This window comes from Anomaloglossus baeobatrachus, chromosome 6 (assembly GCF_048569485.1).
Source record: "Anomaloglossus baeobatrachus isolate aAnoBae1 chromosome 6, aAnoBae1.hap1, whole genome shotgun sequence".
Taxonomy (NCBI): Eukaryota; Metazoa; Chordata; class Amphibia; order Anura; family Aromobatidae; genus Anomaloglossus; species Anomaloglossus baeobatrachus.
The window spans coordinates 233,528,120-234,681,552 of NC_134358.1; the positions used below are offsets into that span (position 1 = coordinate 233,528,120).

Sequence of the window (1,153,433 nt, forward strand, 5' to 3'; positions counted from 1 at the left end):
CGAAAAAAACGGATTCGTTGCTTAAGTTTTTCCATGCGGCCTGTCCGTTTTTTGACGGATGCGGCTTGATAATGAGCATGCGCAGTTCAAAAAAACGCATGCGGTGGCCGGATGCAGTTTTTGCCGCAGGACGCCTCATCCGGCATCCATAGGCTTGCATTGTAAATCGCGCCGCATCGCGTTTTTTTTGCCGCACAAAAAAACGTGCCAGGCAACGTTCCATCCGGCCGCCGCATGTGCTAAATATGCCGCATCTGGCAAAAAACGGACGCAACGCAGGGCATGCGGCACAATACGGCGCTAATGCAAGTCTATGCTGAAAAAACGCAACCGGCGGCTAAAAAAAACCTGTTGCGTTTTTTCTGCAAAGCGCCGTATTGTGACGAACAGGAAAAACCGGATGTGTGAAAGCAGCCTAACCCCCCTGGTAATCCATCCATGCTGGTCATCGCTGACTGTAGGAGCAGCCATGTAACCCCCCTGGTAGCCCATCCATGCCGGTCATCACTGAATGTATGGAGCTCACAGCCACTGAGCGATGTCGCCCAGGAGGGGGCGTTGCAGGAAAGCCCAGACAGTAGGTGACAGCCGCTGCCTCCACCCACTCCATGTAGCCCGGCAATGAAGAGGAGAAGCCTGCGATCATGGCAGGAGGCAGCCCAGGATGGTGCGTGTCACTGGCACTGCCCGCAGGCTGCTCTCTGCCCGCTCCGCTGTCCCTGGGTGAGAAGAGGCGAGGGCGGCAGGCTGTCTTCTGGATCCTGGCAGGAGCAGGACATGGAGGGGAGAGCTTGGCCCCTGCAGCCTGAGAGGTGAGGAGGGCACTCCGCAGCATCACTGCTCCTCCAGCATCCTGTGCCCCTCACCACTGGGATCAGCCATGCTGCCCGGGGTCGGGGTGTTTGGCACCAGCCTGACATCCAGGGTGATCATCCCTTTGCTGAAAGACGAGGGTTTCTCCGTGAAGGCTTTATGGGGCAGGACTCAGGAGGAGGCCGAGGAGCTCGCCAAGGAGATGAGTGTGCCCTTCTATACCCACCGCATCGACGACGTCTTACTGCACCAGGATGTGGACCTGGTGTGCATCAAGCTGCCCCCTCCCCTCACCAAGCAGATCGCAGTCAAGACCTTAGGTGAGTGCCAAGATGCCCCCAGTTGGGCACCCCTCTGCAGCCATGCGTGTGGCCAGCCATGTCCTAGCATTGTATCAGGCCCTAGTATGGGCATCACTGGTGCCAGTCTGCAGAGATCGTGCTGCAGTCACTTCTATCTCATCTAGACTGGCATCATTATTGGGGTACTGACCGTCACAGTGTCAGACCTCTGGGGGGTTTCTTTTAGGAAATGTAGGTTTACGTTCCAGTGTAATTTATGGTCACTGGCACATGTGGTGATGGCACCTGTCACATGGTGGGAATATGTGCCAGCGACCACCATGGAAGGAGCCTGTGTCCTCCGCTCGTTTTTGGATGGATGTTTGTATGGCAGTTGTGTTCTGTGGTTGTGGTGACCGGTCCATGTCCGCATCTCTCGTCACTTCATCTCCTAGAGCTCACGCCTTTACTTAGTAAGATATCTGCATGGTAGCTGGTCACACATGGATGGCCTCCATTATGCAGATAAAGGTTGTCAATTCGGACCTCATGAGCCTATATGTAAGAGCAGTGTGAGAAAAAAATGGCACCAATGTTATTCAATGAGGCAGAGCAGAGCTGCCATTGTTTCTTCACCTGTAATTGGGATGAGAAAAAACTCGCCACATGCCACATATGGTCGCGGAAATCAGACGAGACTCGCCAATGCACATCTATGGGTACGAGACGAAAAATGGACGTCACATGGACCATCCTAGTGACATCTGAATTTTACAGACACATTACCATTCTGTAGCCGAGAGCACTATGGTCCTGAAGATGACTGTACAATAATAGAAGAAAACACATCTGTGCATTTATCACCATACAGTGGAAATCAGTCCGGGGATCATTAATGAGGAGCAGAGTAATGTCCAGCACCTTCAGCTTCAGAAGACAAAGGAATATACACTGAGTGGTACAAGTATAATGGTTCCACGTGTATGAGGTAAATTTGCTGTCACCCAAGTCTGTGCTGTGTCTTACACGTCATTTAGGCTAGTTTCACACTTGCGTTCAGCGCTTTCCGTCACTATGGAGAATAGCGCAGTCCGTTAACGCACTGCGCTGTTCTCCATAGACTTGTATGGACGACGCACTGTAACGCAAGTGTCTGCGTTGCATCCGCTGGACGACGCAGCGTCGTTATTTTGACGCTGCGTCGGGGGGATGGAACGCAGCATGTAACGTTTTTCTGCGCTTGACGGAGTGTCAAAAAAACGCAACCTGCAGGAATCCGTTAGGCGTCCGTTGTTTTTATAATGGACGCCTATGGTGGCGGATTCCGTTAGAATGCGTCATTTGACGGATTCCGTTTACGCAGCTGTCTTTACACAACTGCACATGCTCAGATGTGTAAAGACAAGGAAAAAAAACTACAACGGATTGCGTTATTTTGTACGATCTGTAGCATGCGTTGTGCCACTACATGCAACGCATCCGTTACATCCGTCACACAACGCAATGCTACGGATCCCGTCCAACGCAAGTGTGAAACTAGCCTAAATAATGTCCTCCTCTGGAGTATTGGACTTGGTTACCTTCTTCAGTATGTAAATCAGAGCCATAGGATGGATCATAAGCGTGGATTTCCAGAATAAAGATGGTGACTAAGGCCACGTGCACACATTGAGTATTTGGTGAGGTTTTTTTACCTCAGTATTTGTAGCCAAAACCAGGAGTGTCACAATCAGAGGAAAAGTAGAATAGAAACACGTCACCACTTCTATATTGGTTACTCATTCTTGGTTTTGTCTTACAAATCCTGAGGCAAAAAACTCAAGAAATATTCAATGTGTGGACGTGACCTTGGAAAACAGAGCATGACGTCATCTGATTATTAGCTTTCCTCAGCATAAACTTCTGCCGGTTCGTGGTTGAAAAGTTTTCCAAGAATTTATGTCCTAGCTTTAGGGTAGGTCCTCATTATCAGATTGGTGGAGGTTCCTCACCTGCCACCGCCACCGGTCAGCTGATAGACCTTCCCTCAGTGGCAGGGTGTCTATGGATTTTGATCAGCACAGCTCTGTGCACTTTCTAGCAGTTAGTCTTGGATACTGTCCTTAGCTCCCATTCACATCAATAGGATCTGAGTTGCAGCATCTGAGTATGGAGTTGATCAGTGGTGGTGGGTGTTGGACTCTGATTCTCGACGAAGATGACACCACTGTCTGCAGAATTCTTGAATGCAATAGTTACACGATTATGATGTAAAGTCCTGCTCTATAGTCGTTTTGCTTGTGAAATTAGAAGTATACATCATTGTGGCGATATACCTTCAGTAGTTAGCGGTTGAATGCTTGCTTGGCCAACAGCTTTTCTTTCCAGCTCCTCCATGCTCATGTATGTATGTATGTGTGATCCCAATGGTGGAGAACATGCTGCTCCCAGACTCTTTCAATCCTTTTTTCCACCATCATTCACCCAAGAAGTGTTGGTCAGCATGTGTATGGCTATCATTTATGCTAGAGACTTGTCTGGCTAATTTAGTAGTTTGACCAAATATGTCAGCTTCTGCCCGGTCTGAGCCAACATGTAAGGCGGGTAAGTAGGGCATAAATGATCACACCCAGTGGCGTAACTAGAGTTTGATGGGCCCGGGTGCAAAGATCGGACCTGCCCCCCCCTCCCCCTCCACCGACACTCTGGGTACGGGATAATGACGCCAGCACTCAGGGTACGAGATAATGACGCTGACACTTGGCTCTTTCTCTCAGTACCCAGGTTTCCCATGATCTGAAATCCCTCTTTCCCTCAGCATTCAGCTTTCCTATGTTCTAATATCCATCTTGTCCTCAGCACCCAGTGTCCCCATGCTCTGCTATACATCTTTCCCTCGGCACCCAGCTTTCCCATATCAGAGCAAGGGAAGGCTGCATGTTGAGAGAAGAAGTATAGCAGAGCACAGGAAAGCTGGGTGCTGAGGAGAAGATGTATAGCAGAGCACAGGAAAGCTGGGTGCTGAGGAGAAGATGTATAGCAGAGCACAGGAAAGCTGGGTACTGAGGAGAAGATGTATAGCAGAGCACAGGAAAGCTGGGTGCTGAGGAGAAGATGTATAGCAGAGCACAGGAAAGCTGGGTACTGAGGAGAAGATGTATAGCAGAGCACAGGAAAGCTGGGTGGTGAAGAGAAGATGTATAGCAGAGCACAGGAAAGCTGGGTGCTGAGGAGAAGATGTATAGCAGAGCACAGGAAAGCTGGGTGCTGAGGAGAAGATGTATAGCAGAGCACAGGAAAGCTGGGTACTGAGGAGAAGATGTATAGCAGAGCACAGGAAAGCTGGGTGCTGAGGAGAAGATGTATAGCAGAGCACAGGAAAGCTGGGTGCTGAGGAGAAGATGTATAGCAGAGCACAGGAAAGCTGGGTACTGAGGAGAAGATGTATAGCAGAGCACAGGAAAGCTGGGTACTGAGGAGAAGATGTATAGCAGAGCATAGAAAAGATGGGTGCTGAGGGAAAGAGACTTTTTTCCTCAGCAGAAAACTTTCCACCTCCCATGCTTGTGTCTTTGACCCCCCTTCTTATACATTTCTCCAATACAATAATGGCCCTCACATAGTCTTCGATATAATATAAAGGGTCCAACATAACCCTTCATATATTCATATGATCTTTATAATTGGACATTGTATAGGAAATCTTAATGCTAGTGTGGAAGCCTCATGGCAGTTTTATTTATGTTCTAATAATCCTTTATTATGACATGCTGCTAAGGAAAAAAAGCTACCACTACAAGCAGGAATGAGTTTATTCCTTCTGATTCCTATACTATATAGACGGTAGGTGGCCCTACACCTGCATGTGGCTCTCTGCTGATGGATCAGTTAATGGTACTTGAATTTACTAAATCTTTATAAGTTAAAATGGGAAATGACCTGTATGTATAATATATAACCGTATTGCAGTTTATATTATATGCTGATAAGTTAGTGAGTCCATAGTGTACACTATCCGCAATATCCTCCTAGTGATACATGTTACTTGTGTGTACTACATTGTGACATCCATACTTGTGCCTCTCCCTTTAATGACCCTGTGTATAGATCATAGTCATAGTGGAGAATACCGGCTCAGCCTTGGTTTGTGGCCGTCTACCTGGCGGGTTTATGTGAGATCTAGTCTTCAGTCACCAGAAATTCCAGCTTTTCCACATTGCTTCCAGGTGATGGTGACGTGTGACCTGGCTCAGACTGTAGGTGAAAGAACCGTTTACTTTTGCGATATCTTTTTGGGGTTAATTGTCTTTAGTCAATATAACAATATTAAGTATTTGCAGGTTTTTAAGAAAAAAATAATTTGCTTTCCAAGAACTGTTTAAAAGGCCAAACTCAAAATGCTGGGATCTTTTGAACCTCTGGTAGGGAGGAACTTAGTAGTCCATCATCATCATCATCATCATCATCTGGTGCCTACAGTTGTCAAAGCAGAATGGTTCCTACATGGTATTCTTATATCATTAATACTCTGACCAATGACGATGGGATTTGTAAACTTTGGATCTGTCTGTAGGTTAGTGGATCATTTAAAGTGGGAATCTATCACTAGGTTTGGTGCCTCATCTGAGAACAGCATCATGTGAGGGCAGAGAGCCCGATTTCAGGGACGTATCACTTATTGGGTTGATTATAAAGTTCTCTCAGTGCTGAGCTCTGTATAACCCTGCTCACACCACTGATTGGCAGCTTTCTGTCTACACTCTGCATAGGCAGGAAGCTGCCTGTCTTGATGGGGACAGGGTTACACAGAGCTCATGAATATTCTTGACTGCCAGGCAGCAGGTTTATGAGTCCTCTAGGGATAATCTCCTGCTGATAAAACAGTGATTTTATCAACACTAAAGTAAGCAGCCCAGTAAATGACACATCTCTGGAATCATGGTCTCTGTCATTACATTATACAGGATATAGCTGACTGGTATATTTTAACATAAATAACTATGATATAATGTCATTAGGGTTAAACTGGTCATATTCATTCATTAGAAGATCTGTAGGGGCATTTACAGCTATCAAAACTGTGTACCTACCGTGTTTCTCTGAAATTAAGGCACTGTCTTATATTATTTTTTTCCCTGAAAAATGCACTAGGGCTTATTTTCAGGGTAGGGCTTATTTCCATGGGATGGGGGTGAGTTTTCCCCTCAAAAAAGAAAAGCCTCCCCGTCCAGGAGAATCATACTTACCAGACCCTGTCTGAATCGCTCCCATGTCCTCTTGCGATCCTTGGCAGGCGCTCCCAGCAGGTATTCTCCACGGTGGTCTTCCTCTGCTTTTGGCTGGCACTCACGCACACATCAGATCACAAGCGCACACACACATATCACATCACACGCACACACAACATCCTGTAATACTGTATTGCTTCCGGCAAGCAGGGGGACCTGGGATGCAGTGCATTGAAGCACGAGGACCTGCGGTGGAACACACTGATGCGTTCCACCGCAGGTCCTCCATGCATTCCACCGCAGGTCCTCCATGCATTCCACCGCAGGTCCTCCATGCATTCCACCGCAGGTCCTCCATGCATTCCACCGCAGGTCCTCCATGCATTCCACCGCAGGTCCTCCATGCATTCCACCGCAGGTCCTTCATGCATTCCACCGCAGGTCCTCGTGTTCCACTGCGTCCCAGGAGCAGTATGGTATCACTTTATGTGTGTTGGTGTGCATTCCACCACAGGTCCCCCCCGTTCAGGGTCTGGTGAGTATGATTGCTGGGTCTTCTGTCTTTCGTCTCTCTTTTGGGGGTGCCTGTTTCTATAATGAAGTGTCCAGCAGTATTGTTTAATTTTCTTTAGCTGCATAGACACTTCATTATTGAACCGCAACTAGGGTTTATTTTCGTGGGATGTCTTATATTTAAGTCTTAGGGGTACTTTGCACGATGCGACATCGCAAGCCGATGCTGAGATGTCGCACGCGATAGTCCCCGCCCTCGTCGCAGCTGCGATATCCTTGGCAGCTTCACATGGACTCGCCTGTCATGAGACGTCGCTCTGGCCGGCGACCCGCCTCCTTATTAAGGGGGCGGGTCGTGCGGCGTCACAGCGACGTCACACGGCAGGTGGCCAATAGGAGTGGAGGGGCGGAGATGAGCGGGATGTAAACATCCCGCCCACCTCCTTCCTTCCGCATATCCTACGGAAGCCGCGGTGACGCTGGTAGGAGATGTTCCTCGCTCCTGCGACTTCACACACAGTGATGTGTGCTGCCGCAGTAGCGAGGAACAACATCGGACCGTCGCGTCAGCGTAATTATGGATTATGCCGACGCTGCACCGATGATACGATTACGACGCTTTTGCGCTCGTTAATCGTATCATCTAGGCTTTACACACTACGATGTCGCATGCGATGCCGGAAGTTCGTCATTTTCAATTTGACCCCTCCGACATCGCACCTGCGATGTCGTAGTGTGCAAAGCTGCCCTTACTCTGAAAACGCTGAATATTCCTGCTAGGGTTTATTTTCAGGGTAGGGCTTATTTTCGGGGAAACACTGTATCTCTTGGGTTGGTACCTCTTTTCTGTGACTGGGCTGAGGATTTGTCAGTTTACATTTCCGACTATCACAATGACTGGTGATGTGACTCAATTTTGGCATAGACATAAGATCATTGATCCTGACATTTTTAAAGAATCTGGTGTCTCTAGGCTAATGCGGGCGTCACACGGTACGATCTATCGTGCGATCGCACAAGCGATTGTCCCCTCCCCCGTCGTTTGTGTGTCACGGGCAAATCGCTGCCCGTGTCGCACAAAGTCGTTAAACCGCCATCACACGTACTTACCTGCTGAGTGACCTCGCTGAGGGCGGTGAACATCCTCTTCCTGAAGGGGGTGGGACGTTCGGCGTCACACAGCCGCTGGCCAATAGAAGCGGAGTGGCGGAGATGAGCGAGACATAAACATCCCGCCCACCTTCTTCCTTCCGCATAGCCGGCGGGTGCCGCGGGACGCAGGTAAGCTGTGTTCATCGTTCCCGGGGTGTCACACGGAGCGATGTGTGCTGCCCCAGGTACAATGAACAACCGGTGCCATGAAAAATAAACAATTTTTTAAAAATAAGCGACGTGTACACGACTCACGATTTGTGACCGATTCTGCGTCGTTCGGAGGCGTCACACGAGATGACGTCGTGAACGATGCCGGATGTGCGTCACGAAAACCGTGACCCCGACGATGCATCGCACGATAGATTGTCTCATGTGACGCCCGCATTATTGTAAAAGTTTATGTCTCATCCTTTTTACGGATAAATTCCAATCGGCCGTATCCGCTGGCTGCTTCTCCTGCCGGCATCATCCATTTGTATTTTTCTGCCACATACAATAACCTCTTTTCCTTATTCTTCCACTAATAGGAATATTTCCACAACTCTTCTATTAGAGCCTTTCTGGACCAGTCAATGGCAATTTTGCCCCATCTCCTAATGCTGCGTAATTAGTTGAAGAACTTATAAAAGGTGGATGATGGCGGCCATATACATTGTTTGCCCCAAGGATTTGTATTCACTTGTGATTATTTTTCATCCTGAGACCTAAGACGCAGGGCGTTTGATACACAAAGGAAATTCTTTCTTTTTGGAGGTAGATCTTCCTATAATTAGTTTTGAACGTTTCCTGTAGAATTGACCTGATGGGGATGTTACTTGTGTTTTATAAAACACATTTAGGTTTTAGAAAAGGGAATGAAACTTTTACGTTCCGATGATCCTTAATGTAGCGCACTGCGGTGATGTATGATGTCTATTTATCAGGACCCATCTGGCTCTATATCACGTACACATTGTAAAAGGGGAAGCAGAATAGTAAAGACGTGCTGTACCCAGCGATGAAGATTTCTTGTAGACATCGCGGTTGTAAAATACTTTCACATGGAAATGACTCATAGCAATAAAGCCTTAAAAGGGAGCGTTGTGTATGGAGTGTACAGGGCCCGCCAGACTCGGGCATATCTGGGACTATTCTGCTATAATGACCCCATAAACATCATAGGGGGGTGGTTCCTAGATGCATTTTTTTCTATTTTTATGGAATATCTTTTGAAAGCCTTCAAAATATTTAGTCTGCAGAAAAACAACTAATGACTTCAGATGGGACCAGAATGATCCAACCTTAGGCTGCTTTCACACTACGTTTTTTTAACATGCGTCATGAACGTTTTTTTGCTGCAAAAGCAGATCCTGTTTTTGCAAAGAAAAACGCATGTGTTATTTTGCAGGATCCTGTCACTTTAAGTTTATGGGTGGGCATTGGACTCATGTGATCGGGAGTGAGGGGAACTGAACGTGAAAGACTGGGAGCCGACATCTGACAGCTGCGGAGGCTCGTAATCAAGGTAAACATCGGGTAACTTGCTTGGATACCTGATATTTACATTGGTTACAAGCGTCTGCAGCTGCTAGGAACAGGGGTGCCTGCTCCCTGCACACGTAACCAAGATAAACATCGGGTAACTAAGCCCGCGGTTACCCGATATTTACCTTGGTTACGAGTGTCCTCCGCTCTCAGGCGGGGAGAGAGGAGAGAGAGGGAGGGGGAGAGAGAGTGGGAGAGAGGGAGGGGGAGAGAGAGACTGATCATGCCAGGCTGGTTTCAGGGCATGCTCAGTAGAGCAAGCAGGATCCTGTCTATCAGCATGCCAGCGTTCACATGCGTTTGTGTGCAGTATAGTCAGGATCCAGCAATTTGCAGTATTTGGACGCAGCTCAAAAACGCTACAAGTAGCGTTTTTGAAAAAGTTAAAAAACTGCAAGTTGCTGGATCCTCACTATAACGCACGCAAACGCAGGTGAACGCATGTTGACGCGAGTCCATTGCAAATGCATTGAAATGAAAACGCATTTGCACTGGATCCGTTTTTGCGTTAAAAAACGTTCATGACGCATGTTAAAAAAACGTAGTGTGAAAGCAGCCTTACATAGACGTCAATTGTCCGTAATGTGTATTTCTAGTAAGGGGCATTCCTCCGTCTGCCTATTTCATGCCCTGGGGCCACCTTGTAGTGATTAGATTTCATTGATGAGGAGCTTGTACTTATGTCCTGTGATTGTGACCGTCACCAAATGACAAGATTTATTAGCTCTGCTTCCAACAATGGATGTTATCGATATGAGTAAAGAAGCCATCACATGGCGTATTGAGCGTCTACAGTGTGATCTGATAACGTCTGGGAGAAAAGTTTAGAAGTATTGTTATCAGTGTCATTTGACCATGTTGATTAAGCCGAGACACGAGGATTGTGACTTTCTGGTCCTCAGTGGTATAATGCAGGGACACGTGATGTACCATCCCATAGCATGTGAAATTACATGAAATCCAGACGTTTCTCCAGGTACATACAACTTGCACACAATCACTTTATTCTAGGGTTATTCTGATTTCGGGAAGACATGCTTCTTAATATGGGAATTCTTTTCTGATGCCAAGACCTCAGCTTGTTGGCACTGAATTGAGAGCCCTGTCTGTTTACTGCGCGTCTAGATAAGATTTCCGTTCTGGCCATGTGGGTATCTTGTGACCCGTCTGCATCTGTTGGCGACACATCACCAGGACGAGTTCTCATCCATGACCATCCTTATTTTTATACTTGCATGCAGGGATGTAGAAAACTGTAATGGACAAAATATTAAAGCGTTGCAATGCTTTTCAGAATATGCTTGATATGTTACTTTATTCTTTGATTTTGGCCACGTTCTCATAATTAAAGTGAACCTGTCAGGTCCAATATGCACCAAGAACCACAAGCAGTTCTGGGTGTATATTGCTAATCCCTGCCTAACCGTCCCTGTATACACTAGCATAGATAAAGGGATCTTTAGAAAAAGTATTTCTAAAGATCTTTATGATATGCTAATGAGCGCAGGGACTAGTCATAGGGGTTAGTTCCTGCTCTCATTCCACGCTCTTAGCATATTAGCACTCCCACAGGGACATGTTAACATGCTATTCAATGCCCACTGCCAGCGTCATCACCAGCAGTGATGTGCGTACCTGTCTGTTGCTACAGCTTCAGACGCCGGGCACTGCGCATGATCCAAAGTCCCCAGTACTTCTGGTCATGCACACTAGACCTCTCTGAAGCAGGGACGCGTACACCCGACTTCGCAGTGACCATGACCAGATGTGTGGTGACCTTGTCATGCACAGTGCCCGGCATCTGAGGCTGTAGCAACGGACACAGGTACGCACGTCACTGCTGGTGTTGACGCTTGCAGTGGGCATTAAATACCAACTAGTCTCCTGTGCAGCTCTGCCCACGGTGGCTTTTAAACTGTTTTTCTCTGAAATGCCACAGGACTATTTTATTGTTTTCCTATGGGCCCAAGAGCTCATGGGCAGGTAGTTTCTAACTCTCTGCCTAGCGCCTGCGATATGTCTGCCGGCTCAGAGCAGACATTGACAGAGCAGCTGTTTCTCTTCTGCTCTCCTCAGTTGACGGGATGTCTCTGCCGATGTCATGCTGATTGACAGCCGGCTCCCTGCTGTTTATCTGCTCGGAGTGAGAGGTCAATCAGCATGGCATCGGCAGTTACACCCAACAACAGAGCAGCCCGGAAGAGGAAGAGCTGCTCTGTTGACCTGAGGTCAAGTGATAATTATTAATAATAAAAATAATAATAATAATAATTTTATTCATTTATATAGCGCTATTAATTCCACAGCGCTTTACATACATTGGCAACACTGTCCCCATTGGGGCTCACAATCTAGGTTCCCTATCAGTATGTTTTTTGGAGTGTGGGAGGAAACCGGAGTACCCGGAGGAAACCCACGCAAACACGGGGAGAGCATACAAACTCCTTGCAGATGGTGTCCTTAGTGGGACTAGAACCCAGGACCCCAACGCTGCAAGACTGCAGTGCTAACCACTGAGCCACCACAAGGCTGCAGTGCTAACCACTGAGCCACCGTGCCACCCGTGATGAATCAGAACCACCAGCAGGAGCGGTCCATGACTGGTTTGAGCTGTTAACAGGCATAAAAGGCAGGTAGTTAACAACTTCCTGACTGTCAGTTCTTAGCCCTATGAGGAAATAATAAAGTAGTCCCAGATAATCCCTTTAAGTCTTCTAAGTCTAGAGTGAACCTAAACTAAGCCAAGTGGACTGAAATGTATTGGGCTGCATGTGACGGGGTGTATTTGATTTCTTTGTCAGGCTCCATGTAATGTTTTAGTTTCAAGACATTCCTTTTAGCCAATAGTTTCTTTTGTGCCCTCCTTTATTTGATCTTGTAAATGTCACTGAGGGAGGGATGGGTCATCAGCTACGTCTGAATCAAATAGGTATAAGGTATTTACTCTGGAACTTTCAATCATGTTTTCGTTACATATACCTGTTCATGGGATATGGTATACCCCAAGACTGTCTCTTCTACATAGCCACGTAAGGTAAGATGTAATGCTCATGGGTGTGAGCGGGAGTGGATCCACCGGGCCACAGTATCGGTTCATCTGAAGGGTGTGACTTAGGCACACACTGGGTTTTCACCAGAGCCTCTGGTGAAACTGATATGAAGACAGGGTGCGGTTTCTAGACCCCATTAGCAGGTTTCTTGAGGGAAGCAAGAGGAATCTAAATTTCTTAACTGCATGGTATCAGAGAACAATGATGTGGCATTCAAAATGGGCACAAGTCCAAATAAATATGTGCCAGACTGTACTGATTGCTGCGTGCTTGCCCTACTTCTGCAGATGCATGGCAGGCTTGTAATTGTTTTTTGGTAGAGCCTCATTTTTCAAGAACATCCCTCTTATTGTCCTATACTGTATTTAGCCCCAGCACAATCTTTGGTAGAAAGAAAGTTGGTTATTGGCATAACTTGATGCTTTACTGTTGAAACCCACTTGGATGTTGAGTGATTACATGAGCAGCTTCATTCTATACTGCACACATATAAGGATAAAATACTTTCTGCCAAGTGTTTCATATGCGATTTAACCAGAAGGATAATATTATGTCACATGGAGTTTTGCACAAACTTTGCCAACTGTCACGGCGACATTGGGCACTGTTCAGATTGCAGAATCTGACACTCTGCCCGATGGTTTCCCTGGTGTCTGGGATCTACACAGGCAGACTCAGGTTCCCACATGTTGTGTGCTGATGCATAGGCAGGCTAGCAAGAGTTGATCTCTGCTGGTCTGTTTGCTCCTTTGATCACTTGTTGTGGGGACATCTATCACATCTGCTCCCCTCCTATTTATACTGGTTGAACCTTCCACCCATGCCAGCTATAGTTTATTCTATGTCGGTCTGTGAGGTGTGCTATCCCAGACTTAATAGTGTAAGTTGTGCTCTTTGCTTGGAGTGGTTGTGGAATTTACCCCTGTTGTTTTGTAGCTTTTTTCCTTTTCTTGTTTTTCCTCCTGAACCTCTTATTGTCTTTTACTTTTGTGTGTGTGTGTTTGTGTTTGTGTTTGTGTGTGTGTGTTTGTGTGTGTGTGTGTATGTGTTAGTATGTGTATGTGTGTGTATGTGTGTGTGTGTGTATGTGTTAGTATGTGTATGTGTGTGTATGTGTGTGTATGTGTTAGTATGTGTATGTGTGTGTGTGTATGTGTGTGTGTGTGTGTGTGCGTGCTGTATGAGACCCGCAACACACATCCGGTTTTTTTTTGTACGTGTGCGGTACGTATTTGCACGTACCGGAGACACGTACATACGGAGACCCATGTTATTCAATGGTAGATGGCACACGCACGTAAAATCACACGGAACGTGTGTCCGTGTCGTAAGTACGTGTGTGCGCTTTTCTACACGGATGACATGTCCGTTTTTTGCTGGCAACACGCAGGCACAGTCCCGCTTTAGTCTATGGGTCCGTGCCTGCACGGACCGCACACGGAGTATGCCCGTGTTCAGCACGTATCGTCCGTGTCTGTTTTTAATCACGAAATCTGAAACACTTGTTACCAATCTATCAGGTCAATAGAAAGCAAACAACACCAGGATCTCATGATGAATGATTAACAACGTTAATTGGGTAAGAATGCGGGCCTTTATAAACGAACAGCACACGGACAGCACACGTGCGTATTTTATGTCAATACGGACATTCCACACGCACATACGGCTCGCATACGCCATCACACAGATGCCATATGTACTGGAGAAACGCCCCAAAAAAACGGAACACAGACCCGAAAAACGGACCGTGTTACACGGACATTATTTTTGCGGAAGTGTGTTTTAGGCCTGACAGAGTTTTGGTTTTCCCTTGTCCGTCTTTATCTTTGAGTTTAATCGCACTCCTATCCCGTCCCTTCCCGGGGTAAAGGGAATCAGATCAGGACTGGTCAAGGGCAGTGCCATGAAGGAGACTCAGGCCTCTCTACCATCAGGAGTATCCCTGAGATTAGGGATAGCATAGGACTTCCCTTAGCTTTAGAGACAGCTTAGGAGCTTTGGTTCCCTGATATCCCATGGTCATTATGACATATTGGTTGCCAAAAAGTTCTTTTTGAGATATACAGCGTTCTAAAACATCCCAATAAAGCAAGAAGCATTATGACTGAATGTTATACAAATTAATATAATAAATGGCTTATGACTATCACCTTTATATTTGTAAGATAGTTTAGTATAATAAGAAAAAGAGAGCTGATTTGCATACTTTTCTGCCATGGAGCTTTGCCAGTTTGCTGATTTCTTTATGGAAAACCATTACTTCCCTTTTTCATCATATTAAAGGCATATGTTGACATAAATGTAAAGTCCATTGCAAAAATAAGGTTGCAAAAGATATGTCATAATAAAAAAAATAAAGTAAATCTTATGACTCTGGTCTGCAGGATCATCACTCACAGATTATTGTAATTTCTACCATTTTAGCATTGCACAGTGGGTCGTCTCGCACAAGGCACACACAAGTGTGACCCCGGCCTTATTTGATGTCTATTTAGGTTTTCTCCAAACTTCATGTCATGTCAAGAGATGACAGCATTCTTGATATGTTTTTTACAGTCCTGTTTTAATTGGTGTCCATTCCATTGGCAGGAAGATGACGGAGTACAGAGTCCACCCCCGTCTCACCTCATTAGCATTTAACCTCAATAGGCACGGTAATTATTGAGAAAACAGGCTTCTTGAGAAAAGGTATCAATTTAAAGTGCATTAAAGCTCCATTATATGCTTATCTACTGTGCTGACAGGTCCTTTTAGCCATACAAATTACATACATTATTAAGTAGATCTCTAAAGGCCGCTCTATACGCTGCAATATCGTTACCGATATCGCTAGCGTGCGTACCCGCCCCCATCGTTTGTGTGTCATGGGCAAATCGCTGCCCATGGCGCACAAAATCACACGGACCCGTCACACTACTTACCTGCCTAGCGACGTCGCTGTGACCGGCAAATCGCCTCCTTTCTAAGGGGGCGTTTCGTTCGGCGTCATAGCGAGGTCACTAAGCGGCCGCCCAATAGAAGCGGAGGGGCGGAGATGAGCGGGACGTAACATCCCGCCCACCTCCTTCCTTCCTTATTGCCGGCGGCTGCAGGTAAGGTGAGGTTCCTCGTTCCTGCGGTGTCACACATAGCGATTTGTGCTGCTGCAGGAACGACGAACAACATCGTACCTGCAGCAGCAACGATAATCGAGATTAGGAGGGCATGTCACCGATTAGCGATTTTGAACGTTTTGCGACGATTCAGAATCGCTCATCGGTGTTATACGCAATGACATTGCTAACGCGGCCGGATGTGCGTCACAAATTCCGTGACCCCAACGAGATCGCTTTAGTGATGTCGTAGCGTGTAAAGCGGCCTGAGGCTGGTGTAATTAGTTTGAAAATCCACTTCAGAATGGCTTGATAATTTTATATATTCACTTCCTGCATGGAAAAAAAAAAAATCACAAAAAATGCAAGCAACCTAATTTATATAAGGCCACGTGCACACATTGAGCATTTGAGGAGTTTTTTCTTCAGTGTTTATAGCCAAAACCAGGTGTGGGGAAGAAATTTAGAAGTGGTGCCGTGTTTCTATTATATGTTTCCTCTGATTGTTTCACTCCTGGTTGTGGGTTACAAATATTGAGGTAAAAATGTACCCAATACTCAATGTGTGCACGAGGCCTAAAGTTGCAGTAACTTACATTCACAAATCCTCTCACAATTTAATATCTATAGACCATAGAATTTGTAAAACAACTAGGTCAAGATGACTTTGGGATAGCGAGTAACTGGGGTTCCTAAGCTGTCCCTGAAGCTAAGAGGCCCTACGCTATCCCTAATCTCAGGGATATTCCTGATGGTGGAGATGCCTGAGTCTCCTTCCTGGTCCTGTTCCTGACCAGTCCTAATCTGATTCTACCTCCTCCTCCCCCTATAGATGGACAGGAGTGTGTAGAAACCCACAAAAAAAGACAAATATGGGAAAACAAAACTCTGTCACACAGCACGCATACATAACGGATAACGGATAAGACAATAAGAGGTTCAGGAGGAAAAACAAGAGTAGGAAGAAAGTATAAAACAACCGGGGTAAACTCCACTACTGCCCCATGCAATAAACACAACTTAACCCCTTAGTGACGGAGCTAATTTTCACCTTAATGACCAGACCAAATTTTGCAATTCTGACCAGTGTCACTTCATGAGGTTATAACTCTGGAACGCTTCAACGGATCCCGGTGATTCTGAGATTGTTTTTTCGTCACATATTGGACTTCATGTTAGTACCAAATTTAGGACAATATTTTTTGCGTTTATTTATTAAAAAAATTGAATATTGGCAAAAATTTTGAAAATTTAGCAATTTTCAACTTTTGAATTTTATACCGTTAAACCAGAGATTTCTGTGACACAAAATAGTTAATAAATAACATTTCCCACTTGTCTACTTTACATCAGCACAATTTTGGAAACAAATTTTTTTTTTGTTAGGAAGTTAGAGGGGTTCAAAGTTTATCAGCGATTTCTCATTTTTAGATCAAAATTTACAAAACCATTTTTTTAGGGACCACATCACATTTGAAGTGACTTCATTAGGCCTAGATGACAGAAAATACCCAAAAGTGACACCATTCTAAAAACTGCACCCCCCAAAGTACTCAAAACCACATTCAAGAAGTTTATTAACCCTTCAGGTGCTTCACATGAACAAAAGCAATGTGGAATGAAAAAAAGCAAAAATTAAATTTTACCTAAAAATGTTGCTCTAACCCAAATTTATTCACTTTTAGAAGAAATAACACAACAAAATGGACCCCAAAACTTGTTCCCCACTTTCTTATGAGCGCGCCGATACCCCACATGTGGTCAGAAACCTCTGTTTGGACAAATGGGAGGGCTCGGAACAGAAGGAGCAATATTTGAATTTTGGAAAGCAAATTTGGCTGAAATAGATTGCGGGCACCATGTTGCATTTACAGGTCCGCTAAGGTACCTAAACAGAAGAAACCCCTCACAAGTGACGCCATTTTGGAAACTAGACCCCTCAAGGCTTCTATCTAGGGGTATAGTGAGCATTTTAGATCCACAGGTACTTCACAGATTTTGTTAACGTTACGTTGTCATATTGAACATTTTAATAATTTTCTCAAAAATGTTGCTTTAGTATCAATTTTCTCACTTTTTCAAGAGGCAATTCCAAAAATTTGACCTCAAGGTTTGTTAACCACTTTTTTATGAGCGCGGTGATACCTCACATGTGGTCTGAAACCTTTGTTTGGACAAATGGGAGGGCTTGGAACGAAAGGAGCAATATTTGAATTTTGGAAAGGAAATTTGGCTGAAAAAGATTGCGGGTACCATGTCACATTTGGAGGACCCCTAAGGTACCTAAACAGCAGAAACCCCGCACAAGTGACCCCATTTTGGAAACTAGGCCCCTCAAGGAATTTATCTAGATGTTTGGTGAGTACCCTGAACCCCCAGGTGCTTCACAGAATTTTATAACGTTGAGCCATGAAAAAAAAAAAAAATTTTACCACAAAATTGTTATTTCAAACAGGTAGCTTTTTTTTTTTTTACAAGAGTAAAAGGAAAAAATTCAGCATAACATTTATTGTGCAATTTCTCCTGAGTTTGGCGATACCTTATATGTGGTGGAAATCAACTGTTTGGGCGCATGGCAGGGCTCGGAAGGGAAGGAGTGCCATTTGACTGCAAAATTGGCTGGAATCAATAGCGGACGCCAGGTTGCATTTGGAGAGCCCCTGAGGTGCCTAAACAGTGGCGGTCCCCCACAAGTGACTCCATTCTGGAAACAAGACACCTCAAGGCTTTTATCTAGGTGTATAGTGAGCAGTTTGAATCCACGAGTATTTCACAGAATTTGATAAGCTTAGGTTGCCATATTGAAAATTTTCATTTTTTTCACAAAAATGTTGCTTCAGCATAAAATTTCTTACTTTTTCAAGAGACAACAACAAACCGTGGACCCAACAGGTTGTTATCCAATGTCTTATGAGCACAGGGATACCCCACATGTGGCCAAAAACCTCTGTTTGGATAAATGGGAGGGCTTGGAATGGAAGGAGCACCATTTGAATTCTGGAAAAGTTGAAATAAATTGCGGGCACCATGTCACATTTGCAGGGCGCCTTGGGTACCTATACAGCAGAAACCCCCCACAAGTGACCCCATTTTGGAAACTGGATTTTATTCAGGAGTATAGTAAGCATTTTGAATCCACAGGTACTTCACAAAAATGTTGCTGTAGCAACAAATATCTCACTTTTAGGCTATGTGGCCATGATCCAGCGACACGGCGTCTAGTACACAGTGTCAGCCTTCCTGCAGAGATGTGAGTGTTGTCCACGGGAGAACGCAGCTGCCCATGCCCACGATTTGGGTTCAGGCCGCTGTGGAGCTCTATGCTACCTGCAGAGAACACTCTTGTCTCCGCAGCATAAATTGACATGCTGAGGCTCGGGAAGCTGCGCCACAGGTCGGTTTATGCTGCGGAGAAAAGAAGCACATTGGGCAAGCACATTGGGCATGGGATTTCTAAAAAATCCTTCCACTGTGCTTCTACTGCACAACGCAGCGCTATGGACGCAGGGAAAACACTCTGAGCCCAAAACGCTGCAAATCCCGATTGTGGGCGCACAGCCTAAAATGCTACAATGGATGAATGGATAGATGTCAAACATATATAACGTCCCACCCCCTGCATATTCTAAGCTGGCGCCCTTTAGTGCCTTTCATGTGGCACTAAAGGGTGCCTAGCCTTGTATTTAGCCCCCCAAAAAATTAATAATTAAAATAAACGACGTGGGGTCCCCCCTATTTTTGATAGCCAGCTAGGGTAAAGCAGACAGCTGTAGCCTGCAAACCACAGCTGACAGCTTCACCTTGGCTGGCGATCAATTTGGAGGGCTCCCCAGGCGTTTTTTTTTTTAAAAAAAACGTGGGGTCCCCCCCAAATTAGATCACCAGCCAAGGTGAAGCGGACAGCTGGGGTCTGGTATTCTCAGGGTGGGAAGAGCCATGGTTATTGGACTCTTCCCAGCCTAAAAATAGCAGGCCGCAGCCGCCCCAGAAGTGGCGCATCCATTAGATGCGCCAATCCTGGCGCTTCGCCCCAGCTCATCCCGCGCCCTGGTGCGGTGGCAGACGGGGTAATATATGGGGTTGATACCAGCTGTAATCTCACCTGGCATCAAGCTCTGGGGTTAGTGATGTCACGGCATCTGAACAGATACCCGACATTACTAACCCAGTCAAGTAATAGAAAAAAATAAAGACAAAAAAAAAATTTATTTGAAAAAACACTCCCCGAAACATTCCTCTTTCACCAATTTATTGAAAATAAAGAAATTCCGGTCGCTGTAATCCATTTTGGAGGTCCCACGCCGACTCTGGACCTTCTAGAATATGGGGGGCACGTTCAGGGAACGTATCCCCCATTTTCTGGAAGAGCAAGCTCTCCATGAGCAGTGTGGGTGCAGTAATCTGAGAATACTGCACTCACACTGCCCCGGTCCAACTTGGGGCAGAGTGACCTGCAGTAACCTCATTCCAGAATATGAGGGGCACGCTCACAGAACGTACCCCCCATTTTCTGGAACAGCAGTCTCTCCATGTGAGGAGTGTGGCTGCAGATGACTGCACTCACTCTCCCCCGGTCCACAGTGGAGCAGCCTGTGCAGCAGCGACGTCAGCGTCCCTGCTTGCAGGGATCCAGCTGACAGCCGCTGTCTGCGCATGCGCCGCCAGCATTCAAGAAGGAGGCGGCGTGATCGCGGGACGGAGCAGAAGCCAGGTAATGTAAGACCGGGGGCGGACGCGGGGGGACGGCGGGAGACCTAGCGGGACCTGGGGACAACTTTCTGTCGCATGTGACGTGTCACATGCGGCAGAAAGAGCAGGATGAATGCGGCCGCGCGCTACTGTGCGCTGCACGCCGCCATCTTCCACGCTCCGGAGGGGGGAAGGGGGGCGGCTCTGGAGAACCGGAGGGGGCTGCGGTGACCAGAGAGCTCCGGTGTACCGGAGGAGAGGTCAGGGGGAGGACATTTCCCTCCGATCTGAAATGTTTGATCATTTCAGATCGGAGGGAAATGAATGCAGAGCCGCCGGCGGCGGCAGTTTTCTGTGTGCTTCGTCGCCATTTTGACTGCTCCGGAGTGGGGGTGGGGGGGACTCTCCGGTACCGGGGGCTTTGGGGGCACTAGGGGTTTAGATTTCTTTCTCATCTGACATGTTTGATCATGTCAGATGAAAAAGAAATCAGTTTTACCGGCCATTTCTTTTTTTTTTTATGTGACCATCGGTATACGGTGTATACCGCCGATCACATGATCGGGGTCCAAAAAAAACACCCCGATTCATAATCTGGGGGGTCTCAGCTACCCCCGGTAGCTGAAACCCCCGAGATTTTCGGTCGCTGGAGGGGGCTACAGGGTTTTTTCGGGCCGCCGCTTTAAAGCGGCGGAACAGAATAAGTACCCTGTTTTGCCGCCGCTTTAAGTCGTACGGCCGTCGTTATGAGGTTAAGCATAACTTTCACCAGAAAGTCTGGGACACCACACCTCACAGACCAAAATAGAATAAACTATAGCTGGCATGGGTAAAAGGATTTCACCAGATGTGATAGGTCTCCCCACAACATGTGATCAAAGGAGCTAGCAGAAACTAACTCTTGCTAGCCTGCCTATGAATCAGCACACAGCAACTCAACACCCAAGTCTGCCTGTGTAGATCCCAGACACTGGGATCAATCAATGCAATCTGACCAGAGCCAAATGCTGCAATGATAGTCGGCGAAGTTTGTGCAAAACACCGTTTGACAAACTATTCATGCTGCAGATATATTAGTGGTTCTTGAAATTTTGGCTTGGTTAAAATAAAAAAACACTTCCGTCTTAAACCCCATTTGGAGATACTTTATATATCCTCAGTGATAGCTTTACCTGGGTTATTCAGATGCAATATCATTGCTGCATTATGTATTTCACAGAAGAACCAAACCATCTATAAACTCCAAAATTACGGTAATCTTTTTTTGTATGGCAGCTGGTGATGCTTATAAGTAGGATGTACAGTGTCTTATCTTTTTATGATTTCCAACCAGAAGTAGACAAAATATAGCTTTCTGAGAAGTCTTGGAGCCGTTCTTGACCTCGGTAGCATAGCAATCAGCAGCAAACAACCTGAGACGTTAGGTGCACTTGTACCGGATAGGTAGGATTTCCTCAGCCCTAATGTAAGATGTTGGATATATCGGCATGTAAGGCATAGATTTTATAGATTTTATGCACTAAAGAAGCTGCTCTATTCACCTGTTAGTAGCAATGTTAGGCTATGTGCCCACGCTGCGGATTTACCGCGGATTTTGCCGCGGATTTACCGCGGATTTCCCGAAAATCTGCAGCAGCGGCACTTCCAAGCCATTTCAATGGCATTTTGGAAATGCTGTGTCCATGCTGCGGATTTTTCCGCTGCGGATTTGCCGCGGATTTTGATGCGGAAAAATCTGCAGCATGTCAATTATTTGTTGCATATTTTGGTGCGGATTTGGGTATAGAATGGGGAAAAAAAAAAAAAATCCGCATCAAAATCCGCGGCAAATCCGTATGTATAATAGAGCTATCATACAGCTACATATAAAGAGCTGCAGTCAGTATCAGTCCTAACAAATCAGTTATCCAATACCTTGACCTACATACAGCCAACGTCTTGAAAGGAAGGCAATTGTCTTATTGATTGGAATGATTTATTGTAAGTTGGATTTTCATGAATTATTACTTCAAATTCTATTTTCCTAATGTCGATAACCTCAAGGACATGGAAAGAGCTGAACTTCAGAGTAGGTAATCGAGAAAAATAAAGCTGCTCTGCCATTAAAACCGTCAACAAGCAAAGCCCAAAGGATTTCCAGCTTTCTATATGTTTACTGTAACGTCTCCTGAGGTGAAGTCTTTAGTGCAAATGAGGCAAGCAGCAGCCAACGCAACGAGGTCACCAGAACTATTCCTCTAAACTGACCTTAATTAGGAAAGTATTTCTCAAATACTCTTTAATATACCTTTGTAAGGCTCACCTCACATCAGCGGTATATTGGCGCAAAACCAGATGCGTTACCAATGCATTTCAATTCATTTCCAATAGAATCGCGGCAAGATGCAGTCACATGCGGTTGTGTTTGACCCACGCAACCGCATGTGACCGCATCTTGCCGCGATTCCATTGGAAATGAATTGAAATGAACTGCATTTGTAAAGGATCCGGTTTTGCGGCAAAATACCACTGATGTGAGCGCGGCCTAACATTTATATTATAGTAAAAGTAGATAGAATTATCCAAGCATGTGTGGTGCATATATCACACAACATATCATATAACACAACATAGCAATACAAACTATGAGATAGGACACATTTACCTGTAGTAACCTGTTAATACGGTAATCCATATTTTTTCATTACACCCACAAACTTAGATGCATTTTATAGGGATTTTATGTGATATACCAATACAAAGTAGTAAGTATTTGTGAAGTGTCAAGAAAATGATACATGATCTTCTAAATGTTCTAAAAATATAAATTTGAAAAGTGTGATGTTCCTTTGCATTTAGCCCCCCTGAGTTAATACTTTGTAGCGCCACCTTTTGCTGCAATTACTGCTACAAGTCTTTTGGGGTATATCTCTAACAGCTTTGCACATCTATAGGTTGAAATTTTTGCCTATTTTCCTTTGCACATAGCTGTAGCTCAGTGAGATAGCATGGAGAGTGTCTGTGAACAGCAATTTTTAACTCTTGCCAGAGATTCTTTATGGGATTTAGGTCTGGAGTTTGACTGGGCCATTCCCCCAAATGAATATGCTTTCAGATTCTAAACCATCCATTGTACCTCTGGCAGTATGTTCGGGGTAAGTGTCATACTGGAAAGTGAACCTACGGCCCATTCTCAAGTCGTTTAACGCCTCTAACAGGTTATCTTCCAGGATTGCCCTCTATTTAGCCCCATCCATCTTCCCATCAACTCTGACCAGCTTCCCTGTTTTTGCTCAAGAAAAGCATCCCCACAGCATGATGCTGCCACCACCATGTCTGATGGAGGCAATGGGGTTGTCAGTGACTTTCTTCTTACCACCTTCCATAACGGACATACTTGTGGAGTATATGACTAATAGTTATCCTGTGGACAGATTCTGCCACCTGAGCTGTCGTTTTCTGCTCTTCCAGTTCGACCATAGGCCTCTTGGCTGCTTCTCTAATTAGTGCTCGCGTTGTTTGGGGCGTCCATTTAGGTGAACAGCCATGTCTTGGTAGGTTTACACTTGTGCCATGCTTCTTTCATTCTTGGATGATGTATTAAAGAGTACTCTGTGAGATGTTCAGAGCTTGGGCTATTTTTTCTAACCTAATCCTGCTTTATTCTTCTCTACAACTTTATCCCTGACCTGTCTGGTGTGTTACTTGTTTTTTCTGGTGCTGTTTGATCCTTGATGTTCTCAAACAAACCTCTGAGACCTTCACATAACAGCTGTAGGTATACTGAGAATAAATTACACATAGGTGAACTCAATTTACTAATTATGTAATGTCTAGAGGCAATTGGTCACTCAAGATTTTATTTTGGAGTATCAGACTACAAAGGACTGAATACAAATGCAAGTCACAATTTTCAATTTTAAACTATTTAGAAAACTATGTATAATTTCCTTTACACTCCACAAATGATGGCTACTTTTTGTTTTTCTAAGACATAACATCCCAATATAACACATTTAATTTTTTGGGGTGTAATGTGGAAAAGAGACTTTATAATATGTACATGACAAATTGTTATAGGTCCACGTTGTGAGCTAGATTCTCTTAAGCGGGCTTTACATGCTACGAGATCGCTACAGCGATCTCGTTGGGCTCACAGATTTTGTGGCGCACATCCGGCCGCTGTAGTGATCTCGTTGTGTGTGACTCCTAGGAGCGATTCTGGATCGTTGCAAAAACGTCCAAAATCGCTCCTCGTTGACATGGGGGTCCATTCTCAAATATCGCTGCTGTCGCGTGGGCGAAGTTGATCCTCATCCCTGTGGCAGCACACATCGCTACATGTGACGCCGCAGGAACGAGGAACCTTTCCTTACCTGCCACACGCCAGCAATGAGGAAGGAAGAGGTGGGCGGGATGTTCGTCCCGCTCATCTCCGCCCCTCCGCTTTGATTGGCGGGCCGCTTAGTGACGTCGCGGTGATGTCGCTGTGATGCCGAACGTCCCTCCCCCTTGAGGGAGGGATTGTTCGGCAGTCACAGCCACGACGACGACCAGGTAAGTGCGTGTGACGCTGCCGTAGCGATAATGTTCGCTGCGGCAGCGATCACCAAATATCGGCATAACGATAGGGGCGGGTGCTATCATGCTCGCCATCGCTAGCATCAGCTAGCGATGTCGCAGCATGTAAAGCCCGCTTTAGCCACACGTCAGTATGGGCAGCGCAGACAGAAGGCTGCATGTGGACAAGGGAGGACCAGGATAGCATAGCAAAATATGCAGGAGGGGATACAGACAAGCAAATTAGGAAACACTAGATGAAAAAGAGCCACCGTGTGCAGATACAAATAGAAACTATAAATATATAGACAATCCAGGACTTGCAGCTACAATTGGTTAAAGTACTCATATACGACTTGCAGCAGACATAGGGTTAATGACAGAAACAATGTCAGAGTCCTATACTTGCAGTTGACAGATGGTTAATAGCAGAGTAATATGCTTGCAGCTGACAGATGGCTAACTGCAGGACCGCAATGAATAAGTAAACTTGGTTAGGCCGGGGCCAGACGGGGCACTAGTGCGATCCTCGCATGACACTCGGCTCTCACTGGCAGCACAGCAGAGCCGTGTCATGCGAGTGTCCCTGCGACTGAGGTCTGACCGTGCGATCGGACCTCAGCTGCGGGGGGCAGGCCGGCACTGAGGAGTGGAGGGAGGGATTTATCTCCTTTTCTCCTCCGTAGCCGGCTATTGCCATTCTCGCCCTGCACTCGCGGTACACCGGTGTACCGCGAGTGCAGTGCGATTTTTCTCTCGCCCCATAGACTTGAATGGGTGTGAGAGAAAGAGTCTCGCATTACAATCGCAGCTAACTTTGATTGTTTTCTTGGTCTGAATAGGGCTGAGAAAATAATCGCTCATGTGCGCTGACACACAGGCTAATATTGGTCCGAGTGGAATGCGATGTTTTATCTCACTCCACTCGCACCGTTTTTCTCGCCGTGTGTCTTAGGCCTTACTTGCATTCGGTGATGAGTGATTGCAAAGATTGAGGTGTGAACAGTATTGTGGATTACACCTAAATAGGCTGAATTTTGAAATAAATGCTGGTGGTTAAATTCACCTCAGGGATAGCCATTGATAATTAGCATCTTGACTTGAGCTTTAGCCAAGTGAAAGGTGAAGCAATTCCTAACCAGCACATAGTTGCTGAGAGCAATAATATCTGCACTTGGCTAACTAGGCCTGCTTTAAAAGGCCTTGGGTGATGATGTCAGAAATGTTTTTAGGTTAAAGGGAACCTGTCACCAGTTTTTCAGCCTATAAGCTGCGGCCACCACCAGTGAGCTCTTATATACAGCATTCTAACATGGCCCAGGTTGCTGTGTAGAATGTAAAAAAACACTTTATAATAATCACCTAACGGTCACACTGCGGTGGATTCTAGTCAGATGGGTGTCTCCGTTCTCCAGTTTCGACACCTCCTCTTTCGGTCATCTTCGTCCTCCTTCTGAAGCCTGTGTGCATGACGCGTCGTACGTCATACACACTCGCTGGTCCCGCGCAGGCGCACTATAATGCTTTGATCTGCCCTGCTCAGGGCAGATCAAAGTGTGCCTACGCAGGACCTCAATGCCGACAAGTGTGGATGACGTAGGACGTATCAGGCACCCTGGCTTCAGAAGAAAGGAGGACAAAGATGGCCGAAAGAGCAGGCACCAGACAACGGAGACACCCATCTGACCCATCTGCACCATACCAACCATTTAGGTGAGTATTATAAAGTGATTTTGATGTTCTACACAGGTTCCTAGGCTCTTATATACAGTACAGCATTTTATAATGCTGTATCTAAGAGCCCAGTGGTGGTGACCACAGCTTATAGGCTGAAAAACTGGTGACAGGTTTCCTTTAACTCAGTAAGGACTAGTTTATGGGTATGGAGTATGAAATCAGAAAGTTAGTTGACTGGCATCTGTAACAGAAGGTAACAATTGAGTATGATATCTTTTCCTAAACAACAATAGAACTTGTAATTCCGGGTTTCCCCTGAATGTGGCACAAGCCATTTCAAGCGGATTTGATAAAAGATATCAAAACACAAAGTGCTTTCAGTAATCTCTTAAGGGACATTTAAATAACAAGACTTTCATGAACGAGCTTTCCTTGGAACGTTCTGTTCACAATGATCTTGCCATGTACACAGGATGCCGATTGACCAACAAACAAGAAAAACACTCGTTCATCTGGCGAAATGATGTTTTGTGCTGCACAATAGATTTATGTTCTTAGCAGACATTCTGTGCTCACCTGAAGAGCGTTCTGAGTGCTCACCTGAAGAGCGTTCTGAGTGCTCACCTGAAGAGCATTCTGAGTGCTCACCTGAAGAGCATTCTGAGTGCTCACCTGAAGAGCGTTCTGAGTGCTCACCTGAAGAGCGTTCTGAGTGCTCACCTGAAGAGCGTTCTGAGTGCTCACCTGAAGAGCGTTCTGAGTGCTCACCTGAAGAGCGTTCTGAGTGAGAACCTGAAGAGCATTCTGAATGCTTACCTGAAGAGCGTTCTGAGTGCTCACCTGAAGAGCGTTCTGAGTGCTCACCTGAAGAGCGTTCTGAGTGCTCACCTGAAGAGCGTTCTGAGTGCTCACCTGAAGAGCGTTCTGAGTGAGAACCTGAAGAGCATTCTGAATGCTTACCTGAAGAGCGTTCTGAGTGCTAACCCGAAGAGCATTCTGAGTGCTAACCCGAAGAGCGTTCTGAGTGCTAACACGAAGAGCGTTCTCAATGCTCACCTGAAGAGCATTCTGAGTGCTAACCCGAAGAGCGTTTTGAGTGAGAACCTGAAGAGCATTCTGAATGCTTACCTGAAGAGCGTTCTGAGTGAGAACCTGAAGAGCATTCTGAATGCTTACCTGAAGAGCGTTCTGAGTGCTAACCCGAAGAGCTTTCTGACTGCTAACCCGAAGAGCGTTCTGACTGCTAACACGAAGAGCATTCTGAATGCTCACCTGAAGAGCATTCTGAGTGCTAACCCGAAGAGCATTCTGAGTGCTAACCCGAAGAGCGTTCTTAGTGCGAACCCGAAGAGCGTTCTGAGTGCCAACCCGAAGAGCGTACTGAGTGCTAACCCGAAGAGCATGCTGAGTGCTAACCTGAAGAGCATTCTGAGTGCTAACCTAAAGAGCATTCTGAGTGCTAACTTGAAGAGCATTCTGAGTGCTAACCCGAAGAGCGTTCTGAGTGCTAAACTGAAGAGCGTTCCGAGTGCTAACCCGAAGAGCGTTCTGACTGCTAACACGAAGAGCATTCTGAATGCTCACCTGAAGAGCATTCTGAGTGCTCACCCGAAGAGCATTCTGAGTGCTCACCCGAAGAGCATTCTGAGTGCTAACCCGAAGAGTGTTCTGAGTGCCAACCCGAAGAGCGTACTGAGTGCTAACCCGAAGAGCATGCTGAGTGCTAACCTGAAGAGCATTCTGAGTGCTAACCTGAAGAGCATTCTGAGTGCTAACCTGAAGAGCGTTCTGAGTGCTAACCCGAAGAGCGTTCTGAGTGCTAACCCGAAGAGCATGCTGAGTGCTAACCTGAAGAGCATTCTGAGTGCTAACCTGAAGAGCATTCTGAGTGCTAACCCGAAGAGCATTCTGAGTGCTAACCCGAAGAGCGTTCTGAGTGCTAACCCGAAGAGCGTTCTGAGTGCTAACCCGAAGAGTATTCTGACTGCTAACACGAAGAGCGTTCTGAGTGCTCACCTGAAGAGCGTTCTGTACGTTGTTCATTTTCCCACTATATCTCAGCTGATGATTCTGCTGAAAGATGAAATCTGCAACAAATATACTACCATTTTCTGGTCACAACTCAATCAAGTTTGGCCATGTTATACCCCAACAATGGGACGTTGGTCCCAGACTGCATGCTTTTTTGAAGCTGTGGAACAAAAGTGACTTTGCGTGAGCAGTAAAGGACACATTAGGGAATTCTTTCACTGTATGCCCGGACTAGTAACACCCATTGATAGGAAGGTCACAGATTTCAAAAGAGTGATGTAAATGTTTTAGTAGTCTGTATATGTAGCGATTACCAGGACACAGCTCAGGTCTCCAGGATTAGATTACATTAAACATGTCTCATGAGATGGGAGAGGAGGGTGGAGATGACTTGTTACACAGTGATAAGTGTCCGGGGGGAGCAGTAAGGAATGATCCTGATCTCAGGCCTGACATCAGGTTTTTTATGGTAAAATGTATTGTTTGAATATGTATTGACAATGTTTATTTATTATATTACGATCTATATAAAAAAACAAAACAAAAAAAACCCGTTATAAATCTTGCAGTTTTCACAGACATCTGGAGTTACTACTTTCTGTTCTTTTCGGAAATCTACATGGATATTAGCAGCAACTGATTGACTCAGGCCCTATTTAGCTGTATCGAAGCATCTATTGAGTGCAGGCAAATGCCATTGTGAAAGGAGGGGGATTGGTGGCATCACCTATTATGAAGGGTGGATCTTCTGTTAACTACTGTATATAGCGTTGGTAACTTCTTTTGTAATCATGTCTGTGATGATAATGAGACTGCTGATAAATCTTCTGCAAAGAAAAGGAAGTTTCAGTTTAAAATTAGCCTTAGTGGTTAGTGTGAAAGTTGCAAGATTTAACCTTTTTTTAATACAAATAATAATATATATAAAAAACAATTATTAAAACTGTATTAAAAAAAATATATTTATTATAAAAACTGATTTAAATAGAAGGTAATTTTCTGATGAGACAGTCAGCCAAGCTAGAGCTCACAAATTAGTATCATACTTTAGTCCCGACACTAGTTTACTGTAGATTTTTTAACAATATAAAAAAATTGACAAAAGATTTCAAAAAAATAAAAATAGATTAAACCCAAAATTCTGATGTAAACGCTAGGTAATTTCCTGATGATCGCTTCCATTTAATGTAATGATCGGCTGAGTGTTGTGTAATGTGTCCGTGCAGCGCTGAGGTCCTGACCAAGGATAACATACATGGAGTTTGTATATTCTCTTACATGGGACTATGTTGGGCTGGCGCTATGTAAATAATATAGAAAGTAAGTAAATCGTGCAAGAAAGTTAAAATTGGGAACAATCCTGGATGGGGCTGGATGTTTTCCTGATAGATATTAATAGCAAGGATACATAGCTGCAGTAATGTTCCTCTCTGATGGCTATAATAAGGATCCATCTTACAATGGATCTCGGCCCCCGGTAGATCTTGTTGTTGCGTCTGTCCATTATAATGCTGTTCCGTTTCTTTTCTTTTTTTTCTATATAATCTGAATTTCTGGCTTGAGCTAGTTCACACATCCATGTTTTGTAGCCTGATAATAGAGAGCAATGTATGGACCCAAAATCGGCTTCCTCATAGGCATATGATAGATGTTTTCTTGTCATTATGTTATTCCATATCTACATGTTACAAGATAAGTGTAAGGGTGGCGCCCCTGCGGCTTCAGGCGCCACAGGATACTGCACTTCACCCGAAGTGCAGTATTCATCTCGGATACGGAGGAGGTCGGCACCGGATTACCACCAACAACACACCAACACATAACATGGGAGCTCCTCCACTGGGACTGGGCTAGGGTAGGTGCTGAGGTGGCCATCACAAGGCATGGGACTTCTTGCCCACTAGTTCAGGAAGCCGGGAGGCGAGGCACCAACAGGGGTAGTTAGGAGCCATCTCAGCATTCAGGGAGTTAGCTCCAGGAGCAGGAAGCGCCAGGTCAGACTCAGGGAGAGACGTCGGAAGACTCAGCACAGAACGGGGCCCGTGGTCAGGACCTGGAGTCTCGACCCGAGTTCTTAGGAAAGAAGGGGGATCCAAGGGATCGCGGGGAGTGCAGAAGGCACCCATGACCCATTCCATGGCCCAGGGTCTGGGGTGGAGGGAAACTGTCGAAAGGAGACGAACATAAGGAAATGCCGACCTCCGAAGTATCCGGGATCAGTTGAAGTCCATCACAGCGCAGCCTGGTACTCCTACGGTGGTGTGCCACCAGTGAGTAAAGAACTTTGAACTGCACCCTCTGTGTCGTCTCATCCCTGCCGGCTCTCTCAACATCGTGCCCCTGCGCCATAGGCGACTGCTACTCCCAACATCCTCCATGGAGCCTGAGCTCTGCCTGTGGAGAGCTGTACCATCCGAGCTGCGTCACCATCTGCCCCAGGAGAGAGAGACTTCCTGCAGTGGCGGCTAATAACTGGCCGCACACCACAGGTGGCACTACAAACAACTACTCCCATTATCCCCATCTTTATTGACACCGCCGGGGTCATGGACCAGTGCAAGGCCACCGCGGTGACCCAGGAGAAGGACCGCGGCCCGGTGACGGGTAACCTCCGACCCCGTGGGCACGTCATAAGCCTGCATATCTTTTGTGTTCTAAAACGAAGGAAAGATGCTCCACTTTTCAGGCTATCTTCACATTTGTGTCGGAGCCTCCATTGCTAGTTCTGTTATTTCCACCAGAAGAAATGCTGTGCTATTTCTTTCTGTTAAAATGTCATGCACCTTAATGGAAACCAATCTGGCTCCATTGCTGACCATGGTCTGTTTCCTGCTAGAGCTACAAATTAAAGTATGACTGTAGCATAACCCGTGTCGTAGGGTGGGCATTTTGTGGTATTCGTGCTATGAGCCCTCAGATGTCAACTGATTCTTTCCTCATTTCTATAATAGCGTCATAACCACAGAAACTCAGAAGGATGTGTTATCTATGGCAAGAGTTGTGGTAGGCATTTATATGTTGAAACTGATATTGCCAATACTTCTTTAAATCTTATGAGCTTCCTTCCTACTACATATCTCTTACAGCCAGTTCAGTCAATACATATACCGTATTTTTCGGAATAAAAGATGCACTTTTGCTCCTCAAAATTTGGGAGTAAAATGAGGTCTTATAATCCAAATGTAGCTTACCGGGGGTGGTGGGGAGGGGTCACAGGAGCCAGGGGAGATGCTGTGGGCAGTGCGCTGTGCTGTGGGCAGTGCCCTGTGCTGTGGGCGGTGCACTGTGCTCACTGCAGGGGGTGAGGCAGGGGCTGCCATTTTCAAAATATCAGCTGTGTGGTCTTCAAATAATGGCGCCCAGAGACGGTGCATGCGTAGATCAAGCTCTCTGCTTAAGATCTCATCCGTGCACACGCATTGATCTCCTAGCAGCAGACTTAATTAAAATTGCGACCGGATGCGGTGCATGCGCAGATGAGATCTCAGCTTGTCATTGAGCTGATAGCTCAATCTGCGCATGCGCCAACTCTGGGCGCCATTTCTTTAGTCCCGCACCGCCGACAGTTTCTGGATGTTCCTCCTACCGCACAGTGAGGATCTGGGACACTCGCCGCAACGTCCGAAGCATCGCCCTTCTCCACCACCGCCCCTGCCTCCTGTGGCCCCATGCCACCACCACTGTGCCCCCCCCTCCGGTAAGACACAACCGGATAATAAGACGGACCCCATATTTTTTTTCTCCTCTAAATGTGTCTTATAATCCAGTGCATCTTATAAAACAAAAAATACGATAGCTTACAATTTGGAAGCATTAGTTATAACAGACTCTGATGGAGTCTTATGCCTGCTTTACACGCTTCAATAAATCATTCAATCCGTCGTCGGGGTCAAGTTGTAAGTGACGCACATCCTGCATCGTTCGTGACGTATTTGCGTGTGACACCTACGTGCAATCAAGATTGAACGAAAATACGGTGATCGCATACACGTCGTTTATTCCTCATACATTGGACGTTTTGTTGTATGAACCTAGTCAAGTGAAATGTGTGACATCCCTCATACGATTGTGATGTCTGAGGCTATGTGCGCAGGTGTGCGCTCTGCACCGCAGCTTAAAAAAGGTCCGCTTCAGAGCGCAGCTGAAAAGCTGCGTTCTTTAGCGCCTCACAATGTCTGTCATTCACTAATCTCTGTCAGTCGGTCACTATCTCTGTCCCTCTCTCTCTGTCCATGTCAGTCTATCCCTCTTACCCCCTCTCTCATATACTCACCGATCCCCGATCTCCGGCGCGGCGCTGCACGGCATTCACACTGCTCCGGCGGCTTTTACTATTTTGAAAAAGCCTGCCGTTCATTAAACAATCTCGTATTCCCTGCTTTCCCTGCCCACCGGCGCCTATGATTGGTTGCAGTGAGACACGCCCCACGCTGAGTGACAGGTGTCTCACTGCACCCAATCACAGCAGCCAGTGGGCGTGTCTATACTGTGCAGTGAAATAAATAATTAAATAATTAAAAAAAACGGTGTGCGGTTCCCCCCCAATTTTAAAACCAGCCAGATAAAGCCATACGGCTGAAGGCTGGTATTCTCAGGATGAGGAGCTCCACGTTATGGGGAGCCCCCCAGCCTAACAATATCAGTCAGCAGCCGCCCAGAATTGCCGCATACATTAGATGCGACAGTTCTGGGACTGTACCCGGCTCTTCCTGATTTGCCCTGGTGCGTTAGCAAATCGGGGTAATAAGGAGTTATTGGCAGCCCATAGCTGCCAATAAGTCCTAGATTAATCATGTCAGGCGTCTCCCCGAGGTGCCTTCCATGATTAATCTGTAAGTGACAGTAAATAAACACACACACGCGAAAAAATCCTTTATTAGAAATAAATGAGCTGTCACTGAGGTTACCCGCGGCCATCACTGGATCCAGTGACAGCGGGTAACCTCAGTGACAGCTCAGCTGATCGCGCGGCTGTCTTCATTTGCTGCGTGGAGGTGACAGGAGCGGCGGTGTCTGCTGCAGCTCCGATCACCTCCATGCAGCAGAGCTGGAAGCGACGCTGAAGCATCCTGGATTACGCCGGACATGGAGGGCTTTTTCGGGCTTACTAAAGTGGTGAACCAGGGTATATGTTTGTGTTTTTATTTCTAATAAAGGATTTTTTCGTGTGTGTGTGTTTATTTACTGTCACTTACAGATTAATCATGGAAGGCACCTCGGGGAGACGCCTGACATGATTAATCTAGGACTTATTGGCAGCTATGGGCTGCCAATAACTCCTTATTACCCCGATTTGCCAACGCACCAGGGCAAATCGGGAAGAGCCGGGTACAGACCCAGAACTGTTGCATCTAATGTATGCGGCAATTCTGGGCGGCTGCTGACTGATATTGTTAGGCTGGGGGGCCCCCCATATCGTGGAACTCCCTATCCTGAGAATACCAGCCTTCGGCCGTATGGCTTTATCTGGCTGGTTTTAAAATTGGGGGGGGACCGCACGCCGGTTTTTTAAATTATTTAATTATTTATTTCACTGCACAGTATAGACACGCCCACCGGCTGATGTGATTGGGTGCAGTGAGACAGCTGTCACTCAGCGTGGGGGTGTGTCTCACTGCAACCAATCATAGGCGCCGGTGGGCGGGGAAAGCAGGGAATACGAGATTGTTTAATGAGCAGCCGGCTTTTTCAAAATAGTAAAAGCCGCTGGAGCAGTGAGAAAGCCGTGCAGCGCCGCGCCGGAGATCGGGGATCGGTGAGTATGAGAGAGGGCTGCTCAATTCAGTTACTCAGGAGTTTAGCGGTCACCGGTGAGTCCTTCACGGGTGACCGCTAATCAGGACGCGACACAGACAGAGCCACAGCATGACAATGAAGTCGGGTGAAGTTAACCTGAGTTCATTCTGATCGTGCGGCTCTGTCTGTGTCTGCTGTCATCTGCCATTCAGCTCTGCTACATGGCTGTCTGTGTCTGCTGTTAGCAGCCATGTAGCAGAGCTGAATGGCAGTGACATAGTAAAAACGCATCCCTACACATTACACACGCTTGGCAAGTCAATAAATAAAAAAATAAAAAGGGTGCCCAATGCATACGTCACAGAACACATGATCTAAAGGATCGCACACAAAATTGATCAATTTAACATAGACTACTAACGCACGTGTGACAGCAAATGAACGACCTACGTGCGATCTATTAAGATCCCGTATGCAACCTGGGCGTGTCACATCGCATACGAGATCGCACACCTAATTGTAAGGGTATGTGCGCACGTTGCTTTTTACCTGCTTTTTACCTGCTTTTTTGCTGCTTTTTCTTCTGCGCTGTTTAATGCCAAAATGGATGTGTTCTTCTATTCAAGCAAAGTCTATGGGAATTTGGGTTTCTTGTTCACACTATGTTGTTCAAAATGCTGCCTTTTTGTGGCAGAACTTTGGTCAAAAACTCAGCTTTGCAGTGCAAAACCCAAATGGCAAAAACAATTGACATGTTGCTTCTTTGAAAAGCTGAGTTTTTGACCAAAGTTCTGCCACAAAAAGGCAGCATTTTGAACAACATAGTGTGAACAAGAAACCCAAATTCCCATAGACTTTGCTTGAATAGAAGAACACATCCATTTTGGCATTAAACAGCGCAGAAGAAAAAGCAGCAAAAAAGCAGGTAAAAAGCAGGTAAAAAGCAACGTGCGCACATACCCTAAGGTGTAAAGCTGGCTTTAGGGACATCAATTCATCATAATTGTGGATCAGTTTTCACCAAAAACTCCTGAAGTACATGCCTGACACCACACTGTGAACCATAATACCTCCATAAATTAAGGCAACCGATATGTGGATTAAAGGTAATAGTAACTAATGTATCCAGCAAGATTCACCAAAATTATCATAAAATGTTGTCAAGGAAGCAAACTGCCGTACGACACGTTACTAAACGGCCCATGTGTGGACTCTGGCATCACAGAGAACTCCCAGCAGACAGCTACCTCTCCCAACTCCACCATACACAAGACCTAACTCGGGGAGAAAAAGTGTAGTTTATCAAAGAAAGAGCAGATACATGTTGCTAACAATATAAACCCTTGAAGGGTATGTGCATGTGTTGAGTATTCGGATGCAGAAATTGTGCACCATTTCTGCATCTCTTGGCAGGAAAGTAAAACTCACGTTTTGCCACAACACTGTCCCTCGTTCACCAGTTTATTCGAAAATTCCTTGTAGTTCAGCAGTTCCCAAGACATTCGTCCATTACCTGGATTAAAGACTATGGAGTCTCAGAACGAGGCTCAGAACGAGGCTTTGAGCTGCAGCCAGTCCCAGCGCACACTGCTGTCCGCGGGACCCGGGACACTGATGAGCGGTGACATCAGGAACATCATTGAGTATCATTCTACTCTGCTCCGATTCTCTCACATGCCAGAATCAGATCTCAGGTGCGGAGAAGAGTCATAGAGTAACCTCTCCATCTTCCCCATTGCTTGTGTGTGACTACTGTGTCCATATTTGCACTTTTTTTCTGAAATATAGTAAAATAGTCCAAATTCTACGCACAGATAGGAGTCATTAGACCAGAGCTTTGCCTGCTATCAGCTCCACTTTCCTTCTCAGTATTGATCCTTTCATTTTTACAATTACATTGCTGTCATCCTGACATGAAAAGCCTCCAGATCAGACATCGGTACTTGCGTCATTGGTGCTCACACTCTCACGGAGCAAAGGCAATGGCTTACATTAATATTCACTGAAAGCTATGTGGCTTTGCAGCACAGGCCGACAGATTAAACTCTTTAATTAAATGTAGTGACTGAATATATAAATGAAGGCATTTTTTTGTCTGGCTTTATGATACACGCAGATGATAAAAACAGACACACCGAACAAAAAGATATTTTTTGATGACAAGAAACAAAAATTGAAATGTAAACTCAGCCTCACTATTACATTATGCCGTCATCTAAGGAATGCATTGGCACCTTCAAGACATAAATCCCATTTTGTAGCATGCTGAGTTTTCCGCAGATTAGATGTGGATTTGCCAGTAAATCACTGTAGAATTCTGCTACGTCTAAAGTCTATTTCAAAGCAACTTTAAGACCACGTTCCCATGATGAGTATTTGGTGAGTTTTTGATGTTGCAGATTTTCTACAGCATTTCTGCATCTATTATGTAAATTAGGTTGCTTGCATTTTTTTATTGTTTTTTTGGTGTATTTCTTTAAATGCATTTATATTGAGGCTTTTTTTGTCTCTTCTTGGTGTGTCATGTTTTCAGTAAAGCGGGTTTGGTTTTGATACTCCCTGGTAGCTTCAAGTGCATATTGCGAGTGGTTTTGGTGAACAGTGAAATGCATGTGCATCTTTCACCTGCGTTATTTCAGCATCCAATGAAAGTCGATGAGAAAAAATCTGCACATAAAACTCCGTGTATTCACCAGAGAAATTGACATGTGGTGGGATTGAAACACATACCGCCAGTCAGCTCCCGCTGAGTAAGAAAAAGTTGAGTTCTATAAATCCCATCGACTTTGCTGGCACTGTAAGACGCTGCATTCTTGACACAATGAAAATACATTTATAGAACACGTATGCAAAAAACATATGTCTGAATGAGGCCTTAGGCTGCTTTCACACATCCGGTTTGAGCAGTGCGGCTCAATCCGGCTGTGAAACTTATGCAACGGATGCGGATCCTTTGCATACGTTTTTTACATGCGGCCTGTCCGTTTTTTGCCGCTTGCGGCAGGCTACTGAGCGTGCGCAGTGGCAAAAACCGCATGCGGCGGCCGGATGCGGTTTTTACCGCATCGCGCCGCATCCGGCGTCCATAGGCATGGATAGGAAAATGCGCCGCATCAGCTAGATGCGGCGCGATGCGGGGTTTTTTGCCGCACAAAAAAACGTGCCAGGCAACGTTCCATCCGGCCGCCGCATCGGCTAAATCTGACGCATGCGGCAAACAACGGACGGAACGCAAGCCCATGCGGCGCAATGCGGCACTAATTAAACTCTATGCAGGAAAAACGCAACCGGCAGCAAAAAAAAAACGGTTGCGTTTTTCCTGCAAAATGCCGGATTGTGCCGCACAGGAAAAAACGGAGGTGTGAAAGCAGCCTTAGTGGAGTTGTACAAAATTAGAAAAACTTGTCTGGTTTCTTCCAGAAACTGCGCCCTATCTGTTTACAGGTTGCATGTGGTACTCTACCTCAGCTCCATTCAATTGAGGAGACCTTTGATACCAGGTCAAGTCATAGACCGGTGTGGCACTGTCTCTGGAATATAGTTGCCATGTGTTCCTGGTCCTCTACTATTCTTTTAGGCCTGCAGCACACATCCGTGCCTCCGGTACGTGTTTGGTACGTTTTTGCACGTACCGGAGACACGGAGACACGTTGACCAATGTTACCCTATGGTAGATGGAACACACACGTAAAATCACACGGAACGTGTGTCCGTGTGGTTAGTACGTGTGTGCGTTTTTCCACACGGTCGACATGTCCGTTTTTGGCCGTCAACACGCACACACGGACCCGCTAAAGTGAATGGGTCCGTGCCTGCAAGGACGGCACACGTAGCATGTCCGTGTTGAGCACGTACCGTCCGTGTGCATTTTTAAACGAACGATGTCGGGGTTTTTTTTTTTATGTTAAATGTCAGTCTACTTAATTTTTTTTCTGCTGTTCTCAGTCATCATCCCTTTGGCGCTCGGTCTGTATCTTCCCCTGTCGCATACTTACCGATCCCCGATCATCAGCGCGGCGAAGAACAGCTGTTCCAAAGATACGCGGCTTCAATTAATTTGAAAATGCCAGCCGCTCATTATTCAATCTCGTATTCCCTGCTTCCCCCGCCCACAGGCGCCTATGATTGGTTGCAGTTAGACATGCCCACACGCTGAGTGACAGCTGTCTCACTGCAACCAATCACAGCCGCCGGTGGGCAGGTATATACTGTGCAGTAAAATAAATAATTAATTAAAAAAAACGACGTGCGGTCCCCCCCAATATTGATACCAGCCAGGGTAAAGCCATACGGCTGAAGGCTGGTATTCTCAGGATGGGGAGCTCCACGTTATGGGGAGCCCTGCAGCCTAAAAATGTCAGCCAGCAGCCGCCCAGAATTGCCGCATCCATTAGATGCGATAGTTCTGGAACTCTACCTGGCTCTTCCCGATTTGCCCTGGTGCGTTGGCAATCGGGGTAATAAGGAGTTAATGGCAGCAACCCATAGCTGCCACTAAGTCCTAGATTAATCATTGCAGGCGTCTGAGACACCCCCAATGATTAACCTGTAATTTAAAGTTAATAAACACACACAACGAAAAATCCTTTAGTTGCAATAAAAAACAGTAACAAATACCCTCATTCACCACTTTATTAAGCCCCAAAAACCCATCCATGTCCGCCGTAATCCACGGAGGTCCCGCGTCGCTTCCAGCTCTGCTACATGAAGGTGACAGGAGCTGCAGAAGAACACCGCCGCTCCTGACAGCTCAAAACAAGAAAGCCTGCGGAGACACATGTTTCTCAACGCTGGCAGGAAACTAGCCAGGTCTTTCACCGGGAAGGAACAACCATGGGAAGGGCAGTCTCCAGTCAAGGAGACCACCAATGACAAATGTGTCCATCCACGGCTGTTTCGGGGTATTTGCCCCTCATCAGTGTGGAGTAGGAAACTGGGTAGTGGGAGCAATGCCTAGTAGAATCACTCTAGAGTTGCTCTAGAATCACTGCGTTGAGAAACACGTGATGGTGTCTCCGCGGTGTTGGATGTTGATCTCCCTAAGGTCAACCATCCTTGCTTATGTAGGCTCCTGACAGCTCCACACAGCAACTGTGTTGAGTAGCGTGATCAGCAATGATGTCACTCAGGTAACTCGCGGCCACCGCTGGATCCTCCAACTGTGAAAGCAAGTCGCCCAAGTGACAGGGATGAAGTCACAGGTGAGTTGCGGTCTCGGGGGGAGGACTCCAGCTAGCCGCGGGTAGCCTGAGTGACGGCAGCGCAAATAGCACTTCTCACTTCAGTCACTCAGGGGATTAGCGGTCACCGGTGAGTCCTTCACGGGTGACCGCTAATCAGTAAGCGACACCCAGACAGAGCTGCGGTATGACAATGAAGTCGGCTGAAGTTCACCCGAGTTCATTCTCATCACGCAACTCTGTCTGCTGTCAGCCGACATGTATCAACGACATTGAGCATCACACACGGATCATTTCACACGGACATTACACGTACGCATACACAGCCATTCCACACGTACACACGGCAAGCATACGCCATCACACGGATGTCATACGTACTGGAGAAACGCCCATAAAAAAACGGAACATGGACCCGAAAAACGGAACGTGAGACACGTACGTTTTTTTATGCGGAAGTGTGTTTTAGGCCTTAATGTGGTTTTACAGGTCTTGTTTAGTTGACCTCAGCATCACCACCGAGACCAGTGATAGGCTTCCGCTGTCGCATGTCTTGGGAAGCACTGTTATGTCTGTTCTGAAGTGACATTAGCTAAGTAATGGATATTTTGTTATTTGATGCCATTTAGTTCCTTTAGGCAAGTTTTTGTTGATGCCAAAAAGCTCCTTTAAGAGACCACTCGGGAGTGGGTCAGAGGCAGAGACCGGCTCATCGTAGCATTGTTGGCTGCCTACTTGTTTGGCCGGGGTCCAGTGTCACATTCAGTTGCTACTGCATGACATCCCTCCGGCTTCCTGAGGTTTAGCTATAACAGCATGTCATGTTTTTGCAGTAAACTGTATGGTCTCTGCTGATTTACAACAAAAAACTAACAAAAGTGTCCACGTTTTTCAGCTGGAAAAAAGCAGTAATGTGATGGAGAAAGAAAAACAACAGCAAAAAAACCCAAACCATTTAATCCCACCTGTTCTCAAATGAGCACCTTTAGCATTGAGATAAAACTTGGACAGCTATGCCCTAAAGCACAACCTGCAGGTGACCTGTAACTAGAGTTGAGCGCGGTTCGTGGTTCGTGGTTCTCCAGTTCTAGGCTCGAGTGATTTTGGGGCATGTTCTAGATCGAACTAGAACTCGAGCTTTTTGCAAAAGCTCGATAGTTCTAGAAACGTTCGAGAACGGTTCTAGCAGCCAAAAAACAGCTAAATCTTAGCTTGGTTTCTGCTGTAATAGTGTAAGTCACTCTGTGAATCAAACTATTATCACATTTCAGTGTATAGTGTGCGTGAACAGCGCCTTCAGATCACTGCTGTTTCTATAATGGCGATCGCCATTTTTTTTTTTTTTTTTCTTGTCTTCCTTCCCTAAGCGCGCGCGTCTTGTGGGGCGGGCCAGCATGTCAGCCAATCACAGACACACACACACCTAAGTGGACTTTGAGCCAGAGAAGCAACGGCATGTGTGATAGGATCTGCATGTCACATGTCCCTGCATTATAAAACCGGACATTTTCTTCACGATCGCCATTATCTGCCTTCTGCGTCTTTGGTGTCAGACATCAGTGTCGCAGTTCCGTCCTTTGTCCTATCGCCGATACAGCTGTATGCGCTGCATACACAGCGTTAGACAGCTTAGGGAGAGCACTTTATAGCAGTCCTTTTAAGGGCTCGTACCGGCAGGGTCAGAGAGCCATAGGTGACAGGTCCTGCAAACAGCAACAGCGTCTGTGTAGCCCAGGTCAGGGATTTCCTCCCTGCATTTCACCATTAGGAGGGAATAGAAAGGCAGGCTTCCATTCCTCTACCCAGAGCACCACAATCCTGCCACTGTACCCTCTTGTCCTCTGCACACTCCAACTCATTCTAAGTAAGCCATTATACTAGCAAACACTCAGTGTACCTAGTGGCATCCTATCTGTGGCTATTGGACTTTGCTATAGTCCCACTAGTGCAAAGACATTTGCAGAGCACATCTGCCTGCATTGCACACTCCAAGTTTTTTAAACTAAGCAATTTTACTAGCAAACACTCAGTGTACCTAGTGGCATCCTATACGTGGCTATTGGACTTTGCTATAGTCCCACTAGTGCAAAGACATTAGCAGAGCACATCTGCCTGCATTGCACACTCCAAGTTTTTTAAACTCAGCCATTATACTAGCAAACACTCAGTGTACCTAGTGGCATCCTATACGTGGCTATTGGACTTTGCTATAGTCCCACTAGTGCCAAGACATTTGCAGCACGTCTGCCTGCGTTGCACACTCCAACGAATTATAACTAAGCCATTATACTAGCACACACTCAGTGTACCTAGTGGCATCCTATACGTGGCTATTGGACTTTGCTATAGTCCCACTAGTGCAAAGACATTAGCAGAGCACATCTGCCTGCATTGCACACTCCAAGTTTTTTAAACTCAGCCATTATACTAGCAAACACTCAGTGTACCTAGTGGCATCCTATACGTGGCTATTGGACTTTGCTATAGTCCCACTAGTGCCAAGACATTTGCAGAGCGCATCTGCCTGCGTTGCACACTCCAACTCATTATAACTAAGCCATTATACTAGCAAACACTCAGTGTACCTAGTGGCATCCTATACGTGGCTATTGGACTTTGCTATAGTCCCACTAGGGCCAAGACATTTGCAGAGCGCATCTGCCTGCGTTGCACACTCCAACTAATTATAACGAAGCCATTATACTAGCAAACACTCAGTGTACCTAGTGGCATCCTATACGTGGCTATTGGACTTTGCTATAGTCCCACTAGTGCCAAGACATTTGCAGAGCGCATCTGCCTGCGTTGCACACTCCAACTAATTATAACGAAGCCATTATACTAGCAAACACTCAGTGTACCTAGTGGCATCCTATACGTGGCTATTGGACTTTGCTATAGTCCCACTAGTGCCAAGACATTTGCAGAGCGCATCTGCCTGCGTTGCACACTCCAACAAATTATAACGAAGCCATTATACTAGCAAACACTCAGTGTACCTAGTGGCATCCTATACGTGGCTATTGGACTTTGCTATAGTCCCACTAGTGCCAAGACATTTGCAGAGCGCATCTGCCTGCGTTGCACACTCCAACTCATTATAACTAAGCCATTATACTAGCAAACACTCAATGTACCTAGTGGCATCCTATACGTGGCTATTGGACTTTGCTATAGTCCCACTAGTGCCAAGACATTTGCAGAGCGCATCTGCCTGCGTTGCACACTCCAACTCATTATAACTAAGCCATTATACTAGCAAACACTCACTGTACCTAGTTGTATCCTAAACGTGGCTATTGTACTTTTGTCAATTCACAGTATTGGAACGTTATTTGCAGCACGTCTGCCTGCATTGCACACTCTAACTTTTTTAAACTCAGCCATTATACTAGCAAACACTCACTGTACCTAGTTGTATCCTAAACGTGGCTATTGTACTTTTGTCAATTCACAGTATTGGAACGTTATTTGCAGCACGTCTGCCTGCATTGCACACTCTAACTTTTTTAAACTCAGCCATTATACTACCAAACAGTCAGTGTACCTAGTGGCATCCTAAACGTGGCTATTGTACTTTTGTCAATTCACAGTATTGGAACGTTATTTGCAGCACGTCTGCCTGCATTGCACACTCTAACTTTTTTAAACTCAGCCATTATACTACCAAACAGTCAGTGTACCTAGTGGCATCCTAAACGTGGCTATTGTACTTTTGTCAATTCACAGTATTGGAACGTTATTTGCAGCACGTCTGCCTGCATTGCACACTCTAACTTTTTTAAACTCAGCCATTATACTACCAAACAGTCAGTGTACCTAGTGGCATCCTAAACGTGGCTATTGTACTTTTGTCAATTCACAGTATTGGAACGTTATTTGCAGCACGTCTGCCTGCATTGCACACTCTAACTTTTTTAAACTCAGCCATTATACTAGCAAACAGTCAGTGTACCTAGTGGCATCCTAAACGTGGCTATTGTACTTTTGTCAATTCACAGTATTGGAACGTTATTTGCAGCACGTCTGCCTGCATTGCACACTCTAACTTTTTTAAACTCAGCCATTATACTAGCAAACACTCACTGTACCTAGTTGTATCCTAAACGTGGCTATTGTACTTTTGTCAATTCACAGTATTGGAACGTTATTTGCAGCACGTCTGCCTGCATTGCACACTCTAACTTTTTTAAACTCAGCCATTATACTACCAAACAGTCAGTGTACCTAGTGGCATCCTAAACGTGGCTATTGTACTTTTGTCAATTCACAGTATTGGAACGTTATTTGCAGCACGTCTGCCTGCATTGCACACTCTAACTTTTTTAAACTCAGCCATTATACTACCAAACAGTCAGTGTACCTAGTGGCATCCTAAACGTGGCTATTGTACTTTTGTCAATTCACAGTATTGGAACGTTATTTGCAGCACGTCTGCCTGCATTGCACACTCTAACTTTTTTAAACTCAGCCATTATACTAGCAAACAGTCAGTGTACCTAGTGGCATCCTAAACGTGGCTATTGTACTTTTGTCAATTCACAGTATTGGAACGTTATTTGCAGCACGTCTGCCTGCATTGCACACTCTAACTTTTTTAAACTCAGCCATTATACTAGCAAACACTCAGTGTACCTAGTTGTATCCTAAACGTGGCTATTGTACTTTTGTCAATTCACAGTATTGGAACGTTATTTGCAGCACGTCTGCCTGCATTGCACACTCTAACTTTTTTAAACTCAGCCATTATACTAGCAAACACTCACTGTACCTAGTTGTATCCTAAACGTGGCTATTGTACTTTTGTCAATTCACAGTATTGGAACGTTATTTGCAGCACGTCTGCCTGCATTGCACACTCTAACTTTTTTAAACTCAGCCATTATACTACCAAACAGTCAGTGTACCTAGTGGCATCCTAAACGTGGCTATTGTACTTTTGTCAATTCACAGAATTGGAACGTTATTTGCAGCACGTCTGCCTGCATTGCACACTCTAACTTTTTTAAACTCAGCCATTATACTAGCAAACACTCACTGTACCTAGTTGTATCCTAAACGTGGCTATTGTACTTTTGTCAATTCACAGTATTGGAACGTTATTTGCAGCACGTCTGCCTGCATTGCACACTCTAACTTTTTTAAACTCAGCCATTATACTAGCAAACACTCACTGTACCTAGTTGTATCCTAAACGTGGCTATTGTACTTTTGTCAATTCACAGTATTGGAACGTTATTTGCAGCACGTCTGCCTGCATTGCACACTCTAACTTTTTTAAACTCAGCCATTATACTACCAAACAGTCAGTGTACCTAGTGGCATCCTAAACGTGGCTATTGTACTTTTGTCAATTCACAGTATTGGAACGTTATTTGCAGCACGTCTGCCTGCATTGCACACTCTAACTTTTTTAAACTCAGCCATTATACTAGCAAACAGTCAGTGTACCTAGTGGCATCCTAAACGTGGCTATTGTACTTTTGTCAATTCACAGTATTGGAACGTTATTTGCAGCACGTCTGCCTGCATTGCACACTCTAACTTTTTTAAACTCAGCCATTATACTAGCAAACACTCACTGTACCTAGTTGTATCCTAAACGTGGCTATTGTACTTTTGTCAATTCACAGTATTGGAACGTTATTTGCAGCACGTCTGCCTGCATTGCACACTCTAACTTTTTTAAACTCAGCCATTATACTACCAAACAGTCAGTGTACCTAGTGGCATCCTAAACGTGGCTATTGTACTTTTGTCAATTCACAGTATTGGAACGTTATTTGCAGCACGTCTGCCTGCATTGCACACTCTAACTTTTTTAAACTCAGCCATTATACTACCAAACAGTCAGTGTACCTAGTGGCATCCTAAACGTGGCTATTGTACTTTTGTCAATTCACAGTATTGGAACGTTATTTGCAGCACGTCTGCCTGCATTGCACACTCTAACTTTTTTAAACTCAGCCATTATACTACCAAACAGTCAGTGTACCTAGTGGCATCCTAAACGTGGCTATTGTACTTTTGTCAATTCACAGAATTGGAACGTTATTTGCAGCACGTCTGCCTGCATTGCACACTCTAACTTTTTTAAACTCAGCCATTATACTAGCAAACACTCACTGTACCTAGTTGTATCCTAAACGTGGCTATTGTACTTTTGTCAATTCACAGTATTGGAACGTTATTTGCAGCACGTCTGCCTGCATTGCACACTCTAACTTTTTTAAACTCAGCCATTATACTAGCAAACACTCACTGTACCTAGTTGTATCCTAAACGTGGCTATTGTACTTTTGTCAATTCACAGTATTGGAACGTTATTTGCAGCACGTCTGCCTGCATTGCACACTCTAACTTTTTTAAACTCAGCCATTATACTACCAAACAGTCAGTGTACCTAGTGGCATCCTAAACGTGGCTATTGTACTTTTGTCAATTCACAGTATTGGAACGTTATTTGCAGCACGTCTGCCTGCATTGCACACTCTAACTTTTTTAAACTCAGCCATTATACTAGCAAACAGTCAGTGTACCTAGTGGCATCCTAAACGTGGCTATTGTACTTTTGTCAATTCACAGTATTGGAACGTTATTTGCAGCACGTCTGCCTGCATTGCACACTCTAACTTTTTTAAACTCAGCCATTATACTAGCAAACACTCACTGTACCTAGTTGTATCCTAAACGTGGCTATTGTACTTTTGTCAATTCACAGTATTGGAACGTTATTTGCAGCACGTCTGCCTGCATTGCACACTCTAACTTTTTTAAACTCAGCCATTATACTACCAAACAGTCAGTGTACCTAGTGGCATCCTAAACGTGGCTATTGTACTTTTGTCAATTCACAGTATTGGAACGTTATTTGCAGCACGTCTGCCTGCATTGCACACTCTAACTTTTTTAAACTCAGCCATTATACTACCAAACAGTCAGTGTACCTAGTGGCATCCTAAACGTGGCTATTGTACTTTTGTCAATTCACAGTATTGGAACGTTATTTGCAGCACGTCTGCCTGCATTGCACACTCTAACTTTTTTAAACTCAGCCATTATACTAGCAAACAGTCAGTGTACCTAGTGGCATCCTAAACGTGGCTATTGTACTTTTGTCAATTCACAGTATTGGAACGTTATTTGCAGCACGTCTGCCTGCATTGCACACTCTAACTTTTTTAAACTCAGCCATTATACTAGCAAACACTCAGTGTACCTAGTTGTATCCTAAACGTGGCTATTGTACTTTTGTCAATTCACAGTATTGGAACGTTATTTGCAGCACGTCTGCCTGCATTGCACACTCTAACTTTTTTAAACTCAGCCATTATACTAGCAAACACTCACTGTACCTAGTTGTATCCTAAACGTGGCTATTGTACTTTTGTCAATTCACAGTATTGGAACGTTATTTGCAGCACGTCTGCCTGCATTGCACACTCTAACTTTTTTAAACTCAGCCATTATACTACCAAACAGTCAGTGTACCTAGTGGCATCCTAAACGTGGCTATTGTACTTTTGTCAATTCACAGAATTGGAACGTTATTTGCAGCACGTCTGCCTGCATTGCACACTCTAACTTTTTTAAACTCAGCCATTATACTAGCAAACACTCACTGTACCTAGTTGTATCCTAAACGTGGCTATTGTACTTTTGTCAATTCACAGTATTGGAACGTTATTTGCAGCACGTCTGCCTGCATTGCACACTCTAACTTTTTTAAACTCAGCCATTATACTAGCAAACACTCACTGTACCTAGTTGTATCCTAAACGTGGCTATTGTACTTTTGTCAATTCACAGTATTGGAACGTTATTTGCAGCACGTCTGCCTGCATTGCACACTCTAACTTTTTTAAACTCAGCCATTATACTACCAAACAGTCAGTGTACCTAGTGGCATCCTAAACGTGGCTATTGTACTTTTGTCAATTCACAGTATTGGAACGTTATTTGCAGCACGTCTGCCTGCATTGCACACTCTAACTTTTTTAAACTCAGCCATTATACTAGCAAACAGTCAGTGTACCTAGTGGCATCCTATACGTGGCTATTGGACTTTGCTATAGTCCCACTAGTGCCAAGACATTTGCAGAGCGCATCTGCCTGCGTTGCACACTCCAACAAATTATAACGAAGCCATTATACTAGCACACACTCAGTGTACCTAGTGGCATCCTATACGTGGCTATTGGACTTTGCTATAGTCCCACTAGTGCAAAGACATTTGCATAGCACGTCTGCCTGCATTGCACACTACAACTTTTTTAAACTAAGCAATTTTACTAGCAAACACTCACTGTACCTAGTTGTATCCTAAACGTGGCTATTGTACTTTTGTCAATTCACACTACTGCAAATCTATGTGCAGCACCTCTGCATGACAACCTCGTGCTCTGTTTTTAATAAGCTATAATGATAGCACAAAATACTGCCATTTTGTGGCATCATAGAACTGGCTGTTGTATTCCATTAGTGCCCCACTGGTGACAAGCTATTTCTAGCACCTCTACATCACACCCTCATGCACATTTTGCTACGCTAATGTTATAGCAAACTCATGGAATTCATTGCTGCATTTCATAATTCGGAGGGATAGAAAGTGAGGCTTCCTTTAGCTTTTCCTTCTGTTCATAGACAGCATCTCCAAGACAAATTTCCCCTCCACGTCTAAGTGTGGAGAGGCAGCTAGTGCGCATGCGTGTGCCGATTTACCCCAGCTGCAGCATAATTACAGTGTTTCGCCTAGTGAGTATGCTCAGCCTGACTGTGCCATTCCTGACGCTAAGTTTTCATTTCGGCATACAGCGCATGCTCCCACACTAAGTGTGAAAAGCCTCTTTGCACAGGTGCTTGCATTCCGTGCCGGGTCTAAGTCCTGTTTTGGGCATAGACACCATGCTAAAGCTGATAGTCTTTTTTCAGAGACTGTATTTCATGCTACTGAGCATGCTCAGGCACTTCCTGCATCAGAGACTAGGTCCGGTAATGAACTCTTTGTCCCTGGCCCTGATGTGGGGGTCCCATATAGACCACAGGGCATCAGGTGTCCTCCCAAATGGCTTGCAGAGGCCCACACCTATGACTTGTCACCGCATTATTGATGCTCAGACGATGACTGGTGAGGTGTTTGGGTCATGGCAGCCATGAGGTCATCATTGAAGTTGCGTTTCCAAATAGGACGCTAGTTATGCCACTCATGACGTGTCACTCTACTTTTGTCTCCAGGAGGTGCATTGTGGTTCACCCTGGTTTGGGGCGGACCCAGGTTATAAAAGGGGCTGGAGCCAACAAGGAGGTGCGCAGTCTTCTATTATGCTCCGAAAGAGCACACCTCCATGTGTTGAACCCATTGCGGCTTTAGGCCAGAGGTAGGCAGGGATCGGGTGGTGGATGCAGGCCACCACCACAGTTGGTAACGCAGAACGGTTAAGACCAGCTCCTGTCCTAACAGTCCTGCTTGTGCAGCCCAGTGGCATTAACAGGCCTGCTGTTGCTGATGCGCCTGCTGTCCACAGGTGTGGCCCCTACGCACACGGTCAGCGTACTCAATGGCCCCTGTGTTGTTAACAGGGAGTTCCTGGGCTGGGTGGGCATGTGGACCCTGTGACGCTAACAGGGCTCACAGTCTCCAGATCCGAATGGCGTCTAACTCGGTTCAGGCTACTATTAGTTTCATAGCCACACAGCTCTGTATCCTCCACCAAACCTTCAAGTTGCCAACCTCTCCTTTTCCAACTGGGAGCACGGTGGACACTGACTGCTGATGGGGATATATACCTTTCTCTTTCTTTTCTTATTAATTTTCGTTATATAGCGGTCACAGATTATATACCACTTTATCCAAATCTGCCAGTCCCACTGTAACAGATGTTGTTTCTTCAGCAAATGTTACAGTTGCTTAACCACCAAATCCACGGACCAAAACTTTTTTCCCCTTTCCAACACACCTGTTCCCCTTTCCAACAGCATCTGTCCTTTTTCAACTCATTTTGGGATATGACCAAAAGTGCAACTGTGCAGGGACACCGTACTCAACGCCATCTCAGCACAGCAGCCATCCCTCGGTCCCTCCGATGTGGACAAGTAAAAGACCATTTCCTCCTATCCATGACAAAGCGTTGAGATTCACTCTGTGCAGCACTGGTGTTTAGTGGACAAGTAGATCTAAGATTGCGTACCACATTCTGCAGATACTCCTGTATACGTGCGTCTATTTCTATGGCAGGAATTAGTTCGCCAAATTTTGTCTTGTACCGGGGATCTAACAGTGTGGCAACCCAGTATTCAGGATTAGTTCAAATTCATACAATCCGAGGGTCATGTAGGTAGTGCAGCAAGAAGGCGCTCATGTGTCTTGTGCATCCAGGAGGACCAAGTCCTTGGTGTGTTGGTGGCAGAGAGGTGAGAATCGTGCATCCTTCCTCTGCCCTCTACCCACAACCTCGCACAACCGAAATGTGAGCAAGCTCTCACTCATCTGCTGAGTCTTCCATGCCCATCGCCAGTTCGTCCTCCATTTCTTCATGGGCTCCTGCACTTTCATCAACACTTTTTGCTGATACTATGCGCCCTTGTTAATCCCTCTCCCTCACCATGAATGCCGCATAGGTGCCGCTGACCATCTGGACCTCGTAGATCTTGTTATCCCTTCCGCATATGACTCCTCCTGTACTTCCTCCCCTTCCTCTTGTCCCAACACCTGACTCAGAATAATAATTACAGTGTGCTCCATCATGTAGATGACCAGAATTGTCACGCTGAGAATGACATTGCCAGTGCTAAACATCTTCGTCGACATTTCAAAACTGTGTAGCAGGGTGCATAGGTCCTTGATCTGACACCACTCCAGCAGCGTGATCTGCACCACCTCTGGATCAAGTTATCCCAGGCTATATGTCTTACCGTATTTCAGCAGGGCTCTGCGGTGCTGCCACACACGCTGCAACATGTGCAGATTCCAATTCCTGCGTGTCGAAACATCGCATTTACGGCGTTTAACTGCCAGACCCTAAGACTTCCGGAGTGATGAAAGTTGTTGAGCTGCTGTGTGCGCACGATGGAAGTGAGCACATAGCGAGCGTGCCCACTGCACAAGGCCATGTAGGCCGTGATGGTGTTTTAAAAATTGCTGGCGAATTCGGTTCAACACGTGAGCCCTAAAAGGCACGTGTGTCACATTGCCCTGAGGATGGCCCGCAGCCAGGTTTGCATCATTGCCGCACACGGCTGTTAAGTCACCAACGTAGTCCGCTCCGTCAATTTGTACTCCGGTTGCCAGGTGACAACGTGTTCCTTTCATGAATAGTGCTGATGATGTGAGAGTAGTCGATGCCAGCGGCGCAGGTGGACGCAGGTTATGCTCACCCACTGGGCTGCATTACCTTGACAGATGCAGAATCTCTGGCTGAATGTAGCTGGTGGGTATCTCACAGATGAAATACCATCATTCAGCTACAACCAATGGGAAGACACCACACCCTTTTTTATGCCCATCCTGTCTGCAGACCACTGCCAGACATAGCTATGAACCTCTGGTTAATTTTACCCCCAGTTCAGTTTTATGATTTTGTGTGCTTGTTACCTGACTACTTTTCCTGCTTGCTGTTTATGTACCTTGTTGGCCGATACGCATTTCACCTCTGCTTGTTTTCTGATTCTTTCCTGGCCGTCCCATTCTGTTCCTGTTCCTCAATTAATGTTTTGACCCTGCCTGACTACTATTCTCTGTAATAGCGGTGTGACTCACATTTCCCATACATTTCAAAGTAAAGCTTTGACCGCCTGATGGCATTGAGCTCTGCTGCCAGCATAGTAAGGAGGTGTGTGGTAGTCCTTGTGCGCAGTTGCAAGGAAGGGTGGCCTGACCACACAGGGTTTGCGCCAAGGTAGAGGACCCACACGAGGTTGAAGAGGCAGAAGCAGTGTATTAACTTCTACATACAGAACAAGGATTGAAACAACTCGTGGGGACGGCAAGACTTGTACAGCAGACCCTTCTCCATCTCTCACCATAGTTTGCCAGTGCCCAGTCAGTGACATGTAATGACCCTGTCTATGCTTACTGGTCCAAGTATCTGTGTTGAAATGCACCCTGTCGCACACAGATTTTCTCAAGGAAGTGGTGATGTTGTGTGCGACATGCTGGTGTAGCGCGGGCATGCTTTTCTTGGAGAAGCAGTGGTGATTGGGCATGTGGTACTGGGGCACAGCGACAGACATAAGGTCTGTAAAATCCTGTGTGTCCACTACGCGTAAAGGCAGCATTTCGGTAGCCAACAGCTTACAGAGGGATAGAGTCAACCACTTAGCTTTGTCATGGGTCGCAGTAAGTGGCCTTTTATTTGACCACATCTGAGGGAAAGAGATCTGGCTGCTGTCTGTAGACGGTGTTGAGTAGGGTGTCCCTGGAAAAATGCAGGTTTGTGAGAAAAGTGCAGGCGGAGACATGATGTTGCCTTCATCTTGCCTTCAGATCTGTTCATCTTGTATCATTTTTAAAAAACACATCAAGCAAGGGTTACTCCAAGCGGAGTCTACCTTTTTTCCCAACATTGGGCACACAGACACCCCATCAGTGGCAGCACTTGTGCCCTAGTTGCAAACAGGATGTTTTGATTTGCATCAAGCACATTCCAAATCCACAAGCATTTACTCTCCCCAGGCTGACACAGGGGTAGTAAATTCCTTCTGGATCCATGACTTGTTCATTTTGATGAACGTCAGTGTGTCCACATTGTCACTGGACAGACGCGTGCGCTTATCTGTCAGCACACACCCAGCAGCACTGAAGAAGACACGTTCAGAGACAACGCTGGCAGCTGCACACGACAAAATCTCCAAGGCGTAACTGGAGAGCTCTGTCAATTTTTCTAGATTTGAAGCCCAAAAGGAGCAAGGCTCCATTTGCAAAGTCATTGCATCGATGTTCATTTGGAGATACTCCTGTATCATCCTCTCCATCCGTTGACTATGTGTCAGACTTGTTGTCTCTGGTGGCCTTGCAAAGGAGGGTCTAAAAAAATTATGAAAATATTCCATAAAATTGCTGTTACCAGCACCAGATACGGTCCTACTGGTACGGGTAGACTGTTGAAGATGACGATGCCGTCCCATGTTTGTCAAGTTACAACTGGGAGAATCACTCCCTTCACCTGCACGGTTGTTTGGTGTAAAAGCCGAGCTAAGATCGAGTAACAGCTTATGCTGATACTCCAGCATACGTGCGTCCCTTTCTATGGGTGGAATTATGTCACAAAATTTGGACTTGTCCCGGGGATCTAATAGTGTGGCAAGCCAGTAGTCATCATCACTTCTAATTTTGACAATCCGAGGGTCATGTTGGAGGTAGTGCAACAAGAAGGCACTCATGTGTCTTGCGCAGCCATGCGGACCAAGTCCACGCTGTGTTTGTGGCATAGAGGTGCTAACCGTTCTTTCTTCCTCTGACATCTCCCCCCAACCTCTTTCAACTGAATTTTGACCAAGGTCTCCCTCATCCGCTGAGTCTTCCATGTCCATGGACAGTTCGTCCTCCATATCTTCATGTCCTCCTGCACCTTCCTCAACATCTCGCCTGCTACCATGCGCCCTTGTTGATCCCTGTCCCCCATGGTCCCATGCCTGCCGCGTTGGTGATGATGAACGTCTGGACATTGGTGATGTTGTTGTGTCTTGCGCATATGAATCCTCCTGTAGTTCCTCCCCTTCCTGTTGTCCCACCCCCTGACTCCGAATAGTGTTTAGCGTGTGCTCCAGCATGTAAATGACTGTAATCGTCATGCTGATAATGGCATTGTCAGCGCTAAACATATTCGTCGCCATGTCGAAACTGTGCAGAACGGTGCATAGGTCCTTGATCTGAGATCACTCCATCAGGGTGATCTGCCCCACTTCTGCATCTCGTTGGCCCAGGCTATACATCATGACGTATTGCACCAGGGCTCGCCGGTGCTGCCACAGTCGCTGTAACATGTGGAGAGTTGAATTCCAGCGTGTCGCCACATCGCATTTCAGGCGATGAACCGGCAGGCCGAAAGACTTCTGGAGCGATGCAAGTCGCTCAGCTGCGGCGGTTGAACGGCGGAAGTGAGCACTGCAGACAGTTTACGTGCCCTGGTCAGAAGGCCATCTAGGCCGGGATAGTGTGTTAAAAATTGCTGGACAACAAGGTTCAACACGTGAGCCATACAAGGCACGTGTGTCACCTTGCCCAGGCGAAGGGCCGCACCCAGGTTTGCAGCATTGTCGCACACGGCCTTACCAGGCTGCAGGTTGAGTGGAGACAACCATTTATTAAACTCGGACCGCAGAGCTGACCACAACTCCTCAGCTGTGTGACTCTTATTCCCAAGACATGTCAAGCTAAAGACCGCCTGATGCCGTTGCGCTCTGCTGCCAGCATAGTAATGAGGGGTGCGTGATTCCTTCTGCGCAGTGAGAACGCTGGTGGCCTGACCAGGCAGGCTTGGGGCGGAGGTGGAGGACCCAGATGAGGTGGAGGATGCAGAAGCAGTGGCGGAACTTGGACAGACAGAGGATTGACACACAAGTCGTGGGGACGGCAAGACTTGTGCAGCAGACCCTTCACCATCTATCAACATAGTTACCCAGTGCCCAGTCAGCGACATGTAACGTCCCTGTCCATGCTTACTGGTCCAAGTATCGGTGGTGAAATGCACCCGTTCACACACAGAGTTTCTCAAGGAAGCGGTGATGTTGTGTGCGACATGCTGGTGTAGCGCGGGCACACCTTTCTTAGAGAAGTAGTGGCGATTAGGCATCTGGTACTGGGGCACAGCGACAGACATAAGGTCTCTAAAATCCTGTGTGTCCACTAGGCGGAAAGGCAGCATTTCGGTAGCCAACAGCTTACAGAGGGATAGAGTCAACCTCTTAGCTTTGTCATGGGTCGGAGGAAGTGGCCTTTTATTTGACCACATCTGAGGGACAGAGATCTGGCTGCTGTGTGTAGACGGTGTTGAGTAGGGTGTCCCTGGAAAAATGCAGGTTTGTGAGGAAAGTGCAGGCGGAGACATGATGTTACCTTCATCCAACGTAGGTGCTATCGATGTCTGAGAGAGCTGTACACACTCAATTGTTTCCCCTTCCAAACCAACTGACGACCTACCAAGCAAACTGCCTGTTGCGGTTACAGTGGTGGAAGTTTTGCGTGGAAAAACAGGTGTGACAGCTGTCCCCACAGTCCTAGAAGATGAAGAGCGCGCGGATGCACTGGAAGGGGCGGGCGGTGGATGGTTCGCTCCGCTAGGCCGCATTGCAGCACAGTGAGCTTCCCACCGGGACCTATGATATTTATTCATGTGACGATTCATGGAAGAAGTTGTCAAACTGCTGAGGTTTTGACCTCTACTAAGAGAATCATGACAAATTTTACATATCACATGATTTGGGCGATCTTTTTCTATGTCAAAAAAGGAACAGGCTAGGCAAGGCTTAGAGGCCATGCGACCTGTTGATGCACCCCGAATAATGCTCATAGGCAGAGTGGTGGCTGAGGATGCAGTTGTAGACGTGCTACCAGTGCTCCGACTCTGTCCAGGAAGGCGCAAGGTAATTTCGTCGTCGGTTGCATCCTCCTCCACCGCCTCTGTTGACCTCCTCGAGTGCCTGACTGGGGGTTGACAGTAGGTGGGATCTAGAACTTCATCATCAATTGTTGTGTTTGCACTCCCCTCCCCCTCAGACCGAGCCTCTTCTTGCCCTGACCGAATATTTAAGTTGTCATCCCAATCGGGTATCTGCGTCTCATCTTCATCAGTATGTTCCTCATTGCCTATAACCACAGTTGTTGGAAAGGCAGCATTTTGGTAGCCAACAGTTTGCATTTTATGAAAGTCAACCTCCAAGCCATGTCATGCCCTTCTAAAAGCATGTATAACACAGCGAGGGGACTCCAACCACAGTCTCCCTCGTTTCCACTCACTGGGCCACACACACCCCACTTGACTGGCATCGGTTGAGCTCCCTTTTGAAAAAGAAAAAGATGCTTTGCATGAAGCACTCTCAAAAATACGCGTGCCTTTCCCGTCCCCTGGCTGACCCAGGGGAAGAAAAGTCCTCTGAGAGCCATGACTTGTTCATCTTGGTTCTTTTAGAGACACAGCGAGGGGACTCCAACCACAGTCTCCCTCGTTTCCACTCACTGGGCCACACACACCCCACTTGACTGGCATCGGTTGAGCTCCCTTTTGAAAAAGAAAAAGATGCTTTGCATGAAGCACTCTCAAAAATACGCGTGCCTTTCCCGTCCCCTGGCTGACCCAGGGGAAGAAAAGTCCTCTGAGAGCCATGATTTGTTCATTTTGGGTCTTTTAGAAACACAGCGAGGGGACTCCAACCACAGTCTCCTTCGTTGCCACTCACTGGGCCACACACACCCCACTTGACTGGCATCGGTTGAGCTCCCTTTTGAAAAAGAAAAAGATGCTTTGCATGAAGCACTCTCAAAAATACGCGTGCCTTTCCCGTCCCCTGGCTGACCCAGGGGAAGAAAAGTCCTCTGAGAGCCATGACTTGTTCATCTTGGTTCTTTTAGAGACACAGCGAGGGGACTCCAACAACAGTCTCTCTGGTTGCCACTCACTGGGCCACACACACCCCACTTGACTGGCATCGGTTGAGCTCCCTTTTGAAAAAGAAAAAGATGCTTTGCATGAAGCACTCTCAAAAATACGCGTGCCTTTCCCGTCCCCTGGCTGACCCAGGGGAAGAAAAGTCCTCTGAGAGCCATGACTTGTTCATCTTGGTTCTTTTAGAGACACAGCGAGGGGACTCCAACCACAGTCTCCCTCGTTGCCACTCACTGGGCCACACACACCCCACTTGACTGGCATCGGTTGAGCTCCCTTTTGAAAAAGAAAAAGATGCTTTGCATGAAGCACTCTCAAAAATACGCGTGCCTTTCCCGTCCCCTGGCTGACCCAGGGGAAGAAAAGTCCTCTGAGAGCCATGACTTGTTCATCTTGGTTCTTTTAGAGACACAGCGAGGGGACTCCAACCACAGTCTCCCTCGTTTCCACTCACTGGGCCACACACACCCCACTTGACTGGCATCGGTTGAGCTCCCTTTTGAAAAAGAAAAAGATGCTTTGCATGAAGCACTCTCAAAAATACGCGTGCCTTTCCCGTCCCCTGTCTGACCCAGGGGAAGAAAAGTCCTCTGAGAGCCATGACTTGTTCATCTTGGTTCTTTTAGAGACACAGCGAGGGGACTCCAACCACAGTCTCCCTCGTTTCCACTCACTGGGCCACACACACCCCACTTGACTGGCATCGGTTGAGCTCCCTTTTGAAAAAGAAAAAGATGCTTTGCATGAAGCACTCTCAAAAATACGCGTGCCTTTCCCGTCCCCTGGCTGACCCAGGGGAAGAAAAGTCCTCTGAGAGCCATGATTTGTTCATTTTGGGTCTTTTAGAAACACAGCGAGGGGACTCCAACCACAGTCTCCTTCGTTGCCACTCACTGGGCCACACACACCCCACTTGACTGGCATCGGTTGAGCTCCCTTTTGAAAAAGAAAAAGATGCTTTGCATGAAGCACTCTCAAAAATACGCGTGCCTTTCCCGTCCCCTGGCTGACCCAGGGGAAGAAAAGTCCTCTGAGAGCCATGACTTGTTCATCTTGGTTCTTTTAGAGACACAGCGAGGGGACTCCAACCACAGTCTCCCTGGTTGCCACTCACTGGGCCACACACACCCCACTTGACTGGCATCGGTTGAGCTCCCTTTTGAAAAAGAAAAAGATGCTTTGCATGAAGCACTCTCAAAAATACGCGTGCCTTTCCCGTCCCCTGGCTGACCCAGGGGAAGAAAAGTCCTCTGAGAGCCATGACTTGTTCATCTTGGTTCTTTTAGAGACACAGCGAGGGGACTCCAACCACAGTCTCCCTCGTTGCCACTCACTGGGCCACACACACCCCACTTGACTGGCATCGGTTGAGCTCCCTTTTGAAAAAGAAAAAGATGCTTTGCATGAAGCACTCTCAAAAATACGCGTGCCTTTCCCGTCCCCTGGCTGACCCAGGGGAAGAAAAGTCCTCTGAGAGCCATGACTTGTTCATCTTGGTTCTTTTAGAGACACAGCGAGGGGACTCCAACCACAGTCTCCCTCGTTTCCACTCACTGGGCCACACACACCCCACTTGACTGGCATCGGTTGAGCTCCCTTTTGAAAAAGAAAAAGATGCTTTGCATGAAGCACTCTCAAAAATACGCGTGCCTTTCCCGTCCCCTGGCTGACCCAGGGGAAGAAAAGTCCTCTGAGAGCCATGACTTGTTCATCTTGGTTCTTTTAGAGACACAGCGAGGGGACTCCAACCACAGTCTCCCTCGTTTCCACTCACTGGGCCACACACACCCCACTTGATTGGCATCGGTTGAGCTCCCTTTTGAAAAAGAAAAAGATGCTTTGCATGAAGCACTCTCAAAAATACGCGTGCCTTTCCCGTCCCCTGGCTGACCCAGGGGAAGAAAAGTCCTCTGAGAGCCATGACTTGTTCATCTTGGTTCTTTTAGAGACACAGCGAGGGGACTCCAACCACAGTCTCCCTCGTTTCCACTAACTGGGCCACACACACCCCACTTGACTGGCATCGGTTGAGCCCCCTTTTGAAAAAGAAAAAGATGCTTTGCATGAAGCACTCTCAAAAATACGCGTGCCTTTCCCGTCCCCTGGCTGACCCAGGGGAAGAAAAGTCCTCTGAGAGCCATGACTTGTTCATCTTGGTTCTTTTAGAGACACAGCGAGGGGACTCCAACCACAGTCTCCCTGGTTGCCACTCACTGGGCCACACACACCCCACTTGACTGGCATCGGTTGAGCTCCCTTTTGAAAAAGAAAAAGATGCTTTGCATGAAGCACTCTCAAAAATACGCGTGCCTTTCCCGTCCCCTGGCTGACCCAGGGGAAGAAAAGTCCTCTGAGAGCCATGACTTGTTCATCTTGGTTCTTTTAGAGACACAGCGAGGGGACTCCAACCACAGTCTCCCTGGTTGCCACTCACTGGGCCACACACACCCCACTTGACTGGCATCGGTTGAGCTCCCTTTTGAAAAAGAAAAAGATGCTTTGCATGAAGCACTCTCAAAAATACGCGTGCCTTTCCCGTCCCCTGGCTGACCCAGGGGAAGAAAAGTCCTCTGAGAGCCATGACTTGTTCATCTTGGTTCTTTTAGAGACACAGCGAGGGGACTCCAACCACAGTCTCCCTCGTTTCCACTCACTGGGCCACACACACCCCACTTGACTGGCATCGGTTGAGCTCCCTTTTGAAAAAGAAAAAGATGCTTTGCATGAAGCACTCTCAAAAATACGCGTGCCTTTCCCGTCCCCTGGCTGACCCAGGGGAAGAAAAGTCCTCTGAGAGCCATGACTTGTTCATCTTGGTTCTTTTAGAGACACAGCGAGGGGACTCCAACCACAGTCTCCCTCGTTTCCACTCACTGGGCCACACACACCCCACTTGACTGGCATCGGTTGAGCTCCCTTTTGAAAAAGAAAAAGATGCTTTGCATGAAGCACTCTCAAAAATACGCGTGCCTTTCCCGTCCCCTGTCTGACCCAGGGGAAGAAAAGTCCTCTGAGAGCCATGACTTGTTCATCTTGGTTCTTTTAGAGTCACAGCGAGGGGACTCCAACCACAGTCTCCCTCGTTTCCACTCACTGGGCCACACACACCCCACTTGACTGGCATCGGTTGAGCTCCCTTTTGAAAAAGAAAAAGATGCTTTGCATGAAGCACTCTCAAAAATACGCGTGCCTTTCCCGTCCCCTGGCTGACCCAGGGGAAGAAAAGTCCTCTGAGAGCCATGACTTGTTCATCTTGGTTCTTTTAGAGACACAGCGAGGGGACTCCAACCACAGTCTCCCTCGTTTCCACTCACTGGGCCACACACACCCCACTTGACTGGCATCGGTTGAGCTCCCTTTTGAAAAAGAAAAAGATGCTTTGCATGAAGCACTCTCAAAAATACGCGTGCCTTTCCCGTCCCCTGGCTGACCCAGGGGAAGAAAAGTCCTCTGAGAGCCATGACTTGTTCATCTTGGTTCTTTTAGAGACACAGCGAGGGGACTCCAACCACAGTCTCCCTCGTTTCCACTAACTGGGCCACACACACCCCACTTGACTGGCATCGGTTGAGCCCCCTTTTGAAAAAGAAAAAGATGCTTTGCATGAAGCACTCTCAAAAATACGCGTGCCTTTCCCGTCCCCTGGCTGACCCAGGGGAAGAAAAGTCCTCTGAGAGCCATGACTTGTTCATCTTGGTTCTTTTAGAGACACAGCGAGGGGACTCCAACCACAGTCTCCCTGGTTGCCACTCACTGGGCCACACACACCCCACTTGACTGGCATCGGTTGAGCTCCCTTTTGAAAAAGAAAAAGATGCTTTGCATGAAGCACTCTCAAAAATACGCGTGCCTTTCCCGTCCCCTGGCTGACCCAGGGGAAGAAAAGTCCTCTGAGAGCCATGACTTGTTCATCTTGGTTCTTTTAGAGACACAGCGAGGGGACTCCAACCACAGTCTCCCTGGTTGCCACTCACTGGGCCACACACACCCCACTTGACTGGCATCGGTTGAGCTCCCTTTTGAAAAAGAAAAAGATGCTTTGCATGAAGCACTCTCAAAAATACGCGTGCCTTTCCCGTCCCCTGGCTGACCCAGGGGAAGAAAAGTCCTCTGAGAGCCATGACTTGTTCATCTTGGTTCTTTTAGAGACACAGCGAGGGGACTCCAACCACAGTCTCCCTCGTTTCCACTCACTGGCCACACACACCCCACTTGACTGGCATCGGTTGAGCTCCCTTTTGAAAAAGAAAAAGATGCTTTGCATGAAGCACTCTCAAAAATACGCGTGCCTTTCCCGTCCCCTGGCTGACCCAGGGGAAGAAAAGTCCTCTGAGAGCCATGACTTGTTCATCTTGGTTCTTTTAGAGACACAGCGAGGGGACTCCAACCACAGTCTCCCTCGTTTCCACTAACTGGGCCACACACACCCCACTTGACTGGCATCGGTTGAGCCCCCTTTTGAAAAAGAAAAAGATGCTTTGCATGAAGCACTCTCAAAAATACGCGTGCCTTTCCCGTCCCCTGGCTGACCCAGGGGAAGAAAAGTCCTCTGAGAGCCATGACTTGTTCATCTTGGTTCTTTTAGAGACACAGCGAGGGGACTCCAACCACAGTCTCCCTGGTTGCCACTCACTGGGCCACACACACCCCACTTGACTGGCATCGGTTGAGCTCCCTTTTGAAAAAGAAAAAGATGCTTTGCATGAAGCACTCTCAAAAATACGCGTGCCTTTCCCGTCCCCTGGCTGACCCAGGGGAAGAAAAGTCCTCTGAGAGCCATGTCCACATTGTCAGTGGACAGACACGTGTGCTTATCTGCCAGCAGACCCACAGCAGCACTGAAGACAGGTTCCGAGAGAACGCTGGCTGCAGGACACGACAAGATCCCCAAGACGTACGTGGCGAGCTCAGGCAATTTATCAAGATTGGAAGCCAAGAATGAGCAGGGCTCAAGTTGCACATTAATGGAATCGATGTTTCCTTGCATATACTCATATATCTGTGTGTCCTCCTCTTTTTCCTTGTCCAGCTCTTTTGTTTTCGCATGAGTATATGTCCTTGTCACTTTCCCATGTGTTGTGAGTTGTTTGTGACCTTTTGGACACCTTTGAGGGTGTTTTCTAGGTGTTTTTCTGTGTTTGTGATTGCCTGCCATTGTTTCCTATGCAGTTCGAGTTCGGTTCGTCGAACGTTCGACGAACCGAACTCGAACGGGAGGTCCGTTCGGCGAACCAACCTCGAGCCGAACCGCGACCGGTTCGCTCATCTCTACCTGTAACCCATGCTACCATTTTGTGCACTCTTGTGGTATCAAATATACCGTACTTGTCATTGGATGCTCACAGGTTTTTCCATGTTAGAGAGGAGTGATCCATAGTGGGGAAGCCAGGACGGATAAATACTAATGGTACCTTGTGTGGCCATCTCTAATACTGGCAAAATGGGTTCTCCATCAACAGATAGAAGTACATGAGGTAGCCATACACGAGTGTGGCTATCTTCATTAAAGTTTAATATATAAATAAACTTGAAGACAAAAGAAGCGTAAACAGGGCCTTATCCGAGGGGTGTTATGGAAGAACAACACTGAAAGTGCTCACCTTGAGGGGTTGTGAGAGTCACAACCATGAGACACGCATGTCAAATCAGCTGCTGCAGCCCCACATGGAGCCTAAATCGCTTAAAGGGAACCTGTCAGGTCCAATATGCACCCAGAACCACAGCAGTTCTGGGTACATACTGCTAATCCCTGCCTAACCGCCCCTGTATACACTAGTATAGATAAAAAAAGATCTTTAGAAAAAGTATTTCTAAAGATCTTTTCCCGTATGCTAGTCCCATGGGCGTTAGTTCCCCTTGTTAGTTGACTCCATTAGCATGTTAGTACACCCCTATGGGCGTGCTAACATGCTAATGAATGTGCAGTGTCAGAGGATGATCTCACTCACCTCCTGCCGCCATCGCATCCGACACTGGATTTCGGCTCAGTGCGCTTGACCCCGGAGTTTGGGTCGTGGGCACTACTTCAATTTGAAGCCAGGATGTGTACACCCGGCTTCATAGTGCGCATGACCGGAACTCCTGGGTCATGCACGCTGAGCCGAAATCCAGCGTCGGATGCGATGGCGGCGGAGAGATGAGTGAGATCATCCTCTGATGCTGCACATTCATTAGCATGTTAGCACGCCCACAGGGGAGTACTATCATGCTAATGGGGCCGACTAGCCAGGGGAACTAACGCCCAGGGGACTTGTCCCCTCGCTCATTAGCATACGATAAAAGATCTTTTGAAATACTTTTTCGAAAGATCTCTATCTATGCTAGTGTATACAGGGACTGTTATTAGGCAAGGATTTAGCAACATGCACCCAGAACTGCTTGTGGGTCTGGGTGTATATTGGACCTGACAGGTTCCCTTTAAGAAGGGGTCAAATGCCGCGCTGCCGAAGTAAGGAACAATTGAGAGGGCTCTTTTCAGTGACTTTATTTCTATGCATATCAGAGAAAACTCTCTCCTTCAGGAAAAAAAATCACATCACGCATTTCGGAGAAATCATTCTCCTTCTTCAGGAAAAAAAGAATCACAAATGATGTGATTTTTTCCTGAAGGAAAGAGATTTCTCTGAAATGCGCATAACTAAAGTCACTGAAAAGAGTCCTCTGGATTGTTCCTTACTTCGGCAGAGCGGCATTTGACCCCTTCTTATGTGATTTAACTCATTAAAGTTTAACGGGAGTAATGAAACGCATACAAGGTCTCTTCTTTTTTGGAGTGCGAAAGGGGGAAAAGCTCACCTCCATTCTTTAGATAAATTGGAGTCCTAAAATTGAACGTATCAAACATTTTTTACTTATACTCAATATATCATAAATGTCTCAGATGGTAATACGTCTTCAAAGTTTATTGCAGCCCTAGGGATTACCTGAATCTGAAAATGTGACCCTTGGATCAGAAAAGCTACGGTATCTCTGCTCTAAATGAAAATGCCATGACCTTGGCCTTTGTTCAACCTTAGAAGCTATGCAGCAGAGGAGCGGTGACTATGGTACCAGGTACCAAGGATCTATTTAAAGCGCATGTAAAATTGATTAGCAGAACGTTGGGAGCACAAAGGAATAGTGTGCTGAGCCATCTACACACACGTAATGCCGCTGCACAGAGCATTTACTCTTTAGCCCATCGTTTGCACAAAGGAAATAATTGGAATTACTCGTGTGCTTGCCAGGACAGACATAGGCGTTCTCCAAATAGTTTAATCAGTGTAATGTGTCCTTAACTCACAACCAAGGTCACAAACAAGTCTTTACTGTACCGAGAGTGCAATTCACCAGGTATAGCAGTCAGCGGGAAACATCCCAGCGGGACCGCAGCCCTTACAAAACCCCAAAGGCATCATTAAAAATTCTTGGTTTTGCTGACGCTCATATCTACAGCCTTTTCGAAAGTTTTATTTCTGCCTGTTATTGAAGAAAAGAAAAGCTGCAGCGATGACCAAAAATCCAATATAAAGCATATCAGTGACGGGCAGACATATTGGTTCCTGGGATGGATCTCTGCTGCCCTCACTTATCTACCTCTATTTATATCCAGGAGATTAGGGCCAAACAAATTAAAAGGATCGTATGTCAAAGAAGTAAAAATAGGTGGTGGATTACATACACATAGACCTGCAATGAGCATATGGCTGAAGAGACAGCAGTTGGCGCTTCTTCTGGTAAACTTCATACACCTACAGGACCCGGCAGCTTTCATATCTTCTGGATTTTAGTAATTCTCTACAATCATTTCCTATTAGGCTGCTTTCACACTACGTTTTTTTAACATGCGTCATGAACGTTTTTTTAACGCAAAAACGGATCCAGTGCAAATGCGTTTTCATTTCAATGCATTTGCAATGGACTCGCGTCAACATGCGTTCACCTGCATTTGCGTGCATTATAGTGAGGATCTAGAGACGTGCAGTTTTTTAACTTTTTTCAAAAACGCTACTTGTAACGTTTTTGAGCTGCGTCCAAATACTGCAAATTGCTGGATCCTGACTAAACAGCACACAAGCGCATGTGAACGCTGGTATGCTGATAGACAGGATCCTGCTTGCTCTAGTGAGCATGCCCAGAAACCAGCCTGGCGTGATCAGTCCCTCTCTCCCCCTCCCTCTCTCTCTCCTCTCTCCCCCGCCTGAGAGCGGAGGACGCTCGTAACAAAGGTAAATATAGGGTAACCACGGGCTTAGTTACCCGATGTTTATCTTGGTTATGTGTGCAGGGAGCAGGCAGCCCTGCTCCTAGCAGCTGCAGACGCTTGTAACCAATGTAAATATCGGGTATCCAAGCAAGTTACCCGATGTTTACCTTGGTTACGTGTGCAGGGAGCCGACTCCTAGCAGCTGCAGACGCTCGTAACCAATGTAAATATCGGGTATCCAAACAAGTTGCCCGATGTTTACCTTGGTTACGAGCCTCCGCAGCTGTCAGATGTCGGCTCCCAGTCTTTCACGTTCAGTTCCCCTCATTCCCGATCACATGACTCCAATGCCCGCCCATAAACTTCAAGTGACAGGATCCTGCAAAATAACACATGCGTTTGCATGCGTTTTTCTTTGCAAAAACATGATCCGCTTTTGCAGCAAAAAAACGTTCATGACGCATGTTAAAAAAACGTAGTGTGAAAGCAGCCTATCTTTTCCTAAAAATGTAATTGACAATTGGGTCCCACCATACCATCTGTTAAGAGCATGGATCATTATATATTGACTCTGTCAGCCATGTTCTTACTTTAAAATGAAGTCATTCCCCTACAAATCTTATGTTCACAAGTTGCTGTTTAAATTGTATCTTGATCTTTATAGACTTTTTTTCTAAAAATATATTGGAGCAACATTTTGCTAATTTGCATGTCACAACCTGGAGCAGCTGCATGGATTAGTGTAGAAATAAATAGAAGAGGCAAGATTGTATGTCCAAGTGATGTAATGCTTATTATCACTGATGTGGCAAGAATATCCCTTCTTCTCTTTTTAATAGCCAAATTCTGCTTTTACTGGACAGATATACTGCATATATATGTTGTAAGATGGCAGCCGGACACATCATGGATGGGAGATATGTATCACAGAGATGGTTATCCTCTGTGATGTAAGCCTGAAAGCTGGCTCCAGTACATATAGTACTGAGAGAATTAATATGGCTGATAATGGCCAGGTTTACGAGCAGTCAGAGAGATGGGTGGGACTGAGTTCTCACATATCCCTACCCTAGGGTGTGGTACTGGAGGTAAAATGGAGACCAATTCTCTCATTCAGGGTCTGTGTGTGGAGGTGTGCAGATCTCCAGTGTGTTTTTCCTTACTACGGAATGAGAGCTGGACATTAACCTCAGCAGGCGAACCTACACTGTTGTATGGACTATTTGCTTTGATATTTTGACTTTGTGCGAGAAAAAGGCTGCTTTTGGTTTGGTTATCCTGAATGATTTATGAAGTTTAAATAACCAAGCCCGGACGTTTTACTGAAACCGCCCCCTGTGCCTGCCTAAAAAGGCAATTGAGTGAGCCATCTCTCTACAATATACATAGATAATAATAATATTTATTCACTTACATAGCGCTATTAATTCCATAGTGCTTTACATACATTGGCAATACTGTCCCTTGGGGCTCACAATCTACACCCCCTATCAATTTGTCTTTGGAGTGTGGGAGGAAACCGGAGTATCCCCACACAAACACTGGGAGAATATACAAACTTCCTGCAGATGTCATTGGTGTACATACAGTACAGACCAAAAGTTTGGACACACCTTCTTATCTCTAGCACAACTGTTAAGAGGAGACTTTGTGCAGCAGGCCTTCATGGTAAAATAGCTGCTAGGAAACCACTGCTAAGGACAGGCAACAAGCAGAAGAGACTTGTTTGGGCTAAAGAACACAAGGAATGGACATTAGACCAGTGGAGATCTGTGCTTTGGTCTGATGAGTCCAAATTTTAGATCTTTGGATCCAACCACCGTGTCTTTGTAGAAAAGGTGAATGGACTCTACATGGCTGGTTCCCACCGTGAAGCATGAAGGAGGAGGTGTGATGGTGTGGGGGTGCTTTGCTGGTGACACTGTTGGGGATTTATTCAAAATTGAAGGCATACAGAACCAGCATGCCTACCACAGCATCTTGCAGCGGCATGCTATTCCATCCGCTTTGCGTTTAGTTGGACCATCATTTATTTTTCAACAGGACAATGACCCCAAACACACTTCCAGGCTATGTAAGGGCTATTTGACTAAAGAGAGTGATGGGGTGCTATGCCAGATGACCTGGTCTCCACAGTCACCAGACCTGAACCCAATCGAGATGGTTTGGGGTGAGCTGGACCGCAGAGTGAAGGCAAAAGGGCCAACAAGTGCTAAGCATCTCTGGGAACTCCTTCAAGACTGTTGGAAAACCATTTCTGGTGACTACCTCTTGAAGCTCATGAAGAGAATGCCAAGAGTGTGCAAAGTAGTAATGAAAGCAAAAGGTGGCTACTTTGAAGAGCCTAGAATATAAGACATATTTTCAGTTGTTTCACACTTATTTAAGTATTTCATTCCACATGTTTTAATTCATAGTTTTGATGCCTTCAATGTGAATCTACAATTTTCAGCGTCCTGAAAATAAAGAAAACTCTTTGAATGAGAAGGTGTGTCCAAACTTTTGGTTTACACTGTATATATATATTTTTACACACACAGTAAGTGAAATACGTGTTGAACACGTCACAATTTTCTACGTAAATATAATATAATATTCTAAGTAAATATATTTCTAAAGCCAGCTTTACACACTGCAATGTATCTTACAATGTGTCGGCGGGGTCACGTCGTAAGTGACGCACATTCGGCATTGTAAGGTACATTGCAGTGTGTAATAGCTAAGTGCGATTGCAATTGAACGGTAAAGCGTTCATCGCACGCACGTCGTTCATTCCTCATGAATTGAACGTCAGATTGTTCATCGTACCCGGTGTAGCACACATTGCAGTGTGTGACACCCCGGGAACGATGAATAGATCTTACCTGCGTCCTGCATTTCCCGCCCGGTAATGCGGAAGGAAGGAGGTGGGCGGGATGTTTACGTCCCGCTCAGCTCCACCCCTCCGCTTCTAATGGCCGGCTGCCACGTGACGTCGCTGTGACGCCGAACGTCCCTCCCACTCCGGGAAGTGGACGTTCGCCACCCACATCGAGGTCGTATGGACGGGTAAGTACGTGTGACGGGGGTTACTCGTATGTGCGGCACATTCAACAAATTGAACGTGCTGCACATACGATGGGGGCGGTTACGATCGCATACGATATCGTATGCTGGATCGTAAGGTGTAAAGCAGGCTTAAAGCTACTGTTGACATGAAATTCTGACCGGATGTTGGTAACAACCTATCCAATCCACACTGGCAAATAAATCAAACTATAGATGTCCATAAATTTAGTGATGAGTAATAATAAGAAATTATACATTGAAAAAGTATTGAACACATGGAGAAAGAAAGGTGAAAAAAGTAATTAGAATATTGTTCAAGAGCCAAGGACCACCTGTGGAGAGCTACAGAAAGACCTAGAATCAGCAGGTATGGTTTGTTTCAAAGAAAACAAGTAAAGCACTCAACCTCCATGACCTGTATGCACACTCACTACACAAGACTCCACTGTTGAACAAAAAGCATGTTTAAGTGTGTTTAAAGTTAGGCTGCTTTTACACTTGTGTTGTTTTGCATCAGTTGCAATCCGTCGCCTTGAGGAATTACAGTAACCGTTGCAGGAATCTGATTATTCCTCATAGACTTCTATTAAGGGTGGATTGCAACTGATGGTCTTGCGGTGCATCCGCCCCGTGGCGTATCAGTCGTTTAGTGACTAACAGTTGGGCGGGAGGAACACGCAATGTAACGTTTTTTGTTGCTGTGAAAAACGCGTCCGTCAGGATTCCGTCGTAATCCATCAAGAGGCATAATGAATGTCTATGGTGCTGGATTCCATTGTCATGCGTCACGCGACGGATTCCAGTGCAGAATTCCGTTAATGTTCTACTGTGCATGCCCAGCATGTCCAGCCTCTCTCGCTCTCTCCCTCTCTTTCTCTTCTCTCTCTCTCCCCCTCTCTCTCCCCTCTCTCTTTCTTCTCTCTCTCCCCTCTCTCTCTCTTTCTCTGTCTCCCCTTACTCTCCCCTCTCCGCAAATATCCTTTCCCGGCTAAAGAAAACATAAAAAAATCACAAACGGAAAATTCTCACACTATTTACAACGCATCAGTCACATCCGTCACACAACGCATTGTGACTGATGCCAAACAACGCAAGTGTGAAAGCAGCCTTAGGGGCACTTTGCACACTGCGACATCGCAGGCCAATGCTGCGATGCCGAGTGCGATAGTCCCCGCCCCCGTCGCAGCAGCGATATGTGGTGATAGCTGGCGTAGCGAAAATTATCGCTACGCCAGCTTCACACACACACTCACCTGCCGTGCGACGTCCCTGTGGCCGGCGACCCGCCTCCTTGTTAAGGGGGCGGGTCGTGCGGCGTCACTGCGACGTCACACGGCAGGCGGCCAATCGGAGCGGAGGGGCGGAGATGAGCAGGATGTAAACATCTTGCCCACCTCCTTCCTTCCGCATAACCTACGGAAGCCGCGGTGACGCCGGTAGGAGATGTTCCTCGCTCCTGCGGCTTCACACACAGCGATGTGTGCTGCTGCTGGAGCGAGGAACAACATCGGACCGTCGCGTCAGCGTAATTATGAATTACGCCGACGCTGCACCGATGATATGATTACGACGCTTTTGCGCTCGTTAATCGTATCATCTAGGCTTTACACACTGCGATTTCGCATGTGATGCCGGAAGTGCGTCACTTTCAATTTGACCCCACCGACATCGCACCTGCGATGTCGCAGTGTGCAAAGTGCCCCTTAGTGTGTGAAATACAGTGAGAATATAGATGGTCAGATGATACCAAAATTTTACTCTTTGGATGCCATAATGCACACCATGTTTAGAGGACTTTAATACCATCCCAACCCTGAAGTTTGGAGGTAGGAACATAATTCTGTTTATCAGCATACGGCACTGGCAAATTTTATATAATTAAAGGAAGGATCAAAGGAAAAATGTACTGAGACATTCTTGATAAAAATCTGCTGCCATCAACCAGGATGATGAAGATGTATTCAGGGTGGATGTTTCAGCTATTATGTACGTACAGCAACTCATAAAGGGGTAAAAGTAACACAATAAAACTGCAAATAACCCTGTTGGTTCTGGCATAGACTAAGAAATCCCAGCCCTGTAGCCCTTCTGGTTCCTGCTGAAGTTGGAATTGCATTCATCACAGACTAATGATAGTAACTCGGGCCTATTCTGCCTGATCGTACATCGAGCACTTCACGTTTCTCCTAAGGAAACGGAGGGCAGAGCAGAGTGCAAACTACCTACAGAAGGTTAGATGTGCTGAGGTAGAAAGTGATCCCAGAGTGACTCAGAAAAACAACAAATACTAGAGAAGATGAATATTGCTAAATAATATGCTGCCTACTTACTGTGACAACAAACATAAGATAGGTGCAGAGTGGAGAATATGAACAGCAGAGAGAGGTATCCTAACTGGTGTTCCACTAACTGGCAGAAGCTAACAGCAATATGGCTGGACAAAATCAGAATATCACCAGCAGGAAATACGAGCAGGAGAAACGTATTTGAAGCCTCACGTGAAAGCTGATTGGGCACGCAAATGAGTAAATGGATACACTTGTTACCCTAATAGAACTAGGGATAACTGAAACTAAACATCCGAAGAAAGAGTGAATCTACTGTGGTCCAACGGAGAGAGAAGCCGACCACAGCAAGGTAGTGATCCTAAACACACAGTCAAGGGAACTCTCAATTGGAGAAAGGAAATAAAGCTTCTAGAATGGCTGAACCAATCACCTGACCTGAAATCCAACAGAACATTTATGAAAGTGTAAGGGGGTTCAGGGCTCAGCTCACCCCAGAGCTGCAAACCGGCAATATACTGTATGTTGTTCTGGTATAGTATGTATTATTGGTAAACGGCCACTAGGTGGCCACAGGGTGTAAGCTGCTTCCCTGGTTCTCCCGGGCAGGAGGGAGTTAGTGAAGGGTAGGGGCTTAGTTTGAAAAATAACGGTTAAAAAGTCAGTTAGTGTGAGGAGAGTCCCTGAGGGAGAGAAGCAGACTGCGTCTGTGAGAGGCGTTTTGAAGGAAAATCCCAATAACTTTAATTTGGCATGGCCTTCTGGACCAAATCCAGGTGTCGGACACGTAGTGAGGCCCGGGTGGTGGCCATTCCCTGGCGGAGACCTAACGAACCCCCCCCCAGTCAGCGGAAGGTCAGTGAGCCATTAAGACAAAAGTAGGGCCTGAGTGACTGAAAGACGGTTGATCCTGCCGTGGATAGTGAAGCTGAAGGGGAAGATGAGAAGTTTAGGCACCACAATGGGGGCCCGAGTACCAGGGAAGCGGCCAGCCGGCAAAATGTACATGTTAAGAGTGGTTCCAGTCGCTAATGGCAACGACCGAGGAGGAAAGCCGGAGCGTATGTCCGAAGGACAGTATTTTTTAAGGATGATATCCCCTGTAACTAAAAAGCAATGTGCCCGCCACTGGCAAGATGTTGACAGTAGAAATCATTCGTTCGTTTCAAAGAAGACCTGTGTCTGTGTGTGGTGTTTGGGGACACTGGGGCCTGCTGCAGGCGGCAGCTGCGAAGTGGCCTAAAAGAAACAAGAAATAGTCCTGGCCTCCGGCCGTAAATGGAGTGCCCCGCACCACAAGTCCCAGCAACCCTTCTCCCTTATTAGACAGGCGGCTGCAGTGCAAAGCAGTGACCTAGGGCTGTGCTGCAGGCTGAAGGCAGTAACTGCCATGACTGCAGGAGCACCCCGCCGCCCATCTAACAAAAGGAACTAAAGCTCCGAGTTCATAGAAGGAGCTCACGGAACCTTTAAGATTTGAAGAGTGTTTGTATGGAAGAGTGGGCCATATTCACATGTGAGCAATGCATGCAACTAGTTTCACCATACAGGAGACGTCTTAACGTTTTCATCACCAGCAAAGGCTTTTGTACGAAGTATAATGTAAATTTCAGTAAGCTTGCTCAATACTTTTTCCCTGTGTCATTTCTAATTATTACACATAACTTAATTTATGGACAATCTATTGTTTGATTTTTTTTTTTCTATGTGGATTGCTTGTGTTGATACCGACATCTAGTGAGAATTTCATGTCAATAGCGCTCTTAGAAATACATTTAGTTAGAAAATTGGTGACTTGTTCAATACTTAGTTCACCCACTGTACATATGTAAAGTGCTCTGCATTACTGAGTACACTCCCTTTGATAGGTAAGATTTTAATCAATATCCCACAGAACACAATAATTTCCAATATTTTTGACAAGACTAATGTGGGCGTCACACGAGACAATCTATCGTGCGATCGCACAAGCGATCGCACCTGCCCCCGTCGTTTGTGCGTCACGGGCAATTAGTTGCCCATGGCGCACAAAGTCGTTTACCCCCGTCGCATGCACTTACCTGCTGAGCGACGTCTCTGTGGGCGGCAAACATCCACTTCCCGAAGGGGGAGAGATGTTTGGTGTCACAGCGACGTCACACAGCGGCCGGCCAATAGAAGTGGAGGGGCGGAGATGAGCGGGTTGTAAACATCCCGATCACCTCCTTCCTTCTGCATAGCCGGCGGCCGCAGGTAAGCTGTGTTCATCGTTCCCGGGGTGTCACACGGAGCAATGTGTGCAACCCGGGGTACGATGAACAACCGGCGCAGAGAAGAAGAAACGACTTTTTGAAAATGAGCGACGTGTCAACTAGCAACGATAAGGTGAGTATTTTTGCTCGTTCACCGTCGCTCGTAGCTGCCACACGCTACGATATGTCAAACGATGCCGGATGTGCGTCACTTACGACGTGACCCCGTGGACATATCGTACGATATATCGTACCGTGTGACGCCCGCATTAGTTTCATCAAACATTTCTTTAACAGATAACATGTAACCAACATCAAAAACTACTATATCTTGTACTTTGTATGACCTCCATGATTTGTACGGACAACACCAAGTTTTCTAGGCATGGAATAAACAAGTTGGCAGCATTGCACATCTATATTTTTCAAGCATGACTTTTATGAGAGTCTGGATGCTGGATGGAGAGTGATGCTCAACTTGTCTCTTCATAATTTCCCATAGATATTAAGTTCAGATCAGGAAACCTACTTGGCCACTGATTCACTTTCACCCTGTTCTTCAGAAATGCAACAGTGGCCTTAGATGTGTGTTTTGGACAATTGTCATGATATAAAAGTGCACGTCTACCAAGGACACAGAGTGGTTACAGAATCTGTTTCAATACAGAACAGTGCATTTGTGAATTCAAGATGCCATCAATGAAATGTAACTCCTTGACAACATCACTTATGGTGCCTCACATATGGTCACTGCCACCACAATGTTTCACTGTAGTCTCCATTTTCCTTTGTACTCCTCATCTTTGTGATGCCATACAATTTTGGAGTCATCAGTTCCAAAAGTATTTATCTTGGTATCATCACTCCAGTGTACAGAGTCCCAGTAGTCTTCATATTTGTCATCATTGGCCATGGAAAATTGTAGGTGGTCTTTTTTGTGCATGGGCTCTAGGAGAGACTTCCTTCAAGGACAACACCCATGCATGCCACTCCTAATTAGTGTATGTTGGAATCTGTTACAGGAAACACCCCGGTTTGACTTTCTAAGGCTAGGTTCACCCTTCCGTTGTTTTGCTTCAGTCACAATCCGTCGCCTTGAGGAATTACGGTATCCTGCAAAATATTTTGCAGGAATCCAGTTTTTCCCCATAGACTTCTATTAGCGACGGATTGGGACTGATGATGCTGCGTTGCATCCGCTGCGCCGCGGTCAGTCGTTTTTTGACTGACCGCCGGGCGGGAGCAACGCAGCATGTAACGTTTTTTTGAGCAGCGCGATCCGTAGGATTTCGCTGCGCATGCGCTCTCTGGCTCCCTGCACCCGTAACCAGGATACACATCGGGTTACTAAGCAATGCACTTTGGTTAGTTACCCGATATTTACACTGGTTACGTGTGCAGGGAGCCAGCGCTGAGCGGTTGTTAGGGCCAGGTGGACGGGCAGACCCAGGAGGTGGATCCACTGGGCTGAACACCTCACCGAGGGCAAGGTGCCCGGTAGCCGGAGCACTACAGGTAGCAGGACAGTCCGTTCAGAGGAGTGGAGTGAAGAAGTCCCTGGGACCACGGAGTCTCTGAAGGTAGTCCGGGTGACGGAGCTCAGTTTCGGAGGCCGAGATGACGTCAGGCAGAATCCGGAACCAACGGAGCGAGGAGGTGGGTCACCACACGGATGCAGGGATCGGAGATGGTAGGGACTGACGGGATGGCAGGCAGTCACCGTTCGGGATTCGGGAGTCGTCAGGACCGGTTGGCGAGACGGAGGCGACTCTACAAGACAGATAGGTAAGTATGGCACAAACACAAGGAGACCTGACTCCTAGCTTAGCAAACACGAAGAACAGGCCCCGCCCACTTGAAAAGGAACCCCCTATATACCCTGTACCTGCATCTTCAATATCATGTTGGAGGACGCTGGCCCTTTAAGAAAAGGTCAATGACCACGCGCGCGCCCTAATGCGCATGCGCGAGGCCCGGGTGCCAGAAGCCAGGGCAGGATGCGGTGTACAGGAGGCAGGAGTGCCGGGCCGGCTCAGAACAGCAGACGGGCGCCGGGACCGGGGACCAGGTTGCCTGGAAGAGCCAGGTGAGGGAGCATGGAGGCTGAGGAGCGGGGGACCGGGGAGCAGAGCCCGGGAGCGGGGAAGCGAGGTCCGGGAGCCGGGGAGCGTGGCAGAGGAGCCGGAAAGCGTGGCAGGGGAGCCAAGGAGCGTGGCAGGGGAGCCGGGAAGCGTGGCACGGGCACCGGGGAGCGTGACAGCGGTGTATGCTGGTAACCAAGATAAATATCGGGTAACCAAGCAAAAAGTGCTTTGCTTTTACCCGATATTTACCCTGGCTGTGAACGGCCGCTCGGCTCCGCCCCCTCCCGCACTCAGCATGTATACACACACACACTCACTCACTCACTCACACACACACACTAACCTGTCCTGCAGTCCCCGCGGCACTGACGTCCTCAGTGCCACGGCCTCGCTCGGCTCCACCCATCCCGATCTCCACGCCCTCGCGCTCTGCCCCCCGCACACAACGGAGTCTGACAAAGAATTCTGTTCTTTGTCATCCATTGTACAGCGCATCAGTCACATGCGACGCATGTGACTGATACAAAACAACGGAAATGTGAACCTAGCCTAATTCTTTAGCTATGATGGCAGGGGAGAGAAGGATCCTGCAAGATAAGTTTCAACACTAAATCCTTTTGTTCTTCCTCGAGATAGTCTGCCCCCTAATGTGTCTGTCAATGTATTTTTCCCCTTGCCCTACTAAAAACGTATGCATGCTCATCGCGCATGCATACATATGGGAAAAAGTAGGATTTTTGTGTACTCACCGTAAAATCTCTTTCTCTGAGTCTTCATTGGGGGACACAGGACCATGGGTTATGCTGCTGTCACTAGGAGGCTGACACTAAGTAAGCATAAAAAAGTTAGCTCCTCCCTAGCAGTATACACCCCGAGCCGGAGGCGGGCTCAGATCAGTTGGTGCACAAGCAGTAGGAGGAGTACCAGAATCACCATACATAAAAACAAGTTGTAACTAAAACAATGCAGCCGTGCAAACAAGAGGTCTATGAACATAAGACCACTGAAAAATAGCAGGCAAATGCAATTGAACAACCAAAAAACCAAGCAGGGTGGGTGCTGTGTCCCCCAATGAAGACTCAGAGAAAGAGATTTTACGGTGAGTACACAAAAATCCTACTTTCTCTATCGTTTCATTGGGGGACACAGGACCATGGGACGTCCAAAAGCAGTCCCTGGGTGGGAATACCGAAAAACGCGCAGATAGGAAGAAAAACAACAACCTCCCTCGGCGGGCTTGCACTATAATTGAATGCTGCCACCCTATTACAGGTGTGCAACTGCTGCCTGCAAGACCTTTCTCCCAAAAATAGCATCTGCCGATGCTTGGGTGTGAACCTGGTAGAACCTAGTAAAGGTGTGCAGGCTAGACCAGGTGGCGGCCTTGCAGACCTGGTCGGCCGACGCCTGATGCCTAATCGCCCAAGAGGCTCCCACTGCACGGGTAGAGTGCGCCCTTACCCCTCGCGGCGGAGACTTGTCCCGAATCCGATAGGCCTCTGATATGGCGGAACGGATCCATCTGGCAATTGTGGCCTTGGATGCCGATTCACCCCTCTTGGGACCAGAAGGGAGAACAAACAGACCATCTGACTTACGGAATGGCGCGGTTCTGGAGACATAAATTCTAAGTGCACGCACTAGGTCCAGGGTGTGCAAGGACCTCTCCAAGCTGTGAGAGGGGCCAGGACAGAAGGACGGAAGAACGATTTCTTCGTTAAGATGGAACGGGGAGACCACCTTTGGGAGAAAAGCGGGATCTGGCCGGAGAACCGCTTTGTCCTGGTGAAAAATCAAAAAGGGGGAACGACAAGAGAGAGCTGCCAGCTCTGACGTCCTGCGAATAGAAGTGATGGCAACAAGAAACACCACCTTCCAAGACAGGTGAGAAAGGGAAGATTCTCGCAAGGGCTCGAATGGGGGGCCCTGAAGTGACCCTAGGACTAGATTAAGGTCCCACGGTTCTAGAGGCCGACGGTACGGCGGTGCCAGGTGGGCCACTCCCTGGATGAAGGTCTTAACCTGTGAACGAGCGGCCAGTGGCTTCTGAAACAGGATTGATAACGCCGATATCTGGCCTTTTAGTGTTGCGAGCGAGAGACCCGCATCTAGGCCTGACTGCAAGAATGCCAATAGGGAAGGAAGGGAGAAGGCGAGAGGAGAAGAAATATTATGCTCTTCACACCACCTGAAGAAAACCTTCCACGTGCGGTGGTAAATCTTTGATGAAGATGGCTTCCTGGCCCTAATCATTGTCTGAATCACTCTTGAGGAAAAACCAGCCTTAGCTAGAACCCAGGATTCAATGGCCAGGCCGTCAAATTTAGGACCTGTGAGTTCTGATGGAAGAGAGGTCCCTGCTGCAGGAGATCTGGACGTTCTGGAAGGCGCCACGGAGCGTCTGCGAGGAGCTGAGTTAGTTCCGCGAACCATGCTCGCCTGGGCCAGTCCGGAGCCACTAGGATGACCGGTATCCCTTCCGCCTTGATCTTCTTGAGGACCCTCGGAATTAGAAGGAGCGGAGGGAAGATGTACGGGAGACTGAACTGGCTCCATGACAGGGTGAGGGCGTCGACTCCTAAAGCCAAGCGGTCGCGGCACCGCGTTACAAAGTGCGGAACCTGACGGTTGAGCCGGGAGGCCATTAGGTCCACGTCCGGAACTCCCCATCTGTCGCAGATCTGGTTGAAGACTTCCCGGTTGAGGGACCATTCTCCAGAGGCGAGGCCTTCCCTGCTGAGGAAGGCCGCCGCCCAATTGTCCACGCCTGGGATGTGTACCGCTGAGATCAGGGAGTGATGACACTCGGCCCAGTGCAAAATCTTCTTGACTTCTCGCATCGCCCCGACACTTCTTGTGCCGCCTTGGTGGTTGATGTACGCCACCGCCGTCGCATTGTCCGACTGGATCCTGACCGGGCAACCCTGTACTAGGTGCCGAAACTGCTGCAAGGCTAGCCAGATGGCTCTTATCTCCAAAATGTTGATCTGGAGGCAACTCTCCCTCGGTGACCATCGGCCCTGCGCTGTGTGATGTCGAAACACTGCTCCCCAGCCCTGGAGACTGGCGTCGGTGGTCACTATCTTCCAGTGGAGCGGGAGGAAAGACCTTCCTGATGCGAGGTTGCGTTGATTGAGCCACCAACGGAGGGAGTGGCGGGTCTCCGGCGAAAGATGAAACCTGCGGTCCAGAGAAAAGGGAGATCTGTCCCACTTCTTCAGCAAGGCCAGCTGGAGGGGCCGGAGATGGAACTGTGCAAAGGGTACCGCTTCCATCGCCGCCACCATACGACCGAGGACTCGCATGCCGAACCTGATGGAAACTTGGCGCTGACGCCGGAGAGCGCGGAGGCCTCGTTGTAGGGAGGACATCTTCTCCTGTGTGAGGAAAACTCGCCCTTGGATGGTATCGAATACCATGCCTAAAAAGGTGATCCGACGGGCCGGGGTCAGAGAGGACTTCTTCCGATTTATCAGCCACCCTAACCGTGAAAGGGTGTCGATCGTGACCTGAACCCCAAGACGACAGTCCTCGAAGGAAGAGCCCTTTATCAACATATCGTCCAAGTACGGGATGACCATGACACCCCTGGCATGCAGGACGGACATGGCAGCAGCCATGATCTTCGTAAAGACCCTGGGTGCGGATGCGAGGCCGAAGGGAAGAGCCGTGAACTGGAAGTGATCTTCCGCTATCGCAAAACGGAGGAACTGTTGGTGAGAGGTGGCTATCGGGACGTGAAGATAGGCGTCTTGAATATCCAGCGATGCCAGGAATTCGCCTACCTCCATGGACGCGATGACGGACCGGAGTGACTCCATTCGAAACGGCCGAGGCCTCACCGACCTGTTCAGAAGCTTTAGGTCGAGGACGGGACGGACAGAGCCGTCCTTTTTGGGGACGACGAAAAGGTTGGAATAGAACCCCTTGAAACGCTCTGCGGGAGGGACTGGTACCACGACTCCGGCTCGGAGGAGGGAGTCTATGGAGTGAAAGAACGTGCGAGCCCGCGCGGTAGACTCGGGAGGGCGAGATAGGAAAAAACGTCTCGGTGGCTTTGCTTCGAATTCTATTTTGTAGTCTGATGTGATGATCTCTCTGACCCAGGCATCGGCGGTCAGGGGGATCCACACATGCTGAAAACGAGACAGACGCCCTCCCACAAGTCTGGCGCTGTTGCGCGCCGACCACGAGTCACTTGGAGGAACGTCGGCGGTAACCAGAAGAGGATCTCGTGGATTGGCGGGGGCGTGAACGCCAGGCGGGATTGGTCTTGAATGACGGAGTCTTCCTGTCTCTCGGAGGAGAGCGGCTTTTCCGCAGCTGGGGATTGGAGCTGAAGCTGCGAAAGGGCCGGAAACGAGCGGTGGGGCGCCGATTCTGGAAGCGCTTGGGGCGGAATTGGGGGAGAGATTTACTCTTTCCTCCCGTTGCATCGGAGATCAGCTGGTCCAGCCTATCTCCGAAGAGACGCTCCCCTAGGAAGGGCAGGGAAGTTAGTGACTTCTTAGATGCCGCATCCGCGTTCCAGGACCGGAGCCAAAGGGCTCGACGGATGGCCACATTGTTGCTGGCGGCCTGGGTCGCGCAACTTGCAGACGCCAGGGCTGCATTGAGCAAGTACTCACCCGCGAGGGAAATCTGCGAGGCGATGGGAACCAGGTCCGGATTGGCAGGAATGGCGCGGAGACCGCAGCGTAGCATTTCCGCCCAGGACATCAGGGCCTTCGCAACCCAAACCGAGGCAAAGGCCGGAGAGAGGGATGTGCCCGCTGCCTCGAAGGCGGAACGGGCCAACCTGTCAATAGTACGGTCCGTAGGGTCCTTGAGAGACGTACCGTTAGTGAGTGGAAGGACTGTGTGAGAAGACAGGCGGGAGATTGGGGGGTCGACCACAGGGGATCCTGCCCAATCCTTTCGAAGACCCTCAGGAAAGGGATAATGCAAATCGATGGACTTACCGCTGGTAAATACCCTGTCCGGCTGTTGCCTGTGGCTGCGCAGTAACTCAGCGAATTCTGGATGTCCGCTGAATGTGTTCTGGGCCCGCTTCACCCGCTTAAAGGAGACCTGGGTGCTCTGGGAGGAGACTGGGTCCACCTGTACCTTCAAGGTCTGGTTTACTGCTTCTATCAGGCTATTCACCATGCGCCGAATATCAGCCGCCTGCTCTGAGTCCTGCAGGGGTGCCGCATCGGAATCATCATCTGAGCAGTCAGAAGCCTCCCTGGAGGACTGACGGTCTGGACCTGGGGATGAAGGTGAAACCTGGGAAGAGTCTGAGGACGAGACCTGGCGGGTCCGTTTCTGAGCAGCAGAGGAGGACCCTGCAACGGGGCTCACCTGCTCCGGAGGCAATTGCGCCGGGTCTGCGGGAATCTGGGCGAGCGACGGCAGCAGGCGCAGAGCTTGCGCGATGGTCCGAGAAGCCTCAGAGAGGGAATCTACGGACTGGGACAGGGACGCTAGCCAGTCGGGGGGGGCGGGACGCAGGGCCCTGCAGCATATGGCGCTGTGGCGTCTGCGGTATCAGAAGCGTCGGCCGCGGAGGCTGCGCGTCTGTAGAACAGACGGAGCATAGTGGGGCGTCCTGACCCTGGGAAAATTTGGAGCTGCAGGAGGAGCATGCAAAAAATAGTGCAAAGGGGGCCTGCTTGGATTGGGTGGGCTTAGCCTTAGGCATGGTGCAAACAGGTACTCTCCCTGGTGGCTGCTAGGAAGGAGACAGGAGAGGGTTAACTCGTCCCTAAACTCAGAGAATGCTACCTAGTGAGGGCTACTCCTTAGGAGCAGAGCTTACCCAGGTCCTGCGTGCTGCCCACCAGTCCAGAAGTGGAGTCCAGGAGTGAGCTGGCCAGAAGAGTCAGAACGCCGGCGCGCTGCAGCCTCAGGGGACCAGAGGCAGGCTAAAATGGCGAGGGGACGCTGGAGGAGGCTGGGGGAGGAGCAGGATTCCGGCGCGAAAAAAACGGAGGATTCACAGCCCCCACCATCAGCCAGGAGGCAGAGCAGTGGGAGGTACAGAGGGAGACGACCGGCGGCCAATAGCACTGCAGCGGGGGCGTGGCTAGGACGCAGGAGCGACTAGGCCGAGACCGGGGACTAAATTTATGGAGAGGGCCGGGGGAAAGAGCAGGGAAGGTCGGTCCTACCTGCAATCGGCGGCGCCGGCCCAGCGATGGATGCGGTGCAGGCAGGGCTCCCTGGCCCTGCCTGTGTACAGCGCTGCTCGTCCAGGAAAGCTCCGGGGGAGAGCGTGCTGAGGCAGGGTAGTGGACATCATGATGGGGGTAGCAGCCCCCTTCCAGGAGAAGGCAGCGTGACAGGGCCCCATCTATCACACACGCTGCGGAGGTTCCATCCCTGCTGTACTCCCCTGTACGCCCTTTGGGGTGATACCGCAGGGCGAATCAGGGGTGCCCACAAAACAACCTGCCCACACGCGCACCCCCGGGAGTGGTACCACGGGGACGGGCGGGGGAGAGGGCCCGAAGTCTCAAGCCCCTGCGACCCTGGGGAGTGGTACCCACGGGGCTGCGGAGGATGAGTGAAGCGAATACCTGCAGAGAAAAAGACGACAGGTATGAGAGTGATGAGCGGCGCCGAAATAAAAGAAAAAAGCGCAAAAACCTCCTACGACACTAAGCTAAAACTGATCTGAGCCCGCCTCCGGCTCGGGGTGTATACTGCTAGGGAGGAGCTAACTTTTTTATGTTTACTTAGTGTCAGCCTCCTAGTGACAGCAGCATAACCCATGGTCCTGTGTCCCCCAATGAAACGATAGAGAAAAGGGGTTGGCACATATAGCTGGTCGCCAAATAAGCTTACGCGGTCTCTACTACAGACAAACAAGTATCGGAAATTTTTGCTGCAGCAAGAAGACAGCCTAAACTTCTTGTTTTCCCACATATGGACGGTCAGGCTGCCACAATAACTAGGTATTTAAGGTTTTAGTTGTTGTCGTCTTCTAATAACATGTTAGGTCAAGGATTTCTGCACTTGTCGCATGCTTGGAGTGGAAGGACCTTGTTCTTGTGTTGTAATTAAGGCTTGCTTCTTGTTAACTAATTGTTTCATAGAGTGCATTCATCTATATGTCTTTTTAATGAGCTAATGCCGTTTTACTGTTTCATTTATGCTGCCTCTTCCTGCCATGGGAATTTATAGCACTCTCCTCTGACTTTGGCCTATGACCTACATAACAAGCCTAGTAATAGTAGTTCTTGAGGATCATATAAATTGATGGAGCCGTGGACAGATTTGTTCTGTTTTTCCTGCCAAGAATTTGCAGCTTTCTATAATCTAGACAACAGTATGTGCTTTTCAACAACGCACATGAGAGAAAATGTCTTTTCCTTACTAATAAGGACAAATTGTTGTAAAGTAGCCCGCAGAAAAAGTGGAAATGGTTCGTTAGGTCCTGAACAAAAGAACATCCTGAGAATAATCAAGGCCGGTAGAATGTGGAGTTCTCCTTACTGCTAAAAACAATCCACATGACTGCTTATAATTGAAATAAATCCTATCAGAAGGCTGTGAAGTATCATTCTAGAAAATTAGCTTGTTCTGCATGGGAATAATCGAAATACTTTAAAGACCTGTCACCAGGTCAAAAATGGCCAGTTTTTGCATTTATTTTCTTCGTGTTGCTCCCTTGAGTATTCCATTTTTTTATATATATGATTTTATATAGTCCTTTTTATTTAGCCCTATCTTTTATGGCTTTTACTAAGGGGGCTCAAAGGGCAATAACGCAGAGCAGCCTAAAGACCCCCCCTCCCAAAGAATTCTGTAAGCCAGGTCCTCTTGTATAGAACATTAAAATGAGCACTATCTGAAACAGTCTATATAGCTATATATCTGGAACCGTATGGCAAATTAAAAATAAAATTTGGAATTCTTGGGGGAGCAGCGGGAATATCTTAAAAACAAAAACTGTACACTTTTTAATGTGCGAGACACATATTGGAGGTGAATTGCTGGACTGATCTGTACAATCATTGCATCTTCTCTTATGCTCTAGAAAATGTAGAAACACTTTGTACTGATTTGACAAGGCAGTTGATTATAATAAATCTACTATATTTCGGCTCTGGGACCAAAAACTATATAAAGAATGGGCAGGTAAGACAAAGAAACAAGGTAGCGTTGGCCACACACACATATAGGTATTTTAGCACACTTCTAAGAAAGTTAAAGAAATAGTTTAGCATCTCTCCGTCTGGTTACAGCTGCCATTTGCTGCCTGACCAGACAGATTAGAGGACCCCCATAAGAGGTATGAGTCCCAAAGACTAAACCTATAGCTATAAAAAATTATGGTAGATTCTGTGGATAAGCCATAAATGTCCACGTTGGGAATACCCCCTTTAAAGGGGTTCTCCAGGAATAGAAAAAAAATAGATGAATACATTATGAATTTATTTAAATTAACAGCATAGGTGCATATGTGCAAGTGCAATAGGATACTCCACTGCTGAGACCTGTCAAGTTGTCTCCAAGTTACACCAGTCACTAAGCATTCAGAAAGACAGGGTAGAAAGCAGTGTGAACAGTCTCCTCTTACCAGTCTCCTCTTAACAGTCTACCTTAGCACCCCTGGAATCTCCAGTATTAGATCAGATAGACAGGGTCGACAACAGTGTGAGCAGCCTCATCTTACCTCAGCACCCCTGATATATCCAGTGTTATATCAGAAAAACAGGGAGGACATCAGTATGAGCAGCCTCTTATTACCGCAGCACCTTTGGTATCACCAGTATTAGGTAAGATACACAGTAAGGACAGCAGTGTAAGTAACCTCTTCTTACCTCAGCACCCTTGATATCTCCAGTATTAGGTCAGGGCAGCCTCTTCTTACCTTAGAAACCTTTATACTGCCAATATTAGATCAGATGGACAGGATGGGCATCAATATGAGGGGCCTCTTCTTACCTCAGCACCCATAGTACCTCCAGTATTACATCAGATAGTGAGGGTAGACAGCAGTGTGAGAAGCATCTTTTTACCCTAGAAATCCTAGTATCTCACTTTTAGATCACATACACATGGTGGACATTGGTGTGAGCAGCCTCTTACCTCAGTACTGCTGGTATTTGCAGTATTAGATCAGATAGACATAGTTTACAGCAGTATGAGAAGCCTCTTCTAACCTCAGCACCCCTGGTAGATCCAGTATTAGATGAGAAATACAGGGTGGACACAGTGTGAGCAGCCTTTTACCTCAGGACCCCTGATATCTCCAGCATTTGCTTAGATACACAGGGTGGACAGCAGTGTGAGCAGGATCATTTTACCTCAGCACCCCTGGTTTCTCCAGTATTGGATCAGATAGACATGGTGGTCACTAGTGTGAGCAGCCTCTTTTTTCCTCAGCACTCTGTGTAGTTCTAGTATTAGATCAGAAAGACCGTGGGCAGCAGGATGAGCAGCCTCTTCTTACCTCAGCACCCCTGGTATCTACAGTATTAAATGAGAATATCCACTAGGAGGGGACAGGGCTTCTACTGCAATCTCTAGGACACAGAATAACAGATTACTAAATCAAATTGATTTTAGTCGAAGTAATTGCCCAGTATTCTCAAACTAATGACCTACAGGCTGATTCATTGAGGTGTGGAGTAATGATTCCTGTAATGTGGGTAATGGCGATTTATGTACACGTCTATTACGTGCAGCAGTCACCTTGTATTGATTTAGCATATTTATATTAATATGTAAGGAAAATGCATTCAGTAAAAATATAACTGAGTCCTCGTCTCTGTAAGTGGACTGATGAATTGGTAGAAAAATTATGGAAATTTTAGGTATCGTATTAAAATGGTTTTGTGCACTAATTTGATATTGATTTCCTCATTGGCGGACACAGACCGAGAAGGGCTCCTGTGCAAGAACAACCCTTTGCAGTCCAGTAACTCATCATAATGCACGATTCCATTGGCTTGGGGAATAGAAATTTGCCCCATACCTCCTGCGCCCCTGTTCGGCTGTACAGGTTGCACCAATGGTATGTCCACCCATGGATGACCTATCTATGGAATAAGTCATCAACATCAAATCAAAGGTGGTCCAACACCAAGCACTCTCCAAGACCAGCTGTTACCAACTCCACCGGAGGATAGGTGTAAACAGCTGATTGATGATGGTGCCTTGTGTCAGACAATATTATAGTATTGGCAAACCCCTTTAAATATGTAGTGAATATCCGTAGACAGTATGGACAGGTAATGGTTCTAAATTTCTCTAAAAACACAAACATACATTCATCTCATTCATTAACTTTGCAAAACAATCATAGTAACGTCTGGTCTGTCTGCACGGGAGGCCAAGTAAGCTTGTTTGGAAGTCCCTAAGTAGCAGATTCTTTATTAGGTAACCATTTATAATGCTTGTATAACAGATTTGGGTCCTGATTTAAAGGGGTTGTCCAGTCAAAATTCACAAGTCCGACTAGATGGGCTCGTCTTCACTCAATACACTTGCAGTGAGCGTGGCCCATCTAGTTGTATTGTGGCTGTGAATATGCATATCACAAAATCGTGGCCACGTGCTCGCCGTTCCCAGCTCTGACACTGGTGAATCCTCACAGTGCACATACTGTAACTGCAGACTTGTGGATTTAGCCCAGACAATCCCTTTAAAATTAAATACACAGCAGATTTTACAATACAAATTGCATACATTATTAAATTGATCACATAAGCCTGACCATGTTAGTACGGTATACCCACATTGAAACTCAGAATGTCTATATAGCCCCCTGATATTAACAAGAGCAGAGTCCAGCTAATGAGTCAAAGAGATCATGAGTCCAAGTGTTCTCAATATTGGCTGAAAGGTGCAGCTTGTACTGAGCAGCAGGGAGGAGGAACACTGAGTATTTGTCAATCAGGCTAGTTGGGTGAAGATTCTGCAGGAGCAGGAACACAGCAGACAGACTAAAGGGGGCTTTACACGCTACGATATCGTTAATGTTTTATCGTCGGGGTCATATCGTTAGTGACGCACATCCGGGGTCATTTACAGTATCGCAGCGTGTGACACTTACCAGTGACCTTAAACGTCCTCCAAAATGGTGAAAATCGTTCACCATGGAGAGGTCGTCCTAAAACCAAAAATTGTTAATGGTTGTTTATAGATGTTGTTCCTCGTTCCTGCGCCAGCACACATCGCTGTGTGTGACACCGCAGGAGCGAGGAATCTCACCTTACCTGCGTCCCACCCGCAATGAGGAAGGAAGGAGGTGGGCGGGATGTTCGTCCCGCTCATCTCCACCCCTCCGCTTTGATTGGCTGGCCGCTTGGTGACGTCGCCGTGACGCTGAACGCACCTCCCCCTTGAGGGAGGGATTGTTCGGCAGTCACATTGATGCCGCCGACCAGGTAAGTGTGTGTGACGCTGCCGTAGCGATAATGTTCACTGCGGCAGCGATCACACGATATCGCATGCACGACGGGGGCGGGTGCTTTTGTGTACGATATCGCTAGCAATTGCTAGAAATATCGTAGCTTGTAAAGCCCACTTAAATCTTCTGAGAAGCAATCCTATATAACCAGTGATGATAGCAAGACCGACGTCTGCTCTGCAGCTCTGTTTGGATAACACTTTAGCTTTATTACATTATTTGGTTGTCAGAGACATGCTAAAGGAATGTATACAAGGAGCAGATCCTGGACAATAGCAATGTCGCTATGTGAATGTTTAGATGGGACTGTTCTGGTGGACATTTTTCTCTAGATTCATATCTTCATTCCGTGTAGACAGTTTGAATGTGTATACATGTGTAAGATGACTATGTCCTGTGGTAAGGAGGATCCATCACTGGGACAGACCATGCTACATTAAGGCAACTGCACATTATATCATGAAAAAATGAGTCACTGGGTGGGTAATCAAACAGCACATATCTTTCATGGCTTAGATTAGGTTTTTAAGTTCTTATTGTATTTTTTTTACATTTTCTTTTTAATTTTTCCATATAAATTTATATATTAAAATAAAACAGAAATCATGCAATTTACTCTAAAGCCTGCTTTACACGGGACGACCGATCATGCGATTTCACGATCGATCATACCCGCCCCCGTCGTTTGTGCGTCACGGGCAAATCGCTGCTCGTGTCGCACAAAGTCATGAAACCCCCGTCACACATACTTACCTGCTGAGCAACGTCGCTGTGGGCGGCGAACGTCCACTTCCTGAATGGGGAGGGACGTTCGGCGTCACAGCGACGTCACACAGCCGCCGGCCAATAGAAGCGGAGGGGCGGAGATGAGCGGGATGTAAACATCCCGCCCACCTCCTTCCTTCTGCATAGCCGGCGGGAGCCGTGGGACACAGGTAAGTAGAGTTCATCGCTCCCGTGGTGTCACACGGACCAACGTGTGCTGCCACGGGACCGATGAACAACCAGCACAAGTAAAAATAAACGATATGAAACTGAGCGACGAGTACACGACTCACGATTTGTGAGTGATACTGCGTCGCTCAGAGGTTTCACACGAGACGACGTCGTGTACAATGCCAGATGTGCGTCACAAAAACCGTGACCCCGACGATGCATCGCACGATCCGTCGTCTCGTGTAAAGCACCATTAAGCCTTATACTAGACTTACAGAAGACAGCGCATTATGGACTGCAGATCTGCTTTTGCCCCATTTACCCTGAGTTAGAGCATAATTAATTCCAATCAGCACTAAAGGTGTTATGGTTCATTTCTATCCTGCAGTGATCTAACAGGTAATTGTAACCTCAGCAGCTCCCTTCTGCTTTATTTTTTTTTCTTTTATATAGCGCTAACATATTTTGCAGCACTTTACATACATCAGGAACACTGTCCCCATTAGGGCTCACAATCTAAAGTCCCTATCTGTATGTCTTTGGAGTGTGGGAGGAAACCGGAGTACCCGGAGGAAACCCACTCAAACACGGGGAGAACATGCAAATTCCTTGCAGATGGTGTCCTTGGTGGGATTTGAACCCAGGACCCCAGCGCTGCAAGACTGCAGTGCTAACCACTGAGCCACCATGCTTTCTGCTATAAATATCCACTCACTCCACTCCAAGTCGGCTATATATCATTCCTTTTGCTGTCCACTTGGAAGGAACCAGTCTTTAGAGAAAACTGAGGTGTCCCTTGCAGCTGAGAAGTTCCTGCCGGAGTTTTAGTTGTGTCTTTCTTCCATCTTTGTCTTTCATCATGCTGTCTTATTGTAGTTGCGGGACTAGTGTCTTGCTGGTCCTCACTAGCCAGGATGAGTTTAGGGTCAGCAAGGGCCTAGAAACGTGATCAGCGTCAGAGGGAAGGACCCATATAGGGACATTAGGGAGTGCAGGGATCATCCTCAGGTTAGTGTTAAGAGGTGACGCTGTTCCCCCTCCCAAACGCAAGACCACTCCGTCATATTGCTACTCTAGTGTTCCCACCGTTGTTTTGTGTACACCATGCGTTGCGGTGCTCACTGGGAGTTAATTTATACCTGGCTGAACCCCGGGAGTCACTGCATGACATTTATGTTTTTTTTTGAGCAAGTGACAGATCCTCTATAATCTTACAGGTAAAACAGTTGTTTCCCTGCAAAATTAAATGATTGTGCAGGGAAACAGTAAAAAGACCGTAGCGGCACAGGTTAGCTGCAGTTAATGCCATTACTCCAGTGTGTGTACGCAGCCTCAGGCTAAAATGCTGTTAGCTGTGAGTCTATAAGGCTGCTTTCACACTACGTTTTTTTAACAGGCGTCCTGAACGTTTTTTTGCTGCAAAAGCGGATCCAGTACACATGTGTTTTCATTTCAATGCATTTGCAGCGGACTTGCGTCAACAAGCGTTCACATGCGTTTGCGTGCAGTTTTGTCAGAATCCAGCGACTTGCAGTTTTTTAACATTGTTTAAAAACGCTACATGTAGCGTTTCTGAGCTGCGTCCAAATACTGCAAATTGCTGGATTCTGACAAAACTGCACGCAAACGCATGTGAACGGTGGTATACTGATAGACAGGATCCTGTTTGGTGTACTGAGCATGCCCAGAAACCACAGAGAGTGAGTTTGTTTCTTTCTTTATTTCTCTCTCTCTCTTTCTCTCTCTCTCTTTCTCTTTTCTCTCTCTCTCTTTCTCTCTCTCTCTTTCTCTTTTCTCTCTTTCTCTCTCTCTTTCTCTCTCTCTCTTCCTCTCTCTCTTTCTCTCTCTTTCTCTCTCTCTTTCTTTCTCTCTCTCTCTTCCTCTCTCTTTCTCTCTCTTTTTCTCTCTCTCTCTCTCATTATGTCTCTTTCTCTCTCTTCCTCTTTCTTTCTCTCTCTCTTTCTCTCTTTCTTCCTCTCTCTCTTCCTCTCTTTCTCTTTCTTTCTCTCTTTCTTTCTCTCTCTCTTTCTCTCTCTTTCTTTCTCTATCTCTTCCTCTCTCTTTCTCTCTCTCTCTTCCTCTCTCTTTCTCTCTCTCTCTCTTTATGTCTTTCTTTCTCTCTCTTCCTCTCTCTTTCTTTCTCTCTCTCTCTCTTTCTCTCTCTCCTCCTCTCTCTATCTCTTTCTTTCTCTCTCTTTCGTTCTCTCTCTTCCTCTTTCTTTCTCTCTTTCTCGCGCTCTCTTTTTCTCTCTTACTCTCTCTTTCCTTCTCTCTCTGTTTCTCTCTCTCTTTCTCTCTCTCTCTTCCTCTCTTTCTCTCTATCTCTTTCTTTCTCTCTCTTTTTCTCTCTCTCTCTCTCTCTCTTTCTCTCTCTCTTCCTCTCTCTATCTCTTTCTTTCTCTCTCTTTCGTTCTCTCTCTTCCTCTTTCTTTCTCTCTTTCTTTCTCTCTCTCTTCCTCTCTATCTCTTTCTTTCTCTCTCTTTCTCGCGCTCTCTTTTTCTCTCTTACTCTCTCTTTCCTTCTCTCTCTTTCTCTCTCTCTTCCTCTCTCTCTTTCCTCTCTCTTTTTTTCCCCAGTGGCATCTGAATTTCCAGTCTGTCACGTTCAGTTCCACTGACTCCCGATCACATGACTCCAATGCCCACCCATAAACTTCAAGTCAAGTGGCAGGATCCTGTAAAATAACACTTGCGTTTACATGCGTTTTTCTTTAGAAAAATAGGATCCGCTTTTGCAGCAAAAAAATGTTCATAACGCATGTTAAAAACGTAGTGTGAAAGCAGCCTAAGAACCTAAAGGTCTACTAAAGTAGATTTAGTTTCTTGTGATTACCTTTGTGTGGTCATTGGTGTTTTTGAAAATATAGAATGCTGATACTATTTTTTTTCTAATGTTTTCTAAGATTTCTGCAGGTTTGTCAGAATTTTTTCTCATATGGATGAGATAATTTATTATAAGGACATTGTTGAAAAATGTTGCTAAAAATACCATGATAAAAAATGTTAAAAATATTCGTAAAGTTAAATTTAAAAATAATGTAAACGCAAGAAAATATTTTTCCTGTTGCTATTAATTTTAATAAACTACACCGTTCCCACGGTTATAAAACCATTTCAAAGTAGTCATTTCTGAAGCTGTATCAAACTCCCAGGATAGAAGTAAGCATCAAGTAAACAATTTGGTATCTTTCAAAGGCCTATACATGAGATTCCAGCTCAAGCCATTAATAGGGAAGCACTTTGAATCCTTTCTGAGACAAATTAGACGATGTCCCATGATCTGATTTCTTCCAGCAGCTTCTTAGTCTGTTTCTATTAATAGTAGTTTATATGACCTTTTATTGAATCTCACATGTAAGGGCGGCGTCACACGCCACGATATATCGGGTAATATGTCATCGGGGTCACAGATTCCGTGACGCACATCTGGCATCATTAGAGATATCGTAGCATGTGACCGCTACGAACGACTGTGAACGAGCAAAAATACTCACCTTATCATTGCTCATTGACACGTCGTTCATTTTCATAAACTCGTTCCTCCTTCTGCGCGCCGGTTGTTCGTCGTTCCTGAGGCAGCACACATCTCTCCGTGTGACACCCCGGGAACGACGAACACAGCTTACCTGCGTCCCGCCGGCAATGTGGAAGGAAGGAGGTGGGCAGGAAGTTAAGTCCCACTCATCTCCGCCCCTCCGCTTCTATTGGGCGGCCGCTGTGTGACGTCGCTGTGACGCCAAACGTCCCTCTCCCTTCAGGAAGAGGATGTTCGCCGCCCACAGCGAGGTCGTCCAGGAGGCAAGTACGTGTGACAGGGTAAACGACTTTGTGCGCCACGGGCAACAAATTGCTCGTGACGCACAAACAACGGGGGTGGGTGCGATCGCTCATGCGATCGCCCGATAAATCGTCCCATGTAACGCCGCCCTTAAGGCTACTTTACACACTGCGATATCGGTCCCGATATCGCTAGTGTGCGTACCCGCCCCCATCTGTTGCGCGACACGGGCATATCGCTGCCCGTGCCGCACAACATCGCCCACAGCCGTCACACATACTTACCTGTCCGGCGACGTCGCTGTGACCGGCGAACCGCCTCCTTTCTAAGGGGGCGGTCCGTGCGGCGTCACAGCGACGTCACTGAAACGTCACTGAACCGCCGCCCAATCGCAGCGGAGGGGCGTAGATGAGCGGGACGTAACATCCCGCCCACCTCCTTCCTTCCGCATAGCGGCCGGGAGGCAGGTAGGGAGAGCTTCCTCGCTCCTGCGGCGTCACACGCAGCGATGTGTGATGCTGCAGGAACGACGAACAACCTCGTTACTGCTGAAGTAACGATAATTGGGAATGGACCCCCGTGTCGCCGATTAGCGATTTTGCACTGTTTTGCAACGATGCAAAATCGCTAATCGATGTCACACGCAACGGCATCTCTAATGCGGCCGGATGTGCGTCACGAATTCCGTGACCCCAACGACTCCGCATTAGCGATGTCGTAGCGTGTAAAGCCCGCTTTAGGCTAAGTGCACAGCAATATGTTAACAATCTGTTTTCCATAGACTTCAATGTTAAAAAACGGATCCATCAAAAATCAGTGATTTAAAAATGGACAAAAAAGTCGAGTCAGCAGAACTTTTTTGCCAACAGATCTCTGCAGGATCCGTTCTAACGTATGATTACTATATGTGTGAACTCGGTCTAAAGCGGGCTTTACACGCTACGACATCGCTAATGCGAAGTCGTTGGGGTCACGGAATTTGTGACGCACATCCGGCTGCATTAGCGATGCCGTTGCGTGTGACACCTATGAGCGATTTTGCATCGTCGCAAAAACGTGCAAAATCGCTCAGCGGTGACATGGGGGTCCATTCTCAAATATCGTTACTGCAGCAGTAACGAAGTTGTTCCTCGTTCCTGCAGCAGCGCACATCGCTCCGTGTGACATCGCAGGAACGAGGAAGCTCTCCTTACCTGCCTCCCGGCCACAATGCGGAAGGAAGGAAGTGGGTGGAATGTTACGTCCCGCCCATATCCGCCCCTCTGCTTCTATTGGGCGGCGGTTCAGTGACGCTGCTGTGATGTCGCTGTGACGCTGAACGAACCGCCCCCTTAGAAAGGAGGCGGTTCGCCATTCACAGCGACGTCGCTAGGCAGGTAAGTATGTGTGACAGGTCTGGGCGATGTTGTGCGGCACAGGCAGCGATTTGCCTGTGTCGCACAACCGATGGGGGCGGGAACGCACACTAGCGATATCGGTACCGATATCGCAGCGTCTAAAGCGGCCTTTACGCAGGATTCCCAGGCTGATGTGTGTGTGTGTGCGATCTGATGTGTGTGGGTGTGCACGATCTGATGGGTGTGATGTAAAGTGTGTGGGTGTGCCATCTGATGTGTGTGCGATCTGATGTGTGTGTGATCTGATGTGTGTGGGTGTACGATCTGATGTGTGTGTGATCTGATGTGTGTGGGTGTGCGATATGATGTGTGTTGGTGTGTGATCTGATGTGTGCGCGATCTGATGTGTGTGTGATCTGATGTATGTGGGTGTGCGATCTGATGTGTGTAGGTGTGTGATCTGATGTGTGTGTGATCTGATGTATGTGGGTGTGCGATCTGATGTGTGTGGGTGTGTGATCTGATGTGTGTGTGATCTGATGTGTGTGTGATCTGATGTGTGTGTGATCTGATGTGTGTGTGCACGACCTGATGTGTGTTGGTGTGCAACCTGATCTGTGTTGGTGTGCAACCTGATGTGTGTTGGTGTGCAACCTGATGTGTGTGGGTATGCATTCTACCCCTGGGCCTTGATGCATTCCCCTGAACATTCCTGCTAGGGCTTATTTTCGGTATAGGTCTTATTTTTGGGGAAACACGAACAGTGGGGAGCAGCGCAAAATGGCTTGCTGGGGTAAAATAATTTCTCCAGGTCAATATTGCTGCTGATGTCAGACATTAAGTGTTTGTGAATGGGAATTTATTAGTTAACAGTAGAGATTAGCAAATCCATTCACAGGATAGGATCCTTGTCAGTATTCTTTGGCCATTGGACAGAAGTCCTGCGAAACTACGTTCTATATATGCAGGGATCCTTGGCGTCTCTCCTGATTAGTAGACCCAGCGTGAAGGCATATGTCATGGCACAACAATGACATGAAGGAGGTCATACAAAACAGAAGGATTCGAGCAGGTAGGAGGCAGTTCAGAGCACATCTTTCCAGCAGAATTGTAATATTGACATGGCCACTCGGCCAGGGAGCTGCTAATTTATTTGCTAATTTCTAGTTAACAGTAATAGCATCGTCCTTCAGCCGATGTGAATCTACATCCCCCATCATGCACTGAGCTTCCTGATCTGGAGTGCCGCTGGTTGCTGACCCATGCGATTGGTAGTCATTAAAGTGGCTTATCTGTGTCTTGGCATAAACATATGAGACAGTATACTCATAAGCCGTTATGGATTTTTATTACACATCATTGATCTTTATGACAGATTGTGTATACACAGCTAGAATAATTACTACGTGCCTACACATCATGGAGACACACCTCTGTGTGTACAGGACTACCACCTCTGGATGCAATCTCCACCTGTCAGGTTGTTTAGCAGATTTATTTTCTTTTTTTAAATATTCTCAGAAATGAGTGACAAGCAATTGCTGCTGCCTCCGAGATTGCCCTACACATATGAAGTGATGAGCCAGGGGAGCCTCCGGCCTTGTAGTCGTGGCAGTAGTTCTCAGGCTGGTCCCTGGCTTCACCATTTCTTCAATGTCGGGGACTGACTTGGTGGGGCAGAGTGTGATAGTGCATTCGCCGGCCGTCGTACAAACGATCTTCAGACAAAGGGTGCTGGTAACAAACGACATCCTTTATTTGCACAATATTATCCGGCGGTAAAATCAGGCACTTTTGATGGAGCTGGGGGCAGCCTGCCCTAACGCACCCTCTGGTGGGGATATGCCCGGGGTACTCCACTTCGCCGGGCTCCCACACTTCGGTTCCTCACACACCGGACCCACACCAGTGGCTTCACACGCTGAGGTTACATTCTCCTCCTTGTTCTCCGGCGCCCCCTGGTGGTCCCGCTCACACACTCTGCCCCTCGATGTTCACACTCTGCTGTCCCGGATCCGACTCCCCCTCACACACACACACACTCCCCTCTGATTCAGCCGACTCCTCCTCCCCGGTGGCGACAGTCGTCCCACCCGGCCACTAGGGGTGCCCTAACACAACATATAATAATAAACATCAACATTTTTATTAGTTACAATTCCGGGTTAACTCTGCTGGTACTGGTAGGGGGTAGGCCCACCACCTACATGCCTCCCCTCTTAAAATCCGAGCCTCCCGGCAAGGCTCTAACTATAAAACATATAACTAAAAACAAAGAACATGGCATAAAAATATCCTTCAGCCCAGTCCACAGTCGGCGACTCAACAGCGCTCCCGGTCCTTTGGGGCGCCCGGAGGCTCAACAGCGCTCCCGGTCTTTCGATGGCGCCCGGAGGCTCAACAGCGCTCCCGGTCTTTCGATGGCGCCCGGAGGCTCAACAGCGCTCCCGGTCTTGTGATGGCGAGCAACAGGCATATCAACTGTAAACTCTTCATAAAACTTTAAACTTTTGCCGGTCGAACAACATTACCGGTCTTTTTAACAAGCCAGCTCGAGCGGCCTACTCCGGAGGCCAGGACCGCTTCCATTCGGCAGCTTGGGCCTGGATGTAGGCGCCCAGGGACTGCCCAGGTTGGCGGGGGACTCTCCGGAATGAGACAGGAGCGAACGGCGGCTCCGCTGGCGTGGCCTCTTCAGTTTCCGGTGGCGGCGATGGAGTCGCCACTCGGGGCGGTTGAGGTACAGGTTGCGGCACGTCCAGAACGATTACCGGTCTGTTGGTGACGCTTTGGTTAACCGCCACGACCGGGGTACCCTTTTCCGGGTCAGACTGCACCTCCGGTGGGACCGCCAGAGTACGCCGGGAATGGGAGGCATCCAGCGGCGTCGGTTTCTGCTGGCTCCGGCGTCGTTCCTGGTGCTCCTCCCACTCCAGCTCCTGTTGCCACTGAGCCGCTTCACGGGCGGTTGGCGTCCGGGTCACGCCAACGGCGAACAGGCTGCGACTGCCCGCCTCCGGTAAGAATTGTACCTTCTCGCCCCGGTAGAGAGTGTGGAGCCTCTTGGGTAAGCCCTCCACGTCCAGGTGGACCCGGTTGTAGAAGTAATCGTCCCCGGTGCTTGCTTCGCGGATAAATCCGTAGCCCTCCTGCTGGTTGAACTTCACCACTATACCAGTGGTGAATTGCAGGGCCAGCTCCTCACCGCCGGGACCGGACATCATTTCCCGGACGATGGTCTCTGCAAGCAACCGCTCCTGGACGGGATCTGGCACCGGAGACAGAGCCCTTGGATAGGGGGTAGAAGACGGGACTACAGGGTCCCAAAAGAAGCCCCGGTGGTCTTGCTCCAACCGCTCGGCATACACTTCGGCCGGTTCCCGCTCGGGGACAGATGGTACTGCGGCTGCGGATGTAGCTGTGGCTGTGGCTACGGCCTGAGGTGTCTACACAGGGGAATAGGTAATCCCCAGAGGGCGGTTCCCCACCGGTAGCTGGGCGGCATATGTTGCCCGGACCTCAGTGGTCGTGCCCCCGGATGCCGCGTACCAGGTGGTCAGCCACGTCACCTTCTCCGGGCGTGCTGGGTCTCCTGACCCGGTCGGGATCTCCGGCAAGAACACTCCTGCTACGGCAGCTTGTTTAGGGCGCTCCCGGCTTAGACTGGTCAGGGCCATGGCGGTGGCGAGATCCTGCTGTCGGCCGGAAGTTTCCATCTTTTTCTCCTGCTGGGTAAAATGCAATGGCGGCGAGGTCAATGCTGAGACTGGAAGAAGAAGAGGCGGGCCTATGTTTCCCGCTCTTAAACAGGCTCCACCCCCAGCCTCACACATCATCTTGACTCCTCCGCGGCGGTTCTTCTTTTTCTTTACAATACCGCCCACTGCATATTTCTTTCTTCGTGTCCGGGGACTGGCGCCTCCCCTCTTTAGGCGGAGTACTCTGTACCTCTTTCTCGGCACCGGCCAGCCCCAGGGTCTTCTTTTGGCGCCAACTTTTCGCGCCTTTCCTTCCTCAGCTTCACAGACGGCGGCCATCTTGCCGCCATCTTGTGCCCGATCCAACGCCTTGGGCACTTCTTCCTCCCACCATGGGACTGGAAATCTTCTCTCATAGCCCGGATACGGTGCACTCGGCACCACTTGGTCTCCGGCTTCTTGGGTCCCTGGCAGGGAATTCGCATCCTGCCGACTACGCCACATGAAGTGATGAGCCAGGGGAGCCTCCGGCCTTGTAGTCGTGGCAGTAGTTCTCAGGCTGGTCCCTGGCTTCACCACTTCTTCAATGTCGGGGACTGACTTGGTGGGGCAGAGTGTGATAGTGCATTCGCCGGCCGTCGTACAAACGATCTTCAGACAAAGGGTGCTGGTAACAAACGACATCCTTTATTTGCACAATATTATCCGGCGGTAAAATCAGGCACTTTTGATGGAGCTGGGGGCAGCCTGCCCTAACGCACCCTCTGGTGGGGATATGCCCGGGGTACTCCACTTCGCCGGGCTCCCACACTTCGGTTCCTCACACACCGGACCCACACCAGTGGCTTCACACGCTGAGGTTACGTTCTCCTCCTTGTTCTCCGGCGCCCCCTGGTGGTCCCGCTCACACACTCTGCCCCTCGATGTTCACACTCTGCTGTCCCGGATCCGACTCCCCCTCACACACACACACACTCCCCTCTGATTCAGCCGGCTCCTCCTCCCCGGTGGCGACAGCCGTCCCACCCGGCCACTAGGGGTGCCCTAACACAACATATAATAATAAACTTCAACATTTTTATTAGTTACAATTCCGGGTTAACTCTGCTGGTACTGGTAGGGGGTAGGCCCACCCACTACACATAGACATTTGTCTTTGTACAGTGCGTCATTCATACAGCGTCTTATATTACATGGGACAATTCTTAAGGCCCCGTTACATGCAACGACATCGCTAATGAGATGTCGTTGGGGTCACTGAATTCGTGACGCACATCTGGCCTGTTGTTGCGTGTGACACGTACGAGCGACCGCTAACAATGCAAAATACCAAATCGTTGATTGTTGACACATTGTCCATTTCCCAAATGTCGTTGCTGGTGCTGGACTCAGGTTGTTCGTCGTTCCTGAGGCAGCACACATCGCTACGTGTGACACCCCAGGAACGAGGATCACCACCGTACCTGCGTCCTCCGGCAACGAGGTGGGTGTGTCTTTCATGTGGCTGCTCTCCACCCTTCCGCTTCTATTGGACGCCTGCCGTGTGAAGTCGCTGTGACGCCGCACGAACCGCCCCCTTAGGAAAGAGGCTGTTTGCCGGCCACAGCGACGTCGCTAGGAAGGTATGTGCGTGTGACAGGTATTAGCGATATTGTGCGCCACTGGCAGCGATTTGCCCGTGACGCACAAACGACGGGGGCGGGTGCTTTCACGAGCGACATCGCTAGCGATGTTGCTGCATGTAAAGCCCCCTTAATTCTGACAGATTGGTGCCAAATTGCACATTGAAAGTTTCCATATAAAATGTAGGCAGTAGCTGCTTGGCAAATTTTAGCCTATGGGGCATGCACAGTACTGGGCCATCATTAGTGGTCCATCTTTAACCTATGAACTTTCGCCTACCAAGAGGGGTTTAAATTTGTCCGCCGGAAAAAGATATGGCTGATGTTTTTATTTCAGGATAATAACATAATAATAATATTTATTCATTTATATAGCGCTGTTAATTCCACAGTGCTTTACATACAATGGCAGGATAATATAAGTATATGTGATCCCAGATACATAACATTGTTAGTAACAGCTCAATCATTTCATGGAACCAGGAATTCTTATTACATTTTCATTTGTTTTGCATTAGCTGTAGGTGCAGCAGCGTAGTTCAGTGCCATCAATAATTTTGTTATAACTACCAGTAGTTGTCTGTTTCATGTAACATCAGCAATCAAATTCTATTACTAGTATATTGTATAGATTGTACTGTACATAATGCATATACAATGTCGACTATAACAAATTCACCATGGAGGGTGTTCAAAAAGTCAAATATACTCTCTATAGAAACTTTGATGCTGCAACAGACCCAATCTTACTATAAAGATATGGTAACAGAACCGAGCCTGCTACATAGATATTGTAACTGAACACCACTCTAAAGGCCGCTTTACACACTGCGATATCGGTCCCGATATCACTAGCGTGGGTACCCGCCCCCATCTGTTGTGCGACACGGGCAAATCGCTGCCCGTGCCGCACAACATCGCCCAGACCCGTCACACTACTTACCTGCCCGGCGACGTCGCTGTGACCTGCAAACCGTCTCCTTTCTAAGGGGGCGGTTCGTTCAGCGTCACAGCGACGTCACAGCTGCGTCACTGAACCGCCGCCCAATAGAAGCGGAGGGGCGAAGATGAGCAGGACATAACATCCCGCCCACCTTCTTCCTTCCGCATAGCGGCCGAGAGCTTCCTCGTTCCTGCGGTGTCACACGGAGCGATGTGTGCTGCCGCAGGAACGAGGAACAACCTCGTTACTGCTGCAGTAACGATTTTGGAGAATGGACCCCCATGTCACCGATGATCGATTTTTCACGTTTTTGCAACGATGCATAATCGCTCATAGGTGTCACACGCAACGGCATCTCTAATGCGGCCGGATGTGCGTCACCAATTCCGTGACCCCAACGAGTTCGTATTAGCGATGTCGTAGCGTGTAAAGCCCCCTTTACTATATAGATGTACATGAACAGCACAAAGCTTATTACAGAGATACTGAAAAGCCCGCTTTACACACTACAATATATCTTATGATGTGTCGGCGGGGTCACATCATAAGTGACGCACATCCGGCATCGTAAGGTACATTGTAGTGTGTAACAGCTACGTGTGATTGCGAATGAACGGAAAAACGTTCATCGCACGCACGTCGTTCATTCCTCATAAATTGAACGTCAGGTTGTTCATCGTACCCGGGGTAGCACACATCGCAGTGTGTGACACCCCGGGAACGATGAATAGATCTTACCTGCGTCCTGCGGCTCCCGGCCATCAATCCGGAATGAAGGAGGTGGACTGGATGTTTACGTCCCGCTCATCTCCACCCCTCTGCTTCTATTGGCCGTCTGCCGCGTGACGTCGATGTGACGCCGAACGTCCCTCCCACTCCAGGAAGTGGTCGTTCGCCGCCCACATCGAGGTCGTATGGACGGGTAAGTACGTGTGACGGGGGTTAATCGTTTGTGCGGCACATTCAACAAAATTGAACGTGCCGCACATACGATGGGGGCAGTTACGATCGCATACGATATCGTATGCGAAATCGTAACTTGTAAAGCAGGCTTAAGAAAGCTTACTGCATAGATATGGTATTAGAACAAAGCTTACTGCATATACTGTATATGGTATCAGAACCAGATGTACTACATAAATGACAGAACCAGGCTTACTACATAGAGAACAGAAAAAAGCTTATTACATAGATAACAGAATCAAGCTTACTTACGTAGATAAAAGAAACAAGCTTGCTGAAAGAGATACTGTATTAAAGAGATAGGGTACCTTCACACTTAGCGATGCAGCAGCGATCCGACCAGCGATCTGACCTGGTCAGGATCGCTGCTGCATCGCTACATGGTCGCTGGTGAGCTGTCAAACAGGCAGATCTCACCAGCGACCAGTGAACAGCCCCCAGCCAGCAGCGACGTGCAAGCGACGCTGCGCTTGCACGGAGCCGCCGTCTGGAAGCTGCGGAGACTGGTAACTAAGGTAAACATCGGGTATGGTTACCCGATGTTTACATTAGTTACCAGTGTGAGCAGGGAGCAGGGAGCCGCGCACACTGAGCGCTGGCTCCTTGCTCTCCTAGCTACAGTACACATCGGGTTAATTAACCCGATGTGTAATGCAGCTACATGTGCAGAGAGCAGGGAGCCGCGCACACTGCTTAGCGCTGGCTCCTTGCTCTCCTAGCTGCTGTACACATCGGGTTAATTAACCCGATGTGTACAGCAGCTACATGTGCAGAGAGCCGGAGCCGGCAGCACAGGCAGCGTGAGAGCTGCAGAGGCTGGTAACTAAGGTAAATATCGGGTAACCACCTTGGTTACCCGATGTTTATCTTGGATACAGCTTACCTCAGCTGTCAGACGCCGGCTCCTGCTCCCTGCTCGCTTCATTTGTCGCTCTCTTGCGGCTTTGAAGAAAACGAACCAGGGCTGTGTGTAACGAGCAGCGATCTCGCAGCAGGGGCCAGATCGCTGCTCAGTGTCACACACAGCGAGATCGCTAATGAGGTCACTGCTGCGTCACAAAAAGCGTGACTCAGCAGCGATCTCGGCAGCGAGCTCGCTGTGTGTGAAGCACCCCATACTGTAACCAAACTTACTACATAGATACAGTAATAGAACACAAACATACTACATAGAAACATTAACAAGCTTACTACATAGATATGGTACCGCACCCAAGCTTACTACATAGATACTGTAACAGAACCAAACATTCTGCATAGATTTGTAACCATAACCAAGCTTTCTATGTAGACGTGAGAACAGAACTTAGCCTGCTACATAGATATTATAACTAAACTACTCTTATTACTTAGATGCGTGAATAGCACCAAACCTACTACAGAGATACTGTTATCGAACCAAGCTCATTGCATAGATTTTGTAACAGAAGAAAGCTTACTGCATTGATATGGTATTAAAACCAAGGTTATTAAATAGATATGGTATTAGAAACAAGCTTATTACATAAAGAATAAAACTAAGCTTACTACATAGAAAACAAAACCAAGCTTATTACATGGATGACAGAATCAAGCTTACTACATACATATGGTAAAAGAACCAAGCTTGCTAAAAAGTGTAACCAAACCAAGCTTGTTATATTGATACCATAACAGAACACAAACCCACTGCATTGATACAGTAGCAGGATCAAGCTTAATGCATAGATATGGTACCAGAGCCAAGCTTACTACAAGGATAAGGTATGAGACTCAAGCTTACTACATAGATATGGTACCAGACTACAGATTACTACAGATATGGTAAAAAAAAACAACAAGCTTTGTGCATAGACATAATAACAGAACTAAACTTATAGGAAGAAACTATGTAGATCAGATAACAGGGCCATGCTTACTACATAAATAACGGAAAAAGAATCAAGCTTTCTACATTGCAAACTATACACATAGACATGGTAACAGAACCAAAGTTACTGTATACTACAGGAACAGAGCCAAGCTTACTATGTAAAGAAAATAACAGAACCAAACTTACTGGATATACTGTATGTGGTAACAGAATCGAGCTTACTACATAGATACAGTAACAGAACCAAATTTAATGTATAGATACTGTAACGGAACTAAGTTTAGTACAAACATACGAGAACAATACCAAACTTATTACATAAGTATGGTAGCAGATCCAAATTTGCTACCCAAATACCATAACACAATAACATTTAGTACATAGATATGGGGACAGAACCAAAGTCAGTGCAAAAACAATATATAATTACAGGGGTTGTCCCTTATTCTTTGAAAAGATGATCATTATCAAATCATTGTGGGTCCGACACAGCACCCAAAGACGTTGCTAATTGTCGGTCCCCCACAATCTGATTTTGATTACCTATCCACCTATCCTAAGGATATGTATAAGGGCGGCGTTACGCATCGTTAGAGATGTTGTACCGTGTGACACCTTCGAAGGACTGTTAACGAACAAAAATACTCACCTCATCATTGCTCGTTGACACATCGTTCATTTCCATAATGTCGTTCCTCCTTCTGTGCGCCGGTTGTTCGTCATTCCCGAGGCAGCACACATCGCTACGTGTGACACCCCAGGAATGACGAACAACAACATACCTGCATCCCACCGGCAATGAGGAAGGAAGGAGGTGGGTGGAATGTTATGTTTCGCTCATCTCCGCCCCTCCGCTTCTATTGGGCGGCCGCTGTGTTATGTCGCTGTGACGCCGAACATCCCTCTCCCTTCAGGAAGAGGATGTTCGCCGCCCACAGCGACGTCGTTAGGGAGGTAAGTACGTGTGACGGGGGTTTAACGACTTTGTGCGACACGATCAATGAATTGCCCGTGACGCACAAACGACGGGGGTGGGTGCGATCGCAGATAAATCGTTGCGTGTAACGCCGCCCTAAGAGAGGTGGCTTTGAGTGTGTAAAAAGTGATTTTTCTTGGACCGCTCGATTGGCTCTGATTACAAAGCTGACCCATGCACAATAGACCTATATTATAATAACGTTAATACTATATGTTCACAATCAGAAAGAATGATATAAAATAGTAAAAGTATTTAATTGCCACAGATATAACAATTATGATGTACTTTTTCTGTAAGACACAATGTACTAATTTATACATCTAATGAATCCTTATTGTCCTGCAGGTATCGGTAAAAATGTGATCTGCGACAGAACAGCAACACCTCTTGATGCATTTCGAATGATGTCGGCTGCTCACTATTACCCCAAGCTTATGAGCATCATGGGAAATGTCTTACGATTTCTGCCTGCTTTTGGGAAGATGAAGCAGCTGATTCAAGAAGGATATGTGGGAGAACTTCAAGTGTGTGAGGTCCAGGTCCACAGTGGAAGCCTACTGGGAAAGAAATACAACTGGAGCTGTGATGATCTCATGGGTGGTGGTGGGCTGCATTCAGTCGGTAGCTACATAATCGACCTCTTAACTTTCCTAACCAACCAGAAAGCAGTGAAGGTCCATGGACTTCTGAAAACTTTTGTAAAGCAGACAGATCACATAAAAGGAATCCGACAGATAACCAGCGATGACTTCTGCACATTTCAGATGGTTCTTGAAGGTGAAGTGTGCTGTACGGTTACCCTCAACTTCAACGTCCCTGGGGAGTTTAAACAAGATGTAATAGTGGTTGGATCATTCGGAAGACTAATTGTAAAGGGGACAGATCTCTTTGGACAGCAAAACAACTGCGACGAGAGAGAATTGCTTTTAAAAGACTCCACTCCTGTCAGCAATTCCCTCTTACCGGAAAAGGCTTTTAGCGACATTCCCTCCCCATACTTGATAGGGACTATTAAAATGATACAGGCAGTGCGGCAGGCATTTCACGACCAGGATGACAGGAGGACGTGGGATGGCAGGCCGCTGACAATGGCTGCTACCTTTGATGATTGTCTTTATGCTCTTTGTGTAGTGGACACAATAAAAAAATCTAACCAGACTGGTGAATGGCAGAATATAGTAATTATGACAGAGGAGCCTGAATTAAGCCCTGCTTATTTAATAAGTGAAGCTATGCGCAGGAGCCGGATGTCTTTGTACTGCTAACAAATGTGACCAGATGGGGAAATTCTAGCATTTCTGTATATAATTATATGCTGCTTTTAGAGGCATTCATGTACCGGGCAGATGGTACAGGTCCATGGTGTAACGTCTGCATCTTTCTATTACTGCTGCACTTTGAAAGGAACAGAATCTTTTAATTCCATGGCGGACAAGCTGTGAACATTTATCAGAATGTATTTTAGGGTGATTACATAACAGGATTTGACTTTGAGCTACAGAAATTGCTCATCGTTGCACATTTTCATGGAAGTTGTTGAACATGTAGAAAATGTGAATGTCGGTGCTATATGAAACGCTCAATGTGGTCATTTATGGCCAGTATACAGAGCGAGTGGCTACTGTTTATTTTTTTTTACTCCCTTAATTAACACATGGTCAGCCATGGCTTAGTTTCCCAGCACATTGCACGAGAAATCTCACTTGAATTGCTGTTCCATGTAAGTAGTATACTGTATAGCATGGGATGTAGAGGATGGGCACAGCCATCTGAAATGTAGTGTATAATAGTATGCATTACTGATGTTCTCCATCATGAACTGGCTTCTATTAACTATCCAGTAAGGTCATCCCAGGATACTTGTGACCCTCATCCATGACAAATTCCTTTAACTACTGTAATGTAGCTAAACTGTGTAATATCCTTTTTATGTAAACCAGATTTGTGCTGTCTTAGAATACATCTATTCTTGCTGGCCTACCTTACTAATAATATTGCCAAATAGTCTGTTCTTCATAAATACCATAACAAAGTACCATTCTAAAGCCTGCTTTACACGAGACGATAGATTGTGCGATAGCACAATCGATTGTACCCGCCCCCGTCGTTTTTGCGTCACGGGCAATTAGTTGCCCATGGCACACAAACTCGTTTAACCCCCGTCACACGTACTTACCTTCCGGACGACCTCGCTGTGGGCGACGAACATCCACTTCCTGGAGTGGGCGGGACGTTCGGCGTCACAGTGACGTCACACGGCAGGCGGCCAGTAGAAGAGGAGGGGCGGAGATGAGCGGGATGTAAACATCCCGCCCACCTCCTTCCTTCCATTAAGCCGTCGGGTGCTGCGGGAGGCAGGTAAAGCTGCTGTTCATCGTTCCCGTGGTGTCACACGGAGCAACGTGTGCTGCCACGGAAACGATGAACTACCGCCGCCATTTTAATTAAACAATTTTATGAAACCTAGCGACGAGTACACGACTCACGATTTGTGAGCGATACTGCGTCGCTAGGAGGTGTCACACGAAACCGCGTCGTGCGGTATGCCGGATGTGCGTCACGAAAACCGTGACCCCAGCAACATATCGCACAATCTATCGTCTCGTGTAAAGCCCGCTTAAGACTTCCAAAAAGACCCTGTCTAACAATCCTGTCAGTTGGGTTAAATGCTCTAAACAACACCACTGCAGGCTTTAGCCTTATGCTTTTATATTAACTCTTTACATCTTGTAAAAAAAATAAGTTAGAATTATCTTGAACATGCGCAGTGAAGTAGTGTGCTTTCCCTTCTTTATCTGCACATGCACCAGGTGCTGCAGCCCTATTCACTGTACATACCTAGGAGACATGGCTTTAGCCTTGACTGTATGACTTTTTATTACTTATTCATTTGCATAATGCAATATCATCTAGTTTTTGTAAAAGCATAATGCTAATGTACAGTATCATTGTGGTGGGGAATTAGAGGAGCAAACCAACTGATAGATTCCTCAAGGCATATCCGACCATAAGTTGGATGCTTTCATTCCCACTATAAAAGAGAATCTGTCATCAGGTTTTTGTTATCTCATCTGAGAGCAGCATGATGTAGGTAAAGAGATCCTGAATTCAAGGATGTATCACTTAGATTACTGCCTGCAGCCGTTCTGACACAATCTGATTATTTAGATTTAGTCATGTAGCAGAGTCCAGAGGGCTATCCCTGCCCACACAAGGCTCTCAATAGAGATTGTACATTGACAGGTCTTGATCACAGCAGGGGCATGTCGGACTGCTGTGAACTTGAGTTTCTAGTCCTGTAATGATAAGGGTCCTGGTGCTTAAACAAACTTAGCAAATAAACAAAAGATCAGACTGTGACAAGACAGGCATGCCTGAACTTTCTGTGATAACCCTTGCAGCATGCTAGCTTCAACTTCCATAGCAAAACCCTGCTGACAGATTCCCTTTAATACTGAAGCTACCTTATAGCAGTAAGATATTGAAATTTACCCTTTTTGCACTGCCAGGAGAATTACATCACTGGGCGCCATATACCATTAAATATGACACCATGCTCTTTGGGACTATAACATAGCTGCCTTTCCATAGAAAATAGTATATTGCACTTTGTAATCTATTACTAGTACATGTGGATGATCCTTAGGCGTAGGCATGCGAGTTGTGCTCAGCTTTATTCAGTGGGGCACTCATGTAGCGATAATGTGGTATAAGCATTTAGAATAGCTTGCTAATACTTACAACAGAGTTTTTCACCTAAAAATAGAAAATAGGATATTTATTTGCTATGTAATAAAAAATCTTTTTCTGTAGAAAGTAAAGTTTGGATGATTCTTGTAATGGTTCTTGGTCCCATGTGTACTGCTAAACTGTAAACCAGCATGTAAAAAAGGCAGTTGAACATTTAACCCTTCAGAATTTTCTATAAGTCCTAAATTTACAAAGACAAGCAACAGGGTAACAATGTTTTGAACTTTTGACTTTCAGGCTCCATATTTCACCATCCACTACAGCTTTGAGCATGAAACTACCTTCATTTTATAGACAATCATCTTGGGTATCTCATATATGCTGTATGTATCACTTGCCACTATTTAGCATATGATTAGTTATGGAGATTCTTGCCATGTCACTGCATTGTTACTGTTTTTGCTCCTAAAAATCAAAATTTTTATTTTTATTATTTTGTAAATCCACCTATGGCTTTCAATGCTGCATGAATCCTTCTCGGTATGTTCTCGATCAGATTCAACCATATCTCGACCAATATCTGATCCCAGGTCTCTTCTACACGTTCCCAATATTGGTTCATACTGGTTGACTCACTTGGGTACAAATACAGCTTTTTCTTCAACTCTACCCACAAGTGTTCGATTGGGTTGGGGTCTGGGAACTCTATTTCATTGTCATAGAACTATTTCTTCGCCAATCTCGACTTATGCTTTGTGTCATTGTCCTGCTGGAACACTATGTTGCCCTTTTCATACCCATAGTACTCGAGTGTACAAAGTAACTCTTCTTGTAGGACACTCATATATAGCTCAGCAGTGAGACCACCATCAATCCTGGTCAAATACCCAATGTCTTTGGCTGTGATACAGCCTAATATCATCAGGCTTCCACCATCGAATTTGACGGTTCCTTCAATTTCTCGATCCGTTAGCCCCTTTTTCTTTTGTTTCTTCCAGACCTATTTGCACCCATCTATTGACTTTCACCTCATCAATCCAAGTCACCCATTTCTAATCTTCTACTGTCCATTTTTCATACTTTTTTACAAACTTAAGCTGATGCTTCTTAGGACAATATTTAAGTCAAGGCTTCTTCACTCTTTTTTAGAGCGCCATTCCAAACTTGTGTAATATGCATTGCACAGTGCTTGCATGAACATCTGTGATCTCACTATTGCGAAGCATATGAGCCCCTCCACTGACATGTTTGTCGCTCCTGAACTGATAAACCTTGTGATCAGCCTACTTATTGTCTCCATTATTTTGTCTGGACATCCCCCTTTTGGCTTTTGAATGGCTGGACAGACATCATTTAGTATTCTTCAACAGTCATGGCACTCACATGATGCAGTTTGGCAATTTACGTAACCGAGAGACCATTATCAATGAGCTGGATGATGTTCTCTCTCTTTTCTTGGGAAATCTACTTCATGGCTGCTCCTCGATTAAGCTCTGTGACCTTTTGGTGGCGAACCAACCTAATAACTCACTGAGCTATTGAGGAATGTGAGAACAGGTTGTAATTTGTAGTATATGAGGAGCAAAACAGTAGCAATGTAGAGAAATGACTAGAATCTGCATAACTAATCATATGCTAAATAGTTGCAAGTCAAATTTATGTATGAGATAGCCAAGATGATTGTCTATAAAATGATGGTAGTCTCACATTTGAAGCTGCAGTGGATGGTGAGACATGGAGCTTGAAAGTCAAAAGTTCAAAACATTGTTACACTTTTGCTCGTCAGTGCAAATGAAAAGAACAAAATCAAACAAATGAGTTATAAATATAAGACTTTGTGTTTGTTTTTTTTTTTTAAATAAAGACAATGATCCAATATCACATCTGTGAATGGCTAGTATGTAAAACTTTAGGATTAGTAAATAATTTGAAAGTGATGGTGTTTCCAATCAATGGAATAACAGGTGTGGTGTGAGTGGGATACTTTTTTTATTCTATGAAGAGGAATCTGTCAAAGTCTGATTTTCACAACTCAAGCTTATGGAACTGTATCTTGGCACAAACAAAGGAGACTGCTAAAGTCCTAACAAAAATAGTTGTTGATGCTCGTCAGGCTGGATAAAGGATTCAAACCTAACTCTAAAGAGTGTGGACTACACCATCAAGTCAGACAGATTGTGTACAAATGGAGTCAATTGAAGACGATTATTACCCTGCCTAGCAGTGAGTTGATTAACAAAGATTACTCGAATAAGGTCTAAATCAGTCCATGATATCATAAAGAAACTCAAGGTAACTTCTAATGAATTAAAGGCCTCTTTCATATGATGAGTTCACCATCAGGAGGACTCTGAGGACCATGAGGACTCAGGAGGACCATGGTGTGCATGGCACAGAGAAAGCTACCGCTCTCCAAAAAGAAAATTGCTGACCGTCTGCAGTTTGCTAAAGTTCACCTGGAGAAGCCACAAGACTATTGAAACAATATGTTGTGGAGGGATGAGATTAAAATAGAGCTCTTAGTTTCAATGAGTAGCTTACATATAAACATTTATCAACATTAAACCTCATCTGCAATGTGTTAGTCCATGCAGACATCTTTTCCAGATCATTCTGTAATAGTGTACTGTCAAGCTCAGTTTTTATTATACTAGATATTTTTGTGTCATCGGCAAAGATTGACACTGTACTCTTAAGGGTGCTTTACACGCTGCGACATCGCTAGGGATTGCTAGCGATGTTGAGCGCGATAGCTCCCGCCCCCGTCGTTCATGCTATATGTGGTGATCGCTACAGCAGCGTCACACGCACATACTGTCAGTGACTTCGCTGTAACCGCCGAACAATCCCTCCTTCAAGAGGGAGGTGCGTTCGACGTCATAGCGACGTCACTGCGGCGTCACTAAGCAGCTGACCAATAGAAGCGGAGGGGCGGAGATGAGCGGGACATAACATCCCGCCCACCTCCTTCCTTCCGCATAATGATGTGTGATACCGCAGGAACGACGAACAACATCACTATGTACGAGAGAACGATTTTTTGTTTTTGGACGACCTTTTCAAAACCAGCGATTTTTGTCTCTTTTGCGATCGTTTAAGGTCGCTTGTACGTGTTACACGCTACGATGTCGCTAACGGCGCCGGATGTGCGTCACAAACACCGTGACCCCGACGATAAATTGTTAGCAATATCGCAGCGTGTAAAGCCCCCTTTAATCCCTACCACAAGATCATTAATAAATATATTAAAAAGAATTCCTATTACCATCTGCAATATATTTTTCAAAGTCACCTCTTATAATGTCCTCAAAAATTTTGCATGTCAGTCTTCCCAGGCCATGGTTGCTTGAATCCATCTTCTTGCCTTTCTTAAATATCGGTGAGAAATTGTCAAGTTTGCTATATTTTTGTAGTTTATACAGTTTGGAGCTCACGTTTCTGAAAGTGGACAACCACTGAATCCAATAGAAATGATGTGATAGGACCTAAAGCAAGCAATTCTTGGAAGTATACCCATCAACATAACAGAGCTGAAGGTCTTTTGTACGAAGAAAGGGGCTACAATTTTTCTAAGCTGCTGTGCAAGACTAATCTACAATTACAAGAAACCTTTAGATGCAGTTAACCTTTGTGCGGCTGAATAGGTACAATTGTAACTATTCCGTTTTAAAATTGCAATACATTTTTTTTTCCAAAAGCCGTAGAGGGCTGAAATTTCGTGACATCTCTGCAGTTTTGGTCCAGAATATATTGGTCAAATTTCAATAAAATATCTCCACCCCCTTCCGAGATAAGGGGTCGCTGTTAACGTTGTAAAATTATGCAGCCTGACGAAGGTTAAGGGGTCACAACTACTGGAACCATTATTCTAATAAAAAAGACAGCCTAATATGTTGACTTATTTTTTATTTTATTTGGTTCTCTTTGCTTTTAGGACTGATGTAGTTTTAGAGGTTATTTTTACTCCAGACCGTAAAATGCATTTCTGATCCATTCAGATTGTTTCTTGCTCTGTACAGCTGTTAATAAAGAAATTGCATGACTGTTGAAGAATGCATTATAAATTGTAGACCATGTAGAATTCTTTATAGATGAACTCATATGACACAAGGGAATTACATGTTCTCAAAGAATATCCCAGCAATTGTGTGTAATTGGCAGGTAACTAGTCGTAACAGAATACCAATGATTGGCATTAGATTTGTAGAAAATAAATAAATGGATATTTACATCTTTGGAAAATATTGCCATGAAATGTCACGCTAGGAATGGAGAATTACCAAGCAAGCGGCGAAAGGGAAGGGGACCCCTACATCTAGAGTAGGGGGAAATAGTGACCCCTGACCAAACCTACCGCTGGTCCCTGGGGTCTCTCACCACCCTAGATTCCTCACCTATGTGCTGAACCAGATACCTGACCCAAGGTATCCCTAGTGCTGGGCCCTGAATAAGGAATGGGTGGGTGAGTGCTTCATCAACCCCACTAAACGCTAAAGGAAGATACAAAGAGGAAATGCATAGGGGAAAAAACATTAACTACTTATCCACAGATGACTCAGGCTGAAGTTCAGCAAAGCTTCAGCAACAATACTACAGATGAGAGCAAGTACCTGCTTGAAACCAGAGCTAGAATAAACTGAATAATATCACCAATCCAGGGAAGAAATGGAGTATTTAAGCACCAAGAGAATAATAATAATCAGCAACTGGGTGGAAGGCGAGCTCCTGCTGGGTCCTAAAGTGGGAGAGATGAAAATCTAGGAGGAAAGCTACCTATTACAATGAATACCAACAGCAGGAACAATAGAAAGTCAGGAAGTATTTTACACAGCCAAACACTGTGACCTTCTATTGCCAGAAACCACATGACCGCCCTTCACCCGTGTCACACCCATGACATTAAAATTGTTAAAATTATACAGCTGTTATAAGAGACCTATGTGTCTCCAAGGTAACAGACTACAAGCCAGTGTAGTCTGTTCCTGCAGTAATGCTCCCATCTGACCCTTAATTCTACTTATCCTGCCAAAATGTATCTTAAGAAAAAATAGTCTATCGATAGAAATAGGTGTGACTGCAGGATCTGACTACACACAGTTTGTTATATTTGACAGTTTCTATGGTGATTCTGCATATGGATAAGAAACAGTACATTTTTAATGAAGAGTATGTGCCCACGGCGTCATGTAGACCCTGGCGCAGCCAAACAAGGTTTCTCAGGCCAATCCATTTCAGGTGAACACTTTTGGTAATTTTCCTGGTACGGCTTTGTCATTCTTTCTGTGGCTCCATTGCGAGCGTCTTTCTCTCTCTGCTGTGAGGGGCCAGCAGCGGAGGGGCCATGGCAGAGCCGAAGTGCCTAACCACAGTCCCACCCTAATGTGCGAAGGGCTCAGGAAGGCGAAACTTCTAATGTTGATTTAACAAAAACCAGGCTGCAGATTTCTACTCTGAAGGTATCTAGTAGATCAGTATGACAGTGGCATTATGGTCATATCTTTAGTTGAATAGGGATAATCCTGATGACAAGTTCTCTTTAACCCCTTCACTCCTCAGCCTGTTTTCACCTTCCTCATCATGCCTACTTTTACAATTCTGTATGTGGTAATACCTCTGGAATGCTTCAACAGATCCCATTGATTCGGAGATTGTTTTTTCGTGACATATTGTACTTCATGTTGGTGGTAAATTTTGGTCAGTATGATTTGCATTTATTTATGGAAATATCCAAAAATTTGACCGCAATTTTATGAAGTAACTTGTAGAAGGGGCCATCGGGATCGGAAAGCTTGCTAATATAATTTTTCTGGTTAGCCAATAAAGATATCACTCCTAAAATACTTTTGTCGTTCTTGGGGCATAAGTATTTGAGTTGATTATTCTCTCTAACATGGTACCACAATATTACCTTGGATTGTACACAGCAATTTAAAAAAAAATTAAATTTTTATGCCCTTAAATCAGATAGTTATACCTCACAAAATAGTTAATAAATAACATTTCCCACAAGGATACATTACATGAGCACCATTTATGAAACATTTTTTTTTTTTGTTAGGAAGTTAGAAGGGCTAAAAGTTTACCGGCAATTTCTAATTTTTCCAACAAAATTTACGGAAACAATTTTTTTAGAGACCACATCACATTTGAAGTGACATTAACTGCACCCATCAAAGTGCTCAAAACCAGATTCAAGAAGTTTATTAATTCTTTAGGTGCTTCACAGGAATTAAAACAATGTGGAAGGAAAAAATGAAAATGTTAATTTTTACCCACAGAATTATTGCTTTAGCCCCAAATTTAGCATTTTCACAAGAGTAACAGGAGAAAATGGAGCCATCTATTTGTTATGCAATTTCTGATTAGTATGCCGATAACCCATATTTAGTGGAAAACTACTGCCTGTGCGCACGGCAGGGCTCAGAAGGGAAGGAACATAATTGGACTTTTGAAGTACAAAATCAACTAGAATAGATAGCGGATTCCAAGTCATGTTTGCAAAGTTCCTGATTTGTCTAAACAATGGAAACCCCCACGGGTGAACCCATATTGGAACTACACCCCTCAAATAATTTATTTAGAGGTGTTTGCCCACAGGTGCTTCTGTTTACAGAAGTTTATAACTTTGAGTCATGAAAATGAAGAAGAAGAAAATAAAATTCCAACAAAAATGTTTCTTTAGCCCTAAATCATCATACACTGTGTTGAGCAATTTCTCCTGAGTACACCAATACCCCATATGTGATGGAAAAACTATTGTTTGGGCACACAGCTGGGAAAGGAAGGAGCACCTTTTTACTTTTGGAACGCAAGATTGAACTGGTATAGATAGAGGATGGCATGTCGTGTTTGCAGAGTCACTGATGTGCCTAAACAGTGGAAACCCCCACAAGTGTGACCCAGTGGTGGAAACTACACCCCTCAAGGAATCTATTTAGAGATGGGGTCAGCACCTTCAACTCACAGATGATTCACAGAATTTATAGTGTTGAGCTGTGAAGAAAAAAAACAAACAATTTTTCCACAAAAATGTTGCTTTTGCGCCAAATTTTTCATTTCCGCAAGGGTAACAGGAGAAAATGGACCCTATAATTTGTTGCTCAATTTCTCTGAACATGCAAATACCCCATATCTGGTACTACTTTTGATGCATAATGCAAAGCTCAGAAGGGAAGGAGAACAATATTGAAGTGCAGAATGGTTTGAGGGTGTCATGTCACATTGGCAGAGGCCCTGATATGCCAGAAATGGAGACGACCCCATAAGTGACCACACTTTACAAACCATACCCCTCAATGAATTCATCTAGGGGTACAGTGGGCATGTTCACACCACATGTAAATCACAAAATTTTATACCACTGGGTAATGAGGAAAGAATAATTAAATGTGTACCACTAATATGTTGTTTTAGCCCCAAGTTCTTATTTTTTATAAGGGCTAATTAGAAAAAAATATGTACACAGTTTGTTATGCAATTTCTCTTGAGTGTACCAATATACTATATGTAATTGGAAGCTTCTTTTTAGGCATACAGGAAAGCTCAGAGAAGGAGCACCATATTATAGTACAGATTTTGCTTTTACGGTTTGCAGGTGCCAAGTCATATTAACAGAGCCCTTTAGGTTCCACAACAGCAGAATACCCCAAAAGTGACTACATTTTACAAACGACATCTCTTAATGAATTCATCTAGGGGTGCAGTGATCATATTAAAAGATAAGGTGTCGTGTTTTTTTAATTTTTGTATTAATAATACTGATTATGGAATCAAATATTTTTAATACAAAATTAAATTCACTGTTTGTTTAGTTTTTATTTAATTCTAGTTTTACTGGGGGCTGCCATCTTGGATTTGCTGTGTGTAACGACAGTTACTCACCTCAAATATGTCAGTCCCTGTGCATAAGAGACAGTTGTCGGGCGCCGACCCTATACTTAACACAGAGACCGCTTCTGCTGTGAGCTGGACACACCACTGGGCTGTTCAAATCACAGCAGAGTGAGGAGATTGCCATCTTTGTGGAGCTCACAGCATATGCTGTGTTCTGCGCTTTCCCCGTCACCCGCTCGGGATGTCTGAGTACCGGCCCCTCCTCCTACCACTCTCCCCACTGATGCCACTCCCCCCCACGCCTCCGCGCTCCCCGCCGCCACTCCCCTGCCGCCGCCACTCCCCCCTTCCCCCGCTCTCGTGTGCTCACCTCGGGCCTCCACTCCTAGCAGCTCAGTGGAGCACAGTATACTGAGAAGTGCAGTATACCGTGGGGTGCAGTATACAGTGGAGAGCGGAATACTGAGAAGCACAGTATACAACAGAGTGCGGAATACAGTGGAGCAAAGTATACTGAGGAGCACGGTATACAGCAGAGCGCGGAATACAGCGAGGCGCAGAATACAGCAGGGCGCAGAATACAGCGAGGTGCGCATTACAGCGGAGCGCGGTATACAGCTGGGCATGGAATACAGCAGAGCGCAGAATACAGTGGGGCACGGTATACAGCGAGGTGCGGATTACTGCGGAGCGCGGAATACAGAGGGGTGCGGTATAGCACAGTATACTGAGGAGTGTGGTATACTGAGGAGCGCGGTATACAGCAGAGCACGGTATACAGCAAAGCACGGTATACAGTGGAGCGCAAAATACAGCAGAGTGCAGAATACAGCGGAGCACAGTATATTGAGGAGCGCGGTATACAGCGGAGCACGGTATACTGAGGAGCGTGGTATACAGTGGGGCACGGTATACAGAAGAGCACAGTATACAGCAGAAACATAGAACAAAAGGAGACAGGGCAGCACTCACCGATATTCTGGGACTATTTAATTTTCAATGCTGACAGGTGAAACAGACATGAGGGAATGCAGGGAGGGGAGCACGAGGACGACGGTACCGTTTCGCACCTCTAGAGGTGCTTTCACGGGTCCATACTATTATCGCTACTGCAGCTTCACATGCACTCACCTGCCCTGCGACGTCGCTCTGGCCGGCGAATCGCCTCCTTACTAAGGGGGCGGGTAGTGCGGCGTCACAGGTACGTAACACGGCAGGCGGCCAATAGAAGCGGAGGGGCGGAGATGAGCAGGAAGGTAAACATCCTGCCCACCTCCGTCCTTCCGCATAGCCGGCGTGAGCCGCGGTGACGCAGGTAGGAGATGTTCCTCGCTCCTGTGGCTTCTCACACAGCGATGTGTGCTGCCGCAGGGGAACGAGGAACAACATCGTACCGTCGCTGCAGCTACATTATAGAAATGTCGGACACTACACCGATGATACGATTACGACACTTTTGCGCTCGTTAATTGTATCATAAAGGATTTACACACTACGATATCGACAGCGACGCCGGATGTGCGTCACTTTCGATTTCACCCCACCGACATCGCACCTACGATATCGTAGTGTGCAAAGTACCCCTAAGAGTTCCGCCAGGGTGTGTTTCACAGCAAAAACAGGAACAAATTTACCTCATTTTATTCATTGACTGGTCCACTACCACAGCAACTAAGGAGGGGTGTAAAACACATGAGTGTATTTCAGTGGGGATCTCTTAAGTCGCAAACCAATTTACAACTTAACAGTACTATCGGTACCACAACAATTAAACCTGACGAAGGTATATGTATATATACATATATCAATTTGGATACCCAGGTATCTAATCTAAAGGTACAGTTAACCTTTGAGAGAATCCCTCACAGTCCTGTGAAGAGTCCCTGCTCCTACCACTTCCGGAATCTTCAGCGCCAAAAAAGAGAAAAACTAACGTGCACCAAAAGAGTCCATAATACTTTATACTGCAAGTCTCCAATAGCTCTCTGCAACAGTCACTCACAGCTCTGTGGTGCACAGGGATGTGTGTCCTAAGTCCGATGTCTTCTACTCAGGGGGTCTGTAGAAAGTCCCTTTCCCAGCCTAAGGGTTCACCCGCTTTCTCCTTACTGAATAACTGTAACGCTCGCGGCCAGTTTAACGGCAGTGAGCGGAATTAGTGGACAAACTGGACCACAGGGGGGAGCTGCTCTCCTCCTTAAAGGGAGTGGTTTAACTAAGTGCTCACTCTGAAGTGGAAGCCAGGTACCACTCCCAGGGAAGTGACCGGGACTTTGGCAGCTGACCCCCGGGACAGGTGCCGGACTCAGGAATAGACGGGTACAGGTGGGGTCACTGAGGCAGGCTGGACAGGCAGTTACGGACAGGAATAGTGGGCACGGAAGGGGTGCATAGGTATGGGAAGACAGGTACTGGAGGCTGACATAGGGTAAACAGGACAGGAGCTCAGGACCTGACAACTAGCTAGGTAGCAGACAGGAGACTGATTGACTAACTAGAGGCATTGTACAGGCACCTCCCCTAACAGGAGGCTGCCTTAAATACACAGTGCCTCTCAGCTAAATTTAAAACCCAACGTCGCTGATGGTACCTCAAGTTTAACATTTTTAGATGACAAGCAAACCTTATCACCTGCTTTAAAGATAGGACTTATTGAATGTTTTCTATTGGCCTTCTGTTTCTGGCAAATCTGAGCTGCCCGAATGTTCTTTTGAACCTCCCTCCAGACATCGATCTCCACCCCAGGACACTCAGAACATATACAAGAGAATTCCCCCAAATACGGATAAAAAACAAAATTACAAAAAAAAGGTGAAGTTCCAGTGGACTGATTGATCCGACTGTTAAAGTTGAACTCAGCCAGAGGTAGGAATGAGGACCAGTCCTCCTGCTGAGTTGCACCAAAATATCTTAAAATTTGTTCCAGGTTGACTTCCGTTTACGGTTCTGAGGATGTAGGATGCGTGGTGAGGAGCTCCCGCACTCAAGAGACCATACTCACCAGATAGCCAGGTCTGCGCTCATCTACCGAGCTGCATGCAACATACAGAAGGGGGATCATCTGCTCCTGTTCCCAGACCCCGCAGTGAATACCTAACCTGATCCAGGCTCTGTCTCAGCTTAGCGTCCACCTAGAAGCTGGGTCCTCGAGTGCTGCAGGACTCGGACGAGGCACCACACGGCTCTAACGGTACGCACATGAGAGAAGAGGTGGGACCCGCACTGTGAGTACACACAGCCCGGACCCTTGCTGACCCCCCCCCCCCCTTCCCATTCATTCATAGCAGAGTGGAGTGTTAGAAGAGGTGAAACAAAGCAAAAGAATGCTGTGGTCCAGAGGCGAGGACATACCCAAACATATCAACAGAGCCCGGGGCCACTTGGAGTCTTCCCCCACTGTGCAATGTGGTGACCTGACGAGACCCTTGAGGACCCGAACTGCAGACAGCATCCTTCTACAGTTCCTCTGTTGGGACTACTGTCAGTTTTACCTGAGCGAAGGACGGAGCCTGTTGCCTGTTGTGGAGATGGATGCCTGGTGATGGACGGGGAGACTGTGGGGATTTTTAGACAATTGTCTTGATGAGAGGATCGCCTGGCCTAGGCTGAGCCACCCCAGCTGCCAACAGAGACACGACGGGATAGGTCCTTCCAGGTGAAACTATTGGTGTTGGTTTGGGCAGGAATAAAAATTCATAGTCGGCCATTACTCCTGCGATCTGTACTTGAGAGGGAAGGAGAGAGCCACCTAGTGGCTGAAGTGGTGTATAACACCAAAACCAATAATCTTTGAACTGCATATAAAGGTTGATCATTGATTCCTGGCTATCCCTGTCATAGGCCATTGTAACAATTCAAAAGAGCACCCTCACTTTATGACCTGCTGTTCCCTCTTGGTGGAATGTAAGTATACCTTATAGCTTGTACTTCTGTGACCTATGGATCGGTACCTCCTGCGCAGTGTGCAAAAATATGATGACTACCCATAAGTAAGAGGCGACAATTGCAGTAAGGAGGAAGATAACATGTCACCGAGCCCTTTGGGAGACCTAGATATTCCTGCTCAATCTCAGCCATTCCAAACTGCCTTGAACAGTGAATGCACTGAGAATGCTAATGACTTAACCAGAGTAGACACCAAGAAGTCACTGACAATAGCCTACAAAAAGATGGTGGCAGAGGTAACGAATACTATCATACCAGAGATCCAGAAAACTCTGGAACAGGCGGTCCAGAATGCTCTCCACAACTTACAGGGAGAATTTGGGTAAGGGTAAGTTCACACAGTGCATTTTTTGCGGCGTTTTTGCACGTTTTTCGGGTGCGTTTTTGCTCAGAAAACTGCATGACTTTACTTCCCCAGCAAAGTCTATGAGTTTTCATTTTTGCTGTCTGCACACAGCGGTATTTTTTAGCTGCATTTTTGTGGTGCCCACAAAAACGTAGCATGTCAATTATTTTTGCGTTTTCCACCCATTGAGTTCAATGAGCTGTTCAAAAACGCAATGAAAAACGCAAATTGCAAATATAGCTGCGTTTTAGTGCGTTTCTAAGACTAAAAACGCAGCTATAAACGCAAGGGGTGGGTAGTAAAGTAACATGTACAGGAAGAGGATTCCTAATGTCAGTAAACACAGAAGCGTGAATCCTTTCCGGTACCGCCACCGCTGCTTCAATCTCCCATCCTGTGCCATGTCCGCTCCCGTGCGGCGCCATGTCTGGACTGGTGGTGGAAGCAGCTGCAAAATCAAATCAAAAGTGAACAGTAGAAAAAAAAGTTATACTCACCTGTCTGCAGACTCCCGGTGCCATGTCCGCTCCCAGCTCCTCTCCCAGTACCACCACACCCGCTCCGGCTGTGTGTCGGCGCACAGGCACGTCCGATAGCTGCAGGACCTGGTGGTGATCACCTGATGCGGTCACCTGATGCGGCACCTGACGCATCAGCTGATCGTAAGTCTCGCGCTGACGCCGGCTTTTTACCACCCGGCCGGCTTAAACTATCAGCTGATGCCGTCAGGTGACCGCATCATTGATTACCGGCAGCTCCGACAGCGATCGGGCGGGAGTCAGCACTGAGCTGTGTAATTTTTTTTTTTTTGGCACCGATGCATCAGCTGATTGTATAAACGGCTTTTATACAATCAGCTGATGTGTGATGTGATTCACATTCTAGAACCTGACACATCATCTGATCGCTTTGCCTTCCAGCAAACCGATCAGATGATATTGGATCCAGATTGGACGGCGTGGGACCCTTGACCCAGGATTACTGCAGAGGGGGTTCTTTATTTCAATAAAGATGGAGTCACTAATTGTGTTGTGTTTTATTTCTAATAAAAATATTTTACTGTGTGTTGTGCTTTTTTTTATCTTTACTAGAAATTCATGGAGGCCATGTCTAATATTGGCGTGACACCATGAATTTCGGGCTTAGGGCCAGCTGATAATATACAGCTAGCTCTAACCCCATTATTACCCAGCGAGCCAAACGGCATCAGGGCAGCTGGAAGAGTTGGATACAGCGCCAGAAGATGGCGCTTCTATGAAAGCGCCATTTTCTGGGGTGGCTGCGGACTGCAATTCGCAGCGGGGTGCCCAGAAAGCATGGGGACCCTGCACTGCGGATTCCAATCCCCAGCTGCCTGCTGTACCTGGCTAGCATACAAAAATATGGCGAAGCCCACGTCATTTGTTTGGGGGGCAAAAAACCCCTGCATACAGTCCTAGATGGAGTATGCTGAGCCTTGAAGTTCTGTAGCTGCTGTCTGCTCTCCTGCATACACTAGTGGATGGAGTATGCTAAGCCTTGTAGGTCTGCTCCCCCTGCCTCTCCCTCCAGCATACAGTCCTGGATGGAGCATGCTGAGCCTTGTAGTTCTGTAGCTGCTGTCTGCTCTCCTGCATACACTAGTGGATGGAGTATGCTGAGCTTTGTAGTTCTGCTCCGCCTGCCTCTCCCTCCAGCATACAGTCCTGGATGGAGCATGCTGAGCCTTGTAGTTCTGCAGCTGTCTGCTCTCCTGCATACACTAGTGGAGAATGAAGAACATATTGAAGAAGGAAATGACATCAGACCTTTTTTTTTTTCAACAATCTTTAATGGCATTGTTCACTGATAAAAAAACATATAAATGCAGTGAGCAAAAACGCAGCAAAACGCAGCAAAAAACGCACCAATACACATACACATACCAGACACTGGAGATCAAACTTAGAAAACAACACACAATTTCCTAAATGTTAAGGTCATTGTGTAGTCCTATGTGATTAAACTTCCAGTATCTTAAGCTTATTTCATAAACTGAATGTATTCTAACCTGCAAGTTATTAGTGTTAATCTGGCACCTGGTGCTAATTTCCTTAGTTATCTGACAAACCCTATTTAACTGGCAGCCTAACTTTCCAGTTTGCGCTGAATTTGCAAAAATGGTGTGCCGTTCCAAAGTGACTGAAACCCTCCAGCAGCAGATTGTCTAGATCAGGGGTGGGGAACCTTTTTTCTGTCGGGGGCCATTTGGAAATTTCTACCAACCTTCGGGGGCCGCACAAAATTATCAATGTTTAAATGACCCTGCTATATTGGGTGAAGCAATTAATTAACTGGGGGCATGGGGCTGGGGGCACAGACACCACACGCGGGGCTGGGGGCACAGACACCACACGCGGGGCTGGGGGCACAGACACCACTGGAGGGGCTGGAGGCACAGACACCACTGGAGGGGCTGGAGGCACAGACACCACTGGAGGGGCTGGGGGCACAGACACCACTGGAGGGGCTGGGGGCACAGACATCACTGTGGGGAGGCACAGACACCACTGGAGGGGCTGGGGGCACAGACATCACTGTGGGGGAGGCACAGACATCACTGTGGGGGAGGCACAGACATCACTGGGGGGGAGGCACACACATCACTGGGGGGGAGGCACACACATCACTGGGGGGGAGGCACACACATCACTGGGGGGGAGGCACACACATCACTGGGGGGGAGGCACACACATCACTGGGGGGGAGGCACACACATCACTGGGGGGAGGCACACACATCACTGGGGGGGAGGCACACACATCACTGGGGGGGAGGCACACACATCACTGGGGGGGAGGCACACACATCACTGGGGGGGAGGCACACACAGGACTGGGGGGGAGGCACACACAGGACTGGGGGGGTGCACACAGGACTGGGGGGGTGCACACAGGACTGGGGGGGTGCACACAGGACTGGGGGGGTGCACACAGGACTGGAGGGTGCACACAGGACTGGGGGGTGCACACAGGACTGGGGGGTGCACACAGGACTGGGTGATGGGCTGCACATAGGATTGTGTGGGGGTGCACACAGGACATTGGGGAGCTGCACACAGGACTGGGGGAGGGGTGCACACAGGATTGGGGGGGTGCAAACAGGACTACTGGGTGATGGGCTGCACACAGGACTGGGGGGGTGCACACAGGACTGGGGGGGTGCACACAGGACTGGGGGGGTGCACACAGGACTGGGGGGTGCACACAGGACTGGGGGGTGCACACAGGACTGGGGGGTGCACACAGGACTGGGGGGTGCACACAGGACTGGGTGATAGGCTGCACATAGGATTGTGTGGGGGTGCACACAGGACTGGGGGAGGGGTGCACACAGGATTGGGGGGGTGCAAACAGGACTACTGGGTGATGGGCTGCACACAGGACATTGGGGGGCTGCACACAGGACTGGGGGAGGGGTGCACACAGGACTGGGGGAGGGGTGCACACAGGACTGGGGGGGTGCACACAGGACTGGGGGGGTGCACACAGGACTGGGGGGGTGCACACAGGACGGGGGGGGTGCACACAGGACTGGGGGGTGCACACAGGACTGGGGGGGTGCACACAGGACTGGGGGGGTGCACACAGGACTGGGGGGGTGCACACAGGACTGGGGGGGGCACACAGGACTGGGGGGGGCACACAGGACTGGGTGATGGGCTGCACATAGGATTGTGTGGGGGTGCACACAGGACATTGGGGGGCTGCACACAGGACATTGGGGGGCTGCACACAGGACATTGGGGGGCTGCACACAGGACTGGGGGGGTGCACACAGGACTGGGGGGGGTGCACACAGGACTGGGGGGGGTGCACACAGGACTGGGGGGGGGGGTGCACACAGGACTGGGGGGGTGCACACAGGACTGGGGGGGGTGCACACAGGACTGGGGGGGTGCACACAGGACTGGCGGGGGTGCACACAGGACTGGGGGGGGTGCACACAGGACTGGGGGGGGTGCATACAGGACTGGGGGAGGGGTGCACACAGGACTGGGGGAGGGGTGCACACAGGACTGGGGGAGGGGTGCACACAGGACTGGGGGGGTGCACACAGGACTGGGGGGGGTGCACACAGGACTGGGGGGGGTGCACACAGGACTGGGGGGGGGGGGTACACAGGACTGGGGGGGTGCACACAGGACTGGGGGGGTGCACACAGGACTGGGGGGGTGCACACAGGACTGGGGGGGTGCACACAGGACTGGGGGGGTGCACACAGGACTGGGGGGGGTGCACACAGGACTGGGGGGGGTGCACACAGGACTGGGGGGGGTGCACACAGGACTGGGGGGGTGCACACAGGACTGGGGGGGTGCACACAGGACTGGGTGATGGGCTGCACATAGGATTGTGTGGGGGTGCACACAGGACATTGGGGGGGCTGCACACAGGACTGGAGGAGGGGTGCACACAGGATTGGGGGGGTGCAAACAGGACTACTGGGTGATGGGCTGCACACAGGACATTGGGGGGCTGCACACAGGACTGGGGGAGGGGTGCACACAGGACATTGGGGGGCCACACTGCGCTGAGAGTTTCATGCAACTCTGGGGGAGAAGGTTTACAGAACTGGTGTGGGGAGGCACAAAGCATTGGGCAGGGCACATAGCAGCAGAGGGTCGGCGCTGGACTCACAGCAGCATTGCACTCACATCACCGGAGTGCAGGAGCCGGACACACTGCATCAGAAGGAGAAGGCAGGCACTGATCTCCGGAGGGCAGGGGGCGGACACACAAGGCTAGAGGCTGCTGTGGACCCGCCCACAATTGGCACTGGCCGACGGGAGAACACATTGCAGCACAAACAGCAATGTGTGGATTTAAAGGGCCGGCGGCAGCAAGACCGAGGTGACAGCACCAGCACTGCCTCCCCCGGGAATCTGCCCGGGGGCCACATAAAAGGTCATGGCGGGCCGCATGCGGCCCGCGGGCCGGAGGTTCCCCACCCCTGGTCTAGATGAAGGCCAAAGGGGTGACCCTATCAGTCATAGCAAGTGAAGTTGGTCGTTCTAAGTCTGTGATTTGGAAAATATTGCATCTTTTCAACATCACAAATTCTTTCAAGTCCCCCAAGAAGGCTGGTCACCCTCGAAAGACAAATGCAAGAGGGGACAGACAGGATAATGCAGAAAATTTCCAAGGTTAAATGTTTCAACACTGCAGCTGGAATTGCTCAGCAGTTCAGTAGTGAACAGGGTAAGGATCTGTCTCGTTATACAGTGTCACAATGTTTAAGAGCATTTGGACTGAAAACCCACTGTGCAGTGACCAATCCTCTCATAAGCAGAAAGAATCAAAAGGCTAGACTCACCTTTGGTGATGAGCATGTTATGTGGACAGAGGAGAAGTGGTCCACAGTTCATTTTAGTGATGAAAGCAAATTTAATTTATTTGGGTCTGATGGGAAACATTATGTTTGTCAACAAACTAGGGAAAGACTGAACCCAAAATGTTTTAAGAAGTGAAAGGTGGTGGAGGAAGTGTCATGGTTTGGGGAATATTTTCTGCAACAGCAGTTGGACCTCTCATACAGCTACATGGCTGCCAGTGTGTATCAGAACCTTCTTCAACAACACGTGGTTCCCCACTTGCGTTCATCACTCAATCATCCAGCAACTTTCATGCAGGACAATGCCCTCTTGTCACACAGCAAAATGGGTAAAGCAGTTCTTTGGAACAGAAAATTTTAAAACAATAAAATGGCCAGGCCAGAGTCCTGATCTAAACCCAATAGGAAACCTCTGGAAAATCCTTGCTGACAAAGTTATGGTCAAGAAACCCACAATAATAAAAGACCTGTGGAAGAGACTGGAAGAAGAGTGGACCAAAATCTCACCAGAGCAGTGTGAGAGACTAGTGATGTCCTGTGGCTGCAGATGTGCTGAAGTCATTCAAAGTAAAAGCCTGTACACGTCATACTGATTGGTGACTGCTGTTACCTTCAGAAAATGTACTTATAATCTTTCTCTCCTTGCTGTTCTCTAATTATGATCATACCATTTTGGGCAAAATAAAGGTTTCATGTTGATGAACTTTGGATCTTTTGTAAAACACTGTTCTAGTCGCATGGTGTACCCCTTACAAAAACCTTCAAATGTTGATCAGTGTAGATTACGTTATTTTGGAAGAAAGCAAGTGATCATACATTGCTGTAAAAAAAATTGTTTAAAAGAACAGAGAGTCCTCAGTGGTTGATACCTTTTAATGGCTAACTGAAAAGATGGTAATAATTGCAAGCTTTCGAGACTACTCAGGTCTCTTCATCAGGCATGGTATAACACAAAATCTGAAGAGTCACATATTTATACACAACAGGACTTAGAATAGTGCAGTAAAAAAAAAAAAAAAAAAAAAAAAGGAACAAGTTATATGAAACAGAACTATCTCTATGGCAGGGGGCAAACTGTTGTGGGGCCATAAATACTGCTGCAGTTCAGTGTGAAAGTTTTATTGTCCTTTGATAAGGGTCTGGTCCAGGCTGGCACCACAATATGCAAATCTTTTCATGGCCAAGCTTGAGAGTGACTTTTTATCCTCTTGTCCTATCAGGCCTCTGGCCTACTACCGTTACATTGATGATATTTTAATAATAAATGGCACCACAATATGCAAATCTTTTCATGGCCAAGCTTGAGAGTGACTTTTTATCCTCTTGTCCTATCAGGCCTCTGGCCTACTACCGTTACATTGATGATATTTTAATAATAAATGGCACCACAATATGCAAATCTTTTCATGGCCAAGCTTGAGAGTGACTTTTTATCCTCTTGTCCTATCAGGCCTCTGGCCTACTACCGTTACATTGATGATATTTTAATAACGTGTCCCAGCCTGGACCAGACCCTTATCAAAGGACAATAAAACTTTCACACTGAACTGCAGCAGTATTTATGGCCCCACAACAGTTTGCCCCCTGCCATAGAGATAGTTCTGTTTCATATAACTTGTTCCCCTTTTTTTTTTTTTTTTTTTTTTTTTTTTACTGCACTATTCTAAGTCCTGTTGTGTATAAATATGTGACTCTTCAGATTTTGTGTTATACCATGCCTGATGAAGAGACCTGAGTAGTCTCGAAAGCTTGCAATTATTACCATCTTTTCAGTTAGCCATTAAAAGGTATCAACCACTGAGGACTCTCTGTTCTTTTAAACAATTTTTTTTATCTCTACTGGCTAACACGGTACAAAGATATATTTTACTCATACATTGCTGTCTAATTTAGATCTCCAGTGTATATCTTCACTGCACCAGAGCCATCTAGTGGTCACAGTAAACCATTGCTGCATAGCACAGTGTCACCAGGTTTTTGCTACCCCATCTGAGAGCAGCGTAATGTAGAGGCAGAGACCCTGATTCCAGCAATCACTTACTGAGCTGTTTGCTGTCATTTTGATAAAATCAGTGTTATCTTTGCTGCAGATCTAGCAGTTATACAGAGTGCATGAATATGCTGGACTACCTGCATGCCAAGTAGTCCTCTAATGATAATTCCACTGATGTTTAAACAGTGATTTTATCAATACTACAATAAGCAGCTCAGTAAGTGACACATTGCTGGAATCTGGATCTCTGCTGCTACGTTATGCTGCTCTCAGAATAGGTGGCAAGAAACTAGTAAGAGATTCCCTTTAAAGGGAACCAATCCACTCCAGACAAAGTAGCTAAAATATTCCCAAGCCAAAAACCAACATGCTGGAGAGGTTGCGATACAAAAGGTGACATTGTTCATATTTTTTAGAGCTGTCCTAGAATCAGAAGCTTATGGCAGAAAGTGTCTAAAATAATAAATCTGATAATACACTCAAAAATAAGTCTAACCCCACAATTAGACCACCATAGAATAGCAAAAAATGTTTTTCAGCTCACCTGCAACCCGGACTGCTGTTCCTTGCGGGTGCCTGGAATCCACCGATAGGTCCAACCGGTAAAGACAGTGCCATAGGCACTAACCCCACAATTAGCCCTCTTATCGATAGATTCAGATCAGTGGCGTAGCTACTGCTTTTGCCGCCCGGGGCGGTCGTCAAATTTGCCGCCCCCCTCCGTTGGCCGTTGATAATCCAGAAATTTTCAAAAATTTGGAAAACCATCAAAATATTTATTTTTCATGGAACTACAATCAAAGATCTAATTGTAGACTGCTGCTATTAGTCCTAAACTTTCACCTTTTTACACACATGTAGGCCTATTATACACACACACACAGCTCTGCTGCATACATACAGACACACAAAACTCTGCTGCATACATACAGACACACACAGCTCTGCTGCATACAGACAGACACACAACTCTGCAGCATACATACAGACAGACACACACAACTCTGCTGCATACAGACACACACAACTGCATACATACAGACAGACACACAACTCTGCAGCATACATACAGACACACACAACTCTATAGCTGCTGCATACATGAATACATACAGACACACACAACTCTGCTGCATACATACAGACACACAGCTCTGCTGCATACATACAGACACACAGCTCTACTGCATTTATACAGACACACACAGCTCTACTGCATACATACAGACAACTCTGCAGCATACATACAGACACACAACTCTGCTGCATAGAGACACACAACTGCATACAGACACACAACTCTGCAGCATACATACAGACACACACAGCTCTATTGCATTTATACAGACACACAGCTCTACTGCATACAGACAGACACAGAACTCTGCAGCATACATACAGACACACACAACTCTGCAGCTGCTGCATACATATATATACATACATAGAGGCACACACAACTCTGCAGCTGCTGCATACATGCATACATACACACAACTCTAGCTGCTGCATACATGCATACATACAGACACACAACTCTGTAGCTGCTGCATACATGCATACAGACACAACTCTGCTACATACAGACAGACACACACAGCTCTACTGCATACATACATACACACACAACTCTGCTGCACATATAGACACACACGTGGCTTTTGGGGGCCCGCACACGTGGCTGCTGCAGAGCTGAGGCTGCACCAAGCACAGGGCAGATGTAGCAGAGCTGAGGCTGCACCAAGCACAGGACAGATGTAGAGAAGCTGAGCCTGCACCAAGCACAGGGCAGATGTAGCAGAGCTGAGCCTACACCAAGCACAGGGGAAGATGTAGCAGAGCTGAGCCTGCACCAAGTACAGGGCAGATGTAGCGGAACTGAGCCTGCACCAAGCACAGGGCAGATGTAGCGGAGCTGAGCATGCACCAAGCACAGGGCAGATGTAGCGGAGCTGAGCCTGCACCAAGCACAGGGCAGATGTAGCGGAGCTGAGCCTGCACCAAGCACAGGGCAGATGTAGCGGAGCTGAGCCTGCACCAGACACAGGGCATATGTAGCAGAGCTGAGCCTGCACCGAGCACAGGGCAGATGTAGCAGAGCTGAGCCTGCACCAGACACAGGGCAGATGTAGCAGAGCTGAGCCTGCACCAGACACAGGGCAGATGTAGCAGAGCTGAGCCTGCACCAGACACAGGGCAGATGTAGCAGAGCTGAGCCTGCACCAGACATAGGGCAGGTGTAGCAGAGCTGAGCCTGCACCAGACACAGGGCAGATGTAGCAGAGCTGAGCCTGCACCGAGCACAGGGCAGATGTAGCAGAGCTGAGCCTGCACCAGACACAGGGCAGATGTAGCAGAGCTGAGCCTGCACCAGACACAGGGCAGATGTAGCAGAGCTGAGGCTGCACCAAGCACAGGGCAGATGTAGCAGAGCTGAGCCTGCACCAAGCACAGGGCAGATGTAGCAGAGCTGAGCCTGTACCAAGCACAGGGCAGATGTAGCAGAGCTGAGCCTACACCAAGCACAGGGCAGATGTAGCAGAGCTGAGCCTACACCAAGCACAGGGCAGATGTAGCAGAGCTGAGCCTACCCCAAGCACAGGGCAGATGTAGCAGAGCTGAGCCTACACCAAGCACAGGGCAGATGTAGCAGGGCTGTGCCTGCACCAAGTACAGGGCAGATGTCACAGAGCTGTGCCTGCACCAAGCACAGGGCAGATGTAGCAGAGCTGAGCCTGCACCAAGCACAGGGCAGATGTAGCAGAGCTGAGCCTGTACCAAGCACAGGGCAGATGTAGCAGAGCTGAGCCTACACCAAGCACAGGGCAGATGTAGCAGAGCTGAGCCTACACCAAGCACAGGGCAGATGTAGCAGAGCTGAGCCTACCCCAAGCACAGGGCAGATGTAGCAGAGCTGAGCCTACACCAAGCACAGGGCAGATGTAGCAGAGCTGTGCCTGCACCAAGTACAGGGCAGATGTCACAGAGCTGTGCCTGCACCAAGCACAGGGCAGATGTAGCAGAGCTGAGCCTGCACCGACACATGCGGCTCCTGGGGGCTCGCACACGCAGCTCCTGAGGTGGGGAAAGCCCATGCAGCTCACTGGGGCCCATAAACCGGGTGGCTGGGAGGGAGTATACAGGTTGAGGAGGGGAGGGGGGTAGCACTTACCGCTTGGACATGAATGAGAGGGGGCCTAAACAGCGCCGGAGGCCAGCGCTATGCTGGGGGTTGCTGGCTGGCACTCTTTCATCTGTGGGACAGAGCAGGATGCCGGGCGGTAGCTCCGCCCACAGATGAAGCTCAATCCAGCAGGACACTGTGGTCTGCATGCCTTAAAGAGACAGCAGCCACAGTTTCCTGCTGAGGACTCCGGTCCCCGGAACTCGGCCCGGGGGCAGCAGAACTGAAGGCGAGTGGCCAAAATGCCACCCCCCTGACACGTGCCGCCCGGGGCGGACCACCCCCTCCGCCCCCCTTTGCTACGCCACTGATTCGGATACAATAAACATAAAATACAGGTCCATCGTAATTCATATCATTCTAGTTACCAAAGTCGAATTGGCAGCACGTTGGAAATCCAATAAAATTCCAAATATTTATGATCTAATAGAAAAAATATCCCTTCATAAGTTCTATGAAGAGAAGCATGCTATGATTAATAACTCCTGGAAAAGATTTCATAAAAATTGGGACCCATGGACTGACTTTATTAACAACTATACATAAAATTTTAAACCTTATCTAGTTCTAATTCTGGTATAAATGTAATACATGATACTTATTCAATTAGTTTAATAAGAAAATTATTTGTCTACATCCATCTCCTGACATATTATTTGAAAATCTTACTTTGTAAATTCTTAATCCGACTGTATGTCATAGTTTTTACCAATGTTATTTGTTTTTCCTTTTGTATATGTCTATATTATTTGTTTATGTGAGCAAGGATGGTTGACCTTAGGGAGATCAACATCCACCACTGCGGAGACACCATCACGTGTTTCTCAATGCAGTGATTCTAGAGCAATGCCCCCTGGGAAATATTCAAAGCAAGAAGGCCTGCGGAGACACCATCACATGTTTCTCAACGCTGGCAGGAAACTAGCCAGGTCTTTCACCGGGAAGGAACAACCACGGGAAGGGCAGTCTCCAGTCAAGGAGACCACCTATGCCAAACATGGTATCCATCCACAGACAGCCGTTTCGGGGTCTTTGCCCCTCATCAGTGTGGAGTAGGAATCTGGCTAGTGGGAGCATTGCCTAGTAAAGTTTACTAGGCAATGCTCCCTCTAGCCAGATTCCTACTCCACACTGATGAGGGGCAAATACCCCGAAACAGCTGTCTGTGGATGGATACCATGTTTGGCATAGGTGGTCTCCTTGACTGGAGACTGCCCTTCCCGTGGTTGTTCCTTCCCGGTGAAAGACCTGGCTAGTTTCCTGCCAGCGTTGAGAAACATGTGATGGTGTCTCCGCAGGCCTTCTTGCTTTGTATATTATTTGTTTGATATAGCATGAAGTAATGCTATACAGCACATTCTGTTTTATTGTTTTTGTTAGAACTGTTATGTATAAACTTTGAAAACCTAATAAAAATGATTGAATCATAAAGGGAACCAACCACCATGATTTTGCTATATAAAGTAAAGGCAGTGTCATACTGGTACTAGGATGTTGAATCCAAGCAAGCCTTTTGTTGATAGATCTGTAAACAGCAGCAATGGCAGCGTGACAAGATATTTAAATACAGAAAAGGGGGCATACAATACAAGATGCAGGAGGAGGAATATACACTGAGGACTCGACCCACAAAGGCCCGCCCACAAGGCACATGTCAATCAATAGTGCAATGACTTTCTGCAACCAACTTTGATTAAAGATATTTCAGCAACCAAGCATCCGATCTTTCAACAAAACGTATGCCTGGATTCAGCATCTTAGTGCTAGTATGGCATTGCCTTTACTTCATATAGCAAAATCCTACTGGTTGGTTCACGTTAAAAGAATGAAAAATAAAATATTCATTAATTGAAATGATAGTAATGAGATGTATTGTAACAATATACCATCATCTGTGTGGAAAAAAAGAGAATTTAGTAAAATAACCTGTTCAGGAGGGGGTAATTGAAAATAATTGATTCCTTCATGACAGATTCATAATCTAATAATATGTAGAATATAATGTTCTGATATGACATCAATAATGATATTTTAATTGCTGTGTATGAAAAAGGAAAGCTGCTCCCCCAGATTGTCTCCACAGCTTCATATATTAAGCAGAGTTATAGCATGCATATATGAAATGCACTACAGAGAAATAAGAGTGTCCTGTCCTTTTAAATTCAGTGCATTACTTGACACTGGTCAGCAGCCAATAAGATTGCTGGATTTGAATTTGAAAAAAAACAAACAAACCACAGACGGTCACTGCTCCTCAGTCTGTTACAGGATAGTGACCAGTGGAGATGGATGTCGGTGAGTAGCCGCCATCACATCACCGGATGGACCTGACACTGATTTATTTCATCTCCTCGATGCTTCATTCCTGTTATCTGGAATCCGCTGCTGATCATTTCACCTAAACTCAAACTAGTCGAGAACATCGGGCAGAACAGACAATTATGCCACAACAGCTGCTGTCAGCAGCCACTAGGGGGCGCTATCAGTGTAATCTACATTTATTGCTGCACTGTGCTCCCCCTAGTGGCTGCAGGGCTGCAGGAAAGCAGAATTGTATTAGGTTACACAGGACACTGCTGCCGGTATTATTTTTTGGGGCATTATTTACGACTAATGTCAATGGGATTACTGTCCTGGCACTGTTATTGGGGGTCAGGCAGTATGTGTTGTAATGATGTCACTTTCACTGTCATTTTTGTGGGATTAAGGAGGCATTATTCCTGACACCATCAATGAGATAGGACCCAGATCTGTGTGGTCCTGAGTGACGCCACCAGTCACAATAATAACCGGATCTCCATTGTGCTATCGGTTCTATGGACTTAAAGATTTGAACATCTCCTGATGAACCCCCAGATATTCTGAGGGAGAAACGCGTTGAGATGATAAGTACTATAACCTTATATAGATGTGCAGGCATTAAGGCATTTTCTGACTGAGTATGTATATGCATTAACATGTTTCTTGGGATATAAGAGTATTTTGTCTATCCCTAAGGGTGCTACTATATTTGATATTTATTGACCATAGAGAGTAGTTACTCTGACAATTATTATTTTTGACCTGCACTTTTCACGTACACAATTTATGGTGATGGTGGTAGTGTATTGTGGATTGGAGGGTCAGTAAGGGACAGCCGCCGAGGAGCGGGGGCACCGAGTGTTAGGGTGTTTACACTCCGCTGGTAGGTAGGGGGAATTCATAGGGCCAGGATTAGCCTACCCCCTCCGATACCCAATTAACATCTCTAACATCGATATTTGGCGCACTTGTCCCCCTCACCTATCCAACCACCTTTTAGTGGCTATTTTATAGGACTGCACTGACAGTTTTTTTTTTGTGAATTGACTAATAAAATTTGGTATTTTAAAATAGGCTTTTTTTATGGTTTTTTGATCGTTGGAGTCCTTCCCTATATTTGTATCTGTGGTTTAAGTTTCATTTTTGTGGGATTACCTGTATTCATTTGCATTAATAACATAGAAATCCACGTATGCCATATATCTCTTCAGAAACCCGTACAATCCAATGTACAATATGTTTTGCATGTGGTATTACCTATACTGGAGACTACAAACACCCAGTAAAGACTTTGCTCCATTTGATCATGTTGCCTCCATGTATGTATGGGTGTAATGGGGTCCGAAACCTGGGGGAGGGGGGACTTTCACTATGAATATGTGTGGGATGCTGCGGTGTTTGTGTCTTTATCAGATGGGTGACTAAAACTTTTTTTGACTCACAGATTTTCCTATAGATTTTACATTTGAGGAGATATACAGGATGGCAGCTCCCCGCAGCACTGCAGCTTTATTATACATGGACCCCTTGTCCTATTGTCCATCCCTGATGAGTGATAAGTGGACACTCAGCGGATTCTCTTTTCTTTAGGGCGTCTACCGCCGCCAGGAATCCATCTTCAGATCTGGGCTCTTCTCATGTTATATTATTTTTTAGATAATAAGAATTTGCAATTAATCTGAAAATAAAGGGTTATTCCTATAATCCAGCATTTAATAATCCAGACCATGTATAAGTCCAGTGAAACGCCTGCGCCGGGGCTTGCAGAGCTCGCACGGTCACCGGGCCGGTGGTATTCGGGGTCAAGCCGTGAGTGGCCCGACCCGGCTTCCATGACCCCCGGTGGGTTTCAATAAAAGGAAAGTCCGACCGTCAGTCCGGTGTTACAAAAGGGATGGAAGGAGGGTACGGGGTTCTTGGGGAGCTTGCCATCACTCTCCCCCAGGAAACGGTACGGGACGGGGGATGCTTGCAATGCCACCCGTGGTTTGCGGCCAGGTGTTCAGCCGCCGCTGCGCAGTCTCTCTCCGGGGCAGGTGTTACGGGCATCCAGATGGAATCGCTCCCCACGGGTGGAGCGGGGTGGCCCCGGGAGGTTTATGAGACCCAGGGCAACAGTCCTCAGGGACACCTGGGGCACAGGGCGGCGGCATTACTCACAGCAGTCACGGAGTGCGGTTCCAGTTGTTCTTTATTTAAAGTCCGTTCCACATCGCACCCGGGTGCTGGTCCTCGCCGCCTGTAGCCTTTGGTCGGTCCCGGGCAGGTAGGAGGAAGGGGCCGGTGGAGTGATCTGGGGGTCCCTCTCTCTTTCGGTGCGATAATGCTATCCCCGGGGTATGGATCATCTTGGGGACCTTCCGCCATTCTGTCTGTCTCTCTTCCAGTAGTGGACACACACCAACCGCCACCGGGTACAACTTTCTCCAGGGATCCCAAGTCCTCAGCTTCATTCCCTTCCTCAGATGTTATCAGCCCTGGTCTCGTGGCATCTCCTCAGCAGGGAGCTGTCCTGTGTAAGTCTGCACTCTGCTGCCGCCTCTGACGTTCTGCCAAACTTTCTGTGTGTTCTGCACTAAACTCACTCCTTCAGGCCCCCCTCCCCTTGGTTGTCATGGGGACCTGCCTGTGTTCAGCCACCTGCTCATTAAGGGTACTTTCACACCTCCGGTTTTTCTTCTGCGGCACAATCCGGCACTTTGCAGGAAAATCGCAACCGTTTTTTTTTGCTGCCGGTTGCGATTTTCCTGCATAGACTTTAATTAGTGCCGCATTGTGCCGCATGGCCTTGCGTTCCATCCGGTTTTTGCCGCATGCGGCAGATTTAGCCGATGCGGCGGCCGGATGGAACGTTGCCTGGCACGTTTTTTCGTGCGGCAAAAAAAAACGCATCGCGCCGCATTCGGCCGATGCGGCGCATCTCTCAATGCATGCCTATGGCGGCCGGATGCGGCGCGATGCGGCAAATACCGCATTCGGCCGCCGCATGCGGTTTTTGCCACTGCGCATGCTCAGTAGCATGCCGCAAGCGGCAAAAACCGGGCGGGCCGCAAAGGAAAAACTTATGCAAAGGATGCGGTGTTTTCACCGCATCCGTTGCATAGCTTGCACAGCCGGATTGAGCCGCAGGGCTCAAGCCGGATGTGTGAAAGTAGCCTAATGAGACAGGATGAGTCATGGACTCAAAACTTCATGCTGCAAAAGCTATTAACGCCTTCCTACCAGTGTGATGTGAGTGTGTGTTGTGGGGACTCTTCTTCCTCCTGCCCGGGAAAAATGGGGTAACATTTAATACCCTGTAACGACCCGTTTACAGGGGCGTTACACCAGCACAGAATTGCAAAACATTGTAGACTGAACAGAAAGTCAGTTAGAAATTAACCATCTATCCATCTATCGATCCAATATCTATCCATTATCTATCTATCCATTATCTATCTATCCATCCATCCATCCATCCATCCATCTATCTATCCCTCTAGCCAATTATCTATCTAACCATTATCTATCTATCTATCTATCCACTTATCTATCCCTCTATCTATCTACCTATCTATCTACCTATCCCTCTATCTATCCATCTATCCATCCCTCTATCTATCCCTCTATCTATCTGTCTATCTATCTATTTATCCATTATCCAGCTATCTATCCCTCTATCTATCCATCTATCTATCGCTCTATCCTTCGCTCTATCCTTCCCTCTATCCTTCCCTCTATCCTTCCCTCTATCCTTCCCTCTATCCTTCCCTCTATCCTTCCCTCTATCCTTCCCTCTATCCTTCCCTCTATCGATCCCTCTATCGATCCCTCTATCGATCCCTCTATCTAATCCTCTATCTAATCCTCTATCCAGGGCCGTATTTACCATTAGGCACCCGTGGTCCGGTGCCTGGGGCGCCGCGTTGGGGGGGGGGGGCGGCACCTTCTGGCTGCAAAAAAAAATTTTTTTTTACATCCTCCTCCCCCTCCGTTACACAGTCTATTAAATCCGCTGTGTTTTCGGAGGGGGGGGGGCAGAGGGGTGAGAGGCGCACCTCCATCTATCTGTATCTGCATCCTTAAGACGCGCATACAGATAGACTGCGGGCGCCGGGCACAGGGAGCTGATTGACCTCGGAAGTGCCGCCCCCTGCACTTCCGGGGTCAGAGGCGCGCCAATCAGCTCCGTACTGTGGTGGCCAAAACTGTAGATGCCGCGGAGGACAGCACACTCACCGGAACCAGCTGCAGGAGGATGACGGACACCGGAGGAGGAGCTGCAGCTCCGGCAAGAGGAGGAGGAAGAGGGCGGCAGCAGCAGCACAGGAGCAGGTGATTAATCACTCGCAGAGTTCCTAATGCTGTGAAGTGAAGGGAGGAGAAGGGGAGAGGGGAGGCAGGGGCTATAAAGTTAGGATTGCGTGGGAGGGGCAGAAGAGGCTATAGTCTGGGGATTGCGGGGGAGGGGCCGGCAGAGGCTATAGACTGGGGATTAGGAGGCCTATTATTGTAGTCTGGAGGTTAGGGGGCCTATGACTCGACAGTGTTTAGGGGGGGCTGGGGCTATTAGTATAGTCTTAGAGTTAGGGGGCCTATTAAAGAAGATGGTGGTCAAGGGGGCCTATTGCTGTAAAGGGGGAGGTTTAGGCAGCCTGTTGCTGTAGAAGGGGGAGTTAATGGAGCCTGTTGCTGAAGAGGAGGGTTAATGGAGCCTGATGCGGTAAGAGGAGGGTTAATGGACCCTGTTGCGGAAGGAGGAGGGTTAATGGAGCCTGTTGCGGTAGGAGGAGGGTTAATGGAGCCTGTTGCGGTAGGAGGAGGGTTAATGGAGCCTGTTGCGGTAGGAGGAGGGTTAATGGAGCCTGTTGCGGTAGGAGGAGGGTTAATGGAGCCTGTTGCGGTAGGAGGAGGGTTAATAGAGCCTGTTGCGGTAGGAGGAGGGTTAATGGAGCCTGTTGCTGTAGGAGGGAGTTTAAGGGGGCCCTTTGCTGTAGGAGGGGGGTTTAGGGGACCTCTTGCTGTAGGAGGGGGGTTTAGGGGACCTTTTGCTGTAGGAGGGGGGGTTTAGGGGACCTTTTGCTGTAGGAGGGGGTTTAGGGGGCCATTTGCTGTAGGAGGGGGGGTTTAGGGGGCCTTTTGCTGTAGGAGGGGGGGTTTAGGGGGTTTAGGGGGGCTTACAGAGGGAGGGATAGTGCAAGGGACAATATCGATGGGGAAAAGTATAAGGACTCGGTATGTTGGGGGTCTCAGTATGGAGAGGGGTAGATGTAGAAACTTGGCACCCAAGATCAATGTGAACCGTTGTTTTTATTGTGAAGAACTTGTAGGACCAGCACAAGCACAGATGTTTCGGTCAAAAGACCTTCATCAGTGTGCGTGCAGAGGGTCCTCAGAAAGTATAGTAGCTTGGTGAGCGGCATGGCTGGGTATGACGTGGTGTCCACCACTGTCTATGTGGTCCTACAAGTTCTTCACAATAAAAACCACTATTCACATTGATCGAGCGCCAAGTTTCTACATCTACTTGAGGCGGTTTTGGACCCTCCTTGTGCCCCCCCAGAAGTGCCGTGTATCAACTCACTAAGGCTACTTTCACACATCCGGTTTGAGCAGTGCGGCTCAATCCGGCTGTGAAACCTATGCAACGGATGCGGCGAAAATACCGCATCCTTTGCATAAGTTTTTACATGCGGCCCGTCCGTTTTTTTCCGGTTGTGGCATGCTACTGAGCATGTGCAGTGGAAGAAACCGCATGCGGCGGCCGGATGCACTTTTTTCCGCATCGCGCCGCATCCGGCGTCCATAGGTATGCATTGAAAAATGCGCCGCGGCGCGATGCGGTTTTTTTTGCCGGAGCAAAAAACATTGCAGGCAACGTTCCATCCGGCCGCGGCATCGGCTAAATCTGCCGCATGCGGCAAAAAACGGACCGAACGCAAGCCCATGTGGCACAATACGGCACTAATGTAAGTCTATGCAAAAAAAACGCAACCGGCGGCAAAAAAAACGGTTGCGGTTTTTCTGCAGAGCGCCGTATTGTGCCGCAGAGCAAAAACCGGATGTGTGAAAGTAGCCTTAGTATGGAGAGGGGGAAGCATTGGGAGCTCATTATGGAAAAGGGGTAGCATGGGGGTTCAGTATGGGCGGGTCATTATGGGGGGTTCAATATGGAGTGGATCAATGTAGGGGACTCAGTATGAAATGTGAGGTAACACGGGGGTCTCTGTGTGCTGAGTGGGGCAGCATGGTGGTGTCTGTGTGCTGAGTGGCGCAGCATGGTGGTGTCTGTGTGCTGAGTGGGGCAGCATGGTGGTGTCTGTGTGCTGAGTGGGGCAGCATGGTGGTGTCTGTGTGCTGAGTGGGGCAGCATGGTGGTGTCTGTGTGCTGAGTGGGGCAGCATGGTGGTGTCTGTGTGCTGAGTGGGGCAGCATGGTGGTGTCTGTGTGCTGAGTGGGGCAGCATGGTGGTGTCTGTGTGCTGAGTGGGGCAGCATGGTGGTCTCATTATGGAAAAGGGGCAGGCAGCATTTGGAGTACATTAAGATGGGGCAGCATGGGAGGCTCAGCATGCATGGGACACTGTGAGGAGGGTCAGCATGATGTGAGGATAATGTGCAGATCATATTTTATAACTGAGGAAGGTGTGGTAAGTATAGTTTATAGGGGAGGGCAGTGTGGTGTTTTAGTTTATCAGGGGCAGTGTGGCGGTCAAAGTATGTAAGTGGGGACATTGTGGCGGTCATAGTATGTAAGTGGGGACGGTGTGGCGGTCATAGCATGTAAGTGGGGACAGTGTGGCGGTCATAGCATGTAAGTGGGGACAGTGTGGCTGTCATAGCATGTAAGTGGGGACGGTGTGGCGGTCATAGCATGTAAGTGGGGACGGTGTGGCGGTCATAGCATGTAAGTGGGGACGGTGTGGCGGTCATAGTATGTAAGTGGGGACGGTGTGGCGGTCATAGTATTTAAGTGTGGACGGTGTGGCGGTGGGGACGGTGTGGCGGTCATAGTATGTAAGTGGGGACGGTGTGGCGGTCATAGTATTTAAGTGTGGACGGTGTGGTGGGAATAGTATATAAGTGGGGACGGTGTGGTGGTCATAGTATATAAGTGGGGACGGTGTGGTGGGAATAGTATATGAGTGGGGACGGTGTGGCGGTCATAGTATATAAGCGGGGACGGTGTGGTGGTCATAGTATATAAGTGGGGACGGTGTGGTGGGAATAGTAGTGTGGACGGTGTGGTGGGAATAGTATATAAGTGGGGACGGTGTGGCGGTCATAGTATATAACTGGGGACAGTGTGGTGGGAATATTTTATAGGAGAAGATAGGGTGGAGGCCATGTACATTAAGAGGGATTTTGTGTAGTAATATTCTTTTGTGGGGAGCGCAGTGAGGAGCAGTTATTTTTTTCACAGCATAGGGTTATTTATGGCACAGCATTTGTGGTTATTGTTATTCAGGAACATTATAATGACATTATTATTTTACAGGGCACCATGGTGAGATGTGCTGCAGAAGACCGGAGAAGAGGGAAGTCTGCAGAGACGAGCTGTGGATGTGAAGTCATCATGGAGTCGGGGACATGAGAAAACAGCGATCGGTGAGTGAATTATCACAGACCGTAAACTACACTAACATTTACTCAGGTTTAGAGGAAAAAATGGCCGGAGTGCTTCTTTAGCCCCTTCACGACCATGGACGGATATACCAGTCATGGAGCGTGTCCCGTTAAGCCCCGCCCCCTGCCGCGGGCAGGCGGCGTTGATCGGAACACATAGCTGTTTTCAACAGCTGACATGAGTGACTACATGTTACGAGTGGAATCGCTTCCACCCGTAACATTAACTCCTTACATCTCGCTGTCAAAGTTTGGCAGCGAGATCTATATGCGCGCGGCCATGATTTTTACTTACCGCCGCCCCCACCGGAAGTCACGTGAGTGATCACGTGACTTTCGGCGGTTGCCATCGTAGCACAGGGTCATGTGATGACGCCTGCAGCTATAAAGTTTCACTTTCGTTTTCCCTTGGCCAGGAGCAGAGAGAAACAGGAAGTGACTGAATCTGCTGTTTACAGCTGTATAGCTGTGATCAGCAGATAGATACAGTAAGAGCGATCGGATTGCTGATTGCTATAGCCCCCTAGGGGGACTAGTAAAATAAAAAATTTTTTTTAAAAAAAATAAAACAAAAAACCTAAAAGTTCAAATCAGCCCCCTTTCCCCCCATTGAAAATTAAAGGGTTAAAAAATAAATAAATATACACATATTTGGTATCGCCGCGTTCAGAAATGCCCGATCTATCAAAATATAAAATCAATTAATCTGATTGGTAAACGGCGTAGTGGCAAAAAAAATTCCAAACGCCAAAATTACGTTTTTTGGTCGCCGCAAGTTTTACGCAAAATGCAATAACAGGCGATGAAAACGTAGCATCTGTGCAAAAATGGTACCATTAGAAACGTCAGCTTGAGACGCAAAAAATAAGCCGTCACTGAGCCATAGATCCCAAAAAATGAGAATGCTACGGGTTTCGGAAAATGGCGCAAAACGTGCGCCACTTTTATTGGACAAGCTTATGAATTTTTTAACCCCTTAGATACAAGTAAACCTATACATGTTTGGTGTCTACAAACTCGCACCGACCTCAGGCATCATACCCACACATCAGTTTTACCATATAGTGAACACCGTGAATAAAACATCCCAAAAACTATTGTGCCATCACACTTTTTTTGCAGTTTTCCACACTTGGATTTTTTGTTTGCTGTTTTCCAGTACACTATATGGTAAAACTTATGGTTTCATTTAAAAGTACAACTTGTCCCGCAAAAAACAAGCCCTCATATGGCAAGATTGACAGAAAAATAAAAAAGTTACGGCTCTCGGAAGAAGGGGAGCAAAAAACAAAAACGGAAAGTGCCCCGGGGCTGAAGGGGTTAAAGTGAACCTGTCACCAGATTTGGTGCCTATAAGCTGTGGCCACCACCAGTGGGCTCTTATATACAGCATTCTAACATACTGTATATAAGAGCCCAGGCCGCTGTGTAGAACATAAAAAAATCACTTTATACTCACCTAAAGGGCAGTGCGGTGCAGACTAGTCGAATGGGTGTCTCCGTTCTCTGGTACCGGCGCCTCCTCTTTCGGCCATGTTTGTCTTTCCTCTTCTGAAGCGTGGGTGCATGACGTGTTCCACGTCATCCACACTAGCAGACATTGAGGTCCTGCACAGGGTCACTACAATGCACTCAGGGCAGATCAAATTGCGACTGCGCAGGACCACAATGCCGGCGAGTGTGGATGACGTAGGATGCGTCATGCACCCAGGCTTCAGAAGAAGGAGGACAAAGATGGCCGAAGGAGGGGGCGCCGGTACCGGAGAACGGAGACACCCATTCGACCAGTCTGCACCGCACCGCCCCCCTAGGTGAGTATTATAAAGGGATTTTTATGTTCTACACAGCGGCCTGGGCTCTTATATACAACATGTTAGAATGCCATATATAAGAGCTCACTGGTGGTGGCCGCAGCTTATAGACTTAAAAACTGGTGACAGGTTCCCTTTAATATTTGCAGAAAAATCTACTTTTATTTAATATGCAAATGAGGGCGTTTTGGTGCACCAATAGGGTGGTTTTTGCTTTGGTGCACCATTGGTGTGGTCTTTGCTTTGGTGCACCGTTGGTGTGGTCTTTGCTTTGGTGCACCGTTGGTGTGGTCTTTGCTTTGGTGCACCGTTGGTGTGGTCTTTGTGTCGGTGCACGATTGGTGTGGTCTTTGTGTCGGTGCACCATTGGTGTGGTCTTTGTGTCGGTGCACCATTGGTGTGGTCTTTGCTTTGGTGCACCGTTAGGGTGGTGTTTGCTTTGGTGCACCGTTGGGGTGGTGGTTGCTTTGGTGCACCGTTGGGGTGGTGTTTGCTTTGGTGCACCGTTGGGGTGGTCTTTGCTTTGGTGCACCGTTGGGGTGGTCTTTGCTTTGGTGCACCGTTGGGGTGGTGTTTGCTTTGGTGCACCGTTGGGGTGGGCTTTGTCACGGTGCACCGTTGGGGTGGGCTTTGTCACGGTGCACCGTTATGCTCTTATATTTGTATTTTAAAATCTTTTGTTTTTGACAGCGCTCCATTAGTAAAAGTGAGTGCTGTCTAATATTAGCTTGTATGTCTGATTTTACCTATCTTACTAAGTGAGCGCTGTCAATCAGCACAAGGGACTGGCTTTCATATGCAAACATAAGAGTGCACCAAGGCATAGGCCATGCCAAGGGTGCACCAAAGCCCCTAGTTTCTACTTTAAAAAATAGATTTTGAAGCAAATATTAAAGGGGTTGTCCAGTCTAGAATGACAAGTCTACAGTCCCTCTGTTTGTCACTCTGTGACTGCAGATTTGTGATTCCTCCAAGTGCACTCACTGTGTGCTACGAGGATTCTCTGGTGTCTGTGTCGGGAATGGCGGTCAATTATGCGATATGCAGAGTCCCAGCTAGAACCCGTCTAGGGGACGCCACCTCACTCAATACAAGTGCATTAAGTGAGGCCGGACTCACTAGACGAGTTCTCACTAGGAAAACAAGGAATCTGCGGAGACACCATCACATGTTTCTCAACGCTGGCAGGAAACTAGCCAGGTCTTCCACCGGGAAGGAACAACCACGGGAAGGGCAGTCTCCAGTCAAGGAAACCGCCTATACCAAAACATGGTATCCATCCACTGACAGCTGTTTTGGGGTATTTGCCCCTCAGTGTGGAGTAGGAAACTGGCTAGTGGGAGCAATGCCTAGTAGAAGACTACATAGGTAAGGATGGTTGACCTTAGGGAGATCAACATCCAGCACCGCGGAGCACCATCACGTGTTTCTCAAAGCAGTGACACTAGTACAAGGCCCCTGATCTCCCTAAGGTCAACCATCCTTACCTATGGAGTTCTCACTAGGAGTCTGTATATCGCATACTTGACCACCATGAGTGCGCTGGAGGATTCATAGGTCTGCAGTCATATAGGGACACATAGTCGAACTACAGACTTGTCATTCTAGACCGGACAACCCATTTTAAGCTAAACTGTGTGTGATTTTTGTAGTGGAATCGTCCCTTTATATAAATGTTTATTTATGTAAATGGAAAAATCACTTCACCCGACAAACAAACCTTTTGCTTGTGTGCTGGGTGATGTGACAGCCGGTTTAGATAGATCATTCGTTTCTGATTATTAGCAGCGTTTTAAATGCACCTCAAAGAGTAAGTGAACTTTTTGTTTTTTTATATTTTATGCCCAATAATTCTGAGAAGATTGGTGAGAAATCTGGTCCAGAGACCCCCAACCACAGCTGAAAAGCTCTTTTAGAAGAGCGCGCAGAGCGGATGCTGTAGAAAGTCATAGTCCTGTGTCCTGAGCTGTGCACTTCTAAGGGGTCTTTTGAACAATTTTTAAATGTTTAATATCCGCAGGTACAAAGTCCCGTGGACACATAGCCTAAAGGGGGCTTTACACACAACGACATCGCTAAAGAGATGTCGTTGGGATCACGGAATTCGTGACGCACATCTGGCCTCGTTAGCAACGTTGTTGCGTGTGACACGTACGGGCGACCACTAACGATCAAAATTACACACCTTATCGTTGATCGTTGACACGCTGTCCATTTCCCAAATATCGTTGCTGTTGCAGGACGCAGGTTGTTCGTTGTTCCTGCGGCAGCACACATTGCTGCGTTTGACACCCCGGGAACGAGGAACTTCACCTTACCTGCGGCCGCCCGCAATAAGAAAGGAAGGAGGTGGGCGGGATGTTCATCTCCGCCCCTCCGCTTCTATTGGGCGGCCACTTAGCGATGCCGCTGTGACGTCGATCGAACCACCCCCTTAGAAAGGAGGCGGTTCGCCGGGAACAGCGACGTCGCTAGGCAGGTAAGTAGTGTGATGGGTCCGAGTGATGTTGTGCGCCACGGGCAGCGATTTGCCCGTGACGCACAACCGACGGGGGCGGGTACGCTCGCTAGCGAGATCGCAGCGTGTAAAGCGGCCTTTAGTGTCTTTGAAAATCTGAAGCTGTTAACAATAAGCTAAATAAAACTGAACGTGTGCACAGCAAGTGCAGATCTTCATTCTTATAGCGTTTAGCACTTTTCGAGTGTGTTACAGAGTAGATCCACCTTAAATAGATGTCTTGTGCCCAAAATCATAGTTTTACGTTGTCAGTAAGGGGCGCGACCACTTAAAGTGCCTAGGGCAGCACGAAGGCCAAATACAGCCCTGCCTCTATCTGTCCCTCTATCTGTATATATATATCTATCCCTCTATCCATCTATCTATCTATCTATCTATCCATCTATCTGATAGATAGATAGATAGATAGATAGATAGATAGATAGAGGGATAGATAGATAGATAGATAGAGGGATAGAGGGATGCATAGATAGATGGATAGAGGGATGCATAGATAGATGGATAGAGGGATGCATAGATAGATGGATAGATAGAAGGATAGATAGATGGAGGGATAGATGGATAGACAGACAAACAGACAGATAGATAGAGGGATAGATAGATAGATGGATAGATAGAAGGATAGATGGATAGATAGATGGATAGATAGATGATATTACAGCTTTTATTTGTGATGTATGTTTTTCCCCCCCAACAGTATGTGTGATGGAGAAGTGACCCTGCGGGAGCTTGGATCTGAGTTCTCACGGGGTCACTGCTGGTCAGTGACGTCACTCTGAGTTGTGCTATACAGCATTACTGAAGTTCTTGCGAGCGGTAATGTGTTGACATCATCGACCATGAGAAATGACCTGAAGTTACCCCTGCAGCATTGTTCACAGAATGAGGCTGCATTGAGCACTCGCTCACAGACGTCACTGAATCAGTGTGGATTACGCCAGACCTGGATATTTGGGGGGTTAATAAAGTGGTGACACAGGGGCTTTTTGGTGTTTTATTTGAAATAAAGGATTTTTCAGTGTTGTGTTTATTTACTTTACTTACAGATTAGTGATGGCATGTCATAGACGCTGCTATTACTAATCTTGGACTTAGTGGAAGCTATAAGCTGCTATTAACTCCTTATTACCCCGATTGCCACCACATCATGGCAATCGTGAAGAGCCGGTAACACCGAGGCAGCAGCGGGCTGATATTCTCGGCTGCGAAAGGGGGGGGCCATAACCATGGCCCTCACCCTCCCCAGCCTGAGAATACTGGCCCGCTGCTGTGTGCTTACCTCGGTTAGGTATCATTTGGGGGGGACCGCACGTCGTTGTTTTAAATTATTTATTTATTTTACTACACGATATAGACCCGCCCACCGGTGGCTGTGATTGGTTGCAGTGAGATAGCTGTCACTCAGCGTGGGGGCATGTCTGACTGCAACCAATCATAGGCGCCGATGGGCGTGGGAAGCAGGGAATACGAGATGGAATAATGTGCGGCCGGCATTTTCAAAAGCTGGAGAACCCGCCACAGTGTGACAGCCGTACAGCGCTGCGCCCGTGACCGGTGAGGAAGACAGAGAGAGGGAGAGACCGAGTGACCAAAATGACCGCTGGTTTCATATATTCCCTATGACGCTGTGCGGCCAAGCCAATTACAGTAACACCACAACAAAGATGGCTGCGGTGTTACTGTGAGGGCAAGCAACATCAGAAGTGTTCATTGGCTGGAAAAAGGCGCCAAGAAGTCCAGAACTGAAAATGAAAGTATCGGAGCGAATACCATACTAGCCGTCGGATAGCGAATACCTTGAATACCCCATCATCCATTGGATACTGAATAGTGGTGAATACATTCGCTCATCCCTATTTATTACCTTTCTACCATGGACACCCAGATATTATCTTAAAATATCCAGATAAATAGTGTAATTTAATTAGTGCTAGGATAAAGGACACTTTATAGCTAGTATATAACCAGCATATACAGTCATGGCCAAAAGTTTTGAGAATGACACCAAAATTAAATTTTCACATGATCTGTTGCCCTCTGGTTTTTATTTGTGTTTGTCTGATGTTTACATCACATACAGAAATATAATTGCAATCATATTATGAGTACCAAAAGGTTATATTAACAGTTAGAATGAGTTAATGCAGCAAGTCAATATTTGCAGTGTTGACCCTTCTTCTTCAGGACCTCTGCAATTCTCCCTGGAATGCTCTCAATCAACTTCTGGATCAAATCCTGACTGATAGCTGTCCATTCTTGCATAAGCAATGCTTGCATTTTGCCAGAATTTGTTGGTTTTTGTTTGTCCACCCGTCTCTTGATGATTGCCCACAAGTTCTCAATGGGATTAAGATCTGGGGAGTTTCCAGGCCATGGACCCAAAATCTCAATGTTTTGTTCCATGAGCCATTTAGTGATCACCTTTGCTTTATGGCAAGGTGCTCCATCATGCTGGAAAAGGCATTGTTGGGCGCCAAACTGCTCTTGGACGGTTGGGAGAAGTTGCTCTTGGAGGACATTCAGGTACCATTCTTTATTCATGGCTGTGTTTTTAGGCAAGACTGTGAGTGAGCCGATTCCCTTGGCTGAGAAGCAACCCCACACATGAATCGTTTCAGGATGCTTAACAGTTGGCATGAGACAAGACTGGTGGTAGCGCTCACCTCTTCTCGTAATAAGCTGTTTTCCAGATGTCCCAAACAATCGAAAAGGGGATTCATCTGAGAAATGACTTTACCCCAGTCCTCAGCAGTCTACTCCCTGTACCTTTTGCAGAATATCAGTCGGTCCCTGATGTTTTTTCTGGAGAGAAGTGGCTTCTTTGCTGCCCTCCTTGAAAACAGGCCTTGCTCAAAGAGTCTCCGCCTCACAGTGCGTTCAGAAGCACTCACACCAGCCTGCTGCCATTGCTGAGCTAGCTCGGCACTGCTGGTAGTCCAATCCCGCAGCTGAAACAGTTTTAAGATATGGTCCTGGCGTTTGCTGGTCCTTCTTGGGCGCCCAGGAGCCTTTTTGGCAATAATAGAAGCTCTCTCTTTGAAGTTCTTGATGATGCGATAGATTGTTGACTGAGGTGCAATCTTTGTAGCTGCGATACTCTTCCCTGTTAGGCCATTTTTGTGCAGAGCAATGATGGCTGCACGTGTTTCTTTAGAGATAACCATGGTTAACTGAAGAGATACCAAGCACCAGCCTCCTTTTAAAGTGTCCAGTGGTGTCATTCTTACTTAATCATGACTGATTGATCGCCAGACCTGTCCTCATCAACACCCACACCCGTGGTAAGGGAACAATCACTAAAACAATGTTAGCTGCTCCTTTTAAGGCTGGAATGCAATGATATTGAGATGTGTTTTGGGGGTTAAAGATCATTTTCTTAGCCAATATTGACTTTCAAAGTAATTGCTGTTAAGCTGATCACTCTTTATGACATTCTGGAGTATATGCAAATTGCCATTAGAAAAACTGAAGCAGTAGACTTTGTAAAAATTAATATTTGTAGCATTCTCAAAACTTTTGGCCATGACTGTATACAGATGTGGTCTAGAGAAATTACATGTGGTTGGGGTACATTTGCAATATCTTCCCAAGTGCAATATTATCAACATGCATGCAATTAAACAGCAGGTCAACAGGGCAGAAAAGAGGTAAGGTAAGCTGTGCAAAATATACTATACAAACAAACATACAAGTGCATATCAATAAATTAGAATATCAAAAAAAAGTTAATTTATTTCAGTAATTCAATACAAAAAGGAAATGCATATATTATATAGAGTCATTACACACAGAGTTATCTAGTTCAAGTGTTTATTTTTGGTAATGTTGATGATTATGGCTTACAACCAATGAAAACCCAAAAGTCTGTATCTCAGAAAATTAGAGTAATTAACACAAAACACCTGCAAAGACTTCCTAAGCATTTAAAATGGTCCCTTAGTCTGGGTCAGTAGGCTACACAAACATGGGTAAGACTGCTGACTTGACAGGTGTCCAGAAGGCAGTCATTGACAAACTCCACAGGGACGGTAGGCCACAAAAGGTCATTGTTAAAGAAGCTGGATGTTCACAGAGTGCTGTATACAAGCATATTAATAGAAAGTTGAGTGGAAGGAAAAAGTGTGGTAGAAATAGATGCACAAGCAAATGGGATAACCACAACTTTGAAAGGATTGTTAAGAAAAGGCCATTCAAAAATTTGGGGGAGATTCTCAAAGAGTATACTGTTGCTGGAGTCAGTGCCAGGACATGAGCTACAAGTGTTGGGTTCCTTGTGTCAAGCCTCTCATGACCAATAGACAATGCCAGAAGTGTCTTACCTGGGCCAAAGAGAAAAAGAACTGGACTGTTGCTCAGTGCTCCAAGGTGTTGTTTTCAGATGAAAGTAAATTTTGCATTTCATTTAGAAATCAAGGTCCTAGAGTCTAGAGGAAGAGTGGAGAGGTCACAATCCAAGCTGCTTGAGGTCTAATGTGATTTCCACAATCAGTGATGGCTTGGGGAGCCATGTCATCTGCTGGTGCAGGTCCACTGTGTTTCATCAAAACCAAAGTCAGCGCAACCATTTACCATGAAATTTTAGAGCACTTCATACTTCCCTGTGCCGACAAGCTTTTTGGAGATGGAAATTTCACCTCATAACATAACACCTCAGCAGTGCCACAGGGTGATCGCCTCCATGCCACGCCGCATTGATGAAGTAATTCATGCAAAAGGAGCCCCGACCAAGTAATGAGTGCATTTACTATACAGACTTTTCAGTAAGGCAATATTTCTAAGTTTAAAATCATTTTTTCAGTAGGTCTTATATAATATTCTAATTTTTTGAGATAATGACTTTTGGGTTTTCATTGGCTGTAAGCTATAATCATCAACATTAACAGAAATAAACACTTGAACTAGATCAATCTGTTTGTAATGACTCTATATAATATATGCATTTCCTTTTTGTATTGAATTACTGAAATAAATTAACTTTTTTTGATATTCTAATTTATTGAGATGCACTTGTGGTTCTTTGTATGATTTTTTTTGTTTGACACAGGATAAGCAACATTTCTATACACTGTTTTATTGTTCAATGTTAATGCCACTGTTTTTGTCTTTTGGTATGTTTAAAAATTTGAATAAAAATTATATTTTAAAAAAATAATAATTTGCTCCAAGCATTGATTTGAAAAATTGGACTTCCCTATTCTACACAATGTTAAGAGAAGTTCCATGCAATCTCAAAACCTTACAAATGAACAATTTGGAGAATGTTTCTGCATTAGGTAACCCAGACAAAGGACTAGAATGAGCATGTTCACTGAATTGGTCAACCACCACCCAAATAACCATTTTGTCACCAGGCAGAGGCAAATCCATGATGAATCCATGGACAGATGAGTCCACAGTCTTTCTGGAATTGGCAATAGAGCCAGTCCTCGGCCAGACTTTATAGAATGTGCAATCTTCACAAGCGAATACAAAATATTTAATATCAGAATTCATACACAGCCACGAAAAGAGCATAGCAATAACTTTCTGCATAGCTGTGGCCACTGGATAACCACTCAGGACAGAATAATGAAACCTGTCTAAGGCCTCTGCCACACTCACATGAAAATCACGCACGTGCCGCAAGACACGTATTTTCCCTGCGTGTTGCGTGTAGGTAAAAGTGTCTACGGTACGTGCGGGCCACGTGTGTTCTCCGTGTGCTATCCACAATAACACACGGAGATCCGGTAATTTTCATACTCACATGGTCCTTCCTGCAGTCCAGGGTACTGATCTTCGGTCTCCAGCCCCGCCCACTCCCCGCTGATGCTGCTGCCGGCCACAGTGAAGTGAATATTAAATGAGCATAATGAGCGGCGGTCGGCAGCAAGTGACAGCAGCGACAGAGACAGGAGGGCTGGACAAGGTGAGTAAAGATTTGTTATTTTTTTCTCTGACACGTGAGTTTTCTCCGGCGCGTGTCACACGGGACCGCATTCACACTACACCCGTGTGGTACGGGTGCGGGCCGTGTGACACCCGTGCCGCCGGAGAAAAACGGACATGTCAGCGTGTTGGAAAACGCACACGTACAAACGGACACGGACACACGTTCCGTGTGGTTTTACGTGTGTGTGCCTGCTACCATAGGATAGCATTGGTGTACGTGTCTCCGTGCTGCCAGTACGTGCAAAAACGTACCAAACACATACCGGCGGCACGGATGTGTGTCGGAGGCCTAACAGACACAAACTAAGGTACACAGGTAAAAATCATGTGGACCCTGGAGCAGTAGAAGGGGCCAACGACTGGACCTTAAGGATCTACACTTCCAATTCTGAGGATATCACCGAAACCACAATGCCCTGAGGCATGCTTTTATTTAGTTACAGCAGTGTATATGTTCATAATTTTTCCCTTTATTTTCCTTTGTCTTATGGTCAGTGTGAATATGAGCTTACAAGCTCCATGTATACCATCTCACACTCCAGCTCACTTTTTTTGTTTGTTTTTAATGGTCAGATAGACCCTACCATAGGCAGGGTCTAACAGGGCACATGTTCTGCAGTAAATGAGTATTGCAGTGTATTAGTCCAATAATCAACATGTAACATTCAAGTCTTGTAGTAGTAGGACTAAGAATAAATGGGAAACAAATTACTAAAATTTGTAAAAATGTAAAAAATATAGGAAAGCACAAAAGAAAATTATGACACTAATGGTACAAGGGGGACCCGGGGAAGCGTGCCAAGATGGGAAATGGACAGCTTCCGCCGGTCAAGGTCCACTGTGCGGTGTAAGGGACCGCTGCTATGGTCAGGAAAGAGTGAGCGGGTTGCTGCTAGTGATCGTCTGGAACGTCACAGACGATCTATGTACACCAGTCCGCCCTAACCCGTGAGGGTTGTATGGCTCGGGGCTTCTCGTACGGTGTACCTGTTGCACGGGGACGCACAGAGGTGCCTACACACGTGTGCCAGCGGGAGCCACAGGAATATGGCACGGGGGTAGCACAGAGGTGCCCACGCACTTGTGCTTCAGAAACCAAGTGAGTCCGACAGACTCGAGGAGCTCACCTGGGACAGGAACACAGCCTGCTAAACGGGATACTGCCAGAGCAGCAAGGCAGGGGCAAAACCTGCAAACTAGGTGCTGCCTGAGCAGCAAGGGCAAAGCCCATAAAAGACAATAGTGCCTGAGCAGTGGCATGGCAGCACACTGCCAGACATCCAAAAATAGAAGGACGGTCGCGCACCGCCATGATGGCAGGGGGAGCTTTTAAAGAGGTGTAGCTCCACCCAAGGGCGGGCGCGAGACGGGCGTGACCCAATCAGGGTTCGTGACGTCCTGGCCCAGCCAGTCAGGATTCAGTACATCACCAGCCTCGTCATGGGGCCGTGTGATATCAGTGAGCGAATCAGAAGACGTCACGTGGAGCACATGCTCATCTTCCTGCTTCTGGGTCATAAAGGCGGGATCCTCGGTTTCACAATGTGCAGAGACATGGGAAGTCTTGCTGCTTCCCTGAGCATCTATTCTTTGCACACTGCGCAACCTCCTAGAGCATCTGTGATGCTGAGCAGGAGAGCTTGTGGCAGGCAAGGGATGGGAGACCGCTCCATTCCTTGCAAGGGGAGAACCACTAGGTGTCACCCTTCTGCTATGTCTCTGAGGAGGCAACTCCTGCAGACTGCGCAGTCTCCTAGACCTTTGGCGCTGCTGAGCAGGAGGGCTCGTGGCAGACAAGGAATGGGGGACCACCTCATTCCTTGCAACAGGAGAGCCACGACGTGTAACATTACCCCCCCGTCTAGGGCCCCCCTCCCGCCTGCGCTTGAAGGCTGCCACCAAACCCGGGGCATGGACATTACCCTCCAATTCCCAGGACCTATGCTTCGGTCCACGACCGACCCACTCCATGAGGAAGTACCTCTTGCCCTGTACAACTTTAGTTTTTACCAGCCTTGCTACTTCAGGGTCGTCGGACGAGGAGTCAGCCACCAATCATGCCTGGCCTCTAGGACTCTGGTCCTTTTGGCCCAGAAGGAGCCCCCGACCTAGGAGGTATGGTCCCAGGACAGCATATCGTTCCGTAGCCCAGGGGGAACGAGGGTCTGGCCAGGTGGCACCTGGTCTAGGGTAGTGGGTTGCCTGGTGGTCCCGAGGTGCTCCCTACATGACCCTGCCCAGGACGAGATCTCCCCTGTTGCCCAATTGAGTATCGGAGCATGCCGTTTCAACCAGGGGAGTCCCAGTAGGATCTCATCCGTCCCTTCTGGAAGCACCAGAAAGGACACCTGCTCATGGTGGCCTGGTTGTACATCCATCCTGAGAGGGACGGTGATCTGGGTAATGGGATTGACAAGGAGGGACCCGTTGACTACCCGGATACTGATTGGTTTAGGCAACAGGACCAGGGGGACAGAGTACCTAGTTGCCAGGGATGCCGAAATGAAATTGCCGTCAGCGCCGGAGTCCAAGCAAGCCTGGGCAGAGAAGACAGTGGTGCCGAACTGCAACTGGGCGCTGATGGTTAACCTAGAAGGAGAGGCAGCGTCTAGGATCCCCCCTTTGATGGAAACTAGACGCTGTCTTTTTTCCGATGGTTTCGAACATCGGGTAGCTATATGTCCCCTCTGCCCACAGGCAAAGCAAACGACCGAAGGCTGAGAACCTGTGGTAGAGGAGACCACTTTGGACACTTCCATTGACTCCACGGAGTCGTCAACAGGACAGGCTGGGAGACCTGTCTGGTGGGGAAGAGGAGTCAGAGGCTCTGTAGGCCAGGTAGACGTGGGTGCCGAAGAGACCTCGAGCCCCCGCTCCGCGAGGCGGATGTCTATGCGAGAGGCAAGCTGAATCAAGGACTCTAAGGTGGTCGGCACGTCACGCGTGGCCAGCGCGTCTTTCACGAACCCTGCCAGCCCCTCCCAGAACAGTGACCAGGACTTTATCTGGCCAGTCCAGCTCTGCGGCGAGTGTCCTGAATTGCACCGCAAAGTCCGCGACTGAAGTAGACCTCTGCCGAAGGCGTAGGAGCCGCAGCGCAGAGTCGTGGGTGACTTGAGGCCCGAGGAACACCTTTCTCATGGCCTCAAGATAAACTGGAAGGTGATTCACCACCCGATCTCCACGCTCCCACAACAGCGTGGACCATTTTAGCGCTTTCCCTGTGAGCAGGGACTGGACGAAGGCTACCTTCGCCTTCTCAGTAGCGTAATCAGTCGCGGACAACTCCAAGTAGGTGGTAACCTGGTTTATGAAACCACGGCACTCGGAGCCCTCTCCGCTGAAGCGCTCTGGGAGCGCAAGGCGAGGCGTCCTTCCGCACAATTTCACAGCCTGAGTAGCCGCCTGGGTGGCGACTGTCGCTAGAGCAGCCTTATCGGGGGAAGACCGCTCCACTGCTGCCAATCGTGACTCCAACTGCTGCACATAACGCAGCAACTGCTGCTGCTCTTCCGCCGTAGCCAGACCTTTGGCGCGACCGTAATGTTACGAGGGGGACCCGGGGAAGCGTGCCAAGATGGGAAATGGACAGCTTCCGCCGGTCAAGGTCCACTGTGCGGTGTAAGGGACCGCTGCTATGGTCAGGAAAGAGTGAGCGGGTTGCTGCTAGTGATCGTCTGGAACGTCACAGTCGATCTATGTACACCGGTCCGCCCTAACCTGTGAGGGTTGTATGGCTCGGGGCTTCTCGTACGGTGTACCTGTTGCACGGGGACGCACAGAGGTGCCTACACACGTGTGCCAGCGGGAGTCACAGGAATATGGCACTGGGGTAGCACAGAGGTGCCCACGCACGTGTGCTTCAGAAACCAAGTGAGTCCGACAGAGACTCGAGGAGCTCACCTGGGACAGGAACACAGCCTGCTAAACGGGATACTGCCGGAGCAGCAAGGCAGGGGCAAGACCTGCAAACTAGGTGCTGCCTGAGCAGCAAGGGCAAAGCCCACAAAAGACAATAGTGCCTGAGCAGTGGCGTGGCAGCACGCTGCCAGACATCCAAAAATAGAAGGACAGCCACGCACCGCCATGATGGCAGGGGGAGCTTTTAAGGAGGTGTAGCTCCACCCAAGGGTGGGCGCGAGACGGGCGTGACCCAATCAGGGTTCGTGACGTCCTGGCCCAGCCAGTCAGGATTCAGTACATCACCAGCCTCATCATGGGGCCGTGTGATATCAGTGAGCGAATCAGAAGACGTCACGTGGAGCACATGCTCATCTTCCTGCTTCTGGGTCATAAAGGCGGGATCCTCGGTTTCACAATGTGCAGAGACATGGGAAGTCTTGCTGCTTCCCTGACCATCTATTCTTTGCACACTGCGCAACCTCCCAGAGCATCTGTGATGCTGAGCAGGAGAGCTTGTGGCAGCCAAGGGATGGGAGACCGCTCCATTCCTTGCAAGGGGAGAACCACTAGGTGTCACCCTTCTGCTATGTCTCTGGGGAGGCAACTCCTGCAGACTGCGCAGTCTCCTAGACCTTTGGCGCTGCTGAGCAGGAGGGCTCGTGGCAGACAAGGAATGGGGGACCACCTCATTCCTTGCAACAGGAGAGCCACGACGTGTAACAACTACAATGCAAGTTTTGTGTAAAAACTAAGAAAAACAAAAAAATGTACAGATAATTGATATTGCGTGACCCGAACTATAAAACGGTTACGGTATGTCTATGGCAAACACCATAAAATAAATAAATACAAAGGTCAAAAATATAGCTTTTTCATCATAGTCACATGCAAAAAATGAAATGACAAGTGATAAAAAGTATGTAAAAAAAATAGTATCACTGAAAAGCCTAAAAAAAAGCAAACAATAAGCCCACTATTTGATTATGTTGGAGGAAAAATAAAAAGTTATGGTGAAAAACCTGTTTTTGTGTGTAAAAGTATCAAATCAATAAAAAAAAACTATGGTATCACTGTAATTGTGCTCACAAAAAAGAATAAAGTTGTGATATCACTTAGGGTAAGTTCACACAGTGCGTTTTTCACGGTGTTTTTGCGCAGTTTTCGGGTGTGTTTTTGCTCAGAAAACTGCATGACTTTGCTTCCCCAGCAAAGTCTAGGAGTTTTCATTTTTGCTGTCTGCACACAGCGTTTTTTTTCAGCTGCGTTTTTGTGGTGCCACAAAAACGCAGCATGTCAATTATTCCCGCGTTTTTCACTGCGCTTTTCATCCATTGAGTGCAATGGGATGTTGAAAGACGCAATGAGAAACGCAAATAGCTGCGTTTTGGTGCGTTTTGGTGCGTTTCTAAGACCAAAAACGCAGCTATAAATGCAGGAGGTGGGTAGTAAAGTGACGTGTACAGGAAGAGGATTCCTTCTGTCAGTAAACACAGAAGCGTGAATCCTCCCGGTACCGTCACCGCTGCTTCCACTTCCCGTCCTGGGCATGTATGCTGCCGTGCGGCACCATGTCTGGGCGGGAGGTGGAAGCGGCTGCGAAAACAAAAGTGAACAGTAGAAAAAAAAAAAGTTATACTCACCTGTCTGCAGACTCCCGATGCCATGCTCGCTCCCAGATCCTCCTACCGGTACCGCCGCTCCGGGTGTGTGCAGTCTCCCCGGGTACGTATGCCTGCAGGATGCAGGACCTGGCGATGGATCACCTGATGCAGTCACCTGACGCATCAGCTGATCGTAAGTATCGCGGTGACGCGGGCGCCCGGCCGGTTTAAGCTATCAGCGGATGCGTCAGGAGACTTCATCCCTGATTACCGGCAGCTGCTGCAGCGATGGGACAGGATCAGACTCCCGCCCCATCGCTCCAGGAGCTGCCGGTAATCAGCACATAAGTGAGTATTTTTTTTTTTTTTTTGCACCGATGCATCAGCTGATTGTATAATCGGCTTTTATACAATCAGCTGATGTGTGATTTGATTCAGCCCCTAGAACCTGACACATCATCTGATCGCTTTGCCTTCCAGCAAACCGATCAGATGATATTGGATCCGGATTGGACGGCGCGGGACCCTTGACCTAGGATTACTGCGGAGGGGGGGTTCTTTATTTCAATAAAGATGGAGTCACTAATTGTGTTGTGTTTTATTTCTAATAAAAATATTTTTCTGTGTGTTGTGTTTTTTTTTTATCTTTACTAGAAATTCATGGTGGCCATGTCTAATATTGGCGTGACACCATGAATTTCGGGCTTAGGGCCAGCTATGCAGCTATCCCTAACCCCATTATTACCCAGCGAGCCACCCGGCATCAGGGCAGCTGGAAGAGTTGGATACAGCGCCAGAAGATGGCGCTTCTATGAAAGCGCCATTTTCTGGGGTGGCTGCGGGACTGCAATTCACAGCGGGGGTGCCCAGAAAGCATGGGCACCCTGCACTGTGGATTCCAATCCCCAACTGCCTAGTTGTACCCGGCTGGACTCAAAAATTGGGCGAAGCTCACGTCATTTTTTTTTAAAAATTATTTCATGAAATTCATGAAATAATTAAAAAAAAACGGGCTTCCCTATATTTTTGGTTCCCAGCCGGGTACAAATAGGCAGCTGGGGGTTGGGGGCAGCCCGTACCTGCCTGCTGTACCCGGCTAGCATACAAAAATATGGCGAAGCCCACGTAATTTTTTTTTGTTTGGGGGGGGCAAAGAAATCCTGCATACAGTCCTGGAAGGAGGATGCTGAGCCTTGTAGTTCGACAGCTGCTGTCTGCTCTCCTGCATACACTATTGGATGGAGGATGCTGAGCCTTGTAGTTCGACAGCTGCTGTCTGCTCTCCTGCATACACTATTGGATGGAGGATGCTGAGCCTTGTAGGTCTGCTCCCCCTGACTTTCCCTCAAGCATACAGTCCTGGATGGAGCATGCTGAGCCTTGTAGTTCTGCAGCTGCTGTCTGCTCTCCTGCATACACTATTGAATGGAGTATGCTGAGCCTTGTAGTTCTGCAGCTGTCTGCTCTTCTGCATACACTAGTGGAGAATGAAGAACACATTGAAGAAGGAAATGACATCAGACCTTTTTTTTTGTTCACTGATAAAAAACGCATAAAGATGCAGTGAGCAGAAACGCAGCAAAACGCAGCAAAAAAACGCACCAACGTTTTTTGACGCGGGTGCGTTTTTGTGCGGTTTTTGCCGCAAAAAACGCACAAAAACGCAGCGTCAAAAAAACGCAGTGTGTGAACCTAGCCTTATACCGCACAGTGAATGGTTTAAAAAAAAAACAAAAAACGAACACTAATTTTTGAACTTGTGTTTATTTGTTCATTCTGCCTCTGTAAAATGAGTATGAGGCTTGAGAATACAACTGGAACAGAGGCCAAAGTGGCTCCATCTGCCCCATTAGAGTGAATAGTTTCGACAGTGGTTTTGTCTAAATCTTTTATTTTGGGGATTTAGTCAGAAACCTTGAATTAAGTGCTCAGTATAGAGCACAAGATAAATGTGATCCTAAACATAAAAGGATTGACTCACTAACAAAGTACATTTTAATTAATAGATGTTGAAATAATAAGTTACAGAATTGGATGTGTTAAAAAAAAATGTTCCTATTCTGAGATAATTTTAAAAATGTTTACCATATTATTTGCTTTGTCCGACCATGCAGTGTTGGTCCAGTTCATGGATGGCACATACCTCCTGGCTTTGATGGAGAAAAAAGCATATGTCATAATACAGATAAAACAGCAGCGGCTCGCAGCTACTGCTTTCTGAGGTGACACATTTCTCTCTTTGTTTTTACACAGGAGCGATAGCTTCTACTGCATCACAAACCCTCTAAACTCATCATAAATGAAGTCAGTGACGAAGGACTTCCAGTGGCCTAAGAGCTTATATGTCACTAACTTGATTTATGATAACCTGATTTATGATGAAGTCTGAAACAAGGCAGAAATACTCGCTCCTGTGATAAAACAGGAAGATGCAGGGAAATGTGTTAAGAAAGTAGCACCTTCGAGCCCAAGTTTCATCTGCATACTGACTTATTGTAAGTGAAATATGCTTTCCCATGTACTTTATTTCATGGGAAAACCCCTTTAACTGTAAATTAAATTATGTACCCCAAAATGCTAGCAATATAACTTCAAATTAACCCACAAAAAATATTTCCCCACTGAGGTCCATCATCTGTCACCAATAAATAGGACATTTCTACATTACTTGTAGTATAAAGGCTCCGGAAGATCAACATGTCACCCAAAATCCAGTTGAGGAGAATTTGCGCTCCCTAATCCAAATGTTCTCCTACCCTCCCTGCTGAACTTTACAGTGTGCCTAAACTACAGTAAGCTTCCATATGCATGGCATTACTGTAGTGAGAGGAACTGTCACGGGTGTGTCATGGGTGACAGACAATCCTGTGGAGTCCGGCTATAATAGGTCACAGCGTTTGGTTGCGCAAACTGCTCCCTGACCTTCTATTATTCCTGCTTGGTGTATGTGGTATAGTGCAAACCAATGTGGTAAGTTGTTTGTTATTTTCTCTTGCTTGGTGTTATCCCTGTGTGTCCTTTAGGTCTTAGTGAGGCTGACAAAGGGCTCATTCTATCGGTTCCCTACCTAGGGCCCAAATCATAGTCAGCATAGGGTCAGGTATCCCATCTAGGGCGGTGAGGGAAGCCAGGGCCCAGTGGTAGGCTTGGTCAGGTGTCACAATCTCCCCCTTCGCTAGACACAAAGACTCCCTTCCCTTTTGCCGTTTGCTGGGTACTTCCCTATACCTAGCATGACAGGAAACCACCTAACAATTTACAGGGAATTATCGCACAAGTGGAGGACTCACACAACCACACAAAACAGCAACTTGTAAATCACCATATAACAGGACGAGAACCAAGGAGGAAATCTATATACAGCACTCAGCCCCAATATCCAGAGCCTTATAAAGGGTGAAGGCAGCTGGTGATCAGCAGCCTGAGATATCAGCAGATGATCAAAAGCCAGCAGAAATTAACTCCTGCTGAACTGGAGAGCAGTGAAGCTAGAACCAGCTGACACCCATGACAGGCTGTGCAACTAAGTGATCCCAGGCTATTTGTCAGAGTCAGCAGTGTGAATGGAGTCCGACGCCGCCATGACAGCCAACGAGTGAAATGCTGAAAACCGCGTGACAGCACCTCTCCTTCTACGAGGGGCTTCTGGACTCTCAGAGTCCGTTGACTCCAGCTTCTCAGGATGGAGGCAATGAAAGGCCCTAACCAAGCGTTCTGCTTGCATATCTGATACTGGTACCCAAGTCCTCTCATCCGGGCCATAACCCCGCCATTGCACCAGATATTGCAGACTGGAAATCAATGATCCTAGATACTTCAAACTCCAAAGAACCATTAATCAAAACCGGAGGTGGAGGGGTGAAAGCAGAGGTCACTGAACCCACAACTCTCTTTAAAAGCGATTTATGGAAAACACTATCGATCTTGTAGACAGCCAGTAACACCAACTGGAAAGCAAGCAAATTGATCATGGCAGAAATCTGAAATGGACAGATTAAATGTGGTCTCGACTTCAGCGATGGTAACTTAAGCTTGATGTTTCTAGTGGAAAACCACACCCAATCACCAACACACATGTCTGGATCTGGCACACGTCCACAGTCAGCCACACGCTTATATTTAGTTGCCATGCTAAGCAAATGTCACTGAACATTTCTCCAAGTGGATGCCAATACAGACCCTACCTGGTCCTCCCCCAGTATCCCAGAAGAGTGATCGTTACGTAATGTACAAAATTGAGGATGTAGACCAGAGGTCTCAAACACATGGCCCATGAGCTGCATCTGTCGCGGGCGGGGAGGACGCCGCTGCGCTCGCTAACACTCGGGTCCGGCGCTGCTGCGATGGCTGCTCGGTGGCTCGAGCGGTGGGCCGGATCCGGGGACTCGAGCAGCGCTCCTCGCCCATAAGTGAAACGGGGTAGTTTGGTTTGGGGATTTGGTCCGTGACGCCACCCACAGGTTGTGGTGAGGTTGAGCACCACCGCTGCTGGTGACGGGGATCCCGGGAGCGATGACAGGGAGCAGCTGGGATGTTGTTCTCCCCCTCCGTGGGTAGGGGTTGGTGGTCCCGGGGCACGGTGAGGTGAAGGGAAGGCAGGGTTGGCAAGGTACAGCGTCGCCTGGACTGCGCAGCGCGGTGCCGGATGGCACGGTTGTACTCACTCAGCCACAAATGTACGCAAAGTCTCTGGTAAACCAAACGGCTGGATGGACGGGTCCTGCAGCCGGCTGCTGTGGCTTCTCCCGGGCGGTTGGTGGTGGCTGCCTTTCCCTGCACCTTTGTGTATGTTCGGTCCCGATGGATTCCCACTGGTAACCCGCTCTCCAGCGTATATATGTGCCGGAGGAGCCCTTTTGCCCGCAGGCTCTGGCCCTTGGAACTCTAGCTGTGGCGGTAGCTGTATTTCCTTCTACTGGTTGGACGGTTGCCTTCAATCGGGCCTTGGCTGTTAGGAAACCCCTGGGGTTCCGGTCACTGACGGATTTGACCTCTAATGGCGACTCCAAGCCTGGTCGGGGTCCGCAGGCCCTGCCTGTGAGTGCTGACTTCACTTTGCTCCCCGGTTCGGTACCGGCGGGCCACCGCCCGTCCCCAGTCCTACGGTTCCGCGTTGATTCGCCTCTCCTGCAGACGGCCACCACCGTCTGCCAACCTTGCTCTTAGTGCCCGGGCCACACACCCGGACACAGTCAGTTTGCTCCTCCACTACTACTCCACTCCTCACTCCATTACTTTCCTAACTCAACTCTAACTTCTCACTGACTCCTTTCCCGCCTCCAGGACTGTGAACTCCTCAGTGGGTGGGGCCAACTGCCTGGCTCCACCCCACCTGGTGTGAACATCAGCCCCTTGAGGGAGGCTACAAGGATTTTGTGTCTGGCTGATGAGCCACTCTCGGGGTGGGGGTCGTGTGTTGTAGTACCTGTGACGACCTGGCTAGTCCAGGGCGCCACACATCCAACCCATGAGATTGCTTGTTGTGGCCCCCAGACACCGTAATGATCACGGCCCTATGCCGGGGTCTGTGTCAGCAGGACTTTACTACAGTTTAATCATTTGTGGTGCCGCGAAGAGGAGCTGTCTGTACTATACCAATGGCTGCCATCTGCCAATCAGATGCAAGGAGGTGACGTCACTGTATGATGTCACCTCCTTGCATCTGATTAGCCGGCATCAACCATTGGTATAGTGCAGAAAGCTCCTCTGTACCTCATCGCAAATGATTCAACTGTAGTAAAGTCCTGCCAGTGCCGACCCAGGCATAGGGCCGCAACAGGCAGGTACGTGCCCATGATAAGGACCCGCTGCGTCCTGGATGTGGTGGGTCCTGACCTGCGGGGCCGCTAGCCTCCTCCGCAGGAGACCGCAGCTGACAGTGCCCGCGATCAGGGTTCAGAGCTCTGCGTTCTCCTCGCTGTGTTTTCCCTAGCGAGGGCGCATGTGACTCCGCAGCAAACAATTGACATGCTGCAGCCTCTGAAAGCTGCACTGCAGGTCAGTTTTCGCTGTGGGCTGCACACGCACAGTGGGTATGAGATTTCTAGAAATCCCATTCACTTTGCTTGTACTGTACATCACAGTGTTTTGGACGCAGCTGAAGCATGCTGCCTCCAAAACTCTGCAAACACTAATCGTGGGTATGCAACCTAATAAGAGGGAACGGAGGAAAGGTGGGGAGATTTTTTTTTTCGTATTACTAAAGGATAGGCACAATACTACAGGGGACAAAGATGAGCCCAATACTACAGGGCACAAGGATGAGTGTAATGCTACAGGATAGGCACAATGCTACAGGATGGGCACAATGATACACAGCACAAGGATGGGCCCAATACTACAGGGCACAAGGATGGGCACAATGCTACAGGATGGGCACAATGCTACAGGATGGGCACAATGTTACATAGCACAAGGATGGGCCCAATACTACAGGGCACAAAGATGGGCACAATTCTACAGTATGGGCTGTAATTCTACAGGGCACAAGGATGAACCTAATGCTACAGGGCACAAGGATGGGCACAATACTAAAGGCCACAAGGATGGGCACAATACTACAGGACACAAGCATGGTCACAATGCTACAAGGATGAGCACAATACTACTGGGCACAATACTACAGGGCAAAAGGATGAGCCCAATATTACAGGACACAATGATGGGCACAATACTACAGGCCACAAGGAAGGGAACAATGCTACATGGCACAAGGATGGACACAATGCTACAGGATAGGCACAATACTACATGCCACAAGGATGGGCATAATACTACAAGGATGAGAACAATACTACTGGGCACAATACTACAGGGCACAAGGATGGGCACAATGCTACAAGATGGGCACAATGCTACAGGATGGGCACAATGTTACACGGCACAAGGATGGGCCCAATACTACAGGGCACAATGCTACAGGATGCGCATAATACTACAGGGCACAAGAATGAGCTTAATGCTACAGGGCACAAGGATGGGCACACTGCTACAGGATGGGCACAATACTACAAGGCACAAGGATGAGCCCAATACTACAGGGCACAAGGATGGGCACAATACTAAAGGCCACAAGGATGGGCACAATACTACAGGACACAAGGATGGTCACAATGATACAAGGATGAGCACAATACTACAGGGCACAAGGATGAGCCCAATATTACAGGACACAAGGATGGGCACAATACTACAGGCCACAAGGAAGGGCACAATGCTACATGGCACAAGGATGGACACAATGCTACAGGATGGGCACAATACTACATGCCACAAGGATGGACATAATACTACAAGGATGAGAACAATACTACTGGACACAATACTACAGGGCACAAGGATGGGCACAATGCTACAGGATGGGCACAATGTTACACGGCACAAGGATGGGCCCAATACTACATGGCACAAGGATGGACACAATGCTACAGGATGGGCACAATACTACATGCCACAAGGATGGGCATAATACTACAAGGATGAGAACAATACTACTGGGCACAAGGATGGGCACAATACCACAAGGATGGGCACAATACCACAAGGATGAGAACAATACTACAGGCACAAAGATGAGCACAATTCTACAGGGCACAAGGATGGGCACAATACTACAGGATGGGCACAATACTACAGAACATAAGGATGGGCACAAGACCACAAGGATGAGCACAATACTACAGGGCACAAGGATGGGCACAATACCACAAGGATGAGAACAATACTACAGGCACAAGGATAAGCACAATACTACAGGGCACAAGGATGAGCACAATACTACAGGGCACAAAGATGGGAACAATACTACAGGGTACAAGGATGGGCACAATACTACAGGGCACAAGGATGGGCCCAATACCACAAGGATGAACACAATACTGCAAGGATGAGCACCTTACTACAGGGCACACGGATGGGGGACATTACTGCAAGATATTGGCTAAGATTACTATATGATGCTGCTAATTTTAAAACAATATTACAAGAAGGTGACAAAATGTAAAAAAAAAATCAAAATAAAGCATGATTTTTTTGCCATTAAAAATGCTTTTTATATATACATATATATATATATATATGTATATATATATATATATATATAATCTTAACTAAACAAATAACTGCAGGTTTGTTATAATAGACAAGCAAAAAATGTTCAAAAAAGTGATCCAAAGGTGTATAGAAAAAAAACATGGAATCACTAAAAATGCCACTTTGTTCTGCAAAGAGTGTGGCCCCTCTTAATTTTTTTTTCTATGTGCAGCCCATACACCCAGCTGAGTTTGAGACCCCTGATGTAGACCATAGACACAGAAAAATGGAGATACACCGGAGGACTCATGATGGTGATTGTTGATGGCAAATTCAGCCAGAGGAAGGAACGCCGACCACTCCTGTTGATTGTCCGACACAAAGGAACCTAAATAATATTATTGCATCAGTGGCATCTCTGGATATGCCAATACTACTTGTTAAGGCCCTGTCACACACAGAGATAAATCTGCGGCAGATCTGTGGTTGCAGTGAAATTGTGGACAACCAGTGCCAGGTTTGTGGCTGTGTACAAATGGAACAATATGTCCATGATTTCACTGCAACCACAGATCTGCCAAAGATATATCTCTGTGTGTGACGGGGCCTTAAGTGTATGGCCAGTTTTGGATCAATTGACTATTTGGTGATCTAACCAGAGGGGCTTATGGTTAAACACCTATTTTTATAAGATTTTAATAACTGTAAATAAAGGTTGTATTTTAGCCTTGTATTTTTGCTTTTTTCATAACTAATTCATAAGTGGCTTTTTCCAATATTCCCCCTGCTGCTATATATTATTGAAAAACAAGGACCACCGAGCTTGTCTCGAAGAAAAATGCTTAGATGACTCAAGATTAGAGATGAGCGAGCTTGATCAATAAAGGTTCGCAAACCCTGAGTTTATTCATTTGGGCTCGGCAAACCCGAGCCCCATCCCCAAAAGTTGGTAATATTTGTTTTTGTTTGTTTTTTTGCCCCCGAACGCTGGCCGCGTTTCCAAAAATGCTTTTTTAATAGCATTTTCTGCTTTTTGTTACAATTGCGTTGCTGTTTGATGTGGCGATGTGTAAATCAGTGGAGGAGGGGGGGAATCTGGAACAGGAGAAGCCAGACGCGAGCGGTGCCATGTTTATTTTTTTCCCTAGCTCTACTTATTGGTGGATGTTACTGCAGCCAATCATGGCACAGCAAATATTCACAAGGTTCAGACCGAAGTGCTTCTGTGACTGGCTGCCTAAGTCACATGTCCGTGTGTATATAAATCACGGACATGTTGCCTTGGCGCCATTTTGTGAATGTAAAATGATATGGGAAGCTGATGCCGCTGGGGTGACTAGACAGTCAGCTTAGGTAGGGGAAATATTCTAGCTAGTTCAGATAGATAGGACAGCGATAGTGTTAATTAGTGATTTGCATTGTAGATGAGCTTAGCTATGGGTTTAATGCTGAGTAGTTCAAGTAGATAGGACAGTGATAGTTTCCAATAGTGACGTGCACTGTACGGAAAGGTGTGTGCCACATATTAGCACATTTCATGATTGAAATAGGGATTGGGACTTGTAGTGCCTGGTAAAGAGTTCCCAGTAAAGCATGTAAATAAGTATTGCTACATATTACTGGCTGCTGAACAGTATGCAAACACAGTCATAGGTCTTGTTACTTGATAGTGCGTAGCCTAAAACAAATTGTGGGGAATTATCTAAAAAGTGGTTCTGGCCAATTTTAATTTCCTGCTAAAAACTATGCAAACATTTTCATAGGTATTGGTAGATAGTCGTGCGTGGTGGAGAAAATTGCTAGGGAAGTATCCAAAAAGTGTTTCTTTGCAACGTAAATTGCCAGCTGTAAATTACGCAGTGAAATACATGTACAGGTAATGATAGTGATGCCTGCTGAAAATTTGCTATTGAACAAGCTAAAAAGGTCTTCTTGGGACTTAACCGTGTCTGCTCTAAATGATACAGTGAACTGCCTTTGTAGGTAGTGGTACTTTTTACTGCCTTCACAATATTACCAACTCAGGCAGTAACTAAATATTATATCTTTTGTGTCAAATTTGTGGGCATAGGGTTGCGAAACATCTGTTCAAAGGGTAAGAACGAGGTTATGGTGCAAGAGTGAATAGATGCGGTGTTGGAGGTGTATGTGTGGGAAGTTCTGTTAGTCAAAGGTCTAGTGAGCAAATGCCAGCACATCCTATTCCAACAGAAATGAGAACAACTTCTGTTAGTGAACAGCCTACTCCACGTTATTTCTTTGGCAGCCGCACATCGCTTCAAATTCAAAATGAGGCTGATAAACAGCAGGTGCTAGAGTGGGTGGCAAGCACTGCATCAAGTGGCCTCTCCTCCTTTTCCTCCACCTCAACATCACACACACTTCATTCCTCAGAGGTGCAACACCAATTACACTTGTTTTCACCCGCATAACAAATGTCCAACCGCCAAACTGACTGTGGGGAACCACACATGGGCCACAAAGATATTCTATCCCATGGGCATCACAGGTCTGCGCCAAAGATTCCTGCACTCTTGAGGAGGAAAGCATCTGCACCGATGCCAAAAATCTTTGTCAGTTGCATTCTGGCTTGGACGAAGTAGGGTCCCATCAGGATCCCCACTCTCGTCAACTGACGTTAAGCCCTCAGAGTGGAGGTGATGATGATGAGACTCAGATACCTGAGGTGCACATGTACCTTTGATGTCAGGCCAGGAACATAAGGAGAGGGACAACATAGAGCATGACGACAAAGTTGTAGATCCCACTTGGTGTGAACCCAGAGGCTCACAGCTGAGTAGCTCAGCAGATGAGGAGGATGAAGAAGCCAAGGATGTTATGGAGGCGATTCTGGCACAAACACGCAGTGATGCAATCATGAGAAGCACTGCATCCTCAGCCACAACTCTGGTTGTCGGCTTCTCTCTCTGTCCTTTTCTGTCTTGTCTCTGTCCCCTCTACCCCACTCCACTCTGCAGCGCTCTGACCCTAGAGGTACTTTCTTGCTTGTCCTTCTCTCAAATTCTTTCCCTATCTGACACATCTGAAACAGGAAGCTGCCTTTTCCTATATATCTTTCTGTGCTGGTGAGCCACCCTTTTACTTAACCCCTGCTGCGCTGTCACTCTCTATGTCACTCCTGAGCACAGTTGCCTAAGGTAAGCTGAAGCCTGCTTACTTTATATCTCATTGTTCAGGCTGTCAGTCCCTATCCATCCGGTCTATCTAAGGGACCCGGGACCCATGACACCTGGTGGCAGCCGGCCAAATTACACAGGACAGCTATCCGAACAATAAAATCACAATACAGGTCACACATACAAGTACTACACTTCCCTACAATTCCCTATTACAGGTCATCAGGCAGCTCTTGCTCTAAATTTTTAGAGAGTCAACATTCGGCCCTGCCTCCAAATCTTAAGATGGTAAACAGGCAGCCATTGGTTAAAATCTTTAGAGGGTCATCAGGCATTACTTGATCCAAATTTTTAATAGGATATCAGATGTCCCTCGTTTTAAATTTTAACAGGTTAAACAAACGGTTCTCCATCAAAATCTTTAGATTGTCATCAGGTGGCCCTGGCTCAAAATATTTAGCAGGTCATCAAGTAGCCTTTGCTCCAACTTTTTAAAGGGTCTTCAAGTGTCCCTTGCTCAGAATATTTTGAGGGTCATCATGCGGCCCTTGTTTAAAATATTTTGAGATTCATCAGGCGGGCCCTCACTCAAAATGTTTCACTTTTAATTGTTCCAGGGTCTGTATGATGTCTTCCTTTATAATTTTTTCAGGATGTGTATAAGGCCTACCTCTACAATTCTCTTACGTACATACTGTACAGTAGATGTATACATTGCCAGGGGTAAATGTTTTTCAGCCCTTGCAATAAGTGCATAGGCTTTACCATTCTAGGAGTCCCACTCTTTACACACAGGGAAAAATGTACTTTAAGGCTCTGTTCATGTCTTCCAGGTGTATTGCAGTCTCTCTTTCTAATATTTGGCAGCCCTTGCACTTAGTGCATAGGCTTATGAGTCTAGGAGTCCCACTACCTAAAAATGTTAACATAATGTATATGAGGCCCTCCTTTATGTCTAATACAGGGTGTATCGGGGTCCCTCTTCCTTCTTATTTTTGGAAGTTGTATTGTCCGCACAAGCTTTGTGAGTTTGAGTTCCTCCTTCATAAATACAATGTCACAGATGCCACATACCCAGATAAGTTAGTAAAATGTTAAAATTACAATTACTATCTGAGAGAAGCATGATGAGGATAGGCAACGGGGAAATACGGTGATAGATGGCTTTGCTATTAATGGGTGGAGGAGGCCTTTTTTTGTTCTCTTTATAATTTGCCTTATATAAAATTAATTCTACAGGAAAGAATGTTTCCTAGCATTCCTGGTCCAAGTAAAACAAAAAATGAAGAAACAGACCATGCAATATGTACATACTTCCCAACCGTCCCGGATTCAGTGGGACGGTCCCGATTTGAGGGCTCTCCCTGCAGTCCCGCTGTCACAGGGTTTCACCCCCTCAGTGCAGTGAATAAATTAACTCTAGAAGAGCAGTGTATAAATTCAATTCTCACTGCTCTCACAGAACAGGGATAGAGTTCCTGAGGTTTTTGTACATAGGCAGCACCTCTACCATTGAGCCACTGTCTGCATTGAGAGACATAGGAGGATTTGGTAATCTTGACATCTGTATTGCAGGCATAGAAGCCAGAAGCAAAATATTCAGCTACAGAGATATATAGATAGATAGATAGATACTGCATCTATGTATAGATGAAGGAAAAAGTCAGATTCTTTTGTTCCCAGAAAACTACTATAAAGGAATGAAACAAAATGACAAAAATATTATTTTATTTTTCCCCACTCCCTTGGAATCAAACCAGTAACTTTTAAACACATAACATTAGCCCTAGCTGTTGAACCACCAACTTTGATCATGTAACAGGAAGGATTTTACATGGATAAACCTGCAATGCAGCCTTTGATTACACTGGACACAGAGATCCATTGTACAGAGCAGCATCTCTGTGTCCTGTGTGCTAAAGGGAGAGGAAAAGATTGTTTCTTCTAATAACATTACTAAAAATAATTAAAAAATAGAATATTGTAATTATTATTGTACTTTTTTAAAAAATAGTAAACATCACAAATCAGCAAATAACAAATAACATTCTCTATTAAATCCCATAATAAAAATGTATCGCTGGGGCCGTGCTCACACGTAGCGTAAATGCTGCGTTTTTTTCTGCAGGTGTCCACACCACGCAATAACAATCTATTCTGATTATTGCGTGTTTGCTGTGCTTTTTATGTGTTTTTCCCGACATTTGATACGTGTGGTATAGTTCTGAATCCGGGATCTTAACAAACGCATGGAAAAAAAATGCAGTTATTTAACTACAGAATCAAAGCTTTTCTGTAGTATAAAAAACACTTAAAAATGCAAGAAATAATGGGAAAAAGACATAAAAAATGCAGCAAAGATGCAATAATCAGAGAAGATTGTTATTGTATAATTTGGTTTGAGTAACGCCAGAAAACAAAAAACACCGGATTTATGTAATGTGTGAAGACGGCCTCATAGGCACAAATAAGCAACATCTCATATGATGACGCTTTTATAAATATGAGAAAGTTCTGGTTGCTAATATGCATGAATGAACAGTCCGGGGCGTCTGCTGAACATCCCTCACTGCCAAATGGGTGTGGTTGGGTTGTGACCAGGGACATGGCCAAAACTTGCCACTGCGCCTACCGCATCCTTTGTCCCTCTTTCTCTTTTTCAGAAGTTGGGAGATATGTATATACCATAACTGTATAAAAAGACAGACATAGACCGCACTTCCAAAAATCACAAGTTGATGTAATGCCGCCAGGCAAAAAATATACAACTGAACATGAGGTTCTGGTGCATAAATTTTTGCCTAGCTGTACTAGAACAACTTATGATTTTTGGATGTGTGATCCATATCTTTTTCTACAGCTATTGCATGGTCAATCCCCCCATCTGGACAAGCACTCCTCCCATTTGGCACAGCCGTTTTTAATTTGCAGGAGACTGCAAAAGGGGTTCTGCCTTTTTTTTTTTTCTTTCTTGCCCTTAGTTCATAGTCTGGAAGCTTGTAGAAGGTGAGTTGTCAAGCTTTTTTTTTTTTTTTTAAAACAGAGTGTTGGTTCTGTGTGGTGGCCTTTGTTGCTGTGGTTGTGGGGTGGGGTGGGGTGGGGTGGGGTGGGGTAGCGTTGCCTGGAGTCATGGGTGCTCACCCTTGTAGCATGGGTGTTGTGGGGCACCAGGTCACCTTCCTTGCTGGTGCATTGTCGCTGCGGCGGTGGTTGGCTCACAGTGCCACACACTTAAAGGGAACCTGTCAGGTAATTTATGTGTTCTAACCTAGTTTGAGTGTGGCCTAGTAACCCATTCCTGTGTTTTGTAACCGTGTGAAATATGCATGTATAAAAATGTTTTATTACTTACGTGTTTCCTATGTAAATGAGCAGGAGCTCTAACCCCATGGGCGTCGCATCGCCCTGTGGGCATTTGCATGTTTTCCGTGGTATCACGCCCCTGTGGGCGTGATACCATGGATTTACATGAGCGACGTTTCCATCAGATCCTGGAATCGTGCGCACTTATCATTCCCGCAGCCTTGTTTGTCAGACGGTTCTTGCTTCTCATCTTCAGACGCGCATGACCAGAAACGCAGGAGTCTTCTGAGCATGTGCATGACGAGACGCAAGCACCCGGATGACAAGGCTGCGGGAACGGTAAGTGCGCACGCACGGCATTTCAAGGAGCGATGGGACGTTGCTCATGTAAATTCATGGTATCACGACCACAGGGGCGTGATACCACGGAAAACATGCAAACGCCCACAGGGCGACGCAACGCCCATAGGGCTAGAGGCCCTGCTCATTTACATAGGGTACACATAAGTAATAAAACATTTTTATACATGTAATAGTGTGAAATATGCAACACAGAGATGGGTAGGAAGGGGTTACTAGGCCATACACCACACTCCAACTAGATTAGAACACATAAATTACCTGACAGATTCCCTTTAAAGCTTAAATTATTTCTGGACCCACTCGGAGGTTCGCCGTGACATGGCACTGGGCTTCATACAGTCTGATCAGAATGTTAAACCAAGAACCTCAGGTTCATAAATTTTGCCTGGTGGCATTAGATCAACTTAAGATTTTTGAATGTGTGTGGTCTGTTTATATTAGAAATTTTTTTTTTTTTTTTTTTTTTTTTTATATAATATATACAGAAACGCCTTTCCAATGGGGAATCCTCTGGGCAGTGCGAGTTTGTAGCTACAAAAGATGTATAGGGCTTTTGTGTTTTGTTTTTTTTTTTTATTTAATTTGTGAAAAAAAATTCAAAAATTATCTGAAGTCTGTAAACTTCTTATTTTTCAATTTCTGAGGCTGTGTGATGTCATTTATTTATTTATTTTTTTTTTTGTTTAATCCATGAACTGACTTTTTTTTTTACAAATGCCATTTTTGGGTAGATGTAATGTTTTGATCTCCTCTTATTGCATTTTATTGTAATGTTGTAGCGGTTAAAAAAAAATATAAAACCCTGAAATTTTGGGGTTTTTTAATTTATTTATATATTTTTTTTTTTTTGTTACGCTGTTTATCAAACAAACTTATTTATGTTTTCATTGGACCTTTCTGAATGCAGCCATACCAAATGTGTTGTTGTTTGTATTGTACACAGCCGTGTATCACCACTGCTCTGTATAATTGAAATACTCTGGTTTCCTATGAATTCCGGCACGCAGCTTGCTGGCTTTGTTATAAAAGTGACAGGGGTCAACACTAGTGATGAGCGAGTACTAAAAAGCTCGGGTGCTTGAAGCTCGGGCCGAGCCTCCCAAGATACTCGTGTACTCGGCCCGAGCAACGAGCCCAATGTTATCCTATGGGAGACCCGAGTATTTTTGTGAAATGACCCCCCGGCAGCATGTAGAAACCCTAAAAATGTCACAAAAGTCTCAGAAGAGTGCTCAAATGACATGGCAACAGCATGGGGAAGACCCCTTGAAGCATTTATCACTCAAAAGTCACAGCTCTGAACAATTTTGTCCGAGTTTTATGCCATTTTTACGGACTCACCAGAAAACCTTCCAAAATGACACCAAAATGAATTTTCATGCCGGAAATGTTAAGGGCACATACCCAATAGTGAGATAGAGCTGGTGTATGTTACTTTTTGAGATTAATACATGAAAGATTTTACGTAAAACATTGTGTGGCACTCCGATGTCCAAAACGCACGTTTTGTGCTTTTTACTAACGATGTCGGTCATTTTTTTTTTTTCATTCTATCTCCCGTCGGTCGGTCTCGCTCTGTCTTGTCTGTCCCCCTCTCACAGTCTGTCGGTCAGTTCCCCCCCCCCCTCTCTCTTACTTACCGTTCCCCGATCACCGGCGCGGCGCTGCACGGCTGTTCACTAAACTCCGGTGGCTTTTCCTCTTTTGAAAAAGCCGGCCGCTCATTAATCAATCTCCTATTCCCTGCTTTCCTGCTTTTCGGCGCCTATGATTGGTTGCAGTGAGACACGCCCCCACACTGAGTGACAGCTGTCTCACTGCACCCAATCACAGCAGCCGGTGTGTGTGTGTGTATACTGTGCAGTGAAATAAATAATTAAATAATTAAAAAAAATGGCGTGCGGTCCCCCCAATTTTAATACCAGCCAGATAAAGCCATACGGCTGAAGGCTGGTATTCTCAGGATGGGGAGCTCCACGTTATGGGGAGCCCCCCACCCTAACAATATCAGTCAGCAGCCGCCCAGAATTGCCGCATACATTATATGCGACAGTTCTGGGGCTGTACCCGGCTCTTCCCGATTTACCCTAGTGCGTTGGCAAATCGGGGTAATAAGGAGTTAATGGCAGCCCATAGCTGCCACTAAATCCTAGATTAATCATGTCAGGCGTCTCCCCGAGATTCCTTCCATGATTAATCTGTAAATTACAGTTAAAAAACACACACACCCGAAAAATCCTTTATTAGAAATAAAAAACACTAACAAAGTCCCTCATTACCAATTTATTAACCCCGACAAACCCTCCATGTCCGGCGTACTCCACAGTCCTCCAGCGTCGCGTCCAGCTCTGCTGCATGGAAGTGACAGGAGCTGCAGAATACACCGCCGCTCCGGTCACCTCCACGCAGCTAATGAGATGAGTATAGCGATCAGCTGAGCTGTCACTGAGGTTACCTGGATCCAACGGTGGATGCAGCGGTGGCCGCGGGTAACCTCAGTGACAGCTCAGCTGATCGCGCTACTCACAGCCGCTCCGGTCAGCTCCATGCACCAACTGAGGTGAGTATAGCGATCAGCTGCTGTCACTGAGGTTAATCGCGGCCACCGCTGGATCCAGCGGTGGCCGGGAGTTACCTGACTGACAGCAGCTGATCGCGCTATTCCCTTCATTAGCTGCGTGGAGGTGACCGGAGCGGCGGTGTCTTCTGCAGCTCCTGTCACTTCCATGCAGCAGAGCTGGACGCGACGCCGGAGTCCGTGGAGTACGCCGGACATGGAGGGTTTGTCGGGGTTAATAAATTGGTAATGAGGGACTTTGTTAGTGTTTTTTATTTCTAATAAAGGATTTTTCGGGTGTGTGTGTTTTTTAACTGTAATTTACAGATTAATCATGGAAGGAATCTCGGGGAGACTCCTGACATGATTAATCTAGGCTTTAGTGGCAGCTATGGGCTGCCATTAACTCCTTATTACCCTGATTTGCCAACGCACTAGGGTAAATCGGGAAGAGCCGGGTACAGCCCCAGAACTGTCGCATATAATGTATGCGGCAATTCTGGGCAGCTGCTGACTGATATTGTTAGGGTGGGGGGCTCCCCATAACGTGGGGCTCCCCATCCTGAGAATACCAGCCTTCAGCTGTATGGCTTTATCTGGCTGGTATTAAAATTGGGGGGGACCGCACGCCGTTTTTTTTAATTATTTATTTATTTATTTTACTGCACAGTATAGACCCGCCCACCGGCTGCTGTGATTGGGTGCAGTGAGACACCTGTCACTCAGCGTGGGGGTGTGTCTCACTGCAACCAATCATAGGCACCTGTGGGCGTGGAAAGCAGGGAATATGAGATGGCTGTGTACAGAGCACAGCGCGCCCGCCGGTATAAAGGCTCGGTCACGCTGTGCGGGCCGGCCAATCACTGCAATTCCACAACTAACAGGGCTGTGGCATTGCAGTGGTCTGCCAGCCAATCCCTGCATGAGGGCTGGCTCTCAAAAGAGCGCCAACATGCAGGGATGAAGACCACAAGTAAATCACGAGTATTGCAAAATTACTCGGTACCCGCCGAGTAGCCAGAGTACAGTGATACTCGTGCGAGTACCGAGTAGTAACAAGCATACTCGCTCATCACTAGTCAACACCAGATCCCTGGTTATCATGACAGCTCATCGGCGCCCCACGATCACGTCATGGGGCCGCTGATGGAAGCGGAGAATGATGCCATCCCTGCAGGTGTGCGTTAAAGAGATTGACAGTGGATTTAACTAGTTCACACCGGTAGGTGAATCTTTGATCTACCCGCTGCTGTTAAGGCCCCTTTACACACTGAGACTTTCTAGCGATCCCAACCTGGCCGGGATAGCTACAAAGTCTCTTTTGAGTCGCTGGGGAGCTGTCAAACCGGCAGACCTGGCCAATGACGCAGCAGCGATGCGGACCTGCAGAACGACCTAGTTGGTCATTGGGGACGTGTATAAAGCAGCTATTTGAAAGGGAAGTCGCTAACGACGTTGTTGTAACTGTGTCAAACACACCGATGCATGCTGCTCAGTGGGAAACAAAGGACCAAAAAATGGTCCTGAAAGATTTGTAGCGATCAGCAACCTCACAGCAGGGGCCAGGTCGCTGATTCGTTTCACGCACTGCAATGTCGCTGGGGAGGTCGCTATTGCGTCACAAAACTGGTGACGTTGCAGCGATATCGTTAGCGATGTTGCAGTGTGTAAAGGGGCCTTTAGAGGCACATGTCGGCTGATCAGATAAGCTGAGATGTGCAGGGAAAGATGTAGGCTAGACATGCGAGCCTTCATCAAAGGAAATTATACAACCTTGGGGTTAAGTCACTGCTACATATCTCCAATGGGTGACCTCAGATGAGGGCTAGTCAATGGGATGACTCTCAGGTTGCAAAAATTATGGGATCCTTGATCCTCAGGATATTTGCTCTCCGTGAAGATTCCAGGTAGTAGGAATTAATGCCTTATATCCTATCGTGATTTTAGCCTTCCATAGATAGGAAATAATATGCACCCATAGATATAATATACAGATATCTACTCAATTATTATTCACAATCCAACTAGTATATGCAGCATATCCCACCCGTGTGTGCACAGAGGATGTATCAAAGAACACACAATTCAGAAGATAAAAGTTCTCTTAGGCTGGACTCACACGAACGTATTAAAAAACTGTCCCATTCTCGTTTGCGAGAGTCGGACATATTTTTCTCACTTGTCATCAGTGTGCTCTCAGTATGCTGTCCGTGTGCAATCCGTTTTTTCTCAGCAGCTATTAGTCATTTAGTCAATTAAAAACGGATGTCACTAGGATGGTCCGTGTGACGTCCATTTTTTTTTTTCTCGCAACCATAGACTTCTATTGGCGAGTCAGAGACTTTTTACGTGTGAATACGCAGCATGCTGCCGCTTTTCTCGCATCCAGAATCTGGATGCGAGAAAAGCTGACCAACAACTCGCACTCATAGAATAACATTGGTCCGAGTGTAATGCGAGAATTTCTCGCATTGCTCTCGTCCGATTTTCACGCTCGTGTGAGCGTACCCTTATATAAAGGGTTCAGGATTTTGCACTTTTATGTGTATTGATATGTATATGTATTGATACAAATATTGTGCACACACGAGTTATCCATGGGTGCATACACATATTGGAACGATTGTGCACAGATATGCTTTGATTAATATAATACGGCATTGAACATACGGGTTACCATAGGTGCATGCATATATTGGAACTACTGTGTGTAGATATACTGTGCTTGTTATAATAGTGCATAATCCTGAACCCTTTATGTAAGAGAACTTTTATCTTCTGAATTGTGTGTTCTTTGATACATCCTCTGTGCACACACGGGTGGGATATGCTGCATATACTGGTTGGATTGTGAATAATTATTGAGTAGATATCTGTATATTATATCTATGGGTGCATACACATATTGAAACTATTGTGTATAGATGTGCCATGACAGATATTAATTTGCATATTTTCGGGAACAATTTCTTAATCCACTGACTAGTTGTATGTCTGGTTGATCTTGATACTTTTTGTGGTGTACACATCTGTGCCACATAAATATATACAGGTAAAAAAAAGGGAATTTAACAAGCTCCCCCTTGCATTGAGCTTGTTCCAGGCCTGATGCGTTTCTATAACTATCGGGTGGCTTGAACACTCCCGGTTTTAATAGGTGAAGGATCACTTTGTCTATTTTAGACTATTTACATTAAAGGTTATGTTTTAATATCTTTATGGAAGGCAATAACAAAACTCAATGTTCTTGGCTTTGGCAATCACACAGCAAGTTCTAGCGACTTGTGGAACTTGTAGATCCAAAATAATTATCTGGTTGCACACTTGTAATGGGGTGGTGTGGGGGGGTGAGATAAATCCAACCCACCATTAAACTCCAGCTGCCATTTCCCATTCCATTTGTAAGTCACTGTCATGGCCAGCCCAATCTCCAGACCTGAACCCCATTGAAAACCTCTGGAATGTAATCAAGAGGAAGATGGATAGTCCCAAGCCATCAAACAAAGAGGAACTCCTTACATTTTTGCTCCAGGAGTGGCATAAGGTCACCCAAAAGCAGTGTGAAAGACTGGTGGAAAACATGCCAAGACGCATGAAAGCTGTGATTAGAAATCATGGTTATTCCACAAAATAATGATTTCTGAACTCTTCTGAGTTTAAACATTATTAGTATTGTTGTTTCTAAATTATTATAAACTTTTCTTTGCATTATTTGACGTCTGAAAGCAATGCATTGTTATTTCTCATTTTCATAAAATAAATACAAAATTTATTACTTGGAAATTTGGAGACATGTCAGTAGTTTATAGAATGACAAAATGTACATTTTACTCAAATATACCTATAAAGAGAAAAATCAGAAAAACTGAAAATTTTGCACTGGGCTCTTAATTTTCGTTAGAGATAGATATACATAATTATATTTGATCATGCGCGCAAGTATTAGGATGTGTTTTATACATTACACCTACAAGAGCTTGTAGGATGTACCATTCTACAATGTTAATCTATAATCATTGCTTTGATCCATAGGTTGCAACCACAACAGCTTCCACTCTTCTGAGAAGGCTTTCTACAACATTTTGGAGGGTGTCTTTGGGAATTCTTGTCCCCTTATACAGCAGAGACTTTGTCAGGTGAGACAATTATGTTAATTTGAGCCTGATTCATATTCATTCAAGCCTTTATGGCACTTGCTATGTGCACTACGGCACCGTCATGCAGGACCAGAAAAGTCCTTCCCTAAACTATTGCCACAGAGATGAAAGCTACAATTGGCCAAAATATCTTGGTATGCTGAAGCATTGACTTCCCTTCACTGGGACTAAGGCGGGCTTTGCACGTTGCGACATCGCAGGTGTGATGTCGGTGGGGTCAAATCGAAAGTGACGCACCTCCGGTGTCTCTGTCGACATCGTAGTATGTGAATCCTTTTACATACGATTAAGGAGCACAAAAGCGTCGTTATCATATGATCGGTGTAGGGTCCGACATTTCTTTAATTTTGCAGCAGCGACAGGTACGATGTTGTTCCTCCTTCCTGCGGCAGCACACATTGCTGTGTGTGAAGTCGCAGGAGCGAAGAATATCTCCTACCTGCGTCCCGACTGCAATGAGGAATGAAGGAGGTGGGCGGGATATTTACGACCCGCTCATCTCTGCCCCTCCGCTTCTATTGGCCGCCTGCCGTGTGACGTCGCTGTGACGCCGCACGACCCTCCCCCTTAGGAAGGAGGCGGTTCGCCGGCCAGAGCGACGTCGCAGGGCAGGTAAGGGCATGTGAAGCTGCCGTAGCGATAATGATCACTACGGCAGCAATCACAAGATATCGCTGCTGCGACGGGGGCGGGGACTATCGCGTTCAACATCGCAGCATCGGCTTGCGAAGTCGCAACGTGCAAAGCCCGCCTGAGGGTTCTAGGCCAACCCCTGAGAAACAATCCGATAGCATTATTGCTATTCCACTAAACTTTACATTTGGGACCATGCAGTTAGGCATGTAACGTTATCCTGGCATTCACCAAACCTAGACTGCAAGATAGCGTAGTGTGTTTTGTGACTCCACAAAACACATTACCACTAGTGATGAGTGAGCGTGCTCACCACTGCTCGTTACTCAATCGAGCATTGCGGTGTTTGAGTGTGACTCGATAATAATTGAAGTCGGTGGGAAACTCAAGCATTTTTAAATTCTGATGCTTGATCAAGTAACCAGTAATGGCTAGAACGATTGCCCATGGAAATTCAAGCAATAAAGCTCTTGTGTAAATGTTTTGTGCTGATGTTAATGCCAGAGGAGGATTGACTTTGCCGTTACTCAGTCAGCAGGGGGTATTATACAATATGCTCCTCGGTGTTCAGCAACCCTACTTTGTAATGTTACATAATGTTATATTGTTTGTCACTTTGTTACTGTGTTCCTGAGGTTCTTACACAGTTGCAGTACCAGGCTGCGACTCGGTGAGCTCTTTAAAATAAGCCATTTTTCACAAATGTTTATAGAGATGGATTTTATCCACATACGTTAATGGGACAACATGAAAAAACCTGAACAAAGGGAAAAAAAGAAATATCAGTTTATTTCCCCGCCAAACTATTTGTATGTGCAAAGACAATGCCATCCTTCCTTTTAGTCACAGTCCGTTCCTCCATTATTAATAAATTGCCATTTGAATCAATTTGTAAATGAGGCTTAAGTGCTTTCAGTGTGAAAAAGCACTTCCCAATTCCCTGTTTCCCCAGTTCCATTTCCCGCCCATTACCACCTACTTCTACATGACTGACAGCAACTTTGCTTGAAATCACAGAGCAAAGGAGCTGTCAGTCATGCGGGAGGTAGCGGCAATTATGAAAGTAAATTGTTTCTCTAGATTGCAGGCATTTAGAAATTCTGGTCTATGCTGACTGCATAAAATATGTAGGTGTCTAATGAAGTGGGCTTTCAGTGAGACATTAGACAGTGCAATGTAGATAAAGACCTGCGGTTGATACCTGGAAGTCAGGCTGGTTGACCCCTTTTGAGGATATAGAGGCCTAAATGCTCCATGTGACTGTAAGGGTGGTGCACTAGGTGATGCCACATTTCTGCCTCTTAAGACCCCAATTGCATCATTTTATTGTCGTATAATGTGAATTGTGTCCTGCGTCTTTGTAAATATTGTGCTATGTGAACTGTGATGTATTGTAATCTATGTGCATTAGGAAAAGGTGACCTGTATAAATAATGATGTATAATGTTTAGTGGCGCGCCCACGGGGTCTTGGGTTATCCTTCACCGGGCCGTGGTTCCTCTCCTGGGTCGCCGCGGTGGCCTTGCCCAGTTTTGTGGCCCCAGCGGTGTCAATAAATCTGGGGATGATGTGAGTAGTTGTTTGCGATGCCACCTGTGATGTGCAGTCAATTATTAGCCGGCGCTGCGGGAAGTATCTCTTCTGGGGTGGATGGTAACGCGGCTCGGGTGTCACAGCTCTCCACAGGCAGAGCATGGCCCCAGGGAGGATGATAGGGGTGGTAGTAGTCGTCTATGGTGATGGGGCGTGATGTTGGAAGCGCCGGCAGTAACTGGACGACAGAGAGGCTACAGTTCAAGGTCTTCACTCACTTGAAGCACATCGCCATTGGAGCACTGAGCTACGCTGTGATGGGCTTCAGCTGATCCCAGATACTTCGGAGGTCGAGGTCAGTGTTTCCTTCTGTGCGTCTCCTTTTGTTGGTATCCCTCCACCCCCAGCTCCGGGGCCGTGGAACGGGTCACGGGTGCCTTCTGCACTTCCTGCGAACCCTGGGATCCCCCTTCCTTCCTAAGAACCTGGGTTGAGCCTCCAGCTCCAGACCATGGGTCCCGAACTGTCGGTGTCTCTGCTTATCTCCTCCTGAGTGCGACCTGGCGCTTGCTGTGCATGGAACAGACGGACTATTGTGTGTGATGGCTCCTAACTCCCCTGTTGGTGGCTCGCCTCCAGAGTTCCTGAACTAGTGGGCAAGAGGTCCCATACCTCATGATTGCCACCTCAGCACCTACCCTAGCCCAGTCCCAGTGCAAGAGGTCCTGTGTTGTGTGTTGGTTGACTGTGTTGTTGGTTATTTACCGGTGACTACCTCCTCTGCATCCGAGATGAATACTGCACCTCTAGTGAGGTGCAGGACCCTGTGTCGCCTGAAGCCGCAGGGGCGCCACATTTGTGTATAAGAGGTTACCAGACTATAAGGTAAGTAAAAGTTTAGAGTTGGGACTAGCCCACAATGGGAGGAGTTAGTTAATGGGAGAGTGACGGTTTCCTGCTAGAACTTTAGTGAAGATCTAGTGAGCGGTAGATATGAACAAATAGTCTGTAGATTGTGAAGGTCATATACAGTGGGTGACTTGTGCAGAGAACAGAAGGAAGTAGACTGTAGTTGAGATAACGTGATCCTTGAGTGCTGACTGATACACCAAACATTCAAGAAAGCGAAGACTAGAGCCCGGCCTCAGTAAGGAGTGGCGCCAAATAGAAGGGCCTGGGGGATGGGACTTTAGTGGCCAGGCCCCTAATCGTCAAGGCAATGGGTTAATACTAACTCGTGTGTGTGTGTGTGTGTGTGTGTGTGTGTGTGTGTGTGTGTGTGTGTGTGTGTGTGTGAATGTGAATGAAGTCTGCTTTCCTGGGCAAAATCTCCCTGAACGTCCAAGAGCGTATGGCACTACTTGGTAGCTATGGGCAGGGACTCTCCATATAAGATCAGAAGCTACCCAGTGGGAACTGAGGCTGTCTGGATATGCTTCAGACAAATGGAATGACCTTGAAATTACATGTCCGCCATCTTGTGTGCAAAGTTGTTGCTGAAGATGAACTGTAGAGTAAAACAATTCTTTAAATGAACTCGTGGTCTCCTTCTGAGTATGAGTCGCCATTCAGTCCTGGCCAGCCGACGTCGGCAACAACATGCGAGCTACATGAGTTCACAGCCCACAAGATCCAAGTCACAGCAAGACCAGGCAATTCATCTAGCATGTCAATCCCTCGCCCACTACTACTGCCCCACGACACTCTAGTGATTAATTGGCTTAGTAAGTACATGGACTGTCCATGTTTTCAACAATAGTAAATTAAGGTATGAAATTTACAGAGAATTTAACAAAAAATCTTTGAAGAGTTAGATTATGGTATGTGCCCAACAGTGTCCACTATATGGTCCCACAGTGCACAAAGTTTCTTTGCAGTAGCCCTTTGTATAGAAGAGAGCAATCTGCTGTGCTTTCCTATACGCGCAAACAAATGGTATTCAGGTGAATACTGGCCAGCCAGAGATGGAAATGTGGTGCCCCTGCGGCTTCAGGCGCCACAGGGTACTGCACCCCCATTAGGGTGTAATACTTTTCCCAGGTTTAGGGAAGGTCGGTATCTATTTCCACCAACATCCACACACCGTAACAGTGGGTTGCCCTCCCCAATGGGGACCGGGCCAGGGTCGGGTCACAGTAGGGGTCCACTGCAGCGTTTGGGTTTACAGGACACCATCGCACCAGGGGCTCCCCGATCCACTGGAAGCGGGGACTCCGGGTCTGGGAGAGGCAACCACCAGGGGAAGTCAGGAGCACACAGTGGGAAGAGCAGGTTGACCTAGTGAGAGTAGTGAACCAGCCGGTGGCAGCGGCTGGGGGGCGACAGCTCGGAACACACTACAAGGGGAGAACAGCTACAGACAGAGCAGAGTGGACGTGCCGTGATCACCTCTGTGGGCCAAGGAGTTCAACACGGTCGCTGGGGAGAAGCAGGCGGCTGTTTCCACAGAACCGGCGCTGTCTGGGTACAGAATCCTAGGGCAGGCATACTTCAAGTTGTCTACCAACTCTGCAAGGGTTGCGGGGAACGGCTAGAAAAGTCACCTGACCTGTCCCAGCGAGTGTGCAGCCAAATAGCATATAGGATCTGGGGCTGAGGTCCTTGACTGGCCCCACATCGGAACCACGCTATCTGCATACAGAACGGGACGCTTTACTGACATCGGGATGCCCAAGTGCTTCACGCTACGGGGGTCCGATACTTAGCGCATCAAAGGAGGAAGGGCCCTTCGGGTGACACACACACACCGGACTTGACCTTTCACGGATCTGGGATCGGCTGGAACCCCTGTGTCTGCCTCTCCTTTACCGGCGCCATCGCCCAGCGCTGCGGCGCCATCGGGGACTACCACCACCCCCGTCCGTCCTTCATCATCCTCCCCGGGGTAATCCCGCTTCGCCTGTGGGGAGCGACACCATCCCGGCTGCGACCTTCACCATCAGCCCCGGAGAGCAGCACCCGCAGTGGCGGCCCATATCCCTGGCCGCATATCACAGGTGGCATCACGATCATAAAAAGACTTTCCTAAACTGTCACTACCACCCCCATCCTCCATCCTGTCCACTGCCTTCCCTCCCTTCTGTATGCCTCGGGGTCATGAAACCGGGCCAGGCCAGCCCGTGACGACACAGAGGATCTGCACGCCCGGCGACTTGTCGGGTGAACCCCCCCCTCGACCCTGAGGTGTTACAGAAAGATCACACTAGGCCTCCATCTGGTGAATGGCAGTCTATGGTAAGGCTACAGTAGACATTGGGAAAAGCTACTGTATCTAATTGGACAGGTGCAGTGTATACTGAGGAAATGCTTGTTATATACTGCTAGGTCTAGAACTATAATGGATGAATAGCGGCCAACCCCTTTAACCATATACTGTAGATCTGGATGTTATAAATGTATTTGTACCACTGAGTGCAGTAAACCCTCAAATAAATGGTGCAATTAAGTTTTTCAATGTACTTGGAATTTCTTTCCCATTTTCTCAGTTCATTACAGCGTTAAATGAATGGTCTAACTTTATAATAAAAACTCCAACTGATCCGGAAACTAACGCTAAAATAAGGTTATGGCTCTTGGAATAGGAGAAATGGCAAAAGCATAAAAATGAGGCCCAAGTGCTGAAGGGGTTAAGCTGGCAATGAGGAGTTTTCAGATCTGAGGACTCCTTATGTCGTCTTCAGCCAGTACTGCAGCTGGCAGTGCCATGCTGCTTGTTCAGCCTCAGCCTCGCTGGCAGTGCCATGCTGCTTGTTCAGCCTCAGCCTCGCTGGCAGTGCCATGCTGCTTGTTCAGCCTCAGTCTCGCTGGCAGTGCCATGCTGCTTGTTCAGCCTCAGTCTCGCGGCAGTGCCATGCTGCTTGTTCAGCCTCAGTCTCGCGGCAGTGCCATGCTGCTTGTTCAGCCTCAGTCTCGCGGCAGTGCCATGCTGCTTGTTCAGCCTCAGCCTCGCGGCAGTGAGCGCCCTCTAGTGGTGGCAGGCAGAACTGTCAGAAAATGCCGTTAGAAATGAGCTCAGTAGTGACCACTTGTCAGTCTTGTTCTCACTCCAACCTATAAGCAAGAGGATTAAGCCTAATGGCTTATGCTAAATGGCTAAACTCCAGCAGGGTAGACCTGGAGGTGTATGGCAGGTACACAGCAGTGGGCGCCAACTCCGGGTGGTCTCACTATTTCTGCTCCGCCTCTGTTGGATAAATCGCCGGTAACCATCAGCCATTCATTCTCCTAATCTCTGCGTCCCCTTCGCAGTGGCTCAGACTCTTTTTCTCTCTCCGCCCCTTCTCCGAACGCGCTTTTCAGAGAGGAAGTTTGTCCCTCATCAGCTGCCGTGTGTCCTCCCGGAAGTAAACATCAGCGTGAAGCGCAGGAGGCGGTGGGCATCCTGGGGGGCTGAGGAGCCTTGTGCCTGGCTGCCATCTGCGGGCACACTGATAGTGAGTGACCCATGTCTGCTCCTCGTGTTTATTATTGCACACGCTCCCCCATTGTAATGTATCAGCCATAGTCAGGCTTCTCCATAATAGTGTGCCAGACTGCCAGTCCAGGCATGACAGCTGTGTATATGTGTGTATATGTGTGTGTATATAATATAAAATATATATATATATATATATATATATATATATATATATATATATATATATATATATATATATATATATGTGTATAATGTATGTGTATGTGTATATATATATATATATATATATATATATATATATATATATATATCTATATATATCTATATCTATATCTATCCCCATCCCCGTGGACAGGCAATAAGCGGGCAGCCATAGAAAGGCTAATTTATAAGTGTCAGCTGTAGACTTCCTATAGGAGCGGCGTGCCTGCCATATTTCACATAACATTTTTTTCTATATTAATTTTAGTACAATGTCTAATATATGATCAGATATCTGTAAGCGGCATATATAAAATCTCCATAATAGACGGGTAGCACGGTGTGAGGGCAGTTCTTCAGCAGTCTGTCCCAATCCATTTTTAGTTACAGGTCTTCAGGCTGCTGCAAGTAGTAACAGTGAAGCGTTGTAGTGTCCGCTTCACCTCTCCGCTGCTTCTTGCTCGGAGACATTCCTGGTAATCCTATTTATTTCCTGTCCTAGCATGAACAAGATGGCAGAAGATAGTCAGAGAAACTTCCGCTCTGTGTACTATGAAAAAGTTGGATTTCGTGGTGTCGAGGAGAAGAAATCCTTGGAGATCTTGCTGAAGGATGACCGCTGGGGTAAGGAGCTGGCATTACAGAATAAGGACAGGTTCAAATCTTTAAGATTCTGGCAGAGACCAAAATGATATCAGATACTACTAAACTTGAAGTGCAAGTAGCCAAAAGGCTTCCATCACTGCTGATATGCGTAGTTTAATAACTACCCAAAAATGTAAGATACAGCATGGTATAAATTGTGCTTTTACAAGATGTGACGAGCAGGGTGGTGACACTTGTGTTGTGTGTGGGTTTTTTTTTTTTTTATTTTTTTAAACTTCTTCCTCTCTCCACAGATATTGAGAAACTTTGCACCTTCTGTCAGAGGTTCCCTCTCCCATCCATGTACCGAATACTTGTATGGAAAGTGCTCCTTGGTAACCAGCCTTCAAATTTATAAGAAAATTGTTAAGCAAAATGATGGTGCCATCTGTAAGATACTAAGAAGTGGTTCTGGGCTTCAAGGATAAGGATTATTCCCCTTTCAGCCTAAGATGGGATCTTGAGATCGGAATATTGCCGTCCACTGGAGGTGAAACTAGAAATTGTCTGAGAACCACTGAGTTGTGCTGGTTCCTTGGCTCCCATAGAAATGAATGGGAGATGGCTCCGAAATCTTCACGGTTTCCATGACTTCCATTTGTTTACATTGGAGCTACTACACAACCAGCATGGCTCAGCGGTTCTCAGTAGATGCCATAGTTTCACATTCAGTGATTGGAGTTACCTCCATTTAAGCCATAAAAGGATGAAAAAAGGAATAACCTCTAAATGATAACCTCTACCGTGTTTCCTGAAAATAAGACTTGTTCATTTTTCAGAAAAAAAAAAAAAAATAGTGCTTATTTTCAGGAAATGTATTTTTTTTTTTTTTCCATGAAAAACAATCCACATTGATTCTTAAAAAAAAACCCCAACATTTATTCAAATAGTCATATCGCATTCTGGAACATTAAAATAACTCTCCAAACTGTAAATAACTCCTTATCTGTCTTTTATCCATCCAACCACACCCATACCAGTCTCATCTTCAGCTTTAGATTCCTGCAATGACCTTTGGTCACATGATGTGGTTTGAGAAAGGTCCTGAAACAATGTTACCATTATATAAACCCTGAGGCCCCTAAGAGAATGGGAGACCAGTGACTGTTCCCAATTTTCTCTCCCATCCCCCCCAATGCCAGTCCTGCATACCAGACTGTCTCCTGTCCAGTTATTTTAGACTCCTGCAATTAGGAGACAATTGGTCACATGACTGTAAATTCATGAAAGGTCCTTAAAGAATCTGAACCTCGGAATACAACTGCTGGGGTCCCTTAGAGTGGGGCCTTGATTATAACTAGGGCTTATTTTTGGAGTAGGGTTATATTTTAAGCATACCTCAAAAATCTAGTAAAAACATGCTAGGGATTATTTTTGAGGAAAAGCATTATGAATTTCTGGAACGTGCTTTTTTTTTTTTTTTTTTTTCTTTTCTTTAAATAGAGCATTATTAATAGGTTTTGTGGGTAGGCAGTAACATTAGCTCTCCTCTGTTAACCCTGTACACTACTGTCCTCTATTGTCATGTTACTTATCTTGCCTAAAGCATTTACCGTATATGCCGGCGTATAAGACGACTGGGCGTATAAGACGACCCCCAACTTCTGCCCTAAAAATATAGAATTTGGGATATACTCACTGTATAAGACTACCCCCGTTCAGTATGCTTCAGTATGCTAAGAGCAGGGGGCCGCACTGTGTGAGGAGGTGTTTTTTTTACTGTCCAGTATAACCAATAGGATTAGTGCAGGGGCCAGCATGTAAGCTCTTCATTAATGTCCCTGCATGGATGCGAGGGGAATCTGGCGTTACTGCACTAATCCTATTGGTTATACTGGACAGTGAAAAAAAAAACACCTCCTCACACAGTGCGGCCCCCTGCTATATATACGCTATATATCCGCTGTATATATACCAGTATATATGCTGTATGATATACCAGTACGGGGCCGGGCTGTGTATCGCGTTTCCATAACGACGAGGCAGGAACTTCCCTGCTAGAGCGCTGACGTCAAGGCAGAGCTGCTTGCCTCTGATTGGCCAGCGCTCTGCCATTCAGCAGCGGTGACAGGAAGTTCCTCCCTCGTCGCTATGGAGGCAGAATCCAAGCGTGGAACGGAGTGGAGCGGCGCACTACAGCACCCAGGTATATATCCGGCGTATAAGACGACCCCCCACTGTAGCCATTATTTTAAGGGGGTAAAAAGTCGTCTTATACGCCAGTATATACGGTAAGTCCTGCCATTAAACCTACTTGTGGTACTCGCTGTTGAAACTGGCACTCATTAATCACCTCAGATGGACATTTTCTGACCATGACAGTTTTTGTTTTAGACTGGTGCCTGACCCCTACTGATACCATGTTCTGATATAGAGTTTTATGAGCTAACACACAAGGCATTAATTATACCATAAATTTTATTGCAACTTCAAACAGTTCAACGTTTCGGTCGCTGCTTGGACCTTCTTCAAGAACCTGTTTTAAAAGAATTGTTTTGAATAGAAATTCACCTATAGTGAACCGTGTATGAATCATTAACCAGTAATGATGAGGATTGCTCCTCTTGTGGAAAAGGCTTGTTTGAGAGTTCACATGAAGTGACTACCATGTAGATTGGTCAGAGATGGTGTAGGTTGTTCAATACTTGTAACACAATTTGTGCGGAGTCCACCGCTATTGAATATAAAAAGAAATGTAGGTAGTTGGGTGTCTACACCAGAAAGGGCAGAAAAGAAGTATGCGGTATCCACCGCTTGTAATGAAGGTAAGGTAATCTGGCTGACGTCACCGAAGGGGCAAGAGGAAAACGTGTGGTATCCACCGCTTGTTGAGAGTATGGTGACCGCTTGTTGAGAGTATGGTGACTAAGGTTGCCGTTACCAGAGAGAAAAAGAATCACATGGTATACACTGCTAGTGGAGAGAGCCACTAGGCCATTCTGTTTTCACATCAATTGGAGTGCCTGGTGCTAATTTTTCTATATATATGGACTTGGACCCTACCTGAGCACCCACACCCTCACAGAAGTGCCATGATAATTTTTCATTAATTATACCATGTCACAGAAAAATATCAGATTACCAGAACTTGAACCTTAAAGCGGTTGGCAAAAAAAACTTTCCCCAGGGGACCGGGTATATCAAGATTACAAACACTGGCATAGTCTCCTAACGGCACCTGGATCCAGCACTAGCTGCTCTTCAGCTATGTTGTCGCTCTTCCTCCAGCCATCTGGGGCCTTTGAACATTGTATCATCATAAAATGTCTACTGATGTGCTGCTAAAGTCTGCCAATCACAGGCCCCAGCACTCCTGCTTTTGGTGGAACAGTGACTTCTCCTATTCCTGTGTAATCCTAGCCCACAGCGTGGCCTGCGCTGGTTCCAAGGGGGGGGTGTTGATCGGTGAGTGTCACTTAGTTTAATGTCTTACTGCTCCATAGCACCTGGGAACTTTTCATATAAAGAACTCCTATAATACAACATAAGCCATCAATGCCTAGTTAGATGTTGGGTTTGAAAATGCTACATCTTTAGCATCTCTCATTCCTGGTATCCACCGTACATGTTCTGCAGACATCATGTGAGTTTGCTCAGGAGATGAGGTTGCTCCATAGAAGGTTGTTATACTCCCGAAAGCTGCCACTAGCAGCAGTAATCAGAGCCAGTTTGTTTCTGCTGTTTAGGTGGTGGCGCTGTCAATTACTAACAGCATTATTAAAGTGGTTAGATTCAGATTGGGTCGGTTTCCTCGCCCATCACCTCCACACTCAGGATGTTGCTGGTGATCTACTGAAGACTCCCATTGCTGTCCTGTTTGTACTTTGATGCCTGTAGGAGATTATTAAATTGCCCATACAGTCTCCTGCCACTAACTTTGGCTATAAAATGAAAAACCTAGCTAAAATAAGAGTTCAGATCACCCCCCTAAAATTAGAAAATATGCTGTTTGCTCGTAAAAATCCCATCTTTTAAAGTATATTTACCATTGTTTAACCCATAGGGTAAATGTAAGAAAAACAAAACAAAAACCTTTTCAGCTACCTCATTTACATTTTACAATCTGTTTTAAATTCAGTCGTGTGTCTGTTTTTAAATATATATAATATATATTTTTATAATTTTTTTTTTCTTTTCTTCTATAGGAATCCTTCCTCCCCACCAAGAGACTCAGCCAGTGGTGATGGTGTACAGGAAGGAACAGTTTGATGATGTTCACCATGCTCTGGAGGTTATACGCTTCATCGATGAATCCACCCCCAAGTCTGAAGTGTTCCTCTACATGTACCAACTGGAGAGTGGGAGACTGTCTAGAAGTCAGAAGTACACTATGGTGCGTCCTACGTTTTAAAGCTTTCCTGAAAGAGGAATATCTGTTTTTGCTCTTAAATGACCACAGTTGGGGCTTTAGTCCTAAATACTCAGCTTTTTGTTCTCCAGATAGGAATAGTTGTAGAAGCCCTATTGGCCTTCATGCTCATGGAGTTGTTTTTTTTTTTTTTTTTTCTGTTATTGGGTCATTATTCCAAAAAAAAAATAACATTTTATACTTAGGTTTGTACTATTAGGAAGGTCCCTTAAGTCCCAAAAATGGAGATGCTGTGTAAAATGTAAAGAAAAGAAGAAAGCCATGATTTGGAAATGGTCCCATGTTATTCTAGAAGAACATAGAACAGAGAGAGATCAGAAGATGAAAATTGTAACTTTTATATTTCATTTGAAAAAATTAACTCCTTTTAGAAATTGATGGCAGCCAGCAATATATATCTTTAACACTAGAAGTCCCAGAAAGTTCTATATAATAGAACTAACTAGAAACTAAATGGCTAAACTCAATGGAAACCAACAACCTCCTGTGGTGCGACAGTAATGGCCTTAATGACAGAACAAAAGACGGTGATTATAGGATGTTGGCTAAAATCCTTCAGGCCATTCGACCAGTCTCTGGGTTCCAAAGGTAGAAATGGTTAAATGACCCTTCTCTGGGACTTCTAGTGTTAAGAAGAGGAATGTTATCCCATTAGGCTATGCGCGCATGTTAACTATTTGGAGAAATGTCTGCATCTCTTTCAGGGGAAAAAAAACATTTATGCGATTTTTTTTTTTATTTTTTTTTATTTTTTTTTTTTTGTATATGTTTTCATTGCTTTCAACAGTGAAAAATGCAAGCAAACTATCGAAGTGCTGCAGATTATTTTCTTCACCAAATCTGCAAGGAAAAAACTCAGTGTGCACTATACTTCATGTTTGTCTTTGATTTTGCTGGCATAAGTATTTTCTTTCAATGTATAATTAACAAAAATTACATTTTATGGGGGGTTTCTGTTCTTGAACCCTACAGGTTCTGCAGATATGAGAATTTATACAAATGGAGCCAAATTTGCTTTACAAAATTCAAATATTGTTCCTTCCGTTCCGAGTGCTCCCATTTGTTCAAACACCCTACTTGTAGTCAAAAAGATCAATCACTCTGCTCGTAAGTGGGTAACAAACTATAGGGTCCACCTTTTTTGGTGTTACCTCTTGCAAAAGTGAGATATTTGGGGCTAAAACAACATTTTTGTGAAAATAATGAATTTTCACTATGACGGCCTGTAGGTTCAAAAAGCTCACTGTACCCCTGAATAAAATCCTTAAAGGGTCAAGTTTCCAAAATGGGGGTCATTTGGAGTTTGGAAGGGGGGGGTGTTTGTGGTTTAGGTACCTTCGGGCCCTGGCAAATGCAACATTGTGCCCACAGTCTATTTTAGCCAAATTTGTGTTCCAAAATTCAGATATTGCTCCTTTTTGATCTGAGCCCGGCCGTTTGTCCAAGGTTTCTGATCACATGTGGGGTCTCGCCACACTCAGAAGAAACTGAGTAACAAATTTTGAGGTCCCTTTTGTCATGCTGTCACATGTAGAAGTGAATGAATTGGGGCTAAAGCAACATTTTTAGGTAAAATGTTAATTTATTATTAATAATTTTCCACTTTCACTTAATTGCAGTGAAGCACCTGAAAGATTAATACGCTTGTTGGATGTGCTTTTTAAGCATGGTGAGAGGTGAAGTTTTTAGAATGGTGTCACTTTTGCTTATTTCCGGTCATATAGGCATCTCAGTCACTTAAGAGGTGATCCCTAAAGACAAAAAAAATTTTTTTTTGTGTATATACAATGTGTGCAGAATTATTAGGCAAGCTGTATTTGAGTGTGGTGTGTTTTTTTTTTTTTTTTGTTTTTTTTTTTTTATTATTGATCACCAACTATATTCTCAATCAACACAAAAGACTCATAAATATCAAAGCTTAATATTTTTGAAAGTTGGAGTGTTTTGTTTTTTTTGTTTTTTTAGATTTGGCTATATTAGGAGGATATCTGTTTGTGCAGGTAACTATTACTGTGCAGAATTATTAAGCAACTTAATAAAAACCAAATATATTCCCATCTCACTTGTTTTTATTTTCACCAGGTAAACCAATATAACTGCACAAAATGTAGAAATAAACATATTTCTGACATGCAAAAACAAAACCCCAAAAAAATTAGTGACCAATATAGCCACCTTACTTTATGATGATACTCAACAGCCTACCATCCATAGATTCTGTCAGTTGCTTGATCTATTTACAATCAACATTGCGTGCAGCAGCCACCACAGCCTCCCAGACACTGTTCCAAGAGGTGTACTGGTTTCCCTCCCTGTAGATCTCACATTCTGAGGGATCACAGGTTCTCTATGGGGTTCAGATCAGGTGAACAGTGTCATTATTTTTTTTCATCTTTTAGACCTTTACTGGCCAGCCACGCTGTGGAGTAGGTGGATGCATGTGATGGAGCACTGTCCTGCATGAAAATCATGTTTTTCTTGAACGATACCGACTTCTTCCTCTACCACTGCTTGAAGACGTTGTCTTCCAGAAACTGGCAGTAGGTCTGGGAGTTGAGCTTCACTCCGTCCTCAACCCGAAAAGGTCCCACAAGTTCATCTTTGATACCAGCCCATACTAGTACCCCACCTCCACCTTGCTGGCTTCTGAGTCGGAGTGGAGCTCTCTGACCTTTACTGGTACAGCCTCTGGCCCATCAAGAGTCACTCTCCTTTCATCAGTCCATAAAATCTTTGAAAAATCAGTCTTAAGATATTTCTTGGCCCAGTCTTGTCGTTTTATCTTATGTTTTCTTGTTCAAAGCTGGTCGTTTTTCAGCCTTTCTAACCTTGGCCATGTCCCTGAGTATGGCACACCTTGTGCTTATTGATACTCCAGTAATGTTGCAGCTCTGAAATATGGCCAAACTGGTGGTAAATGGCATCTTGGCAGCTTCACGCTTGATTTTCCTCATTTCATGGGCAGTTATTTTGCGCCTTTTTTGCCCAACACACTTCTTGCGACCCTGTTGGCTATTTGCCATAAAACTCTTGATTGTTCGGTGATCACGCTTTAAAAGTTTTGCAATTTCAAGACTGCTGCATCCCTCTGCAAGAAATCTCACAATTTTGGACTTTTCAGAGCCCATCAAATCTCTCTTCTGACCCATTTTGCCAAAGGAAAGGAAGTTGCCTAATAATTAAGCACACTGTAAATAGGGTGTTGATGTCATTACACCGCACCCCTCCTCATTACAGAGATGCACATCACCTGATTTACTTAATTGGTAGTTGGCTCTCATGGCTATACAGCTTGGAGTAGGACAACATGTATAAAAAGTATCATGTGATCAAAATACTCATTTGCCTAATAATTCTGCACAAAGTGTAGATAATCTCTCTCAAATTGCGCTGATGTAAAGTAGTCATGTGGGAAATGTTAACTATTTTGTGACCTATAACTCTCTGGTTTAAGGACATAATTCAGAGTTAGAAAATGAAGAAATTTTTAAACATTTTCTCAATTTCAATTTTTTGTTTTTCACAAATTAACACAGAATATCCTAAGTTTACCACTTATATGAAGTACAGTATGTCACAAAGCCTCTGAATCACTGGTATCTGTTTCACCCGTTTCAGAGATTACCTCATAAAGGGACACGGGTCAGATTTCTAAAATTTGGCCTGGTCAATAAGGTCATATTTGGCTCCTTCGCTAAGGGGTTAAAAGAGTTGACCCATTCTCTTTTTAAAGCAGGGATTTCATGGCTTAATATTACTACCTGACTGTGTGTTATATAAAATACTTGTCTATGATATTGTGTGAGTAGGTAATGAGGTATAGGTTATTTAATCTAACCTTTTATTCACAGGAGCCGCAGGATGAGTTGTTCTTGGCCATAGTCGGCACAATGGAGGAGATGGTCGATGATGATGTGGATTGTTATTGGCTGATCAAGAACTTTGTGCATCATTTAGACTCAAAGTTCAGGGATTCCCAGCAGCTGCTGGTAAGAGCTAGTGTGTACCTAATAGTGGGAAATTACATCTGTATATATATAATATATATTGCTAATGTTTCTAATACAAAATTACTTCTATAACGAAGCTGTGCAACAGTATAGAGGAGAAAGCCTATTAGAAAACCCTGAACCCTGCAATCTGTAGTGAGCAGGGCAAAGGCGGACATGAGAGTAAAAAAATAAAAATATATACTGTATTTTTCGGATTATAAGACGCACTTTTCCTCCCAAAAAATTGGGAGGAAAATGAGGGGTGCGTCTTAAAATCCAAATAAAGCTTTACCTGGGGGCCCGTCTGTGTGGCGATCTGGGGCGGCCGGGTGCCTGTGCCTGTGTGCGGGCGGCGGCCGGGTACCTGTTGGTACCGGCGGCTGCCTCTCTATGCGTCAGGTTTTCAGTGTGTCCACGGTTCGTTTCAAATCATGGCACCGGGAGTGGGTGCGTGTGCAGATGGAGCTCTTAGATGAGTGCACTATCTGCGCACGCGTTACCCCTGGAGTCAGCGCGTGCGCAGATGGAGCCCATGGATGAGAGCTCCATCTGCGCATGTTCAGCTCCAGGCGCCATCATTTGAACCAGGACCGCGGACACTGGGACACTCACCCGCTGCTGCTGCCACTACTGACCCGCCGCGTCTGCTGCCACTGAGCCGCTGCGCCTGCCAGCACAACCTCTGCCTCCTGTGACCCCCCCCCCGCTTCACCACCACCACCGCTGTCCCCCTCCGGTAAGAATACACTGGAGTATAAGACGGAACCCCCCCCCCCCCCCTTTATTTATTTTTTTTTAAATCCCTCAATTTGGGGTGCGTCTTATAATCCGGCGTGTCTTATAAAGCGAAAAATACGGTGCATGTTGTATGTAGTTTGGCATCTGTGTAGAGTTAACGTCATGCCAGGGCGGCTAATCAAAAGAAGAGTTAGGGAAGCCGACAAGTAAGGAGTGCTCACAATGGACTGTGATGTGTGAATCAATTTGCACCAACTCTACTGATCTTTATACGTTTAGATGGCTCCAGCCATTGAATAGAAATGGATCTCAGATTAGAGGGATTGTCCATCATTGACATGCCTCTTTCGTTACAGTGCCTCCGACTGCTGTTAGCACCAGGTCATGTAGTGCATTTTACAGCCATCCTATAATGGGCCCGAATGAAGTCACCTATCGAGCATAATTGAGTCTGCCGACAGATCTCATATGCCAGGCCATCTATTATGTAATAGATACCAAAGGAGATCAAAAAAACAAACAACCATGCAAAACACCCTGAAAAATAAAAAGCATATAGAGCAAATGCATATAACAATGGTGTGTGGGTTGTAAGGATGTAGATGGACCTACGGACAATATAATGGAGACACAGAGAAATAGAACAAAAAAGTTGTGGGAGAACCGATAAGGTCGACAACTATATTTTTATTGATTTTTAAAAAATTAATAAATGACCTCCACAACCGGCTCTGACAACACAAAAAGGGGCATCACATGCAATATAAATAGCAATATGGCATTATACAGGGGCTAAATAATGTATAGACAAATGGATCTAGGTATAAAATGGTGGACATGAAAAATAAGGTAAAATCATTATACCCGGTTTCCCCGAAAATAAGAAAATATATATATTATATTATATTATATATATATATATATATATATATATATATATATATATATATATATATATATATATATATATATATATATATATATATATATATAATTTTTTTTGCCCTGAAAACAGCACTAGGTCTTATTTTCAGGGGGTGTCTTATTCTCGAGGAGACCTGGTTGGGGGTAAGTTCACCTCCCCACAAAAAGCAGACCCCCTCCCCTTCCCAGGATCGTCATACTTACCAGCCTCTGGCATCTGTATGGCTCCCAGATGCTCCTGTGATCTCCCAGCAGGTATGCTGCACGCTCCCCCTGTGTCTGTCCGACATCAGGACACACGCACGCGCGCATCCATCACTTCCACATAATTTCTCCCTGTGCTTTCCGGTGGGTGCTCCCAGCAGCTGTTCTGCACGCCGTCCTCCTCTGCCTCCTGCCGACACTCACAGATCCTATTGCATACATTCACACACTCACGATATCGCCCATACGCGCGCACACGATCACAACATCCGGAGATACCACATTCTTCCGGCCATGTGATCCTCTGGCAGGTCCTGGAAGATCACTGTACAGTATCGCCGCCGAGAAGCCAGCAATATCACTGGATGTGGTGAGTGTATGGATGCGATCTGTAGTGTGTGTGTGTGTGTGTGTGTGTGTGTGTGTGTGTGTGTGTGTGTGTCCACACACACCACAGGACCTTGACACCTCCACAGGACCTTGATGTGCTCACCTGCTCCCGGCCGGCGTCTGGTAAGTATGATCGGGGGTCTTCTCTCTTCTTTCTTTAGGGGGTGCCCGCTGTCTATAATGAAGTGTTCTGTAGTGTCTAACTTTTTCACCGCTGCATGGACATTTCATTATTGACCACGGCTAGGTCTTATTTTCAGGGGATGTCTTATATTTGAGCCTCCATGAAAATTCCTGCTAGGTCTTATTTTTGGGGAGGTCTTATTTTCGGGGATACACGGTAGTATGAAAAGGTAATTACAGGCCAAAAGGCCTTATAGCCCAATATGTAACATGTAAAAAAAGATGTGTCACGTAAGGATGGTATACAATTAGATTAATGCAATTAAATGCAGAGACTTATTGCGTAAGGATGGTATGCAATAAGATTAATGCAAATGCAGCTGTATAAAATATACTAGCAGATGATGTGCAGTGAACCAGGGAGAAAAGTGTGATACCAAACGGAAAAAAAACTTATGGGCAATACATAATGAGATGGAATTGCCTAGATGAAGAGGACCTGTAGTCACATGTGACGCCAAACACCCGACGTGCACGTTTCGGCACCTGACTGGGTTTGGCTCCCTGGTTCATCGCACATCAGGGTATACTGTGGCCACAGGTATTTTACTTTCCTTCAGCATCCCACTGCTCTGTGTATGTTCCTAGTTGCCTCTCTGCAGGAGCCCTGACAACACTTTTCCTATACCCTGATTTTCAGCAGGCCAGTAGCATTTCATCGTTCTGTCTCATTCCAATACTTTTTTTCTTTACCCCTTTCGGTGCATTTCATCTTCTAGTATATTTTATACAGCTACATTTGCATTCATACCATCCTTACGTGATACATTGCTGCATTTAATTGCATTAATTGCATGAATCTAATTGTATACCATCCTTACATGATGCAGTTTTTTTTTTTTTGTTTTTTTTTTACATATTGGGCTATGAGGCCTTTTGGCCTGTAATTACTATTTTATACTATAATTTTGCCTGATTTTTCATGGGTTTACCATTTTATACCTAGATGCATTTGTCTATACATTGTTGAGCATCTGTATAATGCCATATTGCTATTTATATTGTATGAGATGTCCCTTTTTGTGTTTTCTAACTGCCGTTTGTGGCGGTCATTTATTTATTTTTTTAATCAAAAATATAGTTGTTGATCATCGGTTCTCCCAGACCTTTTTTGTTCCAATATGTAGTAGATCTTTTTTTTTTAATTATAAGGAAAGGAGGTGTCTTTGTTCAAAACAGTCTGTATGTCCAGATCACAAACGACAGCTCAAACTTTTGCAGCATCCAGATGGTGCTTTTACCGTTGTGGTTACTGGATAATAGATATACACTACACACGTTTTTATAGGGGTTCAGATGGCCTACACATTTCAATGCACTGTCTTCATTTCTCTATTGCAGCAGAAGGGATTTGAGCATTACCTGAACTTAGAGGATAGTAGACTTGTGGCACACCTCAAGGCATGCAGTGCTCTGGAGAAACTACCGTATAACTTGTGGTTCAGGAAATGCTTTGCAGGGTGCTTACCGCCGTCCAGCTTACAAAGGTACGATTTGATTATATTGTTACAATTGCATATAAATTGTTTCCTTAGCACCGGCCGATGCATTGTCCACAAAGATCAACAATGTTGCTCATTGCTTGTTTACATCCGCTTACATGGAACTATGGGACAGACTCACTCATCACATCAGCGTTAAAGAATGCTTCTGGCTGCAGGGAATGATGGGAGGAAGTCACGTGTCCGTAGGTCCTGTAAGCTAGCATTGCGGCACGTCCTTGCGCTCCACCGCCTCTCAGGATTCTGCTGGCGAGGTGTGTGTGTGTGTGTGTTCGGATGTATATGGGGTGCGATCACTGTAGGTCCTCTGCTCAGCGTCGGGTGAGTGTGATTGCGGGATGCCGTTGTCTATAATGAAGTGTTCGTGCAGCTAAAGACGTTAGATACTGCAGAACAATTCCTTATTGAACCGTGACTAGGACTTAACTTCGGGGTAGGGCTTATATTTAAGCCTTGCTCCGAAAATGCTAAAAATCCCTGCTAGGGCTTATTTTTGGAAAAACACAGTAGGTTATGTGGCTCACTAGAACCTCATGCAGACTACAATCTTTATTTTTTTTTTTGTCCCCCTCCCCATGTAGGTCTGCGACTCATCAGCCAGAGACTCAAAAAAAAAAAAAATAAATAAATTACGTACACACCCAGCTCTGGCAAAAATTAAGAGACCACTGCAAAATTGTTAGGTTTTTCTGATGTTTCTTTTATAGGTATATTTTTGAGTAAAATGTAAATTGTTCTTTTATTCTATAAACTACTGACATGTCTCCGAATTTTCAGGCTATAAATTTTGTATTTTCTGAAAATGAGAAAATGACAAAACAATGCATTGCTTTCAGACCTCAAATAATGCAAAGAAAACAAGTTCATAATCATTTAGAAGCAACAATACTATCTATATTTTGTGGAATAACCATGATTTTTTCATCACAGCTTTCATGAGTGTTGGCATGCTTTACACCAGTCTTTCACACTGCTTTTGGGTGACCATATGCCACTCCTGGTGCAAAAATGCAAGCAGTTCTTCTTTGTTTGATGGCTTGTGACTATCATGTCTTCCTTTTGATTACATTCCAGAGGTTTTCAATAGGGTTCAGGTCTGGAGATTGGGCTGCCCATGACAGGGTTTTGATGTGGTGGTCCTTCAGCCACACATTGATTTACCTAGCTGTGTGGCATGGCGCATTGAGGACTGTTTTTTCCAGCAGGACAGAGTTGGGGAACATTGCCTGAGCAGAAGGAAGAAACTGTTTTTTTCCAGGATAACCTTGTATGCGGTTTGAGTCATACTTCCTTGTTCTTTTATTCTATAAACTACTGACATGTCTCCGAATTTTCAGGCTATAAATTTTGTATTTTCTGAAAATGAGAAAATGACAAAACAATGCATTGCTTTCAGACCTCAAATAATGCAAAGAAAACAAGTTCATAATCATTTAGAAACAACAATACTATCTATATTTTGTGGAATAACCATGATTTTTTCATCACAGCTTTCATGAGTGTTGGCATGCTTTACACCAGTCTTTCACACTGCTTTTGGGTGACCATATGCCACTCCTGGTGCAAAAATGCAAGCAGTTCTTCTTTGTTTGATGGCTTGTGACTATCATGTCTTCCTTTTGATTACATTCCAGAGGTTTTCAATAGGGTTCAGGTCTGGAGATTGGGCTGCCCATGACAGGGTTTTGATGTGGTGGTCCTTCAGCCACACATTGATTTACCTAGCTGTGTGGCATGGCGCATTGAGGACTGTTTTTTCCAGCAGGACAGAGTTGGGGAACATTGCCTGAGCAGAAGGAAGAAACTGTTTTTTTCCAGGATAACCTTGTATGCGGTTTGAGTCATACTTCCTTCGCAAAGTTTAATCTGCCCAATTCCAGCCTTGCTGAAGCATCCCCAGATCATCACTGATCTTCCACCAAATTCCACAGTGGGTGCAAGACGACACACTGGATTGTATGCCTCTCCAGGTCTTTGTCTAACCATTAGACGACCAGGTGTTGGGCAGACTCATCAGAGAAGATTACCTTATTCTAGAAATTGGGCAGATTAAATTTTGCGAAGGACTTACTAATCAAGCTGCATACAAAGTTATCCTGGAAAAACAGCTGCTTATATGTTTGTTATATATTTAATTTTTACAATTGTTTTTGATTTAAACATCTTCTCAATTTCCTTTTTTGTATTGAAAATTATTGTAATTCACAATTTGCTTTTTTTTTTCTTTTTTTGTGACACACACGTTTCCTCTTTACTGCATTAACCCCTTCACGACCGGCCGATTTTTCGCTTTCCGTTTTTTTTTGTTTGTTTTTTTTTTTGCCATTCTTTTTCTGAGAGACATAACTTTTTTTTAATTTTTCAGTCAATATGGTCATGTGAGGGCTCATTTTTTGCGGAACGAGCTGTACTTTTAAATGAAACCATCAGTTTTACCATATAGTGTACTGGAAAATGGTAAAAAAATTCCAAATGCAAAAAAATTGCAAAAAAAGTGCGATAGCACTATGGTTTTTGAGATTTTATTCATTGTGTTCACTATATGGTAAAACTGATGTGTGGGCGTGATGCCTCAGGTCAGTGCGAGTTCGTAGACACCAAACATGTATAGGTTTACTTTTATATAAGGGGTTAAAAAAATCGGATGTTTGTCCGAAAAAAGTGGCGCACGTTTTACGCCATATTCCGTGACCCGTAGCGTTCTCATTTTTCGTGATCTATGGCTCAGTGACGGCTTATTTTTTGCGTCTCGAGCTGACGTTTTTAACTGTACCATTTTTGGTACAGATGCTACGTTTTGATCGCCTCTTATTTTGCGCAAAAGTTGTGGCGCCAAAAAAAACGTTTTGGCGTTTAGAATTTTTTTGCCGCTACGCCGTATACTGACCAGATTAATTGATTTTATATTTTGATTGGGCGTTTCTGAATGCGGCGATACCAAAAGTGTGTATTTTTTTTTATTTTTTTTAACCTTTTAATTTTCAATGGGGCGAATGGGGGGTGATTTGAACTTTTAGGTTTTTTTGTTTAATTTTTTAAAACTTTTTTTATTTTATTTTTTTTTTATTTTACTAGTCCCCCTAGGGGGTTATTGCGATCAGCAATCCGATCGCTCTCCACTATCTGCTGATCACAGCTGTAAACAGCAGATACGCTCTTTCTCTTTCGCTGTGCCGCTGGCACAGCGAAAGTGAAAGAAAGTCATGTGTAGTACAGGAGTCATCACATGACCCTGTGCTACCATGACAACTATCGGAAGTCACGTGATCGCGTCACGTGACTTCCGGTATCGGGCGGTAAGTAAAAACTTTACCGCGATCGCGCTTATAATGGCGCTGTCACGTATTGACTGCGCCATTTAAGGGTTTAATCGGCACGAGCAGGTAACGATTCTGCTCGTGCCTAGCAGGCACACATCTCAGCTGTGAAAATCCGCTGAGATGTGTGCCGATCGCGGCATGCTGCCGCCGGAGGACCGCGGGCAGTAACATTATGACATTTAGGACGTAATTTTACTGCCCGCGGTCGTTAAGGGGTTAATATATATGAATGTTTGGTATTTAAACATGAACATATTGTAAGTTTTTATTGTGGCTTGATCCTGAGGATAGTCGGATGATTTTGTAACGCGTAGATCAATATAACAATAGTTCTATCTTCATCCTGTATTTATTGTGGAGCAATATCACCAGTGCAGTAGTAGCAGCGCAGGAAATCCACCTTCATTTCCTTCACCTTGCTAGCAGGGCCGTGGAGTCAGTAAGCAAACCTCCGACTCCTCAATTTCCCTTGCACCAACTCCAACTCCCACGACTCCATTGTAATAAAAATATATATATATATATATATATATATATATATATATATATATATATATATATATATATATATATATATATATGTATATGTGTGTATATATATATATATATATATATATAATATATATATATATATATATATATATATATATATATATATATATATATATATATATATATATATATATATATATATATATATATATATATATATATATATATAATTTAAAATTACAGTTTTTTTTTTGTGTTCTAAAGTTGTATTCCAATGAATATATTTTATGTTCTAAATATCTTGATTATTGTATCATAAATGATTAACCCATTGACGACCCTTGATGTACTGGGTACGTCATGGTGACATGGTGCTAAACGACCCATGACGTACCCAGTACGTCATGGCGTAATCGCGGCCCCGGTGAGTGCAATCTGTTCACACAAACCTTAGATTCGGGAGGAGGGGACTTCTGCCTGACCTCAGGAGGGGTGGTGCCTCCTCCCCAGACCTACGGAGGCTTTGATTGGCTGACGAACACCGCTCAGCCAATCACAGCCACTGTAATGTTTCAGCCATTGAAAATGGCTAAAACATTGAAATCCAGCCATATCAGTGCAGCTGTAGCACTGATTATTGGCTGGAGCTGGGTGATTGGTGCTTCACCCGCCCCCAGCTGTGATTGGAGAGATCGGCCTTTTGACCGATCTCTCCAATCACCGTGGATCTGGGGCCGGTAACCACTCCCCTCCGCTTTACTCCATCCGTGGAAGCCGAGGGGAGCGATCCCTGCAAGTACCCTGGTAAGCCCCTGCCCCCGATCCGCTGCCGCCGATCTCCTCGATCTGCTGCAGCCGCCTCAATCTGCCACCGCTCTCTCCCATCAGCTGCTGCTACCCACTCTCTCTCTCGTCCTCATCTGCTGCCCCCTCCACCATCTCCCACCCTGTGCGATCTGCTGCCCGCCTCCGCCATCTCACCTTCCCGATCTGCTGCCCGCTCTCCCTAATCAGCTGCTGCCCCCCTCCCTGATCTGCTTCCCCCTCGCTCACCCTCCCTGATCTGCTGCATGCTCTCTCCCATCCTCTTCATCTGAAGCCACCTCTCACCCTCTCCCATCCTCCGCCGCGCCCTCTCCCATCCTCCATCTCCTCCATCTCCTCCATCTCCTCCATCTCCTCCATCTCCTCCATCTCCTCCATCTCCTCCATCTCCTCCTCCTCCTCCTCCTCCATCTCCTCCTCCTCCATCTCCTCCTCCTCCATCTCCTCCTCCTCCTCCTCCTCCTCCATCTCCTCCTCCATCTCCTCCTCCTCCATCTCCTCCTCCTCCTCCTCCATCTCCTCCTCCTCCTCCATCTCCTCCTCCTCCTCCATCTCCTCCTCCTCCTCCATCTCCTCCATCTCCTCCTCCTCCTCCATCTCCTCCTCCTCCTCCTCCTCCTCCATCTCCTCCTCCTCCTCCATCTCCTCCTCCTCCTCCTCCTCCTCCATCTCCTCCTCCTCCATCTCCTCCTCCTCCATCTCCTCCTCCTCCATCTCCTCCTCCTCCATCTCCTCCTCCTCCATCTCCTCCTCTCTCCATCTCCTCCTCCTCCATCTCCTCCTCCTCCATCTCCTCCTCCTCCATCTCCTCCTCCTCCATCTCCTCCTCCTCCATCTCCTCCTCCTCCATCTCCTCCTCCTCCATCTCCTCCTCCTCCATCTCCTCCTCCTCCATCTCCTCCATCTCCTCCATCTCCTCCATCTCCTCCATCTCCTCCATCTCCTCCATCTCCTCCTCCTCCTCCTCCATCTCCTCCTCCTCCTCCTCCTCCATCTCCTCCATCTCCTCCATCTCCTCCTCCTCCTCCATCTCCTCCTCCTCCTCCATCTCCTCCTCCTCCTCCTCCTCCATCTCCTCCATCTCCTCCATCTCCTCCTCCTCCATCTCCTCCTCCTCCATCTCCTCCTCCTCCATCTCCTCCTCCTCCTCCTCCATCTCCTCCTCCTCCATCTCCTCCTCCTCCATCTCCTCCTCCTCCTCCTCCTCCATCTCCTCCATCTCCTCCATCTCCTCCTCCTCCTCCATCTCCTCCTCCTCCTCCATCTCCTCCTCCTCCTCCTCCTCCATCTCCTCCATCTCCTCCATCTCCTCCTCCTCCATCTCCTCCTCCTCCATCTCCTCCTCCTCCATCTCCTCCTCCTCCTCCTCCATCTCCTCCTCCTCCATCTCCTCCTCCTCCATCTCCTCCTCCTCCATCTCCTCCTCCTCCATCTCCTCCTCCTCCATCTCCTCCTCCTCCATCTCCTCCTCCTCCATCTCCTCCTCCTCCATCTCCTCCTCCTCCATCTCCTCCTCCTCCATCTCCTCCTCCTCCATCTCCTCCATCATCATCATTCATCATCATCATTCATCATCATCATTCATCATCGTTTTTTTTTTTCTTCTGTAAACTAAGAAATACAAATAAACTTAGTATAGGGCCAGTAAAATTATACTGTAGTAATCGGCAACTACAGTATTTTCTTTTTTTTACTGAATATTGTAAGGGTCAGTCCAGTGCCACACGTGAGAGCGATGCACGAGTCTCACATCGCATCATCCGGCACGGTCGCTCTCTTCCAGACAGGAGTGTGCGGATTTGCCGGTTGATGCGATGCGAGATTCGTGCATCACTCGTGGCACTTGCCATATAGTGTCAGTTGCAGGCGCTCTTTTTTTTTTTTTTTTTTTTTTTTATTCTGACATCCGTATTTTTTAATTCGCAGAACTAATTTTTTTTTTGTATGGGGGGGTGGGGGTCTAGTTTCCAAAATGGGGTCTCATGTGGGGGAGCTCCATTGTTTAGGCACCTCAGGGGGTCTCCAAATGCAACATTGCGTCTGCTAATAATTCCAACCAATTTTGCTGTGAAATGGCGCTCCTTCTCTTCTGAGCCCTGTCGTACACCCAAACAATTGATTTCCACCACATATGAGGTATCTGTGTACTCAGGAGAAATTGCATAATACGTTTTATGGTGCATTTTTTTCCTGATACCCTTGTGAAAAAAAAAGCTACCTCTTTGAAAAAACAATTTTGTGGTTAAAAAAAAATATATATTTTCTCGGCTGAACATTACAAACATTTGTCAAGTCTCCAGGGGTTCAAAGTGCTCAGTAAACAACTGGATAAATTCCATGAGGGTTCTAGTTTTCAAAATGGGGTCACTTGTGGGGGAGCTCAATTGTTTAGACACCTCAAGGGGTCTTAAAACCCGACATGGCGTCTGCTAATGAGTGCAGCTAATTTTGCACTCAAAAATTCAAATGGCGCACCTTGCCTTCCGAGCCCTGCCATGTGCACAAACATTTGATTTCCACCACATATGAGGTATCTGCGTACTCAAGAGAAAATGGACAATATATTTTATGGTGCATTTTTCTTGATACCCTTGTGAAAATGTTAAAATTTATGACTAAAGTAACATTCTTGTTTTAAAAAAAAAACTGAAATTTTCATTTTTCCCTTCTCCATTGCTTTGAAGCTCCTAAAGGGTTAATAAAATTCTTGGATGTGGTTTTGAGCAGAGTGAGGGGTGCAGATTTTAGAATGGGGTCACTTTTGGGTATTTTCTGTCGCCTAGGTTTCTCAAATCACTGCAAATGTGATGTGGTACCTAAATTATTATTTTTTTTTTTTTTGGAAATTTTGTTGGTTTAAAGCAGACATGTGGGAAATGTTATTTATTAACTATTTTGTGTGACATCTCTCAGATTTATGGGCATCAAATTTTGAAATTTTCAAAATTTTCGCCAAATTTCCGAAATTTTCACAAACGCAAAACATATTGGCCTAAATTTACCACTGACATGAAGTACCATATGACGCAAAAAACAATGTCAGAATCGCCAGGATCCGTTGAAGCGTTCCAGAGTCAAAGTGACACTGGTAAAAATTGCAAAAAATGGCCAGGTCTTTAAGGTGAAAACAGGCTGGGGGCTGAAGGGGTTAAATGTCTGATGTTCACATTGTACTACAATAAATTTTTCACTTAAAATATAAGCAATAGACTAAATGTTATTTAGTCATTTTTTTTGTTGAAAACTGTTTTTGCCACTTACATAGTGTATTACATAGTGTTATATATGTGGCAAAAAACAGTTTTCAACAAAAACATACTAACATTTGTGCAGTCTATGAATTTGTTCTAAGAAATAGAATTGTATCCATCAGATCCTCCTTCATAGATAACCTCAAATCTGACCTAATCATTTTAAGGCTAGAGAACAACCTCTACACTAACTTGGGTTTGAGGCAAAGCCGTAACCACGTGGGCAATATCTCTAACGATTTCCGGGTATAAAGGAATTGCCTCATGCACAGTCAGTTTTGATGAACGGTTGAATTTTTCTACTTCTTTGAGAGCAAGTGAAAAATTTTACTGAAATCTGGTCAATTTTTTTTCCTTGCGGGCAACGCTTTGCCTGCTCCATGTCTTCCAAATACTTGTCAAAGTTAAACTCCTCATCTGATGAGGATGAAGATATGGCAGCAGTAGCACTGTCAGGCCCCAAGTCCTCTTGCGCCTGGCAGTCCTGTAGCTGCTCATCCTAACTGCTACCTCACTCAAAGCTTCTTTTCCTTTAGTAAGCTGTTGATCATCAAGCAGTATATGATGACTTGGGTCCACATAAACAGCTGCCAGAAGAATTTTATTTTCCAATAGCTATGTCTCTCTCCGTTTCATTGAAGCAGACAGGCCATCTGCGATTAAACCTCCTCTTTGGGACAGTCAAAATAGCAAGTTCTTTCACTCCCTTATGAAAATGCCAGGAGTTAAATCCTCAGCTTGTAATTTTTTTTAGTCACGGTAAATGGGTGATGAAGGAATTGCTTAAATTCAGCCACCTGTGTCCATTGACCTTTTATTTAAGGTTACTTGAGGGTTCACCATATCTATAAGAAACTATTTTAGTTCAAGCAATCGCGCAGTCATTAAATAAGTGCTGCCTCACCGAGTGGCTTGATCAACAATTGCCCCTTTCCCAGCACATCTCTTCAAGATGGAATCAATTTTAGGGGTTCTGGCAGCAATAACCAACTTCCTCAATTTTCCAATCAGATTTTCAGCATGTCCGCCCAGTTTCACACATCCGGCTTTTCGCCGGTTTGGCGGATGTGGTGCACGCCAGTACAGTACGATACAGTACAGTGGCAGCGCCACAACTTCCGGGTCACATGCTCCGGTCAGATGAAAGCATGTGACCGTCGTTTTTCGTGCTGCCACTGTACTGGAGTGCGCCGCATGCGCCAAACCGGCGAAAAGCCGGATGTGTGAAACCGGGGTCCCTCTTGCAGACTCTTATTGCCAGCTGCAGCGTGTGCACAACACAGCGCATGTGATGAATATGAAAGTGTTTTGAAGTAGCTTCAACAAGATCATCTATTCCTAAAGTATCATTTTGCTGTTCTTCTGTTGTAATATCTGTTTGTGCCTCAGTTACATGAACCGCACTGTGGCTCCATCTCACACATACTGAATCCTAAATGTTCTTCTAGATGTTGTTCATTACTCTCATTCATCAGTTTAATTGTACTTATGTTTGAAGCATTGTCCTTTACAGTGGCAAGAACCTGTTTTTTTTTGAGTTCGTAATCTTGCAGAACTTTCCACCAAGGCCTGGAGAAACTGGCCGGTGTGATGAGCTTTACTATCTTTTACTGCCAGTCTTGCTAACAATTTCTTTCTTGTCACAAACATATCGAACATTGATGGCAAAATAATTCATTGAAATGCAGTGACTCTGGCATCCCAGCAAAGGCAATGGGTTTCCAGATAGGACATTCAGACACAGCGTTTTGTGAGGATCCTCACAAAGAATGAGCAGTCAGTTTGTGTGTTGTTTTTCTAATCTGCTTTTGCTATTGAAAGCATTATTTATGAGCTCAAAAACCTTTCAGGTGATGCGGTTTTTTAAAAAGCTGATCTGCTTTTGCAGCTGACAAACGTATCCTCAAACGCAGCAAAAACGCAATGTGTGAATGTAGCCTTAGATCAGGAATAGAACAGCCATTTATAGGACATTTCATAAGTTTCCCAAATTCCTATGAAAAAATATTCAGCACATTCTGCATTGCACTACTGTCCCCAATTTGTTATATATTTTAGGAGTCTGAGTCGGTGCATTTTATATTGACTCCGACTCCACCAAAATGAGCTCAGACTCCACAACTCCGACTCCACAGCCCTGCTTGCTAGTAGGGTTTGTAGGATCGTTCATGCGCTATACGTTCTGATCTGCACATCCTCTGTTTACATGATGTCATATAATATATTGATCAGCTGGCAAGCTGTGGAAGGCAGATTTACAACGGGCAATGATCAAAAAGATAAATTGTGGCCATTTTGACATTGCTGTAATTTTTTTTGCAGATGAAGGGAATGGCAGCAGTATACGCTATTATTCTGGGGAGTGTGGGGGGAGGTTTTGCTATCTACCAACTTATAGACTTATCTACAGTTCTTCACATATATCTGACCAGTCCTTCATACATGTTGTGTTTTACATGCAGGGTATGGGATAAACTGGTGAGCGGATCCTGCAAGATTCTTCTATTTGTTGCTATAGAGATCCTGCTGACCTTCAAGATGAAAGTGATGGCTCTTAATAATTCCGACAGTATTAATGAGTTTCTGGAAAAGGTGACAGTTTTATTTCATTGCATATTAACTTAGATGTAAAATTGGGATCTTTTTTGTCTTATTGCCCTCTATGGAAAGATCTAACGCCATGTTATTCTTGTAGTCTACTCCATTTTTAATACCACTCCTAGAAGGGTTATGTGTATATGGGGTGATGTGATGAAGAGGAGCACGCTATATTTCCTCCCTTTTGTTGCTGCTGTTATGCTACGTGCTTCACAACAGGGATAAAGTTCTACTAAAACATAGGTGTCTTAGTGGTGGTGTTTCCTCTTACCGGTAGTGTAGCCCTTTTAGTATCCTTTTACGTCCTCATTTTATTTCGTCGTGTGAATGAAATGGATCAAAATTCATCTGTATACTGCATCAGCATACAAAATATCCCACTCTCAAAAATTAAATTTGCAAAGCTTTTCTTAAACACACAATGTTAAAACTGAATGCAGATGGCATTTGTGTGTTGTCTGTGATTTTCTTGTACTTGGTCTTGCCTGGGTGACTTTGAACTGCCACTAGGATCAAAAACTGACATGACTCCTTGTTTGTTTTTTGTTTTTTTTCTTTCTTTCTTTTACACACTGTACTTAAAATAACATGGGTATATAAACAGAACAATAGACTGTGTACCTGTTCTAGCCATGAAAAACAGAACACTTAACTGAAAAATGGACTCGTTTGGACACACCTTCTCATCTCTAGAACAACTGTTAGGAGATTTTGTGCAGCAGGCCTTCATGGTAAAATAGCTGCTAGGAAACCACTGCTAAGGACAGGCAACAAGCAGAAGAGACTTGTTTGGGCTAAAGAACACAAGGAATGGACATTAGACCAGTGGAAATCTGTGCTTTGGTCTGATGAGTTCAAATTTGAGATCTTTGGATCCAACTACCGTGTCTTTGTAGAAAAGGTGAACGGATGGACTCTACATGGCTGGTTCCCACCGTGAAGCATGGAGGAGGAGGTGTGATGGTGTGGGGGTGCTTTGCTGATGACACTGTTTGGGATTTATTCAAAATTGAAGGCATACAGAACTAGCATGGCTACCACAGCATCTTGCAGCGGCGTGCTATTCCATCCGGTTTGCGTTTTAGTTGGACCATCATTTATTTTTCAACAGGACAATGACCCCAAACACCCCTCCAGGCTGTGTAAGGGCTATTTGACTAAAGGGTACTTTACACGCTGCGACATCGCTAGCGATCTCGTTAGCGATGTGAAATTCTAGATTGCAAGTGCGATCTTTGGAGGTCGCACATAGGTCATTTTACGCATGTGCGATCTCAAAAGATCGCACTTGCGATCTAGAATTTCCCATCGCTAATGGGATTGCTAGCGATGTCGCAGTGTGTAAAGTACCCTTTAGAAGGAGAGTGATGGGGTGCTATGCCAGATGACCTGGCCTCCCACAGTCACCCGACCTGAACCTAATCAAGATGGTTTGAGGTGAGCAGGACCGCAGAGAGAAGGCAAAAGGGCCAACAACTGCTAAGCATCTCTGGGAACTCCTTCAAGACTGTTGGAAAACCATTTCCGGTGACTACCTCTTGAAGCTCATCAAGAAAATGCCAAGAGTGTGCAAAGCAGTAATCAAAGCAAAAGGTGGCTACTTTGAAGAACCTAGAATATGAGACATATTTTCAGTTGTTTCACCCTTTTTTAAGTATTTCATTCCACATGTGTTAATTCATAGTTTTGATGCCTTCAATGTGAATCTACAATTTTCAGAGTCCTGAAAATAAAGAAAACTCTTTGAATGAGATGTGTCCAAACTTTTGGTCTGTACTGTATATTATATTTTTACAGCAGAGAAAACATGATGAAAGATTGCAACACAGGATACTCCTGATGATCGAATCTATTTGTATATCCTCTGAAGGGGCTGAAGGGTTAAGAAACTTGCTAAGTGTGGGTTTTAATACCCTGAAGGGTGCAGTTTTTAAAATGAGGTCACTTTTGGGCATTTTTTTTTTTTTTTTTTTTTTTTTTTTTACATTTAGACCCTCAAATGTCCCTTCAAATGTGAAGTTGTCTCTAATAAAATAGATTTTGTAAATTGTGTTGGAAATATGAAAAATTGTTGCTAAACTAACCCTTTTACATTTCTAACAAAAAAAAAACATGTAAAAAAATTATACTTATGAAAATTAGACGTGTAAGTATTTTCAACTTTCTGTTGTAAGGGCATTAAAATTCAAAGTTTGAAAACTGCTAAATTTTCATAATGCCTGTTTTTTTCACAAATGGAAATCATATCGACCTAAATGAAGTACAATGTGTCACAAAAAAAAACAATCTCTGGGTCACTGAGATCTGTTGAAGCCTTCCAGTTACTGCCTCATAAAGTGACACTGGTCAAAATTGAAATATTAGGTCTGGTTAGGAAGGTGAAAAGTGGCTTTGGCGAGAAGGAGCTAATCCATATAGTAAATGTTGTAAAGCGAGATTTTTTTTTTTTTTATTATTTTTGCTGCTCCTCCCACAAAAAAGTCAATAAAAATGTATCAAAACACTACTGTGTTTACCCGAAAATAAGAGTGGCCTATATTACTTTTGACTCCAAAAGATGCATTAGATGGTCATCGCAGGATCACAGTGCAATGCTCTCACTGGTGTGTTTTTCTACGCAGTGGTCACACTCCGGTCAGAAAAGCCGCCGGCCAGTGTGAGTATTGTGGTACGATGAGTCTGAGTGAATAACTGGCACAAAGGTGTTGGTAGGGAAGGGGGTGCATATTTTATTATTTCATTAAAGCCCCCTTCACACGTCAGTGATTCTGGTACGGATCTGACAGTTTTTACATGTACCAGAAACACAGACATATGCAGACCCATTAAAATCAATGCATCTGCACACATTAGTGTTTTTTTCACTAACCGTGTCTCTGTGCGGCGTACATGGGTGTCCGTGTTTCCACACGGAGACATCCGTTTTTTTTTGTTTGTATTCTGGCATCACTGATGTCCCATGGACCACACTATAGTGTGATCTGTGAAACAGGTACCTGAAAAACACACACATTTGAAAATAAAAGGCATTTTAAACTCTGTCTCCAGTAAAGCTGTCTCCTGCTGCTGCTACCTGTTGCTTCCAGCCCGGCTAATTATTCTCATGAATATGCAGTTATGCACTGCACAGCCAACCCGGAAGTAGCTGCAGAGGGGAGACACAGCGGCCGGACACAGCATCCGGGCACATTCAGCACCACGGACAGCAGCAGCGGGCACAGGTGAGATTATCTCCATGTGCACATGGAGAACACAACGTGTGATGGGAATCGTGGCACACGGAGGATCATATGCATTTTAACACGCCAGTGAGAAACGTCTGTGTTTTTCACTGATGTGTGAAACAGGCCTTAGGCCCTGTTCACACACTGCGTTTTTATCCGCCTTTTTTTTTTTTTTTTTTGCGTTTTTGCTGCAGAAATTTCTCGAGAAAATGGTTGTAACCATTCTTCAGACATTCCCCAGCATAACCTATGAAAAAAAAATTAGCTGTGCGCACTTTTTTTTTTTTTTTCTTTTTCTCTTCTCAAGAATATTGTTTCTGCAGAATTTCTTGAGAAAAAGAATGTGCATGTCACTACTTTTCTGCCGGTACCTGCGTTTTTTTTTTGCCATAGAAAATGGTAAAAAAAAAAAATCGCAGGGACCAACCTGCGGAAAAACGCATCAAAAACACTATAAAAACGCATGCGTTTTTCGGTGCGTGTTTTTGAACGCAAGTGCGCTAATCTTTCAGACTCAAGAAATTTCTTGAGAAAAATCCTTTTTCTAGTGCACATAGGGCCTTACGCAAATTCCAATCACTGATACTGGCAGAGGGGTGAGTATTCATTCCATTAACTAGCCGGCATGTGACTATAAGCGTGCAGGGCTTACAGCAACGTACGCCAATAAAAGCTGCGTATCCTGAAAGCGCTGCCTAAGCCTTATTTCGGGATACTGATGACCAGCAACTAGGGGTTATTTTTCGAGTAGGGCATATATTTTTATCAAACTCCAAAAAGGATGAAAAATCCTGCTAGGGCTTATTTTCTGGGTAGGTCTTAATTTCGGGGAAACACCGGATGTAGCCTAATATGGCATCAATTAAACACCAGCTCACCTCCCAAAAACGAGTCCTCAAACGGCTCCATTAATGGAAATAATTGTGGATTTTGGAAAATTGCAGCACAAAACAAATTATTTTACAGTTTATTTTATTTCCCCCCCCCTAAAATGGTAAAAAGCGATTACTAGGTTGGTATTACTGTAATTGTACTGACCTGGAGAATCATATTGTCAAATAATTTTTACTAAAAAATTAATGGACTTAAAAAAATAAAACCCAAAAAACTATACTGGAATTGCATATTTTTTCAGCACAATTAAACTACAACTCGTCCCACAAAAAACAAGCCCTCCCTCATATATGTCTGTCTTTGGAAAAATAAGTTAAGGCTGTTTAAAAAAATAACAGGAAACCTTTAAATTGTCACCATCCTCAAGGGCTTAATCTGGCTCCTTTTGCGTTTTGTTTCAGATTCCTGAGGATAACACAGACCCAATAATCAACAAAGCAATCGATTTATGGCATAAACACTGTGGAATACCGGCTCATTCTGTGTGACTCTGCCCTGCTGTGAATGGAGCTGATCTCTTCTGTCTGTATCTAGAAATGTATGTTTTGTGGATAGTTTTGGTACTTCGACTCCTGACTTCATCTGAGGTTTCATTGCCTTTTTATTTTTATGTAGTGTCAGCCCATAATCAGATGCCGTGGAACTTCAACAGATTGGCGCTTCAGAGAACCACAAGTGCACAGCACTTGTCATCGCTATACAAAAGCCATTCACATAGAAAGGAAAGAAGTGGGAAAAAAAAACTTGGAGAAAAGAGCATGTTGCAGATTCTGAAATCCGAGGCAAACTTATTGTGTTGTAAAATTGTAAAAAAAAACAAAACCTGCAGATTTTCAGTGTTGATTTCACATTAGGATTTTGTAATAAATTTGCATAAAAATGACCTGTTACTTCAGGACTTGTGCTCTGTTCATATTTCTGTTCATATCTCTGTTCATATCTGAAGTCTCCATGTGCTGGATCTGTCGTATGGTGGATCCTAGAATTGCTCCAAGGAACTGCCGATTTTATAACGGAATCCATCAGTGTTGTGCTTCTAAAACAAAGAATGGTGGTGTATGCGCTGTTATCCATGCAGTCCAATCTGATGGTACTGTGATACTCCTGACATGTATTAGAGCAGGGGTGGGGAACCTTTTTTACTGCCGGGGGCCATTTGGAATTTTCTACCAACCTTTGGGGGCCGCACAAAACGATCAACTTTAAAAATTACCCTGCTATACTTTGTCAAACAATTAACTCACCGTCACAGCTGGAGCTTCGTGTTTGGTGCGGCTATGATATTAGGCAATATTGATCTTGTTGCTTCTCAACTGCTTTTCCAAGTTTTTGTCAGCTGGGACTGCTGTATATACAGTACATCACAGGAGATGCTGAGGGCATATACATCACAGGAGATGCGGAGGACATATAAATCATAGGAGACATTGGGGGCATACACATCATTGGGGAGGGCTAGGAGGAAGATGCATTGCTGGGAGGACTAGCCATCACTGGGGAGGGCTGGGAGGACTTGCCATCACTGGGAGGATTATATATCACTTGGGAGGGCTGGGAGAAATGTAAGGACGTCGCTGGGAGTACAGACATATCAGGGGGGCACAGGCAGCCCTGGGGGGGGGCACTGGGGCACAGGCAGCAGTGTGGAGGCCGCAGGGGCACAGGTTGCAGTGGGGAGGCCCGAGTAGCACAGGCTACAGTGGGGATGCACGAGGAGCACAGGACGCTGCAGGAGCACACACAGGCCTTTGGACGCTGGAGGGGCACACAGGAATGGGAGGACAAACAAACCTGTCGGATGCTGAGGGAGTAGCTCCTGTGGAACGAAAGCAAATTGAGCGTTTACTCCACCCACAAAGTATGTCCTCACACTAGCTTTGACTAGCGTGAGGATCTAAGCCTCACAGGGTTTAAAGGGCCAGCAGCAAGTAAGACGCGGCTGCCGCCCAAGCACTACGGACGGGCTCTGGAATGTGCCCGGGGGCCGCAGAAAAGGTCATGGCAGGCCGCATGCAGCCAGCGGGCCGGAGGTTCCTCACCCCTGTATTGGAGCCTTAACTGTGTATAAGATAAACCAGAGATGTTCGTTTTTCTAACTGAGTGTCCAAACAAATTTTTTTTTGCCTACAATCACCGTCTTTATACTGTGCGGCGGTTGTTTTCCATCTAAAATATTGGAGACGGTAGTTACAATATCTACAGAAAGAAGTGACAAAGTGCAGGTTCTGTTATGTGAAACTCTGCATATACAATAGAGGCCATGTTAATTTGAAATGCAAGCCTTAGGAGTCATGTACATGTAACGCCCCTGGACTATCAGGTCGTCACAGGGTACTGCACAAGCTGCCCTTCCGTGCAGTATTCCGCCTCCCTCTTGGTTCTGGGTCCCTAACCAAATGGTGGTGTCTCCAACAGCAAATCAAATCCTAGATACACCCTGCACCACACCCACCAGGCAGTGGACGGCTTGAGTGGAATAGTCGCCCACCTGGGGGGATCGGGAGGGGGGGGGAGGAGTGTAGTGAGTTGAGAGTTGGAGTTGGGAAGTAGCCCCCGAGCTGTAAGGAGCTCAGAGGAAGTCGGGAGTGGTGACTCCTGAAGGAACAGTCTACGTTGCAGACGGTGGTCTGGGCCTAGTGGAGTCGGACCCCCGGTCGCATGGGATTGTGGCAAGGGGCATGGAACTGTCGAGGAGGACAGCCGCCAGCCTAGGACTATCACCGGTCTGGGTCCGAATGCACGACGGGGTACACGGACCCTAAGTTGGGAAATAGCTTCAGGCAACCCGACAATTCACCTGAGGAGAGCGGAGCCTTTATGATCTGTTCCCAACCGCTCCAGAATCGGGGCATTAGCGCAACGAGGGGGATAGAACTTTTGAAATCCAAAACGGTCCAGAAAATCCCAAGCGTGAGCCCTGAGAGCAAGCTCCCATACTTAGCCATAGTAGGGAGCGGGGCCCGGCTACTTCCATGCTACCGGACCAACAAGTTAAAGTCAAATTAAGTGCCAGGAGGCAGGTCACTGATTGCCAGGAGGCAGGTCACGGATCACCAGGCAGCACCATTGGGGACGGGACCCGGACGAGCTCCCCTCAGCAGCAGCGGTACCCAGAGACTTGGTTTACCCGGTTGTCAGTGTCTGCTTATGAACGGAGTGAGTACGAGAGCGACCCTGCACTCCACGGCATCCCTCACAGAGTCCCGGGGCACCCACCTACCTGTGGAGGGCCTTAACAGCTTGCTGCCCCACTTCATCACCCCGGGTACTCCCAATGGCAGTGGCGGTACTCCCCAAATTTACCGTACACCACAGGTGGCATCACGAACTACATACCAATTCCCCTGTAAATATCCCCCCAGAGTCTGGAGACCCTTGAGCCACGGCGAACCCAGATCCAAGCAGCTCGGCTGCTTCCACGGAGGTGGCACACAGACGTTTGTGGATCTTGGTCCGATCACGGACCTAAACGAATGGTCTTGCCCGCGGGTCTCCTGACCCAAGTGTGACCGTGTCAGAAATATATGAAGATGTCATGTTTCAGTCGGGAGACCCGCGGCCAGTGTGTGCATTGTGGTCAGACAGAGATCCACGAATGTCTGCATGAGCCCTTATGGTCCATTTACAAATGCTGATAACGGCCAGGCCCTGTAATGTGAGGGAAAGGTGGGATTAGGGGGGAAAATATGGGGTGTTTTCTTTTGGCTACACAGTATCTGTGTGACTGGCTCCTTAAACAAATCGTAACTGTTTGCAGTGATGATAGGTGTGGGAATAGTTGTTCACCAGACTTTACCTTTTATTGCCTCCACCCTATAGCACTCAGTCTTGTCTGTATTCTGCACAATATTGGTATGATATTGTTCCCAGATATTGGTAAATATGTCCATTTTTTTTCTGTGATGGTTAATTCTAACCCTTTTATACAGTACGTTATCAGCAGCACATGCCATTTACGGTCTTGTGCTGCCGATAACTAATTTTCTTTTTGCATGCATATAATCGTCACCTGATGACTACACATTTTTGTTTGTTCATCAACTTGTTTATAGCACTTGATATTGGGGAATTTGAACTTCTACAACGCTGTTTCTGGACTTATGTAAAAGGGCCATAACAAAAGCATATGTATAACAGGTTCCCATTCTAAAGCATATATACCACAGTTTGTTCTTTTTCACTCTGCTTTTAGTTTCTAAATAACTCACAGCCATTGATGTCCAAACCGCTGACAAGTAAGTACACCCCTAAGTGACAGTGGCAAAATTGTGCCCAAAGCATCAATATTTTCAGTGGCCACCATTATTTTTTTTATTTTTTTTAAGCACTACCTTAACACTCTTGAGCATGGAGTTTACTAGAACTTAACAGCTTGCCGTTGGATTCCTCTTCCATCCACCATGACAATATCACGGAGCTGGTGGATGTTAGAGACCTTGTTCTCCTCCACATTCTATTTGAGGATGCCCCACAGATGCTGAATAAGGTTTAGATCCAACACCTTTACACTCAATGATCGTCATATGTGGTGAGGGGGTATCTTAGGCCACTATATTGGAATATTGCCCTATGTCCCAGTTTCCGAAGGGAGGCGATCATGCTCTGCTTCAGTATGTCACAGTACATGTTGACATTCATAGTTCCCTCAATGAACTGTAGCTTCCCGCAGCTAGCAACAGTCATGCAGCCCCAAACCATGACAATCCCACCACCATGTTTGATTGTAGGCAAGATACATTATCTTTGTACTTGTTTATGCCACACACATTTGACACCTTCTGAACCAAATAAGTTTACTGTATCTTCGCCTCATCGGACCGCAGGACATGGTTCTAGTTCCAGTAATGCATGTCCTTAGTCTGCTTGTCTTCAGCAAAGTGCGAGGTTTCTTGTACAGCATCTTTTGAAAAGGCTTCCTTCTGGGACAAGAGCCATGCAGACCAATTTGATGCAGTGTACGATGTATGGTCTGAGCACAGACAGGCTGACCCCCTCCCCCACACAGCTTTAACCTCTGCAGCAATACTGGCAGCACTCGTACGTCTTTTTTGAAAAGTCAACCTCTGGATATGTCGCGGAGAACATGCACTCAACTTCTTTGGTCGACTATGTTGAGGGCTGTTTTTGAGTGGAAACTGTCTTGTTAAATCACTGTATGGTCTTGGCCACCTTGCTGCGGCTCAGTTTCAGGGAGTTGGCAATCTTCTTATAGCCTAGGCCATCTTTAGGTAGACCAACAATTTTTTTTTTTTCAGATCCTCAGAGAATTCTTTGCCATGAGGCACCATGTTGAACTTCCAGTTACCAGTATGCGAGAGTGTGTGAGTGATGAACACCAGATTTATCATACCGGTTCTCTATTCACACTTGACACCTTGTAAGGTTATGTTCACACACTGCGTTTTTGCTTCTTTTTTGGCAGCAAAACCTAAACTCTTGTCCGTATAAAAGCTGTGTTTTTAGCTGCGTTTTTAGTGTCATTTGGCTACAGTAGATGTTTAACTAGTTAGTTTCATTCACTAGTAAAGCAGCAAAAAACACGGCCAAAAAACGCAGCTGCAGTTTTTTTTACTCATTGCTTTCAATGGTTAAAAAAAAAAAAGCAACAAACATGCTGAAAGAGTTGATATGCTGTTTCTTTACAAACAAAATAAAAAATATGCAGCAGTTTGCGCTTTCAACCACCCCTCCCCCCCCAAAAAAAAAAATGAGCCGGAGTGTGAGTTGTTACTCCTGTGGTGCTCTCTCTGGTCCCCCCGGTTCGGTGGGTTTATTAGCGTGGGACACGTGGTTGGTCTTCTCTGCTGGCTGTCCTCCCACTCCTCCCAGTGCCGTTGCCTGCGCTCCGCACCCCTGAGTACTCCTGCATGTTAAGCGCATGTACACATTGGCCATGAGACAAAGAAAATCCATGATGGTAATATGGACATATACCCTGCAGTAACTAAATAAAATCATAGTGCATATATATAAACATAGGGTACTTAGTCCATCCCACCGCGACAAGTTGTACCCAAATTGGGACGGTACCTAACACACTCTAGTATTAAAACCTTACCCAGAGAGTGTTGGGTACCGTCCCAATTTGGGTACACATTGTATTGTATTTAAATAGCCTCCCTTTCCTCCCAAACTCACACCTCCTGAGGAAGAAAGGATGAAACGCATGTTTGGGCTGCAAGGAGATCACAGCACACTGGGCATAGGTAAGTTGTTATGAATACCTTGTCTCTTACAATTTATGTATAGGGACTTCCCTAGGGGACCATTATAGGATTTTGCTTTGGTATTACTAATTCTGTATGCCTTGTTTGAACACCTGTGATTATACTGTCATAGCCTGACCTATATCAATGCATTAATTGCCCTGTGCATTTAGTGTTATCCCCTGCATAGACCTGCAGCGCTTGTTCTGATTATGTAAATAATTTTAATACATTAATACATTTTATGAGCTTAATGTGTGGACTGTTCTCGTTATACTAATGCTATATATCAGTTTACGACGCTTTTCCTACTCTATAACATGGCTCCTGCAGATTGGACTGCATTTTAATGGTGACAAGTAATGGGCGGACCCGGACTGTAAAAGTCCGGATCCGCACGGTTTCAAAGGTACCCAGGTGCAGACCAGGGCCCGGGATTCCAGGTGTTGATCTGGCACTGGGGAAATTCCCCCCCCAAAAAAAAGAAAATAAGAAAGAAGTAAGCGCTTCATACTTACCGAGGCTCCAGCCCGGCTGTACGCTGCTCCCACGGCCGCTCATTCACTGCCTGGGCCAGTAATTATTGCTCATGCATATGCACTGCTTTCCCCGCCCGGCATCTTTGGTTGCAGTCAGACATTGTCACACATGCTGGGAGCACATCTGACTGCAACCAATCACAGGTGCTGTCTGTGGGTCAGTATCGTGGTATAAAAATATTTGGTGTTGGGTCCAACCGTATTATGATACTCAGCACAGATAAAGCTACAGGCTGCAGCCCCCAATATCAAAATATAAGGAGCTGCTTGCAGGTTTGTTTTTTTTAAAAATTTAAATAAACAATTTAAAAAAATCGGCGTGCGGTCCCCCTAATTTTGATATCCAGCCATGATAAAGCCCGACAGCTGGGAGCTGGTAGTCCCAGGCTGCAGAGGCCCATGCTTATTGGGCCATCCACAGCCTAAAAATAGCAGCCTTGCAGCCATCCAGGATTGTCACATCCATTAAACATAAACACCGAAAAAGAAGGGAATTTTGTTACTTACCGTAAATTCCTTTTCTTCTAGCTCTTATTGGGAGACCCAGACGATTGGGTGTATAGCACTGCCTCCGGAGGCCACACAAAGCAATTACACTAAAAAGTGTAAGGCCCCTCCCCTTCTGGCTATACACCCCCAGTGGGATCACTGGCTCACCAGTTTTAGTGCAAAAGCAAGAAGGAGGAAAGCCAATAACTGGTTTAAACAAATTCTCTCCGAGTAACATCGGAGAACTGAAAACCGTTCAACATGAACAACATGTGTACCCGCAAACAAACCAACAATCCCGAAGGACAACAGGGCGGGTGCTGGGTCTCCCAATAAGAGCTAGAAGAAAAGGAATTTACGGTAAGTAACAAAATTCCCTTCTTCTTCAGCGCTCTATTGGGAGACCCAGACGATTGGGACGTCCAAAAGCTGTCCCTGGGTGGGTAAAGAAATACCTCATGTTAGAGCTGCAAGACAGCCCTCCCCTACGGGGAGGCAACTGCCGCCTGCAGGACTCTTCTACCTAGGCTGGCGTCCGCCGAAGCATAGGTATGCACCTGATAATGTTTGGTGAAAGTGTGCAGACTCGACCAGGTAGCTGCCTGGCACACCTGTTGAGCCGTAGCCTGGTGTCGTAATGCCCAGGATGCACCCACGGCTCTGGTAGAATGGGCCTTCAGCCCTGATGGAACCGGAAGCCCAGCAGAACGGTAGGCTTCAAGAATTGGTTCTTTGATCCATCGAGCCAGGGTGGCTTTAGAAGCCTGCGACCCTTTGCGCTTACCAGCGACAAGGACAAAGAGTGCATCCGAACGGCGCAAGGGCGCCGTGCGGGAAATGTAGATTCTGAGTGCTCTCACCAGATCTAACAAATGTAAATCCTTCTCATACCGATGAACTGCATGAGGACAAAACGAAGGCAAAGAGATATCCTGATTAAGATGAAAAGAGGATACCACCTTCGGGAGAAACTCCTGAATAGGACGCAGCACAACCTTGTCCTGGTGGAAGACCAGGAAGGGAGCCTTGGATGATAGTGCTGCCAGCTCAGACACTCTCCGAAGAGATGTGATCGCTACCAGAAAAGCCACTTTCTGTGATAGTCTAGAAAGTGAAACCTCCTTCAGAGGCTCGAAGGGCGGCTTCTGGAGGGCAACTAGTACCCTGTTCAGATCCCATGGATCTAACGGCCGCTTGTACGGGGGTACGATATGGCAAACCCCCTGTAGGAACGTGCGCACCTTAGGAAGGCGTGCCAAACGCCTCTGAAAAAAGACGGATAGCGCCGAGACCTGACCTTTAAGGGAGCCGAGCGACAAACCTTTTTCTAACCCAGATTGCAGGAAAGAAAGAAAGGTAGGCAATGCAAATGGCCAGGGAGACACTCCCTGAGCAGAGCACCAGGATAAAAATATCCTCCACGTTCTGTGGTAGATCTTAGCGGACGTGGGCTTCCTAGCCTGTCTCATGGTGGCAACGACACCTTGGGACAATCCTGAAGACGTTAGGATCCAGGACTCAATGGCCACACAGTCAGGTTCAGGGCCGCAGAATTCCGATGGAAAAACGGCCCTTGGGACAGTAAGTCTGGTCGGTGTGGGAGTGCCCACGGTTGGCCGACCGTGAGCTGCCACAGATCCGGATACCACGCCCTCCTCGGCCAGTCTGGGGCGACAAGTATGACGCGGCTGCAATCGGATCTGATCTTGCGTAGCACTCTGGGCAAGAGTGCCAGAGGTGGAAACACATAAGGGAGCCGGAACTGCGACCAATCTTGCACTAGGGCGTCTGCCGCCAGCGCTCTTTGATCGCGAGACCGTGCCATGAAGGTTGGGACCTTGTTGTTGTGCCGTGACGCCATTAGGTCGACGTCCGGCACCCCCCAGCGGCGACAGATTTCCTGAAACACGTCTGGGTGAAGGGACCATTCCCCTGCGTCCATGCCCTGGCGACTGAGGAAGTCTGCTTCCCAGTTTTCTACGCCGGGGATGTGAACCGCGGATATGGTGGAGACTGTGGCTTCCACCCACATCAGAATCCGCCGGACTTCCTGGAAGGCTTGCCGACTGCGTGTCCCCCCTTGGTGGTTGATGTATGCCACCGCTGTGGAGTTGTCCGACTGAATTCGGATCTGCCTTCCTTCCAGCCACTGCTGGAAGGCTAGTAGGGCAAGATACACTGCTCTGATTTCCAGAACATTGATCTGAAGGGTGGACTCCTGCTGAGACCACGTACCCTGAGCCCTGTGGTGGAGAAAGACTGCTCCCCACCCTGACAGACTCGCATCTGTCGTGACCACCGCCCAAGACGGTGGTAGGAAGGATCTTCCCTGTGATAATGAGGTGGGAAGAAGCCACCACTGCAGAGAGTCCTTGGCCGTCTGGGAAAGGGAGACTTTCCTGTCCAGGGATGTTGACTTCCCGTCCCATTGGCGGAGAATGTCCCATTGAAGTGGACGCAGATGAAACTGCGCAAACGGAACCGCCTCTATTGCCGCCACCATCTTCCCGAGGAAGTGCATGAGGCGTCTTAAGGAGTGCGGCTGACTTTGAAGGAGAGCCTGCACCCCAGTCTGTAGAGACCGCTGCTTGTCCAGCGGAAGCTTCACTATCGCTGATAGAGTATGAAACTCCATGCCAAGATACGTTAGTGATTGGGTCGGTGACAGATTTGACTTTGGGAAGTTGATGATCCACCCGAACGCCTGGAGAGTCTCCAGTGCAACATTCAGGCTGAGTTGGCATGCCTCTTGAGAGGGTGCCTTGACCAGTAGATCGTCCAAGTAAGGGATCACAGAGTGTCCGTGAGAGTGCAAGACTGCTACCACTGCCGCCATGATCTTGGTGAACACCCGAGGGGCTGTCGCCAGACCAAATGGCAGAGCTACGAACTGAAGATGGTCGTCTCCTATCACGAAGCGTAGAAAGCATTGGTGCTCTGTAGCAATCGGCACGTGGAGATAAGCATCTTTGATGTCTATTGATGCTAGGAAATCTCCTTGAGACATTGAGGCAATGACTGAGCGGAGGGATTCCATCCGGAACCGCCTGGCGTTCACATGCTTGTTGAGCAGTTTTAGGTCCAGAACAGGACGGAAGGAGCCGTCCTTTTTTGGAACCACGAAGAGATTGGAGTAAAATCCTCGCCCCCGTTCGTGAGGGGGGACAGGGATCACGACTCCTTCTGCTCTTAGAGAGTCCACCGCCTGCAGCAGGGCATCTGCTCGGTTGGGGTGTGGGGAGGTTCTGAAGAACCGAAGTGGAGGCCGAGAACTGAACTCGATTCTGTACCCGCGAGACAGAATGTCTGTTACCCACCGGTCTTTGACCTGTGACAGCCAAATGTCGCAAAAGCGGGAGAGCCTGCCACCGACCGAGGATGCGGAGGGAGGAGGCCGAAAGTCATGAGGTAGCCGCTTTGGAAGCGGTTCCTCCATTTGTTTTCCTGGGGCGTGAGTGAGCCCGCCAGGAATCTGAGCTCCCTTGTTCTTTCTGAGTCCTTTTGGACGAGGAGAATTGGGCCTTGCCCGAGCCTCGAAAGGACCGAAACCTCGACTGCCACTTTTTCTGTTGAGGTTTACTTGCTCTGGGCTGTGGTAAGGAAGAGTCCTTACCCTTGGACTGTTTTATGATTTCAGCCAATGGCTCACCAAACAGTCTGTCTCTAGATAATGGCAAGCTGGTTAAGCATTTTTTGGAACCAGCATCTGCTTTCCAGTCCTTTAACCACAAGGCTCTGCGCAAAACCACAGAATTGGCGGACGCCATAGCGGTACGGCTCGTAGATTCTAGGACAGCATTGATAGCATAGGTCGCAAACGCAGACATTTGCGAAGTTAGGGACGCCACTTGCGGCACTGCTGGATGCATGAAAGCATCCACCTGTGCTAAACCAGCTGAAATAGCTTGGAGTGCCCACACGGCCGCGAATGCTGGAGCAAACGACGCGCCGATAGATTCATAGACAGATTTCAACCAAAGGTCCATCTGTCTGTCGTTGGCATCTTTAAGTGAAGCGCCATCCTCTACTGCGACTATGGATCTAGCCGCAAGCTTGGAAATTGGGGGATCCACCTTTGGACACTGGGTCCAGCGTTTGGCCACCTCAGAGGGAAAAGGATAACGGGTATCCTTAGAACGTTTAGAGAAACGCTTGTCTGGATGAGCGTCGTGTTTCTGGATCGATTCTCTGAAGTCAGAGTGGTCCAAGAAAGCACTTAATTTACGCTTGGGATATAGGAAATGGAACTTCTCCTGCTGTGCAGCTGCCTCCTCTGCAGAAGGGGCTGGGGGAGAAATATCCAACAGCCTATTAATTGCCGATATAAGGTCATTAACCATGGCATCACCATCAGGGGCATCCAGATTGAGAGGGGCCTCAGGATTAGAATCCTGGTCACCGTCCTCAGTCTCATCACAGAGAGACTCTTGTCGCTGAGACCCTGAACAGTGTGAAGACGTGGAGGGTCTTTCCCAGCGAGCTCGCTTAGGCTGCCTGGGACTGTCATCTGAGTCAGAGACTTCAGCCTGTGATGCTTGAGACCCCCCTGAAGTACGGATTAGTTCCAACTGAGGGGGACCGGAGAGCATAGACACAGCAGTGTCCATGGTCTGAGCAACTGGCCTGGACTGCAAGGTCTCCAGGATTTTTGCCATAGTCACAGACATTTTATCAGCAAAAACTGCAAAGTCTGTCCCCGTCACCGGGGCAGGGTTCACAGGCGCCTCTGCCTGGGCTACACCACAATAGGCTCTGGCTGACGAAGTGCCACTGGGACTGAACATTGCACACAATGAGAGTCGTTGGAGCCTGCTGGTAGATTAGCCCCACATGCAGTACAAACAGTGTACACAGCCTGTGCCTTGGCACCCTTGCGTTTTGCGGATGACATGTTGCTGCCTCCTCAGAGCAGTACAGGGTGTCCAGCCAAGAAGCGACCTTACAGTGCACTATATAAATATATATATATATATATGGTACCAAGAAAAAAGTACACTAATATAACACTGAGGCACTAGAGGGGCCAGCACTACTGTGCTGCTTACCGCCCGCTTAGGAGCGGTGTGTGGACGCCAGAAATCCCTCTAGTCTGGGTCTCCCAGAGCCTGCTGCCTTTCCCCAGCCAGACCGCATGTGTAATGGCTGCCGGCGTCCTTGTGGAGAGGGGGGGCGGGCCCTGGGCGTACACCGACGAAGAGCGGGAAGTCTGCTTCCCCCTGTGCCTAGTGAGAGGGCTGGAGCATGTAAATAAAGCTCCAGCCCTCGGCGCTGTTAATTGAGCAGCGTCTCTCCCCTACCCTGATTGACAGGGTGGGGGCGGGAACGAAGCGGCACTAGGCCGCAGAAGCCGGGGGCTAAAGTTAGAAGCGCCGCCGCCGTAAAAGCGCGGTCGGCGCAAAGTCCCCGGCGCACTACAAGTCGCAGCTGCGCCGCCGCTCCAGGAGCGGTCGGCGCAGTAGTTCCCAACATGAAACGTCACTCAGCAAAGCTGCAGTGACCTAACCCCGGCGCACAGCGCTACTGTCCCCGGCGCACTATAACGCTCAGCAAGCCTGAGAGTGTCCGTGCCTGCCGGGGACACAGAGTACCTGAAAGTTGCAGGGCCTTGTCCCTGAACGGCACTCCCGCTCCAAATCCAGCAGGTTCTATGGGTCTGTGGATGGAGCCCGGCCCCAGGGCTTGGGGGCCGGCAAGATCCCACTTCCACAGAGCCCTCCAGGGGATGTGGAAGGAAAACAGCATGTGGGCTCCAGCCTCTGTACCAGCAATAGGTACCTCAACCTTACAAGCACCACCGCGGGTGAGAAGGGAGCATGCTGGGGGCCCCATATGGGCCCTCTTTTCTTCCATCCGATATAGCCAGCAGCTACTGCTGACTACAAACAGTGGAGCTATGCGTGGATGTCTGACCTCCTTCGCACAAAGCAGAAAACTGGTGAGCCAGTGATCCCACTGGGGGTGTATAGCCAGAAGGGGAGGGGCCTTACACTTTTTAGTGTAATTGCTTTGTGTGGCCTCCGGAGGCAGTGCTATACACCCAATCGTCTGGGTCTCCCAATAGAGCGACGAAGAAATACTTTTTTTTTATATAAAATACAAAGAAAGCAGCCTTTTTCACCAATTTATTAACCCCCAAAACACCCCTGCAGATTCAACGTAATCCACACGAAATCCCATGATGATTTTAGCTCTGCTACATATCTGAAGTCACAGCGTGCGATCATGTTACATGACCGAACGCTGAGAGGTTCAGGCAGAGAATGAAATGAGCCGCAGCGATCACCAGTGATGTCACTCAGTTTATATGTTGGCAATCACAGTGGGAGGTTCCCACGGTCCTCCACCTGTCGCCGCAGGGAGCCTGAACTCAGGGGAAATCAAGTGACCTCAGTAAACTCTGGTTCACAGACCTGCATCTTCTGGCAGAAAACAGCGTTTTTTTGCCAAGAGATGCAAATTTGGTGATGAAATTTTTACACCATATTTCTGCACCCATTCTTCACCACCTGGCAAAAAACTGCATCAAAACCGCATGAGGTTTGATGCGGTTGTGATGCAATTTTTTTTAGCCAGGTGGTGAAGAATGGGTGAAGGAATATGGTGAAAAATTTTAAGCACCAAATCTGCATCTCTTGGCAAAAAAAAACTCCACAATTTTCTGCTAGGAGATGCAGGTGAGCTCACTGAGTTTAATGAGGTCATCTGAGGTTAGGTTACCTGTGGTCATAATTGGAGGAGTCCAGCTGCGATGGCAACTAACCTGAGTGACGGACTGGAGGCCCACAGCGGGTGGTCATGTTCCATGGTTGTGTGCTGTCAGTTCAGATCTAGCAGAGCTGAATCATCGTGGGACCTCGTGGATTGGACTTGCAGAGGTGTTTGGGGGTTAATACAGTGGTGAAAGAGGGTGGATTTTTTTGTATTTTATTCCAAATAAAGGATTTTTTCAGTGTTTATTTACTTACCAATTAGTAATGGGGGTCACATAGACACCTGCCACTATTAATCTAGGGCTTAGTGGCAGCTGTGGGCTGCCATTTAGCTCTGGGAGCTGCAGCTTTCTCTGCACTGGGTATCGTAATGAGGAGATCCTACGCCAATTTTTTTATTTATTTTTATACCACGATAGAAGCGCGTAGCACCTGTGATTGGAAGAGTCAGTCACGCTGTCACTCAGGGTGCGGGTGCGTCTTACTGCAACTAATCACAGGTGCCAGTGGGTAGGGAGAGCAGAGCATATCCAATGAACGTAATGAAAGTAATGTGCGGCCTAGGAAGTGAATGCATTGCCTGGAGGCAGTGTACAGCTGCGACAGTGCCTCGGTAAGTACAGTGCGCCTGTGCCTATCCCTTCTACCACCATTTTTAATCGCTGGATTCTAGTCCTATAGACCTATAAGGGGATTGGAATCCAGCCCGGAATCCAATTGTAAAAATCGGATTACTGGGACTTAATGGTGACTGATTCTCTTTAAAGTTCTTACGCCCCCTCTGACCAAGACTGTTTCCCCAGATCTGCAGGGTTGTACTTCATCAACGTGAATGAAATGGGATGTATGACAATAGTTTCTGCACACTTTTAATGTTTTCCAAACAGAGTAATGTGAACAAAAAGTAGATTTTGAAAAATATTCTTGTTTATTTCTTCATTTCATTTACAAGAAAACTCCATGTTAATATGGACAGGCTCAATTAATGGAGGCTGCTCACCTGGCATAATGGCCGAGTCTGTCTTGACCAACCGTTCCTACTCTATACAGAACAGGCACAATATAATGACAACACGTTCCCAAAGACAAACACAATCAATATCTGCCTTCAGGAAATAAGTTCTGGGATGGAATATGACAGTAGGACTGGTCACATCTGCACCTGATGGTACAGGACTGTAGAAAAAAAGGAAATGAAATGAGCGGCCCCTTCAACTGAAGAGCTGGACGGATAATGAAACCCATGATGCGACTTCCACATGAGCATGGATGCAGAAAGGGCCACAAAGGATCAAAACAAATGAAGCATGACTTTCTTGAAATGGGTTGACATTTCTGTATGCTTTTATTTACTGACCCTGATTACTCTCTTAATGCGGTAATATAATGATTCGAATTCGCTCTCTCGCATAATGAAAAAAATCATGGTTTTGGTGCAAAAGCTACATGATGCTGGTCATTCCAACCCTGTTGTGTCTATAGTTAGATATTTCTGAACGAGCACTCACATCCAGTCACAACAGGCTAAGAAATCAACAACCAGTCTCCAGTATGGAAGATGCGACAGTTCATAAAGGAAAGTAGTGCAAGTCTCTCTTTGTTGCTTATAAAGCCCACATCGATTTGGCTGAAATGCGTGAAGCTGGACTGGCATATGTTTGACAGGTCTTCTTAATCCACTCATGCCCCAGATCTTCCATATGAGCCACCGCTAACACTGACGCAAGATGCTGACACCCGAAGACTTGAGGAAGAACGACTTCTGCTCGGTATGTACATACAGGACAGATCCAGACATTGCCGACATATTGCATTGCACAACGCTTCACATTTTTAAGGTTTAGTGAAGATGGAAATCATCTATGAAGATTATGCAAATTCAATTTTCTTCTTTTGGAAAAACAAGGCAGTTCCAAAGATTTACATTTAAGTATAAGACAAAATAAAGTATCCCAGCACTTGTGGTTCCCTTTTTGAAAACAGTGAAGTATTCAAGTAGAACTTTAATGCTAGGGTCTGTGAAACCTGCAAGAGAGACAGAGGAGAAATGAAGGTCTAGACTCACTACTTATGGCCATCACACGTCAACAGAAAATTTCCATTTATGTGTCTGTAAATAATAGTATAAACATCACAATCTGATGTCCGCACCCGACAATTCTATCGAGAGGAGTGGCGCTACATACATTAGACACTGCTTATCTCATCTCATAGGATCAACACTAGGTTTAGCATAAACTGAATCTTGGGAAAGCTCATGAATAGAAATGAGTGAACCCGCAGATGGTCGAGTCTGGCGAACATGGTCGCGCACTTTAAGCCAGGGTGCATAACTCAGGTCACCAGAGGTCATACCGTTCGAACCCGGGTATGACCTCCGGTGAACTGAGTGACGTCACTGCTGCCAGCCGGGTCCCCTTTGTCAGTGTTTCCCAGAGCCTGGAGAGATCGGACATGTTTTCGGTCTCTCCAGGCTCAGATGTAGCAGAACCAGGACTGTAAAGAGACATTGTGTGGATTACGGCAGAACTTCAAGGGTCTTTTGGGGTTAATAAAGAGGGGAAAGAGGGTGCTGTATTTTATTTCAAATAAAGGATTTTTCTCGGTGTTTGTATTTATTTCTTTTGACTGATAGGATTAGTGATGGGGGGTCTCATAGACCTCTACCTATCACTAATTCTGAGCTTAGTGACAGCTGTGCACTGTCATTAACCCCGATTACCCTGATTGCCACCGCAGAGTAAAACAAAAATTCCGGGGCGGCTGCAGGCTGCTATTCTTAGCCTGAGCGGGTCCCAATAAACATGGGCCTCTCCAGGGTGAGAATACCAGCCCCCAGCTGTCGGCTTTATCTTGGCTGGGTATCAAAATGAGGGGGACCGCACGTCGTTTTTTTTTAAATTATTTGTTTAAATAATACATTTTTTTTTAAAAAAAGCCACGAGGTTTCTCTTATTTTCATACACAGCCAAGATAAGCACATGGCTGGGGGTAGCAGCCTATAGCTGTGGCTTTGTGCTGATATCGGTATACAGGGGGGACCCTACGCTATTTTTTTATTTCTTTATTTTACACTGCATTATAAAGAAGTGCCTGTGATTCCAACTAATCACGTGCTGTTACAGAGGCTGGGGGCGTGGTCTAGCGGCCGCCAATCAGAGCCGCAGGTAGTCGGGGAAAGCAGTGAATATGTATGAGCACTGATGAGCAGACCCGTAAGTAGCGTTACCACTGCAAGGAGGCTCAGTAAGTATATTGGTCCTGCTTTGACCCTTTTTTTTTTTTTTTTATTAAGCGGATGGCTGAACTTGAACTGTAACACAGACTTCCCAGAGAAGTCCGGGTCCAGGACCTGAACACCTACTGTTCAGTACGGATGCCTAACTTTACAGTTCTGGTTCGCTCATCACTGCTCATGAATGGCACAAAAAATATATTCTTTATAGTACGCTTTATTTTATTTGCAGGGCCCTTGTATTGAAGGTCACCAATGCCTATGCATTTCAATACAGCAAACAAAAAGGTATATTACCAGCTAAGGATATGTTTGTCCTGTGGGCTGGGAGCCTTCTTAGTGGCTATGGTGAATCTACACATTGTATAAGCATAGTCTTAAGCGGGCTTTACACGCTGCGACATCGCTAGCATTTGCTGGCGATGTCGAGCGCGATAGCACCCGCCCCGTCGTACTGCAGATATGTGGTGATCGCTGCGGTAGCGAACATTATCGCTACGGCAGCGTCACACGCACATACCTGCTCTGCGACGTCGCTCTGGCCGGTGAACCGCCTCCTTTCTAAGGGGGCAGTTTGTTCGGCGTCAAAGCGACGTCCCACGGCAGGAGTCCAATAGAAGCGGAGGGGTGGAGATGAACAGGACGTAACATCCCGCCCACCTCCTTCCTTCCTCACTGCTGGTGGAGGCAGGTAAGGAGATGTTCGTCGCTCCTGCGGTGTCACACAGAGCGATGTGTGGTGCCGCAGGAACGAGGAACAACATCGCTAATAAGCAGAAAACGATTTTTTGTTTCAGGACGACCTCTCCGCAGCAAACGAATTTGACCGCTTTTGCAATCGTTTAAGGTCGCTCATAAGTGTCACACACTGCGATCTCGTTAATGAAGCCGCATGTGCGTCACAAACACTGTGACCCTGACAATAATTCACTAACGATATCGCAGCGTGTAAAGCCCGCTTTACTCTTAGGCCAGAGTTACACTTGCGAATGCCTTGCGTGTAACTCGCGTGAGTCTCTCATTGCATCACCCGTCATGGCCGCTCACTCTCCGGACAGGAGCATCTCAGTTGCATGGAGATACATGCAGCCGACCTGCTCCTGTCAGGAGAGTATGCAGAGGGCGCAGTCAGACGGCCAGATAACACAGACGACGATCACATCACAATGCATGGCCTGGCCGGTGGCTCTGCTGACCCAAGCATGACAGCTAGTATATTCACACTCCCGTCCGGAGAACTGCCAGCCAGTCCATGCATTGCGATGCGATCTTCATCCGTGGTATAGTGCCATGTGATTGTGTCCTTACACGGACCCTATCCACACAGAATGGCTATTAAAACCTAGTACAATGGATCAATGTATCATGCCATGGCCAAATATTTAAGTACTCCTTCTCAACTGCTTGTTTTTCCCCTCAATCTCCCCCCCCCCGCTTCCTTCACAGACAGCTTTGACTTTATAGAGCAAGAGAAGGGTAGAAATAGAGGGAAAACAAGCATGTGGGAGGCTGCACTTAAATGGTTGGCCCCGCCATGATGCACCTGTACTTGGTTTTATCAGTCATTCTGTGCTGACAGAGCCCCTCCAGCAGCTGATGTGTGTACAGTACAGCATACTCTACTATGCCCTGATATATATTATAAATATAAGTCACCAAAGACTTCTCCAACCTGTATAAATGCTAAAGTGATTCATTTCTCATTTGTATAACAAAGCTAAAAATGAAAAGAAACAATATTTTCTCTCACCTTGTTAAATGCCTACTTAATTCATGAACCTCCATTTCTGTACTTTTAAATTCATTTAGCTCTTTTCGTATGGCTGCCTGGAATGACAAGATAAGTGATACAACATTAATCACACCTTACAGGTGACCATACACGTCAGATACAGTAGTGCTCAAAATAATAGCAGTCCAATATGACTAACCAGATTATTCACTGTTTTTGGTATTATATTACCACATGTCAATTTACCAGTTTGTGGAGTAGATTCTTAGGAACCCCCAGACTCCGCATTCATCATCTCAAGGGTTTTGAGTCTGTGTCTTTGAATAACTATTTGAAAAGAGTGTGTTCAAAATAATAGCAGTGTGGAGTTAAATTAGTGAGATCAATCATTCTGTGAAGAAACCGGTGTGAATCAGGTGGCCCTTATTTAAGGGTGAAGTCATCACATATTGTATATGCATTTCTCCTTGAAAACCTGAGAAATATGGGTCGTTTGAGACATTGTTCAGAAGAACAGCGTACTTTGATTAAAGAGTTGATTAGAAAGGGTGAAACTTAGAAAGAAGTGCAGAGAATGATCGGCTGTTCAGTTAAAATGATCTCCAATGCTTTAAAATGGAAAGCAAAAACAGAGAGACGTGGAAGAAAACGGAAGACAACCATTCAATTGGATGGAAGAATAGCCAGAATGGCAAAGGCTCAGCCAAAGATCAGCTCCAGGATGATCAAAGACAGTCTCAAGTTACCATTAATTACTGTGATAGTTAGGCCAGAGTCACACTTGCGAGTGCCTCGCGTGTAACTCGCGCGAGTCTCTCATTGAATCACCCGGCATGGACTCACACTCTCCGGACAGGAGCGTCTTAGCTTCATAGACATACATGCAACCGACCCGCTCCTGTCAGGAGAGTGCGAGTCCGTGCTGGATGATTCAATGAGAGACTCGCGCGAGTTACACGCGAGGCACTCGCAAGTGTGACTCTGGCCTTAGAAGACACCTGTGTGAAGCTAATCTATTAGCAAGAAGTCCCTGCAAAGTTCAACTGTTAAAAAGAAGACATGTATGGGAATTTGTCAAAGAACACATCAACAGGCCTAAACAGCAATGGAGAATTATTTTGTGGACCAATTAAAGCAAAATTGTTCTTTTTGGGTCCAAGGTCCGCAGACAGTTCAGACAACCGCCAAACCGCAAATTCAAGCCACAGGACACTCTGAAGAGAGTGAAGCATGGTGGTGCAAGCATCGTGATAAGGTGTTGGGCCTATTTACCGCATACCAGGGATCATGGACCCGTTTGCATATATCAACATACTTCAAGAAGTCATGTTGCCTTACGCTGAAGAGGAAATGCCCTTGCAATTGGTGTCTCAACATGACAATGACCCTAAACACCAGGGCTGTGGAGTCGGAGTCGTGGAGTCGGAGTCGGAGCTCATTTTGGTGGAGTCTGAGTCGGAGTCGGTATAAAATGCACCGACTCCGACTCCTAAAATATATAATAAATTGGGGACAGGAGTGCAATGCAGAATGTGCTGAATATTTTACTAAATAATAACATTTAGTATAATGCTTATATTTAAGTGAAAAATTTATTGTAGTACAATGTGAACATCAGACATTTAATTGTTTTTATGATACAATAATCAAGATATTTGGATAGAACATAAAATATTTATTGGAATACAACTTTAGAACACAAAAAACTAATAAATTGTAAATATGTAATATATATATATATATATATATATATATATATATATATATATATACACACAGTGTATATACACACACAAGATATATATGTAATCTACTGTATATTACATAGTGTATTACATATTTACAATTTATTACAGTTTTTTGTGTTCTAAAGTTGTATTCCAATAAATATATTTTATGTTCTATCCAAATATCTTGATTATCGTATCATAAAAATTATTAAATGTCTGATGTTCACATACACATATTCATGTACTACAATAAATTTTTCACCTAACTAAGCAATATATGTAGGAGTCGGAGTCGGAGTCGGAGCCGGAGTCGGAGTCGGTGCAAGAGAATTGTCGGAGTCGGAGTCGGAGTCGAAGGTTTGGCTTACCGACTCCACAGCCCTGCTAAACACACCAGTAACGAGCAAAATCTTAGTTCCAGACCAACAGAATTTAGGTTATGGAGTGGCCAGCCCAATCCCCGAACTTTAATCCGATAGAAAACTTGTGGGGTGACATCAAAAATGCTGTTTCTGATGTAAAGCCAACAAATGCAAATAAATTGTGGGATGTAGCATCATGTGCTGGAATAACAGGAGACAGGTGCCAGACGTTGGATGACTCAGTGCTACATAGATGTGAAGCAGCTCTAAAAAACTGTGATTATACATCTAAATATTAGGTATGTAAAGACAAATGCAAACACTGCTAATTTGTGGAACAGCCCAATGTTCATTTCTTGATATTTTCTGTAAAATAGTTAAAAATTATATACATTTCTCCACATGTTTTGATTTAGATAACAGTGTGCGATGTTCCCAATACATGGAAATAAAAACTATTAGGCTGGACTCAGACGAGCGTATGGCATCCGATGCAATAGCATCGGATGCGATATGCTAATGACTCCCGGCTCAGGCTCTGCTGCGAGCGTGAGCCAAGTGTCATGCGACTGTGACCCAATCCTGCAATCAGGTCACAGCTGTGAAGGTGAGGGCGGGCGCTGCGGAGGAGGGGGAGGGGTTAATCCCCCCATCTCCTCCATTGTCAGCCTGTCCGTATATCGCACTGCACTGGGATAACATCCGAGTGCAGTTCGATGTATCTCTCGCACCTATTCACTTGAATGGGTGGGAGTGATACGGCTCAGGCATGCTGCCGCTTTTCTCGAATCCAGATTTCTGTATGCAAGAAAAGCTGACTAACTGCTCTTCCTCATTGACTAACATAGGTCCGAGTGCAATGCGAGATTTTCTCACATTGCACTCGTCAGATTTTCACGCTCGTGTGAGCGTACCCTTAGAAAGATTTTGGGCTTTATTATTTTGAACACAACCGTACAAATTGGGTGATGCTGGATCTCAACTCAAAAAAGCAAAAAAACTTTCATTTTAGGTTATGTTCCCACTACGAGTTTTTGGCACTGTTTATTTTACCGGTGAGCAAAAAAAAAAAAAGCATTTCAACCCCTTCACTGCCAGGTGTTTGTTTTTTTTCCCCTTCCCTAATGATTTGCGGGTGATTTGAACTTTTGTGGGGGTTTTATTTTTATTTTTTTTACTTTTTACTAAAATTAATAATCCTCTTAGGTGACTTGAAGAAACAATCGTCTGATTGCCTGTTCTATACAGAGCAGTGCATTAGTACTGCTGTCTGTAAATCAGAAATCACAATCTACTGTGAACGTCTACCAGAAGATCTGATGGGCATGATCAGTGTGACATGTTTCCTGTCAGCCGTGAGAGATTGAAAGTGACATTTAACTGGTTAACAGCAGTGGGTGGATCTCCAATCCACCTGCAGCTGTTAAGAGACATATGAGGGCTGATTAGATCAGCCGCCAAGTGCAGGGAAAGTTTCAGGCTTAGTGTGTGAGCCCGAATCAAAGGTAACGACACGGCTGATGACATAAATATTCTTCTTAGGAAACGCGGTATTAATGCATGTATAAAACACTACTGCAGTAATAAAGTGTTGTCAAATTGAAATACCAGGAAGTATCAAAAACAACGCAGCTTTATGTTAAAGGGGTTGGCCACTACTTGGACAACCTCTTCTCATTCCCCAGGGTTGGCTCCATTAAAATATAAAGCTTATACTCCTCTCCTGTGCTGGCACCGTTGCAGCAGTGTGGGGCTCGTACACCGAGGGCTAATGTGAGGATGCAACATCACGCGAGCCCCATGCCCAATCACCACCGCTTCCTCTCCCCACCTTCAGATATTAATCAACAGGAAGTGAGAGCTGTTGCTGTCCTCTCACTTCCTGTTGATGAATTATTTATTCAAAGGTTGGGAGAGAGAAACCGGTGGTGATTGGGCATGGGGCTTGCGTACGTGATGTCGCGTGATGTTGCAACGAATGGTGCAGGCAAAGGAGGTGATTATAAGTTTTTTTTATTTTAACGGCCAAATATGGAGAATGAGAAGGGGTTGTCCAAGTAGTGATCAACTACTTTAAATATGAGATAGCAACAAAAGACAATGTGCTGTGTCAAAAAACACATGTAAAAAAATGAGTAACCTAATTCATCTAATAGAAATGCTTTAAAAAAACCTACATGAAAAACTCCCCAAATATTCATTGTGGGAACATAGCCTTAGGGCAGAAAACGGCAAAGCAAACACAAAGCCCTTTGTGACTCGATGGGTGTCTACATGAACCTGTAGGGCCTCTGTACATTGTACAATATTTCCTGGGTAGGTTATATAAGAAAGGTACAAACTTTATCAGCGGCTGTTAATCGAGTCCACGGTTTGTCTGCCCTCCTGTCATAGTCCTGTGCGTCCGCCACCTCCACATAATCGCTGAAACGAATTAAGATTTTCTTTTCTCGCAGCTCTTCTACAGTAGGTCTCTGGCTGAGCTGTAGACAAGAAATATGGTGAAAGATTGCTACATTACTCAAGTATTACTATGCTGAGCACATGGAGCTGCACATGGAACCAATCACATCCGCAAGTAGACTGCTGACCATGAAAAGAGCGATCAGTGTGTATTGGGCTGGTAATAGTACCACATACAAATGACCGCATAGACAGTAGTACCAAGAGGCCAACACACAGACTGGATAATACCCCAGCAAAGCAACGTGTGGGAGTTATTGCAAGAACTATTAATTGTGTGATGAGCATTCATTGCATCATGAGCATAGATATTACTTTCCAGGCACAACTTTTTCTTCATGTAAAAAAATACAATTGACATATTTTGGAAAAAAAGTTTTTACGGCACATTCACACATCATGTTCCAATGTTTCACCCACAAAATAATGGATCATTTTTCTCCAATTTGGCATCCATTTTGCTTGCATTTTTCTCATTCATTTGGAAAGGATTGCCATAGACTTAAATGGCCATTCAGATCCATTAAAAAACGCCATGAAAATGCTGAAAAATGGGCAAGAGAGAAGGTTTTGACTGCATTAAAAAAATGCTATGTGTGAACATAGCCTTAAAGAGGTTTTATTGTTTTGCAAATCTGTAGTTTTTTTTTTTTTAAAAAAAAAAAAGAAGAAATTCCCATCAAAATAAAAACAAAACAAAAAAAATACAGCCTTAGGGCTCATGCGCCCGAACTGATGAATATTCTGCAGCAATTTGACAGCACATGTGCGCTTCAAATCGCTGCAGAAACACTGTGTAATGGATGCACTTTTTTTGTAGAAAAAAGCCGATTTCATGCGCTCTGGCTGCTGCCCCCACCATAGACAGAGCGGGAGCTGCATCCAAAGCGCACGGAATAATTGACATGCTCATTTTATGCACTGACGCGGCTGTAACAAGCCACGTATGCGCAAGTTTGTCCCGGCTTCAGAGGGTGCACTGCACATAATCTCGCGGATACACGGCTCGTTACGGCTGTGTCAGTGCGCCTCAGAAGGTGGGTGTACTTGTCCCAGCATCAGAGGACGCACTGCACATAATCTGAAGTCTTCTGCACGTCTAACCATGTGCAGTGACCCCTCTGAAGCCGGGAAGCGTACACTCAGCTACAGAGGAACACTGCACATTACCGGAAGTCCAGAAAACTTTGGATTATGCATAGTACGTCCTCTGAAGCCCGGGACAAGTACACCCACCTTCTGAGGCGCACTGACGTAACACGCCGTGCATGCGCAAATTTTCCAGGAGCTAGTGGTGACGCCCACAGGTTAGGAAGGCAATTTGGACATGACAATGTAAATGCTGCTTGCTTGGAGGGTATAAGGGACCCGACAGGTCCCCTCTAAGTTTTTTAAGGTATCTTCCTTGCGTCTTTTTAGATTTCCATTGTATAGTATGGAGCATCTTCATAGCGGAATACCCTTACAGAATAGACATGGTAGTTCTTAACGCTTGGCGGTTTTGAAGGCATGGAGCATTTAAAAGATGTCCAAAAGCCTGACCATATTAACAGCAAGTCTTTTATTTATATAGAAATCAGTAGGCATTTACTGATTTACTAATATGTGGCCAATTTTACATTTTAGATGGAAATGCTCTCTAAATTGCAATGGAATCATCTGATATGATGATCATTACAGCAGCCTCTAGACATCCAGCCTCTATATAAGAACTATCCACAATCTCACCTTGCGTGTAAGTCTTCTTTTGATCTCTCGCTTTTCCTCCTGTTCTTCTTGTTCATTACGAGCTGTAAATTGGAAGAAGCGTTAAACTCAACAATTCTGTCATTTCATAAAGATCTGCAAACAATTTATCTTCCTGGCAAATAATTTAGTTCATTGGCCTAAATGCATATAATTTGCATCTAAGTAAAACTACCTTAAATCTCCCTGCAGGGGGTTTACAGAGACCCCCCCAACTGTAAGGGGTCGTGCGCACGTTGCGTAATAGCATGCATTTACTCTGCGTATTGCACTGCAGCGTAAATGCATGCGTCCTGCGTCCCCAGCACAATCTATGTAGATTGTGCATAATCCGTGCGCACGTTACTTTTATTAACATAGCGATTTGGGTGCTAAAATTTTGACCCAAATCCGTGCGTTCATAAAAGCAGCATGTTAATTATTCCATACGCTTTGGATGCAGCTCCCACTCTGTCTATGGTGGGGGCAGTAGCCATAACGCATGAAATCGGCATGTAATCTGCTGAAACACTGCCTCCATTACGCAGTGTTTCTGCGGCGATTTGAAACGCACATGTGCTGTCACATCGCTGCAGAAATTTCAGCATTTACATGCGAACATAGCCTTATGATGTCACATAATTAAGCTCCAAACGTGTCAATTACACTTAAAGTGAACCTTTCAGGTGCACTATGCACCCACAACTCCAAGCAGTTCTGGGTGCATATTGCACCTGACAGTATTTCAAAGATCTTTTATCATATGCGAATGAGTCCAGCAACTAGTCACAAGGATGTTACTTCACCTGGCTATTCGGCCCCTTAGCATGTTAGTATGCCCTTGTGGGTGTGCGAACATGCTAATGAATGCACAGTGTCAGAGGATAGTCGCACTCACCTCTCTGCTGCCATCGCATCTGACAGTGGACTTCAGCTAAGTACGCATGATCCTAGACGTTCGGTCATGCGCACTACATAGGTTTGAAGCCAGGACTCATACACCTGGCTTTATAGTGCGCATGACTGAAAGTCCTGGGATCATGTGCACTGAGCCGAAATATAGGACTCGAAGACGATGGCAGCAGATAGGCGAGTGCGACTATCCTGTCAAGCTGTGCAGGGGAAGTAACACCCTCATGACTAGTCACTGACCTCATTAGCATATCACATGGGATCTTTAGAAATACTTTTCTAGAGATCTCTTTATCTATGCTAGTGTATACAGGGACGGTTAGGCAGAGATTAGCAATATGCACCCAGAAGTGCTCGTGGATCTGGGTGCATATTGCACTGGACTGGTTTCTTTAAAGAAGTTTTTTGCTTTTAGAAAACTATTGTCGTTAGACAGTGTTCTGTGTAAAACAATAAAATGCGCTTTACTCACCCTTCTCAGGTCCAGCAAGAGACTCTGCCACTGCCCCAGTTTCTGTTTGTCTACAAAACTAACATTATCTCCACAGTCAATGTAGATGGAAAAAGCTGCTGAGCTCAGTGATTGTACTTTTCACCCTCTTAGTCAATCACTAGTCTCAGTGGCTTGCACAGAGTTGCTGAGCACTTTGGCTGCAACGCTGGTGATATGGCATCAGTGATGCAGACAATCAACAATAATAATAATAATAATTTTATTCATTTATATAGCGCTATTAATTCCACAGCGCTTTACATACAATGGCAACCCTGTCCCCATTGGGGCTCACAATCTAGAGTCCCTATCTGTATGTCTTTGGAGTGTGGGAGGAAACCGGTGTACCCGGAGGAAACCCACGCAAACACGGGGAGAACATACAAACTCCTTGCAGAATAAATTTCGTTCAACTTCACAATTGTGTCCCACTTGTTGTTGATTCTCCACCATAACATTAAATTATTTATCTTTATATTTGAAGCCTGAAATGTGGGAAAAGGTTGAAAAATTCAAAGGGGGTGAATACTTTCGCAAGGCACTGTATGCAGGGACAGTTGGAAGCTTACATACAGGTGGATGGACTGCAGTAATAGAGCATTTTATGGTGGTAGCTTTGGTTTAAATTGGGAAACCCTGATGACAGTTTCCCTTTAAAGAAAACCTGTCAGGTCCCATATGCATTCTGACCTACAAGCAGGGTGTGGCCTAGAAACCCCTTCCTACCCATCCTTGTGTTGTAATATTGTGTAATATGAATGTATAAAAATAGTTTTATTACTTACATGTTCCCTATATGAATGAGCAGGGGCTCTAGCCCCATGGGTGTCACATCGCCCCGTGGGCGTTTGCATGCTTTTCAAGGTATCACTCCCCTGTGGATGTAGTACCATGGATTTACCCGTCGCTCCTTGACATCCCGTGCGTGCGCGCTTGCCATTCCTGCAGCCTTGTTATCTGTGTACTTGCTTGTTGGCTTCAGACGTAATTTGCGCATGACTGGACCCGAAGGAGTCTTCTGAGCATGCGCAGTGCACGTCTGAAGCCGACAAGCAAGTACCCAGATAACAAGGCTGGGGGAATGGTAAGTGCGCACGCATGGGATCACAAGGAGCTGACCGTGACGTCGTTCATGTAAATCTATGGTATCATGCCCACAGGGGCGTGATACCACAGTAAGCATGCAAACGCCCACGGGGCGATGCGACACCCTGGGGACTAGACCCTCAGCTTATTTATATAAGGAACATGTAAGTTATAAAACTTTTTTTACACATTCATATTACACACTATTACAACACAGGGATGGGTAGGAAGGGGTTACTAGGCCACACATCACCCTGCATGTAGGTCAGAACGCATATGGGACCTGACAGGTTGCCTTTAACTCATCCACATGCGGTGTTTTTTTTTCTGTGCAGCACCCATGCATGCAGAAATTGGCTTTTCTTGCGTTTTCTTTAACTTCCCAGTTGCAGAAATACACTTTTTTGGTGCAGAATTTCCACATTCTTTTCAATAGGGACCATTAAATCCGCAGGTTAAACAGATGGATTGGCATTGCTGCATTTCTGCATCAAAAATGCATGAATAAGTGCCAAAAATATGTAAGGATTTCTCATGCAGACACACTGTGGACTTCAATTTACAAATCCACAAGGAAAATCTGCAATGAGTGAACTTAGCCTAAAACAGCTTTTCTAGCTCCCAGACATGTCTTTTCCCATAATTCTACACTGTCTCACTCCTCTGTTAATCTTCCTAAAAATGTGTGAATTAACTGACAACTGGGTGTTATTCTTTCCCTAGTCAAAAGGGTGTGTCCCTATACAATCTGATACTGACAGCATTGATTGAACAATGTCAGGCTCAGTAGGACACACCCATGAGTGGTAACGCCCAGATGTCAATTTATTCATCATTTCTAACAGTACAAATCAGTTTGATAATAAGTATTATATCATGACATATACAATTATTACTAAGACATACATGTAGGGAGAGCTGACGGGTCCCCTTTAAGACATGTCCGCTGTTTTTACACATCAACTTTGTCAGGATAGAAAGGCATTATTACTCACGTTTCAGAATATTTCTTTGTTCCAACTCTTCCGCTGTTGGCCTTTGGCTCAGTCGCCTGCGAAAAAAGGTTGAGATCTTCTTAACCATATTTGCCTGTTTACGTCTGCTGTTTTATAGCTACTAGACTTGCACTACAATGGGTGTGACTATAAAGCCCATGATATAGACAGTCACTCGGATTCTGAAAGGCCCTGCTGGTAAGTCATTGCTATTTGCAGTTGATAGATATTAGTGTCTTAACACGACATTACAACATTTCCTTCACTTGCCACAGAACTTCCTGAGTTTCATAATGTTGTGACTGGTGTGTTTTCTGTTCAAATAGATGGCTATAAAAGCATAACAATAAGGCACAGGTTCAACAATACAGCATTGTGCGGATCATGGCTTTATCACCTAGTGTTATACAGTACACTATGTCATTTTTGCTCTTACAGCGCCTATACACAGATAGCTGTCGGTCAAATGCTACACTGACCAGCAAAAGGGTAAGGCCTAATGCGTATGCTGCGTTATTTGCCACATTTTTAGGGTGCAGTTTGGGTCACCAAACTTCATGCATTTCCTTCCTCAGCAAAGTTTATGAGATTTAATTTTTGCTGTGCACATGTTGCCACTTTTTTCAGCTGCATCTTTGCGGTGACCACCAGCCTGCAGCCGCCCAGGATTGTCACATCAATTAGCTGTGGCAATCTCAGCACTTTACTCGGCTCTTCCAGATTGCCCTGATGCGTTGGCAATCAGGGTAATAAGGGGTTAATGGAAGTTCACAGCTGCCACTAAGCCCTAGATTAACAATGGGAGGAGTCTATGAGACCCCCAATCACTAATCTGTAAGTGAAAAGAAATAAACACAAACGCCCCAAAAATCCTTTATTTGCAATAAGATACAAAAAACAACCTTTCACCTATTTATTAACCCCCAAAACACACAGGTCCGACCTAATCCACACAAGGTCCCACGACGATTCCCGCTCTGCTACATCTGAATTTACACCAAGCAGCCATAGAAAATGACCGACTGCTGTGAGGTTCAGGCAGAGACTAAGTGAGCCGCACGATCAGTGGTGACGTGACTCAGGTTAGCCGTGGCCACAGTTGGAGGTTCCCACGGCCCTCCACCTGTGACAGCAGGTAACCTGACCTCAGTGGACCACAATGAACTTAGGTGACCTGAGGTCGTTACCTGCGGTCACAGGTGGAGGACCAGGGAACCTCCAGCTGTGGCCTCAGCTAACCTGAGTGACGTTACCGTTGATCACTGCTAAGTCTCTGCCTGAAGTTCACAGCAGGTGGGTCATGTGCCATGATCGTGCACTGTGACTTTAGATGTAGCAGAGCTGGAATCATCGTTGGACCTCATGAGGATTACGTTGGACCTGCAGGGGTGTTTGGGGGGTTAATAAAGTGGTGAAAGAGGGTGGTTTTTGTACTTTATTTCAATTAAATGATTTCTTGGGTGTTTGTGTTTATTTCTGTTCCCTTACAGATTAGTAATGGGGGGATCTCAAAGATGCCTTCCATTACTAATCTAAGGCTTAGTGGCAGCAGTGAGCTGATATTAACCTCTTATTACCCCGAATGCCACCACACCAGGGCAATCGGGAAGAGCTGGGTAAAGTGCCGGGACTGTCGCATCTAATGAATGTGGCAATCCTGGGTGGCTACTATTTTTAGGTAAGTATAGCGTGCTTGCTTCATTATTTTTCTCTTTAGTTTTACATTATATCTTTTTTTAATTCCCTAGTGGAGTGCCGGATCCGGATCAATACCTGGAATTCCCTGAAAATTCTGGCCTGTGCCCAACACTCGGGTGCCTTTGAATATGCGGGGGTCAGACTTTTCAGTCCGCCCATCACTATTTCTCAACCACTGAATAGAAAATCGCATTGTCAAAAAGCATCCAAAAACACATAAAAAAACATGCTTTCTTGGATGCATTTTTGAGCCCCAGGCTGCGTTTCTATGACCACAGGATAACATTCTGTGGTCACGACAAAAATGCAGAGTGCGGACACAACCTAACAATGTTTTGAGCTTCTGACTTTCAGATTCCATATCTCACCATACAGGTTTCAGCATGAGCCTACCATCATTTTATAGACAACCATCTTGGCTATCTCATGCATAAATTTGACTTGCAATTATTTAGCATATGACTAGTTATGCAGAAAAGATAAACAGCATCATCCAGGTCATCGATAACGGTCTCTCGGCCAAAAAAATTGCCAAACTGCCTCATGTGAGTGCCATGACAGCTGGAAGAACTCGAAATTAAGTCAATTGATAGACTCAAAACCGAAGAGGTGGATGTCCAGGAAAAATATCAGAGTCAACAAGTCGGCTCATCACAAGGTTCATCAGTTCTGGCGCTATAAACATTTCAGTGGAGGTTTCTCATATGCTTCGTAATAGTGAGATCACAGACGTCCATGCAAACACCGTGTGATGCATTTGAAACTAAAGGTACCGTCAGACTAAGCGACGCTCCAGCGATCCCACCAGCAACCTGACCTGGCAGGGATCGCTGGAGCGTCGCTACACGGGTTGCTGGTGAGCTGTCAAACAGGCAGATCTCACCAGCAACCAGTGACCAGCCCCCAGCCAGCAGCGACGCGTGGAAGCGATGCTGCGCTTGGTAACTAAGGTAAATATCGGTTAACCAACCCGATATTTACCTTGGTTACCAGCGCACACCGCTTAGCGCTGGCTCCCTGCACTCCTAGCCAGAGTACACATCGGGTTAATTACCCGATGTGTACTCCGGCTACGTGTGCAGAGAGCAGGGATCCGGCACTGACAGCTGAGAGCGGCGGACGCTGGTAACGAAGGTAAATATCGATTAACCAAGGAAAGGGCTTCTTGGTTACCCGATATTTACCTTGGTTACCAGCGCACACCGCTTAGCGCTGGCTCCCTGCACTCCTAGCCAGAGTACACATCGGGTTAATTACCCGATGTGTAGTCTGGCTATGTGTGCAGGGAGCAGGGAGCCGGCATTGACAGCGTGAGAGCGGCGGACGCTGTTAACGAAGGTAAATATCGATTAACCAAGGAAAGGGCTTCTTGGTTACCCGATATTTACCTTGGTTACCAGCGCACACCGCTTAGCGCTGGCTCCCTGCACTCCTAGCCAGAGTACACATCGGGTTAATTACCCGATGTGTAGTCTGGCTATGTGTGCAGGGAGCAGGGAGCCGGCATTGACAGCGTGAGAGCGGCGGACGCTGGTAACGAAGGTAAATATCGATTAACCAAGGAAAGGGCTTCTTGGTTACCCGATATTTACCTTTGTTACTAGCGTCCGCAGAAGCCGGCTCCTGCTGCCTGCACATTCAGTTGTTGCTCTCTCGCTGTCACACACAGCGATGTGTGCTTCACAGCGGGAGAGCAACAACTAAAAAATGGTCCAGGACATTCAGCAACAACCAGCGACCTCACAGCAGGGGCCAGGTTGTTGCTGGATGTCACACACAGCAACATCGCTAGCAACATCGCTGCTACGTAACAAAAGTCGTGCCTCAGCAGCGATGTTGCTAGCGATGTTGCTTAGTGAGACGTGGCCTTAACAGATTGAGAAGCTAAAGGAACTGTCAAGTTCAGTGGAGGAAGCCTACTGATGAGACAGCCTATTGATATGGGTTTGTTTCACTGCCAAAAGCGTTGGATACTTGACCAGGGTCAATGGTGATTCCAGTGCTGAGCTATGTGTGAGTGTCCTACAAGATGAGTTACTTTGTACACCTGAGTACTATGGGTATGATAAAGACGACATAGAGCGTGTTCCCGCAGGACAATAACCAGAAGCATACATCAAGATTGGCGAAGAAATGGGTCAATGACATTGAAGTAGATTTGCTGGTTTGGCCCCTCAGTTCCAAGAACTCAACCCAATCGTACATTTGTGGGTAAAGTTGATGAAATAGCTGGATACAGCATTTCACAAAAGTGAGTACACCCCTCACATTTTTGCAAATATTTTATTTTATATTTTAATGGGATAACAGTGCAGGCATAACACTTTGATACAATATAATGTAATAAGTGTACAGCTTGTATAACTGTAAATTTGGAGTTCTCTCTAAATAACTCAACACACGGCCATTAATATCTAAACTGCTGGCAACAAAAGTGAGTACACACCTAAGTGAAAATGGCCAAATTGTGCCCAAAGAGTCAATATTTTGTGTGGCCACCATTATTTTCAAAAACTGCTGTAACTCTCTTGGGCTCGGAGTTCAGTACAGTTTCACAGAAGCCATCCTCCATGATGTGTTAGCAGTGCCCTCTGAAGGGCGTTTCACTAAATGCGTCTTTAGAAGAGGCCTTCTGAAAAAGCATTTAGCGAAACGCGTTTCAAGGGGCACTGCTAACACGTGGCCTGGTAATTGCATCTTCTGATTGATGTTCAGTTGATGTTCATTTGTTTGTGTTTTGAGATACCAAGTAATTATTCCTACTGTGATCATGCAACTTTGCCACTGCTATGTATGATGAATGCACTTTTTTACATACTGCAGTATCATTTATTTACTAAACCACCTCTTTGCACTTACTTTTTTACTTTGTTTAAATGAGTCCTCGTACAGGATCTTCTAGAATAAAAACTATATTGTTGACTGACTGCCATCTAGTGATTTATCTTGGTTTTGCCTTAAACTGAATTCCATTTAAACGCCTGTAGATAATCTGACTGTGAACGACTCCTCAAATAACATACACATTTGTACCAGTCACGTGTTAACTGTTTTTTCTTGTTTCACATCCCCATTATTTTATTAAACTTTGTTTCATTCTTTCTGTCTTATAAATATTGAAATACTAAAATTAACATTTTTTTTTTAAATATATTTGTCGGCTCATTTATAGGAAGCACGTATGAATTGATCAGATTATGTACAGTTTTGGCCTTTTTGGTGTCACATGCTAAATAATTGCAAGTCACATTTATGTATGAGATAACCAAGAAAATAGTCTCTAAAATGATGGGAGTCTCATGCTCAAAGCTGTAGTGGATGGTGAGCTATGGAGCCTGAAAGTCAAACGTTCAACACATTGTTACCCTTTTGCTCATCAATGTATTTTAGACAATAGCCACCACTCTCAACCCATCCCTTTATAAGTGTATGCTCAGTGCTGCCAAGTTCTAAATTCTAAATAGAGAAAGTCAAAATTCCAACAGTGAAGGAAAAGAGAGATGGTACATCAGGCATCTTGCCAGCTCCATAATGCTGGAGGAAAAGAGGCTTCAGAACAGGAATAATATTTTCTAGTTCAAAAGTACTGTTCTCCATCAATAATGTAGCACAAAGCAGATATTAAGTGAAGGCGACAACGGCGTCAGCATCTCACAACACTACCATTATGGACAAGCGCTGAAAAGGTGGGCAGCTACTAAATCCTCGACTTCCTGTCAAAGAACATATATTTATTATACAGGGGGGAGCTCAATGTATAGAGATTTCTACATCATCCTGCTTTGTGATGAAAAAGTGCTTTTTGTGCCATTCATCAAAGGGGTTAACATATACGGCATACATGTGGAATGTGCACTTTGATTTACCTACAATATCCAAAGAATACTGCCAAGTCAGTATGACGTAATGCCGGGTATGACTCCATCATAGGACCGACCTTCCAAGCATTTCACTTTACAATACAAGGAACCCACCTAGTGAGCTTAGTCCCGATCTGCTGCCTCAGTTCCAGCCTCTCTTCATCCGTCTGCATGGGCAGGATGTTCTTCTCCTCTAACTCTCTCTTGGACGGTCTGTTGCTTAACTTGATTGCCAAAGAATCCTTCCTGAGAACCTTTAATGCCAGCGAACCTTGGGAAATAAGAGAATAAACAATCTGCTAATTGGCTTTAGGAAACTAAGGATCTGGATAGATTATCCCGGTGCTTGGTTTCCGAGTCCCCATATATCATGGTAGAACAAATGGTGCATAAATTACATATTCCTTGGATTTATCAAGTGACTCACTAGAACAATACGGTGAGAAAAATGAGCCTCAGGTATGTTCTCCTGACATAGGGCACACAATGAATGTCATCAATGGAAGAAGTCATTTTCTAGGCTAAATCAGTCAGACACCATAAAATCTACCGCTGAGAGTGGAAAATCTTATGGATGACGAAGGACAACCATCCCGAAACAACGTGTCTGCAAATTGAGCTTCTGATCTGGCATAAATCCTAGGTCATAGGAAAAGGCTTGTTAAAGGGCCACTTTTGACTTTTAGGGTCGCTACCTCCAATAGGTGACATTAGAGTTCGTCTCCTTCCTCCCTTAAGAGACAATGTGAATATTACCCAGAGGAGCATTGCAGCTATAAGACTCCTCACCACTGACAGCCAGATTGGTTAGTCAGTCTCTGCAATGAGAAAAGTTTTCCCCTTAGGATGCAGAGGTATCAGCCATACTCGGACCCTAGTAATTACCAGGGTTTCTTCTCTGGACTATAACTTTTCTGTCCTACAACCTGTGTAATTTTTTTTACTATTTTATTACTGAATATCATTTTTTAGCAATTATTGGCTATTTTTACAGTCTTTATTTTTAAGAATATAAGAAACAAAAACATTGACCAGATCAGTAATAACAATCAAACAAACATCAAGTGGTGGCAGGAGAGGGAATATATATGAACAGTAAAGGTATGAGCCAGGAGGAAAGGGGGAGTCTTACTAACAGTTATGTTTTATAATAAACTTTTATATGTGAATATAATAGAATAATTGGTTTCAGACTCTATAGGCATAAACCTATCTTTTGTCAATTTTTGCCATCTTTATCATTGTCATTATTACCCCTCTGCTGTGATATCATATGGACATCATAAGCATGTCAGAGGTCGTCAGTTGAAAAATAGAATCTCGGACAGACTTGGAGCTAGCCACTACATATTGTAGGTCCCAGAAGAACCCTGGCCTTCATCCACTAAGAGGGGATCTGGACTTACAACAGGGCCCCTTGGGTTGTATGTTCGGAGGAGTGAGCATGAGGCAAGAGTGGTGAAACAGACAGGTTAGTAACCGGAAGAACAGAATCGGGGACAGAATCAGGAGACAAAACTGTAATCAGGAAAATAACCAAGTGAGATACGATAAGATCAGTTGAGAGCAAAGTCAGACAAGCCAGAGTCAAAGTCAGGAGGGATTGTGGAGAATATTATGTGAGCAAAAAAACCCTAATCAAAATCAGGGTATCAGCAGATACAGCACCCGACATGTGTGAGGCAACCAAACACAAGGTATGGCAACCCCCCACAGAGACTGCTGGAAGTTTAAGTAGAGTGTGGTGCCCCATTGACCATAGTAGGGAGCTTATTACAACTGTTGAGCTGTTGCACAGCACATTCACCCACTCTGTATACAGGTCACAGCAATATCCGTATTCTTGGGTGGACAGCGCTTGCACCATCTAGTGCCATTGACATCTCCTCCATCATGATCACCGCAGCGCAGAGTGAATATGATGGTGCCTTGTGGAAGAAAAAAAGTCCAAGAAGGAATATAAAAGGTGCTTCACCCACATGTAAAGGCAGCCTTATCTTTGTATTCTGGAGCAGACATATCACTGCATTTATCATCTCAGTATTGTGACTTTAGTTTGTTTATTTGGTTGACCTTTTAAAAACAATCATCACTCCCAGCCACAGTTTCTTATAACGTAACAATCCTCTTTATACTCACCATCCCCATGTCCAGCTCTGAGTTTCTGCTGCTGCTGCTCATGGTGACTAGAAGTGGCTGCAGCGCACTCTTCAAGTCGACAGGACAGTGTGGCAGCCAATCAGTGAGCTCAGCAGCTCTGAGAGTGGGAGGGGTGTTCTATGTACATGGGGCCAAGCCGCTGAGCTCACTGGTTGGACGGTGCCTGATCTGTGCAAGATGTTTTTCTGAAAAGGGACAATCCCTTTAAAGATATCTTGTATCTTAGACCTCCTTAACCTAGCACCTGTTTTAGTAATAGGTAGCATATTTATTACTGTAGTTATTTTTTTAGAATCTTTTCTATTGTGTATGTTACGTCCATAAGCATAATATGCCTTTACTTACTTCAATATCAAAAAGCTTGAGCACTTACTTGTGTATAGCGAGCTGTCATCATCATCGTCATCATCATCGTCATCATCGGTATCGTCTTCATCATCTCTTGAGTACAGACATGAGGAGTCATCATAGTTTGATTCATGAGGCACATTTTCTTTATCATCTTCACATTCAATAACAACAGTTGGCACTTGTCTCATGTCAGCATATCCGCCAAGTCCTGACTTTGACATTCCGTCCCCTCCATGTAACCCCGAGCTACAATAAAAAAAGAATGAATGCAGAATAAATTGTAATCAAATACTGTTGGAATCCATTACAACTATATAATCATATGGTAATACTGCTAAATATAAATAATACCGTATATATGTTGTATTTATATAAACCACATCAGAAGTAGATCCAGCAATGACATCAGAACTTCAGGGTGCTGATTCAAAATTCTTCATCCTTATTAATGAATTCGTAAAATACGGCGATCCAATCGACTCAGGTACAGAAAATAAAGCAGGAACATAACGCAGACAGGAGTACGCATTTCGGCGGTGTTTTCCGCCTTCCTCACGGTCCAAAACCAGTTGTATTTATATCCTGTAAAGTAGGGGTGGGGAACCTCCAGGCTCCAGGGACCACAGTGCTCGAACAGCAGCTGCGGTCTTGCCAGCTAGCAGCCCTTTAAATCCCAATGCATGATGCAAGGATGCGCACGAAGCTTTCACTACTGAATATTGCATGCGCATACCATAAGATCTTCACACTGACCTGTGCCAGCATGTTCAGGGCTTTCCCTGTGGGCGGGGTAAGAACGAGATGCGCTCCAGCCCCACAGAAGAAGAGGAGCAGCAGCTTTACCGACCTCCCTGCCATACATGCCTCTCGGATCGGTGCTGTGTGACTCCTCACCTCCAGTGCCACAAGCCTCAGCTTACAACCCAGTGTGAAGACATGGACTCTCATGGGTTAAAGTTTCTTAACATTCAGCCAGACGTATTGTTCTTTTGTGTATTACCTCATGTTTGCTTAGCTATTGTTTCTCCAGACCCTTCCACTAATCATTGTAATGTAGTTGTATATTGCTAATGTAATTACCTTAGTAGCCATTGTCTAGTTTGTGATTTGCAAACTTCATGTAGATATCTTCAGTCTTTCTATCCACATCATTTGAATGAGCATTGTCCATGTAGCTTGAAATTCGTCCAATAGGAGAAGCAACCTTGTACAACCAATCCGCTGAGGGCACAGTATATCCTAAGGGAAGGTTATGGCTATAAAAGGGATTTTTTTTAGTCACCAGTTGTTGTTGATGGATGTGCATGATCCAGTCTAAGCTCTTAGGAGCTGGCTAGAGGATCAGGATACCTTGTGGCTTCAATCTAGGGACTTCGGTTCCGATTGGAGACCATATCCACAGTCTAGGGATTTCGATTCCAGCTGCCAGGATTATATCATCATACCAGGACTACTTAAGGAGGAAACCCAGGTTGGGACAATTCGGTCACCTGGCTACAGACTTTGCAGACCTCAGCCAGCTTCCTAAATCTGGCGTTATTCCAGTCTCGGTGGGTGCCCGCCAAAAGCGGGGTGCTACTGGATTGGAGTAAGTAGCCCTGGAAGCTCTGAAGCACGGACATTCTAAATCCCTGGTGAGCCAGCGGAAGGGTGAGACTCTGTTGCCTGTTACATTTCTGTGTTTTGCTGGTTATGTGTTATGTGCCGTTAATATTTTGGGGATCCAATAAAGTCTAATTATTGTGGCTCCCTCACCCTGTGTTGTCTGAGTAGTGTTCCGCCCACGGTTAAGGAGGTCGTGCGTTCAGTTGGGATTAGCCTTGAGCCACGCTGTCTTTCTAAAGGCGGCTGGTTCAGTGGACGAGAGCACCCACTGAGCCCCGTGTCTCGACACCCAGTGCTATTCCTCCCCACGAAATGCTGTGTGCACTTTAGTACTGTGTGTGGCCCCCCAGTGCTGTGTGCCACCCCCCAGTGCTGTGTACCCCCTCAGTGCTGTGTAACACTTACTGTTGTCTGTGCCCCCTTAGTGTTGTCTGTGGCTGTCCCAATGCTGTCCATATCACCCCTAGTGCTGTTCGCCCCACCTAGTGCTGTCCATGCTGCCGCCAGTGCTGTCCGTGTCCCTCAGACCTGTCCGTACCCCCTAGTGCTATCCGTGTCCCTCCAGTGCTGCAGTGCTGTGTGCCGCCCACTGTGCTATGTAACCCCCACTGTTGTCCGAGCCCCCCCAGTGCTGTCCAAACTTCCCCAGTGCTGTCCGTGCCTCCTATTCTCAATGGCAGGTTGTAGGTGGTTTGGTGGCATAAATCATCATGAGTTTCCCTTTAACTTAGGTAATGACATCACCTACAAACAGCAAATACCACAAAGTCTTCACTTTTATATAATAACAATAATAATAATAACAACAAAAAATGACACCATTATGCAAGTCAAACTAATAGCTTAACATGCTATCCCAACTATGGGCAGCAAATTATAGCTATAAATTCATGAGGATGGAGTTTTATCTGGTTTCCCCCTCATCCCTCAGGGCATTCACTGCAGGTTTATGTGTATGCAAAATATATGCAAGGATACACGGTAGCATGTGAGTCCTTCAATAGTTCTAGTACCCAAATTACATTTTTAGTTTTAAAGGAGTCGTCCGACATAAACTCAAACATTTTTTAGGCTAATCTATGCTGTATTGTCATCTTAAACATCCCTAAATCCCACACAGGGCTTTGCAACCCCCCACACGGTGCTCCCCACACCTCCCTCCCGTGCTCTCTCTTGCCCCACGTACTCTCTCTCTCTCTCTCTCTCCCCTCCTGTGCTCTCTCCCCCAGTGATCTATTTTCTCTCCCTGCGATATGTACCAGAGATGCAGGAGTTCAGTGCTGCTGATGTGAGGTGTCAGGAGAGGTCACTGGTCTTTGCTCCCGGCTTATTAATATTTAGAAGCCAAGGAACTAAGACCGCTGCACTCATCACATACTGAGGAGAGACAACGCATGGGAGGAGAGCGCACGGGGGAGGGGGGAGACAGTTACCCGGACGGCGGGCTGCATACATCATAAAGAGCTGGGGATACCGTCGAGCAAACAGCACTGTTAGTGTCCCTGATAGTGAGTTGTCCACCCCTGTTCATTGCCTCTTATTGAACGGCAGGCGTCTAGCACTACAATGGTCAGTGTGATTAGGCTGGCATATTACGTAGCTGCGCACGGGGGGCGGGGGAGGAAGACTACAGAATGTGTGGGAGGGGGCGGGGCTCAACGCACTATGCCTGCCTACTAACTAAGTAGCAGGGTGGCAACATGCTATTGGCTGTGATGCCCGTCAACAAGCTCCTGCCCCTGTCGATGTGACATTATAGAAAGCAGCAAAATCGCGGCAGGAGCGGTCACATGACCACTTTGACCTGATGGAGAGGGGCTGACAGCAGGGTAGGTAGGTAGTCGCTATCTACTTACCTGCCCCATGTAGCCAAATACTGAAATAATAATAATAATAATAATAATAAAAAAAAAAGCAAAATAAGCCAGATAACCCCTATAATAATGTGATATTGTGAGGAAAGAGTTAACCTTTTTCACTGACTTAGAAAATAATAGAAATTCATTCTCCCTGGCAAGACCGAACCAGACTTATTTGCGTAATAAACTGTGAGACCAACCTCAAGGACGCAGAATGTTTTGACTTAGAGACGACTGAAAAACATCTTGTTATTGGAGTATAAGTCATTATATTAATTTCTCTTGCTGGGAATATGTAATTCACGCCTTTAATGAATATGTATGTTGCATAGTTACACCCTAATCAACTTTGTATAACTTTGTAATGTAAACAAAATAATACAGTTTTCTTTTTGGGAGCCGCACGTCTCCTAGCCTTTACGTGTATAACGGTGTCTGCCGGTTTTCATTGAAGGCTAAAGGGAGGGCAGAGGGGGGTCACCGGTACCCTCTCTGCATTCGGACATCGCTGGCAATAGCTGTGACCGTTAGGTCAACCTAACATTATCTGGCGCCCGAACAGGGACCCGTGTTTGTAATCCCAGGACGCAGTGGATTGTCTTGCCAAGCCGAGGAGGAGGTGACCAGACGTGGAGACCAGAAACACCTGGCCAGGTAAGAGTTGAACCTTATTCTTCTCTTTATGCTCCCCACATCTGATCTCCCCTCTCCTCAACGCGCAAAATGGTACACTGTGAGTAGATACTGGGTTATTGGCGGGTTTCTACTGAACTCTGAGAGAGCCTTGCCAGCTGATGTTTTCTGTGCTTTGTTTGGTTGTTTGTTTGTTTGTTTCTCTGTGTTTCTCTGCCTCTCCGTGTGTCGCGTGTCTGCTCTCCTGCGCTTTACTTCTGTGCTGTTGTCCTTGTTGGTTGTCATAGATCCCATACATCAGTGAGTGTTGAAAGGGAATAGTGTACCTGCTCTGTCCAATGGATGTGATATTCACTGCCCTAGTGTTAGTGGGAATAGCCCTGTTTGCCATTGCCATCGGATATAGAGTGTATCTCTGTTACAAGAAGGGCAACCCAGCGCCATTCAACATTCTCAGCCCCCTCTGAAGTTAGGACACCACCTTTCAATAGGAATACAAATAAGGAGTTAGTCTCTAGGTATCTCCAGGAAAGGTGGTTCTAGACCTCACCTTAGGTAGGAATACAAAAGGAGTTAGTCTCTGAGTATCTCCAGGAAAGGTGGTTCCAGACCTTACCTTAGGTAGGAATACAAAAGGAGTTAGTCTCTGAGTATCTCCAGGATAGGTAGGTTTAGTCCAAAGGACGTTCAAGGGTCTAAAAGCTGAAGAAGATAGAAGACGAAGAATGGGGCAAGGAATATCAAAAGACAGAAGAGCTGGATGCACCCTGCAACATCTCATTATGTGTTATCATGGCAAAAGAACAGCCAGTCAGTCCAAGGAAGTTTTTAAGACATTTGGATTGAAGGGGAAGGATCAATTGGACCCCAACAAATGGGACACAATAACAGCTACTAGAGCAGGAGTAATAGCAGATAAATCATGGACTGAACTAGTCAGAACTCTTTCTGACATGGCAAAAACAGCCCACGATCAAGGTTGGATATACCATGAAGAATCAGACACATGGGAAGAAACTGGGAAGAAGGCTAATAAGGATCAACAGGAGCCTCCTGTCAGCTACTCCTGGAACAACTCCAAAAATAGCAGGATCCCCGGAATGGACCTGCACAAACTGTGGCCAACAAAATCCGGACTGGAGTGAAACATGCCTAGCCTGTGGAGCCCCACAGCACAAGCTACAAGCCACAGCACCAGTGCCTCTTTATCCCGTAGTGGAAAGAAGAACCCTGATAAGACCACCTGTTAATCCACAAAACCCAGATGCTCCCAGAGATGCAGTTCCTCGTACATATGATGACTACGTATCCTGGACTCCAGCCCAGCAGATGGCTTTCCTGCAAAATGCTCCAGACCCGACTAGAAACCCAGTCAGTTTTTCACGTTACCTGAACCAAATACAGGTCTCCTACAGAGGCACTTGATTGGACATGAAAGGTTTGTGTAGAGTTAAAATGTCTCCCGAACTGTATGCCAAACTCACTGCCCACCTGACAGGACATGTTCCGGACGATACCCGTAATGTGGAATCGGGCCAAGATTTCATGATAAGACTCAATCTCTTCTGTGCTTAGGAGCAAAGAACTAAGGGCACAATGGGACCAGTGCATCAAGGTCCTGTGGAGAATGTCAGCTCATTTTACTACAGATTGATGCAGTCATTCGCAGATGAAGGGCTGGACATACAAGCGGGTGCAATACGAGATCCTTCATGGATGGAATACATGCACCTCTGGCAGAAAAATTGAAAGCGTGCTGCCCAGAATGGAGGAACATGGAAGATATAGATCTTCTAGTCAACAAAGCAAGTGGCTTAGAAACCGACGCAAAGGATAAAAGGAGCAACAAGAAAGTTGTCATAGCAGCAGTGGACGGTCAGCCAGAAGGTACAAGAAGGAAGGCACCGACCTGCTACTATTGTGGAGTCAGAGGACATGTGATCAGAGACTGTAGAAAGAAGAAGAGGGACACTCAAAACCAACCCGAGAGTCAGGAGGAGAAGACTGCCTGACTTGCGGCAGCACGGGATAGGGATGCCAGAGGTCCATTTATACACGTCCCCCTTCACATTGGCAACAAGGAAATAAGAGCTTTGGTGGACTCAGAAGCCTCACGCTCCTGAACCCCAGGAACCTAGTGCCTGAAGGATCCATCTCATCTGAAGCTACTATAGTATCTGGATTTGATGGACAAGCCCAGATAATCCCAATAACACGGATCCAATACTTCTACAAGTTCCTGCAAAACTCTGGTCCACATCAAAAACTGACCTCGGCACACTACCCGTGCCCACAGTAAAAGTTTCAGTCAAGCCTGGAATTACGCCACCGCAGCTGAGACAATCCCCCCTCCCGCTACCTCTCGCAGTACATCTACCAGTACGTGGATGATTTACTACTGTGCTGCCCTAGTGAAGAGGAATGCTTACCTTTCTGGCAGAAGTAGGATGCAAAGCAAGCAGAGATAAATGCAGACGGTGGATTCCCAATGCGTCACTACTCATGCAACCGCTGTATGATTGCACAAAGAATGTTCCTTTCTTCCTTACAGAAGAAGCTCGACAAAACTTTCAAAAGCTCAAGGAACTAGTGATTGATGCACCTGCTCTGGCACTACCAAACTATGATCTCACCTTTAATCTGTTTGTAGCAGAGCTTCAAGGATTTGCCGTAGGAGTACTCACCCAGAAGACGGACAAACATCACATAATCGGGTACTACTCCTCTCAACTTGACAACGTCACAAAAGCAGAACCAACCTGTGTCCGTGCTGTTACAGCAGTTTCAAACATACTGAAGAAAGCATCTGAAATCTCACTCGATTTCCCGACTACCATCCTTACCAGCCATGACATTTATGCTGTTCTCAATCAAATGAAGCTGAAACACCTCTCCATGGCAAGACAGGTCAGACTCCAGTGAACGCTGTTGCTACCCCCAAACATCTCATTTGCTCGAGTTACAAGTCTAAACCTTGCTGATCTGCTGATCTTTACAAGTTTAGAAGGGGGGACAGAAGAGAGGACAGAAGAGAGTGACAAACGTACCAGCGCACCATTTGATCATGATTGTCAGGAACTCATTGAACATGAGGCAAATCCCCTGCACAATATACAGGCAACACTGCTTACAAATCCAGACTTTGAACTTTTTGTGGATGGTAGCAGATACGCTGATGAAGCAGGCAAGTTCCACACTGGATTTGCAGTAGTGACTCTATATGCAGTCTTAGCCAAGCAACCACTACCTCCACGCATATCTGCTCAAGAAGCAGAACTTCTTGCCCTCATCTGGGCAATTGAGTTTCTGGAAGAACGAACAGCGAACATCTACACGGACTCAGCCTATGCACACGGCATTGTGCACGATATTGGCACTATCTGGCAGACAAGAGGATTCCTCACAGCAACAGGAAATCCCATCAGGCATGGAGCCTCAGTGAAGAAACTAATGGAAGTAGCCTTGATACCAAAACAGCTAGCAATCATAAAGGTTGCTGCCCACACCAAGGCTCAAACACCCGAGGCAAGGGGAAATCGCTTGGCCGATCAAACAGCAAAACAAGCAGCCTTACTCCCTTTGAAGGAGACGGAAACAGTGTCAACAACGGAGGAAGAAATGCAGAACCTCTTTGAGACACAAGAAAACGCCTCTGAGGAAGAAAAGGCCGGATGGCGGGCCAAGGGGGCAGAAAAGGTGGAGGGGATTTGGCGCCTAAATGGACTTCCCGTCCTGCCACGCAGTTGGTTCCCTGCCATTTTCCAAGTACTCCACTATCCCACACACGGTAGCACAAACTCAATCATGAACCAGATGCAACCTTATTGGGTAGCCCCCGGCTTCAGACAATACGCCTCCCAGAGAATAAAAGCTTGTCCCATCTGTCAACAACACAATCCAGGCCAGCTAAAAAACCCCGCAAAGACACATGCCAAAGACGTTTGCCCCATTTCAAAGAGTACAAATAGACTATATACAGTTGCCAAAACATGGCGTCTACGAGTTTGTACTTGTCTGTGTAGACCTCTTCTCAGGATGGCCAGAGGCCTACCCTGTCAGCTCAGCCACGGCCAGAATCACAGCAAAGAAATTGGCCTGTGAGCTGGTACCCCGGTTTGGACTCCCTGAAGTCATAGAGTCAGACCGAGGTACTTATTTCACTGGACAAGTTTTCCAGAACACCTGTGCCCTGTTAGGCATTCAGTCAGCCTTACACACGCCTTACCACCCACAGTCATCAGGGAAAGTGGAAAGGTTAAATGGAACGCTAAAGCTCAAACTAGCCAAGGCAGTGGAGGAGACTGGTAGACCATGGACAGAATGTCTCCCCATAGCTCTTTACTCTATAAGGACTACCCCGCAGGGAAAGCACAGGCTCTCACCCTTTGAAATACTCTTTGGTAGTGCACCCAGATTAGGATGCTACTTCCCGCAGGACATACACCTGCAATGTGATAGCCTAACGTCTCATGTTGTTTCCCTGCAGAAGAGACTAACTGAAACCCACCAAAGGGTCTACTCTTCTCTACCTGATCCTGATGCCGTTCCAGGAACCCACTCTCTAAAGCCTGGTGACCGGGTCTACCTAAAGAAGCACGTGAGAAAGACCCTTGAGCCACGATTCGAAGGGCCTTTGACTGTCCAGCTGACCACTCCAACCTCCGTCAAACTTGAGGGGAGATCGACATGGGTCCATGCCAGCCACTGCAAGAAGGCCTAATACCGCTGATAAGTATTTCTATGTGTACTCCCTTTTTGGGGCCTTCTACACCACGGCAGAATTCATTTGAGACCCATCATGAAGTGTTAGCTGAAAAACTTGAGATCACAGACTGCTGGATATGTACACACGCACCTGTGACAGCCTCTTCCATGCCATACTTAGCCATACTAGTCCCAATAAACAAAGTGTTTCAATGGGGAGGCTGTTACAACAGATTATCAGTGTTCCAAGTGTTACTCTGTTTACTAGTTGCTTATGTAGTGTTCAAGTTGCTAATGGCTTTGTTTTCCCGCTGCTTGAAGCAATGTAGATACAATGATTATTCAGCACCCGTATGAAATCACTAATATGCCTTTTTTCTCTTCTCTACTCTTTCCTCTAGAAATCACCTTGGCGTATCATGATGAGACTCCTATCGAGAGGCATGCAGGCAGTCCTGGGTGACGGATGTGAGACGACACTCCCTGAGCAAACCCGCGGCTCAGAAAGTATCTGGAGGCTAGCCTGCTTTCTCCATAGTCCACAGCTTCTCGATGGCCCCCTGTCCATCAATCACGCCAATAGGGGGGATTGTGAGGAAAGAGTTAACCTTTTTCACTGACTTAGAAAATAATAGAAATTCATTCTCCCTGGCAAGACCGAACCAGACTTATTTGCGTAATAAACTGTGAGACCAACCTCAAGGACGCAGAATGTTTTGACTTAGAGACGACTGAAAAACATCTTGTTATTGGAGTATAAGTCATTATATTAATTTCTCTTGCTGGGAATATGTAATTCACGCCTTTAATGAATATGTATGTTGCATAGTTACGCCCTAATCAACTTTGTATAACTTTGTAATGTAAACAAAATAATACAGTTTTCTTTTTGGGAGCCGCACGTCTCCTAGCCTTTACGTGTATAACGGTGTCTGCCTGTTTTCATTGAAGGCTAAAGGGAGGGCAGAGGGGGGTCACCGGTACCCTCTCTGCATTCGGACATCGCTGGCAATAGCTGTGACCGTTAGGTCAACCTAACAATATCTTACATAGGGCAGCATAGCTGACAGATCCATTTTCAGATAGGCCATGGATCTCATTTAACTTGTTGCAAACTGAATGTTAGGGGTTACATAATATGCACATATGTACGATATGTATGTGTGTGTGAGGGGGGAATCACATGATTAACACCATGTTTAGACCTATTCAGTTAGCTTATGGATGCATTATATGGAACTGAACTATGGGCTGTACCTTTCTATTGCAGCAAAGAAAGCAGCTACTAAATCAAGGAAATGTCATGAAGAAAAGTGATCCACAAAAATATGTAAATAGAAACCCTAAAAAAAATTCTTTAACATTTGATAAAACATATGGCACTGGAAGAAAGGACAACTGTAGTCAGGTAGGTTTAATCAGTCTCTCCATGGTCTCGCTATTTGACAACTTAGTGAGACTTCCTGCTCCTGAATTGGAAGATATCACTGTGTGTGGAGTAGGGGATAGGGGAAGCAGCAACAGAAGTTGCTATGGGCTTGTGTGCATGTAGTGAGAGGCTCAGTTTTACCCTTTGCAAGCAGCTTTATGCTTATCTAACAGATTAATCCTTTAACAGCAGCTGTATTCTCATCCTTTACCTGGTCTTCATATTACATGGTTGTTGAATAATAACAATCAGTATGTAGAAATGTTTGAGATGCATTTGTGAATTTATTTGCCTTACTGAATTTTGCTATTAAAAAAATAATGAGGAAAAATAGGTAAAACTATTCTGTGTAGCGCACTGTCAAAAAGAGGTAACAAGATAATGGGTCTGATCACCCTACCCACGCTATGTGATTTGCTATTTGTGAAAAGTCTTAATGCGGGCTTTACACGAGACGACTGATCGTGCGATGCATCGTTGTGGTCACGGTTTTCATGACGCACATCCGGCATCGTACACGATGTCGTCTCGTGTGACACCTCCTAGTGATGCAGTATCTCTCACAAATCGTGAGTCGCGTACTCGTCGCTAGGTTTCATAAAATTGTTTAATTAAAATGGCGGCGGTTGTTCATCGTTTCCGTGGCATCACACGTTGCTCCGTGTGACACCCCGGGAATGATGAACAGCAGCTTACCTGCCTCCCGCGGCTCCCGCCGGCAATGTGAAAGGAAGGAGGTGGGCGGGATGTTTACATCCCGCTCATCTCCGCCCCTCCGCTTCTATTGGCCGGCTGCCGTGTGACGTCGCTGTGACGCAGAACGTCCCTACCACTCCAGGAAGTGGATGTTCGTTGCCCACAGCGAGGTCGTCCGGAAGGTAAGTACGTGTGACGGGGGTTAAACGAGTTTGTGCGCCACGGGCAGCGATTTGCCCGTGACGCAAAAAACGACGGGGGCGGGTACGATCGATCGTGCTATCGCACAATCGGTCGTCTCGTGTAAAGCAGGCTATAGGCTACGTTCCCATGATCAGCATTTGTTGAGTTTTTGATGCTGCAGAATTCCTGTACCTTATTTTACTTGTTTTTTTTTTTCATTGCATTTTTGTATGTTTTTATCGTGCTTTTTGTCTGTTTGGTGCGTCATGCTTTAAATAAAGCTGCTTTGTTTTGAAACTTCATGAACAACAGAGCATCCTAGACTTGTAGCGGCTATAATAATGCATGGCCACAGTTCTGCCGCCATATACGCTTCCTGGACAAAACAAGTTGAATGCCGGATAGGGCCAAAAGAGACACATGTCTCCTATAAGTGTACACATCTCTGCGCTAATCCACAGCCGGTTATTGCTGGAAATTGCATGCCTTCTTGGTCTGACTCCACTGGCATTAGCAAAGCCAGACACATCCCCGACTGTAGGGTTGTGCCATCTGGTGTATACATGATAGTGAGCAGTGTATAATTACAAGACGGCAAACAAGATAACATACCCGTAATCCAATAATCATCATTACCGACAGGTTACAGCCAAGACTAGGATCACGCTGTCCTTTATACAGAATTATATACACACCATTATATAAAATGGGAAATCAGTGTCCTCTACAACTGTGCTCTGTATCCACACAAATAACCTTCACATTCTGTGTGCGGAGACTGCCCCGAATCTCAGATAGGGCTATTTGGATTTAACCTTTATTTCATTTTCATTCACATGATCTTTGCGGCATAAAGCTTCACACAAGAACCACGCAAGATCTTATTAAAGGGAATCTGTCATCAGGTTTTTGCTCCCCCATCTGAGAGCAGCATATTGTAGAGACAGAGACCCTGATTCCAGCAATGTGTCACTTACTGGGCTACTTGCTGTAGTTTTGATAAATTCAGTTTTATCTACCAGTTCTCTGAATGCTGAGCTCTGTATAATCCTGCCACACCGCTGATTGACAGTACTCCGTTTACACTTTGCATAAGCAGAAAGCTGAAAATCATTAATTTGTGTGTGGGCTCATGAATATGGAGAACAACTAGGCTGCCAGTTACTAGTCCTCCCTGATAAAAAAAAGTCTTAAAATTACATCAAGCAGCCCAGCAAGTGAAACACAGCTGGAATCAGGGTCTTTGTTTCTATATTATGCTGCTCTCAGATTAGGCAACAAAAACCTGGTGACAGATTCCCTTTAAGTGCTAGATATTCTCATTTTTATGAATCTGCATTAAAAGAAACTCCCTAAGATTTCTTATCACTTCTTGTACACTGTAGAAGCCTGGGAATTGTAGCACAAAGGGAATTTGTCAGCAGATTTTTGCTACCTCATCTAAGAGCAGCATGATGTAGGCAAAGAGATCCTGAATCCAACAATTTTTCACTTAAGATTACTGGATGCAGCTGTTCTGACCCAATCAGAATTTTTAGCTTTAGTCACTATTCTGGTTCAAACACAGACTGTAGCATGCTGTGATTTTTTTTTCTATAAGGACTCTCTTTCTCTTTACAATTTTTGAACAGGCATTCCTGATTCATCAGCATTCTGCTAGCACTATAGGTACTGGAACTTCATTTCCATTTCTTCCTTGCATTTATAGCTGGGTCCAATATCTTGACTGCCCTAAACCTCTCTGTTATGCCTGTAAGGCGGGCTTTGCACACTACGACATCGCAGGCCGATGCTGCGATGCTGAGTGCGATAGTGCCCGCCCCCGTCGCAGCAGCGATATGTGGTGATAGCTGGTGTAGCGAAAGTTATCGCTACGCCAGCTTCACAAACACACTCACCTGCCGTGCGACGTCCCTGTGGCCGGCGACCCGCCTCCTTGTTAAGGGGGCGGGTCGTGCGGCGTCACTGCGACGTCACACGGCAGGCGGCCAATCAGAGCGGAGGGGCGGAGATGAGCAGGATGTAAACATCCTGCCGACCTCCTTCCTTCCGCATATCCTACGGAAGCCGCAGTGAGGCCGGTAGGAGACGTTCCTCGCTCCTGCGACTTCACACACAGCGATGTGTGCTGCCGCAGGAGCGAGGAACAACATCGGACCATTGCGTCAGCGTAATTATGGATTACGCCGACGCTGTAACGATGATACGATTACGACGCTTTTGCGCTCGTTAATCGTATCATCCAGCCTTTACACACTGCGATGTCGCATGCGATGCCGGAAGTGCGTCATTTTCAATTTGACCCCACCGACATCGCACCTGCGATGTCGCAGTGTGCAAAGTGCCCCTAAGGGTACTTTCACACTTGCGTTCAGCGCAGTCCGTCACTATGGAGAATAGCGCAGTCCATTAACGCACTGCGCTATTCTCCATAGACTTGTATGGACGACGCACTGTAACGCAAGTGTCAGCGTTGCATCTGCTGGACGACGCAGTGTCGTTATTTTGACGCTGCGCCGGGAGGGAGGAATGCAGCATGTAACGTTTTTTTGAGCAGCGCAATCCGTAGGATTTCACTGCGCATGCTCTCTCTGGCTCCCTGCACCAGTAACCAAGGTAAATATCAGGTAACTAAGCAAAGTGCTTTGCCGATATTTACCCTCGCTACGTGTGCAGGGAGCCCGACACTTCCCCGCTTGGTTCCGCCCCTCCCGCACTCCACTCCGCATGTATGTACACACACACACACACACACACACATACATATACATACACACACACACTCACCTGTCCTCAGCGCCATGGCCCGCTCGGCTCCACCCACTCCGCCCCCCGCACACATTCTTGGCGGCCGAACGATCAGCTGATCGACCGGCCGCCGGCATGTGAGAGCGCTCAGCTGAGCGCCTGGCCGCCGGCATGTGAGAGCGCTCAGCTGAGCGCCCGGCCGCCGGCATGTGAGAGCGCTCAGCTGAGCGCCCGGCCGCCGGCATGTGAGAGCACTCAGCTGATCGACCAGCCGCCAGCATGTGAGAGCGCTCAGCTGAGCGCCCGGCCGCCGGCATGTGAGAGCACTCAGCTGATCGACCAGCCGCCGGCATGTGAGAGCGCTCAGCTGAGCGCCCGGCAGCCGGCTATTGAGGGCGATCAGCTGATCATTCACAATAGTCTGCTGCCGGTAAAACTGTAAAGAAGAAAAAAAAAAATAAAAAAAAAAGCTTTCCGTTGTTTTGTACGATCTGTTGCATCCGTTGTGCCACTATATGCAACACATCCGTTGCATCCGTCACACAACGCAATGCAACGGATGCCGTTCAACGCAAGTGTGAAACTAGGCTAAGAAATATGACATACAGAAGTGCAAGAGAAGAGGGGCAAAGATCTGTCCCCACTCCTTGTAACCCATCTGTCCACATGGGACAAGAGTTCCATAAAAAAAAATTGGAATTTACAGCATAAAAATAAAGCAAATGTTTTCAACTCAGTGGACCACTGACAGTTGTGTTTGAATAGAGGTGTACATGCAAAATATGTAACAGGACCCCCCTACCTCGTGATGTGTTACATAATGGTATGGCAGAGTTTGGGCCCCCAGGGGATGACTGTTACCACTGCACCATCCCCACCTTTATATAATACTTCTCCATTCAGCTGCACAGCTCCATACGTGTTAGATCTAATTCAGAATCCATCTGTTTGATCTTCCCATCTGAATATTACAGCTGAATGAAAATAGTGGATTCAGCTACATTTCCACTGCTCCAAATAGGTCAAGAAGACACACGGAGGCAGGGAGAATGGTAATTGGTCAGCAGCATTTGCTGGAGGTTTATAGAATAGAAATGCTGACACAGTCCAATCACGTCTGAATCACCAACAAATGGATAGAAGGCACGCTGATTGCTTAGTAATTCACATTTCCATCACCCCCCAAACCTCTATAGAAAATGGAGCGGAGCACTGATGACTAGAAGCCATTACACAAAATGCCTTGTTGAATAAATCTGCTGGTGACCTTTCCACGGAGAAAAGGGGTCTGCGGGACACTGTCAATGGAAACGCGCTACTGAAAGACCAAACAATCTGAAATACAGATATATACTAAGGAGTAACATGCAGTAGGTACATTTGGATCCCTATTTAATAACATGTTCACTTAGTTCTTATAAAACATAAATGAATGAGGGTAATAGACCAGTTCTCATCATACTTCTACATGACCCAGCAGTGCAGACTAAGGCAGTACGTACCTTTCCAACCTTTGCATGGTCATAGCAAGTGTCTTGTTGAGCTCCTCAATGACCCTGCATCCTGGAGGTATTGATGGATGGATGGGCACTGAACTGGATCCAGTTGAGAGATGCTGGCTTCCATACTGGAGCTGGTGCTGATGGACGGCTAGTTGGGATGGGAGGATGGTGTGATGGTGCTGAGAGCTCTTCTGATTGGAATAGGAGTGGGGATAGTCTGATCCTCCTAGTGGCATGCATATCATGACTTTCTTTGGAGGTAGTGGAGGAGACATCTTCCCTGGCATACAAGGCAGTTTTATAGGTGCTCCGGAGTCTAGAGAAAGACAATAAACTTCAACATTTATACCGTGAATGGAAAACCACATATACTTACATGGATGAAAAAGAGAAACTAGCAATACTAATCATTCTTGGCATAGATTCTATCTCATTGAAAGATGAAAACGCATGATGATAATGAAGGTCTTTGAAATGTAAATCCATCTCCACCTTTGTGTCTTCTATATGTTGCTGCATTCCTGAAAAATTAGCATTTCAATTAAGTGCTCTAAGGCTCACAAAGCAGTTAAAGAGAACCTGTCAGCAGATTTGGGGCCTATAAGCTGCGGCCACCACCAGTGGGCTCTTATATACAGCATTCTAACATGCTATATATATAAGAGCCCAGGCCGCTGTGTAGAACGTAAAAATCACTTTATAATACGGTACTTACCTAAACAGTTGCTGAGGTGGCGTTGGGTCATATGGGCGTCTCCGTTCTCCGGTATCGGCGCCTCCTCTTTCAGCCATCTTTGTCCTGCTTCTGAAGCCTGTGTGCATGACGCGTCCTAGGTCATACACACTTGCCGCTATTGAGGTCCTATGCAGGCGCACTTTTATCTGTCCTGAGCAGTATTTTAGTGCACCTGCACGGTACCGGCGAGTGTGTATGACGTAGGACGCATCATGCACACAGGCTTCAGAAGGAGGACGAAGATGGCCGAAAGAGGAGGCACCAGCACCAGAGAACGGAGACAGCCATATGACCCAACTCCACCGCAGCGACCGTTTAGGTAAGTATTAAAAAGTGATTTTTATGTTCTCACAGCGGCCTGGGCTCTTATATACAGCATGTTAGAATGCTGTATATAAGAGCCCACTGGTGGTGGCTGCAGCTTATAGGCCCCAAATCTGCTGACAGGTTCCCTTTAAGCAGCCACTGCCTCTCCAGGTTGTTTCCCCAACCAGCACCAGCCTGTTTAGTACAAATGAAATTTAAAAAGGCCGGTGGTAGGTTGGAAAACAATCTTATGAGGCACAGTGGTTTCTTAAATGCTTTGGAACACCCAGAGCACTTAACATTAAAATCAGATATGAATTAACACTTAGGTTCTCAGGAATGGAGCAACAGATAGAAGATGTGTCGATGGATTTAGATTTCAAAGACCTGTCTGCCCATACAGTGGATATGTCTACACACCCATATAAAAATACCAGGTTTTTGTCATATAAAAAAACACACCAAGAAGAACTTATTACACCTTTAATTTCAGCTATAATCTATACAATTCATTTTAAAAATGAACTAAAATGTATTTGGGTGCAAAAATGAATAATAAAGAGCTAAAATAATGTAGTTGTGTAAATATGCACAACCTTAAATGAATACTTTGTTGAACTACCCTTTGAATTTATGACAGCAATCAATCTTTTTGGGTAAAGGCCGCTTTACACGCAGCGACATTGCTAACGAGATGTCGTTGGGGTCACGGAATTCGTGACGCACATCCGGCCTCGTTAGCGACGTCATTGCGTGTGAAACGCAGGAACGACCGTTAACGATCAAAATTACTCACCTTATCGTTGATCGTTGACACGTCGTTCCTTTCCCGAATATCGTTGCTGTTACAGGACGCAGGTTGTTCGACGTTCCTGCGGCAGCACACATCGCTAAGTGTGACACTGCAGAAACGAGGAACTACATCGTACCTGCGGCCGGCGGCAATGGGGAAGGAAGTAGGTGGTGGGATATTCCGCCCGCTCATCTCCGCCCCTCCGCTTCTATTGGACGGCTACCGTGTGACGTCGCATGAACCGCCCCCTTATAAAGGAGGCGGTTCACCGGCCACAGCGACGTCGCAGGGAAGGTAAGTTCGTGTGATAGGTAATGATGTTGTGCACCACGGGCAGCAATTTGCCCGTGACGCACAACCAACGGGGGCGGGTACGCTCGCTAGCGATATCAATACCGATATCGTTGCGTGTAAAGCAGCCTTAAGAGTCTATCAGCATGGTACATCTAGAATTGGCATGGCATAGCACATACAAAATCTTTGCCCACTCTTCCTTACAGTAGAACTCCAAATCTTTCAAATTGTGAGGGCACTGCCTGTGTACAGCCCTTTTCAGGTCAACCCTTCAGATTTTTAATTGATTTAATGTCTTTGCTCTAGCTGGGCCATTCCAAAACTTTGATCTTCTTCTAATGACGCCATTCTATTGTTGATTTGGATGTATGCTTAGGGCCAATCTGCTAAAATGGGAAATTCATCTTCAGCTTTTTACCACAGGCCTAAATATTTTGTTGAGAAATTGACAGATATTTGGAATTATTCACAGTTCCCTCCACCTTGACTAAAGTCCCAGTTTCAGTGGCTATAATAACAACCCCAAGGAATAATGCCGCCTCCACCATGCTTAATTGTAAGTATGGTGTTTTTTTGGTGATGCACAGTGTTGGTTTGGTCTTATCAAAGCACAACACACTTTTCTACATGCTTATGGCAGACTTAATACAGATTTTGGCAAAACATAGATGAGCGTGGATGTTTTTCTTTGTAAGAAACGGCCTCCATCTTGCTACTCTAACCCACAGACCAGACAAATGAAGAATAAGGGAGATTTTTGTCACATGCAGGACACGGCCAGTGATTTCCAGAAATTCCTGCAGTTCTTTTAATGTTGCTGTAAACTTCTTGGTTGCCTCCTGGATCAATTTTCTTCTTTTCCTTTGATCAATTTTTGAGGGACTTCCAGCTGTAGGTAATGTCACTGTTGTGCCAAATTTAAGCCACTTCTTGCTTGAAGACCATCTGCACAGTTCTATGGTATATCTAAAGCCTTTTTCTACTCTTGTAAAGATTTTTGTACTCTTCTCCTGACTGATAACTTAAAACAATAAGATTGCTTTGCTGTGTTGTAAGCTGTTTACAGACCATGGCTTTTGCAGTAAAATGAAACTAAGAAAATGTTATGCTAAAATTTGTATGGGGTTGATTAGAATCACTTTAAACGATGGCCGCTATGTACTGACTACTATTTAATATGAAATAAATGTGACTGGCTAATTATGATCACAACTTTCTCCATAATTATAAAAGGATGCTCCTACACTATTTTAGTTTTGTTATTTTTATTTCCCCCCATAAATGATTTCAGTTTTTTTCTCAATGAATTTGTACAGATTATGAGATTTATTTAGGCTATGTGCGCACTAGGCCTTTTTTCGCGACTTTTGTGCGCGTTTTTCAGGTGCATTTTTGCTCGTTTTTGGGCTGAAAACTGCATGAACTTGCTTCCCTAGCAAAGTCTGTGACTTTTCATTTATGCTCTCTGCACACGTTTTTTTTAGCTGCCTTTTTTTAGCTAAAAAAAAAAAAATGCACATGTCAATTCTTTCCTGCGTTTTACTGCGTTTCTCACCCATGCAATGCATTGGAAAAATGCAACAAAATGCAGTGATCAAAAACGCAGCCAAAAACGCACCGAAATGCGATAAAAATGCATGCGTTTTTTCCGGTGCGTTTTTGCCGCGGTGCGTTTTTTGCGGCCAAAAACGCAGCATCAAAAAAACTGCTGTGTGCGCACATAGCCTATAGGTTTAAAAAGTTCTGAAATTATAGTGCTTGGTATATGTTTTTCCATATCACAAATCTGATATGATAGACTTTTATATCCACTGTATTTGCAGTTTGGGGAGGGGGTGATTGTACTGACAGATTCGTTTTAATAATAGGCACAGGATTTGAATGTCCAGGATTGGAGTTATCTCTGACCCTGCTGTTGCCACAGTACAGTAGCTGCCATTCTCTCATAGCTGAAGTCGCAGAAACAGATCCCTTTGTTCAAGACTCAATCAAACATGTAAGAATATTGCTTCTATGTACATAAAAATAGCTGGCACCAGAAAAGAGATATAAAGCTGGGTACCAGTGACTACTATTGCCATCATTTTTTCAGCCTCAAAGAAGAGAAACATTTATCAAGTCAGTAAGAGTCACAAACTAAAGTTTTGATCAGTTTGGCCAAAAACTACAAAAGAAAAAATTGGCACATAAAAGCAGAATACTGACAAAACTTCAACTCATAATTTCCAACAATCCCTATAGGGCATGACTTTGGTATACCAGTGAGTACACAATTCTGCGCCCTTTAATGGGTTCCATGTAGCTACTTAGTTCTCGACGGTCATACATTAACCTTCCATATTTTACTTAGTAAGTAAAAAAAAAGAATAGTCAATGAGAATAATGCGGGCGTCACACGGTACGATATATCGGGCGATATGTCGGCGGGGTCACATCGTAAGTGACGCACATCCGGTATCGTTTGATATATCGTAGCGTGTGACAGCTACGAGCGACGGTGAATGAGCAAAAATACTCACCTTATCGTTGCTCGTTGACACGTCGCTCATTTTCAAAAAGTCGTTTCTTCTTCTGTGCTCCGGTTGTTCATCGTTCCTGAGCACACATCGCTCCATGTGACACCCCGGGAACGATGAACACAGCTTACCTGCGTCCCGCTGGCAATCCGGAAGGAAGGAGGTGGGCGGGATGTTTACGTCCCGCTCATTTCCGCCCCTCCGCTTCTATTGCCTGGCGGCTGTGTGACGTCGCTGTGACGCCGAACGTCCCTCCCCCTTCAGGAAGAGGATGTTCGCCACCCACAGCGAGGTTGTCCGGGAGGTAAGGAGGTAAGTGCGTGTGACAGGGGGTTAATGACTTTGTGCGCCACGGGCAACTAATTGACCGTGACGCACAAACGACGGGGGCGGGTACGATCGCTTGTGCGATTGCACGATAGATCGTCCAGTGTGACGCCCACATAAGAATAGTCAATCTCAGAGTCTGCTTTTGTTTACCTGCAATGTTAGTTTAAGCCTCCTATCTTTATCATTAGTGGAGTTCAGCAGCATATGAGTTGTAGCCCGACTTCGCCCCCTTCTTTGATTAGCAGCTTTTGTCTATGGAAATGTACACTGAAAGCCTGGTGTGTGCGGGGACAGCTCTCAGAGCTCTGCTACATGCAGAATGTAAAATCTTTCAGTGTGTGAGAACGGCTGCATACAATAATCTAAGTTATACATTGTTGAACTCAGGGCCTCTTTGCCTACATCATGCTGCTCTCAGATGTGATAGCAAAAACCTGGTGATGCATTCCTTGTAAGCTTGTATGTAATAATGGCTTAGAGAATAGGTATTGATAATGAGGAAAAAAGCTGTGAGAAATCTGCAGGATGCTGCCATATCCAGTGCCTATGAATAACAGGCATGCCCTCTTTAATTTGCAAAATACTTACTAAAATAGGCATGGCACTTCCACACTAAATAGTCCTTTGCCAAACTTTCCAATGGCACAATGTGTTTTGGCAGAGAATGTCATCCTGGCAAATTTTGATTTCTTCAGGATCCGTCGTTTTTTAGATGTCAATTGACGCAACTGATGTGTTATTTCACAGGATTCCGTTCACAGGAATCCCGTGACAAAACGGATCCACTGCGTCCGTTACATCCCCTGTGCATGTGTTTTTTGACGGATCCGTTGTGATCCGTTTATGTTTGGAACAGCCCAATGAGTGTGCCAAACATGCTGGGCATGCTCAGTAGAGCATAACAGAATCCCGAACTGGATTCTGTCGTGTGATGGATTATGGTGGAATCCAGCACCATAGACATCCATTACAGCTCTTGACGGATTGCGACAGACACCTGCGGAGTGCGTTTTTTGCTGCTCCAAAAAATGTTACAGTCAGCGTTGCTACCACCTGACGGTCAGTCAGTAAACGACTGATCCGTCACGTGGCGGATGCAACGGAGGGCCATCAGTCACAATCCGTTGCTAATAGAACCCTATGGGGAAAGAACGGATTCCTGCAAAATATTTTGGAGGATACCGTAATTCCTCAAGGCGACGGATTGTGACTGATGCAAAACAACGGAAGTGTGAACTTAGCCTCACGTGATCCACACGTGTGAGAACATTTTCACAAAGTTGCAATGGGAAAGTGCTTGACAGCCAGCACTGGCTGTTACCGTATGAATTGTGCACTCCTGTGTTTTAGCCATTGAAGCTCCAATTTATTGAAGTGTACCTCCTTCTATGGGGCATTCAGTTTCAAATGTCAGATTTTTTGTTGCAGTTCTCTCCATTTTTCTAAATCACTAATAGGAACTCATTATAGTCTGTAACAGATTATATTCATCTGCAACCTGGTTATCTATCACTTTCTCTACAAGCTCACATTTTACAATACCAAACCTGGAACAGGCTGCCACGAGAGGTTGTGAGTTCTCCTTGAATGGAAGTCTTTAAAAAAGGTTGGACAGACATCTGTCTGTGATGATTTAGTGAATCCTGCTTTGAGCAGGGGGTTGGACTAGATGACCCAGGAGGTCCATTCCAACTCTAATATTCTATGATTCTATGACCTTCCTGTACCCTTCCTTACACTTTCATTCAAGCCTTGAATTAGTGCCAATGCTGCTGTAATCACAGAACTTTTAGCTACACTGATGAGATGAAGGGTAACAATGTTTTGAACTTTTGACTCTAAGGCTCCATAATTCACCATCCAGTTCAGCTTTGAGTGGGAGACTACATTCACTCTATAGACATTCATCTTGGCTATCTCATACATGAATTTGACTTGGAACTATTTAGTGTATGATTAGTTATGCAGATTCTTGTCATGTCACTGCATTGTTACTGTTTTGCTCCTGAAAATCTAAATTTCAACTTTCATTATTATGTTAGTATTTTGTAAGTCTAACTTTGGCTTTCAACAGTGCCTGAATCCTTCTGGGCATGCTCTCTATCAGATACAAGCATGTCTTGACCGAAATCTGATTCCACGTCTCTTTTACATGTTCCCAATGTTGGTGTATACTGTTCAACCCACTTGGGTATGTATACAGCTTTTTCTTCAACTCTACTCACAAGTGTTCGATTGGGTCAAGGTTTGGTGACCTCAACCCAATCCAGCACCTCTATTTCAGTGTCATTGAACCATTTCTTCATCAATCTCAACGTATGCTTTGGGTCGTTGTCCTGATGGAAACCTATGTCATCCTTTTCATACTCATGGTGCTCGAGTGAATGGAGTAACTCATCTTGTAGGATACTCACATTAGGTTAGCTTTGAGACCACAGTCGATCCTGATCAAGTATCTAAAGTCTTTTTCTGTAAACCCCCCCCATATCAGGCTTCCTCCACTGAAGTTGACAGTTCCTTCAATTTCTGTATCCTTAGCCCCTTTTTGCTTTGTTTCTTCCAGACCCATTTGCACTCATCAGAGCCTAGTCTATTGACTTTTCTCTTATCACTCCAAATTACCGTACCCATTTCCAGTCTTCTACTGTCAACTTTAAATTTTTGCTTATTTCAGCTGAGCAGACTCAAGCTGACACTTCTTATGATGCTATTAAAGTCGAGGCTTCTTCATCCTTTTTCTGGCCACCATTCCAGACTTGTGAAATGTGCGTTGCACGGTGCCTGCTTGTGTAGACGTCTGTAATCACACTATTGCGAACCATATGAGCCACCTCTGCTGCCGTCTTTGTTGCACTAGAATTGATAAACCTGGTGATGAGCTGACTTGTTGACTTTTGAATGGATGGACTAACTTCATTTTGCATTGTTCCAACTGTTATGGCACTTCTTGGGAGATCTTCCTCATGGCTGCTCTTTGATTCAAACCAGTGACCTTTTGCTTGGGAATCAATCTGATAACACACTGAGCTATTAGGGAATATGAGAATAGGTTGTAATTTGTAGTATACAGGAAAAAAAAAAAATGTCCACCACCAGAAGCAAAACAATAACAATGCAACAACATGATAAGAATCTGAATAATAATAATATCATAAGCTAAATAGTTGCAAGTCAAATTTATGTATGAGATAGTCAAAATGATTGTCTATCAAATGAAGGTAGTCTCATGTCCGAAGCTGTAGTGGATGGTGAGATCTGGAGCCTGACAGTCAAAAATTCAAAACATTGTTACCCTTTTATTTTTCAGTATATTTCTTGCTTCAAACACACAAATAGCTTTTAATTGTAGCAAAATATTTAGTTAAAAAAGGGTTGTCCATATCTGGAAAGTACTAAATAGGCCCGCAACGGTCAAGTGACAAAATGCCTAGACACAGCACCAATGTTGCAGGAATGGTGCCAGTCCATTATTACGTTTTTTTACTTTTTTCTGTGATACGGACCAGCTATGAAAGGGTTGTCCATTAGAGGACAACTGGTTGAACTATTTGCTTTTGTAGCTTACATCAGCAGGGAGGAAGTGTATTTCTGCAGTTCTCAAGTCTACACACAAGGGTTCATATGCAAAGAGGTGTTTATTCAGGTCAGTGGTGCGTTTTAAGCCATGTATCTATATCATGTTGCTTTCTGTGATAACATAGTATCTAGTGCTGCATTTACAAGCTCTGATTGTAAATGCTTCAGTATTCGGCATTTCTGTTCCGTGAGTTTGTGTGGTTTACTGCTTACCATGATTCGTACTTCTACAAGTTTTTACTATGCAAGCTGAACAGAGATCTGACAAATGACTTATTGGAAAGGGGTTCTCCATGGATAATGTGTACTAGTATGTACAGTTGAAACCAGACGATTACATCCACTATCTAAAAAGACATACTGTATATGCATGTTTTTCTCACTATCTGATATGAAATCAGAATACACTTTTTAGGTCAATTAGGAACCAAAATTATTTATATTTGCCAAATGCCAGAATAATGAGAGATAATGTTTTTTTTTATTACTTTCTGCAAAGTCAAAAGTTTACATACATTTCATCAGTATTTGGTACCATTGCCCTTAAACTGTATGACTTGCGTCAAACGTTTTGGATCTCCTTCCCAAGGTTCTCACAATAGTTTGGTAGGAATTTGGGCCCATTCCTCCTGACAGAACTGGTGTAACTGAGCCATGTTTGTAGGTCGCCTTGCTTGCACCGGCCTTTTCAGCTTTGCCCATAAATTTTCAATAGCATTGCGATCACGGCTTTCTTATGGCCACTGCAAAACATTGACTTTGTTATCCTTAAGCCTCTTTGTAACCAGGTTGGCAGTATGCTTTGGGTCATTATCCATTTGGAAGATCCATTTCCACAAAAGCTTTAAGTACCTGGCTGATGTCTTGAGATGTTGCTTCACTATTACCACATTATCGTCTTTCCTCATGATGCCATCTATTTTGTGCACCAGTCCCTCTTGCAGCAAAACAACCCCACAACATGATGCTGCCACCCCCATGTTTCACAGTTGGCATGATGTTGTTAGGCTTCAAAGCTTCTCTCGTTTTATTCCAAAACGTAAAGATGGTCACTATGGCCAAACAGTTCAATTTTAGTCTCATCAGACTACAGGACATGACTCCAAAAATGAAGGTCATTGTTCCCGTGTGCATTTGCAAACATTAATTTGGCTTTTTCTGTTTCTTCTGGAGCAATGGCTTCTTCCTTGTCTTTCAGCCCATGTTAATACAGTACTCATTTCACTGTGGATAATGACACAATCTTACCAGCTTCCGCCATCATCTTCACAAGGTCTTTTGCTTTTGTTCTTGGGTTGATATGCACATGTCTGACCAAAGCACGTTCATCTCTGCTACACAGAACCTGTTTCTTTCCTGCGCGGTATGATGGCTGGACATTTCCACTTGTTTGTACTTGTGTATAATTGTTTGTACAGATGAACGAGGCACCTTCAGGTATCTGGAAAGTGCACAAAAGGATGAAACAGATTTGTGCAAGTCCACAATTCTCTTCCTGAGATTGTGGCTGATTTTTTTTTACTTTTCCATGATGCCACACAAAGAAGCAGTGTGTTTCAGATGTGCATGAAAATACATCCACAGGTGTGTTTCTAATTAACTCAGATGTTGCCAATAAACCTATCAGAAGCTTCCAAAGAGATGACATCATCATATGGGCTGCCCCATGTTGTTTGAAGGCATAGTACTCTTAGTGTATGTAAACTTTTGACTTTGCAGATAGTAATAAAAATGTTTTAAAACATTTGCTCTCTCATTATTCTGGCATTTGACAAATATAACTAATTTTGGATCCTAATTGACCTAAAATGGGAAAGGTTTATTGTGATTTCATGTCAGATAGTGAGAAAAACATGCAGATGTGTCTTTGTAGATAGTGTATGTAAACGTCTGGTTTCAACTGCATGGGTTGGAATTGCAAAACCCAAACATTAGGAGGGAATGGATGTTCACATACTTTAGTTCATGTAGTGTAATTTAGATAAAACACATTTATACGGTATCTCATAAACAAGAACATGAAAGCTGACAGACATTCTCGTAACAAGTGACTATATAATGCCATCTGTGCCTAGGGAAGATTCACAAGAGTCAAGAAGACTAAAGTAGTTTATGTGGTGTGTCACTGTCATACAAAATGTGGTACAAATGCTACTATTTAGCAATTCCAAAAGTACAATTCAGACCTGGAATATACAGATGGATGAGAGTAAAATGATCAGATAATATATTCACTCTATATGCAGCTACAAAGATCTCTAGGATGCCCTAAGGGGTCAGCTAATAGATTATCCAGATAGGAAGAATACTTACATTGGGGGCGACTCATATAATGGGAAACTATTAACTGGGAGTTATGGGTCATACACCCACAGATGTCAAGAATGAAAATGTGTACAAGGTGTAGTAGCTTTTTCTTACCTGTAATGTGATTGGCAATTCTGGAAAGAGGTTTAGGAGGCAGGGCAGGGGGCTGCTTGAGGAGAGTTAGTGGTTTCACAGGGGTGTCCTCATGGTCTACAGGGTAAGATGATTTTTTGGGGGGCAGTAGCAGGGTTGGCTTGTATGTTGGATCCTGGGATAGGGATCCTGGCTCAGACGGGAGATCTTCAGACACTAAGGAACACAAACCACATCACAGACAAGACACGGTTACATATGAGGTAGCAACAGACGTGTGACGACAGCATGGACCGTCATGGGTTAGTTCACAAACATGCTACGTATATGGTATGAGTAGATCACAATAGCATAACTTTGACTTTAGGGATGTGTGTGGATTGTGGTCACTTACAATGAACAGGACAGAAATAACATTGCTGAGTAGATAATTGAGGAGATAATTTGCTAAGATTAAAAAAAGGAAATAAATGGTACATCTTCGATATTACAGAATGCCATAATACAGAATGTACAAGCTTCACTGCAGAAACATTTTTTCATACTGAAAGCCGCATGCAATTTATACTAGAGCTGTCCACCAGATGTCGCCACCGATACACCCAAAAATAGGATAACGATCGCAGCAGTAGATCAGGTTGCCGAGACTGAAACATAAAGCCAACCTCTTCTAACAAAAGGAAAATCAGATGCTGAAAATCAGGATCAACGGTTACGTGCAAATATTAATATAGGAAAGGCATACATAATATTCCCAAGGTCATTACATAATATAACATACTAAGCACCAAGTAGTCTTCAAGGTCAGTATGTATATGGACGGATTAGAATGTATATGAACGGATTAGAATCGTACGCGCTCTAGAATATCTGTTCTGGTCGATCTCCTTGACCTAAATGCACCCACTTCCACCCGTAGGTGATAACAATTATCTGGGGTCCATGTCTTCCAGGACAGACAGGCCGCTCCTATCAAGCAGATAGCACGCAGCAGCTCAGAGGATGACTGGACTGGGTTTTTCTCCTGCATCTATCATTCTTATCAGAGATTGACACCGTAGCCAGAAATAACCTGTTCACATGCAATTCTTCTGACTTCAAGAGGCATATCATGGAAACAAATATATAGACATTAGTTGTCACTAATAGAGTAAAAAAATGGCAGGCACTTGTGTAAAAAGCAAGAGGTGCTGGACTGCTTAAAGATCAGTCATGTTAAATTGATTTTATATATATATATATATATATATATATATATATACAGTCATATGAAAAAGTTTGGGCACCCCTATTAATGTTAGCCTTTTTTCTTTATAACAATTTGGGTTTTTGCAACAGCTATTTCAGTTTCATATATCTAATAACTGATGGACTCAGTAATATTTCTGGATTGAAATGAGGTTTATTGTACTAACAGAAAATGTGCGAATCCGCATTTAAACAAAATTTGACCCGTGCAAAAGTATGGGCACCTCAACATAAAAGTGACATTAATAATTGTAGATCCTCCTTTTGCAAAAATAACAGCCTCTAGTCACTTCCTGTAGCTTTTAATGAGTTCCTGGATGAAGGTATATTTGACCATTCCTGTTTACAAAACAATTCCAGTTCAGTTAAGTTTGATGGTCGCCGAGCATGGACAGCACGCTTCAAATCATCCCACAGATGTTCAATGATATTCAGGTCTGGGGACTGGGATGGCCATTCCAGAACACTGTAATTGTTCCTCTGCATGAATGCCTGAGTAGATTTGGTGTGGTGTTTTGGATCATTGTCTTGCTGAAATATCCATCCCCTGCATAATTTCAACTTCGTCACTGATTCTTGCACATTATTGTCAAGAATCTGCTGATACTGAGTTGAATCCATGCGACCCTCAACTTTAGCAAGATTCCCGGTGCCGGCATTGGCCACACAGCCACAAAGCATGATGGAACTTCCACCAAATTATACTGTGGGTAGCAAGTGCTTTTCTTGGAATGCCGTGTGTTTTTGCCTCCATGCATAACGCCATTTTGTATGACCAAACAACTCAATCTTTGTTTCATCAGTCCACAGGACCTTCTTCCAAAATGTAACTGGCTTGTCCAAATCTGCTTTTGCATACCTCAGGCGACTCTGTTTGTGGCGTGCTTGCAGAAACGGCTTCTTTCGCATCACTCTCCCATACAGCTTCTCCTTGTGCAACATGGGCTGTATTGTTTACCGATGCACATTGACACCATCTGCAGCAAGATGATGCTGCAGGTCTTTGGAGGTGGTCTGTGGATTGTCCTCGACTGTTCTCACCATACTTCTTCTCTGCCTTTCTGATATTTTTCTTGGCCTGCCACTTCTGGGCTTAACAAGAACTGTACCTGTGTTCTTCCATTCCTTACTATGTGTCACGCTCCCCGGGTCCTCGGCTCCCCTTCCCGGGTCCCCTGCCCCGCTCCCCGGCTCACCTGCCACGCTCCCCGCGTCCCAGTCCCTTGTGCCCGTCCTTCCTGGGCTTCCTGGCCGCCGATCCCGGCGCCCGACGGCCTCCCAGGCCCTGCTCGGCTCCCCTGCGTCCTCCCCTCAGCCTCCTTCCCTGGCTTCTGGCACCCGGGCCGCGCGCACGCGCATTAGGGCGCGCGCGCGGTCACTGACCCTTTCTTAAAGGGCCAGCGCCCATTAACAGGAAATGAGGTTAGACAGGTACGGGGTAAAAAGGGGGTTCTTGTCCAAGGGGGCGGGGCCTGATCTTCGTGTTTTCTGAGCTAGGAGTCAGGTCTCCTTGTGTTTTCCTGCCATACTCACGTATCTCTCTTCTAGAGCTGATCCCGCCTCGCCATCCAGTCCTGCTGAATCCCGAGCCCCGCACGCTGTCCGTCTGCCATCTGACAGTCCGTACCATCTCGGATCCCTGCGGTGACCTGTCATCTCGCTCCCAAGGTTCCGGACCCCGCCTGACATCATCTTGGCCTCCGAACCTGAGCTACGTCACCCGGACTACCATCTGTGACTCCGTGGTCCCAGGGACTCCTTCGCTACCTTCACTTGCACGGACTGTTCTGCTGCCCATCAGTGCTTCAGCTACCGGACTCCCTACCACCATCTTAGAGTTCGGTCCAGTGGATCCACCTCCTGGGTCTGCCCGACCGCCCGGCCCTGACAGTAAGATCAGGCCATGGATCCCGCTGCAGCACTATTGGCCCTGCAAGAGGAACTCCAACGCCAGCGTGAAGTCCAGACCCGCATGCTGCAATTTATGACCTCCGTGGACACTCGCCTGTACACATTACAAGCATCAATGACGCCTGCAGCACCCAGGTCTCCCACTAGGCAATCCACGGCTCCCGCACCAGTGGCAGCCGCGTCGGATGCTTCCCGACTCCGTTTGGCGTCACCTCCTCGTTATGCTGGAGATCCCAAGACCTGCAGGGGCTTCATAAACCAATGCTCCCTTCACTTCACGCAGCTGCCCCATCTGTTCGCCTCCGACCAAGCCAAGGTCGCCTTTATAATGTCTCACCTGGAGGGCGAGGCACTGGCGTGGATGAACCCCTTGTGGGAGAAGGAGGACCCCATGACCAAGGATCTTCAAGAGTTCCTGCAGGCCTTTCGCAGTACCTTTGACGAGCCGGGACGCGCCTCTGCGTCTGCTTCATCACTTCTCCGCCTACGTCAAGGAACACTGACGGTGGGCCAATACGCCATCCGTTTCCGCACTTTGGCTTCTGAACTCGGGTGGAATAATGAGGCCCTGACAGCCGCCTTCTGGGAAGGACTGTCAAGTCGCATCAAAGATGAGTTGGCGGGTCGTGACATGCCCTCCACCCTAGATGCCCTGATTGCCCTAGCCACGCGAGTGGACATTCGTTTTCAGGAGCGCTCCAAAGAGCTGGTTCGTGAGCGACGTGCGGTACGGCACTCCTCTCCGCCACAGAAGTCCTCTGTGCCACAGTCATCTACAGCTGGGATTCCTGTCCACGAACCCATGCAGGTTGATCGAGTACGACAGTCTGACCAACGTCGAGCAGAGCGGCTCGCCAAGGGCCTCTGCTTTTACTGCGGAGGGGACACACATCTCCTACGCTCCTGTCCGGAAAGGCCGGGAAACTCCAAAGCCTAGGGTTGGTAGGAGAGGCCACCCTAGGTGCTGGGACTCTCTCCGACCCAGTTATGTGGACGGTACAAGTATCAACAGGAGAGACGCGCTTCACGGCTGAGGCATACCTCGACTCCGGAGCAGCAGGCAATTTTATCCAGCAGGCCACGGTGGACAAATACCAGCTGCCTGTTACTCTACTCGAGAAGCCCCTACTGATTGCCTCGGTGGATGGGAGACCCCTCTCTGATACCATCTCCTGGATCACGAAGCCGGTGGAACTGCGTATCGGTGCTCTGCACACCGAGAACATCGCTCTCTACGTCCTTCCACACATGTCCCACCAAGTCCTGCTGGGACTTCCTTGGTTGCGAACACACGAACCCTCAGTCAACTGGGGTACTGGCGAAATCACCCGTTGGGGTTCTGCCTGTCATGAGAGATGTCTAAAGGCTATACAACCAGTCCGACGACCTCCGGTTCCTGAGAACCTACCGGGTCTGCCCTCGGCCTATTGGTCCTTCACGGACGTTTTTGACAAGAAGGAGTCTGAGGTACTTCCGCCACACCGTCCCTACGATTGCGCCATCGACCTGCTCCCAGGAACAACACCACCTCGAGGACGGATATATCCGTTGTCTCCAGCCGAAACCAGGGCCATGTCCACCTACATCATGGAAAGCCTGGCAAAGGGATTCATCCGGAGATCCTCCTCTCCTGCGGGAGCAGGCTTCTTCTTCGTTAAGAAGAAAGAGGGTGACCTTCGCCCATGCATTGACTACCGGGGCTTGAATCAGATTACTATAAAAAACAAGTACCCCCTACCGCTCATCCCCGAACTGTTCGATCGGCTCAGAGGAGCCCGTGTGTTCACCAAACTGGATCTTCGGGGTGCCTACAACCTAGTTCGTATCCGCTCTGGGGACGAATGGAAGACCGCGTTTAATACTCGCGATGGGCACTATGAATACTGTGTGATGCCCTTCGGTCTGTGTAACGCTCCTGCCGTATTCCAAGAACTGGTGAACGACATTTTTCGGGACCTCCTCTACGTATGTGTAGTAGTTTATCTGGATGACATTCTTGTTTTCTCTCCGGACCTCCAGACCCACAGAGAGAACGTAAAGCTGGTTCTACAAAGACTGAGAGAGAATCGTCTCTACGCCAAATATGAGAAGTGCGTCTTTGAGCAGTCTTCTCTTCCTTTCCTGGGATACATCATCTCGGGGACTGGGCTGCAGATGGATCCCAAGAAGGTCTCCGCCATTCTCAACTGGCCTCCCCCTTCTGGGCTGAAGGCAATCCAACGGTTCCTGGGATTTGCCAACTACTACCGCCAGTTTATTCCTCACTTCTCCGCCCTGACTGCTCCTCTCTCCGCTCTGACCAAAAAGGAGGCTAATCCAAAGGACTGGTCACCTGCGGCCGACGCCGCATTTTGCTCCCTGAAGCGAGCATTCGCCTCCTCTCCTGTACTCCACCGACCAGAGTTAAACCGCCAGTTCACCTTAGAGGTGGATGCTTCCTCCTCAGGAGCCGGAGCAGTGCTCATGCAAAAATCCTCCTCCGGGAAGATGGTGACTTGCGGTTTCTTCTCTAAAAGCTTCTCAGCACCTGAACGTAATTACACCATCGGTGACCGAGAGCTATTAGCGGTCAAACTGGCTCTGGAGGAGTGGCGCTACCTCCTGGAAGGAGCAGTGTACCCCGTGATTATCTACACGGACCACAAGAACCTGGAATACCTGCGGTCCGCTCAGCGACTGAACCCACGGCAAGCCAGGTGGTCCTTATTCTTTGCCAGGTTTGACTTCCAGCTTCATTTCCGACCCGCGGACAAGAATATACGCGCTGATGCCTTGTCTAGGTCTCTCATGCCCCTGGAGCAGGAGGAAGAGACTATCCAACCCATCATCTCTCCTAACAAGATTGTTCCGGTGGCTCCTGTCACTCTGGCCCAGATACCACCCGGGAAGACCTATGTCTCTGAGACCGACAGGAAAAAAGTGTTACACTGGGGTCATGCCTCGAAAACAGCCGGCCATGCAGGCCAGAAGAGAACATGGGGTGCGATTGTACGCCATTACTGGTGGCCATCCCTTCGCACGGACGTTGCCGCCTTTGTCTCTGCCTGCCCCTCTTGTGCCAGGAACAAGACGCCCAAACACCTGCCCTATGGCCGTCTTCTGCCTCTGCCGATACCCTCAGTTCCATGGCAACACATAGCGATGGACTTTATTACGGACTTGCCAGTATCCTCCGGACACACAGTCATATGGGTCGTGGTGGATCGGTTCTCCAAAATGGCTCACTTCGTCCCTATGCCCGGACTGCCCTCTGCTCAGGAACTCGCGGAAGCCTATATACAACACATCTTTCGCTTACATGGCTTTCCTTCCCACATCGTGTCCGACAGAGGAACTCAGTTCACCTCCCGCTTCTGGAGGGCTCTCTGCAAACATCTGGGAGTGACTCTGGACTTTTCTTCCGCTTACCATCCTCAGTCTAATGGCCAAGTGGAGAGGGTCAATCAAATCTTGACATCCTTCTTACGTCACTATGTCAACGTCCATCACGACGACTGGTCCACGCTTCTGCCTTGGGCTGAGTTCTCCCATAACCACCACGTCAGTGAGTCGTCCTCCAAATCTCCCTTCCATGTCGTTTACGGACTACAGCCTTCCGTCCCGTTGCCTATATCCCCTTCTTCGGATGTCCCTGCTGCTGATACTGTAGCCCGTGACTTCGCTACCATTTGGGACTCTGTCAAGGCGTCCCTTGGGCGCGCTTCCCAGCGGATGAAGAAACACGCTGACAAAAGGCGTCTAGACCCTCCGTGTTTCTCTCCTGGTGACCTGGTCTGGCTTGCTTCCCAGTACATCCGACTGAAGATTCCTTCCTACAAGCTGGGTCCTCGCTACATCGGGCCGTTTAAGGTCCTCAGCAAGATCAATGAGGTCTCCTACAAACTGAAGCTTCCGGCCACGATGAGAATACCCAACTCCTTCCACGTCTCTCTCCTCAAGCCGGTGTTCCTTGGTCCCTTCTCCGCTGCTGCCAGCCCGGCCCCTCCTCCTATTGCTGAGGACGACATCTACGCGGTAAGAGATATCGTGGCCATGAAGACTGTTCGTGGCCGGCAGTTCTTCCTGGTGGACTGGGAGGGGTATGGTCCTGAGGATAGATCCTGGGAACCCAGGGAGAATGTGGGCACTCCTCTGATCCGTGCCTTCATGTCTCGGTTGCGGGGAGGGGGGCGTGGGGGGGGGGGTACTGTCACGCTCCCCGGGTCCTCGGCTCCCCTTCCCGGGTCCCCTGCCCCGCTCCCCGGCTCACCTGCCACGCTCCCCGCGTCCCAGTCCCTTGTGCCCGTCCTTCCTGGGCTTCCTGGCCGCCGATCCCGGCGCCCGACGGCCTCCCAGGCCCTGCTCGGCTCCCCTGCGTCCTCCCCTCAGCCTCCTTCCCTGGCTTCTGGCACCCGGGCCGCGCGCACGCGCATTAGGGCGCGCGCGCGGTCACTGACCCTTTCTTAAAGGGCCAGCGCCCATTAACAGGAAATGAGGTTAGACAGGTACGGGGTATAAAGGGGGTTCTTGTCCAAGGGGGCGGGGCCTGATCTTCGTGTTTTCTGAGCTAGGAGTCAGGTCTCCTTGTGTTTTCCTGCCATACTCACGTATCTCTCTTCTAGAGCTGATCCCGCCTCGCCATCCAGTCCTGCTGAATCCCGAGCCCCGCACGCTGTCCGTCTGCCATCTGACAGTCCGTACCATCTCGGATCCCTGCGGTGACCTGTCATCTCGCTCCCAAGGTTCCGGACCCCGCCTGACATCATCTTGGCCTCCGAACCTGAGCTACGTCACCCGGACTACCATCTGTGACTCCGTGGTCCCAGGGACTCCTTCGCTACCTTCACTTGCACGGACTGTTCTGCTGCCCATCAGTGCTTCAGCTACCGGACTCCCTACCACCATCTTAGAGTTCGGTCCAGTGGATCCACCTCCTGGGTCTGCCCGACCGCCCGGCCCTGACACTATGTTCCTCACAGTGGAAACTGATAGTTTAAATCTCTGAGACAACTTTTTGTATCCTTCCCCTGAACAACTATGTTGAATAATCTTTGTTTTCAGATCATTTGAGAGTTGTTTTGAGGAGCCCATGATGCCACTCTTCATAGGAGATTCAAATAGGAGAACAACTTGTAAGTGGCCACCTTAAATACCTTTTCTCATGATTGGATACACCTGCCTATGAAGTTCAAAGCTCAATGAGGTTACAAAACTAATTTAGTGCTTTAGTAAGTCAGTAAAAAGTAGTTAGGAGTGTTTAAATCAAGAAATTGATAAGGGTGCCCATACTTTCGCACCGGTCAAATTTTGTTTAAATGCGGATTGCACATTTTCTGTTATTACAATAAACCTCATTTCAATCCAGAAATATTAATGAGTCCATCAGTTATTAGATATATAGCTGAAATAGCTGTTGCAAAAACCCAAATTGTTATAAAGAAAAAAGGTTAACATTAATAGGGGTGCCCAAACTTTTTCATATGACTGTATATATATACAGTGCCTACAAGTAGTATTCAACCCCCTACAGATTTAGCAGGTTTGATAAGATGCAAATAAGTTAGAGCCTGCAAACTTCAAACAAGAGCAGGATTTATTAACAGATGCATAAATCTTACAAACCAACAAGTTATGTTGCTCAATTGAATTTTAATAATTTTTCAACATAAAAGTGTGGGTCAATTATTATTCAACCCCTAGGTTTAATATTTTGTGGAATAACCCTTGTTTACAGCTAATAATCGTCTTTTATAAGACCTGATCAGGCCGCCACAGGTCTCTGGAGTTATCTTGGCCCACTCCTCCATGCAGATCTTCTCCAAGTTATCTAGGTTCTTTGGGTGTCTCATGTGGACTTTAATCTTGAGCTCCTTCCACAAGTTTTCAATTGGGTTAAGGTCAGGAGACTGACTAGGCCACTGCAACACCTTGATTTTTTCCCTCTTGAACCAGGCCTTGGTTTTCTTGGCTGTGTGTTTTGGGTCGTTGTCTTGTTGGAAGATGAAATGACGACCCATCTTAAGATCCTTGATGGAGGAGCGGAGGTTCTTGGCCAAAATCTCCAGGTAGGCCGTGCTATCCATCTTCCCATGGATGCGGACCAGATGGCCAGGCCCCTTAGCTGAGAAACAGCCCCACAGCATGATGCTGCCACCACCATGCTTGACTGTAGGGATGGTATTCCTGGGGTCGTATGCAGTGCCATCCAGTCTCCAAACGTCACGTGTGTGGTTGGCACCAAAGATCTCGATCTTGGTCTCATCAGACCAGAGAACCTTGAACCAGTGTGTCTCAGAGTCCTCCAAGTGATCATGAGCAAACTGTAGACGAGCCTTGACATGACGCTTTGAAAGTAAAGGTACCTTACGGGCTCGTCTGGAACGGAGACCATTGCGGTGGAGTACGTTACTTATGGTATTGACTGAAACCAATGTCCCCACTGCCATGAGATCTTCCCGGAGCTCCTTCCTTGTTGTCCTTGGGTTAGCCTTGACTCTTCGGACAAGCCTGGCCTCGGCACGGGTGGAAACTTTCAAAGGCTGTCCAGGCCGTGGAAGGATAACAGTAGTTCCATAAGCCTTCCACTTCCGGATGATGCTCCCAACAGTGGAGACAGGTAGGCCCAACTCCTTGGAAAGGGTTTTGTACCCCTTGCCAGCCTTGTGACCCTCCACGATCTTGTCTCTGATGGCCTTGGAATGCTCCTTTGTCTTTCCCATGTTGACCAAGTGTGAGTGCTGTTCACAAGTTTGGGGAGGGTCTTAATTAGTCAGAAAAGGCTGGAAAAAGATAATTAATCCAAACATGTGAAGCTCATTGTTCTTTGTGCCTGAAATACTTCTTAATACTTTAGGGGAACCAAACAGAATTCTGGTGGTTTGAGGGGTTGAATAATAAATGACCCTCTGAATAAACTTTTCACAATTTAAAAAAAAAGAAAAAAAAAGAAATAACATTCTTTTTTGCTGCAGTGCATTTCACACTTCCAGGCTGATCTACAGTCCAAATGTCACAATGCCAAGTTAATTCCGAATGTGTAAGCCTGCTAAATCTGCAGGGGGTTGAATACTACTTGTAGGCACTGTATATATATATATATATATATATATACTAAATGGTGGCCCGATTCTAACTCATTCTAGAATTTATTGTGTAGTTAATATATGATTTTTGACTAATAATGGAAGGAAGACAGTATATTTTTGGTCAAAGATATATTTTATTGTTTACAAATTGTGAATGTTTAACATGAAGATGTAACTGTATGTAACTAAATATTGTTTGGAACTAACTGCATTAACAGTATACTGTATGATTTAGCAATATCATTAAAAAATATTCTTGCACAGGAGACATTGCGTTTGATATGAGCGGGGTTGTGAGTGTGTGTATGCGCGGCGGTGTGTGTATGCGCGGCGGTGTGTGTGCGTGGTGGTTTGTGTGTGCCGGTGTGTGTGTGTTTGTGTTGGGCAGCTACTGCTTATGCTGTCCAGGGCGGTCGTCTAATTTGCCGCCCATACGTTGGCTGTTGATAATCCAGAAACCTTCAAAAATCCGGAAAGCCATCAAAATATTTATTTTTCATGGAACTACAATCAAAGATCTAATTGTAGACTGCTGCTATTAGTCTTAGACTTTCGCCTTTTTACACACATTTGTAGGCCTAGTATACACACACACAGCTCTGCTGCATACATAGACAGACACACACACAGCTCTGCTGCATACATACACACGCACACACAGCTGCTACATACATAAAGACACGCACAAAACTCTGCTGCATACATACAGACAGACACACACACAATTCTGCTAAATACATACAGACACACAGCTCTGCTACATACATACAGACATGTACACAGCTTTGCTGCATACAGACACACACAACTCTGACGCATACATACAGACAGACACACACAATTCTGCTGCATACATACAGACACAACTCTGCTGCATACATAGACACACACAACTCTGCTGCATACATACAGACACACACAACTTTGCTGCGTACATACAGACAGACACACACAACTCTGCTGCATACATAGACAGACACATACAACTCTGCTGCATACATACAGACACACACAACTCTGCTGCATACATACAGACACACACAACTCTGATGCATACATACAGACACACACAACTTTGCTGCATACATACATACAGACACACACAACTCTGCTACATACATACAGACAGACACACACAACTCTGCTGCATACAGACAGACACACACAGCTTTACTGCATACATATAGACACACACACGGCTTTTGGGGGCCCACACACGCGGCTCCGGGGGAGCCAGCACATACGGCTCCGGGGGCCAGCACATACGGCTCTGGGGGGGGGCAGGGCATACACCGGGTGGGGGGGAAGCCCACACAGCTCACTGGGGCCCATAAACTGGGTGGACTGGGTGGTTGGGAGGGAACATACAGGTCGAGTGGGGGGAGGGGTGTAGCACATACCGCTCGGTCACGGAGGAGAGGGGGCCCACACAGCGCCGGAGGGAAGCGCTGTGCTGGGGGTCGCTGGCTGGCACTGCACCTCCTTCATCTGTGGGACAGAGCAGGAGGCCGTGTGGTAGCTCTGCCCACAGATGAAGCTCAAACCAGAAGGACGCTGCGAACGCTGTGGTCTGCGCGCCTTAAAGGGACGGTAGCCACAGTTTCCTGCCGAGGACTGCGGTCCCCGGAACTCGGTTAGGGGGCACCAGAACGGAAGGCGAGTGGCCAAAATGCCGCCCCCCTGACACGTGCTGCCCGAGGCGGACCGCCCCTTCCGCCCCCCCTTTGCTACGCCACTGGTGTTGGGCTGTGTGGGAGTCATGGTGTGTGTGGCTTCATTTCCCGCTGGCCATGAATAGTAATAATTGGCTCATGAGTACTCCGGGATGCAGCTCTCCCACTAACCACCGATGAATGCAGGGGAAGCACATGGCTACTTAAATATTAACACTGCAGTGAATATTAGGTAGCCGCTCATGAATAGTAATGAGCGGCTCGTTAACATTCACAGCAGTGTTAATATTTAAGTAGCCATATGCTTCCCCTGCATTTATCATTGGTTAGTGGGAGAGCTGCGTCCCGGAGTGCTGGGTTCCTAGTGTGCCACAGCTCTATGTGTCTCTGTGGCGTGGGGAAGTCCTGCGATGCCGCAGCTGCGTCCCCTATGGTCCTTGTCACTCTGTGTGTCTCTGTGGCATAGGGAAGACCTGCGATGCCGCAGCTGCGTCTCCTCCAGTCCCCGTCCCTCTGTGGCGTTGTTGGGTCACTGACCTCCTGCTTTGACTGCCCATGACCTCCTGTGGGTCGGGGCTTACTGTGCTCCGTCGCGTCAGGTGTAGGGAGCTTCCATGGCGGTGTCCCTTGTACCTGCCCGCCGGCGGCGTCATGACGTTGTCAGGGTTTCGGCGTGTGGGTGTGTCCTAATTGAGCGGTCGTCGCTGCTGACTGGGTGTGGGTAGAGTAAGGTGTGGGTGTGTGGGGGATGTGATGCAGGGCCGTTGCTGAGTGGGTGAGGTGGAGTGAGGGGTGGGTGTGTGGGGGGGGGGTGTTCAGAATGTTGGAGCTGCGTGGGCGTGGTTTAGGCGGTTTCAGCGTATGACGTAATTTCTTGGACAGAGAGAGACAGAATAGGGCAATTATATATATATATATATATATATATATACTAGATGTTGGCCCGATTCTAACGCATCGGGTATTCTAGAATTTATTGTGTGGTTAATGTATGATATTTGTTATATAAATAGATGTTGTTGTGTGTAGTTTCCAAGTATTTGTGTAGGGCACTGTAAATGTTCTGGGTGTTGTCTGGGTGTGGGGGTGTGTGAGAGCGGTGTTGTTTGTGTGTTGCGTTGTGTGTGTTGCGTTGTTTGTGGAGCGCTATGTGTCTGCAGCATTGTGTGTGTGTGATGTGTGTTGAGCGGTTTGTGTGGGTGTGTGTGGTGTGTGGTGGTGTGTGTGTTTTGGGGGGAGGTATGTTTTGTGCAGTGTGTGTGTTACGTGGTGTGTGCGTATATTTGTGTGTGCCGCGGTGTATGTGTGTTGGGTGTTGGTGTGTGTGTGGGTGGCTGTGTAGGGCAGTGTTTGTGGTTCTCAGTGTGTGTGTGGTGTGTTGTGCAGTGCGTGTGTGGCGGTGTATGTGTGTATTTTGGGGGGAGGTGTGCACCCCCCATCGTGCTCCATCCCCCATGCTGTGTATCCCCCATCGTGCTCCTTCCCCCATGCTGCGCAGCCCCCCATCATGCTCCATCCTCCATGCTGCGCACCCCCATCATGCTCCATCTCCCATGCTGCACACCCCTATCGTGCTTCATACCCTATGCTGCGCACCCCCCATCGTGCTTCATCCCCCCATGCTGCGCACCCCCCATTGTGCTTCATCCCCCCATGCTGCGCACCCCTATCGTGCTCCATCCCCCATGCTGCGCACCCCTCAGAGAGGAGTATAATAGGAGGACTATAATAGGAGGACTATAATAGGAGGAGTAGACCTGGGGAGAGAGGAGTATAATAAGAGGAGTAGTCCTGGGGGGGAGAGGAGTATAATAGGAGGAGTAGTCCTCGGGAGAGAGGAGTATAATAGGAGGCGGAGTCCTTGAGGTGAGGAGGATAATAAGAGGAGTAGTCCTGGGGGGAGAGGAGTATAATAGGAGGAGTAGTCCTGGGGAGAGAGGAGTATAATAGGAGTAGTCCTGGGGGAGAGGAGTATAATAGGATGAGTAGTCCTGGGGAGAGAGGAGTATAATAGGAGGAGTAGTCCTGGGGGGAGAGGAGTATAATAGGAGGCGTAGTCCTGGGGGGAGAGGAGTATAATAGGAGGAGTAGTCCTGGAGGTGAGGAGTATAATAGGATGAGTAGTCCTGGGGAGAGAGGAGTATAATAGGAGGAGTAGTCCTGGGGGGAGAGGAGTATAATAGGAGGCGTAGTCCTGGGGGGAGAGGAGTATAATAGGAGGAGTAGTCCTGGAGGTGAGGAGTATAATAGGAGCAGTAGTCCTGGAGGTGAGGAGTACAATAGGAGTAGTAGTCCTGGGGAGAGAGGAGTATAATAGGAGGAGTAGTCCTGGGGGTAGAGGAGTATAATAGGAGGAGGAGTCCTGGGGAGAGAGGAGTATAATAGGAAGAGTAGTCCTGGGGGGAGAGCAGTATAATAGGAGTAGTCATGGAGGGAGAGGAGGATAATAGGGGGAGTAGTCCTGGGGGGAAAGGAGGATAATAGCAGGAGTAGTCCTGGGGGGAGAGGAGTATAAAAGGAGGAGTAGTCCTGGGGGGAGAGTAGTATAATAGGAGGAGTAGTCCTGGGGAGAGAGGAGTATAATAGGAGGGGTAGTCCTGGGGGAGAGGAGTATAATAGGGGGAGTAGTCCTGGGGGAGAGGAGGATAATAGGGGGAGTAGTCCTGGGGGGAGAGGAGGATAATAGGAGGAGTAGTCCTGGGGGAGAGAAGTATAATAGGAGGAGTAGTCCTATGGAGAGAGGAGTATAATAACAGGCGTAGTCCTGGGGAGAGAGGAGTATAATAGGAGTAGTAGTCCTAGGGGGGAGAGGATTATAAAAGGAGTAGTCCTGGGGGGAGGTGTCTAATAGGTGTAGTCCTGAGGGGAGGTGTCTAATAGGGGGAGTAGTCCTGGGGGAGGTGTCTAATAGATGGAGTAGTCCTGGGGGGGAGGTGTCTAATAGGTGGAGTAGTGCTGGGGGGAGGTGTATAGGTGCCAAATGGGCCGAGCGGGCAATGTGTGCGGGGGGCGGGGCTAAGCGGCTAATGTGTGCGGGGGCGGGGCCGAGCAGCTAATGTGTGCGGGGGCGGGGCCGAGCGGAGCGGCCAATGCGTGGGGGGGCGGGGCCAGGCCGAGCCGAGCGGCCAATGCTACGGTTCTCACTGTAATGACGTCATTTTGAAGCAAGACAGACGGACAGCATAAGGCAATTATATATATATAGATATATATACAGTATATATATATATATATATCTCAACAATACACATGAAAATAAGAAACTTTGTAATATACCTTAATAAAGAAATACGCTTTTTTTTTCTCCTGCTGGACTCATCGTTCATTCTTAAAAGTCTCAACTCATGAGTAAAATCTGCCTTCAGTGACCACAGAGATTAGAGATAATTGTTGGTCAGGGCCAGCATCAGCACCCTGTCCCCTGACTGCAGTACTGTATACCCCCAGAACTGTCTGCCCCACATCATAATGCTGTTTACCTCTAGAACTGTCTCCCCTCCACCAGCGCTGTACAAGCCCCAGAACTGTCTGTCCCCTGACCCCAGTACTGTATACCCCACCAGAACTGTCTGTCCCCTGACCCCAGTACTGTATACCCCACCAGAACTGTCTGTCCCCTGAACCCAGTACTGTATACCCCACCAGAACTGTCTGTCCACTGACCTTAATGATGTATACCCCCAGAACTGTCTGCCCACCCCAGTGAATTATACCCCGCAGAGCTGTGTCCCCTCATCCCAGTGCTGTATACCCCCCAGAGCTGTATGTCCCCCCACCCCAGTGCTCTATACCCCCCTCTAGAGCTATATGTCCCCCCACCTCAGTGCTATATACCAGCCAGAGCTGTGTCTCCCACTACCCCAGTATGGTATACCCCTCAGAGCTGTATGTCTCCCCACTACAGTGCGGTATACCCCCCCAGAGCAGTATGTCCCCTCCACCCCAGTGCTGTATACCCCTCAGAGCTGAATGTACCCCTCTAGAGCTTTATGTCCCCCTATTGCTGTATACCCCAGCGTGTCCTGTAATGTATATACAGCAGTGTCAGTGTGCACTGAGCGTGGCCATGTCTGTTAGTCATAGCCACCAATAAGCACAGCCATATGCTTGGGAGGAGCTGGATGGGCGACAAGCGGGGGAGGTGAGTGAGGCTGCTGCTGGCTTCCCCATATTAATAATACCTCTAATGTGTCTGTGTGTGCATGTATGATGTGTATCTTTGTATGTCAGTATATATGACTGTGTATAGATTTATGTCTATTTAGATCTATTTTTGTGAATTTCTCTTTAAATATGTATATGTACATATGCCTGTATGTGTATGTATCTGTGTATGTGTGTGTAGATGGGGCCCACTGATACTCTTTTGGCCTGGTCTGTGATGGTGGAATATTGTGGATTTTGTACCATTTTGTGTGGGTCAATGTTTGGGCATGGTTCACTGTCAATTCTGTGTCCTTGTGTGTACATTGTCCCATTTGCAGGTTTAATTCCTCCCTGCCAGGCTTTTGTCCCTAAATCGGGGGAGGGGGCGTGAGATCCACCTAAACTCTCTGCTTACCTGAAGAATTGGGCAGTCTGTTTGAGAACTTCAGGAGAGAAGTATTGATCCTCTGGGAGAAGCTGAGACTTTTCAGAGAGACCAGGACATTTATGCCACTACTGCACAATTTTACCCTGTGTTTTGTGGATTATGTTATGGACTGTTTTGATTTGCTTGGAATAAATGCTCTTTGGATTGTACAGCCATCTCTCGCTCTGTTGATTGTGTGATATGGGAGACGGACCCTGTCACAACTGGTGGCAGCAGTGGGATCAACAGAGAGCAGCCTAATGGAGATCCACCAACAGAGTGAGTACAGAAACTGGACTGCTTCCAGTCTAAGGGCTGCTTCTCACTTGCGAGTTTCTCGCAGTAGAGCAATGCGAGAAAATCTCGCATTGGAATCGGACACATGTTAGTGAATGATTCGGCTCTCATCTGCGATTTTTTTCTCAGTCCAAATCGGACTGAGAAAAAAATCGCAGCATGCTGCTTTTTTGCGAGTTTCTACTGCGAGTTTCTCCAATGCAAGTCTATGGGAGCGTGTAAAAAATCGGATGTCACGGGACGGCACTCACACCATCCTAGTGACATCCGATTTTCTAAATACATTTCTCGCATGTTTCCTAAAACACTGGAAACCAGCGATGTCTCCCAATGTCTGTCAATCACTATTCTCTGTCAGTCGGTCTCTCCCTCTCGGTCTCTGTTCTCTCTCTGTCGGTCCGTCACTATCTCTGTCCCTCTCCCACAGTCTGTCAGTCATTTTCCCCTCCTCTCTCATACTCACCGATCCCCGATCTCCAGCGCGGCGCTGCACGGCTTTCTCACTGCTGCGGCGGCTTTTACTATTTTGAAAAAGCCGGCCGCCCATTAAACAATCTCGTATTCCCTGCTTTACCCGCCCACAGGCGCCTATGATTGGTTGCAGTGAGACACGCCCCCACGGTGAGTGACAGGTGTCACACTGCACCCAATCACAGCAGCCGGTGGGCGGGTCTATACTGTGCAGTGAAATAAATAAATAAATAATTTTAAAAAATGGCGTGCGGTCCCCCCCAATTTTAATACCAGCCAGATAAAGCCATACGACTGAAGGCTGGTATTCTCAGGATGGGGAGCTCCACGTTATGGGGAGCCCCCCAGCCTAACAATATCAGTCAGCAGCCGCCCAGAATTGCCGCATACATTATATGCGACAGTTCTGGGGCTGTACCCGGCTCTTCCCGATTTACCCTGGTGCTTTGGCAAATCGGGGTAATAAGGAGTTATTGGAAGCCCATAGCTGCCAATAAGTCCTAGATTAATCATGTCAGGCGTCTATGAGACACCTTCCATGATTAATCTGTAAGTGACAGTAAATAAACACACACACACCTGAAAAAATCCTTTATTAGAAATAAAAACCACAAACACATTCCCTCATTACCAATTTAATAATCCCCAAAAGCCCTCCATGTCCGGCGTACTCCACGGACCTCCAGCGTCGCGTCCAGCATGAAGGTGACAGGAGCTGCAGAAGACACCGCCGCTCCGGTCACCTCCAAGCAGCAACTGAGGTGAGTAGCGCGATCTGCTGAGGTGTCACTGAGGTTAATCGCGGCCACTGCTGGATCCTCCAACAGTGACAGCGATTAACCTCAGTGACAGCTCAGCTGATCGCGATACTCACCTCAGTTGCTGCTTGGAGGTGACCGGAGCGGCGGTGTCTTCTGCAGCTCCTGTCACCTTCATGCTGGACGCGACGCTGGAGGTCCGTGGAGTACGCCGGACATGGAGGGCTTTTGGGGATTATTAAATTGGTAATGAGGGAATGTGTTTGTGGTTTTTATTTCTAATAAAGGATTTTTTCAGGTGTGTGTGTGTTTATTTACTGTCACTTACAGATTAATCATGGAAGGTGTCTCATAGACGCCTGACATGATTAATCTAGGACTTATTGGCAGCTATGGGCTGCCAATAACTCCTTATTACCCCGATTTGCCAAAGCACCAGGGTAAATCGGGAAGAGCCGGGTAGAGCCCCAGAACTGTTGCATATAATGTATGCGGCAATTCTGGGCGGCTGCTGACTGATATTGTTAGGCTGGGGGGCTCCCCATAACGTGGAGCTTCCCATCCTGAGAATACCAGCCTTCAGCCGTATGGCTTTATCTGGCTGGTATTAAAATTGGGGGGGGACCGCACGCCATTTTTTTAAATTATTTATTTATTTATTTCACTGCACAGTATAGACCTGCCCACCGGCTGCTGTGATTGGGTGCAGTGTGACACCTGTCACTCACCGTGGGGGCGTGTCTCACTGCAACCAATCATAGGCGCCTGTGGGCGGGTAAAGCAGGGAATACGAGATTGTTTAATGGGCGGCCGGCTTTTTCAAAATAGTAAAAGCCGCCGCAGCAGTGAGAAAGCCGTGCAGCGCCGCGCTGGAGATCGGGGATCGGTGAGTATGAGAGAGGGGGGGAAACTTCAGTCACTCGGGGGATTAGTGGTCACCGGTGAACCCTTCACTGGTGACCGCTAATCAGGACGCGGCACAGACAGAGCCGCAGCATGACAATGAAGTCGGGTGAAGTTCACCCGAGTTCATTCTGATTGTGCGGCTCTGTCTGTGTCTGCTGTCATCTGCCATTCAGCTCTGCTACATGGCTGTCTGTGTCTGCTGTCAGCGGCCATGTAGCAGCGCTGAATGGCAGATGACATAGTAAAAAATACGCATTACACACGCATTACACACGCATTACACACGCTAGTAAAATCTCAGAAATAGCATCGCACTTGCGTTGCACTCGCACCTAACGTGAACTAAAATCAGCCGAGTTTTTTCCAGCCCAGTCGGACCGATTTTACTCGCATAGATGTGTTTCCACCCTTAAGGAGAGAGCCAGAGATCTGGGCCTGAGCTACCAGGGACTGAGTAAAGAAGCCTTAATTGATCTACTTGTGGGTGAAAGCCAGTTCACCTCCTCCCAGATGTCTGACGGACAAACACTGGGGACGGGAATCCCTGCCCGAACAAGCCAGTGGGTGGTGTGGTTCGAAGAAGAGATGGCAGCTCTTGGCCCCGGTGTATCTCAGGAATATAAGGAGCAGGCTGCTCGCCGAGCACAGAGGAGACAAGAAGCAATGGAGTCCGACAGAGAGAATAATGTGAGTTGGAGCATAAACCCAGCGATCCGGGAGCCTGTACGGATCACCCGGGCAGACTTCAAGCCATTTTATGAGGCTTCCGGAGATGTGGAAGGGTTCTTCAAGGACTTTGAGCAGTAGTGTGTCATGATGGAGGTTCCCCACTCTGGCTAGGGGCATTTGTTAGTGGGACTCCTGAATAGAATCCTGGCAGAGGCTTATCGCACCATTGACTCACAGCAGAACCGGGATTACAACATTGTAAAGTAGACTATCCTGGATTACCATGCCATCACCCCAGACTCACATAGGGCACAGTTCCGAGACCTCCCATGCACCACGGTGGGAATGTCTAGGATGTATGCCCATAACATGTCCAGGCTTGTCGGAGATGGCTGGAAGCGGAAGACGCCTTCACTGTGGAAGACATTATACAGGTATTTCTTATAGAACAATTTCTTTACAAGTGTCCTTCAGAAATACGGGAATGGGTCAGAGAATGCACGCCGTGCACCTTGGATGGAGCTACAGCACTGGGGGATGAGGCCCTTACTATCCGACCGCAATGGCGGTCGCTTCTGGACATTAAACCACAGCCTGCTCCTGCACCCCTGCCCTCTGGTTATCTCTGCCCCTTCACCCAGCAGCAGGCCGATGACAACCACGGCTCTCAATCCTTGGCTCCAACAGTTCCGACCACGCCCTGGGAGAAGCCAACACCAGAATACGTGGAAGCCAACACCAGTCTGAAGTCTGTGTAGACCTCATGGCATACTCACTTATGCAGAAGGAGGGAGAGGTTGTGATGGTTGAATATTGTGGATTGTGTACCATTTTGTGTTGTTTAATGTTTAGGCGTGGTTCACTGTTCATTCTGTGTCCCTTGTGTGTACATTGTCCCATTTGCAGGTTTAATTCCTCCCCTGCCAGCCTTTTGTTCCTAAGTCGGGGGAGGGGGCGTGAGATCCACCTAAACTCTCTGCTTACCTGAAGAATTGGGCAGTCTGTTTGAGAACTTCAGGAGAGAAGGATTGATCCTCTGGGAGAAGCTGGGACTTCTCAGAGAGACCGGGACATTAATGCCACTACTGGACAATTTTACTCTGTGTTTTGTGGATTATGTTATGGACCGTTTTGATTTGCTTGGAATAAATGCTCTTTGGATTGTACAGCCATCTCTCGCTCTGTTGATTGTGTGGTATGGGAGACGGACCCGTCACAGGGGCCCACAAAAACCTGAAGCCGGCCCTGCTGTTGGTGCTCTTAATATTCTATGGAGAACTGTAACTTGCAGCAGACTGTTTGATTTGCCCCTTCAATGACCACAGAGATTAGAGATAACTGTTGGTGCTCATAAAGTTCTATGGAGAGCTGTAACTTGCAGCAGATTATCTGTGTCTGCCTCTTTAGAGACCACAGAGATTAGAGCTAACGGTTGGTGCTCGTAAGATTCTATGCAGAACTGTAACTTGCAGTGGATTGTCTGTGTCTTCCTTTAGGTCCTCCCCCTTCATAGAATTTTGAAAGCACCATCTACCGTCTCCTACATCCCTAACTGGAAAATCTGTCTTAAATGAATACAGAGTATACAGATTTGAGCCATGAACTGACAGCAGAAGATGAATCCAGGAGGCGACTGTTAGGCGGGCTTTGCACACTACGACATCGCAGGTGCGATGTCGGTGGGGTCAAATTGAAAGTGACGCACATCCAGCATCGCATGCGACATCGTACTGTGTAAAGCCTAGATGATACGATTAACGAGCGCAAAATCGTCGTAATCGTATCATCGGTGCAGCGTCGGCGTAATCCATAATTACGCTGATGCGACGGTCTGATGTTGTTCCTCGTTCCTGCGGCAGCACACATCGCTGTGTGTGAAGACGCAGGAGCGAGGAACATCTCCTACCGGCGTCACTGCGGCTTCCGTAGGATATGCGGAAGGAAGGAGGTGGGCGGGATGTTTACATCCTGCTCATCTCCGCCCCTCCGCCGCTATTGGCCGCCTGCCGTGTGACGTCGCTATGACGCCGCACGATCCGCCCCCTTAGGAAGGAGGCGGGTCGCCGGCCAGAGCGACGGTCGCAGGGCGGGTGAGTGCATGTGAAGATGGCGTAGCGATAATTTTCGCTACGCCAACTATCACACGATATCGCACCTGCGACGGGGGCGGGGACTATCGCGTGCGACATCGCAGCATCGGCTGGCGATGTCGCAACGTGCAAAGCCGCCCTTACTCTGTAAGTAATTGAGGGAATGGGGTGCTATAACAATGTCACACCCATGCCTTAAATGCTTGTGTATAGTAATAAATGATACAATTTATCGACACTGGCCATAAGAGTAGATGAGTATTACCTGTACCATCCATGAGTTCAGAGGTTGGAAGTACTTCATATGCACATGTGTCCCCGGACACCCCTGAACTTGAGTCTAGTTCTGTTATAACTGGAAGTGAGGATGAAGGAGTACCAATGGGCTGACCATTTTCCATCATTCCATCTTCATCCTGTAAATCACCATCTGAAAGAAAATTAGGTACAGATTAGCTATCTATGGTCGTGTATTCTCCAGGTAGCAGCGGTAGACCGGAGAATATGGGCCTAAAATTAGCTTCTTATCAGTTAGTTATGACTGATCCTCCCCGAAATAGAGCACCATGTCTGAACTGAATATGGTATCCTGTCTATAAGCAGAATAGACTCATCCGAGCAGCAGCAACATCTCAGCCGTGTGTATTAGGACGTTCAGTTTGGTTATCATTTATGTACACAACTAACATTGGAAAGAGACGCCACTGCTGTATTGATGGACGCCTCATACAGGTCAGATCGGGCTAACCGCACATCACCACTAAATGACTCCTCACATCACACTGTCTGACCTCTCCTAGATGGGTAATCATTATGCCTCTTATTAATTCCACCAGAATATGAGAGCACAAACTATGAAGCCCATTACGGCTGGTAATGTGATCAATGTCATGTATTATTGTGAGAGAAATGCCTGGAGAGATGCTTAATGGATACAAATGTATGCAGAGGCCTCATGACAGCAGTGTCCTCGCCAGCACAGAGCGCTGTCCCTCTCATACAGATGGCTCTGAATTCCAAACATTATTCCCATACCTCTACATAACATTACTACACACAACAAAACATCACTACACATAGCATAAAATCACTACACACAACAAAACATCACTACACACAAAACATAATTACACACAACGTAACATCACTACACACAACATAACATCACTACACACAACATAACATCACTACACACAACATAACATCACTACACACAACATAACATCACTACACACAACATAACATCACTACAAACAACATAACATCACTACACAAAACATAACATCACTACAGACAACATAACATCACTACAGACAACATAACATCACTACACACAACATAACATAACTACACACAACAAAACATCACTACAGACAACATAATATCACTACACAGAACATAACATCACTACACACAACATAACATCACTACAGACAACATAATATCACTACACAGAACATAACATCACTACACACAACATAACATCACTACAGACAACATAACATAACTACACACAACATAACATCACTACAGACAAGATAACATCACTACAGACAACATAACATCACTACAGACAACATAACATCACTACACACAACATAACATCACTACACACAACATAACATCACTACACACAACATAACATAACTACACACAACATAACATCACTACAGACAACATAACATCACTACACACAACATAACATTACACACAACAAAACATCACTACACACAACATAACATCACTACAGACAACATAATATCACTACACAGAACATAACATCACTACACACAACATAACATCACTACAGACAACATAACATAACTACACACAACATAACATCACTACAGACAAGATAACATCACTACAGACAACATAACATCACTACACACCAAATAACATCACTACAGACAACATAACATCACTACACACAACATAACATCACTACAGACAACATAACATCACTACACACAACATAACATCACTATACACAACATAACATCACTACACACAACATAACATCACTACACACAACATAACATCACTACACACAACATAACATCACTACAGACAACATAACATCACTACACACAACATAACATCACTACAGACAACATAACATCACTACACACAATATAACATCACTACACACAACATAACATAACTACACACAACATAACATCACTACAGACAACATAACATCACTACAGACAACATAACATCACTACACACCACATAACATCACTACAGACAACATAACATCACTACACACAACATAACATCACTACAGACAACATAACATCACTACACACAACATAACATCACTACACACAACATAACATCACTACACACAACATAACATCACTACACACAACATAACATCACTACACACAACATAACATCACTACAGACAACATAACATCACTACACACAACATAACATCACTACAGACAACATAACATCACTACAGACAACATAACATCACTACAGACAACATAACATCACTACAGACAACATAACATCACTACAGACAACATAACATCACTACACACAACATAACATCACTACAGACAACATAACATAACTACACACAACAAAACATCACTACACACAACATAACATCACTACACACAACATAACATCACTACACACAACATAACATCACTACAGAGAACATAACATCACTACAGACAACATAACATCACTACAGACAACATAACATCACTACACACAACATAACATAACTACACACAACATAACATCACTACAGACAACATAACATCACTACAGACAACATAACATCACTGCAGACAACATAACATCACTACACACAACATAACATCACTACAGACAACATAACATCACTACACACAACATAACATCACTACACACAACATAACATCACTACAGAGAGCATAACATCACTACAGACAACATAACATCACTACACACAACATAACATCACTACACACAACATAACATAACTACACACAACATAACATCACTACAGACAACATAACATCACTACAGACAACATAACATCACTACAGACAACATAACATCACTACAGACAACATAACATCACTACACACAACATAACATCACTACACACAACATAACATCACTACAGACAACATAACATCACTACACACAACATAACATCACTACACACAACATAACATCACTACACACAACATAACATCACTACAGACAACATAACATCACTACACACAACATAACATCACTACACACAACATAACATCACTACAGACAACATAACATCACTACAGACAACATAACATCACTACACACAACATAACATCACTACACACAACATAAAATAACTACACACAACAAAACAGCACTACACCCAACAATTACCCACCTCATGTCCCTAAGAAAATGAGTATTTTCAGGTGTAAGTAGATTTTCATGCTAGAGATTAACACATGTATTTTTCTTCAGTTACTACCTTCCAACTGCTAAGTTGTTAGACACCACTATAGACATGTCTACCATTTGTAGATGTGCCCTCTATTTCTAACCAAGATCCCGTTTCTATTTTGTAATTTAGAGTATGAGTTAAACTGAATCTTTCTGCAGGTTTTTTCTAAGGAATCCGAGAGCAGCATAATGTGGAGGCTGAGGCCCTGATTCCAGCGATGTGTCACTTACTGGACTGCTTGGTGAAGTTTTGATAAAATCCCTTTTTTTCTGCAGTAGATGTAGTAGTGGTAAGAATGCTGAGCTGTGTATAACACCGCCCACAACACTGATTGGCAGCTTCATGAGTACACTGTGCATTGCGAGCTGCCAATCAGTGGTGGAGGTGGGGTTATACAAATTAGCCTGACTGTCTTGCAGGCAACATCATCTAGTGATATAGTGATAATCTCCTGCCGATAAAACACTAATTATACTGAAACAACAGCAAGTCACTAATCTAGTGACACATCGCTGGAATCAGGCTTTCTGCCTCTACATCAAGCTGGTTAAATAGCAACACCTGCTGACAGAGAGAGTCTTTGGTTCTGAGTTGATTAGAATACACTCCACAACTAGCAATTGCTGTGCAGTAAACCTCTGCAGCTAATGGATGTAGTATAAAAAAAACTTACCAACTGACATATGCTGGGCAGGAAAACTTTACAACTAGCAAATGCTGTGCAGGGAAATGACACAGCTAATAGTTACTGTGCAGCTAAAGTCAACCTGAAATTCTTCAAAAATCTCCATTTGGGAAAGAAGACGTTTTTTTGGTGTCGCTGGCCAAGCGGGATGTTAATCTTTTCTTGAGAGCAGCTATGGCGATATCTTTGGCTCCACACACCTTTGCTAATTGCTATGCACAACAGTGCAGAAAAGAAGCAAGAGCAAGAGTCAAGTACCTGCAATTCCCAAGTCTTCTCTCCAGAACTTGCGCTCTCCCTCTGAACCTCTGGGAGAGGTCTGATCAAAGGTATCTAGCATCCTCAGTCTTGTGCCAAAACACAGATCTTATCATTATTGTAAAAGAAGCAGTGAAACGGTCCACTAAGGCCTCTTTCACACATCAGTTTTTGCCATTAGGCGCATCCCGGCGAATTGGGAAGAAAACGGATCCGGCGCCTGATCTGTTTTTTTCTCATAGACTTGTATTAGCGACGGATTGCACGCATGGCCTCACGTTTCATCTGTCGTAAGACGGATCCGGCAAAAATTGTCTGTGCGGCCGCCGGAAGCAAAATCCAAAGGAACGTTTTTTTGGGAGCGGCGAAAAAATGGACTGACGACGGATCTGGCGCCGTCCGTCTTGTTTTACAATGGAAGCCTATGGGCGTCTGGATCTGTCGACATTAATCACATGATGGATCCATTATTTTGTTTTTGGGCATGATGCCTAGACATTGTGTAAATTCACTTCTGGTCACAAAATAGTGTTTTCTCTCTCTCTTTCTCTATAGAAAATAACCTTTGACCTGAAGGGAAAAAATGAGAGGGATCAGCTTTTTTACCGGATCCGTCACATCAGTTTTGCCACAATCTGCGACGGATCCGTCGCATCAGACACACACCGGATTGTGCCTGATGGAAAAAAACTGATGTGTGAAAGAGGCCTAAAAAGAGCACTACCATCCTCTAACTTGGTGAATTGGGACTAAGGGGCACTTTGCACACTACGACATCGCATGCCGATGCTTGCGATGCCGAGCACGATAGTCCCCGCCCCTGTCGCAGCAGCGATATCTTGTGATAGCAGCCGTAGCGAACATTATCGCTACGGCAGCTTCACATGGACTCACCTGCCCTGCGACGTCGATCTGGCCGGCAACCCGCCTCCTTATTAAGGGGGCGGGTCGTGCGGCGTCATAGCGACGTCACATGGCAGGCGGCCAATAGAAGCGGAGGGGCGGAAATGAGCGGGACGTAAACATCCCGCCCACCTCTGTCCTTCCGCATAGCTGGCGTGAGCTGCAGGACGCAGGTAGGAGATGTTCCTTGCTCCTGAGGCTTGACACACAGCGATGTGTGCTGCCGCAGGAACGAGGAACAACATCGTACCTGTCACAGTCGCATAATTATGGAATTCCCAGACACTACACCGATGATACGATTACGACGATTTTGCGCTCGTTAATCTTATCATCTAAGATTTACACACTACGATGTCGAGTGCGATGCCGGAAGTGCGTCACTTTCGACATGACCCCTCCGACATCGCACCTGCGATATCGTAGTGTGCAAAGTGCCCCTTAGTCGTAAGAGATTTATGCTTTTCCTCTGAAATTAGAGAAGAGATCCTGCATAAACTGTAAAGGTTACTTCCTTTATAGCCATAAGAGTCTATAGAGGAACTCCTTTGCTTGATCCATTCTGGAGCTTCCTACAAGGTCCTACTAGGTTTACGGCTAAATTTTGAGAACGATTGTTGGCACCTTTCCAAAACTGTGGGTAAACAACTTTGTTTCCAGCATGTGATGCTCGTTCAAACTCACCTGTGGCAAGTAACAGGTGTGCCACACCGAGGATGGAGAACAGAAAGAAGAGAAGAGAACTGTCTGAGACTTGAGAACCAAAATTGTTAATAAATAACAACAATCTCAAGGTTACAAGTCCATGTCCAGAGATCTTCATGTTCTTTGTCCACTGTGAGCAACAAAATCATGAAGTTTACAATCCATGACACTGTAGCTAATTTTCCTGGATGTGGACGGCAGAGAAAAATTGATGAAAGGTTACAACACAGGATAGTCTGAATGGTAGATAATAAACAAACAATAAAAAATAACGGCCAAATTTGTTCAATCTCCAAATCAGATAGATATCCAAACAAAAAACAGAGATCTTATAAAATACTAATGTTTTATTTACCAAAATAATTAAAACATACAAAAAGATATAGGGCAAATCAGGATAAATACAATACATACAGCAGGGCATAGAAATTTCATATCAATTTATAAAAGAGCACACAAAAGATCGTTCAGCAAAGAGGAAATAAATCCCCAAAAATAAAAAATTTGATATAGGCTTAATATACGGTAATAGTCCAGTGACCATATAAAGCTTTAAAAGCAATAAAGTGTCAAGTGCACATAATTTAATCAAACCAATATGCATAAAAATTATTGCATTCATATAAACATGAGAATACCTGAAACATGAGAATACCTTCATGAGGGGCATGAAGAAGCCGTAGCGAAACGTACGTCAGGGGACTTCAGTGTACGCAGTGGCTATATCTTTCCTGGTAATTCTGTTTCTATTCATATGTTTATGAACTTTTCATGCGATCTTTGCACACATTGCCCCCTTGAGAGAAAATCCTGTGTTTATATGATTGCATACTGGTCTGATCTATTCATGTGCACTTGACACTTTAGTACTTTTATGTTTCAGATGCATTATTAGGATGGTCACTGGACCTTTATATTAAGGGGACTTTTTCATGCGTTTTTTTGCACACATTTCTCCCGAGAGGAAATCCTTGTTTACATGAATGCATTTACATTCTATGCATATTGATCTGATTTATTTATGTGCACTTGACACTTCATTACTCCTATGATTCAGATATTCTCATGTTTATATGAATTCAATAATTTGTATGCATATTGGTTTGATTAAAATGATGGGCACTTGACACTTTACTGCTGTTTAAGCTTTAGATGGTCACTGGACTTTTATATTAAGTCTATATCAATTTTTTTTTATTTTTGGGTGAAATTTTGCTGAACGATCTTTTGTGTGCTCTTTTATCAATTGATATGAAATTTCTATGCCCTACTGTATGTATTGTATTTATCCTGATTTGCCCTATACCTTTTTGTATGTATTAATAATTGTTAAATAAAACATTAAGATTCTATAAGATCTCTGTTTTTTGTTCAGATGGTGGATGAGCAGCCCCAATCAAATTCCAAAGAAATCTCGACACATGCTTCGGGCCATTGTCCTGCTGGAACACTATGTCGTCCTTTTCATACCCATAGTACCCGAGTGTACGAAGTAACTTGTCTTGTAAGATACTCACATATAGGTCAGTATTGAGACCATTATCAATCCTGGTCACTTATCCAATGCCTTTGGCTGTAAAACAACCCCATATTATCAGGCTTCCTCCACCGAACTTGACAGTTCCTTTAATTTCTCAATCCAATAGCCCCCTTTTACGTGGTTTGTTCTAGCCCCATTTTCACCCATCAGACCCTAGTCCAGTCATGGCGAACCTTTTACAGGCCGAGTGCCCAAACTGTAGCCCTAAACCCATTTTTTTTTCCGAAGTGCCAACCAATCCTATTATGTAAATAATTGATTGTAACCTTACCTTTGCCATCTTCTCTTCAGCAGGGGGCATCACGCTCGTGCATGCTTACCACACATTGAAGCTGAGCCCCTGCCCTTTCCAGACACAGCAGTTGGATTATTCCTTCTGGAATAAAAATTGCAGCATATTAGAGATTTTAGCATAGAATGCAATCAGATGTCACCCTGTAATCCACATCTACATTTCAAAGTCTGAACATCTTGAAATCCCATAAAGATGTACGAGTTGCTCCCCCCCTTCATTGTGTAGTTCTGTCCCCCTTCCTGGCCACTTTCTGGTAAACATGTCCCCCATCCTGATATATATTTCCTACATTCTGGTATATTTGTCCACATCATGGCCCCATCCTGGTAAATGTACCCCATTCCTGGTAAATGTACCCCATCCTGGTAAATGTACCCCATCCTGGTAAATGTACCCCACCATTGTAAATGTATCCCATCCTGGAATGTTCCCCCATGCTGTTAAATGACCCCATCCTGGTATATGTACCTCATCCAGGCATGTTCCCTTATCCTGGTAAATGTCCCCTTTCCTGGTAAATGTACCCCATCCTGGTAAATGTCACCCTTCCTGCTAAATGTTCCCCATCCTGGCATGTTCATGTACCCCCATCCTGGCATGTTTCCCCCCCATCCTTTCATGTTTCCCCCCATTCTGGTAAATGTATCCCCCCATCCTGGTAAATGTATCCCCCATACTGGTAAATGTACCCCTTCCTGGCATGTTTCCCTTCCTGCTAAATGTACCCCATCCTGGCTTGTTTCCCCCCATCCTTGCAGTCATGTTTACCCCCCATCCTTGCAGTCATGTTTCCCCCTTCCTTGCAGCCATGTTTCCCCCATCCTTGCAGCCATGTTTCCCCCATCTTTGCAGCCGTTTCTCTCCCTCTTTGCAAATTTCTCTCCCTCTTTGCACGTTTCCCCCATCTTTGCAGCCATGTTTGCCCCGTGCTCCCATGTTTGCCCCATACTCTGTATGCCCCATGCTCTGTATGCCCCGTGCTCTGTTTGCCCCGTGCTCTGTTTGCCCCGTGCTCTGTTTGTATATGCCCCGTGCTCCCATGTTTGCCCCGTGCTCTGTTTGTATATGCCCCGTGCTCTGCCCCGTGCTCCCATGTTTGCCCCGTGCTGGCTCTGTCCCCCGTGCTCCCCATGTTTCCCCCGTGCTCCCCATGTTTCCCCCGTGCGCTCCATGTTCCCCATGCTCCCCACGTTTCCCCCGTGCGCTTCATGTTCCCCTCCCGTGCTGGCTCTGTCCCCCATGCTCCCCATGTTTCCCCTGTGCGCTCCATGTTCCCCCCCGTGCTGGCTCTGTCCCCCGTGCTCCCCATGTTTCCCCTGTGCGCTCCATGTTCCCCTCCCGTGCTGGCTCTGTCCCCCATGCTCCCCATGTTTCCCCCGTGCGCTCCATGTTCCCCTCCCATGTTGGCTCTGTCCCCCATGCTCCCCACGTTTCCCCCGTGCGCTCCATGTTCCCCTCCCGTGCTGGCTCTGTCCCCCATGCTCCCCATGTTTCCCCTGTGCACTCCATGTTCCCCTCCCGTGCTGGCTCTGTCCCCCATGCTCCCCATGTTTCCCCTGTGCGCTCCATGTTCCCCTCCCGTGCTGGCTCTGTCCCCCATGCTCCCCACGTTTCCTCTGTGCGCTCCATGTTCCCCTCCCGTGCTGGCTCTGTCCCCCGTGCTCCCCATGTTTCCCCCGTGCGCTCCATGTTCCCCTCCCGTGCTGGCTCTGTCCTCCGTGCTCCCCATGTTTCCCCCGTGCTCGGTATACCCCGTGCTGGCTCTGTCCCCCGTGCGCTCCATGTTCCCCCCATGCTGGCTCTGTCCCCCGTGCTCCCCATGTTTCCCCCGTGCTGGCTCTGTCCCCCCACACTTTGGCACAGCCGCGCACACAGCTTAAAAAAAAACAAAAAACTCACCTTCTAGCCCCCACTCCTCCACTGCTGCGTCCTCAGTCACTTCAGTTCCCGCGCGGCCAGTCCACAAGACCCCGGCGCCGCCTACTGACGCTCCTCCGTCTCCTAGGCAACAGGTCTGCAGCCCAGGAGAGGAGGCGTGTCAGAGCGAGGAGAAATGTCTCCTCTGCTAAACACCACCTTGATCTGCTGGCGCGATCACACCAGCATATCAAAGTGGCTCAGTGTGGCGACAGCGCGCGTGCCAACACAAAGGGCTCTGCGTGCCCTGTCTGGCACGCGTGCCATAGGTTCGCCATCACTGCCCTAGTCTATTGACTTTAGTCTCTTCACTCCAAATTACCTGTTTCGAATCTTCTACTATTCACGTTTCGTACATGTTTGCAAACACTTCTTTTGATATTGAAGTTGAGGCTTCTTCATTTTTTTTCAGGCTACAATTCCAGACTGGTGTAACGTGCATCACATAGTGCTTGCATGGATGTCTGTGATCTCACTATTAGGAAGCATATGATGCACCTCCACTGCTGTGTTTGTCGTGCCAGAACTGATAGATTATGTGATGAGCCAACTTGTTGTCACTGACATTTTGTCTTCAACATGCACCTCATGGTTTTTGAATGGATGGACAGACTTCATTTCATATGCTTCAACTGTCATGGCACTCACATGATGCAGTTTGACAATTTTCTTGGCTGAGAGACCGCTATCGATGAGCTGGATGATACCGTTTCTTTTTTATTGGTAAATCTTCATAGCTGCTCCTTGATTCAATCTAGTTTTGCTTGGGAATCAATCTAATGACACACTGAGCTATTAGGGAATGTGAGGACAGGTTGTAATTTGTAGTATAAAGGAAGAAATTTATTTTTCTTCTACTAAGAGCAAAACAGTAACAATGCAGTGACATGACAAGAATCAGCATAACTAATCATATGCTAAATAGTTGCAAATAAATATTTATCAAGGTATAAGTGTCGTGCTCCCAGCGATCATCCAGGAATCCATATGAGGTTAGATCATTTTTAAAAAGTATTTTATTGTAAACTATAAACACGTTTCAGCCCTTAAAGAGCCTACATCAGGTAAAATTATAAAACATATTTTTTAGCAAGATACATCAGTCCACTACTAACTTCACTGTTATATAGATTGAAGAGTCGTCATAGGGGTGGACATAATTGAGACTCACACACCCTGCTGAGAGGAGTCATTCAGAAAGGAAGAAAAGTTTTTTCCTCCTTTCTTTCAAAACCTTTTCTTTACCCCTGAGAGCATAACAATAAATATATTTTCTATCTCTTAAATTTATATCAGTATAATGTTCAGCAATGCTTTACATCAATACCTCCTGTGCAAACCATATTATTACAACAATTAAAATATGAATATTTGTTATGGTTTGTTTTTTTATATATATATATATATATATATATATATATATATACTAGCTGTAGCACCCGGGGTAGTAACTGTCTCTCTGTCTCTCTCCTAGTCTCTGTCTGTCTGTCTCTGTCTGTGTGTCTGTATCAGTCTCTCTGTCTGTCTCTGTATCAGTCTCTCTGTGTCTGTCTCTCTCTATCTCTGTGTCTGTCTCTCTTTATCTGTCTGTCTGTCTGGTTCTCCGTCTGTCTCGTTCCTTGTCTGTCTCGTTCTCCGTCTGTTTTGTTCCTCGTCTGTCTTTTTCCCCGTCTGTCTCTTTCCCCATCTGTTTCGTTCCCTGTCCGTCTCGTTCCACGTCTGCCTCGTTCCACGTCTGTCTCTTTACTCGTCTCTGTCTTTTTCCCTGTCTGCCGCTGTCTCTTTCCCTGTTTGTCTGCTTTTTTTCTCCTGTCTGCCTTTGTCTGTCTCTTTTTTCACTGTCTATCTGTCTCTTTCCCTGTCTGCCTCTGTCTCATTCCCTGTCTGCCTCTGTCTGTCTTTCTGTCTCTTTCCACGTCTGTCTCTTTCCCCATCTGTCTTTGTCTGTCTCTCTGTCTCTTTCCCCGTTTGTCTCTATAAAGGTCTGTCTCTTTCCCCATCTATCTTTATCTGTCTCCTCTTTTCCCGTCTGCCTGTCTCTGTCCCTGTCTTCCTGTCTGATTCCAGGTCTGTCTCTTTCCAGGTCTGTCTCTTTCCCCATCTGTCTCTTTCCTCGTCTGTCTCTGTCTCTTTCACCGTCTGTCTGTCTCTATCTCTCTGTCTCTTTCCCCGTCTGTCTCCCCGTGTCTTTTCCTGTCTCTTTCCCTGTCTGTCTTTGTCCATCTTTGTCTGTGTCTTTTCCTGTCTGTCTCTTTCCCTGTCTGCCTGTCTCTTTCCTTGTCTGTCTCTATTTCTCTGTCTCTTTCAAGGTCTGTCTTTTTCCTCATCTATCTTTGTCTGTCTCCTCTTTCCCCGTCTGCCTGTCTCTGTCTCTGTCTTCCTGTCTGTGTGTCTCATTCCAGGTCTGTCTCTTTCCAGGTCTGTCTCTTTCCCCATCTGTCTCTTTCCCCGTCTGTCTTTTTCCCCGTCTGTCTCTTTCCCCATCTGTCTCTGTCTATCTCTTTCATCGTCTGTCTGTCTCTAGCTCTGTTTCTTTCCCGGTCTGTCTCTGTCTGTCTCTCTCTTTCTGTCTCTCTCTGTCTCCACACCGACGACATATTACCACACACATAAGCTTCTTATACTAACAATGTCTTTTGTTCCTATAGCAACCAACCACAGCTGCTATTAAAACCAGTTGTTCCAGGCTCCATTTACTTTCATGGAGGCATGTTTTTCGGAGAGTAATTGTAAAGCGTGGGGTTAAATTTTCCTGTCAAAACATAGTCTACGACGTTCCCTGGGTAAAATGAAGTGTCTGTGCAAAATTTTGTGATTGTAAATGCGGATTCCTTTAGCGGACATACATACATACACACACACATACAAACACACACACACACACACAACTCTGGCAACAATTAAGAGACCACTGCAAAATTTTCAGTTTAGTTGTAAATTGTTCTTCTATTTTATTAACTACTGGCAACATGTCTCCGAATTTCCAAGTAATAAATTTGGTATTTATTTTCTGAAAATCAGAAATGGTCAAAATAACACTAAAATGCATTTCTTAAAGACCTCAAATAATGCAAAGAAAGGGTTCGTAATTAGGGATGATCGAATACCTCAAATATTTGGATTCGCGAATATTTGCCGAATAACTTGCCGCTATGCGAATATTCGATGCGTAATGTAAGTCTATGGGAAGCCCGAATAGTTGTTATTCGGGTTTCCCATAGACTTACATTGCGCATCGGATATTCGCGAATAGTCGAATAGCGGCGACCTATTTGAAAAATATTTGCAAAGCCGAATATTTGAGGTGTTCGATCATCCCTATTCATAATCATCTAGAAACAATAATACTAATGTTTTAACTCAGGTAGAGTTCAGTAATCAATATTTTGTGGAATAACCATGATTTTTAAATCACAGCTTTCATGCGTCTTGGCATGCTTTCCACCAGTCTTTCACATTGCTTTGGGGTGACCTTATGCTATTCCTGGCGCAAAAATTTAAGCAATTCTTTGTTTGATGGCTTGTGACTTTCCATCTTCCTCTTGATTACATTCCAGAAGTTTTCAATGGGGTTCAGGTCTGGAGATTGGGCTGGCCATGACAGAGTTTTTATGTAGTGGTCCTTCATCGACACATTGATTGACCTAGCTGTGTGGCATGGCGCATTGTCCTGCTGGAAAAACTAGTCCTCTGAGTTGGGGAACGTTTCCTGAGCTGAAGGAAGCAACTGTTTTTCCAGGATAACCTTGTATGCGGCTTGATTCATACGTTCTTCGCAAAGTTTAATCTGCCCAATTCCAGCCTTGCTGAAGCATCCCCAGATCATCACCGATCCTCCACCAAATTTTACAGTGGGTGCAAGACACTGTAGCTTGTACATCTCTCCAGGTCTCCGTCTAACCATTAGACGACCAGGTGTTGGGCAAAGCTGAAAATTAGACTCATCGGAGAAAATTACCTTACTCCAGTCCTCTATGGTCTAATCCTTATAGTCTTTGGCAAACTTCAGCCTGGTTTTCCTTTGCTTCTCACTGATGAAAGGCTTTTTTTGTCTAGCTTTACATGACTGCCCTGCCTCTAGGAGCCTGTTACGAACTGTTCTTGCTGTACACTTCACCCAAGCTGCCATTTTGCCATTCCTTTTGTAGGTCACTTACTGTCATCCTGCGGTTGCTGAGTGAAATTTTAATAAGATGACGGTCATCCCGGTCAGTGGATAGTCACTTTCACCCTCTGCCAATCTGTAGCTTTGCTGTCCCCAATGTCTGTTGCTTGACCTTGTTGTAATGGACTGCCGTCTTAGACATTTTAAGGATGGAGGCAACATGACGCTCACTGTATCCCTCTGCTAGTAAAGCCAGAGTTGAGCCCTTCTATTCATCAATCAAGACTTTTCTTTTCAATTCCTTTGACATGGTTACGTTATTTTTTCATTCCTATTACTTTTGGAATATTACTAACACTTGTTTTAATATCCACCTTGTCCTATTGCAGGAGGATTGTGAAGACCACAGCAGTGTTTTTTATACTCTCCGTCATTAAATAAGATTTGGTTCAGGTGATCACCTAATCAGAAGCACAGTAAGTATGAGGTGTACTCTGGTCGGAATTCAACTGACATTGGAATGGAATGGCTGTCAGACATGTAGAGAAGCTGATTTTTATAAAACTGTGCATTGATCTCTTAAATTTTGCAAGAGCTGTATATATATATATATATATATATATATATATATATGTATATATATATACAAATATAAAAACATTTATAAATGTCTCCTATAGAGATCAATGTTTATTAGATGATTTAGTAAAATCTCAAACCTGTTCATTCATCTGGGTATAGGCATTGCGTTAAAATAATCTCAGGTCGTACGGATTCTCGGGTGATCCCTGGGAGAGCGACACTTCTTATACATTGCTCAATTTCTAGTGGAAGCTTCTTGTGGAGAATTTTATCCACAGTCTCCTGTGTCAGCATCACTCCCGGCCGGGATCTTACTACTGCAATTGACAGTGATCCTATGTGTTAATTTGCACTAACAGACTGGTGAGTACAATCATTCACTATTTCTTTGTCTATTTCTTAACAATCTGAGCATTGATTAGCGCCGCGTTATCTCCTGTTCCCATTTCTCCATTTGTTCAGGGAGAAAATTACCATTTAAATAAATATTTATGTATAAGATAGCCAAAATGATTGTCTATAAAATGGAGGCACCAAGAGGATGAGCTAGGGAATAAAAAAAAACAGCTCGTTGGGGCTTATCCGGTGATGTGGAGGATAGGAGAAATATTAGGTATGCTCACCTGGTTGGAATAGTAATGCACATATAATGTAGGGCCGCTGCAGATCCAAAGGCGAGAAGGATGAGAGTGATGAATATTATCTGGACCTTTTTTGTGCTACCCTTCTCGTATGAGGAAGATGAAGATGAGTCCACGATCACGAGAGTTATTCAACTGTAGTTTATTTCTATGCGTTTCAAAGCCTATACTGGCTTCTTCATCAGGAAAAGGCCACAATCAAAGACTTTCATCCGAGCAGTATACATTTGTTTACTGGGTGCCTCAGTATAGAATAGTGTAGTACAGCACACTTATCCTCAATGCAAAACCAAAATAAAAAATATCTACTATGTACTTGGCTTCTGTTGGGTGAATCTAAACCTATGGGTAAGTACAGCATATGCTGTAATATGAAAACAGCCTAAGAAAAAACTCAACTGACAGATCAGAATGCTTAGCTGCGATCTTGCCTAGCTACACTGAGCCTATACTAAACATAGAAAAAAAACAGAAAATCCCTATAAGTCAGAATTTAAGACTTTTTCTTGTAATGATCTGTATGACTAAGATACGGGAGGTGTCACATTGACTCTTGGATAAAGGGAGCCGGGGCTCCTAAGCTGTCCCTCTAGCTACGGGGCCCTATTCTATCCCTATTCTCAGGGATACCCCTAATGGTGGGGATGCCTGAGTCTCCTTCCTGGCCCTGCTCCTGACTAGTCCTGATTTGATTCCCCCACCCTCCAGGGAGGGACAGGACAGGAGTATAATGGAAAGCACAGATATAGACAGACAAGGCAAAACCAAAACTCTGTCACACAGCACATACACATAGGTAAAGACAATACGAGATTCAAGAGGAAACACAAGCGTTGGAAAGAAGAAACAAAACAACAAGGGTAAACTTCCACAACTGCAACAAGCAATCAGCACAATTTTCACGAGAGAATCTGGGACACCACACCTCACAGACCAACAAAGAAACTATAGCTAGTATGTGTAGAAGATTTCATCCAACTTAAATAGGAGAGAAGATGTGATTGGCTTCTCCACCACATGTGATCAAAAGGTACCTAACAACTAGACTAGCAGATATTAACTCCTGCTAGCCTGCCTATGAATCAGCACACAGCAGGTCGACAGCCAAATCTGCCCATGTTGATCTCAGATACCAGAGAAACCATTGGGCGGAGTGTCAGAATCTGCAATGTGAACAGAGCCCGACGACGCCATGCCAGTTGGTGAAGTTTGTACAAAATTTCGTGTGACAGGAGGTTTCTGATGCAGCAAGCTCCCCAACATCTAAAGCTAAAATGAGGTATAGCCCTACTTTTTTTTCAAATTGTTTCACACTAGAACTACTGGAAAAGGTAGAGATTACTTGGATGCTTTCTGAAATATATGCATGAACTTATGGACTTGTTTTTTCTATCTTCTTTCTTTGTACTCTTTGGAGTGCAAGATGGAAACATTGAAAAAAATAAAAATGTAGATACCATAGTAAATGTTCTATTATTATTATATTTCTTTTTTACTTTAGTGTTCCTTTAACACCAATAAATGTAAAAGTAGTGTTTTGACAGACTGCACGGAGAAAATAGCTGCCATTCCTTATAATGTCCAAGTCATTTCCACGTTCCCCGGGGAGCAGTTTTCTTTATGAGAAGTGTCTTCAGCTGAGTATCTGAATTTGGATTCATGCGAGTGATATGAATTATTGCCAATTTCCCTTTGCTCAACTGATGACAAAATTATTCAATTCAAGAAGAAACAATGTAAGACGGAGCTAATAAAACACTAGAAGCACTGAATTACCAAGTACAAGTGGTAGGCTGTAAATCATCTGTACGCGTCCACATGCGATTATGTGGATATGAATACAGAGTTCAGACTGATTAATATTTACTGATGCTCAGGGCTACATGCTTTAATAGACATCAGTCTAAGGTTTATTAGGTCCTATAATGTGTTCGTTATCCAGGGTAGGATTACAATTTACATAGATGATATGGTGGAAAAAATGAAATGTTCATGTGATTCCACTGAAGAAGGTAAGATTAAACGTAGTTAAAGGGGTTGCCAATGTGAAAAACCTTTGTCCAGGTTAGCACAGTAACATGGTGTGGAGTAGCACTGAAGAAGTCAGCTGTAGGAGAAGGAACAAGGCCCGATGCCGGAACAGGTAACAGTCTCCCAAGGGTTCTTGATTAAACTGTGGTCTGTAACTTTGCTAATAAGGTTAGAAACCAGGATCCACATTTGGCTGAATTTAGAACTGATCCACTAGTCAACTGTAATTCATTCTTGTAAGATGCCCCTGTCGCACCCAGGGATATGGGGTACTCGGTTCCAGGCCGAACAGGGGATTTGTGAATAAGTAATTCGTGACGCTACTTGTGGCGTTGCGGCTAAGTATAGAGAGCCGCCGCTGCAGTGTCTCTATGGGGCTAATGGTATGGCAGCTAGTGTGGTAGTCCCTCCGCAAGTAGGGTATTGCCCCAGCTGGTGTATGGTGCGGTGGACGTCAAAAGAAGGAGTCCAGACAGGTATTCAGTGCAATTGGTTTACTCACTGTTCTTAAGGTGTTAGCTGGTTGCTTGAGGTCAGCTGGTTTCGCCTCCAGGTCCCCTTCGTCCCAGTGCCAGTCTGTTTCTCTGGTACCTTCTTCCCCTGCACCTGTCTCTGGTAAATGGGTCGCCATGGAATAGAACACTGGGGGTCCCCGGTTTGTGGTTTGTCCATCTTTGTCCGCCTGACAGTAGCGTGAACCCTGTGGGGTTGGAGTCTCTGGTCCTGTCCTCGGCTCTCTCATTGCTACTGAGTCTTCAGATTCTTTAGGGTTTGCAAGGTCCTTGATGGCCCCCTTTGCTGTGCAGGTGTTAAGAGGTCGGCTTGAAGCTCTTTCCTGTCCTAGGGTCCTGTACCCCGTCGGTGCGTAGTTCCGGGAGTACTGCACCATACTCCACCGGCAACTACCTCTCCTGGGTACCAGGTCACCCTCAACCCAAGTCAGGACGTTGCTCAATCACACATTCACACTCCTGCTGTCGACTCTGTTCTTAGTTAGACTGACTACTGACTTCCTGTGTTCCCGACTACTCTCCACAGTCTGCCCCACCCACCATGGGGGATTGTTGAGGAAAACTGGGATTACCTGGGGTTTTGGTGGTACCGGCACTGGGGTTCTGGGTACCTAAGGGGGTAGGCCCTGCATCCTGGTGGGGATGCGGAAACTTGTAGCACCCTGATGATCTCAGGGGCGCTACACCCCTTCTTCTTTGTCACATGCGATGAGCTTCTGCCCACCCACAGAAAGTGAAGAGACCAAAACTGCAGAGAAGTGAGTGAAGAGGCTAATGATTATTGTTAGTGATGGGCCAATAGTAACTATTTGTGTTTGGATAATGCTTACCGAATACCGAGTGCTATTCCAGTATTCATCACAGCAAGAAAAATGCTGTATTTCCCCAATACGTTTGTTATTCATGATGAATACTAGAATAGTACTTTGGGATTCGTTACGAATAATCCAAACATAGAGAGTTACTATTCGCCCATCACTTATAATTATACTGTAGTTGTTAAAATAATGCTGTTACTTCAGAGATTTTCTTTTCAATTATTGTGATGACTCCTTTAAATAGTTTATGCTTCATAGAAAAATGTATTCACATACTTAAAGTATACATGATAGTTTGTATTCTTTTTTTAGCACAATTGGGAAACATTACGACCAACCGGCATCTCTGTGATAAATAACTCTGCCTTTTGGCACTTTTATTATTACATTGTCCCCCAAGTGAAGCCTCTAAATCAAATGATTATGTTAACCTATTAAAGGCAGCCTTTCACGTGATTAATGCTGCCCAAACCGTGGCCAGAATAAATCGGAGACCAGCTTTCTTATTAAAAACATCTATTTTGGCGTTTCAGGGAAAAACATAGCACTGGGGAACAAATGAAAAAAATGTTTTAGGGCCTCAGGTATTAGGCATGATTTTAGGTATATTCAGTCCTCTAAATCAGAATGTCATTCATTTTTTAGTAGCACCTCTACTTTTTGAGATAATGTACAATTGCCCACATACAAATTTGGGATTTTTTCCTCAATGGCGGTATTAATGGTCTGTAAGGTATGTGACAAATACTTGAAAACGTATTAAATGAAATATACATTTATATAAGATATAAGGCTTGCTGATGAAAATGGGCATATTACAATATTGACCAAGCAAATGGCCGCTGTTCATGACAGTTGTAAGCAAAGCCTAAAATGTGTGCTTTTACTCAATGGAAACAAATATAGGTCAACCCCAATAGGTCACTGATAATAAATAACTGAAGAGGAACACACAATTACTCTGGGCCTACAGAAAGTATCATGGGGCCAATCTATGTGGATCTAAAGATGGTGAATATTGTCCCCGGACAGCAGATACACCATGTATGTCTTTTTTTCCTGTTTCTGGGATCAAATATGAGCACTGGATGAGAAAACGGTGGCCTTTGAGAGAAAACAGGGTAGTAGGAGAAAATAATGTAATTCCAGAACCATTAGTTGACAGGAATAAGATCATTTTGCCACCACGGTAATTTTAATAAAGCAGATTGTAAAGGCTCTAAACAAAGAAGGAGGATGCTTTAACCATATCTGCAGAAAATTGCAAGCGGTCCCCATGGAGAAGCTAAAGGCGGGTATTTTTGACAGTCCTCAAATCAGAGGATTCATAAAAGATCTACACTTTAAAGATTAAGTGAACAATGCTGAGGCAGATGCATGGTATCCTTTCACTATGGTTGTACAGTATTTTCGTGGGAAATCTAAAGCAGATAGTTACACTGAACTACTGTAGTTAACAGAATGCTATCTTTTTTCCATCACCTTGGCTGTACAATGAGTATCAAGGTGCAATGTCTCCATAGCCACTTGGATCCTTTCCCAGGAAACCTTGGTAAAGTGAAGAGCAAGATGAACGGTTCCACCAAGCTTTAAGACCTGTAGAAGAAAGATACCGACAACACTGGGATACCTTGATCACATGGTCGCTGTCACAACTAGTCCTGGTATAAGGATTTCTAGTGTGATGTGTGAGGAATGCTGATGTTCCTATGCTTGGAATTCTGTCAGAAAAGTAGGCATATGAAGGGGTAAAACCTGTATGGTGCTGATAAAAGGCACTTCCTGGCACCTATCAGCACCATACAGATTTTACCTCTTCATATGTCTACTTCTCTGACAGAATTCCTAGCATAGGAACATCAGCATTCCTCACACTACACACTAGAAATCCTTATACCAGAACTACTTGAGACAGCGACCCTGTGATCAAGGCCCCTTGGGCTGAAACGTCCGAGACAGTCGTTTTTGTTCACAATTTTTTCTGAAAAAAAAATCACAAATAAATATTGCATTCAATTTGAGTGTGCATTCTCTGTGACTTGGGCCTGGTCTGGCTGACCCATTCACTGGCACCTCATCTCTCTCACTTGTGTGCACGCCATTTACAGACTGTAAACACTGGGATACCCACATGATGTCAGATTACTGCTAGATTTTTTAAAGTGATTGCCCTGGCGCAACTGACTGCAAGAAATCTTTAAAGGGCCATTTTTGCTAATTATCTTAGTAATGAACAATGTCTCAATGACAACTTTTTATGCATGTTTGTTTAATTCTTATATTTTTATGTAAACTCTTCATAAATAAAATAAATCTACATGTATGAATTTGTTTTAATAACCAAGAAGGCAAAAATAATAATGTTTAGTAGACAGCAGTCCTAGTTTTTCAATTGGTCGTATGCAGATACATAGGGTATATCACATCTCATTAACTAGAACTGATGGAAGAAAAATAAGGGCAGATATAAAATCAGTGACAAGAACGGACCTAAAAACAGGTTACATTTCTCATGCACCAATTTTTTCGTTCCCCAGTGTAGTAGAAAGTGGGGACAAGGAGACTAGTCACAGAGGTATGCTCCACCTCACTTCTCTCCACCCCACTTAGCTAAAGTGATTGGCCACTCTTTATACATAGGGAGAGACCTATCAATCTAGCTAAGAAGGCGGGGAGAGCGTATGTGACTAGTCACCTCGGCCCTAGCACTGTTTACAGCTATGGTTTTCCAGAGTAAAGATTAGATATTTATAATATGGGAGTCAGTCTCTGATTCCTGCTGATTGGACTGTAGCACTCTATATCACACACCTACTAGGACCCAGAAGACTACTCTAATCCAGATATTTAATAGATTACAACTTGGAAGATTAACTGGCATACATTAGGTTCAATAAATAATAAGAAACATCTTGCATTTTAGAGAATATCACACTTGAATGAGCTGGGAGAGGCAAACTTAAGAAAATCTGAGAGGTTATGAATAACAATGTGCATTTTTGATTTATCATTAGAGAAAACTTGTTTGCTGCCTCTCGGAAAGCCTAAGCAAAGAAAATCAATCCATCATATGGGCCCGTTATTTATAATTCCAGAATATATAGTACTCAGAAGAAAGTTTATTCGGAAACTATGCTTCAATGAATACTGTAGCTTCCTTTTCTGTGCATATACCAAGAGGTCGCGAGCGTTGAGCTGTACATAACAAGCACAGGACTTGCGAGTGCCATCTGACAGATTATTGAGTGCATTCTCTTCTACATTGGTAAAGTATACATTTTTTTAGATTAAAGTGATAGACCACTTTTTTCTGTAATAATAGGATGTAAATGAATGAAATTATCAACAAGGACAAGAAGAACTGTAATAACACTTAGCAACAAACCTTCTAAAAATCAACGACTAGATTTAGAGGGGTCTTATGAGATTTTTTTTTAATAGTATTTATAAGTGGAGATGGGCAAACCTGCAAGATGTTCAGCTTTGGCGGATCCAGACAGATTTTTTTTTAAAAAACATCCGATTCAGGACTAGACTTGAACCCGTACATCTGCTCGAATGCGGAACCCCATATAAGTCTATGGGGACCCAAACATTGTTCTGTAAACTGGTGGTAGAAAGGGCTAAGTTGAATAGTGCTGCAGCGTTATACTTAATACTACTAATACTACTTCCGGGTCCGTTCATTAACCCTCATTCAAATTCACTACTTTCTCTGCCCACCGTCAGTCCTGGCATGTAATTGGTTGCAGTCAGACCGTGACCCCACCCTGTGTCATAGTGTCTGTGATTGCTTGGAATCACTGACGCTGTCTGCATGCCTATGGTATAAAAATAAATTAATAAATAAACTTGGCTTGGTGAAACCCAGCGCAGACATATCATATGGCTATAGGCTGAAGCCCCTAGCCATGTGCTTATCTTGACAGTATATCAAACTAAGATGGACCCCATGCGGCTTTTTTTTTTTTTTATAAATTATTAAACTAAATTATTTTAAAAACCGACATGCAGTCCCCCCAATTTTGATATCCAGCCATGATAAAACAGACAGCTGGGGTCTGGTATTCTCAGGTTGGGGAGGCCGATGTTATTGACCCACTCAGCCTAAAAATAGCAGCCTGCAGCTGCCCAGAATTGTCACATCCATTTAATGTGACAATTCCAGCACTTTACCTGGCTCATCTTGATTGCCCTGGTGCGGTGGCAATTGTGGTAATATAAGAGGTTAATGACATCTCACAGCTGCCACTAAGCCCTAGATTAGTAATGGAAGGATGAGACCTCCTCCTTACTAATACTGTAAGTGAAAAGAAATAAACACAAACACTTAAAAAATCCTTTCTTTGAAATAAAACCCGCACCCTCTTTCTCTTTTCTCCAAATTATTAACCCCAAACACCCAGTTCCAATGTAATCCACACAAGGTCCCATGATGATCCCAACTCTGCTAAATATTGAAGTCACAGCGCATGGGTGTGACGACATGGACTCTCATGGGTTAAAGTTTCTTAACATTCAGCCAGACAGGATGATAGATTGTTTATAGACGGGAAATAAGTCCCTCATTGTTTTTACAAGACTCTTTTGGACTCATGTAATTGTGTTGGCCACTGAAAGCCAGACGTATTGTTTCTCCAGAATTTTCCAGTAACCATTGTATTGTAGTTGTGTATTGCTAATGTGATTACCTTAGTAGCCATTGTCTAGTCGATGACTCCCAGACTACATGTATACCCTCAGTCTTTCTGTAGACATCATTTGGATGAACATTGTCCATGCAGCTTGAGATTCATCCAATGTGAGAGGCGCTCTTGTCCAACCAATCGATGAGGACGCAGTGTATCTAAGTGGAAGGCTGTGGCTATAAAAGGGACTTCTTTAAGCCACCAGGTTGTAATGGATGCTGATGGATCCAGTCTAAGCTCTCAGCAGCTGACTAGAGGATCAGGATATTTAATGGCTTCAATCTATGGACTCCGGTTCCGGTTGGAGACCATATCCACAGCCTAGGGATTTCGACTCCGGCTGCCAGGATTGTAACATCATACCAGGACTACCTAAGGAGGACACTCAGGTTGGGACAGTTCAGTCACCTGGTACAGACTTTGCAAACCTCACACAGCTTCCTAAATCTGGCGCTATTCCTTTCTAGGTGGGTGCCCGCCAAAAGCGGGGTGCTGCTGGATTGGAGTAAGTGGCCCTGGAAGCTCTGAGGCATGGACATTCTAAATCCCTGGTGAGCCAGCGGAAGGGTGAGACTCTGTTGCCTGTTACATTTGTGTTTTGCTGGTTATGTGTTATGTGTGTTAATTGTTTGGGGATCCAATAAAGTCTAATTATTGTGATTCCCTCACCCTGTGTTGTCTGAGTAGTGTTACGCCCACGGTTAAGGAGGCCGGCGTTCAGTTGGGATGAGCCCTGAGCCACGCTGTCTTTCTAAAGGCGGCGGGTTTCAGTGGACGAGAGCACCCACTGAGCCCCGTGTCTCCACAATGGGCACATTAGAAAACGTGACCAACCACTGTGGCTTCAGGCAGAGACTCACTGAGCCGCAGCTGTGAGCCGTGACGTCATTCAATTTATCTGTGGTCACAGCTGGAGGTTCCCACAGTACCCCACCAGTGACTGCAGTTAAACTGACCTCATTGAACTCAGTCACTTCACCTCAGGTGAACTCATTCAGTTCAATCAGACCTGCATTTCCTGGCTGAAAACTGTGTTTTTTTGCCAAGAGATGCAGATATGGTGCTGACATTTATACACTAAATTCCTGCACCAAATCTGCATCTTCTGGCATAAAAACGCACCTGAAGATGCAAATTTGGTGTAGGAATTTGGTGTATAAATTTCAGCATCAAATCTCAATCTTCTGGCAAAACAAATTGCATCAAAACTGCATCACGTTTTGATGCGTTTTATTTTTGCCATGAAATGCAGATTTGGTGCAGGAATTTGGTGTATAAATTTCAGCACCAAATCTGCATCTCCTGGCAAAAAACACACAAAAACGGTTTTGATGTTATTTATTTGCAGTTTTTTGCCATGAGATGCAAATTTGGTGCAGAAATTTATACACCAACTTCCTGCACTAAATCTGCATCTTCTTGCAAAAAAACCACATCAATATTGCATCAAAACCACATTGCGTTAAGATGCGTTTTTTTGTCAAGAGATGCAGTATTGGTGCAGGAATTTGGTGTATAAATTTCAGCACCATATCTGTATCTCTTGGCAAAAAAACCATGGTTTTCTGCCAGGAGATGCAGGTCTCATTACACTGAATTTGTTCGCCAGGGGTGAGGTCACTGAGTTCAATGAGGTCACCTGAGGTCAGTTTACCTGCAGTCACAGGTGGGGTACCGTGGGAACCTTCAGCTGTGACTGCAGATAAACTGAGTGACGTCACCGCTGTATATAGAATGCTGCATATCATGACTTCCTGCTGGTGGCCGCAGCATATAGTGGACAAATTTGGTGACAGCTTCCCTTTAATGAATTGACTTCTTTATCTGTACATGCAAGGACATAACATCAGAGGTTGCAATAGTCTGCATGGTCCCATGTAACAGAGTGTGAGCAAAGACTTTGTTCAATTCTTTCACCACTAGATATTATCTAATCGAAGTGGCATGGAAAGGCTGCAGGGCAAAAAGACGAGTGAATTACTTGAGCAAGAGTTATTGTGTCTAATATCCGCATTGGGGAACTGAGCTGAAGATGCCAAATCCCTCAGCTCCCTGACCTACTTCATCAATTATAACATTGGAAAGGCGAAAGCCATGCATTAGAATTGTGTTGTAGGTATGAGAAGTAGTCTGCTTGTACATAAGATGACATATCCTATTTAGTATTGTAAAACTTGACAAATACCAAGTGATCAGATGCTTATATTCCTTTACCATTTCCTGTTCCTTATTTCAGGACACCGTTTATAATAAATCTGCTTCTTTCATGACAATAGCCAAACTTTTTTTTTAAGTTTTTAACATTCATGGCTGACGTGAAAAGCCTTACCTTCAGGAACACAGGTTAAGGCCCCCATGCACATTAGACTGATGATAGCCGAATTCACCGATATTGTCGGGTTCGACCAACAGTCTAATGCACAACCTTTTTGGTCTGAGTGCCAAATTTTGTGATTGCGCAACTCCAAAAGGCTACATAAAATGTGAAGAGGTATTCTAATCCGAACTATACATTGACAGTTATCCATTATCTATTTAAGTGTGGGATAAGGGGGTTAATTTCTGGAACTTCCACCATTGTAGACAAAAAGGGTCTTTTGCTCCCCAATTAGCATTTCAGAAAAAGATGACTATACAATGAGTATACCTATCCCCATACAGTGGGATATAAACGTTTGGGCACTCGTGGTCAAAATTACTGTTATTGTGTACAGTTAAGCAAGTTGAAGATGAAATAATCTCTAACAGGTATAAAGTTAAAGATAACACATTTACTTTGTATTTTAGGCCAAACAAAAATATATTTTCATCTTTTACATTTTAAAAATTACAAAAAGGAAAATGGGCCGATGCAAAAGTTTGGGCACCCTTAGAGATTTGTGTGCTTAGATATCTTTGACCAAGGTTTCATACCTTAATTAGCCTGTTATGGTTATAACTTGTTCACTATCATCATTAGGAAAGGCCAGGTGATGCAAATTTCACAGCTTTATTAAAATCCAGCCTCCTCTAACCTTGTGCCAAAAAACAGCAGTCATGGGTTCTTCTGAGCAGCTGCCTAGCACTCTGAAAATGGTGGAGGCCCACAAAGTAGGTGAAGGCTATAAAAAGACAGCAAAGCGTTTTCCTCATTTTGAGATGTAATTAAGAAATACCACTTAACAGGAACAGTGGAGGTCAAGATAACATCTGGATGAGAAAGGAAAATTTCTGTCAGAGCTGCTCATAGGATTGTTAGATAGGCAAATCAGAACCCCCGCTTGACTAGAAAAGACCACCAGGAATCAGAAGTATGCAAAATAACATCTAAACATGCCTGATGCATTTTGGAAAAAAATTCTGTAGACCAATGAAGTTAAAAAATAACTCTTTGGCCACAATGATCAAAGGTATGTGTGGAGAAAAAAGGGCACAGAATTTCAGGAAAAGAACATCTCGCCAACCATTAAAGTGAACCTGTCACCACTTTTTTGGCCTATAAGCTGCGGCCACCACCACAAGGCTCTTATATACAGCATTCTAACATGCTGTATATAAAAGCCCAGGCCGCTGTGACAACATAAAAACACTTTATAATACTTACCTAACGGTCGCACTGCGGTGGATGAGGGCCTAATGGGCGTTACCGTTGTCTGGTGCCGGACCCGCCTCTTTCGGCCATCTTTGTTCTTTTTCTTCTCTAGCCGCGGTGCATGACGGATCCGACGTCATCCACATTCTGGTCCTGAGCAGGCGCACTTTGATCTGCCCTGAGCAGGGCAGATCAAAGTATTGTAATGTGCCTGCGCAGGACCAGCGAGTGTGTATGACGTAGCCGCGTCATGCACACAGGCTTCAGAAAGAAGCCGAAGATGGCCGAAAGGGGAGGAGCCCGCACTGGAGAACGGAGACGCCCATTAGGCCCTCATCCATCGCAGAACGACTGTTAGGTAAGTATTATAAAGTGATTTTTATGTTCTACACAGTGGCCTGGGCTATTATATACAGCATGTTAGAATGCTGTATATAAGAGCCCACTGGTGGTGGCCGCAGCTTATAGTCCAAAAACGTGGTGACAGGTTCCCTTTAAGCATGGGGCTGGATCTATCATGCTTGTGTTGCAGGGAATGGCACAGGGATCATTTCATGGGTAAACAAAAGAATGGATTCAATTAAATTTCAACAAATTGTTGATGCAAACATAAGACCTTTAAGATTAAAATATAATATTGTTTATACCTAAAATACAAAGGAAATATGTCATCTTTAACTTTATGTCTTTTACTGATCACGTCATCTTCAACTTAATTAACTGTTCACAATAAGGGTGCCCAAACCTTTACACCACACTGTAGTCTATGAGGGTTGCTGAACATAGAGGAGTCAGAGATGGCTGGGGCTGCATAGAGAAACATTGTGGGTTGCAAGTGGCCTTTGGGCTGCAGGTTTTGCACCCCTGGTTTAATATGTATGGGAGCCCCCAACTATTCCATGGATGATGGGGAAATAATTGTCAGGCATGTTCTCTAGGAGATAAACCACTGCCAGAGGAGTCTCAAATCAACTTTCTCATAGAGAATACAGGATCGCTGTGTATGGTAGAATCGGAGGGGATAGCTGCTGGCTAGCTGAATTATTAGACAGCTGCCTAAAGTGTATGGGGGGCTTTAATGGCCGATCAGTGAATGATTTCTTCCTTAATTTCTAGACTTTATTCTTCCGTTGTGCATATATGTATTGTCATTGACTGCACAGGGAAAACATTGAAAAAGGCTCTTGTAGACACAGTAACAGATACTAGTCCATATTGGTTCTTTTGGCCGTTTTAAGATCTAAAAGATTTCCATAAACTTCATCAATAGCATATTCTCACTTGTAAATAAAACATTTGGAAATGGATAATAGATTATCCTGACAATGATGACCTTTCCGAAAATGTGGGAATCCTGCGACTGATACCTGTGTGCCTTACCTTGAGCCATACTTCTAGTTGTGAAATTTGCATGGCTCTAGATGAACTATCATGACCTGTCACCTCCTTGTCCCTTTTCTCGCTCCGCTTTTGCGTTTTTCTCGGCATGCACACTTTGATGTGACTTTAGCATGCCTCAGCTGGAAACCTTTGGACACTATTCTTGCTACAATCCATGAATCACTGATCAGTGATATACAATGATGCTCGTCCTCACATATACTGTAACATTTTTAAAGCGTAGAAATACAGTTTACCAAAATCACTAACTCGTCTCTTCTAAAACTTCTAACATGCCCAGATGAATACTGATAAATGCTAAATATTGAAGGATTACTTTCCAGTTAGGCAGTTCTCTTACGGAGGTAGCAGAGTGCTGCAGGATAAAAAGAGATGAACTAAGAGAGAAGAAACCTGAAGCAAGAGTAGCTTCTATCTGTAGCATTAAAAATCCCTGAGACTAAGATGTCACACTGACTCCTAAACTCAGATGAAAGAAATCCCAGTGCATTACTGAAATTTAGAATAGTCCATATCCTACCGACATTATACACATCACAGGTTGTTTCAAGGTTCAAAAGCACACCAAAACATAGATAACATAAGTGGCAAAATAAATACACCTGGAGAAAACCTGACGTCCTAGTAACAATGCTCTATACTATTCACGGTAGCATAGGATGAATATGCGGAAAGGCAGGTATTGAGCCCCCTAACACAGTAATAATGTCCTCTACGTGCCCCCTTAAACTATATAATGGCTTAGAGCAAAATAAAATGACCTTTGTTTTGCGTTACTTCATTGCAGAGATATTCTCATTTGTTGCTTTGGGGGTGTACTATGTGAAATTTCTACTTGTAGTGCAACTGAGAATTTTCTTAGAGTCTTCCCTAGGAGAGTGGCTTTCAACCCTCCCTGAAGTTTCCAATCACAGCTCGGCAGCATCCGAGATGTTAGATAATCTGCAGAGATGTGATTGGCAACGTCTGGAAGGGAGGCTTGAAAGATCCCCCAGGAAAGACTCTAAAGAAGAGGCCAGTTGCACTACTACCAAAAATTTCACATAATGCGCTCTAACAGAAAAAAAATGTGAATATCTCTGCAATGGCGTGATCCAGGACAAACACAAAAGAGAGACAGAATAGAAGGAACTCAGGGATTTATACGAGGTATTTAATTGTGACAGGTCCTCTTTACGCAACAACGATGTCATATACACTGTCATGTACAGTAGGGTTAAGTTACTCTTTAATAGAGTTATATCTAAAGTAGGGCTCGACACACGGATTCCCTTGTTTGTGAAGCATTGCCCTCCTAAAGCCCTGCTCTAGGAATAAATCTGGACATATATGAGTTGTTGGCTGAGTAAAAATAAATCCATATTTCTGATTGTTCTGTTGGTAGAAAGTCAGGGCAGTCTCATAGACATTAAGTAGTTGTTGGGCTCAGCCAAAAACGAATCTCATGTATATGGCTATCTTTACGTATCAGTTTTGTGGATCAAACTGTCCCTCTACTTGAGGATAAGAAGAACAAGTAAATATTTTATGGGTTGTATAATAAATACAAGTTTTCACTAGTGATAAACAAATAGTTCGGTATGATGATGGAAGTCAATGGGGAACTCCAGCATATTTTAGGAAAAATGCTTGAGTTCTCCATTGATTTCCATCATACTCGCACTCATCCAAGCATTAAATGCTCGTGAAGAGCACCCAAATACCAAACTTTTCGCTCAGCACTAGTTATCTCCTATCCACAGTATAGTTAATACCTTGTTTATCGCTGCGAACCCCAACTATAGTGTCGTGGGTGGAGGAGGGGACGCTGCGCTCTCCCACTGCTCGGGTCCGGCTGCTGCTGCTGCTCGGTGGTGGCTCGAGCGGTGGGCCGGATCCCGGGGACTCGAGCGGCGCTCCTCGCCCGTGAGTGAAAAGGGGGGGTTTGATTGTGGGGATTTGATATTGTCCGTGACGCCACCCACAGTTGTGGTGAGGTTGGTGACACCACCGCTGCTCTGGACGGGGATCCCGGGAGCGATGGCAGGGAGCAGCCTGGTTGTTAGTTCTCCCCTCCGTGGGTAGGGGGTTGGTTGTCCTGGGGCCCGGTGATGGGGTAGGGATGGATGGCAGGCGGGTTACGGGGCCTGGTGAGGTGCAGGGTCGCGGGGGCAGCGCTGTGCCGCACGGCACGTTGGTACTCACTCAGCCAATGATAAACACAGAGTCTCCGGTAAAACAAACGGCTGGATGGACAGGTCCCACAGACGGCTGCGGTGTTTCTCCTCCCGGCAGGTTAATGGTGACTGCCTTTCCCTGCACCTGTGTAGTGTAGACGGTTTCAATGGGTTCCCACCGGTAACCCGCTCCTCCAGCTTGAAGGTTGCTGAAGGAGCCCCTTTTGCCCGCAGGCTCTGGCCCTGGGAACTTTAGCCTTGGCGATGACTGTGTTTCCCTCTAACGGTTGGACTGTTGCCTTCTGTCGGGACTTGGCTGCTGGGAAACCCAGGAGGTTCCCTTCGCTAACAGATTTGACAAATTGCACGGCGACTCCTAGCCTTGTCGGGGTCCGTAAGCCCCTGCCGGATGGTGCTGGCTTCTCTTTGCGTACCGGTCCGGTACCGCCGGGCCACCGCCCGTCCACGGTCCTTACGGCTCACTCCAATCGGCCTCTCCTGCAGACGGGCACCACCGTCTGCCAACCTTGCTGTTCCGTCCGGGCCACACACCCGGACCACTTTCTGTCTGCTCCTCTACCACTTCCCTCCTTCCACTTCAAACTCTAAAACTCGACTCCTTCCTTTTCCCGCCTCCAGGACTGTGCACTCCTCGGTGGGTGGGACCAACCGCCTGGCCCACCCCCTGGTGTGAGCATCAGCCCCTGGAGGGAGGCAACAAGGATTTTGTCTGACTTTGGTGTGCCTGACCGGGAGTGTGGGGTGTGTTGGTGTAGTGCTTGTGACGTCCTGGCTTGCCCAGGGCGCCACAATAGCGAGAACATACTAGAGTTCTCTGATTGAATGGAGCGATAGTTCCAAATGCACACCAGCACTCCATTTATTGTCTATTGGACTGCTGTAGAGATTCAAGTGCTGTGCTTTGCAGTCTCCAGCAGGCCAAAAGACAATAAATGGAGTGCTGATGTGCATGTGGAACTATTGATCCATTCAAAAGGAGCTACCTATTCGTGTGAATTGGTAACGTGCATTCATTGTACAACACCTTTAATTAAGCAACTAAATAATTGAAAATCATGAAACCTAATAAATATCTCAGAAACAAAGGGAATATATACTCATGCAGCAAGTCCAGCAGCTTATTCTACGCAGTGTTCAGACATTCAGGTAATAAAGTTTACCTTTATCATAGATCTCCTTTAAGACTCCTCTTTTAATGAGTTCTTCTCTGCTCTGTCTCATTGAGATTTTCCGCTCTAATGCTATGAAAAAAGAGCATAAAAACAGAATTATAAATCATGCATATACAGTTTTATTCAATACACCAAAACAAACAAAATGAATGCTGCCATCAGACTGTGAAAGTCCCACTAATAGAGTAAATCACAGAAAAAGCAAGAAGGTGCTCAAGCAAATGGGTCATTTTTATAAGGGCTTTAAAATCAGGTCAGTGAATTCAGGCTGCATTGAAAATACAGATTGTCAGACTGGATGGCAAGACATCTTCAGAGCTGCTGGCATTCCTTGTAGAAGTGAAGATGTGTGAAAGGTCAACATTTAGAATTGCATGACTGCTACAAAACATTTAAAAAACATATCTAAGGGATAAAAGGGCTTGTCTTACATTCAGTCCTTAAGGCTGAGGCCACACGGGGTTATATGCGAGTCCTCGCATGACACTCAGCTCACGCTCACAGCCGAGTGTCATGTGAGGGTCATGCGACTGTGGTCCGATCGTGCGATCAGACCACAGCTGCATAGGGGGGGCTGGCGTTGCGAAGGGGAGGGGAGGGATTTATCTCCCTCTCTCCTCTGTTGCCGGCTGATGCAATTGTCGCACTGCACGCGCGGTACACCGGTGTAACGCGAGAGCGGTGCAATGTTTTTCTCGCCCCATAGACTTGCATGGGTGCGAGTGGAACAGAGTCGCATTTTACTCGCAGCATGTTGCGACTGTTTTTTGGTCCAATTAGGGCTGAGAAAATAATCGCTCTTGGGTGCTACCCCATAGAATAATATTGGTCTGAGTGGAATGCGATTTTTTTATCGTATTCCACTCGCACTGTTTTCTCGCCATGCGTCCTAAGAGTGCACCTATTCCCTACTTTCTTCCTGCGTGGTGGGGGGGAAGTACACTCCTGATGATCCATAGGCCGGACTAGCAGTATCGGAACACTCCTGGTCCGATTGGCGCTCAACCCATTCCTGCAGCGTTGGAGGAGAGCGAAAGCACTGAAGCTGGTACCAGCACTTACCAGCTTTATTCGAAAGACCTTGCAAGTGCTCTGCTCAGTGCCGGACTGAGCTGCCAAGGGCCCATCAGTAACAGTGGGGGTCCACTGTTCAGCCTCATTCACACACTTATCTGTATTTCTATGTAATAATGCATTGGGTAGTTTGTTGAGTCAATGATGAGATGCTGATTTGTTCTGTACAAAGTGAATAATGCAATGGGGCCAAATACTGCTCATGTTGCTGGGGTAGGTGGCTTACTCCAGCACGGGGGCCCACTGGAGGATTCCCGTGTTCCCTTGTGGGCCAGTCCGAGCCTGGCTGTGCTCTTTCCGTATGAGATCGGCCATTACTGATAGATTGCAGAATTGGTCGGTAACCTAGCCAACGAGCAGTAAACCATGATTTAAAATCCTTTCATTCTTGAGAACATAGAAATTATTTAATTACTATCAATATCATCTGACCTGAGAAAGTCATAAATACAACTAAATAAGTCTACAAGGCCAAAGGCAGGAATAGACACTGTCGGGAAAACTTCAAAACATAATATAATTCCTACACAAATCTGGAGTAACAATTACATCAGATAAGACAAATTGTGAAGGGTTTTATTAAATATCACAATAAGACAATGTACAAAAAACAATAAAATCAAAGTCAAAGGTGAAGACTCAGGACCAAATGTGGGCGCCATAAAGACACAGACTAACCTGGAAGGGAAAATATATAACAACCTTCATTACTACTATATACCAACCTTATGGTATCAAATATTTGGGATATTGATGGTTCACATTGAACTGTGCATATCATTTATACTATCAACTCAGTATTTCTCTCTCTACTGTTATGTTGATGCCTTGCTGGATTTCTCTGATATAGGCCCCCTTATCAATTTTTATTAAAGATAAGTTAAGTGTGTGGATAGATAGATAGATAGATAGATATATAGATAGATAGATAGATAGATATAGAAATATATTCACACACACAACTGATGTGGAAAGATCTTGTAAGCATTGTGCTCCTTCAGTAGATCGGCCACTGCTGATAGATAGAGTTGGTCGGTAACATAGACAACAAGCGCTAAACAACTAAACAAACTTAAAAATCTCTTCTCGAGAACGGAAAATATATGTAATTAGAAGTAAATTGAAAAGTTGCATGTTTTTCCAAGCACTTTGCAATTTTACTAATTTATGATGTTTAAAAAATCACTGTAGGAATAGAGGGGATCGTTTGCTTAGGATCCCTCGGTAATAAGCTAAGGCCCCTTTCACACATTAGTTTTTTGCCATCTGTCACAATCCGTTTTCTCGACGGATCCGTCGCAGATTGTGGCAAAACTGATGTGACGGACCCGTCTACAAAACGGATCCGTCGTACCAGTTTTTTCAGGCCAAATCTTATTTGCTATTGAAAACCTACATATACCGTGGACGAAAGAGAGAGAGAGAGAGACATTTTTAACCAAACAGTGTTTTTACAATCCAGCTGAGCATGCTCAGTTAAAAAAAATGGAATCCGTCGCCGGATCTGTCATTTGACGGATGACGACGGATCCTGCGCCCATAGGCTTCCATTCTATAAAACGACAGACAACGACGGACCCGTCGCTGTCCGTTTTTTCGCCGTACACAAAAAACTTTACTGTGGACTTCGCCTCCATCGGTATTTTTTGACGGATCCGTCGTACGACAGACGAAATGTGAGGCCATCTGTCACTAATAAAAGTCGATAAGAAAAAAACGTTTTCTTCAAAATTGGATGGATTGTGACTGATGGCAAGAAACTGATGTGTAAAAGGGGCCTAAATCAGATATAAGCTACAGGAAGCCTCAACATAAGCCCTGGATAAATGTATGACATGGTCATCCAATAATGTGAACTGGTTCCATGAAACACCTGCAGCGTCCCCCGATAATGCCGACCGGTTACAGTTTTGCTCAGCCAGAGCATGATCTCCATTCTGAAAGGAGGGTTTGTCTGGTCAAGAAGAGCCCTTTAACTGTAGCTTCAGAAGAAAAGCATTGGATTTGGAGCTTTGCACAGTAATATGGAGTTATGACCCTTATAAATATCGAAATAAATCAACACGTAACTTTGGCTTGTTAGATTTTGAGGTACTTTACGAAAGGGTTTTAGGGCAACTAATGCCCCCACAGAGGTAGTAATATAATGATTCATTATCGTTCACTTCACTCGGTATAATTGGATTCCACTAAATCTCCACGTCGGTGTCACTACCTTCAGCAACACTCTTATGTGAAAATCCGTGCTGTAGAAACTTGTAACAAGCAGGCTCGGTTTCTTGATTCTTCCAAGACATCTGACACCGGCATAAATATACAATGAGCTGCACACACATCAGAGATGAAGAGTGTCGGAGATATGCCCTAGATAAGGGCTTACAACTGCACTCTTTAAAGCAAATTAAAGTTCATTCTTTTGACATGGAGACATTTGTCAGAAAAGGCTCTAAATAATCCTACCAGGTCCAACCGGCAATGCTAAACCCCTCCATCCCCCTCCTCGATTCACAGAAGACCGGCACGTTCTACAGAGCATCCAACAAGAACCGTCATAAACAAACACATTACTATAGTCATTGTATGGATGTAAACAGACCGCCTGTTACATGTACGAAGCTTAGAATTCATTCATCAATTACTCATTATTTATAATTTACAGCAAAGGGTCATGTCAAGAATAAGATGCAGAAGAAAAATATCTTCAAATTAGAGATAAGAAAAAAAATCACATCAAACCTTTTTCTTGATGCCGATATGAACAGACATGAGAGGACCCAGCTCATTAAAAAAAACTTATTATAAAAAGACCTGAAGGAAGAAGAACCAGAGACGATGGATCGGTGAATCAGGGGTTAGCAGAGAAAATGACTCCAGTATAGGGGCAGCAGCCTGCAGTTCTCCAGAAGTTGTGGGGCTGCAGCTCCGAGCATGCTTTGAAAGCCTCAAGCCGTTCTCTCTTAGACCACTTTTGGTACTAACCACTGTAAAAGGGGTCTTTTCCACTCTTGTCCTTCTCTCCTTTCAGTCAAGCTACATAAAGGCATAACGGAGATACAGGCTTTTCATTTTGAAACAAGAAAGGCATGAATGCTGGGAAGTGAAGGAAAGGAAGCCCCAGCGCCAATAGTGCTGGCAGAATGTTAACAAAGGGGAAATGCAAAGTCAAAAACAGAGTATGCCAAGTGGCAGAGCATAAGAATTGGGATAATTCCTGGACATATTAGACTGAGACATAAACAAAAATGGATATTAACATGTTGAGTGGGATGAGATTAGAAAGACATTTGGAATCATTCATAAGAGCTCATAAAGCCAGAATACTGGTGTAAAAAGCTTTGAATAGTCACAAAACTTTGGCACAATACAAGGCTGCACTAAAATGTTGTGATTTTTGGAGATGCCACTACAATTTCACCCAGTTCTGACAAAGTGGGTGAAAATGGAGGATGGGAGAGTGGCAACCCCTGTTTTTCAAATTCATGTCAAGCTGCAATGTTCCTTACTTAACAAATCATACTCCAATCACCGACTAGAAAAAGGCTTGTGACACGGCATCACTCACGGAAACATACCACTTCGCTGAATGAATAAGGAGCATCTTACTCCAGCACACCCACTCAAAGACCGGCAAGAAAACTGCTGGAAATCAGGACTCAGGGCCTATGCTTTACTCTGGTTTGGGATTAAATGACAAGGACTCTTTAAAGGGAATTTGTCAATAGAAGCAAACCTCCTAAACTGTTTATACAGGCATGTAGGTAAGAAAAAGTTGAATAAAATGATACCTTAATATCTGCGATCTGATGTCTTATTCCAGAATAATCCACACTTTTCATCTATGTAAATGAACTGTTAAAATGAGCTCTGGATTCAGATTCTCATTGACATCTATGTGCGGCCCAAAGATCTTAACAGCTCATTTAAATATTTAGAAAAATGTGGATTTTTCTTTAATAATATATCGGATTATTGATACCAAGGTATAATTTTATGCAGCTTCCTATGGCCTACATGCGTATATAGACGGCTCAGGAGGTTTGTTCCTGCCAAAACATACCCTTAGTAGATGTTCAGAGTTTGGACTGCTAAGGTGATAAGATCTACCGTATTTTGTATTTCGAAGTCTCCTAATGCATGTAGCAGCTGATCCACTCACGTGATATTTGTTATATTCTCTATATGGTGTAATAAAGCACTTTATGGACACAATCACAACCTTTGAATTGTAAGGCGGGCTTTACATGTTGTGACATCGCTACCGATATATCGTCGCGGTCACGTCGTTAGTGACGCACATATGGTGCCGGTAGCGACATCGCAACGTGTAAATCCTAGGTGCAACGATGAACGAGCGCAAAAGCGTAAAAAATCGCTGATCTGTGTCACGTCGTTCATTTCCATAATGTCGTTACTGCTGCAGATACGATGTTGTTTGTCGTTCCTGCAGCATCACACATCGCAATGTGTGACACCGCAGGAGCGACAAACATCTCCTTACCTGTGTCCACCATCAATGCGGAAGGAAGAAGGTTGGCGGGATGTTATGTCCCGCTCATCTCCGCCCCTCCGCTTCTATTGGCCGGCCGCTTAGTGACGTCGCTGTGACGCCGAACGCACCTTCCCCTTGAAGGAGGGATTGTTCGGCGGTCACAGCGACGTCGCCGACCAGGTATGTGCGTGTGAAGCTGCCGTAGCGATTATGTTCGCTACGGCAGTAAGCACCAGATATCGCATGTACGACGGGGGCGGGTGCTATCGCTCTCGACATCACTAGCAATTGCTAGCGATGTTGCAGTGTGTAAAGCCCGCCTAACACCCTGTACCCTCCCCGGAATTCCCCTTGGCACGAATATATAGGACAGGGTGGTCTCATATACCTATTATCAAGGTTTCCTAAGTATAGAGAACATGCGTGTGTATGGTAAAGATAAAGGTCGTTTCATATCATCCATAACCTATAATGTTATTATTGTCCATGTGGTTGGCTTTTAAATTGTGCCTGATTAATACTCCTGCTGATGAGAATGCGTATTCGGAATTCATAACCCAATTACAGTACTGAACTATGTTATTTACTACAGTATTTTGGTTTTAGATTATAGCAACCCCCCACCTGCTCAATACATGTGGCTTTTCATTTCAGGGCTGTATGGCACGAAACGTTTTTAGAAGAATGAGCTAAACAGCATGGCAGCCCGCTCGATAGTTAGATTTCTACACTGCTGTATTACAGCTATTTAAACCTCCCCCTCCCCTCTATACCCAGTACCATACCTCCGCCTCATTAACCAGACTCATTTAGAGCTCTGATGTTACTACGGGGCTTACTACAGTACGCTATGAATTATTGCCACACATTCATTAACAGTCTCCTCATGAGCTTTGCCTGTCATGGATCACCTGCACAAACATGCTCTACATCCATAGGAAATCGGGTTCATTCTTTATTCTCAAGAAGGTATGGAGTTCATTTATGGGAAATAAGAGCAAATCATCACACAAAGAAAGCCATCAGAGATGTCCACACAGTGGAGACCTGCTCTGGCTTCCCAATGCATAAAGGAGGCTCTGTGTATTATAGAAGTGAGCTAATGCAAAACTTACTCCATATCTCCAGATATCTAATGGATATAATGCATGTCAGGACATTGTGTTAAGCTCTGGCTCCCAATCTTTTATAATTTGTAAAGTCACCTTAAAATAAGATATGCATTACTGAGCAACATGGAATATTAAAAATGGCAAAAACTAGTTAAAGGGATTTTCCAGAACTTTAAGGAAAAAAAAACAACTGTATAAAACCCAGTAGTAGTTGGTTCTTCTCCTCCAATGATGACAACCACATGTCCACTAGAAGAAATGATATGTCGCTTCATCAATCGAAGGAACTAAACCATCAAGGACCACCAGAGCATTGAACATGGACATAGTGTTTGATTTTTTTATTTTATAAAATGTTCAGGTGCCAGTTTCATTTTTCTAAATTTCTTATAACGCCTTTAAGATATCAATAAGTAATATGGATCTTACCTGTGATGTTAAACACAAGGGCTTGGCTCCTGGGTCAACCGTACTATGACTATTTATTAATCATTATGCCTAGAATAAGGGAAACAACTGGGAATGAGCAATCCTTGGAACACTTATTTTATGACTAGCTGTATTACTCAGCGTTGCCCGGGATAGTAACTGTCTCTCCCTTTGTCTGTCTGTCTCTATCTCTTTGTCTGTCTGTCTCTATCTCTATGTCTGTCTGTCTCTATCGCTTTATCTGTCTGTCTCTATCTCTTTCTGTCTGTCTCTATATCTGTCTGTCTCTATCTCTTTGTCTGTCTGTCTCTATCTCTATGTTTCTCTGACTCTATCTCTTTGTCTATTTCTATGTCTGTCTGTCTCTATCTCTTTGTCTGTCTGTCTCTATCTTTGTCTGTCTGTCTCTATCTCTTTGTCTGTCTGTATCTCTATGTCTGTCTGTCTCTATCTCTATGTCTGTCTGTCTCTATCTCTATGTCTGTCTGTCTCTATCTCTTTGTCTGTCTGTCTCTATTGCTTTGTCTGTCTGTCTCTATCTTTTTGTTTGTCTGTCTCTATCCCTTTGTCTCTTTGTCTGTCTTAGAGTCTCTGTATCTCTTTCCCTGTCTGTCTTGGCTGACAATTGGCAGACGAACACTTGTTCATCATGTAAGTTGATTTTGAAGTGATCTCAAACTCTATCATTCTCGGCAGCACATCATCCAGTGTAAACAGAACATGTGCTGCCGAGAACATGATGTGGTCAGCCTTCTAAGCAGTTACTGCCAATCAATTTGCATATAGTTGATTGGTAACCATTTAACGGTTTCAATAATGCAGTGTAAACCTAGCCTAAGGGAAACACATTAACATACCAAGCAAGCTACAGCCAAGTAGATTGGCATTGCAGCAAACATCGATTTATTATTACTGATTTTTGTTTAATCCATATTTTTCAAATGTTATACTTCAAGCAATATCTTTCACAGGCATATACCTGGTTATTTACCATTTCTTTTTTGTATTTCTCTGAAATTTCATGATGTTTGCGATTAAGGAGCCACTTCTAAAACTCCTTTACATGTTCAGCATGATCTGCCTATGGAGAATTTGAAGAATTAATTTACTATTTTAAGACTTTAATGTGGGCTGTGCAGCTGTAGATATTTTTCGAGCCTTAGCAACTCACACAAGCTTGTAGCTGCCTTCAGAATTAGATGGTGGGAAGATTACTCCTGCAACTCGTCTATCAGCCGTTCCATAATGTCTTGCGCAATCTTGATTATACTGCTATCTCATATGCATTATCATTCATGGAGACTTATTCAGACTTGGGGGAAAAAAGTCTATTTATTCAATGAAAAACAGTGCCAGAAACACTAGTCTAGTCACATATTTCAAGGACTTTATGTAGTTCTTAAAGAGATTTAAAAATGGTAACACAATTGCCATAAAATATCAGAGGATGGAGTGCAGAATGGGTGACATTGATCTGTAACCCATGGGAGAAGACAAACTCTACTGTTTGATCTACAGGTTGGCGTTGGCTCCCAATCAGGTGGTTCCAACCCCCGGTTCTAGATGGGACTAGAATATATTCCAGGACACAAATTCATCTAGAACTTTGAGAAATTCACCAAACAACCTAGCCTGCCGCTTCTTCAACCAGGTACGACACTTCACAAGACTTGTGATCACAATTTGGTCTGGTAAGCAATGCTAAGATGGCTCAGATGTCCTACTTACAATTACATATGGTGAAATGTCTGAGAAGAGATTATAACAGTCTTCTATCTGAATTTTCCTTTTTCCATTGCTCAGATATCCCCTAGATTTTTCTACATGCTTCCACTTACTTTTTATGAATAGGTATTTCCAAAGTAAGACCTATTTTGACTTTATTTTTTATAGCTACTATAGTACCATTAGATATCAGGTAAGCAGAGGACTTATTCTTGTTGGAGAAAACAAGAAGAATGTCACGGGGGCAGGATGACTGGACCGGAATACGTAGACTGACTATCAGACTGGGGACCTTGCACAGTCCCTTAGCTCAGAGGTACACTTGATGGTAGCGAGGTCTGAGTCGCCAGCTTGACCCTAACTTTTGTCGAAACCCTGGTGTAACTCCCCTCTCTCCGCCTCTACACAGGGGGTGAGCCGGGACCATAGTCTCAAATCCCACAATTAAACTCGGACAGGGGAAAAACGAAAACTCGTATACACGGCAAGCAAACACAAATGAGCAACAATACATGCACAGGGGAAAATAACATAAAAGCGAGGAAGTAAGCAGACAACCGGGAAACTTCCACACCGCACAATTAGTACACCACAGACTGTTGCAGTCAACACCAAGATGGCAGCCTACACAGCAACTTGCAGAGAAGGCTCCACCAGCTCATTCCTCCTCCAGCATGTGACCACTGATTGTCTACACAAGTCCCATCTGTTATTTTATCACACTTTCTGAGTTTTTTTCTACAGCTGGATAACCCCTAAAGAAAGCCTGCAGCCCCTATCTAAACTGGTTACTTATTTTACAAGTTTTGATAAAAATCACAGTCCATATATTGACTACACTGACATTCGATGACTTCGTCTTGACATAGAAAATGTGAACCAAATTCCATACTATGATGCTATTTATTTCTCATTGCCATTGTAGCAGGGTTGACAACAATCCTGAACTTCCTGCACAATCTGTAGATATAAGGAACTTTTTTGTCCTGTTAGTAAAAAAAATGTAAAGCGTCTTGTGATTTTTTTGAAGCAGAGGAAACTCATACAGATTATTATGACGGTAAGTATCAACATTTTTCAGTTTACAGTAAATGCAGCTACTATCTTCATATCATAATTATGGACCATACTGAGGACATGCATCACTTATAATGATGATAATTATTATGATTTTCCAATGTATGAGTAAATCATATTGTCGGTCTGTGATTTTTTTGATACTTTGCCCAAAAAATATAAGTCAAGTTGGCAACTCTGTATTGTGGTGACCTTGCGCTACGGACTGCATTATATAACCCTACTACAGTAAATAGCCGTTCACAAATACGCTGTAGCTTTTAGAGATTCCCAAGACAGTTTGCTGATAAAAGCAATGATATAAAAGGATGATAGAAAATTGAGAGCGAAACATTAGCTATAGAAACAATGAAAAAGCTTCATTCGGACACATCCAATAAAGCCCTTCAAGTCTGATAGTTAAAGGGAATCTGTCATCACGCTTTTGCCACCTAATCTGGGGCAAAGACTCTGATTCCTGCAGTGTTTCACTTACTGGGCTGCTTAGTGTAGTTTTGATAAAATCACTGTTTTATCAGCAGGATATTATCATTAGAGGACTGGTAAACCTGCTGCCAAGTAGTCAAGCATGAGCTAAGTATAACTCCGCAAGTAGCCCAGTAAGTGATACCTCGCTGGAATCAGGGTTTCCGTCCCTACATTAAGCTGCTGTCTAATGAGGCAGTAAAAACCTGGTGACAGATTCCCTTTAAAAAATGTAAATTAATAAAACAGATCCCATCAGAATTGGGTAATTTGATGAGTTGGGATATAGTTAGATTTTGATTTTATGTTCACATTGACACTCACGTACAGATATAAGAAGACACAGAGGACCACTTCTGAATAGTAATTGAAGAAATCCTGTATAATAATAGATTTGAGGCTGGAGACATGCTTATGAAAATGTCTCATCAGCAATAGCTTGTGTATCTTTTCTTAAAGGGGTTGTGATATTGATGATCTTTCCTAACAATTAAGATATTAGGAGGGGTCCAACACCTGAAAGTTGTCATTGACCTGAGCAGCAGATACATCATATGTTGACAGAGGCTGAACAGCCACAAGAGCTGATGTACAGTACCTGGAGTGGCCATTACCCAGAGACTGGAGCAATTCTGTCCAACTGTGTTTGACTCGCCCACCCCAGGGCTATGGGACACCCGGTGGCGGGCCGGACTAGTCCGGTGGTAGTCAGTGGTGGCTGGGCCCGGCTCCGTGGCCCTGGTGGGTGTCAGTAGAATATGTGGCTTGATGAATAAAGTTTGTGTTCGTGACGCCACCTGTGGTCTGCGGCTATTAAGCCGCCGCTGCTGTGTGAGGCCTCCGGGGTGATAATATAGCAGCGATGGTGGTACTGCTCCCCACAGGTGGAGTGGAGCCCCGGGGACACTGTTAGTGCTCGTGAAAGTCTATGATGTAGTGGAAGTCTAAGCAGCTAAAATAACAGAGACCACTCCAAGGGTGCAGTTCAAGTTCTTTACTCACAATTCTTGTCAAAGCCGGCAGGAACCCTTGGACTGCTGGGACCACTGTCAGGGACCTCCGCCGTTTCTGGGTGATTCTTGGAGCAAAACCCGGTGCCCTTCTCTTAAGTGTCTCTGTCTTACGCTGTCTTCCTAAGCCTTGCCTTTTTGTAGGGTAAACCTGGCTTGGCCTCCACAACAGCCTCCAGGCTGGGGGGTCACCTGTCCTGTCGGCTGATTACCCCTTTTCTAGAGGTGCTGCTGTGGGCTGTGGCCCAGGGAGTTTACAACATTCCCTGGGCCTCGGTTTTTACTGTTTGGAGATGATTTTGCACTCCTCCGGTTTCTAGGGACCGTCCCCTGTTGCAGCTTGATCCCTCCACCGATGTTCCTGTGGAACAGGCCACCGCAGCTCTACAGCTACCCGTGGCCCTGGGACCCCTTCTGTTCTCTGCTTGGTGGCACCTGGACCCTCTGAGTCCCAGGATCTTCACCAGGAAGCGTCTCTTTCTTCGTTTCAGCTCCTGACTGACTTGGAGCTCTCTTTCCTTTCACTTCTCCTCCTTGCCTGCCTCCTGCAGGCCTCCTCCTCCTTCCCTACACTCTCTCTATCTTCAACTGACTAAACTTGACCTTCCTTTCTTTGTCTGCACTCTTGTGGCTCCTCCCACCTCCCCAGTTGCTCTGATCTACCCTATAGGAGCAGGGATGGGTCTTACGGCCCCTCCCAGCATGCAGCATGGGAGGGTAACTGCCACTATCCCTGGTCCCAGTGTGTTCCTAGCAAAGGGTGTAGTGTAGATTTACCAGGGGACCGGTGTTCACTCCTTTCCTCACCCAGAATGGGCATCACACCGCTGGATGGGGTGCAATGACTTGTGGCGACGGAAGCTTCAGGGGCGCCACACTCCCCCACAGCGAATCCCAGCACGTCCTCGGGCTGAAAAGACAACAAAAACATGTGGAAGAACTGCAAAAACATTTTTGTTATGCATAACAATAAAACAATTAAACATTTCTTCCCTTTATGGGAGGCACAAGTACTTTAACGTTGCAAACTTTCTTATGAAGAAACTTCTAAGTGTGCACTTTCAGTCTATTGCACAGTTTGGGCACATCCCACATAATTCTGGTAGGGGGCATAACTGGTGCAACTAATTACATTTTTGGCTACAACAAGTCCAGTAGCCCGACAGTTCGTTCAGCTTTCTCAAGCTACAAAAACAACATACCAGCCACTAAGTCCAGTGGCCTGGTAACACAGGACACATACATTTACTTTCACCGGGGACCACATTCCAGTTCCGTGGCCCGGTACACATACACATGGGGGGGTGACTTCTTCAAAAAGCACAAGGGGCAGTAAGGCAGGGCAGGGTGTCATCTTCAAAAAGAACATTAGGGCAGCACATAAGGGACATCTTCACAAAGAATGAGGGGCAGACAGGGGCTATTTACAGTTCAGCATCATTTCTTCATTCTTCACTCACGAGGATAGATGCGGGGGTCCCACTCCGGCATTGCTCCGGGCAACAGGTATGCCAAGAAAATCATAGTCTGGGTCCCCTGGGCGCTGGTCACTGACCTACTGCGAGGCGCTGCAGCCTGGGCAGGAATGGGGCTTCTTGCATGCTCAGCTCGGCGTTCCTGCAAAGGGCTGCTGGTTTGCAGGGGGCTGTTGCTGTGATCTTTGGGGTCTTGCTTTGGCCGTGCACCTTGCATCAAACAAGCCATAGAGATCCGGGTCTGTGTCTCCTGCGTGGCTGTTGCAGGCCCGCTGCACAGTTCTGCGGCTTGGGCCTGCTTTGAGGGAGTGCTGCGGCTGCTGCTGACAGGGGAGACGCTGCACGCTGGCATAGTGCGGCGCCACTCCGGTTCTTCTGGGGCCGCCTCTTCCCGCAGGATGTGTACATGCAGAGCGTACCAGCCAAGGCTCCCCATCAGCCGGGTGTACTCCACGGTGTCACCAGGCTTGGCATCTCTCTCAGGGTGGCCTTTGGGCAAATGCTCCTCGATATTCCGGCGGGCCACAAAAACATCTTTGCCCAGTCCGGGCTCTCTGATGAAGCCCCAGCCTCCTTTCTGCCGAAAGTCTATCACTAGGCCCCGTCTCACTGGGCTCTGTGACCCCTTGAGGGCCTTTCGGATTTGCTCCTTGGAGACCAGGTTGGACGCCTCCTCGGCCCTCCGCTTCTCCTCCCGGGCCTCCCGCTCCCGCTGGTACTCCTTCACCAATCTCTGGCAGGTCAGCTCATTTGCCAGGGGAGTCTCCTTGGGCCACAGTGGCTGCTGCAGTCTCCCACTCTCAATGGGCGCTGCGTCCCAGTTCACTCCCGGGGATGTTGTTCCCAGGAGGCTCACAGGGGGACTCGGTAGGGGGCCCACTAGCTGCTCGGGGTCCACCCCTCCCCAGGCGCCGTCTTCGGGGGTTTCAGGCAGGCCTCCGGTGCCCCACCGGGCATCAGCGGGGCTGGCGGGGAAGGCTTGCGGGACGGTGGAGGGACTGGGCGGTGGCGCTTGGTGGGGCAGCGGGTCCGGACGGGTCAGGGTTTCAAATAGCTCACCCGGTCGCTGCTCGGCGGCCTCCATCCTGTGGCCCACGCTCTCCGGCACCATCGAATTTTCTCTCCGCCGGTCCACCTCCATCTGCATGCTGTACAGCCTCCGGGCCAAGATCTTCATCTCCTCCCTGAGCAGGTCCATCTCCGGATCCATCTTCCCGGTCCCTGGTGCGCACTTCTGCAGCCTCTCTGCCATGCTGCCGACCTGGGGAACGCTTGCTGGATCACTGCTCGGGTGCTCGACCACGCCACTCGGCTGCACCCTTTCCCTTCTCGGAGGCGGGGCCGGAGGCTGCACTAGCATCTGGCGCCAGACTGGCGCCCAGCCTATCACGGCCGGCACCGCTCCGCTTGCAATGAGGTACATTTTGGCTCTTGTCTGATCTGGCATCTAGATTCTTGCTGCCAGCCGGACAGCTTTTCTAGTCGCCATATCTTCTTCCGCCTTCCATGGCGGGCACTGCTTCGCGCTCTTTTCTTGGACAAGGGGGCGGGGCTTCTCTTAGCGCCCCTTCTGCAGGCACGCCCCCCTTCTTCTCGCGCTCAGTGTCTTCAATGGCGGCAGTTTCTCACAGTAAAACACAGGCTATTTCACGATTCTTCAGGTGCACAGTACCCGGTGTAACCGGGCACGAAATCCTGTTTGTGACGCCAAAAGTTGACTCGCCCACCCCAGGGCTATGGGACACCCGGTGGCGGGCCGGACTAGTCCGGTGGTAGTCAGTGGTGGCTGGGCCCGGCTCCGTGGCCCTGGTGGGTGTCAGTAGAATATGTGGCTTGATGAATAAAGTTTGTGTTCGTGACGCCACCTGTGGTCTGCGGCTATTAAGCCGCCGCTGCTGTGTGAGGCCTCCGGGGTGATGATATAGCAGCAATGGTGGTACTGCTCCCCACAGGTGGAGCGGAGCCCCGGGGACACTGTTAGTGCTCGTGAAAGTCTATGATGTAGTGGAAGTCTAAGCAGCTAAAATAACAGAGACCACTCCAAGGGTGCAGTTCAAGTTCTTTACTCACAATTCTTGTCAAAGCCGGCAGGAACCCTTGGACTGCTGGGACCACTGTCAGGGACCTCCGCCGTTTCTGGGTGATTCTTGGAGCAAAACCCGGTGCCCTTCTCTTAAGTGTCTCTGTCTTACGCTGTCTTCCTAAGCCTTGCCTTTTTGTAGGGTAAACCTGGCTTGGCCTCCACAACAGCCTCCAGGCTGGGGGGTCACCTGTCGGCTGATTACCCCTTTTCTAGAGGTGCTGCTGTGGGCTGTGGCCCGGGGAGTTTACAACATTCCCTGGGCCTCGGTTTTTACTGTTTGGAGATGATTTTGCACTCCTCCGGTTTCTAGGGACCGTCCCCTGTTGCAGCTTGATCCCTCCACCGATGTTCCTGTGGAACAGGCCACCGCAGCTCTACAGCTACCCGTGGCCCTAGGACCCCTTCTGTTCTCTGCTTGGTGGCACCTGGACCCTCAGAGTCCCAGGATCTTCACCAGGAAGCGACTCTTTCTTCGTTTCAGCTCCTGACTGACTTGGAGCTCTCTTTCCTTTCACTTCTCCTCCTTGCCTGCCTCCTGCAGGCCTCCTCCTCCTTCCCTACACTCTCTCTATCTTCAACTGACTAAACTTGACCTTCCTTTCTTTGTCTGCCCTCTTGTGGCTCCTCCCACCTTCCCAGTTGCTCTGATCTACCCTATAGGAGCAGGGATGGGTCTTACGGCCCCTCCCAGCATGCAGCATGGGAGGGTAACTGCCACTATCCCTGGTCCCAATGTGTTCCTAGCAATGGGTGTAGTGTAGATTTACCAGGGGACCGGTGTTCACTCCTTTTCTCACCCAGAATGGGCATCACACCGCTGGATGGGGTGCAATGACCTGTGGCGACGGAAGCCTCAGGGGCGCCACATGTTCAATGTTTACATCTGAAAGCTACCAGGGCTAACAACGACTGATCAGTAAGGCTGAGTTTTGCAGAACCCGCACTGATTTGATAATGAAGACCTATTCGGAGGTGATGACTTTTGCATCTATTTATTGCTGCTGCTAATCTGGACTGCTAGGACTGGCTGTAAATAGAATCAGTCTTCTTCTCCCTCTGACAGCTGACAAAATTACACCAGGAGACTGAGTCCTCTCAGCTATGCCCCTATGACACTGCAGGGTCTTTGTCTCTTCCCGGACAAGCATTGCAGAGAGTTATTACTATTGGCTACGCGCAGGGAACAGTGAATCACAATGCAGAACAGAATTGGTGGAGAGAGGTCAAATATGTTTGTCCATCAAAGTCCAGGTGGATGTGAATATTTCATTTCACTTTAAATACCAGGTGGTGCTATACTAGGAGGCAGTGGATATCTGAGAAATGGCTGACCTTCTTCATGGCACCGTTATGGAATAGATATAGGTATCAATAGTGTGATTGAGGCATTGGGCAGAACCTATTTTAGACCTTATGTGAAATAAATTCTGGGGGAGAAGAGGATATGGGTTTTCAGTACGTCTTTATATGAGGATTTTACATATTTTATCTCTCTGGTGGACACAGACAGAAAAGGGCCCTGTGCAACAACAGTATTTGGGCCCTGAGCAGTCCAATAGCTCATCATAATGCACAATTCAGGCTGTTTTAGAGGTGGCTATTGGCCCCCTTACCTCTTGGGCCCCTGTGTGGCTGCATATGTTGCACCAATGATATGTCCACCCCTATTTTAACTCATTATTAGATGATCTAACATTTTGAGCCATGGTGAAGTTTTCAGTATGAACGGCAGAAATAGAGAGCTCTTGTTACTTTCTCCAACACCTACATCACTTATGTAGGACACATTATTCAAGACCTTAATCTGTGTATTTCATTTACATTGGTCTTCTGAGACCATTCTTTTCACAAGCTTAGTGCGGCTCAATAACCGGCATCATATTCCTCATAGACGCTGGACTCTATAAACCAGCGCATTACTAGGTGGTGTGTAGCGCCCCTGAAGCCCTCAGGGTGCTACAAGGTTCTGCATCCTCACCAGGATGCGGGGCCTACCCCCTTAGGGACCCAGAACCCCAGTGCCGGTAACACCAAAAACCCAGGTAATCCCAGTTTTCCCCAACAATCCCCCATACAATGGTACCAGGCTAGGGTGGGACCAATAGATGGCCGCCTAGAGGTGGAGCCAATCCAGTCCACTAGTTGACCAGGAGGGGCAGACTGTGGAGAGTAGTCAGTGAAAGTGTGAGACAGTGAAGGTGAATGGTGTGACTGAGCAACGTCCTGACTCGGGTTGACGGTGACCTGGTACCCAGGAGAAGTGGTTGCCGGTGGAGTACGGTGGAGCACTCCCGAAACTACACAACGACGGGGTACAGGACCCTAGGACAGGAAAGAGCTAAAGAGCTTCAAGCCGACCTGTTAGACCTGCACAGCAAAGGCGACCATCAAGGAACTTGCTGACCCTAAAGAATCCGAAGACTCAGTAGCAACGGGAGAACCAGGGACAGGGTCAGAGACTCCAACCCCACAGGGTTCACGCTACCGTCAGACGGACAGAAGTGGACAAACCACAGACCGGGGCCCCCAGTGTTCTAGGGGACCCACTTACCAGAAACTAGTGCAGGGGAAGAAGGTACCAGAGAACCAGACTGGCACTGGGCTGAAGGGTACCTGGAGGCGAAACCAGCCGGCCTCGGGCAACCAGTTAATGTCCGAAAAGTGAGCAAACCACTTGCACTGAATACCTGTCTGGACTCTTTCTTCCGACGTCCACTGCACCATACACCCGCTGGGGCAATACCCTACTTGCGGAGGGACTACCATACTAGCTGCTCATACCATCAGCCCCAGGAGAGACACTCTGCAGCGGCGGCTCCCTACACTTAGCCGCAACACCGCAAGTGGCGTCATGAATAACTTTATTCACAAAATCCCTGTAAATATCCCCCATTACAAAAAGGCCCAGGGCACGAAACCAGGTAACAGCCACCATTGTGACATTTCCAATAGAGACACTGCCCGGAACCGAGTACCCCATATCCCTGGGTGCTACAGGTGCGCCACCATTAATAACTGTTAGTCATTGTGTCCTTACCAATATGGTGCTACTGATGCTGCAAGATAGGGACTCTTTTTTTCTGCTTTGTTGGTGCTCCATCTAGACCAAGGGTTGACATACTGTACAATAAATATATGCCATACACTATGGTCTGTGTAACTGCACTTGATCATGAGAGGTGGATGCTTGCTGAATACATAAGAGATTATATAAATCTAGTGTGTGACTAGGGCTGGGTGTTAGTCATTTCTACCTCTGAGTTGAATGTGTTATCATTCTTCATAACAGTCCTATTACCAGAATATTGGTAATATTAATCTACGCCCACAACTTCCTGCCGCCCCTCCATGGACCTGATGATATTTGCCCTTTTTGTAGCTATCCATGAGGACAGCACTGTTTCATGTAAAATAGCATTTACACTTGCTGGCATTTCTGTATATTCTGTGATAAATTGCCTACCATTTAGCGGTTCCAGTAAAGAATATTATCCGAACCCTATTCTTGCCTACAGCAGAATGCCTTCATGCACACGGTAGATAAAGGACAATACATCAATATGTCAATATTTCCTGGAAAAAAAGTGCATACTGTACTGCGTAAACAGAAAATACCGCCTAGGGAAATCATTCTGGAGTGCACAGCTTTAATGCAGATAAGAAAAGAGACTGAACCAGGCCTTCGGGCCGTTAGACCCAAGAACAAAGGAAATGTTGGCACGAAGCTGATCCCTGGAATCCCCTGAATGATACAGCTCTGTTATCAAACATTTGTATAGAGATCTAAAATGAACACGCTGCCGTCTTTTACTCGCTTCGGATTTCTACTGCAGATTCTCTTGCGATTCAATGCCAACCTGGCAATGTAGGGGACAGAAAAATGGTCCCATTAACTTGTATAGGGTCCTGCAGTGGTTCTCTTCTCAGTTGGTGGCAAGGGTGCAGCTCCAAAGGATAAAAACATTTAAAGGGGCTGTCCACTACTTTTATTTTGATGGCCTCTCCTTATGATAGGTCATCAATGTCTGATTGGCCGGGGTCCGACACCCCGCTATCAGCTGCTCTTGGTCCAGGTGGCGGCAGCAGGCTCCATCTTTTGATAGAGGTCATGGCCAGGTACTGCACATCCTCCTCCTATTGATCTGAATTGATTTGATGTGCAGTACCTGGCCGTGGCCACTATCAGAAGAAGAAGCAGCTTCAGAACTGAGCATTTCCAGCTACTTGCTGCCATCGGGACCGTGAACCGCTGATTGTCGGGGTGTCGGACCCCTGCCGATCAGACATTGATGATGACCTTTCCTAAGGATAGCCCATCAATGTAAAAGTAGGAGACAACCTCTTTTATCAGTTTGTCTGGTAAAAACGAGTTATCATCTATCCTCAGAGTAGATCATTCTTGCCTGATCAGTGGGTGCCCACCGATGAGACCCTCACCTTTCAGAAAAACATGGAATTTTTATACTCAACCGATGTGGCAAGACTCGTTAAAGGGTCAATATTGACTTTTAAGATTGCTACTTCCAATAGGTGGCACTAGAGGTCAAGTCCTCTTTCTCGCTGAAGAAGCAATTTGCAAATCTAATTTCCCGGAGGAACATTATAAGGTGTTTAAGTCTACTCATACTGAAATGCTAGACCTGGTATGTCAGTCTTCACAAGGAAAAACCTTATCCCCTATACCCAAAAGTAAACTTTTACCCCACTACAAAATGGAACGGCAAGTCAGACACCCAACCATCCACTCATTTTCTATAGTGCTTCCAAAAATAGTCAAGTTCCTCGCTCAGCAACCCCATTGAGAATGAATGTAGCATCAGTTGCACTCCATAACAGGATGAAAGTTTCCCACCAGTGCGGGTCCCAGTGGTCAGACATCCACCGACCAGCAGGTCATCAATACTTGTCTTCTCCAGGCTTCCCCTTTAAGATACTGCAGATCTAAAATATTACAACAGTTCCCTTCACTCTCACGATCATGGGGGTCCTAGAGATCAGATCACAAGTATCATAAAGTGAAGGCAAATCATGGTGACATGATATTACTATATAAAATTATTATAATTCTTTAATTTATCATTCTAAATTTGGATATCTTTTCAATTTTAGATTAAAAATTCCATTCAGATTGACTACAAAAGACATTTTTTTTAATAAAAGGAGCCTTTTAACCCTGAAAGGCTAACAAACCACTTATATACAGGTGTAGGTGATTTATCTCTTATAAAATGATACTCATAGTAAAGCTTTTAGTGGTGTAGGTGGCGTTAAAAAAAAAATATTTTTTTGTATGCTTGCTGCAGGTTTGGTTTATAGGGAATAGTCACTGACATACCTGTATAAGTGGTTTCCTTATTATTTGGGGGATGACAGACTCCCTTTAAGGCTTTGTGCGCACCCTGCAATTTTTTTATGCTGCGTTTTTGTGTTTTTCTGCGGCAATAAACGCACAAAAACGCACCCACGTAAAAAAAAACATCAAAAAACGCATGCGTTTTGGTGCGTTTTTGTTCACTGCGTTTGTATGCGGTTTTTTTATCAGTGAACAATGCCATTAAAGAGTGTTGAAAAAAAAAAAGGTCTGATGTAATTTCCTTCTTTAATATGTTCTGCAGCTGCAGAACTACAAGGCTCAGCATGCTCCATCCAGGACTGTATGCTGGAGGGAGAGGCAGGGGGAGCAGAACTACAAGGCTCAGCATACTCCATCCACTAGTGTATGCAGGAGAGCAGACAGAAGCTGCATAACTACAAGGCTCAGCATACTCCATCCACTAGTGTATGCAGTAGAGCAGATAGCAGCTGCAGAACTACAAGGCTCAGTATGCTCCATCCAGGACTGTATGCTGGAGCGAGAGGCAGGGGAAGCAGAACTACAAGGCTCAGCATGCTCCATCCACTAGTGCATGCAGGAGAGCAAACAGCAGCTGCAGAACTAGAAGGCTCAGCATCCTCCATCCAGGACTGCATGCAGGAGTTTTTTGCACCAAAAAAAAATGAAGTGGGCTTCGCCATATTTTTGCATGCTAGCCAGGTATAGCAGGCAGGTATGGGCTGCCCCCAACCCCCAGGTGCCTATTTATACCCGGCTGTGAACCAAAAATATAGGGAAGCCCTTTTTTAATTATTTCATGACTTTCATGAAATAATTAAAAAAAATGACATCGCCCAATTTTTGAGTCTAGCCAGGTACAACTAGGCAGCTGGGGATTGGAATCCGCAGTGCAGGGTGCCCAAGCTTTCTGGGCACCCCTGCTGCGAATTGCAGTCCGCAGCCGCACAAGAAAATGGCGCTTTCATAGAAGCGCCATCTTCTGGCGCTGTATCCAACTCCTCCAGCTGCCCTGGTGCCGGGTGGCTCGCTGGGTAATAATGGGGTTAGGTCTAGCTGTATATTGTCAGCTGGCCCTAAGCCCGAAATTCATGGTGTCACGCCAATATTAGACATGGCCACCATGAATTTCTAGTAAAGATAAAAAAAACACAACACACAGAATTTTTTATTAGAAATAAAACACAACACAATTAGTGACTCCATCTTTATTGAACTATAGAACCCCCCCTCCGTCGTAGTCCTGCGTCAAGGGTCCCACGCCGTCCATTCCGGATCCAATATCATATGATCAGTTTGCTGGAAGGCACATTTTCACACCTCATTTCAATCCAGAAATATAATATACTGTTACAATATAACAGTCCATCAGTTATTAGATATATGAAACTGAAATAGCTGTTGCAAAAACCCAAATTGTTAGAAAGAAAAAAGGTTAACATTAATAGGGGTGCCCAAACTTTTTCATGTGACTGTGTGTATATATATATATATATATATATATATATATATACTTATAGATAGCAATGGAATCAGCTATATATTTACTATACTATACTGTATATATACTATGCTGTGAGCTCCCCAATAATCGTCCTTGTAGTGGAAACATTTGCGCCTCGTCCATTAATCGTTAGTAATTGCATACTTGTCTTGACGATTGGGGGCATGAGATTGCTGTTCTCCTTGACACGCTGTAAGCCAGACTCTGTGTATTACACGTACCTGGGTGACTGGCTCCCTATGCAAGCCTAATGTGCATGTATGTTTAATACTACGCAAGCACCCCCTCCATTAATTGGTAGGTTTGTGAGTGGTTGTTTCATCAGTATTGTACACATCTACTACCCCATGGGGTAACTATTTTATAGCATTTTGTATTATATTATTGTATTGTCCTTTTGCTACAGGAAGGTTTTTTATGTAAATTCTTTATGGTTCTATAGGGTTACTAGGGGCGCCATCTCTTGCATTGCCTATTAGGGTGCCAACCTCTGCAGACAGGTAGGACCATTTCTAAGGATTTTTTCAGAGGAACATCTTCCAATTTATCCTGTTTTCCCTGTAGATTAATCTATATTACTTTTCCCTGTACCAATATATTTGTATCATTTTTTTTCTATTTCTGTTGTATGTATTTGTGACCCGCAACACACATCCGTTTTTTTTGTACGTGTGCGGTACGTATTTGCATGTACCGGAGACACGTACACACGGAGACCCATGTTATTCAATGGTAGATGGCACACACACGTAAAATCACACGGAACGTGTGTCCGTGTCGTAAGTACGTGTGTGTGCTTTTCTACACGGACGACATGTCCGTTTTTTGCCGGCAACACGCAGGCACGGACCCGCTTTAGTCTATGGGTCCGTGCCTGCATGGACCGCACACGGAGTATGTCCGTGTTCAGCACGTATCGTCCGTGTCCGTTTTTCATCACAAAATCTGCAACACTTGTTTCCAATCTATCAGGTCAATAGAAAGCAAACAACACCAGGATCTCATGATGAATGATTAAAATCGTTAATTGGGTAAGAATGTGGGCCTTTAAAAACGGACAGATACGGACAGAACACGTACGTATTTTTTGTCAATACGGATTGACTCTCTCAGATGAGAGTAGCATAATTTAGAGACTGAGACCCTGATTCGATTGATGTGTCACTTACTAGGCTACTTTCTGTGCTTTTGATAAAAATTCTGCTTTCTCTACTGCAGAGCAACCAGTTCTCTGAATGCTGAGCTCTCAATAACCCCACCCACTCCACTGATTGACACTTTTCTGTGTACACTATTGATTTTGTTGTGATTCTTTGATATTTTCATATGGTTAATTTATTTACTATATATTTTTATATATGTAATAATGTTCTATAGAACCAACCAGGAGATTTTAAATGATAATAAAAATAAAAATCTTTTAATGGTACAATTTACTTGTATGCTTCTCTGAGTGACACAGGCAGATAACCACCAGTCAGTGGTGGGGGCGAGGTTATACAGAATTCATGAATATGGAGTCCTTTAATGATTATCTCCTGATAATAAAACAGTAATTTTATCAAAATTACAGCAAGATTCAAAGTCACATCGCTGGAATCAGGGTCTCTGTCTCTCTATTATGCTCCTCTCAGATTAGATGGCAAAAACCTGGTAACAGATTCCCTTAAAAAGGGGTGTCCACAACCCTTTCTCAATCCCTGTTTCCTCCCAATAAAATAATAACACCTATACTCACCTCAGTGCCAGCACCATTGCAGCAGTGATGGCACTCGCTCTCCTGGGAATTGCGTGACATTACGTCTCGCGATCCCTGTGGCCGATAAGTACTGGCTTCACTCTCCCCATTTTTGGACAAATCAAGCATCTGGAGGAAGTGAGAGAGATACTCAAAAGAATCAGTGCCGTCACGGCCAGAACTGCCCCGGCACTGGAGGTGAGTATAGGTGTTATTATTTCACAGTGGGGAAACATAGGGATTGAAAAAGGGTTGAAAGGATAGTGGACAACCCCTTTAAGCAGTCTTTTAACACTGAAAATTCAATATTTAAAAACAAAACAAAAAACTCCAAAGTGATAATTCTGTAAATACCAATTATAAGAGGCGCAGATCCTGGACAGAAAGGGTAACCAGCTTTATTTATACTCACAGGCATGCCATGAGGCTTTGTGGGCACAGTTGTTTTCTGGTCTATATATAGGGATAATTAGCCTGTTGTGGCAGAGCCCAGCACATCTATCTACACTGATGACTATGGCAGCAAGTGGCTATCGTTGTGTAACTGGAGGAAGCGTCCTCTGCTCAGCGGGACACACAACAGGTGCAGTATTTGGCTGCTGAAGGGATAAGAAAATCACATGATTAATAAAATACTGGTGTCACGAGGAGCCATTAACTGGCACCAACAACAAACACAGCGTGCCACCATATCTATTAGTGGTGAGAATATTTCTGTACTAAGAAAATATTTATAGCCTCACAATCACGTGTCCTTGTACATTTTCTGTAGCATTACACAATAGTGATGTCAATTATTTACAACAATACTTTGTGGTTAGAAATATTAGAAAACAAACAGAAGCGTATGTCCAAAGGAACCGCTGCTATCTGCACGTGATGGGGGGTCCATACTGTCACAGATTGGTAGGACAGTACATTGCTGTGGCATGCCCCTGCTATCTGCACGTGATGGGGGGGTCCATACTGTCACAGATTGGTAGGACAGTACATTGCTGTGGCATGCCCCTGCTATCTGCACGTGATGGGGGGTCCATACTGTCACAGATTGGTAGGACAGTACATTGCTGTGGCATGCCCCTGCTATCTGCACGTGATGGGGGTCCTTACTATCACAGATTGGTAGGACAGTACATTGCTGTGCCATGCCCCTGCTATCTGCACGTGATGGGGGGGTCCCTACTATCACAGATTGGTAGGACAGTACATTGCTGTGCCATGCCCCTGCTATCTGCACGTGATGGGGGATCCCTACTATCACAGATTGGTAGGACAGTACATTGCTGTGGCATGCCCCTGCTATCTGCACGTGATGGGGGGTCCATACTATCACAGATTGGTAGGACAGTACATTGCTGTGGCATGCCCCTGCTATCTGCACGTGATGGGGGGTCCCTACTGTCACAGATTGGTAGGGACAGTACATTGCTGTGCCATGCCCCTGCTATCTTCACGTGATGGGGGGTCCCTACTATCACAGATTGGTAGGACAGTACATTGCTGTGGCATGCCCCTGCTATCTGCACGTGATGGGGGGTCCCTACTATCACAGATTGGTAGGACAGTACATTGCTGTGGCATGCCCCTGCTATCTGCACGTGATGGGGGGTCCCTACTATCACAGATTGGTAGGACAGTACATTGCTGTGGCATGCCCCTGCTATCTGCACGTGATGGGGGGTCCCTATTATCACAGATTGGTAAGACAGTACATTGCTGTGGCATGCCCCTGCTATCTGCACGTGATGGGGGGGGTCCCTACTATCATAGATTGGTAGGACAGTACATTGCTGTGCCATGCCCCTGCTATCTGCACGTGATGGGGGGGTCCCTACTATCACAGATTGGTAGGACAGTACATTGCTGTGCCATGCCCCTGCTATCTGCACGTGATGGGGGGGTCCCTACTATCACAGATTGGTAGGACAGTACATTGCTGTGGCATGCCCCTGCTATCTGCACGTGATGGGGGGGGTCCATACTATCACAGATTGGTAGGACAGTACATTGCTGTGCCATGCCCCTACTATCTGCACGTGATGGGGGGGTCCCTACTATCACAGATTGGTAGGACAGTACATTGCTGTGGCATGCCCCTGCTATCTGCACGTGATGGGGGGGTCCCTACTATCACAGATTGGTAGGACAGTACATTGCTGTGGCATGCCCCTGCTATCTGCACGTGATGGGGGGGTCCCTACTATCACAGATTGGTAGGACAGTACATTGCTGTGGCATGCCCCTGCTATCTGCACGTGATGGGGGGTCCCTACTATCACAGATTGGTAGGACAGTACATTGCTGTGCCATGCCCCTGCTATCTGCACGTAATGGGGGGGTCCATACTATCACAGATTGTTAGGACAGTACATTGCTGTGCCATGCCCCTGCTATCTGCACGTGATGGGGGGGTCCCTACTATCACAGATTGGTCGGACAGTACATTGCTGTGCCATGCCCCTGCTATCTGCACGTGATGGGGGGGTCCATACTATCACAGATTGGTAGGACAGTACATTGCTGTGCCATGCCCTTGCTATCTACACGTGATGGGGGGTCCATACTATCACAGATTGGTAGGACAGTACATTGCTGTGCCATGCCCCTGCTATATGCACGTGATGGGTGGTCCCTACTATCACAGATTGGTAGGACAGTACATTGCTGTGGCATGCCCCTGCTATCTGCACGTGATGGGGGGTCCCTACTATCACAGATTGGTAGGATAGTACATTGCTGTGGCATGCCCCTGCTATCTGCACGTGATGGGGGGGTCCATACTATCACAGATTGGTAGGACAGTACATTGCTGTGCCATGCCCCTGCTATCTGCACGTGATGGGGGGGTCCCTACTATCACAGATTGGTAGGACAGTACATTGCTGTGGCATGCCCCTGCTATCTGCACGTGATGGGGGGGTCCCTACTATCACAGATTGGTAGGACAGTACATTGCTGTGGCATGCCCCTGCTATCTGCACATGATGGGGGGTCCCTACTATCACAGATTGGTAGGACAGTACATTGCTGTGTCATGCCCCTGCTATCTGCACGTGATGGGGGGGTCCATACTATCACAGATTGGTAGGACAGTACATTGCTGTGCCATGCCCCTGCTATCTGCACGTGATGGGGGGGTCCCTACTATCACAGACTAGTAGGACAGTACATTGCTTTGCCATGCCCCTGCTATCTGCTTGTGATGGGGGGTCCCTACTATTACGGATTGGTAGGACAGCATTGCTTTGCCATGCCCCTGCTATCTGCACATGATGGTGGGTCCCTACTATCACAGATTGGTAGGATAGTACATTGCTTTGCCATGCCCCTGCTATCTGCACATGACGGGGGGTCCCAACTATCATGTTTGGTAGGGCAGTACATTGCTTTGTCATGCCCCTGCTATCTGCACGTGATGGCGGGGGTTCCTACTATCAGAATTGGTAGGACAATACGTTGCTTTGCTATGCCCCTGCTATCTGCACATGACGCGGGGTCCCTACTATCATGTTTGGTAGGACAGTACATTGCTTTGCCATGCCCCTGCTATCTGCACGTGATAGCGGGGGTCCCTACTATCAGGATTGGTAGGACAATACGTTGCTTTGCCATGCCCCTGCTATCTGCACATGACGCGGGGTCCCTACTATCATATTTGGTAGGACAGTACATTGCTTTGCCATGCCCCTGCTATCTGCATGTGATGGCGGGGGTCCCTACTATCATGTTTGGTAGGCCAATACATTGCTTTGCCATGCCCCTGCTATCTGCACGTAACGGGAGTCCCTACTATCATGTTTGGTAGGACAGTACATTGCTTTGCCATGCCCCTGCCATTTGCACATTATGGCGGGGGTCCCTACTATCTGTTTGGTAGGACAGTACATTGCGTTGCCATGCCCCTGCTATTTGCACATTATGGCGGGGGTCCCTACTATCATGTCTGGAAGGACAGTACATTGCTTTGCCCCTGCTGTCTGACTTTGCTTTGTGCAATCAAATTATTTAAAATATGTGAATGATGGCGTTTTCCTTCCACACTGAGCTCATGGAAACTAACTAGCTAAAGCATTAACACCTCTCTATATGGCAACTGTGTGGGAGTGAAGAACAGCGGCATACATTATAATCTATGTATGCAATGGTCCACACAATCAGTGTATGGATGCACATGTATAAACTATGAGCTGGACTCTCCAGATCTTAACCCTTAAACTTGGAATCGGATTACTGAACGCTCACGTACCATAGATTTTCACACTTTTTCCACTGTAGAATAAATCCCTTGAGAAACCATCAAAAGTTGCTGTTGACTGATCTGTTATTCTTATGCAGATTTACTACTTCTAGGAAAGTTTCACCCACGTCATATTAAAGCTAAAGTGAGACTTGGATTTAAATGTAATGGGAATTGTTAAGAACACACTAGGGCCCCAATTCATCATTGCTGTTTCTCCACTGTTCTGGAGGAATTTGCTCCATTTTCATGGTTTTGTTCCTTAAGATGTCTATCTTTTTTTAACCCCTTCACCACCCAGCTTGTTTTCACCTTCCTGACCATGCTAAATTTTGCAATTCTGACCAGTGTAATTTTACGATGTAAAAACTCTGGAACACTTCAGCGATTCTGAGGGTGTTTTTTAATGACATAATGTACTATATTGACACTAGAGGAAGTTAGAAGGGTTAAAGGTTTGTCTGCAATTTCCCTATTTTCCAACAATATTTACAAAACACATTTTTTTAGGGATCACATTATTCTACATTATTCAGATTCTATGCCCGCTTTCTGTCACTTGAGATGTAGCAGACCCGGAATCATTGTGGGACATCGTGAAGATTATGTCGGCCCTGAGTGCTTTTGGGGTTAATAAAGGGGTGAAATAAGGTGGGTTTCTTGGCATTTTATTTCAAATAAAGGATTTTTTTGGTGTTTGTGGTTATTTCTTTTCACTTACAGATTAGTAATGGAGGGTTTCATAGACGCATCTCATTACTAATCTAGGGCTTAGTGGAAGCTGTGAGCTGTTAGTAACCCCCTATTATCCCATTTGCCATCGCACCAAGGCAGTCGGGATAAGCCGGGTAAAGTGTTGGGATTGTCACATCTATTGGATGTGACAAACCTGATCAGCTGCAGGCTGTTATTTTTAGACTGGGGGAGCCCAATAAGCATGGGTCTTCTCAGCCTGAGAACACCAGCCCCCAGCTGTCGGCTTTATCATGGATGGGTATCAAAATTAGGGGGGAACGCACTGCGATGATAAAAAAAATTATTTAAATATTTTTTTTGTTCTAAAATAAAGGCTGCATGTGGTTCTTCTTATTTTGATACACAGCCCAGATAAGCACATGGCTGGGGGCTGCAGCCTGTAGCCTAGGCTTTATATGTGCTTGGTATCCTAATATGGGGAGACCGTATGCCAATTTATTTATTCATACACCAATCTAGACACAGTTACAGCGCCTCTGATTGGTTGCAGTCATACATGCTGTCACACAGGATGGAGGCGCTGTCTGACTGCAACCAATCAGACACTGGGACTGCCTGGAGTAACATTTTTGTCAGATTTTTTATTTTGGCGCAAGTGAAGACAAACATGCAAAAGGGTCCTTTTTATTATTTTGTGCTTTATTCATGAACGGCGTGCACCATTTTGATGGTCAGTGAATGTCACAAGGCAAAAAAAGAAAAGTAACTTAAAAAACAATGGCAAATGATTATTCTTGCAAGATTCACTTCTAGCATTGGCTTGAAAACCTGCATCAAAAACTGCAGGGAAACTTGATAAAAAAAAAACCCATTGAGTGCAGAACCACTTTTTTGAGTGTTGTCACAAACTGAGGACACGCGACAGAATTTGGCGACCTTAGATTTAGACATACTCCCAGCCACAGCATGTGGACGCACCCTAATTGCAGAAATTGTACTGTTGCCAATAGACAATGTCCTAAATCAGGGGTCTTAAACTCGGCTGGGTGTATGGGCCACACATAGAAAAAAAATAATTTGGGGAGCCGCGTTAATTGCAGGACAAAGTGGCTTTTTTATTGGTACCATATTTTTATTTTTTTGTTTATATTTTATCCTTTTCTTGTAAGAAATATAGTTTTACAATTAGCAACACACAGTAATTTTAGCCAACATCTTATAGTAATGTTCCCCATCCTGTTCCCCTTCTTGAAGTAATGTTCCCATCCTTGTCCCCATTCTTTAGAAATATACCCATCCTGTAGTAATGTGCCCATCTTTACCCCTTTTAGAATTGTGCCCAATCCTTGTCCCCATCCTGTAGCAATGTGCCCATCCTGTAGTAACATGCCTCAGCATTGTTCCCTTTAACTAATGTGCCCCATCCTTGTACCCATTCCATAGTAATGTACCCATTCTGTAGTAATGTGCCACCTCCTTTTTCCCATCCTGTAGTAATGTGCCCCCTCCTTGACCCCATCCTGTAGTAATGTGCCCTATCCTGTAGTAATGTGCCCCCTTCTTGTCCCCATGCTGTACTAATGTGCCCCATCCTGTAGTAATGTTCCCAACCTTGTCCCCTTTTACTAATGTGCCCCACCTTTGTCCTCATCCTGTAGTAATGTGCCCATCCTTGTCCCCTTTTACTAATGTGCCCATGCAGGTCTTCATCTTGTAGTAATGTCCCCTTTACTGATCCTCTTCTGGTAGCAATGTCCCATCCTGGTCCCCTATTGTGCCACTCTACACACACACACACTAGCAATGTCCTATCCTGGTCTCCTATTGTGCTATTCTACACACACACACACGCTCTCTGCATCTGCACTATTCCGATGGCGACCACTCTCCAATCAGAGGCAAGCAGGTGACGTCATACGCATCAACTGCTTGCCTCTGCTTGGCCAGCGGTTTCCATTGGAGTAGTACAGAGAGAGCTTGACTCTGTGCAGCAGCGGTAAAACGTTCATCTGAAATCAAGCAGTGACGGCTGCAGCCCCTGCATCGGCCACGATCGTCAAGGAGGGTACGTGCCTGCAGGCCACAACAAGCAGCCTGAGGGGCCGCATGCAGCCCGTGGCCTGTGTGTTTGAGACCTCTGTCTTAAATTGTCTATTTGTGTCTATTATTGTCCTAAACACCTTTAAGCCTGCACTTTTTTGGGGCCTTAAAAGGAGTCTGTCAGCAGAAAATGATTGTTCAAATGAAGCACAGTTTTTGGTGCACACTTGGCAGGGCCAAAAAGTTCAGTGTAGTTTTTATTTTTCAAGACCCTCCACCTTGTTCGATAGCTGTGGCTTCCCAGGAGCAAAAGGAGAGCTGAGGTAGAAGGAAAACAAGTAGGTTGGAAGGAGCAATAAACTAACTGTTTGGCCACACTTAGGGGTGCTTCACACATAGCGAGATCGCTACCGAAATCGCTGCTACGGCACGGTTTTGGTGACGCAACAGTGACCTCATTAGCGATCTTGCTGTGTGTGACACTGAGCAGCGATCTGGCCCCTGCTGCGAGATCGCTGCTCGTTACACACAGCCCTGGTTCGTTTTCTTCAAAGGCGCTCTCCCGCTGTGACACACAGATCGCTGTGTGTGACAGCGAGAGAGCGACGAAATGAAGCGAGCAGAGAGCAGGAGCCGGCGTCTGGCAGCTGCGGTAAGCTGTAACCAGGGTAAACATCGGGTAACCAAGGTGGTTACCCGATATTTACCTTAGTTACCAGCCTCCGCAGCTCTCACGCTGCCTGTGCTGCCGGCTCCGGCTCTCTGCACATGTAGCTGCAGTACACATCGGGTTAATTAACCCGATGTGTACTGTAGCTAGGAGAGCAAGGAGCCAGCGCTAAGCAGTGTGCGCGGCTCCCTGCTCTCTGCACATGTAGCTGCAGTACACATCGGGTTAATTAACCCGATGTGTACTGTAGCTAGGAGAGCAAGGAGCCAGCGCTAAGCAGTGTGCGCTGCTCCCTGCTCTCTCGGTTATGATCGCTGCTTCGGCTGCTGTGTTTGACAGCTAAGCAGCGATCATAACAGCGACTTACAAGGTCGCTGTTACGTCACAGAAAATGGTGACGTAACAGCGACCTCGTTGTCGCTGTCGCTTAGTGTGAACCAGCCCTTAAGGTGCATTGAGCTCCTGTGCTTTGTTTGAACAGTCATTTCGTGCAGACAGACGTCCTTTAATTTGAATTTTTGCAAATTTCTGCTTGCGCTGGTGAAATACAGTACAGACCAAACGTTTGGACACACCTTCTCATTCAAAGAGTTTTCTTTATTTTCATGACTCTAAAAATTGTAGATTCACATTGAAGACATCAAAACTATGAATGAAAACATGTGGAATGAAATACTTAACAAAAAAGTGTGAAACAACTGAAAATATGTCTTATATTCTAGGTTCTTCAAAATAGCCACTTTTTGCTTTGATTACTGCTTTGCACACTCTTGGCATTCTCTTGATGAGCTTCAAGAGGTAGTCACCGGAAATGGTTTTCCAACAGTCTTGAAGGATTTCCCAGAAATGCTTAGCACTTGTTGGCCCTTTTGCCTTCACTCTGCAGTCCAGCTCACCCCAAACCATCTCGATTGGGTTCAGGTCTGGTGACTGTGGAGGCCAGTTCATCGGGCTTAGCACCCCATCACTCTCCTTCTTAGTCAAATAGCTCTTACACAGCCTGGAGGTGTGTTTGGGGCCATTGTCCTGTTGAAAAATAAATGATGGTCCAACTAAATGCACACCGGATGGAATAGCATGCCGCTGCAAGAAGCTGTGGTAGCCATGCTGGCTTAGTATGCCTTCAATTTTGAATAAATCCCCAACAGTGACACCAGCAAAGCACCCCAACACCATCACATCTCCTCCTCCATGCTTCACGGTTGTAACCAGGCATGTAGAGTCCATCCGTTCACCTTTTCTACAAAGACACGGTGGTGGGATCCAAAGATCTCAAATTTGAACTCATCAGACCAAAGCACAGATTTCCACTGGTCTAATGTCCATTCCTTGTGTTCTTTAGCCCAAACAAGTCTCTTCTGCTTGTTGCCTGTCCTTAGCAGTGGTTTCCTAGCAGCTATTTTACCATGAAGGCCTGCTGCACAAAGTCTCCTCTTAACAGTTGTTCTAGAGATGAGAAGGTGTGTCCAAACTTTTGGTCTGTACTGTAGGTATATATTGTTTTATTCATTATGATATAGGTAATTATTGCTTTTTTCATTACAATTAAAGCCTTATATTTTAGCATTTTATTACAACAGTATTTGTTTTTTAAGTATTTTGTTTTAAAATATGCCAAAGGTTAAAAACATACATTTTTCAAGCTTAAACTTTTTTTTTTTACTGCCGAATATTGTTTTCTTTGTTCATCCATAATGTAGAATTGGATCAATTACACATTTGCATTTATATGTATAGCGCCTAAATAATCTACAGTTTCTACCATAAAACTGCCACGAAAAAGCAAAAACAAAGTCCCCGAAACTCAAATGCCTACCCTCAGTATGAACAGACCGACCTGTCCATATAGATGCACAGTGACACATGGTGACATTTTTCACTGGCTAAATCGGCCTGACATGTGACTGCGATATTTATATTGCTATATGGAACAATTTGTCCAAGCAAGGCCATAAACGCCATCTTTTACATAAGAAACAGCTTGCTACTTCTGTTTATCCCAGCTCCCCACTAAAGGCTCAGCGTAAGACGGCAGATCAGAGACTTGTCGCCAGCAAGCTTTGATGATCCGAACAAGACATGTGACATCTGCGTACTGCACAACATACAGCTGCCAGCACCGTCAGATCTGCTGAAGAACTGTCTGCGGAAGCCTTGAACAAAAATATGTTATATAATACGCTGAAAATTAGTGATTGGTATTCCAATTACTGAAACCCTCTTCCTTTATTTCATGCCTGGAATTAGGGGGCGTCATCTGCTTCATTGAGACGGGATGGGGTCAAGGAACCCCCATTCTGGAGAAAGGTGCGAGTCTCAGAGGTGGAACCTGCATTTAGAAGACATTTATTGAAAAAATGTCTGCAGTGGTCACATATCTAGATGTATAAACATGTGACCACTGCAGCCAATCACTGTCCGCAGTAGTGACAAATTGGACACCTCTGCAGCCTGTGACTGGCGATTACATGCTAATTGGAAATGGAAACAAGGGGTACCTAAGCAAGGTTTTGAAGAAGAGAGAAGGGAGAATAGGAAAGTGAGTATAATTTATTTTTTTAGAATAGGAACCCACTTATAAAAAAAATCACCCCAAGGGGCAATGGCAATTTTAAATAAAATATTAACCAACAACCTCCAGTAGATCAATGTATATAATATTTTGATGTGTGGTCCAGGTTTATTTTTTTCTGTTTTTTTATAATATCCTCCAAGTGTGTTTATTAAGTAAATATATATATATATATATATATATATATATATATATATATATTCCAGAGAGAGTCAAATGCTGAAAAATATGTCTGTTCTAGCTCGTTCTTTAGTTGGTTCTATCTATCATCAATACTTTATTGCATATTAGACAACTAAGCTGCCCATCATAACATAATTGCTGATTGACATGATCATTCTTCAATGGTATACTGGTAAGACTACACACCAATTTTAATAAGAATTAGAGAATTCAACTGTTAATAGACCGAAAACTGATTACTCTAAAAACAATTTTTATTTATAAACATTAAAATTATAAGTTCAAGCTATATCTCATTGTATGTAGCTATATCGGTCAGTGAACACACATCCAGTCGTGCAGAGCTAGATATACTCTAAGGGGATATCAGACTAGGGAGATTAAGGATAGCCCAGTGAGGTTCTTTTTGATAGAAATCGTAATATCAACTAAGATGTTAAAAAATGGCCAGGTCATAGATCCCTAGTCCTTCACCTTCCTGGCCGCAGAGGTAAACACCATAATGTTTCGGGCGCCCCCGCTCCTCGTCAGCTATCCCTAGTAGGCCCTAGAACTGCCTGTGTGTCAATAATTGACCTAAAGCCCAGAAAGTGTGGTTAGTGCTGAAGTCAGGATTATTCAATCACACTAGGTGCATAGTTAATATGCTAATTAGTATTAAATATATTAGTTAGTCATAGGGGAAATCCCCATACAGAGTAGTTGTAAAAAATGCTCCCCTCAGATGCACTCTAATGGGTGAGAGGGAGTACACAGGTAGCTGTCAAAAATCCGTTACCCAGTGCAGATGACCAACTGCATTAAAGTGGACCTGTAAGAATTAAATCCCAGTAGGGTAAACTTATCTTGCTGGAGAACAACCTCACAGAAGTTTCCCGACGCGTTTCCCCCACTTTGTTCGCGGTTCATCAGGGGATGTTACCATCTCATGACAATGCACATAATCCAGGTCACCTTTAAGTTTTCAGTGTACTGCCAAAGGATCCCTCAGAGAACTGTAAATGGTAGTCGGATGGTCCTCCTGTCAATGCAGAATGGACCTCAGCACCTCACCCTGTCAGTATCGGGCTGAATAGGATCCGCCAGATGAACCGCGAACAAAGTGGGGGAAACGCGTCGGGAATCTTCTGTGAGGTTGTTCTCCAGCAAGATAAGTTTACCCTACTGGGATTTAATTCTTACAGGTCCACTTTAATGCAGTTGGTCATCTGCACTGGGTAACGGATTTTTGACAGCTACCTGTGTACTCCCTCTCACCCAAAAGAGTGCATCTGAGGGGAGCATTTTTTACAACTACTCTGTATGGGGATTTCCCCTATGACTAACTGATATATTTAATACTAATTAGCATATTGACTATGCACCTAGTGTGATTGAATAATCCTGACTTCAGCACTAACCACACTTTCTGGGCTTTAGGTCAATTATTGACACACAGGCAGTTCTAGGGCCTACTAGGGATAGCCGACGAGGAGCGGGGGCGCCCGAAACATTATGGTGTTTACCTCTGCGGCCAGGAAGGTGAAGGACTAGGGATCTATGACCTGGCCATTTTTTAACATCTTAGTTGATATTACGATTTCTATCAAAAAGAACCTCACTGGGCTATCCTTAATCTCCCTAGTCTGATATCCCCTTAGAGTATATCTAGCTCTGCACGACTGGATGTGTGTTCACTGACCGATATAGCTACATACAATGAGCTATAGCTTGAACTTATAATTTTAATGTTTATAAATAAAAATTGTTTTTAGAGTAATCAGTTTTCGGTCTATTATACTGGTAAGACACAGATAAATCAGGCAAAGGTGATACTGCCGCATAATATGTATTGGCTGGAAGAGGGAAGCAGAGTTTGCTTTCCGCAATACCGTCAAAGTATTGGCAAGAATCTCAAAGTATAATGAATAATCCTGAAAAATTTATGAAAATGGTGACGCACGTTCTACATCAAAGCTCAGCGATACTGTACTCCCATGCTACTACTTCATTTTTTATGTCATAAATAGTATAAGGACCCTTACCACGTCTGTGCATTAAACGTGTATGATGATCCGTAGTGCAGGACCGTATAGCCATCCATGTGTCCCTGTGTGTGTTCTCTCTGTGTTGTTTGAGTGCTACCCAGGGCTGGCGTTAGCACCCGGCAAACCCGATCAAATGCCGGGGCCCTGAGCTGCCGGGGGGGGCCCACTCGTGGTGGCAGGAGTGGCGCACCGCTACTCAGGGGGGCCCGGTGCCAGCTCTGTCACCGGTCTCCCCCCGCCGAGGATCGCGCTTTCAATTGCATCGGCTCCCTCTCTTATCATCTCCCCGCTGTAACTGTCGGCGCTCTGACAGCTCTGCAGCAGAGTGCGGTGACGTCACCACTGCGCGCCTGCTGAGAGGTCAGAGCGAGCGACAGCAGTGGACGCGCCGAGGAGACCGGATCAGCGGGGGAACGAGGAGAAGTGAGTATTAATCACTGTATCCTACATGAGGGTGCCTACTGCTCTCTGGCTCTGCACTGTGCTGTATACAGCTGTGATATATACAAGCTCTATACTACATGAGGGCGTCTACTGTTCTCTGGCTCTGCACTGTGCTGTATACAGCTGTGCTATATACAAGCTGTATACTACATGAAGGTGCCTAATGCTATATGGGTCTGCATTGTGCTATATGGGGGCTGCTTAATGTTATATGGGGGCTGCATAGTGCCATATGGGGGCTGTATAGTGCATATGGAAGCTTCATAACACTATATGGAGGAATATGGGGACTGCATACTACTATACCCCCAGAGTTGTATGTCCCCTCCACCCAGGTGCTGTATACCCCCTCAGAACTGTATGTCCCCCTATCCCAGCGCTATATACCCCCCAGAGCTGTATGTCCCCCCTACCCCAGAGCTGTATACGCCCAGACCTGCATGTCACCCCCCACCTCAGAGCTGTTTGTCTCCCCACCTCAGTCACTGCCCTCCTCTAGAGCTGTATGCCCCCCATTGCTGTATACCCCTTTCCTCAGTAATATGTATTTTCCCCCAGTAATCTGTATGTCCCCAGCCTCTCTTGTGATGTATATACAGCAGTGTTAGTGTGCTCTATGTGCACCCATGTCTGTTAGACAAGCCGGGAGGTGAATGAGGCTGTTGCCGGCTTCCCAATATTAGAAATATGTACAGTATAAATATATAAAAATAATTTGTGTGTGTGTGCATGTATGATGTGTATCTATGTATGTCAGTGTATATGACTGTGTATAGATTTGTCTGTTTATATGTGTTTTTGTGAATTTCTCTTTAAATAAGTATGTGTACGTATGCCTGTATGTGTATGTATCTGAGCATGTCTATGTGTGGATGGGGCCCACTGAGACTCTTTCGCCCAGGGCCCCCAAAAAACTAGAGCCGGCCCTGGTGCTACCCATGTGACATCCGGATAGCACACAGACAGCATTAACTTGTATACTTACCTGTCTCCGGCGCTGCTGTCACTCGTGCTTCTAGATCCGCAGTCAGTGCAGTGATTATTCATGAGGCATAATAAGCAGGTCCCGGAAGCAACTGCACCAACGGAGACAGCAGTGAGGGAGACAAGTATAAAAATTCATTTAATTTCAGTCAATAGGTGTCACCCGGGACATGTCACACAGATGTCACACGGATCACATCAGTGTGCGGTCAGTGTGGGATCCATGCTGCTGGACAAAAACATACATGTCGCCTTGTGGAGGAAACGGACGTGTGTGTGCTTCACTTGGACACGCGATTTGTGTCAAAACATGGTCCTATGAGCAAACCCATTGATTTTAATGGGTCTACGTGTGTCCATATCTCTGATACGTGTGGAAACGGACATCACATGTACCAGAAACACAGACCTGTAAAGGAGGCCTAATAATCAGAAATGAGCATATCAATTCTCAGGACCGTGGCTTAGTGGGGTATAGCTGTCAGATGGAAACCCAGTGAACAACCTAAGGCTCTGTGCGCACTAGTGCGCACTAGTGCGTTTTACCCACGGATTTACCCGCGGATTTGCCGCGGAAATTTCTTGAGAAATGTCTGCAATCTTTGTGCAGACATTTCCCAGCAAATTCTATGAGAAAAAAAAATAGCTGTGCGCACTGTGCGGATTTTTCTCAAGAAATTTCCTTGAGAAGAATTTCTCGAGAAAATTTCTTGAGAAAATGAGCATGTCAATTCTTTTCCGCAGGTACCCTGCGGATTTCGGCAGTACAGCCTGCAAAATCCGCAGGGAACCACCCGCGGGAAAATCGTGGCAAATTCGCGGCTATTCCGCGGCTAATCCGCGGCAAATCCGCATGCGGATTTGGTGCGGATTTTTTCCGGAGGTCCGGAAATCTTTCACTCCCAGAAGTTTCTCAAGAAATTTTCTTGAGAAACTTTACATTTCTAGTGCGCACATAGCCTAATAATTGCTGGAACCCCCAATGATGATGGTGCACCAAGCCTACAAATTGGAAGAGGAACTGGAAAGGCAGACAGGAATAGATTGACCATGGATTACTATAATGGCAGCTAGCTAGGACCCTGCCAATCAATTTTCTCACCTCTAATAATATATCTTTTATTACAGGAAAATCTGGGTCTACATCAGAGATGCACATTTAAATACGAGTGCTTTTTCAACACATTTTACTGCATACAACAACTAAAATACAATATTTTGTTATGAGTATCATCAGCATGGTTGGAGATATATAGACGACACATAGTGCAATATACCATAACCCACAGGAGATAATGAAGGACCATGTAGATAAGAATAGTTATAAAGTTTTTATAACAGAACGAGTTTTAGAAGTTTGGGAACACCCCTCAAATTACTAATGCTTATGGAGTCAATATCTTCAAGTACTAAGGACCATTTAATATACTGTGGTATAAAAGGTTAGTTCAGGCATTTTTGGTTTACAATAGTATTCTACCACCGATATCGTCATGATTACAGGTTCACACTAAATATATTGTGTAGCTGGGAGCAAGTACCTTATAATTAAGGACATAACTATTTATTACGCATAATTACATAGTACTTTGTAAGCAATTTTAATGCAAGAGATTCAGGGGGCGTCTGCACTTGTGTGACATCTGCAGTAACAAGTTCACAAGAACAGGTCAGACGTAAGAATAGACATAATGGCCCATGTAGACTTGCCTATCCTGGTTATTAAATGACCGCCATTCAGCTAGTTGCAAGCCAACCTGGCCTGTTTACACCGCCGATGAAACCATAATGGGGCGGAGTGATCACGAATACAAACGTTCTGACCCCAGATAGCATCTTGTTATCAGCAGCAAATCTGATTACATGCAGTAATGTGCTTCCGATAATATTTATTTTCATACATCCATAAAATCATCACACCCAACCAACGAGCAAGAGCATTGATTACCAGCCTGTATAGACGGCCTATAATCAGACAATTATGGCGGCGTCACATGGTACAATCTATCGTGCGATCATACCTGCCCCCGTCATTTGTGTGTCACGGGCAATTAGTTGCCCGTGGCGCACAAAGTCGTTTACCCCCGTCACACGCACTTACCTGCTGAGCGACGTCGCTGTGGACAGCGAACATCCTCTTCCTGAAGGGGGAGGGACATTCGGCGTCACAGCGACGTCACACAGCGGTTGGCCAATAGAAGCGGAGGGATGGAGATGAGCGGGACGTAACATCCCGCCCACCTCCTTTCTTCCGCATTGCCGGCGGGACGCAGGTAAGCTGCAGTTCGTCGTTCCCGGGGTGTCACACAGAGCGACGTGTGCTGCCTCGGGAATGATGAACAATCGGCGCACAGAAGGAGGACCGACATTTTGAAAATGAACGACGTGTCAACGAGCAACGATAAGGTGAGTATTATAGCTCGTTCACAGTCGTTCGGTGGTGTCAAACGGTACGATATGTCTAACGATGCCGCATGTGCGTCACTAACGACGTGACCCTGGCGACATATCACCCGATATATCGTACCGTGTGACGCCGGCATTACTGACTTACCTAAATGGACCAAACTCCATTAAAATCCTGTATTTACAGTATTCACCCATAAAACCTTCCAAAAGGTTAAACATATGCCTCTATTGTTCCCATCAGAGATCTAAAGAGGCTCACTGTGGCCTATGTTGAGTTAGTATGCGTCAGTAGAACATTTTTTAGCAGTATAGGATAGTGCCGCAGAATGCGCTTTCCTATATAGAGGTCCTCTGCAGAAAATAGAAGTGTGCCATACGAATATATCAATAGCCTTCTATTCGGAAACTTACACAATATATACTGTTGTTGAAAAAAATCTGCATCGTGCCCATTGACAAGTATCAAATTTGACACTGATTTTGATGCGTATTCCTTGCCAAAAATAATACCAAGAAATTACATCTCAACATTTAAATGGCAAATCATGAGACTGTCTAAGCACCGATTCCATCAGTGTCCTCAAAAATGACATATGCAGACGCAATGTTGGAATATATGCCACAACTCCTTGACCTGCAGAAGCGGGTTACAGGTTACACATGCATTTGTATATTTCAACAAGGTATTTTCTTGACCTTGGGTTGAGAACTAGTAAAAACTGTTTTAGTGGAAATTGGAAGAAGGGATGTTTATTTGTAATCCCAATTGATTTCATATTGATTTTCCAGGCTATTTCAGGGCCTCGTTCAGTAACTGTAATGTAAACCCGCTCAATCTGGATGGAAACCTGGCAGCGGGTGCACATTTTCTACAGCAGGAGTCAGCTTTATAATTGTGCACTAGTGCACCCCACATATAAATGCCAAAGGGATTAACTCACAGGATCTTGCCCTAGGTTGCTAAGTCTATTTTATTCTTGGCTTTATCTACTTGCATTTGCACCATGCTATAAGGTCTGAACACATCTTTGTTTTCTAACAGCATACAAAGACAGCATATAAGAAAGCCCTAAAAATTATAAAATAGAGACACATAAAATGGACAGTCCATATGCTGATTCCCTTTGTATATACAGGGGGGTGAAATAAGTATTGAACATCACCAATTTTCTAAGTAAATATATTTCGAAAGGCGCTATTGACATTAATTTATCACCAGATATCTGTAATAGTCCATCCAATCCATACAGGCAAAGAAATCAAAACATAGATGTAGTGATGTTTAATAATGGGAAATGACAGGGAAAAAAGTATTGAACTCATGAAGAAAGAGAGGTGCAAAAAGACACAGAAAGACATGACACCAGCTGAAATCTATCAGTAATTAGAAAGCAATTCTGCCACAGTGAAAAATAATATCAGCTGCTTCATCTGATGGCCTATAAATAGGTGTCTCGTTACCAAGGTGTCAATCAAGAAACATCTCATGATGGATAAAACCAGTGAGCTATCTCAAGACCTAAATATGGCATTGGTTACAGAATAATTTTTAAACTACGGAAGGTTCCAGTAAGCACTGTTGGGGCTATAATCCAGAGGTAAAAAGAACATAATTTCAGGTGCTCTCCACAAGATTTTAGACAAATGAGTGAAAAGAATTATCAGAAGAGTTGTCCAAGAGCCAAGGACCACCTGTGTAAAGCTACAGAAAGGAATGAAATCAGTAGATACAATTGTTTCAAATAAAACAATAAGTAATGCACTCAACTTCCATGGCCTTTTTGCAGGCTGACCACACAAGACGCCACTGCTGAACAAAAAGCATGTTTAAGTGCTTTTAAAGTTTGTTCAACATCATTTAGGCAAGCCTGTGAAATACTGGGAGAATATAGTCTGGTCAGATCAGACCAAAATTTAACTCTTTGGATGCCATAAGACACCCCATGTTTGGAGGCCAAAAGGCACAATATTTCATCCCAAAAACAACATAACCAATAGTGAAGATTTTTCAGCATATGACACTGGCAAACTTTAAATAATTGAAGGAAGGACAAATGGACAAATGTATCAAGACATTCTTGATAAAAATCTGCTGTCATCTACAAGGATGATGAAGATCAAACAAAGGTGGGAATGTCAACAAGATAATCATCCCAAATACCCAGCCAAAGAAACGTTCAATTGGTTTCAGAGAAAGAAAATAAAGCTGCTAAAATGGCCCAGCCAATCACCTGACCTGAATCCAATAGAACATTTATGGAAGGAATTGAAGCTCAGACTACATAGGAGCCCACGGAACATTCAGGATTTGAAGAGTGTTTGTGTGGAAGATTGGGCAAAAATCACACCTGAGCAATGTAAGTGACTAGTTTCTGCATACAGCAGGTGTCTTGAATCTGTCATCAACAACAAAGGATTTTGTATGAAGTATTAAATTCATTTTAAATAAGGCCCTAATTTATGGACATCTATGTTTTGATTTATTTTCCTGTGTGGATTGGATAGGTTGTTACCAACATCTGGTGAAATCATGTCAATAACGCCTTTAAAAATATATTTACTTAGAAAATTGTGATGTGTTCAATACTTATTTAACCCCCTGTATGTAACAACAGGAAATTATTTTGGACAGGAGACAACCCCAGTATGAAACATTACAAGAAATTATTTGTAACATTCTGAAATTGTTCTAGAATAACATGGATCACCAGATTTTAAAATGGGCAGTGTTCACCCCTAAATAGCATAAGTGGGATCGTCTAACTATCTTATGTGTAAGGGGTGTTCCGTATATCACCTGACAGATGACACCAGGCAAAAGAAGAAGCTGATATGTATAAAAGAGAAGGATCAACATGTTGAATGTCAATGCCCAACCTTTTCTTCCATCACAGCGATAACACAACAGCAGAAGTGTGCCATACATAGAAAGTCGGGGAAAACAGCATCTTTACTAAGGAATAAGCTGTCAACAAACGGGTTGTACAACAGTAAAATAATTTTTTAGGCAGGATTGTTTAAAAATAACAAATTTCAGGGTCCTCACAGATCCAGCACACATTGAGGCAGCTCCTGAAGTGGTGCCTGTTCCATTTGCAGAGACCACTGTAGGCCGTGATTGGCTTTATTGGTAAAATGAATGAAAGGGTACGTCATTGGAGAAACATCCCATAATGTGCTCTTCCATTCACCGGAGAATTGCAATCACAGGCTGCAGGAGTGTGTGACTTCCAAATGGAGCAGACATTGCTCCAGATCAGTTTGTGCTGGATCCTCGGGGGCGGTGGAAGGTTCTACCATTTGTTATCTTCCAACTATTGTGAATGTTCTACCTTTGTTATTTTGTAACTATTATACCTAAAGAAAAGTGATTTACTGTTGACAACTTCTTTACATCTTTAAAGAAAAAAGGAGGATACACCAAATACTAAATAAATAAATGTAGAAAATTCATGTAAGTGAAGGTGTACACACATGTATTCCACTAAACATGGTAAGAAACATTGCTATCTATACCATCTTACCCTAGTTCCATGTAATAACGTTCATTCTGTGAGCATAAATCAATTCCCCATCCCCATTACTGGTTGTACTGACTATGTTTCATTAAATCACCAATTATTAAAGAACATCCATAATTAGTGCTTGATCATACCCTGAAGCAACGAGCTTCATAAGTCCTCAATGCTAAAAGACCTTTACAAAAGAATGCGGCTAACACAGAAGCATCGGACTGTCTCCTCACATCTTCAGTAACCCTGAATGAGGAGTTTTGTAAAGATAAAATGTCAAATGTGTTCTACCATTCATGTGAAAAAAAGAACCACAAATTGAAAAAGATGTCAAATTGAAGCCATTACATTGAAGCCTCGGTGCCTCTGATCAGTCATTCACATGGGCCGTTTTGTTATGTAGCTACAAATGATACTATATAAAAGAGGCACAACGCTAAGATCACCAGCGGGAATGAAAAACAGCTCCCTGGAGCCATCGTAGCCAATTGTGTCCGTTTTTTTACATCCGTGTGCCATCCATATTTATACATAAAGATCAAATACAGATGGGTTGGAAGCTACATGGTTGAACCGTATGGGATCTGGAATGTCAGTGTGCAGTTCATTGTAACTCAGACAGGTCATGTCCATATAACACGCTCATCTGAATGAGCCCTTGTGCACAATTATATACAGTGCCTTGTGAAAATATTCGTCCCCCTTGAATTTTTCAACCTTTTCCCACATTTCAGGCTTCAAACATAAAGATACATTTTTTAATGTTATGGTGCAGAATCAACCAGTGGGACACAATTGTGAATTTGAATGAAATTTATTGCCTATTTTAAACTTTTTAAAAAAATAAAAAACTGAAAAGTGGGGCGTGCAATATTATTCGTCTCTCTTTAAGTTAATACTTTGTAGCGCCACCTTTTGCTGCGATTACAGCCGCTAGTCGCTTGGGGTATGTGTCTATCAGTTTTGCACATTGAGATACTGAAATTCTTGCCCATTCTTCCTTTGCAAATAGCTTGAGCTGAGTGAGGCTGAATGAGAGCGTCTGTGAACAGCAGTTTTCAGCTCTTTCCACAGATTCTCGATTGGATTCAGGTCTGGACTTTGACTTGGCCATTCTAACACCTGGATACGTTTATTTGTGAACCATTCCATTGTAGATTTTGCTTTATGTTTGGGATCATTGTCTTGTTGGAAGACAAAACTCCGTCCCAATCTCAGGTCTTTTGCAGACTCCAACGGGTTTTCTTCAACAATGGTCCTGTATTTGTCTCCATCTATCTTCCCATAAATGTTAACCATCTTCCGTGTCCCTGCTGAAGAAAAGCAGGTCCAAACCATGATGCTTCTACCTCCATGTTTGACAGTGGGATGGTGTGTTCAAGGTGATGAGCTGTGTTGCTTTTACGTCAAACATATCGCTTGGCATTGTGCATAAATAGTTTGATTTTGGTTTCATCTGACCAGAGCACCTTCTTCCACATGTTTGTTGTGTGTCTCCCAGGTGGCTTGTGGCAAACTTTAAATTACACTTTTTATGGATATCTTTGAGAGACGGCTTTCTTCTTGTCATTCTTCCATAAAGGCCAGATTTGTGCAGTGTACGACTGTCCTATGAACTGACTCTCCCACCTCAGCTGTAGATCTCTGCAGTACATCCAGAGTGATCATGGGCCTCTTGGCTGCATCTCTGATCAGTCTTTTCCTTGTTTGAGATGAAAGTTTGGATGGACGGCCGGGTCTTGGTAGATTTGCAGTGGTATGATACTCCTTCCATTTCAATATGATGGCTTGCACAGTGCTCCTTGGGATGTTTAAAGTCTTGGAAATCTTTTTGTAACGAAAATCCGGCTTTAAACTTCTCCACAACAGTATCACGGACCTGCCTGTTGTGTTCCTTGGTCTTCACGATGCTCTCTATGCTTTAAACTGAACACTGAGACTATCACAGAGCAGGTGCATTTATACGGAGACTTGATTACACACAGGTGGCTTATATTTATCATCATCAGTCATTTAGTACAACATTGGATCATTCAGAGATCCTCAATGAACTTCTGGAGTGAGTTTGCTGCACTGAAAGTAAAGGAGACAAAAATATTGCACGCCCCAATTTTCAGTTATTTATTTTTTAAAAAAGTTTAAAATAAGCAATAAATTTCATTCAATTTCACAATTGTGTCCCACTTGTTGTTGATTCTCTACCATAACATTAACATTTTTATCTTTATGTTTGAAGCCAGAAATGTGGGAAAAGGTTGAAAAAGTCAAGGGGGCCGAATACTTTCACAAGGCACTGTAGATCTACCTGTGAAAATGTCTTTAACATTTTGTTTAAACCAAGAAGACAATGATGAACATATAAAAGCCCCACTCATAAAAGACCATGTTCTAGCAACTAGGATGATCACAATGCCTTATTTATATAGCTGCACATAAAACACTACAATAAATGCTTGTGAAAAACAGTGCCTTCAGGGCAAGTACAATACAAAGAAAATACATGCATGATTTTACATTGTTTTGCTACTTATTATTGCTTAAAACACAACATAAAAGAACAGTTCTGGATAGAGTTGGTGTGAATCACTCAACAGTGTGATTGGCCACGTCAGTAATTGTGGCTGCTGGACTGGAACCCTGAAAAAACACCTCCTACCTCCCGATATCCAAAGCTCTTCTTTTTATTAGCCGGATCTGGCGCGACCTCACAATTGAGTCAATCCGCAATGATCATGTTGCAGGCCAGCTAGCCAACAGAAGAGTCATGGATGCCAGTAGGTAAGATGTGGTTGTCAGGGCTCCAGTCCAGCAGCCACAGATTAATGACGTGGCCGATGGACTGGGTCGAGTGAATTCATACCAACTTTAGTTCTGTAGCGGCTATTCTTAGAACAATATATTGTGATATTGCTGTTTTGTTTACCATAACCTTTTCTTAAGAAGAGTGTGTCGACACTCAACCACGAAAGTAAACTAAGTTCAGAGTCTCATACTAGACTTAGGCGGGCTTTGCACATTACAACATCGCAAGCCGATGCTGCGATGTCGAGTGTGATAGTCCCCGCCCCCGTCGTACGTGCGATATCTTGTGATAGCTGCCGTAGCGAACATTATCGCTACGGCAGCTTCACATGCACTCTCCTGTCCTGCGACGTCGCTCTGGCCGGCGAACCGCCTCCTTCCTAAGGGGGCGGGCCGTGCGACGTCACAGCGACGTCACAGGCAGGCGGCCAATAGCAATGGAGGGGCGGAGATGAGCAGGATGTAAACATCCCGCCCACCTACTTCCTTCTCATTACAGCTGGGACACAGGTAAGGTGATGTTCCTCGCTCCTGCGGCTTTACACACAGCGATGTGTGCTGCCGCAGGAACGAGGAACAACATCGTACCTGTCGCTGCACCGGCATTATGGAAATGTCGGAGAATACACCGATGATACGATAACAACGCTTTTGCGCTCGTTCATCGTATCAAAAAGGTTTTACACACTACGACATCGCAAATGACACCGGATGTGCGTCACTTTAGATTTCCTGCGATGTCGTAGTGTGCAAAGCCGCCCTTAGACCTTCTAAAAAACATACCTTTTGTGTATAAATCCTTGCATTTAGTGTTTTGAAAAAGCTGTTTAATCTGCTAGTAAGGGTACTCAGTGCACTCCTGGCGGAAATAGAAAGAAGAGGGGTCTCGCCCAAGAACATAATATGGGCCCTTTTCAGTCCAATAGCTCATTATAATGCAGAAAAGGTCTCCATGACCTCTTAGGACCCTGTGCGGCTGCACAGGTTACACCAATGATATGTCCGCCTCTGCAGTGCACCCTTGGCATGGCCCAGATCTCATCAATGCATCAGTGCATCAATTCACCCCTGGAATTAGCCTATTATGGACCCTAACTCCCCCCCAACTATTATGGACCTAACCTGTATCATGATTGACATAGATTGTTTGCCTGGAGATAGCGCTAGTAGAACAGAAATTTCCGCAGCCACTCACTACTTTTTGGGGTGCATCAGTGTAGCAAGCGGTCACAGCAGACAGGTCTGAGTGAGCTTGCACTCACAGGAGGATCCTGTACAGACAGCACTTGCTCTTTGTGAGAGACGTCAATCAAGATACAGAGAGGCGCTGAGTGATGATAATTCAGGGGGTGTTATAGTGCATTGAGCTGTGGGCCAGGCACTGAGCACCCTAATTTGTATATTGATTAAACAGCATTTTCTGGACATTAAAGGAAATGCCTTAAGGCCCTGTCACACTAAGCAACATCGCTAGCAACATCGCTGCTAACGAACAACTTTTGTGACGTTGCTAGCGATGTTGCTGTGTGTGACATCCAGCAACAACCTGGCCCCTGCTGTGAGGTCGTTGGTTGTTGCTGAATGTCCTGGGCCATTTTTTAGTTGTTGCTGTCCTGCTGTGAAGCACAGATCGCTGTGTGTGACAGCGAGACAGCAACAACTAAATGTGCAGGCAGCAGGAGCCGGCTTCTGCAGAGGCTGGTAACCAATGTAAACATCGGGTAACCAAGAAGCCCTGTCCTTGGTTACCCGATATTTACCTTTGATACCAGCCTCCCCCGCTCTCACTGCCTGTGCTGCCGACTCCTGCTCTGTGCACATGACATGTAGCTAGCTGCAGGACACATCGGGTTAATTAACCTGATGTGTGCTGTAAGTAGGAGAGCAGGGAGCCAGCGCTCAGTGTGCGCTTCTCCCTGCTCTGTGCACATTTAGCTGCAGCATACATCGGGTAATTAACCTGATGTGTGCTGTAAGTAGGAGAGCAAGGAGCCAGCGCTCAGTGTGCGCTGCTCCCTGCTCTGTGCACATGTAGCTGCAGCATACATCGGGTAATTAACCCGATGTGTGCTGTAGCTAGGAGAGCAAGGAGCCAGCGCTAAGTGTGCGCTGCTCCCTGCTCTCTGCACGTGTAGCTCCGTGCAGTGGTAACCAAGGTAAATATCGGGTTGGTTACCGATATTTACCTTAGTTACCAAGCGCAGCATCTTCCACGCGGCGCTGGGGGCTGGTCACTGGTTGCTGGTGAGCTCACCAGCAACTCGTGTAGTGACGCTCCAGCGATCCCTGCCAGGTCAGGTTGCTGGTGGGATCGCTGGAGCGTCGCAGTGTGACAGCTCACCAGCAACCTCCTAGCAACTTACCAGCGATCCCTATCGTTGTTGGGATCGCTGGTAAGTTGCTTAGTGTGACGGTACCTTTATACACGGAAGGCATACTTTTTATAGGGGCTAAGTCCCCTATAAGACTACGTACTTACTTTAATTTGTGTTTGGGGGCTAACAGACTCCCTTTAAATAAGCACTCCCATCCAAATTTTTATCCTCTTATTATATTGTAATCATCATATTATATAGCACTGTGTACTTAAAAATGCTCGTTTTGCCCTTCTATACAGTTAATTCTTATATTTTCCTATGTCACATCACGTGACTAGCTAAACCTTTCTAGGCTCTATGGAGGAGTGGATTAGCTTGGACAGGAGTTGAAGAGGGCAATGACTCATGCGGGGATAAGAGAGACTTCCTGTGCAGAGAAAAGAGAAGAATTAATTGGGTAGAAAGTCAAAATTAACAATTATAAGTACATAGTGCTATTTAATGAGGACTGTTAAGAATATTAAGGCTATGTGCCCACGCTGCGGATTTTGCCGCGGATTTGCCGCGGATTTACCGCGGATTTTCCGAAAATCTGCAGCAGCGGCACTTCCAAGCCATTTCAATGGCATTTTGGAAATGCTGTGTCCATGCTGTGGATTTTTCCGTGGCGGATTTGCCGCGGATTTTGATCCGGAAAAATCTGCAGCATGTCAATTATTGTTGCGGATTTTGGTGCGGATTTTGGGTATAGAATGGGGAAAAAAAAAAAAAATTGCATCAAAATCCGCGGCAAATTCGCGGTAATCCACGGTAAATCCGCGGCAAATCCGCGGCAAAAATAAGGTGCGGATTTGCCGCGAAAGTCGCGGATTTTCATGCAGAAAAATCCGCAGGTACATTCTACCGTGGACACATAGCCTAAGACACTAAAAACTTTAATGGGAGTGCTTCTTTACTTGGAAAGCTCTTTGTATAAGCAGAAAATACAAGAAGACTATGAACTGATGCCTGCTCCCCATTTTATTGTCAGCAGTATATCTCTGACATGAACAGAGGATGTATACTTTGTTGTTAGAAAGAGATGAGAGTTATGTGCTGATGGCCACTGTACTAAACAATCAAATTATAATGCTGTATTTTAGATTTCCGCATTCTGCCATGCTAGTAATAGGGTTCTATGGTTAGTGTTTGCTGTGGGGCTACTGCTGTTTCATTTTTGAGAGTGGTCCTTAGTACTTGTGACTGTTCCATCATACACAGATGGCCATCAGTGCCGTTTGCATACACTGTTTTAATACTGTACTGTACGACATTCAGTAATGCAACAGCAGAACTTCTTGTACAATGTTTTTTATATCCTAAATGTATCTAATAGTCCATAAAATCCGATATTCTGGTATATTGCGCCTCTAAGAATGACTGTTTATTGGACATTTAATGACCTAGAAAATGTACAGTCTAGATAACTAAATTTCAGGCAGCCAAGACAGATAGGAGGAATTGTGTTCATAAATCTAGTAGCAATGGTAATAATATATGCATCATGGCTCCCTCATGTCTGACACCAGTGTAGCCTTGTTATAGGGTGAGCAATAAATAAGAATAGGACCTAAAGAACTGTCATCCATCCAAACACAAAAATGACATATGATATACGATAAGTTAACAAGTGACCCATATACATAGCTTCCTCTTTCCAAGAGTAATACTAACCCTACTTGTCAGAACACTTGTAAAGTAACTAGTATCATACATCATCTGGCCATAGAATATATAGCAGAAAACTGCAGCAATAGAATTCTATGCTCAAACGTGAACTACTGAATTGTATGCCAATATATAGGGGAGTTACTTATAACAGCAGATAATTACAAACATACAGACCGTATAAGCTGACATTTCAGGGAAGCCCGATAATGGCAGTAACATAACAATTGGGGTTAAGAGAGGCCCGCAGTGGCTGTTGGGCCTGTGCTTTAAGGGACCGTATCATTTTATTTGTTCAGGAGCACACCTCTCGTCTACCTAATGGCTGCCTGCTCTGCCGGGGAACAGTGCGCACCTGACAACTGGGTGGATCCACTTGCATGGAGGGAAAGGGAGGTGGCAAGACAGATTTGTTTTTTGGGGTGGTGATTATGATCAGGTGAACTGGGAAGTTGGTGCTTACCTGTGGGACATCTATATGGAGAAATGAGAGATTGGGTTGTTGGCTGCAAGACATCAATTGGCAGTAAAAGGGTAGAGTAGAGTTTAGAAGGTTGGTCAGAGGTTGGAAGTTGTGGGAACTCAAGTTTTTTTATTTTTTGGCACAAATATAAAGCATAGCAGGATTTTAAGAAGAGAATTACTGTCACTATGACAACGGGATAGTGGGGAACCAGGGCTCCTAAGCTGTCCCTCAAGCTAGGGGAGCCTATGCTACCCCTAACCTTAGAGATACTCCTGAGGGTGGAGAGGCACTCCCCCATGCCCCAGGGAGGGACAGGACGAGAACAGGGCCAGGTTGGATGAAACCCACACATAAAGACAGACAAGGGAAAAATAAAATTCTGTCCCACAGCACGCACACACAAAACATTAAGATAATAAGAGATTAAGGAGGAAGAGCAGGAAAGAAGCTACAAACCAACAGGGGTAAACACCACAACTTCACCAAACAATAAGCACAACTTTCACCAGAGAATCTGGGACACCACACCTCACACTTCAACAAAGATAAACTATAGCTGGCATGGGTGGAAGGATTCAACCAGCATAAACAGGAGGGGAGCAGATGTGATGATAGGCCTCCCCACAACATGTGATCAAAAATGCAAGCAGACCAGCAGAAATTAACTCTTGCTAGCCTGCCTATGAATCAGCACACAGCAGGTCGATGCACGAGTCTGCCTGTGTTGATCCCAGACACCATAAAAATCATCGGGTGGAGTGTCAGAATCTGCAATCTAAACAGAGACCAATGCCACCATGACAGTCGGTGAAGTTTGAGTAAAACTCAGTGTGACAATTACTATTCTATAGAGGCAAAGGGGATGCTTTTACTTTATGGAAGATGGATCAATACTACTGCTTGGAGGCAAAAGGAGAATTTTATTGGATTGATGCACAAAAGGGGGCATTACTACTGTGTGTAGACACATAGGAAAACATATATAAACCTTAGGAGTGGAATTGGAGCATCCAACCTAAATATAGGTCATCATTATCAAAATAGTGAAAAATCCCTTTAACAATAAAGAAAAAAAACAACTCATGACTAGCTAATATTTCATGCATTATAATTTTAGTTTCCACACATAATGAGAAAAACCTAAAGCATGTGAACTACTAAATTATGCACAATACCAGCCTTTATCTACAGTCCCTGAAATCTGCAGATGAAATTGTGAGATTTTTAAGATATTTATTTTTTGGATGTTTAGATTTTGTTGGCAGTAGAACTAGGGAAAAGGCAAGAATTTTCTAGCTAGGAGTAGGCAAATCAATCCTAGCGAAAAGAAACATCTAAAAATAATAACAAAGGAACAAACTCAAAACGGGGAAACAACTCAATGCAGTAAGACAAAAGTGCAACACATTCAATAGTAACAAGCGGAAATATAATGGAGCTGACAAAAGAGCAAAATCAGTTACACTATAAAGGAGTCAATAATAACACAAGTACGCAACGGTAAATAACATCAATCATAACACAAAATTAATGACAACTTCATACTAATTGTTAAAATTGTCACAAAGAAATACCAACAAATAAAACAATGTAACAAACTTATCAAGGCAGCGCATATAACGAAAGGGTTGACGCAATAGTAACTTTTTTAGTTTTTTAGTAATTAATGAAAAAGGTGAATAAAGGAGCAAAATCTAATAGTCGGTAAAAGTTAAATATACATGATTTAGAGTACAAAACAAAAACATAACCACCAGCAATCTCTATAAAAAATTGGAGAACAAACAGAAAACAGGACAAAAAACTACATAGAGCACATTGAGGTGTATAGTATAAACATGTAATACATTGTAGCCTGTCATATAACTGGTAATAGAACTTCACAAAGAATGACAGCCAATTAGGACACTGGAAACTTACATTTCCATATATACCTCTTCCGCCAAGCCTATTACTTGCAGTAACCCTCAGTCCTCCATAGCAGGACTTGTAGACTGTGAGCCCTCACGGGCAGGGTCCTCTCTCCTCCTGTATCAGTCTGTTCCTTACAGATTACATTGGTCAATGCAAAAAAATCATCAGCAAAGGTAATATGTCTGTTTTATGGAGTCTGATGTGCTAATTCCAAAAATGCTTACTTTTGCTCGATCACATAAAGTTTCTGAGATAGAAGTAGTTTTGTTATTACGTTATTTCTGCATTTTCACTGTATGCTAGGCCCCTCATGTGATATGCTAAAGTTGTTCACATGGTCTTCGTGACTGGTAAGTGGCTAAGTGGCTATGCCATTTGCTGTTCCCGTGATTTGGAGAGAACCCAAAAATCATAGTGATGACTGCTACTTTTGTTTTGTCAAACTGAAGGGCTTTTCTACAAAGAGCAAACATAAGATTAATTACCTTGAACTTAAATCTGCAATTAGGCCAGTTCCACAAGATGATGATACCTTGCCAGTTCCTGCACCACCGTTGTCTTGATTGGAAGAAAATGAAGTAGAATATGAAAACTATGGAGCTGAAGCTACTACCGAAGACATGGAGACCTCAAGTCAAGATGAGTATGTACCTGATAAAGCAGCCTGAATGCTTTACGCTACATTAATTAAATTATCTCATCAGAGACCTTTCATTGTCAAAAGATAAAGATGAACTTCTTGCATCTAGGTTGAAACAGATGAGTCTTCTTCATGATGATGTCAAAGTTTGTTATTACTGAAACAGAAGTAACACTTTAACACAATGCTCTACTGTAACAATGTGAATTCCCTCTTTGAAGAACTGAAGAGTATTTTGTTGCAGATTGGCAATTGTTTATTGACTCATCCCAGAGAAGTTTGAAAGCAATGTTTATTCACAATGGAAATATGAAACCATCAATCCCTATTGCACACTCATGTCATCTAAAGGAAAGTTATGAAAATCTGTCAGTTGTTTTGGATGCTATACAATATAAGCTTCATCAATGGAATATCTGTGGAGATTTGAAAGTGATTGGTCTGCTAATGGAAATGCAAGGAGGTTTCACAAAATACTGTTGCTTCTTGTGTTTATGGGACAGTAGAAATACAGTAGAGCATTATTTTCGTCGTGATTGGGGACAGAGAAACATCTATCCTCCAGGTAGAGGCAATGTTCAGCATAATCCTTTAGTTACTCCTACAAAAATCTTTCTTCCTCCACTACATATAAAGTTGGGATTGATTAAAAACTTTGTGAAAGCCATGGGAAAGCCAAATTTACGAGGGTTCCAGTACATTTCACAGAAATTCTCCAGGATTGCACCAGCAAAATTGAAGGAGGGGGTATTTGTTGGTCCTCAGATCAGAGAGCTTATGAGAGATGATGTTTTTGAAGGAACTCTACACCAGAAGTTCCCAACTCCAGTCCTCAAGGCACACCAACAGTGCATGTTTTCAGGATTTCCTTAGTATTGCACAGGTGATAATTTAATCACCTGCAAAGGTGCTGAATCCAACACCCATGCAATGCTAAAGAAATCCTGAAAACATGCACTGTTGGTGTGCCTTGAGGACTGGAGTTGGGAACCTCTGCTCTACACCATGTTCCAAATTATTATGCAAATGATATTTTTCTCTGATTTTCCTAAATGGTCGGTGCAAATGACAGTCAGTCTAATAAAAGTCATCACCCGTTAGAGTATACATCGAATTTTATTGAAGAAACCTCCCAAAGATAACAGTATAATCTTCAAAATTAAAAAAAAAACAACTCAAAATGCACTGTTCCAAATTATTAGGCACAGTAGAGTTTCTAAACATTTTATATATTTTAAAGAACTGAAAATGCTCATTTGTGGAATTTACAGCATTAGGAGGTCACATTCACTGACATAAAAAGCTATTTAAATCCAAAACATCCTAACAGGCCAAGTTACATGTTAACAGAGGAACCCTTTTTGATATCAACTTCACAATTTTTGCATCCATTGAACTTGTGAGTTTTTGGAGAGTTTCTGCTTGAATTTCTTTGCATGATGTCAGAATAGACTCCCAGAGCTGCTGTTTTGATGTGAACTGCCTCCTACCCTCATAGATCTTTTGCTTGATGATACTCCAAAGGTTCTCTATAGGGTTGAGGTCAGGGGAAGATGGTGGCCACACCATGAGTTTATCTCCTTTTATGCCCATAGCAGCCAATGATACAGAGGTATTCTTTGCAGTATGAGATGGTGCATTGTCATGCATGAAGATGATTTTGCTTCTGAAGGCACGTTTCTGCTTTTTGTACCGTGGAAGATAGTTGTCAGTCAGAAACTCTATATACTTTTCAGACGTCATTTTCACAACTTCAGGAACCCTAAAGGGGCCTATCAGATGTCTCCCCATAATTCCGGCCCAAAACATGACTCCTCCACCTTCTTGCTGATGTCCCAGCCTTGTTGGGACATGGTGGCCATCCACCAACCATCCACCACTCCATCTATCTGGACCATCCAGGGTTGCTCGACACTCATCAGTAAACAAGACTGTTTGAAAATTAGTCTTCATGTATGTCTGGGCCCACTGCAACCGTTTCTGCTTGTGAGCACTGGTTAGGGGTAGCCGAATAGTAGGTTTATGCTCCACAGCAAGCCTTTGAAGGGTCCTACACCTTGAGGTTCGAGGGACTCCAGAGGCACCAGCAGCGTCAAATATCTGTTTGCTGGTTTGTAATGGCTTTTTAGCAGGTGCTCTCTTAGTCCGATGAACTTGCCTGGCAGAAACCTTCCTCATTCTGCCTTTATAACACGTATGTGCTTTGAATCAGCCACAAATCTCTTCACAGTATGATGATCACGCTTAAGTTTTCATGAAATATCTAATGTTTTCATCCCTTGTCCAAGGCATTGCACTATTTGATGCTTTTCGGCAGCAGAGAGATCCTTTTTCTGTCCCATGTTACTTGAAAACTGTGGACGGCTTAATATTGTGGAACATCCAGTTTTCCTTTTATTGGGCTCACCTGGCAAACGAATTATCACAGGTATTTGAGATTGATTTCAGTGATCCAAAGAACCCTGAGACACAATACCATCAATGAGTTTCATTGAAAAAAAAAATAAATAAATGAATCGCTATGACACCTAATTCCAATTTGCATAATAATTTGGAACATTGTGTAAATGATAAGGAATTGAGATCTTGGAAATGCTTCAAGTGAATCTGTGAAAATGTCTTAGGAAAAAAAAAATCTTTAGAATATGTTGAAGGTGTTGAAGAACTGCTAAATGCAACCTGGTGTCTTGGATATCGCATGTCTCTGAAAATGCACTTTGTGCATTCACATTTGGATTTCTTCCCTCAAAGTCTTGGGGATGTAAGCGATGAACAAGGCGAGCGGTTTCACCAGGACATTGAAGTAATGGAACACAGGTACCAGGGTTTTTGGAATGACTCAATGATGGCAGATTACTGTTATGCCGGCGTCACACGGTACGATATATCGTGCGATATGTTGGCAGGATCACGGAATTCGTGACGCACATCCGGCATCGTTAGAGATATCGTACCGTGTGACACCTCCGAATAACTGAACGAGCAAAAATACTCACCTTATCGTTGCTCGTTGACACGTCGTTCATTTTCAAAATGTCGGTCCTCCTTCTGTGCTCCGGTTGTTCATCGTTCCCGAGGCAGCACACATCGCTCAGTGTGACATCCTGGGAACGTCGAACACAGCTTACCTGCGTCCCGCTGGCAATGCGGAAGGAAGCAAGTGGGCGGGATGTTACGTCCCGCTCATCTCCGCCCCTCCGCTTCTATTGGGCGCCTGCTGTGTGACGTCGCTGTGACGCCGAACATACCTCCCCCTTCAGGAAGAGGACGTTCGCCGCCCACAGTGACGTCATCCGGGAGGTATGTGCGTGTGACAGGGGGTTAACGAGTTTGTGCGCCATGGGCAACTAATTGCCCGTGACGCACAAACGACGGGGGCGGGTACGATCGCTCGTGCGATCGCGCGATAGATCGTCCCGTGTGACACCGGCCTTAGATGTTATATACGGACAACCCTGAAAGATCGTATCAACGACAGTCTAATGTTAAGCACTTTTAATTTCTGCTCATATTTTGGTTTCTATTTTGCAAGTGAAAATCATTTTGGTTCAATAAAAACTGTCTTGTAAGGTGAAGCTTTTTTTCTCATATGTAGATTACTGTTTTCTTAATGTCGCCAGTATATTTCCTATTCCTTACAATAATGATGCTGCACCATGGAAACTATACGTGCTACAGAAAAACTATATACATTTTTGAAATCAGAACAAAAAGATGATTCAGAAAAGTACAAAGTCACCTGCGATGATTACAAAAAATATTTTTTGTAGACCTGTGTTTTTGTTCTTGTCCCAATTATGTATACCTCTTTTCCCATATAACGTGCCATGGAATAATTAGCGCTATAATAATAAATAATAATAATACCTGGTGATTATAAAGCTTCAAATAACAGATTCAAGATCACTTCTCAATTGTGCAACATTATCTACTGCATAAGAATACTAATGAACAAGCCTGCACAAAACACAAGCAATACATGAAGAAAAACACAACAGGAGACGCATCACAAATTTAATGTGTATCTGTCAATCAACAAAAACCATCTTTCTGTCCTAATCTCTAAAAACTTAATTCTGCTTTTCGTGCTCATACCAGTCTAATATGTCCACAAACTGTCTCATTTGCCATACTATATAACTTGCCATTCACTCTCTTAGTTAGGGTTGTTTGTCAGCATTATATATAATAATATTTATTCCATTATATAGCGCTGTTAATTCCACAGCGCTTTACATATATTGGTAATACTGTACCCATTGGGGCTCAAAATCTAAATTCCCTATCAGTATGTTTGTTTTTGGAGTGTGGGAGGAAACACAGCAAACACAGGGAGAACATACAAACTCCTTACAGATATTGTCCTTGGTGGGATTTGAGCCCAGAATCCCAGCGCTGCAAGACTGCAGTGCTAACCACTGAGCCACCATGCTGTCATGTATTAGAACATCCTTTTCCTCTTTCCTTCATCCATTGTTTGCACTATTGTCCAAGTGTTTGCTGGCTCCAACTCTATGTTATACCTGTATACAGTTATGCCGGCGTCACACGCTACGATATATTGCGCGATATGTTGTCAGGGTCACGCCTTTAGTGACGCACATCCGGCATCGTTTGACATATCGTAGCGTGTGACAGCTACGAGTGACTGTTAACGAGCAAAAATACTCACCTTATCGTTGCTCGTTGACACGTCGCTCATTTTCATAAAATCGTTCCTCCTTCTGCGCGCTCGTTGTTCATCGTTCCCGAGTCAGCACACGTCGCTCCATGTGACACCCCGGGAACGACGAACTGCAGCTTACCTGCGGCCGCCAGGAATGCGGAAGGAAGGAGGTGGGCGGGATGTTACGTCCCACTCATCTCCGCCCCTCCTCTTCTATTGGGTGGCCGCTGTGTGACATCGCTGTGACGCCAAACGTCCCTCCCCTTCAGGAAGTGAATGTTCGCCGCCCACAGCAAGGTCGTCCGGGAGGTAAGTGCGTGTGACAGGGGGTCAACGACTTTGTGCGCCATGGGCAACTAATTGCCCGTGACGCACAAACGACGGGGGCGGGTGCGATCGCTTATGCGATCGCCCGATATATCGTCCCGTGTGACGCCGGCCTTAGACATACAGATGAGCAAGAGCAAAGAGACAAATACATGTTGGCGCTTACATTCTTGATTCTTGACAAGAGGTAGAAGACAGCAAGTTAGACAGAGGGGAAACACCGAGTGGTTGGCGCTCTGGAATTATTTTTTCGCTTCTGAATTCCCCGCACTTCCGGTCATGCACACTAGACCTCTCTGAAACGCATACACCCGGCTTCATACAGCGCGTGACCGGAAGTGCCCGACAGTGAACACAGGTACGCTCGTGATGCTGCATTGAATAGCATGTTAGTACACCTCTGTGAGCGTGCTAACATGCTAAGAGGGCGGCTAGTCGGGGGATATATCGCCCTTGGGACTAGTCCCTGCACTCATTAGCATAAGATAAAAGATGTTTAGAAATACTTTTTCTAAAGATCTCTTTATCTTTGCTAGTGTATAGAGGGACAGTTAGTCAGGGATTAGCAATATGCACCTAGAACCGCTCGTGGCCCTGGGTATATATTGCACATGACAGGTTTCCTTTAATGAGTAGATCCCATAAATTTGGAAGAAACTAAATAACTATAGAGTCTAATTTGGGCATGGCTTCTTATGTAAGTATTTACTATAAAAAGCAAGTTAGAAGTTCCACGGGGAACTAGGCAGGCAATGATGGGAATTCCCATCTGGGTGAGTTCATCAATTCCTTTTCAATTTTCCATAACCAGTATTTTTTTCATATAGGTAAGAAATCAGGTAGTGATATTCTCTAACAGATACCAGTCCATGAAAGTACCCAGTTAACTTGCTCACGTGCTGTTGAATATATCGCCTACCCTGAAAATAGCAGCCATGTTTTTGCACGTGGCTAGCAATCACAACAAGTTATTGTGTGGACAGATAAACCATTGTTTGCATTTCCATTAATTAATGTTTAGCACCAGCACGTTAACGTCCCGATTCAATCACGTGAATAAACAACATCTTTATTTATGGAGAAAACCACCTTGTAAACTCTTTGAGACATTTCAGTCATTCCTAAATCGATGCTTCTCATCATCCTTTCAATAGCCACAATAAGATTATTGCAGATAAACAATAATGTGGGAGAAATCAATTGTTATTGCCGAGCGCTAGGAATGCTCTGCAAATCTGATGAGTGTTATGTAAGTTCGGACACTGAAGTGGAATTTATTTTGCTTCTGTCTAGTACTGGCGATGGTAGATTTGTGAACCAGATGGCGTTAGAACAGCGAGTAGCCAATTGTTTCATTAGATGAATATATCAAGTCATCCATCTCCTCGATAAGTTTTCACACTGCAGCATTATAGAGAAGTGTTTGCTAGCTGATAGAGATGGTGAAAATGGATTAATCGGACCTGGTCCAGTGGCGTTGGCCCAGCGGACCACCTCCTACCTGCCGATCTCTGCGCCTGTCCTTTAGATTAGCTAGCTTATAAATTCTACAAGGATGACACCATGCCAGAGCGGATAAACAAAAGGGGAATCAGGTTTACATCAGATAAGAGGCGGTTTGCAAGGATCCTGCTGACGTGATTGCTGATTTGTATCATCTCGAATAGGTGAACATATTGTATTCACCGCCTATGTAAAGATGGCAAACCCCCACCTGCCTTCTGGCACAGAAGTGGGAAGGTCAATTATGGACCTCAGAGAGTCCATTGAAAATAGTGGATGTTATATGTGTCCATTTATTTCAAAGGAACACCTTTTTATCACTTTACTGTCATAGGTAACAAAAAATAAAAGCTAATGGCCAAGGCACTCTGCAACAGACACGCAACCATAGCATGTGCTGAGATACCTGGTATTGGTGATCTGCCCTGTGTGAAGACACATCATGCATAATTCGTTAAAGGGAACCTGTCACCAGATTCTCGCCATATAAAGTATGTCCGTTTCCTGTACTTCTCATATACAGTGGTACCTTGCTTAACGAGTAACCCAGTTAGGGAGTATTTTGCCTAACGAGCAAAGCTTGCTGTAAATTTGTAACTCAGTTTACGAGCAAGCTTTGCTGAACGAGCAAATTACTCACCGCACACACTTCCGGTTCCGTACATCCACCGCGCTCTAACCCACTCTTGCAGTCCACACAAACACACAAAAACACGCACGCACACACTCACACACACATATTATGCTCATCTTACCTTCCGTTCCATCGCCGGCCTCATGGTTCTTGTAGTTCGCCGGTACAGGATGTGCATCGTCAATCATTGCGACGAGGGAGGAACTTCCGCTGTCAGCCATTACTCAAAGGCAGCGTGCTGGCCAATCAGAGGCAAGTGGCTCCTGCCTTTGTCGTCAGCGCTCTGGCAGCAGAAATTCCTCTCTCGTCGCGATGGTTACCCGATACATATCCTGTACCGGCGAACTGCAAGTTCCAGGAGGCCGGCAATGGAACAGAAGGTAAGGTGAGCATAATATGTGTGTGTGCGTGCTCGTTTGTGTGTGTTTGTGCGTGTGTGGAATGGCACAATAGGGGACCAGGATGGGACATTTAACAAGTTGTGGAACGAATTGTCTGCATTGCAATGATGTCCTATGGCAAATCTTGCTTTGCTGAACGAGTAACTTGGTTAACAAGCACACTCCCAGAACGGATTGTTCTCGTTAACCAAGGTTCCACTGTACTGCATTCTAGAATGCTGTATATATGTCCCAAGATATGCATAACATAAAAAAGACCTTCTATTCTACTCACCTATGAGGTGGTCCGGTCTGATAGGCATCACTGGTCTTGATCCTGTGCCAACCTCCTTCCCTGCTTTGTGTAGATAACTCGTCCTACATCACCCACACAGCATCCACTGTTGCGCTTCTGCATATGTGTACTTCTCTATATCTTGCCAAGGGCAGAGCAAAGTACTGTAATACACATGAGCAGGGAAATGGCAAAGAGCGCCCGCACATGCGCACTACCATACTTTGCTCTGCCCTCAGCAGGGTAGAGAGAAGTGCGCGTGCGCAGGCGTGCAATGGAAGACATTATGTGGATGACATAGGATGTGTCATTAACATGAGGTAGGGCAGGATAGTGCTGGATCAAGGCCAGTAACGCCCATCGGACCGGACCGACCCATAGGTGAGTAAAATAAAAGTTATTTTTATGTTATGCAAATTGTCTTGCAGATAATTTAATAATAATTTATTCATTTATATAGCGCTATTAATTCCATAGCGCTTTACATACATTGGGAATGCTGTCCCCATTGGGGCTCACAATCTAAATTCCCTATCTGTATGTCTTTGGAGTGTGGGAGGAAACCGGAGTACCCGGAGGAAACCCACGCAAACATGGGGAGAACATACAAACTCCTTGCAGATGGTGTCCTTGGTGGGGATTGAACCCAGGACCTCAGCGCTGCAAGACTGCAGTGCTAATCACTGAGCCACCATGCCGCCCATATGCAGATGCAGACATACATAAAGAAGTCCAGAATGCTGTATATGAGGGCACACAGGTGGTGACCATACTTTAAATGGTGAAAATCTGGTGACAGGTTCCCTTTAAAGATTTTGTAAATTCCAAAAATATTTTGGAAAAATACATTTTAGCATGCTGCTTAGTATTAACTCATCCGCATTATATGAGATATGCCATTTGGGTAAGCAAATCAGTGATATTCGCCAAAAATACTAATTACAAACATTCTCCGTTTTCTCAGGCTGATTAAATACATTGTATTTCATGGCGTTTACTGAATACAGGACAGATTTGGTCTCTTATGTGCGTCATGAAAACCAAATATATTCTTGCAGCACAGAAGTGGTTTTATGTTGCTTTGACGGCATAATATGATGAGTATGAATTATAGAATTGTAAATCGTTTTCTTGCAGGCACATAGAGAATGATGCTTGAGTAATATATTGTATATTTTAATCTCTATATACCAAATTAATAAGAAGACCCAAAAATGAGGCCATAATGGTAACAATGCATTGTTTTAGCCTTCAGTCAAGTGTAATATCTATCAGAAAGCTGAAATTCCAGCAGCAAGGGAATCTGGCAAAATGTAATTGTGTGAAGATGAGTGTTGGACCTATTCTGGTATTAGCAGGTTACCACAACTTACTACTTATTGTTCTTCCTCCCACCAAACTCTTTCTTCTCTAATCTATTCTGAATTAAGCAGCCAGGCTCATATTTGTCCAGCTGCTACACTGATGCCTCCACTCTGTACCAGTCATTGCACTGGTTGCCCAACAGCTACAGAATATAACATAAACTTATCACACTCACCCATAAATCTCTCCACAGTTCTACCCCACCCTACATCGCCTCCCTCATCTTTGTCTACCACCCTACTCATGTGCTCTGTTCTGCTAAACACCTTAAACTAACAGCCTTTAAAATCCAAACTTCCACTTATGTTTCCAAGACTTTTCTTGTGCTGATTCAGTTCTCTAGAAAGCACTTCCCCAGATAATCATGTTAACGCCCAGTATCCACAGTTTTATGAGTGTCCTAAAAACTATTTTTTTAGGCAGGCCTAACCAATCTAACTGTTCTCATTTTCCCATCATACATTTTCCTTATAATCTGGTCCTTTCTATCATGTTTTCACGCACTTATGTACTCAGTAGCACTTTAATACGGTACACACACATGCAGTTATGGCCAAAAGTGTTGGCACCTTGAAATTGTTCCAGCAAATGAAATATTTCCCAGAAAATTATTACAACCAAACATGTTTTGCTATACACGTTTTCTTACACAGAAAAAAATACAGAAAAAAAATCAATTTTCAGGAAACAGAATCATGTGCTTTACCAAACAGTTCTATCTTGGTCCCATCTGTCCACAAGACGCTTTTCCAGAAGGATTTGGCTTACTCACGTATGTGGGTTGTAAACTTCTTGATTACGTGGTACACCGTGGACAAAGCAACATCAAGATCTCTGGAGATGGACTTGTAACCTTGTGATTTGTTGATATTTTTTAATAATTTTGGTTGTCAAGTCCTTAAACACTTCTCTACTCCTCTTTCTGTTCTCCATGCTTAGTGTGGCACACAGAGAAACAGTGCAAAGATTGAGTCAACTTCTTCCCTTTTAACTTGGTCTGCAGTGTGATTTTCATATTGCCCACACCTGTTACTTGCCACAGGGGAGTTTGAATAAGTATCACATGCTTGGATCAAAGTTTTTTTTACCCACAATTATGGAAAAGTGGGTAAAAAATAAATTTTTTTGAGTCTTGTGTGTAATTATGTCCAATTTGCCATTTTTTCTGTTTTTTTTTTTTGTTCATTTGTTTTTTGTTTTGCGTTGTTCCAATACACACAAAGGAAATTAAGATGTGTATGACAAATCATGTGTAATTGCAATTATTTTCTGGGAGAATTTCAAGGGTGCCAACACTTTCGGCCATGACTGTATGCTATATGGTGATTAGTTCACGAAGCCTTACATGAATATCCTTCATCATTACACAGATGGCTGGACATGCATTACAATCCTTTTGTATCACCTCTATTTCTTCATAGATTGTAAGCTTTTGTGATGCTCTTGTTTGAATTATTGAACTATGTGTTACTTTGTAATAATGAACCAATATTGATTTTACATGTATCCTATGTTGGAATCATATAAATACAATTATTATTATTTTAACCCCTTCAGCCCCCGGGCACTTTCCATTTTTGCGTTTTTGTTTTTTTTTGCTCCCCTTCTTCCGAGAGGCGTAACTTTTTTATTTTTCCATCAATCTTGCCATATGAGGGCTTGTTTTTTGCGGGACGAGTTGTACTTTTAGATGAAACCATAAGTTTTACCATATAGTGTACTGGAAAATGGCAAAAAAATTCCAAGTGCGGAAAAATTGCAAAAAAAGTGTGATCATACAATAGTTTTTGGGATATTTTATTCACTGTGTTCACTATATGGTAAAACTGAGGTATGTATGTGATGCCTCAGGTTGGTGCGAGTTTGTAGCCACCAAACATGTATAGGTTTACTTGTATATAAGGGGTTAAAAAAATTCACAAGCTTGTCCAAAAAACGTGGCGCACGTTTTGCGCCATTTTCCAAAACCCGTAGCGTTCTCATTTTTCAGGATCTGAGGCTCAGTGATGGCTTAGTTTTTGCGTCTCGACCTGACGTCTTTAACGGTACCATTTTTGCTCAGATGCTACGTTTTGATCGCCTGTTATTGCATTTTGCGCAAAATTTGCGGCGACCAAAAAACGTAATTTTGGCGTTTGGAATTTTTTTGCCGCTACGCCGTTTACTGATCAGATTAATTGATTTTATATTTTGATAGATCGGGCATTTCTGAACGCGGCGATACCAAATATGTGTGTATTTTTTATTTTTTTAACCCTTTAATTTTCAATGGGGTGAAAGGGGGGTGATTTGAACTTTTAGGTTTTTTTATTTTTTTTTAATTTTTTAAAACTTTTTTTTTTACTTTTTTTTTTTTTATTTTACTAGTCCCCCTAGGGGGCTATAGCGATCAGCAATCCGATCGCTCTGCACTATCTGCAGATCTCAGGTACAGAGCTGAGAACTGCAGATTTGCTGCTTTACTTTCAATGCCGGCTGTATTCCGGCATTGAGAGGAAGTGAGTCATGTTAGCTACAGGCGTCATCACATGACCCTGTGCTACCATGGCAACCACCGAAAGACACGTGATCATGTCACGTGACTTCCAGTGGGGGCGGGGTAAGTTGACTGTCATGGCGGCGCCCATATACATATCGCTGCCAGATTTTGGCAGCGAAATGTAAGGGGTTAATAGCCGCGGGTGGAAGCGATTCCACCCGCGGCAAGCAGGCACACATGTCAGCTGTTGATAACAGCTGATATGTGCGCGGATCGCCGCCGCCTACCGGCAGCAGGGGGCGGGGCTTACCGGCACACGATCCATGACGTACCCAGTACGTCATGGGTCGTTAAGGGGTTAAACGTTTATTATGTTTTTGCTTACTATGAAGTAGTACAGATGTGTCCTTTCCTACATTTTCCCTGACATTTTCTCTTGACTCAATATTTTCTAAGATATGTGACTGGAAATGACGATCTCTTAGAAACTTCACTTTGTGATACTCTCTCAAAATGTGTCTAAACTAATATGTGTCTATGTGTGGCCACCCTGTAGTTGTGATATAGATTGCAGTCTGTCAAGAGTTTTGTTAGCATGTGGCAATATTGTATTAATTTTGTTTTGAAAGAAATGAGAGTACCAGCCACACAATTAAAGGGAATCTGTCAGCAGGTTTATGCTATGTAATCTGAAGACAGCATGCTGAAAGGGTTAAAACATAGGATTCAGGTATGCCTGACTTGTCAAGGTCTGATCTGTTGTTTATTTGCTATGTTTTTTAAGCAGCGGGACTTCTCATTGCTGAAGTACAATTTCACACGCACAGCAGTCCGGCTCTCCCACTTCTCTGATTGGCACCTCATTGTCACTGTACAATCTCTATGGAGAGCCTGGTGTGGGTGGGGAAGCTCACTCAGCACTGCTACATCTAAAAATTCCGATTTTGTGAAAACGGCTGCACCCAGTAATCTAAGGCTATGCTCACACACTGGACCTTTCTTAACCACAAAGATGCAGCGTTTTTTGCCCAAAAAAAACACACCTGCGGCAAAAACGCATAAAGAAATGCATGTTTTTTGCCGCATTTTTACCGCATTTTGCCCAATACGTTTTGTAAGTCAAATCTATTAACTGGAAGGGCTCAAAAGCACTGGAAAAACACAAAAAGAATTGACATGCTGCATCTTCAAAAATGCAGCCAAGATGCAGCCAAAAAAAGATGTTCTGTGTAGACAGCAAAATAGAAATCTCATAGACTTTTCTGGGAGAAGGAAATGCATGCATTTAGGGGCATCTTTGTGACCTCAAACGCACCAAAAGAGCAGTGAACATAGCATTGAGGCCCCGTTACACGCAACAACGTATCTAACGATATATCGCCGGGGTCACGGATTCCGGGACGCACATACGGCATCGTTAGTGACATTGTTGCGTGTGACACCAATGAGCGGCCGTTAATGATGGAAAATACTCACCAAATCGTCCATTGTTGACACGTCGTTCCTTTACAAAAAATCGTTGTTGAAAACGCAGGTTGTTCGTCGTTCCTCAGGCAGCACACATCGCTATGTATGACACCTCGGAAACGACGAACTAGAGCTTACCTGCGGCCGCTGGCAATGAGGAAGAAAGGAGGTGGACGGGATGTTACGGCCGCTCATCTTCGCCCCTCCACTTCTATTGGGCAGCCGCTTAGTGATGCCGCACGAACCGCCCCCCTTAGAAAGGAGGCTGTTCGCTGGCCACAGCGACGTCGCTAGGCAGGTAAGTCCGTGTGACGGCTCCTAACGATATTGTGCGCTACGGTATTGTCCCTACATACAGTAAGTACTGGGTGTGCAGCATCAGCAAGTATAGGGACACACTCCATCGACAAAGTTAATATAATAATACATTTCCAGGCGGAACAACACAACAGCATTATAAGAAAGTATGATCCAGCACAAGGATTTTTCCAGTATTTTCTAAAGCGGGCTTTACACGCTACGATTTCGCAACAGCGATCTCGTTGGGGTCACGGATTTTGTGACGCACATCCAGCCGCTGTAGCAATGTCGCAGCGTGTGACTCCTAGGAGCGATTTTGGATTGTTGCAAAAACGTCCAAAATCGCTCCTCGTTGACATGGGGGTCCGCTGCCAGTTATCGCTGCTGTCGCAGGGGCGAAGTTGTTCCTCGTTCCTGTGGCAGTGCACATCGCTACATGTGACGCCGCAGGAATGAGGAACATCTCCTTACCTGCCTCCGGCCACAATGCGGAAGGAAGGAGGTGGGCGGGATGTTACGTCCCGCTCATCTCCGCCCCTCCGCTTTCATTGGGCGGCCACTTAGTGACGTCGCTGTGACGCTGAACAGACGGCCCCCTTAGAAAGGAGGCGGTACGCCGGTCACAGCGACGTCGCTATGCAGGTAAGTATGTGTGACGGGGGTGCCAGATTTTGTGCGCGACGGGCAGCGATATGCCCGTTTCGCACAAAAGATGGGGGTGGGTCGCATGCTAGCGATATTGGGCCGGATATCGCAGCATGTAAAGCCACCCTTAGACGGACAGGTTAGTAGAGCTCAAGATGTGCGAAGTTTAATGGATTAACACAAGAATTACGCACAAGCATTTACCTGCAGATGTTTGCTTGAACTTTTCACTTTTTTTCTTTCTCCATTTCCAAGGCTTAAAAAGTCTCCCTAAAGTGGCAAATTTACTTCTTCTTCTGATGGGAGGAGTGTGGGTGCCGGGCACGAGGGACTCGGAGCGCATTGCAGCCAGTCTCTCCACTTCTTCAGCTGAAATGTAAGGACATAACAGAATGTGACTTCTTATGCAACATCCACTAATTAGCATCAGTTATTTCATTAGAATGATTATACACAGTATTCTTGTTCTCCTTAATAATAGAAAATGTGAATTTTATTTATATGCTAATAAAATACAGCAAATTAGAAGACCATCATTCCTTAAGGCTCTGCACCCCTCATATGTGACCGTTCATACCGCAGCAAAGAAAGAAGATGAGGTGCTGACGGATGATGGGGTACATGAAACAAAGAACGCCTAGATACAATGATGGAAATGTATTTATGCACTTAAACTGTGCTGCGCTAGTATGAAGATAAAAGTGCGGACAAGCAGCCAAATCCTTGTCCTTTCATCTCACCATGTGTTCAGTCTGAAGAAAAATGTCCGCTTTTATTGGCAGCGTGCAGACCCAACCATACATATCTCATAAAGTGTCCGCGGACATAAAATTCTGTGAAGATTACCCATGCTCCAGATGTCTCCGATTACTGTACACTGAAGGACTCTGATAGCTGGAGATTAGCACAGTGTGTTATATTGGCGTACAATGTGTCCAATTGGCAAAAGGCGTAATAAAGACTCAGGTTAGATACGTTCCTTATTCTTACCCTTCCGCATGGCTGACGTACCAACAATTCACATCAATGAATGGTGCATGTCCTCTTACTATTCTGTGTAGATTTGTCCCTTTTCTTGGCAGATTTTCTTTCAAATCTGATAGGTGCTAACAGTGGCACAAAACATATGATCGATTTTTTTGCCAAAATTTGGGACAGAATTCTTGTCTTTTTTAAAATGGAAAACGTTTTTTTTTTTTAGCACCGGCATCCCCACAAGGTCTCCGACCGGGTCACATCCTCCCCCACACCGACTTGGTCGTCCACGTTTACTGCCGCCTACTTCCCCTCCCAGGGCCTGTGCATGCAGCACAGGTCTTCCGGGAGTGTGCTTAGGGCACATGGGCACACCAGCTCTCCTCTTAAAGGGCTGGTGCACTATTTCCAGGAAATGTATGTATTTAAGGCACCCTCCCATTAGGGGAAGTGCCTGTGCAATGCCTTAGTTAGTCAGTATACCAGTCTGCTAAGCTAGTTGTCAGGTCCCGAGCTCCTGTCCCGTTATCCCTGTGTCCGTCACCTGTACCTGCCTTCCCATACTTATCTGTCCCTGCCATGCACACCATACCTGTCCATACCCTCCTGCCTGTCTGCCTCAGCCATCCCTCCTGTGCTAGCCTGAACCTGTGTCTATACCTGAGTCCTGTCCTGGGGGTCTGCCACAGTCCCGGTCATTGCCCTGTCTAGTGGTACTTGGCATCCGGTTCGTTAAGCCCCTCCCACTAAACGGTATCCTTGGGTCCCCGTGGTCCAGTAGGTCTACTAACTCCGCTCACTGCCTCTACACTGGCCGCGAGTGTTACAGTTTTCTAGTATAACCCATATGCATAATTACATATATAAAGGGAATCTGTCACTTAATCTGAGAGCACCATAATGTAAGACAAGAGACCATGATTCCAGCAATGTGTCACTTACTGGGCATCTTGCTGAAGCTTTGATAAAATCACTGTTTTGCCATATTAATGAGATCTGTGTAACCCACCCCCACAACTGATTGCCATCTTTCTGCCTATGCACAAAAGCTGAACAGAAAGCTGCCAATGTGTGGAGTGGGCGTGGTTATACAAGACACCTGGTAAATCGGGAGCAGATAAAACAGTGATTTTAGCTAAATGAAAGGAAGTAGCCCAGTAAGTGATACATTGCTGGGATTGGAGTCTTTAGCTCTACATTATAATGCTCTCACATTAGGTAGAAAAGACCCGATGACAATTTCCATTTAAGAAATGTTTGACACATTGATTATATATGATATAAATCTATTGAGCAGCACATTTCTACCTACTTCTGATGCTCAATCACTAGCTGTCACTAGATACAATTAGCAGAGGAGTAGTCAAACAAGCCAGGGGTCAGGAGCCTGGAAGTCATATATGGAACACAGGGAGAAAGCAGAGCAGAGGTCAGGGTACGAGCCAGAGGTCAGTAGCCAGGAAGTCAGGTATGAAACATAGAGAGAAAGCAGAGCCGAGGTCAGGGTACAAGCCGGAGGTCAGGAGCCTGGGGGTAACGTCAGAGTTGGGGGCACGGGCAGAGAAGGTTAACTAAGGTCCGGGGTCGAGAGACAAAATCAAAATAGTACACTTATGGGTGCCAGAAGCACTTGCTGCAGAACAGGAACTACGACTGGCGGCGTTCCAGGTGAGGTTGCTCCCTAATGAAGCAGAGCAATCACCCAGAACGTGGCTCCTGTGAACAAACCTATCCCATTACCAACGCAGGACCCAAGGCCAGGAAACAACCCGTCCACTGCAGCACAATACAACAACAGAGCCTCGGCTCTGCAAGAGAGCAGTGCACCGCAAATCAGAACCATGACACTACTGCTATTGCAAAGGAAATCCAAAAATAAGAGTGTATGTACTTGACTGTTTCTGTACTATTATAAAGAATAAATGCAAATGTATGACGATCTTGATAGCAGAACCCCATAGATAAAACAATTAGGATATAAAATGATGCAAATGCTTTTCATATCAAAATCATATTAACACCAAGAGGGAGAAAAGGGTTAACCTCGCCTGCCGTGGAAATAAACAGGAGATGAGTCCAAAGGATAATCTTCGTGATTTTTATTTTTCGCCGCGTTTTAGAGTCTAACTGACTCCTTCATCAGGGAAAAAAAAACACTTAATGTACCTTGGTTAGTAATAATCAGTGTTTTTTGATTCCTGATGGAGTCAGTAAGACTCTGAAACGAGTAGAAAAATAAAAATCACGAAGATTATCCTTTGGATCCATCTCCTGTTTATCTCCACAGCAGCGCGGTTAACCCTTCATTCCCTCTTGCATCTGCTGGGTACACAGCAGCCTACGTGGCTTGATACTACACTTTAGGCCCCCTTCACACGTCCGTGAAAAAACACACACGTGTGTTACGTCCGTTTTTCGGGTCGTTTTCCGTTTTTGTGTTCTTTTTTGTGTCCGTGTGCCATCTGTGTGAATGCCGTATGCTAGCCGTGTGTGCGTGCTGGTTGTCCGTTTATGCGTGAGAGAAATAACTGACATGTGTATGTGTTGTCCGTGTGAATTTATGCGTGTTTGTGATGCACAATGTCGTAGATACATACCCGCTGACAGCAGACAGTCGCACGTAGAGAATGAACTGGGTGAACTTCACCCGACTTCATTGTCATACCGCGGCTCTGTCTGTGTCGCGTCCTGATTAGCGGTCACCCGTGAAGGACTCACCGGTGACCGCTAATCACCAGAGTGACTGAATGGAGTACCCCTCTCGCAAACTCACAGTTACCCGATCACCGTCGCGGCGCTGCGTGGCTGTTCTCTAAACTCCGGCGGCTTTTCCTCTTTTGAAAAAGCCGGCCTTTCATTAAACAATCTCGTATTCCCTGCTTTCCCCGCCCACCGGCGCCTATGATTGGTTGCAGTTAGATACGCTCCCACGCTGATTGACAGCTGTCTCACTGCAACCAATCACAGCCGCCGGGGGGGCGGGACTATACTGTGCAGTTAAAAAAATAAATAAATAATTAAAAAAACACCGACGTGCGGTCCCCCCCCATTTTGATACCAGCCAGGGTAAAGTCACACGGCTGAAGGCTGGTAATCTCAGGATGGGGAGCTACATGTTATGGGGAGCCCGCCAGCCTAACAATATCAGACAGCAGCCGCCCAGAATGGCCGCATCAATTAGATGCGACTGTTCTGGGACTCTACCCGGCTCTTCCCGATTTACCCTAGTGCGTTGGCAATCGGGGTAATAAGGAGTTAATGGCAGCCCATAGCTGCCACTAAATCCTAGATTAATCATGTCAGGCGTCTCCCCGAGATACCTTCCATGATTAATCTGTAGGTTACAGTTAAAAAACAGACACACCCGAAAAATCCTTTATTAGAAATAAAAAACACTCACAAATTCCCTCGTCAACAATTTATTAACCCCAACAAAGCCCTCCATGTCCGGCGTAATCCACGGACCTCCAGCGTCGCATCCAGCTCTGCTGCATGAAGGTGACCGAAGCAGTGGAATACACCGCCACTCCTGTCAGCTCCACGCAGCAAATGAGGTGAGTAGCGCGATCAGCTGAGCTGTCACTGAGGTTACCCACGGCCACCGCTGGATCCAGTGGTGGCTGCGATTACGCGATTATTAAATTGTCGCGTATTGTGCGCACATAACCATTGACTTTCATGGTGTCCGCGTGTGCGTGTTCCGTGCAGAAAACGGACATGCTTCCGTGCAAAACGGAAACACATACGGATCACGGACACGGACACACGGACATTATGAAATAAAGCACGTGTGCCCTCAAACATAGATTAACATTGGTGCACGTTTGGCCGTGTCTCCGGTACATACGGAAACGGACCAAACACGCACATGTTTCACGGACGTGTGCAGGGGGCCTTAATGGTAGTTGTGACCCTTACAACTCCCCGAGGTGAGTGTTTCCAAGCTCTTTTTTCCTGCTCCACTGGGATAAGATACCATTTGCGCCTTTTTGTCTCCTCCAGCTTTTATTCAACAAAATCATATTAAAAAACAACGAGACCTCCATCTAACTATGGGCCCCCTCTGGCAATGGAAAATGCCCAAACGGTCAGTCCGGCTATAGAAACGTGGTAATCAGCAGCAAATGGAAGTATACACAACAATATCTGGTGATCGCCATATAGTCCACATGGTATTTTTGGTTCTTGTGTTCTTTTCTTAAATCCTAATTAAACGTTATTTTCGTAAATTGTGTCATCGTCACTTATCTGCTACAAATCACTTGCCAGATGCTAATCAGCACTTCTCCAGAAGAGGCATCCCATTCCCCATCAGCACTCTAATTTCCACATCACTAGACAATCAACATAAATTTTTAGTCAAGTATCCGAATGTAAGTGCAGTAGTTAAAGCTCAACATTGCCGTTCATTAGGACGTCATTTACCTGTCAGATATTAATTAATATGCTGTAAATAAATCAGCAAACGTGAAACAAACAAAACCAAATACAGTATAACATAAAAACCGATGTAACGTAAAAAAGGACGTGCAGATGGATTGTACATCAGTAAAAGAAAATCCATTGCAAAATCCATTATGAATCTGCAGCAAGATCCAAGTGCTGATTTATAGTAGATTTTGCTCATTTTGTAATATGTTGGATTCACTATTTAAGGCAGGGGTGGGGAACCTGCATCCCGCAGGCCGTATGTGGCCCCCCATGACTTTTTATGCGGTCCCTGGGCACATTCTTGGGGACTGCAGTACTCGGGCGGCAGCTGCGGTCTTGTCGGCTGTCGGCCCTTTAAATTACAATGTCTGGTGCGCATACTATTAGGTCCTCAGCCTGCTGGTCTGTGCCAGCGTTCTGGGGATGTACTCTGTGGGTGGGGTAAGCGTGAATGTGCTGCGCTCCCGTCCCACAAAAGAAGAGGACCATCAGGTTTACCAGCTTCTCTTTTGTACATGCCTCCCGCGGTGCTGTGTGACTCCTGCCTCCCGCGGTGCTGTGTGACTCCTGCCTCCCGTGGTTCTGGGAACCTCCTGCCTCCCGTGGTGCTGTGAGCCTCCTGCCTCACGCGGTGCTGTGTGCCTCCTGCCTCCTGTGGTGCTGGGAACCTCCTGCCTCCCGTGGTGCTGTGAGCCTCCTGCCTCCCGTGGTGCTGGGAGCCTCCTGCCTCCCACGGTACTGGGAGCCTCCTGTTTCCCCTGGTGCTGTGAGCCTCCTGCCTCCCGGGGTGCTGTGAGCCTCCTGCCTTCTGCGGTGCTTTGAGCCGCCTGCCTCCCACGGTACTGTGCACCTCCTGCCTCCTGCAGTACTGTGCGCCTCCTACCTCCCACGGTGCTGTGCGCCTCCTGCCTTCCACTGTGCTGTGTGCCTCCTGCGGTGCTATGAACCTCCTGCCTCCTGCAGTGCTGTGTGCCTCCTGCCTCCCACGGTACTGTGCACCTCCTGCCTCCCGTGCTGCAGTGAGCCTCCTGCCTATCATGGTACTGTGCACCTCCTGCCTCCCGTGCTGCTGTGAGCCTCCTGCCTATCATGGTACTGTGCACCTCCTGCCTCCCATGCTGCTGTGAGCCTCCTGCCTCCCACGGTACTGTGCGCCTCCTGCCTCTCACGGTACTGTGCGCCTCTTGCCTCCCATGGTGCTGTGAGCCTCCTGCCTCCCGTGGTGCTGAGCCTCCTGCCTCCCACGGTACTGTGAGCCTCCTGCTTCCCCTGGTGCTGTGAGCCTCCTGCCTCCCGTGGTGCTGTGAGCCTCCTGCCTCCCACGGTACTGTGCACCTCCTGCGGTACTGTGCGCCTCCTACCTCCGATGGAGCTGTGCGCCTCCTGCCTCCTGTTTTGCTGTGTACCTCCTGCGGTGCCATGAACCTCCTGCCTCCCGCGGTGCTGTGTGACTTATGCCTCCTGCGGTGCTGTGAGCCTCCCGCGGTGCTGTGTGATTCCTGCCTCCTGCGGTGCTGTGTGACTCCTGCCTCCCGTGCTGCTGTGTGACTCCTGCCTCCCGTGCTGCTGTGAGCCTCCTGCCTTCCACGATAATGTGCGCTTCCTGCCTCCCACGGTACTGTGCGCCTCCTGCTTCCCGTGGTGCTGTGAGCCTCCTGCCTCCTGTGGTGCTGTCAGCCTCCTGCCTTCCGCGGTGCTGTGAGCCTCCTGCCCCCCATGGTACTGTGTGCCTTCTGTCTCCCGTGGTGCTATGAGCCTCCTGCTTCCCGTGGTGCTGTGAGATTCCTGCCTCCCATGGTGCTGTTTGACTCCTGCCTCCCAAGGTGCTGTGAGCCTCCCGCGGTGCTGTGTGACTCCTACTTCCCACGGTGCTGGGAGCCTCCTGCCTCCCACTGCTGTAAGCCTCCTGCCTCCCGCGGTGCTGTGAGCCTCCTGCCTCCTGCTGTGCTGTGAACATCCTGCCGCCTGCTGCTGTGAGCCCAACACCCAGTGCTGTGTAAGTCCCCAAGTACTGTGAATGCCCACCAGTGCTATGTGCCCCCCTCCCAGTGCTGTGTGCCACCCCCACTTGGTGCTGAGTGCCACCCCCTCAGTGCTGTATGCCACCCCCAGGGCTGTCTGTGCCCCCTTCATGATATCTGTGCCGCCTCAGTCCTGTCAGTGTCCCCCAGTTCTGTTCGTGCCACTTTAGTGCTGTCCGTGCCTCTGCCAGTGTTGTCCGTGCCTGGCAGTGATGTCTGAGCCCCAATCCCCCCTGTAATGTGTATATGTCCCCATGCACATTTCTAATTCCTGCCTGTCCCTGTATCTAGTATCTAATTCTAATTCTATATCTAGTATCTAATTCTGTATCTAGTATCTAATTCCTGCCATCCCTGTATCTAGTAGTGTACATAAAGAGATATTTAGAAAAAGTATTTCTAAAGATCCTATATGATATGTTATGTGCACTGTGACTAGCCCAAGGGCGTTATTTCCCCCTGACTATTCCACCCTCTTAGCATGGTAGCACACCCACAGTCATAATCTGAATATTGTTTTTTAACTGCAAAAAAATCATGGATCCCTAAACATTTTTTTTACAGATACGACAAAAAAGTACCCTAGTCTTATGGACTATCCAGAAATTTCTGGATGGTTAGCAACCCAGCATACAGTATTGGGCAAAAGTTTGAACACCTGCTCATGCAATGATTTTTATTGTTCTTATTGTGCACAGTGTAGATTCAGACTGAAGACAGCAAAATCACAAAGGAGCAGATATAAAAATAAGGAGTAAAAAAAAAACATTTGAACCCCCCCAGCATGTTTTAAATCTTATTTTCCACAAAGTACCCCACTTTTACTCTGTTGACAGCTATACATCTGGCACTGTCTCAAGCATCAGGTAGTCTGCTGGAAGGCTTTCCAAAAATCTTGAAGAAATTCCCAAAGGTGCTCAGCACTTATTGGCTACATTGCCTTCACTCTGAGGTGCAAATGATCTCAATTGGGTTGCAGTTATTGTGAAGTCTATGTCACCTGACAAAGCCCTCTGTCCCTACTCGTCTTGGTCTCAACGCATTTACACAGACTAGAGGGGTGTTTTGTATAACTGTCCTGCTGCAGCACAAATGATGGTCCCACTAATTGAAGATCAGAGGAAAAGCATGTTGTTTTAGACTATTGTTGTAGTCTTCTTGGGTTAGTGTGCCTTGAATTTGGAATAAATCACCAACAGTGTCTCCAATAAAGCACCTCTACACAATCTTTCGTTCTCCATGTTTCACAGTTGGCACTATACATGTACAAACAACCTTTTCTGCGTCTCACAACGAAAGACATAATGATTCAAAGCAAAAATCTCAAATTTTGACTTATCAGACCACTGATCTAATGGCTCTTATCTGAGGTGCTATTAATTTGCCTTTTCTGAGGCTGGTTACTTTGGTGAACTTATCCTCTGCAGCAGAGCTAATTTGTGGTCTTGCTGTATTGGGTCGGTCCCCATGAGAGCCAGTTTCATCCTAGCAACTGATGGTTTTCATGACCACATACTGTATAAGCATAGCTTCAAGTTTCTAACAATTTTCGGGATTGACTTACCTTCATGTTTTAAATTAATGATGGACTGTCGCTTGTCTTAAGTTGAGTAGTTCTTGTCATTTTCTTGCTTTCAACAGTTGTAGAATAGGGCTCAGCACTGTATGAAACTGTGTACCAACATTGTTTTTACAAAACACACCCAATAGTCGCAAACACTTTGCTGCAGGCTGGCGAGTCCACAGAAACTATTGACAAGGTATACCTTGTTCTTTGGAAGACATCCCAGGTGACTACCTGATGAAATTGCTGAGAGAATGTCAAGAAGGTGTAAAGCTGTCATCAGAATAAAATAGGTGTACTTTGAGGAGTCTAAGGTTTAACATACAGTATATCCTAGTTTGTTTCATATGTGTTTCTTTACTCTTTCATAGTTTTGCTGCCTTCAGTCTGAATCTACAATGTGTACCTTGCATTAAGAACAAAGAAACCATTGCATAAACAGGTGTATCCAAACTTTTGACTGGTACTGTAGATTGTCTGTAGATGAAGCAGTACTGCTGAATCTCTATGGAAGCTTACTCACGTCTGCATAAGTGATTGAATCCCTACTTGAAATGAAATTAATGTGATGAATCATCATGCGTCTCTAGTAGTTATGACCGGGACAGAGCAACATTTATTGCCAACTTAACTCCTTCTGCACTTACAGGTGGAATTCATGTCATGTTTGTCAGTAATGGTCTTCACATACATTTGGACTCCTAGTCATAGTGCAGACTTAGTACTGTGTTCTTACTAGTAGACATACATTGCCCACCATTCACAAAGGTTACAAGGTAGAAAGACCTGAACCTAAAGCTGGCCAACACCCATTAGATAGCTGCTGGCCAAATGTTCGTTTGGCCAAGAGTTATCTCTCTTGACCCCCATGGGTGAAGAGGAGAAAGTGGCTTCCAGACTCCTCTGACTACATATTTTCTCTTCTGAAAACAATAGGATCAGATATTGAAATTCCATCTGCCCAACCCTACTCTCCCCCGCGCTGCAACATCGTTAGGGATCTCGTTAGCGATGTGACACGCCAGATAGCAGATGAGATGTGCCGAGATCGCACATAGGTCATTTTTTAGCGCCGGTCACATGTGCGATCTCGGTAAATCGTATTTGCGATCTGGCGTGTTACATCGCTAACGAGATCGCTAGCGATGTCGCAGCGTGTAAAGCACCCTATAGGGTAGAGTCAGATGGCCCCCATACACACCAGATGGTTGACCAGTCAACCCACTTTCATCCAATGTGTATGGAGGCTATAAATTCTCATGTGCACACTGGTATTATGGCGCCATGTTGTGCGGAGCTGTAATAAGGCATCCGCTGGCATGTATGGGGGCTTTACTGTGCCTCCATATTACCCTGACGTCTCACGGAAGATATTTTTCTGTTAAATTCTGTACTAGTTTAAAAAAAAAAGTGTGATGTTACACCCCATGTTATATGGCAGAGGTATTGGCAGCAGACACCAGAAGAAACATGGCAGTATCTATTGGGTGGTCTCACAGAGGACTGTGTGCCGACATGCAACCTCTTCTACATGGCTATACTGACATAGGTAGTGCCACAGGCTTAGCAACCTCGAGATAAACCAAAATGGCAGATCATAGATGATAAGCACATTGTAAGCCTGTGCCACAAATCGACACTGAGCAGTGCCTCACTACCAGTAATAACACAATGCCATTATAACACCTATGGCATTATGTAATGACATGTAGGAAATGATAGAGGTGGGATCAGTGGGCACCTCAAGCAACAAAATGTCATTAATGGACAAGTATAGGGTATACAGCACTGTATACAGACTGTGGATAATGGACAGGTATAGGGTATACAGCACTGTATACAGACTGTGGATAATGGACAGGTATAGGGTATACTGCACTGTACAGGACGGAAATCTCTCTGAACTCTGTAAATCACTTACTGGTTGACTTATTAGCAATTCCCTTTACATTTTCAGTATTAATAACCATATTACTGAATAATCAGTTCTTCTATCTAGTAACTATGCATCCGTCTGTCTATCTATCTATCTACACATACAGATACAGTCTCTCACCTATCTTACAGGTGGATCCATGCATGGAGCCAGGAGACACCAGAGCCCACTAGAGGGGACAAATCGCTACCAGATATGTACAACTTCTCTACTGAATGAAGCCATCAAGATGTTGTATTGTCATAAATCTATGGTCACTGTGTAGTCCTCACCTCCCAGCATAGTGAGAAGTTACAGAGACCAGGAATCCAATCCATTATTCACTTCCAGGAATCATCGATGGGAGGTACGAAGATAGAGATATATGCCAACACCAACCACACCTCCTGATGACCTCCAAAACTCACACCCCTGGGTGGTAACCACTGTAGCCAATAATAATCAAAAGCCTCCACATGACTATATCCCATGGAACTAAAGATAGATAGATAGATAGAGGGATAGATAGATAGAGGGATAGATAGAGATAGATAGATAGATAGATAGATAGATAGATAGATAGATAGATAGATAGAGAGATAAATAGAGAGATAGATAGATATTCCACCTGGAATTCTGGAATTCTGTAAGCACCTTCTCCAGGTCCATCGAAGCACCTCCAACAGTGCCTGTCGAGCTGAGCTGGGCAGATTCCCTCTACACCTAGCAGCTCTGAAGAGGTCACTTCGGGATCATTTCAGGCTCACCTACAGAGTAGCAATCCAAGCTCCCATCACCACAAAGCTCTGATATATATACGTGGGCCAGATGAACCAGGACCCCGGGCACAGCTCTCCCAAACCCAACTGGACAAAATAACCAATCACAGCAGCCTGACAAGAACCAGAATCAGGAAGATGGTAGACGAGGGCCAGGAGAGGTATGTCAGTGACTGGAGGACCGACATCAACACCTCACAGAAACTGACCACGTACCAGAGACTACAGAGAGACTACAGACTGGCCCCATATCTGGAAAAACTCCCGGACCCCAGAGACCGCAGGACCCTGAGCCGATATAGACTCAGTGCCCACAGTCTAGCCATCGAATCCGGCCGACACAAGCAGAGCTACAAGCCCAGGGAGGACAGACTATGCCAACACTGTGACCTGGAGGCCCTGGAGGATGAAACCCACTTCCTGCTACACTGCACCAAGTACTCAGCAGTGAGGGACACTCACTTCAGGAGACTCTCCCATCTCTTCCCGGATTTCAGCTCCATGAAGGAGGAAGAGAAAACATATATCCTGCTGGGGGAAGAAGAGAGCGCAGTGGAGATAGCAGCGCGGTATGTGAGCGAATGCCATAGACTCCGAGAAAGAGAACTATGATAAGTCATGGACTTCCATAGCCCCCCATCCCAGATGTGGCACCCCAATCCCCACCCTGGATATGCCCCATCCACCGTTACTACAGTCCCCACCCTGGATATGCCCCATCATAAGCCATGGACTTCCATAGCCCCCATCCTAGAAGTGCCCCCACAGTCCCCACCCTGGATGTGCCCCATCCATCCTTCCTACAGTCCCCACCCACCCACCATCCCCACAGCCCCAGCCCCTAATGTACACTTGCTTTGGCAAAACTAATTTGTATTTGGTCCTGCCAATAAAGCTTATTTGATTTGATTTGATTTGATAGATAGATAGATAGATAGATAATACAGAGATAGATATAGATAGATAGATAGATAGATAGATAGAGAGATAGATAGAGAGATAGATAGAGAGAGATAGATAGAGGGATAAATAGATAGATAGATAGATAGATAGATAGATAGAGAGATAGATAGAGAGATAGATAGAGAGATAGATAGAGAGAGATAGATAGAGGGATAAATAGATAGATAGATAGATAGATAGATAGATAGATAGATAGAGATAGATAGAGAGATAGATAGAGAGATAGATAGAGAGAGATAGATAGAGGGATAAATAGATAGATAGATAGATAGATAGAGAGATAGAGAGATAGATAGATAGAGAGATAGATAGAGAGAGATAGATAGAGGGATAAATAGATAGATAGATAGATAGATATATAGATAGATAGATAGATAGATAGAGAGATAGATAGAGAGATAGATAGAGAGATAGATAGAGAGAGATAGATAGAGGGATAAATAGATAGATAGATAGATAGATAGAGAGATAGATAGATAGAGAGAGAGAGATAGAGGGATAAATAGATAGATAGATAGATTGATAGAGAGATAGGTAGATAGATAGATAGATAGATAGAGAGAGATAGCTAGATAGATGATAGATAGATAGATAGATAGAGAGATAGATAGATAGATATAGAGATAGATAGAGGGATAGATAGATAGATAGATAGAGGGATAGATAGATAGATAGATAGAGAGATAGACAGATAGATAGAGAGATAAATAGAGAGATAGATAGATAGATAGATAGATAGATAGAAAGATAGATAGAGAGATAGACAGATGGACAGATAGAGAGATAAATAGAGATAGATAGATAGATAGATAGATAGAGAGATAGATAGAGAGATAGAGAGATGGACAGATAATGAGATAGATAGAGAGATAGATAGATAGATAGATAGATAGAAAGATAGATAGAGAGATAGACAGATGGACAGATAGAGAGATAAATAGAGAGATAGATAGATAGAGAGATAGATAGAGAGATAGAGAGATGGACAGATAATGAGATAGATAGAGAGATAGATAGATAGATAGATAGATAGATAGATAGATAGATAGATAGATAGATAGATAGATAGAGAGATAAATAGAGAGATAGATAGATAGAGAGCTAGAGAGATAGACAGATAGATAGAGAGATAGATAGAGAGATAGATAGATAGAGAGATAGAGAGATGGACAGATAGAGAGATAGATAGAGAGATAGATAGATAGATAGATGGATAGATAGAGAGATACCCAGCAAAGGTCCTTAAACAATCTTAACCTAGGAATACAACTGCTGGGGTCCCTAAGCGAGTGGGGTCCCTGAGAAATTGTGCAGTTTGACATCCCCTAACACTATCTCTAACTGTAATTAGGGCTTATTTTTGTTGTAGGGCTTATATTTCAAGCATTCTCTAAATATCCTGTAAAGTCGGTAGGTCTTATTTTATGGATGGATGGATACATGGATAGATAGAGTGGGGTAAATAAGTATTTGATACACTGCCGATTTTGTAAATTTTTCCACCTACAAAGAATGGAGAGGTCTGTAATTTTTATTGAAGGTACACTTCAACTGTGACAGACAGAACCCCCCCAAAAAAATCCAGAAAATCACATTGTATGATTTGAATTAATTTGCATTTTATTGCATAAAATAAGTATTTGATCACCTACCAACCAGCAAGAATTCTGCCTCTCACAGACCTGTTATTGTTCCTACTCTGCACCTGTATTAACTGCACCTATTTGAACTTCTTACCTGTGTAAAAGACACCTGACCACACACTCAATTAATCACACTCTAATCTCTCTACCATGGCCAAGACCAAAGAGCTATCTAAGGACTCCAGGGACAAAATGGTAGACCTGAATAAGGCAGGGATGGGCTACAGGACAATAGGCAAGCAGCTTGGGGAGAAGGCAACAACTGTTGGCGCTATTATTACAAAATGGAAGAAACACAAGATGACTGTCAATTTTACTCAGTCTGGGGCTCCATGCAAGATCCCGCCTCGTAGTGTAAAGGCCCCGTTACACGCAACGACGGATCTAACGATATATCGCTGGGGTCAGGGATTCCGTGACGCACATCCGGCATCGTTAGCGACGTCGTTGCGTGTGACATCAAGGAACGACCGTTAACGATGGAAAATATTCACCTTATCGTCCATCGTTGACACGTCGTTCCTTTTTAAAAAATCGTTTACTGTTGAGCACGAGGGTTGTTCATCGTTCCCGAGGCAGCACACATCGCTACGTGTGACACCTCAGGAACGACGAACTGCAGCGTACCTGCGGCCGCTGGCAATGAGGAAGGAAGAAGGTGGGCAGGCTGTTACGTCTCGCTCATCTCCGCCCCTCCGCTTCTATTGGGTGGCCGCTTAGTGACGCCGCATGAACCGCCCCCTTAGAAAGGAGGCGGTTCGCCGGCAACAGCGACGTCGCTAGGCAGGTAAGTACGTGTGACGGCTCCAAACGATTTTGTACACCATGGGCAGCGATTTGCCCGTGACGCACAAACGACGGGGGCGGGTGCTTTCACCAGCGATATCGCTAGCGATATCACTGCGTGTAACACCCCTTAAGGATGATATTGAGAGAGGTCAGGAATCAGCCCAGAACTACACGGGAGGACCTGGTCAATGACCTGAAGGGAGTGGTGACCACAGTGTCAAAGATTACTACTACAAACGAAGAAAAAGACCGGCACTCCTTGTATTCTTCTTAAGTCAAATCCTTTATTTGTTCCATTATCATTAGTAAGACACTACGCCGTCATGGATTAAAATCCTGCAGGGTATGCAAGGTCCATCTACTCGTGCCAGCCGTCCAGGACCATTTGTGGTTCACCAATGACCATCTGGATGATCCAGAGAAGGTCATGTGGTCAGATGAGACCAAAATAGAACTTTATATCATACATCTCAAACACTTATTTCATGCACTAAAATGCAAATTAATTATTTAAAAAACATACAATGTGATTTTCTGGATTTTTGGGGATCCTGTTTGTCGTAGTTGAAGTGTACCTACAATAAAAATGACACACCTCAATTCTTTGTAGGTGGGAAAACTTACAAAATCGTGAGTGTATCAAATACTGATTTTCTCCACCGGAGATGAATTCTACAGATATACTATTGCTTTCTCTCGCTGTCTTTATAACTAATCACAGTCGCACAGCGCGGACATGCCCTCCGCCTTAGTTAGTATTTGGCAGTGTAATGTAAGAAAAAAACAAATGATGAAGACAGAAGCTTTTCCATCAATTGAATTGTAAAAATAACATATACTGCGCAGCACAGGTCTCCACAGCATGAAGTCTGGGTGACGGTGGCCACTGTCACAGCATCTGTCTCTGGCATCCATTTAGGGGAGACATCATGAGCTTTTCATGACATATACACTAAACAGATGACGTACGAGCCTATGGGTGACAGAAGCCACTGTACGCCATCACCTGCCTCTGTATACAATGTGTTCAAGCCTATGTCAGACACACAAGCTCGGGATGTATATACGTCAGACGGCCTGTTACAGATGCCATACATATTGTATACAGTTTCTGCAGTCCCCCTATGTATAGACAAGTGCAGTCTGCCATACTTTCCTATACAGTAACAAAAGCAAAACAATAAACCAGACAGAAGCGTTTATGTATACAGCAGGAGCTCAGCCCCACATTCACATTACTCTCCTATTATATGTTAAGACGTTTACTCAGTGTACACAGCACCCAGAGCCAATAAATGTGATGTATCCATCCAGGATGGCAGCTGTATACTCCACTGTATTCTGCTGTATACTCAACTGTATTCTGTTGTATACTAAACTGTATTCTGCTGTATACTCCACTGTATTCTGCTGTATACTCCACTGTATTCTGCTGTATACTCCACTGTATTCTGCTGTATACTAAACTGTATTCTGCTGTATACTCCACTGTATTCTGCTGTATACTCCACTGTATTCTGCTGTATACTCCACTGTATGATGCTGTATACTCCACTGTATGATGCTGTATACTCCACTGTATTCTGCTGTATACTCCACTGTATTCTGCTGTATACTCCACTGTATTCTGCTGTATACTCCACTGCATTCTGCTGTATACTAAACTGTATTCTGCTGTATACTCCACTGTATTCTGCTGTATACTAAACTATATTCTGCTGTATACTCCACTGTATTCTGCTGTATACTAAACTGTATGATGCTGTATACTAAACTGTATGATGCTGTATACTCCACTGTATTCTGCTGTATACTCCACTGTATTCTGCTGTATACTAAACTGTATGATGCTGTATACTTCACTGTATTCTGCTGTACACTTAAATATATTATGCTGTATACTCCACTGTATTCTGCTGTACACTGCACTGTATTCTCAGCTGTATACTGCACTGTATCCCCAGCTGTATACTGCACTGTATCCCCTGCATTGTATCCTCAGGTGTACACTGAACTGTATCCTCAGCTGTATACTGCACTATCCTATATCTCCAGCTGTATACTGCACTGTATCACCAGCTGTATACTGAACTGTATACACAGCTGTATACTGCACTGCATCCCCTGCATTGAATCCCCAGCTGTATACTGCAGTGTATCCTCAGCTGTATACTGAACTACCCTGTATCCCCAGCTGTACACTGCACTGTATCACCAGCTGTATACTGAACTGTATCCACAGCTGTATACTGCACTATATCCCAAGGTGTATACTGTCCTTTATCTACAGATGTATACTGCATTGTATTCTCTGCTGTATACTGCACTATATTCTCAGGTGTATACTGAATGGTATCCCCAGCTTTATCCTGCCCTGTATCCACAGCTGTATACTGCCCTATATCCCCAGATGTACACTGCACTGTATCTACAGCTGTATACTGCCCTGTATCCCCAGCTGTATACTGCACTGTATCCTTAGCTGTATACTGCACTGTATCCACAGCTGTATACTGCCCTGTATCCCCAGCTGTATGCTGCATGTATACCCAGCTGTATACTGCCCTGTATCCCCAGCTGTATACTGCCCTGTATCCCCAGCTGTATACTGCCCTGTATCCCCAGCTGTATACTGCCCTATATCCCCAGCTGTATACTGCCCTGTATCCCCAGCTGTATACTGCACTGTATCCTTAGCTGTATACTGCCCTGTATCCCCAGCTGTATGCTGCCTGTATCCCCAGCTGTATACTGCCCTGTATCCCCAGCTGTATACTGCCCTGTATCCCCAGCTGTATACTGCCCTGTATCCCCAGCTGTATACTGCACTGTATCCTTAGCTGTATACTGCACTGTATCCACAGCTGTATACTGCCCTGTATCCCCATCTGTATGCTGCCTGTATACCCAGCTGTATACTGCCCTGTATCCTTAGCTGTATACTGCCTGTATCCCCAGCTGTATACTGCCCTGTATCCTTAGTTGTATACTGCCTGTATCCCCAGCTGTATACTGCCCTGTATCCCCGGCTGTATACTACCTGTATACCCAGCTGTATACTGCCTGTATCTCCACCTGTATACTGCCCTGTATCCTGTATTCTGCTGTATACTCCACTGTATTCTGCTGTATACTAAACTATATTCTGCTGTATACTCCACTGTATTCTGCTGTATACTAAACTGTATGATGCTGTATACTAAACTGTATGATGCTGTATACTCCACTGTATTCTGCTGTATACTCCACTGTATTCTGCTGTATACTAAACTGTATGATGCTGTATACTCCACTGTATTCTGCTGTACACTTAAATATATTATGCTGTATACTCCACTGTATTCTGCTGTACACTGCACTGTATCCCCAGCTGTATACTGCACTGTATCCCCTGCATTGTATCCTCAGGTGTACACTGAACTGTATCCTCAGCTGTATACTGCACTATCCTATATCTCCAGCTGTATACTGCACTGTATCACCAGCTGTATACTGAACTGTATACACAGCTGTATACTGCACTGCATCCCCTGCATTGAATCCCCAGCTGTATACTGCAGTGTATCCTCAGCTGTATACTGAACTACCCTGTATCCCCAGCTGTACACTGCACTGTATCACCAGCTGTATACTGAACTGTATCCACAGCTGTATACTGCACTATATCCCAAGGTGTATACTGTCCTTTATCTACAGATGTATACTGCATTGTATTCTCTGCTGTATACTGCACTGTATCACCAGCTATATACTGCACTATATTCTCAGGTGTATACTGAATGGTATCCCCAGCTTTATCCTGCCCTGTATCCACAGCTGTATACTGCCCTGTATCCCCAGATGTACACTGCACTGTATCTACAGCTGTATACTGCCCTGTATCCCCAGCTGTATACTGCACTGTATCCTTAGCTGTATACTGCACTGTATCCACAGCTGTATACTGCCCTGTATCCCCAGCTGTATGCTGCCTGTATACCCAGCTGTATACTGCCCTGTATCCCCAGCTGTATACTGCCCTGTATCCCCAGCTGTATGCTGCATGTATACCCAGCTGTATACTGCCCTGTATCCCCAGCTGTATACTGCCCTGTATCCCCAGCTGTATACTGCCCTGTATCCCCAGCTGTATACTGCCCTATATCCCCAGCTGTATACTGCCCTGTATCCCCAGCTGTATACTGCACTGTATCCTTAGCTGTATACTGCCCTGTATCCCCAGCTGTATGCTGCCTGTATCCCCAGCTGTATACTGCCCTGTATCCCCAGCTGTATACTGCCCTGTATCCCCAGCTGTATACTGCCCTGTATCCCCAGCTGTATACTGCACTGTATCCTTAGCTGTATACTGCACTGTATCCACAGCTGTATACTGCCCTGTATCCCCAGCTGTATACTGCACTGTATCCTTAGCTGTATACTGCACTGTATCCACAGCTGTATACTGCCCTGTATCCCCATCTGTATGCTGCCTGTATACCCAGCTGTATACTGCCCTGTATCCTTAGCTGTATACTGCCTGTATCCCCAGCTGTATACTGCCATGTATCCTTAGTTGTATACTGCCTGTATCCCCAGCTGTATACTGCCCTGTATCCCCGGCTGTATACTGCCTGTATCCCCACCTGTATACTGCCCTGTATCCTTAGCTGTATACTACCTGTATACCCAGCTGTATACTGCCTGTATCTCCACCTGTATACTGCCCTGTATCCCCGGCTGTATACTACCTGTATACCCAGCTGTATACTGCCCTGTATCTCCGGCTGTATACTGCCATGTATCCTTAGTTGTATACTGCCTGTATCCCCAGCTGTATACTGCCCTGTATCCCCGGCTGTATACTGCCTGTATCCCCACCTGTATACTGCCCTGTATCCTTAGCTGTATACTACCTGTATACCCAGCTGTATACTGCCTGTATCTCCACCTGTATACTGCCCTGTATCCCCGGCTGTATACTACCTGTATACCCAGCTGTATACTGCCCTGTATCCCCACCTGTATACTGCCTGTATCCCCTTCCCCAGCTGTATACTGACCTGTATCCCCAGCTGTATACTGCCTGTATACCCAGCTGTATACTGCCCTGTATCCCCGGCTGTATACTGCCCTGTATCCCCGGCTGCATACTGCCTGTATCCCCTTCCCCAGCTGTCTCATACACGCCTGGCCAGCAGGGGTCGCACCCGCAGCCCCCGTACATGTTGAGGTGCCCGCTCTCCGTGACTCGGGGCCCGGCATCAGTCACAATGAGCTGAATGTCACCCCAGAAAGCTAATGCCCGACACTGCAGCCACCGAGCACAGCGCCCCCTCCCGGCAGAGGCAATCCGCTGGGTGCCATCACCACACCATCCCATAGGCAGGCCGCTGCAGATAATGGCCCCTGCTCTCACCTTCCTCCCCGCGGCTGCAGTTGCTGCAGATGTGCTTGATCTCCTTGCCGATGTGACAGTGGATGACAAAGGACACGTTGTTGTTGTTCGTGGACTCCTTCAGCGGCTTCATCCTCACTAAATAGAAGGCTTTCTTCCGGTGCTTGTCGCCTCCGCCGGTGCCAGGCGGCACAGAGCCCTCCCTGCAGCCAAACGAGGGCAGCGAGAACATCCCGGGCTGCCTGCCGCCGTAGTGTGTGAGCTCCGCCATCCGCCGCCGTCAGCAGTCTTCTCACACACACATTGTCAGGAGGGAGGGAGGAGAGCAGCTAAGTCTTGGGTGACCTCTGCAAACTGCTGCCACCCACCAGGCAGGCACACATTGCTGTACCTGGCATGCCAGCGTGCCCTTCCGTCTGCTGCACTGCAAGCTGGCACCACAATGGTTCCATGCCGCTTCTTCAGGCAGCCTGGCACTGCCCCACACATCACACCCCAGACATGTTCACTGCTGCGGATGGCAGAGCTCAGTTTCCGATGCAGATTTTTTCCACATCCAGTAAAATCGGTTCAGAGCTGCAGTTTTCCCACAGGCATTTTGCTTTCCGCTGAGGAAATCGGCGTCAACATCCACAGAGAAGATGGAGATGACATAGCGCAAATCCACAGAGAAGATGGACATGACACATAGCGCAAATCCACAGAGAAGATGGACATGACATAGTGCAAATCCACAGAGAAGATGGACATGATACATAGCGCAAATCCACAGAGAAGATGGACATGACACATAGCGCAAATCCACAGAGAAGATGGACATGACACATAGCGCAAATCCACAGAGAAGATGGACATGACACATAGCGCAAATCCACAGAAGATGGACATGACACATAGTGCAAATCCACAGAGAAGATGGACATAACACATAGCGCAAATCCACAGAGAAGATGGACATGACATAGCGCAAATCCACAGAGAAGATGGAGATGACACATAGCGCAAATCCACAGAGAAGATGGACATGACACATAGCGCAAATCCACAGAGAAGATGGAGATGACACATAGCGCAAATCCACAGAGAAGATGGACCTGATACATAGTGCAAATCCACAGAGAAGATGGACATGATACATAGCGCAAATCCACAGAGAAGATGGACATGACACATAGCGCAAATCCACAGAGAAGATGGACATGACACATAGCGCAAATCCACAGAGAAGATGGACATGACACATAGCGCAAATCCACAGAAGATGGACATGACACATAGTGCAAATCCACAGAGAAGATGGACATAACACATAGCGCAAATCCACAGAGAAGATGGACATGACATAGCGCAAATCCACAGAGAAGATGGAGATGACACATAGCGCAAATCCACAGAGAAGATGGACATGACACATAGCGCAAATCCACAGAGAAGATGGAGATGACACATAGCGCAAATCCACAGAGAAGATGGACCTGATACATAGTGCAAATCCACAGAGAAGATGGACATGACACATAGCGCAAATCCACAGAGAAGATGGAGATGACACATAGCGCAAATCCACAGAGAAGATGGACCTGATACATAGTGCAAATCCACAGAGAAGATGGACATGACACATAGCGCAAATCCACAGAGAAGATGGACATGACACATAGCGCAAATCCACAGAGAAGATGGAGATGACACATAGTGCAAATCCACAGAGAAGATGGACCTGATACATAGTGCAAATCCACAGAGAAGATGGACATGACACATAGCGCAAATCCACAGAGAAGATGGACATGACACATAGCGCAAATCCACAGAGAAGATGGAGATGACACATAGCGCAAATCCACAGAGAAGATGGAGATGACACATAGCGCAAATCCACAGAGAAGATGGACATGACACATAGCGCAAATCCACAGAGAAGATGGAGATGACACATAGTGCAAATCCACAGAGAAGATGGACATGACACATAGTGCAAATCCACAGAGAAGATGGACATGACACATAGCGCAAATCCACAGAGAAGATGGGCATGACACATAGCGCAAATCCACAGAGAAGATGGACATGACACATAGCGCAAATCCACAGAGAAGATGGACATGACACATAGCGCAAATCCACAGAGAAGATGGAGATGACACATAGCGCAAATCCACAGAGAAGATGGACATGACACATAGTGCAAATCCACAGAGAAGATGGACATGACACAGCGCAAATCCACAGAGAAGATGGAGATGACACATAGCGCAAATCCACAGAGAAGATGGACATGACACATAGCGCAAATCCACAGAGAAGATGGACATGACACATAGCGCAAATCCACAGAGAAGATGGACATGACACATAGTGCAAATCCACAGAGAAGATGGACATGACACATAGTGCAAATCCACAGAGAAGATGGACATGACACATAGTGCAAATCCACAGAGAAGATGGACATGACACATAGCGCAAATCCACAGAGAAGATGGAGATGACAGCGCAAATCCACAGAGAAGATGGACATGACACATAGCACAAATCCACAGAGAAGATGGAGATGACATAGCGCAAATCCACAGAGAAGATGGACATGACACATAGCACAAATCCACAGAGAAGATGGACATGACACATAGCACAAATCCACAGAGAAGATGGAGATGACATAGCGCAAATCCACAGAGAAGATGGACATGACACATAGCACAAATCCACAGAGAAGATGGACATGACACATAGCGCAAATCCACAGAGAAGGTGGACATGATACATAGCGCAAATCCACAGAGAAGATGGACATGATACACAGCGCAAATCCACAGAGAAGATGGACATGATACACAGCGCAAATCTACAGAAGATGGGCATGATACATAGCAGAAATCCACAGTGCGGGCTCATTTTCTCTGCAGATTTCTCCACGGCTTGTCCACCGCATTTCACAAAATCTTAAGCCTGCTTTACACGCTGCAATGTATCTTACAATGAGTCGGCGGGGTCACGTCGTAAGTGACGCAGATCTGTCATCGTAAGGTACATTGCAGTGTGTAACAGCTACGTGCGATTGCGATTGAACGGTAAAACGTCCATCGCACACACGTCGTTCATTCCTCATGAATTGCACGTCAGATTGTTCATCGTACCCGGGGTAGCACACATCGCAGTGTGTGACACCACGGGAACGATGAACAGATCTTACCTACGTCCTGCGGCTCCCACCGGCAATGCGGAAGGAAGGAGGTGGGCGGGATGTTTACGTCCCGCTCAGCTCCGCCCCTCCGCTTCTATTGGCCGGCTGCCGCGTGACGTCGATGTGACGCCGAACGTCCCTCCCACTCCAGAAAGTGGACGTTCGCCACCACATCGAGGTCGTATGGACGGGTAAGTACGTGTGATGGGGTTACTCGTATGTGCGGCACGTTCAACAAATTGAACATGCCGCACATACGATAGGGGCATTGCAAATCGCATACGATATTGTATGCGAAATTGCAACGTGTAAAGCAGGCTTTAGTCACAAAGATGTTAGAGAAATGTGCAGATTTACCAATGTGGATTTGCCCTCTGGTACCAGGATACATTAATATTAGACTGCTGGGGGTCTGAGACCCCCAGCTCCCTCATCCATCAGCTGTTACAAGCTCTGGTGGCACCCAGTTGGTGGGGATCTCATACCCCCGTCTCCCAAACAGATCAGCTGTTACAAGTTCTGGTGGCACCCAGATGGTGGGGTCCAATAACCCTGGCTCTCCCACCCATCAGTTGTTACAATCTCTGGTGGCACCCAGATGGTGGGGGTCCAATACCACCGGCTACCCCATATATCGGCTGTTACAAGCTCTGGTGGCACCCAGATAGTAGGGGTCCGATTCCATCGGCTCACCCACCGATCAGCTGTTACAAGCTCTGGTGGCGGTCAGATACCCCGCCTTCCCCATTGATCAGCTGTTACAAGCTCTGGTGGTACCCAGATGGTAGGGGTCAGATACTACTGGCTACCCCACCAATCAGCCCCTTCACACGTCTGGGTTTCAAGTGCATGTAGTGTACGATTTCACACGTACTGGAGACATGTTGATGCACATGCTCATTAAAAACTCTGTTGATCTTCATAACTCGGTGCTTTCACATGGGCCGTGTGATCTACACAGAGACATATCCAACAGGAACGTCACCGCATATCACAGTGATTTGTTGATTATCAAAATTTTGGGGGACCCCACGTTATTTTTTTCATTTAATTATTTCTTTATTTTATTAAATAGCTGTATAATCTATCTAGAGATCCATCTGTTAGCCATCTATCGATCTTTGCACACCTTTTTCACATCCAAACCATTAATTTCAGTGTTATGCATTTCTTTCTAGTACGGGTCACAGGGACGGCACACATACACATGGATAGTCACGTAGATGGACAAAAAGGAATGTACCACACATGCATTCTTTGTGCGTACGTGTGAAGGCGGCCTATGGGTTGGCTCACGCGAGCGTATTCCACGACGGAGAGCTATCCAAAGTTTTGTCGAATAACACTAGACCGAATATTTTACTCAGCTTTTTTCTCATGCCAATTCGGAATGAGAAAAAAATTGCAGCATGCTGCGAGTGCATCTGATAATGACACCCACCCATACAAATTATCAGTGAGTGGAAGTCATCGAACCATATTAGCCAAGTGGAGTCCTATATAGGCCAACTAAATTCTCCATGTTCTCACCTATACTCCATTTCTTGCATGTAAGAGAATCCAAGCACAGTGAATGACACTTGGCTCTGAGATTGAGTCGGGTGTGATATAAATAATCATACTTATCCTCTAACATGAGCGTGGCCTAAACCATGAGTGCTGGACACCTCAAAATGTTATACTTTGTAGAGCTCCCTCAAGTTGTATATTGCTTCAGCACCTTTTACCAACCCCAATCAGATCAGCCCATGACTATGTGTATTCTATTAAAGTTTACAGTTTAATGGCTCATTCAAACGTTTACAAAACTGTCTGGACATGGACTGTATTCCACGGTCTGGCCACGGGTCTGCTGACCTGAACTCAGCAACCTCATTCACGTATATGAGGCTACAAAGTTCAGGTCAGCAGACTCGCGGCCAGTCCATGGATTGTGGACGATGTCTGGACTGAGTTTCACAGACGTCTGAATGTGGCCCAACTATATGGGACTTTTTGAATTTTATGGGAAGGAATAAGTATTTCATATTGTGCATTTAATCATACATGGTAAAGCCAACATTAATGGGGTTGTCCGTGATTCTAACTATTGATGATCTGTCCCGAACCAGGCAGAGGCCACCAAACATCATATTGAGCTGTAATGTTGTACATGACTGACATCCAGCCGACTCGATCGGTGGTTGTGCCGGGTGTTGGACCCCCAGTTATGATATATTGATGATCTGTCCTGTAGATAGGTCATCAACAGTTTAATTCTGGACAATTCCTTTAATCTAATGTAAGGGAGCCTTTATTCTCCAGGGGAATAAACATCTGAAATAATAAGACTGATATTTTCCAATGTTCTCACTGAATTCTTAAAATAAATCACATCATCATTGTGAATTCCATCGTGCATACATGACACATTTTAATTTCAGGTCAGATTAGATTCCTCCACATGGAAAACTGCAGCTTCCTCAATAAACTATACGGTATATAGAGTAATGGGACATGTATTGTCGATAACTCATTGGCTTTCTGTGTTTTATTTCAGAGCTGACTGCACAAGATTTGGGAAGAAGACAACAGTGACCAGTGGGCAACCAAATACGCAAAGTGAATTAAGTTGAACCAAATCTCATCCACATGGTGCATAAAAAAAAAAGCACAGAATCTGCATGAAAATGGGCCTGTGGTGTGGGCTTCAAATGGGCAGCAAGTTCACATATGTTGAGTAAAATCTATAGCAACTCATGCAAATTTCACCACAGATCTGGCTGGATGGTGCGGTGGATTTGTGTCAAATTTAGTGCTGCCTCTTTTCCTCTGAAATTATGTCCCATGTACAGTAAATGTACCCTCAGTGAAGAATACCATTGCTTCTTATTTAGTACCAGAGTGTGTGAAGGGTTCTTTGCTTTCGGTTTCAATATTCCAGTTGTATGTAGGAACACAACACACTAAGAAAATCGGTAGTTTTACAAACTGCCATCATAGAGGATAGATGTACAGGTGTATCTCAATAAATTTTTGAGAGGCCTTTTCTTAACAATCCTCTCAAGGCTGCGGTTATCCTGGTTGCTTGTGCACCTTTCTCTACCACACTTTTTCCTTCCACTCAACTTTCCATTAATATGCTTGGATACAGCACTCTGAACAGCCAGCTTCTTTAGCAATGACCTTTTGTGGCTTACCCTCCTTGTGGAGTGTGTCAATGACTGTTTTCTAGACATCTGTCAAGTCAGCAGTCTTCCCCTTGATTGTGTAGCCTACTGAACCAAACTAAGGGACTATTTTAAAAGCTTAGGAAGCCTTTGCAGGTGTTTTGTGGTAATTCTAATTTTCTGAGATAATGACTTTAGGGTTTTCATTGGCTGTAAGCCATAATCATCAACATTAACAGAAATAAACACTTGAAATAGATCCCTCTGTGTGTAATGACTCTATATAATATGTGTTTCTCTTTTTGTATTGCATTACTGAAATAAATTACATTTTTGATGATATTGTAACTTATTGAGATGCACTTGTATGTATAAATCCAGCTTCCAGGATCAGCCAATAAAATCCAAACCTTTATTAAGGAATTATTAAAAACAGTCGCAGCTACACCGCCTTAATGGAAAAGGCAAACGCGTTTCAGACGGCAATGTCCTTAATCATTCAAAGGTTTGGATTTTGTTGGATGATCCTGGAAGCTGGATTTATACCTAGCTCTCTCCTCTTTACCAGTTGTGGCACCATGATGATCCGTTCCTCTGGACTATCCAGTGGGTGAGCTGACTTTCCCTCCCAGCCATTATAGAGGTGTTGGATCATGAGAATGGTGCTGTCGGCAATTAGTTTGCACTTGTACAATGTAGATGTTATGTTACCCCTGAGTTAAAGGGAAGCTGTCAGCAGATTCCTACTGCCGAACCACAGGCAGCATCAATCAGGCTCTGGTGCCTTATTGCGACTGTTTATATTATGGTGTTTTAGAGAAAACATACTTTAAAAAAACATCTAGGGATTATGCGTCTTGGATGACTCCAATGCAGGTCCTTGGCAGCTTTGCCGTGCTGTCTCCCTAGACTGACAGGTCTCTATATACACACTCACTTGTCAATCATGGGGAATGTGGCACAGTGAAGCCCCCGGGAGCCTTTCTGGGACTAGTCATCCGCTACATATAGGCAGGCCCTTCAGAATATGTTTTCTGTGAAACTCTGCAATATTTCAGAGTACAGTATGCCGAGCTGCAATAACGCAAACTATGGGGAGCATAAATCAGCCGACAGGTTCTCTTTATGTTCACAGTTACTGCAGCAGTGCAGAGAAAAACACAATATAGTGGAATGGAAAAGTCTGGAATCAAGATATAGCAAGTATATTGACAGTGGCAGAAATTAGTTTTTTTCTATCTGCCACCAGGTTTGTGCTACTTCATCTGAGAGCAGCTTGATATAAGAACATAGATCCTGATTCCAGCTATTCACCACTTACTGGGATACTTGCTGCAGTTTTGATAAAATCACAGTTATATCTCCTGCAGATCTACCAGTTCTCTGAATGCTGAGCTCTGTATAGCCTCGCCCACATCACTGATTAGCAGCTTTCTGTGTTCACTGTGCATAGGCAGAAAGCTGTGGGACTGGGGTTATACAGATCTCATGAATATGGAGGACTATATGGCTGTTGGTTTATTAGTCCCCTAGTGATAATATTCTTATGATAAAATAATAAAAAACAGCAAACCTTCCAATAATATAGTTGATATTTGAAAAAGGGCTCGGTTTGAGTCTGAAATGCGTTATACAACTATTTTTGGCAACTTTGGAGTGTGCACCCTCTCAGCTCCTGCATCTAAATACCTAGCCTCCTTTTCCATTATCAAGCAGCCCAGTAAGTAACACATCACTGGAATCAGGGTCTCAATCTCTACATTATGTAGCTTTAACATCAGGTGTAGACACCTGGTGACATATTCCCATCAATCCTTCCAATATCGGACATTCTGAGTGTTCTGTCCCCACTTAAAGGCGATGGAAGGTGCGTAGTTGTGAGAGGTTGTGAGAGTCTTACCTTCGTTTTTCCTATAGGTGAGGCAGACAGGACCAGAGCACTTCAGAGTGAAAACATGCACAAGCTGAGATGAAACAATGGTGGTTTATTTTCTCCAAAGGTTAGGACATGCAGAGTGCAGTAATCCAAGTACCAGGCATTGAAATCTTCCAGTGATGCTTGCCTCTGTAGCTACTACGTGGTCAGAAGACCTTGCTCCTAGTAGCTCCAATAAGGGATGTTGTTCTCACAGACTCTGCTTTGGAAAAGAATATCCCAGGATGTGATGCAAGAGGGTCATCAGACACTCCCATGGGCTGGGCAAAAGAAACAGAGGAGCCGAAAGGTCTGACCAGTAGATGGCAGCAGAGACAAGCATGAAAAACATTAAATAACAGTTTTAACTAAGACAAATAGAAACAACACACTCCCCGTCTGAAATTCACTTTGGGGATTTCACTATTGAGTCCATAATACAACCTGAAAGGAAAGGCATGTTAAATGCAAAACAAGCTCAATTGAGTCCAAAACAAGAAGGATGGCTCAAAGTTCAGGTCCGGTAGCGTTCATCCTGTAGGGTCGCTCTCTATGGGCAAAAGCAGAACAAGTTCGTGGATTGGCCTTGCAAAGGTCTTCGTCTCACCTTTCCTGATGACCTTTAGCTCCACCTTCCGAACATTGCCGTCCTGACTAGGCAGTATCCTAGTAATTAGTCCCATAGGCAAGTCAGTCCTTTCTGTGGTCTGATCTTTCATGAGGACTAGGTCTCCTTCCTTGAGGTTCGGCTTGGGATGTCGCCACTTCTTTCTTCCCTGAAGAATGGTGAGGTATTCCTTCCTCCATCGGTTCCAGAAGTAGTCAGCCAAGTATTGAACCCGTTTCCAGTGTTTTTGATAAGTGTTCGCGTGGGTGAACTCTCCGCTGGGCATTACCACGTTGTCAGTTTTTTGGGTAATGAGAATAGTAGGAGTTAATATGGTTGGTGTTTCTGGATCCATGGTCACCGGCACAAGGGGTCTTGAATTGATAATGGCTGAGACTTCAGCTAAAAGAGTGACCAGAGTCTCATGTGTGAGTCTTGAGGAATTTACGTCCATTAGCATGGAGTTCAAGATGTTGCGTGAAATCCCGATCATCCTCTCCCAGGAGCCTCCCATGTGAGAACTGTGAGGGGGATTGAAGATCCAGGTGCAACCTTTCTCTGCCAGCTGATCTTGGATAGGTTTGGTGTCGATGTTCAGTTCTCTACATGCACCGACGAAGTTGCTTCCACGGTCAGACCTCAGCTGTTTCACTGGTCCTCTGATGGCAAGGAACCTTCTCAAGGCGTTGATTAGGCTGGAGGTATCCATGGACTCTAACACCTCAATGTGAACGGCTCGAACACTCATGCAGGTGAATAACACAGCCCACCGCTTGCTGTTTGCTTGGCCTCCGCGAGTTCTGCGTGTGGACACCATCCATGGTCCGAAAACGTCTAGGCCCACGTAGGTGAAAGGTGGCTCTGTGGAAAGTCTGTCTGTAGGCAAGTCAGCCATTTGCTGGTACAGTTGTTTTCCTCTCGCTTTACGACAGTGCACACAATCGTGTAGTATTTGTGCTACACGTCTCTTCATTCCAATAATCCAGAGGCCTGCAGACCGTAAAGCACCTTCTGTAATTTGTCTGCCTTGGCGTTCAGTCTTTTCATGGTGGTGTCGGATCAGCAAGACTGTAACATGGTGTTTGTTGGGAATGATGAGAGGATTTTGTTCTGCAACTCCAAGATGAGCCTGATTTAAACGACCACCAACTCTCAGTAAGCCGAAACTGTCGATGACTGGGTTTAAATTGGCGAGAGGACTTCTTAATGGAATCTGCTGTTTGTTGTATAAACACTTCCATTCTATGGCGAATTCACTCTGTTGGAGGTGGCGTATTATGAGGGACTCGCTATGGGAGATGTCCTCATCAGAAAGGGGTTTCTGGCAGACATGCCAGCGATGACAGTCTTTGGTTTTAAGGTCAGTACGACAGCATCTGGCGATATGCACTAACCTAGTGACAGTCCTGACGAGCCTCATCCAGCTGGAGAAACGTTCAAAACGTTGGCAACCGAAGTTGGAAGTTTTTTCTGCACTGGTGGCCAGGGTATTGACTTCAGCTCGGACATCTGGATCGTTGTCTGGATCTAGGATGCTGAAGGCTTCCTGGACACCTTCTTCTGACTGTCTCAGCAGGAACTCTGGACCCGTAAGCCAAGAAGAGTTAGCAAAAGAACTTATAGACATAGGTCTAGTTGCGTGATCTGCTGGATTCAGTTCAGATGGTACATAACGCCATTGTTCTGGTTTGGAGGATCTCCTGATCCTTTCAATGCGGTTACTGACGTACACATAAAATCGTCTTGATTGATTGTAGATGTAACCTAAAACGACCTTACTGTCAGTGTAGTATTGGACCTCATCTATTTCGACACACAGTTCTTGTCGTATGAAGTCGGCAATTTCCACTGCCAAAACGGTGCCACAGAGTTCCAGTCTGGGAATGGTATGGTCGGGCTTCGGGGCCAGCTTCGCCTTGCCAAATACAAATCCAACGTAGTTTTGTCCGTTGGGGTCTGTCACTTTCAGGTATGCAACTGCTGCTATAGCTTCTGTAGAGGCGTCTGAGAAGATGTGCAGTTCCTTCTTTATGCTAGAGGTGAGGGAGATTTTGAGATAACATCTTGGGATGTGGATGTTGTTCCACCCACACAACGACTGTTTCCAAGCTTCCCATTTTTGCTGTTTGTCAGAAGGGAGTGGGGTATCTCAGTCCTTGACGGTTTCAGAGAATTGTCTCAGCAAGGATTTGCCTTGTATAGTGATAGGCGCCACAAATCCCAGTGGGTCGAACAAGCTGTTCACTATAGAGAGGACACCACGTTTTGTGAATGGCTTGTCTGAGCAACTTACTTGAAATCCGAAGGAGTCGGCTGCAAGATCCCATCTGATGCCCAGGCTCCTCTGCACGGGTGGACTGTCTAGCCCCAAGTCAATGTCCTTGAATCCAGGGGCGTGATCACCCGACTCAAAGGCTCTCATTACGGTCAGGCTATTGGAAGCAATTTTGTGTAACCTGAGTTTTGCCTGGGACAGCATGCCTTGAGTCCTTTTGAGCAAATCAATGGCTTCTTCCTCGGTGGGTAGTGATTTGAGCCCATCGTCTACATAAAAGTCTTTCTCAACAAAGCCTCTGGCATCTGTTCCATACTCGGACTCTCCCTCTAATGCGGTTCTCCGGAGACCATAGGTTGCAACTGCGGGTGAAGGGCTGTTTCCAAACACGTGGACCCTCATACGATATTCCACCATCTCTTTATTGGTGTCATTATCCTTGTACCACAGAAATCTGAGGAAGTTCCGGTGGTCCTCTCTGACTAGGAAACAGTGGAACATCTGTTCAATATCGGCAGTGATGGCGACAAGCTCTTTTCTGAACCTCAGCAATACTCCTACCAAGTTGTTTGTTAGGTTAGGACCTGTGAGGAGAACATCGTTAAGGGATACGCCTTCATGTTTGGCGCTGGAGTCGAAGACGACCCTGATTTGATTCGGTTTTCGTGGGTGGTATACACCGAATGAAGGCAGATACCAACACTCTTCGTTCTTCTTCAAGAATGGAGCAGGTTCTGCGTGGTTGTTGCGGAATATGTTGTCCATAAAGGCAACAATATGTTCTCTCATTTCAGGTTTGCTGCTCATAGAACGCTGAAGAGAGTTAAATCTGGTCTGAGCTTGAGCTCGGTTGTTTGGGAGTCTTACCCTGGTAGATCGGAAGGGTAATGGAGAGACCCAATGGTTGGTTTTGTCTTTAGAAAACTCACAGTCCATTATTCCGATGAATTCTCTGTCCTCTACTGACAAGGCTACTTTATCGTCGTCCTTGGTTGTGAGAAAGACTGATCTTCCCAAGTTGTCGATATGCAGAGAAGAAGCGATGTGAGGTAGCTGTATTGTGTCTGGAGACTTCTCTTTCACTTCATAGTGATGAGGACATGGCTTTAAGCAGGTTGTGCGCCCATCTCCATGCACATAAGTCTTGAAGGAATCAATTTCTGATCGATCAACGCACACATTTCCTATGACTACCCATCCCAAGTCCAGTCTCTGGGCGTATGGTGCATAGTCAGGCCCATTACACTGCTGTCGCACCTTGTGTACCCTTAGATTGTCTCTGCCGAGCAGGAGTAGAATCTCTGCGTTATTGTCCAGAGGTGGAATAACACTAGCGAGGTGTCTTAGGTGTGGTTGATGAAATGCAGCTTCTGGGGTAGGAATTTCATTCCTGTGACTGGGTATTTGGTCACATTCAACGAGCGTTGGTAGAGGTATTTCAGTCTTCCAATTGATAGGAGAAGCAATGAATCCCTGGGCTCTTCTGCCGCTAGTCTCAATGCGACCTGAGCAGGTGTTCAAGGTGTAGGGTTCTGATGGTCCATTAATTCCGAAGGCTTCAAAGAATTTGGTTCCTGCTAGGGACCGGTTGCTTTGGTCGTCTATGATGGCATACACCTTCATTGCCTTTTCTGGATGTCCCTCAGGATAAACCTTGATGAGGCATATTCGGGCACAACATTTCTGTGTTTGGCCCTCTCCACATACCTCTGAGCATGAGCAGGAGACGGCTGTGGTGGTGTCAGTCTGATTCTTGGGCTCCCCGCCATGACTTGGAGTGGGAGTGGTGGTGACTGCAGCCGGTGTGTCTCTAGCTAGCTGGGTTGGGTGCATGGCTGAAACGTGTTTTTCACTATGACACTCCTCACACTTGACAATGGATTTACAGTCCTTGGCCATGTGCTCAAGTGATGCGCAGCATTTGAAACAGATCCCAAGCTCTGTGAGGACTTTCTTGCGCTCCTGTAGGGTTTTAGATCTAAACCCTCTGCACTTGTTCAGTGAATGCGGTTTTTTATGGATGGGACATTCTTGATTGAAAGACTTATCTCGTGATGAGATGGTGTTCTGTTTATCTGTGCGTGCTGCAGGTGATGGTAGCTCAGTCTTCCTGACACTCACAGTGTTCTTAATGTCTCTGCATTTGTGTATGGCACCTTCATACCTTGATGATGATGATGTTGCAGCTGCCGAAGTGTTGAACTCTAGGAAGTCGAGGCTGGGGTCGTTCCTCATCTGGGCCTGCTCGTCAATGAACTTGCAGAACTGAATAAATGGGGGAAAGGTGACGTCATTCATTCTTTTGTACCTTGAGACTGACGTTGCCCATTTCTCCTGCAGACTGTATGGCAGCTTCACCACGATTGGGTTCACTCCATGGGCTGTATCCAGGTAGCACAGCCCAGACAGACGAGGGTCTCTTTTGGCGAGCTCCAGCTCCATGAGCAGATCACTTAGGTCTTGAAGCTTGTGGACTTCTTTAAGGTTGATCTTTGGGATGTCCTGCAGTCTCTTGAATAGGGCTTTCTCTATTGCTTCTGCGCTGCCAAAGGTGCGTTCCAGTCTCTGCCATGCAGCAGCGAGACCTGCTTCTGCTTGTCCCACATAGACGGTTCTGAGGCTCTTGATACGGTTTGTAGAGCCTGGGCCCAACCACTTGATCAGGAGGTCGAGCTCCTGTTCCGCAGTGAAGTTGAGATTGGCGATGGCTGCCTTGAAAGTTGCTTTCCAGGCCCTGTAGCTCTCTGCACGATCATCGAACTTCGTGAGACTAGTGTTGATTAGCTCTCTGCTCACCATGAACCTGGCAAACTCAGACATATCTGGTTTCTCACCACTTGTTGCCACGACGACTCGTGATGCCCCTGGGGCGTATGGGCTGCCTGGCGTGAATGGATGAGATGTTCCCGGGTAAAATGACGTTGCTGCAGGGTTGAGCTGTGGTTTAGCCTCTGTAGATTCTGATGACCGCTGCTTGAGCTGTGGAAGTGGGTCAGGAAACACTTGGTTGCCATCTTGCTGTGGTGGCTGTGTTTGAGAGGGCACTTCTTGGTGACTGTTATTAATTTGCTTGGGTGCTTTAGGTGGCACTGGCACTGGTAGAGGTAAGTTGGAGGTTTCGGTGTTGTCGGCTTGGACGGTACTGCAAACCGGGGTTGCTACAGGTAACTGATTCAGTACATAGTCTCTTGTGCGATCAACTGGATTGTCTGCTTCCAGTGGTGGCGAGTCAGCTGGATCAGGACCTTGGATCAATGCTTGCTCAAGTAGTCTCACTTTAGCTAGCACAACTTCCTCTTCCATCTGTGACTGAAGAATCTTTATCCGAGCCTCCGCTTCTGCCCTTTTGGCTTCTTCCTCTACTTCTCTTTCTGTGAAGGAACGTCTCACCTTGGATTCTTCAGCTCTTATGCGGGCCTCTAGTATCCTGTCGCTCAGGGCTGAGCTTCATGAGGATGATGACCCGGATGACCGAGAGGAACGTCTAGATGAGGTTGATCGGTGTGATCTGGTTTCTTGCTGGTGAGAGATACGGTGTTCTGCCTTGTCTATGGCATTTTGCACCTTGGCATCTCTTTCCTTGTCCACCTCTTCTGCCTTGCTCAGGTCTGAAAGAGCTTCATCAATTTTAGAGTCTTTTAGAAAGGTAATGTACCTTGTTGACAGTCTCTTGTATCTTTCATGAGCTGTGTTCAGCCGTTCCAGAGCGGCTAGTAAGCATGTGGCATCACCTGATGAGGATTCAAGTCTTGACATGTAATAGGTGACTCGTTCCCACTGTTCTTCCAGGTGTTCACATAGCTCATCTTTCATAGTGTGATAGTTTTCAGTGGCCTTTATCGTGGGTTTGGAAGAGCGCTTCGGTCGGACAACTTGGTCTGCTGAAAGCATGGGCTCTGCCTCCTGGGCTTCATAATGGACAGTATCAGGTTGTATTTGCTCTGTTTCAGCAGTGGGGAACTGTCCGAGGTCTTTTTCGGCCATTTTTATATAAGGGGTACTGTCTCTTTAAGAAACTTGACTTTTGAATAGGGGTCCAAAAATCGTTGTGCAGCTCTGCAAGGACTCCCTGATGAGATTCCCAAGGTGTCTTTAGTAAAACTTGGGGTTCGCAGTGCAGCGATGTGCAGTAATGGGGTATAATGTACTGCTAGTCTATAGAAGGAGTATAGCAAGAGAGAAACAGCAGGTGCATAAACTGTCCCTTTACAATGCAAGCAGAGGTGACACAGGACGTGGCAGATGGGGGAGCTTCCCCTTAGGCTTGTCCAGGCATGCACTGTGCAGGCAGACTAGTGCACAAGGCTTGTTGCTAGGCAGATTACATGGGAAGTTACAGGGTTCTTAGGGATCTGTAGCCGGGGTATTGAGCTCTTAAGCAGTCTTCTGACTGTTCTGTCCCCACTTAAAGGCGATGGAAGGTGCGTAGTTGTGAGAGGTTGTGAGAGTCTTACCTTCGTTTTTCCTATAGGTGAGGCAGACAGGACCAGAGCACTTCAGAGTGAAAACATGCACATGCTGAGATGAAACAATGGTGGTTTATTTTCTCCAAAGGTTAGGACATGCAGAGTGCAGTAATCCAAGTACCAGGCATTGAAATCTTCCAGTGATGCTTGCCTCTGTAGCTACTACGTGGTCAGAAGACTTTGCTCCTAGTAGCTCCAATAAGGGATGTTGTTCTCACAGACTCTGCTTTGGAAAAGAATATCCCAGGATGTGATGCAAGAGGGTCATCAGACACTCCCATGGGCTTGGCAAAAGAAACAGAGGAGCCGAAAGGTCTGACCAGTAGATGGCAGCAGAGACAAGCATGAAAAACATTAAATAACAGTTTTAACTAAGACAAATAGAAACAACACACTGAGATTTAAGAAAAAGACTGATGGCACATCCCATCTTTCTAATGTGAACAGGTGCAAACTGAATATGAAACATAGTAACAAAGAGGAGACAGTTGCACTCTGTAGTGTTACGATATGTGAAACAATGAATATGGGATATAACCATGCATTACTGCTATGAAAAAAACATGTAAATATTGAGATACTTAGCTCACAAAATTAGCCAGATTTTATGTGAGCCGAACAGCCAGCAGCAAGGCAATCTCATTTATGTTGGGTCCCTATCAAACTAATGCCCCTGTTTGGGTTAAAAAACAATCCCTACAATTTATGGGCGGACAGGACCCGGCAAATGGAGAATTAAAATTGCCTGAGGCTGAAGAGCAGGAGCGATCAATCAGAAGGCATGACCCTGTATTCTAAGAAAAAGACTGATGGCACATCCTACATTTCTTCATTTGCAGGTTCCTGTCCGCCCATAAAATGTAGGGGTTTTTTTTAACCCAAACAGGCATTAGTTTGATAGAGACCGATCAGAAATGAGGTCGCCTTGCCGCTGGCTGTTGGGCTCACATAAAATCTAGCTAATTTTGTGTGCTAAGTATCTCAATTATTAAATGTTTTTCACAGCAGTAATGCATGTCTATATTCCCATATTCATTGTTCCACATAACTTAGCACTGCAAAGTGCAACTGTCTCCTTTTTGTTACTATGTTTAATATTCAGTTTGCACCTGTTCACATTAGAAGGATAGGAAGTGCCATCAGCCTTTTTGTTAGATTACAGGGTTATGCCTTCTGATTGAGCACTCCTGCCCTTCAGCCTCAGGCAATTTTAATTCTCCATTTGCAGGTTCCTGTCCACCCATAAATTGTAGGTTTTTTAACCCAAACAGAAGCATTCGTTTGATAGGAACCTAACAAAAATGAGGTCACCTTGGCGTTGGCTGTTGGGCTCACATAAAATCTGGCCATTTTTGTGTGCTAAGTATCTCAATTTTTACATGTTTTTTCATAGCAGTAATGCATGTCTATATTCCCATAATTGTTATTTACATATCTTAGCACTACAGAGTTCAACTGTTTCCTTTTTGTTATTCTGAGATGATTAATGTAGTCGTCACATGGTACGATCTATCGTGCGTTCGCACGAGCGATCGTACCCGCCCCGTCGTTTGTGCGTCACGAGCAAATCGCTGTTCGTGTCGCACAAAGTCGTTAAACCGCTGTCACATGTACTTACCTGCAGAGCAACCTCGCTGTGGGCGGCAAACATCCTCTTCCTGAAGGGGGAGGGACGTTCGGCGTCACAGCGACGTCACACAGCCGCCGACCAATAGAAGCGGAGGGGCGGAGATGAGCGGGACGTAAACATCCCGCCCACCTCCTTCCTTCCACATAGTCGGCGGGTGCCGCGGGACGCAGGTAAGCTGTGTTCATCGTTCCCGAGGTGTCACCCGGAGCGATGTGTGCTGCCCCGGATACGATGAACAACCGGCACCATGAAAAATGAAAAATTTTTTAAAAATAAGCAACGTGTACACGACTCACGATTTGTGACCGATTCTGCGTCGCTCGGAGGTGTCACACGAGACGCCATCGTGAACGATGCCGGATGTGCGTCACGAAAACCGAGACCCCGACGATGCATCGCACGATAGATCATCTCGTGTGACACCCACATAACTTTTCTGTTTGTGTCTGGCAACAGAGAATCCATTCACTAACAGCAAATAACACAAATGGCCTGATAGATCAGGGCCACTAAATTTACAGCCTCTTTTAGTAGATTTCTTCTGGTGCTGATAAAGGGTGTCCCTATCAGAATACAGCCTTCTATGGTATAAATATGTATTAAAAAAAAGGGATTGTCACATCAAATAAACCCCGTTCAGCATCCAGACAGAATAAGCTTGTGCTTAGGGTGTTTTTAGTGCTAAAACCCATAAACAAAAAGCATGAGAAAAAAAACAAGAACATGTAGTTTAAAGGATTTGGCCTCCGTGCCTTGTCCGAGAGCTAAACCTGCTTTTATCCATGGTGGACGGCTGAAATAATACTACACCGAGCAGATAAACATATACAAGGATCCAGTTATTGTTATGGCATTTCAGCAATGTTACAGCTCAGCTCCTGGAATGTTAAAGTAAACAGAATGTGATTGTAGCCAGCAAATGCTTAGCCACGTGACATCACTCCACGCACCGCCCGACGAGGCGGATACCAAATGTCTGTCCAGACGGATGTTGGAGGATGACAAGGAAATGGCTGAGGCTTCTTACACCTACAAGAGAAATGGGACCAGATCCAGTACTCCTAGCTAGCTACCTGGATATCCCTTCTACACGGATCGTAATGTCGTAGACTCCTATTGCTTCATATTCAACTGCCTCAATTTGCCAAATAATTTACAGATTTACAGACAGATTAGATTAACCTCTTGATAGCTTTATGTGCTTTAACAAAGATTTTCACCCCCCCCCCCCAAAAAAAAAGTTATTTTATGTCCATAGGATAGTGGACATCCACATATGCACATCCATACAACTGGATCACTGGTTGTGCATTCAGGATTGTACATCTACCGATGGAGTCACTTCATTATTTCTTATTCTTACAAACAATAATAATATAATATAATAATATTTATTAATTTATATAGCGCTATTAATTTCACAGAGCTTTACATACAATGGAAACACTGTCCCCATTGGGGCTCACAATCTACGTTCCCTATCAGTATGTTTTTGGAGTGTGGGAGGAAACCGGAGTACCCAGAGGAAACCCACGCAAACACAGGGAGAACATACAAACTCCTTGCAGATGGTGTCCTTAGTGGGACTAGAACCCAGGACCCCAGCGCTGCAAGGCTGCAGTGCTAACCACTGAGCCACCGTGCCACCCGACATTGTACCAAAATACAGAACTTTGCACTTCCCCAATGGGAATACGACATTGCACTCTGTTCAGACAAGAAGCAGTACATCTACCCAATTTGACCTTACCAGAATAAATTAATGTCCCGTGTTCACAGCGGCATAACAATAGGTGTTGCTGTGGTCAGATTTGGGAATGGGTCATAATGTACTAAGCACCAGTGTTAGTTTAATTGGTTTCTTGCTGTCGGAGGCAGCTGCCTGTGCCACCTGCTAATTTACTTATGAAGATTTAATTAAAACATTAATAGGTACATTGCATACATCATCGGATCAAGCGATGTCCTATAGTTTCTCTACCGGTAATTATTAGCCAAATATGTTATGTATTACATGTTCCCTCTGCTATATGAGGACACTGTCTACCATACATATGCAGTGATGGTCACATTAGGAATAACTACACCAGAAAATAATCTCAATATAATCATTTATCACCTATACCCATGTGTGATCACTTAGAACCCTCATTCTAATGATCAATGGAGATTTCCAAAAAATCAAACATTTTATGACTTATCCTTTGTATATACACTGCACAAAAATATAAACATAACATTTTTGTTTTTGTTCTCAATTTTCATGAGCTGAACTCAAAGATCTAACACTTTGTCTATGCACAAAAGGCCTTTTTCTCGCAATTATTATTCACAAATTTGTCTAAATCCTGTGTTAGGCCATGTGCGCACTCTGCGGATTTACGGCGGATTTGACCGCGGATTTGCTACAGAAAATGTGTCTAACATTTCTGCAGTCATTCCCCAGCAAAACCTATGGGTATAAAAAAAATTGTGCGCACACTGCATTTTTTTATACCTGCGGATTTACCCGCTGAATTTCAGCTGCGGAATTAATGAGCATGTCACTTCTTTTCTGCAGGTACCTGCTGTTTTTGCCATGGATAATAGTAAAAAACCACAGGGACCAACCTGCGGAAAAAACGCGGCAAAACCGGCGCAAAAACCTGTCAAATCGCGGCAAAAACGCGGGTGCGGTTTTTGCCGCAGGTGCGGTAGTCTGCCTGAGGGTGCGGATTTTTCTTAAGAAAAGTCAATTTTCTAGTGCGCACATAGCCTTAAGGCTACTTTACACACTGCGATATCGGTCCCGATATCGCTAGTGTGCGTACCCGCCCCCATCTGTTGCGCGACACGGGCATATCGCTGCCCGTGGCGCACAACATCGCCCAGAGCCGTCACACATACTTACCTGTCCGGCGACGTCGCTGTGACCGGCGAACCGCCTCCTTTCTAAGGGGGCGGTCCGTGCGGCGTCACAGCGACGTCACTGAACCGCCGCCCAATCGCAGCGGAGGGGCGGAGATGAGCGGGACGTAACATCCCGCCCACCTCCTTCCTTCCGCATAGCGGCCGGGAGGCAGGTAGGGAGACGTTCCTCGCTCCTGCGGCGTCACACGCAGCGATGTGTGATGCCGCAGGAACGAGGAACAACCTCGTTACTGCTGAAGTAACGATAATTGGGAATGGACCCCCGTGTCGCCGATTAGCGATTTTTCACTGTTTTGCAACGATGCAAAATCGCTAATCGATGTCACACGCAACGGCATCGCTAATGCGGCCGGATGTGTGTCACGAATTCCGTGACCCCAACGACTCCGCATTAGCGATGTCGTAGCGTGTAAAGCCCGCTTTACTGAGCATTTCTTCTTTGCCAGGATAATCCATCCACATCACAGGTGTGGCATATCAAGATGCTGATTAAATAGCATAATTATTACACAGGTGTGCCTTTGGCTGGTCACAATAAGGGGCCACTCTAAAATGTGCAGTTTTACCATACAGCACAATGACACAGATGTCGCAAGTTTTGAGGGAGCATGCAAATGGCATGCTGACTGCAGAAATGTCCACCAGAGCTGTTGCCCGTGAATTGAATGTTAATTTAACAATGTTAAGATAGGACACCAATACCACAAAACTAATACGAAACTTTGCTTGTATAACAAAATGACCACCAATAATTTAGCAAGCAAAAAATAATTAAAAGGGTAACCTTTATTCACAAAATGAGTTAAAAACACATCAAAAAAATGGAACCGCCCAGGTGACGGATGAAATATAAACACATGGGGGTACAACACCAGTGGTAACTAATGGCACCACCATATACCACACAAATTTGTAAACAATGTATCAGTTTTATATCTATGCATGTTTGTCAATGAATAACATAGCCAAAAAAGGATACAAGTGTATCATACATAGAAGGTAATATAGAAAAGGTAAAGAGGCTATGTAGTAAAAACTTATAAAACATGCATCATAACATCATATTACCAGGTGGAACAAGTGGTATCAGTGTAGCAACCCCCACCAACACTGACGCGCGTTTCGCAGCTCGTGTGCTCCTGGACGAAGCACACGAGCTGCGAAACGCGCGTCAGTGTTGGTGGGGGTTGCTACACTGATACCACTTGTTCCACCTGGTAATATGATGTTATGATGCATGTTTTATAAGTTTTTACTACATAGCCTCTTTACCTTTTCTATATTACCTTCTATGTATGATACACTTGTATCCTTTTTTGGCTATGTTATTCATTGACAAACATGCATAGATATAAAACTGATACATTGTTTACAAATTTGTGTGGTATATGGTGGTGCCATTAGTTACCACTGGTGTTGTACCCCCATGTGTTTATATTTCATCCGTCACCTGGGCGGTTCCAATGTTAAGATAGGGCAACCTGTCACAAAGACAGGGATCGCCGAACAGTGTGTTGTCTTCCTGGCGCTCGAGTTCGGCACATCGCTGATCGGGTTGACAGATTACTGGGAGGGGCTGGGGAGGACCCAGCGGTCATTGTACACATTGGCACAAATGACAAAGTTAGAGGTAGGTGGAAGGTCCTTAAATATGATTTCAGGGAATTAGGTTGTAAGCTTAAAGCATGGACCTCAAAGGTGGTATTTTCGGAAATACTACCTGTGCCACGAGCCACACCAGAGAGGCAAAGAGAGATCAGGGAGGTTAACAGGTGGCTCAGGAATTGGTGTAGGAAAGAGGGTTTTGGGTTCCTGGAGAATTGGGCCAACTTTTCAGTTGGCTACAGATTCTATGCTAGGGATGGGCTGCATCTTAATGGGGAAGGTGCAGCTCTGCTGGGGCAGAAAATGGCTAGAAGGTTGGAGGAGTGTTTAAACTAGGAATGGGGGGCGAGGGTATTCACTTTATAGAAGGGGAATGTAGTGCAGATAGTGACCAGGGCACAAGTAATGAAATTGGGGGTGGTACGGGGGGAAGGGTTAGAACAGTTAATACAGTAAGCAGGAATACAGGTACAGAGTCATACGTAACGTGCATGTACACTAATGCCCGAAGCCTCACAAATAAGGTGGAGGAATTAGAATTAATATTGTTGGAAGAAAATTATGATATAGTGGGGATATCAGAGACATGGCTGGATGAGAGCTATGACTGGGCTGTTAATTTACAGGGTTATAGCCTATTCAGGAATGACTGTACAAATAAGCGAGGGGGAGGTGTGTGTCTATATGTAAAATCATCCTTAAAACCCATCCTGCGTGACAACATATGTGAGGGTACTGAGAATGTAGACTCCCTATGGGTGGAGATAAGGGGGGGGACAATGAATAATAAAATACTGATAGGGGTGTGTTATAAGATGCCGAATATTATGGAAGAGGTAGAGAATCTCCTCATAAAGCAAATTGATAAAGCAGCGAGTCTCGGAGAGGTAATTATTATGGGGGACTTTAACTATCCTGATTTAAATTGGGGAACAGAAACTTGCAGTTCTAGCAAAGGAAATAGATTTTTGATAACAATGAAAGATAATTACCTTTCACAAATGGTACAGGACCCCACAAGAGGGGGAGCACTACTAGACCTTGTACTAACCAATAGGCCAGACCGCATATCAAATATACAAGTTGGGGGTTACTTGGGGAATAGTGATCACAAAATAATAAGTTTTCATGTATTCTTTAGTAAGATGTCTAGTAGAGGGGCTACAAGGACACTAAACTTCAGGAAAGCAAATTTTAAACGGTTGAGAGATGATCTTAGTGCAATAAACTGGGATGATGTACTAAGTAATAAAAGTACACAAAGCAAATGGGAGACTTTTATGAGCATCCTGAATAGGGCTTGTGCAGAAAATATACCCTATGGGAACAAACATGCTAGAAATAGGAGAAAACCCCTATGGCTAAATAGAGCTGTAAGGGAAGCAATAAAAGAAAAACAGAAAGCCTTAAAAGAATTAAAGAGGGTAGGTAGTGATGAGGCATTATATAATTATAGAAAATTAAATAAAATATGTAAAAAGCAAATTAAGTTAGCTAAGTTTGAGACAGAGAGACTCATTGCGAGAGAAAGTAAAAATAATCCTAAAATATTCTTTAACTACATAAACAGTAAAAAACTGAAAAGCGATAGTGTTGGCCCCCTTAAAAATAGTCTTGGTGAAATGGTGGAAGGGGATGAGGGTAAAGCCAACCTGCTGAATGACTTTTTTTCTACGGTTTTTATACAAGAAAATGCCATGGCAGATGACATGACCAGTGATACCATAAATTCACCCTTGAATATTACCTGCTTAACCCAGCAGGAAGTACGCCGCCGCCTCGAAATCACTAAGGTTGACAAATCTCCGGGCCCGGATGGCATACACCCCAGAGTACTACAGGAATTGAGTTCTGTGATAGATAGACCATTATTTTTAATCTTCTCAGATTCCTTAATAACAGGGTCGGTACCGCAGGACTGGCGCATAGCAAATGTGTTACCAATATTCAAAAAGGGGACAAAAACTGAGCCGGGAAATTATAGGCCGGTAAGTTTAACCTCTACGGTTGGTAAAATCCTTGAGGGTTTCTTGAGAGATGCTATACTGGAGTATCTCAAGAAAAATAACTTTATGACAGAGTATCAACATGGGTTTATGAGGGATCGATCCTGTCAAACTAATTTGATCAGCTTCTATGAAGAGGTAAGTTCAAGCCTGGACCAGGGAAATGCAGTGGATGTTGTGTATATGGACTTTTCAAAAGCTTTTGATACGGTGCCACACAAAAGGTTGGTACATAAAATTAGAATAATGGGGATAGGGGAAAATATGTGTAACTGGGTTAAAAACTGGCTCAGTGATAGGAAACAAAGGGTGGTTATTAATGGTACGTACTCGGACTGGGTCTCAGTTCATAGTGGGGTACCACAGGGGTCAGTATTGGGCCCGCTTCTTTTCAACATATTTATAAATGACCTTGTTGGGGGCATGCGGAATAGAATTTCAATATTTGCAGATGATACTAAACTCTGCAGGGTAATCAATACAGAGGAGGATAATTTTATATTACAGGGAGATTTATGTAAATTGGAGGATTGGGCTGAGAAGTGGCAATTGAAGTTTAATGTAGATAAATGTAAGGTCATGCACTTGGGTAGAGGAAATAACATTTATGATTATGTACTTAATTGTAGAACACTGGGTAAAACAGACACAGAAAAAGACTTGGGTGTATGGGTGGATGGTAAACTTCACTTTAGTGGACAGTGTCAGGCAGCTGCTGCCAGGGCTAATAAAATAATGGGATGTATTAAAAGAGGTATAAGTGTTCATGAAAAAAATATACTTCTACCTCTGTACAAGTCACTAGTGCGACCGCACTTAGAATACTGTGTACAATTCTGGTCACCGATATATAAGAAGGACATAGCTGAACTGGAGAGGGTGCAGAGAAGAACCACCAAGATTATTAGAGGAATGGGTGGGCTGCAATACCAAGACAGGTTATTAAACTTGGGGTTATTTAGTTTGGAAAAACGAAGGCTTAGGGGGGATCTAATCACAATGTATAAATATATGAGGGGACAGTACAGAGACCTTTCCAAAGATCTTTTTACACCTAGGCCTGCGACTGGAACATGGGGGCATCCGCTACGTCTTGAGGAAAGAAGGTTTAATCATAATCACAGACGAGGATTCTTTACTGTACGAGCAGTGAGACTATGGAACTCTCTGCCGCATGATGTTGTAATGAGTGATTCACTACTAACATTTAAGCAGAGCCTGGATGCCTTTCTTGAAAAATTTAATATTACCAGTTATGTATATTAGATTTTATGACAGGGTGTTGATCCAGGGAACTAGTCTGATTGCCGGATGTGGAGTCAGGAAGGAAATTTTTTCCCCATTGGAAATTGTTTGCCACATTGGGGTTTTTTTTGCCTTCCTCTGGATCAACATGTTAGGCTACGGGTTGAACTAGATGGACTTAGAGTCTCCCTTCAACCTTAAAAACTATGATAAACTATGAAACTATGAATTTCTCTACTATAAGCAGTCTCCAAAGGCGTTTCAGAGAATTTGGCAGTACATCCAACCGGCCTCACAACCGCAGACCATGTGTAACCATACCATCTCAGGACCTTGACATCCAGCATCTTCACCTCAAAGGTCCTCTGAGACCAGCCACCTGGACAGTGTCTGCAACAATCAGTTTGCATATCCAAAGAATTTCTACACAACCTATCAGAAACCATCTCAGGGAAGCTCATCTGCTGCCCGTCGCCCTCATCAGGTTCTCCTTCTGACTGCAGTTCATCGTCATAACCCCCTTAAGTTTACAGTGATTAGAGTGACATTCACTTATGGCCTTCACCTCTTCTTAGTGCTAACTGGACACCTATTATTCCTGGAGGTGCATCTTAAACTTAAAGAGGTTATCCATTATTTTTTTTCTTACCAAGTGCCTTAAAACAAACAGGTGGGTTGCTAACAGAAGCAACTACCTGCCTGTTGTAGCAGGTGATAGCTCATAGTGGTCACTGAGTGCTCCTTCTGGTGATTCAGCTGCTCCATGTCAACAGAGTAGCTCTTCTTCCGGGCTGTTATGTCGACAAGACACAACTTCCGGTGTCATGCTAATTGACAGCTGACTTCCCTCAGTTGGACAGCAGAGAGCTGGCTGTCAATCTGCATGACATCAGTAGTCATGCACCGTCAACAGCACATAGTGGAAAAGACGCCGCCACTCTGCCGATGAGACGTCAACGGAAGCTGCTGAATCGCCAGCAGGAGTGGTCTGTGACCGCTTTGTGTCGGGAGAGATCGGCACTGTACAGAAAAGGCAGGTAGTTAATAAGCACCTGCCTGGATAACCCCTTTAATGGCCTATGATATATCAAGTAATTATCACATATAATTTTATATGTCGGCAATGTCTCAGATGGTAATACCCCTATACGTATGAGTTCAGCCCTCTAGGAGTGATACAACATGAGAATGTGAACCACAGACCAGAAAAGGTTGTGCACCCTTGCTATAGTGGGTACGTGTTCTTACTGTCAAAAACATGGATAGAATATGTAGATGGCAAACGGACATCTGAATGAAGTTTAATGCGGGTCTGTTCTTCAATTGTATTGTGCAGAGAAAGATGCCAGTATGGATCAATACTCCCATTACTAACAATGATAATAGCTGCTTTCTCCTCACAGACTTAGGACTAACACTTGTTAGGAGCAGGCAATTTCCAGTGACGCAAGAGGAACAATTTTCATCTGATTGCTTGTAAAACACATATACAGGAATATTAATATATTTTGTTGCTGATAAAACTATTGATTTGAATTACTTTTTGCTACACAGAAGATCATCTTCTGGTGTTTAATTTATACAAAATTTAGGTTGTCTAATATTGTGGGATCAGGATGATTCTATATCTAAAGCTAAAGGTTCTACAGTCATGGCCAAAAGTTTTGAGAATGACACCAAAATTATATTTTCACATGATCTGTTGCCCTCTGGTTTTTAATTGTGTTTGTCTGATGTTTACATCACATACAGAAATATAATTGCAATCATATTATGAGTACCAAAAGGTTATATTGACAGTTAGAATGAGTTAATGCAGCAAGTCAATATTTGCAGTGTTGACCCTTCTTCTTCAGGACCTCTGCAATTCTCCCTGGCATGCTCTCAATCAACTTCTGGATCAAATCCTGACTGATAGCTGTCCATTCTTGCATAAGCAATGCTTGCATTTTGCCAGAATTTGTTGGTTTTTGTTTGTCCACCCGTCTCTTGATGATTGCCCACAAGTTCTCAATGGGATTAAGATCTGGGAAGTTTCCAGGCCATGGACCCAAAATCTCTATGTTTTGTTCCATGAGCCATTTAGTGATCACCTTTGCTTTATAACAAGGTGCTCTATCATGCTGGAAAAGGCATTGTTGGGTGCCAAACTGCTCTTGGACAGTTCGGAGAAGTTGCTCTTGGAGGACATTCTGGTACCATTCTTTATTCATGGCTGTGTTTTTAGGCAAGACTGTGAGTGAGCCGATTCCCTTGGCTGAGAAGCAACCCCACACATGAATCATTTCAGGATGCTTAACAGTTGGCATGAGACAAGACTGGTGGTAGTGCTCACCTCTTCTTCTCCTAATAAGCTGTTTTCCAGATGTCCCAAACAATCGAAAAGGGGATTCATCTGAGAAAATGACTTTACCCCAGTCCTCAGCAGTCCACTCCCTGTACCTTTTGCAAAATATCAGTCGGTCCCTGATGTTTTTTCTGTAGAGAAGTGGCTTCTTTGCTGCCCTCCTTGAAACCAGGCCTTGCTCAAGCAGTCTCCGCCTCACAGTGCGTGCAGAAGTACTCACACCAGCCTGCTGCCATTGCTGAGCTAGCTCGGCACTGCTGGTAGTCCGATCCCGCAGCTGAAACAGTTTTAAGATACGGTTCTGGCGTTTGCTGGTCCTTCTTGGGTGCCCTGGAGCCTTTTTGGCAACAATGGAAGCTCTCTCCTTGAAGTTCTTGATGATGCGATAGATTGTTGACTGAGGTGCAATCTTTGTAGCTGCGATACTCTTCCCTGTTAGGCCATTTTTGTGCAGAGCAATGATGGCTGCACGTGTTTCTTTAGGGATAACCATGGTTAACTGAAGAGAAACAATGATACCAAGCACCAGCCTCCTTTTAAAGTGTCCAGTGGTGTCATTCTTACATAATCATGACTGATCGATCGCCAGCCCTGTCCTCAGCAACACCCACACCTGTGGTAATGGAACAATCACTAAAACAATGTTAGCTGCTCCTTTTAAGGCAGGAATGCAATGATGTTGAAATGTGTTTTGGGGGTTGAAGTTCATTTTCTTAGCCAATATTGACTTTGCAAGTAATTGCTGTTAAGCTGATCACTCTTTATGACATTCCGGAGTATATGCAAATTGCCATTAGAAAAACGTAAGCAGTACACTTTGTAAAAATTAATATTTGTAGCATTCTCAAAACTTTTGGCCATGACTGTACTACAATAATATAAATACAGTTGAAACTAGTGGTTTACATCCACTATCTAAAAAAGACACATCTGCATGTTTTTCTCCCTATCTGACATGTAATCAGAGCAAACCTTTCCTATTTTAGGTCAATTAGGAACCAAAATTATTTATATTTGCCAAATGCCAGAATAATGAGAGAGAATGTTTTAAGGCATTTTTATTACTTTTTGCAAAGTCAAAAGTTTACATACATTTCATTAGTATTTGGTACCATTGCCCTTACAATGTATGACTTGGGGGAAATGTTTTGGATCTCCTTCCACAAGCTTCTCATAATAGTTGGTAGAAATTTAGGCCTATTCCTCCTAACAGAACTGGTGTAACTGAGCCATGTTTGTAGGTCATCTTGCTCACACCTGCCTTTTCAGCTTTGCCCAATTTTCAACTTTGCCAAATTTTCAATAGGATTGAGATCAGGGCTTTGTGATGGCCACTCTAAAACATTGACTTTGTTATCCTTAAGCCACTTTGTAACCAGGTTGGCAGTATGCTTCTGGTCATTGTCCATTTGGAAGACCGATTTCCGCCCAAGCTTTAAGTTCCTGGCTGATGTTTTGAGATGTTGCTTCAGCATTGCCACATAATCTTCTTTCCTCATGATGCCATCTATTTTGGGAAAGTGCACCAGTCCCTCCTGCAGCAAAACAACCCCACAACATGATGCTGCCACCCCTGTGTTTCACAGGTGGGATGGTGTTCTTAGGCTTCAAAGCTTCTACTTTTTCCTGTAAAACGTAATGATGGCCATTATGGCCAAACAGTTCAATTTTAGTTTAGTCAGACAACAGGACATGTCTCCAAAAATTAAGGTCTTTGTTCCTGTGTGCATTTGCAAACATTAATTTGGCTTTTTCTGTTTCTTTTGGAGCAATGGCTTCTTCCTGGCCTTTCTGCACATGTTAATACAGTACTCGTTGCTCTGTGGATAATGACACAATCATACCAGCTTCTGCCAGCATCCTCACAAGGTCTTTTGCTCTTGGGTTGATATGCACAAATCTGACCAAAACAAGTTTATCTCTGGTACACAGAACTTGTCTCCTTCCTGAGTGGTATAATGGCTGGATATTCCCATCTTTTTTTGTACTTGCATATAATTGTTTGTACGCATGAACAAGGCATCTTTAGGTATCTGGAAATTGCATCCAAGGATGAACCAGACTTGTGCAAGTCCACAACTCTCTTCCTGAGATCTTGGCTGATTTCTTTTGACTTTCCCATGATGCTACACAAAGAAGCAGTGTGTTTCAGGTGTGCATTAAAATACTTCCACAGTTGTGTCTCTAATTAACAGTTAACTCAGATGTTGCCAGTAAAAGAAGCTTCCAAAGACATGACATCATCATATGAGCTCTCCCGTATTGTTTAAAGGCATAGTGCTCTTCGTGTATGTAAACTGTTGACTTTGCAGAAAGTAATAAAAATGCCATAAAACATTCTCTCTCGCTCATTATTCTGGCATTTGGCAAATATAAATAATTTTGGTTCCTAATTGACCTAAAATGGGAAAGGTTTATTCTGATTTCATGTCAGGTAGTGAGAAAAACATGAATATGTGTCTTTTTAGCGAGTGTATGTAAACTTCCGATTTCAACTGTATATGCTTTGAAGAAATCTGATGTGCCAGATCTAAGCGATCAATCTTGGAAACTACATGTAAATTCACCTGGAATTGTATTCAGGGGAATGATTGATATCGCTGCACTTTTATATCACATTATTAGTACAAAAGAGGTACCATTTGAATTTTGTACTACGGTAGTAACTATTGTCACATTTCCACCAGGACCTACTTCTGCAACCTCTACTTCTCTCACCAGACACCACCATAATCATTCAGCGGGCGGCGCTGGTGATAGAAGAGATTGACGTTTCCCCTACCTGCCAATTTTATACTTTCTCTGCCATCTTGGTTTTCACCAGGCTACCAGACCATTTTCTTGCCCAGGTTAGCTCCTCTAGCCCTTTTGTGGAAGCAATCCAGTGGACCCCCTTGTAAGACCGGATTACTGTACAGGGGTTAATGGGTGAAGGCCAGGGTTCCTCTGGTATTAGTCATATGCAGCGGCTTGCGCCATGTCAATTCGAGGTATCCCTTTTAGGCCTTTGGCCTCTGACAGATGTTACACCTATACTGCTATACCTTAGTAAAATTGTCCTGACAGTTCCCTTTAAAAAAACAAAAAACAAAAAAAAAACATTTGAAGTGATTTATCCATATAGTTCAGCACAATGCACCAGGTGCACCTGCAATTCATTAACTGCTTAGCCATTAAGCATTTTTACAGGGAAGCTATCAACAGAAAGTGATCTACTGTTTAAATCAGGTTTTTAAATTACATGTATATTTTTTATTATTTTTGCTTTTTTTTATTAATTTCACAACTGATTGAAAAAAGAAAAAGAAAATTTGTCATTTGCAATTTTCACACTGAGTGACCACAAAGGCTTTTTTCAACTGCTTATAGTCCTTTCAGGAAGATTTCTTCAAGGGTTCCTAACATCAGAAGCACTATTATGATAAAAAAAAACACCTTTATACATAGGTGATAAGAAAGGATCCACCTGTCCCAATATGTGATGACCCTGCTCTCCCTCCTTTCACAATGGCATTTTCACACACTCATTAAACACTTAAATACAAAAGATAGGTCAGGCTCTGTTCATTTTATTTATGTACATGTGTTGTTTCTTGAAACAGGAAGTTAGGTGTCTAAAAGGAATTCCAAGATTTTGTTTTATATATTTAATACAAATTAAAAAAAAAATGCCAAAATGGTTTAAAAATACACGTAACACAAAAATCTGATTTAAATGTATGGTTACTTTCTGATAATAGTTTCCCTTTAAAAAATAAATTGTAGGTTAAAGGGTTAAACTGTCCAGTGTAATATTGACGCCGGTCACATCATGGAGGGGAGATATGTATCACAGAGGTGGTTATCCTCTGTTATGTAAGCCTGGAAGCTAGCTCCAGGTGTAGTACTGAGAGGGTTAATAGGGAACAGCAGGGCCGAATTTACGAGCAGTCTTAGAGATGAGTAGACTGGCTGCTCACATATCCACATCCCAGGGCATGGTATGGTGGACATAACAGAGTCCAGGTGGATTCATTAGCAGTCTGTGTGTGAAGGTAAGACGTCCTCCTGTGTGAAGCTCTATGCTCTTATGTTCAGGATTAGCACTGCAGTGCCTTTGCTAGGACTGTCTGACCTGTTTCTCTGCAAAGAAAGGCTGTTTATTTTCCTTGTGTGTGGCTTTCTTTATGGAGACTTACGGTAATAAAGCAGACTGGACGCTTTGTTTAAAGTAGTCTCCTGTGCCTACCGCAATATGAGTCGTATCCCTGCACAGATAACATTATTGTATATGTGCCGCCCCAGCAGCAGTTGAACTGCTCGGATCCGGGGTTGCTGTGGCTCGAGGGTCTTCGGACCTGGGGGCTTGCGGCCACTTCAAATGTAAGGGGATATTTACAAAGGATGAATGATCTTGACGCCACCTGCGGGTTGCGGTAAAGGGGAGTCCCGCCACTGCCGATGGGAGTACCGGGGCAGATGGTGTGGGGCAGCCAGGTGTCAGTCCCTCTGCAGGTAGGGAAAGCCCCGGATAGTGGGGATTTGGTGAATGGGTGGCTTGGCCTTGGGAAGCAGTTGTGCAGGGGTCAGATTACTCACTGCGGTAGTCGTGGTGCTGGATCAGGTGGATTAAGCAGACACTCACACAGATAGTAAACCAAAGTATCTACGGGGGAGCCCGTCCAGGTCCTGCTCCCACCAGTGTCACCTGGTAAGTCCGGAGCCCTGTCTACGTGCACAAATTGTTTGACAGTTGTGGCCCCTTGGTTTGTGTATGGCAGCTGTGCTCTTAGTGGCTGGCACTTCAGTGGGTTGTGTATTTTTGGAGAACCCTATCCCCCGCGTTGTGCTGATGCCTCCAATCTCTGAGCTCTTGGGGAAAGTTCATAAAGAGACTATCCTCCACAAGTTAATTATCAGGTTGCGTGAAGCTACTCCCTGATCTAGGGTCCTGTACCCCACCGTGCTTGGTACCGGTAAGGTGGCTGGGCTTTCTGGTGTCAACAGTCCTTCTAGACTGCGTCTGTTACACTCCTGTCCAGTGTTCCTAATACCGGTCTCCTACTCCTGTGGTCCCGGACCACCGTCTGCGACCCAACCTGTCGCCTCCCTGGGAGTTCCAACTCCCCTGCTCCTCACTCTTTGAGGGCTAACTCTCTTCTGCACTCCACTTCCTCACTCCCACCAGTCTGCCTGACTCCTAGGTGGCTGACCGTGCTCCAACTTGACCAACCCACTGGTGTGTCTGTCCAGCCCTGGTGTGAGGTGTGGATGGGATTTGTAGTGCGGCTGTCAGTGACACTGTTGATGGGAACCTGGAACCATGGAAGGGTAGGCACTGCACGCTGGAGTACAGGATGCAGTTCCCTGTAGCACCCTGATACAATCTGGGGCGCTACATATACACATTATCTGATATATTATTAGACCTATTTTACATGTGTTCGTATCATATCCATCAGGGAACTTGTAAAATCTGAAGCTTTGACACCAGTTTGAAAAGTGAAATTAGCAATTATTTTGTTACTGATGTTATATAAAAAGTTTCCTATGCCAGTTTCCATGAGTACTAAATCTGGGATTAATTCTGCCAGCCTACATAATACAGTATAATAATAATCTTTATATAGCAGCAACATATTCTGCAGCACTTTACATACATCATAGGGGCTCACAATTTATATCCCCTATCAGTATGTCTTTGGAGTGTGGGAAGAAACCCACACAAACACGGGGAGAATATACAAACCCCTTCCAGATGGTGTCCTTCGTAGGATTTGAATCCAAGACTCCAGCATTGAAACACTGCAGTGCTAACCACTGAGCCACCATGCCGCTCAAATGGGTCTAATTCTCCATTTCTGAATTATTTGTGACCCTGTAGTCATTAAGAGAGCTCCAATGAAATCATATAATAAATAGCATAGCAAAAACATGTGACCACTGCCAACATTTATACTCTATAGTAATCTTAACGCCTTAAAAGGGGCTACACAATATTATAAACCCAAATGCAAGCACAAGTATAGGAACAAACTGAGGCCAGCATTAGTATTTCAAGGGTTAAATATACAAGCCGCGAAGAATGATTTTGCCGGCAGCCATTTTCACTAAATGAGATGCGCTACCTGCTAGGATTTTTTAATGGACAAAAATAGCTGATGTTGCCCCAGGGAACGGCAATGGTTTCCTTTTTAATATTATAATCACTATCTTGTGATTTAATTATGAAATTCAAGTACGTAGGATTATTGTGTTGATGATGTGTTTTATAAGAGGCATGATGATTTATTATAGCTTAGCTGACCAAACATAAATTCCAGTCTTTTAATTGCACGGTATAACACTGGATATGCTTTCATAGGCAAATCTGACTTTCAAATGATATGAAGAACGAGCGGACTTTACGGAGGTTTACAAACCAGAAATCTCCGTATAGAAGAAGGTGGCATACTAATGTGCCGACACTAGCAGCCATTTACAATCGCTTTGGTTCATAGACAAGCGATGATGATTGACAAGAGGAAGCAGCATCTTTACCAAGCTTTTCATGTTCTCCGTAGCCTGTCCTCGCAGCACAGCTGCATTATAACATTGGGGAACTATGAATATTCCTTATTTATCTAGATTACAAATTAGGATCAGCTCCTGGTCAAAGACAATTAAAATTATGGCATGTAATATGGATGCAATGATCACTCAAAGAGGAAAACTGCCCCCCCCCAAAAAAAAAGACCATTAGAGAACCATTTACGTAAACTGACAGGATTTTTTATTTAATTTTATTAATGTTCTAGGAAATGTAAGCAGAATGAATTTTTATGAAAGGCTGACTGATTCTTTGACATGGAGCCGCACAACCTGGAATAAACACTGAAAGGGGTTATCCACTACTTGGACATTAATGGCTCCTTAGGATAGGTCATCAATGTCTGATCGGCCAGGATCTGCATGCCACATCCTCAACGATCAGCCGATCCCAGTCCTGGCGGCAGCAGCAGGAGGCCTGAAATGCTCAGTCCCCAAGCTGCTCCGTCTTCTGATAGTGGCCACAGCCAGGTACTGCACATCCACCTCCTATTGATTAGAATAGGAGGCGGATGTGCAGTACTCAGCCATGGCTGCAGTCAGAAGATGGAGCAGCACTGGAATTGAGCAGTTCCAGCCGCCTGCTGCCACCATCGGGACCAAGATCAGCTGATACGCAAGGGCGGCATTTAGGACCCCGGCCGATCAGACATTGATGATCTATTCTAAGGATAGGCCAACAATGTCAAAGTAGTGGATAACTCCCTTTAATAATTAATTTTATGGATTGTCTACATGGAATTGTACTGCCAAAGGTTAAAATCATGGTTTTATTTAGATATGCCAATTGCTTCTTCAGAGAGGAAGAGGTAAGGAACTATATTTCCACTTATTGGATGGAGCAATATCACTACAACATGATTTAGGATAAGAAGCCAAACCAAGAATTAAATCCAAATTGAGTGAGTTTCTGGTTTGGCTTCGGATCATTGATAGGTTGATATTGACTTTTAGGATTGCTCCGTCCAATAGGTGGCACTAGAGTTTCTTCAGCGCTCTATTGGGAGACCCAGACGATTGGGGTATAGCTACTGCCCTCTGGAGGCCACACAAAGCACTACATTAAAAGTGCAAGGCCCCTCCCCCTCTGGCTATACCCCCCCCGTGGTATCACGGGTTCTCCAGTTTTAGCTTTGTGTGCGAAGGAGGTCAGACATTCCATGCATAGCTCCACAGATTTTAGTCAGCAGTAGCTGCTGACTGTTTCGGATGGAAGAAAAGAGGACACATATAGTGTCCCCAGCATGCTCCCTTCTCACCCCTGGATGGTGTTGTAAGGTTGAGGTACCTATTGCTGGTACAGGGCTGGAGCCTGACATGCTGTTTTCCTTCCACATCCCCTAGTAGGGCTCTGTGGAAGTGGGATCCTGCCGGCCTCTCAGCTCTGACGCCGGGCTCCATCCACAGACCCATTAGAACCTGATGGAGACGGAGCAGGAGTACGATCAGGGACAGGCCCTGCATCATACAGGTACTCTGTGTCCCCGGCAGGCACAGACACACTCCGGGCTGGCTGGGTGTTGTAGTGCGCCGGGGACCGCAACGTGGAGTTGGTGTCCCTACAGATTACTGGGGGACTTTTTTGTGTATGGGAACGCAGCGCCGACCCCCTCTGGACCGGGCGGCGCTGCTGTGACTTGTGGTGCGCCGGGGATCCGCCGTCCGCGCTTTTACGGCGGCGGCGGTTATAAATTTAGTCCCCGGCTTTTTGGGCCTAGGACGCCGGCAGCTCCGTTTCGTTCCCGCCCCCACCCTGTCATTCAGGGTAGGGGAGAGACGCTGTTCGCTAGCAGCGACGAGGGCTGGAGCCTGATTTACATGCTCCAGCCCTCTCACTTGGCACAGAGGGAAGCAGGCTTCCCGCTCTTGGCCAGGAACGCCCAGGGCCCGCCCCCCTTCCTCTCTCGAGACGCCGGCAGCCATTACATGCATGCCTGGCTGGAGGAAGGACGCAAGGCTCTGGGAGACCTGGACTAGGGGCTATCTGGCGACCACACACCCGTTTTTTTAAGCGGGCGGTAAGCGATTTTTCTGTGCTGGTCCCTCTAGTGCCTCACGGTGTATCGGTGTACTGTGTACAGATATATAGATATTGTATTGCTTGCACTGTGAGGTCGCTTCTGGCTGCATATCCCAGATCGCTCTGTGGAAGCAGCAACATGTCATCCTCAAAACGCAAGGCGGCCAAGGCAAAAAGGGCTGTGTATACTGCGTGTGCTGCATGTGGGGCTAATCTACCAGCAGGCTCCGATGACCCCCATTGTGTGCAATGCTCCGACCCGGTGCTGCTTCGCCAGCCGGAGTCAGGAGAGGTAGCGACCCAGGCTGAGACGCTTGTAAGTTCTGCCCCGGTGACAGGGACGGACTTTGCAGTTTTTGCAGATAATATGTCTGTATCTATGGCAAAAATCCTTGAAACCTTGCAATCTATGCATGGGGCTCAGTCTCTGGGCACGGCGAGGCCTCTGTCCTCAGGTCCCCCTTACTTAGAATGTATCCAGCCCACAGGGGGGTCCCCGGCTTCACAGGCCGAGGATTATGACTCAGATGATGGCCCCAGCCACCCTAAGCGAGCTCGCTGGGAAAGACCCTCGACGTCTTCACACTGCTCAGGGTCTCAGCGCAATCAGTCTCCCTGTGATGGGTCTGATGAGAGTGATCAGGAATCCACTCCTGGAACCCCTCTCAACCTGGATACCCCTGATGGGGATGCCATGGTAAACGACCTTATCTCAGCCATCAATAGGCTGTTGGATATTTCTCCCCCAGCCCCTTCAGCAGAAGAGGCAGCGGCAGAGCAGGAGAAGTTTCGTTTCCTTTATCCCAAGCGTAAATTGAGTGCTTTGTTAGATCACTCTGACTTCAGAGAATCAATCCAGAAGCACGACGCTCACCCAGAAAGGCGTTTCTCTAAACGATCTAAAGATACGCGTTTCCCTTTCCCCCCTGAGGTGGTCAAGCGCTGGACACAGTGTCCAAAGGTAGACCCCCCGATTTCCAAACTTGCAGCCAGATCCATAGTTGCAGTGGAGGATGGCGCTTCACTTAAAGATGCCAATGACAGACAGATGGACCTTTGGTTAAAATCTGTCTATGAAGCTATCGGCGCGTCGTTTGCTCCGGCATTCGCAGCCGTATGGGCACTCCAGGCTATTTCAGCTGGCTTAGCAAAAGTGGATGCTATCATGCATCCAGCAGTGCCGCAAGTGGCGCACCTTACCACGCAGATGTCGGCGTTTGCGTCTTACGCTATCAATGCGGTCCTAGAATCTACCAGTCGCACCTCAATGGCGTCCGCCAATTCGGTAGTTTTGCGCAGAGCCTTGTGGTTAAAGGACTGGAAAGCAGATGCTGGTTCCAAGAAATGTTTAACCAGTTTGCCTTTGTCTAGAGATAGACTGTTTGGCGAGCCATTGGCTGACATCATTAAGCAGTCCAAGGGTAAAGACTCCTCTTTACCACAACCCAGAACATCCAAACCTCAGCAGAAAAAGTGGCAGCAGAGGTTTCAGTCCTTTCGAGGTTCGGGCAAGACACCATTTACCTCGTCCAAAGGGACTCAGAGGACGCAAAGAAACTCAGATTCGTGGCGGACTCACACACGCCCCAAGAAAGCAAATGGAGGTACCGCTTCCAAAGCGGCTACCTCATGACTTCCAGCCCCCCCCCTCCGCATCGCCGGTCGGGGGCAGGCTCTCCCGCTTTTCCGGCATTTGGATGTCACAGGTCAAAGACCGGTGGGTGACGGACATTTTGTCTCGCGGGTACAGAATCGAGTTCAATTCTCGTCCTCCAGCTCGGTTCTTCAGAACCTCCCCACGTCCAGACCGAGCAGATGCTCTGCTGCAGGCGGTGGATTCCCTAAAAGCGGAAGGAGTGGTTATCCCAGTCCCTCCTCAGGAACAAGGGCAAGGGTTTTACTCCAATCTCTTTGTGGTTCCAAAAAAGGACGGCTCGTTCCGTCCTGTTCTGGACCTAAAACGGCTCAACAAACATGTGCACGCCAGGAGGTTCCGGATGGAAACCCTCCGCTCTGTCATTGCCTCAATGTCCAGAGGAGACTTCCTTGCCTCAATAGACATCAAAGATGCTTATCTCCACGTGCCAATTGCTACAGAACATCAACGTTTTCTACGTTTTGTGATAGGAGACGACCATTTTCAGTTCGTAGCTCTTCCATTTGGTCTGGCGACAGCCCCACGGGTCTTCACCAAGGTCATGGCGGCGGTGGTAGCAGTCTTGCACTCTCAGGGACACTCGGTGATCCCTTACCTAGACGACTTATTGGTCAAAGCTCCCTCTCAGGAGGCATGTCAGCACAGCCTGAATGCTACGCTGGAGACTCTACAGTCTTTCGGATGGATCATCAACTTTCCAAAGTCGATCCTATCACCGACTCAGTCACTAACGTATCTTGGCATGGAGTTTCATACTCTAGCAGCGATAGTGAAGCTTCCGCTGGACAAGCAGCGGTCACTACAGACAGGGGTGCAATCTCTTCTGCAGGGCCAGTTGCATCCCTTGCGGCGCCTCATGCATTTCCTAGGGAAGATGGTGGCAGCCATGGAAGCAGTTCCCTTTGCGCAGTTTCATCTGCGCCCACTTCAATGGGACATTCTCCGTCAATGGGACGGGAAGTCAACGTCCCTGGACAGGAAAGTCTCGCTTTCCCAGACGGCCAAGGACTCCCTACAATGGTGGCTCCTTCCCACCTCATTGTCTCAGGGAAGATCCTTCCTGCCCCCATCCTGGGCAGTAGTCACGACAGATGCGAGTCTGTCAGGGTGGGGAGCAGTATTTCTCCACCACAGGGCTCAGGGGACGTGGACTCCGCAGGAGTCCACCCTTCAGATCAATGTTCTGGAGATCAGAGCAGTGTATCTTGCTCTACTGGCCTTCCAACAGTGGCTGGAAGGAAAGCAGATCCGAATCCAATCGGACAACTCCACAGCGGTGGCATACATCAACCACCAAGGAGGGACGCGCAGTCGGCAAGCCTTCCAAGAAGTCCGGCGCATTCTAATGTGGGTGGAGGACAGAGCATCCACCATATCCGCGGTTCACATCCCAGGCGTAGAAAACTGGGAAGCAGACTTCCTCAGTCGCCAGGGCATGGACGCAGGGGAATGGTCCCTTCACCCGGACGTGTTTCAGGAAATCTGTCGCCGCTGGGGAGTGCCGGACGTCGACCTAATGGCATCCCGGCACAACAACAAGGTCCCGGCATTCATGGCGAGGTCGCGCGATCAAAGAGCTCTGGCGGCAGACGCCTTGGTTCAAGATTGGTCGCAGTTTCAGCTCCCATACGTGTTTCCGCCTCTGGCGCTCTTGCCCAGAGTGCTACGCAAGATCAGATCCGAGTGCAGCCGCGTCATACTCGTCGCTCCAGACTGGCCGAGGAGGTCGTGGTATCCGGATCTGTGGCATCTCACGATCGGTCGACCGTGGTCACTGCCAGACCGACCAGACTTACTGTCCCAAGGGCCGTTTTTCCATCAGAATTCTGCGGCCCTGAACCTGACTGTGTGGCCATTGAGTCCTGGATCCTAGCATCTGCTGGATTATCTCAGGGAGTCGTTGCCACAATGAGACAAGCTAGAAAGTCGAATTCGGCTAAGATCTACCACAGAACGTGGAAGATTTTCTTGTCCTGGTGCTCTGCTCAGGGAGTGTCTCCCTGGCCATTTGCATTGCCCAAGTTTCTTTCCTTCCTGCAATCGGGGTTAGAAAAGGGCTTGTCGCTCAGCTCCCTTAAAGGGCAAGTTTCGGCACTATCCGTGTTTTTTCAGAAGCGTCTAGCACGTCTTCCTAAGGTGCGCACGTTCCTGCAGGGGGTCTGTCATATTGTGCCCCCGTACAAGCGACCGTTAGATCCATGGGATCTGAACAGGGTACTAGTTGCTCTCCAGAAGCCGCCCTTCGAGCCTCTGAAGGAAGTTTCCTTTTCTCGGCTGTCGCAGAAAGTGGCGTTTCTTGTTGCGATCACATCGCTTCGGCGAGTGTCTGAGCTGGCAGCTCTGTCATCCAAGGCTCCCTTCCTGGTGTTCCACCAGGACAAGGTTGTGCTGCGCCCCATTCCGGAGTTTCTTCCTAAGGTCGTATCCTCTTTTCATCTTAATCAGGATATTTCCTTGCCTTCTTTTTACCCTCATCCGGTTCACCGGTATGAAAAGGACTTACGTTTACTAGATCTGGTGAGAGCACTCAGAATCTACATTTCCCGCACGGCGCCCATACGCCGTGCCGATGCACTTTTCGTCCTTGTCGCTGGTCCGCGCAAGGGGTTGCAGGCTTCTAAAGCCACCCTGGCTCGATGGATCAAAGAACCAATTCTAGAGGCCTACCGTTCTGCGGGGCTTCCGGTTCCTTCAAAAGCCCACTCCACCAGAGCCGTGGGTGCGTCCTGGGCATTACGTCACCAGGCTTCGGCTCAACAGGTGTGCCAGGCAGCTACCTGGTCCAGTCTGCACACTTTCACCAAGCATTATCAGGTGCATACCTATGCTTCGGCGGATGCCAGCTTAGGTAGAAGAGTCCTGCAGGCGGCAGTGACACCCCCGTAGGGGAGGGCTGTTTTGCAGCTCTAACATGAGGTATTTATTTACCCACCCAGGGACAGCTTTTGGACGTCCCAATCGTCTGGGTCTCCCAATAGAGCGCTGAAGAAGAAGGGAATTTTGTTACTTACCGTAAATTCCTTTTCTTCTAGCTCTTATTGGGAGACCCAGCACCCGCCCTGTTGTCCTTCGGGATGTTTTTTTGTTGTTTGCGGGTACACATGTTGTTCATGTTGAACGGTTTTTCAGTTCTCCGATGTTATTCGGAGTTAATTTGTTTAAACCAGTTATTGGCTTCCTCCTTCTTGCTTTGGCACTAAAACTGGAGAACCCGTGATACCACGGGGGGGGTATAGCCAGAGGGGGAGGGGCCTTGCACTTTTAATGTAGTGCTTTGTGTGGCCTCCAGAGGGCAGTAGCTATACCCCAATCGTCTGGGTCTCCCAATAAGAGCTAGAAGAAAAGGAATTTACGGTAAGTAACAAAATTCCCTTCTTCTTCAGTCTTCATCCTCTCTATAGAGGCAATTTGCATATATACATTCCTGGAGGAGCATAGCCTATAAGTCTCCTCATGTGAGCGTGGCACTCTCCACAAGGAGAAACATTCCTCCTTGGGTGTTATTCATAAAACCAAACTATTTCACTATTTGCTTACATACTTTCAAACAAATATTTTATTTGGAGACACCAGTACAGCTGAAAAATATGTTAGGTATATGACCTGTCATCAGAACACAGCGTGGATGTTTTTCTTGACTTAATGGTTGTACCAAACACGTTAGGAACTTAGGATGTGTATGAACAGAATAACTTGGCATACGTGTCTAGCCTTAGGGGATCATTCTGACAAGTGTATTATATGTGTGCTGTTTGTCTTAGGCTAGGTTCACATTTCCGTTGTTTTGCATCAGTCACATGCGTTGCTTTACGCATGTGACTGATGCGTAGTACAACGGATGACAAAGAACAGAATTCATTGTCGGACTCCGTTGTGTGCGGGGGGCGGAGCGCGAGAGGGCAGAGCCGAGCGGGGCCGTGGCGCTGAGGACGTCAGTGCCGCGGGGACTGCAGGGCTGGGGACAAGTGAGTGTGTGTGAGTGTGTGTGAGTGTGAGTGTGTGTGAGTGTGAGTGTGTGTGTGTGTGTACACATGCGGAGTGCGGGAGGGGCGGAGCCGAGTGGGGAAGTGTCGGGCTCCCTGCACACGTATCCAGGGTAAATATCCGGTAACTAAAAGCAAAGCACTTTTTGCTTGGTTACCTGATATTTATCTTGGATACCAGCGTACACCGCTTAGCGCTGGCTCCCTGCACACATAACCAGTGTAAATATCGGGTAACTAACCAAAGTGCATTGCTTGGTTACCCGATGTGTATCCTGGTTATGGTTGCAAAGAGCCAGAGAGAGCATGCGCAGCAAAATCCTACGGATTGCGCTGCTCAAAAAACATTACAGGCTGCGTTGCTCCCGCCCGGCGGTCAGTTAAAAAACGACTGACCGCGATGCAGCGGATGCAACGCAGCATCATCAGTCACAATCCGTCACTAATAGAAGTCTATGGGGAAAAACTGGATTCCTGCAAAATATTTTGCAGGATACCGTAATTCCTCAAGGCAACGGATTGTGACTGATGCAAAACAACGGAAGTGTGAACCTAGACTTAGGGAGCAGTTACACGGACGAAAATCGCATCACAATGCTCAGACTCCCCAGAGGCTCTCCTGACCCAAACGTGACAGCTGCATAGAAATATATGCTGTCACGCTCAGGTCAGGAGAGCCGTCGGCTAGTCCAAGCACTGTGATGCGATCGTCGTCCACTAATTATTCACCCTTAAATATGTTGTTTGAACAGCTATATTGAATAGGGGCGTTCAGTAGACAATTCTTCCCACAGACTGAGTGACCGTGTGAAAAAAAATCTCAGCGGGCACTATTCTGCTCTGTATTTTGGATGAGACTCATCTATTCAAATCTATTAGTGCATAAAAAAAATCGGATTCCTTACGGATCATCTGCATTACATCTTAGGATACCTTGCAATTCTTAACATAAGAAACTGGATTTACTCTTGTACATTTTTAGACTGTTGAAGTATAAAAACCTATGCAATACGGATTTCATGTAGATATCAGAAATGGACACAGGGATAGAAAACAAATGACATTCCAGATGAAAGCCGTCCACTGTAAATTGATGAAAATGGGGTAATTTTCTATACGTTTGTAGGAACTTGGCCTAAGACGAGCACTTCTTATGGCCGTGGACCACATACAGACAGCACACTTGTTAGTCAATGTGCTATTGCACTTGAGCATTTTTCAATATGGTCCGAATGAGGGAATGGCAGCATTTACTAGTCTTATGTCTTATTCAGATCAGACAGTGCTTATTTTATTGGCACAATCCTGCAATGTGAACAAGTGCACAGAGCTCTACATAGGTCTAGACACAATCGAAATTTGTTGACATGACTTGTTCAAGAACATTCATAGAAAATGTTGATATTTGTGTGAGCCCGGCCTAACTGTATGCAGAGGTGGACTGACCTTCCAAGCATTTAAAAAGCTGGTCCACGTCCTAAAATGTTTGTTCTAAATATCACACACCCTAACATCTTTATTATATATTACCCTACACTTCTCCCATCTAGCTAGACCCTAGTTGTGTTTCTTTACTCAACGTTCTGTTACGTTTTGTTTGAGAGATGTCTCAAATGGGACGTAACAGGAGGCTGGGGCAGTCTTCATTCTCCACAGCAAAACAAGAATGCCGCGGAGACACCATCACATGTTTCTCAACGCTGGCAGGAAACTAGCCAGGTCTTTCACCAGGAAGGAACAACCACGGGAAGGGTAGTCTCCAATCAAGGAAACCGCCTAAACTAAAACATGGTATCCATCCACAGACAGCTGTTTCGGGGTATTTGCCCCTCATCAGTGTGGAGTAAGAAACTGGCTAGTGGGAGCAATGACGAGTAGAAGACTACATTGGTAAGGATGGTTGACAATGAGGAGATCAACATCCAACACCGCGGAGACACCACCACGTGTTTCTCAACGCAGTGACACTAGAACAAGGCCCCCTGGGAAAATATGCAAAACAAGAATGCCGCGGAGACACCATCACATGTTTCTCAATGCTGGCAGGAAACTAACCAGGTCTTTCACCGGGAAGGAACAACCACAGGAAGGGCAGTTTTCAATCAAGGAAACCGCCTATACCAAAACATGGTATCTATCCACAGACAGCTGTTTCGGGGTATTTGCCCCTCATCAGTGTGGAGTAGGAAACTGGTTAGTGAGAGCAATGCCTAGTAGAAGACTACATAGGTAAGGATGGTTGACCTCGGGGAGATCAACATCCAACACCTCGGAGACACTATCACGTGTTTCTCAACGCAGTGACACTAGAACAAGGCCCCCTAGGAAAATATGCAAAAATATGGAGGGGGCTATTGCTGGATGGTAAAACTGCAGACTGATGGCTTGCATAGAGCACTGTTCACACTAGCAGACGCACAGTCACAAACCCGCAGCCTATTAGGCGACGCCCATACTATTGGATCAGGCAGGCTGCCAAGCCGTACCCCAGTATGCAGTTTTACCATCCAGCAATCGCCTCCTCCATGTTTGGAAGTTTGTGTGATTTGCTCCTCCTGCACCTGTGATGCCTCCATTTAGTGGGGGTTTAGCTGTATCCTGCTGGAGTAGTAGTCTTTTGACCTGGGCAATATACAGCTGCAGTTCCATCTTTGCTGTAAGTAAAAGAAATGCAAAACATAAAATCTTGCTATTATTGCTCAGTTTTCACTCCAATAACACAGCAAAAAGACTCAGTGTGCACATACCATTTTAAGCTCTGTGCACATGTTGCTTTTTTTTGCGTTTTGCCAGCAAAGGCAATGAGAATCTTGTTCCATGAGTTACATGCACATGTTGAGTATTTTCTCCTTGCAGATTCGGTGCAGAAAATAATCTGAACCTTGTCAATTCTTTCAGTGTTTTTGCAGCGTTTTTTCACTCATGGACTTCAATTCATAAAACTCATCAAAGTTGCTGCAAAAACACATAAAAACCGCCCGGATTTGCCCTGTGATTTTTTTTCCAAGAGATGCAGAAGTGTCTGCAACCGAAAATGCAACGTATGCACATACCCAAGCGGTTTTGCAGAGTTTTTGAAGCTTTTAAGAACAGATTTTTTTTCCTGAAGCTTTTATTTTTTATTTTTTGCAGCCTTTTGATTGGACAATGCCTAGTTTGGATCTGATTCCAGCAGAAGCCACTTGACAGACAGAAGTGACATGCAGTTTCTTTTTTACTACAAGGAGTTTTTCAGAAACTCAAGCAAAAAAGCCAAACAAAAACGCTCAAAAGACTTAACATAGGATGAGCAAAGCAGGATCACGATAAACTTGAATATGAAGAATCTTTCAAGTGTTTTTTTAGCAATTTTTCATGCATTTTTTTTTGGAGAGGGGAGTAAATTCACTCCAAAAAAATATGAAGACTCCAGATAAGTACTAAACAACAGCACACAGAATGTTTAAGGGTCTGTAGTTTGTGTCACCCACCTATACATGGCCCTGGCATGTGTCTGAGATCTTAAAGGGAACCAGTCACAAGGTTTTTAACTTATGAGCAGCAGTCACCACCAGGGAGCCATTATATACACCATTCCAGAATACTGTATATAAAAGCCCAGGCCACTTTGTATAGCGTAAAAAATACCTTTATAATACTCATCTAGGGGTGGTCCGGTCCAATGGGTGTTGTTGTGCTCTCGCTCCAGTGCCTATTCCATCTTGTGCTATCGCCGTCATCCTGCCCAGCCCCATGTGCATGACGTGTCCAGGGTCTCCACTGTGCTCCTGCGCATGTGCACTTTGATCTGCCCGGCTGAGGGCGCAGCAAAGTACTGTAGTGCGCATGTGCGGGCGGCCTTTGACCTTTCCTTGCACATTACAGTACTTTGCTCTGCCCTCAGCTGGGCCTATCAAAGTGCGCATGCGTAAGAGCACAATTGCGGCCTCTGTGTTAATGATGTAGGACGCGTCATGCATTGGGGGCTGGGCAGGAGGACGGCGATAGCACAAGATGAAGGAGGCGCTGAACCAAGAGCAGTGATATCCATCTGCCTGGACCGCCCCCCATAGGAGAGTATAATAAAGATGCTTTTTATGTTATACAGCGTAGCCTGGGCTCTTATATACAGTATTCTAGAATGCAGTATATAAGAGCTGACTGGTGGTGGCCACCTCTCATAAGGGAAAATCCAGATGACAGGTTCCCTTTAAATGTTGTCACAAGGAATTTCTTAGTAGATATATTCATTCCGGCTGCTTTTATCATACCCTAGTATTTCATATGCAAATGATTCCCTCACAATAGTGTGGGATTGTTCTTATTTCTGTGTCAATGTTTAGGTTATTGCTGATACAATATGGTTTGTTGTTATTACATGCACCGATAATTAGCATCTGACTCTGCACATAGTCATGTCTGTCACTGTGTACCATCCACTTTCACCTACATATTTTATAGCTGCTCATTTGGAGGTGGCTTTATAGGGAGCGATGTATCACCCAAACCACATTGTCAGCTCAGCAATCTTGGACAGATTTCTCTCCCGGAGTATTAGGAACAGCAGTGGGATTATACCAACCTTAATTATTTGCTCCCATCTGTTCATTAAAAGAACCTACATCCTGTCTTGAAGAAAACTTTATTTCTACTAATATAAATGTACTAGGTCTGACTGGAGAGAATAGTATTAGATTATTGGAAAAGACTTGCACATTGCATGGCATTAAGAGTGCCTGTCATCAATGGTGGCATGTGGGCACTGGATGATTGGCGCAGCTCCACACTGATGACTAGTGTCCTCGCTATTCTTGTTAGGATAATTCGCAAGATTTCACACATAAAGTCACATGAATGTACATATGTGTTATACAAAACTATATAAACATTTACAGAACTGCGCAAAAGGTTAAGACATCATGAGAAAAAATGCAATGTTAATACTTTAATTTTTATCAACTAACATTATGTAAAGTGGATGAGCAATATAACAAAATATAAAGTGGATGAAATATTGTGACCACCCTACGGGGCCTTTTGACATGCACCAAACTGTCATACTCCACCAACTTTAAGCCACCATGCATGGAGGCATTAAGACTCTCTTTGAAACTTTCACATATATTCAGAAGGATAGATACTAGGGGGCTGTTAAAATGAGACCCATGAGGTAGGACGTTAAAAGATCGTTTTTTTAAAAAAAAATCCTCTGAGCTGTGACATTGTCTTACTACCAGACATTTAAGAAGAATGAGGTTAAGGGTACGCGCACACGAGCGTGAAAAAGAGACGAGTGCAATGTGAGAAAAGCTCACATTGCACTCTGACCAATGTTAGGCAATGAGAGCAGTTAGTCAGCTTTTCTCGCATCCAGATTCTGGATGCGAGAAAAGTCGCAACATGCTGCAATTTTCTGCTAGAGCCGTATCCCTCGCACCCTTTCAAGTGCATGGGTGCGAGAGAAACATCAGACTGCCCATCAGATGTTATTCCAGTGCAGTGCGATATACGCACAGGCTGACAATGGAGGAGATGGGGGGATTAACCCCTTCCTCTCCTCCACAGTGCCTGCTCTCAACTTCACAGCTGAGACCCGATTGCAAGATTGAGTCACAGTCACATGATACTCGGCTCACGCTCGCAGCAGAGCCTGATCCGGGGGTCATTAGCATATCACATCCGTGCTCTCGCATCGGATGCTATACGCTAATGTGACTCCGGCCTTAGGCCTCAGCTCCACTTGTGTTTTGCATGGATGAATGCAATCCGATAAAACATCAGACTGCTCTCACAATCAGTACAAAACTATGGGGCAGAGTCCTTCTGCGACTGATTTCTCATGTCAAATACGCCTGAGAAATGAATCGCTGCATGCTGCGTTTGCCAGCAAGTCTTGGCTCACACGCACCCATACAAGTCTATGGGTGCCTGTGAAACATCGCACTGCACTCGCATGTCAACCGACCGCAGTGTAATATACACAGAGACAGGCAACGGAGGAGAGGGAGAAAGTGCTCCCTCTTCTCCGCAGCTGTGACCCGATCGCAAGATTAGATCACAGTCACAGTACCCTTGGCAGACGCTCGCACCAGAGGGTCATCACCATATCGCTTCTAATGCTCTGACATCAGAAGCTCTACGTAACCGGAACCAAGGCCTTAGGGTTATGATATTCTCTTCCACAGAAGATGGGTAAGACCTTGGGCAACAAAAAAGTGCCTCAAGATAAACTGGTGTCTGGATGTAAACCATTTAGGTTTCTGCAATGTGTCTCTTTTCATTTATGCAATTATGTATAATATTTTGAATATATAGGCATTCATAATAGTGATCCCCGGATAATACTCAACACGAGGGAATAGTAAGCGTATACCTAACAGGCATGTAGGCCTGTAAGTGCCCAGAAGGAATATCCCCAATAAGTGTTTGTGTGAAATACTAATTAATATGCTTCAGGAGTTTCACAGTGATCATAAACGCTTCAAGTATCAAAAGTTACGGAGAAAACCATTGGCTATAATCTTCACTGTGTGATATATGAACATCTGGGATTACATTCGGAAAGTTATATAGTAATTTAGGCTTTGTCCAGCAGAGAAACATAATTGGGATGTTCATTTCTAGTGAGGTATCCAGTCTCACATAAAGCACTCTATTAGCTAATGTCGAGCATAATTAGCAATTACACTGAGTAAACTACGCCTTGTACAATGGAGTGTGATTGCTTTATGACTGCTGCATTGTTTCTAAGGAATAATGGTAACCAACCAACAGTATTGTGGGATAAATGTGAAAACCATCTCTGAATATTGCAATTTTTGTTGGTCTTAAATACAGTAGTATCATTCATTCTATTCACTATTACAAATGAAAGGCAGATATGGACAAGAAGATAAAGGCAGGAATATTAAAGGGGTATTCACATCTCCAAGATCCTATCCCAATATGCAGTAGGTGTAATAATAATATTAGCAAATACCTTCAATTAGAAATATAGTATAATTCTCCTGATATTGCCATGTCACTTACCTCATGTGCAGGGCATTGCAGCTTAAATGGGCTTTACACGCTACAACATATCTAACGATGTGTTGGCGGGGTCACGTCGTAAGTGACGCACATCCGGCATTGTTAGGGACGTAGTAGCGTGTGACAGCTATGTGCGATTGAACGTAAAACCGTTCATCGCATACACGTCGTTCATTTGCTAAAAATTGCACGTCGGGTTGTTCAATGTTCCCGAGGCAGCACACATCACAGTGTGTGACACCCAGGGAATGATGAACTCAGCTTACCTGCGTCCCGCCTGCAATGCGGAAGAAAGGAGGTGGGCGGGATGTTTACGTCCCGCTCATCTCCGCTTCTATTGGCCGGCTGCTGTGTGACGTCGCTGTGACGCCGAACGTCCCTCCCACTCCAGGAAGTGGATGTTCGCCGCCCACAACGAGGTCATATGGAAGGGTAAGTACGTGTGACGGCAAATAATAATTTGTGCGACACGGTCAAAAAATTGAACGTGCCGCACATACGATGGGTGCGGGTATGATCACATACGATATCGTATGCTTAATTGTAAGGTGTAAAGCAGGCTTTAGGTATCCATGGTTACATCCACTCACAAAGCACTAAGCTGCAATGCCCTGCACATGAGGTAAGAGACATGGCTACATCAGGAGAACTATACTACATTTCTAATTGGAGGTATATGCTAATATTATTATTATTACACCTACTAAATATTAGGATAGGAACCTGTAAATGGGAATAACCCTTTAACTCTGTCCTTAACCTCTACCTGTTCACCCCAATGCAGCAAACACAGCACCCACCCCAAAAACGCGACTATGTCTACAAACCTATCCTTATAGCATTCAACATTACACACCTTGTTTCCCCGTGGTTGATTAGGGTGCTGATCACATCTGAGTAATAAACCATATACAAACTACACATATTGGGTATCACTTCGTCTGTAACAGCCCAAACCACATAAAAAACCCACAATGCCAAAATTGCTATTTTTATGTCACCTTGTCTCACGAGTAATGGAATGAAGTGATCAAAAAGTCACATGGTAACAATAAAAACTGTGAACCACCCTGCAAAATCAAGCCCTCATATAGCGCCATCAATAGAAAGATACAAAAGGTATGTCTCCTTAAATCTGGCAACCCATATGTGCACACGGCGTCTTTGAGATGCTGGCGCAGATACCAAGTTTTTCTTGCATCGACTGTGTGTTTTGTCTCTTTTTGTTTTATTAAATAAAGCTGCTTTGTTTTTGATACTTCCTGTTATTTGGAATTGACAAAACTTTATTGATACAGTCATGTGCAGATTATATGCATGTTTGATGCGTTTCTATCATAGTAAGGCACTACAAACACAAGTGCGTCATTTACCTGTGGATTTTCTGCATCTAATGCAAGTCTATGGGGAAAATTTGCACATAGAACGTACCCGCAAGAGAAACTGACAAGTCACAGATATATAATACGGTATAAGAAGAGAGTTTACACTGAGCAAAAAAGAAGCACAGTGGCCATGAGATTTCAATGAATTCCATCCGCTTCACTGAAACTGGAAGATGCTGCACTTTTGATGCAGTGAAAATATGCAGCATCAAAAACTAATTGTGGGCACACATCCTTAGGCCTCTGTCACATGTTCGTGCCTCCGGTACGTGTTTGGCAGTTTTCTCCCGTACCGGAGACACGTACACACGTAGACCTATGTATTCCTATGGTTTTGGACACACGTAAGTATTTTCGCACGGAATGTGTGTCCGTTCCGTACATACGTGTGTCCGTGTGTTTCTCACGGCAACATGTCCGTTTTCTCTCCGGCATCACGGGTGTCACACGGAATGCAAACGGACCACACGGATGTGTTCCATGTGACACGCACTGGAGAAAAGACGTGTCTGTGAGAAAAAAAATAAACCTTTACTCACCTTCTCCAGCCCTTTTGTCTCTGCTGTTGCTGTCACTTGCTGCCGACTGCCGCTCATTATGCCCATTGAATATTCAGTTCACTGCGGCCGGAAGCAGCAGCAGCGGGGAGTCGGCAGGACCGGAGCCCGAAGATCAGCACCACCGGAGACCGAAGATCAGCACCACGGACAGCAACGCCAGGGACAGGTGAGCAGAAAGTTCCCGTTCTCCATGTGTTATCACGGATAGCACTCGGAGAACACACGTGTGCCATAAACACGGCTCACAGAGGGGAAAACGCACCTTTGACACGTGCGTGAAAAACGTGCGTGTTTTTCAGGGACGTGTGAAAGAGGCATTAAAGGGAATCTGTCACCAGGTCGTTAACTCCTAATCTAAAAGCACTCACAGCAAAAAAGGCAACCAGTCCAGTTAGCCCAGGCCAACATATCTAATGCACAAACAGGATGCAGACAAGCCTCTCAACATGATGGGCACTTCACAGGTGCAAGGTAAATTGCACACTAGTGGCGCGCATAGGGCACTGTTCACACTTGTATGCGCATGGTGTCCAGCCAGCAACCTATTACCACGCCCTTACTATTAGATTAGGCGGGTTACTTGGACACTACTCACTACTCACAGCAAAAAAGGGCAACCAGTCCAGTTGAGTACATTTTATAATACATTTTTGGGGGAGTTTTTGTTGAGAGGCTTGTCTGCATCCTGTTTGTGCATTAGATGTGTTGCCCTGGGCTAACTGGACTGGTTGCCCTTTTTTGCTGTGAGTACATTTTATAATACATTTTTGGGGGAGTTTTTATCTCCTCTTCTTGTTGCTATTTTTGATACCTAATCTAAAAGCAGCATAACGTAAGGGCAGAGATCTTGATTCCTGAGGTGTGTCACTTACTGGGCTGTTTAGTGTAGTTTTTATGAAATCACTAGATCTGCAACAGAGAAAACATTGATTTTATCAAAATGACAACAAACAGGTAAGTGACACATCACTGGAATCAGGGTCTCTGTCTCTACATTATGCTGCTCTCAGATGGGGGAGCAAAAACCTGGTAACAGATTTCCTTTAAGGGCTCATGCGCACGTAACTGCAGAATATTCTGCAGCAATTTGACAGCTCATGTGCGCTTCAAATTGATGCAGAAACACTGCATAATGAATGCAGTATTTTTGTTAAAAAAAGCTGTTTTCATGCACTATGGCTGCTACCCCCACCATAGACAGAGTGGGAGCTGCATCCAGAACGCAGAAATAATTGACATGCTGTTTTTATGAACGCACGGATTTGGGTCAAACTTTTAGCACCCAAATCGCTGCGTTCAAAAAAGTAACAAGCACACGTATCATACACAATCTACATAGATTGTGCAGGGGACGCAGGACGCATGCATTTACGCTGCAGTGCTAGACGCAGCGTAAATGCATGTCAGTACGCAATGTGCGCACGAGCCCTAAAGGCATAGTCTGAAGGCTGAATAACTTTTCATCTAAATCTCTATTTATTTCCTTACTCTAAACTAATTTCTGATATGGCTGTATTAATAATTCCCTATTCTTCCCTCACTACACTATCTAGCTACTATTGATTTTTTCTTTACTTCCTGTCTGATGATGCTTTATTTGAGAATCCCAGTGCATGCAGGGATACTCAAAAGAAGCATCATCAGAGCAGGGGAAAGAGGTTGTGGTCACTGTCATCAGGGGCCAGAGGCTGCGATCATTGTTACAGCCTTTGCCCCCTCCTTGAAAGAAAGCGTCATGAGTGACACTCATTTCAGGGGCTGTTCTGCTCCCTGCTGTGTCACTGCTCGCTATCATTTTGCGATTTGAACAGTGAGAGCAAGCTCTGTATTTGTTGCTCAGGTCAGAAAAGCCAGCAACAGAGCAGTGCACACTCAATGTTAGAGTACCCAGCGGTGTTTAGAAACTAGCACCACCCCCACAAGTGATGTCATTCTGTTGCCAACTGTACTGATCTTAGCTGGAAACACAAATTACGCTGTCACTATGCAAAACGTATAATGCCCCTGAAACAAGTGTCATATCTGACGCCTCTTTTCATGGAGAGCAGGGGCTGTGGTAGTAACAGCAGCCTCTGCCCCCTGATGTTGCTTTGTTTGAGTATCTTAGCATGCACTGGGATTCTCAAACGAAGCATCATCAGATAGGAAGTAGGGAAAAAAATAAAAAATCAATAGCTGTCAGACAGTGTAGCTAGGAATGGATAGGGAATTTTTAACGCAGCCATATCAGAAATTAGTTTAGATTAGGGAAATTAATAGATATGGATTCAAATGAAATGTTCTTCAGCCTTCAGACCATGTAAAACATAGGAAAATATAAAACTATATAAATTTGATATCTCATTAGTTATATTGTCCCATTGAATACAGTTATGTCACTTATGCCACACAGTCAAAACAGTCAAACCCTGGTTGGGAACAAATAGATATTTTCATTTTGATACCTGCCGCGTATGAATCACTTGAAGAAAATTTAGCAATAACAAAAATGAATCTTAAACTTTATTTTACTGGAAAAAATTTTGAATTTATAATTTATTCATTTTACTTTGCATTACATCATGGAAAGTACCTAAATGATTAACAAACTTACTGTCACTATTCTGAATGCTATAAATGCTGCAGGTCGGGGTTAATATATAGACCTTCAGAAGCGTTTGAAAACTAAATTGGCCCTTGAAAAATAGTTCCTTGAAAATTGTAAAAATTACTGTTGAACGTATAAGCCAACTACAATATCCCTCAAGAATGAATGGAAGTATAAAAAAATGATGCTAATTGCTAACTATTTACTATTAGTTTTAAGGGCAGACACAGTAAAAGTTTGAAAAGAGCTAATTTTTTGAAAAATGTCCGTTTTTTATTTAGAATAAATTCAAAACTTATCGATTTATATTTAATATTACAGGGGGTGTCCGGTCTAAAATGACAAGTCTGCAGTCACTCGTACGCCGTGAGGATTCTCCGGTGTCAACTCAATGCAAGTGTATTGTAAGAGATCGGATTCCGGCATAGAATATGCTTGAGGTCATGTGACCGCCGTTCCCGGCTCTGATACCGGTGAATCCTCACAGCGCACAGTGCGCACGATGTGATACCTTCACTACTATTGAACACCTTGTGTGTAAGAAAATTTGATTTATTGGTATGTGCTATTAAAATGATGTAAGGTCATCAATGATCGCTCTCTGAGGAAATTTGGCTCTAAAGAGGAGTTTTAGAATTGCTAAACATATGTGCATTATTGTCACAGTGTATAATTGCTGGAACGTCTAGAACCAGATGGCTTCAGGTTATTAAGGGCAAAATCATTAAGTCCAGCTTTAAATGAACTCATTCAGATGCAACTCAAAAGAAGCTAAGCCGGTGTCATTGTGCTGGCTCAGCGCATTTCTTCAGCAGCTATTGCTACAGAAATCACCACCAAGATACACTAACATTATAGTAGCAGGACGCTGTAAGTGTACTTTGTATCAGACGCCAGCTGTCTCCACAATCTCATCAACTCGCCATTGCATTCTAGTTATTCCATAATGTTTGGCATTTGGGTCCAGATACAATAAGCGCCCAGGTGCCTCATACAGAGCATTATATATACACTTTGCCATTCTGTTTTATAAATGATAGCTATACCACATCTTGGAAAAATCAATACTGAAGTCTGTGCCTGTCTGTGCAGCATTCTTGTCCGTGGCTATGGAAACAATACTTGGAAATCTTCATCAAGAGCAGTCACCGTGTAAAGTCACACCGTACGCTAGGCATGAAGTATATGGTAGTGCAAGTTTAAAGGGAACCTGTCATTGTGTTCTTACTTCCACATCTGGGAGCAGCATGATATAGGGGCGGAGAACCTGATTCCAGCAATGTATCACTGTCTGGGCTGCTTGTTGTAGTTTTAAAGTGAACCTGTCACCAAGTTTTTCCCATATAAATTGCATCCACAAGTAAGCCCTTATATACAGCTTTCTAGAATACTGTATATAAGTGCCCAAGCCAATCTGTATGACATAAAAAATACCTTTTATTATATTCGCCTGCGGGGAGGTCTGATGGGTGTCGCTGATATTGCTCTGGCACCCCCTCTCTTGAGATTGCCATCCTCTGTCTTGCTTTGTGTGGATGACACATCCTACATCATCCACACAGAGTCCACCATTGCGCTCCTGCACACGTTCATTTCCCCTTGCCCTGCTGAGGGAAGAGCAAACTATTGTAATGTACATGAAAGGGGAAAACATGCACACTACAATACTTTGCTCTGCCCTCGGCATAACAGGGAGGAGTGGAATGGAGGACACTGTACGGATGACGTGGGACGCATCATCCAAATAGAGAGGAAGTGCCGAACTGAGACTAGCGTCACTGCACCGCCCCACAAGTGAGTATAATAAAAGGTCTTTTTTGTGTTACACAGATTGGTTGGGGACTTATATACAGCATTCTAGAATTCTATTAAAGGGAACCTGTCACCTAGAATATGCGTTCTGACCTATCAGCAGACGCATGTGTGCCCTAATTACACCTCCCTACCCATCCTTGTGTTGTAAAACTGTGTAATATGAAAGTAATAAAAAACGTTTTATTACTTTCATATTTCCGATGTAAATTAGATCACAAATTGGTCACATGGGCGGCGCCTTGCCTTATGGAAGTCTGCATACTTTCCGTGGTATCACGCCCCTGTGGGCTTGATACCATGGAATCACATGAGCAATGCCCCGTCGGTCATTCTATCCTGCGCGCATTGCAGCAGGCTTCTTTTCTGGGTGTTCACTCGCCGACTTCAGATGCACACTGCGCATGCGCAGTGCACGTCTGAAACTGACAACGAGAACCCGGAAGAAAAGCCTGCCGCAGTGGTAAGTATAAACGCGCGCAGGATAGAATGAGCGACGGGGACGTCACACATGTGACTCCATGGTATCACGCCCACAGGGGCGTGATACCACGGAAAGTATGCAGACATCCATAGGGCAAGGCAATGCCCATGTGACCAACGGCTCTCTTTACATAGGAAATATGAAAGTAATAAAACGTTTTTTATTACTTTCATATTACACAATTTTACAACAGAAGGATGAGTAGGGAGGTGTAGTTAGGGCACATATGCGTCTGCTGATAGGTCAGAACGCATATTCTAGGTGACAGGTTCCCTTTAAATACATTTCAGTATGTGCAATACTTTTTCTCTATGTAATTTCTCATTATTACACATAACTTAATTTATGGACATCTATGGTTTGATTTCTCTGCCTGTGGGGATTAGATGGGTTGTTACTGACATCTGGGCAGACATTCATGTCAGTAGCACCTTTAAAAATATATTTACTTAGGAAATTGGTGACGTGGTCAATAATTATTTCACTGCTGTATGACTATGACATTTTCTTATAGGGATGAAGTTCTTTGTAGTTCCTAGTTATTGTGTTAGTATATAAAGAATGAGCTAAATTGTCCCATAGCGATATTAGTATACGGTATATTCTCTGGTGACTTGAGAACTTAAAGCACCATTGCAGTGTTTTTCTTTCACCGCTGGAGTGGTGCTTTTAATCTAAAGTACCTGTCCTCAGTCTTATACTCAACTTCCAGCATTTTCACCTATTATCGGCGCCATCTTGTGACAGCAACTTCTCACTATTTGCAAGTCAGACTTTATGTCACAAGCTCTCAATGCAAGTCTATGAAAGCCATAAGCTTTCATAGACTTACATTGAAAAGTGACCTCCGGGTCACTCATTGAAACACTGGAGCAGCCGGCAGGTGACAAACTGCTGTAGACCAACTGGAGCGGCGCTGACAACAGATGAAGATGCCAGAGGGTGAATATAAGACCAGGGGCAAAGACCTTAAATTAAGAGCACCACTTCAGCGATGAAAAAGCAACTAACGATCGAGTGGTGCTTTAATCATCAGGGTATTATGAACAATAAGTTGAATCCATAAAGAACTGTTGGCTTGCTATGAAAACTATTGCAAATTGTGTTGAAATCAATAAAACATAATGATGAATAACAAGTTGATTCATATCATATGACCCTAATGCTCTTTGTGTGTCTCTTTTTCATCTAATATCTCACATGAATATTCTGTTTCAAGCATTTGTAAATGTAATCACAGTTCGGTAAAACACATTTTTTCATCAAAAGTAACCTACTGTATAGTAATTGTGTAGCTGAACATTGCAATAGAGAGGTTTAGGCTGTACTTGAAAGTGAATGTCATGCATGACTTTGAAGGTAGCTGGTAAATACTGCGGTAAATATACTGTGAAATATTCTATGTTATGTGATAACTGATGAAACATCTGGAAGGCGTCAGTGACACTCCACTGATTCTGATAAAATTATAATTGATTGTTTGCTCAGAGCTATAGTGTAAGGCCACATTAAGATATCCATGAGTTGCGTACGTGTTCTATCTGCGTTTTTCATTGATAGAAAACATACCCATAATGGTCTACAGGGCTCTTTATCTTTACATGTCCGTGTTTGTTTTTTTTTTTTGCTGACCAAGTGGTTCACAGTGAATCACAGGAACAAGTCCGTTAAGGGTCAAAATCTTACATGTAAGTCTATGGGTCCATGAAAATCACAGACAGCACATGGATGGCATCAGTAAGCAATCTGCTGTCCATGATTAACTGATGAGCAACAACCTGTGCTTTTAAGTTTGGAGAAATCATTGTCTGATTAAGACATAACAGTGGTTGTCCACTATCAAGACAAGGAAAAACCACTGCTAGGACTACAAGTCCTTCAACAAGGCAAAATTCAAAGTCACCCCTCATAGGTAATTTAACACAAGAAGAAGTACACCTGCTTCTGAGTAAATTAAACATTGACAAATCCCCCTCAGGCCAGATGGCATTCATCCACGGATATTGAGGGAATTGAGCTCAGTAATTGACAGACCACTGTATTTTATCTTCTTAAACCTGCTTTACACGTTGCAATTTCGCATACGATATCGTATGCGATTTGCAACGCCCCCATCGTATGTGCGGCACGTTCAATTTGTTGAACATGCCGCACAAACGATTAACCCCCTTCACACGTACTTACCCGTCCATATGACCTCGATGTTGGCGGCGAACGTCCACTTCCTGGAGTGGGAGGGACGTTCGGCGTCACATCGACGTCACGCGGCAGCCGGCCAATAGAAGCAGAGGGGCGGAGCTGAGCGGGACGTAAACATCCCGCCCACCTTCTTCCTTCCGCATTACCGGCCGGGAGCCGCAGGACGCAAGTAAGATCTGTTCATCGTTCCCGGGGTGTCACACACTGCGATGTGTGCTACCCCGGGTACGATGAACAATCTGACGTTCAATTCATGAGGAATGAACGACGTGCGTGCGATGAACGTTTTACCATTCAATCGCAATTGCACGTAGCTGTTACACACTGCAATGTACCATACGATGCCGGATGTGCGTCACTTACGACGTGACCCCGCCGACACATTGTAAGATACATTGCAGCTTGTAAAGCGGGCTTTAGACTCTTGTAACAGGGTTGGTGCCTCAGGATTGGAGGATTGCTGATGTGGTACCCATATTTAAGAAAGGTAAGAGGGTGGATCCAGGCAACTACCGTCCAGTAAGCCTGACATCAGTGGTATGCAAGGCTTTTGAGGGCATTTTAAGATTTGACATGCTATATATGATATATTAGAGAGAATAATATAATAATTGATATCCAGCATGGATTCATGAAAGATAAGTCGTGTCTGACCAACATGTTGGGGTTCTATGAGGAGGTAAGTACAAACCTGGATATTGGTAATGCAGCCGATGTGATTTATTTGGACTTTGCAAAGGCATTTGATACTGTACCACATAATAGCCTTATACTAAAGCTCCAGAAGCAAGGACTAGGGAAAACTGTATGCAAATAGGAACGGAATTGGCTGAAAGATAGGAAACAAAGAGTAGTCATAAATGGTATATTCTCTAAATGGGCTATAGTCAGCAGTGGGGTGCAACAGGGATATGTGCTAGGACCGATGCTTTTTAAGCTCTTTATTAATGACCTTATGAATGGGATTGAGAGTAAAGTGTCAGTCTTTGCTGACAACACCAAACTATGTAGGATATTAAAAACTGACCTTGATAATACGATATTACAAAACAATCTGGATAAGATGTCAGAATGGGCAGATATTTGGCAAATGAGATTTAATATTGATAAATAAACAGTAATGCACCTAGGACGGAGTAATCCTATAACTGCGTATACATTAAATGGAAGTAAACTCGGGACTACAGAACAGGAGAAAGACTTGGGTATTCTGATTACCAATAAGCTGAGCAGCAATACTCAATGTCAGGCAGCAGCAGCAAAAGCAAACATGATTTTAGGGTGTATAAAAAGAGAGATAAGATACCATGATCCCAACGTATTGTTACCCCTCTATAAATCACTTGTAAGGCCTTGTCTAGAATATGGGATCCAGTTTTGGGCTCCGAATTTTAAAAAAAGATATTCAAAAGTTAGAGTCAGTTCAAACACAGGTAACTAGACTACTACAAGGAATGGAAGGCCTCCCATATGATGACAGGTTGGAAAAGTTGGATTTGTTTAGCTTAGAAAAAAGATGTCTCAGAGGAGATCTCATTTATATGTATAAATACATGTGTGGTCAATATAAAGGACTGGCACATGACTTATTCCTTCCAAAGACAATACTAAGGACCAGCGGGCATTCACTGTGAGTGGAAGAAAGGTGATTCCGGCAGCTAAATAGGAAAGGGTTCTTTACAGTTAGAGCAGTCAGAATGTGGAATGCCCTACCACAAGAGGTAGTAATGGCAGATACTAGAACAGCTTTTTAAAAACGGCTGGGTGATTCCTCAGTACACACAACATTGTTGGTTATAAATGATTTAGTGACAAAATATATAATTGGTGGAGGAAGGTTGAATTAGATGGAGCTAGGTCTTTTTCAATTTATTTAACTATGTAACCCCTCCTGATTCCACATTTTCCCCAGGTAAAATAAAAAAGCCTATAGTCACCTCCCTTGCTGGCGGGATTCCAGCAGTGTCAGTAATTACGTTCCGGGGGTTCACGTGACGTTGTGACAGCACACGAGCTCTGTGTCCAATCACTGTCAGTTTTTGTCTCCCCGCCTTTGGACAAACAAGTTAATCAACAGGAAGTGAAGAGCTGCGGCTGCTGCTCACTTTCTATTGTTTGCTCTTGTGTCCAAAGGTGGGGAGAGAGAAGCCGGCATTCATTGGAATCGGGGCTCGAAAGACGTCACCTTGGAACCCTGCTGGCCACAGAGGTGAGTATGTGCTTTTTTATTTTACCTGGGAAAAACATGTGGAATCAGAAGGGGTTGTTCTAAAAGTAACTCTTTATTTTCAATCTGTTAAAACTAGAGATGAGCGAAGCCATGGAAGTCCGGTTTAGCTAGTTCAGCCGGACTTTAGATAAAGTTTAGTTTGGGACTCAGATTTGACCTGAACGCCAATGGAAGTCACTGATTGGGCAGTTTGGGTCTCTGTCCACATGCAGCCAGTCATAAACAGATCACTTCCAGGGGCAGGTGGCGGGGTTTTTCCTTTTTGTTTTGTGCACACTACATCCGATCACACTGTTGTTATCCCCAGTAAGAGCCATTCAAACACTGCAAGTGGCTCGCATTGGCCTGAGCACCAAGTGTACCTGAATACAGTGATGCTCACGCAAGTGGTGTTCATACGTAAAGCACCCAAAGTCCAAATCCAAACTCTGTTTTTTTTTCGTAAAGTCTGTATTTGGTACAGACACCAAACCTCGTGTTCGTCCATCTCTGGTTACGACATTTCGTTTTTTCTGCACCTTGTTCTGTGGAGACTGGTGAGAGACCAGAGCACTGAGCACCACCATGACAGATGTAAAGAAACATAACTTTAATATATCTAGGATAGTTCAGTAACGAAATATATCCCATAAATGTACTCAGCAATGTACAGTAGGTTGGAAAGCAGCAAGGGCAAAGGGAGAGTAATAACAAAAGGCTGCTGTGACGCCCTGGCAAAACCAGGTAGTCACACAATAGGCCCCCGCACAACGCCATCCCTCACCTAGGTCACATACAGCTGACCTGAAACCCTAGTCACCCCCCTAAGGGCAATACAGGCACACCAGTGGGCGGGACCAGGCGGTTAGGGAACCTAGGGGTCTAGACAGCCCGGGGCGTGAAAACAAACAAAAGTTGTAGTTCAAGTTGAGAGGAGTGTGGGCTGGAGCTAGGTGTAGCTCCAGTAGAGGAGAAGATCAAGTTGAACGGTGCCAGGGTCGGAGCCCTGGTACCTTGGCTAGTTGGCAGATGGTTGTCTCCGTCAGCAGGAGACGGGAAGATGGCTCGGCAGATCTGAGGAGGACCGGAGCAGGGTTGGAGCCTGCTGGTACCGACACCGGAGACCCGACCGGAAACCGTGCACAGAGGGGGTACTCGGACCCTTAAGCCAGGACCGGAACCAACGGCCTAGCTAATCAACCGATTGAGGGCAGGATTACAGGTCCTGTCCCAACCAAAGTCCCAAAAGCAGACAACCACCCACAGAGAGGGATAGGGCAACCGCCAGGGCCCATAGATCCTACGGGTCAGCGTCAGCAGGCACGGCTCCTCAGGCACACAGAAAGCCGGGAGCGGACTCCCGTGTTCCATACCGGGAAGTCCAAACACACAACCACAACCAGTGCAGAGGAAGAGACAACGACCATCAGCCCGGGTGGGGGACCAGAGTACAACCGACCGCCGCGGTCGGCCACCAGCACCTTGGTTTACCAAAAGACTCGTGTGATTCATTTACTTGTGAGTAACCAAACATCCCCTGGTACGTCCGGGCACGCAGGCCCTTGCCATCGCCATATCCTGCACAGAGACACTGGGCCCCGGGTCAAGAAATCCCTACCCACGGAGGGGTTAACATCCAGCTGCCATTACATCTCCCCCGGGTATCCCACAACAGCAGCGTTGGTGTCCCACTTCACCACACACCGTGGGTGGTGTCACGAACCAAATAATGTCAAGGCCGTGCAACTACGTCCCCCCCCTTTTTTACATTCGGCATGTCCGCGTGACCCCCGGGTCCGGAGGATCCCTCGAGCGACACAGCGGGTCCGGATCCGAGCAGCACCGGCTGCTGGCACGGGGGCAGCACACTGCCGTATCAGACTACACAGAGGGGTTGTTTATAGTCAGTTACTTTAGTGCAAAACCTGCATAAACCTGGTGTACAAAAGCGCTATATTCACAATACAGTAAAATAATTTAAGTATCAAGTTTTTCTAACATTTTGTTTTGTTTATATTTTTTGCATTTGCGATGCATTAGAGCACAACCAACATAGGGGACATTGGTGTGCATATTCTTTAATGGGTTATCTGTTTTTTTTATATTTTCCATATGGGTCCAAGCGTTTATCAGCAGGTAGTTGCTAACTACCTGTGTGGTGCCCCTGAGCATGTCAGGGGGCCACAGGGAACTGCACCCCCTCCCAAGGGATGCAGGGTCTACCCTCCCTTGGTTCCAGGTTCCACCCTATAATATTGCTAACAACCGCATTCAAATCCCAATCCACGCTTACACCAGGACTGGACAGACAAATAAGTGGGTAGGTCTAGAGGGAAAAGGACCGCCCACCTAGAGGTTAAGCAGACTGGTGGGAGGTGACAGAGTAGTCGGCTCCAGGGGAGCAAAGGGAGAAGAAGTGAAGTAGAAACTATCACAGGGAGAGAGAACCGGGGGTTGGAGCTCCCAGGAAAAGGGAAGTAGTAGCCCTCATAGTGTGAGGGGCTGGGGTTTGAAGCTCCCGAGAGGTCGGACGAGATTGGGACACAGCAAAGTAATACTATTGGGAGCGCATACCTGCACATGCTCCCCCTTGAAAGCAGCAGTGGTGCACTGGGACTTTTGGTTCACCTGCAGCGTGTATGTGTCATGACTGCAAAACATCATCCAGCACCACGATAACCAGCAGTGAGTACCCTGCTCCCTTCCTCCCAACCACTCAAACCTGCCATCCACTATCCAAAGTCCCGGGGTCACCCCTACCCGTGGAGGGAAACTCAATCTGGCTGCCCCAATTCATCTCCCCCGGGTACTCCCATCGGCAGCAGCGGTACTCCCCTTACCGCGAACCACGGGTGGCGTCATGAACTATAATCCCCTGTAAATACCCCCCTTTTCATTTGAAGTGGCTGCAAGCCCCCGGGTCCGGAGACCCTCAAACGACATCAGCAGCAACCCCCGGATCAGAGCGGTTCGACCACTGCAGGGGTGGCACACCTGCCTTTGTTTTCTTCTGATGATCTCTCCTGGCTCAGAGCAGCAATGGACCAATCCTGCTGGTGATTCTTCTGCATCTTGTGAAGTCACGTTGACAGAGCAGCTTCTTCTCTTATGCTCTGCTCCTTTGACAGGGTGTCGCTACTGATGTCATGTTGATTAACAGCTGGTTTCCCACTGCGTTAGGTTGAGCGAAATTAAAATCAACATCATATCGACAAAACAGAAGAGAAGAAGCTTTTCTGATGGTGTGACGTTACGGGAACCAGGAGGATCGCCGGCCGGAGCGGTCAGTGACCGCTCATAGCTGAGAGACACCGTCGCAGTGAAGCACAGGCAGTTAGTTAACAACTACTTGAAAAAAGTGCTTAGCCCTATAGGGAAAATAAAAAATATGTCCTTTAAATTTGAGTATCCATCTCGGCTTCTAAGAACAGGGGCAGTCTCACAGGTTCTGGTTGAGAATGCATACAACAATATTGATTTGTATCTTATTGTATTTTACTTTGATTTTTCACATACTCCAGAAAAATTCTTCTGTCTTCTCCATCAGTTTTTCATTAAAAGTTGGAAACTTTACATGGTATCTTACAAATTTATTCTAAACCCAGCCCCCCCTCCAGCCGCCTCCATACCTCCCTACATATAGGAATAGACTGACCTCAGGATGTGCTGAGCAGTCCTTTGTTCTCACTTATTGATCCCATCTCAGGCATGCTCAGTGTAACCTCAATCTGCTAAGAGATATCTGGCAGACTTTGTTGTACTTCATGCCTGCTCTCTTCTGTTTTCTTTTTCCCTTAATCCCCATGTGAATATCACAATGCCAAGACCAAATCTGTTGCAGTTTACATAAGCACAGAAACTAAATCCATGTTACTCGACTGTTGATAATCATGGCGCACTATTGTTTTTTCATTGCTGGATCCCGTTCCAAATTCCTTAAGATTTAAACAATATACATGCCTAGGGGCTTTTACTATCTTCACAATAGTTCCGACTCTAGTAATTCTTAAACACGATGCCAACTACGGGTTGACAAAATGCCAAAATATTCGAGACATGGGACACAGAAATGTGCAAACTGCTTTACTAAATCCCATGAGGCTTATCGCGTGTAAAAATACAACAATATATTTCTGAGCTCTATTTTTGTACCTTATCCATTCATTTATGTGTCATTAAAAGACATGATATAATATGTGCAGCAGAAAGCATGGCATTATACTATCTTAATTAAAGGCAACTAAAATTTCATGGTTTGGTTGCCCTATATATCTGAGCCAAATCTATTTCATCTGTGATGCTGATCCAACCTGACATATCATTGCTTTCTGGAGACCTGGTTATCCCTTTGGGCTCATTCACACATCAGTGTTTTTCATAGATAGCACTTGTACCTATGATAGTGGATGGGGCTGTTCACATTTCCATGTTTTTTTTTTCCCGCAGACCAAGAGGTCTACACAAAATCGCAAATATAACCTTGTTCACATAGGATGGTGCATTAAAATAATTTAGAACTCATCTCCATAAAATATCACAACAAATAAAAACTGGTTATATAAAATAAACCAAAAACGAGTTTTATGCCCAATAAAATATTATTTATTTATTGAAAAGGTTTAAAATAACCAATAGGTATGTAAAAAATATAAATATATTCAATTTAATCCATTTATAGCTGGTGCTACATAAAAATATAAAAACATATGGGGGCAACACAGTATCCACAGCTTAAAAACAGGTAAGCCTTACATGTAAATAACAATCAATAAGCCTTCAATAAAAGTGATTGTGCTGACAAAAGTCATTAATTTAATCCAATATAGCCCATACTAGGATCCTGATGGTAAAGCATATTTTAATTATAATCCAGTATTGCTAATGTTGCCCGTATTAGGATCTCAATGATATTTCTATCCTAAAGAACTGTGCCCTTTTTGTCCCCCTCACCCCAACGTACGATTCGCCTCTTCGTGAAGGAGCGAATCATTCATGGATAGCACTTGTACCTATGATGGGCTGTTCACATGTCCATGTTTTTTTCGCAGACCGACCGGTCTACACAAAATCGCAAAGACATGTCCAATATTGATCCTAGTGTTCTACTGAAATCAACAATGCAAGTCTATGGGTCCATGAACAAATCTGGACAGCACTTGGATGCAATTTTCACAGACTATTAGATGCGAGTGTGGGGAAACTTTTTCTTTTCATATATGAGAAAAAGTGTTGACAGACCACTCTGATGACACTTGGATGACACTGATGAAACTCAGGTAAAAAAGGACCAAGTGATTTTTCAACAATGTGAAAAAAACTCACATGTAAATAAGCCCTAAGAGTGTGTGCACGCAACATCTTTTTCAGGTGGTTTTGCCTTAAAGTTGGTTGAAAAATCACAAAAAAAATGCCAAGAAGAATAAACATATGCAGACGTATGTCAAAACGAGTTTCTGTCAAACTGGATCACAGTTAACAGTGGGTACAACAGGGGTCAGTATTGGGCCCTCTTATTTTTAACATATTTATTAATTACCTTGTAGGGGGCATTAAGAGTAGAATTTCTATATTTGCAGATGATACTAAACTCTGCATGGTAATCAGTACAAAGGAGGATAATTTACTATTACAGGACAATTTATGTAAACTGGAATCTTAGGCTTAGAAATGGCAATTGAAGTTTAATGTGGATAAATGTAAGGTCATGCATTTGGGCAGAAAAAATACAATTTTGCAGTTAATTATTAAAACACTGAGTAAGATTGTCACTGAAAAAGACTTGGATATATGGGTGTAATGCAAACTCAACTTTACTGACTAGTGTCAGGCAGCTGCTGCCAAAGCTAATAAAATAATGGGATGCATTAAAAGAGGCACAGATGCTCATGAGAAGAACATAGTTTTACCGCTATACAAATCACTAGTGTGATCACACAATACTGTGTATAATTTTGTTCTCCTGTGTTTAAGAAAGATATAGCTGAACTAAAGTGGGTGCCGAGAAGAGCAAACAAGGTTATTAAAGGAATGGCTGGATCACTATACGAAGATAGGTTATTAAACTTGGGGTTATTTAGTTTGGAAAAACAAAGGCTTAGGAATGATCTTATTACAATGTACAAATATATGAGGGGACAGTACAGAGACCTTTCCAATGATCTTTCTACACCTAAGTCTGCGAAGGAGACAAGGGGCAATCCTCACATTCTTTACTGTAAGAGCAGTGAGAATATGAAACTCTTTGCCACATGATATTGTAATGGATGATTCATTACTAAAATTTAAGAGAGGCACGGATGCTTTTCTTGGAAAATATGATATTACTGGTTATGTGCACTAGATTCTGTAATTGGCGTTGGTTCAAGGAACTAGTATGGTTGCTGTGTGTGACGTCTGGAAGGAATTATTCCCATAATGTGGAGCTAGGTGTCTATCCAATGGGGATTTTGCCTTCCTCTGGATCAACATCATAAGTTATGCAGTGTTTCTCAGCTCCAGTCCCCAAGACCCACCAACAGATCATGTTTTCAGGTTTTCCTCAGTCAGGTTTTCAGGATTTCCTTAATGTTGCACAGGTGATAGAATTATTTCCTGTCTACTATTGAGGAAAACCTGAAAAGATGATATGTTGGTGGGTTTTGAGGACTGGAGTTGAGAAACACTGAGTTAGGCTCTGTGCCCACGTGTGCGTATTACATACAGTTACGCTGCGTTCTGCACCACAGCGTAACTGCATGCATCCTGCATCCCCAGCACAATCTATGAAGATTGTGAATTATCCATTCCCACGTGGCGTATTAGAACGCAACGTTTTGGCTGCTGCCGAAGCGCTGCGTTCTAAGAAGTGACATGTCACTTCTTTCGTGCGCTTTGCATGCAGCAGCCCGCTCTGTCTATGGCAGAGGCTGCATCCAGAGCGCATGAAATCGGGTTTCAGTATGCACTGTTTCTGCAGTGATTTGAAGCGCACGTGTGCTGTTCAAATTGCTGCAGAAATTTCTGCAGGGATAGAACGCAACATGGGCACATAGCCTTATAGGTTGAACTTGATAGACTCAAGTCTACCTTCAACCTTATTAAGTATGAAACTATATTCCATCTTTTATAACTTCTTTTAACCGCTTCAGGCTTTGAAAACCGGTCCATTCTTCTGGCACCACTATGTTATATATGACATTTTTTAAATAGAAGGTGCCACATAAGACATCCAGAAAGATAAGATGCTTCAGGGATAAAACCACCAGCATTTTCCTAAACCATCTTCTATTTCAAAAACTACTGGGCCATCTAAAAGATGCTGTGTGGACATACCCCCAAGGAGACTAGCTGAGTATGGAATCTTTTTTAAAAAAATGCTACATGGAAAAAGCTAATTATCTCTTTTACAACCAAAGAAAGTATCTCTCAAGTGCTCGTTGGTCCTGTTGTAGGATGAGACACTGACTGTTATTTTTGAAATGCAGAAGACAACATGTTTTTCCTCAAATGCGCACCACTCTATATACCTATAGATGAGTAATGTTATTGTGAAACTGACCTTGAAATTGAACTTGGGTTACTGTAATATGGCAATGATTTTATTTCTAAGCATTGGATGATAAGGACTTAAGTCCTACCAAGGATTACACTAGGTAACTCATTACACCATTGTGACTGGAACAAAATCTGTAAAGAAGGAAAAACTATTAAATGGAATTATGTGGTTTGAGACACGAAACTTTGGTTTTACACTATGGCATAGATATTTGAGCACAACATCTTATATTTTCCTTTTGTTATGTTCAGTGTTATAAATCTCACAAGCGGCTGCTGATATATAATATGAGCAGATTATACATTATTTTTCTGTATTTTATTTAAAAAAAATATATATATTTTTACATTCACTTCTGCACACACCATTTGTTCCTATCAGCGTATAAAAATATTGCTCTACTTTCATCCAGAGAAAAATACGAATTTTGATTTAAATCTCCTTTCCCGTCTACCATCATTTTTAAGAGCCGGATTTTGGTTCATATAGTCTTATATGGGCAACGGCACGTGGCCAGATATCCGGGATCAATCCAGGCCCAGAGCATTTTTTTTTTAAGTCCGGTTAGTCCCGCCAATCCCGGATATCTGCAAGTTCGCCCATCACTACTACTGATCTGTGATACCCAAGTACTGAACAACTATATATAAGGTATGATAATAAGGTACAAGGTACACCAATGTACAAGGTATTAAGGTAGTAATCTGTGAACAAACAAGTGCAATAGGGCCTTATCCGGTAAAAATGTGATGAAATTGAATCGGGTGGTTGTGATTTTGTCTAACATGACCTTGAATGGAGCCTTGGAACAGCTGCTGCAGAAGCCATGACCCCTGAGGCTGAAAATGATCCAAATGGAACCAAAAGAACAATGTGGTTGTCTCTGTGCAGCCAGAAAATTTTGGGATAGCCAAACCACTGAATATACAGTGCTTTGTGAAAGTATTCAGCTCCCTTGAATTTTTCAACCTTTTCCCACATTTCAGGCTTCAAACATAAAGATAAAAATTTTAATGTTATGGTGAAGAATCATCAACAAGTAGGACACAATTGTTAAGCTGAATGAAATTTATTGCTTATTTTAAACTTTAAAAAAAAACAACAAAAAACTGAAAAGGGCGTGCAATATTATTCATCCCCTTTACTTTCAGTGCAGCAAACTCACTCCAGAAGTTCATTGAGGATCTCTGAATAATCCAATGTTGTCCTAAATGACTGATGATGATAAATATAATCCAGCTGTGTGTAATCAAGTCTCTGTATAAATGCACATGCTCTGTGATAGTCTCAGTGTTCTGTTTAATTTGCAGATAGCATCATGAAGACCAAGGAACACAATAGGCAGGCCTGTGATACTGTTGTGGGGAAGTTTAAAGCCGGATTTGGTTACAAAAAGATTTCCAAAACTTTAAACATCCCAAGGAGCACTGTGTAAGCGATCATATTGAAATGGAAGGAGTATCATACCACTGCAAATCTACAAAGACCCGGGCGGGCATCCATCCAAACTTTCATCTCAAACAAGGAGAAGACTGATTAGAGATGCAACCAAGAGGCCCATGATCACTCTGGATGAACTTCAGAGATCTACAGCTGAGGTGGGAGAGTCTGTCCATAGGATAACAATCAGTCGTACACTGCACAAATCTGGCCTTTATGGAAGAGAAGCAAAGAGAAAGCAATTTCTCAAATATATCCATAAAAAGTGTTATTTAAAGTTTGCCATAAGCCACCTGGGAGACACACCAAACATGTGGAAGAAGGTGCTTTGTTCAGATGAAACGAAAATTTAACTATTTGGGCACAATGCCAAACGATATTTTTGGCGTAAAAGCAACACAGGTCATCACTCTGAACACACCATTCCCACTGTCAAACATTTCTTCAGCAGGGGCAGGGAAGATGGTTAAAATTGATGGAAAGATGGATGGAGCCAAATGCAGGACCATTTTTGAGTTGGAGTCTGTTGGAGTCTGCAAAAGACCTGAGACTGGGACGGAGATTTGTCTTCCAACAAGACAATGATCCCAAACATAAAGCAAAATCTACAATGGAATGATTCACAAATAAACGTATCCAGGTGTTGGAATGGACAAGTCAAAGTCCAGACCTGAATCCAATCGAGAATCTGTGGAAAGAGCTGAAAACTGCTGTTCACAAACGCTCTCCATCCAACCTCACTCAGCTCGAGCTGTTTGCAAAGGAAGAATGGGCAAGAATTGCAGTCTCTCGAAGTGCAAAACTGATAGACACATAGAGAGAGACTTGCAGCTGTAATCACAGCAAAAGGTGGCGCTACAAAGTATTAACTTAAAGGGGCTGAATAATATTGCACGCCCCAATTTTCAGTTATTTATTTTTTATAAAAGTTTAAAGTAAGCAATATATTTCGTTCACCTTCACAATTGTGTCCCACTTGTTGTTGATTCTTCACCATAAAATAAATTTTTTTATCTTTATGTTTGAAGCCTGAAATGTGGGAAAAGGTTGAAAAAAAAAATTCAAGGGGGTCGAATACTTTCGCAAGGCACTGTAGATGGAAGGTGGTTTATTTCAACGCATTTCAATGTGATCCTCACTTCTTCTTTGGTAACCTGGTGGCTCTCCTGAAGAAGTGAGGATCACTTTGAAACGCGTTGAAATAAACCCCCTTCCTCTATATTCAGCAGTTTGGCTATCTTCATTTTCCAGCAGCAAAGAGACAACCACATCATTCTTTTGGTTCCATTTGATTGTACAAGGTATGTCACAGCTGCAGGGCATTATTGAGAAGTCCGCGCAGCCAAGCAAAACAAGATTAGCCCGCTCACTGTTGCTTCCACAGTGTCTGAAATAATACTAGGAATGTTTTGTTTTTCCAATTGCATCTGAAGGTGTCCGAATTCATATGGAACCACAGATTTCTGGAAATTCGACTCAAACTTGATCCTGTGTAGATCGATCTGCTTATCACTATTGTCTGCTAATCTAATTTATGTAACAAGAGAAAATGTTTTAGAGGATCCAAAGAATATTTAATAAATCTGTTGCTTTTCTTGTGAATGCAAGGCCATGTTTTCTTTTCTGTCAACTACTTTGTATTGAAAAATGCAGTAGGGTTAGGCCGTTATGTCACCTAATGTTGACTGATTTATAACAGCAACCAACAGAAATCCAAGTGCAGAAAATAGACTAAAGGCCGCTTTACACGCTACGACATCGCTAGCAATTGCTAGCGATGTTGAGCGCTAAAGCACACGCCCCCATCGTACATGCGATATCGTGTGATCGCTGCCGTAGCAAACATTATCGCTACTGCAGCGTCACACGCACATACCTGGTCTGCGACGTCGCTGTGACCGGCGAACCGCCTCCTTTCTAAGGGGGCAGTTCGTTCAGCGTCACAGCGACGTCACAGCAGCGTTACCGAACCGCCGCCCAATAGAAACGGATTGGCGGAGATGAGCGGGACATAACATCCCGTCCACCTCCTTCCTTCCTCATTGCGGACGGCCGCAGGTAAGGTGAGGTTCCTCGTTCCTGCGGTGTCACACGTAGCGATGTGTGCTGCCGCAGGAGCGACGAACTACTTTGTACACCGAGCAGCAGCGATATTCGAGAATAGGGGGGCATGTTACCGATGAGCGATTTTGATCGTTTTTGCGACGATTCAAAATCGCTCATAGGTGTCCCACGCAAAGACATCGCTAAAGCGACCGGATGTGCGTCACAAATTCCGTGACCCCAATGAGATCGCTTAAGTGATATCGTAGCGTGTAAAGCCACCTTATGTGATCCCTATTTAGTATACGTGGTCAAGCGAGACAGTGGCATAACTAGAATCCAATGGGCCACAGTGCAAATTATAGCCAGCGGTATTGGCCATTGCAGTATTCTACATCCTATAAAGACATGTGCTCCGTCCTAGCCTCTTCCTCCTTCACCACATATCGGCCGTACGACGGGGGCGAGTGCTATCTCGCTCGACATCGCTAGCAATTGCTAGCGATGTCACAGCGTGTAAAGCGGGCCATAGATTCTAGAGTGCCCATGTTGGGCCAACAAGTGGCATCTTATAGTGTCTACTTTAACTACTTTAAGTTAATAAATTGCATTTGCTTATAATGAAAAATTGCTTCATATTCCTGTAAAATATGACACTAAAGTGTTGTAGGTAAAGAAAGTGAAGAATTCTGGCTGGTGCTTCTATTACACACACTTAAATTTAAGATAACAGATTATAAGTATATTGTCATTAAACCTAATTGTGTATAAACGGAGATGGGCAAATGATGCATAATTCTTTTATAATGCAATCATCCCGAAGAAAACAGACGATTACTTGTAATTATCCTGAAAATGAGACGTGTATTGTAAGCATTTACAGTAAGTAGAATCTAGGCTTTCTAAGGTCAAAGGAAAAAAAAACTACGGTAAATATGGACATACCGTATTATATATCCAGCATGTTCCCCAATTCTAATGAAATAAGTAATAAGAAATATCCAATGTGGAGGAGCAGGATGGAGTGGCGCTGATGATGGAGGGGACTATCTTAGGAGAAAGAAGAGAAACCTGATAATTGTAGAATTATGCAGCACAATAAGTCACAAGGAGGCCACCACAAGCATATGCAAACATGTATTTGAATGAAACTATAAAACTAAAGGGTCTTTTTAATGGGTCCAAACACAGATGAATATTGGCAGATTCATTGGAACTAGCAAACCAAGTGTTGGCACCTCCTGACTATCCATCAATGGCACATGTTGTCGGAAGGGTCAGGCATGTTTAAAGTCAACATACATGATCCTTTTGTCCTTGCTCCTATTATTATGAGAACATACATACAGGAAACTGAAGAGCTCCACGCAGATAAAAAATGATCCACAGGGATCATGGTGACGTCACTCAGGTTAGTTGCGATCACAGCTGGAGGTTCCCATGGTCCTCCACCTGTGACTGCAGGTAACCTGACCTCAGAGGACCACAGGTGACCTCATTGAACTCCTCTGCATCTCTTGACAGAAAACCGTGGGGGGTTTTTTTCCAATGCAGATTTGGTGCTAAAATTTTTACACCATATTCATGCACCAATTCTACACCTCCTAGCAAAAAAAAAAAAAAATCGCATCACTACTGCATCATCCCGCATGCGGTTTGGATGTGTATTTTTGCCAGGAGGTGTAGATTGGGTGCATGAATATGGTGTAAAAATTTCATCACCAAATTTGCATCTCTTGGCCCAAAAATGCAAAAAAAACTCAAAACACATTTTTTATTTTTTTTTTGCATTTTTGAGCCAAGAAATGTAGATTTGTTGAAGAAATTTTCCCACCATATTCATGCACCAAATCTACAACTCCTGATAAAAAAAAGTATGAAAACCACATGCAGTCTGATGCGGTAGTCATGCGATTTTTTTTGCCACGAGGTGTAGATTGGGTTCAGGAATTTAATGTAATACAGTATTTTCACCAGCAAAAAAACCTGCGTTTTTTTGCCAGGAGATGCAGGTCTTACCTGAGGTGAGGTCACTGACTTTACTGAGGTCTGATTACCTCTGGTCACAGGTGAAGGACCATGGGACCCTCCAGCTGTGACCACAAATAATCTAAGTGACGTCATTGCTGATAGGTGCGTAATATGCCCTAATATGTATTATAATGCTTTGACTTCATACTTGTATAGCCCACACTATTTGGTTAGTTCTAGTCTAATTTAATGGACACTTATGGAGTCAATGCTTGTCCTGGCAAGGGCAATTCCCCTACCAACTACATTAGGAAATAGCATATTTAGTTTTCTAACCATTACCACCATTTTGTATCAATTGAAGTTTAATAAACTATTTCATTTAGGCCTCTTTCACACGTACGTGCCTTCGGTACATGTTTGGCAGTTTTCTCACATACCGGAGACACGTACACACGTAGACCTACGTATTCCTATGGTTTTGGACACACGTAAGTATTTGTGCACGGAACGAGTGTCTGTTCCGTACTTACGTGTGTCCGTGTGTTTCTCACACCGACATGTCTGTTTTCTCTCCGGCATCACGGGTGTCACACGGAACGCAAACGGGTCACACGGCACACAAACGGACCACACGGATGTGTTCCGTGTGACACGCACCGGAGAGAAGACGTGTCTGTGAGAAAAAAAACCTAAATTTTACTCACCTTCTCCAGCCCTCCTGTCTCTGCCGCTGCTGTCACTTGCTGCCGACCGCCGCTCATTATGCTCATTGAATATTCACTTCACTGCGGCCGGAAGCAGCAACAGCGGGGAGACCGAAGATCAGCACCATGGACAGCGACACCAGGGACAGGTTAGCAGAAAGTTCCCGTTCTCCACGTAGGCAATAAAAATGGCACACAGAGGGCAAAACGCACCTCTACATGTCAGTGATAAATGTGCGTGGTTTTTCACGAACGTGTGAAAGAGGCCTTAGGGAACATGGTACACCCTTCATTTGGCCAAAAGTCTCGGTGCACTCTTCCGCACATTGGTTTTGCATGTCCCTGCCTCACTCACAAGCTAAACTAGAGGCAGGGACATGCAAAACCAATGTGTGGAACAGTGCACCAAGCTGTTGAGCTATGCCAAGAATGCACTGAACACCCTAATTAGCATATCTGATAAAACTTCAATTTCTGCAGAATGGATGAAATGATTATAACATTAAAGGTGACATTTTTATTGGGGATATATCCCCTACCAGGCTGTGTGCTTATACTGTCAGCTAAGAAGCTCCCTTAAGGGCTCGTTCAGATGACCGTATAAATCGTGTGCTATCCAAATTTTTATCACATAGCACAATGACCCATGTTATTTAATGAGGCAGTACAGATGAACTTTTTTTCATTGGCAGAATCTATCTGTGAAAAAAAACTGCAGCATGCTATGATTTTACTCTAAAATCATATAAGACTCTCCAATTCAAGTCTATGGATGTGAGAAAAAAAATCGGAAGCCACAGTATGGCGTCTGGTTTTTATGGATATATTACAATTTTATAGAATAGGAAACAGTAAATGGTCCTGTAAATGATTAATAGCTACTAAGTAGAAAAATGTATTGCATACGGATGACAAATAGAAAAAAAAACATCCCATGTTTCTGGATGGAAATTGAATCGATTTATTATACGCTCATGTGACCCTAGCCTTAAGGGAATTCATCAGCAGGTCTTGCTATGTAATCTGAAGACAACAGGATATAGGCACTAAGACACAGATTTCAGTAATGTGTCACTTATTAAGCTGTGTGCTGTTGTTTCCATACAATGAAGGTTTTATCACTAGGAGATCACTACCTGGGCTACAGCTCATGTGAGCCCTGGTCCATCCATACCTCCTCATCTGATAAGCAGCTCGCTGTCTATAGACAATGTACTCAGAGAGCTGTGGTGTGGGCGGGGTTCAGGTTCTGAGCTGTAATACATGCTTCATCTCATAAACATGCTGATTAACTTTTAACTAGAGCCTATCTTCCTAGCAAAAGAAAAATTATGATTAAAAATGTTTTTTTCAGGTGGCTAATGTAATTTATTAATGCATTTGTGGGCTAGAACTATCTGGTTTAAGGACATAATAATTCAAAATATGAAAATTGCTACATTTTCACTTTTTGTTTTTTGTCAAATTTTCAATATTTTCATAAATAAATGCAAATATTAGTCAACCAGAATTCACCTCTATCATGAATTACAATGTGCCATCAAGAAACATTCTCAGAATTACTGGGAAATATTAAAGCGTTCCCGAGTTATACGAGGGGCTACTGATAATTCTTTGGCTTTACCCAGAAAGAAACAAGATAGGATGATGAAACTTTATCTCCACATACTCTCCACTGATGTCATCACACTTCTTACATTGGTATTCTAAGTTCTGTAAGCCTAGCAAAAAGAATATCGGTTGTGCCTCAAACCAGGCATTCATAGCAGCCATGGCATCAGAAATGGTGTGAAATTTAGTACCCATGAGGTGTTTCTTCAGGTTTGGAAACAGATGATAGTCAGAGGGAGCTAGATCTGGGGAATAAGGTGGGTGGTCAACCAGCTGGAACCTCAGCTCTGCCACTTTTGCCGTGGTCGCTTGTGCATTGTGAGCAGAAGAGTTGTCTTGCAGGAACAAGATTCCTTTGGACAGCTTGCTGTGCCTTTTGTCCTTCAGAGCTGCTTTCAATTGGTTTAAAATTTGAATGTAATATCTTACATTGATGGTGCAACCCTTTTGAAGGTAGTCCACTAGCAGCACGCCCTCCTTATCCCAGAACACAGACACCATAACCTTAGTGGCTGATTTTTGCACCCTGAACTTCTTTGGATGAGGAGAACCACTGTGCCTCCACTCTTTTGACTGCTCCTTGCTTTCAGGGCCATGTAAATAAATCCAGGTCTCATCCATAGTGACCAGTCGATCCAGGAAGTTCTTATTAGTCCAGAGACGCTGACAAATGGATCGGTAAGTTTTCACTCGCATGCTTCTCTGATCTGTTGTCAAACATTTGGGGACCCACTTTGCAGATAGCTTTCTCATGTCCAAATGTTCATGGATAATGACACAAACACGTTCACGGGAAATCCCCACAATATCTGCTGTTGCTTTAGCTGAAATTTGTCAATTCTCCAGTATGAGGTTGTGCACAGCATCGACGATCTCCAGAACAACAACCACTCTCGGTCGTCTAGGACGTTCCTCATCATTGGTGCTGAGGTGGCCCATTTTAAATTTGGCAACCCAGTTCTTAACTGTGGAATATGAAGGGCATTGATCCCCCAATGTCTGTGACATATCACCATGAATATCCTTCATGGATTTTCCTTGCAGAAACAAGAATTGTATCACTCCTTTTCTGTGAATATTGCATTAGACTCCGCCATTTTGTTTTCCCTCGTGCGTAGAACACTGTTGCCATAAGCAACAAACACAACATTTTGAAAACATTAATTAGTCACATAAGGCTTTCATGTGATGTAACATTTGTTACCATAGAAACAAAAAAAGAACACAAAGCCAAAGACTTATCAGCAACCTCTCATAACCTTATAAAGTAACACTGGCCAAAATGTAAAATTTGGTCTCGTCAGGAACGCGAACACAGGCTAGTGGGTGAAAGGGTTAAACATAAAGAAATAGTGAAATCTGAAGAATTCAGCTGACACTTCTAAGAGCACGTTATGGGGCATGGTGCATAATAACATTATGGGCTCTACATACTAGAGGAAAGATTTGGCCAAATGATGTCTACTGTGTGGATATAAAACACAAGCAGAGAAAGATGACACTTCTATAAGCCATGCTCAGATTTTCATGATATATAGTAGAGCTTTCATCGATTACACATGATGTTCCTTATATATTTAAATAAAATCACTTTAAAAAAACTTGCACAGGTCAACCTTGGTTCACTCACTAAGATTTCCTAATGCAAATTTGAGCTTTATAAAGACTGATGGCGAATCATGACCTTTCTACTAAGAGTAAAAAAAAAATCGATGGTAATAAAATGAAAACTCAGAGGAACAGGCAGCCTTTTACCTGCACCACATTATTCTTTAACAATTATTGTATGGAAAGTATAGTTTTATTGGCAATTCCTTTTGTAGTTGCAAATACTGTTTTCTGCATTTTTACAGGAAATTCCAGAAATTCTACAATATGGTAATAATAATCTAATATAACAGTCACCAAACGGGAATGATGCAACAGCAAAGTCATAAAAAAGGAATTTTTCAAAATGTGATTACACAATAAGATGTTAATTTACACAGTGATGGCATAAACTGTGTTAATCCTGCATGACGAGCGGACAGTCAAACCCCTACCTGTAATTGCTGCCATGTTTTTCTTTTTGTTACACTGATCTATTGTTTAAATCAGGTTTTTCTGTGTGTGTGTGTGTGTGTGTGTGTGTCTGTGTGTGTGTGTGAATATATATTATATATCTAATATATAAAGCTCAGTGTATGTATGTGTGCATGTATATATGTATGTGTGTGTGTGTGTGTGTGTCTGCTAAAGGAATTTGCACCGTCGCATTTACAATCACGAAATTTTGCTAAGACGCCTCATGTGACTCAGGGAACGTTATAGACTATGTTTTGACGGGAAAATTTAACCCCACGCTTTACAGTTAATCTCCAAAATCCTCCATTAAACTGAATAGAGGTGGCAGCTACAAGCTATTAATAGCAACTGTCATGGTTGCTATAGGAACAAAATAAACTATTAGTATAAGAAGCTTATGTGTGAGGTAATAAGATGTCAGTGGTGAGACGGATAGAGACAAACAGACAGACAGAGAGAGACAGACGTGGAAAGAAACAGACAGAGACAGACGGGCAAAGAGACAGACGGGCAAAGAGACAGACGGGCAAAGAGATAGACCTGGAAAGAGACAGACCTGGAAAGAGACAGACGGGCAAAGAGACAGACCTGGAAAGAGACAGACCTGGAAAGAGACAGATGGGCAAAGAGACAGACAGGGAAAGAGACAGACAGGGAAAGAGACAGACGGGGAAAGAGACAGACGGGGAAAGAGACAGACCTGGAAAGAGACAGACGGGCAAAGAGACAGACCTGGAAAGAAACAGACGGGCAAAGAGACAGACAGGGAAAGAGACAGATGGAGAAAGAGACAGACCTGGAAAGAGACAGATGGGCAAAGAGACAGACCTGGAAAGAGACAGACGGGGAAAGAGACAGATGGAGAAAGAGACAGACGGGCAAAGAGACAGACCTGGAAAGAGACAGACCTGGAAAAAGACAGATGGGGAAAGAGACAAACAAAGACAGACGGGGAAAGAGACAGACACACACACACACAGAGACAGATACAGAGAAAGACAGACAGACACAGAAATGGAGACAAACTGATACAAGTACAGATAGAGAGATAGAAACAGACAGACAGAGGGATAGACACAGACAGACAAAGAAAGACACAGACAGACAGCGACACACAGAGACTGGGAGAGAGACAGAGAGACAGTTACAATCCCAGGCAACGCCCGGGTACTACAGCTAGTATATATATATATATATATATATATACACATACATATATATATATATATATATATATATATATATTAGCTGTGCTACCCGGCTTCGCCCAGGTTAATAAATGTTGTTAACAAAATATAATGTATTAACAAAAATGTATTCTGCACACAAAAACCACAAAATAGATAGAAATGTAATTATTAAAAGGCAAAAACTAAGCTAATAGAAGCATTTCACAACATATATTTCAACACCACAGATATTCCACACATATTTAACTAAATTGGCCAAGTAATGTCCTCCATCTGTCTCTTTCCAGGTCTGTCTCTTTCCCCGTCTGTCTCTTTCCCTGTATGTCTCTTTCCCCATCTGTCTCTTTCCCTGTATGTATCTTTGCCCGTCTGCCTGTCTCTGTCTGTCTCTTTTTTTTTCTGTCTCTATCTCTCTGTTTCTTTCCCGATCTGTCTCTTTCTAGGTCTGACTCTCCGTCTGTCTCTATCAAGGTCTGTGTCTTTCCCCATCTATCTTTGTCTGTCTCTCTGGCTGTCTCCTCCTTCCCTGTCTGCCTGTCTCTGTCCCTGTCTGCATGTCTGTCTGTCTCTTTCCCCATCTGTCTCTTTCCCCATCTGTCTCTTTCCAGGTCTGTCTCTTTCCAGGTCAGTCTCTTTCCAGGTCAGTCTCTTTCCAGGTCTGTCTCGGTCTGTCTCTTTCCAGGTCTGTCTCTTTCCAGTTCTCTGTCTGTCTCTTTCCCCGTCTGTCTCTGTCTGTCTCTTTCACCATCTGTCTCTGTCTGTCTCTTTCACCATCTGTCTCTGTCTCTTTCCCTGTCTGTCTCTATGTCTCTGTCTCTTTCCCTGTCTGTCTCTCTGTCTGTCTCTCTGTCTGTCTCTCTCTATCCGTCTCCCCACCGACATCTTATTACCTCACATATACGCTTCTTATACTATGAATGTCTTTTGTTCCTATAGCAACCAATCACAGCTCCTACTAATAACCTGTAGTTCCAGGCTCCATTTACTTTAATGGAGGCATGTTTTTTGGAGAGTAACTGTAAAGCGCGGGGTTACATTTTCCTGTCAAAACATAGTCTATGATGTTCCCTGGGTCACATGAGGTGTCAGTGCAAAATTTTGTGATTGTATATGCGACGGTGCGGATACACTTTTCGTTTCACTTTTTCCCCATTATGTAGATAGGGGCAAAATTGATTGGTAAATTGGGTTAAAATTTCCCCTCACAACATAGCCTATGACGTGTGAGTGTGCAAAATTTTGTGGCTGTAGCTGCGACGGTGCAGATGCCAATCTTGGACACACACACGCACACACGCACACACATACACACATTCAGCTTAATATATTAGACTAGCTGTACTACCCGGCTTTGCCCGGGTTAATAACTGTTGTTAACAAAATAAAATGTTTTAACATTCCTGGGATAGAATGTATAAATCGAATTTATTAACGCCCGGGATAGTAACTGTCTCTCTGTTTCTCTCCCATTCTCTCTCGGTCTCCCCCTCTGTATATATCTTTGTGTGTCTCTCTCTCTTTGTCTGTCTGTCTCTTTCCCTGTCTGTCTCTGACTGTCTCTGTCTCTTTTTCTGTCTGTCTTAATCTCCTTCCCTGTCTGTCTATCTATCTCTGTCATTTTCACTGTCTGTCTCTTTCCCTGTCTGTCTCTTTCTCTCTCTTTCCCTCTCTTTCCCTGTCTGTCTCTTTCCCTCTTTGCCTCTGTCTCTTTCCATGTGTCTGTCTCTTTGTCTGTCTTTGTCTGTCTCTTACCCTGTCTGTCTCTTTCGCTCTCTTTCCCTGTCTGTCTGTTTCCCTGTGTCTGTCTCTATCTCTTTGTCTGTGTCTGTCTCTTTACCTGTCTGTGTCTGTCTCTTAACCTGTCTCTCTCTTTCCCTCTCTGTCTTTTTCCCTGTCAGTCTGTCTCTTTGTCTGTGTCTGTCTCTTTGTGTCTGTCTGTTACCCTGTCTATGTCTGTTTCTTACCCTGTCTGTGTCTGCCTCTTTCCCTGTCTGTGTCTGTCTCTTTCCCTGGCTGCATTGTGACACGCCAACATTCCATATAAGGGCGTGGCTGCGCATTCTTCTGAAGTTCACTGTGGCTCCCAGCTCCATTCGCTTTAATGGAGGCAGGTTTTTTGGCGAATAACTGTAAAGCGCGGGGTTAAAATTTCCCCTCAAAACATAGCCTATGACGCTCTCGGGGTTCAGAAGTGTGAGTGTGCAAAATTTTGTGGCTGTAGCTACGACGGTGCAGATGCCAATCCCGGACATACACACATACACACACACACACATTCAGCTTTATATATTAGAGTAGCTGTACTACCCGGCTTCGCCCGGGTTAATAACTGCTGTTAACAAAATAGAATGTATTTGTGACGCCCTAGGCAAGCCAGGGGTCACAGGTCATCAGGTGATTTACCCCTGATGAAGCCACACATGGTGGCGTAACGCGTGGGGCAGGCGCACCCACACCTCCTCTCTCACTATTTACTCATCTGGTATTGTATTGGCTCTCTCTGATCTGTACCATATTTATGTTAGTCCTACATTTGGTGACTATGTATTGCTGTATACTGTTCTCTGGTACTGTTATTTTTGAGCCTATGTGATTTATTCCATCTGTATTATTCCATGAGGTTTCAGTGGTGATGTGCTAAACTGTTCATGGGTGGATCACCCTTTTGATCTTTCCCAGTTTTAAGTGTTCTTAATAATATTTCTCTGTGTTATTAATAAACGTTTTCACACTTTTTGCATGCAACAAGGGACTCCTCTTGCTTCATTCCATTATTCTGGATTTTCCAGTACATGTTTGGTGTAGTTGTGCCCACTCTTTCCCATGTGTTGTGTTCTACAGGTCATCACACCACCACACCCTACACCCCAGTTAGGAACACCAAGGCTAACCTAAAATCCTTGTTGCCTTCCTCCAGGGGCTGATGTTCACACCAGGGGGTGGGCCAGGTGGTTGGCTCCGCCCACCGAGGAGTACACAGCCCTGGAGGCGGGAGAACCAGGCAGTTCAAGTTAGGGGAGTGAAGTAGAAGGAAGCAGTAGTGGAGCTAAAGAGAAAGCTGAAGTGACAGAAAAGTGACAGTAGTAAAGCCTGAAGTTGGTCCGGGTGTGTGCCCCGGACAGTGACAGCAAGGTCAGCAGACGGCGGTGATAGTCTGCAGGGGGACTGCTCGGAGGTTGCTGGAAGGATCGCGGACGGGTGGTGACCCGGCGGTCTGGAGCAGTATACGAAGAACAGTCAGCACCAGGGCAGGGGCCTTTCGGATCCCGGCAAGGCTAGGAGTCGCCATAATTTGCCAAATCCGTCAGTGAAGGGGACGTCTGTCTCCTAACAACCAAGTCCTGATTGAAGGCAACAGTCCAACCGCAACGGAGAGACACCGCCACCGCCAGGGCACCAGTTTCTCAGGGCCAGCGCCTGCGGGCAAAGTAGGGCTCCTCCGGCCCATATCCAAGCCGGGGAGCGGGTTACCGGTGGGAACCCATCGCAACCATTATCATCATAGGTGTAGGACAGAGGGACCGTCACCTACTGGGGAAAGCAAGTGCAGCCGTCTGTGGGAACCGTCTTTCCAGCCGTGTGTTTTACCAAGAACTGTGTCATCGTCTCAGGCTGAGTGAGTACCACAGTGCCGCAAGGCACAGCTCTGCCCCCGCGTCCCTGCGCCCACCAAGCCCTGCATCTCCCACCTCATCACTGGGCCCCGGGATCACCAACCCCTACCCACGGAGGGGCAACACAACAACTGGCTGCTCCATACCATCCCTCCCGGGATCCCCATACAGAGCAGCGGTGGTGTCAACAAATCACCACAACCGTGGGTGGCGTCACGGACAATAAACAATCCCCACACCCAAAAAAACTCTTTCACTCACGGGCGAGGAGCGCCGCTCGAGTCCCCGGGATCCGGCCCATCGCTCGAGCCACCGAGCAGCAGCAGCAGGCCGCAGCAGCCGCAGCGGCAGCCGGACCCGAGCAGTGGGAGAGCGCGGCGTCCCCTCCTCCGCCCGCGACAACTTGGCGTCACGAACAGGATCTTACCGCTCTGCCGTTGGGTAGAGGTGCGCCTTGTGACCGCCGGAGGTATCCGGCTGAAAAATTTCGGAAGTCACCATCTTTGGCGCGAAAAGTTCCCGCTCGAGCGTCTTCGAGTAGCAGAGGCGCGAAGGCCAAAACTCCGCCCCAATAGAGGAGGGGCTGAAAAGAAGCTAAGGGGGACGCGATGGCTGCTGGCTGCATGTGAATGCAGCTATAAAAGCAGAGACGCCAGGACTCTGCAGCAATACCGGGTTCCTGGAAGGCACGATTGCCAAGATGTACAACCCAACTCCCAACGAGGAAGCCCCCGCGCCCGGCACGGCGACGTGGTTGAGGGACCAGACCGTCCCGCTGAGTAACCGTCTGCAGGCCCACATGCAACTCCTCCTGGAGGAGTGGGAGACCGACATGGCGGACGTGGTGGCAGCTATGCGGAGACGCGAGGTGGAAGAGGATTTGGAGGAGCGGGTAAGAGACCCACGCCCCTGTATTCCCGAGGGATTGGCCATTGAAGCTGAGGGGCCCGGCCTGCCTCCGCTCACCCTGCCTCTCGCCTCGCTACCTGCGTTAGCTGCTGCCGCCCCACCACTAGGCCCGCTACCTGCCCAACTGGTAGCGATACCCTGCCAACCCGCCTCGGCGGACCAACCGGCTGCAGACGCTCAGGACGTTCCCGAATCGTTCCCGGGGGAACTGCTGGAACCGCGGCCCCGTAACGAAAATGTGCCAGAAGCCCCGGCAGTGATTGTGTCAGACCCCGAGCCTGGGACCGTGGCATGGATGAAAGCCCGGGTGATTCAATTCCACCAACGTCAGCAGGATCAGATCTTCAGGATGATGGAGCAGTGGACCAACGAGGTGGAGATGCTGATTGCAACTGCCCCGATGTACGGAGGGGGAACGGATGTAGCAGAACCGACTGGTGACCCACATCCCTATGTCCTACCAGGACCGGCCGCTGCGGCTGAGGGGCCCGGCCTAGTTTCGACCTATGCATCATCCTTGCCGTTACTTCTGGGGCGCCTCAGTGTAAACTCGCCTGACCGGCTGCCCCGTGCTGCTGCAGAGGGATCTGATGTGCTGGAGGCTGGAGGCCAGGAGGCGGCGGCAGCCTGGCGCAGGAACAAGAGATGATGACTCCGGCCCCAGCCCCGGGTCTGCTGCTGAGTTTGAAGAGGCAAGAGAGCGTCCCCGCTATGTAGGAGACCCCGTGGTTTTCCATACCCCGCGTACCGGTGGAAATAGGTACCGGGTGCCCCTGTCACAGCCGGCATGTCAGTGCATGTTTGATATGCTGGTGGCAGAGGATGGGTCCGCCTCAGCAGAAGAATCTGAGTAAGGGCAGCGGAGCACCGTTGTCCAGTCCCCGTTGGGACCACCACTGAGTAATGTTTGAAAGTTTAAAAATGAGAATGATTACCGAAGCTTCACCTGATTCTACCGTGATTGTGAGAAAACCGGCCGTTGCCGGCACCGTTGTCCCCGTGGGGACCGTTTAAAAAGTTGCATGGAGAACTTTCCATGGACAAGCCCGTGAACTTGCAGGGCAACCACAAACGTTAGTGGCTTGTAAATAAGTTGTTTTGCCGTTACCGTTTCCGCAGTTGCCGCCTCCGTAGAGGCAGGTTGGAGGGAGGGCCCTCAGCAGAGCAGGCTGGGGACCAGCCACCACAGGAACCGGTGGCTACCCTCTGGAGGGGAAGGACAGATCCCGCTCGGGTAACTTGTGCTGGACTTGGGTCAAGGGGTGCTGCCTGGGTTTTAGGGGCAGCATCAGGGCCAGGTTGCTTGGGTGGGAGAGAGCGGAGACCGTAACCGTAAACCGTTGCAACGTTTAAGAAATGTGCCTCCCGATGTGGGATGAGGTCATGAATTGTTATGTTACCGTTTTACCTTTTTATATATTTTTCAGAAAATAAAACCGGTGTTGGACGGGCAGCCCACGGACGGTCTGCATTTTGCTAAGGGGGAATGTGACGCCCTGGGCAAGCCAGGGGTCACAGGTCATCACACCACCACACCCTACACCCCAGTTAGGAACACCAAGGCTAACCTAAAATCCTTGTTGCCTTCCTCCAGGGGCTGATGTTCACACCAGGGGGTGGGCCAGGCGGTTGGCTCCGCCCACCGAGGAGTACACAGCCCTGGAGGCGGGAGAACCAGGCAGTTCAAGTTAGGGGAGTGAAGTAGAAGGAAGCAGTAGTGGAGCTAAAGAGAAAGCTGAAGTGACGGAAAAGTGACAGTAGTAAAGCCTGAAGTTGGTCCGGGTGTGTGCCCCGGACAGTGACAGCAAGGTCAGCAGACGGCGGTGATAGTCTGCAGGGAGACTGCTCGGAGGTTGCTGGAAGGATCGCGGACGGGTGGTGAGCCGACGGTCTGGAGCAGTATACGAAGAACACTCAGCACCAGGGCAGGGGCCTTTCGGATCCCGGCAAGGCTAGGAGTCGCCATAATTTGCCAAATCCGTCAGTGAAGGGGACGTCTGTCTCCTAACAACCAAGTCCCGATTGAAGGCAACAGTCCAACCGCAACGGAGAGACACCACCACCGCCAGGGCACCAGTTTCTCAGGGCCAGCGCCTGCGGGCAAAGTAGGGCTCCTCCGGCCCATATCCAAGCCGGGGAGCGGGTTACCGGTGGGAACCCATTGCAACCATTATCATCATAGGTGCAGTACAGAGGGACTGTCACCGTCACCTACTGGGGAAAGCAAGTGCAGCCGTCCGTGGGAACCGTCTTTCCAGCCGTGTGTTTTACCGACAACTGTGTCATCGTCTCAGGCTGAGTGAGTACCACAGTGCCGCAAGGCACAGCGCTGCCCCCGCGTCCCTGCGCCCACCAAGCTCTGCATCTCCCACCTCATCACTGGGCCCCGGGATCACCAACCCCTACCCACGGAGGGGCAACACAACAACTGGCTGCTCCATACCATCCCTCCCGGGATCCCCATACAGAGCAGCAGTGGTGTCAACAAATCACCACAACCGTGGGTGGCGTCACGGACAATAAACAATCCCCACACAAAAAAACCCCCTTTCACTCACGGGCGAGGAGCGCCGCTCGAGTCCCCGGGATCCGGCCCATCGCTCGAGCCACCGAGCAGCAGCATCAGGCCGCAGCAGCCGCAGCGGCAGCCGGACCCGAGCAGTGGGAGAGCGCGGCGTCCCCTCCTCCGCCCGCGACATATTAACAAAAATTTATTCTGCACACAATATTCGCTGCCCGGGATAGTAACTGTCTCTGTTTATCTCTCATTCTCTGTCTGTCTCCCCCTCTGTATATATCTCTCTGTCTCTCTCTCTCTATCTCTTTGTCTGTCTGTCTCTTTCCCTGTCTGTCTCTGACTGTCTCTTTCTCCGTCTGTCTCGATCTCTTTCCCTGTCTGTCTATCTATCTCTTTCCTTGTCTGTCTATCTCTGTCACTTTCGCTGTCTGTTTCTTTCCCTGTCTGTCTCTGTCCCTCTCTTTCCCTGTCTGTCTCTTTCCTTCTCTTTCCCTGTCTGTCTCTTTCCCTGTGTCTGTCTCTTTGTCTGTCTCTTTACCTGTCTTTCTCTGTCTCTTACCCTGTCTGTCTCTTTCCCTCTCTTTCCCTGTCTGTCTGATTCCCTGTGTCTGTCTCTTTGTCTGTGTCTGTCTCTTTACCTGTCTGTGTCTCTCTCTTTCCCTGTCTCTTTGTCTGTGTATGTCTCTTTGTGTCTGTCTCTTACTCTGTTTATGTCTGTTTCTTACCCTGTCTGTGTCTGCCTCTTTCCCTGTCTGTGTCTGTATCTTTCCCTGGCTGCATTGTGACATGCCAACATCCCATATAAGGGCGTGGCTGCGCATTCTTCTGAAGTTCTGGCTGCACTGTGGCTCCCAGCTCCATTTGCTTTAATAAAGGCAGGTTTTTTGGTGAATAACTGTAAAGCGCGGGGTTAAAATTTCCCCTCAAAACATAGCCTATGACGCTCTCGGGGTCCAGACGTGTGAGTGTGCAAAATTTTGTGGCTGTAGCTGCAACAGTGCAGATGCCAATCCCGGACATACACACATACACACATACATACACACATTCAGCTTTATATATTAGATTATATGTGTATATATATATATATATATATATATATATATATATATATATATATACACACAGTATATATATATATATATGTATACACACACATACACACATACAGTATATATCTATCTGATTTAAACAATATATGCCATTTTATATATATACAGTTAGGTCCAGAAATATTTGGACAGTGACACAAGTTTTGTTATTTTAGCTGTTTACAAAAACCTGTTCAGAAATACAATTATATATATAATATGTGCTGAAAGTGCACACTCCCAGCTGCAATATGAGAGTTTTCACATCCAAATCGGAGAAAGGGTTTAGGAATCATAGCTCTGTAATGCATAGCCTCCTCTTTTTCAAGGGAGCAAAAGTAATTGGACAAGGGACTCTAAGGGCTGCAATTAACTCTGAAGGCGTCTCCCTCATTAACCTGTAATCAATGAAGTAGTTAAAAGGTCTGGGGTTGATTACAGGTGTGTGGTTTTGCATTTGGAAGCTGTTGCTGTGACCAGACAACATGCGGTCTAAGGAACTCTCAATTGAGGTGAAGCAGAACATCCTGAGGCTGAAAAAAAGAAAAAATCCATCAGAGAGATAGCAGACATGCTTGGAGTAGCAAAATCAACAGTCGGGTACATTCTGAGAAAAAAGGAATTGACTGGTGAGCTTGGGAACTCAAAAAGGCCTGGGTGTCCACGGATGACAACAGTGGTGGATGATCGCCGCATACTTTCTTTGGTGAAGAAGAACCCGTTCACAACATCAACTGAAGTCCAGAACACTCTCAGTGAAGTAGGTGTATCTGTCTCTAAGTCAACAGTAAAGAGAAGACTCCATGAAAGTAAATACAAAGGGTTCACATCTAGATGCAAACCATTCATCAATTCCAAAAATAGACAGGCCAGAGTTAAATTTGCTGAAAAACACCTCATGAAGCCAGCTCAGTTCTGGAAAAGTATTCTATGGACAGATGAGACAAAGATCAACCTGTACCAGAATGATGGGAAGAAAAAAGTTTGGAGAAGAAAGGGAATGGCACATGATCCAAGGCACACCACATCCTCTGTAAAACATGGTGGAGGCAACGTGATGGCATGGGCATGCATGGCTTTCAATGGCACTGGGTCACTTGTGTTTATTGATGACATAACAGCAGACAAGAGTAGCCGGATGAATTCTGAAGTGTACCGGGATATACTTTCAGCCCAGATTCAGCCAAATGCCGCAAAGTTGATCGGACGGCGCTTCATAGTACAGATGGACAATGACCCCAAGCATACAGCCAAAGCTACCCAGGAGTTCATGAGTGCAAAAAAGTGGAACATTCTGCAATGGCCAAGTCAATCACCAGATCTTAACCCAATTGAGCATGCATTTCACTTGCTCAAATCCAGACTTAAGACGGAAAGATGTGGAAGGAAGAGGGAGAGGGAGTGATCCAGCACGAGTCCTCCTTAGTTTAAAACATTCGAGTCTTTATTTGTACATCTTTAAAAACATAGTGAAGACCGAAAAATAGCTTGCATGGTAAAGGCACAATTCATGAGGGCTTTACGCGTTTCGGACTGACAATAAAACCAACTAGTCCTTAGTCATAAGTGTCTCATGAATCCAAGAAAGCTACTGAAATAGACTTACTCATTAAGTGAGGAAAAGGGAGGGGTGCAAAAATGTGTGGAAAAATGTGTTAATTACAACAGAAGAAGAAGAACGAAGAAAGAGGTGAAAAGGAAGAAGCAGATGAGTATCTCGAGGTTCTCTAGCTCTATTCGATTGAAACTACAGTTCCAAGTTGTAATAAACATATATTCAATAAACCTCGTTATATTCAGTAAATCCGTGTTCGGCTGTAAACACAATAATCCAAACAACAGATTGAAAAACCGTGTACATAAATACATAAGCACATAAACGTATGAAGAGAGGATGTATAATATATGGAATAGAAAATACCAATTCTTTGGCTAGTCATATGCAGAAAACTTGGATGAGGGAAGGGGGTGCAGGTGGTGGGGGGAGGGGGGTAAGGGGGGAGGGGGGGGGGAACATAATGGATATGATATATATTATTCTCCACTTATTAGATATGAATTATATACCTCACTTTATTCTCATTCGTGTAATTTCTGTTGCTCTCCCACTTATTATCTGCACCGCTCATATAACCGTTTATCTTATGGTAGTCACCTCCCGACTAATTGCGAGTTAGATATCGAAAAATGAATGAAAAAACCGCATGAAAAAACACACTCATTGTTAGTCAAAAACCATATGCGAATATTAGTGCGCAGGCTTGGCGACTTTGCCTACAACCTATATGGTTGAATTACGATATAGGGTCAGAACTTAGAGGTAAAAGTGAGACCGAGTCTAGGATATAAAGGATGGCCAAAGAAAAAATCTATTTGAAAATATCGCTGTAATAATCTCCGTTAATGTAGAACGTGCTAATAATAAATTTCAAAATTTTTTTTTAAAACTTTTTTAGGTTGGCCAGCCATTCCTGGATTATCATTCATTTTATTATTGTTTCTATTTGTATTCTATTTAATAATTGGCTGCAAATTAACGTATCTCTAGGTGGATAAGATTCATGGGGAATGTATAAAGTTGGAAATTATAAACCCAAATTATTCCCCGTTTATTTATGTTGACAAAAATATATATAAGATTATAGTACAACATAGAGTTAGTACATTGGGGATCACGATAATGGATATAATTTAATTATTCTCATTCTTATTAGATGTAAATTATATACTTTAATTTTTTCTCATGAATATAATTTTTATTTTTTATTTTTTATTGCTCTCCCATTTATCTTCAGCACTGATCCTATAACCGCTGATCTTATAATGATCACTTCACGTCTGACTGCAAATTGGGTATCGAAAAAATGAATGAATGAATGAGAGACCGGCATGAAAAAGGCATTCACATTATTGATTAAGGGACATATGCAAGTATTAGAATGCAGGCTTGACGACTTTGCCTACCACCTATATGTTTGAATCGAGGTCGGAACTTGGTGATAAAAATGGGACCAAGTCTGGAATATAAGACGTGACCAAAGAGTAAATCTACTTGAAAAAATGGCCGTGATTATCCACGATAACGTGGAACATGTTAATATTAGGTTTCCCTGCCCTTCCCGGGTTATCATTCATTTTATCTTTCATTTTGTCGCTACTCCCCTTGTATTCTATTTAATAATTGACTGTAAAATGGCATATCCTTGGATGGAAAAAACTCGTGAGGGAACGATGAGCAGCTCACCTGCCTCCCGCGGCCGCCGCCGTCTCTATGTGGAAGGAAGGAGGTGGGCGGGATGTTTACATCCCGCTCATCTCCGCCCCTCCGCTTCTATTGGCCGGCGCCCGTGTGACGTCGCTGTGACGCCGAACGTCCCTCCCACTCCAGGAAGTGGACGTTCGCCGCCCACAGCGAGGTCACACGAGAGGTAAGTATGTGTGACGGGGTTTAGTAACTTTGTGCGACACGGGCAGCGATTTGCCCGTGACGCAAAAAGGACGGGGGCGGGTACGATCGATTGTGAAATCGCACAATCGGTCGTACCGTGTAAAGCAGGCTTTATTCTTTAAATTGTTCAGAGCCTTCCTTTCTTTGGGTGTGAGATTACTTTGAGCTTGCGGCTTTTTAGCTAGAATTTGTTTGATCTCAGACTCCATAAGGTCTTGAAAGGTGTCCATAACGGGAATTCTTGAGGCAATGGGATAAAAGCTGGGATTCTTGGTGGTAAATGCCGATGGAATTGATGTTTTAATACAAGTGTTACTTAATTCTTGCAAATGTGCGACCGCTATTTGTTCCTTGAGGCTCAGGAATAAAGGTATGTCCGTGGTGTTATTAGATGGAAAATCGGAAGGATTGTCCCTAATTTCGTTGTTGTGATCGAAAAAATGTCGTTTAATTGTGAGATTCCTGATGAACTTGTTAATGTCCGTAATGGCTTGGAAAAGATCAGCTCTGTTGGTGGGAGCGAAGTTTAACCCCTTTTGGAGAATACTAATCTGAATAGAGTCCAAAATGGAAGCTGACAAGTTCACAACTGTATTATCTATAAAGGATGGCCAAAGAAAAAATCTATTTGAAAATATCGCTGTAATAATCTCCGTTAATGTAGAACGTGCTAATAATAAATTTCAAAATTTTTTTTTAAAACTTTTTTAGGTTGGCCAGCCATTCCTGGATTATCATTCATTTTATTATTGTTTCTATTTGTATTCTATTTAATAATTGGCTGCAAATTAACGTATCTCTAGGTGGATAAGATTCATCTAATAACACCATTAACGTATCTCTAGGTGGATAAGATTCAATGTAGAACGTGCTAATAATAAATTTCAAAATTTTTTTTTTTTTTTTAGGTTGGCCAGCCATTCCTGGATTATCATTCATTTTATTATTGTTTCTATTTGTATTCTATTTAATAATTGGCTGCAAATTAACGTATCTCTAGGTGGATAAGATTCATGGGGAATGTATAAAGTTGGAAATTATAAACCCAAATTATTCCCCGTTTATTTATGTTGACAAAAATATATATAAGATTATAGTACAACATAGAGTTAGTACATTGGGGATCACGATAATGGATATAATTTAATTATTCTCATTCTTATTAGATGTAAATTATATACTTTAATTTTTTCTCATGAATATAATTTTTATTTTTTATTTTTTATTGCTCTCCCATTTATCTTCAGCACTGATCCTATAACCGCTGATCTTATAATGATCACTTCACGTCTGACTGCAAATTGGGTATCGAAAAAATGAATGAATGAATGAATGAGAGACCGGCATGAAAAAGGCATTCAGATTATTGATTAAGGGACATATGCAAGTATTAGAATGCAGGCTTGACGACTTTGCCTACCACCTATATGTTTGAATCGAGGTCGGAACTTGGTGATAAAAATGGGACCAAGTCTGGAATATAAGACGTGACCAAAGAGTAAATCTACTTGAAAAAATGGCCGTGATTATCCCCGATAACGTGGAACAAGTTAATATTAGGTTTCCCTGCCCTTCCCGGGTTATCATTCATTTTATCGTTCATTTTGTCGCTACTCCCCTTGTATTCTATTTAATAATTGACTGTAAAATGGCATATCCTTGGATGGAAAAAACTCGTGAGGGATGTATAGACTTAGAACTTATAAACCCAGTTTATTCCCCATTTTATTATGCTAACAAAAATGTATATAAATTTATTTATAAGATTATAATACAACATGGGGTTAGCGCGGAAACACTCCAGAGCGTTGATATAATTATTGATTTCTATCTATTGTTAATTCCAAAAATGGAGTGTCCCTGATGGGGGGAGGGGGGGGAGGGGGGGGAGAAGAGGGGAGGGAGGTGGGGAGTCGGGGATGGCAATGGCTGACCAATGATAGAGAGACCAGAAATGGCACTGGAAAAGCCTAAATTAATCAAGGGACGTGTGTAGTATAATAATTCACAGGCTTGGTGTTTGTCTGTAACTGGAATCCAAATATGGGGATCAGCGCAAATACGGTCCTAAAGCGCAGAAACATTATTGTTAATGACACTATTTATTTAGGGATTAGTATATGACACACTGTAAACACACAGGAACCAACAATGAGAGACTTAGGAGAAAAGCAAAAGCAGGAAGCTAGCAGCTACTTTGAAGAACCTAGAATATAAGACATATTTTCAGTTTCACTTTCACACTTTTTGTTAAGTATGTCATTCCACATGTGTTAATTCAAAGTGTTGATGCCTTCAATGTGAATCTACTATTTTCAGAGTCATGAATATAAAGAAAACTCTTTGAATGAGGTGTGTCCAAACTTTTGGTCAGGTAGCCATATGCTATGCAATGAAACAACCTATAGCGCCACCTGGTGGAGAACAACGGAGTCAGCATTTTTATCTCCAAAAATGGAACGAGATAGAGAAAAAAAGTGAATTAATTAAATTGTGGGGCATCATCAAACAATACGAATCGACACCTTGCATACAGAAATGCTATGATATAAAACCCATGACCCCCACCCAAAACACTGAATGCTGGTCACGCATATGGCGCTCACTTAACTTTGATGCTCAAAGTGCCCACCGTCAGCTGCAATGCACATCTGGACTCTGGACAGCATACTGTATCTTGCTGCACGTTGTGCAATATGGCAGGTGACACGTTTGCACAAGCATCTGTGATACGTCGTTGTAGGTCCTGCAATGTTGGTGGAGGGGTCGCATACACCTGCTGTTTGATGTGACCTCACAGAAAGAAGTCCAATGGGGTCAGGTCAGGTGAGCGTGGAGGCCACTCCATGCAGCCACCATACCCAATAACTTGTAGGAAGGTCTCCATGAGGTATCGCTTCACGTCCACAGCCTTGTGTGTTTTACACGTTCTAATCATAGCATTTCTGTATGCAAGGTGTCGATTTGTATTGAATTGATGATGCCCTACAATCAATGTGATCAATGCGATCGTAGCATTCAGGAGGCAGGGAGAGGAATTGCTTAGCTCTCCCTGGTGATTGGGTCCCTGTAATGTGGTCACAGGGACTTAAGATCGCTGCCATGGTAACCCAGGGTCGTCACCATGATGACCCCAGGTTACTGAGCTATGGAGAGCCTCAAACACCATGCCGGATGCATGGTGTGTGAAGGAAAGTGTCAGAGCTGCGAGTACAGCAGTGACAGACATAATTCACTGCAATGATCAAGCTCAAGCACTACAGTGGATTATATAAACGCAGGAAAAAAGCAGACAGTGGACATGCTGCTTCTTTTTTCTGCAACAAAATCTGTAAGTAGAAAAGCAACATGAGCACAGAAATCAGAATTTTCATAGACTTTGCTGGGATGCCTTTTTCCTTGCAGTATTGATTAAAATCTGCAAGAATAAACGCATGAAAAAAAGCAGCAAAAAAGCAACGTGTGCACACAGCCTAAGATGATTGTCTATAAAATTAAGGTAGTTTCACACTCAAAGCTGTAGTGGATGGTGAGATATGGAACCTAAAAGTCAAAAGTTCAAAACAATGTTACTATTTTGCATATTGTATGTATATTATAATGTTTTTGTTCTAGATCACAATTTTTATTATAGTAAAAATGGAAATTTTGCAATTATCCCAATTATCCCTCTTGCCACCATTCTTTTTAGACTCTAACTTCCTGTTTTGATGGATTCACATATCCATTAGCCACAATGAAGAGACTCTGATCCTATGTTTTGTATTGAAGCATTTAATGAGCGTGTGCAAAGATTACTGTGAAGGGAGGAAGAGCATTTTGTGAATGGTGAATCCTCTGTTATCAGCTGTGTATAGAGGTGTTGCCTTTGTTGAAAACCCATACTAAAGGTCAGAAAGTATGAGTCTCAAAAGCTCAGTTGCCAGTGTAAAAATTGCAAGATTTCTAATTTTATTTTCAATAAAGATTGTACTAAGGAAAGAAATATGCCAAAATTAAGGAAAAAATCCATTTAACACAAAAACCTGATTTAAGCAAAAAGTAACTGTATGATGATAGCTTTCCTTTAAATATCTATTTATTTGTACTGTACATCCTGTTTTGTTGCCCTGTGCATATAATTGCTCACAAAAGTTAGGGATATTTGGCTTTTGTGTGAAATTTCAGGATGATCCTTAAATGCCGTCTAATCTTTTCTGGTGAACTTAATGTGACATTCTCTAACCTTTTGAATGCACATGTCCAACTGTTCAATGTTTCACTACTTTTTGCACAACTTGCTGTTCTCTAATAAGGAGCTTAATGGCAAAATTCACAACAGGTGTTTGATCCATGAATCCCCTAATACATTTTAGGAATTGGTATTTAAACTGTCCTCCTTATCATGCTGTACACATTTTGACATCATGAGACCAAGACAACACCAAACAATTGATCAACAGTGTCACAGAGTGTCATCAGCTAGTTGCAACAGAGATATACAGAGACTAGAAGAGTCACAGAAGGGCATAGAAGTAGACGTCCTTTGGCCACATCCCCTATTGATCTCTACTTCATTGTGAACAATGCCCTTTGCAACCGGAAGATGAATTCCACACAACTCCAGCAACATTTAAAGGGGGTGAGAAGCACTCATGTGTCATGTCAGACCATTCTAAACAGTTTACATCAGAGTGATCTGCATGCTAGACAACCTGCAAGGATACCCGACCACAGCACCAGGCACAGGCATCATCGTCTTGCTTTTTAAGAAAGCACATCATTCTATGGTTTACTGAAAATGGAAGGAGGCCTACAAAGAAAAGAACACAGTACCTACAGTCAAATATAGTGGAGGTTTAAAGATGTTTTGTTGCATCTGGCACTGGTGCCTTGACTGTGTGCAAGGCATCATGAAAGCTGAAGATTACCAAAGGATTTTCAGTTGCAATGTAGTGCCCAGTGTCAGAAATCTGGGTTTCTGTCCTAGGTCATGGTTTTCCAGCAGGATTCTGACCCCAAACATACAACCAGAAAAGAAGCAACCAGGAATGGATGGAAACAAAGTGCTGGAGAGTTCTGAAGTGCCCAGCAAGGAGTCCGGATCTAAATCCCATTGAATTCTTGTGGAGGAATCTCTTAATTGTTTTTTCGAGAAGGCATCCTTCAAATATGAGAGACCTGGAGCAGTTTGCAAAGGAAGAGTGGTCCAATAATTTTCTGGGAAAAATACCTCATTTTCTGGAACAATTTTAAGGGTGCCAATACTTTCAGCCATGACTGTATATAGAAATAAGAATATTGACATTTCTTTTGGATATTTTCTCTACTTCTTACTGCTCTCCGCACGGTTTGTACAAAAAAGAACACCGTTAAATGGTAGCTCCCAGCACATTTACTTCACACAAAGCTCGTTTGGCAGCAGGAAAACTAATGGTTGCTGTTGAGGCTGTAGAAACGTTATCGTTTAAATTCTACAAATCTCTAAATTACAATGTTTTTTCTCATTTTTTTCTCACTTTGATTTTTATATTTCTCAATTGAATGCCTTACATTCGGCATTTTAATTAAAAATCAAGTGCCCTATTGGCAGCTTAGGTTACCTTGCTTAGTGCTGGCATAATGTGAAAGTACTGCATGTGCCGTCACTGTATTTTCAGTAGAGAAAGATGCAGCGGGAGGACAGCTTTGCTATGGTTTCTGTAACAAATCCAAAAGACACATTAGAAACAGCCAAATGTGCCTAGAATTACCTCTGCGAGTGACAGTCTGATGTTTGAGAGCGCACTACACTGAGCACGTGCTTGACACTAGGCTTACTTGTTAGTGTACGTAGTATGTTACTGAATACAACCTATAGATTGAATTGTTTTAGCTAGCAATGAAAATAAAAAGTAGTAAAATTGTCACCAGATTTGTCCCCTATAAGTTGCGGCCACCACCAATAAGCCCCTATATACTGCTTCTAGGATACTGTATATAAGAGCCCAGGCCGATCTGTATAACATAAAAAATATCTTTTATTATACTCACCTGCGGGGTGGTCTGGTCTGATGGGTGTCGCTGATCTTGATCCGGCGCCTCCTCTCTTCTTGCGATCACCATCCTCTTTCCCTGTTCAGTGTGGATGACACGTCCTATGTCATCCACACAGAGGCCTCCATTGTGCTCCTGTGCATTTCTATCTATCCTGCAGCGGGCAGAGCAACGTACTGTAATGGGTAGGTGTCAGGAAAGGTCAAAGGACACTCGCGCATGCGCACTACAATACTTTGCAGGGCAGAGAGAAGTGTGCGTACGCAGGAGCACAATAGAGGACACGATGTAGATGACATAGGATGTATCATCTACACAGAACTGAGACGGACGTGATCGCAAGAACAGAGGAGGCGCTGCCCATCAGACTGGACTGCCTCACAGATGAGTATAATAAAAGGTATTTTTTATGTTATACAGGGCGGCCTCGGCACTTTTACAGTGTGTCCACCCATATCCTGTCCACCGCCATTAACTTGAGAATGGCGACAGCTATAGGCATAGAAGTGGTGTCTAGGTATAGTAAAGTAGCCATGCTCGACTCAATGGAACCACCTGGTGGAAAACAACGGAGTTTATATGTTTATCTTGAAAACGGAACGATATAGAGAAAAAAAGTGAATTGCAAAGTTGTAGGGCATCATCAATTCAATACGAATCGACACCTTGCATAGAGAAATGCTACGATTAGAATGTTTAAAACTCACAAGACTGCGGACGTGAAGCGATACCTCATGGAGACCTTCCTACAAGTCATTGGGTATGGTAGCTGCGTGGAGTGGCCTCCATGTTCACCTGGCCTGACCCCATTGGACTTCTTTCTGTGAGGTCACATCAAACAGCAGGTGTATGCGACCCCTCCACCAACATTGCAGGACGTACGACGATGTATTACAGATGCTTGTGCAAACGTATCACCTACATATTGCACAACGTGCAGCAAGATACAGTATGCTGTCCAGAGTCCAGATGTGCATTGCAGCTGACGGTGGCCACTTTGAGCGTCAAAGTTAAATAACCGCCATATGCGTGACCAGTATTCAATGTTTTTGGGGGTTATGGGTTTCATATCATAGCATTTCTGTATGCAAGGTGTCAATTCGTATTGAATGGATGATGCCCTACAATTTTTTAATTCACTTTTTTCTCTATCTCGTTCTGTTTTCGAGATAAAAATACTAACTCCGTTGTTTTCCACCAGGTGGCGCTATAGGTGGTTTCATTGCGTAGCTCATGGCTACTTTACTATACCTAGACACCACTTCTATGCCTATAGCTGCCGCCGTTCTCAAGTTAATGGCGGTGGACAGGATAATGGGTGGACACACTGTATACAGTTTTCTAGAATGCTGTATATAAGGGCTCACTGGTGGTGGCCGCAACTTATAGGCGACAAATCAGTAACAGGTTACCCTTAAGTAAATCTGTTCCATACAACTTCTGAGTTGCAGAGGACCATTATATACTGTAGTACTTATAAAATTCTATGGAATCTTACTGTGCGATGGAAGGATGAATCTGCCATATTGTGCCACGTCTGTCAGATGCCAAGTAGCGAATCTAGGGAAGACTTTATCCATCCTATGTCTCCATACGGAGCCACATACAGCTGAACATGACAGTACGTACCTTTCTAAAGTACAGAATCCAGCTCTACATCTGATTATTGGATCCTGGTTGGACATTACAGCAATCAGTCAAGCACAGAGGGAGGGGCTGGGGAGAGCTTAGTCTAGAGCCCAAGTGCACATCAGTGCCAGGATCATCCACCAATGCACTTGTGGCAGAGAAGTAAAACTGTATTTCAGAAGTCATAAAGCCACTTACGTGCAACTTACAGAAATATTTATGCAGATCTTCCATTTTCCTATCCATCTCTGTCAGAGGTTTTGCATGGTCAAAATTGCTGTTCCCTTTAAAAGGAACCTGTTATTCAATTCATGTTGCATAAACCACGGGCAGCATGAATCAGAACTTTGCATTTTAAAGACTACAGCCTTTAAACCAGAGGTCTCAAACATGTGGCCCGCATGCCGAATGCGGCCCCTGAGGCTGCTTATTGCAGCCCGCAGACCCCGTGACGATCGCGGCCCTATGCTCGCTGTGTTCTCCCTATAGAGGACATTTGCAACTCTGCAGCAAAGAAAACTACTGCGCACAATACTACAGGGCACAAGGATAGGCACAATACCACAAGGATGGGCACAATACCACAAGGATGAGCACAACAGCACAAAGGATGGGCATAATACTACAGGATACAAGGATGGGCACAATACCACAAGGATGAGCATAATACTCTTGGGTACAATACTACTGGTCACAATACTACAGGACACAAGGATGGGCATAATACCACAAAGATGACCACAATACTCCTGGGCACAAGGATGGGAACAATACTACTGGGCACAATACTACAGGGCACAAGGACGCGCACAATACCACAAGTATGGGCACAATACCACAAGGATGAACACAATACTCCTTGGCACAATACTACAGGGCACAAGGATGGGCACAATACTACAAGGATGGGCACAATACTACTGAGCACAATATTACTGGGCACAAGGATGGGCACAATACCACAAGGATGAGCACAATACTCCTGGGCACAAGGATGGACACAATACTACTGGGGACAATAGTACAGGGCACAAGGAAGGGCACAATACCACAAGGATGAGCACAATACTACAAGGATGAGCACAATACCAGAAGGATGAGCACAATACTCCTGGGCACAATACTGCAGGGCACAAGGATGACCACAATAGTACAAAGATGAGCACAATACCACAAGAATGAGCACAATACTCCTGGGTACAATACTAGAGGGCACAAGGATGGGCACAATACTACTGGGCACAATACTACAAGGATGAGCACAATACTACTGAGCACAATACCACAAAGATGAGCACCTTACTACAGGGCACACAGATGGGGACATTACTACAAGATGTTGGCTAAGATTACTATATGATGCCGCTAATTGTAAAACAATATTATAATAAGGTGATAAAATGTAAAAAAAAGAAACAAAATAAAGCATGACATTTTTTTGCCATTAAAAATTCTTTTATATATATATAAACTTAACTAAACAAAAAAAGTGCAGTTTTGTTATAATAAACAAGCAAAAAATGTTCTAAAAAGTGATCCAAAAGGTGTATAGAAAAAAAACTATAGAATCATTAAAAAATTTGTTCTGCAAATAATGTGGCCCCTCTCAATTTTTTTTTCTATAAGCGGCCCATACACCCAGCTGAGTTTGAGACCCCTGCTTTAAACAATCACTGGAATAGTGGTAGAGAGGCAGCGCTGCATTCAGTGAGGGCGAGTAACAACTCTTTTTAAGATTTTAACTTGGCGTTGGCTGAAAAACCCCTTTAATCTTAGAATTTTGTAATCAGACAACCTATTTAAAGTGTATGTATTGATCATTGCAGTTTACATAGAGATTTAGATAAAAAATGGAACCATTTTGCAAATTTATTGTATTGCTTGTATTGATTTGTATAATAACCAAGAGCTGCATTCACAATTCTCCAAGCTTCAGAGCTGCACTAATGATGTGGATGAATCATTGGGTAACCTCAGGAACCAGTTCCCAGTGCTGAACATGCATAATACCAGACTGATATCCCAGCACATAAATAATAAAACAGTGCAGTCACAGTACATGGATAAATAGAGTGATGTTCCTAGCCATGCGATCTGCCTTTACATTGGTGAAAGAATGGCTCATTCTCAGTGAATTAGAGTGTGGTCGTGTAATAGGATGTCACTATTGTCCGTTCATGAAATGTCTTCTCCCCTAGATATTCTACCACAAATTATGAATTGTATTATTTTAAATATTGTAAACATTTAGGAACCACAGCAACTCAGCAATTAAGTGAAGACCACAAAGCGTTAGAGTGGCATCGCTAAGTAGTGATGAGCCAAGTGCACCAAAGTCGCCAGCGTTCTCTGATGTTGCCTAATGGTGCTTATTAGACATGTTGCCCTGAACGCTTACCTCCCAACTTGTGAAGAACAGAAAAAGGGACAAAGTATATGGTGCGCATAGCATGTTGTTAAATTTTGATCACGCCCCTAGCCGCACCCATTTAGCAATGAGGGATGTTCAGCAGACGCCCCGGACTGTTCAGTCATTCAAAGTCGTATCACTATAATTCTTTGATCTGCCCTACTCAGGGCAGATCAAAGGACCTCAATGCCGGCATGTGTGTATGACGTAGGACGCGTCATGCACCCTGGCTTCAGGAGAAGGAGGACAAAGATGGCCAAAAGAGGAGGCGCCGCACCCAGAGAACGGAGACACCCAAGTGACCCATCTGTACTGTAGCGACCGTTTAGGTATGTATTATAAAGTGATTTTTATGTTCTACACTGCGGTCTGGGCTCTAATATACATCATGTTAGAATGCTGTATGTAAGAGCCCACTGGTGGAGGCCACAGCTTATAGTCACTAAATTTGGTGACAGGTTCCCTCTAAGCTCTATATAGAAACGTCTAGAGAAAATTAAGCACCAAAAACGCAGATTTCAGTGGCGTCTTTTCATGGAATCACATCCACTTTGCTTGGACAGTTAAACACAGAAGAATTTATGTGAAAAAAAACCAGCAGAAAAAAATCTAGCATTTATGCTACATGTGAACTTGGTCTAAATGTCCAAACAAAGAGGATGCGATGTCATGAAAGCTCCGCTCTTGGTGCTTTTGCTGAACTGTGCGGTTTTGGTGCTTTTTTTCTCTCTATAGATGTCCTTGTAGAGCCTGAAAAATAAAACACAAGCGAAAAAAATGCTGTTGTATTTTTAAATGCAGAATCAAAGATTTTCTGTAATATTAGAAAGCATTCAAAACCAGGATTCAGATCTGCACCAAACATGTATCAAATATCTGGGAAAACATATATAAAAACGTAGCAAACACACAACAATCAGAGAAGTGGTGTAAACTCCTTCAGAAAAAAGCAGCATTTACACATTCAACAGCGATACATTTGTTATTGTTTTAATAGAGAAAAATAATCAATTGTACCATTTTTTTACGCAATTTACCTATCTTCATAAATAATCTGATTGCTCTGTTGCTCGGGTCGTTACAATTACAGGGACACAAATATGGCCATGTTATTTACTGATTTGTGATATTTATTATTTTTTAAAAATTCACAATAAGAATTACATTATCCTATGTTTATTTATTTTTAATTTTCTTAGAAGAAAAAAAATCTTTTCCTTTCCCTCTAGAATACCGGACATAGAGACGCTGCTGTGTGCAATGGATCTGTAGGTGCTGTGTAATCTGCTGTGGAGGCAGAGGCTGCTGTTTCATCCATATAAATCCTCTTTCTGACATTGTCATAGCGTGTAGCTCAACAGGTAGGAGCTCCCCTATCTGTAATGTGTTTAAAAGTTGCTGGTTTGATTCCAGGGGAGAAGATGACAATTAAATTATATTTTTGTCATTTTTTTTCCCTCATTTCTCTATAATAGGTTCTTGATTAGGTGATCACCTGAAACCAAATCTTATTTAACAAGGGAAAGTATAAAAACACTGCTGTAGTCTTCACAATCCTCTTGCTATTTTAGCTGGATGGCAAAACCAGTGCTGGTCAATTCTGGCTTTACTAGCAGAGGGATATAGTGAGCGTCATATTGCCTCCATTCTTAAAATTTCTAAGACGGCAGTCCATTACAATAAGGTCAAGCAGCAGACATTGGGGACAACAAAGCTACAGACCAGCAGAGGGCGAAAGCGACTCTCCACTGACCGGGATGACCGTCATCTTATTCGAATGTCACTCAGCAACCGCAGGGTGACATCAAGTGACCTATAAAAAGAATGGCAAATGGCAGCTGGGGTGAAGTGTACAGCAAGAACTGTTCATAACAGGCTCCTAGAGGCAGGGCTCAAGTCATGTAAAGCTAGAAAAAAGCCTTCTATCAATGAGAAGCAAAGGAGAGCCAGGGTGAAGATTGGCAAAGACCATAAGGATTGGACCATAGAGGACTGGAGTAAGGTAATCTCTGATGAGTCTAATTTTCAGCTTTGCCCAACACCTGGTCGTCTAATAGTTAGACGGAGACCTGGAGAGGCGTACAAGCCACAGGGTCTTGCACCCACTGTGAAATTTGGCGGAGGATCGGTGATGATCTGGGGATGCTTCAGCAAGGCTGGAAATGGGCAGATTAAACTTTGCAGAGGATGTATGAATCAAGCCGCATACAAGGTTATCTTGGAAATACAGTTGCTTCTTTCTGCTCAGGCAATGTTCCCCAACTCTGAGGACTGTTTTTTCCAGCAGAACAATGCACCATGCTACACAGCTAGGTCAATCAATGTGTAGATGAAGGACCACCACATCAAAACCCTGTCATGGCCAGCCCAATCTCCAGACCTAAACCCCACTGAAAACCCCTGGCATATAATCAAGACGAAGATGGATAGTCACAAGCCATCAAACAAAGGAGATTTTGCAGTGGGCTTTTAATTTTTGCCAGAGCTTATATCTACGTATATTGCTTTGAAAAAGGATTCATACGTGATGAACCTTTCCACATTTTTTCCACATAATACCCACAAACTTCAATATATTTTATTGGGATCTTATGTAATATACTAACACAAAGTAGCAAGCAAGCATTCGTGAAGTGTAAAGGAAATGTTTTTCTAAATATTTTAAAAATATTAATCTGAAAATTGTGATGTGCATTGTATTCAGCTTTTTGTGGTCTGATACCCCTAAAGAAAATCTTGAGTGACCAATTATGTCCAGAAGTCACCTAATTAGTAAATTCAGTCCAGCCGTGTGTAATTTATTCTCAGTATAACTACAGCTGTTCTGTGAAGGCCTCAGAGGTTTGTTTAACTTCTTAACAACGAATGACGGACATAAGCAGGTGTCAGTTCCTGCATCATGACATGTTATGTCCATCATGGCTTTAAACTGTCGCTGAGTGAAAAGAGCTTTGTGCTGACAGCGGTCACTGCCTGCTGACCTGCATGGCCAGAAATGCAGGTACACATTTCAGCTCTCTGATTGCGGTACTCGGTCAGTCAATCTGACTCACCGATCACAGCATGATCATGCAGGAGGTGTTAAAATATCAGCACTTCCCTGCACGATTGCCGCAGGAGCTCGGTTTAGCTGACAGCAAAGCTCCTGCAGTAACAGCCTGGACCAGCGAGCATGGTGCCGCTGGCTGGCTAGCCCTCTAGATTACGTGATCAAGAGCAATCTTGGCATTTAGAAGATTGTGAGAGGAAGTGTGTTCCACCTCTCACACCCATCGGCACCCCCATTTTAAAATCAGAGGGAGCCAATAGGTGTCATGGCAGTCAGAGGTCAAACGAAAACCTCCTGATATGCAAGGTATGATGGCCTGTTAGGCTCAGTCAGAGGCAGGGTCCAGCAGGTATTCTGTCAGTGTATTGTGACAGGTCTCATGTATTGCATGCATGAGTCCAGCGATCAGAACAATAAAAATTAAAGGGAACCTGTCACTAGATTTGGCGACTATAAGCTGTGGCCACTACCAGTGGGCTCTTATATACAGCATTCTAACATGCTGTACATAAGAGCTTAGGCCGCTATGTAGAATGTAAAAATCACTTTATAGCACTCACCTAATGGTCGGTGTGGCGCAGACCGGTCGGATGGGTGTCTCCGTTCTCTGAGTCCGTCACCTCCTCTTTCGGCCATCTTTGTCCTTCTTCTGAAGCCTGGGTGCATGATGCATCCTACATCATGCACACAGGCTGGCATTGAGGTCCTGTGCAGGCGCACTATAATACTTTGATCTGCCCTGCTCCCCATTTTGCAACTTTTCCGCATTTGGAATTTTATTGCAGTTTTTCAGTACATTATATGGTAAAACTCATGCTTTAATTTAAAAGTACAGCTCGTTCTGCAAAAAATGAGCCCTCACATGACCATATTGACTGAAAAATAAAAAAGTTACATCTCTCGAAAGAAGAACGGTGGAGAAAAAAATGGAAAGCGCAAAATCGGTCGGTCGTGAAGGGGTTAAATGTGAAGAAAATCACAGTTGGCTGACTTGTGACATCCAACCATTATACACCTCTGTCCCCCACCATTTAGCCCTGATTGCACTCAAATACCAGCTTGTGAAATCTAGCTGTTTTTCACCAGAACTATAGGAGTTTATTTTATGTGTTACACACCTTCTCCTGAAAAACAATTTTATCACCTTTTTAGGTGAATTCTATATTCAAACTCAGGGCTGTTCTATGGGAGCGAGGTTTTCCCGTCCCTCGCTAACATTTTTATATCATGGTGTGAGGAACAATACATATATTCTGATGACAATCCATTTGCTTCCGATTTATAGGGAACCTGTCATCAGAAATTTAGCTTGAAACCTAAAAGTTTCCCCCTCTGCAGCTCCTGGGCTGCATTCTAGCAAGGTTCCTGTACTTTTTGTGGCCCCTTTTAAACAAAATTAAATACTTTATAAACTTGTACCTTTGGCTATGCAAATTTCGTAAATTATCCATGGGGGCGGGCTGCCTGGTGTCCGTTACTGTCCCTCCTGCCGATTTACGCCGCCCCCAACGCTGAATTTCATACCTCAGGACGCCGCCCCTGGGCGCCCAAGGTCCCGCGCATGCGCTGTGGGACTGTGCAGTGTGTGCACGTGTGACCGCTGGTGACGTTTTGCGCACGCACGAGGTTATGGGCGGCGCTGTGATTGTCCTCAGCAAGTGCCGCCCATAACCTCGTGACCGCACTTTCCCTCTTCCTCCAGCTTTCTGCGCAAGCGCTCGCTGGCTAGATGACAGTGGGGACAGCGCATCCACGAGATTATGGGCGGGCACTTGCGATGCAATCACAGCGCCGCCCATAACTCGTGCCTGTGACACACGTCACCAGCAGTCCTGGCGTGGGCGGCACCTCGGGCGCAGTGGGCGGCATCCTGATGTACGAAATGGAGCGTGGGTGGACGGTGTCAATGTGCAGGAGGGACAACAACGGACACCAGAGAGCCCGCCCCCATGGAGAATTTACAAGATTTTCATACCAAAAGGTAGAAGTTTATAAAATATTTAATTTGGTTTAAAAGGGGGCACAAAAAGTATAGAAACCTTGCTAGAATACAGCCCAAGAGCTGCAGAGGGGAAACTTTTAGGTTTCAAGCTAAATTTCTGATGACAGGTTCCCTTTAACAATCTTCCTAAGGTACATAGACGATGTACTTATTATTTGGTGTGGTTCTGAAGACAGAGTTAACATGTTCACTGATTATTTGAATAATAACCTATGCAACATTATATTCACCTCAGAACATCAGAAAAATAAAATTTCCTTTTTGAATGTTAGCTTAACTGGCAATATCAATCTAGCTTGTGTGGAGACCTGTCTTTTCCGCAAAGCCTTCTGCTGGAAATTCATTGTTGTACGCTAAAAGCTGCCACCATAAGCATGTTACAAATAATTTACCGGTAGGCAAATATGTACATGCTAAAAGATCTTGTAGTAACCAAAAAAACATATGATATGGAGTATCAAAAAATTGATAGAAGACTCCATAACAGAAGCTAATCACATCATATTACTGAGACCGCTAAATCTAAAACCAATCTAAAGACCATGTTACGGGTGCTGTGGCACTGGAGACTATGTTCGGATTTCTTGCTACTGCACATGTACGAGCACTGGAGACTATGTTCGGATTTCTTGCTACTGCACATGTGCGAGCGCTGGAAACTAAGTCCTATCTTGGAGCTATTGCACATGTGCGAGTGACATCTTCACTGACACGAGGTCACATGTCTCTGACACTTTCTAAGCCGATTGGTCGCTGGTCATGTGCTTGTGATGCCTTGCTCGGTGATAGGCCAGCGTAACGTCATTGCTGTCGTTCTGACAGCGAATTGGCTCTGGTGTCCTCCATCTTGGATGAGGCACAGAGTCTATATAAGACCCTGACGTACGCTGCTCGGCGCTCAGTCCTCTTGGTTCATGCATGAGAGTAGACGCTCTGTGCACGTCCCTTTAGGCATCTCTCTGTCTATGCTAGGTGAGCGCTACCGGCAGGGTAGCGTTCTTGTACCTTACAGCTTCGGCTGCGGTCCGTATCCTTACACCTTAGTGGAGCGGACATAGGCAGGTGTCTGAGGCACATGGTCCGGCTGGGCCTTGTGATTCTACTCGTAGGTGGACGTTGCCACTAGGGTAACGTTCCTTGCGTCTGACAGTTGTTCGTATCCTCGCACACTAGGGGAGCGAACATAGGTAGGAGCTTTGTGGGGTTTGTGCTGCTGCCGTCTCTTTTGCACCACTAGTGGAGCGGACCTAGGCAGGTGCCATATCTAGTGGTTCGTGTCTTTGCACACTAGTGGAGCGAACGCAGGTAGGAGCTTTGTGCGGCTTACGCTGCTGTCCGTCTCCTGGCACCGCTAGAGGAACGGACCTAGGTAGGTGCCATTTCACACTCAATGCTTTTGTCTCTGTGATCATTAACAGAGACCATACCACACACCCTCCGTGTAAGGGAGGAATTGCTTTATTTCCTAACTATATGCCTCTGTGAGTTTAACAGAGGTATTGCACTCTGCACTTGTGCTACTACTATTTACAGCGGCACACTTATATACTCTTCCTCACTCATTAACCTATCCCTTTTACGTTAATGCTAAATACGGTAGTCGCTGTGACTTTAACAGTACACGCCGTGATTGGCTCTAGTGTCACTGAGACGTATCAGTGTCAGTACTGCTTCCGTAGTACAAGATACCCCTTATCCTCTGCGATAGTCTGCAGCAGAGACTTTGCATGGTGGACCCTGACTGTCTGATATCCCTTTGGTTTTTATAATCAGACAACCCCCGTAACAGACCAGATCACAATATTTGGATAATAACAATTCTACATTACAATATGTCTCCAAATCTAGAGATCCTATGGTAGTATTTTCAACCAAGTTTAGCAAGGATTACTACCAGGTTATTCAAATTATTAAGAAATTTCTTCCGATATTATCCACTGATCCAACACTTCTTGAACAAGGCATCAAATTTGTCTCCATTCAAAATAGAACATTAGGCAACATTTTCTCTCCCAGTGACCACACTAATAGACAAATATCTAATAAAGAAAAAAAACAAGAAAGCCAGCTAAACTCAAAATGGCATGTATTATAAGATGTGCACTGCACTAAAAATTCCAAACTGTACTATTATAAATTTGAGATTTTTGGCAAAAAATTGCAATTTCTTGAGCTACCCCGCCATGTCATGGCAAGACTCTTTGGGGCAGTCCTAATCTAAAATAATTTTATATAAAATGTGCCTTACGGCCTCACATATGAAAAGGTAGAACTGTTTATAGCAGCACTTACCTAATATCTAAATAAAGGCAGAAACAGCGGTACTGTGTGGTTACCTTCCACTGGATCTGTTAAATGTTCACAGGAAAACTATGGACTTTGTAAATATATGATCATCACAAATAAATTGTTTCATATGTTTCTAACAAGAAATACAACATTAACACCTTAATAAATTGTGGCACAAACAATGTGATATATTTGCTGTCCTGCATTACATGTAAAAACACAGTATGTCGGGAGTACAACACGTACTCTGAGACGACGTGTATCTAAACATATTTACGATGCGGTTAATTCTAATACCACCAGAAGCCTCTCTGGCGCTTCACAGCATTTCTTGAGCACTGTGGTGACTGCGGGAGCCTTATAGTAAGCGCCATTGATAGGGTTAACTTACCAAAGAGAGGTGGTAATATTATAGAAATATTGAACACAGAGAAGCCAGGTGGATTCTGTATATGGGTACTAGGTCACCTGGAGGTATGAACCTTAAAAACGATTTGTTATATCTATATTAATGTATGGACTTAATACCGTGAAATTGTGACTTTCTTCTATTGGTTTTGATATAATTTCCTGTCTTTCCTCTCCCCTCCCCTTGATTTTATGTCTGGTTCACAAGGCTTTAGTTAGACTCTGATTAAGGACACAAGTCCGAAACGCGTCCTCCCTGCCTATTTTGCCTTGATTTTATCATGGAATTTTTAATGGATTAACTAAAATTTTAGATTTTTTTTTATATTTTTTGTATACAGAAGTGTATTTACAGATTTTCTCACCTTTTCAAAGGGAACCTGTTGGGACAATATTACCTCTAAATTAGTATTATGGAAGCATAGGTCCTAGTGCAACAATAAAAAGGTTCTTTATCTTGTAGTAATAAAATCTACCAGTGCTGAGACATCAAGCTTTGAGGTCACATACAAATCAGCTTACAAATGCTTTACAAAAGGCACATATGTATGACACAAATGCATAGTAGAGGTTTGGGATATTTCCAAGAAAAGCTGTATGATTTACCTTACATCAAGGTCTAATGTGACGTCTTCATACATTATGAGACATTTTTCTGCATATGTTGCACAGCTGAGACATTTTTCTCACACAGGAATATATCATTTATACATAATCCACATTATTTTGGCACATAAAGATAAGAGACATACAATAATAAGTCATGGCGTCCCCGGAGTGTGTAACGTGACAAGAACATACAGATCTGGTGTACCTGGTAGGACAGAGTTGTAGAAGTATCCTTCGCACATCTGTTGGCGTGAGCGTCACAGCGGCTCTACTGATGAATAAATAGCATGGAATATCACAAAGCCGCCAAGAAGATCAACATATTATCTTTATGAATCCGCAACCCAGGAACAGCCTCTGTTTTGTTCTCCTCGACAGCAATGTATAATTTAAGTCATATGATTTGGTTTGTTTTATTTTCGGAGCATTATGAATTCCATTTCTTCTAGTCTGCTATGTAAGAAGACCTCTGGGAGTATTGCGTTTCTACAGATTTTTTTGATCAGTCTAGTGAGCATGTTAACAATTTTACTGTACTAGTTTTGCAATCCAAATAATATGTTCCATATTTTCTCCTCCAAATGTTCAAAACAGTTTTTTCAGAGATGTCTGCTTTGGTAAGGAGTCCAATTTTGCTTCAAAAGATGTTTTATTCATAGTGTTACATTGTATTACATTTGTGACACCAAGTGGTGATTGCATGTAACAGCAGGCACCGCTGAGATGAAAGAATACAACTGCAATATGTATAAGCAGTTTACAGAGCATCCTAGCATTTCACCTGCTAAATGTAACATACGACATTCTGTACATGGCCCATCGAATCTATAAGGCTTTGATTTAAATTTGCATAGCCCTCTAACTAATAAAACTGAATGCTCCTTAAGGAAAAAAAATCTAAATTCCTTCCTTCCCTCTTTCCTCCTTCCTTCCTTCCTACCCTCCTTCCTTCCTTCCTTCCTTCCCGCCTTCCTTCCCTCCTTTCCTCCTTCCTTCCCCCTTTCCTTCTTTCCTTCTTTCCCCCTCCTTTACTCCTTCCTTCCCCCCTTCCTTCTTTCCTTCCTTCCTTCCCCCTCCTTTATTCACATTATGCTGTGGCAGCCGTGAAAAGAAGACGGCTCGGCAGATTTATACCACTGATGTGGAAGAGTCAGAGCCGGAATATAATATGGGCAAATATGGCAACAGCCTTAAAGCAGTCACTGCATTCTGTGAGAATTCTTTGATGACGGTGCCAGGAGAGGGCAGTTATGTGACGGCAAGTATATCATTTGTATATTTCTGGCCACATTCAGACTAGACTGTACCTCCCATTTGCATTCAGCAAGGCAGTATACAGTCTAGTCAGTACGTTACCCATATATGCAAATCACATACTTGCGGTAATATGCTTATCGCCGACACCGGATAGTCCTCACGGATGTGAGGATTGAAAAGTCTGCAGTCACATAAAGTGACTGCAGGCTTGTAGTTTAAGACCGGACAACCACTTTAAGACTTTTGCCGCATAAGGGCCCCTTCACACGTCAGTTATTCCGGTACGTATGACGCTGTTTTTATACATACCGGAATCACAGACATACACAGACCCATTAAAATCAATGGGCCTGCGCACACATCAGTGATTCTCATAGACAGTGTGTCAATCAATGTGGCACACACGCCTTTCTGTATGTTCCGCAAGGAGACAAGATAGTTTTTCTGATGTGATCCATGTAACATGTACCGGAGAAAACACATGTCTTTGAAATAAAATGAATTTTTACACTCCCCTGTCTCCAGCAATGCTGTCTACGGCGCTGCTGTCAGATACTTTAGAGCCCGCTCATTATGCTCATGAATATTCACTGCACTGTGGACCCGGAAGCAAGTGTGACCGCAGCACCGGAGACATCAGCACTACAGACAGCAGCGCCGGGGACAGGCGAGTAAAAAGTTCCTGCTTTCCGTGTGCTATCACAGATAGCACACGGAGAACACACGTGTGTTAAAATCACAGCACACAGAGGGCCATACGCACAACACGTCCATGAAGAACGTGTGTGTTTTTCACTGCTGTGTGAAAGAGGCCTAAGGCCTGGTGGGATGGAAGGGTGCGGCAAATGGCGCCATCATATTTGGAGAGAACATACAAATTTCTTCCAAATGTTGTCCTTAATGCGATTTAGCGCTGCAAAACAACAGTGCTAATCACTGTTCAGAAGCAACATGTACAGTCATGGCCAAAAGTATTGGCACCCTTTAAATTGTTTCAGAAAATGACATATAATATAAACAAGGGAAAATATAACTTCATTTTATCCCTTTGGCCGTCCTTCCAGTAAGCCGGCTAAAAAGGATTAAAATGCTATTTACAGGCATGATCCCTATAAAAACACTGGTCTACATTTGAAAAAAAAATTTATGCTGACCTACTGTAAGTGTTTTTGCTAATTTTTAACAAAGGAAAGGTGCTGATTTCATATATAAAAGGAAAAAATATGCAACAGATCACATTTTTTCAGAAATGAGAAATGTTTGATTAAAGGTTTTAAAGTTAGATATTAAGGGTAATAAGACATTCTGAAGAAGCGATAGCGTGTAATATGTTTGTTTCCTACAAAAAGAGAGTCTATCATCTAACCAAGAGAGAAATAGTGAGAAATTAGGGAGAAATTTTCTTTTTTTGGGTAGCTATTATCGGAGTTGTCACACTATAAACACTAAAGCTGAGATTTTTCCTCTGACCCTTAGGCCCCTTTCACATTGCGTTTTTCCCTACGCTCAGTGGTCCCGTCTGAGCATCCGTCTAAACCTCCCCTCCCCCACCGCAATAGGTGCTTTGGACGCATGGGCCGACGAGGCCATTGACTATAATGGAGCAGACTCCGTTAGCGTGTGCTCTGTCTTGCACCATTTTCAGACATATACGTTTTCTGCAGGCGGACACCCGAACGTAGTAGACTACGTTTTGGTGTCCAGCTGTAGAAAACGTATATGCCCGAAAATGGTGCAAGATAGCACACGCTAACGGATTCTGCTCCATTATAGTCAATGGCCTCATCGGCGCATGCGTCCGAAACACGTATTGCGGGGGGGGGTTCAGACAGATGCCCCGACGGGACCACTGAACGTAGGGAAAAACGCAATGTGAAAGTAGCCTTGGTCTCAGGTTTTCAACACACATTATGTGGTGCCCACGTTTTTTTCTAGTTACCAAGTTTAACTCCAAAATTTGCATGATTACTTTTACGCACAAAGTCATATGTATGTGCCTTTTGTTAGTTGTTGTAAAACAACCAGAAATGTAACAGAATAATCAGGATCATCCCTGCACCGTCGATAAACTGTTTGAGTGTTAGATGCCATATTTAACAAACACCTTTTTAAGAGTTAACCCCTTCATGTCCATGGATGGATCTATCCATCATGGATCGTGTGACGTTAAGCCCCGCCCCCTGCCGAGGGCAGGGTGCGGCAATCGGCGCACATATCAGCTGTTTTCAACAGCTGACATGTGTGCCTGCATGTTATGAGTGGAATCACATTCCACCCGTAACATTAACCCCTTACATCTCGCTGCCAAAGTCTGGCAGCGAGATGTATATACGCGCGGTGAAGATTTTCACTTACCGCCGCAAGTCACGTGAGTGATCACGTGACTTTCGGTGGTTGCCAAGGTAGCACAGAGTCAAATGATGACGCCTGCAGCTATGACGTTTCACTTTCGTTTTCACCCGGCCCGGCGGCCAGTGAAGCAGGAAGTGACCGTATCTGCTGTTTACAGCTGTATAGCTGTGATCAGCAGATAGATCAGAGCGATCGGATTGCTGATCGCTATAGCCCTCTAGGGGGACTAGTAAAATAAAAAAAAAAAAGTAAAAAAAGTTTTATAAAATTAAAAAAAACCCAAAAACCTAAAAGTTCAAATCCCCCCCCTTTCACCCCATTGAAAATTAAAGGGTTAAAAAAATATATATATACACATATTTGGTATCGCCGCATTCAGAAATGCCCGATCAAAATATAAAATAAATTAATCTGATCAGTAAACAGCATAGTGGTAAAAAAATTCCAAACGCCAAAATTACGTTTTTTGGTCGCCGCAAGTTTTACGCAAAATGCAATAACAGGCGATCAAAATGTAGCATCTGTACAAAAATGATACCATTAGAAACGTCAGCTAGAGATGCAAAAAATAAGCCATCACTGAGCCATAGATCCCAAAAAATGAGAACGCTACGGGTTTCGAAAAATGGTGCAAAACGTACGCCACTTTTATTGGACAAGCTTGTGAATTTTTTTAACCCCTTAGATACAACTAAACCTATACATGTTTGGTGTCTACAAACTCGCACCAACCTCAGGCATCATACCCACACATCAGTTTTACCATATAGTGAACACCGTGAATAAAATATCTCAAAAACTATTGTACCATCACACTTTTTTTGAAGTTTTTCCACACTTGGAATTTTTTTTCTGTTTTCCAATACACCATATGGTAAAACTTATGGTTTCATTTAAAAGTACAATTTGTCCCGCAAAAATCAAGCCCTCATATGGCAAGATTGCCGGAAAAATAAAAAAGTTACGGCTCTCGGAAGAAGGGGAACAAAAAACAAAAACGCAAAAACGGAAAGTGCCCTGGGGCTGAAGGGGTTAAATTGACTTGTAAGCCCCCTGAGCTACTGAATGCTGCTGTTGGTTTTCATGCTGCTTATATAGCCATAAAATTCTGTCGTCAGTATTTTGTAGCTCTTTTTAACTGCTACTAAGCAGTGTTCCTATTAGTTATACCGATTGCATATCCGGGATTGCATATTCAGCGTATGTTTCATAAACGTAAACAATCTCACACACTGGTAGCAGAAAAAGGATTGATCTACTACAACTACTACAAGGATATGCCACGTCCGTACCCAACTGTTCCCTGTACAAACTAGAAAGACCCTAGCCACACAACTCAAAACACCATTTTGGACCTGATTCCCTAAAACGCAGTGGAGGGGTTTCTTGTACCTCCTGAAAAACCAGAGGGGAGGCCGCAAGACACTGCCAACAAAAGAAGAGGAAGGTGTGCAGGAAGGTACAAAAACCCAAGTGATACAACTAAAATACGTTCATGTAAGGTAGAGAGGAAAAACTAAAGACATCTGTAAATAAGCAGAGCAAAGAAAAACTTCCAGAAACGTAAAAGAGGTGAAAGGAAAAAGTGCTGGGAAAGAAAACAAAGCAATTCACTGCAGGAACTAAATGGATGTTTTACCCAATAAGGTAAACTCCTAAGCTGAAGGGCTAGTAAAAGGAAGGAAGTGCAGTAAAAAGTGAACATATAAAATTCAACCCAGAATGTGATATGGCAGACCAAACTGGCCAATCTGGAGCAAAATCTAAGACAAAAGCTATCCAGAAATTGAGCCCCTCTATCAGAAATAATGATTTTGGCAACACCATGCAATTTACCAATATGAGAAATTAACAAAGTTGCTAAGTAGTGATGGGCGAATCCAGACTGTAAAAAGATCTGCGCGGGTTACCTTGTACCTGTGCACCTGGGCCTGGAGTTCTCTGGGATCTCCGAGTAATTATCTGGATATGGCCAACCGGATAATTAAAGAAAAATAAAGGAAGAACAAAGAAAATAAAAAAGCAAGCAGGAGCATTATACTTATAGGTCTCCTGAGCGGCAGTAACACTACTTTCGGAAGCCGCTCATTAACTTCATACATATTCACTGCTTCCCCCGCCCACTGGCAGTATCGGCAACTGTGATTGGTTGGAGTCAGACCAGGCCCCCACCCTGTGTGAAAAGCTTGTGACTGCTTGAAATTGCACACTCTGTCTGTGTATGTATAACGGTGTAAAACTAAATAAATAAAAAGAATTAGTGTAAGTGAGGTCACTGAGTTTACAGACCTACATCTCCTGGCAGAAAACCATGTTTCTTTTTGCCAAGATGCAGACTTGGAGTTGAAATTTATATGCCATATTCCTGAACCCAATCTGCATCTCCTGGCAAAAAATTGCATCAAAACTGCATCATAACGCATGCGATTTTGATGTGATTTGTTGCCAGGAGATACATACTCGGGATAGGAATTCAGTGTTTAAATTTCAGCACCATATCTGCATCTCTTGGCAAAAAAATGCACAAAAACAGTTTTAACGCCATTTTGGTGCAGTTTTCTGCCAGGAGATGCACATTTGTTGATGAAATGTCTGCATCAGATTTCTGCACCAAATTTTCACTTCATGGCAGAAAACTGCTCTGAAACAGCATCAAAACTAGTTTTGTGCATTTTTTTTTTGCCAAGACATGCAGATTGGTGCTGAAATTTATACATCAAATTCCTGCACCAAATCTGCATCTCCTCACAAAAAAATTGCATACAAAATGAATGCATTATGATGCGGTTTTGATGCCATTTTTTGCCAAGAGATGGAGATTTGGTACAGGAAATCTGCATTTCTTTGCAAAAAAACCCAAGGTTTTCTGCCAGGACATAAAGGTCTGTGAACTCAGTGACCTCACCTGAGGTGACATTACTGAGTTCAATGAGGTCCCCCGAGGTTAGTTTACCTGGGGTCACAGGTAGGGCTCCATGGGAACCTCCAGCTGTGACTGCAAATAAACTGAGTGACATCACCGCTTATTGCTGTGGCTCGGTCAGTCTCTGCTTGAAGCCACAGCGTGTGGACATGTTCTGTGTGCATACTTCAGTATGCATGTAGCAGAGCCAAAATCATTGTGGGACCTCGTGTGGGTTATGTTGGAAGTGGGTGTTAATAAAAGGGGGGAAACATGATGTTTTTTTTTGTATTTTATTTCAAATAAAGGATTTTTTCTTTGTGTTTATTTCTTTTCACTTAGAGATTAGTAATCGGGGGTTTCATAGATGCCTCCCATTATCAATCTAGGGCTTAGTGGCAGATGTGAGCTGTCATTAATCCCTGATATTACCTCGATTGCCACTGTATCAGGTCAATTGGGATAAGCCTGAGAAAATGCTAGGATTGTTGCATCTAATGGATGCAACAATTCTGGGTGGCTGCAGGCTGCTATTTTTAGGCTGGGGGCCCAATAACTATGGGTCTCCCCAGCATGAGAACTCCCAGCTGTTGGCTTTATCATGGGATATAATGAACTGGAAAATGGCAAACAAACTCCAAATGCGGAAAAATTGCAAAAAAAGTGCAATTGCACCATTGTTTTTCCAGATATTTTAATCACTTTCTTCACTATATAGTAAAACTGATGTGTTGGTGTGATGCCTGAGTTCGGTGCAAGTTCGTAGATACCAAACATGAATAGGTTTACTTTTATCTAAAGGGTTAAAAAAAATCAGAAGTTTGTCCGAAAAAGTGGTGTTTGTTTTGCGCCATTTTCCACGACCCGTAGAATTTTCAATTTTCAGGATCTATGGCTCAGGGATAGCTTATTTTTTGAATCTCAGGCTGACGTTTTTAGGCAGTACCATTTTAGCGCCAATGCTACGTTTTGATCGCCTGTTATTGCATTTTGTGCAAAATATGTGGCGTTTCTAATTTTTTTTCCTGCTACGTCGTGTACCGATCAGATTAATTCAGTTTATATTTTGAAAGATCGGGCATTTCTGAATGTGGCACTACCAAATGTGTGTATATTTTTTATTTTTTTAACCCTTTAATTTTCAATGGGGCAAAAGGGAGGTGATTTGAACTTTTATTTTTTTTAATTTTTCAAAACTTTTTTTTAAAATTTTTTTATTTTAATAGTTCTCCTAGGGGGCTATATCGATTAGCAGTCTGATCGCTCATTTATTTCTCCTGATCAGAGCAGTATCGCTCAGATCTGGAGAAATGATCATGTTTTTTAACCTGCAGTACTCGGCTGCTGGTTAAAGGACCTGAATCATGTGAGCTACAGGAGTCATCACATGACCCTGTGGTACCATGACAACCACCGGAACCATGTGATCACATTACGTGACTTCCGGTGGTGGCCTGTGAGTATTCCATTACCGCGATCGCCGGTAAAATGGCGCCATCACATATTGACAGCACCATTTAAGGGGTTAACAGGTACAGGTGGATAGCGATTCCACTCTGCCTGCGAGGCACACATGTCAGCTGAAGAAATCAGCTGACATGTGCGTGAATCCCTGCCTGCAGCCCTCAGCAGCAGGTGGGGATTAACAATATGACCGCAGAGACATCATTAAGGGGTTAAAGTGGGACCAAACTAGTGATTTTACTAACACGGCCACTACCACCCACATGTCTGTATCACCGTCAGATTTAGGCAAGTCATTGACAAGTTTGGAGCTGCAACGGAACACCATTAGACAAGAGATATCCCGCTGGAGCTTGAAGACAGGATTAAGCCCTGGCAGAGACTCTGCATTTACAGAGAATAATGTCCACAATGTCCATACGAGCATTCTGCCACCAAAAGGACATAGACAGAAATCTTAAAGTTGCAGAAGGACTCAGATGCTTATGTAAAACAGAATCATGCACTTCATTAAGAAGATCTATGTGTAAAGAGGGCGGTGCATAATGTTTTTTTATAGCTAAACTTTCCAGCACACTGTCCTGAGCATCCTGAATACATTGCCTGAGATCTACCCCCAAAGCACCAACCACCACATCTATGAATCTTGACTGGACTTTTGGCCCTCAACTCTGGGACAAAGCTAAAGCCTGCTTTACACCTTACAATCCAGCATACGATATCGTATGCGATCGTACCCGCCCCCATCGTATGTGGGGCGGGTACGTTCAATTTGTTTCATGTGCCGCACAAACGATTAACCCCTGTCACACGTACTTACCCGTCCACACGACCTCGCTGTGGGCAGCGAACGTCCACTTCCTGGAGTGGGAGGGACGTTCGGCGTCACAGCGACGTCACGCGGCAGCCGGCCAATAGAAGCGGAGGGGTGGAGCTGAGCGGGACGTAAACATCCCGCCCACCTCCTTCCTTCCGCATTGCCGGTGGCTGCAGGTAAACTGCAGTTCATCGTTCCTGGGGTGTCACATGGAGCGATGTGTGCTGCCTCGGGAACAATGAACAACCGGTGCGCAGAAGGACGATCGATTTTTTTGAAAATGAGCGACGTGTCAACGAGCAACGATAAGGTGAGTATTTTTGCTCGTTCACAGTCGCTCGTAGCTGTCACAAGCTACGATATGTCAAACGATGCCGGATGTGCGTTACTAACGACGTGACCCCGACGACATATCGTTAGATATATCGTAGCGTGTAACGGGCCCTTTACTCGGACAAAGTCGCTGTGGCTGAATCCTAAATCTGTAAGTTGGTTATTTCCTACTCCATACTGATGAGGGGCAAACACCCCGAAACAGCTGTCTGTGGATGGATACCATGTTTTGGCATAGGCAGTTTCCTTAACTGGAGACTGCCCTTCCCGTGGTTGTTCCTTCCGGGTGAAAGACCTGGCTAGTTTCCTAGCAGCATTGAGAAACATGTGATGGTGTCTCTGCGGCTTTTTTGTTTGCATTTTGAAAATTTGGTGATACCATTCGGATTAACTAATGCTCCGGGAACTTTTTAATGTTTTGCTCTCTGGTGGGTAGATTTGTGGTAATTTACCTAGATTACGTTGATTTACTTGCTCAGTAAGTAAGAGCATTGTGTGCATGTAAACAGTGGCGTAACTAGAGTTTCATGGGCCTGGTGCAAAGTTTGGACCAGAGCCCCCCACCGCCCCACATACACCAAAACTTGGGGGACGGGATAATTACACTGAAACTTGGCTCTTACCCTCAGCACCCAGCTTGCCTATGTTCTGATATCCATCTTGTCCTTGGCACCAAGGTTCCCCATGTTACGTCCCGCTCATCTCAGCCCCTCCGCTTCTATTGGGCGGCCGCTGTGTGACGTCGCTATGACGCCGAATGTCCCTCTGCCTTCAGGAAGAGGATGTACGCTGCCCACAGTGAGGTCGTTTGGGAGGTAAGTACATGTGACGGGGATTACCGACAAATTGCCCGTAACGCACAAACGATGGGGGCGGGTGCAATCGCTCATGCTAACGCACGATAAATCGTAGCGTGTAAAGCGGCCTTTATCATAAATGAAGCCAAGGGCCAAGAAAAAGGCCCCAACATAGGACAATGCTGGAGAATCCTTAGGCAAAGAAAATGGCCAAGCCTGTGGATCCCCACTGAGAAAAAACAATATAATGCCCACTTGCTGACTCTCAGACCCAGAAGAGTTAGGACAGAGGCAAATATATAATTTACATTAGGCAAAAAAAGATCGAGAACTTACTTCTGTCCTCGTCAAAGCAATGTGCCAACTTTACCTTGGATTCAACCACGAAGCTTTGTTGGCCCGAGACATTTGGAGCAGCTGAACATGTGAGCTGCTGTTGACGCTTGATATCTGCAACCTCCAAGAACTATGCTTGTAATTGTGCAGCGAAGGCATTGACTGGATCCATGCTGACACCCCAGAACACACTAAAACCTGGCTATAATGTTATGAACATAAAAACTCACAATCCAGTAATGGGAAAAGGAAAACCCTTCATCAGTAGAATGCCACATCAGCATCTAGCTGATCCCTGTACAAACTAGAAAGACCCTAGTCATACAACTAAAAACACCTCGGACCTGACACTCTAAAAGGCCATTGAGGGGTTTCTCGTACCTCCTGAAAGACCAGGGGGGAAGTCACAACACACTGCGAGGGGGGAAAGGAACTTGTGCAGAAAGATACAAGAACCAAGAGTGAGAAAACTAAAACATTCATAGATGGATAGAGGTGGAAAACTAAAGAGAGCTACAAATAAGCGAATCAAGTAAAACCTTCCAGAAACCTAAATGAGGTGTAAGGAAAAGGTGTCGGGAACAAAAACAAACTGAGTCACTGCAGGAACTAAACTGTTGTTTACTCAATAAGGTAAACCCCTACACTGAAGGGCTGGATCTCCAAACCACAGGTCCACCTAAAGGTATAGCCAGCAAGGAAGTGCCATGAAAGATGAACATATAGGGAAGACCAAAACGGGAAAACACCTGGAGAAGAGCCAAACAAGAAGGAAGAACAAAAACAATTTTAACCATTAGCATTTGTACAGGGAAGAAAAGGCAATAGCCCAGCAGACATAGGACCCGACCATGTAGGTCACTGAATCGAATCCCCAAACTGAGCAATAGCAATATCGAAATAATATAATTAAATTTATATACTATTTATAATGTTTCGTTATTACTGTAAAGAACATTTTATGGAACAAAATGTATGTGAATGATGGAAACGGATGTGATTTTTGGATTTAGCACACCAACATTCAGAAATATAACATTATCTTGTAGTCAGCAAAATCGATGTAGAGCAGTGTAATGAGTCATTTTACTCATAATACAACTGTTGGACCTTTTTTGTGATCCCAGCAGTATCCAAGAAAAGCGTCAAGGTGCATATATCAGTTTTGAAGTTTTGATTTTTTTACCTCAGACTTTTAGCTATTTTGCACACTATAATCTATTGTCAGATGAGATGACTGCCCTCCCAGTAACAGGCCTGATTGATGTCATAGTAATAGTCTGACAGCTCTGTGATAAGAAAGGCAGGAATCCTTTATCATGCTCATGCTCTTATCAGAGAAAAGCTGCCATTTCTAATGTCAATGATGGACAAGGTGTGTTGCTATACATAACAAAAACACAGGTCCTTGAAAGGAGTTATCCACATTTGGGAACATTTTTTTTTAACTTAAAGAGAACCAACCAGCATGATTTTCATATATAAAGTAAAGCTAGTGCATAACGGTGCTAGGATTCTGCTTGTAAGCATAGATTTTGTTTTGAGATTGGATGTTTTATTTCAGAAATACGTGCAAGTAAAGTTCCAGCAATGCACTGCTATTTGATTGACAGGTGCAACAGGAAGGGAATCTGTGGATTGTTTCTCGCTATCTATTCCCGCCCCTGTCTGCATGCCTGGCCTTCCTCCCCCTGTCACTGTCATAGACTTTAATACTGTACTGGCGCAGGCAGACAGATAGGGCCAGAAATAGATAGCAAGACCTGACCCACATATTCCCTTCCTGTTGCACCTGTCAATCAAATAGGAGTGCATTGCTGGAACTTTACTTGCACATATTTCTGAAATAAAACATGTAATCTCAGAACAAAAGGTATGCGTAGATTCAGCATCCTAGTGCCAGTATGGCACTGGCTTTACATTATATATGAAAATCCTGCTGGTTCCTTTAAATGCATGTGTCATGATCCAGGCCGGCTTTTCCCTGATGCTGGTTACACTCAGCTCTAGCCTGGTCATGTCATGGGTTAACTTCCCTTGCCTCATTCTGGATCCCAGGACACTATATATTGCCTCTCTACCTATGGCTCAGTGGCAGTGATATTTCTGCCTTGCAGCTTGTATATTGGCTCTGGTGAGTGGTCCTGATCTGTTCTGCCCCCCTGCTACTGTGTCCTGACTTTGACCCTCCCCCGTTTGTCTGCTTGTCCCAGCCCCTGATTTCCCTCTCCTGTCTGTTGTTTGTGTTTCCCTCTGCATACCTGATCTCTCTTCTGACTCGGTTCTGCTTTCTGACTTTGATATTGATCCTCCCTTTGCAGTAACTCGACTTTCCTGCCTAAATCCTGACTGTTTGACTACTCTTTTGCCCCCTGGTGATTCACCTGTTAACACTGCTGAAGTTACTCTGGTATTCTTCAGCTGCTTTTCCATTACAGTGTTTCTTTGTCTCTCCTTCACAACTCTGCTGCCACCTAGTGGGGATTACGCTGTACTGTGTCTTACTAGCCTTTGTACAGCGTGACATATGTATTTGCAAATAAAGAGCTTATAAAATCTAAACTGTGCCAATTTTTTAATGAACCTCAATTGAAAAAAATAGTTTTAGCCCATAATACATGCATTTAAGTAAAAAAAAAAAAAAGAATTGTCCCCAAAGGCAGACAACCCCTTTAATACTACTAAGGGTAAGTTCACACAGGCGTATTTTCATTCTTTGAAAAAAACGGACAGCACACGGATCCATGTTATTCAATAGGGCAGTGGAGATGAGCAATTTTTTTCATGGACCGAATCTGCTTGAGCAAAAAACAAGTTGTTGTGTGACATCTTTATTCGCACGCAGTTTTTTTTCCCAGTTCCTATCAAAGTTGTGTTGCAAAAAAAGTGGCTGTTGTGATAAAAGGGATCTTTGTGTTACTTTGGCTTAGTGGCCTGGTTGCAACTGTGGGTGGTGGTGATACATCTATACCACTGCTTGTTTATCAGAATATCATTGCTCCAGGTACTGTCCGTTTTTTCAATGACACTACTTGGACAGAAAATACAGTGAAGGTCATGTGAATTTAGCCAAAGATGAAGAAATGTATGTTTATTACAATAATACAAATGGCCACTAGATGGCAGAGCAAGCCAAACTTCATGCAAAGAAAAGCCAGAAATAATAAATAAGTAGTTTTGAAATGATAAAATTAGTCCGTTTTATAAGTAAAGAAATACAATAAATATAATTAGTAAAATTATCATTTCATGTTTCTTGGTAAGAATTATAATGCTTACCAAGAAACATGAAAATCTCATAATTTTACTAATTATATTTATAATATTTATTTATAAAACAAACTAATTTTATCATTTCAAAACTGCTAACATTTTCATTCTACAAATCTGTACATAAATAATTATTTTTGTAGGGATTTGTAGAATGAAAATGTTAGGATGAGCAGGAGTCTACATGGGCATGGGGTTGTAGCCACACACTAGTTACCATTATATAATCATGACATCATTTGACGTTCCATTCCCCCCAAGGTAATTGCCATTTATAATGCCGGTATGTTTTTAAGCAGCAGAGGAGCTTTTGGGTCACCTCCGACATAAGAGCCCCATGTTAATGCCAACTCTACACCCCTTAAACGTCAAAAGAGTCCAGTGTATGTTAAATCCATACCTGCCACTTGAATTCACAACCATAATTAAGGCAAAGAGTTGCCGAAACGTGTTGGTTTTATTCACTGTGCCAGTGCAGTTGTAGTTTTTAATGATACAAATAAATTTAAGTTTTTATGCATCCTTCCTGCCTGCGACTTTGCTGGATCTTCATTGCCTTTTGTTTTAGGTAAAAGTTCGATTCAGAACCCGCAACTGACCCATACGTGACCCCGAACCCCATATAAGTCAACGGGGATCTAAATTTTTGTGTTGTAAAATGGCTGCATGAGAAATTCCGAGCAGTGACCTATGGAGCCTTGTTCTGAGAATGTTCTAAGAACGAAGCTCCATAAGAAACGATGGAGATCATGAGACTACAGAGATTACAATTTGGATTGCGTCAGAAATATGAGGATTTCTTTTGAAGTAATAAATTGGTAAACGAGGGAGGGTGGGGAGTCATTCAAATAAACTCTTTTTTTTTCCAATGTCTGTGTGTTTAATAATACTATACTTGCCAGGTTAGTAATGGAGTTGTCTGATAGATGGCTATCCATTATTAATCCCTGGACTTGATGTCAGCCTTCAATTCACAACTGACAACAACTCCCCAAGAATTACCCAGATCGCCAGTGCACCAGAGTAATCAGGAAAAGCCGGACAAAGGGCCAGAAGTGGTGCATCTATTGGACACGCCACCTCTGGGGTGGCTACTATTTTTAGAGTGGGAGGGCCCAATAACCATGGACCTTCCAAGACTTATAATACCAGCCCCAGCTGTCTGGTTTACCTTGGCTGGTTATGAAAAATAGGGGGGAACCCTACGCTGTTTCTTTAAATTGTTTATAGGGGTATTCCCAGCTAAAATATCCTATCCTAATATGTAGTAGGTGTAATAGTACTAGCAAATACTTCAAATTAGAAATGTATTATAGGTCTCCTGATATAGCCACGTCTCTTACCTCATGTGCAGGGCATTGCAGCTTAGGTATCCATGGTTACGTCCACTCATAAAGTGACAGTTAGTTAGTTGCTTGTGGTTGTAACCATAGATACCTAAACTGCAATGCCCTGCACATGAGGTAAGAGACATGGCTTATCAGGAGAACTATACTACATTTTTAATTGGAGGTATTTGCTAATATTAAAATTATTAAACCTACTACATATTGGGAGAGGATCTTGAAGATGGGAATACCCTTTAAATAATTTAAATTTAAAATAAATAATTTTAAAAAATGGAGTGGGATACCCTCTATTTTTGATAAACAGCCAAGGTAAAGCAGACAGTTGAGGGTTGCGGCTCACAGCTGTCTGCTTTACCTGTGCTGCTCATCAAAATAGGCGGGAGGCCGCGTAATTCTTTTTTTTTTAGTATTATTGTTCACAGCAGCATACAGTCATCTTCCACATGCAATAAAACTTGTTGATTGCCTGTGCTGCAGCCTTTCAACAAACTTTATTAGCATACAGACAGCACCCAAACTCCGGACTCAGACACAGACTTTTTTTAAAAGTCAATTTTGAGTTTGAGTCCCAGACACCCACTGTTCGGTACAAACCCCGAACTTTACCCTTTATGTTCACTTATCCCTATTCATAGACATAACAGCAAAGATAAAGAGCAAACCCTTACTTCCAGTAATTGCTCTATTGCTCTCAGGGTCTCTGCTGCTAAGGAAGAACTTGACACTTGACAATTGGAAGTGGAAATAAAGTTGCATAGAGAAGACATAGAGTGGCCGTCACTTTGAAATTCAAAGATAATAATCATTTAAGTGATTTTTTTAAGTATACAACAGCTGCAGGCTTATTTTGTAAAATGATATTGAGCAAACAACGGATGCAGCGTTTCAGAGAAAAACAATCAAACAGCCACAAGGCCCCAATTTGCACAGGAGACAAGTTGGATGGGTCCCCATCAGCTTCTGACCTCCAGTTATGATCCCTAATCATAGAATCATAACAGATCTGACACGTGTCAGTACTTGTGTCTAAGTCTGTATCATCATTTGTCCATCATTTAATAAAGCCGAACAAAGAGTTTAATGGATCTGGATGGTGCTGGATGTTTTCTTCCTCACACCAATAATTTACTCCAACAATGATGCCAGTAATACACAATTTATCACATTTTCCTAACAAGAATGACGTCTAAACTGTACATCTAGGTGTAAAAAGTGTCAAAAACCCAATATAAAGCACACACTACATGTTTCATTTTTTTTACCAAACTTGATAGTGGTGACCACATGTACTCAACCTCGAAATTTATGTTGTGGTTCCTGGAAGACTAAAAAATATACATGGGAAGTATGTGCGGGGAAATGTCTTATGACTTGCCAAACATTCACCGAAGCAAAAAGAGCAAATGAAAAATAGTTGTTCGCATAAGGCTAGTTTCACACTTGCGTTGTGCGGCATCCGTAGCATTGCGTTGTGTGATGGATGTAACGGATGCATTACATATAGTGACACAACTGATGCGACGGATCCTGCAAAACAACGCAATCCAATCAAGCTTTTTTTCAGCAATTTACTCAACTGAGCATACTCAGTTGTGTAAAGACGGATCCGTCAAAGGAATCCGTCAAATGACAGATTCCGACGGATTCCGCCACCATAGGCTTCCATTATAAAAATTATGGACGCCGATGGAATCCTGCACATTGTTTTTTTTTACCGCTCTGGGAAGCGCAGAAAAACGCTACATGCTGTGTTCTTTCCACCCCGCAGATGCAACGCAGCGTTGGCCGGTGGATACAATGCAAGGCCATCCGTTGCAATGCGCCGTCAATACAAGTCTATGGGAAACTGATTGCGCTGTTTCCCAAAGCAGCGGATTGCGACGGTTGCCAAACAACGCAAGTGTGAAAGTACCCTAAGACAGTTATTTGAAGTTCTTGAAGTTGACTTGTCAAATTAAATTCCTTCGTTACACCTGTATTTCCTACCAAGCTACAAACATGACAACAAGATGTGGCTATCACTTCAACCTCCTTGGAGGTTCTTGGTTTTCCAGATGTTTGAATAGCAATATGTAGGCTTTTTCCATAATAGTTGGTATACCAGACACAGTATTTGATGATACTGGTATAGGTAAGACATTCTTATAAAGGAATAGTTTCCATAGGTATAATCTGGAGGGGTTAACGGGTCTAGTAAAACCAGTCTGGATAGACATGAGCACTTGGCCACAGTTCTTTTGTTTCGTTGTTGCCCACACTGTATTAGTTAGTGATGAATATCTGCAGAAGTGACGAGGGCACAACATTCAATAACATCATTCTCTATCCGCAGCTGCACTACCAGCTAATCTTCCTGGCAGGCAGTGACCTTAGGGCACCGCAGTGCAGCTATACTCTGCTTCTGGCATGAATTTACAAATATTAACCATAATGAAAGCATATACATCAACTAGACTGAGGTGACTGGCGAGATAATGAGCTATAGGACAAATAATAACACAACCGGGCTAAAAATGGATCATTCGGCTCAGTATAATTCATGTGTAAGAGGAGGACCAGATACAACCACAAGCTACTCCTGAGAAGAACAAAAGATTGTTAGTAGACCCCAACAAAGAGAATAGATTCTGCGGACTAAGAATGACGCACGTGATACAGGCACAGGGATCCTGCAAGAATAAGTTCAATTTTCTCCCTTCATACCATACATTTAGTAAAGGTTACATCTCATGTGCCTTTATTCTCAGAACAGCATCTCACCACAGTCAATGGAATTCTGGTGCTGTATTTTACTACTAGCAGTACATTTTTTTGTGTGTGTATTAACCTGCATTGTGCACTTAAAGAGAATATTTAATGTTAAAAATTACATTATTAAAATAGTTTTTCACTAAATTAAAAAAAAGTTTTTCTTTTTGTTCCTCAATGCAGCTGAAGATATATAATATATAAATAATTGTATTTCTGCATAAAAAAAGGAGTGATAATTTTGGTGAGTCTATACAATGCTTGGTTGCAGTCATAAAACTCGCTTGACTGATGTTCCTATTACATTTGTGAGTGTTGTGTGCAGAAACAAGTTTAATCTAGGAGATGTAGCATTAGTTGCCTACTGCTTGTAAAAGATGACTGGAAGAAACATATCACAAGCAGGAGGCTGAGGAAACAGACTAAAGAGTAATCCAACAAGTGCCTCTATAATTCTTCTCAAAAATAGATATTGCTGGACTACAATGGCAAATATATTGTTGGAGTGGAGCTTTAATAACTTATTTCTACCTTGGACATTTATGGCATATTCCTAAGTTATATCATAAATATCTGATACATAAGTGTCTCACCTTGGAGAACATTGTTGTTGACTCCCTTATCTGGTGAAGTGGAAGGTGAAGGAGAATATGTGCTTGGCTGTTTATGTAACTTTCAACTCAACTGTCCTACTTTGGGGGACTCCTGTTCTACATATGACTGGAGGTTCCAGAGATGCACTATTATCCATCAGACATTTATGGAATAGCCTGTGGAAATAACAGAAATATTCAAGGTATTTAGGCTATGGCTCCACAATAACTCAGAGTCACCCAAATTTGCTGTAAAAGCTCAACAACTTAGTGACCCATATAAAGAAATTGAAAAGTGTGATTTGCAGTTTTATGCAGTTTTTCCATAAATTGAAGGTGATTTTAATGGGCTCAAGCCTTAAATGTAGTGACAACAATATAAAGGCTCTTAATTAGTGATGGGCAGACTCGCAGATAACTGGGACCGGTGGGTCTAACTAGGTTAAAAAAACAAAACCCCGGTTCCAAACCAGAATTAGTTCCAGTCATCTGGTCGAATGCTGCTCCCCATATAAGTCTATGGGGACCAGAAACCGGCAATTAAAAGTGGTGGTAGAAGGGATAGGGGGATATGAGCACCCACCGGCCTATTGTGGTATAAAAATAAATAAATAAAACTGGCATAGGGTTCCCTGATATTATGATACCAAACACAAAGAAAGTCCCAATGATCCAGGATGAGAAGAATATGACCGCACCAAAGCTGCTTTTTTCCGGTAAATCTTTATTCCATGATCAAAAGGTGCAAGATATAAGCGGGCAGGAGAAGACCTGGATGCGGCCCCTCGCTGCGGATGACGGCCGTTTCGCCTGTAATTAGGCTTCTACGGGTCCACTAAGCCTAATTACAGGCGAAACGGCCGTCGTCCGCAGCGAGGGGCCGCATCCAGGTCTTCTCCTGCCCGCTTATACCTTGCACCTTTTGATCATGGAATAAAGATTTACTGGAAAAAAGCAGCTTTGGTGCGGTCATATTCTTCTCATCCTGGATCATTGGGACTTTCTGCTCCTGTTTGACCTGCACTCTGATCCGGATTCCGTATTAATAGCTGGTACAGTGTTTCTTTACCTATGGGTGAGCCCACGTGGTAACAGGTATGCATGTGTAGTGCAGGACTTTGCTCTTCTCGGATATCCAAACACAAAGAAAGCATATGGCTGCAGCCCCCAGCCGTGCGCTTATCTTGGCTGTGTATCAAAATAAAAGGAACCGCATGCAGCTTTTTTTTTTAAGTTTTTTAATCATTTAAGTTACTAATTAAAAAAAAGCAGAGTGCAGTCCCCCCAAAGTTAATACCCAACCAAGATAAAGCCAGACAGCTGAGGGTTGGTATTCTCAGGCTGGGGAGACCCGTGCTTATTGAGCCCCCCAACCTAAAAATAGCAGCCTGCAGCCACCTGGAATTGCCACATTCATTAGATGTGACAATCCTGGTGCTTTATCTGACTCTTCCTGATTGCCCTGGTGTGGTGGCAATCGGGGTAAAAAGGGGTTAATGTCAGTTCACGGCTGTCACTAAGCCCTAAAGTGGATGTGCTGCTGATGGTGCATGCATAGCTAGAGGCCATAGACCAGGTGAAACTGTGCCTGCTGCAGGAGCTCAACAAACACACCCATCCACGAGACCTAGATTCCTGTCCCACTTTGCAGTGTGGGTCTTCTAAAAAAAATGCTTGAGTTTCCCATTGACTTCCATTAGAGTTGGTACTCGAGTTTAGCCCATCCATGTGTCCGACCTCCTAATTTCGAGTACCGAGCACTGGAGTATTTAGTGCTTGCTCATCGCTAATTATAATCAATACCTAACTCTGTATAGAGAAGAGAAAGAAAGAAAGAAAGAAAGAAAGAAAGAAAGAAAGAAAGAAAGACAGGTAGATAGATGATAGATAATAAAGAGGTATTACATTACTAAAAATTAATTTTACATTTAAATATATTAAACTTTGCATGCAAACACACTCTTACAATAGATAAGTAAGATACAATATACAATGTTTGTATCTTTCTGCAGAAGCACACAGACAGCTTGATGGTGTTCCTGATTTAAAGACATTCTAACAATTCCTACTCCCAGGAGTCCTATAAATCAGAGTACTAGCAGGCCTTATAAATCAGACTTCTAGTGCTCTGTAATTGGCTCACATGACAGAAGTCGGACCTTATAACATCTGGTGATTTTAATTATTCACCATGCTGACCATGTTTTATATGTCTTATGTGTTAATGACCTGCTCAGAATCTTGGCTGTACAAGTGATGTCATTCTGTAAGGGCCATAGTCATATGCTACACCTGCGAGAGAGGCCTATAGACATGAGGGTGCATCTAAACTACAATTATTAAACTTCCAGAAAACAATATCATTCAGAACTAAATGTCTTATGGGTGCGTTAAATATATTTGGCCAAATAAATCAGTATGTTTAGCGGTATAAGTTTCACCACCACCAGTAATGTGCTTAGTTAGAGAAGTTGGGCCCTCTTGGGTAACAGGTTTGGTTGCCGCATTTGCAGCTTCCATGCATGTCACTTACATAGTTACATAGGTTGAAAAAAGCCCTAGGTTCAGTTCAATCTTCCTCCACCAATTATACATTTTGTCATTAAAGGAGCGCTCCAAGGTTATACAAATCTGGACACAGAATATGTAATAAAATAAGAGATGTGTTACGTGGTAAATCCCCACTGCTGTAGCACAGATAGTGCACAATGCTGGTTTTTATTTTTCAGCAGCCATTAAGTGCGATACTGTCACATTATGGCTACAAGCAATTACTACCCACAACATTGATGTTAGTATTGTGATTGTTTACAGACATACGTCATATCTGCAGATTGCTGATGAAATATCTTTGTACGTAGCGTTTTCTGATCTGTCAATGGAGGCCGGACTGGTAAACAAAGTGCAGAACCTGGTCATTGGTTGTGTCCTGCTTAGGCATATAACAACTGGACAGATAGATCTGATATATGGACAAACAGTCATAGTGAATATATACATGAATATTTATTTCAATCATTAGTCCTCGAGGGATAGTACAGAGGGATTTTCAAATGCCGTCTGCCACTTTCAATTTTTATGAAATCAATGTGCTACAGTCTCCTGCAGACAGAGGGAGTTAGTGACCTTTAAAGGGAATCTGTCAGGTTTCGCAGGCCCTTAAACCACCACCATGTTATTATTGATCCCTTTATACCCTTCCTGACAAGCTCCTTTTAGTGGCTTATTGATTGTGGCATATGCCTAAAATCAATTCAATAACTACAGTCGCAATATGTTAATGTGTGGGTGACTAGTTGTAGGGTGTTGATTTCCCCATAAATATCATCCCACTAATCATGTTATTATACCGCTGTAGTGTCACCACAAACACTTTGCAAATCTCTTCCTCCCTGGCAATGTGGCTTTATAGCGGCACTGCGCATACCCAAGGAAGCAGTAGTGGGGCAGAACTACTGTTACCGCCTGCTCTGCAAGTGTCGTTACTAGCTATGTACTATGTTACTGCTCCCTCCCTGGGCATACAAAGTGCACCAATGAAGCCAAAGAGCAACATTTTAAAAAAATCAATAGTACAAGCAAATATAAGAGAATTAACATCTTTCTCCACTTAGGAGACCCTTTTTCTCCTCCCATCATGAATTTATCATTCACTCTGAAAAGCTGCTAAAATTAATGTTACTAAGAAAAGACAGACTTAAGGGTGCTTTACACGCTGTGACATCACTAACGATATATAGTCGGGGTCACGTTGTTAGTGACGCACATCCGGCGCCGTTAGCGACATCGCAGCGTGTGACACCAATGAGCGACGATCAACGAGCGCAAAAATTCGTTGCTCGTTGACACATCGTTCATTTCCTTAATATCGTTGCAGCTGCAGGTACGATGTTGTTCGTCGTTCCTGCGGCAGCACAGATCGCAATGTGTGACACCACAGGAACGACGAACATCTCCTTACCTGCGTCCACTGGCAATGAGGAAGGAAGGAGGTGGGCGGCATGTTCCAGCCGCTCATCTCCTCCCCTCCTCTGCTATTGGATGGCTGCCGTGTGACGTCGCTGTGACGCCGCACGAACCGCCCCCTTAGAAAGGAGGTGGTTCGCCGGCCAGAGCGACGTCGCAGGGAAGGTAAGTCCGTGTAACGGGTGTTAGCGATGTTGTGCGCCACGGCCAGCGATTTGCGCGTGTTGCACAACCGACGGGGGCGGGTACGTTCGCTCGCGATATCGGTACCGATATCGCAGCGTGTAAAGTACCCTTTACAGTTCACTGATGGGTCAGTTGAAGACTATAAAGATGTATAGAACAACAGAGGAGCAGAGTGAGAGAGAAAGGCAGAAAGCCAGAGACAAGGAGTTGCTTTTTACTAAAATGTTATTTCCCCCACTAGCTGGATTCACAGCTGCACTGCTCAGTTCTGGTATATAATGTTCTCCATGCTGACCTAAATTGAAATACGAGAACAGTAATCTTTCATGTTGCTATGTACTATGAATGAAAAATAGATATTCTCTACAGACAAGTTTGGAGACAACTGGAAATTATAGATAGAGCCTACAGTGGGGAAAACTAGTGCTGATTGAACACTACAATGCTCGGGTGCTTGTTACTCATAATGAGCAATTTGATGCTCGGATGGGCTTGACTCGTGTACCGAGTATAATGGAAGTCAATGGGGAACTTGAGCATTTTGCCAGAAGATTTTCCAGAATAATGCTTGAGTTCCTCATAGACTTCCTATATATTCGGGACACTAGTTAAGCTCGTCTGAGCGTCAAATTGCTCATTGTGAGTACTGATCAGCTGTGCATTGTAGTGCTCACTTATCACTGGTGAAAACTTCAAAATAAAAGTCAAAATGGCCTGACATAGTGTTCTTCTTCATGAACTTTCTATATTTTTAATTCTGAAGACCATCTGCTCTCACAGTCTGCAACTGATGGATATCATCAATTGTCTTTATACCATTTCTGCCCATATTACGCTTTTGTGTTTGACATGACAGCTTATTCTGAAAAATCTTGTGAAACTACAGGTAAAAACTTTAAATATATAAATATGGTAATTTAGTGGGGAGCACTGATCATTAGATATCCTACATCTCAGTAGACGATCGCTAATGAATGTTTTGGTGTTTTTCACTTAATAGGCGGCACGCTGCATTGCAATGTTTATGTATGTATTACAAAAAAAACATTAATTGCCCTCCCCTTCACCGCAATCTATGTTCAGTTACAAAAGAGTATACAACAAATCCATAATTAGGGATGTAATATAAACTGCTCCCCCACAAAAAATAAATTAGTCAAGAAATAATAATGTAGGATTGCATATATTATGTAAATGGTGCATATGCTTCAATATCAGCACTAAACATGTTTAATTAAAGCCAGATTCACTATTTTTTAGGATATTCCAAGTTTGACAAAAATGACCTGCATTTATATAGGTATCTACAGAAGATAGACATACCATAACCCTGAACTGACCGGAGAATTATTACATATTCATGAAACTATTTTCTAAAAAGTAGATACCATACAGTATAACACGAGAGTTTGCCGCTCGCTCCGGGCATGCTTACCTGTATATTCGTGCGCTCTTGTTAGAATTTGTCATACACACCATTGCTCCACTATTCTAATATAAAAAGCTGGAACAATACAAACCCTAGAGCCCATTTATCAGGTCGCCGCAGGGTACTAAGGGTTTATGTGACTTAGTAAAGGAGTAAAATACATTCATTGTACATCCTTTGTTTCACCAACTAGAGCGGGGTATAATACTGCTAGTGAATAAAAGTAGAAGGGTTATACGTATTATATGGGTTACAAATATTAGAATATTAGAATATATCTTCCCCAGGTACAACGTTTTTCATATTTTTTTTTTAAAGGGGAAAGTATCGCGATCTATCTGAACAACCTACTAAAGGCTTTACTTGAAGGCTCCAACAAGGATGACTCTATATGGGAACTAACAAGCCATGGCCTAATGCACCAATATGTGTCTTGTTTATGAACCTGTAGGCACCATGTGTGTCCATACAGCACTGTATTATGGATGTATTATACTACGGGTCTCAAACACACAGTCTGTGGGCTAAATGCCATCCCCAAAGCAATTTTTTGCAACCCACAGGCAATGGCAGCCTGGGCCGGATGGCCAATGGGGAGCTATCGGTCATGCTGACTAATTGTCTTTAAATCTGTCAGGTGCCGTCCCAGATGCAGGTAAGGATAGCAGATTCGGTCACGCGGTACACTATCCAAGGCTACGACTGCTGAATAACCTCAAGCAACATCTCTAAGCAACGGGGCCTGCAGAAAGAAGAGCCACATAGGAGGACTTAAGCGCTACAGGGGACTATGGGGCATTATACCTTATATAGTGGGGCTATAGGGCAATCTCACTCTATATAGAAGAGCTGTGGGGCAAATATACTATATATTAGAGTCATGGGAACTATCATATTGCATATAGGGACCAGTGGTGACTTTAAACTGTATATAGGTGGCTGTGAGGCTATCATAATGTATGTAATGGGCTACCTGGCCATTATAATGTATATAGGTAGACTGTGAGAAAATCATTCTGCATATAGGGGCTGAGGACACATAATACTGTGTATAGAGAAGCTGTGAGGCAATCATACTGTATATATGGGGCTATGGGTCATTATAATGTGTAAAGAGGAGCTGTGGAGTTATGATACTGTATATAGAGGGCTGTGCGGCCATCATTCTGCATTTAGGGGGCTATGTGACCATCCTATGGGGTCATCATACTGTATATAGTTGAGCTGTGACGTTGAATACTCTAGGCATCACAATACAACACTATTTAGTTGCATGACATCATAGAGCGAACTTTGGACACGTGAACTCTGTTGTGCCATGTAGACTCAACGCCAATTTAACAATGTACCCTAATGGGATTTTTTTTAAGTGGCTCTGGGCCCCATTTTAGTTTGGGTTCCTGTATGATACTATACATTTAGAGGAGAGTATCTTTAATGGAACATGCACAATTTGTTTACCTAATAAATGCAAAGGAAAAACACTTTATCATCTTCTGTATGAAATCAAAGACATATTAGGAAACATTGTTTGTAGTGTATTATGGCTTCGTACAATTATAATATTAAAGGGGTATTCCAAAATCGTACAAAATTGAAGCAAAGGTAGGTGATGCTATAAAATAGCATGACCTATAATGCAATAGGCAATACTTACCTGTTGGAGCCTTTGCAGTTGCAGCATTATATCTCCACTGATTCCCATTGATCTTTATTTGCCAGGCTACAGCCTTGACATCCTGTCTATAATATGTGATTGTTGCAGACAAATTAATGTCAGGATGTGACTACATGACAGCGAGGGGCAGGGGGCTTCTATACCGCCCCTCATGCTAGGGTACGATAGGCTATCCCTGTCCTCAGGGTTACCCCTGATGGTGGAGATGCCTGAGTCTTGTGCCTGGCTGTTCTCCTGACCATAGCTAATCTGTTCCTGCCCCTTCAGAGAAGGAAGGGGCAGAGGTGTGATGGAAACACAGATATAAACAAACAAGGAAAAACAGAAACTCAGACACACTACAAACTCATAGAAACAAACAGTAAGAAACTAAGGAGAAAATCAAAAGACGTATGGCAGCAACAAAAGCACAACATGGGTTAACACCACAACTGCTCACAGCAATAAAATACAACAACCACCAGTAAATCTGGATCAATCCACCTCTCCAAACAAGTATAGACAAGCTATAGCTGGCATTAATGCAAGTGTGCAACCAGCATATATAGGAGGAGAGTGAATGTGACTGGCACTGCCACAGCATGTGACTAAGGCTGGTGTCACACTGGTGTATGACTCGCACAAGTGCAATGCAAGAAAATCTTGTCGGTGCGTGTGAAACATCAGAATGCACTCAGCTCATATCCGAGTGCAGTCTGATATACGCACAGACAGGCAATGAAGAAGATCTCCTTCTTCTCCACAGCTATGATCTGAGTGCAGAATCAGATGACAGTCAAATGACACTTGGCTCACGCTCGCAGAAGAGCCTGAGCCAAGGGTCATTAGCCTATGACATCAGATGCTCTCACATCAGATGCCATATGCTAAAGTAATTCTAGCCTAAAGGAGATTAACAAGCAGACCAGCAGAGTCCATAAGTCTGTGGGTCGTTGCCCAAGTCTCCCTGTGTTGATCACAGACAACAGAGTAGTAAGAAGGCAGGGTGCAAGAATCTGCAGTGTCCACAGATCTTGATCCCACCATGACAGTCGGCAATGCCTGCAAAAACCTCTTTGTGACAATTACTGGGCTCATTGGTGAGGCTGATGTAGATGGCATGAGATCAGTGAGGTCAGGTGGCAGAGGAGGCAGATACTCTATACATTTGAATATTTCAATACTGTACAAACTGGTTAATATTCTGAAATGATCATAATATTGATTAAATGAGTAAATAATCTAGCTTAGGGTTTAAAAAAAATTGGTCCCATTCTAATCCAGAGAAGTTGGACGAGTGAAATCTGTTTGGTATTCCATATGTCTTACAAGTGCTATACAAATGTGCTATTTTTTTTCTCGACGAGTATCTGTATGATATGCAATCCGTTTTTTTTCTACGCAACTATTATTCAACAATCATTTACAGGAGAATTTACAGTGTTCTATGCTACAGAATGGTAATGTGTCCATAAAAATCGGACAGCATATGGATGGTCTGTGTGATGTCCATATTTTCTCTCACACCCATTGACTTGCATTGGCGAATCTCGGCTGTTTTGTATGACCATACACAGCATGCTATGATTTTTTCCTCAGCCCTATTACAGCTGAGATAAACTCACAGATCACCACTGACTCAATGAATAACATGAGTCCGAATGCAATGCAAATTGTTCTTGTATTACACTTGTCCGTTTTATACCGAAGCGTGAACTTACCCTTGAAGGGGTTGTCCATGCATACTGTTTATTAAACAATTGTAAAACCTCAGGGAGGGTGACAGGAGCAGACATGTAAGTTAAGTCCACACTGGTTTTTTTTTCCATTTTGAGACTTAAGTGGGCTTTACATGCAACGACATCGCTAACAAGATGTCATTGGGGTCACGGAATTCGTGACGCACTTCTGGCCTTGTTAGCGACATTGTTGCGTGTGAAACACAGGAACGACCGTTAACGATCAAAAATACTTACCTAATCGTTGATTGTCGACACGTTGTTCCTTTCCCGAATATCGTTGCTGTTGCAGGACACTGGTTGTTCGTCGTTCCTGTGGCAGCACACATCACTATGTGTGAACGAGAAACATCACCGTACCTGCGGCCGCACGCCATAAGGAAGGTAGGAGGTGGGCGGGATGTTCGGCCCGCTCATCTCCGCCCCTCCACTTCTATTGGGCAGCCGCATAGTGACGCCGCTGTGACGCCGAACGAACCGCCCCCTTAGAAAGGAGGCAGTTCGCCGGCCACAGCGACATCGCTAGGCAGGTAAGTTTGTGTGATGAGTGTTAGCGATGTTGTGCGCCACGGGCAGTGATTTGCCCGTGACGCACAACCGTCGGGGGCGGGTGCTTTCACCAGCGACATCGCTAGAGATGTCGCTGTGTGTAACGCCCGCTTAACAGTCTTAAGAACACAATCTGTAAGTTCAGTGGGTGACCAGAGGCCTGGAACAAACTAGATGCAGTGGGTGGGCACTGCCAATGGGAGTTAGGCATGTATACGGAGCAATGAATGATGGTGGATGTAGTCAGGATAGTCCCTGGAAGTGCTATCAGGAACCCTATGTGAGAAAAACAGGCAAGGACAGAAAGTTGCTGTTTTCTAGTTTATATATATTTCACCCAAGTGTTGGATTCACAACTACACTGCTCTGTACTGATGTGTATAATGTTCTCCATATTGAGCTACATTAACATACGAGAAATGCTCCCTGGCAATATGGGTGTATGCTACATGGGTTCATAGCCGCATTGTGCATACCCAGGAAAGCAGCAGTGATGCAGGACACAGCCAGCCCTTACCGCCAGCTCTGTAAGTGTCTACATTATGACTGCCTCACTGGACATGCGCAGTGCACCGATTAAGCCAAAGGGCAACATTTTCAAAAATCAATAGACTTTCTCCACTAATGAGCCAATTTTTCACCTTCCCTTACATCATGAACTTATCATTCACTCTGAAAAACTGCTAAAATTCATCTTGCCTAAGAAAAGACAGACTTCCAGTTCACTGATCAGTTGGTTGAAGTCTATAGAGATGGACAGAAGAATGGAATAGCAGAGTGAGAAAGGCAGAAAGCTTAGTGTGACCCGATTCTCCCTGATCAGAGACTGATCAGTATCAGCTTAGTGTGACCCGATTCTCTCTGATCAGAGATTGATTAGTGTCAGCTTAAGGGTACTTTACACGCTGCGACATCGCTAGCTATTGCTAGCGATATCGCGAGCGATAGCACCCGCCCCCGTCGTAGGTGCGATATGTGTTGATCGCTGCTGTAGCAAACATTATCGCTATGGCAGTGTCACATGCACCTTGTCAGCGACAGCGCTGTAACCGCCAAACAATCCCTCCCTCAAGGGGGAGGTGCATTTGTCATCATAGCGGCGTCACTGCGGCGTCACTAAGCAGCAGGCCAATAGAAACGGAGGGGCAGAGATGAGCGGGACGTAACATGCCGCCCACCTCCTTCCTTCCTTCTTTCCGGTGGATGCAGGTAAGGAGATGTTCGTCGCTCCTGCGGTGTCTCATATAGCGATGTGTGGTGCCACAGGAACGACGAACAACATCGCTACTCACCAGACAACGATATTTGGTTTTTGGACGACCTCTCCAAAACCAACGATTTTTACCACTTTTGCAATTGTAGAAGGTCGCTCATACGTGTCACACGCTGCGATGTCGCTAACGACGCCGGATGTGTGTCACAAACACCATGACCCCGACGATAAATCGTTAGCGATACCGCAGCGTGTAAAGCAACCTTTAGTATGACCTGATTCTCTCAAATGAGCTAATCATAGCAAACTATCAGGAGAAGAGCGAGAAAAAAGTTCTCCATCTTCTCCATTCTGTGAGTCCGTGGAAATCAGACTGCACGCGGTTGTCATCTGAATACAGGCTGATGAATTCCATGCACCCATGGACTTGAATGGATGTGTGCTATTCAAATCAGCATGAGAAATAAATACGCAGATCGGCACTGCCCCATAGCATATCATTGGAGAGAGTGCTATTTGAAAAAGCATGGGGTAGCACTCACCCGATGTATACGCTCATGTAAGAGTAGCCTAATTCCTCTGTGCTTGGCTATTACTCTCAGATCCACAGCCTGGTGTGCATGCTTGATGGATAGTCCATTTAGACAGAAATCAACAGTGTAAGGCTATGTTCACATGTCCTGTAGTCATCCGTTATAATGGATCCGTTGGGAAACTGATTTCAGCTGGATCCATTTTTTTAACATGGGAATCTCTGGACAACGGATGCGTTAGCGGATTGCTATTTTGTTTCTTAACGGATCTGTTACAAATGGATGATAAAATCCGTTATGAGATTCATTGTCCATAGACTCCACATGTGAAAATGGATCTGTCCTACATCGGTTATTTAACAACGCAAAAAAAAGTTGTGTTTGTACAACTATTTTGCAAACGGATCACTAACAGATCCGTGATAACGGATGACTACAGGACATGTGAACTCAGCCTTAAGGCCCCGTTACAAGCAACAACATCGCTAACGAGATATCGCTGGGGTCACGGAAATCGTGACGCACATCCGGCGTCGTTAGCAACGTCATTGCGTGTGACACTTACGAACGACCGCTAACGATCTCACTTACTTCAAATATCGTTGATCGTTGACACGTTGTTCATTTTCCAAATGTCATTGAACTTCTGGGACGCAGGTTGTTCATTGTTCCTGAGGCAGCCCACATCGCTACGTGTGACACCCCGGGAACGACGAACAACAGCGTTCCTGCGTCCTCCGGCAACGAGGTGGGAGTTTCGATAATGCGGCTGCTCTCCGCTCCTCCGCTTCTATTGGTGGGCCGCGGTGTGACGTCGTTGTGACGCCGCACGAACCACCCCCTTTGAAAAGAGGTTGTTTGCCGGCCACAGCGACGTCGTTACTAAGGTATGTGCGTGTGACGCGCACTACCGATATTGTCTGCCACGGGCAGCGGTTTGCCCGTGACACACAAACGACGGGGGCGGCTGCGATCGCTAGCTGCGTGTAAAGCAGCCTTTAGTCCTTGGGATTGGTAGGAGTCCCAATATTGGGACATCTAACAATCTGTAAGAAATCACCTATCCTATGGATTGCTGATAAAGGGCTTGTTCCAAAATATCATGTTAAGGATTGAGGAAATTAAGAATTTATAGTTCTGAATAAACGTATTGCCATCCAGTTCCATTTTTTATCAGTATAATAAATTGTTCTCTTCATATAGTTTAAAGAAACGGAATCTATCCTTCAAGCATATGAGTAGAGGAAACTCAGTGCAAAAAAATACCCCTAAAGGACAAAAATAAGAAGAAGCTGCTATCAGAACAAATAAAGTCAGAGCATGTAAATACTGAAATGCTTGTTAGCCTAAGCGGGGAAGTATTACAAGCAGTTTGTACAACTCAAGAGCAAAACTGTGAAATCCTGAGTATCTACCAAGGCCACACATGAATACATTGATAAAAAAAAACCTTATCCATGTGTATGTTATGGTTACACAGTTACAAAGTTACAAAGGTGGAAAAAAGACCTAGGTCCATCTAGTTCAACATTCCTCCTTAACGTTGCTTATCCATATGCTTATAACTGAGAGTATATTAATATATATTAATATATTTGGCTATCAGGTGAAATTGATGTAAAACATAAAAAGTTCACGCTATTATTATAAAATTGGGCATTTAGGTAGAACCACGCAATGGTGATTTCCTCATGTCAAACAATTTATTGAAACAAAAGCCAACAACAATGGTGACTATACCCCCTATATGTCTCAAATTGTCATGTGGCCTTGAACATCCATTCCAGCTCGACAACAATGTCTCCTGCTGTTCACAAGTGGAGTTACTGTCTGCTGAGGCATGGCATCCCACTCTTCCTGAATGGCGGCCCTCAGGTCATTGTGATTCTGGGGTACAGCGTCATGAGCCTAAATACAGCGGCGCATCTGATCCCATATGTTTTCTATGGTATTCTGGTCTGGAGAAACCCATCAAACTCCTCACTTGCCAATGTCATTCTTGACCATGGCATCTGAGGGATTAAAGTGCAGGGATCAGAATTAGGTTTGGTCCTAGCACACGCAACAGGAAATCATCTATGTAGAATAGCTGGCTCCTGCTGTGATGTCACGGGGACAACTCCTGAGTCTGCGCCATCTAACAGATGTAGTTGTACGTTTGTTTGTGAGGAAGGAGTTACTGCAGATCTGTTAAACTATTTCACAAAACAATCTGCACACATTATTAAATAGATCCCTCAGGCCTAATGAAAGTGGTGTACTTATCTTGAAAATTCATGTCAGAATGGCCATAAATTAACACTTTATATAAGTCCAGGTAGAGATCAAAATATGACAGTTTAAATTTTAATATCCAGAGAAAACATTAAAAAAGGAAAATATAATCGCTCTTGCTTAGATTTAAAAAATAAGATATCTTTTTAATAAGGTATGCTTTTGTTTTTGTAAAACCTGGAGACAGATTCCTGTTGCTTAACTTGTTTGGTCCAAAGGAGGGAAGAAGGAAGCCAGTGCTGATTGGATGAGGGGCTCGTGTGATGTCACAACCCCACGTGAGCTCCTGCACTGCAAGCCTGGACATCGCAAGAATGGCGCCGACATGGGTGTTGCGTATAGGCTTTATCATATTACCTGGAGGAAACGTGGAATCAGAAGGTAGAAAAGAAATCCAGCACTCAATTTTTCAAACTTCCGAAATGTATTTCAATACACAAAGACCACAACGTGTGTCAATCAGTAACGTTTCGGTCCTTTCCTGGACCTTTTTCAAACTCACACAAGATTGGTGGTCAGTGGTAGCTTGTGAAAGGCAGAGGTGCATGTGAATATGCGGAATCACTGTTGTGGGAATCTTGTGTGAATTTGAAAAAGGTCCAAGAAAGGACTGAAACGTCACTGATTGACACACGCTGTGGTCTTTGGGTATTGAAATAAATTTTGGAAGTTTCTTTGAAAAATTGAGTGTCGGATTTCTTTTCCACTACATATGAATGGACTGGGCTCCTATCGGGCACCTACATCTTGAAGGGAGTGCCGTTTTTCCTAATATTACTGGAATCAGAAGGGGTTGTAGTTGAAAACCCCTTTAACTCTTTAAAAAATACATATTTTTTTTAAAATAGTGACTACTATAATAAAAGAACACTTTGGTTGCCAAAAATCCACAAATAGTGTGACAAAGGGTTTTTTCCTAAATAATAATTCTCATTATATGTAAAATTCTGATATTTTGTATTTCTTTTTACATTGGCATGACAGTATGTTACAGCAATAGGTGTTACGAGAAGGTCACTTGCCTTGGGGTCCAATGGCCTCAATTTGCCTTCTGTAATATTACACAGTGCAATCATTGTAATATTATTTTATGGGGATTTTTACTGACATGACAACCTCAGCTATTATTTGGTGAACATAAAAGACAGACAGGGCCATACCCTGGGACCTATTCCATAAATGAAATACATTTCCATTTCCTCTACAACAACATAATGACATGGACAGAATTCTATCATTTACGAAACTACTAAATCAGAATATGTCACATTTATTTCGAAAGCTCAGGAATGGAGACTGGGAACTAGCTGGAGGGGACGAAAGCAATATATTCTGTTAGTACACGTCTGCCCTTTGTGGTTTCCTGTGCATTTTGGTTCAGGTGGATGAGTGATGGGTGCAGATAAATTGCCGATGCATATGTTGCTCAATGAGGACCACATCAATTTATAAAACTGCAGAACAAATGCGCCGAGCAGATGAGACCCCAAACCAGATCACTTAAATCATATAGAAAGATAACCAGGCCTAAAATATTGCTTATTAATGAATGAATAGTAACGAAAACGTAACGTCTCTGTTGGAAATGGGCGTTTAGTATCTAGACACCGATCTGAACATTTAGCAAACTATTGTAAATAATTGAACAGAAAGTAATAGCACATAACCGGTTTTGTGTGTATATTTGCAGTCTCTCCTTAATTATAAATGAGAAAACATGTTGTGCCAGATGCTTAGGATTGATGTTTCTCACATGAAAGACCCGTCTACAAATGGCAAATGCCTAAACACCGGCCGCTACTGTCAGCGCATAGCGGGGAATTGCTGACGACTGACAGACATAATCACAATCTCTGTTGTACTTTTTATATTCGATGAGTAGAGAAGGAATAAGAACTGGAAATTGTAAGTACGCAACAGGAAATTATATTAGATTCTATTACATTACTTTACCGAACAACGGTGGCCAAGTAATTGCTCTCTACCAGTTACATAAATGGGTGGCTGCTAGTGATGAACCAGCGTGCTTGGCACTACTGCTCGATACTTGATCGAGGCGGGGATGTTTTTCAACCACTAAACATGCAGGGATTAAATGCCAATCACGGTGATGCCGAAGTCTATTGGCCTACTGTGAATGGCCATTACTTTGCATCATCGAGTCTTGAGACCCAGGGGTGCGATGCTCGGCATACTGCAGTTCAGGGGGAGCTGATATAGGAGGGAGAGCTTAGATTAAAGCAGACATGTAAGCAGTGTTGTAAACTTGCACCCTTTAGTGTCTTTCATGGGGTGCTAAAGGGTGTTTAGTGTACTAAATAAATAAATTAAAAAAAAGGTTGTGGGGTCCCCACTATTTTTGATAACCAGCCAAAGTACAGCAGACAGCTTCAGGCTGGTATTATCAGGCTGGAAAGGCCAATGGTTATTTGACCTTTCCAAGCCTAAAAATACCAGCCCCAGAATTAGTGGGTCCATTAGTTGTGCCAATTCTGGTGCTTTACCCCGGCTCGTCTCAATTGCCCTTGTCGGGTGACAATTGGGGTAATATTTTTTGGGGTTGATATCAGCTGTGAATTGTCAGCTGTGATCAAACTCAGGGGTTAGAGATGGAGAAGTGTCTATCAGACACCCCCATTACTAACCCAATAAGAGTAAAGTAAATCCCTCACACACAGGAAAAAATAATTTATTTGAATAAAAACTCCCCCATACACGATCAATTTATTACCAAAAATGTTCCCATGAAGCTCCTCCATTGTAGTCCACATGCCCTAAATGCACCTCCAGTGACTGTGAACAAGCAGAGAAATACAGCTGTTCACAGGTGCCGGGTAGTGAGAAAACACTGATTAGAGCTGCTGGCTCAACGCTGCCCTCAGTGAGGCCCGACGATGCTGATGAGCATTGTCACTACCCAGCACTTGTGAATAGCTGTACTTTAGGGTGGCTTTACATGCTGCGATATCCGGCCCGATATCGCTAGCATGACACCCGCCCCCATCGTTTGTGCGCGACGGGCATATCGCTGCCTGTCGCGCACAAAATCGCGCACCCCCGCCACACATACTTACCTGTCCTTCGACGTCGCTGTGACCGGCGAACCGCCTCCTTTCTAAGGGGGCGGTCCGTTTGGCGTCACAGTGACGTCACTAAGCGGCCGCCCAATGTAAGCGGAGGGGCGGAGATGAGCGGGACGTAACATCCCGCCCATCTCCCTCCTTCCGCATTGTGGCCGGAGGCAGGTAAGGAGATGATCCTCGTTCCTGCAGCGTCACACGTAACGATGTGTGCTGCCGCAGGGACGAGGATCAACTTCGCCCCTGCGACAGCAGCGATAATTGGGAGTGGACCCCCATGTCAACGAGGAGCGATTTTGGACGTTTTTGCAACGATCCAAAATTGCTCCTAGGAGTCACACGCTACGACATCGCTACAGCGGCCGGATGTGCGTCACAAAATCCGTGACCCCAACGAGATCGCTGTAGCAAAATCGTAGCGTGTAAAGCCCGCTTTACTGCTATTCAGTCTCCGGATCTACATTTGTGGATTATGACGGAGCTTTGTGGAATGGTTTTATAATAAACTTGTGAATCAAGGATAGTTTGGGAAGTCTTTATTCAAATAAACGATTTATGTTCTGAGTGTGTGTCTTTTTTCTTTTCACTTGCTGTGTGACACTACACAGCTAAGATCAATCCCAAACAAATCTTACCCCAAGTGCCAGCGCACCAGGACAATCAAGGAGAGCCAGGGCGAAGCTCCAGAATTGGTGCATCTACAGTAATGTAATGCACAAATTCTGGGGTGGCTGCAGGCTGAGATTTTAGGCTGGGAAGGGAAAAATAACCATGGACCTTCCTAGCCTCATAACATCATCCCCAGCTGTCTGCTTTACCTTGCTTGATTCGAGTATTGAGCACTTGAGCAGATTAGTGTTTACAGATCACTAGTAGCAGCTATTTAGAAGGCTCAATCATGGCAAAATAAATACAGCTACTCAACATAACTTCCTAATGGAACTCCTTCTTTTGCTCTCTCCATACCTTCAGAATCAGCCTTTCTTGTAATCTCAGGACAATACTGAATTATTCTCAGGCCCCATTTACTGCCAATAACATTCCCAAGTTAATGGTGCCTATAGCATTCTACTCTACATGGGGACTACTACTACTCTACTTGGGTGGCGACAGCTTACATAAAGCTGAAGAGGCCAAAAATGTAGTAGTAATAATTAGTGATCAGCAAGTGTGACGCTCCTGAGGCTTCAGTCGCCACAGAGGTACTGCACCTCAGACAGAGGTGTGGTATTCCATTCTGGATAAGGAAGAGGTCACCACCGGCTCACACAAAGCACAATACCCTCACTCAACAACCCCTCATCAGACATGGCAGGGGGGTGATTATATCTGAAGCCAGGCCAGAGGGTGGAGATTTTAGAGTGGGAACATTCAGGCAGTGTGGAGTGTGGAGAGAGAAAGAAAGGAAATAAGCAGTGGAGGAGTGAAGACCCGTGGCCTGGAGCTGGTACCGCTCGGCCCAGGCACAGACAGAAGGGGTCCTAGAGACTACGGGAGTGCAATAACCTCCCATGGCCTTGTTCCACATATAATCTACAGGTGGAGGGACTTGTTCGCAACACGGGGACTGGTTCTTAGGCTAGAGGAGAAAAACCTATGTACCCCACTAGTTAAACCAGTGGCTGAGGTGACTGAAGCCACATCCGCACACGAATTCGCTGGAAGGTGACCCAAAAGAACCAAGGGATAAAGCTTCACACCACGCAACAGGGTCCACAGGCACAGGGTTCAGTGAGCGAGGGTGCAAGGCAGGAGGGCGAAGCAAGCGCAGGAAGATGACCAGGGAAGGTATACTTAAGAAAGGTGCACCGGACTCGACCTCCGAACTACCCGGGATTGGCTGGAGCCCATTACAGTAAAACTCCAGCACTCCAAAGGCGGTCACTGGCATGTTGTGTTACCTTGGAACCTGCTACAGTGAGTAAAAACCTTAAGACTGCATCCCTGTGTCACTCCGTTATTCTCCTGCGCCTCCCGCTGGGCAACCCCCGCCATTGACTACTACTACCTGGGGGCACAGCTCTACCTGTGGAGAGCTGCACCATCTAAGCTGCATCACCATCAGCCCCAGAGGTCCCCATCCCGCAGCTGCGGCAACTAACTTCCCGCATACCACAGGTGGTGTCACGAATAAACTGTCATCATCCACTTCCTATTCCCTAAACGACACCGCTGGCGTCACGGAACTGGGCCACGCCACCGCGGCGCCCCAGGAGCAGAATTGCTGCCCGGTAACGAGTCACCACAGGCCCCGGTGCAGGCGTGTCACAAGCACTACCATGCTCGGTATTCATTATGAGCAGTTGAATTCTCACTTCAACACCCAAGTACAATGCCTTGCGAAAGTATTCGGCTCCCCTGAATTTTTCAACCTTTTCCCACATTTCAGGCTTCAAACATAAAGATAAACAATGTAATGTTATGGTGAAGAATCAACAAGTGGGACACAATTGTGAAGTTGAACGAAATTTATTGCTTATTTTAAACTTTTTTAAAAAATAAATAACTGAAAAGTGGGGCGTGCAATATTATTCGTCCCCTTTACTTTCAGTGCAGCAAACTCACTTCAGAAGTTCATTGAGGATCTCTGAATAATCCAATGTTGTCCTAAATGACTGATGATGATAAATATAAGCCACCTGTCTGTAATGAAGTCTTCGTATAAATGCACCTGCTCTATGATAGTCTCAGTGTTCTGTTTAAAGCGCAGATAGCATCATGAAGACCAAGGAACACAACAGGCAGGTCCGTGATACTGTTGTGGAGAAGTTTAAAGCCAGATTTGGTTACAAAAAGATTTCCAAAACTTTAAACATCCCAAGGAGCACTCTGCAAGCGATCATATTGATATGGAAGGAGTATCATACCACTGCAAATCTATCAAGACCCAGCCGTCTATCCAAACTTTCATCTCAAACAAGGAGAAGACTGATCAGAGATGCAGCCAAGAGGCCCATGATCACTCTGGATGAACTGCAGAGATCTACAGCTGAGGTGGGAGAGTCTGTCCATAGGACAACAATCAGTCGTACACTGCACAAATCTGGTCTTTATGGAAGAGTGGCAAGGAGAAAGCTATTTCTCAAAGATATCCATAAAAAGTGTTTTTTAAAGTTTGCCACAAGCCACCTGGGAGACACACCAAACATGTGGAAGAAGGTGCTTTGGTCAGATGAAACCAAAATTGAACTATTTGGGAACAATGCCAAACGATATGTTTGGCGTAAAAGCAACACAGCTCATCACCCTGAACACACCATCCCCACTGTCAAACATGGTGGTGGCAGCATCATGGTTTGGGCCTTCTTTTCTTCAGCAGGGACAGGGAAGATTTTTAAAATTGATGGGAAGATGGATGGAGCCAAATACAGGACCATTCTTGAAGAAAACTTGTCGGAGTCTGCAAAAGACCTGAGACTGGGATGGAGATTTGTCTTCCAACAAGACAATGATCCAAAATATCAAGCAAAATCTACAATGGAATGATTCACAAATAAACATATCCAGGTGTTAGAATGGCCAAGTCAAAGTCCAGACCTGAGTCCAATCGAGAATCTGTGGAAAGAGCTGAAAACTGTTGTTCACAAACGCTCTTCATTCAGCCTCACTCAGCTCAAGCTGTTTGCAAAGGAAGAATGGGCAAGAATTTCAGTCTCTCGATGTGCAAAACTGATAGACACAAACCCCAAGTGACTTGCAGCTGTAATCGCAGCATAAAGGTGGAGCTACAAAGTATTAACTTAAAGGGGACGAATAATATTGCACGCCCCAATTTTCAGTTATTTATTTTTTTAAAAGTGTAAAATAAGCAATAAATTTCATTCAACTTCACAATTGTGTCCCACTTGTTGTTGATTCTTCACCATAACATTAAAATTTGTATCTTTATGTTTGAAGCCTGAAATGTGGGAAAAGGCTGAAAAATTCAAGGGAGTCCAATACTTTCGCAAGGCACTGTATAATGGAAGTCAATGGGAAACTTGAGCATTTTTCTGGGAAATCTTCCAGAAAATTGCTTGAATTCCCCATTGACTCCCATTATATTTGGGTGCTCAAATCACACCCATCCGAGCATCCAACTGCTCCTTACGCGTTCTGAGAACCTGAGCAAGTTATTGTGCGCTCATCACTAGTAATAACGCTACAGTAAAAATGTTTACATTTGACCGTCTGAGGAGTGTGCCCACTACACATGAACTATCCACAATCCTGTAATGCCCATACAATTATCACACAGTTAGTTGCAATCAGAGGTATAACACTCTAATAACAGGAACTTTAATGGGTTTTCCACTTTCAATGATCATTTTTGTTAGACTGATCATGATGGGGGAATTTATCAAGGTATTTGCACACGTTTTCTGGCATCAAAAGACACACATTTTTATTGAACATGTTTTTATGCAAAAATTTAGTCCACATATCCTGAAACCTTCAATTATTACAGATCCTGCAGAAATCCATTGGCAAAGTAATTTCTGCCGGATCTGTTTTTATAACATACGAGTTTATGGAGAACTGATCTGTTAACGGATGCTATTTATCTTCCATTTGAAACGGATCATGTAAAAAGGAAAAAGATCTGTTACAAATACAAGAATAACGGATTACTAAATAGCAATCCGTTAACAGATCCCTTCTCCATAGACTCCCATGTTAAAAAAAATTGATCCGGTAGACATCAGTTATTTAATAATGGACAAAAAAGTTGTGTTTGCAGAACTTTTTTTTGCCAACAGATCTCTGCAGGATCCGTTCTAACAGATGATTACTGGACATGTGCACTAAGGCGGGCTTTGCACACTACGACATCGCAGGTGCGATGTCGGTGGGGTCAAATTGAAAGTGACGTACTTCCGGCATCGCATGCGACATCGTAGTGTGTAAAGGTTCGATGAGACGATTAACGAGCGCAAAAGTGTCGTAATCGTATCATCGGTGCAGCGTCGGCGTAATCCATAATTACGCTGACGCGACGGTCCGATGTTGTTCCTCGCTACTGCGGCAGCACACATCACTGTGTGTGAAGTCGCAGGAGCGAGGAACATCTCCTACCGGTGTAACCGCGGCTTCCGTACGATATGCGGAAGGAAGGAGATGGGCGGGATGTTTACATCCCGCTCATCTCCGCCCCTCCGCTCCTATTGGCCGCCTGCCGTGTGACGTCGCTGTGACGCCGCACGACCCGCCCCCTTAATAAGGAGGCGGGTCGCCGGCCAGAGTGATGTCGCAGGACAGGTGAGTCCATGTGAATTTGCCGTAGCGATAATGTTCGCTACGGCAGCTATCACAAGGATATCGCAGCTGCGACGGCGGCGGGGACTAACGCGCTCGGCATCACAGCATCGGCTTGCGATGTCGCAGCGTGCAAAGTACCCCTTAGCCTTAAGTTGCAAAAAATGGATCTCCGTAGTCATAGATCAGTCATAGATCAGATCCTTTATCAGATTAGATTCATCAATTGTATCTTTTAATGGGCATGAGAGTTATATTTTAGGACAGGACAAGCACAGAGAAGCACTGTGACTACTCCGGTTTAATTACCCACTATACATAATGCGCGTTTATAACACAGTGATTATCAGTGTAGACTACCTATTCATGTTAGTATGTCGCTAGTATTTCAATAAACATATGTACATCTACTAAAGGCAAGAAATGCAAAAGAGCAAATAAAAATTACAGTTTATTAAATTTTAATAGATAAAAAGTTTAGAAATGAGTGTTAGAAAAAATGGTAATATCTTGGGAGAGGGAGATAAAAAATGGAATGTATATAATGGATAGTTCAATAAATTTACAAAGGTAAGGCCGGAGTAAGACTTGCTTATGACTCGCGCGAGAATCGAGTCGAGCACGACCTGCTGCTCTCTGGACGGGGCGCGTACAGCTGCATAGAAATACATGGAGCTTCACGCTCCAATCCGGAGAGCAGCAGGCTGTGCCGGGTGATGCGACTCGATTATCGCTCGAGGTACAAGCCTAAAGCCAAGTGGGTTACAAACCAATAGTGCCACCCTGTATGTCTAAAGGGTGCTTTACACGCTGTGACATCGCTAGCGATTGCTAGCGATGTCGAGCGCAATAGCAGCCGCCCCCGTTGTTCGTGCGAAATTTGGTGCTCGCTGCCATAGCGAACATTATCGCTATGGCAGCGACACATGAACATACCTTGTCAGCGATGTCGCTGTGACCGCTGAACAATCTCTCCCTCAAGGGGGAGGTGCATTCGGCGTTATAGCAATGTCACTGCGGCGACACTAAGCAGCCGGCCAATAGAAGTGGAGGGGCGGAGATGAGCGGGACGTAACATGAAGCCCACCTCCTTCCTTCCTCATTGCCGGTGGACGCAGGTAAGGAGATGTTCGTCGCTCCGCGGTGTCACGCATAGAGATGTGTGCTGCCGCAGGAACGACGAACAACATCGTACCTGTGACAGCAGCTATATTAAGAAAATGAACGACGTGTCAATGATCACCATTTTTGAATGATTTTGCGATCGTTGATTGTCGCTCCTTGGTGTCACACGCTGCGATGTCGCTCCTGGCGTCGGATGTGCGTCACTAACAACGTGACCCCGACGATATATCGGTAGCGAAGTCGCAGCGTGTAAAGCACCCTTTACTCTCTTATTCCATTGATTTGATGTACATTTCTCTTTTGTTAATTTCCTATTGCATTTTGTAAAAGGGGTGCTCCGAAACTCAAATTAATTTCCATTCTAAAAGCCTATCTATTTAAAGATAGTGAAGGGGATCACATCTCTGTTTCCTGTAAGGCAGTGACATTAGCTAAATTGTCCCCTGACCTAGAACATGTGAGTGTTAAACCTCAGTCTACTTGTATTAGGATATTTTTAAATGCAGAAATCAATATGTCTATTGTGTTCATGAAAAGAATTGATGAAGGCTTCAGGCAGTCAGTGGATACATTTCTCAGAAACAACTATATCAAGTGGCAGGAAAAAGTGGATTTTCTGTGTTAGGTGTTACATGTGGTACGAAGGGTTAACATAATGTCTGTTCAGATGATCATATAGTCACTAGTTTTGTTTACGTGTTGGCTTATACTGATGGGCAGACCCGGACTGATAAAGTCCAGATCTGTGCGCGTTCAAAACCGAACATAACTGTGAACACCCCTAATTGAGGATTTAGTTGTGTTCAGAATTAGTCAATCACATTTAAATTCATGGTAAATAGTAGTGATGACACAACCTGCCATTATTTACAGTGTTTAATGAACCAATAAAAAGTTTAGCTTGTTATAGTAGAATTTTCCTACCATTTTCTTAATTGCATTTTATAGCAAAAGCTGTGGTCCGTAAACAGCTTACAACACAGCAAAGGGATCTCATTGTCAAAAGTTATCAGTTAGTAGAAGGGTACAAAAATATGAGACATACCATGGAACCCTGTGAAGACTGTCATCAACAAGTGGCTTAAATTTAGCACAACAGTAATATTACCTAGAACTGGATGTCACTCAAAAATTGATGAAAAAGTAATGAGAGATTGATAAAAAATGCAGCCTACAGGCCTACAGAAACATTCGAGGAGCTGAAGGCATTTATGGCAGGTACTGGTTGTGTACTGCATGTGACAACAATCACCCATATTCATATACCTTGCCTTTGAGATGTATTATGAGAAGAAATAAGCATTTTCTTGCAAAAAACAAAAACTCGCTTTTGCCAAAAACTACAAGTGAACCAAAGGAATGTGGGAAAAAATGTTACGGCCTGCTAATAACAAGGTTGACATTTTTGTGCATAGTTTCAAAAGGTATGTTTGGTTCAAAGTCAGTGTTCTTCACCAAAGAACACTATACCCACAGATGGATGTGTTACCTATTTTCAATACAATCAGTGTTTTATCAGCATGAGCTTATCACTACAGGGCTAGTTCTCATGTGCAGGCTAGTCAGGCTGATCTGTAATCCTGTCCCATCACTGATTGGCAGTTTGCTGAAAATACAGTGTTGTCAGGAAGCTGTCAGTCAAGGATGTGGGCAGAGTTACAAATAGCAATCTGACCACTACTACATCTAGAGAAAACAGGGATTCTAACAAACTACACCAAGCAGTCCAGTAAGTGATACATGGCTAGAATCGGGCTGTCTACCCCTAAATCATGATGCTCTCAGATTACAAAGGAGAAACCAGCTGACATTCCTTTTAATAGGCTATATGAATATGTTGTTCTCGTTTTTTTTTTTATATCACGGAGCCTTTTTAACACCACTACACAATTAACAATATTACCAAGAGAGCTATGAAATAGTAGCACAAAATACATATGAGGTCAAAAGCATTTCCCAGCACATATCACTCCAAAGTGGATGCCTGAGTAGATTGAAGCAGTACATCTTGTGGATTATGTTGCAATGAGATGAGTAAATGTATCGCCCCCTTGGGAATATGTCACGCTTAGTCATTCGGTAATGCCGGTTATATGACCATTGTTAGAATCAATGTTTTGCTAACTAGATTTTAAGAGCATGACATAGGCTTGTGCTGCTGCGAAATAACGACCATAGACGGCGGATTCTGTCCTCGTGTGAACCTCTCACAACAGAAGTTTCAGGCAACTGCGTAAATAAATGCATTACTTTTTCCCTTCTAAATGCAGAGAACTCATTTTAATCATCAAACCATGGAACTTTCTCCTGTTGTCATGGAAACAAGAGACTTTTTCAGAAACAATGGATCTTCACGCTATTGTCAATTATTCTATGTCCTTTACTGCTACTTTGAAGTTTAACAGAAAATCAACTTTTTAAAATTGTCTTCATATTCATCCCACCTAACATGATAGGCACGTGTTCACACTATTACAGAACACACACCAACGCAGATATGTGCTGAAGGCCTGCCATTGACCTCCGAATAACTAGGCCTCAATTTGCTTAATAAGGCCACAGCAGCCATTTATCAAAGTCACCTTAGATAACTTTAAAAATACTTTTTAAGGCCTCTTTCACACGTCCGTGTCTCCGGTAAGTGTTTGGTCCGTTTCCTCACGTACCGGAGACACGGGCACACGTAGACCCATTAAAATCAATGGGTCTGCGCTCACGTGCATATTCTGCCATGGACCGTGTGTACGTGTGGAGCATACGTGTGCCCGTGTGCTCCACACGTCAACATGTCCGTTTTTCTCCGACATCACGGGTTTCACACGGAACGCAAACGTAGGTGTTCCGTGTGACACGCGCCGGAGAAAACACACGTGTCTAAGAAAATAATAAAAAAACTTTACTCACCTTCTCCAGTGCTGCTGTCTCTGCCGCTGCTGTCACTTGCTTCCGACCGCCGCTCATTATGCTTATTGCATATTCACTTCACTGCGGGCCAGAAGCAGCAGCAGCGGGGAGTCGGCACAACCGGAGACCAAAGATCAGCACCACAGACAGCGACGCCAGGGACAGGTGAGCAGAAAGTTCCCGTTCTCCCTATGTTATCACGAATAAGACAAGGAGAACACACGTGTGCCATAAACACGGCTCACTCAGGGCAATACGCACCTTTGACACGTCAGTGAAACACGTGCGTGGTTTTTCACAGATGTGTGAAAGAGGCCTAAAGAAAGCTATAACATTATAAAACTTTGACTGTTCCCAAAAATATAATTTATTCATAAACCTTAGAGAAATCATTGAAGACCTAATCACAATTACATTTATTTCTGTCAACATCTGTTGGGCGCTTGCATCACGTGAAGATACCATTATAGTAGATGGCAAACCCCCTGACTGAAGGACCCTGTCTGCATGAAGTTAACCAATCAACCTATTGGATAAACCAAGCCTAAAATGACCATAGCCGATATCTTGGGTCAGACTACCCACTATATTTAAAGGGGTTGTCCCTACTCCGGCCACCCCTTCTCAATTGCAATATTCTTCAATGTAAAATAACAATAACCCATACTCATTTGTTGTTCCGATGCCTAGCCCTGTTAAATCACTCAAGCCCTATAGGCAATCAGCGATGACTTTACTCTCATTACCTTTGGCTCTGATGGGCATCCAAAAGAAGTGAGAACCGCTATCCTCTGAATTCCTCCAAATGTCAGTTATGTCCAAAGGAAGCAAGAGTGATTAGCTGCAGGCAAACGTGACGTAACAACGTCAAGCAAGCCCAAGGGGAGAAGGTGCTCACATCTCTGGAACAGTGCCGGCACCGACACCAGAGGCAAATATAGTCTATTGATATTTTACATGGAGGAAGTTAAGAATTGAGAAGTGGTTGTCAGAGTAGTAGACAACCCCTTTAAATCTAGTTTTATGATTTTCTTTCTTTGTAACTCCTACTGTAATGGCTCCTATACCAAACCATAACTGAACTGGTATTAAAGGGAATCTGTCAGCAGATTTTTGCTACCTCATTTGAGAGCAGTATGATGTAGGTAAAGAGATCCTGAATCCAGCAATGTATCACTTAAATTACTGGGTGCAGCCGTTCTGGTACAATCACAAAATTTAGATTTAGCCATGTAGCAGAGCTAAGAGATCTGTCCCGCTCACACCAGGCTCTCAACATAGATTGTACATTGATAGTGAGGTGCCAATCAGAGGAGGGGGTATGTTGGACTGATAAACGTGTGACTTTGTAGTCCAAGCAATCATAAGGGGCCTGCTGCTTAAACAAACATAGCAAATATAAAACAGATCGGACTGTGACAAGACAAGCATCCGTGAATTTTCTGTGTTAACCCTTGCAGCATTCTGTCTTCAGCTTACATAGCAAAAACCTGCTGACAGACTCCCTTTAATTTGAAAGGCAGGGGCGCCATTTTTTTCTTCTGTAAAAAGATCCTCCCCTTACCAAAGCCTTCCCCTATATTCTGCCTCATTTGCTCTGACTTATTTCCCTGTCTCTACAAAGCTACTCCCACCTCCAGCCTGTGTGCCCTTACACACCCCACTCCACTGCACTGTTTCCTCTTTCATGTGGCCCTTCCATTAATCTTGAGGTATGTTCAGACATCACATATTTCTTGCTTATTTTTTGTCCAGATTTTTGGATGGAAAATTTGTAACGGAATACACAGTGCTGCCAAGGCTGTTGAGATTTTTCTATTCTCACTAACACATTGCTTTTTTGCAGACAGAAATAAACCTATTTTGCAGATTTCTCAATCTGCAGCATGTCAATTTCACCTACATAAATAATTTATTGTGGATTTTCTCCCATAATAAAATGGGTCTGCAACACAGTGGAGAAGGCTGAGGGTCTCCTGCGGACTGACAGCACAATTCGCAAGTAAAGTCGTAAAAAAAAGAAAAGCTTGAATAAAAAAAGAAGAAAATAGTCCCTTCTTCTGGTGATTACCATAGCCCTGGCAGGGCTTCTATGCCGGTTGCTGTGCAGATGTTCCGCCACTGTGACAGTCACTTAAAGGCTTTGGCAGCCATATGGGACACAGCGCTGGCGTGGCATCCTGGGAATATCTATTTTTTTAATTATTATTACAAATGAGCTGTTAGTCCTCTGGGAAATCTGCAGCAACATTCGCATGATTTTGTGCAGATCTGACCCTCCTGACTTCTCGGCAGATACTTGTGGATCTGCTGCAGGAAGAGTCCACAGTGAATTTTCTATGTATGAAGTTACCGCAGATGGTTCCCTGCCATTTTCTTTATTAATAGATTTATTATTTTGGGAAGGGAAATCAAGAATACCTAAATAAACAAGTACCATATTTCCAAGATATGCACAGATTTGTAACTTTTCAAAAAAAAACAAACAAGTCCTTTGAACTTTTTTAGAATTAATAGATAATTATAGTGAGATAGGAAATCGATGTTTTTTGATGCATTATGACAGTAAGGTATTCTGGACGATGCAGTTATAAAAAAATGAATACAATTAAAACCTCGGAGAGAATACAATATGTTGTCTTTGTGTCTTGTATAATTTCATATTGTTTTAGTAAGGATGAGCGGACCTGTGGATGTTTGCATTTGCTGGGTTCAGATGAACCCGATTCCCATATAAGTCAATAAAGAACCAAATTTTTGGGATGTAAAATGGTCGTAGTAAGGGCTAGGAGCAAAAGGAAGCAAAATGGGGGTTAGAGCAGGACAATTGCCCTGCAAACAAATGTGGATAGGTAATAAATAAATAATTAAAAAAAAGGCATGGCCACACCCCTATTTTTGATAACCAGCCAAAATGGCTTAGGGCTGGTATTATCAGACTAAGGCCTGCGCCACACATCCGTGCCTCCGGCACGTGTTTGTCATTTTTTACACGTACCGGCGGCACGGAGACACTTTAACCAATGCTACCCTATTGTAGCAGGCACACACACGTAAAACCACACGGAACGTGTGTCTGTGTGCGTTTGTACATGTGTGCGTTTTTGAAAGCGCTGACATGTCCGTTTTTTCACCGGCAGCACGGGTGTCACACGGCCCGCACCCGCACCACACGGGTGTAGTGTGGATGCGGTCCCGTGTGACACGCGCCGGAGAAAACACACATGTCATTGAAAAAAAAACAAAACATTAACTCACCTTCTCCAGCCCTCCTGTCTCTGCCGCTGCTGCCTCTTGCTGCCGACCGCCGCTCATTAATCTCATAGAATATTCACTTCACTGCCTGGCAGCAGCAGCAGCGGGGAGACGGGAGGGCTGGAGACCGAAGATCAGCACCACGGACAGCAGCGCGGGCAGCAGGAAGGACCAGGTGAGTATAATAATTACCGGTTCTACGTGTGCTATCGCGGATAGCACACGTAGAACACACGTGTCACGCACGTACCAGAGACACGTACTTACCTGCACGCAACACGCAGGGAAAATACGTGTCTCTCGGCACGTGCGTGAATTTCACGTGAGTGTGGCAGAGGCCTAAGACAGCTTATGGTTATTTGGTCCTTCTCAGCCTAAAAATAGCAGCCTGCAGCCACTCCAAAAGTTGCGCATCCATTTGATGCACCAATTCTGGGTCTTTGTCTGGCTCTTCCTGATTGCCCTGGTGTGGTGGCAATCAGGGTAATATTTTTGGGGTTGATGTCAGCTGTGTGGTGTCAGCTGCTATCAAGCCCAGGGGTTAGGCATCTATTAGACACCCCCAATGCTAACCCTGTAAGTGCAAAGTAAAATCAAAATCATATAGGAAAAAATAGTTTATTTGAATAAAGACTCCCCCCATACTCCCTGGTTCACCAATTTATTAGTTAAAAGATATACTTGAAATTTCAACTTAATCAAATGGTGTAATGTCCCATGACGTCGATCAAATCGTATGGCGCCTCATTCTCAGAACGAGACTCCGTAGGTCAATCATAATCAGTGGCTGAACGGAATTTCTAATGCTAATGAGAAATTCTGTGTCTAGAGCTGACCGTGAGTGACCTATAGAGTCTCGTTCTCAGACGCTCCATAGGTCACTCGTGGTCAGTGGCAGGGAAACAATTTTTCACGAGCATGATAAATGCCATGCTTGCCACTGACTGCGAGTGAGCTATGGAGCCTTGTTCTGAGAACGAGACTCCATAAGATTCGATGAGTGTTGTGAGATATTACATTGGATTACATTGGAACTTTTTAAATTAATAAATTGGTGAACAAGGGTGTGTGGGGGAGTCTTTATGCAAATAAACTATTTCTTCATGTGTGTGTGTTTTTTTACTTTACACTTACTGGGTTAAAAATGAGGGTGTCTGACAGACGCATCTCCGTTACTAACCTCAGTGCTTGATGCTAGTTGTCTTCTCCCAGCTGACATCAAACCCAAAAATATTACCCTGATTTCCACCAAACCAGGGCAATTGTGAAGAGCAGGGTAAAGATCCAGAATTGGTGCATCTAATGGCTGCTATTTTTAGGCTGGGAAGGGCCCAATAATTATAGGTCTTCCCAACCTGATATTTCCAGCCCCCAGCTATCTGCTTTACCTTGGCTGGTTATCAAAAATAGGTGGGACCGCATGCAATTTTTTTTTGTCCCCAGCAGCGTTCAGGCATCTTCCCCATGCCGAAAACTTGTTCATTGGCTGTTCTGCAGCCTTTGAACAAACTTTATTCAGCATACAAACAACATCTGAACTCCGAACTTGACCATGGACTTCCTTGAAAAGTCCGTGTTCGAGTTTGAGCCACGGACACTAGGTGTCCGGTACGAACTCGGAACTTTACTGTTCGGATTCACTCATCCCTACATGTTATTTAACTATTGTAAAAAATACTCAGTTTGAAAAAGGAGTTACCACTTACTTTCCCCATTTTCTAATTCTTGGAGGCGTCACAATGAACACAGGATAAAGCACCAACTAGCCTAGAAATATATTCAACACATCTTATTCACTTTGACCTCTATTGTGCAACAGTATTGTTCCAGGAGTGGTAAAAAGCAAAAGTAACCACAAATCGTTAATGTAATGATTAATAAATTGTAACTTGTGAATGACTGTATGTCATTGAGGCTAAAGTTATTAAGGTACACATTATTTTAAAAGATACTACGGAATATCTCAGAAAACTATGTTAAAAGGAGCCGATCACTTATATTAGAGTTTATTCACGTTTCTTTTTTACTAGTGAGCCTATGTATTAGGCAGCATATATGTCAAATGACCTGATAGATTTTATTGTATACCACAACACAGCTAGCTAGCACAGTATACAGCTAAAAAAACACCCCAGAAAATAAAGCAATGCATATGCCGATGCATTCTTGCTCAAAAGGGCAGCTGTGTATAATGAATGTGGAGGTAAAAGGCAACGTAAGTAGAGCAGGTATCCCCAACCTGTGGCTTGGGAGCACGGTGTGGCTCTTGGGCCCATGATGTGTGGCTCACGGCTGTCTTACAGCTTGGTATATTAGCACTAGCTCTGACAAATAGCTTTGAAAAGCAGGTCACCAGATGGTGACTAGAGATGAGCGAACCGGTCCCGGTTCGGCTCGAGGCCGGTTCGCCGAACGGGGGTCCCGTTCGAGTTCGGTTCGTCGAACGTTCGACGAACCGAACTAGAACCAATAGGCTATAATGGGAGGCAATCACAAACACATAAAAATGCATTATAAATGTACACAAACAGTTAATAAACATTGCCATAACACTTACCGGTCCTCGCGATCCCTTCTGCACTCTGTCTCCTGCCGCTATTCCATCCGATGATCGCTGAATCCTCCCGGTGACCTGCACTGCCAGCAGAGAAGCAGGACCTATCGTGACGTCAAAATAGCCATGTGACCAGTCACGTGGCTATTATCTCATTGGCTACAGACTGGTCACATGACTATGACACGTCATGTAGGACCTGCGAGTGCATCTCTCCGGTACACGGTGCACATATGTGTATCGCCGTGTACCGGCGACATGCTCTAGCACACGGTCGACTCCCCGTTCCGTTAGGGACCGGCTGACACAGCCGGTCATTAACGGAGATCACCGTTGCCATAGCAACGCAGTTAGCGGTGACGTCACCGCTAACCGCGGCTCCGGGAGCACCGTTGCTATGGTAACGCGTCTGTCAGCGTTACCGCTGTTACCGCTAGCAGCCAGCAGTGATCACTCACGGAGTGAAGGCTGCACGCTGCTTCCCGATTGTAGTGAGCATTGTAGTTAGGATGGAGGTTCCCCAGCCCCAAGTGATGCCCCTCACTACAATCGTCACTACTACTACACTAGAAAGAAAGAAGACAGAAGAGCAGGATCGTGGAGGGCTGACAGGGGTAATAAAGATGGAGTCTCTAATGTGTCTGTGTATTTATTTCTATTAAAGTATTTTTTCTCTGTGTGGTGTCTTTTTTTAACCCTTTATCGGAGATTCTTAATGGCCGGGTCAAACGTGCCTGACATTAAGAATCTCTGGCTTAATACTGGCTGGTAAAACAAAGCCAGTATTAACTCATGATTACCCAACAAGCCACCCGGCTCCAGGGCTGTTGGAAGAGTTGGATACAGCGCCAGATGATGGCGCTTCTATGAGAGCGCCATTTTCTGGGACGGCTGCGGACTGAAATCCGCAGCAGAGGCGCCCACAAACCTCGGGCTAACCTGTGCTGCTGATTCCAATCCCCAGCTGCCTAGTTGTACCCGGCTGGACACAAAAATAGGGCGAAGCCCACGTCATTTGTTTTTTAATTATTTCATGAAATAAGTGAAATAATTAAAAAAAACGGGCTTCCCTATATTTTTGGTTCCCAGCCGGGTACAAATAGGCAACTGGGGGTTGGAGGCAGCCCGTGGCTGCCAGCTGTACCTGGCTAGCATACAAAAATATGGCGAAGCCCACGTCATTTTTTTGGTGGGCAAAAAACTTCTGCATGCAGTCCTGGATGGAGTATGCTGAGCCTTGTAGTTCTGCAGCTGCTGTCTGCTCTTCTCCATACAGACAGACAGCAGCTGCAGAACTACAAGGCTCAGCATACTCCATCCAGGACTGTATGCAGAAGTTTTTTGCCCCCTGAAAAAATTATGTGGCTTTGCCATATTTTTGTATGCTAGCCAGGTACAGCAGGCAGGTACGGCTGCCCCCAACCCCCAGTTGCCTATTTGTACCCGGCTGGGAACCAAAAATAAAGGGAAGCCCTTTTTTTATTATTTCATGAATTTCATGAAATAATTAGAAAACAAATGACGTAGGCTTTGCCCCATTTTTGTGTCCAGCCAGGTACAACTAGGCAGCTGGGATTGGAATCCGCACCACCGGTTGGCCTGAGCTTTCTGGGCCCCACTGCTGCGAATTGCAGTCTGCAGCCACCTCAGAAAATGGCATTTTCATAGAAGCGCCATCTTCTGGCGCTGTATCCAACTCTTCCAGCACCTGCCTGCTATACCTGGCTAGCATACAAAAATATGGCGAAGCTCACGTCCTTTTTTTGTAGCTTTTTGGCAAAAAAAAAAAAAATGCTTCCCTGGATTTTCCATTGCCAGTGAAGGTAACACCAAGCAGTGGGGGTTAGCAGCCAGTAGCTGCTTGGATTACCCTTAGCTAGCAATACAAAAAATGCAGTGGGAGCTAACATATATTTTTTTTAATTATTTATTTAAATAACTAAAAATAAAATGGGCTTCCCTGTATTTTGATTGCTGGACATCACAGTGCTGTAAAAATAAATCTTTAAAAAAATGACGTAGCGCTCCGCGGTATTTTTGATTCTCAGCGCAGATAAAGCAGACAGCTATGGGTTGCCACCCCCATCTGCCTGCCGTTACCTTGGTTGGCAATCAAAATACAGGGAAGCCCATTAATTTTTTCTATTTAAAAAATAGTTAAAAAAAAAAAATTACGTTGGGTCCCCCCATTTTTGATAGCCAGCTAGGGTAAAGCAGACGGCTGTAGCCTGAAAACCACAGCTGGCAGCTTTACCGTGGTTGGGGATCCAATGTGGAGGTCCCCTCAGGCTCTTTTTTATAATTATTTTATAAATATTAATAATTACACAATAAAAGTAGGGGACCCCCCAAATTGGATCACCAGCCAAGGTAAAGCGGACAGCTGTGGTCTGGTATTCTCAGGGTGGGAAGGTCCATAGTTATTGGGCCTTCACAGCCTAAAAATAGCAGGCCGCAGGCACCCCAGACGTGGCGCATCCACTAGATGCGCCAATCCTGGCGCTTCACCCCAGCTCATCCCGTGCCCTGGTGCAGTGGCAAACGGGGTAATAAATCGGGTTGATACTAGCTGTAAAGTCACCTGAGATCAAGCCCAGCAGTTTGTGATGTCATGGCGTCTATTAGATACCCAACATCATAAACTGTCAGTACTAACAAAAACAAAAAATCGACAAAAGAAATTTATTTGAAAAAACAGTCCCCAAAACATTTCCTCTTTCACCAATTTATTGTAAGAAAAAAAATAAAGGGGTCCCACGACGACTCTGGACCGTCTAGAATATGGGGGGGAGACACTCAGGGAACGTATCCCCCATTTTCTAGGAGTGCGGACCCTTCATGTGAGGAGTGTGGGTGCAATGAATCTGCACTCACTCTCCCCGGGTCCACAGCAGCAGAGTCCATGTCGTAATGGTTGCTACCAAAGCTGCAATGCCCTGCTCATGAGGTAAGGGCATGCCTAATCAGGAGAACTACTGTAGAGGAAGCTCTGCTCACTGGTATATAGGTGCTCAGAGGTAATAATAGATAAAATTAGTGAGTAACCTCGGCACTCTATATCTCCCAGACTAAGTCAGTAAGTCACAACGGATAGTAATGCAAAATCACTCTTTATTGGTCCGTATTAAGAAAATTTTTTTTTCATAAGCATATATGTTTTTGTCCAAAACAAGTTACAAATGACGTTTCGGCCTGAGCCTTCGTCAGATTGGACTTATCTGCATGTAATCATGAAAAATGACAATAATCAGTATCACATAAGAGTGAGAGAACAATAACATAAACTCGAACAATGTAGAGGTACAATTGGGATGCAGCAAAAAAATTGCAACACAGCAAGAAATGAAACACATGATACAAATGTCATAATACAGTACAAGGACAATATAGTAATGACAAATATGGGGTCAGAGTAGACTTAGACAGCTCTGGTACGAAAGAGATGTCAATCATAAAGTAACATGTGCAGTAGGTGTAGAGCTACACTATGCATGGCAGAGCTAATGGGTAGACCGACCATAGAAAAAGTAGAGAAAAAGTGGAGAAAAAGTGGAGAATAAGTGGAACATAAGAGGAGAAAAAGTGGAGAAAAAGTGGAGAAAAAAGTGGAGAAAAAGTGGAGAAAAAGTGGAGAAAAAGTGGAGAAAAAGTGGAGATTAAGAGGAGAAAAAGTGGAGAAAAAAGTGGAGAAAAAGTGGAGAAAAAGTGGAGCATAAGTGGAGAAAAAGTGGAGAAAAAGTGGAGAAAAAGTGGAGCATAAGAGGAGAAAAAGTGGAGAAAAAAGTGGAGAAAAAGTGGAGAAAAAGTGGAGCATAAGAGGAGAAAAAGTGGAGAAAAAGTGGAGAAAAAGTGGAGCATAAGAGGAGAAAAAGTGGAGAAAAAGTGGAGAAAAAGTGGAGAAAAAGTGGAGCATAAGAGGAGAAAAAGTGGAGAAAAAGTGGAGAAAAAAGTGGAGAAAAAGTGGAGAAAAAGTGGAGAAAAAGTGGAGAAAAAGTGGAGAAAAAGTGGAGAAAAAGTGGAGATTAAGAGGAGAAAAAGTGGAGAAAAAGTGGAGAAAAAGTGGAGCATAAGAGGAGAAAAAGTGGAGAAAAAAGTGGAGAAAACGTGGAGAAAACGTGGAGAAAAAGTGGAGAAAAAGTGGAGAAAAAGTGGAGCATAAGAGGAGAAAAAGTGGAGAAAAAGTGGAGAAAAAAGTGGAGAAAAAGTGGAGTAAAAGTGGAGAAAAAGTGGAGAAAAAGTGGAGAAAAAGTGGAGATTAAGAGGAGAAAAAGTGGAGAAAAAGTGGAGAAAAAGTGGAGCATAAGAGGAGAAAAAGTGGAGAAAAAAGTGGAGAAAACGTGGAGAAAACGTGGAGAAAAAGTGGAGAAAAAGTGGAGAAAAAGTGGAGAAAAAGTGGAGCATAAGAGGAGAAAAAGTGGAGAAAAAAGTGGAGAAAACGTGGAGAAAAAGTGGAGAAAAAGTGGAGAAAAAGTGGAGCATAAGAGGAGAAAAAGTGGAGATTAAGAGGAGAAAAAGTGGAGAAAAAGTGGAGAAAAAGTGGAGAAAAAGTGGAGCATAAGAGGAGAAAAAGTGGAGAAAAAAGTGGAGAAAAAGTGGAGAAAAAGTGGAGAAAAAGTGGAGATTAAGAGGAGAAAAAGTGGAGCATAAGAGGAGAAAAAGTGGAGAAAAAAGTGGAGAAAAAGTGGAGAAAGTGGAGAAAAAAATGGAGAAAAAGTGGAGAAAAAGTGGAGAAAAAGTGGAGAATAAGAGGAGAAAAAGTGGAGAAAAAGTGGAGAAAAAGTGGAGAATAAGAGGAGAAAAAGTGGAGAATAAGTGGAGAAAAAAATGGAGAAAAAGTGGAGAAAAAGTGGAGAAAAAGTGGAGCATAAGAGGAGAAAAAGTGGAGAAAAAGTGGAGAAAAAGTGGAGAAAAAGTGGAGCATAAGAGGAGAAAAAGTGGAGAAAAAAGTGGAGAAAAAGTGGAGAAAAAGTGGAGCATAAGAGGAGAAAAAGTGGAGAAAAAGTGGAGAAAAAGTGGAGCATAAGAGGAGAAAAAGTGGAGAAAAAGTGGAGAAAAAGTGGAGAAAAAGTGGAGCATAAGAGGAGAAAAAGTGGAGAAAAAGTGGAGAAAAAGTGGAGCATAAGAGGAGAAAAAGTGGAGAAAAAAGTGGAGAAAACGTGGAGAAAACGTGGAGAAAAAGTGGAGAAAAAGTGGAGAAAAAGTGGAGAAAAAGTGGAGCATAAGAGGAGAAAAAGTGGAGAAAAAAGTGGAGAAAACGTGGAGAAAAAGTGGAGAAAAAGTGGAGAAAAAGTGGAGCATAAGAGGAGAAAAAGTGGAGATTAAGAGGAGAAAAAGTGGAGAAAAAGTGGAGAAAAAGTGGAGAAAAAGTGGAGAAAAAGTGGAGAAAAAGTGGAGAAAAAGTGGAGCATAAGAGGAGAAAAAGTGGAGAAAAAAGTGGAGAAAAAGTGGAGAAAAAGTGGAGAAAAAGTGGAGATTAAGAGGAGAAAAAGTGGAGCATAAGAGGAGAAAAAGTGGAGAAAAAAGTGGAGAAAAAGTGGAGAAAAAGTGGAGAAAAAGTGGAGAAAAAGTGGAGCATAAGAGGAGAAAAAGTGGAGATTAAGAGGAGAAAAAGTGGAGAAAAAGTGGAGAAAAAGTGGAGAAAAAGTGGAGAAAAAGTGGAGAAAAAGTGGAGCATAAGAGGAGAAAAAGTGGAGAAAAAAGTGGAGAAAAAGTGGAGAAAAAGTGGAGAAAAAGTGGAGATTAAGAGGAGAAAAAGTGGAGCATAAGAGGAGAAAAAGTGGAGAAAAAAGTGGAGAAATAGTGGAGAAAGTGGAGAAAAAAATGGAGAAAAAGTGGAGAAAAAGTGGAGAAAAAGTGGAGAATAAGAGGAGAAAAAGTGGAGAAAAAGTGGAGAAAAAGTGGAGAATAAGAGGAGAAAAAGTGGAGAATAAGTGGAGAAAAAAATGGAGAAAAAGTGGAGAAAAAGTGGAGAGAAAGTGGAGAAAAAAATGGAGAAAAAGTGGAACACCCTTTGGTACCTTTCATGTGGCACTAAGGGGTGCTTAGCTTTGTATTTAGCCAAAAAAATGAAAAAAAAAATGACATAGGGTTCCCCCTAGTTTTGTAGCCAGCTAGGGTAAAGCAGACGGCTGCAGCCTGCAGACCACAGCTGGCAACCTCACCTTGGCTGGTAATCCAAAACTGAGGGCACCCCACGCTGTTATTTTAAATTAAATAAATAATTAAAAAAAAAAAACACGTAGGGGTCCCCCAAAATTGGATCACCAGTCAAGGTAAAGCAGACAGCTGGGGCCTGATATTCTCAGACTAGGGAGGTCCATGGTTATTGGAATCTCCCCAGCCTAAAAATAGCAGGCCGCAGCCGCCCCAGAAGTGGCGCATCCATTAGATGCGCCAATCCTGGTGCTTCGCCCCAGCTCATCCCGCGCCCTGGTGCGGTGGCAAACGGGGTAATATTTGGGGTTAATACCAGATGTGTAATGTCACCTGGCATCAAGCCCTGGGGTTGGTGAGGTCAGGCGTCTATCAGATACCCGACATCACCAACCCAGTCAGTAATAAAAAAAAAATACACGACAAACACATTTTTATTTGAAAAAACACTCCCCAAAACATTCCCTCTTTAACCAATTTATTAGATTGAAAAACAAATCCAGGTCTGGTGAAATCCAAGGGGTTGCCATGACGATGCACACTGTCCCAGTCAATGAAGAGCAGGATGTTCCCCATTGGCTGGGAGAGCAGTGCAGTGACCTGAGCTAACATCAATGGGTCAGCCCAGGTCACTGCAGGGGATGACAAGTGCTGCTGTCAGCGAGGTACATTACCTGCGCTGATCTCCAGCACACTGACAGCCCCTGTCACTGAGGTCAATGACCGGCGCCTTCACATCAAGTATCGCGAGAGGTCCGTGACGTCACCGCCAGTGTCAGTCTCGGGTCGGAAGCGATAGGTGATGTGACAAGCGGCGGCCATGGAGGACAGTGACAGCGCTGAGGTCGGGATGGCGGGACTTCATCACCGCAGGTAAGCCGAGCGAGCGAGCGAGCGGGCGGGCGGGGGGGGGGTGGGCGGGGGGGGGGGTGGATGTGTGTGTGTGTGTGTTTGTGTATGTGTATGTATGTGTACATGCCGCGGGCAGGAGGGGGTGGAGCGAGCTGAGCGGGAAAGTGTGGGCTTCCTGCACGTAACTAAGATAAACATCGGGTTACTAACCAAAGCGCTTTGCTTGGATACCCGATGTTTATCTTGGTTACCAGCTTGTGGCAGGCTGCCAGCGATGGCTCCTGCTCACTGTAGCTGTAAAAAGCCCTGCTTTTTGCTGCTAGAACCGTTCTCGAACGTATCTAGAACTATCGAGCTTTTAGCAAAAAGCTCGAGTTCTAGTTCGATCTCGAACAGCCCAAAAATCACTCGAGCCGCGAACTGGAGAACCACGAACCACGAACCGCGCTCAACTCTAATGGTGACTTTGTGAGTAGGGCTGGCAGAAGAACAGATCTGGATATGTATATACATACTGGCCTTGGGGTTGGAGAGATAAATTACCGTATGTAATTCTAATCTGGAGAAAGGATGATACTGCCAGATAGAGGAGCTCAATTAGTGGGAGTGATGGTGGGAGTGCTTGATGCGAGAATACCCAGTGAAGGTAAATTGGGAACTATTGGATGCAAGTATACATCCTCTTTGTTTGGCAGTCAACATACTGATCATGATGTCACTAATGTGGCTAGGCGGGAGCTGTATGTCTCTACTCAGGGGAGGGCTCAAAATGAGGTTCACAACACTCTCAGACCGGAATGTGGCTCTCATGGTATGGAAAATTGGGGACCACTTTTAAAATTAAAATAGTTTAATTTTGCTAGAGGGAGAAGTTACACTGAATGCTCATTCTCGATTATCAGCCTACAAAATGCTCCCTCATTGGGTATCATTATTTTAAAGTTTGCTCTAAAATCATCTTTTTTTGCAATATATCATTTGTCTTGTGTAAACAGGACATGTACTCTCCAGAACAATGATATTCCATGAGCACAAAATGATCGTATAATATTGTGCGCATGAATGTGTAGTCAACCTCTTCAAACAGATTAAATGACCATGGATCAGCTTACATGTTGAGAATGATGAAATTTAACCAAACTTAAAAGTCATTTCACCTGATGAACAAGCATTCCTTGTTAAAGTAGCCAGGGTCTGCATAGGAAATTATTTGAAGAGCTGTACTGGGCATCTATATAAAACATATCAAATATAAGACTATTAATCAATAGGATGGAATAGGTAATGTGTCATCAAACTCAAGAAATAGATGCTAATGGCAAGTGAAGTGCTTAAAATTCAGAGTCAAATAGGGATATTCTCTATTGCAGGGGCCCCAACCTGTTGCTCGGGAGCAACATTTGGCTCACGGGCCCACAATGTGTCGCCCGCAGCTGTCTGCCAGCTAGATCCATTTGCACCAAGTCTTGCAAAAAGCTATGAAGAGCATCTCTCCTGATGATGACATTTGTGGGTAATACAAAAGCAGATCTGAATGGAAGTAGGAATCTCTAGATCTTAATATGCTATTTTGGTGTGGTGACTTCTGTGGAAATGCTTTGGCTGTCATTATACCAGTAATGGGGGCTCTGGGTGTTACATCTATGAGGGCGGGAGCTAAATATGGTTCGCGACCATCTCTCAGAGTTGGATGTGCTTCGCGACTCTCAATGAAAAATGTGGCTCTCATAGTCAGAAAGGTTGGGGACCATTGCTTTACTGCATCTTTAGCTCATTATTATGACAGACCCTGGGGATCCTATGGCACACTGATGATCTGGCAGTCCAACAGTTTAGCCTAAACTAGAGGCATAGTGATTCTTGAAAAATATCTTGTTGACTTGCATATTCTTCATTTAGAAGTGGAATCACTGGTGGGCCTCCATCGTCCTCTTTGCAGTGGTATGCCTTGGTGCTTGTCTGCGCATTGTATCTATGAATTTATCTCAATTACATATAATTAATGAATGAGTTCTCATAGACTACATATCTGTTTTACTGCTGCCTACTGATTTTCACATGGTTGCCGGCAGGCAGTGGGCAGCAGGAGGTCTTTCTTTATTCATGCTTTATTTAGTTTCTGCTCTCATTAACAACTTCATACTACGGGTCACATTGTAATGCGCATAGAACGCTCTCCATTGACACCCATGCTGTATTTTTAAGAATCAATCTGCAGTAATACAAATGCTAATTTAAAACTGTCAACAGTGTATAATTTTACAGAAATCATGTTTTTTCGATCAGGAAGTACCATCTGGTAATATAATCTATTTTTACTCTGCAGATTGTAGTAATAGCTTTCTAGATTGCTCATAATTCCAGAGTTTCAAGCTTCTGGTCCTGCCGAAGCTCTAAGTAATGCTTTGCTCATACTGGCGTCATCATTAAAAGTTCCCTGTAATTTATTGCAGATTCATTTAGCATGCCCTATCTTATAAATGGAGTCTATTAGGTTTCCATTTTATTTACAGTGGATAGTTTAGAGAACAACACTACAGAGCTCTGATGGGTTGGAACCACAGCGTCAATGTGCACTGAGTATAATCCTATCATTGTTTACAATTGTTTGAAAATAGCCCCAAATTTTCTTGGACTGTACCAAGTTCTTTTTTTCTTTCTGTGCCTCTCTGTTCCTCAGATATGACCCATTTTTCCTTTCACGTAAACCTAGACTTGTTAGTCAGGAGTGATCCTCATGAAGATGCCAACAGAGAAGAGTTGTGGATCATGTCCTACTGGGCTAACGAGACTAGATCTTTGTACATAAGGGCAGCATTATTGTGACATTATCATACACACCTAAAATGCCAAAAGTAAGCAGCAAGGCTGCTTTCACACTTCATTTTTTTAACATGCGTCATGAACGTTTTTTTAACACAAAAACGGATCCAGTGCAAATGCGTTTTCATTTCATTGCATTTGCAATGGACTCACGTCAACATGCGTTCACATGCGTTCACCTGCGTTTGCGTGCGTTATAGTGAGGATCCAGCGAGTTGCAGTTTTTTAACTTTTTTCAAAAATGCTACTTGTAGCATTTTTGAGCGGCGTCCAAATACTGCAAATTGCTGGATCCTGACTATACTGCACGCAAACGCATGTGAACGCTGGCATGCTGATAGACAGGAGCCTGCTTGCTCTACTGAGCATGCCCAGAAACCAGCCTCACGTGATCAGTCTCTCTCTCCCCCTCCCTCTCTCCCCTGTGGGCATGGTAACATGCTATACATTGCCCAGCGTCATTAGACTGACACGTGTACCTCTCCGTTGTCACCGCCTCAGACACTGGCTAACATGCTATTCAATTCCTAGCGTCATCGGCATGGACATGGGTACCTGTGCATTGTCAACGCTTCAGAACGCCGGGTTTAGGGTCAGTGCGCATGATCATAAGAACCAGCATTTCCGGTTATGCGCATTATGAAGCCGGTTGTACACATCCTAGCATCAGAAAGGTCTAGCGCGCATGACCGGAAGTGCCGAGACTTCCGATCTAACGCACTGAGCCTAAACCCAGCGTTCTGAAGCGGTAACAATGGACAGGTACTCGTGTCCATACCGATGACGCTAGGCATTGAATAGCATGTTACCACGCCCACAGGAGCTTGCTAACATGCTGAGAGGCTGGACTAGTCAGGGAAAATAACACCCTTGCAGCTAGCCCTTGCGCTCATTAGCATATTATAATGGATCTTTAGAAATACCTTTTCTAAAGATCTCTTTATCTATGCTAGTGTATACAGGGACGGTTAGGCAGGGATTAGCAATATCCACCCAGAACTGCCCATGGTTCTGGGTGCATATTGCACCTGCAGGTTCCCTTTAATATGTACAGTGACCGAGATCTATTTATAAATTGTCCCTCCAGTGAGGAAGGAGACAAACTCTAGCGCCATCTATTGGAAGTAGCAATCCTAAAAGTCAAGAGTGACTTTTTAAACAAGCCTTTTCATAAGACTAAAGGGTGCTTTACATGTTGCGACATCGCTAGCGTTCGCATCCGCCCCCGTCGTTTGTGCGTCACGGCCAAATTGTTGCCCATGGAGGAAAACTTGCTGCTACCCGTCACACATACTTACCTTCCTAACGATGTCGATGTGGCCGGCGAACAGCCTCCTTTCTAAGGGGGCGGTTCGTGCGGCACCACAGCAACGTCACATGGCAGGTGTCCAATTGAAGCGGAAAGGTGGAGAGCAGCCGCATGAAAGTCACGCCCACCTCGTTGCCGGAGGACGAAGGTATGGTGTTGTTCGTTGTTCCTGGGGTGTTACACGTAGCGATGTGTGCTGCCTCAGGAACGACGAACACCCTGCGTTCAGAACAAGGAACGATATTTGGGAAATGGACGACGTGTCAACGATCAGCGATTTGGTGAGTATTTTAAATCGTTAGCAATCGCTCGTATGTGTTACACGCAACGACGTCGCTAACAAGGCCGGATGTGTGTCACGAATTTCGTGTGTCACAAATCTCGTTAGCGATGTTGTTGCGTGTAAAGCCCGCTTTTGGATTTATACCAGATCAAAATCCCACGTAGCATCTCATAAGCCAGATCAGATATCCACACTTTGCACTGACGAGGGGTAATCACCCCGAAACACCATATCTGCAAATTGGGATTCTGATCTGGTATAAATCCTAAAGGCGGCGTCATACGGTACGATATATCGGGTGATATGTCGTTGGGGTCACGGATTCCGTGACGCACATCCTACATTGTTAGAGATATCGTACCGTGTGACACCTCCGAACGACTGTGAACGAGCAAAAATATTCACCTTATTGTTGCTCGTTGACACGTCGTTCATTTTCATAATATCGTCCCACCTTCTCTGCGCCAGTTGTTCATCGTTCCCGAGGCAGCACACATCGCTCCGTGTGACACCCCGGGAACGATGAACACAGATTAACTGCATCCCTGCGGCAATGCGGAAGGAAGGAGGTGGGAGGGATGTTACGTCCCGCTCATCTCCGCCCCTCCGCTTCTATTGGGTGGCCGCTGTGAGACGTCACTGTGACGCTGAACGTCCCTCCCCCTTCAGGAAGAGGATGTTCGCCACCCACAGCGAGGTCGTTTGGGAGGTAAGTATGTGTGACGGTGTTAAACGACTTTGTGCGACACGGGCAACAAATTACCCGTGACGCACAAACGACAGGGTCGGGTGCGATCGCTCGTGCGATCGCACGATAAATCGGTGCGCGTGACGCCGTCCTTAGTCTTATGAAAAGGCTTGTTAAAAAAGAACTTTTGACTTTTAGGATTGCTACTTCCAATAGGTAGCTCTAGAGTTTGTCTCCTTCTTCACTGGAGGGACAATTTGAATCATTCCCAGAGGGGCATTGCAGCTATAAGTCAGACTTATTTGTCAGGTCTCCATAAGGACAATAGTCTTCCCCGTAGCTGTATATATAGAATGTTGTGATTTTTTTTACCTTACATTTTTAATTGATAGTCATTTTTTAAGCAACACGACCAACAAAAAAAACATTGCTCATGCAATCAAAGCATAATCCAGAAGGATTTTTTTTACATTTCTATTCTATGGCCTTATTAAAATGTATGATTGTGGGTTCTTTCTTAGTAAACCTTCATTTCCAAACTTCTGTTTACCCGCCTAAGTGATTAGTAAACATGTTTAATACTATTAGTTTTATCAAGTCCCAGAGTCTGTAATGTATTTTATTTGTAGTCGACACTGAGACTAATTAACCGAAATGAATAATTCATCAGAATGTGAACAATGGCTTTCAAAGCTAATTCATGACACGTAATTTATGTCCCAGCTGAAGAGCCAGAGCCTCACTCCTTCAGCCGCCCTAGCTGTGTGCATTAGAGGACTGCCTACTGCAATGCAGGCACACTGCTACCGTGTACATCAGGAACAGGCACATTTCCGATATTAACATGCCGCCAGATTGAGCCATTCCTCTATTTATAGTGCAGAATAAGTCTTTTTGCCTGCCTGGCTAAACAATGGAATACATTGTTTTCCTTAATTATGCCCTGCAAAGCTCAGCTCATTTCTTCCCATTGTTACAAAACTGGCGCCAAACTTAACTCCTAAAAAATAAATGGTTAGTCTCTAAGGATGCATTTAGCGTAAACACACATCACATCAAGACGTGAGCGCTGGCCCGAGTTTCGGTCAGTCCAAATACTAATAGGCAACTATTCTCAATTGTGATAAGTATATATCTAAGTCCGTCTATCGCGTAAGAACTTGACATTGCTTACCCCAATGAATCATGTGGGTAATAATATGTCACTATGGTACAAATCAGGCATACAGAGTGGGAGTAAGTACAGACTTTCTTCTACACCCCTTGTAATTCTGACATGGTGTACAGCCCCTCATTGTGATGACCCACTAATATGATGTCAGCACTGAAAGCTCCGTCAAGTGTATTTCGGGCACAATAATGCAAGAATCGGCTTGGAATGTGCAAAGCTGATTGGCAGTTCCTTGCTAATGTGTAAAGAAAGGCATTCATTCTCGCACAGCTATGACGCACAGCGCTGAAGCATTGGGTATTTTTAACCATTACTGTAAGAATAGAAAATCAGCCTGTCTGTCACAGATTAATCATAAAGCTGATTAGTTTCCAAGTATAGCAAATGTTACAATTGTCACAAAAAAACCCTTTAATTTATGCATATTTGTCACATGCCAGTATACAACTATGCCATGCTATCCGGTAGTCCATCAGTCTATGGCATAATACTGGTCTTGCAAAACAAGGGACATAGCTTCCAATTTCTAAGCTTAATGGAATGAAACTAAGTATTTACCTGAGATGATTTCCCAACAGGTCTCCACTCATAACTGGTAAATAGTCCCCTAGACCAGTATAAAGTGGAATCCGGAGTGAAGAGCAGAAAACGTGGTAAGGCGTCTCTGATCAATGCTGTGATCTTTCTGCAATCCCTGCAGATCTGCAGCACACTCCTGGCTGCCTGTCACTGCCTTCATTTAGTCTACACTAAGGCAAAGGTACTGGCTGCTGTGCATTCACAGAGACATGACTTGAGAGCGATTTCATCAAGTAATGGATGTAGCTTTTAGTTGCATGATTTACAAATTAATAGCAGTATATATGTTTGAAAATATATTATTTTATCATCATGTTAGCTTTAAAGAAAACCTGTGACTTGCTCAAAACATTGCGTTACATACCTTGTAAAAATCTCTGAGCTCCCCTGATTCTACATCTTTTTTCCGTTTTGCGCTATGACACTCTAATGCAGAGATATTCACCTTTTTGTTTCCTTATGGAGAGCGTTATGTGAAATCTCTCACTGTAGTGAAACTGGGCGTTTCTTCAGAGATCTTCTTGGGGGGTGTGTACTTTTATTCCTCCCTCCCAGATTATTTCAAAGGTTGGCAATGTCTGAGACTACGAGATTGTTAGATCAACTGCTGAGCTGTTATTGACAGTGTCCAGGAGGAGTAAAAATGCACACCTTCAAAAAAAATGCCCAGGTGCACTACATATCACTCAAAAACAAGATTAAGAAGAACGCTTGGTCCAGGTCAGTAGTCTGTGGCCGTGGAATGGAGCTGCACAAATTTCCTGACCTTCAGCGATTCCAGGCTTTTGCTTATGAATAGTCGGGCTGGTAATTTTCATGAGTGTATTCCGCCTGCGGGAGACCTCAGGCGAGTCTGGTATCAGAAGGTCACAGTGCTTTGCTTCTGGCAGATCCACTGCCATTACTTAAATAAAATCTTTTTCCAAGTAGTGCTGTAAGGACTTTCCTGCCTGGCTGCTGGCTGTAATTTTCAATCTCAGGTGAGGCTCTTTAAGCTCACTCCCCTTCACTATTTAAGGTCATGCGCCTGATCAGCTGATGCCTGTGATAGAAACTGAATTCTCATTTCTGTGTGGCCCACTTTGGAAGGAACCTGCTCTGGAAGAAGTTTTTTGTGTTGTGTGCAGCGGCGGTGTTTGCACTGCAGCTGACTGGAGTGTTTTCCCTTTTCATGTCTATTTCCCCTGTCTGTTTTTCTACCCTTGTGTTTCTGTATTGTAGAGGCAAGACTAGTGATCTCGTTGGCCAGCTCACTAGCCAGGGTGAGTTTAGGGCAAACAACGACTTAGGAATGTAGTCGACGATGGGGTGAAAAAAAACTGTATAGGGACGTCAGGGAATGCAGAGTTCAGCCGCAGGTGAGTGCAGGTGGTAACTCCACTCCCCTTTCCTTAGCGCCAAGTCAGGGACTTCCATTGTATTGTGACTCCTGAGTACCCTGTGTGTAGTGACACCTAAAGGGGGTTTTTGATATGAGGTTTAACCTGTTAGTCACGTGTGTGATAGCAATATGTCAGCTGTGTGTCAAACTCCCCACTGGGGAACCCAAAAGCTCAGTAAATTCGCTCAGTTCCTGTCCATAGTCAGAGAGTACTAATACACCATGGACCGGGGCTCAAAAGCAATAATTGTGAATATCTCTGCAACAGAGTGAAGCAGCGCTAAAAGGAAAAAAGTGGCAGAATTAGATGAACTCAGGGATTTTTTGTTACAAGGTTTTTAGTTTAATTTTTTTTAAGCGAGTGACAGGTCCTCTTTAAAACTTTGACCATCACCTCAAAATCTCATAGGAAAAAATTATTATTCCTGCAAGATTTTTATGCTCACATGAGGTGAGAGTATTTTCAAGTAATGTATTTACTATTTAGAAACATGACGTGCTAACTTACTACCGTAGGTTACTAGAATGATTAGAAGGGACATCTATCGAGGTGGTGTATCACATTACACACACCAAATTAGTTACCTGATAGCTGTCGATTACACTATCATACAGTTAGGTCCAGAAATATTTGGACAGTGACACAATTTTCGCGAGTTGGGCTCTGCATGCCACCACATTGGATTTGAAATGAAACCTCTACAACAGAATTCAAGTGCAGATTCTAACGTTTAATTTGAAGGTTTGAACAAAAATATCTGATAGAAATTGTAGGAATTGTACACATTTCTTTACAAACACTCCACATTTTAGGAGGTCAAAAGTAATTGGACAAATAAACCAAACCCAAACAAAATATTTGTATTTTCAATATTTTGTTGCGAATCCTTTGGAGGCAATCATTGCCTTAAGTCTGGAACCCATGGACATCACCAAACGCTGGGTTTCCTCCTTCTTAATGCTTTGCCAGGCCTTTACAGCCGCAGCCTTCAGGTCTTGCTTGTTTGTGGGTCTTTCCGTCTTAAGTCTGGATTTGAGCAAGTGAAATGCATGCTCAATTGGGTTAAGATCTGGTGATTGACTTGGCCATTGCAGAATGTTCCACTTTTTTGCACTCATGAACTCCTGGGTAGCTTTGGCTGTATGCTTGGGGTCATTGTCCATCTGTACTATGAAGCGCCGTCCGATCAACTTTGCGGCATTTGGCTGAATCTGGGCTGAAAGTATATCCCGGTACACTTCAGAATTCATCCGGCTACTATTGTCTGCTGTTATGTCATCAATAAACACAAGTGACCCAGTGCCATTGAAAGCCATGCATGCCCATGCCATCACGTTGCCTCCACCATGTTTTACAGAGGATGTGGTGTGCCTTGGATCATGTGCCGTTCCCTTTCTTCTCCAAACTTTTTTCTTCCCATCATTCTGGTACAGGTTGATCTTTGTCTCATCTGTCCATAGAATACTTTTCCAGAACTGAGCTGGCTTCATGAGGTGTTTTTCAGCAAATTTAACTCTGGCCTGTCTATTTTTGGAATTGATGAATGGTTTGCATCTAGATGTGAACCCTTTGTATTTACTTTCATGGAGTCTTCTCTTTACTGTTGACTTAGAGACAGATACACCTACTTCACTGAGAGTGTTCTGGACTTCAGTTGATGTTGTGAACGGGTTCTTCTTCACCAAAGAAAGTATGCGGCGATCATCCACCACTGTTGTCATCCGTGGACGCCCAGGCCTTTTTGAGTTCCCAAGCTCACCAGTCAATTCCTTTTTTCTCAGAATGTACCCGACTGTTGATTTTGCTACTCCAAGCATGTCTGCTATCTCTCTGATGGATTTTTTCTTTTTTTTCAGCCTCAGGATGTTCTGCTTCACCTCAATTGAGAGTTCCTTAGACCGCATGTTGTCTGGTCACAGCAACAGCTTCCAAATGCAAAACCACACACCTGTAATCAACCCCAGACCTTTTAACTACTTCATTAATTACAGGTTAACGAGGGAGATGCCTTCAGAGTTAATTGCAGCCCTTAGAGTCCCTTGTCCAATTACTTTTGGTCCCTTTAAAAAGAGGAGGCTATGCATTACAGAGCTATAATTCCTAAACCCTTTCTCCGATTTGGATGTGAAAACTCTCATATTGCAGCTGGGAGTGTGCACTTTCAGCCCATATTATATATATAATTGTATTTCTGAACATGTTTTTGTAAACAGCTAAAATAACAAAACTTGTGTCACTGTCCAAATATTTCTGGACCTAACTGTACATAGCTAGACATGAGTTTGTATGGCGCACTCAGCCCCTTTAGCGCCATGGCGCCTCTGTGGGGCAATACACTGTGTGCACAATTACTGGGCAAGTGAGTATTTTGATCATATCATTTTTATGCAGATTTCCCCATCTCTAAGCTTTATAAAATTCAATGCTTATTGGATAAAGTCTACCAGGTGATGTGTAATTGTGTAATGAGGGAGGGGATGTAGTGTCAGGATATTATCTCCCTTTATCAAGTTGTGGAGAATTATTAGCTGTCCTATTTTCCTCAGAAAAAAATAAGACTAAAACAAGAGATTTAAAGGGGTGGTTCACTCATATTTATTATTTGCTAGATCGATATTATGTTGACAATGTTTTTCTCAAATACCTTATGTTGGCAATAGTGCCTGTGAGTAGCGCTATTGTCGCGGGCGGAGGAGGGGACGCTGCGCTCTCCCACTGCTCGGGTCCGGCCGCGGCTGCTGCGGCTGCTGCTGCTCGGTGGTGGCTTGAGAGGTGGGCCGGATCCCGGGGACTCGAGCGGTGCTCCTCGCCCGTGAGTGAAAAGGGTGGGGATTGGATTGTGGGGATTTGGTTATTGTCCGTGACGCCACCCACGATCGTGGTGATATTGGTGACACCACCGCTGCTCTGGACGGGGATCCCGGGAGCGATGACTGGGAGCAGCCTGGATGTTAGTTCTCCCCTCCGTGGGTAGGGGGTTGGTTGTCCCGGGGCCCGGTGATGGGGTAGGGATGGATGGCAGGCGGGTTACGGGGCCTGGTGAGGTGCAGGGTCGCGGGGGCAGCACTGTGCCGCACGGCACGGTGGTACTCACTCAGCCAATGATGAGGACACAGTTCTCGGTAAAACACACGGCTGGATGGACGGGTCCCACAGACAGCTGCGGTGTTGTTTCTCCCGGCAGGTTGATGGTAACTGCCTTTCCCTGCACCTTTGTAGTGTAACGGTTCCAATGGGTTCCCACCGGTAAACCCGCTCCCCGGCTTGGATGTGGGCCGGAGGAGCCCCTTTTGCCCACAGGCTCTGGCCCTGGGAACGGTAGCCTTGGCGGTGGCTGTGTTTCCCTCTCTTGGTTGGACTGTTGCCTTCTATCGGGACTTGACTGCTGGGAAACCCAGGAGGTTCCCTTCACTAACGAATTTGGCAAATTCACGGCGACTCCTAGCCTTGCCGGGGTCCGTAAGCCCCTGCCGGATGGTGCTGGCTTCTCTTTGTGTACCGGTCCGGTACCGCCGGGCCACCGCCCGTCCACGGTCTTTACGGTAAACTCCGATAGGCCACTCCTGCAGATGGTCCCCACCGTCTGCCAACCTTGCTGATCTGTCCGGGCCACACACCCGGATCAACTTCAGGCTGCTTAATTGCCACTTTACTCCTCTCACTTCCACTTCCAAACTAATCTGCCCTACTTTTCCCGCCGCCAGGACTGTGAACTCCTCGGTGGGCGGGGCCAACCGCCTGGCCCACCACCCTGGTGTGAACATCAGCCCCTGGAGGGAGGCAACAAAGGTTTTCGTCTGACTTTGGTGTGCCTGACCAGGAGTGTGGGGTGTGTAGGTGTTGTTCTCTGTGGCCCCTGGCTTGTCCAGGGCGCCACACTATTGCGGACCGCTGTTCCCCATCACCAGACCCCCGGGCTCCGTGACCTCGGGGATCCGGTGATGGTGATGTCATGTCAACTTCCTGCTGACCTGACATCACCGTGGCCCGTCGCAGTCTCCGTGAGTGACTGGGCTGTGGGCGGTGTTTCACCGCACAGACAGCCCAGCATGACAGCCCATCAGCTCCCAGCTCCCTCCTCCCTCACAGCAGATCGCTGCAAGCAGGAGACGTTGGGCTGTGACGAGCGGTGAAACACTGCCCACAGCCCAGTGACTAACGAAGACTGGGGCCGGCCACAGTGATGTCACGTGATCAGGAAGTTGACGTGACATCACTGGATCCCCAAGGTCACGGAGTCTGGGGGTCAGGCGATGGGGAACAGCGGACTGCAATAATGACATTCACAGGCACTATTGCCAACATAAGGTATTTGAGAGAAACAGTTTCTCAACCTAATATCGATCTAGCAAATAATAAATATGAGTGTACCACTTCTTTAACTGACTCTGAAAAGTCTGTTTAGAAAATTAATGACATTTGGAAACTGTCAATTAATGAAAATGCACTGAAAAAATATCCATGTTTTTCTTAGTAAAAATTACCCATGACCATTAAGTAAATGTTGCATGTCACATCAGGTGGCATCATCAGTAACCACAAACCGCACTCATCAATTTAATTGTACCACATCTGCAGCTAAGGCATCACCACTTACCTTAAAATACCCACTTAATCATTCACAGTTTTTAAGAAATCAGCAATAGAATATACGAGTTCTGTAACCACAACAAGCCGAGAGACTCATTTCCAAAATGGGATCTATGGTAATCACATTGCCGGTCTGCACTTAACACAACTGGAGATAGAAAACTATTAAATATATCACTAATTCCACCAGTATCAATATTTTTTTCCATATTTTAAGGCAGAATTATATTTTAGACACCCAATGGGTGTGCGTACACATAACTCCTGATTCATCAAAGCTTTAACACTAGAATTCTGATACAAATGCTGTGAAAAGTTGCAAACGTTTGATGCAACTTGACATAGTGCCAACATTTTGTGACTTTTCCATTTTTCAAGCCAGTTTTTCCTTCCTCTATTGAACTGGGCAGGGATGCGGGGTGACATAGGCGTGACACCACATTTAGGCTTTGACTGGAGTAAGATTTCTGGTGTAGCACACCACACGGGCTATACAATTTGTTGTGCAATTTCTTCGGAGTAGACCGATACCCCATATGATACCCCTAGGAAGGGAAGAAGTGCCATATTGGAATGCAGAGTTTGCTGGAATGGTTTGGTGTGCCATGTCATATTGGCAGAGCCCCTGAGATACCAGTAAACCATTTTTACCACAAAAATCTTGTTTTAACCACATATTTTACATTTTCGCAAGGGGAAATTAGTAAAGATGGCACCAAAATTTGTCACAATTTCTGCTGAATATGTCAATACCCCACATGCGGCTGTACAGTACAGCTTAGTCCCATGCAGGGCTCGGGAGGGAAGGAGCGTTATTTGACTCTTGGAGCACAGATTTTCCTAGAATAGTTTTCAGATTCCATACACTAAACCCCGAAGTGCTGGAAGAGCAGACTTCCCGCAAGTCACCCCATTTTGGAATTTACACCCCTCTGGGAATTTATCTACAGGAATATTGATGATTTCAACTCCATGGGTGTTTTCCAGAAACAAGCAGCAATGGATGTTGCTGAGTGAAAATTGCAAATCTAGCATTGTAGTGCCCATTAAATTGTGCCCATTACATTGTGTCCAGCTCGTGTTTCTGTTGACATGCATCCCGTATATTAAACGGGCACTCCTCCTAACTACACTAATGCTAAATGTGAATGCTAAATGTGGATTAGGCACACTGCAGGGCTCAAAAGGAGGGGGTATTTGGATTTGGGAGCACAGATTTTGCTGGTTTTCTATTGTTGAGGAGCCATAGCACTTTTTCATAGTCTTTTGTGTTACGAGTAATATTAAAAAAAAAAATCTATATTTCCATTGACAGATTACAGACCTGAAGGGGAATTTGGTTCTTTTTTGTGTATTGAGTTGAAATGTTATTAGGAAAATTTTTCATAAAATTTTGGATCACATTTAGCCTGTGCTTTACACTGAGCACTTACATCTGGGTTTACATCTAAAGCTGAGCTCACATGACCTTAGATTCTATGATGCAAGAGGATTGGGCCGATTATGTTCATATTACTTGGCACAAACCCTGCCAGAGTTTGATCCGAAAGTCACCTTTGTGTGATCCGTTGCATGAGACAATTGGAGCACTGGTGTGGAGAAGACAGGTAACTTAATTTCTCCATCTTCTCCATTGTCTGTGTCCACAGTAATTGGACTGCACTCAGATAACATCCCAGTGCAGTCCAATGTTTCACACACACCTATAGATTTGTATGCGTGCATGTGATTTGAATATCAGAGCCATTTGCAGCATGCTGCAATTGTTTTCTTGTGCCGAAATGGCATTAGAAAATAATTGCAGATCTGCACTACCCAATAGTATAACACTGGTCTGAGTGCTATCTGATAAAACATTGGATAGCACTCAGCCATGTTATATGCTTGTGTGAGCAAGCGCTAAATCTCTGAATGACATGATTCAGATGACACCCCCGAGGCATCCATTCACTATAATGTGGTAGCAACATTATTCTGCAATCCATCTGGTCTCTGTTCAGCAGTGTGTCTTTTCCGAAGTGCACAAAACTGCGTCAACAGCTTTTATGTACTACTGAAAAGACGGACACTACCAGATCATAGGACAGGCTGAGTCCAAGGTGGCTGCATCTGACTCATAGTGTATGTTTCGTCAAGTGCGTTGTCTGAATTAAGTATTTCAGAGACTTACATGGAAACTCTTATGTAAGTACTCAGAGTAGAGGGCAGGATAAATGTGAGCCGAGCCTTACTGCGATCTTTGAGAAGAAGAATGGACAAAGAAACAGCAGGTCAAGAATTTGTTTTTTATGCTGTTCACTATGGGGTATAAGTGATTAGATGGCTTTATTCTTGGTGTTGGTGTGATTACAGCGTTATTAAATTTAAAGTTTTTTATGTTTGGCTACCATCACACACTAAAAGAACGCTTTTATTAAAAAAAAAAAAATTGTTTGCATCACCATATTTTGAGAGCTATCATTTTTTCTAGATCTCTGTCGAGTTATGTGAGGGCTATGTTTTTATAGGATGAGTTGACGTTTTTCTTGGTAACATGGTAACATTTTTGAGCACATAACATTTTGTCTGCTTTCTATTCTGATTTTTGAGAGACAAAATGAACATGAAACAGCAATTCAGGAATAATTTTTTTTACACCGTTCACCAAGTGGTAAAGTTGATAAAATGGCTTTATTTTTCAGCTAAGTACGATTACAGTGATACTACATGTATATAAGTTTTTATGTTTTGGCACTTTGCACATTAAAACCTATTTTATAGAAAAAAAGAATTGTTTTTTATCTCTATATTCTAAAGGATATAGCTTTTTTATTTTTACTCTGACTGAGCTGAGTTGAGGCTTGTTTTTGAAGGGGCAAAATGTTCTTTTCATCAATACCATTTGTAAAACATTTTTGGATTGTGCGTTATTCCACTTTTTTGGAGGCGATATGATGAAAAAATATTGTTTTTTGCCACATTTTTTAATTTTTACGGTGCTTACTGAATAGCTCAACTAGTGTGACAGTTTTACAGATATGGTTGTTCTGGAAGTTGTCTTGATTATTTCTGTTTAGCTTAAATATATTTATGTGTGTTCATTCTTTTGTGATTCTTTAAAAAAAAATATTTTTACAGCTTTTTTCCCTCTTTTTTACCTAGTCCCTATACGAGACATGAACTTTCATAACTCTAATCACTGATATACTGTATTGCAACGAAATGCATTGCAATACATTACAACCGGTAGCATGACTGTAACAGAACGTCTTTTAGACCATGCTTCTGGTATGGTCTAACAGGCCATTACAGGCCACTGTAGCCAGCAAACCCAGAAGTAATTATTTGACCTCGATGGCAACAATTGGCAGCCCACAATTACATTGCAGGTAAACCAATTGTATGGGAGAGGTAGCGCACTCCCTCTCCCAGGCTCCTAAATGTTGCAATAGTTATTGATTGCGGCACTTAGGGGGTTAAAAAGCCATCTATCACTTAGGCCAAGTTCCCGGTGGCGATTGTGTGGGCACAGTTCCCATACTCTGAAATACCTATATGTCATTGGTGGGGAACCCCTATGTGACCATGATGTGTGTGAAGGGGTTAAAGCATGCTGCATACAAATTGCCCATGAAGTTTGAGAAAGTGTAATTTAAGATTTTATTTTTAGATAATACAAAAACAAAAAATTGGTATAGTTACATGTTTAGAAAAAAAATGGCGGCCTGCACTATAAACCAGTAGTGGGTCTTCTTTAGGTTAAAAATTCTTAACAGGTTAACCCTTTATTTTTTATTTTTTCAATAATTTCACTTTATATACTTGTAGAAGATTTTTCTTTTTATATACATATAAAAAAGATAGATAAAAAAAAATGTTAGAAAAAAAAACATCTATAATAAGCGGTAAATCATTAGTCTAATCAAGTCACAGAAACCTGTCAAAACTTTCTGACAGAATAATAGATTTCAATTCCCGACTGTCATGAAAGTTTAGCTCATATCAGCTGAATCATTATCCTAACAGAAGGCTAAAGCGGGCTTTACACGCTACGAGATCGCTACAGCGATCTCGTTGGGGTCACGGAATTTGTGACGCACATCCGGCCGCATTAGCGATGCTGTTGCGTGTGACACCTATGAGCGATTTTGCATCGTCGCAAAAACGTGCAAAATCGCTCATCAGTGACATGGGGGTCCATTCTCAAATATCGTTACTGCAGCAGTAACGAAGTTGTTCCTCATTTCTGCAGCAGCACACATCGCTCTGTGTGACACAGCAGGAACGAGGACGCGCTCCTTACCTGCCTCCCGGCCACAATGCGGAAGGAAGGAGGTGGGCGGGATGCGGAAGGAAGGAGGTGAGCGTCCCGCTCATCTCCGCCCCTCCGCTTCTATTGTGACGTCGCTGTGACGCTAAACGAACCGCCCCCTTAGAAAGGAGGCGGTTCGCCGGTCACAGCGACGTCGCAGGGAAGGTAAGTCCATGGGACGGGTCCGGGCGATGTTGTGCGACATGGGCAGAGATTTTCCCGTGTCGCACAACTGATGGGGGCGGGTACGCACGCTGGCGATATCGGTACCGATATCGCAGCGTGTTAAGCGGCCTTTAGGCTATGTTCTCACAGGGCATTTTTGCGGCTTTTTTCTGCAACAAAACCTGATCTCTTGGCAGTAAAAAAGCTGTGAGTCCACCATACAAAGGAATGCTCTGCCGAGTGATCTTTTATTATTTTTGAGAGAACCACTGCCAGACTCCCTTAGCAGCAGCTTATTTCCCGAAGAACAAAATCCGGTAGCCCACCATACACATTAGATTGTCAGACGATGCTGTCGATATATAGGGAATCATCAGCAGGAAATCACACCCCAAACTATTTATATGTGCATGTAGCTCTGTCAAAGACCAAGTCTAGCAATAACTTTACATGGCTAGTCCATTTGTCTGTTACTGGGAAATCTGCGTTTTAATTGATATACAAATGAGGCTGAAGAGTTATTTTAAATCTGGAACCTCTGTCACTCCAGCTCTATTCTTCACCCAGCAGCACCTTCACCTCCTGCTTGACTGACTCCCTTTCCTGAAGTTACACAGCAGAGAGGCTACCTGTCAAGCAGGGGGAGGTGACACTAGGCGGGGAATAGAGCTGGAATGACAGAGGATTCAGATCTACAATAGCATGTCAGCCTCATTTGCATAACAATTCAATTACGAATTTCTCAGAAATGGAGGAATTGACTGGGCATGTAAAGATTTGGTGGACTTGTTTTTAAAAGCACCACATACACATATAGTCTGAGATGTGAAATTCTGCTGACCAATTTCCTTTAAAGTGAGCATGTCACCAGATTTGGCGACTATAAGCTGCGGCCACCACCACTGAGCTCTTATATACAGCATTCCAGAATACTGTATATAAGAGCCCAAGCTGCACTGTATAACATAAACAACAGTTTTATAATACACACCTGGGGGGCGGTCCGGTCTGATAGGTGTCGATGCTCTATAGTCAGGCGCCTTCTCTCTGCTGCAATCTCTATCCTCCTTCCTCCCAGCTCAATATGGATGACGCCTCTACATCAACCACACAGAGGTCTCCATTGTGGTCCTGCACAGGCGCACTTCGATCTGCCCTGCTGCGGGCAGTTCGAAGTACTGTAATGTGCAGGCACGAGGAAAGGTTAAAGACCGCCCGCGCATGCACACTACAATACTTTGTTCTGCCCTGAGCAAGGCAAATCAAAGTGCACCTGCGCAGGATCTCAATGTTGGCATGTGAATGACATAGAACGCGTCAACGCACACGGGCCTGAGGAGGGCGATCGCAGCAGAGAGGAGGCACTGGACCAGAGAGAGGAGTGACACCCATTGGACCGGACCACCCCTTAGGTGAGTATTATAAAAGTGTTTTTTTATATTCTACAAAGCAGCCTGAGCTTTTATATACAATATTCTGAAATGCTGTATATAAGAGCTCACTGGTAGTGGTCGCAGCTTATAGGGGCCAAATCTGGTGACAAGTTCCCTTTAAGAAAAATTGTATATTGGCACATGATAATACAAAAAATGAGGAGACACAGACGAAGGAAAGAAACAATAATGGAAAGAACAATGGGTTGCTAACTTTGTTAACAGTACTACAAAATTCTGAAAGGTTGGGTGTTCAACTTAGATATATCTATGCTAGCCAGGCCTTAGACATACTTTTCTTCCCATTGACACCAGGTAAGATTAAACCTCTCATTGATTATTGATAAAAACGATAAAATATTCCATTAGCTGCACATCCTTGCTTCTTGAGTATAGATCGTTCAGTGAGGGTACAACACTTCTCCAGTGAGAAACGATGAAACATTTTGCTGCAGTGAGAGTGTGGAGGACTTGACTGGCGAGAACTTCATGAATTTGGTAAAGAGGCACAATTGATAACATGGAAGATTTATCTGAAACAGTTCACAACACAACCATCGGGTTATACTGTATACACACATATAGCATAAACGTCTCCCGATAGAGTATCACAAGATTGTGTTTTTCTTAAGCCGCATTTAGTGTGTCGAGCTAGGAGGAAAGATAAAAAAGGACGTTTGTATGTTTCAAATATTGTTCAGCTGGAATTAGGCGGGAAGTATATATTTTTGGCTTAGTCTGTTGTATGGTTTGCACCACTTTTTAGTGACAATATGACACAATGATCATGAATTTCCTGCTTCTTTTAAGTGAGAAATTTTACTACATTCTCATTGAAGTGTCATAACAAGTGGTGAGTGTTATGCATCATTTTCTGCACTGCTCTACTATCCCATCATATTAAAGCCGAAAGAGAGATTTAGTATCATGCCAGGGATTATAATCTGTAATCATATGATCATTCATACTGAGGTTCAAGGGAAATCAACACTGCATGAAAACAGCCGGCACTCACATGTACGAGCATTATATATATATATATATATATATATATATATATATATATATATATATATATATATATATATATATATAAAAATACATTCCATAGGAGTCTTATGGTAAATTTCCGTTACCCACAAATACACAAAATATTCCATCACGTTCTGAGAAGACAGCAATGGTTAAATATACGCTGCATGGCTGACACTGCTGATAATCCACACATAATGAAACATTTCCAAGAGTCCCCAATGACTATACATGCCACTTATCCAGGCAGCTTGCGTTCATATTCTCCTCATTCTTAATAAGATGTAGATGACAATTTTGTAATTACAACTGACTAATCAGAAAACTAAGTAATGCTATTAATTCTAAGTATATGAAAATCTGCGCCATGTATGCATATTACAGGCTATTAGTTACTGGCTGTAAGCAGAAATACATGGAATCCTATTCTATACCGTCTGAAGTGTATAGCAATACAATGTTCTGTTGTGTTAATACACAGTATAATATGATATATTTCATTATTTAATAAACTACAGTGATAGGATAGGGATCCTAATCTACGGTAATATGAACTATTATTAGTGATACTCTGTTTTACTTCGGGATCTAGTTTGCATCCATGAAATAATGAAAAGGGTCCCATACACCTTTAGTAGTAAATTAATAATATGCGTATGCACATAATACGCTGTGGCCCCCAGACAGGCATATATACTGTACATATACTAAGCGTCAACACATTCTGATTAATGAATATATGACTTACACTATTCTTATACACGGAAAAAATGTGAGGTACTTGGTTAACATTTTTTATCAAACTTTGTATTGGGGGTGCGGCCCCCTCTCGGATTGTGCACCCTTATCCACATATCTTTCCCCAAGGGTTTTATTAAAAGGTAAACCTGGTCCCCATCTCTTCTCCATTTCATTGAAGGCCTGTCTGGGCACATGGAAATCTCCAGTGTTTCCTGGAGTGTGCTGGTGGTCACTTTTTAATGCAAATCTATGAGAGCCTCGTTCTGGCTCTCATAGACTTGCATTGAGAGCCTGTGACCCTTACCTCTGACTTACAGCCAGTCAGAAGTTTCAGTCACAAATGGCACTGTGGGACCACAGAGATAAAAGGTGATGATGGCGGTGAGCACCGTATAAGGCTAGGCTCACTGAACTTAGATTAGAAGCACCATTACAGCTCCAAAAAAAAAAGAAAACCACTGGATATATATATGAGGCAAACCTTGATGTGATTGGATGGCTTTTATGCTTTTTGATAAAACAAATGGAAGGTATTTTTTTACATGTATAGCAATAGTGGAATTCATACAGTATATTCATTAATTGTAGTGTGCTGTAATACAATTTATGCATACTAGTTTGCATCTATGCCTCTCCCATAGCAGGGAGGAAGTAAGGCTATGTGCCCACGTTGCATTTTTGTGTGCTTATTTTCTGCAAACAAAAAGCATGTTTTGGCAGGAAAAAAAACGCACATTTTTTATTGTTTGTACATTTTTTCACTTGCGTTTCTTCCTTCTTCTTTATGATCAGCTTTTTTAGTCATGGTGACCGCGAGGTTTCAGGCGCTGTACTGCCAGATCTTCAGCTGATGTTACAGCCGGGACCTGACTCTCACTGCCCGGGGTGGTCCCTGCACCTAGCAGTTTTAAGAGACAGACAGACAGGGACAGAGACAGAGAGAGACAGAGAGTGAATTAGAGAGAGACAGACAGAGGCAGACAGTGAGAGAGACAGAGAGACAGAGAAAGACAGACAAAGAAAAAGACAGACAAATAGAAACAGAGAGACAGACAGAGAGAAACAGGCAGACAGGGAGAGAGAGACCGAGAGAGACAGACAGAGAGCGAGAGATGATATATATATATATTTATTTCATAATACAGACAGAGAGACAGGCAGACAGACAGACAGAGAGGGAGACAGAGAGAGCGAGTGGGAGACAGGGAGAATGGGACAGAGACAGAGAGATGCTTATGGTAGTCACTATCCTGAACAACGCCGGGTACTACAGCTAGTGTCATATATACATACAGTGCCTTGCAAAAGTTTTCTGCCCCCTTGAATTTTCCAACCTTTTCCCACATTTCAGGCTTCAAAAATAAAGATGACAATTTTAATGTGAAGGTGAAGAATCAACAAGTGGGACACAATTGTGAAGTTGAGCGAAATTAATTGCTTATTTTAAACTTTCTTAAAAAATAAATAACTGAAAATTGGGGCGTGCAATATTATTCGGCCCTTTTAAGTTAATACTTTGTAGCTCCACCTTTTGCTGCGATTACAGCTGCAAGTCGCTTGGGGTTTGTGTCTATCAGTTTTGCATATCGAGAGACTGAAATTCTTGCCCATTCTTCCTTTGCAAACAGCTGGAGCTGAGTGAGGTTGGATGGAGAGCGTTTGTGAACAGCAGTTTTCAGCTCTTTCCACAGATTCTTGATTGGATTCAGGTCTGGACTTTGACTTGGCCATTCTAACACCTGGATATGTTTGTTTGTGAAGCATTCTATTTTAGATTTTGCTTTATGTTTGGGATAATTGTCTTGTTGGAAGACAAATCTCCATCCCAGTCTCAGGTCTTTTGCACACTCCAACAGGTTTTCTTCAAGAATGGTCCTGTATTTGGCTCCATTCATCTTACCATCAATTTTAACGATCTTCCCTGTCCCTACTGAAGCAAAGAAGGCCCAAACGATGATGCTGCCACCACCATGTTTGACAGTGGGGATGGTGTGTTCAGGGTGATGAGCTGTGTTGCCTTTACGCCAAACATATCGTTTGGCATTGTGCCCAAATAGTTTGATTTTGGTTTCGTCTGACCAAAGCACCTTCCACATTTTTGGTGTGTCTCTCAGGTGGCTTGTGGCAAACTTTAAATGGCACTTTTTATGGATATGTTTGAGAAATAGCTTTCTCCTTGGCACTCTTCCATAAAGGCCAGAATTGTGCAGTGTACAACTGATTGTTGTCCTATGGACAGACTCTCCCACCTCAGCTGTAGATCTCTGCAGTTCATCCAGAGTGATTAAGGGCCTCTTGGCTTCATCTCTGATCAGTCTTCTCCTTGTTTGAGATGAAAGTTTGGATGGACGGCTGGGTCTTGGTAGATTTGCAGTGGTATGATATGCTTTCCATTTCAATATGATCGCTTTCACAGTGCTCCTTGGGATGTTTAACGTTTTTGAAATCTTTTTGTAACCAAATCCGGCTTTAAACTTCTCCACAACAGTATCGCGGACCTGCCTGTTGTGTTCCTTGGTCTTCATGATGCTATCTATGCTTTAAACAGAACACTGAGACTATCACAGAGCAGGTGCATTTATAGAAAGACTTGATTACACATAGGTGGCTTATATTTATCATCAGTCATTTAGGACAACATTGGATCATTCAGAGATCCTCAATGAACTTCTGGAGTGAGTTTGCTGCACTGAAAGTATAGGGGACGAATAATATTGCACGCCCCAATTTTCAGTTATTTATTTTTTTAAAAAGTTTAAAATAAGCAATACATTTCATTCAACTTCACAATTGTGTCCCACTTGTTGTTGATTCTTCACCATAACATTAAGATTTTTATATTTATGTTTAAAGCCTGAAATGTGGGAAAAGGTTGAAAAATTCAAGGGGGCCGAATACTTTTGCTAGGCACTGTATATATTATATAAATAATATACTTTACAATCATTAACCACAATCTTTACATCTGTGGCACAAAGGTCAAATAAATGTATGACTTTCTCTTTACATTGTGTATTTTCTAATGTCAGTTAATTAGGAATATTTTTCTGTGTTTTTACTTTTTTCAGTGAATAAAAGCTGTTATTTTTTCCAGACAGTAATGACATTTAAAAATAGCAAGTGAGTAGGCGAAAAACCTGTAGTAAATACTACACTGCACGATAAACCAAGCATTTGTTTCCCATCACTTTCTTCAGCCATCACTTAATCCAACAACTCGCGTTGGAAGAAAATCTGGCTACAAGTATAATGATATTAATGGCAATGACACAACGTATTTATGTGGCTTAGAAAATTACATTGTACAAGGGGATGTATTTTATTATTGCATTTCTACAATTTCATATTATTGTCAAGAGGTCTGGATATAATTTATTACCCTTACATATGTATAATGAATTGTTGAAGAATTTTACTGACTTCGCAATTGTTAGGAAGGGAAAATGAGCCTGTGCCAAGCTTGTCTGGTCATAGTTTATCTACTGAGAGAACAAAAGAGCTGGGTGTTTAACGTTAAAATGCAATTAAGTCTATCCCCCAACATTGTCTATCTTGAGGAGAGTTGGGAGGCCAATGTTCCTAAATCGTTACATTTAGCCAACTTTACTCCATTCTCGCCTGTCAATTTTGTGATTTTCCTTTACCCATTGACAACTAACAGCGTTTTTCCATTGTAGAGTTCTACAAGTGAACTCATTACAAGAAGAGACAATTCACATTTTCTTGGTGCCGTTACTGAATGAAGATCCCTGATCCAACGATATACGTAAATGCTTTTTATTCCCCATCGCGTTTGGACCCTGGACCAGCTTTTTTCTTAAATGTGAATACCAACTGTGTGTGAACTCAGCATATTTTTTTTTAAAAGGAACCTGCCAGGTCCCCTATTCCCTCCAACCCAGCAGCATTTATACCTGGATGGCCAAATTCCCTGCCTAACCAGCCCTGTATAATTCTATTCACTAATATGAATGTTAAAAAAAATGACTTATAAACTGTGCTGTTCCAATGCTAATTAGGGCTTTGACTGACTCAAAGGGGTGTTATTTCACCAGACTAGTTGGCCTCTTTTTGTGTTATCACACCATTGTGGGCATGATAAAATGTTTTCCACAAGCCTGTGTCACCGCCCGCTAAAGGAAAACTCATGCATGCGCGCAGCTCATTTCGGTCATGTTAGTGAGGTGCTAAGGTGGACGCTTCGCAGCTTCATTAGGCGCACTACGCATGACCGGAAGTTCAGAAGACTACTCACATACACATCTTCTCAACTTCTAATCATGCACAGCGGGTCCAAAGACACCAGGAGGTGTACACCTGGCTTCAAAGGTGCACGAACGTGGCCGAAATGACTGTGTGCATGTGCGAGAATGCCATTAGCTAGTGGTGATGACAACTTATGGAAATCATCACAGGGATGTGATAACATGGAAAGAGGGCCGACTAGTCTTGGGAAACAACATCCCTTTGACTAGTCAAGGCCTTAATTAACATTGGAACATGGCAGTTTATGTCTTTTCCTTAAACATTCACATTTGTGAATAGCATTATACATGGCTGGTTAGGGAGGGAATTTGGGCATCCAGGTATCAATGCTGTTGGGTTGGAGGGAACCTGACAAGTTCCCTATGGTGGGAACTTTCATTACTTTTCTACTTTCATGAATTGAATAATGAGTTGATATACATAGTTATTTTTTTCACATCAATAATTTAATTTTTTTGTGTGTCAAGCTAAATGTAACCACTTCTGTTTCCATCGCAGACTTTCTAAGACTAAGTACACATGTTATACATTTCTGCAATGTTAGAGTGTGTTCACATGAAGCCATCGCATTATTTTTCTAAAGTTGAAATTCGCAATAATGAATTTTTGCCATAATTTCGAAAAATTGCAGAAAAAAATATGGTATTGTGTTAATAATGTGCACGCTAGTGGAAACCAAATGTATCCTATTATAGACAATGGGATCCATATGGCACAGTTTGTGTCCATCAAAGAACGGCTCAATATTCTTCATGAGTTCTGCTTTTCTGTTTCTTTGGCAGAACTTTGAACGATATTGTGAATTTTGCTGTATTATTTCATTACATGCTTTCCTTCAACTATTTTGTATTGGCATGGACTTTAGCCAGAGATCTAAAAGAAGAAAGGCAAAAGAAATAGAAATTATGTTTACTTGGTTATAAACCGACTTCAGCCCCTTATAATCTCATTGATTCATTGAGGTCATTGGATTTTTGTGGCATTAGCTGGCAACAGTTATGGTTCATACTTTTAGATTCCTGGGCAGAATAGTTATGTCTCAGGGTATTTTACCAAGTAAAAAAATACGGAACCTTCACAGAGTTTATCAAACTCAATAGGGTCCGTTAAGATCCACTAGGCTGTTGTGATCCATTAAAAAATGATCTATTAGATCAGTCAAAAGAGAGTGAACAGGTCCTAATTTAATAGATTGTTGAATGACAGCTGAGTCATAATATATTTGTATAATATAATATACTAGCTGTAGTGGCAGGTGTTGTCCGGGATAGTGTCTGTCTCGCTGTCTCTCTCCCTCTCTCCCAGTCTCTGTCTGTTTCTCTATGTATCAATCTGTCTCTGTATCTCTTCGTCTATCTGTCTTTGTCTGTCTTTCTCTATCTGCTCTGTATTTTTTTGTCTCTCTGTTTATATTTGTCTGTCTCTTTTCCGGTCTGTCTCTGTCTGTCTGTGTGTGTGTGTGTCTGTCTGTCTCTGTGTGACTCTCTCTTTCTCTGTCTGTCTCTTTCTGTCTGTCTGTCTCTGTATCTCTTTGTCTGTCTGTCTTTATCTGTCTGTGTATTTTTTTGTCTCTCTGTCTATATCTGTCTGTCTCTTTTCCGGTCTGTCTCTGTCTGTCTGTGTGTCTGTCTGTCTGTCTCTGTGTGTCTGTCTCTTTATCTGTCTGTCTCTTTCCCTGTCTGTCTCTTTGTCTGTATTTTTCCCTGTCTGTCTTTTTGTCTGTATCTTTCCCTGTCTGTCTCTTTCTCTGTCTCTTTCTTTCCCTGTCTGTCTCTTTTCTTGTTTGTCTGTCTGTATTTTTCACCATCTGTCTCTTTCCCTGTCTGTCTCTTTCCCTGTCTGCCTGTCTGTCTCTTTCCCTGTCTCTTTCCCTATCTGTCTCTTTCTGTCTGTCTCTTTCCCTGTCTTTTCTTGACTGTCTGTCTGTATCTTTCAACATCTGTCTCTTTCCCTGTCTGCCTCTGTCAGTCTGCCTCTGTCTGTCTCTTCTCCTGTCTATCTGTCTTTTTCCCTGTCTGTCTCTGTTTCTTTCTCTGTCTGCCTCTTTCCCTGTCTGCCTGTCTCTTTCCCTGTCTGCCTGTCTCTTTCCCTGTCTGTCTCTTTCCGTCTGTCTCTGTCTGTCTGTCTGTACCTATGTCTGTCTGTGCCTATGTCTGTCTGTGCCTATGTCTGTCTGTGCCTATGTCTGTCTGTGCCTGTCTGTCTGTCTATGTCTCTGTCTGTCTCTCAACAGAAATGATATTACCTCACATATCAGCTTCTTATACTAAGCTTCTTATACTAAGAATGTTCTTCATTCCTATAGCAGCCTATCAGAGCTCCTAGTAATGACCTGTGGCTCCCAGCTCCATTGACTTTAATGGATGCAGGTTTTTTGGAAAGTAACTGTAAAGTGTGCTGTTAAATTGTCCTGTCAAAACATAGTCTGTGATGTTCCCTGAGTCACATCGAGTGTCTGTGCAAAATTCCGTGATTGTAAATGTGGCGGTGCGGATTCCGTTAGTGGACATACATACACACATACATACACTCAGCTTTATATATTAGATAGGCATGGAAATAGATAAAATACATAGTGAACACTAACAAACAAAAAAGAAATGGTGCTAGAAAATCAAAATGTTGCAAAGCCAAGCCCTCTTCTTGAACAGTAAAGAATGAGTCTAAAAAAACAATAAATATGGTGTAAATCACAAAAGCCCAAATTATTCCAGAATTCTAGTGAACATCTTCAGCAGATCTGAATTGAGGTGGGGACACGTGATTGTGGCATGCAGAAAGCTATGCAAAAGTTTGTCAGGAGTACTGAGCCATGCATGAAGAATGGGGTTTAGAAGTGTAGTGGGAAAATGGCTGCTGATACAATGTAGGCTGAAACATGGTGATACAATGTAGGCTGAAAAATGGCTAGACTGGGTGGGGTCAATTGAGGAGCATATGTTTTGGATGGAGGATTATGTGAGCCTAGAGAGGAGCAGAGAGATGTGACAGCTGTCCTGAGATTGGTTCTGGAGTAGACTTTAAGAGGTTGCATTTACAGATGGACAATGTACCATCTCTGAGGCAGAAGAAAGGAGCTAACACATAAAACTGGTTGCTGGAGGCTTGAGGAGTGGTCCTACCATTTCAGTTAAGCAGTGTACTACAACTCAACAAATGATTACATCCACTTGTCTAGAATATACTGAGCAAGCGTGAAATTTGGGAAGAATTGGAATAGTTGAACCCTTGAAAACCTGGGTCTTAAGAGCCTCTTGCAATAACCACTTGATTGGCAGCGAGTTAAGAAAACAGTTGGGCCTATGTGAAGAAACGCAGACATTCGGTGTGATCAACCCTGTAGTTGTGCAGATGAAAATGCAACTGAGCAAACTAAGCTGTAAAAGAAGCATGTTTGCCTTGTTCACATTGTGAATTTACGCCATCATCTGTATTTTTACAACATTACAAAAACAGCAAAAAATGTGTTTATTATGTTTCAACAAATAAACTGAACACATACGGATGCAAAAGGGACGACTCAGAGCACAATACAATACAAAAACAGTTACCAAATGGAGCAAAACCGAACATTATGTAAAAATATCTCTGTATTGTTCATCATATTTTCATATGCAATTGGAAATGAGGCCTTAGTGAAATGATCTTGATTGCAAAAAAATAGCAAATAGCTTGCTGAGCAGCATGTGCCGAAATGAAGGTCTGCTCTATAGCAATTACGCCCTGAGAAATCTCATCATAACTTGGTGCTGATAGGTCTACAAATAAAAAACAGAATTCATCAGATAGGAGAATGGAAGCCATTCCTTATCGCTCAGTAAATTAATAGTATAAGCATTCAGCTGTGTAAAGACAGTATGTTCTGCTGTGATTATATCTGAAAGACTTTGTTAATTATCCATGAAGACACTATAAAGGTGAGATCTAAAAAACACATTAGAATATGTAGAATGTAATATATAAAATATATCTACTCATAAACTGCTAGGAAATAACAGACAACTTATTTTCCTCATAAAGGGAACCTATCACTATACTTAGTGATGAGCGAGAATGCTCACCATTGCTAGATACATTGTGGGGCTTGGGTACGCTTATTACTCAATCAAGTATCTCGGGTGCTCAAGTGCCATGGTCAAGTCCCCGCCCCACATGTTTTGCGGCTATTAGCCAATCAACATGCGGGAATTTGCTGTCTTACACGGTAATGCCATAGGCATGTTGGCTACTGGCATTACTGTGATTGGCCAACCGTATTGTGTCATCTGGTCTAATATGAGACTCGGGGGTGCGATGCTCGGCACACTTTCCTTTGGAAGCAGTTCAGGGAGAGTTGATCTAGGAGGGAGAGCTTAAATTAGAGCAGGCAGATAGGCAGGGGTTAAGTACATTGTATATTATACAATTGCACCCTTTAGTAACTTTCAGGTGGCACTAAAGAGTGTTTTTAGCCTTGTTTAACATAATAAATAAATGGTTAAAAAGAATGAATTGGGGTCCCCCTATTCTTGATAACCAGCCAAAATAAAGCAGACAGCTGGGGGCTGATATTATCAGGCTGGGAAGTCCATGGATATTGGTCCTTTCCCAGCCTAAAAAAATTACTAGACTGCAGCCACCCCAGAATTGGCACATCCATTAGATGCAGCTCTTGCCCGGCTCTTCAAGATCGCCATGGTGTGCTTACAATCGGAGTAATATTTTTTGGGATTGCTGGCAGTTGTGAAATGAAAGCTGGCATTAAGTCTAGGGTTTAGTAATGGAAAGGCGTCTATCAATTACCCCCATTACTAACCCCGTAATTGGAAAAAAATACACACACAGGAAAAAATAGTTTAGTTGGATAAAAATTCCCCCCACACTAATCCTTGTTCACCAAGTTATTATCAAAAATGTTCCCATGGAGCTCCTCCATCATAGTCATTTGTGAATAGCAGTAAAGTACAGCTATTTACAGGCGCCGGGTAGTGATGAGAACTCATCACAGTCTCGCTGAGCGCAGCATTGATCCAGTCAGCTCTGATGAAAGTTGTTGCCAGTACCCAGCCCTTGTGAATAGTTGTACTTTACTGCTATTCACAGTCGCTGGAGCTGCATTCAGGGAATGTGGACTATGACGGAACTTCATAGGAACATTTTTAATATTAAATTGGTGAATGAGAGTTAGTGTGGGGAGTCTATATTCAAATTAACAATTTTAACCTTTTTGATAATCCCGAGTTAGTAATAAGGGTGTCTAATAGATGTCTCTTTATTACTAACCTCTGGGTTTGATGCCAACTGACATTACACCGCTGACATCAAGCCCCAAAAACATTACTCTTACTCTAATTGCCACCACACCAGAGCAATCGGGAAGAGTTGGGAAAAATGCCACAAATAGCACATCTAATCTCCAATTCTGAGGTGGCTGCGGGCTGCTATTTTTAGGCTTGGAAGGGCCAAATAACCATGGACCTTTCAAGCCTGATAATATCAGCTACCAACTGTCTTTTTTACTGGTTATCAAAAATAGAGGGGACCCCATGTCATTTTTAAAAATTATTTATTTATTTAGTTCCCAACAGCAACCTGGGAGTCAGAGGTGCATCCAGGCATCTTCTCCATCCTGTTTCCATTCCATTTGAGCTCTGTTTCCAACCATTTCAACAATTTCCTGCCCCCCAGCCATCCTTTTAAGGTCTTCCAAAAAAATGCTTGCGTTTCCACTGACTTCCATTATACTCGTTACTCGAGCCAAGCCTGTCCAAGCATCTGATCTGCTCGATTTAAGTACTTAGCACTCAAGCATTTTAGTGCTCGCTCATCACTAATTAGATTCACTCTGCCAAAACTGTGGGAAGCATGAATCAGATCCTGGCTGCACGATTGCAGCCAGACTTATTATTCTCTGAAACCCTCCTGCTGCCAAGTATAATATTGTCTGAAATGTGCTTCAGTGAAGATTTACAGTGAAGGTCCAGCAATGAAACCATAACTGTAGTCCAGCTATGCCCCAGGCTGGCCCAGCTTCAAGTAAATGACAGGTCTGCCCCATGAATACATGAGGCAAAGACCAGACAGTCATATGCAGCAGTGCTGGGAAGTGGAGGTGGAGCTGGAATAGTCTTATCTGTTCCTATAGTTCCCTGGTCCTTAAAGTGTATTCTCTCTGAAAACAATTTAAAAAATATTATACCTGGCAGCAGTCATATAGCCAGGTTGTGATTCATGCTGCCTGCAATGTGGGCAGCATGAATCATCTGACAGCTTCCCTTTAAGTTAGCTTTGTTTCCATGAATTATTAATTTACATACGTCACATTATGATTTCTTTATTTGTTTGTTTTTAGTTTTTAATTTGGACTATATTCTCTATTAAATGGGTATTCTCGTGTTATTATATTGCTTTTGTTAGTTAGACAGCAAGAAAATAAGCAAGTTTACAATTGGCTTACTTTTTATATTGCTGTCATTTTCCTGCAATGAGAGCTTTTTATCTAAGACCTCTGCCACACTCACATGGAAATCACGCACGTACCGCGAGACATGTATTTTCCCTGCGTGTTGCGTGTGGTAAGTATGTGTCTCCGGTACGTGCGGTCCACGTGTGTTCTCCGTGTGCTATCCGCGATAACACACGGAGAACCGGTAATTTGCATACTCAAGTGGTAGATGCTGCTGTCCAGGGTTCTGATCTTCGGCTCCAGCCACACCCACTCCCCGCTGATCCTGCTTCCGGCCGAGCGGAGGGGTGGAGATTAGAGCTCGTGACAGCACGTCCACCTCCATAACACGCTCATAACGAATGGCGGCCGGCAGCAAATGTTTGGAGCGGATGATTCTGCATGGCTGGTTGAGGTGAGTAGGTGTTTTTTTTAATTTTAAAATAATGATACGTGTTTCTCCGACGCGTGTCACACGGGACCGCATCCACACTACATCCGTGTGGTACGGGTGCGGGCCGTGTGACACCCGTGCTGCCGGAGAAAACGTGGACATGTCAGCGTGAGGAACACATGGACACACGTAAGTACGGAACGGACACACGTTCCGTTCCAAAATACTTACGTGTGTCCAAAACATTATGAAATCATATGTCCACGTGTGTACGTGCCACCGGTACGTGAAAAAACTGCCAAACACGTACCGGAGGCCCAAACGTGGGACAGAGGCCTTACATAGTGTACAGCTGGTTTCCAAGTAGTCTGGTCGAGTGTGTAGTAGATTCCAGAAGAGAAGTTAATGCTCAACATAAAATTCAGCTCTATGCAGCCCATTGATTTCTCTACAAATGTTAGCTGCTCCCTTGCCTCCTCCTCTCTCTCACCTCTTGAAAATATTCTGTTATATACTGCATCCTGCTATTTCACCATCCTGCAGCTTCAGACAGGGACATTTCTACTGTGAGAGTGGCACTATTGCATTTTTCTTTTTCATAAGGTGCCGTGTAGAAATGGGCAAAAAAGCGTGCAAGGTGCTTTGAAGTGATCAGTCATAGATGTGTTTTGGTCCTATATACAGAGACAAGTCTTGGTTGGAAGAAGTCATAGCGGCCTGCACCATATAAAGAAGAAAAGCACAGACTAATTACTTGATTTGGATCTGTTTCCATTAGGTCACTAGAATTACTCATGCTTAAATTGGTGGTTCACCCATATTTTTTATTTTCTAGATCGATATTATATTGAGAAACAATGTTTCTCTCAAATACTTTATGTTGGCAATTGTGCCTGTGAGAGGCGCTATTGCAGACCGCTATTTCCCGCTTCGTGACCCCCGGGTTCTGTGACCTCAGGGATCCGGTGGCGTCACGTCAAGTTCCGGACACGTCACGTCACCGCAGCTGGGCCCCAGTCTTCATGACTCACTGGGCTGTGGGTGGTGTTTCACCGCTTGTCACAGCCCAGTGTGTCTCCTGCTTGCAGCGCTCTGCTGTCAGGGAGGAGGGAGCTGATGGGCTGTGACGAGCGGTGAAACACTGCCTACAGCCCGTCACTCACGGACACTGCGGCCGGCCATGGGTCAGGAACTTGACGTGATGTCACCGGATCCCCAAGGTCACGGAGCCTGGGGGTCACGGAGCGGGGAACAGAAGTCTGCAATAGCGCCTCTCACACGCTCTATTGCCAACATAAGGTATTTGAGAGAAACATTGTTTCTCAATATAATATCGATCTAGAAAATAAAAAATATGGGTGCACTACCCTTTTAATACACTTTTACTATCTACAGACCTCCTGTGTATAAGGTCATTGGTGGTAATATTAGTGTTTGTACTGTGATTTTTGATAATCAGTATGGTAATATTACATAGTCAGAATGTAACTTTGGCGACATAGAAGCGGTTATATAAAGGTCACAGGTACAGTACAGACGAAAGGTTTGGACACACCTTCTCATTCAAAGAGTTTTCTTTATTTTCATGACTCTGAAAATTATAGATTCACATTGAAGGCATCAAAACTATGAATTAACACATGTGGAATGAAATACTTAACAAAAAAGTGTGGAACAACTGCAAATATGTCTTATATTCTAGGTTCTTCAAAGTAGCCACCTTTTGCTTTGATTACTGCTTTGCACACTCTTGGCATTCTCTTGATGAGCTTCAAGAGGTAGTCACCGGAAATGGTTTTCACTTCACAGGTGTGCCCTGTCAGGTTTAATAAGTGGGATTTCTCGCCTTACAAATGGGGTTGGGACCATCAGTTGTGTTGTGCAGAGATACACAGCTGATAGTCCTACTGAATAGACTGTTAGAATTTGTATTATGGCAATTAAAAAGCAGCTAAGAAAAGAAAAACGAGTGGCCATCATTACTTTAAGAAATGAAGGTCAGTCAGTGCGAAAAATTGGGAAAACTTTGAAAGTGTCCCCAAGTGCAGTGGCAAAAAACATCAAACGCTACAAAGAAATTGGCTCACATGAGGACCACCCCAGGAAAGGAAGACCAAGAGTCACCTCTGCTGCGGAAGATAAGTTTATCCAAGTCACCAGCCTCAGATATCGCAGGTTAACAACAGCTTAGATTAGAGACCAGGTCAATGCCACACAGAGTTCTAGCAGCAGACACATGTCTAGAACAACTGTTAAGAGGAGACTTTGTGCAGCAGGCCTTCATTGTAAAATAGCTGCTAGGAAACCACTGCTAAGGACAGGCAACAAGCAGAAGAGACTTGTTTGGGATGAAGAACACAAGGAATGGACATTAGACCGTGGAGATCTGTGCTTTGGTCTGATGAGTCCAAATTTGAGATCTTTGGATCCAACCACCGTGTCTTTGTGCGACGCAGAAAAGGTGAACGGATAGACTCTACATGCCTGGTTCCCTCCGTGAAGCATGGAGGAGGAAGTGTGATGGTGTGGGGGTGCTTTGCTGTTGACACTGTTGGGGATTTATTCAAAATTGAAGGCATACTGGACCAGCATGGCTACCACAGCATCTTGCAGCGGCATGCTATTCCATCCAGTTTGCATTTAGTTGGACCATCATTTATTTTTCAACAGGACAATGACCCCAAACACACCTCCAGGCTGTGTAAGAGCTATTTGACTAAGAAGGAGAGTGATGGGGTGCTACGCCAGATGACCTGGCCTCCACAGTCACCAGACCTAAACCCAATCGAGATGTTTTTGGGGTGAGCTGGACCGCAGAGGGAAGGCAAAATGGTCAACAAGTGCTACGCATCTCTGGAACTCATTTAAGACTCTTGGAAGACCATTCCCGGTGACTACCTCCTGAAGCTCATCAAGAGAATGCCAAGAGTGTGCAAAGCAGTAATCAAAGCAAAAGGTGGCTACTTTGAAGAACCTAAAATATAAGAGATATTTTCAGTTGTTTCAAACTTTTTTGTTAAGTATTTCATTCCACATGTGTTAATTCATAGTTTTGATGCCTTCAATGTGAATCTACAATTTTCAGCGACATGAAAATAAAGAAAACTCTTTGAATGAGAAGGTGTGTCCAAAGTTTTGGTCTGTACTGTATGTGTTGTTCTTATATGGTTCTGCTTTTAATGGCACAATAAGAAGAGGAGCTGTGGAAAATAAAGCGTAATAGGGTCTTACCCTTATAGGCACAGGGCAACAGAAAGGGGAGCAATAATACTCACCAACTGTAGTTGTGAAAGTCACAACTACTGTATTCGCATTTAGAGATGGATCCAGGCAGCGGCAACCCAGGGTAGCTGATAACAGAGACAATTGTAGAAAAGGGTTTCTATACCGCGCCAATGATCACAAGTCTGGATGTCGGATTGATGTGGCTTTATTGTAGCATAGGTCTATGCGTTTCAGGAGCTCTGCTCCCTTCCTCAGGACCATAGGAACAACATCAAATCTACCGTAGTAGACACATGTATACATTAAATAGATCAAGTGATGTCAGAGTACCGCCCCATTTTTTTCTATACGGGGCGGTACTCTGACGTCACTTGATCTATCTATCCAGACTTGTGATCATTGGCGTGGTATAGAAACCCTTTTCTACAATTGTCTCTGTTTAATGGCACAATGAAATAACTATTGAGATTTGCCGTGAAGTGGCAGGGGTGGCTCAAAAAATTGATCAATTATTTGGTAAAAATCTCATTTTGTATTATAGTACAGTTGGAATAATCTGTGAATTTGCACTTTTATATGATGCATGCCACTCTCAAATGTGCTGGCTCCCCTCTCTCTATAGTCAGTGTGTGGTAGTAATACGTGGCTCTATCATGGTATGGTGGTATTTATTGCCTGTATGTGATATTATTGGTATATTGGTTTTGGGAATGTGGATTTTGTTTAGAAACAGGATGGTGGATATATATTTGTGGTGATAACATATGGTTATTGCATTGCAGCATTTATCCCCTTTATGTAATTTGTTATTGGTGTATTAGCTTTGGTATAGCGGACTTGTTCAGTAACAATATGGTGATATTTGTTATTCAATAGCTGTCTGACTACTGTTTAGAAGTATTGCTTAGCAAATGGTCTTATTGCTGTGATTTCAGTGAGATTTATATGTTATCATTATTATCTTTAGTCTTTTTTTAATGAAAGGGTGTCTTTATAGGATCTAGAACACTACAGGAATCTGTACATCTGAGCAACATACTTGATGGGGAGCCATGTCCATGTTTTCCAGTGGGGCCACTAGAATTCTAGGTCTGCCACTCATTTTACTCATACTATAGTTCTGCTACTAACGAGAACTGTCACTCAAGACTAGAGATGAGCGAACTGGTCCCGGTTCGGCTCGAGGCCGGTTCGCCGAACGGGGGTCCCGAACTCGAACGTATAGGCTAGAATGGGAGGCAATCACAAACACATAAAAATGCATTATAAATGTACACAAAGAGTTAATAAACATTGCCATAACACTTACCGGTCCTCGCGATCCCTTCTGCACTCTGTCTCCTGCCGCTATTCCATCCGATGATCGCTGAATCCTCCCGGTGACCTGCACTGCCAGCAGAGATGCAGGACCTATCGTGACGTCAAAATAGCCATGTGACCAGTCACGTGGCTATTATCTCATTGGCTACAGACTGGTCACATGACTATGACACGTCATGTAGGACCTGCGAGTGCATCTCTCCGGTACACGGTGCACATATGTGTATCGCCGTGTACCGGCGACATGCTCTAGCACACGGTCGACTCCCCGTTCCGTTAGGGACCGGCTGACACAGCCGGTCATTAACGGAGATCACCGTTGCCATAGCAACGCAGTTAGCGGTGACGTCACCGCTAACCGCGGCTCCGAGAGCACCGTTGCTATGGTAACGCATCTGTCAGCGTTACCGCTAGCAGCCAGCACTGATCACTCACGGAGTGAAGGCTGCACGCTGCTTCCCGATTGTAGTGATGGTTGTAGTGAGGATGGAGGTTCCCCAGCCCCAAGTGATGAGCTGGTGAATCTCATCCTTCCTCACTACAATCGTCTCTACTACTACACTAGTGATGATTGTAGTGAGGATGGAGGTTCCCCAGCCCCAAGTGATGAGCTGGTGAATCTCATCCTTCCTCACTACAATCGTCACTACTATTACACTAGAAAGAAAGAAGACAGAAGAGCAGGATCGTGGAGGGCTGACAGGGGGTAATAAAGATGGAGTCTCTAATGTGTCTGTGTATTTATTTCTATTAAAGTATTTTTTCTCTGTGTGGTGTCTTTTTTTTAACCCTTTATTGGAGATTCTTAATGGCCGGGTCAAACGTGCCTGACATTAAGAATCTCTGGCTTAATACTGGCTGGTAAAACAAAGCCAGTATTAACTCATGATTACCCAACAAGCCACCCGGCTCCAGGGCTGTTGGAAGAGTTGGATACAGCGCCAGATGATGGCGCTTCTATGAGAGCGCCATTTTCTGGGACGGCTGCGGACTGAAATCGGCAGTAGAGGCGCCCAGAAACCTCGTCCTAACCTGTGCTGCGGATTCCAATCCCCAGCTGCCTAGTTGTACCCGGCTGGACACAAAAATAGGGCGAAGCCCACGTCATTTGTTTTTTAATTATTTCATGAAATAAGTGAAATAATTAAAAAAAACGGGCTTCCCTATATTTTTGGTTCCCAGCCGGGTACAAATAGGCAACTGGGGGTTGGAGGCAGCCCGTGGCTGCCAGCTGTACCTGGCTAGCATACAAAAATATGGCGAAGCCCACGTCATTTTTTTGGTGGGCAAAAAAATTCTGCATACAGTCCTGGATGGAGTATGCTGAGCCTTGTAGTTCTGCAGCTGCTGTCTGCTCTTCTCCATACAGACAGACAGCAGCTGCAGAACTACAAGGCTCAGCATACTCCATCCAGGACTGTATGCAGAAGTTTTTTGCCCCCTGAAAAAATTATGTGGGCTTCGCCATATTTTTGTATGCTAGCCAGGTACAGCAGGCAGGTATGGCTGCCCCCAACCCCCAGTTGCCTATTTGTACCCGGCTGGGAACCAAAAATAAAGGGAAGCCCTTTTTTTATTATTTCATGAATTTCATGAAATAATTAGAAAACAAATGACGTAGGCTTCGCCCCATTTTTGTGTCCAGCCAGGTACAACTAGGCAGCTGGGGATTGGAATCCGCAGCACAGGTTGGCCTGAGCTTTCTGGGCCCCACTGCTGCGAATTGCAGTCTGCAGCCGCCTCAGAAAATGGCATTTTCATAGAAGCGCCATATTCTGGCGCTGTATCCAACTCTTCCAGCACCTGCCTGCTATACCTGGCTAGCATACAAAAATATGGCGAAGCTCACGTCCTTTTTTTGTAGTTTTTTGGCAAAAAAAATAAAAAATGCTTCCCTGGATTTTCCATTGCCAGTGAAGGTAACACCAAGCAGTGGGGGTTAGCAGCCAGTAGCTGCTTGGATTACCCTTAGCTAGCAATACAAAAAATGCAGCGGGAGCCCATATTTATTTTTTTTAATTATTTATATAAATAACTAAAAATAAAATGGGCTTCCCTGTATTTTGATTGCTGGACATCACAGTGCTGTAAAAATAAATCTTTAAAAAAATGACGTAGCGCTCCGCGGTATTTTTGATTCTCAGCGCAGATAAAGCAGACAGCTATGGGTTGCCAGCCCCATCTGCCTGCCGTTACCTTGGTTGGCAATCAAAATACAGGGAAGCCCATTAATTTTTTCTATTTAAAAAATAGTTAAAAAAAAAAAATGACGTTGGGTCCCCCCATTTTTGATAGCCAGCTAGCGTAAAGCAGACGGCTGTAGCCTGAAAACCACAGCTGGCAGCTTTACCGTGGTTGGGGATCCAATGTGGAGGTCCCCTCAGGCTCTTTTTTATAATTATTTTATAAATATTAATAATTACACAAAAAAAGTAGGGTCCCCTCCAAATTGGATCACCAGCCAAGGTAAAGCGGACAGCTGTGGTCTGGTATTCTCAGGGTGGGAAGGTCCATAGTTATTGGGCCTTCATAGCCTAAAAATAGCAGGCCGCAGGCACCCCAGACGTGGCGCATCCACTAGATGCGCCAATCCTGGCGCTTCACCCCAGCTCATCCCGTGCCCTGGTGCAGTGGCAAACGGGGTAATAAATCGGGTTGATACTAGCTGTAAAGTCACCTGAGATCAAGCCCAGCAGTTTGTGATGTCATGGCGTCTATTAGATACCCAACATCATAAACTGTCAGTACTAACAAAAACAAAAAATCGACAAAAGAAATTTATTTGAAAAAACAGTCCCCAAAACATTTCCTCTTTCACCAATTTATTGTAAGAAAAAAAATAAAGGGGTCCCACGACGACTCTGGACCGTCTAGAATATGGGGGGGAGACACTCAGGGAACGTATCCCCCATTTTCTAGGAGTGCGGACCCTTCATGTGAGGAGTGTGGGTGCAATGAATCTGCACTCACTCTCCCCGGGTCCACAGCAGCAGAGTCCATGTCGTAATGGTTGCTACCAAAGCTGCAATGCCCTGCTCATGAGGTAAGGGCATGCCTAATCAGGAGAACTACTGTAGAGGAAGCTCTGCTCACTGGTATATAGGTGCTCAGAGGTAATAATAGATAAAATTAGTGAGTAACCTCGGCACTCTAAATCTCCCAGACTAAGTCAGTAAGTCCCAATGGATAGTAATGCAAAATCACTCTTTATTGGTCCGTATTAAGAACATTTTTTTTTTCATAAGCATATATGTTTTTGTCCAAAACAAGTTACAATTGACGTTTCGGCCTGAGCCTTCGTCAGATTGGACTTATATGCATGTAATCATGAAAAATGACAATAATCAGTATCACATAAGAGTGAGAGAACAATAACATAAACTCGAACAATGTAGAGGTACAATTGGCATGCAGCAAAAAAATTGCAACACAGCAAGAAATGAAACACATGATACAAATGTCATAATACAGTACAAGGACAATATAGTAATGACAAATATGGGGTCAGAGTAGACTTAGACAGCTCTGGTACGAAAGAGATGTCAATCATAAAGTAACATGTGCAGTAGGTGTAGAGCTACAGTATGCATGGCAGAGCTAATGGGTAGACCGACCATAGAAAAAGAACGGAGAAAAAGTGGAGAATAAGTGGAGAATAAGTGGAGAAAAAGTGGAGAAAAAGTGGAGAAAAAGTGGAGAAAAAGTGGAGAAAAAAAATGGAGAAACAGTGGAGAATAAATGGAGAAAAAGTGGAGAATAAGTGGAGAAAAAGTGGAGAAAAAGTGGAGAAAAAGTGGAGAATAAATGGAGAAAAAGTGGAGAAAAAGTGGAGAAAAAAATGGAGAAAAAGTGGAGAAAAAGTGGAGAATAAATGGAGAAAAAGTGGAGAAAAAGTGGAGAATAAGTGGAGAAAAAGTGGAGAAAAAGTGGAGAAAAAAATGGAGAAAAAGTGGAGAATAAATGGAGAAAAAGTGGAGAAAAAGTGGAGAAAAAAATGGAGAAAAAGTGGAGAAAAAGTGGAGAATAAATGGAGAAAAAGTGGAGAAAAAGTGGAGAAAAAGTGGAGAAAAAGTGGAGAAAAAGTGGAGAAAAAAATGGAGAAAAAGTGGAGAAAAAGTGGAGAATAAATGGAGAAAAAGTGGAGAAAAAGTGGAGAAAAAGTGGAGAATAAATGGAGAAAAAGTGGAGAAAAAGTGGAGAATAAGTGGAGAAAAAGTGGAGAAAAAGTGGAGAAAAAGTGGAGAAAAAGTGGAGAAAAAGTGGAGAAAAAGTGGAGAAAAAATGGAGAAAAAATGGAGAAAAAGTGGAGCACCCTTTGGTGCCTTTCATGTGGCACTAAGGGGTGCTTAGCTTTGTATTTAGCCAAAAAAAATGAAAAAAAAAAAAATGACGTAGGGTTCCCCCTAGTTTTGTAGCCAGCTAGGGTAAAGCAGACGGCTGCAGCCTGCAGACCACAGCTGGCAACCTCACCTTGGCTGGTAATCCAAAACTGAGGGCACCCCACGCTGTTATTTTAAATTAAATAAATAATTTAAAAAAAAAAAAACACGTAGGGGTCCCCCAAAATTGGATCACCAGCCAAGGTAAAGCAGACAGCTGGGGCCTGATATTCTCAGACTAGGGAGGTCCATGGTTATTGGACTCTCCCAAGCCTAAAAATAGCAGGCCGCAGCCGCCCCAGAAGTGGCGCATCCATTAGATGCGCCAATCCTGGTGCTTCGCCCCAGCTCATCCCGCGCCCTGGTGCGGTGGCAAACGGGGTAATATATGGGGTTAATACCAGATGTGTAATGTCACCTGGCATCAAGCCCTGGGGTTGGTGAGGTCAGGCGTCTATCAGATACCCGACATCACCAACCCAGTCAGTAATAAAAAAAAATAGACGACAAACACATTTTTATTTGAAAAAAACACTCCCCAAAACATTCCCTCTTTAACCAATTTATTAGAAAGAAAAACAAATCCAGGTCTGGTGTAATCCAAGGGGTTGCCATGACGATCCACACTGTCCCAGTCAATGAAGAGCATGATGTTCCCCATTGGCTGGGAGAGCAATGCAGTGACCTGAGCTAACATCAATGGGTCAGCCCAGGTCACTGCAGGGCATGAGAAGTGCTGCTGTCAGCGAGGTACATTACCTGCGCTGATCTCCAGCACTGCCGACAGCCCCTGTCACTGAGGTCAATGACCGGCGCCTTCACATCAAGTATCGCGAGAGGTCCGTGACGTCACCGCCAGTGTCAGTCTCGGGTCGGAAGCGATAGGTGATGTGACAAGCGGCGGCCATGGAGGACAGTGGCAGCGCTGAGGTCGGGATGGCGGGACTTCATCACCGCAGGTAAGACCGGTGTGAGAGTGTGTGTGTGTGTGCGTGTGTGTATATGTATGTATACATGCCGCGGGCAGGAGGGGGCGGAGTGAGCTGAGCGGGAAGTGTGGGCTTCCTGCACGTAACTAAGATAAACATCGGGTTACTAACCAAAGCGCTTTGCTTGGATACCCGATGTTTATCTTGGTTACCAGCTTCTGGCAGGCTGCCAGCGATGGCTCCTGCACACTGTAGCTGGGAGGGGGGGGGTGCGTGAGTGAGAGTGTGTGTGTGTGTGTATATGTATGTATACATGCCGCGGGCAGGAGGGGGCGGCGTGAGCTGAGCGGGAAGTGTGGGCTTCCTGCACGTAACTAAGATAAACATCGGGTTACTAACCAAAGCGCTTTGCTTGGATACCCGATGTTTATCTTGGTTACCAGCTTGTGGCAGGCTGCCAGCGATGGCTCCTGCACACTGTAGCTGTAAAAAGCCCTGCTTTTTGCTGCTAGAACCGTTCTCGAACGTATCTAGAACTATCGAGCTTTTGCAAAAAGCTCGAGTTCTAGTTCGATCTCGAACAGCCCCAAAAATCACTCGAGCCTAGAACTAGAGAACCTCGAACCACGAACCGCGCTCAACTCTACTCAAGACATGTCTGCTATGCGAGAAACCAAGGAGTGAAAGAGACTGTTATATGTCTACTGCTCAAGACTAGTGTTGAGTGGACCCGGATCCACAAAATCCGGATCCGCACGGTTTGAGAGCCCGATCCAAGTCTGACCAGTACCTGGAATTCGGGGTGCACGATCCGAGTCCGTTGTTTTTTTTCTCCTCTCTCTCTCTCTCTCTCCGGATCCGGCTCCCCATACATGGACGCGGATTCCGGATCGGATCCGGACTTCTACGGCAACCCGATCCGGATCCGTTGGACCCGGATTATAACCAATCCGCTCAACTCTACTCAAGACACAACTTAACAATAACCTTTAAAGTGATTTTCATACTGTAAACACAGAGGGGAATCTATCCAGCAGATGGCACAAGAATGCTGGCATAATGTGGGCAAAAAAACTGAATTTAATGACATGCACATTATTTATCATATTGACACGAATCTGCCCAATAGTTGGTTGGAGAGTGCTGGGTTGCTAGTGTTGTAATCGGGCAATCAGGCGGCATGGTGGCTCACTGGTTAGCCCTTCAGTCTTGCAGCGCTGGGGTCCTGGGTTCAAATCCCACCAAGGAGTTTGTATGTTCTCCCCGTGTTTGTGTGGGTTTCCTCCGGGTACTCCGGTTTCCTCCCACACTCTAAAGACATACAGATAGGGACTCTAGATTGTGAGCCCGAATGGGAACAGTATTGCCAATATATGTAAAGCGCTGTGGAATTAATAGCGCTATATAAATTAATAAAATTATTATTATAATTAATTATCCTTTCAGGTTGATTGCTTGGCGGTTAAGCTGGCTGGCAATGATCAGACCATTGCCAGTCATAGCTTTGCTCTCTGGTGTGCGTGGCTTGTGCTTTTATGTTCTGCTGTTCTGATCTCTTGCTGCCTGAACTCAGACCTTGCCTTTGACTATTTCTTTGCCTTGCCACTTTTGTCTCAATCCGTAACTATTTTGGACTTCTGCCTTTGACATACACTCTTGGTATTTGACCCTGGACTTCTAGACTCCCTTTCCTTGTTCATGAAAAGTGATGATAGCCAGCATGACATGTTTTAGATACTTTCTATTCCCTGCTGATAAATGGCTGTCTACAAGATGCATGAAGTGTTGCAGCCTGCAACTGGCTGCAGTCGTGAAGTAACTAAACATCCATGCCTTGGAAGAAATATTTTTCATCATTGGACAAAATGTTTAAAAGGAGTCTGCCAAGAGGTTTTTACCACCTAATCTAAGAGCATTATAATGTATAGAAGGAGACACTGACTTCAGTAATGGGTCACTTATTGGGCTTTTTGCTGTAGTTTTGATAAAAATCAATGATTTAGCAACAGGAAGGTATCACGAGCGGACTATTAAACCTGATGCTATGTATCTATATTCATGAGCTCTGTATAACACCGCCCACCACTGATTGGCAGAATTCTGTCTATGGAAATTTTATACAGAAAGTTGTCAATCAGTGGTGTGCGAGGGGTTATATATATAGAGCTCAGCATTCTGAGAACTGGTAGGTGTGCAGCAGATAAAACATTGACTTTATAAAAAGTGCAGCAAGTAGCCCAGTAAATGAAGCATCGCTGGAATCAAGGTCTCTGTGTCTACATTATGCTGCTCTCAGATTAGGTGGCAAAAACCTGGTGACAAATTCCATTTAAAAGGGATGTATGAAAATGTCCCCATGGATAAACCATATTTTAATGTACAACATTCTTATATCTCACTGCCATGTGTTTACAGTACAGTTGTAGCCAACAGTTTAAAGACTGACAGAAATTTAGATGTTCAAAAAAATCCCATTTCCACAAAATTTCAACCTTACCACAAAATGACCTACTGACTTAAAGGGAACCTGTCAGGTGCAATATTTACCCAGAGCCACGAGCAGTGGTAGTGGTAGTGATATGCTAATGAGGCCAGCAACTAGTCACAAGGGCATTACTTCCCTTGGCTAGTCGGCCTCCTTAGCATGTTATCATGCCCCTGTGGGTATACTACCATGCTAATAAATGTTCAGCGTCAGAGGTATGGCCAATCTCACCGCTCTCTGCTGACACCGCGCCCGATGGATTTCTCCTCAGTGTGCATGATCAAAAGCCCCAGACTTCCAGTCATGCATACTATTAAGCCGGGTGTACGTGTACCAGCTTGAAACTAGTGTAGTGCGCATGACCAGAAGTCCTGGGACGTTCTGATCACATGCATTGAGCCGAAAACCAGTGGTGGCAACAGAGGTGAGAGATCATGCCTCTGACACTGCACATTCATTAGCATGTTAGCACACCCAAAGGGACGTGCTAAAATGCTAAGGGGGCCAACAAGCCAAGGGAACTAACGCCCTTGCGACTACTCGCTGGCCTCATTAGCATATTATAAAGGATCTTTAGAAATACTTTTTCTAAAGATCTCTTTATCTATGCTAGTGTATACGGTGACGATTAGGCAAGGATTAGGGTACTTTCACACTTGTGTTCATCGGAGTCCGTCACTATGGAGAATAGCGCAGTCCGTTAACGCACTGCGCTATTCTCCATAGACTTGTATGGACGACGCACTGTAACGCAAGTGTCAGCGTTGCATCTGCTGGATGACGCAGTGTCGTTATTTTGACGCTGCGTCGGGCGGAAGAAACGCATGTAACTTTTTTTGAGCAGCACAATCCGTAGGATTTCACTGCGCATGCTCTTTTTTTCACAAACTTTATTTTGTCTCTCGGTGGCCGAACGTTCAGCTGAGCGTCCGGCCGCCGGCATGTGAGAGCGCTCAACAGAGCGCCCGCCCGCCGGCATGCCCGGCCGCCGGCATTTGAGAGCGCTCAGCTGAGCGCCCGCCCGCCGGCATGTGAGAACGCTCAGCTGATCGTTCACAATAGTCTGCTGCAGGTAAAACTGTAAAGAAGAAGAAAAAAAAAAAGCTTCCGTTGTTTTGTACAATCCGTAGCATCCGTTGTGCCACTATATGCAATGCATCAGTTGCATCCGTCAAACAACGCAATGCTACGGAAGCCGTTCGGCGCAAGTGTGAAAGTAGCCTTAGCAATATGCACCCAGAACTGCTTGTGGTTCTGGGTGCATATTGCACCTGACAGGTTCACTTTAATTTTAGTGATCTTGATAGCTTAGGAAAATTTTTAATGAGGACAAAGAAGTTGATCTCACTCTGTAAGGCCTCCGACACACATCCGTGCTGCCGGGACGTGTTTGCCATTTTTTGCACGAACCGGCGGCACGGAGACACGTTCAGCAATGCTACCCTATTGTAGCAGGCACACACACGTAAAACCACACAAACGTGTGTCCGTGTGCGTTTGTACGTGTGTGCATTTTTCTACACGCTAACATGTCAGTGTTCTCTCCGGCAGCACAAGTGTCACACGGCCCGCACCCGTACCACACGGGTGTAGTGTGGATGCGGTCCCGTGTGACACGCGCCGGAGAAAACACACGTGTCAGAGAAAAAAAAACCCTTAACTCAACTTCTCCAGCCCTCCTGTCTCTGCCGCTGCTGTCACTTGCTGCCGACCGCCGCTCATTATTCTCATTTAATATTCACTTCACTGCGGCCGGAAGCAGCAGCAGCGGGGAGACGGGAGGGCTGGAGACCGAAGTTCAGCACCACGGACAGCAGGAAGGACTACGTGAGTATGTAAATAACCTGTTTACCGTATGTTATCAGCATGCGGAGAACACACGTGGCCCGCACGTACCAGAGACACGTACTTACCTGCACGCAACACGCAGGGGAAATACGTGTCTCTCGGCGCGTGCGTGATTTTCACGTGCGTGTGTCGGAGGCCTAAGGCTGATTGAATTATAAGGGCAGAAAGGCTTCTTGAATGGTTGTTTACTTCTGTTAACCATGGTTATCTCCAAGGTGGCACATGCAGTCACTATTGCTTTGCATCGAAAATGGTTTCACAGGCAAGGTTATTGCTGCTTATAATATTCGCCTTAAATCAACCATTTACTAGGTCATCAAGAACTAACTACAAAGAGAGAGAGAAAGCGTGAGGGGCTCCATTGCTGTAAAAAAGGCTTAAGGGCATCCAAGAAAGTCCAGCAAGTGCCAGGATCATCTCCTAAAGTCCCCTTCACCAGATGAAGTGCAGCATGGACTGCCCAGTCTCATTATCTGTAGCTGTTCTTATAATAAACCACAATGTAAACACAATATTTCTAGACTGTAGTGAAGATACCCTTTACTATAACATGCACCTGAGTTTAGACAACAGAAAATGAAGAAGAAAAATGTCAAACTAGAGTGGCAAGAAAAGCCAAAAAACTGCACATTGTCTGGGGTAGTAAAAAGTTTAATGCCAGCTTCTCTGATGGTCTAGGGTAATGGGTATATGTTTGTATCATGACTGGCTTCCTTTTTGTTGATGGGTAATGTTGGCACCCCAGTGGGTCTACGGTAGTGGATAGGTTTGATAAGGGGTCTCAAACACGTGGCCTGCGGGTTTATTCTTGCGGTCCCCAGGCCCCTAGACCCCATGACGATCGCAGCCCAGTGCAGGGGCCGTGGCCATCAGTGGTTTACCACAGTTGAATAATTTGATGCGCCGCACAGAAGAGCTCTCTTAGTCTGCACAGTTACACCAATGGCAGCCGCTGGCCAATCAAAGGTCAGCAGCTGATGTCATTGTATGATGTCAGCTGCTGGCCTCTGTTTGGCTAGCAGCTGCCATATGTTTAGCTGTGCTTTTCAGTCAACTGAAGTAAATCACTGATGGTGGAGGGCCCATGTACCTGGCCACAACCTTAACAGGATCAACGAGCTTGTGGGCCGCAAGAAGCAGAAAAGAGGACAATGAGGGAAAGGAGGACAGATGAGAATTTTTTTTTCTATGCATGGCCCTTTTACTCTGCCGAGGTTGAGACCCCTGGGTTAGATGTATACATGAAAAACTAATTGATAGAGGGCACGTACCGAGGGGTTGTGCAACTTTGAATCAACAGACTGTGCTGCACTTTTTGGCTGCTCTAATGTTTAACTGCAGAAGTTTAGAAGTTTCGCTTACAAAGTATGACCCAAAGCCATGATTTTCTAAAGCTGCAGCAAGCCTGGTGCTTTTTATCTCTTTACAATAAATCACCTTCAGAATAATTGATTATTGTTATATAGTTGGTTTGTATAGTTCTGGGAACATTGCCTAGAATTTCTTTTCTATAAAAAAATGACTGAAAAAAATAGCAACGCTTCATAAATGAAACTTAAGTCCTGGAGCATGGAGGGGGTAAAGCCGGGTAGTGCAAAACTAATACAATTTGCGAGAACTGCATGGGACCGTCTAGGAAATCAGAGGGAAGCAAGAACAGTCGTTTGTCAGGCTTGGCAGCTAAAATGTCTTAAAGTGTATATTCATATCCGTAGTAACCACCGGTCAAGTTACCTGGCTCAGGAATGAAGGCCAGGCAGTAATGTTTACACTCACACACATCTAATTAATTAATCTAATTGTACAGACATCTAATTATTAGGTAGCTGGATATAATATCTATTTATATTTTATGATGAAGACTATTACTTTTAGAATTTATTTTCTTTTTGTGCACATTCCAATTTCATTTACCATGTTAGTTACAGACACAGCAGTAGACCTGTGCCTAGGGGGATTGGCGGCAGACAGCTTTTAATCTACACAGTAACAAATGTACTGTACCATTTTCTTTCACTTATTTGGAAAATTAATGGAGAGAATGAGAAAATGAAATTGCTGTGAGTAGATATCTTCAACACGACAGAACTCATTTTTCTGTTCTGTTGCAGGACGGAGATCACTGAGCATTCTCTGCAAATTGAGTAAAGGGAATCTGTCAGCAGGTTTTTGATATGTAAGCTGAAGCCAACATGCTGCAAGAGTTAAAACACAAAAATCAATAATGCCTCTCTTATCAGGCTCAGTGCCATTGATTGCTTAAACTAAAGGCTTTATCACCTAGTAATAATAAATAATAATAATAAAGTTTATTTATATAGCGCCAACATATTCCGCAGCACTTTACAATCAGTTAGGGGGTTGTATAGACAAAAACAGGACGAAATAGTACATAATTCAACAGCTACAGTAGGAATGAGGACCCTGCTCAAACGCTTACAATCTGTGGGGAACAAAGGTTATGCTAGTTTATTGGTTATATATAAAGATGAATGATCTAGTCTTTAAACAGTAACCTTTTGGGTGCCCTTACATGCTATTGGTTGTATGTAGGATGTGAGGACAGAAATAGGAGAGAGAAGGGTACGAGTAGCATTTAGAAAGTGGGACAGGGAAGAGTCAGGTTAGGAAGTTATTATGATAAGCTTGAAGAGATGTGTTTTTAATGTACGCTTAAAAACTTGGGGGCTGCATATTAGTCGCATTCTTTGGGGTAGTGCATTCCAGAAAATTGGCGCAGCACGAGAAAACTCTTGGAGACGGAGGCATGAGGTTCGTATTATGGAGGATGTTAGTCTAAGATCATTTGCGATGATCATTTGCGATGAACCTAGTGATTATCATTGCCAAGTCTAGTTGGCAATGATAATCCCAAAGGAGTCCTACATGCTCCCTCCTTTAAATGACACTTCACTATCAATGTTCAATCTCTGTAGAGAGCCTGGTGTGATCTGTGACAGCTACATGACTAAAGCTAAAAATTCAGATTGTGTCAGAATATCTGCACCCAGTAACCTAAGTGATACATCATTGGATTCAGAATCTCCCTGCTAACATCACTGCTGCTCTTAGATAAAGTAGCAAAAACCTGTTGACAGATTCTGTTTAAGTATAAAATCCTGAGGCTTTGCTCACATATTGCAAATTTGGTCAATAGTTTGCACCAGTATCAGGAATATAAGCAAGGAATTGTTGTAGGCACCTGGAAAGCTGTGTGTGTTCTATGGGTCCATGCAACCAGTGTACACAAAAAAATAATAATTTGGTATATGCTGGACCAATCTGCACTGACAGTTTGATTTTTTTTACTGTATAGGAAAGTGTAGTATGCGATTCCTTTCTATATAAAGGTACACAAGGAAACAGGTAGTTTTTTATTGCAATTGGAGTCAATGATTGACACATACCACTGAAAGCCTATACTATATACTTCAATATGTTGGAGGCTTCTGATGGAACAAAAATCAGGGTATACTGATATTTATTTCCAATTGAAACAAGCCATCCTTCTGACTTTGAACACATTATTGTCTCATGTGTTAAGTTTCATTTTGGTACTATGGTAAATTCTAAAGTGACCTTGTACAGATTATCAAGAGAATTCTTACATTTGGTCAAAATGACAGCGTATGCTAGCGTATGTACACTATGGAAGAACATGTACCATAGAGAAAGTACAATGCACTCAAAATGACATTAAAGTTGTTGTCCATATGATATTGATGACTTTTCCTTACAAGAGGTCATCATTACATATGAGTGGATCTTTGGAAATTCAAATTCACTATTTTGATTTGCGGAAATATATTTGTGAATACTGCAATGCTTGTAATTAGTGGTGAGGGAGCACTTCCATGCTCGGGTGTTCGATACTCGCAACAAGTAGTTTAATGCTCAGAGGGGCTTGACTTGTTTACTGAGTGTAATGAAAGTCAATGGGGAACGTGAGCATTTTTCTGGAAAATCTTCCTGAAAAAAGCTTGAGTTCCCTATTGACTTTCATTATACTAAGTAAACAAGTAGAGCTCGTCCGAGCATCAAACTGCTCGATACAAGCACTGAGCACTTGAGCATGTTAGTACTCGCTCATCTCTACTTGTAATAGCTCAGAAAATTCATATGGGGAGATGGGAGAGAGAAAACCCACTGACCATAAGAGCTTCCAAGCTATAGGAGAGAGAGTGGGCTCCACTATCTATAAGAGCTTAGATTTTACAGGCAAAAAGAGATAGACAGGGAGAGAGGACCACAATGACTGTAAGAGCGTACACTGTACAGGAGAGTGGATCCTGTTGAGCAACAGAACCTAAACTCTACAAGTAAGGGAAAGAGAGGACTCTGCTGGCCATAACAGTTCACACTCTACAGAAGTGAAAGAGAGGACCCCACTGACCATAAGAGCTTACACTGTACAGGAGAGAGGATCCTCTTGACCAACAGAGACTAAACTCTACAGGTGAGAGAAACAGAGGACCCTGCTGGCCATAACAGTTCACACTCTACAGGAGTCAAAGAGAGGGAGGACCTCGCTGAACAAAATAACTTACAATCTACAGGAGAGCGAGGACCGTGTTGATAATCAGAGCTTATACTCTACAGGAGAAAGAACGAGAAGACCCCGTTAACTATATGAGATTACACGCTACAGAAGACAGAGACCAACCCAGTGACTTTTGATAATGACTTTGCCATACAAAGTGTGCTCTACTGGGAACTGCTGATCTGTGATAGCCCAGGTACTGACTCCCATGTACAAAGTATAATAATCCACAAGATGTCATAGCTGCAGGGTATTATACAGAGGACCCTGCAGCTGGCAATGAAAATGATGTTAGCCCACTCTCTGATTCTTCAGCAATGTGAGAAATTATCCTGGGCAAGTTTTTTGGGGAGGGAAATACAAGTGGAAACTCAAACCATTTGAATTTAAGTGAAACCCCAAATTTCAGGAAATTTAACTCAAACTCGATCCTGCGTGGATCGATCCGCGAATCTCTAGCTATCAATATCATATAACTGGTAAACCCCTTTAAAGTACACATAATTAAATGACCGTAAAAAGTTATATATAAAATGTATCCATAATAAAAACTTGTGTGCGTGAAGTTTTAATTAAGAATATTAAAAATAAAGTTGTAATTGGACAACTTATGGTACACTTTAATACTTTAAGCCTTCACTTCACTTCTTACCATGTCTCACAGGAGTCCAAATATTGCAGCTTATAGAGGTAAGTAGTTTCTGCGGCTGCTGTTCACAAGATAGATAAGCATGCTCATTTCCATGCATAAAGGTCATCCTATAATATATTAAGTCAGCCAGACCACACCATTCCCAAATGAGATATTTTCTATTGGGAAAATTTCAAAATTAAAGATACATTAATTAGGTAATAATTTATGAAGGAGACATTATAAAACCTTCAATTAAGAAAGCAATGTTTTCCAAGTCTTTATAAAGCATGAATGGCCTGTGTTCTTCTAGTATAAATCAATGACTCTTGTGCTGAATAGATAGAGAACTTTATATTGGACTAGAGCACTACTCTACTTCACTTCTCCTGAGGTAACTACCTCCCTCTCCTCCTCCCTCAGACTGTCTTCTCCTACTCCTCCAGACTCACTGCCCTAGACTCAATTTGACAGTGAATTTGCCTGTGAACCGGCATGTACCCTTGTCCTTACCCAGGATGGGACATCACACCTCTGGATGAGGTGCAATATCTCCGTGGCGACGGAAGCCTCAGGGGCGCCACATATATATATATATATATATATATATATAATATATATATACATACTAGCTGTACTACCCAGCTTCGCCCGGGTTAATAACTGCTGTGCTGTTAAAATATAATGTATTAACATTCCCGGGATAGAATGTATAAAAATAGAATATATTAACGCCCGGGATAGTAACTGTCTCTCTGTTTCTCTCCCATTCTCTGTCTGTCTCCCCCTCTGTATATATCTCTCTGTCTCTCTCTCTATATTTGTCTGTCTGTCTCTTTCCCTGTCTCTCTCTATCTCTTTGTCTGTCTGTCTCTTTCCCTGTCTGTCTCTAACTGTCTCTGTCTCTTTCTCCGTCTGTCTCAATCTCTTTCCCTGTCTGTCTGTCTATCTCTTTCCTGGTCTGTCTATCTCTGTCACTTTCCCTGTCTGTCTCTTTCCCTGTCTGTCTCTTTCCCTGTCTCTCTGTCTGCCTGTTTCCCTGTGTCTGTCTCTTTGTCTGTCTCTTTACCTGTCTGTGTCTGTCTCTTAACCTGTCTCTCTCTTTCCCTCTCTTTCCCTGTCTGTCTCTTTCCCTGTCAGTCTGTCTCTTTGTCTGTCTCTTTGTGTCTGTCTCTTACCCTGTCTATGTCTGTTTCATACCCTGTCTGTGTCTGCCTCTTTCCCTGTCTGTGTCTGTCTCTTTCCCTGGCTGCATTGTGACACGCCAACATTCCATATAAGGACGTGGCTGCGAAATCTGCTGAAGTTCTGGCTGCACTGTGGCTCCCAGCTCCATTCGCTTTAATGGAGGCAGGTTTTTTGGCGAATAACTGTAAAGAGCGGGGTTAAAATTTCCCCTCAAAACATAGCCTATGACGCTCTTGGGGTCCAGACATGTGAGTGTGCAAAATTTTGTGGCTGGAGCTGCAACAGTGCAGATGCCAATCCCGGACATACACACATACACACATACATACACACATTCAGCTTTATATATTAGATAAGTGAGCAATCTTTCTTTTATATTTTACTGACCTTTCATTAACAAATTCTTAAATTTGGTAAAACATGGGATACATCTGGTTTACAACTTATGCAATTGTACCAACCCCGGGCGAGCAGCCGGGCTGCTGCCGCCACTCAGATCCGGATCCACGATGGCTCAAGGGGTCTCCAGACCCGGGGGTCGCGTGGCCACTCGATTAATTGAAGAGGGAGAGATATGTACAGGGGAATTTTGGAAAGTTCGTGACGCCACCCATGGTGCGTGGTAATGTGAGGGACCACTGCTGCTGTTGAAGAGCCTGGTGACAATGGTGCGGCAGCCTGATGTTTAACCCCTCCATGGGTAGGGGGTTTGTGTCCCGGGGCCCGTTGGTGATGGATGGTGTTTGGGTGTCGTTGGGGGATAGGTGCAAGGGGTTTCCAATGTACTCACTCAGTCCCAGAATAACTACAACGACAGCTTGTAAACCAAAGTTCTGAGCACCACTGTAGTCTGCGGGGAGCATGCCTGGATTCGTGCCCCTGGTGTGATTGTTGGTCTTCTGTAGCCCTATCCCTGGCACCTTAGTCTTGATTGAACCCGTTGGTATGAAACTCTCTGAGTCCCGCTCACCTGTATGGCTAACGGAGTAAGCTTGCTCTCAGGGTTCACGCGTAGGATTTTTTTTTACTGTAGTGGGAAAGTCCTATCCCATCCGTGCACTAGTACCCCGATTTTGGAGCGGGTTGGGGATGACACTTGAAGTCTTCACCCCCGTCGGGTAAATTACCGGAACGCGTGAAGCTACTTTTCGGCCTGGGGTCCACGTACCCCGTCATGCCCTGGCCCCTGCCCGGTGATAGGTCAAGGCCGCCGGCTGCCCTCCTCGGCAGTCCGTGCCCCTTGACACTGTCCCCTGCGACCGGGTTCCAGCTCCTACCAGGCCAAGACCAACGTCTGCCACCTAGTATACAGGAGCTCTCCTCCGTGGCCTCTCCTCCCAAAAGCCACTTTACCTCCTTTCTCATTCACTCTCGACTTTCAACTCTCAACTGTCACTGTCCTCACTTTCTCCTCACCAACCCCCATGTGGGCGACCCTATTCCCTTCAGGCCCCCCAATGGTGTGTCTGGTAGGTTCAAGTGGGAAGTGTTCCTAGGATTTTAATTGGACTAGCTGTTAACAACACCAGAGGACTGGGATCCATTAACCAAGGAGGGTGGGTACTGTGCGGGAGGGCAGATTGCACAATACCCTGTGACGACCTGATAGGCCAGGGCGTCACACAATTAAGTCTAAAATGCCTAGTGTTTACATCGGTCAATAAATAAGACCCACGCAAATACTCAACTTGCTGTATACAATACAGTGTCCAAATAATGCCCCCATCCAATATCCTAAAAAGATCATCAATCGCTAAATAAAATGGTGGTCCTATTTAATAAAATTATGACTTTGCTAGAGTACACTATTACTTTATGATTAGTGGGGCTTCCAGGATAAATTTCAGTTCCGAAAATATATTTAGATTGGGCTTGCTGTAATTTTTTTCATGCCAAGGTGGTCAGGGGCCACTGTGCCTAGGAAAACAGTTGTGAGAGAATACAAGCCATTTTATATTCTACAGAAATCATCTTTTCTTATAACTGAATGATGTCATAGGGTTCAGATAACACTGATGAGCGGGGAAGTTTCACATTTCTGCACACACCCTGCGGCTCTTATTGGTGCATGGTAATTTCTTTATTTGAGGTACTATATAAACTGGTCACATGATATAATAAACCAGAAACCCTTAGTACACCATGGTAGGCTGTGCTGTATTGATTTCTCCAAGCACTTGTAAAACAAATCTTATTAATTGGGAGTTCCAAGGGCATACAAGCAGAGTATTTCGCTCACACAGTAAAGGCTGTAAATCATCCTCATGATTGGTGGGGTCTCAATTGTCAGATCTCAATCGTTCATAATATCATGACATATGTAAGAAACAGTGTATAAATTTATTACACATCCCACACATTCAAATTATCATCATATTATATGCAAAAAATTGATCATGCAGCATCACATTCCGCCAGCAGATATCCTATATAGTGTTGCGCATTATTATGGATAGTACTGCAATCTCCTGTATCAGTAAAGGTCTCATACATTGCTTATAGAGCTGTATCAAACAGTGTTTAAATGATACAGGTCAAGAAGTTCTGTACATGGTAGTTTTAGAGATTTTTATAAGGCTTATATGGATAGGGTTTGTGCTAGCCACTCTATCTAGCAGATCCAAGAGCTTCCCTAGCCTTCACACTTTTACACAGGTACTGGAAACTGGACCCCAAACAAAGGTTGGATCCACAAAGTGGCTGCTGGCCAGTTGAGCAGAATGGCAGAGCTTAGTCAGGAAGGTCATCAATAACAGCAAGTCAAAAACAAGAACATAACTTTCAGAGAGCACAATAGTCAAAACTCCGGGCATGGTCAGAAGCAGGAATCAAACTACCTGTAACACTATTGTATGTACTGAGGATTTCGATTGCGTTAGGGCAATGACAACCAGAGACGAGTTCTTGGTGCAAAAGACGTTTTATAATATGTAACCGCAATATGTGCACAGAACAGAATATACACAATAATAAGTAACCGCAATATGTAAACAGAACAAAATATACACAGTAATATGTAACTGCAATATGCACACAGAACAGTATATACACAGTGGAACATAAACACAGTAAATACCTGCCGGGTTCAGAGCAAAGGGGAATTCCCGTGGCCGCACACCGGACTCCCCCAGGGAGACCACCAGGAGCGAACCCCTATACAGGGGCTGTCCGGCAATCACCCCAGAAGGCCTAAATGCGCAGCAGCCGGGACACAAAAAGGGCAACAGATATAGTCCAAAAAATGTCCGTACGTGATGTGAGTCCTAGGGTGGATATGAACGGAAGGGACCGGGCAGAAGCGCCGACCAGAGACGGCAGACAGAGTCCGAGCACAGTTGGATAAGAGGTGAAGTCCAGAGCTGGTGTCAGGTGTTTCAACTGGATCCAAACAGCAATCAGGAGATGAGAGCAGCAGGGCAGGAGTACACAGGAAGCAGTATACTCAGGCAACTAGACTAAGCTTAGGGGCGGCTTTTAAACAGATGGACAGGAAGTAGGGCAACAGAACAGAAAACTCCATGTTAACAAAGGGCAAGATCCTTCAAAAGAAAACTGGAAATCCCGGAACTCTGACACTACCTGTTCAGGAAGCAAAGAAACAAGGGAGAACCAGAATAGAATAACTTATAACTGGCAAATAAGCGAAGAAGCTAGACGTTTACATAGTGTGAACCCGACCCAAGACTCCCAGAAAGCAGTTAATTAAATGACCAAGTTCAGGAGTCAACCCCAAGCTCCCTGTCTTTCAGTGCCAGAAGCAGGGGGCGTGACCACAGACATGGATGTATCAATACTACAATAAAGTGTCAGAATACCAACATGAATCACTTCAATGCCTATAAACAGTTTATAGTGTCTATGGCTAACATGTTTATAGGCATGGAAGTCATAGTGCAAGTCATGCCTAATTGTGTCAGCTACAGTTCTAGTCCCACTGATCCCATAAACGTGACAGACAACAATAGTATCCTGCATTAGTGGTAATAGTGTTAGTGTTTGATGGAGGAATATCTTCTCAACTAGAAAAAAGAAGGACGTTTGCCTGTCAATCCTGCATTTATCCTTATTCCTACATCCTAGAATAAGTATCTTTATTTTAACACAAGAAACATACAAGAAAGAATCCTACGAACACCCAGTCACCATCTGGCCCAACACCTAAGCTTATAATTAGTACCAATTTGACATATACTAAATTATCTCATATACTGTATGTTATCTGTGACAGCCTACAAGTGTTGAACAGAGGGTACCTGTCATATTGTACATGTAATCGGCTTTGATACCAGTATTTCATGGAGCTTTAGAATATAATAAAATTATATATGTGTGTGAAAGAAGATTTAGTACAAGGGTGTATTCAGACATCCTTGCACATCGGTCAAATCTCGGAACGCAATGCACGGACTCGCCGACACTGTCCCGACCCGAGCGACACAGCCTCATTGAAATATTTGAAACTGTCCTCCGGTCGAGCTGCAGTCAGTATGTGCATTGCGGTCGAAGATCAGACTAATGCACACGGACGTGTGAATGCTCCTTAGTTGTATTGTATTCTTAGGAATCCAGTGGATGGCTCATACAGTGAAGGCTGTCAGTCATCGATAAGATCTTCCTCTGGACTGCTAAGTCCAGAATGAGAAGGGTTTTAATACATTCGAAACATATGACATACTCACACTGTATATCATCTGTTGTGTCACTTGCTTTGATGAGGGCTCACATGCTGAGGACGAATCTTTCCCTTAACCAGCCATCATGTGCATCTAACAGGAGTGGATGAATCAGAGAGTCATCCCTTGCTCCCATCGGCGCGCCCATGATGTGAGCACAGGACACCACCGTATTGTCATGACAGCCCGGGGGTCAGCTGATGACTCCTGTATCTGTCATGACAATCCTCCTGTGAATGCCGGCTGTGAGACAGCATTCATAGGAAATCGTAATTTCTGTTATACAGTGTAGTGCTGATGCACTGCTATGTATAGCAAAAGTGATTGGGTGATTGCAACTTTAAGTCCCCTAAGGGAACTACTAAGTACAATAAAAAGTGAAAACAAAGTTTTTCAAAATATGAAAAAATTAAAAAAAACTATTCAAATCACCCTTTTTGAAAATAAAACAGTAAATAAAACCCGACATATTTGGTATCATTGCATTTAGAAATGTCCGATCTATCAATATATAAAATAGATTAATCTCATCAGTAAAGACGGAAAAAAATGAGAAACTCCAGAATGACATTTTTTTGCTGCTGAATTATTGCTATACAATACAGTAACAGATGATCAAAACATTGTATCTGCCAAATGGTATCAGTAAAAACGTCAGCTCAGAGCGCATAAAAAATCCATCGCTTTTCCACATATCCCAAAAAATAAAAACGGGTCTTGAAAAACGGTGACAAAAGTACCATATTTTTTTCACCATTTAAATAAAAAAAAATCTATATATGTTTAGTATCTATGCACTCATACTAACCTGGAGAATCATAATGCCAGGTGAATTTTACCATATAGTGAACATGCTAAATAAAAAAAAACCAAAATAATTCTGGAATTGAAGTTTTTTTGCAATTTCACCGCACTTGAAATTTTTTTCCTGTTTTCCAGTATACTATCTTACAGTTAGGGGTTCTCCGTTGCCTCAAACTGCTTCTGCCCTGGCCTCATCCCCTGATGTGGTGTCGGCTGACTCTCCTGCGCCACCTGTCCGCCGCTCCAGGTGCTTGGCTGCTAGGCGTCAGGTGTCCAGGGTCTTTGTTAGTTCTGAGGCTAAGTCCCCTGTTTTGGCCTACCACGCATGCGCGGTTTCCCGCTGCCTTTCCTGGCTCTAAGTGCGGGATTCTCACTACTGCGCATTCGCGTGACATCACCACTGACACGGCAGCTCCTGATTGGCCATCATTGATGATGTGGCGGCCGCTGATTGGCCGTCGATGACATCAGCGATAACGTGGGGGTCGCTGATTGTCTGTCAATGCCGTCAGCGGTAACGCTGGGGGCCGCTGATTGGCCATCGATGACATCATTGGTGATATGGCGGTCTCTAAGTGGCTGCTGCTAGCACCATTGCCATCTGGAGCTTGGCTTGGGACAGGTAGTCCTGGACGACCGCTGATTGGTCATCGATGACATCATTGGTGATATGGCGGTCTCTAAGTGGCTGCTGCTAGCATCATTGCCATCTGGAGCTTGGCTTGGGACAGGTAGTCCTGGACGACGCACATGGATGCGCGTGCGTCATTTATGCTTTGTGACACTTGCAGAGCACTGTAATCATATAGTGGCCATAGCACAAATACAGCCCTGTAGTGTCTGTGACAGGGCTGCATATTATACTGCAAGCGGTAGGCAGGGTTAGGTGTCTGGTACTTGTCACGCCAAGATCCGTGGCGAGGTACACACAAGGCCAGTATTTCCGCTTCTGCTCTACCACTGCAGTCCTACTATGGCAGCTCAGTGAAGCTAACAGGGCTGCTCTTACTGTCCCGGTGTGCCCCCTATGTACACAGACAGTTTCCCTCAGGACTCCCTGTGCTGTTAACAGGACAGGTCCAGTACTGGGTGGGTGGCTGCTAGCACCACCGAATGTGCTTTTTATTTTCTTGTTCCTCTGAAACTGTGACTGTTATTAATTTTGCTCCAACCGTCCTATATGGTAAACCACTATATGGTAAAATGAATGGTGCTGTTCAAAAGTACAAGTCGTCCTGCACAAAATAAGCCCTAATATGGCAATATTGAAGGAAAAATAACAAAGGTATTGGTCTTGGAAAAAGCGAAAGAAAAAACGAAACTGAAAAAAATGGAAAATGTCCTTTGCGTGAAGGGGTTAAGTTAAACGAATACAAGTTATAATATGGAATCTTTTTTATTATACCATTTGGCTTTATATGCTGATCACCATTAAACATACAGAAGGACACTTATACCGTATGCACGAAGAGATTGAAGTATACGCAGACCTGGCAGCGACATATTGTACATTTATAGTGAAAAATCCCTAAATGATAACCTCTTTGGATAAACATGATATCCATGACATTATCTAAAGAATTATGGGATTTACCATTGATGGACTATGTTTTGTAAACACTAGATTCCATATCAAAATGGATTTAGGATGTAATCCTTACCATTGCCCTCCATTTCTTCTTACACATACTCCTATTTCCCTAATTCAATCTTATCTTAAAAAAAAAAATCTAAAAAAATAAACCCATAAAATTTGTAGACATTCTTATATCTATATTCTTTTTTCTGTCACTTTCTGGCTTATCTTGCCAAAGATCACTGAGGGTCAGAAATACAGTAGTGTAATTCCGTGCGCTCAGATCTGCAGAACAACTGGTAACAGATGGGCACCCACTTTATATATATAGACTTTATGAAGCTTAGCAGTGAAAGCCACTCAGCTTCTACAAATCCCATCATCGGAGCTAATAATGCTTACTAACTTCAAACAATCTTTTACCTTGGTAAAGGTAGGTTGTAGAATTTATTGGTGTAGTTGAGCCGGATTTAGTTAGCGGATTATATTTGCAGTATGAAAGACGTTATGAAGTAACAGACATAAGGTCACAAAATGTTCCATTTGAACATACCATATTTAGTTGCCAATGACCCATTTCCCTAGAACCGATCTATTATTGAGTCCGATTGTTTATGAAATATAATTGGAGAGACATAATGAAACCTATGTTTAATCACTGCGAGTGTCAACCACAGAGGTTACTAAGGTCATTGATACTATGAAATATAAGTCTCGAAATGTAATAGATCCATCAATGTTGTTAATGGGTATAAATCTCTATGGAATTTCGAAAACTCTGGAAGAACATAGAAATGTTATGTTAGAATATATTTCAGCACTTTCTGGTCAATGTTATTTAAAGGTATGTTCGCATGGGGTAGATTTGCAGCAAATTTTCCATCTGAATTTTCTGGTTGTAAAATGTGCATGGTATTATAGTACTGAATTTCATCCAAAAGCGTAAAAAATATATGCTAAAACCAAGTGGATATTGAGCTGCAGTGCAGAGTTTAAAGGGAACCTGTCACCAGTTTTTTGGCCTAGAAGGTGCGGCCACCACCACCGGGCTCTTATATACAGCACTCTAACATGCTGTATATAAGAGCCCAGGCCGCTGTGTAGAACATAAAAACACTTTATAATACTTACTTAACGGTCACGCGGTTGGCCATATGGGCATCGCCGTTGTCCGGTGCCGGTGCCTCCTCTTTCGGCCATCTTCGTCCTCTTTCTGAAGCCTGTGTGCATGACGCTTCTACGTCACACACACTCGCCGGTCCTGCGCAGGTGCAATACTTTGATCTGCCCTGCTCAGGGCAGATCAAAGTGCGCATGCTCAGGACCAAAATGCCGGCGAGTGTGTATGATGTCTGACACGTCATGCACCGCGACTTCAGAAGATGGAGGACGAAGATGGCCGAAAGAGGCAGCGCCGGAACTAGACAACGAAGACGCCCTATGGCCAACCGCGCGACCATAAGATAAGTATTATAAAGTGTTTTTTATGTTCTCACAGCGGCCTGGGCTCTTATATACAGCATGTTAGAATGCTGTATGGAAGAGTCCGGTGGTGGTGGCCGCAGCTTATAGGCCAAAAAGTGGTGACAGGTTCCCTTTAAACCCAACGCATGTAAATTTAACAGAAATGCATGGTAAATCTGCAAAAAATCAGGAGCAACTCCGCATACAGTGGGTAAAATAAGTAATGAACACTTCACTAATTTTCTAAGTAAATATAATATTTTTGAAGATGCTATTAACATGAATGTTTCATCAGACATTGTCACAAGCCATCCAATCCACACAAGCAAAGAAATCAAACCACAGATGTCCATAAATTTAGTGATGTGTAACAATAAGAAATGACATAGGGAAAAAGTATTCAACACATAAAGAAAGAGAGGTGCAAAAAGTCATAAAAAGTAATGATACCGGCTGAAATCTATCAGTAATTAGAAAGCAATCCTGCCACTTAGTGAAAAATAATATAAGCTGGTTCATCTGATGGCCTATAAATAGGTTATCCTGAGAGGCGAAAAGAATGGCAGCACTCACCAAAGCTTTGGTTGCGGTTATTTTTTTTCATGTGGAGGACAGGTACATGTGGAGGGGGAGGTGAGAAGAGGCTACACGCCTAGATGACGGCGAGCAGTTTCGCACAGCTTTGTGCTTCAAGACCCATTGAAGCTGTGCGAAAAGGCTCAACGTCATCCAGGCATGTAGCCTATCCTCACCTCCACCTCCACATGTACCTGTCCTCCACATGGAAATAAAATAACCACACCCGAAGCTTTGGTGAGTGCTGCCATTCTTTTCTCCTCTCTGGATACTTCTATATGGACTGTTTTTTAGGGTGCGCACCCATTTGCTAAGCAGCTTTTTGATCTATGAAATGATCGGTCAAGAGGATCAGCAGTGTCCAGTTTTCCTTCTTTGCTCCTCGCTATAAATAGTTTACTCATTATTAAAGTTCAACACAATAAATATCTCATGATGGGTAAAACCAGTGAGCTGTCTCAAGATCTTTGCAACCTTATTGTTGCAAAACATACTGATGGCAGTACAGTAGAATACAGTAGAATTTCTAAACTACTAAAAGTTTCAGTGAGCGCTGTTAAGGCCATAATCCGAAAGTGGAAAGAACATAATTTCAACAGAAACCGGCCAGAGCCAGGTGTGCCCCGCAAGATTTGACACAGAGGAGTGAAAACAATTATCAGAAGAGTTGGCCAAGAACAAAGAAAGTAGATACAATAAATAATGTACTCAACCTCAATGGTCTGTATGCACACTCACCACTCTATTGCTGAAGAAAAAGCATGTTCAAGTGTGTTTAAAGGTCGCTCAAGTACATTATAACAATCCTGAGAAATACTGGGAGAATATAGTCTGGTCAGATGAGACCAAAATTGAACTCTTTAGATGCGGAGTGAAGTTTGTAGGTGGGACCATCATCGTGTGGGGCTGTTTTTAAGCATATGACACTGGCAAATTTCATATAATTGAAGGAAGAATAAATGGACAAATGTACCAAGACATTCTTGATAAAAATCTGCTGCCATATACAAGAATGATGAAGATAAAACGAGGGTGAACATTTCAGCAAGACAATTCCAGACACACAGCCAATGAAACTCTCAATTGGTTTCAGAGAATGAAAATAAAGCTACTAGAATGGCCCTGCCAATCACCTGACCTGAATCTAATAGAAGATTTATGGAAGGAACTAAAGCTCAGAGTTTATAGAAAGAGTTCACGGACCCTTCAGGAATTGAAAAATGTTTATGTGGAAAAATGGGCCAAAATCACACCTGGGCAATGCAAGCGATTGGTTTCTCCATACAGGAGGCGTCTTGAAACTGTCATCACCAACAAAGGCTTTTTAATGAAGTAGTAAATACATTTTTCAGTAAGCGTGCTCATACTTTTTCCATGTATAACTTCTCATTATTACATATCAATAAATATATGGACATCTGATTTCTTTGCCTGTGTGGATTGGATGGCTTGTTACACACATCTGGTGATAAATTCATGTCAATAGAACCTTTAGAAATACATTTACTTAAAAAAACGGTAACATATTCAATACTTATTTCACCCGCTGTATATCCAATGTGGGTCTTGCTGAAGACTCATTCAGGAATTTACTAAGGCTTGATTTACACATAATATCTCTGCGAAGAACATCATATTTTTTAATAGCACTTGTTGAGGGCTAAACACACTGTGGCCGGATATTACTATAAAGAGGTAGTCCCGGAATTATTAATTGATAACCTAGGGTAGGTCATCAATATGAAATTGGTGAAAGGCCAGCACGACCACTGTTCAGCCAAAATCTGCTCCAGCAGCTATAAGCAATCTATGGGGTCGGGTATGTATAAAAAAATTTACCCCCACCCATTTCATTATCAATTATGGATGATCTAACATACAAAAAGGTTGTCAACCATTAAGTGAAGAACAGTTAATTTAAAGTCTATATTAAAATACAGTGGGTATGGAAAGTATTCAGACCACTTTACATTTTTCACTCTTTGTTTCATTGCAACCATTTGGTAAATTGAAAAAAGTTCACTTTTTTCTCATTAATGTACACTCTGCACCCCATCTTGACAGAAAAAAAGAGAAATGTAGAATTTTTTGCAAATTTATTAAGCAAGAAAAACTGAAATATCACATGGTCATAAGTATTCAGCCCCTCTGCTCAGTATTGAGTAGAAGCACACTATTGAGCTAGTACAGCCATGAGTCTTCTTGGGAATGATGCAACAGGTTTTTCACACCTGGATTTGGGGATCCTCTGCCATTCTTCCTTGCAGATCCCCTCCAGTTCCGTCAGGCTGGATGGTGAACGTTGGTGGACAGCCATTTTCAGGTCTCTCTAGAGATGCTCAATTGGGTTTAGGTCAAGGCTCTGGCTGGGCCAGTCAAGAATGGTCGCAGAGTTGTTCTGAAGCCAATGCTTCCTTATTTTAACTGTGTGCTTAGGGTCATTGTCTTGTTGGAAGGTGAACCTTCGGCCAAGTCTGAGTTCCAGAGCACTCTCGAAGAGGTTTTCTTCCAGGAGATCTCTGTACTTGGCTGCATTCATCTTTCCTTCAATTGAAACCAGTCATCCTGTCCCTGCACCTGAAAAACACCTCCAAAGCATGATGCTGCCACCACCATGTTTCACTTTTGGGATTATATTGGGCAGGTGATGAGCAATGCCTGGTTTTCTTCACACATACCACTTAGAATTAACACCAAAAAGTTCTATCTTCATCTCATCAGACCAAAGAATCTTATTTCTCATAGTCTGGGAGTCCTTCATGTGTATTTTTGCAAACTGTATGTGGGATTTCATATGTCTTGCACTGAGGAGAGGCTTGTGCTGGGCCACTGTTACATAAAGGCCCAACTGGTGGAGGGTTGCAGTGATAGTTGACTTTGTGGAACTTTCTCCCATCTCCCTACTGCATCCCTGGATCTGGAGATTTTGTGGTTCTTCTTTACCTCTCTCACTAAGGCTCTTCTCCAATGATTGCTCAGTTTGGCTGGACGGCCAGGTCTAGGAAGAGTTCTGGTGGTTCCAAACATCTTCCATTTAAGGATTATGGAGGCCACTATGCTCTTAGGAGCCTTCAGTATTGCAGAAACTATTTTGGAACCTTGGCCAGATCTGTGCCTTACCACAATTCTGTCTCTGAGCTCCTTGGGCAGTTCTTTTGACCTCATGATTCTCATTTGGTCTGACATGCACTGTGATCTCTGAGGTCTTATATAGACAGGTGTGTGCCTTTCCAAATCAAGTCCTATCAGTTTAATTAAACATAGCTGGACTCCAATGAATGAGTAGAACCATCTCAAGGAGGATCACAAGGAAATGGACAGCATGTGACTTAAATAAGATGTCTGAGCAAAGGGTCTGAATACTTATGACCATGTGATATTTCAGTTTTTCTTATCTAATAAATTTGCAAAAATTTCTACATTTCTGTTTTTTTCTGTCAAGATGGGGTGCAGAGTGTACATTAATGAGAAAACAAATGAACTTTTTTGAATTTACCAAATGGCTGCAATAAAACAAAGAGTGAAAAATGTAAAGGTTTCTGAATACTTTCCGCACCCACTGTATATAATGCTCTACATACTGTGTTATTTTGTTCGTAGTTCCATTTTTGTATGGATGGCATTTTAATTTAAAATGAGTCTGTCAGCATCCTATCACTGTTTAAATCAAACAAAGTATCTTGTAGGTGACTGTGCCCTGAAAAAGATACTCCCTTTCTTTTTAAAATCCATTAGGTAATTTTCACAGAATAATTCTTATATACCAATAATACTTAGGTGCCCAATGCATTTTAGCTGGGTTCAAACGTTTCAATGCACCTTCTCATTTTTTCAGGCTATAGGCACCCCTGCTTTGCTTGATTGACACCACTGTGTTCACAGGCATCAGCTCTGTTTCTGCTAAAATGTTCCACCATAAGTAAGAGTACACAGGCCAGTCTTTCTCTTGGAGTCATGCTGTTCGTAGCATTCAGTTGCACAATGCAGTTTACGAACCAAAAAACAGAAACATTCCCTACCTCTCAGATGTTTCGGGGATACATACTGTACACAATATTGAGTGACATATTGTCATCTTGTAGATTATACCTCAAGATGACTTAACAGAAAGCTTCCTTCAGACAATAATAGCTCATAGTATTTTAAAAGGATTCTCGTTTTTTGATAGTAGGAGCTACTTGACTAAAGGAGACCAGGAGAAGAGAAGATGTACAGCCAACAGAATAGAGATCATTGGCCATCATAAGATGAGACGCGATTCAGACGTCCTGACGCATTTCATACACATCTGAAGCCTATAGATACTTGAACGTTCCTTTTTATTGCTTCATGACATCTAAAATAATATAAAAAAGTCTGCTGGTGTAACACTGCATTGTTTTTGCTAATCTACCATCTTACGTTAGTGTGGGTGTAAGGAAGAAAAGATATCTGAAGGATCAGACTACACAGGTTATTTTGTAGTCTGTAGCCATGACTACACATAGGTTGAATTGGAGTTGTATACACAAAACTGAAGACTACTTTCAATCTACTTCATTTATGGCAATATGAAAAAACTTAAAATAACAAGGAACTCCAATTAATTTGTGAGGTTCACCCAGGGAACTAGTCTGATTGCTATATGTGGAGCTTCTGACTCTTCTTCTTCTTCTGGATCAGCACCATAGGTTATAGGTTGAGCTCAATAGACTCACGTCTACTTTCAGCCTTAAAAGCTATGACACATTATAGACCCACAAATGAAATGAAGCATCCATATAAAGTTGTGATCAGATGTATATCCGATACATGTCAGATTACAATACATTATCTTTCTTCAGCTCATTTCAAATGTGAAAACAATCCTGACATTGCTAAAATGAGAACAAAGATGAGAATAATATTTTTACATTTTTATTACTCCTAATTCGTGATGAGTGAATAGTAAAATATTCGAGTTCGGATTATTCGCACCGAATACCTAGTACTATTCCAGCATTCGTTTCGAATAACGAACCTAATGCAAGTGAAGTGAATGGGAAACCTGAGAATTTTTCTGGCAAATCTTCAAGAAAAATGCTCAGGTTCCCCATTCATTTGTATTGGGTTCAATATTCATGATATATCGGAATAGTACTAGGTGTCGGGTACGAATAATCAGAACCCAAGTATTTTACTGTGTGCTCATCACTACTCATAATATTGTCACAGTTCAGACATATATAATGACACTGTTATTTTACAGTGGGAAACTAAAAATGCTGACTCCTGCTCTTCACCATACATAGCTCAGTGTTTCAAGACAAATAGTTCCATTAGTGCTATCACAAGAAAGCTGAGCTTTCGACAGCTCTATTACATTACTAGATCAGTCATTATGCTTAATATATTCCATCGAAATGTGAATACAAAGTCCTAAGCAAAAGGTACGCTATATCCAGCATTCAAACACTTGGATATTCTCATAGTCCAGTACCTGTTTTTGATGATCTGGCATGTCAAGTGACTGAAATAACAAAACTGAGTAATAATGAACATTTTGAAAGATTTTCCACTAAGAAACAAAGTGATAGCGGAATATGTAAGAATTTGGTCGTTGACTGCAAAATAGCGACGAGCGAGTGTGTTTGGGTACACTCGTTACCCGATAGAGAATCGCGGATGCTCGACGGCCATGCTCAAGTCCCCGCATCACATGTTCCGAGAATGTTAGACAACCAATCAGCATATGGGGATTGCCTGCCATACAGCGTAATGCCATGTTAGCTACTGACATTTCTGTAATTGGCCGCCACATCGCGTCATTGGGCCTTACATGAGACCCTGGGGCACAATGCTCGGCACACTCTCCTCTGTAAGCAGCTCAGGGAGAGATGATCCAGGATGGAGAGTTTAGATTAGAGGAGTTTTTTAAAGGGTGTTTTTAGCCTTGTTTAACCAAATAAATGATTAATTTAAAAAAACAACATGGGGTCCCCACAAATATTGATAACCAGCCAAGGTAAATGCTCCAGTTTCCCATTGACTTCCATTTTACTCAGTACTCGAGTTGAGCCCATCCAAGTATATGATCTGCTCAATTCTAGCACCAAGCAATCAAGCATTTTAGTGCTTAGTTAAAAGCATTTGGCAATTACTTGGTGTTAAAAGCAACAACGATAAGCTGACCACTAGTTTTGGAATTCATTGGGATGAACATGAAGGAATATGACAGTGCTTCCAGAGAGAGATGTTCATTGTAGCTCCCCACTCTGGCCAATACAGTAAATGGAGGATCTGAGCATGGAATGTCCACAAATAATTCAGATAATTTTCTCAAAGGGTATTTGAAAATACAGTACCTGTCAAAAGTTTGGACACACCTGTTCATGCAATGTTTTACCTTGTTCTTACTGGAATCTGTACATTGTAAATTCAGACTGAAGGTAGCAAAACCAAGAAGGAGCACACATTCAAACAAGAAGTAAAGAAACACATTTGAAACAAACCAGAGCAGGTGTTAAATCATAGATCTCTCAAAATACGCCACTTTTGCTCTGGTGACAGCTTTACATACCCTTCCCATTAATTCCAACAGCTTCATCAAGTAGTCACGTGGAAAGGCTCCCAATGGATGGTATGCCTTGTCAAGACATCATTTGTGGAATCATCAGGTTTCAGGTGTGTTTTACACAGGCGGTTTTGGTACACTGTTCCATAGAGTGCTGCTGTGCCCTATTCCGCAACTGATCTATGCATATAGCAAAAACAACTTGAGAATATGGCAAGAACCACAAAAGTAATTAAAAAGAAAAAAAACAGTCCATCATTTGTTCAAGACATGACTTTTAGTTAATACAGAAAGTTGATAGAACAGAACAATCATGAATCTATCAATCACTCTGATGAAACAGGCACTCATGAAGAAAGGAAGACCAAGAATTACCTAATCTGCAGAGGATAGGTTTATCAGTGTTACCAACCTCATAAAATACAATATGGTAGCACCACAGATAACAGCCCTCATGAATGATTCAGTGACATCCAGTTGCAGACACATCCAACATTAAGGGGTACTTTGTACGCTGCGGCATCGCTAGCCGATTGTAGCGATGCCGAGCGTGATAGTCCCCGCCCCCGTCGCAGATGCGATCTCTTGTGATAGCTGCCGTAGCGAACATTATCGCTACGGCAGCTTCACACGCATTTACCTGCCCTGCGACGTCGCTCTGGCCGGCGACCCACCTCCTTCCTAAGGGGGCGGGTCGTGCGGCATCACAGCGTCATCACACGGCAGGCGGCCAATAGAAGCGGAGGGGCGGAGATGAGCGGGACGTAAACATCCCGCCCATCTCCTTCCTTCTTCATTGCAGGCGGGACGCAGGTAAGGAGATGTTCCTCGCTCCTGCGGCTTCATACACAGCGATGTGTGCTGCCGCAGGAACAAGGAACAATATCGTACCTGTCGCTGCAGCGAAATTATGGAAATGACCGACACTAAACAGATCACCGATTTTCGACGCTTTTGCGATCGTTTATCGGTGCTTCTAGGCTTTACACGTTGCGACGACGTTACTGGCGCTGGATGTGCGTCACTTTTGATTTGACCCCGACGATATCGCAGTAGCGATGTCGCAACGTGCAAAGTACCCCTAACTGTGAAGAGAAGAATGCAAGAACTTATCTTTTATGGATGAATTGCCACTATTGAGGAATGCAAACTAGAAGAGACTTGTATGGGCCAAGCAACTCAAGGACTAGACAGTAGATCAGTTGAAATCTGTACTGTGATCTGGAGTCAAAATCTGAGATTTTTGTTTCCAACCGCCATGTCTTTGTGAAAAAAAGGTGAGAGAATGGTTTCTACATGTTTGGTGCCCACTGTGAAATAAGAAGAAGGAGGTGTTGTATGAGACTGTTTTGTAGGTGACTCTATTGGTGATTTATTCCAAATTCAATGCACATTAACCCAGGATGACTACTGTGGAGGCACGGTGGTCAGTGGGTGCTCTTGTCCGCTGATCTGGCCGCCTTTAGAAAGACAGCATGGCCCAGGGCTCATCCCAATTGAACGCTCGACCTCCTTAACCGTGGGCGGAACACTACTTAGACAACACAGGGTGAGGGAATCACAATATTAAGACTTTATTGGATCCCCAAACAATTAACGGCACATAGCACATACCCAGCAAAACACACAAATGTAACAGGCAACAGAGTCTCACCCCTCCGCTGGCTCACCAGGGATTAGAATGTCCGTGCCTCAGAGCTTCCAGGGCTACTTGACCCAATCCAGCAGCACCCCGCTTTCGGCGGGCACCCACCGAGAATGGTATAACGCCAGATTTAGAAAGCTGGCTGAGGTCCGCAAAGTCTGTAGCCAGGTGACCAAATTGTCCCAACCTGGGTTTCTTCCTTAAGTAGTCTCTGGTATGATGATATGGTATAATCCTGGCAGCCGGAGTCGAAATCCCTCAACTGTGGTTATGGTCTCCAATCGGAATCGGAGCCCCTAGATTGAAGCCATGTAGCCAAGTGATCCTCTAGTAGGAGTCAAAGTCCCTAGACCGAGTCCACAAGGCATTCTGGTTCTGATCCCCTAGCCAGCTCCTAAAAGCTTAGACCGGATCATGCAACATCCATCAACCTGGTGACTCCAAGAAGTTTCCTTTTATATCCATAGCCTTCCCTTAGGATATACTGTGCCCTTATCGGATTGGTGGTACAAGGTTGCTTCTCTTATTGGATGAATTTCAAGCTGCATGGATAATGTTCATTTAAATGATGTGGATACAAAGACTGAGGATATTTACATGTAGTCTGCAATGCACAAACTAGACAATTGCCACTGAGGTAATTTACATTAGATTAGCAATACATAACTACATTACAATGAATGCTCAGAAGGGTCTGGCAGAAACAATAGTTTAGCAAGCATGAGTTAACACATAGAAGAACAATACGTCTGGCTAATGTAAGAAATTTAACCCACGACACACATTGAAAAAGTCTGTGTCGTCACAACTACCACAGCATTTTGCAACAACATGCCATCCCATCTACTTTGTCCTAGTGGAACCATCATATGTTTTCCAACAAGTCACCTCCAGGCTGTTTAAGAGTTGTGTGACCAAGAAGGATAGGGATAGAGTGCTGCATCACATGGCATGGTCGCAACAATCAACCGACCTTAATCCAATTGAGATGGTTTGAGATGAGTTGGACTGCAGAATAAATCAAAGATTAAGGCAAACGCTTAAAGACTGTTGGAAGCCATTCCAGGTGACTCCATTATGAAGCTGCTTGAAAAAATGCAGAGTGTGAACATCTTTCATCAGAGGAAAAGAAGATTTTTTGAGGAGTCTAAGATTTAACATATATTCTGGTTTGTTTAACGGTTTTACTTACTCCTTGTTTCTGTATGTTTCTTTGTGGCTTTGCTGCTTTCAGTCTGAATCTACAATGAGCACATACCAATAAGAACAAGGAACACCATTGCTTGAACATATGTGTCCAAACTTTCGGACAGGTAATATAGATTTCCTAAACAATATACTCATATTTATATATTTTATGCACTGAAGTATATTATCGCATATAGTATGTTGGTATATGCAAAAGTAAGTGGAAGGGCCCGATTAAGTTCATATTGCAATGCAAGCCTTATCATCTTCATGTCTAAACTGTATTTCCCCCATAGGAAATGTTTCTGTTAGGATTTTCTGTATTTAAATAAAATTATTACATTCCTTTGCAAAAAGCAAAGACTTCTGAAAAAATGACAAAGTATGTTACAGACTTGTAGAACTTTCCTTAATAATGGAAAACCCATTTGAACTCATTTTACTACTGAGGATGTGTTCAGATTCCCATTACAGATTCTGTAAAAAAAATTGACAAAATGGAACACCATGCTGTGCTTCTTTTGTACTCTAAAATGACTGACACCATAATGGAAACTCTACAAAACACAATATAGTCATTGCGATCTGTCGGGCACTGGTGATGTCAAACATATGATAGGACTCCTTTGGTTATTTCCAATGGTCTGATCCTGATGATGGAATCAAACAACAAAAATAACCATTATGGTGTGAAGATGCCCTAAAGCCTAAAGAAGATACATATGTTGAACTTTATGAGTTTAGAAATGTACTGGATTTTACCCAGTTTTACAGTTGTCACCTATCCATAGAATGTGATGATATGGCGGCCCTGGTATAAATTAAACTGCTGCCTGTCCTAGTCACTTATCACTACAGACTGCTGAAAATATATAGCTCCCAAGACCTGTGTGTCAACTGACAAGAGCTGTATCACACATACCTCAGTCAGACTGTCGTATGTGAAGAATTATATGTCTTCCTCACTGAGAACAGCGGGATTATTTTCAGTTTAATTTTCCTCAATGTTTGTTTTCCAGTTGGGCACAGTCTCCCTGCACTGCTTATAAAGCTGTCAAACTGACGGTGGAACGGGATGAAATAAATATCTCCTTAAGCACAACATGAGATAACATTTTTTTTAACACATCAGAGCCTGCAGCTGACTGAGGTATGCGATACTGTGAGGTGAACAACAGGAGCTGTATGTCTTCAGTCTGCAGCCTGTCCTGACACATGACTAGGACGGGCTACAGTTTGAATTATATCAGGGATGCCATTTTATCTCAAACACCCCTTTACATATATTACTTTAAGTAAGACCATAATTCAATTACCATTAGGCGGTACCTATATGAAGTTTCAGACATGGTGAGTCTTTATATAAAAATTACAGTAACAGTAATTTGATATTCACATAACTATTTATGCATGTGTTTACTGTGCACACTTGGACATGTGCATTATTGTTAAAAAGTGTATAAGTTACATATATATTTTTTTTATTGGATAGTGCTGTTTGGAAAACTGTACTATTCCAAACAATGGTGTATAGCAAAAAATGTATATGTTTCAGTGGATTTTTATAGTAATGGATGCCACTATGTAGCATCTGTCTGAAGCCTCTTTTTAACACATTCCTCTGAACATATATATTAAAGTAGCTGTAGTACCCGACGTTGCCCAGGATAGTAACGAAGTGTCTTTCTGTCTCTCTCCCACTCTCCCTGTCTGTCTGCCTCTCTGTCTGTTTATGTCTGTCTGTCTCTATCTGTATTTTGTCTTTCTGTCTGTCTCTCTGTCTCTTTCCCTGTCTGTTTGTCTCTGTCTCTCTCTGCCTGACAGGCCTAAGCCACACGGCATGAAAATCGGTGCGAGTGGAGTGCGATAAAAAATCACATTCCACGCGGACCAATATTAGCCTGTGTGTCAGCACTTATAAGCGATTATTTTCTCACCCCTAATTGGACTAAGAAAATAATCGCAGCATGCTGCGACTGTAATGTAATCCTGTTTTCTCTCGCACCAATTCAAGTCTATCGGGCAAGAGAAAAATCGCACTGCACTCGCGGTACACCGGTGTACCGCGAGTGCAGGGTGAGAATCGCAATAGCTGGCTACGGACGAGAGAGGGAGATAAATCCCTCCCCTCCTCAGCACCTGCCCGCCCCTCCGCAGCACCGGCCTGATCCGACCCTCCTCAGAGCCGGCCCACCCCCCGCAGCTAAGGTCCGCTCGCACGATCAGACCTCAGTCGCAGGAACACTCGCATGACACTCGTCTCTGCTGTACTGCCAGCATGAACCGAGTGTCATGCTAGGGGATCGCAGTAATCCCAGTGTGGCCCCAGCCACACTGTCTCTCTCTGTCTATCTTTGTCTGTCTCTGTCTGTCTCTCTGCCTTTCTCTGTCTTTCTCTCTGTTTCTCTCTCGCTCTTTTTGTCTGTCTGTCTCTGTGTCGCTCTCTGTCTCTCTGTCTGTCTTCTTCTCTATCCGTCTCTCCACCAAAATCATATTACCTGACACATAAGCTTATTATACTAAGACTGTCCTTTTTTGCCAATAGCAACCAATCAGCGCTCCTATTAATAAACTGTAGCTCCCAGCTTCATTGACTTTAATGTAAGCAATTTTTTTTGCAAATAACTGTAAAGTATGGGGTAAAATTTCCGCCTCAAAACATAGTCTATGACATTCCCTGAGTCAAATGAGGTGTCTTTGCAAAATTTCCTGATTGTAAATGTGAGGGTGCAGATTCCTTTAGCGGACATACATACATACACACACACAGATACACATACACACACACAGATACACACACACATACACACACACATACACACACACATACACACACACATACACACATGCATACACACACACATACACACACACGCATACACACACACATACACTCAGCTTTTATATATTAGATGGTTGCTTAAAAGAATGATTTGTGGTCAACTAATGGTCAACTGCCATGCCATGATACAACTAGTTAGGCTCTGCTCAAACCGAGAGTCTGCGGTGTGTCTGGGCATTCTGTCTGAATCCCTTTAAAAATTGGACTCAGATGAACTGCAGGCAAAGCCATAGAATACAATGACACAAACGAAGTTCAACTGAAATCTGTGGGTTTTTTCGGGTATGTCTGTTTGTTCTGACGGGCAGAGAAAAATAGCAGACTTATTCTATTCGTGTTATTGCATTCTATGGCCCCGTTGGTGGTTCATCCAAATCCCATTTTTAGGGGGATTTAGGTGAAACCCCAGAGTAACTGCACAAATGCAATGTGACCAAACCCTTGGGAAGGACGATTTACTGGCCATTATTACTCTTATTTAGCCTCTGTCCTTCTTGCTTTTCAGTCTCAAATCAAACACCGATCACGGAAAGTTCTAACATAGTCCAGGCTAAATAAATTTGATCACATGGGCATATTCAATATACCGTACTATTCAACATACAGTCATGATGAACTTTTTCCTTTTTCTAACCATTAGAGCTTCATCATCAGGCCAATATAGCTATCAGTGGTCTAAGGTAGGTAATATATATCTTTCTGACTAACTGTGCTATGTAGTATGTAACACAAACTTTGCAGATTCATGTACAGTAAAAATGTGCCCTGTGTAGGACATGATTTACTATTCTACATTTTCACAAATCTATCCTACCACCAGCCAAACCTCCGTGATACAGTGAGTGGAGACATTGACAGGCACACTCATCAAAGTAGGACAGACAAAATGTTACGGTAGATTGAAGCGAGCACGCTGGGCAAGACGTCCAAAACTATTATCCACAGCCAGAATGCTGACTGCGCTAAAGCATGATGCATTGTACAAGTCATTCCACTCACTTTAATGTAGTTCTCTGGAACAATATAATTAACATTCATTTGCTGAGAGCAGAATAAGCTGCAAGTTTAAAATACACTACAGTACCTATATATCCATCTAAGTACTCTTCAGGATATGCTGCAAGTTTAAAATATATTACAGCATCCATAAATCCATCTACAAGTGCACCTCAATAAATTAGAATATCATCAAAAAGTTAATTTATTTCAGTCATTCAATGCAAAAAAGGGAAACGTATATATTATATAGAGTCATTACACACAGAGTGATCTATTTCAAGTGTTTATTCCTGTTAATGTTGATGATTATGGGTTACAGCCAATGAAAACCAAGAGTCATTATCTCAGAAAATTAGAATATTAGACAAGACCAACTGAAAAATTCTTTGAAACTTAGAAATGTTGTCACCTACTGAAAAGTCTGTACAGTAAATGCACTCAATACTTGGTTAGGGCTTCTTTTGCATGAATTACTGCATCAATGTGGCGTGGCATGGAGGCAATCAGCTTGTGGCACTGCTGAGGTGTATGGAAGCCCAGGTGGCTTCGATAGCAGCCTTCAGCTCGTTTGCATTGCTGGGTCCATTGTCTTTCATCTTCTTCTTGACAATACTCCATAGATTCTCTCTGGGTTTAGGTCAGGCGAGTTTGCTGGCCAATCAAGCACAGTGATACTGTGGTTAGTAAACCAGGTATTGCTACTTTTGGCAGTGTGGACAGGGGCCAAGTCCTGCTGGAAAATGAAATTTCTATCTCCAAAAAGCTTGTCAACAGAGGGAAGCATGAAGTGCTCTAAAATTTCCTGGTAGACGGCTGCACTGACTTTACTCTGGATAAATCACAGTGGACCTGCACCAGCAGATGACATGGCTCCCCAAACCATCACTGATTGTGGAAACTTCACACTAGACCTCAAGCAGCTTGGATTGTGACCTCTCCACTCTTCCTCCAGACTCTGGGAACTTGATTTCCAAATGAAATGCAACATTTACTTTCATCTGAAAACAACACTTTGGAGCACTGAGCAACAGTCCAGTTCTATTTCTCCTTGGCCCAGGTAAGACGCTTCTGGCATCTTCTATTGGTCATGAGCGTCTTGACACAAGGAATGCGACAGTTGTAGCCCGTGTCCTTGATACATCTGTGCATGGTGGCTCTTGAAGCACTGACTCCAGCAGCAGTCCACTCCTTGTGAATCTCCCCCAAATTTTTGAATGACCTTTTCTTAACAATCCTTTCAAGGCTACGGTTATCCCGGTTGCTTGTGCAACTTTTTCTACCACACTTTTTCCTTCCCCTCACTTAAATACAGCACTGTGTGAACAGCCAGCTTCTTTAGCAATGATCTTTTTGTGGCTTACCCTCCTTGCGGAGTGTGTCAATGACTGCCTTCTGGACATCTGTCAAGTCAGCAGTCTTCCCCATGATTGTGTAGCCTACTGAACCAGACTAAGGGGTGCTTTACACGCTGCGACATCGCTAAAGCGATGTTGTTGGGGTCACGGAATTTGTGACGCACATTTGGCCGCGTTAGCGAGATCATTGCGTGTGACACCTATGAGCGATTTTGAATCATCGCAAAAATGTTCAAAATCGCTAATCGGTGACATGCCCCCCTATTCCCAATTATCGTTGCCGCTGCAGGTACGATGCTGTTCGTCGTTCCTGCGGCAGCACACATCACCATGTGTGACACCGCAGGAACGAGGAACCTCACCTTACCTGCGGCCGCCCGCAATGAGGAAGGAAAGAGGTGGGTGGGATGTTACGTCCCGCTCATCTACGCCTCTCCGCTTTTATTGGGCGGCCGCTTAGTGACGTCACTGTGACGCCGAACGAAACGCCCCCTTAGAAATGAGACGGTTCGTTGGTCACAGCGACGTTGCTAGGCAGGTAAGTAGTGTGACGGGTCCGCGCGATTTTGTGCGCCACGGTCAGCGATTTGCCCGTGATGCACAAACAATGGGGGCGGGTACGCACGCTAGAGATCTCGCTAGCGAGATCGCAGCGTGTAAAGCGGCCTTAAGGGACCATTTTAAATGCTTAGGAAGCCTTTGCAGGTGTTTTGTGGTAATTAATCTAATTTGAATTTTGAGTTTTCATTGGCTGTAAGCCATAATCATCAACATTAACAGAAATAAACACTTGAAATAGATCACTCTGTGTGTAATGACTATATATAATATGTGTTTCTTTTTTTGTCTTGAATTATTGAACTAAATTAACTTTTTGATGTTATTCTAATTTACTGAGATGCACTTTTAATTACTCTTGAAGATATGCTGCAAGTCTGAAATATATTACAGTGCCTATATATCAATCTAAGTACTTTACAGGATATGCCGCAAGTTTAAAATATACAACAGTATCTGCATAACCATCTAAGTAGTCATTAGACAGTTTGCTGTATTTGTAAAATTCTACAAATTCATGAATGAGGAGTAGGTCTATATGAGAGGTTTCCACACACTTGAAGCAAACACACATAGGAGCCTATATGGCTGTTCCTGAGATCTATCTTGGCAGGTTTAATAAGGACACACATAATTTAGCTGTATAAGGGCAGACTGGATCATGAATTATGGTTGTACATATACCCCTTAAAGAAGTTGTCCACTAATCGGACAACTCCTTCTCAATCAGCATATATGCCCACCTTAAAATAACAACACTTATACTCGCCTCAGGTGCCGGCGCTGTTCCAGAAGTGTTGACACTCACTCTCTCGGGGCTCATGTGATGTTCAGCGCTGGCGTCACTTTCCCCACTTTTGGACAAATCAAGAGGAAGTCAGAGTTGCGACTGGCCACTTACCTCCTCTTGATGTTTGATACATCCGAAGATGGGGGGAGAGTGAAGCTGGTGCTGATTGGGTACAAGGCTCAGCTGACACAACACCACCCTGTGAACTCTGAGATAGAGAGTGCTGACACCGCTGGAACAGCACCGACACCGGAGGGGAGTTTGAGGCTGCCATTTTAATGGGGGCAAATATTCTGATTGAGAAGGGGTTGACCGAGTAGTCTCCCATTCTCTCGGTTGAACTTGATGGACATTGTCTTTTTACACATTAACTATGTAACTACAATAATGTCCTGTAGTATATTACACAATTTCAGCAAGTTTTGTGCACTATTTGCCTTGCTGGTTAGCACTTTATTGCCCAAGTGAATGCATAAATCATTAGAAAGGTAAAATAAAAAAATAAAAATAGAATTCATAATCATTGAAATAAAAAAGCAATGGCAGAAGAAAGATTTGGTGTCCGCAGGTTCATATATTACAAATGTTTCTTGTTCTGTAAGTGACACAATATTGTCTATTAGCTTTATCATAGGTGTTGCCCATGTGATAGTGGATAGATGTAATGTGAGCGTATCAGAGATGGAAATGCTCGGCCCTTAGTAGTAAAAACACCATTCAAACGGCACAGTTTCTAAATTCATCTGCATAATAAGCATTTTACAAGATCTTAATGAGTACATTGCCTGTCAAGCTTTGTTGCTTAATTAATGAAAATATTGCCTCTGTCTACAGTCTAATTGCATGAATGAACAATATAAGATACACATGCGAAACTCCACATTTGATTGACTGTTCTGTAAGCGATTGTCTCCGAGCCACGGCACTTCAATCACCATGGCAACACATCTTTTCCTTCAATCCAGCAGATTTAAAAAAAAAAAAAAAAAAAAAGTATTTTTATGACAAAATTAACCTTCTTCATGGCTTATGTTTGCTCCCTGACCTCACGGCGGGTTAGAAAAAAAATAACGATATATCTAATCTGTGCACTTGGTATATTCACAGAGGCATTAGAACATTATGTCAGCGGTGGAGATAATAGCAGGCGATCTGATAAGTATCTATGGCCAGCGACATACCATTATTTGGTATAAGATAACGTACACATTGGAGGGCAGAATGACAGGTATAGCATATTTTTGGAAAAGCGACAAAATTACGGTCATCACATTCTCCTTTTCGGGATCTGCCCCCATCCCAACTTTGGGGGAACGTACAAGACACACGTGTCACATACACAAGTCATAAACACATAACAGTCAACAAGTTTGCCAGAAAGTGTTCTCCAAACATCTGTCCCCTGTAGGACAGAGGACGAGGCTTCAATGTCATTGATGCTAATGAGCCCTGATAATAGTGACCATGACATATAGTGGTAATATGACACAGGCTGTCTATTAACACTTCATTTATGTCCTCTGAGCGCTTCAATCCATCACCTACTGAAGTCACAGCAGTGCCCTTTCATTACACATCACAATTCGTCTTCCATATTAATGCCAGACAATAATATTTGCAACAAGGTGTCATATGCATATTGGCTGGAATATCATCAGTCCTCTTTATTTAAATTGGAAATATTGAAAGACAATCTCAAGTTTTTTTTAACCAATGCAATCAGGAAAGAAGCGGCAGTCACAAGTGAGGTCTAGGACATTTACATTTTGGGTCCCACAGGGTCACCTGTCATCATCAGCAGATACTGACCCAAAGCATTTATTGTGAATGTAGCACGGAGGGGGACACAGTTCACACGGTCAATGTATGATACAGGGGGACACATGTAGGAGGGAGCCCTTATAGTGATGGGGGACACAGTGTAGGGGGACAAAGTTCACTTGGTCAATGTTCTGATACAGGGGGACACATGTAGGAGGGAGCGCTTATTGTGATGGGGGACACAGTGTAGGGGGACACAGTTCACATGGTCAGTTTTCTGATACAGGGGGACACATATAGTAGGGAGCCCTTATTGAGAATGTAGCATGGGGGGGCACAAGTTCATATGGACAATATTCTGATACAGAGGACACATGTAGAAGGGAGTCCTTATTGTGAATATAACACAGGGGGAGGACACAAGTTCATATGGCCAATGTTCTCATACAGGGGGACACATGTAGGAGGGAGCTCTTATAGTGAATGTAGCACAAGGGGGGGGGGCAAGTTCATATGGTCAATGTTCTCATACAGGGGGACACATGTAGGAGGGAGCTCTTATAGTGAATGTAGCACAAGGGGGGGGGGGCAAGTTCATATGGTCAATGTTCTGATATAGGGGGACACATGTAGGAGGGAGCCCTTAAAGTGAATGTAGCACAAGGGGGGGGGACACAAGTTCAGATGGTCAATGTTCTGATACAGGGGGACACATGTAGGACGGAGCCCTTATAGTGACTGTAGCACAGGGGGGGGGGACACAAGTTCATATGGCCAATGTTCTCACACAGTGGGACACGTAAGAGGGAGCCTCTATAGTGACTGTAGCACAGGGGGGACACAAACTCATATGGTCAATGTTCACAGGGGGACACATGTAGAAGGGAGTCCTAATAGTGAATGTAACACAGAGGGGGACACAAGTTCATATGGTCAATGTTCTGATACAGGGGGACACATGTAGGAGGGAGCCTCTATAGTGACTGTAGCACAGGGGGGGGGGGGGACACAAGTTCATATGGTCAGTGTTCTGATACAGGGACACACATGTAGGAAAGAGTCCTTATAGTGACTGTAACACAGGGGGGGACATAAGTTCATATAGCCCAATGTTCTGATACAGGATACAGGGACACACATGTAGGAGGGAGCCCTTATAGTGACTGTAGCACAGGGGGGGGGGGACACAAGTTCATATGGAGGAGGGAGCCCTTATAGTGACTGTAGCACAGGGGGGGGGGACACAAGTTCATATGGTCAGTGTTCTGATACAGGGACACACATGTAGGAGGGAGTCCTTATAGTGAATGTAGCACAGGGGGGGGCACAAGTTCATATGGCCAATGTTCTGATACAGGGACACACATGTAGGAGGGAGCCCTTATAGTGAATGTAGCACAGGAGGGGACACACAAGTTCATATGGTCAATGTTCTGATACAGGAGGACACATGTAGGAGGGAGTCCTTATAGTGAATATAGCACAGAGGGGGACATAAGTTCATATGGCCAATGTTCTGATACAGGGACACACATGTTGAAAGGAGCCCTTATAGTGAATATATCACAGAGTGGAGGGACACAAGTTCATATGGCCAATGTTCTGATACAGGGGGACACATGTAGGAGGGGGTCCATAGTGGCTGTAGCACAGGGGAAGACACAAGTTCAGATGGTCAATGTTCTGATACAGGGGGACACATGTAGAAGGGAGCCCTTATAGTGAATGTAGCACAGGGGGGACACAAGTTCATATGGTCAATGTTCTGATACAGGGGGACACGTAGGAGGGAGCCTCTATAGTGACTGTAGCACAGGGAGGGACACAAGTTCCTATGGTCAATGTTCACAGGGGCACATGTAGAAGGGAGTCCTAATAGTGAATGTAACACAGAGGGGGACACAAGTTCATATGCTCAATGTTCTGATACAGGGGGGACACATGTAGGAGGCAGCCCTTATAGTGACTGTAGCACAGGGGGGGGGGCACAAGTTCATATGGTCAATGTTCTGATACAGGGACACACATGTAGGAGGGAGCCCTTATAGTGAATGTAGCACGGGGGGGGGGGACACAAGTTCATATGGCCAATGTTCTGATATAGGGGGACACATGTAGGAGGGAGCCCTTATAGTGAATGTAGCACGGGGGGGGGGGACACAAGTTCATATGGCCAATGTTCTGATATAGGGGGACACATGTAGGAGGGAGCCCTTATAGTGAATGTAGCGGGGGGGGGGACACAAGTTCATATGACCAATGTTCTGATACAGGGGGACACATGTAGGAGGGAGTCCCTATAGTGAATACAGCACAGAGAGGGGGACACAAGTTCATATGGTCAATGTTCTGATACAGGGGGACACATGTAGGAGGGAGTCCTTATAGTGACTGTAGCACAGGGGGGACACAAGTTCATATGACCAATGTTCTGATATAGGGGGACACATGTAGGAGGGAGCCTCTATAGTGACTGTAGCACAGAGGGGGGGACACAAGTTCATATGACCAATGTTCTGATACATGGGGACACATGTAGGAGGGAGCCTCTATAGTGACTGTAGCACAGAGGGGGGGACACAAGTTCATATGGTCAATGTTCTGATACAGGGGGACACATGTAGGAGGGAGCCTCTATAGTGACTGTAGCACAGAGGAGGGGGACACAAGTTCATATGGTCAATGTTCTGATACAGGGGGACACATGTAGGAGGCAGCCCTTATAGTGACTGTAGCACAAGGGGGGGCACAAGTTCATATGGTCAATGTTCTGATACAGGGACACACATGTAGAAGGGAGTCCTTATTGTGAATATAACACAGGGGGAGGACACAAGTTCATATGGCCAATGTTCTCATACAGGGGGACACATGTAGGAGGGAGCTCTTATAGTGAATGTAGCACAAGGGGGGGGGGGGCAAGTTCATATGGTCAATGTTCTCATACAGGGGGACACATGTAGGAGGGAGCTCTTATAGTGAATGTAGCACAAGGGGGGACACAAGTTCAGATGGTCAATGTTCTGATACAGGGGGACACATGTAGGATGGAGCCCTTATAGTGACTGTAGCACAGGGGGGGGGGGGGACACAAGTTCATATGGCCAATGTTCTCACACAGGGGGACACGTAAGAGGGAGCCTCTATAGTGACTGTAGCACAGGGGGGACACAAGCTCATATGGTCAATGTTCACAGGGGGACACATGTAGAAGGGAGTCCTAATAGTGAATGTAACACAGAGGGGGACACAAGTTCATATGGTCAATGTTCTGATACAGGGGGACACATGTAGGAGGGAGCCTCTATAGTGACTGTAGCACAGGAGGGGGCACAAGTTCATATGGTCAATGTTTTGATACAGGGGGACACATGTAGGAGACAGCCCTTATTGTGAATATAGCACAGAGGGTGGGACACAAGTTCATATGGTCAATGTTCTGATACAGGGACACACATGTAGGAAAGAGTCCTTATAGTGACTGTAACACAGGGGGGGACATAAGTTCATATAGCCCAATGTTCTGATACAGGGACACACATGTAGGAGGGAGCCCTTATAGTGACTGTAGCACAGGGGGGGGGGGACACAAGTTCATATGGAGGAGGGAGCCCTTATAGTGACTGTAGCACAGGGGGGGGGGACACAAGTTCATATGGTCAGTGTTCTGATACAGGGACACAGATGTAGGAGGGAGTCCTTATAGTGAATGTAGCACAGGGGGGGGGGCACAAGTTCATATGGCCAATGTTCTGATACAGGGACACACATGTAGGAGGGAGCCCTTATAGTGAATGTAGCACAGGAGGGGACACACAAGTTCATATGGTCAATGTTCTGATACAGGAGGACACATGTAGGAGGGAGTCCTTATAGTGAATATAGCACAGAGGGGGACATAAGTTCATATGGCCAATGTTCTGATACAGGGACACACATGTTGAAAGGAGCCCTTATAGTGAATATATCACAGAGTGGAGGGACACAAGTTCATATGGCCAATGTTCTGATACAGGGGGACACATGTAGGAGGGGGTCCATAGTGGCTGTAGCACAGGGGAAGACACAAGTTCAGATGGTCAATGTTCTGATACAGGGGGACACATGTAGAAGGGAGCCCTTATAGTGAATGTAGCACAGGGGGGACACAAGTTCATATGGTCAATGTTCTGATACAGGGGGACACGTAGGAGGGAGCCTCTATAGTGACTGTAGCACAGGGAGGGACACAAGTTCATATGGTCAATGTTCACAGGGGCACATGTAGAAGGGAGTCCTAATAGTGAATGTAACACAGAGGGGGACACAAGTTCATATGCTCAATGTTCTGATACAGGGGGACACATGTAGGAGGCAGCCCTTATAGTGACTGTAGCACAGGGGGGGGGGCACAAGTTCATATGGTCAATGTTCTGATACAGGGACACACATGTAGGAGGGAGCCCTTATAGTGAATGTAGCACGGGGGGGGGGGGACACAAGTTCATATGGCCAATGTTCTGATATAGGGGGACACATGTAGGAGGGAGCCCTTATAGTGAATGTAGCACGGGGGGGGGGGACACAAGTTCATATGGCCAATGTTCTGATATAGGGGGACACATGTAGGAGGGAGCCCTTATAGTGAATGTAGCGGGGGGGGGGGGACACAAGTTCATATGACCAATGTTCTGATACAGGGGGACACATGTAGGAGGGAGTCCCTATAGTGAATACAGCACAGAGAGGGGGACACAAGTTCATATGGTCAATGTTCTGATACAGGGGGACACATGTAGGAGGGAGTCCTTATAGTGACTGTAGCACAGGGGGGACACAAGTTCATATGACCAATGTTCTGATATAGGGGGACACATGTAGGAGGGAGCCTCTATAGTGACTGTAGCACAGAGGGGGGGACACAAGTTCATATGGTCAATGTTCTGATACAGGGGGACACATGTAGGAGGGAGCCTCTATAGTGACTGTAGCACAGAGGGGGGGACACAAGTTCATATGGTCAATGTTCTGATACAGGGGGACACATGTAGGAGGGAGCCTCTATAGTGACTGTAGCACAGGGGGGGGGGGACACAAGTTCATATGGTCAATGTTCTGATACAGGGGGACACATGTAGGAGGGAGGGAGCTTGATATTTTGGGGGTGATCTCTGCACATTGACACAAAGAGGCTTCATTGATTCAGTGTGAGACTCCTGCAGCCTTCAGCACCGGCTTCATGGACAGCTCCTGGGAGCAATGATGATGGTGGGAGGTTCTTCTTACCTGTCTGCAGGTTCAGTGAAATCCTCGCCTCAGCCAGATAAGGGGTGTCACTTTTTGATCGGACTCTCCTAATGGGTCGCCGATCAGTCTCCTCCTCTGAAGATGCCGCCATTAAGGGGTGAGCAGTGAACAAGGTTGCCCGGCGAGCTGATGCAGTGGGTAAATCAGAGCCAAAAAAAAAGAGAGAGAAGGAAGAAGGTGCCAAAAAGGAGGAGGGGAAGAGAGAGGAGTGGGGGAGGGGAGGAGAAGAAAAGGCAGAAAGAGACAGGAGAAGAGGAGGAGGGAAACAGAGAAAATACGTTAAGGATTTGAATGTAGATGGAGCAGGAGGAGAGCAGAGGAAATCCCTCCCCCCACTCAGCTGCTGCAGCTCCACACTCATGTGCAGCCTCTATTGTGTGCAGCATACAAAGGGTTACTGATGGCACCAGAGGGCTATGTGGCTGCCAGCTGCATGGCAGAGCTGTCCTGATGTGCCACTGCATGGCCAGCACTGCTTCCACATCACAAGCCATAGACAATGATATTAGGCTGGGGAATCACCTCTGTTTCTAATGGCCACATCATTTCAATAGTAAGTGTCACATTTTTAGCTTTTCTGGGGAAAAGACTCTATAAGTGATGCAAAATCAATGGGGGCTCTAGTGACATATCAGTGTGACAAGGATGGATGGGTCTGCAACAGCAGTTTATATAACAATAACAGTACTAGTGATAAAGCAATGTACAGCCACTTATCACTGCCAGATAGCAAGTGTATATATAACAATATATCACATGGGGTATAGAGACTGGCAGCAAAATAATAGAGAAATACATGGTGGACAAAATATCTACGTAAATAATATAGAATTACATGGTGGACAAAATATCTACATAAATAATATAGAATTACATGGTGGACAAAATATCTACATAAATAATAATATAGAAATACATGGTGGACAAAATATCTACATAAATAATATAGAATTACATGGTGGACAAAATATCTACATAAATAATATAGAATTACATGGTGGACAAAATATCTACATAAATAATATAGAAATACATGGTGGACAAAATATCTACATAAATAATATAGAATTACATGGTGGACAAAATATCTACATAAATAATAATATAGAAATACATGGTGGACAAAATATCTACATAAATAATATAGAATTACATGCTGGACAAAATATCTACATAAATAATAATATAGAAATACATGGTGGACAAAATATCTACATAAATAATATAGGATTACATGGTGGACAAAATATCTATATAAATAATCATATAGAAATGCAGGGTGTAAAAAATATCTACTTAAATAATATAGAATTACATGGTGGACAAAATATCTACATAAATAATATAGAATTACATGGTGGACAAAATATCTACATAAATAATATAGAATTACATGGTGGACAAAATATCTACATAAATAATAATATAGAAATACATGGTGGACAAAATATCTACATAAATAATATAGGATTACATGATGGACAAAATACCTACATAAATAATAATATAGAAATACATGGTGGACAAAATATCTACATAAATAATATAGGATTACATAGTGGATAAAATATCTATATAAATAATCATATAGAAATGCAGGGTATAAAAAATATCTACTTAAATAATATAGAAATACATAGTGGACAAAATATCTACATAAATAATATAGAAATACATGATGGACAAAATATCTACATAAATAATAATATAGATATACAGGCTGAGGAATATATCTATATTATTATTATTATTATTAATAATAATAATAATAATAATAACAACAATAATAATCTACTACTACTACTACTACTACTACTAATAATAATAATAATAATAGTAATAATAATAATAATAATTAGTAATATCAGTGCTCAATCTGTTGAAAAGTATTCTAAGAAAATTGTCATATTTTGGCAACTTTTGCCCATTTTAACCTAAATAAATATTTTATTAACCCCTTGCGCCAATAGCCTGAGTGACGGACCTAATACCTGTCCTTATCAGTGAAAGTGAAGAAGCTGAAAGTTTTCTGATCATTCCCCTTTACCTGGCCTGGACATGACTAGGTCTTTGCTGGGACATGTAGTTGTCTGCCTTTATCAGAAATATAGAAGTCTGAATTAATTCCTTCCTTGGATATTCCTAATTCAAGGACGCCTAAACTGACTTCTCTGAGCCCTCCATGCTGCCGGCTCTTTTGCCTATATCACTATATCTGGATTTAGTTGTGATTACCGCATACTAATTATTTGCCAGTTGGGTTATTCTAATGTAAACTTGGGAAACTCAGGTTACATAATAACACCAATTTCTGCTACCTGGTGTATCTATTAATTATTACCAATTATTTACTTTCTCTGGATATCATATAGATTTTTTTTAGGATTTTAGTATCATAAATCTATCAACAGAACTCTTACACTGCATTTTGATATATTGATGTTGATTTATTATGATCTGACCCTCTGTATTGCATATTTATTGTACTATTGCCCTTTTATGTGGTGGAAGGGCCAAAGCAGGTGCAATATTAACCTTACCTTACCATACCTTTTGTTCTTAGATTGGATGTTTTATTTCAGAAATATGTGGAAGTAAAGTTCCAGCAATGCACTGCTATTTGATTGACAGGTGCAACAGGGAAGGGAATTTGTTGGTTGGGTCTTGCCATCTATTCCTGCCCCTGTCTGCCTCCCTGTTCTCCTCCTGTTGCCGTCATAGATGTTAATTCCAGCACAGGCATATGAGAAACTCCTGCTCCTTTAAAAAAAGCTGTTGTATGAACATATTTTTTTAAATAAATCTGTGTATACAGCTCTGGAAAAATTTAAGAGACCACTTCCAAATTTTCAATTTTTCTGATTTTTCTCTTTATAGGTATACTAGCTGTAGTACTCGGGCATTGCCCGGGATAGTAAGGGGCACTTTGCACACTACGACATCGCAAGCCGATGCTTGCGATGCCGAGCGCGATAGTCCCCGCCCCCGTCGCAGCTGCGATATCATGGTGATAGCTGCCGTAGCAAACATTATCGCTACGGCAGCTTCACATGCACTCACCTGCCCTGCGACGTCGCTCTGGCTGGCAAACCGCCTCCTTATTAAGGGGGTGGGTCGTGCGGCATCATAGCGACGTCACGCGGCAGGCGGCCAATAGAAGCGGAGGGGCAGAGCTGAGCGGGACGTAAACATCCCGCCCACCTCCGTCCTTCCGCATAGCTAGCGTGAGCCGCAGGACGCAGGTAAGGTGATGTTCCTCACTCCTGCGGCGTTCACACACAGCAATATGTGCTGCCGGAGGAACGAGGAACAACATCGTAACGACGGTCCTTCCAAAATCATGGAAATGACCGACGCTACACCGATGATACGATTTGGACGTTTTTGCGCTCCTTAATGATATCAAAAAGGATTTACACACTACGATATCGACTGCGATGCCGGATGTGCGTCACTTTCGATTTGACCCCACCGACATCGCAGCTGCGATGTCGTAGTGTACAAAGTGCCCCTAACTGTCTCTCTGTCTCTCTCCCAGTCTCTGTGTGTCGCTGTCTGTCTGTCTCTCTGTCTGTCTCTTTCCTTGTCTGTCTGTGTATTTGTCTCTGTCTGTCTGTTTCTATCTCTCTGTCTGTATTTGTATCAGTCTATCTGTCTCCATCTCTGAATCTGTCTGTCTCTCTCTATCTCTGTCTGTCTCTATGTGTGTGTCTTTCTGTCTGTGTCTCTCCCCATCTGTCTCTTTCCTCGTCTGTCTTTTTCTCCGTCTGTCTCTTTGACCGTCTGTCTCTTTGCCCGTCTGTTTCTTTGTCTGGCTGTCTTTTTGCCCAGCTGTCTCCTTCCTCGTCTGTCTCTTTCCCGGTCTGTCTCTTTCCCGGTCTGTCTCTTTCCCGTTCTGTCTCTTTCCAGGGCTGTCTCTTTCCAGGGCTGTCTCTTTCTAGGTCTGTCTCTTTTTAGGTCTGTCTCTTTGCCCATCTGTCTCTTTGCCCGTCTGTCTCTTTGCCCATCTGTCTCTTTCCAGGGCTGTCTCTTTCCCAGGCTGTCTCTTTCCCAGGCTGTCTCTTTCCCCATCTGTCTCTTTCCCCATCTGTCTCTTTCCCCATCTGTCTCTTTCCCCGTCTGTCTCTTTCCAGGTCTGTCTCTTTCCAGGTCTGTCTCTTTGCCCATCTGTCTCTTTGCCCGTCTGTCTCTTTGCCCGTCTGTCTCTTTGCCCGTCTGCCTTTTTCCAGGTCTGTCTCTTTTCAGGTCTGTCTCTTTGCCTGTCTGTGTCTTTGGGTGGCTGTCTCTATGTCCTCTTTGCAGGTCTGTCTCTTTCCCGGTCTGTATCTTTGCACATCTGTCTCTTTGCACATCTGTCTCTTTCCTCATCTGTCTCTTTCCTCATCTGTCTCTTTCCTCGCCTGTCTCTTTCCTCGCCTGTCTCTTTCCCGGTCTGTCTTTTTCCCAGTCTCTCTCTTTCCCGGTCTGTCACTTTGCCCGTCTGTCTCTTTCCAGGGCTGTCTCTTTCTAGGTCTGTCTCTTTGCCCATCTGTCTCTTTCCAGGGCTGTCTCTTTCTAGGTCTGTCTCTTTGCCCATCTGTCTCTTTCCAGGGATTTCTCTTTCCAGGTCTGTCTCTTTCCCCGTCTGTCTCTTTCTCGGTCTGTCTCTTTCTCGGTCTGTCTCTTTCCAGGTCTGTTTCTTTCCAGGTCTGTCTCTTTCTAGGTCTGTCTCTTTGCCCATCTGTCTCTTTCCAGGGCTGTCTCTTTGCCCGGGCTGTCTCTTTCCAGGGCTGTCTCTTTCCAGGTTGTCTCTTTCCAGGTCTGTCTCTTTGCCCATCTGTCTCTGTCTGTCTCTATCTCTCTGTATCTTTCCCTGTCTGTCTCTGTCTGTGTCTGTCTCTGTGTCTTTCTGTATCTCTATATCCGTCTCACCACCGACATCATATTACCTCACACATAAGCTTCTTATACTAACAGTTTATTTTGTTCCTATAGCAACCACTGACAGTTGCTATTAATAGCATGTAGCTCCCACCTCCATTCAGTTTAATGGAGGCAGGATTTTTGGAGAGTAACTGTAAAGCGCGGGGTTAAATTTTCCCACCCAAACATAGTCTATGACGTTCCCTGAGTCACATGAAGTGTCTGTGCAAAATTTCGTGATTGTAAATGTGACGGTGCGGATTCCTTTAGCGGACATACATACATACATTCACACATACACACATACACTCAGCTTTATATATTAGACTAGCTGTAGTACCCGTGCATTGCCTGGGATAGTAACTGTCTCTCTGTCTCTCTCCCAGTCTCTGTCTGTGTGTTGCTGTCTGTCTGTCTCTCTGTCTGTCTCTTTCCTTGTCTGTCTGTGTCTATGTCTCTGTCTGTATGTTTCTCTCTCTCTGTCTTTGTATCAGTCTATCTATCTGTCTCTATCTCTGTGTCTCAGTGTCTGTCTGTCTCTATCTCTGTGTCTGTGTCTGTCTCTCTCTATATTGGTGTCTGTCTATTGCCCGGTCTGTCTCTTTCCCAGGTCTGTCTCCCCATCTCTTTTTCTGTCTCTTTCATTGTCTGTCTGTCTATCTCTTTGTCTTTTCCTGTCTGTCTCTTTCCCTGTCTGCCTGTCTGTCTCTTTCCCTGTCTGCCTGTCTGTCTCTTTCCCTGTCTGCCTATCTGTCTCTTTCCCTGTCTGTCTCTATTTCTCTGTCTCTTTCCCTGTCTGTCTCTTCAAGGGCTGTCTCTTTCCCGGTCTGTCTCTTTGCCCATCTGTCTCTTTCCAGGGCTGTCTCTTTCTAGGTCTGTCTCTTTGCTCGTCTCTCTTTCCAGGGATGTCTCTTTCCAGGTCTGTCTCTTTCCCCATCTGTCTGTTTCCCCATCTGTCTCTTTCCCCGTCTGTCTCTTTCTCGGTCTGTCTCTTTCCAGGTCTGTTTCTTTCCAGGTCTGTCTCTTTCTAGGTCTGTCTCTTTGCCCGTCTGTCTCTTTCCAGGGCTGTCTCTTTGCCCGGGCTGTCTCTTTGCCCGGGCTGTCTCTTTCCAGGTCTGTCTCTTTCCTGGTCTGTCTCTTTGCCAATCTGTCTCTGTCTGTCTCTATCTCTCTGTCTCTTTCCCTGTCTGTCTCTGTCTGTGTCTGTCTCTGTCTCTTTCTGTCTCTCTCTATCCGTCTCACCACCGACATCATATTACCTCACACATAAGCTTCTTATACTAACAGTTTATTTTGTTCATATAGCAACCACTGACAGTTGCTATTAAAGGCATGTAGCTCCCACCTCCATTCAGTTTAATGGAGGCAGGATTTTTAGAGAGTAACTGTAAAGCGCGGGGTTACATTTTCCCACCCAAACATAGTCTATGACGTTCCCTGAGTCACATGAAGTGTCTGTGCAACATTTCGTGATTGTAAATGCGACGGTGCGGATTCCTTTAGCGGACATACATACATACACACATACACACATACACTCAGCTTTATATATTAGACTAGCTGTAGTATCCGGGCGTTGCCTGGGATAGTAACTATCTGTCTCTCTCACAGTTTCTGTCTGTGTGTCGCTGTCTGTCTGTCTCTCTGTCTGTCTCTTTCCTTGTCTGTCTCTGTCTATGTCTCTGTCTGTCTGTTTCTCTCTCTCTGTCTTTGTATCAGTCTATCTGTCTCTATCTCTGTGTCTCAGTGTCTGTCTGTCTCTATCTCTGTGTCTGTGTCTGTCTCTCTCTATATTGGGGTCTGTCTATTGCCCGGTCTGTCTCTTTCCCAGGTCTGTCTCTCCATCTCTTTTCCTGTCTCTTTCCCTGTCTGTCTGTCTATCTCTTTGTCTTTTCCTGTCTGTCTCTTTTCCTGTCTGCCTGTCTGTCTCTTTCCCTGTCTGCCTGTCTGTCTCTTTCCCTGTCTGCCTATCTGTCTCTTTCCCTGTCTGTCTCTATTTCTCTGTCTCTTTCCCTGTCTGTCTCTTCAAGGGCTGTCTCTTTCCCGGTCTGTCTCTTTGCCCATCTGTCTCTTTCCAGGGCTGTCTCTTTCTAGGTCTGTCTCTTTGCTCATCTCTCTTTCCAGGGATGTCTCTTTCCAGGTCTGTCTCTTTCCCCATCTGTCTGTTTCCCCATCTGTCTCTTTCCCCGTCTGTCTCTTTCTCGGTCTGTCTCTTTCCAGGTCTGTTTCTTTCCAGGTCTGTCTCTTTCTAGGTCTGTCTCTTTGCCCGTCTGTCTCTTTCCAGGGCTGTCTCTTTGCCCGGGCTGTCTCTTTGCCCGGGCTGTCTCTTTCCAGGTCTGTCTCTTTCCTGGTCTGTCTCTTTGCCCATATGTCTCTGTCTGTCTCTATCTCTCTGTCTCTTTCCCTGTCTGTCTCTGTCTGTGTCTGTCTCTGTCTCTTTCTGTCTCTCTCTATCCGTCTCACCACCGACATCATATTACCTCACACATAAGCTTCTTATACTAACAGTTTATTTTGTTCATATAGCAACCACTGACAGTTGCTATTAAAAGCATGTAGCTCCCACCTCCATTCAGTTTAATGGAGGCAGGATTTTTAGAGAGTAACTGTAAAGCGCGGGGTTAAATATTCCCACCCAAACATAGTCTATGACGTTCCCTGAGTCACATGAAGTGTCTGTGCAACATTTCGTGATTGTAAATGCGACGGTGCGGATTCCTTTAGCGGACATACATACATACATACACACATACACACATACACTCAGCTTTATATATTAGACTAGCTGTAGTATCCGGGCGTTGCCTGGGATAGTAACTATCTGTCTCTCTCACAGTTTCTGTCTGTGTATCGCTGTCTGTCTGTCTCTCTGTCTGTCTCTTTCCTTGTCTGTCTGTGTCTATGTCTCTGTCTGTCTGTTTCTCTCTCTGTCTTTGTATCAGTCTATCTGTCTCTATCTCTGTGTCTCAGTGTCTGTCTGTCTCTATCTCTGTGTCTGTGTCTGTCTCTCTCTATATTGGGGTCTGTCTATTGCCCGGTCTGTCTCTTTCCCAGGTCTGTCTCTCCATCTCTTTTCCTGTCTCTTTCCCTGTCTGTCTGTCTATCTCTTTGTCTTTTCCTGTCTGTCTCTTTCCCTGTCTGCCTGTCTGTCTCTTTCCCTGTCTGCCTGTCTGTCTCTTTCCCTGTCTGTCTCTATTTCTCTGTCTCTTTCCCTGTCTGCCTGTCTGTCTCTTTCCCTGTCTGTCTCTATTTCTCTGTCTCTTTCCCTGTCTATCTCTATCAAGGGCTGTCTCTTTCCCCATCTATCTTTGTCTGTCTCTCTGGCTGTCTCCTCTCCTCTTTCCCCGTCTGTCTCTTTCCCTGTCTGTTTCTTTCACTGTCTGTCTCTTTCACCATCTGTCTCTGTCTGTCTCTTTTACCGTCTGTCTCTGTCTGTCTCTTTCACCGTCTGGCTGTCTGTCTCTATCTCAGTTGCTTTCCCTGTCTTTTTCTCTGTCTCTCCATCTCCCCACCGACATCATATTACCCTACACATAAGCTTCTTATAGTAACAACGTCTTTTGTTCCTATAGCAACCAATCACAGCTGCTATTAAAGCCAGTAGTTCTAGGCTCCATTTACTTTAATGGAGGCATGTTTTTTGGAAGGTAACTGTAAAGAGCGGGGTTAAATTTTCCTGTCAAAACATAGTCCAAGACATTCCCCGAGTCACATGAGGCGTCTGTGAAAAATTTCGTGAATGTAAATGCGACGGTGCAGATTCCTTTAGTGGACATACACACATACATACACACATACATACATACATACACACATACGTACATACACTGAGCTTTCAGAAATGAGGGAGAGATTCCAAGGCACTACTTTATATACGACAAGCCATTATATCCAATACAGGAAAAAGTCTCATATTCAGAGGCTAAAAGCAAACACCGGGGTGCTTATATCCATAGATAGCAAATCATGCGATGTAAAAATAGAAAAAATATAGCACTCACCAGTTGTATTGCTGTGCAGAGTACTGTTTATTAAACAGTGGAGGTTACATGTGCGGAGAGGGCTGGTGGGGAGAGGGAGTGAATGCCATGGCAGACGACGGCCGTTTCGCACCTGTCCGGTGCTTCAGCTGGTCTTAACCTGGACCAGCTGAAGCACCGGACAGGTGCGAAACGGCCGTCGTCTGCCACGGCGTTCACTCCCTCTCCCCACCAGCCCTCTCAGCACATGTAACCTCCACTGTTTAATAAACAGTACTCTGCACAGCAATACAACTGGTGAGTGCTATATTTTTTCTATTTTTACATACACTGAGCGTTATATATTAGATTTTTGAGTAAAATGTAAATTGTTCTTTTATTCTATGAACTACTGACAACATGTCTCCGAATTTCCAAGCAATACATTTTGTATTTATTTTCTGAAAATGAGAAATGATCAAAATAACAAAAAAATGCTTTGCTTTCAGACCTCAAATAATGCAAAAAAAACAGGTTCATAATCATTTAGAAACAACAATACTAATGTTTCAACTCAGGAAGAGTTCATAAATCAATATTTTGTGGAATAACCATGATTTTTAATCACAGCCCCCATGCGTTTTGGATTGCTTTGCACCAGTCTTTCACACTGCTTTTGGGTGACCTAATGCCTCTCTTGGTGCAAAAATGTAAGCAGTTCTTGTTTTTTTGCCCCCCCCCCCTTACAACCTGCCAAGGTAAAGCAGATAGCCGGGGCCTGGTATTTTCAGGCTGGGAAGGTTCATGGTTATTGTGCCCTTTGCAGCCTAAAAATACCAGCCCATAGGGAACCGAAACGTGGTGTATCACATTAGATGTGAATTGTCACTTCGCCTTGGCTCTTCCCGACTGCCCTGGTGCAGCAGCAATCAGGATAATATTTTTGGGGATTGATGTCAACTGTTTAATATCAGTTAGCATCAAGCCTAGGGGTTAGTAATAAAGGGGTGTTTATCAGATGCCCATTACTAACCCAGTAATAAAAAAAAACACAAGAAAAAAATAATTTGTTTGAATAAAGAGTTTTATTCCATGCTCCCTTATTTGTCAGACACAGTGCAAAGCTCTAAAAAGAAAGAGGGCCATATTGGAGTTCAGATTGAGTTGGAATAGTTTGGGGGTCCCATGTCGCATTGGCAGGGGCCCTGACATGCTAGAAAAACAGACACCCACCAAGTGACCCCATTTTACAAACTACACCTCTCAATGAACTCATCTAGGGGTGCAGTGAGCATATTGACACCTGAAGTGTGTCATTGTATTTTATACCATTGGCTGGTGAAGAAAGAAGAATCACATTTTTTTACTAAAAAGTTTAGTCCCAAGTTCTTAATGTTTATAAGGACTTATACGAAAAAATAGACCACGCAGTTTGTTGTGTCATTTTCCTGAGTGCACCAACACCCTCCATGTAATCTGGAATTACTTTTGAGGTACAGTGCAGTGCTGAGAAGAGAAAGAGCACCATATTGGACTTCAGATATTATTGGAATGTTTTGTGGGTGCCATATACAGTAACATTGGTAAACCCCTGAGGGGCCAAAACAGCAGAAATCCCCTATGAGTGAAACCATTCTACAAACTGCACCCCTCAATAAATGCATCTAGGGGTGCAGTGAACTTATTGACACCACAGGTGTGCCACAATGTTTTATACTATTGGGCGATGAAGAAAACACAATAACATTTTTACAAATGAAAAGTTGTTTAAACCTCAGATTTCCAATTTTCACAAGGGGAATAAGTAAAAGAGGGTCCCAAAATTTGTTGCTCAATTTTTCATGAACATGGCAATACCCCACATGTGCCTGTACAGTACTATTTGGTCGCGCCACTGGGCTTGGGAGAGAAGGAGAGCCATTTAATTTTAGGAGGACAGATTTTCCTAAAATAGTTTGCAGACTTCATATTCAGAGCCCTTAAAACAAATTTGTCACCAGGTTTTTGCTATGTAAGTTGAAGACAGCATTGTGCAAAGGTTAAAACAACAGAATTCAGGGATGCCTGTCTTGTCAAGGTCTGGTCTGTTGATTATTTGCTATGTTTATGAAGGGAAAAAAAAATTACTGCAACTTCGTCCCAAAATATTTTCTTAAAACTTGTAAGTTTAATTCAGAATATTAAAAACAGACATACATGTTAAAAAAGAACATGAATATCCTACGCGTTTCGAACATAGGAGTTCTTAAACTAGGCTCATATTTGCTAAGTTTATATAAGCAAGACTACCTGAGGTTGCCACGGCAATGATCAGGCCCCTGTGAACACAACGCAGGGGTTTCGATTGCTTGGGAAAGGGAGCACACTGCCTCTCCAAGCCCCTAATTGCTGCAATCTCTATTGATCCCAACATTTAGGTGGTTATACAACCAGGGGTGGCACGGGCACCGCTCCTCGCTGTGAGAGTTTTGGCTCAGCTCTCAGGTAAGCGACGATGATCACACAGGCACAGCTCATTTGCCCAGGGGATCTCCATGACGTTCCCTGTGCGTCGTTAGTCGGGAACCTCTTCCCAACCAGGATGTACAGGGAATGTCATGTGTCAGGAAGGGGTTTAGCAATATATCTCTTAATACAAGAAAAAATTCCAACATTTTGAGTTTCATAGAACATTATTTTAAATCCATAACATGAAAGTAAGGTGGGCTTTGCACACTACGACATCGCAGGTGCGATGTCGGTGGGGTGATCGTATCATCGGTGTAGCGTCGGCGAATTCCATAATTACGCTGACGCGATGGTCCGATGTTGTTCCTCGCTCCTGCGGCAGCACACATCGCTGTGTGTGAAGTCGCAGGAGCGAGGAACATCTCCTACGTGCGTCACCGCGGCTCCCGTCGGCTATGCGGAAGGACAGAGGTGGGCCCCCCCGCTCCTATTGGCCGCCTGCCATGTGACGTCGCAGTGACGCCGCACGACCCACCCCCTTTATAAAAAGGCGGTTTGCCGGCCACAGCGACGTCGCATGGCAGGTGAGTGCATGTGAAGCTGCCGTAGCGATAATATTCGCTACGGCAGCTATCACAAAGATATCACAGCTGCGACGGGGGCGGGGACTATCGCGCTCGGCATCGCAGCATCGGCTTGCGATGTCGTAGTGTGCAAAGCTTGCCTAAGGTTAATACTATAACTTTCATTGCAAAATATTCAGTTTTACTCAAATTAGTTGATGGAAAAATGAATACACCCCACATGAAAAACTACTACATAATTTTTAGGGACAGTACCAAGTCTTCTAGCCATGAAGTAAGCAACTTGGCTACAACTTGCAACATTTATTGTTTTTCCTGCCAACACATCAGGCATTACAACAAACTTTTTTGCTACAAATCGTTAACATGTTCACATAGCCTTAGTCCCTGCACTGTACCCCTATATACATTTTCATTATAAATCCCTGATAGCCTCATTATGAATTAGGGGCTTCAAGAAGCTGTTATCAGGGTTTAATAATGAATTGGGGGATGAGTGAAGATGCTATCAGATACATAGCTAAATTTGGACCTGTTCCCCCACCTACATGTTAGTCATATCATATGAATGGGCCCTTGTAGCGTTCTAGATCCTATAACGACACATTCTTTTGCCCACTATATAGACATGTCCCCCATCCTGGTTGACTTTCTGGTATAATGTCCCATATCCTATGATAATGTCCCCCATCCTGATACCAGTCCTGGTACAATGTCCCCCATTCTAAGCCCTTTTCAGAAATAATGTGCCCCATACTGGGCTCATAGTGTTTCCCAACCAACCCGGGCTCCTTCTTGGTATAATGTGCCCTGCCCCATCCTGGTCCCCTTCTTGGTTTACTTTGCCCCATCCTGGTCTAATTTTTGGTAGAATATTCCTCATCCTGGTCCCCTTTGTGTTATAATATGTCCCATCCTGGTATAGTGAGTCCATCCCTGGTATAATGTGCTCCACCCTAGTCCCGTTCCTGACATAATGAGTCCCATCCTGGTTCCCTTCCAGGTATAATATGCTCCATCCTGGTATAATGTGCCCCATACTGGGTCCATCCCTGGTATAATGTGCCCCATTCTGGTCCCCTTCCTGGTATAATGTTCCCAATCCTGGATCTCTTCCTGGTATAATCTGCTCCATTCTGGTTCCATCACTATGATAATGTGCCCCATCCTGGTATAATGTTCTCAATCCTGGGTCTCCCTGGTATAGTGTGTCCCATCCTAGTATAATGTGCCCCATTGTGGTGACCTTCCTGGTTTAATTTGCCTGTCCTGAACTCATCCCTAGGATAATGTGCCACGTTTTTTGTCTAACATATAAAAAAACCTGATTCTATTCACCTGCCTCTTGTACAGCTGGCGCAGGAGCCAGCAGCTGACGGTGCATGCAAGCGACGATGCATGATTAAAAAACAAAAAATGTACACATATTTAGTATCGCCGTGTTCGTAACAACCTGATGTATAAAACTGTGATACTAGTTAACACCTTCAGTAAACAACATAAAAAAAAAAACAAAAACCTTAGCAAGAACTGTGTTTTTATCATACAGGTGACAAAAAAAGGTGGACTATAAGGCTATGTGCCCACGCTGCGGAAAATGCGCAGATTTTGCCGCAGATTTCTCGTGGAAAAGCCGCGGATTTCCAGAAATCTGCAGCACAGCTACTCCCCAGCCATTGCTATGGCATTTGGGAAATGCTGTGCCCACGCTGCGGATTTTTCCGCAGCGGAAATCGTGCGGATTTTCGTGCGGAAAAATCTGCAGCATGTCAATTATTGTTGCGGATTTTCGTGCGGATTTTGCCTATTCAATTGAATTAAAAAAAAATTGCAAAATCCGCAACAAAATCCGCGTCAAATCCGCACAAAATCCGCACCTATGAAAAAGTGCGGATTCCGGGGGAAAGCTGCGGATTTTGATGCAGAAAAATCCGCAGATACAGAGTCCCGTGGGCACATAGCCTTACTGAACAAAAAGTCATACACCGTGTGCAGAATTATTAGGCAAGTTGTATTTTAGAGTATTTTTTTTTATTATTGATCAACAACTATGTTCTCAATCAACCCAAAAGACTCATAAATATCAAAGCTTAATATTTTTGGAAGTTGGAGTGTTTTTTTTTTTTAGATTTGGCTATCTTAGGAGGATATCTGTTTTTGCAGGTAACTAATACTGTGCAGAATTATTAGGCAACCTAATAAAAAACAAATATATTCCCATCTCACTTGTTTATTTTCACCAGGTAAACCAATATAACTGCATACAATTTAGAAATAAAACATTTCTGACATGCAAAAACAGAACCCAAAAACATTAGTGACCAATATAGCCACCTTTCTTTATGATGACACTCAACAGCCTACCATCCATAGCTTCTGTCAGTTGCTTGATCTGTTTACGATCAACATTGCGTGCAGCAGCCACCACAGCCTCCCAGACACTGTTCCGAGAGGTGTAATGTTTTCCCTCGCTGTAGATCTCACATTTTATGAGGGACCACAGGTTTTCTATGGTGTTCACATCAGGTGAACAAGGGGGCCATGTCATTATTTTTTCATCTTTTAGACCTTTACTGGCCAGCCACGCTGTGGAGTAGTTGGATGCATGTGATGGAGCATTGTCCTGTATGAAAATCATGATTTTCTTGAACGATACCGACTTCTTCCTGTACCACTGCTTGAAGAAGTTGTCTTCCAGAAACTGTCAGTAGGTCTGGGAGTTGAGCTTCACTCCATCCTTAACCCGAAAAGGTCTCACAAGTTCATCTATGATGATACCAGCCCATACCAGTACCCCACCTCCACCTTGCTGGCATCTGAGTCGGAGTGGAGCTCTTTGCTCTTTACTGATCCAGCCTCTGGCCCATCCATCTGGCCCATCAAGAGTTACTCTCATTTCATCAGTCCATAAAACCTTTGAAAAATCAGTGTTAAGATATTTCTTGGCCCAGTCTTGACGTTTTACCTTATGTTTCTTGTTCAAAGGTGGTCGTTTTTCAGCCTTCCTTACCTTGGCCATGTCCCTGAGTATGGCACACCTTGTGCTTTTTGATACTCCAGTAACGTTGCAGCTCTGAAATATGGCCAAACTGGTGACAAATGGCATCTTGGCAGTTCCACGTTTGATTTTCCTCAATTCATGGGCAGTTATTTTGCGTCTTTTTTGCCCAACACGCTTCTTGCGACCCTGTTGGCTTTTGCCATGAAACGCTTGATTGTTCGGTGGTCACGCTTCTAAGATTTGGCAATTTCAAGACTGCTGCATCCCTCTGCAAGACATCTCACAATTTTGGACTTTTCAGAGTCCGTCAAATCTCTCTTCTGACCCATTTTGCCAAAGGAAAAGAAGTTGCCTAATTATTAAGCACACCTTATATAAGGTGTTGATGTCATTACACCACACCCCTCCTCATTACAGAGATGCACATCACCTGATTTACTTAATTGGTAGTTGGTTCTCAAGCCTATACAGCTTGGAGTAGGACAACATGTATAAAAGTATCCTGTGATCAAAATACTCATTTGCCTAATAATTCTGCAGACAGTGTATATAAATACTAATGGTACCGCTGAAAACTTCATCTTGTACTGCAGAAAACAATCCTCCATATAGCTCCATCAGCCAAAAAATAAAAACGTTATAGGTCTCAGAGTACAGCAATGCAAAAACAGTTTTTTTTCCTCCCTATTAAATAGTTTTTATGGTGCATGTGTTCTCTGCAGGAGACAGCATCTGTCCATGCCCACGCTCAGCATGGAACACTGGATAAATGTGAACTGATTCTAAATGTTCTCTACCAGAATTGCCACCAAATACCATTGAACTCAACCCACAGAAACACAAGTCTCCACTCAGGTCCGTCATCTGTTAAAGGAAATATAGAGGGCTTCTGTTTCTGGTAACACAATGGCTCTCAAAATGCTATGGCTCACTTCTCCCCTCAAAACAGAAATAAAGCAAAATCTGCGCTCCAAAATCCAAATGCCTCCCTACCTTCTGTACACCACAATGTGCCTAATCCACAGTGAACGTCCACGTTTGGCAAAGAGCCCGCTTAATTTACATGGGGTGGGGAGGTGGGTGTCTCCAAAAACACGAGCTGGGCACAATGTACTGGCACTACAATATACTGGGCACTACAAGGGCTTATTTGCAAGTTTTTATTCTGCAACATTCACTGCGCTTGACACCACGGGTGTTTTCCACTGACTAAATCATCACTACACCCATAGATGAATTCCCAGAGGCGTTTAATTTCCAAAATGTGGTTACTTGAGGGGATTTTATTCTATTCTGTCCCTTTGAGGCTCTGCAACTGGAGTCCGCAAACTATTTTCGGAAAATCTGTGCTCCAAAAATCAAATGACGCTCCTTCCCTCCTGATCCCTGGGATTGTACAGTATTATAAAGTCACAGGTGGAGTATTTTCACATTCAGGAGAAATTGTGTAACACATTATGGGGCCTTTTTTACCTATTCCCCTTGTGAAAATTGGAAATCAGGGCTTAAAACAATATTTTAGTGGTAAAAATGTAATATTTTTTTTTTCATCGCACCAATAGTATAACATTTTGTGACATACCAGTAGTGTCAATATGCTCACTGAACTCCTAGATGAATTCAATGAAGGGTGCAGTTTGTAAAATGGGTCACTTGTGGGGGATTCCCCTCAGGGACTTTTACAATATGACATGGCGCCTGCAAACCATTCCAACTAAATCTGAATTCAAATATAGCCCTCTTTTCCTTTATACTGTGCCTCAAAGATAGTTTTTGACCACATATGGGTTATTGGCATACTTAGAAGAAATTGCACAACAGATTGCATGGTAAGTTATCTCCTGTTACTCTTGCGAAGATGAAAGAGTTAGGGCTAAAGCAACATTTTTGTGGTAAAAATTTATTTTTTCATTTTTACAGCTCAATGTTATAATATTCCATGAAGCACCTTGGGGTTCAAGGTTCTCACCAACCATCTAGATATAATTTTTTAGGGGTCTTGTTTAGAAAATGGGGTCACTTGTGGGGAATCTCCATTATTTAGGCAATCAAAGGCTCTCCAAACACGAATGGCATCTGCTAACGATTCCAGACAATTTTGGTGTCAAATGGCGCTCCTTCACTTCCGAGCCCTGCCATGCGCACAAACAGTATCGCTGTCCTGTTTATTTGCTTCATATGGATGACACTTCCTATGTCATCCACACAGTGTCCTCCATTGTGCTCTTGTGCACACGCAAATCTCTCTGCCCTGCTAAGGGCGGAGTAAAGTATTGTAGTGTACATACACGGGTGGCCCTTGAACTTTCCCCGCACCGATCTCAAGCAGACAGGAGTTGTTGTATCCAGATCGGCGATGCCTATTACTGGACCAGACCGCCGCATAGGTGAGTATAATAAAAAAGTATTTTTTATGCTGAAGGAGTGAAGGAACGGCATCTTCCAAGGAGCGATAAGTAAAATCGAAAATCTTTATTCAAAGCATTATAAAAACACTAAAAAAAATTCCTATGATTAAGGGCCTCTTTTTGTGCACTAGAAACGCGTCAGTGTTAACATGCTGCAGTTTTGTTTTTTTAGTGTTTTTAAAATGCTTTGAAAAAAGATTTTTTTATTTTACTCATTGCTCCTTGGAAGATGACGTTCCTTCACGCCTTCATTTCTACCTTTCTGGTCGACGCCTTAAGAGAGGATTTGGCACCCATTTCCTATTTCATGGACTGAAACTGATACATACAGCGTGGTGAGCTTCCACTTTTTTCTTTTGGTTTTCTTTTTTATGTTATACAGATCAGCTTGGGGACTTATATACAGTATTCTAGAATACTGTATATAAGGGCTTACTGGTGGTGGCCCCAGTTTACATGTGAAAAACCTGGGGAAATGTTTCCTTTAAGTCCATTACTGTCTGACCAGACTGTTGAGTACTTCGATGCATGTGATTGAGCATTGTGCTGTATAAAAATCATGGTTTTCTTCAATGATGCAGACTTGTTCCTGTAATACTACTGGAGGAAAGTGCTTTCGGAAAACTGACAATAGGTTTAGTTATTGATTATTGAGTCCATCTTCAAGCTGAAAAGGTCCAACTAGCTAATCTTTATTAATACCAACATACAGCGGTACCCCACCTCAAACTTGCTGATGTCAGAGTCAAAGTGGAGATCTGTGCCATTACTGATACAACCACGTGACCATTCATTTTCTTTGTCAAGATTCACTTTCATCTTATCAGTCTATAAAACCTTTGAAAAATCTGTCTTCAGATATTTCTTGACCCAGTCTTGACATTTCCACTTCTCCATCTTGTTCACTGGTGTTCGAGATCCAGCCTTCCTAACCTTGGCCATGCCTCTGAGGATTGAGAACCTTGTACTACCAGGTCTTCGAGGGAGGTTACAGTTCTTGAATATGACAGCACTGGAGGATAATGGGTCCCTGGTCACTTCATGTTGATTCTTCTCAAATCTTTGGCAATTAATGCTTGGCTTTTTTGTCAACACGTCATTTTGCAACCTTGTTAACTATTTACAGTAAAACATTTGGGGGTTCTGTGATCATGGCCCAACATCTTAGCAATTTCAAGAGTGCAGCATCCCTCTGTCTTTGTCTTTTAACAATTTTTGACTTTTACGAGTACAGTTAAATTTTTTTTTTTGGCCACGTTTTGCTGGAAGAAAACAACCTGCCTAACAATTTTGCACACCTTGATAAGGGGGGTTATATATTTAGGCTACACCCTCCCTTATTACATAAAAACACATCACCTGATCAGATACATCCAATTCAAGTTTATACAGCTGGGAGTTGGAAAATCTGCTAATATGGTTACAATTTTCAATTGTCTAATTATTGTGCACATGGTGTAGAGCACTGCAGGGAGAAATGGAGAAGTGGGATGAAATGGTGAAACAATGCGACTTTGTCATGCCTTTTTGTGTTTTGTATCTACGGCAATTGAGTGGTAAAAATGACCTGGTAATATGATTCTCTAGACTAGTATGGATATGGCGATACCAAACCTGAAGATTTTTTAAGTATACAATAAAATTAATATTTATATACTGTAAATTTTTTGGGTTGTTACCAGTTTTCAAGTCAACAACTCTTGATTTTCCATTGATTGAGCTTTGTGAGGACACGTTTTCGTGTGCTGAGCTGACTGTTTTTCTTGAAACCAATTTGGGATACATATGACATTTAATAGTTTTTTATTGCAGTTTTTATGTAGCAGTAATGACTAAACAACCATAGTTCTGTGATTTATATTTTCTTTCTCATTATGGCTTTAATCATATGGGTGAATTAATTGTATATATTTTGTATATTTAGTATTTTCATTTTGTTTATAATGGGGCAAAAAAGTAAACAATGAATTGAATTTTATTTATATTTTAATTAAAAAAAAATAATGTTTTCCTTTATTTTTTAGTTGTCTTTTACTTCTTCAATTGTTCTATTTCTTATTCTATATACTGCAATATCACAATAACAGAGTTTTTGCTGAAAAACCTCAGCTTCCCAGAAATACCAAAATGGCACCATCAGGGGTCATTGGTATATTGCAGGAGATGGAGGTGGGAGGGAGCAATGGGAGCTTATGTGCGACTACACTGGCAACTGCTCTATATGGCTGTTGTCAGAGATTGACAGTGGCATTTAAATGGTTAACAGCAGGGATCAGGGCTAGCTCTGACTTATGCTATTGGACAGGAATGTTGGCTATGTAATTTACCCGGCATCAGCCATGTGTGAAGAGAGCTCAATGCCTGAGACCTGTCAACACATTGGCATCTCAGCAATATTGTATTTTGTGTTAAGATGTTAATAGTATTGGTCTTCCAATATGGCCAAAGTGAACTTTAGAGCAACCCCTCTAGACTCCAGGTGCCACTGCAACCTGTGCACCCACTGTCATTACACCCCCTAAGCAGTAGCATAGCTACCGGGGGGGAAGAGGGTGTAATCACCCTGGGCCCCATGATCACAGGAGCCCCCCTGGAGTTACCACTACTATACACTGTATCGGTGTGAGCAGCGTCTCTACAGTTAAACTTTCCGGTATAGCAGGGAGTCATGATATCCCTGCACAACCCCTCTTTGTTCTATAGACCAAAGGTCGATTCAGGTGACCTGACAAGGCGAGGATCTGGAGCAGTGTGATGATGTCATCACTCTGGGACTCTACGTGCCCCAGCGTGATGACATCACTGTATTTGGCCTGTCTGCAGACAGACTCTTCAGGATCCATGGGAAGGTGAGTATAAGATGTTTCTTTTGCTTGTGAGGTGAGTATTGGGGACCATGTTACAGTGTAGGGGAAAAATTGGGCGTCATGTTACAATTTGGGGGATACAAGGGGCCATGATAAAGTATGGGGGAAATACTGGGGGCCATGATACAGTGTAGGGTTAATTCTGGGGGCCATATTACAGCATGGGGCAAGTACTGGGGGTCATGATAGTGTATTGGGATACCAGGGGCTGTATTACAGTGTGAGGGGATACTGGGCGCCATATTATAGTGTATGTGTGGGGGAATACTAGGGACCATATTACAGTATGGGAGAATGCTGTGGGTATATTACTGTGTGGGGGAAATACTGGAGGCCGTAATACAGTGTGGGGGGAATACTGGGGCGGGTCATATTAAAGTGTGGGGGGAATATGGGGGTTCATGATACAGTGTTGGGGAAATACTGAGGTCCATATTACAATGTGGGGGGATACTTGGGGCCAACCATACATTATGGGAAAATACTAAGGTCCATATTACAGTGTGGAAGAAATGTGGGGGCATATTACAGTGTAAGGGAAATACTGGGGCTATATTCCAGTGTGGGAAAATACTTGGGGCCATATTACAGTGTGAGGGAAATTCTAGGCTTCATATTACAGCGTGGATGGATACTGGGGGCCATATTACAATTTGGGGGATACTTGGGGCCATCCATACAATGTGAGGGAAATACTGGGGACCATACTACAGTGTGAGAGAAATTTCATACAGTGTGGGGGAAATACTGGGGCCAGTGGTGTACCATCAATAGAGGCAGGTCACGCCACTGCTATGGGGCCCGTGACCTGAAAGGGGCCCCGTGATGGCTGCCCACTGTGTCTGCGATTTCACTTTCCTCATTCCAAGCACGGGCTGCCTGATCACCAAGCAGCTGATTAAGGCCGCAGGGGGCCTGCACTGTTTGTACAGCTGTAGTCGACCGCAACAAACAGAAGCAGACATGCCCACACTGCACACCGCGTAGCCTCTGCTGAAGAGGAGGTAGTGGCCAGGCAGCATTTTCTTCCAATCAAAGAGGTGTGAGAGATGCAAGGAGGAGAACAGCCAATCAGGAGAGGGGGCGGACCTTGTTCAGTACAGCACGGGAGATTGAAAATATGGAAAGCTAAACAGGGCAGAAGAGACCTGAGCATTGCAGAGAAAAGAATGAGAAGGAGCAGATAAAACGAGGAGAAGCAAGAACAGAAAGAATAGAAAGAAAAAGCAAAGGACAGGATCTGAGTACAGCCAGGACAACTAACAGGAAGTGCATGTGTGACGCCCCTGGACTATTCAGGTTGCCACAGGGTGCTGCGCGCTCTTTTCCTCTTAGTTCTGGGTTCCCAGCTTGTGGTGCTGCCTCCATCGGCGTTCAGGGCCCTGGTCACACCTCGCACCGCACCCTGTCGGACACGTCGGTGGGCTGCTGAGCTGGAGTGGGGCCGCCCACCTGGGGGTCAGGCGGACTAGTGGGAGGGAGGAAGTGGAGAGCAGAGTTTAGAGTCAGTTCTAAAGTAGCCCTCAAGTAGTGAGGAGCTGGGGGAGTGTGTGGCTACCTGGGTGTTAGAGGTTGGGTCGCAGACAGTGATCTGGGCCCGGAGGAGTTGGAGACCCGGTTGCAGGGTATTGGGACTGGGTGCCTGGACCTAGTCTTGGAGGACGGTCAGCAGCTCGAGTTCAATAACCGGTTCGGGACCGAAAGCACGGCAGGGTACTGGACCCTAGGTCGGGGGGTAGCTTTAGGCAACCCGGCAATTAACCTGTAGAGGATAGTGACTTTATGGACTGTCCCCAAGAAGCTCAGAGATCAGGGGCACTAGCATAACGAGGGGAATAGGGCTTTATAACCCAAGCAGCCCACAGAAATCCCACGTGTGAGCATTGAGAGCATAGCTCCTTTATCCCAAAAAGGAGGGAGCGGGGCCCGGACAGCTTTATGCCTATGGGCCACACAGACACTTTACAATTTGTGCACAGAGGCAGGCTCCGGACCACCAGGCAGTACTGCAGGGGATGAATACCCGGACGGGCTCCCCCAACAGGGCAGCGGCATCCATAGACTTGGTTCACCTTGTTGTCAGCGTCTTCTTTGCAGCTCCACCATCACCAAAGTTGCCTGAGTGAGTACATGGTCCTCCCCTGCTTCCAGCTGGCCCTGTGCATCCCCGCTCCACCATCTCTCAGAGTCCTGGGGTCTCCCCTACCCGTGGAGGGAACGTCATCTGGCTGCTCCACTCCATCTCCCCCTGGTACTCCCATAGGCAGCGGCGGTACTCCCATACCGCGAACCACGGGTGGCATCACAAACTCTTATCCCCTGTAAATAGCCCCCTTTACGGATTTGAGAGGCCGCAAGCCCCCGGGTCCAGAGACCCTCGAGCCACAGCAGCAGACCACAGATCCGAGCGGTTCGATGGCTGCAAGGGCAGTACACATGCAACAGGAAGGCCGAAGGCTGCCACTAACATGATCTCTCACAACGCAGGAGCAGGTGAGTATTATAATGTACAAATGTCTGCCTGTAAGACTACAAAAAGAAAGTGTCCTGTCACATCCCTGTGTAATCCCTATACTGTGACATCACTGTGTGTGTTAACACTGTACTGTGACATCACAGTGTGTATTATCCCTGTACTGTGACATCACTGCATGTTAACCCTGTACTGTGACATCCCTGTGTCTTAACCCTGTACTGTGACATCACTGTGTGGTAACCTGTACTGTGACATCACTGTGTTAACCCTGTACTGTGACATCACTGTGTGTTAACCTGTACTGTGACATCACTGTGTATTAACCCTGTACTGTGACATTACTATGTTTATTATCTCTGTACTGTGACATCACTGTGTGTGTTATCCCTGTACTGTGACATCACTGTGTGTGTTAACCCTGTACTGTGACATCACTGTGTGTATTATCCCTGTGCTGCGCAGTGATTTATTATGGTTGAAAAGGCTATAAAGAAGGTCATAATCGTTACTATTATATGGGAGAGTCATCTAAAAATGTATATTGTTTGTGGTGAGGGGCACGAATGAGGACATCGCTACTTTAGGCCAAGTTCACACACTGCAGATTTTTTTGGGATTTGTGGTGTGAACCCACTGGTCTTTGTGCAGTGGCCTTTGCTCAGTAACAGGACGGTGGTTAATTCAGACTCTACGTAGTGATGTGGCGGCATTATTTTGCAATGTATAATAGTATTATTGGTCTTGGTATGGTGGGTGCTGTTCAGTAACACTATATAATGTGTTATTGGTGATTGTATCACTATTTTGTCGCAGCATTACTCAGCGAACGTCAGGCCCTGCAGTGCTCAGCGAGCGTCAGGCCCTGCGGTGCTCAGCGAGCGTCAGGCCCTGCGGTGCACAGCGAGCGTCAGACACGGCAGCAAGCGACAGGCCCTGCGCTGCCCAGCATCCATCAGGCACTGCGCTGCTCAGCGACCGACAGGCACTGCGCTGCTCAGTGCATTGCACACAGCCACAAGACAGGAGCACAGGCACACAGCACTGCCTAGACTGGAGCTCTGCAGACGAAGCTGCGCCCAGTAATAGTATACTTACTGGACTGGTAGATGTAGAGCCTGGCTAGGATAAAGATTAGTTCATAATGTGTATATGTGTCGCGGGCGGGGAGGGCGCTGTTCTCACCCACTACTCGGGTGCGGCTGCTGCTGCTCGCTCGGTCGGTGGCTCGAGCGGTGAGCCGGATCCCGGGGACTCGAGCGGCGCTCCTCGCCCGTGAGTGAAAGGGGGTGGTTTGGTTTAGGGATATTGTCCGTGACGCCACCCACGGTGTGTGGTGAGGTTGGGGCACCACCGCTGCTCTGTACGGGGATCCCGGGAGCGATGGCAGGGAGCAGCTGAGATGTTTCTCTCCCCTCCGTGGGTAGGGGGGTTTTTGGCAGTCCCGGGGCCCGGAGTTGTTGTCTGTAAGGTGGGTTGCGGGACTTGGCCAGGTGCAGGGTCGCGGGGCAGCACAGTGCCAGACGGCACGGTGGTACTTACTCAGCCAGTAATGCACACTGAGTCTCTGGTAAAACAAACGGCTGGATGGACGAGTCCCACAGACAGCTGCGACGGTCACTCCCGGTAGGTTGGCGGTAACTGTCTCTCCCTGCACCGGTATTATGTTCTTGGCCCCGATGGTTTCCCACCGGTAACCCGCTCCCCAGCGGTTGGTTGGCTAAGGGAGCCCCTGTTTGCCCTGGCCCTGGGAGCTCTAGCTCTGGCGGTAGCTTTCTCTCCCTCACGGTTTGGACGGTTGCCTTCAGTCGGGTCTTTACTGCTGGGAAACCCCGGAGGTTCCCGTCGCTGACGGATTTGACCGGTTTAACGGCGACTCCTAGCCTGGTCGGGGTCCGTAGGCCCTGCCGGATGGTGCTGGCTTCTCTTCGCTCCCCGATCCGGTACCGGCGGGCCACCGCCCGGCCCCGGTCCTTACGGTTGTGTGTCAATCGTCCTCTCCTGCAGACGGTCACCACCGTCTGCCAACCTTGCTGTCAGGTGCCCGGGCCACGTACCCGGACACGGCCAGTCAGTTCCTCCACTACCACTTCCGTGACTCTCACTCTCTACACTCCAAACTGATCTGCTCTCCTTTTCCCGCCTCCAGGACTGTGAACTCCTCGGTGGGAGGAGCCAACCGCCTGGCCCCCGCCCCACCTGGTGTGGCCATCAGCCCCTGGAGGGAGGCAACAAGATTTGTGTGTGCGGCTGATGTGCCTAACCGGGGTGTGGGGTGTGTTGTTGCAGTACCTGTGACGTCCTGGCTTGTCCAGGGCGCCACATTCCCCCTTGGTTAAGCGCAGACCGTCCGCGGGCTGCTCGTCCATCACCGGTTTTATTTTCACAACTAGGAAAAATAGAAAACGGTAAAACATATAAAACACAAGCATTTCTGTATAAACTTCCCTTAACGGGAGGTACTTTCTTTTAACGTTACTAAACATTTTTATTAAACGGTACGGCTTTCGCTCTTCCCCCCGCCCAAACAACCTGGCCCTGATGCTGCCCCTAAGAAAATGGGCAGCACCCCTTGCCCCAGTCCAGACCCAAGTTGCCCGAGCGGGTACGGTCTCTTTCAGAGGACCCACGTCCATGGGAAACCCCTGAACCCCCGGAGGATTGCCACCGGTTACGGTAGTGGCGGGCCTGGGCCATCCCTTTCCTCCAGGCCCATCCTCCCAAATCAGCCTATCCGGAGGCGGTCACGGTAACAAGCCAACAATTTATTTACACTCCACAAGTTTGTGGTTGCCCTGCGAGTTCTCGGGCTTGTCCGTAAGAAGTTCCTTACGCATGGTGCAGAAAGTCCCAACGGGGACTAGTTGCTGGCAACGGCCGGTTCAATCACGGTGTTAATCTGGTCATAGTTCGGTTGATTACTTCTTATTTTTCTTATCATTCAACAACATTCAACAACATTACACCCCTAAATGTCAGTCTCCCTGTACCTAAGCGGGGGTCAACCTAGGTTGGGGCGTGTGGATCTACGTGGCCCAATGTCAGTGGTGGTAGGTAGTGAGGCAGAGGACACAACTGGTTCCTCCCCCCGGCTATCGTGTGGGGCAGGTAGAGGCATAGGGGAGCTGGGTGCAGGCACATCCCTGGGCGCTGGGGCATTAACGGCCACTTCCATCTCTTTTTCCTCCATGGGTTGTGGGGACAGTATTACTGGAAGAATCACTGCGCCGTTCTGTGTAGGCCAATCAGCCGGGAAATCGCCCATCATGGTGTGGATTACCCCCTTCTCCTTCTCGGTTCGGTGGCCGGGACTTCAGTCACCGTTCTCAATGGTGGTGGGCACCTCTTCAGGTGGTCTCAGGAAACCGTGGCTAAAGTCTTCCCCTGGTCACGGCTGATCTGGTAGGCTTTCCCATTCTCCCACTCGGTGGGCTGTATCACATATAGGGTCTTCTCCCATTGATCGTCCAGCTTATGGGCTCTTCGCTTTCGCTTCAAGACGACATCCCCGGGCTGAAGGGAATAAGCAGGCGCTTTCTTGTTGAAACACTGCTCCTGCTGTCTCCGACTGCGGTCCAAATTCTTTTCTACATAGTCCTGGACCTGTTGGTACTGCGCTCTTCATCGGGCGTCCCACCCTGCGGTTGAAGGGAGTGCCTCCGGGGCCTCCAGCCCCATCTCCAGGTCCACGGGCAGTCGACCGGGCCGAGCTCTCATCAGGTATGCCAGTGTGCACTTCGTAGAGCTGGAAGGGATATTGTTGTACATATCGACCAAGTCAGGTAGTTTCTCCGGCCACAGATTCCGCTCCTCCAGGGGCAACATCTTGAGGAGGTTCAGGACCAAGTGGTTCATCTTTTTGCACTTGCCATTGGTTTGGGCGTGGTAAGGTGTGGTCCGAATCTTCTTGCAACCGTACAACTGGCAGAATTCTTGGAACACTTTTGCCTCAAAGGCCGGGCCCTGGTCGGTAAGTACCTTCTCCGGGTATCCATGTGGCCGACAGAAATAGGCCTGGAATGCTTTAGCGGCGGTACAGCCGGTCAGGTCCTTGACTGGGACAACCACCATAAATCTTGAATAGTGGTCCACAATGGTCAGGGCATAAGTATACCCACTTCGGCTAGGGGTGAGCTTCACATGGTCGAGGGCCACCAGCTCCAGCGGTTGATGTGTAACGATTGGGCGTAGCGGGGCCTTCTGGCTGGCCTCATCCCTTCTTCTCAGTGTGCAGGGGCCGCATTCTCGGCACCAGGCCTACACAGATTCCCGCATCCCGCTCCAATAGAACCGCTCTCTTAACAGCATTTCCAGCTTTTTCCAACCGAAGTGCCCGGCACCGTCATGGTATGCCTGGAGGACAGTGGGCACGTTAGCTTGAGGAATCAACAGCTGGTGAATCTTCTCGTGGGTCTTCGGATTGATTAACTCCCGATACAGCTTCCCTTGATGCAGGCATAACCGGGTTCGTTCCTGCCACAAGCGTTGGGCCTCGGTAGGGGCAGTAGGGTCCATTCCAGCCGAGCCCTGTTCCACCAGGGTTTTGACCAAACGGACAGCGGGTGCTTGATCCTGGGCTTCTTGCCACCCCTCACTGGGCAGCGGGTCCAGGTTTCCCTGTTGTTGATAGACCCGCAACTTCTCGACTGGCGGCCGATGAAACGCAGGCAACTCGATCTCTTCGAGGTCATCATCGTCCAGCCCCTCTTCCGACAGGTGGGGCATCCGGGAGAGGGCATCGGCGTTGGCATTTGTATGGCCGGCCCGGTATTTGATAGTGAAGTCGTAATTGGCCAGCCTGGCCACCCACCGCTGCTCCAATGCACCCAGCTTGGCTGTATGCAGATGGGTTCGTGGGTTATTGTCCGTGTAAGCGGTGAACTTGGCCGATGCTAGGTAATGGCGGAACTGCTCGGTGATAGCCCACACTAGTGCTAGAAGCTCGAGCTTGAAGGAGCTGTAATTCTCAGGATTCCTTTCGGTGGGTCGGAGTTTTCGGCTGGCATAAGCAATCACCCTTTCTCTTCCATCTTGATTCTGGGCCAATACTGCTCCCAAGCCCACATTGCTGGCATCAGTGTAAAGGATGAATGGGAGGCTGTAGTCGGGGTATGCTAGGATCTCTTCCCCGGTCAACGCCGCCTTCAGCTGGCGGAAAGACTCGTCGTGCTTTTCCTCCCACATTAACGGAGTCCCAGTAGGCCTACCACCCTTGATCTGTCCCACGAGGAGGTCTTGCATGGGGGCAGCCATCTTCGTGTACCCTTTTATGAAGCGGCGGTAGTAGCCCACTAGGCCCAGGAACTGTCTCACCTCCCTCACCGTAGTTGGCCTCGGCCAGTCCTGTATGGCAGTGATCTTTTCCGGGACTGGGGCGACGCCTTCCGCGCCCACCACGTGTCCAAGGTACTGCACCCTGGGCTTCAACAGGTGACACTTGGAGGGTTTCAATTTCATCCCTTACTTGGCAAGGGACGCGAACACCTCAGCGAGGTGCTCCAGGTGAGCTTCATACGTCTGTGAGTACACAATTACATCGTCCAGGTACAGCAAGACAGTCTCAAAATTCAGGTGTCCCAGAAAGCATTCCATTAGCCGTTGGAAGGTTCCAGGGGCGTTGCACAGCCCAAACGGCATGCTGTTGAACTCACAGAGTCCAAAGGGGGTAGAGAAGGTGGTCTTTTCATGGTCTTCGGGGTCTACGGCCACCTGCCAGTACCCGCTGGTGAGGTCGAGGGTAGAGAAGTAGTTAGCGGTCCTCAGCGCGGCTAGAGATTCTTCAATACGGGGCAGAGGATAGGCATATTTATGGGTTATCTGGTTGATCTTCCGGTAATCCACACACATCCTCATTGTGCCATCCTTTTTCTTGACCAGCACCAACGGAGCTGCCCAGGGACTGCAGCTATCCCGAATAACCCCTGCCTCTTTCATGTTTTTCAACATATCTTTGGCACATTGGTAATATGCGGGCGGAATAGGCCTATACCTCTCTTTAATAGGGGGGTGCCTGCCGGTGGGTATGTAGTGTTGGACCCCCTTAATCTGCCCAAAGTCTAGCGGCTGTTTGCTGAAAACCTGCTCGTATTCCTGTACTACCCGGTATACCCTGTCCCTGTGATGTGTGGGGGTATCGTCAGTGCCTACACGCAGTTCTCGACACCACTCACCCAACTGGTCAGGGGGCGTGTGGCGACTGGCGGAGGGTGAGGAGGTTGGGGAGACTGCCTCTTGGATGGTGTGGGGGTCCAGGGTGAGTAGCTCGGCAAGGGTGGCATACCGTCAGAGCCTAACCTCTTCCTCCCCACAATTTAGCACTCTCACGGGCACCCTCCCCTTCTTAACGTCCACCACTCCCCTGGCGGCCATTATGGTGGGCCAGTGTTCTGAGGGCATGGGCTCTACCATGGCCGGGTAATCACGTCCCTGGGGACCTACCGCTGCCCTACACCAGATCATCATTTCTCTCCGGGGAGGCACAGTTAAAGGGGCCACATCCATCACTCTCACTCCCCCAATCTCTCCTCCCGCAGAGTTCACTTGCTGCCGGTACATCAAGGCCCGAATCTCTCACTGCACCGCCCTTTGTCGACCTCCCGCTGCGGTGGCGGCCAGCTGTTGTAGTAGGGTAAGCACCTCACTCATGCAATGCTCCATTACATTCGTTCCTAGCACCACCTTTGGATCATGATCGCTGGGGTTATTCCTTATCACGACCATCCCTTGGTGTTGTAGCTCGGTTCGCCCCACAGTCATAGCCACATGTTTGTACCCCACTTGGGTCAAAGGGAGGCCATCAGCGGCAATCAATGTCATGCTGCTATCTGGAGGGGCAAGTTCATCCTCCCCCCAATAACGTTGATACAGGGTATACGGGATCGTGGCTACCTGAGATCCAGTGTCCAGGAGCGCCATCAGCGGGACGCCATCCACAGCCAGAGGGATGATGGCGCGGGCCCCGGTGAACCGGTCCCGCCAGTCGGGGGAGCCACTGGGTTCTACTGCTGAGGATTGGCCCTTGGCCCCAGGGGTTGTTCGTTTAACGGCCACCGTCGGGAATAGTGACCAGGCTTGCTGCACTTGTAGCAGATCTGAGGTCCATACCGCGGGTCAGTAGCCCTTCTCCGCTGCATCCAGGGAACATTTTCGGGGCGATCGGCGAGCTGTAACCCCCCCAGGGGCTTGGACCTCGTTGGAGGCTGCAGTGCGGCGAGGATCTTGGTGAGGTCTCCATCCATACGACGGACCTGGGCAGCCAGCTCCTCCATCATTCCGCCAGAATTGACAGGCGCTGCCGGCGTTGGGGGAGAAGGAGCTACCATGAGGGGAGCCGTCTCAGCCGGCCACGGGGCCGCTTCCGGAACTTCAGATGCCAGGGGCTGCAGAGCCTTAATGGCCCGTTCTTTCAACACGGCAAAGTCCACATCAGGGTGCTCTAAGGCCCACAGTCGCAGCTGTTTGCAGTCTTCCGGGGATCTCATCCCCTGCACGAATTGCTCTACCAGCAGTTTGTTACTGTCAGCATCATTGATGGGGTCCGCCCGCTTCAACGTCCGGAGAGAAGTTTGTAGACGCAGGGCATAGTCTCTGATACTGTCGGTAGGCCGCTGTCGGCATTGGTAAAACTGTATTCGCAGCTCAGCCCCGGTGCGAATTTCAAAGGCAACCTGTAGCTTCTTGAAGATAGGTAGCCACAGAGGACCGGTCCCCCTCAGCCCAGGTCTCCGTCTCCTGCTCAGCTGCGCCGGTTAGCTGCCCCAGCACCACCACTGCACGCTGCTTCTCAGTCAGGGGGTACAGTTCTAAAAGCGGGCTAAGCTTTTTCCGGAAGACCTGCAAGGTATCAGGTTTCCCGTCGTACTGCGGCAGCCAGGTAGCTCCGGGCACATAGGGCAAGGAGAACGGCATCACCTGAGCAAGGGCGGGGGCCGCGGCCCCTCCCGCTCCTGCGGCCAGAGCACGGCCGGGCCCATTTCCATCTGCCGGCATGTCTGCGGCTACATCCACCGCTTCCCCAGCGACTTTGTCGGGCGCCGACATCTTGTTTCCGTCCCCCCTTGATGTTTCTCTGGCACCTCCTCTTCAGGGGCGGAGCTTCTGCTTTCGCGCCTCCACTGCTCGGGAAGACGCTCGAGCGGGGACTTTTCACGCCCAATATAGCGGCTTCCGAAAATTTTCGGCCGGACACCTCCGGCGGGACACAAGGCGCAGTTCCACCAGGCGGTAGAACGGTAGGATCCTGTTCGTGATGCCAAGTTGTCGCGGGCGGGGAGGGCGCTGCGCTCGCCCACTGCTCGGGTCCGGCTGCTGCTGCTGCTCGTTCGGTCGGTGGCTCGAGCGGTGGGCCAGATCCCGGGGACTCGAGCGGCGCTCCTCACCCGTGAGTGAAAGGGGGTGGTTTGGTTTAGGGATATTGTCCGTGACGCCACGACGACACGGTGTGTGGTGAGGTTGGGGCACCACCGCTGCTCTGTACGGGGATCCCGGGAGCGATGGCAGGGAGCAGCTGAGATGTTTCTCTCCCCTCTGTGGGTAGGGGGGGTTTTGGCAGTCCCGGGGCCCGGAGTTGTTGTCTGTAAGGTGGGTTGCGGGGCTTGGCCAGGTGCAGGGTCACGGGGCAGCGCAGTGCCAGACGGCACGGTGGTACTTACTCAGCCAGTAACGCACACGGAGTCTCTGGTAAAACAAACGGCTGGATGGACGAGTCCCACAGACGGCTGCGACGGTCACTCCCGGTAGGTTGGCGGTAACTGTCTCTCCCTGCACCGGTATTATGTTCTTGGCCCCGATGGCTTCCCACCGGTAACCCGCTCCCCAGCGGTTGGTTGGCTAAGGGAGTCCCTGTTTGCCCGCAGGCTCTGGCCCTGGGAGCTCTAGCTCTGGCGGTAGCTTTCTCTCCCTCATGGTTTGGACGGTTGCCTTCAGTCGGGTCTTTACTGCTGGGACCCCGGAGGTTCCCGTCGCTGACGGATATGACCGGTTTAACGGCGACTCCTAGCCTGGTCGGGGTCCGTAGGCCCTGCCGGATGGTGCTGGCTTCTCTTCGCTCCCCGATCCGGTACCGGCGGGCCACCACCCGGCCCCGGTCCAATCGGCCTCTCCTGCAGACAGTCACCACCGTCTGCCAACCTTGCTGTCAGGTGCCCGGGCCACGTACCCAGACACGGCCAGTCAGTTCCTCCACTACCACTTCCCTGACTCTCACTCTCTACACTCCAAACTGATCTGCTCTCCTTTTCCCGCCTCCAGGACTGTGAACTCCTCGGTGGGAGGAGCCAACTACCTGGTCCCGCCCCACCTAGTGTGGACATCAGCCCCTGGAGGGAGGCAACAAGGATTTGTGTGTGCAGCTGATGTGCCTAACCGGGGTGTAGGGTGTGTTGTTGCAGTACCTGTGACGTCCTGGCTTGTTCAGGGCGCCACATATGCGTCCTCAGTAACTTTTATGCCCCCCCCCCCCTCCCACTGGCTCCCCCGTAACTAGTATGGCTCCCCCAGTAACATATATGCTGTTTATTATGTTAATATTTTATTGTATATTTTTTTTTTATTGGGGGGGAGGCTTATTCAGACTTCTGCTATGGGGCCCCATGATTTCTATGTATGCCCCTGACTGGGGCCATATTACAGTGTGGGGGAAATACTTGGGACCATCCATATAGCGTCGAGAAAATACTTTTGGCTATTCATACCGTAGGGAGGAAATATTTGGGGCCATCATAGAGTGTGAGGAGTGCTGCTGAGGGCCATCATACAGTGAGGAGGCTACTGAGTGCCATTATATAGGAGGGGGGGGGGCTGCTGGGGTCCATCATATGTTGGGGGCTACTGAGGGCCATTATACAGTATGGCCCATCATGCTGTGTATAGGAAGCTGTGTGGGCATCATACTATGCAGAGGAGAACTATATAGGGGGGGGAATCAGGAGTCATTATTAAATGTTAAGTGGGCACTTAAGAGCAATATTGTTATAGGGACACTCAATGTATTGTGATTGTGAAATGGGCACACTGGAGTTATTATTACTTTTGAGGTGCCAAAATGTGGACACTTTTTCCTAGGGCACTTGCACCGGGTATTAATATTTTTACTAATGGGGCAATTTTACCATCTAGAGGGCATAAACATTACATTTTACTTTGTAAGGGTGCAGTTGCGGACAAAATGTGGGGTACTGAGAGGATCAAGAATATGGACACTTATGGCAAAAGTAGTTCAAGATTTGGGTATCAGCAACATGAGTTTGTGCAGGTTAAGGATAAATTGGGAAGGTGCTGGAAATGTGAGGTCAGATGAGTCTTTATTGTAATCTCTGTAGACGAATTGTGACTGGAAGAAGTTGTTGTGTTGGTCTGTGCCAGAAGTTGCGTGGCATTCATCATTCACTTCCGAAGGGCATTATTCACAATGAAGTGATCATCAGTGTGGGATGTGGCCAAAGCTTGTCTACTTCTTTGCCTTTCTGTGACTCTTTCAGTCTGTCTGTATCTGTGTTGCAACCTGCTGATGACGCTCTGTGACACTCTAAGCTCAGTGGCCACTTCCATCTGAGAACATCCTGTGTAAAACCTCACAATGCCAAGATACTGTTCAATTGTTAGGTGTTGTCTTGGTCTCATGGTGCCACCGCCGAGCCGCTCGGATCCGTGCTAGTACGGTGGGTGGTGGCTCGAGCCTTTCACGGACCCGGGGATAACGTCGCTCTGCAAGGGGGGTTGGCGCTACACGCAGGGACTTGACGGGGAAGTTCCACGGCCGGGGCCGCGGTGGTTTGGTTTGGGATGTAAGTTCGTGACGCCACCCACGGGTTGTGGTGAATAGATGGACACCACCGATTTGATTTGACTCGGCCCTGTCGGTTCAGGGCTTTGTACTGGGTCTGAGTACCCCTCCTGGTGATCCGGTTTCCAATCGGTTCCCCGGTTCTGTACCAGTGGGCACCGCCCGACCCCAGTCCCTACAGTTCCACCGGCTGTAATCCCAGCTCCTGCAGGCGGCCACCACCGTCTGCCTCCTTGCTTCAACTCGTCCTCTCCTTCACTGTCAAGGCTACTCTTCACACTGCTCTACAACTTGTGTCTGAACTTGTGTCTTTCCCGCCTCCAGGCCTGTGAACTCCTCGGTGGGTGGAGCCAACCACCTGGCTCCGCCCCCCTGGTGTGGACATCAAACTTGGAGGGTGGTGACAAGGGTTTCTTGGTTGGCTGCTGTCACCTACTCGGGGAGGGGGTGAGGTGTGTGTTTGTGACTACCTGGGACAACCTGACTAGTCCAGGGCGTCACAGCTATAGTAGAGTACAGTCAGTGTATTCGTACGGAGGCAAAAAAGGAAACAGTCCACACCGGTATTGCAGTTTCAACTTGCCTTTTTACTTTGGCTTGGTACGTGGACATGCTGGTGCCGGTTTCAGGTGTTCCCGCTTTCCTTATTCTCCATGCCAGCTGTGACCTGGGTTAGCTGTACTCCATGCACACTTGTTGGTAGTGGGCTCCCATGGCTTAGAGCTTCTGGGGGAGCCCCTTCGTTTCAGTCTATTGCAGGCAGCCTGGACTATTTAATTGGTGGACTTCTGTCCCTGATCCCAGGTCCCCACTTTGCTGCTGATGCTTCAGACTTTTTGGGTGGTGAGGGACCCTGGAGATCCTCTCACCTGGCAGATTTAACAGTTGACCAAAAAGTGTCCCGCTGTCCTAGGGTCTGCACCCCGCCTTGTGCTGAGTCTTGTGAGCCTTGGTTCCGTACTTCCACATGGGCCCCACGGTTCCTGGAATCCTACACTTCCACAGGTAACTCACGGTTCCTGGAATCCCAGTTCTTTACTCCACAGTCCTTGTCTCCTTACAGCGTCCCATTCTTACTTTAGGTCTTTTCACCTTTCCTTCTTTACTTCACTCCTCACTCTCTCACTCCTAACTCTCCTTACTCCTTCACTTCCAGCTCTCCTCACTCCTTCACTTCCAACTCTCCACACTCCTTCACTTCCAACTCTTCTCACTCCTTCACTTCCAACTCTCCTCACTCCTTCACTTCCCACTCTTCTCTTCCTCCCGCCAACTTCTCAACTGACCACTCGCCCGTCCCCTTGCTGGGTCTCTCCCTACAGATTGGGTGACAATTAGGCAATAAGTGCCCACCTCTTTTACCTGTTGCTAGGTAGTCTCCCAGCCTGGAATTGGGGTTATGTATGTGGCCTGAGGGTGCTGGTGTGTTGACTGGCATGGATATTCCGGGGTTTGGGTTTCCACAGTTTCACATTTATTTGTGGCACCTGAGACCTCAGGGGTGCTACATATGTTACATTGGTTGGGGGCATTCCGTGGGGTTCGTGGTGGGACTTAAACATCAATAGTCTCCCAGAAAAATGTTGATAGGTGTGTAACTGATGCCATATTATGTGTTTGACTAACAACCACCATCTCATGTTTATATGCCATAATCTGTTTGGGATTATTCCATAGAATATTATGAATTTGGTCCTAAATTTAAATAGACTAAATAATAGTTTAATGACTGTGAAAGAACTTTACAAGTTACCAGCAGTTTTTATAATGCCCAGAAGGTGGCTCTAGTGCATTGTATATTCAAAGTTTATGTTAAATACGTATTTTCTAGAAGAGCAGAAGTAAGAGATCCAATATTGTGGAATATGTGGGATGATATAGTCCATTATAGCAGTCTAAAAGCCGAGTTGGTAAAATAGGCGTTACCACAACATACTTACTGTACTGTTATCTGATACCTATCATAGGGGCTAGTAATATAATATCTAGTGTCAGTACAGCTATCAGATGGTAGCTTGATGTCAAAGAGTGTAATAACCATGTTGCATTTTGGTTAGGAAAATGTCCTTTCCTTTAGTGGGTTAAAAAAATGTGAGAGAGGTCCTCATTTCTGTGGAAGGCTGAGTGGGCTACTCTTCAAGATAAGCCAGTACTTGACCTGTCTATGAGTCAAATAAAAAGTAAGCAGAGAATGTATGGTCTACATATCCAAAAATCATACATTAGTCTCTTGCAGCTAAGCAAACATGTACAAAACTGAACATGAGGTACTTAGTTCAACATTTTGACCAGACTGTATGAAGCCCACTGCCACGTCATGGTAAACATGGTGCCCCAATATGTAGCACCAACCCTGTACAATGCCCCAATATGCAGCACCAACCCTGTACAATGCCCCAATAAGCAACATCAACCCTGTACATTGCCCCAATATGCAGCATCAACTCCATAGAATGCCCCAATATACAGCACCAGCCCTGTACAATGCTCCAATATGCAGCAGCAACCCCGTAAAATGCCCCAATATGCAGCATCATCCCCATACAATGCCCCAATATGCAGCACCCATGTGAGAACATCCAGTTATGCAGTGCCAACAAAAAAACAAACACCTCACATTACTCACCCTCAGCCCTTTGCTCCTTGGTGCAGCCCCTCAATCCTCTATGCGACCTCTCCACAGCCACTATCATCTCCAGCAGCTACAGCACAACGGTGAGCACTGCGATGATGGGATCCGCTCCGCACTGGAGGCGGTACCTCCGCCCCTTCTGGTGACATCATCACCTCACAGGAGCACCTACATTCTAGTCTTAGAGAATGAATTCCTGTGGCTCTGCTGAATACAGTGTGCAGCTCCAGTCCTGGCGCACCGCTTATAATAGATGAGGGCAATCTAGCTATGGCCCCCCAGAGCCTCAGGCTCCAAACAACTGGCCAGATTTCCCAACATTACTAACCGCCCTGCATGGGCCTCTCTTCACGTCTGGACCCCTGTGCCACTGCACCGGCTGCACCGGCGGTATGTCCGCCAGTGCCCTTAACCCCTGCAGCACCTGCACCTCTGCTGTGTGTAGGCAGGTCTGATGAGAATACGAGGATGTTATCCAGATATACCACCACACATGTGAAGAACAGATCTTGGAATACTGTATGTCATTGATGAAGTCCTGGAAGACCACCGGAGCATTGCTAAGCCCGAATGGCATCACCCAATACTCATAGTGGCCATTACAGGTGTTGAAGGCCGTCTTCCCTATTCGGACCAGATTGTACACACCACAGAGGTCAAGCTTGGAGAATATCCTGGAACCTTGTAGTCGATTGAACAATTTCAGTATAAGCAATAGCGGGTACTTGTTCTTGACCATGATTTGATTGAGACCTCTGTAGTCGATGCATGACCGAAGGGAACAGTCCTTTTTCTTGACCTAGAACAAACTGGCTCCCTCCGGAGAGGAAGACTTTTGAATTAAACCTCTTGCAAGATTCTCCTTTATGTACTCAGACATAACTTGGGTCTTGGCCTGAGACAGATGATAAATATAACCACAAGGAGGAGTAGACCTAAGGAGTAGGTCAATGGGGCAGTCATACTGTCTGTGTGGCGGCAATGTCTCAGCTTCTTTCTTCTCAAAGACGTCCGCATAGGCCCAGGAGGAGAACGGCAGACCTGGAAGGTTACAGGGTCTCACTGGCGGCCGAGCAGGTTGCATAGAAACAAGGCAGCTTTTGTGGTAAGAGTGACCCCACCTGAGCATGTTTCCAGATCTCAAGTCATGAACTGGTTTGTGCTTCCAAAGCCATGGCAGGCCAGGCAATAGCGGATGCGACATTCTCGTTAAAATGTGGAAGGCGATTCTCTCTGTATGCATAATTCCCACATGAAGGTCAACCTCCTCAGTGATGAACCTGATGGGCTCGGGCAGAGGCTTTCTATCCATCGACAGCACTGTAATGGGAGTTTGCAGCTGACAAACAGGAATTTGATACCGATCTACTACAGCGTGCTGTATGAAATTCCCATCAGCACCAGAGTCCAGTAAGTCTTTTTCGAAGAACTGGGAATCTACACTGGTAACATACACAGTGAAATATAGAGGTGAAGAGGACTTGCTCTCACCTAGGGTTCTTGAGACAGAAGCGGATCAAGTGCATGGGACTTCCGCAATAGAAACAGCCCTCAGCTAGGGTGTGGAACTGGACAGCATATTGGCCTACAGTAAGACTCCCTTAGTGGAGTCTGAGCAGTGAGGAAGCGACTGACGAGACCCGAACCAGCTCATCGAACACCTTGAGGAAGTTTTCCAGAAAGAACCATAAATTGGAGGTAACTGGATCCTCACTCTCCCATAATGGATTCATCCAGGCCAAAGCCTCTCCTTCCAGGTGGGACATGAGGAAGGCCACTTTAGCTTGATCCAAGGCAAAATGGTGAGGGAGAAGATTGAAATGGAGTAAGCATTGATTTAGGAAGCCTCTGCATAATTTCAGGTTTCCATTATATTGAGGAAGAGCTACGAGATGGGGTCTGGAGGCCGAGGTGGGACAGACCACTAGATCTGGAACTATGACCTGAACAGGAGCTGGAGAGATGGCTTGCAGACTGTTCAGGTGGGTATCCACTGATGTTATAAAGGCCACCATCCGGGTCTGTGTCTCACGTTAATGAACAAGCTCCTGTTGTTCTCCAGCCAATTGTACAGCATTGACGCGAGTGGGATCTATGGCTTAGGCAAACTGTTATGCTCGCCAGGTGAGCACGGTCTTAGTGGGTCGACTGGATCGAAGGTACCATTCACTTGCCTGGAGAGTTAAGTGTATCGGCCGCCAAGCCTTCACTACTGCCACCGGAGGTGGCAGCAGGTACACACACTGGTAAGCAGGAGGCAGAGGGCAGCCCAATGGGATCTGCGGTACCTCAGCAGCTGGTGCCATGGATACTATAAAGTCTCTGGTTGTAGTGACAGTAGCAAGTGGAATTATGTATTCATCCAATGTGGATGGATGGATGAACGGATGGCAGCGGCCGATGAGGATACTTGCGGCAGCTGGTGGCTTTTTTTTGGTCAGTTTTTTTTTTAATTTTTTCTGAATTTATGTCATTTTTCGGTGAATTATTTTAAATATAGTGTAAGGACTCGTAAGCGTGGGAACCTTTGATATTTTGGTTACGAGTTTACGTATTTTGGCCAAAATATGGACCAATACTTCCCATTAATTATCATTTGATATAATTTTCTCTTGCACAATTTTCTGTTGGATGCAGCCGGCCCCTTTGTCCTGTGTGTAAATTCACTTATATAGTGCTGGGCAGCCCACCTGATCTAATAGTATGGGCGTCATCAATAGGTTGTAAGACAGACACTGAATTGCGTGACTGGCGCCCTATGTAAAACATCATTTTTTTTTTAATTAAATGTTTTTATTAAAGTTTTTTCAGGTTACAACCAAATAAACATTGGAGGCTACCCAGCCTCTACCCCCCTCCCAATCCTCCCCTCCCCAACAAATATTAAACAAACAATCTTTTAGAAGGGAAAGATAATGTCAAATTTGCAGCTCCATACATTCATAGTCACATGTTCATAAGTACCATTATTACAATTAACAGTTAACCCAATTAGACTTTTTTTTTTGTTTTTGCTTTGTTTGGCATTGCACTCATTTAAATGCCACCATTGAGAGAAAAATCTAACCTATTCTCATGCTGTTCTCTTCTCCCCAAGCCTCTGACATTGTTATAGATACATTCTGCAGAGGTTTCTCGCCTTTTTTCCCTGTTATCAAATTAAAGTAGGCCCAATCGGAACCTAGTCAGTTCCCTTGAAGCTAACCCTGACCCGTCAATCCACCATGCCCATATTTTTTCGAATTTGGTGACGACATTTCTTTTCTGGTATATATTTTTCTCTACATTTATCACCCAATGAACTTTATTGACATATTCAGAGATTGTAGGACTGTGGTCCGAGATCCAGTGCTGAGCAATTAGTTTCCTGGCAATATATAACAATCTAGATACGACCACTTTGCCCTCCTCCTCCAAAGGTAAATCCTCCACGTATCCCAAAATACAAAAAAGGGAGTTAAGCTTGTCTCTATTGTATATACTCTATTGACTATTCCCGTCACCTCTGTCCAATAATGTTCAATATCAGGACACGACCACATCATATGTAATAAATGGGCGGAACATATTTTGCATCGCGGGCAGAAGGGGTCAGTTTTAACTCCAATATCAAACAAAAACCTAGGAGTGCGATATACTTGGTGGATAACGTACAGGTGTGACAGTCTGTATGCCTCCCCCAATGATAGACTAGGAATAGAGTTTTCTGCCTGATAGGCATGCCTCAGTTGCAAATACTTATAAAACTACGAATTCTGAATCCCAAACTCCGTCTGTAACTGAGGGAAGCCTCTGAGTTGACCCTCCTCCACAATATGTGTGAATCTGTTTATCCCTCTCAAAGCCCAACTCCCAAACCCCTCCAAACGGTACAAGTTAGGTAACCATGGAGTTTTCCATATAGAGGTATATTGTGAAATTCCCTGAATGTCTTGTCGTTTTTTAATTTTATCCCAAAGTTTTTGAATTAGTAGCAGGGTAAGGCTATTATTAGCGGCAACTCCGAAGCCTCCTGCCTCCAGAACCTCATATAGACTAATGGAGTGAAAATACAGTTGTAGAATCATATACTGTGCCCCTCCCTCTCCAGGGTCCTCCCATCCCCTAATGTGCTGAAGCTGAGCCGCCAGATAGTAAACCCATGGATTGGGTACCGCCAAACCTCCACTACTTCTATCCCTCTGCAGGGTCTCGAGGCTAATGCGCGGCATCTGTCCGCCCCAGATCAACTCATGAAATAATGTGTTTACCTTATGGAAAACTTTTGCGGGACCCATTGTGGAGAGTTGTGTAGCTTGTACAACAGTTGGGGCATCCAGATCATTTTGATCAGGTTAGTGCGACCAACTGCTGAAAGAGGCAGGTGAGACCAGACTTCTCTCTTATCCCTAAATTTCAACAGAATAGGAGTCAGGTTGAGACTCTCATAATCCTCGACACGAGTGAGGACCATTATCCCCAAGTACTTAAACTGGGCAACAACACGTAGTTGGGTGAGTTTGCGGTTCCATCTACCGGAAGTAACACAGATTTTTCCCAGTTTACAGACCTGAGTATTTCCCAAATTCTTGTTTAACCCCCATCGCCCTTGGCAGTGAAGATGTTGCATTGGCCAGAAAAAGGAGTGTGTCATCTGCATACAACACTATTTTTTCCTCCTGCCCACCCCTCCTGAACCCTGTTATATCTTTATTGGCTCTGACCATTGCCGCCATGTGCTCAACGGCCAGAGCAAATAATAGGGGGGATAGTGGGCATCCCTGGCGGGTGCCCCTGCCTAGGTGGAAGGGAGAAGTAAGGCATCCATTAACTTTGATTGTTGCAGTAGGGTTATTAAAATCCCTCCCCAATCCAAATCTGTCAAATACTGCCCAGAGAAACTCCCACTCAATAGAGTCAAAAGCCTTAGCGGCGTCTAGGGAGCAAATTACGCTATCCCCTGAGTTATCAGCTGGCAATTGTAAATTGATATGTAACCGTCAATAATTCACTGTCGTTGATCTGGAAGGCATGAACCCCGACTGGTTCGAGTGGATTAATGAAAGTATAACCTTATTAAGTCTTGAAGCTAGTACTTTAGCTATTATCTTGATATCAGTAGGTAGCAGAGAGATAGGTCTATAAGAGTCAGGGGTGAGGGGGTCCTTGCCAGGTTTAGGTATGACAGCTATCACAGTTTCTCGCATCGACTGGGGTAAGGAGCCCTTTTTGGCTGCTTGCTGGAAGGTCGTCAACAACTGGAGTAGCAGAATGTCTCCAAACTTTTTGTAAATCTCTGTGGGGATCCCGTCTGAACGTGGTGACTTATTATTGGGCATGGATGACACTGATAAATGTAACTCTTCCAGGGTGAGGGGACTATTTAGTTATGCCCGGTCCTCATCTGAGAGTGAAGGCAAGGGGATGTATTCCAGGTAAAAAAAACTATGTGTTCCTTATCATATTGCAATTTAGTACTGTAAAGTTGTTTGTAGAATTCAGAAAAGGTAGCTAGAATTTGGTCAGGTTGATTGACTTTTGTCCCGTTTTTGTGCCTTAGTGCCCCCACAAACGTGTTCCCCCTTTGTGCTTTAGCAATCACCATTAATAAGTGGCCTGCTTTTTTGCCTTCTTCAAAGAATCTCTGTTGTGAAAACAGTCTTTTATTAGTGGCCCGCTCCTTAATGTGAGTGTCATATGCTTCTTGTGCCTTCCTCAATTCCAGTAAATCCCGTGTATCCCCTGACAGTATGTACTTCTGTTCTGTCATCTGGACCCGTTCTTTAAGAAAAATCCCAAATTGTGCCGACTTGGTTTTAGATCTACTGACCCCCTGTATCAGTGACCCCCTCAAACAGGCCTTCGTGGCATCCCAAACAGTGTTATGCGACGTCTCCCCAGTACAGTTGTCTTGAAAATAGTGTTCAAGGGCTAGTGCAACCGGGTCCACATCTATAATCTGCAGCCAAAAAGGGTTAAAGGACCATAAGCTATGGGTACGGTCAACCCCGAGCAAAATGTTAAGTCGTGTCAGTAGTGGGGAATGGTCTGATAAACCTTTGGGAAGATATTCCATGCTCTCCACCATTGGTAGTATACCCTCCGAGCCCAAGGTCAGGTCTATTCTGGACAGAGTGTTGTGTCTTTTGGAATAGCAGGAGAATCGCTTGATTCCAGGGTTTCTGATTCGCCACAGATCTGAAAGCGCCAGCTCAGCCACCATGTCTCCAAATTTAGAGTTAGGATAGTGATCAAAGTGAGTACCCGCATTGTGTTTGTCCCAATATGGGTGAATGATATTATTGAAATCCCCTCTGTAAACCACCTGTACATTGGGGGTCTTGCTGATCATTTCCACAGTTTTGTTCATAACAGAATTATTGTATGGAGGTGGAATATAAACTATTATCAGAAGGAGCTACTTGTTAAATATTTTACAGTGCACACAGATGAATCTACCTTCCTCATCTGCTGTGGATGAGATGGTCTCAAATGGGATTGCTCTGTGGACTAAAATACTGACACCTCTGGAGTGAGCTGTGTAGGTAGAGTGAAACCCATGGCCCACCCATGAGCGATTCATGTACGTTATTTTGTCACCCTCCAAATGCGTCTCCTGTAGGCAGATAATTGCTGGAAAGTAGGGTTTGACCTGTTCCATTACCGCTGCCCATTTTGTGGGGTCCCCCAAGTTTCGGACATTCCAGGAAAGAATGTTAATCCTACCCGCCATCCTGGTGATATGCGTATGTAGTGCAGGCGGTCACACCTGGCGAAGAATTCCAACCTATCTCCTCCTCCTTGAACCACATAAGAACCATTAGCATACATATACTGTATATAAAAGCATCATTAGAGCTGCAAAAACATTCCCCGCCTCGGCCCGCCACTAACAGTTGTCTCACAACATAAAAGTTGAATCTGAGGCACCAGTCCATCCTGAAGCCGAAACAAGAAAGACAATAAAACTCCCACTTCCCAAAATGGGTTAAGGCTAAAAAAAAAACACCTGCGGAAAATGAAGAATGAAGGGGAGTGAGAAAAACAAAAACCGTCTCTGGAGGTAGAAAAAGGAAAGAAAGGAAAGAAAAACCCAAACTCCTCTTTCAGGGAGTTCTGCTGGAACCGATTAATGGATGCCATAATAATTTTGTCCACTGGGCCAGTTCTGTGTAATCACAGCAGACAGTCGATTATTCATCACCAATAAAGTTCTTAAAGGGTTACCTATCAACGATGCGGATTTTGCCTGAGCCGTTGCTCATTCATGTCGAGCCATCTGAGAGCATCTTTAGAGTTTTCAAAAAAGAATGTCTCTTGAAGTGCAGCTACCCTGAGCTTTGCTGGGTACAGCATGGAGTATGAGACTTGTGCATTTCTCAGGCGTCTTTTAACATCTGTGAATTGAGCTCTTCTTTTTGAAATTTCTACTGAATAATCAGGAAAGAAGGATATCTTGTGGCCGTCCACCATTATGGACCCTTTGTTTCTAGCCGCTCTTAGGATCGCATCCCGGTATCTATAATGTAGTAGTTTCACCAGGACAGGTATTGGAGGAGCTCCCGGAGGCAGGGGTTTGGTGGGCAATCTGTGGGCTCTCTCTACAGCATATAGTGGGGACAGGACCTCTGCGACAAATACTTTTTGTAGCCATTTCTCAAAGAATTCTGACAGATTTGCACCCTCCGTTTTTTCTGGAACCCCTATCACCCTCACACTGTTTCTCCTCAGTTTATTTTCCAAATCATCTGTCTTCTTAAGTAAGAATGCCAGTTGCTGATCATGCCTGTGGGAGTCAGGGTAACCTGGGGCATTTTGTCTTCTAAGTCACTGATTCTCCCCTCTGACGCCATCATGCGGTCATTGACTTTTTGGAGGCTCTGTCTCACACCCGATAATTCCTCCATGATTTGGCCCCTCTGTAAGCTGAGTTGAGTAATGTCATAGTGGAGCCATTTTGAGCTATAGCTGCAAGTACGTCTTTCAGAGTGGGCTCAGCACCCTGCAGAGTGGTGGCAAGATCAGGGGGACATGTATTGTGCATGAATATAGGGGGCTCCGGCCTGGTCTGTAAGCCTGGCTGTAATGATAATGGGTCTGCACTACTTCCTCCTTCCTCCTCCATTGAATTATGAGGGCTGTACTGCCTGGAGCTCACCAATTCAGCTCCTTCATCTCTGTGCGCCGCGGGAGCCCCGTGCTCCATTCCCCTGGCATATTCAGCTAGTTTTTTTGCAGCGTGTGCAGCAGCAGCTCTCCCTACTTTGGAGGTTGGTGTCAGTGTCCCGGCGCCATTTTGTGCAGCACCTTCTGTTCCCGCCGCCACCTCCTTCTGCCTCCTGTTTGTGCCCCCAGCCATGTAACAGCCGCCCAAACTGCGCGGTGAGTGCAGGGGGGTCTCCAATTGCTTCTCAACTGGTTTTTATCCTCTACACGGCCCAGTGGATTACAGGATAACCGTCGATTCCAGAAGCGCTCCCTCTCAGCATCTGCTCACATCTTCGGCCAGGCCACGCCCTCGTAAAATATCATTAGTGGGCATTTTTAATCCCAGCAACCACCCCCTCCATGAGTTGGTAGGCTGTGAGTGGTTGTCTCATAGGTATTCTGTACCTATGTTACTGTGGCGCCCTAGGACCTGGTCGCCACAACGGCATTGCCCTCCTGAGGGTTAATGCTGAGCCTGGAGGTAATGGGGAAATCTACTGGCCAGTAAGTTAACATCCACCGCAGTTTCTCCCTCAGGCCAGTAGGGGGAGCTCTGAACCTGAAGTTTCAGGGAGCTTCCTTAAGCCTGACCTGGGGGAGGAGTTAGTTAGTCTGTAGGGAGCAGCAGAAGTGAACAGACACAGAGTGAGCTGTCCTGTGAATCTGGGGCCTAGAGCTGGAGCAGTTTGGCCCAGAGAAGCAGGAGTAGCTGAGAGGCAGCAGAGAGACTCGGACATCGGAGTCTGTGGTTGCCAGGGTATAAAATCCGTCCCTGGTAGCCGAATCCGAAGGGCAGGGGAGCTGCAAGCCCCTGGCCCAGACACATCCAAGGTACAGCTGCAGCATCAGGGCCCGGTGTGGACCCCAGCGGAGAAGCACCAGAGAGTGGGCCTGCGCAGCCACCTACAGAGGGAAGGGACGTGCCATTGGTCCCAGCAGCGAAGAGGGCCATTGCTGGATTCAGAGAAGCAGGGTCCTATCATCACCAAGAAAGGTACAGGAGTAGGCCTCATACTCAGCTGGCCAGAAAGATCACCCCAAGTACTTCCAGGCCGACCGGATCCCCATCACCACCTGTAACGGTCTCCCAGGACTGGACTGTTCCCAGAGTAAAAGAGGAAAAGGTAAAGAGACTGTTGTTTGTGCCTGGTTCTTTCCTCGCCTGTCGGCCCTGCACCGTGTTAGTCACACAGCACCATAGACTTTCACAAGCACCAACTGTGCCCCGGGCATCGCTCCACCTGTGGGGAGCAGTACTACCATAGCTGCTATATCATCATCCCGGAGGCCTCACACAGCAGCGGCGGCTTAATAGCCGCATGCCACAGGTGGCGTCACGAACACAACCATTAACAAGCAAGCCACATATTCAACTGACACCCACCAGGGCCACGGAGCCGGGCCCAGCCACCACTGACTACCACCGGACTAGTCCGGCCCAGCACCGGGTGTCCCATAGCCCTGGGGTGGGCGAGTCAACTTTGGCGTCACGAACAGGATTTCGTGCCCGGTCCCACCGGGTACTGTGCGCCTGCCGGAATTGTGCTTAAAAGACTGTGTACTGGCTGCAGACCACCGCCGCCATTAGCCTCGCCGAGCGCAGGAAGAAGGGGGGCGTGCCTGACAAAGAGCACGAAGGGAGCGCGCCATCAGAGCAGAGCGCTGTTAACCCCGCGCGACCCGGAAGAAAATTTGAAAAGTGAACGGAGCCTGGTAAGGTTCACTAAGGGGGAGGAAGATGTCCGACTCAGAGGGAGGGCAGGTGGCTGCCATAGCCCGAGACGCCGCAGCACCAGCAGAAGCAATCCCAGTCGCCGTCGCCCCGGCCCCCACTGTAGCGCCGGTAATGCCGATCACCATGCCATACATACCGGGAGCAGAATGGCTGCCGCAATACTCCGGGGAGTCCCATACCTTGAGTGACTTCAGAGAAAGCCTGCACAGCTTATTCCGGGTGTATCCGCTGACTGAGAGCCAGAAGGTGGGCATATTAATGGGACAGCTAGCCGGCGCAGCCCAGCGTGAAGCGAAGTCATGGCCTGATACAGATAAAGGGACAGCAGCCCAGATACTGGCCAAGCTAAAGAGTACGTTTGACACCCGCACCGCAGCAGAGATAAAGATGAGATTCTTTGGGTGCAAGCAGCGGGCCACAGACAGCATAAGGGACTATGCCCTAAACCTGCAAGAGGCCCAAAAGCAGTTAAACAGGTGGACCCAGAGGGTGTACGTGAAGAAGACAAACTCCTAACTGAGCAGTTCATAGAGGGGCTCCTGTCAGATGCCCACAGGACCCAGCTGCGTATCCTGGTCCTGCAGAACCCTGCTCTGGACTTTGCCAAGTTTAAGGACCAGGCCATCAGGGTACTGAGAGAATCTACGCCGAATGACCCAGTACCCCTCCGGCCTCCTGCTATCACGTACCCCGGGGTGGTGCCTGCAACACGAGCCACTGCAGGGGCTGAGGCGCAGTCCCTGGATAAGGATCCCACTGCGGAGCTCAGACAACAGGTCCAGGAGCTGACCAAGACTGTGGCTGCCCTTGCCAAGACCGTGCAGTCTCTACAAATGACCCCCTCGCCTGCGAAAATCGAGTTGGCCTCCAGCCCAGAGGACGTCCCATGGATGCGACAGAGAAGGATTCCGCCGACCCGAGGCAGAGACACAGACCGGTACGATTCAACAGGACAACCGATCTGCCGCAACTGCAACCAGGCGGGCCACATTGCACGACGCTGTCCTTTAAATGGGCCGAGCCTGGGGCCAGGAGCCGACCCCCAGGTGTAAGGAAGCCCGGCTCAACCCCCAGCCGCAGCAAGTATGTGGGAGGACGACCGGTCCTTCCTATTGTGCTGGATGGGATCCCTTTGAATGCCCTCCTGGATACGGGGTCCCAGGTAACAACCATCCCCCACAAACTGTACAAAAGATATTGGGCCGATTCAGACATTGACCATGGCCCAGATGATGATTTAACAATTGTGGCCAGTAATGGTCAGCCCTTACCTCAGATTGGGTACAAAGAAGTAACCATTAAAGTGGGGCGGGTGGAATTGCCATGTCAGGGGATGATAATTGTAGATATTGATCGCAAAGAATCTGACCCACTGCTAACTCTTGGTACAAATGTGATAGAAAATTGTATTGCCGAAGTGATAATTTTGTTACAACAGGCGTCTGAAACTGCCAGCTCCGGGCAGCAGCGTGTCCTACAGAGGGAGATCAGAGCCCTGATGAGGAGGCAGCAGGTAGAGCTGGCCGGAGGAGAAATTGGCAGTGTGAGGGTAAGTGACCCCCTCCCCATTGTAATACCCCCAAGAAGTGAAATGTTGATATGGTGTCGGGCAGCAATAGGCCTCAAGGGTCAGGATTACCATGCCTTGGTAGAACCAATGTATTCAGACAGTAGGCCTGGAGTCCTGATAGCCAGAGGGGTAGCAGACGTCCGCAAGGGGAGAGTGCCCGTCCGTGTCCTGAATTGTGGGGAGGAGGAAGCCAAATTGCCCCGGTACGCCACTGTAGCAAAACTGTACACTGTCAGCAACAATACCATTAAAGCAGTGGAACCCTTGATCCCGTCCGACCAGGCGGAAGACAATGGCTCCAAGGGGCAGCCGGAAGACTGGTGCCAAAAATTACATGTGGGCACCGACTCCACCCCCTCACACCAAAAGCATGGGGTTTACCGGGTGGTACAGGAGTACGAGCGGGTCTTCAGCAAACACCCCCTAGATTTTGGGCAGGTGAAAGGGGTTCAACATCAAATCCCCACGGGTGATCATCATCCCATTAAAGAAAGATACCGCCCTGTACCCCCCGCACAGTATCAGTGTGCCAAGGAAATGTTACGGGAAATGAAGGAGGCTGGGGTTATCAGAGATAGTTGTAGCCCCTGGGCAGCTCCACTAGTGCTCGTAAAGAAAAAAGATGGTACAATGAGAATGTGTGTAGATTACAGGCAAATTAACCGCATTACACATAAAGATGCCTATCCACTACCCAGAATAGAGGAGTCACTAACAGCCTTAAAGTCAGCTAACTATTTCTCCACCTTGGATCTCACCAGTGGGTATTGGCAGGTTCCCGTGGCAGAGGCGGACAAGGAGAAGACTGCATTCACGACACCAATGGGTCTCTGTGAGTTCAATTGTATGCCATTCGGGCTCTGCAACGCCCCAGGGACATTCCAAAGGTTGATGGAGTGCTGCTTGGGCCACCACAACTTCGAAACCGTGCTGCTGTACCTGGATGACGTAATAGTCTACTCCAAGACTTATGAGGACCACCTGAAGCACTTAGCAGAAGTGTTTGAGTCCTTGTCGAAATATGGCCTGAAGATCAAGCCGTCCAAATGTCACCTCTTGAAGCCAAAGGTACAGTACCTGGGTCATGTGGTCAGCGCAGAAGGCGTGGCACCTGATCCGGAGAAAGTCACGGTAATCAAGGACTGGCCAAGACCCACCACGGTGAAGGAGGTGCGGCAGTTCCTTGGACTGGTGGGCTACTACCGAAGGTTCATTGATGGGTTCACCAAGATAGCAGCGCCCCTTCAAGATCTCCTGGTGGGCCAGCCGAAGCAGGCTAAGAAGCAGAGCCCTCCATTTGAATGGAGCAGCCAACTGGAAACATCCTTTGTCCGGCTGAAAGGGGCTCTCACGGGAGAAGAAATTCTGGCCTACCCTGACTACAGCCAACCGTTTATACTGTACACAGAAGCCAGCAACGTGGGACTGGGAGCAGTTCTGTCCCAGGTACAGGGAGGCAGAGAGAGGGTAATAGCGTACGCCAGTAGGAAGCTTCGGCCCACGGAAAGGAATCCAGAAAACTACAGTTCCTTCAAGCTGGAGTTCCTCGCTATTGTGTGGGCAGTGACTGAACGCTTCAAGCACTATCTGGCATCGGCCAAGTTTACCATCTTCACGGACAACAATCCGTTGACACACCTGGCAACAGCCAAGTTAGGTGCGATGGAACAGCGATGGATGGCCCGGCTGTCTAACTTTGACTTTACCATCAAGTATCGGGCTGGCAAGAAGAATAACAATGCTGATGCGCTGTCCAGAATGCCTCACTTACCCGAGTCTGGAGAAGACCTGGATGAACTCGAAGAGATAGAGTTACCGGCTTTCCATCACCAGGGTGTTTCACAGTGTGAGCATGCTGTGGGAGTGAAGCGCTTAAACCAGCACGAGGTCTCGGTCAATCCATTACTCCACCATAATTGGGAAGAAACACAGAATGGTGACCTGGCCGTGCGATTGGTCAAAGAGAAGCTAGCGCAAGCTGAGACCCATCTTGGCCCAGACGCTCCAGAGGAAGCCCAGCAGCTGTGGAAGGAGAGGGGACGACTGTTCACCTACCAGGGCAAGCTCTGCAAGAGATATGTCAACTATCGAACAAATGAACTTGTCTGGCAGATAGTGGTTCCGCAGAGGGATGCTCCAATGGTCCTAGCAGCGTATCATGATAACGCAGGGCACTTCGGGTGGAAGAAGTTGGAGGCCTTACTCCGTGATCGGTTCTACTGGGTGCACATGAGAAAGATGATCGAGAAATGGTGCCGAGACTGTGGCCCGTGTAACTTGAGGCGGAAGGATGATGCCAGCCAAAGGTCTCCCCTACAGCCAATTGTCACGAAGCAGCCCCTGGAGTTGGTGGCCCTGGACCACGTGAAGTTAACACCAAGCCGGTCAGGCTATGTGTACGCCCTCACCATTGTGGACCATTACTCTCGTTTCCTGGTAGTAGTGCCTGTGAAGGACCAGACAGCCAGGACGGCAGCTAGAGCGTTCCAGGCATCCTTTTGTCGACCGCACGGCTATCCGGAAAGGGTACTGACGGATCAGGGTCCTGCATTCGAAGCTGAAGTGTTCCAAGAGTTCTGTAACATGTACGGTTGTAAGAAAATTCGAACCACACCGTACCACCCCCAGACCAATGGACTGTGCGAGAAAATGAACCATGTGGTTATTGATATGCTGAAGACCCTACCGCTGGAAGAGAGGAACCAATGGCCAGAAAAGTTGCCAGATCTGGTAGACTTGTACAACCACATCCCAGTGAATTCGACCAACTGCAGCCCCGCTTACCTGATGCGAGCCAGACCAGGCAAGTTGCCTGTAGACTTTGAGATGGGGACTGTGTCACCTGAGGCGGTTCAAGAAATAGAGGATTGGGATGCAGAACGGCAGCAGCGGTACCGTAAGGTCCAGGAGTGCGTGGAAAGGAGCCTGTCTCAAGCAAGAACGAGACAAGAACAGCATTACAATCAAACAGCCCCAGCAACTCCCTTAGCACCTGGAGAACAAGTCCTCAAGAAGAAGCGGAAGACGCATAAGTTGGATGATCAGTGGGAAAACGAGCCCTACACCATTATCCCCTCCAACTTTGACAATAGTAAGGTATGCCTCATAAGCAAAGATGAAGGCAAGACCTGTCAAGCAATTTCCCGAGACCGCCTGAAAGCGTGCCCTGAACGGTGCCGAATCCAAAGAGAAATGGAAGGAGTACAAGGAAGTCCCCAAAGTCAAGAGAAAGAAGGGGAGATGATTCAAACCATCCTTGGGAAGTTCCCCAAAACTTGGACCCGAATCAACAATGCCATAGTGGTACCAGTTTTGGCGTTTCCGCAGTTGGTCGAGCCAGAAACAGAAAAGGTTCCGGATCCACCTAAAGAATCGTCCGCTCCAGCACGAGATGACACGCCAGCAGTGGAACAGGAGGATCAACCCCCTGTCAGCGGTGAACCTGTCATACCCTTGGCGACTCCTAGACCACAAAGGCAACCATCACGCTTACCTATTGGGGTTAGGCCCACCTGTAGTGCTGAGATAGAAGACGCACCACGTAGTCAGGGGCAAACACCAGAGCTACGTAGGTCCCAGCGCAGCACTCGGGGACAACCCCCTCTAAGGTATAGGGAGTCTACTGTATAAAGTAAAGAGTACTTATTAGAGTGTAAATAGTTATGCAAAATGTCTGTCATGTTGTGTACAAAATGTTTTCTTTTTCTTTGATTGCGAAAATGGACAATTGGGCCACTGGACTATGGGTGGCCAACACCTAAATTGTTCATAGTTAGCACCAGTGTGCTCAAACACCCCTGAAGAAAAACCCGTCCGGCGTGCATAGAGTGGGGTCATCAATGCTCTGACGCACGCCCAGAGCCTACGTTGGGGGTTTGATCGCGGCGGGTCCCCCATGGAGCAGTGTAATGGACACCCGGCAGGGAGCCACACTGGACTCTTATAGAAATGTTTAAGATTGTAATGTTAAAGAGAATGTGCCTCCCATATTGGGATGAAATGTATGACATGTTATGTTTTGTTTCTACAGTCCGGGAGTACTGAATTTAACTAAGGGGGAGTGTGGCGCCCTAGGACCTGGTCGCCACAACGGCATTGCCCTCCTGAGGGTTAATGCTGAGCCTGGAGGTAATGGGGAAATCTACTGGCCAGTAAGTTAACATCCACCGCAGTTTCTCCCTCAGGCCAGTAGGGGGAGCTCTGAACCTGAAGTTTCAGGGAGCTTCCTTAAGCCTGACCTGGGGGAGGAGTTAGTTAGTCTGTAGGGAGCAGCAGAAGTGAACAGACACAGAGTGAGCTGTCCTGTGAATCTGGGGCCTAGAGCTGGAGCAGTTTGGCCCAGAGAAGCAGGAGTAGCTGAGAGGCAGCAGAGAGACTCGGACATCGGAGTCTGTGGTTGCCAGGGTATAAAATCCGTCCCTGGTAGCCGAATCCGAAGGGCAGGGGAGCTGCAAGCCCCTGGCCCAGACACATCCAAGGTACAGCTGCAGCATCAGGGCCCGGTGTGGACCCCAGCGGAGAAGCACCAGAGAGTGGGCCTGCGCAGCCACCTACAGAGGGAAGGGACGTGCCATTGGTCCCAGCAGCGAAGAGGGCCATTGCTGGATTCAGAGAAGCAGGGTCCTATCATCACCAAGAAAGGTACAGGAGTAGGCCTCATACTCAGCTGGCCAGAAAGATCACCCCAAGTACTTCCAGGCCGACCGGATCCCCATCACCACCTGTAACGGTCTCCCAGGACTGGACTGTTCCCAGAGTAAAAGAGGAAAAGGTAAAGAGACTGTTGTTTGTGCCTGGTTCTTTCCTCGCCTGTCGGCCCTGCACCGTGTTAGTCACACAGCACCATAGACTTTCACAAGCACCAACTGTGCCCCGGGCATCGCTCCACCTGTGGGGAGCAGTACTACCATAGCTGCTATATCATCATCCCGGAGGCCTCACACAGCAGCGGCGGCTTAATAGCCGCATGCCACAGGTGGCGTCACGAACACAACCATTAACAAGCAAGCCACATATTCAACTGACACCCACCAGGGCCACGGAGCCGGGCCCAGCCACCACTGACTACCACCGGACTAGTCCGGCCCAGCACCGGGTGTCCCATAGCCCTGGGGTGGGCGAGTCATTACCCCAACCTTCATCATAGGGGGCCGGCTGCATCCTGCAAGTGCATTTGCCATTTTGACCTGTGTTGGCTGGTGGCTTTTTTTCTGGTGAGTTTTACTTTATTTTTTTCTGAATTTATGTCTTTTTTGGTGAACTATTCTGAGGATAGGTCATCAATGTTAAAGTTGGAGACAACCCCTTTAAGTCATAGCCGCATAATACAGTTAGTATATTGCTTGTTATTCTTCGTATTAGGATTTCTTAAATTGTAAGGTGGGCCTCACAGGTGATGAAGCACCGCTTATTTGTTGGTAAACCATATCTGGTGATGTTTTTTGCGAGGAAGTATGATATTCTGCCACATATTTGATTACATTTGTGCTTATATTAATGTTCTACAAGGTACAGAAGACAAATAATAACATGTTTTAGTATTTTTTATTTTTTTTGGCATGGATTGCAGCCGATAGAAAAGCCGATCTACTGGCTGTTAAGGCCCCAGTCTATCTTACTGCTATTAATGTCATGACATCATCAGATTTGGTTCACACTACAGATTCTGACACTCCACACTATGGTTTCTTTCGTGTTGAGTTACACAGGCAGGCTTGGGCATCGACCAGCTGTGTGCTAGTTCGCTGGTTATCTCTGGGATCACATGTTGCTGGAAACCTATTGCATTTTCTCCTAACCTTTTTAAGATGGTTGAGTCTGTCTTCCCAAGCTGACTATTTTTTTACTCTGTTGATCTATGTGCTATTGTGTCCCAGTGCTACTGTAGATTGTATTGTGTGTTGCTTGGATTTGTTGTGAAATTCTCTTGTTGCCTTGTTGTTTCCTTCCTCCTCTTATTTTCCTTCTTACCTCTTATTGTCATACACCTTTGTGTGAGCATGCTGTGAGATAGAGTCTTGGTTTCCTCTGTCTATCTCTGTTGGTTTTATCACAATCTGTCCCCAGTGGTAGGAGGGGAGAGTAGGTATAGGATCAGGGCTGGTTAAAACCAGGGTCAGGGAAGCGGCTCAGACATCCCGACCTTCAGAGGTAACTCTGAGATAAGAGATAGCCAGGGCCCCCCTAGTCTGAGGACCAGTTTAGGAGCCCTGGTCCACTGCTGTCCCTGATCATCCTGACAATTAGGTTACAAAAACTTGCTGTCATGAATTACTCCTGGCTCAGCTGCAGCTGATCCTTTTTTTTAGTTTCACCTCTGATACAGGTCACGTTAGGGGTTAATCCTTCCTGCCTCGTTCTGGAGGTCAGGCTACTTTATTAGGGCACTGTTTATCTGGGACTATGCCAGTGATATTTCTGGCTCTGCTGTGTTCTGATTGTGAGTGACCTGTTTTCTGCCCTCCCCCCCTCCTGACCTCCGTGTTCACCTGACCTGTTGTTAACCTCCTTTATTCTCTGTTTCCATCTTGTCAGTGATTCTCCGCTGTCTCCCTGCAGCTCCCTGCTCATCTGTCTCCCTGTTCCTTCCTTATCTGTTTACCTTGATTCTGTTCTTGTCTTCCCATTCTCCTTCGCTTCTGAGTTCTGATTTCCTGGCTACTGACTGTTTGCTTCCCTCTAACTACGTTTAGACTTTGCACCTGTGTATTTACAAAACCTCATGTTGTGACACGGCTTTCTGACGCTTCTACTGCCATCTGGTGGGCTTGACTAGTATTACCTCTCCTAGGGAATTCTCTGCTCATACGTTTTCTCCACTCTAATGCCCCCTAGTGGTTTATCAGCTAACTACCTTCTCAGGTAGTTTCAGGAATCCTCTCTGTCCCACATTACTGCGCTGTACTGCTATTGTACATCTTAGAGTACAGCGTGATACTTGCATAATTCTTTAAATTGTCATACTGTGCCAAAATATCATTAGACAGATTTTGTACTCCAGTAGGGTGCTAGAGTATGATTGTTCAAGCATTGTGTGACATTTTAAAAATGTATAAATTATGAATTAGGCTAAAACATCTACGGTAGATGAGGAAAACTATATCCACATTGTTAAACAAAAAGAAAAAATATGCAACCAAATAAAGTTGACTTAAAAAATGCACAAATTAAATAATAATGAGGAGCTAATGTAAAAGTCATTATTAGAACTGTTTTCACTTCAGAAAAAGGTGCAAACACTATAAAGTATTGGGTCCTATGTCTGCAGCGGGCGAAGAAAATATAGCGCTATAAGCATTATCATCAAGGAGGTTTTTTTTGTCAGTTTTGTTTGCTCCTGCGTTGCCATAATTTGGGCAAAATTTATCAAAATGGTACATAATGTTTATTAAATTTGGCTCATCTTAAGCTATTATATTTCTGTATAGAGATGTTATTCCACTTTCACGTTGGTTTATGATTTTTTTTGTGTGACTTTTTCTATAAAGTCCCATTAAATAAATATGGGAAAATGCAGAGACGAGACTCCTCTGAAAAGCTCAAAATAAAAGTGACGGAATTTGTGCAAAATACTTTAAAAATTGTGCACAACTATTATAAAAGGAAATAAGGATGCAAAATACACCTAAAACACACGATAAAAACAGTAAAGATAAATGGAAATGAAATTTCAATGCTGAATAAAGTAACCAATGCTCTAACCCAATTTAAGCACCATGTTGTGGCTTAAATACAGTATGCAAATTGCTTCCTTTTTGCCTAAAACTATCCAGCATACATTAGCCATCTAACAGTTGGCTACTTATAGCTAGAAGAAACTGAGTGACTTTTCTTTGTTGTTTATCTAAAGATTTAATTAATATTTCTTGTACATTTGGAACTGACCTTTAAAAAAGTTGTAGTTGCCATGACAACTGTTAGGTTGATGACTCATTCCAGTAACGTCTAGCGGTTGTCGCACATATGTATCATTTATTTCTCAATTTGTATTCTTTTTAAATATAGGAAGGCAGTGAATAAGCCGTCTGACTAAGACCCATTAAAGATAAAAAAAAGTTATGGATTTTGACACAGAGATCTATAACAGTTCTGTATATTGCAGTTGAATATGAAAATAAATTGCCAGGATATAATACATAGTAACAGTGGCTCCAGCTGTTACAGGTCGGGCTCATCTCCTATTAATTATAGCTGATTGACCAAAACTCGTAACTCATCAGCTGAACTTTGTACTGTATCTGTGTATTTTAAAAAAGGCTTCTGTCTACAATTCTCTGCAAAGCAGTTTTCTGGAAAATAAAATATATGAATGAAATACCATTATGAATAAATTACTAAATCCTATTAATTAGCAAATCACACTTGTTTTGCCTTGGGAGGCTATAACTGTAGTATATCAAAATGGCCGTTTCTTTTGCTGCCTTCAAATGGTGTAAAAAAAGATGACTACTCTGATCTAATAATGGAGGTAACAGGAGTGTTGAAGTAAGAGGAGGCTGCTCACACTCCTGTCCACCCTGTCTGACCTAGTACTCGAGATGCCGGTGATTCTGTGGTAAGAAGAGACTGCTCACACTGCTGCCACTATGATTATCTGATTTAATACCGGAGATACCAGGGGTGCTGTAGTAAGAAAATATTCACACTGATGTCCACCCTGTCTGATCGAATACTCAAGATACCAGGGGTGCTGAGGTAGGAAGAGGCTTTTCACATGGATGTCCACCATGGCAATCTGATCTTGTACTAGAGACACCAGGGGTGCTGAAGTAAGAAGAGAATGCTCACACTTCTGTTCATCATGTCTATTCTAATATTTGAGGTAGAAAGAAAAAAAGAGGAGTTTGTATCTCACCACTACACAATAGATATGTGTCTTGGACCAATAAGGCACAAGGAGCCTGCCAACCAACAGCTAACATTAATGGAGTTTTGTTAGATCTTGAGCTCCACATGAACACATGATCTAACACTTTTATATATAATCATGGTTTCTATGTTTAAGAATAATTCTATTTGAAACACATAGTTTAATTTACGCCACTGTGCCATGCTACTGTAGTCCATCTTACGCTGTATGCATTTTATGTTTTATTAGTAAAGAAGGACTTTTATGACTAGAAGTGTTACATTCTGTGTTTTTGTAGAGTTCAAAGATCTAAGAAACCTCCATTAATACATGAGGTCATAGGGGTATTGAAATAAAAAAGATGCTGCTCATACTGTTGTCCTCTCATCTAATAGTAAAGAAGCCAGGGATGCTGATGTAAGAATAGTCTACTCACACTGCTGTCCACCCTGTCTGTCTGATCCAATAAAGGAGATATAAGCAGTGCTTAGGTAAGAAGAGGCTGTTCACACTATTGTTCACCCTTTCTTCCTGATCTAATAATGGAAATACTAGCAGTGCTGAGGTAACATGAGGGTGCTGATACTAATGTCTTAAATGTATACCCTGTTCATCTGATCTAATATTGGAGTTACCAGGGATTAAGAGGTAAAGGAATGTCACTTACTTATCTGATGTTATAATGGAGATACCAGTGGTGCTGAGATAAGGAGAAGTTGCTCACACTGCTGTCCACCCTGTCTATGTGATCTAATACTGCAGATGCCAGGTGTTCTGATATAATAACAGGCCACTCACATTGATTTCTATCATGTCTATCTGATCTATTACCTGAGATACCAGGGTTGCTGATATAAGCAGAGGCTGCTCACACTGCTGACCATGCTTTCTTTCTAATCTAATACTGGAGATACCTAGGGTTACTAAGGTAGAGAGAGGCCACTCATTTCTGATCTAATTATGAAGATTGCAAGGGTGCTGTGGGAAGATGAGACTGCTGTCCATCCTGTTTACATGACCTAATACTAAATATACCAAGGATGCTGAGGTTAGAAGAGGCTGCTCAAAATATTGCCCACTCTGTCTATCTGATCTAATATGGTAGATACCAGGAGTGGTAAGGTAAAAAGAGCCTACTCAATTTACTGTCCAATCTGTCTATCTGATCAAATATTAAGATACCAGGAGTGCTGAGGTAAGATGTGGTTGCTCACACAATGTTTTCCACTTTGTCTACCTGATCTAATTTTTGAGTTACCAGGCTTGCTGAGGTAAGAAGTGGCTACTCACATTGCTGAGTACCATATCTTATTGATCTAATACTGGAGATATTAGGGGTGCTACAGTAAAATTAGACTGATCACCCTGATGTCCACACTGCCTTTCTGATCTAATAATGAAGATACTAGGGGTGTTGAGGTAAGAAGGGGCTGCTCACATTGCTTTCCACCCAGTCTTTCTGATGCAATACTAGGGATATCTGGGCTGCTGAGATAAGAAGAGGCTGCTCACACTGCTATCCACCCTGATTTTCTGATCTAATAGTGGAGGATATCAGGCTATTGAGGTAAGAAGAGACTCCTCACATTCTGTCCACCCTGTCTTTTCAATCTAATACTCAAGATACCAGAGGTGCCGAGGTAAGAGGAGACTGCTCAAACCACTTTTCAAACCGTGTTTCTTATTTAATACTGGAGATACCAGGGTTGCTGATATAACAAAAGACTGCTTACATTGCTCTTTTCCCTGTTTTTCTCATCTAATTTTGGAGATACCATGGTTGCTGAGGTAATGCAAGACTATTCATACTGCTGTCCACCCTGTCTATCAAATCTAACACTGGAATTACCAGTCATGCTGAGATAAGAAGGAGCTACTCACATTGCTGTCTGCCCTGTCTATCTGATTAGAGATACCAGAGATGGTGATGTACAAAGAGGCTACTCACTTTGCTGTTCACCTAATTTTTCTGAATGCTGGTTTGATGTAACCTGGACATAACCTATACCATGTACTATCAAGCTATCTTCAGGTCACAGCAGGAGATCTGTTTACTACACTTACTCAAAGTGCAGGAGACGTTACTGTCAGTCTTACTGGATGATGATCATTTAATGTAATTAGCTCACTAGACAAAATGAGCCTGATTAAATCAATTTTTTTAGGATTCTATTTATCATATTTCTTGTCTTCCTTTTCCCCTCTTTGGCTGGGTTCACATTCTGAAGCATTGGTGTAAAGTAAAATACGCCTCCTCATCATTATCTCTATTTACAATTAGTGTTGAGCGGACCCGGATCCGCAAAATCCGGATCCGCACGGTTTGAGAGCCCGATCCGAGTCCGACCAGTACCCGGGATTCGGGGTGCAGAATCTGGATCCGTTTTTTTTTTTTTCTTTCTCTCTCTCTCTCATCCCAGATCTGGCTCCCCATTGATATACATTGACGCGGATTCCGGATCGGATCCGGACTTCTGCGGCAACCCGATCCGGATCCGCCGGACCCGGATTATAACTGATCCGCTCAACTCTATTTACAATATTATATATTATTTTTGCCACATAAACAACAGCATTACCACAGATGTTAATGAAATATATATATACAAAACCACAGACTACTTTTAACAGATGAATAGTACAAATACACTTCATTTGACATGATCTATTGATTTTTAAATAATTATTTAATGGGACAAGCCCTTTAATTCTGTGTCTAGTCATGTAAAAGCCATCTATCTATCTATGAAAGACAAAAAAATTTTGACAACACTCCATGTGAAAAGGTGCATATCTATTCATGATATATAATAGCAAAAATAGTTACAATCACACACTGAAAATGCCAAAGCTTTCAACTACCAAAAAAGATATAATAAAAATTTAAGATGCTTTCCATATCAAAATGGCTCTTTTCATACCTGCCCAGTAGCCACGATATGGCAATCTCATGATACTGGGCCCTACTCTTCCTTTCTGCCTCTGACTGGGTTTTAAAAAAAACAAAAAAAAACCTACTTGTTTGGGCAAAGATAGACCTACTACTAAAGAATAAAAGCACTTGTGGCTAATGGGGAAGGGGAGGGTGGTTGGGTACATATTCAGTCAAATGGACATGACTCCATATGAAATACAAGAAAGACGAAAAGGGTCTGACAGCACTCCATTTATTCTTTATTTTTTATTCTTTAGTAGTGAGTCTATCTTCGCCCAAACATATAGGCTTTTTTTAACCCTTAGTGACCCATGACGTATTGGGTATGTCATGGATCATGTGAGGTTAATCCCCGCCCCCTGCCATGGGCAGGCCGCAGCGATCCGCACACATAGCTGATTTCAACAGCTGACAAGTGTGCCTGCTAGTCGCCAGTGGAATTGCGTTCCACTTGCGACTATTAACCCCTTACATCTCGCTGCAAAAATCTGGTAGCGAGATGTATATGCGCGCCGCCATTATGATAGATTACCCCGCCCCCATCGGAAGTCATGTGACATGGTAGCACAAGAGTCATGTGGTAATGTCTGTGGCTAACATGAGTCACTTTGTCTCACTGCCGGAATACAGCCGGCATTGAAAGTAAAGCAGCATATCTGCAGATCTCAGCTCTGTAGCTGTGATCTGGAGAAATGAAGAGCGATCAGACTGCTGATCGTTATAGTCCCCTAAGGGGCCTGGTAAAAAAAAAAAAAAAGTTAAAAAAAAGTTTTAAAAAATAAAAAAACCTAAAAGTTCAAATCACCCCCCTTTTGCCCCACTGAAAAGTAAAGGGTTAAAAAAAATAAAAAAACATACACATATTTGGTATTGCAGCGTTCAGAAATGCCCGATCTATCAAAATATAAAATCAATTCATCTGATCAGTAAACGGCGTAGCGGCAAGAAAATTCCAAACGCCAAAATTATGTTTTTTGGTCGCCACAAATTTTACGCAAAATGCAATAACAGGCGATCAAAAAGTAGCATCTTCGCAAAAATGGTACAGTTAAAAATATCAGCTCGAGACGCAAAAAGTAAGCCATCACTGAGCCATAGATACCGAATAATGAAAACACTACGGGTTTTGGAAAATGGCGCAAAATGTGTGCCCCTTTTTTGGATAAACTTGTGATTTTTTTTAACCCCTTAGATACAAGTAAACCTATTCATGTTTGGTGTCTCCCAAACTCGCACAGACCTCAAGCATCACAGTGACACATCAGTTTTACCATATAGTGAATATGGTGAATAAAATATCCCAAAACTATGTGCGATCACACTTTTTTTGCAGTTTTTCCACACTTTAAATTTTTTTGCTGTTTTCCAGTACATTATATAGTAAAACTTATGGTTTCATTTAAAACTACAACTCGTCCCGAAAAAACAAGCCCTTATATGGCAAGATTGACGGAAAAATAAAAACATTACGGCTCTCAGAAGAAAGAGAGGAAAAAAAAAGAACGGAAAAGCGCAAAACGCCTGGGGGCTGAAGGGGTTAAAACCCAGTCAGAGCCAGAAAGGAAGAGTAGGACCCAGTATAATGAGATTGTTGTGATTTGGATGCTGGGCAGGTATGAAAATGGCCATTTTGATATGCAAAAAATCTCAACTTTTAATTAGATCTTTTTTGGTAGTTGAAAGCTTTGGCATTTCAGTGTGCGGCTGTAACTCTTTTTGCTATTATCTATCTATCCATCTATCTATCTATCCCTCTATCTATCTATCTATCTATCTATCTATCTCTCTATCTCTCTATCTATCTCTATCTATCTATCTATCTATCTATTGATCCTAAGCAATAAATGGAAGCAGAAGGCTCAGCATTGGCAAATTATTTATTCTTTTGTAGTTTAATGTTACTACTGATAACAGCGTGGTTGCTTTTTCCCCTCTTGCTGTCATCTGAGTGACAATGCCTGAATAAAAATGCTTCTCCACCAGTCTTCTTACACCCACATATTTTCCCTGTGTACAAAAACAGCATTTCCTGGCTAAGGCTGTGAATCTGTTGGTATAATTACTTTCTTGGACAATCAGATAATGATACAAAATAACACTGATGATTGCAGCACTGCTATAATAGGCAATGAACATGTATATTTTCCAATATAAAAAATCTACTATCAATTGTCTGTGTTCTACTAGAATATGGGACATTGACATGTAGGAGATTAGATCAAGCAAGTAAGACATTAACATTTTTATGATCAAAACGAAATTACCTTGAGCTCCCTGGGTGAATAAAAGCCTTGGTATAGAATCCACATCCAAAAAGTTCGTCATCATTATATATCTAAGAGCGATCAATTGATGATGAAAACCTTTAAAAAAAAAAATTGTATTATATTGCACTTATCGTGGTTCATGAGGTTCTATGATGTTTTCACAATATGGCCGACCTTTAATTCGAGACATAAACCAGGAACAATGTTGGTGTTTTTTCTGAAAAAAATGCAGTCCCAGTTCAATGTTACAGTCTATAGCACGTGTTCTTAATTTGCAAAAGGATTTCAACACCAGATGTCTACAATCAAGGTATGACTTTAAATGGAACCTGTCACCAGATTTGGGGCCTATAAGCTGCGGCCACCACAAATGGGCTCTTATATACAGCATTCTAACATGCTGCATATATGAACCCAGGTCACTGTCTAGAACATAAAAATCCCTTTATAATACTTACCTAACGGTCAGTGCGGTGCAGACCGGTCGGATGGGTGTCTCTGTTCTCCGGCTCCTTTTTCGGTCATCTTTGACCTCCTTCTTCTGAAGCCTGGGTGCATGACTTGTCCTACGTCAGCCACACTCGCCGGCATTGAAGTCCTGCACACGCGCACTTTGATCTGCCCTGAGCAGAGCAGATTAAAGTATTATACTGTGCCTGTGCGGGACCTCAATGCTGGATAGTGTGGATGACGTATGACGCGTCATGCACCAGGCTTCAGAAGAAGGAAGACAAAGATGGCCAAAAGAGGAGGCGCCTAATCCGGAGAACAGAGACACCCATTCGACTGGTCTGTACCCTACCGACCATTAGATGAGTATTATAAAGTGATTTTTAATTTCTACACAGCGGCCTGGGCTGTTATATACAGCATGTTAGAATGGCTGCAGCTTATACTCACCAAATCTGGTGACAGGCTCCCTTTAATAACCATGAAAACACCTGTATATACTCTCATTAGTTTGAGGTATAAAATCTTCATGACAGGTTTCCTTTAAATATTTTATGTTACTGGAGAAACCTGGTCTGTGTAAATGGAATTCACATTTTTCTAAAATTATGTCAGGATGACTTCTAGACTGAAATGTTCCTCTTCCTTCCCAAATTTATCTAGTCCCCATTTCTCTGTATTTATTTATAATCTATGTTCTCTTGCATTTGCTTTTTTAAATGCTTATTGATATGCTTTTACAAGATTGCTCATGTGCACCTTATTTATGTGTTGTTATGCTGTATTAATATGTGTCAGTAAGCATTTATTGGATTCAAAATATTAATGTCCATGATACTGATACCCAAAAATCCCAATGGAGTGGACACTATCTATATGTTAATGGAGTGTCAATCAAAATATTTATTTTATTTACTTATTTTACTCACTTATAGATGAGCAAACTCGTGGAAGTTTGGTTCGTTGGGTGCAGCCGGACTTTTGAAAAAGTTTGGTTTAATACCACGACTTGACCTGAACCCAAATGGAAGTCACTAATTGGCCAGATCGGGTCTCTGGGTTTTTCCATTTTTCCTTGATGCATACTACGTCATGCTCTTGTCACACCCAGAGTGAGCTGTTCAAACACTGCAAGCAGCTTGCACTGGGCAGATTACTGAGCATACCCGAGAACAGCAATGCTTGCGAGAGTGGTTTGCATACGTAAAGCACCCGATATCCAAACTTAAAATCTGTTTTTTTTTTTGTGAAGTTTGTGTTTGGTACCAACAACAAACACCAAACCTTGCATTCGCTCATCTCTAATCACTTACAAGTGCATATCAATAAATTAGAATATCATCAAAAAGTTAATTGATTTCAGTAATTCAATACAAAAAGGAAACACATATATTATATAGAGTCATTACACACAGAGGGATCTATTACAAGTGTTTATTTCTGTTAATGTTTTTGATTATGGCTTACAGCCAATCGAAACCCAAAAGTCATTATCTCAGAAAATTAGAATAATTACCACAGAACACCTGCAACGACTTCCTAAGAGTTTAAAATTATTCAGTAGGTTTCTCAATCATGGGGAAGACTGCTGACTTGACAGATATCCAGAAGGCAGCCATTGATATACTCCACAAGGAGGGTAAGCCACAAAAGGTCATTGCTAAAGAAACTGGCTGTTCACAGAGTGCTGTATCCAAGTACAGTATATTAATGGAAAGTTGAGTGGAAGGAAACAATATGGTAGAAAAAGGTGCAAACGTAACCAGAATATACGCATTGATAGAATTGTTAAGAAAAAGCCATTTAAAAATTTGGGGGAGATTCACAAGGAGTGGACTGCTGCTGGAGTCAGTGCTTCAAGAGCCACCGCACACAGACGTATCCAGGACATGGGCTACAACTGTTGCATTCCTTGTGTCATGCCACTCATGAAAAATAGACAATGCCAGAAGCGTTTTACATGGGCCACGGAGAAAAAAACCTGGACTATTTCTCAGTGGTCCAAGATGTTGTTTTCAGATGAAAATAGATTTTGTATTTCATGTGTAAATCAAGATCCTAGAGTCTGGAGGAAGAGTTGAGAGGCCACAATCCAAGCTGCTTGAGGCCTCTTTCACACGTCAGTATTTTGCATCAGTGTTTCATCAGTGTCACATCAGTGTTTGGATGCCAAGACCAGGAGTGAAACTTACAGAAAAGAACTATAATTGAAAGACTGACACCTGTTCTGTGTTTTGGTGACATTCCTGGTTTTGACAGCAAAGTATTGATCACACACTGATGCAAAATACTGACGTGTGAAAGAGGCCTGAGGTATAGGGAGCAGTTTCCACAATCAGTGATATTTTGGAGATCCATGTCATCTGCTGGTATAGGTCCACTGTGTTTTATCAAGACCAAAGTCAGTGCTGTCATCTACAAGGAAATTTTAAAGCACTTCATTCTTCCCTCTGCCGATAAAATGTTTTGGAGATGGAAATTTCATTTTTCAGCAAGACTTGGAACCTATCCACACTGCCAAAAGTACCAATACCTGGTTTAATAACCACAGTATTACTGTGCTTGATTCACCAGCAAACTCGCCTGACCTAAACCCCATTGAGAATCTATGGAGTATTGTCAAGAGGAAGATGACAGACATCAGACCCAGCAATGCAGATGAGCTGAAGGCTGCTATCAAAGCAACCTGGGCTCTATAACACCTCGGCAGTGCCACAGGCTGATTGCCTCCATGCCAAGCCACATTGATTCAGTAATTCATGCAAAAGGAGCCCCGATAAAATATTGAGTGCATTTACTGTACAGGCTTTTCAGTAGATGCCAACATTTCTGAGTTAAAAATCATTTTTTCAGTTGGTCTTATATAATATTCTAATTTTCTGAGATTTTTGGGTTTTCATTGGGTGTAAGCCATAATCATCAACATTAACAAAAATAAACACGTGAAATAGATCACTCTGTTTGTAATGACTCTATATGATATATGCGTTTCCCTTTTTGTATTGAATTACTGAAATAAATTAACTTTTTAGAGGATATTCTAATTTATTGAGATGCCCTTGTGTATAGCGCTATTAATTCCACAGTGCTTTACAGACATGTATAAAACATGTATAAAACATAAGCAATTAAAAAAAAAAGAGGAAAAACACATATGTAAGATGAGTTGCACTACCTACCTATATTTAACAATATAAATCTTTATTGTGGAGGAAAAATTGTAACAAAACCTTTTCCTAGGCCAAATGGATGGAAAATGGATACCTGAAATAGGTACAGTCATATGAAAAAGTTTGGGCACCCCTATTAATGTTAACCTTTTTTCTTTATAACAATTTGGGTTTTTGCAACAGCTATTTCAGTTTCATATCTCTAATAACTGATGGACTGAGTATTATTTCTGGATTGAAATGAGGTTTATTGTACTAACAGAAAATGTGCAATCCGCATTTAAACAAAATTTGACCGGTGCAAAAGTATGGGCACCTCAACATAAAAGTGACATTAATATTTTGTAGATCCTCCTTTTGCAAAAAAAAACCCAGCCTCTAAGGCATTCCTATTTACACATAATTTTTCTATGGCCTGTGCAGCACGGGAAAAAAATTATAAGATATTAACCCGTTGGTACCGCTGTCCTGCTACACTACATGCTATCTTTCCCTCCGTCTCCGATCAGTGTTGGAGGTGTGGAGTGGAACGGGGTACCATGCTGCACATTTGGTGGAGTTGTGCTGGAGTTAAACTATTCTGGGACTCTGTTTTCTCTGTCCACGATAAGATAAGTGGAAATTGTACTCCTATAGGTGGCTTTACACACTGCAACATCGCAAACGACATCGCTGTAACGTCACCGGTTTTGTGACATAATAGCGACCTCCCCAGCGACATTGCAGTGTGTGAAACACATCAGCGACCTGGCCCCTGCTGTGAAGTTGCTGATAGCTACAAATCATTCAGGACCATTCTTTGGTCCTTTGTTTCCCGCTGTGCAGCATGATCGCTAGAAAGTTTCAGTGTGTAAAGGGGACTTAAAACACTGGAAACGAGTGATGTGTCACAATATCTGTCAATCACTATTCTCTGTCAGTCGGTCTCTCCCTCTCGGTCTCTATTCTCTCTCTGTCGGTCTGTCACTATCTCTGTCCCTCTTTCACAGTCTGTCGGTCATTTTCCCCTCCTCTCTCATACTCACCGATTCCCGATCACTGGCGCTGCACGGCATTCACACTGCTGCGGTGGCTTTTACTATTTTGAAAAAGACGGCCGCTCATTAAACAATTTCGTATTCCCTACTTTCCCCGCCCACAGGCGCCTATTGCAGTTGTTGCAGTGAGACACGCCCCCACGCTGAGTGACAGGTGTCTCACTGCACCCAATCACAGCAGCCGGTGGGCGTGTCACTATGGAGTATAGAAATAAATAAATAAATAATTTAAAAAAACGGCGTGCGGTCCCCCCCAAATTTAATACCAGCCAGATAAAGCCATACGGTTGAAGGCTGGTATTCTCAGGATGGGGAGCCCCACATTATGGGGAGCCCCCCAGCCTAACAATATCAGTCAGCAGCCGCCCAGAATGGCCGCATACATTATATGCGACTGTTCTGGGACAGTACCCGGCTCTTCCCGATTTGCCCTAGTGCGTTGGCAAATCGGGGTAATAAGGAGTTATTGGCAGCCCATAGTTGCTAATAAGTCCTAGATTAATCATGTCAGGCGTCTCCTCGAGAAACCTTCCATGATTAATCTGTAAATTACAGTAAATAAACACACACACCCGAAAAAATCATTTATTAGAAATAAAAAACAAACAAATTCCCTCATTACCAATTTAATCAGCCCCAAAAAGCCCTCCTTGTCCGGCGTAATCCACGGACCTCCAGCGTCGCTTCCAGCTCAGCTGCATGCAGTTGACAGGAGCTACAGAAGACACCGCCGCTCCTGTCAGCTCCACGCAGCTAATGAAGACAGCCGCGCGATCGGCTGAGCTGTCACTGAGGTTACCCGCTGTCACTGGATCCAGCGGTGGATGCAGCGGTGGCCGCGGGTAACCTCAGTGACAGCTCAGCTGATCGCGCTACTCACCGCCGCTCCGGTCAGCTCCACGCAGCAACTGAGGTGAGTAGCGCGATCAGCTGAGCTGTCACTGAGGTTACCCGCGGCCACCGCTGCATCCACCGCTGGATCCAGTGACAGCGGGTAACCTCAGTGACAGCTCAGCTGATCGCGCGGCTGTCTTCATTAGCTGCATGGAGGTGACAGGAGCGACGGTGTTTTCTGCTGCTCCTGTCACCTGCATGCAGCAGAGCTGAAAGCGACGCTGGAGGTCCGTGGATTACGCCGGACATGGAGGGCTTTTTGGGGCTGATTAAATTGGTGATGAGGGAATTTGTTTGTGTTTTTTATTTCTAATAAATGATTTTTTCAGTTGTGTGTGTTTATTTACTGTAATTTACAGATTAATCATGGAAGGTTTCTCGGGGAGACGCCTGACATGATTAATCTAGGACTTATTGGCAGCTATGGGCTGACAATAACTCCTTATTACCCCGATTTGCCAACGCACCAGGGCAAATCGGGAAGAGCCGGGTACAGTCCCAGAACTGTCGCATATAATGTATGCGGCAATTCTGGGCGGCTGCTGACTGATATTGTTAGGCTGGGGGGCTCCCCATAACGTGGAGCTCCCCATCCTGAGAATACCAGCCTTCAGCTGTATGGCTTTATCTGGCTGGTATTAAATTTGGGGGGGACCGCACGCCGTTTTTTTTAAATTATTTATTTATTTATTTATTTCTATACTCCATAGTGACACGCCCACCGGCTGCTGTGATTGGGTGCAGTGAGACACCTGTCACTCAGCGTGGGGGCGTGTCTCACTGCAACCAATCATAGGCTCCTGTGGGCGGGGAAAGTAGGGAATACGAAATTGTTTAATGAGCGGCCTGCTTTTTCAAAATAGTAAAAGCCGCCGCAGCAGTGTGAATGCCGTGCAGCGCCGCGCCGGGGATCGGGGATCGGTGAGTATGAGAGAGGAGGGTAAAATGACCGACAGACTGTGAGAGAGGGACAGAGATAGTGACGGACCGACAGAGAGAGAATAGAGACCGAGAGGGAGAGACCGACTGACAGAGAATAGCGATTGACAGATATTGTGACACATCACTCATTTCCAGTGTTTGACTAGCTAGGTCGTTCTGCAGGTCCGGATCACTGTTGCGTCGTTGGCCAAGTTTGCCTGTTTGACAGCTCACCAGAGACTCACCAGAGACTTTGTAGCGATCCCGGCCAGGTTGGGATCGCTGGTGGGATCGCTGAAAGTCTCAGTGTGTAAAGGGGCCTTAACACACCACAGGTGGCCCTTTTATCTGTCCTCCCGGGGTCAGTTAGGTCTCAGAAGAATGGACTATTAAGATTTTGTCTGGCGGCGGCCCGCATGGTTATACCCAAGCATTGGAGGTCCTCACAGCCCCCAACCCTACAGGAGTGGTTCGGGGAGATGAGCAGCCTTTATAAGATGGAAGACCTGACCGCTGAATTTAATGGCACTACAGACAATTTCCTACAAATATGGAGCCCCTGGATTCTGTTTTTAGACTCTCCGGTAATTTCATCCTTGTTCCCCAATTCCTGAGGGGTCAGTCCCTCCCTGCGCATTGGCCCTCTCCTCCAGGATCTTTCCCCTTGATTTTGTTCTCTTGAGGGGTGTTCTGAGATCAGTAGGGCAGGGCAGTATGAACAGGAGTTTTTTGGGGTTTTTTTGTGTTTTGTTTTGTCTTCTGCCCTCTTACTATTCCACTTCCCTTTTTTCTCTTTTTTCTTTTCTTTCCCTTTTCCATATCTTTCCTGTTTACCTATAAAAATATTGAAGGCATTGGCAAATGACTTCCTCCTTAAAAATGTGTAGAAGATATGGTTTTACATAACAACTGTTGTTCTTTACCCGTTGGGGTACTCATACTTTTGAATTTATGTCTACGCTGAGGATGTTTTGAAATGTTATGTTTGTATGGAAATTTTTGCTGCTCTTTTAAAACTTTATTAAAAAGAGATTAAACATAAAAAAACAGCCTCTAGTCGCTATCTGTAGCTTTTAATGAGTTCCTGGATGAAGGTATATTTGACCATTCCTGTTTACAAAACAATTCCAGTTCAGTTAAGTTTGATGGTCGCCGAGCATGAACAGCATGCTTCAAATCATCCCACAGATTTTCAATGATATTCAGGTCTGGGGACTGGGATGGCCATTACATAACATTGTAATTGTTCCTCTGCATGAATGCCTGAGTAGATTTGAAGCGGTGTTTTGGATCGTTGTCTTGCTGAAATATCCATCCCCTGCATAACTTCAACTTCGACACTGATTCTTGCACATTATTGTCAAGAATCTGCTGATACTGAGTTAAATCCATGCGACCCTAAACTTTAACAAGATTCCCGGTGCCAGCATTAGCCACACAGCCCCAAAGCATGATGGAACCTCCACCAAATTTTACTGTGGGTAGCAAGTGCTTTTCTTGGAATGCCGTGTTTTTTTGCCTCCATGCATAACACCTTTTTGTATGACCAAACAACTCAATCTTTGTTTCATCAGTCCACAGGACCTTCTTCCAAAATGTAACTGCTTGTCCAAATGTACTTTTGCATACCTCAGGCGACTCTGTTTGTGGCGTGCTTTCAGAAATGGCTTCTTTCGCATCAATCTCCCATACAGCTTCTCCTTGTGCAACGTGCGCTGTATTGTTGACCGTTGCACAGTGACACAATCTGCAGCAAGATGATGCTGCAGGTCTTTGGAGTTGGTCTGTGGATTGTCCTTGACTGTTCTCACCATTCTTCTTCTCTGCCTTTCTGATATTTTTCTTGGCCTGCCACTTCTGGGCTTAAGAAGAACTGTACCTGTGTTCTTCCATTTCCTTACTATGTTCCTCACAGTGGAAACTGACAGTTTAAATCTCTGAGACAACTTTTTGTATCCTTCCCTTGAACAACTATGTTGAATAATCTTTGTTGTCAGATCATTTGGGAGTTGTTTTGAGGAGCCCATGATGCCACTCTTCATAGGAGATTGAAATAGGAGAACAACTTGCAAGTGGCCACCTTAAATACCTTTTCTCATGATTGGATACACCTACCTATGAAGTTCAAAGATCAATGAGGTTACAAAACCAATTTAGTACTTTAGTAAGTCAGTAAAAAGTTAAAAAGTAGTTAGGAGTGTTAAAATCAAGAAATTGATAAGGGTGCCCCTACTTTTGCACCGGTCAAATTTTGTTTAAATGCGGATTGCACATTTTTTGTTAGTACAATAAACCTCGTTTCAATCCAGAAATATTACTCAGTCCATCAGTCCATCAGTTATTAGAGATAAGAAACTGAAATAGCTGTTGCAAAAACCCAAATTGTTATAAAGAAAATAGGTTAACATTAATAGGGGTGCCCAAACTTTTTCATATGACTGTATAAATATACACTAATCCTAAAGTGATGTCAGTTAACATTCAATAATGAAAAGAGGAACAATATATAAAGATCATAATACAATACTCACAAAAAGTTAGGGATATTTGGCTTTCGGGTGAAATTTATGTAAAACGTAAAAAGTTCACGCTATGGTGATATTTTATAATGAAATTGAGCATTTAAGTATAAGCATGGAATGGTGATTTCCTCATCTCAAACAATTTATTGAAACAAAAGCCAACAACAATGGTGAGTATACACCCCAAAAAAAAATGTCAGTGTCTCAATAACTTGTCATGTGGCCTTCATCATCAATTACAGCTTGATAGCGACGTCTCATTTTGTTCACAAGTGGAGTTACTGTCTGCTGAGGCATGGCATCCTACTCTTCTTAAAGGGCGGCCCTCAGGTCATTGAGGTTCTGGGGTACAGAGTTAAGAGCCTCTAGACTGTGATTCAGCTGATCTCATAGGTTTTATATGGGATTCAAGTCTGAAGAAAGTGGAGGCAACTACATTTGAGGAAACCCAGTCTCAAGCAGCCGTTCCCTAATGATGCTACCTCAATAAGCAGAAGCATTGTTATACATGAAGATGAAATTAGGCCTGTTTTGTTCATGCAGAGGCAAATGGACTGCATTAATGAAGTTATTCAAGTAATAGGGGCTTGTCGCTGTACCATTTACAAAGTGTAGGGCAGTTCTGTATTGACTAGACACACCTGCCATCACTGTAACACCAACACCACCAAAGGATCATCTGTTGACAACAGTGGCTGATGCATAGTGCTCTCCTTGACATCACTAATATCGTTGCAGCCATCATTTCTGCTTAGCATGAATCGACCTTCATCAGTAAACAGCACTGAAGCCCACTGGTCCCTCATCCAGTGTAGATGATCGCTGTCCCATGCAAGATGATGACTGTGCCTGGTGGTGTTGTCAAGTCACTTAGCATGCAGACCACGCTGATGTAAACAGTTTTGATGTGACACTGGCTGCCTCTTACCACCCTTAAATGTTGCTGGAGTTTGGCATTCATCATCTTGATTCGAAGGCCATTGTTCACAATGAAGCAGTCATCAGTTTGGGATTTGACTAGATGATGCCCACTTCTATGCCTTTCTGGGACTCTTCCAGTGTCTATGTATCTATGTTGCAACCTGCTGGTGATACTCTGTGATACTCTAAGCTCAGTGCCACTTCTGTCTGAAAACATGCTGCTTGAAGCCTTGCAATTGTGCTGTACTGTTGATGAATTGTTAGGTGTTGTCTTGGTCTCATGATGTCAAATGTGAACAGCAAGATGAGGAGGACTGTTTACATACCAATTCACTGAGCCCTGAAAATTATTGGGTGATTCATTTATTACCTGTTGGGAATTTTGCCAGTAAGCTCCTGTTAAGAGGACAGCAAGTTGTGCAAAAAGTAGTGAAACATTGAACAGTTGGACATGTGCATCCAAAAGGTTAAAGAAGATCACATTAAATTCACTTGAAATGGTCAAAGTGCATTTTAGGATCATCCTGAAATTTCACCCGAAAGCCAAATATCCCTAACGTTTTGTGAGTATCATATATAAATAATGCAGTATCAAAATAATATAAAAGAAGTAATCAGTAAAAATGTGCAATAAGTGTCATTTACATAGTCACCAAGATAAATTGGCTCATAAGAAAAGCTTCATATGGGAATAGGAACCCACACGTATCGCCACAGGAGGCGGCTTCGTCAGGGATCACAACAAGTACATTGTACTATAAAATAAACAATATAGTTTATATAATAGTTACTACTTTCCATCTCTGAAGTTTGTTAAAAATCAAGGATTCTCTCCAACTTTAGGCACCATATGAGCTATTAAATACAAGATGAACATTATAATGTACACTGGATAGCTTCTGCATCCAGAGATCTTCATATACTGAACTTTCTGTGACTATTCCAAACATCACAATAGGGTTTGCAGAAATCCATACAAGTTTCAATGAACAGATATATTTATTGCAAATTCATCTGAATGAAGCAGAAATCTATGCACATGAAACAGCCCCATTAACAAGTCTGGAATAGTTTAATTAGCAGCAGATATTTCCGCAATGAATCAGCTGCGAGTGAATCTGTCCGCACTGTACAGTACCTCCAAACAGCTCTATAAGTTCCCCAGCTTTTCGTGTAGCTCTGCCATTGAAATATGCATTTGTTTTGTAAAATCTCTTCTTTCTTATTTCTTTCTCACTATTTGCTTTCAAATTGGAATCTACTGATAAATGTGCGGAGGAGACTTTTTCATTCATTTGTTCATTTACAATATTGTCTCTCCGTAGCCTGACACTATGCGTACGACCTGCTCCCATTTGTCTCCTCTGTTGCTGTATTACAGGAAGCATATTGCTGTACAGTAATTAAACATAAAACAAATCAATAATTTATAATTGTCTTTTGATCTTGGTTGAACATAAGAGGATTAATGCTTCAGTGAATGGTTCCCAGCAGTCGGCTGTACCAGTACAAGGTCTACATGGATGTCAGTGCAATCAAACACACCGCTGGTAGCGATATTGATCTCCCCATGAAGCACTGGTCTCTGCGTATTAGCCTATTAATACAAGTAGACCAGGAAAGTCAATTTCATAGAACGGCTTATGTAAGTGATCTTTATAACACCTATATTGCAGATATCTGGGCTATCTAGAATATAAACATTTGTAGATTATATATATATATATATATATATATATAGAGTATATCTATCTATCTATCTATCTATCTATATATATGTATATATATATATATATATATATATATATATATATATATATATATATATAAAAGAAAAGAGATGCAGTGGGTATAGCAGGTATATTGGAAATAGTCTGACCTATCATTTACTGTTAACTCACCCTGGAGATGAGCTTGTAATAGTCACCTCTATTTAATGATTCCATATACTGAAATTCTTATATATATATATTTTATATATATATATATATATATATATATATATATATATATATATAAAATATATATATATATATACAAACATATATATATATATATATATAAAAAAATTTCAGTATATGGAATCATTAAATAGAGGTAACCATTACTAGCTCATCTCCAGTGAGAGTTAACAGTCAATGATGTCTGACTATTTCCAATGTACCTGCTATACCCACTGCATCTCTTATGTATCCTAGGAATAGAGCAGAATATCCGCACTAGAGAATCACAGGGAAACGTCTACATAAGTTTTCAATCTTAAATGTCCTCTGCAGACTGCAGCTTGAGAACGAGCAAATACTTACTGACAAACGCTAGGAGGTGGAGGTGCCCAGTCGTCAGAATCTGCTCCCAAGCCAGGGTTTTTCAATCAATATGAAATTGAACAATTTTTATTCTGACTATTCAAGATGAATAATGCATAGCGTCAGGAGGACTTCCTGTGATCAACTGATAAAAATGGCTAGTAGGCGTAACCATGGCAACAGAGTGCTTTAACGCCATCACTTCAATGCCTTACACTTGACGTAGAAAAAAAATCACCGTCCCTCCCTTTAATTAAACTTATTTAGGATTTGGAAGAGAAGGGACGATGGTCTACACACACCTTCCTCAAGCTTGCACATCCTCCTCTCTATCTTTTTTTTTGAGTCACTTCATTTCTACAAATGAGGAAGAAACCCCATTATTTCTAGTCATTCTAGATATTAGGATCCGATAATAAATGTAGGAATGTGGTGAATGAATCCCTGCCTGCTCAGCTGCATCGCTAATCCCTGCTGTTGAGGGTCTTCCAGACAGGAGCGAGAATTCCCACCGAACACATGAATTTCACCAGCAGTTTATGATCTGCGATTCCAATTGACATTAAATGAGGGTTTATAGGATAATTGCTTTCCAATGTACAAACTATCCTAGTGTGAAGGGCGTCTATTCAGTAATTAGTCAGTAACTTGCCAAGAAAGCAACAAAAATAAAAGCCACAGATTTGTTTGCTTCCATGAAATTAGACTGAAATGGCTGAGATCCAGAAGCAGTGAAATAATGAACAGCGGGGAGGATCCTGGGATGCAAGCAGGGCACTCACCAATATCACTGATGTCCTTGCAATCCTTAGGTAAGAAGTAAGGGAGAGCCGGAGGGTCCAGACGAGCAGACCCCACAGTGCGTCATATGTGCATAGAGACAGAGCAGAATTCTGACAGCTCTGCAGTGTCTTCCAGTTTATGAAGACGTAAATCCTCCCCTCTGTTTGCCATTAACATGCATTACCTGCTAATTTAAGAGTGTTGAAGAGGCTTTTTTTCCCTCTTTCAGTATTTTGTGTGTTCTTTACCTGCCCCCTCAGATTTCATTAGCATTGAAAATGACTTGTCTGCAGGTCTGTGGAAGGGGAGCCGCAGAACACATTTAATCCTCACCTTTCGTCGGGTTTTATTTTTCCAAAAGCCTGCTGCGTTGTAATTGTGATCAGACAGAGGTGGGAGAATAATTGCAACATCTGTCTGAAAGCCTAGGGAACAGCTATCCAATTGGTTGCCCACAGGCTCCGTGTGGCCGCTGTTCTATGGGGGTTATAATCTAGCCCAAAGATTGTCGATGAGTCACAGTAGACATTACAGGAAATCAATGAGAATAATATACTCTGAAGAGGTGGCATACAAAGTGGGACTTTGAACAATTCTAAAACAGAATGAAAATGGGCAGGAAAATTGGACCAGTAACGTTCTTACTGTACTTGCCTCTTTATTTGTATGCTAAACCTATGGGTGATATATGTCGCACACTTGCGTAAGAGCTTGGTAGCATAGCAGATGCATATTTAGAGTAGGGTTGAAGCTGAAAATAAGAGGGTTATTAAGTGCGTAAATATGTTTTTACCCGCGTAGGGCTATTTGGTAGACTTCCTGCAAACACGGTTGATATAATTGAGAGCCAATGTGGGCAAAGCACAGACTGTTTTGAGTATTTTTTTAATCTCTATGGAAATATCTCAGCCATAATAATTTCTATTTGGCCCGCCCTTCCTTGCCAAAAATGGCAACTGCGGGGGAAGTACAATAGACTGGCTATACCCATAAAGAGCCCACTGTAAGCTAGGAGAATGAAAGTGATGAGGTGCTACACAAGAATGCTGGAGGTCTGTCATAGATTCAACTTAGGTTGCCCGTAAGATCAACTTGTCTGTCTGCTCTGAGCAAGAGAAGACTGAAGATGTTTGTTGTGTAGGCAGTGGACTGGAGGTCAAAAGAAAACAAAAAGTGCCTATGAATAGGTGGGTAGAGACATAACCTGCCTAAGGGTGAGTGGCTCTTGACAGTAGACTTGATTTACAAAATGGAGCCTTGGGGAAGTATGTCATAAAGTAGAGGGTAAGCTAGCAAAGTAACAAGTAGTGATCTGGGAGGTTGAAGGAGTTGGGCCACATATGGGGTGGGCTAGTGATTTCTTTGATTGAAAGAAATTACACTAAAATGGCTGGACACCAGAAACAGTGATATAATGAACAGTAGGTGCAATCTCTGACTGAGTTGCCAAGGGCCCACCAGTAATATTGGCTTAGGTGGGCCATTGTTCATCTACATGTGAATACTGCAAAACTCTCATTCACAAATTGCCTATGATTTTTATATCATTTTCTACTGGGTAATTTGTTAAATTAATGATAACATTCTGCCTTTATTTGTACATAGCAAATCAAGTGTATTCTGCCAACTACTGCTCATATAAGGTGGTGCAGGGCCAACTCCTGAATGGAGACTCACAACCAATACACATATTCCCCTGTGGACCAGTCCGAGCCTGGGGGGAAAGATCCTGGGATGTAATAAAGCCCTCATCAATATCACTTATGTTCTTACAATGAGAACAATGTGATTGACGTGAATAGCACTTAGTGCTGGAAAAAATCCTCATCCCTTAGGGCAGTGTTTCTCAACTCCAGTCCTCAAGACCCACCAACAGATCATGTTTTCAGGTTTTCCTCAATGTTAGACAGGGAATAATTCCATCACCTGTGCAACATTAAGGAAATCCTGAAAACCTGATTGAGGAAAACCTGAAAACATGATCTGTTGGTGGGTCTTGAGGACTGGAGTTGAGAAACACTGTCTTAGGGGTACTTCTCACATAGCAAGATCGCTAGTGAGATCGCTGCTGAGTCACAGGTTTTGTGACGTACCAGTGACCTCATCAGCGACCTCGCTGTGTGTGACACTAAGCAGCGACTTGGCCCCTGCTGTGAAATCGCTGATCATTACACACAGTGCTGGTTCATTTTTTGCTCGTTGCTCTCCTGCTATGAAGCACACATCGCTATGTTTGACAGCGAGAGAGCAACGATCTGAATGGGGAGCAGGGAGCCGGCGTCTGCAAACTGGGGACGCTGGTAACCAAGGTACACATCAGGTAACTAAGCGAAACGCTTTGCTTAGTAACCCAATGTGTACCCTGGCTACGAGTGCAGGGAGCCAGCACTAAGCGGTGTGCACTGGTAACCAGGGTAAATATCGGGTAACCAAGCAAAGCATTTTGCTTAATTACCCGAAATTTACCTTGGTTACCAAGCGCAGCATCATTTCCACGAGTCGCTGATGGCTGGTGGCTGGTCACTGGTTGCTGGTGAGATCTGCCTGATTGACAGCTCACCAGCGACCATGTAGCAACGCACCAGCGATCCTGACCAGGTCATATCGTGGTCGGAATTGCTGGTACGTCGTTTAGTGAGACGGTACCCTTACAGCCATGGACTGCGCTCTACGTCCATTGGTCCAATAGTCTTTAGTCTGCAGTCAGCTCCTCACAGGCATTAACATGCACTACTTGCTAAATTTAGAGCGTTGAACAGACTTTTTTTTCCTATTTCAGTATTTTTTGTTTTCTTTACCTGCCCGTTAAGATTTCAGAATCTTTGAAAATTACATGTCTGCAGGTCTGTGGAACGTGATCCACAGAACACATTTATTCCTCACTTTTTATCGAGTAGTGGACTAACCTGCCTTAGGCTTCTGCCACACTCACGTGAAATTCACGCACGTGCCGAGAGACACGTATTTTCCCTGCGTGTTGCGTGCAGGTAAGTACGTGTCTCTGGTACGTGCGTGACACGTGTGTTCTACGTGTGCTATCCGCGATAGCACACGTAGAACCGGTAATTATCATACTCACCTGGTCCTTCCTGATGTCCGCGCTGCTGTCCGTGGTGCTGATCCTCGGTCTCCAGCCCTCCCGTCTCCCCGCTGCTGCTGCTGCCAGGCAGTGAAGTGAATATTCAATGAGAATAATGAGCGGCGGTCGGCAGCAAGAGGCAGCAGCGGCAGAGACAGGAGGGCTGGAGAAGGTGAGTAAATGTTTTGGGTTTTTTTCACTGACATGTGTGTTTTCTCCGGCGCGTGTCACACGGGACCGCATCCACACTACACCCGTGTGGTACGGGTGCGGGCCGTGTGACACCCGTGCTGCGGGAGAAAACACTGACATGTCAGCGCTTTGAAAAACGCACACACGTACAAACGCACACGGACACACGTTCTGTGTGGTTTTACGTGTGTGTGCCTGCTACAATAGGGTAGCATTGCTGATCGTGTCTCCGTGCCGCCGGTACGTGAAAAAAATGACAAACACGTGCCGGCAGCACGGATGTGTGGCGCTAGCCTTAGGGTTAGTGGAACTTGACAGTACAACTGCTTTACAAACTGAAGCCTGGTAAAGTATGGCATAAAGCAGGGATAGGCAACCTCCGGTCCCTGAGCAGATTGCTGGCAGTCACAGTGTTTGGTCCATTGGCACCATTTTTCTATGTGTCAGACCTTTATTTCTACTGTTGAGTGCGCACACACAGCATTCACTGCTGACTGCAGCAGCAGTTCATGAAACGCAGGATTATGTCCTGACACTGGCTCTGTGGCCAGAGTCAGGATGTTTCTGTGGCGTTAATGCGAGATGTAAGCTGCAGTCTCAGTGTGTCCTACATGATTCAAGCAGCAGCCGCAGTGTGTTCTACATTATATATATACAGCAGACTTGGTGTCTCCTTTGTGATGTATACAAGAATGCCAGTGTATCCTATGAGATGCATATAGAGCACTCTTGGTGTATCCTATGTGATGTATGTACAGCAGTCTCAGTGTCTACTATCTGATGTACATAGGGCAGTCTCGATGAATCCTATGTGATGTATATAACAGAGTATAATGCCCGTACCAGCATCCCCATGCTATCCTGCCCCCCTCCCCTGGCAAGAGTGCCAACACTCTTACCTTTACGGCTGCCCAGCAGTATCTGATCCATCCCCGGTTCCTGCTGCTGTCTCCCAGGGCGTGCGTATGCCACACAGACCTCATTGAAGTGCCCGTAGAGTGTACACATGGACACGCCCCTTTTCTTAAAGGGCCAGTATGCCCTGACCCAGAGGTGTATGGTTGAGAGTCATAAGATATTTAAGACACCTTCCTCTTAAGGGAGGTGCCTAGGCAATTAGTGTTATATGTTGCTTGTTTTCAGGTCTCTTTGTGCTGCTGTTGTTTCTAGGCTATATGCTGTTGCTGATTCCTATCTGTGTTTTAGTGCTTGACAAGTCCGCTGCTGCATGTATCCACGCCGGTGGCCACAACAACAGCCGCTGCCACTGTTGCAAGTCTCCACGCCAGCCGCATTCTACGATATCCACTGCTGCAAGTGTCCATGCTGGTCACCTTCTATGATATGTGCTGCAAGTATCCACACTGGCTGCCTCCTGCTTCTACAACCAGAAACTGTGTCCATGGGGCCAGCTGATGAGGTACCGTTGATCACCTGGGGCTGCCCTCTGTGAGCTACCTATCAGCGTGTATATCTATCGCCACCTTCTGTGGCTTTAATGAAGACTCGGTAGCCACTCTAGTTCGCTTCCCCAGGCTAGTCATCAGTACCTTTGCTGCAGTGGATCCACTAATCCCATGCTTGTCTGACAAGCATTACACAGAGTCTCAGTGTGTCTCATGTGATGTATAGGCAGCAATTTCAGTGTCATCTATTATGATATATAGTGCAGGTTCTGAGTACAGAATACCTGTCAGCATGTTTTTACATATGGAAGTAGTGGTATGGCTGTATAGGTATTTGTCCCCAAATAAAAACTATACATTTTTTGTATAGTTTGTGGGAGCCCGGCTTTATATGACGGGGAGCCCCTGACTGGCCAGCCTGGTTGTGGCTTGTTATGCCCTCTTTTCCCTGGTGCATCGTAAAGGGTTAATCCTCCATTGCTTGTTCCCTTCCCGGATCTGGATGTGAGGCAGTCCTCCTTCCCCCTCCCCCTTTGGGGGTATATATTTCTGTGACCGAAGTGCTTCCGGCCTCTTTGATCTGCGATCGAGAGCTGCACCCCCCATTGTGCTGCGCTGTTCTTTATCTGTGCTGCAGGGAGGGAGCTGAATGGCTTGCAGCACTCCTGCCAGAGCCTGCTCCTGTCCCGGTGCCTCTGTTATTAGATACAGCAGGCCGGAGGTCTGGGCGTAAGCCACGCCCCCGAAGCGTTTGAGCCCGCCTACCTTTCGGGCCCGAGGGTCACATTGCCCTGCCACTCGGCAACATGGGAGGATACCTTCCAGCATTCAGCAACCAGGGAAGGACCCGCCCCTTGTTGAGGAGGTTTCACCTCCTGCTTTTGGCCCACCCCCTAGCCATGCTGGGCAATGGGTGGGCGGGACAAGTTTGAATAACACTTCTGCTAAGTGTTTGGCCACTTCACAGGGGGGCGTAGTTACAGCTTCCAGCGTCTTCAGCCTCGTGCAGCAGAATCACAACATCAGCGTCTGCCCTGCTCTGCCCACGGCCATATTCACAGCCTGCATTAATGGGGGGTACTCACAGTGCCAGCTCCTCATCTGTGGATGAAGCTGGGCATTGTGTGAGCCACAGGCAGCCTCAGCTGCCAGTGGTTCAGTCTGGGGACAATCAGATGGTCGCTCCTGGGGCCTCTGGGAGTCAGCAATCATTAAGGTCCTCACAGTTTGCTCCCCTTCCTCCTTCTACAGACTTTCCCCTAGTGTATACAGCTGTCCTGCAGCCCCTTCCCAATGTACAGCTGCTGATGGCTGGCAGTCAAACATCCCCCCCTCTGATTACATCGCCACAGCCCCCCCTTTCCCAGTCACTGATAATGCACCAGGTGCCTGCTGGAAGATTTAACCCCTCTCAAGCTGCTGACACTCTCCTGGATTCTGCCATTGCCCCTTTGGTGTTGTTTCTGCGGAATCTAGTGCTATTTCCACAGCTGCAGGTAACTCTTTGTTACTGGGTTTATCAAACCAGCAAGGGATGATGCCTACCGTTTCCACTGTTTCTGTTCCACCTGTTACAGCCTCCAACGTGACCTCGCCAGGCCTGGGTCGTTCGAGGCGAGGCAGGAGAAGACATCACAGGTCGTCTTCCTCCTCGTATGACTCGGATAGAGGATCTTATAGCCGTCGTAGCTGGCATAGTCACCGCAGGAGTTCCATTTCCTGCCGGAGTCGTCGGTCACGATACTCGAGATACCGTTCGTCTTCATCCTTGGGATCCCGTGGTCGGGCATCAAGACGGCATTCACCTTGTCATTCTCGGGATGAACATCCAGGTCAGGCCGCGCAAGGAGGCCCTACGTCATCAGTGATCCCAGTGCCTGAGGCGCCAGTTGGTGAGTTTGATTATTCGGGTGCTTGGGGCGGGGTGGGGGACAAGTATGTTACAGTGGACACATTGAGAAGCATTTTAAGTGGGGATAAGGTGGTTTTGAACCCTAAACTGTTGCCTCAAAGCGTGTCCCCTTCGCCCCTCCCGCCTGTTCGCGCAGATATTCATAGGGACGTTTTCTATTGTGGTGTTGCCCCTTTGGGTTCCCACCTGGATCAGGAGACCATAAATAAGATCTGGACCAATGATTATAGAGATATTTGGTCCTTATTGTCGCCAGAACAAAGCTCGGTTGACCGTGAAAAGCGGCCTGTGGACAGGCCGTATGAGCGCCGTCCTAAGATTGCGAAGTCCATAAATAATTGGCTTCAAGCTGTTTTTGTCTTAGGCTGTGTCATGGGTAGAAAGCATCCTGAGCGGTGCTTGGAACTTTTTCTATACATGGACACAATTTACAATTCGTATAAGACGCATGGCGGTTCCGCTTGGTGGAGATATGATGAGGATTTCTGGCGTCGCCTTGCTCTTAATCCGCAACTTGGTTGGGGTGTTAAAGCTACAGATTCATGGCTGCGCCTTATGATGTCCCAATGGCCCAGCCAGCCCTTTCATTCCGGGGCCGCGGGCCAGCAGCCTGGCTCAGGGCCAGTTTCGGCCCGCAGGCCTGGCACCTGCTGGCTGTTTAATGACGGCCACTGCAGGTACTTCGGATTATGTAAATACAAGCATGAATGCTCGGCATGTGGTGGCCCACATGCACTCGTCAAGTGCTCCCGCCCTGCTCAAAAAGCCACCTCCAGTAGGTCAACCCCACAACAAGAAATTAAGGACCCCGGTGAATGTCTCCGCGATGGAGCCGTGGGTAAGCAGGTACCACAATAAAGTGGCAGCTGCTCAGCTGCGGGTTGGTTTCACGTTCGGATTTTTCACACCTTTTCGGTATTCTGTGACCCCGTCGTTTTCCTCTAGCCTGAAATCGGCCAGAGAGCTTCCAGATGTGTTGTTTAAAAAAATAGTGAAGGAGGTGTCCCTTGGTCTCATGGAAGGGCCTTTTGCTTCTCTCCCTTTCTCCAACCTTAGGGTATCCCCTTTGGGTGTAGTCCCTAAGGAGGAGCCTGGAGAATACAGTTTGATCCACCACTTATCTCATCCCCGAGGCTCATCCGTAAATGACGGAATTAGTGAGGAAGAGTCTTCGGTGGTTTATGCCTCTTTTGATCATGCAGTTTTGATGGTTCAGCAAGCCGGGCGTGGTGCGCTAATGGCTAAATCAGACATCGAGTCCGCTTTCTGCTTTTTGCCTGTACATCCGGATTGTCATCACCTTTTGGGTTGTGTCGTCAATGGGGCTTATTATTATGATACTTGCCTGCCCATGGGGTGTGCAATTTCATGCAGGCATTTTGAGCTTTTCAGCAGTTTCCTGGAATGGGTCATTAAAGATGATTCAGGCTCTAAGTTGGTCACTCACTACTTGGATGACTTCTTGTTTGTTGGTCCTGCAGGTTCGGACACGTGCAGCAATGTTCTGATGAGGTTTAAGGAGTTAATGGGTGTTTTTGGTGTCCCATTATCTGAGGAAAAAACTGTGGGTCCTCTTACGTGCCTTTCATTTTTAGGCATTGAAATCGATACCATGGACATGGTTTTCCGTTTACCTGTTGAAAAAATTGATAAGCTTCTAGGTTTGATAGATGGTTTCCTTTCCCTTAAGAAAGTTACGTTGGCACAGATGCAGTCCCTCCTGGGGTCTTTGGCTTTTGCATGCCGCATTATGCCGATGGGCAGGATTTTTTCCAGGCGACTGGCCATGGCCATGCGAGGTGTTCAGCTTTCAACCATAGGATTCGAATAGGCCTCCCGTTAAGGGCGGACTTACAAGTGTGGAGGAGTTTTTTGTTGCAATATAATGGTCGAACTTGCTTCCAAGGCGAGGAGCGTTCGTGTCAGGACCTCCCCCTGTTTGCTGACGCGGCCGGGTCTGTTGGTTTTGGAGTTATTTTTCGGGACCAGTGGTGTGCTGAGCGTTGGCCATCCAGATGGATTGAATGTGAATGGACAAAAAACCTCACGCTGCTCGAGCTCTTTCCATTGGTGGTGGCGGTTGTTATTTGGGGTGAGGAATTACCCAATTCTCGAGTTTGTTTCTGGTTCGACAATGAAAGTGTTGTCCACGCTGTGACTCATTTGTCTTCTTCTTCACTTCCGGTTGTGAAGCTGATTCGTTTCTTGGTGTTGAGATGCTTATCCCTTAATATTTGGTTTCGTGCTCGGCACGTGCCGGGTATAAAGAATTCTATGGCTGATGCGCTTTCACATTTTGATTTCCAGAAATTCCGGGAGCTTGCTCCATTGGTCAGTCAGCAAGGAGCAACGTGCCCGGACTACCTCTGGGAGGTGCCGGAGGCCCCCTGATGCCGCTGGTTCGTGCCTCCAAAGCTTCATCAACATGGACGGCGTACGGTAAGGCTTGGCAAGAGTGGTGTGCTTGTGCAGGTAATCTGCCAGTTGCTTCATCTAGCTCGGCCAGGATTGAGGCCTAAGGCTATGTGCGCACTAGAAAGGTGAAGTTTCTCAAGAAAATTTCTTGAGAAACTTCTGCCAGTGAAAGATTTCCGGACCTGCGGAAAAAATCCGCACCAAATCCGCATGCGGTTTTGCCGCGGATTTGCCGCGGATTTGCCGCGGATTTACCGCAGGTTTGTCCCTGCAATAAATAATAAAGATAATCGATAGACAGATAATGGATAGAGGGAAAGATGGATAGATGAATAGATGAATAGATAGATAGAGGGATAGATAGATAGATGAATAGATGAATAGATAGATAGAGGGATAGATAGATAGATAGATGAATAGATGAATAGATAGATAGAGGGATAGATAGATGAATAGATGAATAGATGAATAGATAGATAGATAGAGGGATAGATGGATAGATAGATAGAGGGATAGATGGATAGATAGATAGATAGATAGATAGATAGATAGAGGGATAGATAGATAGAGGGATAGATAGATAGATAGATAGATAGATAGATAGATGAGAAAAACCTATATAATGTCCCACCTCCGTGCATATTCTAAGCTGGCACCCTTTAGTGACTTTCATGTGGCACTAAAGGGTGCTTAGCCTTGTATTTAGCCATAAAATAAATAAATAATTAAAAAAAAACGACGTGAGGTCCCCCCATTTTTTGTAGCCAGCTAGGGTAAAGCAGACGGCTGCAGCCTGCAGACCACCGCTGGCAGCTTCACCTTGGCTGATAATCCAAAACAGTGGGCACCCCACGCTGTTATTTTAAATTATATAAATAATTTAAAACAAAAAACGTGCGGTCCCCCCCATATTGGATCACCAGCCAAGGTAAAGCGGACAGCTGTGGTCTGGTATTCTCAGACTAGGGAGGTCCACTGTTATTGGACACTCCCCAGCCTAAAAATAGCAGGCCGCAGCCGCCCCAGAAGTGGCGCATCCATTAGACGTGCCAATCCTGGCGCTTTGCCCCAGCTCATCCCGCGCCCTGGTGCGTTGGCAAACGGGGTAATATATGGGGTTGTTGCCAGATGTGTAATGTCACTTGGCATCAAGCCCTGGGGTTGGTGAGGTCAGGCGTCTATCAGATACCCGACATCACCAACCCAGTCAGTAATAATTAAAAAATAGACAACCAAAAAAGTTTTATTTGAAAAAACACTCCCCAAAACATTCCCTCTTTAACCAATTTATTGAAAAGAGCACAATCAATTCCACGTCCGGCGTAATCCAATAAGGGGGGGGGGGCACGGCGATCCATACCATAGTCGCTGTCCCAGTCAATGAAGAACAGAATGTTCCCCATTGGCTGGGAGAGCAATGCAGTGACCTGAGCTAACATCAATAGGTCAGCTCAGGTCACTGCAGGGGATGACGAGCGCTGCCATCAGGAGCATAGATGAGATCATTACCTTCTGTGATCATCTCCTGTACTGCTGATGTCAGCGCTGTCACTGACTTCTATGCCCGACGCGTTGTCAGAAGTATCGCGAGAGCCCGTGACGTCACCGCTAGTGACAGTCTCGGGCCGCTCGCGAGACGGGCATAGACAGCAGTGACCGCGGTGACGTCAGGAGGCAGGAGATCGTCACAGCAGGTAATGATCTCACCTCCTGACAGCAGCGATCGTCATCCCCGCGGCTCCCAGCACTGCAGGATGTCAGTGTCTGCCTGCGCTGCCGCGTGACAGGCTGCTGACACTGCGGGCAGACACTGACACTGCAGTGCAGGCAGCCGCGAGGCCGGAGCAGGACACAGACTGCACGGGCACCTGGAGGTCGCACGGAAGTGCTTCTGTGCGGCGTCCAGGGAGTGTGACGTCTGTGTTTACTCTGCTCCGCTTCCTCTTCCTGGCATAATGACATCGCTTCCTGCAAAACCGCAGGCAGCGATGAGCATTCCCGCAGGTAATTCGCGGCTATTCCGGTGGTATACCGCACATCATTGCTACCTGCGGAATACCCCCGGAATACCGCAGGTACCTGCGGAAATTAATGGACATGCACATTTTCTCAAGAAAGTTTCTCGAGAAAATTTTCTCAAGAAATTTTCTTGAGAAAAATCCGCACAGTGCGCACAACTATTTTTTTTTCTCATTGAATTTCATGGGAAATGTCTGCACAAAGATTGCAGACATTTCTCAAGAAATTTCCGGGGCAAATCCGCGGGTAAATCTGCAGGTAAAAAGCTCTAGTGCGCACATAGCCTTAGAGCGTTACTTGCAGCAGCTCCATGCCGCTGGTTCGTCAGCGGCTTTGGCTAAGAATAAGCTATCAGGTTTGGCTTTTCATTTTAAACTGCGCGGATGGGAGGATGGAACAAAATGTTTTATTTTGCGCCAGGCTTTAAAGGGTTGGGAAAGATTAAGGGAGCAGAAGTTGCTTAGGCGTCCAATTTCTTTTCCGCTTTTGCAGCGTCTTATAGTAAATACTAATTCGGTTTGTAGTTCACCTTTTGAAGCGATTTTATTTGCTGCTGCGTTCGGGATTGCATTTTTCGGGGCCCTGCGGGTTAGTGAGCTGGCGGCCCCTTCGGCGCGGGTTCCGGGGGGACTGCAAGAAAACGATGTCGCTTTTTGCAACGGCGGTATACGCATTCGTATTCAGAGTTTGAAGACGGACCCGACGGGTAGTGGGTTGTGGTTCCCCCTGTTTTCTATTACTGGTCCTATTTGCCCTATCAAATTAGTTTCTGATTATTTGGCTGTTCGCCCTGAAAGTCCTTCGTTTTTTGCGCATGCTGACGGGTCCCCGTTGACTAGATTCCAGTTTTTGGCGGTTTTGCGACGGATTTTGATTTTCTTGGGTCTCCCTCCAGGTGAGTTTGGTACCCATTCATTTAGAATTGGCGCAGCTACAGAAGCCGCACGCGCAGGTTTAATGAATGAGGACATTAGGAGGGTTGGCAGATGGCGCTCGGGGTGTTTCTTTCGTTATATCAGGCCTGAACTGCTTACGCTTTGATAACCGTTATTTGCATCTGACTTTTAGTATTTTCTCGTTTCAGGTTGTTCCAGGCCAAGTGTTTGGGTCCTGGGACACTCATGTTTATTGGGCTGGGCAGAGGGCCGAGGTACGTCCTGGTGGTAAATCACTCGGTTTTGTTAATGCGGAAGTGAATTTGAGAGGCATCCTGGGGCTTGCGTGGTCACAAGTGCTTCCGGAAGTTGTGAATATATCAAGAACGGCTGTCGGACCAGTCGTTTTGGTTTTGCATGCGGGGGGCAACAATTTGTGCTCAATACAGATGACGAAGCTTCTTATGCTTATGCGAGCGGATATTGATAAGTTCCCCGCATTTTTCTCACAAGTAGTTATTGTATGGTCGGAGATAGTACCCAGGGTGGTGTGGCGCGGAGCGCGGGATTGGGCAGGTATGGAAAGACCCCGCAGGACCATAAACCATCAAATTTCACGGTTTGTGCATTTTAAGGGCGGGGTTATTGTGAGGCACCGCCAATTAGAGGGGACTAATGCTAGGCTGATGCGTCCAGATGGGGTCCACCTGAATGATATTGGGTTGGACATCTTTCTGTCTGGGCTGCAGGACGGAATTGAGGAGGTGTTGTTTGTGCTGGGTGGGGGGTCGTAGCTCCGCCGTGTCGGCGCTACTCCGTGGTGGAAGATCGGCTATGGGTAACGTGTCGGGAGTCCGGCGGCATAACCCCAACACTTCCGGTGGTTTTTCAGGAGCTGCGACCTTACCATTCCAAAATGGTGGTCTTAAAAGATGAGAGTGGTTGTAAGTTTTTCTTTACTCTCCAATAAAGTTATTTAAATTTCTAATGTGGTCTTTTCTTTGCGTCGGGGAAAAAGGGGCCTTTGTTTAATGTGTGGGCAGTCTGTGGGAGCCCGGCTTTATATGACGGGGAGCCCCTGACTGGCCAGCCTGGTTGTGGCTTGTTATGCCCTCTTTTCCCTGGTGCATCGTAAAGGGTTAATCCTCCATTGCTTGTTCCCTTCCCGGATCCGGATGTGAGGCAGTCCTCCTTCCCCCCTCCCCCTTTGGCGGTATATATTTCTGTGACCGAAGTGCTTCCGGCCTCTTTGATCTGTGATCGAGAGAAGCCCATCCTCCCTCCCCTTTTATGTTGCTGTTTGTTGTTGGGATTAATGATGTTGTTGTAAGTTACAGTGGATGGCGGAAGATCGGCTATGGGTAACATGTGTCGGGAGTCCGGCGGCATAACCCCAACACTTCCGGTGGTCAATTTCAGGAGCTGCGACCTTACCCTTCCAAAATGGTGGTCTTAAAAGATGAGAGTGGTTGTAAGTTTTTGTTTACTCTCCAATAAAGTTATTTAAATTTCTAATGTGGTCTTTTCTTTGCGTCGGGGAAAAAGGGGCCTTTGTTTAATGTGTGGGCAGTCATGAGAAATCTAGTATAAAATGTATCTGTAAATCGGGCTGAAAGTGCACAAGGGATGTGTTAGTGCACTCAGAAAACGCAGTATATATTCATTGACATGTTCCCACTGCACTTCTTTTTTGATTTGCATATTACTACTATGTTAGGTTTCTCATGACTGACAAACTGAATCTCTAAAAAATTAATACCTTTTATTGGAGGACAAGCAAATACACAGTCATACAATATTTCTATATATATAAAAATGAGCTGAGGTTCCCTTTAAAAAGCCAGTGTCGTAAACTTAAGGGTCTGTATGTGAAACTCATGTCCCATATATGGCGTTAAAGGTAATCTGTCAGTAGGATCAACCCTTCTAAGCCGCCTATAAGGGCATGCACTTCATAGAAGGTTGATTAAAATGATACCTTGATATCTGCCAACCGATTTCTTATTAAAGAGAAATCCACATTTTTCTTGTTTGTAAGTGCGCTGTTAAGATCTATGGGCCAGACACTGATCTGCATGAAAATCTGCCTCCAGAGCTTATTTTATTTACAAAAGGGGCAATACCAGTGAGTGACATGTAATGACTGACACTTTGCTCTAATAATCACACACAGCTGTGCAGTGAAAGCAGAACTAGCACAGTACAGCAGAAGTGAACTTTGTCTCATTACAAACATTTGCAGCAGCACTTGTCTTCTCATAGTGTTGGCAGCTTTGCTACAGAGCTGCGCCTAATTATAACTAACATGATACAGGTACAGCAGAGTTGAACCGTGTGTCAATGAAAACACATTTGCAGTGATGTAAGTTCTGCCCTTCCTCCTACACTGGCTGCCTGTGCAATGGAAGTTGAATCACTAAGAGAGGACACCTGCAGTGCAAATGGACTCAGTACAACAGAAGTGAACTGTGTGTATCATTACAGTGTTAGCTCTGCTGTACTGTGTTAGCTCTGCTGTACTGTGTTAGTGCTGCTGTACTGTGTTAGCTCTGCTGTACTGTGTTAGCGCTGCTATACTGTGTTAGCGCTGCTGTACTATGTTAGCTCTGCTGTACTGTGTTAGCTGTGCTGTACTGTGTTAGCTCTGCTGTACTGTGTTAGCGCTGCTATACTGTGTTAGCGCTGCTGTACTATGTTAGCTCTGCTGTACTGTGTTAGCTGTGCTGTACTGTGTTAGCTCTGCTGTACTGTGTTAGCGCTGCTGCACTGTTAGCTCTGCTGTACTGTGTTAGCGCTGCTGTACTGTGTTAGCTCTGCTGTACTGTGTTAGCGCTGCTGTACTGTGTTAGCTCTGCTGTACTGTGTTAGCGCTGCTATACTGTGTTAGCGCTGCTGTACTGTGTTAGCTCTGCTGTACTGTGTTAGCGCTGCTGTACTGTGTTAGCTCTGCTGTACTGTTAGCTCTGCTGTACTGTGTTAGCGCTGCTGTACTGTGTTAGCGCTGCTGTACTGTTAGCTCTGCTGTACTGTGTTAGCGCTGCTGTACTGTGTTAGCTCTGCTGTACTGTGTTAGCGCTGCTGTACTGTGTTAGCTCTGCTGTACTGTGTTAGCGCTGCTATACTGTGTTAGCGCTGCTGTACTGTGTTAGCTCTGCTGTACTGTGTTAGCGCTGCTGTACTGTGTTAGCTCTGCTGTACTGTTAGCTCTGCTGTACTGTGTTAGCTCTGCTGTACTGTGTTAGCGCTGCTGTACTGTTAGCTCTGCTGTACTGTGTTAGCGCTGCTGTACTGTGTTAGCTCTGCTGTACTGTGTTAGCACTGCTGCACTATGTTACTTTTGATCTCATTTTAGAGCTGTGTGTCAGCATTAGAGCAATGTATCAGATACATAGTTCATGCAATATAAATATTTTTAAATATTAATATTTAAAATAAGCTCTGGAATTATTTTGTGTTTTTTTTCCTCAGTTTGTTTTTTTCTTCCACCAGGGGCATACATAGAAATCTTGGGGTCCCATAGCAAAAGTCTAATGTCACAGTGCAGCCACGGGATGCAGCATAGTCATGGCATGTGTGTGATAAAGAGGATGGACAGACACATCAGAGCTTCTTCCTGCTAATTGGCCAACTGAATCTGCACATATTTTTAGCCAAAAAAGGGCCTGGGATTCGAAACCAGACTTACAGAAGTGCGTCTGCATCAGGCATGAGGCGAGGCACATTGTACTGTCAGCCATATTGACAGTAACCAAAAACTCTTCATGTGCCAGTATATCTGCCATTGTAATTCAACTGTTTTGATTTATTTTTCTTCTGTGATTGCCTTTTCAATTGAAGGAGACCCAATGAAGAATAACCCACTTTACAATTAAGTCATGAAAGGATTTGCAAAAGCAACAAATGGTCTGATCCAGCAACTCTTAATGAGGCCTTATTCAAACAACGGTGGTTTATCATGACCGGAAAAAGAGGTCCGCGATTCATCCATGCTTTGGATCCGTGTTTAATCAGCTATTGCTTCAGTTTTTACCATCAGTGTTTCATTAGTGATTTTCTCATGTGAAAAGATAAATAAACAAATGACAAGATTCTCTTATTCATTGCATCGCGAACAGCACACGAACTGCACACAGACGACATTCCAGACTTGTATGGAAAATTCTGATCCGCAAAAACAGCCATTTCTCCACAAAAAAACGTCAAACTAGAACATCCCAATAGATTATAATGGATACGAAGTCTATACAACACATACGTGAAAATCAAATGTCTGAACAACACAAAAGCTAGGGCCATCTCACTTGTCTGTAATGTGATTGTGGACTTTAATAAAGGTTTAATAAAGGAGTTATAATAATTAGAGTTAGTACCAATTGCTGGATTCTGCCATTGTTTTCTGCTATGTGGATGTGTTCTTGTACTCTGATGTTTCTGAACATGGAAAGGCTATGCAAAATAAAGTATATGGGTAAACTGACTTTCCTACTATTTTTGTTGCAAAAAGAGTGTTAAGAATTATATGTCTAAAGAGGTTTTCTGAGAATTATTCTAAAATTAATAAATAAATTAAATAATACACATTTAAATATTACATTTTTTCTAAATACCTTTATTTAACAAAAAGGTATGCTTAATCTAGTGCACTCTGTCAGGTTTAGAAGATAGCAACTGCCATAAATCAGTGTGAAGCTCATCCTAGATTACAGAGGACACACAGTGGGATTTACAGTGTGAAGAACATCTGCTCGAGATATATGTAAGGTTAGAGCAGCATACTGTCAAGCATCGAGCACTCACATTAGTCTGTTCAGTCATCCTGACAGGACACTGAGCGGAGTGGACTAAAGGAGAAGATAAACACCTTTCTTTAGCTGACTGAGAATGAACATCCATCCCAGTCAGCCTGACAGTTTTAGTGAAATCCAGGGAGGACGTATGTCTTGCTTTTCACACAGCCTATTCTAGGATGGGTTGCACACTACTAGATGGAAGTTGCCATCTTTAAAATTATGAGTGCACTAGATAAAGCATACCTTTTTGCTAAATAAAGATATTTAGAATTTCTTTTATTATTTAAAAGTATTTTATTCATTTATCTTATCAAATGTCTTGGAGAACCTCTTTAAATCCATTTTTTTAAATCTGACCAGTGTCATTTTATGTGGCAATAACTATGGAATCTTTCAACATATCCTTTTGATATTTTTTGTGACACATTATACTTTATGCTAATGGTAAATTTAATTTGATATGTTTTGCCTTTCTTTATAAAGTTATCAGAAATTTGACAATTTTCTAATGTTAATGTGACGTCCCTGCGGTAACCAGGTGTCCCAAAAATAAGGTAACAATTAAGGTAACAGCCCAAGTCCAGCCTAACTGTGCCAGCCACTACACACACACTAGCACACCAGGCCATTACACTCGCTGTACCCGGCTGGGAGCCTCACCTAGCTAGATGACAGGGCTGGGCACTGTGAGATAACAGGCAGCCAACTGGGAGGAAGAGACCAGACCTGGGGGAGGAGAAAGTGACCTGGGGAGTGTGGGTAGACAGTGAAACAGTCAATTGAGTTTAGGAGGAGGAAACAGTAGGAAGTGGAAGAAGAAGGGTGTCAAGACAGACCAGAGACTCTTGAAACACATAAAAAGAAGGAAAAACACTGCAAAACCTGAGGAGAAAGAACAGCCACTCAGAGAAGAAAAGTAGCTGCCGAGCGAGATAGCAAGCCCCGAGGACAGAGGGACCCTGTGTGGTGGATATCCAGGGCTCACAGTACTTTGCACGCAGGGGTGCAGATCCCAGAACAGACACGGACTTCAAGCCTTCTGTTAACTCTGCCAGGCAGGTGGGTTTCCAGGACTCATCTGCCACCCTTTAATGTCAGAGGCATCAGCAGCAAAGTGGGGACCGGGACATATTCCCTTAAATAGTCCAAGCTGCCTGCGGCAGGTCCCAGACATCAGGAGGACCTCCAAGTGCTCCACAACAGGGAGGACCAACATACACCAGAGTGCACAGGAGGTCAAGTGGCACCAGATTGGCAGGCACAGTCATCACGGACACGGGCGCACCTGGGATCCAGTACGTCCCCAGGGCGTGAATACAGTGAGTAAAAACCATCAAACTGCCCTCTTTGTCTGGACTACTTCATTGCCGCACGCCTCCACGTTGACCCTTTACCTACCCCTGGGGAAAAGCCCTGCTCGCGGAGGGCTCCACCATCCACGCTGCCCCCATCCATCATCCCCAGTGAGAACCCGCAGCAGCGGCCCTACTATCCCTGGCCGCAAACCGCGAGTGGCGTAGTCAGACTTTATTTTTATTTTTCATTTAAAACTGTTCGACGGTGCCCCCGGGTCCGGGACCCCTCGAGCCACGGACCGCCCGGATCCGAGCAGCTCGGCTGCCCCGGGGCGCGACATTAGTAATTAACATTTACCTCATGTCTGCTTTGCATTAGCACTATTTGCAAAATGTTATTTTATATTGTTTGGATGTGAGAAGGTTTAAAATTGCAATTTTTCATTTTTTCAAGGATATTTACATAACTTGTTTTTTTAGAGCCCTATTTAGTTTTGGAGTGACCTTGGATAACCTATATATTGGATCCCACCAATGTGATACCATTTTAAAAACAGCGCCCCTCAGCATATTCAACACTGCTGCCACCTACTTTATTAACCCTTCTGGTGCTTTTCAGTCATTGATGTAAAATTGCATGACAGGAAAGAAAAATGTTATTTTTATCACCTAAATGTAGCTAACCTCTGAAGAGGTCACCAAAGCTGACATTATTTGGCCATTAATTGCCATAGAAACCATCAGGACCACACAATAATGATCTCAGGATGCAGATGGGGTTAAAGAGGGACACTGTTAACCATCTAAATGCTGTAGCTTTTATTTACATCAGCTTCTAAGGATTTACACGGACATGGTTGAGGCAAACACCGATTGTAACTGATGCAGCAGCTTGTCAGCTATAGTTTACAGTCTATAATGCTGTGTTGTTGGATGTGGAAATTGCTCATTTGGAAGCCCGTATTTTAGGCCTAATGTACAACCTTCCTAACAGTAGTAAATTAGCAACATGCAATAGGGTGTACTGATCACCTGGAACTTACAGGAAGATATGGAAATGCACGGTAATGGGCCAGATAGCTGATTAACAATAGGAAAAATATGGCAGGCCCTAAAATATTCTTCAAGTTGATCGCTGATGGGAGCACCAGTGTAAGTGCTGCAACAGCCCACATCCTATAGCAGCCAAGGGGGATATGCAGCTCCACCTGTTGGTGGCTTCAGACAAGAACATAAATGTATATATAATTTTTTTAACATATAGTACAAATGTACAGTAGTTCTGCATTAGATTTTTAAAACATTGATTTATGCCTTACATGCAACTGTGTAGATGGTATGAGCTCAATATTCTAATCTATATCTAAGTGAAGTTTAGCTGATTGAGAGCTCTTGTTTCTGCCGAAAGCCTTTCAATCACTCTTTCTGTCATCATTGTTCTTGATGTCTATGCAAATGCCATTATTATTCCTCTAACATTTATGTCTATTCAATTGTTTCCGACCTGGTGTAGGAGTGTGTGATGATTGAATTTAACAAGTACGTGACTACCATGAATGCACTATGAAGTTTTATCTTTATTCTACTGATAAAAGTATGTGCTCCAGTATGGAAACCATTATCCACAGGTATTCAAGTTCTTTTCTAAAAGGAAGAAAAGAAAGAAATACAAAATACTTCATAGCATAGTTTTCCCAGAATGTAAAAATCTTGCGAAATATATTCTAACGAATAAAATGTGACCCTTGTGAAAGGAGTCATGTAGTCAGGTGCTCTACTTCAAATCTGCATATTAATTTCATCCACATCCTCATTGTCTGTGGGAGTTAATAGCTTCTTAAATGAGGTCTATTCATTTTTCTACTGCATCTGATAAACACGTCTTAAACATTTTTTTGCAATTGTTCATGAAAAAAATCATGCGCAATTAATATAATACAAAGATAAGAGCAATATAAAGTAGAAAAGGGTTTTGAGATACAGAATAAATATTTTAGGTTGGCTTAACCTAAAGAACGGTACCCCAGCTGTGACCTCAAGTCCACTCAATGAACTCTATGAAATTACCTCAGGTGAACTCTATGAACTCAATGCCGAATTACCACGTGTGCACGTTAAGAATTTGGTTGCAGAAAATCTGCGTCTCCTGGCAGGCAGGCAGAAAAATGTAACAAAAACTTGATGTGGTTTTCATGCATTGTTTCAGGAGATGCAAATTTAGTGAGGAAATCTGCATTTCCTGGCAGAAAAATACATCAATGCCGCATCACAGTTTTTGGTGTGTTTTTATGCCAGGAGATTCAGATGTGGTGCAGATTTCTCCAACAAACTTCTCCACCAAATCTTCATCTGAAAGAAAAACGCAAAAACACCATATTGTGTTTTTCAGGTGTTTTCCTGCTAGATGCAAATTTTCTGCAACCAAATACTCAACTTATGCACATAACCTAAGCCAGTAACCTGGCATTGAGTTCACTTTAGGTGAGTTCATAGAGATCATGTAAGGTGAGTTCACTGAGTTCATTGAGTTGATCTGAGTTATCGTGGAAACCACCAGCTGTGACATAAGGTGAACTCATTGCTGTCACTGGTCTCAAAACAGTGGCTCCATCAGTGTATCACTGGTGCCTCAGTCATTAGTCACATTTTCTAATGTGACCTCACACTGCAACCTCAAAATGTAGTAGAGCCAGGATCATCATGGAATATCATGGTGTGCATTACATTGGACCTGCAGGGGTATTTTGGGGTTAATAAATTGGAGAAAGGGTGTTTTTTTAGATAAAGATTTTTTAGCTGTTTCGTGTCTATTTCTTCTTACTTACACTATTAGTAATGAGGGATCTTATAGATCCCTACCCATTATTAACCTTGGGCTTGATGACAGCTGTAAGTTTTGGACAAATCACATCTATCATTAACCCCTTTCATTACCCCGATTGCCTCCACTCCAGGGCAATTGGTAGGAGCCAGGTAAGCGCCGGGATTGGCGCATCTAGTGCATGCGCCAATTCTGGGGCAGCTGTGGGCTGCTATTTTTAATCTGAAGAGTGCCCAATAACCATTGGCCACCCCAGCCTGAGAATACCAGCCTCCAGTTGTCCGCTATATCTTGGCTGGGTATCAAAATTGGGGAGGCCCTGTTTTTAAAATTATTTAAATAATTAAAAAAAAAGCCACATGTGGTCGCTCGTATTTTGATACACAGCTATATAGAGTTATATAAGACAACACTCACAGCTGTGGACTGCAGCCTCCAGCTGTCTCCTTAATCTTTGCTGGGTATAAAAATATGGGGACCCAATGCCATTTTTCCCAATTATTTATTTTCACACTCCACTTCAGGGACCCAGACAGCTAGTTTGAGGGCAACCGAGCACAAATTCTGGCAGTCTAACTGCAAGAAATCACAGACGCTGTCACAGAGGGTGGGTGGGGATTGCGGTGAATATTCATAAGGGTTAATAAGCAGACCTGGAAGCAGTGTGACAGCCACGCAGAGACACTGTAAGTATAATTGTCCTACTTTAATCCCCAGTTTTCTTCCTTTTTTTAAAATTCTTATCTGGCTGACCGAATCCAAACAGTAACTCGGTAGTCCGTGTTTGGGGTCCATGCATGTGTGGCGATCCTGAGGCTTCAGTCGCCACAGGGTACTGCATCTCGATTAAGGTGCAGTTACATAGTTACATAGGTTGAAAAAAGACCTAAGCCCGTCTAGTTCAACCTTCCTTCACCAATTCTACATTCTGTCCCTAAAGCCTGCTTTACATTCGCATACAATATTGTATGCGATTTGCAACGCCCCCATCGTATGTGTGGCATGTTCAATTTGTTGAACGTGCCGCACAAACGATTAACCCCCGTCACATGTACTTACCCGTCCATACGACCTCGATTTGGGCGGCGAACGTCCACTTCCTGGAGTGGGAGGGACGTTCGGCGTCACATCGACGTCACGCGGCAGCCGGCCAATAGAAGCGGAGGGGCGGAGATGAGCGGGACGTAAACATCCCGCCCACCTTCTTCATTCCGCATTGTCGGCGGGAGCCGCGGACGGAGGTAAGCTGTCATTCAATGTTCCCGGGGTGTCACACACTGCGATGTGTACTGCCTCGGGAACATTGCACAACCGCATGTTCAATCTTTGAGGAATGAACGACGTGCATGCGATGAATGGATTTTCGTTCAATCGCAATTGCACGGAGGTTTTACATGCTACAATCATACTTACTATGCCGGATGTGCGTCACTTACGTCGTGACCCCGCCGACACATCGTAAGATTTATTGTAGCATATAAAGCGGCCTTTAGTCACTTATAACCAACAATGTTGTGTGTACTAAGGAAATCATCCAGCCCTTTTTTAAAAGCTGTTATAGTGTCTGCCATCACTACCACCTGTGGTAGGGCATTCCACAGTGTGACTGCTCTAACTGTAAAGAACCCTTTCCTATTTAGCTGCCGAAATCGCTTTTCTTCCATTCGCAGTGTATGCCCTCTAGTCCTTACTATTGTCTTTGGAAGAAATAAGTCATGTGCCATTCCTTTATATTGACCACACATGTATTTATATATATAAATGACATCTCCTCTGAGACATCTTTTTTCTAAGCTAAACATATCTAACTTTTTCAACCTCTCATCATTTGGGAGGCCTTCCATTCCGTGTAGTAGTCTAGTTAGCCGCCTTTGAACTGATTCTAACTTATGTATGTCCTTTTTAAAATGTGGAGCCCAAAACTGGATCCCATATTCCAGTTGTGGCCTTACAAGTGATTTACACCATGTGTAGAATTATTAGGCAAGTTGTATTTTAGAGGATTCTTTTTTGTTATTGATCAACAACTATGTTCTCAAACAACCCAAAAGACTCATAACTATCAAAGCTTAATATTTTTGGAAGTTGGAGTGGTTTTTTTTAGATTTGGCTATCTTAGGAGGATATCTGTTTCTGCAGGTAACTATTACTGTGCAGAATTATTTGGCAACTTAATAAAAAACAAAATGTATTCCCATCTCACTTGTTTATTTTCACCAGGTAAACCAATAAAACTGCTCAAAATTTAGAAATAACATTTCTGACAATTAAAAACAAAACCCAAAAAATGAGTGACCAATATAGCCGCCTTTCTTTATGATGACACTCACCAGCCTACCATCCATAGATTCTGTCAGTTGCTTGATCTGTTTACGATCAACATTGCATGCAGCAGCCATTACAGCCTCCCAGACACTGTTCCGAGAGGTGTAATGTTTTCCCTCCCAGTAGATCTCACATTTTATGAGGGACCACAGGTTCTCTATGGGGTTCAGATCAAGTGAACAAGGGGTCCATGTCATTATTTTTTCATCTTTTAGACCTTTTCTGGCCAGCCACGCTGTGGAGTAGTTGGATGCATGTGATGGAGCATTGTCCTGCATGAAAATCACGTTTTTCTTGAACGATACCGACTTCTTCCTGTACCACTGCTTGAAGAAGTTGTCTTCCAGAAACTGGCAGTAGGTCTGGGAGTTGAGCTTCACTCCATCCTTAACCCCAAAAGGTCTCACAAGTTCATCTTTGGTGATACCAGCCTATACCAGTACCCCACCTCCATCTTGCTGGCGTCTGAGTTGGAGTGGAGCTCTCTGCCCTTTACTGATCCAGCCTCTGGCCCATCCATCTGACCCATCAAGAGTCACTCTCATTTCATCAGTCCATAAAACCTTTGAAAAATCAGACTTAAGATATTTCTTGGCCCAGTCTTGACGTTTTACCTTATGTTTCTTGTTCAAAGGTGGTCGTTTTTCAGCCTTCCTTACCTTGGCCATGTCCCTGAGTATGGCACACCTTGTGCTTTTTGATACTCCAGTAACGTTGCAGCTCTGAAATATGGCCAAATTGGTGGCAAATGGCATCTTGGCAGCTTCACACTTGATTTTCCTCAATTCATTGTCAGTTATTTTGCGCCTTTTTTAATATCCTACATAGTTTGGTGTCATCAGCAAAGACTGACGCTGTATTATCAATCCCATCCACAAGGTCATTAATAAAGAGATTAAAAAGAATCGGTCCTAGCACAGATCCCTGCGGCAACCCAACTGCTGACTATAGCCCATTTAGAGAATGTACGATTTATAACTACTCTTTGTTTCCTATCTTTTAGCCAATTCCTTACCCAGTTGCATATAGTTTCCGCTAGACCTTGCTTTTGGAACTTTAGTATAAGGCTATTATGTGGTACAGTATCAAATGCCTTTGCAAAGTCCAAATAAATCACATTAGCTGCGTTACCAATATCCAGATTTGCACTTACCTTCTCATAAAACCCCAACAGGTTGGTTAGACACGACTTATCTTTCATGAATCCATGCTGTCTGTCAGTTATTATATTATTTTCTGCAATACATTTTTGCATGTCATCCCTTAAAATGCCCTCAAAAACTTTGCATACTACTGATGTCAGGCTTAGTGGACGGTAGTTGCCTGGATCCACCCTTTTACCTTTCTTAGTAGTGATTAACCTGGATCCAGAGGAAGATGGTACTGGTTTCACCTACACAACTCATACACACAACCAGGTTGCCCTCCACATTGGGGACTGTTCTAGGGTCTGGTCTTTAAGGCAGTCATCAAACATGGGGGGTGGCCACCCACTAGTGACAGGGACCCAGGATAGGAGCAGCCACCAGAGGTAGTTAGGAGCCCACACAACAGCTAGTGAGTTCTCCAGCAGGAGATGAAAGGAGCAGACGTTTTTTACCGGTGGCTCTGGTGGGACGCAGGAGAGAAACCGTCCGCCGAGACGAGAGCTTCATTGCTTCCTCGGGACCTGTGCATCTCAGGGTGCAGAACCCTAGGGGAGACCATACTTCACATTGGTTTCCATAATCTGCCGGACAAGGGGATTGTATGTCTCTCTGACCAACACAATGCCTGGAGCACAGCACCACATAGGATGCGGGGCCTAGATCTGAGTCGGGCCCCATTATGGAACAGCGGCACCTGCAAACGGGATGGGAGTTTCACTCAACACGGACTAGGGTCCCCAAGTAGCTTTAAGCTGCGGGGATCAATCTTACATGGCGCAGAGAGGAAGGGCCCATCGACCACCGTACCGGACTGACCACTAAAGGATTCGTGTTCGACGGGGCCCATCACAGCAGGTGACCTGTACTTCCCAGGTGAGCGGCATAACGGTGAGTAAAACACCTGGAACCCGCAGAGACTGTGTCCGCCTGTCATTTCTGGCGCCACCGCCTCGCGCTTCGGCACTCGCCATTACTACTCCCCTCATCATTCTCCTCGGGGTCCGCTCCACCTGTGGGGAGCAGAAACACCTTAGCTGCTACTGCCATCAGCCCTGGAGCACAGCAATAGCAGCGGCGCCTATTCCCTGGCTGCGTACCAAAGGTGGAGTCACAAAATCAAACCTACATCTTTCTCATCACCCCCTCCTCCTTTATTGTAAACCTCGGGGCCACGAAACTGGGCAAAAGGGCCCCCCCATCACAACCCCCTGACCCGACATCACCGGACCGGTGACGAGTATTTAACCCCTTGCCCTGTGGGCGCTACACATGGATAGTAGATGTCCGGTAAACAACCCGAACTTTACTGTTCCGGTTCACCCATTACTAAATACAAGTTGTACATATCCTTTTGCAGCTGTATTCTTTTTGTGAAAAGTCAATCTAGGAGCCGAAAAAAAGTAAATTTGCCTGATAAGATATATTACAAAGTTGCTTATTTTCCTGTGTACAATAGATTTACGAACTAAAAATTAAAATACTTTAAAAAAAAGCCCTGCATGGTAACATGAAGGACACGGTAAAATCAGAATTGGGTCCAAAACGCAGAAAGAGGTACAAATATTTTCATTGTACTTTTCCTACTAGTGATGTGTCCCTGCTCAGGTCCCGATCTTCACTACAGCTATCTTACCTACATGCTCGCATTTACATTCCAAGTTTATGGGAGGATTTTGTATTTGCAGCTCTGGATTCTTCTTGTGGCAGCAAAAAGACCAGAAGGTTTTACTCCAAACATGTCATAAACACCAGCTGTACATTGAATTAATGTCTCAATACTTATCCTATGATCATCTGCTGCTCTGAGTTTCCATTTTTTTACGTATAGTTTTATATTTTTCATATCTGGAGTAAGTGGAAGGTGAGAATTGTATACTTCCTTTTAAAATCCGTGTCCGATAGGCTGTTTAATTTGGTTTGGAAGTCTTCCCAGTTGGTATTAAGTTGAGCTTTTTTATTGTTATTTTTTTCCTAATTCAATATGTATTCATGAACTAATTTAAGCCTTTTCTGCCTCTCCAAGATGACAGCTGTGGCATGAACTGAGTCAGATTTCAGCAGCAGCAGGTGGATGCTACATTGTTACTGGGCCGCCATCACTTTTTCGTGGGCCATGGGCAAAAGCGTTTAAGTGGACCCTCGTGTGCTGTCTCCGACCGTGTGCTGTCTCCTTGCATGCACTGTTTCCCCCGTGCACTGTCCTCCTTCTTTGTGTGTTAATTTTCCCCTATGCGCCGTCACCTCCCTGTGCGCTGTCAACCCCCAGTGTGCTGTCGGAAGCAGAGGTGTGTCATTATATCGGCAGTGCAGGAGATCAGAGTCACCATGCAGACGTTACTGGTCTCTGCCATCGATAATGCTGACAATGCTGTACTGCTGGCTTATTGTTATTCATCACACAGGGCACGGAGAGAGACACTGCACAAGAAGGACAGTTACCCTGGGCCGGCCCCATACACCAATAAATACTGGGGACACCGTCTGACATGTGGCGTAAATGTGGCACCCTGGACAAGCCAGGACGTCACAGGTACTACAACAACACACCCCACACCCCTAGGTACACCAAAGTCAAACTAAAATCCTTGTTGCCTCCCTCCAGGGGCTGATGTCCACACCAGGGGGTGGGCCAGGCGGTTGGCCCCGCCCACCGAGGAGTTCACAGTCCTGGAGGCGGGAAAAGGAAGGGAGAACAGATCAGTTTTGAGAGGAGTGAAGTGAGGAGTGAAGTGGCAGTAGAGGAGACTGAAGGCGTCAAGGTGTGTGGCCCGGACGGAACAGCAAGGTTGGCAGACGGTGGTGACCGTCTGCAGGAGAGGCTAATTGAAGTGAACCGTAAGGACCAGGGATTGGCGGTGGCCCGCCGGTACCGGATCGGGGAGCAAAGAGAAGCCAGCACCATTTGGCAGGGCTTACGGACCCCGACAAGGCTAGGAGTCGCCGTAAAACTGGTCAAATCCGTTAGCGAAGGGAACCTCCAGCGTTTCCCAGCAGTCAAGACCCGATTGAAGGCAACAGCTCACACCGTGAAGGGGAAACACAGTCACCGCCAAGGCTAAAGTTCCCAGGGCCAGAGCCTGCGGGCAAAAGGGGCTCCCTCAGCATCCATCCAAGCTGGGGAGCGGGTTACCGGTGGGAAGCCATTGGAACCATGAACAGAACACAGGTGCAGGGAAAGGCAGTCACCACCAACCTACCGGGAGAGCTACTGCAGCCGTCTGTGGGACCCGTCCATCCAGCCGTTTGTTTTACCGGAGACTTTGCATTCATCATTGGCTGAGTGAGTACCACCGTGCCGTGCGGCACAGCGCTGCCCCCGCGACCCTACACCTCACCAGGCCCCGTAACCCACCTGCCATCCCTCCCTTACCGGGCCCCAGGACAACCAAACCCCCTACCCACGGAGGGGAAAAACAACATCCAAGCTGCTCCCTGTCAACGCTCCCGGGATCCCCGTCCAGAGCAGCGGTGGTGTCACAACCTCACCACAACCGTGGGTGGCGTCACGGACAATATCCCTAAACCAAACAACCCCCCTTTCACTCACGGGCGAGGAGCGCCGCTCGAGTCCCCGGGATCCGGCCCACCGCTCGAGCCACCGAGCAGCAGCAGCAGCCGGACCCGAGCAGTGGGTGAGCGCAGCGTCCCCTCCTCCGCCCGCGACATAAACTGTGTCCCCAACTGCCAATGGTGAATGCCCCCCCCCCTGTTTGCCCAGGGCCCCGGCACTTGCCCAGGTGCGCATGGTGGTAATGCCAGCCCTGCATTGTTACTAGCTCTATTTTCAGCCTAAGTGGATGAAGATTGTGTTTAGCTCATGAACACACTTGGATATAGGAGCTCTTTCATTCTACATCAGGACTAATAAAATGTTACTCTTAATATCAAGAAGAGTATACAGCCAACTGACATCGATTTTCAAATAAGTACATCAGCATCATCAGGTCTAGAGGTCTAACTTAATAGCTTCAGTAGATCAGTAATGTTTGCACGGTGAAATCTAGTGTCAGATCCTCTTTAATCCCTAACAAACAAATCGCCATCATGTTGAATTATGTTAGGGCCAGGTGGACGGGCAGACCCAGGAGGTGGATCCACTGGGCCGAACTCCTTGATGATGGTAAGGGGTCCGGTAGCTGGAACACTATAGGCAGCAGAACAGTCCGTGCACAAGAGTATAACGGAGAAGTCCCTGGGACCACGGAGTCACTGATGGTAGTCCGGGTGACGGAGCTCAGGTTCGGAAGCCGAGAAGATGTCAGGCGGGGTCCGGAACCTTTGGAGCGAGATGACGGGTCACCGCAGGGATCCGAGATGGTACGGACTGTCAGGATGGCAGATAGGCAGGCTCGGCTCTAGAAGAGAGAGAGGTGAGTATCTCACAGGAACACAAGGAGACCTGACTCCTAGCTTGAGAAACACGAAGATCAGGCCCCGCCCACTTGGACATTAAACCCCTTTATACCCTGTACCTGTGTGCTTCATTTCCTGTTAATGGACGCTGGCCCTTTAAGAAAGGGTCAATGACCGCGCGCGCGCCCTAATGCGCATGCGCGCGGCCCGAGTGCCAGAAGCCAGAGCAGGAAGCTGGGAGGAGGAAGCAGCAGAGCCGGGCTGGGGCTGAGAAGCCGACGGGCGCCGGGAGCGGGGACCAGGACGCCGGGGACGCGCCGGCAATGGATGCAGGAGAGCGGGGAGTGGCGGTGACCGGACTTAGGAACCGGGGAGCGTGACAGGTGAGCCGGGGAGCAGCGCAGGAGACCCGGGGAGCGTGACAGTACCCCCCCCCCACGCCCCCCTCTCCGCAACCGGGACAGGAAGGCACGGATCAGCGGAGTGCCCACATTCTCCCGGGGCTCCCAGGACCTATCCTCAGGACCATACCCTGCCCAGTCCACCAGGAAGAACTGTCGACCCCGTACGGTCTTCATGGCCACGATATCTCTTACCGCATAGATGTCATCATCGGCAATTGGAGGAGGAGCCGAACTGGCAGCAGCGGAGAAGGGACCAAGGACAACCGGCTTGAGCAGGGAGACGTGGAAGGAGTTGGGTATCCTCATCGTGGCCGGGAGCTGTAGCTTGTAGGAGACCTCATTGATCTTGCTGAGGACTTTAAACGGCCCGATGTAGCGAGGACCCAGCTTGTAGGATGGTATCTTCAATCGGACGTACTTGGAAGCAAGCCAGACTAGATCTCCAGGAGAGAAACACGGAGGGTCCAGACGTCTCTTGTCTGCGTGTCTCTTCATCCGCAGGGAAGCACGCCCAAGGGACGCCTTGACAGAGTCCCAAATGGTTGCAAAGTCACGGGCTACAGCATCAGCAGCAGGGACATCCGAAGAAGGGGATACAGGCAATGGGACGGAGGGCTGAAGTCCGTAAACGACATGGAAGGGAGAGCTGGAGGAGGACTCACTGACGTGGTGGTTATGGGAGAATTCAGCCCATGGAAGAAGCGTGGACCAGTCGTCGTGATGGGCGTTGACGTAGTGACGTAAGAAGGAGGTCAAGATCTGATTGACCCGTTCCACTTGGCTGTTCGACTGAGGATGGTAGGCTGAAGAGAAGTCCAGAGTCACTCCCAGATGTTTGCAGAGAGCCCTCCAGAAGCGGGAGGTGAACTGAGTTCCTGTCGGACACGATGTGTGATGGAAAGCCATGCAAGCGGAAGATGTGATGTATATAGGCGTCCGCGAGTTCCTGAGCAGAGGGCAGTCCAGCCATAGGGACGAAATGAGCCATTTTAGAGAACCAATCCACCACGACCCATATGACTGTGTGTCCGGAGGACAGGGGCAAGTCCGTAATAAAGTCCATCGCAATGTGTTGCCACGGAATTGAGGGTATAGGTAGAGGCAGCAGACGGCCATATGGCAGGTGTTTGGGCGTCTTGTTACTGGCACAAGAGGAGCAGGCAGAGACAAAAGCAGCGACGTCCGTGCGAAGGGATGGCCACCAGTAATGACGTACAATCGCACTCCATGTTCTCTTCTGACCAGCATGACCGGCTGTTTTCGAGGCATGGCCCCAGTGTAATACTTTTTGCCTGTCAGTCTCAGAGACATAGGTCTTCCCGGGCGGTATCTGGGCCAGGTTGACAGGGGCCACCTGAATGATTTTACTAGGACAGATGATGGGTTGGGATGTCTCCTCCTCTTGCTCCATGGGCATGAAAGACCTGGACAAGGCATCAGCGCGTACATTCTTGTCCGCGGGTTGGAAATGGAGTTGGAAATCGAACCTGGCAAAGAACAAGGACCACCTGGCTTGCCGTGGGTTCAATCGCTGAGCGGACCGCAGGTATTCTAGGTTCTTGTGGTCCGTGTAAATGATCACGGGGTACACTGCTCCCTCCAGAAGGTAGCGCCATTCCTCCAGAGCCAGTTTGACTGCCAATAGCTCTCGGTCTCCGATGGTGTAGTTGCGTTCAGGCGCTGAGAAGCTCTTGGAGAAGAAACCGCAAGTCACCATCTTCCCGGAGGAGGACTTCTGCATGAGCACTGCTCCGGCTCCCGAGGAGGAGGCATCCACCTCCAAGGTGAACTGGCGGTTTAACTCCGGACGGTGGAGTACAGGAGAGGAGGCAAATGCCCGCTTCAGAGAGCCAAACGCGGCGTCGGCCGCCGGTGACCAGTCCTTTGGGTTAGCCTCCTTCTTGGTCAAGGCGGAGAGAGGAGCAGTCAGAGCAGAGAAGTGAGGGATGAACTGGCGGTAATAGTTGGCGAATCCCAGAAAGCGTTGGATTGCCTTCAGTCCAGAAGGAGGAGGACAGTTGAGAATGGAGGAGACCTTCTTTGGATCCATCTGCAGTCCGGTATCGGAGATGATGTAACCCAGGAAGGGGAGAGAAGACTGCTCAAAGACGCACTTCTCGTACTTGGCATACAGACGATTCTCTCTGAGTCTTTGTAGAACCAGCTGTACGTTCTCTCTGTGGGTCTGGAGGTCCGGAGAGAAGACAAGGATATCATCCAGATACACCACCACACAGACGTAGAGAAGGTCCCGGAAAACATCGTTCACCAATTCTTGAAAGACTGCTGGTGCGTTACACGGGCCGAAGGGCATCACGCAGTATTCATAGTGATTGAACGCGGTCTTCCATTCGTCCCCAGAGCGGATGCGGACTAGGTTGTAGGCACCCCGAAGATCCAACTTGGTGAACACACGAGCTCCTCTAAGCCGGTCAAACAATTCGGGGATGAGCGGCAGAGGGTACTTGTTTTTAACGGTGATTTGGTTCAATCCCCGGTAGTCTATACATGGGCGTAAGTCGCCTTCTTTCTTCTTCACGAAGAAGAAGCCTGCTCCAGCAGGAGAGGAGGATCTCCGAATGAATCCCCTTGCCAGGCTCTCTGTGATGTAAGTAGACATGGCCCTTGTTTCGGCTGGAGACAATGGATATATCCGTCCTCGAGGTGGTGTTGTTCCCGGGAGCAGGTCGATGGCACAATCATAAGGACGATGTGGCGGAAGTACCTCAGATTCCTTCTTATCAAAGACGTCCGCGAAGGACCAATAGGCCGAGGGCAGTCCTGGTAGGTTCTCTGGAACCGGAGGTCGTCGGATGGGTTGTATGGTCTTCAGACATTTATCATGGCACGAAGAGCCCCATCGGGTGATTTCACCAGTGCCCCAGCTGACTGATGGTTCGTGTGTCCGTAACCAGGGAAGTCCCAGCAAGATTTGATGGGACATGTGTGGGAGGACGTAGAGAGCGATGTTCTCGGTGTGCAGGGCACCGATACGCAGTTCCACCGGCCTGGTGATCCAGGAGATGGTGTCAGAGAGGGGTCTCCCATCCACAGAGGCAATCACTAGGGGCTTGTCGAGTGGAGTAACCGGCACCTGGTACTTGTCCACCGTGGCCTGTTGGATGAAATTGCCTGCGGCCCCAGAATCGAGGTATGCCTCAGCCGTGAACCGCGTCTCTCCCGTTGTCACTTGCACAGTCCACGTAACCGGGTCTGAGAGAGTCCCAGCACCTAGGGTGGCCTCTCCTACCAACCCTAGGCTTTGGAGTTTCCCGGCCTCTCTGGACAGGAGCGTAGCAGGTGTGTGCCCTCTCCGCAGTAAAAGCAGAGGCCCTTGGCGAGCCGCTCGGCTTGACGTTGTTCAGACTGCCGCACTCGGTCGATCTGCATGGGCTCGTGGACGGGGGCCCCAGATGCCGTTGACTGAAGTACGGCGGGCTTCTGCGAAGGAGAGGAATGCCGTACCGGATGTCTCTCACGGGACACTTCCTTGGATCGCTCCTGAAAGCGAATGTCCACTCGAGTCGCTAGGGTAATCAGGGCATCCAGGGTGGACGGTACGTCACGACCCGCCAGCTCATCTTTAATTCGCCCCGAGAGTCCTTCCCAGAAAGCGGCGGTTAGGACCTCGTTGTTCCACCCGAGTTCCGAAACCAAGGTGCGAAACCGGATTGCGTATTGACCCACCGTCAGAGTCCCCTGACGTAACCGGAGAAGAGATGAAGCAGACGCGGAGGCGCGTCCGGGCTCGTCAAAGGTGCCACGGAATGCCTGCAGGAACACCTGGATGTTCGTGGTCACAGGATCCCCCTTCTCCCACAAGGGGTTCATCCACGCCAGGGCCTCACCCTCTAGATGGGACATGATGAAGGCGACCTTGGCTTGGTCGGAGGCAAACAAATGCGGCAGCTGCGTGAAATGGAGGGAGCATTGGTTTATGAATCCCCTGCAGGTCTTGGGGTCTCCGGCGTACCGGGGTGGTGAGGCCAAACGAAGTCTGGAAGCATCCGAAGAAGTCGCCACGGGAGCTGGAGCCGTGGATTGACTAGTGGAAGCCCGAGATGCTGAAGACGTAACTGACGCTTGTAGCGTGTTCAGGCGGGCGTCCACAGAAGACATGAATTGCAGCATGCGGGTCTGAGTCTCACGCTGGCGTTGGAGTTCCTCCTGTACGGCTGCTAGTGCTTCAGCGGGATCCATGGCCTGATCTTACTGTTAGGGCCAGGTGGACGGGCAGACCCAGGAGGTGGATCCACTGGGCCGAACTCCTTGATGATGGTAAGGGGTCCGGTAGCTGGAGCACTATAGGCAGCAGAACAGTCCGTGCACAAGAGTATAACGGAGAAGTCCCTGGGACCACGGAGTCACTGATGGTAGTCCGGGTGACGGAGCTCAGGTTCGGAAGCCGAGAAGATGTCAGGCGGGGTCCGGAACCTTTGGAGCGAGATGACGGGTCACCGCAGGGATCCGAGATGGTACGGACTGTCAGGATGGCAGATAGGCAGCGTTCGGGGTTCGGGATTCGGCAGGACCGGATGGCGAGGCAGGCTCGGCTCTAGAAGAGAGAGAGGTGAGTATCTCACAGGAACACAAGGAGACCTGACTCCTAGCTTGAGAAACACGAAGATCAGGCCCCGCCCACTTGGACATTAAACCCCTTTATACCCTGTACCTGTGTGCTTCATTTCCTGTTAATGGACGCTGGCCCTTTAAGAAAGGGTCAATGACCGCGCGCGCGCCCTAATGCGCATGCGCGCGGCCCGAGTGCCAGAAGCCAGAGCAGGAAGCTGGGAGGAGGAAGCAGCAGAGCCGGGCTGGGGCTGAGAAGCCGACGGGCGCCGGGAGCGGGGACCAGGACGCCGGGGACGCGCCGGCAATGGATGCAGGAGAGCGGGGAGCGGCGGTGACCGGACCGAGGAACCGGGGAGCGTGACAGGTGAGCCGGGGAGCAGCGCAGCAGACCCGGGGAGCGTGACAAATTAACTCCATGCGAAGCCACGTTCAGCTGCAGTGAAGCTTTTCCTACCGTATGATGAATGTTCATTAAAGAGTAAGTATATGTCAGATTTGCAATGTACAATATTCATAGACACTTTTATTTGGTCCTGGACAAGCAGTCCCCACTTAAGATGGTGAATGTGTTAACCTCTGTTTTTGATTATTCATAAAATGTGGGTTACATGCAGGTTAATCCGGGCCAGGTTCCAACTCCTTCATTGTAGTAAAGGCTTTCAGCAGAGTGCAGTTTCTTTTGGCTGTGAAGAAAGTTTGATATCAAGAAATCTATATCATTATACAGTAGTTGTGTAATCCTGATATTAAAGAGTTATTCCTCAAATTATTCCTATTCATAGTCCCTATTCAAATGGACAGCCAAAAATAGCTGTCTCTGCAATCTTACAATTAATGGAACGGAGGAAAGATATATGTGTGGCGCCCTGGACTAGCCAGGTCGTCACAGGTAACACACACACACACACCCACCCCAGACAGTTACATTAGCCAGACACAAAACCCTTGTTGCCTCCCTCCAGGGTCTGATGTCCACACCAGGTGGGGCGGAGCCAGGCGGTTGGCCCCATCCACCGAGGAGTTCACAGGCCTGGAGGCGGGAAAAGCAGACAGATAATTCAGGAGGTTGAAGTGAGAGGAGTAAAGTGGAGAGTGTCTGGGTTTGTGGCCCAGGCACTGACAGCAAGGTTGGCTGACGGTGGTGGCCGTCTGCAGGAGTGGTGGATCAACGCGGAATCGTAGGACCGGGGTCGGGCGGTGGCCCGCCGGTACCGACCGGGGAGCGAAGTGAAGCTAGCACATACAGGCAGGGCCATCGGACCCCGACCAGGCTTGGAGCCACCGAAAAAAGTCAAATCCGAGTGTGACTGGAACCCCAGGGGTTTCCTAACAACCAAAGACCCATTAGAAGGCAACCGTCCGCACCGGGAGGGTATACAGCCACCGCCACAGGATAGAGACCCAAGGGCCAGCGCCTGCGGGCAAAACGGGCTCCTCTGGCATCCATACACCGGCGAGCGGACTACCGTTGGGGACCCATCGTAGTCAAGACAGTACACAAAGGTGCTGGGAAAGACAGCCGCCATCACCTGTCCAGGGAGAGACACTGCAGCCGGCTGCGGGACCCGTCCATTCAGCCGTTTGGTTTACTGGAGACTTTGTGCATCTCTTGCTGAGTGAGTACACCTGTGCCATCCGGCACCGCGCAGCGCTGTCCCTTCAACCCTGTACCTCACCGACTCTGCCTCCCTGTCACACTACCGGGCCCCGGGACCACCAACCCCTACCCACGGAGGGGGAAAACAACATCCCAGCTGCTCCCTACCATCGCTCCCGGGATCCCCGTCACCAGCAGCAGTGGTGCCCATCTTCACCACAACCCGTGGGTGGCGTCACGGACTAAATCCCCAAACCAAACCACCCCCTTTTCACTCACGGGCGAGGAGCGCCACTTGAGTCCCCGGATCCGGCCCACCGCTCGAGCCACCGAGTAGCAGCAGCAGCGCCGGACCCGAGCGTTAGCGAGCGCAGCGCCCCGCAGCCCGCGACATATGCAGCTTTTCTCCATTCAAGACAGGACGCCTGATTCACAAGATACAGAGCCCAATTCTCATGATTTCTGTGGATACCTTGTGATTGTAGGATCAACCCTTTTTAAAATATGCATTTTATGAGTCTATTTAGACTGGACTGAAAAAATTCCTCCGCAATGAGCTCTTTTAAATATATGTATGTATATATATATGTATATATATATATATATATATATATATGTTTTTTCCCTGATTGTTTCTATGCATATTTCTATTTGAGTTTTGTGATTATAATGTATATATTTTTCCTCCCTATTGTTCTTCCCTTGAGGGCCCACTCAGCCGCCTTTATACTCCCCCGTTTATCTTGCTCTCCCCCTTTTTTCGTTATTATATGATTATGTGCATTAATTTGTCTGTTATATTTTTCATTTGTAGAGTTTTTAAACGTCTTTCTGATTCTTCAGACTGTTTTTCCCAAATTCCTTTTCTTATTCCGACAATCTCTTTCTTTCACGCATGCGCTTTTGCATTTTTCCCACGCTCTGTCCTCACATTACCTCTGACAGTGGGTTCATATAATAATGAGCGGTGCCTGCCCGCGCATGCTCAGTGCTTTTTTCTCTCACGATCTTGCTTGAACTCTCTTCACCCTTACTCACACAGTGTTCCTTTACATGTTTTTACTGCAGTAATTCTGCTTTTTAAATACACCTTGCCTCACACCTTTAATAAGAAATTTTTCTTTGGTTTATTATTGGTCACTATTCTTTATAATTGTTGGATGATTACACAAATACAAAATTTTTTTTTTCTTATATACATATTTATATATATAAGTTCATATATATATTTTTTAATTTTTATAATTTATAGTCTTATATTACCATTATATATATTTTTATACACTCAATGCACGTTCATCCATATGGGTTTTTATATGTATATATCTTTCACATAAATATATATATTTTTTTTTTTTATATATACACTTTTTTATATATATATATATATATATATATATATATATTTTTTTTTTTTATATCAATTTTTACTTACATATTTATTTATATTTATTCACAGCATGTTTATATATATACATATATATATATACATTTTTATATTTATCTTTATTTTCACTATTTCCCACATCCACTTTCCAGTGTCACTGGCTTTGTTTCATTGTTCTGATTACATCAAACTTGTTTTTATATATTCAGCACTCCAGCAATTAAAACTGGTTACACCCTCTCTTTGCTCACAGCCATAAACACATTTTTTTCTCTTTTTTTCTCTTTTTCCTTTTTCTCTTTCTCTTTTTTCTTTTTCCTTTTTTTTTCTTCTTTTTTCATTTCCTCCCATTTTTTTCCTTTGAGAGCTCCACGTGGCGATGAGTCACTGGTCCACTGACGTCACTCCTGCTGACGTGGTTACCCATTTTTTTCAATGCTATATATCTCACTCTGTGCAGTAACACATGTCATGCTGTTCTTTTCTTGTACTGTCTTGTCCTGATGAAGAAGGCGGCTATGCCTTCGAAACGCGTTGACTCGTGCCAATAAAGGAAAGGATTTCATCGCATCTCTTGGAATCGTGGTTTTTCTAGCGCAGCATTTAACCCGTTTTTCTCTCACCCATCTTGTAAAATATGCATTTTATGAGTCTATTTAGACTGGACTGAAAAAAATGTTCACTTTAAAAATAAGTGTAAAACAATTCTGAAATGGATCTTCAAAATAATTCCTCCAACCTCATCAAGTCTGAGAGATTGTTTTGGTAATGTGTGTGCAGGGACCCACGGGGGAGGCGCCAGATGTAGCAGAGGGGCCAGCTGGGAGATTTAGTTCCACTGGCAGCAGATGGTACTGTCACGGTAGCTGAAGTGGGTCACTGGACCCCTAAACGCTTCCCTCGTGTCTGCAACAATTGTCAATAGCGGGAGGTGACGCTTATGAAGCTGGTATAGGACCCCCCGGGGGCGCTTCTATGTAGGTGGTGTCTGGGTGCAGGTGTTGGGGCGCCCGTGTTTTTGTGCAGTTACAAGCAGCCAGACACAAGGGTGAACTTGCATTAACACTTTACTGAAGGAAACAGGGTACAGTCTCTCTCAAAGGCAAAGAGGCAGTTCACTGTATAGGGTACATTTAGTATTTTGCCTATGAAAGTAGGCGTTTTATCCTCATGACACAAGCAAGCTTAGACCTATCAGGGCGGCTGGAGTACAGTTCTCCTCACTTGGTGTAGGAGGTAATATAATGCACAGTCCAGGTAATGCTTCGTTGATGGAGGGACTTTCACGGGTTGGCTCCCCATAGTGGCACAATAGTGGTATCAAGCTATGCAGGGTTTTGGCGCTACCATTCCCTATTGCAGGGGGTAGAGCAGACAGAGTTTATGGCATAGAAGTCACATTACACTGGTTCTGGCTGGAAGCACATAGAAAACCAGTATGCATTAGGGCCCATGTTCAGCCTTATCTCTCTGGCTGTAGGAAGCTTCACTCCTTGGTGGAGGTGATTATATGGAGAGAAAGATGTCCCCTCAGCATGGACTGTGATAGAGATTCTGGGAGCTTCTTCTCTGTCCCCTGACTAGACCTGTATGAACCAGTTTTCTGGATGTGTCAGCTCTGAGGTGGAGTCTCCTCCCAGCCATTGGCATAGCAGCTTGTTGTGAGGAGAATGAACACCTGACTTTCATACGTATACATTGACCATTAGATGGCAACAAAGTACAATACATTTAACAATCCTCAGTGTATGATCATCATAACAGTGCAATTCACACTGCCTGACACTCAGTGCACAAAGTAATTCTAATTATCTCTCCAGGAATGGAGATACACTCTAGCGCAGCGCCACCTATTGGAAGTAGCGATCCTAAAAGTCAAATGTGGATTTTTAACAATCCTTTGCATATGACCTAGGATATATGCCAGATCAGAATCCCAATTTGCAGACACGGTGTTTCAGGGTGCTTGCCCCTCGTCAGTGCAAGTATGGGGTGTAATTCTGGCACACTGGAACAGATCTACTGCTGCACAACAACTGTTTAACTCAGCAGTAGTAGAACGGGTACCGGGATACCACATGTGAAGTTTGTATTGTGAAATCTGATTACATATCTTCCTTGAAAAGTTATAAATCTATAATTGAATTACCAAACAGTGGCCTTTTTTTCTATCTTCACCTGATATTTGCTGTTTTCAAGACAGAAATAATTGAACTTTATAGTTAGACCATAGATATCATATTTTTCGGTTTTCGGCGTAATCCAGGATGGTCCAGCGTCACTTCCAGCTCTGCTGCATGGAGGTGACCAGAGCTGCAGAATACACCGCCGCTACTGTCAGCTCCACGCAGCTAATGAAGACAGCTGCGCCATCAGCTGAGCTGTCACTGAGGTTACCCCCGGCCACCGCTGGATCCAGCAACAGCGGGTAACCTCAGTGACAGCTCAGCTGATCGCGCTACTCACCTCAGTTGCTGCGTGGAGCTGACAGGAGCGGCGGTGTCTTCTGCAGCTCCGGTCACCTTCATGCAGCACAGCTGGATGCGACGCTGGAGGTCCGTGGATTACGCCGGACATGGAGGGCTTTTTCGGGCTTATTAAAGTGGTGAACCAGGGTATATGTTTGTGTTTTTTATTTCTAATAAAGGATTGTTTGTGTGTGTGTGTTTATTTACTGTCACTTACAGATTAATCATGGAAGGTATCTTGGGGAGACGCCTGACATGATTAATCTAGGATTTAGTGGCAGCTATGGGCTGCCAATAACTCCTTATTACCCCGATCTGCCAACGCACCAGGGCAAATCGGGAAGAGCCGGGTACAGTCCCAGAACTGTCGCATCTAATGTATGCGGCAATTCTGGGCGGCTGCTGGCTGATATTGTTAGGTTGGGGGGCTCCCCATAACGTGGAGCTCCCCATCCTGAGAATACCAGCCTTCAGCCGTATGGCTTTTTCTGGCTGGTTTAAAAATTGGGGGGACCGCACGCCGTTTTTTTTTAATTATTTATTTCACTGCACAGTATAGACATGCCCACCGGCTGCTGTGATTGGGTGCAGTGAGACACCTGTCACTCAGCGTGGGGGCGTGTCTCACTGCAACCAATCATAGGCGCTGGTGGGCGGGGAAAGCAGGGAATACGAGATTGTTTAATGAGCGTCCGGCTTTTTCAAAATAGTAAAAGCCGACGGAGCAGTGTGAACGCCGTGCAGCGCCGCGCCGGAGATCAGGGATCGGTGAGTATGAGAGAGGGCTGCTCAATTCAGTCACTCAGGAGTTTAGCGGTCACCGGTGAGTCCTTCACTGGTGACCGCTAATCAGGACGCGACACAGACAGCCGCAGCATGACAATGAAGTCAGGTGAAGTTAACCCGAGTTCATTCTGATCGTGCGGCTCTGTCTGTGTCTGCTGTCATCTGCCATTCAGCTCTGCTTCATGGCTGTCTGTGTCTGCTGTCAGCGGCCATGTAGCAGAGCTGAATGGCAGATGATATAGTAAAAACGCATCCCTACACATTACACACACTTGGCAAGTCAATAAATAAAATAATAAAAAAAAAAGGGTGCCCAATGCATACGTCACAGAACACGTATCTAAAGGATCGCACACAAAATTGATCAATTTAACATAGACTACTAACGCACGTGTGACAGCAAATGACCGACCTACGTGCAATCTCATAAGATCCCGTATGCAACCTGGGCGTGTCACATCGCATACGAGATCGCACACCTAATTGTAAGGTGTAAAGCTGGCTTTAGACTCTAGGACTAGAAAATATATTGATATTTGCAGTTTACATATGGGAAGAAGTATATCAATCAATATACGTTTACTGGTTGTTAAGAAATTGTTTTGTTTTGCAATAAAAGAATATTTCACATCTAAAGGAATTTTATTGCTCTCCTCTCTCTTATTTATTTGTTGAATTTACAATAACCCTCTTTATTATTAAATAATATTTGGATAAACATGTTCCATTTCCAAATGATTTATTTTGGCCACAGAAGCAATAAAATTCTGTAGTTGATTTTCTGTAACATCTGAAAACCTATCAATAGAGCACATCTCTTTAAATGTATTCATCTGTCCATATCAACTGAGATGGGATATTCTCAAACTTTCACATTGACTTTTATTATATAAATCTCTTCTCCAGACAATAATAATAATAATAATACCATATTGCATTAAATTAATGAAGCACACAGCAATAGAAGACTGATTCCACTGATAGTATCTAGAGAAATTGGAATGGAAAAGCTATTAATACCTTAGTGGGACAACTAGAACAGATCATTGGGAAGTACATAGGATCCAAATATATATGTGTCGCCCAGGGCTTTGGGGTACTCAGTCCCGGGCGGTCTACTGCTGGGGAGATCACACTTGGTGGCCGTTGCCCAGTTCCATGACCCTGGTCACGCTTTTTAAACTGGGGTATATTTACAGGGGAGATTAAAGGAAAGTTTATCACGTGACACCACTTCTGGGTTGTGGCTATGTAGATCGAGCCGCCGCTGCACAGTTCTCACTACTGGGGCTGGTGTTGGTGGCAGCCTGGATGTTAGGCCCTCTGCAAGCAGGGCCGGACCCCAGAGGATAGGTGATGAGGATGGGTGCAGAAAGAAGGTAAGCTACACAAGGGGTTGTAGTGTAACTGGTTCCTTTACTCACAGTGAGATGAAAACTGGTCACCCGAGGAAGGCTAGTCTTGACCACTGGTCCCCTTAGTCCCAGTGGTGGTTTAGTGACCTTGTGGCTTCTTTACCCTGCACCTGTCATTAGTTGGTGGGTCCCCGTGGCTTGTAGCATCTGGGGGTCCCCTCCTGGTAGTCTCTCAAGGGTAGTCCATATGACAGTAGCGTGAACACTGTGGGGTCGGAGTCCCTGGTCCTGTTCCCTGGTTCTCCCATTGCTACTGAGTCCCGAACTTCAAGGTCAGTGAGGTCCTTGATGGTCTCCTCACTGTGCAGATTTTATCAGGTCTGCCTGAAGCGTTTGCCTGACCTAGGATTCTGTACCATGTCAGTGTTATGGTTCTGTGACCACTCCACCATACTCCACCGGCAACCAAACGTCTGGGCTCTCAAGTCACCATCACACTCCTGTCAGTGCTTCTGCTCCCTTCCTCTCTCTGTCACCGACCACTGCAGACAGACTCTGCCTGTCCACTGTCTGCCCCTCCCACCTGGTCATCTAGTGGACTGGATCACCTCCACCTCTAGATGGCCATTCATTAGATCCAACCCTAGTCTGGCACCAATCTTTGGGGAATTTTGGGGAAAAACAGGGATTTCCCCAAGTGGTACCAGCCGCCCGAGTGGTTGTCCCAGTGACCGGGAAAGTCCCATGCCTCGTGAAAGCTGGACATTTTGCCAGAGGATGTCTCATGAGTGTCCTGAGCCAGGGGGCTGGGACCAGCCCTCTGGCACCACCACCACCAGCCAAGCAAGAATAACTGGTTTTCTATGCAAATGTTGATGTTTGTTTTTCTTGATTGCACTTGATTTTTCTTGCTAACCGGTATATGGTTGAAATGTTTGATGCTGCCTCCCATAAAGGGAAAATTATTTACTTGTTTATTGCATACTAAAAATTGCGGTGTACTATCTTTGTTTGGTTGCAGCTCGGGAGTGCTGCCATTTGCTGTGGGGGAATGTGGCACCCCTGAGAGTTCAGTCGCCACAGGGTACTGCATCTCCTTTAAGTTGTAGTACTCATCCTGGGTAAGGAGAGGTTAATCGCAAGTGTTTCACACATTCACAAACCACAAACATTTAGGTGCCTTCCCACTAGGAGGATGGCCTGGGGTAGACATGGGGGTGGCAGTCACGAGGCATGGAACTTTCCTGGTCACTGGAACAACAACCCGGGGGGCGGGCACCACTTGGGGAAAGGGAAGGAGCATCTTCACCCATAGTCAGTTGGCCCCAGGCACAGCTTGGGGTAAGACACACAGTGGGACCATGGTCCAATCTTCTTTTAGCTCACACTTCTTGGAACGCCATAGGACCCATAGCTTGGAGCTTACAGCTCAGCCTGGGTTCTCCATAGCTACACTGGATTACAGGCTCTGCGGAGAGTGCAGGAAACACCCGCAGCCCGTTCCACATTCCACCTACACCGGGATTGGAGGGACCCTGACCAGAAAGGACTCACAGTGGGAACACCGGCGGTGACCTCGAATTGCTCGGGATTGGCTGGGGCCCATCACGGCGGTGACCGCCATCTTCCAGGTAAAACCAGGACTGTGAATAAAGAGACCTTGTATCCACAGAGACTGTTTCTGCCTTTCCTTGCTGTCGCCCTGCGCTTCGGTGCCCGCCATTACAACTCCCCTCATCATCCTCCCCGGGGCCCGCTCCACCTGTGGAGAGCAGAAACATCCTAGCTGCTACTACCATCAGCCCCGGAGGACAGTGACAGCAGCGGCGGCTAATCCCTGGCCGCGTACCGCAGGTGGCATCACAAAACAATCCTCCACCATCATCACCCCCAACCCCCTTCTTTTATTGTACACCTCAGGGCCAAGAAACTGGGGGAAAGGGCCACCCATGACATCTCCAGACCCGACATCACTGAGCCCAGTTAAGAGTAAAGTTAACCCCTTGCCCCGTGGGTGCTACAGCTGCAGCTGAGGTTCAACTACCTGTTAGATCACTGTAGGATAGAAATAAACCTTAATCCCTTCAGTACTGGATGGAATTAAATACACTCCAACTGAGGGTAAATGATGAGTGGGCACAAAAGCAGATCTGCGATCCACAATACGCTGTGACCTGATCCCAGGTCACCCTGAGATCACATCAGGCTGTAAAACACTTGTGGCAACACCATACAGTATATGGGCCTTATGCTCTCCAACAGGCCATCATAGCGCACCTCCATCATGTCTCCCCTTTCACAAGGCAGTAATTTTTCTCTTACACTAAAAATGGTCCTAGTTCCATCACTGTTATTAGTGTCTGGTCAGTAAGTCAGTTTTTTCCATAAACGTTTGATCAGAATGTCATCCATTTCTCTGGGATAAAAAAAAACATAAAAAAATTGAGGTTCCTCAAACTTCTCTTATCAAACAGGCCGTGAAAAACGAATGCTATCAGAGTGCTGTCTGACTTGTTCATGGACATGTAAACTTGCGTTGGACAGTTCGATCTGACATTCCATATCACACAAGTCTCTGTGCTTTTGGATGATCCACTTGGTTTGAGTAAAAAATGAACATGGTAACAATCCCATAGGCACATGAAAAAACACGGACTCATACGAAGGAAGGCGTTCTAGCATATAAGCCAAGTTCTTTACTCAAAAAGTACATGTGAAAAAGGAAATTAACTTGCTCAGACCTTTAGCATTTATAAGTAATATTACCTTAGTAGGGTGACAGGGCCTACTGGGAGCCTGTGCACCCCTGCTTTGTCACAACCTAATTACTAACATTTGTATTATTCTGATTTTGCTATAATGAGTAGTTATGCTATAAAAATGGAAAGGACAAAGAACTCTAGATTCATATTTATCAATTTTGTGATTAATAGCTTATTTTCTTGGAGTGTGTATATGTAACTAATGAATGATGCAGCGTATATAATGAAACTGATTATATAGCTTAAAGCCCAATCTTAGAGTGAATGATAGCTCATGGTGTGCCCCTAGGGCTGTAGTTTTTCTTCTTGTCTCGTACACATCAAAATTATATTGTAAGATTTATGATCAGAAATGTTATTACACCTTTCATATGAATAACAATGGAGTGAAATGAGAATATCTTACTGTCTGAAGCATTTGGACACAGCATTATTTACTGTGCATAATGACCTGTATAAAGCCAATACAATACATAACCAAAGTGCCCTCGTGTGGTAGGTGTCTCAAGGTTGTTTTTTCATTAGTGATGATTAATTATTAGTTCTTACGATAAATTACATGAACCATTGAAATTGAGGAAAATAACTTGAAAATATCTTCAATACTTTGTCAAGGATAATTTTCAAGATCTTGTAAAATAAAAAAAATATATTCATAAGCAAAATTATTGCTTCAGAATGATTTAAAGTGTACAGTATTTCACTGAGTGATTTAGCAAGAAAAGTGATAACTAGTGATGAGCGAGCATGCTTGTTACTACTCGGTACTCGCATGAGTATCACTGTACTCGGGCTACTCGGCGGGGACCGAGTAATCTCGCGATACTCGTGCTGTACTCGTGGTCTTCATCCCTGCATGTTGGCGCTCTTTTGAGAGCCAGCCCTCATGCAGGGATTGGCTGGCAGACCACTGCAATGCCACAGCCCTGTTAGTTGTGGAATTGCAGTGATTGGCCGGCCCGCACAGCGTGACCGAGCCTTTATACTGGCGGGCGCGCTGTGCTCTGCTCACAACCATCCAGACAGTCAGTGCAGGGAGAGTGTTGCTGCTTCAGGGAAAGGTTTGCGGCCCTTTATAGTTAGTTCCGGAGCAGGGCTGCAAACAGTGTGACCAGAAGTCCTTCTCAGGACATACAATAAGTTGTATACAGGCAGGAAGGGAATAGCCAGGTCGGAGTACAGTAGCAGAGTCCTTCTCAGGACTATTGTTGCTATATACAGACAGGGTATAGCCAGGTCGGAATACAGGCTAGTGACCAGAAGAGTCCTTGTCAGGACTATTGTAGCAGTATACAGGCAGGCAGGCAGGCAGGGTATATAGCCATTCCTAGTGGTGACCGTATACCAGCCTTCAACATATCTGTGTTACGGTTGCTGCGAGCACTGGAGACTATGTCCAGATTTCTTGCTACTGCACATGTGCGAGCGCTGGAGACTAAGTCCAGATTTCTTGCTACTGCACATGTGCGAGCGCTGGAGACTAAGTCCAGATTTCTTGCTACTGCACATGTGCGAGCGCCGGAGACTAAGTCCTATCTTGGAGCCATTGCACATGTGCGGGTGACATCATCGCTGACACGAGGTCACATGTCTCTGACACCTTCTATGCCGATTGGTCGCTGGTCATGTGCTTGTGATGCCTTGCTCGGTGATAGGCCAGCATGACGTCACTCCTGTCGTTCTGGCAGCGGATTGGCTCTGGTGTCCTCCATCTTGGATGAGGCACAGAGTCTATATAAGACCCTGACACACGCCGCATGGCGCTCAGTCCTCTTGGTTCATGCATAAGAGTAGACGCTCTGTGCGCGTTCCTCTAGGCATTCCTCTGTCTATGCTAGGTGAGCGCTACCGGCAGGGTAGCATTCTTATACCTTACAGCTTCGGCTGCTGTCCGTATCCTTACCTCTTAGGGGAGCGGACATAGGCAGGTGCCTGAGGCACATGGTCTGGCTGGGCCTTGTGGTTCGACTCGTAGGTGGACGTTGCCGCTAGGGTAACGTTCCTTATACTGCGTCTGGCAGTTGTTCGTATCCTCGCACACTAGTGGAGCGAACGCAGGTAGGAGCTTTGTGCGGCTTACGCTGCTGTTCGTCTCTTTTGCACCACTAGAAGAGCGGACCTAGGTAGGTGCCATTTCGCACACATTGTCTTTGTCTCTGTGATTATTAACAAAGATCTTTCCACACACCCTCCAAGTAAGGGAGGAATTGCTTTACTTACTTATTATATCCTTCTGTGAGTTAACAGAGGTATTGCACTCTGCCATAGTCTGCAGCAGAGTCTTTGCACGGTGGACCCTGACTGTCTGATACTCCTTTAAGTTATTATCAGACAGCCCCCCGTAACATTAGGACTGAGCCAAGGGTCTGGCAGTTATGGCAGAATATCAGCAGTTACACCGTTACATACAAGTACTTGAGTCACGTCTCAAGAGTATAGAGGATAAACCTCAGACCATGGTGACATCTGCACATGATCCTCGACTTGCTCTGCCAAACAGATATTCTGGCGATGCCAGATCATGTCGTGGTTTCATTAGTCAGTGTCAGATACACCTAGAGGTCAACTCTTCTCGCTTCTCTACGGAGAGGTCCAGAGTAGGCTTTATCATCTCCTTACTTCAGGACAAAGCCTTAGAATGGGCGACTCCCCTATGGGAGCGCTTTGATGTGGTTACTCTGAGACATCAAGACTTTCTTGATGCTCTTAAGGCGGTATTCATGGGTCCGCAGGTTACCCATGATGCGGCCCTGAGACTGTTAGATCTATCTCAGGGTTCGTTATCCACTAGTTCTTATGCCATTGCTTTTAGAACTCTGGTGGCAGAACTAGATTGGCCAGAGAAGGTGTTGATTCCTATCTTCTGGAGAGGGTTGGCAGGCTATGTCAAGGATGCTCTTGCTACTCGTGAGGTCCCTGCTTCTCTGGAGGACTTGATCACAGTAGCAACGAGGATCGATGTACGCCATAGGGAACGTAGACTCGAGGTCTCTTCCTCACGCCCTAAGCATCGGGCTATTCCAGTTGTTGAGGGTCCACTACCATCTTCCTCAGCATCTGAAACATCTCCCACTCCTATGGAGTTAGGTCATACGTCTTCCAGACTACGCAAGTCTGGTTCTCCTATATGTTACGTATGTCGTCAGGCTGGGCACTATGCCAACAAGTGTCCTAGTCGTCAGGGAAACTCCCTGGCCTAGTAACCATTAGAGGGGGGTTACTAGAGACGTCTTCTGCACCCTCTAAGTGTTGTATCCCAGGTCAGCTCTCGTTATCTGAGAATACATGGCCTATTATGGCTTTTTTGGATTCCGGAGCTGACGATACTTTTGTGTCCTCAGGATTTGTAAAGGGACACAATATTCCCTCTATCATGTTAGAGGCGCCTATTCCTGTCCGTGTTGTTAATGGAACTATGTTGTCTGACTCCATTACATTGAGGACAGTTCCCTTGCGCCTTTCCCTGTCTCAGGGTCACATAGAGGAGATTTCTTTTCTTGTTTTGCCTGAGGGTATAGACGACGTCCTTCTGGGTCTCCCATGGCTTCGGACTCATGCTCCTCACATTGACTGGGAGTCTGACAGCATTATTAGTTGGGGTTCGAAATGTCAGTCCCGATGTCTTCCCTTACCACCTAAGGTCATTGCGGTTGCATCTACTGATCTCTCTCCCATACCTACACCCTATCTGGATTTCGCTGACGTGTTCTCCAAACAGGGTGCTGAGGTTCTTCCACCCCATAGGCCGTATGACTGTGCCATAGACCTTATCCCAGGTTCGGTTCCACCTAAAGGCAGGGTTTACCCCCTGTCGATACCTGAGTCGGAGGCCATGTCGACCTATATAAGAGAGAGTTTAGAGAAGGGGTTCATTCGTAAGTCTGTCTCTCCCGCGGGAGCTGGGTTTTTCTTTGTTCGGAAGAAAGAGGGTGATTTGCGTCCCTGCATAGATTACAGGGGTCTCAACGCAATCACAATAAAGAACAAATACCCATTACCTTTAATTTCGGAGCTCTTTGACAGACTGAGAGGAGCTCAAGTTTTTACGAAGTTGGATCTGCGGGGTGCGTATAACTTGGTACGAATTCGAAAGGGTGACGAATGGAAGACCGCTTTTAACACCCGAGACGGTCACTATGAATACCTCGTCATGCCTTTTGGGTTATGTAATGCACCCGCAGTATTTCAGGACTTCGTAAACGATGTGTTCAGGGATTTACTGTTATCCTCAGTAGTGGTGTATCTGGACGACATCCTGATTTTTTCTCCTGATCTGGAGACTCATCGTCAGGATGTCATTCGTGTCCTTTCCCGTTTAAGGGAGCACTCATTGTTTGCTAAACTCGAGAAATGTGTATTCGAGCAGTCCTCATTGCCTTTTTTGGGTAACATTATCTCACAAGAGGGCCTGGCTATGGATCCTGCGAAGCTCTCTGCTGTCCTGCAATGGTCTGAACCTCATTCCTTGAAGGCGGTGCAACGCTTCTTAGGATTCATAAATTATTACAGGCAGTTCATACCCCATTTTTCTACTTTGGTGGCCCCTTTGGTGGCCTTGACTAAGAAAGGTGCTAATCCCAAAGCCTGGTCTACTGAGACATCTCAGGCTTTTGAGGCAGTAAAAAGACACTTTTCAACTGCACCCGTTCGTCAAAGACCCGATGAGAGTAAGCCCTTCCTCTTAGAGGTTGATGCCTCTTCAGTGGGTGCTGGTGCGGTCTTGTATCAAAAGAACGGTGCAGGTAGAAAAAGGCCGTGTTTCTTCTTTGCGAAAACCTTTTCACCGGCAGAGAGAAACTATACCATTGGGGATAGGGAACTGCTCGCCTTGAGATTAGCCTTGGAGGAGTGGCGTCACTTGCTGGAAGGAGCGAAACATCCTTTCCAGGTCTATACAGACCATAAGAATCTGACGTACTTACAAACCGCTCAGCGTCTGAATCCTCGCCAAGCCCGCTGGTCCTTGTTTTTCTCCCGCTTTCACTTCTCCATCAACTATCTGTCTGGGAGTAAGAATAACAAGGCAGACGCCCTGTCTCGCTCTATGCTTTCTACCCAGGAAGAGATTGACGAACCTCGTCTTATCCTTCCCTCCAGGGTTTTTCATACGCTCTCCCCTGTGACGTTAGACCAAATCCCACCGGGCAAGACCTTTGTTCCGCCTGATCGACAGAATGATATACTGTCATGGGCCCACACCTCAAAGGTGGGTGGGCATTTTGGTATTAGGCGGACACGAGAGTTACTGGAGAGGTGGTATTGGTGGCCACACTTAGCCAGCCACGTGAAGAGATATGTCGGTTCCTGCTACTCGTGTGCTCGCAACCGTCCATTACGGCAGAGACCGGCTGGGCTCTTGCATCCTTTACCAGTGCCAGATAGACCATGGGAGGTGGTAGGCATGGACTTTGTGGGTGATCTTCCATGTTCACAGGGACATAGATTTGTGTGGGTCATTACGGACCATTTCTCCCGGATGGTTCATCTCGTACCGTTATCGAGAATCCCATCTTCCAGGGTACTAGCCAAACTATTCCTCAAGCATGTCTTTAGGCTTCACGGGATGCCAGATCGTATCATTTGTGATAGAGGCCCGCAATTTACATCCCGTTTCTGGCGAGATCTTTGTAGCCTTCTGCAAATTGAGTTGAATCTCTCTTCGGCATACCATCCGGAGACCAATGGTTTGGTTGAACGTACCAATCAATCTATGATTATATACCTTCGACACTTTGTTGCTGAGAACCACGATAACTGGTCCTCCCTCCTACCCTGGGCAGAATTTGCCCTTAACAATTCACTGGCTGAGGCCACTGGGCAGACACCGTTCGTACTCAATAATGGGCAACACCCTAGGGTACCGGTACCGTTTCCCGCTGCTGCACCTCCTCCTCTTGTGGCCGACTGGGCAACTAATGCCAGAGAGGTTTGGGATCGGACTCAAGAGTCGATCCAAGCAGCTAAGGACCGTATGAAGACGGTGTCCGATCGGTTTCGTCGCCCGGCTCCTGTCTTTTCTCCAGGGGACTTTGTGTGGCTCTCTGCAAAACACGTGAGACTTAGAGTGAGCTCTGTCAAATTTGCTCCTTGCTTCCTGGGTCCTTATGAGGTTCTTCGACAGGTAAATCCTGTAGTCTACCAATTGAAGTTACCCGTCCATCTTAGGATTCATGACAAATTCCATGTCTCACTGCTAAAGCCGGCTATTTTACCTCACGCTCATGAAGTGCACTCTCCTGCCTCTGATTCCTCTCGCTCTAGCTATGAGGTACGAGCCATAGTTGGTTCTAAGATGGTTAGAGGGCGTAAGTTCTTCTTGATAGATTGGGAGGGTTACGGCCCGGAACATCGCTCTTGGGAGCCTGAGGAGGCTGTCCATGCTCCCGACTTAGTTGCCGATTACCTGCATCGCCGGGAGGGGGGCCCTTGAGGGGGAGGTACTGTTACGGTTGCTGCGAGCACTGGAGACTATGTCCAGATTTCTTGCTACTGCACATGTGCGAGCGCTGGAGACTAAAGCCCGCTACACACGCTTCAATATATCTCACAATCCGTCGTTGGGGTCAAGTTGTAAGTGACGCACATCCGACATCGTTTGTGAGGTATCTGCGTGTGACAGCTACATGCGATCAGGATTGAACGCAAAACCGTTGATCGCAAACACATCGTATCATTCTCTAGAATTGAGCGTTTTGTTGCACGAACCTAGTCAATTGTAACGTGTGACATCCCTCATACGATTTTGTTGTCTGATGCTATGTGCGCAGGTGTGCGCTCTGCACCGCAGCTTAAAAAAGGTCCGCTTCAGAGCGCAGCTGAAAAGCTGCGTTCTGAAGCGCCTCACAATGTCTGTCATGCACTAATCTCTGTCAGTCCGTCACTATCTCTGTCCCTCACTCTCTGTCCATGTCAGTCTATCCCCCTCTCTCATATACTCACCAATCCCCGATCCCCGGCGCTGCACGGCATTCACACTGCTCCGGCGGCTTTTACTGTTTTGAAAAAGCCGGCCGCCCATTAAACAATTTCGTATTCCCTGCTTTCCCCACCCACCAGCGCCTATGATTGGTTACAGTGAGACACGCCCCCACTCTGAGTGACAGGTGTCACACTGCACCCAATCACAGCAGCCGGTGGGCGTGTCTATACTGTGTAGTGAAATAAATAATTAAATAATTAAAAAAAACGGCGTGCGGTTCCCCCCATTTTTAAAACCAGCCAGATAAAGCCATACGGCTGAAGGCTGGTATTCTCAGGATGGGGAGCTCCACGTTATGGGGAGCCCCCCACCCTAACAATATCAGCCAACAGCCGCCCAGAATTGCCGCATACATTATATGCGACAGTTCTGGGACTGTACCCGGCTCTTCCCGATTTGCCCTGGTGCGTTGGCAAATCGGGGTAATAAGGAGTTATTGGCACCGGTGGATGCAGCGGTGGCCGCGGGTAACCTCAGTGACAGCAGCTGATCGCACGGCTGTGTTCATTTGCTGTGTGGAGGTGACCGGAGCGGCTGTGTGTGCTGCAGCTCCGGTCACCTCCATGCAGCTGCGGTGGAAGCGACGCTGGATCATCCTGGATTACGCCGGACAAGGAGGGCTTTTTGGGGCTGATTAAAGTGGTGAACCAGGGTATATGTGTGTGTTTTTATTTCTAATAAAGGATTTTTTCTGGTGTGTGTGTTTATTTACTGTAACTTACAGATTAATCATGGAGGGTGTCTCATAGACGCCTGACATGATTAATCTAGGACTTATTGGCAGCTATGGGCTGCCAATAACTCCTTATTACCCCGATTTGCCAACGCACCAGGGCAAATCGGGAAGAGCCGGGTACAGTCCCAGAACTGTCGCATATAATGTATGCGGCAATTCTGGGCGGCTGTTGGCTGATATTGTTAGGGTGGGGGGCTCCCCATAACGTGGAGCTCCCCATCCTGAGAATACCAGCCTTCAGCCGTATTGCTTTATCTGGCTGGTTTTAAAAATGGGGGGAACCGCACGCCGTTTTTTTTAATTATTTAATTATTTATTTCACTACACAGTATAGACACGCCCACCGGCTGCTGTGATTGGGTGCAGTGTGACACCTGTCACTCAGAGTGGGGGCGTGTCTCACTGTAACCAATCATAGGCGCTGGTGGGCGGGGAAAGCAGGGAATACGAAATTGTTTAATGGGCGGCCGGCTTTTTCAAAACAGTAAAAGCCGCCGGAGCAGTGAGAAAGCCGTGCAGCGCCGGGGATCAGGGATTGGTGAGTATGAGAGAGGGCTGCTAACTTCAGTTACTCAGGAGATTAGCGGTCACCGGTGAGTCCTTCACAGGTGACCGCTAATCAGGACGCGACACAGACAGAGCCGCAGCATGACAATGAAGTCGGGTGAAGTTCACCCGAGTTCATTCTGACAGTGCGGCTCTGTCTGTGTCTGCTGTCATCTGCCATTCAGCTCTGCTACACGGCTGTCTGTGTCTGCTGTTAGCGGCCATGTAGCAGAGCTGAATGGCAGATGACATAGTAAAAACGCATCCCTACACATTACACACGCTTGGCAAGTCAATAAATAAAAAAAAAAAAAAAAGGTGCTCAATGCATACGTCACAGAACACATGATCTAAAGGATCGCACACAAAATTGACCAATTTAACATAGACTACTAACGACGTGTGACAGCAAATGAACGACCAACGTGAAATCTCATAGATCCCGTATGCAACCTGGGCGTGTCACATCGCAAATGCGATTGTACAACTAATTGCAACGTGTAAAGTGGGCTTAAGTCCAGATTTCTTGCTACTGCACATGTGCGAGCGCTGGAGACTAAGTCCAGATTTCTTGCTACTGCACATATGCGAGCGCCGGAGACTAAGTCCTATCTTGGAGCCATTGCACATGTGCGGGTGACATCATCGCTGACACGAGGTCACATGTCTCTGACACCTTCTATGCCGATTGGTCGCTGGTCATGTGCTTGTGATGCCTTGCTCGGTGATAGGCCAGCATGACGTCACTCCTGTCGTTCTGGCAGCGGATTGGCTCTGGTGTCCTCCATCTTGGATGAGGCACAGAGTCTATATAAGACCCTGACACACGCCGCATGGCGCTCAGTCCTCTTGGTTCATGCATAAGAGTAGACGCTCTGTGCGCGTTCCTCTAGGCATTCCTCTGTCTATGCTAGGTGAGCGCTACCGGCAGGGTAGCGTTCTTATACCTTACAGCTTCGGCTGCTGTCCGTATCCTTACCTCTTAGGGGAGCGGACATAGGCAGGTGCCTGAGGCACATGGTCTGGCTGGGCCTTGTGGTTCGACTCGTAGGTGGACGTTGCCGCTAGGGTAACGTTCCTTATACTGCGTCTGGCAGTTGTTCGTATCCTCGCACACTAGGGGAGCGAACAGAGGTAGGAGCTTTGTGCGGCTTACGCTGCTGTTCGTCTCTTTTGCACCACTAGAAGAGCGGACCTAGGCAGGTGCCATATCTAGTGGTTCGTGTCCTCGCACACTAGTGGAGCGAACGCAGGTAGGAGCTTTGTGCGGCTTACGCTGCTGTTCGTCTCTTTTGCACCACTAGAAGAGCGGACCTAGGTAGGTGCCATTTCGCACACATTGTCTTTGTCTCTGTGATTATTAACAGAGATCTTTCCACACACCCTCCAAGTAAGGGAGGAATTGCTTTACTTACTTATTATATCCTTCTGTGAGTTAACAGAGGTATTGCACTCTGCCATAGTCTGCAGCAGAGTCTTTGCACGGTGGACCCTGACTGTCTGATACTCCTTTAAGTTATTATCAGACAGCCCCCTGTAACAATCTGGGGCTGGTGTACACACTCTAAAACAATCCAGATAGTGTCAGACTTCTCAGTAATTGTCGCTCCTAAAAACCTGTTAGGTTCTTATTGCGTCCGTGCTTGCATTTAAAAACCGCACGTGTGTGCCTGTCGGTGGCAGCGTACAGGTGCACTTGTGTACTTTTTTCACAAACTATTATATAACGCACAAGTGTAGTGTATAATACACGTCAGTCAGCAGTGGCTGATAGTGTCAGACTTCTCAGTAATTGTCGCTCCTAAAAACCTGTTAGGTTCTTATTGCGTCCGTGCTTGCATTTAAAAACCGCACGTGTGTGCCTGTCGGTGGCAGCGTACAGGTGCACTTGTGTGCTTTTTTCACAAACTATTATATAACGCACAAGTGTAGTGTATAATACACGTCAGTCAGCAGTGGCTGATAGTGTCAGACTTCTCAGTAATTGTCGCTCCTAAAAACCTGTTAGGTTCTTATTGCGTCCGTGCTTGCATTTAAAAACCGCACGTGTGTGCCTGTCGGTGGCAGCGTACAGGTGCACTTGTGTGCTTTTTTCACAAACTATTATATAACGCACAAGTGTAGTGTATAATACACGTCAGTCAGCAGTGTCTGATAGTGTCAGACTTCTCAGTAATTGTCGCTCCTAAAAACCTGTTAGGTTCTTATTGCGTCCGTGCTTGCATTTAAAAACCGCACGTGTGTGCCTGTCGGTGGCAGCGTACAGGTGCACTTGTGTGCTTTTTTCACAAACTATTATATAACGCACAAGTGTAGTGTATAATACAGGTCAGTCAGCAGTGGCTGATAGTGTCAGACTTCTCAGTAATTGTCGCTCCTAAAAACCTGTTAGGTTCTTATTGCGTCCGTGCTTGCATTTAAAAACCGCACGTGTGTGCCTGTCGGTGGCAGCGTACAGGTGCACGTTTTGCACAAACTATTATATAACGCACAAGTCTAGTGAATAATACACGTCAGTCAGCAGTGTCTGATAGTGTCAGACTTCTCAGTAATTGTCGCTCCTAAAAACCTGTTAGGTTCTTATTGCGTCCGTGCTTGCATTTAAAAACCGCACGTGTGTGCCTGTTGGTGGCAGCGTACAGGTGCACTTGTGTGCTTTTTTCACAAACTATTATATAACGCACAAGTGTAGTGTATAATACTCGTCAGTCAGCAGTGGCTGATAGTGTCAGACTTCTCAGTAATTGTCGCTCCTAAAAACCTGTTAGGTTCTTATTGCGTCCGTGCTTGCATTTAAAAACCGCACGTGTGTGCCTGTCGGTGGCAGCGTCAGGCTCCATATTGTCCCTGGATAGAGATGTGCATGAGGGCCTCAAAACATTGTTCCCTTTGCAAAGGAGCGGGTCTCCTGTCGTTGTAATGCCCATTCTGAAAGAATGGGCGAAAAAATGTACCACTGGGGGTATACCTGAAACAACGGCCTAACTATTGTAACGGTCATCATGATGGCGCATGAGGAGAAGGAGGAGCAGTCCAGCGATTAGCCAAAGTCCAGAAGTGTGTTACCATGGGTGAGTGGAGGTACATGGCAAATTCCCGTTACAAACTTTAAATTCCGCTGTCATTTGCTGGTGGTGTGGTGAAGTCTGGCCCAATCCAACCCTTGTTCATCTTGATCAGAGTCAGCCTGTCAGCATTTACAATTGACAGGCGGGTGCGTTTATCTGTAATGATTCCACCTGCGGCACTAAAAACACGCTCTGACAAAACGCTAGCGGCAGGGCAGGCCAGGACTTCCAAGGCGTAGAGAGTCAATTCATGCCACGTGTCCAGCTTGGATACCCATTAATTGTAAGGCACAGAGGAATGTCGGAGTACAGTTGTTTGATCTGCAAGGTACTCCTTGAGCATCTGGGCAAACTTAGGATTTCTTGTGGCACTACCCCGCACCTCAGGGGCTGTGGTATGTGAGGGGCTGAGAAAACTGTCCCACATCTTAAAGACTGTTCCCCTACCTCTGGCGGATTGGACTTGTGCCCCTCTCGGCTGTACGCCTTGGTTGTCCACTGATTCCTGACCTATGCCGCTAGCGTTTTGTGAGGGGAATGCTTTGGCTACTTCCGTGACTATGGCCTTCTGGAACTTCTGCATTTTGCCTGACCTCTCCGCCTCGGGAATAAGAGACATAAAGTTCTCCTTTTAGCGTGGGTCTAACAGTGTTACCAACCAGTAATGATTGTCGGCCAAGATGTTCTTAACGCGAGGGTCACGAGACAGGCAGCTTACCATAAGTCAGCCATGTGTGCCAGACTCTTAACAGCCATCACTTCAGTATCCTGACCAACACGATGACTGAACATGCTGTCCTCCTCCTCCTCCTCCTCCTCCTCCTCATCATCTACCCTGTCCTCTGGCCAGCCACGCTGAACCGAGGATATGACTGCATGTCATATCCTCAATTTGGCCAGAGAGTTGCTCCATGTCTTCATCCTCCTCCTCGTCATAGTCCTCCACTGCACGTTGTGATGAGACGAGGCTGGGCTGTGTGTTATCACCCACACCCACTACTGTTTCTTGCTCAAACTCATCGCGCTCCGCCTGCAATGCATCATGGTTGTTTTTTGAGCAGAGACCATTTTAGAAGGCAGAGAAGCGGTATGGTGACGCTAATAATGTCGTCATCGCCGCTCACCATCTTGGTGGAGTCCTCAAAGTTTTGGCGGATGGTACATAGGTCGGACATCCATCTCCACTCCTCAGGTGTTATGTGTGGAGTTTGACCCATTTCCCGACGGCTTAGGTGATGCAGGTACTCAACAACTGCCCTCTTCTGCTCACATATCCTGACCAACTTGTGCAGAGTTGAATTCCAACGCGTGGGGACATCACACACCAGTCTGTGAGCCGGAAGATGCAAATGGCGCTGAAAGCCGGCAAGGCCGGCTGAAGCAGTAGGTGACTTTCGAAAATGTGCAGACAGGCGGCGAACGTTTACCAGCAGATCAGACAGCTCTGAGTATGACTTTAGAAACCGTTGAACCACGAGGTTGAACACATGGGCCACGCATGGAACATGTGTCAGCTGGCCTCGCCTCAAAGCCGCCACCAGGTTCCGGCCATTGTCACACACAACCTTTCCTGGCTTTAGGTTCAGAGGTGTGAGCCAGTGATCTGCCTGCTGTTTCAGAGCTGTCCACACCTCTTCTGCATTGTGGGGTTTGTCACCTATGCAGATTAGCTTCAGCACAGCCTGTTGCCGCTTCGCCGAGGCAGTGCTGCAGTGCTTCTGTGTCGCCCTGGACAAGCCAGGGGCCACAGAGCACAACACTTACACACCCCACACTCCCTGCAGGCATATCATAGTCAAAACACAAAATCCTTGTTGCCTTCCCCAGGGGCTGTTGTCCACACCAGGGGGTGGAGCCAGGCGGTTGGTCTCCACCCACCAAGGAGGAGGGAAAACACAGGCAGTGAGAGTTAAGCTAAGGAAGTGGAAAGAGGAAAGTAGTAGAGAGGAGAAAAGTGACAGCAAAGAGCCTGAAGTTGGTCCGGGTGTGTGGCCCGGACAGGACAGCAAGGTTGGCAGGATGTGGTGACCGTCTGCAGTGGAGGCCGATTGGAGTCTGCCGTAAGGACCGTGGACGGGTGGTGACCCGGCCGTACCGGACCGGTATACAAAGAGAAGCCAGCACCATTGGCAGGGGCCTTTCGGATCCCGGCAAGGCTTGGTGTCGCCATGAATTTGCCAAATCCGTTAGTGAAGGGGACCTCAGGGTTTCCAAACAGCCAAGTCCCGATAGAAGGCAACCGTCCAACCGTGAAGGGGAGACACCGCCACCGCCAAGGGCAACCGTCTCCCAGGGCCAGCGCCTGTGGGCAAAAGGGGCTCCTCCGGCCCATATCCAGGTCGGGGAGCGGGTTACCGGTGGGAAACCATCACTACCAACACTGAACTTAGGTGCAGGGAGAGACAGTCATCACTAACCTGCAGGGAAAAACAACCGCAGCCGTCCGGGGGACCCGTCCCTCCAGCCACTTGTTTTACCGTGAACTGTGTCATCATCATTGGGCTGAGTGAGTACCTCCGTGCCGTGCGGCACAGCGCTGCCCCTGCGACCCTGCACCTCATCAGGCCCCGCAACCCGCCTTTCATCCATCTCTACCCCATCACCGGGCCCCGGGACAACCAACCCCCCTACCCACGGCAGGGAGAAATAACAACAAAGCTGCTCCCTGTCACAGGCTCCCGGGATCCCCGTCCAGAGCAGCGGTGGTGTCCACACAATCACCACAACCGTGGGTGGCGTCACGGACAATATCCCCAAAACCCAAACGACCCCTTTTCACTCACGGACGATGAGCGCCGCTCGAGTCCCCGGGATCCGGCCATCGCTTGAGCCACCGAGCAGCAGCAGCCGTAGAGCAGCGGCAGCCGGACCCGAGCAGTGGGAGAGCGCAGCGTCCCCTCCTCCGCCCGCGACACTTCCAGCTTGGGACTGGTGTGGAGGGTAAAGTGGATGAGGATGCGCAGGAGGAGGAGGAGGCTGAGGAGCATGACATTCCGGAGCTGTAGAGTGTGGGTGAAACCCTGACTGAGGTAGGGCCTGCAAAACTTGGTGTGTGAAGGATGTGTTCCGTCCCTCGCTCAGACTGGGTCCCAGCTTCCACAATATTAACCCAGTGTGACGTCAACGAGATGTAGCGGCCTTGCCCACATGCACTTGTCCACGTGTCTGTGGTTAGGTGGACTTTGGCTGAAACAGCGTTGCTCAGGGCACGTGTGATGTTTTGTGACACGTGGTTATGCAATGCGGGGACGGCACACCGGGAGAAATAGTGGCGGCTGGGGACCGAGTAACGTGGGACAGCTGCCACCATCAGGTCGCGGAATGCTTCTGTCTCAACCAGCCTAAAAGGCAACATTTCCAGCGCAAGCAGTCGTGAAATGTTAGCATTTAGAAGTGTGGCATGTGGGGCGTTGGCAGTGTATTTGCGCCTGCGTTCAAAGGTTTGCTGCATGGATAACTGAACGCTGCGCTGGGACAAGGACATGCTTGATGATGGTGTTATTTCTGCGTGGGCAACTGCAGGTGCAGGGCCGGAGGAGGCTTGTTCGCAGGCAGCATGGACAGGGGATTGGCTCGCATGCACAACAAGCGAAGACGTAGCAGTGACATCAGCAAGCACTGCTCCTCGACTCTGTTGTACATCCCACAAAGTCGGGTGCTTGGCTGACATGTGCCTGATCATGCTGGTGGTGGTCAGGCTGCTAGTTTTGGTACCCCTGCTGATGCTGGCACGGCAGGTGTTGCAAATGGCCTTTTTACAATCATCTGGAGCCAACTTAAAAAACTGCCAGACTCGGGAAGACCTAACATTTGTACAGGCACCTTGTGTCGTGTTGTTCCGGGGAACAGTTGCCTGACGTCTGCCTGGGGCCACCACCCTGCTTCTTACTGCCTGTTGGGATGCTACGCCTCCCTCCCCCTGTGCACTGCTGTCCTCGCTCTGCATATCCTCCTGCCAGGTTGGGTCAGTTACTGGATCATCCACCACGTCGTCTTCCTCTTCCGCACCCTGCTCCTCCTCCGGACTTCCTGACAATTGTGTCTCATCATCGTCCACCCCTTGTTGAGACACGTTGCCAACTTCGTGAGAACGTGGCTGCTCAAATATTTGGGCATCTGTACATACAATCTCGTCATGGCCCACTTCAACAGGAGCTGGCGAGAGGCCAGAATGTGTGAATGGAAACGTGAACGAACAGCTCTTCCGAGTGTCCAAGTGTGGGATCAGTAATGTCCGAGGACGTGTACTCGGACTGGTGGTAGGAAGGAGGATCAGGTTCTGAAATGTGCGGTGCAGTATCACGGCTACTGACACTTGACCGTGTGGAAGACAGAGTGTTTGTGGTGGTGCCAATCTCACTGGAAGCATTATCTGCTATCCAACTAACAACCTGTTGACACTGGTCTTGGTTCAAGAGCGGTGTACTGCTGTGGTCCCCAAGAATTTGGGACAGGACGTGCGAGCCAGTAGATGTGGCCCTTTGTTGTGGCGAAATTAGAGCTTGCACACGACCTCGGTCTCTGCCTGCACCACCATCACGTCCACTTCCTTGTTCGTTGACAACGCCCTTGCGCATTTTGCAATGCTGTGCTGATGTGTATTCACTAGACTTGTGCGTTATATCCAAGTTTTTGCAAAACGCACACAAGTGCAGCGGAAAGCTGCCACCAACAGGCACACACGTGCGGTTTTTAAATGCAAGCACGGAGGCACTAAGAACCTAACAGGTCTCTATCCAGGGTCAACGTGGAGCCTCCCAATTTTTGGCTGCCCTGCCAAAGGGCTATACTACAATAGACCCACTTCCTTACAATGGGCACTTCAGGTTTACAGGCCCTCATGCACGTCTCTATCCAGGGACAACGTGGAGCCTCCCAATTTTTGGCTGCCCTGCCAAAGGGCTATACTACAATAGACCCACTTCCTTACAATGGGCACTTCAGGTTTACAGGCCCTCATGCACATCTCTATCCAGGGACAACGTGGAGCCTCCCAATTTTTGGCTGCCCTGCCAAAGGGCTATACTACAATAGACCCACTTCCTTACAATGGGCACTTCAGGTTTACAGGCCCTCATGCACGTCTCTATCCAGGGACAACGTGGAGCCTCTCAATTTTTGGCTGCCCTGCCAAAGGGCTATACTACAATAGACCCACTTCCTTACAATGGGCACTTCAGGTTTACAGGCCCTCATGCACGTCTCTATCCAGGGACAACGTGGAGCCTCCCAATTTTTGGCTGCCCTGCCAAAGGGCTATACTACAATAGACCCACTTCCTTACAATGGGCACTTCAGGTTTACAGGCCATCATGCACGTCTCTATCCAGGGACAACGTGGAGCCTCCCAATTTTTGGCTGCCCTGCCAAAGGGCTATACTACAATAGACCCTCTTCCTTACAATGGGCACTTCAGGTTTACAGGCCCTCATGCACGTCTCTATCCAGGGACAACGTGGAGCCTCCCAATTTTTGGCTGCCCTGCCAAAGGGCTATACTATAATAGACCCACTTCCTTACAATGGGCACTTCAGGTTTACAGGCCATCATGCACGTCTGTATGCAGGGGCATTGGTGAACCTCACAATTTTGGACTGCCCTGGCAAAGGAAAATACTACAAAGACTCACTTCCTCAAAATGGGCACATTAGACTCAGAGGCCTTTATGTACGTCTCTTCTCAGGGACATCGGAGTGCCACACAATGTTTTACGTAAAATCTTTCATGTATTAATCTCAAAAAGTAACATACATTAGCTCTATCTCACTATTGGGTATGTGCCTTTAACATTTCCACCATGAAAATTCATTTTGGTGTCATTTTGGAAGGTTTTCTGGTGAGTCCGTAAAAATGGCGTAAAACGCGGACAAAATTGTTCACAGCTGTGACTTTTGAGTGATAAATGCTTCAAGGGGTCTTCCCCATGCTGTTGCCATGTCATTTGAGCACTCTTCTGAGACTTTTGTGCCATTTTTAGGGTTTCTACATGCTGCCGGGGGTCATTTCACAAAAATACTCGGGTCTCCCATAGGATAACATTGGGCTCGGTGCTCGGGCCGAGTACACGAGTATCTTGGGATGCTCGGCCCGAGCCTCGAGCACCCGAGCTTTTTAGTACTCGCTCATCACTAGTGCTAACATATAACTAGGATGTGTCCACTACTTTCTCACCTCCTTGCCATATATCATAATTCTTCTAGACAATGTCTTTTGTAATATACTTGGATTTCTAGTTTTTATGAGCCCATCTCAGCAGGGATTCCATAGTACTGGATTGTCATGCAGATTTTTCTTCCTTCTCTGATACATCCTTTTTTCCAGCACATAAATCAGATAAAAGGAAAGGAAATTGTCACTGGGTTCCTGATGGTGGGTGTAGACGTTTTGGAGAGAATCACAATTCTGCCTCATGCAAACTGAGCTGACCATTTAATTCAGCAGTAACAGCAGGGGCTGACACCTGGTGAAGTGCTGCAATCTGCATTTCAAAAGCAAAGGGTTTAGGTAATCCAATCACTAATGTGGACAGCTTAAAAATGCTTCAATTTGCATAGCAATCACAGTGGCAGGGCTGCATGGATCATCTGGCAATTGCCCAATGGTCTGGTACCTACCCTGGGCTTCTCTAACAGTTGGTATCTCCCAATATTGTCAGCAGCACAGGGTGGAAGGTGGAGAGGGTGAGCTAAGTGCTGTCAAACAGGCTGCAGCAATGCATGATGGACTTTGTAGTATTAGCACACAGTAAGCCTGTGGAGCGGAAGACATTGATGTAAACATCAAGGCTGCTGCTGGGAGACACCAAGTGATGCTATCTGCATGATGAAAGGTTTATATCACTAAAATAAGAGAATAGATGCATTTAGTGGCACATAATAGCCCAATTGATGAACAAAAAATGAAATGAGTTAGGGTAGTGGATAACTTCTTTAATGATTGGTGGTGGTTGAATTTCTTAAATCCCCTTGAACCTTTGAAGTAAACGGCATAGCATCAAAATCATTACCTGTCTACTTGACCCTATCCTTTCAGACTTAATTTGCAGCCTTACTACTCTGTTTGTCTCTACCCACAGTATATTGTAGGAGAAATTGCAGCTACTGCATGAGGCGAAAATTGAAATGATGGCCTCCCAGTGTAAAATACATGTGTAGTGAATAAACTTAATACAGCATTTTTTTGGATGGTGAAGGGTACAGCATTCTTTGAATTGTAAAAATAATTTTGCAACATGAATTGTTAGGACAGTAAGTTTATGGTAATATAAAACTTGCATTGCAATTCAGAAGTGTTTTTTTTACGAGACCTAAATGATTGTGGTTTTTCCCGGGTCTAAGGGGAAAACTTTTCTCCTTGCGGAGAAAAGTTGTCAGTCTCCGCAAGGAGAAACGTTTTCCCCTTAGACCCCGGTAGAGCTTCTCATACAGCCAGATCAGATCTCATACTTTGCACTGACGAGCGACAATGATCCCGAAACAAATTCAGTTGTGAAATGCAAATTCAGGTCTGATATGGCATAAATCCTAGGTTATATGAAAAGGCTTGTTAAAGGGCCATTTTTTACTTTTAAGATTGTTCCCTCCAATAGGTGGCACTAGAGTTTGTCTCCTTCCTCCCTGAAGAGACAATTTGTGTATTTCCAGTGATGGAAATACGTGAAGGCTTGTGTTTTTTTGGTGCGTTGACAGTTTTATTGATATCAATTTTAGGTACAAGTGAAATTTTGATTGTTTTTTAGTTAATTTTCTTAAGGAGGTGATGTGCCAAAAAAATCTCCCAAATCCTGCTGTTAAGATTTTTTTCTTTATGGCAATTACCATACTGGTTAAACAGATTGTTATTAGGTGATATTAATTTTTCAACAGTATTGGTCCACCAGGGTCTTCACTGTTTTCTTGACAGCATCAAGCCATCACAATGCTGGTCTTTCTCTTCACCTTGTTCCTTTTATTTTTTCCAAAAATGATGTCCTTCTCCAGTGATTGCTCTTTTTGTATGCTGTCAAAATTAGACAAGTCGTAGATTGACGATCCTTGCTTCTAGTGACATGTCTGACTTGATTTGTTCCAAAATTGATTTGCTTGTTCTTCTTGCCATCCATGGTATTGATAACATTCTTCTCCAGCACGACATTTCAAAGACATTGATTCTTCTTCAGTCTTATTCCGTTATTCTCCAGATTTTGCATCAATATTTTACTATAGAATAAAACAGACTATGTACGTGCCATGACTTTGTCACCAGTGGAATGTAATGGAAAGCAATTTAAATGAAGAGAAAATCTCCTTTCCTTTGTTACTTTTTTTTATTCATAAGTGTGCCAAAGTCTTTTTCGTATAAATTTGGACTCTTTTTTACTTCTGAGCACTAATTTATATAACAGTTGAGCCAGACCTAACCCTACTACAATGCACAAGCACAGACTTACAAGCTAATTTTAGACAGCACTCATTTTTACCAATGGAGCCTGGCAGTAAAGACAAAAGACTGGCTTTAATATACAAAATGGAGCACTGAAGTGCCTTCATTTGTATATTAAATTATAATAGATTTTTCTACAAATATTAACTTCTTAATGATCTCGGGTTGTACTGGTACGTCCTAAACCCCCAAGTGGTAATCACCTGCGACCGCTGTGGGCAATCGGTAGTAATCCCAGCACATGTCTGCTGATTTAAATCCCCGCAGAGGTAAACGAGCACTCATCGTGACATGATCATGTGGAGCCGATGGTTGCCATGGTAGCACAGGGTGATGTGATGACTCCTGTAGCTCTCATGACTCCCTTCCTGTAACAGGCGGCAGAGCAGCCACTGTTACAAGAGACGAGCATTTCTGGTGATCTCAGCTGTGTGGTTGTGATCATCAGAAATGAATGAGTGATCAGACTGCTGATCCTGATAGCCCCCAAAAGGGACTAGTAAAGTAAAAAAAAGTTAAAAAAAAGTTTTAAAAAACTAAAAAAAGCCTAAAAGTTAAAATCACCCCCCTTTTGTCCCATTGAAAATTGAAGGGTGAAAAAAATAAAAAATATACACACATTTGATAAATGCCAGATCTATAAAAATAAAAAATCAATTATTATGGTCGGTAAATGGTGTAGCAGTAAAAAATTCCAAACGCCAAAATTACGTTTTTTGGTCGCCACAAATTTTGCGTAAAGTGCTGTAACGGGCAATAAAAACGTAGCATCAGCGCAATAATGGTACCATTAAAAACATCAGCTCGCGGCGCAAAAAATAAGCTGTCACTGAGCCATAGATCCCGAAAAATGAGAACTCTACAGGTCACGGAAAATGGCTGTGAAGATGTAATTTACCCTCTCACTGTATATGCTGTGATACTATGTCATGATATGTATATTTCCCTGGTTGTATTAGTTGTAATTCATGTATTTTCTTGGGGGAGCTACTGGTCTCAATGTGTCTCTCTCATACAATTGCAGTCTTGGCATCTAATGTGATTATGTAAATAGCCTGTCCTCTTCTATCCAGAGTTGTGTATCTAGTCTGTAATTGCATTGGCCAGTGAAGGAATAGTCATTGTTCTGCACAGCAGGGGATCCCTTCATCTACTGTGGCTGGCAGACATATTGGAGCCCTGTGATGGACCAAACCATTGATGATAGGATGTGTGACCCCTACCCCCTGAACAAACATGGTGGGCTGGTCAAGGAGCACAGACAATGCATTTCCCTTTTTGTAACTTCAGAGTGAGCTGAAACTAAAGAGAGGAAGGAGCTCCAGCCTGGGTGGCTGTGGACACGGATGGAGCTAGGCCTGTGTGGCGGCCCGTGGGATTGTGTGGAACTCTTTGGACTACTGTAAGGACGATTGCTTTGTTATCCGGTCCGAGGATTGTCGGGAAGGGCCCCCGAATCTGTTTTACGTGGACTTATCGTGTGCTGTTCCAGTGTTCTTGTGAATAAACCTGTTGGATCGTCCCTCGGCCTCGTCCATCCTTTGCTCTGTTGTACACTCCCTTCACAATGGCATATAATTGTGTCACTTTTTTTGGACAAACTTCAGATTTTTTTTTAACCCTTATATAAAGGTAAACCTACACATGTTTGGTGTAGCAACCTAAGGCATCACATCGACACATCAGTTTTACCATATAGTGAACACAGTGAATAACATATCCCAAAAACAATCTTGCAATCGCACATTTTTTGCAATTTTTCCACACTTGGAATTTTTTTGCTGCTTTTCAATACTCTATATAGTAAAACTTGTGATTTTATTTAAAAGTGATACTCGTCTCGCAAAAAACAAGCTCTCATGTGGCAAGATTGATGGAAAAAGAAAAAGTTTCAGCTCTCGGAAGAAGGGGAGCAAAAATAACTCCGAAAACTGAATATCGCCGGGGTGAAGGGGTTAAAGAAGCACTCTGGTATTTTTTTCTCCTTAAACCTGTGTAAATGCTTGTGTACTGTAATGTCTACGTGATAATGCACTCACCGATTGCTGTTTTCTCATATCCTTAATTTCGCACCCAGAAATATGGGGTACTCAGTTCCGGGCAGTATATGTCTTGGGAATGTCATTGGGGTCGCCATTACCCAGTTCCGTGCCCTGGGCCCTTTTTGTAATGGGGTGTATTTACAGGGGATTAGGTTATTGTTCATACGTGACGCCACTTGCGGTGTTGCGGCTATGTAGATGGAGCCGCCGCTGCAGAATGTCACTACTGGGGCTGGTGTTAATTGCAGCCAGGATGGTAGGCCCTCCGCAACCAGGGCCGGGCCCCAGAGGATGGGTGTTGTGATGGGCATCGGAAGAAGGTAGTCCACACAGAGGTATAGTGCAACTGGTTTTTACTCACTGCTGGTTGGTGGTAACTGGTTACCCGAGGCGGCTGGTTTCACCTCCAGGTCCCCTTCATCCCAGTGCCAGTTTAGTACTCTGGTACCTTCTTCCCCTGCACCTATCTCTGGTAAATGGGTCCCTGTGGCGTAGAGCAACTGGGGTCCCCGTCCAGTAGTTTGTCCACTTTTGTCCACCTGACGGTAGTGTGAACCCTGTGGGGTTGGAGTCTCTGGTCCTGTCCCCGGTTCTCCCTTTGCTTCTGAGTTTTTGGATTTTTAGGGTCAGCGAGGTCCTTGATGGTCCCCTCGCTGTGCAGGTGTTAAAAGGTCAGCTTGGAGCCCTTTCCTGTCCTAGGGTCCTGTACCCCATCGGTTCATAGTCCCGGGAGTACTCCACCGTACTCCACCGGCAACTACTCTCCTGGGTACCAGGTTACTGTTAATGTCAGAACGTCTCCTCACGTCCACCTTCACTCCTCAACCCTCTCAGACTCTTTCTGACTACTCTCCTCAGTCTGCCCCTCCCATCTGGTCAACTAGTGGACTGGATTGGCTCCACCTCTAGGCGGCCATCCATTGGTCCGACCCTAGCTATATACCATTGTATGGGGGATTGTTGGGGAAAAACTGGGATTACCCGGGTTTTTGTTGTTACCGGCAGTGGTCTCCCAGGGCCCTAGGGGGTAGGCCCTGCATCCTTGTGGTGATGCAAAACCTTGTAGCACCCTGATGGATTCAGGGGCCCTACACTTAACTTCATATTGACCTCACATTCACAGCTCGTCTCTGCAGACTTCCCTCTTTTCTGGTCTGCCCTGAAAATTAACATTGTCATTATAATGTTCCTGAATATAAATAACCACTAATGCTGTGTTTTAAATAAACCCTATGCTGTGCCCCTGAAAAAATAATTGCTTCTCACTGTGCTCCCTACAAAAAAAAATGTTACTCCACACTGTTTGAATTGTTTGTATTTAGTTGTTTAATTACTTAACATTTGTTTAGTGCTATCCCCATTAGAAAATGTGCTCCACTATTGCTAATGCGATCCAGTGTACATCTTGTCTCATGTATGCAGTCCTTGAAAAGCCGTTCGAGGGTGCATACTGTTGTTCGAGATGTGAGCAAGTTGCACATTTGGAAGCCCAGATACTGGATCTAAATGAGCAGCTGGCAACTCTGAGATGCATTAGCAATATGGAAAGGAGTGTGCTGCTCACTGAGCAGCAGCTTGCTGGGTCAGATATGGGGGAGGATCGTAGTAGGGAGCGGCAGGACGGTGAGGTAGGTAGCTGGGTGACAGTTAGAAAGGGGGGTAAAGGGAAAAGTGCTAGGAAGGCTAGTCCTGAACTGACACACCCCAATAGGTTTGCAAACTTGGCAAATGAGGGGGATGTCATTACACGGGTAGCATTGCAGCAGCAAGGCATGACCTCTGAACGCCAGAGGAGTGTCTGCTCCAGTAAGGGGGGGAATAGGAGTGCAGGGCAGGCAAGACAGGTACTGGTAATGGGGGATTCAATTATTAGGGGGACAGATAGGGCAATCTGTCACAAAGACAGGGATCGCCGAACAGTGTGTTGTCTTCCTGGCGCTCGAGTTCGGCACATCGCTGATCGGGTTGACAGATTACTGGGAGGGGCTGGGGAGGACCCAGCGGTCATTGTACACATTGGCACAAATGACAAAGTTAGAGGTAGGTGGAAGGTCCTTAAAGATGATTTCAGGGAATTAGGTTGTAAGCTTAAAGCATGGACCTCAAAGGTGGTATTTTCCGAAATACTACCTGTGCCACGAGCCACACCAGAGAGGCAAAGAGAGATCAGGGAGGTTAACAGGTGGCTCAGGAATTGGTGTAGGAAAGAGGGTTTTAGGTTCCTGGAGAATTGGGCCGACTTTTCAGTTGGCTACAGATTCTATGCTAGGGATGGGCTGCATCTTAATGGGGAAGGTGCAGCTCTGCTGGGGCAGAAAATGGCTAGAAGGTTGGAGGAGTGTTTAAACTAGGAATGGGGGGCGAGGGTATTCACTTTATAGAAGGGGAATGTAGTGCAGATAGTGACCAGGGCACAAGTAATGAAATTGGGGGTGGTACGGGGGGAAGGGTTAGGACAGTTAATACAGTAAGCAGGAATACAGGTACAGAGTCATATGTAACGTGCATGTACACTAATGCCCGAAGCCTCACAAATAAGGTGGAGGAATTAGAATTAATATTGTTGGAAGAAAATTATGATATAGTGGGGATATCAGAGACATGGCTGGATGAGAGCTATGACTGGGCTGTTAATTTACAGGGTTATAGCCTATTCAGGAATGACCGTACAAATAAGCGAGGGGGAGGTGTGTGTCTATATGTAAAATCATCCTTAAAACCCATCCTGCGTGACAACATATGTGAGGGTACTGAGAATGTAGAGTCCCTATGGGTGGAGATAAGGGGGGGGGGAGAATGAATAATAAAATACTGATAGGGGTGTGTTATAAGACGCCGAATATTATGGAAGAGGTAGAGAATCTCCTCATAAAGCAAATTGATAAAGCAGCTAGTCTCGGAGAGGTAATTATTATGGGGGACTTTAACTATCCTGATATAAATTGGGGAACAGAAACTTGCAGTTCCAGCAAAGGAAATAGATTTTTGATAACAATGAAAGATAATTACCTTTCACAAATGGTACAGGACCCCACAAGAGGGGGAGCACTACTAGACCTTGTACTAACCAATGATAAACAAAATATATATTATTATCAGCTCACCAAGCCTGCTGCAGACCTATAGTCGTCCTGTGGGAGATGATCAGCGCACGGATGGTCAGAAGTCACCAAGTAGAAATAGAATGTAAATCCAGCGCAATCACATGAATTTTTTAAAAAAAAGTTATCTTCTTTATTATTGATTTTCCATAAAATCCAAGCAGGTACCTGCAGCATAAAAAATATAGATGTGCCCAGGTCAGAGCGACGCGTTTCAACAAACTGTCTTAATCATGGTCTGAACCAAGACTGACCAAATCCTTCTTTAAGAAGGCAATCCACCCAAAGTTAATTGTTCACCTGTGAGGTTAACTATAAGGGGGCTGATACAAAAAGGTATACATACATAATTAAAAACACATATACAAATATATAGAATACCATATTTAAACATTGTGAGTAATATTAGGAATCATGGTGATTATATCCCAGATGGAGGGAATGAAACCTTATCATTTACATAAATATAGACATCATAATTCATATTTTATCTTCCAATTATATAGATGTCAAATTTCATCATAAAAGATTCCATAATGAAGAGTAAACCAGAAATTAGTTTAATAAAATAGATCAATAATGCAAGATTAAATCCTGTCTACTGTTTAAGCCATGGGGATATCTACTTTCCAGGGTGAAGATCCAGAAGGTTTCTCGGTTGAGAAGTTTCCTTCTGTGATCTCCACCCCGCAGCGGTTTTGTTACCTTTTCTATCCCCAAGACTTCCATGCTATTTAAATTGCCTCCATGTATATCGCTGAAATGCTTTGAAACCGCAGATGCGGCTAATGCATTAGGATTCCCAGCATCCAAAATATGTCTCCTGATCCTCACCTTTAGAGGGCCACTTGTACATCCTATATATTGAGTAACACACAAAGTACAAACTATTGAATACACTACATACTCTGTGTTACAATTAATATAGTTTTTAATCGAATATTCTTTTTTATTGTGGCTTGAGGTAAAGTTTTTATCATTTTTAACATATCTGCAAGCTTTGCATCGGTTCGCACCACATTTATAAAAGCCATCCGCATTCAACCAAGTTTTCTTTAACCTGTTAGTACCCTCTCCCAAGTACAGACTTGGTGAAAGCAGATTAGCCAATGTAGGCGCTTTTTTTGCAATGCAGTGTGCACCGTTACTTAAAATTCTTTTCAGTTTCAGGTCCTCATTTAGAACTGGTAAATATTTCTTTATTATGTCAGCGATTTTATTATATTGCAGGCTATAGTTAGTGGTAAAAACTAAATTTCTATTATTAATGTTTTTATTTTTATTTTTATTTTCATTTTTATCAGCAAACAGGAGTCTATTGCGATCAGTTTCCCCCATTATAGATTTCGCTCTATTTAAGGACCAAGCTGGATAACCTCTATATGACAATCGTTCACATGTCATTTTTTCATGTTTTTTATAATCCTCAATGTCCGTACAATTACGTTTAATGCGAGTAAGTTCACCTACTGGGATGTTTTTTATGGTATGTGGCATATGGCAGGAGGAGGCTTTTAGAATGGAGTTTGTCGCAGCATAAAAAATATAGATGTGCCCAGGTCAGAGCGACGCGTTTCAACAAACTGTCTTAATCATGGTCTGAACCAAGACTGACCAAATCCTTCTTTAAGAAGGCAATCCACCCAAAGTTAATTGTTCACCTGTGAGGTTAACTATAAGGGGGCTGATACAAAGAGGTATACATACATAATTAAAATTAAAAATGGAGGCAATTTAAATAGCATGGAAGTCTTGGGGATAGAAAAGGTAACAAAACCGCTGCGGGGTGGAGATCACAGAAGGAAACTTCTCAACAGAGAAACCTTCTGGATCTTCACCCTGGAAAGTAGATATCCCCATGGCTTAAACAGTAGACAGGATTTAATCTTGCATTATTGATCTATTTTATTAAACTAATTTTTGGTTTACTCTTCATTATGGAATCTTTTATGATGAAATTTGACATCTATATAATTGGAAGATAAAATATGAATTATGATGTCTATATTTATGTAAATGATAAGGTTTCATTCCCTCCATCTGGGATATAATCACCATGATTCCTAATATTACTCACAATGTTTAAATATGGTATTCTATATATTTGTATATGTGTTTTTAATTATGTATGTATACCTCTTTGTATCAGCCCCCTTATAGTTAACCTCACAGGTGAACAATTAACTTTGGGTGGATTGCCTTCTTAAAGAAGGATTTGGTCAGTCTTGGTTCAGACCATGATTAAGACAGTTTGTTGAAACGCGTCGCTCTGACCTGGGCACATCTATATTTTTTATGCTGCATGTACCTGCTTGGATTTTATGGAAAATCAATAATAAAGAAGATAACTTTTTTTTAAAAAATTCATGTGATTGCGCTGGATTTACATTCTATTTTTACTTGGTGACTTCTGACCATCCGTGCGCTGATCATCTCCCACAGGACGACTATAGGTCTGCAGCAGGCTTGGTGAGCTGATAATAATATATATTTTGTTTATCTTTGGAAGTTTTTCGTGCTCCCAGCTATTATCATCATTGATTTTTTGATAATATTAAGCCCACATTATGACTGACAATCAAAGGAATCACGTTTTGGAGGGTGAAGAGTATAATGATAGACTTTTAAAAATTGCACAGATCTTTAATAGCACCAGTAATTTGATCCCTGCGGAAATGGACTCTATGCATAAACTTCTTTGGGACTTAGAAATTAATCTTACTAAAGAAATGAAAATCTGGTGGGATGCAACCTCGCTGAAGACCTATATAGAAAAGGATATGATACCGAGGGGACTTCGGATTAAAAAACTACCTACATGCCCTTATAATGGCGAATTTATCAAAAACTGGAATGGAATATTGAGTGACTGTTCCCTAAAATTAATGAACCTCATTGTGAAGCAAGAAGAGACTGAATTGATAATATTGAAAGATAATATAAAGAAAATTCGGGACTCTCTTACAAGCTACACATTGCAGGAAGAGTATAAAAATGCACATGATAAGATTCAAGTGAAGCTGGCTAAATTAGAAACTAATATCATGGATCTCAAAAAAAGAAAATTTACCAGAGATACCAACGATTATGCACGTGATGAGGTATATAATTGGGGAAAAAGATTTCGCCCAATCCTCAAGAAAAATCATTATAATAATGGTAATAGAGTGAGTTTTGATGATTCCAGCTCTTCAGTGTATAACTCTTCCTTTGCTGCATCAGAGGGAACCTCAGATAATTCCATCCCAGCCCAGGAGTATAATTACTTCTCTACAAGATCGAAAACGTATAATAAGAATAAAAACAGGAATAAAAATGGACCCCCCCCAAAAAACGCGGAAGGCGCGGTGGGAGGAAGCATAAGAAAGCAGCGTTAGCGGTACATAATCCTGACTCTGAGGACTTGAATCTCCCTATATGGAACTTATCCAGCTATATATTATCTGAAGCACAAATTTCCCTTCTTTCTAGAGGACTTGGTTTTTGCCCAACTGTGGACTTTGATATCTTTCAAACAATTCTCGATGTAAACAAATTTTCACGCAATATTACGTTAAAGTGTCATTTTGAAAATGATGGGATTGTTTTTGATGATTCTGAGACACTGTGTGATTCTTTTAAGTATAATGACAGTACGAACTATCCATCGTTCTATGAGCAGAAATCACTACAGTGCCTCAGACAATTAAAAAGTGAATCCAATACTATAGAGGATACTAACAAAATGGTTGCTTCATTTCCTACCAGTAATCCTTGTTTTTATCCCATCAAATCACGTCCTAAAATATTAAATGTATATCAGGAATTGGTTGTTGGTGATCTTATAGATTTAAAAAATAATGTGAAAAAAACTAATGACAATTTAAAAAAAGCAGAACGTCTTGCCTTAAAACAGCTACAGGATAATAAAGATCTAATAATTAGAAAGGCAGATAAGGGGGGAGCAATTGTTCTTTTAAATGCTGGACTGTATGAGAAAATTAATCTCCAAGATCTAGAAAATGTTGATACCTATTTGGAGATTAATCATAATCCAACTGATAATTTCAACTCCCTTTTGAGTAAGCTTTTGGAAGAAGGTTTGGTTATGGGAGTAATGGATGATAAAATGAGAGATTATTTATACGTGTCCACCCCTGTTCTGCCCATTTACCACTCACTCCCTAAGATACATAAGAATGTGTTTCCTCCCCCAATGAGACCGATTGTCTCGGGAATCGGGTCATTGGGGGAGAATCTTGAGGGGTGGGTGGATCACCATCTACAACCTTTAGTTTATGATATTCCTGGTTTCCTAAAAGACACCAAGGAAGTGGTAAAAGCACTTGATAATTTCCCATGGAAGTCAACGTACCAATGGCTCAGCTGTGATGTGGTTTCACTTTACCCCTCCATCCCCCACCATATAGCATTACGTTGCCTCACGGACCATCTTAATAAATATAGCCAATATGATAACAATCTAAAAACTTTTTTAATTTCAGCGGTAGAATTTCTGCTGAAATATAACTATTTTTACTTTAATGGAAGATTCTTTTTGCAAAGACGCGGAGTGAGTATGGGGGCTCGTTTCTCCCCGTCTTTAGCAAATTTGGTAATGGCCAGGTGGGAGGAAGACATGCTTTATAATGAAGAAAATCCTTTTTGTAAAAATCTATTATGGTATGGGAGATACCTGGACGACCTTTTGATCGTCTGGGTAGGCTCAGACGCTGAGATTGCAGATTTCATATGTTATATTAACAATAACGATTTTAATCTCAAATTTACATCATATTCAAATTCTAGGGATATTAACTTTTTGGATATTTCCTTGAAAATAAAAAATGATAAAGTTAATATTACACCATTTAGGAAATCCACTGCGACAAACTCCATTCTAAAAGCCTCCTCCTGCCATATGCCACATACCATAAAAAAACATCCCAGTAGGTGAACTTACTCGCATTAAACGTAATTGTACGGACATTGAGGATTATAAAAAACATGAAAAAATGACATGTGAACGATTGTCATATAGAGGTTATCCAGCTTGGTCCTTAAATAGAGCGAAATCTATAATGGGGGAAACTGATCGCAATAGACTCATGTTTGCTGATAAAAATGAAAATAAAAATAAAAATAAAAACATTAATAATAGAAATTTAGTTTTTACCACTAACTATAGCCTGCAATATAATAAAATCGCTGAAATAATAAAGAAATATTTACCAGTTCTAAATGAGGACCTGAAACTGAAAAGAATTTTAAGTAACGGTGCACACTGCATTGCAAAAAAAGCGCCTACATTGGCTAATCTGCTTTCACCAAGTCTGTACTTGGGAGAGGGTACTAACAGGTTAAAGAAAACTTGGTTGAATGCGGATGGCTTTTATAAATGCGGTGCGAACCGATGCAAAACTTGCAGATATGTTAAAAATGATAAAAACTTTACCTCAAGCCACAATAAAAAAGAATATTCGATTAAAAACTATATTAATTGTAACACAGAGTATGTAGTGTATTCGATAGTTTGTACTTTGTGTGTTACTCAATATATAGGATGTACAAGTGGCCCTTTAAAGGTGAGGATCAGGAGACATATTTTGGATGCTGGGAATCCTAATGCATTAGCCGCATCTGCGGTTTCAAAGCATTTCAGCGATATACATGGAGGCAATTTAAATAGCATGGAAGTCTTGGGGATAGAAAAGGTAACAAAACCGCTGCGGGGTGGAGATCACAGAAGGAAACTTCTCAACAGAGAAACCTTCTGGATCTTCACCCTGGAAAGTAGATATCCCCATGGCTTAAACAGTAGACAGGATTTAATCTTGCATTATTGATCTATTTTATTAAACTAATTTCTGGTTTACTCTTCATTATGGAATCTTTTATGATGAAATTTGACATCTATATAATTGGAAGATAAAATATGAATTATGATGTCTATATTTATGTAAATGATAAGGTTTCATTCCCTCCATCTGGGATATAATCACCATGATTCCTAATATTATTCACAATGTTTAAATATGGTATTCTATATATTTGTATATGTGTTTTTAATTATGTATGTATACCTCTTTGTATCAGCCCCCTTATAGTTAACCTCACAGGTGAACAATTAACTTTGGGTGGATTGCCTTCTTAAAGAAGGATTTGGTCAGTCTTGGTTCAGACCATGATTAAGACAGTTTGTTGAAACGCGTCGCTCTAACCTGGGCACATCTATATTTTTTATGCTGCATGTACCTGCTTGGATTTTATGGAAAATCAATAATAAAGAAGATAACTTTTTTTTAAAAAATTCATGTGATTGCGCTGGATTTACATTCTATTTGTACTAACCAATAGGCCAGACCGCATATCAAATATACAAGTTGGGGGTTACTTGGGGAATAGTGATCACAAAATATTAAGTTTTCATGTATTCTTTAGTAAGATGTCTAGTAGAGGGGCTACAAGGACACTAAACTTCAGGAAAGCAAATTTTAAACGGTTGAGAGATGATCTTAGTGCAATAAACTGGGATGATGTACTAAGTAATAAAAGTACACAAAGCAAATGGGAGACTTTTATGAGCATCTGGAATAGGGCTTGTGCAGAAAATATACCCTATGGGAACAAACATGCTAGAAATAGGAGGAAACCCCTCTGGCTAAATAGAGCTGTAAGGGAAGCAATAAAAGAAAACCAGAAAGCCTTAAAAGAATTAAAGAGGGTAGGTAGTGATGAGGCATTATATAATTATAGAAAATTAAATAAAATATGTAAAAAGCAAATTAAGTTAGCTAAGTTTGAGACAGAGAGACTCATTGCGAGAGAAAGTAAAAATAATCCTAAAATATTCTTTAACTACATAAACAGTAAAAAACTGAAAAGCGATAGTGTTGGCCCCCTTAAAAATAGTCTTGGTGAAATGGTGGAAGGGGATGAGGGTAAAGCTAACCTGCTGAATGACTTTTTTTCTACGGTTTTTATGCAAGAAAATGCCATGGCAGACGACATGACCAGTGATACCATAAATTCACCCTTGAATATTACCTGCTTAACCCAGCAGGAAGTACGCCGCCGCCTCGAAATCACAAAGGTTGACAAATCTCCGGCCCCGGATGGCATACACCCCAGAGTACTACAGGAATTGAGTTCTGTGATAGATAGACCATTATTTTTAATCTTCTCAGATTCCTTAATAACAGGGTCGGTACCGCAGGACTGGCGCATAGCAAATGTGGTGCCAATATTCAAAAAGGGGACAAAAACTGAGCCGGGAAATTATAGGCTGGTAAGTTTAACCTCTACGGTTGGTAAAATCCTTGATGGTTTCTTGAGAGATGCTATACTTGAGTATCTCAAGAAAAATAACCTTATGACAGAGTATCAACATGGGTTTATGAGGGATCGATCCTGTCAAACTAATTTGATCAGCTTCTATGAAGAGGTAAGTTCAAGCCTGGACCAGGGAAATGCAGTGGATGTTGTGTATATGGACTTTTCAAAAGCTTTTGATACGGTGCCACACAAAAGGTTGGTACATAAAATGAGAATAATGGGGATAGGGGAAAATATGTGTAACTGGGTTAAAAACTGGCTCAGTGATAGGAAACAAAGGGTGGTTATTAATGGTACGTACTCGGACTGGGTCTCAGTTCATAGTGGGGTACCACAGGGGTCAGTATTGGGCCCGCTTCTTTTCAACATATTTATAAATGACCTTGTTGGGGGCATGTGGAGTAGAATTTCAATATTTGCAGATGATACTAAACTCTGCAGGGTAATCAATACAGAGGAGGATAATTTTATATTACAGGGAGATTTATGTAAATTGGAGGATTGGGCTGAGAAGTGGCAATTGAAGTTTAATGTAGATAAATGTAAGGTCATGCACTTGGGTAGAGGAAATAACATTTATGATTATGTACTTAATTGTAGAACACTGGGTAAAACAGACACAGAAAAAGACTTGGGTGTATGGGTGGATGGTAAACTTCACTTTAGTGGACAGTGTCAGGCAGCTGCTGCCAGGGCTAATAAAATAATGGGATGTATTAAAAGAGGTATAAGTGTTCATGAAAAAAATATAGTTCTACCTCTGTACAAGTCACTAGTGCGACCGCACTTAGAATACTGTGTACAATTCTGGTCACCGATATATAAGAAGGACATAGCTGAACTGGAGAGGGTGCAGAGAAGAGCCACCAAGATTATTAGAGGAATGGGTGGGCTGCAATACGAAGACAGGTTATTAAACTTGGGGTTATTTAGTTTGGAAAAACGAAGGCTTAGGGGGGATCTAATCACAGTGTATAAATATATGAGGGGACAGTACAGAGACCTTTCCAAAGATCTTTTTACACCTAGACCTGCGACTGGAACACGGGGGCATCCGCTACGTCTTGAGGAAAGAAGGTTTAATCATAATCACAGACGAGGATTCTTTACTGTACGAGCAGTGAGACTATGGAACTCTCTGCCGCATGATGTTGTAATGAGTGATTCACTACTAACATTTAAGCAGAGCCTGGATGCCTTTCTTGAAAAATTTAATATTACCAGTTATGTATATTAGATTTTATGACAGGGTATTGATCCAGGGAACTAGTCTGATTGCCGGATGTGGAGTCAGGAAGGAAATTTTTTCCCCATTGGAACTTGTTTGCCACATTGGGTTTTTTTTTTGCCTTCCTCTGGATCAACATGTTAGGCTACGGGTTGAACTAGATGGACTTAGAGTCTCCCTTCAACCTTAAAAACTATGATACTATGATACTGACCCACTTATGGGTTATGGCCTCCATGCTATCCTTTGCTGTAAAATATTCCCACCACACTGTCATCCCTTATATACTATGATTGCCACATTGTCTGCCTTTGTGTTCTGTAACTATCACACTGCCCTCTAATAAACTAAACTGCCACACTGTCCTCCGATATAAATTATACCCACCACACCTTCCTCAATTATGAACTATGATCTCTATACTGTCCTCACACCTGCTGCTCCCACTTCACAATGTCCCAAACATGGTATCACAATTCCATACTGAGCCCTCACACTGCCCTTGTCAATACTGTCCCCTCACATTGCCACACGCCATACTGTGCCATCATATTGCCCCTCTCTATACTGAATCCCCCATGCTGTCCCCTCCCCATAATGAGCTCCCACACTGCCTCCCGTCAAACTGAGGCATCCATGTTACCCCACTCATCATACTCATACCACCACGCTACCTCACGCCTAGTGCTGAGATCCCTCACATTGACCCACTCTTCATACTGAGTCCCCTACATTGCTCCACTCCATACTGAGCCCCCTACACTGTCCCCCACCATACTGAGTCCTTATACTGTGCCACTGTCATGATTCGCCTCCCTATCCACATGGCTAGGGGACGGAGCCTTCTCTCGGGCCTCACTTCCGGGCCCTGGATGCCATAAAAGGTGACACTTCCAGTGAACCAGCGCCAGCTATAAGCTTAGCTCTGCTTTGCCTGTGATTGCTGGTCCTCTGAGTGATATCCTGATCTGTCTGTTCCTGTGCCCCTGTGCCCTTGTCTGTGTTCTGTCCCCTGGTCATCCCTCCTGTCCTGTGTCCCCCCTCCTATTCCCCACTCGGTTGCTTCCTCCGGTACTGACCTTAGCCTGACTTTGACTTCGCTTCTGCTTGCTCCTCAGGTCCTGCTTCGGCCCGTACGGTGTTTGACCCAGCCTGTCTGACTATTCCATACAAACCCTGCAGTTCTGCCTCTCAGCTGTGCTGATTAGGCAGTGCATGAGAACACTGTGCATTTCCTTACTGGTTCTCATGGCTCTGTGTAGTGTCATCTGCTGCAGAGCTCTGGCTCCCCCTGGTGGCAGAATTACATCCCCATTCATTTTGTCCCTTGCTCTATCCCTCACTCTGTAAACCACCGTAACCTCCAGTCTATAGTAATAGCCCCCTTAATAACCAGTCTTTAGTAATAGAACCCCTTACCCCTGTTCACAGTAATAGCCCCATAAACCTCAGTCCACAGTAATAGCCCCACACTGCCTCCATCATGCTTTACTGGGGATATGGTGTGCTTTGGATCATGAGCCACTCCAAGCTTCCTGCATAATTTCTTCTTCCATCATTCATCAGAATGCTTTCCTAAAACTGGGCTGGCTTCTTTAGATTTTTTTTTGGCAAAGTCTAATTTAGCCTTTCTATTTCTAAAGCTCATTAATGGTTTGCACCTTTATTCACCACTGTTTTCTTCCATGGTCGTCTAGGCCGTTTTGAGTTCCCAAGCTTATTAGTGTATTCTTTTTTTTTTTTGCAGAATGTACTAAATTTTTGATATGGCTACTCCTAACATTTTTGCTCTCTCTCTAATGAACTTTTTTTCAGCCTTATGGTGATCTGTTTGTCTTCCATTAAGAGCTCCTTTGATCACATTTTGGGGGTCACAGCAACAGCTTCCAAATGCAAATACCACACCTGGAATCAGCTCCAGACCTTTTATGTTGATGGATTAATGAGGGAATAGCCCATGCAGCCTATGAAAGAGCTTTTGAGATAATTGTCCAATTACTTTTGGTCCCTTGAAAAACAGACAGCTACATATTAAATAGTGGTAATTCCTAAACCATTACTCCAATTAGGATGTGAAGGCCCTCAAATTAAAGCCGAGAGTCTACATTTACGCTTATATTAATTATGTAACTGTATCTTGAATATGTTTTGGTAAACAGCTAAGTGCCAAAACGTTTGTCACTGTCCAAATATTTATGACACCCAGGGGTACTTTGCACGCTGCGACATCGCAAGCCGATGCTGTGATGTCGAGCGCGATAGTCCCCGCCCCCGTCGCAGCAGCAATATCTTGTGATTGCTGGCGTAGCGAACATTATTGCTACTCCAGCTTCACATGCACTCACCTGCCTTGCGACGTCACTCTGGCCGGCGATCCGCCTCCTTCCTAAGGGGGCGGGTCGTGTGGCGTCACTGCGATGTCACGCAGCAGGCGGTCAATAGCAGCGGATGGGCGGAGATGAGCAGGATGTAAACATCCCACCCACCTCCTTCCTTCCGCATAGCAGCCGGGACGCAGGTAGGAGATGTTCCTCTCTCCTGCGGCTTCATACACAGTGATGTGTGCTGCGGCAGGAACGAGGAACAACATCGTACCTGTCGCTGCACCGGCATTATGGAAATGCCGGACCCTACACCGATGATACGATAACAACGCTTTTGCGCTTGTTAATCGTATCAAAAAGGATTTGAACACTACGATATCGACTACGACGCCGGATGTGCGTCACTTTTGATTTGACCCCACCGACATTGCACCTGCGATGTCGTAGTGTTCAAAGCCCGCCTTACTGTTAGTGAAAACCTTTACACTTAAAGCACCACTTTTGTTTTTTAAAGCGCCACTATAGTTGTGTCATAAAAAATAAAAATGCAGGAGTGGTACTTTAATGAGTTGTGCCAGTCCAAAGGTATAGATGCAGAAGATTAGGGGATCCCAAAAGTGAGGTGAGTTACACCAACAAAGGGAAAGCGGGATGAGGATATAGTATAAAATGGGAGATCATGAATGTGTGGTTAGTGATGAGATCCAGGAGAAGTCAAGATCTTTCATGTCAAGGGAAGAGAGGATCTGTAGTCGGAAGCAGTGGTCAATTGTCTTGAAGGCAGAGGACAGGTCCAAGAGTAAGGGGTACTTTGCACACTACGACATCGCAAGTCGATGCTGCGATGCTGAGCGCGATAGTCCCCGACCCTGTCGCAGCTGCGATATCATTGTGATAGCTGCCGTAGCGAATATTATCGCTACGGCTGCTTCACATACACTCACCTGCACTGCGACGTCGCTCTGGCTGGCGAACCACCTCCTTATTAAGGGGGCAGGTCGTGCGGCGTCTCTGCGACGTCACACGGCAGGCGGTCAATAGGAGCGGAGGGGCGGTTATGAGTGGGATGTAAACATCCCGCCCACCTCCTTCCTTCCGCATTGCAGCCGGGACGCAGGTAGGAGATGTTCCTCTCTCCTGCGACTTCACACACAGCGATGTGTGCTGCCGCTGGAGCGAGGAACAACATCGGACCGTCCCGTCAGCGTAATTATGGAATTCGCTGACGCTACACCGATGATACAATTATGACGCTTTTGCGCTCGTTAATCGTATCATCTAGGATTTACACACTACGATGTCGAGAGCGATGCAGGAAGTGCGTCACTTTCGACATGACCCCACCGACATCGCACCTGTGATGTCGTAGTGTGCAAAGTGCCCCTAAGAGTATAGAATATTGTATGTTAACTTTGACAGTTAGTAAGTCATTTGTAGGTTTTGTTCTTTCAGTGGAGCGGTGTTGACGGAAACCGAATTGTAGGCTGTCGAAGAGTAATATCATATCCTTTGCAGTAATAGTTGGCTGCATATTGCAGCTACGTCCTGCTGTGTATAGTGCAATGCTCAGTTCCTGAGTTTGTTACTTTTCGGTTACATAATTGAATATAACTGTTTAACTCTTAGAAAAAAAAATGAATTCCCTCAATATGTAGATTGCACTAGGTAAATGCATTACACATTATTACATATTGTGTATTGATAACATATAATTACATTGTCTTTTTTTCTTTTCCATTGCTATGTGAATAAATAGGTGTAGTTTTTACTGTTACTGAATCTTACAGTAGTAGCAATTTGCAAATTTATCTTGGATTTCAGGTCACTACAATGAGGTAGATAAAATATTGCCTGAAGCTATTACATGACTGATTGCTGGACTCAATGATGTATGACAGGGTACAAAAGCATACTGCAAACAACTGATGTTAATTATTAAAATATACCGGAGTTAAGTGTCCTGATAAGATTTGTGTCAGGTTAAAGATCGTTGTTCTCCTTATATGATCAACTATTTAATAAAATAATTTTCAATAAGGTATGTGAACTAGAATCACAGTTTCTTAAGCCATTAAACATGTGTTTGACAAATTACATCCCTTATGCACCATTATATCCATACTACAGGGTTCACCGTTTGCATCATTTAAACAATGGGAAAAGGGAGCTACCATATACTACATGAGATAATGAAATGTATCATGAAAGTATATAAATATACATGCTTCCATTCAAAATTCTCCTTAACATGCAAAGGTTAACAGCATTTTTTAAGGCTCTACTTGTGAGGGTGATTATTTAAGCAGGATGAGCAGCATGGCTGGAAGTGTTAGGGCAAGTGCGCACATTGCGTTCTATTCCGCAGTGTTTAAGTCACTGCTTGTGCATTTCAAAACGCAGCCGAAAAGCTGCGTTTTGAAAGCATTGTGCCATGCTGAATTCTTGCGCAATTCATGTGTTCTGGTTGCTTGCTCTGACAGAGCATAGACAGAGTGGGAAAAGCATCCAGAACGCACAAAAGAACGCAGCGTTTTGGCAGCAGCCGAAACGCTGCGTTCTAAAACGCAACGTGCGGATGGAATTTGCACAATCTTCATAGATTGTGCTGGGGACGCAGGACGCATGCGTTTATGCTGCAGTGCAAAACGCAACGTGCGCACACTGCCTTAATGCCTAGAACAACCAAGCTGAATATGCTGGATGGCACCAGGAGCAGCATGGAATAGCAAAGATGAATAGGACCTGACCCGTATTTGCCACTAGACACCGCAGATACGGTGTCTAGAGCAGCGGGCTGCAGGGGCAGCACCATTTGGTTTTTTCCTTACCTCCCCTTCGTTAGACAGTCTAAGAAATCCCTGTCTTTTTAGAGGAGGGGGCAGCACGTACCTTCATTAATTTGTATTTTCATCTTTAAGACTGGGGATTAGGGGGGAGACGGGGAGGCTAATATTGTAGACTGGGGATTAGGGTGGAGAGGGAGGCTAATGCTATAGACTGGGAATTGGAGGGGATGGGGAGGCTAATGCTTTAGACTGAGGATTAGTAGCAGAGGGAGAGGCTAATGTTATAGATTTGACTTAGGACTTCACAGCAGGGAGCTGCTTAAGAGGATGGACACCGGGGCCAGGAAGAGACAAGACATAGGAGCAGGTAAGTGCTCATAGAACGGAAGATTCAGAGGGGGGAGGCTAATACTATAGTCTGGGGATAAGGGGGCAGGGCGAGACTAATGCTATAGACTAGGGAATGGGGGAAAGGAAGACTAATTCTCAAGACTGAGGATTATTTGGGGAGAGGGAGGCTAATGCTATAGACTGGAAATTAATTGGTGAAGGGGAAGGCGAATGCTGTAGACTGGGGATTAGGGGGCAGAGAGGCAGGCTAATCCTATGTACTGGGGATTGGGGAGGACGGAGAAGTCTAATGGTATAAACTGGGGTTTAGGTGGTTGGCTAATATTATGCATCACGGTCAGGTCCCCATGCGTTCTATAGTGGTTTGCTTCCCCTGGTGACTGAAATCAGTATCACTTGTGCGGAGTGATACTGGTACCCGATCTGTTTGTGAGAGCTGCAGTGCAATGCAGCTGGAAAGTGCGAGGGACCTACCAGCGATGCAGATCTCTGTGTGAGAGTCCATGTACCATTGACACTTGCCAACTGAAATTGTTTGGGGTCTGGTGAGTGTGATTTTATTTTTGGGGGAGAGGTGTCTGCGTTCTTTTGGGGGTGTGTGCTTTCTTTTGGGGATCTCTGCTTTCTTTGGTGAAGAGTCTTGCTGTATTCTTCATATTTTTTAGCTGCTTGGACACTTTCTTATGGAACCGCAACTATGTCAAAACTTTTATTAATTTGTACAGGGCATTCAACAAGTGTATCATAAAGCAAAAAATACCCCTAAACATATTTTTTATTATATTATTACTAAAAATCCCAACCAGGTGTAAAGTTAAGTGAACATTTTTCTAAAAGTGCACAGAAAAGGGAGAAGATAATGCTGACCCTGTGTGAGTCACTCCCTCCTGTGCCCTACCTGTCAGCGGAGGTCGGCACCCTAATTGACATAATTCCCCAGCTTCTCTACCTGCCTCTGGACTTTGAGTGACAGGTCACTGCTGAGGTCTTAAAAGTGAGGAAGGCGATTATTTGAAAACAGAAGGCCGACACGGAGGAGACAACTCAGTGTACAGTCCAGCCCCTGTGCACCAAAATCTTATTAGCAGAAAACTTTAAATGATGATTAAAGAAGAACAACAAAATGGATTTATTCAACAAAGTTATCAATTTACTTAAGGGCCCGTTACATGCTAAGATATATCTAACGATATGTCATCGGGGTCACGTCGTTAGTGACGCACATCCGGCATCGTTTGACATATCGTAGCGTGTGAGAGCTACAAGCGACTGTGAACGAGCAAAAATACTCACCTTATTGTTGCTCGTTGACACGTCGCTCATTTTCAAAAAATCGATCGTCCTTCTGCGCGCCGGTAGTTCATTGTTCCCGAGGCAGCACACATCGCTGCGTGTGACACCCCGGGAACGATGAACTGCAGCTTACCTGCGGCCGCCGGCAATGTGGAAAGAAGGAGGTGGGCGGGATGTTACGTCCCACTCATCTCCGCCCCTCCTCTGCTATTGGGCGGCCGCTGTGTGATGTCACTGTGATGCCGAATGTCCCTCCCCCTTCAGGAACAGGATGTTCACCGCCCACAGCGAGGTTGTTAGGGAGGTAAGTACGTGTGACAGGGGTTAACGACTTTGTGCGCCACGGGCAACAAATTGCCCATGACGCACAAAAGATGGGGGCGGGTGCGATCGCACATGCGATCGCCGAGAAATCGACGTGTGTAAAGCGGCCTTTAGTTTTACTGCACCATTACAGACATGTCTTCAATTTATATTACAAAATCGTGCTGACAGGCTCTCTTTACTCTGCTGTCTAAACCGACCTTTGCTATTCCTCTGCCGCTCCCCTCTGATAATACCTTCACTGGCTTCCAATTCCTTACCAATTCCTCAGTGAATCTAGTTTAAGCTACTAACAATAAATTCTGAGACTATGTATAATGTGTCTCCCCCATGCATCTTAAAACTAATCTCCTGACACGTTTCCACATGTACTGTACTCTCCGGTCTTCACAAGATCTCCTTCTCTCCTCCGTGCTCATACTTTTCCCACCCAATCGCCTCCAACACTTCTCTTGCGCATCCCGCATCCTCTGGAATTCAATGCCACCCACATTTAGAATATTCAGACACAACTTGAGAACTAATCTTTTCAGAAAATACTACAACCCGCAATAATACCTCTACCACCTCCCCACCATCGGAGCTGTTGCAACTCCGCAACCTACTGTCTCGTACCCCCATGATTGCAGATTGTAAGCCTGTGAGGGAGTAAGGGGTGGACGGATCCCTTACAAGGAGGCGCAGTTTTCCCCCCTGAAGATACCCCACGCTGGGGTAGATAAAGCTGTTAATATTAATGTTAATGATAAATTGTGTTTTCACTGTATTAGTGGGTTTCCCCTAGAGGCCGGGTGGACGGCTGTCCCCATAGAAACAGTGCAGGAGAGAGGTGGAGCCGGCAGCTTAGGGGAGGGAGAGAGAGTGCTGTAGGGAAAAAAGTTTGAGTTTGAGTCAGTCGATTCCGGGACGGGGGAGCAAGAGCAACGGGGGCAGAGTGTGGGAGCTATGGTGGCAGCTAGCAAAAGAAAGGAGAAAGAAAGTGTCCTAGTCGGTGAAGCAGAGTTGTGTGGGTCAAATCTGTGGTAGCTGGAGCAGGAGCCCGGGTGAAGAAGACTAGAAGTAGCCGGGCAAGGTCCCCTGAGAAGAGAAGACAGGAGCAGTTTTTCCCCGGCAGGAATTGTGATTGCTTGTTACAAGATTCGTGCATTGAGCCTGTTGTGAAACTATGTGCAATAAAATGCCGTTTGGTTCAACTGATGCCCGCCTAAAGAATCTTCCTGCGTCTGTCAACGTGCTTCCTTCATCCACACTCTGCCCCACAAAACAATCCCCTGTCCCAATAGTGACGGCTACGCCGGGGGTTAGCCTGATACATGAAGGGGCCACGAGTACAACCCCCGAGGCACCCCCGGCACCCCGTTACATGTGGCGTAGTCGGCAGGATACGGACTATCTGCGGGGGACCCCGATCCCTGAAGGTGAAGACCAAATGGTGCCTAAGGCGTTGGACCAGGCACAAGATGGCGCTAAGATGGCCGCCGTCTTCACGAATACAGCGAGCGCGCGAAGAATTGGCGCCAAGTGAAGAACCCTGAGCTGGCCGGCGAAGAAAAAGAAGTACAGAGTGCGCCGCCCAAAGAGGGGAGGTGCTGGCTCCAAGATGTTGCTGAAGACATGTGAAGAGGGCGGCGTTACAGAAAAAAAGAAGTGTCGCCTATGCTGGGTCGACTTGATGTGCGAGACTGGGGGTGGAGTGTACCGTATACAAGAGCGGGAAAAGAAGGCCCGCCTCCACCTTCCCCAGCATCTCCACCGTCCCCGGCGCCATTACAGGAAGAGCTGCAAGAGACGCCAACTCTGCGACTGACTCTGAGTGAGATGGAGACCCAGATAAAGCAGCGAGCTGCAGCGGGCGCGCTGGTGGCAACCAGCCTGGGAAGAGGACGCCCGAGGCAGACTGCAGCCGAGGAGGCACTTACCATTAAGCTACCGGCTGTGCCAGGAGGTCCGGAGCGGCCCACAAAAGTAACGTGGGTCACATCATGGGACGCCATGACCGGTGAAACATCCACTGAAGTCCGGGCCACCTACAAGACGCAACTACAGCCGGGAAGCGAAACCCTGGAAACACCCCTCCAGAGTTCGGAGGTGGTTACGCCAGTCAAGGTGGGACCTCCAGCCCCCACAGCAGTTCCAGCCCCGGGAGAGCAACATGCCCCGGAGTTAGAGGAAGATGAGTGGGGATTTTTCTGGGAGCCGGTGAAGCCGGCGCCCCTGACCCGACGACAGTCCCCGCCGCCTGAAACAGATCCGGTGCAAGAAAGGTTACTGGCCGAGACCGTGGCCCAGGAGATGATGGCCGGTCCCCTTAGTGAAGAGTTTGATCGGCAGTGTACCGTTGGCACCGTGGCCAAGTTCAATCAGGCCGAAGGCTACGGGTTCATTGAAGACGATGAGACCAGGGACCACTTTTTTTATAACCGGGTCAATTTGGACATTGAAGGGTTACCCCAACGCCTCCATACACTGTACCCAGGGGAGAAAGTGAAGTTCCGGAGAGAAGTAGGATGCCGGGGCCTATTTGCCGTGGGAGTGACCCGGATGCCCACTGCTCAAGAGGCCGCACAGTGGCAACAAGAGATTGAATGGGAAGAATGTCAGTACCGGAGACGTACACAACAGAGACCGGTGCTGGCTGAGACTTGCCGGCCGAGAAACACGCTGGCGGTGTCGCCAGAAGTCATTACAGGACTGATAGCTGAGCCGGAAAAGGAGACGCCGGCGGTATTGGCGATTCGTCAAAGTATGGTGACGCACCCGGTGGTCGTCATTGGAAGTCCACAGCCATCCCATCCAGCTATTCCGTCACCTCCGCCGGGAGCTGAGGGGCCAAAACCGGAGACAGAGGAATCGGAGACACCGGCTAATTATGAACCGTTCCGGAGGCTGCGCCGCTTGCCAGGCCAGTCCCTCTCCGATTACGTGAAGGCCCAGCGGGCCGAATGGCTGCGTGCCTACCACCCCGTGTGAACCCCAGCGATTGGAGGTGATGGACATAACTGTGTTGAGAACCGGGATTGTTGGAAGAACCGGTGAAGATTTGTCGTTACAGCAATGTTTAAGCTATCGAGCCCGGAAGGAGCCTGATGCCGGACTGTGCAAGGACTCCCTCCGTGATTGTGATGGAGACTTTGTGGTCTGTTGTTTCTTGCCTACAAAGACCGGGAGTGCTGTGAGAGCCTCCGGGCAGAAGACCAGCAAAGACCGGGAGCGCCTGTTGAGGGCCTCCGGGCAAACTGCCGACAAAAACCGGGAGCTCCCTTGGAGGGACTCCGGGCGCCGGACTTGTGCGCCCAGTGATTGTGTTTTTACATGAATGTTTTAAGGTTTTATAAAAAGATTGCCTTGCTGCTAAGATTGTGTTTTGCAGGCGCGAGCCTTGCCGGGAGGCTAAGGCAAAAAGAGGGGAGGAATGTAAGGGGTGGACGGATCCCTTACAAGGAGGCGCAGTTTTCCCCCCTGAAGATACCCCACGCTGGGGTAGATAAAGCTGTTAATATTAATGTTAATGATAAATTGTGTTTTCACTGTATTAGTGGGTTTCCCCTAGAGGCCGGGTGGGACGGCTGTCCCCATAGAAACAGTGCAGGAGAGAGGTGGAGCCAGCAGCTTAGGGGAGGGAGAGAGAGTGCTGTAGGGAAAAAAGTTTGAGTTTGAGTCAGTCGATTCCGGGACGGGGGAGCAAGAGCAACGGGGGCAGAGTGTGGGAGCTATGGTGGCAGCTAGCAAAAGAAAGGAGAAAGAAAGTGTCCTAGTCGGTGAAGCAGAGTTGTGTGGGTCAAATCTGTGGTAGCCGGAGCAGGAGCCCGGGTGAAGAAGACTAGAAGTAGCCGGGCAAGGTCCCCTGAGAAGAGAAGACAGGAGCAGTTTTTCCCCGGCAGGAATTGTGATTGCTTGTTACAAGATTTGTGCATTGAGCCTGTTGTGAAACTATGTGCAATAAAATGCCGTTTGGTTCAACTGATGCCCGCCTGCAGAATCTTCCTGCGTCTGTCAACGTGCTTCCTTCATCCACACTCTGCCCCACAAAACAATCCCCTGTCCCAATAGTGACGGCTACGCCGGGGGTTAACCTGATACATGAAGGGGCCACGACTACAACCCCCGAGGCACCCCCGGCACTCCGTTACAAGGGCAGTGTCCTCTCCTACCTGCACCAGTCTGTCAGTTTTCTTACTATATTTTATGTATGTTTTCTATTTATAATGTGTAGGTATCCCTATTCACATATACAGCAACCTGAAATTAGTTGTGCTGTAAGAATATATGATATTAACTCTGATTTTGGCCATTTATCTCCTCAGATGCTGCAGTCAATAGCAACTTTGACAGTCAAATGGTTTGGCTATCCTTGTGTTAACCCATCAATACTAAAGACTTTCCCTTTTGCTTCTTGAAACAATTTTGAGTCTTTTGCAGTCGGGGGCCTAATAAAACCCCCAGTCCTGCCATCTACATTTGTCTATCATAATAGGTATAACATTGTCAGGTAATAATTAGAGATGAACAAACCAGCCGTGGTTCGGCTCGAGTTCGGTTCGTCGAACGGAGGTCTCGTTCGAGTTCAGTTCGGAGAACGTTCGACGAACCGAACTCGAACCAATAGGATATAATGGGAGGCAATCACAAACACATAAAAACACATTATCACATTATAAATGTACACATACAGTTAATAAACATTGCCATAACACTTACCGGTCCCCGCGATCCCTCCTGCACTCTGTCTCCTGCCGCTATTCCATCCGATGATCGCTGAATCCTCCCGGTGACCAGCACTGCCAGCAGTGATGCAGTACCTATCGTGACGTCAAAATAGCCATGTGACAAGTCACGTGGCTATTATCTCATTGGCTACAGACTGGTCACATGACTATGACGCGTCATGTAGGACCTGTCATTGCACTCTCCGGTACACGGTGCACATTTGTGTATCGCCGTGTACTGGTGACATGCTCTAGCACACGGTCGACTCCCCGTTCCATTAGGGACCGGCTGACACAGCCGGTCATTAACGGAGATCACCGTTGCCATAGCAACACAGTTAGCGGTGACGTCACCGCTAACCGCGCCTCCGGGAATCACATGATCGGAGCCCTGTTGCTATGGTAACACGTCTGTCACCGCCAGCAGCCAGCAGCACTGATCTCTCACGGAGTGAAGGCTGCACGCTGCTTCCCGTGCAGCCTTCACGGAGTGAAGGCTACACGGGAAGCAGCGTCTTCCCTCATGCAGCAGTGATGGAGCAGAGCTGCATTTGTTGAACGAGAAAGACAGAAGACCATGGATCGTGGAGGGCTGACAGGGGGTAATAAAGATGGAGTCTCTAATGTGTCTGTGTATTTATTTCTATTAAAGTATTTTTTCTCTGTGTGGTGTCTTTTTTTTAACCCTTTATTGGAGAGTCTTCATGGCCAGGTCAAATGTGCCTGACATTAAGAATCTCTGGCTTAATACTGGCTAGTAAAACAAAGCCAGTATTAACTCATGATTACCCAACAAGCCACCCGGCTCCAGGGCTGTTGGAAGAGTTGGATACAGCGCCAGATGATGGCGCTTCTATGAGAGCGCCATTTTCTGGGGCGGCTGCGGACTGCAATTCGCAGCAGAGGCGCCCAGAAACCTCGGGCTAACCTGTGCTGCGGATTCCAATCCCCAGCTGCCTAGTTGTACCTGGCTGGACACAAAAATGGGGCGAAGCCCACGTCATTTGTTTTTTAATTATTTCATGAAATAAGTGAAATAATTAAAAAAAACGGGCTCCCCATATTTTTGGTTCCCAGCCGGGTACAAATAGGCAACTGGGGGTTGGAGGCAGCCCGTGGCTGCCTGCTGTACCTGGCTAGCATACAAAAATATGGCGAAGCCCACGTCATTTTTTTGGTGGGCAAAAAACTTCTGCATACAGTCCTGGATGGAGTATGCTGAGCCTTCGAGTTCTGCAGCTGCTGTCTGCTCTTCTCCATACAGACAGACAGCAGCTGCAGAACTACAAGGCTCAGCATACTCCATCCAGGACTGTATGCAGAAGTTTTTTGCCCCCTGAAAAAATTATGTGGGCTTCGCCATATTTTTGTATGCTAGCCAGGTACAGCAGGCAGGTACGGCTGCCCCCAACCCCCAGTTGCCTATTTGTACCCGGCTGGGAACCAAAAATAAAGGGAAGCCCTTTTTTTATTATTTCATGAATTTCATGAAATAATTAGAAAACAAATGACGTAGACTTCGCCCCATTTTTGTGTCCAGCCAGGTACAACTAGGCAGCTGGGGATTGGAATCTTCAGCACAGGTTGGCCTGAGCTTTCTGGGCCCCACTGCTGCGAATTGCAGTCTGCAGCCGCCTCAGAAAATGACACTTTCATAGAAGCGCCATCTTCTGGCGCTGTATCCAACTCTTCCAGCACCTGCCTGCTATACCTGGCTAGCATACAAAAATATGGCGAAGCTCACATCCTTTTTTTGTAGTTTTTTGGCAAAAAAAATAAAAAATGCTTCCCTGGATTTTCCATTGCCAGTGAGGGTAACACCAAGCAGTGGGGGTTAGCAGCCAGTAGCTGCTTGGATTACCCTTAGCTAGCAATACAAAAAATGCAGCGGGAGCCCATATATATTTTTTTTAATTATTTATTTAAATAACTAAAAACAAAATGGGCTTCCCTGTATTTTGATTGCTGGACATCACAGTGCTGTAAAAATAAATCTTTAAAAAAAATGACGTAGCGCTCCGCGGTATTTTTGATTCTCAGCGCAGATAAAGCAGACAGCTATGGGTTGCCACCCCCATCTGCCTGCCGTTACCTTGGTTGGCAATCAAAATACAGGGAAGCCCATTAATTTTTTATATTTAAAAAATAGTAAAAAAAAAAAATGACGTTGGGTCCCCCCATTTTTGATAGCCAGCTAGGGTAAAGCAGATGGCTGTAGCCTGAAAACTACAGCTGGCAGCTTTACCGTGGTTGGGGATCCAATGTGGAGGTCCCCCCAGGCTCTTTTTTTATAATTATTTTATAAATATTAATAATTACACAAAAAAAGTAGGGTCCCCCCAAATTGGATCACCAGCCAAGGTAAAGCGGACAGCTGTGGTCTGGTATTCTCAGGGTGGGAAGGTCCATAGTTATTGGGCCTTCACAGCCTAAAAATAGCAGGCCGCAGGCACCCCAGACGTGGCGCATCCACTAGATGCGCCAATCCTGGCGCTTCACCCCAGCTCATCCCGTGCCCTGGTGCAGTGGCAAACGGGGTAATAAATCGGGTTGATACTAGCTGTAAAGTCACCTGAGATCAAGCCCAGCAGTTTGTGATGTCATGGCGTCTATTAGATACCCAACATCATAAACTGTCAGTACTAACAAAAAAAAAATCGACAAAAGAAATTTATTTGAAAAAACAGTCCCCAAAACATTTCCTCTTTCACCAATTTATTGTAAGAAAAAAAATAAAGGGGTCCCACGACGACTCTGGACCGTCTAGAATATGGGGGGGAGACACTCAGGGAACGTATCCCCCATTTTCTAGGAGTGCAGACCCTTCATGTGAGGAGTGTGGGTGCAATGAATCTGCACTCACTCTCCCCGGGTCCACAGCAGCAGAGTCCATGTCGTAATGGTTGCTACCAAAGCTGCAATGCCCTGCTCATGAGGTAAGGGCATGCCTAATCAGGAGAGCTATTCTACATTTCCAAATATTGGTATTTGCTAATATTATTGCTATTCTACCTACTATATATTGGGGATAGGATCTTGGAGATGGAATACCCCTTTAAGTCCAGTTATCCAGCTGAATGAATACTTAACAGAGCTCGCTATTTAGATGTGTTTTCTTGTGGCGTATAACGGACTCTCATGTTTGGTAGTCGTTCAGCAGGGAAACTATAAAAGCAAATCCCTCCATTTGGAAATGTAGTATATAGCTCTCCTGATCAATTATGTTCCTTACCTCATGAGCAGGGCATTGTAGTAATAATAATAATTTATTCATTTATATAGCGTTATTAATTCCATAGCGCTGTATGTCTTTGGAGTGTGGAAGGAAACCAGAGTACCCGGAGGAAACCCACGCAAACACGGGGAGAACATACAAACTCCTTGCAGATGGTGCCCTTGATGAGAATTGAACCCAGGACCTCAGCGCTGCAAGACTGCAGTGCTAACCACTGAGCCACCGTGTCGCCCATTTAGCTTACAGATGCACAACCACCACTCACTGTGTCTGAACACAGGAAGCTGAGCTGACAGCCGCTCTGTGCATGCGGCAGCGTCTATTGTGAAGGAGAGGGCTGTGGGGGGATCAACGCTGCACAGGTACCGTGGGACACCGGGGAACACCGGTGAGGTTATAGGGGGTGACCTGGCAGGGCCTGGGGAGGAGTTTTCTGTCACATGTGTCATGGCACATGCGACAGAAATCAGAGGAGTAGGGTGAATGCGGCCGGCGCGCTGCTGTGCGCGTGGCCATCTTGGATTTCTGGGAGGGCATCAGGGGGGGCACTTTGGCGACACCGGGGGACCGGGGAGGAGATTTATCATGTTTGTTCATGCCAGATGGGAGATAAATAATTTTTTACCGGCGCTGTCATTTACTGTAACGTGATCATCGGTGTACGGTGTATACCTGTGATCACGTGAGCGGGGACCGGAAAAACCGTCCTGAATCATGATCTCCAGGGTCTCAGCTAGTCCTGAAACCCCGGAGATTTTCTGACGCTGGGGGGGCGTTATTCACTTATTTCTGCCTGCTGTTTATAAACGGCAGATCAGAATAAGGCTACATTCACACGACCGATCCATTTTTGTGGTCTGCAAAAAACAGTCCGTTTTTTTTCACGGGTGCATCCGTGTGGCATCCGTTTCCGTTCCGTAGACGGTCCGTATGTCATCTGTTTGTCATCCATGTGCCTTCCGTTTTTTTTGTGTACTGCAAAATAACTGAAGGAGGGAAAATACATACAGTTAGGTCCAGAAATATTTGGACAGTGACACAAGTTTTGTTATTTTAGCTGTTTACAAAAACATGTTCAGAAATACAATTATATATATAATATGGGCTGAAAGTGCACACTCCCAGCTGCAATATGAGAGTTTTCACATCCAAATCGGAGAAAGGGTTTAGGAATCATAGCTCTGTAATGCATAGCCTCCTCTTTTTTAAGGGACCAAAAGTAATTGGACAAGGGACTCTAAGGGCTGCAATTAACTCTGAAGGCGTCTCCCTCGTTAACCTGTAATCAATGAAGTAGTTAAAAGGTCTGGGGTTGATTACAGGTGTGTGGTTTTGCATTTGGAAGCTGTTGCTGTGACCAGACAACATGCGGTCTAAGGAACTCTCAATTGAGGTGAAGCAGAACATCCTGAGGCTGAAAAAAAAGAAAAAATCCATCAGAGAGATAGCAGACATGCTTGGAGTAGCAAAATCAACAGTCGGGTACATTCTGAGAAAAAAGGAATTGACTGGTGAGCTTGGGAACTCAAAAAGGCCTGGGCGTCCACGGATGACAACAGTGGTGGATGATCGCCGCATACTTTCTTTGGTGAAGAAGAACCCGTTCACAACATCAACTGAAGTCCAGAACACTCTCAGTGAAGTAGGTGTATCTGTCTCTAAGTCAACAGTAAAGAGAAGACTCCATGAAAGTAAATACAAAGGGTTCACATCTAGATGCAAACCATTCATCAATTCCAAAAATAGACAGGCCAGAATTAAATTTGCTGAAAAACACCTCATGAAGCCAGCTCAGTTCTGGAAATGTATTCTATGGACAGATGAGACCAAGATCAACCTGTACCAGAATGATGGGAAGAAAAAAGTTTGGAGAAGAAAGGGAACGGCACATGATCCAAGGCACACCACATCCTCTGTAAAACATGGTGGAGGCTACGTGATGGCATGGGCATGCATGGCTTTCAATGGCACTGGGTCACTTGTGTTTATTGATGACATAACAGCAGACAAGAGTAGCCGGATGAATTCTGAAGTGTACCGGGATATACTTTCAGCCCAGATTCAGCCAAATGCCGCAAAGTTGATCGGACGGCGCTTCATAGTACAGATGAACAATGACCCCAAGCATACAGCCAAAGCTACCCAGGAGTTCATGAGTGCAAAAAAGTGGAACATTCTGCAATGGCCAAGTCAATCACCAGATCTTAACCCAATTGAGCATGCATTTCACTTGCTCAAATCCAGACTTAAGACGGAAAGACCCACAAACAAGCAAGACCTGAAGGCTGCGGCTGTAAAGGCCTGGCAAAGCATTAAGAAGGAGGAAACCCAGCGTTTGGTGATGTCCATGGGTTCCAGACTTAAGGCAGTGATTGCCTCCAAAGGATTCGCAACAAAATATTGAAAATAAAAAAATTTTTTTGGGTTTGGTTTATTTGTCCAATTACTTTTGACCTCCTAAAATGTGGAGTGTTTGTAAAGAAATGTGTACAATTCCTACAATTTCTATCAGATATTTTTGTTCAAACCTTCAAATTAAATGTTACAATCTGCACTTGAATTCTGTTGTAGAGATTTCATTTCAAATCCAATGTGGTGGCATGCAGAGCCCAACTCGCGAAAATTGTGTCACTGTCCAAATATTTCTGGACCTAACTGTAAATTTACCCAGGATCCTTAGCTTCAACCTACATGAGGCGGTCACATGTTCACTCCAGTGCCATTTTCTACTGCTTTTCACAGCGTAGAGCGCTCTGGTGATTTTCCTGTGCTTGTACACTTCATATCAGTCTTTTCTGTCATTATAATGGCAGAAAGACACATAATGTCCCACTCTCCTGCATTTTGTAATTTTGCACCCTTTGGTGCCTTTCATGTGGCACTAAGGGGTGCTTAGCTTTGTATTTAGTCAAAAAAATGAAAAAAAAAAATGACGTAGGGTTCCCCCTATTTTTGTAGCCAGCTAGGGTAAAGCACACGGCTGCAGCCTGCAGACCACAGCTGGCAGCCTCACCTTGGCTGGTAATCCAAAACTGAGGACACCCCACGCTGTTATTTTAAATTAAATAAATAATTTAAAAAAAAAAACACGTAGGGGTCCCCCCAAAATTGGATCACCAGCCAAGGTAAAGCAGACAGCTGGGGTCTGATATTCTCAGACTAGGGAGGTCCATGGTTATTGGACTCTCCCCAGCCTGAAAATAGCAGGCCGCAGCCGCCCCAGAAGTGGCGCATCCATTAGATGCGCCAATCCTGGTGCTTCGCCCCAGCTCATCCCGTGCCCTGGTGCGGTGGCAAACGGGGTAATATATGGGGTAATACCAGATGTGTAATGTCACCTGGCATCAAGCCCTGGGGTTGGTGAGGTCAGGCGTCTATCAGATACCCGACATCACCAACCCAGTCAGTAATAAAAAAAAATAGACGACAAACACATTTTTATTTCAAAAAACACTCCCCAATACATTCCCTTTTTAACCAATTTATTAGAAAGAAAAACAAATCCAGGTCTGGTGTAATCCAAGGGGTTGCCATGACGATCCACACTGTCCCAGTCAATGAAGAGCAGGATGTTCTCCATTGGCTGGGAGAGCAGTGCAGTGACCTGAGCTAACATCAATGGGTCAGCCCATGTCACTGCAGGGGGATGACAAGTGCTGCTGTCAGCGAGGTACATTACCTGCGCTGATCTCCTGCACTGCTGACAGCACCTGTCACTGAGTTCAATGACCACCGCCTTCACAGCCAAGTATCGCGAGAGGCCCGTGACGTCATCGCTAGTCAGTCTCGGGTCGGAAGCGAGAGAAGGTGATGTGACAAGCGGCGGCCATGGAGGACAGTGACAGCGCTGAGGTCGGGACTTCATCACCGCAGGTAAGCCGAGCGGGACCATGTGTGCAGAGTGCCAGGAGGATGTCAGTGTCGTGGACTGCATGGCTGGGGACGTGTGTATGTGTGTGTATGTGTGTGAGTGTGTGTGTACATGCCGCGTGCAGGAGGGGGCGGAGTGAGCTGAGCGGGTAAGTGTGGGCTTCCTGCACGTAACTAGGATAAACATCGGGTTACTAACCAAAGCACTTTGCTTGGATACCCGATGTTTATCTTGGTTACCAGCTTCTGGCAGGCTGCCAGCGATGGCTCCTGCACACTGTAGCTGTAAAAAGCCCTGCTTTTTGCTGCTAGAACCGTTCTCGAACGTATCTAGAACTATCGAGCTTTAGCAAAAAGCTCGAGTTCTAGTTCGATCTAGAACAGCCCCCAAAATCACTCGAGCCGCGAAGTGGAGAACCTCGAACCGCGAACCGTGCTCAACTCTAGTAATAATGCACTACAATAAGTGAAGTGCATTAAAGAAGTCATCAAGAAATAGTACATTCAAGTGTAAGTTTGCGGGGAAAAAATTAAACGGAGATTGTAGTGTCTCAAACTAATTTTAAGCTAATCATACAGTCATATACAGTCATGGCCAAAAGTGTTGGCACCCTTGACATTGTTCTAGAAAATTAAGTATTTCTCCCAGGAAATTATTGCAATTACATATTTTGCTATACACATGTTTATGTCCTTTGTGTGCATTAGAACAACACAAAAAAAAACAGAAAAGAAAAGGCAAATTGGACATACTTTCATACAAAACGCTAAAAATTGTTGGCACCCTCAACTTAATATTTGATTGCACTCCCTTTGGAATGAATAACTGAAATCAATCACTTCCTATAACTAATAACAAGCTTATTACCTCTCTCACCTGGAATTTTGGATCACTCTTCTCTTGCAAACTGCTCCAGGTCTCTGATATTTGAAGGGTGCCTTCTCCCAATGTAATGCTAAGATCTCTCCACGGGTGTTCAATCAAACTTCAAGGAAAGAAGGGATTAATGCCACGCTGCCGAAGAAATTCTATATGGCAATGTAGGAACATGATGTTTTATTAAGTCAACGTGTTTCAGAGATCTATGTTTCTTTCATCAAGACAAGAAATCTCATTATCTAATTTGATTTTTTTGTCCTGATGGAGACATAGATCTCTGAAATGCGTTGCCTTAAAGGGAACCTGTCACCAGATTTTTACCTATTAAAGTAAAAGAATTACCTTCTGCAGCTCCTGGGCTGCATTCTATGAAGACCCCAGAAATAACTTTATAAAATTTGGCCGTTAGATATGCACATGTAAAAATGGCTAGAGGCAATCAAATTACAGGGAAAGAAGGGGTTAATGCCACGCTGCCAAATAAATTGCCGTCCTCCTTTCTTGATAGATGGGATAACGCCTCCGTCATCCTCCTCATCGCCTTTTCAAATCTCGCACCTGTGCAGTTAGGTCTGCTTGCGCAGGTGCAGTTCGCTCTGCCTTATCGCAGGCAGAGCAGAAAACATAGCTGCCCTCACTCACGCCGGTGAGCTAAATGCGAGATTATCGCAGGTACGAGCATGGCGCTGGTGAGGTCAGCACAATGCATGACATCACCAGCGCCATGCTCGTACCCGCCCATAATATCGCGCCTGCGCATTTAGCTCACCGGAGCAAGCGAGGGCAGCTGTTTTCTGGTCTGCCCGCGATATGGCAGAGCGAGCTGCGCCTGCACGAGCCGACCTAACTGCACAGGCGTGAGATTTGAAAATGCGACGAGGAGGATGACGGAGGGTGTCATCCCATCAATCAAGAAAGGAGGACGGCGATCAGCGGCAGGAGGGGGAAAAGGACCAAAAAATGAGCCCGCCCATCTGGCCAACACAGGTAATTAGCATACCTAAGGGCCAAGTTTTATAAAGTTATTTTTAGGGTCTGGAAGGGGAGTAAGGGGTAAGGTGCACCTTCATAGAATGCAGCCCAGGAGCTGCAGAAGGTGATTCTTTTAGTTTAATGGGGAAAAATCTGGTGACAGGTTCCCTTTAATAAAATATCACGTTCCTAAATTGGTAAATGGAATTTATTTGGCAGCGTGGCATTAACCCCTTCTTTCCCTGTAATTTGATTGCCTCTAGCCATTTTTACATGTGCAGTTCAGTGTTTGTGGCTTCTCACAACCCAACAAGGTGAGCCTTATGCGGGCTTTACACGAGATGACTGATCGTGCGATGCATCGTCGGGGTCATGGTTTTCGTGACGCACATCCGGCATCATACACAATGTCGTCTCGTGTTACACCTTCTAGCGACGCAGTATCGCTCACAAATCGTGAGTCATGTACTCGTCGCTAGGTTTCATAAAATTGTTTAATTAAAATGGCGCCGGTTGTTCATCGTTTCCGTGGCATCACACGTTGCTCCGTGTGACACCACGGGAGCGATGAACAGCAGCTTACCTCCCTCTCATCTCCGCCCCTCCGCTTCTATTGGTCGGCTGCCGTGTGACATCGCTGTGACGCCGAACGTCCTTCCCACTTCAGGAAGTGGACGTTCGTCGCCCACAGCGAGGTCGTCCGGAAGGTAAGTACATGTGACAGGGGTTAAACAAGTTTTGTGCGCCACGGGCAGCGATTTGCCCGTGACGCAAAAACGACGGGGGCGGGTACGATCGATCGTGCTATCGCACAATCGGTCGTCTCATGTAAAGCAGGCTTTATTGCATACATATCTCCTGGTTTACCAGGGTAAGACCCTATTGTGCTTGTTTTCTTCCAGTGTCACAGGTGTTCAATGGGATTTAGATCCAGACTCATTGCTGGCAACTTCATAACTCTCCAGCGCTTTGTTTCTATCCATTTCTGTTTTTTTCTTGAAGTATGTTTGGGGTCAATGTTCTGTTGGAAGACCCATGACCTAGGACGCAAACCCAGCTTTATCACACTGTGCATTACATTGAGACCCAAAATCCTTTGGTAATCTTCAGATTTCATGATGCCATGCACACAGTCAAGGCATCCAGTGCCAGAGGAAGCAAAGCAACGTTAAAACATCATTGAACCTCCCCCGTATCTGAGTTCTTTTCTTTGTATGCCTCATTCTGTGAATGGTAAACAGTAGAACGATGTGGTTTACCAAAATGCTTTATCTTGGTCTCATGTGTCCACAAGATGCTTTCCCAGAAGGATTTGGCTTACTCATGTACATTTTGGCAAACCGTGGTCTAGTTTTTCTTATGTCTGTGTCAGCAGTGGGGTCCTCCTTGGTCCCCTGCCATAGTGTTTTATTTGATTTAAATATCAATAGACAGTTTGAGCTGACACTGATGCACTGTTGGACCCTGATCCTGCAGGACAGCTTGAATTTCTTTGGAGCTTAATTGGGGCTGCATGTCCACCATCTGGGCTATCCTGCATTGCAACTTTTCTTCAATATTTTGCCATTTCCAAGCTCTCTGCACTGTTTCCCCGATTCTACTTTGTTGATTTAACAGGTATGAAGTAGCATAGGCACAGTGGATGCGGACTCATATTTCCAACTTTAGAAAGACGGTACAATTCTGAGCCATATTTATTTAATCGTATGAACGTATATCTTACCATCATCTAAAAATAAACACCAGACAATAGACAGTGATTGAAAAATATCAAAAGGATAAAAATCAAATTTGAATATCAAGATTTTCTATATATGCAATAGCGTTATCATTTACAACATAGAAATCCTTCTTGTCACCATGGTAGGATCTCAGGGGGCACTCCTCAACAATGTGCTGGATAGTTTGACGATCTGCTCCACAGTCACAGGTCGGAGAGTCATATTTTCCCCACTTATACATAAAATCTGCACAGACGCCAAAGTTTGTTCTGATACGATTTAGAGTAACCCATGTTTTCCTTGGTAGATTGAAGCCTGGTGGAGGGTTTTGTAAATTAGGGAACATTTGGGGATCACCTTCTACTACATTGACCCAAAGTTCTCGCCATTTCTCCTCTAAATTGAAGTTTTGTTCATGCAAGGTGATTGCAGTTCGGATGGGTGGATGTCTTGATTTCAATCGTTGTATTGTAACATCTCTGATATTTTGGTGTATTGGAAGTTTTTCATTATTCACTACTTTAGTGTACTCTTTAAGTAGGAGCTTTTGTCTTCTTAGATTTGCGGGTGCGATATGACCCAGCACAGGTAACCAGTGAACAGGTGTAGGTCTAATAGCACCAGATATTATATGCAAAGAGTTGTTCAGCTGAGTGTCAATTAAGTTTACTCAGGGATTTGATGTTCTCTTGCCAATGTCCTGATGAAGGGAGCTGTGTCTCCAGAAACGCGTAGACTTGTGCATGTTATTAAAGAAGCATTAATCTCTTCCTGGATCCATTGAGTCCTTGGCGCGGAATTAAGACCCTTCTTCTATCACTCTCTGTTATCAGCCAACTTTGGGACTGCTGCCTGGACCTGGATCTTATATATGCCTGTATAGTGGTTGTGACTGGCACAACCATTATAGGTGAGTGTGTTTTTATTACATATCTTCCTCCCTTTTTGGGGTAAGACCCTATTGCGCTTTTCTTTCCACAGTTTCTCATCTAATTAAGTTTACATGACAGCTATTTAACCATGCTGGAGCACAGTATTCTGCAGCAGAGTACACCAGGGCAAGAGTAGATGTTCTCAAAACAGATGTTGCCGAGCCCCAAGAGTTTCTGAATAATATTATTACGTGCTTTCAGTTTCTGTGCCAATTTATCCAAATGGGATTTAAAAGTTAGACTTCTATCAAGGGTTACACCTAAGTACTTAGGATTGAAATTGTGTTTAACAGATTGGCCTTCAAATTGTACTTTAAGTTCAGTCTTGGCACTTGCATTGAGTAAATGAAAGCAACAAACTTCCGTTTTTGATGGGTTAGGTTTTAATCTCCATTGTCGGAAGTACTTTCCCATTACACTAAGATTTTTTGTAAGAATGTCCTCTGCTTCCTCCATTGTTTTGCTTACCATAGCAAGTGCCCAGTCATCGGCATATCCAAATTTCCGTGACACTGTTTTAGGAATATCAGCTAGGTACAGGGCAAACAGGAGAGGTGCCAGCACTGATCCCTGGGCCAGCCCGTTGTTTAAAGATTTCTTACAACTGGTTGAATCGCCCATAATAAGATGAAAAGTTCGATTTGCAATCATATTGTTCAAGAGGTACATCATTTTCTTACATGGAATCACCTTCAGAAATTTATATAAAAGTCCTTCCCTCCACACAGTATCATATGCAGCAGAGAGATCGATAAACGCCACTGAAACTTTCTTGTTCTTCTGAAATTCAGCTTCAATGAGAGTTGTCAAAGCTAAGACTTGGTCACTATAGTTTCGAGCAGGTCTGAAGCCGGCTTGCTCTATAGGTATTGAGTCGAAAATCTTTAGACTGATCTTGTTATATATTAAGCGTTCTAAGAGCTTATATAAGCAGCTCAACAAGGCAATAGGTCTATAGCTTGATGGATTATCTTCAGGCTTCCCAGGTTTTAACAATGCAATTATTTTGGCATGTTTTAATTTACTAGGGACTTGAGCATTCTCCATAATATCTGAGAAGAACTTTGCCATCCATTTTTTCGCATAAGGACCACAGTTTTTGAGAAATTCAGGATGGATCCCATCAGAGCCGGGAGCTTTGTTAATTTTAGTTTCAGCAAGGGCAATTTCAATGTCACAGGTTGTAAAAGCACGTGAGTATTCTTCAGATGGTGCCACTGATGATTTTAGTGACGAAAAAAGGGGATGGCACCTCCTGTCCATGTGACAACAAGATATTGGGGTGCACTTTAGGTTCCAAAGCCATAAAGTGAAAGATAGACAAGGCACTCCCAAAATGCTTTGCATGAAAATTTATTTATGTGCTTTAGAACGTTTTCGGTCCGAAAACGTTCTAAAGCACATAAATAAATTTTCATGCAAAGCATTTTGGTAGTGCCTTGTCTATCTTTCACTGATGATTTTAGTAGCTTAAACTTACTTTTAACTTCTATGGTGTGAGCTCGGTCTTTTGGGCTTCTTGATATGTTCACAATATGTGCTGCAATTTGATTTGAAGTTATAGAATTCGTTTTGTGATTTACTTTACGATTTCCTTCTAGTTTTCTTAAAAGAGACCATGCTTTTCTGCTGGACCTTTTAAAGTCCAAATTCTCAACTGTTTCCATCCATTTAATACAACGTGCTGCATTCAGTTTGTTCAACAATTCCTCACCAATTTCACCATCTTCACTCTCAAGAAATTGTCTGTACAGTTGTTCACATTCATCAGACCAGACCAGGGGTGCAATGTTAGTCCGCCTCCACGTGGTGCACCCTGGGTAACGCTAAAGGACTAACAATCTTGATGACCAAACAATCAAATTATATCTAGATTTCCTGGTCAGTATATCTTACCTCATACCTGATAATCAACAGAGGAACAAAGGAACAACTTTGACAATGCCTAAAAAATATAATGGTATTGTCACAAATGTCACTCCTCAAATGAAAGTTCTTGGACCCATGGTGAATATCTGCCAAATTAATATTGAAGGTATCAGCCGCCTAAAATGTGTTTTCCTCCACAAGTTCCTCACTGATAACAAAATAGATGTACTTGTTCTTCAGGAAACGCATGTTGAAAATGAAGATCAACTCCTAGTTCGTGGCTCCATCTATGGCTTTGATCTAATTGGTGCTACATATGACTCTCATTACGGTGTAGCCACATATGTCAAAAGTAACATTGAAAACGCAATGCTTGTATCTACATCTGTTGAAAATGACATCCATGAAGTTGTGAGCAAAGTTGGCGATATCACAATTGTTAATATTTACAAGCCTCCTGCAGTACAATGGCCCACAGAAGTCATTCATGTTCACCCACACCCTACTGTATACATAGGAGATTTTAATAGCCACCACGAGCTTTGACAATATGCTAGCAACGATGACAATGGTGAGTATCTGGTAAACTGGTCTGAAGCGCATAATATATTCCTCGTTTTTGATGCAAAGGACTTTCCAACTTTCCAGTCAGCAGCCTGGCAGAGAGGATACAATCCTGACTTATGTTTTGTCTCACGCAATAGAAACAATCAACCTTTGTCTACATCTCGATGTGTTGTCAAACATTTCCCTCGTAGCCAGCATCGCCCTGTCATCATCACCATTGGAGTATCTATTCCTCTTGTAACGTCGTATCCGCGTCCTCGATGGAACCTTGCCAAAGCCAACTGGAAGAAGTTTGCAGATCACCTTGATAAGTGTATCGGCTGGTGTCACGCTTCCCGGGTCCCCTGCTCTGCTCCCCGGCTCACCTGCCACGCTCCCCGGCTTCCCTGCGTCACTCCCCGGTTCTTCTGTCCGGTCTCCGCCGCTCCCCGGTCTCCAGCCTCCATTGCCTGCGGTTCCCAGGCGTCCTGGTCCCCGCTCCCGGCGCCCGTCGGCTTCTCAGCCCCAGCCCGGCTCTGCTGCTTCCTCCTCACCGCTCCCTGCCCTGGCTTCTGGCACCCGGGCCTCGCACATGCGCATTAGGGCGCGCGCGCGGTCATTGACCCTTTCTTAAAGGGCCAGCGTCCACTAACAGGAAATTGGGCACACAGGTACAGTGTATAAAGGGGTTAAGTGTCCAAGTGGGCGGGGCCTGTTCTTCGTGTTTCCCAAGCTAGGAGTCAGGTCTCCTTGTGTTCCTGTGAGATACTCACCTCTCTCTCTTCTAGAGCCGATCCTGCCTCGCCATCCGGTCCTGCTGAATCCCGAACCCCGAACGCTGCCTATCTGCCATCCTGACAGTCCGTTCCATCTCTGATCCCTGCGGTGACCCGTCTTCTCGCTCCATCGGTTCTGGACTCCGCCTGACAACATCTCGGCTTCCGAACCTGAGCTCCGTCACCCGGACTACCATTAGTGACTCCGTGGTCCCAGGGACTTCTGCATTCTACTCTTGTATACGGACTGCCCTGCTACCTGTAGTGCTCCAGCTACCGGACCCCTTACCATCATCAAGGAGTTCGGCCCAGTGGATCCACCTCCTTGGTCTGCCCGTCCACCTGGCCCTAACAGTAAGAACAGGCCATGGATCCCGCTGAAGCACTAGCAGCCTTGCAGGAGGAACTCACACGCCAGCGTGAGACTCAGACCCGCATGCTGCAATTCATGTCTTCTGTGGACGCCCGCCTGAACACGCTACAAGCGTCAGTTACATCTTCAGCATCTCGGGCTTCCACTAGACAATCCACGGCTCCAGCCCCCGTGGCAGCCTCTTCGGATGCTTCCAGACTTCGTTTGGCCTCACCACCCCGGTACGCCGGAGATCCCAAGACCTGCAGGGGATTCATTAACCAATGCTCCCTCCATTTCACGCAGCTGCCGCATTTGTTTGCCTCCGACCAAGCCAAGGTCGCGTTCATCATGTCCCATCTAGAGGGTGAGGCACTGGCGTGGATGAACCCCTTGTGGGAAAAGGAGGATCCTGTGACCACGAACATCCAGGAGTTCCTGCAGGCATTTCGTGGCACCTTTGACGAGCCCGGACGCGCCTCCGCGTCTGCCTCATCTCTTCTCCGGTTACGTCAGGGGACTCTGACGGTGGGTCAATACGCCATCCGTTTTCGCACCTTGGCTTCGGAACTCGGGTGGAACAATGAGGCTCTAACCGCCGCCTTCTGGGAAGGACTCTCGGGTCGAATTAAAGATGAGCTGGCTGGTCGTGACGTACCGTCCACCCTGGATGCCCTGATTACCCTAGCGACTCGAGTGGACATTCGCTTTCAGGAGCGATCCAAAGAGGTGTCCCGTGAGAGACGTCCGGTACGGCATTCCTCTCCTCCGCAGAAGCCCGCCGTATTTCAGTCAACGGCATCTGGTGTCTCCGTCCACGAGCCCATGCAGATCGACCGTGTGCGGCAGTCTGAACAACGCCGAGCAGAGCGGCTCGCCAAGGGCCTCTGCTTCTACTGCGGAGAGGGCACACACCTGCTACGCTCCTGTCCAGAGAGGCCGGGAAACTCCAAAGCCTAGGGTTGGTAGGAGAGGCCACCCTAGGTGCTGGGACTCTCTCAGACCCGGTTACGTGGACTGTTCAAGTGACAACGGGAGAGAAGCGGTTCACGGCTGAGGCGTACCTCGATTCTGGGGCAGCAGGCAATTTCATCCAGCAGGCCACGGTGGACAAATACCAGGTGCCTGTTACTCCACTCGACAAACCCCTCGTGATTGCCTCTGTGGATGGGAGACCCCTCTCTGACACCATCTCCTGGATCACCAGGCCGGTCGAACTGCGTATCGGTGCCCTGCACACCGAGAACATCGCTCTTTACGTCCTTCCACACATGTCCCATCAAATCCTGCTGGGACTTCCCTGGTTACGGACACACGAGCCATCAGTCAGCTGGGGCACTGGTGAAATCACCCGATGGGGCTCTTCTTGCCATGAAAACTGTCTGAAGACCATACAACCCATCCGACGACCTCCGGTTCCAGAGTCCCTACCGGGACTGCCCTCGGCCTATTGGTCCTTCGCGGATGTCTTCGACAAAAAGGAATCAGAGGTACTTCCGCCACATCGTCCTTACGATTGTGCCATCGACCTGCTCCCGGGAACTACACCACCTCGAGGACGGATATATCCGCTGTCTCCAGCCGAAACAAGGGCCATGTCTACTTACATCACAGGGAGCCTGGCAAGGGGATTCATTCGGAGATCCTCCTCTCCTGCTGGAGCAGGCTTCTTCTTCGTTAAGAAGAAAGAAGGTGACCTACGCCCATGCATAGACTACCGGGGATTAAACCAAATCACCGTGAAAAACAAGTACCCCCTGCCGCTCATCCCCGAATTGTTTGATCGGCTTAGAGGAGCTCGTGTGTTCACCAAGTTGGATCTTCGGGGTGCCTACAACCTGGTCCGCATCCGCTCTGGGGACGAATGGAAGACCGCGTTCAATACTCGCGATGGGCACTATGAATACTGTGTGATGCCCTTCGGCCTGTGTAACGCACCAGCAGTCTTTCAGGAATTGGTGAACGACGTGTTCTGGGACCTTCTTTACATCTGTGTGGTGGTGTATCTTGATGACATCCTGGTCTTTTCTCCGGACCTCCAGACCCACAGAGAGAACGTGCAGCTGGTACTACGACGACTGAGGGAGAATCGTCTGTACGCCAAGTACGAGAAGTGTGTCTTCGAGCAGTCTTCTCTTCCCTTCCTGGGTTACGTCATCTCCGATACCGGACTGGAGATGGATCCGAAGAAGGTCTCTTCCATTCTCAACTGGCCTCCTCCTTCTGGACTTAAGGCAATCCAACGCTTTCTGGGATTCGCCAACTATTACCACCAGTTCATCCCTCACTTCTCTGCTCTGACTGCTCCTCTCTCCGCCTTGACCAAGAAGGGGGCTAATCCAAAGGACTGGTCACCTGCGGCCGACGCCGCGTTTGGCTCTCTGAAGCGGGCATTTGCCTCCTCTCCTGTGCTCCACCGTCCGGAGTTAAACCGACAGTTCACCTTGGAGGTGGATGCCTCCTCCTCGGGAGCCGGAGCAGTGCTCATGCAGAAGTCCTCCTCCGGGAAGATGGTGACTTGCGGTTTCTTCTCCAAGAGCTTCTCAGCGCCTGAACGCAACTACACCATCGGTGACCGAGAACTATTGGCAGTCAAACTGGCTCTGGAGGAATGGCGCTACCTTCTGGAAGGAGCAGTGTACCCCGTTATTATTTACACGGACCACAAGAACCTGGAATACCTGCGGTCTGCTCAGCGACTGAACCCACGGCAAGCCAGGTGGTCCTTGTTCTTTGCCAGATTCGATTTCCAGCTCCATTTCCGACCCGCGGACAAGAATGTACGCGCAGATGCCTTGTCCAGGTCTTTCATGCCCATGGAGCAGGAGGAGGAGACATCCCAGCCCATCATCTGCCCTAGTAAGATCATTCCGGTGACTCCTGTCACCCTGGCCCAAATACCGCCCGGGAAGACCTATGTCTCTGAGACTGACAGGCAAAAAGTGTTACACTGGGGCCATGCCTCGAAAATAGCCGGTCATGCTGGTCAGAAGAGAACATGGAGTACGATTGTACGTCATTACTGGTGGCCATCCTTTCGCACGGACGTCGCTTCTTTTGTCTCAGCCTGCTCCTCTTGTGCCAGGAATAAGACGCCCAAACATCTGCCATATGGCCGTCTTCTGCCTCTGCCTATACCCTCAGTAGCGTGGCAACACATTGCGATGGACTTTATTACGGACTTGCCATTGTCCTCCGGACACACAGTCATATGGGTCGTGGTGGATCGGTTCTCTAAAATGGCTCATTTCGTCCCTATGGCTGGACTGCCCTCTGCCCAGGAACTCGCTGACGCCTACATACAGCACATCTTCCGGTTGCATGGCTTTCCATCACACATTGTGTCCGACAGAGGAACTCAGTTCACCTCCTGCTTCTGGAGGGCTCTCTGCAAACATCTGGGAGTGACTCTGGACTTTTCTTCAGCCTACCATCCTCAGTCGAACGGCCAAGTGGAACGGGTCAATCAGATCTTGACCTCCTTCTTACGTCACTACGTCAACGCCCATCATGACGATTGGTCCACGCTTCTTCTTTGGGCTGAATTCTCCCATAACCACCATGTCAGTGAGTCCTCCTCCAGCTCTCCCTTCCATGTCGTTTACGGACTTCAGCCTTCCGTCCCATTGCCTGTATCCTCTTCCTCGGATGTCCCTGCTGCTGATGCTGTAGCCCGTGACTTTGCAACCATTTGGGACTCTGTTAAGGCGTCCCTTGGACGTGCTTCCCTGCGGATGAAGAGACACGCAGACAAGAGGCGTCTGGACCCTCCGTATTTCTCTCCAGGAGATCTCGTCTGGCTTGCTTCCAAGTACGTCCGATTGAAGCTACCATCCTACAAGCTGGGACCTCGCTACATCGGGCCGTTTAAAGTCCTCAGCAAGATCAATGAGGTCTCCTACAAGCTGCAGCTCCCGGCCACGATGAGAATACCCAACTCCTTCCACGTCTCCCTGCTCAAGCCGGTTGTCCTTGGTCCCTTCTCCGCTGCTGCCAGTTCGGCTCCTCCTCCTATTGCCGATGACGACATCTATGCGGTAAGGGATATCGTGGCCATGAAGACTGTACGGGGCCGACAGTTCTTCCTGGTGGACTGGGCAGGCTATGGTCCTGAGGATAGGTCCTGGGAATCCCGGGAGAATGTGGGTACTCCTTTGATCCGTGCCTTCCTGTCCCGGTTGCGGGGAGGGGGGCATGGGGGGGGTACTGTCACGCTTCCCGGGTCCCCTGCTCTGCTCCCCGGCTCACCTGCCACGCTCCCCGGCTTCCCTGCGTCGCTCCCCGGTTCTTCTGTCCGGTCTCCGCCGCTCCCCGGTCTCCAGCCTCCATTGCCTGCGGTTCCCAGGCGTCCTGGTCCCCGCTCCCGGCGCCCGTCGGCTTCTCAGCCCCAGCCCGGCTCTGCTGCTTCCTCCTCACCGCTCCCTGCCCTGGCTTCTGGCACCCGGGCCTCGCGCATGCGCATTAGGGCGCGCGCGCGGTCATTGACCCTTTCTTAAAGGGCCAGCGTCCACTAACAGGAAATTGGGCACACAGGTACAGGGTATAAAGGGGTTAAGTGTCCAAGTGGGTGGGGCCTGTTCTTCGTGTTTCCCAAGCTAGGAGTCAGGTCTCCTTGTGTTCCTGTGAGATACTCACCTCTCTCTCGTCTAGAGCCGATCCTGCCTCGCCATCCGGTCCTGCCGAATCCCGAACCCCGAACGCTGCCTATCTGCCATCCTGACAGTCCGTTCCATCTCTGATCCCTGCGGTGACCCGTCTTCTCGCTCCATCGGTTCCGGACTCCGCCTGACAACATCTCGGCTTCCGAACCTGAGCTCCGTCACCCGAACTACCATCAGTGACTCCGTGGTCCCAGGGACTTCTGCATTCTACTCTTGTATACGGACTGCCCTGCTACCTGTAGTGCTCCAGCTACTGTAGTGACCCCTTACCATCATCAAGGAGTTCGGCCCAGTGGATCCACCTCCTGGGTCTGCCCGTCCACCTGGCCCTAACAGCTGGATACCACCAATCAGTAAAAACTATGAACGGTTATGTAAAGCAGTTATTACAGCTGCAAAGAAATCAATACCACGTGGCTTTCGCAAAGAATATATTCTGAGTCATAATAATTCATATATAAGACAATACAGACAGTGCTGCGTGATCCTTTCACTCCATATTGTTCCAGTTGCTATTGTCTGACCCTGATACCCTGAACAACAAACTCAGCAGTAACACCCTTAGAAATGCAACAGAGATAAACTAGTCATCAACTAAATATCCCTGATTATCCCTAACAAAGGTAACCTCTGTCTGTTTAGTCCACTGCATGACACAGACAGAAAAGGGCCCCTCTGCAAAAATAATATATGGGTCCTTTGAAGCCCTAAAGCTAATCAAAATGCATAATTCCACCTACGTTGGAGGTGGAAACGGGCCCTCCAACCCCTTGGGCCTCTGTGCAGCTGCACAGGCTGCACCAATGATATGACCGCCCCTGCTTTAGTCCAGTACACCTTCGTGGCTGGGTTATACTCCTATTAGGCTGCACCAATGATATAACCGCCCCTGCTTTAGTCCAGTACACCTTCGTGGCTGGGTTATACTCCTATTAGGCTGCACCAATGATATAACCGCCCCTGCTTTAGTCCAGTACACCTTCATGGCTGGGTTATACTCCTTTTAAACTACACTCCAAGAAAATGTACCAAATACCACTACAACTGTAGCATTAATATTCATATGAAACATATACAACATGCATCAATATATGAATATTGGTGTAAATGCCCACTAAAGGATAATATCAAGTATACACTGGACGGTCAGCCCACAATGTCCAGATCAAATCTGCAGCCTACTCTATATTCAATGACGGTCACGACCCTAACAGTAGCTTTAAGCTCCTGCTAGGCCGCGAACCAAAGACAGATCTTTTTGTCACAGACCTTCTCCCGTTGCCTTTATTTCCTGGCTGGGAAAACCACATGTGTGCCCCACTGCTCAGATGACCGAAGTTCCGTTCCTCTAATCAGGTGCCTGCTCACTACAGTTCCGTTTCTCTGATTGGGTCTCCACTCACACAAGAGAATTTCGTTCCTCTGTATATACATATTCTCAGTTTTAATTTCAATTTGAGATGCTCATAGACAAACAAGAAGAATATTGTTTGGATTCTTTTTTAATTTTTATGTTTCATTAAACTGTGGCTAAAAATAACTTTGAAACTATTTAATAGAGAGTGCTTAACATTCTCTAGTAATTAATTATCTAATAAAATTCTGTTTTCTATGCAGGCCTTAATATGCTCAGGTCATTGCTAAGCATGACATATTGTGACACATGAAGGAAGAGAGTCAGTGTGTGTTTGACTTCCAGAGGGTGTGTGACACGTACTGGTTCCTTTAGGCTGGTGTCCTGACGAAGTAGTGAAACACGTGACACTGGATTACTTTTTATCACTATGACAAACATGGCCTCAACTCCTCACAGTTCTGCTGTTACTGTATATTGGGTTACTCTCTCTTGATCTATCCCAGCTATCTTGGATCTCGTCCTCTAGCTTCCGGGCCTGTGTCTCCATTCCCCCACTCTTCTTCACCATGTTCATTTCTGGGTCCTGATGGCTGTCTAGTCTTACGACTTCCCTGAGCCCGCCAAGGTGAGCCGTAGGCTCCGGATCTCTCAAGGTTGACTATCCCTGACATCATAGCCACATTTGATCTTATTCAAACCCTATTCAGAACTGGCGCTCCAAGAGGGCCTCACTACTTAACCAACCCACTTGCTGCCTGTCACTCCTACTTTACCAGGCTCAACCCTATCTTATCTAAAATCTAACTTACTGCTGCTCCTGCCCGACCACTAGATGGTGCCAGCCACTACACAGTCCCGGCTTTACTATATCAGGGGCCCACACTTCACAAGCAGCAGTATATATTATCACATACTGTACAATTATAATAGTTAATGACAAAAACAATATGCTTAGCGTAAAACACATCTTCCACAGCACAGGAGAATAGCATAAAACAATATGGGGATGCGACCATCTCCTACACACAGCACACTGGTATCTCTATGTGTACCTGGAGTCAACTGCAATAGTATATTGGAACACAAGACCCGTGAAATACACATGCTTCCCCTCCCCTTTACTCATTGCTGGACTATTTTGCTGTGCATATTAGTGCAATTCTATGACTGTTTTTTGTTATTTTAATTACCATGGTAACTATATGGTAAAACTAACCTGTCAATATGATTCGCCAGGTCAGTACAAGTACGTAGATACCAAAAATACATAGTTTTTTTTATTTAAGTGGTGAATTTTTTTTCGGACATTTATAAAAAAAAAAAAAGAATTGCACCAGTTTCCAAAAACTGTAATGTTGTAATTTTTCAGGATCTGGGGCTCAGTGACAGCTTATTTTTTGCATTGTGAAATGACATTTTTAATGATACCATTTTTGGATAGATGCGGTGTTTTGATCACCTGTTATTGCATTTTATTGCAATGTTGCGGCGAAAACATAATTCTGGCAGTTTTAAATTTTTTCTTGTTACGCCATTTACCCATCAGACTAATTTATTTTATATTTTGATGGATCGGGCATTTCTGAACTCAACAATACCAAATATGTGTATTTTTTTAAATTCTTTTTTTTTCAATGAGGCAAAATGGATATGATTTGAACATTTGTGTTTTTTATCTTTTCATATTTTTTAAAACTTTTTTTTACAATTTTTATTGTTTTTACTGGTCCCCTTTGGGGACTTGTAACTGGTACAATCCAATCGCTTCTCTATACAGAGCGATGCTTCAGTACTGCTTTGTACAGCAGTAAGGCTATGTGCGCACGTTGCGTACAGTCACTGCAGAAATTTCTGCAGCGATCTGAAGAGCACATGTGCGCTTTAAATCGCTGCAGAAATGTCCGTAGTGAAAAAAAAAAAAGCCGATTCCATGCGCTCTGCCTGCAGCTCCTGCCATAGACAGAGCAGAAGCTGCCGGCAAAGCGCACGGAAGAAGTGACATGTCACTTCTTAGAACGCAGCGCTTTGGCAGTAGCCGAAGCGCTGCGCTCTAAAACGCCACGTGCGCACGGCCCCTGCACAATCTCCATAGACTGTGCAGGGGACGCAGGACGCATGCAGTTACGCTGCGCTACAAAGCGCAGCGTAACTGCATGTATTTACGCAACGTGCGCACATAGCCTAATGCTGATCTGATGGCGTGTGAATGCCAGTGTTAAGCTGGCATTCACAGGAAGTTCTTCATGACAGTGACAGGGGGTCGTCAGATGACTCCCGGCTGTCATGACAATCCATTAGTGCCCTACGATCGCATCACATGGGAGCGGGGAATAGTGCGCTCATCGCCGGTGCGTGTTAAATCCCGCTGTCATGGATTGACAACAGGATTTAAATGGTTAACAGGCTCGGGCGGATCTTTGATCCACCCTCGCCTGCTAGCTGCATATGTCAGCTGATTAGATCAGCTGACATGTGCGGGTAAACATGAGGGCTCGCATTAAAGGCACAAACACAAGCTTGGACGAACCAGTAGGTCCAACATGGTGAGGGGGATCATTGTCCACGCTTTTCTGCTAAAATAAATATTTTGGAGCCACTAGGGTTAAAATGCACATTTTTATAAATAACTGATGACTGAATTGGGAATATAAACTTGCAGAAAGCATTAATCATAGGTCCCTGTCAAACTGTCACTTTGTTTCATCTGTATATCCCATAATTCTTGTTAACCTCCCACTCATAGATCCCTGAGTTGCATATGCAATATCAAAGGGAATAGAAATCTGTGATAATGTAACATGCAAAACTCAAACCATTTGAGGATTGATAAGTTTAACTGGTTCTTGAATTTTAAGAAAAAGAAATGGATTTTGAACACTTTGAGATCATAACATTTAATGAGATTAAACCAGAGTTATTTGGTATTCTTAAAAAGCTAACTGTGCCCCAGGTGAAGAGATCCTCCATTTTTAAACCATTGCCTCCAATATGCTGCATTATAGGACATCCCAATTCAATGCTTCAAAGGTAACATTTGGCAGAGGCATATCTAGGGTGGCAGGTGGGCATTTGCCCTGGGCACAGCAGGCAGAGGGGCACTATTGGGCCACCTGATGTGGCGATCCAAGGTGTTTCCCCGGCAGCTGCATTTTGCTGTCCCTCAATATTGGGAGTCGGCCAATCTATAAGCCAGCTATCAAACTGACAGCTGGCTCAGAGAAGTTACAGCGAGCCGACTCCAAGTGATCAATTGTACTTGCTTCATTTAGGCGCATTTTCAAGTGAGTTTGATATCAGTAACGTGAGCAGGTCAGCTTACATCACTCCTTGGTGCCGCATAGACAGTTGAAGTTGGATGTGGCATGTGCTCCAATGGAGTTAAAGACTCTGAAGGCGTTATTGTAATTAGAGGAAGGGGGGGGCGAAATTTAAGTAAACATTATGGGGAGATAGGGTTGGGGGAATGTATAGAGACCCCCCATTCACCTTTTGTGCCTCCCCTATTTCCTCATAGACTATAAGCTTACGAGCAGGGCCCTCACTCCTCCTGGTATCTTAATTTAGTTTTTTTTGTATTGTTTCAAATTGTCTGTACATGTCCCCTCTGAATTGTAAAGCGCTGCGGAATATGTTGGCGCTATAGAAATAAAACTTTATTATTATTATTATTATTATAGAGACACAGTATGGGGAGTGAGGAGGGATGGGTATGGACACAGTACGGGGTGCGGGGGGAATGTATGCAGACACGTATGAGGAGTGAGGAGAGGATGGGTGCGGGCATAGAAAAGGGAGCGAGGTATCAGCATGGGTGCTAACACTGTATGGGAAGCAAGGGGGTATATATGCTGACAAAGTATGTATAGTAAGAGGTATGGGTGCGAATACAGTATGGGGAGTGAGAGGGGAATGCATAGGGACACAGTATGAGTAGTGAGGGGGATAAATACATACACAGTATGGGGAGTGAGGTAAGAATGTATGAGGATGTAAAAGGGTGACCAGTGCCCTACTCCCCCTAGTCTAATGTTGTGACTTATGGTATTGCATTGAATTCTAATGTATGGTATTCTCCTGCGTTACTGCTGGCTGCCACCAGGTGTCACTGGTTACTAGCTCCTTTAGTGAGAGGGGAGGGATAGGGAATGACAGGGCAGCGGGAGTTAATTGTGAGGATGGCTAATCAGCACAGGAAGAGATATAGGGGAAGGAACTTCCTGGTTCAGCAGATAGGGAGATGCTGTGTTAAGAGTCCAAGAGGGACAGAAATGCAGAGTGGAGCACAGAAAGGTGGAGGTGACAGGGACGGGACCTAAGGAGTGAAGGAAGACCAAACCTTCACCATCCCCTAGTCCCTGCTACAGGAACAGAAGCAGAAAGAAAGAGAGAAGAGAAAAGTGACAGAAAGGGGTCTATTATAGTAGGACCTAAGTCCAGAGGTGCTACTACCTGAGGCGTCATCTGCTGGTACTTGAGGGAAAGCAGTTGCGGCGGTAAGGCAAGTGGTCTACGCGTCCGTTAGCAGAGTGTCCCATCACCATGCTGGGAGAGTGGGTCCATAGAGGAAGGGTCATTCACCCCATCATGGCCGTCTCCGCAAGGCTGAGCTGGTTGTTGAAACTGAAGTGTCTAAAAGATAAGGAGGATGACGATGTTAATGTACTGAAAAAATAGAAAATAGCTTTTGGACTGTTGTGCAGTAAACCGTTCAAGTTGTACCCTGCATCCAACTCTTTACTGAGCACATCGGGCCTGAAGCCCATGGGAGTCAACAGGACCCAGAGAGTGAATGACAGCTGCTGACAGAAGGTATTACCTCCACACCACAGCATAACACTTACTCCACTCTGCCCCCCGGGTCTGTATTGTGCCGGGGTGGGTTGAGGACCTCTGCAAAGACCCTCACTCACGATTGCCCCTCCCTGGTGCTTTACAAGGACACAGTATAGAGAGTGAGGGGAAAATGTATGTTGACACAGTATGGAACATGAGGGGGGATGGATGCAGACATAGTTTGGGAGCAGGGGGGATTGTATGCTGACGCATTATGAGGAGTGATGAGACAATGAGTGCAGGCACAGTATGGGGAGCGAGGGGGGAATGTATGGAGACACTGTATGAGGAGCAGGGAATGAGTGTGGACACAGTATGGTGAGTGAGGGGGCTGGATGTATGAGAATACAGTATGGGGAGTGAGGGGGTCATGGGTGCGGATACAGTATGCGGAGTGAGGGGGGTAATGTATGTGGACACAGAATGAGGGTAAGGGGAATGGGTGCAAACATTATGGGGAGAAAGTAGGGGAATATATGGAGACAGAGTATGGCGAGAGAGGGAGAATGTATGTGGACACAGTGTGAGGAGAGAGGGGAAGATGGATGCGGACACAAAATGGGGAGCAAGGTGGTGGGATGGGTGTGGACACAGTATTGGGAGTGAGTGGGAATGGGTGTGGACACAGTATGGGGAGCAAGGGGGAATATATGCAGACACTGTGTGAGTAGTAAGGGGAGATGGGTGTGGACACAGTATGGAGAGCGAAAGGGGAAAGTATGCAGACATAGTGTGGTGAGGGAGGAATGTATGCAGACACAGTATGGTGGGCAAGGTGGGAATATATGGAAACACAGTATGAGGGGTGGGTGTGGACACAGTATATAGAGTGAGGGGGGAATGTATGCGGACACAGTATGAGGAGTGTGAGGGGAATGGGGGCAGACACAGTATGGGGAGAAAGTAGGGTAATATATGTGGACCCAGTATGGGGAGCGAGGGGTGGATGTAGACCCAGTATGGGGAGTGAAGGGGGATGGGTGCTGACTGTATGAGGAGCAAGGGGGAATGTATGCAAAGTATTTTGAGTAGCGAGAAAATGTATGCTGACACAGTATGGGGAGCGAGGGGGAGGAATCTATATGGGCACAGTATGGAGAGCTGGGGGATGGGTGCAAACACAGTATGGGGAGTAAGGGGGAAGGATGAGTGCAAGGGGGATGCATGTGGATACTTTATGGAGAGTGAGGGGAGGAATGCATGCAAACACAGTATGAAGAGTGAGGGGGTAATGGATTTGGACACAGTGGGAGTGAGGAGGGATTGTATGCAGACAGTTTGGAGAGCAAGGGAGGACATGTATGCAGACAGTATGTGGATTGAGTGGGGATGGGTGCTGACATACTATGAGCAGTGAGGGAGGCAATGTATGTGGACACAGTATAGGGAGTAAGAGGGCGATGGGTGCAGGAACAGTATGGGGAGTGAGAGATGGATGGTTGTTCATATAGTAATGGGAGTGAGGGGGAAGCATGGGTGTGGACACAATTTGTGGAGCAATGCGTTGGGATTGATGTGGACACAGTATGTGGAGTGAGGGGGGATGTAAATAGAAACTGTGTGGGGAGAGAGGAAAATAATGTATGCAGACACATTATTGGGCGTGAGGAGAAATTGGGTGCATACACAGTATGGGGAGCAAGGCAGTGGATGGGTGTCGATGCAGACACAGTATGGACGTGAACATCGATTCATACCAAACCTAATGTAATATGTAACAAATGCAGAGCTATACATTCCAACAACCACGGCAGGTCTACGTCTGAACAGGAGAGAGTACCACCTCTTACTTGCTGATGACCATAACAAAAAACTGAAGGGAGAAAAAGCGCAATAGGGTCTTATCCAACAAACATTCAAAAATGATAACAGAATGTGCTCACCTTTTAGGGTTGTGTGTCACACAACCTGATTCAAAGCATGTAATCAGCTGCTGCAGAGTCCACGCCCTAAACAAGACAAAGCAGATCAGGAACAAAGGAAAGTGGAGCTAATACTGTGCTGCTGAAGATATGACATAAATCCAAAGATGATGAAATGAAGGTGGTTTTATTCGCGTTTCGAAGTGTCTCCTCACTTCTTCATCAGGATATTGGTGGATGTTATATCTTCGGCAGTGCAGTATTAGCTCCACATTTCCTTTGTTCCTGATTTGCTGATGACCATGTATCTTCTTTTGTTTAGCAGGCATGGCATGACGTCATAGTTGTGGTGCGATGCACATTTGACTTTGCACCAGTGGACTGGCCAATCAAAATAAAAGCTGTCTACGGATGTCAGCAAGTATAAGTTGATACCCCATCCCGCGTGCAACTATGTATTAGCTCACAACATAGTGGGACAGTGTTGCGGATGTATGTAAAGCGCTATGGAACTAATTGCACTATATAAGTGAATATATATTATTATTATTACTACCACTACATACACCACCATATAGCCAGTATACAACAAACATCATACATTTTTAAATGGATCTCTTGGACCTTGTAAAGAACAAGAAATGGGTGGTACTCTACAGATAGAGTTTCTTTTATCATCTTTATTGGTAAAAATCCATAAAAATAGTGCAAACGAGTGAATGTAGTAAACAAAACGCTCTACAGGCAATAGCCGATTCGGGTTTTATGGCGAAGAAGAAGATATAAGCGTCATATAACATGAAATATCTGTTGCCTGTAGCGTGTCTTGTTTACTTTATTTTGACAGTTTGCATCTAAACCAATAAAGCAAATAAAGTCTGTAGCTGGAGAGGGCCAACTATATCTACTACATTATTTGTTACAAGGACTATGAACATGCAGTTAGAGCACCAGTTGAAGCCGCATGCATTTATGTGGCGGAGGAAGACAAGCCCGAGGTATCTACATGTTTGGCAGTAAAAGTTGTGCGAGTGACTTTCTATTGTTTATATTGAGATATCTTAGACATGATGAGGCTGATGTACTTATTTATAAAACCATGTCAAATTAGCTGGATAATGCTGATATGAAATTAACTACTTTATGAACCTATTTAAAGAGTGAGCTTGCTCATGGGTCCAGTAAGAATGTCCTAGTAAGTGGAATTGCATTGGAGCTAGGGTTTTAAGGGTGCTTTACACGCTCCGACATCGCTAACGATATATCGTCGGGGTCACGGTGTTTGTGACGCACATCCGGCATCGTTAGCGACATCGCAGCGTGTGACAGCTAGGAACGATGATCAACGATAGCAAAAACGTCAAAAACCGTTGATCGTTGACACGTCTCTCCTTTTCATAATATCGTTGGTGTTGGTGGTGGATGCCGCTGGTTGTTCGTCGTTCCTGCGGCATCACACATCGCTATGTGTGACACCGCAGGAACGACGAAGATCTCCTTACCTGCGTCCACCGGCAATGAGGAAGGAAGGAGGTGGGCGGAATATTCCACCCGCTCATCTCTCCGCTTCTATTGGACGGCTGCTGTGTGATGTCGCTGTGACGCTGCACGAACCGCCCCTTTAAAAAGGAGGCGGTGCGCCGGTCACAGCGACGTCGCAGGGAAGGTAAGTCCGTGTGATGGGTGTAAGCGATGTTGTGCGCCACAGGCAACGATTTGCCTGTGACGCACAACCGACGGGGGTGGGTAGGCTCGCTAGCGTGTAAAGTGCCCTTTAGAATGTATATATTTTTTCAATTCACTTGTAGTATGTTATTTATATGTAATTTCATTTTTTTTGTTTTATTTTTTCTTCTGTTTTTGTGTGTTTTAACTAGAGTTGATCGAAATAGAATTTGCCAGTTTTGGCAAATACATTTCCCGTGAAATGCCGGTGTTTCAATTTTCTCAAAAAGATATGTATTACGCTGTAAACTCTCCTGACTGTATCAAAGCATTTTTCATTAATATACAGTAGATGAGCTGTTCGGTTCAGGAAGCGACTATGACCCAGGATGCTGAACCCCATATATGTCTATAGGGACCTGAAATATTTTGTGCTGTAAAATAGCAGTAAAATGGTTGTAGTAAGGGCTAAGGGACTGTAAAAGGAAGCAAAATGGGGGCAATTTCCCTAAAAACAAAAACGTGATAGGGAATAAAAAAAAAAGACGTGCAGTCCCTCCTATTTTTGATAGCCAGCGCAGGTAAATCAGCAGCCGCGGGCTACAACCTTTAGCTTTACCTTGGTAAACTATCAAAACAGAAGGGATCCCATGCCATTTTTTTTTTTAAATATTTAATAATTGAAAAAAATGGGCATGGGCTAGACCCTATGTTTGATAACCAGCCAAAGAAAAGCAGACAGTTGGGGACTGGTATTATCAGGCTGCGAAGGCCCATGGTAATTTGCTCCCTCTCAGTCTGAAAATAGCTACCCACAGCCACCCCAGAAATGGCACATCCAATTTTAGTGCTTTGCTTGGCTCTCCCTCCGATTGCCCTGGTGTAGTGGCAATCACTGTAATACTTTTGGGGTTGATGTCAGCTGTGAATTTACACTGAGTTTTGCCCAAACTTTGCCGACTGTCATGGTGGCATCAGGCCCTTTTCACATTTCAGATTCTGAAACTCTGCTCAATGGTTACTCTGGTGTCTCAGATCAACACAGACAGACTCGGGCATCGACCTGCTGTGTGCTAAGTCATAGGCTAGCAAGAACTAACCTCTGCTAGTCTGCTTGTTAGGCTCTTTGATCACATGTTGTGAGGAAACCAATTACATCTGTATAGGAGGGAGAAGAGTAGCGCCCACTCCTACAAAGGTAGTGCTATTATATTGTAATTATAGTGTATATAAAGCAGGATGTAGCAGAGTGGAACGGGAGAGGCATTTGGTTCCACTTAGCAGATGCAGGAATGTATATGTGTTGTAGCAGAGAAATGTATTTGCTTATAAACTGTAAATAATGTGTAATATGGAGTACTGGCCCCTCATGCTGTGGTAGGCAAAAGACATAGTACACGATTAAGAGCGTTGCAGATATAGGGTTAGAGATAGCAAATAGGTTTAAGCTGGAACTAGGGAAACAAGCAGAGCAGGAGTGGGGATGACAGGAGTAGTTAGATAGTTAATAAGGCAAAGTAGGGACATAGAAAGTGTAGAGATATGGTTGCCTGGGAGATGAAGACAGGAGAGAGGAGAGAATGCAAAGAGTTTTAGGATGTGTGTATGAAGAGGTTAGTTAAGTGGCAGAAGCTGAAGAGTACAGACAGGGTGAAGAGCTGGGACCTGTCCAGATACGGAGGAATCCTCCCGTGTGTCAACACCTCGCATTGCGGATGGGCTGTGGAGCATCCTAGGACTGGTGAGATGTTGTGGTATAAAGGCCGCTGACGAGACCCTGAACTGGCCAGAAGCTACTATGCATCCGAAGGTCTGAGTGAGAAACTGCAGCCGCACGCAAAGGATACCGGGGAAGAAATGGTGCCAAGGGAAGGGCATGATTCAGCTGCTGGAGGATAGTATCCAGGGTGAGTGCCAGGAAAAGAGAAGATTTCCTCCGTGGTAGAACAGACACAGCATGAGTGATCCTAAGGGCTTGAAGCATGGAAAGAAGCAAAAGTTACAATAAAGAAATTCCTGTGAATTTATCAGAGTTTGCGTGTGCTTTTGTGGCGCCCTGGACAAGCCAGGGGCCACAGGTAACCACACACACACACACACACACACACACACACCCACCCCCAGCAGTTTCACAACAGACACCCCCAGTGAAACCCGATTCCTTCCCTCGGGTTCAGACAGACACACTAGGTGGGCGGAGTCAAGCAGATAGGCACGCACACCGAAGAGTCTGGCTGGCCTGAGGCAGGAAGCAGGTCCTGTCAAGTCCAGGCAGAGAAGGAGAGAGGAGGTCTGCAGTGAGACAGAAGCAGACAGGGGCCTAGGTTGGAGCCTAGGACCCTCGTGTAGAGAGTGAGGTAGACGGTAGTGGCCGTCTGCAGGGAGCTGGGCAGACAGTTGGTGGAACCGTAGGTAGCCGGGGCTGGGCGGTGGCCCACCGGTACTGAATCGGGGAGCCAGCTGGAGACCGGAGCGCAGGAGGAGCTTGCACGGAGGTGAAAGAGAGGACTTACACTACCAACCTGGGGTCAGGGGAACAACACCGCAGCCACCTGTGGGACCCGTCCATCCAGCCGTTTGTTTCAGCAGAGACTCTGTGTGCATCATTGGGCTGAGTGAGTACCACCGTGCCGTGCAACACAGCGCTGCCCCCGCGACCCTGCACCTCACCAGGCCCTGTAACCCACCTGCCATCCATCCCTACCCCATCACCGGGCCCCGGGACAACCAACCCCCTACCCACGGAGGGGAGGACTAACATCCAGGCTGCTCCCTATCATCGCTCCCGGGATCCCCGTCCAGAGCAGTGGTGGTGTCCACAAAATCACCACAACCATGGGTGGCGTCACGGACAATAATCAAATCCCCATGGGGAGATAAGGTATGCACACCAGTGACTATGTAAGGGGAATACATGGAATAGCAGAAACTGCTGTGTGAATACTGACTTGAAAAATCCAATAGCTATATGAAGAGTGAAAATGTGAAAAATGGAATCTGCATTACTGCCATGAACATATGAATCAAGAGAAATTTAGCTACTGAATTGATCAATGCAATAGAGCCCCAACACTACGCCAAAGTATTTCTCTACGTTGGGGTCCCTAGCTTGTGTGTGTCCTCTCATGCAGTTAAAAAACTTACCGTGTATGGGAAGCTGAGACCCAGGCTATTTATGCGTATTATATGGATTGGCAATAGGTGTGGTGGGGAGGGTTCACAAACGAAAAACTACTAACAATAACGAATAACGTTTGGAACACCATTCTAAGTCTGAACTGGGTGCAAAAACCTAAAAAAACATCACTATGGGGAGATAAGGTATGCACACCAGTGACTATGTAAGGGGAATACATGGAATAGCAGAAACTGCTGTGTGAATACTGACTTGAAAAATCCAATAGCTATATGAAGAGTGAAAATGTGAAAAATGGAATCTGCATTACTGCCATGAACATATGAATCAAGAGAAATTTAGCTACTGAATTGATCAATGCAATAGAAATAGAGAAATACTTTGGCGTAGTGTTGGGGCTCTATTGCATTGATCAATTCAGTAGCTAAATTTCTCTTGATTCATATGTTCATGGCAGTAATGCAGATTCCATTTTTCACATTTTCACTCTTCATATAGCTATTGGATTTTTCAAGTCAGTATTCACACAGCAGTTTCTGCTATTCCATGTATTCCCCTTACATAGTCACTGGTGTGCATACCTTATCTCCCCATAGTGATGTTTTTTTAGGTTTTTGCACCCAGTTCAGACTTAGAATGGTGTTCCAAACGTTATTCGTTATTAATAATCAAATCCCCCACCCATCAAATCCCTTTTTCACTCGCGGGCGAGGAACGCCGCTCGAGTCCCCGGGATCCGGCCAACCGCTCGAGCCACCACAAAGCAGCGGCAGCAGCAGCGGCCGGACCCGAGCAGTGGGAGAGCGCAGCGTCCCCTCCTCCGCCCGCGACAACTTGGCGTCATGAACAGGATCCTACCGTTCTACCGACTGGTGGACTGGTGGCCTTGTGTGACCTCCGGAGGTGTCCGGACAGAAAATTTGTGAAGCCGCCATCTTGGGTGCAAAGAGTTCCCACTCGAGCGTCTTCCCCAAGCAGGAAAGGCGCGAAAGTGGAGCCCCGCCCCCTGAAGAAGGAAGTACTAAAAAGAGACTAAGGAGGACGGGATGGCGTCCTTCTGCATGTGAACCGCGGCTGTGGAAGCAGGGACACCAGGACTCTGCCAGTGTTTGGTTCCTGGAACACCGCTGCATGAGATGTCCCATCCGTCTGGCACCGCTGAAACCTCGGTGCCCGTGCCCGCGGCCAACGCCCCGACCGACCCGTTACCCCTGTCACTGGTAGCAGAACTCGCATCGTCTGTGAGGGAGGGCCCAGGCCTTACCATTGTCACCGCCCTGCCACCGGTCCCGGCTTCCATCCCAGCCGCACCGCCGATGACGACGGCCCCGGCAGTCCGCACAGCCGCGACAGAGATGACGATGGCTCCGGCAGTCCGCTCGGCCGCAACGGCAGCGAAGCACCCATCCCGTTAACTATCTGGGTATCCTGGTTCTGGACTGGGGTCAAGGGGTAAGGGGGAATGGGTGCAAACATTATGGGCAGAAAGTAGGGGAATATATGGAGACAGAGTATGGCGAGAGAGGGAGAATGTATGTGGACACAGTGTGAGGAGAGAGGGGAAGATGGATGCGGACACAAAATGGAGAGCAAGGTGGTGGGATGGGTGTGGACACAGTATTGGGAGTCAGTGGGAAAGGGGGTGGACACAGTATGGTGAGCAAGGGGGAACATATGCAGACACTGTGTGAGTAGTAAGGGGAGATGGGTGTGGACACAGTATGGAGAGCGAAAGGGGAAAGTATGCAGATATAGTGTGGTGAGGGAGGAATGTATGCAGACACAGTATGGTGGGCAAGGTGGGAATATATGGAAACACAGTATGAGGGGTGGGTGTGGACATAGTATATGGAGTGAGGGGGGAATGTAAACACAGTATGAGGAGTGTGAGGGGAATGGGGGCAGACACAGTATGGGGAGGAAGTAGGGTAATATATGTGGACACAGTATGGGGAGCGAGGGGTGGATGTGGACCCAGTATAAGGAGTGAAGGGGGATGGGTGCTGACTGTATGAGGAGCAAGGGGGAATGTATGCAAAGTATTTTGAGCAGCGAGAAAATGTATGCTGACACAGTATGGGGAGCGAGGGGGAGGAATCTATATGGGCACAGTATGGAGAGCTGGGGGATGGGTGCAAACACAGTATGGGGAGTAAGGGGGCAGGATGAGTGCAAGGGGGATGCATGTGGATACATTATGGAGAGTGAGGGGAGGAATGCATGCAAACACAGTATGAAGAGTGAGGGGGTAATGGATTTGGACACAGTATGGGGAGTGAGGAGGGATTGTATGCAGACAGTTTGGAGAGCAAGGGAGGAAATGTATGCAGACACAGTATGTGGATTGAGTGGGGATGGGTGCTGACATACTATGAGCAGTGAGGGAGGCAATGTATGTGGACACAGTATAGGGAGTAAGAGGGCGATGGGTGCAGGAACAGTATGGGGAGTGAGAGATGGATGGTTGTGGATATAGTAATGGGAGTGAGGGGGAAGCATGGGTGTGGACACAATTTGTGGAGCAATGCGTTGGGATTGATGCGGACACAGTATGTGGAGTGAGGGGGGATATAAATAGAAACTGTGTGGGGAGAGAGGAAAATAATGTATGCAGACACATTATTGGGAGTGAGGAGAAATTGGGTGCATACACAGTATGGGGAGCAAGGCAGTGGATGGGTGTTGATGCAGACACAGTATGGACGTGAACATCGATTCATACCAAACCTAATGTAATATGTAACAAATGCAGAGAGATACATTCCAACAACCACGGCAGGTCTACGTCTGAACAGGAGAGAGTACCACCTCTTACTTGCTGATGACCATAACAAAAAACTGAAGGGAGAAAAAGCGCAATAGGGTCTTATCCAACAAACATTCAAAAATGATAACAGAATGTGCTCACCTTATAGGGTTGTGTGTCACACAACCTGATTCAAAGCATGTAATCAGCTGCTGCAGAGTCCACGCCCTAAACAAGACAAAGCAGTAGTAAACATGCTGCCATATAGGTCATGTACATATACCCCTGTGCCGTATATGCATCTGTATATATATACCTTTTAAAATTATATATGTGGTAATTAATTTAATTTTTTGTCTAATTTACCCCTTTTTATCATTTTTAGCAATCTGGAAATATGTTCTCATGGATCTATGATATATTGTCTGACGGAGGAGAGTAAAAGGAGGAGATGGTGGATTTGATATCTTATATTTTGCCTATTTGTATATACAATGAAGATGGTCGAATGATGAAGTCCTGGTGACACATAGTAAATGCTATACAGCAATCCCTATGGCTGCTCGGTGCATGGGGGACCTCCTGCATCTTCATATGATACGTGTTCTAGAGATGCGTATAGATATAGTAGTTTATATTTTCTGTTTTGGGGCAATATCTTCCGTCAAATGACATGGGACATAAAAATTATGGAGATGTACATATACATATATCCCTCATATATATATATATATATTTTTTTCATGAGATAACATATTTTCCTGATCATTTTGTTGTTATCACTTTAAATTGTTAGTTTGCACATATATTTTCATTCGATACCTGCACGCACGGCTGTCACTGGTGGCCGGCCCTGATCCACCCGCTGTGTCTATACTGGTACTTCACTCCCGGGTTATAATACCCTGGGACTGATGTCTGGTGACGCGGCGGCTGGATCGGCGTCGGCAAGGCGCCATGACAACGCGCGCGTCATTTGAGGGATCGAATGATGATTGGAGCACGGCAGTATTTTAGCCGGAGCTCCTGGGTGAGTAGACACGCCCCCTGACGAAGGTAGAGAGCCGAAACACGTGTCGGGAGTCTTCTACACAAGCGGTAATTATAATCCACATGGTTCGCTATTGTTTATTGAATATAGTTGTGACCTGCTGTAATAACGGTAGCCTAAGGGAACTTTAGTCTGCATGCGGTACGGCTGCTTAGTGCTATCATAATATGGACAGCTTATATTGGTGATGTGGGTCTGTTTGTTTCCACTAGTTTCCACTAGTCAAACCAATGGCATGGTAATTCCTGCCGTTCACTTGGCAGTGCTGCTGTGCGGTATATTGCATGCAGTGATTTATATAACATATGCTCTGTATGGTCTGACCAGGGCAATCTATTATGAACTATAGGTGTACATGCTAGTTTGGGTATATACTAACTACTGGTGGAGACAGACAGTATCACCTTAATATATGTGATCTGCTGAAAAAATGGTAGCCTAAGGGATTTTCAGCCTGCATGGGGTGCAACTGATTGGTGTTCTTACAACATGGACTGATCACATAGACGATGTAGGTCTATTTTCTTTCCACTATTTTAAACCAAACGATATGATAATTCTTGTGGTTACCCGGTAGTACTGCTGTGCGGTATATTGCATGCAGTGATTTATATGGTATGCATATTCTGTATATCGGTATATTATAACCAGGATAATTAATTATTATAGATTATACAAGTACATGCTAGTTTGGTTATATATTAAAACACTGGTGGAGACAGATAGTATCACCTGAATACATGTGCCTGTTCTAGAAGTTGAACACCTAGTATGATATGCAGTTTGGAGGCTTGCAAGATTGAGATATTTGTGACATCTGAATTATATAACACATGCTATTAAGTGGTATATATTATTCAAATATGAGTGAGTAGTCCCCGCTGCTCGCGTGATATAATCCCCCTTTTAGGTGACACCTAGTATATAGATATAATCTATGAGGATATATACTACTATAGGGGAATATATTTTTCGGTCACAACTGTATAGTTCCGCTATGTGAATGAAATTTATATTTTATGATATATATGATGCATTAATTGTGCCCACTGTAACACTTATATTATCACTTGTAATAATAAAAAACTCTTTTTTGTATAAAAATTATTGGGCTTCGATCGTTTGTTTCTTCTGGTTTTCTGCCCTAAACAAGACAAAGCAGATCAGGAACAAAGGAAAGTGGAGCTAATACTGTGCTGCTGAAGATATGACATAAATCCAAAGATGATGAAATGAAGGTGGTTTTATTCGCGTTTCGAAGTGTCTCCTCACTTCTTCATCAGGATATTGGTGAATGTTATATCTTCGACAGTGCCGTTTAAGCTCCACATTTCCTTTGTTCCTGATTTGCTGATGACCATGTATCTTCTTTTGTTTAGCAGGCATGGCATGACGTCATAGTTGTGGTGCGATGCACATTTGACTTTGCACCAGAGGACTGGCCAATCAAAATAAAAGCTGTCTACGGATGTCAGCAAGTAAAAGTTGATACCCCCTCCCGCGTGCAACTATGTATTAGCTCACAACATAGTGGGACAGTGTTGCGGATGTATGTAAAGCGCTATGGAACTAATTGCACTATATAAGTGAATATATATTATTATTATTATTACTACTACCACTACATACACCACCATATAGCCAGTATACAACAAACATCATACATTTTTAAATGGATCTCTTGGACCTTGTAAAGAGCAAGAAATGGGTGGTACTCTACAGATAGAGTTTTGTTTTATCATCTTTATTGGTATAAATCCATAAAAATAGTGCAAACGAGTGAATGTAGTAAACAAAACGCTCTACAGGCAATAGCCGATTCGGGTTTTATGGCGAAGAAGAAGATATAAGCGTCATATAACATGAAATATCTGTTGCCTGTAGCGTGTCTTATTTACTTTATTTTGACAGTTTGCATCTAAACCAATAAAGCAAATAAAGTCTGTAGCTGGAGAGGGCCAACTATATCTACTACATTATTTGTTACAAGGACTATGAACATGCAGTTAGAGCACCAGTTGAAGCCGCATGCATTTATGTGGCGGAGGAAGACAAGCCCGAGGTATCTCCATGTTTGGCAGTAAAAGTTGTGCCGAGTGACTTTCTATTGTTTATATTGAGATATCTTAGACATGATGAGGCTGATGTACTTATTTATAAAACCATGTCAAATTAGCTGGATAATTCTGATATGAAATTAACTACTTTATGAGCCTATTTAAAGAGTGAGCTTGCTCATGGGTCCAGTAAGAATGTCCTAGTAAGTGGAATTGCATTGGAGCTAGGGTTTTAAGGGTGCTTTACACGCTCCGACATCGCTAACGATATATCGTTGGGGTCACGGTGTTTGTGACGCACATCCGGCATAGTTAGCGACATCGCAGCGTGTGACAGCTAGGAACGATGATCAACGATAGCAAAAACGTCAAAAACCGTTGATCGTTGACACGTCTCTCCTTTTCATAATATCGTTGGTGTTGGTGGTGCATGCCGCTGGTTGTTCGTCGTTCCTGCGGCATCACACATCGCTATGTTTGACACCGCAGGAACGACGAAGATCTCCTTACCTGCGTCCACCGGCAATGAGGAAGGAAGGAGGTGGGCGGAATATTCCACCCGCTCATCTCTCCGCTTCTATTGGACGGCTGCTGTGTGACGTCGCTGTGACGCTGCACGAACCACCCCTTTAAAAAGGAGGCGGTTCGCCGGTCACAGCAACGTCGCAGGGAAGGTAAGTCCGTGTGACGGGTGTAAGCGATGTTGTGCGCCACAGGCAACGATTTGCCTGTGACGCACATCCGACGGGGGTGGGTACGCTCGCTAGCGATATCGATAGCGATATTGCAGCGTGTAAAGTGCCCTATAGAATGTATATATTTTTTCAATTCACTTGTAGTATGTTATTTATATGTAATTTCATTTTTTTTGTTTTATTTCTACTTCTGTTTTTGTGTGTTTTAACTAGAGTTGATCGAAATAGAATTTGCCAGTTTTGGCAAATACATTTCCTGTGAAAAGCCGGTGTTTCAATTTTCTCAAAAAGATATGTATTACGCTGTAAACTCTCCTGACTGTATCAAAGCTTTTTTCATTAATATACAGTAGATGAGCTGTTCGGTTCAGGAAGCGACTATGACCCAGGATGCTGAACCCCATATATGTCTATAGGGACCTGAAATATTTTGTGCTGTAAAATAGCAGTAAAATGGTTGTAGTAAGGGCTAAGGGACTGTAAAAGGAAGCAAAATGGGGGCAATTTCCCTAAAAACAAAAACGAGATAGGGAATAAAAAAAAAAGACGTGCAGTCCCTCCTATTTTTGATAGCCAGCGCAGGTAAATCAGCAGCTGCGGGCTACAACCTTTAGCTTTACCTTGGTAAACTATCAAAACAGAGGGGATCCCATGCCATTTTTTTTTAAATTATTTAATAATTGAAAAAAAAGGGCATGGGCTAGACCCTTTGTTTGATAACCAGCCAAAGAAAAGCAGACAGTTGGGGACTGGTATTATCAGGCTGCGAAGGCCCATGGTAATTTGCTCCCTCTCAGTCTGAAAATAGCTACCCACAGCCACCCCAGAAATGGCACATCCAATTTTAGTGCTTTGCTTGGCTCTTCCCGATTGCCCTGGTGTAGTGGCAATCACTGTAATACTTTTGGGGTTGATGTCAGCTGTGAATTTACACTGAGTTTTGACCAAACTTTGCCGACTGTCATGGTGGCATCAGGCCCTTTTCACATTTCAGATTCTGAAACTCTGCTCAATGGTTACTCTGGTGTCTCAGATCAACACAGACAGACTCGGGCATCGACCTGCTGTGTGCTAAGTCATAGGCTAGCAAGAACTAACCTCTGCTAGTCTGCTTGTTAGGCTCTTTGATCACATGTTGTGAGGAAACCAATTACATCTGTATAGGAGGGAGAAGAGTAGCGCCCACTCCTACAAAGGAAGTGCTATTATATTGTAATTATAGTGTATATAAAGCAGGATGTAGCAGAGTGGAACGGGAGAGGCATTTGGTTCCACTTAGCAGACGCAGGAATGTATATGTGTTGTAGCAGAGAAATGTATTTGCTTATAAACTGTAAATAATGTGTAATATGGAGTACTGGCCCCTCATGCTGTGGTAGGCAAAAGACATAGTACACGATTAAGAGCGTTGCAGATATAGGGTTAGAGATAGCAAATAGGTTTAAGCTGGAACTAGGGAAACAAGCAGAGCAGGAGTGGGGATGGCAGGAGTAGTTAGATAGTTAATAAGGCAAAGTAGGGACATAGAAAGTGTAGAGATATGGTTGCCTGGGAGATGAAGACAGGAGAGAGGAGAGAATGCAAAGAGTTTTAGGATGTGTGTATGAAGAGGTTAGTTAAGTGGCAGAAGCTGAAGAGTACAGACAGGGTGAAGAGCTGGGACCTGTCCAGATACGGAGGAATCCTCCCGTGTGTCAACACCTGGCATTGCGGATGGGCTGTGGAGCATCCTAGGACTGGTGAGATGTTGGGGTATAAAGGCCGCTGACGAGACCCTGAACTGGCCAGAAGCTACTATGCATCCGAAGGTCTGAGTGAGAAACTGCAGCCGCACGCAAAGAATACCGGGGAAGAAATGGTGCCAAGGGGAGGGCATGACTCAGCTGCTGGAGGATAGTATCCAGGGTGAGTGCCAGGAAAAGAGAAGATTTCCTCCGTGGTAGAACAGACACAGCATGAGTGATCCTAAGGGCTTGAAGCATGGAAAGAAGCAAAAGTTACAATAAAGAAATTCTTGTGAATTTATCAGAGTTTGCGTGTGCTTTTGTGGCGCCCTGGACAAGCCAGGGGCCACAGGTAACCACACACACACACACACACCCACCCCCAGCAGTTTCACAGCAGACACCCCCAGTGAAACCTGATTCCTTCCCTCGGGTTCAGACAGACACACTAGGTGGGCGGAGTCAAGCAGATAGGCACGCCCACCGAAGAGTCTGGCTGGCCTGAGGCAGGAAGCAGGTCCAGTCAAGTCCAGGCAGAGAAGGAGAGAGGAGGTCTGCAGTGAGACAGAAGCAGACAGGGGCCTAGGTTGGAGCCTAGGACCCTCGTGTAGAGAGTGAGGCAGACGGTAGTGGCCGTCTGCAGGGAGCTGGGCAGACAGTTGGTGGAACCGTAGGTAGCCGGGACTGGGCGGTGGCCCACCGGTACTGAATCGGGGAGCCAGGTGGAGACCGGAGCGCAGGAGGAGCTTGCACGGAGGTGAAAGAGAGGACTTACACTACCAACCTGGGGTCAGGGGAACAACACCGCAGCCGCCTGTGGGACCCGTCCATCCAGCCGTTTGTTTCAGTAGCGACTCTGTGTGCATCATTGGGCTGAGTGAGTACCACCGTGCTGTGCGGCACAGCGCTGCCCCCGCGACCCTGCACCTCACCAGGCCCTGTAACCCACCTGCCATCCATCCCTACCCCATCACCGGGCCCCGGGACAACCAACCCCCTACCCACGGAGGGGAAGACTAACATCCAGGCTGCTCCCTGTCATCGCTCCTGGGATCCCCGTCCAGAGCAGCGGTGGTGTCCACAAAATCACCACAACCATGGGTGGCGTCACGGACAATAATCAAATCCCCCACCCATCAAATCCCTTTTTCACTCCGGCCCACCGCTCGAGCCACCACAGAGCAGCGGCAGCAGCAGCGGCCGGACTCGAGCAGTGGGAGAGCGCAGCGTCCCCTCCTCCGCCCGCGACAACTTGGCGTCATGAACAGGATCCTACCATTCTACCGACTGGTGGAAGTGCGCCTTGTGTGACCTCCGGAGGTGTCCGGCCGGAAAATTTGTGAAGCCGCCATCTTGGGCGCAAAGAGTTCCCACTCGAGCATCTTCCCCAAGCAGGAAAGGCGCGAAAGTGGAGCCCCGCCCCCTGAAGAAGGAAGTACTAAAAAGAGACTAAGGAGGATGGGATGGCGTCCGGCCGCATGTGTACCGCGGCTGTGGAAGCAGGGACACCAGGACTCTGCCAGTGTTTGGTTCCTGGAACACCGCTGCATGAGATGTCCCGTCCGTCTGGCACCGCTGAAACCTCGGTGCCCGTGCCCGCGGCCAACGCCCCGACCGACCCGTTACCCCTGTCACCGGTAGCGGAGCTCGCATCGTCTGTGAGGGAGGGCCCAGGCCTTACCATCATCACCGCCCTGCCACCGGTCCCGGCTTCCATCCCAGCCGCACCGCCGATGACGACGGCCCCGGCAGTCCACCCGGCCGCGACGGAGATGACGATGGCTCCGGCAGTCCGCCCGGCCGCAACGGCAGCGAAGCACCCATCCCGTTAACTATCTGGGCAGCCTGGTTCTGGACTGGGGTCAAGGGGTGCTGCCCACTTCTTAGGGGCAGCATCAGGACCAGGTTGTTTGGGTGGGTGACTGAAGGACCCGTTCCACTGTTATTATTAAAAGTGTTTGATTGTTGTTGCAACGTTAAAGTAATATGCATCCCGTTGTGGGAAGATTGAAAATGCCTATTAAATGTTTTATTCTTTTTCAGTTTAAAAGAGAAAAATAAAACCGGTGATGGACGGGCAGCCCGCGGACGGTCTGCATTCAACTAAGGGGGAATGTGGTGCTCCCTGTCATCGCTCCCGGGATCCCCGTCCAGAGCAGCGGTGGTGTCCACAAAATCACCACAACCGTGGGTGGCGTCACGGACAATAATCAAAACCCCCACAATCAAAATCCCCTTTTCACTCACAGGCGAGGAGCGCCGCTCGAGTCCCCGGGATCCGGCCCACCGCTCGAGCCACCACCGAGCAGCAGCAGCCGCAGCAGCAGCGGCAGCCAGACCCGAGCAGTGGGAGAGTGCTGCGTCCCCTCCTCCACCCGCGACACTTTATGTTGCCCTCCCTGTCTATGACAAGGACTCTGCACACACAGATGAAGGTAATAGAGACTGTGATGGCTAATGACTAAGGCCCCAAAGGGAACCCAGCACGGAAATTGACATTAATTGAAGCCAGGGGAAGCACTGCCGGCCATCACCTGACTCCACTCTTCAAGTATTGCTGTGAGCAGAGTGAGCATGCGTGTCCTGGACCAATGGGCTTAACTAAGTTGAAATGGCAAGCTGTTTCTCATGTGCGGCTGAAACTGGAGAAAATGGCTGCTGCCACATAGCGACAAAGACCGGCCCATCATGGGCATATTTGTTGCGCAAAAGCACAAAGTGGTATCCAGCCTCAGGGAGGGACAAAGGCTAAAGAACCTCCTTGGAAGGCACGATCGAGATTGTGGCTCCGCCCAAAGTTGTTAAGTTTGCAAAGGGTGGAGGCAGTGAAGAAATGGATGAAGCTGCCGGAGGAGGCCCCACCCTACCAGGTGCAGCCTGAAAGAAAGACTTACTAACAGGAGAGACCATCGTGGCCATATTGGATGTGATGTATTTGTGGATGGGAGAGCACAAGTGACAGAACCCAGAAGCTGGGTTTATAGAGGTGCCTATTGCACCGGAAGTTAAAAGTGGTGCCGGTTGCCCCCTAGTAAAGTGAAAAAACTGTTTTTTCCAGAACTGTCCTCCTTCAAGGAGGGAGGCAGAGTACGGACCCCAGACTGTTTGTGTTCAGGGGGCACTGGGAACCGAAGCTGCCCCCAAGGAAGGTTTTCATGTAGAATGGTTTTTTGGGCATCGAACCTGAGAGGAAATGGGTTTTTTTTCTTGCCCGCATCATACTGGTCTGGATAAAAGTTAGACTGGAGAGTCAAAGTGTAATTTCAAATGTTGTGTAGATGAAGATAAAAAGATATGTTGATTATGATAGGTATGTGTGGGGTATTTGGTACTATGTGCCTTTGAGCAGAGCCTCGGATACTGAGGTATCTGGAAGGTTACCTGGTAAGAGATGTGATGTGAAAAATAGTTTGAGAAATAGTAGTTTTGGGAAAAAAACAGTATGCACAGCCTCTTGAGGACCAAATCAGCCAGGATGGCTGATCTTAAAGGAAAGCGGGTGTGTAGAAGGGGGGCTAATAGCGCCAACTCCTACAAAAGTAGTGCTATTATATTGTAATTATACTGTATATGAAGCAGGATGTATCAGAGTGAAATGGGTGCAGCATTTGGCTCCACTTAGCAGACTCAGGATGTGTATGTGTTGTATCAGAGGAATGTATTTCCTTATAAACTGTAAATTATGTGTAATGTGGAGGACTGGCCCCTGGTGCTGTGGTAGGCAGGACACATAGTACTTGTCAGGAGCATTGCAGATATACTGTTAGAGATAGCAAACATGGTTAAGCTGGAACTAGGGAAACAAGCAGAGCAGGAGTGGGAATGACAGGAGTAGTTAGATAGTTAATAAGGCAAATCAGGGACACAGGAAGTGTAGAAAGATGGTTGCCTGGGAGACGAAGACAGGAGGGAGGAGAGAATGCAGAGAGATTTAGAGTGTGTGTAGGAAGAGGTTAGTTAAGCGGCAGGAGCTGAAGCGTACGGACAGGTTGAAGAGCTGGGACCTGTCCAGATAGGGAGGAATCCTCACCTTGCGGACAAGCTATGGAGCATCCTAGGACTGGTGGGACGTTGAGGTACAAAAATCGCTGAAGAGACCCTGAACTGGCCAGAAGCTGCTATGCATCCGAAGGTGCACGGAAAGGATACGGGGAGAAAGGGTACAATAAAGAGGGCATTGGACTCAGCTGCTGGAAGATAGTGCCAAGGGCGAGTGCCATGAAAAGAGAAGTTTTCACCCGAGGTAGGACAGACACAGCATGAGTGGTCCTAAGGGCCTGAAGCGTGGAAAGAAGCAAGAGTTACAATAAAGAAGTTTCTGTGAATTTATCAGAGCCTGCGTGTGCTTTATGACGTCCTCCCTGTCTATGACAAGGACCCCGCAAGCGCAGACGAAGGTAATAGAGACTGTAAAAGCTAATAACTCAGGTCCCAATGGGAGCCCAGCTCGTACATTGACATTTACTGAAGCCAGGGGAAGCTACTGCCGGCCATCACCCGACTCTCCTCTTCATCTGCTCCTCTCATATTTAAGCTGGATAAAATCTACACATGCCAGCTATAGTTTATACTGTGTTATAGTGTCCCAGACTGTCTGTAAAGAGTTGCTTTTTGCCTGGAGTGGTTGTAGAGTTTACCCGTAATTTTGCTGTTTCCTCTTGCTCTTGTTTTCCTCCTTATCTTTTATTGTCTTATACCTCTGTGAGCATGTGCTGTGTGGCAGAGTTTTGGTTTCTCCTGTCTGTCCACTTTTGTGAGTTTAATCTTACTCCTGTCCCGGTTTCCCCTGGAAGAGGTGTAGGAGGTGTTCAGATCAGGGCTCCACAGGAGCAGAGCTAGGAAGGAGAATCATGCATCCCCACCTTTAGGGATATATCTAAGCGGGATAGCATGGCTTCCCCTTGCCTGAGTGTCAGTTTAGGAGCCCCGTTTTCCTGCTATCCCCATAGTCATTGTGACATGTCATCAAGCCCAGGGGTTAGTAATGGATAGGTATCTATCAGACACCCCCACTACTAACTCAACAAGTGTAGCGTTATAAAACACACAGACATAAGGAAAACATTTTTTGGGGGGAACAAATACTCCCCCAAACTCCCTTCTTCAACAGTTTTATAAGAAAATAAATCCTGGAAGATCTGACATAATTCAATTGGGGAATAAACACTCCCCCATACTCTTTCATTCTACAATTTATTAATTAAAAATAAATCCTGGAACTTCCGATGTAATTGAAAGAGTAATGTCCCACAACATCCATCAATTCCCATGGTGCTGTGTTCTGAGAACGTTCTCAGAGCGCAACTCCATAGGTTACTAGCAGTCACCAGCAGATGCTTGTGAGAAATTCTGTACCAGCCGCTTAGTGACAGTAACCCCTATGGAGCCTCATTCTGAGAATGTCCTCAGAACGAGGCTCCATGCCAGTTAGCGGCAACGCGGAATTTCTCACAAGTGGTGATGTCGCTGTGACTAAACCCTCTTCTAATACACTTGTTAAAGGCAAAGCACTCAAGTTTTGGCCTAAATTTGCCAACATAATATTTCTGCTTGGGTAGCCTTTGCCAGTTCTAGTCTTTGTGCTCCTGGTGTGCATAGTAGCTCCCACATTCTTTTCCATGGTACAGGTTTTTCTTCTTTTACACTACAACATCCATTACTATTTTTTTTTTATACCACACATTTCGTACAATGCTATAATTAAATATGATAACCTTTTTTAACCCCAATTAATGAGATAGAAATGCTAGATAGGTACATGACTAAAATGCCGTCACGTACAACAGGGCACTGTATTGGTGGGGTATGTATGGATGTAAACTTTGATTAGCACAATAGAGCTGCAAAGAACAAAAAAGATTTGCACTACGCATATCTTGTGAGGAAGACAATTGCAGTTCAATATATGGATTTAGGGAGCTTTTCTTTTGCATTTTCAAAAAACTATTTCCTCCCTTCACAAAACAATTGCACAGAAAATGCAAAATATAATATATTTATTTGTGACAAGCAAATGCCCCTGATACTGATTTCAGCTTTTTCTTTTTGCAAAACTATTGTGTTGTCTTGATATTTTTTCTTTTACATTATTAATGAAGAAAAAATGTGTAATTGTAATTCAAATGCAGCAGAACCGATGCCACCGACACCATATCACTGCTATATTAGTGTCACTGCTGCTGGCCTCCTACCATCTTGTTTTCCCACCCTCTAAATTTAATTGTGGTGTTATTCACAGACTATTACTCTGCCTTTCTTTAATGCTGTTGTGAGATGATGAGAAATATCAAAAGCGTAATAACAAGAAAAAACTTGAATCAGCTCACCCATATAGTCCATAGAAAAGATTCCAACAAGTAAAAATAGAAACAAAACTGTACTTGTCCCAGAATACAATTGAAAACCTTTTATTCAATGGATAAAATACATCCAAAAAAATACTTCCGAGATGCAGAGCATAGGCTAGGAGCAAGGCAACATGTTTCTAACCTTCGTGGTCCTTAGTCAATGCCTGAGTGACTCTACCTTGGAAGTATTTTTTTGGATAAATTATATCCGTTGAATAAAAGTTTTTGGATTTTATCCTGGGTCAAGTGCTGTTTTTTTCTATTTTTTGATGGGAAATATGCCACACCATTTTTGTTAATCTTTTCACAGCAGTGGTTATGTTTACATACCAATGTACATGGCAGTGTACTACTTGGACATTGAGAACATTGTGGCCTGCAGTACTAACCAGTAACAAGAGGTCACTGTCTTCCTTTCTACTCTTTTACAGACTCTTGTTTGGAGCTTATTATTAGCAGAGACAAAAACAGATCCTTTGTTATCAGAATCTTGTGTTATGATAAATGGACTCTTTTCTTCTGATTTAAACTACATTTTGACAGCATCAGATGGAGCCCGTGCAAGGGGAGGTGCCGACATGTAGAAGGACATGCAGGAAGTGTGTGGAAAGCCATCTTGAGAGAGGAGAGTGATAGCTGGAAGGGAGAGGATGTGTAAATCTTCAACAAGCGCCATCTGTAGGGACCATGTTACCTGGTGAGATAAAAACCACAACCACTCCAGTTAACAGAGGACACTGTTTCGATCCAGTTACTCCAGCAAGGGAAAAGGTTGTCTCAGCTATGTTTATAGCAGGGAGTGGAGATGAAAGCCCAAGGAGCCAGTATCAATGACGCATCCAGGGGGGCCTCCCGCAAGTTGGTGATGGTACCACACTTCAGTTGGTGAATTGAATCACTACTTTCCTTTCAACCATGCAGCTGTCGACTGCACAGACATAATTTTGCATCATTACAGCGACCACATCCAGATCAGTAAGTCCTGAGCTCAGGCTCCAGTACAATGATCACTGTGGAAGCATGCACTGAAATGTAGTTAGTTTGGCTACCAACTTAGTCAGGCGGATATAGGCACACAGGGTTGCATCATTGCCCAACAGACCCAGCTCTTTGAGCTAACAATTATTGAAAGAGACTACAGCTGTAGAAAAGTCTACACAATGCCATATCGAACATTTCTAAGGTGAATTACCTATGGGTTGGGAGGAAAGGGAAATTTAGAGTTTTTGTTAAGTGTGTGAACTGCTGTTCTCACCACAAATAGGCCTTCCTTCCATTTAATTACTCCTTTATGCTAGTTAAACGTTTCAGCTGCTGCACTAGATGGGTGTACTATTCAGCTAATTATAGTAACATAGTGACTACATCTGGGCCTATTGAGTGGTGCAGCCCCCTAGTCCTGGTGGTCAGCATTGACTGGGTGTTTGTGAATGTTTTTGGAATCTTTCTTTTGTTATTGTAAAAGTGTTTTTATCCAATTTCTTTAGTAAAAAGTTCCTTCGGCAATCTTTGTGTTTGGCCGTTTTCCTTGTTCATGGTTTCACAATATGGCCCAACCTGGTGCATGGTCTACACTGTCATCGTAGAGCACATTACCGTCTAGAGTATTTGTCTAAGTTTTAGGCCTTTATTTTCCTTTCTTTTTTACTGATGTTCTCTGATTTTGACAAAATCTCCCTGAAATAGCTTCTACATTCCCTTCCTAGGCTTTCATAAATGCTATGATGGATCCTGATTGACTGTGCTCTACCATGTAATGTCATTACTGCAAGGCATTGTGGGAAACCCCGTATGACCATACCTGAGGACATGGCAGGCTTCTGTGGGTGATGAAATTTTTTGCGATGTGTAAAGTGGCAGTGGAATTTTTTTTGGCAATATGTGATAACTGAATCGCAAATCGTTTGAACTTCATAAAAATTCAACTCAAATTCAACTCACATAAAATTGATTTGATCATCTCTAATTTGAAGGGAACCTGTCACTGGATGTTAATAATACTTACCTAAAGGTCGTTGCGAAGCAGATGGGTCAGATGGGTGTCTCCTTTCTCCGGGTCCCGCACCTCCTCTTTTGGCCATCTTTGTCCTTCTTCTGACACTAGTGTGGATAAAACGTTCTTTGTCATCTACACTAGCCGACAGTGAGGTCCTGCGCAGGCGCACTTTGATCTGCCCTGCCCATATTGTCTAATGATGGTCACATGATCATTATACTGATACAGGCAATGGCATTTTCTTGGTTCTTTTGTATACACAGTGCTTATTGAGTACTGTGTAAAAAAAAAAGATCAAAAATGCAAAGTATGTTAAGAAAAAAATTCTCCTTTTTATTCGGTGCAGTCATATTCTGCCATTCTTTGTTGTTAGGGTGTTACAGTTTAAAGTCTCTTAATGTAGTTTGGCTCTTAAGGTGTTAAGGGTACGTTACACGCTGCGATATCGGTACCGATATAACTAGCGAGCGTACCCGCTCCCCTCGGTTGTGCGTCACTGGCAAATTGCTGCCTGTGACGCACACACATCGCTTACACCCGTCACATGGACTTACCTTCCCTGCGACATCGCTCTGGCCGGCGATCCGCCTCCTTTCTAAGGGGGCGGTTTGTGTGGCGTCACAGCGACGTCACACGGCAGTCGTCCAATAGCAGAGGAGGGGCGGAGATGAGCGGCCGGAACATGCCGCCCACCTCCTTCCTTCCTCATTGTTGGTGGACGCAGGTAAGGAGATGCTCGTTGTTCCTGCTGTGTCACACATAGCGATGTGTTCTGCCGCAGGAACGACGAACAACCAGCGGCATGCACCACCAACGATATCTTGAAAAGGAGCGACGTATCAACGATCAACGATTTTTCACGTTTTTGCGCTCGTTGATCGTCGCTTCTTGGTGTCACACTCTGCGATGTCGCTAACGGCGCCGGATGTGCGTCACAAACACCGTGACCCCGACGATATATTGTTAGCGATGTTGCGGTGTGTAAAGCACCCTTTAAATGTAAAGAGTACAACACATGAAATGATCTCATTATGAAATGTCTTTGCATTGTTTGTACATTTATATTATACAACTGTATATCTAGCATTCTGTTTTCTACCGGCTGTTTACAGCTATGCTGCTCGGTAGTATATACAGTATATGACTGTATAGTTTTTTCTATGGTATTGGTAATCTTGCATTACTTTCTATCCTTGATATGTAAACATCTCTTTTTTCTTTTGCCTTTAGATTTTTGACCTTTTATGAGCTTTGAATGTTGTTTGAGTTTAGAGCCCAAGTAGATTATAATAGCAATATGTACAACATTGTTTCTTTTATATGGTATTACATTTATTCTGAGCAGCACGGTGACTCAGGGGTTAGCTCTGCTGCGTTGGGGTCCTGTGTTCAAATCCCACCAAGGACAAGATTTACAAGGAGCTTGAATGTTCTCCCTGTGTTTGTGTGTTTTATTTTCAGGTGCACTGGAACTGGCGATTACATTAATATTTTTATTATTATTTATTTATTTATTTATTTATTTTATTTTATTTATTTTATTATGATGCGAATATTTGAAATGTTGCAATGTGCTTAGATATAAGTTTTAGCAGACTCACACAGTTTTAATGTCCTCACTCAGCTGGTAGCTAGGGAATAATTAAGTGGGTGAAGTAAGGGTATGTGCGCACGTTGCTTTTTACCTGCTTTTTACCTGCTTTTTTGCTGCTTTTTCTTCTGCGCTGTTTAATGCCAAAATGGATGTGTTCTTCTATTCAAGCAAAGTCTATGGGAATTTGGGTTTCTTGTTCACACTATGTTGTTCAAAATGCTGCCTTTTTGTGGCAGAACTTTGGTCAAAAACTCAGCTTTGCAGTGCAAAACCCAAAAGCTATAAAAGCTCCAGCTACTGGCTGTGGAACAGTGTGCAGTCCATGTGCAACCTAGAGAAGCAGCCACCAGTAAAGATGTGAGATTTAGGCTATGTGCGCACGTTGCGTATTTGCATGCAGTTACGCTGCGATCTGCACCGCAGCGTAACTGCATGCGTCCTGCGTCCCCAGCATAATCTATGAAGATTATGCAGGAGATGTGCGCACGTGGCGTATTAGAGCACAGCGCTTCGGCTGCTGCCCGAAGCGCGCGTTCTAAGAAGTGACATGTCACTTATTCCGTACGCTCTGAATGCATCCCCCACTCTGTCTATGGGAGGGGCTGCAGTCCGAGCGCATGAAATCGGCTTTTTTTGTTTCATTACGGACTCTTTCTTCAGCGACTTGAAGCGCACGTGTGCTGTTCAAATCGCTGCAGAAATTTCTGCAGGGACAGAACGCTACGTGCGCACATAGCCTTAGGCTGCTTTCAGACATCCGGTTTTTGCTGAGCGGCACTCGTCTATAAGGAGCAGACTCAGCTGAAATAATTGTAGGACAGCATGAAATACAGCTCTAAAGGAAAAGGAGGAATGCCCTGGTCCCCCAGTGTATGCAGGAGGAGTACGCATAAGACCCTCAAAACACATCCGTTTAATTTGTACGTGTGCGGTACGTATTTGCACGTACCGGAGACACGTACACACAGAGACCCATGTAATTCAATGGTAGATGGCACACACACGTAAAATCACACGGAACGTGTGACGGTGTGGTAAGTACGTGTGTGCGCTTTTGTCTGGCAGCACGCAGGCATGGACCCGCTTTAGTCTATGGGTTCGTGCCTGCACGTACCGCACACGGAGTATGTCCGTGTTCAGCACGTTTCGTGCGTGTGCGTTTTTACACTAGCGATCTTTTCTTTTGTTTTTTTTTAAATTAAATTCAGTATACTTACCTTTTTTTCTGCTCTTCTCAGTCATACTTACATTGGCGCTCGTTTTTTTTTCTTCCCCCGGCTCATACCGCTCCCCGATCACCAGTGTGGCGAGGAACAGCTGTGCAGAGAATACGCGGCAACAATTACTTTGAATATGCCGGCCGCTCATTAATCAATCTCGTATTCCCTGCTTTCCCCACCCACAGACGTCTGTGATTGGTTGCAGTCAGACACGCCCCCCACGCTGAGTGACAGCTGTCTCACTGCACCCAATCACAGCAGCCGGTGGGCGTGTCTATAGTGTGCAGTAAAATAAATAAATAAATAATTAAAAAAACCGGCGTGCGGTCCCCCCAATTTTAATACCAGCCAGATAAAGCCATTCGGCTGAAGGCTGGTATTCTCAGGATGGGGAGCCCCACGTTATGGGGAGCCCCCCAGCCTAACAATATCAGTCAGCAGCCGCCCAGAATTGCCGCATACATTATATGCGACAGTTCTGGGACTGTACCCGGCTCTTCCCGATTTGCCCTGGTGCATTGGCAAATCGGGGTAATAAGGGGTTTTTGGCAGCCCATAGCTGCCAATAAGTCCTAGATTAATCATGTCAGGCGTCTCCCCGAGATACCTTCCATGATTAATCTGTAAATTACAGTAAATAAACACACACACCTGAACAATCCTTTATTAGAAAAAAAAAACACTAACAAATTGCCTTGTTCCCAATTTAATAAGCCCGAAAAAGTCCTGGAGTACGCCAGACATGGAGGGCTTTTTCGGGCTTATTAAATTGGTGAACAAGGCAATTTGTTAGTGTTTTTTTTTTTAATAAAGGATTGTTCGGGTGTGTGTGTTTATTTACTGTAATTTACAGATTTATCATGGAAGGTATCTCGGGGAGACTCCTGACATGATTAATCTAGGACTTATTGGCAGCTATGGGCTGCCAAAAACTCCTTATTACCCCGATTTCCCAACGCACCAGGGCAAATCGGGAAGAGCCGGGTACAGTCCCAGAACTGTCGCATATAATGTATGTGGCAATTCTGGGCGGCTGCTGACTGATATTGTTAGGCTGGGGGGCTCCCCATAACGTGGGGCTCCCCATCCTGAGAATACCAGTCTTCAGCCGTATGGCTTTATCTGGCTAGTATAAAAATTGGGGGGGACCGCACGCCGTTTTTTTAAATTATTTATTTATTTATTTTACTGCACAGTATAGACACGCCCACCGGCTGCAGTGATTGGGTGCAGTGAGACAGCTGTCACTCAGCGTGGGGGGCGTGTCTGACTGCAACCAATCACAGGCGTCTGTGGGTGGGGAAAGCAGGGAATACGAGATTGATTAATGAGCGGCTGGCATATTCAAAGTAATTGTTGCCGCGTATTCTCTGCACAGCTGTTCCTCGCCGCACTGGTGATCGGGGAGCGGTAAGTATGAGAGAGGGCTGCTCACTTCAGTCACTCGGGGGATTAGCGGTCACTGGTGAATCCTTCACAGGTGACCGCTAATCAGTACGCGGCACACAGACAGAGCCGCGGCATGACAATGAAGTCAGGTGAAGTTCACCCGAGTTCATTCTCATCGCGCAACTCTGTCTGCTGTCAGCCGACATGTATCAACGACATTGTGCAACACACAAACGGACATTCCACATGGACATTCCACGTACACATACACGGGCATTTTACACACAAACATGGACATTTTACACGTACACACGGCTCGCATACGCCATCACACGGATGCCATACGTACCGGAGAAACGCCCCAAAAAAACGGAACACGGACCCAAAAAACGGACCAGGTCACACGGACGTTTTTTTTGCGGAAGTGTGTTTTAGGCCTAAGAAGGGTACCATACCATAGTAGGGTGGAAAAAAAAAGTCATAGTGTCTGCATAATACCCTGTTTTCCCACAATCCCAGCAGATTATTTTAGACATATCACGTGTGCTATTCGGTGACTGTCGCTGTTGAGGGTTAGGAAATCTCCATTTAAATAGTTGATTTACCATTATATGTTTTTTCCTACTCTACAAATCAAGCTCTGCCTTATTCGCTATGGCCACTAGGTCAGTCCGCCAGTGAGGGCGAGCATTTTTCACAGCATTTTGAGTCCTGATATGAATGTGTGTTTTAACAGTCTTGTGATTTTAATGTCATCCATGTCATATCCATAGTCAAGTTACAGTTGCTCCAGAGCTGTGGCATAGTCAGCTACTCTCTGTTTAGTAGTCTGTGCTTGCATCTGTCGCGGGCGGAGGGGATGCGCTAGCCACGCTCGGGTCAGGGGCTTCTGCTGCTGCTGCTCGGTGGCTCGAGCGGTGGGCCGGACCCGGGGACTCGAGCAGCGCTCCTCACCCGTGAGTGAAAAGGGATAGTTTGGGTAGGGAGATTGTTCGTGACGCCACCCACGGGACGTGGTGATGATGGCACTACCGCTGCTGGTGACGGGGATCCCGGGAGAGATGGTAGGGAGCAGCTGGGATGTTGTCCCCTTCGTGGGTAGGGGGTTGGTGATCCCGGGGCCCGGTGGTGTGACGGGGAGGCTGGATGGCTGGGGTGCAAGGACTGCGCTGCGCGGTGCCGGACGGCACTGGTGTACTCACTCAAACAATCACTGACAGAGTCTCTGGTAAATCAAAACGGCCGGATGGACGGGTCCTGCAGCAGGCTGCAGTGTTGTTGTTGTGCTCTCGCCGGATGGCTGATGGTGGCTGTCTTTCCCTGCACCTTTTAGAATGTTCTGACTCCTGTGGTTGCCCACCGGTAGTCCGCTCCCCGGCATATAGGTGCCGTAGGAGTCCGTTTTGCCCGCAGGCGCTGGCCCTTGGATCTCTATCCTGTGGCGGTGGCTGTATATCCTCACGGTGTGAGCGGTTGCCTTCTGTCGGTACTTGGTTGTTGGGAAACCCCTAGTCCTGTCACACTCGGATTTGACTATTGACGGCGGCTCCAAGCCTGGTCGGGGTCTGATGGCCCTGCCTGTGTGTGCTTAGCTTTACTCCGCCCCCCGGTTCGGTACCGGTGGGCCAACGCCCGACCCCGGTCCTATGGCTCTGCAGAGTTCCGCTAACTCCTGCTGACTCGCCCACCCCAGGGCTATGGGACACCCGGTGCCGGGCCGGACTAGTCCGGTGGTAGTCAGTGGTGGCTGGGCCCGGCTCCGTGGCCCTGGTGGGTGTCAGTAGAATATGTGGCTGATGACTTTAAGTTTGTGTTCGTGACGCCACCTGTGGTATGCGGCTATTAAGCCGCCGCTGCTGTGTAAGGCCTCCGGGGTGATGAAGTGGCAGCAATGGTGATACTGCTCCCCACAGGTGGAGCGGTGCCCCGGGACACAGTTGGTGCTTGTGGAAGTCTATGGTGTTGTGTGACTAGCACGGTGCAGGGCCGACAAGCAATGAAAGAAACAGGCACAAACAGTAGTCTCTTTACCTTCTCCTCTTTTACTCGGCAGAAGTTTAGTCCAGGGAGACCGTCACAGATGGTAAAGATGGTCCGGCCGGCCTGGAAGTGCCTGGGGTGATCTTTGGCCAGTTGAGTATGAGGCCTACTCCTTAATCTTTCTTTGCTGTTTAGAACACTGCACTTTGGGTTAGCAATTGCCCTCTTGCTGCTGGGACTGGTGGTTCGTCCCTTTTTCTGTGGGGTAGACTGCGCAGGCCCTCTCTGGTGCTTCTCTGCTGGAGTCCACACCAGGCCCTTGGGATGCAGCTGTACCCTCAGTTTGCTTCTGGGCCAGGGGGCTTGCAGCTCTCCTGCCCTCCGGATTCAGCTACCAGGGATGGATTTTATGCCCTGGCAACCACAGACTCCGATGTCCGAGTCTCCTCTGTGCCTCTCTGCACCTCTTGCTTCACTGGGCCAAGCTATTCCAGCTCTAGGCTCCAATTCCACAAGGCAGCACTACTCTCCGTCTGTCCTCTTTCACTCCTGTCTCCAGACTAACTACTACTTCCTCCCTTCAGCCAGACTTAAGGAATGCTCCCTGAAGTTCCAGGTTCAGAGCTCCCCCTGCTGGCCGGAGGGAGAACTGCGTTGGTTGTTAAACTTACTGGCCAATAGATCTCCCAATTACCTCCAGGCTCAGCATTAACCCTTTGGAAGGGCAATGCTGTTGTGGCGACCAGGTCCTGGGGCGCCACACTCCCCCTTAGTTAAATTCAGTACTCCCGGACTGTAGAAACAAACATGACATGTTAGAACATTTCATCCCATTATGGGAGGCGCATTACTTGAACGTTACAAACTTAAACATTACTATAAGAGTCCAGTGTGGCTCCCTGCCGGGTGTCCATTACACTGCTCCATGGGGGACCCGCCGCGATCAAACCCCCAACGTAGGCTCTGGGCGTGCGTCAGAGCATTGTTGACCCCACTCTATGCACGCCGGACGGGTTTTTCTTCAGGGGTGTTGAGCACACTGGTGCTAACTATGAACAATTTAGGTGTTGGCCACCCATAGTCCAGTGGCCCAATTGTCCATTTTCGCAATCAAAGAAAAAGAAAAACATTTTGTACACAACATTACAGACATTTCGCATAACTATTTACATTCTAATAAGTCCTCCTTCTTTTTCCCTTATACAGTTGACTCTCTATACCTTGGAGGGGGTTGTCCCCGAGTGCTGCGTTGAGACCTGCGTAGCTCTGGTGTTTGTCCCTGACTACTTGGTGTGTCTTCTACCTCAGCACTACAGGTAGGCCTAACCCCGATAGGTAAGCGTGATGATTGCCTATGTGGTCTAAGAGTCGCCAAGGGTATGACAGGTTCACCACTGACAGGGGGTTGATCCTCCTGTTCCACTGCTGGCGTGTCATCTCGTGTTGGAGCGGACAGTTCTTTAGGTGGATCCGGAACCTCTTCTGTTTCTGGCTCGACCAACTGCGGAAACGTCAAAACTGGTACCACTATGGCATTGTTTATTCGGGTCCAAGTTTTGGGGAATTTTCCAAGGATTGTTTGGATCATCTCCCCCTCTTTCTCTTGACTTTGGGGACTTCCTTGTACTTCTTCCATTTCTCTTTGGATTCTGCACCGTTCAGGGCACGCTTTCAGGCGGTCTCGAGAGACTGCTTGATAGGTCTTGCCTTCATCCTTGCTTATGAGGCATACCTTACTGTTGTCAAAGTTGGAGGGGATAATGGTGTAGGGCTCGTTTTCCCACTGATCATCCAATTTATGCATCCTCCGCTTCTTCTTGAGGACTTGTTCTCCAGGTGCTAAGGGAGTTGCTGGGGCTGTTTGATTGTAATGCTGCTCTTGTCTCGTTCTTGCTTGAGACAGGGCCCTCTCTACGCATTCCTGGACCTTACGGTACCGCTGCTGCCGCTCTGTATCCCAATCTTCCATTTCCTGAACCGCCTCAGGTGACACAGTCCCCATCTCAAAGTCTACAGATAACTTGCCAGGTCTGGCTCGCATCAGGTAAGCAGGGCTGCAGTTGGTCGAATTTACCGGGATATGGTTGTACAAGTCTACCAGATCTGGTAACTTTTCTGGCCATTGGTTTCTTTCTTCCAAAGGTAGAGTCTTGAGCATGTCAATAACCACATGGTTCATCTTCTCGCACAATCCATTGGTTTGGGGGTGGTACGGTGTGGTTCTGATTTTCTTACAACCGTACAGGTTACAGAACTCTTGGAACACTTCGGCCTCGAATGCAGGACCCTGATCAGTCAGTACCCTTTCAGGGTAACCGTGAGGTCGACAAAAGTAGGCCTGAAATGCTCTCGCTGCTGTTCTGGCTGTCTGGTCCTTCACGGGCACTACTACCAGGAAACGGGAGTAATGGTCCACAATGGTGAGGGCGTACACATAGCCTGACCGGCTTGGTGTTAACTTCACGTGGTCCAGGGCCACCAACTCCAGGGGCTGCTTCGTGACAATTGGCTGTAGGGGAGACCTTTGGCTGGCATCATCTTTCCGCCTCAGGTTACATGGACCACAGTCTCGGCACCACTTCTCGATCATCTTTCTCATGTGCACCCAGTAGAACCGTTCGCGGAGTAGGGTCTCCAACTTCTTCCACCCGAAGTGTCCTGCGTTATCATGATAAGCTGCTAGGACCATTGGAGCATCCCTCTGTGGGACCACTATCTGCCAGACGAGTTCATTCGTTCGCCAGTTGACATATCTCTTGCAGAGCTTGCCTTGGTATGTGAACAGTCGTCCCCTCTCCTTCCACAGCTGCTGGGCTTCTTCTGGAGCATCTGGGCCAAGATGGGTCTCAGCTTGTGCTAGCTTCTCTTTGACCAATCGCACGGCCGGGTCACCGTTCTGTGTCTCTTCCCAATTATGGTGGAGTAATGGGTTGACCGAGACCTCGTGCTGGCTCGAGCGCTTCACTCCTACAGCATGCTCACACTGGGAAACACCTTGGTAATGGAAAGCCGGTAACTCTATCTCTTCGAGTTCATCCAGGTCTTCTCCAGACTCGGGTAAGTGAGGCATTCTGGACAGCGCATCAGCATTGTTATTCTTCTTGCCAGCCCGATACTTGATGGTAAAGTCAAAGTTAGACAGCCGGGCCATCCATCGCTGTTCCAACGCACCTAACTTGGCTGTTGCCAGGTGTGTCAACGGATTGTTGTCCGTGAAGATGGTGAACTTGGCCGATGCCAGATAGTGCTTGAAGCGTTCAGTCACTGCCCAAACAATAGCGAGGAACTCCAGCTTGAAGGAACTGTAGTTTTCTGGATTCCTTTCTGTGGGCCGAAGCTTCCTACTGGCGTACGCTATCACCCTCTCTCTGCCTCCCTGCACCTGGGACAGAACTGCTCCCAGGCCCACGTTGCTGGCGTCTGTATACAGTACAAACGGCTGGCTGTAGTCAGGGTAGGCCAGAATTTCTTCTCCCGTGAGAGCCCCTTTCAGCCGGACAAAGGATGCTTCTAGTTGGCTGCTCCATTCAAATGGAGGGCTCTGCTTCTTAGCCTGCTTTGGCTGGCCCACCAGGAGATCTTGAAGGGGCGCTGCTATCTTTGTGAAACCATCAATGAACCTTCGGTAGTAGCCCACCAGCCCAAGGAACTGCCGCACCTCTTTTACCGTCGTGGGTCTTGGCCAGTCCTTGATTACGGTGACTTTCTCCGGATCAGGTGCCACACCTTCTGCGCTGACCACATGACCCACGTACTGTACCTTTGGCTTCAAGAGGTGGCATTTGGACGGCTTGATCTTCAGGCCATATTTCGACAAAGACTCAAACACTTCTGCTAAGTGCTTCAGGTGGTCTTCATAAGTCTAGGAGTAGACTATGACGTCATCCAGGTACAACAGCACGGTTTCAAAGTTGTGGTGGCCCAAGCAGCACTCCATCAACCTTTGGAATGTCCCTGGGGCGTTGCAGAGCCCGAATGGCATACAGTTGAACTCGCAGAGGCCCATTGGCGTCGTGAATGCAGTCTTCTCCTTGTCCGCCTCTGCCACGGGAACCTGCCAATACCCACTGGTGAGATCCAAGGTGGAGAAATATTTAGCTGACTTTAAGGCTGTTAGTGACTCCTCTATTCTGGGCAGTGGATAAGCATCTTTATGTGTAATGCGGTTAATTTGCCTGTAATCTACACACATTCTCATTGTACCATCTTTTTTCTTTACGAGCACTAGTGGAGCTGCCCAGGGGCTACAACTATCTCTGATAACCCCAGCCTCCTTCATTTCCCGCAACATTTCTTTGGCACGCTGATACTGTGCGGGGGGTACAGGGCGGTATCTCTCTTTAATGGGATGATGATCACCCGTGGGGATTTGATGTTTAACCCCTTTCATCTGCCCAAAATCTAGGGGGTGTTTGCTGAAGACCCGCTCGTACTCCTGTACCACCCGGTAAACCCCATGCTTTTGGTGTGAGGGGGTGGAGTCGGTGCCCACATGTAATTTTTGGCACCAGTCTTCCAGCTGCCCCTTGGAGCCATTGTCTTCCGCCTGGTCGGACGGGATCAAGGGTTCCACTACTTTGATGGTATTGTTGCTGACAGTGTACAGTTTTGCTACAGTGGCGTACCGGGGCAATTTGGCCTCCTCCTCCCCACAATTCAGGACACGGACGGGCACTCTCCCCTTGCGGACGTCTGCTACCCCTCTGGCTACCAGGACTCCAGGCCTACTGTCTGAATACACCGGTTCTACCAAGGCATGGTAATCCTGACCCTTGAGGTCTATTGCTGCCTGACACCATATCAACATTTCACTTCTTGGGGGTATTGCAATGGGGAGGGGGTCACTTACCCTCACACTGCCAATTTCTCCTCCGGCCAGCTCTACCTGCTGCCTCCTCATCAGGGCTCTGATCTCCCTCTGTAGGGCACGCTGCTGCCCGGAGCTGGCGGTTTCAGACGCCTGTTGCAACAAAATTATCACTTCGGCAATACAATTTTCTATCACATTTGTACCAATGGTTAGCAGTGGGTCAGATTCTTTGCGATCAATATCTACAATTATCATCCCCTGACATGGCAATTCTACCCGCCCCACTTTAATGGTTACTTCTTTGTACCCAATTTGAGGTAAGGGCTGACCATTACTGGCCACAATTGTTAAATCATCATCTGGGCCATGGTCAATGTCTGAATCAGCCCAATATCTTTTGTACAGTTTGTAGGGGATGGTTGTTACCTGGGACCCCGTATCCAGGAGGGCATTCAAAGGGATCCCATCCAGCACAATGGGAAGGACCGGTCGTCCTCCCACATACTTGCTGCGGCCGGGGTTTGAGCCGGGCTTCCTTACACCTGGGGGTTGGCTCCTGGCCCCAGGCTCGGCCCATTTAAAGGACAGCGTCGTGCAATGTGGCCCGCCTGGCTGCAGCGGCGGCAGATCGGTTGTCCTGTTGAATCATACCGGTCTGTGTCTTTTCCTCGGGTCGGCGGAATCCTCCTCTGTCGCATCCATGGGACGTCATCTGGGCTGGAGGCCAACTCGATTCTTGCAGGCGATGGGGTCACTTGTAGAGACTGCACGGTCTTGGCAAGGGCAGCTACAGTCCTGGTCAGCTCCTGGACCTGCTGTCTGAGCTCTGCAGTGGGATCTTTATCCAGGGACTGCGCCTCAGCCCCTGCAGCAGCTCGTGTTGCAGGCACCACCCCGGGGTACGTGATAGCAAGAGGCCGGAGGGGTACCGGGTCATTCGGTGTAGATTCTCTCAGTACCCGGATGGCCTGGTCCTTAAACTTTGCAAAGTCCAGAGCAGGGTTCTGCAGGACCATGATACGCAGCTGGGTCCTGTGGGCATCTGACCGGAGCCCCTCTATGAACTGCTCAGTTAGGAGTTTGTGTTCTTCACGTACACTCTCTGGGTCCACCTGTTTAACTGCTTTCAGGGCCTCCTGTAAGTTTAAGGCATAGTCCCTTATGCTGTCTGTGGCCCGCTGCTTGCACCCAAAGAATCTCATCTTTATCTCTGCTGCGGTGCGGGTGTCAAAAGTACTCTTTAGCTTGGCCACTATCTGGGTTACTGTCCCTTTATCTGTATCAGGCCAGGACTTCACTTCACGCTGGGCCGCGCCGGCTAGCTGCCCCATTAATATGCCCACCTTCTGGCTCTCAGTTAGCGGATACACCCGGAACAAGCTGTGCAGGCTTTCTCTGAAGTCGCTCGCTCAAGGTATGGGACTCCCCGGAGTACTGCGGCAGCCATTCTGCTCCCGGGATGTACGGCATTGTGATCGGCATTACCGGCGCTGCAGCGGGGGCTGGGGCGACAGCGACTGGGATTGCTTCGGCTGGTGCTGCAGCGTCTCGGGCTATGGCAGCCACCTGCCCTCCCTCTGAGTCGGACATCTTCCTCCCCCTTAGTGAACCTTACCAGGCTCCGTTCACTTTTCAAATTTCCTTCTGGGTCGCGCGGGGTTAACAGCGCTCTGCTCTGATGGCGCGCTCCCTTCGCGCTCTTTGTCAGGCACGCCCCCCTTCTTCCTGCGCTCGGCGAGGCTAATGGCGGCGCACAGTACCCGGTGTGACAGGGCACGAAATCCTGTTCGTGACGCCAAAGTTGACTCGCCCACCCCAGGGCTATGGGACACCCGGTGCCGGGCCGGACTAGTCCGGTGGTAGTCAGTGGTGGCTGGGCCCGGCTCCGTGGCCCTGGTGGGTGTCAGTAGAATATGTGGCTGATGACTTTAAGTTTGTGTTCGTGACGCCACCTGTGGTATGCGGCTATTAAGCCGCCGCTGCTGTGTAAGGCCTCCGGGGTGATGAAGTGGCAGCAATGGTGGTACTGCTCCCCACAGGTGGAGCGGTGCCCCGGGACACAGTTGGTGCTTGTGGAAGTCTATGGTGTTGTGTGACTAGCACGGTGCAGGGCCGACAAGCAATGAAAGAAACAGGCACAAACAGTAGTCTCTTTACCTTCTCCTCTTTTACTCGGCAGAAGTTTAGTCCAGGGAGACCGTCACAGATGGTAAAGATGGTCCGGCCGGCCTGGAAGTGCCTGGGGTGATCTTTGGCCAGTTGAGTATGAGGCCTACTCCTTAATCTTTCTTTGCTGTTTAGGACACTGCACTTTGGGTTAGCAATTGCCCTCTTGCTGCTGGGACTGGTGGTTCGTCCCTTTTTCTGTGGGGTAGACTGCGCAGGCCCTCTCTGGTGCTTTTCTGCTGGAGTCCACACCAGGCCCTTGGGATGCAGCTGTACCCTCAGTTTGCTTCTGGGCCAGGGGGCTTGCAGCTCTCCTGCCCTCCGGATTCAGCTACCAGGGATGGATTTTATGCCCTGGCAACCACAGACTCCGATGTCCGAGTCTCCTCTGTGCCTCTCTGCACCTCTTGCTTCACTGGGCCAAGCTATTCCAGCTCTAGGCCCCAATTCCACAAGGCAGCACTACTCTCTGTCTGTCCTCTTTCACTCCTGTCTCCAGACTAACTACTACTTCCTCCCTTCAGCCAGACTTAAGGAATGCTCCCTGAAGTTCCAGGTTCAGAGCTCCCCCTGCTGGCCGGAAGGAGAACTGCGTTGGTTGTTAAACTTACTGGCCAATAGATCTCCCAATTACCTCCAGGCTCAGCATTAACCCTTTGGAAGGGCAATGATGTTGTGGCGACCAGGTCCTGGGGCGCCACACTGCAGACGGCCACCACCGTCTGCCAACCTTGCTGTCAGTGCCTGGGCTCCGACCCAGACACTTGCAGTTCATGTCCTCCTACTTTCACCTCCAAGACTAAACTGACACTTTTCCCGCCTCCAGGCCTGTGAACTCCTCGGTGGGTGGGGCCAACCACCTGGCTCTGCCCCACCTGGTGTGGGCATCAGACCCTGGAGGGAGGCAACAAGGGTTTTGATTGACTGTTGTTATTGTCTAGGGTGGGGGTGTGTGTATATGTTGGTATGTCTGGGACTACCTGGCTAGTCCAGGGCGTCACACTCCCCCTTGGTAAAATGCAGACCGTCCGCGGGCTGCCCGTCCATCACCGGTTTTATTTTTCAAACTACAAAAGATAAATAACATTTAACATATTAAACATTTAACGGAAGTATGTTTTCAAATCTTCCCTTACGGGAGGTACAGTGCTTTAACGTTTCAAACATTTTTATTAAAACGGACGGGTTCATGGTCATCCGCTCCCCCACCCAAATAACCTGATCCTTGATGCTGCCCCTGGAGGGAGGCAACAAGGGTTTTGATTGACTGTTGTTACTGTCTAGGGTGGGGCGGAGTGTATAAGTTGGTATGTCTGTGACTACCTGGCTAGTCCAGGGCATCACACATCATGAAATTATCAGTCTGAGTATCTTGCTGCTCTCAACCATGGTCGAATGGCATGTATAAATTCCACCCCAGATTCTTTTGCAACCTTGTTTATCCAGGGGCTTTTGCTAGAATCTGGTTCTATAAGACCCCCCCCATTGTCTCTAAAAGAGCATCCAAGTCTGCTCAAGTGGTTTTGTATGCAAACGACAAGGTATTGAGACTTTCACTTTGTAAGCTGCAGATAGCTGCAAAATAGCCCCCACACTTTATAATAGCCCCCACTGTAGCTTCCACACTTTATGAGGGCCCCACACTGTTTGAGGGTTCCATACAGTGGCCCCCAAACTGTATAATGGCTCCCACATTAGCCTGCAATTTAATTAACCGCTCATTGGCACTATGTGCAATGCTATAATTGTAAACCAGTGAATTAAGAGCTTTAGAAAAGAGTAAACTTGAAAATATGAAAAGGTATGCCCATCTCCAGGATCCTATCCCAATATGTAGTTGGTGTAGTATTAATAATATTAACAAATATCTCCAATTAGAAAAGTAGTACAGTATGTTGCTGACCTCATATTCAGGGCATTGCAGGATCTTAGGTATCTATTAGCAACACACTAAGGGGCACTTTGCACACTACGACATCGCAGCTGCGATGTCTGTGGGGTCAAATCGAAAGTGTGTAAATCGTAGTGTGTAAATCCTTTTTGATACGATTAAGAAGCGCAAAAACGTCCAAATTGTATCATCGATGTAGCGTCGGTCATTTCCATAATTTCGGAAGGACCGATGTTACGATGTAGTTCCTCGTTCCTGCGCTAGGACACATCGCTGTGTGTGAAGCCGCAGGAGCGAGGAACATCGCCTTACCTGCGTCCTGCGGCTCACGCCGGCTATGCGGTAGGACGGAGGTCGGCGGGATGTTTACGTCCCGCTCAGCTCCGCCCCTCCGCTTCTATTGGCCACCTGCCGTGTGACGTCGCTATGACGCAGCACGACCCGCCCCCTTAATAAGGAGGCGGGTCGCCGGCCAGAGCGACGTCGCAGGGCAGGTGAGTGCATGTGAAGCTGCCGTAGCGATATTGTTCGCTACGGTAGCTATCAACATGATATCGCAGCTGTGACGGGGGCGGGGACTATCGCGCTCAGCATCGCAAGTATCGGCTTGCGATGTCGTAGTGTGCAAAGTGCCCGTAATTGTGTGTGTGTAACTAGTTAGGTTATAACTACTAGCAACTAACTAATTGTGACTATATGCATGGTCGTAACTAGAGATGAGCGAACCGGTCCCGGTTCGGCTCGAGGCGGTTCGCCGAACGGGGGGTCTGGCTCGAGTTCGGCTCGTCGAACGTTCGACGAACCGAACTAGAACCAATAGGCTATAATGGGAGGCAATCACAAACACATAAAAATGCATTATAAATGTACACAAACAGTTAATAAACATTGCCATAACACTTACCGGTCCTCGCGATCCCTTCTGCACTCTGTCTCCTGCCGCTATTCCATCCGATGATCGCTGAATCCTCCCGGTGACCTGCACTGCCAGCAGAGAAGCAGGACCTATCGTGACGTCAAAATAGCCATGTGACCAGTCACGTGGCTATTATCTCATTGGCTACAGACTGGTCACATGACTATGACACGTCATGTAGGACCTGCGAGTGCATCTCTCCGGTACACGGTGCACATATGTGTATCGCCGTGTACCGGCGACATGCTCTAGCACACGGTCGACTCCCCGTTCCGTTAGGGACCGGCTGACACAGCCGGTCATTAACGGAGATCACCGATGCCATAGCAACGCAGTTAGCGGTGACGTCACCGCTAACCGCGGCTCCGGGAGCACCGTTGCTATGGTAACGCGTCTGTCAGCGTTACCGCTGTTACCGCTAGCAGCCAGCACTGATCACTCACGGAGTGAAGGCTGCACGCTGCTTCCCGATTGTAGTGAGCATTGTAGTTAGGATGGAGGTTCCCCAGCCCCAAGTGATGCCCCTCACTACAATCGTCACTACTACTACACTAGAAAGAAAGAAGACAGAAGAGCAGGATCGTGGAGGGCTGACAGGGGTAATAAAGATGGAGTCTCTAATGTGTCTGTGTATTTATTTCTATTAAAGTATTTTTTCTCTGTGTGGTGTCTTTTTTTAACCCTTTATTGGAGATTCTTAATGGCCGGGTCAAACGTGCCTGACATTAAGAATCTCTGGCTTAATACTGGCTGGTAAAACAAAGCCAGTATTAACTCATGATTACCCAACAAGCCACCCGGCTCCAGGGCTGTTGGAAGAGTTGGATACAGCGCCAGATGATGGCGCTTCTATGAGAGCGCCATTTTCTGGGACGGCTGCGGACTGAAATCCGCAGCAGAGGCGCCCACAAACCTCGGGCTAACCTGTGCTGCGGATTCCAATCCCCAGCTGCCTAGTTGTACCCGGCTGGACACAAAAATAGGGCGAAGCCCACGTCATTTGTTTTTTAATTATTTCATGAAATAAGTGAAATAATTAAAAAAAACGGGCTTCCCTATATTTTTGGTTCCCAGCCGGGTACAAATAGGCAACTGGGGGTTGGAGGCAGCCCGTGGCTGCCAGCTGTACCTGGCTAGCATACAAAAATATGGCGAAGCCCACGTCATTTTTTTGGTGGGCAAAAAACTTCTGCATGCAGTCCTGGATGGAGTATGCTGAGCCTTGTAGTTCTGCAGCTGCTGTCTGCTCTTCTCCATACAGACAGACAGCAGCTGCAGAACTACAAGGCTCAGCATACTCCATCCAGGACTGTATGCAGAAGTTTTTTGCCCCCTGAAAAAATTATGTGGCTTCGCCATATTTTTGTATGCTAGCCAGGTACAGCAGGCAGGTACGGCTGCCCCCAACCCCCAGTTGCCTATTTGTACCCGGCTGGGAACCAAAAATAAAGGGAAGCCCTTTTTTTATTATTTCATGAATTTCATGAAATAATTAGAAAACAAATGACGTAGGCTTTGCCCCATTTTTGTGTCCAGCCAGGTACAACTAGGCAGCTGGGGATTGGAATCCGCAGCACAGGTTGGCCTGAGCTTTCTGGGCCCCACTGCTGCGATTTGCAGTCTGCAGCCGCCTCAGAAAATGGCATTTTCATAGAAGCGCCATCTTCTGGCGCTGTATCCAACTCTTCCAGCACCTGCCTGCTATACCTGGCTAGCATACAAAAATATGGCGAAGCTCACGTCCTTTTTTTGTAGCTTTTTGGCAAAAAAAAAAAAAAATGCTTCCCTGGATTTTCCATTGCCAGTGAAGGTAACACCAAGCAGTGGGGGTTAGCAGCCAGTAGCTGCTTGGATTACCCTTAGCTAGCAATACAAAAAATGCAGTGGGAGCTAACATATATTTTTTTTAATTATTTATTTAAATAACTAAAAATAAAATGGGCTTCCCTGTATTTTGATTGCTGGACATCACAGTGCTGTAAAAATAAATCTTTAAAAAAATGACGTAGCGCTCCGCGGTATTTTTGATTCTCAGCGCAGATAAAGCAGACAGCTATGGGTTGCCACCCCCATCTGCCTGCCGTTACCTTGGTTGGCAATCAAAATACAGGGAAGCCCATTAATTTTTTCTATTTAAAAAATAGTTAAAAAAAAAAAATTACGTTGGGTCCCCCCATTTTTGATAGCCAGCTAGGGTAAAGCAGACGGCTGTAGCCTGAAAACCACAGCTGGCAGCTTTACCGTGGTTGGGGATCCAATGTGGAGGTCCCCTCAGGCTCTTTTTTATAATTATTTTATAAATATTAATAATTACACAATAAAAGTAGGGGACCCCCCAAATTGGATCACCAGCCAAGGTAAAGCGGACAGCTGTGGTCTGGTATTCTCAGGGTGGGAAGGTCCATAGTTATTGGGCCTTCACAGCCTAAAAATAGCAGGCCGCAGGCACCCCAGACGTGGCGCATCCACTAGATGCGCCAATCCTGGCGCTTCACCCCAGCTCATCCCGTGCCCTGGTGCAGTGGCAAACGGGGTAATAAATCGGGTTGATACTAGCTGTAAAGTCACCTGAGATCAAGCCCAGCAGTTTGTGATGTCATGGCGTCTATTAGATACCCAACATCATAAACTGTCAGTACTAACAAAAACAAAAAATCGACAAAAGAAATTTATTTGAAAAAACAGTCCCCAAAACATTTCCTCTTTCACCAATTTATTGTAAGAAAAAAAATAAAGGGGTCCCACGACGACTCTGGACCGTCTAGAATATGGGGGGGAGACACTCAGGGAACGTATCCCCCATTTTCTAGGAGTGCGGACCCTTCATGTGAGGAGTGTGGGTGCAATGAATCTGCACTCACTCTCCCCGGGTCCACAGCAGCAGAGTCCATGTCGTAATGGTTGCTACCAAAGCTGCAATGCCCTGCTCATGAGGTAAGGGCATGCCTAATCAGGAGAACTACTGTAGAGGAAGCTCTGCTCACTGGTATATAGGTGCTCAGAGGTAATAATAGATAAAATTAGTGAGTAACCTCGGCACTCTATATCTCCCAGACTAAGTCAGTAAGTCACAATGGATAGTAATGCAAAATCACTCTTTATTGGTCCGTATTAAGAAAATTTTTTTTTCATAAGCATATATGTTTTTGTCCAAAACAAGTTACAAATGACGTTTCGGCCTGAGCCTTCGTCAGATTGGACTTATCTGCATGTAATCATGAAAAATGACAATAATCAGTATCACATAAGAGTGAGAGAACAATAACATAAACTCGAACAATGTAGAGGTACAATTGGGATGCAGCAAAAAAATTGCAACACAGCAAGAAATGAAACACATGATACAAATGTCATAATACAGTACAAGGACAATATAGTAATGACAAATATGGGGTCAGAGTAGACTTAGACAGCTCTGGTACGAAAGAGATGTCAATCATAAAGTAACATGTGCAGTAGGTGTAGAGCTACACTATGCATGGCAGAGCTAATGGGTAGACCGACCATAGAAAAAGTAGAGAAAAAGTGGAGAAAAAGTGGAGAATAAGTGGAACATAAGAGGAGAAAAAGTGGAGAAAAAGTGGAGAAAAAAGTGGAGAAAAAGTGGAGAAAAAGTGGAGAAAAAGTGGAGAAAAAGTGGAGATTAAGAGGAGAAAAAGTGGAGAAAAAAGTGGAGAAAAAAGTGGAGAAAAAGTGGAGCATAAGAGGAGAAAAAGTGGAGAAAAAGTGGAGAAAAAAGTGGAGAAAAAGTGGAGCATAAGAGGAGAAAAAGTGGAGATTAAGAGGAGAAAAAGTGGAGAAAAAGTGGAGAAAAAGTGGAGAAAAAGTGGAGCATAAGAGGAGAAAAAGTGGAGAAAAAAGTGAAGAAAAAGTGGAGAAAAAGTGGAGCATAAGAGGAGAAAAAGTGGAGAAAAAGTGGAGAAAAAGTGGAGAAAAAGTGGAGCATAAGAGGAGAAAAAGTGGAGAAAAAGTGGAGAAAAAGTGGAGAATAAGTGGAACATAAGAGGAGAAAAAGTGGAGAAAAAGTGGAGAAAAAGTGGAGAATAAGTGGAACATAAGAGGAGAAAAAGTGGAGAAAAAGTGGAGAAAAAAGTGGAGAAAAAGTGGAGAAAAAGTGGAGAAAAAGTGGAGAAAAAGTGGAGATTAAGAGGAGAAAAAGTGGAGAAAAAAGTGGAGAAAAAAGTGGAGAAAAAGTGGAGCATAAGAGGAGAAAAAGTGGAGAAAAAGTGGACAAAAAAGTGGAGAAAAAGTGGAGAAAAAGTGGAGAAAAAGTGGAGATTAAGAGGAGAAAAAGTGGAGAAAAAGTGGACAAAAAAGTGGAGAAAAAGTGGAGAAAAAGTGGAGAAAAAGTGGAGATTAAGAGGAGAAAAAGTGGAGAAAAAAGTGGAGAAAAAAGTGGAGAAAAAGTGGAGCATAAGAGGAGAAAAAGTGGAGAAAAAGTGGAGAAAAAAGTGGAGAAAAAGTGGAGCATAAGAGGAGAAAAAGTGGAGAAAAAGTGGAGAAAAAAGTGGAGAAAAAGTGGAGCATAAGAGGAGAAAAAGTGGAGATTAAGAGGAGAAAAAGTGGAGAAAAAGTGGAGAAAAAGTGGAGAAAAAGTGGAGCATAAGAGGAGAAAAAGTGGAGAAAAAAGTGAAGAAAAAGTGGAGAAAAAGTGGAGCATAAGAGGAGAAAAAGTGGAGAAAAAGTGGAGAAAAAGTGGAGAAAAAGTGGAGAAAAAGTGGAGCATAAGAGGAGAAAAAGTGGAGAAAAAAGTGGAGAGAACGTGGAGAAAAAGTGGAGAAAAAGTGGAGCATAAGAGGAGAAAAAGTGGAGAAAAAGTGGAGAAAAAGTGGAGAAAAAGTGGAGCATAAGAGGAGAAAAAGTGGAGAAAAAAGTGGAGAAAACGTGGAGAAAAAGTGGAGAAAAAGTGGAGAAAAAGTGGAGCATAAGAGGAGAAAAAGTGGAGAAAAAGTGGAGAAAAAGTGGAGCATAAGAGGAGAAAAAGTGGAGAAAAAAGTGGAGAAAAAGTGGAGAAAAAGTGGAGAAAAAGTGGAGCATAAGTGGAGAAAAAGTGGAGAAAAAGTGGAGAAAAAGTGGAGAAAAAGTGGAGCATAAGAGGAGAAAAAGTGGAGAAAAAAGTGGAGAGAACGTGGAGAAAAAGTGGAGAAAAAGTGGAGCATAAGAGGAGAAAAAGTGGAGAAAAAGTGGAGAAAAAGTGGAGCATAAGAGGAGAAAAAGTGGAGAAAAAAGTGGAGAAAAAGTGGAGAAAAAGTGGAGAAAAAGTGGAGCATAAGAGGAGAAAAAGTGGAGATTAAGAGGAGAAAAAGTGGAGAAAAAGTGGAGAAAAAGTGGAGAAAAAGTGGAGAAAAAGTGGAGAAAAAAATGGAGAAAAAGTGGAGAAAAAGTGGAGAGAAAGTGGAGAAAAAAATGGAGAAAAAGTGGAACACCCTTTGGTACCTTTCATGTGGCACTAAGGGGTGCTTAGCTTTGTATTTAGCCAAAAAAATGAAAAAAAAATGACATAGGGTTCCCCCTAGTTTTGTAGCCAGCTAGGGTAAAGCAGACGGCTGCAGCCTGCAGACCACAGCTGGCAACCTCACCTTGGCTGGTAATCCAAAACTGAGGGCACCCCACGCTGTTATTTTAAATTAAATAAATAATTAAAAAAAAAAACACGTAGGGGTCCCCCAAAATTGGATCACCAGCCAAGGTAAAGCAGACAGCTGGGGCCTGATATTCTCAGACTAGGGAGGTCCATGGTTATTGGAATCTCCCCAGCCTAAAAATAGCAGGCCGCAGCCGCCCCAGAAGTGGCGCATCCATTAGATGCGCCAATCCTGGTGCTTCGCCCCAGCTCATCCCGCGCCCTGGTGCGGTGGCAAACGGGGTAATATTTGGGGTTAATACCAGATGTGTAATGTCACCTGGCATCAAGCCCTGGGGTTGGTGAGGTCAGGCGTCTATCAGATACCCGACATCACCAACCCAGTCAGTAATAAAAAAAAATAGACGACAAACACATTTTTATTTGAAAAAACACTCCCCAAAACATTCCCTCTTTAACCAATTTATTAGATTGAAAAACAAATCCAGGTCTGGTGTAATCCAAGGGGTTGCCATGACGATCCACACTGTCCCAGTCAATGAAGAGCAGGATGTTCCCCATTGACTGGGAGAGCAGTGCAGTGACCTGAGCTAACATCAATGGGTCAGCCCAGGTCACTGCAGGGGGGTGACAAGTGCTGCTGTCAGCGAGGTACATTACCTGCGCTGATCTCCAGCACACTGACAGCCCCTGTCACTGAGGTCAATGACCGGCGCCTTCACAGCAAGTATCGCGAGAGGTCCGTGACGTCACCGCTAGTCAGTCTCGGGTCGGAAGCGATAGGTGATGTGACAAGCGGCGGCCATGGAGGACAGTGACAGCGCTGAGGTCGGGATGGCGGGACTTCATCACCGCAGGTAAGCCGAGCGAGCGAGCGAGCGAGCGAGCGGGCGGGCGGGGGGGGATGGGGGGGATGGGGGGGGATGGGGGGGGGGATGTGTGTGTGTGTGTGTGTTTGTGTATGTATGTGTACATGCCGCGGGCAGGAGGGGGCGGAGCGAGCTGAGCGGGAAAGTGTGGGCTTCCTGCACGTAACTAAGATAAACATCGGGTTACTAACCAAAGCGCTTTGCTTGGATACCCGATGTTTATCTTGGTTACCAGCTTGTGGCAGGCTGCCAGCGATGGCTCCTGCACACTGTAGCTGTAAAAAGCCCTGCTTTTTGCTGCTAGAACCGTTCTCGAACGTATCTAGAACTATCGAGCTTTTGCAAAAAGCTCGAGTTCTAGTTCGATCTAGAACATGCCCCAAAATCACTCGAGCCGCGAACTGGAGAACCACGAACCACGAACCGCGCTCAACTCTAGTCGTAACCATAAAAACGTAAGGTCCTGCAATGCCCTGAACATGAGGTAAGTGAATCAGAAGAACTATACTACATTTCTAATTGGAGGGATTTGCTAATATTATTATTACATCTACTACGTATTAGGATAGGATCTTGGAGATGGGAATAACTCTTTAAGGTGGGGAATATGAAACAATTTAAAGCATAATCTAAATTATAGCCAATTATAGCCTAATATTTGTTTAGCTTAAAAAAAATGGAGAACAATATATTTTTACATTGTACACGATTGGCTTGGACGATTTGCTTCTGTCAGCTGCCATCTAGTGGCTCTAAGTAAAAACGCCTTATATACTAGAATCTATGTGACAGTATTGGTTTTCTTAATTGTTCAAAGATTAGTTCAGTACATTGGATCCCACCCGTGATATAATTTGTGTTAGGTGCATTTAACAAGTGCACATATTTCAAGGCTTAGTAAAAATGATTCAGCATGAGATAAAAACAATCAAAAAACAAACAAAGCGCATGATAAACTTTCATGATTCAAGGTTGCTAATGAATGGTACAAAACATGAAACAATATAATTCAGAGGATCAAGGCAAAATCACTAAAAACAAATAATAGGATGAATAGCAACGAACAGGTTGGGCCAAATTCCCATAGAAAATCATTACACAAAGTCCATATCATGTGCCAAATATTTTTTAATTGTTCCACTATAAAAGTGGTCTATAGAAAGTATGGATGATGAAACCTCACAGATAAAAGAACTTACTTGCTAACAAAAGCTACTGTATATAGTGGATAATGCAGACTGGTCCCAGTGATGTACAGTGGGTATAAAAAGTCTATTAACCCCTATTAAAATGCCAGGTTTTATCATGTAAAAAAAAATCATACCAAGAACGCTCATTTCAGAACTTTTCCACCGTTAGGATACACTCAGGCTAGCACTCGGACGAGCGCAATGTGAGAAATGTAGGGATTGTACTTGTGAGGCACTCCTGATATGCGATTAGTTTCTCAGCTGTGTTTGGGCTGAGGAAAAATCACAGCATGCTGAGAGTGGACTCGTAGATTGGACGAGACTCATCTATTCAAGTCTATGGGTGCAAGAAAAAAATCTGATGCCACACGGACCATCCTAGTAGCATTCATTTTATACGGATACATTACATTCTGCAGCATAGAGCACTGTAAATAGTCCTGAAAATGATTGTAAATGAATAATCGCTGCTGAGAAAAAAAAAACAGATTGTATATGGACAGTACACTGATGACAAGTGAGAAAAAAAATCACCCTACTTTTGTGGATGAAAATCGGACTGATTTTTTATATGCTAGTGTCAGCGCACCCTAGAATCTGTACAATTCAATTGAAAAACAAACTGAAATATTTACTGCTGGAAAAAATACTAAAATAATATGGTAGAATAAATATGCATACCCTTAAACTAATACATTGTTGAAATACCCTTTGAATTTATGACGGAATTCAGTCTTTTTTGATAGAAGTCTATCGGCATGGCATCTAGAATTGGTAATCTTTGTCCACTCTTCCTTAACCCCTTTACTACCCAGCAATTTTCCATTTTTCGTTTTCAATTTTTCCTCCCCTTCTTCCAAGAGCCATAACTTTTTTTTATTTTTCTGTCAGTATGAGGACTTGTTTTTTTGCAGAATGAGTTATACGTTAGAATTACACCATTCAATCTGCCCCATTTTGTACTGAAAAATGAGAAAAAAATTCCAAGTGAGGTGAAATTGTAAAAAAAAGTGCAATTGTGCCATTGAGCTTGTAGATGCCAAACATAAATAATTTTACTTTTATCTAAGTGGTGAAAAAAATTCTGAAACTTGTAAAAAAAAAAGAATTGCTCTTTTGTTGCCATTTTCCTAGACTCATAGCATTCTCATGTTTCGGGACCTGGGGCTCAGTGATGGCTTATTTTTTGCGTTTTGAGCTGATGTCTTAAATTTTATTATTTTTGGGTAGATACGATGATTTAATTGCCTGTCAACCCTTTCACGACCTAGGACGTAACTGTATGTCCTAAATCATAAAGAGGTGATCACGACCAGCTGCTGTGCTGAGCCAGTCGTGATCCCCACCCATGTCTGTTGATTTGAATGGAGACATGTGTGCCTTTCAGGTGCAGGTGGATCTGCAATCCACCTGTGCCTGTTAACCCCTTAAATCACGCTGTAAAAATGTGACAGCGCGATTTAAAGTGCCGCAGCGGGGAACATGCCTTTCCCCGCCGCTATCGGAGGCCCCGTGATCCGATGGTTGCCCATGTAGTCCGGGGTCATGTGATGACTCCTGTCACTATCATGGCATAGTTCCTGTTACAGACGACAGAGCTGTAACAAGAACACAGTATTTCTCCTGAGCAGAGAGATGCTGCACTGATCAGGAAAAATGAATCAGCAATCAGAATGCTGATCCTTATAGCCCCACTAGGGGACCTAGTAAAATAAAAAAAAAAGTAAAAAGAAGGTTTAAAAAAATAAACCTAAAAGTTCAAATCAACCCTCATTCGCCCCATTAAAAATTAAAGGGTTAAAAACAGAAAAAATATACACACATTTGGTATCACTGCGTTCAGAAATGCTCAATCAAAATGTAAAATCAATTAATCTGATAGGTAAACAGCGTAGCGGCAAAAATATTCCAAACGCCAAAATTACGTTTTTTGGTTGTCACATATTTTGTGAAAAATGCCATAACAGGCGATCAAAATGTAGCATTTGCGCAAAAATGGTACCATTTAAAAACGTCAGCTCAAGATGCAAAAAATAAGCCGTCACTGAGCCCCAGATTCTGAAAAATGATAACTTTTTTTGGACAAATTTCTGAATTTTTTTAACCTCTTAGATAAAAGTAAATCTATACATGTTTGGTGTCTATGAACTCATACCAACCTGAGGCATCATACCCATACATCAGTTTTACCATGTAGTGAACACAGTGAAACCCCCCAAAAAATAATTGTGCAATTGCAATCTTTTTGCAATTTTTCCACACTTAGAATTTTTTTGCCATTTTCCAGTACACTATATGGTAAAACTTATGGTTTCATTTAAAAGCACAACTCGTCTTGCAAAAAACAAGCCCTTATATGGAAAGATTGATGGAAAAATAAAAAAGTTACGGCTCTCGGAAGAAGGGGAGCAAAAAAAAAGAAAAAAGGAAAATCGCCCAAAGGTGTAGCGGTTGATGCAATGTTGCGGTGACCAAAAAAATATAATTCTGCCATTTTTTTCGCTATGATCAGCTTAATTGATTTTATATTTTGATAGATTTGGCATTGATGAACTCAGCGATACCAAATATGTTTTTTTTTTTCTTAGGTGCACATGTGCAGATCAGCAGACATGTTCGGGGAATAATGCGGGCTAGATACATCCTAGAAAATGCATATAGCTGCACTCTAGAATGCTAATAATGAATAAATACCAGAGTTTCCTTATTCATTGTTAGCATTCTAGAGTGCAGCTGTATGTATTTTGTAGTTATATTGTGTTTTCAGCTAATGTAGCGCCCTTGAGCCATCAGGAGCTACAAGGAACTACATAATGTCAAAGATGCAGAGCCTACCCCCAGGGACTCAGAAGACCAGTGCCGGTAACACCAAAACATTCATATAATCCCTGTTTTATCTCCCTCAAAACTGGCTATGGGTTAGGGTTGGACCCAATGGATGGCCACCTAGGGGTGGGACTGATCCAGTCCACTAGATGACAACCAGGGAGGAGGGGCAAAAACAGTCAGTAAGTGGAAGTGGAAGGACACAGACGTAACGGTACTGACGGGAGAGTGTAGGAGTGACCTGTCAGGCTCAGGCATGTGGTTGACGAAGGAGTATGGTGGAATACCCTTGGAACCATAGCACCAACAGGGGGCAGAGCCCTAGGTCAGGAAAACGCTCCAGGCAGACCTGATAAAATCTGCACAGTGGACCATCCAGGACCTCACCGACCGTAAAGTTCGGGGCACAGTAACGATGGGAGAACCTGGGAACAAGACAGAGATCTGGCCCAACAGGGTTGAAGTTACCTGCCGTACGAACTAAGACTGAAAGACGACCAGGAAGGGACCCCCAGACACTCCAAGCCACCAGAACCCACCAACCAGAGACAGGTGCAGGGGAAGTAAGCCACCAGGTCACCACACCGGCACTGGAACTAAGGGGACCAGTGGTGAGGACCAGTCTCCATCAGGTTGCCAGCAACATCTCAGTGAGTAAAGAATCAGTTACACTTCAATCCCTTGTCTGGCCTACCTTCTGTCTGTGCCTCAATATTAGTAACGGACATAAACAACAACCACTATTATCTATCGCCCTGGGGCCTGGCCCTACTTGTGGAGGGCCGCAACATCCAGGCTGCCATTAACATTAGACCCAGCAGTGAGAGACTGTTCAGCAGCGGCTCTCTCTATATAGCCGCAACCCGCAAGTGGCGTCACGACAACAACTTTATTATTATTCCCCTATACATAACCCTTTTTAAGCGACCCCCAGGGTCATGGAACCAGGCAATGGCCACCCAGTGAACTGTCCCAGTAAATATACTGCCCGGGACTGAGTACACCAAAGCCCTGTGATGCGTCAGTAGCACCTGTTCACACCTGTTGGATGTATGGGTCAGTCTTTTTGATACATTTCTAGATACGTCCTAGGTCATAAAGGGGTTAAAGTTGTACTTTGAATTGGTCAGATTGCGATGGCATCACCTGTGTACATTACCCTCTTCAGGTCAAACCATATATTTTCAACCGGATTTAGGTCTAAACTCTGGCTGGGCCATTCCAAAACGTTGATCTTGTTCTGGTGATATGACGCTAGTCATTGCTCATGGACAAGCCATGAGGCAAGATAGTCAAATGTTCCGAGGTCAGATACCAAGAGAGCACGTCGTAAACTAAGGGGAAAGACAGATGCATGGTCAGGTCATGCCCCGGGGTCAGAGAAAGGATAGTGGATCAAAGCAAAGTGGCAGGATAATCAAACGCTTCAGGGTCAGATACCAAGATAGCATGTGGTAAGCTAAAGGTCCAGTCACACTAAACAACTTACCAGCGATCCCAACAACGATAGGGATCGCTGGTAAGTTGCTAGGAGGTTGCTGGTGAGATGTCACACTGCGACGCTCCAGCGATCCCACCAGCAACCTGACCTGGCAGGGATCGCTGGAGCGTCGCTACACGACTTGCTGGTGAGCTCACCAGCAACCAGTGACCAGCCCCCAGCGCCGCGTGGAAGATGCTGCGCTTGGTAACTAAGGTAAATATCGGGTAACCAACCCGATATTTACCTTGGTTACCAGCGCACGCAGCTACACGTGCAGAGAGCAGGGAGCAGCGCACACTGAACGCTGGCTCCCTGCTCTCCTAGTTACAGCACACATCGGGTTAATTACCCGATGTGTGCTGCAGCTAAATGTGCACAGAGCAGGGAGCAGCGCACACCGGGTGCAGCTGCACAGGGTACATATATAGGGTATAGAGTACAGGGTGTAGCTGCACAGAGCAGGGTGCAGCGCACACCGCTTAGCGCTGGCTCCTTGCTCTCCTAGTTACAGCACACATTGGGTTAATTACCCGATGTGTACTGCAGCTACATGTGCACAGAGCAGGGAGCAGCGCACAATGCTTAGCGCTGGCTCCCTGCTCTCCTAGCTACAGCACACATCGGGTTAATTAACCCGATGTGTCCTGCAGCTACATGTGCACAGAGCAGGAGCCGGCACTGACAGTGAGAGCGGCGGAGGCTGGTAACAAAGATAAATATCGGGTAACCAAGGACAGGGCTTCTTGGTTACCTGATGTTTACTGTGGTTACCAGCCTCCGCAGAAGCCGGCTCCTGCTGCCTGCACATTTAGTTGTTGCTGTCTCGCTGTCACACAGAGCGATCTGTGCTTCACAGCGGGACAGCAACAACTAAAAAATGGCCCAGGACATTCAGCAACAACCAACGACCTCACAGCAGGGGCCAGGTTGTTGCTGGATGTCACACACAGCGACATCACTAGCAACATCGCTGCTACGTCACAAAAGTTGTTTGTTAACAGCAATGTTGCTAGCGATGTTGCTTAGTGTGACGGGGCCTTAAGGGGAAAGGCAAAGGTGTAATCATGGTCCAGTGTCAGAATACCAGGAGGATAGCGGATCAAAACAAAGGGACAAGGTAAACAGATGGTCAGAGGAGGTCAACGTCTGGGAGCAATAGATCAAAACACAGAACACAGATAAACTAAGACAACATGCACCAAAGAGCAAATGCGATGACTGTCAGTTATCTGGGACTGACTGCTTAGCTAAGTACCTGGGAAATAATTCACAACAGGGAAAATCTGAAATAACCCAGCACCTCCCACTTTCAGATTGGATTGCTGAGCTGTCAATCAACATACTGACAGCTCAGCACACCCCTGCACTAACTGCACTAGGTTGGAAAAATGAAGTGTCACTCATCAATCTTACAGTTCAGCGTACCCCTGCACTAGATTGGATGACTGAGCTGTCACTCACCCAGTTGAAAGCTCAACACAGCCCTGATTCCATAGGGCAGGAAAACTGTCGCTGCATCCAAGACCCACTGAGTGGAGGAATTGTGACACTCCTCCATGGTTCTTTTGGTGACGCGCATTGTTGGTTTTGCGCCAAACATACGTTTTGGATTTATGACCAAAAATCAACCTTGGTTTCATCAGACCATAAACCTATTTCCACATGCTTTTAGCAGACTTGAAGTAGGTTTTGGCAAAACTGAGCCAGCTGGGATGTTTTGGTCTGCAAGAAAATACTGTTTTCTTGCCACACCATCCTACAGGCCAGACATATCAATAAGAGAGATTGTTTGCACATGCAGTACACAACCAGTACTGGCCAGAAATTCCTACAGCTCCTTTAATGTTGCTGTAGGCCTCTTATCGCCCTTCAGGATCAATTACCTTTTATCGCCTCCCCAGTTGTATGTAATATCACTGGTGTTCCAAATTTATGCCACTTCTTGATGACTGTCTTCACAGTGTTCCATAATATAGTCAATACCCTAGAACTTTTTTGCACCTGTCTCCTGACTGATAACTTGACTATCCGGGCATCATTACCTATGAAACATCGCATGATCCAAGCATCTATAATCTGCATATAATACATGTTACTGTCCCTGCACAGATAAGTAACCACTTACTCTCATTGTCCAGACAAGTGTAGTTGTCACCCCAATGATATCGTATAGATTGTCAACTTTTTCACCCCTGATGAACCCATAAGCAATGGGGAAATGCATCAAGTGTATTGAGGATATTTATTGAAATGCTCTGAGGAGTACTAGGGTGTTCACCAGAATACCATATGCTTATTATGCTATAGTACTATAAAATTTTAGGTATCACATATTTATGTCCATCCAGCTAATTTAGCTGGAAGACTTGGTTACCCAATACCTTGTTTTTCCTTTGATTCTATTTTGAAATATTGGTTCCGATATGGCAGCTTGTATTCATCATGTGGCGGTGCAACTGACTATAAGTATCAGCGAAACCTTATTGACTGATATCTACTTGCAAGTGATTTCTGCTTGATATGTAGCGCCTCCTAAGGCCAGCCATCACAGAGTGATGGCACCATTAAAATTAAGGTGTTTAACCTCCGTTTGTAGGTAGGGTAAGGACAGAGTATGGAAGGGATTGCTGAGAGGTCAATTATACTGCGCTACTGCACTTCAATGTGTCAGCATACAAACATTTCAGTCTTCTGCAGAGACTCAACAGACAAGTTCCAGAGGTGTGATCAGTCTTGTAACAAATACATTAATATTGAAATCATTTTTTACACGTATAAGAAGTCGCAGTGTGGGCAGAATTATACAATCAGGCAACATCTGACACATTGGTTTCCATCTTTTATTTTTAACAAAAGAACATGTACAAGCATGCTTAAAGAGCTACACTAAATTACACCAAATATCTAATTTGGAGCGACATTTGATAATATGGAGTAGAGAAGTTCAAGTAAAGATTTGGCTGAAATTATGCCATTTTATTTTTTAATAAAAGTGAGTCGTTATATTTTATATTATACCAAGGTATTAGCATGTTTCCACCACAATTGGTGGTCTTGTATTAATTGTATGCAGCTACATAGTGAGCCCCAAGAATAATTTTCTCTGCTAGGCCCAGAGCAATGCAGTCCTATGCTGGTGCTATATAATAGGATAAAGAGTTGCACACCAGTCACAATGTATAGGGGAATAATGAAAAGCAGAACTGCTATGGGAAAAGTAGACTGAAAAATACAATGGACTATCTGAAAAAAGTGAAAAACATGAAAATGATTTGTGCATAACTGCTATGAATAATAGGAATGAGAGATGTTTAGCCATTGTATTGATCAATGCAAATGAGCCCCAAACCAAACGCCAAGGTAATCTCTATTTTTGGGGTCCTTAACCTTTGTGTAACCTCACCTGCAGTTAAAAAAAACTTGCTCTGTATGGGAAGCAAGGGACCAAGCTATATATGTGAAATAAGACACATGAAAGAATGTACGTCTGGAACACCATGGTGTGAACAAGGTGCAAGACTTTTCCCATAGCAGTTCTGCTTTTCATTATTCCCCTATACATTGTGACTGGTGTGCAACTCTTTATTCTATTGTTTAGTTGTATATTTTTGAGTCTTGCACCTTGTTCACACCATGGTGTTCCAGACGTACATTCTTTAATTAGTATGAATTTTCTGTCTGAGAACCCTGCCCCACCCATAGCCATGTGTCTTATTTCACATATATAGCTTGGTCCCTTGCTTCCCATACAGAGCAAGTTTTTTAACTGCAGGTGAGGTTACACGTAGGTTAGGGACCCCAAAAACAGAGATTACCTTGGCGTTTGGGTTTGGGGCTCCTTTGCATTGATCAATACAATGGCTGAACATCTCTCATTCCTATTATTCATAGCAGATATACACATGTGGCGCCCCTGACCTGGTCAGGCACCACAGAGTATTGCACCCATGCGGGAGCAATGCTTCCAGGTAATCTCCAAAGGCCAGGATGAGGTGCACACACAAACATATAGTGACCAGGCCTCCCACATCACCAGAGGGGACCCTTGGGTAGCCAGAAGGGGTTAACTTTCAATTCCCAGCTGGGGGTGTGTTCAGGGGCTGGTTGCTAGGAAGCAGGGCAGAGAGAGAGAGGAAGTGAGGGAGTCGAGAGGAAGAAGTTGAAGTGTATGGAGGGGGAGCAGAGAAGCTCCCGTGCAGACAGGTCCTGAGGAGTGCTGTAGCTGAAAGCGGAGGAGAACGGAGTACTGTGGGTCGGCCTGAAGAGCATCCAGAGAAAGAGGGGTGGCTGAGTACGGAGATCCCGGTATCCGAGCACACAAGGGGAACTAGGTCCCCAGTACAGGCAGCAGATCATCCAGAGCTGCTTAACCTACAGGTTGGGGGGGTACTTCATGCCCTCACCACGACTACACAGAGCTTGAGCCAAGCAGCACACCAGGCCCATAAGGGGACAGGGCCAGAAGCCATCCCACCAAGGCCACGCTGCCGGCAGACGAGCCAGAGAGAGGGGAGCAGGGTGGTAACAGCTTCCCTGGAGGGGTCCTACTACGCTTCAAGCAAAGGATCCTCCTAAAACAGAAAGAGTGCAAGGAAGGCGAGTGGACAGCTACCCTCAGAACGGCCTCCTGGAATTCCTGGTTCCACCTGGTTATCACAGTGTCGCCCGGGCATCTCACCGTGACCTCTAAACAGTGAGTAAACACGTTAAAAGACTTCTTGGACTGTGTTTGAGTCATTCTGCGACTTGTGGTACTACAAACCCACACCGGGCCCTGGGGCTTGCCTCACTCTCAGGAGGCTACTATATCCGACTGCACCCACCATCAGCCCCAGGCGTCCCCTAACCTGCAGTGGCGGTCCCTACTGACCGCAATACTGAGAGTGGCGTCACGATCAAAAACTGAAGATTCCCTACCTGTGACCAGCACCAGCTACGTGGAGTCCCTGAAGGTATGCACCGATACAACACCTGTGGGGCTTCACATCTTCTGGCGTCACGAACAGGATAAGGACTAGACCTGTTCAGACAGGTGACCGTGTGCCTCAGAGGTCCGACCGCAAAAATTGAACCGCCGCCATATTGCCATCTTCAAAAGCGCGCGCTGCAGCCCGCGCGAGGGAGAAGAGCACCGCCCACGAAGAGGTGTGGCCGCCCCAGAATCCCCACAATTCAGAGAGCGTTCTGACCCAGGAAGTGGAAAGGGAGCGCGCAGATTTCTGAAGAAAAATGGACGCTGCAGGAGGTAATGCCCCTGGTCAGGGCGACGCAGCCCAAGCGATGCCAGCCCCTGTCGCGCTGGACGCCGCAGCGCCTGGTGCCGGTGCCGCGGTCGCAGCTGCGCCGGCCGAGGTCGCCCCCATAATGCCAGTGTCCTTGTTGTATGCCCCAGGGGCGCAATGGCTGCCTCAATACGCCGGTAAAATAGACACGCTGACCGGGTTTAAGAAAAAGATCAACACCCTGCTAGACATGCACGCGATGACTGGTAAACAGAGGGCCGCTGTGGTGCTGGGACAATTGACTGGAGCAGCAGAATTGGAAGCTGAGTCCTGGGCCAATGATGACCGGAGCTCTGTTGAGACCATCTTTGCCAAACTAGCAGCTGCTTTTGAGCACCGCACGGAGGGAGAGCTGAGAACGGACTTCTATCACTGCCGTCAGAAGCCCCAAGATAGTATAAGAGACTATGCCCTCAGGCTGCAGGCGGCACTACGGGCTCTCAAGCTGGTGGACCCTGTCAGTGACCAGGAAGGAAACCGGATGATGAAGGAACAATTCCTGCGGGGCCTGAGCTCTCCTGAGGATGGGAAGCAGATGAAGCTGTGGTCCCTAGAACACCCCGACGTGGACTTTGCCATTCTGAAAGACCGGGCAGTGAAAGCACTCCAACCCCCTGTGGACACAGACCCTGCCAGTTCCACGGCTGCAGGAGCGGAATCCTCCACGCAGGCCCTGATGACTGCAAAAGGACTCAACGCGCCAGCAGAGACCATAAGTACGCTATCCTCCCAAGTGCAGCAGCTCACTAAGGACGTCGCACAAATCCTGAAAGCAATGCAGTTGCCCTCAGAGACCAAAGTCCCTCATCAGATCCTGCTAGCCGACAACCCAGAGGACGTCCCTTGGATGCGGAGGAGAAGGGGTCCCCCAACTCGAGGCAGGAGCAGTGATCGCTATGACTCAGCTGGACAACCCATCTGTCGTCGTTGCCAGAAGGCAGGTCACTATGCAAGGGCCTGTCCTTTAAACGAGTCAAACCTGGGGCCGAGGGCCAGTCCTCAGGATTAAGAAGATCAGGCCCAAGTCGCTGCTGTGATCAGTACGTGGGTGGACGTCCTGTCCTGTCCATCGTCTTGGACGGGATCCCTACCCCGGCATTATTGGACACCGGCTCTCAGGTCACCACGATCCCGCATGTCCTTTATCGGAGGTTTTGGTCGGACGACGATCTCCGACCACCGGACCCCTCCCTCACCATCTATGCTGCCAACGGACAACCTATAGACCAGATCGGGGTCAAAGAGGTAACCATAAAGGTGGGAAGGCAGGAAATGAAGGGACAAGGACTGATTGTTGTGGACACTGATGTTAAAGAAAGGAACCCGCAAATGATTTTAGGCACTAATGTCATAGAAAATTGCCTAGGGGAAGTGTTGTTGTTGCTTCACCAGATTGTTGAAGGTGCTGACGGCAGGTCGCAAAGAGCCTTGCAAAAGGAGATCCGAATCATTCTGAGGAAGCAACAGGTAAAACAGACTGGCGGTGAGATTGGTAGTGTACGGGTGATGGATGCTAACCCCATTGTGATACCCCCACGGAGTGAAATGATGATGTGGTGTAGAGCAGCGGTAGGTCTCAGAGGACAAGATTACCAGGCTGTACTAGAGCCCACTCATTCAGACCACTGGCCCACGATTCTGACAGCCAGGGGGGTAGTTGATGTACACAAGGGACGAGTGCCTGTACGAGTGTTGAACTGTGGGGAGGAGGAAGCCAGACTACCAAGGTACGCTACCATAGCCAAACTGTTTACATGCTCAGATGACGCCATAACACCTGTAGGTCCCCTGACACAAGCTGACTCAAAAGAGGGCGAGACCTCCCAAAAGCAGTTAGAGGACTGGTGCCAGAAACTACACGTGGGGACTGACTCTACACCCGACTACCAGAAACATGGGGTTTACAGGGTCGTGCAGGAATACGAGCAGGTCTTTAGTAAGAACCCACTAGACTTTGGTAGGATCAAAGGGGTGCAACATCACATACCCACAGGCAGTCATCCTCCCATTAAGGAAAGACATAGGCCTATTCCACCAGCCCATTACCAGCGCACAAAGGACATGCTGAAGGACATGAAGGAGGCAGGAGTCATAAGGGACAGTTGCAGCCCCTGGGCAGCTCCCCTGGTCCTGGTAAGAAAGAAGGATGGCACGATGAGGATGTGTGTGGATTACAGACGGATAAATCAGATAACACACAAGGATGCCTACCCTTTGCCAAGGATAGAGGAATCCCTCGCTGCCTTGAAAACCTCTAACTACTTTTCTACCCTAGATCTTACTAGTGGCTACTGGCAAGTATCTGTAGCAGAAGAAGATCGGGAGAAGACGGCCTTCACCACCCCAATGGGCCTCTGTGAGTTCAACAGCATGCCATTTGGACTCTGCAATGCCCCCGGGACCTTCCAGAGGCTTATGGAATGCTGCCTAGGGCACCTCAACTTTGAAACCGTCCTGCTCTACCTGGATGATGTCATCGTGTACTCCAAGACCTATGAGGACCACCTGAAACACCTGGCTGAAGTCTTTGAAGCACTATCCCGATATGGAATGAAGCTGAAACCATCCAAGTGCCATCTACTGAAGCCAAGGGTCCAGTACCTAGGTCACGTGGTCAGTGCAGAAGGAGTAGCACCGGACCCAGAGAAGGTCACAGTCATCCAGGAATGGCCCACACCTACTACCGTCCGGGAGGTACGTCAGTTCCTTGGCTTGGTAGGCTACTACAGAAGGTTCATCAAGGGCTACACGAAAATGGCGGCGCCTTTGCAAGAGCTCCTGGTAGGCCACCCAAAGAAGAGAGGAAAGATCTCCGGCCCGCCATTTCACTGGGGAGAAGCAGAAGAACACTCCTTCAGACAAATGAAAGGGGCCTTGACGGGTGAAGAGATCCTAGCCTACCCTGACTACGGTCTGCCATTCGTACTGTACACAGATGCCAGTAATGTGGGACTGGGAGCAGTGCTTTCACAGGTGCAGGGAGGCAAAGAGCGTGTGATTGCTTACGCCAGCAGGAAGCTCAGGCCTACCGAAAGAAACCCAGAGAATTATAGTTCATTCAAGCTAGAGTTCCTGGCCATGGTATGGGCTATCACAGAGCGGTTCAAGCACTACTTGGCAGCCACCAAATTCACTGTCTTCACGGACAACAACCCCCTGACCCACTTGGATACTGCTAAATTGGGTGCCATGGAGCAGCGTTGGGTAGCCCGACTGGCGAATTATGACTTTACTGTCAAGTATCGAGCTGGCCGCAAGAACGGCAACGCAGATGCTCTGTCCAGGATGCCTCACCTAGCAGACGAGGGTGAAGATGAAGATGATCTTGAAGAGATTGAGCTGCCAGCGTTCCATCGCCATGGAGCAAAACAGTGTCGGCAGTCGCGTGCCAACCGCCAAGAGGTGACCCTGAACCCACTACCTCACTACAACTGGAAGGAGACCCAGGAAAATGATCCAGCGGTAGGCTTGGTAAAGAAACTGATCAGCCAGCCTGGCGCCAGCCTTGACAAAGGAGCCCCACCTGAGGCACAGTACCTATGGAAGGAGAGGGGTCGATTATTCATCTATCAAGACAAACTTTACAGGAGCATCATTGACCCGAGGACGCATGAGAAGGTGTGGCAAGTGATTGTACCACAGAAGGATACGAGGATGGTGCTAGAAGCCTATCACAATGGTGCAGGCCACTTTGGTTGGAAGAAACTGGAGGCCCTACTTAAAGTAAGATTCTACTGGGTGGGCATGAGATCTGCCCTAGAGAAGTGATGTCGAAACTGCGGGCCTTGCAATCTTAGAAGAAAAGACCAGCACCGCCAGAGAGCACCACTCCAGCCCATCCAAACTAAACGGCCCCTGGAGATCGTGGCCCTGGACCATGTAAAGTTGGCACCCAGCAGACAAGGCTACAACTACGCTCTCACTATGGTTGACCACTACTCCAGATTCCTGGTGGTAGTACCAGTCAAGGACTTGACAGGTCAAACTGCAGCCAAAGCTTTCCAGACACACTTCTGTCGACCACATGGCTATCCAGATCAAGTGCTCACTGACCAAGGACCAGCCTTTGAAGCTGAAGTGTTTAAGGAGTTTTGTAACCTATACGGCTGCCAGAAGATCCGTACTACGCCTTACCATCCTCAGACCAATGGCATGTGTGAGAAGATGAACCACATCATTCTCGATCTTCTGAAGACGCTCCCATTGGAGGAACGAAGTCAGTGGCCAGAAAAACTACCCGATCTAGTGGACATGTATAACAACATCCCTGTGAGTTCCACGAACTGCACACCGGCATACCTGATGAGGGCCAGACCAGGGAGATTGCCAGTAGATCTGGAAATGGGAGTTGAGACCCCTGAAGACCATCAACAAGGTGCTGATTGGGATTCCAACCGCCAAGCCCAATACAAGAAAGTACAAGAGTGTGTGGAGCGAAGCCTGACTCAGCAGCGTGAGAAACAAGAAAAGGCCTACAATCGAAAAGCACCTGCTGTTCCTTTGATGCCAGGAGATATAGTTCTCAAGGGAAAGAGAAGGCGTCATAAACTTGACAATCACTGGGAAGAAGAACCCTATACTGTGTTACCATCAACGCTTAGCAATGAAAAGACATGCCTTATCAGCAAAGATGGAGGAAAAACAACAGCTGTCGTTTCTAGAGATCGCCTAAAGAAATGTCCTGAACAACTAAGAATCCCTGAAGAAATTCCCAACCCTTTGCCAGTTCAAGAACCAAAAGAAAGGATGATCCATACTGCGCTTGGAGATTTTCCAGCAAGTTGGCCTCAATACAATGGAGCAGTTGTTATTCCAGTCATTACATTCACTCAATCTAGAGAAGTAGGAGACCTAGAAGCACCTGTTCAGAACCTAGAAGTGCCAAATGTAGCTGAAGCAGAAAACCACGCATTGGTATCAGTACCCAGTACACCCAGAATTCACATTGAGACACATACATCGGGTGGGAGGACACAACCTCAGACAGATGACAGTATAGTACTGCGTAGATCAACCCGCAGCAACTTTGGTCAGCTCCCATTACGCTATAGACAAAGTACAGTTTAGTTGAAAGTGACGGTATGAAGTGTAATGTTTAACCTGTTATAGTTAAGCAACGTTTAAGCGAAATGTGCCCACAAGGACTATTGTGAGACTTCCTTAAAATGTTAGACCACTGGTTATGAACTGGCTTTAACCACAAACTTTGCATTGTAAAAAGTTGCCTTCTTGGTACCAACCACAGGGCCTGCCTGTTGAGGGGCATGGCTCTGCACCAACAAGGGGGCACGCCTGTTTATGGGGCCTGCCCTCCAACACTCGGAAGCGGGTACGCCTGTTTATGGGGCCTACCTTACACCACTCCCCTCAGGAGAGGAAGATTGGAGGAAAGGTCTGGGGAATGTGATGGCCCAGACCTGGTTACCAAAAGGACCGGCGACCTACCTCCTGGAGGTTTTTGGGTGGGTTCGGACATGTGGGTGGTTGGTGGTGGAATGGTACCTGGCATGTTTAAATGTAAATAATTGCCCCTGTGTGGGAAAAGTTTGTAATTACCTTTTTTCTTTCTCTTGTCTTTGCAGCCCGAGGACGTGCTGATGATAACTAAGGGGGAATGTGGCGCCCCTGACCTGGTCAGGCACCACAGAGTATTGCACCCATGCGGGAGCAATGCTTCCAGGTAATCTCCAAAGGCCAGGATGAGGTGCACACACAAACATATAGTGACCAGGCCTCCCACATCACCAGAGGGGACCCTTGGGTAGCCAGAAGGGGTTAACTTTCAATTCCCAGCTGGGGGTGTGTTCAGGGGCTGGTTGCTAGGAAGCAGGGCAGAGAGAGAGAGGAAGTGAGGGAGTCGAGAGGAAGAAGTTGAAGTGTATGGAGGGGGAGCAGAGAAGCTCCCGTGCAGACAGGTCCTGAGGAGTGCTGTAGCTGAAAGCGGAGGAGAACGGAGTACTGTGGGTCGGCCTGAAGAGCATCCAGAGAAAGAGGGGTGGCTGAGTACGGAGATCCCGGTATCCGAGCACACAAGGGGAACTAGGTCCCCAGTACAGGCAGCAGATCATCCAGAGCTGCTTAACCTACAGGTTGGGGGGGTACTTCATGCCCTCACCACGACTACACAGAGCTTGAGCCAAGCAGCACACCAGGCCCATAAGGGGACAGGGCCAGAAGCCATCCCACCAAGGCCACGCTGCCGGCAGACGAGCCAGAGAGAGGGGAGCAGGGTGGTAACAGCTTCCCTGGAGGGGTCCTACTACGCTTCAAGCAAAGGATCCTCCTAAAACAGAAAGAGTGCAAGGAAGGCGAGTGGACAGCTACCCTCAGAACGGCCTCCTGGAATTCCTGGTTCCACCTGGTTATCACAGTGTCGCCCGGGCATCTCACCGTGACCTCCAAACAGTGAGTAAACACGTTAAAAGACTTCTTGGACTGTGTTTGAGTCATTCTGCGACTTGTGGTACTACAAACCCACACCGGGCCCTGGGGCTTGCCTCACTCTCAGGAGGCTACTATATCCGACTGCACCCACCATCAGCCCCAGGCGTCCCCTAACCTGCAGTGGCGGTCCCTACTGACCGCAATACTGAGAGTGGCGTCACGATCAAAAACTGAAGATTCCCTACCTGTGACCAGCACCAGCTACGTGGAGTCCCTGAAGGTATGCACCGATACAACACCTGTGGGGCTTCACACACATATCATTTTCATGTTTTTCACTTTTTTCAGATAGTCCATTGTATTTTTCAGTCTAGTATTCCCATAGCAGTTCTGCTTTTCATTATTCCCCTATACATTGTGACTGGTGTGCAACGCTTTATCCTATTATTTATTTGTATATATTTGAGTCTTGCACCTTGTTCACACCATGGTGTTCCAGACGTACGTTCTTTAATTACTATGCTGGTGCTATGACACAGATACGTGTAGTGCACCATGCTGGCTTTCGGCCTATTGGTGATTCCCATACTATTAGAGCAGGGGGCTGCCCAGCACTATGCAAGTCCACCCAGCAAGGACAAACACCTTATTTTCAGCCAACAAAATAACATGTCAGTACTTCTACCTCTCACAGGGGAACAATGGATGAGGCATGTTTACATGCCAGTCTGTTTTCCACCTGATAGGTGACATTCACAGACAGTATGACTACTCACATTGATTTGTCAATGTATTTCATCAATGGGACCTGCTGACATTTTTTGCAGCTTGTGATCACCATGTCCTCCTATTGTTTACAAAAACTCACAGACTCTTTCATAACTTGCTGCAGCTCTTCACAGCTGAGAGAGGAACATATGGAGCGCCCCTTTACAAGAGTCAGGGGCAGCTAACATTTTTGGGAGTAGGAAAAAATAAAAAACTAAATAAAAAATTATAATACTAAATAATATTAATCTTTAACCCCTTCAGCCCCCTAGCATTTTGCGTTTTTCCGGGTTTTTTCCCCCTCTCTTTCTTTTGAAAGCCGTAACTTTTTTATTTTTCAGTCAATCTTGCCATATAAGGGCTTGTTTTTTGCGGGACGAGTTGTAGTTTTAAATGGAACTTTAAGTTTTACCATATAGTGTACTGGAAAACGGCAAAAAAATTCCAAGTGCGAAAAAATTGCAAAAAAAATGTGATCGCACAATAGCTTTGCGGGTATTTTATTCACAGTGTTCACTATATGGTAAAACTGATGTGTCGGTGTGATGCCTCAGGTCGGTGCAAGTTCGTAGACACCAAACATATATAGGTTTACTTGTATCTAAGGGGTTCAAAAAATTTCAAAAGTTTGTCCAATATTACTACAATTTGGAAGGCTGTCAGGGTATAAGGTCAATCAGAACAAAACGGAAGCCCTGCCTATTAATATTCCACAGGGGCGAGTTTCTTCCTTACAGGAAAACTACAATTATAAATGGAAAAATATATCCTTGACATACCTGGGGATACAACTAACATCTAAGTATAAGCTATTATACCAGCAGAACTATCCTAGCTTATTTACTGAGATAAAAAGGCTCCTGCTCAATTGGAACAAGCTGCCATTGTCTCTGTTTGGAAGAATCTCTGCAGTCAAAATGTCTGTCTTGCCGAAGCTACTTTACCTATTTGAGACCCTTCCGGTGTGTGTACCATACAAAGAGTTGCGCAACATTCAGTCTGTTATACTTCAATTCGTTTGGGCCCACAAGAGACATAGAATTAAGAAAGCGACTTTGTTTGACAGTAAACTGAGAGGAGGCCTAGGGGTCCCTGATATTACTAGGTACTATTGGGCAGTACACTTACGTCACATCCCTGCATGGTCTAATCGCAGTGCCTTCTCTAGATGGATGGAAATAGAGAAGTTATGGCTCGCCCCAATACACCCCAATTCCTACCTCTGGGGCACCTCATCAAACAAGCCTGACCCACATACTCTGAGCCCTATAGCCTTCACGAAGAGGATATGGGACTGTTGTGTCAAAAAGTTTCCACTTCAATCCGAACACTCTCCCTTGACTTCTTTTCTTTTTAATCCCAAAATGCCAGACAGTATGCAGGGTACAGCGACTAAAACGTGGTTTGACAGGAAACTCTTTTGCTTTGCTGACATAGTAGACACACACTCTAGAGTCCTTCTCCCATACGCCACCATAGCTGCTAAATTTAATCTCCCTGGCAATTCCCAATATCGCTATTTACAAATTAGACACCTGATGCACTCCCTTTTTACCTCCCTAGAAGTCTCCACCCCTACACTTTTTGAGAGATTATGCAGAGCTGGGGTCTCTACTAAAGGCCTCATCTCAGATATATATCGTATTTTAATTACCCCCTGCCCAAGAGACAAGTCAGATCATACATATATGAGGAAATGGGAAGATTTCCTTGGTGAGACCATTCCCTTGTGTATGTGGAAACGGATCTGGGATACTGCCTCTAAGACATCCTCATGCTATGTCTATAAGGAAAATTAGTATAAATTACTTATGTTTTGGTATCACACCCCATCACTACTACATAAACTAAACCCAGCTATACCTGACAACTGCTGGAGGTGTGGAGCCACAGGAGGAGACATACCGCACATATTCTGGGTATGCCCCAATATCCAGCGTTTCTGGAGGTTGGTGCAATCCCTTATATATAAAGTAACTGACCTTCGGGTTTCCCTGGATCCTAAATTCTATCTATTAAATATACCACTTGTTCAGCTGGGGAAAAGAGTGAAGCGGTTATTGTTACATATAACTACAGCAGCTAGATGTCTGATTGCCCGCAACTGGAAGTTAGCTCATCCACCCTCACTTACCGATCTCCAATCTCGGATCCAAGATGTGAGAAGGATGGAGTATCTATCTGCCTTGTCAAATAATACAGTAGATCATTTTGAGAGTGTTTGGTCACTCTGGGACACTTATTGGGCCAATAAAGAATAATAGTGAGGTATGGTCTTGATGGAAGCCTGATATATTCACCCTCCCCACTCCACCCCCCCTTCCTTAAACTTCCCTGTTTAGTCTTGTATTGTTCGTCTTGTCACATCCCCTGTTTTTATTGTATCAGTGGATAATAAGATATGTATACTGATTTTTGGTTTACAGTTATTGCTCACATGCTTGTGAGACATACCTATGCATCCATGTACTTTTTCCATGTCTGTTAAAAAATTTAATAAAACATTCAGTTATAAAAAAAAAGTTTGTCCAATAAAAGTGGCGCATGTTTTGCGCCATTTTCCGAAACCCGTAGCGTTCTCATTGTTTGGGATCTATAACAAACAAGAGGAGAAATGGGAATCATAGTCCAAGGTTATAGTAAAGAGTCTGAACTAAAATCTTGCATAAGTATAAAAACTTTTTATTCCAAAAATTACATTATAGCAAGATTTAAATTATGTCATACAAATATTAAATACATAAATGACTACAGGTTCAAACAAGGAGGGATCCTGACAAATAACACTAGGATCCAAAATCAGACATGGGATAAGAGTTAGAAGTCCAAAAATTCCATCTAAACAAATTGCCCCACACAATATCTATCCATGTTAATAGCAGCCGACAAAGGGCAAATAATCCTATATTTAGAACATAGATACACTGCGGGCTTCTATATATTCATAAAAGGATGGACTTCATTTATTGCATAAGGAAAAGACCGGAGACATTTTCACAATTCATAGTAAAAAAAAAACCAAAAAAAGTCGGCATTGTCAAAAGCCAGGGAAGTGTTCCCAGGCCTAGTATGTAGCGGTTCACTAGTTAAATTCACTTACCCATGTGGGTGGATGCCAGGGTAGAGAACGTGCCCCGACGCGCACGTTTTGTTAGCTTCCTCAGGGGGCCGTGGTGTAATGTGTGTGTCAGGTAAGGTGCAGGTTTAAATACATGCTTGGGATGTACGTGGCGGCAGCTGATTAGACGCAGAAGGGACGTGACCCGACAGAGAGACGCGTCATCGAGCATTCCCGGAAGTGACGCGGGTGTTTACTGTGTCGTCACACAGACACCCGCGTCACCCCGTATGGAAGCCGGCAGAGGCGAACATGAACGGGGCAACACCGCGCATGTGTCACACCGCCACGGACATCACAGTGCCAGGTAGGATAATTGAAACTGATTACAACATATCACAGGCAGAGTCGGAAAATATCCAAACAATGCAAGGCCAGGGATCAGAGATTATTTTTGCATCCTATGAACCCAGCGCTGTAAAAATACATATCAATCAATCATTTACACATGCTAAAATGCAACGCTGTGAATCATGTATAGTGCACCTTCAGTTCTACATCTCACAGTGGGATAACAATCTAATTTCTATCTAAATGCCCCATAATTACAGATTGTTATCAAACCCCCCTAAGCATATGCATAAAAAGTGTAACACTATTCATATAACACATATTACATAGGATATTTAATACATGGAGGGACAATAACACACGGAACATGTAAAGGATAAATATATCATATAACAGGTGTGTTTCAGAGAATGAATAGAGTAATCCCAATAACCCCAAATAATAGACGGAGGGATAGTCATTTTCCTCATAGAAAAATGTCCGTAAAATCTCCATCCGTCATAATGCTGGAGTATTCATAAACATCTTGATAGAAGAAGGTTGTTGCTCACTTAATGATTCACCTGGCGCTAAATTGTAATTTGTCAAATGCATCAATCAAAATTATCCCAAGAAAACCTGATACAGGAACATGAATAAACATGACAAGTAAAAGAAAAACCTAAAAAAGAAACACACAGAACACAAAATTAAAATGAAGCCAAGGCAACCTGTATAATAAGGTTTTTACAGTACTGCAATCAAACTGAAGACAAAAATCTAGTGGATCAAAGGAGGGGGCAAACGATAACTGTTCATTAAGCCCGCCAGGAGACATAGTCCCTAGCGTGACTATCCACCTACATTCAAGGCGCGCCAGGGCTTGTTTAAAATTGCTTGGGATCTATGCCTCAGTGCTGACTTATTTTTTGCGTCTCAAGCTGACGTTTCTAACAGTACCATATTTGCGCAAATGCTACGTTTTGATCGCCTATTATTGCATTTTGCGCAAAACTTGCGGCGACCAAAAAACCGTAATTTTGGCATTTGGAATTTTTTTGCCGCTACGCCGTTTACTGATCAGATTAATTGATTTTATATTTTGATAGATCGGGCATTTCTGAATGTGGCGATACCAAATATGTATACATTTTTATTTTTTTAACCCTTTAATTTTCAATGGGGTGAAAGGGGCCCATAATGGCGGCACGTGTATACATCTCGCTGCCAGATTTTGGCAGCAAGATGTAAGGAGTTAATAGTCGTGGGTGGAAGCGATTCCACCCGCGACTAGCAGGCACACGTCAGCTGTTGAAACCAGCTGATATGTGCGCGGACCGATGCTGCCTGCCCACGGCAGGGGGCGGGGATTAACCTCACACGATCCATGATGTACTCAGTACGTCGATTATATATGATATATACAGTATTTGTAGCTCAAAATACTTATATAACCACATTAGCAACAATTGTCATTATCTGTAAATTGATAAGTATTAAAATACTCCTCAAACATCCCTCCACAAAAATCAAAGATGCAGTTTTTTTTACAAAAATTGAGAAAAAAGTGTATTTTTAAGGAATATGCTGGATCTCAGAATCTAATGAGTAGTGATGAGCGAGCCTTAAAAGGCTTGAGTGCTCGGCAGGTCGGACGAATTCGAGTAACGAGTATAATGAAAGTCAATGGGAAACTCGAGCATTTTTCTTGCAGACCCTCCCAGGAGGTTTGAGGGGACAATAAAGTCACTGAAATGCATGGAAATAGAGCTGAAATGGCATGGGAACAGCATGGAGAAGATGTCAGGACGCATCTATGACTCAGGTCACTGCTGTAAACAATGCTGTTAGAGTTTTACGCCACTTTTTTGGAGAGAGAATAATACATACACGACCAAAAAATAAATGGATTTTACAGGAAAAATGTTTGGACATACAGTTAGGTCCAGAAATATTTGGACAGTGACACAATTTTCGCGAGTTGGGCTCTGTATGCCACCACATTGGATTTGAAATGAAACCTCTACAACAGAATTCAAGTGCAGATCGTAACGTTTAATTTGAAGGTTTGAACAAAAATATCTGCTAGAAATTGTAGGAATTGTACACATTTCTTTACAAACACTCCACATTTTAGGAGGTCAAAAGTAATTGGACAAATAAACCAAACCCAAACAAAATATTTTTATTTTCAATATTTTGTTTCGAATCCTTTGGAGGCAATCACTGCCTTAAGTCTGGAACCCATGGACATCACCAAACGCTGGGTTTCCTCCTTCTTAATGCTTTGCCAGGCCTTTACAGCCGCAGCCTTCAGGTCTTGCTTGTTTGTGGGTCTTTCCGTCTTAAGTCTGGATTTGAGCAAGTGAAATGCATGCTCAATTGGGTTAAGATCTGGTGATTGACTTGGCCATTGCAGAATGTTCCACTTTTTTGCACTCATGAACTCCTGGGTAGCTTTGGCTGTATGCTTGGGGTCATTGTCCATCTGTACTATGAAGCGCCGTCCGATCAACTTTGCAACATTTGGCTGAATCTGGGCTGAAAGTATATCCCGGTACACTTCAGAATTCATCCGGCTACTCTTGTCTGCTGTTATGTCATCAATAAACACAAGTGACCCAGTGCCATTGAAAGCCATGCATGCCCATGCCATCACGTTGCCTCCACCATGTTTTACAGAGGATGTGGTGTGCCTTGGATCATGTGCCGTTCCCTTTCTTCTCCAAACTTTTTTCTTCCCATCATTCTGGTACAGGTTGATCTTTGTCTCATCTGTCCATAGAATACTTTTCCAGAACTGAGCTGGCTTCATGAGGTGTTTTTCAGCAAATTTAACTCTGGCCTGTCTATTTTTGGAATTGATGAATGGTTTGCATCTAGATGTGAACCCTTTGTATTTACTTTCATGGAGTCTTCTCTTTACTGTTGACTTAGAGACAGATACACCTACTTCACTGAGAGTGTTCTGGACTTCAGTTGATGTTGTGAACGGGTTCTTCTTCACCAAAGAAAGTATGCGGCGATCATCCACCACTGTTGTCATCCGTGGACGCCCAGGCCTTTTTGAGTTCCCAAGCTCACCAGTCAATTCCTTTTTTCTCAGAATGTACCCGACTGTTGATTTTGCTACTCCAAGCATGTCTGCTATCTCTCTGATGGATTTTTTCTTTTTTTTCAGCCTCAGGATGTTCTGCTTCACCTCAATTGAGAGCTCCTTAGACCGCATGTTGTCTGGTCACAGCAACAGCTTCCAAATGCAAAACCACACACCTGTAATCAACCCCAGACCTTTTAACTACTTCATTGATTACAGGTTAACGAGAGAGACGCCTTCAGAGTTAATTGCAGCCCTTAGAGTCCCTTGTCCAATTACTTTTGGTCCCTTGAAAAAGAGGAGGCTATGCATTACAGAGCTATGATTCCTAAACCCTTTCTCCAATTTGGATGTGAAAACTCTCATATTGCAGCTGGGAGTGTGCACTTTCAGCCCATATTATATATATAATTGTATTTCTGAACATGTTTTTGTAAAGAGCTAAAATAACAAAACTTGTGTCAGTGTCCAAATATTTCTGGACCTAACTGTATTCCTTCCTGTAAAACGACATGTATATAAAATACTGAAACAAAAATTCTGCCTCCTCCAACCCCTTAAGGGGGCTTTACACAGTAGCGATATCGCTAGCAATTTGTAGCGATAGCGAGCGTGTAAGTACCCGCCCCCATCGCACATGCGATTGTTTGTGATCGCTGCCGTAGCGAACATTATCGCTACGGCAGCGTCACACATACTTACCTGGTCGTCGTCGTCGCTGTGACTGCCGAACAATCCCTCCTTCAATGGGGAGGGACGTTCGGCATCACAGCAACGTCACCGCAACGTCACTAAGCGGCCGGCCAATCAAAGCGGAGGGTCGGAGATGAGCAGGACGTAACATCCCGCCTACCTCCTTCCTTCCGCATTGTGGCCGGCGGCAGGTAAGGAGACGTTCCTCGCTCCTGCGGTGTCACACATAGTGATGTGTGCTGCCGCATGAGCGATGAACCACCTGGATAAACAACCCTTACCGATTTTTGAGTTTGGGACGACCTCTCCATGGTGAACGATTTTCACCATTTTTGAGGTCGCTTAAGGTCGCTGGTCAGTGTCACACGCTGCGATATCGTTAATGACGCCGGATGTGCGTCACTAACAACTTGACCCCGACGACAAAACATTAACGATATCGTAGCGTGTAAAGCCCCCTTAAGTCACACGTAACGTTTTTTCTGCCTTTTTGCACTTTCTGATTGCTTTCAATGTTGAAAAAATGCTGCAAAACGCTGATAAAATTGACATGCTGTTTCTTCAAAAAACCCAAAAGTTTTCCATTTCAGTCAGGAAAAGAAAGTGTTCATTATGAAATATCCTAGCTTTTGCTGGTACTGTAAAAATCAGCTTTTAATTTGCATAAAACGTGTGAAAAACAAAACAAAAATGCAGCAAAAACACAACATAGCCTTAATAACTGAGACATCTCTCACCGTATTTCACCGTTTTTATTTAAAGGAGGGATTGGAATACATCTTACAAGACACATAGAGGGAGTGTCACATGAAGTTTTGTTCAATACTTGCCGCGTGTTATGGCAGCATCTGACACTGTTTACAGATTGTGACACTCCACAGTATAGTTTCTTTTGTGTTTCTGAGTTACACAGGCAGGCTCGGGTGTCGACCAGCTATGTGCTCATTAATGCTCAGGCTAGCAAGAGTTAACCTCTGCTAACCTGCTGGTTACCTCTGAAATCACATGTTGTTGGAAACCTTTCACATTTACGCCCTGCCTTTTTAAGATGGTGGAATCTGTCTTCCCATGCTGACTATAGTTTATGGATGTGTTGGTCTGTGTGCTGTTGTGTCTCAGTACTGCTGGTGATTATATTGCTTTGTTCTTGAAGTTGTTGTGGAATTCTCTTATCTTAAGGCCCAGTCACACTAAACAACTTACCAGCAATCCCAACAATGACACAACCTGATAGGGATCGCTGGTAAATTGGTAGGAGGTCGCTGGTGAGATGTCACACTAAGCGACGCTCCAGCGATCCCACCAGCAACCTGACCTGGCAGGGATCGCTGGAGCGCCGCTACACGGGTTGCTGGTGAGCTGTCACACAGGCAGATCTCACCAGCAACCAGTGACCAGCCCCCAGCCAGCAGCGCCGCGTGGAAGTGATGATGCGCTTGGTAACTAAGGTAAATAACGGGTAACCAACCCGGTATTTACCTTGGTTACCAGCGCATACCGCTTAGCGCTGGCTCCCTGCACACCTAGCCACAGTACACATTGGGTTAATTACCCGATGTGTACTCTGCTACCTGTGCAGGCAGCAGGAGCCGGCTTCTGCGGACGCTGGTAACCACGGTAAACATCGGGTTTACCCTTGGTTACCCGATATTTACCTTCATTACCAGCGTCCACCGCTCTCACACTGCCAGTGCCGGCTCCCTGTTCCCTGCACTCCTAGCCACAGTACACATCGGGTTAATTACCCGATGTGTACTGTGGCTACGTGTGCAGAGAGCAGGGAACCGGCACTGACAGCGTGAGAGCGGCGGACGCTGCTAACGAAGGTAAATATCAGGTAACCAAGGGAAGGGCTTCTTGGTTACCCGATGTTTACCGTGGTTACCAGCGTCCGCAGAAGCCGGCTCCTGCTGCCTGCACATTTAGTTGTTGCTTTGTCGCTGTCACACACAGCGATGTGTGCTTCACAGCGGGAGAGCAACAACTAAAAAATGGCCCAGGACATTCAGCAACAACCAGCGACCTCACAGCAGGGGCCAGGTTGTTTCTGGATGTTACACACAGCAACATCGCTAGCAACATTGCTGCTACGTCACAAAAGTTGTTCCTTAGCAGCGATGTTGCTAGCGATGTTGCTTAGTGTGACGTGGCCTTTATTGTTGTTTCTGCCCTGCTTTAATTTCTTCCTTACCTCTTATTGTCTTAAACCTTTGTGTGAGTGTGCTGTTAGATACAGTTTTGGTTTCCCCTGTTTATCTATCTCTGTTAGTTTTATGACACTCCTGTTCTGACCCTCCTTTGGGGTAGGGGAGGAGGAGGTAAAAGATCAGGGCTGGTCAGGAGCAGGGTCAGGAAGGCGGCTAAGACATCCTCGCCTTCAGAGGTAACTCTGAGATAAGGGATAGCTAGAGTCCCTCTCGTTTGAGGGCCAGTCTATTAGTCCCGGTCCCCTGCTCTCCCTGAATTATTTGACAATTTTTAAAAGGTTGGGACTCCTACGGTGGTAAAACCTATGCACTAAGTGCAAGGCCTAACAAAAACTAAAAGGAGGGATTACAATACACAATGGAAGACATGTAAAGGAGGGCCTTAGAATACATTTTTGGACAATTTCAAAAGAGCGGGACTCCTATGCTGGTAAAGCCTATGCATGCATTAAATGCAAGGCCTAGCGAAAAATTAAAGGAGGATGTGCTGTCCAGCCATCCTCAAGGATATATGTTTAATGTGATATATTTTCCTTTATTCATTTCATATAGATCTTGTGTACAGTGTTTGTTGTTATTTGCTGCCATCTACAGGCTATTGTTATTATATGTTTTTATGCATTATAACTGTACTTCTATCTTTTCCTCACAGCCTTTCTTTCTGGTCAATGCCATCTTGACCGCACATGCATCGGTACTGAAGAAAGGCTTCTCCTGCTAGCTTAATCCTCCATCCACCATCTTCTATACCTCATCGTTTGCTTCATCTTCACTGACTTCCTATCTCGTCAAACCAAGGTACTTTCAATAAATAGGTTAAAGTTCATCCACTGCATTGTCTTTCCTGGATTTACCACAAGGAGAGCGAGTAACCTATCTACCTCTACCATTGCTTGCACAAAGATCCATGCTCACATTTCTCAGACACAACTTACTCACGTGCATAGGTGGCAGAATAGAGGGATTGCAATACACCCTGAAAGACACTCTGTAGAGGGCCTCAAACAAACATTTTTTCCCATTAATAAGAAATGGGACTCCTAGAGTTTGAAATCCTATTCACTAAGTGCAAGCGCTGAAAAGCATTTACCCATAGGGGGAATATATGTGACGCCCTAGCCTATCAGATCATCTCCGGGTATTGTGCAATCTGCCCTTCTGTACAATATCCACCTCCTCCTTGGTTATGGGTCCCTGATCTTTGGTGTTGCCAAGAACAAGCTAATCAAAATCCTAGAAACACTCTGCACCACACCCACCAGACACACCAGTGGACGGCCTGAGTGGAATAGGGTCGCCCACTTGGGGGTTGGTTAAGGGGAGGTCAGGAGTGTTAGGAGACAGTCAGTTGAGTGGTGACTCTCGTGAGGAGAGGTCAGTAGCTGGGTTCCTTGGAACTACTAGTTATCAGACGTTGGTCTGGGCCTGGTACCGTGTTTTTCCAAAAATAAGACACTGTCTTATATTTTTTTTGCCCCCCAAAAAAGCACTTGGACTTATTTTTGGAGGAGGTCTTATTCTTGGAGAAACACGGTTGGGGGTAAGTTTACCCCCCAAAAAAGCAGACCCCCCCACTTCCCAGGAGACTCATACTCACCAGACCAGGACGTCTGCGTGGTTCCCAGGTCCTCCTGTGATCTCCGGTCGGTGCTGCACGCCATCCTACCCTGCTGCTAGCTGACACGCTGGCACACACAGAAGATCCCAGACACACACAGCAGATCTCACACACACACACACACACACACACAGCAGATCACAGATATACACAGCAGATCACACACAGCAGATCGCAGGCGCACACAGCAGATCGCAGGCACACACAGCCGATCACAGATACACACAGCCGATCACAGATACAGCCAATCACAGGCACACAGACACACAGCAGATCGCAGATATACACAGCAGATCACACACAGCAGATTGCAGGCACACACAGCCATCACAGATACACACATCCGATCGCAGGCACACACAGCCGATCACAGATACACACAGCCGATCACAGATACACACATCCTATCACAGACACACACAGCCGATCAGATACACACTTCCTATCACAGGCACACACAGCCGATCACAGATACACACATCCGATCGCAGGCACACACAGCCGATCACAGATACACACATCCTATCACAGGCACACACAGCCGATCAGATACACACATCCTATCACAGGCACACACACAGCCGATCACAGATACACACATCCTATCACAGGCACACACACAGCCGATCACAGATACACACATCCTATCACAGGCGCATACACAGCCGATCACAGATACACACATCCTATCACAGGCACACACAGCCGATCAGATACACACATCCTATCACAGGCACACACAGCCGATCACAGATACACACATCCGATCGCAGGCATACACAGCCGATCACAGATACACACATCCGATCACAGGCACACACAGCCGATCACAGATACACACATCCGATCACAGACACACACAGCCGATCGCAGAAAAACACAGCCGATCGCAGACACACACACAGCCGATTGCAGACACACACAGCAGATCACACACACACACACACACACACACACACATCACATCACATCACATCCAGCACTTACGGCAGCAGGGAATGAGAGCAAGTCACGTGTCCCACCGCAGGTCCTGTTCGTCGCGCTGCACCGCACTGCCTCTCAGGATTCTCCCGGCGAGAAGAGATCGGTGTCACTGGATGAGGTGAGTGTGTATGCGATCCGATGTTTGTGTGTGTGTGATTTGATGTTTGCGTGTGATCCGATGTTTGTGTGTGCGATCTGCTTATGTGTGCGATCTGACTGTGTGTGCGATCCGATGTTTGTGTGTGAGATCTGGTGTGTGTGATCTGATTGTGTGTGTGTTTGTGTGTGTGTATGTGAGCTGATGTGTGCGGGTGTGCGATCACTGCAGGTCCTGCTACTCGGCGTCTGGTGAGTATGATTGCCGGATGCCGCTGTGTATAATGAAGTGTCCTGCAGTATCTGTAACTTTTTTTAGCTGCACGGACACTTCATTTTTGATCCGGGACTAGGGCTTATTTTTGGGGGAGGGCTTATATTTAAGCCTTTCTCCGAAAATACTGAAAATCCCTGCTAGGGCTTATTTTTGGGGGAGGTGTTATTTTTGGAAAAACACGGTAGGAGCTGGACCCTGGTCACAGGGGATCATGACAAGGGGCATGGACTGTCGAGGAGGACAGCCAGCGGCCTTGTGCCATCACCGGCAGGGCACGGCGGGGTATGTGGACCCTAGGTCAGGAAAGAGCTTCAGGCGTCCTGACAATTTACCCAACGAGGATGAAGCCTTCAAGAGCCATTCTCCACCCGCTCCAAAATCGTGATACTAGCGCAATGAGGGGTATAGGACTTTCCCACTACACGGTAGAGAAAATCCCAAGCGTGAACCCTGAGAGCAAGCTCACCCAGTTAGCCATTCTGGTGAGCGGGACCCGACCAGTTTTATACTCAAGGGACCAACCAGAAAACTAGGTGCCAAGGTAAAGGTCACAGACTAACAGGCAACACCAATGGGCACGGGATCCCGGCGTGCTCCCTCTCAGCGGCAGCGGTGTCCAGAACTTTGGTTTACCACAGTTGTCGGTGTCAGCGTTATTGAACTGAGTGAGTACACAAGTGACTCTTACCGTCCCAACGGCACCTCCCCGTCGCCCTCATCGAGTCCCAGGGCATTCCTCCTACTCGTGGAGGGGTTAAACACCTTGCTGCCCACACCATCGCCACCGGCTACTCCCAACTGCAGCGGTGGTGCTCCACTTTACCACACACCTCGGGTGGCATCACGAACTTTCCACATCATCCCCTGTAAATACTCCCACTTTTTATCCAAGTGGCCGCTCGAGCCACCGCACATTCGGATCCGAGCATATACATACATTATATATGTAAGATAATTTTCGAGGTAGGCCTCTAAAAATAATGGAGATGGGCATCATACACACCCTTGAAAAATTAAGAGTGAGGGCCACATGATCACACAGTTGATATGGTGGTGGAGGAGGAGGAAACGAAGAAAAAAATGAAATAATGAACCATATAACCTTGTTTGGGTGGGAAGAGATGTATGTTCCTTTGCTGTCATCTACTGGGGTTGAGAAGTCTGGACCAATCCAGGCCTTGTTTATTGTGATAAGAGTCAGCCTGTCAGCATTTTCAATTGACAGGCGGATGCACCTATTATGCCCCTGGTGGCTCTTAAATCCACGCTTTGACTTCATACCATGTGTCCAGCTTGGATACTCAATAGTTCTGCTCCACAGAGGTATCATGGAAGACACTGGTTTGGTCAGCTAGATACTTCTTCACCATCTTTCAAACTTTTCCCTCCTTTTCAAAGTACCCCACACATCAGGGCCTAGGCGCTGGGAGGGTCTAGTGAAACTGTCCCATACCTATAATAGTGTAGCACCACTGCGGTACCAGGTGCCACAAATGTAACCAGTGGAAACCCAAATGCCGGAATATCCGTGCAGCCAGTACACCAGCACCCTCAGGCCACATACACAACCCCAACACCAGACTGGGAGACTGCCTAGCAACAGGTAAAAGGGAAGAGCACTGATTGGATAGTAGCCACCCAGTCTGTAGGGAGAGAACCTGCAAAGGGGAGGGGTCAGTGGTCAGTTGGGACGTTGGCGGGAGGAAGTGGTCAGTTTAGAGAAGTCTACAGAGAGACAGAGTGGAGAAGTAGAGGAGTGTGAAGGAAGGAGAGAAGGAGTTGTGAGGAGAGAGAGAAGGAGAAAAGAGTGAAAAGTACAGAAAAGACCTGAAGCAACACTGGAGTGCTGTAAGAGGAGTGAGGGACTGTGGAGTACAGAACCAGGACTCCAGGCACCGTGGGTTACCTGTGGAAGTGTAAGACTCCAGGAACCGCGGGACGCCTGTGGAAGTCTGGAACCAAGGCTCACAAGACTCAGCACAAGGCGAGGTGCAGACCCTAGGACAGCGGGACACTTTATGGTCAACTGTTAACTCTGGCGAGAAGATCTCCAGGGTCCATCGCCAAATAAAGAGTCTGAAGCACCAGCAGCAAAGAGGGTACCTGAGACTCAACCCTTTAAATAGTCCAGGCTACCTGCAGTAGGACCAAGACTGAAGAGAAGGGACTCCCAAGTAGCTTTAGGGCACGAGAGTCCTACCACAACAAGTGTGCATAGAGGACAGCCATCCCAGGTCACAGCTGGCACAGAGAACAAAGGGAGCAGAAACACCTGGAACCGGCACTAGCGGGTCCAAGTACCAAAAGTAAAAGCAAGGCAAGTTGAAACTGCAATACTGGTGTGGACTGTTTCATTATCGCCCTGTTCACTCACACAGATGGCTCCCTACTACAATCCTCATCATTTACTGCTGGGGACTGTCCCTGCTTGTGTAGGGCTCAAACACCTAAGCTGCAGCACTCCATCAGCCCCAGCAGGACCCTGCAGCGGTGGCCCCAATAACCTGGCCGCACACCGCAAGTGGCGTAGTCGAGAACTCTTTTATTTTTATTTTTATTTTCCCTTTCACTTTTATTTTTCACCCTCTTTTTCTGAGGGACAGCTCCCCAAGGGCTACGGCAGCGGGCCGTAACCACGACTGTTCCCACTGCGCACCGCACGCCCGGGACCGAGTACCCCACAGCCCCTGGGGCATCACGATAGTGTTCCCCTGCCACTGTTAGACCTGCTGTGTGTTCCCTCATCTCACCTCCTAGGTTTCCCAAAGAAGTATAACATTTGCAGCCAGCATTGTCAGATGGGAATTTTTGTACTAATTGTTTAACTAGGGTCTTCTGATATTTCACCGTTTTACTAGCCTGCTTCATCTCAGGAAGGATATGTGATGCCCTGGCGCCGTCAGGTGGTCACAGAGGTACATAAAACCCTACATAACATCTTCCCACACCGGGTTCCATCAGCCACAAAATCCTAGTCACCCCCCCCCCCAGGGTAAGAAGGACACACCAGTGGGCAGGACCAGTCAGATTGGGAGCGCCCACCTAGGGGTCTTGAGGATCCGAGGGCAGGAACCAGAGAGTGAGCAGTAGAGTGGAGTGTGAAGTAGTCGAGTGGAGAGGACTGACAGTGACAGGCTGTCAGAGGAAAAGCTGAGCCTAGGGAAGTGTAGACAGGGTAGTGGCCCTGGTCTGCTGGCTAGGTGACAAGCAGTGGACCATGTTCAAAGGAGACGGGAATACAGTAGCGGGAGATCCAGAGTGGACCGGGACAGGGTTGGAGCCCACTGGTACCGACTGTGGAGATTCGGTCCGGAAACCGTGCACAGACGGGGTACCTGGACCCTAGTTAGAAGACGGTTGCAAGCCCCTTCTCTAATTCACCAGGCCAGGAGCAAGGATGCAGGCCTTGTTTCAGTTGTGTCAGCCCAGATAGAGGGAAATGGCAGCCCAACGCGGGGGATAGGGTATCCGAATTCACCCACTGAAATCCCAAGGGTCAGTTTTCGCGGGCACGTCAAGATACCGGGAGTGGACTTCCCCATTTCAGATGAAGTTGTTCCAAAGTGAGGAAAAATTAGTGCCGGAGGAAGGGACATCGGTACACCAGCCAGGTGTAAGACCCGAGTACACCCAAACGTGGCAGCCGGCTGTCGCGGGCGGAGGAGGGGACGCCGCGCTCTCCCACTGCTCGGGTCCGGCTGCCGCTGCGGCTGCTGCGGCCTGCTGCTGCTGCTCGGTGGCTCGAGCGATGGGCCGGATCCCGGGGACTCGAGCGGCGCTCCTCGCCCATGAGTGAAAGGGGGTTTTTGGGTGTGGGAATTGTTTATTGTCCGTGACGCCACCCACGGTTGTGGTGATTTGTTGACACCACCGCTGCTCTGTATGGGGATCCCGGGAGGGATGGTATGGAGCAGCCAGTTGTTGTGTTGCCCCTCCGTGGGTAGGGATTGGTGATCCCGGGGCCCAGTAATGAGGTGGGAGATGCAGGGCTTGGTGGGCGCAGGGACGCGGGGGCAGCGCTGTGCCTTGCGGCACTGTGGTACTCACTCAGCCTGAGACGATGACACAGTTCTCGGTAAAACACACGGCTGGAAAGACGGTTCCCACGGACGGCTGCACTTGCTTTCCCCAGTAGGTGACGGTGCCTCTGTCTTGCACCTAAGTTGATAATGGTTGCGATGGGTTCCCACCGGTAACCCGCTCCCCGGCTTGGATATGGGCCGGAGGAGCCCTACTTTGCCCGCAGGCGCTGGCCCTGAGAAACTGGTGCCCTGGCGGTGGCGGTGTCTCTCTGTTATGGTTGGACTGTTGCCTTCAATCGGGACTTGGTTGTTAGGAGACAGACGTCCCCTTCACTGACGGATTTGGCAAATTATGGCGACTCCTAGCCTTGCCGGGATCCGAAAGGCCCCTGCCCTGGTGCTGACTGTTCTTCGTATACTGCTCCAGACCGCCGGGCCACCACCCGTCCGCGGTCCTTCCAGCAACCTCCGAGCAGTCTCCCCTGCAGACTATCACCGCCGTCTGCTGACCTTGCTGTCACTGTCCGGGGCACACACCCGGACCAACTTCAGGCTCTCTTACTGTCACTTTTACTCCTTTTCTCAAGCTCCTCTACCACTTCCTTCTACTTCCTCCTCCTAACTCTATCTGCCTGGTTCTTCCCGCCTCCAGGGCTATGTACTCCTTGGTGGGCGGAGCCAACCGCCTGGCCCACCCCCTGGTGTGAACATCAGCCCCTGGAGGAAGGCAACAAGGATTTTGGTAGCCTTGGTGTTCCTAACTGGGGTGTAGGGTGTGGTGGTGTGATGACCTGTGACCCCTGGCTTGCCCAGGGCGTCACACGGCCACTGACACCTTGGTTTACCAACAGACTCGTTTGCAATCATTCGATAGGGAGTAAACCAACACTCCCCGATCCGGCCCGGCGTGCCACCTCCAGCCCGCATCGCTCCCTGTATCCTGGACACTGAGCCCCAGTGAATCCATCCCTACCCACGGAGGGGTTAACATCCAGCTGCCATCCCATCACCCCCGGGTGCTCCCCAACTGCAGCGGTGGTGCCACATCTCACCACACACCGTGGGTGGCATCACGAAGCAATCTCCGTACATATACGTCCCCTTTTATTTGAGTGTCAGCGCGGCCCCTGGGTCTGGAGGATCCCTCGAGCCACTGCGGGTCCGGATCCGAGCAGCCCGACTGCTAACTTGGGGGCGGCACAGATACATAGAAAATTGTCCTTGTAGGGTCAAGAAGGGTGAACAACCAGTAATTGGTGTTGGCCAAAATGCGTATAATGCGAGGGTCACAAGAAAAGCAGCGGTGTATAATGTCACCCAAGTGTGCAAGACTCCCAACAGGCAAGACTTCCCTGTCCATACCAGGAAGACGACTCTTCATCTCCTCGTCCTCCCTCTCATCCTCCTGTTGCTTCTTTCCAGGCTATTTACGCTGAACAGACGGGATGAAGCTGGCGTGTGTAGTACACTCTGTAACGCAGGCAACCATCTCCTGTTCCTCCTCCTCACCCTCCTTCTCCTCCTTATCACCCAATCTGAGCTATAAAGATGAAATGGCTGGGCTGAGTTGTATGACCCTGTGTACTTTCTTCCTCCATCTTCACTTGGTCTACTTGCAAACTTCCTCTTTAATTGTGAGCAGTGAGAATTTGAATAGACATAGAAACGAGAAGGTTACGCTAATTATGGTGTCATCGGTTGATTCCTCAAATTTTTATAGAATGTAACAGATGTCAGACATTCATGCCCACTCCTCACTTCTTGCCCTACACTAAATGCAGCCAAGAGCGGCATTAGAGAATAAATTCATTTTTTGAGATATCAGCACTAGAGTTGAGCGCGGTTCGTGGTTCTCCAGTTCGCGGTTCGAGTGATTTTGGGGGCTGTTCTAGATCGAACTAGAACTCAAGCTTTTTGCTAAAGCTCGATAGTTCTAGTTACATTCGAGAATGGTTCTAGCAGCAAAAAGCCACGCTAATTACTAGCTGGCTTTCCGCTAGTCACTCTGTGACTCACACTATTATGAAATTTCAGCGTATAGTGTGCAGGAACAGCGCATTCAGATCACTGCTGCTGGGATAATGGCGATCGCCATTTTTTTTTCCCCTTGTCTTCCTTCCCTAAGCGCGCGCGTGTAGTGGGGCGGGCCAGCATGTCAGACAATCCCAGACACACACACAGCTAAGTGGACTTTTAGCCAGAGAAGCAACGGCATGTGTGATAGGATGTCCATGTCCCATGTCCCTGCATTATAAAAACGGGTATCTGCCCGTCCAGGCGCCATAATCTGCCTTCTGCGTCTTGGTGTCAGTCACCGCTGGCGCAGCTCCTGTCTCCGATACTGCTGTGTACGCTCTACACACAGCGCTATACAGAATAGGGATAAAAGTTTCTATTAGCCCTTGTAAGGGCTAATAACAGCAGGCTCAGAGCCACAGGTGACAGTCAGGTCCGTGGAAACAGATTTTAACAGCTACAGAAGAAAACAGCGTCTGTGTAGCTAAGCTCAGGGACTTCCTCGCTGCATTTCCCCATTAGGAGGGATAGAAAGTGAGGCTTCCTTTCCTGTACACTGACCCACAACCCTGCCACTGTACCCTCCTGCCCTTTGCACACTCAAGCTCATTGTTACTAAGCCATTATACTAGCAAACACTGAGTAAACTTAGTGGCATCCTAAAAGTGGCTGTTGGAATTCCATTATTGTCCCACTGGTGCAAAGCTATTTGCAGCACCACTGCATTGAACACTCAAGCTCATTGTTATTAAGCCATTATACTAGCAAACACTGAATAAACTTAGTAGCATCCTAAAAGTGGCTGTTGGACTTTCATTAGTGTCCCACTAGTGCAAATCTATTTGCAGCACCTCTGCCTGCATTGCACACTCAAACTCATTGTTACTAAGCCATTATACTAGCAAACACTGAGTAAACTTAGTGGCATCCTAAAAGTGGCTGTTGGACTTCCATTAGTGTCCCACTAGTGCAAATCTATTTGCAGCACCTCTGCATTGCACACTCAAACTCATTGTTACTAAGCCATTATACTAGCAAACACTGAGTAAACTTACTGGCATCCTAAAAGTGGCTGTTGGACTTCCATTAGTGTCCCACTAGTGCAAATCTATTTTCAGCACCTCTGCATTGCACACTCAAACTCATTGTTACTAAGCCATTATATTAGCAAACACTGAGTAAACTTAGTGGCATCCTAAAAGTGGCTGTTGGAATTCCATTATTGTCCCACTGGTGCAAAGCTATTTGCAGCACCACTGCATTGAACACTCAAGCTCATTGTTATTAAGCCATTATACTAGCAAACACTGAGTAAACTTAGTGGCATCCTAAAAGTGGCTGTTGGACTTTCATTAGTGTCCCACTAGTGCAAATCTATTTGCAGCACCTCTGTCTGCATTGCACACTCAAACTCATTGTTACTAAGCCATTATTCTAGCAAACACTGAGTAAACTTAGTGGTATCCTAAAAGTGGCTGTTGGACTTCCATTAGTGTCTCACTAGTGCAAATCTATTTGCAGTACCTCTCCATTGCACACTCAAACTCATTGTTACTAAGCCATTATACTAGCAAACCATGCTGCCAGTTTAAGGGCTGTAGTTGCATTGTCAGGGATAGTTATTGTTGTTTATTCTGCTGTTAATAAAGATAGACCACCGCTGCAATCTACACCACCTCTCAATTTTTACTACCACATTTTAAGTGCACAATCTTGTTGCAATCAAAATGAGTGGCAAAATGACAGATGCTGGTGGAAAGGGGAAGAGGCGTGTTGGAAAAGGAAAAAAAGGGTTTGTCCGTGGGGAAGGTGGCAACGCTCCATTAACATCTGCTGAAGATAGACCATCTTCCAGCAAAAGTAAGATGTCTACTACTTACCGTGGACAATCCGATGTGCTCCCTTTTTTACGGACACGAACAACTGGAACAAAGGTAGATGATGGCCAAAAAAAGAAAATGCTTGAATGGATCTCAAGTTGTCCAACAAGTGCCCTCTCCGCCACCTCAACTACCGCATCCAAAAAACACCAGTCCTCTGAGTTGTCATCCCCATCACACTTGCTTTCTCCCAGCTCTGAAGTCTCCATCCGCCCTGCACAGTATGGTGGAACTGAGATGGCTGAGTCTGCAGAGCTGTTCAGTCACACTATAGCCTGGGAATCAGAGGTCTGCTCCCAAGCTACAGTGAGTACAGACCAGGAAATGGTCTGCAGTGATGCCCAGAACCTTTGTGACTCTGATTCAGGCCGTGAGGACCAAGTTTCTGAGCATAATGTTGACCCTTATTCACAAACTGTAACACCTGTTGTTATAGACAATGAGGAACATACTGATGACGATGAGACGCAGATACCAGATTGGGATGACAACTTAAATATTGATTCACGTCAGGAAGAGGCTCGGTCTGAGGGTGAGGGGAGTGCAAACACAACGCTTGATGAGGAAGTTCTAGATCCCACCTACTGTCAACCCACAGTCAGGCACTTGAGGAGGTCAACAGAGGCGGTGGAGGAGGATGCTACTGACGACGAAGTTACCTTGCACCTTCCTGGACAGAGGAGTAGTACTGGTAGCACGTCTACAATTGCATTCTCAGCCACCACTCTGCCTCTGAGCACTAGTCGGGGGGGGGGGGGGGCTCAGCAGGTCACATGCCCTCTAAGCCTTGCCTAACCTGGACCTTTTTTGACAAAGAAAAAGATTGCCCAAATCATGTGATATGTAAAATTTGTCGTGATTCTGTTAGTAGAGGGCAAAACCTCAGGAGTTTGACAACTTCTTCCATGAATCGTCACATGAATAAATATCATATGTCCCAGTGGGAAGCTCACCGTGCCGCAATGCGGTCTAGCAGAGCGAACCATCCACCGCCTGTCCCTTCAAGTGCATCCGCGCGCTCTTCATCTTCTAGGACTGTGGGGACAGCTGTCACACCTGGTTTTCCACGCACAACTTCCACCACTGTAACCGCAACAGGCAGTTTGCTTGGTAGGTCGTCATTTGGTTTGGAAGGGGAAACAAGTGCGTGTGTACAGCTCTCTCAGACATCGATAGCATCAACGTTGGATGAAGGCAACATCATGTCTATGCCTGCACTTTCCTCACAAACCTTCATTTTTTCAGGGACACCCTACTCACCACCATCTACACACAGCAGCCAGATCTCTGTCCCTCAGATGTGGACAAATAAAAGGCCATTTCCTGCGACCCATGACAAAGCTAAGAGGTTGACTTTATCCCCCTGTAAGCTCTTGGCTACCAAAATGCTGCCTTTCCGCCTGGTGGACACACAGGATTTTAGAGACCTTATGTCCATCGCTGTGCCCCAGTACCAGATGCCCAGTCGCCACTACTTCTCTAAGAAAGGTGTGCCTGCGCTACACCAGCATGTCGCATACAACATCACCGCTTCCTTGAGAAACTCTGTGCGTGAACGCGTGCATTTCACCACTGATACATGGACCAGTAAGCATGGACAGGGACGTTACATGTTGCTGACTGGGCACTGGGTAACTATGGTGATAGATGGTGAAGGGTCTGCTGCACAAGTCTTGCCATCCCCATGACTTGTGTGTCAATCCTCTGTCTGTCCAAGTTCCGCCACTGCTTATGCCTCCTCCACCTCGTCTGGGTCCTCCACCTCCGCCCCAAGCCTGCCTGGTAAGGCCACCAGCATTGTAACTGTCCAGAAGGAATCACGCACCCCTCATTACTATGCTGGCAGCAGAGCGCAACGGCATCAGGCGGTCTTTAGCTTGACATGTCTTGGAAATAGGAGTCACACAGCGGCTGAGTTGTGGGCAGCTCTGGAGACTGAGTTTAAGGCTATGTGTCCACGTTGCTTTTTACCTGCTTTTTACCTGCTTTTTTGCTGCTTTTTCAACTGCAATGGATGTGTTCTGCTTTTCAAGCAAAGTCTATGGGAATTTGGGTTTCTTGTGCCCACTATGCAGTTCAAACTGCAGCCTTTTTGTTGCAGAACTTTGGACAAAAACTCAGCTTTGCAGTGCAAAACCCAAATGGCAAAAACAATTGACATGTCAATTGTTTTTGCCATTTGTGTTTTGAACTGCAAAGCTGAACTTTTGTCCAAATTTCTGCCAGAAAAAGGCTGCAGTTTGAACTGCATAGTGGGCACAAGAAACCCAAATTCCCATAGACTTTGCTTGAAAAGCAGAACACATCCATTTCGGCATTAAATGCTGCAGTTGAAAAAGCAGCAAAAAAAGCAGCTAAAAAGCAACGTGGACACATAGCCTAATAAATGGTTGTCTCCACTCAACCTGCAGCCTGGTAAGGCCGTGTGCGACAATGCTGCAAACTTGGGTGCGGCCCTTCGCCTGGGCAAGGTGACACACGTGCCTTGTATGGCTCACGTGTTGAACCTTGTTGTCCAGCAATTTTTAACACACTATCCCGGCCTAGATGGCCTTCTGAACAGGGCATGAAAACTGTCTGCTCACTTACGCCGTTCAACCACCGCTGCTGAGCGACTTGCATCGCTCCAGAAGTCTTTCGGCCTGCCGGTTCATCGCCTGAAATGCGATGTGCCGACACGCTGGAATTCGCCTCTCCACATGTTACAGCGACTGTGGCAGCAACGTCGAGCCCTGGTTCAATACGTCTTGAAGTATAGCCTGGGCCAACGAGATGCAGAGGTGGGGAAGATCACCCTGATGGAGTGGTCTCAGATCAAGGACCTATACACCCTTCTGCACAGTTTCGACATGGCGACGAATTGTTTAGCGCTGACAATGCCATTATCAGCATGACAATTCCAGTCATTTACATGCTGGAGCACACGCTAAACACTATTCGGACTCAGGGGGTGGGACAACAGGAAGGGGAGGAACTACAGGAGGATTCATATGCGCAAGAGACAACAACATCACCAAGGTCCAGACGTTCATCATCACCAAAGCGGCAGGCATGGGACCATGGGGGACAGGGATCAACAAGGGCGCATGGTAGCAGGCGAAATGTTGAGGAAGGTGCAGGAGTACATGAAGAAATGGAGCACGAACTGTCCATGGACATGGAAGTCTCAGCAGATGAGGGAGACCTTGGTCAAATTTCAGTTGAAAGAGGTTGGGGGGAGATGTCAGAGGAAGAAAGAACGGTTAGCACCTCTATGCCACAAACACAGCGTGGACTTGGTCCACATGGCTGCGCTAGACACATGAGCGCCTTCTTGCTGCACAACCTCCAACATGACCCTCGTATTGTCAAAATTAGAAGTGATCATGAGTACTGGCTTGCCACACTATTAGATCCCCGGTACAAGTCCAAATTTTGTGACATAATTCCAGCCATAGAAAGGGACGCACATATGCAGGAGTATCAGCAGAAGCTGTTACTTGATCTTAGCTTGTCTTTTCCACCAAACAACCGTGGTGCAGGGAGTGAATCTCCCAGTTGTAACTTGACAAACATGGGACGGTCTCGTCATCTTCAACAGTCTACCCGTACCAGTAGCACCGTATCTGGTTCTGGTAACAGCAATTTTATTGAATCTTTTCATAATTTTTTTAGACCATCCTTTGCAAGGCCACTAGAGACAACAAGTCTGACACATAGTCAACGGCTGGAGAGGATGATACAGGAGTATCTCCAAATGAACATCGATGCCATGACTTTGCAAATGGAGCCTTGCTCATTTTGGGCTTCAAATCTTGAAAAATGGCCAGAGCTCTCAACTTACGCCGTGGAGATTTTGTCGTGTCCAGCTGCCAGCGTTGTCTCTGAACGTGTCTTCAGTGCTGCTGGGTGTGCACTGACAGATAAGCGCACGCGTCTGTCCAGTGACAATGTGGACAGACTAACATTCATCAAAATGAACAAGTCATGGATCCACAAGGAATTTACTACCCCTGTGTCATCCTGGGGAGAGTAAATGCTTGTGGATTTTGAATGAGCTTGATGCAAATCTACCTGTGAAGTGTACAACTGGGGCACAAGTGCTGCCACTGAAGGGGTGGGTGTGTGTGGGGCCCAATTTTTGGAAAAAAGGGAGACTCCGCTTGGAGTAACCCTTGCTTACATTGTTTTTAAAAATGATTCAAGATGAACAGAGCTGGGATCAGGAAAGACTTAGCTACCTACCCCGGTATCATCCTGGGGATGGTTAAGGATGGCGTATTTTTGAATGTGCCTGATGCAAATCTACCTGTGAAGTGTACAACTGGGGCACAAGTGCTGCCACTGAAGGGGTGGGTGTGTGTGGGGCCCAATTTTTGGAAAAAAGGGAGACTCCGCTTGGAGTAACCCTTGCTTACATTGTTTTTAAAAATGATCCAAGATGAACAGAGCTGGGATCAGGAAAGACTTAGCTACCTACCCCGGTGTCATCCTGGGGACGGTTAGGGATGGCGTATTTTTGAATGTGCTTGATGCAAATCTACCTGTGAAGTGTACAACTGGGTCACAAGTGCTGTCACTGAAGGGGTGGGTGTGTGTGGGGCCCAATTTTTTGAAAAAAGGGAGACTCCGCTTGGAGTAACCCTTGCTTGCTGTGTTTTTTAAAAGGAGCCAAGATGAACAAGTCATGGTTCAGCAAAGACTTTGCTACCTACCCCGGGGTCATCCTGGGGACGGTTAAGGATGGCGTATTTTTGAATGTGCTTGATGCAAATCTAGCTGTGAAGTGTACAACTGGGGCACAAGTGCTGCCACTGAAGGGGTGGGTGTGTGTGGGGCCCAATTTTTGGAAAAAAGGGAGACTCCGCTTGGAGTAACCCTTGCTTACATTGTTTTTAAAAATGATCCAAGATGAACAGAGCTGGGATCAGGAAAGACTTAGCTACCTACCCCGGTATCATCCTGGGGATGGTTAAGGATGGCGTATTTTTGAATGTGCCTGATGCAAATCTTCCTGTGAAGTGTACAACTGGGGCACAAGTGCTGCCACTGAAGGGGTGGGTGTGTGTGTGGCCCAATTTTTGGAAAAAAGGTAGACTCCGCTTGGAGTAACCTTGCGGTGTTTTACATGATTTTAGAAGGGCATGTCATGCCTATATCTGTGTCTCCTCCTCTTTTTCCTTGTCCAGCTCTTTTGTTTTCGCATGAGTATATGTCCTTGTCACTTTCCCATGTGTTTGTGTTGTGTTGTGAGTTGTTTGTCACCTTTTGGACACCTTTGAGGGTGTTTTCTAGGTGTTTTTATGTGTTTGTGATTGCCTCCCATTGTTTCCTATGCGGTTCGAGTGGTTCGCCGAACCGGTTCGCCGAACCGAACTCGAACGAGACCTCCGTTCGGCGAACCGAACTCGAGCCGAACCGCGACTGGTTCGCTCATCTCTAATCAGCACCACAGTCTTTATGGCTAGAATCACTGCCTACATGCCTCCAATACTCTACCCCTAGTATTAATAGAATAGCTTTCAATTAGCCCTGAAAAGGACTGTTTGTTTACTGTTGTTTCAGCAGGTATTGTCAACCTATAAGACATTGTCCCTTCTCCAACATAATCTCTCCTTAATTTTTCATAAATTGTCCTCAAATAACTAAAGAGCACTTCAGCAGATTTTTTTACAAACAACATTAGCCATATGTAAATAGCTAATAAATGAAGTGACATTAGAAAATTAAAACAATTCTTTTATTGATTCAAATTAAAATTGATAAATAAAACAGCATAAGGTGCTAATTGGTAGATACAGAGATCAGAAATAGTTTAAAAAAAAAAAAAAATCCCAAACAACAAAATACTACGTGGGATACTATTGTCACCACCCGGAATTAATAAATATATGCTAGAATAAATCATAAGCTTCATAAATAGTCAAATTCATTATAATATAGCCTTATCCCAATGAATTATATCCAGAAATGACGAAAAGTACAAAAATAATGAGGTAGTTTGATTAATAAATAACATAAATAATTTAAAATACCTACAGTGCCTACAAGTAGTCTTCAACCCCCTGCAGATTTAGCAGGTTTGATAAGATGCAAATAAGTTAGAGCCTGCAAACTTCAAACAAGAGCAGGATTTATTAACAGATGCATAAATCTTACAAACCAACAAGTTATGTTGCTCAGTTAAATTTTAATACATTTTCAACATAAAAGTGTGGGTCAATTATTATTCAACCCCTAGGTTTAATATTTTGTGTTATAACCCTTGTTTGCAATTACAGCTAATAATCGTCTTTTATAAGACCTGATCAGGCCGGCACAGGTCTCTGGAGTTATCTTGGCCCACTCCTCCATGCAGATCTTCTCCAAGTTATCTAGGTTCTTTGGGTGTCTCATGTGGACTTTAAACTTGAGCTCCTTCCACAAGTTTTCAATTGGGTTAAGGTCAGGAGACTGACTAGGCCACTGCAACACCTTGATTTTTTCCCTCTTGAACCAGGCCTTGGTTTTCTTGGCTGTGTGCTTTGGGTCGTTGTCTTGTTGGAAGATGAAATGACGACCCATCTTAAGATCCTTGATGGAGGAGCGCAGGTTCTTGGCCAAAATCTCCAGGTAGGCCGTGCTATCCATCTTCCCATGGATGCGGACCAGATGGCCAGGCCCCTTGGCTGAGAAACAGCCCCACAGCATGATGCTGCCACCACCATGCTTGACTGTAGGGATGGTATTCTTGGGGTCGTATGCAGTGCCATCCAGTCTCCAAACGTCACGTGTGTGGTTGGCACCAAAGATCTCGATCTTGGTCTCATCAGACCAGAGAAGCTTGAACCAGTCTGTCTCAGAGTCCTCCAAGTGATCATGAGCAAACTGTAGACGAGCCTTGACATGACGCTTTGAAAGTAAAGGTACCTTACGGGCTCGTCTGGAACGGAGACCATTGCGGTGGAGTACGTTACTTATGGTATTGACTGAAACCAATGTCCGCACTGCCATGAGATCTTCCCGGAGCTTCTTCCTTGTTGTCCTTGCGTTAGCCTTGACTCTTCGGACAAGTCTGGCCTCAGCATGGGTGGAAACTTTCAAAGGCTGTCCAGGCCGTGGAAGGCTAACAGTAGTTCCATAATCCTTCCACTTCCGGATGATGCTCCCAACAGTGGAGACAGGTAGGCCCAACTCCTTGGAAAGGGTTTTGTACCCCTTGCCAGCCTTTTGACCCTCCACGATCTTGTCTCTGATGGCCTTGGAATGCTTCTTTGTCTTTCCCATGTTGACCAAGTATGAGTGCTGTTCACAAGTTTGGGGAGGGTCTTAATTAGTCAGAAAAGGCTGGAAAAAGAGATAATTAATCCAAACATGTGAAGCTCATTGTTCTTTGTGCCTGAAATACTTCTTAATACTTTAGGGGAACCAAACAGAATTCTTGTGGTTTGAGGGGTTGAATAATAAATGACCCTCTGAATAAACTTTTCACAATTTAAAAAAAAAAATAAAAAAAGAAATAACATTCTTTTTTGCTGCAGTGCATTTCACACTTCCAGGCTGATCTACAGTCCAAATGTTACAATGCCAAGTTAATTCCGAATGTGTAAACCTGCTAAATCTGCAGGGGGTTGAATACCAATTGTAGGCACTGTATATTAAACAGTATTGTACCAAACAAATAAATAATAATAAATAGTACTAAATATGAGGATATAATCACTGTGGAATAAGTCAAGACAATAGTCCTTTACCCACATAAGTGTCTGGTACCATGTACTGTGATCACATCCAAATGAAGCAAACGCTAGCACATAAATATTGCAACAAGTATTACATTTACCTAGTATTAAGGTGGTGATTCCTGTCTGTGGCTCCTCACTCCGACACATGTTTCGCTCTAGCTGTCTCAAGGAGCGCTCCCAAGGTCAGGGAAAAGCTTCAAGCAACCCGGCAATTAACCTGTGGAGGACAGGGCCTTTATGGACTGTTCCCACGAAGCTCAGAGATCGGGGGCACTAGCGCAACGAGGGGGATAGGGCTTTCCAAGCAAAGCAGCTCCCTGAAATCCCAAGCGTGAGCACCTGAGAGCAAGCTCCTCTGCTACTCATAGTAGGGAGCGGGGCCCGGACAGCTCCAAGCTTACGGGCCACCTGAACACTTTCAAATTCTGTATTCTGTGCATGGAGGCAGGCTACGGACCACCAGGTAGTGCTGCAGGGGACGGAACCCAGACGAACTCTCCCAAGAGGCAGCGGCACCCAAAGACTTGGTTTATCACGTCAGCGTCTGCTTTCCTTCTGAGTGAGCACCTGATTAACCCCTGCTACCAGCGAGCCTGCACTCCCCCCTGCAATCCATCCCACCATACAGGGCCTTTCCCTACCCATGAAGGGTAACGTCATCTGGCTGCCCCATTTCATCACCCAGGGTACTCCCAACGGTAGCAGCGGTACCCCCTATTACCGCATACCATGGTTGGCATCACGAACTATCTAACTCCCCTGTAAATAACCCCCCTATCACGTTTTGGAGTAACCCCGAGCCCCCGGGCCTGGAGACCCTCGAGCCACGATCCGAGCGGTTCGACCGCTGCTTGGGCGGTACACGTCCAAGACATGTGCACTGCATTATTCCCCACAGATGACGGCTGTTTTAATTAGCCTCTAACAGCCACGGGTGGATCGGATTTAAGCATGTGGCTATTAATCAGTTAATTACCACTGTTAAACTCTGAAATTTCCATTTTATTTTTCTGTCCACGTAGCTATGCAAGAGTTTGTTATTTGAGGGATGAGTTGTACTTTTGAATGACATTATTCACTTTATCATGTGATGCACTGTAAAGCGGGAAAAAAAATCCAAGTACATTGAAATTACAAAAAAGTGCAATTCCATAATTGTTCTTTGACTTGTTTATCATGTTCACTATACAGAATGGTAAAACTGACCCAGCAATATGATTCTGCAGGTCAGTATGAGTTTGTAGATACCAAACATGTACACATTATTTAATTGGTGAAATCAATTAGGAAATTTGTAAGAAAAAAATATTCTTGTGTCGCCATTTTCTGTGACCTATAACGTTTTCAGTTTTCATGATATGGAGCTGTGTGAGGGCTTGTTTTTTGCGCCATAAGCTGACGTTTTATTGGTACAAAATAATACAAATTAAAATTTAGTGACATCATAAAAATATACATAACTAATCATATGCTAAATAGTTGCAAGTCAAATTCATGTGTGAAATAGCCAAGATGATTGTATATAACATGAAAGTAGTCTCACGCTGAAAGCTGTAGTGCATGGTGAGATATGGACCTTGAAAATCAAAACATCAACAAATGGTTACCCCTTTGCTTATCACTGTAAGTCCAAACCACAGCTTAATATGTTGATCCAGAGGAAGGCAAAACCCCATGGGGCAGACAGTAAGCTCCCTATTAGGGGAAAAATTATTTCCCAACTACAAATTTGTCAATCAGTCTAGTTCCCTGGATCCAACGCCCAAACACAAAATCTAGTGCACATATCCAATAATATATTTTTCAAGAAAGGCATCCAGGTCTCTCTTAAATTTTAGCAATGAATCAACCATGACAACATTATGTGGCAGAAATTGCATAGCCTCACTGCTCTTACAGTAAAGAATCTGTGTCTGTGAATATGAAGGAGGTGGTCGCGTTTACCCCCACTCATTAACTGTTGTTCTAAAGAAGAGTTTTAATTACCTGTATGTATATGTTAGGCTCTGTTCACACTAGAAAAAGGATTATTCACAAGAAATTTCTTGAGAGTCTGAAAGATTAGCACACTTGCAGTCAAAAAAACGCACCAATAACACACCGAAAACCACATGCGTTTTGACCGCGTTTTTGATGCATTTTTGATGCGTTTTTTCCGCAGGTTGGTCCCTGCGTTTTTTTACCATTATCTATGGCAAAAAACGCAGGTACCTGCACAAAAGAAGTGACATGTTCATTCTATTTCTCAAGAAATTCTGCAGAAAGAATGTTCTTGAGAAAAAAAACGCAGTGTGCGCGCAGCTATTTTTTTTTCCATAGGTTTTGCTGTGGAATGTCTGCGGAAAGGTACAACCATTTTCTCAAGAGATTTCTGCAGCAAAATCGCAAAAAAATGTGGCTAAAATGCAGTGTGTGAACAAGGCCTTAGATGTGCAGGAGATCTGAGCTCATGCAGCAGTTAGCGCCATCTAGCATTGAGGTCTCGTGGTAAGACAAAGTATAGTGTTATGTGATGTTTTATGTGTTGTAATGTATTAACGATGTATAGTGAAATATGTTAGCATGTATAGTTGGCAGACACTTCCTGGTTAAAAGGAAGCTTAGAGACAAGAGGGGAGGAGTGACAGATGGCCAGTGGGTTGGCTATAGATACGGGCCTAGTGAGGTGGCAGTTCTAGAGAAGGTTTTGAGTAAGGGAGATGTGGCGAGGTAGTCTAACCAGCTGGGAACTTTGAGGTATCCTCGGAAGGCCTGGCGCCTATGGCTCTGTAAGATGGTGGTAGAGTTCCTACCCCTGAAGACACCAAATGTGGTCTTAAATATATACATGTGATAAGATATAAAGTGTATAGTGTAAGGTATTGTAATGTATAAGATGTAGCAGAGTAAAGAATGTTACTATGTAGAGGTGTAGCCGTATTGAAGATGTAATGTACAGTATGTGTATTGGTATAAGGTGTAATGTTAAGTAGTATATAATGTATATTGCTTAATAAGGCATTATTACTGTTATGGGTATGCAGCTGTAACGCCCCGGACTAGTCGGGTCATCCCAGGTAGTAACACACAACACCACACCCCCTCCCGGTTAGGTAACACCAGCCAACCTAAAAACCTTGTCACCACCCTCCAGGTTTGATGTTCACACCAGTGGGGCGGAGCCAGGCGGTTGGCTCCGCCCACCGAGGAGTTCATAGGCCTGAAGGCGGGAAAACAGTTAGTCAAGTTCAGGTTCTAGTGAAGTCGAGTTCAAGTGGGAGTCGAGAGCAGTCAATGTCACGGGCAGTCCTGTGTCCGTGCCCCGATAAGAGACTACCAGGTGGCTGGGTCGGAGCCCAGTCACCATTGGCAAGGAGGTAGACTGTGGTGGCTGCCTGTAGGAGACCGGGAAGACGACCGGTGGAATCGTAAGGGACCGGGACAGGGTAGTGGCTCGCCGGAACCGAACCGAGGAGCCAACTTGATACCGGAGCACCAGGCAGGGTACTCAGACCCAGTACAAAGCCTTGAACCGACAGGGCCGAGTCGAATCAACTGATTGCGGACTGGACTTAAGGACCTATCCCACACAAGTCCCTTTAGAAGACAACAGCCCAACCATACAGGGTAAAGCCACCGCCAAGGCATAGAGACCCAAAGGGCCAGCGTCTGCTGGCAAACAGGCTCCTACGGCATATGCAAGTTGGGGAGCAGACTACCGGTGTCTAGGCATAGGAGTCAAACATTTACACACAGAGGTGCAGGAGAAAGGCGGAAACCACCAACCTATTCTGGGAGAAGCTGCAGCCGGCTGCGGGCCCCGTTCATCACTCCGTTTGGTTTACCAGAGACTACAGTGTCTTGTGTCAGAGTGAGTACACCAGTGCCATCAGGCACCGCACCGCACTGCACTGCAACACTCCACCCTGCACCCCGGCCCTCGCCTACCGGGCCCCGGGACCAACATCCTCTACCCACGGAGGGGTCAACACCTAGCTGCGTCATTACACCGCTCCCGGGAGCCCCAATACCTTCACCGTGGCGGTGGTGTCTACAATCACCACAACCCGTGGGTGGCGTCATGAACTATCATCCCAAAACAAACCACCGCGGCCCTGGCCGTGGGACTCCTCACCCAAATCCCTGCGTGTATCGCCAACTCCCTTGCAGAGCGACCTGACCCCCGGGTCCGTGAGAGGCTCGAGACACCACCCGCAGTACGAGCACGGATCCGAGAGGCTCAGCGGTCGCAGCCGAGCCCGCGGGGCGGTACACATCGACTCTTCTGGCGTTTGCGAACAGGATAGAACCGTCCACTTACCTGTGGAAGTGCGCCTTCAGATCATCGCCAGCGGCGTCCCGCTGAAAAATTGGAGAATCCGCCATCTTGGGAGCGAAAAGTTACGCCCGAGCCGTCTTCCCTGAACAGAAAGGGCGCGAAGGTGAAGCCCCGCCCCCGAGAGCGGGGACGGAAAGAAAATGTCCGAGCCTACCGGAGACGGGGAAGGGGCGTCCGCCGCAGGAGTGGCGGCGCCCGAAGACGGAAATGCGATAGCCCCCGCTCCGGTCGCACGAGCGGAGGAGGCCGCAGGTCCAGCGGTCGCCCAGGTAATGCCGATCTCCCTGCCCTACGTGCCCGGTGCTGCCTGGTTACCCCAGTACGGTGGAAAGCCTGACACGTTGCAGGCTTTCCGAAAAAAGATATGCTCGGTTCTCGATCTGTATGCCGTGACCGGCAGACAGCATGCAGTGGTAGTGCTGGGGTAGCTGACCGGTGCGGCCGAGCAGGAGATGGAGACCTGGGTCGACGCGGACTGGGCCTCGGTGACCACCATCTTTGAAAAGCTCCAGACCGCCTTTGAGACCTGCATTGAAGCCGAGCTACGGATGCAGTTCTACCACTGTCGGTAGGACCCACAGACAGTATCAGAGACTATGCCCTGCACCTACAGATGGCCCTCCGAACCCTGAAGCGGATGGATACCATCAACGAGGCCGACAGCAATAAGATGTTGTTGGAACAGTTTCTGCGGGGGCTGGGGTCCACTGAAGACCGCAAGCAGCTGCGATTGTGGGCCCTGCAGCACCCTTAGCTGGACTTTGCGGTACTGAAAGAACGGGCCATAAAGGCCCTGCAACCCCTTGATGTTGGTGCTCCTGACATGGCTCCTTGGCCAGCCGAATCAGCTCCTGTCTCGGTGGCGCCCCCGCTCCTGGCCCTGCCGGCCCCTGCAGCACCCGCCGGGGTGGAAGACGAGCTGGCCGAAAAAGTACAGCACATGAGCGAGACCTTGCCAGGGTGATCGCTGCACTCAAGCTCCCGCTGAGAGTCAAGCCTCCGGCAATGATCCAGCTCGCTGACAGTCCAGAGGATGGCCCTTGGATGCAACGGAGGAAGAACACCGACCCGCGGTATGGGCCACCTGTGTGCTACAGGTGCAACAATCCTGGCCATTACTCTAGGCGATGTCCGTTAGACGAGCAACCCCTGAGGCCAAGGGCCAATCCTCAGGAGTAGACCCCCATGGCCTGGCTGATTGGAGAGACCGGTTTATAGGAGGCCGCCCCGTCATCTCCCTGGCGGTGGACGGCGTCCCGACCATGGTCCTGTTGGACACTGGATCGCAGGTAACCACTATGCCTTATTCATTGTACCAGCGATATTGGGCCGATAGTGAACTTGCCCCTCCCGATAATAGCATGACCGTTATTGCGGCCAATGGGCTCCCTATGACCCAAGTGGGACTCAGGGAGGTGACCCTGACTGTGGGGCAGACCCAGCTGAAACGCCAAGGGATGATTGTGGTGCTGAATGAGTCCAGTGACTGTAATCCAAAAGTGGTCCTAGGGCCCAATGTGATTGAGCACTGTATGGGAGAGGTGTTGAGCTTGCTAAAGCAACTGTCTGCCACTGCAGGAGGAGGTCGGCAGAGGGCCCTACAGCGTGAAATCTGGGCCCTCCTGCATCGGCTGCAAGAGAACCTGACGGGTGGAGAGATTGGTGGAGTGCGGGTGATGGGCGCAGCCCCTTTGTGGTCCTGCCAAGGAGCGAGATGATGATTTGGTGTAGGGCAGCAGTAGACGCCCAGGGACAAGATTACCCGGCATTGGTGGAACCCTCACCTTCAGAGCACTGGCCCACAGTAATGGCAGCCAGGGGGGTGATTGATGTCAAGAAAGGGAGAGTGCCTGTGAGAGTGCTGAACTGCTGGGAGGAAGAAGTTAGGCTCCCCTGCTACGCCACCATAGCCAAGCCGTTTACCATAGACCCCCACACCATCAATGACACTACCCCCACTACCCCTACACACAACTTGAACAGTGACACCCCATCTACACCACTAGAAGAGTGGTGTCGGGAGTTACATGTAGGCACTGAGTCTACCCCGGTACACCACAAAAACGGGGTATACAGGGTAGTACAGGAGTATGAGCAGGTTTTAAGCAAGCACCTGCTAGACTTCGGGAGAATTAAGGGGGTTCAACATCATATCCCCACAAGCACACACCCACCCATTAAAGAAAGGTATAGGCTGATACCACCAGAACATTATCAATGCGCCAAAGACATGTTGAGGACCATGAAGGAGGCAGGGGTCATCCGGGATAGTTGTAGTCCCTGGGCAGCTCCATTGGTGCTGGTAAAGAAGAAAGATGGTACCATGAGAATGTGTGTGGATTACCGGAAGATCAATCAAATAACGCACAAAGATGCCTACAATCTCCCTCGCATTGAAGAGTCACTGGCTGCACTAAAAACTGCTAATTATTTCTCTACCCTTGACCTTACCAGTGGATACTGGCAGGTGGCGGTTGCACCGGAAGACCACGAGAAGACCGCATTTGCTACCCCCATGGGACTCTGCGAGTTCAACAGTATGCCGTTCGGGCTGTGCAATGCCCCGGGGACCTTCCAACGGCTCATGGAGTGCTGCTTGGGACATCTCAACTTCGAGACTGTGCTATTGTGTCTGGATGATGTGATCGTGTATTCCAAGACGTATGAGGCCCACCTGGAGCACCTGGCAGAAGTGTTCGCAGCCCTCTCCAAGTACGGGATGAAACTGAAGCCCTCTAAGTGCCATCTGCTGAAACCTAAAGCGCAATAACTCAGACCTGTGGTGAGCGCAGAAGGTGTGGCCCCGGATCCGGAGAAGATCGTTGCCATCCAGAGCTGGCCACGACCAACCACAGTGAGGGAGGTGAGGCAGTTCCTGGGCCTGGTTTTATCAAAGGGTACACGAAGATGGCCGCGCCCATGCAAGATCTCCTCGTGGGACAGACCAAGAATGGAAGGGCGCCCAGTCCCCCGTTTGTTTGGGACGAGAAACTTGAGAAGTCTTTCCATCAGTTGAAGTCAGCCCTGACGGGAGAAGAAATCCTGGCTTACCCGGACTACGGCCTCCCGTTCGTCCTCTACACCGATGCCAGCAATGTGGGCCTGGGTGCGGTCCTGTCCCAGGTACAGGATGGGAAGGAAAAAGTGATCGCCTACGCTAGCAGGAAACTCCAGCCGACGGAAAGGAACCCCGAAAATTACAGCTCCTTCAAGCTTGAGTTCTTAGCCCTCGTGTGGGCAATAACCGAGAGGTTCAAGCATTACCTCGCGGTGGCGAAGTTTACTGCCTCCACGGACAACAATCCACTGACACACCTGGATACGGCCAAGGTGGGCGCCCTGGAGCAGCGGTGGATGGCTCGACTGTCCAATTACGATTTCACCATCAAGTACAGGGCCAATGCGGATGCGCTGTCCCGAATGCCGCACCTGCCCGATGAAGGGGTGGAAGATGATGACCTTGAGGAAATCGAGCTGCCCGCATTCCATCAGCCCCGAGATGAGAGGCCCTGTGTTAACCAACAACAGGTGAACCTTGACCCGCTGCCCGGCCAGGTGTGGCAGGAAGCCCAGGATCAAGAACCTGCGGTCCAGCTGGTCAAAGCCATGATTGCGCAGGGCTCCTCCAGGATGGATCCCACAGCCCCCTCAGAAGCTCAATGGCTGTTGAAAGAGAGAAACCGGCTGTACTTACATCAGGGGAAGCTGTATAGGGAAATGATCAATCCGAAGACCCACGAGAAGGTCCGCCAGGTGGTGATTCCCCAAGCCAGTGTGCCCAGGGTCCTGCAGGCCTACCATGATGGCGCCGGACACTTCAGTTGGAAAAAGCTGGAGATGTTGCTGAGAGAGCGGTTCTATTGGAGTGGAATGCGGGAGTCTGTGGAGGCCTGGTGTCGAGAATGTGGTCCCTGCACACTGAGAAGACTGGACGAAGCCAGCCAGAAGGCCCCCCTACAGCCGATCGTCACTCACCAGCCACTGGAGTTGGTTGCCCTGGACCACGTCAAGCTCACGCCCAGCCGAAGCGGGTATACATACGCCCTGACCATTGTAGACCACTACTCCAGGTTCATGGTGGTTGTCCCTGTTAAAGATCTGACAGGCCGTACTGCAGCTAGAGCCTTCCAGGCCTACTTCTGCCGACCGCACGGCTACCCGGAAAGGGTACTTACAGACCAGGGCTCAGCCTTTGAAGCGGAGGTGTTCCAAGAGTTCTGTCAATTGTACGGGTGTAAGAAGATCCCGACTACGCCGTATCATGTCCAGACAAACGGGATGTGTGAGAAAATGAAGCACCTAGTCCTGAGCCTCCTCAAGACATTACCGTTGGAGGAACGTAACTTGTGGCCCGAGAAGTTGCCTGACCTGGTGGACATGTACAATAACATCCCCTTCAGTTCCACCAAGTGCACGCCCGCATATTTGATGAGAGCCCGACTGGGGCAGCTGCCCGTGGTTGTAGAAATGGATATAGAGGCATCCGAAGTCCTTCCCTCCACTAACAACTGGAAAACCAAGCGGCAGATGCAGTACCGACAGATCTAAGAGTATGTGGAGAGGAATCTACGCCAGAGCCGAGAAAAGCAAGAGCAGCACTTCAACAAGTGGGCTCCGGCTGCCCCCTTTGAACCCGGGAATATGGTACTGAAGCGTAAGAGGAGGACGCATAAGCTCGACGATCAATGGGAAAGGACCCCGTATGTCGTACAGCCCACTGGATGGGAGAACGAGAAGACCTATCTGATCAGTCGCGACCAGGGGAAGACCACGGCTATCATTTCCAGAGACCACCTGAAGAGATGCCAGACCCCTTGAGGCTGGTGGATGAGACTCCGGTCCCCGTGCTGAGCGGGGAAAAGAAGAAAGAGGTGATTCATACCGTAATGGGCGACTTCCCGCGGACTGGCCTATGCAGAATGGCGCGGTAATTGTTCCCGTGATAATGTTCCCACAACCCGTGGAAGAGAGAGAGATGGAAACGCCCGCCAGCGAGCCACCCGACCAAGTGCCCAGGGATGCACCTATACTGCGCCCTTGTAGGTCTCTACCTGCCATACCTGACACACGTGAAGAGGAACTGGTCGTCCCCTCTGTCCCATTGCCTCCCACTGACAACATTAGGCCCAGAAGGTCCACACGCCCTAACCTAGGTAGGCCCCTGCTTAGGTACAGGGAGACTGCCATTTAGGGGTGCAATATGTTGATTGTGTAAATAGCTGAATGAATGAGCACTAATCACCCGAGGCTTTCACCTGATTGACCAAAGAATTAGCGGTAGCCATTCCCGGCTACCATGTTGAAGTCCCCGTTGGGACCCTGACTGCCCGTCCCCGTTGGGACTTTTGTTGCCCCCATTTCACAAATACAAGGCCGAGAACTTGCAGGCCACCCCAAAACTTTTGGGTTTGTAAATAATACCCCTCCCCTTAACCGGACGTCCGGTTTCACCACCTCCGGAGAGGCAGACTGGAGGATGAGCCTGCGGGAAACTGTTGGCCGAGGCCCGCCACCACTAAAACCGGTGCCCATCCTCCGAGTCAGGGGCCCCCTGGACATGGGGCCTCTGAAAGGACTGTGAAACCCGCACCCATCCCGTTAAACAAACCTGGGCCCATTCCTGGATTTGGGAAAAGGAGTGCTGCCCACTTCTTAGGGGCACCATCAAGGTCTAGGTTGTTTGGGTGGGTCACTGAGGACCCGGTTCCCGTGTTATTAAAAATGTTATCGTAACGTTCAAGTATGTGCCTCCCATATGGAAGATCCAAAAAGATAAAAATGTTGAAATGTTATTATGCTTGTATTATGTTCCGTTTTCTATCTTTCAGAAAAAAAACCCCAAAATAAACCGGTGATGGACGGGCAGCCCGCGGATGGTCTGCATTAAACCAAGGGGGAATGTGACGCCCCGGACTAGTCGGGTTGTCCCAGGTAGTCACACACAACACCACACCCCCTCCCGGTTAGGTAACACCAGCCAACCTAAAAACCTTGTCACCACCCTCCAGGTTTGATGTCCACACCAGGGGGCGCAGCCAGGCAGTTGGCTCCGCCCACCGAGGAGTTCACAGGCCTGGAGGCGGGAAAACAGTTAGTCAAGTTCAGGTTCTAGTGAAGTCGAGTTCAAGTAGGAGTCGAGAGCAGTCAAGGTCACGGGCAATCCTGTGTCCATGCCCTGATAAGAGACTACCAGGTGGCTGGGTCGGAGCCCAGTCGGGACTTAGGGAAATCAAGTGACTGGACAGTCATCAGAGCAGCGAATGGTAGTGCTAAGAAGAATGGGGGAATGGAGTCAAAGGTCTAGCAGCCTGCTGACATTATGTCCAGGAAATCATGGATAGATCGAGGCAGAGTACCCAAGGAAGTAGCCATAGCAGAACCATAGAAAAGGAGGCCATGTCTGTCGCAAAATTGGAAGATAAAATAAAGAGTTTAAGTTTGGTTTGCCAAGTGTCGTGTGTGTCATTTCTATGTCTATAACAGTGAATGGCTGTGGAGTGGTGGGCACCAACCTGAAGAGAAAAGTAAATGTCACACACCCCAGCCAAAGTGATCGACCAACATGGATGCTATCCGGTGAAGGAGTGCGGATTCCCTCCGGCCAGGCACGCACCATCCTTCAATTATGATTAAATATTCTTTCCTCTAGGCATAGTGGATGCCCCCTTGTCACCGTCATAGGCCAAGGTGTAAAAAGATCATTGCAAAAGTCTCTGTACTGTCCCTTCGTGTATTTGTACATTGTAATAAGATTGCTCCAAAGTCTTCATTTTTCCAAACTGAATAACCCCAAGTTTAATAACCTATCTTGGTATTGTGGTCCACCCATTCTTTTAATAACCTTCGTTGCTCTTCTCTACAACCGCTCGAGTTCAGCTATGTCCTTCTTACACACCGGAGACCAAAATTATACACTGACTGATTATAGGGCTATCCTTAGCTTCTCAACTTATCAAGGATATCAGCTCCTGTCAGGGAAACTAATGTGGTTTTCACAACCAGACCTGATTATACCCATGAAATGTTTGAAGCTGAACTGCAAATACTTGCTAATTGTAATGACCGATGTGAGAGGAAGGAACTGCATTCCTTATTCTGAATTTTGTTGTCAAGCAGCATTCTAAAGGAAACATTGCAATAAATGGGGCCATCTTGACCTCTGTCTTTCCTAAATGTCAGGTACATAGAGTTTTTTATGCCGCAGCTGCAGTTCCTGTAACTCAGATTTATCTCTGAGACTTCCAGGCTGAAGACGTCTGTCCTTTACATTTCATCATACATTCCCTTCTAATTAGGAAGGTGGAAAGACTGAATGTACAGGTATAAGCCTGAGTGGAGAAGTGAAAACAATGTATTTGGATCACTGCACTAACAAAGGCTTAGTTAATTACAGATTGTGGAGCTGTAAGAACATAGTACATATTTTTAGCCTTCCATGACATTCTTGTGCCATTGTCACTGAGTTAATGTCATGGTGTGTAAATAGCAGTACAGTTAATCTAGGCTCCAGGGACAGGTGTGTTTTAAGGACTTCATACAAACCTGAACTAAGCAGGCATGAAAACCTTTTACAAAATCGACTAAAGCAAGGGTAAGTACAAGATGGACCATGATCATTTCATAAAGGTTTTCTTATAAAGCTCAGATTTGCAGCTTGACAGACCTGGGTATCTATATAATAATCAAATCTTAGTGTTCTGAATTTATCCACCATAGCAGGCGTGGCGCGATCATCCATGACAACGATACTGGGGCATACCACGATTCAGGTGACACATAGACTGGTGATGAAGGTGTATCTGGGAGAAACAGTGCAACCTGTAGTGGTGTCAGTGACTGTCAGAAACATTAAGATTGGCCTTAGGAAAGGTCAAGGGCCACATTTGTTGAAATAGAGGACATCCCAATAAAATATATTTTCGTTTGTAGGTATAATGAGAAAAATGTGGAAAAATTTAAAGGGTATGAATACTTTTTCAAGGCACTGTATATTGAGTATATATTATTATATATATTATGTAAATCCTATACTACATATTCACTATAGGGTGAAATAGGCTTGGGTAGGAGTTCAGGACGTCCTGCAGAGCATATGCACTGAATGATTTCCTGGAGCGTGCCTTGATCCAGCCAACAAACTATGAAGAGCAGAAGGAATTTATGACACTTCCATCCATTAAAAGCAATCCTTATTGAATGTCCATTAAAAACAGGATCTAAAAGGAGAGAATGTTAACATCTGACGCGTTTCTGGTGCCCGAAAGCGTCCTTAATCATAGGATATATACCAATGTGTCATGGGAAAAGCTATTTAAACATGCAATAGCAAATCACAATGCCTATTGGAAGAACCAAGGAAGAAACAGGACCCATATCAAAACAGAAAACAGGAAAATCTGAAAAAAAAAAAAAATAAAATAAATCTGCAAATAAATAAATACGATCACATGAAAGAATATACTACATTAAGCAAGAGTGCATGATAATCAAGGTAACTTAATAAATAAAAAGTAAATAATTTCTGAAATTCATGCCATGGGGAAATTTTGTATTTAAAGAGATGATCCAATATACCTCTCGTAAGGCGAGATGTTTCTGCCAAGACCCCCCTCTAAAGTGTGGTGAAACTGTTTCCATGGCATAAAATCTGAAATTAGAGATATTACATTTTGTGGATATTAACAAAATGCTTAGTTGCCCCTGAATATGAGGCATTGTGATTAATGACATTGGAAATATGTTCCACAGTGTGTTTCTTAGGCTTTCTAGTGATGTGACATACGTATCATAACTTGCATGAAATGCATTTAATTCAATAAACTACATGATGTGAATTTATGTTTTTAAATCCTTGTATAACATAGTCATTACCAGAAGGCATTGAAAAACATACTTTTTTAGTGCGAACACACTCACAATACAGCGACTACCAACAGATTTGTGGAAACCTTTGAAGGAAAGCCAAGTTGACCAGGAAGGAGTATCTTTAAAAAGTCTGGAAGAAATCACATAACCCAAGGATTTCCTTCTTCTCTCTTTTGTCTAAGGGGTACTTTGCACACTACGACATCGCAAGCCGATGCTTGTGATGCCGAGCGCAATAGTCCCCGCCCCCGTCGCAGCAGCGATATCTTGTGATAGCTGCCGTAGCGAACATTATCACTACGGCAGCGTCACACGCACTCACCTGCCCTGCGACGTCGCTCTGGCCGGCGACCCGCCTCCTTCCTAAGGGGGCGAGTCGTGTGGCGTAACAGCGACGTCACATGGCAGGCGGCCAATAGAAGCGGAGGGGCGGAGATGAGCGGGACGTAAACATCCCGCCCACCTCCGTCTTTCCGCATAGCCGGCATGAGCCGCGGTGACGCAGGTAAGCTGATGTTCCTCGCTCGTGCGGCTTCTCACACAGCGATGTGTGCTGCCGCAGGGGAACGAGGAACAACATCGTACCGTCGCTGCAGCGAAATTATGAATTTGTCGGACACTACACCGATGATACGATTACAACGCTTTTGCGCTCGTTAATTGTATCAAAAAGGATTTACACACTACGATATCGACAGCGACGCCGGATGTGCGTCACTTTCGATTTGACCCCACCGACATCGCAGCTGCGATGTCGTAGTGTGCAAAGTACCCCTAAGTGAGTCATCTTGGTTCACAACCGGTAAATACTTAAAAATTATGTTTTTTATTATTATACAGAATTGTAGACTAAAAGGAATAGTAAACGTAGCTGGAGACTTAGTTATATTGTTATCAAGCACACTATGTTGTCTACTGGTATCGAAGTCACTTTATAAAATCAAAGCTCTAGTTTTACCGCTAACCTTATCAAAAGTGTGATTTATCAAAATGTCTGCCATAACCCCTATACTGTAACCTATTTTTAATGATAGTGCCCTAATGATGGAAAGTGGCACCTCTGAAACAGGTGGGTTTGCCTTGTAAGAATTCACCATCTGGACCGGCTCGTGTGGTGTGTTGTGGATGACAACTTGTACGCTGGAGAATATGGTACCAGAAATATATTTTGTGTAAAGCGATTTTTCCACTTTACCACAGGAAAAAATCTCCTGTTAAAAATATGTAAATAAAAGGGGACCTGATGGCCTCAAGAGCCCTGAATAAATAAAAGAAAACAGTATTTACATAGATAAAATCAGGTACAGTTGAAATGTGACAAAAAAGAAAAATAGTCAGCTCGCCAGTCCCAGGTAAGTCCAAACGATGGAAACAGCCAAGAGTGCTTTGCACTGAGATTCCTGAGCCAGTACACAGGCAGAGTAATCACACACGGAAAAGAAAGGCATCCAGCTCCCGCACTAATTGTATGGATTTACCACTCTCATCTTTCTTTAGAATAAAAACATTGTTTATTTGGTAACATTAAAAGCCAAGGATAGCATTCGCCAACGAATTTAGAGTAATTGTTGCTCTTACTCATAAAATAGCATAGTTGCTATGAGTAAGAGCAACAATTGCTCGAAATGTGTTAGCCAGTGCAATCCTTAGCTTTTAATGTTACCAAATGAACAATATTTTTATTATAAAGAAAGACTAGAGTGGTAAATTCATACAATTTATGCGGGAGCTGGATACCTTTCATTTCTCTGTGCCAGAGTCGAAATGTCACCGGACCATGCAATGAGGAGGTTGTCCACATATCAACCGTACTAGTGGTAAATCCATACAATGCCATAGTGGTAAATCCATAGTGGTAAATCCATACAATTTGTGCGGGAGCTGGATGCCTTTCTTTTCTCTGTGCAACAGTCGAAATGTCACCGGACCATGCAATGAGGAGGTCGTCCACATATCAACCGTATCATATCAGATTGGAATAAAAATTGCATTGAATGTGTTACATGCAAGTTGCGATACATAAGTCACATCACTAGAAAGCTAAAGAAACGCACCGTGGAACACGTTTCCAATATCAACAAACACAATGCATCATATATAGGGGCAACCAAACACTTTGTTAAAGTCCACCTAAGTGATATGTCTCATTTCAGATTTTATGCCATGGAAAAAGCTACACCAGTTTTTAGAGGGGGGTCTTGGCCATCTTGACCTATGAGAGGTATATTGGTCCTCTTTAAATAAGAAAGTCACCTATTGCATGAATTTCAGAAATTCTTTAGTTTGATTTTATGACCTTACATGCACGCTGTCTTAATGCATGTATATTCTTTCATGTGATTGTATTTATTTGCAGTGTTTTTTTTCGGATTTTCCGGGTTTCTGTTTTGATATGGGTCCTGTTTCTTCATAGGTTCTTTGCAATAGGCACTGTGATTTGTTATTGTATGTTTAAAGTGAAAAGAAACTTGTGACTTTTTTTTAATGTAAGTGGTGAAAAATTTCTGATATTTGTAAGGAAAAAATGTGTGTATTTTGCCATTATCTGAGACATAGAACATTTTAATTTTTCTGTCTTTGGAGCTGTATTAGAACTTATTTTTGCATCCCGAAAATTGTATTAATACCATCTTGGGTTACATACAATCTTTTAATCTTTTTTTGTTGCTGTTTTTGGGATGGAGGCTCGGTAACTAAAAAAACAGCAATTCCGGTGTTTGATTTTTCTTGTTATTTTCTATATTTTGATGAATCAGAGTTTTATGAATGAAGCAATATCAAATATGTATTTTTAATTATATTTTTAATAGGGTAATGTAAGGTAACTTGGATTTTGGATTTTTATTTTATATTTTTAAAGTCTTTTTCTCTTACTTGATTTTTAGTCCTCTAAAGGGACTTGAAGCTTGCAATTGTCTGATGGCTTGATGCAGTAAATACAGTAGTTGATGTCACGATCTCCATGGCCTTCAGTAGGTCCATGGCTTCTGTGGGAGTCCATCAGCAAATCATGCTCATGTTGCATGATGGTAGGGTTGGGCAGAGGGAACTTGAAATGGCACACAACCGGGAGGGACTACCAGCAGAGGTTGGAGTACAGCTTAGCCAAGGATGATTGGGCTCCGCTCCTGAGACTACTCTATAAACAGGCACCTGATATAGGACAAATCAGTGAGTTCTATGTCAGGAATGGGGTAAAGCTAATGAGAAAGTGCAGCAGTTTGTAAATTCTTAATCCCTTCTGTCATGATCAGCGTCGGACTGGCTACTGGAGGAATCTCCAGTAATGCCAGGCCTGGATTCAGTTACCTGCATTGCTCTTTGGAGCTCTCACCTGAGCTCCGGAGTACAGCCTAGACTGAATTCCGGTGCTCTCACCTGAACTCTGGAGTTCAGCCCGGCATGTCCGCAGCTGTCAGGAACTGAACCGCAATCATCGGGGAATCAATCACTCGGCGCTCGCGGTTCAGTCCTACAAACTCAGAGATCAGTCCAGGCTGCATTCCGGAGCTCAGGTGAGAGCTCCGGAGTGCAATGCAGGTAACTGAATCCAGGTCTGGCATTACTGGAGATTCCTCCGGTAGCCAGTCCGACGCTGATCATGATCATATGATTTTTATTACTGAGATAAGTGGGAGATGTATAGAAGACATCAATGAAATCTGATGTCCTCAGTGTTTTTATCCCATTGATATACTGTAATTACAGTTGAAAAATGAAAATATAAACCAAACCTAACATTCTCGTTAAGGCGTATACTATGGAAATGAAACGCTATGTACAGTAGACTTTTAGTGGACTTATTAAACAGGTGAGCAGAGATTATGGAAAAAAATGTTCATCAAAGCTCATAAAAAGACATAAACTCTGGAACGGAATCACAATTATCAGGTTTGAAAAAAGGAGAATATGTATTGTTATAATGTAATCTTTGGAAGTCTAATAATGGGTTCGCAATCATTATTGGCCACTAGATGGCACTCAGAGATCATGACTGTTAAAGCGCTTCATCTATGTGGTGAGCTATAGATCAGAGATTATAAAATACTGATGACTCAACAAAAAGCTACAAATCCTGATCTGCTATGACTTTCCTGTTAGCAATATTATGACCTATTGATATCTCAATGATTTCTTTATTATGACAGCAAGATTTCCCTGATATTATTGCAGATACTACTAGGATGTACAATTAATAAAGTATTTATTAGGTTCTTCCAGACCTAGAAAAACTTATATCTGGCTATAAAGATTAAATAAAAAAAAAAAAAGAATTTTATTCACTGCAGTAGCAGTACCTATATGTTGTCCATAGCAATGATGTGTCCAGTGACTTCAAAAGGTGAAGTGTTATACATAATAACATCACTGCACTAGGTTGCTGCTGAAAACCAAGCTCAAAGGAAGGTTCTCCAGTAGCAGTGATATATCATCACAAATTACAGTACATAGATTTGTACAGGTAGATCAAAATCTTAAAAAACTTCTTTAATTTTTGGCAAACAAGCAGTATACAGTGGGTGAAATAAGTATTGAACACCTCACCAATTTTCTAATTAAATGAAGGTGCTAGTGACATGAAATTCTCAGAAGATGTCGGTAACAACTCATCCAATCCACACAGGCAAAGAAATCATATCCATAAATAAGTTATGTGTAAAAATGAAAAATGACACAGGAAAAAAAAGTATTGAATACATGCAGAAAGAAAGGTGAAAAAAGCCATGGAAAGTCTTAGACAAGCTTAAATCTATCAGTAATTAGAAAGCAATCCTGCCACTTATTGAAAATTATCAGCTAGCTCAACTGATGGCCTATAAAAAGGTGTCTCACTACCAAGGTGCCACACAAAAAACATCACATGATGGGTAAATTCAGTGAGTGGTCCTAAAACCTTATTGTTGCAAAACATGCTGATGGCTTTGGTTACAGAATTTCTAAACTACTGACAGTCCCAGTGAGCACTTTTGGCTCCATAATCCGGAAATGGAAAGATCATAATTTCACTAAAAACTGACCCCATACGATTTCAGACAGAGGAGTAAAATTAATTATCAGACGAGTTGTCCAAGAGCCAAGTACCACCTAAGGAGAACAATAGAAAGACCTGGAATCAGCATGTACAGTTGTGTCAAAGAAAACAATAAGTAATGCTCTCAACCTCCAGACCTGTATGCACACTCACCACGCAGGACTCTATTGCTGAAATTAAAGCATGTTTAAGCACATTTAAAGTGTGCTCAACAAAATTTTGACAAGTGTGTAAAATACTGGGAGAATATAGTCTGATCAGATGAGACCAAAATGTAACTCCTTGGATGGCATAATACACTCCTTGTTTGGGGCCTTTAAAACCATACCAACAGTGAAGTTTGGAGGAGGGAACATCATGGTGTAGGGCTATTTCAGCATATGGCACTGGCAACCTTCATAAGGAAGGGTGAGTGGACTAAGCTGCCAACACATTCTTGATAAAAATCTGCAGCCATTTACCAGGAAGGTGAAAATTAAACAAGGATGAACATTTAAGTAAGATAATGATCCCACGTACACAACCCAAAAAAATTCTCAATTTGTTTCAGAGATTGGTTTACAGGACACTGTGAGAGGCACTGCTCATACTAAATTAACACCTAAAATGTGTATAAGAACTGCAGATCTCAAGACATTGGTTTAATAGGACATTACACCAAGAACTAAGAGGAAAGAATTTTCTAGTGGAAATAGTAATATTAAAAGAGCAGATGACATGGATCCTAATGGGTCAGATGACGATACCGCAGACTTTTCTCCTAATTTGACTCCATTTAAACAACGTCCCAAACTGGATATAATAAGCCTGCCTGTTACGGTTGCTGTGGCTCTGGAGACTATGTCCGGATTTCTTGCTACTGCACACGTGAAAGCGCTGGAGACTAAGTCCTATCTTGGAGCCATTGCACATGTGCAGGTGACATCATCGCTGACACAAGGTCACATGTCTCTGACACCTTCTAAGCTGATTGGCCACTGGTCATGTGCTTGTGACACGTGGTCACATGTCTCTGACACCTTCTATGCCGATTGGTCGCTGGTCATGTGCTTGTGACGCTTTGCTCGGTGATAGGCCAGCGTGACGTCATTGCTGTCATTCTGGCAGCGGATTGGCTCTGGTGTCCTCCATCTTGGATGAGGCACAGAGTCTATATAAGACCCTGACGCACGCCGCCCGGTGCTCAGTCCTCTTGGTTCATGCATGAGGGTAGACGCCCTGTGCACGTCCCTCTAGGCATCTCTCTGTCTATGTTAGGTGAGCGCTACTGGCAGGGTAGCGTTCTTATACCTTACAGCTTCGGCTGCAGTCCGTATCCTTACCTCTTAGTGGAGCGGACATAGGCAGGTGCCTGAGGCACATGGTCCGGCTGGGCCTTGTGATTCTACTCGTAGGTGGACGTTGCCACTAGGGTAACGTTCCTTATACTGCGTCTGGCAGTTGTTCGTATCCTCGCACACTAGGGGAGCGAACAGAGGTAGGACCTTTGTGCGGCTTACGCTGCTGTCCATCTCTTTTGCACCACTAGAAGAGCGGACCTAGGCAGGTGCCATATCTAGTGGTTCGTGTCCTCGCACTCTAGTGGAGCGAACGCAGGTAGGAGCTTTGTGCGGCTTACGCTGCTGTCCGTCTCCTGGCACCACTAGAGGAACGGACCTAGGTAGGTGCCATTTCACACTCACTGCTTTTGTCTCTGTGATCTTTAACAGAGACCATTCCACACACCCTCCAAGTAAGGGAGGAATTGCTTTATTTTCTAATTATATTCCTCTGTGAGTTTAACAGAGGTATTGCACTCTGCACTTGTGCTATTATTTTTTACAGTGGCACACTTATATACCCCTTATCCTCTGCCATAGTCTGCAGCAGAGTCTTTGCACGGTGGACCCTGACTGTCTGACATTCCTTTAGGTTTTATTATCAGACAGCCCCCCGTAACATTAGGACTGAGCCAAGGGTCTGGCAGTTATGGCAGAATATCAGCAGTTACACCGTTACATACAAGTACTTGAGTCGCGGCTCAAGAGTATAGAGGATAAACCTCAGACCATGGTGACATCTGCACATGATCCTTGACTTGCTCTGCCAAACAGATATTCTGGCGATGCCAGATCATGTCGTGGTTTCATTAGTCAGTGACAGATACACCTAGAGGTCAACTCTTCTCGATTCTCTATGGAGAGGTCCAGAGTAGGCTTCATCATCTCCTTACTTCAGGACAAAGCCTTAGAATGGGCGACTCCCTTATGGGAGCGCTCTGATGTGGTTACTCTGAGACATCAAGACTTTCTTGATGCTCTTAAAGCGGTATTCATGGGTCCTCAGGTTACCCATGATGCGGCCTTGGGACTCTTAGATCTATCTCAGGGTTCGTTATCCCCTAGTTCTTATGCCATTGCTTTTAGAACTCTGGTGGCAGAACTGGATTGGCCAGAAAAGGTGTTGATTCCTATCTTCTGGAGAGGGTTGGCAGGCTATGTCAAGGATGCCCTTGCTACTCATGAGGTCCCTGCTTCTCTGGAGGACTTGATCACAGTAGCAACGAGGATCGACGTACGCCATAGGGAACGTAGACTCGAGGTCTCTTCCTCACACCCTAAGCATCGGGCTATTCCAGTTGTTGAGAGTCCACTACCATCTTCCTCAGCATCTGAAACATCTCCCACTTCTATGGAGTTAGGTCATACGTCCTCCAGACTACGCAAGTCTGGTCCTCCTATATGTTACGTATGTCGTCAGGCTGGGCACTATGCCAACAAGTGTTCTAGTCGTCAGGGAAACTCCCAGGCCTAGTAACCATTAGAGGGGGGTTACTAGAGACGTCTTCTGCACCCTCTAAGTGTAGTATCCCAGGTCAGCTCTCATTCTCTGAGAATACATGGCCTATTATGGCTTTTGTGGATTCCGGAGCTGACGGGACATTTGTGTCCTCAGGATTTGTAAAGGGACACAATATTCCCTCTATCATGTTAGAGGCGCCTATTCCTGTTCGTGTTGTTAATGGGACTATTGTTACGGACCGGCGCCGCCATAGCCGCAAGCAGCCTGCTGCGGTTCCTGTTGCGCCCAGGCGGCGGCTGCTATTCTTGGCCGTGCCTCGGGTCGTCCAGTTGGCTGTTCCTTCCACCACGTCTAAGTGTGGAGAGGCGGCTAGTGCGCATGCGTGCGCCGATTTACCCCAGCCAGAGTCTAAGCCTGGTGTTTTGCCTAGTAAGCATGCTCAGCCTGTTTGTGTTATGTCTGAGACTAAGTCCTCAGTTCAGGCTACTGAGCATGCTCCCACAATTAACCCTAATAGCCTCTTTGCACAGGTACTTGGACTTCGTGCTGTGTCTAAGTTCTGGGATGTGCCTACTGAGCATGCTCAAACTGATAGTCTGCTTTCTAACTGAGCTACATGCTCAGTAGCCTGTGGGTCAGGCTACTGAGCATGCTCAGGTACTTCGTGCATCAGAGGCTAGGTCCGGTAAGGACCTCACTGAGCATGTCCGTGAGGTGGCAGGCCCTGATAGGGCAGAGGGTGTCAGGTGTCCTGATGACGTGGCAACTCCGGACTGGCTCGCAGAGGCCCGCCCCTATGATCTGGCACCTCAGTATTGGTCGTCAGACGATGACTGGTGAAGTGTTTGGGGCGTGGCTGCCATGAGGTCATCAATGACGTGGCGGTTCCGGATAGGTCGCATGTGACGTCACTGATGACATGGCACTCTGCTATTGGACCTTGGTGGTTCCACCCTGGGTTTGGGGCGGACCCAGGTTATAAAAGGGGCTGGAGACAACATGGAGGGGCGCAGTCTTCACTTTTGCTCAGTCAGAGCACACCTCCATGTTAGAGCCTCATTGCGGCATAAGCCTATGTTGGGAAGCGGTAGGTAGGGTTAGGCGAACGGTGCCTGTCACGCCAAGATTCGTGGCTCGGCACATCAGGGTCAGGCGCCGTGCTTCCCTCCTGCCGTTTCAGTCTTGCTATAGCAGCCCAGTGGCGTTAACTGGGCTGCGGCTGCTGTGCTTCCTGTCCGATTGTGCCCCCTACGCACACGGACAACGCACCTGCTGCGCCACCTGTCTGATTGTGCCCCCTACGCACACGGACAACGCACCTGCTGCGCCACCTGTCCGATTGTGCCCCCTACGCACACGGACAACGCACCTGCTGCGCCACCTGTCCGGTTGTGCCCCCTACGCGCACGGACAGCGTACTCCAGGACCCCTGTGGAGTTAACAGGGTGTTCCTTATTTTCCTCGGCTTCCCGTTCAACGCTACTGGTGTACCCATCTGGCCTGACGTGTCCTACACACACGTGGCCAGTCGAGAGGTGGCCAGAAACGCTAATCGGAGGACCGCTCGGCCTGACGTGTCCTACACACGTGTCCGACAGGGCGCTTTCGTGGTGGTCTTCCGGTCAATGCTACCTGGTTACCACCCGGCCTGACGTGTTTCCTGCACACGTGGTTGGTGTAGCGCTAGGTGCACCAAAACGCTAATCGGGTTGTCGTCCGGTCTGACGTGTCCCAACACACGTGACCGGTTCCCAGAGTTCCTGGGTTATCTCAGAGCCATCCAGCTCTATAGTCTCCGCCTAACCCTCAGGTGCCAGCAGCTCCATTGTCATCTGGAGCACGGTGGGCCCCGACTGGTGATTAGGATATATACCCCCTGGTCCTAATCTGCCGGTCCCCCCGTAACAACTATGTTGTCTGACTCCATTACATTGAGGACAGTTCCCTTGCGCCTTTCCCTGCCTCAGGGTCACATAGAGGAGATTTCTTTTCTTGTTTTGCCTGAGGGTATAGACGACGTCCTTCTGGGTCTCCCATGGCTTCGGACTCATACTCCTCACATTGACTGGGAGTCCGACAGCATTATTAGTTGGGGTTCGAAATGTCAGTCCCGATGTCTTCCCTTACCACCTAAGGTCGTTGCGGTTGCATCAACTGATCTCTCTCCCATACCTACACCCTATTTGGATTTCGCTGACGTGTTCTCCAAACAGGGTGCTGAGGTTCTTCCACCCCATAGGCCGTATGACTGTGCCATAGACCTTATCCCAGGTTCGGTTCCACCTAAGGGCAGGGTTTACCCCCTGTCGATACCTGAGTCGGAGGCCATGTCGACCTATATAAGAGAGAGTTTAGAGAAGGGGTTCATTCGTAAGTCTGTCTCTCCCGCGGGAGCTGGGTTTTTCTTTGTTCGGAAGAGAGAGGGTGATTTGCGTCCCTGCATAGATTACAGGGGTCTCAACGCAATCACAATAAAGAACAAATACCCGTTACCTTTAATTTCGGAGCGCTTTGACAGACTGAGGGGAGCTCAGGTTTTTACGAAGTTGGATCTGCGGGGTGCGTATAACTTGGTACGAATTCGAGAGGGTGATGAATGGAAGACCGCTTTTAACACCCGAGACGGTCACTATGAATACCTCGTAGCTTTTGGTTTATGTAATGCACCCGCAGTATTTCAGGACTTCGTAAATGATGTGTTCAGGGATTTACTGTTATCCTCTGTCGTGGTGTATCTGGACGACATCCTGATTTTTTCTCCTGATCTGGAGACTCATCGTCAGGATGTCGTTCGTGTCCTTTCTCGTTTAAGGGAGCACTCTTTGTTTGCTAAACTCGAAAAATGTGTATTCGAGCAGTCATCCTTGCCTTTTTTGGGCTACATTATCTCACAAGAGGGTCTGGCTATGGATCCTGCGAAGCTCTCTGCTGTCCTGGAATGGTCCGAACCTCATTCCTTGAAGGCGGTGCAATGCTTCTTAGGATTCATAAATTATTACAGGCAGTTCATACCCCATTTCTCTACTTTGGTGGCCCCTTTGGTGGCCTTGACTAAGAAAGGTGCTAATCCAAAAGTCTGGTCTACTGAGACATCCCAGGCTTTTGAGGCAGTAAAAAGACACTTTTCAACTGCTCCCATTCTACAAAGACCCGATGAGAATAAGCCCTTCCTCTTGGAGGTTGATGCCTCTTCAGTGGGTGCTGGTGCGGTCTTGTATCAAAAGAACGGTGCAGGTAGTAAAAGGCCGTGTTTCTTCTTTGCTAAAACCTTTTCACCGGCAGAGAGAAACTATACCATTGGGGATAGGGAACTGCTCGCCCTGAGATTAGACTAGTGGAGCGAATGCAGGTAGGAGCTTTGTGCGGCTTACGCTGCTGTCCGTCTCTTTTGCACCACTAGAAGAGCGGACCTAGGCAGGTGCCATATCTAGTGGTTCGTGTCCTCGCACACTAGTGGAGCGAACGCAGGTAGGAGCTTTGTGCGGCTTACGCTGCTGTCCGTCTCCTGGCACCACTAGAGGAACGGACCTAGGTAGGTGCCATTTCACACTCACTGCTTTTGTCTCTGTGATCTTTAACAGAGACCATTCCACACACCCTCCAAGTAAGGGAGGAATTGCTTTATTTTCTAATTATATTCCTCTGTGAGTTTAACAGAGGTATTGCACTCTGCACTTGTGCTATTATTTTTTACAGTGGCACACTTATATACCCCTTATCCTCTGCCATAGTCTGCAGCAGAGTCTTTGCACGGTGGACCCTGACTGTCTGACATTCCTTTAGGTTTTATTATCAGACAGCCCCCCGTAACACTGCCTACTTTGATATCAAATGTCCTAACAGGAACACATGTCAAGGACATGCCACAAATGTCTTCTGAAACTGGCAACCAGGGAATCTTTCCATCTCAGAGAAATATCTATCAGTCTTTTTCACCTCTGAAAATCAACAATTAAACAAAAATATGAATACAAGGTGTGATATGCTGCAGACCTCCCTGGATAAAGTGAACCAAAAAATTATTAATATGGCTAAAAAAAAGTTGAATCTGTGTTCTCTAAGCAAAGCGCCTTAGACAAAGACCACTCACTACTTAAAGACGAAGTCAAAGTATTAAAAGCTAAACGTACTTAGAGGATCGCAATAGGCACAATAATCTCAAGTTCAGAGTTATCCCCGAAAATGTGCCACCAGCAGATCTTGCTCCTTTAAATATCCATAAAAGTTCTATTGCATAAATCTTTGACAACAATCCCAAATGCCGAGTTAACATTGGATAAAGAACATAGGCTACGAATACCTAATTTTCTTCTTAAAGAGGCACTAAATGAAGTAATGGCAAGATTTCACTTTTTTTCAAATAAAAGACTATTAGAGTATTTGCAGAAAAACAAGAATTTACTTTTTTATGAATCCATCATCAACTGTGTTTTATAATCCACTAACAACTAATTTAAATGGGGGTTTCCAGTCAAACTAATTATCTTTCTCAAAGAAAAGCTGAATCCGAACCAGGATCTAGAGGAAGGCTAGATGTTCCTAAAACAACATACGATTTCTGGAAACGGGAAAACTTACACTCACTCAAAAAAAAGGGTAATCCTGAAATTAAGGAAAATCTATTGTTGGTTCACTATACAGTTAGGTCCAGAAATATTTGGACAGTGACACAATTTTCGCGAGTTGGGCTCTGCATGCCACCACATTGGATTTGAAAATGAAACCTCTACAATAGAATTCAAGTGCAGATTGTAACGTTTAATTTGAAGGTTTGAACAAAAATATCTGATAGAAATTGTAGGAATTGTACACATTTCTTTACAAACACTCCACATTTTAGGAGGTCAAAAGTAATTGGACAAATAAACCAAACCCAAACAAAATATTTTTATTTTCAATATTTTGTTGCGAATCCTTTGGAGGCAATCACTGCCTTAAGTCTAGAACCCATGGACATCACCAAACGCTGGGTTTCCTCCTTCTTAATGCTTTGCCAGGCCTTTACAGCCGCAGCCTTCAGGTCTTGCTTGTTTGTGGGTCTTTCCGTCTTAAGTCTGGATTTGAGCAAGTGAAATGCATGCTCAATTGGGTTAAGATCTGGTGATTGACTTGGCCATTGCAGAATGTTCCACTTTTTTGCACTCATGAACTCCTGGGTAGCTTTGGCTGTATGCTTGGGGTCATTGTCCATCTGTACTATGAAGCGCCGTCCGATCAACTTTGCGGCATTTGGCTGAATCTGGGCTGAAAGTATATCCCGGTACACTTCAGAATTCATCCGGCTACTCTTGTCTGCTGTTATGTCATCAATAAACACAAGTGACCCAGTGCCATTGAAAGCCCATGCCATCACGTTGCCTCCACCATGTTTTACAGAGGATGTGGTGTGCCTTGGATCATGTGCCGTTCCCTTTCTTCTCCAAACTTTTTTCTTCCCATCTTTCTGGTACAGGTTGATCTTTGTCTCATCTGTCCATAGAATACTTTTCCAGAACTGAGCTGGCTTCATGAGGTGTTTTTCAGCAAATTTAACTCTGGCCTGTCTATTTTTGGAATTGATGAATGGTTTGCATCTACATGTGAACCCTTTGTATTTACTTTAATGGAGTCTTCTCTTTACAGTTGACTTAGAGACAGATACACCTACTTCACTGAGAGTGTTCTGAACTTCAGTTGATGTTGTGAACGGGTTCTTCTTCACCAAAGAAAGTATGCGGCGATCATCCACCACTGTTGTCATCCGTGGACGCCCAGGCCTTTTTGAGTTCCCAAGCTCACCAGTCAATTCCTTTTTTCTCAGAATGTACCCGACTGTTAATTTTGCTTCTCCAAGCATGTCTGCTTTCTCTCTGATGGATTTTTTCTTTTTTTTCAGCCTCAGGATGTTCTGCTTCACCTCAATTGAGAGTTCCTTAGACCGCATGTTGTCTGGTCACAGCAACAGCTTCCAAATGCAAAACCACACACCTGTAATCAACCCCAGACCTTTTAACTACTTCATTGATTACAGGTTAACGAGGGAGACGCTTTCAGAGTTAATTGCAGCCGTTAGAGTCCCTTGTCCAATTACTTTTGGTCCCTTGAAAAAGAGGAGGCTATGCATTACAGAGCTATGATTCCTAAACCCTTTCTCCGATTTGGATGTGAAAACTCTCATATTGCAGCTGTGAGTGTGCACTTTCAGCCCATATTATATATATAATTGTATTTCTGAACATGTTTTTGTAAACAGCTAAAATAACAAAACTTGTGTCACTGTCCAAATATTTCTGGACCTAACTGTATCTAGTATATCATGAAAGTTAATAAATACCTCACAATTTTGCATATATTTTATATCTTTTCGTGGGACAACACTGAAGACATGACACTTTGATACAATGTAAAGTAGTCAGTGTACAGCTTGTATAACAGTGTAAATTTGGTGTGATCTCCAAATAACTAAACACATGGCCATTAATGTCTAAACCACTGCAAACAAAAGTGAGTACACCCTTAAGTGAAATGACAAAATTGTGTCCAATTTTTGTGTCCAAGCTATTTTCCCTCCCTGGTGTCATGTGACTCAATAGAGTTACAAGGTCTCGGGTGTGAATGAGGAGCAGGTGTGTTAAATTTGGTGTTATTGTTCACACACTCTCATACTTGTCACTGGAAGTTCAACATGGCTCCTCATGTCAAAGAATTCTCTGAGGATATGAAAAAAAATAATTATTGCTCTAGATGAAGATGGCCTAGGCCATAAAAAGATTGTCAACACCATGAAACTGAGCTGAAGCATGGTGGCCAAGATCATACAGAAGTTTATCAAGACAAATTGCACTCAGAACAGTACTCACTATGGTCAACCAAAGGAGTTGAGTGTACATGCTCAGTGTCATACCCAGAAGTTGTCTTTACAACATAGACGTATAAAGGCTGCCAGCATTTCTACAGAGGCTAAAGAGTTAAGGGTCAGCCTCCCAGTGATCAGACCATATGCTGCACAATGCATCAAATTCGTCTGCATGGCTATTGTCCCAGCATGAAGTCTCTTCTCAAGATGTTGCATAAGAAAGACCACAAACAGTTTGCTAAAGACAAGCAGACTAAGGACATGGATTACAGGAACCATGTCCTCTGGTCTGATGAGACCAAGATCAATTTATTTGGTTCAGATGGTGTAAAGCGTGTGTGCCAATAACCATGTGAGGAGTGCATTGACAAGTTTGTCTTACCTACAGTCAAGCATGGTGGTGGGAGTGTCATGGTTTGGGGCTGCATGAGTGCTGCTGGCTGTTGGGAACTACAGTTTATTGAGTGAACCATGAATGTCAACATATTCTATGAGACACTGAAGCAGAGCATGGTCCCCTCCATTTGTATTCCAACAGAATAAGGACTTCAAACACATCTCCAAGATAACCACTGCCTTCCTAAATAAACTGAGAGTAAAAATGATAGATAGGACAATCATATCTCTAGACATAAATCCAATTAGGCAACTGTGAGTCACCTTAAATGGAAGGTGGAAGAGCACAAGGTCTCTAACAGCCACCAGCTCTGTGGTTTTGTCATGGAGGAGTGGAAGAGGATTCCAGTGGCTCCTGTAAAGCTCTAGTGAACTCCATGCACAAGAAAGTTAAAGCAGTGATTGAAAATAATGTGGTTGCGACACAAAATATCGACATTTTGGGCACAATTTGGGAATTTTCATTTGGGGTGTACTCATTTTTTGCCAGTGGTTTAGATATTGATGGCTGTGTTGAGTTATTTAGAGGGCACACCGAATTTACCCTCTTATACAAGCTGGACACTGACTACTTTACATTGTATGAAAGTTTCATATCTTCAGTGTTGTCCCATTAAAACATATAATAAAATATCTATAAATATATCAGGGGTGTATGTCATGTGTGTGTCCCTCTTAGAGGAGACCTCGGACGAGTCCGGTATCAGAAGGTCACATTGCCTCGCTGCCGGCTGATCCACTGCGGTTACTTGAATAACATCTTCTTGCTAGTTTAGCTGTGAGGGTTAAGCATCCTTTCCTGCCTGGTTGCTGATTGTAGTTTTCAATCTCAGGTACAGTTCTTTTAGTTGACTTCCCTTCACTATTTAAGATCATGAGCCTGAGAATCTGATGCCTGTGATAATAATGAGGATTCAGTTTCTATGTGGTCCACTTTGGAAGGAGTCTGCTCTGGAACAAGTTTGTCCTGTTGTGTGCAGCGGATGCACTGCATTCAGCTGCACTGAAGTCGCTTAGCGTGCTTTCCCTTTTCATGGCTATTTTCCCTGTCTGTTTTCCTACCTTTGTGTTCCTGTATTGTGGTGCCAAGACTAGCAATCTCATTGGCTTGCTCACTAGCCAGGGTAAGTTTAGGGCAATAGAGTGCTTAGGAACGTGGTCAACGATGGGTTGAAGGAACCTGTATAGGCACGTCAGGGAGTGTAGGGTTTAGCCGCAGGTGAGTGCAGGTGGTGACCCCGCTCCCCTCTCCCTAGTGCCAGGGACCTCCATTGTTGAGCCCTTTGTACTCTGTATGTACCTACTGGGCATTTGTGGGTATTTTGTTTAACCCTGTTAGTCACATGCGTGACAATATATTCACTTTTGTGATATACAGTACTATATATTGGTATATTTTATATAGCAGTTTCTTAGGTTTTTTCCTTTCATTATTCAAGTTATCTTCTGGTGTTATTTTATTTCAATTTGGTTACTATTCAGGACTCGTTTTGCAGAGCTTGCTGATCTTCTTTTCTCCAACACCCACTAGGATGAGGATTTCAATGGCTTTTGCCATTTCGTCCTCGACCTACGTCACCCGGTCACAGGGCCGCCATCAGGGCATTACTAGTGGAACTCCTGTAGCGGGCCCGGTGAGCAGGAGGCAGGAGGGGGGCCCGGACTTGCTGACAGGCCCCTCCCCTTTCCTTCCTCTTCTCCCCGGGCCCCAGGGCAGGGGGCGTTGACTACATTTCGCAGGGCGGGCTGGTCGTGCAGTGAGCAGGAGGCGGGGCCCAGACACGTTGACAGGCCCCTCCCCTTTCATTCCTCTTCTCCCCGGGCCCCAGCGCAGGGAGCGTTAACAGTACACTTCGCAGGGCGGGCTGGCCGTGCAGTGAGCAGGAGGTGGGGCCTGCACACGCTGACAGCCCGGGCCCCTCCCCTTTCCTCTGCTCCCCAGCCCCATGGGCAGGGGGTGGGGACGTTGCACTGACAGCACCTGCAGTCGCACAGGGGCCCCAAGCGGGAGCGGGTCCCTAGAGCCTGAAAATGTACTGGGTACATCATAGCTCCCTGGTACTTAAGGACCCATGACGTACCCAGTACGTCATGGTGAGATCGTGGCCCCGGTGGCTGCGATCGCTGCAGATATCTTAGATTCGGGGAGGAGGGCCCTCTGCCTGACCTCAGGAGGGGTGGTGTCTCCTCCCTGGACTTAAGGAGGCTGTGATTTGCTGACGAACGCCGCTCAGCCAATCACAGCCACTGTAATGTTCCAACCATTGAAAATGGCTGTAACATTAAAATCCAGCCCTGATCAGTGCAGCTGTAGCACCGATCATTGGCTGGAGCTGGGTGACCTCAGCTGCACCCACCCCCAGCTCTGATTGGAGAGATTGGCCTTGTGACCGATCTCTCCAATCACTGTGGATCTGGGGCCGGTGACCACTCCCCTCAGCTTCACTTCAGCGTCCGTGGAAGGTGAGGGGAGCGATCGGTAAGTTTAAAGACACTGTCTCCTTTCAGCCGCCGCCATTGCCCCAGCCCCCACCCTTTAGCTGCTGGCTGCAGCAGTCACTGCTCCTGATCAAGCAGCACTGAACCCATCTGCTGCCTCCCCTCCATCTGCCACCCCCTCCCCCATCAGCCACTGCCCCCCTCCCTCATCTGCTGCCCCTCTCCCACCTCTCACCTTCCTCCATCTGCTGTGACCCCCCCCACCTGCTGTGAGACCCTCCACCTGCTGTGAGACCCCCCCACCTGCTGTGAGACCCCCCCACCTGCTGTGAGACCCCCCCAGATGCTATGAGACCCCCACCACCGTCCATCCATCCCTCTGTCCCTCCGTCCCTCCGTCCCTCTGTCCCTCTGCCCATCCGTCCCTCTGTCCCTCTGCCCATCCGTCCCTCAGTTCCTCCATCCCTCAGTCCCTCTGTCCATCCGTCCCTCTGTCCATCTGTCCCTCTGTCCCTCCGTCCCTCTGTCCATCCGTCCCTCTGTCCATCCGGCCCTCCGGCCCTCTGTCCATCTGTCCATCTGTCCGGCCCTCTGTCTATCCGTCCCTCTGTCTATCCGTCCCTCTGTCCCTCTGTCCCTCCGTCCCTCCGTCCCTCCATCCCTCTGCCCCTCCGTCCCTCCGTCCCTCTGTCCCTCCGGCCCTCTGTCTGTCCATCCCTCTGTCTATCCATCCCTCTGTTCATCCGTCCCTCCGTCCCTCTGTCCCTCTGGCCCTCTGTCTATCCGTCTCTCATCTATCTGTAGCACCCACAGGGCAGGGGTTAAATGTTACTCGTCGCCGGGCCGGTGATGTCGGGTCAGGGGGATGTCACAGGTGGCCCTGCCCAGCTTCGTGGCCTCGAGGTGTACAATAAAAGGGGATTTGGATGATGGTGGGGGAATGATGAGGATGATAGTCTTGTGACGCCACCTGTGGTACGTGGCCAGGGATTAGCCGCCGCTGCTGTCTCTATCCTCCGGGGCGGATGGTGTTGCAGCAAGGATGGTTCTGCTCCCCACAGGTGGAGTGGGGCCCCGGGGAGGATGATGAGGAGAGTAGTGGCCGTTGGTGCCGAAGCGCGAGGCGACGGCAATCAAAAGGCTGAATCAGCTGCTGTGGTTCCAGCCGTGATGGGTCCCATCTGATCCCGGATCTGTTGGAGGTTAGAACCGGTCCTGTGGTCGATGGGCCCTTCCTTCTTGCGCCTTTACAGATGGATCCCCGTGGCCTGATGCTTCTTGGGGAACCCGGTTTGTGTAGTGCTAGCTCCTGTCCCGTGTGTAGGTGACGCGGGGCCGCTGTGGGGCTTGACTGTAATCACGAATTTGGACCCTATGTGGCACTGTGCTCCGGGATCTCGTGGTGGTCAGAGGGACTTGCAATCCCCCTGTCCTGCAGATTCTGGTGATACAAGGTGAAGTCTGTTCCACCCTAAGGCTCTGCACCCTGAACCGCACCGGTCCAGCTCCTGTTCCCTTCTGCTGTAGAACACTCTAACTGTTGTGTAAGCTCCTAACTCCCCCTGGTGGCTGCTCCTCCCCCGGTTCCCTGTCACTAGTGGGTGGCCGCCCCCATGCTTGGTGACTAGCTTAAGACCCGACCCTAGCCTCGCCCCCAATTGGGAGGGCAACTTGGTTGTGTGTATGAGTTTGTGTTGTGGAACTGGTACCGACCTCCTCTGGATCCAAGATGAGTACTGCACCTTAAGTAAGGTGCAGTACCATGTGGTGACTGAAGCCACAGGGGTGCCACATATCCATCTATCTATATATCTATCTAGCCATCTATCTATGATTCTATCTATCTATCTGCTGAAAGAGCCTTAAAGGGAATCTGTCAGCAGGTTTTTGCTCCCCCATCTGAGAGCAGCATAAAGTAGAAACAGATATCCTGATTCCAGCGGTGTGTCACTTACTGGGCTGTTTGCTTTCATTGTGATAAAATCCATGTTTTCTCTGCTGAGGATTTAGCAGTTATACAGAGCTCATGAATATGCTAGACTACCTGCAGCATGACAAGTAGCCCTGTAATGATAATCTCCTGCTGATTAACCAGTGATGTTATCAAAACTATACTAAGCAGCCCAATAAGTGACAATCACTGGAATCAGGATCTCTTCCCATACATTATGCTGCGCTCAGATTAGGTGTTAAAAACCTGGTGACAGATTCCCTTTAAAGGGGTTGTTAGGTCTAAATCCACAAGTCTGCATTATCACAATTTGGTTTCAATTAGTTTAAAAACTATATGTGACACATTCCCTTAAAGAAAAAAAATAGATATATACCAAAGAAGTTAGATTTAAAAAGAAAAAAAAAAAGTTAGAGTAAAGTAGGGCCCGGCCAAAAGAGTCTACCTTGTCGTGGAGGCAGGCTTAAAAAAATCTTTTGGCCAAAACAAAATCTGATGGCTGCGTGTGTGATACGGTGTTCAGTGTGAAGGATTAATGTGTGATTGGTGAGGCTGTAGTGCAGAAGTGAAGTTTAAAAAGAGTGGCGGTGGGACTGTGGAAGATTCATGGGGTAGAGGCGGAGCTGGGGTGGAGGCAGAGCTGGGTGGAGGCGGAGCTTGGGTGGAGGCGGAGCTGGGGCGGAACCTCAAGGGGGCCCCGAACTTTTGCCAGTATGGGGCCCTGAAATTCCTAGTGGCAGCCCTGCCCGGTCATCTGAGAAGAATCAGTTACTGGATGCATTTTGGTTATTGATGTGTTGTAATGTTTTATGTATTTTCTTGTGCATATTTAATGATGTTTCTTGTACAATGGCTATTTTTCCATAATGAACATTATTTTATTATGTAAGATTTTTCTAGCTATTCTATGCAATTCTTCTCGAATCTCAAATGATGTTAAAAATTGTATCTTTAAATGTCAAATGACTTACTTAATAGTCCTTTTAAAAGGCATTATGCTTGGAACGAAATCAAGAAGAACTCCAATTCTGACATTCTTGCTATTCAAGAAACATTTTCACAAATTATTCCTTCCATTTCTCTCATAAAAAATTCCCTATATCTTCAGATGTTTTTTAGAGAAGATAAAGGCAGGTGTGGTAACAACCATTTGAGATACTGTTTCATTTCAACTTTCAAATGAAATCTCACTTAATAATGGTAGATTTCATATTGTTATACAGTCAGGGCCAGAAATATTTGGACAGTGACACAAGTTTTGTTATTTTAGCTGTTTACAAAAACATGTTCAGAAATACAATTATATATATAATATGGGCTGAAAGTGCACACTCCCAGCTGCAATATGAGAGTTTTCACATCCAAATCGGAGAAAGGGTTTAGGAATCATAGCTCTGTAATGCATAGCCTCCTCTTTTTCAAGGGACCAAGGGACTCACCATTCTGAGAAAAAAGGAATTGACTGGTGAGCTTGGGAACTCAAAAAGGCCTGGGCGTCCACGGATGACAACAGTGGTGGATGATCGCCGCATACTTTCTTTGGTGAAGAAGAACCCGTTCACAACATCAACTGAAGTCCAGAACACTCTCAGTGAAGTAGGTGTATCTGTATCTAAGTCAACAGTAAAGAGAAGACTCCATGAAAGTAAATACAAAGGGTTCACATCTAGATGCAAACCATTCATCAATTCCAAAAATAGACAGGCCACAGTTAAATTTGCTGAAAAACACCTCATGAAGCCAGCTCAGTTCTGGAAAAGTATTCTATGGACAGATGAGACAAAGATCAACCTGTACCAGAATGATGGGACGAAAAAAGTTTGGAGAAGAAAGGGAACGGCACATGATCCAAGGCACACCACATCCTCTGTAAAACATGGTGGAGGCAACGTGATGGCATGGGCATGCATGGCTTTCAATGGCACTGGGTCACTTGTGTTTATTGATGACATAACAGCAGACAAGAGTAGCCGGATGAATTCTGAAGTGTACCGGGATATACTTTCAGCCCAGATTCAGCCAAATGCCGCAAAGTTGATCGGACGGCGCTTCATAGTACAGAAGGACAATGACCCCAAGCATACAGCCAAAGCTACCCAGGAGTTCATGAGTGCAAAAAAGTGGAACATTCTGCAATGGCCAAGTAAATCACCAGATCTTAACCCAATTGAGCATGCATTTCACTTGCTCAAATCCAGACTTAAGACGGAAAGACCCACAAACAAGCAAGACCTGAAGGCTGCGGCTGTAAAGGCCTGGCAAAGCATTAAGAAGGAGGAAACCCAGCGTTTGGTGATGTCCATAGGTTCCAGACTTAAGGCAGTGATTGCCTCCAAAGGATTCGCAACAAAATATTGAAAATAAAAATATTTTGTTTGGGTTTGGTTTATTTGTCCAATTACTTTTGACCTCCTAAAATGTGGAGTGTTTGTAAAGAAATGTGTACAATTCCTACAATTTCTATCAGATATTTTTGTTCAAACCTTCAAATTAAACGTTACAATCTGCACTTGAATTCTGTTGTAGAGGTTTCATTTCAAATCCAATATGGTGGCATGCAGAGCCCAACTCGCGAAAATTGTGCCACTGTCCAAATATTTCTGGACCTAACTGTATGTATTAGTGATACAATTACACACACGTTAGTTAATTTGTATGCACCTATTATAGGCCAGATACTTTTTCTTAATAAACTTATAAGAAAAATCCATAAACTCCAAAAAGAAAATTTAATTATATATGGTGATTTCAATATTATCCATTGTCAAGTATGTACTCAACGGCTTCAGCAAAAAGCAAAATGTTCAGTTTGAAAAACTTGATTATCAAGGAACAATTATTTGACGTCTTTGGATGTCTACAATTTTGTCTTGACTAATATTAATTCTTGACAGATATTTAAGGACGTCAAAATTGGTAATATTACATAGTTGGACTATGCTCCGATACCTTTTTCCTTAATCACTTCAAGACCACCGATTGTAAATATATTAGCTATTGTAGAATATACATATTGCAGGTCTCGCACTGCCCTGTATGTGACCCTGAGAGAGCGTTGATGAGCAGTAATGTTACTGTTGTCCTCACTAGAGTTGAGCGCGGTTCTAGGTTCGAGGTTCTCCAGTTCTAGGCTCGAGTGATTTTGGGGCCTGTTCTAGATCGAACTAGAATTCAAGCTTTTTGCAAAAGCTCGATAGTTCTAGAAACGTTCGATAATGGTTCTAGCAGCAAAAAAACAGCTAATTCCTAGCTGGCTTTCCGCTGTAATAGTGTAAGTCACTCTGTGACTCACACTATTATGAAATTTCAGTGTATAGTGTGCGTGAACAGCGCCTTCAGATCACTGCTGTTTGTATAATGGCGATCGCCATTTTTTTTTTTTCCTTGTCTTCCTTCCCTAAGCGCGCACGTCTTGTTGGGCGGGCCAGCATGTCAGCCAATCCCAGACACACACACAGCTAAGTGGACTTTTAGCCAGAGAAGCAAGGGCATGTGTGATAGGATGTCCATGTCACATGTCCCTGCATTATAAAACCGGACATTTTCCTCCAGCACGCCATTATCTGCCTTCTGCGTCCTTGGTGTCAGACATCACTGGCGCAGCTACGTCCTTTGTCCTATCGCCGATACTGCTGTATGCGCTCCATACACAGCGCTGGACAGCTTAGGGATAGCAGTTTCTAAAAGTCCTTTTAAGGGCTCGTACCGGCAGGGTCAGAGCCATAGGTGACAGGTCCTGAAAACAGAGACAGCGTCTGTGTAGCAAAGGTCAGGGATTTCCTCCCTGCATTTCCCTATTAGGAGGGAATAGAAAGGCAGGCTTCCTTTCCTCTACCCAGAGCCCCACAACCCTGCCACTGTACCCTCCTGCCCTCTGCACACTCCAACTCATTATAACTAAGCCATTATACTAGCAAACACTCAGTGTACCTAGTGGCATCCTAAACGTGGCTATTGGACTTTTGTCTAGTCCCACTAGTGCAAAGACATTTGCAGCACCTCTGCCTGCATTGCACACTCCAACTCATTATAACTAAGCCATTATACTAGCAAACACTGAGTGTACCTAATGGCATCCTAAACGTGGCTATTGGACTTTTGTCTAGTCACACTAGTGCAAAGACATTTGCAGCACGTCTGTCTGCATTGCACACTCCAACTCATTATAACTAAGCCATTATGCTAGCAAACAGTCAGTTTACCTAGTGGCATCCTAAACGTGGCTATTGGACTTTTGTCTCGTCACACTAGTGCAAAGACATTTGCAGCACGTCTGTCTGCATTGCACACTCCAACTCATTATAACTAAGCCATTATACTAGCAAACACTCAGTGTACCTAGTGGCATCCTAAACGTGGCTATTGGACTTTTGTCTAGTCACACTAGTGCAAAGACATTTGCAGCACGTCTGTCTGCATTGCACACTCCAACTCATTATAACTAAGCCATTATACTAGCAAACACTCAGTGTACCTAGTGGCATCCTAAACGTGGCTATTGGACTTTTGTCCAGTCACACTAGTGCAAAGACATTTGCAGCACATCTGCCTGCATTGCACACGCCAACTCATTATAACTAAGCCATTATACTAGCAAACACTCAGTGTACCTAGTGGCATCCTAAACGTGGCTATTGGACTTTTGTCTAGTCACACTAGTGCAAAGACATTTGCAGCACGTCTGTCTGCATTGCACACTCCAACTCATTATAACTAAGCCATTATACTAGCAAACACTCAGTGTACCTAGTGGCATCCTAAACGTGGCTATTGGACTTTTGTCTAGTCACACTAGTGCAAAGACATTTGCAGCACGTCTGTCTGCATTGCACACTCCAACTCATTATAACTAAGCCATTATGCTAGCAAACAGTCAGTGTACCTAGTGGCATCCTAAACGTGGCTATTGGACTTTTGTCTCGTCACACTAGTGCAAAGACATTTGCAGCACGTCTGTCTGCATTGCACACTCCAACTCATTATAACTAAGGCTGCTTTCACACTACGTCTTTTTAACATGCGTCAGGAACGTTTTTTTGCTGCAAAAGCGGATCCTGCTTTTACAGCAAAAAACGCATGCTAACGCATCTGTTATTTTGCAGGATCCTGTCACTGGATGTTTAGGGGCGGGCATTGGAGTCATGTGATCGGGAGTGAGGGGAACTAAACGTGCCAGACTGGGAGCCGGCTTCTGACAGCTGCAGACGCTCGTAACCAAGGTAAACATCGGCCTTGGATACCCGATATTTATCTTGGTTACGAGTGTCTGCAGCTGCTAGGAGCTGGCTGCCTGCACACGTTACCAACGTAAACATCGGGTAACTAAGAGAAGTGGTTACCCGATGTTTACCTTGGTTACGAGTGTCCGCAGCTCTCAGGTGGGAGAGAGAGGGAGGAGAGGAAGGGGGAAAGACAGAGATAGGGAGGAGGAGAGAGAGACAGATCACACGAGACTGGTTCTGGGCATGCTCAGTACTTTCTGGGCATGCTCAGTACAAAAGCAGGATCCTGTTACAACGCAACTCAACGCATTCTGCTAGGCAGGATCCAGCGCTCATTGAAATGCATTGCAGCTCGCGGCGCAATGTGAAGGATCCTGTGAGATGCGTTATTTTGACAAAGGTAAAAAACGCTACAAGTAGCGTTTTTGAAACATGTTAAAATAACGCAAAAGTACGGATCCTGTGTCTAACGCACGCAAACGCATACGAACGCAGGTGGACGCGAGTCCATTGCAAATGCATTGAAGTGAAAACGCATTTGCACTGGATCCGTTTTTCCGCTAAAAAAACGTTATGGACGGATGTTAAATAAACGTAGTGTGAAACCAGCCTAAGCCATTATACTAGCAAACACTCAGTGTACCTAGTGGCATCCTAAACGTGGCTATTGGACTTTTGTCTAGTCACACTAGTGCAAAGACATTTGCAGCACGTCTGTCTGCATTGCACACTCCAACTCATTATAACTAAGCCATTATACTAGCAAACACTCAGTGTACCTAGTGGCATCCTAAACGTGGCTATTGGACTTGTCTAGTCACACTAGTGCAAAGACATTTGCAGCACGTCTGCCTGCATTGCACACTCCAACTCATTATAACTAAGCCATTATACTAGCAAACACTCAGTGTACCTAGTGGCATCCTAAACGTGGCTATTGGACTTTTGTCTAGTCATACTAGTGCAAAGACATTTGCAGCACGTCTGTCTGCATTGCACACTCCAACTCATTATAACTAAGCCATTATACTAGCAAACACTCAGTGTACCTAGTGGCATCCTAAACGTGGCTATTGGACTTGTCTAGTCACACTAGTGCAAAGACATTTGCAGCACGTCTGCCTGCATTGCACACTCCAACTCATTATAACTAAGCCATTATATTAGCAAACACTCAGTGTACCTAGTGGCATCCTAAAGGTGGCTATTGGACTTTTGTCTAGTCCCACTAGTGCAAAGACATTTGCAGCACGTCTGTCTGCATTGCACACTCCAACTCATTATAACTAAGCCATTATACTAGCAATTTATGCTGCCAGTTTAAGGGCCGTAGTTGCATTGTCAGGGATATTTATTCTTTATTATTCTGCTGTTAATAAAGCTAGACCACCGCTGCAATCTACACCACCTCTCAATTTTTACTACCACATTTTCAGTGCACAATCTTGTCGCAATCAACATGAGTGGCAAAATGACAGATGCTGGTGGAAAGGGGAAGAGGCGTGGTGGAAAAGGAAAAAAAGGTATTGTCCGTGGGGAAGGTGGCAAAGCTCCATTATCATCTGCTGAAGATTGACCATCTACCAGCAAAAGTAAGATGTCTACTACTTACCGTGGACAATCCGATGTGCTCCCTTTTTTACGGACACGAACAACAGGAACAAAGGTAGATGATGGCCAAAAAAGGAAAATGCTTGAATGGATCTCAAGTGGTCCAACAAGTGCCCTCTCAGCCACTTCAAGTACCGCATCCAAAAAACAGCAGTCCTCTGAGTTGTCATCCCAATCAAACTTGCTTTCTCCCAGCTCTGAAGTCTCCATCAGCCCTGCACAGTATGGTGGAACTGAGATGGCTGAGTCTGCAGAGCTGTTCAGTCGCACTACAGCCTGGGAATCAGAGGTCTGCTCCCAAGCTACAGTGAGTACAGAACATGAAATGGTCTGCAGTGATGCCCAGAACCTTTGTGACTCTGATTCAGGCCGTGAGGACCATGTTTCTGAGCATAATGTTGACCCTTTGTCACAAACTGTAACACCTGTGGTTATAGACAATGAGGAACATACTGATGAAGATGAGACGCAGATACCCGATTGGGATGACAACTTATATAATCGGTCAGGGCAAGAAGAGGTTCGGTCTGAGGGGGAGGGGAGTGCAAACACAACAATTGATGATGAAGTTCTAGATCCCACTTACTGTCAACCCACAGTCAGGCACTCGAGGAGGTCAACAGAGGTGGTGGAGGAGGATGCAACTGATGACGAAGTTACCTTGCGCCTTCCTGGACAGAGTCGGAGTACTGGTAGCACGTCTACAACTGCATCCTCAGCCTGCCTCTCTGCCTCTGAGCACTAGTCGGGGTGGATCAACAGGTCGCATGCCCTCTAAGCCTTGCCTAGCCTGGTCCCTTTTTGACATAGCAAAAGATCACCCAAATTATGTGATCTGTAAAATTTGTCATGGTTCTATTAGTAGAGGTCAAAACCTCAGCAGTTTGACAACTTCTTCCATGAATCGTCACATAAATAAATATCATATGTCCCGGTGGGAAGCTCACCTTGCTGCAATGCGGCCTAGCGGAGCGAACCATCCACCGCCTGCCCCTTCCAGTGCATCCGCGCGCTCTTCATCTTCTAGGACTGTGGGGACAGCTGTCACACCTGTTTTTCCACCCACAACTTCCACCACTGTAACCGCAACAGGCAGTTTGCTTGGTAGGTCGTCAGTTGGTTTGGAAGGGGAAACAAGTGAGTGTGTACAGCTCTCTCAGACATCGATAGCACCAAAGTTGGATGAAGGCAACATCATGTCTCTGCCTGCACTTTCCTCACAAACCTGCATTTTTCCAGGGACACCCTACTCAACACCGTCTACACACAGCAGCCAGATCTCTGTCCCTCAGATGTGGTCAAATAAAAGGCCACTTCCTGCGACCCATGACAAAGCTAAGAGGTTGACTCTATCCCTCTGTAAGCTCTTGGCTACCGAAATGCTGCCTTTCCGCCTAGTGGACACACAGGATTTTAGCGACCTTATGTCTGTCGCTGTGCCCCAGTACCAGATGCCTAGTCACCACTACTTCTCTAAGAAAGGTGTGCCCGCGCTACACCAGCATGTCGCACACAACATCATCGCTTCCTTGAGAAACTCTGTTTGTGAACGGGTGCATTTCACCACCGATACTTGGACCAGTAAGCATGGACAGGGACGTTACATGTCGCTGACTGGGCACTGGGTAACTATGGTGATAGATGTTGAAGGGTCTGCTGCACAAGTCTTGCCGTCCCCACGACTTGTGTGTCAATCCTCTGTCTGTCCAAGTTCCGCTACTGCTTCTGCCTCCTCCACCTCATCTGGGTCCTCCACCTCCACCCCAAGCCTGCCCGGTCAGGCCACCAGCGTTCTCACTGCGCAGAAGGAATCACGCACGCCTCATTACTATGCTGGCAGCAGAGCGCAACGGTATCAGGCGGTCTTTATCTTGACATGTCTTGGGAATAAGAGTCACACAGCTGAGGAGTTGTGGTCAGCTCTGCGGTCTGAGTTTAATAAATGGTTGTCTCCGCTCAACCTGCAGCCTGGTAAGGCTGTGTGCGACAATGCGGCAAACCTGGGTGCGGCCCTTCGCCTGGGCAAGGTGACACACGTGCCTTGTATGGCTCACGTGTTGAACCTTGTTGTCCAGCAATTTTTAACACACTATCCCGGCCTAGATGGCCTTCTGAACAGGGCACGAAAACTGTCTGCTCACTTCCGCCGTTCAAGCGCCGCAGCTGAGCGACTTGCATCGCTCCAGAAGTCTTTCGGCCTGCCGGTTCATCGCCTGAAATGCGATGTGGCGACACGCTGGAATTCAACTCTCCACATTTTACAGCGACTGTGGCAGCACCGCCGAGCCCTGGTGCAATACGTCATGACGTATAGCCTGGGCCAAGGAGATGCAGAGGTGGGGCAGATCACCCTGATGGAGTGCTCTCAGATCAAGGACCTATGCACCCTTCTGCACAGTTTCGACATGGCGACGAATATGTTTAGCGCTGACAATGCTATTATCAGCATGACAATTCCAGTCATTTACATGCTGGAGCACACGCTAAACACTATTCGGAGTCAGGGGGTGGGACAACAGGAAGGGAAGGAACTACAGGAGGATTCATATGCGCAAGGGACAACAACATTACCAAGGTCCAGACGTTCATCATCACTAACGCGGCAGGCATGGGACCATGGGGGACAGGGATCAACAAGGGTGCATGGTAGCAGGCTAAATGTTGAGGAAGGTGCAGGACAACATGAAGAAATGGAGGACGAACTGTCCATGGACATGGAAGACTCAGCGGATGAGGGAGACCTTGGTCAAATTTCTGTTGAAAGAGGTTGGGGGGAGATGTCAGAGGAAGAAAGAACGGTTAGCACCTCTATGCCACAAACACAGTGTGGACTTGGTCCGCATGGCTGCGCAAGACACATGAGTGCCTTCTTGTTGCACTACCTCCAACATGACCCTCGTATTGTCAAAATTAGAAGTGATGATGGCTACTTGATTGCCACACTATTAGATCCCCGGTACAAGTCCAAATTTTGTGACATAATTCCAGCCATAGAAAGGGACGCACGTATGCAGGAGTATCAGCAGAAGCTGTTACTCGATCTTAGCTCGGCTTTTCCACCAAACAACCGTGCAGGTGCAGGGAGTGATTCTCCCAGTTGTAACTTGCCAAACATGGGACGGTCTCGTCATCTTCAAAAGTCTACCCGTACCAGTAGGACCGTATCTGGTGCTGGTAACAGCAATTTTATGGAATCTTTTCATAATTTTTTTAGACCCTCCTTTGCAAGGCCACCAGAGACAACAAGTCTGACACATAGTCAACGGCTGGAGAGGATGATACAGGAGTATCTCCAAATGAACATCGATGCCATGACTTTGCAAATGGAGCCTTGCTCATTTTGGGCTTCAAATCTAGAAAAATGGCCAGAGCTATCCAGTTACGCCTTGGAGATTTTGTCGTGTCCAGCTGCCAGCGTTGTCTCTGAACGTGTCTTCAGTGCTGCTGGGTGTGTGCTGACAGATAAGCGCACGCGTCTGTCCAGTGACAATGTGGACAGACTGACGTTCATCAAAATGAACAAGTCATGGATCCAGAAGGAATTTACTACCCCTGTGTCATCCTGGGGAGAGTAAATGCTTGTGGATTTGGAATGTGCTTGATGCAAATCAAAACATCCTGTTTGCAACTAGGGCACAAGTGCTGCCACTGAATGGGTGGGTGTGTGTGGGGCCCAATTTTTGGAAAAAAGGGAGACTCCGCTTGGAGTAACCCTTGCTTGCTGTGTTTTTTAAAAGGAGCCAAGATGAACAGAGCTGGGATCAGGACAGACTTTGCTACCTACCCCGGTGTCATCCTGGGGACGGTTAATTATGGCGTATTTTTGAATGTGCTTGATGCAAATCTAGCTGTGAAGTGTACAACTGGGGCACAAGTGCTGCCACTGAAGGGGTGGGTGTGTGTGGGGCCCAATTTTTGGAAAAAAGGGAGACTCTGCTTGGAGTAACCCTTGCTTATAGTGTTTTTAAAAATGAGCCAAGATGAACAGAGCTGGGATCAGGAAAGACTTTGCTACCTACCCCGGTGTCATCCTGGGGACGGTTAATTATGGCGTATTTTTGAATGTGCTTGATGCAAATCTAGCTGTGAAGTGTACAACTGGGGCACAACTGCTGCCACTGAAGGGGTGGGTGTGTGTGGGGCCCAATTTTTGGAAAAAAGGGAGACTCCGCTTGGAGTAACCCTTGCTTGCTGTGTTTTTTAAAAGGAGCCAAGATGAACAGAGCTGGGATCAGGAAAGACTTTGCTACCTACCCCGGTGTCATCCTGGGGACGGTTAATTATGGCGTATTTTTGAATGTGCTTGATGCAAATCTAGCTGTGAAGTGTACAACTGGGGCACAAGTGCTGCCACTGAAGGGGTGGGTGTGTGTGGGGCCCAATTTTTGGAAAAAAGGGAGACTCCGCTTGGAGTAACCCTTGCTTGCTGTGTTTTTTAAAAGGAGCCAAGATGAACAGAGCTGGGATCAGGAAAGACTTTGCTACCTACCCCGGTGTCATCCTGGGGACGGTTAATTATGGCGTATTTTTGAATGTGCTTGATGCAAATCTAGCTGTGAAGTGTACAACTGGGGCACAAGTGCTGCCACTGAAGGGGTGGGTGTGTGTGGGGCCCAATTTTTGGAAAAAAGGGAGACTCCGCTTGGAGTAACCCTTGCTTGCTGTGTTTTTTAAAAGGAGCCAAGATGAACAGAGCTGGGATCAGGAAAGACTTTGCTACCTACCCCGGTGTCATCCTGGGGACGGTTAATTATGGCGTATTTTTGAATGTGCTTGATGCAAATCTAGCTGTGAAGTGTACAACTGGGGCACAAGTGCTGCCACTGAAGGGGTGGGTGTGTGTGGGGCCCAATTTTTGGAAAAAAGGGAGACTCCGCTTGGAGTAACCCTTGCTTGCTGTGTTTTTTAAAAGGAGCCAAGATGAACAGAGCTGGGATCAGGAAAGACTTTGCTACCTACCCCGGTGTCATCCTGGGGACGGTTAATTATGGCGTATTTTTGAATGTGCTTGATGCAAATCTAGCTGTGAAGTGTACAACTGGGGCACAAGTGCTGCCACTGAAGGGGTGGGTGTGTGTGGGACCCAATTTTTGGAAAAAAGGGAGACTCCGCTTGGAGTCACCTTGCGGTGTTTTACATGATTTTAGAAGGGCGTGCCATGCCTATATCTGTGTCTCCTCTTTTTCCTTGTCCTGCTCTTTTGTTTTCGCATGAGTCTATGTCCTTGTCACTTTCCCGTGTGTTTGTGTTGTGTTGTGAGTTGTTTGTCACCTTTTGGACACCTTTGAGGGTGTTTTCTAGGTGTTTTTTATGTGTTTGTGAATGCCTGCCATTGTTTCCTATGCGGTTCGAGTTCGGTTCGTCGAACATTCGACGAGCCGAACTCGAACGGGGCCTCCGTTGGGCGAACCGACCTCGAGCCGAACCGGGACCGGTTCGCTCATCTCTAGTCCTCACTGCTCCTCAAAGTCACCAAGTATTGCAGAGTGCAGCCTGATGGGGAGTGACCTATGAACAAGGCTTCATAGGTTATACTACAGAATCGGTGAACGTTGTGAGAATGCTAAGGACTATATCAGAGCTGTGAGGATTTTTTTTTATATAAAATTAGTGAACGAGGGACTGTCTGTTGCTTTTATTTCTCTCTTTTAATGTCTGTCTTTTAGTTTCATTTGTGGACTATGTTGGATTTGGTGGACTATTTTGGAGCTAGATGGCTTTTTTTCTCTAATAAATTGGTGAACCAGTGCAAGAGTCAGAGAGTGTTTTTTAAAATAAAATATTTTTGTATGTGTTTTATTATCTTTATACTTACTGGGTTAGTAATGTGGGTGTCTGATAGACCAATCTCAATTACTAACACCAGGGCTTGATGACAGCTGACGTTACACAGCTGACAACAAAGCCCAAAAATAATACCCCACTATCCACCGCACCAGAACATTCTGGAAGAGCCGAGATGAAGCACCAGAATTGGCACATCTAGTGTGATGCTGCAATTCTGGGGCAGCTGCAAGCTGATATTTTTGGACTTGGAGGTGCCAAATAAGTAGGGACTTCCCAGCCTGGTGATGCCAGCCTGCAGCTGTCTGCTTTACCTTGGCTGGTTATCAAAAATAGCGGGACCCTACGCAGTTTTTTAAAAAATGATTTACTTAATTATTAGATTAAACAAGGCTAAAAGCACTCTTTAGTGCCACATGAAAAGTATCAAAGATTGTAAGTGTACAAACCTTTCGAAAATTTAGTCTCTCTCTCCTACATGAACTCTCCCTGAACTGCTTTCAAAAAGCAGTGTGCCAAGCATCGCACCCCCAGGCCTTATATAATAATCTATGGCGCTATGTGGCTGACCAATCACAGTAATTCTAGTATCCAACATGGCTATGAGATTACCATGTATGGCCGGCAATCCCAACATACTTATTGGCTATCTACCAGCTGTGAAACATAGTGCTTGATCACTGGCGATACTCAGACGAGTAATGAGCATGAATGAGCACCTGATGCTTTTTCAAGTATTGAACAGTGCGTCACACGCTTGCTCATCACTACTAATTTCCCCTTTGAGAAATGGGAAAAGCTTAATATTCTAAACTGATGATTCTAAAATCTGTCAATAGGTCCCAAATCAGATGCTATTGTTAATTTCAAACTGTTCAAATGCTGTTATAGCTTATCTGGTGAGAAATTTTACAATTTTCTAAATCTCAGGAAATATATCAGGAATGAATTATCTTTTCTGCTAGCTCTTCCAAAAGTTATAATTGTACTTCTAGTAGAGTTAATACATAAATGTTTGGTGCTGGATCCATTTTTTCTATACATTATTTACAAAAGGCCCCGGACACGATTTACATTATACTACATAACAATGCAATAATGCCAATGGTGCCTTCAACGAAAAGAATGTGACAGCACCCAGTCCACTTTCTTAGGCCCGTTTCACACGTCAGTGAAAAACACTGACGTTTTTCACTGGCGTGTAAAACACGCACATGTCCCTCCGTGTGCCGTGAATCACGGCACACGTGGGTTGTCTAAGTGCAATCTGGGCTCCGTTCTCTGTGGCCCATGATTAACTCACCTGTGCGCTCTCCCGCTCTCCATGGTGCTGATCGCTCCCGCGGTGCAGCATCCGGCCGGTGCTGACCCCCGTAGCAGCTGCTTCCGGGTCGGCGGTGTCGTGCATCATGAATATGCACGACAGTAATGAGCCGGTTCAGAAGCAGCAGGGAGAACGGGCTGCAGAGGACATCGCTGGAGCCGGGTGAGTAAAAATGATTTTTATCTTAAAAGCACGTTTTTTTCTGGTACGTGTTTCACGGACCACACCACTGCGTGGTCCGTGGGACATCAGTGATGCCAGAAAAAAATGGACATGTCTCCGTGCAGCAATCACGCACACGCGGGTACGCCGCACGGAGACACGTGCAGTGACAAATCACTGACGTGTGAGCAGACCCATTCATTATAATGGGTCTGCGTATGTCAGTGATTCTGGTACGTTTAAAAAAAAGCACAAACGTACCAGAATCACTGACGTGTGAAACAGGCCTTACAGTGGCTGCATGGTATCTGAACGATATTCACCTGCAGATTAACCCCATATCTGCTGGGTAACAATGTTTTTTTTTACATGATAGGTTCCCTTTAATGTCTTTTTCATAGGACAGACGTCTGTCTAGCAATACTAAATACTATAATATGCAAATTACTGTATATAAACTTTTGACTATTCACATGCTGTGGCAGTAGTAACAATATAGGTCATACTTACTATTCTGAATGCCACAATTGTTACAGCTTTGTAAAAAGACGTTTTTCCTACCCCATTAGTGCACTTAGTCTGCATTATTAAATTACACAGATTACCAAAGTTCAATACAGATTTCTAAACACAACTTCACAGCAGAAACTCTGCAAGAGCTGTAATTTGTAACAAGCAAGTCATTTCAATTGAACAGTTTTTCATTTACATGGTCAGTGGTTGCCAAAATGAAATCTAATGGGTCCTGGATTTTCTTGTACTTAATTGAGTTTCTAAATTTCTTACCATTCTGGCGTTCCTCTAAGGTTTCATTCAGATGTACATTTTTCATGTACACATTTTATTCATTTTTTCTCATGGATAGAACATATACCCTTTCCAGTTTATGAAGCTGTTCACATGTCTGTTTTTTCTCAGCCATTGCAGCAACCTGACTCACATCAGCAAATAGTCATACCTGAGCTTTATTCATTTTATTGCAAGTACCCTAAATTCTGAACCCATACACTTTTTGAGTAGCAGAATAGACCAATGGCAAGAACTAGCCAAATTTGCCATAGGCATACTATCTTGTTTAGCCTCCAAAGTGCTGTCACAGAGAGTATTCAACCTCCACAAGTATAAAAAATCTTACATTTGTGAAAGTGAATCAGGCATGGAACAGAGATTGTCATGGACCTAGGGAAAATGCTAATGATTAGATTGACCTTTTCCTCTACCTGCCTGTCCATTATGTTCTTGTGATGGTAGTCACTACTTACGAATAGTATAGCCGGAATAATAGTCAGAGAAGCCGGGGTAAGGAAACAGGAGGACACAACAGGACATAGGGAGTAAGCAGAAACACAGTCAAGTCACAGGCTGTAGGTCAGAATTCTAGGAGAGTACATATTAGATTCAGGAAGCAGACAGAGACATAAATGCAGCACCCTGAGGTAACAGGTGCCACAGAGGGCTGCATTACCCCGGGTTCCTGGAAGGCCAATGCTGGCAACCGCACTACAAACATTTAAATTGCCCGCTTCCCTGGCTGAGCAACAGGCTAGCAACAGGTTTAGAGGGGTAGCTGCCCACTGGCTGTGACCTGCCCAGTCCGGTAGCCAGAAGCCCAGAGAGGGGAGTGGTCAGTGAGAGTGGTCAGTTTGTCAGTTAGTTAGAGCAAGGGTGAAGAGAGTGATTGTTGGTGAAGTCGGTCGGTGTGTGTGGTCGGTGTGTGTGGTGTCTGAAGGAAACCCTTGTGAACTAAAAAGGGAGAACAGTCGCTGGAGAGGAATACTGAACCAGCACCCCTGGGACTGATCATGGCTGGTGCAGGACCCTAGTTCAGACAGAAGCTTCAGGCTCACCCGATAATCCTGTTGGTGATCAGGGACTATCAAGGTCCATCACCATCAGAGAGTTCAACCTGCCCGCCATACGTACTCGCAGAGGAGAGAGACAGAAAGACCAGAGAGGGATCCTAAGACGCTCCAGGCCACGGGGACTCCCAAATTTAACAAGGTGCAAGGAGGAAGAGTTCAATGGATCACCACACCAGCAAAGGGACCAAAGGAACCCGGGACCCCAGAACCAGCAAGAAGCTGGTTGCTGCACCAGGCAACTTCGAGTAAAAACAAAGTTGAACCGCAGTACCCGTGTCGTCTAAGTCCTTTCTACATCTTCTGAACAAACAACTACTCTCCTCATCACCTACCCCTGGGGCCTAACCTTACTTGCGGAGGGTTCAACACCTATGCTGCAGCACACAACAGCCCCAGCAGAGGACATTAAGCAGCCGCAGCTTTCCCCTAAATAGCCGCGTACCGCAAGTGGCGTCACAGACATTTTGTACATATTCCCTTGTAAATATCCCTTCTTTTTCAAGCTACCCCCGGGGTCACGGAACTGGGCACTGGCCACCTGAGTGACATTGCCCCCCTGCATCTAACGCCCAGAATCACGTATACTAGGCCCTAGGGCGCGTCATAGTCAGGTAATGGTCCGAGGTCAGAAGCCAGAAGGTATCGACAAGAACAGGAAGTGGACAGAGAGGAGTCAAACAATGACCGGGGTCAGAAAACCTAGATAAGAACGCAAGCACAAACACAAGCCAAAAGCACAACTGCAGAACCAGAGAGCATGACTGGCGAGGTTCTGGGAGAACATGCTCAGTAATGAAACAGAGCAATCGCCATAAAGGTGGAACACCTGAGTAATCAGCACCTCCCAGAACCTGCATGGAATCCTGTGCTGTCTAACAACCTGTCAATGAAACAAAGCAGAACATCTCCAAATGCAAGATGCTGTGCACAAAGGAAACATTTAGCTCTGTAGTTCAAGAAGGCATAGCACAGCATCACCTGTGCGCAAGATAGTCTGCACAGAGGAATAATGTCACTGCAGGCTCCGTAATTCAGGAAGGCATAGCAGAACATCACCTGTGTGCAAGATGCTCTGCACAAAGGAATTGTAACAGTTTCTTACTGTTCTGCTGCCAGTGCTTATGCCCATTACAGCTGGAAATCTCTTGCCTATCTATGATGTTTAATCTATGCTGTGCTGATGCTGGGGCCTATCCTACACAGCTGAACATTTCCTGCCTATCCATCACATTCTATAGTATATTATGCAGTTACTATCACTACTACTGAAAATAGGTAGCCACACATTTTTTGCCTTTGCATTGTGTTCGATATCTATGCTGTACTGTTGTGAGGAAAGTTACCTTGCACAAGGTAAATTTAGAAAACTTGAAACGATGTTACAAAAAAGGTATAATTTTTTGGAAGTTTTTTTAAAAAGCCATTACTTCTTCACTTTCCAAACAAGAAACTTGTTGCTGAACTCAGAAAAGGAATATTTTTTTCAACAGTCATTGGTCGTGCATGATCCCTTAATGTGGGCTCACGCAGTGAACCCACATTATTCCCTGCACATGTCAACTTACCTTTTCAACAAGTGTCAGCCCACAATATAATAATATTGTTTCCATTGTAAAGAAGTATTTACCTATACTAAGGGCCAGAGTAAAACAAATTCTAACAAATATAATTAGATTTGTTGCAAGAAGAGCTCCAACATTGGGGAATTTCCTTTCACCTAGACTCTTTTGTATTAATAAAACTCAGTATAATACTAGAACCTGGTTAAACTTTCGAGGTTTTTATAGTTGTGGAGCCAACCGGTGTAGATGTTGTAAATATGTCCACTCGATACAAACTAATCAACAATTCACTATTATTTATTTCATTGACTATAATAAAAAAATGTTTAAAAGAACTGAAGTTCTCAGTGGTTGATACCTTTTAATGGCTAACTGAAAAAATGGTAATAATAGCAAGCTTTCGAGACTGCTCAGGTCTCTTCTTTAGGCTTTATATAACACAAAATCTGTAGAGTCACATATTTATACACAACAGGACATAGAATGGGGCAGTAAATAAAAAAAGTTATGTGAAGCAGAACTATCACTATGGCAAGAGGACAAACTGTTGTGGCCATAAATATTGCTGCAGCTCAGTGTGAAAGTTTTATTGTCCTCTGATTAGAGTCTGGTCCAGGGCTCTGATGCCCCCATTAATTACATCAATGAAGAGATGTGCTCCTCAGACCATCCGGGGGCATCACAGCCCTGGACCAGACTCTAATCAGAGGACAATAAAACTTTCACACTGAACTGCAGCAATATTTATGACTACAACAGTTTGTCCTCTTGCCATAGTGATAGTTCTGCTTCACATAACTTGTTTTATTTACTGCCCCATTCTATGTCCTGTTGTGTATAAATATGTGACTCTTCAGATTTTGTGTTATATTGAGCCTGAAGAAGAGACCTGAGCAGTCTCGAAAGCTTGCTATTATTACCATCTTTTCAGTATGCCATTAAAAGGTATCAACCACTGAGGACTTCAGTTCTTTTAAACAATTTTTTATCTCTACTGGCTAACATGGGACAAATATATATTTTACCTGTATTGACTATAATAGTGATCATGTAGACTATATAATTGAATGCGTCATCTACCAACTGCATATGAAGGCTGTAAAACGGGAGCTTTGAAAATGCACGTTAGGAGACACCAGTCCAATGTGGTAAATCCTTTAGCACTATCTCCATGTACTGTCTCCAAACACTTCTCTAGGGATCAAAAAGGCAATTTAAATGGTCTTGGACTTATTGGCATAGAAAAAAAATGATCAAACCACTTGGAGGAGGGGACTTTAAACGTAAATAGAGGAACTAAATGGATTTTCACTTTGGAAACACTGCTACTAATGGGACTCAACAATATATAGGACTTGATACTACAATATTAACTGTCATTGTCATATCTGTGCATAACATGGGAAGATTAGTTGTATATCATTGTGTTTTCTAACGTTTTATTTTTTATATTAAGTGATCTAGTATTAATGTCTCTAATTAGCAGGTGTTACTACTAGAGTAAAGGCTTCATAAGCATATATTGGAGTGGTTGATCGTAAATTTTCAGACCATGAGGCTGTTTGCCGAAACACAAAGGTCTGTACTTATAGTATTCCTATTTGCAGTGCCAATTTTTTTGTCTCAAACCACTTATTTTAGTTAATGGATTAAAAGTTTAATTTTACTCCATTGGAAGTTGGGTGTTTCTTAACTAAATCTTGTTCATCTTTCTTCCTACTTTGCAAAAATATTTTATACCTGCCTAAAAGTTTTGCACAGTCCTTTTTAACCATGAATTAAATGGCTTCTGAACAGGAATATGAGCAATATGTTGGTGTAATACGAGAACTTTCCATCACTAGATATTTTGTGTCTGTCCCATAATTTTAGAGATTTTGTCATCTTCCTGAATGACCACATAGTATTTTGAATTGCCAGACAGCATGATACTGTTACAAAAATAAACTCATTTCAGATAGTGTTCAAATGGTTAGTTTTATCAGGCAACAACGGAACAGGCCTACCATTGTTCACATGTTCCTTGTTTTACCCAGTCAGGACTATATAAAAAAAACAACAAAAAACTCTATTGTGTGAATCTTGGCATTAAATGCATTGAGGTAAAGACTTTTAGAATATGTTTAATGGTTTTATGTGGATGAATGTTACTCCTATACCTATTATGTATTTATTTTTTCCTATCAAAAGCATCTTTACTAAGTGTCATCTTACTGCAAAACATTAGCAATCCTTAATATACTGTATATGCACAGTAACTGTGTGTAAACTGGCCCATCAGCCTCATCCTGTCTTGATTTGGCTGTTTGAAAGCATATGTGGGCATATATGTGAGGCTAGTGTGTGCTGTGTGCCTTCTTCAACTGAAAAAAATCTCTTAGATATTTCAATGGTTTGCTGATTGCGCATGCTCGGTTATAGATGTATCTTAGCTGGGAAGCTAATACTGAAACCACAAGGTGAGCCCTCCTGTGCTGGCTCTCACTTTGGAATCCACAGACTCAGTCTCACTGCATAGGGAAAAGAAAATAGCAGCATTGTTCATGTAATGGAATAAATGGGTACAAACTGCGCATGCTCATCGTTTAACTATCAAAACTACAGAAGGATATTTTCTGGAGCAAACGGGCTGTGCATGGCATATTGATAGGAACTAGAACTATCTAAGCTTACTGTATTGCTAAATAATGTATTTTTCCATATGTGATGCAATAGGCTTACATTTAACTTTAGGATAATACCTTTATAATAGTTAATTATTGCAAAAAATATCACAAAAGTGTCAGTTGCGTGAATATTCAGAATGGCCCTTTTGGTGCTCAGATTTGGAATAGTCCTCATCTACATTAGGTTCACACAATTTAGTTTTTATGCATTTTTATGAAAATTCAAACATGTAGAATTTAATTCATAAAATGAGTTGTGTAAGCTGCTGTGCAGGGAAAAGTCTGGAATATACTGTAGCTTTTATGCAAAGAGTTTGTGTCATTAAATCCATCAATGGAAAGAGAAAAAAAGAAATCCACTGATCGTCCCAAAAAATTCAGGTTTTTTAAAAATTACCTTTTATTTCCATAAATCTATAAAATTGAGCTAACCTTATTTGCAACAAGACAGCATAGATAAAGCAGGGTAGTACAGACTACGCATTTCGGTGATTTAATTCACCTTCATCATAGTTTGAGACCATTGTATTGTGGTGAGCTTTCACTTTATTCTCTGCCTGGTCCACCAAGGGAGAAATGACTGGAATGAGCTAACTAACCAAACAAGTCTGAGATAAGCTGGCAAATGTTCTGTTTTTCTATATTAAATCCATCACTATCCAATTCTTACTTAAAGAGGTTGGCCATTACTTTAATATTGATGACTTATTCTTAGGACAGGTCATCAATGTCTTAATAATCCAGGGTCCAACACCCAGCACCCCTGCCGATCAGCTGTTGACAGTGCCAGTGGCTGCAACAGGTGGCCGGAAATGCACAGTTGTGGAGTTGCCCCGTTGACTTATAGTGGCCGCAGCTGGGTACTGTACACCCGCCTCCCATTCAAATCAATAGGAAGCGGATGTGCAGTACCCCGCCGCTGCTGCTATCAGAAGACGGGGCAGCTCTGGAATGGAGCATTTCCATAGGGGTGCAAAATGCTGGACCCCAGATTAAAAGATATTGATGACCTATCCTAAGAATAAGCCATCAATGTTAAAGTAGTGGTCATCCTCCTTAATTCATCAAACCATTTCTAAATCTTTCAGTTGCATAGAAGTATAAAAGTTCTTGTAATTTGCTTCTAGGGTAAGATACCTGAAAAAGTCCTTACTCTAGAAAAATATTACAAACACTTTTACTATCATTTTAAATGTCTAATGAAGGATGGTGGTCAGAGCATCAAGAATCCAGAAGGATGAACAGTGATCCAGGAAAGGGAGTAAGTCAATGTGTATTTATTAATCCCTACAGTGAGTAAATCATGCTTGAACCTATCCAGTTATTATGGTACTTCATTTTTATTCTGTCTCCAAATACTTTCTATTTTCTTTTTCATATCTTCAATCCATTATATGACTTGTACCCCACATATTCAAGGGTATTTACATCTGCATGCTACCACATATCTCTTTAATTGCAATTGACTCTGAACATGTAGGAGGTGACTGGTTGCTATAAATTGAATCCCAAAAAAAGACTTTTGCACAACAGTTTAACACACTTTTTTGTGTTCAAGTTGGAGTACTTAAATCGAGTATCACAGAGCTCAGTTTGCAAATACTGATAGGTACATTATAATCATCCAAATCCTAGGTTGAAAATTAGATGTGGCACTTTTATTTCTTTAAGAAAGATTGAAAAGCCAATATGTTAAAACATGCGGAACCCAAACAGGCCCCCTTGGTAAAGACCATAAAATGTAATACTAATTAAAAAGGCCAATATCTCTGAAACCAAATGGCAGATTTAAAAAAAATAAAACAAATAATATAAAAACTAAAAAAGGTATACACTGGGGAGCAACAGAAATAACATAAAAGCAAAAATTGGTCCCTTTTGACTTGGCGACAGGTCTTCTTTAGCTCAAACTATCATAAAAGGAGAACTACTGTTCTTCAACAACATTATGCATAAGGGTGTGACGCAGAATTTTATTACATCAATGTCACACTGTACTGTGAAAGAAACTGAAGCTACAAGCAGTGTAACTGCAGAGTGCAGTAAGCGGGCAAACCACAAGAGGGCAGTAGAGTAGTCAGTAAGCCAGGTCAGCAGCAGGAGGACTCGTCAATAGTACAATGATAATCAACTCATGGTCAGGTGATGGCCGAGAGTCAGACACCAGGAAGTCACGTATGCTACAGAGGGGAGAGACGGAGCCGAAGTCATGATTGAGGATACAGGTCAGATGCCGGGAAGTTCAAGAAAAATACAAGGATAGAGGACAAATGGGTCAGGACTGGGATTAAACAGACAGGGATGGTTGCACAGCAGACAAGAGCGGGTAGTTAGGGACCGGAACAGATGGATGAACAGAGGAGGGAACGGGCAGGAGGAGGCAGCACGGAAGCAGAACAGATCAGGTAACTCTTGGCAGCCAGGCACGCACGCTGCAGAGCATAAACTATCACTGGCACTGCACCAGAGGCACAGTGCCAGGATATAGCGTCCTGACATTTGGAATGAGGCAGGATGGGATTAACCATTCACATGAACTGTAACCTTGAGCTGGAAAACCAGCCATGGCTCATCCGTGGCTGACAGAGGCATGGATCATGACGATCAACTTATATTTCATATAGGAAGTATATGGTGGTATTTCTACATAGACCTAGGAAAGTGTTACATATTTAGCTAATGCATCTTTGCCATTATTATTATTAAATAGTTTCCAGTCACAAAGCTTTATTCATGTTTATTATTATCCCAATACACATTTATATGGGGTGTGAAACATTATCCATGCAGACTTTATGTCTTTTCTAGTTCCCTCTCTGGTGTCATTGTATTGTCTTATTGTCTTTTTAGTTCCAGCCTCCACCCACTCGTGCTGGACATGTAATAGCAGTGAAGTTCAAACATTTCATTATCTCATCTCTTCAGGGAAGATGACCAATAAGAAATAAATCATCTAATGCAATCTATTCATTTAATTAGAAACAGTTAAAAACATAATGAAATGAAGATATATAAGATATTATCTCAGCGGCTTTTATGCTGAATTTACAAGAGTGCTTTCTTGGCATCAATAAATGAAGCACCATCTATAAAGTTATTCAATTGATATCAGTTTCATCAGTTGCTTTCTGCTGGCGTTTATTGAATTTATTCTGTGCCTTGCTTTTATTTGGAACAAAGCTCTCATTATCTGAACATTGTGGTTTTGGGTTTCTACTGGACATGACATAAAGAGCTTTCTAAAGACAACTGAAGCATACGTATTTCCATAATGGTCCACAGGCCAGATTTTCACAATGTTTTTCAGCTATATACCCCTTTCTTATACAAATTACGTTAAATTATTCTCAAAGCTATGGTCACACTACACTGCAGGCTGTTGAACAACATGAGGACTAAGCAGGAGCTGCCTACATATAGTATGAACTGAAAATTAGCACTACCATGCTTGGGTTCTCGGTACTTGTAACAAGCAGTTTAACGCTTGGATGGGCTCAACTCATTTACTGAGTATAATGGAAGTCAATAGGCAAATGTAGCATTTTTCCTTAAAAGTTTCCAGAAGAATGCTTGAGTTCACATTGACTTCCATTATACTTGGGTACTCGAGTCGCCCCCATCCGAGCATCAAACTGCTCATTACCGAGCACCCAAGCATGATTGTTCTCACTCATCAGTAGTGAAAATGAGAAATCAAGATCTAGACCAACTCTGAGATGGCCTCAGTGTTAGGCCCCTTTCACATTGCGTTCCGATCTCTCCTCAGTGGTCCTGTCGGAGCTTCCATCCAAACTCCCCCCTCAAAATGGGTTTCAGACATGTGTTGACGAGGCCGTTGACTATAATGGTGTAGATGGAGTCACAGTGTGCTCTATCATGCACCATTTTTGGGAGTATACAATTTCTGGAGATGAACACCCAGACGCAGTATACAACGTCTGGGTTTCCACGCCCAGAAAGCGAATACTTCCGAAAATGGTGCACGACAGAGCACACAGTAACTCTGTCTGCACCATTGTAGTTAAAGGCCCGGTCGGTGCATACATCTGAAACCCATTTTGAGGGGGTTCGGATGGAAGCCTCAACGTGACGACTGAGCGGAGATCAGAACACAATGTGAAAGGGGTCTTAGGCACCAAAAATAAATTTATGAGGCCCAGCTTGGTAGACAGTTCATAAATAAGAAGTATTATTATTCTGATGCTTGTATATATTTACACAATGTTGTGTTTCTCATTATAACTAACTCCCTTTTCTGCTTATTTTAATGTTCTAGTAGCTTTAGCAGACAAATATTAAGATGTTGAGCTGGCCATACACATTGATATTTGAGCTGTTGAATGAGTCATTGCATAGTAAACTATAAATACTGTATATTTCGGTACAGACATGCACATTTTAGTCTATATTGATTGTTACCATCCATTCAATTGGCCATACATGTTCAAGTGTACCTGATGAAGGACGAACGGTATTTCTGGGAATGTTCTTTCAACAGCAGATCGTTTGTACATGAAAAGGCTTACAGAAGAATGAAACATCTTTTGTCCAACTATTGAATGAAAAATTTGAAGGCCAGCTTCTCTCCAGACAATATGAGACATTTGTTATTTTGATTTTAATTGTGGTGCAGGCTATTTGTATGCCATAATTTTTTTTTTTTTTAAACTTTCTATGCTGATTATGGCAATTTAAAAGCATGGGTGGAGCTCAACGGGAGGGGGTCGGATCATGTGCAGCCCTACAAATTTACTATAAATTATGCTAGAAATTAGTGAAATTGCTGGTGTAAATTTGTATTTCTTGGGCATATACAGCAGGCAGTTTGCCTAATTTATTAAGAGACATAAGTCAAAAGCATGTCATAGCTTTTTATTAAGAACAGCAGAAAGCTGTCACACAGAATTTTGCACAAACTTTGCCGACTGTCATGATGGCATTGGGTGCTGTTCAGATCCAGATTTTGACACTTTGCCTGATGGTGTCTCTGGTGTCTGGGATCAACATCAACACAGGCAGACTCGGACATTGACCTGCTATGTGTTGATTCATAGGCAGACTAGCAAGAGTTAATCTCTGCTGGTCTGCTTGCTCCTTTGGTCACATGTTGTGTGGAGGCCTATCACAACTGCTTCCCTTCTATTTATGCTTGTTGAAACCTTCCACCCATGCCACCTATAGTTTATTCTATGAGGTGTGGTATCCTAGAATAACTGGTGGAAGTTTTGTTCCTTTGTTGGTGGAATTGTGGAGTTTACCCTGTTGATTTGTAGCTTCCTTCATGCTCTTGATTTTCCTCATGAACCTCTGCTTGTCTTTATGACAGAGCTTTAATTTTCCCGAGTCTATCTTTATCTGTGGGTTTCATCACACTCCTGTCCTTCCCTGAGGGAAGAGGGAGGAGGAATCAGATCTGGACTGGACAGGAGCAGGGCCAGGGTTGGAGACTGAGGCCTCTCCACCACCAGCAGCATCTCTGAGGTTAGGGATAGCTTAGGGCCCCCTATCTTGAGGGAAAGCCTAGGAGCCCGGGTTCCTCGCTATCCCATAGTCATCTTGACAAAAGTAAATCTACCACTCTCTTTTGTAGGCTTTTATCCTGCATCATTGTAAATTTAGGATGTATGGTTAAAGCTCCTGCACCAGCAATTTAGCAGGGTCAAGTTGGCTCTCTGAATGACAGATACAGCTTGGTATCATGGTAATGTATGACTCGGCAGACTGTAGTCAAATAGACTTCATGACCATAACATTTTCATGACTGGGACAATTTTTGCATTTTCATTTTTTTATTCTATTTCTTCCAAAAGCCATACTTTTTTATTTGTCTGTATAAACAAAGCCATATACTAGCTTGTTTTTTTTGAGAGATAAGTTGCAGTTTTAATGATGCAATTCACTTTATCATATAATATAGTGAAAATTGCACCAAAAAAAGTGTGGCAATATACTGAAGAAATGCGAATACGCATTGTTTTTTTCTGTTCTATTTGGCGGCATTCAATACTTGGTAAAAATTTTGAACTTTGAAAGAAAATATTGTCTTCTTTGACTGTTTTCTGAGACTCGTAACAATATTTATTTTTTCCATTGATGAAGCTGCGTGAAGGGATTTTATGGATGCTAAAGTAAAAAATGTTTATTTTTTCTCTTTATTTTATTAAATAGAAAGAGGGTTATTTAATTTGTTTTATATTTTTTAAAACTTTTTTTACTTTTTACTTGATTTTTTTGTTCCTCTGAGGTTACCTAACCCTGCGCTCATTTGATCACTAATACTGTATCCTTTAACACTAGAACTACTGAGGTAGTCATTTTGACTACTTCGCACTATGTAGTTCTAGTAAGTGTCACAAGTCCAGTAGTTCTAGTGTTAATACTATAGTATTGTTGTATATCATTATATCACTGTTCTATGAAGCTCAGTTTGTGGTTGGGCTTCACAGACGAACCAAGATAGCAGTTGCGGCAGCCTTCAGCAGCTGTGATGGGGTGCAATGGGAGCCGGTTTACACATATATTGAGAATGACTTCATTTACATGCTGCTGTTTATGATTGACAGTACAATTTGAATAATTAATAAGCAGTGTTGGAGCTAGCTCCAGTTGCTGCTGCAGGAAAATATTGGCTGTATTACACAGCCAGCATCTGTTGAATATGGTGCTTACTCAACTCCTGATCTCTCTATACACCTACCATTTCATGAGTTGTGGTCACAATAGGATTAAGGCCCTTTAAAGTCAAGTCATTAAGAGGGGTTATTAAATGTCCAATAATGACTTTGTGTCTTTGGTTGGCTGAATCAACATTTGTTGTTGAAATTTCACATTTAAATTATATATTTTTTTGTCAACTTTAGTCTAATTATTGGCAGACATTTACTACTGCAATGTGAAAGGAGTCATCAGAACATAACCTATTGTGTAAATCAGGCTTTTGTTATAAATGTATTTTATTTATTTTGCCAATGTTTTATCGTCATATTAAAATATATTTCAAAGAATTTAAATGTTCACACTGGTCACTGGGAGTGTTTTAGAATCATACACAAGCAGGATTATAATGACTGATAATACCGCTATACACAGTTAATAACACAGAATCCACCAATCAAAATAGGTGATGTCACAGCTGACCTGCTCCTCCTCCCTTCACAATAACCATTATACACACTCATTAGATGCTTCAAAGCAAAATATAGATTCTAATTCACTCTTCTGCTGCTAATGTGCATGTGTATTTCCTGAAAGAAGAGGAAGTAGGAGTCTAGGATATCCCCAGTGGCCAGCAAGCATTTTTCTTCCACAGATAAAAAAAAAAAATCACCTAAAAATAAATAATTATTTAACATAAAAACCTGATTTAAACAGAAGGCCATTTTCTGATGTCATAATATTTAAGCATTAAATTGGATATTTAAAAAAAACAGACAACTACCGTATTTTTCGGACTATAAGACGCACTGGACTATAAGACGCACCCTGGTTTTAGAGGAGGAAAATAGGAAAATAAAACTTTAAGCAAAAAAATGTGGTCATGACACACTGTTATGGGGCGATGATCTGCTGCTGACACTGTTATGGGGGTAATGTCCCCAAATTCTCTACTAAGGTACCCCATCCTGGTAATGATCCTCTTGCCTTGTATATGATCCTGCTCATATACCCCCCATCCTGCTCATATACCCCCATCCTGTTCATATACCCCCATCCTATTGATATACCCTCCATCCATCCTGCTCATATACCCTCCATCCATCCTGCTCATATACCCTCCATCCATCCTGCTCATATTCCCCCATCCTGTTCATATACCCCCATCCTGTTCATATACCCCCATCCTGTTCATATACCCCCCATCCATCCTGCTCATATACTCCCATCCTGTTCACATACCCCCATCCTCTTCATATACCCCCATCCTGTTCATATACCCCCATCCTGTTCATATACCCCCATCCATCCTGTTCATATACTCCCATCCTGTTCATATACCCCCATCCTGTTCATATACCCCCATCCTGTTCATATACCCCCCATCCTGTTCATATACCCCCATCCTGTTCATATACCCCCATCCTGTTCATATACCCCCCATCCATCCTGCTCATATACTCCCATCCTGCTATATGCCCCCATCGTGCTCATATACCATCCTGGTATATGGCCTGAATCCTATAGCACAGAGAAAAAAAACCAAACGTTTATACTCACCTTTTCCTCACTCCTTGCAGCCGATCATCTTCCTCTCTGCGCCGCTGACCTGTGTGTGTGGAGCCGTTCCCCTGCAGCACGCGATGTCTTCCTGTCTGTGCCGGTCAGCTAATCAGCACAGATCAGCTGACCGGCACAGACAGGAAGACATCGCGTGTAGCAGGGGGACGGCTCCACACACGGGGACGAATGAGTACACTGGTTCACTGCACCCCGCGCTGATGATGACGCGCGGGGAGCAGTGAATACAGCCGCACATGATCACTCCAGGCTGTAATTGCCAGGGGTGATAATGCGGACCGGCTCTTTACTATGCGCGCGTCCCTGCTCGTCCTCCCGTCCACCTGTCAGTGCCGGCTTCAGCGCTGAGAGATGGGTAGGAGGATGGGCGTGCATATGTAATGAGCGGGCCCACGTGGCCACAGCAGGCTGCTACAGCCTGCTCGTGCCCCCGATCACCCGCTCCACCGCAGCACCTCATTCCCCGCAGCCACAGTCAGACCATAAGACGCACCCCCAACTTTCCCCCAACATTTGGGGGAAAAAAAGTGCGTCTTATGGTCCGAAAAATACGGTAATTTCCTGTTTAAGCTCCGTGTGTGCGCAAAACAGGCGTTGTCTATTTTTATGCACCGTACCTGCCATCCCGCTTGTCTGTCCATGTGACATGTATTTTACCGGTGAGTGCCATCCCTTCAATTTTCTTTTTTTTGGCAAATAAGATTTTGTCCGAGTAGGATAGGTCTACGACTAAAAAGCTGTTTGATTATTTTCACTAATTTCCATATACAGTCATATGAAAAAGTTTGGGCACCCCTATTAATGTTAATCTTTTTTCTTTATAACAATTTGGGTTTTTGCAAAAGCTATTTCAGTTTCACATATCTAATAACTGATGGATTGAGTAATATTTCTGGATTGAAATGAGGTTTATTGTACTAACAGAAAATGTGCAATCCGCATTTAAACAAAATTTGACCGATGCAAAAGTATGGGCACCTCAACATAAAAGTGACATTAATATTTTGTAGATCCTCCTTTTGGAAAAATAACAGGAACTAGTCGCTTCCTGTAGCTTTTAATGAGTTCCTGGATCCTGGATGAAGGTATTTTTGACCATTCCTGTTTACAAAACAATTCCAGTTCAGTTAAGTTTGATGGTCGCCGAGCATGGACAGCATGCTTCAAATCATCCCACAGATTTTCAATGATATTCAGGTCTGGGGACTGGGATGGCCATTCCAGAACATTGTAATTGTTCCTCTGCATGAATGCCTGAGTAGATTTGGAGCGGTGTATTGGATCATTGTCTTGCTGAAATATCCATCCCCTGCGTAACTTCAACTTAGTCGCTGATTCTTGTACATTATTGTCAAGAATCTGCTGATACTGGGTTGAATCCATGCGACCCTCATCTTTAACAAGATTCCCGGTGCCGGTATTGGCCACACAGCCCCAAAGCATGATGGAACCTCCACCAAATTTTACTGTGGGTAGCAAGTGCTTTTCTTGGAATGCCGTTTTTTTTTGCCTCCATGCATAACGCCTTTTTGTATGACCAAACAACTCAATCTTTGTTTCATCAGTCCACAGGACCTAATTCCAAAATGTAACTGGCTTGTCCAAATGTGCTTTTGCATACCTCAGGCGACTCTGTTTGTGACGTGCTTGCAGAAACGGCTTCTTTCGCATCACTCTCCCATACAGCTTCTCCTTGTGCAACGTGCGCTGTATTGTTGACCGATGCACATTGACACCATCTGCAGCAAGATGATGCTGCAGGTCTTTGGAGGTGGTCTGTGGATTGTCCTGGACTGTTCTCCCCATTCTTCTTCTCTGCCTTTCTGATATTTTTCTTGGCCTGCCACTTCTGGGCTTAACAAGAACTGTACCTGTGTTCTTCCATTTCCTTACTATGTTCCTCACAGTGGAAACTGACAGTTTAAATCTCTGAGACAACTTTTTGTATCCTTCCCCTGAACAACTATGTTGAATAATCTTTGTTTTCAGATCATTTGAGAGTTGTTTTGAGGAGCCCATGATGCCACTCTTCATAGGAGATTCAAATAGGAGAACAACTTGCACGTGGCCACCTTAAATACCTTTTCTCATGATTGGATACACCTGCCTATGAAGTTAAAAGCTCAATGAGGTTACAAAACCAATTTAGTGCTTTAGTAAGTCAGTAAAAAGTAGTTAGGAGTGTTCAAATCAAGAAATTGATAAGGGTGGCCATACTTTTGCACCGGTCAAATTTTAAGTTGTAATGCTGCCACCAGGGGAAGCCAGAGCTCTGCAGCAGAAGACACTACACAGAGCAATGAGAACCAGGAAGGGAATACACAGCATTCTCATACACTAACTGCCTCACAGCACAGCTGAGAAGCAGAGCTGCAGGACATGCAAGGAATAGTCAGGCAGGCTGGGTCAAACACAATACGGGCAGAAGCAGGACTGGAGGAACGAGCAGAAGCGGAGTCAAAGTCAGGCCAAGGTCAGTACCGGAGGAAGCAACCGAGTGGGGAAATAGGAGAGGGGACAGAGGACAGGAGGGACGACCAGGGGATGGAACACAGACTAGGGCACGGGGGCACAGGAACAGACAGATCAGGATATCACTCACAGACCAGCAATCACAGGCAAAGCAGTGCTAAGCTTATAGCCGGCGCTGGTTCACTGGAAATGTCAGCTTTTAAGGCATCCATGGTCCGGAAGTGAGGCCCGAGACAAGGCTCTGCCCCCTAGTCATGTGGACGGGGAGGCGAACCATGACAGGTGTCTTTTTATAGATTCTTCAAAAAGAAGTCTCAAAGCAGTTTTACTCCACGGCAGTTTTTATGCTTCCATCCCTGTAGGTCATTCCGTACACCTCAAAGAAACCTATGAGAACTTGGAATTGGTTCTTCGTAAACTTAAATATGAAGACAACGGTTGGCAAGTGAGCGGGGATTTGAAAGTCTTGTGCATGCTGCTCTGGCAACAAGCTGGGTATACCAAATACCCTTGTTTTCTGTGTCTATGGGACAGTCGAGACCGACAAAATCACTGGACCAAGAAGAATTGGCAGCCGAGGGTGCTCACTGTTGGTGAAAAAAATGTCCTCTGAGAAACTTTGGTTCCTCCCCATAATGTTCTTCTACCACCTCTCCACATCAAATTGGGATTGATGAAGCAATTCGTAAAATCACTTCCAAAAGATGGTGTTAGGGCCAGATGGACGGGTAGACCCTGGAGGTGGATCCACTGGGCCGAACTCCCGGATGAGGGAAAGGAGTCCGGTAGCCGGAGCACTGTAGGTAGCAGGACAGTCCGTGCACTGAGAGCAAATGGAGAAGTCCCTGGGACCACGAGGTCACGGATGGTGGTCCGGGTGACGGAGCTCAGGTTCGGAAGCCGTGATGGTGTCAGGCAGGGTCCGGAACCGTTGGAGCGAGATGACGGGTCACCGCAGGGATCCGAGATGGTACGGACTGTCAGGATGGCAGATGGGCAGCGTTCGGGGTTCGAGGTACCGCAGGACCGGCTGGCGATGCAGGGTCGGCTCTAGAAGACAGAGAGGTAAGTATCTCATAGAACACAAGAAGACCTGACTCCTAGCTTGGGAAAACACGAAGAACAGGCCCCGCTCCCTTGGACATTAACCCCCTATATACCCTGTACCTGAGTGCATGATTTCCTGTTAATTGACACTGGCCCTTTAAGAAAGGTTCAGTGACCGTGCGCGCGCCCTAATGCGCGTGCGCGCAGCCCGGGTGCCAGAAGCCAGGGCAGGAAGCTGAAGGGAGGACGCAGGGGAGCCGGCCAGGAACTGGGAAGCCGTCGGGCGCCGGGAGCGGAGACCAGGGGGCCTGGGAAGTGCGGGCACCGGAGGCTGGAGAGCGGGGAGCGTGGCAGGTGAGCCGGGGAGCGGAGCTGAGGACCCGGGGATCGGAGCAGGGGACCCGGGGAGGGGATCCGAGGACCCGGGGAGCGTGACAGTACCCCCCCCCCACTCCCCCCTCCCCGCAACCGGGACAGGAAGGCACGGATCAGAGGAGTGCCCACGTTCTCCCTGGGCTCCCAGGATCTATCCTCAGGACCATACCCTTCCCAGTCCACCAGGAAGAACTGTCGACCACGTACGGTCTTCATGGCCACGATATCTCTTACCGCATAGATGTCGTCCTCAGCAATAGGAGGAGGGGCCGGACTGGCGGCAGCGGAGAAGGGACCAAGGACAACCGGCTTGAGCAGAGAGACGTGAAAGGAGTTGGGTATTCTCATCGTGGCCGGGAGCTGCAGTTTGTAGGAGACCTCATTGATCTTGCCGAGGACTTTAAATGGTCCGATGTAGCGAGGTCCCAGCTTGTAGGATGGTATCTTCAGTCGGATGTACTTGGAAGCAAGCCAGACGAGATCTCCCGGAGAGAAACACGGAGGATCCAGACGTCTCTTGTCCGCATGTCTCTTCATCCGCAGGGAGGCACGTGCAAGGGACGCCTTAACTGAGTCCCAAATGGATGTAAAGTCACGGAGTACTGCATCAGCAGCAGGGATGTCTGAGGAAGAGGATACAGGCAATGGGACAGACGGCTGAAGTCCGTAGACGACATGGAAGGGAGAACAGGAGGAGGACTCACTGACGTGGTGATTATGGGAGAATTCAGCCCAAGGAAGAAGCGTGGACCAATCGTCATGATGGGCGTTCACGTAGTGACGCAAGAAAGAGGTCAATATCTGATTGATCCGTTCCACTTGGCCATTCGACTGAGGATGGTAGGCTGAGGAGAAGTCCAGAGTCACTCCCAGATGTTTGCAGAGAGCCCTCCAGAAGCGGGAGGTGAACTGGGTTCCTCTGTCGGACACTATGTGTGATGGAAAGCCATGCAAGCGGAAGATGTGCTGTATATAGGCGTCCGCGAGTTCCTGAGCAGAGGGCAGTCCAGCCATAGGAACGAAATGGGCCATTTTAGAGAACCGATCCACCACGACCCATATGACTGTGTGTCCGGAGGATAATGGCAAGTCCGTAATAAAGTCCATCGCTATGTGTTGCCAGGGAACTGAGGGTATGGGCAGAGGCAGAAGACGGCCGTATGGCAGGTGTTTGGGTGTCTTGTTCCTGGCACAGGAGGAGCAGGCAGAGACAAAAGAGGCGACGTCCGTGCGCAGGGATGGCCACCAGTAATGACGTACAATAGCGCTCCATGTTTTCTTCTGACCTGCATGACCGGCTGTTTTCGAGGCATGGCCCCAGTGTAACACTTTTTGCCTGTCAGCCTCAGAGACATAAGTCTTCCCAGGTGGTATCTGGGCCAGGGTGACAGGAGCCACCGGAATAATCTTACTTGGACAGATGATGGGTTGAGATGTCTCTTCCTCCTGTTCCAGGGGCACGAAAGACCTAGACAAGGCATCAGCGCGTACATTCTTGTTCGCGGGTCGGAAATGAAGCTGGAAGTCGAACCGGGCAAAGAACAAGGACCACCTGGCTTGCCGTGGGTTCAGTCGCTGAGCAGTCCGCAGGTATTCCAGGTTTTTGTGGTCTGTGTAAACAATGACAGGGTACACTGCTCCTTCCAGAAGATAGCGCCATTCCTCCAGAGCCAGTTTGACCGCTAATAGCTCTCGGTCACCGATGGTGTAATTGCGTTCAGGCGCGGAGAAGCTCTTGGAGAAGAAACCGCACGTCACCATCTTCCCGGAGGAGGACTTCTGCATGAGCACTGCTCCGGCTCCCGAGGAGGAGGCATCCACCTCCAAGGTGAACTGGCGGTTTAACTCTGGACGGTGGAGTACAGGAGAGGAGGCAAAGGCTCGCTTTAGAGCGCCAAACGCGGCGTCGGCCGCAGGTGACCAGTCCTTTGGATTAGCCCCCTTCTTGGTCAAGGCGGAGAGAGGAGCAGTCAGAGCCGAGAAGTGAGGAATGAACTGGCGGTAATAGTTAGCGAATCCCAGAAAACGTTGGATTGCCTTCAGTCCAGAAGGAGGAGGCCAGTTGAGAATGGAGGAGACCTTCTTGGGATCCATCTGCAGTCCGGTATCGGTGATGAGGTACCCCAGGAAGGGGAGAGAAGACTGTTCGAAGACACACTTCTCGTACTTGGCGTACAGACGATTCTCTCTCAGTCGTTGTAGAACCAGTTGCACGTTCTCTCGGTGGGTCTGGAGGTCCGGAGAGAAGACAAGGATGTCATCCAGATATACCACCACACAGACGTAGAGAAGGTCCCGAAACACATCGTTCACTAATTCTTGGAAGACTGCTGGTGCGTTGCACAGGCCGAAGGGCATCACGCAGTATTCATAGTGCCCATCGCGAGTGTTGAACGCGGTCTTCCATTCATCCCCTGAACGGATACGGACCAGGTTGTAGGCACCCCGAAGATCCAACTTGGTGAACACACGAGCTCCTCTGAGCCGATCAAACAATTCGGGGATGAGCGGCAGGGGGTACTTGTTTTTCACGGTGATTAGGTTCAATCCCCGGTAGTCTATACATGGGCGTAGGTCGCCCTCTTTCTTCTTTACGAAGAAGAAGCCTGCTCCAGCAGGAGAGGAGGATCTCCGGATGAATCCCTTAGCCAGGCTCTCTGTGATGTACGTAGACATAGCCCTTGTTTCGGCTGGAGATAGTGGATATATCCGTCCTCGAGGTGGTGTAGTTCCCGGGAGCAGGTCAATGGCACAATCGTAAGGACGATGTGGCGGGAGTACTTCGGACTCCTTCTTATCAAAGACGTCCACGAAGGACCAATAGGCTGAGGGCAGTCCCGGTAGGGACTCGGGAACCGGAGGTCGCCGGATGGGTTGTATGGTCTTCAGACATCTCTCATGGCAAGAAGACCCCCATCGAGTGATATCGCCAGTGCCCCAGCTGACTGAAGGCTCGTGTGTCCGCAACCAGGGAAGTCCCAGCAGGATTTGATGTGACATGTGTGGGAGGACGTAGAGAGCGATGTTCTCGGTGTGCAGAGCACCGATACGCAGTTCAAGCGGCTTGGTGATCCAGGAGATGGTGTCAGAGAGGGGTCTCCCATCCACAGAGGCAATCACTAGGGGCTTGTCGAGTGGAGTAACAGGCACCTGGTACTTGTCCACCGTGGCCTGCTGGATGAAATTGCCTGCTGCCCCAGAATCGAGGTACCGCGTCTCTCCCGTTGTCACTTGCACAGTCCATGTAACTGGGTCTGAGAGAGTTCCAGCACCTAGGGTGGCCTCTCCTACCAACCCTAGGCTTTGGAGTTTCCCGGCCTCTCTGGACAGGCGCGTAGCAGGTGTGTGCCCTCTCCGCAGTAAAAGCAGAGACCCTTGGCGAGCCGCTCTGCTCGACGTTGTTCCGACTGTCGCACACGGTCGATCTGCATGGGCTCATGGACGGAGACACCAGAGGCCGTTGACTGGAGTACGGTGGGCTTCGGTGGAGGAGAGGAATGCCTTACCGGACGTCTCTCACGGGACAGTTCTTTGGACCGCTCCTGAAAGCGTATGTCCACTCGAGTCGCTAGGGTAATCAGGGCGTCCAGAGTGGACGGTACATCACGTCCAGCCAGCTCATCTTTGATTCGACCCGATAGTCCTTCCCAGAAGGCGGCGGTTAGGGCCTCGTTATTCCACCCGAGTTCTAAAGCCAAGGTGCGGAAACGGATGGCGTATTGACCCACCGTCAGTGTTCCCTGACGTAACCGGAGAAGTGAAGACGCAGACGCGGAGGCGCGTCCGGGTTCGTCAAAAGTGCTGCGAAAGGCCTGCAGGAACTCCTGGAGGTTCTTGGTCATAGGTTCCTCCTTCTCCCACAAGGGGTTCATCCACGCCAGTGCCTCGCCCTCTAGGTGAGTCATGATGAAGGCGACCTTGGCTTGGTCGGAGGCAAACAGATGTGGCAGCTGCGTGAAATGGAGGGAGCATTGGTTTATAAACCCCCTGCAGGTCTTGGGATCTCCGGCGTACCGGGGTGGTGAGGCCAAACGCAGTCTGGAAGCATCCGAAGAGGCGGCCACGGGAGCGGGGGTCGTGGCTTGACTAGTGGAGGCTCGGGATGTCGAAGACGTGACTGCCGCTTGTAGCGTGGTCAGGCGGGTGTCCACGGAAGTCATAAAGTTCAGCATGCGGGTCTGGACTTCACGCTGGCGTTGGAGTTCCTCATGCAAGGCCGCTAGTGCTTCGGCGGGATCCATGGCCTGTTCTTACTGTTAGGGCCAGATGGACGGGTAGACCCTGGAGGTGGATCCACTGGGCCGAACTCCCGGATGAGGGAAAGGAGTCCGGTAGCCGGAGCACTGTAGGTAGCAGGACAGTCCGTGCACTGAGAGCAAATGGAGAAGTCCCTGGGACCACGAGGTCACGGATGGTGGTCCGGGTGACGGAGCTCAGGTTCGGAAGCCGTGATGGTGTCAGGCAGGGTCCGGAACCGTTGGAGCGAGATGACGGGTCACCGCAGGGATCCGAGATGGTACGGACTGTCAGGATGGCAGAAGGGCAGCGTTCGGGGTTCGAGGTACCACAGGACCGGATGGCGATGCAGGGTCGGCTCTAGAAGACAGAGAGGTAAGTATCTCATAGAACACAAGAAGACCTGACTCCTAGCTTGGGAAAACACGAAGAACAGGCCCCGCTCCCTTGGACATTAACCCCCTATATACCCTGTACCTGAGTGCATGATTTCCTGTTAATTGACACTGGCCCTTTAAGAAAGGTTCAGTGACCGTGCGCGCGCCCTAATGCGCGTGCGCGCAGCCCGGGTGCCAGAAGCCAGGGCAGGAAGCTGAAGGGAGGACGCAGGGGAGCCAGCCAGGAACTGGGAAGCCGTCGGGCGCCGGGAGCGGAGACCAGGGGGCCTGGGAAGTGCGGGCACCGGAGGCTGGAGAGCGGGGAGCGTGGCAGGTGAGCCGGGGAGCGGAGCTGAGGACCCGGGGATCGGAGCAGGGGACCCTGGGAGGGGATCCGAGGACCCGGGGAGCGTGACAGATGGAGAATGCTTCAAATACTTGGTCGCCAAGTTTCCAGGCCTCTCGGAGGCAAAATTGAAGGAAGGTGTGTTCGTCGGACCAGACATTAGAAGGCTTATAGCTGATCAAGAGTATATCAATACCATGATGCATCCTCAAAAAGAAGGGTGGATTGCATTTAAAGAGGTCGTAGAGAAATTTTTAGGCAAAAACAAAGACAAAAACAAAAACCCTGACTACAAACAAATCGTCGGTCGAATGCTGAAAGCATTTAAAGCTTTAGGTTGCCTGATGAGTTTGAAAAGGCATTTCCTCCATTCCCACCTTGACAACTTTCCTGAAAATTTGGGAGCTGTGAGTGAAGAGCCAGGTGAACGATTCCACCAGGACATTAAAGAGATGAAAAGAAGATACCAGGGAAGATGGAGCATTACAATGATGGCAGACTACTGTTGGACGCTTCAGAGAGACATTACAGATGCTACTCACAAGCGTAAATGTACCAAGAGAAGCCTCACAGGGAAGAAGAATCGATTTTAGTGTGTTAGTGAGCTCATTGCAGTTAAAAAAATGATTTTCATGAAACATTAGTAATAAAAAATTAATTTTATGGGTCTATTTTCATTTATTTTGAGGTATTGTCTTATTTAACATAGTTACTTAAATTGTCAGAAAACGTGATGTCCTATGACAAAACAGAGGTCATTTTCGGATTCAGCGCACTCAAAAACATAAAGATTACGTAGAATAACCAAAACAGCTCTCGAAAAATTTTTTTTTTACAGACCTGTGTATTAAAAGACAAGGAGGTTTCACACCTGGAACAGTTGTGAAAAGTCACAACCACTATAGAGGCGTAACCAATAGACATAGCTGTAGCAATCCCCATAGAGAGATGTCAAGTTGATGCTGGAAGGAAAGGGTTAAAAACTGCAGTGCTCTGAAGAACAAACTGAAGTATCTGCAGAATGTGATCTTTATTTCTACGCATTTCAGAAACACAATGCCTTCATCATGAAAAAAGTCACAGATGTACATCCATAGACATATACAATGGAGTATTTACAGGGAGGGTGAAATTGAAAAACATAAAAAAGGTGTGCGCAGGTAACACCAGTCGGCTTATCAAACCCGCAAAACAGTATGAAAACATAGATTTAAATAAATATCCAATTTATGTATATCAGCTCAGCGTGTACAAGCTCACTCCTGGCCTCCCCCTGGAGCACGGACAGGCATTGCCACAGCCCGATATTGCAAATAGAAGAAAGAAGGAACATCCAGCTCTTCAGGCGAGGAAAGCCATGGTCTTTATTTTAGCATGCAGACAACGGATGGCATGACCAGCACAGCACTACTACTACTACCAGTGCTGTGCTGGTCATGTCATCCGTTGTCTGCATGCTAAAATAAAGACCATGGCTTTCCTCACCTGAAGAGCTGGATGTTCCTTCTTTCTTCTATTTTAAATAAATATACACAAGAAATCATAATTTAAAAAGAAATTCTAAAATTAAATTCTAAAAGATGAAGGAGCAAAGGAAGTAAAAAGAAAAAAGAACTAAAACAGAAAGGAGAAAAAAAATAATAAAAATGAAGGGATTCAAACCAGCAGAGGTATGATGGTGTCTAAGAGAGGATGGGTGACTCAATGGACATGTGCTACAGCACAAGTGGGAAGAAAGGGAAATTTATAAAGGGTTCAAGAAAAAGGATCCAGGATAAAAATATAAGAGTGGGGGGAAATAGAACTCACGAGAGAACGATCAAATAGTGTGAGTACACAGCATTAATAGTGAAAGGTATATGTAAGAGGATGTAAATATTCCCAGTCAATGATGATGATAATTGGAAAAATAGTGAATAAATTCAGATCTGGAGTTGTAAATGAAGAGAAAACAAAAGAGAAAGTGTATGGAAATAATCACATATTAATGGGTGAGAATTATAAACAACAGTGTGTACATTAAAATAGTCTGGGAAAAGAGAGTGACATTATCTATTAATTTTATTTTATTATTAAGACAGCTGGACAATCGAGAGTGACTGCTATCGAGGTGATGCGGGTATTTGAGAGTGAATGGGACTCGGGAACATCTGTGCATTTGATAGAAGAGGTTATTGGAGGACACAATTTTCCCACAGTCTGTCCTCCAATAACCTCTTCTCATACCTGAAGGAGACCTGACATTGGACATACCAATATGTCCATTGCAGGGGCAGACACTGATAGGTTGAGGCCCCTGTGCAAGAAATTGTGCCTGGGCCCCCCTTATTTTAAGGCAACAAAGCTGCAGATATAGACACATCGTCCCTGACAGAAGTTCTGTCGCTTATCCATGTTATGTAAATAAAAGCTTATAACCTGACTTTAAATTCATCCATTGGATTTATAAATTACTCTTTTGAAAGCTGAAACCCTCCCAAATTTGGTTAAGATTATGAAAATAAAGTTGCTGCAAAGCTGAAATATTGATCATTTAGTGAACACAGTAAGGTCAGATTTTGGCAAGACAAAAGTTTTGTCGCCCTCAGAAAGTAATGTGAAATTCAAACTAATAATTAACTTCTAATTCAAAGATATGTTGCATAACACTGGTGAATGAAGTTGTGGTGCTATTAGTGCCATATTTAATATTTTGTATGACTTCCATGAGCATGAAGGACTGCATACATGCAGTTCAACAATGATTCATACAATTTATTGATGAAGTCATCAGGAATAGCAAAGAATGCAGTCTTACATGCCTCCCAGAGTTCATCTAGATTCTTTGTTTTTGTCTTCCAAGCTTCCTCTTTCCTCCTACCCCAAACATGCTCAATGATGTTCATTTCTGGTGACTGGGCTGGCCAGTCCTTGAGCCCCTTGATCTTCTTTGCCAGGAGAAACGTTGTTGTAGGGATGGATGTATGAGATGGAGCACCATCCTGCTGCAGAATTTGACCCCTTTTATGATTGGGAATGTAAGAGGTAGCTAATACTTCTTGATATTTTAGGCTATTGATATTGCCTTCCACCTTGCAAATGTTTCGCACAACCCCTTACTGAATGTAACCCAAGACCATGATCTTTCCACCACCAAACTTAACTGTTTTATGGGTGTATTTTGGATCCATACGGGCTTCAGTAGGTCTCCTGCAATATTTGCGGTGGCTGTGGTGTAATTCAACTGAAGATTCATCAGAGAAATCCATCTTCTGCCACTTTTCCAGCATCCATCTGTTTAGCAGGCTGTGGGACTTGGCAAATGCCACACGTTTTTTTAATTGCCTTTTGTTTAGTATTGGCTTCTGGGCACTGATTCGACCATGGAGGCCATTTCGAGACAGAATCCTACAAACTGTTCTAGTTAACCAATTTATGTATATCAGCTCACCGTGTACACGCTCACTCCTGGCCTCCCCCTGGAGCACGGACAGGCACTGCCACAGCCCGATATTGCAAATAAAGGAAAGGAGGAACATCTAGCTCTTCAGGCAAGGAAAGCCATGGTCTTTATTCTTTATTTCAGCATGCAGACAACGGATGACATGACCAGCACAGTACTACGTGTTTCAGGTGAAACAATCACCCTTAAACATGATTAAGGGTGATTGTTTCACCTGAAACGCGTAGTGCTGTGCTGGTCATGTCATCCGTTGTCTGCATGCTGAAATAAACAATAAAGACCATGGCTTTCCTTGCCTGAAGAGCTGGATGTTCCTCCGTTCTAGTTAACACAGGGACTTGAGGTGACCAGGCCTTTTGGAGCTCTGCTGCAGTGGAAGAGGGGCTGGCTTTGGATTTTCTAACCAACAAACGTTCCTCCTGAACAGTTGTCTTGCGGGGTCTGGCGGACCTGGGCTTGTCAAAAGCATCTCCAGTCTCTGCAAATCTTTTTTTAATTCTTTGTACTTGATGCTGAGACACATTAAAGGTGCCAGCCACTTCTGCAGTGGATCTGGTCTTCAGCCTCTTGATAATCAAGGCTTTGGTAGCAGAGTAGATTTTTGGCATGTTGTCAGAGGTCAAATTGCAGTTCAACTGAAGGTCTGGGGTGCTGAATTTCTTTTTATGCACACCCACTAATTAAGCGATCATTTAGTGAGCACAGGTGAGGATGTAAAATAGGATTGGGTGCATATACATATATTACATAGTGTCCTCTTTTGTTATGTACATCACCATACCTTACATATTAGATTCTCTTGTTATTTTTGCTATTTATTGCACCCTGTCTTTATTTCATAGTGTCCTCTCTTGTTAGATATAAAATGACATGACTGCTAATTGATCATGTGAAAGCTTATTTTCTGATGGAGAAGCTGATGGACTGATCTTCTGGTCAGATGCTGCTCCATCAGCAGTCATTTTATATCTAACAAGAGAGGATTAAGTAACAGAGAGGGTGCTGTGAATAACAACAATATAGGACACAAGAGAGGACACTATATAATAAATACATAACTAGAGAGGATTCTAATAAAGGACAGTGTTATACATAGTAAAAGAGGAAACCATGTAATTAAGGATGGCGCTTTACATAGTGAATACTCTAAGTACTAATACAGTTAGGTCCAGAAATATTTGGACAGTGACACAATTTTCGCGAGTTGGGCTCTGCATGCCACCACATTAGATTTGAAATGAAACCTCTACAACAGAATTCAAGTGCAGATTGTAACGTTTAATTTGAAGGTTTGAACAAAAATATCTGATAGAAATTGTAGGAATTGTACACATTTCTTTACAAACACTCCACATTTTAGGAGGTCAAAAGACATTGGACAAATAAACCAAACCCAAAAAAAAAATTTTTATTTTCAATATTTTGTTGCGAATCCTTTGGAGGCAATCACTGCCTTAAGTCTGGAACCCATGGACATCACCAAACGCTGGGTTTCCTCCTTCTTAATGCTTTGCCAGGCCTTTACAGCTGCAGCCTTCAGGTCTTGCTTGTTTGTGGGTCTTTCCGTCTTAAGTCTGGATTTGAGCAAGTGAAATGCATGCTCAATTGGGTTAAGATCTGGTGATTGACTTGGCCATTGCAGAATGTTCCACTTTTTTGCACTCATGAACTCCTGGGTAGCTTTGGCTGTATGCTTGGGGTCATTGTCCATCTGTACTATGAGCGCCACCCGATCAACTTTGCGGCATTTGGCTGAATCTGGGCTGAAAGTATATCCCGGTACACTTCAGAATTCATCCGGCTACTCTTGTCTGCTGTTATGTCATCAATAAACACAAGTGACCCAGTGCCATTGAAAGCCATGCATGCCCATGCCATCAAGTTGCCTCCACCATGTTTTACAGAGGATGTGGTGTGCCTTGGATCATGTGCCGTTCCCTTTCTTCTCCAAACTTTTTTCTTCCCATCATTCTGGTACAGGTTGATCTTGGTCTCATCTGTCCATAGAATACTTTTCCAGAACTGAGCTGGCTTCATGAGGTGTTTTTCAGCAAATTTAACTCTGGCCTGTCTATTTTTGGAATTGATGAATGGTTTGCATCTAGATGTGAACCCTTTGTATTTACTTTCATGGAGTCTTCTCTTTACTGTTGACTTAGAGACAGATACACCTACTTCACTGAGAGTGTTCTGGACTTCAGTTGATGTTGTGAACGGGTTCTTCTTCACCAAAGAAAGTATGCGGCGATCATCCACCACTGTTGTCATCCGTGGATGTCCAGGCCTTTTTGAGTTCCCAAGCTCACCAGTCAATTCCTTTTTTCTCAGAATGTACCCGACTGTTGATTTTGCTACTCCAAGCATGTCTGCTATCTCTATGATGGATTTTTTCTTTTTTTTCAGCCTCAGGATGTTCTGCTTCACCTCAATTGAGAGTTCCTTAGACCGCATGTTGTCTAGTCACAGCAACAGCTTCCAAATGCAAAACCACACACCTGTAATCAACCCCAGACCTTTTAACTACTTCATTGATTACAGGTTAACGAGGGAGACGCCTTCAGAGTTAATTGCAGCCCTTAGAGTCCCTTGTCCAATTACTTTTGGTCCCTTGAAAAAGAGGAGGCTATGCATTACAGAGCTATGATTCCTAAACCCTTTCTCCGATTTGGATGTGAAAACTCTCATATTGCAGCTGGGAGTGGGCACATTCAGCCCATATTATATATATAATTGTATTTCTGAACATGTTTTTGTAAACAGCTAAAATAACAAAACTTGTGTCACTGTCCAAATATTTCTGGACCTAACTGTATATGGCCATCCCTGCATCCATGTGCAGTGTCAGTGTGCTGCCTGACTTTTTTTCTCGGACAGCACACAGACCCATGGAGTATGTCCTGTTGTGAATGTTAGTTATGTGTTGGCTGCTGGGAGGCTCCCTCTGGTGGCCAGGAATGGTTTGGACTTGGACCAGGTGTGTTGTGCAATGGGCGTTTCCTTTGCTAACTCTCTGCTTATTTAAATCCTGGTCTGATAGCAGGCTATGCTGGATGTCAGTTGTTCTTTGTATCACCAGCCTGCTTCATTCTGCTCCACACCACATCTACCCCAGATAAGTGCTTGCTCTTTATTTATTGTTTGGTTCTTTTGTTCTTATCTGGGTTTGTCTTTTGTTGTGGTTGTTTTCAGTTTATTTGCATGCAGGGATTTTCCCCCTCAGTTGCTTGGCTGGGGAACTCCCTGCAGTTCTGTTTGGAGTATAGCTCCTTTAAGTCCATGTGTTTGTGGCTTGTTGAATTTGTTATGATTCTTGTTTTCTGTTCATTGGTATGACAAGAGCACCTGGTATAGGACGGAGTTCAGATCGTGCGATCTGAGGGCCTTTTTGTACTATCAGGAATTTGGAATTTTGTAGGGTTTTTCTCTGGCCACCATCAGCCACTTTCCTGTCCTTTCCTACTTTAGTCAGTGGGGGCCTCACATTTTGCTAATCCTGTCATCTATCTGTGTATTGTGTTTTTCCTATATCACCGCAGTCTTTGAATGTGGGGGGCTTGCTATTCTTGTCTATTTTCTGAGGCAGAGAGTTATTCATCTTTCCTTCCTTTAGGATAGTTAGTTCTCCGGCTGGGTTTCGTGGTGCACAGGATGTTAGTTCACCCCTCGGCTACTTCTAGTGTTGATGGTTAGTGAGGGGATGGCGGCCAGATTAGTTGACAATGCTCTTGTCACCTTGTCAATGATTTGTGGTGGTCTTCCATGGTTCCGGATTATAACAATGTCCTATTGCTAATAATGGGATCAGAACAGACAGTACTCTGAGTCCTACAGATCTCATTCTCACATCTGTGATTTTAACGGATAGTCTAGCAACACACGGAAATGTCACACGAATGTGAGAATGTGGATTAAGGTATTTAACAAATAATAGCATTACTCCAAGTCATACGGTACAGAATAAATATTTTCATAAAGTTACTTACCACTGCTGTCTCATCTGATTAGTTTTCTGTGATTTCTTCTCCATCTTTTCAGACCTTTATGTCGCCATCTTCCAGCCACAACTCGTCTTGTCACACTTATCAACGCAGACCTGAAAATAACAAGGTCACATACATTGGAGATCAAAATTAGAGCAACACACAATTTCCTAAATGTTAAGGTCATTGTGTAGTCCTATGTGATTATATCCTAACATGAGTAAACTAGCAGTATTTTAAGCTTATTTCATAAATTGAATTTTTTTGTAAAGCAAATAAAAATATAAATGAGATAAATGTAAAAAAAACTGATCAAAATTAGAGAACACTTTCAGATACCTGCAAGTTATTGGTGTTAATCAGGCACCTTCTGCTAATTTCCTTAATTATCTGACAAACCCTATTAACTGGCAGCCTAACTTTCCAGTTCGCACTGACTATGGAAAAATGGTGTGTCGTTCCAAAGTGACTGAAACACTTTGACAGCAGGTTGTCCAGATGAAGGCCAAAGGGGTGACCCTATCAGCCATAGCAAGCGAAGTTGGTAATTCCACGTCTGTCATTTTGAGAATATTGCATCTTTACAACATCACAAACTCTTTCAAGTCCCCCAAGAAGGCTGTTTGCCCTCACAAGAGAGGACAGTACTCTCCATGGGTAATCATTTCAACACTGCAGCTGGAATTGCTCGGCATTTCAGCACTGAACAGGGGTAAAGAGGGCTTTACACGCTACGATATTGTTAATGTTTTGTCGTCGGGGTCAAGTTGTTAGTGACGCACATCCGGCGTCATTAACAATATCGCAGCATGTAATACTTACCAGCGACCTTAGGCGACCTCAAAAATGGTGAAAATCGTTCACCATGGAGAGTTTGTCCCAAACTCAAAAATCGGTAAGGGTTGTTTAGCGTTGTGGTTCATCGCTCATGCGGCAGCACACATCGCTATGTGTGACACCGCATGAGCGAGGACCGTCTACTTACCTGCCGCCGGCCGCAATGCAGAAGGAAGAGGTGGGCGGGATGTTTACATCATGCTCAGCTCCGCCCCTCCGCTTTCATTTTCCGGCCGCTTAGTGACGTTGCGGTGACATCGCTGTGATGCCGAATGTCCCTCCCCCTTGAAGGAGGGATTGTTCGGCAGTCACAGCGACGCCGCCGACCAGGTAAGTATGTGTGACGCTGCGTAGCGATAATGTTCACTGCGGCAGCGATCACAAACAATCACATGCGCGACGGGGGCGGGTACTTACACGCTCGCTATTGCTAGAAATTGCTAGCGATATCGCTAACGTGTAAAGCCCCCTTTAGAATCTGTCTTATCATACAGTGTCACAACATTTAAGAGCATTTGGACTGAAAGCCAATTCTGCAGTGACAAAACCTCTCATTAGCAGAAAGAATCAAAAGGCTAGACTCACCTTTTCTGAGGAGCATTATAAATCTTTCTCTGTGCTACAGTCATTGCTGTTCTTTAATTATGATCATCATGTTTTGGGCAAAGTAAAGGTTTTATGTTGATAAACTTTGGATCTTTTGTAAAACACTGTCCTAGTGGAATGGTGTACTCCTTCCAAAAAAAACTTTTAAATGTTGATCAATGTAGATTACATTCTGAAAAAAGCAAGTGACCATATATTGTTCTCTAACTTAGATCTCCAGTGTATATTGTATTCATACATTTAGATTAAGCTTATCCATATTAATCAAAATCAGGGACAGTATGAACAAAATACATCCCTGATAAGCAACTTAAAGGCAATATACAAAACCGGAGAAAAAACGAGTTAATGTTTAAAATTAATTTATTGATTATAAAAAATCACATACCTAAAACACCGAAAATCACATACCTAAAACAATAGGTATGTGATTTTCGGTTTGCTTACCACTTTTGTTTCCACACTGATATGCGTTGATTATTGTTGTCCACACTCTCCTCCTGCAGCCTGTATGGTTACCATCATTTACTTATAATGCCCTCCTGCAGTTTGCACAAGTAATTGTGTGGACACTTCCACTGTGACTTCTTATCATTATCTTTGAGTGTTGTAACTTCTGTAAACCTATCACATACAATTACCATTTCAATTAGTACCAGGCACCCCCCAGGGAATTCACATGTTTTTATGGCAATTCTCTTTTTTCCTGTCTTTACCTGTTATTTATGTATGACTTTTCATGTAATGCACTGGCACTTTTCATGTGATTTTTTTTATAATCAATAAATTCATTTCAAACATTAACTTGTTTTTCTCTGGTTTTGTGTATTTATACATTTGCCTCCTGAATGAAAAATTCCCCACTCTGTGCTGACTACAAATATGTACCCAACCATTAATATACAATTAGCCACACACCATTCAGAATAAAAATAATATCTATTCATTTATATAGTGCTATTAATTCCACAGCGCTTTACATACTGTTAGTGATGAGCGAGTACTAAAAAGCTCGGGTGCTCGAAGCTCGGGCCGAGCCTCCCAAGATACTCGTGTACTCGGCCCGAGCACCGAGCCCAATGTTATCCTATGGGAGACCCGAGTATTTTCGTGAAATGACCCCCCGGCAGCATGTAGAAACCCTAAAAATGTCACAAAAGTCTCAGAAGAGTGCTCAAATGACATGGCATCAGCATGGGGAAGACCCCTTGAAGCATTTATCACTCAAAAGTCACAGCTGTGAACAATTTTGTCCAAGTTTTACGCCATTTTTACGGACTCACCAGAAAACCTTCCAAAATGACACCAAAATGAATTTTCATGGCGGAAATGTTAAGGGCACATACCCAATAGTGAGATAGAGCTAATGTATGTTACTTTTTGAGATTAATACATGAAAGATTTTACATGAAAACCTTGTGTGGCACTCCGATGTCCAAAACGCACGTTTTGTGCTTTTTACTAGCGATGTCGGTCATTTTTTTTTTTTTTATTCTATCTCCCTCAGTCCGTCGGTCTGTCTCTCTCTGTCTTGTCTGTCCCCCTCTCACAGTCTGTCGGTCAGTTCCCCCCCCCCTCTCTCTTACTTACCGTTCCCCGATCACTGCCGCGGCGCTGCACAGCTGTTCAAACTCCGGTGGCTTTTCCTCTTTTGAAAAAGCCGGCCGCTCATTAATCAATCTCCTATTCCCTGCTGTCCTGCTTTTCGGCGCCTATGATTGGTTGCAGTGAGACATGCCTCCACACTGAGTGACAGCTGTCTCACTGCACCCAATCACAGCAGCCGGTGTGTGTATACTGTGCAGTGAAATAAATAATTAAATAATTAAAAAAAACGGCGTGCGGTCCCCCCAATTTTAATACCAGCCAGATAAAGCCATACGGCTGAAGGCTGGTATTCTCAGGATGGGGAGCTCCGCGTTATGGGGAGCCCCCCACCCTAACAATATCAGTCAGCAGCCGCCCAGAATTGCCGCATACATTAGATGCGACAGTTCTGGGGCTGTACCCGGCTCTTCCCGATTTACCCTGGTGCTTTGGCAAATCGGGGTAATAAGGAGTTAATGGCAGCCCATAGCTGCCACTAAATCCTAGATTAATCATGTCAGGTGTCTCCCCGAGATTCCTTCCATGATTAATCTGTAAATTACAGTTAAAAAACACACACACCCGAAAAATCCTTTATTAGAAATAAAAAACACTAACAAAGTCCCTCTTTACCAATTTATTAACCCCGACAAACCCTCCATGTCCGGCGTACTCCACAGTCCTCCAGCGTCGCGTCCAGCTCTGCTGCATGGAAGTGACAGGAGCTGCAGAATACACCGTCGCTCTGGTCACCTCCACGCAGCTAATGAGATGAGTATAGCAATCAGCTGAGCTGTCACTGAGGTTACCTGGATCCAGCGGTGGATGCAGCGGTGGCCGCGGGTAACCTCAGTGACAGCTCAGCTGATCGCGCTACTCACCGCCGCTCCAGTCAGCTCCATGCACCAACTGAGGTGAGTATAGCGATCAGCTGCTGTCACTGAGGTTAATCGCGGCCACCGCTGGATCCAGCAGTGGCCGGGAGTTACCTGACTGACAGCAGCTGATCGCGCTATTCCCTTCATTAGCTGCGTGGAGGTGACCGGAGCGGCGGTTTCTTCTGCAGCTCCTGTCACTTCCATGCAGCAGAGCTGGACGCGACGCCGGAGTCCGTGGAGTACGCCGGACATGGAGGGTTTGTCGGGGTTAATAAATTGGTAATGAGGGACTTTGTTAGTGTTTTTTATTTCTAATAAAGGATTTTTCGGGTGTGTGTGTTTTTTAACTGTAATTTACAGATTAATCATGGAAGGAATCTCGGGGAGACGCCTGACATGATTAATCTAGGATTTAGTGGCAGCTATGGGCTGCCATTAACTCCTTATTACCCCGATTTGCCAACGCACTAGGGTAAATCGGGAAGAGCCGGGTACAGCCCCAGAACTGTCGCATATAATGTATGCGGCAATTCTGGGCAGCTGCTGACTAATATTGTTAGGGTGGGGGGCTCCCCATAACGTGGAGCTCCCCATCCTGAGAATACCAGCCTTCAGCTGTATGGCTTTATCTGGCTGGTATTAAAATTGGGGGGACCGCACGCCGTTTTTTTTAATTATTTATTTATTTATTTTACTGCACAGTATAGACCCGCCCACCAGCTGCTGTGATTGGGTGCAGTGTGACACCTGTCACTCAGCGTGGGGGCGTGTCTCACTGCAACCAATCATAGGCGCCTGTGGGCGTGGAAAGCAGGGAATATGAGATGGCTGTGTACAGAGCACAGCGCGCCGGCCGGTATAAAGGCTCGGTCACGCTGTGCAGACCAGCCAATCACTGCAATTCCACAACTAAGAGGGCTGTGGCATTGCAGTGGTCTGCCAGCCAATCCCTGCATGAGGGCTGGCTCTCAAAAGAGCGCCAACATGCAGAAATGAAGACCACGAGTAAAGCACGAGTATTGCAAAATTACTCGGTACCCGCCGAGTAGCCCGAGTACAGTGATACTCGTGCGAGTACCGAGTAGTAACAAGCATGCTCGCTCATCACTACATACTGTACATCAGCAACACTGTCCCCATTGGACTCACAATCTAAGGTCCCTATCTGTATGTCTTTGTAGCATGGTAAGAAACCTATGCAAACATGGGGAGAACACACAAACTCCTTGAAGATGGTGTACTTGGTGGATAAGCCGGCACTGTGCCCCTCATTAACTATAATCCTCTGCCACAAAATAAATATAAACTAATCAATCTCTGTGACTCCCCCCCCCAAATTAATTTTAAGGCTTTGTGCACACATTGTAATTTTGTAGCTGATAATACACAGCCTTTTACAGTTACAAGCAAACGAAGTGAAATTCCTGAAAGCTCATGCACTTGTTGCTTCATTTTTTCATTGCAGATTTGCAGCAGATTCAGATCTGCAGCCTGTCAATTCCTGCAGCATATTTCATCCATACTAATAATATAGGGAAAATGTGCAACAAAAACGCATGTAAAAAACCCATATTTCACGCAGTTGCAGTTTTCTTTCTGTTGACACATCAGGATTTGCGGCACAATTTTATGATGCAAATCCTGAACATAGCCTAAAGATACCTTCACACATAGTGAGATCGCTAGCAAGATCGCTTGCGAGATCGCTGCTGAGTCACAGATTCTGTGACTCAACAACGACCTCACCAGTGATCTCGCTATGTTTGACACATAGCAGCAACCAGGCCCATGGTGTGAGATCGCTGCTCACCACTCACCTCTCTGTACAGGCCCGCCTAGGGCACCGCTTCTTGTCCTGCTGGGTACTTTTCAAATGACACAGGCATGCGCGGCATGGTGATGTCAAGGTGCATGCCCATGTGTCATAGAGAAAGTGCCAGCCAGGGAGCAGAGGGCGCTGTGCGGAGGTGTAAGATTGCTTCCTGCCCAGCATGCTACTTGTCATAAAGGCAACCTGGCCATGGGGTCCCCGGAGCTTTGAGCTCCAGACAACAGGTCAGACTGCCATCATTACTAACCAGCCAGTATGAGCCCCCTTCACCTGTGGGCCCCAGTGCAGCTGTCCGCCACTGCTTATGAGACTGTTGGGTTAGAAGTTTCCAGTTCATCTGGACATTGTGGTTTATACTCAACCAGTGAATGCTTGACTTGTGAAATTGGTGATTCACATTCCAAATGCAGTTCTCTGATCTGAGCTTTACAACCTCATATTCAATTTCCATTCAGGAGACCCGCAGCCACCTGTCCTTGAATCATGGTCGGGTACTCAGACCTTCCAATACGAATGTATAAATCTGGCCTTACTCTAATATATGTACTTAATGAATGGTCCTGTTATGAAGTCATAGATAAATCAAGTGATACACTTAAATTAGTTCTTGCTGGTGAGAAGTTTGTTTGGTAAACTTGTAAGGAATCCTTAGTGATAAGACAAGTATTTGTGAAGCCCACACTTACCAAGATTTGTTTTTACTATTGCTCTTTTGATATGACATTATGGTTTGTGCAGTCAGTAGACCAAATAACAGTAGATGAAATGAAGCATAGTACATATGTATGGCTGAAAATGGAATTAGATGGAATTTCAATCAGTAAAACAGTTTTTTTCAAAACTGGGAACCTTTCCAGTGGATATGTTCGGAGCTGACTCACTCTTGTTTTTGGTTTGCCTGAATTCACACTAAGCTCATGTACAGCCAGCAATTGATAGATTAGTGATTTAAGGTTGCTTTTGTGTGAACTGATTAGATCACAAGTAGGGAAAGTAATAACACCAATAACATTACCCTTGAGGGATGTGTAATTAACCGTACAAAGATAAGAGGGTAATGATGGGAGTGATTCAGCTTAAATTAACACAAGCCCCACCTGAACCTGAATCACTCAGCACTAGATATAGGAGTATATGTTGCCTGAATATTAAGAGATCCTTATTGTTTATTCTTCCAAAACAAATTTTCAGCCTCCATAATGGAATCAATCCAAAAGTTGCATTATTAACCTTCCCCAAGAATTTACAAACCTTGCCAGTTCCTAAGTCTCGTTTTCATGGTAAAAAGAAATCTAATTCCAGGCATTTTATTGTCTATAAGTCTTTCATAAGCTAACATAATCCCTATGAAAATGGGAACATTTTTTTTAACTTGTAATAATACCAGTAAGGGTGCAAAGTCAGTTTAAGAAAACCCTTGCATTGTTTTCTTGAGTTTCAATCATGGTTATTAGGGAGACATTACAAGGTTATTTAAATATGGCAAAGTGGGCTCAAACGATTCAAGATGCTCCCGGCTATATGTGAATACAGCCTGTAGCTAATAGTCTTTATGAATATTGAAATGAACTCAGTCAAGTTGCTGAAAGAGTTTAAGACAATGGCTCCACATTGGGAGAAACATTCACGAGCAATGTCCGAATTTCATTAGTTAATCTTCAGTAAATTGAAATTTACTTTTGCCAATTTCAAGTTATTTTAGTGACCATTGTGATTTTTTTTCTTAGTTTAACAAAAGGGTATATCACAAAATTGAATACACCCTTCACATATTTGTAAATATTTTATTATAGCTTTTTATGTGACAACACTGAAGATCTGAAACTTTGATACAATGTAAAGCAGTCAGTGTACAGCTTGTGTGGATGCAATGGACCCACTAGAAATAATGTGCAAGGCCAAATTAGCGATATGTTAAAGAAGCTCGGAGAATCAAGAGATGGGACACCTGTGTAGGTTTCATAAAAATTATTGTACTATATTGGAATGAAAGCAGGGTTTATGTACAACCTTGACCTTACTGCTAGTGATGGGCGAACGTGTAGATATCCGGGATCGGCGGGACTAACCAGACTTAAAAAAAAGATTGTCTCCAGCCCGGAATTGATCCTGGATATCTGGCCAGATGCCGGTCCCCATATAAATCTATGGGGACCAGAATCTGGTGCTTAACAGTGGTGGTAGAAGGAATAGTGGGATTAGAGCAGGTGCGCTATACTTACCGAGTCTCCGGCGCGGCTGTAACTGCTTCCATAGCGGCTCACTCTTCTTCTGGTGCCGCTCATTATTGCTCATCCATATTCACTGCTTACCCGCCCACCTGCAGTCCTGGTGTCTGTGATTGGTTGCAGACAGACACACCCCCAGCCTGTGTGACAGCGTCTGACTGCTTTTGATCACACACCCTGTCTGTGGGTCACTATCGTGGTATAAAAATAAATAAATAAAATGTCATAGGGTCTCCCCGTATTAGGATACCCTGCACAGATAAAGCATAGGGCTACAGACTGCAGCCTCCAGCCATATACTTATCTTGGCTGTCTAACAATATAAGAGGAACTGCATGCGTCTTTTTTATTATTAATTATTATTATTTAAATAAATAATTTTAAAAAACAGCATGCGGTGTCCCCCAATTTTGATACCTTGCCATAATAAAACCTGACAGCTTGAGGCTGGTATTCTCAGGTTGGGGAGACCAATGCTTATTGGGCCCTCCAGCCTAAAAATAGCAGTCTGCAGCCAGACAAGATTGTTGCATCCATTAGATGTGATAATCCCGGAACTTTATCTGGCTCTTCTCGATTGCCCTGGTGCGATGGCAATTGGGGTAATAAGGAGTTAATAACAGCCCACAGCTGCCACTTACGCCTACGTTAGAATGGGAGGAGTCTGAGACCCCCCATTACTAATCTGTAAGTGAAAAGAGATAAACATAAACACCAAAAAAAATTTTTATTTGAAACAAAATACAAAAAACCCCACCCTCTTTCACCAATTTACTGATCCCAGATGCACCCAGGTCCGACATAATCCACATGAGGTCCCACGACGATTCAAGCTCTGCTACTTCTGAAGGCACAGTGCGTGGCTATAGAATGTGACCTCCTGATGTGAGCTTCAGGCAGAGACTGAGCCTACTGCGATGAGTGGTTATGGCACTCAGGTTATTTTTGGTCACAGCTGGAGGTTCCCACTGTCCTCCACCTATGATTGCAGATAACCTGACGTCAGGTGACCTCATTAAACTCAGACCTGCATCTCCTGGCAGAAAACTGCTGTTTTTTGCCAAGAAATGCAGATTTAGTGCTGAAATTTGTATTTGTAAAATATTTATGGATCCAATCTACATCTCCAGGCAAAAAAAAAATCGCATGACCACCACATCAAAAAAGCATGCAGATTTGATGCGTTTTTCTGCCAGGAGGTGTAGATTGGGTGCATGTATTTTCATCCCCATATTTGCATCTCTTGGGCCAGATATGCAAAAAAACAGTTTTGATGCTGTTTCAGTGTAGTTTTCTGCCAAGAGGTGCAAATTTGATGCTGAAATGTCTGCACCAGATTTCAGCACCAAAATTGCACCTTGTGGCAGAAAACTGCACTCAATTGGCATGAAAACAGTTTCTTTGTATTTTTGGGTCAAGAGATGCAATTTTGGTGCTGAAATTTTTACAACATATTTCTGCACCCAGTCTACACTTTGTGGCAAAAAATTGCATCAAAATCGCATTAAATAGCATGCGGTAGTAATGTTTTTTTTTTTACCAGGAGGTGTACATAGGATGCAGTTACATGCTGTTGAAATTTCAGCCCCAACTCTGCATCTCTTGCAAGAAAATGCGATTTTTGCGGTAGATGCAAGTTTGTGAACTTAGTTTACTGAGGTCACCCGAGGTCAGGTTACCTGCGATGACAGGTAGAGGGCCATGGGAATCTCCAGTGACCACAACTAACCTGAGTGACGTCACCACACATCACGTGGCTCATTCATTCTCTGCCTGAGGCTCACAGGGGGTGGTTATGTTCTATGGCCGCCCGCTGTAACTTCAGATATAGCAGAGCTGGATTCGTCGTGAGACCTTGTGTGAATTACGTTGGACCTGGATGTTTGGGGGTTAATAAATTGATGAAAGGGTTTTTTTGTATTTTATTTCAAATAAAGGATTTGACTCTTGCTATTAATAATCTAGGGCTTGGTGACAGCTGTGGCTTGTTATTAACCCCTTATTACCACGATTGTATTTAGTGTAGAAATCGGGAAGAGCAGGGTAAAATTCTGGGGTTGTCACAGCTAATGAATGTGACAATCCTGGGCAGCTGCAGGCTGCTAGTTTTAGGCTGGCGAGCCCAATAAGCAACAATAAACAATGAACACCAGCTCCCAGCTGTTTGGCTTTATTATAGCTGGATACCAAAATTTGGGGAGACCGCACACCTTTTTTTAAAGTTATTTATTTAAATAACTAAAAAAAATCATGCATACAGTTCCTTTTATTTTGATACACAGCCAAGATAAGTGCATGGCTGGGGGGATTCAGCCTGTAGCCCTATGCTTTATGTGTGCTGGGTATCATAATACGGGGGGACACTATGACACTATGACAATTTACTGATTTATTTTTACACTAAGATAGTGACAGAGTATGTGATTGCAAGCAGTCAGACTCTGTCACACAGGCTGGGGGTGCGTCTGACTGCAACCAATCACAGATGCCAGGAATCTTGGTGAGCGGGGGAAGCAGTGAATATGGATAAGCAATAATAAGCAGCCCCAGAAGAAGAGTGAGCTGCCGCGAGAGCAGTTACAGCCTTGCCGGAGACTTGTTAAGTATATCGCACTTGCTTTATTTTTCCTTTATTTTTTTGTTATTTCCTAAGTTGCCAGAACCCGATAATTAACAGGAGTTCCCTGAGAACTCTGGACCCATATAATATCTTAAATGTTATAATATTATCTTGTGCCCATATACTCCTCCCCTATATATCTATTTTACTAGGAACAGAATTATAATTTCACTTTTGACTACCTCATCATGGTATTATCTCATACATATAATTTTTGATTTGGTTATTTACATAACATTTGTTTATGAGGTCATTTTTTGGTTACACTTACCGTATTTATTATTATGTCTCTCCCCTTTTCTTTTCTGTTTGTTGTATTATTTGTTTATATCTTTATTCAATAAAAATGTCTATTTTTATATGTGCGGTCATCTTTCTTGGTAGGCTTCAAGCTGGGATACTTACCAACGTAGTAGTATCTTACTACCGAAGGTACTAATAATGCAGGGTACAGAAACGTTTACTTCAGCCCATTTTCCTTTTCTATTAATTTTAAAGATACAAATATTTTTTTTGCCGGCTTGTGTCATCTTTTAACTTTATGCCTTTTAAGCCTGCTTTACACTCTGCAATGTATCTTACAATGTGTTGGCAGGGTCACGTCGTAACTGACGCACATCCGGCATCGTAAGTTACATTGCAGTTTGTGACAGGTACGTGCAATTGCGATTGAATGTTAAAATGTTCATCGCATACACATCGTACCTTTCTCTAGAATTGCACGTCAGGTTGTTCATCGTACCCGGGGTAGCACACATCGCAGTGTGTGACACCCCGGGAATGATGAACAGATCTTACCTGTGTCCTGCGGCTCCCGGCCCACAATGTGGAAGGAAGGAGGTGGGCAGGATGTTTACGTCCCGCTCAGCTCTGCCCCTCCGCTTCTATTGGCCGGCTGCCGCGTGACGTCGATGTGACGCCGAACGTCCCTCCCACTCCAGGAAGTGGACGTTCGCCGCCCTCATCGAGGTCGTATGGAAGGTAAGTACGTGTGACGGGGGTTAATCGTTTGTGTGGCACGTTCAACAAATTGAACGTGCCACACATACAATGGGGGCGTTGCAACGTGTAAAGCAGGCTTTAGAGATCATTTCATCTTCAACTTGCTTAATTGTTCACAATAACAGTAATTATGATCATGGGGTGCCCAAACTTTTTCATGCCTCTGTAAAAACATAATAGTACACTATTACCAAAAATGGTGTAATGCTCAGGTGGTCAGGGGTGTTACAAGGGGAGAGGGGCTCAGTCAGTTGGGGCTGATAAAGGGGGAAAGGCTCAGTCAGGTATGGGTGAAACTGGAAATGAAGTGACTGAGTCACCTCACACTATATCACCAATAAGTAAACCCTCCCCATTGACACTCAATGTTCGGGTGTGGTCCCAGTTTTGGCGATAATCCTGCTCAGGTACAGAAATATAGCTTCTGGAGAGTGATTTAGCAGGTAATTGTTTATCTCTCTATTCTCCTTAGGCTAGGGTCACACAACCGTATTTTCAGTCAGAGTGCAATCCAACAAAAATGTTATTCTATGGGTCTGCGTGTGTGACGCCCTGGCAAAATCAGGTTATCACAGGGGACTGCATCCATCTTCCAGATGCAGGATCCCCTCCTCCTTGTCCATCTAACACAACCCCACACACAGGTACGAACACCAGCCACAAAGCCTAGTCACCCCCCCAGTACAGTAGGAACACACCAGTGGGTGGGACCAGGCAGATGGTGACGCCCACCTAGGGGTCCTGAGGTGTCAGGGGAGGGAACACATCAGAATTTAGTAGAGAGTGAAAGTGAGATGAGTGAAGTAGTAGTCGGGTGTTGTAACTCCCAGACTACCGGACTACCTGAGCTGACTAGGTGGCAGACGCCAGAGCAGGGCCACAGGCGATGGAGATCCGATTGCGGGAGACCTTAAGTGGACCGGGGCAGGGTTGTAGCCCGCCAGTGCCGACAGTGCGAATCCGGTCCGGAGGCCATGCACAGTCGGGGTACCTGGACCCCAGGTGGAGGACAGCTGCAAGCACCTTGTCAATTAGCCAGCAGGGGACAAGGTTCCAGATCTTGCCCCATGAGTAGCCCAGATTGAGTGAGACAGAAGCCCATCGCGGGGGATAGGGCGTCTGAAAGGGACTGCAAAAATCCCAAGGGTCAGATCTTCCGGGCAACAGCTCCCACAGCAAATACACCGGAAGTGGACTTATCCCGTTCCATGCGGACTAGTCAACACACGAGACACCAAATTAGAGTGCAGGAGGAAGGGCCCCTGTTCTGTTCACCAGTGTGCGGAACCCGAGCACACCCCTCCGGAGGCTACCGGTATCCGGCACTTGGTTTACTACTTGGACTTTGTGTGACTTATTTAAAAACTGTAAGTACACCGGTGTAATCCGGTCCAGCCCTGCAACCTGCGCCCCAGCACTGCACTCCACCTACACCTGGGCCCCGAGACAATACCTCCCCTACCCGTGGAGGGGATACCATCCTGCTGCCCCACTCCATCAGCCCCGCGTGCCCCATACTAAGGCAGCGGTGGTGTCACCAACTATCACCGCAACCCACGGGTGGCGTCACTAACAAACTCTCCCCTTAAAATAACCCCCCTTTATACAGTTGTGGGTGGCGGGCTGCTGCACGAGCCCCGGATCCGGCTGCCACTCGAGCCACAGCCATGATCCCGGATCCGAAACGTGTAGCCTCCCCTGCCGTGATCTGTGCCCCCAGCCCAAGACACATGCGTTTGATTTGTTCCTTGGACTGAGTCAGTTCATGGAAAAAAAATCGCAGCATGCACTATTTACATCTGAAAATTCGGATCGTGCAAGTCTATGGGTCTATGGAAAACATCAGATTGCACTCGGATGACAACTGAGTGCGGTCCAATTTTTATAGACTGACAGAATGGAGAAAATGGAAAAAAAATAGTTTCCATCTTCCCCTACCTACTTGAAAATTGGATCACACTCTGATCAAACTTTTATCAGAGTGTGATCAGAGTGTAATTAGCATAATTTGATTGATTTTTGTTGGATGAGAGAAAATACGGTTGTGTGATGCTAGCCTTGCTGTCAACCTGAAACCTTGTGGGGGAGGGGAACAGGGTTTACAACTGTCCAGAAATTGCAGGACAGTCCATAAAAATAAGGCATTTTTTGCCATGTGTGTAAAAAAAATTTGAGGCGTCAATGATTTTTTTGAGGCTGATGAAACAGATTATTTTGACTTTAATTATCAAGAATTTATAGTTTACAATAAATGCAACTGATATCTTCATGTCAGAATTATAGGCTGTAGGCATTTGTAATTTTTAATGATACATGACTTATTTTGGTTTTCTAATGTCTGTGTCCGTAAAAATGTTGTCTGTTTGAGATTTTTTTTTTAAGCTGTCCAGGGTAAAAAAAAAAGAAGTCAAGTTGGCAACACTTTAGGGGAGGCACACTACATTTCTAATCACAGCATAGCTCATTACCTCAGCCGGACAGCACAGCCATGGAGAAAAGGGAGAAAACAAAACTATACCTTTCTAACAGATACACTGCTCTCTGGGATGTTCAACACACAGGAGAGCAGTGGTATGAATCTGGCAGGATAGTAAAATTACTATTTTGTACATGATTCACACTGGTGTTCACCACTAAACAGCTATATAAGAAAGGGGAGGGAGAAAGGGGGGAAGTGAGTGAATAATAGTGAATAAAATATAACTTTTATAATTTCATTGTAAAATTGAGAAGCTATAAAATATTTACAGAAAGAATTGACCATAAAGTGGACCATAATCATGTGCTGACCTTGTATTAAGGTCTTGGTCAACAAAAAAACATGATATGCAATATATAAGGTATCATAGAGTAACAGCCAAAGTCCCTTACTTAATTGAATGGCTATTTTGAGAGATTTATGAAATATAGTTTTTAATTTTCATGGCTCAATGTTATAAAATTCTGTGAAGCACTTGAGGTTTAAAGGTGTAAAGCTTTACCCACAAACAGATAATGTAAAAACTGCTTGGGGTCCCCCCAATTTTTTTATAATCAGCCAAAGTAAAGTTGACAGCTGGGGGGTTGGTATTATGAGGCTAGGAGGACCCATAATTATTTTAGCCCTACCAGTCTAAAAATAGCAGCACACAGCCAACCCAGAAGTGGTCCTTTAGATGTGCCAGTTTTGGTGCTTTGCCCAGTTCTTCCTGATCACCCTGCAGCTTTGGTACTCAGGTTAAACGTTTCGGCTTGATGTCAGCTATGAATCGACAGCTGGTATCAAGCCCAGGGTTAGTAATGGATAAGTGTCTATTACCTTAGTTATTAACCCAGCAAGTGTAGAATTAAATTACACATGCAAAATAGTTTATTTGACTGAAGACTTCTCCATACTCCCTGGTTCACCAATTTATTGATTAAAAAGAAATCCTTGAAGTTCCAACTTAATCAAATGGTGTAATGTCCCACGATGCCTATTGAATCCTACAGAGCTTTTTTGTCAGAATGTTCTTAGAACGAGGCTTCATACGTCACTCCCTATCAGTGGCAGGCAAGGAATTTCTAACGATTATGAATAATTCCAGGTTTGCAACTGACCAGGTGTGATCTATCGAGCCTTGTTCTAAGAACGTTCTGTGAACGAAGCCCCATAGGATTTCATGAGTGTCGTTAAACATTACATCTTTGGAATATGTTGGATCTTTGAGTAATTCTTTTTAATTAATATATTGGTGAACAAGGGAGTGTGGTGGAGTCTTTATTCTTTTTAGAATGATGTATAAATCATTTAAAAAAATGGCATGGGATCCCCTTTATTTTTGATAACCAGCCAAGGTAAAGCAGACAGCTTAGGGATGCAGCCCACAGCTGTCTGCTTTACATGCGCTGGTTATCAAAAATAGGGAAACTCTTTAAAAAATGTATTCTCTATCCACATTTGTTTTCAGGGCAATTGTCCTGCTCTTCTGCCCATTTCGCTGCCTTTTTCAGCTTCCTAGCACTTACTACTACTACTACTTCTACTACCATTTTAAAGCCCCAAAGTTTGGATCCTCATTGACTTATAAAAGGATCAGGGTCCAGGGTCAAGTTCGAGATAAGTGGGGGTCCCAAACCAAACTGTTAACTAAAATTCGGTCGTGCCTGCTGATAAACCCGAACTTGGACGAGTCCACTCATCTCTACTTGTGACAGCTCCACTTTAAAGAATACTAGTCATTTTACTTGCTTTTCATAAATCAGTAGTACAGATGAAAATAAGAACTTTTGCAATAAATCTGCTTCTTCCACGTGAATTATTCATTCATTTGCAAACTTCTCAAATCATAGTTAAAATCTGTCTTTAGAGACTTCAAAATTTTAAATTACTGAGATAGATGATCAAATAAACTTCCAGCAGAACTTCTGTGCCTGCCTCTTGAAAAGTATAGGTGAGTAGATCATTTGAAATTCGAATTGGCCAGGTTTACTAAAATTTGCTAAAGCAATTTATTCACCATGACTATATTTGCTGCTAATCGCAATATTACAGAGTTTCAAATTGTCAGCAAAAGAGGTGTAGAACACTCGGAGGTCTCCTAGTACTGTATTGAACCACTTTTAAGTAGTGATGAGCAGACCCAGAATGTGAAAGTCCAGATCCGCGTGGTTTCAAAGGTACCAGGGTGCCGGGCCCGAGATTCCGGGTGTTTGATCCGACTGTAACCGGCACTCAAAAAATTAAAAAGAAAATAAAGTAAAAATAAAGAAAATAAGAATCAAGCAAGCACTTCATACTTACTGAGGATCCTTCATGGCGGCACACTGATGCCAGGTTGCGCATTCACTTCCGGTGCCACACATTAGGCTCATCGCATGTACACTGCTTTCCCTGTTTTCCCCACCCACCGGTTGTCCTGGCGTCTGTGATTAATTGCAGTCAGACATGCCCCCAGCCTGTGTGACAGTGTTTGACTGTAACCACTCACAGGCACTATGTGCGAGTCCGTATTGGGGTATAAAAATAAATAAATAGATAAAACAATTGGCGTAAGGTCCTCCCGTATTATGATACCCAGCACAGATGAAGCCCACAGTAGTTACAGGCTGCAGCCTCCAGCCATGTGCTTATTTTGGCTCTGTATCAAAATAGGAAGAACTGCATGAGACTTTTTTTTTTAAAAAAATAATATTTAAATAAATAATTTAAACAATGTGTGGTCCCCTCAATTTTGATACCCAGCCAAGATAAAGCCCAACAGTATTCTCAGACTGCGGAGGTCCATGCTTATTGGACCGCCCCCAGTCTAAAAATAGCAACCTGCAGCCGCCCAAGATTGTCGCGTCTATTAGATACGACGAGCCCGGCGCTTTAGCCGACTCTTCCTGATTGTGCTGGTGCAGTGGCAATCAGAATAATGAGGGAATTAATGGCAGCCCACAGCAGCCACTAAGTCCTAGATTAGTAATGGCAGGAGTCTATGAGACCCCCCATCACTAATCTGTAAGTGAAAGTAAATAAACACAAACAGCAAAAAAATCCAGAATAAAATACAAAAAACACCCTCTTTCACCACTTTATTAACCCTAAGACACCGCTGCCGGTTCGACATCATCCACACGAGGTCCCACAGTGATTCAGCTCTGCTACATATAAGTCACAGTGAACAGCCGCTGTGAGCTGCTGATAGAGAATGTGTCACGATCAATGGTGACGTCACTCAGGTGATTTGCGGTCACAGCTGGAAATTCCCACATGAACCCAGAGAGAGGCTTCGGTATAGAGTAGGGACACAGTTACGAGATATGCCGTGATGTGGCGACTGGGCAGATATAAAAATGGCTGTTTTTGTAAATAGCTCATTTTTTCTTAGATTTCCTTTAGCAGTAATGCATATCTATATTCTTACATTCATGGTTTTCATGCGTTAGCTTTTCAGAGTGCAAACTGTCTCTTTTTTGTAGTTTTATATTCTGTTTAGAGACTATACTATTTATAATGACTCTTTGTCTCCTGTCTTTTAACAGTTTTTTTTACCCATGTGCATATAATATCCCCTATTCCTTGCTTCTGGAGGTTCAGTATTAGGCTGTTGTGTGAAATAGTATCAATTGCTTTTGCAAAATCTAGATATATCCCATCAGCTGCATGGCTAATATCCAGAATTGCACTTACCTCCTCATAGAAATTCAAGTACAGTATAAGAAGCAAGACAGCTTGAGCCTTGTTGGTCAGCTTGCTTTCCTCACATAAGCAGGTGATACCATTTCTTGTGCTGTCGAATTGACGTGCTATATTTTATAGTCAATTTATGCCAGAATGTACATAACTTATCTTTTAACAACACAGCATTTTACCAGAGATTGATCCCATGGCAAAATGGAAAAGAATTCCCACACCCGAGATACCTTCACATAGGCATTGCCACGACATCACCTGCTCCCAAAATTATAGCAAAATAAGCAGATCTGTAATAGCCTCAGAAAATCTTTTGGGTTGGACAATGGTTCAGCTCTTCTATGCCAACACCACAACTCTCCTTCTCTAATGACATCACCTCCTTGGCACCCCCATTTTGTTCCCAATCATTAGAAGCCAATAGTTGATGTACGTGAAAAATGGCCAGAGCTCCCTGTTTACCTGTCTGAGCCCCAACAAAATATTTGCTCTGGCATAGAGAGCTACTACCAATGCCAGTGCCCTTACCACCACAGCTCCCAGTATTAGCTTCACAGTTTGGCATTAGAATCATGTCTTCCATTTCTTCACGATCAATGTCATACAAGTATGAATGCCAACTGTTCATTTCTTCCAATAAATCAAATCCATGAGGGTGCTGTGAATTAGAGGACTATGGGGGGCTAAACAGAAACAAGTGTAATTTTGCTATGCACAGCATTGTGTTTTGGCAGAAGAGGAGGTGGACTGAGCAGAACACTGACTCAAGCCAATTGTGTCACTGTCAGAGGCTACATTATCCTATGATTGCGAAGAGTGCTGTAACATATAGTCCATGAAGCCCTCTGCATTCCATCTATTGCTAAGCTTAGCAAGTGTGAGTTGTTCTTGGTACTACTAGTACTGCCAGCATGGTTGCTGCCATCAATGCTAGTGGTGCTGGTGTGGCGCCCCAGGACCTGGTCGCCACAACAGCATTGCCCTCCCAAAGGGTAATGCTGAGCCTGGAGGTAATTGGGAGATCTATTGGCCAGTAAGTTAACACCCAACACAGTTCTCCCTCCGGCCAGCAGGGGGAGCTCTGAACCTGGAACTTCAGGGAGCATTCCTTAAGTCTGGCTGGAGGGAGGAAGTAGTGGTTAGTCTGTAGACAGGAGTGAAGGAGGACAGACGGAGAGTAGTGCTGCCTTGTAGAACTGGGGCCTAGAGCTGGGATAGCTTGGCCCAGTGAAGCAAGAGGTGCAGAGAGGCACAGCAGAGACTCGGACATCGGAGTCTGTGGTTGCCAGGGCATAAAATCCATCCCTGGTAGCTGAATCCGGAGGGCAGGAGAGCTGCAAGCCCCCTGGCCCAGAAGTAATCTGAAGGTACAGCTGCATTCCAAGGGCCCGGTGTGGACTCCAGCAGAGAAGCACCAGAGAGGGCCTGCGCAGGCTACCACACAGAAAAAGGGACGAACCACCAGTCCCAGCAGCAAGAGGGCAATTGCTAATCCAAAGTGCAGTGTCCTAAAACGGTAAAGAAAGATTAAGGAGTAGGCCTCATACTCAACTGGCCAAAGATCACCCCAGGCACTTCCAGGCAGGCCGGACCATTTTTACCATCTGTGACGGTCTCCCTGGACTAAACTTCTGCCGAGTAAAAGAGGAGAAGGTAAAGAGACTACTGTTTGTGCCTGTTTCTTTCATTGCTTGTCGGCCCTGCACTGTGTTAGTCACACAACACCATAGACTTCCACAAGCACCAACTGTGTCCCGGGGCGCCGCTCCACCTGTGGGGAGCAGTATCACCATTGCTGCCACTTCATCACCCCGGAGGCCTTACACAGCAGCGGGGGCTTAATAGCCGCATACCACAGGTGGCGTCGCGAATACAAACTTAAAGTTATCAGCCACATATTCTACTGACACCCACCAGGGCCACGGAGCCGGGCCCAGCCACCACTGACTACCACCGGACTAGTCCGGCCCGGCACCGGGTGTCCCATAGCCCTGGGGTGGGCGAGTCAACTTTTGGCGTCACGAACAGGATTTCGTGCCCGGTCACACCGGGTACTGTGCGCCTGCAGGAATTGTGCTTAAAAGACTGTGTACTGTCTGTAAACCGCCGCCGCCATTAGCCTCGCCGAGCGCAGGAAGAAGGGGGGTGTGCCTGACAAAGAGCGCGAAGGGAGCGCGCCATCAGAGCAGAGCGCTGTTAACCCCGCGCGACCCGGAAGGAAATTTGAAAAGTGAATGGAGCCTGGTAAGGTTCACTAAGGGGGGGGAAGATGTCCGACTCAGGGGGAGAGCAGGTGGCTGCCATAGCCCGAGAAGCCACAGCACCAGCCGAAGCAATCCCAGTCGCCGTCGCCCCAGCCCCCGCTGCAGCGCCGGTAATGCCGATCACAATGCCGTACATCCCGGGAGCAGAATGGCTACCACAGTACTCCGGGGAGTCCCATACCTTGAGCGACTTCAGGGAAAGCCTGCACAGCTTGTTCCGGGTGTATCCTCTGACTGAGAGCCAGAAGGTGGGTATATTAATGGGACAGCTAGCCGGCGCAGCCCAGCGTGAAGTGAAGTCCTGGCCTGATACAGATAAAGGGACAGTAACCCAGATATTGGCCAAGCTAAAGAGTACTTTTGACACCCGCACCGCAGCAGAGATAAAGATGAGATTCTTTGGGTGCAAGCAACGGGCCACAGACAGCATAAGGGACTATGCCTTAAACTTGCAGGAGGCCCTGAAAGCAGTTAAACAGGTGGACCCAGAGAGTGTACGTGAAGAACACAAACTCCTAACTGAGCAGTTCATAGAAGGGCTCCTGTCAGATGCCCACAGGACCCAGCTGCGTATCATGGTCCTGCAGAACCCTGCTCTGGACTTTGCAAAGTTTAAGGACCAGGCCATCCGGGTACTGAGAGAATCTACACCGAATGACCCAGTATCCCTCCGGCCTCTTGCTATCACGTACCCCGGGGTGGTGCCTGCAACACGAGCCGCTGGCAGGGGCTGAGGCGCAGTCCCTGGATAAGGACCCCACTGCAAAGCTCAGACAGCAGGTCCAGGAGCTGACCAAGACTGTAGCTGCCCTGGCCAAGACTGTGCAGTCTCTACAAGTGACCCCGTCGCCTGCAAGACTCGAGTTGGCCTCCAGCCCAGATGACGTCCCCTGGATGCGACAGAGGAGGATTCCGCCGACCCGAGGCAGAGACACAGACCGGTATGATTCAACGGGACAACCGATCTGCCGCCGCTGCAGCCAGGCGGGCCACATTGCACGACGCTGTCCTTTAAATGGGCCGAGCCTGGGGCCAGGAGCCAACCCCCAGGTGTGAGGAAGCCCGGCTCAACCCCCAGTCGCAGCAAGTATGTGGGAGGACGCCCGGTCCTTCCTATTGTGCTGGACGGGATCCCTTTGAATGCCCTCCTGGATACGGGGTCCCAGGTAACAACCATCCCCTACAAACTGTACAAAAGATATTGGGCTGATTCAGACATTGACCATGGCCCAGATGATGATTTAACAATTGTGGCCAGTAATGGTCAGCCCTTACCCCAAATTGGGTACAAAGAAGTAACCATTAAAGTGGGGCGGGTAGAATTGCCATGTCAGGGGATGATAATTGTAGATATAGATCGCAAAGAATCTGAACCACTGCTAACCATTGGTACAAATGTGATAGAAAATTGTATTGCCGAAGTGATAATTTTGTTGCAACAGGCGTCTGAAACCGCCAGCTCCGGGCAACAGCGTGCCCTACAGAGGGAGATCAGAGCCCTGATGAGGAGGCAGCAGGTAGAGCTGGCCGGAGGAGAAATTGGCAGTGTGAGGGTAAGTGACCCCCTCCCCATTGCAATACCCCCAAGAAGTGAAATGTTGATATGGTGTCGGGCAGCAATAGGCCTCAAGGGTCAGGATTACCATGCCTTGGTAGAACCGGTGTATTCAGACAGTAGGCCGGGAGTCCTGGTAGCCAGAGGGGTAGCAGACGTCCGCAAGGGGAGAGTGCCCGTCCGTGTCCTGAACTGTGGGGAGGAGGAGGTCAAATTGCCCCGGTACGCCACTGTAGGAAAACTGTACACTGTCAGCAACAATACCATCAAAGCAGTGGAACCCTTGATCCCGTCCGACCAGGCGGAAGACAATGGCTCCAAGGGGCAGCTGGAAGACTGGTGCCAAAAATTACATGTGGGCACCGACTCCACCCCCTCACACCAAAAGCATGGGGTTTACCGGGTGGTACAGGAGTACGAGCGGGTCTTCAGCAAACACCCCCTAGATTTTGGGCAGGTGAAAGGGGTTAAACATCAAATCCCCACGGGTGATCATCATCCCATTAAAGAGAGATACCGCCCTGTGCCCCCCGCACAGTATCAGCGTGCCAAAGAAATGTTACGGGAAATGAAGGAGGCTGGGGTTATCAGAGATAGTTGTAGCCCCTGGGCAGCTCCACTAGTGCTCGTAAAGAAAAAAGATGGTACAATGAGAATGTGTGTAGATTACAGGCAAATTAACCGCATTACACACAAAGATGCTTATTCACTGCCCAGAATAGAGGAGTCACTAACAGCCTTAAAGTCAGCTAACTATTTCTCCACCTTGGATCTCACCAGTGGGTATTGGCAGGTTCCCGTGGCAGAGGCGGACAAGGAGAAGACTGCATTCACGACACCAATGGGCCTCTGTGAGTTCAACTGTATGCCATTCGGGCTCTGCAACGCTCCAGGGAAATTCCAAAGGCTGATGGAGTGCTGCTTGGGCCACCACAACTTTGAAACCGTGCTGTTGTACCTGGATGACGTCATAGTCTACTCCAAAACTTATGAAGACCACCTGAGGCACTTAGCAGAGGTGTTTGAGTCCTTGTCGAAATATGGCCTGAAGATAAAGCCGTCCAAATGTCACCTCTTGAAGCCAAAGGTACAGTACCTTGGTCATTTGGTCAGCGCGGAAGGTGTGGCACCTGATCCAGAGAAAGTCACCGTAATCAAGGACTGGCCAAGACCCACCACGGTAAAGGAGGTGCGGCAGTTCCTTGGGCTGGTGGGCTATTACCGAAGGTTCATTGATGGTTTCACCAAGATAGCAGCGCCCCTTCAAGATCTCCTGGTGGGCCAGCCAAAGCAGGCTAAGAAGCAGAGCCCTCCATTTGAATGGAGCAGCCAACTAGAAACATCCTTTGTCCGGCTGAAAGGGGCTCTCACGGAAGAAGAGATTCTGGCCTACCCTGACTACAGCCAGCCGTTTGTACTGTATACAGACGCCAGCAACGTGGGACTGGGAGCAGTTCTGTCCCAGGTGCAGGGAGGTAGAGAGAGGGTGATAGCGTACGCCAGTAGGAAGCTACGGCCCACAGAAAGGAATCCAGAAAACTACAGTTCCTTCAAGCTGGAGTTCCTCGCTATTGTTTGGGCAGTGACTGAACGCTTCAAGCACTATCTGGCATCGGCTAAGTTCACCATCTTCACGGACAACAATCCGTTGACACACCTGGCAACAGCCAAGTTAGGTGCGTTGGAACAGCGATGGATGGCCCGGCTGTCTAACTTTGACTTTACCATCAAGTATCGGGCTGGCAAGAAGAATAGCAATGCTGATGCGCTGTCCAGAATGCCTCAATTACCCGAGTCTGGAGAAGACCGGGATGAACTCGAAGAGATAGAGTTACCGGCTTTCCATCACCAAGGTGTGTCCCAGTGTGAGCATGCTGTAGGAGTGAAGCGCTCGAGCCAGCACGAAGTCTCGGTCAACCCATTACTCCACCATAATTGGGAAGAGACGCAGAACGGTGACCCGGCTGTGCGATTGGTTAAAGAAAAGCTAGCACAAGCTGAGACTCATCTTGGCCCAGATGCTCCAGAAGAAGCCCAGCAGTTGTGGAAGGAGAGGGGACGGCTGTTCACCTATCAAGGCAAGCTCTGTAAGAGATATGTCAACTGGCGAACGAATGAACTCGTCTGGCAGATAGTGGTTCCGCAGAGGGATGCTCCAATGGTCCTAGCAGCTTATCATGATAATGCAGGACACTTCGGGTGGAAGAAGTTGGAGACCCTACTCCGTGATCGGTTCTACTGGGTGAACATGAGAAAGACAGTCGAGAAGTGGTGCCGAGACTGTGGTCCGTGTAACCTGAGGCGGAAAGATGATGCTAGCCAAAGGTCTCCCCTACAGCCAATTGTCACGAAGCAGCCCCTGGAGTTGGTGGCTCTAGACCACGTGAAGTTAACACCAAGCCGGTCAGGTTATGTGTACGCCCTCACCATTGTGGACCATTACTCTCGTTTCCTGGTAGTAGTGCCCGTGAAGGACCAGATAGCCAGAACAGCAGCGAGAGCATTTCAGGCCTACTTTTGTCGACCTCACGGTTACCCTGAAAGGGTACTGACTGATCAGGGTCCTGCATTCGAGGCAGAAGTGTTCCAAGAGTTCTGTAACCTGTACGGTTGTAAGAAAATCAGAACCACACCGTACCACCCCCAAACCAATGGATTGTGCGAGAAGATGAACCATGTGGTTATTGACATGCTCAAGACTCTACCTTTAGAAGAAAGAAACCAATGGCCAGAAAAGTTACCAAATCTGGTAGACTTGTACAACCATATCCCGGTAAATTCGACCAACTGCAGCCCTGCTTACCTGATGCGAGCCAGACCTGGCAAGTTACCTGTAGACTTTGAGATGGGGACTGTGTCACCTGAGGCGGTTCAGGAAATGGAAGATTGGGATACAGAGCGGCAGCAGCGGTACCGTAAGGTCCAGGAATGCGTAGAGAGGGCCCTGTCTCAAGCAAGAACGAGACAAGAGCAGCATTACAATCAAACAGCCCCAGCAACTCCCTTAGCACCTGGAGAACAAGTCCTCAAGAAGAAGCGGAGGACGCATAAATTGGATGATCAGTGGGAAAACGAGCCCTACACCATTATCCCCTCCAACTTTGACAATAGTAAGGTATGCCTCATAAGCAAGGATGAAGGCAAGACCTATCAAGCAGTCTCTCGAGACCGCCTGAAAGCGTGCCCTGAACGGTGCAGAATCCAAAGAGAAATGAAAGAAGTACAAGGAAGTCCCCAAAGTCAAGAGAAAGAGGGGGAGATGATCCAAACAATCCTTGGGAAATTCCCCAAAACTTGGACCCGAATAAACAATGCCATAGTGGTACCAGTTTTTACGTTTCCGCAGTTGGTCGAGCCAGAAACAGAAGAGGTTCCGAATCCACCTAAAGAACCGTCCGCTCCAACACGAGATGACACGCCAGCAGTGGAACAGGAGGATCAACCCCCTGTCAGTGGTGAACCTGTCATACCCTTGGCGACTCTTAGATCACATAGGCAATCATCACGCTTACCTATCGGGGTTAGGCCTACCTGTAGTGCTGAGGTAGAAGACACACCAAGTAGTCAGGGGCAAACACCAGAGCTACGCAGGTCTCAACGCAGCACTCGGGGACAACCCCCTCCAAGGTATAGAGAGTCAACTGTATAAGGGAAAAAGAAAGAGTACTTATTAGAATGTAAATAGTTATGCGAAATGTCTGTAATGTTGTGTACAAAATGTTTTTCTTTTTCTTTGATTGCAAAAATGGACAATTGGGCCACTGGACTATGGGTGGTCAACACCTAAATTGTTCATAGTTAGCACCGGTGTGCTCAACACTCCTGAAGAAAAACCCGTCCGGCGTGCATAGAGTGGGGTCATCAATGCTCTGACGCACGCCCAGAGCCTACGTTGGGGGTTTGAACGCGGCGGGTCCCCCATGGAGCAGTGTAATGGACACCCGGCAGGGAGCCACACTGGACTCTTATAGTAATGTTTAAGGTTGTAACGTTCAAGTAATGCGCCTCCCATAATGGGATGAAATGTTTTAACATGTCATGTTTGTTTCTACAGTCCGGGAGTAGTGAATTTAACTAAGGGGGAGTGTGGCGCCCCAGGACCTGGTCGCCACAACAGCATTGCCCTCCCAAAGGGTAATGCTGAGCCTGGAGGTAATTGGGAGATCTATTGGCCAGTAAGTTAACACCCAACACAGTTCTCCCTCCGGCCAGCAGGGGGAGCTCTGAACCTGGAACTTCAGGGAGCATTCCTTAAGTCTGGCTAGAGGGAGGAAGTAGTGGTTAGTCTGTAGACAGGAGTGAAGGAGGACAGATGGAGAGTAGTGCTGCCTTGTACAACTGGGGCCTAACTTAAACTTAAAGTCATCAGCCACATATTCTACTGACACCCACCAGGGCCACGGAGCCGGGCCCAGCCACCACTGACTACCACCGGACTAGTCCGGCCCGGCACCAGGTGTCCCATAGCCCTGGGGTGGGCGAGTCACTAGTGTCTACATTTTTTGGGGGAGGTAATGTATTTTTTTCTCATGTTACCACGCCTGTTCTAGGTGGCACATTATGATTTAACAAACAGTACATTTTGGATCCAGATATAATGTTTAATGGTTTCCAAAATAGTCTTAACCCCACATATTCAACACAGGAAAAATATGGAATTAGCCAGAAATGTTAGGCAGGATTTACGTGACAGCCAAAAAGACTAACGTAATAAATGTCTGTGTACAGTAAGGGGCACTTTGCACACTGCGACATCGCAGGTGCGATGTCGGTGGGGTCAAATTGAAAATGACGCACTTCCGGCATCGCATGTGACGTTGCAGTGTGTAAAGGCTGGATGATACGATTAACGACCGCAAAAGCGTCGTAATCGTATCATCGGTGCAGCGTCGGCGTAATCCATGATTACGCTGACGCGACGGTCCGATGTTGTTCCTCGCTCCTGCGGCAGCACACATCGCTGTGTGTGAAGTCGCAGGAGCGAGGAACGTCTCCTACCGGCCTCACTGCGGCTTCCGTAGGATATGCGGAAGGAAGGAGGTGGGCAGGATGTTTACATCCTGCTCATCTCCGCCCCTCCGCTCTGATTGGCCGGCTGCCGTGTGACGTCGCAGTGACGCCGCACGACCCGCCCCCTTAACAAGGAGGCGGGTCGCCGGCCACAGGGACGTCGCACGGCAGGTGAGTGTGTGTGTGAAGCTGGCGTAGCGATAACTTTCGCTACGCCAGCTATCACCACATATCGCTGCTGCGACGGGGGCGGGCACTATCGCACTCGGCATCGCAGCATCGGCCTGCGATGTCGTAGTGTGCAAAGTGCCCCTAAGTGTCGCCAGTTTGGCAATTTAAACAGTGTGCCAAAACAGACCTGCATAGTTCAATATTTTGAATTTTTACAGATTTTTAGGACATTAATTCTCCTGTCCAAAAAGTACAAAAGGACTATGCAACCAAAAAATCAGATGCCATACAGTTGACCTACACTTAGGTCCAGAAATATTTGGACAGTGACACAATTTTCGCGAGTTGGGCTCTGCATGCCACCACATTGGATTTGAAATGAAATCTCTACAACAGAATTCAAGTGCAGATTGTAACGTTTAATTTGAAGGTTTGAACAAAAATATCTGATAGAAATTGTAGGAATTCTACACATTTCTTTACAAACACTCCACATTTTAGGAGGTCAAAAGTAATTGGACAAATAAACCAAACCCAAACAAAATATTTTTATTTTCAATATTTTGTTGCGAATCCTTTGGAGGCAATCACTGCCTTAAGTCTGGAACCCATGGACATCACCAAACGCTGGGTTTCCTCCTTCTTAATGCTTTGCCAGGCCTTTACAGCCACAGCCTAGAGGTCTTGCTTGTTTGTGGGTCTTTCCGTCTTAAGTCTGGATTTGAGCAAGTGAAATGCATGCTCAATTGGGTTAAGATCTGGTGATTGACTTGGCCATTGCAGAATGTTCCACTTTTTTGCACTCATGAACTCCTGGGTAGCTTTGGCTGTATGCTTGGGGTCATTGTCCATCTGTACTATGAAGCGCCGTCCGATCAACTTTGCGGCATTTGGCTGAATCTGGGCTGAAAGTATATCCCGGTACACTTCAGAATTCATCCGGCTACTCTTGTCTGCTGTTATGTCATCAATAAACACAAGTGACCCAGTGCCATTGAAAGCCATGCATGCCCATGCCATCACGTTGCCTCCACCATGTTTTACAGAGGATGTGGTGTGCCTTGGATCATGTGCCATTCCCTTTCTTCTCCAAACTTTTTTCTTCCCATCATTCTGGTACAGGTTGATCTTTGTCTCATCTGTCCATAGAATACTTTTCCAGAACTGAGCTGGCTTCATGAGGTGTTTTTCAGCAAATATAACTCTGGCCTGTCTATTTTTGGAATTGATGAATGGTTTGCATCTAGATGTGAACCCTTTGTATTTACTTTCATGGAGTCTTCTCTTTACTGTTGACTTAGAGACAGATACACCTACTTCACTGAGAGTGTTCTGGACTTCAGTTGATGTTGTGAACGGGTTCTTCTTCACCAAAGAAAGTATGCGGCGATCATCCACCACTGTTGTCATCCGTGGACGCCCAGGCCTTTTTGAGTTCCCAAGCTCACCAGTCAATTCCTTTTTTCTCAGAATGTACCCGACTGTTGATTTTGCTACTCCAAGCATGTCTGCTATCTCTCTGATGGATTTTTTCTTTTTTTTCAGCCTCAGGATGTTCTGCTTCACCTCAATTGAGAGTTCCTTAGACCGCATGTTGTCTGGTCACAGCAACAGCTTCCAAATGCAAAACCACACACCTGTAATCAACCCCAGACCTTTTAACTACTTCATTGATTACAGGTTAACGAGGGAGACACCTTCAGAGTTAATTGCAGCCCTTAGAGTCCCTTGTCCAATTACTTTTGGTCCCTTGAAAAAGAGGAGGCTATGCATTACAGAGCTATGATTCCTAAACCCTTTCTCCGATTTGGATGTGAAAACTCTCATATTGCAGCTGGGAGTGTGCACTTTCAGCCCATATTATACATATAATTGTATTTCTGAACATGTTTTTGTAAACAGCTAAAATAACAAAACTTGTGTCACTGTCCAAATATTTCTGGACCTAACTGTATATGACATCCCATTTTTTTGCACATATATAGACTTTAATTGGCGACTCTCATCCAAAATACGAAAGTAGTGCATGCTGTGGTTTTTTTCATGCTCAGATTCAATACTGGGGGGGAAAACCCCTCATCTGAACAGCTTCATTGAATAACATTGGTTTAAGCGCTGTCAGTTTTTTCAGCTGGACAGCACTCGAACCAAAAATACGATCACGTTGCCATACCTATAGAGTGTAATGTCAGCTGTAAAATACAAGTGGCTCATGTACGGCTACTGTGCCCACGCCATAACTGTAATGTATAATTAGGGTGGTTTGCATCAAAGGTGTTCTTTTGTTAAAATAATTATTATCACCTATCCATAGGTGATAAATTGTTAATTTGTGAGGGTCTAATCACTGGACATGCATTGATCAGAAAAATAGAAAACTTTTATCCCTAGAAGAGACTTTTAGCCCATTTTCAAAATGGAATGACAGGTCAGATGTTTAAACATCGACTCAATTCATCCTCTATGGGGCTACCACAATCAGCAGAGTGCAGCGATTCACAACAATATAAGCAATATAAAAAATGTAGCTCTCCCGATTGTGTGGGTCATCCAACGATTAATAAGTTATCACTTATCCTATAGATAGGTGATAACTTGTTTTCATCAAAGATTTCCTATAAATTAATCTCTGCCATTATGTTACAGTATGTTACAGGACAGAGAGGGTTTAAATTCGTTCCCCCGCAGATCCTCTATGCATTCCGTTGCAGGTCCTAGCGCTCCACTGCTCTGCGCCCCATCTTCCCTTGCCAGCTGGAAGCAATCGGTATCACCAGAAGTAGTGAGTGAGTGTGTGTGCGCGCGATCTGATGTGTACTTGTGTGTGTGATCTGATGTGTGTGTGCATGAGTATGAGTGTTGGTGTGTGCGATCTGATGTGTGTGTGTGTATGAGTATGAGAGTATGAGTTTATGTGTGTACGATCTGATGTGTGTGTGCATGAGTATGAGTATGTGCAATCTGATATGTGTGGGCATGAGTATGAGTGTGTGTGTGTGCGATCTGATATGTGTGTGCATGAGTATGAGTGTGTGTGTGTACGATCTGATGTGTGTGCATGAGTATGAGTGTGTGTGTGTACGATCTGATGTGTGTGTGCATGAGTATGAGTGTGTGTGTGCGATCTGATATGTGTGTGCATGAGTATGAGTGTGTGTGTGTGCGATCTGATTTATGTGACTGTGTCGACCAGAAGCAGGGGCGGACCGTGTGTAGCATACCTGCTGGGAGTGCCCACTGAAGATCGCAGGAGGACCTGGGCGTCACGTAGCCATCTGGGGTCTACTAAGTATGGGAAGGGGGGGGGTCTGTTTTTTTGGTGTTCCCCAAGAATAAGACCTAAATGAAAATAAGCCCTAGCACTTTTTTATATGACAGCTTCTTATTTTTGGAAATACACAATAGTAGTAGATTTTTGCTTGTATACCCAGTGTAGTTACGTTTTTGAAGCTCTAATTGGCTTCTCAGTTGATCACAAAAAGAAACTAAAAATGAAACAAATATCATGCAAATATGTATTCATATACAAATATTATGGAAAAATGCATAAGCTATCATCAGTTGTCCCCCTTGGCCTTTGACATTATATTACCAAAAAAGTACTGTATGTGAAATCACTAAGGGCATTCAATGTTCGCTGGTGTTCCCCTTGCTAATATCGGAATGGATTTACTACGAAGCATACAGAAAAGCATGTTATTTTAAGAACTATTTGCTTATCTTTTTGGCTGCTAAGTAAACTTTATACAGAAAATGGTGCAAGAATATAAAACCCTTTCCTTGTTTCTTCAGGGACACGCTGTACTTTGAAATATTAGAATATATTTTCCATCTTGGAAAAGCTAGAAATGTTTGTTTTTCCAGCATTAGCAGTGTGCTGACTAATTGTATATAGAATTGGGCTTTATTCTTGTGTGCTTTGTTCTTATGCTATTTCTTAGTTAAACACACATAAACATCTTCACTTTACCCACAAACATATGTTCTATGTGTAAGTATTTCCAAAAATGTTAGTATGTCTTAAGTGCACTGATGCTCCGCTGACCACACCTGATCTCAGGAATTCAAGCATTTTAAAGACAGAAACACACACCTATTCTTAATAAGTAGAGACCATTGTCATCCTCACAATATTGGCTCCTCTGTAGACATTTACTGTAGTTGGCATGTTTATGAACATTCCTATTTCCAGACAAGGGATTACATTATCATAAGTAAGGGAGTGTATGTTAAATTACTTGGGTATATTTTGTTAGTAATGACTTTCCTTGTCTAAATACATAATAGGTGTATTAGTTTAAAAATGTGGCATGTTTCATAATACTTTTTATAATTTCTTATTAATAAACCTATTTTTCCCACTACTGCCATTAATTGCATTGTATACAAATAGCATCATTAGAGAGGTAGAGGACTGGAAAGCTAGTGCCTTTCATTGGATCGATTACCATCGTAAAAGTCCACATCAACCCTTTAACAAGCTTTACCATATGACGTTCGATAGGAAGGCAAGCCAGACACTCCATTTGCAGATACGTGTGTTGGTATATTTGCCCCTCATCAGTTCTAAACATGAGGTCTCATTTGGCTGAGTGAGAGGCATTTGATTCTACAGAGAAACATTTCTCTTTGTGAAGAGAGCCAAGTCAGTTTAATTAGAAATATAAGGCATACCATTATCCTCTGAAAATTGAAACATGCAAACAGAATCTTCAGAAAGGATGACGACTGAAACTCTAATGCCACCTATTGGATTTAGCAATTTTAAAAGTCATTATTGACTTAATTATTGATTAATAATTGGACCTGTGGAAGCACCTTGCCTCAGTGCGAAACGGCCGTTGTCCGGCATACCTGCACTCCCCCCTCCCCACCCATGTTGTAATTTTTTTACAATTGCACATTAAAACTGCAGAACCCCATCGTGAAGTGCCGCCTTCCTTCCTTTTATGGATTGACCCTTTAATAAACCTTGTCAAATGACTTAGGTTAAGAAGCCAAACCAGAAACTCCATTCGCAGATACGTGTTCCATTTACACCTACTGTATTGGGAATCTGCCATTATTTGTCCTAGGGTGTAATTTGATAACTTGGAGGAGGGGTGCGTAGACTGGCCCTCAGGCTAGGGGAACCTAAGCTGTCCCTTATTCCAGAAGTACGCCTGATGGCGTTGAGGTCTGGATTGCCAGCGCAACCTTGAGTCTGTCAGAGTTCCGGGATTTCCAATTTTCTTCTGAAGGATCTTGCCCTTTGTTAACATGGAGTTTTCTGTTGCCCTACTTCTTGTTCATCTGTTTAAAAGCCCGCCTCTAAGCTTAGTCTAGTTGCCTGAGTATACTGCTTCCTGTGTACTCCTGCCCTGCTGCTCTCATCTCCTGATTGCTGTTGGATCCTGTTGAAACACCCGACACCAGCTCTGGACTTCACCTTTCTCATCAAGCTGTGCCCGGACTCTGTCTGCCGTCTCTGGTCGGCACTTCTGCCCGGTCCCTTCCGTTTCATATCCACCCTAGGACTCACATCACGTACGGACATTTTTTGGACTATACCTATTGCCCTTTCGTGTCCTGGCTGCTGCGCATTTAGGCCTTCTGGGGTGATTGCCAGACAGCCCGTATATAGGGGTTCGCTCCTGCTGGTCTCCCTGGGGGAGTCCGGTGCGCGGTCCCAGGAATTCCCCTTTGCTCCGAACCCGGCAGGTATTTACTGTGTTTATGTTCTACTGTGTATATTCTGTTCTGTGCACATATTGCGGTTACATATTATTGTGTATATTCGGTTCTGTGTACATATTGCGGTTACATATTATAAAACGTCTTTTGCACCAAGAACTCATCTCTGGTTGTCATTGCCCTAACACAATCAAAATCCTCAGTACATACAATAGTATTACAGAGTCCTTCTGATGCATGGGTAGTCATGGGATGATCAGACTGTAGGCCAGCAAATGCAGTATGCCAGACAGACTTTTTTCGCTAGCCTTCACACTACTGTACACCCTTAAGGGCCGGGGTACTTTTTACCTGCCTTCCAGTTCTGGAAGGGGGGACTTTGGCAGAGCTCTATCCAGGTGACAATATCGGGGTGGCTGGTGGCTGGGCACGAAGGCCACAGTCAGATCAAAAGCACCAACACCAGCAAGCAAAATAGTAACCACTGCAGAGGTGTAAGGGGACTCTAGGAACTAAACCAGAACCAAATCAGAGCAGAGAGCAAACCAGCAGCAACACAAACTACTAACCTACCCAGGCACAACTGAAAATAATCAGCACTGAACAGAGGATTGGCGGGTTTAAATATTCCTCTCCTGGGTCAGCTGACACTGCTGAGGTAATTCCCAGTGTCCACCTTCAATCAAGAGTGGCAAAGTAGGGGGAGATGAAGATTGACTGGGACGAACCTCCTATCACAACAACATGATCGCTGAGTGCAACAGAGCTTCGTCTCCCTGCAATCCCACAATCTGAAGTGAGTCTCCTAGAGCGCAAAACACAGCCACAGTGAACACCTACACTAGCTCCAGCCCCTGGAGGTGACACCCTACCCCTCATGGCCAGTGAAGTGCAATGGGTGACCCGTTGGAGAGCTGGAGCATGCTCAGGATTGCAAAGGACTCACCTGGGTGCAGAGGCACGACAAGGAATGAATCCCCCTGACCCCATGCCCACCACCATGCAAACTGACAAACTTGACACTCCTAAAAAGCCCTGTCCTAACACCCCCACCCAGGGAAGGGCTAAGGCAGGAGGAATATATCCCACAAATAGCGACAAAGAGGGGAAACCAATGGCTGAAAGTCACAGCAAGCACACACAGATGAAAGGACAAAACGTGCTCAGGGACAAATGAAGTACAGGGAGGAAATAAACAAACTACAAAGGTATTTCCGCTACACACCAAATAGCATACATCAAATCACCAAATCTGTCTCAAAAGCACAGGATCAGTGTTGCTGGAGCTAAGCTAAAGCTATCATCAGCATGGGACTCTCCAGGTTCCACCATCTTTAAAGGGTGGAGGCAACTGTGATATGTCTTCCATAACCTGTGCTCACAGTAGCAATTCACAGACCAGCAGGAATTGATCGGACACCAGAGAGAACAAAACTGGGTGACGCCCTGCCCTGACTGAGCAACTTAAATGCACTGACGTGTCAGACTCTGCAGTGTGAATAGAGTCTGAAGATGCCAAGCCACCTGGTGAGTTAAGAGCAGAACACCATATAACATAATCATGCCTAAAAGTTACTAATAAATTCAAAGGCTATTCACTGGACCTTTTCACAGAAATGGTGAGTTTTAATGATGCTTGACAGTCCTCATTGTAGGGTATTTGGCTGTTCATAACCTTTGCTAGGATTTTGAAATTTTACACTTGGATATCAAGCAGAAAGAGCTTAAAAGGGTTTTCCAAGAATTATTTTCTTTTTTTTTCTATTTTTTACTATATAGGCTAGCTAGGAGTTTAAAATATCAAACAGCTTTTGGTTTCATCCAGACATCCAATTTTTGGGGGAGAGAGCTGGTCCAATATTCAGTCAATTTTGCACAGTGTTCATTCTTACTATCAGTGCAGCCGTTCATTTTCTCATTTACTTAAGTCAACTTGTCAAATAATTTATGTTGTCCAAATTAGAGGCAACATGAATCAGAGATTATCTCCAGCATTATAAACATCCATACTTTAATCTCAAACATTTTTTTAGAATCTCATAAAAAACCTAGCTGAAAACGTGGCCTGAATCAGTGATTAGTCCAAGAAGCAGGTCCCTAAGGCTCAGTTAGATTTAAAGAACTAGGCTCTAGAGGTCACTGCCGGTCAGCAGCAGGCCCTGAATTTTTCACACTCGTGAGAAATTATGGGTCTGCCATTGACCAGCAGTGACCTGTGGAGTGTTGATCTGAGAAAGTTCTCAGAATCAAGCTCCATAGTGATTGATGGAAGTCGTGGGACATTACTTAATACCTATCCATTACTAACCCCCGGGCTTGATGTCAGATGATAATTCACGGCTGACATCAACCCCAAAATTATTACCCCAATTGTCACCATACCAGGGCACTTGGGAAGAGCTGAGTAAAGCACCTGAATTTGCGCTTCCAATGGATGTGTCACTTCTGAGGTGGCTGCGAGCTGCTATTTTTAGGCTGGGAGGAGGTACATAACCATGTTCCTTCCAAGTCTGATAATACTAGCCACCAGCAGTCTCCTTTACCTTGGCTTATTGTAAAAAATAGAGTGGAGCGCATGCTGTTTTTTTTTAATTATTTGATCTATTTTTGATAACTAGCCAAGGTAAATAGTCATATGCAATATTATGCTGTCTAATCAGCATCTTGATGTGCAACATCTGTGAGATGTCCGAATGGAAGCTGAAGGAAAAAGAGTGCCAATAGGGCAGGGGTGGGGAACCTCTGGCCCGCGGGCCGTATGCGGCCCGTGGCGACTTTTTATGCGGCCCCCGGGGACCGCTGTGCTCGGGCGGCAGCCGCACTTTTCCCGGCTGCTGGCCCTTTAAATCCCACTGCCTGATGACCTGAGGGTAGATGCTAGAATGTATGGGCTCTATCCAGATCCTGACCTCCAGGACCTGACTGCAGCCCATACATTCTATGCTTAACCCCGGCCTGTGCTAGTGTGCTCTGGTGGGCGGGCGATAATGTCACAGAATACCTGCAGCAGATTACCGGCCTCCCGGACCTGTGTTGTGCTGTGTGTGTGACTCCTCCTCCCACCCACCCCAGTACTGTCAGTATTCAACCCATTGCTGCCCCCCCCGCTCAGTGCTGTGTACCCCCTTGTGCAGTGTGCTGCCACCCAGTGCTCTGTCCGTGCTGCCACCCAGTGCTCTGTCCGTGCTGCCAACCAGTGCTCTGTCCATGCTGCCACCCAGTGCTCTGCCCGTGCTGCCACCCAGTGCTCTGCCCGTGCTGCCACCCAGTGCTCTGCCCGTGCTGCCACCCAGTGCTCTGCCCGTGCTGCCACCCAGTGCTCTGCCCATGCTGCCACCCAGTGCTCTGTCTGTGCTGCCACCCAGTGCTCTCTGTGCTGCCACCTAGTGTTGTACTTGTCCCCAGTCATGTCTGTGCCACCGCCAGGGCTGTCCATGCCCCCCTAGTGATGTATATGCCCCAGCCCCTCCTGTGATGTATACGCCCCAGCCCCTCCTATGCCGTATATGCCCCAGCCCCTCCTGTGATGTGTGCTCCCAGTGTCTCCCGTAATTTATGCGCCCCAGCGTCTCCTGTGATGTATATGCCCCCAGCATCTCCATACCGAGACAAACATGGAAAAGCAGCTGTGAGAACCAAGATGATCAATATCACCGAACATCACAGCTGCACCAAATTGAAGCAGCTCCTGCCACCACAGTAAGGGTCAGTTACTTAATCGTTTGACCAAATATAACAGGGTAGTTTTCAAGTTGATAATTTGGTGCGGCCCCCGAAGGTTAGTAGGAAATTCCAAATGGCCCCCTGCAGTAAAAAGGTTCCCCACCCCTGCAATATGGTCTTACCAGATTTTATAGGGAAATGTTTAAAAAGAGACACTCACCTAAAGTGGTTGTGTAAGTCACAACCGCTAAGTAACCCTGAGATAATGGTGGCTGTCGCAGCACGAGATAGGTTAAACTTCAATGCTGGAGAGGAGAAATGAGGATAATGCTGCACTGCTGCCGAAGTAATAGACTGTTGATTTAATCAATTCCTCTTTATTTTACAGGTCTACGCATTTCAGAGGTCCGAGCATCCTTCATCAGGACAAAGGAAATATCAACAATATATGGACATACCTCTCAGAAACAGAGGGTATGAGAGGTATGTACATACGTTGTGGATTTTTCAAAGATTTTCAATGGTACACAAGATTTTGAAATATCAAAAAATCATTTTTTGTTTTTTTTTCATTTCAATTTTTTATTACGTTATTGAGATATACAACCATACAAACATGGATTCAGTAAGAATAAAACATGTATCAAAATCATCACAAAATGTCCATAGCTGACAAACTTATTAAATGTCAATTCAATGTCAATTCCAAATTGAGGTTAACCATTATGTCAGAAGAAGTGGAAAGAAAGAAACTAGAACTTGAGAAGAAAGAGAGAACACGGGTAATAGGCACGATTATTTGAGAATATGACGATATGAGGGAGAGGAGAGAAAGGCCTCCCAATGAAACCATTTCAGGGCTACGAATTCAATTTATTTTAGAGTATGGGCAATTAGAGATTCCATTCTATGTATACTGGAGATCTCGGAGAACCACTCCTCTAAGGAAGGGGAATCCGGAGACCTCCAATGTCGAGGAATCACCGTCTTCGCAGCCTGAAGAAGATGTCTTAGAAGTGATTTTTTGTATAAGGACTTGGGCATGGGCAACATGTAAAGCAAAATTGCTTCAGGAGATGGGGGGACCAATACACTCGTTACCTCCAGGGCAACCTTAAGAACCCCTTCCCAAAAGGCGCTGAGAGTAGGACAGGACCACCAAATGTGTGACATTTTCCCAGCGGCTTTTCCACAGTGCCAGCATCTGTCTGAGACTCCGGGATACCATTTGCTCAAAGTGTAGGGGATCCTATACCACCTAGAGATAATCTTAAAACTGGTCTCCTGGGATTTTGATGCTATCACGGATTTATGTGAGAGGGAGAAACATCTATCCCACTGAACTTTGCTAAATTTTTTACCTAGCTTGGTTTCCCAGGCTTTACAGTAAGGTGGAAGGGAGTCAATGTCCTTATGGAATAAAAGTTTATAAATCACCGAAGTCGTGTGAGGGATGATAGGCTGTGTCAGGCATAACTTCTCAAACGCCGTAAGGGGGTGCATTAGAGCTCTGTGGTTAGGTATGGAAGAGTAGAAGTGTTGAAGCTTGGTATATTCGAAGTTAAAGGGTAGGGATGAAACCTGCTCTCCTATGATGGAACTCAATGGCACAAGCACCCCAGCTGGAGCAACTTGGTGTGTATACGTAAGGGTCAGAGTGTCAAACCACCCAAGAATACAAATATTATAGCAAATCCCAAGCACACAAATGGAGATAACACAAAGGTAATGCAAATGTGGTTTATTTAGACTAGCTGCAGAAAGAATCACCACTACCAAGACAAAGCAAAACCAACGTTTCGGCCTTTGTGTGCCTTTATCAAGGATTTGCGTGTCATGAAAACATGCATGGGACGAGAAAGAATACGTTCGGGGACTGCGGTGGACGTGCGGCATCTTAATATCAGCAAAACGTTGCAATATCCAATGAGGCGTAGATAAAAGGTTTAGAAAAAGGGAAGATTGCCTTAAGACAGCCAGGAATGGGGACAGGGTCCCAGAGGACATAGGTGTCAGCAGGGCAGTGTGGCAGTAGTGGCGATTCTTTCTGCATCTAGTCTAAATAAACCACATTTGCATTACCTTTGTGTTATCTACATTTGTGTGCTTGGGATTTGCTATAATATTTGTATTCCTGATTTCCCTTAAGCACCTCCTCTCTTGTATGCATTTGAGCCCAGCTCTATTCCTCCACAAAACCACCCAAGAAGACCGGGGAGGTATAAGCTAGGTGGAAATCGGGGTTACCAGTGATAGGTAACATAGGACCAACCGGGTCCAACAACATTCCCTTCTGAGAGGGAGTATTAACTGTTTTCAGTGTGTGGGCGACCGTATAGGATAAATCATTTGTTTTCACGCTGGTGGTTGAGCGTAACGAAGGGAGGACTCCCACCGGTATGGGGCAGATATCCGTAGCAATGCGTACCCACAATTTGGATGAGTAGCTGTAGATTAAGTGCAATACACACGCATGTGCCGCAGCTATGTAATAACGATGAAAGTCCGGAAGGCCCACTCCTCCTGCCTCCTTTGGTCTAGTGAGGGTCTCCCATCTAAGTCTCGAATGGCCCGATGACCAAACAAAATGCCTAAACAACCTCCGAAATCCCATCCAGAAGGAAGCAGGTATATATATAGGAATGGTGTGTAAAAGGTATAGTAATTGTGGGAGAATGGTCATTTTAAGAATGCTAATTCATCGAAACCCCGAAAAGCCCCCCTGCGCTCACGTTTTTAAATTGGTTTCAAACTTAGCAAGGAAAGGTTGGAAGTTCAGCAAAAATAGTCTAGATGGGTCTGAGGGCAGACGGGTACCTAAATATGTAATGACATTGCACGAGGCCATCTAAATGGGTAGTTAGTGATTAGGCTGTTCACTAGTGTATTAGGGGGGGAAAACATTTAACGCCTTGGATTTATCCATGTTTATTTTAAAATTAGACCATTTGCTAAAACTATCATCAAGGGGGGTAGGGATGTAAGAGTGATAGTAATATAAATTAGAAGGTCATCTGTAAAAGCTGAGCACTTATATTCTTTATCAGCCACCTTAACTCCTTGAATCTCCGGATTCGCACGGATAGCAGACAAGAGATGTTCCATAATCAGAATATACAGGAAGGGAGAAAGTGGACAACCCTGGCGGGTGCCACTGTGGTTTGAGAAAGGGTCTGATATCGAGCCATTTATCTTTAGTCTAGCAGACAAGGATTTGTAGAGTGAAGATATTTTGGAAGAAAGAGAGGGTCCAAGACCAATGTGTGACAATGTTTGAAAAAGGGAAGGCCATGAGATTCCATCAAAAACCTTCTCGGCATCCAGGGATAGAATCATAAGGGGGGTTTTATGGATCCTTGCATGGTTAATGATATCTATAGTTTTGAGGGTATTTATTCCGCACCTCTCTACCCGGGACGAAGACCACCTGGTCAGGATGAATTAAAGATGGGAGGTGAGGGATAAGTCTATGTGCTATTAACTTGGCAAAAATCTTTAAGTCGACATTGAGGTGGGAAATTGGGCGATAACTTTTACAGAAATGAGGATCCTTTCCCAGTTTGGGGATTACTGCCACATGAGCGTCTGTAGAGTTGAAGGGAAAAGGAGAGGAACCCGATATGGAATTAAAAGTCTCCAGAATCAAAGGAGAGATTGCTTCGGCAAATGTTTTGTAGAATTTTGTTGTGAAGCCGTCGGGGTCAGGGCTCTTGTTACCTGGCAAGTCTTTTATCACCCCCAGCAGTTCCGCCAGGTCGAAGGGGACCTCAAGTTCAGAGACCGCCTTCCGACCTCAGGGACCTGAAGGGGGAGGGCAGTTGAGGTGAGCCTGTCCTCGGGGAGGTAAATTATACAATTTGGAGTAATATGATCAAAAGGTGTTTGATATTTCAGTGGTATTGTGGACCATGGAATCATTGGGATCTTTAATACAAGGGATAAAGTTTTGAGAGCGTTGTGCACACAAAACTCTGGCAAACATCCACCCAGGTTTGTTTCCAAATTCATAGAAACGGTTCTGTCTGACTTGGAGAAGCCGCCTATATGAATTATCCAGCAACTGCTTCACCTCAAGCCTGGCCTTGAGAAGATCCCTAAGGGTTTGTGTGGAAAGAGCTTGTTTATGAGATAATTCTAGTTTGGATATCTTTAGAAGAGCCGTATTAAGGGCCAGGGCCTTATCCTTTTTAATACTAGAACCGTTTTTGATGAAGATTCCCCTTAGGACACATTTAAGGGCCTCCCATTTCATCGTTGGGGCAGTTGAGTCCTCAGCATGGTCAGATATAAAGTGATTTATGGAAGATTGGATATCGGAGGAACAACCGGGAAACCGGGATTGGACAACAGTGACTCATTAAGGCCCCAAGATCCCATGTGCTGGTGCACGGAGGGAATTGTAAGTGTGCAGTATATCAGGACATGGTCAGACCATAAAATGATTCCTATAGAAGTGGAGGACAACCAGGGAAGAGCGGAATGTTGTAACAAGATGTAATCTAGGTGACTGTAATGCCTGCTTTACACGAGTCCACCGATCGTGCGATTTCACGATCGATCGTACCCGCCCCCGTCGTTTGTGCGTCATGGGCAAATCACTGCCCGTGTCGCACAAAGTCGTGAAACCCCCGTCACACGTACTTACCTGCTGAGAGACGTCGCTGTGGGCGGCGAACATCCCCTTCCTGAAGGGGCAGGGACGTTAGGCGTCACAATGACATCACACAGCCGCCGGCCAATAGAAGCGGAGGGGCGGAGATGAGCGGGATGTAAACATCCCGCCCACCTCCTTCCTTCCGCATAGCCAGCGGGTGCCGCGGGACGCAGGTAAGCTGAGTTCATCGTTCCCGGGGTGTCACACGGAGCGATGTGTGCTGCCCCGGGTACGATGAACAACCGACTCCATTTTAAATAAACAATATTTTGAAACTGAGAGACGAGTACATGACTCACGATTTGTGAGCGATATTGCATCGCTCAGAGGTGTTACACGAGACGACATCGTGAACGATGCCGGATGTGCGTCATGAAAACCGTGACCCCGACGATGCATCGCACGATAGCTCGTCTCGTGTAAAGCATCCTTTAGAGTCATGAAGGGTTGAGTAGAAACCATAGTCTCTGCCATCAGGGTGTTGGAGCCTCCAAGAGTCACACAACTGAAGGCGCAGGACGGTTTTCTTGACATATTTAATGGACTTTTCTTTGAGTTATCTAAAGGCCGCTTTACACGCTACGACATCGCTAAAGCGATCTCGTTCGGGTCACGGAATTTGTGACGCACATCTGGTCGCTTTAGCGATGTTGTTGCGTGTGACACCTATGAGCGATTTTGCATCATCGCAAAAACATGCAAAATCGCTCATCGGTGACATGGGGGTCCATTCTCGAATATCGTTACTGCTGCAGTAACGATGTAGTTCGTCGTTCCTGCAGCAGCACACATCACTCCGTGTGACACCGCAGGAACGAGGAACCTCTCCTTACCTGCGTCCCGCCCTCAATGAGGAAGGAAGGATGTGGGCGGGATGTACGTCCCGTTCATCTCCGCCCCTCCGCTTCTATTGGGCGGCCGCTTAGTGACGTCGCTGTGACGTCGCACGGACCGCCCCCCCTTAGAAAGGAGGCGGTTTGCCGGTCACAGCGACGTTGCTAGACAGGTAAGTAGTGTGACGGGTCTGGGCGATGTTGTGCACCACAGGCAGCGATTTGCCCATGTCGCACAACCGATGGGGGCGGGTACCCACGCTAACGATATCGGTACCGATATCGCAGCGTGTAAAGCGGCCTTAAGATTGGGTCTAAAGTAAGGTTAAGATCCCCGCATAAAGTTGCAGTGCCCTGGACCAAGGGGGAAGCATCATCCACAAAGTTTGAAATGAAGTTGGCTTGGTCTTGGTTTGGGGTGTAAATATTAAGAACAGTAAACAATTTTCCTTCAATGGACAGTGATAGGATAATATATCTAGCATCCCTGTCAGATTTGCAGTGAATGAGCTGATAAGGGCCATTTACACGCTGCGACATCGCTAACGATATATCGTCGGGGTCACGGTTTTTGTGACGCACATCCGGCGTCGTTAGCGACATCGCAGCGTGTGACAGGCTGGAGCAACCTTAAACGATAGCAAGAGAGACAAAAATCGTTGGTATATGAGAGGTCGTTCATTTACCAAAAATCGTTGTATGGTAAATAGCGATGTTGTTCCTCATTCCTTCGGCATCACACATCACTATGTGTGACACCGCAGGAGCGACGAACATCTCTTTACCTTCGTCCACCGACAATGAGGAAAGAAGGAGGTGGGCGGCATGTTCCGGCCGCTCATCTCCACCCCTCCTCTGCTATTAGACGGCTGCCATGTGACGTTGCTGTGACGCCGCACGAACCGCCCCCTTAGAAAGGAGGCGGATCGCCGGCCAGAGTGACGTCGCAGGGAAGGTAGGTCCGTGTGACGGGTGTTAGCGATGTTATGCGCCATGGGCAGCGATTTTCCTGTGACTCACAACCGACGGAGGTGGGTACGCTCGCTAGCGATATCGGTACCGATATCGCAGCGTGTAAAGTACCCTATAGGAGAGGGACTTGTGGATAGCAATTGCCACACCCTTGGCCTTAGCAACAGGATTATTGGCGAAATACCAGCTATTGTAGTGTTTGCGTTTAATAATAGGGGAATGGTTATCTTTAAAGGGGGTTTCCTGGAAGCATTTGCGCTCGTTTTTCTGGAGTATTCAGGCTTTTCGCATTGAAGGAGGTGATTCTCAGTTCCGTCATCTGTATCTCGTTGGGTGGTCACTCACGATGATGTGTATTACCCGTGGTAAATAAGAGAATAGAAAAGAGGAGAATTTTGAGCAAGAAACAACAATACGTTAGAAGACAAAGGAAGCAGGGGTATAGCCTCTGCTGGAGAAAACTAGCAAATTACAACTGATAAGGGTGCTTTACACACTACAATATATCTTACGATGTGTTGGCGGGGTCACGTCGTAAGTGACGCACATCCGGCATCGTAAGTTACATTGTAGCATGTAACAGCTACATGCGATTGCGATTGAACGGTAAAACGTTCATCGCAAGGACGTCGTTCAATTCCTCAAAATTGAACGCCAGGTTGTTCATCGTACCCGGGGTTGCACACATCGCAGTGTGTGACACCCCGGGAACGATGAACAGCAGCTTACTTGCGTCCCGGCAATGCGGAAGGAAGCAGGTGGGCGTGATGTTTACGTCCCGCTCATCTCCGCCCCTCCGCTTCTATTGGCCGGCTGCCGCGTGACGTCGATGTGACGCCGAACGTCCCTCCCACTCCAGGAAGTGGATGTTCGCCGCCCACATCGAGGTCGTATGGACGGGTAAGTACGTGTGACGGGGGTTACTCGTTTGTGCTACACGGTCAACAAATTGATTGTGCCGCACATACGATGGGGGCGGGTACGATCGCATACGATATCGTCTGCTGGATCGTATGGTTTAAAGCAGGCTTAAAACAGGAGCTTTCACAACTTCACAGGGAAGGACAGAGGCTCCAAACCTATATGGGGGAAAAATTGGTTAATCATCAGAAAGCAAGGCAACAACAATTGAGCTATCATGTTAGAGAAAAACAATTTATTTACACCGGTCAATAATATATTAGGATAGCAAATGGGCAAAAGGAGAGGAGGGAGAACTGATCAAACCAGAAGGCCCAGACAGGTGCAGTTCCAGTGCAGGTGAAGAAGTTAGTTATTATTTTGCACCAATGCAGCCGAAACTGGAACTTAGGATGTAATGCGCCGTGAGCCCGGCGGAGGGGCTCTCCCACCCACTGCCCTGCATTCCCTAAGGGGAAGTCTATTAGGATGATCCAAGGACTTGGGGGATCTCCTTCCCAATCCGGCGGTGCCATTCAGAATCGCCGGCCAATCAGGTAGCGAGATTTTAGGCAAGTCCAGCTCCTTCAGGAAACCCGGGAGATTGCTGGGTGACTGTAGAATGTAGGATCGCGAGTCTCTTCACACAGTAAGGGAGAAAGGAACTCCCCAGCGGAAGGTGATGCATCTCTCCCGCAGAAGATCAAGCAGCGGTCTGAGATCAGATCTTTGGGCTAACGTGTAGCAGGATAGGTCCGGCATGATCCTAATGGGACTCTTCTTGTATAGAAGAGATTGTTTTTTGCGTGCCGCTTGCAGGATAGATTCCTTGAGAGCAAAAAAATTTACTCAACATATTATGTCCCTAGGCTGGGGGGTTGCTCAGGTCCAGAGGGCGGAGGGCTCTGTGAGCTCTATCAAGTTCAATGTGTGCTCCAAGTGGGCAGTGAAGTAATCCATTAAAGATGGAGGAAAGGACAGCAGGAATGTCCGCATTAGTAATGGTTTCCAATAGACCCCTTATTCGCAGGTTATTCCTCCGATTTCTATTTTCAAGGTCGTCCAGATTAGATTGGAGGACTTGTAGTTGGGAAGAGTGTTTGGAGATCGCCTCCACCAGGTATTGAATAGTTATGGTAGATGAGTCCTGGAATTGGTTCAGAGAGTCCACTCTCGCTGAGAGATCTTTAAGGTCAGAACGGAATTGTGCAAATTCTTGTTTGCATTCTGAGACAATTTGGGACGTCAGGCTGGTGATGTCTTGTTTGGTGGGAATAGCTTGCAGTAGCAGGCGAAGGTCCGCCAGGGTGGCTGGGCTATGCTCATCCAGGCTTGTATCATTATGTATTTGGTGGTCTGCGGCGCTCTGGAGACTACTTCCAGCTGAGTTAACATTGAGTGGAAGAACTGTGATCAGTGCCCTGACTGGAGATAAGACTGAAGGGCCAAGTACTTCCTGATGGGGTGGCGTCTGCTCATCAGGGACTTTATATCCCTAACACCGTTGCAAGCCAGACATCCAAAAGGACCCCGTCGACAATTTGGATGGGGAATCAGCTGGCTGCAGACCTGGAGGGTTGGACCACGTTGCCTGGGCTCCAGGCCAGAAAGGGGGGCTGCGGTGATTCATTGCTGATGATAGACATGGCTGCAGAATGGTGCTTTGATGAGGAGAGGGGGCCAGGGGTTCTGCCTCCAATGAGTGAGGGGCAGGTAGAGCAGGTTTATTCTCCCCCAGAACCATAGGTGCCCATGGGTCCCCTGACATGGCTTTGGAGCGTGTGGGCCCACACACAGAGAGGCCTCCCTCATCTGCTAGTGCTGAAGCTGCAGGGGTCTGCGGGTCTCTGACAGGGGAGCGCTGCAGTTGCAGAACACTCATCCCTGGTCCAACCGAAGGCTTCTGGAGCTTCAGCCCGCTGTGCACTGGAGTGTGGCAGTCGCCATCTTACATCTCCCTCAGGACACTGGAGCCAGTATCCTGTGCCGTAGTCTCTGTCTCCTGGAGCCACAGGCAGACAACCGCAGGCTGGGGCGAGGGGGAGGGGGACCGCTTCTCCTGCACAAGCTGGACGGCATCTTCCTGAGCAGGCAGAGCGGCAGAAGACACAGGAACTCCACTGTGGAGGACGCCATCTTGTGACGCCGGAGCTTCATCACTCGTTCTCCGGGTGACTCGCTGTGATGGCTCACCTCCAGGTGGACGCACCCGAGGACCCGTGCCGGACTGCTGTGATGCCGAAGGATGTTGCTGATTGCCGTGGACTAGGGGCACATAGGAGGCTCTGTCCCGAGGTAGGCCTTGTAATGGCAGAGCCGGAGGGGGAGCCGAGGCATCTCACTGTGTCTGCCCAGAGCGGGTCAGGAGGGCTGCAATATCACCCCTGGGCCCGGGGGTCCGAGGAGAAACGGGACCTTTTTTTCTTAGCTGGTTTGCCCATGATGAGGGACTGATGCCGGGGGGATTTTTGTATGAGGTTCAGGAGCTCAATAAAATGCGGCCTCACGCTGCCATGGTCAGCCACGTTGTTATGGGGGGCTGTCTGATAATAAAACCTAAAGGAATGTCAGACAGTCAGGGTCCACCGTGCAAAGACTCTGCTGCAGACTATGGCAGAGGATAAGGGGTATATAAGTGTGCCACTGTAAAAAATAATAGCACAAGTGCAGAGTGCAATACCTCTGTTAAACTCACAGAGGAATATAATTAGAAAATAAAGCAATTCCTCCCTTACTTGAAGGGTGTGTGGAATGGTCTCTGTTAAAGATCACAGAGACAAAAGCAGTGAGTGTGAAATGGCACCTACCTAGGTCCGTTCCTCTAGTGGTGCCAGGAGACGGACAGCAGTGTAAGCCGCACAAAGCTCCTACCTGTGTTCGCTCCACTAGTGTGCGAGGACACGAACCACTAGATATGGCACCTGCCTAGGTCCGCTCTTCTAGTGGTGCAAAAGAGATGGACAGCAGCGTAAGCCGCACAAAGCTCCTACCTGCGTTCGCTCCCCTAGTGTGCGAGGATACGAACAACTGCCAGATGCAGTATAAGGAACGTTACCCTAGCGGCAACATCCACCTACGAGTAGAATCACAAGGCCCAGCCGGACCATGTGCCTCAGGCACCTGCCTTTGTCCGCTCCACTAAGAGGTAAGGATACGGACTGCAGCCGAAGCTGTAAGGTATAAGAATGCTACCCTGCCGGTAGCGCTCACCTAACATAGACAGAGAGATGCCTAGAGGGACGTGCACAGGGCGTCTACCCTCATGCATGAACCAAGAGGACTGAGCGCCGGGCGGCGTGCGTCAGGGTCTTATATAGACTCCGTGCCTCATCCAAGATGGAGGACACCAGAGCCAATCCGCTGCCAGAATGATAGCAATGACGTCACGCTGGCCTATCACCGAGCAAAGCGTCACAAGCACATGACCAGTGACCAATCGGCATAGAAGGTGTCAGAGACATGTGACCACGTGTCACAAGCACATGACCAGTGGCCAATCAGCTTAGAAGGTGTCAGAGACATGTGACCTCGTGTCAGCGATGATGTCACCCGCACATGTGCAATGGCTCCAAGATAGAACTTAGTCTCCAGCGCTTGCACATGTGCAGTAGCAAGAAATCCGGACATAGTCTCCAGAGCCACAGCAACCGTAACACACGTCCACCATATTAACAGTTTTTTAGTGTAGTCTAAAGAACATTGAAGATCATATTGGGATATAAATGGAATCAAGCCTTATTCAGATGTCTATATATACATATGTATACTATCAGTGTCTTCTATGAATAGAACAGGTACCGTTATAATCTATGGAATTAATCACAAATCTATGTATTTTTTTATCGGACTATGTATCTGCAAAAAAATCCACAGAGATACTTCCTTATTCATGGATTAAAATTACCCATAAAATATCACTGACAGCACATGATAGCATCGATGTGCAATCTGTGTACTGTCCATTTTTAATATTCCATTGGGTAGGAGAAGCTTTGCAATTTATTTGTTTTTTCCTATGATGAAACTCTGATGACACATTGACCAAACTCTGATGAAAATCTGATCCAAAATACCGGTGAAAATGGACCCATTTTTGTGCACGAGAACAATCATGGACATGATGTCTGAATGATCTCTTAATGAACTATTTAGCTGTTCATATTAGCATTGGTGGAGCCACTGAAAGAATGGATGGCATGACAATCACAAACAGCATTTCTAGCAACAACTTCTGTTAGTAAATGTCCTTCTGACTATAGCTCAAACCTAAGCTGCTCACAAGACACATTTTCTTGTAAGAGCTTGTAAGTACATTTTAAGACAATAGGTCTGAAAACTGACATGTAAAAGGTAAGTGCTGTTTATGACAGGTTAGATATATGAGTTGGTTCTCATATACAGGCATGTTTCGTATACCTCTCTGATTTCTCTGTACGAGTGCCCTTCTTTAGCTTTCCCTCGCACGCTACTTTTTTAATATGCACTTGTGTAAAGTTTAAGAGGCTTGTTGTTGTCACATGTATGCATCCAAAGCTTGTGAGGTATTAGCTTTAGTTGGTCAATCTTGAGAACTTGCAAAATAGAACTAGAAATGTATTTGAACCAATGTGTTCTGTATTAAAATTCAGTGAAGAGTAATATTGTATGCGTATTTGACACAGAATTGTGGTGCATGAAGTGCTCACCAACAGAGATAGGTGAACCAGCAGATGTTCGGGTTCGGTGGGTCCGACCAGACTTAAAAAAAGTCCGGTTCGCCACTGGACTTGACCTGGACCTAAGCCCATACCCAGAACCCCATATAAGTCCCCGAATGTAACTGATATAAAATAGTGTTAGTAAGGGCTAGGGGGCTGCAAAAGAAAGCAAAACAGGGATTAAAGCAGAACAGTATACTTACTGAGTTTCCATGTGGCTGTCACACTGTTTCCGAGTCAGCTCATTAAATATTAGGAATATTCACTGATTCCCCTGCCCACCCACTGTGACAGGGTCTATGATTGGTTGCAGTCAGACTGCGCCCCCACCCTCTGTGCCGGAATCTGTGATTGGCTGCCCTCACAGTAGCTGTCTGGGTCCCTGAAGTGGAGTGTAGAAATAAATAAATAACTCAGGAAAAATTACATAGGGCTCTCCGTATTTTTACCCAGAACAGATAAAGCCAACGGTTAGAGGCTGCAGCCCCAAGCTGTGTGCGTTATCTTGGCTGTGTATCAAAATACAAAAGACCCCACTCATTTTTTTCAATTATTTAAATACTGTTACGTCCGGGTGGTGGAACCTCTGGACCGTACACCGGTTTCCCTTGAGGAGACAGCCAGGCAGGTCACCCCGCCAGAGGGTCTGGGTGCACGGCAGCCGAAGCACAGGTGGTAGACAGGCAGTCCGTAGAGGAGCAGGAAAGGTGGATGGAGTTCTGGACGGTAGTCCGGGTGACGAGGCTCAGAGTCCGAAGCCAGGTGGTAAGGTCAAGCGGGATCCGGAACCTGCTGAGCGATGGAATGGGTCACCAAACGGAGCCAGGGACTGGAGACTGGCGGAGCTGTAGAGGTGGTGGAACATCCGCCGAGGTCACCGTCAGGGTACGGGAATGAGCGTGGTTCGGAGCGTCTGGCGTGGCAGGACAGGCTCTATGAGACAGGACAGGGTTAATGCAGGCAAAGCACAAGGCAAAGCAATAGGGGACCTGAACACTAGCTTGCTAAACACGTAGAACAGGCCCCGCCCACTAGGAAAGTGAATCTTAATATACCCTGTACCTGTCTAAGCAATTTCCTGTTTCTGGGTGCTGGCCCTTTAAGAGAGGGTCAATGACCGCACACGCGCCCTAATGCGCATGCGCGAGGCCCGGGTGCCAGAAGCCAGAGGAGGGAGCGGTGAGTAGGAAGCAGGAGAGCCGGGCTGAGGCCGAGTTGCCGACGGGCGCCGGGAGCGGGGACCGGGCTGTCTGGGGACCGCAGGCGACGGAGCAGGAAGGCTGTGGAGCGGGGGACCGGGAAGCCTGGCACAGGAGCGGCGGAGCGTGACCTGAGAGCGGGGAAGCGTGGCAGGGGAGCCGGTAAGCAAGGCAGAGGGGCCGGAGAGCATGGCAGGAGAGCCGGGGAGCCTAGCAGGAGAGCCGGGGAGCGTGACAAATACATTACTTTAAAAACCAGCGTATAGTCCACCCCAAATTTTGATACCCAGCCGTGATAAAGCAGATATCTGGGGGCTGGTATTCTAACGCTGGCAAAGCCCATTGGTTACTGGGCCCTCCCCAGCCTAAAAATAGCAGCTTGCAGCCGCCTCAGAGTTGGTTCATCCATTAGACATTCTCTTTCTCCAATTTATTAAACCACAAAACACCTTTGCAGGTCCGACATAATTCACACCACAACAATACATCATGAGGTCACAGTGTGCGTGCGGTCCCCTCAAATTCTGATACCCAGCCACGATAAAGCATATAGTTTGGGGCTGGTATGCTCAAGCTGGGGAGGTCTATGGTGGGCCTCCCCAGCCTTAGAATACCAGCACCCAGCTGCCAGCGTTATTGTGGCTGGGTGTCAAATTTGGGGGAAACTCCACGACATTTTTTAAAAATGATTTATTTAATAATTTAAAAAAGCAGTGTGGGGTCCTTTGTCCCAGCTAGTGGGACAATAGACACACACAAAAATGGCTTATTTGAATAAAGCTTCCGCCACACTAGGCTTGATGCCTTATGTCTATTTTTATAAAAAAAAAAACATATAAAGAAGCCAGTCAAGTTCTGGAAGGCATTCTTTCGACAAATGAAACTAAGCAACCGGATGAATTCTGAAGTGTACAAGGCTATACTTTCTGCTCAGATGCAGCCAAATGCAGCAAGGTTAATTTTACGACTTTTCACAGTACAGATGAACAATGACTCAAAACGTACCGTGAAAGCAACCCAGGAGTTTTTAAGACAAAGAAATGGCAAATTCTGGAATGGTCAATTCATTCACTAGAATACAACTCTATTGAGCCTGCATTTCATATGCTTAAGGCAAAATGTATAACAGAAAGACCTATGAACAAGCAACAACTCAAGTTAGCTACTGTAAAGGCCTGTCAAAGCATCACAAAGGAGGAAATCCAGCATTTGGTGACTTCCATGTCTTTTAGACTTCAGGCAGTTCTTACCTGCAAATGATTTTATACAAAGTATTACAAATGAACATTTTATTCATGGTAGAGTAAATTTGCCCAATTACTTTTGAGCCCCTGAAATGAATAGGCTTTGTAGAAAAAATGGTTGCAATTCCAAAACGTTTCACAGAATATTTTTTACATGACAGATATACCACATAGGAGACACTTTGCTTTTATATACACCCCATGGTAGATGCTGGGGCCGGTGTATATACACAACATAGGAAACACACATCCTTTGTTCTGTAGCAAGTTATCTGCCATAGAGATGAGCGAACTTTTCAAAGTTTGGGTCGCCGAGCCTTCCTGAACAAACGCTATATGCCGAATACTGAACGTTTTGGAACCCATTAGATTCAATGGGAGGCCATTCCTGAGGCACAGAAAACATCTTAAGGGGGTCAAAAAGTTTCCTAAACAACAAAAATACATTTTACAGTGCAGCCCCACCATTTTGGCATAGCTATGAGCTTCCTAGACTATTGACATAGGAAATATTGAGGTGGATGAGAGACAGGAATGGGGCTGGTGCTCCCACACCCCTGCAAGTACAGACAAGACACAGCTCGTAGACCTACCTTGGAGTCTTGATATTTAAAAACATTTCAGTTAAACAGCAGGATAGTGGCATCAATTGCCCCTCCCATTTCTCCACAGTATATGGCCTGACATTAAAATTTTAAAAATCAAAAGGTGGATGAGTGACAGGATTAGGCCTCTTGCTCTCACACCCCTGCCAGTACAGACAAGACACAATTTTTGGACCCTACCTGGAGTCTCCACATTTCCAAAAATTAAGATCAATCAACAGGAAAAGTGGCAACAATCGGCACATACTACAAATAGTTCAACGCCGCAGCATGGATGCTTGGGACCAGCCCTGTAGCAAGGCCTGAAATAGCATTTCCACCTTCACCATAGACAGCAAGATGACAGACAGGCATAGGCCTCTTGCTCCCAGAACCTTGGCAATACACCATCGCCTAGTCTGCACAGCTTTGGACTGGGGTGGCAAAATCATTGGACCTCTACGACTTCTTCATCTTTATGAATGTTAGATGGTCTATACTTTCAGGGGACAGCTGGATGCCCTTATTCGTCAATACATTGCTAGCAGTGCTGAAGACATGTTCTGAGGGAACACTGGCTGTCGGGCAGGAGAAAACTTCCAAGATGTGACTTGCGAGCTCAAGCCATTCTTCCATTATTGAAGATCGAAATTCAAAAGGGTTAAATCCCCCCCTTATGGCATCAATATTGAGTTCTAAATACTCCTGCACTATCCTCACCAGTCATTCACTATGTGTCAGACTTCTACTCTGTTCTGCTAGTGAATGCCATGGTCTAAATGTGTGCCAAACCTCAGAGAACTTGTTTCTGCCACTTGAACTGCTGCTGCTAATGTTTTTGTGTTGACAACATGATGTTCCCGTAATTGTAATTCTAGAAATGTGGTGCATGCTGTGGCCTTAAATTTCAGTTTTAAAAATAAAAAGGTGGGTGAGAGACAGGAATAGGCCTCTTTCTCCCACACCTCTGCCAGTACAGACAAGACACAGCATGGAGACCCATCTTGGAGTCTCAATATTGAAAAACATTTCAGGCAGACAGTGGGACAGTGGTATCATTTACCCCCATTTCCCCATAGTGTCTTTGCACAGCAATGAGATATCCTCCATGCAACACACAGGATGTGGCCTCAGTGTCTCACATGGGTCAAAAACAGGCATGGTCACTTCCATAACAGCTGATGAGCTCTCACTCACCCTGACTGTAGCGGGTAAACAAGTCGAAGTTCTGCAGTTGGAGACCTGTGTGAGAATAGTTTTAACAGTGACAAAGGAAGAGGAAGAAGCAGTAGATGCAGATAATTTGTCTGCCGGTGGTTGGGTAGGTCCAGTAGTCGATATTTTAGAACACTAAGGGGGGCTTTTCACGTCGCAACATCGCTTCCGAAATATCGTCGGGGTCACGTCATTAGTGACGCACATCCGGTGCCGGTAACGACCTCGCAACGTGCAAATCCTAGATGCACCGATAAACGATCGCAAAAGCGTTGAAAATCGGTGATCTGTGTAGCATCGGTCATTTTCATAATGTCGGGTCAACCGCAGGTACGATGTTGTTTGTCGCTCCTGTGGCAGCACACATCGCTGTGTGTAAACCCGCAGATAAGACAAACATCTCCTTACCTGCGTCCCGACGGCAATGCGGAAGGGAGAAGGTGGACGGGATGTTATGTCCCGCACATCTCCGCCCCTCCGCTTCTATTGGCCGGCAGATTAGTGACGTCGCGGTGACGTCGCTGTGACGCCGAACGCACCTCCCCCTTGAAGGAGGGATTGTTCGGCAGTCACAGCGACGTCGCCGAGCAGGTATGTATGTGTGAAGCTGCCGTAGAGATAGTGTTCGCTACAGCAGCAATCACCACATATCGCATGTGCGACGTAGGCGGGTACTATCGTGCTCGGCATCGCTAGACGATGCTAGCGATTTTGCAACGTGTAAAGTACCCCTAAGATTCCCACAGTAATGCATGTTGTCTGCGCATGTGTCGGTTTATGCTTTTAGTAGTCAAATTATTAGAATTTTTGCCTCTGCTGAGTCGTTGTTTACAACATTGGCAGATAAGGAAATGGGTCATCCTTTGCTGTTTCAAAAAAGGCCCAGGATAGGCAACGATTCCTGCGAACTGCAGATTTGCGAGTGCTGCTGGCCACAGCCAAAGTTGTGGCTAAGGATGCAGTGCTTCTCATGGTTGCATCACTATGTGTTTGAACAAGAATCGCCAGCTTAATCTCCTCGTCTTGCTCCTCCTCCTCATCTGCTGAGCTACTCAGCTGCATGGCACTGGGTTCACACCAAGTGGGATCTACAATTTTATCATTAGGCTCTATGTTGTCCCACTCCTCCTCTTTCTGACCTGACATCACAGAACAGTATGTGTGCCCTTCAAGTATCTGAGCCTCACCATCATCACCTCCATCCCTGGGGGTTAATGAGAGTTGGCAAGGGTCAGGTTCCTGCTTGGACCCTAATTCGTCTGGACCAGGATCTAACTGACAAAGATTTTGGGCATTGGTGCAGATGCTTTTCTACTCTTGAATCTGGGGATCATTGGAGCAGACCTCTGATGCCCATGAGATAGAATGTGTGAAAAGCTCTGCAGAGTCGTCCATGTGTGGTTCACCACAGTCAGTTTGCTGGTTAGAGATTTGTGACATGGGGAGAAACAAGTGTAATTGGGGTGGCACCTCTGAGGAATGAACTGTGTGTGATGTTGAGGTGCAGGAAGAGGAGGAGAGGCCACTGGATGCAGCGCTTGCTATCCACTCTAGCACAGGTTGTTTATCACCCTTGGGATAGGATGAGCTGGTGTTTGCTCAGTAGAGCTTTGACTAACATTAGAATGTCCCACATGTATACCTCGAAGACCCCACTTATTCACCCTTCCATCTCAACCTCTTTATGATTTACCACTCATGGTTAATGTACCTTTCCCCTTTTAAACAGATGTTTTGTAACCCTACGCCCACATCTGTCAGACACCTGACACAAAACATAAATTCTTTATTTCTTGCCTGACATTTCAGTATTTGGAAGGCACTAAAAAGTACTAATACCTAGAAATGTGGTTCAATGCTGAATTTGGAGCAGTCACTGAAAAGTTCCAATACCTTTTTAGCAAGTTCACTAGCAAATTTAGAGCAGGCACTACTAACTAACAGTACCTAGAAATGTGGTTCACAGGCTAATTTGGAGCTGGCAGTAATAAGTGGTAATAACTATTTAGACCATGGGTCCCCAATTCCAGTCCTCAAGGGCCACCAACAGTGCATGTTTTCAGGATTTCCTTAGTATTGCACATGTGATAATTTAATCACCTGCACAGTTGATGATTCCAACACCCATGCAATGCTAAGGAAATCCTGAAAACATGCACTGTTGGCGGCCCTCGAGGACTGGAGTTGGGGAACCCTGATTTAGACCATTCACTGCCAACTCTTTAGCAGACACTCACAAGTAGTAATTCCTAATTCTATCATGAAATGCCGATGTGTGGTACACCCCTTTCCTTACACTGCATGCCCCTATTCTACACTATCGCTCTCGTATCTATCTCAACTACCTATCATTAAACCCCTAGCTAAACTAGCTATCTAGCATCATCGGTGGCAGCACCATTCCTAATGTTTAACATTCACAAAAAAACGGCGCTGAAACATGCATCGGGGTGAGCATTGCAAGCACATAACCTGCTGGTCTCATTTAGAGGTAAAATGTTTATGCTATATTTCTCTATTGACTTCCTGTGACAGTGTTGGTGTTCCATACATGTGCATATGCTGATTATATATATTATAATTTTGGACACCTGGGATATGTGGCAATACTTTGATACTGCATTGGTGAGCTATACATGTTCATGTGCTAATCAGCTATTATATACCTCTCCTATTTGGCAATAGTTTGTATACATATATTTTAGTGCTGTTGTAGCTACACGATAGGGACCTACATAACAATACTTGTCACCTGTTAATTAGCTGAACACCTCTTACAATTATCTACCTCCCAGCACTAGACACTTTATATTGACATTTGGACGCATTAGGTTAATATGCCTGTTGTTTACTGTTTATATGCAGTAAATTGCCTCCAGTAATTGCTCTGTTACTTAGCTAGTACTGGCATACTCACCGTCTACACTAGTTACTGTGTGGAGTGTCCACACAGTAAATTAGACACCGTTTACAAAAAAATATACAAAGATGTTACAAAGGGGAATAAAACAACACAGCATATACAATTCCATAAAATAAAATGGATAAACAAAACAAAATGACTAAACCTGATGACACTGAAATAGCTCACAGCTTAGAGGAGGGAGGTGCTCCTTAGGAAAAATGGACAGAACCCCTAGTAATCTGTACCTTCTAAGGATTTATAAAGTACCAAATGCAATTTCTGCATTTTATTATATCTAAAGCGGGCTTTACACGCTACGATATATCTAACGAGATGTCAGCGGGGTCACGTCGTAAGTGATGCACATCCGGCATCGTTAGTGATATCATAGCACGTGACAGCTATGAACGAACAGAAATACTCACCTTCTCGTTCATCGCTGGCACCTCACTCATTTTCAAAAATCGCACATCCTGTTGTTCATTGTTCCCGAGGCAGCACACATCGCTCCGTGTGACACCCTGGGAACGATGAACTGCAGCTTACCTGCGGCCGCCGGCAATGCTGAAGGAAGGAGGTGGGCGGGATGTTTACGTCCCACTCATCTCCACCCCTCCGCTTCTATTGGCCGGCCACTGTGTGACGTCGCTGTGACGCCGAACATCCCTCCCCCTTCAGGAAGTGGATGTTCACCGCCCACAGTGAGGTCGTTAGGAAGGTAAGTACATGTGACGGGGGGTTATAGCATTGGGCAACATGGGCAAGAAATTGCTCGTTCCGTAGAAACTATTGGGGCGGGTGCAATCGCAAATGCGATCGCACAAGAAATTGCAACGTGTAAAGCAGCCTTAAGTGAAACCCACATACTTCCTTTGATTAGCTCATGTAAGGGCCTTTTGGGGGATGTGCTCGGCCCTTTAGAAGTTTATGAAATCCTCAGCTTACAAGATGTCTTGCCCACAGAGGATCCAGGCAGAAGATATAATTGTCATGTTTCTTATCATAATTTTATTTTCTTAAAGAGCCGAAACATGTAATGGATATCATCATACATCTGATAACAATTTGGAGCTAATAGAAAGGCTTCACAATCATGATGCATGCATGTTCTTCCCCTCATAACCATGATGCAGAAAATCTGTCTACCATAATTATCAGATAATTGCAAACACCAATATTCACAACATTGCTATGGCTGCAGTCTGTCTGCTGTTGTCTATTGTAGCTCAGACAAGTTATCTCTTGTGGCGACAGAAATATAACTTCCTCAACACTGTATAAAAATCCCAGGACCTTCAACTGGGTCACAGCAGATACACTGGTTGAATTACCTGTCCACAGCAGGGGGTTCTAGCTGATCAGGGGCCAGATGTAGTGTTATCTCTCTCTTTCTTCCTCCAGTCAGAATTAGTTCCTCTCTTCCCCAGGTATAATTGATCTCATATGTTCAGTAGTGATGAGTGAGCATGCTTGTCACTACTCGGTACTCGCACGAGTATCGCTGTACTCGGGCTGCTCGGCGGGGACCGAGTAATCTCGCGATACTCGTGCTGTATTCGTGGTCTTCATTTCTGCATGTTGGCGCTCTTTTGAGAGCCAGCCCTCATGCAGGGATTGGCTGGCAGACCACTGCAATGCCACAGCCCTGTTAGTTGTGGAATTGCAGTGATTGGCCGGCCTGCACAGCGTGACCGAGCCTTTATATCGGCCGGCGCGCTGTGCTCTGCTCACATCTATCCAGACAATGAGTGCAGGGAGAGTGTCGCTGATTCAGGGAAAGCTTTGCGGCCCTTTATAGCTTTTTCAGTTGCAGGGCTGCAAACAGTGTGACCAAAAGTCCTTCTCAGGACTATTCTAGTTGTATACAGGCAGGCAGGGTATAGCCAGGTCGGAGTACAGTAGCAGAGTCCTTCTCAGGACTATTGTTGCTATATACAGGCAGGGTATAGCCAGGTCTGAATACAGGCTAGTGACCAAAAGAGTCCTTGTCAGGACTATTGTACCAGTATACAGGCAGGCAGGCAGGCAGGGTAGTGGTGACCGTATACCAGCCTTCATCATATCTGGGGCTGGTGTACACAGTGTAAAACAGTCCAGATAGTGTCTGACTTGTCTGTAATTGTCGCTCCCCAAAAAAACCTGTTAGGTTCTTATTGCGTCCGTGCTTGGTTTTTAAAACCGCACGTGTGTGCCTGTTGGTGGCAGCGTACAGGTGCACTTGTGTGCAATTTCCACAAACTTTGATATAACGCACAAGTAGTGAATATACACGTCAGCAGTGCACAGTATTGCAAAATGCGCAAGGGCATTGGCAAGGAACAAGGAAGTGGACGTGATGGTGGTGCAGGCAGAGGCCGAGGTCGTGGGCAAGCTCTAATTTTGCCACAACAAAGGGCCACATCTAGTCGCTCGCACGTCCTGTCCCAAATTCTTGGGGACCGCAGCAGTACACCGCTCTTGAACCAAGACCAGTGTCAACAGGTTGTTAGTTGGATAGCAGATAATGCTTCCAGTCAGATTGGCACCACCACAAACACTCTGTCTTCCACACGGTCAAGTGTCAGTAGCCGTGATACTGCACCGCACATTTCTGAACCTGATCCTCCTTCCTACCACCAGGCTGAGTACACGTCCTCCTCGGACATTAATGATCCCACACTTGGACACTCGGAAGAGCTGTTCACGTTTCCATTCACACATTCTGGCCTCTCGCCAGCTCATATTGAAGTGGGTCATGAGGAGATCATCTGTACAGATGGCCAAATATTTGAGCAGCCACGTTCTCACGAAGTTGGCAACGTGTCTCAACAAGTGGTGGACGATGATGAGACACAATTGTCAGCAAGTCAGGAGGAGGAGCAGGGTGCGGAAGAGGAAGACGACGTGGTGGATGATCCAGTAACTGACCCAACCTGGCAGGAGGATATGCAGAGCGAGGACAGCAGTGCACAGGGGGAGGGAGGCGTAGCATCACAACAGGCAGTAAGAAGCAGGGTGGTGGCCCCAGGCAGAAGTCAGGCAACCGTTCCCCGGAACAACACGACGACACAAGGTGCCTGTACAAATGTTAGGTCTTCCCGAGTCTGGCAGTTTTTTAAGTTGGATCCAGATGATTCAAAAAAGGCCATTTGCAACACCTGCCGTGCCAGCATCAGCAGGGGTACCAAAACTAGCAGCCTGACCACCACCAGCATGATCAGGCACATGTCAGCCAAGCACCCGACTTTGTGGGAAGTACAACAGAGTCGAGGAGCAGTGCTTGCTGATGTCACTGCTACGTCTTCGCTGGTTGTGCATGCGAGCCAATCCTCTGTCCATGCTGCCTGCGAACAAGCCTCCTCCACTCCTGCACCTGCAGTTGCCTACGCAGAAAGAACACCATCATCAAGCACGTCCTTGTCCCAGCGCAGCGTTCAGTTATCCATTCAGCAAACCTTTGAACGCAGGCGCAAATACACTGCCAACACCCCACATGCCACAGTTCTAAATGCTAACATTTCGCGACTGCTTGCGCTGGAAATGTTGCCTTTTAGGCTGGTGGAGACAGAAGCATTCCGTGACCTGATGGCGGCAGCTGTCCCACGTTACTCGGTCCCCAGCCGCCACTATTTCTCCCGGTGTGCCGTCCCCGCGTTGCATAACCACGTGTCACAAAACATCACACGTGCCCTGAACAACGCTGTTTCACCCAAGGTCCACCTAACCACAGACACGTGGACAAGTGCTTGTGGGCAAGGCCGCTACATCTCGTTGACGGCACACTGGGTTAATATTGTGGAAGCTGGGACCCAGTCTGAGCGAGGGACGGAACACGTCCTTCCCACACCAAGGTTTGCAGGCCCTACCTCAGTCAGTGTTTCACCCACACTCTACAGCTCCGGAATGTCATGCTCTTCAGCCTCCTCCTCCTCCTGCGCATCCTCATCCACTGTGCCCTCCACACCAGTCACAAGCTGGAAGCACTGCAGCACTGCCTCGGCGAAGCGGCAACAGGCTGTGCTGAAGCTAATCTGCATAGGTGACAAACCCCACAATGCAGAAGAGCTGTGGACAGCTCTGAAACAGCAGGCAGATCACTGGCTCACACCTCTGAACCTAAAGCCAGGAAAGGTCGTGTGTGACAATGGCCGGAACCTGGTGGCGGCTTTGAGGCGAGGCCAGCTGACACATGTTCCATGCGTGGCCCATGTGCTCAACCTCGTGGTTCAGCGGTTTATAAAGTCATACCCAGAGCTGTCTGATCTGCTGGTAAAAGTTCGCCGCCTGTCTGCACATTTTCGAAAGTCACCTACTGCTTCAGCCGGCCTTGCCGGCTTTCAGCGCCGTTTGCATCTTCCGGCTCACAGACTGGTGTGTGATGTCCCCACGCGTTGGAATTCAACTCTGCACATGTTGGTCAGGATATGTGAGCAGAAGAGGGCAGTTGTTGAGTACCTGCATCACCTAAGCCGTCGGGAAATGGGTCAAACTCCACACATAACACCTGAGGAGTGGAGATGGATGTCAGACCTATGTACCATCCTCCAAAACTTTGAGGACTCCACCAAGATGGTGAGTGGTGATGACGCCATTACCATACCGCTACTCTGCCTTCTAAAACGGTCTCTGCTGAAAAACAAACATGATGCATTGCAGGCGGAGCGCGATGAGTTGCAGCAAGAAACAGTAGTGGGTGTGGGTGATAACACACAGCCCAGCCTCGTCTCATCACAACGTGCAGTGGAGGACTATGACGAGGAGGAGGATGAAGACATGGAGCAACTCTCCGGCCAAATTGAGGATATGACATGCACACCAGTCATATCCTCGGTTCAGCGTGGCTGGCCAGAGGACAGGGTAGATGAGGAGGAGGAGGAGGAGGAGGAGGAGGACAGCATGTTCAGTCATCTTGTTGGTCAGGCTACTGAAGTCCTGGCTGTTAAGAGTCTGGCGCACATGGCTGACTTTATGGTAAGCTGCCTGTCTCGTGACCCTCGCGTTAAGAACATCTTGGCCGACAATCATTACTGGTTGGTAACACTGTTAGACCCACGCTACAAGGAGAACTTTTTGTCTCTTATTCCCGTGGAGGAGAGGTCAACCAAAATGCAGCAGTTCCGGAAGGCCATACTCACGGAAGTAGGCAAAGCATTCCCCTCACAAAACGCTAGCGGCATAGGTCAGGAATCAGTGGACAACCGAGGCGTACAGCCGAGAGAGGCACAAGTCCAATCCGCCAGAGGTAGGGGAACAGTCTTTAAGATGTGGGACAGTTTTCTCAACCCCTCACATACCACAGCCCCTGAGGTGCGGGGTAGTGCCACAAGAAATCCTAAGTTTGCCCAGATGCTGAAGGAGTACCTTGCAGATCGAACAACTGTACTCCGACATTCCTCTGTGCCTTACAATTATTGGGTATCCAAGCTGGACACGTGGCATGAATTGGCTCTCTACGCCTTGGAAGTCCTGGCCTGCCCTGCTGCTAGCGTTTTGTCAGAGCGTGTTTTTAGTGCCGCAGGTGGAATCATTACAGATAAACGCACCCGCCTGTCAACTGAAAATGCTGACAGGCTGACTCTGATCAAGATGAACAAGGGTTGGATTGGGCCAGACTTCACCACACCACCAGCAAATGAGAGCGGAATTTAAAGTTTGCCATGTACCTCCACTCACCCATGGTTACACACTTCTGGACTTTGGATAATCGCTGGACTGCTCCTCCTTCTCCTCATGCGCCACCATGATGATGACCGTTACAAATTGCAATACTTAGGCCTTTGTTTCAGGTATACCCCCAGTGGTAAATTTTTTCGCCCATTCTTTGCAGAATGGACATTACAACAACCGGAGACCCGCTCCTTTGCAATGGGAACAATGTTTTGAGGCCCTCATGCACGTCTCTACCCAGGGACAACGTGGAGCCTCACAATTTTTGGCTGCCCTGCCTAAGGGCTATACTATAATACACCCACTTCCTTAAAATGGACACTTAATGTTTTGAGGCCCTCATGCACGTCTCTACCCAGGGACAACGTGGAGCCTCCCAATTTTTGGCTGCCCTGCCTAAGAGCTATACTATAATACACCCACTTCCTTAAAATGGACACTTAATGTTTTGAGGCCCTCATGCACGTCTCTACCCAGGGACAACGTGGAGCCTCCCAATTTTTGGCTGCCCTGCCTAAGGGCTATACTATAATATACCCACTTCCTTAAAATGGACACTTAATGTTTTGAGGCCCTCATGCACGTCTCTATCCAGGGACAATGTGGAGCCTCCCAATTTTTGGCTGCCCTGGCAAAGGGCTATACTGAAATAGACCCACTTCCTTACAATGGGCACTTCAGGTTTACAGGCCATCATGCACGTCTCTATCCAGGGACAATGTGGAGCCTCCCAATTTTTGGCTGCCCTGGCAAAGGGCTATACTGAAATAGACCCACTTCCTTACAATGGGCACTTCAGGTTTACAGGCCATCATGCACGTCTCTATCCAGGGACAATGTGGAGCCTCCCAATTTTTGGCTGCCCTGGCAAAGGGCTATACTGAAATAGACCCACTTCCTTACAATGGGCACTTCAGGTTTACAGGCCATCATGCACGTCTGTATGCAGGGGCATTGGTGAACCTCACAATTTTGGACTGCCCTGGCAAAGGAAAATACTACAAAGACTCACTTCCTCAAAATGGGCACATTAGACTCAAGAGGCCTTCATGTACGTCTCTTCTCAGGGACATCGGAGTGCCACACAATGTTTTCACGTAAAATCTTTCATGTATTAATCTCAAAAAGTAACATACACCAGCTCTATCTCACTATTGGGTATGTGCCCTTAACATTTCCGCCATGAAAAATCATTTTGGGGTCATTTTGGAAGGTTTTCTGGTGAGTCCGTAAAAATGGCGTAAAACGCGGACAAAATTGTTCACAGCTGTGACTTTTCAGTGATAAATGCTTCAAGGGGTCTTCCCCATGCTGTTGCCATGTCATTTGAGCACTCTTCTGAGACTTTTGTGCCATTTTTAGGGTTTCTCCATGCTGCCGGGGGGTCATTTCACAAAAATACTCGGGTCTCCCATAGGATAACATTGGGCTCGTTGCTCGGCCCGAGTACACGAGTATCTTGGGAGGCTCGGCCCGAGCTTCGAGCACCCGAGCTTTTTAGTACTCGCTCATCACTAATGTTCAGTGTTTAGGATGGATGAGATGTCATATGGAATTTAATTTCTCTATGATACAGGCCATGTAGTTTTCCAGTGTTGGATGTCTTTGTACAATTACATTGAGAAGGTCTAAGGGCTGTTCGATTTCTATTTCTTGAGGAATGCAGTTTCAAGAAAGAACATTCCTGACATGCAAGTACACTATTCCATATGGAAGATCAGTTTTCTAATGGCTATCAGTACATAAAAGTCAGTTGTTTCATAGAAATGTTCAACACATACAGTGATTTAACTATTAAACATCTTTATTGGGGTCAATGCAATGAAAAACATCAGAGGAAACATGACCGTAGAAATATACTATATGGAATTATGGAAAGTATTGTACTTCTCTTTGAAAAAATCTTGAACATGATGGCCTGACTGGATAATAATTCCTGAAACACACCGGATTATTCCTACAGACAAGTCATTTATATCATATATTATTTGCAGGATATTTCAGGCATAAATAATCCAACCAGCATTTACATATTTTCATAGGTTACAATTAGAGTTTGTGAGAATCAATTGCCGGACCAGGTCCATTAGCCACCTCAGTAATCTGTGGCTGCTGGCTGGGAGCCCTGAGAACCGCTTACCACCTGATGACATCCACTGTTCTTCATTTGGTTACCTGTCCAGGTGTGACATGATCATTGTGGATGCACATGTGATGTCGCCAGACTGGCTAATCAGAAGAAGAGCTATAGATGACATAAGATCGGAGACCCCAGTTCAGCGGTCACAGATCATCGACGTGGCAGCTGGATGGGCTCATTAAAAATGATTCATATCAACTATAGCTAAAATATATAAAGTAACATGGTATTGTTTGGTTCATGTAAATATAATCTTACTTTACATCCCTTTAAACTAATGTTTCATTAATGTTTTGGGTGAGGAGAGCTGATTTTCTTACAAAGACATGTTTAATATCGAGTCTTACCAATACTCCATCAGAAAAACATACAAATAGCTCTCTCCTGAAAAGATGGAAACCTCTTTAGTTCCACCTAGAGTGCAACAAGACTAAAGTATACCTTGGCTAATATTGTATCTCTAATCATCCTGCAAAGCTTGTAAAAGGGTCTCACCTTATCATACATTGTAACTCTTCCACCAGGTGATATCAGTGTTATCAACTTTATTTTTGTCTGGACAGCTTATCGAAAAATCCCAGAGATACAAAATTTTTTAACACATTGGAAAACCATTATAAATCACTATGATTACAAGGGCATCATCTAAGTGCATTGCATAAGTGTACTATAATGAATTCGACCAGAATTGAGCTAGAATGGAACTGAAGTTAACTGGATGCATAATCACTGTTTCTGTTCTTTCTATTATCACCCCTATATTCCTCTACTTCCAACTAACCCCCTAATCCCTATTCCTAGTAAGGAACTGGTAATCTCATCCTCCTCATCCATCTCATCTCCTTCTCAGATCTTTTTCTCAACCTAAAATCCTTTCTCCTTAAACACACACAGACACCTCATACCCCCTTGTGCTCCAAACAACTAGCACTCACTCTGCTCCTCCTCATTGCTGGTGATATCTCTAAAAATCCTGGCCCTCCTCACTGTGACTTCTACCTCCCAGCCAAAATCTGTCACAAATTTCTGCAACCTTTCTATCCTTATACTCATTCACCTCGCCCCTGTTTCTCCAGTCCCTCTAACAGGAGCTCTATGGAACGCTCACTCTCTCAGCAATAAACTTTCATACATCCATGATCTTTTCATCTCTAACAAACTTTCCTTCCTCGGGATCACTGAAACCTGGCTCAACGCATCTGACAGGCTCTCCACTTCCTTCCCACTGAATTTTCCACTATCATTATGGGTGACTTCCACAACCCCATTGATAGTTTCTACTTAGCTGTGTCTAAGATTCTAACATTCCTCCTTCGGCCTCACTCAATGGTCCTCGACAGCCATCCACAAAATGGCCACACAGTGGACCTCATCTTCACCTGCCTCTGTTCCCTATCTAACCTCTCTAACTCATCTCTCCCCCTATCTGACCATAATCTACTCACATTCTCTTCCCTCGCCTTTCCAAGAGGACAATCTTAACTCCACAAACTTACACATGCAGAAATGTCAAACACCTTAATTTACACTCACTTTTCGAGTCCCTTCTCTCTCTTACAGACATAGATTCCTTACAAGTTGCAGATGCTGCTGCCGCTTTATATAACACCACATTAGCTGCAGTTCTCGAATTGGACCCCTCCCCACACATACCAAAACTCACAGAATCAACTAGCAACCCTGACACACGAGGCTGACTAAAGAACTGAGGTGAGTTCCCAGGGTTGCTTACCAATTTCAAGTCCACACTCACTGATGTAAAATAAACTACTGTTCATTTCTCCTATTCTCCCTCTTTCATAACCCTAAACAGCTATTCAACACTTTCAATTTTGTCCTCCATCTCCCAGCACTTCCTCCCTTTCCTCTCATCTCTGCTGAAGACTTTAGCTTATTTTTCAAGCAGAAGATTGAAAATATCAGAGAAAGGTTTGGCTTACTGTTCCAACAGCCCCTTTTCATAACCACTCAGCCATATTCCTCCAAAACCAACTTCTCTATTATTACAGAAGATAAACTTTCCTATCTACTCTCCTTATCACATCTCACCACCTGTGCTCTTGGCCTGATCGAGTCCCAGCTCATTACAAATCTCACCCCACTCTTCACTTCTACCCGAAGCCATCTCTTAAACCTATAACTAACAATTGATGTCTTCCGCTCATGCTTTAAACATGCCTCCATGACATCCATCCTCAAAAATGCCTCCCTAGACCCATCTTCTGTGTCTAGCTATTGCCCCATATCACTTCTCTCCTATGCCCCAAAGCTATTAAAACATCATGTCCATCTTGAGCTGTCCTCCCATCTCTCCTCCTGCTCCCTCTTTAACCGGTTACAATCTTGCTTTCAACTGCATCATTCAACCAAATCTGCCCTAACTAAAATCAACAATGACCTACTAACCACCAAAACCAAGAAACACTACTCTGTCCTCTTTTTCCTGGACCTGTCATCTGCCTTCGACATAGTGGATCATTCCCCCCTACTACTTGTCTCTTGGCATCACAAACTTGGTCATATCTTGAATCTCTTCACACTTTACAGACCAGACATTCAATGCCTATCACTCACATACCACGTCCTCATCTCATCCCCTAGCTATCAGTGTCCACCAAGGTTCAGTACTAGGATCCTGGCTCTTCTCCATCTACACCTTTGGCCTGGGACATCTCATAGAGTATTTCCATACATTCCTTAACGCCGAATGTGCAAAAATGCCCTCATCATCTACCGCTTCAACTACAGAAACCTCCTGCTATATAAACCTTCCTTCTAACACTCTCGCACTCCTCCAATCTATCCTATACTCTGCTGCCTGACTAATCCACCTGTCCTCCTGATATTTCCCAGCCTCTCCTTTCTGCAAATCCCTTCACTGACTCACCATTGCCCAGAAGTAATAATATCATTGAGCCAGGCACTCCAATTTGATGAAAAAAATAGATGGCTTTATTCACAACAGCAAATAGTTCAATCAGAAAAAGACGTTTCAGTCAAAATGATGACCTTTATCAGTAGGAACTGGTAGATACAGAAACATATACAAAAAAAATTAAATAAAATACGAAAAATTTAATGCCACTGTCCTTTTAAGGGAAAACAGAGAATTGTGTGAATTTTTTTGATTGAACTGTTTGCTTTTTTTGATTGAACTATTTGCTGTTGTGAATAAAATCATCTACAGTCATATGAAAAAGTTTGGGCACCCCTATTGATGTTAACCTTTTTTCTTTATAACAATTTAGGTTTTTGCAACAGCTATTTCAGTTTCATATATCTAATAACTGATGGACTGAGTAATATTTCTGGATTGAAATGAGGTTTATTGTACTAACAGAAAATGTGCAATCCGCATTTAAACAAAATTTGACCAGTGCAAAAGTATGGGCAACTCAACATAAAAGTGACATTAATATTTTGTAGATCCTCCTTTGGCAAAAATCACAGCCTCTAGTCGCTTCCTGTAGCTTTTAATGAGTTCCTGGATCCTGGATGAAGGTATATTTGACCATTCCTGTTTACAAAACAATTCCAGTTCAGTTAAGTTTGATGGTCGCCGAGCATGGACAGCACGCTTCAAATCATCCCACAGATGTTCAATGATATTCAGGTCTGGGGACTGGGATGGCCATTCCAGAACATTGTAATTGTTCCTCTGCATGAATGCCTGAGTAGATTTGGAGCGGTGTTTTGGATCATTGTCTTGCTGAAATATCCATCCCCTGCGTAACTTCAACTTCTTCACTGATTCTTGCACATTATTGTCAAGAATCTGCTGATACTGAGTTGAATCAATGCGACCTTCAACTTCAACAAAATTCCCGGTGCCGGCATTGGCCACACAGCCCAAAGCATGATGGAACCTCCACCAAATTTTACTGTGGGTAGCAAGTGCTTTTCTTGGAATGCCGTGTTTTTTGCCTCCATGCATAACGCCTTTTTGTATGACCAAACAACTCAATCTTTGTTTCATCAGTCCACAGGACCTTCTTCCAAAATGTAACTGGCTTGTCCAAATGTGCTTTTTCATACCTCAGGCGACTCTGTTTTTGGCGTGCTTGCAGAAACGGCTTTTTTTGCATCACTCTCCCATACAGCTTCTCCTTGTGCAACGTGCGCTGTATTGTTGACCGATGCACATTGACACCATCTGCAGCAAGATGAAGCTACAGGTCTTTGGAGGTGGTCTGTGGATTGTCCTTGACTGTTCTCACCATTCTTCTTCTCTGCCTTTCTGATATTTTTCTTGGCGTGCCACTTCTGGGCTTTACAAGAACTGTACCTGTGTTCTTCCATTTCCTTACTATGTTCCTCACAGTGGAAACTGACAGTTTAAATCTCTGAGACAACTTATTGTATCCTTTCCCTGAACAACTATGTTGAATAATCTTTGTTTTCAGATCATTTGAGAGTTGTTTTGAGGAGCCCATGATGCCACTCTTCATAGGAGATTCAAATAGGAGAACAACTTGCAAGTGGCCACCTTAATTACCTTTTCTCATGATTGGATACACCTGCCTATGAAGTTCAAAGCTCAATGAGGTTACAAAACCAATTTAGTGCTTTAGTAAGTCAGTAAAAAGTAGTTAGGAGTGTTCAAATGAAGAAATTGATAAGGGTGGCCATACTTTTGCACCAGTCAAATTTTGTTTAAATGCGGATTGCACATTTTCTGTTAGTACAATAAACCTCATTTCAATCCAGAAATATTACTCAGTCCATCAGTTATTAGATATATGAAACAGAAATAGCTGTTGCAAAAACCCAATTTGTTATAAAGAAGAAAGGTTAACATTAATAGGGGTGCCCAAACTTTTTCATATGACTGTATTTTTCATCAAATTGGAGTGCCTGACTAAATTATATTATTACTTACAGAGTTGGACCCTACCAGAGCAAACACTTTTTATCAGAAGTGCCGTGTTTTATATCATTAGTAGAGATGAGCGAACCGGTCGCGGTTCGGCTCGAGGTTGGTTCGCCGAACGGACCTCCCGTTCGAGTTCGGTTCGTCGAACGTTCGACGAACCGAACTCGAACTGCATAGGAAACAATGGCAGGCAATCACAAACACAGAAAAACACCTAGAAAACACCCTCAAAGGTGTCCTAAAGGTGACAAACAACTCAAACACATTGGAAAGTGACAAGGACATATACTCATGCGAAAACAAAACAGCTGGACAAGGAAAAAGAGGAGGACACACAGATATAGGCATGGCACGCCCTTCTAAAATCATGTAAAACACCGCAAGGTGACTCCAAGCGGAGTCTCCCTTTTTTCCAAAAATTGGGCCACACACACACCCACCCCTTCAGTGGTAGCACTTGTGCCCCAGTTGCACACTTCACAGCTACATTTGCATCAAGCACATTGAAAAATACGCCATAATTAACCGTCCCCAGGATGACACCAGGGTAGGTAGCTAAGTCTTTCCTGATCCCAGCTCTGTTCATCTTGGCTTCTTTTAAAAACACATCAAGCAAGGGTTACTCCAAGCGGAGTCTCCCTTTTTTCCAAAAATTGGGCCCCACACACACCCACCCCTTCAGTGGCAGCAGTTGTGCCCTAGTTGTACACTTCACAGCTACATTTGCATCAAGCACATTCAAAAATACGCCATTCTTATCCATCCCCAGGATGACACCGGGGTAGGTAGCAAAGTCTTTGCTGACCCATGACTTGTTCATCTTGGCTTCTTTTAAAAACAATGTAAGCAAGGGTTACTCCAAGCGGAGTCTCCCTTTTTTCCAAAAATTGGGCCCCACACACCCACCCATTCAGTGGCAGCAGTTGTGCCCCAGTTGTACACTTCACAGCTAGATTTGCATCAAGCACATTCAAAAATACGCCATTCTTATCCATCCCCAGGATGACACCGGGGTAGGTAGCAAAGTCTTTGCTGACCCATGACTTGTTCATCTTGGCTTCTTTTAAAAACAATGTAAGCAAGGGTTACTCCAAGCGGAGTCTCCCTTTTTTCCAAAAATTGGGCCCCACACACACCCACCCCTTCAGTGGCAGCAGTTGTGCCCTAGTTGTACACTTCACAGCTACATTTGCATCAAGCACATTCAAAAATACGCCATTCTTATCCGTCCCCAGGATGACACCGGGGTAGGTAGCAAAGTCTTTCCTGATCCCAGCTCTGTTCATCTTGGCTTCTTTTAAAAACACATCAAGCAAGGGTTACTCCAAGCGGAGTCTCCCTTTTTTTCCAAAAATTGGGCCCCACACACCCACCCATTCAGTGGCAGCAGTTGTGCCCCAGTTGTACACTTCACAGCTACATTTGCATCAAGCACATTCAAAAATACGCCATTCTTATCCGTCCCCAGGATGACACCGGGGTAGGTAGCAAAGTCTTTCCTGATCCCAGCTCTGTTCATCTTGGCTTCTTTTAAAAACACATCAAGCAAGGGTTACTCCAAGCGGAGTCTCCCTTTTTTTCCAAAAATTGGGCCCCACACACCCACCCATTCAGTGGCAGCAGTTGTGCCCTAGTTGTACACTTCACAGCTACATTTGCATCAAGCACATTCAAAAATACGCCATTCTTATCCATCCCCAGGATGACACCGGGGTAGGTAGCAAAGTCTTTGCTGACCCATGACTTGTTCATCTTGGCTTCTTTTAAAAACAATGTAAGCAAGGGTTACTCCAAGCGGAGTCTCCCTTTTTTCCAAAAATTGGGCCCCACACACCCACCCATTCAGTGGCAGCAGTTGTGCCCCAGTTGTACACTTCACAGCTACATTTGCATCAAGCACATTCAAAAATACGCCATTCTTATCCGTCCCCAGGATGACACCGGGGTAGGTAGCAAAGTCTTTCCTGATCCCAGCTCTGTTCATCTTGGCTTCTTTTAAAAACACATCAAGCAAGGGTTACTCCAAGCGGAGTCTCCCTTTTTTTCCAAAAATTGGGCCCCACACACCCACCCATTCAGTGGCAGCAGTTGTGCCCTAGTTGTACACTTCACAGCTACATTTGCATCAAGCACATTCAAAAATACGCCATTCTTATCCATCCCCAGGATGACACCGGGGTAGGTAGCAAAGTCTTTGCTGACCCATGACTTGTTCATCTTGGCTTCTTTTAAAAACAATGTAAGCAAGGGTTACTCCAAGCGGAGTCTCCCTTTTTTCCAAAAATTGGGCCCCACACACCCACCCATTCAGTGGCAGCAGTTGTGCCCCAGTTGTACACTTCACAGCTAGATTTGCATCAAGCACATTCAAAAATACGTCATTCTTATCCGTCCCCAGGATGACACCGGGGTAGGTAGCAAAGTCTTTCCTGATCCCAGCTCTGTTCATCTTGGCTTCTTTTAAAAACAATGTAAGCAAGGGTTACTCCAAGCGGAGTCTCCCTTTTTTTCCAAAAATTGGGCCCCACACACCCACCCATTCAGTGGCAGCACTTGTGCCCTAGTTGTACACTTCACAGCTACATTTGCATCAAGCACATTCAAAAATACGCCATTCTTATCCGTCCCCAGGATGACACCGGGGTAGGTAGCAAAGTCTTTCCTGATCCCAGCTCTGTTCATCTTGGCTTCTTTTAAAAACACATCAAGCAAGGGTTACTCCAAGCGGAGTCTCCCTTTTTTTCCAAAAATTGGGCCCCACACACCCACCCATTCAGTGGCAGCAGTTGTGCCCCAGTTGTACACTTCACAGCTACATTTGCATCAAGCACATTCAAAAATACGCCATTCTTATCCGTCCCCAGGATGACACCGGGGTAGGTAGCAAAGTCTTTCCTGATCCCAGCTCTGTTCATCTTGGCTTCTTTTAAAAACACATCAAGCAAGGGTTACTCCAAGCGGAGTCTCCCTTTTTTTCCAAAAATTGGGCCCCACACACCCACCCATTCAGTGGCAGCAGTTGTGCCCCAGTTGTACACTTCACAGCTACATTTGCATCAAGCACATTCAAAAATACGCCATTCTTATCCGTCCCCAGGATGACACCGGGGTAGGTAGCAAAGTCTTTCCTGATACCAGCTCTGTTCATCTTGGCTTCTTTTAAAAACACATCAAGCAAGGGTTACTCCAAGCGGAGTCTCCCTTTTTTTCCAAAAATTGGGCCCCACACACCCACCCATTCAGTGGCAGCAGTTGTGCCCTAGTTGTACACTTCACAGCTACATTTGCATCAAGCACATTCAAAAATACGCCATTCTTATCCATCCCCAGGATGACACCGGGGTAGGTAGCAAAGTCTTTGCTGACCCATGACTTGTTCATCTTGGCTTCTTTTAAAAACAATGTAAGCAAGGGTTACTCCAAGCGGAGTCTCCCTTTTTTCCAAAAATTGGGCCCCACACACCCACCCATTCAGTGGCAGCAGTTGTGCCCCAGTTGTACACTTCACAGCTAGATTTGCATCAAGCACATTCAAAAATACGTCATTCTTATCCGTCCCCAGGATGACACCGGGGTAGGTAGCAAAGTCTTTCCTGATCCCAGCTCTGTTCATCTTGGCTTCTTTTAAAAACACATCAAGCAAGGGTTACTCCAAGCGGAGTCTCCCTTTTTTTCCAAAAATTGGGCCCCACACACCCACCCATTCAGTGGCAGCAGTTGTGCCCCAGTTGTACACTTCACAGCTACATTTGCATCAAGCACATTCAAAAATACGCCATTCTTATCCGTCCCCAGGATGACACCGGGGTAGGTAGCAAAGTCTTTCCTGATCCCAGCTCTGTTCATCTTGGCTTCTTTTAAAAACACATCAAGCAAGGGTTACTCCAAGCGGAGTCTCCCTTTTTTTCCAAAAATTGGGCCCCACACACCCACCCATTCAGTGGCAGCAGTTGTGCCCCAGTTGTACACTTCACAGCTAGATTTGCATCAAGCACATTCAAAAATACGTCATTCTTATCCGTCCCCAGGATGACACCGGGGTAGGTAGCAAAGTCTTTCCTGATCCCAGCTCTGTTCATCTTGGCTTCTTTTAAAAACAATGTAAGCAAGGGTTACTCCAAGCGGAGTCTCCCTTTTTTTCAAAAAATTGGGCCCCACACACCCACCCATTCAGTGGCAGCACTTGTGCCCTAGTTGTACACTTCACAGCTAGATTTGCATCAAGCACATTCAAAATCCACAAGCATTTACTCTCCCCAGGATGACACAGGGGTTGTAAATTCCTTCTGGATCCATGACTTGTTCATTTTGATGAACGTCAGTCTGTCCACATTGTCACTGGACAGACGCGTGCGCTTATCTGTCAGCACACACCCAGCAGCACTGAAGACACGTTCAGAGACAACGCTGGCAGCTGGACACGACAAAATCTCCAAGGCGTAAGTTGCGAGCTCTGGCCATTTTTCTAGGTTTGAAGCCCAAAAGGAGCAAGGCTCCAGTTGCACAGTCATGGCATCGATGTTCATTTGGAGATACTCCTGTATCATCCTCTCCAGCCGTTGACTATGTGTCAGACTTGTTGTCTCTGGTGGCCTTGCAAAGGAGGGTCTAAAAAAATTATGAAAAGATTCCATAAAATTGCTGTTACCAGCACCAGATACGGTCCTACTGGTACGTGTAGACTGTTGAAGATGACGAGACCGTCCCATGTTTGTCAAGTTACAACTGGGAGATTCACTCCCTGCACCTGCACGGTTGTTTGGTGGAAAAGCAGATCTAAGATCGAGTAACAGCTTCTGCTGATACTCCTGCATACGTGCGTCCCTTTCTATGGCTGGAATTATGTCACAAAATTTGGACTTGTACCGGGGATCTAATAGTGTGGCAAGCCAGTAGTCATCATCACTTCTAATTTTGACAATACGAGGGTCATGTTGGAGGTAGTGCAACAAGAAGGCACTCATGTGTCTTGCGCAGCCATGTGGACCAAGTCCACGCTGTGTTTGTGGCATAGAGGTGCTAACCGTTCTTTCTTCCTCTGACATCTCCCCCCAACCTCTTTCAACTGAAATTTGACCAAGGTCTCCCTCATCTGCTGAGTCTTCCATGTCCATGGACAGTTCGTCCTCCATTTCTTCATGTCCTCCTGCACCTTCCTCAACATCTCGCCTGCTACCATGCGCCCTTGTTGATCCCTGTACCCCATGCTCCCATGCCTGGCGCCTTGGTGATGATGAACGTCTGGACCTTGGTGATGTTGTTGTGTCTTGCGCATATGAATCCTCCTGTAGCTCATCCCCTTCCTGTTGTCCCACCCCCTGACTCCGAATAGTGTTTAGCGTGTGTTCCAGCATGTAAATGACTGGAATCGTCATGCTGATAATGGCATTGTCAGCGCTAAACATATTCGTCGCCATGTCGAAACTGTGCAGAAGGGTGCATAGGTCCTTGATCTGAGACCACTCCATCAGGGTGATCTGCCCCACCCCTGCATCTCGTTGGCCCAGGCTATACGTCATGACGTATTGCACCAGGGCACGGCGGTGCTGCCACAGTCGCTGTAACATGTGGAGAGTTGAATTCCAGCGTGTCGCCACATCGCATTTCAGGCGATGAACCGGCAGGCCGAAAGACTTCTGGAGCGATGCAAGTCGCTCAGCTGCGGCGCTTGAACGGTGGAAGTGAGCAGACAGTTTTCGTGCCCTGTTCAGAAGGCCATCTAGGCCGGGATACTGTGTTAAAAATTGCTGCACGACAAGGTTCAACACGTGAGCCATACAAGGTACGTGTGTCACCTTGCCCAGGCGAAGGGCCGCACCCAGGTTTGCAGCATTGTCGCACACGGCCTTACCAGGCTGCAGGTTGAGTGGAGACAACCATTTATTAAACTCGGACCGCAGAGCTGACCACAACTCCTCAGCTGTGTGACTCTTATTCCCAAGACATGTCAAGCTAAAGACCGCCTGATGCCGTTGCGCTCTGCTGCCAGCATAGTAATGAGGGGTGCGTGATTCCTTCTGCGCAGTGAGAACGCTGGTGGCCTGACCAGGCAGGCTTGGGGCGGAGGTGGAGGACCCAGATGAGGTGGAGGATGCAGAAGCAGTGGCGGAACTTGGACAGACAGAGGATTGACACACAAGTCGTGGGGACGGCAAGACTTGTGCAGCAGACCCTTCACCATCTATCACCATAGTTACCCAGTGCCCAGTCAGCGACATGTAACGTCCCTGTCCATGCTTACTGGTCCAAGTATCGGTGGTGAAATGCACCCGTTCACACACAGAGTTTCTCAAGGAAGCGGTGATGTTGTGTGCGACATGCTGGTGTAGCGCGGGCACACCTTTCTTAGAGAAGTAGTGGCGACTAGGCATCTGGTACTGGGGCACAGCGACAGACATAAGGTCTCTAAAATCCTGTGTGTCCACTAGGCGGAAAGGCAGCATTTCGGTAGCCAACAGCTTACAGAGGGATAGAGTCAACCTCTTAGCTTTGTCATGGGTCGGAGGAAGTGGCCTTTTATTTGACCACATCTGAGGGACAGAGATCTGGCTGCTGTGTGTAGACGGTGTTGAGTAGGGTGTCCCTGGAAAAATGCAGGTTTGTGAGGAAAGTGCAGGCGGAGACATGATGTTGCCTTCATCCAACGTTGGTGCTATCGATGTCTGAGAGAGCTGTACACACTCCCTTGTTTCCCCTTCCAAACCAACTGACGACCTTACAAGCAAACTGCCTGTTGCGGTTACAGTGGTGGAAGTTTTGCGTGGAAAAACAGGTGTGACAGCTGTCCCCACAGTCCTAGAAGATGAAGAGCGCGCGGATGCACTGGAAGGGGCGGGCGGTGGATGGTTCGCTCCGCTAGGCCGCATTGCAGCACGGTGAGCTTCCCACCGGGACTTATGATATTCAGTCATGTGACGATTCATGGAAGAAGTTGTCAAACTGCTGAGGTTTTGACCTCTACTAACAGAATCATGACAAATGTTACATATCACATGAGTTGGGCGATCTTTTTCGATGTGAAAAAAGGACCAGGCTAGGCAAGGCTTAGAGGCCATGCAACCTGTTGATCCACCCCGAATAATGCTCATAGGCAGAGTGGTGGCTGAGGATGCAGTTGTAGACGTGCTACCAGTGCTCCGACTCTGTCCAGGAAGGCGCAAGGTAACTTCGTCGTCGGTTGCATCCTCCTCCACCGCCTCTGTTGACCTCCTCGAGTGCCTGACTGGGGGTTGACAGTAGGTGGGATCTAGAACGTCATCATCAATTGTTGTGTTTGCACTCCCCTCCCCCTCAGACCGAGCCTCTTCTTGCCCTGACCGAATATTTAAGTTGTCATCCCAATCGGGTATCTGCGTCTCATCTTCATCAGTATGTTCCTCATTGTCTATAACCACAGGTGTTACAGTTTGTGACAAAGGGTCAACATTATGCTCAGAAACTTGGTCCTCACGGCCTGAATCAGAGTCACAAAGGTTCTGGGCATCACTGCAGACCATTTCCTGTTCTGTACTCACTGTAGCTTGGGAGCAGACCTCTGATTCCCAGGCTATAGTGTGACTGAACAGCTCTGCAGACTCAGCCATCTCAGTTCCACCATACTGTGCAGGGCTGATGGAGACTTCAGAGCTGGGAGAAATCAAGTGTGATTGGGATGACAACTCAGAGGACTGGTGTTTTTTGGATGCGGTACTTGAAGTGGCTGAGAGGGCACTTGTTGGACCACTTGAGATCCATTCAAGCATTTTCCTTTTTTGCCCATCATCTACCTTTGTTCCTCTTGTTCGTGTCCGTAAAAAAGGGAGCACATCGGATTGTCCACAATAAGTAGTAGACATCTTACTTTTGCTAGTAGATGGTCTATCTGCAGCAGATGATAATGGAGCTTTGCCACCTTCCCCACTGACAAAACCTTTTTTGCCTTTTCCACCACGCCTCTTCCCCTTTCCACCAGCATCTGTCATTTTGCCACTCATGTTGATTGCGACAAGATTGTGGACTGAAAATGTGGTAGTAAAAATTGAGAGGTGGTGAAGATTGCAGTGTTGGTCTAGCTTTATTAACAGCAGAATAATAAAGAATAAATATCCCTGACAATGTAACTTAGTTATAATTAGTTGGAGTGTGCAACGCAGGCAGACGTGCTGCAAATGTCTTGGCACTAGTGGGACTAAAGCAAAGTCCAATAGCCACGTATAGGATGCCACTAGGTACACTGAGTGTTTGCTAGTATAATGGCTTAGTTATAATTAGTTGGAGTGTGCAACGCAGGCAGATGCGCTCTGCAAATGTCTTGGCACTAGTGGGACTATAGCAAAGTCCAATAGCCACGTATAGGATGCCACTAGGTACACTGAGTGTGTGCTAGTATAATGGCTTAGTTATAATTAGTTGGAGTGTGCAACGCAGGCAGATGCGTTCTGCAAATGTCTTGGCACTAGTGGGACTAAAGCAAAGTCCAATAGCCACGTATAGGATGCCACTAGGTACACTAAGTGTTTGCTAGTATAATGGCTTAGTTATAATTAGTTGGAGTGTGCAACGCAGGCAGATGCGCTCTGCAAATGTCTTGGCACTAGTGGGACTATAGCAAAGTCCAATAGCCACGTATAGGATGCCACTAGGTACACTGAGTGTTTGCTAGTATAATGGCTTAGTTATAATTAGTTGGAGTGTGCAACGCAGGCAGATGCGCTCTGCAAATGTCTTGGCACTAGTGGGACTATAGCAAAGTGCAATAGCCACGTATAGGATGCCACTAGGTACACTGAGTGTGTGCTAGTATAATGGCTTAGTTATAATTAGTTGGAGTGTGCAACGCAGGCAGATGCGTTCTGCAAATGTCTTGGCACTAGTGGGACTATAGCAAAGTCCAATAGCCACGTATAGGATGCCACTAGGTACACTGAGTGTTTGCTAGTATAATGGCTTAGTTATAATTAGTTGGAGTGTGCAACGCAGGCAGATGCGCTCTGCAAATGTCTTGGCACTAGTGGGACTATAGCAAAGTCCAATAGCCACGTATAGGATGCCACTAGGTACACTGAGTGTGTGCTAGTATAATGGCTTAGTTATAATTAGTTGGAGTGTGCAACGCAGGCAGATGCGTTCTGCAAATGTCTTGGCACTAGTGGGACTAAAGCAAAGTCCAATAGCCACGTATAGGATGCCACTAGGTACACTAAGTGTTTGCTAGTATAATGGCTTAGTTATAATTAGTTGGAGTGTGCAACGCAGGCAGATGCGCTCTGCAAATGTCTTGGCACTAGTGGGACTATAGCAAAGTCCAATAGCCACGTATAGGATGCCACTAGGTACACTGAGTGTGTGCTAGTATAATGGCTTAGTTATAATTAGTTGGAGTGTGCAACGCAGGCAGATGCGCTCTGCAAATGTCTTGGCACTAGTGGGACTATAGCAAAGTCCAATAGCCACGTATAGGATGCCACTAGGTACACTGAGTGTGTGCTAGTATAATGGCTTAGTTATAATTAGTTGGAGTGTGCAACGCAGGCAGATGCGTTCTGCAAATGTCTTGGCACTAGTGGGACTAAAGCAAAGTCCAATAGCCACGTATAGGATGCCACTAGGTACACTGAGTGTGTGCTAGTATAATGGCTTAGTTATAATTAGTTGGAGTGTGCAACGCAGGCAGATGCGTTCTGCAAATGTCTTGGCACTAGTGGGACTATAGCAAAGTCCAATAGCCACGTATAGGATGCCACTAGGTACACTGAGTGTGTGCTAGTATAATGGCTTAGTTATAATTAGTTGGAGTGTGCAACGCAGGCAGATGCGCTCTGCAAATGTCTTGGCACTAGTGGGACTATAGCAAAGTCCAATAGCCACGTATAGGATGCCACTAGGTACACTGAGTGTGTGCTAGTATAATGGCTTAGTTATAATTAGTTGGAGTGTGCAACGCAGGCAGATGCGTTCTGCAAATGTCTTGGCACTAGTGGGACTAAAGCAAAGTCCAATAGCCACGTATAGGATGCCACTAGGTACACTGAGTGTGTGCTAGTATAATGGCTTAGTTATAATTAGTTGGAGTGTGCAACGCAGGCAGATGCGCTCTGCAAATGTCTTGGCACTAGTGGGACTATAGCAAAGTCCAATAGCCACGTATAGGATGCCACTAGGTACACTAAGTGTTTGCTAGTATAATGGCTTAGTTATAATTAGTTGGAGTGTGCAACGCAGGCAGATGCGCTCTGCAAATGTCTTGGCACTAGTGGGACTATAGCAAAGTCCAATAGCCACGTATAGGATGCCACTAGGTACACTGAGTGTGTGCTAGTATAATGGCTTAGTTATAATTAGTTGGAGTGTGCAACGCAGGCAGATGCGCTCTGCAAATGTCTTGGCACTAGTGGGACTATAGTAAAGTCCAATAGCCACGTATAGGATGCCACTAGGTACACTGAGTGTTTGCTAGTATAATGGCTTAGTTATAATTAGTTGGAGTGTGCAACGCAGGCAGATGCGTTCTGCAAATGTCTTGGCACTAGTGGGACTAAAGCAAAGTCCAATAGCCACGTATAGGATGCCACTAGGTACACTAAGTGTTTGCTAGTATAATGGCTTAGTTATAATTAGTTGGAGTGTGCAACGCAGGCAGATGCGCTCTGCAAATGTCTTGGCACTAGTGGGACTATAGCAAAGTCCAATAGCCACGTATAGGATGCCACTAGGTACACTGAGTGTTTGCTAGTATAATGGCTTAGTTATAATTAGTTGGAGTGTGCAACGCAGGCAGATGCGCTCTGCAAATGTCTTGGCACTAGTGGGACTATAGCAAAGTCCAATAGCCACGTATAGGATGCCACTAGGTACACTGAGTGTGTGCTAGTATAATGGCTTAGTTATAATTAGTTGGAGTGTGCAACGCAGGCAGATGCGTTCTGCAAATGTCTTGGCACTAGTGGGACTAAAGCAAAGTCCAATAGCCACGTATAGGATGCCACTAGGTACACTGAGTGTGTGCTAGTATAATGGCTTAGTTATAATTAGTTGGAGTGTGCAACGCAGGCAGTTGCGCTCTGCAAATGTCTTGGCACTAGTGGGACTATAGCAAAGTCCAATAGCCACGTATAGGATGCCACTAGGTACACTAAGTGTTTGCTAGTATAATGGCTTAGTTATAATTAGTTGGAGTGTGCAACGCAGGCAGATGCGCTCTGCAAATGTCTTGGCACTAGTGGGACTATAGCAAAGTCCAATAGCCACGTATAGGATGCCACTAGGTACACTGAGTGTGTGCTAGTATAATGGCTTAGTTATAATTAGTTGGAGTGTGCAACGCAGGCAGATGCGCTCTGCAAATGTCTTGGCACTAGTGGGACTATAGCAAAGTCCAATAGCCACGTATAGGATGCCACTAGGTACACTGAGTGTGTGCTAGTATAATGGCTTAGTTATAATTAGTTGGAGTGTGCAACGCAGGCAGATGCGTTCTGCAAATGTCTTGGCACTAGTGGGACTAAAGCAAAGTCCAATAGCCACGTATAGGATGCCACTAGGTACACTAAGTGTTTGCTAGTATAATGGCTTAGTTATAATTAGTTGGAGTGTGCAACGCAGGCAGATGCGCTCTGCAAATGTCTTGGCACTAGTGGGACTATAGCAAAGTCCAATAGCCACGTATAGGATGCCACTAGGTACACTGAGTGTTTGCTAGTATAATGGCTTAGTTATAATTAGTTGTAGTGTGCAATGCAGGCAGATGCGCTCTGCAAATGTCTTGGCACTAGTGGGACTATAGCAAAGTCCAATAGCCACAGATAGGATGCCACTAGGTACACTGAGTGTTTGCTAGTATAATGGCTTAGTTATGAGTTGGAGTGTGCAGAGGACAAGAGGGTACATTGGCAGGATTGTGGTGCTCTGGGTAGAGGAATGGAAGCCTGCCTTTCTATTCCCTCCTAATGGTGAAATGCAGGGAGGAAATCCCTGACCTTGGCTGCACAGACGCTGGCGCTGTTTTCAGGACCTGTCACCTTAACTCTGACCCTGCCGGTTTGAGCCCTTAAAAGGACTGCTATAAAGTGCTCTCCCTATGCTGTCTAACGCTGTGTATGCAGCGCATACAGCTGTATCGGCTATAGGACTCAGGATGACGGAGCTGCGACAGTGATGTCTGACACCCAAGACGCAGAAGGCAGATAATGGCGTCCGTGAAGAAAATGTCCGGTTTTATAATGCAGGGACATGTGACATGCAGATCCTATCACACATGCCGTTGCTTCTCTGGCTCAAAGTCCACTTAGCTGTGTGTGTGTCTGTGATTGGCTGACATGCTGGCCCGCCCCACAAGACGCGCGCGCTTAGGGAAGGAAGACAAGAAAAAAAAAAAAAAAATGGCGCCATTATAGAAACAGCAGTGATCTGAAGGCGCTGTTCACGCACACTATACACTGAAATGTGATAATAGTTTGATTCACAGAGTGACTTACACTATTACAGCAGAAACCAAGCTATGATTTAGCTGTTTTTTGGCTGCTAGAACCGTTCTCGAACGTTTCTAGAACTATCGAGCTTTTGCAAAAAGCTCGAGTTCTAGTTCGATCTAGAACATGCCCCAAAATCACTCGAGCCTAGAACTGGAGAACCACGAACCACGAACCGCGCTCAACTCTAATCATTAGTCCCCATTGCCCAGAGACTTCAGTTCAAAACCCTAACCATGACACACCTGAACGCAACCTCCGATCCTCACAAGATCTCCTTCTCTACTTCCCTCTTATCTTCTCTTACCAAAATTGAAGTGAAAAAGGGATCCAGCTTCCAGAATTTGGTAAAACAATTCTTTGAAACTTTATTCCATTAAAACCATAGGTTTTTCCAATACATAACACCATAATATGTGGAACCAAGGAGTCCAGGAATCGGCAATGCGTTTAAAACGCTGACTGCGTTCTTTGTTAAGACTGACAAAGAACGCAGTCAGCATTTGAAACTCGTTACGTTTCAAAGAATTGTTTTTACCATATTCCAGAAGCTGGATCCCTTTTTCTCTTCATAGACTTTCCACGTTTCAGAGCGTTTGATCCTTGCATGCAGGTTGCTGGGACAGACGAGCTGGATTACTTTCACTATCTGTTACGGGTCGTGGATCTGCTGACCCGCGTCCTCCTTCTCGCTCTGGTGCTCTGCCATGGCGTTCTACCCACCTGAGATATTGTTAGCGGCTGAGGCTAAAGGCCCTGTCACACACAGAGATAAATCTGCGGCAGATCTGTGGTTGCAGTGAAATTGTGGACACATAGTGCCAGGTTTGTGGCTGTGTACAAATGGAACAATATGTCCATGATTTCACTGCAACCAGAGATCTGCCAAAGATTTATCTCTGTGTGTAAAGTGGCCTTTAGTCCTGAAATTGGGCTTCTGCGCATGTGTGAGTAGACAAGCTGCTTTCTGCACTAAGTCAGCTTTGGCTCGTTCTGAGCATGCTCACCACTTGGCAGCAGTTGATTGGCTGCGAGTGACATCATCGCTGATGCGGGATCACATGACTGTGATGCAATGCTTGCTGATTGGCCGCGGGTGACATCATCGATGATGCGGGATCACATGACTGTGATGCACTGCTTGCTGATTGGCCGCGGGTGACGTCATCGATGATGCGGGATCACATGACTGTGATGCACTGCTTGCTGATTGGCCACGGGTGACGTCATCGATGATGCTCTCGATTCCTATTGGCCGAGAGCCGATTGGCTGCTGGGCGTCTCCATCTTGTGAGAGGTGCTTTATCTATAAAGAACCCTGCATCACGCTGCTCGGCGCTCAGTCATTCTTGGTGCATGCATGGGGTAGACGCCTCATGTGTGACCTCTCATGCTAGCTAGCCTACACTACTGTAACAAGCCAGTGTACACCCGCTGGTCAAGTGCTACCTACCTACTAGTGTCCGCTTTCTCGCAGCTTAGTGGAATTGGGCTTAGGCAGGGAACTCTGTCACTGTGCTCTCAGGTGATTCTCTGTGGCTAGCATAGAGAGATCCCTCGCTCCCTATAGTGCGGCTAGCACAAGGGATTAGGCAGGGAGTTATACATTGAGCAAAGACAGTGCGGATAGTGTCACGGGTGGGGAGGAGGGTGTTAACGCTGCGCTCACCCACTGCTTGGGTCCGGCCGCCGCTGCTCTGCGGCTGCTGTTGCTGCTCGGTGGCTCGAGCGATGGGCCGGATCCCGGGGACTCGAGCAGCGCTCCTCGCCCGTGAGTGAAAGGGGTTGATTGTTGGTGGGGGATTTGGTTAATGTCCGTGATGCCACCCACGGTTGTGGTGATTCTGGTGACACCACCGCGGCTCTGTACGGGGATCCCGGGAGCGGTGACAGGGAGCAGCTGAGTTGGTGATTCTCCCCTCCGTGGGCAGGGGGCTGGCTGTCCTGGGGCCCGGTGATGGGGTTGGGAAGGTGGACAGGCGGGTTATGGTTCCTGTTGAGGTGCAGGGATGCAGGGGCAGCGCTGTGCCACACGGCACGGAGGTACTCACTCAGCCCAAGGATGATGACACAGTTCACGGTAAACAAGCGGCTGGTTGGACGGGTCCCTCGGACGGCTGCGGTGTTGATGTTCCCTGCAAGTTAGCGGTGACTGTCTCTTCCCTGCACCTAAATACGGTTGTTGGTAGCGATGGGTTCCCACCGGTAACCCGTTCCCCGGCCTGGATATGGGCCGGAGGAGCCCCTCTTTGCCCGCAGGCGCTGGCCCTGAGGTACTGGTGCCTTGGCGGTGGCGGTGTCCCTCTCTCACGGTTGGACCTTTGCCTTCAATCGGGACTTTGCTGTTTAGAGACCCAGGAGGTCCCCCTCACTGACGGATTTGGCAAATTGTACGGCGACTCCAAGCCTTGTCGGGATCCGAAAGGCCCCTGCCAATGGTGCTGGCCTCACTTTGTGTACCGCTCCGGTACTGCCGGGCCACCACCCGTCCACGGTCCTTCCGGCAACTCGGATCGGCCACTCCTACAGACGGTCACCGCTGTCTGTCAACCTTGCTGTCTCGTCCGGGGCACCACCCGGACGCTCTCAGTCAGTTTTTGGTTGCTCTGCTGCCACTTCACTGCTCTCACTTCCACTCATCAACTCCTCTCAAACTCAACTCAACTAATCTGTTTGTTTTCCCGCCTCCAGGACTGTGAACTCCTCGGTGGGTGGAGACCAACCGCCTGGCTCCACCCCCTGGTGTGAACATCAGCCCCTGGAGGAAGGCAACAAGGGTTTGTGTTTTGACTACGGTGTTCCTGCAGGGAATGTGGGGTGCGTGATGATGTTGTGACCTGTGACCCCTGGCTTGCCCAGGGCGTCACAATAGTACTGTTTGCACCTACACCTTAGGTACATACCCTCTATGAGCTAATAGAGGTTAGCGTCGGGGATCTCCGTGACCTGTAACGGATTTCCTATCTTCACACTATATCTAATACTTACCTCTGTGAGGCAACAGAGGAGTCAGTTAGTGGACTACGGTTGGGGTTACCATCCGCACGTTTTTGTAGTTTCTGTGATTAGACAGGAACTACAGGTCCATCTCTATTATTATTTAGGCACTCGCCATAAGTTTATTAGCATTCCCTTATTTACGTTTATGCTAATTCTGTAGTCGCTGTGAGCTAAACAGTGAGTGCCGCAGTTGGCCTTAGTGCCGCTGTGAGGTAACAGTGACAAGTACTGCTTTTGTGGTACGGGTTCCCCAACCTTCTGCTATCACCAGCAGCAGGTTTCTCTGCATGGTGGACCCTGACTGCCTGATAACCTGATTCCACCTTTTATCAGGCAGTTCCGTAACACTATCCTTAGCACAATTGCATTCAAGATTTATCCTGTGCATTCCCCATATTCTGGAACTATCTACTCCAACATATCAAACTCTCACCTACAGTAGAAACCTTTAAAAGGAACCTGGATACCAACCTCCTCTGACAACACTACAATCTGCAGTTTACCTTTGTCGACTCTACCACTGCTCGACCAGCTCTACCGTCACCTACTGTATGCTCATCCACCCCTTGTAGACTTTGAGCTCTTGCGGGGAAGGGTCCTTTCTCCTTCTGTACCAGTTGGTGACTTATATTGTTCATGAATATTGCACTTGTTTTTTATGTATACTCGTTTTCACATGTGATGAGACATGGAATAATTCACAAAATATAGCCCACATTGGTACTACTGGGTCCTTGGGAAAGGAAGAGGCAAGCATGGCTTAGCCCTACCTACACAAAGATCCCTCTCCAGAATTGTAGCAATATTAGCAAATGAGGGAGAGCAGCCTTGAGTTCATGCCTATCCTCACTCCCACAATGGATGGAAAAAAATGGGTCCAATGTATGGTTAATGCAATGACCTTGGTGAGGATCAGAAAAGCCCCCCAGTGTGTTATGGTGTACTCTGCGGTCTATATATACTACTGAGCATTTATCCGTGAAGTGGTGTGCCGGTGTATCACTTTTAAACTGTAAGTTCTCTGAAGTATAAAAAATGTACATATGACACATAAGCTATTCATCTGACTGAGCTAAATTATATTTCAAGAATACTAGGCATTCTCAGCCATAATCTCATTAAATAAATTACTACATTTTATGGCCTGTCTGGAAGATAGAATGAAAATCATTATTTGCTTATAGCTGTGCACATGTTTGGACAGTATCTCTGGTTTAAAAAACATCATTCTTCTTACTTGGAGGTAAAATTAGCTTGTAGCAAGAAGAATGGAAAAACACAGTTTGCATTTGGAAAACTCCAGCATCATCTGAAAGGCATTCATACTGATAAAAGTAGCCTAAAAAATTAGGCCATGAGATAAACGTGATCATGTATATAATGTATTCTTCAATCACAAATATACAGTAGAGAGTATCAGTGATAAAATATCAGAGCAGATATATGTGCAAATGCTCCATGATGTTTTCTTGATTTGTTTTTTTAAATCCTTACTTGTCTGAATTTTTTCCTGACACTGTGCTTTTTTGTGTAGGGTTTTAATTCTTCATATAGATTTTATGTAACAGCAAAATATATTTAGTTTTAATTTGATTTATTATTACATTATTTATAAGTAGAAATGAGCTGATAGATCAGCAGAGGATCATATAAAATTTTCTGAAATCTGCATTTTTACGCAAATTCGATAATTTGGAGATTTGATTTGCGGTTCGCAAAACAAAATCTTGCCCGGCACCATCTCCCACATTGCTCATGCACAAGAGAGCAGGATAATGTAATTTTGCATTGCCGCACATGCTTCCCCGTATTACCTTGTGCCTGTGACATCTTATCTTACGTATTACCATAGCTTGAACAATGGTGGTCAGTACCAGGGTTATGACAGATCTGTGGTTTCCAATGGAACAGAATCTGTACAGAAGAATAGTTTTTCATCTCCAATGTCACTTGGTAAGCCTCTATCTTTTGTAGAGTGTAAGCTCTTATGCTCAGCTGGATTCTATCTCTCTCCTGTTGAGTGTAAACTCTTATGATCAGCGGGGTGTTCTCTCTCTCTCTCCTGTAAAGTAGAATGTAAGGTCTTATTGTGAGTTGGGTTCTCTCTCTCTCTCCTGTAAAGTAGAGTGTAAGGTCTTATTGTGAGTGGGGTTCTCTCTCTCCCCTGTAGAGTGTAAGCTCTTATGGTCAGCAGGTATTTCTCTCTCTTTCACCTGTAATGTAGAGTGTAAGCTTTTATTATCAGTGGGGTTCTCTCTCTCCTGTAGAGTGTAAGCTCTTATGGTCAGTGGGGTCTTCTGCATCTCTCTCCTGTAGAGTGTAAGCTCTTATGGTCAGCGGAGTCTTCTCCTGTAGAGTGTAAGCTCTTATGGTCAGCGAGGTCTTCTCTCTCATGTAAAGTAATGTGTAAGGTCTTATTGTCAGTGGTGTTCTCTCCCTCCCCTGTAGAGTGTAACCTCTTATGGTCAGCGGGGTCTTCTCCCTCGCTCTCTCTCATGTAAAGTAGTATGTAAGGTCTTAAGGGGGCTTTACACGCTACGATATCGTTAATGTTTTGTCGTCGGGGTCAAGTTGTTAGTGACGCACATCCGGCGTCATTAACGATATCGCAGCGTGTGACACTGACCTGCGACCTTAAGCGACCTCAAAAATGGTGAAAATCGTTCATCATGGAGAGGTCGTCCCAAACTCAAAAATCGGTAAGGGTTGTTTATCCAGGTGGTTCATCGCTCATGCGGCAGCACACATCGCTATGTGTGACACCGCAGGAGCGAGGAACGTCTGCTTACCTGCCGCCGGCCATAATGAGGAAGGAAGGAGGTGGGCGGGATGTTACGTCCTGCTCATCTCCGCCCCTCCGCTTTGATTGGCCGGCCGCTTAGTGACGTTGCGGTGACGTCGCTGTGATGCCGAACGTCCCTCCCCCTTGAAGGAGGGATTGTTCGGCAGTCACAGCGACGACGACGACCAGGAAAGTATGTATGACGCTGCCGTAGCGATAATGTTCACTACGGCAGCGATCACAAACAATCGCATGCGCGACGGGGGCGGGTACTTACACGCTCGCTATCGCTACAAATTGCTAGCGATATCGCTACCGTGTAAAGCCCCCTTTATTGTCAGTGGGGTTCTCGTTTTCCCATGTAGAGTGTAAGGTCTTATGGTCAGCAGGGTTTTCTCTCTCTCTCCCCTCTGTAGTGTAGAGTGTAAGCTCTTGTGAGCAGAGTTCTATCTCTCCCCTGTAGATTGTAAGCTCTTATGGTCCGTGCGGTTCTCTTCCCTGTCGAGTGTTAGCCCTTATGGTCAGCTGGGTCCTGTCTCTCTTCTCTAGATTTTAAGCTCTTCTGGTCAGCGGGGTTCTTGCTCTTCCTTCTGACATTCACATGAATTTTCTGAGCTTTCCAATATTGAGAATTTATTTGTCACAAAATAAAATGTGGTTGAACAGTCGACAAAAGTCAGCAAATTCGATTTTCCAAGAATTTGCTCATTTTCTAGTAGGAAGTATTACTTGCAGTATATTCAATTACTATTAACATACATTGCCCCCCAAAAAAACACCATATGTACCATATACCTTGTACATACCACCCCCATAGGTTGGTAAACAGTATTGCCAAATAATACTGTACAAAACAAAGAAAGGAGGAAACACTGGCACCATTCAGCGAGCTAACCGCTCAATCTTCCTATTTCAGGTTTATACACGCATTATATGGCTTATAAATTTCTTTGGATTCTGGCCACTGTGCTCATTCCAAAAGACAACAATCCATACAGTCCATGTGAAAAGAGACGGAAGGCACTTACCAGATATGTGGCAAAAAAAGCTGTTTTATTCAATCATCAGGTCAGGGGGAAAGGCGTGAGGGAGGTGGGTACACACAATCCATCAGACGACGGCCGTTTCGCGTCTTTACAACCGACGCTTCCACGAGTCCATACAAACTGACATGAGTGTACTATTCTTAAGCACATTCAGGATACACCTGATGTGCAATGCCAATTAATAAATTTAAAACCAGTGTTTTAAAAACAACCAAACATACAGAATGCAATGATAGAAGTAAAGTTGGACAAACCAAAATACTATACATTTAAGTTCAATACATTTATCTGTAATATCCACAATGCTATAGCACTTAGATATATTTTATACATTATTTTTACCATGTGGAGCCACAAAAACAGCTTAACCTTCGTCCAGCTAAATAGGTACAATTGTAACTTTTTAAATTGCAATAATTTTTTTTCGAAAAGCCGTAGAGGGCTGAAATTTCGTGACATCTCAGCAGTTTTGGTCCAGAATATATTGGCCAAATTTCAATAAAATATCTCCACCCCCTTCCGAGATAAGGGGTTGAGAAATTTTGGCAAAATTATGCAGCCTGACAAAGGTTAAAAGGTCTTCCTTTCTCTGTTTTTGGAGCTCTATGGAGCTCACAGCAGGATAACAGGATAAGGTAGAACAATAAAACTTACTGATCCTGAAGGGTCTCCTTAAGCCCTATTTAAAGATCACATTAGTTTGTACTACAAAATCACCTAACAGATTCTCATTAAAGGGGTTGTCTGGGATTAACATATTGATGACCTAACTGCTGTTTAAAACTGCACTTCATCTCTCCTTCAATTGAATTGGACATAAGCTTTGGTACCCAGGAGCATCTAGTGTATGGAGACATGATGTTCCACCCCATACATTGCTTTGCTATAGTGCATTGAGGCAAATATCAGCTGATTAATGCAGATGCCAGTTATTGGACTCCCATAATTTCATATTGTTGACATCCCTCGGAAAAGTCATCACATGCGGACCTAATATTTGAGTGCCTCATAAAGGATAGGGCAAAGTTATAGCATCGGTATTCATAAATGAGAGAACATAACAATTTTATTAACATGAAAAAATGCATCTATCTATCAGAGTTTTATCTATACACTACAGATATTCAAAGTAATTTCTATTAATGACACAAATAGATACCAGCATTATCCCCTAGGTCTCCTTGGTGTATTTCTCTCCCCACTATTTTTATTTTCCTGGATACTTAGATAGCCCAGTTCCCCTTTCATATACTGGTATATTATCTGTGATCTTTGTGTCAAGCAGTTACTTAATTTGTCACCTAATTTCCCTTATTTGTAAGTCCTGACTAAAATGATTTGTCTCTGCTGGTATCTTGTAGGTATAAATGAAGGCGTCTTTCTTCTGTCTCCAATAAGGGATATTTTTGACTTATCCTTTCCTTAGGTATAACCAATATTAACCCCTTCACGACCGGCCGATTTTTCGCTTTCCGTTTTTTTTTTTTCGACATTCTTTTTCTGAGAGACGTAACTTTTTTATTTTTCAGTCAATATGGTCATCTGAGGGCTCATTTTTTGTGGAACGAGCTGTACTTTTAAATGAAACCATCAGTTTTACCATATAGTGTACTAGAAAACGGCAAAAAAATTCCAAATGCAGAAAAATTGCAAAAAAAGTGCGATAGCACTATGGTTTTTGAGATATTTTATTCACTGTTTTCACTATATGGTAAAACTGATGTGTGGGTGTGATGCCTCAGGTCAGTGCGAGTTCGTAGACACCAAACATGTATAGGTTTACTTTTATATAAGGGGTTAAAAAAAAATCGGAAGTTTGTCGGAAAAAAGTGGCGCACGTTTTACGCCATATTCCGTGACCGATAGCGTTCTCATTTTTCGGGATCTATGGCTCAATGATGGCTTATTTTTTGCGTCTCGAGCTGACGTTTTTAACTGTACCATTTTTGCGCAGATGCTACGTTTTGATCGCCTCTTATTGCATTTTGCGCAAAAGTTGTGGCGACAAAAAAACATCGTTTTGGCGTTTGGATTTTTTGCCGCTACGCCGTATGCTGATCAGATTAATTGATTTTATATTTTGATAGATCGGGCGTTTCTGAACACGGCGATACCAAATGCGTGTATATTTTTTATTTTTTTAACCCTTTAATTTTCAATGGGGTGAATGGGGGGTGATTTGAACTTTTAGATTTTTTTGTTTTTTTTTTATTTTTTAAAATTTAGGGGGCTATTGCGATCAGCATTCCGATCGCTCTGCAGTATCTGCTGATCACAGCTACAAGGCTGTAAACAGCATATACACTCTCTTTCTCTTTTGCTGTGCCGCTGGCACAGAGAAAGTGAAAGCAAGTCAGGTGTAGTACAGGAGTCATCACATGACCCTGTGCTACCATGACAACTATCGGAAGTCACGTTATCGCGTCACGTGACTTCCGGTATCGGGCGGTAAGAAAATGTTTACCGCGATCGCGCTTATAATGGCGCTGTCACATATTGACAGCGCCATATAAGGGGTTAAACGGCACGAGCAGATAACGATTCTGCTCGTGCCTAGCAGGCACACATCTCAGCTGTGAAAATCAGCTGAGATGTGTGCCGATCGCAGCATGATGCTGCCGGCAGACCGCGGGCAGTAACATGACATTTAGGACATAATTTTACTGCCCGCGGTCGTTAAGGGGTTAAATGGGATTGTGCCAGATTTACTTTACCATTACATCTTTTGATATATCAAAGATACTAATTCTCCAGTTGACTATGTCCCCTTTTCTCATTGATAATGGGATGGCGCCTACTTAGTACTTTTTGTGACAACCTGCTTAGCATATTATACCATACCGTATTTTTTTGACTATAAGACACAATTTTATCACAATAATATCTTGCTAAAATGTATGTGCGTCTTATAGTCCGAATTCAGTAAGGTCAGCAGTGTCAGAGCTCCCTGATTCCTTACTTAAATTATAGGAGCACAGTGCTTATGAATGTTCTAACCTTTTGCTGAGATAAGTAACCAGCTGCATAGTTCTCTCTGCTGAGCAAGAGAGACTGAGCTGAGCTTTCTAGGGTTAATAGAATGGATCTTTGGTGCACAGGCTGAAGAATAATAAAACTGTCACAAGTAGATAACAAGTTGATTTACTCTTAGCAGAAGAGTCACAGTCTCCCAGATAAAGGCTGATTTCACATGTTGCTATCACATCTCCACCAGATCACCAGGAGCCACCGAATTCCCACAGCAGGCGATGCTGGTGATAGGAGAGGAGTCAGTACCAGTAGCTCTGGTGGGTGCAGGCGGCGCCCATCCACCAAGCTAGCTCTGGCTGGAACTTGCAGTACCACTGGCTGACTGTAGGGGTGTGTGCCTTCCAGATGAAATTATCAACACCAACTCCAGCTAACTGGAAGACTCCACATCCTTTTTATATCTTCAGTGGTCTGCTGTTCTTTGCTAGATATAGCCCTGTGTTTCGCTAGAGCTATACCCTTTACTGGTACTGTGCACACTTTGCTGTTTTGTCCCCTATTTGACCTTGGCCTGTTATCCTGACGTTCCTCCTGCCTGCTGATTCTGTACCTTGCCTGACATCTTAGTTTTGACTAGAGTTGAGCGCGGTTCGCGGTTCGAGGTTCTCCAGTTCTAGGCTCGAGTGATTTTGGGGCCTGTTCTAGATCGAACTAGAACTCGAGCTTTTTGCAAAAGCTCGATAGTTCTAGAAACGTTCGAGAACGGTTCTAGCAGCAAAAAAACAGCTAATTCCTAGCTGGCTTTCCGCTGTAATAGTGTAAGTCACTCTGTGACTCACACTATTATGACATTTCAGTGTATAGTGTGCGTGAACAGCGCCTTCAGATCACTGCTGTTTGTATAATGGTGATCGCCATTTTTTTTTTTTTCCTTGTCTTCCTTCCCTAAGCGCGCGCGTCTTGTGGGGCGGGCCAGCATGTCAGCCAATCCCAGACACACACACAGCTAAGTGGACTTTAAGCCAGAGAAGCAACGGCATGTGTGATAGGATGTCCATGTCACATGTCCCTGCATTATAAAACCGGACATTTTCCTCCAGGACGCCATTATCTGCCTTCTGCGTCCTTGGTGTCAGACATCACTGGCGCAGCTCCGTCCTAAATCCTATCGCCGATACAGCTGTATGCGCTCCATACACAGCGCTGGACAGCTTAGGGAGAGCACTTTCTATCAGTCCTTTTAAGGGCTCGTACCGGCAGGGTCAGAGCCATAGGTGATAGGTCCTGAAAACAGAGACAGCGTCTGTGTAGCTAAGGTCAGGGATTTCGTCGCTGCATTTCCCCATTAGGAGGGAATAGAAAGGCAGGCTTCCATTCCTCTACCCAGAGCCCCACAATCCTGGCACTGTACCCTCCTGTCCTCTGCACACTCCAACTCATTATAACTAAGCCATTATACTAGCAAACAGTCAGTGTACTTAGTGGCATCCTAAACGTGGCTATTGGACTTTTGTGTAGTCACACTAGTGGAAAGATATTTGCAGCACGTCTGCCTGCATTGCACACTCAAACTCTTTTTAACTAAGCCATTATACTAGCAAACAGTCAGTGTACCTAGTGGCATCCTAAACGTGGCTATTGTACTTTTGTGTAGTCACACTAGTGGAAAGATATTTGCAGCACGTCTGCCTGCATTGCACACTCAAACTCTTTTTAACTAAGCCATTATACTAGCAAACAGTCAGTGTACCTAGTGGCATCCTAAACGTGGCTATTGTACTTTTGTGTAGTCACACTAGTGGAAAGATATTTGCAGCACGTCTGCCTGCATTGCACACTCAAACTCTTTTTAACTAAGCCATTATACTAGCAAACAGTCAGTGTACCTAGTGGCATCCTAAACGTGGCTATTGGACTTTTGTGTAGTCACACTAGTGGAAAGATATTTGCAGCACGTCTGCCTGCATTGCACACTCCAACTCATTATAACTAAGCCATTATACTAGCAAACAGTCAGTGTACCTAGTGGCATCCTAAACGTGGCTATTGGACTTTTGTGTAGTCACACTAGTGGAAAGATATTTGCAGCACGTCTGCCTGCATTGCACACTCAAACTCTTTTTAACTAAGCCATTATACTAGCAAACAGTCAGTGTACCTAGTGGCATCCTAAACGTGGCTATTGTACTTTTGTCTAGTCACACTAGTGGAAAGATATTTGCAGCACGTCTGCCTGCATTGCACACTCAAACTCTTTTTAACTAAGCCATTATACTAGCAAACAGTCAGTGTACCTAGTGGCATCCTAAACGTGGCTATTGTACTTTTGTCTAGTCACACTAGTGGAAAGATATTTGCAGCACGTCTGCCTGCATTGCACACTCAAACTCATTGTTACTAATACATTATAATACCAAAAATTGAGTAAACTTAGTGGCATACAAGAAGTGGCTGTTGTACTCCATTAATGCCCCACTGGTGCAAATCTATGTGCAGCACCTCTGCATGACACCCTCCTGTTCTGTTTTTAATAATCTATAATTATAGCACAAAATACTGCCATTTAGTGGCATCATAGAACTGGCTGTTGTATTCCATTAGTGCCCCACTGGTGCCAAGCTATTTCTAGCACCTCTGCATGACACCCTCCTGCTCTGTTTTTAATAATCTATAATTATAGCACAAAATACTGCCATTTAGTGGCATCATAGAACTGGCTGTTGTATTCCATTAGTGCCCCACTGGTGCCAAGCTATTTCTAGCACCTCTGCATGACACCCTCCTGCTCTGTTTTTAATAAGCTATAATTATAGCAAAAAATACTGCCACTTAGTGGTATACAAAAAATGCCTGTAGGACTCCTTTATTGTGCCACTGGTGCCAAGCAATCTCAAGCACCTCTGCATTCTACACTCATGCCCATTTTGCTATGCTAATTTTATAGCAAACTCAGGGAATTCCTTGCTGCATTTGATCATTACGAGGGATAGAAAGTGAAGCTTCTTTTACTGTCCTGGTACCCACAGAACACGGCCACTGTACCCATCTGTCCACTTTTGCCACGCTATTTAATTTGCACAAAGAGCTGACTCTTTTTCTGCCTTCCTAAAATTGTCTGGAATACTAAGTTAGTGTTCCTTTGCTGCCAAGCAAGGTACAACACATGTGCATTCTACACTCCTTTCCATTTCTGGAATGCAATTATTAACTGCAGGTAGTCCAGGCAATCTGTGACGAAGGTGCAGGCGTGGATATAATGTAGCCTGCATCCAATGATGGTTCGCTCGATGTCTGACAGCTCAACAATACCTTCTGTTTCCACTTCCAAAACAAGTGATGACCTGCCAATCACACTACCTGTTGCGGGTTAAGGAGTGGAAGTTCAGTGTGAAAAACCATGTGTGACTGCTGTCCCCACAGTCACAGAGGATGAAGAGCACGCAGATGCACTTGATGGGGCAGGCGGTGGTTGCACAGGCACGCTAGTCCGCATTGTAGCACAGTGAAATTCACATTGCGACTTATGCTTCATTTTAAGTTGTGTACAGGGTGGGCTCCCCAGTATGCAGCAAAACCAGGCAAAAGGAAAAGGACTCTAGCCAGTTGGGTTGATAAATGATTGTTTAACTTTACCAAAACAAACAATAAGAACCATGCATATAATTAAAATAATTGAACAATCTATTCTGTTGCCTACTACCTGCTAATCCCTCTGTGTAGCAGTAATTGTGTGTTTGTGCGTGTGTGTGTGTGTGTGTGTGTGCGAACACGACTTACCAGTGGCGCATCACAAGAGCTTCCAAGTTATCTACCTAAACATAGACAAAACACATGACCCCCCCTGAATACCCTTGTTAGCTGAAGCCTCACAGATATTGCAGATGATAACAGTGTGAATGCCTCCTTCCTCTGCCCTCTCCCCCCAACCTCGCACAACCGAAATGTGAGCAAGCTCTCACTCATCTGCTGAGTCTTCCATGCCCATCGCAAGTTCGTCCTCCATTTCTTCATGGCTCCTGCACCTTCCTCAACAATTTTTGCTGATACTATGCGCCCTTGTTAATCCCTATCCCCCACCATAACTGCTGCCTAGGTGCCGCTTACCGTATGGACCTTGTAGATCTTATTATCCCTTCTGCATATGACTCCTCCTGTACTTCCTCACCTTCCTCTTGGACCAATACCTGACTCCGAATAATGCTTACAGTGTGCTCCATCATGTAGGTGACCAGAATTGTCACGCTGAGAATGGCATTGCCAGTGCTAAACATCATCGTCGACATTTGGAAACTGTGTAGAAGGGTGCATAGGTCCTTGATCTGACACCACTCCAGCAGCGTGATCTGCACCACCTCTGGATCAAGTTAGCCCTGGGTATACGTCATACCGTATTTCAGCAGGGCTCTGCGGTGCTGCCACACACGCTGCAACATGTGCAGATTCCAATTCCTGTGTGTCGGAACATCGCATTTCCGGCGTTTAACTGCCAGACCCTAAGACTTCCGGAGCGATGAAAGTTGTTGAGCTGCTGGGTGCGAAGGATGAAAGTGACCACATAGCAGCGTGCCCGCTGCACAAGGCCATGTAGGCCGGGATGGTATTTTAAAAATTGCTGGAGAATCAGATTCAACACGTGAGCCATACAAGGTCCGTGTGTCACATTGCCCTGACGAAGGGCCGCAGACAGGTTTGCATCATTGCCGCACACGGCTTTTAAGTCACCAACGTAGTCCACTCAATCAATTTGTACTCTGGTCCCAATGGGAAGACACCACACCCTTTTTTAGGCCCCTCCTGTCTGCAGACCACTGCCAGACAAAGCTATGAACCTCTTGTTACTGTTACCCCCAGTTCAGTTTTATGAGTTTGTGTGCTTGTTACCTGACTACGTTTCCTGCTTGCTGTTTATGTACCTCGTTGGCCGATCCGCATTTCACCTCTGCTTGTTTTCTGATTAAGTCCTGGCCATCCCATTCTGTTCCTCTTCCTCAATTAATGTTTTTGAACCTGCATGACTACTATTCTCTGGAACTGCAGCCTTCCACAGGTATTGATCAACGTGGGCCCTGTGTAATTCCAAATCACTGTATAGGGGTTAAAGGGTTTCAGGGTTCTGGGTGTCCAGCTTGGTGAGTGGCTTGCGTCTAGCCTATCCTTTACAGCACATCTGAGTGTGTCGATCCAGGCAGGCGTTACACCGTGCCCTCTGCAGAAGGCCATGTAGGCAGGGATAGTGTTTTAAAAATTGCTGGACAACCAGGTTCAACACGTGATCCATACAAGGCACGTGTGTCACATTGCCCTGAAGAAGGGTCGCAGACTGGTTTGCATCATTGTCGCACCCGACCTTCCCTGACTGCTGGTTGACTGTAGACAACCAGTGATGAAACTCGGTCTCACTCTCCAGAGCTAACCGTCCACAATTCCTCAGCGGTGTCTCACATTTCCCCTACATTTCAAAGTAAACATTTGACCGCATGATGGCCTTCAGCTCTGCTGCCAGCATAGTAAGGAGGTGTGTGGGATTCCTTGGGCGCAGTTACAAGGAAGGGTGGCCTGACCCCACAGGGTTTGGGCCGAGGTGGAGGACCCACACGAGGTTGAGGAGGCAGAAGCAGTGGAGGAACTTGTACATACAGAGGAAGGATTGACACACAAGTCGTGGGGACGGCAAGACTTGTACAGCAAACCCTTCTCCATCTCTCACCATAGTTACCCAGTGGCCAGTCAGCAACATGTAACTCCCCTGTCCATGCTTACTGGTCCAAGTATCTGTGTTGAAATGCACCCTGTCACACACAGAGTTTCTCAAGGAATCGGTGAGGTTGTGTGGGACCTACTGTGGTAGCGCGGGCAAGCCTTTTTTGGAGAAGGAGTGACGACTGGCCATCGGCTCTTGGGGCACTGCAATGGGCATAAGGTCTCGAAAATCCTCGGTCTCAAAAGGGTGTAAAGGCAGCCTTTCTGTTGCCAACAAGTTGCAGATGATGAAACTCAACCTCTTAGGCATGTCATGCCCTTCGAAAATCATGTAAAACATAGCGAGGGGACTCCAACCACAGTCTCCCTCGTTTCCACTAATTGGGCCACACACACCCCACTTGACTGGCATCAGATGACCCCCATTTTCAAGATGAAAAAGATGCTTTGCATGAAGCACTCTCAAAAATACGCGTGCCTTTGCCGTCCCCTGGCTGACCCAGGGGAAGAAAAGTCCTCTGAGAGCCATGACTTGTTCATCTTGGTTCTTTTAGAAACACAGCGAGGGGACTCCAACCACAGTCTCCCTCGTTTCCACTAATTGGGCCACACACACCCCACTTGACTGGCATCAGTTGACCCCCATTTTCAAGATGAAAAAGATGCTTTGCATGAAGCACTCTCAAAAATACGCGTGCCTTTGCCGTCACCTGGCTGACCCAGGGGAAGAAAAGTCCTCTGAGAGCCATGACTTGTTCATCTTGGTTCTTTTAGAAACACAGCGAGGGGACTCCAACCATAGTCTCCCTCGTTTCCACTTATTGGGCCACACACACCCCACTTGACTGGCATCAGTTGACCCCCATTTTCAAGATGAAAAAGATGCTTTGCATGAAGCACTCTCAAAAATACGCGTGCCTTTCCCGTCCACTGGCTGACCCAGGGGAAGAAAAGTCCTCTGAGAGCCATGACTTGTTCATCTTGGTTCTTTTAGAAACACAGCGAGGGGACTCCAACCACAGTCTCCCTCGTTTCCACTAATTGGGCCACACACACCCCACTTGACTGGCATCAGTTGACCCCCATTTTCAAGATGAAAAAGATGCTTTGCATGAAGCACTCTCAAAAATATGCGTGCCTTTCCCATCCCCTGGCTGACCCAGGGGAAGAAAAGTCCTCTGAGAGCCATGACTTGTTCATCTTGGTTCTTTTAGAAACACAGCGAGGGGACTCCAACCACAGTCTCCCTCGTTTCCACTAATTGGGCCACACACACCCCACTTGACTGGCATCAGTTGACCCCCATTTTCAAGATGAAAAAGATGCTTTGCATGAAGCACTCTCAAAAATACGCGTGCCTTTGCCGTCCCCTGGCTGACCCAGGGGAAGAAAAGTCCTCTGAGAGCCATGACTTGTTCATCTTGGTTCTTTTAGAAACACAACGAGGGGACTCCAACCACAGTCTCCCTCGTTGCCACTAATTGGGCCACACACACCCCACTTGACTGTTATCGGTTGAGCCCCCTTTTGAAAAAGAAAAAGATGCTTTGCATGAAGCACTCTCAAAAATACGCGTGCCTTTCGCCTCCCCTGGCTGACCCAGGGGAAGAAAAGTCCTCTGAGAGCCATGTCCACATTGTCAGTGGACAGACGCGTGTGCTTATCTGCCAGCAGACCCCCAGCAGCACTGAAGACAGGTTCCGAGAGAACGCAGGCTGCAGGACACGACAAGATCCCCAAGGCGTACGTGGCAATCTCAGGCAATTTATCCAGATTGGAAGCTTAAAATGAGCAGGGCTCAAGTTGCACAGTAATGGCATCGATGTTTCCTTGCATATACTCATATATCTGTGTGTCCTCCTCTTTTTCCTTGTCCAGCTCTTTTGTTTTCGCATGAGTATATGTCCTTGTCACTTTCCCATGTGTTTGTGTTGTGTTGTGAGTTGTTTGTCACCTTTTGGACACCTTTGAGGGTGTTTTCAAGGTGTTTTTATGTGTTTGTGAATGCCTGCCATTGTTTCCTATGCGGTTCGAGTTCGGTTCGTCGAACGTTCGACGAGCCAAACTCGAACGGGACCTCCGTTCGGCGAACCGACCTCGAGCCGAACCGAGACCGGTTCACTCATCTCTAGTTTTGACCTCGGCCTGTTATCTGGAAATTCCTCCTGCCTTACGATTTTGTGCCATGCTGACATCCTGGTTATGACCCTGCCTGGCAAATATCCCTGTCTCTGGACTGGAGCCTTTCCATAGGCAGCGAACTCCTGGACATTGCAGCAAATCCAGATCCCTGTACAGGGGTTAAAGGGTTTCAGGATCCTGCTTAGTGGGCAGCTTTTCGTAGTCGGTTCAGGTTAACCATTTTGTGTCTGTGGTTCCGGACTGCCATTACAATTATTAAACTTTAAAGGAGTTTAAGTGGCAGAAATGAAATAGATTACACCAGTAGGACACAAGGCACATAGGTGATTCCACAATAAATGGACTTGTGCTGTTTATGAACTATGACACAAAACAACCAAAGTAAAATATTGGGACCTTGTTATGTCACTATTGGTGACAGCATGCAATATGTAATGCCCTTTATTTTTACACAACAGTCCTAATATACTTCTACCACTTAAGAATAATTTATTACCCCCCTCCTTCTACCCTAGAGCACCAAGTAAGGAGCACAACCAAAGCCTACAAACATTACCCCCTTCACATGTTTATATCACCAGGGTAGTTTTAATACTAGTAATATTTGGAGACTGCCACGCTCACTAGAGGGAAGGGGTCCGGGATAAGTAGTTATGCCTGGGTTGAGATACGTGTTAATACTAATATTTTTTTTACTAGTTTTTGTTGTCAAAACCTGCGTGCGTCTTACCGTCAGGTGCGTCTTAAAAGGAATCTTTTAGCAGGTTTTTGGTACCTCACCTGAGAGCAGCATAATGTAGACCAAGAGATGCTCAATCCAAAGATTTATGAAACAATCAGAATTTTTTAGATTTAGCCATCTAGCAGAGCTGAGAGAGCTACACTAAGGTGTCAACCAGAGGAATGGGGCATGTGGGACTGTTGTGCACATGACATTGTAGTCTGACCAATGATAAATCCTGCTGCTTAAACAAACCTAGCAAATAAACAAGAGATCAGACTATGAAAAGACAGGCATCCCTGAATTCTATTTTTTAACCCTTGCAGCATGCTGTCTTCAGATTACATAGCAAAAATCTGCTGACAGATTCCCTTTAAAGTCTGAAAAATATAGTATGGCCTGTACTCTGAGATTCACCTAAATTACTAATTTAACAATGTACCTTTCTCTCTGAGAAATCAAATATTAGTTGTGTATTGTTTCCAATTAGTAACTGCCATTTACATTACTGGATCGAATATGATATGCGGTATAATTTTATAACATGTATATATTTTTTTTATTCATACACAGCCTAAGGGTATAACACCCAAAACATTGCTATACTTCACTTTATGGTATAATTTTGGGAACATGAGAAAATAAAAATAAAAGGCATTCAAAGACAATCTTGTGGTTGCTACTTTGGTGTGCTGTTCCTCGAAATGCTGATTATTGTGGACTAAAGTGGCCTGTGCTAGTGGAACATGCACCATTTCTTCTTTATACATGCACATTTGGGAGGTAGACTGATGTGGCTGTATTGGCTTTGCTTTATGTGAGATAAGTTTTATTATTTTTTATTATTGTTTAAGCCTGTGTATAAATTACTATGTAATGTATATAATTTTGAGATGCAGATATAGAAAAAAGCTAGTTTTTCTTTAGTATTTTAAATTTATATTTTAAGTTGCTCATGCTTTATTTCAAATAATAGTAATCAATAACAATTTTATTTATATAGCGCCAACATATTCTCCAACACTTTACATTTCAAAGGGGATATGTACTGACAATATGAGACATTACAGAGTAACACAATTCAACAGATGCCAAAAGGAGTGAGGGACCTGCTCGCTTCTTACAATGTATGAATGACATGAAATTAAGTTGTGAAGCCCCAGAGGTGTTGTGTCGGTGCATTACCTTCAGGGACTCCACGTGGCATGGTCTGGTCACAGGTAGGGAACCTTCTCTTTAGGATTTTCGTGACGCCTCTCTCGGCATTGCGGTCAGGGGACCGCCACTGCAGGTTAAGGGATGCCTGAGGTTGTTGGTAGGTGCAGTTAGATGGTGTGGCCCCCCCGAGTGTAGGGCGGGCCCCAAGGCCCGTTTTGAGTGGGTGGAACCACAAGGCGCAGAATGACTCAAATACAGTCCAGGCAGTCCTTCAGGGTTTTTACTCACAGTTGATGGTAGGGTGAGTAACCCGGGCGTAGCTGGGATGAACCAGGCTGGAACCAGGTATTCTTCCGGCTGGCTGATAAGGGTGACTACCAACTCGCCTTCCTAGCCCAGTGTGTTTGGGGTGACCCCTACTTGAAGCCCTGCTGGAGTCGCCCAGGGAAGTTGCTGATGCCTCTCTCCCCTTCTTTTGGCCCGTTTTCTTGTAGCCTGGACCAGGTCACTCCGGCTGCTTGCCTCCTGTGAACTATGGGCCCTCTCTTCGCTATGTGGCTCCAGACTCTGTGTGCTGGTGAGGGCATGAAGTACCCCCACCTGCAGGTTGAGCAGGACAACTGAATGGTCCCCTACTCTGAGAACCTGCACTCGTACGGGTTTGGTACCTCCCTGGCAGTCCCCTTACTCTGCCACCTCTTTGCTCTCTCTAGACTTGGGTGGATTTCGGGTAGCACTACTAGGTGACCGATCTCCCCCGTTGGTAGTCACTGCGCGGATGCTGTCAGTGTTGTGTCAGCTTCCAGAGTCTGCTCCACACGTCTGCTCTCCCTGAGCTGCACTCCCCGACTGGCTCACTACTCCCTCCCCACTGTGCCTGCCTACGCCACCTAGCAACCAGGATCTCTACCACACCCCTTGAGTGGACATGGAGGCTACGCCCCCTCCTGGATTCCCCAGGGGTCCCTATCAAAGGTAGATATTTGAGACCTGATTACTATGCGCCTGTGTAGTCACTAGAGTTGAGCGCGGTTCGCGGTTCGAGGTTCTCCAGTTCACGGCTCGAGTGATTTTGGGGGCTGTTCTAGATAGAACTAGAACTCGAGCTTTTTGCTAAAGCTCAATAGTTCTAGATACGTTCGAGAACGGTTCTAGCAGCAAAAAGACCAGCTAATTACTAGCTGGCTTTCCGCTGTAATAGTGTAAGTCACTCTGTGACTCACACTATTATGAAATTTCAGTGTATAGTTTGCAGGAACAGCGCATTCAGATCACTGCTGTATGGATAATGGCGATCGCCATTTTTTTTTTTTTCCTTGTCTTCCTTCCCTAAGCGCGCGCGTGTAGTGGGGCGGGCCAGCATGTCAGCCAATCCCAGACACACACACAGCTAAGTGGACTTTTAGCCAGAGAAGCAACGGCATGTGTGATAGGATGTCCATGTCACATGTCCCTGCATTATAAAAACGAGTATCTGCCCATCCGGACGCCATTATCTCTTCTGCGTCCTTGGTGTCAGTCACCGCTGGCGCAGCGCCTATCTCCGATACTACTGTGTACGCTCTATACACAGCAATGTACAGAATAGGGATAGCACTTTCTATCAGTCCTTTTAAGGGCTAATACCAGCAGGGTCAGAGCCATAGGTGACAGGTCCGTGAAAACAGAGTTTAACAGCTACACAAGATGACAGCGTCTGTGTAGCTAAGGTCAGGGATTTCCTCGCTGCATTTCCCCATTAGGAGGGATAGAAAGGCAGGCTTCCTTTCCTCTACCCAGAGACCCACAACCCTGCCACTGTACCCTCCTGCCCTTTGCACACTCAAACTCATTGTTACTAAGCCATTATACTACTAAACACTGAGTGAACTTAGTGGCATCCTATACGTGGCTGTTGGACATCTGTATTGTCCCACTAGTGCAAAGATATTTGCAGCACGTCTGCCTGCATTGCACACTCAAACTCATTGTTACTAAGCCATTATACTAGCAAACACTGAGTGAACTTAGTGGCATCATAAAAGTGGCTGTTGGACTTCTGTATTGTCCCACTAGTGCAAAGATATTTGCAGCACGTCTACCTGCATTGCACACTCAAACTCATTGTTACTAAGCCATTATACTAGCAAACACTGAGTGAACTTAGTAGTATCCTAAACGTGGCTACTGGACTTCTGTATTGTCCCACTAGTGCAAAGATATTTGCAGCACGTCTGCCTGCATTGCACACTCAAACTCATTGTTACTAAGACATTATAATACCAAAAATTGAGTAAACTTAGTGGCATACAAGAAGTGGCTGTTGTACTCCATTAGTGCCCCACTGGTGCAAATCTATGTGCAGCACCTCTGCATAACACCCTCCTGCTCTGTTTTTAATAAGCTATAATGATAGCAAAAAATGCTGCCATTTAGTGGCATACAAGAACTGGCTGTTGTATTTCATTATTGTCCCACTGGTGCCAAGCTATTTCTAGCACCTGTGCAGGACACCCTCCTGCTCTGTTTTTAATAAGCTATAATGATAGCAAAAAATGCTGCCATTTAGTGGCATACAAGAACTGGCTGTTGTATTTCATTATTGTCCCACTGGTGCCAAGATATTTCTAGCACTTGTGCAGGACACCCTCCTGCTCTGTTTTTAATAAGCTATAATGATAGCAAAAAATGCTGCCATTTAGTGGCATACAAGAACTAGCTGTTGTATTTCATTATTGTCCCACTGGTGCCAAGCTATTTCTAGCACTTGTGCAGGACACCCTCCTGCTCTGTTTTTAATAAGCTATAATGATAGCAAAAAATGCTGCCATTTAGTGGCATACAAGAACTGGCTGTTGTATTTCATTATTGTCCCACTGGTGCCAAGCTATTTCTAGCACTTGTTCATGACACCCTCCTGCTCTGTTTTTAATAAGCTATAATGATAGCAAAACATGCTGCCATTTAGTGGCATACAAGAACGGGCTGTTGTACTCCATTAGTGCCCCACTGGTGCCAAGCTATTTCTAGCACTTGTGCAGGACACCCTCCTGCTCTGTTTTTAATAAGCTATAATGATAGCAAAAAATGCTGCCATTTAGTGGCATACAAGAAGTGACTGTTGGACTTCCATTAGTGTCCCACTGGGGCAAATCTATTTGCAGCACCTCTGCATGACACCCTCATGCACATTTTGCTACGCTAATTTTATAGCAAACTCAGGGAATTCCTTGCTGCATTTGATCATTCGGAGGGAAAGAAAGTGAGGCTTCCTTTATCTTTTCCTTCTGTTCATAGACAGCATCTCCAAGTCCACACCCGAAGAGCAATTTCTCCTCCACGTCTAAGTGAGGAGAGGCAGCTAGTGCGCATGCGTGTACCGATTTACCCCAGCCGCAGCCTAACTACAGTGTTTCGCCTAGTGAGTATGCTCAGCCTGACTGTGCCATTTCTGAGGCTAAGTCTTCATTTCGGGATACAGCGCATGCTCCCACACTTAGTGCGAAAAGCCTCTTTGCACAGGTACTTGCACTCCGTGCCGGGTCTAAGTCCTGTGTTGTGCCTAGACACCATGCTAAAGCTGATAGTCTTTTTTTGGAGACTGTATTTCATGCTACTGAGCATGCTCAGGCACTTACTGCATCAGAGACTAGGTCCGGTAATGAACTCTTTGGCACTGCCCCTGATGTGGGGGGCCCATATAGACCACAGGGCATCAGGTGTCCTGACGATGTGGCCAGGCCACTCCCAAATGGCTTGCAGAGGCCCGCCCCTATGACTTGTCACCTCATTATTGATGGTCAGACAATGACTGGTGAGGTGTTTGTGTCGTGGCAGCCATGAGGTCATTATTGAAGTTGCGGTTCCAAATAGGGCGCTAGTTATGCCACTCATGACGTGTCACTCTGCTTTTGTCTTCAGGAGGTGCATTGTGGTCCACCCTGGTTTGGGGCGGACCCAGGTTATAAAATGGGCTGGAGCCAACAAGTAGGTGCGCAGTCTTCTATTATGCTCCGAAAGAGCACACCTCAATGTGTTGAACCCATTGCGGCTTTAGGCCAGAGGTAGGCAGGGATAGGGCGTCGATGCAGGCCGCCACCACAGTTGATAACTAAGAACGGTTAAGACCAGCTCCTGTACTACAAGTCCTGCTTGTGCAGCCCAGTGGCATTAACAATTTCCCATAGAAAGAAGGAACGCAGTAGTTGGATAAAAAATCCCTTTCTTTTATTTTGTTAGTGTCACACGTGAAAAAAGTGCTGTACAATTGTCCGCCGGGTGTCGACGTTTCGGCTAACAAGCCTTCATCAGGTCGGACAGACTAAATACAATATTTACAAAACAAGGGAAACAAAACATAGGAAGGATATCCTTCATTCTAACTCGGCGATTTTTCTCCATGTATAACGCCTCCCTAATTTGTATACATATACCTCTGCACGTTTGTCTCAGTTGCATTGTATGTCTCTCTGACGTTCGCTTTGATATTCGAATTTTGCCTTTTATGTACCTTAATGATGCAGCCAATTTTTCAATGGATTGATCTCCTTTCTATGTTTTGTTTCCCTTGTTTTGTAAATATTGTATTTAGTCTGTTGACCTGATGAAGGCTTGTTAGCCGAAACGTCGACACCCGGCGGACAATTGTACAGCACTTTTTTCACGTGTGACACTAACAAAATAAAAGAAAGGGATTTTTTATCCAACTACTGCGTTCCTTCTTTCTATGGGAAATTAATAGTGTGCCGGAGTTAATCTCCATTGACTGTTATATATTTTTCTCCTGAGCACCTATGACAGGAGGTGATGCGAGGTCTTCTCCTTCTCATGAACAGTGGCATTAACAGGCCTGCTGCTGCTGATGCACCTGCTGTCCACAGGTGTGACCCCAATGCACACGGTCAGCGTACTCAATGGCCCCTGTGATGTTAACAGGGAGTTCCTGGGCTGGGTGGGCGTGTGGACCCTGTGACGCTAACAGGGCTCCCAGTCTCCAGATCCGAGTGGCGTCTAACTCGGTTCAGGCAACTATTAGTTTCATAGCCACACAGATCTGTATCCTCCACCTAACCTTCCAGTTGCCAACCTCTCCTTTTCCATCTGGGAGCACGGTGGACATTGACTGCTGATGGGGATATATACCTTTCTCTTTCTTTTCTTATTAATTTTCGTTATATAGCGGTAACATAGTATATACCACCTTATCCAAATCTGCCAGTCCCACCGTAACAGATGGTGTTTCTTCATCAAATGTTACTTTTGCTTAACCACCAAACCCACGGACAAAAACCCTTTTCCCCTTTCCAACACAACTGTTCCCCTTTCCACCAGCATCTGTCCTTTTTCAACTCATTTGGTATATGACCAAAAGTGCAACTCTGCAGGGACACCGTACTCAATGCCATCTCAGCACAGCAGACAGCCCTCGGTCCCTCAGATGTGGACAAGTAAAAGACCATTTCCTCCTATCCATGACAAAGCGTTGAGATTCACTCTGTGCAGCACTGGTGTTTACTGGAAAAGCAGATCTAAGAATCCGTACCACCTTCTGCAGATAATCCTGTATACATGCATCCCTTTCTATGGCAGGAATTATTTCGCCAAATTTTGTCTTGTACCGGGGATCTAACAGTGTGGCAACCCAGTAGTTAGCATTACTTCGAATTCGTACAATCCGAGGGTCATGTTGTAGGTAGTGCAGCAAGAAGGCGCTCATGTGTCTTGTGCATCCAGGAGGACCAAGTCCTTGGTGTGTTGGTGGCAGAGAGGTGAGAATCGTGCCTCCTTCCTCTGCCCTCTCCCCCCAACCTCGCACAACCAAAATGTGAGCAAGCTCTCACTCATCTGCTGAGTCTTCCATGCCCATCACCAGTTCGTCCTCCATTTCTTCATGGGCTCCTGCACCTTCCTCAACAATTTTTGCTGATACTATGCGCCCTTGTTAATCCCTCTCCCCCACCATGACTGCCGCCTAGGTGCCGCTCACCATCTGGACCTTGTACATATTATTATCCCTTCTGCATATGACTCCTCCTGTACTTCCTCCCCTTCCTCTTGGACCAACACCTGACTCTGAATAATGCTTACAGTGTTCTCCATCTTGTAGATGACCAGAATTGTCACGCTGAGAATGGCATCGCCAGTGCTAAACATCTTCGTCGACATTTGTAAACTGTGTAGAAGGGTGCATAGGTCCTTGATCTGACACCACTCCAGCAGCGTGATCTGCACCACCTCTGGATCAAGTTAGCCCAGGGTATACGTCAGACCGTATTTCAGCAGGGCTCTGCGGTGCTGCCACAGACGCTGCAACATGTGCAGATTCCAATTCCTGCGTGTCGGAACATCGCATTTCCGGCGTATAACAGCCAGACCCTAAGACTTCAGGAGCGATGAAAGTTGTTGAGCTGCTGGGTGCGAAGGATGAAAGTGAGCACATAGCAGTGTGCCCCCTGCACAAGGCCATGTAGGCCGGGATGGTATTTTAAAAATTGCTGGAGAATCAGATTCAACACGTGAGCCATACAAGGCCCGTGTGTCACATTGCCCTGACGAAGGGCCGCAGACAGGTTTGCATCATTGCCGCACACGGCTGTTAAGTCAGCAACGTAGTCCACTCAATCAATTTGTACTCCGGTCGCCAGGTGACAACGTGTTCCTTTCGTGCATAGTGCTGATGATGGGAAAGGAGTCGATGCCAGCGGCGCAGGTGGACGCAGGTTATGGTCACCCACTGGGTTGCGTTACCTTGACAGATACAGAACCACAGGCTGAATGTAGGTGGTGGGTATCTCACAGTTGAAGTACCATCATTCAGCTACAACCAATGGGAAGACACCACACCCTTTTTTAGGCCCCTCCTGTCTGCAGACCACTGCCAGACAAAGCTATGAACCTCTTGTTACTGTTACCCCCAGTTCAGTTTTATGATTTTGTGTGCTTGTTACCTGACTACTTTTCCTGCTTGCTGTTTATGTACCTCGTTGGCCGATCCGCATTTCACCTCTGCTTGTTTTTTGATTAAGTCCTGGCCATCCCATTCTGTTCCTCTTCCTCAATTAATGTTTTTGACCCTGCATGACTACTATTCTTTGGAACTGCAGCCTTTCACAGGTATTGATCAACTTGGGCCCTGTGTAATTCCAAATCACTGTATAGGGGTTAAAGGGTTTCAGGGTTCTGGGGGTCCAGCTTGGTGAGTGGCTTGCCTCTAGCCTATCCTTTACAGCCCATCTGAGTGTGTCGATCCAGGCAGGCGTTACACCGTGCCCTCTGCAGAAGGCCATGTAGGCAGGGATAGTGTTTTAAAAATTGCTGGACAACCAGGTTCAACACGTGAGCCATACAAGGCACGTGTGTCACATTGCCCTGAAGAAGGGTTGCAGACTGGTTTGCATCATTGTCGCACCCGACCTTCCCTGGCTGCTGGTTGAGTGGAGACAACCATTGATGAAACTCGGTCTCACTCTCCAGAGCTTACCGTCCACAACTCCTCAGCAGTGTGACTCACAATTCACAGACATTTCAAAGAAAAGAGTCGACCGCCTCATGCTGTTGAGCTCTGCTGCCAGCATAGTAAGGAGGTGTGTGGGATTCCTTGTGCGTAGTTACAACGTGGGTGGCCTGACCACACAGGGTTTGGGCCGAAGTGGAGGACCCACAAGAGGTCGAGGAGGCTGAAGCAGTGGAGGAACTTCTACATACAGAGGAGGGATTGACACACAACTCGTGGGGATGGCAAAACTTGTACAGCAGACCCTTCTCCATCTCTCACCATAGTTACCCAGTGCCCAGTCAGCGACATGTAACATGCGACATGTATTTCTGTTGCCAACAAGTTGCAGATGATGAAACTCAACCTCTTAGGCATGTCATGCCCTTCGAAAATCATGTAAAACACAGCGAGGGGACTCCAACCACAGTCTCCTTCGTTGCCACTAATTGGGCCACACACACCCCACTTGACTGGCATCAGTTGACCCCCCTTTTGAAAAAGAAAAAGATGCTTTGCATGAAGCACTCTCAAAAATACGCGTGCCTTTCACCTCCCCTGGATGAGCCAGGGGAAGAAAAGTCCTCTGAGAGCCATGACTTGTTCATCTTGGTTCTTTTAGAAACACAGCGAGGGGACTCCAACCACAGTCTCCCTCTTTGCCACTAATTGGGCCACAGACACCCCACTTGACTGGCATCAGTTGACCCCCCTTTTGAAAAAGAAAAAGATGCTTGGCATGAAGCACTCTCAAAAATACGCGTGCCTTTCACCTCCCTTGGATGAGCCAGGGGAAGAAAAGTCCTCTGAGAGCCATGACTTGTTCATCATGGTTCTTTTAGAAACACAGCGAGGGGACTCCAACCACAGTCTCCCTCATTGCCACTAATTGGGCCACACACACCCCACTTGACTGGCATCAGTTGACCTCCCTTTTGAAAAAGAAAAAGATGCTTGGCATGAAGCACTCTCAAAAATACGCGTGCCTTTCACCTCCCCTGGATGAGCCAGGGGAAGAAAAGTCCTCTGAGAGCCATGACTTGTTCATCTTGGTTCTTTTACAAATACAGCGAGGGGACTCCAACCACAGTCTCTCTCGTTGCCACTAATTGGGCCACACACACCCCACTTGACTGGCATCAGTTGACCCCCCTTTTGAAAAAGAAAAAGATGCTTGGCATGAAGCACTCTCAAAAATACGCGTGCCTTTCACTTCCCCTGGATGACCCAGGGAAGAAAAGTCCTCTGAGAGCCATGACTTGTTCATCTTGGTTCTTTTACAAACACAGCGAGGGGACTCCAACCACAGTCTCCCTCGTTGCCACTAATTGGGCCACACCCCCCCCACTTGACTGGCATCAGTTGACCCCCATTTTGAAAAAGAAAAAGATGCTTTGCATGAAGCACTCTCAAAAATACGCGTGCCTTTCACCTCCCCTGGATGAGACAGGGGAAGAAAAGTCCTCTGAGAGCCATGACTTGTTCATCTTGGTTCTTTTAGGAACACAGCGAGGGGACTCCAACCACAGTCTCCCTCGTTGCCACTAATTGGGCCACACACACCCCATTTGACTGGCATCAGTTGACCCCCCTTTTGAAAAAGAAAAAGATGCTTTGCATGAAGCACTCTCAAATATACGCGTGCCTTTCACCTCCCCTGGATGAGCCAGGGGAAGAAAAGTCCTCTGAGAGCCATGACTTGTTCATCTTGGTTCTTTTACAAACACAGCGAGGGGACTCCAACCACAGTCTCTCTCGTTGCCACTAATTGGGCCACACACACCCCACTTGACTGGCATCAGTTGACCCCCCTTTTGAAAAAGAAAAAGATGCTTGGCATGAAGCACTCTCAAAAATACGCGTGCCTTTCACTTCCCCTGGATGACCCAGGGAAGAAAAGTCCTCTGAGAGCCATGACTTGTTCATCTTGGTTCTTTTACAAACACAGCGAGGGGACTCCAACCACAGTCTCCCTCGTTGCCACTAATTGGGCCACACACACCCCACTTGACTGGCATCAGTTGACCCCCCTTTTGAAAAAGAAAAAGATGCTTGGCATGAAGCACTCTCAAAAATACGCGTGCCTTTCACCTCCGTTGGATGAGCCAGGGGAAGAAAAGTCCTCTGAGAGCCATGACTTGTTCATCATGGTTCTTTTAGAAACACAGCGAGGGGACTCCAACCACAGTCTCCCTCATTGCCACTAATTGGGCCACACACACCCCACTTGACTGGCATCAGTTGACCCCCCTTTTGAAAAAGAAAAAGATGCTTGGCATGAAGCACTCTCAAAAATACGCGTGCCTTTCACCTCCCCTGGATGAGCCAGGGGAAGAAAAGTCCTCTGAGAGCCATGACTTGTTCATCTTGGTTCTTTTACAAATACAGCGAGGGGACTCCAACCACAGTCTCTCTCGTTGCCACTAATTGGGCCACACACACCCCACTTGACTGGCATCAGTTGACCCCCCTTTTGAAAAAGAAAAAGATGCTTGGCATGAAGCACTCTCAAAAATACGCGTGCCTTTCACTTCCCCTGGATGACCCAGGGAAGAAAAGTCCTCTGAGAGCCATGACTTGTTCATCTTGGTTCTTTTACAAACACAGCGAGGGGACTCCAACCACAGTCTCCCTCGTTGCCACTAATTGGGCCACACACCCCCCACTTGACTGGCATCAGTTGACCCCCCTTTTGAAAAAGAAAAAGATGCTTTGCATGAAGCACTCTCAAAAATACGCGTGCCTTTCACCTCCCCTGGATGAGACAGGGGAAGAAAAGTCCTCTGAGAGACATGACTTGTTCATCTTGGTTCTTTTAGAAACACAGCGAGGGGACTCCAACCACAGTCTCCCTCGTTGCCACTAATTGGGCCACACACACCCCATTTGACTGGCATCAGTTGACCCCCCTTTTGAAAAAGAAAAAGATGCTTTGCATGAAGCACTCTCAAAAATACGCGTGCCTTTCACCTCCCCTGGATGAGCCAGGGGAAGAAAAGTCCTCTGAGAGCCATGACTTGTTCATCTTGGTTCTTTTACAAACACAGCGAGGGGACTCCAACCACAGTCTCTCTCGTTGCCACTAATTGGGCCACAAACACCCCACTTGACTGGCATCAGTTGACCCCCCTTTTGAAAAAGAAAAAGATGCTTGGCATGAAGCACTCTCAAAAATACGCGTGCCTTTCACTTCCCCTGGATGACCCAGGGAAGAAAAGTCCTCTGAGAGCCATGACTTGTTCATCTTGGTTCTTTTACAAACACAGCGAGGGGACTCCAACCACAGTCTCCCTCGTTGCCACTAATTGGGCCACACACACCCCATTTGACTGGCATCAGTTGACCCCCCTTTTGAAAAAGAAAAAGATGCTTTGCATGAAGCACTCTCAAAAATACGCGTGCCTTTCACCTCCCCTGGATGAGCCAGGGGAAGAAAAGTCCTCTGAGAGCCATGACTTGTTCATCTTGGTTCTTTTACAAACACAGCGAGGGGACTCCAACCACAGTCTCCCTCGTTGCCACTAATTGGGCCACACACACCCCACTTGACTGGCATCAGTTGACCCCCCTTTTGAAAAAGAAAAAGATGCTTGGCATGAAGCACTCTCAAAAATACGCGTGCCTTTCACCTCCCCTGGATGAGCCAGGGGAAGAAAAGTCCTCTGAGAGCCATGACTTGTTCATCTTGGTTCTTTTAGAAACACAGCGAGGGGACTCCAACCACAGTCTCCCTCGTTGCCACTAATTGGGCCACACACACCCCACTTGACTGGCATCAGTTGACCCCCCTTTTGGAAAAGAAAAAGATGCTTGGCATGAAGCACTCTCAAAAATACGCGTGCCTTTCACCTCCCCTGGATGAGCCAGGGGAAGAAAAGTCCTCTGAGAGCCATGACTTGTTCATCTTGGTTCTTTTACAAACACAGCGAGGGGACTCCAACCACAGTCTCTCTCGTTGCCACTAATTGCGCCACACACACCCCACTTGACTGGCATCAGTTGACCCCCCTTTTGAAAAAGAAAAGGATGCTTGGCATGAAGCACTCTCAAAAATACGCGTGCCTTTCACCTCCCCTGGATGAGCCAGGGGAAGAAAAGTCCTCTGAGAGCCATGACTTGTTCATCTTGGTTCTTTTACAAACACAGCGAGGGGACTCCAACCACAGTCTCCCTCGTTGCCACTAATTGGGCCACACACACCCCACTTGACTGGCATCAGTTGACCCCCATTTTGAAAAACAAAAAGATGCTTTGCATGAAGCACTCTCAAAAAAAAGCGTGCCTTTCACCTCCCCTGGATGAGCCAGGGGAAGAAAAGTCCTCTGAGAGCCATGACTTGTTCATCTTGGTTCTTTTAGAAACACAGCAAGGGGACTCCAACCATAGTATCCCTCGTTGCCACTAATTGGGCCACACACACCCCACTTGACTGGCATCAGTTGACCCCCCTTTTGAAAAAGAAAAGGATGCTTGGCATGAAGCACTCTCAAAAATACGCGTGCCTTTCACCTCCCCTGGATGAGCCAGGGGAAGAAAAGTCCTCTGAGAGCCATGACTTGTTCATCTTGGTTCTTTTACAAACACAGCGAGGGGACTCCAACCACAGTCTCCCTCGTTGCCACTAATTGGGCCACACACACCCCATTTGACTGGCATCAGTTGACCCCCCTTTTGAAAAAGAAAAAGATGCTTTGCATGAAGCACTCTCAAAAATACGCGTGCCTTTCACCTCCCCTGGATGAGCCAGGGGAAGAAAAGTCCTCTGAGAGCCATGACTTGTTTATCTTGGTTCTTTTACAAACACAGCGAGGGGACTCCAACCACAGTCTCCCTCGTTGCCACTAATTGGGCCACACACACCCCACTTGACTGGCATCAGTTGACCCCCCTTTTGAAAAAGAAAAAGATGCTTGGCATGAAGCACTCTCAAAAATACGCGTGCCTTTCACCTCCCCTGGATGAGCCAGGGGAAGAAAAGTCCTCTGAGAGACATGACTTGTTCATCTTGGTTCTTTTAGAAAAACAGCGAGGGGACTCCAACCACAGTCTCCCTCGTTGCCACTAATTGGGCCACACACACCCCACTTGACTGGCATCAGTTGACCCCCCTTTTGAAAAAGAAAAAGATGCTTTGCATGAAGCACTCTCAAAAATACGCGTGCCTTTCACCTCCCCTGGATGAGCCAGGGGAAGAAAAGTCCTCTGAGAGCCATGACTTGTTCATCTTGGTTCTTTTAGAAACACAGCAAGGGGACTCCAACCATAGTATCCCTCGTTGCCACTAATTGGGCCACACACACCCCACTTGACTGGCATCAGTTGACCCCCCTTTTGAAAAAGAAAAGGATGCTTGGCATGAAGCACTCTCAAAAATACGCGTGCCTTTCACCTCCCCTGGATGAGCCAGGGGAAGAAAAGTCCTCTGAGAGCCATGACTTGTTCATCTTGGTTCTTTTACAAACACAGCGAGGGGACTCCAACCACAGTCTCCCTCGTTGCCACTAATTGGGCCACACACACCCCATTTGACTGGCATCAGTTGACCCCCCTTTTGAAAAAGAAAAAGATGCTTTGCATGAAGCACTCTCAAAAATACGCGTGCCTTTCACCTCCCCTGGATGAGCCAGGGGAAGAAAAGTCCTCTGAGAGCCATGACTTGTTTATCTTGGTTCTTTTACAAACACAGCGAGGGGACTCCAACCACAGTCTCCCTCGTTGCCACTAATTGGGCCACACACACCCCACTTGACTGGCATCAGTTGACCCCCCTTTTGAAAAAGAAAAAGATGCTTGGCATGAAGCACTCTCAAAAATACGCGTGCCTTTCACCTCCCCTGGATGAGCCAGGGGAAGAAAAGTCCTCTGAGAGACATGACTTGTTCATCTTGGTTCTTTTAGAAAAACAGCGAGGGGACTCCAACCACAGTCTCCCTCGTTGCCACTAATTGGGCCACACACACCCCACTTGACTGGCATCAGTTGACCCCCCTTTTGAAAAAGAAAAAGATGCTTTGCATGAAGCACTCTCAAAAATACGCGTGCCTTTCACCTCCCCTGGATGAGCCAGGGGAAGAAAAGTCCTCTGAGAGCCATGACTTGTTCATCTTGGTTCTTTTAGAAGCACAGCGAGGGGACTCCAACCACAGTCTCCCTCGTTGCCACTAATTGGGCCACACACACCCCACTTGACTGGCATCAGTTGACCCCCCTTTTGAAAAAGAAAAAGATGCTTGGCATGAAGCACTCTCAAAAATACGCGTGCCTTTCACTTCCCCTGGATGACCCAGGGAAGAAAAGTCCTCTGAGAGCCATGACTTGTTCATCTTGGTTCTTTTACAAACACAGCGAGGGGACTCCAACCACAGTCTCCCTCGTTGCCACTAATTGGGCCACACACACCCCACTTGACTGGCATCAGTTGACCCCCCTTTTGAAAAAGAAAAAGATGCTTGGCATGAAGCACTCTCAAAAATACGCGTGCCTTTCACCTCCCTTGGATGAGCCAGGGGAAGAAAAGTCCTCTGAGAGCCATGACTTGTTCATCTTGGTTCTTTTAGAAACACAGCGAGGGGACTCCAACCACAGTCTCCCTCATTGCCACTAATTGGGCCACACACACCCCACTTGACTGGCATCAGTTGACCCCCCTTTTGAAAAAGAAAAAGATGCTTGGCATGAGGCACTCTCAAAAATACGCGTGCCTTTCACCTCCCCTGGATGAGCCAGGGGAAGAAAAGTCCTCTGAGAGCCATGACTTGTTCATCTTGGTCCTTTTACAAATACAGCGAGGGGACTCCAACCACAGTCTCTCTCGTTGCCACTAATTGGGCCACACACACCCCACTTGACTGGCATCAGTTGACCCCCATTTTGAAAAAGAAAAAGATGCTTGGCATGAAGCACTCTCAAAAATACGCGTGCCTTTCACTTCCCCTGGATGACCCAGGGAAGAAAAGTCCTCTGAGAGCCATGACTTGTTCATCTTGGTTCTTTTACAAACACAGCGAGGGGACTCCAACCACAGTCTCCCTCGTTGCCACTAATTGGGCCACACCCCCCCCACTTGACTGGCATCAGTTGACCCCCCTTTTGAAAAAGAAAAAGATGCTTTGCATGAAGCACTCTCAAAAATACGCGTGCCTTTCACCTCCCCTGGATGAGACAGGGGAAGAAAAGTCCTCTGAGAGCCATGACTTGTTCATCTTGGTTCTTTTAGGAACACAGCGAGGGGACTCCAACCACAGTCTCCCTCGTTGCCACTAATTGGGCCACACACACCCCACTTGACTGGCATCAGTTGACCCCCCTTTTGAAAAAGAAAAAGATGCTTGGCATGAAGCACTCTCAAAAATACGCGTGCCTTTCACCTCCCCTGGATGAGCCAGGGGAAGAAAAGTCCTCTGAGAGACATGACTTGTTCATCTTGGTTCTTTTAGAAACACAGCGAGGGGACTCCAACCACAGTCTCCCTCGTTCCCACTAATTGGGCCACACACACCCCATTTAACTGGCATCAGTTGACCCCCCTTTTGAAAAAGAAAAAGATGCTTTGCATGAAGCACTCTCAAAAATACGGGTGCCTTTCACCTCCCCTGGATGAGCCAGGGGAAGAAAAGTCCTCTGAGAGCCATGACTTGTTCATCTTGGTTCTTTTACAAACACAGCGAGGGGACTCCAACCACAGTCTCTCTCGTTGCCACTAATTGGGCCACACACACCCCACTTGACTGGCATCAGTTGACCCCCCTTTTGAAAAAGAAAAAGATGCTTGGCATGAAGCACTCTCAAAAATACGCGTGCCTTTCACTTCCCCTGGATGACCCAGGGAAGAAAAGTCCTCTGAGAGCCATGACTTGTTCATCTTGGTTCTTTTACAAACACAGTGAGGGGACTCCAACCACAGTCTCCCTCGTTGCCACTAATTGGGCCACACACACCCCATTTGACTGGCATCAGTTGACCCCCCTTTTGAAAAAGAAAAAGATGCTTTGCATGAAGCACTCTCAAAAATACGCGTGCCTTTCACCTCCCCTGGATGAGCCAGGGGAAGAAAAGTCCTCTGAGAGCCATGACTTGTTCATCTTGGTTCTTTTACAAACACAGCGAGGGGACTCCAACCACAGTCTCCCTCGTTGCCACTAATTGGGCCACACACACCCCACTTGACTGGCATCAGTTGACCCCCCTTTTGAAAAAGAAAAAGATGCTTGGCATGAAGCACTCTCAAAAATACGCGTGCCTTTCACCTCCCCTGGATGAGCCAGGGGAAGAAAAGTCCTCTGAGAGACATGACTTGTTCATCTTGGTTCTTTTAGAAAAACAGCGAGGGGACTCCAACCACAGTCTCCCTCGTTGCCACTAATTGGGCCACACACACCCCACTTGACTGGCATCAGTTGACCCCCCTTTTGAAAAAGAAAAAGATGCTTTGCATGAAGCACTCTCAAAAATACGCGTGCCTTTCACCTCCCCTGGATGAGACAGGGGAAGAAAAGTCCTCTGAGAGCCATGACTTGTTCATCTTGGTTCTTTTAGGAACACAGCGAGGGGACTCCAACCTCAGTCTCCCTCGTTGCCACTAATTGGGCCACACACACCCCACTTGACTGGCATCAGTTGACCCCCCTTTTGAAAAAGAAAAAGATGCTTGGCATGAAGCACTCTCAAAAATACGCGTGCCTTTCACCTCCCCTGGATGAGCCAGGGGAAGAAAAGTCCTCTGAGAGCCATGACTTGTTCATCTTGGTTCTTTTACAAACACAGCGAGGGGACTCCAACCACAGTCTCCCTCGTTGCCACTAATTGGGCCACACACACCCCACTTGACTGGCATCAGTTGACCCCCCTTTTGAAAAAGAAAAAGATGCTTGGCATGAAGCACTCTCAAAAATACGCGTGCCTTTCACCTCCCCTGGATGAGCCAGGGGAAGAAAAGTCCTCTGAGAGACATGACTTGTTCATCTTGGTTCTTTTAGAAAAACAGCGAGGGGACTCCAACCACAGTCTCCCTCGTTGCCACTAATTGGGCCACACACACCCCACTTGACTGGCATCAGTTGACCCCCCTTTTGAAAAAGAAAAAGATGCTTTGCATGAAGCACTCTCAAAAATACGCGTGCCTTTCACCTCCCCTGGATGAGCCAGGGGAAGAAAAGTCCTCTGAGAGCCATGACTTGTTCATCTTGGTTCTTTTAGAAACACAGCGAGGGGACTCCAACCACAGTCTCCCTCGTTGCCACTAATTGGGCCACACACACCCCACTTGACTGGCATCAGTTGACCCCCCTTTTGAAAAAGAAAAAGATGCTTGGCATGAAGCACTCTCAAAAATACGCGTGCCTTTCACCTCCCCTGGATGAGCCAGGGGAAGAAAAGTCCTCTGAGAGCCATGACTTGTTCATCTTGGTTCTTTTACAAACACAGCGAGGGGACTCCAACCACAGTCTCCCTCGTTGCCACTAATTGGGCCACACACACCCCATTTGACTGGCATCAGTTGACCCCCCTTTTGAAAAAGAAAAAGATGCTTTGCATGAAGCACTCTCAAAAATATGCGTGCCTTTCACCTCCCCTGGATGAGCCAGGGGAAGAAAAGTCCTCTGAGAGCCATGACTTGTTCATCTTGGTTCTTTTACAAACACAGCGAGGGGACTCCAACCACAGTCTCCCTCGTTGCCACTAATTGGGCCACACACACCCCACTTGACTGGCATCAGTTGACCCCCCTTTTGAAAAAGAAAAAGATGCTTGGCATGAAGCACTCTCAAAAATACGCGTGCCTTTCACCTCCCCTGGATGAGCCAGGGGAAGAAAAGTCCTCTGAGAGACATGACTTGTTCATCTTGGTTCTTTTAGAAAAACAGCGAGGGGACTCCAACCACAGTCTCCCTCGTTGCCACTAATTGGGCCACACACACCCCACTTGACTGGCATCAGTTGACCCCCCTTTTGAAAAAGAAAAAGATGCTTTGCATGAAGCACTCTCAAAAATACGCGTGCCTTTCACCTCCCCTGGATTAGCCAGGGGAAGAAAAGTCCTCTGAGAGCCATGACTTGTTCATCTTGGTTCTTTTAGAAACACAGCGAGGGGACTCCAACCACAGTCTCCCTCGTTGCCACTAATTGGGCCACACACACCCCACTTGACTGGCATCAGTTGACCCCCCTTTTGGAAAAGAAAAAGATGCTTGGCATGAAGCACTCTCAAAAATACGCGTGCCTTTCACCTCCCCTGGATGAGCCAGGGGAAGAAAAGTCCTCTGAGAGACATGACTTGTTCATCTTGGTTCTTTTAGAAACACAGCAAGGGGACTCCAACCATAGTCTCCCTCGTTGCCACTAATTGGGCCACACACACCCCACTTGACTGGCATCAGTTGACCCCCCTTTTGAAAAAGAAAAGGATGCTTGGCATGAAGCACTCTCAAAAATACGCGTGCCTTTCACCTCCCCTGGATGAGCCAGGGGAAGAAAAGTCCTCTGAGAGCCATGACTTGTTCATCTTGGTTCTTTTACAAACACAGCGAGGGGACTCCAACCACAGTCTCTCTCGTTGCCACTAATTGCGCCACACACACCCCACTTGACTGGCATCAGTTGACCCCCCTTTTGAAAAAGAAAAGGATGCTTGGCATGAACCACTCTCAAAAATACGCGTGCCTTTCACCTCCCCTGGATGAGCCAGGGGAAGAAAAGTCCTCTGAGAGCCATGACTTGTTCATCTTGATTCTTTTACAAACACAGCGAGGGGACTCCAACCACAGTCTCCCTCGTTGCCACTAATTGGGCCACACACACCCCACTTGACTGGCATCAGTTGACCCCCATTTTGAAAAAGAAAAAGATGCTTTGCATGAAGCACTCTCAAAAAAAAGCGTGCCTTTCACCTCCCCTGGATGAGCCAGGGGAAGAAAAGTCCTCTGAGAGCCATGACTTGTTCATCTTGGTTCTTTTAGAAACACAGCAAGGGGACTCCAACCATAGTCTCCCTCGTTGCCACTAATTGGGCCACACACACCCCACTTGACTGGCATCAGTTGACCCCCCTTTTGAAAAAGAAAAGGATGCTTGGCATGAAGCACTCTCAAAAATACGCGTGCCTTTCACCTCCCCTGGATGAGCCAGGGGAAGAAAAGTCCTCTGAGAGCCATGACTTGTTCATCTTGGTTCTTTTAGAAACACAGCGAGGGGACTCCAACCACAGTCTCCCTCGTTGCCACTAATTGGGCCACACACACCCCACTTGACTGGCATTAGTTGACCCCCCTTTTGGAAAAGAAAAAGATGCTTGGCATGAAGCACTCTCAAAAATACGCGTGCCTTTCACCTCCCCTGGATGAGCCAGGGGAAGAAAAGTCCTCTGAGAGACATGACTTGTTCATCTTGGTTCTTTTAGAAACACAGCGAGGGGACTCCAACCATAGTCTCCCTCGTTGCCACTAATTGGGCCACACACACCCCACTTGACTGGCATCAGTTGACCCCCCTTTTGAAAAAGAAAAGGATGCTTGGCATGAAGCACTCTCAAAAATACGCGTGCCTTTCACCTCCCCTGGATGAGCCAGGGGAAGAAAAGTCCTCTGAGAGCCATGACTTGTTCATCTTGGTTCTTTTAGAAACACAGCGAGGGGACTCCAACCACAGTCTCCCTCGTTGCCACTAATTGGGCCACACACACCCCACTTGACTGGCATCAGTTGACCCCCCTTTTGAAAAAGAAAAGGATGCTTGGCATGAAGCACTCTCAAAAATACGCGTGCCTTTCACCTCCCCTGGATGAGCCAGGGGAAGAAAAGTCCTCTGAGAGCCATGACTTGTTCATCTTGGTTCTTTTACAAACACAGCGAGGGGACTCCAACCACAGTCTCCCTCGTTGCCACTAATTGGGCCACACACACCCCACTTGACTGGCATCAGTTGACCCCCATTTTGAAAAAGAAAAAGATGCTTTGCATGAAGCACTCTCAAAAAAAAGCGTGCCTTTCACCTCCCCTGGATGAGCCAGGGGAAGAAAAGTCCTCTGAGAGCCATGACTTGTTCATCTTGGTTCTTTTAGAAACACAGCAAGGGGACTCCAACCATAGTCTCCCTCGTTGCCACTAATTGGGCCACACACACCCCACTTGACTGGCATCAGTTGACCCCCCTTTTGAAAAAGAAAAGGATGCTTGGCATGAAGCACTCTCAAAAATACGCGTGCCTTTCACCTCCCCTGGATGAGCCAGGGGAAGAAAAGTCCTCTGAGAGCCATGACTTGTTCATCTTGGTTCTTTTACAAACACAGCGAGGGGACTCCAACCACAGTCTCCCTCGTTGCCACTAATTGGGCCACACACACCCCACTTGACTGGCATCAGTTGACCCCCCTTTTGAAAAAGAAAAAGATACTTGGCATGAAGCACTCTCAAAAATACGCGTGCCTTTCACCTCCCCTGGATGAGCCAGGGGAAGAAAAGTCCTCTGAGAGCCATGACTTGTTCATCTTGGTTCTTTTAGAAACACAGCGAGGGGACTCCAACCACAGTCTCCCTCGTTGCCACTAATTGGGCCACACACACCCCACTTGACTGGCATCAGTTGACCCCCCTTTTGAAAAAGAAAAAGATGCTTGGCATGAAGCACTTTCAAAAATACGCGTGCCTTTCACCTCCCTTGGATGAGCCAGGGGAAGAAAAGTCCTCTGAGAGCCATGACTTGTTCATCATGGTTCTTTTAGAAACACAGCGAGGGGACTCCAACCACAGTCTCCCTCATTGCCACTAATTGGGCCACACACACCCCACTTGACTGGCATCAGTTGACCCCCCTTTTGAAAAAGAAAAAGATGCTTGGCATGAAGCACTCTCAAAAATACGCGTGCCTTTCACCTCCCCTGGATGAGCCAGGGGAAGAAAAGTCCTCTGACAGCCATGACTTGTTCATCTTGGTTCTTTTACAAATACAGCGAGGGGACTCCAACCACAGTCTCTCTCGTTGCCACTAATTGGGCCACACACACCCCACTTGACTGGCATCAGTTGACCCCCCTTTTGAAAAAGAAAAAGATGCTTGGCATGAAGCACTCTCAAAAATACGCGTGCCTTTCACTTCCCCTGGATGACCCAGGGAAGAAAAGTCCTCTGAGAGCCATGACTTGTTCATCTTGGTTCTTTTAGAAACACAGCGAGGGGACTCCAACCACAGTCTCCCTCATTGCCACTAATTGGGCCACACACACCCCACTTGACTGGCATCAGTTGACCCCCCTTTTGAAAAAGAAAAAGATGCTTTGCATGAAGCACTCTCAAAAATACGCGTGCCTTTCACCTCCCCTGGATGAGCCAGGGGAAGAAAAGTCCTCTGAGAGCCATGACTTGTTCATCTTGGTTCTTTTACAAATACAGCGAGGGGACTCCAACCACAGTCTCTCTCGTTGCCACTAATTGGGCCACACACACCCCACTTGACTGGCATCAGTTGACCCCCCTTTTGAAAAAGAAAAAGATGCTTGGCATGAAGCACTCTCAAAAATACGCGTGCCTTTCACTTCCCCTGGATGACCCAGGGAAGAAAAGTCCTCTGAGAGCCATGACTTGTTCATCTTGGTTCTTTTACAAACACAGCGAGGGGACTCCAACCACAGTCTCCCTCGTTGCCACTAATTGGGCCACACACCCCCCACTTGACTGGCATCAGTTGACCCCCCTTTTGAAAAAGAAAAAGATACTTTGCATGAAGCACTCTCAAAAATACGCGTGCCTTTCACCTCCCCTGGATGAGCCAGGGGAAGAAAAGTCCTCTGAGAGCCATGACTTGTTCATCTTGGTTCTTTTACAAACACAGCAAGGGGACTCCAACCACAGTCTCCCTCGTTGCCACTAATTGGGCCACACACACCCCACTTGACTGGCATTAGTTGACCCCCCTTTTGAAAAAGAAAAAGATGCTTGGCATGAAGCACTCTCAAAAATACGCGTGCCTTTCACCTCCCCTGGATGAGCCCGGGGAAGAAAAGTCCTCTGAGAGACATGACTTGTTCATCTTGGTTCTTTTAGAAAAACAGCGAGGGGACTCCAACCACAGTCTCCCTCGTTGCCACTAATTGGGCCACACACACCCCACTTGACTGGCATCAGTTGACCCCCCTTTTGAAAAAGAAAAAGATGCTTTGCATGAAGCACTCTCAAAAATACGCGTGCCTTTCACCTCCCCTGGATTAGCCAGGGGAAGAAAAGTCCTCTGAGAGCCATGACTTGTTCATCTTGGTTCTTTTAGAAACACAGCGAGGGGACTCCAACCACAGTCTCCCTCGTTGCCACTAATTGGGCCACACACACCCCACTTGACTGGCATCAGTTGACCCCCCTTTTGGAAAAGAAAAAGATGCTTGGCATGAAGCACTCTCAAAAATACGCGTGCCTTTCACCTCCCCTGGATGAGCCAGGGGAAGAAAAGTCCTCTGAGAGACATGACTTGTTCATCTTGGTTCTTTTAGAAACACAGCAAGGGGACTCCAACCATAGTCTCCCTCGTTGCCACTAATTGGGCCACACACACCCCACTTGACTGGCATCAGTTGACCCCCCTTTTGAAAAAGAAAAAGATGCTTGGCATGAAGCACTCTCAAAAATACGCGTGCCTTTCACCTCCCCTGGATGAGCCAGGGGAAGAAAAGTCCTCTGAGAGCCATGACTTGTTCATCTTGGTTCTTTTACAAACACAGCAAAGGGACTCCAACCACAGTCTCTCTCGTTGCCACTAATTGCGCCACACACACCCCACTTGACTGGCATCAGTTGACCCCCCTTTTGAAAAAGAAAAGGATGCTTGGCATGAAGCACTCTCAAAAATACGCGTGCCTTTCACCTCCCCTGGATGAGCCAGGGGAAGAAAAGTCCTCTGAGAGCCATGACTTGTTCATCTTGGTTCTTTTACAAACACAGCGAGGGGACTCCAACCACAGTCTCCCTCGTTGCCACTAATTGGGCCACACACACCCCACTTGACTGGCATCAGTTGACCCCCATTTTGAAAAAGAAAAAGATGCTTTTCATGAAGCACTCTAAAAAAAAAGCGTGCCTTTCACCTCCCCTGGATGAGCCAGGGGAAGAAAAGTCCTCTGAGAGCCATGACTTGTTCATCTTGGTTCTTTTAGAAACACAGCAAGGGGACTCCAACCATAGTCTCCCTCGTTGCCACTAATTGGGCCACACACACCCCACTTGACTGGCATCAGTTGACCCCCCTTTTGAAAAAGAAAAGGATGCTTGGCATGAAGCACTCTCAAAAATACGCGTGCCTTTCACCTCCCCTGGATGAGCCAGGGGAAGAAAAGTCCTCTGAGGGACATGACTTGTTCATCTTGGTTCTTTTAGAAACACAGCAAGGGGACTCCAACCATAGTCTCCTTCGTTGCCACTAATTGGGCCACACACACCCCACTTGACTGGCATCAGTTGACCCCCCTTTTGAAAAAGAAAAAGATGCTTGGCATGAAGCACTCTCAAAAATACGCGTGCCTTTCACCTCCCCTGGATGAGCCAGGGGAAGAAAAGTCCTCTGAGAGCCATGACTTGTTCATCTTGGTTCTTTTACAAACACAGCGAGGGGACTCCAACCACAGTCTCTCTCGTTGCCACTAATTGCGCCACACACACCCCACTTGACTGGCATCAGTTGACCCCCCTTTTGAAAAAGAAAAGGATGCTTGGCATGAAGCACTCTCAAAAATACGCGTGCCTTTCACCTCCCCTGGATGAGCCAGGGGAAGAAAAGTCCTCTGAGAGCCATGACTTGTTCATCTTGGTTCTTTTACAAACACAGCGAGGGGACTCCAACCACAGTCTCCCTCGTTGCCACTAATTGGGCCACACACACCCCACTTGACTGGCATCAGTTGACCCCCATTTTGAAAAAGAAAAAGATGCTTTGCATGAAGCACTCTCAAAAAAAAGCGTGCCTTTCACCTCCCCTTGATGAGCCAGGGGAAGAAAAGTCCTCTGAGAGCCATGACTTGTTCATCTTGGTTCTTTTAGAAACACAGCAAGGGGACTCCAACCATAGTCTCCCTCGTTTCCACTTATTGGGCCACACACACCCCACTTGACTGGCATCAGTTGACCCCCCTTTTGAAAAAGAAAAGGATGCTTGGCATGAAGCACTCTCAAAAATACGCGTGCCTTTCACCTCCCCTGGATGAGCCAGGGGAAGAAAAGTCCTCTGAGAGCCATGACTTGTTCATCTTGGTTCTTTTACAAACACAGCGAGGGGACTCCAACCACAGTCTCCCTCGTTGCCACTAATTGGGCCACACACACCCCACTTGACTGGCATCAGTTGACCCCCCTTTTGAAAAAGAAAAGGATGCTTGGCATGAAGCACTCTCAAAAATACGCGTGCCTTTCACCTCCCCTGGATGAGCCAGGGGAAGAAAAGTCCTCTGAGAGACATGACTTGTTCATCTTGGTTCTTTTAGAAAAACAGCGAGGGGACTCCAACCACAGTCTCCCTCGTTGCCACTAATTGGGCCACACACACCCCACTTGACTGGCATCAGTTGACCCCCCTTTTGAAAAAGAAAAAGATGCTTTGCATGAAGCACTCTCAAAAATACGCGTGCCTTTCACCTCTTCTGGATGAGCCAGGGGAAGAAAAGTCCTCTGAGAGCCATGACTTGTTCATCTTGGTTCTTTTAGAAACACAGCGAGGGGACTCCAACCACAGTCTCCCTCGTTGCCACTAATTGGGCCACACACACCCTACTTGACTGGCATCAGTTGACCCCCCTTTTGAAAAAGAAAAAGATGCTTGGCATGAAGCACTCTCAAAAATACGCGTGCCTTTCACCTCCCCTGGATGAGCCAGGGGAAGAAAAGTCCTCTGAGAGCCATGACTTGTTCATCTTGGTTCTTTTACAAACACAGCGAGGGGACTCCAACCACAGTCTCTCTCATTGCCACTAATTGCGCCACACACACCCCACTTGACTGGCATCAGTTGACCCCCCTTTTGAAAAAGAAAAGGATGCTTGGCATGAAGCACTCTCAAAAATACGCGTGCCTTTCACCTCCCCTGGATGAGCCAGGGGAAGAAAAGTCCTCTGAGAGCCATGACTTGTTCATCTTGGTTCTTTTACAAACACAGCGAGGGGACTCCAACCACAGTCTCCCTCGTTTCCACTAATTGGGCCACACACACCCCACTTGACTGGCATCAGTTGACCCCCATTTTGAAAAAGAAAAAGATGCTTTGCATGAAGCACTCTCAAAAATACGCGTGCCTTTCACCTCCCCTGGATGAGCCAGAGGAAGAAAAGTCCTCTGAGAGCCATGTCCACATTGCCAGTGGACAGACACGTGTGCTTATCTGCCAGCAGACCCCCAGCAGCACTGAAGACAGGTTCCGAGAGAACGCTGGCTGCAGGACACGACAAGATCCCCAAGGCGTACGTGGCAAGCTCAGGCAATTTATCCAGATTGGAAGCCTAAAATGAGCAGGGCTCAAGTTGCACAGTAATGGCATCGACGTTTCCTTGCATATACTCATATATCTGTGTCTCCTCCTCTTTTTCCTTGTCCTGCTCTTTTGTTTTCGCATGAGTATATGTCCTTGTCACTTTCCCATGTGTTTGTGTTGTATTGTGAATTGTTTGTCACCTTTTGGACACCTTTGAGGGTGTTTTCTAGGTGTTTTTATGTGTTTGTGAATGCCTGCCATTGTTTCCTATGCGGTTCAAGTTCGGTTCGTCGAACGTTCGACGAACTGAATTCGAACGAGACGTCCGTTCGACGAACCGAACTCGAGCCGAACCACGACCGGTTCGCTCATCTCTAGTAGTCACACCTCGGTCAGCCTTCTGGTTTACCTGTGTTGCACTGCCCCCAGCATGGGTGCAGTACTCAGTGGTGCCTGACCAGGTCAGGGGCGCCACATATTCTCTAGGTTATTATGATAATACAGATTGTTATACATATGTATTTAAATGTATTGTTAATGAAAACATATAATTTTTTGGTAATTTTTTGTGGATGCAGATGTCTTTTTTACATAACTTTATGCACATTTTTTTTAAATATATAATTTGTCCCCAAAGAGATAAAGAGATCTTAAAAGATCCCCAGGCAAAATACATATACATACTGTATATATATTTTTTTGTAATTTTTTTGCCATTGCCACTGGGGCATCCATATGAGCCTCATTTACAGGGAAAAACATGTGATGAATAGGTCCTACAGAAGAATTGGGGCTGCTGATGCTTCTCTTCACTAAATAGCGCTAATTGAGCTCTACGTAGTCGGAAAAAAGAAAGACAAAAGTGGTAATAAACCACTTCTGTCTTCTCAGATTTTCTAACTGACAGCTCAAGAATAGATTGCAGGAACTTTAATCTTGCACTGATAATTTACAATGGCATGGGATTAAAGCTTAAATTATTGATGCTTGGTCATTATCAGGTATAATGTATGATGTGGCTGAAGTAAAACAACAAACCTATTATCAGAGAAGATGTTATTCCTAAGAAATGACATAACCATTCCTATTATCTGTTTACTATCCTGCTTTGTGATCTTAATTTTACAGTCCTTTGGATACTTTCCATGGTATACTCAGCTGAATATATCTCTCTCACATGTATACTATATAGTTCTATTGTTTCCTTCCTTTTAGCTATGTTGGCTCAAGTCACAATTGCTATATGTCCAGCCAAACTATTTTGAAGTATATCATTAGAAAAAAAATAACCTACTACTGTTCGTGTTGCCAATATTTGATTATTTCTTGGAATTTAACAGCATTTTTTCAAAAGAATGTGTACAATATTACAAACTTTTAATATATGGCATTAAACCCTATTAACTAAGCGGTTTTATGGAACATTCTCATTAATATTCTGCCTGTAATTGTAAACATCTGTGATGTTAATACATAAGGAAATAAATATGGAACTTTAATATTATTTGCTTAACAGCAACATTTTTGGTTGTTTTGCAGCTCATCAGGAGATCATTAGTAAATGGAGACTTTGCACACTACTCAGTTTTTGTAATATTAGCAACGTGTTGCTTTGGTCATTGTCTTATGTATTTTTGAAGAATGGTCTGCTTTCTATTACTTCTATGATTGGCAACTAACAGCTCTACAATGGCTTATTTATTCTTATACTATCAAACTCTAATAGTCTTTTACTTTTCTCTCTCTCTCCCTCTATATATATATGGTGGGGAAACTTGATACACTGATGATTTTGCAAATTTTCCCACCTACAAAGAATGGAATGATCTGTAATTTTTTTATCGTAGGTACATTTTACCTGCAAGAGACAGAATAAAAGAAAATCAGATTGTATGATTTTAAATAATTAATTTGCATTTTATTGCATGAAATAAGTATTTGATCATCTATCAACCAGCAAGAATTGTGGCTCTTATAGACCGGTTATTTTTTTTCTATAAGAAGCTCTCCTACTCTGCACTCATTACAGGTATTAATTGCACCTGTTTGAGCCTGTTAGCTGTATAATAGACACCTGTCCACACATTCAATCAATCACACTCCAACCTATTCACCATGGCCAAGACCAAAGAACAAAGAGCTGTCAAATGACACCGGGGAAAAAAAATTGTAGACCTGCACAAGCTGGGATGAGCTACAGGACAATAGGAAAGCAACTTGGTGAGAGGGTAACAACTGTTGGCTAAATGATTAGAAAACAGAATAAACAAAGGATCACTGTCAATCTTACTTGGTCTGGGGCTCTATGAAAGATCTCGCCTCATGAGATAAGGATGATTCTGAGAAAAGTCACGAATCAGCCCAGAACTACATGGGAGCACCTGGTTAATGACCTGAAGAGAGCTGGGACCACAGTCTCAAAGAGCACCATTAGTAGCTCACTACGACATCATGGATTAAAATCCTGCATGGCCCGCAAGGTCCCCTTGCTCACACCAGCACATGTCCAAGCCCATTTGAAATTCACCAATGATGATCTGGGTGATCCCGTGGAGACATGGGTGATGGTCATATGGTCAGTTGAGACCAAAAAATAACTTTTTGGTATCAACTCCACTCTTTTTGTTTGGAAGAAGAAGGATGAGTACAACCCCAGGAATAATATCCCAACTCTGAAGCATTGGGGTGGAAACATCATACTTTGGGCGTGCTTTTCAGCAAAGGGGACAAGACAACTGCACTGTACTGTCGGGAGGATGGATGGGGTCATGTATCTTGAGATTTTGGCTAATAACCTCCTTCCCTCAGTAAGGGCATTGAAGATGGATCATGGCTGTGTCTTCCAGCATGACAATGACTCAAAACACACAGCCAGGGCTACTAAGGAGTGGCTCTGTAAGAAGCATTTCAAGGTCCTGGAATGGCCTAGCCAGTTTCCTGCCATGAACCCAATGGAAAATCATCGGAGGGAACTGAAACTCAATCTTGCCCAGCAACAGCCCCGAAACCTGAAAGATCTGGAGAAGATCTGTATGGAGGAGTGGGCCAAAATCCCTGCCGCAGTGTGCGCAAACTTGGTCAAGGACGACAGGAAACGTCTGACCTCTGTAATTGCAAACAAAGGTTTCTGTACCAAATATTAAGTTGTTTTTCTATTGTATCTGTCGCGGGCGGGGAGGAGGGTGTCAGCACACCGCGCTCACCCCTTCTGCTCGGGTCCGGCAGCTGCTCAGTGGTGGCTCGAGCTGTAGGCCGGATCCCGGGGTTTCTTGAGCGACACTCCTCGCCCGTGAGTGAAAGGGGGGTTTTGTGGTTGGGTGTGGGGATTGTTATAGTTCGTGACGCCACCCACGGTTGTGGTGATTTCACCACCGCTGCTCAATATGGGGATCCCGGGGATGGTGATGCGGAGCAGCCAGTTGTTGTGTTGCCCCTCCGTGGGTAGGGGTTGGTGATCCCGGGGCCCAGTGGGGTGCAGGGGCGCAGGGGCAGCGCTGTGCCTTGCGGCACTGAGGTACTCACTCAGCCAGTAAACAGGACACAGTTCTCGGTAAACAAACGGCTGGTTGGACGGGTCCCTCGGACGGTTCACGGTGCTGCGGTTCCCTGCAGTTAGCGGTGACGGTCTCTTCCCTGCACCTTTGAAATGTCTGTTTGGTAGCGGTGGATTCCCACCGGTTACCCGCTCCCCGACTGCAATCTGTGCCGGAGGAGCTCCACACTTTGCCCGCAGGCGCCGGCCCTGGGAAACTGGTGCCTTGGCGGTGGCGGTGTTTCCCCGTTGTGGTTGGACCTTTGCCGTCAATCAGGACTTGCTTGTTGGGAGATCTGCGTCCCCTTCACTAACGGATTTAGCAATGTATAGCGACTCCAAGCCTTGCTGGGATCCGAAAAGCCCCTGCTCTGGTGCTGACTGCCCTTTGTATACTGCTCCAGACCCCCAGATACACAAAGCCTCCGTGGCCCTTCCAGCAACCTCCAGACTGCAGACCTTCACCACTGTCTGCTGACCTTGCTGACTCCGTCTGGGCACACAGCCACAGACCAACTTCAGGCTTTCTGTCACTTCCACTGCTATTTCACCCTAGCTCCCTCCTGAGCCACACTCTGTTGTTTCCTTCTCACACAAGCCCTGCCTGGGCTAATCTCTCTCTTAGCTCCTCACTCCTGCTCCTCCCTGAGCTAACTGCCTGGTTTCTTCCTGCCTCCAGAGTTGTGAGTTCCTCGGTGGGCGGAGCCAACCGCCTGGCCCACCCCCTGGTGTGCATCATCAGACTCCTGGAGGAAGGCAACAAGGATTTGTGGGTTAGCTGGTGTACCTGCAGGGAATGTGGGGTGCGTGTGTGTTGTTATCTGTGTCCCCTGGCTTGCCCAGGGCGACACATATCAAATATGTATTTGATGCAATAAATGCAAGTTAATTATTTCAAAATCATACACAGGGATTTTCTGGATATTTTTATTATTCTGTCACAGTTGAAGGGTACCTACTTATAAATTACAGACGTCTACATTCTTTGTAGGTGGGAAAACTTGCAAAATTGGCAGTGTATCAAATACTTATTTTCCCCACTGTATAGAACTATCATAGACATGGGTGGGATGGCTGTTCATATATCTCCACCCTAGCGTGTGTTCCATAAGGTAAAATGGAGACCTGTGGATTAAGCCTTTTGTCTGTGTAAGGAGATGTGTAGACCTCCAGAGATAGGTTCGTGTTAAATGAGCTGGATATTTCCCTGAGCGGGCAGACCCCACAGCTATATATAGACTGTCTATGTTCTGTTTGTGACTTTATGCCAGAAAAGGCTGTTTAAGTTTGTTTTTTAAAATTGTTTCATGCAGCCGAGGTGAGCCGAACCCTTACAATATATTGTATATTGACAAGTTACTGTCTATGCCTAAACTTTGAAGGGTCGTGATTGGTTTTAAAGCTTTAACTGAAGTTGTAAGTGATATCATGAAGAAAGATCACAGTCTCTTACTGATATTCCTGTGTTTAGTCTTCTTAGGACCCCAGGAAGGTCATACAGGAACTTGTAATCATGTTATAACTTTTTTTTTTTAAAACATATTTGTCACTTATAATAGGGAGAAGAACATTTATATATCTTGCAACCCCCGTGACTCGAATGTCTAATTGTCTCCTAATTAAAGATATGATATTTATGCTTCATCAGTTAATTTCTGATACTTTTGTAAAAAAATGTGCTTGTAGACCTACTGTAGATGTAAATCAGTGTTTGAACTAAATACATCTAGTACTGTAACTTCTAGGAGGTATGTTTTTTTTTACATTTTTAAACATTGATAAAAGTTATGCTTTAATGTAAAATAGTATAAAAACCAAAGAGCGTGATGGGGGACATTTTGACAATGTATCTACTTTCAGAAAATATAGTCGATTAGAGATTGTATATATAGAAAGAAATTATTAGAGGATTATAATAGAGTATAAGGCATATTATAATTTTTAAAATGTATAATTCAGTTTTTATTTGTGTTTCTTAAGTGTTGGAAAATTATCCTGGTAGTGAAAGGATTAAATCTGTAATAACTTTAGCAGCACAGCCACTTGATGATAACTGCAATACTCTTCTATTACTAATAAAAATCTTCCATGGATTTGAAACAGTCAAGGGAGAGTTGGCGTTTTGATTCTTTTTTTCCCTGTTCTCTCATTTTTCTAAAAGACTTACAAGGATGTATTTTATATGAGTCCACATATATATATACAGTACAGACCAAACGTTTGGTCACACATTCTCATTCAAAGAGTTTTCTTTATTTTCATGACTCTGAAAATTGTAGACTCACATTGAAGGCATCAAAACTATGAATTAACACATGTGGAATGAAATACTTAACAAAAAAGTGTGAAACTGAAAATATGTCTTATATTCTAGGTTCTTCAAAGTAGCCACCTTTTGCTTTGATTACTGCTTTGCACACTCTTGGCATTCTCTTGATGAGCTTCAAGAGGTAGTCACCGGAAATGGTTTTCACTTCACAGGTGTGCCCTGTCAGGTTTAATAAGTGGGATTTCTTGCCTTATAAATGGGGTTGGGACCATCAGTTGTGTGGTGCAGAAGTCTGGTGGATACACAGCTGATAGTCCTACTGAATAGACTGTTAGAATTTGTATTATGGCAAGAAAAAAGCAGCTAAGTAAAGAAAAACGAGTGGCCATCGTTACTTTAAGAAATGAAGGTTAGTCAGTCCGAAAAGTTGGGAAAACTTTGAAAGTGTCCCCAAGTGCAGTGGCGAAAACCATCAAACGCTACAAAGAAACTGGCTCACATGAGGACCGCCGCAGGAAAGGAAGACCAAGAGTCACCTCTGCTGCACAGGACAAGTTTATCCAAGTCACGAGCCTCAGAAATCGCAGGTTAACAGCAGCTCAGATTAGACCAGGTCAATGCCACACAGAGTTCTAGCAGCAGACACATCTCTAGAACTTTGTATGGTTTTATGGGGTAGGGTTCTTTTAAATTCTGTGTACACCAGCAATTAATAAAATAATACTGTACTTTATATATGATTGAATAAAATTTGATACCTTTTTAATCATGATGGATATTGTATGAATTATTGATAATCCTTACTTGCAGAAACACCTTTTTTGGTTCTACATCTCTAGAACAACTGTTAAGAGGAGACTTTGTGCAGCAGGCCTTCATGGTAAAATAGCTGCTAGGAAACCACTGCTAAGGACAGGCAACAAGCAGATAAGACTTGTTTGGGCTAATGATCACAAGGAATGGACATTAGACCAGTGGAAATCTGTGCTTTAGTCTGATGAGTCCAAATTTGAGATCTTTGGATCCAACTACCGTGTCTTTGTGCGACGCAGAAAAGGTGAACAAATGGACTCTACATGCCTGGTTCCCACCGTGAAGTATGGAGGAGGAAGTGTGATGGTGTGGGGATGCTTTGCTAGTGACACTGTTGGGGATTTATTCAAAATTGAAGGCATACTGAACCAGCATGGCTACCAAAGCATCTTGCAGCGGCATGCTATTCCATCTGGTTTGCGTTTAGTTGGACCATCATTTATTTTTCAACAAGACAATGACCCCAAACACACTTCCAGGCTGTGTAAGGGCTATTTTACTAAGGAGGAGTGTGATGGGGTGTTACGCCAGATGACCTAGTCTCCACAGTCACCAGACCTGAACTCAATCGAGATTGTTTGGGATGAGCTGGACCGCACAGTGAAGGCAAAAGGGCCAACAAGTGCTAAGCATCTGTGGGAATTCCTTCAAGACTGTTGGAAGACCATTTCCGGTGACTACCTCTTGAAGCTCATCAAGAGAATGCCAAGAG

At 45.5% G+C, this 1,153,433-nt stretch overlaps 3 protein-coding genes across 10 annotated transcripts; 2 read left to right on the plus strand and 1 right to left on the minus strand.

The window, feature by feature from the left end:
* Positions 1 to 424: 424 nt before the first annotated feature.
* GFOD1 (Gfo/Idh/MocA-like oxidoreductase domain containing 1) lies at positions 425 to 110,872 on the plus strand. The gene is made up of 2 exons (XM_075314743.1): positions 425 to 1,133; positions 101,779 to 110,872. Exons 1-2 carry the CDS (start codon positions 881 to 883, stop codon positions 102,696 to 102,698), a joined length of 1,173 nt encoding a protein of 390 aa, XP_075170858.1. The 5' UTR covers positions 425 to 880; the 3' UTR covers positions 102,699 to 110,872.
* Positions 110,873 to 181,462: 70,590 nt separating this feature from the next.
* TBC1D7 (TBC1 domain family member 7) lies at positions 181,463 to 210,211 on the plus strand. 2 transcript variants are annotated; one of them, XM_075314744.1, is made up of 9 exons: positions 181,463 to 181,592; positions 182,280 to 182,401; positions 182,677 to 182,757; positions 186,568 to 186,755; positions 190,643 to 190,780; positions 194,564 to 194,709; positions 205,075 to 205,204; positions 209,730 to 209,850; positions 209,944 to 210,211. In XM_075314744.1, exons 2-8 carry the CDS (start codon positions 182,281 to 182,283, stop codon positions 209,814 to 209,816), a joined length of 891 nt encoding a protein of 296 aa, XP_075170859.1. In that variant the 5' UTR covers positions 181,463 to 181,592; position 182,280; the 3' UTR covers positions 209,817 to 209,850; positions 209,944 to 210,211. The 2 variants fall into 2 exon arrangements, 1 of the variants encoding a protein (XP_075170859.1); XR_012724307.1 differs by having other exon boundaries at positions 181,465 to 181,592; positions 209,730 to 209,866.
* Positions 210,212 to 224,177: 13,966 nt separating this feature from the next.
* On the minus strand, positions 224,178 to 737,296 carry PHACTR1 (phosphatase and actin regulator 1). Of its 7 annotated transcripts, none has more exons than XM_075314747.1 (15): positions 737,196 to 737,296; positions 724,190 to 724,288; positions 662,573 to 662,719; positions 392,890 to 393,054; positions 325,479 to 325,559; positions 294,310 to 294,474; positions 272,406 to 272,600; positions 261,434 to 261,749; positions 246,097 to 246,320; positions 243,678 to 243,834; positions 238,006 to 238,061; positions 234,523 to 234,584; positions 232,674 to 232,814; positions 228,258 to 228,334; positions 224,178 to 225,297 (listed from the first exon to the last, which is right to left on the minus strand). In XM_075314747.1, exons 2-15 carry the CDS (start codon positions 724,251 to 724,253, stop codon positions 225,282 to 225,284), a joined length of 1,866 nt encoding a protein of 621 aa, XP_075170862.1. In that variant the 5' UTR covers positions 724,254 to 724,288; positions 737,196 to 737,296; the 3' UTR covers positions 224,178 to 225,281. The 7 variants fall into 7 exon arrangements, with proteins under 7 accessions (XP_075170862.1, XP_075170863.1, XP_075170860.1 ...); XM_075314748.1 differs by lacking the exon at positions 737,196 to 737,296 and adding an exon at positions 736,414 to 736,508; XM_075314745.1 differs by lacking the exons at positions 724,190 to 724,288; positions 737,196 to 737,296 and having other exon boundaries at positions 662,573 to 662,868.
* Between the last annotated feature and the right edge of the window lie 416,137 nt (positions 737,297 to 1,153,433).

Coding starts and splice junctions, on each gene's coding strand:
- GFOD1 (XM_075314743.1), top strand. CDS start 881: ATGCTGCCCGGGGTCGGGGTGTTTGGCACCAGCCTGACATCCAGGGTG. Junction 1,134..101,778: donor GATCGCAGTCAAGACCTTAG/GTGAGTGCCAAG, acceptor ATTGTCCTGCAG/GTATCGGTAAAAATGTGATC.
- TBC1D7 (XM_075314744.1), top strand. CDS start 182,281: ATGAACAAGATGGCAGAAGATAGTCAGAGAAACTTCCGCTCTGTGTAC. Junction 182,402..182,676: donor GCTGAAGGATGACCGCTGGG/GTAAGGAGCTGG, acceptor CTCTCTCCACAG/ATATTGAGAAACTTTGCACC. Junction 190,781..194,563: donor GGGATTCCCAGCAGCTGCTG/GTAAGAGCTAGT, acceptor TCTCTATTGCAG/CAGAAGGGATTTGAGCATTA.
- PHACTR1 (XM_075314746.1), bottom strand. CDS start 413,413: ATGGCGGAGCTCACACACTACGGCGGCAGGCAGCCCGGGATGTTCTCG. Junction 246,321..261,433: donor ACCATGCAAAGGTTGGAAAG/GTACGTACTGCC, acceptor TTTTTATTGTAG/CTCGGGGTTACATGGAGGGG. Junction 234,585..238,005: donor ACAAAGAAATATTCTGAAAC/GTGAGTAATAAT, acceptor TCCAATTTACAG/CTCGTAATGAACAAGAAGAA.